At 43.2% G+C, this 1,153,433-nt stretch overlaps 2 protein-coding genes and 1 non-coding gene across 12 annotated transcripts; 2 read left to right on the top strand and 1 right to left on the bottom strand.

The window, feature by feature from the left end:
- Positions 1-208,058: 208,058 nt before the first annotated feature.
- On the bottom strand, positions 208,059-727,333 carry mpp7a (membrane palmitoylated protein 7a). 8 transcript variants are annotated; one of them, XM_041184801.1, is made up of 21 exons: positions 727,023-727,333; positions 628,714-628,828; positions 556,894-557,084; positions 518,541-518,659; positions 467,324-467,401; positions 424,892-424,972; positions 374,507-374,638; positions 372,622-372,703; positions 372,420-372,505; positions 365,294-365,368; positions 335,035-335,231; positions 334,472-334,536; positions 327,533-327,553; positions 327,415-327,426; positions 323,264-323,305; positions 299,499-299,669; positions 264,659-264,739; positions 248,893-248,986; positions 248,276-248,384; positions 224,837-224,980; positions 208,059-209,224 (listed from the first exon to the last, which is right to left on the bottom strand). In XM_041184801.1, exons 3-21 carry the CDS (start codon positions 556,928-556,930, stop codon positions 209,045-209,047), a joined length of 1,806 nt encoding a protein of 601 aa, XP_041040735.1. In that variant the 5' UTR covers positions 556,931-557,084; positions 628,714-628,828; positions 727,023-727,333; the 3' UTR covers positions 208,059-209,044. The 8 variants fall into 8 exon arrangements, with proteins under 8 accessions (XP_041040735.1, XP_041040740.1, XP_041040736.1 ...); XM_041184806.1 differs by having other exon boundaries at positions 323,264-323,302; XM_041184802.1 differs by having other exon boundaries at positions 628,714-628,823.
- Positions 727,334-772,746: 45,413 nt separating this feature from the next.
- Positions 772,747-772,820, top strand: trnan-guu. The gene has a single exon. It is a non-coding gene; the product is annotated as a tRNA-Asn (tRNA).
- A 33,938-nt stretch (positions 772,821-806,758) lies between these two features.
- On the top strand, positions 806,759-922,112 carry waca (WW domain containing adaptor with coiled-coil a). 3 transcript variants are annotated; one of them, XM_041184094.1, is made up of 14 exons: positions 806,790-807,005; positions 807,277-807,310; positions 808,057-808,246; positions 811,447-811,553; positions 814,866-814,981; positions 815,068-815,183; positions 816,286-816,594; positions 852,249-852,494; positions 870,230-870,352; positions 880,524-880,672; positions 891,740-891,855; positions 913,072-913,249; positions 919,718-919,845; positions 920,659-922,112. In XM_041184094.1, exons 1-14 carry the CDS (start codon positions 806,965-806,967, stop codon positions 920,726-920,728), a joined length of 1,923 nt encoding a protein of 640 aa, XP_041040028.1. In that variant the 5' UTR covers positions 806,790-806,964; the 3' UTR covers positions 920,729-922,112. The 3 variants fall into 3 exon arrangements, with proteins under 3 accessions (XP_041040029.1, XP_041040028.1, XP_041040030.1); XM_041184095.1 differs by lacking the exons at positions 806,790-807,005; positions 811,447-811,553 and adding an exon at positions 806,759-806,783; XM_041184096.1 differs by lacking the exon at positions 816,286-816,594.
- Positions 922,113-1,153,433: the final 231,321 nt, after the last annotated feature.

Raw genomic sequence — 1,153,433 nt, 5'->3', positions numbered from 1 at the left:
CCACCAATGTACTTCTAGTGCAGTATGCACTGCACCAACTCATCAAAGCTTCTTCAGCAACAACACCCAACCTGTGACTTCCTCTATTAGAAGTACAAGGGATACAGGTGAATGGAAACAACACCACCTCCAAGTCACACAACATCCTGACTTTAATATATATCCTCATTTCTTCATTGTACTAAATTAATACCCTGGAACTCTTTGCCAAATAGTATTGTGGCACTGCGTTTCAAAAAGAAAACTTGCACCACATTCTCAGCAGCAGCCAGGGATGGGCAATAAATATTGTATTTGCCTGTAACATTCACATCCCAAAAATGAATATAATAAATAATTCATTGAATTAATTGAAAAAAAAATTGGACGTGGTGTAAGCTAGGTTACCAGTTCATTATCATTATTAATTTTACCACCAAAGATCAGCTTGCTTCCCTTATCTCTCTTTCAATGTCTTCTTCCTAAAGCTACAGGCTTTAAATCCCAAGATGTCACATAATATCTTATATTGTTTCAGTTTATTGTTTTTGTGCATATATGGAATTTAATCCTTCATTAAATTCCTTAATGTAAAAAAAGGTAAGATTAAGTAACTTCAGTTTAAGATAAGACATCACTTAAAATTATATGGGGTTCTCTGCACACATGCTAATGAAAAAATAAGTTCATGCCCACAATTTATGGATGATGACTTACTGATATCATTCAAGCTATTGTGGTGGATAACAGCAGTTAAGAGAAATAGAAGAAGAACTTACGGCATAGTTCTGGATCAGTCTTTTACCCTGAGTGGTCACTGGCTCAACAACTATATAAGCAGATCCATAGGTGCACATTACATGTGGTTCACACAGTCAGGAAATAGTGCATGGTACTGGGGAAGTGGGGGAGCAGGAAATGAACTGCAGGAAAGGGTTAAAAAAAATAACAATGCATCTTGCATTCTTATGCGGCATAAAAAAAAGCTCAGCTACTGTTAAATAGGGTGAACCTCCTTCCCCCAAATTAATCCTATAGGTTTGCTTAAGCAATAAAACTCTTGAACTGTCAATTATGTTGGAAGTATATTTAGAAAACTGTAAGTTTCATCTTGGCTTCATAATTATGTTTCCACATTCTTTTCAATTATGTCATATAATCCTTTACAATGTGTGCTGGTAAAGGCCACAGCTACCCCACCATGCACAGGAAATTTTTAACACCTCAACTATTCTCCAAGTTAATACTTCCCAATTTCTCAGAACTAATGTCAAAATGACTGAAGAGTGCAACTGCACAATTGGAAAGCTTTTAATTACTCGTGAAATACTTGTCATACTTTATTAGTTTCCTTTAAAAAAACTAAATACTATATAGTGATCCATAATTATTACCATCAGCACCTTGTACTATATGACATGTGCATGCCTCTACATCGCTCATTTTGAGTTAACAATTATATTTCTGTATTTGAAACACCTCGTAACCATGATGGCTGCACCTTCACTCCTTCATTTAACAACATTCTTGGCTTCTCAATCTACTTGGGCCTCAAATGGAACTCCCACCCCCAAGTCCAAGTTTATTGCCAAAACTGCCTCCAATTAATTTGGTTTTCTTCTTCATGTAAAACATTAAAATCCATCCAAGGCTTGGATTTGCCTTCAAATGTCGGAAGACATTTTTACATCAATAACATTTTTTTACAGGATATAGTAAAATGACGGTCTCACCTATACCCTAAAACCTACTTTCTCTGTCTCACTCCTTGTCTATTTTATCAATGGGTGGTACTCTGATCTTTCTTGTGTTGTTCTTCCTAAACTATAAATGTGCCATCCTACAGTCTCTTCATTTTCGTACATCAACAGTCTGTTAGTATTAGGCCCCATTAAATTGTCTTATTCTAACCATTTTCCAGGGCAACTGAAGTATCAAACACTACTTTCTTCCTGTAATCTTCATTGCTTTCAAAATTTCTTGATGCCACTTATATGTACACAAGTGAAAGAAATACTGTATAAGAAAAGACCATCAAGCCTACCCATCATGATGTGGTGCAAACGTACACAAAGTTGACCTATCTCCTAACCAGACAATATTCTGCGAAGGGCAAAGAAAAAGACAAAAAAATCTGCAACCAATCCAGAAAATTGCTCTGCGACTCCCCAAAGCAATTAAGAAAAGCTACACGTTTCAGCAGTGTTCACGATTTTCATTTGGGCATGATTGCTCAAGTTGTAAAATGGCATCACAACCTATTTTAATTGTCAGTGCTCTTGGCTGACAATTTTTTGTCCTTGTAACCCACGTGCTTTTTGTTTGACTCCTGTAGTAGCTTATAACTTCTCAAAACTATAGCTAACAAGAAAATTATCCCTCTTCAGTGCAAGGGCCATTTTCTCTTGGGAAGTTGTCAAGTCCCCTTCTAAAGTACTGTGATGCTTGACATTCAATTAGCTTAAGTTCTATGGTCCAGCAGACAATGAGCATCTGTGGAAAAATATGTTTCAACCAACTTTTTGGCTACATATGTCATATTAATTCCTTCTATTGCTACTATCCTATTAATCTTAAATAATAGGTGGAAATTAGGGGCAGTGACAGGGGTACCACCCACGGATTGGAGAACTGATGGGAATCCCATGTCGTCTTTCCACGGGAAACCTATTCTGAGGTAAACAGATGCTTACCTGGATGGCAGGCTTCCCACTGAATTAAGGCCCCTGTTGGGTGGATATCCCGCCCCGAGAGCTGCCAGCAAATCAAAGGCCAGCAGCTCTGCAGTACCAACAGTGCCACCGGAGGCAGTGCTCACTGCTGATATTGCAGTGGGGCCAATGCAGAGGATTGGTCATGGATCCTCTGGAGTCAGCGAGGTCAGTAGAGTGAGCTCCTAGGGAAGAAGGCGCCAACCTCGGTGAGGGGGTCAACAGCAAAAGAGTGGCTACCTGCCAACCTCCCCTCTTCGCTATGCCAATTCCCTTGAATGGGCATGGAGTGATTTTGAAAGAAGGGCACCCCACTCCCCAGAATGCCTTTGGCAGACTGGACAGGGTTTGCTTTGTGGCTTCCTCAGATGGTAATCCTCCACCAGAAGGCTAAATACAAGTGCAGAGGCATGAAGTCCTTAATTGGCCACTTAAAGGCCTCAATTGGCCTCCATACATGAACAAATTGGGAGTAGAAGTAGGCCATTTGGCCATTGAACGGGGTCGGCCATTCAATAAGATCATGCCTGATCTGATTGTAGCCTCAACTCCACTTTCCTTCCTACCCTCTATACATTTTGACGCCCTTGTCAATCAAGAATTTATCTAACTCAGCCTTAAAAATAATCAATGACCCTGCCCTGCCACTCTCTGGGGAAGAGGGCTTCAAAGATTCATGACCCTCTGAGAGGAAAAAATTTCCTTTCATCTCCATCTTAAATAATAGACCACTTATTTTTAAACTGTGTTTCCTAGTTCTAGTCTCTCCAACAAAGGGAAACATCCTTTCAGCATCCACCTTGTCAAGTCCCCTCAGGATCTTATATGTTTAAATAAAATCACTCCAATACAGGTCCAACCTGTACAACCTTTCCTCATAAGACAACCCCCTCATCCCAGGAATCAGTTCGGTGAACCTTCTCTGAACTGCTTCTACTTCAATTGTATCCTTTCTGAAATAAAGAAAACTGTACACAGTACTCTAGATGTGATTTCACCAATACCCCATACAACAGTATCAAAGCACCTCTATTCTTGTATTCCAGTCCCCTTGCAAAAAACAACATCATTTAATTTGCCTTCCTAATCACTTGCTGTACTTGCATACTAACTTTTTGTTATCCATGTGCCAGCATGCCCAGATCCCTCTGTACCATATGGTTCCATTTAAATAATATTGCTGCCTTTTTATTCTTCCTGCCAAAGCAGACAAGTTCACATTTTCCTACATTATACTCTATCTGCCAAATTGTTGCCCACTCTATTAACTATCGAAATCCCTTTGCTGACTCCTTTTGTCTTCTTCACAGCTTATTTTCCTGCCTACCTTTGTGTCATTAGCAAATTTAGCAACTATATCTTTGGTCCCTTTTTCCAAGTCATTTGTATACATTGTAAATAGCTGATCCCTGTGGCACTTCACTCATTAAAGTGAACCATTTATGCCTACCCTCTGTTTGCTGTTAGCTAACCAATCCTCTATCCATGCTAATATATTACCCACTGATTCATGAACTCTTATTTTGTGTATTAACCTTTGACCGTGGTACCTTGTTAAATGCCTTCAGGAGTTATATTCACTATTTTCCAACTTCAGCTCAGAATTGCTGAGCTGGAGTCTGAGTTGCAGACATTGCAGGGCATCAGGGAGGGGGAGAATTACCTGGACACTTTGTTCCAGAAGGCAGACACAACCCTTAGGTTAGGCAGAACTTTAGAGTTGATCAATGGGCGGGGACACGAGGGTGTGACTGTGAGTCAGGTGGGTACGGGGAACCAGCATGTAGCGATGGAGGAACCTCAGCCCCTGACCTTGTCCAGCAGGTGCTTTCTACCTGTGTGGATGAGGAGAAAGACTGCAAGGTGGATGAGCAGACTGACCATAGCACCATGGTAAAGGTGCCATTAAAGTGGGGAAAGCGAAAAGGAATGCGGTAGTAATAGGAGACAGTGGGTGAAATTTTCTGTGTTCAGCAGCGTGAGTGGACAATTTGGCGAGAAGGCCAAAAATCGGTTTGCAATCATCTGCTCTGCCCATCAATGACGGGCCCCATTTCCCACCGTCAGACATTAGGAAACTCATTGTAATACGTCTGCATATCATTATAAGTCCATTCTGCCGGAATCATCCCCCCACTCTGGATCATCCGCCTGCATCAGTGGGAAAACACGCCGGTGCAGAACATGTCTTGATGAGTGTGATTGGCAGAAGTTAGGACTTAGTGTCAGGGCCTTGGTCACATCACAGACATCCAAGGAGCAGAAAATGCTGGAGTCCGACAATGATGAGACCCTGGAGGAACATCCATGCCATGTTTGATGGATTCTCATTGACATGACTGCACCACGAAGCAGCTCAGAGAAGGCGAAAAGTCATCATTGAGGGTCTGCTCACAATGGATGATGGTTGAGGGGGTGGAGAGGGAGGCCCAGCTATGTTTGGGAGAGGAAAATGTACTGGGGAGGTGGTAGAGGAAGGTCTAGAATCGACTGGGAAAGGAAGGTGTACTTGGGGCGGGGGGGAGGTGAGGTTGGGAGGGGAGAATGAAGATGTTGGAGGGGGGTGAGGTTGGTGGGGGTACGAAGATGTGAGAGTGGGGGAGAGGTTGGCGGAGGTTGGGAGTACGGGGAGAGGAAGCATTATCATGGGAGAAGATAGCAACTGGGGTGATAGGTGTAAGGGGGAAGGTGTAAGGAAAGGAACTCGGAGGTGGGAAGGAGTCCCAAGAGGGGAAGGAGTCCAGAGTGAGGAAGGAGTCTGGGGAGGGGAAGGAATCCAGGGATCCAGAGGGAGGAAGGAGTCCAGGTGGAAGAAGGAGTCCGGGGAGGAGAAAGAGTAAGGGTGGAGGAAGGATTTGTGTTGTGCAAGGCCTCTTGGGGATGATCAACCATAATATGACAGAATTCATCATCAAGATGGAGAGTGATGTAGTTGATTCTGAGACTAGTGTCCTGAATCTTAATAAAAGAAACTACGATGATATGAGGCGCGAGTTGGCAATGATGGATTGAGAAATGTAACTTAAGGGGATGAAGGTGAATAGGCATTGGCAACCATTCAAAGAGAGCATGGGTGAACTGCAACAATTGTTTATTCCTGTCTGGCGCAAAAGTAAAACAGGAAAGGTGGCCAAACCATGGTTTACAAGGCAAATTAGAGATTGTATGCGATCTAAGGAAAAGGCATACAAATTGGCCAGAAAAACAGATCCTAGGATTCAGCAAAAGAGGACCAAGGGATTGATTAGGAAGGGGAAAATAGAGTATGAGAGTAAGTATGAGGGGAACATAAAAACTGACAGTAAAAGTTTCTATAGGTATGTGAAGAGAAAAAGATTGGTGAAGACAAATGTGGGTCCCTTACAGTCAGAAACAGGGGAATTTATAATGGGGAACAAAGAAATGGCTGACTAACTAAATACATACTTTGGCTCTGTCACGAAAGAGGACACAAATAACATACCAGAAATGTTGGGGAACACAGGGTTTAGTGAGAGGGCGGAACTGAAAGAAATCAGTATTAGTAGGGACATGGTGTTGGGCAAATTGATGGGATTGAAGGCTGATAAATCCCCAGGCCTGATAATCTACATCCCAGAGTACTTAAGGAAGTAGCCCTAGAAATAGTGGATGCATTGATGGTCACCTTCCGAGATTCTATAGACTCTGGAACAGTTCCTACAGATTGGAGGGTAGCTAATGTAACCCCACTATTTAAAAAGGGAGGTAGAGGGCAAACAGGGAATTATAGACCAGTCAGCCTTATGTCGGTAGTGGGGAAAATTCTAGAGTCCACTGTAAAAGATTTAATAGCTGAGCACTTGGGAAACGATGGCAGAATCGGACAGAATCACCATGGATTTACGGAAGGGAAATCATGCTTGACAAATCTACTGGAATTTTTCAAGGATGTAACTAGTAGAGTTGATGAGGGGGAGCCAGTGAAGTTGGACTTTATTTGGTCTTTCAGAAGGCTTTTGACAAAGTCCCACATAAGAGATTAGTGTGTAAAATTAAAGCGCATGGGATTGGGGGTAGTGTATTGAGATGGATAGAAAACTGGTTGGCAGACAGGGAACAAAGAGTAGGAAGAAACGGATCTTTTTCTGAATGGCAGGCAGTGACTAGCGGGGTACCGCAGGGATCAGTGTTGGGACCCCAGCTATTCACAATATATATTAATGATTTAGATGAGGGAACTAAATGTAATATCTCCAAATTTGCAGATGACACAAAGCTGGGTGGGAGAGTGAGCTGTGAGGAGGATGCAGAGATGCTTCAATGTGATTTGGACAAGTTGAGTGAGTGGGCAAATGCATGGCAGATGCAGTATAATGTGGATAAATGTGAGGTTGTCCACTTTGGTAGCAAAAACAGGAAGGCAGACTATTATCTGAATGGCTATAAATTGAGAGAGGGGAACGTGCAACGAGACTTGGGTGTCCTCGTACACCAGTCGCTGAAGGTAAGCATGCAGGTGGTAAAGAAGGCAAATGGTATGTTGGCCTTCATAGCAAGAGGATTCGAGTACAGGAGCAAGGATGTCTTGCTGCAATTATACAGAGCCTTGGTGAGACCACACCTGGAATATCGTGTGCAGTTTTGGTCTCCTTATCTGAGGAAGGATGTTCTTGCTATAAAGGGAGTGCAGCAAAGGTTTACCAGACTGATCCCAGGGACTGACAGGAGAGATTGAGTTGGTTAGGATTATATTCGCTGGAGTTCAGAAGAATGAGGGGGGATCTCATAGAAACCTATAATGTTCTAACAGGACTAGATGGGGTAGATGCAGGAAGGATGTTGCCGATGGTGGGGGAGTCCAGAACCAGGGGTTACAGTCTAAGAATACGGGATAGACCATTTAGGACTGATGAGGAGAAATTTCACATAGGAATTTTCCAGAAAGTGGTTAATTTACATTCTCAGCCAGCTATTGCCCAGTGTCCTTCCTTGTGGATGGCATCATCCATGCCCACTAGCATTGGCCGTATTTGGTGGCTTGACAGGACAATATAGTGAGAAGGCCAAAAATCAGTTTCACGACGTCGTGAAATCAGTTTGCGATCGTCCACTCAGCCCATCGATGGTGGGCTGCGTTCCCAGCATCGGATGTCAGGAACCTCATTGTGATACATCAGCATATCATTATAAGGCCAACCCGCCGGACTCATCCCTCCCTGTTGCATCGTCCACCCACGTCGGTGGGAAAACACGCCGGTGCAGAACACGTCTTGACAACTGTGACGTGCAGAAGTCGAGAGTCACCTCCAGGACCCTGCTCACATCACGGACATCTGAGGAGCAGAAGATGCTGGAGCCTGGCAGCAACGGGATCCTGGAGGAATGCCCATGGCATGCTTGGTGGATTCTCATTACATGGCTCTGCTGCGAAGCATCTCATGGAATTTGGAAAGTAACTGTTGATGCTCACAACAGATGATGGTTGAGGGGTTGGGAGAGGAAGATCTAGGATCGACTGAGAGAGGAAGAAGTGTCGTGGAGTGAGGTGGGGGCGGGGGGGGCGCAGGTATTGGGCGGCTGAGGTTGGGAGGGGGGAATGAAGGTGTCGGGGGGAGGTTGGGAGGGAGTATGGAGTGGAGGGGGTAATGGGGGAAGAAGATGGCAACTGGGGAGGTAGGTGACTTGGGAGGTGTAAGGGAAGGAGTTCAGAAGGAGAAAGGAGTGCAGAGAGGGGAGGGGGTCCGGGGGAGGAAGGAGTGCGGGGAGTAAGGGTGGAGAAGGAGTATGAAGAGGGGAGGGGGCAAGGATGAAGGAATAATTAAGGGTGGAGGAAGGAGTCAGGAAGGAGCTGGGAGGGATAAGGACTAAGAGTGGCAGAAGAAGTAAGGGTGTCTGAGGGAATCAGGAAGGGGAGGGAATAAGCAGAGGGGGAATCCTGGGGGTTGGGAGGGCTAAGTGGGGTGTGGGGTGGGGAAGGGCTGTGGAGGGGTAAAGGCCCAGAGGTGGGGGGGGAAGGATCTAGAGGGGGGAAGGGGTCCAAAGGGGGAAGGGGTTCCGGTGGGGTCCCAGGGTAAGGGGTCCAGAGGGGCGGATGTCCAGATGAATGTGCGAGGGCAGGGTCCAATGGGTCCATGACTGCCTCCTGGGGAGCGAACTGAGAGTGGGCGTGGTATGGCAGAATGGTGAGATTGACCAGGGGCAGAGTGAGATGGTAGATTGGAAGGGTGAGGGTTCGACAGTAGCATTAGAAGGGACAGCGAGGGTGGTTAGTGTGGACTCAGAGGTAGACATGGACCCTGGGGGTAGGAAGGAGGAGGTTGGGGAGGTGAATGTGGATGGGGTTGGGATTTTCAGGAAGGAAGGGAATGTGCATGTTCACTTGGACATCTCCAAAAGAAGAGGGTTATGGCTGGTAGGTCAAGAGGGGAGGTGGAAGGTGATGTCAGGGAGATCAACTGTGATTGGGAAAGGAAATGGGTGACTAAGGGTGATTGGGAGAGGGGAAAAGATGGGAGGGCTGATGAAAAAGCAAATCCAGACCGTGCTCTCCAAATCGAACGTGAAATGACAGTGATGGTGGGCGAGATCAGGTGTTATCATTGGGTGTGTGGAGATGCAGGTCAGCTCAATGGACAACTGGTGAACCCCAACAGGCAGCATTCAAAATGCTCAGGGCACTGAGCGGAGTATGATACATGAAGGATCCGTGTGCATGGGAGAGTGCTTGCATGAAGCTCCAAAAGGCCCTGCCACACATACACACACTTCATCCTCCAGAATCACTTGTTGGCCACCTGCTCCCTCTGTGGGATAGAAGACGAGGTTGAGGGCTTCACAGGAAAAGGAGTCTCGGAAGGAGAGGACAGCCTTTGAGATTCCTGTATGGATGGCCCAGGGGTGTCCAGCTGCCGCTCCTCCTCCCTTCGGGTGCCTGGAGGTCCCAGCCTGACTTCTTGAGGGGAATGAGCACCTGGAGGGATGCGAGGTGCCCCGTTTCCCTCTCGCATTGCCATTGCAGGAATTCGCCCATGGCTCCCATGATGGAGTGCAGGTCTGCACACACCTCCACATTCTGGTGGACCAAGGTCTCCGTGGTGTCTGCCATCATCCCCATGGAGACCTCCATACACGCACATGTGGACACCACTTGATCAGCGAGCAAGCAGACGCTCTCCTCCGACTCAAGTGCCACTCTGTTGAGGGCTTCCAACAGCTCTGCGTGATGTTCCCACAGCTTCTGCTGACTTTCCAGGATGAGTTGGAAGGCCAAATCTAGAGGCTTGTCATCTGACTTGGACCTCACAGATGCCTGATTCCTAGCAGCCCTCCAAGTGCCGGGGAGCTCTCACTAACCTGCCTCCTGCTGCTGCGGGCATGTGTCCATGCAGTGACCACCAGATTGTGAACCCAAGCCTGCTCTAAATCAAGGTCCCACTGAGATGTGCGTCTCTGCACTGGTGCAAGGTGTGGGTAAGCGCTGTGATGGGTCTTCCAGGCTGCTTATTTAGAGCTCTTCAATGGAGGAGGTGTCCTCTTGGCAGAAGTGAGGACCCGGATGGAGCTGAGGGACTAGCTGGTTGAGACTGTGGGTAGCTTGGCAGAGCTTCCTGTGAACCAAAGTAGAGGTGATTAGTGCATGGCAGCAGAGTCAAAAGCAGGAGAGAGAGTGCTCACATTTGCGTTGAAAGAGGAATGATGTGATGCAGGATGCTCACCGCCAACCTCACCAGTCAGTACGATGGCACACTCCTTAAAGTGGCTGATGGGTCTAATGCAGGCCACTCCACCCCCAGTCTGTTTCCTCTTCCTGCTGATATGAGCAGGCTTCTCCTGCATGAAAACAGATGGAGAGTGCAGGACACTCAGCACTGCCTGGAATTTTTGTGTGATGAGCGGAGTCATGGGCAGGATGCGAACACGAGCTCGAGAGGGTATGAGCCTGATGGAGATGTGAGGGTGTGTGTGAGACATAGTAGTGTTGTCACTTGAGGTGTGAGATCCCTGTGGATGTGGGCTGTCAGTGTGTGAGTTGAGAGTGATGAGAAGAGTGAATTACCTTGGCGGAACGGATGAGACCATTCATTCTGTAGCCACACTGGGAGGCTGTCCTATTTTGCAGGACGTTGGCGCTGACCACCTCTGCCACCACCTCCCAAGCTGGATTGGTGATGCCTCTGCCCCTCCTGCAGCCAGAGAGGGGGTAGAAGACATCACGGAGGGCCTCCTCAGTGTCCAAAAGGTGCTCAAAGGACACGTCAATAAACCTGGGAGCTGCAGTCTTTTTGCCTTTCAGGCCATCTTGTCTTCTGTGCAGCAGCCATGGACTGGTAACACTGTGAGGTGTGTGCACAGCTGAACTTTGAATATGGCGCCTGGAATGATGAAGCGATGAGGTGATGGCATGGCAGCGAATGAGATCCTGCTCACCATGGAAACAGCCTATTTCCTGGGAATGCACAACTAATGCGGTGGGTTTGGGACGATATGGCTTGAAAAACCGCCATTGCGCCCAGCGGGTGAAATGTCGTTTTACCTGCCTGCTATTGAACTTATTGCAAATCTGGGACGATTCTGCCCTGTATGTCTTTTTTAAACAACACGTTCTTCCTTAAAAGGTTCAATACACCTATAAGTAATTTGGGGCTGTGATCTGCTCTCGTGACAGTGAGTGTGGCTAAATCAGTAGGTATGGCACAAATGAGCAGGATGACAGGAAGGGCATGAGCGAGCATGTGGGGGTCGAGTGGGGAAGGAGAGCACATAACTATGTGTAATAGTAATAAAAATGTCTTAAAAGGCCTTTCATATCTTTTAGCTCCCTAATGCCTGGTGATTATTCTATATGGCTCTAAGGTTCTGAAAGTTTGGCCATCCCTGACATATAGGAAAACTATTTTCCCTACCTTGCTCTTTAGGCTTTTTCCCCATGTTACATGGGGTCACCACGATACTGATTGATGACCTCCATATCATCCATTGTTTTTTTGGATTTGGCAGCTGGTTTTACAACTGAATACTCTTCCTGCCATCAACCCTCCCCAGTTACATAGGCTGGGGTACCAGCATCAAACACACTGGCTTGCACCAGTGGCTGGGGTCTTATACAGTCAGCAAATCCTGCAGTGGGATTGAAACCTGAGATCTTCCAACTCAGAGGCAGGAGAGCTGCCCACTGAGACATTCTACCTCCCTTTATTTTCCCTACCAGTCAGTGAATATGGTGAATAGGCTCCCATCAAAACCTCTTAATGAAACATCAGTTAATTTTTTTTAAGTATCTGGCTGAAAGTTGGTTAGCAGGTGTACAAAATTATGAGGGGAATAAATAGAGTGGACAGGATAAAATTGTTTCCCTTGATGGAGAATTCTAGAACCAGGGGACATAGATTCAAGATAAGTGGCAGAAGATGTAGGGGGGACATGAGGAAGAACTTTTTTTACGCAGCGGGTAATGGGAGTCTGGGATTCACTGCCCAAGGTGGTAGAGGCAGAAACTTTAAACTCTTTTAACAAGTACCTGGATCTGCACCTTAAGTGCTGTAAGCTGCAGGGCTATGGGCCGGGTGCAGGAAGGTGGGATTAGAAAGGGCATCTGGGTGTCCTCGGGCTGGCATGGACAAGATGGGCTGAATGGCCTCCTTCTGTGCTGTAACTTTTGTATGGTTCTATAAGTACAGTTTGAGGTAATTACAGCCTCTGGATTGCATGGTTGCAGCCTAGGTGGAGGTGGAGAAAGAAAATTAGCTATGGATGGCAACACTCCAAACTTGATAAAAACCTGAATGAATATACTGACATTTTGCTTGATTGTAGTTTGAAATATTTCTACAAGAACTTTCCCACAGGAGATTAAAGAGGTGAGTTTGTTATTATGAGTACATAACAGGCATGGTAAATTTTTAACTTTAGGTCATGGACAGTAACCTAGCAGAACAGATCACAGAATCCATACAATTTTCTTTATTTTTTTAGATTCGTTCATGGGATGTGGGCGTTGTTGGCGTTTATTGCCCATGCCCTTGAGAAGGTGGTGGTGAGCTGCCTTCTTGAACTGCTGCAGCCTGTGTGGTGCAGTGGCTTTTAGGTTTCTGCCTCAAAGCTTTAAGTGCACTAGTACTGTGTTTGCAAATTTACAGTCTGCAATAAATATAGATTTCCATGGCTAAACAACCGTTACTCTGTAAAATGCCTAACAATTCCTCATCTATGCAGATTTCCAAGTTATATACATTAACATTCCTCGAAAAAATGGCTTTCTATCCTATTATCCAAGTTGTTAATAAATATGGTGAACACAGGTCCTTGCACTAGTCACATTCTGCCAATTAATCTTATTCCCTGTCTTCAGCCCCTGAGCAAATTCCCTAACTAGTCAATAGTGTCCCTTCAATGAGCTTCAACTTTAGCTGACAGTCTCTTATGAGAGCCTTTATTAAATACCTTCTGGAAGTGCACATCAATAATATACATGGACTTTCCCTGTCCACTACTTTAGTCAGCCTTTGAAAAACTCAATAAGGTTTATCACACATGACCTAACCTTTATCAATTCATGCTACCTCTTTCTGATCAACTAAGAATTTCCATGTTGTTATATCACATTGTTGTTAACTGTAGATTCTATTAATTACCTGACAACTGAAATTAAGCTGACTGGTATATAATTCTCTGATTCCCCTACCTCAAAATGCATAATTTTCTGGCCTGAAGAAACAGTTCCCAAATTGAGAGAACTTTATGGCCAGAAACTCACCTGTGTGGGTTGGGAGCGGGTGAAGGCGGGTGCGGAGCCAATCGCCACCCATGATTGGCTGCACTCTGACACTAATGTGGGCTGGCCAGTTAAACATGGCCAGTAGCGTTTCGCTACCTGTGCGGGAGGGGGAAGGAGGGAAAGTCGGGGCATGCGTGCGAAAGAGTGCAGGAATCTCCTTGGGGCATGGAGCTGCCTCAGGGAGATTAAGTTGATAGTATAAATTTTTAATAAATGATCTGAAAAATTATTTAAATGTCCTCTCATGTGACAGTGTCACATGAGCTGGGACCTGTTTGTGCACCTTGCAAATTTTATTTAATTATTTTATTAAACTTTTAGGAAACCTCATCCTGCCTGTGGATGAGGTTTCCTGAAAAATGCGAAGGCTGCTTGGGCTGTTCACCTGCCCGCCAGCCTTAAGGTTGGACAGGCAGCACTGTTAATCAGCTTAATTAGTTTCCTAATGGCTTTAATAGACTTTTGACAGTTCAGTGGGCACGCAGCCGCCTCCACCATGTGCCCGCTGAACGAAATATCTAAATGACGAGCGATGACGTAGGGACATACACCCGACGCCATCGCGCTCATTCTGTATGTCAACGTGTTGGGCCTGCCCCTGCATGCTGATGGCAATATTTAAGTTTATAGTTAAGGCATCTGCAATGTTCTCATCTTCTTTGTTTAAAACCCTGGGATGGAAATCAAATGGTTCTGTGGTTTTGTCTCTCTTTAATGCCCCTCTCAAGACCAACTAGGGATGGGCAACAAACGTTGGCCTTGCCAGTGATGCTTACATGAAAGAATAAAAAAAAACTTAATTACTTTCTTAATTAGTGGTATTTTATTTGCATTAATTTTGGTAAGTTGCCATCCTTGATTTAACATTAGTTTCCTTACTTAAGATGTTCAGCATACTATCCTCTTCCTCTACTGTAAATACTGCCATTTCCTTATTTTCATTGGCAGTATCACTGCTATCAGTTTTTAAGGGGCCCACATTACTCCTGACAACCCTCTTTTTCCTGATAACAATAGTAAAAGAAAATTGTGTTGAATTTAAGATCCCTTGCAAGTTTACTCTCATACTCCCTTTTTGTAGCTCTTCCAAAATGTTTTGTTGCCCTTTGCTGTTCTTTGTATCTCTCCCATTGGCCAGGATCTGAGCTACTTTTAGTATTTTTGTATGCCATTTCTTTTAGTTTTATGTAGTCTCTTACTCCTTAATCGTCCATGTTTTTTTTTAGCAATTAAAGCGCTTGCCCTTTTGGGTTATAAACTGGCTCTGTATCACATTAAATTATTTTTTGAGCGCTTCCCACTGATCTTCTGTCATTTTACCCATTAACATATCTGGCCAGTTTACTGTGGACAATCTCTCTCACACTGAAGTCAGCTTTACCTAAATCTAGAATCTAAGTAGTGTTCAATGTTTCTTGCTTTCGAACACCAGGGGCTAAATTTTACGCTCGCCCACCGGCAGGTTTGAAGGCGGGGGGCACATAAAATCCAACAGGCCATCTACCCACCCACTCCCCCTTGTCTGAAATTTTACAGGAGGCTGGGAGGGTGTTGGGCAGCCCATCCGCCCTTAGGCGTATTGAGGCCCTTAAATTGCCAATTATTCTACCCACAGCAGGAAATCCGGCAGCTTTAGCTGGGACAAATTTGGGGGGGCCTCCTTTGTGAGTTACCTGAGCCCATCGAGCACCCCTCCCTCAAGGTCATCCCCCACTTTAACCCACCCCCATTGGTCTCTTGAACCCAGCCCCCATTTCCCCAATCCTTGCTGAGACTCCTGACTCGGGACAGGGCACCTCAGCATGGTTGGAACTGTAGTGGAACAGTGTGGAACTGTAGTCCCAGCAGTTACCTCTGCTTCCGGCTGGCACTGCTGGCACTACAGAGCCCTCTAAGGTGGAACTTCCTCCCAAGATAGGCATGGAAGCTTCACCTTAAAGCAATTAACTTTGCCCCTAGTGTTAAATTGCAGCCATCAGGATCATGGGCTGGCTCCCGGGGTTGGGGACTACGGCGCCCCGTAAAATCCAGCCTTATGTTGAATTCAGTCATATTGTGATCAACATCAGGTAAAGTTTCATGTATCTCTTGGGTGTTAACTAAATTTAGCTCATCACTTATTACTAAATGTAATACAACCTGCCCCCCTCTCCACCATCATCAGCCCCCCACCATCCCATTGCCCACACCACCCCCTCATACTCCCTGGTTTCTAAGACATATTTTGTTGCAGGAAACTACCCTGATCACACCTCAAGAAATTCATCGCCTTTCTGACATGAAATAGTCTGCATATCCCAATTTATATGGTCTTATATATATTTATATAGTCTTATGAAAGTTAAAATCTCCCATTAATACCACTCCAAATTTTCAGCTGAAAAATCCTCAACTGAGTAAGTGTATGTGAATAAAAGAATGCAATCCAAAAGACTTCCATGCAATCAGCTGTTGCATCTTTTTATTGGGACCCGCACGCCGACACATAAAATGACATGCGGTGACATTGGGCGAGCGTCCCGACGTCACTGCGCGCCATCGCAATAACTCGTTGGGCGGATGTGTGATGATATCCGACGCATGCCCACCATGAATTAACAGGCCACTTTAGGCCCTTGAAGTGCCAATAAACGGCTATTTTCCAGCGCCCGTGTGACCTTTGGGTCGGCGCATGGGCTCAATGGGCAGGCGGGTAGGACACACTTGTATAAACCTCATCCACAGGCGAAGTAAGAGGGCTCAGTGGGGTCATGAATGTGCTCTGTCAAATATTGATTTTTCAAAGTTACTGATACTTACCTATGTGATCTGCAATACTTCAAAACACATACCAGATGCTTGGACTGGACTCTCAACCTTCAGGTCAGTACTCTGCAGTGAGGAATCTTTTTTGGGCCTGCAGGTTTCAGGAAGCCTTCCCTTAGTCTGGGACTGGGAGCTGAAGTCTCCACTGGAGGCGCCACATATGAGGAGGAAGGGAGGGCTAGAAGGGGGAGGAGGCTAGGAGTGCACATTCAGCCTCCAGGGGAGCCACCTTTGGAAGGACAGACGCAGACACAATGGGTACAGGGCCAAGAGGTATTCCAAGGCGGAAGGGGACGCAGAAGACGCCACTAACCTGCTGCCAAGGTGCACAGGCAACAGGCAGAAAAGCAGCTACCTCAATATGTCTGAGGTGTAGTGCTGAAGGAGGCTCCGTCTCTCAAGGCAGACAGTCAACTACGTCTGTCAGATGATTGTGCCTGAGATCTCTGCAAACTGTATGGGTGGACATTCCATGCCAGTGCCTCTGAAGGTCACAGCTGCCCTCAGCTTCTATGTCTCTGCCTCCTTCCAGGGGTTGGCAGGTGACCTTTGCGATGTCTCCCAATCAGTCCACACTTGTGTCAAGCAGGTTACAGATGCTCTGTTCAGCCATGCATTGACCTTTATCCACTACTGTTGGGACTAGGCAAGCCAGACAGAGCAAGCCAGAGGCTTCGCAGCGATTACTGGCTTCTCCCGCATTCAGGGTGCAATAGACTGCACACATGTGGCCATCAAGGCACCAGCAGGTGAGCCCGGTGCCTTCGTCAACAGGAAGAGAATCCACTCCATGAACGTGTAGATAGTGTGTGATCACAGGATGCTGGATCTACGATTCTGTGCAAGGTATCCAGGCAGCTCCCACGGCACCCACATCCTCAGACACTCCCAGGTGCCAGGGCTCCTCAGTGCTCCAGCCCGGCTTGATGAATGGCTACTAGTGTGACAAGGGCTATCTCCTCAGAAGGTGGTCAACAACGCCTCTCTGCCATCCAAGAACAGAAGCTAAACAGTGGTATAATAGGAGCCACGCCTCCACAAGGGCCGTGGTAGAGAGAGCCATCGGTCTTCTCAAGATGCGCTTCCAATGCCTGGACCGCTCAGGGGGCGCACTCCAGTACTCCCCAGATCGTGTGTCACTGATAGTGGTTGCATGCTGCGCTCTCTACAATCTTGCGCTGGAAAGGGGGGATGCGGTGGATGACAATGTTGTAGATGCAGTGGCTGCGGCTGCACACGATGAGTCCAGCAGTGGGTTCGAGGGTGAGCATGCACAGGGAAATGCTGAGGGGGGAGAAGCTGACCCGGGCATATTCCAGGGAGGCAGGGATACCTGGGAGGCTTTAATCCAATGAACCTTTGGCTAGCACACCACATATGGACCTCCAGGAGAAGCTTGGGCTGCAGGCTCCATACTCGATACCTAAGTGCAAAATCTGCCTGGATAGGAACATTAACTAAGGGCCTTGTTAATAAAGCTGAATGTCCCACAAATCACTCATAACATTATTGGTAACCAGCCACTTGCAGAAGAAAAGAGGCACCCTCAGCCATGGTGACATGTCTGAATTTAATATTACAACCAAAGGAACTTAGGAAAACAAAATGACAAAGGTGTTAAAAATCACACCAACTCATAAAGATCTAATTGCGGGCCAACACAAAAGCACCAGTGATAAACCCGTGGTGTGCCTAAGGTGCCTTAAGTTTACTTTTGCAGGTGCTACGTCTTGGTGCTGCCCCCTCACTGGGAGTGGCATCTGAAACAGCCTGCTCACTCTGCTGCCCTGTTGGCCTCGATGACCTTGGCGGCTGTACTCTGGCCCATGGAGCCTGTGCTGGCCCCGCCTGGAAGGGAGGTTCGGACCTCCCTGCTAGCCGTGGATGGATGGGCACCGCGCTGGGAAACATGGTGCCCATACCATCTGCCACGCTGGCACTGACTAGCCGAGGTCAATGCCAATGCGAGGGCTTGCTGGTCTGAGCGCACCCCCCAGGAAGCCCTGATTGGTCTCCTGGAGGAGCCCCTCCACGAGAGTCGCCACTCTCTCCATGGAGGACGCATGGTGTTCAGTCATGAGGCTCGTTGCATCAACGCTAGTTCACGTAGACTCCTCCTCCACAGACACCAAGCCAAGCATAGCCTCATGTATCTCCACCAGATGCTTCTGCACACTCTGCCGCATTTCCTGTGTTTGCTGCGTCACGAATGACTCCAGAGGCACATCATCAGGCACCGACTGAGCATGTGCCTGGTCCCCTGCAGTCCTCTGTCTGCTAGTGCCAGGGGCACTCCCTATCTCTGCCAGCTCCTCCAGCAACCGTGAAATGCCCTCACTACTGTGCCCCGGGACACTAATCAGTGTTCTAATTCCCACCGAGATGCTGGTAAATGCGTTGGTGCCTGCCTGGCAGAGATGGTGTGTCGCTGGTGATTCTGTGACTTCAGGGCCCTCAGGTGGGAGAGGAGGGCCCCTGCTGCTCCTCCTCCCGGCCCTGCCTCACTGATGCTTAAAGGAAGAACAAGGACACTGGATCCGTCAACATGGAGACAATTTGAATGTGCAACCCTGCCCCCTGGATCATTATGCGCTCATCCTTCCATAAGCAATGGCAAAGCCATGTTGCAAACTTCAATCACTGAACATTCAGCACTGACATGGCTGTTGGGAGAACAATGGCAACCTCACCACTGGGCACACATACCTGCCCATGGCACCCCAGCCTCACTGACACCAGTGGACCTGGACGTATGGCACCTCTCCAAATCTAGGGCCTCCTACTCAAAGCGGCTGAGAATTGCCAACTGGGCTGGCCCTCTGCCAGTCCTCACCCGCTCAGCGGCATTATGTGCATTCTTCTCCTGAAAAAGAGAGAAGAGCATTCATTAGTGCTACTTGTACCTGGATTCTCAACCGGAGTGAGACATTGCAGGGCTCCAATGCCTCTTCACCCCACTGCTGCTGAACACTCACACAAACATGCTAGGCCTGTCCACCCCATGCACCCCGCACCGCACCGCCCCCCCCCCCCCCCCCCCCCCCCCCCCCCACCCACCCACCCCATTGGCCAAATGCTGCCTACATCACATTAGGCAGCATATGGTCTAACCTTCCATAGCAAGGAGGCACAAGCATGTGGAGCACAGAGGACAGCAGATCGATTGGTGTAATGCTACCTTGAAGCTCCCCTCCTGGCATGTCATCACCCTGACTTTGACATGCCCTGGAGTTCCAGCACTGTGCCTAGGTGCAGCTCCTCCAGGTTGCCCCCAAAACAGTGTACCATATGCTGCGGGTGCAGAACCCATCTCTTCACCACCTTCTCATGGTGACCTCGGCACAAGCAATATCTGCCGGCCCACCCAGCAAGGGACACATGCCGTCAATAATTCAATGCTGTCACTACACTCGGACTTGGGAGGGGTGCGCCATGGGGGAACGCCTAACTGCAGTGTTAAGTGACCAATGCCAACATGGTACTCACCCTTACCGAGGGCAACAGGTCATTGAAGCGCTTGCGACACTGGATCCAGTTGCGTTGTGCCATGTTGTGGGAGCTCACAATCTCCGCCACCTCCTCCCAGGCACATTTGGTCATGTCGGGGGGCCTCCTCCTCCCCCCGTCCTGGGGTACGAGCACCTCCCGCTGTGCTGCCAGCTCCTCGAGGAAGGCAGCAAGGCAATCATCTGCCCTACCCTCCTGCCTGGCCTGCTCAGGAGCAGCGCTCTGGGGAGCCCTTCCACTAGCCATGATTCACAGCCTTTGAAAGGCTGCAGCAGCTTTTTAAAACAAGCCGCCGGGTCATTGCAGTCCCGTCGCCGCCTGCCCACTCCTGCTGTCCTCGGGATCCATGATTCATGCTGAGCGGGCCTTAATTGGCCCACCAGCGTAAAATGGTGGTGCGGACCTGATCACGAGCGGCAATCAGGTCCGCACCCACTCTCGCACTGCCCATCCGACAGGCAGAAAATTCTGCCCATTGAGTTTTACCATTTTACCACCAGCATTCAAAAACATTCTCGCAGATTCCCTTTGACATAATTTCACTCTGTATAGTTCCCAACCACTGTTAATGGAAAAAGGAGTATCTTTTACCTTGTGTAGTAGATACATAACACATACTAACTGAACTTAATATATCCCATAAGCAATCTATTCTTAAATATACCAAGCCAAAATAATACAAATGTGATACATTTCTGTAACAAACTTGGCAAGATTTAAATTTTGATGAAATTCCACAAGTGCTATTTCCGCAAAAGTTAATCTGGATTTTAAGTACTTTGATTTGTGGCACAGAAATCATAGAACTGCACATTAATGTCATTATATCATCGGTCAGGAATTTGTTTACTTTGATGTTTTAAACATTACTGCCAATTTCAAATAAACACATTTGATCTGTGTACCAAATTACTTCATATTCATTCTCATTGTGCAGAATTCCTCATCTACTCAAGACTTAAATGTGAATCCAATCTTAAAATTTTTCTCAATTATCCATGACGTTTGTGTTCAGCGTAGCAATAAAATATATTGTGTTGTACTAATTCTGATTCAGTGGTATAATTAAAACAGAACTCACAGCTGCCAAGTTTTAGTGTATAATTATAGGTTGCACAACCACAAACCCAGCAAAAGACAATGTCATGAATTATTTCCAGATTTCATGAGGGCTACAAAAATCACATCTTAGTGGAAACTGGGTGTACTATTTATACCATGGTTCTGTTTTTAGTTACAATATATCTTATGAGTCAATGACCAATTTGTGGTATATACTACAGCTTTACAATCCAAAATTATGATAAAGATTTAAAAATGATGATAGAACAAAGCATAGGTTACTATAAAGAAGTTCATATGTAGGCACAATCCTAGAAATAGAATAAATGTATAAATATCTTAAGAAACAGCAAGAATTCAACAGTATGTGAATAAAAACAATAGCCAGTGTTATGCCAGAGGAGGAAGAAAAGGACCTAGATGTATCCTTCAGCCTGGTCAGTTGTGTCAGCTGTGTCTCAGTTGGTAGCACGTTTGCCTCTGAGTCACAAAGTTTGGTTCCTATTCCAGAGTTTGAGCTTAAAATTCAAGGCTGATGCTGCAGTGAAGTACTGAGGGAGCGCTGCACTGTCAGAAGTGCTGTCTTTTAGATGGTATATTAAACTGAGGCCCCAACTGCCTGTTCAGGTGAAAGATCACATGGGACTATTTCAAAGAAGAACAGTGGTGTTATCCCCAGTGTCCTGACTAATACTTATCCCTCAATCAACATTACAAAAACAGATTATCTGGTCATTATTGCATTGCTGTATTGGGAGGCAAGTTAGCATTTCCAGCATTTTTTCCTATTATTCCAGCTGGCCAGCTTCCCATCCTCCATCTTCTGTAATTTCAGTTTATCCAAATCAGTCCTGTTCTATTGCTACCCAATGCTCCTGGTTTCCCCCAGCACCTCCAATATCAATTTTTCATCTTTATGTTTAAATCCTTTCATGGCTTTGCCCCTCCCTGTATTGACAATCTCCTCCAGCCCCCTGTACCTCCCCCAGAATTCCCTATTCTTCCATTCTTAGCTTTTGGTGCATCCTCTTTAACCCCACCTTGGGGGGATAAGGAAGCACACATCTATGCCCACACTCTGGCACTTCTCTGGCACTCCCTTCCAAATCCCTCCTCATCACCTCCTTTAAGTCACTCCTAAAAACTCACGGCTTTGGCCAAACTATTTGGTTAGACTTCTAAGTGGCATTGTGACACTGATGGAAATGCAAGCTGCTGTTACCTGATAACAATTAAAATAACTATATTTATCATTGTAACTGATATACTTAGAGCAAACGTGAGTGGAATTATTTCAAGGATGGTATATCTCTATATGAAGGAAGAACTCATGTCAGTTTTATCCATCATTTACTACTCATAGGGGAGGTTTCAAAAGCTTCCTTTCATATTAGCAAAATAATAAGCTGAGCAGCCCAAAAATAACAAAGTGATAGGCTTTGAATTAAAAATCTAAGAATAGGAATAAAATTCACGTGTTCACTCAATCAGCTGTAATCTAAGGGGAACTGTTAAAAGTAAGTTATGGATCTAATGAAATGATATCCGAACAGACAGAATTCTATTTCTTCCCAGCCTGACAAAACATTTTAGAAATGGTGATCGAACAGGCAAAATTCTTACCGACAAAAGTAAGAACCCAGTCAACCACCGCAATATCAGCTTGGATAGGTCCAGATTGCAAATAGGTTATCAATCCCCATGGCAGACTGTGAAAACAATTAATTTAAAATTCTATCCATTCCACAGGTAGCAGAGGATAAAGCATTAATGGATAAACCAACTGAGTTAGAACAGATTGTAAAAATGTTGAAAGCTAAGACAAATGGAAAAATCCCAGTATTCATAGCTTTAAGCCAAATTAATTTTACATAAAACTTAAAGATTAATTTAAACTGTTTTTTATTTGATTTTTAACAGAGCGGCACATAGTGCCTCGTTTTAATGTCTCATCCTAATGACAGCACCTCCAACAATGCAGCTCTCCCTCAGTACTGTACAGAAGTGTTAGTCTAAGGAAATATGAAATCCTACATTATTTTAAAATTTCTCCATTAGATTTGCATCTTCAGTTAACCTTGGGAAGGGATTTGGTAAGGCTCAATAGAAATTTGATTGTAATGTTGTATTTGGACTACTTTGAGAATAATGTGATACATGTTCAGTTTTCGTAATTGAGATGCTACATTAATCAATGGTGTATTCTCCAAAGAAATTGGCGCTCTTTAAATTATGCAACATAACAGCACATTGCACATGAGTACACATATCTTCTATTCCACTTAAGCACAAAAACTCAAAAAATTAGTGCAAGTTTTTGTATCGAGTAAAGAGAATTTTAAAAATTAATTTTGGCATTGCTCTAACAGGATTTTTATGTTTGCATGGAAAAGAACGTTATGGTAATGAAATGTCACATCTTATTTTATTGTGATTAATTAATTTCAGTACTATCAATATTTTTACCATTTCTCAAAACTATAAGTCCATCCTTTGCTTTCTTTTAGTAAATGTAAGACTTAAGGCATTTTTGCTCTTAATACAATGATGGATTGCCCCACAATTTGTTTTGAAATATTTTGTCATACTCTTGGCAAATTTTTAATATATTAAAAGGAAAGGGTTGCTCTAAATGCAAAGCAAATGCTAAATGTTTTTGTCCCAATTACAAGCTAACTTGTTAATCATTATAGCCCATGCACTGCAGATTAAGCAGTCTAAACTCCCATCTAAACACATAGGGCTGAATCTTACCTATGGTGGACAAGCTGGGCAGGAGAGGATAGGGGCGGGTGAGGAGCCAATTGCCACCAGCGGTCGGCTGCACGCCGCCATTTTACGCGGGCGGGCCAATTAAGGCCCACCGAGCATAACACGCGGCCGGTAGCGCTCAGCACGACCTGTGCGGGCAGGGGGAGGATGCCCTCCGAATGCGCGCAAAAGAGCACAGCAATCTCCCTGAGGCACGGAGCTGCTTCAGAGAGATTGCATGGTTGTGAAAACTTCTTAATAAATAGAGTGAAAATTTATTTAAACATGTCCAATGAGCTGGGACATGTTTGTGAAGTAAGTAAAATGTATTTATTTATTTTATAAAACCTTCAGGAAACCTCATACTGCCTGTGGATGAGGTTTCCTGAAAAACGCGAAGGCCGCTTGTGCTCTTTGCCTGCCAGCCAACCTTAAGGTTGGACGGGCAGCATTGTTAACAAGTTGAATTACTTTTTTAATGGCCTTAATAGGCCGTTGACAGTTCGGCGGGTGCGCAGCTGCCTCCGGCATGCGCCCGCCAAATGAAATATTGAAATGACGCACAATGACATCGGGATGCACAATGACACTGGGACGCATACCCGACGTCATCGCGTGTCATTTTACATGCCAGCATGTCGGGCCCACTCCCACACGCCAACTGAAAGATTCAGCCCATAAAAGATAACAGTATACAATCTACATACACATACATACATACACATTCTAGGTCTATTTTGTGATAACAGTAGGTCAGAGTAAATAGTCATGGAAGAATTTTCCATTTTAAAGAAAGTAAAGTGCTATGGAAAGCAACTAAAATTATGTTTGAATCTGTATCCCATGCAGCTAAATAGGTGATTGGCTCTGAATCTGTTAATGAGGGGCCTAATGCCTCTTGAAGAATTTCCTGACCCACACCAATTTCATAGCAGAGGGTAATAACACCTGAAGAGAGAGAACCATTTACAACACCAGCTAATGTGGAGGCCAGGAAGGGAAGTTAGCTGATCAGTTTAATGAGAATAAGGTTCAGAAAACAGGAGGTGGGTCTCATGGACAAGATGAACTTAGAGATGACATGACAGGAGATAGGAGAAAAAGATGCAAGTTCAGGGCTAGGGCAGGGAGGAGCATTAAAGGAAGTTTAGCCAGTTGGGCTAGTGGAAAGGAAATATACGACAGAGGTAACTTATTGTATTGTCTTAATCTTAGTGACAAAGAAATCCATGAGATCCTCGCATTCATTGTTGGACGTGAGGGTGGAGGGGACGGGAAGGGGCTTAAGAAGAAGGGTTACAATCAAGAAATAAAGCCAGGGGTCATCTTTCCATGCCAGGGTGATCCTAGAATAGCGAACAGTTTTAGCAGATGAGAGCTGGACCTGATAGTGTTTTAAGCGGTCCAGCTAGATCTGGCGTTGGATGGCCAAACCAGTTGTCTGCCGTACCCTTTCAAATTTGCATTCCTTTGTCTTAAGGGAGCAGAGAGGAGGGCCATACCAGGGGGATCATTGCTCAATGCGAGAAGTATAACAGGCAAGGCAGATGAGCTTAGAGCTTGGATTAGTACCTGGGACTATGATGTTATTGCTATTACAGAGACTTGGTTGAAGGATGGACAGGATTGGCAGACAAATGTTCCAGGATTTAGATGTTTCAGGCAGTATAGAGAGGGATGCAGAAGAGGTGGGGGAGTTGCACTGCTGGTTAAGGGGAATATCACAGCTGTACGACAGGAGGACACCTCGGTGGGCTCATGCAGCGAGGCAATATGGGTAGAGCTCTGGAATAGGAAGGGTGCAGTCACAATGTTGGGGGTTTACTATAGGCCGCCCAATTGCCAGCGGAAGATTGAGGAACAGTTATGTAGGCAGATTTTGGAAAGATGTAAAAGCAATAGGGTTGTTGTGGTGGGTGATTTTAACTTTCCCTGTATTGACTGAGAATCACTTAGTGCTAGGGGTTTGGATGGTGCAGAATTTGTAAGGTGCATCCAGGAGGGCTTCCTGGGACAATCTGTAGATAGTCCAACTAGGGAAGGGGCAATACTGGACCTGGTATTAGGGAATGAACCCGGCCAGGTGGTCGAAGTTTCAGTAGGGGAGCATTTTGGGAAAAGTGACCATAATTCAGTAAGTTTCAAGGTGTTGATGGATAAGGATAACAGGAGTCCTCGGGTTAAGGTGCTTAATTGGGGAAAGGCTAATTATAACAATATTAGGCAGGAACTGAGGAATCTAGACTGGAGGCAGATGTTCGAGGGCAAATCAACAACTGACATGTGGAGGGCTTTCAAACGTCAGTTGATAAGAATTCAGGACCGGCATGTTCCTGCTAGGATGAAGGATAAGCATGGCAAGTTTCAGGAACCTTGGACAATGATGGATATTGCAAGATTAGTCAAAGAGAAAAGGGAAGCATTCATAAGGGCTAGAAGGCTGGGAACAGATGAAACCCGTGGAGAATATAAAGAAAGTAGGAAGAAACTTAAGCAGGGAGTCAGGAGGGCTAAAAGAGGCCATGAAAAGTCACTGGCAACCAGGATTAAGGAAAATCCCAAGGCCTTTTATACATATGTAAAAAGCAAGAGGGGAGCCAGGGAAAGGGTAGGCCCACTCAAGGACAGAGGTGGGAATCTGTTTGTGGAGCCAGAAGAAATGGGAGAGATACTAAACGAATACTTCTCATCAGTATTCACCAAAAAGAAGGACTTAGCGGTCGATTTGTCTAGGGAAGAGTGTGTAGATAACCTGGATCATGTTGAGATCAAAAAAGAGATGTTAGGCGTCTTGAAGAATATTAAGGTGGATAAGTCCCCTGGGCCAGATGGGATCTACCCCAGAGTACTGAGGGAGGCAAGGGAGGAGATTGTTGGGGCCTTAACTGAAATCTTTGCACCCTCACTGGCTACGGGTAAGGTCCTAGACGACTGGAGAATGGCCAATGTTGTTCCATTGTTTAAGAAGGGTAGCAGGGATAATCCAGGAAATTACAGGCCAGTGAGCCTTACGTCATTGGTAAGGAAATTATTGGAGAAGATTCTTCGTGACAGGATTTAGTACCATTTGGAAGCAAATGAGCATATTAGTGAGAGGCAGCATGGTTTTGTGAAGGGGAGGTCGTGTCTCACTAACTTGATCGAGTTTTTCGAGGAAGTGACAAAGATGATCAACGATGGAAGGGCAGTGGATGTTATATACATGGATTTCAGGAAGGCCTTTGACTGGTACAGAAGGTAAAGTCGCATGGGATCAGAGGTGAGCTGGCAAGATGGATACAGAATTGGCTTGGTCATAGAAGACAGAGGGTAGCAGTAGAAGGGAGCTTTTCTGAATGGAGAGCTGTAACTAGTGGAGTTCCACAGGGATCAGTGCTGGGACCTTTGCTGTTTGTAGTATACATAAATGATTTGGAGGAAAATGTAACTGGGCTAATTAGTAAGTTTGCAGACAACACTAAGGTTGGAGGAGTTGCAGATAGTGAAGAGGATTGTGAAAGGATACAACAAAATATCGATCAGTTGGAGAATTGGGTGGAGAAATGGCAGATGGAGTTTAATCTGGACAAATGCAAGGTAATGCATTTTGAAAGATCTAATACAGGCAGGAATTATAAAGTAAATGGCAGAACACTTAAGTGCATTGACGGGCAGAGGGATCTGGGTGTACAGGTCCAGAGGTCACTGAAAGTGGCAACGCGGGTGGATAAAGGTAGTCAGGAAGGCATATGGCATGCTTGCCTTCATTGGCAGGGGTATTGAGTTTAAAAGCTGGGAAGTCATGCTGCAGCTGTGTAGAATCTTGGTTAGGCCACACTTGGAATATTGCATGCAATTCTGGTCACCACATTACCAGAAGGATATGGAGGCATTGGAGAGGGTGCAGAGGAGGTTTACCAGGATACTGCCTGGTCTGGAGGTTATTAGCTATGAAAAGAGGTTGGAGAAGCTCATATTGTTCTCACTAGAGCGATGGAGATTGAGGGGCGACTTGATAGAAGTTTACGAAACTATGAGTGGCATGGACAGAGTAGATAGTCAGAAGCTTTTTCCCAGGGTGGAAGAGTCAATTACTAGGGGACATAGATTTAAGGTGAGAGGAGAAAATTATAGAGGAGATGTGCGGGACAAGTTTTTTACGCAAAGGGTAGTGAGTGTCTGGAATTCACTGCCAGAGGAGGTGGTGGAAGCAGGTACAATAGTGGTGTTTAAGAGGCAGCTTGACAAATACATGAATAGGGTGGGAATAGAGGGATACGGACCCCGGAAGTGCAAAATGTTTTAGTTGACGGACAATATGATCGGCGCAGGCTTGGAGGGCCGAAGAGCCTGTTCCTGTGCTGTACTTTTCTTTGTTCTTTGTAAGATGCCGAACATCTTTGTGTCAACAGATTGTCAATGAATACAGTGAATAGCTAAGGCCTCATTACAGATCATTGTGGAACATCACTAGTCACATCCTATCAATTAGATTACCTGCCCAATATCTTTCTGTCTCTTGCTGCTCAGCTCAGCCAATTTGCTAACCAGATCGATAATTAGCCTTCAATTCCATGAGCTTTTCTGTTTTAGTTGACAGTCTCTTATGAGGGACTTTATCAGTTATCTTCTAGAAGTCCATATAAATAACATCCATTGGTATTCTCCTATCCACTGCTTTAGTAACTTCTTAAAAGTTCAGCCAGGCTTGACAGACATGACTAACACTTTGCAAATTTTTGCTGGCTCTCTGCTCAGCTGAAAAGTTTCAAGGTGTTCAGTAAGTCTGTCTTAATCATAGAGATTAACAATTTGAATTTAGGCCAACACATCTACAATTTCCTGCTTCCCTTCCCTCCCTTCCTTAAATAGTGAAGTGACATATATAGGGTAAAATTTTTACCTCAGCGGGCGGACACGCGCCCAACCCACTCGAGCATAAAATGACACGCATTGACATCGGGCAAGTGTCCTGACATCGCACAGTATTTCGTTTGGTGGGCATGCGCTGGAGCTGGCAGTGCACCCTCTGACAATTAAAAGGCCTATTAAGGACATTAAAAGATCAATTAACTTAAAATTTTCACTGCCTGTCGAACCTTATGGTTGGCAGGCAGGCGAAAAGGCCAAGCGGCCTTTGCTCTTTTTTAGAAACCTCATTCACGGGCAGGATGAGATTTCCAACATCAAATAAAAATGAAATAACATTTTTCAGATTTCAATTATAACATGTCCCTACTCATGTGACAGAGTCACATGAGGGGTTATGTTTTATAACATTTTTCTAATCTTTATTTTTTGTTAAACACCATCTCCCTGAGGCAGCTCTGTGCCTCAGGGAGATTCTCAATCGCACGCATATGTGAAATTCGTGATTGGCCTGCTCGCTCAGGCAGCGCTTGCTCGCGTTTCATGCTGGGCAGGCCTTAATTGGCCTGCCAGCATGAAATCGCTTCCCCACCGAGCTCGCCCGGCAAAGTCTAAATTCTGCACATAATTTTCTAAACTTAAGGAAGGGTTCCCGAACCAAGAGAACTTTAGAAAACTACAGCTTAGACATCTGCAATGTCCTCACCTTTTTTTAATACCCTGTGGTGGAAACCATCTAGTCCTTGGGTTTATCACTTTTTAGTGCCAATAATTTTTCCATTACTGTTATCTTGCTTATGTTAATTTTGTTGGGTCCCTGTCCCTGTTTGAATAATACAAAAACAAAAATAGCTGGAAAAACTCAGCAGGTCTGACAGCATCTGCGTTGAGGAATACAGTTAATGTTTCAAGTCCGTATGACTCTTCATTAGAATGGACATACGGACTCGAAACGTTAACTGTATTCCTCTCCGCAGTTGCTGTCAGATCTGCTGAGTTTTTCCAGCTATTTTTGTTTTTGTTTCAGATTTCCAGCATCCGCAGTATTTTGCTTTTATCTATTTGAATAATAGTTTCCTTAGGACGTCTAACTTGTGACATATTCTTCTACTATAAATATTGATGCAAAGTAATTCTTCAGCATGTCCATCACTTTGCTATTTTTTATTAACAACATCACAGATATCAGTTTTCAAGGGGCCCACATTGAATCTGACTGTTCTTTTTTTCCTAATTTAATTGTCAAAGTCTTTTTCTGTTTATTATGATATCCCTTGCAAATTTCTTTTTGTACTCCCTTCTTGTAGCTCTTACAATCTGCTTTGTCAGCCTTAGATCCTCTTTGTATCTTTCTCATTCATCGGGATCTGGACTATGTTTACGTTTTTGTATGCTTTTTCATTTAGTTTTAAGGTTATCTCTAACCTCTTTGGTTGGCCACATGTCTATTTTTGGCAAGTAGAGGTCTTCTCCCTTAGATGCATAAACTGATTCCATATTACACTGAATTATTTTTGAACAGCTGCCACTCATCTTCCATTTCACCCATTAACAGACTTGCTCGGTTTACTGTGGATAGTCTGTGTCTCAGTCTATTGAAATTAGCCTTATCTAGAATCATAATAGCTGTTTCTTTTTCCTCCCTTTCAAATGCTACGTTGAACACAATCATATCATGATCACTATTTGATACATTTCACTCACCATTAGACTGTTAACTAAATCCGGCTCATACTCGATCTAATATGGCATGCCCCCGTGTTGGTTCAAGCACATATTATTGCAGAAAACTACCCCAAACCCACTCAAGAAATTATGAAGAAATGAGCTGGTCCAAATGGGCAGAAAAGTGGCAAATAGAATACATTAGGAGAAGTGTGAGATAATGCATTTGGGGAAGGCAAACAAGACAAGGGAGTACACAATTAATGTTGGAATACTAAGAAGTGTAGAGGAACCTTGGTGTGCATGTGCACAGATCCATGAAGGTAGCAGGGCAGGTAGGTAAGGCGATTAAAAAAACATACAGGATACTATCCTTTAGTAGCCAAGGGGTAGAATATAAGAGCAGCAAGTACCCAGCCACTGGTGCAGGCAAATTAGCGTGTAGTGCTGATGCCAGTCCCCAACCCAGATAAGTGGTAGGGTTAAGTGGCAGAAAGGGCACTGCCTGCCATATCCAAAAATGATGGTTGATATGCATGGAGTTGGGAGACAGTGATTGTGGTGACCCAATGTAACATGGGAACAAGCTGAAAGAGAGAGAGAGAGCATACAATATAAGAGCAGGGAGGTTATAAAACATTAGTTAGGCCACAGCAAGAGTACTGCGTACAGTTCTGATAAGGGCACAACAGGAAGAACATGATCACTCTAGAGTGTGTATGGAGGAGATTTATGAGGATGTTGTCAGAAATGGCAAATTTTAGCTATGAAGATTGGATAGGCTGAGGTAGTTTTCTTTGGAACAGAGAAGGCTGAGGACAAATTTAATTGAGGTGTATAACCTTATGAGGGCCCTAAGTAAAGTAGATAGGAAGGACCTATTCCCTTTAGCAACAATTTAAAGTAATTTGTAACAGGAATACAGGGGATAAGAAGAATGTTTTTTCACCCAGAGGGTGGTGGGAGTCTGGAACTCATTGCCTGAGTGGGTGGTAGAGGCAGGATCTAAAAAATACTTGGGGCAGAAATTTTCCCCCATCGGGGGGGTTGTGCAGGGGTGAGCGGGGGAGGGGGCGGGCGCGAACCCGATCAGTGCCCCTGCTCGGGATGCTCTGCCATTTTACATGGGCGAGCCAATTAAAGCCCGCCCAGCGCGATGCTCGCCCAGAAGCGCTGAGTGCTCCCTGTGTGGGCAAGGGGGCGGATTCCCTGAGTCGGGGCCTGCGCTCTTTCACACATGTGCGCAAAAGAGCACTGAAATCTCCTTGAGGCACCTCTGTGCCTCAGGGAGATTTGTTTCAGTTTTAAACATCTAAATAAAGAAATTAAATACTTTTATAACATGTCCTCTCATGTGACAGTGTCACATGAGCTGGGACATGTCAACGAATTATAAAAAAAATTTTTATTGAACTTTAAAACACTTCATGAGACCTCAATCCACCCGTGGATGAGGTTCCATGAGAAATGCAAAGGCCGCCTGGGCTCTTCTCCTGCCTGCCAATCTTAAGGCTGGATGGGCAGCTCATTTAATTATTTCAATTAGTTTTTAACAGGCCTTAATAGGCTTTTGACAGTTCAGCCACGCGCCTGCCATACTGAAAATCTAAGTGACGCACGGTGACATCGGGACGCCCACCCGACGTCACCATGCGTCATTTTAAGCGCTCGCTGACCTGAAAATTCTACCCTTGGATGTGCACTTGAGCTGTCATAACCTGCAATACTACAGACCAAGAGTTGGATACTGGAATTGGACTACTCGTTTTTGGTCAGCACACACACGATAGGATGAATGGCTTCCTTCTCTGTCGTAAATTTGCTATTTTTCACGTAAGCAGATACAAAGCTGCCTTAAGGGTGCTTGTAGTTACCATCTAGCAGGGAGCTTCATGCAGGAGTATCAGCAGTCGTACGTGGCCTAAAAGCTGTCTGTGCATTCTTAAATGGTAAACTGTGGTGATTGTGCTGTGGAAGGGCACAGAGGGCTGTTTCCTTCAGACCATCCAAAAGCTTTCTGAATTTTTGTTCGTCTGTTGACACTCCTCTTCAATTGACTCCAGCCCTTTAAATTTCATTTAGATCCAAGTTTCCTTTCCCACCACTCTGCCTTCATTAAACCAGAGTGTATTTTCTTACATTGGAGAGCTGCAAGCTGTTTGCATTTAATCTTTCAGGTCCAACTTACACCAATTCTAAAGCATTTTGAATTGGCTTAGAGTTATAAATGAGTATCAGCCATAAGGTTTCTGTATAATACTAATCTGGCATTTCCATTCCACTCTAGGGGGAATTTTAACCTAACCTTCTCAGTAGGAAACTGAACAGATCAAATCAGCTGCCCATTTTATGCACCCGAACAAAGTAAAACCAGGAAGTGTGGGTGCTTACTGTCTCCAGGTTTAACAAAACCAGTACAGAACTCAGCCCAATTTCTTCCTGTGGACCTGTGTCTGCTGGGAACTCAATCAAGATTCTCAGATTTCATTTCACTGGGGATCTTTAATATACTTCACAGAACGTAGATATTACTCCCATGAATCCTAGCTACAGTTAAGTGCAGCTTTCAGAAGTAATTTTACTACTGTGCACCACCCACCTTCCTGGTTTCCATTTTTTTACTGTTCATTTCATTATTAATAATCAGTCCACGATAAAAACATATTATTGGAAAAGCTTTATTCTAATGATTCTATAACTCTGTTCTGTAATATTATTAGATGAAGCCAAGATGAACACAAGACAGTTGCAAAACAGGAATAGGGTCATGTGGTTGGCATAACATCACTGATAGAAAGGTCAACTGTTAAATCACATGAACTGATTAACTAAAAGAATTGTATCATGTAACTGAAGGTTATTAATGACAAATATGTAAATAATGAAAGCAAATTAAATCGGCACTCCAAAATAAACAGAATAGTGTTTTGAAATCTTCAAATGTAAACTAAATGTAATCAACTTAAAATTTATATAACTTCCCAAAACTGAAAAAAAATCTCAGTTTAATTACATTTGAAAATGGCTAACATTCATTTCTCTGCCAAATTAAATCCTACTCATTGAATGGTTAGCCATGTTAAACTGAATCATGGTTTCCTGGCAAGTGTTTGGCTAAATTATTTCTTGATCAACCTGCCACACAATTTGCTGCGCTTGGTTGTTTTAATTTGTTTTTTTTTTCTATGCTCATTGAAGTAACTGATAAAAATAAATACAATTTATTGTTTTCACCTTGGTAAACTATTATAAAATTATTTTGATAATATCTACTCTATTTTTGTGAACTGAATTTAGGCAGTAAGAAACATCGAGTTCCTGTTTATTTTATCTGTTCTGTGCCACTGAAATATATAGTCATCTGGCAACTGATTTAATATTTTAGATGAAAGAACTGCAGAAGGAAACAAATGTAATGCCAGTCAGCGCTCATGATAAAAGGTACATAAGACTATAAGACGTAGGAGCAGAAGTAAAGAAGTAAGCCATTTGGCCCATCCAGTCTGCTCCGCCATTCAATGGCTGATCTGATAATCCTCAACTCCACTTTCCTGCCTTTTTCCCATAACCCTGGATTCCCTTACTGATCAAAAATCTGTCTATCTTAGCCTTGAATATACTTAACGACCCAGCCTCTACAGCCCTCAGAGTAAAGAATTCCACAGATTGATTACCCTCTGAGAGAAGAAATTCCTCCTCAACTCTATTTTAAATGAGTGCCCCCTTACTCTGAGATTATGCCTTCTGGTCCTAGACTCTCCCACAAGGGGAAACAACCTCACAACATCTACCCTGTCGAGCCCCCTAAGAATCTTATATGTTTTAATAAGGTCACCTCTCCTTCTTCTAAACTCCAATGAATACAGGCCCAACCTACTCAACCTCTCCTCATAAGAAAATCCTTCCATACCCTGACTAACTGGTGCTGAACAGTTGTAATGATTTCATTTACCAGAGTCAGTTCAGAATAAGGCAAAAGTATTCCTTAAAACACCTTGGGCAGAATTTTGAGCAGGGGGAAGGGCCCACTCGCCGATGCGTAAAAAGACACGGGATGACTGGTGGAACCCGTAATGTCATCCCACCCCATTTAAATTTTCAGGAAGGCGGGGGTGCAGCAAAATCAGCTGCGGGCCCGCCGACCTGTCAATGGCCAATTGAGGCCATTTACAGGATCATTTAAACAATTAAAGGACTTGCCCGTCCAACCTTAAGGTTGGTGGGTCAGCCAGGAGCCCTGGCGGCAAATAGAGAAAACATGAAACCTCATCCAGCAGCAGGATGAGGTTTCATGTAGAGTTTTAAAAGTTTTAATAAAGTTATTCTGTAAATTATGAACATGTCCCATCTCATATGACATTGTCACTTGAGGGGGACATATTAGGGAATTTTTTTTTCTATTTTTAATATTTTTCAAAGTGGAAGTGATCTCCCTGAGGCTGCATGCGCGAAAGAGCACACTCTCGCTTTTAGGGAATCCCGCCCACCTGCACAAGAAGTGCATAGCACTTCCCAGCGGACGTCACGCTGGGCGGGCCTTAATTGGCCCGCCAGCACGACAGGCAGAAAATTCTGCCCCTTGGCTTTAAAATTCCACTGCTTTAAAATTACCAGCACTTAATGCTTAACACTTAAATCTGAAATTGCTATTTTTAGCTGAGGCAGTAACCAGTTTAAAGTAAATGGGTTAACACAAAACAGTGGACAAAGGGATTTAAAAAAGATAATAACTTGCATTTATATAGCATCACTAACAAAAAATTTCCCAAGGCACTTCACAGAGGTGAGCTCAGATAAAAAAGGCACCAAGCTAAAGAGGGAGGTATTAGGGAGCGTGACCAAAACCTTTGTCAAAGAGGTGGGTTTTAAGGAGATCCTTAAAGAACAAGTGGGAGGTAGAGTGGTTTGGGGACCGTTACACATTTGAACACTATTATCTAAAATGGTAATTTCAAGATTTCCATGCTACTTGTATTGTCAGTTCCTTGAGTTTTCCCTGTGGGAAGTTGGCTACTGAGTTTCTTACATTACAACAATGACCAAGGCCAGAATCTTGTGTAGCATCATGTATTCGGACAGCAGGACTGGAAGTGTGCTGGTTTCCGCTGACCACACACAATCACGTAGTAGCCAATCAATTAGATATTCGTGGACCAGATGTCTGGCCAATCGTGGTGGGGATGGGCAGGAAGTCATTGACCCCATCGTAACCTCACAGGGTCAAGGGTCTGGGTGCTACATTTAAAGGGCACCTGGACAGGTATTCATTCCCTGCAATCCGGCAGCATCAAGCTGGCTGTGTGAGTGGATGTCTTGAGACTTTAGCTGCTGCCAAAACATCCTGATCTTGCCCCTCCCCTATCCCCCAGATATCCTCAGCTGCTGCTACCATCTGCTCATCCTTCCCCCCTGCCTCGTCCCCCACCCCCAGATAACCACAACTGTTACTCCTGCCTGCTATTCTAGAGTGATGTCTCAGAGCAAAAGAGTGACACCATGATTTAGTGATGCTCTCTGCAGCTTCTCCACCAGGCTGTCCTGAAATGGCAGGAGGTCCTGTTTCCCAGGGATGGAAGCAGGAGGCCCTCCTGCCTGACCTGAGAACTTTTGACCAATGGGGAACCCTATACTTTGCATCAGCCACACCCTCGTCTCCACCAATTCCACGGTGGACACCTCCATCCTTGACATGTACTCCAGAGAACTCTTTGTGTTGTTGCAGCTATGTCCCTGGGCACTCCCACATTGACCCTGGAGCTGGAAGCCATCACCTTCTACCATTCCTCAGTCACCTTTGACCTTCCCTCCATCAGCCTCAACCAGTGCTCCATCACCCATGACCTGCCCTCTGTTACCCTCGACTCTCAGAACTTACCATTGACCTTCCCTCTATATCATGCTTCACCTCCCATCTGAAGATATTGACCTTCCCTGTTTAGTCCGGCTTCCTCCCCCTGTCCCCCATGAGCCCTCATAGGTCCGCCGTGACTAACCCTCCCTCGGTCAATCACGTCCCTTATTCCCCTTGCACTGCCACCACTCAATCTTAATGCATCAGTGCCTGCCATGGTCCAACAAGCTCCCTATGAAAGAAAAGGAGCTCCTACTCAGTCTAAGTCACTTGCTGCATGCCACTTTTAACCAGTTGCAAATCTGAAAGCACATGTTTCTTGTTTGCTTCAGGGTTAGTTGCAAAGGTACTATTTGACTGACGAAATGGTGTTTTAATGAATATGTGTGGCATGCTAATGCATTTAGAACATGTTCCTGCCGCTTGCGATTGGGAAGGTCAACCTGTCTTCAATCTGTCGCAACCTTAATTCCGTAGTTTCACCCCTCCTTCAAAAAGCTGACATTGTGTCTTCCACACAATTACTTGTGCCCACCTGCCCTTCTCATTTCCCGTTGATGGTAGCAGCACAAGATTCCGGCCTATTTTTCAAAAAACTTAAATGGCTGTAAAGCACATTGAGATGTCCGGTGGTTGTGAAAAGTGCTATATAAATGCCATGTTTTCTTTTTTTTCTTTTCCCTATAATCTTTCATGTTTTTAACACACAAGCTCATGTCACAATCACTATTAAAAGAAAAATGTTCAACATTGGAAATCTGAAATGAAAACAGAAAAGATCAGTATCAGTTGTAAAAACAAAAACATGAACTTTTCAGTGTAACCCTTTTTGAGTTATTGAATATTCTCTCCTACTATTTGCCCTTGGTAGAATCAGAACCTTGGTCATTCATCCATCAAGGAAAAGGATTGATGAAATTTAAATAGTTATATTGCTCAGTGATAGACGCTGGCATAAATAACTCCAGTTCTGACTGAATATCGAGGACAGACAAAATGCAGCTTAGTCCAAGATTCTCAAATGTTAAGACTCAATTTTAACTCAGCTTGCGTTGATGAAATGGGTTACACACACAGCCCCATTCTCACTCCAATGCTGTCTGCTGCCATTTTGACCATTTACAAATGATATTTACAAGGTTGGGCCAGGTACCCACCTGAATCAGGCAGGGGCCTCATTAACTGCATGAATAGAGAACCCTAATGTAATTTTGAGGGACAAGTGGGAGAAAAGTGCGCTGTGCATCCTGCATCCAGTTGTACCAACAAAGAAGTAAATGCTCAAAATGTATGAAGGGATTTATTTCTGTGGTGCCAGGAAAAATGGAAATGCTTTCCAAAATTACTGTGGACTCTGCCGCCTCAGGCTCCTCACTCACTGCATATAGCTTTCCCTTCTAAACTTCTTGTCTACTGGGTGCCTCAGCTATTCAGGCTATCCGGAGCTGGAAATCTGCATCGGAATAGCAGTTCAGAGCACCTAACTTGGTGCCAGAATGCAAATGAAGCCTAGCCCCTTGAAGTGAATTGATTTTCTCACTAGCAGAGATAGAAGAACTTCCGCCTTGCTTCCTACCATTCCATGCTTAGAGTTGAATCTATTTTATAGGGTTTTGCACACAGCAGGGCAACAAATGGCCTGTCTTCTACTTTCTGAAAGAGCTATCAATTAGTACACTTCACAACCTTTGCACATTGTATTTTCTCCCCAAATATTTATTTTGTTTGCAATGCCCAACCAAGAATTCTGTAATTTTACTCCAAACACTGGGGAAAAGCTCACAATGGAAATGTGCTGCAAGCCAGCCTTTCAGCAAGAATGTATTCAACTTGGAAGAAGCCAATGTTTAAAGTTCAAGATACGTAGAGTGACCATTTTTTCAAAAGTTAAACCAGGACACATTGAAAAGCCTTGGGGAAGTAGGGCTCTGGGATGATTGACATGTTGGGTGACCAATGGCAGAAGTCTGTGGAGGTGTAGTTGAAAGTAAGAGATCATGTGATGGCATCTCCTGGAATATGTCCAGCCTGGGTAGACAACCCTATTAAGAGACCCAATTAGTGAAGACAGCCAGTTACGAACCACAGACTTCTATTTCAATGACATTTCTGGATTCTGATTCGATTATAACAACAGATATTTTCATGCAGAAGCTGGATTTTAAACTCACAAACATAGCTCAAGTGCGAGAGATTTTATCTGCACCCAGAGCTGCAAGCAGGAAAGCACACAATCTTTCAATGAGAAGTTTGGTTGGATGTGCCATGGCTCAACTGAGCTTGCCTCCAGTTGATGGACACTACTGTCAATCTTCTTTTGTCACCCAGAGACTTAGGCTTATTCCGGATGCTGGTTTTGCACATGCGGGAGTGTCCTGACACAGCCGCTTAATGGTCAGCAAGAGGGTGGCATTCCAAAGCCTAGAATGCAACACAGCACCAGAGGGTTTTTTTGGGTTGCCAACAGTAAGTGGAACGCAAAGGACAGGTTAAAGGCGAGGAGACTCTGGGAAACTGAAAACTGGTACATTTGAGCAATGTGGAGAAAACTGTCAGGGCACTGGGGTGTTTAGTGAAAAACTGCAAGTGTCCCAGCAAAACCAGGATGTCTTGTCACCCGAAAGGGACAGAACTGCAAAGATAAAGGCTGTTTGTAATGGACGCTTTTCAGAAATTTGCTAACTTTCACCTCCTAGCATTCCACGGGTGGTTGGAACTGGACTTAATCTTAAAAGTGAAACACAGGGCGGAATTTTCCATTTTTTCAATAAGTGCAGTGGCAAATAGCCTGCTGCTTGGAATGGCAGGAAATTGCACCCAGCTTTGCACTTGGAAGCTCATTAATCATGCACAGGCGAGTGTCTCACTGAATCACCTGGTGGGTCATGAGCTGATTCATCCACCCTGCCATTACCTGGCGGGGTTGAAGTTCCAGGTGCTGTATTTAACTGCCAGCCGAGCACACACATCTCACTCTCTCCAGCCCACCTGTCTCCAGGACACACACACAAATATCTTCCCACCCAGAAGAAGAAGGCTGCAAGCCAAAAGAAGTTGGCAGCATCCTGCTTCAGCCACAATGCCCTCCAGGCTTTGATTCGAAGAGTGCAGGCGCAAAGGGATGTGCTCTATCCCAGGGATGACTCCAGAAAGCACACTGGCCTCCCTCCCCCTGCCCCTGGCCTGGGAGGCCATCACTAACGATGTCAGCACAGCTGCCCACTGCTCCCAAAATGCCATCCAGTAAAGGGAGAGGATGAAGGATCTCAGCTGCTCTGATAGGATAGGTCATCCTTCAGGCCCCTCCAATATCAAACTCTCATCATGGCATCATGTAATCCAAGGGCTACTCTATTCAGGGATCCCACAAACCATTAGCGAGGGACACGCATCAGCGCTGATTGTCTCACGGAAACTTTCACATCATCACCATCCCATTTATCATGCTGTGCACATTCCGTCCTCAGCCCCTTCTGGGGAGTGCTCACCAAACACAGGGGGCATGCATCTTTCTCAACCTCCATCCCATCTCACCATATTCCTCTCTTTTACCTTCATCCAGGGCAAGCTGGCCCACAACAGGTGTGAAAGAGCACAGACCTGGGGAGGGACGGCTGACATCCTGACTCACAGAATTTGAGGAGGATGCCTCTGAGATTGCTGGAGAGGACAGGGATCATCCCTGTGGGGGAGGGAAGATCGGATTGTCTCAGGAACCTAGTAAGGATCACACTCCATCAGTTCATCACATGCTGGCAATCACAGTGGAATGCACTGTAATCTTGCTTACCACATGCCCATCAACTACAACTCAATTCTCTTTCTGTTAGGCATCAGCAGATCGAGGTCCACAAGGCAGCACACCATAAGTCCTAGCTCCCAGATCATGTCCAAACAGGAAGCTGAGGAAGAACCATTGCAGCGCTCATCCACACCCTCCACCAGCATAGAGCCACACACCTTCTTGGTGGGGCATAGTTCTAGATTAGGCTCAGGCTCATCTGCTGGAGAACACTTCACTGACACGTCCCTGCAACAGTTGGAGGCAGGGAGAGCCCAGGTCTCCGACACTCGGAGGGCTGCCGCAGACCAGCCACCTGCTCAGTCTGATTCAGATGATGAGTCTCTGTGAGCGGCTGCCAGTTCAATGCTGGAGAAGCAACAACAGACGGCGGAACATCAGGCAGAGATTGGCAGTTACTCAGCACACTAGAGTGAAGAATGGAGGAGTCCATCCGTGTTCTGTTAAATGTCGTGGCTCCGACATGCAAGTGCCTCCAGGTCACCAAGGTTGGCAATCACCATGGACACTTTAGCTCTGCAAGTTTTGCTGAATTTGCACTCAACCCTGGACTCCACAGCCACACATTTTGGTGGATGTCATCAAGGTCTGTGCGAGTGGCAGACAAGGCACCCTGACCTCCCTCAGGTGCCCTTTCTCCTCAATGAATCAGGGCGGGGCTCTTGGGAACCCACAGGGAGGATGAGCATCAGGCTGATACCCCGGTGAACTCCACTCAGGACAGCCCAAGGGTGTCCAGCTGCTCAGAATCTCCTCTGCCTATGATCCCATCCACTCCAACTGCTCAGGCTGAGGAGGGTGCATCTACCCTTGAGCAAGTGACCCTTATCAGACTGGGACCCTCCAGGACTTGGGCCATCAGAGGGCCGGTAAGGTCACCACAGACATCAGGATGTAGCAGCCTTCACCTGTGCTGCAGATGTCAGGGCTACAACCAGGCATAGTGGTAGGATTAGGAAGGTTAAGAAATACTGAAATCACTTTTGGGTCACGGCTGTGCTACCACTGTGAAAGATTCCACTTTTGTTAATACATTTGATCTGTATGTGAATGGCTTGGTCAACTGAAGGCATTGTGATTATGTATAGTTGAATCCTCTTATTCCTACGTTTTTTTTTGTTATTCATTCCCAGGATGTGGGCTTCTCTAGCTGGGCCAGCATTCATTGCCCATCCCTAATTGCCCTTGAGAAGATAATGGTGAGCTGCCCTCTTGAACTACTGCAGTCCATGTGGTGTGGGTACACCCATAGTGCTGTTAGGAAGGGAGTTCAAGGATTTTGGCCCAGCGACAATGAAAGAACGGCGATCTATTTCCCAGTCAGGATGGTGAGTGACTGGGAGGGGAATTTCCAGGTGGTGGTGTTCCTATTTATCTTCTGCCTTTGTCTTTCTAGATGGCAGTGGTCATGGGTTTGAAAGGTGCTGGTTTAGGGGCCTTGGTGAATCCCTGCAGTGCATCTTGCAGAAGGTACACACTGCTGCTACGGTGCGGGGTGTAGGGAGTGAATGTTTGTCGTTAGGGTGCCAATCAAGTGGGCTGCTTTGTCCTGGATGGTATCACGTTTCTTGAGTGTTGTGGGAGCTGCACTCGTTCAGGCAAGTGGGGAGTATTCCATCACACTCCTGACTTGTGCCTTGTAGATAGTGGACATGTTTTGTGGAGTCAGGAGGTGAGTTACTCACCGCAGGATTCCTAGCCTCTGACCTGTTCTTGTAGCCACCGTATTTATATGGCTAGTCCAGTTCAGTTTCTGGTCAATGGTAACCCCCAGGATGTTGATAGTGGGATAATTCAATGATGGTGATGCCATTGAACATCAAGGGGTGATGGTTAGCTTCTCTATTGTTGGAGATGGTCATTGCCTGGCACTTGTGTGGCGCGAATGTTACTTGCCATTTGTCAACCCAAGCCTGGAATATGTCAAGATCTTGCTGCATTTGGACATGGACTGCTTCAGAATCTGAGGAGTTGTGAATGATACTGAACACTGTGCAATCATCAGCAAACATCCCCACTTCTGACTTTATGATGGAAGGAAGGTCTTTGATGAAGCAAATGAAGATGGTTGGACTGAGGACACTACGCTGAGGAACTCCTGAAGTGATGTCCCGCAGCTGAGATGACCAAACTCCAACAACCACAACCATCTTCCTTTGTGCTAGGTATGAATCCAACCAGCAGAGAGTTTTCCCCATGATTCCTATTGACTCCAACTTTGCTAGGGCTCCTTGATGCCACACTCAGTCAGATGCTGTCTTGATGTCAAGGACAGTCACTCTGACCTCAGCTCTGGAGTTAATCTCTTTTGTCCATGTTTGAACCAAGGCTATAATGAGATCAGGAGCTGAGTGGCCCTGGCGGAACCCAAACTGGGCATCCGTGAGCAGGTTATTGCTAAGCAAGTGCCATTTGATAGCACTGTTGATGACCTTTTCCAATTCTTTACTGATGGTCGAGAGTAGACTGCTGGGGCGGTAATTGGCGGGTTGGATTTGTCCTACTTTTTGTGTAGAGGACATACCTGGGCAATTTTCCACATTGCCAGACTGATGCCGGTGTTGTAGCTGCACTGGAACAGCTTGGCTAGGGGCATGGCAAGTTCTGGAAAACAAGTCTTCAGTACTATTGCTGGACTATTGTCAGGGCCCATAGCTTTTGCATTATCCAATGCCTTCAGCTTTTTCTTGATATCATGTGGAATGATTCGAATTAGCTGAAGGCTGCCAACTGTGATGCTGGGGAACTTTGGAGGAGGCCGAGATGGATCACTTCTGGCTAAAGATTATAGCAAATGCTTCAACCTTATCAATTGCACTTATCACAAAATCACAGTACAGATGAGGCCCTTCAGCCCATCGAGTCTGCACTGATGCATGAGAAACACCTGACCTACATACCTAAACCCATTTACCAGCACTTGGCCCATATCCTTGAATGTTATGACGTGCCAAGTGCTCATCCAGGTACTTTTTAAAGGATGTGAGGCAACCCACCCCCACCACCCTCCCAGGCAGTGCATTCCAGACCATCACTGCCCTCTGGGTAAAAAAGTTTTTCCTCACATCCACCCTAAACCTCCTGCCCCTCACCTTGAACTTATGTCCCCTCGTGACTGACCCTTCAACTAGGAGGAACAGTTGCTTCCTATCCACCCTGTCCATGCCCCTCATAATCTTGTACACCTCGATCAAGTCGCCCCCTCAGTCTTCTCTGCTCCAATGAAAACAACCCAAGTCTATCCAACCTCTCTTCATAACTTAAATGTTTCATCCCAGGCAACATCCTGGTGAATCTCCTCTGCACCCCCTCCAGTGCAATCACATCCTTTCTATAATGTGGCAACCAGAACTGCACACAATACTCCAGCTGTGGCCTCACCAAGGTTCTATACAACTCCAACATGACCTCCCTACTTTTGTAATCTATACCTCGATTGATAAAGGCAAGTGTCCCATATTCCTTTTTCACCACCCCACTTACATGCCCCTCCTTCTTCAGAGATCTATGAACACACACGCCAATGTCCCTTTGTTCTTCAGAACTTCCGAGTGGCATGCCGTTCATTGAATACTTCCTTGTCAAGTTACTCCTTTCAAAGTGTATCACCTCACACTTTTCAAGATTAAGTTCCATCTGCCACTTATCAGCTCATTTGACCATCCCATCTATATCTTCCTGTAGCCCAAGACACTCAACCTCACTGTTAACCATCCGGCCAATCTTTGTGTCATCCTTTATGCACCTATGTGTTGGGAACTGAGAGTTACCGCACAGGCCCCCTGTGGATCCCTGAAACGACACGCAGGTGAAGAAATTGAGCACAGCGGTCACCTTTTAAGGCCACTAGCAGGGGATAGCTTCCCAATCCATGAGGCATTAGGTCTTCACGAAGAATTTGGCAGATGTGATCTACCAGAGCTCAGGACAGTGGTAGACTTGCACGGCCACGGTATTGTCTCTCACTCATTTATAAATTGGAGAGTCTTCTTCAGTATATATTAGGTCTGATGAGTTGCCTTCATTGTCTGGGAGTCTCCTCCTGACCCTCTTGTTCTTCCTCTGGCTCCCCTTGTCCCTGGCCGACCAGCTCCTCTTTCTGGAGCTGCACTCAGTGGCACCTCTCCCTCCTTCATCTCCTCCATTGCATTAGGGCCCTCAAAAAGGGATCATTGAGCCCTGGATCCATATTTACTTTATCCTTTTCTTTGAATTGAAAGATTGAACGCATTAATGATTATCAGGTCAACATAATGAAGCTCACAATTTGTCTCAAATACCAACTGTAATGGTCTATAGTGGTTTCTGCCCTTTTTGTATTGTTACTGATACAGCCTTGTATCTGAGGTGCTAACACACACATTGAGGTGACCAAGCTGCCATTCCTGAGACTTGACATCTGAATCCCTTAGTGGTTGGAGAAGGCTTGAATGACATGCACAACCTAACCTAGCTCAGTGCTCCAATCTCTGATCTGGCACACTAATTAACAATAAGCTGCTCATGATTAATGACTGGATGCCCTTTGGCCTGTTATGAATGCAAATTCTGGAAAGTACATGAAGGCCTCCATTGATGGAATACCAAATATGCTACAACCGAGCCTCCTCAACAGTTGATTGCATTCCCAAATTTCACATTCCTATGTGTTAAAGGTTGAAATGCAGCGACAGTGATGTATAGCTTCTACGTATCCTACATATCCTTGTTATAGTGTTGGAAAAGGCATGAGTTCCAATGGCGATCTTCTCAGGAAGATCTTCCTCCTTCCTCTCAAATCAGAGAGCATTTTATTCTTGTGGTGCCAATAAGTTAGATGATACCTACAAAAAGGGCCCCTTAGTCAGCAGTGCACCCCTCCCAGACTGCCTCAGATTCCTCCTGTTTAGATTCACTTCTACTTTCGTTTTATGACTGTGTCATAACTCCAATAGCGCAAGATGGTGGTTCTTTGCTACTATAATGAGACTAGCTTCAACGTTTCCTCTCTCACTGTCCGCATCCCAGAAATCTACCTCGAACATCATGATATGAAGGTAGAGCTCCCACCTGTTATTCTCTAGCCTCCCCCAGTAATACTGGATCCCATAGTTATTGTGGTCAATATTCCTACCCCCTGAGCCCATCACTGTTACATACCCATGTCCCATGTGGACTTCTAGCCTCCCCATCTAGAGGCTGTGTGCTCAGTCACCTACTGAGGAGAACCCGCCCTAGGACAGCTTCACATACCCCCACACCCCCCACTCCCCACTTTATTATGTATTCCCCAAATACAGGCTGCAGATTTCTCCCATAACCATCACCATACCATCTGCAGCCCAGTACAGAGAGAGGCAAGCCCATGGACAGCGACTGTGAGACAGCCCTGCACATCAAACATTATTCCTACTGTGCACACAACCCTTGCCCCTCCCTGGAGCTGGAGTACACCGTGCTCGCCATGAATACTCCGGCAGCATGACCCGCTGAACCCCATGATTGTCTCAACTTTCTGACACTTGACTGTGAAGTCCACAGAGCCCCAGGGCAGTGTGTGTTCTTTGAGTCCTCTTCAGAGCTCCAGGACTGTCTCCACTCTCTGACTCCTTTCCACAGAGCCCCAGGACTGTCTCTACTCTTTGACACCTTTCCACAGAGCCTCAGGACAGTCTATATTCTGTGAGTCATTTCCAGAGCCCCAGAAGTGTTTCTACTCTCTGACTCTTGACTGCAAGCCCCAGACAATGGACTTCTACTTTTACGGAGTTTCCCATTGCCCTCATTATTGAAGGCTACACCGTCTCCCTTCCCATAAACCCCACTTTCCTATTCCAGAGTTTGAGTGCATCCCATCCCATTCATACATGTGGTATTCCATTCACCGTCTTTTTGATTATCCACACACATGGAAACATACTCCTCTGAGTGATCAACAGGGTGGGTGCAGTTCAGAAGTCAAGGGAACAGTGTTTGTAAGTATTGTTTTAACTTGAAGGGAAAATGTACGAATGTTTGGAAATTATCAGAGGGTACTGATGCTTGTAAGTTACCAGTGGTATAATAAACTCTTAAAAGAATACCAAGGTTGAGTACTGAGCTATGAGCCTTGACCATTTTCTCCACCCTGATGGATTAAGGTCAGACTTTAGAGTTAAGAGTATAAGGGCGGAGGTGTGGGTTCACCTACCTACAGTGAGGACACCAGAGATTACTTTATACAGCCTTTTAAATCATTTTATTTAATGTGCTTAACTTTTCAAAGTTCATTTAGCTTGATTTTAGAAGTACCAGTTCACTTGCCTCCCAGTGCCATATCTCAATGTGATATAGTGGGCTGGATTTTACATTCACAAAGCTGTAGCCCCACGCATGCGTAAAATCGTGAATCCAACATCATCATGACGATCCACTAAAATTGGCTGCCCATCTTCCATTTTTCAATACCTCATTAACAAGCATTTAAGCTTGTTTGGAAGCCAATTAACTGGAATAAAGCATTCCCCACACCATAATGCTTGGGAAACACAGTCAGTGAGAGGTAATTTTCTTCATGCACTGTTGAAAAGATGGATATAAGAGCTGCAAGTGGGACTGTGGCGACTTAGCAGAAGGGTCTGCTGCTGCAGCTGTGACATTTAGCTAGTGTGACAACTTTTGCTTTTCATAACATAGACACCTACATCAGGGTATTTCCTCAGAGAAGGGGGAAGAAAGGAAGTGCTCTCACCAACACTGAGCATTGCACCATTTTTGCTGTAAATCAATGATTGATATGGAATAGTCCATTCTGTTGGAGGCACTTTGTCCAGTGAATAGGAGAGAAGGAGAAGGCCAGCTGGCCAGGAACAGGTGTGCAGTAAGGTGGGAAACCTGCTGCAGAGCTGGAGGCTGTAGAGTGGAAACAGCAGCAGCAGGCAGCAGAGGTAGGCGAGGCCCTACACTGCCAACAGAGTTTACAGGGTCAGGATGTCTTACCTGCAGGTGTCGGGATGACAGTGCCTCCGAAGACTGCATGTATTGAAGGAGACAGCCACATCTCTGCAACATGCTTTCCAGTGAGATAGTCTCGAATTGTGTGGATGGCCACACAATACCTGAGGAGACCTTAATGGGATCACCCAGCCTTCAGCACATCACTGCATTAAGGTATTCACGGATGCCATGTTTAGGCATGCTCAAACTTATGGCCCATAACTTCCATGGAGTGGCAATTGGAGTCGGATTGCCACTCCACTCCTACTTACTTACTTGGAAATGAAGTCACTCCTTTTTCACCCAAATTTCTGACTCAGGCCGGGTCTTGGTCTCTCTGCTTTCCTGGGAGGGATCTGGACCTGGATGTGACTCCAGGTTCCTTGTACCCCTCTCACCCTGGTCCGATCCCTAGAACTCAGATACAAGGTAATGGAGTGCAGGTCAGGACGCTTAACCATTATCCCATTAGTGAGCTGCTGGGCTTGGCCTCCCTGACATTTACTAAGCTGTCAATGGGGGAAACCACGTGATCTGTAGTGTGGGTGATCACACAGCATGGATGGACTCCTCCAATGTCCATGACAGCACATGCTACCCCTCTAGCATCTCTGCCACATATCCATGAACTGCACACTGTATGTCCAGCATCTGATGCTTGATTGGCCACTCTAGAAGCTCGCCTTCAGTCTGGGGTTAGCAGCCATGTCACCTCCAGCACTCTTCTGACTACCAGACTCCAATTCCATCTCAGTATCCAACAGCTCTTCCTATGACAGTGATGTGCTTTCACCAGTCTGCCTACCCATTACAGTCTAACCCCACATACCCACCAACGTGCATATATCTGTGCTGGTGCAAGGTGTGGAGCAAGGTTGCAGATCACCCTCTGAGACTTCCTCTTCCTCCCCATTCTCTCGGTGCTATAGCCTACAGTTGTCCATGTTGCACCTGCGGTAGAAACAAAAAGGAAACTTCAGAGCATTTTCATCCTTTGAAGTGAGTTTGCAAAGACACACTTCCTCATTGAAAACACTGGAATCATTGGGAGATGTTAACTAGTAACTGAACCCTAGACCCTTCAACATGGAAGCACACCTTCCTCATTGAATTCTGCAAGCCTCTAAAGGCGCAACCAATCAATGTTACCTTCCTGTCACCTTGCCCAGTTTCCAACAGCCTTGCTTCCATAGCCCCTTCAGCCCTGATTGCAGGAATTATAGATTTGCGCCGTTGGAATCTCATTACTCCAGGGCCTTCCTCCAATGTCACTTTGACCTATGGCTCGGCTTTAATTGTTAACAGCCAACTCCTCCACAATAGTTGTCAGGATGGCCAAGTTGGTACACCACCTCTCGTCCTTTTCCTCTCTCTATGGCACTGTGTGGCCCTCTTCTCCTGCAAGTAAAGACGGAAATTGTAATGATGATGCTGTGCTACAATCATGCTTTCAAATGTGTGGTCAATGTGTATTTTGTCATCAGCATATATTTCTCAGTGCTCTTTGCCAACTAACAGGTATTGCAGTTATCCATGCCCCCCCCATAACCCCCAGTGCCATCCAGAGTGGCATGTCTGCATTGTGCACTTTACACACTTAGGTAACACACAGGACAATCCCATAATTGAACCACATCACACCCATCCATCTATCTCTATCTTCATCTATCATATATATATATAGCCTGGAGGAGGGCTCACAGGGAGTCATCATCAAACCTTGGCGCCATCCTTGGTCTGGAGCCCCTGGCTCCATTCTCTCAGCCATCTATGCTGAGACAAAGAGTGTTAAAGGAATGATTTTGAATATCTCCCTAAACATTTGCTATTCATCAGGGGGATGGGTCAGCTACATTCAATTGATCTTTCTTTCCTGGCAAATGTCCTGAATGCTTCAAAACCAGCAGAATTGTCATCCACATTTAAAACTAAGTCTTACCTACTGCAATAATTAACTGGAATTAATATTCCTCCACACAAAAAAAACCCTGCACCACCAAAGAACGCTTCCTGATGCAGCTAAAACAGTCCTATGCCAGGGGTCCACTTAAATGGGTGGCGTGACCGACTTCTGGTTCAAGGCCTTCCTCCTCTGTCCACAGACATCCCACCTTCCAATTATCAACTGAGGAAGCTGCTCACCCTTCCTGAATGTAGTTTGCCAATTTCCCGTCCGGCGGCCATAAATATGCGTATTATCCAATGTCTTTCAGGGGCAGGAGTCAGAGATCCATGCAGTTCCAGGTCAGACTTCTGCCCATTGTGAAGGTACATAAAATTCAGCCCAGCATCTGTTCTAAGCTACTTATAGTGCCTTGTTGTTCAGGTGTTAACCACCAAGTTCCTGATTCCCGATTGATCTCACCATGATATAGAAGGGCCATTGTTACAGCAAACTATGGTGTAAATACAGAGCAATATGAATGGAGAGCTGGAAAGTCCAAATAATGGCATGTGCCGCCAAGTATATCATTCCAGCAAACTTGGATCCAATTAACCTATGTAGATAGAATTTCAATTCATACATACATATTCACCACAACTTTCTCAAGGGCAATTAGGAATGTGCAATGATGCTGGTCTTGCTAGTGATGCCCACATCCCATGAACAAATAAAGAAAAAAGCTGATGAGGGGCAAGAGGATAGAAGGTTATGTTGAAAGCATTAGATGAGGATAGATGGGAGGAGAGATCTTGGTGTTCTCGTGTATGAGTGACAAAAGATTAGTATGCAAGTACAGCATGTAATCAAGAAGGCTAATGGAATGCTGCCCTTTATTACAAGAGGAATTGAATATAAAAGTAAAGACGTTATGCTTCAGTTATACAGGGCATTGGTGAGACCTCACCTCGAATGTTGTGTGCAGTTTTGGTCTCTTTATTTAAGGAAGGATGTAAATGCATTGGAGATGCTTCAGAGGAGGTTTACTAGATCGATACCTGGAATGAGCAGGTTGTCTTATTAGGTTAGGTTGGACAGGCTGGGCTTGTTTCTACTGTAGTTTAGAAGAGTGAAAGGTGACTTGATTGAAGTATATAAGATCCTAAATAGTCTTGACAAGGTGGACTTGGAAAGGATGTTTCCTCTTGTGGGTGAGTCCAGAACTAGGGGGCACTCTTTTAGGACAGAGATGAGAAGATTTTTTTTATCTCAGAGGGTTGTGCGACTTTGGAACTTGCTGCCTCAGAAAGCAGTGGAAGTGGGGCCACTGAATATTTTTAAGGCTCAGGTAGATAGATTCTTGGTAGGCAAGGGAATCAAAGGTTATTGGGGGTAGATGGGAATGTAGAACTCGAACCACTACAAACATAAATGTAATTTACTTACTGACAACCAGGATAGGCTTCAGGTTATGTAAGTGATCTTTTGTACTGTGGAAATTCAACATTGCAGTGGCAACGTACCATGCTATCCAATGGGAAAGGACATAAACATGCCCACCACCCTGGCTAATCCATCAGGCAACTGATGGGGATTTCTAGACAACACAGTAGGTGATACATTAGTGCTGGCCATAATCAGCATAAGAGTTGAGAAAAATGTCATTTCAGGTTTGCAATTTGTTTATAGATGTGCTTACTGCAGGTGGCATGTGAAGGAATGGTGATATATTTCCAAGCCAGGCTGGTGTGTGACTTGGAGGGTAACTTGCAAGGTGGTGGTGTTCCTATGCCCATGCTGCCATTGTTCTTCCAAGTGGTAGAGGTTGTGGGTTTGCAAAGTGGTGTTGAAGAGCCTTGGTGATCTGCTGCAGCGCATCTTATGGATGGTACACACTGCTGACACTGAGTGCCAGTGGTGGAGGGAGTGAATGTTTAAGGTGATAGGTGGTTTGCCAATCAAAAGGGCTTTTTTGTCCTGGCACTTTGCTGGTTCCTGGGAAATGAAAAGTTATTCTCAGTCATTCGCAGGTAATGATTCCAAGGTCTGCACATATGATCCATGGGGTCCTGTTCTAATATAAAGCAAAACCAGCTAAAGAGTAACGCTACCACTACAAAGTACCTTAACTCCAACCAGAAAGCCACTGTACCAGATTGAATATTAGCCTCTTATGGCCTCTTGCTGCCAATTTTATGTCAATTTGTGCTGCATTATGTAATGTTTTGCTGTGATCCTGCACCCATTGGCAACTGAACTTGCAATGGCCAGACTAATTTCCTGTAGAGCAGTTAACAAGAGTGGACTTTCATCCCATCACTCTGACCTGCATTTAAACCCAAATCCCACAAATTAAAGGATCATGTTCAAACTTGTTCTGCCATCCCATTCCACTGTATTTTAAATATTCCATGCAGCTCACAGAAGATGAATTCCTTTATCAACACACAAGACAGCCCAAAACCCACATTTAGGTTAAAAAGAACCATATTTTCCTCTCTTGGTTAATTCTAGTGAGGGTATAGTAACAAGTGCTTGTATGTTGGGGAAAAACTCTACAGATCTATGTTTAGTGCTGCTGTGAGAAAACCAAGATGGGTTAATGAGATGAGCATGAATTGAGTAATAAGTCCCTTGTTTACTTTTAAAGATCATGGCCTAGAAATTCAATTGCATTGTTCTTATTTTATATACATAAAACAGTAACTGAATCTGATATGGCAGATGGCATGCACACACTCATTCCACACTGGAAGTGCATCTCCAACCATATTGGATCAGACTGTTCTTCAGGCATCCAGGTCATGTGCCAGACATATCTAATAGCCTCATGGTAATATTTAAATGAAGGCCCTACCTTTGTTGTGACCAATCACTCCATAGAGGTCGGTTGTTTGCTCTCTTGGCTGTGGTTTCACTAGGTAGTTGGTAGGAATAGTGGGCAGAATTGTCCCAGCTTTGCACTAGGTGCAGTCGTTGGTGGGATAAAGGACGTTTTACCTGCTAGCCACAATAGTGAGTTTTCGTCCTGTATTGTCTCGATCCTGCCTAATTGATCATGCATTCCCAGGAAACATGCCATTTTGGTGGCGGGCAGCCTCCAGTTTTCACCGTGTCATCACCCCACCGCTTCCTCACACCAGGCACTATATTTAAAGTGTAGCCGCGTGCACACCTCTCAGCGCTTCCAGCCCAGGACTGCTGCATAGAAGACATGGCCCTGAAAGGCAAGAAGATTGCAGCTCCCTCAATTCAGTGATGCATCCCTGGGATGCCTTCTGGACACCGTTGCAGCCCACAATGATATCCTCTACCCCCGTGTGGCCACAGGACGCCCATTAATGTCACCACTCCAGTTTGGGAGGCAGTGGCAGTGGTGATCCATGCCAATGTTGCACAGAAGAGGTTCACCATCCAGTGCAGAGAGAAAATGAATGATCTCATCTGTGCTGCCAGGGTAAGGCAAACATCTCAACACTCTAAACTCACACATTCACAAGCCCATCATACATTTGCTGGCATCTCATTCACTGCTAGCTCAGGGGACATCAACACTCAGGCCAAAAACTTACCTATGTTGGGTGGGAGCAGGCCCGGAGCTGATGGCCGCCCAGGATCGGCTGCGCACCACCATTTTACGTGGACGGGTCAAATAAGGCCTGCCCAGCGTAAAATGCAGCAATCTCCCTGAGGTGTGGAGCTGCCTCAGGGAGATTAAGTACATATTGAAATGTTTTAATAAAGAAAGAGAAAAATTATTTAGACATGTCCCCTCATGTGACAGTGTCACATGAGCTGGGACATGTTTGTCAATTTAGCAAAATTTATTTATTGATTTTATTAATCCTTCAGGAAACCTCATCCCACCCGTGGATGAGGTTTCCTAAAAAATGCGAATGCCACTTGGGCTCTTTGCCTGCCCACCAATCTTAAGGTTGGACAGGCAGCACAATTAATTAGCTAAATTACTTTCCTAATGGCCTTAATAGGCTTTTGACAGCAATATTCTGGCCTCAATCTCTCACACACATCCCCACACCTCCATCTGGCCTCACCTCCTCTGGAAACTGCCTCCTCAGCCCTCACCCTCTTGAGGCCACTTGCACAGATCAACACGTGTTCCCACACACACCCTAGAATACCCCCTTCTCTAGTATTGCCCTAGCTCTGCAGCTTCTTCCCTTGCCTGAAGCCACTTCTCTCCCTTCCCCAAGCCCACCCCTGCAGCCATTGAAAAGCCATCCCCGCTTTACAGCTGGTCTGGTAGGTAGAGACCTGCCTGTGAGCCCCCTAAAAGGGATGTGGTGCTGCCTGCGAAGCCAGGTGCTGATGGCCACAAATTATGCCAATGCAAGGTAGGCAAACAATTTTTAAATTCATTCATGGGATGTGGGCATCACTGGTTCAGCCAGCATTTATTGCCCAAACCTAAGTTTCTTCATTCAGAGGGCATTTAAGAGTCAACCACATTGCTCTGGTTTTGGAGTCACATATAGGCCAGACCAGGTAAGTATGGCAGATTTCCCTCCTCAAAGTGCATTAGTGAACCAGATAGGTTTTTATGACAATCAGCAATGGTTTTGTGGTTATTTTTTTTTATTGAATTCAAATTTCACCATCTGCATGGCGAGATCTGACCCCAGGTCCCCAGAGAATTACCTGGGTCTCTGGATTATTAGTTCAGTGACAATATCACTATGTCACCACCTCCCCAAACAAACCTCAAAGTCCCGAGTGAAGTGCAGCTCGCCAGGTGCACGTCACTTATGTGCAGCTGTGAAACATTGCATGTCAACGTGCCCAGATGATCCACTATAGGGGGATGATTCCTGCAAGCAGGGCTTATAATGATATGTAGATGTATTAAAATGAAGTTCTCAACATCTGGCGGCAGAAAAGGTGGCCATTGACGGGCGAAGTGGATGATCGCAAACTGGTTTCACGAAGTCATGAAACCAATTTTTGGCCTTCCTACCATATTGTCTGCTCACACCCGCCATGATGCCCAATGCCAAAGGGCACAGAAAATCCTGCCCAGTGGGACTCATTCATTCATCCATGCACATCACTAATCAGGTGGCAAGGCATTTGACTTAACCAAGTGCCGATTCCTAGTCTTAACATAGCCCATCGATGTTATAAGTTATTGTCTAGGAGTGACTAACCAGGGAAGATAGTAGTGGGTATTCAATGTTAGGCAGTACCGGCATGATCTTGTTTTCAGGATGCAATATACCTCTGTGTCAACCAAGCATGGAATCCCACACCAACAGAGAGACGCAACTGAATTCAATTTTATTGACCAGCAGTCCAAAGACCTTCCTTAGAGACATCATCTGAAGAATTGTAAAGCATACAACAGTAATGAGTCAGAACAGCAATCAAGAAAAAACAATTGCACTCACACGTTAACACAGGTAACCATACACAGCAGCTAGGGTTCTAGTATATCAGTCTGTCTTTACGCATCAACCGGGGTTCCGCATTATTGAAGCCTTCCCTATCATTAGGTTAGGTGTCCCCCAGGTATAAAACTACTCAAAACCTTTTTGTCATTATTACTACCTTCGAGGTTGGGATTATTCTTCTAAGATTGCCCTTCTGCACATTCTCTGAACAGTCACTTAGTGTAACACCCAATGATGTTGTATCTCAGTAAATTGATACCATCAGGGGGAGCAACTCGCTGTAACCTTCAGCATGCATGCTGTAAGTTACAGCGAGTTGCCCCCCCTGATGGTATCAATTTACTGAGATACAACATCGCTGGATGTTACACTAAGTGACTGTTCAGAGAATGTCACTTCAGGCCACAGTTACAGTAACTTAGACTCTATTGCCAAACCCTAGAGTCACTCTAGTTACTACCAGGTCCATCCAGATAGTTTATTTGGGTCACACATAGAAAACTTGCCAGCCATGGAGGATCAAACTGGTGGCACATCAACCCAGGCTACTCTTGGTGGGAATAAACATTATCTGAGCATTGGACAGTGTTAGGGAATAAAGACAGCTTAAGTAAGTTATATCGGTAATTGTGGGTGTTTGGAATGGCTTTGGTGTTTGGATTTGATTTGTATTTCTGTATCTGTGTGTTAAGAAAGGTCAAATGTAGCTTTACTTTCACCTTAAAAGGTGCCTGCATTTCTAATGAGGAGTTTTATGAAAGAAAAGGTAAACAAACAAGGGTTTTTTTATTCATTGGTGGGATGTGAGTGTTGCTGGCTAGGCTAGCATTTATTGACCATGCCCTTGTTCTGAGGGCATTTAAGAGTCAACCACATTGCTGTGGGTCTGGAGTCACATGTAGGCCAGACTAAGTAAGGACAGTAGATTTCCTTCCCTAAAGGACATTAGTGAACCAGATGTGTTTTTAACAACAATCGACAATGATTTCATGGTCATCATTCAACTTTTAATTCCAGATCTTTATTGAATTCAAATTCCACCATCTGTTATGGCAAAATTCAAACTTAGGTCCTCCAGAACATAACCCTGGGTCGCTGGATTACTAGCCCAGTGACAATACCACTACGCCATCATCTCCCCACAATTGGACTGTTGCCTAGCAACAGGGGGCCAGAGAGGCAGGTCCCTCCCATAGACACATATAGTAGATACTAGAAACAGCATTTTGTTTTGGAAGCTGTTTGAGTGCTGTTGGTTCTGAAAGTAGCTGCCAGGAAAGACTGGAGCAAAGGGGACAAATTACTAGTCCCGAGCTAAAGAAAAGACCCCAAAATCCAGGAGAGTGGAAGAAGAGAAAGTCCAACAAACCTTCTAGTCAAAGGAATGACCGGAATCTGGAAAGGATCCTGTTAAGTGAAGTTAAGAGTGAGGGGCAAAAAGAAAGGCTCCAAGCTTCAAGTTTAAAGCTTCAAGCTGCAGAAAGCAGATTTAAAGTGAGAAGAGACAACGGAAGGTGTGTAACTCTTTGCTATGGGCATGTGAAGCAGTAGTGGTACTGTTGACAGCTGAGTTGGTGAGAGAGAGTACACAGAAGACAGCTTGAATGCATATTGTGACCCAGGAGACAGGAGCATCAAAAGGAGAGTTCAAAATCCTGGAGGTGAACCCTTGCAGAAGGTGTCTGAGAGAAAACGTCAGTTTGGGAGACAATTTCAAGGCAAGCTCTTGGAGCGTGGAGATTGGAAACTCATGTGTGAAAGATGGAATTCAGTGACACTGGTTGGCTCACGGTGTGACAAGCATCTAGGAGGATTTGAGGAGAGACTCACAGCATCTGGTTGAGGTGGCATCTGTCACTTGGTTTCAGAGTGTAATGTGTCTGACCACAGAGTGCCTCTTCGTACATGGACTGTGTACTTACTGAGGACATTAAAGTATAAGATAGCTTTTGTAACTTATGTTATCCTTACAAACATGAAAAGGTATAGCTGTGGGCGAAGGAGTATTGTAATATAGTTCATCCTTTCTTATTGAATAAATGTTTTACTCTTTTGTTAAAAGTTCATCAGCTGACTCCTGTGACTCTCCACATTTCTAAACAAACAAATAAAAGTTAGGATCTATCAAGCTGGGTTCCACTCTGGGATCAGGCTTGTCCAGGGGTAACCTCAGCTGGGATCATAACACAAAGGGCCTTTGTGGGAATTTGAAGCCCGGACAGCAGGTGATTGGATGCAGAATAATATTTGGTTCTGGATTATCATTATAAGGTGAGATCTGTGAATCCTTTTAAAATGAGTACATGGAGGTAAAGAGGTACAGGACATAAGAATTGGAGTTGCTGTGAAGTATATTATACAGGTTGAAATTCAAAATGGCTTTGGATGTTGCCAAAGCATCTTTATGATGAAAATACAACCCTGACTGGTTTACAAAAATTAACCAAGAGTAAGCTAATGGGATTGGTAGATAAATTGGAGTTAGAATTATCGAAAGGAGTGTAAAAAGTAGTCATAGTTGGGATAATAGCCCAGAATTTAAAACTGGAAGGGATAACAGAGAGACCATGTTTGCCAGGAGGTGAGTCAATTGAGTTAGCTGAGATCCAGTTACAAATGAAGTAACTTGACCATGAAAAGTAACTGAAAAAACTTGAATTAGAAGAGAAAGAAAAGGAAAGAGAATTAGAATTGAAAAGGCTAGAGGCAAAAGAAAAGGAAAGAGAAAGAGCATTTTAAAGGGAGCAAGCAGAAAGGCAGGAGAAAGAAAGGATGCTGGAACTGGAATTTCAAGCAAGGAAGAAGGATAAAGAAAGAGAATACCAACTTAGAAGGCTGGAAGTTGAAAAAAATCTCTGATGCTGAGGAAAGTCCTGAGGATGAAAAAAACCTTCAACCTAAAACCTAGTGGTGAGATGTTTAAGTATGTGCAAGCTCTCCCAAAGTTTGAGGAAAGGGATGTAGAGGCATTCTTTATTTGTTTGAGAAGGTGGCTAAGCAAATGAAGTGGCCAAAAGAAATTTGGACATTACTTTAACAGTCTAGGTTGATGGGTAGAGTTCATGTGGTTTATGTTTCACTTTCAGAAGAGGTATCGGTGGCTTTTGATACAGTAAAAAAGGCTATTCTGAGTGCATATGAGATAGTCCCTGAGGCATACAGGCAGAAATTTCAGGATATAAGGAAACAGCCTTTGCAGACCTATTTTGAGTTTGAGAGGGTAAAGCAAAAGAATTTTGACCGTTGGATAAGGTTATTAATGGTAGAGGTGATGTATGGAGTTCTTAGTGAAATAATGCTTTTGGAAGAATTTAAATATTCACTTCCTCTTTTAGTTAGAACCCATGTTGAAGAGCGGAAGGTTAAGACAGCTAGGCAGGCAGAGGAGATGACTGATGATTACGAAATGGTCCCTAAATCTAAACCTTTTTTCTGTAATCCCCATAAACCCGAGAAGGATAGAAGGTGAGAAGGTGAAAAGAAGGCAAGTAGCCAGGGAAGAGAAGGGACAGTTGGGAATTCTCAGGAAATTTCTCCTCAGACCAGAAAGGAAGGTACTGAGGGTGGAAGTGAGATTCAAAAGCCTAAGTGTTTTCATTGTAACAAGGAATTTTACGACAGCTGGATTTTACGTTCCCGCTGTCATCAATGGCATTTAGAATGGCCCGCCGCATTTTACAGCCCCATCCCTACCGAAATGGGGCCGTAAAATTCTGCCCAAGGTGGGACATGTTAGGGCAGATTGCTGGAGATTAAATGGTAGACCTACTGCAGTAGTAGGAATACCTAAGGAATCCTCAGGAAAGAGATCTTTATAAAAGGAAGTGGTTGTTAAAACTGTAGCAACAGGTGAAATGTGTTCCCTCAGAAAATACAGGAAATGGGGATATGGTTCAGGATAGTCCAGAGAATTCTTCTTTGACTACTGATGAAGGAAGTCAACTAAAAGAGGTTCTGCATGTTTTGTGTCAAAGGGAGAAGACTTCCCTTATTCCTGAGGAAAGTCTTCCCTTACTCCTGAGGAAAATCCTGATGATGAACAAAACCTTCAGCCTAAAACCTAGTGGTGAGACATTTAAGTATGTGCAAGCTCTCCCAAAGTTTGAGGAAAGGGATGTAGAGGCATTCTTTATTTTGTTTGAGAAGCTGGCTAAGCAAATGAAGTGGCAAATGAAACAAAATAAGCAAACAGATTAAAATTTTGAGAGACGCAGGCGCAGATCAATCAATTGATAGTGGAACTGTGGGTTCAGCCTTTCAACGCAATAGTCTCTTTAGCATCACCTTACCAAGAATTGAAGTTCATATGAGTCTTAATGTTGCTCATCAATGCTGCACTAACCAGCGATGGACAACCAACAACTAAGAGAGTCATAATTACTCCTGCCATTTACCCACACTTCATTCAATTTCTTCACTTTGACATTCAGAGCACTGGGCAGAAATCACATTGCATGAACACCTGCCTGCAGCCTTCGTAGTGCTTTGTTTTAATTAAACAGTCAGATTCCCCTAGACTATATCACTTCCAAGAAAAGAAACATTTGGCAACTTGTAATTAGAAGTAATTAACAATAACTATTTTCAAAGATAATGGGCTTTTTATTCTATTATCATGTATTTTTTTGTTTTCAACAATGATCTGTTAGATTATTCTTGGACTTCCTTAATCACCGCAAGTACAGTTTCAGTAAATATAGTTTATGTTCTTGGAAGTGATTTGAATGCAACACTAAAAACAAGATTTTGTGGGGACATTTATCCTATCGGCATTTCTGTTTATTTACAAGTTTATTTATATTTTATTTAAATGCAGCTATACTTTTTTGTAAAACCACAGATGTGCTTGTGGCTGCTAACCCACATCCTCAATAACTTCTGGAAGGTTTGGCAGGCTGATATAATGTGCAAGTATTCAGCCAAATCAATGGTAGTCTGTGTGGACGATTGCAAGTCCAGATCCATACAGAAGCTCATTGAGTTCATATTCTTGTACTGCATAAGTTTCACTCAGGTTATGTTACACAAGAACATTTACAGTCTTAATTGAATACTATTTGAAGTGTAAGCATTTCTCCATGCAGCACAGTTTGGTGTTTTATATAGATGGCTATTATATAACAATAACATTTATTCATAGTCCATAAGTTCCGGTTTCCTATGAAATGCTGCAAGGAATGTAATAAATATGGACTCTCCATTAATTTATATAAGTAGCCACTTTGCTTTCTCTACACTGTATTTTAGACAAATTAATACTGTTCTTTTTTTGGTTTGGCAACCCATACTCAAACATTATGACTTGTGGTGAATGACACCATTCCTCCAAGACCATAAAACTGAAAATTTACCAGGTATCATGCATCCTTTTGCATATGTTTCCCCATTGATTAATTATTCAGGAAAATACATCCTTGCTTTTTCATGTCTCTTCAAACACAGTGAACAGATTTATTTTTCAACTAAAACTCTGGGGTTTACTTAAAATTTACAGAGGATAATCCACACTGTGCCATGTAATCAGACATCTGTCCCACAAGGGAGGAAACTGCAATCATTGGTGAGTTATTTGGATCTTCCTCCCAAATGGAATATTTACCTGTCAAATTAAACCCACTGAATGAGTTTTAATGGAATTATTATTTTCTATATCAATAAAGATTTTTGCATGCCTATAATTATTTTCACAAATGAATCATGTTATTACGTCAATATTAACAAGTTACTAAGTGTTTGGAATGAAATAATAACAGTAATGTAATGTAAAGATGAAAATCCAACAGTGGAGTATTATTAGTCTGTTTGACCAAAACACACTAATTGAACAGTGATATTTTACACATGGGATGTCACTTTCTGATAAGGCCCCTGATGTTAACGTAACATGGGCTGAATTGCTATTTATAGTGATGTAGTATTTCTGACATTGAAAACCCATTTGCCCCAAGTTAAATAATTTTTGTACTGCCACTTTTTGTGCATGTATGTTTTGCTTTGAAACTATTACAAGCTAATATTCTATCAAAATATTGATTTAATAATTTTACCTGTATGAAGTGGGTAGAGTGTTCAAGCCATATATTAAGTTACATCATCTTCATCTGGAATATTGACATTAATAAAACAATGGGACTTTTCCAGTGAATCATTCTATAGAACTAACATTTTTCAGCAAGTATCAGGGTTTTCTGATGCATTTGTTAAAGTAAGTCATGAACTATTGAAATATTTGTTAGACAAATTTTTAATTAATTATATGCAAGAATGCTATGCAGTGTGAGTGACAGATGGAAAGAGAGACCGAGATGAAAGAGGAGAGATGAGACTTTAAAAAAAGAGTCTGTTCATCTCAAAAGGAAATTCTGAACTGTTCTCTGAGAATAATTTTTAAAAATCAACAATGTGAATATAGATTTAATGTGAATACAAAAAAGAAGCATGGGAGAGGATTACATTAAAAGGAAAGCTACAGGTTAAATTTAACCTAATGTATGGCTTTAAATTCATAGAAAAGATTGCATACATTTCCAAGAAGATGACACTTGAATCAAACCACAGAAGCGTCAATGCCACAATTTAAGATTGGACGGTAATTTTACCTGAATGAAGAGACTGATACAGAGACAAAAAACTTGCATTTATGTAGCACCTTTAACAAAGTACAAACATTCGAAGGTGCTTTATGGATGCATTTTCAGACAAAATTTTACACCAGGCCACAAAGAAATATTGGCCAGAATTTTCTGGCCTCGCCATGGCAGGTTCTGCCAGGGCGGATGTGGCAGGTCATTCAAACTTACATTCACTTTGGCGGGACTGGAAGATCCCGCCAGTGGGAGAGGCTGGAAAATCCCACCCATTAGGACAGGTGACAAAAGGTTTGATCAAAGATCTTATGGAGTAACTTAAAACGGAGGGAGGCAAAGAGGTTCAGGGAAAGAATTCCCGAACATGGGCCTAGGAATGTGAAGGCCACTAACGCTGGAGCACTGAAATTCAAGAATGCACAAGAGGCCAGAAGTGAAGCAACACAAAGACCTTGGAGGGTTTCAGGGTTAGAGGAGGTTAATGAGGGAGCAATGAAGCCATGGAGGGATTTGACCACAAGGATGAAAATGTTAGAATCGAGTGTTGCTGGACCAAGAGCCTATGTAGGTCAATGAGTATAGGCAGTAGAGTTTTGGATGAGCTCAAGTTTTCAGAGGGTGGGAAGCCGGCCAGGGGAGTATTGGAATAGTCAATTAAGTTTTACCAGAGGACCCATACCAATGATTTGCATTTCTCTCATTGCTAAAATTCCTCATCAAGGTTACAGGGAAGGGACTCATTTACAGAAGTGGCTAACAGATTCATGCCAATATCAATTTCATACATTGAACTCTCTATTAACTGCCAACCATAACATTAAACACATTTAGCAAACTATTATTAAAGCGTTACATTTAAACCTTACTCCATGAAATTCCTTTTCCAAGAGACTTAACTTTTAACTAAATTTCAAAACTTGGCACCTTGTCACATTTCTTACAATCCAAAAACACAAGGATATATTTCCTTGAGTGAGCAAACCTCAATCCACGAAAATAAGAAATAGTGAAAATCAGGCCGGAGGTGGAATGTGCTAATATCATGCAATATTTCATGACCATAATTGTACACAACTCCAAGTAAGAATTTTAAAAATTTGAAACAGGAGCAAGAGTAGGGCATTCAGCCCATCAAGCCAGCTCTGCCATTCAATAAGATCATGGATGATCTGACTGTAACCTCAACTCCACATCCCTACCTACCCGCGATAACCTTTCACCCCTTGCTTATCAAGAATCTATCTAGCTCTGTCTTAAAAATATTCAAAGACTCTACTTCCAACAACTTTTAAAGGAAGACAGTTCCAAAGATTCACTTCCCTCTGAGAGAAAAAAATTCTCCTCATTTTATCTTAAGTGGGCGGCTCCTTATTTTTAAAGAGTGACCCCTAGTTCTAGATTCTCTCAAAAGAGGAAACATCCTCTCCACAACCCTCTGTCAAGATCCCTCAGGATCTTATATGTTTCAATCAAGTCACCTGTTACTCTTCCAAACTCCAGTGCTACATCCCTAGCCTATCCAATCTTTCCTAAGACAACCCTCCCATTCCAGGTATTAGATGAGTAAACCTCTGAACTGCTTCCAATGCATTTACATCCTTCCTTAAATGAGGAGACCAATAGTGTACACAGTAGTCTAGATGTGGTCTCACTGATGCCCTGAATAATGGAAGCATAACCTCCCTACTTTTGTAATCAATTCCCCTCACAATAAATGACAACATTCTATCAGATTTCCTAATTACTTGCTGGACCTGCATACTAATTCATGGACTAGAATACCCAGATCCCTCTGCATCTCAGAGCTCTGTAATCTCTCACTATTTAGATAATATGCTTGTTTTTAATTCTTCCTGCCAAAATGGACAATTTCACATTTTCCTACATTATACTCCATTTGCCAGAACTTTGCCCACTCACCTAACCTATCTATATCCTTTTGTAGCCTCGTGCGCTCTTAACATCCCACTTTCCTACCAATTTAGTTTAGCAACCATACATTTGGTCCCTTCATCCAAATCTTTTATATAAATTGTAAAAAGTTGAGGCCCCTGCACTGATTCCTGTGGCACACCACTCATCTTGCTAACCAGAAAATTATGCTTTTATGCCTACCCTGTTAACTGTTAGCCAATTTTCTATCCATGCCAATATGTTACCCCCTACACCATGATCTTTTGTTTCCCACAATAACCTTTGATGTGGCACCTTATCAAATGCCTTCAGGAAATCTAAGTGCAGCACATCCACCAGTTCCCCTTTACCCACAGCACACGTTACTTCTTCAAAGAATTCTAATAAATTGATTAAATATAATTTCCCTCTCACAGAACCACGTTGACTCTGCCTGATTACCTTGAACTTATTTAAGTGCTCTGCCATAACATCTTTAATAATAGCTTCTAACATTTTCCCTATGACAGATGTTAAGCTAACTGGCCTGTAGTTTCCTGCTTTCTGTCTCCCTCCCTTTTTGAATAAAGGAGTTATATTTGCCATTTTCCAATTTAGTGGAACCTTTCCTGAACCTAGGGAATTTTGGAAAATTAAAACCAATGTATCAACTATTTCACTAGCCACTTTTTTTAAGACCCTAGGATGAAGTCCATCAGGACCCGGGAACTTGTCCAACAATTTGTTTGGTACCACTTCCCTGTGATTGTTATTTTCTTGAGTTCCTCCCCCGCCCTTCCATTTCCTGATTTATAACTGTTCCTTGGATGTTATTTATATCATCTACAGTGAAGACCAATGCAAAATACCTGTTCAATTCATCTGCTATCTCCTTATTTTCCATTATTAATTCCCCAGACTCACTTTCCATAAGACCAATACTCACGTTAATCTTTTCTTTTTAAAATATCTGTAGCAACTCTTACTATCTGTTTTTATAGTTTTAGCGAGCTTTTTCTCATACTCAAATTTTTCCCTCCATATTAATCTTTTAGTCATTCTTTGCTTTTTTTTATATTTTGTCCAATCATCTGACCAGTGACCCATCCTTTTTATATAATTTTGATACTACCCTTAACTTTTTTAGTTTAGCTCGTGTAGTGGGGCCTCCCCTTGGAATTTTTCTTTCTCGTTGGAATGTATTTATTCTGTGTATTCTAAAATATCCCTTTAATGGCTGCCACTGCATCTCAATTGATCTATCCCTAATCTTAATTTAACAGTTTACTTTAGCTAGTTCTGCTTTCATGCCCCCATAATTGCCCTTATTTAAGTTTAAAATACTGGTCTTGGACCCACTATTCTCTTCCTCAAACTGAAGATAAAATTTAACCATATTATGATCGCTGCTACCTAGCAGTGCCTTCACTATGAGGTCATTCATTAATTCTATCTTGTTGCACAATACCAGGTCTAGTATACCCTGCTTTCTGGTTGGCTCCAGAATGTGCTATTCTAAGAAACTATCCTGAAAACGTTCCATGAGCTCTTCATCTAGGCTACCTTTGCCCATCTGATTTTTCTAGTCTATTAGTAGATTAAAATCTCCCATGATTATCGCCACACCTTTCTGATAAGCTCCCATTATTTTTTCCTTTATACTCTGTCCTACCATGTGCTACCATTAGGGGACCATACACCACTCCCACAAGTGACTTATTGACTTTATCATTTCTCATCTCTACCCAAATTACTTCTACATCCTGGTTTCCTGAGCTGAGGTCATCCCTCTCTATTGTGCTAATACCATCATTAATTAACAGAGCCACCCCTCCACCTTTTCCTAGCCTCCTGTCCTTCCTAAATTTCAGGTACCCTTCAATATTTAGGTCCCAGTCTATGTCATCCTGCATCCATATCTTTGTATTGACTATCAGATAGTACTTATTTACTTCTATTTGCGCTATCAGTTCATCTGTTTTGTTTCAAATGGTACATGCATTCAGATACAGAGTCTTTAGTTTTGTCCTTTTATTATTTTTGTAACCTCTAGCCTTATCTATTGATTTACTCTTAGTTTGTACTCTCCATCCTTTGCTGTCACAGTCTGTTCATCATTTCCCATGTTAGTATCTTTGTCCCCTCCTTGTTTCTACTCCTTTGACTTACCACATCTTCCCAAATTTGATCACTTGCCCCTACTATTTAGTTTAAAACACTCTCTACTTCGCTAGTTATGCAGATCCTTGGCTTCCCTAGATCATGGCTGAGCTTATCATGGCCTCAACTCTACTTGTCTGTCTGCCCCCCATAACCTTTGACCCTTCTGTAGATCAAAAACTTACCTAACTCAATCTTGAATATATTCAATGACCTGGCCTGGCCTCCACTGCTCAATGAGGAAGAGAATTCCAAAGATTAATGAAAGAAGAAACTGCCCCTCATCTCTGCCCAGTTGTGACAAGGCTTTCTTACTTTTATAATCCATCCCTCTTGAAATAAAGGCTGACATTCCATTTGCCTTCCTAACTACCTGCATACCAACATTTTGAGATTCATGCATGAGAGCACAAGATCCCACTGTGCTATAACATTCTGTAGTCTCCATTTAAATAATATTCTGCTTTTCCAATCTCCCTACTATATTTAAAATCCGTGCTCTGTGCCTTCAGGGAGCTGTCAGTGCGTGCTCCCCGGCACCTGCGCATACCTCAGCGCTCGCGTTCCTCCCGCCCCCCACCCCGGCAGCGCTGAGGCTCCCAACTCGTATTTCATGCTGGCTGGCCGTTAATTGGCTAGCCGGTGTGAAATTGTGGTTGAGCCCCATTGCAGGCAGAGGTCGGCTATGCAGTCGCTCCCGGGCCTGCCACTGCACCTGCCTGATGAGGGAAAAATTCTGCCCTCTGTCTCTTCATCAAAGTTATTGTAAATAGTTGAGGTCCAAGCTCTGATCCCTGTGACATCCCATTAAATACAGTTTGCCAACTTGAAAATGACCCATTTATCCCAACTCTCTGGGCAGAATTGTCCTATCCGGGACTAAGTCCTGTGGCGGGGGTGGGGACAGTGAGTGTTTCCTGCTGCGGAGGCCAACGGGAAATCCTGTGGAATCTTGCATTCCTGACATCATTAATTATGCATCCAAGGGTTTCCCAACATCCAGTGTGGCGGGGCGGGCTAGATTGTGAGTGTCCCGCCATCATATCTGGCTGCCACATTTAAAAGGTCTGAACATTCAATTTACTGTCAATTGCTATTGAGATGTCAGGAAGGAGAGAGGGAGATCCTGTGCTCAAGTTCAGTGACATCTCGCTGCACATCCTCCTCAACCATATCAAGGTCAGGAGGAGTGTTCTCTACCTGGCTAATGGGAGGAGAAGTCCAAGCAGGGAAACCAACCTTGCATTGGCACAGGTTGCCGACGTTGTCAGTGCCCATGGCTGTCTGGCGCAGGTCAGCCATACAATGCTGGAAAAGGATGAATTACTTCATTCGTTCCACCAGGGTAAGTGAAGCTTTAGCTGCTCACGCTAACCGCAACAAAACCAACGAATGTCAGGGTACATGGGCCTCCGTGGCAACGGCATAACATCCGAGTGAGCTCCGAGTCCAATGACTAGCCTTTGGAATCGGACTTCCAACTGTTGGTGGAGAGTCAGCAAAAGGTGGGGGAACATCAGGCAGAGGTGTTGGAGGTCCTCAACAGAGGGAGAGGTCACAGACCAGTGAAGGAATGCCTGAAACCAAGGTCCTCATGGACTTTGGAAAACAGAGCCATCCAACTGGCCGGCGACAATCTGGACCGGTCTTGTGCTGATGGTGAGGTCAGTGGTGCTGTACCAAGTAAGGGTCCAGTAGTGCAACATCCATCAGTGCTGTGAGTGATGTGTTCTGTTTCACAGGCACTGCCAGGCACTAATTATCTCCGCTTGCTTCCGCAGGAACAGCCGACAAAGTCCATGACCCAGGGCCTCCAATCAAGCCCTGAAGAAACCTCTGAAGAGGAATCTGAAGGCACCCTCCTTGAAGTCTCGTCACAGTACTCACCCATACCTTCAATCAGTGCAGGGACACACACCTCGGTGGGACCTGGCTTTAGAGTAGCCTCAGGATCACAATCTGGTGAGCACATTGCACTGTCTGATCCACAGCAGGCAGTGGCAGGGACTTCCCTGGTGTCCAGACTGCTGGAGGCCAGAGGTTTGCTGAGTCAGAGCCAGATGACGAGCCTCTGGACTCGGTCATGTCACAGTTGCTGGAGTTGCAAAGCCAAGCTCGGGAACATCAGGAAGGGATGTCCACTGCACTCCTCAGATTGTAAGGCACGATGGAGGAGTCCCGCCAACTTCACTCTGAGGTGATAGCGCCGGCATGCCAACAGACTGGGGTCAACACTGGTAGGATGGCAGCCACCATGGAGACCTTGGTCCAGGACATGGCTCCTGCACTGCTGTATGGGCTCAACTTCATCACTGATGCCATAGTTGGCCCCCCATCAGAGTGTTCGCGAGAGGGGTGTGGAGCAGCTCGATCTCACTTCAGCTACCCCTTCTCCTCAAGGGGTCAGCCTGGGGCCCTCGTGCACCCATAGGGAAGTGGATCAGCAAGTGCACACCCCAGGGCCATCCATCCAAGTGACTCTGAGAGTGTCCAGCCCATCCAAATCCCCTCTTCCTGTGACCTTAGCAGCTCCAGCTCTAAAGGCCGAGGAGGGTGCCACTGCCGCACAGAGGACCCTAAAAGTGGGCTGGGGCCCTCCAGGTCACAGCCCTCCAGAGGATGCCCGCCAAGGTCATCACAGACATCATTGCAGTCAGCAGGCTTCCTCCACCTCCGCTGTGGATGTCCGGGGAGCAGCAAGACGTAGCGGCAGAGTTAGGAAAGTTAAGGAGACTTAGTTGCACAGCCTGGGCACGGGTGTTAATCACTTGTACATACTGTTCACTATTGTCAATAAACTCCCAAGAATGTCTTCCTGCCTATGGCTCCTTGTTCTGATGAGCAGTATTCATGTCACTCAGATGTGAAACCTTTCTGCACAAGGTAAAGGCAGGTATCTCAGCCCAGGGCCTCTTCTCTGTGCTTTGTGCAGTCTTCAGACCAAAGTGATGGTCCAGCCTCACACTCCCTGGACACATTACTGATACCTGCACCTCGATGGTTCTTGTCATTGCTGCCAGAATGTCGTGGGTAGGCGTCACAGAGTTCCATCATTCTCCCTGTGTACTCTCCACACCTTTAAGGTGGGGCAGGCCCTCAGCTCTTCAGCATCTGTGACTAGTGATTCCTGAAGGGCTCAGGTGCTGATGGCGGACAAAGGATAAGATGCTTCTAAAGTTTCATGGCTGTGTCTCTATGATATGACCCTGGTCACAGAGCGCAAGCGAGTTGGAGTGCCCTCACTGCATGTCGCCATCATTCTCCTGCAATTGAGTGTTATTAGCGCCTACACTGCGTCTCCATGACAGGAGCATTCTCACAGAGCATATGCACGCTGCCATAAGCCAGACTGAAGTCAAACATTCATAGATGTAATATGGGGATCTATGTGATCTTCTCACTGCATGTCGTCATCATCCTCCAGAAATCTAGCAGCTATGAGGGCCTCCCCAGTGCGCCTGCCTCATCTAGACTGTGCAAGGGCCTCATTGCCATCATTGTTGCCTTCCAGGACCTCCTCTCCCTCATCCCTATCGACGTCCTCCTCATCGGAGGAGAGCTTCAGATGCTCCACCTCTTTCTCAGCCAGCTCCTCTCCCCATTGCAGTGCCAGGTTGTAAAGGGACCTCATTTTCAACACCCTGATGGTCTGCTCCACCAAGTTGCAGGTTGCAGCATGAGCCTCATTATATCTTTGCTCTGCTGCAGTCTGAGGCCGCTGCACGGGTGTCATCAGCCATGGCCTCTGCAGGTAGCCCTTGTCTCAGAGGAGCCATCCCTGTAACTTCTATGGAACCTGGAAGACTTCAGGGATCTGTGGCCAACTGAGGATGTAAGAGTTGTGCACACTCCCTGGAAACAGTGCACACACCTGCAGGATGCTTTTCTGGTGGTCACACACCAGTTGCACATTCAGCGAATGGAAGCCCTTGTAGTTAATGTAGTTGACCGCGTGTTGAGATGGAGACCTGAGCGTCACGTGAGTGCCGTCGATTACACCCTGCATCTGTGGGTAATCCAAGATCTGGGCAAATCCGATCGCTCTTGCATCCTGGCTGTTCTGGTCTGGGGCGAAATGCACAAAGTTGTGTGCCCTTGCATAGATGGCATTTGTGACCTCGTGAATGCATTTGTAGGTGGAAGCTTATGAGATCCCATAGAGGTCACCAGTGGAGCCCTGAAAGGAGCCACTGGAATAGAAATTGAGCACCACTGGCACCTTCATTGCCATTGGCAGTGGATGCCCTCCGTTGTCCCCGTGGTGCCAAATCCTGCAGCAGCTGGTAGATGTGACCGACCAGTTCCCTAGACATGCGCAGTCTTCGGTGACACTTTTTAAAAAAATTCATTCATGGGATGTGGGCTTCATTGGCTGGGCCAGGATTTATTGCCCATCCCACGTTGCCCTTGAGAAGGTGGTGTTGAGCTGCCTTCTTAAGCTGCTGCAATCCATGTGGTGTAGGTACACCCAAAGTGCTGTTAGGGAGGGAGTTCCAGGATTTTGACAATGAAGGAACAGCAATATAATTCCAGGTCAGGATGGTTAGTGACTTGAGGGGAACTTCCAGGTGGTGGTCTTCCCATCTATCTGCAGCCTTTGTTCTTCTAGATGGTAGTGGTTGTGGGTTTGGAAGATTCTGTCTAAGGAGCCTTGGTGAATTCCTGTAGTACATCTTGTAGATGGTACACACTGCTGCTACTGTGCATCGGTGGTGGAGGGAGTGAATATTTGTAGATGGGGTGCCAGTCATGCGGGCTGCTGGATGGTGATGAGCTTCTTAAGTGTTGTGGGAGATGCACTCATCCAGGCAAGTGGAGAGTATTCCATCACACTCCCCACTTGTACCTTGTAATGGTGGACAGGCTTTGGGGAGTCAGGAGGTGAGTTATTCTTCGCAGGATTCCTAGCCTCTGAACTGCTCTTGTAGCCATAGTATTTATATGGCTAGTCCAGTTCAGTTTTTGGTCAATAGTAACCCCCAGGATGTTGATAGTGGGGGAGTCAGTGATGGTATTGCCTTGAACGTCAAGGAGCAATGGTTAGATTCACTCTTGTTGGAGATGGTCATTGTCTGACACTTGTGTGGCGCGAATGTTATTTGTCACTTGTCTGCCCAAACTTGGATATTGTCAAGGTTTTGCTGCATTTGGACATGGACTGCTTCAGGATCTGAGGAGTCACGAATGGTGCTAAACATTGTGCAATCATCAGCGAACATCCCAACTTGTGATCTTATGATGGAAGGAAGATCTTTTATGAAGCAGCTAAAGAAGGTTGAGCCGAGGACACTACCCTGAGGAACTCCTACAGTGATGTCCTGGAGCTGAGATGACTGACCTCCAACCACCACAACCATCTTCCTTTGTGCTAGGTATGGTTCCAACCAGTGGAGAGTTTTCCCCCTGATTCCCATTGACTCCAGTTTTGCTAGTGCTCCTTGATGCCATAATCGGTCAAATGCAGCCTTGATGTCAAGGGCAGTCACTTTCACCTCACCTTGAGAGTTCAGCTCTTTTGTCCATGTTTGAACTAAGACTGTAATGAAGTCAGGAGCTGAGTGGCCCTGCCAGAACCCAAACTGGGCATCAATGAGGAGGTTATTGCTAAGCAAGTGCAGCTTGATAGTACTGTTGATGACCCTTCCATTACTTTACTGATGATGGAGAGTAAACTGCTGGAGCGGTATTTGGCCAGGTTGGATTTATCCTGTTGTTTGTGTAGAGGACATACCTAGGCAATTTTTCACATAGCCAGGTAGACGCCAGTGTTGTAACTCTTTCTGGTTACAAATGAATAAACTAAATTAACAAAACCAGGGACAAACTAAAAGGCAGGCCCTTGAAGGAAAACTGCAAAAACAAAAAACAAAATTCAAAGGAAACTTACAAACATTAAATCAAAATATGACTAAAGGAGGTCAATATAGCACACCAGTCCCCGCGATGCACACTGAGCACGGAAGGCCTCAACTGTGCCGGTGGACATTGCGTGCGCCCTCTCCAGGGACACCCAGCCGCAAACATAGCCACGGAAGACTGGCAGACAACTTAGCCAGGAGCAGCAGGTTCACAAGGAGGTCCTCCTCCCTCCCAGTCCTCTTCCATACTGAGTGCACATAGGTCAGGAGTGTGGGACTGAAGTGCAAGCAAAACAAAAGCAAAAGGTTTTTCAAAAACTGAAAAGGGAGTGCAGCCTATGTATGTGTGGTCAATGGACTCCACAATCCCGCAAAAGATACAGGCATCTTGGGAGTCCATGAGCCAACTCAACCTATGGTTGTATGGGACTGCTGCATGCAATACCCTCCACCCCAGGTCCCTGATGGAAAGTGGGAGGATGCCTGTGCAGAAAGCCCACCACCGGGGACCCCTGCCATGGATGGCAACAAGGCACGCCAGAGCGTGTCCAGATGGCAGGCAAGGGAAAGGAAGTGTAGCAGCAGCCCATACAGGAAACCCCTCCACGCCGTGCTAAAGGGCACAGAGTACATTTCCATAAGGCAACTCAGGTTGCAGGGCTCTGGCTTTCGAGGGAGAGTTCGGGGCTTGGGGCCAATGGGGACTTCCATCTGAACAGGGGTACGCTCAGACGGAAGACCACCACGCACCTGTGCCACCTTGAGACCCAGTATGAGTCATCAGTGTTGTAGCTGTACTGGAACAGCTTAGCTAACAGCGCGGGAAGTTCTGGAGCACAAGTCTTCAGTACTAATTGCCAGAATATTGTCAGGGCCCATAACTTTGCAGTATCCAGTGCTTTCAGCTGTTTCTTGATATCTTGTAGAGTGAATTGAATTGGCTGAAGACTGGCATCTGTGATGCTGAGGTTCATGGAGGAAGCCGCGATGAATCATCCACTCTGCAGTTCTGGCAAATGCATCAGCCTTATCTTTTGCACTGATGTACTGGGCTCCCCCATCATTGAGGTTGGGGATGTCTGTGGAGCCTCCTGTTCCAATGAGTTGTTTAATAGTCCATCACTATTCATGACTGGATATAGCAAGACTGCAGAGCTTAGATCTAACCCTTTGTTTGTGGGATCGTTTAGCTCTGTCTATCACTTGCTTCTTATGCTGTTTGGCATGCAAGTAGTCCTGTGTTGTAGCTTCACCAAGTTGAGACCTCATTTTTAGGTATGCCTGGTGCTGCTCCTGGCATGCCCTCCAACACTCTTCATTGAACCAGGGTTGATCCCCTAGCTTGAAGGTAATGGTAGAGTGGGGGATATGCTGGGCCATGAGGTTACAGATTGTGTTCGAGTACAATTCTGCTGCTGCTGAAGGCCTACAGCACCTCATGAATGCCTAGTCTTGAATTGCTAGATCTGTTTGAAATCTATCCCATTTAGCATGGTGGTAGTGCCACACAACATGATGGAGGGTATCTTCAGTGTGAAGGTGGGCCTTCGTCTCCACAAGGACTGTGCAGTGGTCATTCCTACTGATACTGTCATGGACAGATGCATCTGTGGCAGGCAGGTTGGTGAGGATGAGGTCAAGTATGTTTTTCCCTCTTGTTGGTTCCCTCACCACCTGCCGTAGACCCAGTCTAGCAACTATGTACTTTAGGATGTCTGTGGATTTGGCCAGCTGGGTCAGTAGTGGTGCAACCGAGCCACTCTTGGTGATGGATATCAAAATCCCTCACCCAGAATACATTCTACTACTTGCTACTTCAATGCTTCGTCAAAGTGGTGTTCAATATGGTGAAGTACTATTCATCAGCTGAGGGAGGGTGGTACATGGTAATCACCAGGAGGTTTCCTTGCCCATGTTTGACCCTGATGCCTGGTTCTTGGTCATCTGAAGGAATAAAAGGCGGCATCTATAGATCTTGGGTGTCGCTCGGCACCGAGCAATGACAGCTCACTGTGGCTTTTCGGCGGCGTGTGAAGGAGCCCCAGCCGCCCCTTCTTCCAGAGAGTGCTGTTCCTCCCTCTGCGCAGTCAGGAACCTCAGTCGTTCTCTCCTCCATTGTCTTCACTCTTTGTAGGTCATCAGGCATACAGCTAATTCACCAGGCTCCATGCTCCTGATGTACTCCTCATGCAGGATGAAAGAGAGAGACACGTGGGTTAACATGGGCGTACTAAGAACTTGTCCTGAAGGCCCCTTAACACTTCCTGGAGTGCTGGTCACCACTTGGATGGCCAGAGATTAGTGCGCTGCATGGCTGCCCGAGATTCCACTCACGTTGGCACTACTTCACCTGACTGATTGGTGGCAGCTTTGCCCATTGGACTGCATGCAGTGCTCTCAGATCAGGCGCAAGCATTCTCTTAGCCCACGCTGCAAGGCAGCACTGTTAGCTTGAACCAGCAGGGAGACTGGTCTAAACCGGAATGCTGGCACTGCAAAGGACTGCTCCATGGCAGCTTTAGCACGGGGAATTGTACAACAGGTGCAGTCGTACAACTGTTCTGCAGTACATTAAAACACTCATGACTTTGTAGTCTGTGCTGGCAGGGGTGGAAAGCTCTGGAGCACTTGGTAACACTTTGATGCCTCTGCATTGCTTGAGTGGGCGGATAAGCTAGAAGCCTGACTTCAGTCATATCAATGGCTGTATATGAACTGTCTCAGTTGCAGGGGAATGGTCACTTTATGTAAGGTGTCCCTAATGCATGGCTGCTTCCCTCACTCATCCTACCCTCCACCCCGAATGCTTGTGCGCTATATTCAATCGCAAGGCAGCCCTTGCTCCCCCCTCCACTCAATGCGCCTCAAGCTTGAAGTCCAACAGTCGATACTGGCGAGGGCTGCACACCATTGCTGTGTACTCACCTCTGAGTTCCCCTCAAAGTGCAGCCCACCAAGTGCACACATTTTATATCCTGTGGTGAAACATGTCAGCATGCTCTCCCGTCGATATGGACAGACGATCCACTTGGGGGGGAAAAACAATTCCAGCGGACTGGCCTAATAATGATATGCGGATGTACTACAATGAGATTCCTGATGTCTGATGGCGAGAAACACAGCCTGCTAGCGGACAATTGCAAACTGGTTTCACACTGTCGTGAAACCGATCACGCCATGTTGTCCGCTCATACTACTGAACACACCCGATGCCAGTGGGCACGGAAAATCCCGGCCTCAGAGATTGTCCGGCCCTTGATAATCCACTTTGTCTGTGACCCCTTCAAACGTTCAACCTCTTCCTCTGCCATTGCAGGGTGAGCAACTGGCCCATAGGAGACAGCTAAAGGCAGAAGGGGCCCTCCAAGCCTCAGCTCTCCAGAGTACAACCGCCAAGGCAACAGTGCCAACTAGTCAGCAGGCTGCCTCCACCCCAGCTGCGGATGACAGGGGATTACATAGAAGAAGTAGCAGGCCAAGGGAAATAAGGAAATATTGATCACAACTGGTTGCATGGGTGAACAATTGATTGTAACATTTGGGGAACTTATGTAAGTATATTCACTTTCACTTCAATAATGTCTACTGTCTTGCTCCAGCAAGAAATAATTGTAGGGGAAACATTTTATCAACATCTACTAACAGATATATTAAAAGCCTAAAAGTACCACCGCACCTGTCTAAGAACAGTAAAAGGGACTGCTTAGTCCATGAACATTCTAAAAGATTTTGTAGCACCTATAAGCTTTTGTGCCAACCACTAAACTTAACAGTTGAGAGGACTGTAAAGCTCTAGGGATAGGAATTCAATTCAGTGCAATACTTTATACCAATACCAAGTCTGTGTCTCTGAGTCCCCACCAATGACTCTCGACACCACTTCATGTGACACGATAGCACCCTCGCCCTCCCACCCTACCAGCTCTCCCTGCCCCCTGTAACCCTCACCATTCCCTCATACCACAGCTACTCTCAATTCACTCCCCAGGAGTCCACAATTGACTCCTCTGACCCCTCCCTGTGAACCCCTTCACACCTGGACACCCCCCATGCCACTGCACATATGCACATAACCCCCACCTGCCCAGCACCCACCACAGCCCTTCCCACCCTCCCCCACCCATCCATCTGCCTTGCAACATCCCTGTAATACCCTTTCCAATATCCCCCACTACCCACGCCCACCTCTAGGCCTGAACGCCCACCCCATCACCTCTTCAATCCTCTCCTAACCTTCTTGAATGCCATCCCCCAACAGACAGTACCTCCTGCTGCCTTCCACCTGCAGCTGGATGATACTATCCCAGCGCGAAGCCTCTGGAGGAAAGACCGATACCGTAGTGAAGTCCCTGGAAGAAGGTCCGATCCCATGGCAAAGTCCTTGGAAGAAGGCCTGAAGGTTGAGCGAGCTTGCTACTTTGAGTACTCCCACTTTCTGGAAGCTGCTTCACAGAGGACCCACGTGGATGAAGCTCCACCCAACCTGTGCTGCACATGCGCTCCAGAGCCCGGTAACTGGAGGCCTTCATCTTCTCCTCGGATGTCTGCAAGTTGCCCAAGGCCTTATTGAAGTAAGTCCCAATTTTTGCATACTATGTTGGTCCAGAAGTGTTCGAGACAGGTGTGTTTTCCGGTTGGCATCGCGGAGAATCGCAGGCAACAGGTGGCAAATAAAATTGCCAGAGCGAACTCAGCATTTCCCCATTTACTCAAGTGAATGTAGAGGAAACAAAGTATTGAACTTACAACAAAGCTTGCTGTGTACAAAGTTGTGGTACCTATCCTCCTATATGCCTGTTAGTCATGGACCATGCAGACTTACTAAGCAGCTGGGTACACTCCACTTGAGATGCATTCAGAAAATCATGGGCATCATAAGGGAAGAAAAAATGCCCAACATGAGGTACTTCAAAGAGCAGAAACGTCTGCAATTTATTTTTTATTCATTCATGGGATGTGTACAGCCCTGCTGGCTCGACCAGCATTTATTGCCTATCCCTAATTGCCCTTGAAAAGCGTTGGTGAGCTGCCTTCTTGAACTGCTTTAGCTCATGTATTCTAAGTGCACCCACAATGCTGTTGGGAAGAGTTCCAGGATTTTGACCAAGTGACAGAGAAGGAATTGCTCTGGCAATTTTATTTGTCACCTGTTTTCAATGTAGACATTTCTAGTGATTGTGCTTCCGAGATGAGTGAAGATATTACAGCCACCAGGGTTATGTCATTGATAGATTTAGTAGGTGGGGTATGGTCAGTATTTGGTGGTGTTTGGTGGATTATCTCTGTCTTCCTTTGCTGATGGTTAGCACCAACCACTTTACAAGTCAGGATGGTGATGGCATGGAAGTGATGGTGTTGCTGTGTCTGCTGCCTTTGTCCTTCTAGATAGTAGTGGTATTGGGTTTGGAAGGTGCTGTCTAAGGAGCCTTGGTGATATTGATAGTGGGGTATTCAGTGATGGTAATGCCATTGAATGTCAAGTGGTCCAAGAAAATCTGCTGTCCTTACCTGGTCTGGCCTACATGTGACTCCAGAACCACAGCAATGTGGTTGACTCTTAAATGCCCTCTGAACTAGGGCAACTTGGGTTGGGTAATAAATGCTGGCCTGGCCAACAACACCCACATCCCATGAATGAATAATAAAAAAAAGATTCCCAGCACCTACTCCAGCCACAATGCAGCTCCCCTATAATAGATACAGGCTAGCTTTAGGTAGTGCATGTTAATAATGATATTTAACCCCTGGCTGATGCAGGGAGCACTGGCTACACACACAAATCATTATGAGCAGGTCGCATGAAGTTGGAGCGCTGCCTTCATTCCACGCAAAAGACATGGACTAATTGTGCATCGTGATCCCTGCAACTATTTTCTGGGACTGACCAATTTAACTTCCGTTTGGTCTGAGGAAAATACACTATTTAATTTATCATCAATTATAATCTAATTCATAAAAAGCTAAAGGTATAAAAATAAATTTAAATAACTTACACTTGGTCTTCTATATTAACTGCCTTCCTTTGAAAGCACAAGGAGAGGCTGAATCATTTGGCTGCTGCAAAAGATGGATGCTGGTTATCAGCTTACGGAACTGTGACTAACACTGAAGTAATGAGGGATGGCCAGCCAGAATATGTTGGGGTGAGAGATGATTACGATGGATAGGGTTGACTGAGCTGCATGGCTGAAGCCCAATACTATCTGATGGTGACGAAAATAAATTCAGCTGGAAAAGGTACATGAAGGAAAATTAAAGCTGTGTAGGGAAAGGTGTTTGAGGTGATCTTGTAAAATGTTTGAAACATAAACAGAAACAGAAATACCTGGAAAAACTCAGCAAGTCTGGCAGCATCAGCGGAGGAGAGCACAGTTGACGTTTCGAGTCAGTCCTCATGACCCTTAAAATGTTTGCATTGGTTGAACTATACAACTTTGTCAGCTGGCTAAATTACTGCGATTTAACTCAAACCACTGGGTCCATTTTATTAGAGAGGCATCTTGCTTCAGTTTGGGAAATACTGTCTACATCTCACATAGAAGTAGAAAAGTATTTGATACTATAATGATGCCAGAAAAGTGCTCAAAGTGGATGTTTTTTGTTTGTGTTCTGGCTTCAGAAATTACACATTGAAATGTGTTAAATCTGATACTAATATGCATTTTTCTTTGGTGAGAAAGAATCTAATAAAGAGCAGATAGAACGTTTTGAATTATGTTATTCATTAAGTCATGCACATTTTTGTAATGTACTTTGCATCTGAACTTATCATATATTTTTAATTTTATTGGCACAGGTTGTAAAATCCTGCAGAACATGTTTACTGGACCATTTGTGAAAGAATCCTTCTATTCAAGGACATAGAGAGTGAGAGAGATGTTCAAAAATATAAGCTATCAATTGGTGGTAGACCTCCCATCTCTGGCTCAGAAAGTTGTGAGTTCAAATCCCACTACAGCATAAAATTAAAGCTGACACTTAAATGCAGTACTGAGGGTTTGTTGCACTATCAGAAACGCTGCCTTTCAGATGTGACATTAAACCACGGTCGCATCTCTCTTCTCATGTGAACACAAAAATCCCATGACATTTTAGAATAAGAGAATTTTGTTTTTTTTGTATATTTGTTTCCATTCTTTCTTTCCTTCTTGAACCCTTGAACCCTCTCCTCTATTTTCAACATTTACAGCTCAGCAAGTCTCTGCCTTAGCACACATCTGTCAAGATTCTCCCTCATGCGGCACAGTGTTTTACAGCTTCATATGATCAGCTGTCAGCAATGCCTATCCATACTTCTCAATATGATTCTGGGCACTACTGTCAGGGTACATTGTAATGGGATGACCAGTGAGAGATTGGGCAGGCAAATGCACAAAAAGGACAAGAGGAGAATTTCCAACTCAGGGAAAAAATGGGAGGGAGTTATACTGCAGTCAGACACCAACATGTTCGCAAGACAGGCAACATGTAAAATCCCACCACAAGATTAAAAACAAACATAATAAAGAATTGTCAACACAAAATTGATTGAAGATAAATCTTACAACAGAAAATATGTCTCAAGCATGAACAAATATACAGACAATGTACAAATAATGCAGAATCCTTCTGTGCTTATACTGAACCCATACCAGATTCTTTTTTAAAAACATTTACCCTCAAATGCAAAATCTCATGTGAATCAAATAGCAGATTGAAATTTGCAATTATGGGAATGTTATTTAATCTCATCAGGTACTTTTTAACAATGATACCACTAAACTAATCTTTTTAGCTGTACATGTACGAGTTTCAGAATCCAATGAAAAGTAACGTGGAAATCATTGAGGTTAATTTAACAAATATGTCATAACAATGTCAGCACATAACAAGTTTTTTAGAAGTCTGGTGAATGTCCTGTTTATCTACTAATGACAGTTTGATATTGAAATAAGTTTTTTCATGGCAGTATAATTCTGAAATGACTGCACTTAATTTATTATCTCTCCACTGGTCATCAAAATTGAATAATGAAGGTTGCAAGGTTAGATAGGTACACTGGAGCTTCACTCAGTTCCCTTTGAGGGAAATGGAGAAATTTTATAGAGGTTTCCCTCAGGGGATTAAATAAATTGGGTTCAATCTATGCCAGGGCAAGTTATACATGTTCTGAGAGAGGAACAGCTTGTACTGAATGGTTTTTCTTGTCTCATGCATTCTTATGATTTTATTTAGTTGATTACTGGTATCATGCATTAAGGCACAAGAATGCTTCAGCTTGGCTACTAGTACTGCAGTACAAATTCTTCAGCAAAGTCAGATATCTGTTGTAATTTGGTTACCTCCAGGGAGCAGTGCCACTTAACATTCAAAAAGCAAAACTGTAGAAAAACAGAATGGTGCCTCCTATTCAGGTCTGCTTTAAAATTTAAACCATATTCCTATTAACTTGTTTAACTTTTCTTGCAGGGAAAGTGATAATTTTCTCCAGAAATATGCCACAATCTTGAATTGGCTGCTGAACTTATTTTTCAATGGTTTTCCTTCATTATTGAAGATGGCCATGTCATGTGTGCACAGAATCATCTGTTGTGCGTTCTAACTTGGCTGTGAAGCCCAATTGTAGATCTGCATGGCTTTCCACAGTGCGAGCAAGGATGAATTGTCTGATTTTGTTGGGACTGCCAGGTTTTTCTAGGTTGCCTTTTGTCCTTGGAAAAACTCAGCAGGTCTGGCAGCATCGGCGGAGAAGAAAAGAGTTGACGTTTCAAGTCCTCATGACCCTTCAACAGAACTGAGTGAATCCAAGGAAGGGGTGAAATATAAGCTGGTTTAAGGTGTTTGGGGGGAGGGGGGTGGTTGGGGGGGTGGGGAGGCAGGGGCGAGGGTTGGGTGGGGGGAGAGAAGTGGAGGGGGTTGGTGTGGTTGTAGGGACAAACAAGCAGTGATAGAAGCAGATCATCAAAAGATGTCACAGACAACAGAACAAAAGAACACATAGGTGTTAAAGTTGGTGATATTATCTAAACGAATGTGCTAATTAAGAATGGATGGTAGGGCACTCAAGGTATAGCTCTAGCACCCCTACTAGAGCTATTCACTCAGTTCTGTTGAAGGGTCATGAGGACTCAAAATGTCAACTCTTTTCCTCTCAGCCGATGCTGCCAGACCTGCTCAGTTTTTCCAGGTAATTCTGTTTTTGTTTTGGATTTCCAGCATCCGCAGTTTTTTTGTTTTTATGCCTTTTGTCCTTGTTGCCTGTTTTCTTTGTGGTTTGTAGGAAACAACACCACTATATTTGAGATTGCTCCTTGGGCAGTTCTTTCTTGTGCATTTTTCTCCCAGTCTATGATAGACATGCTACATTACCTGAGATTTGCCTTCAAGGGATCCTTGAATTTAATTTCAGCCCACATCACAAGCGATGTCTAAGTTTAAGTTTAAGTTATAAATACATGACTGCCTTAGGGACTATTCAACCCAACCCAACCCAAGAGACAGCCACATTACCTAAACAAATTGGATGACACTCACTGCCATACCAACCCCTCTCTCATGCAGGTGGAGGTGGCACAGAAACAGAGGCAGCAAGAACAAATCAAAGTGGCAGGGGAATGCCTGCATATTCTAATCTCCATGGAAAAGATGTTATTTGGCATTGTGCAAAAGGTCATGGCCACCAGGAGGACTGAAGCCATTAAATATGAGAGTATCCGCTAACTTTTTAAAATTCATTCATGGGATGTGGGAATCGCTGGCTAGGCCAGCATTTATTGCCTATCCCTAATTGCTCTTGAGAATTTGCTGGTGAGCTGCCTTCTTGAACTGCTGCAGTCCATGTGGTGTAGGCACACCCACCGTGCTGTAGGGAGGGAGTTCCAGGATTTTGACCCAGTGACAGTGAAGGAACAACGATATATTTCCAAGTAGGATGGTGAATGGCTTGGAGGGGAACTTCCAGGTAGTCATGCTCCCAAGTGCCTGCTGCCCTTGTCCTTCGAGATGGTAGATACCATGGGCTTGGAAGGTGTCGTGAAAGGAGGTTTGGTGAGTTCCTGCAGTGCATCTTGTAGATTGTACACATTGCTGCCTCTGTACAGCAGTGATGGAGGGAGTGAATGTTTGTGGATTGGGTGCCAATCAAGCAGGCTGCTTTGTCCTGGATGGTGTCAAGCTTCTTGAGTGCTGTTGGAGCTGTACTCAAGTGGAGAATATTCCATCACACTTCTGACTTGTGCCTTGTAGATGGTGGACAGCTTTGGGCAGTCAGGAGGTGAGTTATTCACTGCAGGATTCTTAGCCTCTGACCTGCTGCTGTAGTCACAGTATTTATATGGCTCGTCCAGTTCAGTCCCTGGTCAATGGTAACCCTCAGGATATTGATAGTGGGAAATACAGTGATGGGAATGCCATTGAATGGTTAGATTCTCTCTTGTTGGAGATGGTCATTGCTTGGTACTTGTGTGGCACGAATGTTACTTGCCACTTGTCAGCTCAAGCTTGGATATTGTTCAGCTCTTGCTGCATTAGGACATGGACAGCTTCAGTATCTGAGGAGTGCCAAATGGTGCTGAACATTGTGCAATCATCAGCAAACTCCCTACTTCTGACCTTATGATGGAAGGAAGATCATTGATGAAGCAGCTGAAGATGGTTAGGCCTAGGACACTACCCTGAGGAACTCCTACAGTGATGTCCTGGAGCTGAGATGATTGACCTCCAACAACCACAACCATCTTCCATTGTGCTAGGTATAACTCCAACCAGTGGAGAGTTTTCTTCCTGATTCCCATTGACTCCAGTTTTGCTAGAGCACCCTGATGGGTCACTGGGTTGAATACTGCCTTGCTGTCAGGGGCAGTCACTGTCACCTCACCTTTGGAGTTCCGTTCTTTTGTCCATGTTTAAACCAAGGCTGTAATGAAGTCTAAACTTCCTTCTCTCATCCCACTGTCTCTTCTGACTGAGCAGCTGCTCTTAATGTAACCATGCACTACTTAGTTTCTCCTCTTCCAAGAAATACCCCTACCCTTGTCACTTATCCTTGCATTACCCAAGAACTGCCATTGCCCAGGCAGTGGAGACAGAGCAAGATGATAACAAAGCAATACCATCACTTGGTTTCAAAGTTGCAGCCAACAGCTCAGAAACTGATATTGCGTGTAATTAAGAGGGTAGGATAGAAGCAGGATCTGTATCACTTGAGACATTGGGAACAAGCCAGGGCAGGGGGAAAGGAGCCAGCTCACCAGAAGGCAAGGTCACACTCGTCTTCTGCTCAAGCAGACACAGATGATGAATTTGATGGTCCAGGCTACAGAAAAAGGTTGGTGCTAAATGCTGGAAAACCTACCAAAAATCCAGCATTCATTGTCAAGGGAGATTGGAGGAGTTCAGAAGCAACTTGACACTGGGCTTTGCAGAACTTAAAGGCCATGGAGTTCTGTTGTGGAATTGATGGCCACATTCATCAACACACCTGTGGCGAGAACCACGATCTCAAAGCTGAGGTATTTTGTTTCCATTACAGCACAAGAAGCATCCACTAGTGTTCAGTGGAAACTCAGTCTGTTGTCATACAATCTCAACTTGTTGTCGTGGAAACTTCAACTTCTGCTATTATGGCTCTGGATACCAGTGTGCAAAGGAGCTCCCAAGGCATCACAGCAGTCTGTTTTCCACCAGATCTACTCCCTAAAGATTCTTTGTGGATATACTCTCCTGCCGAGAGCTTTTCTTCCCCTACTGCTGCTTTTAGCAGCTTGTCCTGCTCCATATGGCCTTTGCTCATTTTCTCATTCATACTCAATGTCACAAGGAAGCCCCAGCAGGCCAACCATGTCTGGAAGCAGCTGATTTGTGCACAAGCTTTTCAGTCATCAAAATAGTGCTTCTGCACCAGTCAGGCCACTCCTTGTTATTGAAGTTTTTAGCAAGTATGGGGAAACAACCAAAATGCTTAGAATTGCAGCAAAGCCAGAAGAAATAATCCAGCAACTAAACATGTAAGTAGTTGTTGATCCCTTCATATAGAGCTAATGGGGTGATCCTTCATGCTGTTGGCAGATGAAGAGATGTAGGCTGGAGTGTGGAGCTCCAAAATGGCAGCACTGACATCAAATCAGCATTCCATGTTAATTGATGTCATGATCTGCTTGAGCTGCATGCTACCACTGGAGGTTGGGTGCCCTTGTGCTAATCCCTTTACCAATAAGACATTCTGGCATCATGCCAGATGTATGCTCATCTTGGAACCTGAAGGGACCTTGTAACATCCATCAGACAAATGCTACCAAGCCCAATTTTGCCCCCAGTATCTTTGATATATTTTGCTTCTTTTCTGACAGGATTTTTTTTGTAGTTCTTCTCACCATTCACACTTAAATTAGGAGTGTAAAAAATTAAGTGGTTATCGCTACTCATAAAAAGCAAAGCTATCAATGGGGCATTTAGATAGGTATGTTTGAGGGAGGGGTTTGGAAAGAGAATGGTAAAGGAAGAAAGGATGGAAATTGATTCTGTCAGATCAGTGCTGGAAAGTGATTCCCTGTGCTTTCCCATCGGATGAAAATTGATCTATAGCTGTAGTAGCCTCACAGCCATTGTTCCCACTTCCGTGAAGTAGGAAGAATGCGAATTCCTACCCTTCAGCATTGGGTTCTGCATTGTCCATACTCCAGGATTGTATCTGAGGAAAAATGGCTCAAATGTTTATTTCGTTTTTGAAAGATACATTGCTTTACGGGTATTTGCATAATGCCAAGAACTGCAGCTGGACCTTTGAAGGCGCTAGGGGCAAAAAAGTTCAAGCCTCTAAAGGCTACCAACAGCATGCAAAACAGTGCAGCAAGGTGTGACGTCTTACGCATCGAGATCACAAATCTCTGTGACCATCTTCCTGGAGAGTCACAGGGCGGAATTCAGTTGCAATGGCAGCTTCCGGACAGTGGCCATAAATGAGCAGGACTTCCGCTTGAAAATGGGATGGCTGGCTGTGGTCAATCATGCAGAGTCGAGGGGTCCATTCAGTTGTGCAGCGAGGTGAGGGGCAGGAAGTCATCAACCCCATCATTTCTTCATGGGGCCAAAGGTCCAGGCACAATATTTAAACAGCACCTGGGTAGGCATCCACCTCCTTCAAACCAACAGCATCATTCTGCCTGTCTGAGAGGAGGAATTTGAACTGGAGCTATTGCCACCCGTTATGGTCACTATAACTTTACTGTAAATGAGGCTTTAGGAAATAGTGGCCATAATATACTGGAATTTTACATTAAATTTGGAAGTGATATAGTTCATTCTGAAACTAGGGTCTTAAATCTGAACAAAGGAAACTGTGGCTGGAATTTCCTATTGGCATGGGTGTCATGGCGGGCGTGAGCAAATATGGCAAGAAGGCCAAAAATCAGTTTTATACCGTGGTGAAACCAGTTTGCAATCATCCACTCCGCCCCTCAATGACAAGCCGCCTTTCCCACCATCCAATGTCAGGAACCTAATTTCAATGCATTTACCTCTCATCATCTTGCCTGCCCACCGGAAGCATGTATCGCCAGCATGCTTCACCCCACGCAGGATCATCCGGGCACATTGGCATGATTGCATGCTGACGTGTTTCACAACAGTATTTAAAAGGCATGCACCTGACAAGCTGAACTTCGAGGGGAACCTGGAGGTGAGTGCACTCTAACATTGTGCAGAGCTCATGACGGTTGCTTGTTCAACTTCAAGGAAGAGGCGCTGCACATTCAGGCAAGGGCACAGGCAAGTCGCTTTTTCCCGCCTGGCTGACAGCGCAATGCCAAGGCAAGGGCTGCACTGCGAGTGGAGCAAGATGGGGGAGTAAATAGCATAACCTGATGGTACTGCACAAGCACATGCGGGGTGGGGGAGGGAAGTGGCCATGCATTAGGGGAACCATGTATTAAGTGAGAATTCTTCCGCAGCTGAGACATTTCAGGTGCTGCTACATTGAAATGCTTGGAGTCTGCCCACTCTAGCAACACAGAGGCATGAAAGTGATGCCAAATGCTCCTAAATCTTTCACCCCACTAGCACAGACTGCAAACTAATGAGCACTCTAGGGGGTCTGCAGAACAATTGGATGACTGGGCAAGTTGTACAACCTCCTTATGAAAGCTGGCCATGGAGCAGTCACTGGTGGAGGCGCTCATAGCCCTTTGCAATGTCTTCATTCAGGTTTGGACCAGTCTCCCCCATGGTTCAACCAAACAGCGCAGCCTTGCAGTGCAGGTTAGGGGAATGCCTGTGTCTGGGCTGGGAGAACAGCATGCAATCCAATAGGCGAAGCTACTGCCAATCGGTCAGGTGGAGTGGGGCGGAGCTGGGCGGGATTTCGGGCAGCCATGCAACGCACTAAACTCTGGCCATCCAACCTGTGGAGTCCTGGAAGCAGCCACTGGCTTATGAATTGAGCACTCTCTGGGATTCGTTAATGGGCATTCAGAATTGATGAAGAGAGATTCTTAGTACACCCATGCTAACCCACGTGTCTCTCTCTTTAACTCTACAGGAGGAATACATCAGGGGCATGGAGCCTGCTGACTTAGCTGTATGCCTCAGGCTTACAGGAAGCAGAGACAAAGGAGAAAAGAGCAACAGAGGTCCCTGACTGAGCAGACAGAGGAGCAGCACCCTCAAGAAGAAGGGGAGGCTGCGGCTCATGCATACGTTGAAGAGCCACAGCGAGCTATCGCGAGTTGGTGCCTAGCTAGACCCAGAATCTACAGATGGCTCTTTTCATTCCTGCAGATGACCAAGAGCCAGTGTTGCTGAAGACTGCACATGTCCAGGGTACTGGTCAAGTCACATATGCCACGTGCTGCAGGATTTTACGCCACGGGGACATGGAGGACATCCACTGCCAAAGGCCATGAAAGCGACAGTGGCACTCAATTTATGAGCCAGTGGCTGCTTCCAGGACTCCACAGGTGGCCTCTGCAGGATCTTGCAAGCCTCCACACACAAGTGCACCCAGAGGATCACGGACTCCATATGCACAAACACACACAACTTTGTGCATTTCGCCTGGGATCAGGCAAGCCAGGAAGCAAGTGCACTGGGATTTGCAAAGATCTCAAGTTTCCCACAAGTGCAGGGTGCTATTGACTGCACTCACGTGGCAGTTGTAAAGGGCGCAGCAGGCGACGACAATGCTTGACAGCCTCTGTGGACTATATTGCACCAGACCAGTCCAAGCACCGGAACCTCATCTTCAATATCCCAATGGTTTGCTCCACCAAAGTTTGAGTTGCTGTGGCAGCAAACAGTCAACTAGGTCAAATACAACGGCTCGCTGAATGCTCAGTTGGCCTGCAACCACAGCAAACTCATTCTGCTCATCAATTCTGTCTGTGCACAGTTCCCTGGGAGTGTCCATGACTCCTACATTCTCAGTAGGTCTCTGATTCCTGAAGTCCTCCAGAGTCCACAGAAGCTGCTGGGGTGGCTCATGAAGGACAGAGGATGTGGCTGATGATACCCGTAAGGTGGCCTCAGTGTGCAGCAAAGAGAAGGTACAACGAGGCTCATGCTGCAACTCAAACTTTGGCGGAGCAAACCATTGGGATATTGAAGATGAGGTTCCGGTGCTTGGACTGGTCTGGTGCAATATAGTCCACAGAGGCTGTCAAGCATTGTCGTCGCCTGCTGCGCCCTTTACAACCTGGCGCTGCGTCAGGGTGAGGAGCTGGCTGAGGAGGAGATTGAGGAGCTGCACATCTCCAATGAGGAGGATGTCGATGAGGATGAGGGTGAGAAGGTCCTCGAAGGCAAGGACAATTACGATGAGACCATCATGTTGTCCATATGAGGCAGGAGTGCTTGGAAGGCCCTCAATGCCGCTAGTTTTGTGGAGGATGAGGACGACATGCAGTGAGGACACACATTGCATCTGTGAACGTTTGACTCCTGTCTGGCTGATGGCAGCATACATACCCTCTGTGATAAGGCTCTTGTCAAGGAAATGCAGCAGATGCTCATAGTCCCTACATTCCAGGAGGATGATGGTGATTTGCAGTGGGGGCGCTCCATAGATCCTCACAGAGCTTATGTGAATGTCTGACTCCTGTCTGGCTGATGGCAGCCCGCTTGCGCTCTGTGAACAAGGTCATATCATGGAGCTGCAGCGGGGAAACTTAAACTTCTCCTGATCCTATGGCATCCATTGTCAGGTCCCTTGGAGGGTCAAGACCTGGAGGGCCCCGGCCTGCTTTCAGAGTCCAGCTGTGCAGCAATGGCACCCTCCTTGGCCTGTGGGGCTGGAGCTGCTGGGGTAGCAGGAAGAGGGGATTCAGATGGGCCGGACACTCCTGAAGTCAGCAGGATGGATAGACCTGCTGATCCTCCTCGCTATGGGTGCCCAAGGGTTCCTGGTTTACTCCTTGAGAAGGAAAAGCTGGAGTGAGATTGAGTTGCCTCACTGCCCTCTCATATTGACACTGCTGCAGGCCAACTATGGAGTCAGTGATGGAGTTCAGCCTGCGCAGGAGTGCAGGACTGATGTCCTGGACGAAGGTCTTCATGGTGGCCATTATCCTACCAGTGTTGACCTCGGTGCGTTGGCATGCCGGTGTTATCACCTCAGTCTGAAGACTCCTCCATCGTGCCTTGCGAAGTAACGGCTGCCAAAGGGAGGAGTGCAGTGGACATCCCTTCCTGATGTTCCCAAGCTTGGCCTGTGACTAGTCTTCAATTAGGGTGTCATCAGATTCTTCTTTTTCGGGGCTTGAGTCAAGGACCTGGCTCATGGACCCCCTCAACTGTTTCCCAGGCGTGCCTGCAAGAGCAAGGAGTGATGATTAGTGCATGGCAGGGGACTGCAGAACAGAGGAACTCACTCACTGCATGGCTGGCTGATGGATGTTACACTGCTGGATCCTCACTTGGTTGAGCATTGCTGACCTCAGCGTCAGCGCAGCAATGATCTACATCATCGCCAGCCAGCTGGATGACTCTGTTTTCAAAGTCTCTGAGGACCCTGATGTCAGACATTCCTCCACTAGTTTGCTACCACTCCCTTTTGTTGTGTGCGAGCTTGTCCTGCGTGAATACAGATGGAGAGAGTGTAAGCAGGCTGCCTGCCAGATGAAAATTATGCCTGGCATGTGTAGGTGGTGAGTGGTGCCATGGATGGGACGAGTGAAGGGGTGTGTGTGTGTGATGTTCCTTAAGCTGGCAATGAGAGATCCCTGTGGATGTGTGATGGGTTTGAGAGTGTGTGAGTTGAGAGTGATGAGAAGAATAACTTATCTAGGCAGAACAAAGGAGATCATTCATCCTCTTTCGGCACTGGGTGGCTGACTTTTTTGGCAGTGCCTTGGCACTGACCACTACTGCCACAATCTTCCATGCTGGATTGGTGATCTTGCTTGCAGGTCTTCACCCAGAGCGGGTGTACAGTTCTTCATGGCGGGCTTTCACTGCTTCCAGTAGGCGCCCAAGGGAGGTGTTGATAAATTTGGGAGCAGCATGTTTCCTTCCTTTGGCAGCCATGCCTTTGCAGCAGCTTCTGATACCTTAGAGACTGCTAGCTCTGTCCAGGGACACTGTTTAAATATAGCGCCCGGATTACTGAAGGCCTGAGATGATGGCAGGGCAGGCAACTCAGAGGCCACCCTACCAGTGACCCAGCGTTTTTCATGGGAATATATTATTAATGAGGCAGGACACACTGGGAAGGGGACAATAAGGTGTGAAAAGCAGCCATTACAGCCAGTGGGTAGAAATGTTCCCAGTTTCCCACATGGAGTATGAGGTACACACCCACAGCTTTGAGTTCTCCTGCCAATGACTTAACCCTTTAAATTAAACCTTTTAAATCAATTGCTCTAGGGCCCTTCTTTCCTGATCCTCGTTACTACAGAATATGCAAACTATAAACTACAAAAAGACCTTAAACTATAAGCAATATAAGGAGTAAATACTTACCTGACCTTACCCGCTACTTAACAGTCATTCCTCTCCCTTGTAGCCTCTGATGCTGCAGCAGAGCCAGACCACTCTCTGAAGATTTAAGAAGTTGGATAGCGAAGAAGAAATGCAAAGAGCACCTCTTCCCCTCTGCACTGAATTCCCACTGTGCACCAGATTGGCAATACGCACACTCACTCTGGCTGTGTCTCACTGATAGTGTGCTTCTAATAGTCCCTTTCTTAAATAGAGCTCAGGTGAGCTGAGATGACTCACACTAGTTAACCTTCAAATAGTAATCAACGCCCATTCAGGCCCTAATCAGGCTTCAGGTGATTGACAGTTAACTGTCACACAGTCAGCTGAGTCAGCTACCTTACCAACCTTTTAACTAGACTACTGAATTTACAAAAATTAAAGAGAAAGACTTACCAATTCAATTACTACTGTGCAAAAAATTGCCAATACCCACACTCACTCTGGCTGTGTTGCACTCAGGATGAGGTCTCTCCCCTGTTCATGTGCAAGCACGTCCCCACCTGTTGATCCAGATAATCACCCCATTCCAAAGTGGACTAGTATCTCAACACAGGGAATGAGTGGTCCCACAGTTTAGCGATGCCTCTCTGCAGGTTCTCCTCCTGGCCATCCAGGAACAGCAGGAGGTCCTGTTTCCCAGGGATGGCAGCAGTACAGCCTCTTGCCTGACTAGGTTGATATAGATGGAGATTGCAGCAGAGGTTAGCAGCCATGGGGTCCAATGTTGTAAAAGTGTCAATGACCTGCGCTCCGCAAATGTAAGTGACATAGTGTATTCACCGCAAAGTGGCACTCATGATGGCAACAATGTAAATATATGTGTATGTCAGGCAGGAGTTTGGGTTTCAGCCCTCAGCAGCAGATCAAACATGTGGACTGAATCTGTGAGAGTCAGTTCATGCTGTGAATGTTGTATTAGTTCCATGAGAGTGCATGTGTGGAACATTTACTAGGAAGGTGACAATAGTTGTCACAGGCCTGCACGCTCTTGAAGGGGTTTGCTGTCCACTGAGATGACACTGAATCCTTATGACTGCCTGGAGGACAAAAGAGCACATAACATTTGGGAGTGCTTGAAGACTGGTGATGTCCCTCACTTCTGCAAACTAACCCCTGCAGAGGAAGAGGTGGTTGAACTAGTCGGGGAGCAGGGAAGATGTTCGGTTGTGGATGGCGAGGCCAGTGTCATCACAACAGGATGAGAATGTCTCCAATGTCAAGAACTGGTCATACAGGAGGCACATGTGACTTGTGCTGGGATAATGGATTGTGCATATCCGCAGGCTAACTTTTTTGTGTTCTCCACCATCATACCTCTTAATGTAATTTCCCAAACTACCACGGTCAACTTGCCTTTGTTTAGATTAAAGACCCTACTTTTGAACTGAACTGCATCACTTTCAAACTTAATGTAAACTTCTATCATATTATGGTCACTTTTCCCTAAAGCCTCCTTTACAATGAAGTTATTAATTAACCACTTTTCACTACACAATACGAATCTAAAACAGTCTGTCCTCTAGTTAGTTCCTCAACATACTGTTCTAGAAAACCATCATGTATACATTCCAGGAATTCATCCTCCTCAGTATTAGTGCAAATTAGGTTTACCCAATATATAGACTGAAGTCCCCCATAATTTCTGTGTTACCCTTTTGCATGCACCTCTAATTTCCTGATTTATGCTGTGCCCTACATTACCACTATTATTTGGTGGCCTATAAACAACTCCTGTCAAAGTTTGCTGCCCTTTGTTGTTTCTTACTTCCACCCAAACTAATTCTACATCTTGATCTTCCAATCTAAGATCCTCTCTCACTAATGTACTGATCCCATCCTTTATTAATAGTGCAACACCCCCTCATTTTCCTTTGACTCTAATGGCAATTAGGTCATAACTGTTTACTTCTACTTCTTTGATGGAGAATTCTCAAACCAGGGGACATAGATTCAAGATAAGTGGCAGAAGATGTAGGGGGGATATGAGGAAGAACTTTTTTACGCAGAAGGTAGTGGGTGTCTGGAATTCACTGCCCAAGTTGGTGGTAGAGGCAGAAATTTTAAACTCTTTTAAAAAGTACCTGGATCTGCACCTTAAGTGCTGTAAGCTGCAGGGCTATGGGCCAGGTGCAGGAAGGTGGGATTAGAAAGGGCACCTGGGTGTCCTTGGGCTGGCATGGACAAGATGGGCCAAATGGCCTCCTTCTATGCTGTAACTTTTCTATGGTTCTGTAAGTACAGTTTGAGGTAATTACAGCCTATGGATTGCATGGTTGCAGCCTAGGTGGAGGTGGAGAAAGAAAATTACCTATGGATGGCAACACTCCAAACTTGATGCAAACCTGAATGAATATACTGACATTTTGCTTGATTGTAGTTTGAAATATTTCTACAAGAACTTTCCCACAGGAGATTAAAGAGGTGAGTTTGTTAATATGAGTACATAACACAGGCATGGTAAATTTTTGACTTTAGGTCATGGACAGTAACCTAGCAGAACAGATCACAGAATCCATGCAATTTTCTTTATTTTTTTAGATTCGTTCATGGGATGTGGGCATTGTTGGCAAGGCCAACATTTATTGCCCATGCCCTTGAGAAGGTGGTGGTGAGCTGCCTTCTTGATAACACTACATTCCTGTTAGGTTTCCCCCCCTGCCCCCTACTTGAAGGGCTTCCTGTGTGTCATAGCGCTGTGATCAGTTTGTTCATCCACCCTGCATGTCCACACTCTCATCTGTAGAGGTTACAAGGATCTCAGACCTGTTGGACGATTGTAAGGGCTGAGGCTCCTCCACTTCTACCTTCTCAATCCCTTTACCTTCCAGTCAAACCCTCCTGTCCCTGACCACTGACAAAACAGTGAAGACTCTATCCTAAGGGGTTGATCACTTCCTGGAAAAAGTGTCCAGGTAATAATCCCCCTCCCTGATGTATCGCAGTGTCCGCAACTCGGCCTCCAGCTCAATGACTCTGAGCCAAAGCTCCTCAAGCCACAGACACTTACTGCAGACATGTTTTCCCTGGATCATTCTGGCACCCAGAAGTCCCGACATTCTGAAGTTGCCCTGCCATCCTTATTGTATCTTAATTAAGTAACTAATTAATTATTTTCTTGATTAATTTGGAATTAAATTATTGCCTCCTGTCACCTCACTTACTATACTAATTTAAACCTTAGTAATCCAATAAATGCTATCAGTTAAGAATGAAAGAAATAATGGACTCATTAGTTTCTTTCCCTCTGCTAGTGTCTATAAATTAATTATAAGGTAGCTACTTTAGCGCTATTTAAAAGTTTACATTTTTCTAAATTCCAGCTCTATACAGACAGTCCCTAACAGCAGTTACTCACAAACCACTCAACTTACTGCTTTCCTGTGAGGTCACTGTTTGAATTTTTTTCTCACACTTAGTGTGCACTGGAAGCTGAAGCTGTATTCTTCCGTGGGTCTCAAGCAGCTCCACCTGTCAGCTATTGCCTCTTCTGGCTTCCTCTGAGTCAGTGACTTCTCAGAGAAGTCTCGCTCTTTGTACCTCTCCCTTCTCGCTGAAGTCTCGCTCTTTATACTCCAATTTCCTCGCTGAATTCTTGCTCTTTACAGCCTTGGTCTCCTCGCTGAATTCTTGCTCTTTACAACTCCACTTTCCTCGCTGAAGTCTCTTTCTTTACAGACGCTCTCTCCTCGCTGAAGTCTCACTCTTTATATCCTGCTTTTCTTGTTGAAGTCTCTCTCTTTACAGACCCACTCTCCTCACTGAAGTATCACTTGCAATGCCATGGCATACAAAGCTATAGGCCTAGTGCTGGAAAATGGGATTAGAATAGTGAGGTACTTGTTTGACTGGTGCAGACTCGATAGGCTGAAGGGTCTTTTTCTGTGCTGTAGACCTCTATGACTCTATGACTATGCCTCTTTATATCCTGCTTTCCTCGTTGAAGTCTCTGTCTTTTTACAGACCCACTTCCTCGTTGAAGACTCTTTACAGACTCGCTCTCCTCGCTGAAGTCTCTTTCTTTACAGACCCGCTCTCCTTGTTGAAGTCTCGTTCTTTACTGTGCTGCTCTCCTCGCGGAAGTTTCACTCTTTAAAGCCCCCCGTGGAGGAGTCCAGCCAAGCCATAAGTTCTGTCATGGCTGTGGCAGGAGAGCACATGGCATCCTCCATGGAGAGGTTGGCACCCATCATGGAGAGCCAGGTCCTGCAGAACTCTTAGTGGCTGTCAAATATGCACTTGGATCTGCATTCTGTCACTCCAGCCATGGGCTCTATTCAGAGGTGACTAGCTGAGAGGGGGATGAGGCACCTTGATCTCCCTCAAGTGCACCTTCTCCTCCTAGAATCAGACAGATACCATTGACAGGGATGGGCGTCATCTCAGGGCACTCCAAGGGCAAGTTACCACTCCTTCTCCCCTGTGCCAGTTAACCCAATGCCTCCAGTAGGTGAGGCCGAAGAGGGTGTGCCTGCACCAATGCAGGAAACCCTAAGCAAGCTGAAGCCTTCTAGGCCTTGGACCATCAGAGGATGGCTGCCAAGGTCATCTCAGGCAATGGAGCATGGCACTCATTAGGCCACCTCCACCGCAGTGAAGCCCAACGCAAACTGGAGGAACAGCACCTCATCTTCCGACTAGGCACTTTACAGCCTTCCAGACTGAATATTGAATTCAACAACTTTAGATCTTGAACTCCCTCCTCCATCCCCACCCCCTTTCTGTTTCTTCCCCCTTCCTTTTGTTTTTTCCAATAATTTATATAGATTTTTCTTTTCCCACTTTTTTCCATTATTTTTAAATCTTTTATGTCCCCCCACCCCCACTAGAGCTATACCTTGAGTGCCCTACCATCCATTCTTAATTAGCACATTCGTTTAGATAATATCACCAACTTCAACACCTCTGTGTTCTTTTGTTCTTTTGTCTGTGACATCTTTTGATTATCTGCTCCTATCACTGCTTGCTTGTCCCTACAACCACACCACCCCCCTCCACTTCTCTCCCCCCACCCAAACCGCCCCCCCCCACCCCACCTTAAACCAGCTTATATTTCACCCCTCTCCTTGGATTCACCCAGTTCTGCTGAAGGGTCATGAGGACTCAAAACGTCAACTCTTTTCTTCTCCTCCGATGCTGCCAGACCTGCTGAGTTTTTCCAGGTAAGACTATTACGGAGCCTCAGAAGTAGTGACATATGAAGCTTCTTGAAATATGGTGGTTTCTATGTTTGTCAACCTTTGTTAGTTTGGGTGATTGGAACCCCGCTGGTAAACCAGCATTTGTTGCTCATCCCTTTACCACCTCCAGAAGCTGTTGTCTCAGCAGCATCTGCAGTTGAGGCATTCCATATTTTACAGGTGATCACATAGAGTTCTTAGCCAGGCCTTGCCAGGATTGGAGCACGTGTGACTGAACCATGTGCGACCTCATTCTAAGTCAGAAGTGTATGAGGCTTTGATGGCACCATGCAAATGGGCTTGTTCGTGTGAAGGACCTGCAGCCTTTTATCATCCAGGTGCCCGAGGTCACAGGCCTGTAGGGTGGTCAGCAGGGGATGTGCCGGATGTGGTGGCACTTCCACAGTGCCATTTCTTGAGGCAGAAATCAAGAGATTTTGCAGCGACCTTACTTTGGCTGGAATCAGAAGTTAGTAAGGGTCTCACAAGCCTGTCTGGCACACCACTCCATCACACTAACATCTGCAGCTGGAGCATCATGATCTTCTGATTCTTCCCCTTCATCCTTGCCTGAGGATGAATCCAGCTCCTCCATCTCCCCAGCTGACAATTCCTCACCTCTTTGCTGCGTGAGATTGTGTAGGATGCAGCAGATCACAATGATCCGTGAGACTCTTTGTGGCGCATGCTGCAGCACTCCACCTGAGTGGTGTAGCAGCAAAACCTCATCTTCAGCATTCCAATAGCCAGTTCTATTGTTGCCCTTGTAGAGGCATGGGCAGCATTATACCTCTCCTCTGCTGGGCTTCGTGGGTTCTGCACAGGTCTTCTGAGGATGGTCCCTGTCACCCAAAAGGCACCCCTGCAGTTGCACAGAGGGAGCAAAAAGCTTTGGCACTTGAGAGTAACTGAAAATGTATGAGTCATGAGAGTTCCCTGGGAAGCGAGCATATACCTGCAGGATTTGTTTTCAGCGGTCACAAATCAGCTACACATCAATAGAATGAAACCCCTTTGACTTTATGAATGCTGCTGGCTGTTCCCAGGGAGCTCTCAGTGCTACATGTGTGCAATAAATTTTGACTTGTCCTTGTGGAAATCCAGTGATGGAGCCACATCCAACAGCTCTGGCTGCCTGTCTCTCAGGGTCTGTGGTGAATCTCACAAAATCATCATCCCTTTGGAACATGGCACTGGTGAACTCCCTTATGAATCTGGGGCTGACTGTGAGATGCCACACATGTCCTGGGTGGAGCCCCAGAAAGTCCCGGTGGCGTAGAAATTCAAGGCTGCAGTGACTTTTAAGGCTACTGGCATAAGATTTCCTTCCATGCCGCAGGGCTGTAGGTCTCCCTGCAGGAGCTGACATGGGATTGTGACTGACTGTTGTGACATCCTTAGCCATCTTTGCACTTGACTCTTTAACATTTGTAGGTAGTTTCTCCACATGCAGTATATTCATTTAAATGTCATTGCTCAGCATTGAATTGGCTCTGAGCTGCCTGGCCCTCTGCTGCCACCCCTTGTTGCCCTTCTGGCCATTACTGGGCCTGGCCCTGGGCCATCCTCTTCTGGTTCTTTTCCTCCTTCACCACAGTATCAAAAAGCACTAGGTGCATGAGACCCATCCTGTCTGCTTAAAGTGAACTGCGGACTGAAGGCAGACAACAATTTGGTCAGCACAGTCTCTTTAGCCCTTTTCCTGTCTTGAGGCCTGTGGACCAATGGGGTACCCACTTCTGTGCATCAAACAAACCTTATCCCAATGTGACCAACTTCTCCCTCAACCAGGGTCTCCAGCCACCTCTTCCTGCTATGTCGCAGCTATGTTGCTGGACACTCCCACTCTGACCCTGCAGCTGCAAACCATCACCTAGCACACATCCTCAGTCACCTCTATCACCCTCAACCCTCCCCTTCATCAAGCTTGCCCTGCCTTCTGTGACCCTCAAGTCACCCACCATCACCCTTGATCAGCTGTCTGTCAACCTAGAGGTGCCGCCCTCACCATTGAGCCGTCCCCCATTACCTTCAACCTGCCAACTGTCATCCTTGACTCTCCCTCTATCACCCTTGAACTGCCCTCGGTTTCGCTCGACTCTCCCAACCTCATCATTGACCTGCTTTCAATCATCCTTGACCTCACCTTTATCATGCTAGGTCTGTCTTCAGTAGTGATTGACCCTCCCTGTATCATCCAGTTCCCTCTCTCTGTCCCACATGAAGCCCCTTAGGCATGCCATGAGCTGATCTCCCTTCCATGCCCCACCTTCTTAGGCCCGATCCCTTCCCTTCTACAGACAGCCATGCCTCAGCCTCCATGGGCAGCCGCTAGTCAAGCTCCAGCTGCCACTCAGTCAATGCAACAGCCCATCCTCCTCTCCCCGGTCCAGAAATTTCCCTATACAAGAAAAGCATCTCCTATTCATTCCAAATTCCCCAGGAAGACTACCTCACCTGCTGCACGCCACCTTTAACCAGTGATGGATCTGAATGCATGTGTTTTTCATTTGCTGCCCATAGTCTACCACAACACTGGTTCTCTAACATCTCCAGGTAGCTGTGTCTTTGGTGTTACAGCCCATGCTGAGGGTAGGGCCTCCATTTTCTTCCTGCCCCTTGTCCCTCTCCTCTGCCCTCCTCATGCCCAGATTCCTGCCCTTCCTTAGGAGGATGCTGCTCCATAGCGCCTGTAGATCCAAATTCAAGTCACACATCCATTTTCAGCTGCTGCCTTCCTTATGCCCAAGTGGCCTCCCAGTTGTGTCTGGAAACCTAACCTCTTCCTCTTATGCCTCCACGATACCAGGAGGGTGACGACACCCTGCACTACCCAAGCACTCACAGAACACTCTCACTGCAACCTACGTAGACACAATAGCTAGGTGTCTCTCTCAACCATTCTCCTTTTTATGAGCTTCCTAATTCCTTGAACATCCATGACTGCCACCTTGCTGTTTTACCACCTCCACGGAACTTGTCTACATGGACGCAGAGGGCAGCCCATGCACCCCCACCAAAACCTCAGCATGTGCTTCTACAAGCTCTCAGTGAATTCTTTAACGAGATTAATTGGACACACTAGCGGGTTCTTGGGGCCAGCCTTTCCCACTCTGATGAAACTCAGCAATGGCAGGAATGGTGATGGAATATCAGCATGCCAGCCAGTGCCACCACTGTCATCAGCTGCCGGCCTCCACTGCTACACTGACAGGACATAAAAATCCTGTCCATAAAAATGTAGAACACAGGAGGCCATGCAATTTACTATGCCTGTGCTAGCTTTTTGAAACAGCTATCTGGTTAGTCCCAGTCTCTTGCTCTTTCCCCACAACCCTGTAAAATTTTCTCCTTCAGGTATTTATTTGATTTGAAAGTTATTATTGTATCTGCCTTCACCACCCTTTCAAACAATGCACTCCAGATCGTAACAGCTCACAAATAAGTTTCCTCATATCACCTTAGTTCTTGTGCCTTAAATCTGGATCCTCTGCCATTGGAAACAATTTTCCTTATTTGCTCTGTCAAAACCATTTATGGTTTTGTTCACCTCTATCAAATCTTTCATTTACTTTCACTGCTCAGAGGAGAACAACGCCAGTTTCTTTAGTCTCTGCACATAACTGCATCCCTGGTACCATTGTAAAAAATCTCCTCTACATAGTCTCCAAGACCTGGACAACTTTCCTATCATGTGGTGCCCACAATAGGCCACATGAGGCCACAGAATAGGCCATCTGGACCCTAACAGAAATTTAAAATAACTTCCTTGTTTTTGTGGTGTTGATAAAGTCAGGGTTCCCATATGCCTTTTTAACCTGCTTCACTGACAGCCTTCTGTCTCATGAGATGATGTTTTGCAACTTGGTGGTCAACTTTGTGTTAAACATTACCTGATGTAGCTCAAAACCCCCATTTGACCATGGCAGACTCTGCTGCACTTAATACTGCTGAAGACAGTGGAGTGAGAAGGTGCTCAATTTGCTGGTCTCTGTATTCTCCGGACCCTCCTTTCAGCCAGCTGAGCATTCAATTTCTCCTCACCTCTTCCGATGTTCCTTCAAACGGTCGGCCTTCTTTTTTTATTCATTCACGGGATATGGACTTCACTGACTGGGCCAGCATTTATTGCCCATCCCTAGTTGCCCTTGAGAAGGTAGTGGTGAGCTGCCTTCTTGAACCACTCCATTCCATGTGATATAGGTACACCCACAATGCTGTTAGGGAGGGAGTTCCAGGATTTTGACCCAGCAACAGTGAAGGAATGGCAATATATTTCCAAGTCAGTATGGTGAGTGACTTGGAAGGGAACTTCCAGATGATGGTGTTCCCATCTATCTGCTACCCTTGTTCTTCTAGATGGTAGTGGTTGTGGGTTTGGAATGTGCTGTCTAAGGAACCTTGGTGAATTCTTGCAGTGCATCTTGTAGGTGGAACACACTGCTGCTACAAATCAGAGGTCCCAGCTGTCTCCCAGTTTCAAAGACTTGTGCACATAGACTCCAGGATGTCTCTGGTCCTGTACCACCTTAAAATTGAATGATTACATTTATGTTGCCTCTCCTTCATTTTCCTACCAAACTGAACCCCTTCACATTTCTCTGCATTATATTTTATTTAACATCCCTCCCCATTTCACCAATTTTTGTCCTTCTGAAGTCTATTACGATCCTCCTCATTCTTTACTGCATTTCAGAGTTTTGTGTCAATATCAAACTTTCAAATTATTCCCTATATACCAAATTCAGGTCATTTTTATGTATCAATAAGAGAATGGTCCCAAAAACAAACTCTGGGGAAACACCACTGCACACCTCACTTACATCTAAGAGTCATTCACCCCTACTGTACTTTCTGTCCCTTAACTAATTTCTTATGGCCTTCATTTTTGCTAATAAGTCTATTACATGGTACTTTGTTAAATTTCTTTTGGAAGTCTATATACACAACAGCAACTGCACTACCCTCATCCATCCATCACTTCAGCAAACAACTGAGTTAGCCAAATGTTAGTTGCCTTTGACAAGTCCATACTGGCTTTCATTTACTAATCGATAATTTTCCAAGTACCATTTTTTTCCCAGATTAGTGTCTCTAAAAGTTTCCCCACTACTGACATTAGACTGCCTGACCTGTGGCTGCCAAGTTTATCCATCTCCCCTTTTCTGAACAGGGGTGTAATATTTGCCATCCTTCAGTCTTCTGGAACATTTGACTGGGAAGATTGTTCCAGAGCTTCAGCAATTTCCACTCTTACTTCCCTCAGCAATCTAAGAAGCATCCTATCTGGACTGGGTGACTCTTCCACTTTCCGCGCTGCCAACCACTTATGTACCTCCTCCTTTTTTGTCTTATCCACTGTTCCTACAATCTGATGGCCTGTTTCTGTGCTGTATAGCTCGATGACTCTATAATCTCCCCATTTACTGCTACGTTGACAGAATCTTCTTCTCTGCTGAAGGCAGATGCAAACTATTTGTTTTGTAACTCAACCATGCCCTCTGCCTCCACAATAAGTTTTTCTTTTTTCTCCGTAATTAGGTCTTTTGACGACCCTGTTACTATTTATATCTTTATAAAACGATTCAGTTCACATTTATTTAACCCAATAATCTATTCTCATACACCCTTTTTGACCCTCTCACTTTGTTTTCAGTTCTCCTCTGTACTTTATGTATTCTGCTTGGTTCTCTATGGAACCAGGAACCTGGCATTTACCTTAAATCTCCTTTTTTGTTTCATTTTATTATCTATGTCCATAATCATCCAGGGAGCACCAGCTTTGGATGCTTCTCCTTTCTGTCTTGTGGGAATGTGTCTAGTTTGTTCCTAAGCTATGTCCTCTATATTCATAGCTTTTGATCATTTTAATAACACAGCCAGTAATACCCATGCTATTCATTGGTCTGCAATGTGGGGCAGCTGTATATTGAGCATATCTGATGCTTGCTAAAGGCAGACAGCACCTCTAAAAGTGAATATGAACAAGAGTAACAAGAGACAATAATATATACTTAAATAGTTGAAACTGAACAAGGTGACTGCAAAATCCAGACAGACACCTAGGTTCACCGATGCCATGTTGGAGGCCCTGGTATGGGGGGTGGTCAGGTTTAGGGACATCGGTCTTTCCACAAATGATCTGGATAATCTTTAGGCATCAGCTCAGTTACTCTCTCCTCATACCTCCACTTGATCCTCACCCAACTTCCCTTCACTCTCCTACAATCACTGCATCACACTTCACTACACCACTTTCGCCACATACACAATCATCACTATTACAACCCTCATTTACCCACACCTGGCATTTGATATACTTTATATCAACATGACAGACACATTTTCTAAACATCTCACAAAACTCACTAATGCATTCCCTTCTTTCTTACAGGCAGAGACCTTGCACAACTCCAGGCAGAAAGCTGCTACTGGAGGAGGAAGAATCTGTTTGCATATCTTATTGCACCTCAAAGACAGAATGTTGAGCATCATGGAGAGGGTTTGGATCACTTCCATGGCACTGGAGGAGATATCACACAGGGTTTCTTCCAGCATTTTTTCCCTAATTGTCTTTATCTCACTGCACAGATTCTGCATCACAAACTACAAATGAACATCCCTGCTGACTCATGGAAAACCCTGGCTTGTGATCGACCAAAATGATGAAGGCTCTTTCAGGGAGGCACTGAACACATCAAGAGACTTTATCGTGAATACGCAGAGGCGAATTTGAGGCATTGAGGAGAGTGTACACGCATCCTAACAACTCATCTACCTGACCCTTCAAAGCACCACCTACTCCACATGCAGCAGAGTTTGCAGATCACTCATATTAGCTATCTCAGAATACATCCAATTGGAGTGGAAGTGTCATCCTTGATCCCAAGGGACAGCCTAAGAAGAAGGTGGTTCTCACTACCGTTTCTCTTCCCGACTCTCTACTCTTCCTTTGCACTAAGCTCATCCTTGTCCCACTCTTTCATTTCAGGTGCCGAAAATATGGAAGCCTTTCTTGTGAGTCGAGGAAAAGGGAGTACCAGATTTCTAGAAAATGAACCATAACTCAATTTCATGCTCGCATGCACCAGTTCAGGTATTGGTATCACACATCCTTTAGAGGCTAGATTAGATAAAGAGCTGTACGTGGTGAAGGCACAAGTGCACAGGAGCAAGGGAAGGGGAAGAGATGCCACTGGTGCCAGTTCTTTGAAAGGCAAAGTGAATTGCCAGTTCTATGACGGAGGACTCAAATGCTGACTTCAAAAGCTCAGCCTACTGAAGAAGCTTCATTGGCATATATCAGGATATGCCAGGTGCACTGGGCAGACTTTCAGTGAACATGTGCATAAAACCACAGGACATGGAGGAGTCTATCTACAACTTCTCTCAGCTTTACACAGAATGTGAGGATGTGCCCAATGTGAACCGTATGATCAGTTTCACAAAGAATCCATTTAATTGGCACCCCATTCACAAACATTCACCACCTGCACCACCGTTACACCGTGGCAGCAGTGTGTACCATTTACAAGATGCACTGCAGGAACTGACCCAGACAGCACCTTCCAAACCCATGACCGCTATTATCTGGACAGACTTGTCCAACATTTTCGCTCGGGAGGCCACTTTTGCATATTTTTCTCACTCATGAAACCGATGAGCAAATTTCAGAAAGACTTGGTTTGGCACAATGTTAAGCTGAATTTTTTTTTAAAAGTTGGGTTTAAGGAAAGTAACAATTGCTGAGCAAAAGTACAGCAATGTCATAGCAATAAATTGTTAATTTTTAAAAAAGAGTAATTAATAAAAATGACCAGAGTGTGAGAGAGTCAAAGTTTGTGCGTCCGCCTCACTCCCAGTCTCAGGATGCTCACTCACTCACCGTCACCCACTGTGAGTTGGTGTGGTGGTGAGAGTGAGTAAGAAACTTGAAACTGTGCGCAAGGCAGCCAAGCACTCCCTCCTCCACACACTCAGTCTCTTGCACTCCCTCCTCCAACCACACTCAATCTCTCGCAATCCCTCCCCCCACCATATTCAGTCTCACATCCCCATGCACACTCACACACTCTATCACTCCCCACACACCCACACTCTCTCACATGGCCACACAAACACACTGTCTCACTTGCCCACACAGTCACACCCTCTCACTCCCTACACACTCACTTAATCATACTCTCATTCACCCAGACACTTAATTAGTCACACTGTCTAATTTGCCCACATGCTCACTCAGTTAACCCCCCCCACAGCATCACATTTCACTTCCCCAATGTCAACTACCAACCACAACCCTTTTCTATCCAGGATGTCCAGGTGAACGTACACTTTCCCTACCTTCCTGATAATCCCACCCCCATCCACATTGACCTCCTCCTTCCTACCCCTATGGTCCATGTCCCCACCAACCATCCTCGCCGTCCCTTCTACTACTGTTGCACCTTCAGTCTTCCACCCTTCTTGTTCACTCTGCCCCCTCTCATACTTGACCATAAGACATAGGAGCAGAAATTAGGCCTTTCAGACCATCGAGTCTGCTCCGCCATTCAATCATGGCTGATAAGTTTCTCAACCCCATTCTCCCGCCTTCTCCCCATAACCTTTGATCCCCTTACCAAGCAAGAACCTATCTATCTCGGTCTTAAATACACTCAATGATCTGGCCTCCACAGCCTTCTGTGGCAATGAATTCCATAGATTCACCATTCTCTGGCTAAAGAAGTTTCTCCTCATCTCTGTTCTAAAAGGTCTTCCCTTTACTCTGAGGCTGTGCCCTCGGGTCCTAGTCTCTCCTACTAATGGAAACATCTTCCCCACGTCCATTCTATCCAGGCCTTTAAGTATTCTGTAAGTTTCAATCAGATCCCCCCTCATTCTTCTAAACTCCATCGAGTATAGACCCAGAGCCCTCAAACGTTCCTCATATGTTAAGCCTTTCATTCCTGGGATCGTTCTTGTGAACCTCCTCTGGACCCTCTCCAGGGCCAGCACATCCTTCCTGAGATACGGGGCCCAAAATTGCTCACAATATTCTAAATGTGGTCTGACCAGAGCGTTATAAAGCCTCAGCAGCATATCCCTGCTTTTATATTCTAGTCCTTTCGAAATAAATGCCAACATTGCATTTGCATTCCTAACTACCAACTCAATCTGCAAGTTAACTTTAAGATAATCCTGGATTAGGACTCCCAAGTCCCTTTGCACTCCAGATTTCTGAATTCTCTCCCCATTTAGAAAATAGTCTATGCCTCTAGTCTTCCTACCAAAGTGCATAACCTCACATTTTCCCTCATTGTATTATATCTGCCACTTCTTTGCCCATTCTCCTAACCTGTCCAAATCCTTCTGCAGCCTCCCCACCTCCTCAATACTACCTGTCCCTCCACCTATCTTTGTATCATCTGCAAACTTAGCCAGGATGCCCTGGGTTCCTTCATCTAGATCATTAATGCATAAAGTGAAAAGTTGTGGTCCCAACACTGATCCCTGCGGAACTCCACTAGTCACCGGCCACCATCCTGAGAAGGACCCCCTTATCCCCACTCTCTGCCTCCTGCCAGACAGCTAGTCTTCTATCCATGCTAGTACCTTGCCTCTAACACCATAAGCTCTTATCTTACTGAGCAGCCTCCTGTGCGGCACCTTGTCAAAGGCCTTCTGGAAGTCCAAGTAGATAACATCCATTGGCTCTCCTTTGTCTAACCTACTCGTTATCTCCTCAAAGAATTCTAACAGATTTGTCAGGTATGACCTCCCATTGATAAAACCATGCTGACTTTGCCTGATTTTATCATTGACTTCCAAGTATTCTGAAATCTCATCCTTAATAATGGACTCTAAAATCAACGACCGAGGTCAGGCTAATCGGCCTGTAATTTCCCGTCTTTTACCTCACTCCCTTCTTAAACAGGGGAGGTTACATTAGCGATTTTCCAGTCCTCTGGGACCCTCCCTGACTCCAGTGATTCCTGAAAGATCACCACTAACGCCTTTGCTATCTCTTCAGCTATCTCCTTCAGAACTCTGGGGTGTAATCCATCTGGCCCAAGTGATTTATCCACTTTCAGACCTTTCAGTTTTCCTACCACTTTCTCCTTGGTAATGGCCACTATACTCACCTCTGCCCCCCCCGACTTTCTTGAACTTTGGGGATGTTACTCGTGTCTTCCACCATGAAGACTGACGCAAAGTACCTATTCAGTTCCTCCGCCATTTCTTTGTTCCCCACTACTACTTCTCCAGCATCATTTTCCAGTGGCTCAATGTCCACTTTTGTCTCTCTCTTACCCTTTATATAACCAAAAAAAAACTCTTGCAATCTTCTTTTATATTACTGGCTAGTTGACCCTCATATATAGTCTTCTCCCTCCTTATTTATTTTTTAGTTGTCCTCTGTTGGTCTTTGTAGGCTTCCCAATCCATTGCTCTTAGCCGCGTTGTATGCTTTCTCTTTAGCTTTTACGTTGTCCCTGACTTTCCTTGTCAGCCATGGTTGCCTCATCCTTCCTTTAGTATGCTTCTTCTTCCTAGGGATGAAATTTTGCTGTGTCTCCCAAATTACTCCCAGAAATTCCTGCCATTGCTGTTACATTGTCTTTCTTGCTAGGCTCATCTCACAGTCAATTCTGGCTAGCTCCTCCCTCATGCTTCTGTAGTTGCCTGTATTCAACTGTAATACCGTTACATCTGATTTCAGCTTTTTCCTCTCAAAGTGCGGGTAAATTCTATCATATTATGGTCACTTCCTCCTAAGTGTTCCTTCACCTTAAGCTCCCTTATCAAATCTGCCTCATTACACATCACTAAATCTAGAATTGCCTGTTCCCTAGTGGGCTCCACCACAAGCTACTCCAAAAAGCCATTTCGTAGACATTCTACAAATTCCTTTTCTTGGGATCCACTACCAACCTGATTTTCCAAGTCTACCTGCATATTGAAATCCCCCATGATCACTGTAACCTTGCCTTTCTTACACGCCTTTTCTATCTCCTGGTGTGTCTTGTGCCCCACATCCTGACTACTGCTCGGAGGCCTGTACATAACTCCTATTATGGTTTTTTTACCTTTGCAGTTCCTCAACTCTACCCACACAGATTCTACATCATCTGATCCTACGTCATTTCTTGTTATCGATTTAATTTCATTTCTTACGAACAAAGCAACCCCACCCCCTCTACCAACCTGTCTTTTCGATAGGATGTATATCCTTGGATATTTAGCTCCAATTCCTGATCCACTTGCAGCCATGTCTGCATGATGCCCACCACATCATACCTGCCAATTTCAATCTGCGCCACAAACTCATTTACCTGATTTTGTATACTGCATGCATTCAGATACAACACCTTCAGTCCTATATTTCCCGTCCCCTTTCTCATTGACATCCCTTTATCTGATGTGCTTGAAGTTAGATTCCTAGCCGTTTCCAAACACTCTGTCCTATTTTGTGTTCTGGGGACTTTAATAGTGTCCCCTGGGCTTTCCTTTTCAGATTTTTCATAATTTTCCATGAAGTTGAATCCACCCCCCCGACATGCCTACCTGCTGTTTTGTTTCCCATTAGTCATACTTCTTGGAGTTTTACCCTTCCCTCCCCCCTCACTTTCTAGTTTAAAGTCCTGTTGACCATCCTATTTACCCTTTTCGCTAGAACATTGGTCCCAGATCGGTTCAGGTGGAGACCGTCCCAACGGTACAGATCCCTCCTGTTCCAATACTGATGCCAGTGCCCCACGAAATAGAACCCCTCTTTCCTGCACCACTCCTTTAGCCACATGCTTACTTCCTTTATTCTCGCGTCCTATGCCAATTTGCACGTGGCTCGAATAGTAATCCGGAGATTATAACCGTTGAGGACCTGTTCTTTAATTTAGTTTCTAGTTCCTGATAATCCCCAAACATGTCCTCTTTTCTAGTCTTACCTATGTTATTTGTCCCAACATGGACTACAACTGGATCCTCCCCCTTCCTCACCAATATCCTTTCAAGCCAGTCAGAGATGTCCCTGGCACCGGGCAGGCAAGCAACATACCAGGCGGGACTCTCGATCCTGCTTACAAAGGATGCTATCAATTCCTCTAATTATAGAATCCCCTACAACTATCACTTGTCTTTTTGCACCACCCTCTTGAATGGCCTTCTGTGCCACAGTGCCGTGGTCAGCTGGCTCATCCTCCCTACAGCCCTGTTCCTCATCCACACAGGGAGCAAGTACCTCATATCTGCTGGACAAGGTCAAGAACTGAGGCTCCTCTGTTCCTAAACACAGGATCCGTCTACCTGCCTCACGCAATCACACCCTGCTGACCCTGACCACTGACTGAGCTTATTTATACTTTACCATTCCCTCCTACCACAACCGCCCTCATTTTGCTCCCCGGAGGCAGTCATTAACTCCACAGACCCCTCCCTTGCACGTTCACCTGGACATCACCCCTTAGTGCCTCCTCCACCCTTACCCCCTCCTCCATCCTTACTTCCTCCTGCCCCAGGACTCCTTCCTCCCCCCTTACTCCCTCCTCCCCCAGACTCCCTCCTCCCCTTGGACTCCTTCCCCCCTCCAAAGTCCTTCCTCCCCCGGACTCCTTTTCTGCTTTGAACTTCCTCCTCCCCCCGGACTCCATCCCTTCTCCAAATTCCTCCTTCCCCCGGACTCCTTCCCCCATCCTGAAGTCCTTCCTCCCCCCGGCCCTTCCCTTACATCTTCCTCCCCCTTATATCTACTTCCCTACTTCCTTGCCCTGGACTCCATCCCCCCTCCAAACTCCTTCCTCCTTCTAAACTCCTCCAGCCCTCTAAACTCCTTCCCTTACACTTCCCTCCCCCTTACATCTACTTGCTGCATTCTCCCCATTTACCTGCTTCCCCTCCAACACCTCTACCAACCTCACTCCTCTGACACCTTTGTTCTCCCTTCCCGACACCTTAATTCCCCCCTTCCCAATCTCAACCCCCCCCCCAGTACACCTTCCTCTCCCACTCACCGCTGGGCCTTCCTCTCCCCACCCCTGCTTAACCAATCATCCGTAGCAGCCCATGGCCAAGACTGTGATGTCCCAAAGCAGACCCTTGACATCAATGGAGACCTTTCACCTTCGGTGAGCTGCTTCACGGTAGTGCTATGTCCATGAGAATCCACCCAACATGCGATGCACATGTTCCTTCAGGGTCTCCAACACCTTCTGCTCCTCGAATGTCCGCAGTGTGAGCAAGGCCCTAACCTTAAGTCCCAACTTCCGCACGTCACACTGATCCTGATGTGTTTGGGCTTGTTTCTCTGCCGGTGCAGGCAGTAAATTGGATGTGAGGAGATGATTCCGGCAATCAGGCAAGGTGATGGAAGGTAAATGCATTAAAATTAGGTTCCCGATGTTGGATAGCAAGAAAGGCAGCACGCCATTGATGGGTGGAGTGGACAACGCAAACTGGTTACTTGACGGCGTAAAACCAATTTTAGCATTCTCACCATATTGTCTGCTTACACCCACCATGATACCCAATGTCAAAGGGGGTGGAAAATCCTGGCCTTTATGTCCTTTGCAACCTATTTTCCTACCTATCTTTGTGTCATCAGCAAATTTAGCAACCATATATTCTGTGCCTTCATCCAAGTCATTGATATAAATTGTAAATAGCTGAGGACCCTATGGTACTCAACTTGTCACATTTTGTCAACCCGAAAATGATCCATTTATGGCCATTCTTTGTTTCTTGTTAGCTAACCAATCCTCTATCTATGCTAATATGTTGCCCCTTACATCATGAGCTCTCATTTTGTGTAGTAACCTTTGATGTGGCACCTTGTCAAAAGCCTTCTGGAAATCTATGTACAGCACATCCAAAGATTCCTCTTTATCCATGTTGCTTGTTACTTCCTCAAAGAACTTCAATAAATGAGTCAACATGATTTCCCTTTCACAAAAACATGTTGACTCTGGTTTTGCATTGAGATTTTCTAAGTGCCCCGTTATAACCTCCTTGATGATAAATTCCAGCAATTTGCCTACAACAGATGTTAAGCTAACTGGCCTGTTATTTCCTGCTTTCAGTTTCATTCTTCTCTTGAATAGAGGACTCACATTTACTATTTTGCAATTTGATGGGACCTTTCCAGAGTCTAGAGAATTTTGGAAAATTAAAACCAATGTTTCTCTATCTCAGCAGCAACGTATTTTAAGACTTTAGGATAAAGTCCATCAGGACCTGGGGACTTCGTCAGCTTTTAGTTCTGATAATTTTCTCAGTACCCTTTTTCGGGTAATAGTTTTAAGTTCCTCCCTCCCTTTCACCTCCTGATTCACAATTATTTTGGGTGTTATTTGTATTCTCTACAGTGAAGCCAGATGCAAAATATCTGTTCAATTCATCTGTCACTTCCTTATTTTCCATTATTAATTCCCTTTCTCACTCTCTGGAGGACACACACTCACTCTATTTACTCCTTTCCTTTTTAAATACCTGTGGAAACTCTTCATATCTGCTTTTATGTTTCTAGATAGCTTTCTCTTGTTCTCTAATTTCTCCCTCCTTATTAGTCATAGAGTCTTGGTCATAGAGGTCTACAGCACAGAAAAAGGCCCTTTGGCCCATTGAGTCTGCACCAGTGAAACAAGTACCTATTCTAACCTTTTTCCAGCACTAGGCCCATAGCCTTGTATGCCATGGCATCACAAGTGCACCTCCAAATAATTCTTAAATGTTTTGAGGGTATCTGCCTCTACCACCCTTTCAGGCAGTGAGTTCCAGATTCCCACCAACCTCTGGGTGAAAAAATTCTTCCTCCCATCCCCTCTAAACCTCCTGCCCTTTATCTTAAATCTATGCCCCCTGGTTATCGATCCCTCCACCAAGGGGAAAATTCCTTCCTGTCTACCCTATCTATGCCCCTCATAACTTTATACACCTCAATCATGTTCCCCCTCAATATCCTCTGCTCCAGGGAAAATAACCCCATTCTATCCGATCTCTCCTCATAACTAAAACTCTCCAGCTCAGGCAACATCCTGGTAAGTCTCCTCTGCACTCTCTCTCTAGTGCAATCCTTCCTATAATGTGGATTCCAGAACTGCATGCAATACTCTAGCTGTGGCCCAACCAGGGTTTTATTCAGTTCCAGCACAACCAACCTGCTCTTATATTCTATGCTTTGGCTAATAAAGGCAAGTATCCCATCTGCCTTCTTAACCACCTTATATACCTGTCCCACTACCTTAAGGGACCGGTGGACATGCACACCAAGGTCCTTCTGATTCCCAGGTTCCTACCATTCATCATGTATTCCCGTGCCTCGTTTGCCATTCTTTATAACCTGTCCACTCATCTTTCCAGAATTATGTGGTTTTTCTTTCATTATCTTTAACTTCATTAGTGAGACACAGGTGGTGTGTCCTTTCCTTTGAGCCTTTCTTTCTCACTGGAATATATCTTTTCTAGATTTCAGACATGTCTACTGACCTGTCCCTTAACCAAATTTCCCAGTTCACTTTAGCCAGCTCTGCTTTCATGCCCTCATAATTGTCCTTATTTAATTTTAAAACACTATTCTTTGATCCGCTCCTCTCTCTCTCAAACTGAATGTGAAATTCAATCATACTGTTGCCTAGGGGCACTTTCACTATGAGGTCATTAATTAATTCTGTCTCACTGCACATTACCAGATCAAGGAAAGCCTGCTCTCTGGCTGGTGCTAAAATGTGCTGCTCTAAGAAACTGTTCCGAAAACACTCTATGAACTCATCATCCAGGCTACCTTTGCCAATCTGATTTGTCCAATGTATGTATAGATTAAAATCATTCATGGCTATCAATGTATCTTTCTCAGAAGATCCCATTATTTCTCCCTGTATACTTCGTCCTACAGTGTGGTTATTGTTAGGGTGCCTATAAACCACCACAAGTGACTTCTTACCTTTACTATTTCTCATCTCTACCCAAATTATACATCTTCATCTCCAGAACTAATGTCATATTTCTCTATTGTACCAGTGTCATCCTTAATTAACAAAGTTACTCCTCCAACTTTTCCTAGCTTCCTGTCCTTCCTATATGTTGCATACCCATGAATATTCAGGTCCCTGTCTTTGTCATCCTTCAGCCTTATCTCTGTAATGACTATCAGATCATACATATTTATTTATATTTGTGTTGTCAATACAGCTTTCTGTTATGAATGCTGCATGCATTCAGATACAGAGCTCTTAGTTCTGTCTTTTAACATTTTTTGTAACTGCTAGTCTTATCTGCTAGTGCACTCTTAGGCTTATACACTCCATCTCTTCTCTCCATTCTCTGATCATCATTTCCTTGCCCTTTTGCCTTGTCTTCTCTATTTATCACACCTTTCCAAACTTGATCCCTTGCCCCCACTATTTAGTTTAAAGCCCTCTCTACCACTCTAGTTTTGCAACTCACCGGAACATTCATCTCAACATTGTTCAGCTCCCAATTTCCCCAGTACTGGTGCCAGTACCATTAAACAAAACCGATTTCTCCTCCTCCAATCTTTGTGCCACACATTTAACTCTCTAACCTGATTTATCCTATGCCAACTTGTTTGTAGCTAAAGTAGTAATCCAGAGATTATTATCTTTTGAGGTTATGCTTTTTAATTTATCCCCAGCTGCTCATACGCCCTCAGCAACACCTCTTTCCCGGTTCTAACTATGTCATTAGTGCCTACATGGACGAGGATCACTGGATCCTCCCCTTCCCATTGCAAGTTCCTCTCCACCATAGAGCAGATGTCCCGAATCCTGGCACTGGACCAGCAACATAGCCACCTGGATTCCTGCTTTCAGCTGCAGAGGACTGTGTCTATCCCCCTGATTATACTGTTCCCGACTACCATGACATTCCTATTAACTCCCCCCACTTGAATAGCTTCCTGTACCATGGTGCCATGATCAGTTTGCTCATCCACCCTGCAGCCGCCACTTTCATCCATATAGGCTGCAACAATCTCGAACCATTGGACAAATTGCAAAGGCTGAGGCTCCTCCACTTCTAGCTACTGGGTCCACATACTAGCCCACTCGTAGTCACACCCTCCTGTCCTTGATCACTGATGAAATCAAAAGACCCTATCCTGATGGGGTTTGACCACAATGCCCAGGTAACATTCCCCCTCCCTGATGCATCGCAGTGACTGCAGCCAAACCTCCAGTTCAATGACCCTGAGCCAAAGATCCTTAAGCCGCAGACACTTACTGCAGATGTGTTTGTCCTGGATTATCCCAGTGCACAGGACATCCTGTACATTCTGCAGTCACAACAGATCACTTGCCCTGCCAAGTTTACTCTGAGTTTATTCTTAATTAATTTATAATTAATAAACAATACTACTCCCAATAACCTTTACTACTACTAGTAAACCTTACTACAACTAATAAAGCCTTCCAATGATGAATAAATTACATGTATTTTGAAGATAAATGTTGGTTCTTCAGCTCTGAACAGCAAACATAAATCATTCTCAAATGCAGGATCATCAAATAATGTTTTCTAATAGAGTTGTATGATATTTTTCATCTGATCTGCAGATAGTTATTCTTGCATCCACATAAACCCAAATTGTTCTGTGACCAAAGTGATTTCTCAAAAAGGAAATAAATAGCATTGAGTCTGAATAATACATGACCTCCTTTTCTTTCATTTTATTTGGACCGAAATCAAGCACATTCATTTCCCGCTTGGGACAGCTGATGGTTCCTTTAGACTGCTTAAACCATTGTCTTACAAGGGTCACTGATAGAACTAATAGTCTACAATTACATTCAGAAAATTGATTAAATTATGTAAATTCATGCATGTTTGAAATTAGTTGCATTTCCCTTGACTGTTCATCAAAAAGTAGTCTGGGATGCACACATTTCATATGTAAAGGATACAAGTAGTAGGCCAGAAGAAAATAATTTGGTAAAATAAGTCTTGTTTCAAGGTTTAGACAATATAGTTATGTCCTCTTTAAGATGATTCTGGATGTTTCATTGATCTTGAAGAACGGTACAAAATATTATGTCAAAATCCAGAATAATGCATTTTATTTGAAAATCTCCAGTTGTCTATCATTATTGATAATGCAAAGGTACTCAATATAGTGGTTTCTTACATCCTGCTAAAAGCAATCAGTATCGCTTTTATGTTTCTGTTTCATCTATTTTTTAACCCTTTATCACCACTCAATGTCAGTTGTGCCTCTGAGTTCGAAGGTTGTAGGTTCATATCCCACTACAGGACTTAAGCACAAAATGAGATCTAAACTGAGGTCCTGTCTACCCTCTCAGGTGGATGGCACTTTTTCAAAGGAAAGAGCAGAGGAGCTATCCCCTATGTCCTAGTCAATATTTATCCCTCATTCAACATCACAAAAATAGATTACCTGGTCATTATCAAATTGTCCTTTGTGGGATATTGTGCAAATTAGTTGCTGAGTTTCCTACATTATAACAGTAACTACAATTCAAAAGTATTTTGTTGGCTGTAAAGTGCTTCGGGATGTCATGCGCTTTATCAATGCAAATCTTTCTTTTCCTCATCCCACTGAGGGCAGGTGACAGATGTTGTTATTGCTTAATTTTACCTATGGCAGAACACCAAGAAATGTTCAGACAAGTAAAGACACATGTTAGTTAGGATTTTTTAACCTTAATCTAAATCCAGACTATAAACATAAAGCTATGGAGGAAGTTCCCCAATAACAGAGGTCACATTTTAGGATATCCCAACAAAGCGAAGGTCCTTTAGTATTTTGAATTGATCTGTGGTAAAAATTAATTTATATCGAAGCTTAGGGACCAAATTGGTTTCATAACTTTGAGAAAGGTTATCTTTTGTGTCATGTCAAAGTTCTGTTGCCTGCCAATGTGCCTTAACACCAACTTTAGATGAATTCATCGCTCCTGCTTTGAATCAAGACCTCCTGCGGATTGCCCTATGTCATTGGTTTTATTATGTTGATATAGTCATTCACTGGGAAAGTACTGCAGCTAAGGTTTCCAAATATTTGGTTGAAAAACAGGGGCCAGAGTCATGCTGCCTGGCAATGTTATTGCACATTTGCCACCCATAGTACAGTTGTTATTTTGCAGTAACTATATTTTTGTCATAACTTGCATTTTCAAAATTGAATTAAACATAGCCTTTAATAAATAAAATGCTAATTTAACCAATATTAAGAACCAGATATTACTAAAATGAGTCATGTTTCACTTTTCATTTTGTGACATTTCACTAAAGGGATATAATTACAGATCTAAGATTTTCCAATTTACACTTCTACAAGTCAGCATGTCAACAATGAGAGCTCATAAAATTAACCTTCATATTTGAAATAGAGTTTTGTATCTTTTATTGTTTTAATGAATCTGTGCAGGAAAACAACTGTTGTGAATTATTTAAGAGTTAGATTCATTATTTGTTTACAGAATGTGCGTGGGACTTACAGGCAATCTATTTTATAATTAAACTAACAATAATAATTACCTTGCACTTTAATGCTATTTTAAACAGACAGTATCTAAAATGTGTAGTAGTAGTACTCTATCCAATCCTTAAACTGCCTGACGAAATTCACCGCTTTCAATGTGCGTACAGCAAAATAATGAGAAGTGAGGATAAAGGCATGCCACCTGAGCCCAAAGACTAAGTGCAAGATGCAAGACCATCTCAAAGAAAATAAGTTACTTATAACAGCTACTTTGCTAGGACAAAGGAATATACCTGCTGGGAAGCAATTCTGTATTTAACAAATTCCATAAAGGTCATTGAACATTCAAGGAAAATATGCTGTGTTATTAGGACCTATATTACATCAACTTTAGTGTCTGACACGTTTTTAGCCTGAATCCGATAAAATGGAAAACAATAATCAACTAACTAATGTTAAAATTTAGGTCACTTACTTCTCTAAATGTTTTATGTCTGCGGGCAGGACCATTCAGCAATGGCTCCTGGTGTTTTCAGAATTTTAATCCTGCAAAAGTGTTCACACTGGACTTGTGTTTGAAATTATGCATATTGCTGACTATGGGACATTTCAATATTTAAAAGGGTAATGAAAGAAGATTAAATTATTTATCCATTTCACACCATTATGCATTGGATCTGAGTACAAATACCACCATTAACATTAGAAATTAAGAATCATGCCTAACACCCCCAAAAACAATTCATAGGCAGCAAAAGGGCTGCCAGGTGCAGAGGTGGGCTAGGTGAAAGACTTGCCTCAGTACTCCAGCTGTGAAAAAAAAAACAAATATCAGCTCTCCAGCCATCATCCCCTACACCCTGTCACCCTCCCATATACCCCATGCTCCATCCATGGCAATCCATGCCATCTCATGCTCCCCACCCACTTCCCATAGCCCCTCATACCTTCCATGCCAACGTATATCCTTCCATAACCCCCATGGCCCCTCAAACCCTCCATGCCAACCTATGCCTCTATCAGCCATCCATGGCCCTCATACCCTCCATGCCAACCTATGCCTCTCCACCCATGACCCTTTATAACCCTATACTAAGTTAGTGCCAACTCATTCCAACCCATGCTCCCCACCACCACCACCCTTAGCTCTTACACCCTCCATGCAAAATCACCCAGTATCCATTATGGGCAGTCCTCAGGACCCATGGTGAAAAGAAATAATATTCTAAGAGTCTATTGATAAATTCACTATTTCAAAGAAAAACATTCACATTGATAAAAAATCAATTCACTACATTTAAATTTTTCAACCACTTAATCCCTTATAACAAGCACTAATATCAACGACTTAATCCCTTATAACAATAATCCCATATCAAACACTTTCAGCCACTTGCCAATTAAACTGTGAACTGACAGGAACCTCCCCCCCCCCCCCCATTAATAATGATAGGTTGTAAAATCAGTCATGCAGCACTAATCATATAATTATACCCCTCAGGCTTATGTCAACAGACAGTGAAATAGCAAGCACTAATTTGTTTCCACATTGCAGACAGATTTATTTAATATTTAAAGGGCAGGAGGTTTAAATTCCTTGACAGGTTGACAGCTCCTTTACAGCTCCATTGACAGATTGACAGCTCTAATGAGTTTCTGCAAAATTTATGTGCATTCATGTCTAACTCTAACAATCCCAAAGGGCACTTGGCCTTTCCCAAATGGCACCTTGTTTCTCCCAAAGGCCACCTTAACTTTCCCAAAGGGCACCTGACCTCTCCCAAAGGTGTCTCAGGACCATATCCAAAAGAGTTTCTTACCCCTCCAAGAAATTGCAGTACATTTAGATCTCCTCTTCTCAGGTCTAATGTGTACAAATCATACTTCCTACTCCATCCTTGTGAAAATCAGATCAGACAAGTCAGTTGCACTTTATCATGTACATCTGCCTCCATGAACCACGGATGTCCAAAGTATGACCCATGCCCATTCCCACCATCTCCGCTACCACCCCCCCCCCCCCCCCCCACAATGAAAATGGTGGGGGCAGGACTTCCAAACTTCCAAACCCAGGCCTTTGGTGCCATTTTCACCAAGATGGAGATGCTGTCCATCTGTGCAAAAATTCAGGCCTAGGTGTTAACTCCATTTGGGATTAAAGGTGTTAACTCCATTTCAAGAGTTAGCATTTCTATGAAAGAGGCACATTTTGATCAACTAAAGCACCCAGTACACTTTTCGAAGTAAAAGAAATACTTGCATTTATATAGTGCCTTTTACTACCAATGGACAACTCAAAGCACTTTATAGCCAAGGAAGTACTCTTTTGAAGCATGGTCACTGTTGTAATGCAGGCAATTTGCATACAGCATACTCTCACAAATGACAATGTGATAATTACCAGATAAAATGCTTTAGTGATGTCGACTGAGGGATAAATATTGCAGGACACCAGGGATAACTCCCCAGTTCATGTTCAGTTCATGGATCTTTTATGTTCACCTGAGAAAACAAGCAGGGCCTCGGTTTAATGCCTCATCCAAAAAGCAGTACCTCTGGCAGTGGAGCACTTCCTCAAGGCTGCACTGAAGTATCAGTCTAAATTGTTGTGCTCAAGTCCTGGAGTGGGACTTGAACCTACAGCCTTCTGACTCAAAGGCAGGAATATTACCAATTGAGCCCAGCTGACCTAAAAATAACATTCATATGCCCTAGATAATATACAAGGTTGAAATCTTGACCTTTTAATTCTGGATCAAGCCCATGCAGGCTAATGTTTGTGCCTTCTTGGTTGACACACTATCCTGCATTAAATGTATATAGACATAATTGGATGTCAATAGATACAATTCTATGGTATAAAACTGCATATAAGTGTGTACTAAATCTGTGGACTCCCCTACATTGGGAAGACCAAACATAGACTGGGTGTGCACTTTGTGGAACACCTCCATTCTGTTTTCAAAAATGACCCCAAGTTTCCTGTCTCTTGTCATTTTAACTCCCCACCTTGCTCCCATTCTGACCTTTCAGTCCATGGCCTGCTGCAATATTCCAATGAAAGTCAACGCAAGCTCAAGGAACAGCACTTTTGTCTTGGCACTCTACAGACTTCTGGACTCAACGTTGAGTTCAACAATTTTAGGTCATAACTTCTGCCTCTGCCTTGTTCTATTTTTTTTTGTTAGGTCAGTCTTGACTTGTTTCTTTCTTTATCCTTTCATGTCACGTGCAGATGGAAGCTATGTAGCCATTCAAGCCTCATCTGGACACATCTTTAACACACGCTTTGGCTTATGCACCATGAAATCTTTTGTAATTTAATTTCTCCTGTCCTCCAACCTAACACATTCTTTCCTTTTCGTTCTTCCTGCTACAATCCTTCTCCCCTCTCCCCACTGCCTTGTTTTTTGTTTCAATGATGCACACAGGCCATCGACATTGTAGCTGAGCTACAGTTTATTGATAACACATTTTCCTAACATGAACACATATCTGCAGTAACTGAATTCTATCAAGACAGGCTCCAACATGTGCTATCTGACCTTCAATCCCCAGGTCAGATGACTCCATTACTAGCACAGAGTACCATAGAGTATCTAATACTGGAGTCCACTACCACAATCAACTATTACCATGACACCTACCACCCTCACCCACTGGCTCAAAAGCTACTGCTGTCCATTTCTATTTTTCTTCAGTTCTAATGAAAGATAATCTCAACCTAAAATGTCAGCTCTGTTTATCTGCACAGATGTTGCCTGTCCTGCTGAGCATTTCTAACAATTTTTGTTTTTATTTCAGATTTCCAGCATCTGCAGTATTTTGCTATCGTATATTTCTGCACTAATTGGCACTGTCACTTAGAGATCATCATGTTATCAGATGTGGCAAATGGAAATGCTACATTGATGCAGTAGAGGGTGTGTACTTGGCTGTCTATGTATGACCTGAGAATATTTGATGTCATTCTGTTGCCAGCACTTGCATCCCTACATTGCTGAGCACAAAACATAACCAAATAAAACTAAAGCCACATTTTTATAAGTCTCGCACATAAAATTCAATGCAAGGAAACAATACAGCCAAATGCTTTATCGTGATTATATATCTCATAAACTTAGTTGACTAGATAAAGACGTGACCCAAATACAGCCTCAATGAATAGAGAATTATAGAACCCCTTTCATGATCTCAGGATGTCCGAAGATGCTTTACAGCCGATTAAATATTTTTAATGTGTAATTATTGTAATGTGGGAAAAGTGGCAGCTAACTTGCACACAAACAGTACTAACCTAAATGACAGTTTATATATATTTTAGTGACTTTGTCAGAGATAAATATTAGCCAGGGTACCAAGGAGAACTTCTCTGCTCTACTTCAAAATAATGCTGGATATTTGCCTGAAAAGGCAGACAAAGGGCAGAACTTTTCCAGATTTGCACTAAGTGCGGCAGCGGGCGGGTAAAACGATGTTTTACCCGCCAGCTGCGATGGCAGATTTTCACACCATATCGTCCCAAACCCATCTCATTATTTATGCATTCCCAGGGAACACGCCGTTTCCATGGCGAGCGGGCTTTCATTTGCCTGCCAGCCATCACCCTGCTGTTGCATCACACTGAGTGCAATGTTTAAAGTCCAGCCATAAGCACAGCGCTCATTGTTTTCAGCTCACCACTGCTGTATGGAAGACATGGCCAGCAAAGGAAAATTGTCCGCAGCTCCCCGCTTCAACAATGGGTCCCTCAAGCGACTGTTGGATGCTGTGGAGGGACATTACCATTCACTTTCTTACACATCGTCATTATCTTCATCCTGTCCATGGGATCGCTCACCACCCACACAGGCCAGGCATACCTATCATCTGGCCTGGCAGGCGCCTTGCTTTCTCTTTTCCATCTCTATCCATGCAGGACAAGCTAAGAGACAACAAGAGAGAGAGGTTGCAGACTGGTGGTGGAATGCCTGAAATTAAGGTCTTCACGGACTTTGAAAACAAAGCCATCCAGCTGGCCGGCCACGATTTGGACTAGTCGTGTGCTGTTGGTGAGCTCAGTGGTACTGTGCCAAGTGAGGATCCAGCAGTGCAACATCCATTAGACAACCATGCTGTGATGATGTGTCCTGTTTCACAGGCCACTGCCATGCATTAATTATCTCCCCTTGCTTTCTCAGACACATCTGCCAAACAGCCGGCAGAGTCCATGGCCCAGGGCCTTCAATCAAGCCTAGAAGAAATCTCTGGAGAGGAATCTGGAGGCACCATCCCTGAAGTCCTGTCACAGTGCTCACTCATACCCTCCACCAGCACAGAGACACACACCTCAGTGGGATCTAGCTTTAGAGTAGCCCTGGGATCACAATCTGGTGAGCATATCTCACTGTCTGATCCACAGCAGACAGCGGCAGGGACTTCCCAGGTGTCCGGCACTCAGAGGACTGCTGGAGGCCAGAAATTTGCTGAGTCTGAGTCAGATGACGAGCCTCTGGACTCGGTCATGTCACAGTTGCTAGAGCTGCAAAAGCAAGCTCGGGAACATCAGGAAGGGCTGTCTACAGCACTCCTCAGATTGCAAGGCATGAAGGAGTCCATCCAGCTTCAGGCTAAGGTAATAGCGCCGGCATGCCAAAATTCAGAGGCCAACACTGGTAGGGTGGCGGCTGCCATGGAGACCTTGGTCCAGGACTTCATTCCTGCACTGCTACATGGGCTCAACTCCATCGCTGATGCCATATTTGGCCTCCAACAGTGTGTACACGATAGAGGTGCAAGGCAGCTCGATCTCACTCCAGCTACCCCTGCTCCTCAAGGAGTCAGCCTGGGGCATCCATAGGGAGGAGGATCAGCAGGTGCGCACTCCAGGCCCATCCATTCAAGTGACTCCAAGAGTGTCCGGCCAGCCCAAATCCTCCTCTTCCTGTGACTTCAGCAGCTCCAGCTCCACAAGCCAAGGAGGGTGCCACTGCCACACAGCATGACCCCAAAAGCAGTCCGGGGCCCTCAAAGTCTTGGACCTCCAGCAGACACCCACCAAACTCATCACAGAAATGGCTTTGCAGTCAGCAGGCTGCCTCCACCTCTGCTGTGGATATTCAGGGAGCAATAAGACGTAGCGGCAGGGTTAGGAAAGTTAAGGAGAATTAGTTGCACAGCCTGGGCACGGGTGTTAATCCCTTGTACATACTGTTCACTATTGTCAATAAACTCCCAAGAACGTCTCTCTGTCTATGGTTCCTTGTTCTGATCAGCAGTGTTCTTGTCACTCAAATGTAAAACCTTTTTGCAAGAGATAAAGGCAGGTGTCTCAGACCAGGGCATCTTCCCTGTGCTCTGTGCAGCCTTCAGACCAAAGTGATGGTCCAGCCTCACACTGCCTGGAAATATTACTGATGCCTGCATCTTGCTGGTGCTTGTCATTGCTGCCAGAATGTAGTGGGCAAGCACCACAGAGTTCTCTCATTCTCTTGATCAGCTCTCAGCACCTTTAAGGTGGAACTGTCCCCCATCTCTTCAGCACCTGTGACCACTGATGCTGTACTCCAGCTCCTGAAGGGCTCAGCTGTTGATGACGGACAAAGCATCAGAACTTCTAAAGTTTCATGGCTGCGTCTCTATGACATGACCCTGAACACAGAGCGCAAGCAAACTGCCCTAGGCCAGACAGGAGCCAGACAGTCTTAGAGGCTATGTGAAGATTTATGGAATGTCCTCAAAGCATGTCATCATGTCGAGGAGATTGTACAATTTGTACAGTCCAATTGCTCCGCAGTCCAGTAAAGTGGTCACGGATTCACAGTCTGTGCTGGTGGAGGTAGGGGGAAAGGTCTGGAGCGCTTGGTGGCATGTTAGTGCCTCCATGTTGCTTGCATGGGCAGGCAGTCTCAGAGCCCAACCCCAATCATATCACTGTGGCTGCGCCTGAAATATCTCAGTTGCTGAGGTATGGTCAGTTTATACAGGGGTCCCCACTGTGTGGCCACTTCCCTTGCCTACTCTGCCCCCACCTCGATTTCTTATGCGCGGGATCCAACACCAGGGCAGCAGTTGCCTCCGAGGCTGGGCAGCAGTTGCCCCCAGACACCCCCCCGACAACAGTCACCTCCGAGGCTGGACAACAGTTGCCCCTGGACACCTCCCCTGACAACATGTGCCTCCGAGGCTGAACAGCAGTTGCCCCTGACATCCCCCCGTGACACCAGTTGCCTCCAAGGCTGGGCAGCAGTTGCCCCTGGACTCCCCCCCAACCCAACAGTCGCCTCCGAGGCAGGGCAGCAGATGCCTCCGGACACCCCACCCTGACAACAGTCGCCTCCAAGGCTGGGCAGCAGTTAGCCCCCTGGATACCAACCCCCCCGACAACAGTCACCTCTGTGGCAGGGCGGCACTTCACCCTGCCCCTCCAGCACCCCTGAAGCCGACAAAGCAACAGGCCCTGGCGAGCCCTGCAGAATGATGCTGTTCATTCACCTCCAGTTCACCCAAAATGAAGGCCGCCAAGTGCTTTTGGGAAACACATCAACGTGCTTTCCCGCCGATGTTGGCGGATGATCTGGCGCCTGGCGGGATGGCCTTCTAATGATATGCTGATGTATTACAATGAGCTCCCTGATGACCATTGACGGGAAATATGGCCCGAGCGGACAATCTCGACCTGCCTTCCCACTGTCTGCTGTCAGCGGGCATGGAAAATTCCATCCATGGTCTCAATTTAACGTCTTAAATGAAAGACAGCGCATTTGATTGTGCAGCATTCTCTCAGTACTGTAGTGAAGTATGCTCAAGTTTTTGAAGTGGAACTTGAACCCACAACTTTCTGATTCAGAAGCAAGGGTGCTACCAACTGAGCCACAGCTGACACATAAAATTATTCTGTCACATCACATCCTAAGCAGCCTGCAATCTTCCTTGCCTATGGATGAAATCATCTACTTTTTATAAGTCATGGCTAGTATTAGATCATTTCCGATAATAATACAAAAGTTGCCACATACCTGACTGAATATGAAATGTATTAAAGTTTTTGCATTCCACAATGGTATTGTCAGTAGTCACATTTCTATTGCACTACAGCAGTACTCACTACAATTTATTGTCCTTGCAGGAATTTTGCCTGTGAAATATAATAAGCTCTGAAAAGCTAAGTGATTGCCAATAAAGCATCAGATATTCAGCCAACCTGGTTCATCTCTCTTATCTTTTCTCTTTTTTGAAATCTACAATGTTGATTATATCTTTGATAAAAGTAATTTGTAAATATATGAATTGGGTTTTGTGTCTTATCTCTCTTTTATGGTGTTATGTGGGAATTCCTTCAGGTCTTTTCAGTTCATTCTCACAGACAGACTGAAGACAGGAAAAAGATGAAACACAGTGTATTATGTAAAATCCTAATAGAATGAAGAAATTATTGAGGGATAATCCTAATCTAATCTGTATGGATCACATCAGGTGCCATTTACACTCTGCCTGATATTATTTTCCATTGAAGCCAACAGAAAGTAACCTTGGGCAAAAACAAATAACTTTCCCATTTTGTGTTTGTGGCAATTGCAACTTCTGAAAGCTATTCTTTGGTGCCAGAACTCAGCTCTTCTGGGATAATATCCGTAATCACTCAAATTCTCAGTATCACCTTTTAATAAGAACACTGGAAAATGCTGAAAGAGAAAATGATAGTGTATCTAGATTGGTATTGTAGGTCAAGTAAAAGCAATTTCTCCTTTGGCTCCAAATTTCAGATTCCCAGCATTGTTAAGTTCTCCTTCTCTCTCCTGCAATACTCACTTTTAACATTCTAGATGCTTCTTTTGAATGATTTATTTTTCTAATGTTCAACAATGAGTATCTTGTAAAATCTATATTAAACTTAAAAGCACTTATAATACAGATCAAGTTAAAATTTCGTGTATGTGGTATTATTTTTTGTTTCATCACACAGCCACTTGTTGAACATAGTTTTCTCCTGAATGAACTGCACTGAAAACATTTTTATCCAAATGTTCTATACTTATGCAAGGATATCAGATAGATTTGTAGTGAGGACAACACCAATCACTTTTTCTCGATATATATGCACCTTTCTCAATAAAATTACTTACTATATCCACACTATTTTTGGTCCTCAAATCAAAAAGTTTGTGTTTCCATGTCCAATGTCACTTTCTCTTCCTGTATGCCTAGTTTTTCAATTCCATTTGCTTGACAAATTTGAAGACTTCAGCATTTCAGTTTCTGGAATGATCACTCATGTGTGGAATTGTTGCATTCCATCAGTCCTGCCACCATAAATATACTTTTTATTATTCATTCATGGGAATGAAAAGGACTACTAGTCCAGCGACAATACCACTATGCCATTGCCTCCCCATATAAAAGTGTGCAGCTGTAAACAGACAAATTATTTATGTTGCATTTAATCAAATTCCAATGCATCCTTTCAGTATAATATAATAACACAGTGAGATGCAAATGACATTGTATTCAATAAGGTAGAAGAAAAATCAATACCTCTAAATGATTTGCTGCAAAATTCAGTATGGTATACACATACTTATAACAATTTATGTGAGATATTAAACATATAGCTTAAAGCATATTAACAGAAGTGGGTCTCGGAGTACTGTACAAGATAGCATCATCAATGTCTTGAAGAGATCTACAATGACACTGCAATGCCAAGGGGTATCTGCCAGTTCCTTTTTAATTTCTTTCCAATTTCCAATTCCTCCACGTCTAAAGGTGTTGACTCCACCATGCAATATGGTTCCATAATTACCCTTTGCTATCTTACTCAAGAAGTCGTTATTTAAACGTGAGCCATTACTGTAAGCTTTGGCAAGCTGATCACCATTACAGCCCCAGGCCAGACCTTCCATTGCCTAACATCCACATGTGCAGTTCTAGCAAGTGCTCCTAAATACCAAGCAGGAGGTGGGAACTGTGACCACTTTTGTTTGCCTTAGTTTCTGAGGCCAATTGCTGCACCCCCACCAGCCTTCAGTGTAATCCATCAGGGGCCAAAATTGGAATGTTCCTGACTTGTATATTTAAGTTGGATCAACTGTTTAAATCAATGGCAGATCTTTCAGATATTTTTTGAAAATCATTGTTGCCTTTTTGTCCCCCAGCACTATCTCATTTTTATAATCACTCCCTTGAATGCTGCCCTTTTCTCACCTTCAGCAAATATTTGGTGCTTGAATTCTTTATTTTAATTTTCCCTGCTAATCTTCCATCTCTGCTCTATTGCTGTTCAAGGTGTTAGTTGCAAGAAAAACCAAAAAATTGATACAAAGTGGAACAATTCCCATAGAGAGCAATAACTTTTAAAAATAGATTTAAATCCCTTGTGACCTACTGAAAGGATCATACGACAAGATTTCATGTTTTGCTATAAGAAACAAACTAAAATCACATCAACTGGACATTAATTAGTAGGCAACTAAGACACTAAACTACAGAAAAGATATCCCCTTTAACTTCTTAACATGATTGAAAACCCCACATTGCATTTACATGTTAAACCACACTCTCTGTAGAATTGTAGTCTTCACAGGAACCAGTTCTAAGTTACTGTCAACTTCCAGCAGGTTTGCTTCTTCCGGTTTTGCTGTCACAAGGTCCAATGTCTGTTGAAAGTAATTTCCCTCAGTCTTCTGAGAATCCCTGAACCAACTTCCAGCATCAAGGCCCACTTCAGTGATTCCTTCTCCCAACCATGTCAGGGTGAATTTTCCAGTGCCCTTCAATCTCTACAGGTCCCACCTCTTTTACCAGAACAAGTTCCCACCCCACATTCTGCCTAGTGACTAACAGGAAACAGACTTTTCCTCTACTCTTTGCAGCAGCTGTTGTTTCCCTATCTCTCTATCTATATCTCTACCTGTCCAGGGTTTCTGAGTTAGTAAGCCTGCAAACTGGTAATTGGGTTTCAATAGGACTTGACCTGGGCACCCAGTCCCCATGGCAACCAGGTCACATAGGCTCATCGTTGGACAGAACTAATAGGAGCTCACCTGTCCCTCTCCACTACTCCATTTTATCTTGAATTAAAAAAGACAGTTTAAAAGATAACCACCCCATAAAACCTCATATTCACAACAGAACCAGAAAAAAATAGAATATGAGTAAACAAACTAAGAATACAAAAACAGATCATAAGACCTTTTACAAGTATTTAAATAGGAGGAGAGTAGCTAAATTCTCTTTGAGGCAGCAACTGAGGAAACTATCATGGACAACAGGGAATTAGCAGAGATGTTGAAAATAATTTGTGTCTTTCTTCACAGCAGGAGGCACAAGTTATATACCAGAAATAGAGGGTAGCCAAGGGCCTAATAAGAGTGAGGAACTGAAGTCATTTAACATTAACAATGTAAAAGCATTAGAGACTCTTAAGAGACTAAAAGCATAGCAAACTCCAGGATTTGGTAGCCTACCTCCTGGGATTCTAAAAGGGGCAACTGGAGGGATGGTGAATGCATGCTTATGATTTTCCCAAATTTTCTCAACTTTATAATAGTCCCAAGGGATTAGATTAGAGACCAGGTTTGTTGATGATACAAAGTTAGGTCGGAATGTCAGCTATGAGGAGGAAGCAAAGCAGCTACAAAGAGATATGGACAGGTTAAGTAAGTGGGCAATAAGGTGGCAGATGAAGTATAATGTGGGGAAGTGTAAAGTTATTCACTTTGGAAGCAAGAATAGAAAAACAGTATTTTTTTTAAAGGTGTGAAAATTTGAAATGTTGATGTTCAGAGACACTTGGGTAAACTGATACAAGGAACACAGAAAGTTAACATGCCGGTATAGAAAGTAATCAGGAAGGCAAATGGATTTTTGGCCATTAATGTAAGGGAATTGGCGTAAAGGAATAAGGAAGCCTTGCTACAATTGTGCAGGGTTTTAGTGAGACCACATCTGGACTACTGTGTTCAGTTTTGGTCTCTATATCTAAGGAAAGAAATACTTGCTTTGGCGGTGGTACAGCAAAGATTAGAACTAATTGATTCCTGGGACTAGAGCATTGCTCTATGATGAGATGCTGAGTAAATTAGGCCTATATTTCTGGAGTTTAGATAACGAGTGGTAATCTCATTGAAACATGCAAGATCGTGAAGAGGCTTAACAGGGTAGACACCGAGAGGTTGTTTCCCCTGGTTGGTCTATCTAGAACATAGGGGCAGTCTCCGGATAAAGGGGCAATCATTAAGGACTGAGATTAAGAGAAATTTCTTCACTGAAAGGGTTGTAAGTATTTGGAATTCTGTATGCAAGAAAGTTCTGAATGATCCATCATTGATGATATTCAAGGCTGGGATAGATATATTTTTGATCTCTCAAGGAATCAAGGGATATGGAGAGCAGGCAGAATAGTGGATTTGAGGTAGAAGATCAGCCAGGATCGTTTTGAATGGCAGAGCAGGCTCAAAGGGTCATATGTCCTACTCCTATTTCTTATATTCTTCTGTTAATTTTTTTATATATGCATTCATGGGATGTGGGCTTCGCTGCCCATCCCTAATTGCCCTTGAGAAGGTGGTGGTGAGCTGCCTTCTTGAATTGCTGCAGTCCATGTGGTGTATGTGCACCCACAATGCTGTTAAGGAGGGAGTTCTAAGATTTTGACCCAGCAAAAGTGAAGGAACGGCAATAAGGTTTCAAGTCAGGATGATGAGTGACTTGGAGGGGAACTTCCAGGCGGTGGCGTTCCCATGTGTCTGCTTGTCCTTCCAGATGGTAGCAGTCGTGGGTTTCAAATATGCTGTCTAAGGAGACTTGTAAATTCCTTCGGTGCATCTTGTAGATAGTTCAGATTGCTGCCACTGTTCGTCAGTGGTGAAGGGAGTGAATATTTGTGGATGAGGTGTCAATCAAGCAGGCTGCTTTGTCCTAGATGGCGTCAAACTTGTTGAGTGTTGTTGGAACTACACTTATCCATTCAAGTGGAGAGTATTCCATCACACTCCTGACTTGCCCCTTGGAGATGGTGGACAGGCTTTGGGGATTCAGGAGGTGAGTTACTTGTTACACTATTCCTAGCCTCTTAACTGCTCTTGTAGCTACAGTATTTGTAAGGCTATTCCAGTTCAGTTTCTGGTCAATGGCAACTCCCAGGATATTGATAGTAGGGGATTCAGCAATGATAATGCCACTGAATGTCAAGGGGCAATGATTAGATTCTGTCTTGTTGGAGATGGTCATAGCCTGGTACTTGTGTGGGACAAATATAAATTGCCACTTATCAGCACAAGCCTGGATATAGTCCAGGAGTTGCTGCATGTGGACATGGACTGCTTCAGTATCTGACAAGGCACAAATGATGCTGAACATTGTGCAATCATCAGCAAACATCCCCACTTTGGATCTTATGATGGGAGGAAGGTCACTGATGAAGCAACTGCAGATGGTTGGGTCTAGGACACTACCCTGAGGAACTCCTGCAGTGATGTCTTGGAACTGAGATGATTGACCTCCACCAACCACAATCATCTTCCTTTGTGCTAGGTATGATTCCAACCAGCTGAGAGATTTCCCATTGATTCTCATTGAGTCCAGTTTTGCTAGGGCTCAGTCAAATGCTGCCTTGATGTCAAGGGCAGTCACTCTCACCTCACCTCAGGAATTCAGCTCTTTTGTCCATGTTTGAACCCAAGCTTTAATGAGGCCAGGAGCTGAGTGACCCCCGCAGAACCCAAACTGGGCATCAGTAAGCAGGTTATTGCCAAGGAAGTACTGATTGATGGTATTGTTGATAACCCTGTCCATCACTTTACCGATGATGAAGAGTAGACTGATGAGGCGGTAATTGAATGGGTTGGATTTGTCCTGCTTTTTGAGTACAGAACATCCCTGGACAAACTTCCGCATTGCCAGGTAGATGCCAGTGTTGTAGCTGTGCTAAAACAGCTTGGCTGGGGATGCAGCAAGTTCTGGAGCACAAGTCTTCAGGACTATTGCTGTAATATTGCAGGGCCCGTAGCCTTTCCAGTATCTGCCTTCAGTTGTTTCTTGATATCATGTGGAGTGAGTTGAATTGGCTGAAGACTGGCAGTTGTGATGCTGGGGACCTCTGGAGGAGGCCAAAATGGTTCATCCACTTGGCACTTCTGGCCGAAGATTGTTGCAAATGATTCAGCCTTTTCTTCTGCACTGATGTACTGGGCTCCCCCATCATTGCGGGTGGGGATATTTGTGGAGTCTCCTCCTCTCATGAGTTGTTTAATGTCCACCACCGTTCATGACTGGACGTGGCAGGAGCTTAGATCTGATCCGTTGGTTGTGGAATCACTTAGCTCTGTCTATCACTTGCTGTTTATGCTGTTTGGCACACAAGTAGTCCTTTGTTGTAACTTCACCAGCTTGACACCTTATTTTTAGGTATGCTTGGCATGCCCTCTTGCACTCTTCATTGAAATCACTCTTCACTGGTCCTCTGGCTTGATGGTAGGGTGGGGCATATGCTGGGCCATGAAGCTATAGATTGTGGTTGAGTACAAATCTATTGCTGCTGATGGCCCACAGCACTTCATGATTGCTCAGTCTTGAGTTACTAAATCTCTTTGAAACCTATCTCATTTAGCATTGTGGTAGTGCAACACAACAGGATAGAGCGTATCCTCAATGTGGAGGCAAGACTGTGCGGTGGTGACTCCTACTGATACTGTCATGGGCAGATACATCTGCATTAGGCAGGTTGGTGAGGATGAGGTCAAGTGTGCTTTTCCCTCTCTTTGGTTCCCTCACCTCCTGCCGCAGACCCAGTCTAGCAGCTGGATCCTTTAGGACTTGGTCTGCTAGGTCTGTAGTGGTGCTAACATGCCACTCTAGGTGATGGACATTGAAGTCCCCCACCCAGAGTTCATTATGTGCTGTTGCCACTCTCAGTGCTTCCTCCAAGTGGTGTTCAACATGGTGGAGTACAGATTCATCTGCTGAGGGAGGAGAGGGTGTAGGGGGGTGGTGTTGTGGTACTTGGTAAGCAGCAGGAATTTTTCTTGCCCCTGTTTGACCTGGTGCCATGAGACTTTACGCGGTCCCGACTTGATGTTGAGAACTTCCAGAGCAACTCCCTCCCAACCGTATACCACTATGTCTGTCCTTCCCCTAGGACAGGACATACCCAGGGATGGTGATGGCTGGAACATTATCTCTAAGATATTGTAATGACTGATGCAGTTGGTAAAGTGGAATTATTTTAAAAATCCCAGAGGGAAACTTTAAACAACTGTCATAATCAATAATTTTAAGTGTTCTGTTTGAGATGTGACTCTAAACTCAGGAATCAGACCACTAGTTCTCGAGATTTTACATTAAACTAAATGAAACATTTTATTAATTTACAAAGGTCAAAATTTACATACACATGGCTACAAATGACTATTATCATTACTTTTAACAAATTCCCAAACTAATCTCCATTAAGGCAACAGCAACCCATGGACTTAACCATACACCAGGCAAAATGTTTTCACCTTACAAATTCAAAATGACGTTATTTTCACTGTGGAGCCAGTTGGACGCTTGCAGCTGCCTTTTGATCTTACATTGCCTCTGCCTGCACACCCAAAAATTACTGAAGTTATACCTATTAGCCCCATTGAATCTTAAGTCTCATTGTATCAACAACCTTTTTGAACTTCACCTTTTAACAATGAAACCCTTTCATGATACCAATTTCATTAGTAATATAAACATATTGCTTGGTAGCTGTTAGAAAGGTGTCATGTTTTCAACCCACTTCTTGAATGCTCTACTCAAAAAATGCAAATGCACGCTATCTCTGTTTATATCTCAAACTAATATATCAAAACATCCAGACTAACTGGCTTTAATCCAATTAAGATATACTCATAGATTAACCTCTTTTTTAAAAGAAAAATATTTTCCAAAATATCATATACATTAATAGCTTCATGACAGGTATGATTCAATGAGTATATTCACCAAAGGGCATTAGTGAACCAGATGGGTTTTTATGACAGTCAACAATGGTTTCATGGTCATTATTAGGCTTTTAATTCAAGATTTTTAAGATTTGAACCTGGGCCTCTAGAACATTAACCTGAGTCTCTGTATTACTAGTCTAGTGACAATACCACTACACCACTGCCTCTCCTAACCTACAGGATAAAAACAGACCATTCAAATGACCCATTCCAGTGTTAATGTCTGCACAAGCCTTCTTCCATCCCTCTTCATCAGATCAGCGTAACTTTTTATTCCTTTTTCCCTCAGCTATTTATCCAGCTTCATTTTAAAAGCATCTATGCTATTCTCCTCACTGTTCCTTGTGGTAGCAAGTCCCACATTCTGACCACTCTCTTGGTAAAGACGTATCTGCTGAGTTCCTTATTGGTTTTATTAGTGACTACATTATATACGTGGCCCCTAATTTTGGTCTCCCCCACAAGTGGAAATTTCTTCTCTACATCTACCTGGTCACTTCTCCGCCTTATAAGTTCCAAAGAAAAGAGCCCCAGTCTGTTAAATGTTTCTTGATGGAAATGATGTTGTTAGGAACAATGCATAATATTAAATTTAATTTATATTTTGATTTGTGTGTTAAGACAGGTGAAACATGGTTCTCGTTTCATTTAGAAATTTTTTGTGAGCTGGGTGCCAGGAAGTCTGGAGGCCTTGTTTGTATACAAGTGGTTCTACAGCCATTTAAGTGAAGAGATAGGTTACAAAGGAATTAGTAGTTTAGTGATGGCAGGTAGACTCTCATTCACCCAGCACACCATCACCTTGCCGCTTCATTATGCTGGACACCACATTCCATGCACACACCTCTCAGTGCTTCCAGCCCAGGATTGCCGCACAGAAGATAGGATGGCCCCGAAAGACAAAAAGACTACAGCCCCACAGTTTAGTGACGCATCCCTCGAGTGCCTATTGGACACCATAGAGGCTGGCTGTGATGTCCTCTACCCCCATTGCAGCCGCAGGAGGGACAGCGGCATTACCAATCCAGCATGGGAGGCGGTGGCAGTGGTGGTCAGCACCTATCCCCTGCAAAAGAGAATGGCCATCCAGTGCCAAAAAAAGGATGAATGGTCTCATCCATTCTACTAGAGTGAGTCACTCTTCCCATCACTCTCAACTCACACACTCACAAGCCCATCATACATCCACAGGGATCTCACACCTCAAGGGACAACACCACTAACTCTCACATACACACTCACATCTCCATCAGTCTCATATTCTCTGGAGCTTGCGTCCTCATACTGTCCATGGCTTCTCTCACCACACAAACATTCCATGCAGCGCCATGTGTCCTGCTCACACTCACTCCATCTGTTTCCATGCAGGAGAAGCCTGCTCACATCAACAGAGAGAGGTCTTGGACTGGGGGTGGAGTCGCCCACATTAGGCCCCTCACTCACTTTGAGGAGCGTGCCATCGCACTGACTAGTGAGGATATGGACCGTGCCTGCGGTGATGGTGACAGTGAGGTCAGTGCTGAACACCCTTGTGAGGATCCTGCACCACATCATCCCTCCCTCAACGCAAAAGTGAGTGCTCTCTCTCCTGCTTTTGACTCTGCTGCCATGCACTAATTATTTCTACTTTGGTTCACAGGGAGATCTGCCAAGTGACCAACACCCTCAGCTAGCCAGTCCCTCAACTCCATCCAAATCTTCATCTCCAGCCAAGAGGACACCTCCTCCTTTGAAGAGCTGGAAATAAGAAGCCTGGAAGATCACAGCGCTTACCCACACCCTCCACCAGCACAGAAACACACACCTCTCTGTGGGACCTAGATCTAGAGCAGGCTCAGGTTCACAGTCGGGTGGTCACCACACAGACAGGTGTCTGGAGCAGGAGGAGGTAGGTTTAGCCGAGCAACCCCGGCACTCAGAGGACTGCTGGGGTACAGGCTTCTGTGAGTTCCGAGTCAGATGATGAGCCTCTGGATTTGGCCTTCCAACTCATCCTGGAGAGTTGGCAGAAGGTGTGGGAACATTATGCAGAGCTGTTGGAAGCCCTCAGCAGAATGGCTTGCTACTTGGAGGAGTGTGTCAGCCTGCTCTCTGATGAAGTGGTACCCATATGTGCTTGTATGGAGGTCTCCATTGGAAGGATGGTAGACACCCTGGAGACCATGATCCAGCAGAAAGCAGAGATGCGTGCAGAACTGCACTCCATCACGGTAGCCGTGGATAAGTTCCTGCAGTGGCAACGAGCGAGGGAATCTGGGCACCTCGACATCCCTCCAGGTGCTCTTGAAGGGAGGAGGAGTGGCAGCCAGACACCTCTGGGTTATCCATCCAGTAATCTTAGAGGCTGCCCCTTCCCTTCTTTGCCTGTGAACCCCTCAACCTCATCCTCTGTCACCGCAGAAGGCGCAGCTGGTCAATGAATGGTTCTGGAGGGAGAAGTATGTTTGGGGCAGGGCCTTTTGGAGCCTCATGCAAGCACTCTCCCATGCACATGGATGCGTCATGTATCACACTCATCTCAATGTCCTGAGCATTTTGAATGCTGCTTGCTGGGGTTTGCTTTCAGTCCATCTGAGCTGACCTGCATCTCTGCCCACTCAATGATCAGACTCCCATGCAGCACCTGATCTTGCCCACCACGATTCTCGTTTCACTTTCGATTTAAACAGCATGGTGGTGATTCAGTTCTTCATTTGCTCCCCTGTCCTTTCCCCTCCCTGGGTCACCCATTTCTTTTCCCTTATCACTTTTGCCACCACCCCCCCCCCCAGCCTCCCCTCCCCTCCTTGGCACCACCTTCCACCTCCCCTCCATGACCTACCAGCCATAGCCCTTCTCCTTTCAGGATGTCCAGGTGAACATGCACTATCCTCAGATGTCCGTGATGTGAGTAAAGCCCGGGCGGTGAGTCCGAACTTCTGCACGTCACAAATGTGATTGGTGCGTAATCACGATGACATGGGTGGACGATCCAGCGGGAGGAGGTGATTCCGGTGGACTGGCCTTATAATGATATGCAGATGTAGTAGAATGAGCTTCCTAACATCCGGTGGCATGAAAATGCAGCCTGCATCAATGGGCTGAGCAGACAATCGCAAACTGGTTTTGTGACATCATGAAACCGATTCCTGGCCTTCTCGCCATATTGTCCGCTCACGCCGCTGAGTACGTCTGACAACAGTGTGCTTGGAAAATTCCGACCAGAGTACAACAAGATCCTGACTCCCCAAAGCCTGTCCACCATCTATAAGGCACAAGTCAGGAATGTGATGGAATACTCCCCGCTTGCAGCTCCAACAACACTCAAGAAGCTTGACACCATCCAGGACAAAGCAGCCCGCTTGATTGACACCCCTCCACCACCGACATACAGTAGCAGCAGTGTGTACCATCTACAAGATGCATTGCAGGAATTCACCAAGGCTCCTTCGACAACACCTTCCAAACACACGACCACTACCATCTAGAAGAACAAGGGCAACAGACACATGGGAACATTACCACCTGGAAGTACCCCTCCAAGCCACTCATCATCCTGACTTGGAAATATATCACCGTTCCTTCTCTGTTGCTGGGTCAAAAGCCCACATCTTGTGGGTGTATAAAACAAAATTACCACATTCCTTCCCCTTTACTCAGAAATACATTTTGCAGTTACAATTACAATTTTTCTCAAAATATCAAATTATTTACACAGATAAGTAAGTTACAAATTCAGTCTTTCTGGGGGTTTCCTTAGGCGTGTAGAACGTCTCAGCTCTACAGCTTCAGATGTTTTGTCAGGAACCTCCTTTTCTGGTGTTGTCTGAACATCAGGTTCTTCGATGGGCACCTGCAAATCTGTTTCCTCAACTCTTGCAGGTACGGCCGATCCTTCAGACACATGTGTACTCTGTCAAGATCTTTCAACAGGAGATGTTGACGCAGTCATGAACACTGGAAGAACCATTTCCTGATACTTTGTTTCTTTTCCTCCATATACGATCCATATGTCCCAATCTGATTTAGTCTTCTACTTTCACGTGGTAAGAAAGAGGACCAGTAACTGCACTTATTTCACCTGATAATCACTTAGGTCCTTCACCAAAATTTTTCACATATACCATATATCCTATGGTAAACTTTCTGTCACGACTATGCCAATCATGTACAAATTTCTACTTCCTTGACTCCTTTCCACCTTCCCCCCTAAATTTGGCGTTACTCAATCTCATTCTGAGATTCATCACCAATTCCACAGATGTGACACCTGTTGTCATGTGAGGGGTGGTTCTATAATGGAAAAGAAAATGTGCTAATATGGTCGCTATGGAGTCTCCAGTTAATTTCTTTATGCCATGTTTGAATGTTTAAACTGCTTGCTCGGCCAGTCCATTCAAAGAAGGGTGGTATGGTGAAGCTTTTACATGATTAATACCATTGAGGCTGATAAACCGTTGAAACTCAGCACTCGTAAATGACGTGCCATCGCCTGATATGACCACTTCTGGTAGTCCGCTAATAGTGAAACTTTGAGGTAGCTTGTCCATTGTAGCAGAAGATGTTGGTGACTTTACCTCATATATGTCCATCCATTTTGAGTGAGCATCAATAATGAGGAGAAACATTATTCCCATAAAAGGTCCCACATAGTCAATATGCAATCGCACCCATGGTCTTCCTGGCCATTCCCACAGGTGTAACAGAGCTGTTGGAGGTAACTTTTGCACTTGCTGACACTGCATACAACTTTTCACTAAGCTCTCTTTTTCTCCATCCATTCCAGGCCACCATAGATAGCTGTGTGCTATAGCCTTAATTGGGGAAATACCTGGATGTGTACAATGTAATTCAGTTAACAAAGGCTTTCATCCTTTTGGAGGAACAATCACTCTAGCTCCCCACATTAGGATACCATCCTGGCTGGTTATCTCGTATCTTCTGTGAAAATACGGTTTCATTTAGTTAGATTCCTGTTCTTGTGACCAACCGTGAAGAACTTGTTCTCATACTTTGGGTAAGACTGGGTCTCGAATTGTCCAATCTCTAATCTGTCTAGCACATACTGGTGATGAATCTAAGAAGTTCAATAATAAAACAAATTCTTGAGGAACTGGAGCATCCTCATTGTTTTCTTTCAAAAGCAAACGACTAAGTGCATCAGCGTTTGCAATGTGATTTCCAGGCCTGTGGATGAAAGTATACTCATACGCTGCCAGGATCAATGCCCACCTCTGTCTTCTTGCTGAAGCTATGGGTGGTATAGCCTTGTCCTTGCTGAACAATCCTAGCAAAGACTTATGGTCCGAAACAATAGTAAAATGATGGCCATGTACTACTGAGGAAATTTCTTGACACCAAAGATGATTGACAAGACTTTTTTCTCTATCTGTGAGTAGGAATCTAACTCCAAGCGCATCAGATAAAGTGAAGACAATGAGAAAGGGGACGGGAAATACAGGACTGAAGGTGTTGTATCTGAATGCATGCTGTATATGAAATAAGGTAAATGAGCTTGTGGCGCAGATTGAAATTGGCAGGTATGTTGTGGTGGGCATTACAGAGACAAAACTGCAAGGGGATCAGGACTGGGAGCTAAATATCCAAGGATATACATCCTGTCAAAAAGATAGGCAGGTTGGCAGAGGGGGTGGGGTTGCTTCGTTAGTAAGAAATGAAATTAAATTGATAGCAAGAAAAGATGTAGGGTCAGATGATGTAGAATCTGTGTGGGTAGAGTTGAGGAACTGCAAAGGTAAAAAACCATAATGGGAGTTACGTACAAGCCTCCGAACAGTAATCAGGATGTGGGGCACAAGATACACTAGGAGATAGAAAAGATGTGTAAGAAAGGCAAGGTTACAGTGATCATGGAGGATTTCAATCTGCAGGTAGACTGGGAAAATCAGGTTGGTAGTGGATCCCAAGAAAAGGAATTTGTGGAATGTCTACAAGATGGCTTTTTGGAGCAGCTTGTGGTGGAGCCCACTAGGGAATAGGCAATTCTAGATTTAGTGATGTGTAATGAGGCAGATTTGATAAGGGAGTTTAAGGTGAAGGAATCATTAGGAGGAAGTAACCATGATATGATAGAATTTACCCAGCAATTTGAGAGGAAAAAGCTGAAATCAGATGTAACGGTATTACAGTTGAATAAAGGCAACTACAGAGGCATGAGGGAGGAGCTAGCCAGAATTGACTGGGAGATGAGCCTAGCAGGAAAGACGGTGGAACAGCAATGGCAGGAATTTCTGGGAGTAATTTGGGAGACACAGCAAAAATTCATCCCTAGGAAGAAGAAGCATACTAAAGGAAGGACGAGGCAACCATGGCTGACAAGGAAAGTCAGGGACAGCATAAAAGCTAAAGAGAAGCAAACAATGCAGCGAAAAGCAATGGGAAACCAGGAGATTGGGAAGCCTACAAAGACCAACAGAGGACAACTAAAAAAGAAACAAGGAAGGAGAAGATTAAATATGAGGGTAAACTAGCCAGTAATATAAAAGAAGATTGCAAGAGTTTTTTTTAGATATATAAAGGGTAAGAGAGAGGCAAAAGTGGACATTGGGCCGCTGGAAAATGATGCTGGAGAAGTAGTAGTGGGGAACAAAGAAATGGTGGAGGAACTAAATAGGTACTTTGTGTCAGTCTTCACAGTAGAAGACACGAGTAACATCCCCAAAGTTCAAGAGAGTCGGGGGGCAGAGGTGACCATGGTGGCCATTACCAAGGAGAAGGTGCTAGGAAAACTGAAAGGTCTGAAGGTGGATAAATCACCTGGACCAGATGGATTACACCCCAGAGTTCTGAAGGAGATAGTTGAAGAGATAGTGTAGGTGTTAGTGGTGATCTTTCAGGAATCAGGGAGGATCCCAGAGGACTGGAAAGTTGCTAATGTAACCCCCTTGTTTAAGGAGGGAGTGAGGCAAAAGACAGGAAATTACAGGCCGATTAGCCTGACCTCGATTGTTGGTAAGATTTTAGAGTTCATTAAGGATGAGATTTCAGAATACTTGGAAGTGCATGGTAAAATAGGGCAAAGTCAGCATGGTTTCATCAAGGGGAGGTCATGCCTGACAAATCTGTTAGAGTTCTTTGAGGAGGCAATGAGTAGATTAGACAAAGGAGAGCCAATGGATGTTATCTACTTGGACTTCCAGAAGGCCTTTGACAAGGTGACGCACAGGAGGCTGCTCAGTAAGATAAGAACCCATGGTGTTAGAGGCAAGATATTAGCATGGATAGAAGATTGGCTGTCTGGCAGGAGGCAGAGAGTAGGGATAAGGGGGCACTTCTCATGTTGGCGGCCGGTGATTAGTGGAGTTCCGCAGGGGGTCAGTGCAGGGACCACAACTTTTCACTTATACATTAATGATCTAGATGAAGGAACCGAGGGCATCTTGGCTAAGTTTGCAGATGATACAAAGATAGCTGGAGGGACAGGTAGTATTGAGGAAGCAGGGAGGCTGCAGAAGGATTTGGACAGGTTAGGAGAATGGGCAAAGAAGTGGCAGATGGAATACAACATGGGGAAATGTGAGATCATGCACTTTGGTAGGAAGAATAGAGGCATAGAATATTTTCTAAATGGGGAGAGAATTCTGAAGTCTGGAGTGCAAAGGGATTTGGGTCCTAGTCCAGGATTCTCTTAAGGTTAACTTGCAGGTTGAGTCGGTAGTTAGGAAGGCAAATGCAATGTTGGCATTTATTTCAAGAGGACTAGAATATAAAAGCAGGGATGTGCTGCTGAGGCTTTATAAGGCTCTGGTCAGACCACATTTAGAATATTGTGAGCAATTTTGGGCCCCGTATCTCAGGAAGGATATGCTGGCCCTGGAGAGGGTCCAGAGGAGGTTCACGAGAATGATCCCAGGAATGAAAGGCTTTACATATGAGGAGCATTTGAGGACTCTGGATCTATACTCGATAGAATTTAGAAGGATGAGGGGGGGATCTGATTTAAACTTACAGAATACTGAAAGGCCTGGATAGAGTGGACGTGGGGAAGATGTTTCCATTAGTAGGAGAGACTAGGATCTGAGGGCACAGCCTCAGAGTAAAGGGAAGACCTTTTAGAACAGAGATGAGGAGAAACTTCTTTAGCCAGAGAGTGGTGAATCTATGGAATTCATTGCCACAGAAGGCTGTGGAGGCCAGGTCATTGAGTGTATTTAAGACCGAGATAGATAGGTTCTTGATTGGTAAGGGGATCAAAGGTTACAGGGACAAGGCGGGAGAATGGGGTTGAGAAACTTATCAACAATGATTGAATGGCGGAGCAGACTCGATGGTCCGAATGGCCTAATTTCTGCTCCTATGTCTTATGGTCTTATCTCTTTTCCATCGTGTTGAGCAATCTTGATATATATTCAATAGGTCATTCTGAGCCATCGTCCATTCGATGGGAGAGCACTGCTCCCACTCCATAAGGAGATGCATCACATGTCAGAACTAACTTTTTTTTGGTTAAAATGTACTATTAGGGTGGATGAATGTAATAGCTGTTTCACTTTTGTGAAAGCTTCTTTCAGTGGTGTTTGCCAAGACCAACATTGGTTTTTCTTGAGTAGGTAATACAAGGGTGCCAGTTCTGTCGACAGATTAAGCAAAAAGCACTCAAAGTAATTGATCATCCCCAAGAATGATTTTAGCTCAAGAGATGTTTCTTTGTGCTGGTACCTCTCTAATGGCTGCCACTTTTTATTCAACTGGGTGGAGGCTCTGTGCATCTACCCTCTGACCTAAATAGACTACCTCTTTCACCTGGAACATGCACTTTTCTTTTTTTAAACACACCCCCACTTGTGAAAAACATTTCAAAGCTTTTTGCAAGTTTGCTAAATGCTCCTTTTCAGTGAGTCCTTTCACTAGAACATCATCTAAATAAACTATAACATGAGGCAATCCCTGAAGTAAATTTTTGATTATCCTGTGGAATATGGCGCATGCAGAGGATACACCAAAAGGCAAGTGGGTATATTGGTATAACTCTTTGTGTGTATTAATTGAGAGACAAACTTCTGGGAGGCCTTTGCTAACTCCAATTGTTGATAAGCATGGCTCATATCAAGCTTCATAGGCGGTTCCACCTCCCGACTTAGCATACAAGTCTTCAATTTTTGGTATAGGGTGTCTGTCCAACTTAGCCACTTTATTAAATGTCAATTTGTCGTCCCCACAAATTCGAACACTTTGGTCAGGCTTAAGTATGGGGACTATTGGTGTTGCCCATTCCGAGAACTCCGCAGCTTTTATCAATCCCATTTTCTTTAATCTATCCAATTTGGCGTCAACCTTTTCCCGCATTGCATAAGGTACTGGTCTTGCTTTCATAAATTGGAGGGTAGGATCTGGATCAACATTAATTTTTGCTTGTAGCCCTTAGATCTTCCTGAGTTCATCTTGAAAAATTGAGGCGTATTTTTGTAGTAGCTCAGTTAACCCAGTGGATCTCAGTTGGAAGATCTCAGTCCAATCCAATTTAACTTCTTTCAGCCAGTTTCATCCAAGGACACTTGGCCCCTCATCTACTACCACCATCGAGGGTAATTTCACTGATTGAGTTCCTTACTGTACAGTAACCCTGCTTGTGCCTTTGATTTGATGTATTTTCCCATGTAAATTTTCAAATTGGCATTCGTTTCTTCCAAATTTAATTTACATTCCACATTATTCAGGTATTTAAAAGTATACTCACCTATCACTGCAGAGGAAGCTCCTGTATCCACCTCCATTCTGATTGGCCTAATATTCACCCTCACTATTACATAGATTGGTTCTGTTCTTCCTACCTTTTCAATGAATAAGTATCCGAATCTGTAACTTCAGGCTCTTCTATCTTATGAATCTCATGGAGTTTTTTCTTTTGATTGAAAGTCTGCCAGCTTCTATGCTTGCAATGTCTCATAAGGTGTCTGTTTTGATGACAGCAAAAACATTCAATTTTTTTAAACTCCAATTCATTACAAGGTTGTCTGCTTTCACCTCTGTGACTATTATTCCATGTTTTCGCTGCTAAGTCATTTCTTTTTATTTGTCTGTAAGCTGTGACTGCTTCCTGCTTCTCATCAGAGCTGCACATTTTCATGCCCTTTTTGGCTGGGGCTCCCCGCCCAACATGTGTAAAATGACGCACAGTGATGTCAGGCATGCGTCCCAACGTCACCGCACGTCATTCCAATCTTCAGTTCAGTGGGCGCACGCCGGAGTCGGCTGTGTGCCCGCCAAACTGTCAAAGGTCTATTAAGGTCATTTGAAAACTAACTGAAGTAATTAACAGGACTGCCCATCCAACCTTAAGGTTGGCGGGCAGGTGTAGAGCCCAGGCGGCCTTTGCATTTTTCAAGGAACATCATCCACGGGCGTGATGAGGTTTCATGAAGGCTTTATTAATTGAATAAATTGTTTCATGTGAATTGATAAACATGTCTCAGCTCATGTGACAATGTCACATGAGGGGACATATCTGAATAACTTTATTTTTTTATTTATCAAATTTTTATGACTTTCTTTCATCTCCCTGGGGCAGCTCCATGCCTCAGGGAGATTTCTGCGCTCTGTCGCGCACATGCACAAAAGAGCACAGGCCCCAACTCTCCCTCCTCTCCCTGCCCACACAAGGAGTTTCTGGGTGCGCATCACGTTGGGCCTTAATTGACCCGCCCACGTAAAATGGCAGCGCCCAGCCGATTGCGGGCGACGATCAGCTGTGCACCCGCCTCCGCCCGCTCCCACCCAGCCCGCCCAACAGGGAGAAAATTCTCCCCAATGAGATGAATCACCCACCAATTGGGTTGAAAGGATCAACTCTTCCAATCTGCAGCAGGCTTCAAGGGAACTGCTTCGACGATTAGGATAGAAATTCTACTTACAATTACCTTGCAAGGTACAGTCCAATTTCGTTTCACTTGGTTTCCTTCCTCGCTTTTCCTTGCTTTTTTAAAATCATCATTCCTTACTTTTTTTTTGCTTTTTTCACCTCATTGCCAGTTTGTGGATCCTTGTCATGAGTTTAGTTGAACTAATAGATTTGGGTTGCATGCTTGTTTCAGGATGACCGAGTTGGTACCATAAACATAGCAGGTCAGCAGACAGTGCTTTTGTAGAACACATCCTATTTATTTACAAAGGAACTCAACAGCTACACTTGTGTACTTATAATTAAAACCCTATCTCTACTTTATAGACTCTTACTCTAGACTACTCACTACTGATTACAGACTACAAAAGTAGCCCACGCTACTCTGTCATTGGATAAGATATTTGATCTTCTATTGTAACATTCATCTTAAAGTATATTAAAGTCAGTGAAATAAAGAGTTCTAAGTGGATGTAGGGTTTAGAAGTTGGCAGCAATAGGTAGGGTGAGACCATGGAGGAATATAAAGATGTGGTGAGGATTTCAAACTTGTTGCTTTGAATAAGAGCTACTATAGGCCAACAAGGATAGAGTGATGGACAAGAAGGTTTTAACATAAATGAATGTTAGGATAAACAAAATAAAAATTTGGGCAAGTTGGAGTCTAGGGATTGTGGAGCGTGGAAAATATTAATAAAAACAAAAAAACTGCGGATGCAGTGGAAAATATTAAGACTGGATTAAAAAGAAACTACTTGTTTGAGAAGTATAGAAACAGAAAGTGTGCTATTTGAAAACAGCTGTGTCAGTGCTTTGTAAGTCCACAGTCATCATAAAGACAGAAAAGGGAGCCAGGTCTGGTGAAGTGTACATTATGACTAGAAATGCGGACTATCTTTTAAGGCTGCAGACAGCATGTCAGTTGCAAAGTATTGTGTGAAATTTTTGGTATAGCCTTGGAACTTCCCCAGATATGGCACTTCACTGGGTGGGAAAAAGTTAGAAGATCCATCCACAGTGAATACTCAATATTCACCATATTCAAAAATTTTTGAAATTTAGTCCTACCTTCAAGATGAAGTCAGTGGGGTACGGGAATCTCGTTCATGATTGTTTAAAGGTGGCGTGCAGCAATCGGCTGGGTTCAATTGTGTCCAAGGTTAGCAGTTTTCCTTGTTGTACTGTGCAGCACAAAGGAGAGGAACAGGAGAATGGCAGTTTGCATGGAGGGTCAAGGTTGGCAAGGGCAAGTCAGGGCTGAGGTGGGTATGGAGTGGAGTTGGGAGCATAGAGGAGTGAAGGACGGATCTAAGGGGGTGGGGTTGGAGGCATGGAGGCGAAGTGGGGGAGGCAGGTGAATGATGAGGTTTGCACTCAGGCACATGTCTGGGGGGTTCAGGGTGAAGCGTCATCTGCTCTTCACATTTGGGAAGTAGTCTCTTATAGAAGAACATAAGCAATTTGGGGTCAGAATGGGAGGTTCATGGAGTGAAGAAGCGCTTCAGTTCACATTGCTGCGCTTTCAGAGACTGTCTTTGGCCCAGTCCAGGGAGGGGAATGTCATGTCAGTCCAGTGTTAGTCATGCCCAGCATGTTGTGCGCAGGTTGTGGTCATAGCATCATGCTCATCGGCTCAGGGGGTCTCTGGCATAATATTGGGCCACAGAAGGCACACTAACAAGTCAGAAGTGGGGATGTTCGCAGATGATTGCACAATGTTCAACACCAGTTGCGACTCCTCAGATACTGAAGCGGTCCATGCCCAAATGCAGCAAGACCTGGACAATATCCAGGCTTGGTGTTAACAAGTGGCAAGTAACATTCACGCCACACAAGTGCCAGGCAATGGCCACCTCCAACAAGAGAGAATCTAACCATTGCCTCTTGACGTTCAATGGCATTACCATCACTGAATCCCCCACTATCAACATCCTGGGGATTACCATTGACCAGAAACTGAATTGGACTGGCCATAGTAATACTGTGGCTACTGTAGGTCAGAGGTTAGGAATCCTGTTACATGTAACCCACCTCCTGACTCCCCAAAGCCTGTTCACCATCTACAAGGCACAAGTCAGGATCGTGATGGAATACTCCCCACTTGCCTGGATGAATGCAGCTCCCACAACACTCAAGAAGCTCAACACCTTCCAGGACAAAGCAGCCCGCTTGATTGGCACCACATCCACAAACATTCACTTCCTCCACCACTGACGCACAGTAGCAGCACTGTAGCTGGGTCAAAATCCTGGAAATCCCTCCATAACAGCACTGTGGATGTACCTACACCACATGGACTGCAGCAGTTCAAGAAGGCAATGATTAGATTTTGTTTTGTTGGAGATGGTCATTGCCTGGCACTTGTGTGGTGCAAATGTTACTTGTCAGCCCAAACCTGGGCAATTTTCCACATTGCTGGGTAGATGCCAGTGTTGTAGCTGTGCTGGAACAGCTTGGTTAGGGGCACGGCAAGTTCTGAAGCAGAGGTCTTCAATACTATTGCAGGGATATTGTCAGGGCCCACAGCCTTTGCAGTATCCAGTGCCTTCAGCCATTTCCTGATATTACATGGAGTAAATTGATTTGGCATCTGTGATGCTGGGGATCTCCAGAGGAGGCTGAGATGGATCATCCACTCAGCACTTCTAGCTGCAGATTGTTTTGAATACTTCAGCCTTATCTTTTGCACTGATGTGCTAGGCTCTCCCATCATTGAGGATGGGGATATTTGTGGAGCCTCCTCCTCCAGTGAGTTGTTTAATTGTCCACCACCATTGACGACAGGACTGTGGAGCTTAGATCGGGTCCATTGGTTGTGGGATCACTTAGCTTTGTCTGTCACTTGCAGCTTATGATGTTTGGCACACAAGTAGTCCAGTGTCGTAGCTTCAACAGATGACACTTCATTTTTAGGTATGCCTGGTGCTGCTCCTGGCATGCCTCCTGCACTCTTCATTGAACCAGGGTTGATCCCTTGGCTTGATGGTAATGGTAGATTGGGGGATATGCTGGTCCATGAGGTTACAGATTGTGGTTGAGTACAAATCTGCTGCTGCTGATGGCCCACAGTGCCTCTTGGATGCCCAGTGTTGAGTTGCTAGATCTATTTGAAATCTATCCTATTTAGCACGGTGGTAGTGCCACTCAACACAATGGTGGGATTCCTCAATTTGAAGATGGGACTTTGTCCACACAAGAACTGTGCAGTGGTCATTCCTACTGATACTGTCATGGACAGATGTATCTGCAGCAGGCAGGCTGGTGAGGATGAGGTCAAATATGTTTTTCCCTCTTGTTGGTTGCCTCACCAACTGCCACAGACCCAGTCTAGCAGCTATGTCCTTTAGGACTTGGTCCGTTAAGTTTGTGGTGGTGCTACCAAGCCGCTCTTGGTGATAGATATTGAAGTCTAACACTAACCCCACCCAGAGTACTTTCTGCACACTGGCCACCCTCAGTGCTTATTGCAAATGGTGTTCCACATAGATGAGTACTGATTCTTCAGTTGGAGGGCGGGGAATGAAGTGGCATGGTATGTGGCAATCAGCAGGAGGCTTCCTTGCCTATGCTCGACCTGATGCCATAAGACTTCATGGGGGCCGGAGTCAATGTTGAGGATTCCCAGGGCAATTCCCTCCAGACTGTATGCCACTGTGCCGCCTCTTCTGCTGTGCCTTCCTGCCGGTGGGACAGGACATACCTAGGGATGGTGTTGGTGGTGTCTGGGACATGATCTGTAAGGTATGATTCTGTGAGTATGACTATGTCAGGCTGTTGCTTGACTAGTCTGTGAGACAGCTCTCCCAATTTTGGCACAAGCCCCCATATGTTAGTGAGAAGGACATTGCAGGGTCAACAGGGCTGAGATTGCCATTGTCGTTTCTAGTGACTAGGTCGATGCCAGGTGGTCCGTCCAGTTGCATTCCTATTTATTGGTTTGATACAACTGAGTGGCTTTCTCAGGAAGCATTTAAGAGTCAACCACATTACTGTGGATCTGGAGTCACATGTCGGCCAGGTGAAGATGGCAGGTTTGACAATCGACAATAATTCCATCTGCCTTGATGGAATTTGAACTCAGGCCCCCAGAGCATTACTCTGAGTCTCTGGATTACCAGTCCAGTGACAATCGCCATTGCTTCCCCTACACCACATGGACTACAAGAAAGCAGCTCGTCACCTTCTCAAGGGCAATTAGGGATGGGCAATAAATGCTGGCCTAGCCAGGGATGCCTACATCCCATGAATGAATTTAAAAAAAACATTGATCTCCAGCATTCTCAGTTAGGGATGTGGGCCTGCATTTAGCCAGACCTTTCAATGGAGATGGAGCACCTCAGGATGATCATCTTCACACACCTGTCAACCATACATCAAAATGCCTCCTCTTTAAAACAAACAGTCTCCTCTAATGGGCAGCCCTGGCCCTTGCGAACTCAAAAATGCAAAGCGATGCTTCGTTGATAATGAAGAGCACACATCAGCTTCATTACATCCTCAGTCCTAGCCTGTTGCTGCCCTCAACATTGTTTTCTCATCAATTTAACATATGCGCATCGAGAGCATGCTGAAAGGCTCCAGTAACTGCAACACATCACCATTTGGATTTATCATCATTGACCTCGGCGGGTGTTTAGGTGAGGGGATGCTAAGCAGAACATATGGTCCAGTGCTACATCCCTACATTGGAACGAGAGCCTTGTGGGTGCTATAGAGACAACTACAAGATGGGAAATTCTCAATTTTGTAGTTTCGAGCACCAGTACAATAATATAGCTATGATGGGCAGATCTTTGGCATATTGAGGAAGGTGCACACACTTATTGGTGAGCTTTGCAGATGTAGACGCGGAGAGTTGGCAACGTGCAAGACAGACAGGAGCACACGAGCTTTATTATGGTCTCATAGATTGAAAACCCTACCAGATGACAGATAGTATATGGAATTCCAGGAACTATTCCCCTTCTCGTGGTGTTTCCACATTTATCCTTCTACAGTGCTCCTTCACCTCACAAGGATGCAGACTAGTTAAGTGAACGCCTCAGCCTCGATCTTAGACAGCAAAAAATGAAGTTGACATGACCCAGAAAAGCATGTGAATGAGATGCCTTCCACAAGAACACTTTACATTGGGGGTGAGGCATCACTGATGTTGGAAACGAGCTGAGAACAGACACACACTGTGATGAGATGAATGCATACAACATCAAACAGAGGCGCACGATAACGGCATCTGCAGTAAGTGAACGGAAGGACCAAGGTATTACACCTGATAGAATACAACACAGCTAAGCATAAAGGGGAGGCATACGCCAGAGGAAATGTGAAATGGGTGCCATTCTATTTAAAGTGGTGAGAGGTGTGGTGAACACCCATGCCACCATTGCACTCCTAATATTTCTTTTTAACCCTAAAGTTATGCCTTGGTGCATCCCCAACATCCATAGCAGAGGTGGAGGCAGCCTGCTGACCGCTACACTCTGTTGTCCGTGATGACTTTGGCTGGTGTCCTCTGGTGTTGAGACCTGGATGGACCTGGCCTGCTTTGGGCATGCTGCTGTGGCGCAGGTGCACCCTCCTCGACCTGTGGAGCTGGAGATGATGGGGTCACAGCAAGGTGTGGTTGGGATTGGCTGGACATTCCAAAGTCACCTGGGTGTAGGGCCTGAGGTGTCCAGCTGCCGGTCCTCTTCCCTAAGGGTACCTGAGAGAGCCCCTGGCTGACTCCTTCAGGGGAATGGGTAGCTGGAGTGAGATCAACGTGCCCTGGCCCCCTCTTGTGTAGCCACTGCTGGATGCCACCAATGCCTACAGTGATGGATTACAACTCCTGTAGCAGCACAGATGCCATATCCTGGACCGAGGTCTCCATGGCAGCCACCATACTAACAACGTTGACTTCGGTGTGTGGCCATGCCGGCGCTATAACCTCAGACTGAACGTGGTTGGACTCCTCCATCATATGTTGCAATCTGTGGAAAGAGCTGACAGCCCTTTCTGATAATTCCTTGACTGTCACTGCAGCTCCACCAACTGAGTCCAGAGCCTCATCATCTGACTCGGACTCAGCAGGGTCCTGGCCTTCAGCACCCCTCTGAGTGCCAGCGACCTTGGATGTCCCTTTCTCTGCCTGCTGCGGACCTGATTCTGTGCGGTGCTCACCAGTTTGTGACCCCAAGCCTGCTCTAGAACAAGGTCCCACCAGAGTGTGTGTCTCTATGCAGGTGGAGTGTGTGGGTCAGAGCTGTGACAGGTTTTCTGCACGCGTTTCTGCAGCATCCTCATCCAGGCTGTCTTCAGGGCTGGAGATGAGAGCTTGGCTCATGGTGTCCCTGTTGCACTTTGCAGAGATGCCTTATGAAAGAGAGCAGAGAAAATTAGTGCATGGCATACGATCTGAATTCAGGACAATGGACTCACAGAATCATTGTCTGAGGGATCAGCAGGATCCTCACTTGGGTGTGTGCCGCCAGCCTCACCATCGCCAAACGAATGGTCCTGGTCCTGTACGGCCAGGTCAATAGCCCACTCCCCAAAGGGAGTGAGAGATTTTATCTCTGCCATTCTGCCACCAGTCTGGGACCTCTCCCTCCTATTGTGGATGAGCTTGCCCTGCATAAAGACAGATGGAGAGATTGTGAGCAGGAGGCAGAGGATAAGGATCCCCGCCTTGTGTGGTTAGAGAGTGGAGCCATACACGGGATGAGGATATGAACAACACAGGATATGAGCCCAGGCAGAGATGTGAAGGTGTGTGTGAGACAGTGAGTAGTGATGTTCCTTGAGCTGACAATGTGTGAGTGTCATCCTGTGAATATCTGATGAGCTTGTGAGTGTGTGAATTGAGAGTAATGATATGATTCACTTACCCTGGCAGAACAGATGGGATCATTCATCCTTTTTCTGCATTGGATGGCTGTGCGGCGTTGGCGCTAACCACCGAGGCCACCGCCTCCCAAGCCACAGGTGAAAGTCTTGTGGACCTACTCCAGCCATCACGGGGGTACAGCACCTCCAAGCAGGCCTCCATGGCATCCAGAAGGTGGCCCAGCATGGCGTCAGGGCAGAATGTTTCTTGGCTTTGGGGATCATCTCTCGCCTGGGCCAATCCTGGGATGCAGACATTGGGACAGCTGTGTGCAGGTGTGGTTTAAATGTGATTTGCCGAGGTCACGGCGGGGGGGGAAACATGTCATATCTCAGGCGGGGCTTGAATCAGAGGCCGCCCGCCTGCGATACGACATGTCTCCTGCTGATGTACATTTAATCAGGCGTGAAGCGGACAAAACACTGCTTTTCTCGCCCGCCACTGCACTCAGTTTGCAGAGGGGAAAATCCCGCCCATAGAAGCAACAGCTGAAACCTATGACAACCTACAGTGTCTGTCTGCAGGAACTCGGGTAAGTCTTGTGCTATAGCTGCATTCAGTCAACAAGTAAGAATCACATACGAGAAAAGTCAAAACAAAGTATTAATCAGAAGACAATGGACATACTGAAATAATTTGCTTATAAGAGATGAGGTATTTAAAGTGTAATATCAAGGAAGGTTAATAAGTGTAGTGCGTATGAGGGAGCAGCTTTCTTGCTTAGTTTTTTTAACCAGCTAATGTAAACAGTGAGATACAAGAAAAATCACCTATGACTGCAGAAAAAGATGCTGATAGAGGAATGTTTCTTATTATCATAAAATTATTGTGATTGAAATCAGAAAATCCGAGGAAGCTGAAAACCAGGCTGAGCTAGGGAGCATGTGAAACCAATGAGTGCAGAATAGTTGCCAGAATCCACAAGAAGAGGAGGACAGGAATTCTGTCGTATTTCAGATCATGAAGTCTGTGTGAGATGTGGCTGATAAGTTTAAATTTGTTTTACTACAGGCTCTGGATTGGGATAGGAGCCACAATTTTTATGCACAGCTAGAAACTGCATCATAGGGATGTGCATTGCCAGAGATAATGTAGCTTCGCTTTGAGTAATGAGGCTAGTCGGCTTCAACATGCATGTATGTTTTGCCTGAATGATTTGATTTCATCTGTAGTTCTGGGTTCAGGTAGTGGTCTATGTCTGACATTTCCTTGGCTCCTGAAAGCTATGGCCAGAAATCCAACCATTGCTAATAGCCTGAAAGGACGACAGCAAAAATAATGGCTGCCAGTTGTGTTTTCTGACTGTTGTCCAAATGCTGTTGTCAGGAGACCTCTATCCTGGAGATAGTTGGGGAGAAATTCGATTCGCACCTGCAACCAGTGAGAAATTGGCAGATAGGCTGCAATGCCCACTTAAATCTGGCGACAGGATCCAAAACATATTTGGCTGAAGTCTTATTTAAATGAGTGCACTGAGCCGGTGCCCTGCTGCAGCTCACTGATTATGGGAAGGAGGGAAATCATCCAGCTACTCTACTGAGCTGGCTGGCAGCTCGGGCTTTGGGAGAAGGGAGACGATTCCAGTGGGAGCATTGAATGGGCCATCAGTAGGAGGATGTAAATATAACAGGGAAAAAGACTTGGGGGAGATGTAGAGTAAAGGGCTAACATCAGACGTATACGTGATGCTGATGTAATAATGATATAAGATCACATGGCTGAGAAGTAAGAGAGATCGAGAAGGAGGAGAACTCCAACCTCGTGTAGAGGTCCAAATGTGTAAATACTTGCTGTGAATAAAGAGTCGTCCCTCGGGACTGAATTTTGCACTTGACGGGCGGGCGGACCCAACCGACTTGGCGGTGGGCAGGCAGCCAATCACCATCACCAAAATGGGCCATGCCACCATCTTGCGCAGGCGGGCCAATTAAGGCCCGCCCAGTGGGGTTCCGACTCCCATGTACATCAGGAAAATTAAATCAGCGGCGGGTGTGTTCAGACTGCTGGCTCCAATGGGGAACTGGCAGTCCGTATAAAGAGCAGGCAGGCAGCCTCCTTTAGGCTGTTCACCATGGCCACTCATAGGGCTGTACAAGATTTGAGGGCAGAGGAGGAGGAGGAGGGGGGCAGGCTGCAGGGTAGGCCAGCAGGGGGGCCACTGTGCCCCTCGGTTCTCAGATGCCTGCCTTGCTGTCCTCCTCGAAGAGGTGTCCAACCATCGGGATGTGTTGCTTCGGGAGGAGGAGGGGCCCCCACGTCACCAGGCAGGTGTGGCAGGAGGTGGCGGAGGCTGTAAGCACCCATGATGATGTGTAGTGCACAGGAATACAGTGCTGCAAGTGCTTCAATGATTTGTTGCTCTCTGGAAGGGTGAGTACCATGTGAGCCTTGGCTACTTGACCCAGCAGGTAGCCTTAGCCTTTGAGGACCACCCCCCACCCACCCCCCAACATCTTAATGTCGTTACTGCATTGGGCATTTGGTGCACGCTGGTTGGGCAAACAGATAGTGACCATGCTTACATCAGCCTTAGTCGTTGAGGAGAAGATGGGTTCTCCCTACAGAATATGTTGGTGTTTGTCGCATTTGTGTAGTCTGGGGGCAACCTGCAGGGGAGGCAGCTAGACACATACTCAGAACTCCAACACATGTCGTATTGATGGTGATGAGATAGCGGAAGGGAAGCCTCAAGGTGTCATGGCCAAGAGCCATCTGCTGGCCTCGGCGCCACACCTAGTTGCGCCTCCTTGCCATGGGCGCTAAGGCCTGTGTGTTATTCAAAGTGATGGACACCGAATGTGTCCAAGGTGGCCGTTGGGGGAGGGGTTTGAGACCAGCTGTACTATCTTCTGGGGACTGATCACCAGTAGTGTGGACAGGAGCCCCTGGAGGCATCAGATAGGCCACTGTGGTTGGGATGCGGCGTGCGCGTGCAGAGTACATGAGTGATCAGCCCCAATAAATGCTCTTCCCCGTTTTGCAGGCAAAAACTGAGAGTATCATGAGGGAGCGGCAGCAGACTGGTGGTGGGCATGCTGTGCTGCAGCGCCTCACCACCTATGAGGATCAGGCCATAGAGCTGGGGAGGAGGCAGGTGGCCAGGTTGGCAGGTGTCAGCGAGGCTAGGGTGTAGCGGCCACGTATTTGAGGGCCACAGTCCCATCCACTCTGTCTCTCCACCATCCAAAGCACTGATGGTTGCTGCAACACTGCTCATTCACAGACTGATACAGTCAGACGTGTGGCCCCTTGAGGATGCATGTCTCTAGCACCTTCCAAAGTCGCCTCATCCCATTTGTGACCACTATCCCCATGGCCTAACATGCCATGGCATTGCTGCTGCACATCCAAAGGCTTATTGCCTCTTAGGAGAGTTTGTACTTCCATCACCCTTTCAGCCAGTGCGCCCCACATTACTCTGTCCAAAATGTCCTCAGCACCTCACCTGTCAACCTCATGGCACTCAATTTAAATAAATGCCACCACGTTACTCATGCCTGCGCCAAGGGGAAATGTTGCCTTCTGTCCACCCGTTCTATGCCCCTCATAAATGTATGAAGGTCAATAATGTGACCTGTCAATCTCCTGTGCTCCACGGCAAATGTCGCAAGTGTTTGCAATGTTTCCTCATCACTCCAACTCTACAGGCCAGCATACATCCAGGTCAGGAACCTCTGCACTCTCCCCACTCAATACCATCCCTCCCATGAAGTGCAGGTCACAACTGAACGCAGAAGTGTAGATGTGGCCTCAACAGTGTTTTCTGCACTTGCAACATGACCTTCCTTTTCCTACATTCTATTCCTCAGCTAATGAAGGCACGTTTGGCTTCGACCTTGTTAAACGCCTTATGTTCCTGGTCTGCTACCTTAACGGGTCTACCTAGCAAGGTCCCTGTAATCGTCGTGAGTTCCCAAGGCCAAAACAGAATTACCTGGAAAATCTCAGCAGGTCTGGCAGCATCGGCGGAGAAGAAAAGAGCTGACATTTCGAGTCCTCATGACCCTTCGACAGAACTTGACAGGTACTCACTCAAGTTCTGTCGAAGGGTCATGAGGACTCGAAACGTCAGCTCTTTTCTTCTCCGCCGATGCTGCCAGACCTGCTGAGTTTTTCCAGGTAATTCTGTTTTTGTTTTGGATTTCCAGCATCCGCAGTTTTTTTGTTTTTATCTCTGTGAGTTCCCAAGGTCCTACCATTACTCATGTACCTTGCTTGTCTTGCCCAAGTGCTTAACTGAACACTTATCCACATAACATTCCATGTGGCTTTCCTTAGGCCATCTGACCAGCCTGACTATATGCGCATGTAATGTTTGGGCCTACTCTTGACTATTTACCAACCCACCAATATTCGTCTCCTCAGGTTCTTGAAGGGTGAGTGACTTACGAGGCTGGGGCGAAAAAGGATGAAAGGTGTTATTGAGTGAACGCTAACTGATGCACTGTCCTTGTTGTTAATTTCAGCATCACCTCCACATGGCCGCCCCCAACACGTCCGGAGCCCCCCCCACCTCCACACCTGAGGGCCAAGACTTGAAACTTGTGTCACATCATTTCAGCCAGCCAGGCACTAGTGCAGTGACAAACACTTCGGTGGGGAATATAATGTCGGCTAGTGTCCCAGGGCACCGTGGAGAGGGCACTTCACAATCGCTGGAGGAAATGGCACACACAGAGGGTGCTGATGGCGCCAGCAGCCAAACGACTGCAGGGGACAGGCACATGCTGAGTCCGGCAGTGATGATCTGCCTCTGGAGATGTCAGCCTTGCAGCAGCTTAGGATAAGTGGCAGGATGCGCGGGAGCATCTGGCAGGGTTGCATGAGGGTGTGCTGTAGTTGGTCTCTGTGGTGGAGGAGTCCAGGCAGAGTGTCAGTGAAGGCATGAACCTCAGAATAGAGCTTCAGGGTTCCTCCATTGAAAGATTGGCGACTCTCATGGAGAGGGGCTTCCAACAAATTGACCAGCATCTGATTGGGTTATGCTCTGACCTGCAAGCCCTCACAGCGCTAATGGCCACAGGTGGTCATTCGCAATGTGGGGGTTGTTCTGGGCACCATGTGTCGCTGCTGGATGCCCATTCATCTGCGGTGAGCAGGGAGGTCCAATGTGACCTCACATCGGCGCAGCTCCTCTCAGGGCACTCCAGGTGAGGGCAGCAGCTCCTCCATCCTTCTGCCAGTGACCGTTGTATCCGTTGAGGCTGCAGCAACTGGGGAGGTGCCAGTTCTGGAGCTGGCCACTCCCTCCCAGGCGGGGCCATCACAGGCTCCACAGGCCAGAGGACGCCCGCCAAGGTCATCGACGTCAACAGGACAGCAGAGTCAGCTGACTGTCTCACAAGCCACTCCGAGCGATGGGGCGGTGCCTAGACGTAGCACCCACAAACGTAAGCATAAGGCACGTTAGGCGCTCCACGGGTTTGTCACTGGTGATTTTGTGTTGGCCTTAGATTAGGGATAATATACTTATGTACGTCTGAGCGACGTTTGTGTTTTATTTTGGATGGAATAAAGTCCACTTTTCTGACCATGGCTGAGGGTGTTTCTTTTGTGCTGCATTTGTCTTTTTCACAGACATATCATGAGTGTTTGAATGGACATTGATGTTTCTGTACTAAGCCCTTAGTTGCAGCTGATGAGGTGGAAGATGTAGCACTTAAGTGCCAAGTGTGGAAGCGCCAGGCAATGCTGGTCCTGCTGATCCATGTGTGTAGAGCTAGCTGAAGGTTTGTTGGATTAAAGTATCCTGGGTATCCCTGCCTCGGTGTAGCAGCGGGTTAGCATGCAGTCCCTCATCATTGCCCTGTGTTTCCTCATCGCCTGAGCCACTGCTGGATTCATCATGTGCAGCCTCATCCACTGCGTCAAGGTCTTCATTGTCAACGCAAGATTGTGCAGAGCGCAGCATGCTACCACTATCACAGAGACACGATCTGGGGGGTACTGGAGTGTGCCCCCTGAGCGGTCCAGGCAATGGAAATGCATCTTGAGAAGACCGATGGCTCTGTCCACCACAGCCCTTGTGGTGGCTCCTATTGTAGTACTCCTCAGCTTCTGTTCTTGGATGGCGGAGAGACGTCATGACCCACCTTGTGAGGGGATAGCCTTTATCACCCACCAGCCAACCTTCCAGCCGAACAGGAGCACTGAAGAGCCCCGGCACCTGGGAGTGTCTGAGGATGTAGGCGTCGTGGAAGCTGCCTGGGTACCTTGCACAAACTTGCAGAATTTGCATCCTGTGATCAAACACTACCTGCACGTTCATGGAGTGGAAGCCCTTCCTGTTGATAAAGGCACTGGACTCACCTGCTGGCACCTTGATGGCCACATGTGTGCAGTCGATTGGACCCTGGACGCGGGGGAAGCCAGCAATGACCGCGAAGCCTCTGGCTCATTGTATCTGACTTGCCTGGTCGCAACGGAGGTGGATGAAGGTCAATGCCCGTCTGAACAGAGCATCTGTAACTTGCTTCACACAAGTGTGTACTGCTGATTGGGAGACACCGCAAAGATCACCCACTAGGCCCTGGAAGGAGCCAGGTGCATAGAAGTGGAGGGCAACTATGACCTTCAGAGCCACTGGCATGGGGTGTCCACCCACAGAGTTAGGAGAAATCTCAGGGCCAATCATCTGACAGATATAGTTGACTGTCTCCCTTGATGGAGCCTCCTTCGGCACTGCATCTCAGTCATATTGAGGTAGTTGATTCGCCGCCTGTATACCCTAGCAACAGGATAGTGGCATCTTCTGCGGCCCCTTCCACCTTGGACAACCTCTTGGCCCTGCGCCCCTTGTGCCTGCACCTGGCCTCCCAAAGGTGGCTCCCTGGAGGCTGATTGTCCAGTCCTGGCCTCCTTATTCTATCCCTCCCTTCCTCCTCAGAGGAGCTACCTCCAGTGGAGATGTCAGAACCCATACCCAGGCTAAATGGCGGTCTCCGGAAAGCTGTAGGCCCGATCAATATTACTGTCTGCAGACTGGTGAGCTGAAGCTTCAAGGTGCAGAGAAAGCTACTGGAAATCGATCTGAACTGCTAACAATCACACAGGCAAGTTTAAAACACCTTCTGCATTAAATACTTCAGATAAAACATGAACAACCCCTCTGAGCCCACATATCCCGCGCATGGATGAGGCTTGTTAAAAAATCACTTACCCGCCTGCCCGTTGGGCCCGTGCGCCGAGGCGAAGATCACACGGGCTCCTCAAAATCGGCTTCAATTGCCGAGTTAAGGGCCTTAACAAGGCCTTTAATTAATGGTGGGTACGCATCGTGCTTCATAGCGCCCCTGCCCACCTAAATATCATGATGCCATGCGCTCCGCCACCCGCGCATCAGCAATAAAATTCAGCCCTAGGAGTGTGCCCCCTTCATACGACATTCCAAAGCAGAACTCAATTAATGACATCACTTCAACAAACGTCTTCTTTTAAAAATATTTATTTATTGGATGTGGGCACTGCTGGATAGGTCAAAAGTCAATTGCCCTTGAGAAGGTGGTGGTGAACTGCCTCCTTGAACCTCTGCAGTCCAGGTACACCCACACTGCTGTTAGGGAGGGAGCTGTAGGATTTTGACCCAGTGACAGTGAAGGAACAACGATATATTTCCAAGTCAGTATGGTGGGTGGCTTGGCGGGGAACTTCTAGGTGGTGGTGTTCCTATGTGTCTGCTGCCCTTGTTCTTCTAGATGGTCGTGGTCGTGGGTTTGAAAGGTATTGTCTGAGGAGACTTGGTTAGTTGCTGCAGACATCTTATAGATAGTAAACACTGCTGCCACTATGCACCAGTGGTGAATCCTCCCACAGAGGATTGTTTGTATTACCAAATGTTGGAAGAGGAATAGAAAATGCTGGAAAAAAACTCAGCAGGTCTGGCAACATCTGTGGAGGGAGAAACAGAGTTAAAGTTGAGTTTCTGTATGACCTTTCTTCAAAGAGTCATGCAGACTCAAAACATTAATTCTATTTGTTTCTCCACAGACGCTGCCAGACCTGCTGCGTTTTTCCAGCATTTTCTGTTTTTATTTCAGATTTCCAGCACCAGCAGTAGTTTATTTTTATATTTGGTAATGCATTTTGGTTCAATCATGCTGCCCTAATGTCTCTAATAACCATTTTGCCCATTATTCCTGTGGTCAACCAAACCTATCCAAATTTATTTCTATTTATAACTACTATAAATCCAGTATGAGATATTTAATGCAATTTTATTGAAAAGCATCGAATACTGTCCTCCTACCTCTTTAGCATTCGTTCCTTTAGTCAAAGCGTCCTTTTAGTGTTGTTCATCCTTCCTGCCCTTTTAAAATCTGAATTGTGCAGTTGTTATTTCTACTGGATCAATTGTGACTTCAAGTTCACCACTGTTAAATATATACCACCTCATTAAACCAACAAGTAAATGTGCAAACCAGATTGCCCAAAGAAGTTTTACATGCCTGGACTGATACTTACCATGTGGTGAAAAGCCGACAAATTAATTATCCATCTTCCAAAAATCTACTCCTCTGTCTCCTTATGAGCCCTGAACAAATCATAAGAACTTACTTGATGAAGTAACATCTATCAAGTGTCTGGCATTATCATAATAATGTCTACAATATTCATTTGTTTATATTGGTGAAGGCTTTCAGCAAATTCACTAAACAAGTTGCATGATATTCAAAAATAATTTGAACTTAAGAACTAAAAGACTGAAAGAGCTGAAATGATGTTAATGCGAACTGTACAAATCATGAGTTTCCCATCACAACTTTATGATAGAATTTTTTAAAAATACAATTTAAATTCTCAATTATATCTGTTAGTTTTGCTATTTATTACACTGCATGCAAAAAAAATCTTTGCTAGCTTCATTTTGTTTTCAAGATAATGTTTGTCATGAAAGCAAAATACTGTGAATGCTGGAAATCTGAAATAAAACAGAAAATGTTGGAAAAACTCGGCAGGCCTGGCAGCATCTGTGGAAAGAAAAATAGGTTTAGGGCAGGATTCTTTGCTCGTCAGGTGGGCACGCGCCCAACCCAAATGAGTGTTAAATGACGTGTGATGTTGGGCGAGCATCCCGATGTCATCACGCACTCACACAACATATCAGTTGGCGGTCATGCGCAGGAGTTGGCAGCACACCTGCTGACAACTGAAAGGCCTATTAAGGCCATTAACAATCTAATTGATTTAAATTTTGCTGCCCGTCCAACATTGTGGTTGGCAGGCGGGCGAAAAGGCCAGGCAGCCTTTGCATTTTTTGCAAAACCTCATCTGTGTGTGGGATGAGATTTTGATCTGTCATTAAAAAAAATTCATCATGATTTCTAAGGGGACATGTTTTTGAACACCTTAAAATTCTTCTTCTTTTAACTTTCAAAACTGTTCCTCTCCGAGGCAGCTGTGTGCCTCAGGGAGCTTTTCCAGCGTGCGCTCGTGTGAAGTTTGCGTTTGCCCTCCTCCCCCACCCCACATGGGCAGCGCTGAGTGCTGCAGCACACGTTTCATGCTGAGCAGGTCTTTAATTGGCCTGCCAGTGTGAAATCGTTGTCCCGCCCCGATCGCCGGTGGCGGTCAACTTCCAAACCGCCCCTGCCCGACGAGGGCAAAATTCTGCCCTTAATGTTTCAAGTCTGCATGACTTCTTCAGAGCTGAAGGAAGGTAGAAATGTGATGGATCATATATGTTGAAGCAGTTGGAGAAAAATAGAAGGTCATGTAGAGGCGGGAGCTCAGGAGAGATTTGGCAAAGATGTTATGGACGCAAGACAAAGAGAGTGTTAATCGCAGTGTCAAAGACTAAAGAAGGTGCTAATAATGGAGAATGCTGGCCCATTCTCCTCATCGGGCAAACCCAGCATCCTAGGAATCAGTCTGGTGAACATTCGCTGCACTCCCTCTATGGCAAGTACCCTTCCTTAGGTAAGGGGACCAAAACTGCACATAATACTCTAGGTACGATCTGACAAAGGCTCCCTACAATTGCGGTGAGACCTCTTTACTCCTGTACTCAAATCCTCTTCCAATAAAAGGTTAACATACTATTTGCCATCCTAATTGCTTGTTGCACCTGCATGTTAGCTTTCAGAGATTCATGAACAAGAACACTCAGGTCCCGTTGGACATCAACGCTTCCCAATCTCTCCCCATTTAAGAAATATTCTGCATTTCTGTTTTACTACCAAAGTGGATAACTTTGCATTTTTTCCACATTATAATCCATCTGCCATGTTCTTGCCCACTCACTAAGCCTGTATAAATCCCTTTGATGTCTCTTTGCATCCTCCTCACAACTCACATTCCCACCTAGTTTTGTGTCATCAGCAAACTTGGAAATATTACAATTGATTCCCACATCCAAATCATTGATATAGATTGTTGTAACTGGGCCTAAGCTCTGATCCTTGCAGTATCCCGCTAGTTATAGCCTGCCTATTTATCCCTACCCTACACTGTTTTCTGTCCATTAACCAATCCTCAATCCATGCCAGTATATTACCCCCATCACATGTGCTCTACTTTAGCTTACTAACATTTTGCTAATACCTTTGCTCGAATTACTTAGTCTAAAAATGATAAGAGACAATGGTCCAAGCACAGATTCCTCTGGGGAAATCTCATATTTATGTCAACCTGGCTACTTTATAAAATTATTATTTTTATTTTAAAATGGACAAAACTTTACCTTGACTAGCCATGATGCAGAGGAATTTCTTTCTTTCAGAAACCAGGAGGGACCTTATTATCTTTAAAGAGATGCTAATGCCCTCTATGATGGCCGACAATCAAATTCCAAATAATTGCAACCACCCCCTTTTTCTAAGGCACTCATTTCTAAGGCAGAGTTCTAGCCAACAGTATGTCTGCAAAGGGCAAAAGAGACCCTGTCTCCTTTATTAAACACCAAGGTTCCAGACCTGGAAAAATACATTTTTTGTCTAACATCCAGGAGAAGAAGAGGGAGATATGTCACATGACCTCCCCCAAGCTGCTAGAACCTGTAATATTGCCATGGAGGACTGAAACCAGGCAGTCTACCATTTTATCATTTAACAGGTAACAGCAGAAAGAGATCTGTCCAGGTTTAAAACTGCCTGGCCTCTTGTACTGCTGGAATATTGGAACTCCTGTTTCAGTGCCAATAAAACTAATCCATCTCTTCGTGCCTTCTTCCATCGCGGAAGTCCTCGCTTCTGGAAAGTCACATCACCCTGCAACAATTTCAGCCTGCTAACCTCTGAAGGAATATACCACTGGACTTTTGATTCTGGACTCACGTGAAGTCATAACCCTCAATTTTATCGTAGTCTTTGCCCGAACCCCTTCATTTCTCTTAGCCCTCTTTTATTGTATGAGTGAAAAAAGGGGCAGACATTGCAAAACCCCTTTCCCATGTTTTGTGCATGTGTAAAATAAACCAACCCTTTTATTTTACCTTATCTTGAGTTTGCTGTGGGGTTATTAAGAGGACTGGATCACTCCAAACTGAAGGGTTGGGGAAAACACGCCACCACTTAAAGGGGGGAAATCAAATATCAAAAACACCTTTCTGTTTACAGACAGGTAGTGAGTGAAGAAATCAGGGCTGTTTAAATTAATCCCCCTCCAGTCTGTAAGATTATTGAAGATCCTCTAAAAGCCCATGTATAATTACTTTCACTGCATTGCCTTTGTATACTGTTTATGTTGCTTCTTCAAAGGATTCAGTAAGATTGGTTAAAATATGACTTACATTTTACAAATCCATGCTCACTTTTTCAAAGTATGTTTTCTCTTTCTAGAAACAAAAGCAAAATACTGTGGATGCTGGAAATCTAAAATAATAACAGAAAATGCTATAAATGTTCAGCAGCTCTTGCAGTATTTGTGTAGAGATATAAAGCTAACATTTCAGGTCTGTGACCTTTCATCAGAAGTGGGACTAGTTAGAAATATAATAAGCTTTGAGCAAGTGAAAGAGGGAGGGTGGGAAAAAGAACAAAAGGGAAGATCTGTGATAAGGTGGAGGATAGGAGAGGCTACGTGATAAAAGGTTGTATGGTGCAAAGAAAAGGGTGTAGTGATAGGACAAGTAAAGAAACAAAAGGATGTGTCTGGGGGAGGTGTGAAGGGCAGGATCCTGACTAGCTGCTGTTCAAAGTAAAGAAAGTAAGAGAAAAGTGAGAGAGATAGTGAAAATATAAGCTAGCAAAGAAACATGAAACAAGATGGGGGCAGAAGTTATCGTCTAAAATTTCTAAACATAATTTTGAGTCCAGAAGGCTGTAAAGTGCCTAGTTGAATGAAGAGGTGTTGTTCCTTGAGCTTGTGTTGCGTTTCATTGGAACAGGACAGTCAAGGGCAGAAAGGTCAGTGGCAGCAAGGTGGAGAATTAAAATGACAGGTGAAGAAAAGCTTGGGTTCACACTTGCTTACTGAATGAAGGGGTTCAGCAAAGTGGACACCCAGTCTGCATTTAGTCTCCCTGATATAGAGAAGATCATATTGTGTGCAGCAAATACAATACGCTGAATTGAAAGAAGTACAAGTAAACCATTGAACAGGATGTTTGGGTCCCGTCAGCAGCAGGCATCATGACAGGCAGAACAAGAAAATGTTAAGGGCCAAAAGTCAGTTTCCTGCCGGTGTAAAACTTGATCACAATTTTCCACTCCTGACTTTCATAATGGGTTGGACATCACGCTGCGCCAAGTGAGGGACTGCATTTGAATATAATGAATTTTTTTAATTCATTCATGGGGTCTGGGCATCACTGGAGAGTTCAGCATTTATTGCCCAATTCCTAATTGCCCTTGAGAAGGTGGTGGAGAGCTGCCTTTTAAACCACTGCAGTCCATGTGGTGTAAGTATACTGACAATGCTGTTAGGGAGGGAGTTCCAGGATTTTGACCCAGTGACAGTGAGAGAACGGCAATATATTTCCAATGGGGAGGCAGTAGCATAGTGGTATCGACACTGGACTAGTAATCCAGAAACCCAGGGTAATGCTCTGGGAACCCAGGTTTGAATCCCACCACAGCAGATAATGGAATTTGAATTCAATAAAAATCTGGAATTAAAAGTCTAATGATGACCATGAAGCAATTGTTGTAAAAGTCACTAATGCCCTTTCAGAATGCCCTTACCCTGTCTGGCCTACATGCAACAACAGACCCACAGCAATGCAGTTGAATGAGGGGAAATTAGGGATGGGCAATAAATACTGCCCATATCCCATGAACAAATTTTTAAAAAAAATATGTTAGGATGGTGAGTGGCTTGGAGGGGTGAGGTTTCATGAAGGGTTTATAAATGTATTAAAATTCATTGACATGTTCCAGCTTTATGCTTCAGGGAGATTTCTGCACTCTTTCTCACACATGTGCAGAAGAGCACAGGCCCCAACTCAGTCTATTCCCCTGCCTGCACAGGGGGTGCTTGTCATGTAAAATGGCAGTGTGCAGCTGAACTGAGAAAATTCTCCCCCCACCCCTGACTACAAATGGCCGTGCCAACGGTTAATTATACCAGGTGAGTCACAGCCAGATATAAGTGTCATGTACCTTGTGCTTGTGATAGCCCCAAGGCTGCACAGACAAGACCAACAGGAACTCAAGGGGGCATCAGAGCCAAGGCTTGCCATGCAAAACTAGTGGGAAGGCAGGTTGGGGGGTGGGGGTGCTGGTGGGCAATGGCTTGATGTGGGTGGGGGACAAGAACACATGGACACATGATGGGTGGGTCTGTGTTGGGTGGTGGGGTAAGTGAAATTGGTCAGGATCAGAGACAGTCCTGAGCAGTTGTGCCACAATTTAGAGGGCTGTGGGTGGGTGGGTGGGGGGGGGTGGGTGGCGGTTGGGGGGGCACTCAATTGTCTCATGGGATGGGTCCCTAAGTCACAGTACAATGGGCCTCAAGCTGGGGAGTGGTCAGGTCTACAGGGAGCATCAACATCAAATTGTTCAGTGCAGAGGACAAAGGATATCAGCAACCATCACGATGGGTTCAAGGATTATAGGGGGAGGAAAGAGTAGTTGGCGGGGTAGAAAGCTGCACACGATGCCCCTCCAGCAAGATGGGAGGAACTTTGAGAGTCACGGGGTGGAGGGCTCAAAGCTGGTTTTGTAGTAAAACTTCAGCACCACCATGTTTCAAGCTGATCCAATTGGAAAACAAGGTGTGAAAAGAATTGCCAGGGAAGGGCTGTCAGGGCTTGTGGGATGAGTCAACTACTGCACTTGTGGGCTGATTGAAGGGGAACCCTACTTATTTCCGCTTTACAAAATGGAGAGGAAGGCATAGCCAAGACATGTTAGGAACAGTCAAATACCAGTTTAGGCCTTAACTTGTATTGTGCATTTTTGAGAGTATAAACATGATTGGGGCCATTGTAGGATTGGCTTGCAAAGACCCTCTGTCCCTCTCGTGGGAAACCCTGAGTGTCAGAAGGAACCAACTGAAAAAGGGCCACAGGCCAAAATTCATGCGCTTAATGGTCCTAAGACCTCAAAAACTTGCAGCTGGCAGTTTAATATTTTGAAGGCCACTTCCCACAATATGCTCATAACATGAGTGCAAGTTGGGGCTGTTGAGTAATCCAAAGGATACAGTCTGAGAGTGCCCTGACTGAGGCTTCTCTCACCTTGAGTTGGCAAAACTCAAGTCAGATTCAAGCCCCTGTGGTCAAAGCCCTGTCATGCCTGCGTCATTTGCGTTGAGGGGGTGGGGCAGTGGTGGGGGAGGGGTTCAGTGTGGGTCCTCTACTGGTGGTCCAGAAGGCTGAAATAATGTTCCAAGGGACTCAGTGAGGATACAAATGGCTGGAATAAAAAAGGTGATCCGTGGGCTCTATAATTAGCAGCTGGAAGGTGACCATGGCAGGCATATGTTCATTCATGTTTCTAGTCAATCTTTTTGCAGACATGAGCATGAGTGCCTCATGGATGGAGCAGGCAATGTTGCATTCATCCTGGTAATCAGGCAACTGAAAAAAGGAGAAGGCGGGCCCATCGCCAGCAGGCTGGGGAAAGGGAAGAGCATCACCCTGATGAACAAGGGCCAGTGGAGCCCCCTCAACATCCTTACCCAAGGATGCTGAGACATTGAGCAGAAGCATCTGGCAAGGCTAACGGTGCACATAAGACGCCTCTCATACCTCCAGATGAGCGAGAGACAGTGTCATAGACACTTTGCACATCTAGGGATGTGGTAGCGCACATCTGCATTATTCCCCAGGAGGAGTAGATGCTGCAGGAATGGGGAGGCTTCCATTCCCAGTGACTCTCAAAGTGACCGCCACTCTGAACTTCTTTGTGAGTTGCTCATTCCAGGGCTCCACTGGGGATCTCTGCAGGGTTTCTCAAGTATCTTCTCAGAAATGCATCCAAGAGGTTAGGGACGCCCTATTTAGCAAGGCGCACAATTACGTTCAGTTCTCCTAGATGGAACCAGCCAGGCTGCCAAAGCAGTGGGATTTGCAGCGATCTCCAGATTCCCAAAGGTGCAGGGTGCCATTGACTGCATCCATGTGGCTTTAAGAGCTCCCTGGCAGCAGCCCTACAATTCACCAACAGGAAAGAGTTCCACTCTCTCAATGTGTAGTTTGTCTGCAGCTGCCAGAAGCAGATAATACAGGTATGTGTGAGATACTCTGGAAGATCCCATGACTTGTACATCCTGAGTCACTTGCAGGTGCCACAGATCTTCTAGGGCCCTCGGCACATTCAGGATTGGCTCCTCAGTGAGGAAGGCTATCTGCAAAGGAGGTGTTTGATGATGCTTGTCCATTGGCCACAAAGTGCTTCAGGAATAGGGGTATAAGGCTGCTTATTCTGCAACATGCTCATTGATTTAACAGAGTAATGGCATCTTGAAAATGTATTTCTGATGTCTGGACAGGTCAGGTGGCACTCTCCAGTACTGTCCTGAGAGGGTCTCACGCACCATCGTGACTTACTGCGGTCTACATAACCTGGCGCTCCAAAGGGAGGGATGTCTTGCCAGAATGAGGAGGAGCTGAAGGTTTCCTCCAACGATCAGGACATCAAGTAGGTCGAGTTTGATGAGTGCAAGGAAGCTGAGGCCAGATGAGGTTAGCTTGCACGTGACAAGCTTGTAGCCACCAGGTTCCATGAGGATAATGTTGACTAGCTCATATGAGGCTCTTTCACCAGTGCCCTCCATGCTGGGTCCACCTTACCACCTTGGCTGCAATCCTAATCAGGTCAACACAGCACATCCATCCCTGAATGAAGAGTGACAATCTTACATCACAACATCCTCAAGGTTGGACAGCTCACGAACATGTGACATTTGCTACGGGTAATAACTGCAACATGGCATTCTGTGCTCAGAGTTGAGATGGTGCAGCCTCTTCAAGCATCTAGTCAACATTCCACAGCCAACAACAGCCTTCAAGAGGCAGGAGAATCACTGCAATCCTCAGTGCTCTCATGGCAGTATGCCTGGAGCGTGGCAAGGCACCTCAAGGAGGTTAATCATTACGCAATGGTTCTCACTTTCATGTCTGAGGTTGATTCTGAATCCACATTTCAGTATCTCCACACAGGCAAGACAAGTGTTCGGCCCTCAGCATCATACTCAGTGCCCAGCATTAGGTACAGGACGCAGTCATCCGTAACTCAGTAATGGATGCGAGGTTGCACGTCAGTGCCCCTTTCAGTAAAACCTTCAGAAGCAGCATAGTCTGATATCAGTCAAGCACTCATGCCCATGCCTCCATTTGGAGTTTCCCAGTGTCCCGTGCTGCTTAGCCATGGCATTTGTGGCCTAAAAGAAAATTATGACACTCCATCTGATCCTTAAGGACCCCAATCATTGATAATAAAGAACACTCATCAGATGTGTCGGAGACACTCTGTTCCCATTTGAGACCTCCACATTTTCATTCCAACAGTCTGACAAATGCACATGTCCCCCAGCACACTAATGTTACCATCTCAGAGCAGGCTGAAGGTTAATGTGACAAGCCGCTAACCAGATCTTCTGCCCCAGCACTGCATCCTCCCATGTCCAAGTCAGGCATTTGGGGCCTCTGCCCAATTCCTAGGTTGCAGTTTTAACCATCTAGCAGGAATCGCAAGTCCCAACATCTGTTTGTGTCTTGAAGGAATGTATAGTTGCTGTAAACTATGTAATAACTTTTTAAAGACTATCCATTGCCTATGGACTGTCATACCTTTCAATGTATTTTCCCCAATCCACCTCCTGCCAATTTGCGCCTCATACCCTTATAATTCCCTTTGTTCAAATTTAAAACCCTGGCTTCAGATTGAACTATCTCATTTTCAAACAGAATATAAAATTCTTTCATGTTCTGATCACTCATCCCTAAAGATTCTTTTACAACAAGATTATTAATTGGCCCTTTCTCGTTACATAATACTGGATCCAAAATAACATTTTCTGCAGTCAGTTCCTCAACATACTGCTGAGGAAAACCATTTCTAACACACTCCAGAAACTTGTCCTCCAAAGCATGTGTGCTCATTAGATTTTTTACCCAGTCTCTATGCAGATTGAAGTCACCCATGATTACCATATTACCCATGTTACGTGCTTCTCTAATCTTCTGATTAATACCATACCCCACCCTATCAATGTTTGCTGGGCTATAAACAACTCCTACCAATGTTTGCTGCCCTTTGCTGTTTCTTAGCTCCACCCAAACAAATTCCATATTTTGGTCTTCTGATCTGAGATCCTCCTTTACTAATGTATTGATCCCATCCCTTATTATCAGCACAACACCACCTCCTTTTCCTTTTTGCCTGTTCTTCCTAAATATCAAATATCTTTAAAATATTCAGTTCCTAGTCTTGGTCACCCTGTAGCCATGTTTCCGTAATGGCAATTATACCATACCCATTTACATCTATTTGTGCCTTTAAATCATTTACCTTGTGGCAAATGCTGCATGCATTCAGGTAGAGTACCCTTAACTTTGTCTTTTTGACATATTGTGCATTCTTAACCTAGTTGATGCTCATTTTTGTTTTACCTGACTTCTAATTTTATTTGCTACTTTTCTATTTCCTGTTACCGGCTTTACTTCCAATTTGAGCTATCCCTCAGGTCCCCATTTTCCTGACAAGCTAGTTTAAACCATCCCCAACAGCACTAGCAAATCTCAAAGGGAACAATATGATGCCCTCGCTCCCACACTAATTCTCCAGCCACATGTTCAACCAACTCAATCCTCCCATTCTTACGCTTGCTAACTAGTGGCACTGGAAATAATTCTGAGATTACTACATTTGAGGCCCTGCTTCCTAACTCCTTATCTGCTTTCAGGATCTCATCCCTCTTGGACCACAACATCTGGCTTTTCACCCTCCCCAGAAGGATGTCCTGCAGCTGTTCTGTGACATCTTTGACTCTAGCACTCGGGAGGCAATGCACCATCTTAGAGTCACATTTACAGCTACAGAAATGCCTATCAAATCCCCTATCACTATTACTCTTCCACTCTTCCTCCTCTCCTGTGCAGCTGAGCCACCAGCAGTACTATGGGCTTGGCTCTGGCTGCACTCTCCTGTAGAATCCTCACCAGTAACCAAAATGGAAAATCAATTAGCAAGCAAGATAGACACAGGGGACACCTGCACTGCCTGCTTGGTTCTCTTAAACTGCCTGGCAGATACCCATTCCCTCTCTACCTGCACACCCTAACCTGTGGTGTGACCACCTCCATAAATGTACTATCCATGTAGTTCTCAGCCTCACAGATGCACAACAGTGACTCCAACCACCGCTCCAGCTCCAAAACCTGGAGCTCAAGTTTCTGCAGCCAATGGCATTTCCTGCAGATGTGTTCACCTAGGACACATGGCACATCCATGACTTCCCAAATTCCACAAGATGTACATTCCACTCAGTCAAGCTGACCTGCCACACCATAATTTTAATAACTATTAATTACAATTAGAATAACTTACCAATTACTCATTAATCAGCTTCTTCCCCTTTACTGAAGTAAGAACCAGCTAATTAAGGCTGAAGAAAGGTAGCTCACGCACTCACCTCCCACTTTAGACTCTGTGCACTCAAAGCAGTACTGAGGAAGGCCTCTTTTTATACTTTCTGAAAAACAACTGATTCAAGCTTCTGAAAACTAGTTTAAGCTAGCTACCTAATTAACTACCTGCAGCTGCTCTCAGAGAGCTTGTATTCCCCTGTTTTAAGGCTGGAATAAACTTAAATTTTTTAACTTAAGGGGTTATTTTTAGTTAATTACTAAATTAAAGAGGAAGAAAGGGAAACTAGGTTTTAGATAGAAAATAACCCTTAAAATGCCCTCACCCTCCAGATCTCATGAAGATTCTGTGATTCTGTGAAGACTTGATGGACCTGGAGCATTTCATCAGATAGAAGAGGCATACCACAACATGAGAAGTGGAATGAGTCAAAATCTATTTACATTTGTACAAATTCTATATAGATTGTGGACACCCATGCTACCTGTGCTAATTTTTCTTACCCTCTGGAAACAGCAATTTACTTACACTTCTGCCTGTGGTGAACTTTGCACTTTGCAAGAAGCTTGTATTTATGAGATATCATCTTAACCCAATGTGAAAGTAAACCTCTAGTAAGAGGAGTGTAAAAGTGATTCCTGGCTGTGAGTTCATTTCTGAGAAATTAGACTCTGACTGAGGTTGCTTTGGATATTAGGACTGAGTAACCAATAAAGGCAAATAGAGGCTATTTGGCAAGGGCTTCAATTTCAGCTTGTGATGTGTAGAACACAGTCACCGAACTCTTGATGTATTCAGGAGAAGCAGGCAGAGTTCGCTATGAACAGGTCAGTTTTCTGTTTTGCAGTGAGGAAAAATAGAACTCCCAGAGCTTTTGGTGAAGTAATGTGCGAGATAACTAAAAGGGACTGAATCCTAAAAAGCAGTGTGAATAATACAGACATGCTAAAGAGCTAACTGTTTGACTACACAGTGAAGCTGGATGTAATTGGTTGGTCAGTTGCAAAGGAACACTGGAAACATATACCATCAGGACTGTCATGACCAAAGGAGGGAGGGTTCATAGGATTGCGCCTTGTCAATGTTAATCATATCTGGGGAACCAGCCCATGCTTGCAAAACTCAGAATATAGTGTCCAACATTAGATGTGATTCTGCGATTGGATAACACTTACTAAACAACTTAATTGTGCTAAGAATTACATTAACAACCAATTTAAGATTATCATTCAGGCTCACAATGTGGCTCACTTACAAGTGCTAGAAGCTACATATATTCAAAGACAGGGTCCTAGTCCTTTGCAAAAAGAAAGAAATATCCACACATTGTGCCTTTTACAACTGAACAAAAGCTTGGGGGACAGCCATTTCCCCATTCATTCCTCATTCCCTGGTTCATTCCCCATGACAATGCTTTAACCAATCAGAATCAACCAGCCCGCTCTGAATTTAAACAAAAGCTTGGCAGTTAACCATTCCAGGTGCATTCTCCATGGCAACCCCTCTAGCAATCAGAATCCACTTGCTAGCCAATCAGCACCCTCTTCGCATACAGTATAAATTGTTATTTCCTTTGAGACTTCTTGCAAATTTGTGCTGATGAGTGCAAGACAAAAAGCTTTGATAGCATTTCTCTCTTTTCAGCAATAATCTATTTTAAATGTTATAACATCCACCTACATTTTTTTCTACAAGAACATCTTGCATTTATACATAACCTTTATCAAACAAAGTTTCACACCAAGACACATAAAGAACAGAGGTAGGTTTTAAAGAATCTTTTAAAGGAGGAAAAGCAGACAGAGAGGTGGAGACACTTAGGGATGCAACTTCAGATCTTAGGGTCTTGGCAACTGCAGACAAGGCCAACAATAGTGATTAAAATCAAGCAAGTACAAGAGGCCATTAATTGAAGGTGTGTGGACATCTCAAATGGTTATGGGACTGGAGGTACTTATAGAGGTAAGGAGGGGCGAGGCCATGGAAGGATTTGATTTTAAAATTTTCATCCTCATTTTCTAGGCACTGCCTTGTTTTCATCTCTTTGGTAGCCTCTTTATTTAAAACCATGAATCAAAAAGGAAATAGGAAAAGAGTCTGAAACCTTTTGGGAGACTGGAGAAATAATAAAACCTTAAAAATACATGCTTTCCAATAAAAAAGCATGGTGACCCAGCCTTAAGCAATTACATAGCCCAATATATGTTGCCAGCCTTATTTTAGAACCATCACTTTTGTACTAAGAAGTCCTGCGATTCCTTCACTTTTTCAGAGATACTTAAATCAAAACAGGCTTGCTTGTCAGCAAATATTACAACTAGGATTCAAATAATTCTTGAAGCAATCGAAGCTATCCATTTTCTGAGACACTTGTCATTTTGCGGTCCCAGTCATGTAGATTCAGGTGTTCATGGTTTCAGCTTTAAAATATTCATCTCTTATTTGCAAAGTTAATCAGATAGATCCACTGGCTAATAAATAACCATGCCTGTGGTTTCAATCATACTTTGCAGTCATCATCTCTGGAGAATTTGTAAGCACTTTGTTCTTAATCTGCCATTTCTTTTTCCCATGTGTGTGAATGAGATTTGCAATTATATAGGCTACTATTTTTTTTTAATCATTCATGAGATGTGGTTGTCTCCTGCTAGACTAGCATTTACTGCACACCTAATTGGTGGTGGTGGTGAGCTGCCTTCTTGAATTGTTGCAGTCCATGTGGTGTAGATATACCCATGGTGCTGTTAGGGAGGGAGTTCCAGGATTTTGACCCAGTGACAGTGAAGGAACACCGGCGATATATTTGCAAGTCAGGATGGTGAGTGGCTTGGAGGGCAACTTCCAGATGTTGGTGTTCCCATGTGTCAGCTGCCCTTGTCCTTCTAGATGGTAGTGGTTGTGGGTTTCGAAGGTGCTGCCTAAGGAGCCTTGGTGAATTCCTGCAGTGCATCGTTTAGATGGTACACACTGCTGTCAAAGTGCATTGGTGGTGGAGGGGGTGAATGTTTGCAGATGGAGTGCCCATCAAGTGGGCTGCTTTGCCATGGATGGTGTCAAGCTTCTTGAGTGTTGTTGGAGCTGCATTCCTCCAGGCGATTGGGGAGTATTCCATCACACTCCTGACTTGTGCCTTGTAGATGGTGGACAGTCTTTGGGGAGTCAGGAGATCAGTTACTGACCGCAGGATTCCTAGCCTCTGACCTCCTCTTGTGGCCACAGTACTTATATGGCTTGTCCAGTTCAATTCCTGATCAATGGTAATCCCCAGGATGTTGATAGTGGAGGGTTCAGTGATGGTAATGTCATTGAATGTCAAGGGGCGATTGTTAGATTCTCTCCTGTTGGAGATGGTCATTGCCTGGCTCTTGGGTGACACGAATGTTACATGCTACTTGTCAGCCTAAGCCTGGATATTGTCCAGGTCCTGCTGCATTTGGAAAGGACTGCTTCAGTATCTGAGCAGTCACAAATGGTGCTAAACATTGTGCAATCATCAGCGAACATCCCCACTTTGGACCTAATGATTGCAAGAAGGTCATTGGTGAAGCAGCTAAAGATGGTTGGGCCTAGGACACTATCCTGAGGAACTCCTGCAGTGATGACCAAGATGATTGCCCTCCAACAACCACTACCATCTTCTTTTGTACTAGGTATGTCTCTGTGGATAGATTTCCCCCTGATTCCCATTGACTCCAGTTTTGCTAGGGCTCCTTGATGCCACACTTAGTCAAATGCTGCCTTGATGTCAAGGACAGTCACTCATACCTCACCTCGGGAATTCATCTCTTTCGTCCATGTGTGAACCAAGGCTGTAATGAAGTCAGGAGTTGAGTGACCCTGGTGGAACTCCAACTGAGTGTCAGTGAGCAGGTTATTTCTAAGCAAGTGCCACTTGATAGCACTGTTGAAGACCCCTTCCATCACTTTACTGATGGTTGAGAGTAGACTGAAGGGGTGATAACTGGCTGGGTTGGAATTGTCCTGCTTTTTTGTACAGGACATACCTGGGCAATTTTCCATATTGCTGGGTAGATGCCAGTGTTGCAGCTGTACTGGAACAGCTTGGCTAGGGGCATGGCAAGATCTGGAGCACAAGTCTTCAGTACTATTGCTGGTTTATTGTTAGGACTCATAGCCTTTACAGTATCTAATGCCTTCAGCTATTTCTTGATATCACCTGGAGCGAATTGAATTAGCTGAAGACTGTGATGCTGGGGACCTCCAAAGGAGGCCAGATGGATCATCCACTTGGCACTTCTGGCTGAAGGCTGTTTTGAATGCTTCAGCCTTGTCTTTTACACAGATGCGCTGGGCTTCCCCACCATTGAGGATGGGGATATTTGTGGAGCATCCTCCTCCAGTGAGTTGTTTAATTGTCCACCACCATTCATGACTTGATGTGGCAGGACTGCAGAGCTTAGATCTGATTCGTTGGTTGTGGAATCACTTAGCTCTGTCTATCACTTACTGTTTATACTGTTTAGCATGCAAGTAGTCTCAGTATATAGCTTCATCAGGTTAACACTTCATTTTTAGATTTGCCTGGTGCTGCTTCTGGCATGCCCTTCTGCACTTGATCTCCTGGCTGGGTGGAATGGTAAAGTGGGGGTTCTGCTGGGCCATGAAGGTACAGATTGTGGTTGAGTACAATTCAGCTGCTGCTGATGGCCCACAGCACCTCAGGGTTGCTCAGTCTTGAGTTGCTAGATCTGTTTGAAGTCTATCCCTTTAAGCCCAGTGGGTAGTGCCACACAACACGATGGAGGGTATCCTCAATGTGAAGACGGTACTTTGTCTCCACAAGGACTGTGCAGTGGGTACTCCTATCGATACTGTCCTGGACAGATGTATCCGCGGCAAGCAAGTTGGTGAGGATGAGGCCAAGTATGTTTTTCCCTCTTGTTGGTTCCCTCACCACCTGCTGCAGACTGTAGACCCAGACTAGCAGCTATGTACCTATGTACTTTAGGTCTGTAGTGGTGCTCCTGAGCCACTCTTGGTGATGGACATTGAAGTGTCCCACGTGGAGTACCTTCTGCCATCTTGCCACCTTCAGTGCTTCCTCCAAGTGGTGTTCAATGGAGGAGTACTGATTCATCAGTGGGGGGTGTGGGGGTGGGGGTCGATTTGTGGTAATCAGCAGGAGGTTTCCTTGCCCATGTTTGACTTGATGCCTTGAGACTTCATGCGGTCTGGAGTCGATGTTGAGGGCAACCCCCTTCCGACTGTATACCACTGTGCTGCCACCTCTCTGCTGCCTGTCCTGTTGGTGGGACAGGACAAACCCAGGGCTGGTGATGGCGGTGTCTGGGACATTTTCTGTAAGAATGGGTATGTCTATGTCAGGCTGTTGCTTGACTTGTCTGTGAGGCAGCTCTCCCAATTTTGACACAAGCCTCCAGAGATGTTAATAAGAAGGACTTTGCAGGGTCGACAGGGCTGAGTTTGCCGTAGTCATTTCTAGTATCTAGGTTGATGCTGGGTGGTCCTTCTAGTTTCATTCCTTATATAGTTTTCTGTACTGGTTTGATACAACTGAGCAGCTTGCTAGGCTATTTCAGAGGGACGTTAAGAGTCAATCACATTGCTGTGGGTCTGGAGTCACATGTAGGCCAGACCAGGTAAGGATGGCAGATTTCCTTCCCTACAGGACATTAGTGAACCAGCCATGAGCACTGCAGTTTATTGCTGTATTTTCCTGACTTTTAATGAGTGCCATGAATTGTTGTTCTCTTGCCTTAGTTTCATGAGCAAGTTTCAGGAGAAATCCATGATGGTGAAAATATCACCACAATTCAGTGATCTAAATATTTAAATTGCCAAGCTGCCTCTCTGGAGGTGTTGACACACTCTCAGCTGAACATGTATAGGTTAAATCCAAAATTTGGTACATTGCCAGTTTCTGGATGTGCTGACATTTTTGCTGGCTTGAACCTTGCCCCTCCCCTAAACCTATGCACTCTTCAATGCTAAAATTCCTTGATTAGCTCCATGGGCATCATTAGGGTGTTAATTCTAGATCCTTATTGAATTCAGATTCCACAATCAGCCATTTTGGGATTGGAACCCAGGACCCCAGAGCACTATCCTGGGTCTCTGGTTTACTAGTCCAGTGACAATACCACTACACCACCACCTCCCTTGACTATGTCAGCCTACAGAATTTTACAGTCCCATCACCATAAAATGTGGCAAGCTGTTCAAAAGTCCATCAACCTCGACAGACAATAAAATCCCACTGGCATAAAATTCAACCCAATCTACATGTAACCAACTCTTTCTCTTTTTTAAAATTTATTCCTTCATGGGATGTGGGCATCACTGGCTACGTCAACATTTTTTGCCCATCTCTAAATGCCCTCTGAACAAGGGCAATTAAGAGTCAACCACTTTGCTGTGGGTCTGGAGTCACATGTAGGCCAGACCAGGTGAGAATAGCAGATTTCCTACCCTAAAGGACATTAGTGAACCCAATGAGTTTTTTCTCTTCAGATGAGCCGAAGCAATCATTGATAACTAAAATACAAAGAAAGTAATTTAAATAGAGAATAAAAATAGTGATTATTTTTTCCATTTCAACATCACCAATTCTCCAATTGTTTTCAATCACATTCATCAAATGGGGAATATCCTAATGAACAGCACACCGGGATTTATTTAACATGTCAAAATCTATCCCATGCACAATGGCATTACAATTCTATCACATAGGCATAGGCCAAATATTCAGCAGCAAATTACTCGTAACAGAAACATTTAATTTTTATAATATACTTTGACTTCTGGCTAAATAATAGTGAAGAATCTGCTGGATTTAACGGCAAATGCAGCCTGTTATTTGAAAATGAAGAGCTGCCAAAGTCACACCACTAGGGTTTTAAATTAAAACAGGATGTGAGACATTTCTTTGTCAGCACTGAAGAATGTTCCTTGAAGATGAAATATTTGAAATGTCAGTGTGGCAATTTCCTGATTTATTTCAATTTTCACTGTTGTATCATTTGTCTCAGCCAGGCAATTTATTATGTTTCACAAGATGTGACTACTGGCAAAATAAGCTACATTAAAAATGTTCATACAGCCTTCATAAATATCAAAAATTGTGACTATGAGGAAGAATTTCAGAGTTGTTGGTCGCCAATGATTTTCTTGCGGGAGGCGAGGCAGTAAAATGCTGTTGTTAGTTGCCCTGGATGTTACTTTCAAAAGCAGTCTGAACACCTTCAGCCTTTTTTTGCACCATATCATTTATCCTGGACCCCTTCTGTCTTCCTAACTGCGTTGCAACACAGTACCAAAAGGAGCTGAAATCAATAGCATGTTTCCATAATGGTTATGATGTTAATAAAAATAACTTTTGAATGTTTAATTTGGGTGGTACAGTGATATAACAAATTACTGATTGCTGTGCTGTTCTATGGAAGCGGTAGAATGCATGCTTCTGGATGTGAAATATCACACTGTACAATCGGGATGTCTGACCTCACCAATGCTATTAGAAAAAGATGTCAAATGAGGCCAAACACTCATCCGTCTGGCAGGTGGGGAAGGCGCAAAGGAAGGGACGGAGGAAGAGAAACTTAATGAAGACTGCCGTCATGCAACTCTTGTTGACCAAGTCAGAGACAACGGTTTTGGCTATCTGCCCACAATCTTGATCACCACTCAGCCAGGCTTAGAAGAGGGGTAAGAAGAGAACATTTTTATTAATATAAAAGAAACCAACCCAATAGTGCATAATAAAAGTTTAGAAGGATATACTGATACAGTAATCTGAAGTAAAGTGTTTGGATGTTCGATAGGACCACAAACACCAACCTCAACCTATTGGGATGAATAGCCTGGTGTCTGTAATGTAATTCTGACATACTTCTATGTAACCTTGATGAGGAAGTTTTACATTGAGGAGCGCATAGGTTTAGGGGCCTGTGGGGTGGTGGGGGCAGGGGGGGCCACGGAGGGGCAAGGTTCAAGCCAGCAAAAATGTCAGCACATCCAGATGCTGGCAACGTACCAACTTTTGGGTTTAACCTATACATGTTCAGCTGTGATTGCATCCATCCCTCCGGAGAGGCGGCTTTGCTATTTAAAATTTAGGTCACTGAATTGCAGCAATATTTTCACCATCATTTAAATTTAATGACAGAGTCATGGATTTCCCCTGAAACTTGGTAATGAATCTAAGGCAAGAGAACAGTCCTCATGGCCCTCATTAAAAGTCAGGAAAATACAGCAATAAACTGCAGTGCTCACAGTTACTTTCTTACCCCCCTCCACTGGAAAGGGATGGTTAAAAGTTCTTGGGGTGAGACTAATTTCCACACTTTGGAGGTAAGAGGAAAATTAGGATGCCAGGGCTGCCTGAGATTGGAACTCAGGCAAGGAGCAAAATAGCCAGCAGCAGCAACAGCCTACAGTGGAGAGACCTGCAGGTTTTAAGCACAGGGAGGAGCGGCAGAGGGGTCAGGCTCTTAGGAGGTAGAACCCTTGTAACAGGAGTAAAGACAGAGGGTCAGCTTTCCTGAAGCCACGGAAGAGCAGTGCTTTCAACGGTTCAGACTGTCACATCAGGAGTGGCAGACACCTGCAGCCTCTTTATTATAAGACCTGCTAAATCTGGTAGCCACACATTAACAGAGGTTGTGAAAATGACAACCACCATCAACATTTTTGGCTCTAGATTCTTCCAGCGCACTACTGGAAACATATGCAGGATCCCCCAGGCAGCTGCCAATAAATACAACAGGCAGGTCACTGATGGATTGTTTGCCAGGGCTGACAATTATTTAACCTTGCCTGTGAAAATGCAAGATAGAATAATTGGGTGCTTGGGTCTGTGACTCTGGCTTGTCTCCCACAGGTGTCGGATGTTATTGACCGCACACACGTGGCAATCTGCACACTACCAGATCAACCAGGAATGTTTGTAAACCACAAGGGATTCCATTCCATCAATGTGCAGCTGGTCTGCAAACACAAGAAAAGATTTATGCAGTTGTGCACCAGATTCCTGGAGAGCTGCCATGATGCTTTCATCTTGAGGCAGTCCAAGCTCCCTGACCTCTTTGGACCTGCAAGCAAACTTAAGGGGTGACTGCTAGGAGACAAAGCATATGTCATTCTACTATAAAAAGGACAGTTAGCATTCTTGCATATACCCATGTTTATAACCTTGTGCAACTACAAAGCTTTATTTACTATTCATGATGAAAGCCAGGATTTTCTGGCCCCATTGTGGCGGGACCCACCATGGGAGATTCGGCAGCCCAGCCAAAAGTCCATTGGCTTCCAGTCAGACCAGGTGATCCCTGAGGCAGGTGGGACTGGAAAATCCCACCCTGAGTGTTGTGTGACATGTGGATCATCAACGTTTAATTCTGCCACATGGAAGGTCCTAATCTCACCATCTCCAATAAGCATGCATGTCAAAATGATGCTGATGTCCAGTGCTTCCACCTCTACAATTGTCAACTGGAAAATCTTTGGAGAACCACCTCTAGCTCTCTCTTTCACTCTAGTGTTCTGCATTCTCCTCCTGCAATGTGGCAAGGACATAACTATGAGTGACTGTAATGGTGTGAGATTGGCTGATGTGAATGGCAACATGTAGGCCAGTGTGCAACTGCTCATCTCAGTAATGGTGACTGTGAAGTTATCATCGATTGTCATAAAAACCCATCTTATTCACTAATGTTCTTAAGCGAAGGAAATCCGCCCGTCCTTACCTGGTCTGGCCTACATGTGACTCTAGACCCACAACAATGTGGTTGACTCTTTACTGCCCTCTGAAATGGCCCAGCAAGCCACTCAGTTCAAGGGGCAATTGGGGATGGGCAGCAAGTGCCAGCATTGCCAGTGATGTCCACATCCCATGAAAGAATAAGGATTAGGAAACTGCTCTGACCTTTCCTAACCTGGTTAGGTCATTAAGCTCTTCCTGCACTGAATCCAGGAGCTCAGCACAATGGCTTCCCCTGCTGCTCTCCTTTGCTCTGCATTCTTTGTTGCAGCAGCAGCTTTCTTCCTCATGTTTCAGGAGAAAACTCCCTCTGGTTCCTCACTGTACCCCAGGGGTACATCAGGTGATGTATCATTAAATCAAGGCATAGCCTTGATTGTCCTGAATCAATGCTGAGGCTTCATGTTCTCTTTGTTCAAAATCCTAACTCCTTCAAATTCCAACTTTGGATTACAGCTTTAAATTCTGCGGTTGAGATTGTATCATGTAGGTTTGCATCATGTCTGCTGCCATGCAATCAATGCCATATCCAGAAGTGGTATTATAAATAGGTGGCTGTATTAAAGTACCAGTCAGATGCACTGAAAGTTTTTTCCGGGTTTCTCATCCATTATTGAGCCCCTTCTCCAAACACACCTCCAAGTCACTAATTTTGGTGGATAGCTTCAGTGTCATCATTGACTAGCATAGGATTGAAACTAAGGGGATTTTAGCCTTCAGCCTGCCAAAAACCTAATATCTGTGGCAAGGAGCTTCATTAGCCAATGAGCTCACGGTCTGATCGGCATCCTGCAATTCATGGGTTCTGGTCTGGTGTAACAAAGGGCAATCCATTAGCATAAAGGTAAGGGAGTGGCTCACTGCGGGCTCCCCACTTCCCAATGCCAGACCCATCCATGCACTTGTGAGACCACATCTGGGATACTGTGTATAGTATTGGTCACCTTATTTAAGGAAGGATGTAACTGCGTTGGAAGCAGTTCAGAAAAGGTTCACCAGACTAATACCTGGAATGGGTGGATTGTCTTGTGAGGAACAGTTGGCCAGATTAGGCTTGTATCTGCTGGAGTTTAGAAGAGGAAGGGGGGACTTGAATGAAATATATAAGATTCTGAGAGGTCTTGACAGGGTGGATGTGGAGATGATGGTTCCTCTTGTGGAAGAATCTAGAAAATAAGGGGTTGCCCATTTAAAACAGAGATGAGGCAAAAATTTTTCACTCAGAGGGTTGTGAGTCTTTGGAACTCTCTTCCTCAAAAGGTGGTGGAAGCAGAGTTTTTGAATATTTTTTAAGGCAAAGTTGGATAGATTCTTGGTAAGCAAGGGGGTGATACGTTATCGGGTGTAGCAGGATGCAGATTTCAGGTTATTATCAAATCAGCCATGATCTTATTAAGTGGTGGAGTCAGGATCTAAGGGCTGAATGGTCTATTCCTGTTCCTTATTCGTATGTTCATATGACCCCCTCCACCCTGGGAAAGCCACAAATAAACACGCCAGGGTTTGCAACTGCCGCACTCACCAGTGGATGAGGCCCTTTAGTGTGCAATAATTGCCTACTTAAGGGCCTTAATTGGCACAAAGACAGGAAGGCTGTCCAGGAGCCTTTCCACCCTGGACTTAATCGGAGGAAAGGCAGGGAACTGATGGGGTCCTGCCTCCAAACTTACCTCAGGCGAGGACATTAAATTCCGCCCAGCATCTCTGACAGTGCAGCACTCCCTTAGTGTTGCACTGAGATGCCAACTGAGATTATATGCTCACAACTCTGAAGTAGGACTCCAATCAGGCCTCTCTTTCTTTCAAAAGTTGAATTGGAATCTAAAGGGTGTCTTTCACAATCTAATATAGCTATCAAATTCAATAGGATTCAAACTACTGAAATTTCCAATAAGTTTTCGTGAATTAATGTTCATACCGGCAATGGATTGCACTTGGATTGACTATAATCGTCTCTGAGTTCAGATGTCTCCAACACCCAATGCATTCACAAATACTTAGCTCAGTCCACTGTCATCAATATTATCCTTTTCCAATACTTTACATTAAGTGAGTTTTACATCTTGTGTTAAATCAGTATCCACTGAGTGGTGTCCCATTTACCTCAGCAGTGGCAGTATGCATACCAGTCAGCAAGAGAATAGAAGTATAGAGCACAAGAGCCCATTCAGTCCCTCATGTCCATGCCAGCTCTTTGAAAGCGATCCGATTAGTCCCATTTCTCTTTTCTTTCCCCATAGTCCTGTAAGACCTTTCCTTTTCAAGTATATATCCAATTCCCTTTGAAAGTTAATATTGAATCTGCATCCACCACCATTTCAAGAAATGCATTCTAGAACACAACAATATAGATTTATCTACGTACAGACAAGCTCATCCCAGGGAACCATAATTAATAGAAAGTGGTCAACAGCCAGTCAGCTATCAAAATTTTCCATGCCCATTGGCATTGGGCATCATGGTAGGCATGAATGGACTATATGGCGCGAAGGCCAAAAATCGGTTTCACGACTTTGTGAAAGCAGTTTGCAATCGTTCTCTCCGCCTGTCAATGGCGGGTCTCATTTCCCACCGCCACACATCAGGAACTTAATTTTAATACATTTGCACATCATTATAAGCCCTGCTCGCCAGAATCATCCCCCTACATCAAACTTACCGCCCACATCGGTGGGAAAACACGTCGGTGCAGAACACATCTTGACAAGTGTGATGTGCAGAAGTCAGGACTTACCGTCAGGCCCTTGCTCACATCACGGACATCGGCGGAGCAGAAGATGCTAGAGCCCAACAGCAACAGGACCCTGGGGGAATGTGCATCACATGCTGTGTGGATTTATATGGACATGGCTCTGCTGTGAAGCAGGAAGGTGGAAGGTCACCATTGAGGATTTGTTTCGGGACATCAGAGTGTTGGCCATGGTCTGCTACGGATGATCATTGAGGGGGTAGAGATGAAGGTTGGACTGGGAGAGGAAGGTATACCAGTGGGGTGGGAGAGGAAGGTCTAGGTTTGACTGGGAGGGGAAGATGTGTCAGCGGGGATTAAGGTTGGGAAGAGGGAATGATGGTGTCGGGGTGGTGAGGTCAGAAGTGGGGGGGTGGGGTGATGTTGTTGGGGGGGTTGATGTTGGGGGAGAATACAGCAACTGGGGAGGTAGGTGTAAGGGGGAGGAAGGTGTAAGGGAAGTTCAGTGGGGGGAAGGAGTTGTGGTTAGGAAGGAGTTTGGAGGAGGCAAGACTTCAGAGGAAGGAAGGAGTAAGTGGGGGGGAAGGAATAAGGAGGGGGGTGATGTCTAGGTGAACGTGCAAGGGAGGGTTGAGTGGCATTGATGACTGCCTCTTGGTGAGTGAACTGAGGGTGGGCATGGTAGGAGGGAATGGTGTGTGTGAGAGGGCAGAGTGAGCCGGTAGGTTGGGAGGGTCAGGGTGCGATGGTATCGGTAGAAGGGACGGCGAGGGCGATTGGTGGGGACTCGGAGGCAGACACGGACCTTGGAGGTGGGAAGGAGGAGGTTAGGGAGGTCAATGTGGCTGTGGTGCGATTCTTGGGAAAGTAGGGAACATGCACATTCACCTGGACATCCCCAAAAGAAAAGGGTTCCGGCTGGTAGGGATAGTGGGGAGGTGGAAGGTGATGCCAGGGGGGTTCAACAGTGATGGGGGAAAGGACATGGGTGGTTAGGGGAGGGGAAAGGACAGGGGAGCTGAAGAAAAATTTTACCAGCACCATGCTTCTAAAACCGAAAGTGAGCGGAGCCTCGTGTTGGACAGGAACAGGTGTTACATGGGAGTGTGATCAGTGAGTGGACGGAGATGCAGGTCAGCTCAGATGGACAACTGAAAGAGAACCCCAGCGATAGGCTGCTCAGAACATTGAGATGAGTGTGATGGAAGAAGGATCTGTGTGTGTGGGAGAGTGTTTGCACAAGGCTCCGAGAGGCCCTGCCACACACACTTCTCCCTCCAGAATCACTCATGGGCTGGCTGCGTGCAGCTGAATTGCTAGTATTGTGGGTGGGGGGGGAGGGGAGAGGGAGATCTCGTGAAGCCTGTAAATGAAGCTGAAATTACACATTATTTAGTGAAAGTGAATATATTTTCAGATTATAAAGTGACAAAATGTGTTCACCTGTGCAACCTTTTGATCAGGATTTCTTAACTTTTCTAGGTCTAACACTTCTAGGGGCTGCCATGATATCCACAGCAGGAGCGGAGACAGCCTGTGCAATGAATTACAGAATCACACAATTTTAATGGCACTGAAGGAGTCCATTCAGCCCATCGTGTCTGTACCGACTCTCCAAATGAGCATTATGACCTAGTGCCATTGCTCTGCCTTTTCCCCATACCCTTGCACATTTTTTTTATTCAAATAATCATCTAATGCCCTCTTGAATGCTTTGATTGAACCTGCCTCCCCCACACTTCCAGGCAGCGCATTCCAGACCTAAGCCACTCGTTGTGTGAAAAAGTTTTTTCTCATGTCACATTTGCTTCTTTTGTAAATCACTTTAAATCTGTGCCCTCTCGTTTTTGATCCTTTTACGAGTGGGAATAGCTTTTCCCTTTCTACTCTGTCCAGTCCTCTCGTGATTTTGAACATCGCTATCAAATCTCCTCTTAGCCTTCTTCTCTTCAAGGAGAACAGTCCAAACCTCTCCAATCTATCCACATAGCTGAATTTTTTCATCCCTGGAACCATTCTTGTAAATCTCTTCTGCACTCTTTCCAATGTATTCACATCCTTCCTATAACGTGGTGCCCAGAACTGTGTACAATATTCCAGCTGAGGGCTAACGTGTGTCTTATATAAATTCAGCATAACCTCCCTGTTCCTGTGCTCCATGCCCCTATTAATAAAGCCCAGGATAAGCAGCTTTATTAACTGCTCTCTCTACCTGTCCTGCAACCTTAAATGATCTATGCACATATACACCCAAGTCTATCTATTCCTGCAAACCATTCAAAATTTCACCCCTTATTTTATATTGTCTGTCCATGTTCTTCCTACCAAAATGCATCACCTCACCCTTCTCCATATTGAACTTCATCGGCCACCTATCTGCCCACTCCATCAACTTGTCTATGTCATCTTGAAGTTCTACACCATCCTCCTCACAGTTCACAACACTCCCAAGTTGCGCATCATCTGCAAACTTTGAAATTGTCTCCTGCACACCAAGATCTAGATCATTAATATATATCAGGAAAAGCAAGGGTCCCAATACCAACCCCTGGGGAACTTCACTACAAATCTTCCTCCAGCCCAAAAAATATCCATTGACCATTACTCTCTGCTTCCAATTTTTCAGCCAGTTTTGCATCAACGTTGCTACTGTCCCTTTTATTCCATGAGCAATACTTTTCTCACAAGTCATTCAATCAAATGCCTCGGAAAGTCCAAAAGCACCACATCAACAGCATTACCCACATTGACATTTTCTGTTACCTCTTCAAAAGACTCCAGCCAGTTCGTTAAACACGATTTCCACTTTAGAAATTCATGCTGGCCCTTCCTTATCAACTTATATTTTTCCGTGTGACTACTAATTCTATTCCGAATAATTGTTTCTAGAATCTTGCCCACCACTGAAGTTTAACTGACTGGTCTGTAATTGCTGGGCTTATCCTTAGAACATTTTTTGAACAAGGGCCTAATGATTGCAATTGGCCCTACTCTTCCTTTTACCACCCTTTTACTATTTATATGCCTATAGAGGACATTGGGATTCCCATTTATGTTGGCTGCCGATCTTTTCTCATAATCCCTCTAATAAGCTTTTTCACCTCCCCTGAACCTTCTCTATTCCTCTTGGTTCTCAATTGTATTTTCTACCTGACACCCATCATAAGCGTATCTTTTCTTCTTTATCTTAATTTCAATCTCCTTTTTCATCCAAGGATATCTGGACTTGTTTGCCCTATCTTTCCCTTTCGATGGAATATACCTCGACTGTGCCCAAACCAATTCTTTTTTGAAGGTAGCCCATTGTTCAGCTACAGTTTTTCCTGCCAATCTTTCATTCCAGTCTATCAGGCTCTGCTCCATTCTTGCCCCATCGAAGTCAGCTCTTGTCCCATAATTATTTTTTACTCTGGATTGCCGATCATCCTTTTCTATCTTCATCCTAAAATGTACAATACAATGATCACTGTCTCCTAAATGTTCCCACACTGACACTTGATTTATTTGGTCCACCTCATTTCCAAGAACCAGGTCCAACAGTGCATCTTTTCTTATTGGATAAGGCAGTCAATGCTGAGGACTCCCAGGGCAACTCTTTCTTGACGGTATCCCACTGTACCCCCATCTCTGCTGAGTCTGTCCTACCAGTGGAATAAAACACACCCAGGGATGGTAATGGTGGTAACTGGGACATGGTCCGTAAGGTATGATTCTGTGAGTGTGACGATGTTAGGCTGTTGCTTGACTAAATTGTGAGACAGCTCTCACAATTTTGGCACGTCCCTAGATGTTAGTAAGGATGACTTTGCAGGATCAGCAGGGCTGGGTTTGCCGTTGTCATTTCCGGTGCCTAGGTTGATGACTTGTTGCCTCTGATGACTTTTGCATGCATCCTCTAGAGACCGGAGGCTTTGAGGATGCTGGCTTGCTCTGGCTGTCCTCCTGTAGGCCAGCTGCTCCCCCTGCAGTGACAGAGGACTGGTTTCAGAGGGTCACAGGCAAAGGGGCCTCAGAGGGAGAGGGCAGCCTCTGACATCCCTGAGTGGATGACCTAGGGGTGTCCAGCTGCCCCTCCTCCACCCTTTGGGTGCCAGAGGGCCCCAGCCTGACTCCTTGAGGGACATCAAGGTGCCTCATTTCCCCCTTGCATTGGAACTCACCCATGGCTACCACAATGAAGTGCAGGTCTGTGCACATCTCCACGTTCTGCTGGGCCAGTAGCCCCACACCCACCATTTCTTCCCATGGAGGCCTCCATGCACACACATGTGGGCACCACTTCATCACAGAGCAGGCAGATGCACTCCTCTGATTTGTGTGCCATTCTGTTGAGGGATTCCAACAGCTCTGTGTGATGTTCCCTCACCTTCTGCTGACTCTCCATAATGAGTTGGAAGGCCGAATCCAGAGGCTCATCATCTGACTCGGACCTCACAGATGTCTGTTCCCCAGCAGTCTTCCGAGTGCCGGGGAGCTCGGCCGAACCTGTCTCCTCCTGTTGCGGACATGTGTCCATGCGGTGACTACCAGATTGTGAACCTGAGCCTGCTCTAGATCTAGGTGTGTGTCTCTGCACTGGTGGAGGGTGTGGGTAAGCGCTGTGACGGGTCTTCCAGGCTGCTTATTTCCAGCTCTTCAATGGAGGAGGTGTCCTCTTGGCTGGAGCTGAGGACCTGGATCGAGCTGAGGGACTGTCTGGTTGAGGGTGTCAGTCCCTTGGCAGAGCTCCCTGTGAACCAAAGTAGAGATAATAAGTGCATGGCAGCAGAGTCAAAAGCAGGAGAGAGAGCACTCACAATTGCATTGATATGGTGCAGGATCCTCAAGAGGGTGTTTGCTGCCAATCTCACCATCACTGCAGTCACTGAGTCCACGTCCTCACCAGTCAGCATGATGGCACGCTCCTCAAAGTGAGTGAGGGGCCTAATGTTGGCCACTATACCCCCAGTCTGGGACATCTCCCTGCTGACGTGAGTCAGCTTCTCCTGCATGAAAACAGATGGAGAGATTGTGGGCAGAACACATGGCGCTGCATGGAATGTTTCTCTGGTGAGTGGAGCCATGGGCTGTATGAGGATGCGAGCTCCAGAGGATATGAGCCTGATGGAGATGTGAGGGTGTATGTGAGAGTTAGTTGTGTTGTCCCTTGAGGTGTGAAATCCTTGTGGATGTGTGATGGGTTTGTGCGTTGAGGGTGATGAGAAGAGTTACTTACCCTGGCAGAATGGATGAGACCATTCATCCTCTTTTGGTACTGGATGGCTGCCTTCTTTTGCAGGTCGTTGGCACTGATCACCACTGCCACCTCCTCCCATATTAGATTGGTGACCTTGCTTGCTGGTCTTCGCCCAGAGAGGGGGTAGCGGGCATTGTGGCGAACCTCTGCTGCGTACAGTAGGCCCTCAAGGGAGGTGTTACTAAATCTGGAAGAAACACGTTTCCTCCCTTTGGCAGCTATGGCTTTGCAGCAGCTTCCTATCCCTTGAAAAGTGCTCACTCTTTGCAGAAGCAGCCTTTAAATACGACGGCCGGTTTACTGAAGGCCTGAGGTGACGGCAGGGCGGGTAAATCAAAGGACCTGGTTTCTCAGGGATGGCTGATTAATGATGGGGAATTGGGACACTATGACATGAAAAGCTGCCATTGCAGCAGATGGGCAAAATGTTCTTTTCCCCACCCGCTACTGCACTTAGTGCAAATCTGGGACAATTCCGCCCTAAGGAGAATCCTACAAGTGAATAAAATGCAGCCATTATTTACTCTAAAATTGTAACTGTATCATTACTAGAATACAAAGTTATATTATGCATTAAATTGTCCATGTACAATGTGTGGTGAGTGCTTTAAAATAAAACGAAGTCATATACAATCTCAAATTTTTACGTTAATTTACATGGTATAGATCTTTACCGCACTATCAAAGCCCAGCGAATAACTATATAATACACATTCCTGTTGTCATTTATACACGTCTTGGTTACTGTAAATTATTTCACTGTGTGACTCATGTACGGATTTTCATTGCTGACAATATTACATCGACATTTTCCAATTAGAAAAAACCTTAACAGAGCTATTTCCACAGTGCTGAGAAACTGTGAGCAAACAGATTCCCAATCCTCAAACGATGGAGGCCAAACATTAGTCTAAGTGTTTGTAAGATATACCCAGTAAGCAAAAGTACAGAAAAGCACATTTTGAGCACATTTCAATGTATTGTGGGAATATCCCCCTTTCAATTTGAAAGTTCACACATTTTATTGCAGCAGCTTCATCACCAGCGTACTGAGGCTTGGCGGAAGATTACTTCCCATGAAAATACATTAGTCAATATGGTAATATATACAACAAAGATATTAAGTTTATAACAACTCACTCAACAATTAAAGTCAGGTCTGACAAACCAGGAGCCTAATCAGTGATTAATTAAATGTGCATTACCATAATAAACTTTTCCCTCATACTGTTAGCTGTGGTAATTATAGTAAACAGAATCAATTTATCTTGAGTGATTTCACGATTGGTGCATTGCTGAGAAAATGGTCGCAGGCTGCAGCTCCACTTTAAAATTGTTTCATGTATGAACATTAGTTAACATGTACTCTGCCAAAACTGTAAACCGCAGGTCTGGAGAAGCCAGATGTCACAAAAAATAGATTTGCACAATTTAGTAATGTCTTTTGTTAATATAATTACACGTTGTTGAACTGTTGAGCCCCTGAACCATGTACAGATGAAGATCCAACTCAAACCCACAACTGACTTCAATGCAGTGCTTGGCTACTTTGGGGAAATTGTCATTGAAGAGGACAGTTTAAATGGAGTTTGAAAGACAGTTAGGCAGCTTTCTAGAGGGAGACATATTATTGAGCAGATCTGAACTGTGTCCAGAGACACACAGGATGGGTGTGTGACAATGTAGTTAAGATAGAAAATGTAGGTAAATGCACATCATAGCAAGGCAAGAATTTTCAGCAGCCTACATTTAAGCAGTTCCAGATTTATACTAGAAATGTATATATGGTTAATGCAGGCATAACATCAAACTATTGAAGCGTATTCAGGCACTGTTTATAAATAATACAATAACATGGTTCAGGAATGTTAGGTTTTCCACTGTCGAGATGGCCTAGTCTGTGTTGGCTTAACTTTGTGGAAAAAGAATCAGTTCAAGGATTTTAACTGTTTTGTGCTGTAAGGGTAGTTTTTTCTTTAATGGTACCATTGTGTTCTTTTACACATGTCCTGACTCCACTCAAAATAGGAAATATTGACAGGTGTATTGAACATAACACTGATATTTCTTGTCTGGTTGGTCATAAATCTGGAAAACTCTTTTGAAGCTGGTTGTTAAAACAACAATTAAATCTTTTTAATAATGCTACTTCCACTTTACACTGAATCTCAAATCTTGCATGAGATCCACATTATATTATATGCCATTGTCGCTATTGTCAGCATTGTCACTATTGCAACTGCAGTAGTGTTGTCTCTGCCACAGCTAACAACGTTCATAGAAATGTTCTGGATACTTCTCCCTAACACATTTATTATTATTTAAACATTTAACAGAAACCTTTATCCAAGGTAACTTATACTACATACTTTGGGTTCTATCTCACTTCTGTATTAGATGTATTCCAACACACAAAATTAAAACTTAGGGTATTCAAGGATGGGTTTCATGAACCAGGGTCTATTCTGGGAACATTGTTTGCCCAGGGATATGGCATCTCCTCCCTGGAAATCGAGGAAATACGGTCACCCTAATATTGGAGGATGTGGTGAGAAAGCAAGAAGGTGCAGTTAAGGTCAATGTAAAAGAACAGGGGTTGGAAGAGTGAAAGTCACATTATTTTGAAAACTCAGATATCTGCCTGCTGGGCTCTGGAGACCAATGTCGACAAGGACTTCCAGGCTGTCGTGCAGAGCGTACAACTGCTGAGGTGCAGTCCCAGGAAAGGGCCTTGGCCACATGGAAGGCAGCTTGCCTACAGCCCTGCCTCCCAATCCAATGCCCTTGTTAATGCCACAGCTCGCATGGCTGGGTTCTTTCAGCCCTCAACAAGATTTTGTAGCTGGGCCTTCATGGTCCCCAGTTGCTCAAGGCCACCAGTCACAGCCATCTGAAGTGTCCTCAATGGCTCAGCAGCCATTCACCTCCAAAGATCCAGCCATTGGGCTTACACCTCAAAGAAACATGAGACTAGGCAAACAAAAAGACAAAATGGGTACCAAATCATTGCACAAGGGCAAATACTAATCATTCTTGTTAAATATTACACACAGATTGAATTATGTTGTTGAATTTATTTTTCTGGATTTGGTGTTGATGTTAATATTTGCAGTGAAATGAGGGTAAGGCAATAAGATGATAAGAGTTTGATGATAAGAATTGCTGGATCATTATTGTATTGGGGATGGTACAGATGTTTCAGGTGAAGTGCTCTTTGGTGAAGTTTTCACTAGCAAGGAAAGGCACTGGTGGTTGATGGTCTTCTTCAACTTGAATTGGCTCCCTGTCTCTTAATTTACGAAGTGTTCTTCCTCTGTACAAACCCCTGTGTGTTCTTGTTCATCCGATGTACACGGTTAGCCTTTACCCATAGTCCTTTTAACTCTGTAGTCCACTATGTGTTCTCTTCTCACTCCCCTCCTTCATCAGTGACAGAACTTTCAGCCATCTTGCTCCTATAGTACGAAATGAACCTCTGTTTGCTACATCTCACTCCACCTTCAAAATCCCAATTGCAAACGATCTCTTCAACTGGGTTTCTTGTCACTTTCTCTAATTTTCCTTCTGCTCCTGTCTGATTCTATTTATGAAATATTTTGAAGTGGCATATCATGATGCATCATGGGATCACCCTGACCAAGTTGGGGATATAGGTTTTAACGGTTTGCAATTTAGAAAAAAAACTAGAATGCGTGTCACCTTTTGACCCAAGAAGCTGATGAGTAATCTATGAGTCAGTCCATGATAAGCTAAGAAAAATAACCTTTAGGTCAGGATAAAATAAGTTGATGAATGGTCTATGAATTATGCTGCAATAAAATAATAGCTTGGCCTCAGGTTCAAGATATGCAGCTGACTAGTACTGCAGTGAAACGTCAGGATAGATAAGCAAAGTTCAAGTTTGGAACATCGTTTGTGCTAATGGTCAGGTCATTCCGTGACTGTTTTACAAATTCCTCTGTAGCTGTGGAGGTGATGGACAGGTCATTCCATGTTTACATTGTAAACTTATTTGTAATTAAGGGTGTAACAAATTAGACGTACAAGATAATAACATTCTGAGTTAATGATGAATTATCCTAAAGATGGTACATATAACCGACAGAAGCTGTGTAACTTCAATAAGATAAAAGCAAAATACTGCGGATGCTGGAAATCTGAAACAAAAACCAAAATAGCTGGCAAAACTCAGCAGGTCTGACTGGTTCAGATGAAGAGTCATACGGACTCGAAATGTTAACTGTCTTCCTCTCCGCAGATGCTGTCAGACCTGCTGAGTTTTTCCAGCTATTTTGGTTTGTGTAACTTCAAATTGCCTTTTAGAGAATTCTGAAAGGACAGTTCCCCTGTGTGCACACTTGTACTAAATAAAAAACTGCTGCTTCACTTTATCTACAGTTGACTCTGTGCCGAGTGTCTGTTAGATACTCCACAACAGTTTACATAGAAGATACTATATAAATATATATTGTTGCAGCTCCAAAATAAAAGTTTCCAAAAAAATTCTCAACTTCATTAAGCCTCAGAAAAGAGACAGTAAACATACTTTACTCCTTATCTAAGGATCAAGATATAGTCCACTTATTGTTAGACTCTGTTTCTGAAATCTAATTAAACTTTAAAAGATACTCTTAACTCACCATTATTAAGCCAGGAAGTAAAGAATATTGTTAAATAAAAGCATCTAATAAAGCCCCAGGTCCCAATGGTTTGGCTGGCAATTCTTTTACATTATCTGTTGGGATTCCTTAAAGCATTTTCAATTAACAGTATTTCTGGAAAGAATCAAGTAATGTGGAGTAAGTACATCTATGAAAGGGTCATCAGAATAAAATGTTATGCTCTGTCCAAAACAAGATAGAGACAGAATGCTATTTAAAATTGGCATTCAATTAATTTCCTTAACAAGAGAAACACCTCGGGTCCAGTTAAATTAAAACCAGTTTTAAATCAAAGAAAGCAACAATTATGATTTATGAAAAACAGGCACATCAGAAAAAAATATCTGAATGTTTGATGGTGCTCCAGGTTATAATTACTTGGCTAATTAAGAAGGTTCCATTCGACAAAGTCTTTAATTCATTGGAATACAAACTCTTATTCAAACTTGCAAAGGTGGCTTCAGGGAATTTTTTTTAAGTGTTACAAAAACATTGTGTACATACTAAAATAATTGGAGGATTTTTTCCCCACCAGTAAGCAGAACTGAATTTTTTTTTTAATCAAAATGTTGAGAAGGGTCAAGCAGAGTTGCCCAATTTCCCTTTATTTTCACTTGAAGCAATTTTTAAAAGCTATTTTAGCGAATACCAATTGTCTAACTGGTTAGGATTGTATCCAGATTACAAGTTTAGTGCTGATGGAAAATGGTTAAGGCCCAAACTGGCTCTCTAGTGAAGAGCAGTAAGTTTACCTCTTGCAGGAAATCCCACACTGCTGCTTTCCAACATCAGGCTGGGCTCTGATACTGGATTCTGTCTGAATTTATGCTATAACTGCAGTGCCTGTGCTTTGTATTGACAGTAGTTGCAGGGTAAATACACTCCAGGTATCATATTGCAAAAAAGATAATTGTTTCTGATCCAGAGCTAGATATCATTCTGAACATTTTCAAACTTCACATCTCAAATGATCTACAGATGTTTAAAAAAAAGATTTCAATGATGCGCCTGTTTAAATCTATGCTCAAATACTTAAGGTTACAAATACTATAACAGGAATGCATAAAATGAGGAGAACCAAACTATTTAAAAATTGCACACATGTTAATGGAAAGTTCGGGTGGGAGATTGTCTCAAACCAGGCGAAGATGCTGACACTTGACATCTCTCCACACAACCTCAACCCCAGAAACAACAGGTAGAGATTGAATGCAGGCATCATATGAACTCTGGTAATCTGAAAATAATGTACGCTGGCAGGCCAATCTGCCAACAAAGTTAAGGAATAAAGACAGATGGATATAAAGAGAAAGATTGGGGGAGGAAAAGAAGGATGTTTCCGGACCACCTGAAGATTGGTAGATCTAAGGGAGAATTGAAGAGAAAGGCTCAAATCAGAGTAGTTTGGAGAAGGTGGAATTGAGTCAGAGACCTGCTGTAGACAGACCAATGAATGATGGTGACATGTAGGGGCTGCCTGTAGATAAGTTGCAAGGTTTCATCAACCAGATAATGATAGGAAAATTGCCCAGAAGTAGCACTCTCACTTCTGAGTCACAACATTGTGGATTCAACCTCTGCTCCAGACACCTGAACACATAATCTAAGCTCACACCTGGTTGGAAATTTCCAGCCCGCCAGTGGCGGGTTTCGTGGTGGGCAGGAGCAGCAAATTTAGGGGCAGGCCAAAAATCGGATTCCCACTGCTGGTGAATCAGTTTGAAATTTTCCCTTCACCACTTTCACGGTGGGTTGATGGTGGGTTGGGTTTCCCGCTGATCCGTATCGGGAACGCCATTTGCATGCATTACCACGTCACGAATGCCCATTAAAAAAGCCATTTGCTGGAATCACGTTCTGCCTTCCAATATTGCATCACGCCAGCAGGAATTCATAATTGTCTGAAGCACATTTGGAAATGAGGGGCGTGCAGGTTGGGTAGAGGGGATGATGGCAGGCTGAGGGGAGATCGAGGGTGGGGAAGCTGGACACCAACATGGAAGACTAGAGTGCAGGCACAGTAGGGGGTGTGGATGGGAATCAAACTGTTTGACTGGGAGGGGATGTACACAGACTCCAAAATAGGAAGGCAGGGGGGGTTATTTGCTTACTTTAGTGTGGCACAAGAGGGATGGGTTGCACAGAGACTTTGGGATGGGTGAGGGAAGGGAGACTGTATTGTGATCAGTCATGCAGGAATGGAAGAGCTCATTGAAAGACAGTCAGAGATTAAAGGCAGCCCTGGGGCCCTGTGGACCTCACAGTCCGGGTAAGAGATTGAATTCAGTTTTGGGGCTTTGTAGGCCATGCTACAGGGCTGTGCTTGGCACACACATCATACTCCCACTCCAGGGAGAAGCAAGGCCTGTGTGCTTAATTGGGGTAAGGCACATATTGGTGTGCAGGGCGTGCTCACAGTCAATGGCAATGTGCTTTTCTGGCTCGGTGCTGGGCAGCAGACGGAATGGTCATGGTTAAAGGAGGTAGCTGCATTGGTAAAATGTAATAAAGATGGGGGGGTGCACTCTAAACTCTCCTGGAGGGCTCTCCTCTGTATGTGACCATGCACACAACATATTGATGGGGAGGGATGAAGTCCACATGGGACATGGGCACGTCAACAGTGATGGACTCGGGGGAGGGTGGGGCAGGGGCAGGGGTGAAAATTTCCACCACAATGACAATGGGATCCAGGGTTACTGGGGGAGGAGGAGAATAACTGAAGGGAGCTCTACTTGCACATTGTGAGTTACCAGGAAGATTGGGGGGACCCGAACATTGACAGGGGGAGGGTTGAAACTGCTTAGAGTCACAACATTGAAATAGAGGCAGAGTTGAAAGAAAAGAGGAAGACTTTCTTGAGAAGGTGTCATTGGAGACTATGGTGCGCTTTAACAAGACACTGCAGGAGTTATTGGTTTCACAAGACAGTTGCTCCATTTGAGCATTAACAGAGAAGAAAGTGAGAATGGAAAATGCAGGCACCCAATAAGGAGGTACAGGTGCTGCATATCTGCCAGATTATCAAGGCAAGCTTCTAATGTGCTTTGTCCAATTGGCATGGAGAATAGGTCAAAGGGCAGCCAGCTATTGCTCATGAGCAAATTGAGCTTAATCAGTATATCAGGTCTTCTTCTTATCGTGTCCACAGACAGCCTATACATGGCCCAGCCAGAATTGGACACATTTTTGCGCCTTGTTGTTGAATTCAGCAAGATCTGCAACAGTGCAGGGTTCCTCTAGCGATAGGCATTGTAGGAGATGTTGCATATTCTGTGGCTCAGTTCCACATTCACAAGTTGTCGGGCTGGTTGTATATCCCCATTTGCTTAGTGACACCTTTGAATGACTTACACCAGTCCTAAGTCTGTTAAGGCACTTCCAGGTTGCCCAGTTGCAATTAGCTCCTGGGGGACAGCTTTCATCTGGTAGAATTTCCATCGCTGGGGGTTGTTCGAGACTGGCGAACAGGTCTTTCCACAAGGTGATGTGGGCTTCACATGGGGTTGATTGTAATGGAGCAACACTGTTCATGAAGCTCTTCCTTGACTTTAGGTAGCTGGGTTGGGTGTATGACCATGTAGAGGGTGCCTCTCATCTGATGTTTGACGGAGTCGCTCTTTCTTACTGGCTATCATTCTTCTTATATCAAGGGGGAGTGAAACCCGCCAGGATATATAGGCTGTTGGTGTTTGTTGGTTTTAAACAACCTGTGATAAGTCGGCAGTTTGCATTTAGAACGGCATCCATCTTCTTAGCACGAGTAGATCTTTCCCATGCAGGCCCTGATTGGTGTCCGCGACGGGTTCCGTGCCGCCATTTTGCGCGGGCAGGCCAATTAAGGCCTGCCCAGCGTATTTGCCGACTCCCGTGAATAGCGGGAGTGTGCGGGCTGCGGCGGGCATGCACAAACCGTCGGGTCCATTCAGCAGTGGAATAGCAAAGAGCAAGTGTCCTGGTTCGCAATGTTTTCGAGCTTGCTCCCCATTTTGTGTTAGTGAGCTTATTCAGGATGTTGTTTCATGCGCTCACTTTTGCCTTGTCTTTTCGATGTGGTTCTTGAAGGTGAGGCATCTGTCAAGGGTGACTCCTAAGTAGATAGGGTGCTCGCAATGAATCAGTGTTGCTCCACACCAGGTTACTTTAAGCTTCACGGTTTCTGAGGTGGAATGCACAAACTTGTGTCTTTGATGGGTTTGGGCGAAGGTGGTTTTCTCCATAGTAGGATGTTACTTTCTCCAAGGCCTCAGAAAGCGTTTTCTCCATGGTGTTAAAATCAATGCTTTGGGCAGTGACACATAAGTCATCAGCATATTTAAAATGGCATGTGACACCGTCTATAGGTTGGTCATTCATATATCATTAGTATATCAGGTCAGAGATTGCAGGAGTGCCTTTGGTAAGGTGGCACACTTCATGAATGCATCCTAACCTGTTCCAACCTCTGTGGATTGAGATATCAAGAATCAGGTTTGGCATCTTGGTCACCTAGATCTGTGAGTTTGCACCTCAACTGCAAGGCTATATTAGCAAAAATCCAGTAGCACAGAGGCAGCTCTAGGGCATGACAGTGGCTTCCTACATGCAAGTGGGAGGTCTACTATATTTGCCCAGTATTCATTAATCTGTTATACCTATCAGTCCACAGGGAGAAAAAGGATTAAATAATGCAGCCTAGGCTTAAAGCTGCCTTCCTGGTAGCAGTGATCCATTTGAGGAGAAGGGCCCAGTGCTGCGTAGCCCAGCTTCAAGAGGAGGCACCAGCTGAAGTCCATGGTCCAGGGAGCCCCAGCAAGACACAAAGGATGAGGAGGTTAGACCCAACTCAAGGGAGGTGACTCGCATGACTAAGGTCTACCAAAGAAGACGTTCCTACCTGGAGATGAGCAAAAGACAATGCCGTGCATGTCTGCGCTTTTCAAGAGATCTGGTGGATCATATCTGCCACATTCCACCAGAGGATCTAATGCCCCATGGACTTGGAGGACATCCCCTGCCAGTGTCCCTGAAGGTCAGCGCCACACTCAATGGGCAGAATTTTCTGCCTGTCAGGCAGGCAGAGCAGGAGCGGCTGCGGGCATGCGCGGACCTGATTGGTGTCCGCGATGGGGTCCGTGCCATTTTGCGGGGGCAGGCCAATTAAGGCCTGCCCAGCGTATTTGCCGGCTCCCATGAATAGCGGGAGTGTGCGGGCTGCGGCGGGCATGCACAAACCGTCGGGTCCAATGGTGACCCTGCAGTCTGTTTAAAGGAAGGCCTGGCAGCCTCCTGTAGGCTGCTCACAATGGCCACTTCCAGGTCACAGCGCAGGGTGTTGGCTGAGCAGGGCACACTGGAGGAAAGGGCATAGGAGCAGGGCAGGCTGCGGGATAGGACCAGGGGGGAGGGGGTGGGGGGGCAATGCGCCCCTCGCTTTTCTGATGAATGCCCTCCTTGAGGAGGCAGCACGGTGGGAGGTGTTAGTCCCCCAGGATGGGAGAGGAGGAAGCCCCCCCACATGACCAAACATGCCTGGGAGGAGGTGGCGGAGGTGGTGAGCTCCCAGGACATGGTGCGGTGCACCTAGATCCAGTGCCACAAGCGCTTCAATGATTTGTTGCACTCTGGAAGGGTGAGTACCATGTTGGCATTGGACATTTAACCCAGCAGGTAGCCTTAGCCTTTGAGTTCCCCCCACCAAGTCTTACTGTTGTGACTGCATTGAATCATGTTGGGCATTTCTTGTACACTGGGTGGGCAAGCAGATAGTGCCCATGCTTACATCAGCCTGAGTGGTTTATGAGATGGGTTCTCCCCCACACCATGTGTTGCTCTTAGTCGCACATGACTAATCTGGGGGCAACCTGCAGGAGATGCAGCTAGGCGCAGACTCAGAACTCCACCATCCTATTCACGGTGATGAGATGGTGGAAGGGGAGCCTCAAGGTGCCATGGCCAAGAGCCATCTGCATGTAGTTGCGCCTCCTTGCAATGGGAGCAAATACCCCGTGTGTTTCCTAAAGTGATGGATGCAGAGTGTGTCCAAAGTGGCCGTTGGTGGGGGTTGAGAGCAATCGTGCTATCTTTGTGTGACTGATGAGCAGTAGTGGGGAGAGGAGGAACTGGAGGCCTGATATGAGCCATTGTGGTTGGGGTGCGGTGTGCATGTGCAGAGCCCATGTGCGAATTGCTGCAATGAATGGTCCTCTCTGTTTCTCAGGAGAAGAAGGCTCACAAAGAATGTGAGCATTCGCGGACTGGAAGCGGCCAGGCTCACCTGATGATGTTAAGCGGCTTTGAACAGGAGGCCTTGGAACTTGAGGGGTGCCATGTGCCCAGGTCAACCAGCGTCGGTGAGGCTAGGATGGAACGGCCAGTTGAAGCCAACAGTGAGATCCGCTATGTCCTCCCAACATCCATAGCATTGATGATTGTTTGATTTGTTATTGTTGCAACATTGCTCAATCACAGACTGATAGGGTCAGAGGTGTGGGTCATGGACAAAGGTCCCTTGGCCCTTCGAAGATGTGCATGTCAAGCACCTTCCAAAGTCGCCTTATCTCATCTCCCAACACTATCCCCATGGCCTTGTATGCCATGGCATCGCAAATGCACATCCAAGTACTTATTACATGTTAGGAGGGTTTCTGTGTCCGCCACCCCTTCAGGCAGTGCGTTTTACGTTCCCAACACACTCTGTGTGCAAAAGTTGTTCATCACCTCACTCATCAACCTCATGCCCCTTACCTTAAATCAATGCTACTTGGTTACTCATCCCTCTGCCAGGAGAAAAGTTCCTTTCTGTCAACCTATCTATGCCCCTTATAATGTTATAAACCTTGATAATGTCACCCCTCAATCTCCTCTGCACCAGGGGAAATAACCCCAATCTATGCTATTTCTCCTCATAAGTCAAACTCTCCAGCCCAGCTAGCACCCTGGTCAATGACCTCTGCACTCTCTCCACTCCAATCACATCCCTCCTGTGAAGCGCATTTCACAACTGCACGCAGAACTATAGCTGTGGCCTAGGCAGCGTTTTCTGCACTTGCAACATGACCTCCCTGTTCCTATATTCTATTCCTCGGCTAATAAAGGCAAGTCTGGCATTTACCTTCTTGAACACCTTACGTACCTGTCCCACAACCTTAAGGGGCCTGTCGACATGCACAGCAAGGTCCCTCTGACCCTCCTTACTTTCCACGGTCCTACCATTCATCATGTATTCCCGTGCCTTGTTTGTCTTGCTCAAGTGCATCACCTCACACTTATCCACATAACATTCCATTTGGCACTCATTAGCCCATCTGACCAGCCCGTCTATATCTGCCTGTAATGTAAGGCTACCCTCCTCACTATTTGCCACCCCCGCCAATGTTCATGTCCATAGGTTCTAGAAGGTTGAGCACATAATGAGCTAGGGGGAAAGGGATGAAGTGTGTCACTGTGTGCACGCTAACTGTCCTTGTTAATTTCAGCATCATCAGAGCCTGTCCGCCAGGAGGAGCTGCAGATGCCCCCTCTCACACCTGAGGGCCCTCAACTGTCACCTGCGTCACACCATTTCTGTGATGCAGGCACCAGCGCAGATACTAGCACCTCGGTGGGCATTGCAACATTGGCTAGTGTCCAGGGGCACAATGGAGATGGCACATCACAATGGCTTGAGGAGCTGGCAGAGACAGAGAGTGCCGATGGCACCAGTAGTCGGAGGACTGCAGGGGATCCGGCACATGCTCAGTCGGTGTGTGATATGTGCCTTTGGAGTCGTCCGCGACGCAGCAGCTGCAGGAAATGCAGCCGGGCGTGTGGGAGCATCTGGGAGTGTTACATGAGACTATGCTTCGCTTGGTGTCTGTGGTGGAGGAGTCCACGCGGAGCATCACTGATGCAATGAGCCTCATGGCAGAACATTAATCTTCCTCCATGGAGAGAGTGGCGACTCTCATGGAGAGGGGCCTCCAGGAGAACAAGCAGGTTACACTCGGACCTTCAAGCCCTCACAGCATCAGTGGCCACAGCTAATCATTGCCAATGTGGGAGATGGTATGGGCTTCAAGCTTCCCAGCTCATTGCCCATCCATCCATGGTGAGCAGGGAGGTCTGGGGCGACCTGTCGTATCTGCGGCTCCTCTCATGATGCTCCGGATGAGGATACCAGCTGCTCCACCCCACTCACCGTGACCGCTTCACCGGGTGAGGCTGTGAGGACTGGAGAGATGCCAGCTGTGGACCTGGCAGATCCCTCCCAGGCAGGCCCAGCACAGGCTTCATGGCCCAGAGGACGACCGCCAAGGTCATCGAGGCCAACAGGACAGCAGTCAGCAGGCTGTCTCAGATGCCAGTCCCAGCGATGGGGCGGCACTCAGACGGAACACCGGTAAACAAAAGCATAAGGCGCCTTAGGCACACCACAGGTTTCTTACTGGTGCTTTTGTGTTGGCCCAAGATTAGATACTTATAATTTTTTTCTGCTTGCTTAATGTTTTGTTTTGGATGTGTGAGAACTTCTGATGGTTAAAATGAAAACCAGATGTGTGACCATGGCTGAGGGTGGTTCTTTTGTTCTGCATTTGTATGTTTAAGAAAAACGTCATGAGTGTTTGTTTGGACATTCACATTTATGTCCAAGGCCCTTAGTTCCTGCTGATAACCTGGCAGATTTAGCACTTAGGTGCCAAGTTTGGAAGTGCCAGGCAAGTCTGGTCCTGCTGATCCATTTGTGATGAGCCAGCTGAAGGTTCATTGGATTAAAGCCTCCCAGGTGTCCCTGCCTCCTTGGTGTAGTCCCGGGTCAGCGTTTACCCCCTCAGCATTCCACTGTGCTTCCTCGTCCTCAGGTTCAGTGCTGGACTCACCGTGTGCAGCCGCATCCACTGTGTCAACATCTTCATCGTCCACAGTGTCCCCCCTTTCCAGCGCAAGATTGTGGAGAGTACAGCATGCAACCACTATCACCGAGACACGATCTAGGTGGTACTGGAGTGCGCCCCCTGAGCGGTCCAAGCATCGGAAGCGCATCTTGAGAAGACCGATGGCTCTCTCCACCACAGCCCTTGTGGAGGTGTGGCTCCTATTGTACCGCTGCTCAGCTTCTAACATTGGATGGCAGAGAGGTGTCATTGGCCACCTTCTGAGGGGATAACCCTTGTCACCCAGCAGCTAGCCATCTAGCCAAGCCGGAACACTGAAGACCCCCGGCACCTGGGAGTGTCTGAGGATGTAGGCGTTGTGGGAGCTGCCTGGGTACCTAGTACAGACTTGTAGAATCAGCATCCTGTGATCACACTATCTGCACGTTCATGGAGTGGAAACTTTTCCTGTTGATGAAGGCACTGGGCTCACCTGCTGGCACCTGGATGGCCACATGTGTACAGTCTATTGCACCCTGGACACGAGGGAAGCCAGCAATGGCCAGGAAGCCTCTGGCTCGCTGTGTCTGGCTTGCCTAGTCCCAACGAAAGTGGATGAAGGTCAATGCCCGCCTGAACAGAGCGTCTGTGACTTGCTTGACACAAGTGTGTACAGCTGATTGGGAGACACCGCAAAGATCACCCACCGAACTCTGGAAGGAGCCAGAGGCATAGAAGTTGAGGACAACTGTGATCTTCAGAGCTGCTGGCATGGGGTGTCCACCCACAGAGTTAGGAGAGATCTCAGGGCCAATCATCTGACAGATGTAGTTGACTGTCTCCCTTGAGAGACGGAGCCTCCTTCGACACTGCATGTCAGTCAGATTGAAGTAGTTGCTTCGCCGCCTGTATACCCTGGCAGCAGGATAGTGGTGTCTTCTGTGGCTCCTTCCACCTTGGACAACCTCTTGGCCCTGCGCCCCTTGTGCATGTGCCTGTCCTCTCAATGGTGGCTCTCTTGGAGGCTGATTGTGCACTCCTGGCCTCCTCCTTATTCTAGCACTCCCTTCTTACTCACAGGAGCTGCCTCCAGTGGACATGTCAGAACCCATACTCAGGCTGAAGGAAGGCCTCTAGAAAGCTGCAGGCCCAATAAAGATTACTGACTGAAGAGTGCTAACCTGAAGGTTCAAATCACACAGAAAGCTGCTGGAATTTGTTCTGAACTGGTACAGATCACGCAGGCAAGTTTAAAAAACTCTCTCCAATAAATACTTCACAGACCAGATTCACAACCCCACTGAGCCCTCTTATCCCGCCCGTGGATGAGGTTTATTAAAAGGTCTTTTACTTGCTTGCCCGTTGTGCCCGTCCACTGACCCGAAGATCACATGGGCAGCTGAAAATCGCCCATCGATTGACGAATTAAGGGCCTTAACTAACCTGTTAACTAATGGCGGGTGCGTGTTGAATTTCATCGCGTGCCTGCCCAGCGAAATATCGCAACGGCGCATAGTGACATTGGGACATTCGCCTGACGTCACCGCATATCATTTTACGCAAACGGAAAATTCTGCCCAATATTTTTTGCCTGCACTTCATTGCAGGGGTCCACAGGGGATTTATGCGGCATGTCACAGTCCTCAGCATATAAATAAATCAAGGAGGTGACGATGCCCTCTACAGTAAGGCTTATCATTATGGAAACTTCACACTCGAAGCGAGCCAGGCTGCTAGATTTCTGGGTTTTGCAGCTATCTCAGACTTCCCTCGAGTTCCAGCTGCAATCGATTGCACACGTGTGGCATTGAGAGCTCCATGACAGCAGCCCCTGATTTTCATTAACAGGAACAGGTTCCACTCCCTAAACATTCAACTGGTGTTCACTCATCAGAAGCACATCATGCTGGAAGTACCCATGACTCATACATCCTGAGTCACTCCTAGGTACCTCAGATATTCGAACGGCCTCAGCAATTACAGCGCTGGCTGCTTGGGGATAAAGGCAATCTGTTCACTGATGGCTCATGACACCCTTGTGTCATCCTCAAAGTGCCTCGGAAGAGAGATATAACCCGGCGCATAGCTCCACACGATCCATCATCAAGCAGAACATTGGCATCCTGAAGATATGCTTCTGATGTTTGGACCACTCAGCTGGGGCTCTGCACTACTCTCCGCAGAGGGTGTCTCACATAATCACAGTCTATTGCACCCTTCAAAACCTAGCACTTCAAAGAGGGAATCCTTTGCCAGAGGGAGACATGGAGGAGAGTGAGAACTCCTCGGACAATGAAGAGCAGGAAGGGCAAGAAACTGAAGAGGAAGATAAGGGTCAGCTTCCATGTGAAGATGCCATCGAAGAAGCATGATGTGGAAAATGTGCCTGTGCCACACTGATAGCCACAAGATTCCAGACACCAGGACACTTCTCCTGTCTCTTAGTGCCATGCCAGTGCACGGAAAGGCCTTTACAATCAGTGATATCGAGAGCAAGTTCAGCATTTGGACTCGCACCTTCAGCCCTCATGATTTACCAGGACCTAATCTTTGGAAAGGTCAGCAGTGAACCCTGTATCCATGCGCTCTGGGAAGTGAAAGTCAGCACAACAGCGTAAAAGCTGCGTCAAAGGACTTGATGCAGTCATCACCATCTTAATGAGAAACTTTTAGTGGACAGTGAAATGCGCGTATCATTGGAGGGACCATCAAGGCTGCAGGTCTTGTGCTTTGGCACTGCCAATGAAGGCAGCCATCTCATTTTGAGAGACAATTGCAGCTCACCCTCCATGCTATTGAACACTCCTAATCCATGTTGTCTTGTAAGGAGTATTGCGACTAAAACATTTTGGAAACATTTCCAGTAAAGACTTTGACACATCTCCCTGACTAAAACAAGGGTCTAGTGTTATGACACGGTGGATGATGTATGTCAGGCAGATCAAACCTGGGAAACTTGATCACGTGGTCACAAAGATTTTGCAATTTGTATTTTATTTCGAGATGCTTGCCATGAATTCAGAAGTAATAAGTCCCCCAAGACTTCAGAGGCTTTTTAGAAAACTAAATTTATTAACAAAAGAAAAGATTTCAAGCACATACATAGGTCTGCACATTACCAGTAATAATAATTCCTAAAACCCCTAATTAATCTGGCTTCCAGTTACACCCCCATTAAGGAAACAATTAAAACAAATAGATTTGAAACAGATCCAGGCAAGTCAACACAATACCCTGGACAATAGAACTCAAAGTGGCTTTTCCCAGCTTCGGTTTCTGTGGACAGTAGGCTTAATGCACAAATACTGGAGGCTTCTCACACTTCTGTTAGATCTTACAATGACTTCCCTAACACATAGCCTCATACTCCTCTATACATGTTTCTCCCTTTTAATGTAAATTCCCTTGTTCCCATATGTCTTTGGAACTTTACCTCTCTCATAATATAAATCTTTTCATGGTGCTAATATTATCAGTAACCTTTGGGAAAAATAAACAGACTGCTTGGCCTAGCTTCTCTGGCTCGGTGTAAACCTCCTACCATCTCTTTGGAATTCAAACTGCCTTGATTTATCTAAAAATGTAAATTCTCCTCACCTTACATTCTAAGACTTCAGCCACGTTTACGTATTTAGCATTTCAAACCTAGCTTCTTTTCATGAATCAAAACCTCCAGATCAGCTGTCTTCAATTCAATTAAACACACACACAAAGAAACTATCCAAACCCCACTATTAACCTACTTTTACAATAAATCACATTAATATTATGAGAATATTATACTTTCACGACACCAGTAACTATCATGAGTCAGCTACACATCATGTGAATGTGAGGCACCTAAAGGGATGCAATCACTGAGTGGGAGCATGGCTCAGGCTTCGCAATAGATGCATATGCACAATGCTTTCAAATGACGAGACCATTCTCATGAACAGCAAATGTATTTACAAAGGTGCATGATATATACAGTGATCGAACACCCATGAACCAGAAATTATGTCAAAGTTTCTTAATTTTTCTAACCCTACTGCTATATCTAGGTGCATCCCCGACATCTGCAACAGAGTTGGAGGCAGCCTGCTGACAGCTATGCCCTGTTGTCTGAAATTACATTGGCAGATGTCTTCTGGTGGCCTGAGGCCTGGAGGGCCCCTGCCTGATAAGAGTCTCCTGCACCCTCCTCAGACTGACCAGCTGGAGTTGATGGGGGTCACAGGCAGAGGAGATTTGGAGCTGCTGGACACCCTTGGAGTATCCTGTGTGGATTCTCTGGGTGTCCAGCTGATGCTTATTCCCCTGTGGGTGGCCAAGGGCCCTTTCTGACTCCTTGAGAAGAAAGGGCTCCTGGAGGGAGGTCAAGGTGCCCCACGCCCCTCTCGCCTAACCACTGGTGGATCTCACCAATAGGTATAGCGATGGAGTACAGGTTCGAGCACAAATATGGCAGGATCTTCTGGACCAGGGTCTCCAATGCAGCCTCCACCCTTCCTATGGTGACCTCGAGGCGCTCACATGTCGGAGCCATGAGAGCCAAACAGAACATGGACGGACCCCTCCATTCTTTGCTTTGGTCTGTTGACTGCCTCTTGCAACTCTGCCTAATTTTCTACCGCCTGTCGTTGCATTTCCAGCAATTTTTCAACAGCCACTTCCAGAAGCTCATCTGGCTCGGACTCAGTGGGTACCTGATCTCCAGCAGTCCTCCGAGTGCCAGGGGCCTGGTCTGTCACTGCCTCCAACTGCTGTGGAGACATGTCTGTGAGGTGTTCCCCAGAATGTGACCCCAAGCCTAATCTAGAACTATGACCCACTGAGGTGTGTGTCTCTGCGCAGGTGGAGGGTGTGAATGAACGCAGTGACAGGTCTTCAGCGAGTGGATTGTCATCATTCTCCTCAGAGGTAGGCTAGCGGCTGAGGCTTATGTTGGCTCTGCTGGTCTGTTTGGATCTACTAGTGCCTGTAAGAGAGAGAAGATAGATTTAGAGCACGAACAGGCTGAATACAACATTGAATGTCACTTACTGTGAATATCAGGAGGTGATAAACTCTTGGAGGGCTCATCCATACAGGCTTGCTGGGAGAGACGGACTTGCCTTCCCACAAGAGCGATTCCCTTCCTCCCTTGCCAACTTGGTGGCACTCTCCTCAGATCTGGAGAGCTCAAATGTGTCCCTCCTCCAGTCTGGGATCTCTCCCTCTTGTTGTGGGCAAGCTTGGCCTGCATGAAGACAAATGGATGGAAGGTGGTGAGAAGGGAAGGAGCAGAGGTTGGGAAGCGTGCATACCTGCTGTGTGTGCTGAACCCTTCCCAGTAAGGGCTGAGGATGGAGTTTGTGCAACATGATGGATGAGATGCTGGTGATGTTAAAGTGTCTGTGAGAAAATCAGTGCTGATGAGTCCCCCGCTAATATTCTGTGAAATCCCTGAGCAGTCTTTGAGTACATGATGCCATTATAAGAGTGTGAGATTGGAGTGAGCTGAAGGTTGACTTACCCTGGTGGAGCAGATGAGATCATTCGTCCTACTCCTGCACAGGATGGCATTTATCGGGCGAGTGCCCGATGAGGTGACCTCTCTTGCAACCGCCTCCCAGGCTAGTGAGGCTGCTGGGCCTCCTGGAGTCATGCCTGGGGTAGAGGACATCCTGGTGCTGGCAGACTCCACGGATAAGGGCCTCAAGGGAGTCATTGCTAAACCTTGATGCAGCCTTCTTCTTGGGTGCAGCCATCTTGAGACATTTTCTGAGCACAGTAGGGCTGGGGAGAGTGAATGAGTGTGTTTGGGTGCTGTTTAAATATGGCACCCAGACCTTCGACCCCATTAAATAACAGCGGGGTGGACGAATCAACTCCTGACCTGCCATGCGATTCAGACAGCTACTCGCCGATGGATAATTAATGAGCTTCCAAGCATGAAATTGGGCACAATTTCCCGCCATGCCGACCAGTGGGAAATATGCCGTGGAACCCTCCCGCCATGGCACTTAGGTTCCAAAATGGAAAATTCCGCCCGTAATTGCAGTGCAGTGGAGTGCTGCACTACTGGAAGTGCCATCTTTCAGATGAAATATTATGCCTGGCCTTTTGGAGGGGGAGGGGTTGGAATGAGCAAGGGTTGACAGCTAGTTGCATAAACAAGTCCTACAGAAGCTTGTAACACCATCAGATGAAGTAGGGGGAGGCAGTGGCATAGTGGTGTTGTTACCGGACTAGTAATCCAGAGACCAGGGTAATGCTCTGGGGACCTGGGTTTGAACCATGAAATTTACCGTTAATTGTAAAACAACCCCATGATCACTAAATTATTGGCAGTTATGTCACTATTTCCTCAAGCATGCTGTCACCTTGATGGGTGAACAGATTCTCCAACTCCAGTGTTATCAGACTAGAAGTTCTAACTGAGAAACCACAATAAAAGGGCAAAGACCCATAGTGCATGACTCTAATAAGATCAAAATGTGTTAAATCTATGAAGTAAATCAGGAAGTTGTGATTAGGCAGTATCAAGACATTTTTTTTTTCATAATCTGAGGATTATTGGTGGAGAGAGGTAAGGAGTTACACAATTTTGAGGAAGTGAGAAGAACTAGAGTAAGATACTGTTGAATTACCGTTTTCTACACCGAGCAGAAGGTGCCTGTGCAGTTTGATGAGGAGGAGGGGAGCATTATTCACTGAAGAGGATGTGTCCCAGAGAGCTTTAAAATCATTCCTTTTATGTCTGATCATGTGAGAGCTGAATTCTTATGATAGTACAAACTTCATAAACACCCCAAAATGAAACAATGAACAGAAATTTCCCAGATCATTGGAGGCGGGTTTGGGGAGAGCGGGTGGAAAAGTTCCAAAAACTAACATCAGGTCAGGATCCCAACATAATCCCACTCTCTTCTGGCTTTCAAAATAATGTGGGGAATCTTTCAGGTTAAACCAATCAAACCAAATCAACAAAATGAGGACAAATCAAGCACAGCCCCTAATTCAGGTCAGCTGTAAAACTAAAGACAAAATTTAAAGGAAACTTACAACTTTAAACCAAAATGTGATTAAAGGGGTCAACAAAACACCCCAGTCCCCGCGGTGCCCACCGAGCATGAAAGGCCTCAAGAGTGCCAGCAGACACCACGTGGTCCCTCTCCAGAGACACCTGGCCGCGAACGTAGCCGCGGACAAAATAATGTGGGGAACCCCCTTGGATCTGTTGGGTAAGTAATTGAGCAATTGTTGAGGTTAAGAAGTCAATTTTGAGGTGTTTTAACACTGAATCCAAATTTCCCAGCCGTGGAACCCAAAACTTAGCAACTCAGCAAAGATCACTGAGGTGAGTGCACAGCGGGAAGAGCTTCTTTTGTGAAACTGACAAGCTGGGAAGGCTTTGAAGAGCAAATCCACAGTCCTCTGGGTGGACTGTGTAGAATTTAGAGTTGGGTTCTAGACCCAAAAATAGTCCTGTTGTGTTGAACAGACACTAAGGTGGTTAGATTCTAACCAACATTCTTGAACTTATCCTCCTTAAAAGAGAGCACTGTGATGAAATTATCTCAATCATTAATGCAATTTATTGGTATATGATTAATTTACATTAAAAATATCCAAGAATTCAAACATAACAAATGGTAACCTTTTACAATTTATTCTGATTGGCTTTTCTAGTAAATACACCACCAGTTATGAGGAAAGGTTGAGCAGGTTGTACCTATACTCAATGGAGTTTAGAAGAATGAGAGGTGATCTCATTGAAACATATGAGATTCTGAGGGGGCTAGACTGGGTAGATGCTGAGAGAATGGGCTGGATTTTATGCTTTTCAGTGGGGTGAGGGAGGCAGAGCGGAAACTGTATGGTCCGCTCACTCTTGCCTCCACCGCCTCAGTTCGATGAATCAAGTGTCAGAAGTCCAATTAGTGGCTGCCTGGTGAGAAAGCAGCCAATGAGCAGCAGGAAGAAGGGCTCCGCGCCGAATCAGGAGTCTAAGCCTGGAAGCCATACAGCAGAAGGGTTATACCATTAACAGGAAGTCAGTCATGGCTACAAATTTAAAGGTCCTCTGCTCTTATGCAGGCTCCAAAAAGCTAAAAAAAAAGTTAAAACAAAACAGATGCGGTCACCTTCAGCAGCAGAATCTGGTGAACCAGCAGGCCTCTTCTTCTTCCTTCGTGCTGCCTCATCATAGCTGCCATAAAACACTCCCAAACATTTTCACAGCCGACGCCTGAAAAATGCAGCAGACAATGAAAAATTGCAGATGATCGGCTTGGTAACAAGCTCAATAGCTTGTTGAGTAGTCATTTCAAAATGGCAGCAGGCTGCTGATTTCCATGCCTGCTCGCCTTCCATAATTTCGGAGCCTGGCATAATGATGTTGTAATGCTGTCCTGATGTCATTGTGCCCTATGTTATGTTCGGGGTGGGTGTAGGGGTGTGGCCTTCCTGACTTGTAGCCGTCAAATCCAGCCCGATGTTTCCTTCCATGGGGAAATCTAGAACTAGGAGCAGAGTTTAAAAGTAAGAGGTCGGAGATGAGGACGAACTTCTTCTCTCAAAGTGTTGTTAGTCTTTGGAAGTTTCTTTTGCAGAGAGCAGCAGAGGCTGGATTATTGAATATATTTACGGCTGAGTTAGACAGACTTTTGATTGCTAAGGGGGGGGGTCAAATGTTATGGGGTACAAGCAAGAAAGTGCTGTTAAGGCCACACTCAGATCAGCCATGATCTTATTGAATGGCGGAGCAGGCTTCATGGGCCAAATGGCCTACTCCTGCTCCTATTTTTTATGATCTTGTGTGTGAAACAGACAGAAGAAAATTACAAGAAAGACATTGAATAGAAATGAGAGACTGATCGTGATTTAAATTGGCTTTTTAAAAGCAGTTTCATTCGGTACAAAATATATTTCTGTATTTAATTCATGCACAAACCTGGATGAAGGGCCAAATGCCATTATTCCAACAGTTTGCCATGCTCAGGAGAGATGGCAAGGTTGATTTAACAACACTAATCTTGCATCTTAAAACCTGCAGTTTATAAACAAGGTAAGGAGCTCCACAGCCAAGGTTCTAAGGAAGAGTGGCTTGGAATAGGAAATAGCACAAAAATGTAATTTTAGGAAGAGAAAGAATCCCGGTGAGAGCTGAGAAATAATTTACAATATTTAGACAACAGTAGTAATTTGTAGTTTTGAGAGCTTTATAAGATTGTAATATTGTAGATTGAATTTAAATGATCTAATGTTCAAACATATTTTAATGTATTGATTTCATTAAAAAATATCTTTATGAAACTGGATTTTAGTGAGCTGAAAGAAAGGTGAATGGAAAACATTCACGTGGCACTAATTCCTCTGATGTGAATTAGAAAATGCTTACCCCATGATTCATTTGTTGCATGATATTGAAATTGAAGGCAAAAGGATCAATTCCAAAATATTTCAAAATGAAAACTTAAGAAAACGAATGCTGAGAGGCTATTATTGTTCCCAATGTGTAAAGCTGAGAAAGCATGCATGGATGGATGCTGCTTTTAAACTGGACTCACTCACTGCGTACATTAGCACAAACATTATCCAACATCTTGTCATTTTTAACCACTCTTTATGTAGCATAGCATTGCAGTTTATGATGGGCAATGTAAACTGGGAGGAAGTGAAGAATTTTGGTGAGAGGTGTATGTTTTCGGCACAAATTTTGCTTCGAGCCTTTTGGAAATAGAGTGGTAGTAAGACTTCTGGAAACAAATTCTTGCAAAGAAAGATTAGTGGCTGAAGAACTGACCTCTAGCTATGGGCAATGGAGGGGAGTGGGTTATAAGTTGAAATCTAGGGCTTGATTTCCATTTCAGGATTGAGGACCTGACACCTGGATAATCTCTAGGTTCTGTGTCGCTCACAGGACAGAAATCAGCAAATTTAAATGCCCTAATTGGGCTGGTGGTGAGCTTGGTCCCCTCTTAGTGGTGCTGGGCATTTACAAGAGGCGAGACTGTGAGCAGTGCATGAGTGGCAAAGGCAGATGGCAGCCAGAACGGGGCTTGCCGCTGCCTTGTCGGTGAAAGGAGGCTGCACATTGGAGGGCCAGCAGCCTCACTGCACAGAAAAATGAAAGATACTGCGCTCAATCCAGAGTAAGATCCACCAGGTTTCAAAATTTTTCAATTCAAAAAATCCCTTAATTTTTGTTTGTCTGTGAAGCATGTTGAGATGTTCCGATGTCATGAAAGGCACTATTTAAATGTACATCCTTCTTTAGCACTGATGGTACAGATGTTGGCTCACCTAGAATGTCTCCAAATCTCTCCATGGTCTTGCCCCTCCCTATCTTTGTAATCTCCTGAAGTCGTATAATCCTCCCTAGATATCTAATTCTGGCCACTTGTGCAACCCAATTTGAATCGCTCATTGATGGCTGTACCTTTAGTTGCCTAGGTCCTCAGCTCGGAATATCCTTCCTACACCTCTCTACCTGCCTTCCTACTTCTTTGATCAAGTTTCTCATCACCTGACCTAACATCTCCTTACGTGGCCTGGTGTTATCCTTTATTTCATAACGTTTTTTGTGAAGTGCCTTGCGATGTTTTATTATGTTAAAGGTTCTATATAAATCTAAGTTGCTGTTGTTGGGTGGTCTTTTCCTGCCATCCTCTGGTAGTAGGACCCATGGCCTTTCTCGCACAGCTTCTAGCATAACTTCAAGGATGGCATCGCTAAACTTTGGGGCAATGGATGCCTGTCCTCTGTCTCTTCTGCTAACTTCTGGCTGCCATTGCTGAAGTAATGGCTGCCATCATGTCTTTAAATCAAATCCGCCCTTTCAGCCTCCCATCTTCTTCCCACACCTGCTCCCACTAATTGGCTGCCAAGCCCGGCTTAAAGCCAATTAGGGTCGGCCTCTGGGAAAATTGGAATCTGTGACTGCTTCCCCCTTGGAGTGGGGTCAGGACCCCAGAATAGTTGCAGTGTTGGAGCCCCAAACTACCTACTCAAGATCCCGTGGTAAATTTCAAAGAGCTGGGAATCCTCCAGATGTCCTGTACAAAATACATCTCCAAACCAACAGATTAGCTGATAATTTATCTTATTGCCGGTTTTGAATTTTGCTGTGCACAAACTGTTTGCCATTTTTTAAACGTAATTGTGCTTCAGTGTAATTAGCTGTGAAGTGCTTTCGAACATTCCAAGGGCCTAAATAAATGTAATTCTTTTTGAAGTAGATGCTTGCGCATAAGTGACTGAAAGCACAGAACTCAGGTGGACTGAAATCTTCTGATAAAGATAACGCAAGTCAAGATTTTAATATTTGTAGATATTGCAGTACATCAAATTCACTTGAAATTGCACATTACAACTGAGTAACATTTTCTTAAAGCTGCTTGGCATATCATAAAGATAACCATTCACTTTACTAAAAACACCACAGAAAAATTAAGTTTGGTAATTTATTAATCTGGGATACCTAGGAAAGTTTTTAAAAAATTAAAAGATGCAACAAAGTATAACTATTTTATCCGTGAGATTCTTGACATATAATAAAACTCTAATTTACAATCCATGTGCATCTCATCTAGCAAAATATAATTACAATGCACCTACTGGTGGCATTATAAGCACAAATTAGTGAGGTAAATTTACATGGAATGTTGAGCATGATTTAATACCAAGTTGTGGACAGGCATTAATAACCAACAGCTTTTAAAATACAGTTATGAACCACATCATCAACATGGCAAAACACCATTTTTCCAAAGAATTCTCTTCTTATATAATATTTCACTGGATTTCATTTTATTGTACAAGACACACATGAATTCCTCTGGTTCTGATGACATGCTAAGGCAGAACCACCAATGCACCTTGTTTGGATACATTGCATTTTCTTCATTAACAACCTACACCATATATTTTTTACTTAAAAACAAATATCACCTACAATTTACTAAAATACACTTATATTTCAGCATTTTAAAAATAAAATCCCTGTCACCTCATAAGGTCACAATCAGTAGTAAAACCAGAAAGTGTCTACATTTATTCCCCAAGTAGTGAAAATATTTTAGCACTGCTCATTTCAGGTAGATGGAAGCTTGCAATTAGCAAAAGTAACATGGTTTGCTATTGGACATTAAAAGTGCAAAATAAAATGGCAATGTTTTACTTCAAAGCACCATCCGTTCTGGGAATGACCATCAAGATCACCACCCTCCTAAACAACGTTCAGTTAAATTTTTATTATTATTATTATTCCCTTTTGTGGTTTTATGAATGTAGCCAATTGACTGGGATCCAGAAAGGATTTTTCTCCAGATTATCTAAGGTCATTTTTAGCTCTTTGTAGGCAACTGAAAGGTCATCATTCACCAGAGTTTTGTCAAAGAGATGCGAGCACTGGGCTTCAATCAGCTCTCCGGATTTGATCATTTCTTGAAGATCTTCTTCCTGCAAATAAATGGCAGAAATTGAATACTTAACTAAAGGTTATTCACTGAAGATCCATCAAAACCAGTAGTTTCTGATTGATTGCAAAACAAACGTTTTCCTTCCCTTTTTTCCCCTCTCCATTCCTCCCTGTGTTAATTCTTGCTGAATACATAGAATTGTAGAAACTTATAGCACAGAAGGAGGGCATTTGGCCCATCATGCCTATGCTGGCTCTTTGAAAGAGCGGTCCCACATCCTGCTTTTTGATCATAATTCTGCAAGTTCTTCACCCTCAGCTACCTGTCCAAATACCTTATTTATTCGTGAAATCAGTTTCCGCCACCTTTCCAGGTAAAGAATTCCAGATACCACCAACACAATGAGAAAAAAATTCTCCTGCTCTCCCTCAGACCTTTTTTCAATGATTTTGAATCCATGGCCTCCAATTATTGACCCATTGGCCAGAGGGTTTATTTTAATCAAAACCTATCATCTTAAAAATGTCTATTAGAACTCCTCTTAACCTTCCCTGTTCCAAGGGAAACAGTCCTAACTTTTCCAACTCTCTTCATAATTGAAGTCCCTCATCCCTGGTAAGATCCTGGTAAATTTACCCTGTATTCTCTCTAAGGCCTTTGCTTCTTTCCTGTCTGTCATTTCCAGAAATGCCCACAATGTTCCCACTGAAATCTATATGATTTATAAAGTTCTTGCATAATTTCTCTGCTTTTATATTGTTAATGTCTCTGTAGAGACCGGTAATATTTAAAAAAGAAATTCGAACACCGCAGAAAGAACAGGGCCACAAGATTCCACGATTTAAAGCAAATGAATTTTACAATACATAAATCAAGTAAAGCAAATACTACTAAATAAACACTGTCTTATGTAATTACTTATACCTTATATCGAAAAGCACAACGAAACACAGCCACGTATACTTTTGACTAAAGCCCTCAGCTGAACCTTCACTTTTCCCCCATGACTTCCTTAGAAAGTCTTCGGCTACTTATCAGGTTCTTGAAGGTTATCCACTTTCTTGAGACTAATGCTAAGCTTTTCCACAGCTGCCTTGTTAGGTCTAGGACTTTTCAGCTCAAGCCTGATTTTGAATAGCTTTATTCACCTGGTCCACAACTGTTGGAAATGTTTTTTCCTCTGCTTTCTGAACTTCTTACACAAACCCTAAACACTTCTGGCCAAATCCCACTACTACTTCCTCCACGTCTACTCCCAGGCTAATTGTCTTTCACTGAGGGCACTGTAGATTTCTTCCTCTAGCTCCAAGCTAGGTAAATCTTCCAGCCTCTTTTTCCCTCATGAACTCTGTCTCCAAGAATGCGAGCTCCCGCCTGCATTGGTGTGTGGTAAACAGTGAAGTTAGTATTTGCTCTGCTTAAGGTATAGGCCTGGCTAACATTGAGCTCTTTCGCTCCCTTGATTCTCGGTGAGCTGCAAACACACGAGACCTAAACTGTCTCTATCTCTGATAATTCTGACTCTATAGGAAAGCTTGTAACTTGATCCCAAAATTGGCTTCCCCATGCCCTTCTCCATGGCAACGGGAAACAAGTAAGCCCTATCTCCAAGTAAAAATGTTAATTAACTATCTCTGGCCACAATAGCTTTTCATCTTAGAAAAGGAGAGTTCCAGCAATTATTTATAATCTTGATATAACAGTAACAAATTTATAAGTTTCAGAAGACTTAAAATCTTTTGATTGTGGACGTAGCAACAGTGTGATTGTTCTCAAATGTAAATATCAGTCACCTCCCTTTCAGTAACACATTTTGAGGCTTCTCTTTGATCCTTACTAATTACTACCCAGTTTTTACAGGCAAGTAGACTCCAACACAGATCACATAATCCCTTTCATTTACCCTAAATTTAAAGATACAGTCCCAAAATTATAACCCTCTTACAAATCAAAAGACACAGTCCTCAAACATAATAATCATATAACTCAAGTAATCCATATGTTTTTATATAAGTCGTTTTACCACTTTATCAAGCTGCCATGTGACCTTTAAGGCTTTGTGCATATGGACACCACTACACTTTTCAAAACTGTTACTTATAGCATACTGTTGTTCCATATTAGTCCTTCCAAAGTGTATCACTTCTCACATCCCCCCCTGCCATTGAACTGCATCCGGCATGCATCTACCCATTTCATTATCCTGCCTTTGTCATTCTGAAGTCCACAACTATCCCCATAACTATCTACTTCTTGGCCAATTTTTATATCATCCGCAAACTTGCTGTTTCCTCTGCCTAATTCTAGGTTGCTTATCAAAATTGAAAAGAATAATGGACCCAAAACTGATCCTTGGGGAACACCACAGCAAACCACCTCCCAGTCTGAAAATCATCCACCCACCACCACCCTTTGCTTCCTGTCACTCAGCCAATTTTGTATCCATGCCACCACCTTCACTTAATTCCGTGGGCTTTCATTTTCTTAATAAGCCTCCTGTGTGACATTTCTACAAATGCTTTCCTAAAGTCCACAAATACAAAATCTACTGCATTACCATGATCAGCCTTCTCTGTTACCTCAAGGAATTTAATCTAGTTAATCAAACAATTCAGGTTCAACAAATCCAGCTCGCCTCTCCTTGACTAGCCCATGCCTTTCCAAATGAAGGTTTATACTGTCCTGAAAATGGTTTTCAACAATGCCCCCACCAATGTTAAACTGACTGGTCTGAAGTTTCCTTCTTTATCCCTTGGTGGCATCACATTAGCAACTCCTCAGTCCTTTGGCACAACTCTTGTATTTATTGCAGATTCAAAGATTGTGATAAATACGTCTGCTGTTTCTATCTTTGTTTCTTTCAGCAACCTAGGATGCTAATCCATATGGACCAGCCGTCTATCAACTTTCAGTAACGATAATAGCTTTAGTACATTTTCTCTGTTCTAATCCTGTCCTAAACTGCCCTCTTTTTTATTGTAACCTTCACATCATCCACTTCCTTTGTGAAGCGAGATGCAAAATGCTCATTTATTACTTTTGCCAAGTCCTCTACCACCACATCAAGATTTCCCTCTGGTTCCTTAATAGGTCTACCACTTTTCCTGGCAAATGGCTTCCATATTCTATGTTTATAAAGTGTCTTAGAGTTAAATTTAATGTGGCCTGCTAAACCTTTCTTGCAATCTCTTTGCCTCTCGTATTAATGTTTTCAATTCCTTTCTTCAATATCCTTACGGCAGAATTTTTAGGTTGGTATGCGGACGCTTGCCTGGCCTGATCGGATGCAAAATCATGCGAGATGACGTCAGGCGAGTGTCCCGATATCATCCCATGCCTCGCCAGATATTTCAGTCGATGGGTGCGCATTAAGTCGGAAGTGTGCCTACCGACAATTAAGAGGCCTATTAGGGTCATTAAAGTTGTAATTATCTCCAATTTTTCATGGTCCATCCAATCTTACAGTTGGTGGACGGGTGAATTGGCTAGGCAGACTTTGCATTTTTCATGAAACCTCATCCAAGGGCGGGATGCGGTTTCCATTATTAAATTAAAAAATAAAAATCTATGGACAGCATCTTTACCACGTATGTGTTCAGGTGTCTGATTGTGATGCTTGCACATTTTTCCCTTACTTTACAAACTTCATTTAACTGTTTTAAAGTGTTCAGCTCCGAGGCAGCTCTCCGCCTTTCAGGGAGCTTTCATTCAGTGCTCGCCCACGTCTATGTCAGCACTTGCCCTCCGCCCGCCCCCCACCCCGGCAGCGCTGAGCAATTCACTATGTGCTTCACGCTGGCTGACGTTAACTGGCCAGCCAGGGTGAAATCACGGTCGGGAGCTGATCGAGGTCGGCGGTTCCTTCCCCAGCCCACCCCGGATCCACCGATTACATCTACCCACCTAAAAACCCTGCCCAAAACCTTTCTGGTTATTAACCAAATTTTGTTCCTGATGTGAAATAAACCAAATTTTCCTGTATTATTTAAATTTTATTGCCTTTGTCATCAAGGGTGCATTCACTTTGGATGTTCTGCTTTTCCCTTCAAAGGAATATGTATAGCTTGCACTAGATTTCAGCTTTAAAACCATCTATTACTAATTGAATATTAGAATTATGTATTATTTTATGTGAAGGGCTGGGTTAAACCACTGAGAATATCTATATCAGGTATAACTAAATTATTTCAATAATCATGTATACTTATTTATTTTTATTAATTCATGGGACGTGGGCATTTCTGGCTCAGCCAGCATTTATTGCGCATCCATAATTGCCCTTGAGAAGGTGAGCTGCCTTCTTGAACCGCTGCAGTCCATGTGGTGTAAGTACACCCATAGTACTGTGAAGGAGGAAGCCCCAGGATTTTGAATAAGCAACAGTGAAGGAACAGTGATATATTTGCAAGTCATGATGGTGAATGGCATGCAACAAAACTTAAAGGTGGTGGTGTTCCCATGTACCTGCTGCTCTTGTCCTTCAAGATAGCAGTAGTCGAGGGTTTGGAAGATGCTGAATAAGGAACCTTGGTGAGTTCCTGCAATACATCTTGTAGATGGTACACACTGTTGCCACTGTTTATCGGTGGTGGAGAGACTGAATGTTTGTGAATGGGGTGCCAATCAAATGGACTGCTTTGTCCTGGATGGTGTCAAGCTTCTTGAGTGCTGTGGGAGCTGCACTCATCCAGACACATGGAGAGCATTCCCTCATACTCCTGGCTTCTGTCATGTAGTTGGTGGACAGGCTTTGGGGATTCAGAAGGCGAGATATTCGCTGCAGGATTCCTAGCCTCTGATCTGCTCTTGCAGCCAGTGTTTATATGGCTAGTCCAGTGTCCAGTTCAGTTTTTGGTCAATGGTAACCCCCTAGAATGTTGATAGTGGGAGATTCGGTGATGGCAATGCCATTGAAATTCAAGGGGCAATGGTTAGATTCTCTCTTGTTGAAGATGGTCATTGCCTGGCATTTGTGTGGCGCAAATGTTACTTGCCACTTGTCAGCCCAAGCCTGGATATTGTCATTTGGACATGGACTGCTTCAGTATCTGAGGAGTTGCGAATGGTGCCGAACATTGTGCAATCATCAACGAACATCCCCACTTCTGACCTTATGATGGAAGGAAGTCATTGATGAAGCAGCTAAAGATGGTTGGGCCAAGTACGCTACCCTGAGGAACACTTGCAATGATATCCTGGAACTGAGATGATTGATCTCCAACAAGGTCAGTCACTCTTAGCTCACCTTGGGAGTTCAGCTCTTTTGTCCATGTTTGAACCAAGGCTGTAATAAGGTCAGGAGCTGTGACCCTGGCAGAACCCAAATTGGGAGTCAATGAGCAGGTTATTGCCAAGCAAGTGCTGCTTGATAGCACTGTTGATGACCCCTTCCATTACTTTACTGATGATCGGAAATAGACGGATGGGACAATAACTGGCCAGGTTGGATTTGTCATGATTTTTGTGTACAAAGCTGGGCAGTTTTCCACATAGCTGGGAAGATGCCAGTGTTGTAGCTGTACTGGAACAACCTGGCTAGGGGCGCAGCAAGTTCTGGAGCACAAATCCTCGGTACTATTCCCAGAATATTGTCAGGCAGTATTCAGTGTCTTCAGCCATTTCTTTATATCACATGGAGTGAATCGAATTGGCTGAAGACTGGCATCTGTGATGCTGGGGACCTCTGAAGGAGGCCGAGATGGATCATCCACTTGGTACTTCTGGTTGAAGATTGTTACAAATGCTTCAGCTTTATCTTTTGCATTGATGTTCTAGGCTCCCCTAAAGGGCATCAGTGAACCAGATGGATTTTTATGACAACTGACAATGGTTTCATCGTCATGAGACTTATAATTCCAGGTTTTTAATGAATTCAAATTCCACCATCTGCCTTTGTGACATTCGAACCCAGGTCCCCAGAGCATTACCCTGGGTCTCTGGATTACAAGTTGAGTGACAATATCATTGTGTGACCGTCTCCCTCTCTACATTGGGGAGACGATACGCAGACTAAGGTGCAGAACACCTCAGTTCAGTCTACGAGCATGACCCCAAGCTCCATCTTGCTCCCACCTGACCTTTCTGTCCATGGCCTGCTACAGTGTTCCAGGGAAACCCAATGCAAGCTCAAGGAACAGCAACTTACCTTTCGACACAGCGCTCTACAGCCTTCTGACCACATTGAGTTCAACAACTTTAGATCATAACCTCTGCCTCCATCAACTTCTTTGTGTATTTTTAATTTTTTTTTTTGCTTTGCTTGGTCGGTCACCATGTGGTTTGCTTCTTTCTTTATCCCTTCATGTTGCATTCAGTTGATTTTTATGTTGCAATTCATTCCCCATTTGGACACAACCTGTGTTTCCTTACTATACCCATTACCACTCTCTTTGGCTGTTCCATCATGAAACCTTTTGTTATTTGATCTCTCCTGCCCTCTGCCCTATCACAGATCTTCTCCTTTATTTTTCCTGCCCCCTCCTCACTTCCACTGGCTTAACAATTCTTATGGGCAGAATTTAGCCCTCGATGGGCAGGCGGGCCCCAGCGGTTTGGCAGCGGGAAGCCGAACTCTGCCGCCGAAACAGGCTCTGCCGCCATTTTGAGTGGGCGGGCCACCTGACAGGAAGCATCATGCGCTTCCTGTGCAGGGGGAATTCCCCTATTGTCAAAGTGCACTCTTTCGCGCATATCTACCTGAGACTAAGTGCTGTCTCAGGGAGAGTGTTGAAAGTTTAATAAACGTAAAAAATAGAAAAATAAAAAATTATTAACATGTCCCCCTCATGTGACAATGTCACACGAGATGGGACATGTTAATAAATATGACTGAAACTTTATTAAAGGTTTTTAAAACAGACATGAAACCTCATCCCGCTAGTGGATGAGGTTTCATGTTTTTTCAGAAGCCCGCTGGGGCTCCTGGCCTGCCCGCCAGCCTTAAGGTTGGATGCGCAGGTCCTTTAATTGTTTTAATTATCCTGTCAATGGCCTCAACTGGCCACTAGCAGGTCGGCGGGCACACAGCTGATTTCGCTGTCCGCCCGCCTTCCTGAATATTTAAATGGGGCGGGATGACATTGGGGGTTCCCCCGACACCATCCCGTGTCATTTTTGCATCGGTGAGTGGGCCCCCCCCCAACTCGCCGGTGGAAAAATTTTGGCCTTTGTTTCTATCTTCCTTTAATTCTGATGAAAGGTCATCGACCTGAAACATTAACGCTGTTCCTTTCCACAGATGCTGCCTGACCTGCTGAGTTTCTCCAGCTTTTTCTCATTCTTATTTCAGATTTCCAGCATCCAGTGTTTTGCTTCCCTTGTTGAGATTTTAGCTTGAGGTTAGGAATTCCATTCCCTTATCCTGTTTAGCTACCTCTTCTGTCCTTTTAATATCAGAGTAGTTGAAATCCTCCATGATTATTACTCAATGTTTTTACTCAATTCCATAATTTGCCTGCATTTTTCTTCTTCCTCCCTTCCACTGTTATTATGGTGGTCTATAGATGACACCAATTAATGTAATTTATCCTTTATTATATTTTATCTCTATCCATGTAGATTCTATTTTGTCTTGATATCTCCTTCTTTCTATTGCTATTTTTTATCCCAAATAAGCATAGCTCCTCCACTTTCCCAACTCCATCTTTTCTACATGTTACAATACCTGCAATGTTTAATTTCAAATCTTGATTTTTCTATAGCCATATCTCAGTAATGAAGGGATGCAATATATTTCCAGGTAAGGAAGCTGTGCAATTTGGAAAGGAACTTGCAGGTGATGGCGTTCCAATGCATCTGTCGCTCTTGTTCATCTTGGCAGTGGAGGTGTTGATACTTGTCTGAAAGGAGCTGTCAAAAAGTTTTGGCGAGCTGCTGCTGCGTATCTTGCAGATGGTACAGACTCTTGCCACTGTGTGGCCTGCTTTGTCCTGGATGGTGTCGAGATTGTCGAATGTTGTAGCTCATCCAGGCAAGTGGAGATTATTACATCACACTCCTGACTTTTGCCTTGTAGGTGGTGGACAGGCTTTGGGGAATCAGATGAGTTACCTGCCACAGAATTCCCAGCCTCTGACCTGCTCTTGCAGCCACTATTTAAATGGCTGGTCCTGTTCAGTTTCTGGTTAATCATAACCCACAGGATGTTGATCGTGGGGGACTCAGCGATGGTAATGCCATTGAATGTCAAGGGAGATGGTTAGATTCTCTCTTGTTGGAGGTGGTTATTGCTCGGCACTTATGTGGCATGAATTTTACTTGCCACAGATCAGCCCAAGCCTGAATGTTTATCAACTGCTGTCACTTTCAGAAAAGTAGTGATGACAAAAGCTGACAGTTTTGCTGATGTTACTACCACAAAATCTGGACCAGGATTTTTAATGTATTACAAGAGATTTTCTTTTTCAAGATTTTTTCTTTTGCCACCACGCACCCACCTGCCCCCCCCCAAACCCCCCCCCACCACCGCACCCCCATCACCCCTCAAAATGATCATCCTTTTCATACATAGACATGATTCTAACACATTTAACCAAAGTGATCCTGACCAAATACTTAAAATTGGTAGGATCTTTTGATGACATGAAAATACATATTAATGTTTCAAAGACAAAATTACAGTTTTCACATCAGTTCTAATCCACCAGGGTGTTTCTGAAGATCTGTTCTTGGATTTATGTTTTGAAGTTTAATCTACTTTTGTGTGTTTGGATTGTCATCACCCCAAGTACTTCTCTGACATTTTGCATTTTTTAGAAAAAGTCCAATCAAAGCAGTTGGAAGCATGACTCTCCTGTGCATCTTCCAACAATTACCAAGCTGTGCTAATAGATCTTTGGCATTTTGGTTTGGCCAGGCCAGGTAACTAGAAAATGAGGAAGAGAAGACATGCAAAATGAGAGGAAGTTTAAATTGGAATGTCATTCTGATATTTTTTATTCATTCATGGGATATCGCTGGAGAGGCCAGCATTTATTGCCCATCCCTAATTGCCCTTGTTCAGAGGGCATTTAAGAGTCAACCACATTCCTGTGGGTCTGGAGTCACATGCAGGCCAGACCAGGTAAGGCCAGCAGATTCCTGTTAGTGAGCCAATCAACAACAATCGACAATGGTTTCATGGTCATCAGATTTCACCATCTGCCGTGGTGAGATTCAAACCCAGGTCCCCAGGGTATTACCCTGGGTCTCTGGAATATTAGTCCAGTGACAATACCATGATGCCACTGGTGAAGGGTGATGATAATTTTTGTAACTGAGTGAGTTAGTGCTTTTATTGTACCAAATAGAACATAATAAATGCTTCACATATACCAAAATTCCAGTTACATCAATTAGGTGACGGATCCATAGTCTCAAAGCTTGTACTCTTTGAGACAGACCCTAATTGAAAAGGAAAACAGAGTAGAAGCACAGCCTCCCAGTTTCCAAGGAAACCAAGATTGAAGCTGAGATTGGAAACCAAAACTTCTGGGAGACTAAAACTGGTTGAAACCATGTAATGAGGTCACTGCCATCAGAACTCCGATGATGACAATGATTATCGTTAGATGTGATTCCACGCTTGGACAACATTTGTTAAATAACCCTTAATGAGCTAAGAATTACACTGACAACCAATTTAAGATTCCCAGTTGGGCTCGCAATGTGACACATTTGCGTGTAAAGGAAGCTATATATATTAATACACAAGGCCCTGTGCTTTGCAGACAGAAAGAACAAGCACATATACTGCACCTGTTTCAGCTAAACAAAATAAGTGACAGCCATTCACTGACTCATTCCTCAGGGCAAAGCTTTGACCAATCAGGGCCAAGCTGCTTGGTTTAAATTTCAAGCAATGCATTGTGGATGTGCCTGTATAACACTGGCTGCAATAGTTCAAGAAAGTAGCTCACCACCACCTTCTGAAGGGCATAAGTCCCTGTCAACGATGCCCACTTTTCTTGGAATGAATAAAAAGTATATCTTATAAAATTGAATTTAAAATTCCACATTTGCATGATCTGATTCAATCAACGCTTGCCCTCTAACTTTGCTTCACCTGAAGACTATGCTTGATGGCCACTCTCCATGTGCAAAGCCATGGGCAATTCAGTAACAAAAAGATACCAACTGCATCAGGAATTCATGATCACTTTCAATGTTACACTGCTGCCTGGTGGACGAATGTGTGGTGAATAGAAGAGGAAACGGACAAGGTCCAAATGCCGGTACACATAAAATTATGCTGGAAGCTCTCAGTACTAGCCCTCTCTTTTCCATTTTGCCACAACACAAATATGCTAATGGAGAATCTAGTGTATTGTTTGCATGCTGCAAACCGGCATTCAAAGTAAGAACGATGGCACTTATTCAACTTCTTGTTTGCACAAAGGTAGTAAAAGCTTTTACTTAATAACCTGAGTTCCCAAATCGCTGTAGACAGATTTACATCATCATTACCCACAACTCCAGGTGTTAACATCAAAAGTGTATTTTCACATTTTTTCCCCCCTCTGCTTGCATAACTGGTCAAGCCTACTGGTAGCCAGAAATGTGTTACAACACTGAAAGGTTTATAAAAAATGGATAATATCCAAAAATTCTTGAATGATTATTTCTGCTGATTTCCTGTGTCTCTAGAAAGCTGTTACTATAAACCCTGCCTGTGTGTGGGTGTTGTACATGTATTTTAAACATTGGTTACTGACAATTTATTTTTTTTAAGCAGTCAGCAATGTTTTTTAATAAAGGAACAAATTAACAGAGCAATACCAATGCCAAGAGATACCAAGGAATGGTATTTTTGACCTGTTACTTCTGGTTGAAAATGGAAATCACACTGTCCATTTTCTTCAAAAGGATAGCAGCATTTTCTCAATTCTAATCACAATGCCAAAGATGGGCATTAAATAATGGATACAATGCTAGACTGTGATACATAAAATTGATATAACTGGCTTTATCTTAAAGGCACTTTATCACATCAGTAAGCAAGCCTGAGAATGATCTCTTCATCAAAGAAAATAAAGTTTCTTCTCCCACCATGTTGCTTAGCTAATGTATGGTCTAACTGTTGCTGAAGTCTTAAAGCAGATAATCAATTCTTTCCCTTCCTCATCCTGTGTGTTAATCTGGAGCCATTTTTTCATTTTTCCTCTCTCCAGTTCTGATGAAGAGTCATATCAGACTTGAAATGTTAACTCTGATTCTCTCTCTACTGATGCTGCCAGAGCTGCTGAGTTTTTCCAGAATTTTCTGTTTTTATACCCCATCTTCCTTGCTTGCCAAAATTTCTAGCCAGCTGTCCATTGGGAGCTAACCTCACTAAGTTCCTTCATCTGGCTCATCCCAACACTGTCCGCTTGGACTCTTCCAATGGATGAATAATCACCACCTTTCTGCATATTTTGCTGCAGAATGACCAACCAGGCCATTACCATCTATAGCTTAACTGTGATAGATTGTATTGGCATCCTGGTTTCAACTAAAATGTTCCCTTCCTCTTCTCCATCTACCTGCTGGCCCTTGGCAGCATCACCTGCAGACATGGGAGGTGAGCTTTCACATGCATGCTGATAACACCCAGCTCTACTCTCCACCTCTCTTGATCCCTCTACATCTTCTTTAGTTGTCAGTTTGCTTGACCAACATCATGCAGCTGCATTTTTCCCCAGCTAAACACTGGAAAACCTGAAACCACTAGCTCTAGCCTCCACCATAAACTCGGTATCCCTCCCACATGAGGACATAAGAAATAGGAGGAGTAGGCTGTAAGGCCCTCGCGCCTACTCTGCCATTCAATAATATCATGGTTCATCTGAATGTGGCCTCAACTCTGCCTATTCCCCTAAACCAGGGGTGGGGAATTATTATCAAGGGCTGCTCACACATAGGCTAAATCAGTTGTGGACTACACAAACATAAAAACCAAGTTAATTAATTTATTTTTTTTAACAATCGAACACAGAAACATTCAACTCACCCACTGTTTTAATGCGATGGCTGAGTTTGCTTTTCCTTAATGAGCAGCACAGCTTCTGTGTCTCAATCACAGCACTCCTGAAATTCAGCCCAACTTTTTGTTTGCTTTCCCTTCCCCTTCTCTCTCTCTCCCTTCCCTCTCCTTTCCCACTCTGTTGCACCCCAAGCCAGCCCAGGGCAGCGACTCAACAACCCAAGGCTCTGGCCAACTCCCAGTCTGAGGCTGTGCCTGGACCTGGAGCCTGGGCCTCTTCCTCAGTCTGCTCCTGTCCTGGGGCACTAATGGATCTGGGAGGGGGAGTGAGCCGCCAATGGAGCCGGGTGTCCTGCTCCCTTTCTCCCCGACCCCGGGTTATTCACACTTCAACACCTGATCGGCAGCTGGCAGCTTCCTGTCCCTGCCCTGCGCTCCTGGATCTTAGGCCTTGTGCTCTCCCCACAGCCTGGGCCTCTGGTGACTGCTGCTGAGGCTGAGGCATCAGGACATGGCAGTGGCTGGCCCAGAGTGCAGCATGCGCAGGGGGGTGGGGCGGCAGCAGGGTCAGATTTCGAAATCTCACTGTGGCTGGATGAAAAAGTGCAATGGGCTATTTCCAGCCCCTGAGCCAGGGGTTCCACACCCCTGACCTAAACCCTTGAACTCCCCTACAGTTCAAAAATCTGTCCATTTTAGTCTTGAACAGATTCCATGACCCAGCCTTCACAGCTCTCTGGGTATAGAATTCCAAAGATGAACGACCCTCAGAAGAAATTCCTTCTCATCTCCATCTTAAATGATTTATTTATTTATTCTGAAACTTTGCCCCCTAGTTCCAGATTCCCCCATACGAGAAATTCTCTCTCGGCATCTACTGGCAAGTCTCCTCAGACTCTTATATGTTTCAAGAAGATAACCTCTCAATGAGTATAAGGCCTAACCTGCATAACCTTTCCTCATTAGACACAATCCCTTGATCCCACAAATCAATCTAGTGAACCTGCCTCCAATGCAAATATATCCCTCCTTAAATAAACAAAACTATACAAAGTACTTTAGGTATTGTCTAATCAACACACTACAGCTGTAGCCAGACTTCTTTACTTTTATACTCCATCACCTTTCAATAAAGGCCAATTTTCCATTTGACATCCTAATTATTTGCTGTACCTACACACTAATTTTTCCATATTTGATGGCACCCAGATCCCTTTGTGTTGCAGCATTCTGCAATCTCCCTCCACTTAAACAATATTTTACTTTCCTATTATTCCTACAGAAGTGGATAACTTCAAATTTTCCTGTGTTATACTCCATCTGTCAATTTTTTGCCTGCTCACTTAACCTATCTATATCCTTTTACGGATTCTGTGTCCTCATAACTTGTTTTCCCATCATTTTCCATGGTGCTATTTTTCATATTAGTTTAGTTGTGCAATTTTCAGCAAATGGTACTGCATAAGATCAGGAAGTACATGGAATTGGAGATAGCCCCATAGCATGGAGAGAAAACTGGCTGGGAAGTACATGACAAATTTACAGTTTCCACTGAATAGTGAACAGACTATGCACAATGCCCAAAACACTTGCAAAAACCCAAGAATAGCACTGCAATTGGACTTATTCAGTTGCTATAAGTGGCCTTGATATTATTCTCTACATGGTATGACCCCCTTGTCATTATAAAAGGGTATACAACTGTCTCACCATGAGAAAGTCAAGCGAGGTCCGCTAGTTTGGGAAAAAAAGAAACTGGCATTATCACTACATTATAAAGTTTAAAGTACAGAAAAGGCAAGGTCACCAAAATCATTGAAAGGATAGGGACATAGCATGCAAGTATTGAATTTTCATCATATTTGCTCACGAGAAAACCACATAACTCTGGATATCAAGACAACATGTGGAAAATAATAATACAGGTGAGGATAACAAAAATAGACATTAGAAAACTTTACATAGTAATATCCCTTGCAAATTTCAGACAATACTCTTCAATTTCATGTTCAGAGGAACATTCTTTAACGTACCTGTTAAGGTGCATTCATTTCATCTTAGTGATCTTCCTGATTGTGACTGCCAATTTAGTGCCGACGAGTGCCAAACTATTGCATCTATTACACAATGGACCTTTGCCTACAAGAATGACTTTCATCCCATGAATCTAGGCTGGGTTTGATTCTGCACTTCAGAGATAATGTAATTTGTTCAATTATTCAAACTCTCTAAACTTTTTGGGAAAGTTTTGTCATGCTGCTGGCAAAATTACAGTAGGAAAAACAACTTCCCACATTAAGACATTTTCCCCTTCCTAACAGGACTGTGGGTGTAGCTATGATACTTCGACTGCAGCGGTTCAAGGTGGCGGCTTGCCACCAACTTCTCAAGGGCAATTAGGGATGGGCAACAAATGCTGGCCTAGCCAACGATGCTCACATCCCATGAAAGAAGAAAAAAAAATCCATCTTTTGCAAACAAAACTCAATCTGAATAGGAAGTAGGCCATTCAGCTTCTCAATTCTGACATTTAACAGCAGGATCCACTTTCATAGATTTAGAACAATAAATTTATATCTCAAATCTGGAGCAGCAGCATGAGCCATTGGTTAGACTTTTCCTGCACCATTCTGCTCAAATATAATTTACACTGTAAATTTCTGGAATTGAGAGCTGATAACAGCCAAAGGTAATGGGGAATCTGGGACCTTAGTGAACGGAATCAACAGATCATTTCCTTAACCATTGAGATTTAGGCTTGAGAAAAATGGAGAGGAATGATGGAGAAGGAAATAGGGTGAACTAGAATCAAACAAAAGCAGGGGGTGGGGTGGTTGCTGGTGGTGGGGGAAAAGAAGAAAAAAAAGTTAGAAAAAAATTACATTCTAAAAATCTCCAAGAAGAATTTACTACATGCTGGAATGAATCTCAACAGATTAAATTGTTTCATTTTTAATCAAACAATGGAGCATTATAAATCAATCAGCAATTTATGGAGACATTTTTTATTAACTCATGGGATGTAGGTATCAGTGGCAAGGCCAACATTTATTGCCCATTCCTAATTGCCCTCGAGAAGGTGATCTATCTTCTTCCCCCGAACTTGCTGGTTGATGTGCACATTAATAATGGTGTGCATTGTGAATTTACTGCTTTTTCCCAGAAAGATCTGACTATCTATTGCCTTACTAATCTAAAATAAGACAGAATGCCTGTTTGTTTCAAGTAGTTTCATGTTCCACCAGTGAGAATTTTACATTCTTCTATCGTCCAAGAAACCCTGAAGCATTAGAAAATTGATATGCGAGTGGCTCGAAGGTACACTTTTACTTCTGGAAATTATGTCCTAGTACAACTTGAGCAGACGTCTCTTAAAGGATGGCTGTTAAGAGTCTAATGGGAACCATTCCACTGTAGACATGAAACTGGCCGTAAGTCTGCTACTAGTCCAACCGCATCATAAAGATAGCTTCAAAAACTTAAAATCATTCATTGATGTACACTCTTGACATTGAGAGTATGGATACATTGTAAGGATAGTTTAATAGGAGACCCAGACAGGTATTCTGGGTCATCCAAGAATGAAAAGCAGAATCACTTCCATTACCCCATAATTACCCAAAACAAACACAAATGTGAAAGAAAACTTTATACTCATTTGAAACAGTTTTGATGAGAAAAGGTTTTATTGTCTATATAAACTGCAAAACATACCGTGAATGGTTTGGCAGAGCCTTTGTCATCTTTGCTTGAAATGATTTTTGCATTCTTTCTGGTTTCTCTGAGCCGTTCAAGTGATGGTGGCTTGATGAATATCACATATGGTTTAAATTCCAATGTCCTCAGATGTTTTATTGTCTGAAACATTTAAATAGTGTAACGTTGTTTTACTTCTCAGCATATCAGGTTGCAAAATCATATTGAAAAATTAAATTTACATCTAATGTGCTACTAATAAATAAATTATACAACTATATGACTTAGTCTTGTCTCAGTGATTCACGAAAAACTATAGTGCTTCACAGACATACTTTTGTTTATTTATTCTGACAATGTAGATGATGTTGGCAAGGCTGCATTTATTGCACATCCCGTGTTTCACAGAGGAGGTGATGGGGATCACTATAGAGGAAAAAAAACATAAAAAAGATAAAAACAAAAAACTGCGGATGCTGGAAATCCAAAACAAAAACAGAATTACCTGGAAAAACTCAGCAGGTCTGGCAGCATCGGCGGAGAAGAAGAAGAAGCTTATATTTCAACTCTTTCTTGGACTTGAACTCAAGTTCTGTCGAAGGGTCATGAGGACTCGAAACGTCAACTCTTTTCTTCTCTGCCGATGCTGCCAGACCTGCTGAGTTTTTCCAGGTAATTCTGTTTTTGTTTTTTTTTTATCACTATAGAGGATACTTCTTACGTTCGTAAGCCAGTTGGGTTTTTATGACAATCCAGCAGTATTTATGGCCATTTTCTGATACTAGTTCACATATTACCCCCTCTCTGCTTCATCTACATCAAACCACGGTCGGTCTTGTAAAGGGTTTTCATCTGAACCATTATTTACTAAATATTTTAATACCCAGAACACAGCACAGTCAAAAGATTGTTCTTTAACATCAGCAGTATCCAGCTGTAAATGAAAAATTGCACGCAGCAGATAGGTTACAGTAGATAGTCTCAGTGCTGATTATGTGCTACCACAGGACTAATGTTTAAGGAGGCTATTCAAGGAAGCAGGCGCTAACTGTTGTCAGAGCATCCTCAGGTTAAGTATTGCTCAAAAAAATGAATCCCAAGTTGTTGAGGGTTTAGCATCTGTCAAATGCACTCAGAACCTATTCTGAAGTAATTGCCTCCCACATTTTGGAGGTATGCCTTAATTCCTACCAAAAACATCTGGTGTCAAAGAAAGAGAATACAGTGTCAGACTTCACACATAAATTTATCAGCTTCCTTCGTAAGCGGCTAAGTAACATTCCAGAAGTAAGGCCTGGGATGCATCTGGCTTAGTCTGCGACAATGGTAGTGCTTATCTAGTCACCCTCCTCAGTCAAAACAATATTCCAGAAAGTTTCAATTCTGAGCCACTGCCAGATGGTAATGTCATGGTGTTCCTGTCTCTCCACATTCCTTGCACCATGTAGATACAGGCATTAAACTGCTTACTATAGTTAGCTACTTAATGCAATGTAGAATGATTTGAATAAACCTTTGTATAACAATGGCCCAGGTTTTTCAACAGTAATGAAAGGAAAATGCTGAAGCTGTCAGACATACGAATTAGGGGTAGGCCACTCGGCTCCTCAAGCCTGCTCTGCCATTCAATAAGATCATGGCTGATCTGGCTGTAACCCCAACCCCACATTCCTGCCTACCCGCAATAACCTTTTACCCCCTTGTTAATCAAGAATCTGTCCAGGTCTGCCTTAAAAATATTCAAAGACTCTGCTTCTACTGTCTTTTGAGGAAGAGAATTCCAAAGGCTCATGGCCCTCAGAGAAAAAAATTCTCCTTATTTCAGTCTTAAATGAGTGACCATTATTTTTAAACAGTGACCCGTGGTTCTTGGTTCTAGGTTCTCCCACAAGTGGAAACATCCTCTGCACATCCACCCTGTCAAGACCCCTCATGATCTTAAAGGTTTTGACCAAGTCACCTCTTTCCTCTTCTAAACTCTAGCGGATACAAACCTAACCTGACCAGCCTTTCCTCATAAGACAACCCGCCCATTATCTAGTTTAGTATTAGTCTAGTAAACCTTCTCTGCGCTGTTTCTAATGCATTAACATCTTTAATTAAATAAGGAGGACAGTACTGTAAACAGTACTGCAGCTGTGGTCTCACCAATGCCCTGTGCAACTGAAGCATAACCTCCTACCTTTTGTAATCAATTCCCCTCACATTAAATGATAACATTCTTTTAGCTTTCCTAATTACTTGCTATACCTGCATACTAGCCTTTTGTGATTCATGCTCTAGGGCAGCATGCTATCCACCACCATCTCAGTACAACCCCAACCTGGCATGAAGTAGAAAAGGCCATTCAGCAGCTAAAGAGCAACAAGACATCAGGAGTAGATGGAATCCCTGCCGAAGCACTAAAGCATGGCGGAGAAACACGATTGGTGTGAACACATGGCCTCATCTCCTTTATCTGGAAGGAGGAGAGGATACCAGGAGATCTCAGATACACCCTAATTGTGACCATCTTCGAGAAAGGTGTCAAGTCTGACTGGGCTAACTATAATGAAATCTTCCTGCTGTCAGTCACATGGAAGGTTATCGCAAGAACCCTCCTCAACTGCCTTCTCACTGTGGCTGAAGAGCTCCTCCCAGAGTTGCAACGTGGATTCTGCCCATTAAAGGGCACCAACTGACATGATCTTCACCACGTGGCAACTGCAAGAGAAATGCAGGGAACAGCACCAACCCTTGCTCATGGCCTTCTTGGGCCTCTCAAAAGCCTTCGACACTGTGAATTGCAAAGGATTATGGGGCATCCTCCTACGTTTTGGCTGCCCCCAAAAGTTTGTCACCACGTTTGTTGCCGCCTGCTCCATGATGACATGCAAGTCGTGATTCTCACCAATGGATCCACCACAGACCCAATCCACGTTCGGATCAGGGTCAAGCAAGGCTGCGTCATCACAATGACGCTCTTCTCGATCTTCCTTGTCACAATGCTCCATCTCACCCTCAGCAAGCTCCCAGCTGGATTGAAGCTAAACTACAGAACAAAGGGGAACCTGTTCAACCTCCGCTGCCTGCAGGCCTTTTCAAGGTCATCCCATCCTCTGTCATCGAACTACAGTATGTAGATGATGCTTGCTTTTCTGCACAATCAGAGGCAGAGCTCCAAGCCATCGTCAACACCTTCACTGAGGCATGCAAGAGCATGGGCCTTACACTAAACATCTGTAAAGACATAGGTCCTCCACCAACCTGTCCTCGCCACACCGCACTGCCGCCGGTTATCAAAATCCATGACGAGGCCTTGGACAACGTGAACCATTTTGCATATCTTAGGAGTCTATTGTCAACAAGGGCAGACATCGACGACGAGGTTCAACAACACCTTCAGTGTGCCAGCGCAGCCTTTGGCCGCCTGAGGAAGACAGTGTTTGAACACCAGGGCCTCAAACCTGGCACCAAGCTCATGGTCTACAGAGCAGTAGTGATACCCGCCCTTCTATATGGCTCAGAGACGTGGACTACATACAGCAGGCACCTCAAAACTCTGGAGAAGTGCCACCAGCACTGCCTTCGCAAGATCCTGCAAATCTACTGGCAGGATTGGCGCACCAACATCAGTGTTCTCGCTCAGGCCAACATCCCCATCATCGAAACATTGACCTTGAAGCTCAAACAGCTTCGCTGGGTGGGCCACATCATCTGCATGCTTGACACGAGACTCCCGAAATGAGCGCTCTACTCGGAGCTTCGACATGGCAAGTGAGCCCCAGGAGGTCAGAGGAAGTGCTTCAAGGACACCCTCAAAGCCTCCTTGAAAAAGTGCAACATTCCCAGTGACATCTGGGAATCCCTTGCCCAAGACCGCCCGAAGTGGAGAAAAGCATCCAAGAAGGAGCTGAACACTTCAATTCTCATCACCAAGGGTTAACTGAAGCCAAGAATCAACAGTGAAAGGAGCGCGTGGCAACCTGGTCACCCTACCCACCTGTTTCCCCTACCACTGTCTGCCCCCACCTGTGACAGGGACTGTAGGTCGTGCATTGGGCTCTTCACAGTCACCTGAGAATTCATTTAAAGTGTGGGAGCTAGTCATCCTTGACCTCAAGGGACTGCCTAAGGAGGACACCCAGATCTCTTTGAATCCCAGAGCTCTGCAATCTCTCACCACTTAGATAATATGCTTCTTTTTTATGCTTCCTGCCAAAGTGGACAATTTCACATTTGCCCACATTATGCTCCATTTGCCAGATCTTTGCCCACACACTTAACCTAAGTCCCTTTGTAGCCTCCTTATGTCCTTTTTACAACTTACTTTCCTACCTATCTTTGTGTTGTCAGCAAATTTAACAACCATACCTTTGGTCCCTTCACCCAAGCCATTTATATAAATTGTGAAATGTTGAGGCCCCAGCACTGATCCCTGAGGCACACCACTCGTCACATCCTGCCAACCAGAAAAAGACCCATTTATGCCAACTCTCTGCTTTCTGTTAGCTAGCCAATCTTCTAACCATGCCTACATGTTACCCCCTACACCATGAGCTTTTATTTTCCACAATAACCTTTGATGTGGCACTTTATCAAATGCCTTCTGGAAACCTAAGTACAGTACATCCACCGGTTCTTCTTTATCCATAGCACATGTTACTGCTTCAAAGAACTCCAATAAATTGGTTAAACATGATTTCCCTTTCACAAAACCATGTTGACTCTTCCTGATTGCCTTGAATTTTTCTAAGTGCCCTGCTATAACAATAACTTTAACAATAGCTTCTAACATTTTCCGTATTTTCTGTTTTCTGTCTCCCTCCCTTTTTGAATAAAGGAATTTTCTATTTTCCAATCGAATGGAACCTTCCCCAACTCGATGGAATTTTAGAAAATTAAAATCAATGCATCAACTATCTCACTAGACACTTCTTTTAAGACCTTGGGTTGATGTTCATTTGGACCTAGGGACTTGTCAGCCCGCAGCCCTAACAGTTTGCTCAATATCACTTCCCTGGTGATTGTAACTTTCCCTGAGTTCCTCCCTCCCTTCCATTTTCTGGTTTACAGCCATTTCCGGGGTATTACTTGTGTCCTCTATAGTGAAGGCGGATGCCAAATACCTGTTTAATTTATCCGCCATCTCCCTACTTTCCATTATCAATTCCCTAGATGCACTTTCTATAGAACCAATGCTCACTTTGTTAACTCTTTTCTTATTTAAATATCTATAGAAACTCTTACTATCCATATTTATATTACCAGCTAGCTTTCTCTCGTGCTCTAATTTTTCCCTCCTTATTAATCTTTTTGTCATTCTTTACTGTTCTTTATATTCTTTCCAATCTTCTGACCTGCCACCTGTCTTTACTCAATTATATGCTTTTTCTTTAAATTTGGCACTGTCTTTAACTTTTTTATTTAACCATGGATGGTGGGCCCTACCCTTCGCATTTTTATCTCATTGGAATGTATCTATTCTGTGTTCTGAATTATCCCTTTAAATGTCTGCTACCGAACCTCTATTGACCTATCTCTTAACCTCATTTGCCAGTTAACTTTAGCTAGCTCCACTTTCATGCCCTCCTAATTGCCCTTATTTAAATTTAAAATACTAGTCTTGGACACACTCATCTCTCCTTCAAAATGAATGTAAGATTCAATCATATTATGACCACTGCTACCTAGGGGTGCCTTCACTATGAGGTTATCAATCAATCCTATTTCGTGCACAATACCAGGTCTAGTATAGCTTGCTCTCTGGCTGGCTCCAGAATATGCTGTTCTAAGAAACTATCCCAAAAACATTCTATGAACTCCTCATCTATGTTATCTTTGCCCATCTGATTTTACCAGTCTATATGTAGATTAAAATCTCCCATGATTATCGCCATACCTTTCTGACAAGCTCCCATTATCTCTTCTTTTATAAAAACAGAATTACCTGGAAAAACTCAGCAGGTCTGGCAGCATCGGCGGAGAAGAAAAGAGTTGACGTTTTGAGTCCTCATGACCCTTCAACAGAACAACTCTTTTCTTCTCTGCTGATGCTGCCAGACCTGCTGAGTTTTTCCAGGTAATTCTGTTTTTGTTTTGGATTTCCAGCATCCGCAGTTTTTTGTTTTTGTTTTTATCTCTTCTTTTATAGTCTGTGTAGTTACAATTAGGGGCTGTACGCCACTCCCACAAGTGACTTCTTGATTGCCTTGATCATTTCTCATCTCAATCCAAACCACTCCTACATCCCAGTTTCCTGAACTTAGGTCATCTCTCGCTAATGTGCTAATACCATCATTAATTAACAGAGCCACCCCTCAACCTTTTCCTAACTTGCCGTCTTTCCTAAATGTCACGTCATCTTCAATATGCAGGTCCCAATCTGTATCATCCTGCAGCCATGTCTCTGTAATGACTATCAGATCGCACTTATTTATTTCTATTTGCGCCATCAGTTCATCTGTTTTGTTTCAAATGCTAGGTGCGTTTAGATACAGAGCCTTTAGTTTTGTCCTTTTATTATTTTTGTAGCATCCAGCCTTACCTGCTGATTTACGCTTGGATTTGTACTCTCTCCCGTCCTGTCATGGTCTGTATCTCATTTCCCATATTAATACTATTCTCTCTTGCCTTGTCTCTACTCTTTAGTTTATCACATTCTCCCAAATTTGATCCCTTGCCCCCACTATTCAGTTTAAAACTCTCTCAACTTCCCTAATCAGCGTTCACTGTCATTTCTTCTCTGAAACTGACCATGACTTGAAGTCCACACATGCACAATTAAAGGCAGAAATTCAGAAGTTGCTGTCAGCGATTCTACACTTCTCTGTAGGCTGTGCTGTAACACCTGCAGACTACAAACAATTTGAAATCATCACAGTGACGAGAACGTAACCCATAAAACAGCACTATCCCTGTTAAAAACTGCTGAGTAAGTTACACTTTGTTAATGAGATGAAACTAGGTTTTTTTAATGGCGTTTTAAGTCATAGGCCTGGATTTTCTGGTCCTGCGGATCTTTCGCTGGTCCGTCAAATTTTCCATCCCACCTGCAACAATTCCTGCCACAGACGGGACCGGAAAATCCCAACCATAGTTACTCCTGAAGAATCACTCAGGAAACAGTTTTATATTTTTGTAATTCCAAATTTTTGCATTCTGCTAATAATTTCAAGTTTTTAATTGCTGTACTTATTATAAAAAGTAAAGAATAAGAAGTGCCTTTTACTTCCTCGTTTGCTGAGAGAATTTTTCAGTGTGATTCGCCGCTTACCCTGCTTAATGAGATTGCTGTTGTTGGAAGCCTGGAGATCCCCTTGACTTGCTGCCAGATTCAAATCATGTAGGAAAAGGGGAAATGCACAGCACAGAGGTTGCTAGATCATCGCAGGCAGCTTTCTTCGGGATCAAAGACAAGTTCTGTCACTTTGTTGCTTTCTGCCAAATCCGGACCAATGTTATGGGTGGTGGCTGAAGGAGCTGCAGTCTCTCATAATCCTCACTTACCCTCTTCCTTTGACCAGCTATTCTTATTTCTGTCTTTTTCAAACCTGTTATTTCCATTACATTCACTTTGAGGGACTACAGGACTTGACTGTTTTCGTGGTATGATACTCTGAAAGTTTCCACCCTTATGCATGCCAGCTCCTGTAGCCAGACTATATTTGACAAGGGATGTCTGGGCTCTGCCGGATTAGGGACGCCTACAGATTTTACAGCTCTCTAAAGTGGTTTTCACTCATCAGCATGAATGAAGCACTCAAATAATACAGGAATTTGAGTGGTACAGGTAAAGTCCCTCCTGCATACCTTTTAGTTTACAGTATCAGAGTGGTAGAACAGCAATTTGTCTCCATCTGCACACCTATAGGACTGAATTTTTAGGTCTTGGGGGGAGCAAGCACAGAGGTGGACAAGGCTGAAAATTCATGGCATCGGCTGGAGTGCCACAAGCGGAATTGGGGTCTGACAGAACTACCTGCCCACATGTGGCAGCTTTTAAAAAACATTCTTTTATAGGATTATGGACATCACTGGCGAGGCCATCATTTGTTGCCCATACCTAATTGCCCTTGAGGTGGTGGTGGTGGTGAGCTGTCTTCTTGAACTGCTGCAGTTTGTGTGGAAGGGACTTTAAGGATTTTGGTCCAGCGACAGTGAAGGAACGGTGATATAGTTCCAAGTCAAGATGGTGTGTATCTTGGAGGGGAACTTCAGGTGGTAGTCTGTGGCCCTTGTCCTAGGTGGTAGAGGTCATGGGTTTGAAGGGTGTTGTCGAAAGAGTCTTGTTGAGTTGCTGCAGTGCATCTTGTTTATCGTACACACTGCTGTCACTGTGCATTGGTGGTGGAGGGAGTAAATGTTAGGTTGGTGGATGGGGTGCTGATCAAGCGGGCTGCTTTGTCCCGGATGGTGTTGAACTTCTTCAGTGCTGTTGGAACCAATTCAACTGGTAAAAAAACTAAAGGCCTATTGTCGGAACCTAGTCAGCTTCCAGACCTCTGGAAACACCGGAGAACAGCATAGCTGCCCTATGGTCCCTTGGCAGCAGACCTGGGGGGTGCTAGTGCACCAGGCTGGCATGGAGGCCCTCCTTGTCTGCCAGGCTTCAGCAGTAGCTGAAGGCCACAGGCACCCCACTTCCCCCATCCTGGCCCAGCTGCTAGATCATTTCTTAATTTAAATTCACAAAATTGGAGAGGGGGAACCTCCATCTTGGGATGCCATCCCCCTTAGTTACCATGAAAGGCAGTGTCTGCTTCTTTGATGCTGGAGGGCCTCCTACTGGCCCACCAGCTTCAAAAGCCTACCGTGTCATTAATTGGACAGTGAGGCCACTCTCTGAAGCCTAGGGGAATCTTGCCCGTAGTTTCAGGGGCATTTTCTGAAAGGAACCAGCTAAAATAGGAAACTTGGAGACCTAGTCCTCCATTTTTGGGTAGAATTGATTGTTTCAGGTACCCAAATGATATTTCTTACTCTCTAGCAATTTATTTACAATAAGTATTATGATGCTGGAAAGATCAGCTTATGCACTAGTATCATTTTAACCAATTAATTAAACTCAGGGAAATGGGAGCAACGCTTAGACCTGCAAAGTTTGTCATTCATCAAGAGCATTCAGGCATGTATCATAAATAGGCTGCCAGTGGAGTAAAATTTAAAAAGATGCAATTTAATATTATAGCATGCAACACATCCAACATTTAATGATCAGAGTCAATTAGCAAAATTATCCTTTTACATTGCAAGAAGGGGAAAAGCTTGATCATGCTATCTTTATCACCACTCTACAAGTTTCTCGACATAATGCTCCAGAGATTATTTCTTCAAGTGGATCTTTTTTGTCTGAAATGGCTTCAGAAAAACACCTCCATTCTTTGCCGAGTACAAGCTAATCCAGGCTAAAATACTGCATTGTTTGCAATAATTCTAAAATTCCAGGAAATTGAGGATTGATCTCACAAAGTGCTACTTGACACCTACCATATGGAACATGCATATGGTATGAAAACAGAAAATGCAATAATACATAATGGTTTCACCAATATTTAAAAAGAGAATAGATAGGTAAATGTTTCAGATAGATATCAGAACTGGCAAAGAATAGCCATGCAAAATTTTTAAACAGTTTCTATCTGAGCAGGCTCAAGGGGCTGAATGGTCTACCCCCGCTCTTAATTCGTATGCCGATAGATGCACTGTACATTTTCAGCTTTCGCGGTTTTTCTTTCTACCTTGGCAGGTTTGACTACCCATGTTATTTTACACAGCTTTTCCAGTATTGAAAGGCATAGTGAATCCAATGTTCCACTATGTGTCATGTCTTGAAAAAAGGAAACAGAAATCACCTCCTTGTAACTTGGGAAAAGCCTTGTAACTGGAGCAATCTTGCTTCTGCTATTTCAAACTGCCACTAGTGAAGTCAGTAAGCTTGCTTCAATTATTTGATTGACCCATGCCTAGAGACATTTAATAGCACATCATCTACAAGATAAAAAGGTGGCTAGAAACTTGTTTTGCATTTTTCATAGTTAACACACAGAAGTGAAATGTTCTGGATGGTGGAACAAACCAAACTACACAGGTTATTATGTACTGTATGAGAGTGAGCCAAGTGCAATATCACATAGACCTGGATGGTTTCCAATGTAAACTTTTCAAAGACAGTCACGTAGTTTATCAAATATGGGATGGTACCTGGGGACTAAACACTGGTTGTGCAGCAATCATTGAACATGAAGAATTGAAGCTCCAGTTGACCTGTCCCATGCATTTTGCATGTTCCAAAACCAATGCTGCACAAAATGATTAACTAAATTACTCATGGTTATGTTAGTAATAATGTGGTCATTAAAAAGTCAGCTCAGGGCCTTTCTAATAAGTCTCTGATGTGATGTAATCCCTGGATTGTATGTGTAAAGACATGTCCAAAACATTGTTTGGAGGAGAACTTGGGATATTTTCAACAGTGCTCATTCTTTACCACCCACTGAGTTAGAACAATCAAAATCTTTAGAGGGAAGAAGAATGGCAGTCAATATATGGGTCCAAATAGTATACTTTATTTTTATTTATTCTTTCATGGGTTGTTGCTCATCTCTAATTGCCCTTGGTTTAAGTGGCTTGCTAGGCCATTTCAGAGGGCAGTCAAGAGTCAACCACATTGCTATGGGTCTGAAGTCACATCTGGACCAGACCAGGTAGGGACTGCAGATTTCCTTCCCTAAAAGACATTCATGAACAAGATGGGTTTTTACAACAACTGATAATAGTTTCTTGGACACTGAGACTAGCTTTCAATTGAATTTAAACTCTACCAGTTGCCATGGTGGGATTTGAATCCATGCCCGCAGAGCGTTAACCTGGATTACTAGTACAGTGACAATACCAGTATGCCACATGTCCCCTATACTTATTAATTAAATAGACAGGCATGCATTTTTTGGTTAGTGAAAAAGCCACAGCGTTCACCACTAACATTGGAGATAACTTCCCACAAAGAGCTAATGATCTCTGTGGCCTGGGTTTCAACTCTCCTGTTTGCAGCATAAACTCAAAGGAGATTTCCGCTGTCCAGCAACAGTTATATCATGAAGCAGGTTAAGCAGCTGATCGATCACAATGGAGAATTCTCAGTATCCTTCAGATTTTAATAATTTTACAGACAGTGAAATAAAAATTGGGAAGGTAGAAGCTGAAATGTCATTTTTTAAAAAAAAAATCATGTTTTTTTTATTCATAGTGAAGAAATTTGACATTCCACATATATAGAATTAGCTTTCAGTGCCAGAGAGGCTGTTCAGCAGAAATTATGAACCTAGTATGCAGATAAAAACCCAGTTACACCTCATTCAACAAGGTATAACACTTGCAAAGATTTTTAAAAGTCATGTGTCCATTGCTGGGGACAACAGTTATAACCTTTGGAGGAACAGGAATTCGCTGACAGCAACTTCTAGATTTCCTTGTTTAACTACACCAGTTTGAGGTCAGAAGTTGCTCTCCATTTCATAGTTGTAATGATGGCAAACAATGACAGTTTTGCCATCATTACAACCTAAACCATTATACTGCTGTATTAGTGGAATTTGTGGTCTGCAGTTGTGTACTAAAATAAGCTCTCCAGCACTCTAAACATTTTACTCTGTTTTTGAATTTTGCTAATATTTTCCACATCCAATACTTACAGATTAGGAATTTAAAATACATGAAGTGTTGGATCATTTGGGGCTCTGACCCAAATTTTTAATTCTTCTCTGGCCATGGGTGAGGTGCCAGAGGACTGGAGAACAACAAATGTGGTTCCATTATTTAAGAAGGGTTGTAGAGATAAGCCAGGGAACTACAGGCCAGTGAGTTTCATGTCAGTGGTATATAGCAGGTACAGGCAACAAGAAGCAAATGAGGTACTTGTAGAGTATAGAAAATGTAAGAAAATACTAAAAAAGGCAATCGGAAAGGCAAAAAGAAGACATGAGGTTGCTTTGACAGATAATGTGAAGGTAAACCCGAAGGGTTTCTACAAGTATATTAAGAGTAAAAGGATAGTAAGGGACACAATTGGTCCCCTTGAAGATCAGAGTGGTCGTCAATGTGTGGAGCTTCACGAGATGGGGGAGATTTTAAACAGTTTTTTTGCATCAGTATTTACTCAGGAAACTGGCATAGTGTATAAGGAAGGAAGGGAAACAAGCAGTAGTTTCATGGAACATATAGAGATTAAAGAGGAGGAGGTGCTTGCTGCCTTACAGCAAATAAAGGTAGATAAATTCCCTGGGCATGACATGATATTCCCTTGGACCTTGAGGGAGACTAGTGTAGAAATTGCAGGGGCCCTGGCAGAAATATTTAAAATGTCCTTAGCCACGGGTGAGGTGCCGGAGGATTGGAGGGTAGCTCATGTTGTTCCGTTGTTTAAAAAAGGCTCCAAAAGTAAACCAGTGAGCCTGACATCAGTAGTAGGTAAATTATTGGAAGGTGTTCTGAGAGATCGAATATATAATTATTTGGACAGCCAAGGGCTGATTAAGGATAGTCAGCATGGCTTTGTGCGTGGTAGGTCGTGTTTAACGAACCTTGTAGAGTTTTTCGATGAGGTTACCAAGAAAGTAGATAAAGGAAAGACTGTGGATGTTGTCTTCATGGACTTTAGTAAGGTCTTTGATAAGGTCCCACATGGGAGGTTAGTTCAGAAGGTTCAGACACTTGGTATCCCTGGAGAGGTTGTAAACTGGATTTGAAATTGGCTGTGTGGGAGAAGACAGAGAGTGGTAGTGGATGATTGCTTCTCAGACTGGAGGTCTGTGACTCGTGGTGTGCCTCAAGGATCTGTGCTGGGACCATTGTTGTTTGTTGTCTATATCAATGATTTGGATGATAATGTGGTGAATTGGATCAGAAAGTTTGCTGATGACACTAAGATTGGAGGCGTTGTGGACAGCAAGGAAGGCTTTCAAAGCTTGCAGAGAGCTCTGGACCAACTGGAAAAATGGGCCAGAAAATGGCAGATGGAATTTAATGCGGAAAAGCATGAGGTGTTACATTTTGGCAGGTCAAACCAAGGTAGGACATACACAGTATACGGTAGGGCACTGAGGAGAGCGGAGGAACAAAGGGATCTGGGAGTTCAGATACATAGTTCCCTGAAAGTGGCGTGACAGGTAGACAAGGTTGTAAAGAAAGCTTTTGGCATACTAGCCTTCATAAATAAAAGTACTGAGTATAGGAGTTGGGACGTTATGGTGAGGTTGTATAAGACATTGGTGAGGCCAACTTTGGAGTATTGTGTGCAGCTCTGGTCACCTAACTACAGGAAGTATATCAGTAAGATTGAGAGGGTGCAAAGAAGATTTGCTAGGATGTTGCCGGGTCTTAAGGAGTTGAGTTACAGGGAGAGATTGGACAGGTTGGGATCTTATTCCTTGGAGCGTAGAAGAATGAGGGGAGCTATAGAAGTTTACAAAATTATAAGGGGTATAGACAGAGTAAATGTGAGTAGGCTCTTTCCACTTAGATTAGGAGAAATAAACACGAGAGGACATGGCTTTAGGGTGAAAGGGGAAAGGTTTAGGGGGAACATTAGGGGGAACTTCTTCACTCAGAGAGTGGTGAGAGTGTGGAACGAGCTACCAACCGACGTGGTAAATGCGGGCTCACTCTTAAGTTTTAAGAATAAATTAGATAGATACATGGTTGGGAGAGGTCTGGAGAGTTATGGACTAGGTACAGGTCAATGGGACTAGCGGAATAATATTTCGGCACAGACTAGAAGGGCCAAATGGCCAATTTTCTGTGCTGTAGTGTTCTATGGTTCTATGGATGAGCACTTGGCACGTCAAAACATTCAAGGCTATGGGCCAAGTGCTGGTAAACGGGATTCGGTAGGTAGGTCAGGTGTTTCTCATGTGTCGGTGCAGACTCGAAGGGCCTCTTCTACACTGTGATTCTGTGATTTTGAAATGGTTAAATGTATGGGGGTAAAAATTTCCACTTTGGGCACAGTCAGGAAATTGCACCCAAAATGTGCCTGAAATTGCACATTTTGTTCGGCTTCAATTTTCCACGAACATTCATCTGCAGAGTCACAAATATAAAATATGCTATAAAGTAGAACAATCCAGCAGCGCAATAAAACATCATTGTTCCTTTATCTTTCCATTGAAGAAGTATTTGAGTGTGGCAACCTGATGCAATTTTATTAATACAGCTGAAAATGCTCTAATAGCAAAAATAAAGTTTTTCTAAAATAAGGGTGTGCAGTCCTCCACTTATGGGTAGTTGGATTTAAAGGCCTGGGTTTTCATCCCTGAGGCAGGTAGAGGAGTCAAGAAAATTCCTGGCTTGCCCATCCACCTCGGGAGAAAGTGCCCACAAGGGTAGGATTTGCATTATGGATTGCAGGCTGGAGTCCAACCAGCTGACCCGAGAAAAAGTTCAGAGGCAACCACAGGGACTTCCAGGTGCCGAGGCACTGATTAAAAGGCTTGCATCGGTGCTGTGGGACTTCATCCCAATTAGAATCATAACAGCCCTCCAGCCTTCACTCCCCCACACACTCAGCATACCTAATCCATGCCCCCCCATGCCGAGCTGTGGCACTTCAATGCCCATTGTCCCTCTATACACCGTATAGAACCAATTAACCCTGCCTATAGTGACAATAGGATGTGTAAAAAAGCTTTAAAAATATAATTCATTCATAACTTTCCACTATGTTGAAAAAAAGTCCAGTTACTACAGGGCAATAAAAGTGTCAATCATCCACACCTTTCAAAGTTTCAATAGCTAAAATTGCAACTACATCAAACATTTTAACTTTGTGTAAATAAATATTGTGCAATTGACAGCAGGGGTCAGAGAGACAGAGCTGTCAATCAAGTAATGCTTTCACTTGGGTGTTTCAACAGACTAATGGATGTCCAAGCTCGCAGACAATGCCAAGCATCATTATGTATTTTTGGCTGAGAGCCCTGACATCTTTTAGAGGGGTATGGCTTGGCATGCGGGATCATAAAGGGCCATGAGTGTGCATGGTGGGGCATGCCTTGACATGGAGGCATGAGGGACCACAGGGGTTGTTTGGGGGAGGCATACATTGGCTTGGGGTGCACAAGGATGATCTTTTGAACTTGCCTTTTAAAAGGTCTCCTCATACAGACTATGGTTCACAACACCACTGAGTTGCCAGGAGCCACGACTCATTGAAGACCTGGCCCAATTCCATAAAAATTTCAGAGGACTAGGACATCCCTATCTCTGCAACGGAACCAACCAGGTCAGGAGTGCAGGGTGCAGGCTTTTGACCTGAACTGACCTTCATCCTTAGAAGGCACTCGCAAAAATCAGGAACCCTAGGAATGGGGTCAGGAATGCCAGAATCAGGGCCCAGCTATTATTTTTTTTAAAGGTCTCCAGAGTCATCCTGAATCTGTGAAAATCTAGCCCCAAATCACTGAAAATTACTTCAAAAGAGTACTGAACTATTTAATAGTTTCAAAGCAAATTACTGCGGATGCTGGAAATCTAGAACAAAAACAAAAATACCTGGAAAAACTCAGCAGGTCTGACTCACTGAGTTTTTCCAGGTATTTTTGTTTTTGTATTTAATAGTTTCATTGGTGTATACCATTCACGTTTTTTCTGACAATTAAATACTTTTAATATGAGAAATTTCTGAAATGTGCCTACAAGTGCATGTATGACTAACAAAATTCGAAGAGCCTTCTCCAGTCCAATACAACTGCTGGAATCTGACAATTTCGACCAGGAGGCATGGCCAGTTTTGTGGGTGGGGCTTGATTTTAGTGAACCAAGTCTTGAATCAGTGGAAACAAACATGGAAAACATGGTTTTCAATGTAATTCACTTATGCTTAAAATTCACAAATTTGCTATGCTGGTTTAGCTGATTCTACCCGGATTGCACTGATATGATGAGGGGAAAGAACAACCCTATGGATTTTCCTCAAGGCAACTAATCAACTATTCTACTGATTGATTCTTTTTTCCTTCCTGGATTGCATAAAGGATGGTCACCCAAGACAGAAGTTACATTTGTAAAGTTCCTTTCACATCCTCAGTGATCACACAAAATGTTGTGCCCTTTTAACAAAAATGAATAGTTCAATTCCTCAAGCAGTCCATACATAGTGTTCCTTAGGCATAGTTTATTTAATATTAGTAATTGCTTGGCAGCATTGCACTAGTTGGCTTTCATAATCCTCCATGCAAATTCCAGATCTAGACCATATCATTATTAAGAGTCCCGTCCATATGGAGAAAATGAAAATCTAAATGAAAATTGTTTCAGACTGTTCAACCTTCTCATCAGTCACCAACAGTTGGAGCAATAGCAGTACTAAAGAGGCCTGGAAGTAAGTCATGTGACTTCTATCTTGGCTGGTAATGGGTGCATGACAACAGGAGACAAAAAGATTCAGCACAGGGAAAAAATAATAGTATTCTAGCCTCTAGGAAGATTAGCATGCTTTCATGTGCTCAAGAGTTGAAAGACAATTTTGCTGAACAATGTCAGTGAATTAAATAGCTGACTATGCAAACAAACGTCTGAGTGACGAACTTAGTAAATACAGAGAAGGCTTTTCTCAGGGGATAAGTTGTCAGTCCTGTTCTCCTTCCATCATTGATTGGGTTATAAGAGATAAGAAGACTGAAATGGTCTTCGCTACATTAGGACTTTTAGCTATTGCTATAAGCTACAGTAGAACAATTAAATGTTTTTTTTAAAAACAAAAAAAACTGCGTATGCTGGAAATCCAAAACAAAAACAGAATTACCTGGAAAAACTCAGCAGGTCTGGCAGCATCGGCGGAGAAGAAAAGAGTTGACGTTTCGAGTCCTCATGACCCTTCGACAGAACTTGAGTTCGAGTCCAAGACAGAGTTGAAATATAAGCTGGTTTAAGGTGTGTGTGTGGGGGGCGGAGAGATAGAGAGAGAGAGAGGTGGTGGGGGGGGGGGCGGTGTGGTTGTAGGGACAAACAAGCAGTGATAGAAGCAGATCATCAAAAGATGTCAACGACAATAGTACAATAGAACACATAGGTGTTAAAGTTAAAGTTGGTGATATTATCTAAACGAATGTGCTAATTAAGAATGGATGGTAGGGCACTCAAGGTATAGCTCTCGTGGGGGTTTTTTTTATATAATGGAAATAGGTGGGAAAAGGAAAATCTTTATAATTTATTGGAAAAAAAAAGGGAAGGGGGAAAACAGAAAGGGGGTGAGGATGGGGGAGGGAGCTCACGACCTAAAGTTGTTGAATTCAATATTCAGTCCGGAAGGCTGTAAAGTCCCTAGTCGGAAGATGAGGTGTTGTTCCTCCAGTTTACGTTGGGCTTCACTGGAACAATGCAGCAAGCCAAGGACAGACATGTGGGCAAGAGAGCAGGGTGGAGTGTTAAAATGGCAAGCGACAGGGAGGTTTGGGTCATTCTTGCGGACAGACCGCAGGTGTTCTGCAAAGCGGTCGCCCAGTTTACGTTTGGTCTCTCCAATGTAGAGGAGACTACATTGGGAGCAACGAATGCAGTAGACTAAGTTGGGGGAAATGCAAGTGAAATGCTGCTTCACTTGAAAGGAGTGTTTGGGTCCTTAGACGGGGAGGGGAGAGGAAGTGAAGGGGCAGGTGTTGCATCTTTTGCGTGGGCATGGGGTGGTGCCATAGGAGGGGGTTGAGGAGTAGGGGGTGATGGAGGAGTGGACCAGGGTGTCCCGGAGGGAGCGATCCCTACGGAATGCCGATAAGGGGGGGGTGAAGGGAAGATGTGTTTGGTGGTGGCATCATGCTGGAGTTGGCGGAAATGGCGGAGGATGATCCTTTGAATGCGGAGGCTGGTGGGGTGATAAGTGAGGACAACGGGGACCCTATCATGTTTCTGGGAGGGAGGAGAAGGCGTGAGGGCGGATGCGCGGGAGATGGGCCGGACACGGTTGAGGGCCCTGTCAACGACCGTGGGTGGAAAACCTCGGTTAAGGAAGAAGGAGGACATGTCAGAGGAACTGTTTTTGACTGTAGCATCATCGGAACAGATGCGACGGAGGCGAAGGAACTGAGAGAATGGGATGGAGTCCTTACAGGAAGCGGGGTGTGAGGAGCTGTAGTCGAGATAGCTGTGGGAGTCGGTGGGTTTGTAATGGATATTGGTGGACAGTCTATCACCAGAGATTGAGACAGAGAGGTCAAGGAAGGGAAGGGAAGTGTCAGAGATGGACCATGTGAAAATGATGGAGGGGTGGAGATTGGAAGCAAAATTAATAAATTTTTCCAAGTCCCGACGAGAGCATGAAGCGGTACCGAAGTAATCATCGATGTACCGGAGAAAGAGTTGTGGAAGGGGGCCGGAGTAGGACTGCAACAAGGAATGTTCCACATACCCCATAAAGAGACAGGCATAGCTGGGGCCCATGCGGGTACCCATAGCCACACCTTTTATTTGGAGGAAGTGAGAGGAGTTGAAGGAGAAATTGTTCAGCGTGACAACAAGTTCAGCCAGACGGAGGAGAGTAGTGGTGGATGGGGATTGTTCGGGCCTCTGTTCGAGGAAGAAGCTAAGGGCCCTCAGACCATCCTGGTGGGGGATGGAGGTGTAGAGGGATTGGACGTCCATGGTGAAGAGGAAGCAGTTGGGGCCAGGGAACTGGAAATTGTTGATGTGACATAAGGTGTCAGAGGAATCACGGATGTAGGTGGGAAGGGACTGGACAAGGGGAGAGAGAAGGGAGTCAAGATAACGAGAAATGAGTTCTGTGGGGCAGGAGCAAGCTGAGACGATCGGTCTACCTGGGCAGTTCTGTTTGTGGATTTTGGGCAGGAGATAGAAGCGGGCCGTCCGAGGTTGGGCGACTATCAGGTTGCAAGCTGTGGGAGGGAGATCCCCAGAGGAGATGAGGTCAGTGACAGTCCTGGAAACAATGGCTTGACGTTCAGTGGTGGGGTCATGGTCCAGGGAGAGGTAGGAGGAAGTGTCTGCGAGTTGACGCTCAGCCTCCGCGAGGTAGAGGTCAGTGCGCCAGACAACAACAGCACCACCCTTGTCAGCGGTTTGATGACAATGTCAGGGTTGGACCTGAGAGAATGGAGTGCAGTAAGTTCAGAGAGAGACAGGTTAGAATGGGTGAGAGGAGCAGAGAAATTGAGACGACTAATGTCGCGCCGACAGTTCTCGATGAAAAGATCGAGAGAAGGTAAGAATCCAGAGGGAGGGGTCCAGGTGGAGGGAGAATATTGGAGATGGGTAAAAGGATCCGTTGAACTGGGAGAGGACTCCTGCCCAAAGAAGTGAGCCCGGAGACGAAGACGGCGGAAGAAGAGTTCAGTATCATGCCGAGCCCGAAATTCATTGAGGTGAGGGCGTAAGGGTATGAAACTAAGTCCTTTGCTGAGCACTGAACGTTCAGCATCGGAGAGGGGAAGGTCAGGGGGTATAGTGAATACACGGCTGGGGTTGGGATTGGAAGAAAGGGTGGGGATGGAGGGACAGGCAGGGGTGGAGGGTCCTAGATGGGTGTTGGTGTCGATGAGTTGTTGGAGCTTGCGTTCCTTAGCACTTGAGAGAAAGAGAAAAAGTTTCTTGTTGAGGCGTCAGATGAGCCGAAGGATAAAATGAAACTGGGGGCACGCGCAGCTTTGAAAAAGGGTACGGCGGTGCTGCTGGAGGGAGAGGTCGAGTGTGTTCATATGGCGGCGCATGGCACTGAGAGTGGATTTCAGAATGTGACGGGAACAGCAGTCCGAGAAACGTTTTATGTCCCGGAGATACCTGTAATCCTGGGTGGGTTCGAAACATGAGGGGTGGAATTTTAGTTGAAATCCACGTGGGGTAAGTCGGAGACGGAGACAGTCACTGAGAAAGGAGATATGGCTGTGAAAGCGGGTTTTAGTAAACACCTTGTCAAACACTAGGAGGGAAATGGAAAGCAACGAAGGTGAGCAAGACAACAGAGAGATACGGAAATCTTGTCGCAGAGAGGAACAGAACTTCTTCAAGGAGGTAGGCATTTCTTGAAGAGCAGTGGCAGTCAATTAAACACAGAGATAAAAACAAAAAAAACTGTGGATGCTGGAAATCCAAAACAAAAACAGAATTACCTGGAAAAACTCAGCAGGTCTGGCAGCATCGGCGGAGAAGAAGAGTTGACGTTTCGAGTCCTCATGACCCTTCGACAGAACTTGAGTTCGAGTCCAAGAAAGAGTTGAAATATAAGCTGGTTTAAGGTGTGTGTGTGGGGGGCGGAGAGATAGAGAGAGAGAGAGGTGGGGGGGGGGGGCGGGGGTGCAGTGTGGTTGTAGGGACAAACAAGCAGTGATAGAAGCAGATCATCAAAAGATGTCAACGACAATAGTACAATAGAACACATCGGTGTTAAAGTTAATGTTTTTTTTATTCATTCATGGGATGTGGGCTTCGCTGGCTGGACCAGCATTTATTGCCCGTCTCTAGTTGCCCTTGAGTAGGTGCTGGTAAGCTGCCTTCTTGAACCGCTGCAGTCCATGTGCTGTAGGTACAGCCACAGTGCTGTTAGAAGGGCGTTCCAGGATTTTGACCCGGCTACAGCGAAGGAATGGCGATATATTTCCAAGTCAGGATGGTGAGTTACTTAAGGGGTACTTCCAGATAGTGGTGTTTCCAGCTATCAGCCGCCCTTGTCCTTCTAGATGGTAATGGTTGTGGGTTTGGAAGGTGCTGTGGAAGGAGCCTTGGTGAATTCCTGCAGTGCAACTTGCAGATGGTACACACTGTGGCTACAGTGTGTCAGTGGTGGAGGGAGTGAATGTTTGTGGATGTGGTGCCAATCAAGCGGGCTGCTTTGTCCTGGACAGTGTCAAACTTATTGAGTGTTGTGGGAGCTGCACTCATCCAGGCAAGTGGGGAGTATTCCATCACACTCTTGACTTGTGTCTTGTAGATGGTGGACAGGCTTTGGGGAGTCAGGTGGTGAGTTACTCGTCACACGATTCCTAGCCTCTGACCTGCTCTTGTAGCCACAGTATTTATATGGCTAGTTCAGTTTCTGGTCAACGGTAACCCCCAGGATGTTGATAGTGGGGGGATTCAGTGATAGTAACGCCATTGAATATCAAGGGTGATGGTTGGATTCTCTCTTGTTGGAAATGGTCATTGCCTGACATGTGTATGGCGCGAATGTTACTTGCCACACGTCAGTCCAAGCCTGGATATTGTCCAGATCTTGCTGCATTTGACATGGGCTGCTTCAGTATCTGAGGAATCGGGAATGGTGCTGAACATTGTGCAATCATCAGTGAACATCCCCACTTCTCACCTTGTGATGGAAGGGAGGTCATTCATGAAGCAGCTGAAGATGGTTGGGCTGGGGCATTACCCTGAGGAACACCTGCAGTGATGTCTTGGTGCTGAGGTGACTGGCCTCCAACAAACACAACCATTTTCCTTTATATTAGGTGTGACTCCAACCAGCGGAGAGTTTTCCCCGATTCCCATTGACTCCAGTTTTGCTAGGACTCCTTGATGCCACATTCAGTCAAATGTGGCCTTGATATCAAGGGCAGTCACTCTCGCCTCAGCTCGGGGTTCAGCTCTTTTGGCCATATTTGAACCAAGGCTGTAATGAAGTCAGGAACCTAGTGGAACCTAAACTGGGCATCAGTGAGCAGGTTATTTCTAAGCAAGTGCCGCTTGATAGCACTGTCGGTGACCCCTTCTATTACTTTACTGATGATCGAGAGTAGACTGATGGGGCGGTAATTGGCTGCGTTGGATTTGTCCTGATTTTTGTGTACAGGATTTACCTGAGCAATTTGCCACATAGCCAGGTAAATGCCAGTGTTGTAGCTGTACTGGAACAGCTTGGCTAGGAGCGCGGCAATTTCTGGAGTGTGCGTCTAAAATACTATTGCCGGAATATTGTCAGGGCCCATAGCCTTTGCACTATCCAGTGCCTTCAGCCGCTTCTTGGGGCAGCATTCTCCGGTCAATGAGCGGGGTGGGACCCGCTCACTGATGCATAAAATGATGCGGGGTGACGTCAGGCGTACGCCCCGAAGTCACCCTGCATCATTTAGATTTTCAGTTCGGTGGATGCGCAACCAACTCCGCTGCGCGCCCGCATCAGTCAATGGCCTATTAAAGCCATTAAAAAAGTAATGAATATGATTAAAGGTTGGCGGGCAGGCGAGGGGCTCAGGCAGCCTTCCGAAAGAGCATGAAACCTCATCCATGGGTGGGATGAGATTTCATGAGAGATTTAAAATGGTCGGAAAATTTTTTAAAAAAGTAATGGACATGTCCCAGCTCATGTGACAGTGTCACGAGGAGACGTCAGGAAAATTTTTTCTTACCCTTAATAAATTTTTATGAGTTCAACTGATCTCCCTGAGGCAGCACTTTGCCTCAGGGAGATCTGTGCGCTCTTCTGCATGCATGCACGAAAGAGCGTACAGACCTGCTCAGGCAAACCCCACTGCCTGCACAGGGAGCGCACAGCGCTTCCGGGCGGACGTCACGCTGGATAGGCCTTAATTGGCCCACCCATGTAAAATGGCGGCACGCCCCCAATGGGGAGCGCTGATCAGGAACCCACCAACTCCTGCACAACCCCCCCGATGGGGGGAAATTGCTGCCCTTGATGTCATGTGGGGTGAAGTGAATTGGCTGAAGACTGGCATCTGTGATGCTGGGGACCTCTGGAGGAGGCTAAGGTGGATCATCCACTCATCATTTATGGCTGAATATTGTAGCAAATGCATCAGCCTTAACTTTTGCATTGATGTGCTGGGCTCCTCCATCATTTGAGTATGGGAAAATTTGTGGAGCCTCCACCTCCAGTAAGTTGTTTAATTGTCCACCACCATTCACGACTGGGTGTGGCAGGACTGCAGAGCTTAGATCTGATCAGTTGGTTGTGGGATCACCTAGCTCTGCCTATCACTTGCTGCTTATACTGTTTGGCACACATGTAGTCCTGTGATATAGCTTCACCAGGTTGACACCTCATTTTTAGGTATGCCTGGTGCTGCTCCTGGGCATGCCCTCCTGCACTCTTCATTGAACCAGGGTTGATCCCCTGGCTTGATGGTAATGGTAGAGTGGGGGATATGCCGGGCCATGAGCTTACAGATTGCGGTTGAGTACAATTCTGCTGATGCTGATGGCCCACAGTGCCTCATGGATGCCCAGTCTTGATTGCTGGATCTGTTCGAAAGCTATCCCATTTAGCACAGTGGTAGCGCCACACAACACGATGGAGGATATCCTCAATGTGAAGGCGGGACTTCGTCTTCACAACGATTGTATGGTGGCCACTCCAACCGATGCTGTCATAGACAGTATGCAGTATGAAGGAATAATACATGGATTCAAAGCACTTAAGTAATTTTAGATTGTTTATTTCAACATATATCACCACGAGTTTAGTATATTCATGAAGACTAACAAACCAAAGCTTTTGTGTTTTGAAGAAATGGGTTTACTTACATGACATTGTACATCCAATAGGCACACTTTATTCTTGGCCAATACATGTCGAACAGAATCTATGCTTGTTCCATACAAGTTTCCTCTGTATTCTCCATGTTCAATAAACCTGAAAAAATCAGAATCAAAATAGAATTGGTCAACTGTTGACCCATATTTTTAAAAAGACTACTTTTATTAGAAAGTGGAAGCTATAAATAATGCATACAGGCAATTTATAGTTATGAAATACACTTAGTCATTTGAAGTCAGTGAAATAAATTCAAACAAAACCTGTAATATAAACAGAGAATGCTCTGTAAAACTAAGCAACACACTGCTTTCGCTCACATGAAAATACAAATACATATCAAACCTTCATAGAATACATCAAATTATTTCTAATATCTGCTAATTAGATTTTGAATATATGGTACTAGTTTATGATAAGAATACAGTGATGCCAAGTTTAAGAATTTGATAACAGAATAATATTGTAACATTTAACTCCCTGAGCAACTTGCCGATCTGATTTCCCAAGCAACCTATTGTTCAAATATTCCGATACTTTTCATCACTGCATCTGAAACTTTCCAGATGTGCTGGCATGAAGCAGAATGTGCCATTTTTCAACTCACTTGTTATTTTGTACATCTGTCTCAAACAAGTGCTTGGAAATAAAATGATATTCCACTCCATCAGTTTCCTGGCTTCTTTTTGGCCTCGTGGTATCTGTGGATGACAAAACACAAAAATAAATATTCTTAGCATTGCCAATATTCAGCTGGTTGTTCAAATCAGTTTAAAGTATCAGAAACAGATACTATTGATGCTATTTGCTTCTTTTAAAGCCTAAAAATTTTAAACCTATGTTAATCTAAACAGTCGCTTGATTTTAGTGTAATTAAAGCAATAAGTTTGTAAGATTTCTTTTCTATTTTATTGAAGCATTTGGCAAACATGCCCATCTACAGAAACATAATTAAAGCACTTGAAAATTTCTTCATGTTGTTGAGTCCAGAGTTCCTAAATTAAAATAAATTACAACTGACATATTACCTAATATAATCCAGCATTATTCCTACTGCTAATAGAAAATCTAGCTATGTTATGTGGTCGAATTTTAACGTCACCTCGACTGCTGCTATTCAGAAATATGGCAAACTGTCACTTTATTCCTCAGCATAGTCCTTTTTAAAGCCAAGATATGAGGCAGTGGAATGGTATTTTATGCAGTAGATTGAAAAGTTTTTCCTCTATACCTCATAAATGTCAGGATGGCTACGAAAAGCTGACAATTATACGGAATAAAAGAAATAATACCACACTTAGAAGGGAAACCCTTGCTGATTTAAGAAAAGTAATTAACTGCATATTGCTTCCTCCACATGCATTATACCACCGAAGCATATTCTTTGCTTAAACAATAAACAGTTTTGTACACGGCATGCAAGTGACACAAAAAACATTAAAAAATGATATTTTCATGCTCCCACTACACATCCTGAGCCTTTTAAAATTACATTTTTTTTGAGGTCAAAGAGACAGCATCACATTTCATTAAATATTTCATAAATGTTCCTGGCAAGTGCACCATGTTTTGAGTAGAACTGGCTCCTGTATAAAATACTACAGACTAACTTATTCTCTTGTGATTAACAGTAGAATAAGATAGTAACAAGAGGTGCAAAGATAATGGAAAAAAATTGAATGACTTAACACAGAATATAGGGAGTGTAAGTTAATGCCATAAACCAGAATGATTTTTGGAATGTAGCCTAATCTAAAGGTTGGCTTGAAGCCGTTAATTTTTGATGAATTATTGTGCATAACAAATCTTTATTACTCCATGGAAAAGTTGCAACGTTGGTCAACCCTGACTGGTTTCTTTTTACTGCTTTCTCAATCAGCACCAAAAGTCTACCAGAGAATAAAGATCACTCGTTCTAACTTTTCCTACAGGAATTAAAGGTGTGACTTTACAAATTCACTCTCTGGCATGGAGCATTTCCCATAATTTTAATGGATGGAAAATTTTAAAGATGTGGTGACTGAATTTCTCATATGAATTTCGGCAAATTCCTATGATTACCCCATAAATCTTAATAATTGTCATTAATCCCCTCCATTCAAAATAAAATTACCGTTTCTGTATTTAGGATTTCATTTATTTTAGCAGATATTTTAAAAAATCGTTTAAAAGTCTTGAGCACATAATATTAATGAATTATTGAAGATGGGTACACAACCACCATGGTTATTTGTGACATGAGGGAATGGTTTACATGTTTCCTATCTGACTGCTGCCAATTGTTGCCAGCCAAGTAGCTCCAAATGTTTCAATTTGCATAGTAACCAATACATAAAAACAAAAGCAGCACATCTTTTTTCCCTTGTTCAGCCTACTATCTAAACTAGGAAATTGAACAAATCCATCTGAAAATTTTACTAATGCAGTTCATGCAAAAATGTACCCAAAAGTACCACTAAATTTAATAGGGTTATAATTAAAAAGTAATAGAGCAAAGCAATTTATTTTATTTATTCATTTACGGGATGTGGGTGTTGCTGGCTAGGCCAGCATTTATTGCCCATCCCTAATTGCCCTTGAGAAGATAGTGGTGAGCTGGCTTCCTGAATGCTGCAGTCCCTTGGTGTAGGTACACCCACAATGCTGTTAGAGAGTGAGTTTCAGGATTTTGACCGAGCGACAGTGAAGGAATGGCAATATGTATGCTAATCAGGATGGTGAGTGGTTTGGAGGGGAATTTCCAGGTGGTGAAGTTCATATGTATCTGCTGCCTTTGTCCTTCTAGATGGTAGCGGCCATGGGTTTGGAAGGTGCTGTTGAAGGAGCCTTGATGAGTTTCTGCAGTGCACCTTGTAGATGGTACACATTGCTGTCACTGTGCATGTGGAGGTGGAGGGAGTGAATGTTTGTGGATGTGGTGCCAATCAAGCAGGCTGCTTTGTCCTGGATGGTGTCAAGATTCTTTAGTGTTATTGGAGCTGCACTCATCCAGGCAAGTGGAGAGTATTCCATCAGAATCCTGACGTTTGCCTTGGACAGGCTTTGGGGAGTCAGGAGGTACTTGCCACAGGGTTCCTAGCCTCTGACCTGCTCTTGTAGTCACAATACTTACATGGCTAATGTTGACAGTGGGGGATTCAGTGGTAATGCCATTGAAGGTCAAGGGGTGATGGTTAGATTTTCTCCTGTTGGAGACGGTCATTGCTTGACACTAGTGTGGCACGAATGTTACTTCCCACTTGTCAGCCCAAGCCTGGATATTGTCCAGATCTTGCTGCATTTGGACATGGGCTGCTTCAGTATCTGAGGAGTCGCAAATGGTGCTGAACATTGTGCAATCATCAGCGAACATCCCCATTTCTGACCTTATGATGGAAGGAAGGTCATTGATGAAGCAGCTGAAGATGGCTGGGCTCAGGACACTATCCCGAGGAACTCCTTCAGTGATGTTCTAGAACTGAGATGATTGACCTCCAACAAACACAACTATCTTCTTTTGTGCTCGGTATGACTCCAACCAGAGGAGAATTTCCCCTCTGATTCCCATTGACTCCAGTTTTGCTAGGGCGCCTTGATGTCACACTCAATCAAATGCTGCCTTGATGTCAAAGGAAGTCACTCTCAGCTCACCTCTGGAGTTCAGCTTTTTGTCCATGTGTGAACCAAGGCTGCAATGAGGTCAGGAGCTGGGTGGCTCTGGTGGAACACAAACTGAGCGTCAGCGAACAGGTTATTGCCAAGCAAGCGCCGCTTGATAGCACTGTTGAAGATCCCTTCCATCACTTTACTGATGATCGAGAGTAGACTGATGGGATGGTAATTGGCCGGGTTGGATTTGTCATGATTTTTGTGTACAGGACATACCTGGGCAATTTTTCACTTTGCTGGGTAGATAGCAGTGTTGTAGCTGTACTGAAACAGCTTGGCTAGTGATGCTGCAAGTTCTAGAGCACAAATCTTCAGTACCATTGCCAGAACATTGTCAGGGTCCATTGCCTTTGCAGTATCCAGTGTCTTCAGCAGTTTCTTGATTTCATGTGGAGTGAATCAGATTGGCTGAAGACTGGCATCTATGATACTGAGGACCTCTAGAGGAGGCCGAGATGGATCATCCACCCCACATTTCTGGATGAAGATTGTTAAGAATGCTTCAGCCTTATCTTTGCACTGATGTGCTGGGCTCCTCCATCATTGAGGATGGGGTTATTTGTGGAGCCTCCTCTTCTAGTGAACTGTTTCATTGTCCACCACCATTCATGACTGGATGTGGCAGGACTGCAGAGCTTAGATCCGATCTGTTGTTTGTGCAATCGCTTAGCTTTGTCTATCACTTGCTGCTTATGCTTTTTGGCATACAAGTGGTCCTGTGTGGTAGCTTCACCAGGTTGACACCTCATTTTTAGGTATGCCTGATGCGGCTCCTGGCATGTCCTCTTGCCCTCTTCATTGAACCAGAGTTGATCCCCTGGCTAGTTGGTAATGGTAGAGTGGGGTTTATGCCAGGCCATGAAGTTACAGATTGTGTTCGAGTATAATTCTGCTGCTGCTGATGGCCCACAGCACCTCATGGATGCCCAGACTTGAGTTGATAGGTCTGTTTGAAATCTATCCCATTTAGCACAGTGGTAATGCCACACAACACAGCAGGGTATTTTCAATGTGAAGTCGTGACTTCGTCTCCACAAGGACTGTGCGGTGATCACTCCCACCGATACTGCCACGGCAGGTTAGTGAGGATGAGGTCAAGTATGTTTTTCCTTCTTGTTGGTCCCCTCACCATCTGCCGCACACAGAGTCTAGCAGCTATGCCTTTAATACTTGGCCAGCTCGGTCTGTGGTAGTGCTACCGAGCCACTCTTGGTGATGGACATTGAAGTCCCCCACCCAGAGTACATTCTGTGCCCTTGCGACCTTCAGTGCTTCCTCCAAGTGGTGTTCAACATGGAGGAGTACTGATTCATCAGCTGAGGGGTGGCGGTATATGATAATCAGCAGGAGGTTTTTTTTGCCCATGCTTGACCTGATGCCATGATGCTGGAGGCTGAAATCGATGTTGAGGTATCCCAGGGCAACTTCCTCCCGACTGTATATCATTGTGCTACCACCTCTGCTGGATCAGTCCTGCCGGTGGGACAGGACATACTCAGGGACGGTGATGGGAGTGTCTGGGAAATGATCTGTAAGGTATGACTCCATGAGCATGATTATATTAAACTGTTGCTTGACTAGTCTTTGAGACAGCTCTCCGACTTTTGGCACTAGTCCCCAGATGTTGGTCAGGAGGACTTTGCAGGGTCAACAGGGTTGTGTTTGCTGGTGTCGTTTCTCATGCCTAGGTTTATGCCAGGTGGTCCATCTTTTTTCATTTCTTTTTATTGACTTTTTAGTGGTTTGACACAACTGAATGGCTCGCTAGGCCATTTCAGAGGGCATTTAAGAGTCAACCACATTTTGGATATAGCATCAGTAAGGATTGGACAAGGAGCAGGTGAATTCAAACTGCATAGCATAAGGGGAAAAGTACAGATTAAGCAATTTCAGAAACAAAATTAAGTGTCTGAAAATATCTCAAAATGAGTTCAGTGCTCTGTTCCAATTTCTACACACTTCCCTCTATTTTGCTTAGTTTTGCATAATTTCCCAAATCTCACTTGTTAATCTTTAGCTTTTATTTAGCTGCTTTATTTTCTTATTTTCTAAAAGGCTGTGTTTTGTTTGTTCTTAGACAAAATTTTATTTGGATTCTTACTTTCTGGTTGGTTGCATCTTGAAGTTTCAATTACTACTTTGTGTGAAGTTGGATTGAAAATGTTCTGTTTGTGCAATTTGGGGTGTTCGACACTGAGCACAGAAATACAGAATTTCAAATCAATAACTACACTCCAAACGATCTGTAGGACGTTTTACTTAATTAGTCAATAATTGAACAATGACAGATATATGATCTTCTAAAATACAGCTACAACTGAATTAAGGGCTGAATGACTTCCAGATAAGATTCAAGAAACTGAGCTAAACAAGCTACTTTTTTAAAATATAGAAATAATAATCAGGATAGCAAAGGCCTATCAGACCAATATTTTTTGGCTGCTATTAACTGGTAACTATATTGCACTTTCACTGACAATTTTAAATAAACATTAAAATAGTTCATAACACATGTAAATGAGAATTAAATTGGGTTTTCGGTGACTGGTAGAACTGTTGAAAACGTCTGTTTGCAAATGTACATTGAATACTTATTGTTGCTGTTGGTCAAAGAGCTGTTGTGGAATGGCTCTGTCCTTCATAGGGATGAGGAAGAACTGGCTGGTAGCAGTGGAGTAGATATACACCATCAAATCATTCACTACTTGTGACAAATCTCCCCAAGGTTTTATTCATTAAACATAGGTATTGAGAGAGAGGACTTGCTTTTATACAGCATTTTTCACAACCTTAGGATCACCTAAAGCACTGTAAAGCCCAATGAGCACTTCTGAAGTGCAGTCTCAGTTGTAATGTAGGGAAATGCAGCCAACTTGTGAAAAGCAAGGTCCTTCAAATTAAACAAGAAAATTATATTGGTTGAGGATAAATATTTGTCAGGGTAATGGTAGGACTTCCCTGCTCTTCTTTGAATAGTGCCACAGGATCGGAAAGGGCAGACGGGTTGATATATCATCTGACAGTGCAGCACACCTTCAGTACTATACTGAAGTTGCATTTCGTTCTTATTGTTCTGTTCATTTTTGTTCCTTGTTCTGACATTATAATACAATCCTCAGGCAGAATTTTCCTGGCCCAAGCTTAGTGGATTTGGCAGGTGGGAGGGGCCAGGAAAATAGCAGCAATCCAAGTCAGGACAGTTCTCCAATGCATTCCCTCTGCTGGAGAGGTTTCCCAAGGATGGACAGGAATGCGGATCAGCTGCCCCCATCAATAATTAAGGCCCCAATTAGGGGTGGTTCAGAGGGCCCCTGCCACAAGTGGAGGCTGCCAGCTCCTTGGAGGCACCCTCCCTGCTTCTGGCTGTGGCTATGGGAGCCAGAGGCTCCATGCCCCAAAGGGGGGGCCTCTAGCAGCAAATACCGCACTCACGGCACAAATGCTGACATTGGAAGGGTTTGCCCTTTCCTCCACGGGGCCTGCCTGCTTGGTAGGAATGCCATTGCTCTACAGCAGTCAGCCCTCTGATAGGGCTGGCCGTACGGGAGACAGCGAGTGGGGAAGTGTTCAATTAAGTGGCTGTCTTCGGGAAAATAACTTCCCTGGTCTGGCTCCTGGCAAGTGCGGGGTAGGGACCCGCATTTGATCTGGAGGTCAAGGCCCCAAAGTCTGTGGAAGTGTCCTGCTCCTCATGCCTAAATGGTGAAACTTACATTTTAAGTTCAAATTTACAAGGAAGATTGGGAGTATTTCTAAAACCATATGAAATACAGATACAGTCATCAGTGTCAGTGTGGCTCAGTCAATAGCACAGCTGTCTCAGAGTCAGAAGAAGTTGAGTTCAAGACTCAAAAAGCATAATACAAGATTGACATTTTGGTGAATATACTGCACTGTTAGGAGCTTTAGCTTTTGAACAAGATGCTAAAGTGAGACCTGAGCTACAGGTTCAGGTTATGCAAAAGATCCTGTGGCACTATTCAAACAGGAACAGAGGGCAGAATCGCCCCTGATTTGCATGAAGTGCGGTAGCGGGCAGGAAGAACGTTTTACCTACTGGCCATGACGGTGGCTTTTCATGCTATATTGTCCAAATCCTACCTCATTAATCAGCATTCCCGGGAGCCATCTGGTTTCGATTGCAGGCGGCCTCAGATTCGCCTGCCACGCTGTCACCTTGCCGCTTCCTCACGGCAGATGTCATATTTAAAATGCAGCTGTGCGTACACCTATCAGTGCTTCCAGGCCAAGACTTTACAGAAGACGTGGCCCCAAAAGGCAAGAAGACTGCAGTCCCCCGATTCAGTGATGTGTCCCTGGACTTCATTTTGGATGCTGTGGAGGCCCGCCGTGATGGCCTCTACCCCCACTCTGGCTGCGGGAGGGGCAGCAACATCACGAACCCTTGGGAGGTGGTAGCAGCGGTGATCCATGCAAAATCCCTGCAAAAGAGGGTAGCCACCCAGTGTTGAAAGAGAATGAATGATCTCCTCTGGTCCACCAGGGTTAGTCACTCTTCTCATCATTCTCAATTCATGCACTCACAAACCCATCACACATCCATGGGGATCTCACTCACTGACAGTTCAAAGGACATCACCATTCACTCCCTCACACACATCTTCATTGTCCAGATCCCATCCATAGGGCCACTCAACACCCACACAGGCCAAGCCATCCTTCTCATCTGGCCTGGCAGGCGTCCTGCTTATACTTTCTCCATCAGTCTTCATGCAGGACAAGCTGACACAACAAAAGGCGTGTCCATGACTGGTGGAGAAATACCTGAAATCAAGGACTTTGAAAATAGCGTCATCCAGCTGGCTGGCGAAGATCTGGACCTGTGCTGATGGTGTGGTCATTCGTGCTCAACCAAATGAGGATCCAGCAGTGCAACATGCATCAGGCAACCATGCTGAGTGATGTGTTCTGTTTCACACACCACTACCATGCACTAATTATCTCCCCTTGCTTTCACAGGAACATCTGTGCAACAGCTGGAGGAGTCCACAACCCAGGCCAGCGAGTCAAGCCTTGAAGATGCCTCAGAAGAGAAATCTGCTGAAACCCTCATTTAAGACCCAAAGTGCTCACCCACATCCTCCACCAGCATAGAGACACACACGTTGGTGGGACCAAGCATTAGAGTAACCTTGGGGAAACAATCTGCTGAGCACATCGCACTGTCTGATCCACAGCAGGCGGTGGCAGGGACTTCCCAAGTGTCTGTATCTTGGAGGACTGCTGGAGACCAGGAGGCTGCTGAGTCCGAGTCAGATGGTGGCCTCTGGACTCAGTCATACCTCAGTTGCTGAAGCTGCAAAAGCAAGCTCCAGAACATCAGGAAGGGGGCTGCACTCCTCAGATTGCAAGGCACTATGTGGGAGTCCGTTTGCCTCCATAGTTGGCCTCCAACAGTGTCAACGCGAGGGGGGTGCGAGGCAGCTCGTTTTAACTCCAGCTTCCCCTTCTCCTCAAGGACTCAGTCAGTGACCCTTGGGCACTGAAAAGGTGCACGCCCCAGGCCATCCACCCACGAGACTTCGGCCCATCCAAAGCCCCTCTTCCTCTGACCCCAGCAAATCCAGTTCCATAGACTGAGGAGAGTGCCACTGCCACACAGCAGGATCCTGAAAGCAGGCCGGGGCCCCGCAGGTTTCAGCCCTCTAGAGAGCGCCTGGCAAGGTCATCACAGCAGGGCATCACAGTCAGCAGGCTGCTTCCACCTCCGCTGTAGATGTCCAGAGAGCACCAAAACATAGTGAAAGGGTTAGGAAAGTTAAGATGATATAATTGCACACCCTGGACACGGGTGTTCATCACTCATATTGTAAATAAATTCCCAAGAATGTCTCCCTGCCTATGGCTCCTTGTTCTGATGAGCAGTGTTCGTATCACTCAGGTGTAAAACCTTTCAAGACAAAGGCAGGTGTCTCAGTCTAGGGCCTCTTCCCTGGGCTTTGTGCAGCCTTCAGGCCAAAGTGATGGTCCGGTCTCTCACTTCCTGGACATATCAGTGATGCCTGCACCTCGATAGTGCTGGTCATTTCTGCCAGAGTGTTGTGGGCAGGCGTCACGGAGTCTATCATTCTCTCTGTGTGCTCTCAGCACCTTTAAGGTAGGACTGGCCCACCCATCTCTTCAGCACAAAGGATGATGGTTGTGGCTGTTGGCCCACTTATCTGGATGAGTGCAGCTCCCACAACACTCAAAAAACTTGACACCATCCAGGACAAAGTAGCCCGCTTGATTGGCGCCACATCTACAAACATTCACTCCCTCCACCACCAACACACAGTAGCAGCAGTGTGTACCATCTACAGGATGCACTGCAGGAATTCACCAATTCACTTTGACAGCACCTTCCATACCCACGACCACTACCATCTAGAAGGGCAAGGGCAGCAGATAGATGGGGACACTATTGCCTAGAAGTTCCTCTCCAAGTCACTCACCATCCTGACTTAGAAATATATCGCCGTTCCTTCACTGTTGCTGGGTCAAAATCCTGGAACCCTCTTCTTAACAGCACTGTGGGTGTACCCACACCACATTGATTGCAGCGGTTCAAGAAGGCCAACCACCACTTTCTCAAGGGCAACTAGGAATGTGCAATAAATGCTGGCCAAGCCAATGAAGCCCACATCCCTTGAATGAATATAAAAAGGTCAATCATCTTAGTTCCAGGACATCACTGCAGGAGTTCCTCAGAGTAGTGTCCTAGGCCTAACCATCTTCAGCTGCTTCATCAATGTCCTTCCTTCCATCGTAAGGTCAGAAGTGGGGGTGTTCAATGATGATTGCACAATGACCATTCGCAACTCCTCGGATACTGAAGCAATCCATACTCAAATGCAGCAAGACCTGAACAATATCCAGCTTGGGCTGACAAGTAGAAAATATCATTAGCGTGCACAAGTGCCAGGCAATGACCATCTCCAACAAGAGAGAATCTAACCATCACACCTTGACATTCAATGCATTACCATTGCTGAATTCTCCCACTATCATCATCCAGGGTGTTACCCTTGACCAGAAACTGAACAGGACTAGCCATATAAATACTGTGGCTTCAAGAGCAGCTCAGAGACTAGGAATCCTGCGGTGAGTAACTCATCTCTTGACTCCCCAAGGCCTGTCCACTCTCTACAAGGCACAAGAGAGGACAGTGCGAGAGGTGGATGCTGGGACAGGTAGTCAGCAGCACCTAGAGGAGAGAGTGGGAGGAGGGCGCTGGGACAGGCAGTCAGCGGCACCTAGAGGAGCATGCGAGAGGACGACCCTGGGACAGGCAGTCAGCCGTACCTAGACGAGAGTGCGAGAGGAGGACCCCGAGCCAGCCAGTCAGCAGCACCTAGAGGAGAGTGCGAGAGGAGGACCTGTTTCTACCTGTCAGAGTTGAAGAGTGACGCCAAAGGGAAACAGGTAGGTGATTGGTGGGTAGCTCTTCCATGTCTCTTTTGATTGGCCAGGTGGCTTAAATCAGGAGACATTATTACAACTGAAGAGTACAGTTAAGAAATTGAATTTTGAAATGCTAAACATTCAAATTAATTAATTAAATAGAATAGAGATGACCGGGCAGGCGATATGTTGCAGCTGTAGTATGTGGGAGCTGCTGGATGCCAGCGCGATCCACGGTGACCACATCTGCAGCAAGTGTTGGCTGCTCGAAGAACGTCGGCTCAGAGCTAATAAGCTGGAGTCCGAGCTGCAGACACTGCGACACATCAGGGAGGGGGAGAGTTACCTGGACACTGTGTTTCAGGAGACAGTCACACCCCTTAGATTAATTACATCAAATTTGGACCATGGTCAGGACAGGAGGGTGTGACTGCGAGTGAGACATATATAGGGGTCCAAAATTTAGCTTTGGAAGACCCTGAGCCAGTGCCCTTGTCCAATAGGTATGAGGTTCTTGTTTCCGGTGTGGACGAGGGCACAGATTGCAGGGAGGATAAGCAAACTGACCACAGCACCGTGGTACAAAGTGCCATTCAAGTGGAGGGAGAAAAGAGAAATGTAGTAGTAATAGGGGGTAGCATAGTTAGGGGAATTTGACATGATAGCCATTACAGAGACGTGGTTGCAGGGTGATCAAGACTGGGAACTCAATATTCCAGGGCATTCAACGTTCCGCAGAAATAGGCAAAAAGGAAAAGGAGGTGGGGTAGCTTTGTTAATAAAGGAAGGTATCAGTGTGGTACTGAGTAGTGATATAGGTGCAATAGATTGTGATGTGGAATCACAAGAAATATCAAGGGGAAGAAGTCACAGGTGGGAGTCATCTAACGGCCCCTGAAGAATTGCCTCATTGTAGGAAAAAGTATAAATCGGGAAATAATGGAGGCGTGTAAGAAGTGCACTACAATTGTCATGGGTGATTTTAATCTGCACACTGATTTGGCAAATCAGATTGGCAGGAGTAACATGGAAGACGAATTTGTAGTGTGCATCAGGGATTGTTTCTTAGAGCAATACGTTGCAGAGAACCTACCCGGGAACAGGATATTTTACATCTAGTAATGTGTAATGAGGTGGGATTAATAAAAGATATCGTAGTTAAGGATCCTCCAGGGGGCAGCGATCACAACATGGTAGAATTTCAAATTCAGTTTGAGGGCGAGGAACTCGGGTCTCAAACCAGTGTCCTCAACTTAAATAAGGGCAACTACAGAGGTATGAAGAAAGCCGTCTAAAGCAGGCTGGGAAAATAAACTAAGGGGAAGGTCAGTGGATGAGCATTGGCAGGCATTTAAGCAGATATTTCATAATGCTCAGCAAAAATTTATTCTGGTCAAAAAGAAGGACTCAATGAGAGAGATGAACCACCTATGGTTAACAACAGTGGTCAAGGAGTACACCCAATCAAAAGCTGTGCATACAAAGCAGCGAAAATTAATAGTAGGCCAGAGGATTGGGAATTTTTTTTTTAGGAACCAGCAGCGGATGACTAAAAAGCTAATAAAAAGGGAGAAAACTGATTTTGAAAGTAAATTGGCAAGAAATATAAAAACAAACAGCAAGAGCTTCTACAGGTATATAAAAAGAGAGTGGCTTAAGTGAATGTAGGACCCTCGGAGGATGCGACTGGTGAATTGATAACGGGGAACAGGGAAATGGCAGATAATTTAGACCAATATTTTTCATGGTGGAAGACACTATAAATATCCCAAAGATATCAGATAAGCAAGGAGCTAATGGGAGGAAAGATCTTGTAACAATCTCTATCACGAGGGACAAAGTATTTGACAAACTAATGGGACTAATGACAGACAAGTCGCCAGGACCTGATGGCCTGCATCCAAGGGTTTTATAGGAAGGGGCTGCAGAGATAGTGGAGGCATTGGTCAAAATATTCCAGAACTCATTGGATTCCAGGAGGGTCCCAGCAGATTGGAAAACCACTAATGTGACGCCACTATTCAAGGGAGGGAGGGAGACAAAAAGCAGGAAACTATAGGCGAGTCAGCCTAACATCTGTTTTTGGGAAAATGGTAGAGTCCATTATTAGGGAAGAAATAGCAGGACATTTAGAAAAGCTTAACGCAATCAAACAGAGTCAACATGGTTTTGTGAAAGGGAAATCATGTTTGACAAATTTGCTAGAGCTCTTTGATGATATAACAAGCAGAGTTGATAAAGGGGAACCATTAGATGTAGTGTATTTGGATCTCCTTTCGAGAAGGTGCCACATGAAAGGTTATTGCACAAGATAGGAGCTCATGGTATTGGGAGTAAAGTATTAGCATGGTTTGAGGATTGGTTAACATACAGAAGACAGAGTCAGAGTTAATGGGTCTTTTTTAAGTTGGAAAAATGTAACTAGTGGAATGCCACAAGGATCAGTCCTAGGGCCTCAATTATTTACTATCTATATTAATGACTTGGAGGGGGGGGGGGTGCAGAGTGTAGTGTATCCAAATTTCTGATGATACAAAAATAAGTGGGAAGGCATATTGTGATGAGGACATAAGAAATCTGCAATGGGGATATAGGTAGAACAAAAGAGCTGAATTTCAGAGTTGAGGTGAGAGTGACTGCTCTTGACATCAAGGTAGCATTTGACTGGGTGTGGCAGAAGGAAGTTCTAGGAAACTTAAGTCAATGGGGAATCAGGCAGAAAGCTCTCCACTGGCACGAGTCATACCTTGCACGAAGGAAGATGGTTATGGTTGTTGGAGGCCAATTATCCAAGCTCCAGTACATCACTGCAGGAGTTCCTCAGAGTAGTGTCTGAGGCTAAACCATTTTCACCTGCTTCATCCCTCCATCTTAAGGTCAGAAGTGGGAATTTTTGCTGACAAACAGTGTTGATCTCCATTTGCAACTCCCCAAGTAACATTTGTGCCAGACAAGTGCCAGGCAATGACCAACTCCAACACAATGATATTCAATGGTGTTACAATGACTGAAACACCCACCATCAACATCCTGAAGGCTTCTCCAGTTGGATCAACCATATAAATACTATGGCTATAAGAGCAATTCAAAGGCTGATATTCTGCACTCACTTTCTGATTCGACAATTATTCTTCACAAACTACAAGACACAAGCCAAGCCAGTCATGAAAAACTCTCCACTTGCCTGAAAGAGTGTAGCTCCAACAACAATCAAGAAGCTTGATGCCATCTAAGTCAAAGCAACCTGCTTAACTGGCATCCCGTTTATCAAAAATTCACTCCCTTCAGCATTGGTGCACCATCTAAAATTGCAGTGCAACAACAAGGCTCCTTTGACAGAACCTTCCAAACCTCAACAACCTAGAAGAACAAAGGCATGTTACGAAAACCAAACTTGACTCGTAATTGAGCGGGAACCAGGAACTACAAACCCCAGCATGCCTGGGAATTTCTGGGCATGCATGGACTGGGAGCAGGCGGTGCATGTGCAATCTGGCAGTTCAAGGGTTCGGCCATCTTGCCAGCAGTGCATTTGTTTGAAGGAAGGAAAAAGAAAAGCAGCAAAAACCAGATCATGTGACTCTGGAGCAGAGTGCCACATTGGAGAAGAATCCCAGATAGGGAACCCAGGGAGTGGAGCAGGGAGGGGTCCCAAAGAAAGAGAAAGAGAGGAACAAAGAAAGAGGCTCCAAGTAGTAAAAGTGCTGTGATCAGCAGACTTTAAGAAGTGCAGGTTCGGGAGAAAACCTGAAGATCTGAGAAGGCAGCAGAAGGTTAGTGACTCTGTGCAGCTGGCCGTTGGGGCAAAGGTAGCTTTTTGGAGCAGTACTGTTCTGCTCGGCACGGCCGCAAAGCTGAAGTTGTGTTTCTGAGTTGGCGCTGGAGTGCTGACCTGGGAATGCAGGGGAAACCAAGTCTCGGGAGACAAGATTGAAACCCTGCAAGGTGTGCAGTCATTGAGGCAGTCTGAGACGAAGCAATGTTTCAGGGAATTCAGAGGTTAGATCTTTGAAAGTGGAGACTGGAATCTGTCATAATAAAGATGGTTGGAGGTGGTTCAGAGGACGTTTAGTGGATTGATACCTGGAATGACCAAGCTGTTTTATGAGGATATGTTTGACAGACTGGGCTTGTTTCTACTGGAGTTTAGAAGAGTGAGGAGTAAATTGATTGAAGTATCTAAGATCCTAAATGGTCTTGACAAGGTGGACATGGAAAGGTCCTCTTGTGGGTGGGTCCAGAACTCAGGGCACAGTTTTAAAATTAGAAGTTGCCCTTATAGGACAGAGATGAGGAGAAACTTTTTCTAACAGAGGGATGTGAAACTTTGGAACTCCCTGCCCATTCTTAAGGTAGAGGTAGATGGATTCCCTCGCCTTACAAGAATCTAAAGTTATCAGGGGTAGATGGGAACGTTGAACTCGAAACACAAATGGACCAGCCATGATCTTGTTGAATGAGGGAGCAGGCTCAAGGGGCCGATTGGCCTACTTCTGCTCCTATTTCGTATGTTTGTATCAGGCAGTTTCAACAAGATTGGTTAGCTCACAGTGTTTATTAATGTCTGGGTGAACTGAAAAATCTGTGGGATCTGTCTTATTGTGCATTGTAGTGTGTTTGACCACAGTTTTCATGTTAATTCATATGCACCTCATGTTAAACCTGAATGTTAGAGTACAAGATAGATATTGTAAATTGTTTCGTCTTTCTGATCTTGTAAAATTTATTTTGTTTGTTCAAAAACCATGGAATCTTGTGGCTTTATTCTCTCAGCAACTCTCTCGGATCTCAAACTTTGTCTACTTTAAACAGAAGATTGCTGGTCCTTAACTGGATTGTACCAAAAACTTGGGGCTTGGTCCAGGATCATAACAGGCAGCAGGCGCATGGAAATGTCAAGTTCCCCTCCAAGTCACACACCATCCTGACTTGTAAGCATATAATTTCTTCATTGTTGCTGGGTCAAAATCCTAGAGCTCCCTCCCTAACAGTACTTTGCCTGTCCCTATACCACCCAGACTGCAGTAGTTTAAGGCGGGGGCTCACTACATCTTCTCAAAGCAATGAGGGATGGGCAATTAATGTTCGCCTTGCCAGTGCTTAAGATTGAATAAAAAGTGCAAGGAATCACAAGAATGGCTAAGAGCATTGAGCTCCAAAGTGACTGTTAAAAAAAATGTTGTTGGAAGACCTTTTTGATTATGAACAAACTGAGTAAAAGAAACTCTACTTTGAAAAATGTTGACATGTATCATTGTTTGAGGATATAAATAACTCTAAACCAATGTTTAAATGGAGATAGAGAGGTTTCTCATACTCACGTGGAACTGTTACACCATAGTGCTGTGAGTCACTAATCAACAGTTTCCGTTTAAGCTCATTCAGCCCAACTCCTGAAGGACCTACAAAAGCAGAAAAGATTAAAAAAATTCAAACTATAACTGCACAAATATTCCCTTCCTTCGGGTCCAATGATAAGTCACCACACTTAATCAATGTTATTAATCAATGCGTTTCTTTCATTCAAAATTATACAAAAACAGTTATAAACGGCCAAATGCTATTATTATCTGGTTTACGATAGTGTGATAATCAGCCAATCATTGATTGATACATCCATTTGTATATATACAGGTTTAAATGCTGCAATAAGTAAATTATGCAAACTATTTTTTGAATTTAGAACCTGTTTTATGAACCAAGATCTCTGATCTACAGGATTTTCCTTCACAGGCAGAAAGAACATTTTACATTTCAAGGTAAAAATTTCAATGATTATTCTTCCACACCTTCGTCTATGACCCTCACCACCACACCTCCAGCCAGCTGCTTGGCTGTAACAGCTCATATACTATCAATTCCAGAAATGGGTCATACTACCATACATACCATAAACATACCCAACATTTTTTGTTTTTTTAAATACACATCCCCAGGCCAACACCTTGCTGAAAATCCTGACAAGCTTTCCAGAGGTTTAAGCTGTTAGAGGCTCCTGGGCTATATGTGCAGAATGGTTCAATAATCTTCAGTAAAAGCTTGCCAGACAGTTTTACTGTTCCTTCCATCATTCTTATGATTTTCACCTGGCCTTTAAAAATGTAACAACTTCAATCCCAAGGGCCATCAAAAAAATGCAAGTATTAGATGGTTCCTGATGTTCTTGCATTCTGGGTAAAATGTAATATAAAACGCTAAAACAAATAGTCAGCAATTTAAATATCTTGAAAGTCTCGGTACAAAGGAGTAACGAAAATGAGTCCAAATGAAGGGCCTCATTGAAAACGTTGACATGTTTTTCAGATAATAATTAATCTGTGCATTTCGAGCATCATCTGTTTTTATTTCAGTTTCCAGTACTCAGCAACATAGGAAAGCACAGAATTGGAAAAGATTTGGCACAACATCTGGCTGGTCACAAACTAGTACCTTTCGAATCCCCAAATCCCTCAAAATATCTGTCTAATCCTTAATTATTTCCATAGGATCTGTTTCCATTGCCTCCCTGGGTAGTCTATTCCACATTCACTACCCTCTGGGTAAAGTATTTAAATCTAAATTGACTATGCACTGCCCTCTTCTAAGCTTGAGCTTCAAGATCTTGTTCCTTTTCCATGCTGTTACAATTGAGATGCTGCTTACTGTTTCTTCCCCAAATGAACCGTCATACTGTACATTCTCAGAAAAAGCTGTTCTGCAAAAGAGGGGTCTTCCCAAATAGTACCACGCTGCAACAAAAACAAAAATAGCTGGAAAAACTCAGCAGGTCTGACAGCATCTGCGGAGAGGAACACAGTAAACTTTTCGCGTTCTGAAGAAGAGTCATACAGACTCGAAACATTAACTGTGTTTCTCTCCGCAGATGCTGTCAGACCTGCTGAGTTTTTCCAGCTATTTTTGTTTTTGTTTCAGATTTCCAGTACCATGCTGTGTTGGTTACCCACAGTAAATAAAAGATGGTTTAAATGTAGATATGCAATCTAGAATCTTGGTGTTGACAACTGTTTATGATCTCTGTTGGTCTTAGAAGAGAGAATTTTTATGAACTAATACAAATGTCTAAGTTCAGTCACGGCAGACTGTAATGTTGGCTAAGGCAATAGAAAGGTTGCAGGGAAGAAATAGCTTCATCACCGGTTGCAGGGCAGACTGTACAGCAAACCAATCCTTCTACTTAAAGAATCCCAAATGGGCTGAGTGCACATTTTCTTTATTTTTGTAATGGTATGCAGACATAAGATGAACTGTTTGTATTATGCAACTTTCATCATGCTAAGCGCTCTGCATGTTGTCCACCAAATAACAAGGCTGAATGAAACGTTACCACTTCTTGGTCCACCTCTAGAGATTAAAAGGAAGTGTATTTGCTTAAGACACGGAGATTCAGTTTGGATCACAAGACAGTTTTGTGGCTACACGATTTCCACTAGGGCACCAGTAGGTACTGAGCAGTCAGAATCAACTTCTAGTTAAAAGGTGATCAACTAGACCGCTTAAGAGAACAACTTAAACCACCAGACCCAAGTAAAGACCTTGTGGTAGACCCAAATTCATAACATATACCTTCCTCCCTTGTGAGCTGATCTTGTACAGCACATCATCAAAAGCCTTGCAAAAATTATTTGAGGCCTCGGCATTTTGCTTGTCCAAGTGTTTAATTTTCAGACTTCCATTATTTAAATTTATTACGACACCTCTCATCCTCCCATATTTACCTCAGAATCAGAATTGTCAGGGTGCAGGAGGCGGCCCTTCGGTCCATCGTGTCTGCACCAGCTCTCCGAATGAGCATTATGACTCAGTGCTATTCTCCTGCCTTACCCCCGTAAACCTGCACATTGTTTCTATTTAAATAATAGTCTGATGCCCTCTTGAATGCCTCGATTGAATCTGTTTCCACCACAGTTGCAGGCAGTGCCTTCCTGGCCTGAACCATTTGCATTGAAAAAGTTCTCTCTCGCATTGCATTTGCTTCCTTTGTGGATCACTTGAAATCTGTGCACCTATCTTTCTCGATCCTTTTAAAAGCAGGAACAGTTTCTCCCTATCTACTCTGTCCAGCCTCCATGATTTTGAACACCTCTATCAAATCTCCTCTCCAAGGGGAGCAGTCCCAACTTCTCCAATCTATCTTCATAACTGAAGTTTCTCATCCCTAGAACCATTTTTGTAAACCTCTTCTACATTCTCTCCAATACATTTACATCCTTCCTAAAGTGTGGCGCCCAGGACTGTACACAATGCTCCAGCTGGGGTCTAACCAGTGTACTAGGCAAGTTCAGTATAGCCTCCTTGCTTTTGTACTCTATGCCTCTATTAATAAAGGTTAACTGCTCTGCCACCTTTAATGACTTATGCAAATATACATCCAGGCCCCCCTGCTCCTGCACACCGTTTAGAGTTGCACCCCTTATTTGACCTCATCTCTCCATGTTCTTCCTTACCAAAATAAATCACCTCTCGCTTCTCTGCATTGAACTTCATCTGCCTTCTATCTGCCCACTCCATCAACTTGTCTATGCCCTTTTGAAGTTCTACACTGTCCCCCTCACAGTTTACAACGCTTTCAAGTTTTGCATCATCTGCAAACCTTGAAACTGTCCCCTGCACACCAAGATCTAGATTATTGGACAGGATGGATATGGGGGCAGCTGTTCCCCTTAGCTGAAGGGTCAGTCACAAGGGGACATAAGTTCAAGGTGAGGGGCAGGAGGTTTAGGGGGGATGTGAGGAAAAACAGGGGGTGGTGACGGTCTGGAATGTACTGCCTGGGAGGGTGGTGGAAGCGGGTTGCCTCGCATCCTTTAAAAAGTACCTGGGTAAGTACTTGGCATGTCATAACATTCAAGGCTATGGGCCAAGTGCTGGTAAATGGGATTAGGTAGGTAGGTCAGGTGTTTCTCACGTATTGGTGCAGACTCGAAGGGCTTCTTCTGTGCTGTGTGATTCTATGATTAATATATATCAAGAAAAGTATGTGTTCTAATCCCAACGCCTGGGGAATTCCAATACAAATCTTCCTCCAGCCCGAAAAATATCCACTAACCATTACTTGCTGCTTCCTATTACTCAGCTAATTTTGTATCCACGTTGCTACTGTCTGTTTTATCCCATAAGCTATAACTTTTCTCACAAGACTTTTGTGTGGTGCTGTGTCAAATGTCTTATGGAAGTTCATGTACACCACATCAACACATTGCCCTCATCAAACCCTCTCTGTTATCTCTTCAAAAAACTCCACCAAGTTAGTTAAACATGATTTTCCCTAAGAAATGCATGCTGGCTCTTCCTAATCAACTCACATTTTTCCATGTGACTATTAATTCTATCCCGACTAATTGTTTCCAGAAGCTTCCACACCATTGAAGTGCTGGGCTTATCCTTACAACCTTTTTTGAACAAGGGCATAATGTTTGCAACTCTCCAGTCCTCTGGCACCTCCCCGGGGTCTAGGGAAGAATGAAGGGTTATGGCCCTGCCCATGCAATTTCCACTCTCATTTCCTTCAATATCGTTGGATGCATCTCATCCGGTCCCAGTGCCTTGTCAACTTTAAGTATTGATAGTGTATCCAATACCACCTCATCAATTTTGAACCCTTCTCGTGAAAGAGTTTCCTCCTCTGTCACCACACCCTGGGTAGCACCTGCTTCCCTGGTAAAAACAGATGCAAAGTATTCATTTAACACCTCAGCCATGTTCCCTGCCTCCATGTGTAAATTCCTTTTTTGGTCCCTAATCAGCCCTACTCCTCCTGTTACCATTCTTTTACTACTTATGTGCCTATAGGAAACTTTGGGATGCCCCTTTATGTTGGCTACCAGTCTTTTCTCATAATCCCTCTTCATTTCTCTTATTTGCTTCTTCACCTCTCCTCTGAACCTTATGACCTTATGTATTTAGCTTGGTTCTCAATTGTATACTCTATCTGACACCTGTCATAAGCACACATTTTCTTTTTCTTAATTTCTTTCTCCTTTTTCATCCAGGGAGCTGTGGATTTGTTTGCCACACCTTTCCCTTTCGAGGGAATAAACCTTGACTGTCCCTGAACCATTTCTTTTTTGAAGGTAGCCCATTGTTCAGCAACAGATTTTCCCCCCACCTTTGGTTCCAGTCTATCCGGCCCAGCTCCATTCTTGTCCCATTGAAGTCAGCTCTCCCCCAGTTAATTATCCTTACTCTGGTTTTCCCATTGTCCTTTTCTACCGTCATCCGAAACCTTATGATACAATGATCACTGCCTCCTAAATGTTCCCCCACTGGCACTTGATCTACTTGGTCCACCTCATTTCCAAGAGCCAGGTCTGCAGCTTCTCCTTTCTTGTTGGACTGGACAAATACTGCTGTAGAAAATTCTCCTAGGAATTCTCTAGGAACTCTTGCCACTCTCTGCCTTTTACACCTCCACTATCCCAGTCTATGTTCGGGTAATTAAAGTCCCCCATTATAACTACTCTATAATGTTTGCTATCCCTGTAATTTTCCTGCAAATTTGTTCCTCTACATCATTTCCACTAGTTGGTGGCCTATAGACTATGCTGAGCAATGTAATTGTATCCTTTTTGTTCCTTTAGCTCTAGCTAAAGAAATTGATTCTGTCCTCGCATCCTCTGGGACATCCACCTTCTCCAGGACTGCAATGCTCTACTTAACCAATACAGCCACTCATCCTCCTTTTCTTTTCGTCCTATCTTTCCTGAACACCTTGTACTCAGGAATATTTAACACCCAGTTCTGCCCTTCTTTGAGCCAGGTCTCTGTTATTGCCACATCATCATAATTCTGCATGGCAATCTGCGCTTATATCTCCACAATCTTACTTGCTATACTCTGTACATTCACATACATACAGTAAAACCCTGATAAATACCCATAACTTAAATATACATAGCTGTATATTTATCCCTCCCTTGGGGTAACTTCAAAAGGTCCACCAAAGCGAATGTTTAGTGGGATGTAATTTTTTGGATCATAACTATTTTCCTTTATAAACTTAGGTGCCATTTTAGATACTTTCTAATCCTGGGATACTACTTCTATTTCTATCAACACTTGGAGGGTCAAGGAAATCACCAATTCACTAACCACAGCTTTAAATAGAGTTGTACTAAGTTCAAAAGCAAAATACTGTGCATGCTTGAAATCAGAACTAAAACAGAAAACGCTAGAAATACTCAGCAGGTCTGTCAGCCTCTGCAGAGAGCGAGACAGAGCCAATGGGCTGAATTTTACAGGGATCCATATTGCTCACTCCCTCCATAAGAAATGTTGAATGACAGCCGACCCACGTTAAACAATGCCTTCCCTCAACAATAACACACTGCATGCAACATGAATGAGGTGAGAGTGGGACCTCTGCCCCTCAGTGAGAAGAAGTCCTGCCCTTGGGAGCTGCCAGCCAAACTCTAGCAGTTCCAGCAGCACCAGAGCTCAGTAGTGGGTTCTGCTGGGACTCCAAGCAGGCCCAAGGATGAAGAGGGACAAGGCTTCCGGACCCAGGTAAGTCACGGCTTTTGGACGGTGAAGGATTTAGGAACTTCGGGAAGGGGAGGAACAAAGGGGTGGAAGGGGGTTTGTTTTGGAGGCCAGGCAGGGAGGAACAAAGTGGGGGTAACATCTCAAGGGGGTGCTCCAATGTGCACAGGGCAACCCCCCAAAGGACGTAACCCCCCTCCCATTTCTTCCCATCTTTTGAGCAGCTTGCTCAAAAAAAAATGGTTGACCCACTCCCGCCAACCTGCTCAAGGCAAACGTTTTATGGCATGGGCAGCGTAATATTCGGGTCAAATGACTTGGTAACAAGCTCAATTTCCCATTAATTATTTATTTTAAAATGGCAGGCACCTGCCTGCCCACCATGTTATGGGGACCAGGTTGGGGGTGAGCATGGTGGGTTAGCCACCCGTCATATTTTATGTTCCCCTGCCCTAAACATGCCCCGCAATATTCAGCCCAATGCTTCAGGTCGATGATCTTTCATCAGAACTGGAAAAAGCTGGAGATGTAACTGGCTTTACGTAAGCACAGAGGCAGGGAAGTGTAGGGGAGGGGGAAGAGAACAAAAGGGTAGGCTGTGATAGGCTGGAAGGCAGCAAAGATTAAATGACAAAATAATGATGGTGCAAGTTAAAAGGAGGTAGTAATGGGACAAGTAACAAAACAAAAGAGGTGTCTTGAGGAGCTGTAAATGGAATTAGCAGAATCCTCACCAACAGCTGCCATCGATCCCAAACGTGACCCCAACCTTCCGGTTATCTGTCATTTTAATTCTCTGCTCCATTCCCATTCTGACCTCGGCCTCCTACAGCATTCCAATGGAGCTCAAAATAAGCTTGAGGACCAACACCTCTTCTTTCGACTAGGCACATTACAGCCTTCCTGGCTCAACAGTGAGCTCAACAATCAGAAACTCTGCCCCAGTTTCTTTTCTTTTTTGCTCTTTTCTTGTTTTGGGCAGCAAAACAAGTGTTGGTGGAGATTCAGCATTTTCCATTTACACCTCCGAGACACATCTTTGGTTTCTTTACTGGCCCCATTACTACCTCCTTTTACGTTGCACTATTATTCCCTTTGCCATTTAATCGCCCTGCATTCTACCCTATCAAAGACCTTCCCTTTTCCCTTTCCTCCCCTTCCCTTCCTCTGCACTTGCTCAAACCAGTTACATCTCTAACTTTTTCCAGTTCTGGTGAAAGATCATCGACCTGAAACATGAACTCTGTTTCCCTCGCCACAGATGCTGCCAGATTATTTCCAGCATATTCTGTTTTTATTGTATTAAGTACACCTGGATCTGGTTTCTTGTCCTTCTTTCAATTTCCTTCGTCTGCCAGTGATTGCCTTATCTGACATTTCTATTTCTTCGAATACTATGTGATGTAATTTCTGTGCTGGAGTGAATTTGATGCCGACTCTGTGAATGCACAAAAATTAATTTGGTATATTTTTTTGCCACCTTTGGGATCTTTCGACAGCACCCCAACAACCCAAAATAACTGGAAACAATTATAGATTTCTTTTTAATATCCCTGTTGTTCAAACCTAATTTTTCAGCTATCCTGACCAATTTCTCAACCTCCATTACCCTAGGTTTTATATTTGTTTTGATCATTATGCCAGCCATATCTTCATAATTTACAAACTTTCCCTTGTTCATCTTATGCCCTATATTACTTGCATTGTTGCTTGCTCAGATGCTTTTAATCCGTCAGTGACAGTAACTACATCCCCAGATCTCTCTAGCTCTACTCTGGTACCATTTAAGATGTGCCTTCTTTCAGTGTAACAGGTGGCAATCATGCGTATACACTGTAATCTCGCCATAGAATGCTTGGGACCAAGCTATTTCTGGATTTCATAAATTTATACAATGATGCTACAATGCATAAACACACGTGTATGAACCAGAAAATGCCTTTGATGTAAGTATTTACCTGAAACTAAGCAGTGATACAGCATTATAAAGCAATCAAAATTATTTTACTTACCCAAATACTGCATCTTCCATGTTTCTGCTCCCAAATTACTGTATTAAAACAGTCCATGGGTCTGCTCAAAAGAATTTCTGAACAGCAGGTCTTTCCGAACAATAGATTTTCGGACTGGAGAGGTTACAGTGTATTAGGTTTTAAGAGTTAAATCGTTTTTTTCCCCCATATAGTTTGAGACCTGGTCCCATAAAGACTCTGGTCAAGAAAACCTAATTTACAGGCATAGCAAAGAGGAATTCCATGGACATGTATTTTATGTCGAAGAGAACTTCATTACACTGAGGTGGACTTATGTCATCCAGGTATGGTTAAGCTGGAAACCCTTTGGATGGGATTGAGACACATAAGGGAAACAAGACTAGCTATAGATAGTTGCTATAGACCTTCAGGTCAAGTGGAAGGATTTGACAGGGATCTTTGTAGTTAAATAAGTATAATGTGTATGGAATATATGCATTTGTTCTAGGTGATTTAAGTTTCCCAAAGATGGATTACGAAATGTGTAAAGTGTGTAACCACGAGTCAAAGTATGCTGCATGGCACAATATTGGATTGTTACACGGTTAAGGAACCCACAGAATGGTGCTATTGAACATAATATTAAGTTACTAACAGGGGACAGTATAGGCAAGAACATCTTGGCAACGATAACCACAATATGGTAGTATTTAAGATTAGTCTCATGATAGAAACAAGAGTGAGTACAATAGATGCATTCATCTTCAGAAAGGCAGATTCTGAGGGGTGAACTAAGGAAATTGGATTGGACAGCACTGTTGGAGAGGGAAAGCATAGAAGCAAAGTGGATCATGTTTAGAAGTACTAAACGTAGAGTATTGAACAGTTACATACCACTTGGGAAGGAGATTTAACAGAGTTATAGAATTATATAGAATGTACAGTTTAGAAACAGATAATTCAGCACAATGGTTGTATGATGTTTACGCTCATCAGTAACCTTCTCCCAGCCCTCATGTAACTGTGTCAGCGTATCTTCTATTCCTTTCCTTCACCTCTTTATCTAGACTTTTAACTACAAAGCTCTCTATCGAATTCTTCCACTTGACCAGAAGGATCATAGGCAGCTGTCCATAGCTAGTCTTGTTGCCCTTATATGTCTCAATCCTGTCCAAAGGGGTTCCATCTTATCCATACCTGGATGAAATAAGTCCATCTCAGTGCAAAGAAGTTCTCTTCGACACAAAATACATGTCCATGGAATTTCTTTTCGCTATGTCTGTAAAGTAGTTTTACCTAACCAGAGTCAATGTAGAACCAGGTCTCAAAATATATGGGAAAAAACCTATTTAACTCTTAAAACTTAATACACTGTAACTTCCCCAGTCAGGAAATCTATTGTTCGGAAACATCTGCTGTTTGGAATTTCTTTTAAGCAGACCAAGCAACCCACGGACTGTTTTAGTACAATACTCTGGGAGCAGAAACATGGAAGATGCAGTATTTGGGTAAGTAAAATAATTTTGGTGCTTGCTTTATAATACTGATCACTGTTTTAGGTAAATAATTATAACAAATATGTTTTCCGGTTCACACATTTGTGGTTAGGCATTGTAGCATCATTCTATGAATCCATAAAATTCCGAAATGCAGAAATGACTTGGTCCCAAACATATAAGTTACAGTGTATATGCATGATTGCCACCTGTTGCACTGAAAGAAGGTACATCTTAAATGGTAATGGAGTGGAGCTAGAGAGATCTGGGGATGTAGTTACTGTCACGGAAAGGTGTGTGTTTTCTTATTGTCAGTGATCAACAGTGTTTTGAATGTGAGGTGTATGTATTTTTTTGTCAATTTATATAATGTCAGCAGCAAGCCTTTTTGTGACCTTTAAAATAGGTAAGGTACTTTTTATTCCTGCACTAGCCCTGGAGGTTTAAAAAAAACACATCTCACTCACCCGACTCTCTCACACTATCACTCACTTAAAGACTGGATACAGATGAAGGGAAAAAACCCAATATGATTACAATGTATAATTATCTCAGTCTCTCTTTTGTGGCAGGCCTATAGTTTCTTAGATGGAACTTAGATGCTTTTAGTTGAAGTGAAAGTATTGTAAGCAGAGGTCTCTCAGTAAGCTGTGAGGCTTCCTGTAGTTGAACTTTGAGGAGGTTGCTTCTCTGATCAACTTGAAGTTGGAACAAGTTGGGGAGAGTCCTTCTCCCACTTTCAAGGTATTGCTGTTTATTACCTTGGCTGCTTAGTTGACTGCAGCTTGTTAAATGGCTTTCTGATGATCTCTATGTCTCTGTGGAGCTGATTCCTGCTGTTTTAAAAGCATGCAACAAACATGGCTGTCTCACCCATGTGACGTGTTACAAGTCAAAAGTCTTTTTCCAAATAAGATGGGTGGCCAGGGCAATTATAGATCCTGTGTGATGACTCTGAGAGCTTGAGACAGCTAATGTTTTTGTATCTGAATGACCCATTCAATTTGAAGCTACCCTTCTGAATTAGTTTCAGGGAAAAAGCATCAAGTCTGGAAAATTCCTTCTATTCCTTCTTGACACAGGGGAGGGTTTCAAACCACAAGAGAAGTCAGGTGATCCTCAGCCAGCCATCTTTTTGTGCCTTTTGTGGTTTTTGAAAATATAAAGTATCCACTGAGAGTTCATAATATACTGGAACATGACATTACACAAACCTTTAAAGGTTGGAGAGCAAGTAAAATTCCCAGAAAAAGACAGAGTTCTGGAAGTTTTACCCTGCAGTATTAAGTATAAAAACATAGATCTTACATTGAATTTGTACAAGACATTAGTCAGGCCACATATGAAATATTTCATTCCGGCACTTCATCTTCCCTGAAGTTACACATGAAGTTAGTACATGAATGCTGAAGACATTTGCCTGAAATTATTCTGTTATTCCAATGGAGCCATCCACCTGTTTTTTTTTAAAAACGGATTAATGGCTCTCATAAAATAGCATGGAGAGAAGTTTCAGACAAATACATGAAACACCTCTCTGCTAGTACATCAGGGTAATTACAGAGCCAAAGGAATCTACTCGGCTGAATGTGTAGATCACAATTTTTCCTGTCATGTGATAAGGAAAAAATACAACCTGAAATATGTAAAAGCAGCAATATTTCTCACTGAAGTCTAAAACCACTTGATTCCCATTGCTGTTATCTGCTATTACACGTTCTTTAGTGAACTGGAAAAGCAACAGGTTATGGACCATTAGGCTTCATCACAGCTAGTGTTGATTCTTTCATACAAGGAACACTTCTTTGGGAATGGACTAGAACTCAACTGTTGTAATATGCTCTATTTAATGCTTGGGTGAAAATAAGGGAAACTTGTCTACTAAAGACTCAAATTTAAACATCAGTGTAGACTACCTGAATTTAAGCCCTTAAAAAAGAAATCCAATATTTTATCATAGCTGACATACTATCTAGTAGCAGTATGGTATAATTTTAGAAATCTTTTTTTAAAATACTATGAGTAAGTTATTCTGGGCAGAGTAACCTCATTTTCATTGGTGTCACGCTGATCTAAGAATGTTCTATGTCATGAACTGTGTCAACTCATGAGTGATCCGATTGTATTTAACACTAACCACATGTCACTGGGGAAATGGGGTCAAGGGTAGAAGGAAGGGGGATCAGGAATGTGCAGGCGCTGTTGCCCCACAAGTAATACAGAGATTTAAGAAAAACAGAATTTTTGAATACATTTCCCAATGAAAACATTCAGAAAAATATTCATAAATTTTTGAGAACATTTTCATTGGTAAACGATTGCAGGCACAATAGTTGAATGCTTAGTTTAATGTACTAATAATTAAGAGGATGTGCCACCATAACAGTTTGAGAATACTAATCGATTTTTCTTTAAATCTAGAAATAAAAAGCTGGTGTTGGTAAAAGTATTCATGTTGGATGGTTGTGGAAAGCTCAACTGGTACCTTCAGAGAACCATTGTGGCCTATAATGTGACTCCAGTGCCAGATCAAAGTAAAAAGATAAAAGCAAAATCAAAGTAGTTGATTTTAAACTGTCCTCTGAAGTAGTGTAGCAAGCCATTCAGATGCATCAACACGTTCTCTGGCAACAATAGGTGGAAAATAAATGCTGGTCTTGCAAGCAAATCCTACATTCCAATATGCTTTTCTATGTACAAAAGCTCCATTTACTGAAGTGTGACATTAATTAATTAAACAGGGTGATCTCTGATAATTGGTGAGCCTTGGTGGCATTTGTGTCTTTCATGTCCCCATGAATGTCAGTTTGTGGACCTTTGTCTTGGTGTCCCTGAAGGGGATTGATTGGAGTTTATGCTGGAGTTAACGGATCCATTCTGCATTCTGTGGCAGTTAGCGACTGTGGAGTGGTGTTGTCCCCCTTGTCCTCACTTATCACCCCACCAGCCTCTGCATTCAAAGGATCATCCTCTGCCATTTCCACCAACTTCAGCATGATGCCACCACCAAACACATCTTCCTTTCACCACCCCCCCCCGGTGGCATTCCATAGGGATCGTTCCCTCCATGACACCCTGGTCCACTCCTCCATCACCCCCTACTCCTCAACCCCCTCCCACGGCACCCTCCCATGCGACTGCAGAAGATGCAACACCTGCCCCTTCACTTCCTCTCTCCTCACTGTCGAAGAACCCAAACACTCCTTTCAAGTGAAGCAGCATTTCACTTGCACTTCCCTCAACTTAGTCTACTGTATTCGTTGCTCCCAATGCAGTTTCCTCTACATTGGAGAGACCAAACGCAGACTGGGTGACCACTTTACAGAACACCTTTGGTCTGTCTGCAAGCATTACCCAGACCTCCCTGTAGCTTGCCATTTTAACACTCCACCCTGCTCTCTTGCCCACATGTCTGTCCTTGGCTTGCTGCATTGTTCCAGTGAAGCTCAATGCAAACTGGAGGAACAGCACCTCATCTTCCAACTAAGCACTTTACAGCCTTCCGGACTGAATATTGAGTTCAACAATTTTAGAGCTTGAGCTCTCTCCTCCATCTCCACCTCCTTCCTGTTTCTTCCCCCTCCTTTTTTGTTTTTTCTAATAATTTATATAGATTCTTCTTTTCCCACCTATTTCCATTATTTTTAAATGTATTTCCACCCATTGTTTATTTCTACCTTTTAGCATTCCCCTACCCCAGCTAGAGCTATCTGTACCTTATCTGTCCTGTCTTCTACTCTTAATTAGCACATTCCTTTGGATAATATCACCACTTTCAACACCTCTTTGTTCTTTTGTCTGTGACAGCTTTTGGTTATCTCCACCTATTACTGGCTGCTTGTCCCAACAACCACCGCACCCCCCACCCCACCACCCCCCTTAAACCAGCTTATATTTCAACCCTTTCCTATTTTTACTTAGTTCAGTTGAAGGGTCATGAGGACTCGAAACGTCAACTGTGCTTTCCTCCGCCGATGCTGCCAGACCTGCTGAGTTTTTCCAGGTATTTCTGTTTCTGTTTTTGTTTTGCATCCTGACTGTTTGGCTAAGGGTTCTGCTGGGAAGCTTGGCTTTCTCCCTATTCTTCTGGGGTTATACCAATTTCTTTCCTCCCTTCCTTTTTTTTTAAACAATTCCACTGCCTTGTACTGGCAGTGGATTGGGAGTCATGTTTACCTGGGAGGAGTGCAGAAAGGAGTCTCTTCTTTACAAGAAAAACTTTGTCATGTTTGCCGGTCACAGAGCGTGGATAGTGAAGGTTACAGGTTTGATTGCACAGTATATGGTGGGTGCAGAATGGATTCAAGTCCTTGTAATATAAACAAAATATAAATCAAACTAACAGCAAAGAAAAACCTAGCTAGGATGAAAATAGGGAAAAGTTTCCAAATACTCAGATAGGAGTAAGTTTTGTTTAAAATTGGGAGCGCTTCAGAAAACATGACCTGTCCTATCCTCTTATGTGAAAAATGTTGAGAACCATCCTAATTTTGTTCACATAAGCATTTGTCAATGTAAGCAGATGTCCAGCTTCCTATTATCTTACCACTGTGAATTTCAGGAAAGCTCCCTTCTCTCAGAGTTGGTGAACCTTCTTCTGCTGGACAAGCTGCCTGATCAGAGCCATGCATTGTGCCTCAATCTCTTTCAAAGATGCTATGGTCAATTTCACCAAAGCTTCCCTTTATAATGTTAGGGACTTTTAAAATATTCTCAATGGAAGTGTGCCAGATTTTATGCTAATGTCAGTACAGACAGTAAATATTTGGTATTCATGTACAGACCTGGAACTAGGGCTTCACCTTTTTGTCAAATTAAGTTTCATTCCAACATAAAGAGGTTCAAGATAAATAGGTGGTAATGTATTTTAATTGGACTGGGTTACATCATATTTTCACATTCATCATTAATTCAAAGCCAGTTTAGGAATCTGATTAATCTTTGCCTATTGATTTCCCCAACTGTCGACCTACTTGATTTTTAAAAAGTCCACAATAATTTAACATCCTCATTAAGGGAGCTCTCAAAGCAATCTGGTGAAGTCAGTTTTTAAAAGCGATGAGTGCCATAGGTCTGTATTTCCCTAATTATTGTTCTGGGTGTAAAGCTCATTCAGGCATTTTACTGATGATTTTACAAGCACAAAATTCAGCTGCAAGTCACTTGTGGGTGGTTAACTTATAGCATGCCAAACAAGAGGACAAATCTGTTTATTTTAACTTAAATTAACCTGCTTTTTTGGGCCTAGTATTATAAATCAAATTTACAAGTTCTCAAAACTCTCCAAAAGGATGATTAATTGACTGCACAATGATACTTCTGTACAGCATTATTACAATTCTAGATATTCATTAGAATACCACTTGTAAATTATTTGATAATCAGTCAACATGCTAGAATAATGCCTTATTACAGTGTTATTCAATTAAGAAAAATTCCAAGATAGAATTCCTACAAGGAGTACTAGGACGCAACATCACCCCCAGCTTTTTATCGAAACTTCACTGCCGCCGTAGATACAACATTCCTGATGTCAATCTGTATATCAGCATTCACACTCTCAGAAAGTAGATTCAGGAATGGGAGTCAGGTTATCCTAATAGCCCTTGTGAATTGAAACTGCTATGTTCTCATGGTAGGGAGTTGACCAGTTTCTTATGAGGAGGTTGGGATAATTCAAGATTCCAGAGATATTAATTGACAGATAGACCTACATTTTTGGCAGTGAGTTGGTCCTCCGTGCTTGTAGTTCCCTGTTGCAATCTTAGCCCAGGACTCATTCTTTGCTACAAATTTAGAAATGAACTACAATGGCATGTTAAATAATAAACACCAGCTAAGAACCTAAAAGAGTTTCTTGGTTAGTCAAATAAGAATAATAGATTTTTGAATTACATTTCCAGTATCACTCTGCTGCTCACACATCTTTGTTTCTATGTAACTCAGCAATCGAAGTACATGTCTTAAATGGGTACACTCTGAAACAGGAGACAGGTAATTCCTGTAATGTCAACATTGGGACATTCCCTATCATTTTTAAAATGGGATACAAGGGGCTGGATTTTTAAAACAAATCGGGGCCTGGATCGGAGGGGGGTGGGGGAGGGGGTGTGCAATATGGCGCATGCTGGTTCCATGTCACAATCCTGATCTATTTTGAAAGAGGCTGGCTCGGAAAGCAGTGGGTAGCCAATTTAGGGTAATTATATTTAATTGAAGATTAGATTAAGGCTCTGTTCTTGCGCAGAGTGGGATTTCCAGTTGGCAAAGCAGGCAGCCCACATTGGCCTGTGTGGTGAGGGGGGTACAATGGATCAAGGAAGGACCTCCCTCCCCCAACCATTCATGATGCATGCTGGGCCACAATTGCAGCTCCTGTCCATTCCATGGAGGTGTTGCCCTCCAGGATAATGGCCAGGCAGCTGTGGCATTTTGCAAAATAAAATTAATTTACCTGTCCTTGTTCACTGTTGTCTGTATCCTCACATCAGCAGCTCTCACCTTGGCCTTTGGGGCTGCCGATCTTGGAGTGCTGGCCTCTTAGAATCCGGAACTTGCCCACCATCTACGATTGGGCAGCAAACATGTTCTCTGGCCTTTAATTGGTTAAAGCATTGAGAATTGGAGTGGGCATGCCTAAAGCATGTCAAGTGGGATGGGACCCGGAACCAGCCCCCATGCCTGCTTCCTGATCCCCGATTAAAAATCCAGCCCAAGATCTCCATAAGTATATGCAGAATCAAACAAGAATGCTACGGGGAAAATAGTAAAGGTATAGCAACATTAAAGACAAGAAGATTACAAATGTAATGCTTAAAACTAAGCAAGTGCAATAAAAATGAAAATAACTTGCACTTATATCTCAAAACATCCCAAAGTGATTCATAGAGAGGTACTTCCGAGGTGTAATTTCTGTTGTAGAATAGGAAACTCCTGTAATCAAATTGCACACAACTAGCTCCCATAAACATCGATGTAACAAGTAACCCAGCAATCTGTTTTTGGTGTTGGTTGAGAGATAAATGTTGACCATGTCACTGGGAAGACTCCCTTGGTCTTCTTTGAAACTGCCATGATATACTTTACACCTACCTTAGAGAGCCAACTGGGCTGAGTCAAATGAAAGTACTTCAGCATATAAAATTTGATAATTATTTCCTCTGTTTTATATTCTACTGTGACTATATTCTGTGGCTTTGTTGATCGCTTTCTGCATTTATTGGGCACATTTGACATCAAATCTATAGAGGCGCCTTGGTCCATTTCAGCTTCATCCTTTATTATTTCAGCACCTTTCAAAGAATATGCATGAACATCTATTTTTTCTTGTTATATGTAGCCCATACACTTATCAACGCTAAATTCCATCTGCCATGCTTTGTGGACTTACATGCCTTATGTAATTGTTGAGATGTCCTGTCCAATTCTAATGCCCTTCCCGGTTCGCTGTGATCTGCGAATGTCATCACTTTGTTTCAGGTTGCTGAAGCCAGATTATTTATGTAAATTAGAAACAGCAGTGTGCCGGAACTGAACCCACAGGCATCTAATTCAGTCCCTTCCCTCACTCTACGATAACTCCTCTAAGAGGCATTCACTGTTTTCTATCCTTTAGCCGGTTTGTTATCCATTCGAAGGTTTACCCTGAATCCCACAGTTTGAATTTACGTAATAATTTTTTGTCTAAATTATTTTGGAAGTCAATTACAGTTTATCATAGGGCTTAAGTTAACATATGTTGTCACTTCCTCAAAAAATTTACGGAGTTTGACCAGACAGATCTTTCCCTCTGAGTTTACGCTGACAGTTTATTCCTGATACTTCTAGCCCATGTGAAATGATGGAATAAATTAAGACTAAAGATTCTGTGGTTGCTGGTGTCTTGTTTTGTCACTCTTTTTGAAAATGGACCCATTAGCTAGCTTCCAATATATTTATAGCTTTCCAGTGTCCATCAGTTCCCTCATAACACTTGTCTGTGCCTCAGAGATCTATTCAGTTTTCATCTATCCCAGGGACATATTAGTTTTCAACCTACTTAGCATGTATATGACTATCATTGCATTGAAATGAAGCCATTAATTTTAAGTGAGTTAAAAATAAGCAGTTATTAGCTATGAGCAAGAGGATGCAGAAATAGGAATAGGAAGCTTATATAAACTATTGCATGCAATGGCACAGGATGGGCCATATCACCCTGTCTCAATACACACTGCTACTCAATACACACTACCATGGAAAAATAAATTATATGAGGGTTAAATGTGCTTGCTAGTTTGCTATCACCCATTTTTCACCCAGTAATAAATTACCCAAAACGTTCTATCTGTTTCCCTTGACAGAACTTGGAGAACTCAATTGTATTTAACAGGAACTCAAGGAGCATACCTCATTAGGCTGCCAGAGTTACCATCTACATAGCTACAGGTGTACAAGGTTTGAGTTCTTTGCTCATGGCAATATTGGGTAGCATCCTGTGATAACTTTCAGAACCTTTTCTAGAGCACATTGTAAGGTGCCCATGGAATGTTGTGAGGATCTGAACCATTGATCTGGCATCCTGTTGTTTGCTCAATGAGAGCACTGGTTCACCCATGTGCTTTTGTTCTATCTATGCGCTGCTGGGTACAGGACTTACGTAGAGATATCATTGGCCATGGTTGCACTATGGGTCGACATTGCAATGCAAGAATCCTCCATCATTGTTACTTTCGCCTTCAGAATGAAGCCAAATTTGATTGCCTCAGAACTAAATCATGCATATCTTCGAGAACTTGTGCACTGAGGGACATTATTTTCCATTGAGAGCAATATACCAATTATATTTCAATGGAATAATCGACCTACCTATTTATGCACGTCAGGAAATCCTGTCCAATGCTAAATAGTTACAATTTGGAAATAATGCAGCTGTCTACTGCAGAAAAATATGAAGCTAGATGTGCAATGAAACATGGCTTCAATTTCCTCTTTAGTGGAGCACTGAACTGCAAATTGGCAGACTCTTCATAAGATCATAAGAAGTAGAGGCAGGAGTAGGCCATTCGGGCCCTCGAGCCTGCTCCACAATTCAATAAGATCATGGCTGATCTGATTGTTGCCTTAACTCCAATTTCCAGCCTACTTTCCCCGTAAACCTTGACTCCCTTGTTGATCAAAATCTATCTAACTCAGCCTTGAATATGCACAATGACTCAGCCTCCGTTGCTCTCTGGGGTAGGGAATTTCAAAGTCTAATGACCCTCTGAGAAAAATTCCTCCTCATCTCTATCTTAAATGGGAGACCCCTTATTTATTTTAAAATGAAGTTATCACAAAAAATAAGCATTTTTAATCAGTGTCAATTCACCACTTGTGAGTAACTAAATCTTAAATTACTGAAAAAGAAAATTAATGGACATATGGAATTGTGGCTGGCTTCTATTGTGATGTTTACTAAATTAGTACAAAACATTGCAGAAACTCCATTGAACTGCACTTAGAATTCCCCAAGCTTTTTTGCAGGTGACAATGATTTCGGGCCAATTGCACTGAAAAGACTGGCACAACTGAGTAGAACCTCTACGCCCAAATTTTCAATTATCCTCCAAACTTGCACATGCTTAGCTGTTAAAAGGACATAAGTTTGTCTTTTCCTCTACATTTTGCTAAGGTTCATTAAAGCTTTTAAGAGTAGGAAAAATCTTCATGCACATCAAAGTCAAATCATAAGCATTTTGTACTGGGGTTACAGCAATTTTAAATACTTTATTCCAAAAATTATAGAAGAAAGAAAAGCCTGGCCTGGTAAGATGACAGAAATCTTAAAATCCTGAGAAACCTATATAGCAAATAATTCATTTTGGTCTGAACTGTCAAGAATTTATAATTTTTGAATGTGTGAAGCAAATCATTCATTACAGGCTGCGAAATGATATGGCTATAATTAATCAGCCAATTATGTTACCACTCCTGGAGAATCATTTAGCATGATTACTTTTCTAATCTTCTGACTTGTGCCTTCAATGCATGATAATGACAGCAGTTATCCAATGTAACTACACACACAGACAAATTCACTTTTGGACAGGGTTATCAGAGAACTGCATCCTTTCAGACTTCAGAAAAAAGGGAGAATGCTTTGATGGATTTTTCTATAATTGAATTCAAGCCCTCTTCAGAATGGGCTTCCTTGATGCACAACAGATGTTGGGAGGAAATACTTAAGAAATTACCAATGGAAAGATGGTTGCCAGTAAATTATGCATTGTTTCACAATACATTCTTAGGTCTTTAAGATAAAGGTGAAGTTCGTCTGCATTTTTTGTCCTAGTACACTACCAGCTAATATATGATTTGGCCATACCTTAGCAATATTACTGTTGAACAAAACTTAGTTTGTTTAGATTTTAACATGGAACCTCGTCAAAAAAAACCTGTTTCAATTTGCCTATAATACCTTTGTCAAAAAATAACAAAAAGTGTAGCAAATTAATACTAACTCAAAAGAGAAGTGTGAAGCAGAGAAAAGTTATCTGATAACAAACACTTTTATTTTCTTCCCCCATTCTTTATCATGTACATATGAAAAAATATTAACATATTATATTGGGTGGAGATATCTTTATTTGTAGCATGTGCACTGCCCCCATGCCTACCCTACACAATTGATTACTACTGAAATGCCTCATGGAAAGTTCAGAACAGCCTCATAGAGAATCCAGCAGAACAACAGTCAGGGCCAGCAATGATGCCAATTTAGAGACTTCCAGAGCCAAAAATAGTCAGTACACCTGGTGTAAATTTACCAGCATGGCCTTTCTGGCTCCAGCGCTTCTTGATCAACATGCTATTCAGACTGGTCTTAAATTCCAACTCCTGCATGGTTGCAGGCCTGATGCACATCTACTTGATGTTACCAAAACAACTCTCTGGTATTGGAGGAGAAAGCAAAAGAAACTACAATGACGATCATTCTTTAGGGCCTAACAAAACTGAGGTTTGCTTTAGTTTAGCCAGGAGTCACTCCCACAGAACAACTATCCTGACAATCTTGATATGCAGCATGAAAGAGCCAGACAATCTGGTATGGTGAATAAAGCTAATATTGCAGGGTTCATTTTCTGTACAAATGCCTAAGACATCAAAACCCAGATTGACTATGGAAGGGCAAAGACGATCAAGGATTCATCAATTAAGGAATCCTTTACTTAAAATTAGAAAACTAGAAATAAATAGTTCAACACTATTGCAAATGCCCATGGTCAAACCTAAACAACAATGAGGAGTGCAGGACAGCATACCAGGAGCAGCACCAGGCATACCTAAAGACAGGGTGTCAACCCACTGAAGCTACAACACAGAATTACTTGCATACCAAACTGTGGAAGCAGCATGTGATAGAGAGCTAAGCAATCCCACAACGAATGGATCATATCAAAGCTCTGCAGTACACCACACCAAGTCATGAGCAGTGGTGGATAACTAAACAACTAAACAGAGGAAGCAGCTCCACAAATATTCCCCTGAATGATGGGGGAGCCCAGCACACCAGTGTAAAAGATAAGACTGAGGCATTTGCAACATCCTTCAGCCAGAAGTGCTCAGTGGATGATTCATCTCGGCCTCCTCCTGAGGTTCCCAGCATCACAGATGCCAGTCTTCAGCCAATTCGATTCACTCTACGTGATATCAAGGAACAGCTAAAAGAACTGAATACTGCAAAGGCTATGGACCCTGACGACATTGTAGTAGTACTAAAGACTTGTGTTACAGAACCAGCTGTGCCCTTAGCTAATCTGTTCCACTATAGCTACAACACTGACATCTACCAGACAATGCGGAAAAAATTATCCAGATTTGTCCAGCCCACAAAAAGCAGGACAAATCCATCCAAGACAATTACCGCCCCATCAGTTTACTCTCGATCATCAGCAAAGTGATGGGACACTGTCGTCGACAGTGCTATCAAGTGGCACTTACACAACAATAACCTGCTTACTGATGCTCAGTTTGGGTTCCGCCAGGGCAACTCAGCTCCTGACCTCATGACAATCTTTGTTCAAACATGGACAAAAGAGCTGAACTCAAGAGATGAGGTGAAAGTGACTGTCCTTAACATCAGGGCAGCATTTGACCATAATGCACTGGCACTAGACATAATTTTCCAATCTTCCTTCAACTCAGGGGCATTGCCAGAGTACTGGAAAATTGCAAATATTACACTCTTGTTCAAAAAAAGTGCAAAGATAAGATAAGGCCAGCAACTACAGTCAGTTTAACTTTAGTGGTGGGGAAACTTCTAGAAACAATAGTTTGGGTCAAAATTATTGGTCACAGATGAAAGTGAGTTGATTAAGGAAAGCCAGCATGGATTTGTTAAGGGAAAATCTTGTTTAACTAACTTGTCAGTTTTTTTTTGAGGAGGTAAAAAGACAAGGTTGATGAGGGCAATATTGTTCATGTGGTGTATATGGACTTCCAAAAGGCATTTGATACAGCGCCGCAAAATAGACTTCACCTACGGGCACAGTTTCTCCCTATTCATTCTATCCAAAACAGACTTGTGAGCAAAGTGAGAGCACATGGAATAAAAAGGACAGGAGCAACATGGATACTAAATTGGCTGAGTGACAGGATATAGAGAGTAGTGGTTAATGGATACTTTTTGGGACAGAGGAAGGTTTGTAGTGGAGTTCCACAGTGGTCAGTGTTGGGACCCAAAATTTTCCTGATATATATTAATGACCTAGACCTTGGTGTACAGGGCACAATTTCAAAATTTGTGGATGATACGAAACTTGGAAATATTGTGAACTGTGAGGAGGATAATGTAGAACTTCAAAAGGACAGAAACAAGTTGGTGAAATGGGTGGGCAAGCGGCAGATGAAATTTAACATGGAGGAATGTGAATTTTGGTGGAAAAACATGGAAAGACAATATAAAATAAAGAGTACAACTCTAAAGGGGGTGCATGAGCAAAGGGACCTGGCGTATATGTGTACAAGTCATTGAAAGTGGCAGGGCAGGTTAAAAGAGCAGTTAATAAAGCACACTATCGTAGACTTTATTAATTGGGTCATAGAGTACATGAGCAGGAAGGTTATGTTGAACTTGTATAAAACACTAGTTCAGCCTCAGCTGGAGTATTGCTTTTAGTTCCGGGCACTGCACTTTAGGAAAGATGTGAAGGCATTGGAAAGAGTGCAGGAAAGATTAATGACAATGGTTCCAGGGATGAGGGACTTCAGTTAAGATGATAGACTGGAGAAGTGGATACTGTTTTCCTTAGAGAAGGCTGAGAGGAGATCGGATAGGGATTTTCAAGATCGTGAGGAGTCTGGACAGAGTGAATAAGGAGAAACTGTGCCCATTGGTGAAGGATCGAGAACGAGAGGGCACAGATTGAAAGTAATCGGCAAAAAAAAGCAAAAGTAATATGAGGAGAAACTTTTCCACAGAGTGAGTGGTTAAGGTCTGGAATGCACTACCCGAGAGTGTGGAGGTAGGTTCCATTGAGGCATTCAAAAGGGACTGTTATCTGGAAAGGAAGAATGCGCAGGATTACAGGGAGAATGAGGGCTAATGGCACTTGTGAATTGCTCTTTTGGAGCTGGTGTAGACACTCCTGCGCTGTAACAATTCTATGATTCTGTGACCAAGTGTGGCATGAAGGAGCCCTGGCAAACCTGAAGTAAATGGGAATCAGGGGAAAACTCTCCACTGGTTGGACACTTGCCTAGCACAAAGGAAGGTAGTTGCAGTTGTTGGAGGTCAATCATTTCAGTTCTGGGAGATCACTGCAGGAGCTCCTCAGGGTAGTATCCTAGGCCCAACCAACTTCAGCTGCTTCATCAACGTCCTTCCCTCCATCATAAGGTCAGAAATGGGGATGTTTGCTGATGACTGCAATTTGTTTAGCACAATTTGTGACTCCTCAGATACTGAAGCAAAACGCATCCATATGCAGCAAGGCTGGACAACATTCAGGCTTGGCTGATAAGGGGCAAGTAACTTCTGTGCCACACGAGTGCCAGGCAATGACCATCTCTAACCATTTCCTCTTGATATTCAATGGCATTACCATCACTGAATCCCCCAATAACCACATCCTGGGTTTACCGCTGACCAGAAACTGAACTGAACCAGCCATACAAATACAGTGGCTACAAGAGCTGGTCAGAGGCTGGGACTTCTGTGCCAATTAACACACCTCCCAACTCCCCAGATCCCGTCAACCATCTACAAGATACAAGTCAAGAGTATGAATACTCCCCACTTGCTTGGATATGTGCAACTCCAACAAAACTCATGCAGTTAGATCCATCCAAAGCAGCCCACTAGATTGTCACCCCAACCACCGCCTTAAATATTTATTCCTTCCACCAACACAGAGTGGCAGCAGTGTGTATCATATACAAAATGCAGGCCTCTTTCTACAGCATCTTCCAAATCTGCAGCCTCGATCACCTGGAAGGACAAGGGCATCGGATGCCTGGGAAGGAACACTGACATGCAAGTTCCCCTCCAAGCCACACGCCATCCTGGTTGGAGCTATATCGCTGTTTCTTCACTGTCAGTGGATTAAAATCCTGGAACTCCCTTCCTAACAGCAACGTGGGTGTACGACATGGACTGCAGCAGTTCAAGAAGGTGGCTCGCCACCAATTTTTCATAGAATATTAGGGGTTGGCAACAAATGCTGGCCTAGCTAGTGACATCCACATCCAGAGAAAAGACAACAAAAAATCTTCAACCTTGGTAAAAAAAAGGGAAAAATTGTCTAGATTTTAGGTATCAGAAATTTTACAAATGTAAAACACTGTTGGAGAACAAAACATGCAAATGTTTAAAGCATGCAGAATGCAGTGATTGTAAAAACACAGTAAGTGCATGCAAGGTGTTAGCTGAAGTTAATTCACAAACAAGGCAAGGTGTTGTAATACATTCATGGGATGTGGGCAAGGCCAACAGTCATGGCTCCTCCCAAATTTCCCTCGAGAAGGTGGTAGTGAGCTGCCTTCTTGAACCGCTGTAGTTCACATGGCGTAGGTATACCCACAGTGCTGTTAGTGAACAAGTTTCAGAATTTTGACCCAGCAACAGTGAAGAAATGGTGATATTGAATGTGATTTCGAGGGGAACTTGCATGTTGGTGTTTTTCCCACAGTACTGTTACTTAGTGAGTGGAATCAACGTGGTTTTGTGAAGGGGAAACCATGTTTAACCAATTTATTGGAGTTGTTGGAAGGGGTCACATGTGCTGTGAATAAAGGTGGATGAACTGTACTTGGATTTCCAGAAGGAATTTGACAAGGTGCCACATCAAAGGTTATTGTGGAAAATGAAAGCTCCTGGTGTAGGGGGTAACATATTGGCATGGATAGAAGATTGACCAGTGAAACAGAGGAAAGCCACAAATGGGTCTTTTTCTGGTTGCTGGGATGTAACAAGTGGTGTGCCACAATACTGGGGCCTCAACTTTTTACAATTTATGGAAATTACATGGATGAAGGGACCGAAGGAATGGTTGCTAAATTTGCTGACGACACAAAGCCAGGTAGGAAAGTAAATTGTGAAGAGGACTACAAAGGAGGCTACAAAGTGACATAGATAGGTTAAGTGAGTGGGCAAAGATGTGGCACATTAAGGAAAGATGTAAATGCGTTAGCAGTTCAGAGATGGTTTACTAGACTAATAACAGGAATAGACAGGTTGTCTTATGAGGAAAGGTTGGACAGGTTAGGCTTGTATCCACTGGAGTTTAGAAGAGTGAGAGGCAACTTGATCAAAACCTTTAAGATCCTGAGGGGTCTTGACAGGGTTGATGAGGAGAGGATGTTTCCTCTTCTGCGAGAATCTAGAATTAAGGGTCATGGTTTAAAAAATAAGGGGTTGCTCATTTAAGACAGATGAGAAGAAATGTTTTCGCTCAGATGGTAGTGAGTCTTTGGAACTCTTCCTCAAAAGGCAGTGCAAACAGAGTCTGAATATCTTTAAGGCAGAGCTGGATAGATTCTTGATAAATAAGGGGGTGAAAGGTTATCGGGGTAGGTAGGAGTGTGGAGTGCAGGTTACAATCAGCTCAGCCATGATCTTATTGAATGGCGGAGCAGGCTCGAGGTGATGAGTGGCCTACTCCTGCTTCTAATCTGTATGTTTGTATCAGTTCCAGAATTTTGACCTAGCGATGATAATGGAACAAAGATATATTTCCAAGTGAGGATGGTGTGAGACTTAGGATAGAACTTGCAGTTGGTCATGTTCTCATTGTTCCACCTATAAACATTAGAGGTCACAGGTAAAGGAGGCGCTATTAAAGAGTAGCAACCATGTATTTTGTAGGTGTTAGACATGGTGGCTATGATGTGTCAGTGGAGGAAGAACTGAATTTTTAAAGGGTTGGATAAGGTGCCAATCAAGTGTGCTGCTTTGCCCTGGATGGTGTTAAGCTTCTTGCATGTTATTGCAGCTGCACTTATTTAGGCAAGTGGAGAGTATTCCATCACATCCCTGACTTGTGCCTTTTAGATGGTATAGACAGATCTTGGGCAGTCAGGAGGTGATTTAATCGTCACAGATTCCCAACCTCTGACTTGCTCTTGTAGCCACATTATTTATATGGCTGGTCCAGTTCAGTTTCTGGTTAACGGCAACCCCCGGGATGTTGGTAGTGGGGAAGTCAGCCATAGTAATGCCACTGAATGTCGGGGAGAGATGGTTAGAGTCTCTATTGTTGGAGATGATCATTACCTGGCACTTATGTGGCGTGAATGTTCCTTGCCACTTATCAGCCCAAGCCTGAATGTTGTCCAAGTATTGCTGAATGCAGCCACTGACTGCTTCTGTCTCTGAAGAATTGTGAATGGACCTGGTTATGAAGGGAAAGTAACTGATGAAGCAGCAAGGATGGATGGGCCTAGGTCACTGCTCTTTGTTCTCAGTACGACTCTAGCCAGTGGAACATTTTAGCCCCCGATTCCCAATGGTTTCATTTTTACGAGGTTCCACACTTGGTCAAATGTTGTCTTGATGTCGAGGTTAGTCACTCTATCCCTATCTCTGGAATTCAGTTCTTTTGGCCATGTTTGGATGAAGGCTGTAATGAGGTTGGAAGCCGTAGTCTTCGTAAAATGCAAACTGAGTGTTGGTGAGTAGATTAATGCTGAGTGAGTGCTGGTTAGGTGAAAACTTTCCATTATTTGGTTGTTGACTTAAAGTAGGCTGATGTGACAGCTGGATTGAACTTGTCCTGCTTTTTATGGACAATACACATCTAGGCAGTTTCCACTTTACCAGGTAGATGCCAAATTTGTAACTACACTGGAACAGCTTGGCTAGAGGGACAAAAACAGTATTACCTGGAAAAACTCAGCAGGTCTGGCAGCATCGGCGGAGAAGAAAAGAGTTGATGTTTCGAGTCCTCATGACCCTTCGACAGAACTTGATTTCGAGTCCAAGAAAGAGTTGAAATATAAGCTGGTTATAACCAGCTTATATTTCAACTCTTTCTTGGACTCGAACTCAAGTTCTGTCGAAGGGTCATGAGGACTCGAAACGTCAACTCGTTTCTTCTCCGCCGATGCTGCCAGACCTGCTGAGTTTTTCTAGGTAATTCTGTTTTTGTTTTGGATTTCCAGCATCCGCAGTTTTTTTGTTTTTATATTTGTATATATTGGCTAGAGGGACAGCTGGTTCTGGAGCACAAGTCTTTAGCACTAGAGGTTGGATATTGTCATAACTGTACACAGTATGCTAAGCTATTTCTTGAAATCACATGGGAAAGAGGAAAAGACTAGCATTTATATAGTGCTTTTCATGACCACCAGACATTTCAGCACTTCTAAGTTAAGACATTGTCATAATATGGGAAACGAGGCAGTCAATATGTGCTCAGCAAACTCCCATTGACAGCAATGTAATAACGACCAGATAACCTGTCTTTTGTGAAGTTGTCTGAAGGATAAATATTGACCAAGACACTAGGAATGACTCCCTCGTTCTTCTTCGAAACAGTGCCATAGAGTGAATCAACTTGGTTGAAGACATTTCTATGATGGTGCGGAGGCTGAGATGGATTACCTACTCTGTACTTCTGTGGCAAATAGATTGATGAGGATAAGGTCAGGTAGATTTATCCCTCATGTTGGTTCTCTTACCACTTTTCCCAGGCCCAGTCTGGCAGACATGTCCTTCTGGAGTAGGCCAGCATCAAGACAGACCTAGCTATGAGCCATTCAGTGATGGACATTGAAGTCTCCCATTCACAGTACCTCTTGCTATCCTCTGTGCTCTTCAAAGTGGTGTTCAACATGAAGCAATACTGTTTCATCAGCAGAGGGAGAATGAATGGTGGTGATCACCAGGTTTCCTTGCCCATGGTTGACCTGAAGCCCTGAGACTTTATGAGGTCCAGAATCATTGTTGAGTGGTTTGCCAGGCCATTTCAGAGGGCTTTTAAGAGTCAACCACATCATTGTGGGCCTGGAGTGACATATAGGCCAGAATGGTGAAGGACAACATTTTTCCTTCCCTAAAGGAAGGACATGAGTGAACCAGGTGGATTATGATAATCAGTAATTTCATGCTAGCTTTTTATTCTAGATTTATTTAATCAATGAAATTAAATTCCCTATGTGCCATGGTGGGAATGGAACTCATGTCGTTGGATCATTAATCTAGGCCTCAGGATGACGAGTGACATAACATAACCACTGTACAGACATCTGACTGATTACAAATATCTAACTGGAGGAAGGGATCTATAGTCCAGTTAGTATAACATCAATGTTAAGCAAGATAATGGAATCTTCACTCAGGAGGTAACAGAAAATCATCTAGAAACTCAAAATATTATAGAGTAATCAACATGGATTTCAAAAGAGTTCATACTTCACCAACCTTACTGAATTCTTTGAAGAATTAACAGAAAATAGTAGGGAAGGGTAATGCAGTAGTTGTAATATATTTGAAATTTCAAAATGCATTGCATATTAGTCTCATGATTAAGGTCAGAGAATGTGGAATCAGGTTCAAGAGCAGAATGAATAGCAAGCTGGCTACAAAACAGAAAATAGAGTGGGGTTAAGAGGTGATACTCAGATTGGCAAAATGGGGGATGCAGTGTTCCATAACGATTGTGTTGGGACCACTGTTGTTCACTATTTCTATCAATGATTTGGACTCAGGGATTGGAAGTAATTTGTGACAACATCAAATTGGGGGTTGCAGTTCATACAAAGGAAGACTTTGACAAATAAAAAGCAACATTAATAAGCTTACAGAATGAATCTTTAATTGGCAAATTAATCTCAATATAGATAATTGTGAGATGGCACATTTTTGTAGGAAGAATAAGGAGACCACCAGCTGTTTGGAGTTTTAAAATTCTTTCACGGGATGTGGGCGTCACTGGCTAGGCCGGTACTTATTGCCCATCCTTAATTGCCTTGAGAAGGTGGTGGTGTGCTGCCTTCTTGAATCATTGCAGTCCACGTGGAAGAGGTGCACTCACAGTGCTGTTAGCTCCAGGATTTTGATGCAGCGACAGTGAAGGAATGGCAAGAAATTTCCAAGTCAGGATGTTGTGTGGCTTGGAGAGGAGCTTGCAGGTGGTGGTGTTCCCACGCGTCTCCTGCCTTTGTCCTTCTAGGTAGTAGAGGTTGCGGGTTTGGAAGGTGCTGTCAAAGGAGCCTTAGTGAGTTGCAGCAATGCATCTTGTAGAGATGCACTATTGCACTGTGCGTCAATGGTGGAGGGAGTTGAAGGTGGTGGATGGGGGTATCAGTCGAGCCGGCTGTTCTCTCCCGGATGGTGTCAAGCTTCTTGAGTTGTTGGAGCTGCACTCATCCAGGCATGTGGAGGGTGTTCCATCACACTCCTGATATATGTCTTGTAGATGGTGGACAGGCTTTGGAGAATCAGGAGTGAATTACTCTCTGCAGAATTCCCAGCCTCTGACCTGCTCTTCTGGGTGGTTCAGTTCAGTTTATAGTCATTGGCAACTCCCAAGATGTTGATAGTGGGGAATTCAGCTATGGTAATGCCATTGAATGTCAAGGGGCGATGGTTGTATTCTCTCTTGTTGGAGATGGTCATTGTCTGGTACTTGTGTGGCATGAGTGTTTCTTGCCACTTTTTAAAAATTCATTCAGCATTTATTGCCCATCCCTAATTACTCTTGTTCAGAGGGCATTTAAGAGTCAACCACATTGCTGTGTCTGGAGTCACATGTGGACCATGCTGGGTAAGGATGGCAGATTTCCTTCCCTATCGTTAGTGAACCAGATGGGTTTTACGACAATCGGCAATGGTTTTATGGTCACCAACAGACTTTTAATTCCAGATTATTATTGAATTCAAATTTCACCATCTGCCATGGTGGGATTCAACCCAGGTCCCCCCCTGGGTCACTGGATTACCAGTCCTTAGACAATACCGCTACGCCACCAAACTAACTCCATTTCAACAATTTCTACAAATGTAATGCATAAACCACAATTTTGAACAGCCATACTGTGGAAAAGTCCAGCTAGTCCAGCAACAATACCACTATGCCATCACCTCCCATACTTATCAGTATGATAAGTATGAATGCTGGCCAGGTCTTGCTGTATTTAGACATGGACTGCTACAGAATCTCTGGAATCATGAATGGTGCTGAACGTTGTGCAATCATCAGCGAATGTCCCCACTTCTAACCTATTGATGAAAGGAAGGTCATTGATGAAGCACCTGAAGATAGTTGGGCCTAGGACATAATCCTGAGGAACTCCTGCAGTGATATCCTGGTACTGAGATGATTGACCTCCAACAGCCACAACCATATTCTTTTGTGCTAGGTATGACTCCAACCAGTGGAGAGTCCCCCCCCACAATTCCCATTGACACCAGTTTTGCTAGGACCCCTGATGCCATACTTAAGTGGTGCCTTGATGTTAAGGGCAGTCACTCTCACCCCATCACCTGAGTTCAGTTCTTTTTGTCCATGTTTGGACTAAAGCTGTAATGAAGTCAGGAGCCAAGTGGCCCTGATGGAATCCAACCTGAGTGTCAGCGAGCAGGTTAATTCTGCATAAGTGCCACTCGATAGCACTGTCGACAACACTTTCCACCGCTTTGCTGATGATTGAAAGTAAACTGATGGGGTGATAATTGACCGGGTTGGATTTGTCCTGCTTTTTGTGGACAGGGCACACCTGGACAGTTTTGCACATTGTCGGGTATAGTACTATTGCTGGATTGATGTCAGGGCCCATAGCCTTTGTAGTACCCAGTACCTTCAGCTGTTTCTTGACATCATGTGGAGCAAATTGAATTGATTGATGAATGGCACCTCATGAGGAAGCCGAGATGGACCACCCACTTGCAACTTCTAGCTGAAGATTTTTGCACTGATGTGCTGGGCTCACCCATCATTGAGGATGAGGAGATTTGTAAAGCCTCTTCTTCCTCCAGTTAGTTGTTTAATTCTCCACCTGGATGTGGCAGGACTGCAGAGCTTAAACCTGATCCATTGGTTGTGGGATCACTTAGCTCTGTCTATTGCATGCTGCTTTTGCTATTTGGCACGCAAGCAGTCTTGTGTTGTAGCTTCACCAGGTTGACACCTCATTTTTAGATATGCCTGGTGCTGCTCCTGGCATGCCCTTCTACACTCTTCAGTGAACTAGGGTTGATCCCCTGGCTTGGTGGCAACGGTAGAGTGGGGATTATGGCAGGTCATATGGCAGGCCATGAGTGTACAGATTGTGGTTGCATACAATTCTGCTACTGCTGAGGGCCCATAGCACCTCACGGATGCTTGGTTTGAGTTGCCAGATCTGTACGAAATCTAAAACAAAAACAGAATTACCTGGAAAAACTCAGCAGGTCTGGCAGCATCGGCGGAGAAGAAAAGAGTTGACGTTTCGAGTCCTCATGTCGAACTCAAGTTCTGTCGAAGGGTCATGAGGACTCGAAATGTCAACTCTTTTCTTCTCCGCCGATGCTGCCAGACCTGCTGAGTTTTTCCAGGTAATTCTGTTTTTGTTTTGGATTTCCAGCATCCGCAGTTTTTTTGTTTTTTATCTCTGTACGAAATCTATCCCATTCAGCACGGTGGTAGTGCCACACAACACAATGGAGGTGTCCTCAAATACGAAGACACGACTTCGTCTCCACAAAGACTGTGTAGTGGTCACTCCTACCGATACTGTAATGGACTGATGCATCTGCGAAAGGTAGATTGGTGAGCACAAGGTATTTCCCTCTTGTTGGTTGCTTCACCACCTGCTGCAGACCCAGTCCAGCAACTACGTCCTTTTGGGCTCAGCCAGCTTGGTCAGCAGTGGTGCTATCAAGCCACTCTTGGTGATGGAACATTGAAGTCCCCCACCCAGAGTACATTTTGTGCCCTTGCCACCCTCAGTGCTTCCTCCAAGTACTGTTCAACTTGGAGAAACACTGATTCATCAGCTGAGGAAGGGCGATACATGGTAATCAGCAGGAGGTTTCCTTGTCCATTTTTGACGTGACGCCATGAGACTTCACGGAGTCCAAAGATGTTGTTGAGGATTCCCAGGACAACTCCTTTCTGACTGTATACCACTGTGTCACCACCTCTGCTGAGACTATCCTGCCGGTGGGACACGATGTATCCAGGAATGTTGATGGTGGTGACATTATCTGTATGACTATGTCAGGCTGTTGTTTGACTATTCTGTGGGGCCACTCTCCCGATTTTGGCACTAGCCTCCAGATGTTAGTAAGGAGAACTTTGCAGGGTCAACAGCAGCTATGGGCCCTCAGCAGTAGCAGAATTGTATGCAACCACAATCTGTACACTCATGGCCTGCCATATGACCTGCCATAATCCCCACTCTACCGTTGCCATCAAGCCAGAGGATCAACCCTAGCTCACTGAAGAGTGTAGAAGGGCATGCCATTGTCGCTTCCAGTGCCTATGTTGATGCCAGGTGGTCCATCTGATTTCATTCCTTTTTGTCAGCTTTGTAAAGGTTTTCATATAACTCAGCAATTTGCTTGGCCATCTCAGGGGCCATTTAAGAGCCAACCACGTTACTGTGGGTCTGGGGTCACATGCAGGCCAGACCAGGTGAGGATGGCAGATTTCCTTCCTTAAAGCACATTAATGAAGCAAATGGGTTTTTTTGACAATCGACAATGGTCACTATTACCGAGACCAGCTTTTAAAAAAATTTATTTTCTATAATGACAGTCTAAATGGGGCCGACGATCCAAGAACTATGGGGATGCAGATAAACAATTAATTGAAAGAAGCAATGCAGTTTAATAAGGCAGTGTAAAAAAAGAGATAAATTGAAAAGCAGGAAAATCATGTTAAGTTTGTATGGGGCTTGGTTAAACCACATTTTAGAGGACTGTGGATAGTCTGGTCACCATAGTATAAAAATAATATAGAGGCATTGGACAATGTGCACAAAAAAAGTATAATATAATACCAGAACTGAGGGGTCAAGCAAGAAAGACTGAATAGGAATCTTTTGTCTAGAAAAGAGAAAGCTGAAAAGTGATCTGATGGTGCTCTTTAAAATGATGAAGGGATTGAAAGAGTAGACATAAAGAAGGTATTTCCACTTTTAGCAGATTCAAAAAAACTAGGGGTCATAAATAAGTAAATCCAATAGGGAATTCAGAGGAAACTGAACTTGCTCACATAAAAGATAGTGAAAATGCGGACTCTCCCACCTAAATGGCTGTGGATGTTGGGTTGATTGAAATTTTCCAGACAAAGATCCGATTTTTATTGGGTAAGGTGATCACGGGACATACTGCAAAGATGGGTAAATCAAGCAGAGGCACAGGATAGCCAGATCAGAGGTGCACATCTAAGGATATTGTTCTTTTTATCAGTGTTGTGATAGATGTTGAGGGACTTGAAAGTGCTGTTGAAATAAGCTATAGGTAGTACAAAGTGCAGCCTCAGTATAGGAAGGGTGAATACTGGCCCAGATTTTGTAGTCAGTAGCGAGTGCCAAAAAGCTGACGACAAAGGTCAAGTGTTCTCCATGGCATGGATTTCTACATTCCTGATGCTCATTTGAATCTGGTGCCAAGTCAAGGTGATTTCCAGATGTCCAAGAACAGTAATAGTATGAAGTAAAGTAAGCAGCCAATCGCATTGAAGTGTTCTCACACACAGCAGACCAGGAAGTAAAATGCATTGATTATCTTTCACTTATTATATGTTTTAGACAGCAAAATAAAAATTAGAACATACATTTTATAAGCTGAAATATTTTAAAAAATGTAAAAGCTTAACCAAAATAGAAAATACGACATTACACAAATATAAAATTATGTTTCTAGGGCCAGCGAGATTCTTCAGTAATGACTTAGTACGCCGTTAAAAATCCAGTTAACACAATAGTAACAAGGTATAACTTTTTCAGGGGGGTTTAAATAGTGATATTGCAGTGGAAAGGGGGAATTTCTCATCACTTCAGTGATTTATAATTGATTTCACTTGTAGAGACATCAATGCATATCCTATGGAGAAGCAACAAATCACTGACAACAACTTTTTGATTTCTGTTTTTAATTCTGCATGTGCCGTCTCCCAAAGTTGCTGTCAGTTATGTAGGAGTAATGGTGGCAAACACCATCATGACACCTACAAAATACGGAACATAATGTTCAGTAGCAGAGTCAGAATCCTAGATTTTTCTACTTCATATCATCTGGGAGCATCATCAGCATAAAGATTAAGGAGGCCCAGAAACACCTTTTCAAAACAGCTGGGGAGGGATAATAAATACAGCCATCAAAGTTACTCGTCTCAGGAACCAACCAAACAAATTCCTAATTTCCATCCTTCATATTTGAATTGAAGTATATATTGGAATTAAGAAAACTGAAGTTAATTTACAAGTTATTGAAACATCAGAAGAGGAGTTGGATGGAAATAAATCAAACTGTAGAAATAAGGCAGCACAGAATGGGGAAAAGGGAGTAACAGAACAAGCAAACTAAAGAGCGTACTTAAGAAGAAATTTTTAAACAGTTGTAATTATTAGCCTTCCAATTGAGGCAGAACATTCCTGAGATTTGTTGACAGTCTTAAGCAGATTGCTCATAACACAACACAATAACTTGTATAGTAATTCTCAAAACAAACTATTAATGAAACTACTCACTTTACTATGTCAATACATCAATACAAGGTAATAAAACTAGCAACAAAAGTACAGAGGAACGCAAAAATCACACTTACCAACAAGAACTACCAGTCTGTACTTTTCATTATGTTGATGCTGGTAAGAGACAACTTCTTCATATGTTGGTACATCTGCTGTGTCATACTGTTCACTTCTTTTGCTTTCATACATGGATTTATTAGTCTTTCTATCTTTTCTGCTCAGTCGAAAACTTCTTCTGAGACCAGCTGTAAAGAATTGAGAATTGTTAGAGCATTGAATCAGAGTGAAGCCTGATTAAAAGTTACTATACAAAACAAAGGAAGAAAATTGGCATAACCTATGATAATGCTACTGTTCATCAAAACCATCTAGCGTGATCACACTTTCTTTGGAATGAATGCTGAAAAAAACATTTATGGAACATTTTTTCTTCCTAAACAAATAGTAGAACATATGAAAACTTAAGAAATACGTGCATATACAGTGAAATTGACATTATGTACACTTATGTACAGTTAGCAAATTGGATTAACTTCACACAGGCCTAACTTGAACGAAACTTTAAAAAAATAAAATCAAGAAAAGATAATTGATATGGTGTTAATAGCAGATTTATTGCAGCCTACAATTCATAATCTAACAGAAAAATTGTAAAATCTACATAATCAGTGAAACTTAGTTGAATTACGGCTGTTCCTATGATTTACACATCAGCCAATAAGTTCAGGAATAGGAGAGTTTGTACATAAGGAAAAACTCTTCATAGTGCTGGCGTTAAATACTTCAGTGCTACATACAACATTATTTTCCCCCACTGAAATGAATTGTGAGCAATTGATAGGCAATTGGACAACAGTACAAATTTTTGTGCAATGTTTTTAATTAGAAGAGAAATAATTCCTCCTTTCATTTTTTATTTCTCTTATGCAGATGGTCTGCTAGAACTGTCTGGGACAGCTTCTCAATGAAGGAGTGAGCAAAAGCAACATGACTAACCCTCTAACTTCATTCACCTCCTATGGACAGGACCATAACATTTGCTGTGAAGATATAACTGAGATTTCCGTTAACTCCAGTATGATGCCATTACCAAACACATTGTCCCCTCACCTCCCCTGTCAGCATTCTGAAGGGACTGTTCCCTCCGTGCCACCCTGGCTACTCCTCTCTCACCCCCAACACCTTATCCCCTTCCCATGCAATCATAGAAGGTGTAACACGTGCCACTTTACATCCTCCCTCCTCATTGCCCAAAGCCCCAAATACTCCTTTCAGGTGCAGCAGTGAACTTGCACCAATTTTGATTTAGTCTATTGTACTTGCTGCTCAGAATTCGGTTTCCTTTACACTGGGGAGTCAAAATGCAGACTGGGCAATGCTTTGCAGAACACCTTTGCTCAGCCCACAAGCATGACCTCAACCTTCTGGTTGCTTGCCACTTCAACACACCATCTTGCTCTTCTGTTCACAGTTTTTTCCTTGGCTTGCTACAATATTCCAGTGAAGCCAAACGCAAACTGGAAGAACATCTTGTGATTAGGCACTTTACAGCCTTCTCGAGTCAACATTGAGTTTAGCAACTTCAGACCATGAACTCTGTGCTCCATTTTGAAGCTTATTCCCTCCTGAGTGCTAGCCCGTACCTTGTTCAGACAGTGCTGACCTTTATTAATGCCTATTCTGGACCAAAGCTTTAGATTTTAATACTATCATTACCACTCTCTTTGTCTGGCGCTCCATAACATCGTTATCATTTAATCTCTTCTGCCCTCTAACCTATCCCTGACCTTCTATTTTGCTTCCACCTGCCCCTCTCCACCTTTTCCACAGCATAAAACCCCATCACATTTCTACCTCTCTCCAGTTCTGATGAAGTCATATTGGACTCAAAACGTTAACTCTGTTTCTCCACAGGCGCTGCCCGACCTGCTGAATTTTTCCAGCATTTTCTATTTTTATTTCAGATTTCCAGTATTCACAGCATTTTGCTTTTATATTATGAGATAAAGGAACTCAACTAAAGTCTGGATGACTTTACTCTGACAAAATAAATGGTGCGCTATCGTACCATAACTGTTTGGTAGTTTTGAAAATAGAAAGCAATTACTGGAAACTGTGTGATGCAGTGAATTCCCATATAAACCTTTCACTTTTTGAATGTTGATTGGAAACCAACACACACTGACAGATGAAAGTTTCTTTAATCTGTACAAGTGCTGAGTCTAATGAATTTAGAACACATGGTCTTATTACAAATTAGGCATAAAGGCACACTAAGCAAGTAAACTCGTCCAGCAAAGCAACACCAACATATGGATGACTAGAAGATGCACACATGTACACTGATTCTATTTGAGTGGGGGGGGGGGGGGGTGTCTATCACAGGCTCAGGATAAGGCGCATGGTCAAGGCAGAGTAAAAGCAATTGAACTTGGTTGTTATTATGGTGACCTAGAATACTCAATGTTGACACTGGGTAGCTGAAACCTGAACGTTTTGCATTCTTTACACTAGATATTCCATTCATTGATAAGCACAAAATTTTCTCTCCAGACAAAAAGCAATTAAATGTGTGACCCGGCACATAGGCTTTCTTATTAAATAACAGAAACTCAGTCTTCAAATTTTGCAGCATCCCCTAGATTTTTATTGCATGTATAATGCACATAGTTTAATCTGTGAAAAACAATATCTTGACATACAGCATATATTGCTGCAACAAACTATCCAGAAACATGGGTTCAAATCTTCCAAGTGTCAGAACTGCTTCATCTGCTGATCAGACCAAAAACTACCCACTTACCAGGAAATGATTAAAAAGGCATAAAGCAGAAAAACTCCCTGAGCATTGAAATTCACGTGGCGAGCAGCGAATAGAATCAGCACAGAAGTCTAAGGGATAGTCGGGTGGTGGGGGGTAGTCAGGTTTGGTTGGGGGGTGGGGGGGCATGGGGATGGTCAGATCGGGAATTAATGTGGGTGGGAGGAGTAATTGGGTCGGGTGGGAATTGGGGAGTTCGTGGGGTACTCAGAAGTCATGGGATAGTCAGGAAGTTGGGGTGGGGTGGTGTGAGTGATTGGGGATCAGGAGTTAGACTAAGATCTTTGTGTCTAACATTTCCTGAGTAATCATACAGGTAAATGAGCTGGAACTGTCTGAAGTCTTCAATCCTAGCTCAGAGTCGGAGACATTTTCAGAGGATCCCAGGGGACAAGGGAATTGCCCATCGGAAGTTCAAACTTCCTGGGCAATTCCCTTGGAGACTACATGTTGGGACTTCCGTGGGGTCCTAACATGCATTTTAGGTTGGGCGATCTGATCTCCGGCCATCTGGAGACCAGAAGATCTGGGCCATGAGTCTGACAGAGACTAAATACAAATGATCTTCGTCAAAAAGTAGACAATCTAGGCAGGTATCAGCACACGTGACAGATCCTGCTTAGAGTTCCCAAACAAAAAACTCACACAGCCAAAGAGTTTTTGGTTCAATTTCAGCAATTCAACAATTATTGATGGGCAGGAAAGAGCACTAGTGTGGGGGATTTCCTCCTTCATTTCACAACATAAATACGTAAGCAGCAGTGAAATAGAAACCAACAAGACAAGAAAATCTGTGTTAAAGTTTAAACTGCTGTTGGAATGTTCCAAAATTAGACAAAATAGACAAAATAAGGAATTTGGTTTCAGCCATGAATTAAAAGAGCGAGGGATGACATGCAGTAAAAACTGCTAAAAATAAGGAATAGTTATATGGGTGATGCAAAAACTCAATCTAATTTATGGGAAAATAGAGATGGAAATACATGGTAAATGTCAGAGACATCTGCATCCGATCAAGGAAAGAATGTTAGCTTAAAGAGGATTTATACCTTTATTTTAGAATTACAACTTTAATTCAGCTCCCATCACCTAACAGAAGAATCAGGAACGGTATGCACACACCACTCATACATAATTAGTTGATACCTCTCATTGACAATTAATGGGAGTTAGTAAGAACTTAAAACTTTGCGTAAATGTTGATACAAACTTAAGTTTCACTGCAATATTTTAGTCACTAAGATATTTAAATTAGCACTATCTGATGGGAGATATTAAAACTTGAGTGGTACATTACACCAAATTTATGAACCAACCCAATTAACTAGAAAGAGGCCAATTTTCCAGAATAGTCTGGTTTAGGATTTTTAAAAATGATGTACTTGCACCTCTAGCATCATGATCTAAATCTGGCTCAGACAGATGGGACTGAGACGATTGCATTTGACAACCAATAAAGATACGAGTGAAACAAGTCTGGGAAGCTTCAATTCAAGTCTCAAAGGGTATAAATCCATAGCACAAATTAGCACTAATTTGAAAACCCAACTCAGTGTGCAGGAAATGGAAATGGCACTAAAGCATGGGAGGGGTTTAACACAGGAGACAATGGTATAGTGATAAATGCACTGGACTAGTAATCCAAAGGCTCAGGCTAATGTTCTGGGGGCATGGGTTCAAATCCATGAATTGAAAGCTACTCTTCAGTTACAGTGACAATGACAACCATCATCGATTGTCATAAAAACCTATCTGGTTCATTAATGTTCTCTAGGGAAGGAAATCTGCCAAAGTTACCCGGTCTGGCCTACATGTGACCCCAGACCCACAGCAATGTGGTTGACTCCTAACTGCCCTCTGAAATGGCCCAGCAAGCCACTCAGTTCAAAGGCAATTAGGGATGGACAACAAATGCTGGCCTTCTCAGTGACACCCATATCCCATGAAATAAAAGGTCTGAGGGTATGGTGCACTTGATTGCTGACAGATTATAGCTGCAAATTACATCCAATATATACTAGACATAACATGGGTGCTAAAAATTTGGTTGATGGGTGTAAACTGGGAATCATTCTTTACAGTTGTTATCTGTCACTATGATAAACTCATAACTGCACTTAGCTTGATAAGATAACCATGCTGACATCTTACAATATATCAGCGATTACAAAACAATGGAGAAAGTGAGGAACTAATCGAACAATGTCAATATAAACAAACTTTCGATTTCAGTACATTTGAGTTTGAGCATTTTTTCTCCATTTATGTTTGACAGATGACTAAAGGTGATACTAGATGGCTTAAGGTTCAAATCACTCAGCTGTCTATGTTTTTGCTACGTCCTTTGTTTTTCCAACTAAAATTGTTTTGTTATTTAAAATGCTTTGGAGGGAGGCATAAAAACAAGGTAGTCAATGTTCCCATGTTATAACCAGGTCTGCCTGGCAGATTAAATTATAACACTGTAATTTGCAATGTTCCTTCGTTTGTAACAGGCAGAGCACAGACTGTACTCAGTCAGCCTGTGTTTGAAAAACCCAAAACATTTACCATTAGATGTGACTCTGTAATTGGGCCGCACTTACTGAACAATTGTGAATGCGCTAATAGCTACACTAACAACCAATTTAAGATAATTAGTCAAGTTTGTAATGAGCCTTATTTACGTTTGCTAGAAGCGACATACATTCATGCACAGGGATCTGTTTTCTGCAAATAAAAGGAATGCGTTCAAGTCTTGTGCTTTTTCTGAATAACCTGGGAGCTTGGGGAGCCTACTGTTCCCCATTGCTTTTGCAATGGAAATGCCTCTGCCATTCAGAGTTGACTTGCCAATCAATCAGCACCCTCTTCTACAGTACCATAAACTGTTGAGATTGAGATTTGGCCTGATAAGTGCAAGACAAAAAGCTTTGGCAACATGTCACTTTTTTTAGCAATAATTTGGAATGCTGACTTTTTTGTTGTTTTTTTAACTAATGATTTTTTATTCTTTCATAGGATGTGGGTGTTGCTGGTGAGGCCAGCATTTATTGCCCATCCCTAATTGTCCTGCGAAGGTGGTAGTCAGCTGCCCTCATAAACTGCTGCAATGCATGTGATGCAGGTACACCCACCATGCTGTTCGGAAGGGAGTTCCAGGATTTTGACCCAGTGATGTGGAAACATAGAAAATATGAGTAGGTCATTCGGCCCTTCAAGCCTGTTCTGCCATTCAATATGATCCTCTATCTCAACACTGTACTCCCACTCTCTCCTCAGACCCCTTGACGCAATCAGTCTAGAAATCTATTTCCTTCTTAAATATATTCAGTTACTTGGCTTCCACAGACCTCTGTGGTAGTGAATTCTGTAGTTTCACCATTATTGGAGTGAAGAAATTTCTCCTCATCTCAGTCCTAAACGGTATGCCCTGTATGCTGAGACCGTGACCTCTTGTCCTAGGACCCCTAGCCACATAACCCACAGAATGTTGATAGTGGGGGATTCGGATGGTGACACCATTGAATGTCAAGGGGAGATGATAATTGCCTGGCACTTGTAATGTGTGAATATGACTTGCCATTTAAGTAAGCCTGAATGTTGTCCATGTCTTGCTGCACATGAGCATGGACTGCATGTTATGCGGTGAAGTGGCACTGCCAGCATGAATAAGCACTTTTGTTTGCAAATAATACCATGATGAAAATCATTTTGGAATACATTACATGCATGCTGCTACAGCAGGACTAAAACAGAATTCTAGCCATTGCTGAACTTTAGGGCTATTCTATTTGTGAAGACAAACTGGCTAAACCATCCCAGGATTTGACTGTTAACAATAAACCACTTCATCATAAACCAGTAATTGGAAGACTGGAAATGTTGTCAACTGTGATGAGGATAGTCTTATACTTCAAAAGGACATAGGCATGTTGGTGGATTGGGCAGAGAGGTGTGAGGTGATTCATTTTGGCAGGAAAAATGTGGTGAGAGATTATAAAATAAAGGGAGAGCCTCTAAAGGAGGTGCAGGAGCAGAGGGACCTCGGTGTATACCTACATAGGTCATTGAAGATGGCAGGGCATGTTGAGAAAGCAGTTAGTAAAGCATATAGTATCTTAGGCTTTAGGGCAGCAGACAGATGGGAACACTACCACCTGGAAACTCCCCTCCAAGTCACTCACCATCCCGACTTGGAAATATATTGCTGTTCCTTCATTGTCACTGGGTCAAATCCTGGAACTCCCTTCCTACCAGCATTGTGGGTGTACTTACACCACATGGACTGCAGCGGTTCAAGAAGACAGCTCACCACTACCTTCTCAAGGGCAACTAGGGATGGGCAATAAATACTGGCCAGCGAAGCCAACATCCCGTGAATGAATAAAAGAAAATTAATAGGGGCACTGAGTACAGGGATAAGGAGGTCATGCTGAACTTGTACAAGACACTAATTAGGCCTCATCTAGAGTACTGCATCCCGTTCTGGGTGCCAATCTTGAGGAAGGGTGAGAAGGCACCGGAGAGAGTGCAGCGGACATTCACAAGAATGATTCCAGGGATAAAGAATTGTAGCTATGAGGATAGATTGGAAAGGTTGGGACTATTTTCCTTGGAGAAAAGAAGGCTGAGAGGAGACTTGATAGAGGTATTCAAGATCCTGAGGGGTATGGACAGGGTAAATAATGAGAAACTGTTCCCACTCAAGAGAATATCAAGAACTAGAGGGTGAAGATTCAAAATAATTGGCAAAAGGAGTAAATGTGATGTGAGGAAAATTTTTTTCACTCAGAGGGAGTCTGGAACAAACTTCCTAAAAGGAAGTGGAGGCAGGTTCAGTTGAGGTATTCAAAAGGCAATTGGATTTCTACCTGAAAAGAGAGAATGTACAAGGTTACGGGAATAAAGCAGGGGAGTGGGACCAGGCTCTTTCAGAGAGCCAATGCAGACTCAATGGGCCAAGTCAGAAGGCCTCCTTCTGCATTGTAAAGGTACTGTGTTACTGTGACACTCTTCTAGTTGTTTTCCATTTCCAAACAATTACTTTAACACTTAAAGTGAAAATGCAGTCAAGTATTGTGTCTCTTTAATAATAAATAAAAATAGAAAATGCTGGAAAAGCTCAGTAGGTCTGACAGCATCTGTGGAGAGAGAAACCGAGTTAATGTTTCGAGTTTGTAAGCCCCTTCTTCAGAGCCTTCTGCCTTCATTGTCTCTCTTTACATTGATTTAACTATTTAAAATTAAATACTACATTTTAAGTTTACAAATCTACAGACAGTGGTTTTCAGTCCTATATCAACAATCAGACGTGCAGATCTTACTATCCACAACTTAAAAATATGACCTCATAGATAAGCGGGTCTTTGACTTTTTTTAATATTCTCTTGGGCCAACAAGCAACATCAGGAGCAGATAAATTCCATGCTCCAAACATAAGCTTATTCCCAACCATTTTGCTCATCATTTCACGGTCATTATTAGCTCCTCAACTACTCATTTTCATGATGAAGCAGAGTGGCATCTGAAATATTTGCCACTAAAGAGGCCTATAATCTACAGCGAAGAAGAGAGAATTTTCCATGATGGTTTTAAGTATCAAAATGCTTGGCTAGAAATACAAAAATGTCACAAATTATAGTTGTTAAAGCATGGCAATGCCTCAAAAATTGGAACTGCTGCTGAGTTGCAGTCTGCTGGATCTGATCCTTTTGTATCAGTTAAAAAAGGTTGGTAAGCATTAGCAGTTTCTGTTTTCTTGAAATGAGGATAAAGTATCAAACGGTTACACATTAAGATTAATTGATTTGCAATTAATTCCCGACCGAACAGCAGTGTAGTACCTACACCATATGGACCGCAGTGGTTCAAGAAGACAGTTCACCATCGTTTCAAGAGCAATTAGGGTTGGGTAATAAATGCTGGCCTAGCCAGCAATGCCTATATCTCATGACTGAATAAATAAAAAAAAAGCTTTTTTTTCTGTCCAATGCTGTCACTCCACACTATTTATCCTCTCACGGAGAAGCAAAGAATGGCTGAAGGAGATATGATTCTCTCATCCTTTCCTGCAAGAAATGTTTTTCCAAATCAGTGAATTTGATTTTAGAACCACTTGCTCCTAACCTGAACAAATTGCCACACCATTAAATGAGAATCTCTTGGAGATAATTGCATGCTTATTTGACCATGCCAGCTTTCAAGATGGCGAAAAAGGCATTCTCAGGCATTTGGAATCCTTTTTTTTTGCAAGGTATCAGGATGAAATAGAGCCCAAAAATATAATATGAGCTTGAATGTAAGCAGAAGCATTCCAAGCATAAAATGGTTCTCATCTTTTTTATGCAGTGAATACAGCAGTGATAGTTAGCAAATATGTCTTTCAACCCATCATGACCATGAGGCATGAAGATCTGCTCCACTGATGAACCAAGACAATGGACTGAGGATAATGGTACTTTGTACTAACTCAAACAGGAAGTTGTGTCATCTCAAGGATTACTTTCGCACAATGGTAGCAGAAAGATTCACTGAAGCAACCCACCGAGCCTCCTTCATCAGCATCTTCTAAACCCGCTACCAGCTAGATGGACGAGGGCAGCAGGTACATGGGAACATCATTATCTTCTCAAGGGAAATTAGGGATGGGCGACTCCCACAACTCATGAAAGAATACATTTTTAAAATGCATGATGTTTGCCCCAGGCTGCTTCTAAACAGTTGTCCTAAAGCAAAGGCTCCAATTTAAAACAAAAAATATGTACATATGAACATATTTGTACAAAAACAAAATATGGTGACGGCTGGAAATCAAATAAAGACAGGAAATACTCAGCAGGTTTGGCAGCATGTGGAGAGAGAAACAGGGTTTCAGGTCAATGAACTGGGAAAAGTTAGAAATGTAATGGATTTTAAGCAAATATAAGAGGAGAGACTGGGAAAAGGACAAAACAGGTCTGTAACAGGATGGGAGACAGGAAAGATTTAATGACAGAAGAGCTGGTGGTGCAAGGCCAAAGCAAGGTGTAATGGGACAAGTAAAGAAATGACAGGTGTGCCTAGAGAATGTGTGACTGGCAGAATGATGAACAGCTGCCTTTTGAAAGTAAAAAGAGAAAAACTAGACAAAAATGAGAGTAAAACTGAAACCTGCAAAGAAAAAGGAAACAAAATGGGCAGCAAAGATTGGGGTCTTAAATTGTTGAACTCAGTGTTGAGTCCGAAGGTTGTCAAGAGCCTAATTGAAAGATGAGGCTCCTCATGCATATGCTGAGCTTCGCCGGAACATTGCAGGAGGGCAAGGATAGACAGGTCGGCATGAGAGCAAGGAGGAGAATTAAAACAATAGGCAACCAGAAGCTCAGGGTCATGTTTATGGACTGAATTGAAGTGTTCTGGAAAGTGGTCACCCATTTTGTTTTTGGTCTCTGCATTGTGAACAGCGAATACTAAACTGAAAGGAGGATACTTACTGATTCACTTGGAAGGAGCGTTTGGGGTCAAGTGGTGAGAACGGAGGAGGTAAAAGGGGAAGTGTTGTATTTCGTGCACTCGCATGGAAAGGTGCCATTGGAAGAGGATGGAGATTGGGGAGTGGAATAGGGTGTTGCAGAGGGAACAGTCCCTTCAGAATGATGAAAGGGAGGTAGGGGAAGATGTGTTTGATGGTGGAGGTGGAAGAGGGTGATCTGTTGAACACGGAAGCTGGTGGGTGAGGACAAAAGGAACCATATTGTCTTATCTGGGAAGGGACAGGGTGAGAGTAAAAGTGTGTGAAATGTAATGGACACGGTGGAGGACCCTGTCAACTAAGTGGGTGGAGGAAATCCTCGACTGAGGAAAGAGGAAGACATACTAAGTGTTGGAATGGCAAGTTGCATCATCAGAACAGGTAAAATAGAGACAGAGAAACTGAATATACTTCTGGTTGGTAAATTATAAGCAATGCATGTTCAGGATTTACTATTTAAATGTCAGCTCCCTCACTAGTAGTCCGTCACAAAAATCTAACACAAATGTTAGTCATTATCATAATCAGCTTGAGTTATCAGCATGTCATGTTTGGTTTCACTCAAGAGGCTGACTGCTTGGCCTAAATAGCCAAGTGGTTATGGTACTGGGTTTGTAACCCCAAGATCAAGAGTTCAAATCTCACAATGGCAATCTATGAAAACAATGTAACTTCATCTGAAACAGATGGAAACGGGTTTGTACTCGAAAGAGTTACTGGGTTTGTAACCCCAAGATCAAGAGTTCAAGAGGCCGACTTATTTGTGTGTGACTCCTGGTAAGAGCCGAAAGAAATCTCACAGGCCTTTCTGAAATACGTGGAAAAAAATGCATTAGAACAACAAATCAAATCTATTTAACATAACATCCTTTAAAATATCACATCCTAGAATACTTCTCAGAAGTCTTATTAAGCAAAATTTAACACCGAGCTAAATTAGGCATATTAGGGCTGATTACCAAAAACTTGACCAAAGAAGTAGGTTTCAAGAAGAATCTTGAAGGAAGAGAGAGGCAGAGGGGCTCAGGGAGGGAATTCATGAGCTTGAGGCCTTGGCAGCTGGAGGCAGGCTCACCAATAGTGGCACAATTAAAACTGGGGATGCTCAAGAGGCACATCAGAGGTTTGTAGGGCTAGTGGAGAATATGAAGATAGGGAAATGCAAGGCCATGGGAGAATTTGAAAATTAGGATGAGAATTTTACAATCAGGGTGTTTTTTAAACAGGAGCCAGTGAGCACAGAGGTGATAGGTGAAATGCACCTGGTGATTTCAACCAATGACACAGACACAAATACTGAACACAAAAAACCTTTGCACAATGCAAGAGTGGCTGAGTGGCGGTCAAAAGTAGATCTAACAACCTTTGTTTTGACAAAGATTACTTAATCAGCGGTAAGGAAAATAATAAGGCAAAGTTAAGGGGACATTCTTCAGCAGTGATGATGCATATTGCCTTGGATTTTTTTCCAGCTCTTGCAAGAGATTACATGGCTGCTGGGGGAGGGGGAGTAAGTGTGTTGTGAGAATAGTGGGGCATCTTGTTACGGTGCTCCAGCCATCAAGTGTGCTGGGCAGGTTTGATGAACTAGTTGGTCTTTTCCTGCCCGTTAATTTTAAATGCTCCTACTTCAATCTCAATAACACATGCAAAACAAATGTAACCAATAGTTGACATATGGTATTTGACAGACTTTATTATTCACTTTTGCAACTTGTAATCAGTTGTTCAATCTAACAAAATTGCTTTTCAACTGAAAGACTGCCATAAAGTAGATATATTCTCAGCTAAGAAAAGTACAATTGCTTAAACTTTCAGTTGTCCTGTCAGCTATTCAGCTGTATTTTTCTTGGTCTCAGCTTACATTAGGTCTGCTGTTATTATCTGCATGCTTTCATATATAATTAGACCTTACACTTTACAAATGAAAAAAAATTGAGTGTGACCAGCTGGCAAAAATAATGCAGCAATCAGACGTGCACAATAATTACCTCCTGTTGGGAAATAAAGAAGAAATTAACCTGTAATGTTGAAGGGAAGAAAGACTTGGCTGATAGTGATTGTTATATTAAAAAAGTTCTTTATTTGTGTTCATTGACTATAACAGCTTACCAACATCTGTATTACATTGAAAACATACAATCAATTGGATGGTTAGTTATAGCTATTTGATTGGATATGCAAATTTAATTAAAATCAGATGTATAAATTTTCCTGCTGTAAAATATCCTGCTGCCAGGTCGAATAGTTATAGGGTCTAAGTTAATCTGTGTGCTCCACTTTTCCTATCTATTTGTCCTTAAAGTGATCTTAGTACAACAAAGAATTCAAAAACTATTAGAAATTAAATAATGCTCATGTTGTTCTATCTTTCTTTGATATTAGTTCAAATGGTTGTTATGTGAAAGGCAGATATTAAAAGATGGGAATGCAAGAACATAAGGACTAGAACTGTTTTTGTAGAGGCCACAGCAGTGATCTCCATTTCCGCCTGATCACCCTATGCGTTCCTAAAATATTCACTTTCATATTGCAGGTTCCTGGCCCCTCCAGCAAACAATATGTTGTTGCAACAGTACAGTTCCTTTTACTGAACATTTATTTGAAAATAATTTAAGTAGAAGCTTCACAATTTCAAACTGTGTAAGGTAATTCCTAATGGACACACTGTGATACATTGAAAATAAATTAATTAAACTATGAGAATTTACATCTTTAGCACTGTAGCTATTTACTGTTGAGAGTGGAACTCAACTCAAAATAAAAATTTGATGCCTTGGGATAAGTTTAACAGAAGATCTAATTATAAATCACATGTGAGGCTTTTTATTACTTTCTTTTCAAGTTCTCATTGAGCAGTGAAGGTGCAGCTGAAAATTACTCAAGTGTTATATTTGAAAATCACACTATCTTTATCCTAATTTCTATTCCCCAGAGTTCATCAACCCCAAACATTGAGCAGAATTGTCTCAGATTTGCACTAAGTGTGGCAGTGGGCGGGAAAAAGGACATTTAGCCCACCGGCCGCAATGGCAGCTTTTCACGCCGTATCGTCCTAATCCCGCCTCATTAATTATGCAACCACAGGAAACACACCGTCCCACTGGCGGGTGGCCTCTGAATTGTCCACCACGCTGTCACCTCGCTGTTTCCTCACGCCGGGTGCCATATCTAAACTGCAGCCGCCCAAACAATTCTCAATGCTCACAGCCCAGGGCTACGTTCCAATGAAGACATAACTCTGAAAGCCAAAAAGAGTTAAGTGATGTCACTGGAATGCCTTTCAGAGGCCTGCTGTGGTGTCCTCCACCTCATTCTGGCTGCAGGAGGTCCAGCAATCTCACCATGCCAGCCTGAGAGGCAGTGGCAGTGGTGGTCAGTGCCAGTGCAGCACAGAAGAGGTTGACCATCTAGTGCAGAAAGAGATGAATGATCTCATACGTGCCGCCAGGGTAAGACGACCATCTCAACACTCTAAACTCACACTCACTCTGATGAAGTGGTGCCCACATGTGCACGTGTGGAGGTCTTGTGGGAAGGATGGCAGACGCCATGAGACATCCTGATCCAGCAGAACGCAGTGATGTGTGCAGACCTGCACTCCATCGTGGTAGCCTTGCGTAAGTTCCTTAAGTGGGGAGTCCAGTGCGAGGAGGAAACAGGGCACCTTGACATCCCTCAAGGTGCTCCTTCCCCTCAAACAGTCAGGCTGGAGGCCTCAGGCACCCGAAGGGAAGAGGAGTGGCAGCTGGACACCCCTGGGTCATCCGCTCAGGAATCTCAGAGGCTGTCCTCTCCCTGCGAGTCCCCTTTGCCTCAACTTCGGCTCTGTCAACACAGAGGGAGCAGCTGGCCCACAGGAGGATAGCCAAACAAGCCTGGGCTCCCCAAGGCCTCGGCTCTCCAGAGGTCCCATGCTGAAGTTATCAGAGGCAACAGAGCCAACCATTGCACAGGCTATCTCCACTCCTGCTACAGGTGTCAGGGAAGCACCTGGAAGTCTAAGGTATAGAAAAGTAAAGAAATTCTGATCAGAGTTGGTTGCGTGGGTGAACCCATTTTGTCACTCTACAATCTGGAAATATATTCACTTTCACTGAATAATGTGTAATGGTGTGTTTCAGCTTCATCGATAGGCTTTGCGAGTCAGCCCCCTGCATCCCCACCGTCCCCCCTAACAGTTCAGCTGCACGCAGCTGGTCCACGAGTGATTCTGGAGGGTGTGTGTGTGTGTGTGTGTGTGTGTGTAGCAGGCCTTTTGGAGCCTCATGCCTGCACTCTCCCATCACATTCATCTCAATGTCCTGAGCATTTTCAATGCTGCCTGCTGGGGTTTGCTTTCAGTTGTCCATCTGAGCTGACCTGAATTTCCACGCACACTCCGACTATCTCGCCCACCATGAGTCTCTTTTCACTTTCGATTTAACAAACTTGTTAGTGGTACAGTTTTTTTTCAGGTCCTCCATCCATTCCCATCCCCCAGTCACCCATTTCCTTTCCCCAAACACTGTTGACCTCCCTGGCATCACCTTCCACCTCCCTATCATCACCTACCAGCCAAAAACCTTTTCTTTTGGGGATGTCCTGGTAAACGTGCATGTTACCTAGCTTTCCAAGAGTCCCACCCCCATCCACACTAACCTCGCTGGCCTCCTCCTTCCCACCCCCAGGGTCTGTGTCTGCCTCCATGTCCCCACCAACCACACTCGCCGTCCTTTCTACCAGTACCGTCTTACCCTCTTCCTCCCATCCTACCACCTCGCTCAAATGCCCTCAGTCATTCTCACTATTCCCTTCTACCATGCCCATGCAGTCTTCAACTCCACAGACCCCTCCCTTGCACATTCACCTAGACATTCCCCACTCCAGACTCCTTCCCTTACACCAGTTGCTGTACTGTCCCCCATTATTGCCTCCTCTCCCGTACTCCCTCTGCCCCCTCCCAAGACCTTTGTTGCCCCCCTCCCAACCTTCCTCCCTTCGCCCCGACACACCTACCCCCCTCTCCCAGTTGAACCTGGACATTCCTCTTCTACCATCCGGTACTTCTTCCTCTCCCAAACACAGCTGAACCTTCCGCTTCACCCCCTTGACGATCATTCATTGAAGACCATGGCCAAGACACTGAGCAGACCCTCAATGGTGACTTTCTGCCTTCCGTGAGCTGCTTCGCGGCGGAACCATGTCCATCAGAATCCACCCAGCATGCAATGGACGTTCCTCCAGGGTCCTGTGGCTATTGGGCTCCAGCATCTTCTGGTCCTCGGATGTCTGCGATGTGAGCCAGGTCCTGACATTAAGTCCCAAATTCTACACGGCATGCTTGTCAAGACATGTTGTGCACTAATGTGTTTTCACCGATGTGAGCGGTAAATTTGACATGGGGGAATGAGTCCGGCAAGCTGGGCTTATAATGGCATGCGAATGTACTACAATGAAGTTTCCAACGTCTGAAAACGTGGCCTGCCATTGACGGGCAGAACAGACAATTGCAAACTGGTTTCATGACGTTGTGAAACCAATTTTTGGCCTTCTCGCCATATTGCCTACTAACGCGGTTGAACATGCCCACCACCAATGGGCACAGAAAACTCCCCCCATAGATTTTTGTACTCAAGTCTCTGAGGTGGGTCTTGAATCTAGAACATTCTGATTCAGGAATGAGAGTGCTGCTCAGAGCCAAGCAGATCCTAAAATATTGGCAACTGCGCTTTACAGCATTAAATCATGTGCTGGTGATGACAGAATGGACAGTACTCTCTATATTGAAGTTAGTGAGAAGTATTTACAGCATGACCTTCAATGTAAAAATGGCTGCATTTCTGTCAAGGTACAGGTTACTAGGCACAATTTTTCATCTCCACCTCTGTTATGATTACATGGTGAAAAAGACTAAAAAACATTATAGCATCAATACAGATCTAAATAAAAACAGGCAAAGTGTATTTCAGTTAACAAATATATCAATGAAAAGATGTGCTGCTGAAGAAAAAGGCTATATTTATATAACAATAATAAAGTTCAATACCTTAAAAATAGATTCTAACTATATGATTATTACATATTAATAAGGTGACCTAAAAGCAGACCACTCAGTGAAAATTATTTCAAACACAAATCAATGTAGCTTTGAAAAATTTAACATTGGAGACTTACTTTTTGGGGAGAATTTTCTCCCCGTCAGGTGGGCTGAGCGGGAGCAATTACGCAGCCGATTGCCGCCTGCAATCGGCTGCGCGCCGCCATTTTACGCGGGTGGGCCACTTAAGGCCCACCCAGCATGACTCACACCCGGAAGCACTCAGCACTACCTGTGTGGGTGGGGGGAGGAGGGAGAATCGGGGCCTGTGCTCTTTTGCGCATGCGCACTAAAAAGCGCAGAAATCTGAGGCACGAAGCTGCGTCAGGGAGATTACTTTGATTATGAAAAATTGAAATAAAGAAAAAAAAAATTATTCAGACATGTCCCCTCATGTAACAGTGTCACATGAGCTGGGACATGTCAATGAATTTTAATAAAAACTTTTATTAAACTTATAAACCCTTCACGAAACCTCATCCCGCCTGTGGATGAGGCTCCATGAAAAATGCGAAGGGCAGCCCTGTCAATGACTTTAATGAGGGGATTAATAGCCTTAACAGGCCTTTGACAGTTCGGCGGGCGCGCAGCCGACTCCGGTGTGTGCTCGCTGAACTGAAGATCGGAATGACATGCGGTGACGTCAGGACCCTCACCTGACATCACCACACGTCATTTTACGCATCGGCGAGTGGGGTCCGCCCCCACATGTGCAGCAGCAGATTCAGGCCTTTAAATATTGTCAGGATGTAGGTTATATTGACAAGGTGACATTTTTAATTGTTTAGGTGTGACAGGTTTCCTTCCATAAATTATAATTAACTAGATCTTGCACGAATAACAATGAGGCTAACAGCACTCACCGTTATGATGGAGTAAATCGAACAGCAAGTTCTGGACATGCACATTTAAAAGTGGAAATCCAAAAGTAGCTATCCAATTTGCTTCGGTACCTCACCAAAAAATTTGACATTGCATCAGGGCTCTATTTGCCCAATAGATACCCGTTAAACATGCCAGAAAAAGTTAAGGATAGTGCGTTCTGGTAGTGAATTTTTAATTGAGTGCTAAGTCTTAATTACTGCCAATTTATTGTCGGAGATTTAAAAAGAAATCAAAATTTAAAAAAGCTATTATTTTTTCCTTTGTCTCTCATAACTCTCTGTCTTAATTCATACTTTTTGATTTGGGCTCTTCGAGCTCGACTTTCCTGGCTCCATGAAGATGACGTTCAAGGTGTTGAGGGGGCTGGGGGAGGGGAACTGTGTTGGGGGTTTGCTCGATGCACTCCACCTCCAGGAAACTTTCCTGGGGTGGACTGTACACTGGGTCAGCTGCCCATTCCACAGAGAAGGACACCCAATCAATCCAATGAAAGCCACACGTAGGGGCCATTTTGCGCCAGAAATTTTACCTACATTGGAATGGCCACAACACACTGTGTGAAAGGCCAGAGCCTCAACCATAAGCAGAGATTTCTCCTCCAACGTGAAGACAGCCATACAGGTTTTGGGCCCTTTATTTCTGGCCCCTGATTGGGCCTGCAGCATTGGGAGTCCACTTGCTGTCCTTAATAGAGTGGCGAATGTCTAAGTGGTCAATTAGGATGCTACTTCCCTAAGCCGGAGGGTACGCTGATGACTTTTGCGGGCTTGGGACCCTTTTTCGTCCTGAACATTTGGTAGAAAAATTTAGCCCTTCATATCTCAGACAGAATTCTCCAATGCAGTTGTTTGAAAAGATACCATTGCTCGCACTGCTCTCACAGGCCACAGAACCTCTACCAAGCCCAACGCGCTGGATCTTGCACCCGAGAACAAGAAGTTGCCACTCAAAAGTCTGCAAAAAGTGGGCAGCTGTAAACGTAGTGAATGTTCCTTTGCTGTTGACCACACAATCTGGGCCAAAAGTTAACCAGTTAGGTTTCTACATTAATCTGGCTGTTGTCATGGTAAATTTTCGGAGATAATAATCAGACATACTGAATTCAATTGTGAATCGACTAGGATAGAAAAGTGGGACTTCCAGCCCAGTATCAAAGCCAGTCTACTACTGAACTCATTCCCCATTACTTAAGCTACAATATTTTGTCATTTCATGTACAGCACAGAAAATATATTGAAAGCTGCTTGCACAAAGCAAAACGCTGAAATCCATTTCAATATATTATTATACCTCAAGTTCACAAAAACACCTGACTACAATCAACAATACATAACTGTTGGATATTACTGGATAAAAAATGTTTTGGAACCCAGGGGTCATTACATTTCAGTCAAACTCCACAGTTAATGAACCAGAATGTCAGTGGAGAAGCCAAGGGTTTCTGCTAAGGATGCAATCGATGATCAAGGTTCAAATTGCACTCAAAATTTTGCTAGCTTTCAGAAGCGTTTTTCCCAAGTTTCCTCGCAGACTCATCTGCATACTGCAGAACGTAAAATCTTCCATGAACAACCACAATTAAATGTATTAATTTAATATAAGATTTGCATCAAAAAATTTCGACCTATATTTCAGAGTGGTAACCTGGCGCAGTTTTATTACTACAGTTGAAAATGGGTTCATCACAAAAAAATAAGCATTTTAATGAAAGTGCCTAATCCACCACCTCCAAGGAATTTGGTTTTAAATAAGATAAAGTTACTTTTGAAAATTATATAGAACCATTTACTAGTTACATCGGGGTATAGTCCTTACTAAATTAAAAACTTAAAAGCTTTTTAACATAGTGAGCTTGCACCTTTAAAAAAAACTTAGATTCAAGGGCCTCCTTGAAGACCCACATATAGGTGCAATAAGTGGAAACTTGCCATGATGATTAACTCAATTTGAGGGTGGGTAAGATTCTAGAGCTCAGCACTTTTCCAAGTTAGTGTGAAACATTGCAAAAGCTGGATTTGGACTGCATGTAATTTGTGCTTGAAATTCCACAATTTTTTGCACTGGTTTGGCCAAATGTGTGTAAAAACAAAAAAAAAAAGCACAACCTAGCAGAAACATTTTAAACCGATGCTTATTCAGGGGTTACTTGTAATTCTAGTAGATCTGGGGCTATGATAAGTCACACTTCATAGTTAGAACTAAGAGTCACTTTCGAACCATTAAATGTCCGAATGTGGAAGAGCACCATGAAACAATTAGTTTTTAAAAAAAGGAAATTCTGTTCCCACCCATTTTAAGCATCCTAGCTTTCACCACTTCATTTACCAACACTACCATGATTCTGTGCTGAGGGTCTTACTTCTGCCCTGCAGTTTATTAACAAAGGGCCTCCCATGTTAAGCTACGCTCATCTCCTTCACCAAGCAACAGATTCAAAAGCCCTCATTTGTGCAATGCAGATTGCTATCCTGCACTTATGATTTCAAGGATAAATTTCAGCCAGCTTTCCCACCTTGAGGATTTTACCTGTGACAGAATTCCTCCTCTCGAATATTAATTATGCTGAGTTAGTTTATGAAAAAATAAAGCTGGAAATTCATCCTCAACTTTGTTACTGTGCTGTCCTTAGTGTGACCAAGTAGCATACACTCTTTACAAGCATTGCGAAGCAATGAAAACATGCTCCTCTTCACCTTACTGTCTATAGTCTACTACTATATTAAGTCAGTATATTCATTATAACTGGCTTGTATAGTGATTTGCTGGGATATGTACAGTGGTACGACAACATGAAATCTTTCTATCATTTCAGAACATCATGAATTTTTATTCTATTTCATTGCGGTTAACAGAACAGATAATGATAACCGGTTATGTCCAAAACATAGTGATTAGAGGGGAACTTTGGAGAAGTAGTCAGAGTTCTTGTTCTGGGGCTGAAAGTTATCTGCTCTTTGTGACTGAAAGTTATCTGCTCTTTGTGACAAAAGTATGGTTCTGTCCGTGTGATTTAATTACACTTGGGATCAAGTAGACGGCAAGCTTGAAATCATTAAAAGAAGCTCGGTGTAGAAATGTGCTTGATATGCTAATGAATAAACATGGGTGCTGGCTTAGCATGTAAGGTGTGAAGGGAATTTGCATTTTTTAGATAAATGAAGGGATTGTTTGGATTTCAAACTCATGTTAGTCTGTTTACAACTAGCAGCATAAGCAAGACTAAGGAGTGTGTTTATTTTTCCCGAAGGTTACTGACAATATTGGCAACATGAAAGTTTTATTATTATGAGGAAAATACAGTTTCAAAGACATACGGAACAACAGAATTTACATATTAAAGAGAAAGAAACATATATAAAGGAGAATGGTTATATGAGGAGAGGGCCATGTAAGATCTGACAGAGTATGTGAAATAGCCTTCATGAAGCTTACAGCCAATTGTGCTATGTAAAATAACCAAAGGTGGGGAAGCCAATTGGAATTCCACTGTCAAGTGGGTATTGTGTTAACTTGCTGATTTTGTTTTAAATCTAAAATCTATTTTGGACTATTGCCTTAAAGAGGGTGTGTAACTGGGAGTCAGATCAATTAGGAATTATAGGATTCTGTTATAGTGGTAAGTAATTGTACTCTTACGTATGTGCTTGAAAACTTTTATTTTGTTAATATTTTAATTTAATTTTGTAAATCTCTAAAAGATCTTGGTGGACTCATTACTTCTAAATTCAGTGCACACATTTTCTCATTACAAATACAAATTGCAAAACCATTGTGACATTGAGACCAAGTTTCCCTTGTGGATTTGGTTCGCCTGGCACACATTATAACATCTTGCAGAAAAAGCTCTACAAAACTAATGTTTGTTACTTAATGAATAAAGCTAGATAATGCACATTGGCCAGTACAGATGTAATTTTCTCCAAGATCCTGCAAAACTGATATTATATAAGGTGATGCTTCTGCATTTAAAAACATCGAAGGTTCAAGTCAGAGATTTTTTTTTTAAATTTGGAGCTATTATTTAACATATTGTTAACCTTACCTTCCAAATCAGCTTCTAACTCATGTTACTCAAATTAATTTGTTTATACAGAAAGAATAGATATTCTCCATACATGGTTCTCCTGTTCTTTACAAAGAATGGCCACTTCTATAAAAAGGAATTAATTTTTAAATGACTTGAGATCATAGTATTTCTTCTATTAGTGGTATAAACTGAATGGAATCAACTGCCTAACTGGTTCAACAGGTGTTTTTACGACACTTGCGGCTAGACTATGTGTGAAACATATATCCAAATACCAGGGCTGGATCTTGCAGTCCAAATTTGGGACCACATGGAGGCTGGAGAAAAAAATGGCAGTCGAAGCATGGATTCGAAAGTCCCACCCCAATTTCCATTTCCGGCTATTTTCGGCAGTGCAGGAATGGGGTGGTCGGGAACCCCACACATGCCTTTTTAGAAGTTGCTGACATCATTCTGGAAAATTGCAAAACTTCTGCAATTTTCATGGATGCCACCATGTTTTAGAAGCCTTCATAAGTCACATAAATAAAGGAGATGTAGAAACTCGCTCTGTTAGGCTTCTCAGTCAAATAAAACAAACTTTATTTACACGAGAGTTTCCGTGGCTGCTTGTATCCAGCCAGCCCCTCATACAACCATTTTTATCTAGGAAATCCCTCCGTAGAATTTATTCCCCCTCGCTAGTCACACAATGGTTGAACAAACCACGTGGCCCCTACTCAGTTGAACTGATCTTAAAGCGATAGTCATCACATAGGAGAACTTTAAAAGGTGAGTAAAAATGGTGTTGCCCTCTTCATAGTTCATCATGAAATGAGGCAACCTGAGTTATATCTATGTTCACTAAACTGAGACAGTGCTGTGATTTAAAAGGTTAAAGGTTCCTTAGGTAAGGAGACCAAAACTGTACACAATACTCCAGGTGTGGTCTCACCAAGGCTTTATAAGACTGCAACAAGACATCTTTACTCTTGCACTCAAATCCCTTTGTGATGAAGGCTAAGATGTGTTTACCTTTCTAATTGCTTGCTGCGCCTGCATGCTAGCTTTTACTGCTAGGACACCCCGGTCCAGTTGGACATCAACATTTTCTAACCACTCACCATTTAAAAAATACTTCTGTTTTTTCTACCAAAGTGGATAATTTCACACTTATTCATATAATATTAAATCTGCCATGTTCTTGCGCATTCACTTAGCCTGTCCAAGTGGCCTTGAAGCCTTCTTGCATCCTCCTCACAAATTAGATTCCCATCTAGTTTGTTTCATCAACATATTTGGTTCCTACAACCAAATAATTTATACAGATTGTGAACAATAAGCTAATCCCTAAGAGTTTCATCATTTCAGGAAATGATAATATTTGAATGCCAACATAGTTATTGATTTTATTTATTCATGGGATGTGGGAGTCGCTGGCTGGGTCAGCATTTATTGCCCATCCCTAACTGCCCTTGGTCAGAGGGCATTTAAGAGTCAACCACATTGCTGTGGGTCTGGAGTCACACGGCAGCTAGACCAGATAAGGACAGATTTCCTTCCCTAAAGGACATTAGTTTTTACAACAATCGACAATGGTTTTATGGTCATTATTAGACTTTCTATCCCAGATTTTTATTGAAAAGCCACCACAGCTGTGGGGGGGTTTTGAACTGTGGTCCCCAGAGCATTACCCTGGGTGTCTGAATGCCAGTCCAGTAACAATACAACTACACCACCGCCTCCCCTTCCATGGCATTATAAATAAAAACAGGAAATGCTGGAAAACACTCAGATCAGGCTGTGTCTCCATCCACAGATGCTGCCTGACCTGCTGAATGTTTGCCAACACTTTCTGCTTTCAGATTTCCAGAATCCACAGTATTTCCTTTTGCTTATGGTATTACATGTCATTAAGAAATAAGGTAACTCACCCATAATGGAGTAGAAAGTTTGCCTGGGGCAGCAGCATAAAATAATTGACAGGAAAATAGGCAGCCCTATTTACACAATGAAGTAGAATGGAAAGGAAAATCATGCCGAGTGTGAAATGGACTAATGCCCAGGATGAATTTCTACCCCAATGTCTCATGTTCTTCTCTCTCTGCCCTTTCTTGGAGATCAAAGAGTAACTATAATTGGACATTCAGGACTCATTTAATTCCACTGATTTTGATTTTATTTCTTTGACAACTTCTCATTTAAAAGATCAATATCAATTGCACAACTACAGTAACAAGAAGCGAGAAGTTTAGTACAACTTCATGTGCTTATAACACATTGCTGGCATGACTATAATGGGCTTGAATTTGAACTTTCAAAGGCAGCACTTGACTTCTGGGCTCAGATGTTCTGGTGATGTTTGGAGGAAAAAATGCAAATCGAGAAATTTAGCTACAACTTACAAAAGAGATTATTTAACACTCAGACAAGCTAAATAGCAGAATGATTCAAAACAAATCTGTAATTTTTATGCACAGTTATGGAGAAAAAAATGAAAATAAAGAAAGGAAGTGAAGAAACAAAGGATTAGCATGCGCTGTGTCTATTGCTCACCTATATAGAGTCCACTGACAAGGTCACCATATTCAGCATCTTCTGGAGAAAGGATATAATCACAATCAACAAAGGCCAGGAAAAGAAGGAGAACAGTTAAGAGGCTCAGCCCAATTGCAGATACAATGCAACCATTAAGGTAAGCTGCCTCCAATTAACCAAGCACTACACTGCCTTGCAGCTCTGAGTTTTCAACTGTTAAACATGTTTTTAAGAGGAAGAAAAGGAAAAGAACAGGTTCATGTCATAGCACTTCAATTAAAGTCAATATCAAAATTAGTTTTATAAAACATACTTATTTAAAAAGATACCACTTTGACTTATGAATGATTTCAACATTGAAACAAAATATCATAGTTAAAGCTTATTCCAACACAATGTAAAAGATCTACTGATCTTTTTAGTCAAAACATTTAGTTGCTATTCCCCCATTTGCTGTCTCCCCACAGACACACAATCTTTTATCAGGAATACAACTATAAACAGAGTGTTAGGCTGCATTTTGACTCCAGGTTTTCCAGACAATTATCAATGAACTCTCATTGTAGTTACCAGGTCATTCTAATTTCTAGAGGGTTTTTTGTTATACCTGCAATTTTATTTTTGTTAAATTTCTATTGCTTAAAAACTTCTAGTGCTGCGAAAACTTTTGTCAACCTTTTATACTTTAAACTCCAATGTCCACATTTATAACAGAAACTACCTATGTAAAGTTGTCTTGAGGTAACTGCATCATCTTGCCAGTAGAGATGCTACAATACCACTACTGGGAGTAGGGGTGGAGGGGGGCAGGGCTGTCATTACATGACAAGTTTTCATAGGCAATTTTCATTAAAAATGCAAATAAATTTGTCATTAGTAATATAAAAATAAAGAAAAAATATATTTTAAAATGGGTACTGATTAACATCTACACACAATTAGCACCTACCCTCTAATGCCATTTCACCTAAAGACAAACTTAGCCTTGAATTCATGTCACAGGACATCAACAAATTAATAATATGTAATTTTTTTATGTCAGTCAGCACTCAAAGGTTGTTGCTAAGTATTCATAGCCTCTAAGTACACCTTGCATAAAGCAGAGGAAACAAAGCTTGGAGGGACAGAGAGTATATATTTTTGTCTCCAAAGTGTGTTTACAAAGTTGCTTTAAATTCATCATGGCTGCTGCCTAATCATCAATGTAAATTGGTCACGAACGTTTTAGTATCACTTAGACACCCAGTGATCTTCTGAAAGGAACTGCCACATAACATGCAGAACAACATTTGTCACAGTCACATAAATGTAAATGCTCACAACCGGAGTTAAAATTCAGTTCAATAATAATCTTCATTTTATGCAGACTTATTTATATTCCTTTTAGGAAGTGTTACCAAACAATTATCACAACATATGAACAACTACATATTCCCCAGGTTAAGCATCCTTTAATTGTGTTAGCATACTAACTGTTAACAAAAGCATGGGAAACATGCTCACTGCTGCATTCTCTATGGCAACACCTCAGCCAATTGGAGCTGACTGGCCAACCAATTAGCACCCTTTTCTCATGCAGTATAAATTGCTGCTTCCTTTGAAATTTGCTATTCTTGCATCTGTCCTGATACAAAAGCTTCAACAGCATGTCTCTCTTTTCAGCAATGCTCAAGGTCTGGATTAAGAAGTAACTAGTTCCAAAGTCTAAATCAACACATTTGCAATAAGGACTGAAACTGTCATGTTACAATTTGATTTGTAAAGGAGATTGTTGACTATCTTCTGCTGTTCAGCAAACTAACTGCAATTGAGATTCTGACATAAAACGTAGGGAAATTCTTAGAATACACAATGCGAAGAAAAATTTGTAAGCACTCAAAACAGCCGGCATGAATTTGTTAAAAGCAGGTGTGTCTGACAAATTGAACAGCCTTTTTTCAAGTAACCATTTAACATGAGAAAGGAAATGCCACAACTGTCAAGTACCTGGATTTTCAGAAGGTGGTTCATAAGCATTTTGCGAGACTTCTGGTTAAGAAGCAATGTAGCATCATGGATAGAAGGTTAGTTGTCAGACAGGGCAGAGTTAGAATAAATGGCTGTAACTGGGATTGGAAAAGGGTTGGAAGATGCATAATTCTATCGTCAATACAACACTCGTTTTTGAATTAGATGCAGATGCCCTTGCCAGTCTGATATTGAATTTTGCTTATAGTACAAAAGAAGGGGCTTCGGGAAACAAGAAGGGGGACATGGACAAGTTAGTGGAAAGAACAAACAGTTGGCAGATGCAATCTCATTTTCAGAAATGCGAGACCATGGTTTTAGGAGGCAGAACAAGGCTTAGGAGTATAAAATACATGAAATGATGCTAAAGAGTGTTAAACAAATAGAGAAACCTAGAGGTTAAAAAACACCAACTCCTGAAAATCCAAATGCAATTAGATAAAAGTCATAAAAAGCCAGCAGCATTTTGCATTTTCCAAACAAAAGCATAGGTTACAAGAGCAAAGAGGATATAATAAGTCTGTAGAAGGCAATAATTCAGACACGGGTTACAATGCTTCGAGTAGTTTTGAGCTGCCATATTATAGAAAGTGTATTAAAGCATAGATTCACTGGGATGGTTCACCAGGATGATAAACTATTGTTATGGGAAGGAACCCGAGACACAAACTAAATCCAGAGCAGAAGGTATGTTAATATAAAAGGTTTTTTTTTAAATAATTAAAGTTTTTTCCCTATTTATCCTCAAAACCAATTTCATCTGGCTGGGCAATCAGTGATGAAAGGTGATAAGAGAATAGGATACAGGTTAGATAATACTTCTTTGTGCTATAGTTCATCATAGGGAGTATCACAGGGACTGTTTAAAACTGAAGAAAATACAGGGTTATGGAGAGAAAGTGTGAGCAGTTTTATATTCTGCTGATGAAGAGCTGGTGACCTTTTGTTGTGCTATAAACTTCTACAATTCTACTGTACTGCTCCAGAACAATACAATGCCAGCAAGATATTTAACAACTATGCATAGGCTGCACTGACACATGAATCCTTTAGGCTGGTAATAACATGCATAACTGAATATGTATACACAAGTGTCTTTAACTTTGTAGGCACAGAAACATAAAATTGAATTAAGAAGAATTCAATTGTATAAAAATACACAAAAGGTATCACTGATATTACTTTATTTCCTTTTTAAGGGTCATCTTCCTTTAGTGCTATTATATCAATTAGATGGGTAAGATCATATTCTCCTCCCAAGAGTACAACCAGGTAAAATTTAATGATGAGCAGCAAGCCATCAAACATATAAGTATTGACAATACAAGTACGTACTTGAACCTCATTCACAAAAATGAAGGAGCACACTGAATCCAGCACAATCTACTTAATTATTTATCTTTTCTTTCAGAACTTGCACTGATAGACCGGCTTCTGATCCCGTGCTCAAGCACATGTCATTGCAATTCTGCTGAGTATATAACAAATCTCTTGGCCTCTGCATCCAAATTTACTTTTGATGAGGCACAATGTCTCATTTTAAAATTTTCCCATCTGGAGAAATCTGGGATCATAGCAAGAGACAACTGACAAAGCTTCAAAATCTACATTGAGTCATAGGTATGAAATAGACAATGTTTCAGCATCCACTTATGTATTATTCTTGCACTCTTACCAACAATATTCTTGTAAATTTGATTTGATGTGTGAAAGTAGACTATCTTGCAGGAATATCAATTAAGATCCAAATCACAAAGCCAGAGGTTCGTACTCTTAAAGGCAGAGCAATGAGTGAAATTATGTGCCATATGTTACAAAATGGCATTTGCATTTTATTCTGTCCTTTAACTTTCCATTTCAGCATGTTTTTCAGCAGAAAACCAATGAACAAAGAATAGAACTAATTGAAAACTGTTAAAGATAATGAATAGAGGCAAAGAAGTCAAATGCATTGAGCTATAAATGTATAAAATGTTAATTACAGAATACAAAAATATCAAACAATACATCTCATATGCACTCTTCATAATCTTTGGGTTCTATATCTTCAACACAGGGAAAAAGTAACAATTGCTAAAGCAGTTTAGCATTATATTAATATAATTTTAAATTATTACGTGACAAATGTATTTGACTACAGAACTGAAACCAAGTACAAATACCTTCAAATTCCTCTGAGAAGCAGAAAAGAATTCAAAAGTACAAAATTAAAATGGCTGGAAGTAAAATGATTAAAATTACTGTAATGTTGTTTTAAATAGGCAGCAAAAATTAACCTACCACTCTCAAGAGTTTCCTCATCTTAGAACAGCCAATAAAAAGGGAGGGGAGAAAGAAAAAGAGGTTTTTCGTTTTTATAACTATCAGCAAGATAAAAGCACACTAATTTTGGTACACACCTCCATCTACACATGCAAAATATTTGTGGTCAACATTCTGTCTAAATGGAATTCTAGATTGCTGAATTGTTTCTTTTTAAAACACTCTTGAAATTCCCATAAAAAATTTTAAGAACAACTTTAGGTAGCTTATTTTCAACTTTTGCAATAAATCAAATCATAAACTTAGAGATTCAAATATGCTTTGGAATGCAACCACTTTTATCTTCATATATATTACTGAGCCAGCCAAACTATTTTTAACTAGATATTATCGTTTTAAAACCTCAAGGCATTAGTTTTATTACACAAAAGGATAAATGTTTCTCCTACAAAATTAAAGTTTAGTGTTACAATAACTATCTCTAGTTTCCCATCTGAACATTGGGAGACAGTTTCCGCTCATTCATGCTAATAGTATCAATACAATCTGGGCTTTTTTTTTTCCTTTATTCTTTCATGGAATCTGGGCATCACTGACAAGGCCAGCATTTGCTGCCCATCCCTAATTGCCCTTCAACTGAGTGGCTTGCTAGGCCATTTCAGAGGACAGTTAAGAGTCAACCACATTGATGTGGATCTGGAGACACATGTAGGTAAGGATGGCAGATTTCCTTCCCTAAAGGACATTAATAAAACAGATGGGTTTTTACAACAATCGATGCTGGTTTCATGGTCTGTTACTGAGAATAGCTTCATATTCTGATCCATTAATGGAATTTAAATTCCACCAGCTCCCATGGCGGGATTTGAACTCACGTCCCCATAGCATTAGCTGGGGCTTCTGTGATTAATCATCCAGTGACATGCCATTTTGCCACCATCTCTCCCGTATTACTATATTGGTCAAACTAGCACAAAAGATCGAGGAATTCTAAATACAAATGTCTTGGGCCCTAAACCACTTAGGGCTGTGTTTTCCATGATGTTTTATGCTGGTTTAAGATTCAGTCCACCTGTATTGGGACCTGTCCACAACCATGAGCAATCTTTGAATGTGCTGGTTAGGGATGATTCTTCATTCTCTTAGGTGCACAGATAGTAATAGGCACATTTTAAAATCTTTGCATATTAAAAATGTTTAATCTACTAAGAAAGTGACTATGGCATAGCCATGAAGCTAGCAACTGATTTAGTATAGAGTTTTTAAAATCATTTCCTGTGATTTTAATATCAGGTTTCTCACAAGAGAAAAAAAGACGTGCATTTATATAGCGCTTTTTACGACCACTAGGTGTCTGAAAGCACTTTACAGCCAATGAAGTACTTTTTGAAGTGCAGTCACTGTTGCAAACGTAGTAGCTAATATGTGCTCAGCAAACTCCCACAAACAAAGTGATAATGGCCAGATATTCTGCTGTTTTGTGATGTTGATTGAGGGATAAATATTGGCCAGGACACCAGGGATAATTTCCCTACTGTTCTTCAAAATAGTGCCATGGGATCTTTTACATCCACCTGAGCAGGCAGATGGTGCCTTGGAATAATGTCTTATCCAAAATATGGCACCTCTGACAGTGCTGTGGTTTCTGAGTACTGCACTGGAGTGTCAGGCTTGATTTTTATTTTTATGTTCAACCCCTTGTCTGGGACTTGAACCCAGAACCTTGTGATTCAGAGGCAAAAGTGCTAGCAACTGAGCCACAGCTGACACACACATAGGTGGAACCCTCACCAAAAATCATTATTTTTGGTGACCAACTGTGAGTGTACCAACACCACATGGAATGCAGTGGTTTAAGGAGGCGGCTCACCACTACCTTTCCAAGAGCAATTAAAGATAGGCAACAAATGCTGACCTAGCCGGTGACGCCTACCTCCTGTAAAAGAATTCATTTTTTTTTTTAAAACAGTAATAATAATATTGCATTCAGTTACCACTCTCAAGTACATCAAGGAATAATTTTTAATTGAAAGGGAGAAAAAGAAACATTTATAAAAATTCATTCATGGGATGTGGGCTTCTGTGGCTGGGCCAGCATTTATTTCCCATCCCTAGATGCATTTGGGAAGGCAGTGGTGAGCTGCCTTCTTGAACCGCTGCAGTCCATGTTGTGTAGGTACACCCACAGTGCTGTTAGGAAGGGAGTTCCAGGATTTTGACAGTGACAGTGAAGGAATGGTGATATATTTCCAAGTCAGGGTGGTGAGTGGCTTGGAGGGGAACTTAGAGGTGGCGGTGTTCCCATCTATCTGCTGTCCTTGACCTTCTAGGTGATAGTGGTTGTGGGTTTGGAAGGTGCTGTTGAAAGAGCCTTGGTGAATTCCTGCAGTGCATCTTATAGATGATACACACTGCTGCTACTGTGCGTCGGTAGTGGAGGGAGTAAGGGTTTGTGGATGTGATACCAATCAATCAAGTGGGCTACTTTGTCCTGGATGGTCTCAAGCATCTTGAGTGTTGCAGGAGCTATTCTCATCCAGGCAGGTGGGGAGTATTCCATCACACGCCTCTCTTGTGCCTTGTACGTGGTGAACTGGCCTTGGGAAGTCAGGAGGTGAACTACTCATCGCACGATTCCTAGCCTCTGACCTGCTCTTGTAGCTACAGTACTTTTATGGCTAGTCCAGTTCAGTTTCTGGTCAATGGTAACTGCCCAGGATGTGGATAATTCTATCAATTGCACCAGCTCAGGGAAGATTTTTCTTTTGCAAATGTATTCCATTGGAAACTTGAACTGTAACCTAATCAGTGAGATTTCAAGCTAATTTTGGGCACCATTTCCTTAGTATGCCCAAAGCAGAAAACCTACTCCATTATCCTGACACTAGTTTTTTCTTATGTCCTAGATCTTGTAAACATTGTTTATATTTTATGAATTACTGTAATTTTTCCTGTAAACACCACATTGCTCTAAACTGCTGTAATGAGATGTGTGCACTTCTGAAACTCTCATCCCTTATCTTACACTAAGGTCTCAATTTTATATACAAGGTGCAACAAAACTATTACTTTTAAATTATTTGTATGTTTATAGCATTCAAGTTAATTGGATAAATGATTAAGAGAAATGTCTGCAAGAAATTGCCACTACAGACTAAGTTCATAACTGCAAGATGTAAAATTGCTTGCAAATACATGGCTTAGATTATTTTTAAACTTTTAGCCTTTTCAAAATTGCTACCATTAACAATGCATTCTTTCTTTTGTCTCTGTTCAAGTTCAAATGCAACTGAATGTGGTACCCCAGTTAAGAGACAAAACCTGCCGGTTAAACTAGGTTACATCTTGTTCAAATGAACAACATTTGGATGCAGTTAAAAACTTCCTCCTGTTCATGTGGTCTCAATTCCACAAATCAAAAGTTGAATCAAAATGAAAAAAATACTTAAAGCTATCCAAGATGTAGGGAACCTTACAATGTCAGTTTACAATTCATGCCTAGTGCTATAATAGCCAAAGATGTCTGGTGCAGCCAAAGGTACAGAGAGCTGTTTTTAATTCATTCACAGAAAATGCATACTTCAGAACATGGCAATCCAGCTGCTTAAACGAAAAACTTAAGGGAGCACATCATTTGGCACAAAGTTGCCCAATTTTTCATGTCACGCAAGAATATCCCAAGCAATGGTCAAGAAATCCAGTTTATTTCCGTTGCTGTGAAGGCTGAAATTCCTAACTGCTTACAAACTGGTAAAATGCTATTAGTTGAACTCAGTGAAAATCTACCTGGCAGCATGAAAAACACAAGGAAATTTGGAATACGCCAAAAATCATCATGTGAAATTATGATAAGAATATACTTAAGTTTGTTCTAAGAACTGCAAATGAAGAAACAGCCCAAAAGCTCTGCTTGGTTGGGCAGGGAACTCCCAACTGGATGAGCCTCAATCTTGTCTACCATTTAAAAAAGCTTTGACCCAGCTGAGAAGCTTCAACATTCTCAGAACCGCTTCAGCCTGACATTAAGCATTTTCACTCTGATTGAATCTGTTAAAACTTGCAGTGGCATGAGACAGAATCTCTAGTCCATATCCTCCAGGCTGACATGGGAAAAAATGGGGGGCAGGGGGGTGGTAGTGGTGGGGAGAGAAAGAACAGAAATAAAAACAGAACTGCTGGAAATATACAGCCAGTTAGGCGACATTTGCAGAGAGTGATCAGAGTTAATGTTTCAGGTCAAAAATGTTGGCTGGGATTTTCAGACCCTGCTGGCGTTGGGCGCATGGCAGGCGGGCTGGGGAGCAGACAATATGCTGAGAAGGCCAAAAATTGGTTTCATGCTGTTCTGGAACCAGTTTGCGATCACCCACTCCGCCCATGAATGGCAGGGTGCATTTCCCGCCACCGCACATCAGGAACCTAATTTCAACACTTTAGCATCTCATTATAAGCCTTGCTCACTGGAATCATCCCCCCACATTGGATCACCTGAGCATATCGGCGTGATTGCACACCAACATGTTTCACAACTGTACACAAGTAACGTGCACCTAATGAGCTGCACTTAGTTTGGACTTTGAGGTTTGTTTGCCTACCTTGCTTCCGGTAGTACTTGTGGTCATCAGTGTCGGGCTTCGCAGGCAGCCCCACTTTTAAGGGCGCTCATGGGCAGGTCTCTACCTACCAGACTAGCCATAAGGCAGGGTGGCTTTTTAACGGCTGCAGGGCTAGGTCTTGCTTGGGGAAGGGGAGAACTGGCCTCAGGTAAGGGGCGGGGCTGTATTTGGGAAGGGGGGTATCCAGAGGGCACATGTTGTCTTTGCAAGTTGCCTCAAGATGGTGAGGGCTGAGGAAGGAGTCTCTAGAAGAGAAGAGGCCAGATGGAGATGTAATGGTGTGAGAGAGAGAGAGTGAGTGGTGATGTCCCTTGAGCTGGCAGTGAGTGAGACACCAGTGAATGTGTGATGGCCTTGTGAGTGTGAGAATTCAGAGTGATAAGATGGTTGCCTTACCCAGGCAGCAAGAATTAGATCATTCATCTGTTTTCTGCACTGGATGGCAGACCTCTGGTGTGCACTGGCATTGACCACCTTAGCCACCGCCTCCCAAGCTGGAATGGTGAGACTGATGGGCCTCCCACGGCCAAAACGGGGGTAGAGGACATCGTGGTGGGCCTCCACCATGTCCAGAGGATGCCTTTGGGGTGTGTCACTGAATTGGGAGGCTGCATTCTTCTTGGCTTTTGGGGCCATGTCTTCACCGGAGAAGTCCTGGGCTGTAAGCATTGAGAAGTGTGGATGCAGCTGCAGTTTAAATATGGCACCCTGTGTGAGGAAGCAGCGAGGTAACAGGGTGACGGCCAAATCGTAGGCCTCACACCAGCAAGATGGCGTTTTCTGTGCCTGCATAATTAATGAAGTGGGAATAGGATGATACGGCATGAACACCCGCCATTGCGGCCAGCAGGTAAAATGACTTTTTTCCTGCCCGCTACCGCACTTTGTGCAAATCTGGGATAATCTCACCCCTTGCATCAGGTTTTTGACTTGACGTGTTGGGCCAGGTTTTTGCTCCAGAGACAGATAGCTTGAGTTGAGAAATTTTCCAGCTCGGCACATGTACCTTGGGAGAAAGTGTCCTGAAAGGCACTATTTTCATTTCATGATGGTGGGTGGGGACGGAATCAGATCTGTCACCCCCAGGTGCAGATCGGAGATGGCCATAAGGGCAGCTGAGTGCCAAGGTGGGCTGTTTAAAAGGCTTGCCTTGGTTGTCTGGGACTTTGTCCCAATTATTTTGTTAAACGTTAGGCCTTCTAGCCCACACCTCTCACACTTGTCATACCCCCATCCACGCCAACACATGTCCCTCATCACCTCCATGGCCCCTTAGAGCTTACCATGTCAACTTAATGCCAACTCGTGCTTCCCAACCCATCCTTTGTCCTTACACCCTCCATGACAACTCACCCAGTAACAACCATGGGCAGACATTATGAGCCATGTTGAGATGAAATATAGATATAAATATCTATTATAGCTTTTACTATTATAAACGAACATTCCCATTATTGAAAGCCCATTCAAAACTTTAAAAGCCCCGCAAATACTTTATTCCTTATCAAAACAAGATGATTTGTATTCATAAACCCACATCAAAAACAGCTAATCTTTTAATAATCTCTTTGAGTTGTCCATCAAATTATGAACTTACAAGCCCCCTGCTGAGATAATTGTAGGTTGTAGGACACAGCCAACCATTAATAATGATATAATGGTAGACATTAATGATAGTCATTAATGATAGTCATGTCACCAAACAGCTTTGTAATTGCTAGAACAGATTTCATTCAACTCTCATTGACACAGGCAGGCTGTTTTCTTTATTTTAAAGATTTAAAGAGTTAAGAGTTAAAAAAAACTTGATGGCTCAACAGTTTTACATACCTTATCCACCCTTTACATGCATTTACATCTCCTCCATAACTTTAACTTCATGGTTCCCACACTGCAGGATGAGGCCCTTGCTATAGCAAAAATAGGGTTCTGTTTGAATTCAGTACTGAGTTCAAATGGCCCTGCTAAGATTGGGTTTCTTTCATGTGAGCCATGCCTCCCCGACTTTCCTCTAACAGTGAAAATGGGATTTGTTGCCAATGGGGCTGGGATTTCTGGCTTTAGGGCCTGTTGCCTTTTCTAAAGACCTGTGGAGTCTCCATGACTCCGTGAAAAAAATGGCCAGTTAACTCTGTTTCTTTCTCCACAGATGCTGCCTGACCAGCTCAGAACTTTCATCATTTTCTGTTTTTATTTCAAATTTCCAACATCTGCAGTATGTTGATTTTGAAGGGGAGAAATAAACTGGGTTAATTTACGAGATGGAAACATCTGAGGTTTCTTCGCTGATGTATGAGAGCAAAAAAAACCTTTTTAATAATTACCAAGTCTACTGACTTACAGGATCGTCTGTTGGAATTCCTTTGTGGCTGAACAAATGCTACAGGTCTTCGAAGTGCAAATCTCCTGCAAGAAGCCAATTACAAAAACTGTTAATATTGGAACTGGGTTTGATGGAAGTACAAAAACTTTTAAGAACAAATATTATAGCATCATATTATTCAAGTAAAACACTGCAAAGCAAAACAATGCATTTGATTTTACTGTAGACAAAACAAATCCTTAAGCTTTCAAATTTTAGTTGCAGAGCCAAAAAGCTGTTAAATCTCAGCTCTGTGTTGCACATCAAACTGTTTTCCATTGTCCTATTCCAAAACTGGAATGCCACTGATGGTATCATTTACTGTCAACTACTTCAACCAGATATGAGGAAATCCAAACTATTTTGGCATTGAGCTTATTATTTATATACCCTACACAAACATTCTGCTTTCATATTAATATAATCAGAAAACAAAGGCTTCTAAGATACCTCGTTCCAATGTGTATTTTTAGCACCAAAGTATGCTCATGAGGTTTGTTATATTATTGTAACTGTCATAAGGCTGTGTACTTAGTGATTACCTCTCTTGGAATTGCTTTGAAGGGATTAGTCCTGCTCTCAGATTGGCATCACACTCGCGTTTGGCTTGCCACCAAGTTGCATCATCCTGGCTGACGATCTGAAGGATATCTCCCCTCTTGAAAGAAAGCCCAGCTTCTTTACATGGAATTGCTTTATCCTCATTAGGGTCATAATCAAATAAAGTCCTAACAAACATCTGGCAAAAAAAAGTCATGTTTATTCATGTTTATATAAGACATGGCTATCACATCTTAAATACAAGAAATAACTCAGATCCGGCAATACTGTGGTACATTACAAAACTGAATGAATGAAGCAGCTCATTTAGAGAATTTGGGGAGGGACAACAGAGGAGGAAGATAATTTCACAGGATTCCGAGAACCCACATCAGTTACAAACAATAATCAAGTGTCAAAAAAAATGTGAAATTATTAGGCAAATAAAAAATGTACACAACTTAGCCAAATGAATATCTACAATCACACAAACTGCAGGGGTTCAAGAAAGAGGCTCACCACCACTTTCTCAGGGGCAATTACAAATGGGCAATAAATGTTGGGCTTTCCAGCAACATCCTATGATTGTTAAAAAAAATCTGCAAAGGAGTTCCCCAAGTATAAAGGTACAAACTTATTTCATTATTTGTAAAGTCAATACCTCTTTCACATACACAAGAAACTACTGCCAAATGCAATAGCTGTGGCTGATTCTCTTAATTCAGAAAGCCAATTATTGCTTTAAAGAATGGATAACAATGTTCACTGCCACTGTATAACATTTGTGATCACTGTACTTTGCCAATGGGTTAATATGGACAGGAGACATGAGAATTAGCACTTGTCCTTCAACATGTAACACCAATCTATTTTTCTAGTACATTTATCAAGTGCTGTATCCTTGCATGCTCCCAAAACTTGTAAACATCATTCAACTATGGCTACATTCCAATTCAAGATTATACAGACATGTGCCAAACAATTTATAAACAGGGACCCACAATCAATCATATTGGCATTCAAGCATATGACGGTGATACAGTTAAGAGCCTGTTTCCTGCACATGCTCACTGGAAATCATTGGAAACAGGAGCAAGTTTTTGCTAACAAGCAGTTTTCCCTAACCACAAGAGTCCTCGGTTTGTTTTTTCTCAAAAATGAAAAGGTCTTACGTTGTCACTGACTTTGGATTTATTTTATTAAAAATAAAAATAACATAATTTCTTAAATGCCCTTGAAACAGCTCCCATAATTTTACAATGAACTTAGTCAATGAATGCCTGAGGCATACAAATGACAAAGGTCCCAGGTTCAGTCCTCATTCTCTGCTGAGTTAGCTGATTTCAGCTGTGAGGCTTCAACAGGCCCAGAACAACTGCATCAATACTCCTCAGTTAAGGACAGGAACATCAGCTACAACAACCTCTCATGATCACTTTCTAACAAAGACTGCTAGAAGTGCCCATGTGTAGAAGTCAAGCAGGAAAGGAAAGGAAAACAATGGATTCAATTGTAATGCTCCTCCAATCAAATAGCCTTCCCACATTCACCAGAGTAACTGATGACCTTGCCTCCAAAATGTCAGAAGTGAGGATGTTTGCTGATTGCACAACAGTCAGTACCATTCACAACTCCTCAGATACTGAAACAGTTTGTGTCCACATGCAACAAGAACTGAACGAGATTCAGGTTTGGGCTGTTAAGTGGCAAATAACATTTGTTCAATACAAGAGCCAGGCATGACCATCTCCAGCAAGAGAGAATCTAACCATTCCCCCTTGACATTCAACAGCATTACCATCACTGAATTCCCATTATTAACACCCTGGGGATCACTATTGAACAGAAACTTAACTGGACCAACCATATAAGTATGTAGGTACAAGAGCAGGTCAGAGGCTGGGATTCCATGGCGAGTAACTTACCTCCTGACTCCCCAACGTCTGTCCACCACCTGCAAGGCACAAGTCAGGACTGTGATGGAATACTCTCACTTGCCTGGCGAAGTGTGGCTCCAACACCACTCAAGAAGCTTAATATTATCCAGGACAAAGGATCAGTTCCTCACCCACCACTTTGAACATTCACTCCCTTCACCATTGGTGCGCAGTGAGAGCGTGTGTATCATCTATGAGATGCACAGTAGCAAATCACCAAGCAGTACCTTACAAACCTACAACCTCAATCACCTAGAGAACAATGGTGCATGGGAACACCACCAATCTGCATGTTCCCTTCCAAGCCATATACCATCCTGACTTGGAACTATCTCACCATTTCTCACTGTCGCCAGGTCAAAATCCTGGAACTCCCTCCATAACAGCACTGTGGGTGTACCTCCACCGCATGGATTGCAGTGGTTCAAGAAGGTGGTTCCACCTTCACCTTCTCAAGGGCAGTAGGGATAGGCAATATATACTGGCCTTGCCAGTGATGCTCACATCCCATGAATGAATTTTAAAAAGTCGACCACTGAACTCAAGCAAGCTGCTAATAACTTCAACAAAGGGTGAGAGAAGCTAGCAGAAAATGAAAAGATCCACACCTCCCCCCACCGCACCTTAGAATCTGTAGAGTACAGAAGCAATTAGAAACAGAACTCTTGAAGAGTGGTCAATGTAGATTTGAACCTAAAAGGGTCACAGAACAGAGTGTGGAATGATCTGATCAATATTTAATTCTATACGAAAACAGACAAAAAGATTATCTGGCCATTTAGCTACTGTTTGCGAAGCCTTGCTGTTTGCAAATTTGTTGACAACAATCACTAAACTTCAAAAAGCATTTGTTGTTCTCTTAGGCAATCCCTTGAAATTGAGGATGACTTGCTTCCGCTCGGGTTCAATGGGTTCTGAGATGGCTGATAAGTTCAATGTGCGATCTGCAGACTCTGCCACATGAGGTGCAGGTGGTGCTTGAAGAGTCAGGTAGATGAGTTGTGTGGAGGTTTGTGCACTTTCTCCAATGCTTTGATTTCGCTGGTGTTTTTTCCGGACAAAGTCTCTTAATGCATTTGGTGCTTTCCCAAATGAGCCTTCTCCATTTTGATCAGTCACAAACCAGGGACTCCCATAAATCGGTGGGGGTGTTTGGCCTCTTCAGGGATGCTTTGAGGACATCCCTAAAGCGTTTCTGCTGTGCTGCTGAGAGTCTCTTGCTGGGATCGTGTTCAGAGTAGAGTAGTTGCTTCAGGAGTCTAGTGTTAGGCATACAAATGACGTCCTACCCAGCGGAGCTGGTTTTGAGTGATTAGCGCCTGTTGCCTTGGAAGAGGATGTTCCTGTTGGACTGCCATTCTTGCGACTGGATCTGGAGAATTTTGTGAAGGTACCGCTGGTGGTACTTCTCCAGTGCTTTGAGGTGCTTGCTTGCCAAAGTCTCCGAAGCATACAGGAGTGTGATAATTATTGCTGCCCTGCAAACCATGTCCTTAGTTGCAGGTTTGAGGTCCTGGTCCTTAAATATACTTTTCCTTAGTCAGTTGAAGGCTCAGCTGGCACACAGGAGATGAAATTCATCATTACCTCTAATGTCTGCCTTCATTGAGAGAAAGCTCCCAAGATATGGGAAATGGTCCACATTTTTTCAGCTTCGTGCTGTTATCTTAATCAATGGGGGCGATGCGTTGTGCAATGGAGCTGGTTGGAAGAGGACCTTAGCTTTATGGATACACAGTGAAAAGCCCATTTTCTTATGTTTCAGATGAGTCATTGATAAGGACCTGGAGCTCAGTTTCTAAGTGAGCAGACACACAAGCATTATCTGTATATTGAAGCTTAATTACTGAAGTTGGGGGGATTTTGGTTTTGGATTTAAGGCTGCTTAGGTTGAACGGCTTCCCGCCTGTTCTCTAAATTATCTCCACTATCTACCAATCAGTAAACTTGAACAAAATAATTAAGTGAGGGCATTAGATGATTATTCAAATAGAAACACTGCGCAAAGGTACGGGGAAAGTCAGGGAAATGGCACTAGGTCATAATGCTCATTGGAGAGCTGGTGCAGACATAGAAACATAGAAACTAGGAGCAGGAGTAGGCCATTCTGCACTTTGAACCTGCTCTGCCATTCATTATGATCATCCAACTCAATAGCCTGCTCCCGCTTTCTCCCCATACTCTTTGATCCCTTTTGATCCAAGAGCTATATCTAACTCCTTCTTGAAAGCATACAATGTTTTGGCCTCAACTACTTTCTGTGGTAATGAATTCCACAGGCTCACCACTCTCTGGGTGAAGAAATTTCTCCTCATCTCGGTCCTGAATGGTCTACCCCGTATCCTCAGACTGTGGCCCCTGGTTCTGGATTCCCCCACCATCGGGAGCATCCTTCCTGCATCTACCCTGTCTAGTCCTGTTAGAATTTTATAGGTTTCTATGAGATCCCCCCTCATTCTTCTGAACTCCAGCGAATATAATCCTAATCGATTCAATCTCTCCTCCTACGTCAGTCCCGCCATCCCAAGAATCAGTAGGGTAAACCTTCGCTGCACTCCCTCTATAGCAAGAACATCCTTCCTCAGATAAGGAGACCAAAACTGCACACAATATTCCAGGTGTGGTCTCACCAAGGCTCTGTACAATTTCAGCAAGACATCCCTGTTCCTGTACTCGAATCCTCTGGCTATGAAGGCTAACATACCATTTGTCTTCTTTACCGCCTGCTGCACCTGCATGATTACCTTCAGTGACTGGTGTTCCAGGACACCCAGGTCTCATTGCACATTCCCCTCTCTCAATTTATAGCCATTCAGATAATAATCTGCCTTCCTGTTTTTGCTACCAAAGTGGACAACCTCACATTTATCCACATTATACTGCATCTGCCATGCATTTGCCCACTCACTCAGCTTGTCCAAATCACACTGAAGCATCTCTGCATCTTCCTCACAGCTCACCCTCCCACCCAGCTTTGTGTCATCTGCCAATTTGGAGATACTACATTTAATTCCCACATCTAAATCATTCATATATATTGTGAATAACTGGGGTCCCAGCACTGATCGTTGCGGTACCCCATTAGTCACTGCCTGCCATTCAGAAAGCGCTTTAATTTTACACGCTAATCTCTTATGTGGGACTTTGTCGAAAGCCTTCTGAAAGTCCAAATAAACCACATCCACTGGCTCCCCCTCATCAACTCTACTAGTTACATCCTCAAAAAGTTCCAGTAGATTTGTCAAGCATGATTTCTCTTTCATAAATGCATGCTGACTCTGTCTGATTCTGTCACTGTTTTCTACGTGCTCAGCTATTAAATCTTTTATAATAGACTCTAGAATTTGGCCAACTACCGACGTCAGGCTGACTGCTCTATAATTCCCTGTTTTCTCTCTGCCTCCCTTTTTAAATGATGTCTAAATGAGGAGCCGAATGGCCTCCTTCTGTGCTGTTAAAATTCAGTGATTCTGTGAAGTGGTTGCTAAATTCTTAGGCACGCCCTGGGGATGTGAAAGGGTTTAGATAAAGACAGTTCTTCATTTGCCTGTACAGACAACTTAATTCTGAACTAACAAAGACAAACACATGATGGACAAAGAGAAACAAGGTTCAAGAAAAACTTTAAGATAAACGCAAAATACTGCGGATGCTGGAAATCTGAAATAAAAACAGAAAATTCTGGAAAATCTCAGCAGGTCTGGCAGCATCTGTGAAGAGAGAAACAGTTAAAGCTCCTAGTCCGTATGACTCTTTAGCCTACTGTATTCGCTGCTCCCAATGTGGTCTCCTCTGCATTGGGAGGACTAAATGCAGACCGGGTGACTGCTTTGCAGAACATCTTAGCTCAGTCCACCAGCACAACCCAGGCTTGTCGCTTGTCAGTTCAACACACCATCTTGCTCTCATGTCCACATGTCTGGCTTTGGCCTGAGGCAATGTTCCAGTGAAGCCCAATGCAAACTGGAGGAACAGCACTCATCTTTCGATGAAGTACTTTACAGCCTTCTGGACTTAACAGTGAGTTCGACAACTTCAGACTATGAACTCTTTCCTCCATCTTCACCCCCTTTTCAATACGTTTTTATTTTTATTTTTTGTTTTGCTTTCACAGGTCGCTAACCCTTGTTCTGCGATTTACACATTCTGCTATCTTACCTTTATGCCACTATCAGCACCTGCCTTAGTTTTTAACACTACAATTAACACTCCCTTTGCCCTGTGTCTATGACATCTTTGTCAAATTACTCCTTAGCTCCTACCTATCCCTGACCTTCTATTTTGCTCCAACCTCTCAAACAGTATAAAATCCATCACATTTCTGCCTCTCTTCAGCTTTGAAGAGTCATACGAACTTGAAACATCAACTCTGTTTCCCCCTCACAGGTGATGCCAGAGCTGGTGAGTTTTTCCAGCATTTTCTGTTTTTATTTATGATTCAAGAAAAACTTGCTGGTCTGTCAATCCTGTTTATTATGTTGTGCACCCATTGAAAGAGTTTGAGTTTGAATGTACAGTGTTAATCATCCTAATTTGAATTCCCCATCTGACTGCCAGCTCTCAAGGATTAGGTAATAATATATTGTTCCTTGAAGAAGGAAGGAAGGGATGAAAAACTAAGGGGGAAAGTATATAACATCAAAAAGGGAACAGAAAAACTGCACATAATACCCACTTCCTCCACAGATAATGGTTTGGAGGTTTCACTAGATTTCCCAAAATCAACTGAAATCAATAACTAAAAGATTGAAGAATTTCACAAATTAGATCCAGCAAATTGAGTTTGCACAAGGCTAGTTTAAAAAAAAATCACACTGAAAGGGAGGCTGCCCACAACACTGGTCACACTCCCAAACCAAATAATCACCATGGTACCCTTCTGCTGCTTGTGGCTGCTTGCGGGCCTTGGAAGAGGCTTTTAATTTTAAGATAAAAGCAAAATAATGTGGATGCTGGAAATCTGAAACAAAAACAGAAAAAGCTGGAAAAACTTCGAAGAAGAGTCATACGAACTCGAAACGTTAACTCTGTCTTTCTCTCCACAGATGCGGTTAGGCCTGCTGAGTTTTTCCAGCTTTTTCTATTTTTGTCTCTTAATTTTAAGATTTGTTAGAGCACAGGGGCATTGTATTTAACTTTTAAAATCGCTGACTTTTTTTTGTTTACTAAAAACTGACTGCTGCACACCAATGTGACAAACAAATTGTTCATTTTTTAAAAGTTGTTTTCATTTACTGACGGGTGGTGGATGAGAAATTCCATGCGTATTGCTTCTGAAAAGCCACTTTTAAATATATCAAGGAATATCTTAATACGATTTTTTTGAATTATATTCTAAAACTATGCTCCATTAGGCAATAGGTTTGTGCAGAAACTTGATCTGAGCAAAAGATTTGCTTTGCAAAATGAGCACAATTCTGAGGATAATCTGCGCCCGATTGTACCCTAAGTGACTCTTGGCTGCTTTGTTTAATTTTTAACTCAATAAGTAATGATTAGAGGAAGATTAAGTGAAATTATGATAATTATCTGCATTAACGGTTAATGAAGAATTTCAGCTTGATCAACAGATAGGCGGTACATTAGTTTTAAATGGAGTTTGGCACAAAGTTATAGAAATGTGGCACTTCTTGAGGAAGAACAGCTTAAATTGCTCTAAACAATTACAGAAAGTTAAAAAAAATACTTAGGGGTGGAATTTTCCGTGCCCACTGGCATTGGGTGTGTTTGGTGACATGAGTGGACAACATGGTGAGAAGGCCATTAACCAGTTTCACGACGTCGTAAAACCAGTTTGCGATCGTCCGCTCAGACGGTCGATGGTGACCTGCGTTTCACGCCATCGGACATCGGGGCCATCGTTGTAATACATCTGCATATCATTATAAGGCCAGCTCACCGGAATCATCCCCCTGCACTGGATCGTCTGCCCATGTCGGCATGATTGCATGGTGTTTCACAACAGCATGTATAAGGCGTGCACTTGGCGGGCTGCTCAGAGGTGACTGCACAGTAACGTTACACAGTGCTCGCCTGGGTTGCCTGTTGGACTTCAAGGTTGAGCCAACTTGGGGGTGGGGGGGCAAAGGCTGCCCTGCAGTTGAAATGCGTTTGGGGGTGAGGGGGCAGGACAAAGGCTGCCCAGTGGCCAAAGGTAGAGCAAAGCATGTGGGGATTGGGTAGGGAGTTGGAAGGAAGCCACTTAATAGGAAAACCTTGTATAAAGTGACCGTTCCTCTGCAGCTTAGACAGTTCAGAGGCAGCCATATGACATACATGGAGTCGGGCCTCTAGTTTATCTGCCCACTCAAGCAATGCAGAGGTATGAAAATGCCACCAAGTGTTCCAGAGCTTTTCACCCCTTGGGCACAGACTGCAAACTAATGAGCATTTTAGTGGACTGCAGAACAGTTGGACGACTGGGCATGTTGTACAATCTCCTTCCTAAAGCTGGTTGTGGAGCAGTGGGTGGTGAAGGCGCTCACAGCCCCTTGCAATGTCATCACCCCAGTTTGGACGAGTCTCCCCCATGGTTCAAGCTAACAGTGCAGCCTTGCAGTGCGGGTTAAGGGATTGCCTGCACTGAGTTGAGAGCACAGTATGCAAGTCAGTGGGCAAAGTTGCTGTCAATTGGTCAGGTGGAATGGGGCAGAGATGGTTGTGGTTTTGGGCAGCCATGCGGTGCACTAATCTCTGGCCATCAGCTAGCACTCTCCAGAATGCATTAAGAGGCCTTCAGAGTTAACCAAGAGAGGCTCTTAAAAACCCAAGCTAACCAATGCATCTCTCTCTTTCACCCTGCAGGATGAGTACATCAGGAACATGGAGCCTGGAGAACCCATTGTATGCCTCATGGCATAGAGAGCAGAGACAATGGAAAAGAGAGCGATGGAGGTGCCTGGCTGCGCAGGTGGAGAAGAAACATCCTCAGGAAGAAGGGGAGGCTGGTGCTCCGACACACGCTGCTGCAGAGCCACAGCAAGCTGTCGTTGGTTGGCGCTTAGTTAGACCCAGGGTCTATAGATGCCGCCTTTCATTCCTGCAGATAACCGACAATCAGTTTCACCGAAGACTGCGCATGCCAAGGGAACTGGTCGGTAGCATCTGCCAACTACTGCATATGTACATGGAGGGCATTCACTGCCAATGACCATGAAAGTGACCACGGCACTCAATTTTTACGCTATTGGCTCCTTTCAGGATTCCAAGGTGACCTCTGTGGGACATCACAAGACTCCACTGACAAATACATCCATGAGGTCACAAAATGCCATCTTTGCAAGGGCACACAACTTTGTGCATTTCGCCTGGGACCAAGAGAGCCGGGATGCAACAGCGATTGGAATTGCCCAGATTTCGGTGTTCCCACAGGTACAGGGTGCGATCATATTGTGCTCAGATCTCTGTTGCAATAAGCAGTCAACTATGCCAGCCACAGGGGCTTCCATTTGCTGAATGTGCAGCTGGTGTGCGATCACCACAAGCGCAATCTGCAGGTCTGTGCACGGTTTCCAAGGAGTGTTCACAACTCCTACATTCTCAGTCGGTCACAGGTCTCTGACCCTTGCAGGGTCCACAGAGGCTGCAGGTTTGGCTCCTGGGGACAAGGGCTGCCCACAGAGGATGTGGCTGATGTCACCTGTGTGGCAGACTCAGACTGCAGCAGAGCAAAGGTATAACAAGGTCGTGCTGCAACTCACAACTTGGTGGAGCAGACCTGCAATATAGTACACAGAGGGTATCACACATGTCGTTGCCTGCTGCGCCAATGGGGGGAGAAGCTGGCTGAGGGGGAGATGGAGGAGCTGGAGGTCTCCTCCGATGAGGAGGACATTGATGGTGATGAGGGCGAGGGGGTCCTTGAAGGTGACGATGATGGCAATGGGGCCCTTGCACTGGCCAGACTAGGCAGGTGTGCTTGGGAGGTCCTCAATGCAGCTAGATTTGTGGAGGATGATGATGACATGCAGTGAGGAGACACCATAGATCCTCACATTGCATCTGTGAGTGTTTGACTCCAGTCTGGCTTACATCGGTGCACACAACCTGTGATAAAGCTCCTGTCATGGAGACAGAGCGGAGGCCCTAATAGTCATTCGATTGCAGGAGGATGATAACGACATGCAGTGAGGACACTCCACAGATCATCACAAAGCCTCTGAGAATGTCTGACTCCTGTCTGTCCAAGGGCAGCTCGCTTGTGCTCTATGATCAGGGTCATATCATGAAGACACAGCCATGAAACATCAAAAGCACCTGATCCTTTGTCTGCCTTCAGCGCCTGACCCCTTCTCGAGCACAATGTCACTGGTCACAGATGTTGAAGAGATGGGCCAGCCCCACTTCAAGGTGCTCAGAGCACACAGAGAGAATGTCAGAACTCTGACGCCTGCCCACGACATTCTGGCAGCAATAACAAGCACCGACGAGGTCCCATGCAGGGAGTAAGAGGCCAGATCATCACATAGGTGTGAAGGCTGCACAAAGCACAGGGAAGAGGCCCTAGACTGAGGCACCTGCCTTTATCTTGTGCAGAAAGGTTTCTTCACATCTGAGTGACACAAACACTACTCATCAGAACAAGGAGCCAGAGGCAGGGAGACATTCTTGGGAGCTTATTTACGATAGTGAACATAATGTGCATGTTATTAACATCCGTGCCCAGGCTGTGCAATTACATTTCTTAACTTTCCTAACCCTGCCACTGTGTCTTGGTGCACTCCGGACATCCACACCGGAGGTGGAGGCAGCCTGCTGACTGCAACGCCCTTGTCTGTGATGATTTGGCGGGTGTCCTCTGGGGGGCCGAGGCCTGCTTTTGGGGTCCTGCTGTATGGCAGTGGCAGTCTCCTCGGCCTGTGGAGCTGGAGATGCTTAGGTTACAGGAAGAGGGGGATACGAATGGGCCGGATACTCTTGGGGTCACCCGGATGAATGACCCCAGGAGGTATACCTGCTGATCCTCCTCCCTATGGGTACCTGAGGGCCCCTGGCTGACTCCTTGAGAAGGGGTAGCTGGAGTGAGATCGAGCTGCCCCGCACCCCTTTTGCATACACACTGTTGAAAGCCAACTATAGCATCAGCAATGGAGTACAGCCCGCAAGGCAGTACAGGAGTGAGATCCTGGACCAAGGTCCCCATGGTGGCCGCCATCCTACCAGTGTTGACCTCAGTGCATTGGCATGTCGGCACTAACACCTGAGAGTAAAGGCAGACAGACTCCTCCATCATGCTTTGTAATCTAAGGAGTGCAGCAGACATTCCTTCTTGATATTCCTGAGCTTGCCTTTGCAGGTCCAGCAACCTTGGCATGATCGAGTCCAGAGGCTCATCATCTGAACCGGACTCAGCAAATTTCTGGCCTCCAGCAGTCCTCCGAGTGCCGCACACCTGGGAAGTCCCTGTAGCCGTCTGCTGTGGTCAGAAAATACAATGTGTTCACCGTTTGTGATCCCGAGGCTACTCTAAAGCTCGGTCCCACTGAGGTGCATGTCTCTGTGCTGGTGAAGGGTGTGCGTAAGCGCTGTGACAAGTCTTCAGGGAGGGTTTCAGTGGATTCCTCTTCTGAGCTTCCCTCGTGGACTCTCTTGACTGATGCTCCACCGGCTGTTGCACTGATGTGCCTTGGGAAGCAAGGAGAGATAATTAGTACATGGCAGTGGCCTGTGAAACAGGACACATCACTCACTGCATGATTGGCTGATGGATGTTGCACTGCTGGATCCTCACTTGGTAGAGCACTGCCGACCTCACCATCAGTGCAGGAACGGTCCAGGTCCTTGTTGGTCAGCTGAATGGCTCTATTTTCGAAGCCCGTGAGGGCCTTGATTTCAGGCATTCCTCCACCAGTCTGCGATCTTTCCCTCTTGTTTTGTGCCAGCTTGTCCTGCATGAATAGAGATGTAGACTGTGTAAGCGGGACACCTGCCAGACCATAAGCATGCCTGGCATGTGTGGGTGGTGAGTGATCCCATGGGCGGGATGAGGACAATGAAGGTGTGTGAGAGAGAATGAATGGTGATGTCCCTTGCACTAGCAGTGAGTAACAGCCCTGTAGATGTGTGATAGGTTTGTGAGTGTGAGAGTTGAGAATAATGAGGAGAGCATTGAGAATGGTGACTTAACCTGACGGAACAGAGGAGATCATTCATCCTTTCTCTGCACTGGGTGGCTTGCCTCTTTTGCAGGGCATTGGTGCTGACCACTGTTGCCACTGCCTCCCAAGCCAGATTGGTGATTCCCTGCTCCTCCTGTGGCCAGAGCAGGGGTAGAGGACATCACGGCGGGCCTCCACAGCTCAAGGGACATGTCACTAAACCAGGGCGGCTGCAATCTTTTTGCCTTTTGGGGCCATCCTGTCTTCCATGTGACAATCCTGGGCTGGAAGTACCGAGAGGTGTGCGCGTGGCTGCACATGTGGCACCCAGTGTGATGAAGTGGCGAGGTGATGGCGTGGTGGGTGAATGAGAGCCCGCCCACCATTGAAATGGCACATTCCCTTGAGTGCATAGGTTTGGAATGATATAGATTGAGAAGCGGTGCTCGACCAAATAAGGATCCAGCAGTGCAACATCCATCAGATAACCATGCTGTGAGTGATGTGTCCTGTTTCACAGGCCACTGCCATGCACTAATTATCTCTCCTTGTTTTCACAAGCACATCTGAGAAACAGCCAAGAGAGTCCATGAGAGAAACTCAGAAGAGGAATCCACTGAAACCCTCCCTGAAGACCCGTCATAGCGCTCACCCACACCCTCGACTAGCGCAGAGACACACAGTTTAGAGGAACCAATGCGGCTGGCAGGTAAAACGTTGTTTTCCTCGCCCACTACTGCACTTAGTGCAAATCTGGAATGATTCTGTCCTTACTTTTCCTAACAAAGTAATAATTTTTATCTCAGATAGCTGAAAAGCTAAATATTACCGAAGATGATAAAAATGTAACAATGAGCTTTAAAAATGGCCTGTTTGATGACGATCTGTATAATAAAGGAAAACCAAGGCTGGAGAATATTAAAAGACACCATCACTAATTTACTCTTAAAATTTCAGGTTGATGAGAATCAATCCCATATTCTTGAATCAGATAAATTTTATCCTGCTGTCACATATAAATAAATAAAAGCATGGATTTTGCAGTTAGTGGCAAAAGAACAGTGCTCACCTCACTGAGAACTGACCACAGAGTTTTGTGGTTCTGTCAGCATAGATGTCCTCTAATTCAGAATCTGTTCCAGTGAAGCGCTGTCTACAGGGGATCTGTGGTGTCTGAGACAGACGGTGAGGTTTTTCAATCAGGTTGATGAATCCTCACAGATCCTACAGCAACAACTTGTATTTATATAGCATCATTACATAACAACACCTCTCAAGGTGTTTCACAGGAGCCATGCAAAACAAAAGTTGGCACTTAACTACCTACAATTCCATGCAGATACAGCAAGCAATTAGAAAGGCAAATGGTATGTTGGCCTTTATTGACAGGGGGACTTGAATGCAACAGCACGGAAGTCTTGCCACAGTTGCACAGGACTTTGGTGAGGTCATACCTAGAGTACTGTGCACAGTTTTGGTCTCCGTGTCTAAGGAGTGACATTCTTGCCTTGGAGGCACTTCAAGACACTACTTAACGCCTACCTCTTTGACCAAGCTTTAGCTTTTTGTCCAATATCTCCTCTGTGGCTTGGTGCTCTAGTGAAGCATCTCAGAACTTTTTATATTTTTATAGCCTCTTCAACATACTAAGTTGATGTTGTAAAAGTTGGTACAGGTGAAGGTTCACTAGATTAGTTCCTAGAATGAAAGGTTTGTCCTGTAAAGAGCGGCAGAGTAAACTGGGCCTCAACTCTTCAGGGTTTAGAAGATGAGAGGTGATTTTATTAAAATATACATTTTGAAGGGGCTTGACAGGGTAGACACTAAGAGGTCCTTCCCTCGGGCTGAGGAATCTGGAACATGGGAGCACAGCATTAGGTTAAGGCGTTGATCATTTAGGACTAGATGAGAAGAAATTTCTTCACTTGGAGGGTTGAGAATCTTTGGAATTGTCTGCCTCAGATGGTTAAAGGACACTCCATCATTGAATATATTTAAGGCTGAGATAGATTTTTCATCTCCCAGAGATCAAAGGATGTGGGGAGTGGGCAGGAAAGTGGAGTTGAGGTCGAAGATCATTCATGATTGTATCAAATGGCAGAGCAAGTTTGAGCAGCCAAGTAGTTTACACCTGCTTCTATTTGTGTTCTTACGATCTTCTAAGGAGATATATGGACAGATTAACAAAAGCTTGGTCAAAGAAGTAAGTTTTAAGGAGCATCTTAAAGAAGAAAGAGAGGAACAAAGGTCAAGAGTTTAGGAAGCGAATTCTGCAGTTGAGGGTTTCTGAAGTTGAAGAAATGGCCACCAATGATGTAGTGATCAAAAGCTGGGATGCTCAAGAGGCCAGAATTAGAGAAGGTCCGATATGTCATGAAGTTATACGGCTAGAAGAGATGACAGTGATAAGGAGAGGCAAGGCCATGAAGGGATTTGAAGACAAGCATCAGGTGTTGCTTAATAGGGGGCCAATATAAGTTATCAGGTGATCAGGGCTTAGTGCAAATAAGGACACAGGCAACATAATTTTGGATGACAACAAGTTTATGAAGGATAGAATGTGGGATTCTGACAAGGAATACATTGAGATAGTCAAGTCTAGAGATAATAAAGTCACAGATCAGGGTTTCAGCAGCTGATGAGCTGAAATAGGGACACAGTTGAGTAGCATTAGGGAGGTGGAAATAGGTTGCAGTGATGTGCAGATATGTGGTGGGAAGTTCACCACAGGGTTAGTATGACACCAAATTTGCCAACAGTCTGGTTCAGCCTCAGACAGTTGTCAGGTTGAAGGATGTTGTTAGTCGCTAGGGGGACAGAAATTATAGCAGGAGACCAAACACAACAGCTTTAGTCTTCCCAGTATTTATTTGCTGGAAATTTCTGCTCATCCAGTGCTGGATGTCAGACAAACAGTGTAACAATTTAGAGACAGTGCAGAGGTCGAGAGGCGGTGGTGAGGTAGAACTGGGTGTCCATTAGCATACATGTGAAAACTGGCTTGTTTTTGAACGATGTTGCTGAGTGGCAGCATCTAAGTGAGAAACAGGAAGGACCAAGGATAGCTCCTTGGGGGATACCTAAGGTAACGATGCAAGAATAGGAAGAAAAGCTTTTGCAAGTGATTCTCTGGCTAGACAGATAAAAATGGAACCAGGTAAGAACAGCCCCACACAGTTGGGAGGGTACTGGAACACTAGCAGAGGTAGTTGATCAGATGATCTCAATCTTGGTGACAATGAAATCCATGAGCTACTTGCCCTTGATGTTGGGGGTGAGGATGGGGGAAACAGGGAAAAGGGAGTTTTAAGAGATGCTTTAAGAACAAAAGAAATAGGAACAGAAATAGACATTAAGGCCTCTAGCCTCCTCTACCATTCAATATGATCATGGCTGATCTTCTGCCTCAATCTGCATTCCCACCTTCTACCATATCCTTTGATTCCTTGAGAGATCAACAATTTGTCCATCCCAACCTTGAACCTACACAACCAAAAGATGCACACAAATGGACACAGTAAAAAATTAAGCTACAATTAGGTTCTATATATTCGAGTAGTGAATAGGGAACTGTGAGAAAACATTAGAAAAGAATACAGAGTTTAAGTGATAATTCCCATGTTGAGTTAAAGTCGACAGAGGTCGGTGCAGTATGTTTGGAATATCAATGAAGTTTTACCCAAATTCAGAGACAGGTGTGGTGGGTGAATCAAATCCAGAAGCTATTTAAAAGGGTGGAGAAACACAGGATGCACTGATGGAAAAATTCCATGAAAGATTGAAGATCTTGGAGGCGTGCGCAATCCACTGCAGGACAGAAGGTGACTACAAAGTCACCATGAGCTCACCATGCTATCCAGAAGTGAGAGAGATGCACTTCAGTGCAGGACAGTATAACCCTGGCCAGGGACTAGACTGACTGAAGCTAACAAACCAGAAGGACCAGTCCAACCAATTACAGGCTCATCAGGGGAGTGAGTCCCTCAAATGCTCCATCACAGTGGCAGTGGGGTAAGGGCTGAAGGTGATCAAGGATACTTAAGAATATAAGCAACAGTAGCAAATCAGAGGCTGAGCAGCTGAGATTTGCAATGTAATCCTGTGCAGTCCAGTGCAGAAACGAAGGCCTGAGGTTCAGAAAAGTGGGCAGAATCTGGTACTTGAGAGCCAAAATTTGAGAGAAGGCCCAGAACTCACTGAAGACAGCAGTGAGCAGATATTGCAATGGGCAGCAACAGTTGAAACTGGCAATTAACTTGAAATTGGCAGTTAACTTGAAATTAAGGCTAAAACACACCCACTGTTAGAGACAGGGGAATGTAAATAGTGGAATGGGGAGATTTGGGGAGAAAGGGCCAAGTATGGCAGCAGTTGGCCAAGCACTGAGGTGCACAACTGGGAGCTCCCTAAGGAGCTGACTGCCCAGGAGCCATCTTGAACCAACAATCTAACAGCCAGGAAAGCACCTAAGTCCATAGGTATCAAATTCAAAAGTACAAAAATATCAAGGGCACAAGGACTAGAAGCTCAGCCCAGGGTCAAGTGGGACGGCGAGGATGCAAACTGTCTAGTTAAGCCCGAGACAATAGTCACAGAGAGGGATGGAATTGGTGGTAAGGGACAAATATGGCAAGGCCAAAGACAATGGTTTTGGTCATTCCAATGTTTAATTGGAGGAAATCGCAGCTCAACCAAGACTGATGCCGGAAAAGCAGTCTCACAGCCCAGAAGCAGTGGAGGGGTCGAGGGAGGTGATAGGGTGATGCTAAGCAGGGCTGTTTGTCGTTAACATAATTGTAGAACCTGACTCTAAGTGTCCAATAAGGTCGAGTTAGCACGTACAAATTTTATCAAACATTAAAATTTCAAAAGTTTTAAAATGAAGAAAGAGAGGGGATATGCAGTGAACTATACTTCAAAAATATTTTATTAGCTATGAAGTACTTTTGGATGTCCTGAGGTTGTGAAAAGCACTATATAAATGCAAAGTCTTTCCTTTTCTGGTTGTGTGCATGCGCAGTATGTGCATTCTGCAATTATAAGTATGACAATGTCATACTGACATCTGTCAGATTCATGTCACACCTACAAAATGCATCTAATTCACTTAAAACAGCACAAAATCACAACTGAACACAGCAAATCCACCCATTCGGAAACAGGTACAAAAACCTGAAATGTCCCAAGGTGCTTCACAGGACATTGTACAGCAAAATATGCCATTGAGCCACAAAGGAGATAAGGGGTCAGATGACCGAATGCTTGGTCCAAGAAGTAGGTTTTAAGGAGCGTCTTAAAGGAGGAAAGCAAGTAGAGATGTGGAGAGGTGTAGGGGGGGTATTCCAGAGCTTGGAGCTAAGGCAGCTGAGGGCGTAGCCACCAATGGTGAGACAATTAAGATTGGGGGGGGGGGGGGGGGTGCACAAGTGGCCAAAGTTAGATAAACGTAGGAGCCTCTGAGGATTTTGTGGCTGGATGAGATTACAGAGAAAGAGAAGGGCAAGGCCAGAGAGGGATTCTTATGGGGGTGGAAATAGGCAGTCTTACTTCTGGCATAAATGTGAAGTTGGGTGCTCAGCTCGGGATCAAACATGACACTAAGGTTGCGAACAGACTGGCTTAATCTCAGGCTATTGCCAGGGAGAGTGATGGAATCAGCAGCTAGGGAACAGAGTTTGGACCAAGGACCAAAAACAATGGCTTCAGACTTCACAATTGTTCAATTTCCGATCATCCAATAATGGATGTCGGATAAGCAATCTGATAATTTAACAAGAATTAGAAGAGTCGAGAGAGGTAGTGAGGTAAAGCTGGGTGTCTTCACTGCATATGTGAAAACTAATGCTGATGTCGCTCAAGGACATTATCTGCATGAGAAATAGAAGTTGGAGTGGGTTGCGGGGGGCAAGGATCGATCCTTGAGGGACAGAGATAATGGTGTAGGAGCAGGAAGAGTAGCCATTGCAAGCGACTCTCTGGCTATAATTAGATAGACAAGAATGGAACCAGGACAGGAAACAGCTTTAAATGAAACAGACAACAAATTAAATTGCTCAAAATATTTCTCTGAAAATCTTTGCAGGCACTGTATGGTCTAATCAATAGCCTAGCAACCTAGAACTAATAAGGTTCTTAACATAAACACATAAAATGACATAATTCAGGATATGCCCATACATTTGCTGACATTTTAGTGCAGTACTGAGGAAATGCTGTGTTGTCCAAGATGCCTTTTCCTGGATGAGGTGTTAAGCTAAGGCCCCTCCTCCTCGGTGTATAAAAGATACATGGTAGTACTGAAAGAAAAGCAAGGGGAGTTCAAGAGTTTAGCAAATATTTATGTCTCAACCAATATCACTAAACAAGTGATTTGATTATTTAACTCACTATTGTTTGTGGGGCCTTGATATATGCAAATTAGTTCTCACATTTGCCTACTTGCAGCATTTTAAAAGCACTTCAATAGTTGTGAAGTGCTTTCGGATATCGGGGTGGTGAAAGGCGCTACTTAACGCAATTCTTCCCTGGCTTGAAAAAACTGAGCAACGTGGGACACTGGAAAATCAGGCTAGCACCCCTAAAAAAATAAAATGACGTTATTCCACCTAATCCAAATTATATTTTCCCTCTACATCTGGATGTTATAGGCCACAAGTCTAATTATGATATACCATTACAGTAGGTTTAATAGTATTTGGACAATATGCCGTAGCAGTCATTTCAACATTTCTTGATCAGAGTGATAACTGATAAATGTGTGGTAACATAACCAGTACTGTTTGGAACAGAAGTCAATTTTTCAGATGCATTTCCTTAGACAAAATAAAGCTGACATGGTTTTTAAATGTTTACTAATTCTAGGTATTCTGCAAAACATAAAGTAACTTTGCCAATTTTACAAAGTTAGGAGCAAAATTTGATGCGAATGTTGGCAAGATGCATAGACTAAACACAATACTGTCCATGTTAATGCATTCCAGGCATTTTCATAGTACAAATATACAATTCATAAATGTTTCAGTCATATTTAATGGAAAGTGAATCACCTTTTCACCTGCTGTGCAGAAACAGGGAAGCACAAACCAAGTCTTATTTTCTGTTATACTCTAGATAGTGCTACTCACAGTACACAATTATTAAGGTAAATGTTATGGTTTAGGATACTGGTGATTACATTTGCAGGAAGTGTTTTAAAACATTTTCATATTTAGTGGACCAAAAGCTACCATTTTTAACACAAATGTAAAATAAAAGTTCACAATGAAAAGCAAGCTGACAGGTTTACTCACATTAAGGTTTTCTCAAGTTAGACATCGACTCCTGCAACTGTTTAACTCAATATGGGAACAGCTAATAAGAGCTAGAACAGTTAATTGCCATGTTTGTCAGCAACATAAGTAATTTCATAGACATCAGAGACCCAAGTATCAGCAAAAAAATGTTCAGTGTTAAACCACGTTTTTGATGCTAACACAAGAATAGTTCAAACCTTTCAACACTGTGCAACTTTATTCTTGATGTAACATCAAATGATAGTGTTCAAATCAAAACCAGCTACTTGTTAATTGTTAACAGGCCCGACTTATAAGCAAGTTAGTAAATATGAGAGCTCACTCTATAACTGCATTTTATGCTTTGTTCAAGAAATACAAATTATTCTGAAATGCAACTACATAAAGACCAGAAAAAAACAAAAACAAAAATACCTGGAAAAACTCAGCAGGTCTGACAGCATCTGCGGAGATGAATACAGTTAACATTTCAATTCCGAGTGACTCTTCATCAGAACTAAGGAAAAATAGAAATGTGGTGAAATATAAGCTGGTTTAAGTGGGGGTGGGACAGGTAGAGCTGGATAGATGGCCGGCCAGTGTTAAGTGAAGATTGCCAAAAGATATCATAGACAAAAGGACAAAGAGGTGTTGGTGGTGGTGATATTAGCTAAGATATGTGCTAATGGTGACATTAAGGGTCGAAAGCAGGATGAGCAAGGTACAGATAGGCCTAGTGGGGGTGCGGTGGGGGGAAGTGTTCGAAATAGGCCAGATGGTAGAGATAAAACAATGGATGGAAATACATTTAAAAATAATGGAAATAGGTGGGAAAAGAAAAATATAAATTATTGGGAAAAGGGGGGATCGGAAAGGGGGTGGGGATGAAGGAGAGAGTTCATGATCTAAAGTTGAACTCAATATTCGGTCTGGAAGGCTGTAAAGTGCGTAGTTGGAAGATGAGGTGCTGTTCCTCTAGCTTGCGTTGAGCTTCACTGGAACATAGCAGCAGGCCAAGGACAGACATGTGGGCATGAGAGCAGGGTGGTGTGTTGAAATGGCAAGCGACAAGGAGATCTGGATCATGCTTGCGGATAGACCGAAGGTGTTCCACCAAGTGGTCACCCAGCCTGCATTTGGTCTCTCCAATTTAGAGGAAACCGCATTGGGAGCAGCGAACGCAGTACACTAAATTGAGGGAAGTGCAAGTGAAATGCTGCTTCACTTGAAAGGAGTGTTTAGGCCCTTGGACAGTGAGGGGGGGCGGGGAAGTAAAGGGGTAGGTGTTGCACCTTCTGCGGTTGCATGGGAGGATGCCGTGGGAAGGGGCTGAGGTGTAGGGGGTGTTGGAGGAGTGGATCAGGGTGTCCCGGAGGGAATGATCCATGTGGAATGCTGCTGGGGGGTGGGGGTGAAGGGAAAATGTGTTTGGTGGTGGCATCATGCTGGAGTTGGCAGAAATGTCGGAGGATGATTCTTTGAATGCGGAGGCTGGTGGGGTGATAAGTGAGGACGAGGGGGACCCTTTCATGGTTCTGGGAGGGAGAGGAAGGTGTGAGGGCAGATGCGCGGGAGATGGGCTGGACACGGTTGAGGGCCCTGTCAACTACCGTGGGTGGAAAATCTTGGTTAAGGAAGAAGGATGAAAGTGGCATCGTCAGAACAGATGCGATGGAGGCGAAGGAACTGAGAGAATGGGATGGAATCCTTACAGGAAGTGGGGTGTGAGGAGCTGTAGTTAAGGTAGCTGTGGGAGTTGGTAGGCTTGTAATGAATATTGGTGGACAGTCTATCACCAGAAATTGAGACAGAGAGGTCAAGGAAGGGAAGGGAAATGTGAGAGATGAATCATGTGAAAATGATGGAGGGGTGGAAATTGTAAGCAAAATTAATACATTTTTCCAGGTCCAGACAAGAGGTACATAAAGACCAGGTTAGGCTTGCCATAAAAAGCTTTTGTAAAATATAGTTATATATTTTTAAATACAAACAATATGGCAATAAATTATTTGTAACAAAATTCATCATTCTTGGTAAATAAGAGTTTTCCATCAATTTTATTTTGAATTATATTACTTTTAAAATGCATGAGATCATTTTGTGAGGTGACCATGTCTCCACTATTTTTATCCTCTACATAAAGCTAGATTAAAACTTTATGTCATCAAGTTAAAATTCAGCACAAGGATGACAGTTCAACCTCAAGAATCTTCCACAAATTTGTTAAAGTCTTTACTCTAAAGTGACTGAGTGGTACAGCCCAAACAAACATGACTAATTCCCTTACCACAACGAGCTGCATGAGTCCAAATCTTAACACAGTTAGATCATAAGATGTAGGAGCAGAAGTAGGCCATTTGGACCACTAAGTCTGCTCTGCCATTCAATGAAATCATGACTGATCTGATAATCCTCAACTCCATTTTCCTGCCTTTTCCCCATAATCCTTGATTCCCTTATCTGATTAAAAATCTGTCTATCTCAGCCTTGAGTATACTTAATGTCCCAGCCTCTACAGCCCTCTGTGGTAAAGAATTCCACAGCTTAACAACCCTCAGAGAAGAAATTCCTCCTCAGCTATGTCTTAAATGGGCGACCCCTCACTTGGAGATTATGCCCTTTGGTCCAAGACTCACCAACAACTCACCTCTCAGCATCTACCCTGTCATGCCCCCTAAGAATCTTGTTTGTTTCAATAAGGTCGCCTCTCATTCTTCTAAACTCCAATGAGTACAGACCCAACCTACTCAACCTCTCCGCATAAGAAAATCCCTTCATGCCCAGGATCAACCTAGTGAATCTTCTCTAGACGGCCTTCAATGCCAGTATATCTCTCCTTCGATAAGGGGACCAAAACTGTTCACAGTATTCTAGGTATGGTTTAAGTAGTGCCTTGTATTGCTTTAGCAAGATTTCCCTAGTTTTATACTCCATTCCCTTTGAAATAAAGGCCAAAATTCCATTTGCCTTACCTATTACCTGCTGAACTTGTATGCTAGTTTTTTGTCATTCAGGCACAAGGACCCTCCAAATCCATGTGCTGCAGCTTTCTGCAATCTTTCTCCATTTAAGTAATATTCAGCTCCTCTATTCTTCCTGCCAAAGTGCATAACATCACATTTTCCAACATTATATTCCATCTGCCACGTTTTTGTCCACTCACTTAACCTGCCTATATCCCTCTGCAGACGCTTTGTGTCATTCTCACCACTTGCCATCCCACCTATTTTCGTATCATCCGTAAACTTGGTGAGTGTACATTCATTTCCCTCATCCAAGTCATTAATATATATTGGAAATAATTATGGCCCCAGGCTGCCATCCTGAAAATTCCCCCCCCCCCCCCATATCCCAACTCTCTGTCTTCTATTAGATAGCCAGTCCTCTATTCATGTGAATATACTACCTCCAACACCATGGGCTCTTAGGTTATTAAGTAGCCTTATGTGTGGTACCTTGTTGAACGCCTTTTGGAAATCCGAACTATATTACATCAACTGGTTCCCCTTTATCTATCCTGCTTGTTATGTCCTCAAAGAATTCTAATAAAATTGCCAGGCATGATTTCCCCTTTATGAAGCCATGTTTTCTCTGCTTGATTATATTATGCATTTCTAAATGCTCTGCTATTAAATCCTTTATAATAGACTCAATCATTTTGGCAATGATGGATGTTAAGCTAACTGGCCTATAGTTACCTGTTTTTTGTCTCCCTCCCTTTTTGAACAAGGATGTTACATTGGCAGTTTTCCAATCCTCTGGGACTTTTCCAGAATCTAAGGATACTTGGAAGATTACTACCAGTGCATCCACTTTCTCTGCAGCTATTTCGTTTAATATCCTAGGATGCAACTCATCAGAGCCAGGTGAAATATCGGCCTTTAGCCCCATTAGTTTCCCTTGTACTTTTTCTCTAGTGATAGAGAATATTTTCTTCCACCATTTTGCCCCATGATTATTTAGTATTTTTGGCATGCTATTAGTGTCTTCTACCGTGAAAGCTGATGCAAAATATTTATTCAACTCCTCTGCCATTTCCTGGTTCCCCATTATTATTTCCCCAGCCTCATTTTCTAAGGGGCCAATATTGACTTTGGCCTCTCTCTTCCCTTTTATGTATTTAAAGAAGCTCATACTGTCCGTTTTTATATTACTTGCTAGTTTACGCTCAAAGTTTATTTTCTTCCTCTATTTTTTTTTGGTCTTCTTTTGTTGATTTTTAATTGTGAGCAAGCAGATGATAAAAGTATAAAATAAGTCAAAACTGAGTATTAGTTGACTGTCTCACTCAGAGATGCTATAAGGATGGCCAGTGTGGGAAAGAGGAAAAAATTATATCATAGAAAAAACATTCTCTTGAGGTTGGGATCAAGATGTGCAGCCTGACGACACTTTGTTCTTAGAATGTTCTCCAGCACATGAATTCTTCATGTTGTTTACCACAAGCATTTGCCAAGGGCTCTGCTTGGTTAATCCATCATATGAGAATAACTATGATGGAAGAAATCAAAAAAGTTAGCATTTCTGTTCTAGTTGATCCAGCTAAGAATGAGCATTGGTCTCTTTCCCCCTCTTTCTCTGAGCCCAAATCAAAGTAAGTTTCCAAGTTGGTCTGGAGATGCATCTACTCCGCTTATTCATTTCCCTGATTTCACTCATTCCTATGAGAAGGGAAGTAGTTTAATATTAGAACTAGGATTCAAATACCAATCTGAACCCATGAACCGAACAGCTGTAAGAACTATTTCACAGTCATAATTCCTCCTCCCCTGCAAAATCGTGATAGATATGATTCAAAAAATTTAATGCATGTTATGAAGCATTATAAATTAAAACTCTATTCAAATTCCTCATTCCTGTCAAAGGAAATAATATTTGAGCTAAGCAATTTGACAATTCTGTAATCCTTACCACCATCCCAAGTGGGTTGGCAGTGGATCTACAAGGTAGCGAATGTCAGAAACAGTTACTTCCTTTCTTTTCCTTTTCATTAATCTAATCTGACATCTGAGCTATTGAAGGTTATCCTAAATTGCCTTGTGGGTCTGAGGAGAACCATTTCTATCGTATGACCATCACCAAAGCAACAAATGCTTGACTGGTTTTACAGGCTGCTAACCACAAACACAACAGTGAAGTGAAAGCATTTATTGAGTAGCACAAACACTCGAGTATTTGTGATATTTGACAAAAGTTCCTACATGTTTGGAGGCCAGACAGGGAGACTTTTAGAGAGTAAGCAAAGTAACAATAACCCCATTTATAGCACAAAACGGGTTTCAATATTATGTACAACCTGGCTTCATTACTGTCAAATCAGCTCCTTTTACTGCATTATTGGATCCAGGAATACAACAACCTGGCATGCACAAGATTTGTTGTACAGAAGTCACAAACATAAGTCTTGTGCATATAAACTTAGACAAAAGTAAATTTATGCTATTATTGTACTACACTAACTGGTCACTTTTTACAACTATATATACACATAAATAATTTCTTGAAATCAGGACACCAGATAAGCTGTTTAGTTACGGAACAAAGGAGCCTATAGAAATCTACATATGCTAATGATGACATAGACCCAACAAAAGATGGGAACTACAGTTGGTGACACTCAGCATAAGAACACACAAGACGTAGGAGCAGGAGTAGACAATATGGCCCATCAAGCCTGCTCTGCCATTCAATACGATCATGGCTGATTTTGGGTTTCATCTCCACTTTCCTACCTACACACCATATCTCTTGATTCCCTAAGACATCAAAAATCTGTCTATCCCAGCTTTAAATAATATTCAATGATGGAGCATCCACAATCTTCATCATTCACAATCTGTGAATTCCAAAGATTCACAATCACAAGAACTTTCTCATCCCATCCTAAATGATCATCCCTTTAGTACCCCAGCCAAGGGAAACAACTTCTCAGTGTCCACCCTGTCAAGACTCTTCAGAATAGTGTATGTTTCAATGAGATCACCTCTCATTCTTCTAAACTCCAGAGAATATAGGCCCAACTTACTCAGCCTCTCATCACAGGACAATCAATCTCATCAATCCTCTCATCCCAGGGATCAATCCAGTGAACATTCACTCTACTGCCACCAATGCAACTAGATCCTTCCTTAAATATGGACACCAAAACTAAACACAGTATTACAAGTGTGACGTCACCAAAATTCTGTACAATTGCTGCAAGGCTTCTTGGTTCATGTACTCCAATTTCCATGTAATAAAGACCAACAGGCCATTTATCTTCCTAATTGCTTGTTGTCCCTATATGCTAATTTTGTGCTCTTTTTAAAAAAATTGTTCATGGGGTGTGGGCGATGCTGGCTAGGCCAGCATATATTGCCCATCCCTGATTGCCCTTGAGAAGGACAATTCTTGAACCGTGCATTCCATCTATTTCAGGAACACCCACAGGCAGTTCCAAGGTTTTGATTCAGTAACAGTAAATGAACTGCGATATAGTTCCAAGTCAGGATGGTATGTGAATTGGAGGGGAACTTGCAGGTGGTGGTGTTTCCACGCATAGGTTGCCCTTGTTCTTCTAGGTGGTAGAGGTCAAGGGTTCGGAAGGTGCTGTCGAAGGAGCCTTGGTGAGCTGCTGCAGTGCATAAGGCATAAGACATAGGAGCAGAAGTAGGCCATTCAGACCATCGAGTCTGCTCTGCCATTCAATGAGATCATGGCTGACCTGGTATTCCTCAACTCCACTTTCCTGCCATTTTCCCATAAAACTCGATTCCCTTACTGATTAAAAATCTGTCTATCTCAGCCTCGAATACATTTAACGGCCCAGCTTCTACAGCCCTCTGCAGTAAAGAATTCGACAGATTAACTACCCCCTGAAAGAAGAAATTCCTCCTCATCTCTGTTTTAAATGGGCACCCCCTTACTCTGATGTTATACTCTCTGCTCCTAGGCTCTCTAACAAGGGGAAACAACTTCTCAGCATCTCCCCTGTCAAACCCCCTTAAGAATCTTACATGTTTTAATAAGGTTGCCTCTCATTCTTCTGAACTCCAATCAATACAGGCCCAAGCGACACAAGCTCTCCTCATAAGAAAATCCTTCCATATCCGGAATCAACCGAGTGAACCTTCTCTGGACTGCCTCCAATTCCAGAATATCTTTCCTTAGATAAGGGGACCAAAACTGCTCACAGTATTCTAGGTGTGCTCTAACTAATGCCTTGTACAGTTTTAGCAAGACTTCCCTATTTTTATACTCCATTCCCTTTGAAATAAAGGCCAGCATTCCATTTGCCTTCCCTATTCCGTGGTGAACTTGTGTGTTAACTTTTTCGGATTCAAGCATATGGACTCCCACATCCTTTTGTGCTGCAGCGTTCTGCAGTCTTTTTCCATTTAAATAATATTCAGCTCCTCTATTCTTCCTGCCAAAGTGCATAACCTCACATTTTCCTACATTATATTCCATCTGCCACTTTTTTGCCCACTCACTTAACCTGTCCATATCCCTCTGTACACTTCTCGTGTCATCCTCACCACTTGTCTTACCACCTATTTTTGTATCATCCGCAAACTTCACTTCCCTCATCTAATTCATTTATATTGTAAATAATTGAGGCCACAGCATCTTGTAGATCGTACACATGGCTGCCATTATATGTTGGCGGTGAAGGGAGTGAATGTTGAAGATGGTGGATGGGGTGCCAATCAAGCGGGCTGCTTTGGCCTGGATGGTGTCAAGGTTTCGAGTGTCACTGGAGCTGCACTCATGCAAGTGGAGATTATTGCATGAGACTCCTGACTTGTGCCTTGAAGATGGTGGACAGGCTTTAGGGAATCAGGAGATGAATTACTTCATGCAGAATTCCCATCCTTTGACCTGCTCTTGTAGCCACAGTGTTTATATGTCAGACCCAGTTCAATTTCTGGTCAGTATGGTGAAAGTGAAGTGATGGTAATGCCTTGAAGGTTAAAGGGAGATGGTTAGATCCTCTGTTTTTGGAGATGGCCATTGCCTGGCACTTGTATGGCACAAATGTTACTTGCCACTTATCAGCCCAAGCCCGAATATTGCCCAGGTCTTGCTCCTTATGGACATGGACTGTTTCAGTATCTGAGGAGATACGAACGGTGCTGAACATTGTGCAAACATCAGCAAACATCCCCAATTCTGATATTATGAAGAGAAGGTCATTGATGAAGCAGCTGAAGATGATTGGGCTTAGGACACTACCCTGAAGTATTTCTGCAACTATGTCCCAGGGCTGAAATGGTTGACCTCCAACAAAAACAACCGCCTTCCTTCATACTAGGTATGACTCCAACCAGTGGAGAACTTTCCCTCTGATTCCCAATGACATCAGTTTTTCTAGGGTTCTTTGATGTTACACTCAGTCAAATGCAGCCTTGATGTCAAGGGCAGTCACTCTCACCGCGAGTTTAGCTCTTTTGTCCATGTTTGGACCAAGGCTGTAATGATGTCAGGAGCTGAATGCCCTGGCGGAACCCAAACCAAGAGCAGGTTATTGCTGTGTAAGTGCTTTGTCGATGGCACCTTCCATCACTTTGCTGATGATCGAGAGTGGACTGATGCGGTGGTAATTGGCCGGGTTGTATTTGTCCTACTTTTTGTGGACAGCACATACCTGGGCAATTTTCCACATAGCTGGGTAGATGCCAATGTTGTAGCTGTACTGCAACAGCTTGGCTAGGGGAGTGGCTATTCTGGAGCACAATCTTCAGCACTATTTCAACTGGTATTGGCAGGCTAAATTCATCCCAATATCCTGTTTTCTCCCAATAATTCTGCAATATTTTTCTTTTTCAAGTAGTTATCCAATTCTCTTTGAAAGTTATGACCAAATCTGCTTTTACCACCCTTTCAGGTTGTGCCTTCCTGATCATAACTCACTGAGTGAAAAAGTTTCCCTCATCCCCACTCGGGTTCTTTTGTCAATACCTTAAATCTGTGTCATCTGATTACTGACCCTTCTGTCAATGGAGGTGATTTTTCCTTATTAACTCTGTCAAACCCTTCATAATTTTGAACATTTCCAGTAAATCTCCCCTTAATCTTGTGTTCCAAGGAGAACAATCCCAACTTCTCTAATCTCACCACACAACTTAAGTCCATCACCCTTGCTTTCATTCTAGTAAATCCTCTCTGCAATCTCTCCAAGTCCTTGGCATCCTTCCTCATGTGTGTTGGCCAGAAATGGACACAATACTCCACAGAGGAGTGTTTTTACAGAAGCCCAGCATAACTTCATTGCTTTTGTATTGATTAAATTTAAATCATTTCACACCTTAGGACATGCTATGGTTATAATTCATTTGTTCTTAGTATATCACTGTATGTGTATTAAAACTGAATTAGATTCTATTATTCTGATTGTAAATATTTTTGAACTCTGATTAAAACTTTACACATTGGGCAGAATCTTCTGTCTGTCAGGCAGGGAGGTTGGGAGCAGGCATGGGAGGGCGTGGAGCCAACTGCCACCTATGATCAGCTGCGCGCCATTTTACGTGGTTAGCCCACCCAGTGTGACAAGCGCCCGGTAGCCACCCTGTGTGGGTGGGGAGAGGAGGGAGAGTCAGGGTCTGCGCTCTTTTGCATATGCACGGAGCATTAAGTTCAAATTGAAAGTTCAAAATAAAGGAAGATTAAAATTATTTAGACATATCCCCTCATGTGACAATGTCACATGAGCTGGAACATGTTTATGAAATGTGTAAAAAATATTTATTTATTTAATAAAACCTTCAGGAAACCTCATCCCACCCGTCGATGTGGTTTCCTGAAAAACACAAAGGCCACTTGGGTTCTTCGCCTGCTCACCAACCTTAAGATTGTCAATTTTCTCAATTAGTCTCCTAATGGCCTTAATAGTCCTTTGACAGTTTGGCGGGTGCGCAGCTGCCTCTGGTGCGCACCTGCCGAACGAAGGATTGGAATGACGCACGGTGACGTTGGGACGCAGGCCCGATGTCACCGCGCTGATGTGAACATTCTGGCCATGATCTTGGACAAAAGACATTTATAGGATACTTCTTCAGAAATAGAAATTGCATCTCAAACTGAGCCTATTCCAAAATTTACTTTACAGGGTTGTCTCAGATGGTGTTCTTAACAGGACATGGTGACCGATTAAAATGGATTTTGTCCTTGCTTCTAGGAAATAACTCACCAGGCACAGGGAAGAAGAAAATTTATGCCTCCCCTACCCCTGCCTCAACGTTCTTGCTAATGATTGAATTGCAGTAACTAAAGGATTCGATAAATATTTTGCATTCAAAATCATGAGCAAGCTCTAAATCAAGCTTCAAAATGTATGCATCTCTGTCTTAATAAACACAGGGACGCATATTCATTTTTCAACTAATTCTCAGTAACTGACAGCAAAATTTTAATATTTTAAGTATCATCTAATAAATGCCAAATAAATACAATAAAATGGATTACACTAAAAACAAGATCAGAATAGTGAACAATGCTTCACAGTGCCACCATCAACTATCATAAGCAAGGTCTGTCGGTGTGGTGGAGGTCTTTTGAACCAAACGTCTAACTTGCTGTACTGAAAATCTGGCATCCAAACTTTTAAGTTTTAAAAATTTTTATTAGTTAATGTTATAATTAGGTTTATGGCAGGACCTGGCAGGGCTGATCAGTGTGTGCATGGTATACCATTATGTGCAGTGGAACATCATCATAAAAAACACAATTTTATATAATGCACATACATATATAGTAACAAATTCCATCAGCAACCTTGTTCTATTAAACTAACCTCAAAATCTGTGATTCAAACTGGTTGTTTACAAATAAAAAAAAGAGCAGAGAGAAGTTGATCATTTCTAACAGTCTTATGAACATGCTGTAATGGATTCACCAGAATCAGTCTAAGCCATGTCATGATTAGGAAAATAAGGTCTGTTCGCTTAATCATTTTCAACTGGTTAAAATACTTACCTTGCTTTCTTTAGTTGGAATCTCCTCTTTAATACCTGGAATTATTTTAAAAGTTATTGCTCCTTGTGACTGAGCCTAGACAAAATTGTAAAATGGACACGTTAGAAAATAAGCTACAAGTGCAACAAGTAATAACTGACAAAACGAAACAAAGTAACCAATGACATATTGGATTTTAAAAAGATTAAAATAAGTCTGTTGCCATTTATGGCTTTTTAGGATCTTTTAATTAATGGTTCTTGTAAGTGGACCAATCATCCAGAATCTGTACACTTTAACCTCCCAGAGTTGCATTTTTGCAAGCGAAATACCTCACATCTGCTTCCTGGATTTATTATAGATTTTCATCAAATCGCCATGCTCCCTAAGAAATGGTGAATGTTACCACAAGGACCAGATGTTTACAGATTCAAGCAAATAATAACCACATAAAAACAAATAGCAGTATGATGCTCAGCAAGTAAAATTAGTATCTAAGTATAACAAAGAAAATATGTGCAATGGGTTAATTGCTCTCAAGCCTAGCTTTTGTTTTAGTTTAAATGCCTATCTAACTGATAAATTATATTCTTCATATTTCACTGTGAATTCCAACTTTCAGCACAATTATCTGTATCAAAAAAACTAACGACACATCTCCCAAAAACACCACAAAACCTGTTTTTAATTCCAATGGTGTTGAAAGGTTTCTATAAAATATCAATTGAGGGCCTCATCCTAGGCCAAAAGGTTTGTTGCAAGAGACAAAAACAATTTGTATGCTGATGTCAAACAGCTTTTGTTATCCACTCAACAATATCTCCAACTTTGAGCTGGTGACTTCTTTATGTCACACAAATGGAATGAGGAAAAAGCTGATAAAAGTATGACGAGAATAAAAACTGGAAGTAAAATTATGTGAACAGGAAATAATATATAGATTGCACAGTAGTCTGCTAAAGCTGCCAGGAAGCCATGAGTGAGCTGTATAAATCCACATTACAGTCTTCTTCTGTAGCATACCAATTCATGCACGACACATACTATCTGCACAGAGGGATTTGAAGCCAAATTGGTCTATAACACTAATGCAACATGAAAAAGCATACCATTTTCACATAGTAAACATGGGAGTAGGAGTAGATCATTCAGCCCCATGAGTCTGCCATTCAATTCGATAATGACATAGATCTTAACTCAATTTACCTTGGTTTCAAATTGCTAATAGCCTTAAGTAACAAAAATCTATGAATCTCAATTTTGAAATTTTTCAACTGGTATAGTCTCACCAATATTTTGGGGAAGAATTACAGCTTCCTACTACCCTTTGGGTGAAGAGCTGCTTCTTGACAAGATCCTTGATATAGCCAAACTCTAATTTTAAGGTTATGCCCTCTTGTTCCGGACTCCCCAAAAAGAGTGGGTCTTTTTTCTCCATTTGTGCTGTCAATTCCTTTCATTACCTTAAACATGCCAATTAATATCATCCTTAACCCTCTACTTAAGGGGATACATGCTGAGTAGTATATGTAACAATCTCATAATTTAATCCTTTTAGATACAGCATCGTTCTGGTGAATCAGTATTACGATTCCTCCAAGACCAGAACTATATGAAGTACTTCAGATGCAGTCTAACCAAAGGGAAGGGTTTTTTCCTCGTTGGCAGGGTTATGCAGGGGTGGGCGTGCGAGCAGCCGATCATGGCCTGCGATCGGCTGGGCACCGCCATTTTACATGGGCGGGCCAACTATGGCCCGCCCACCATGACGTGTGCCTGGAAGTGCTGACCGCTATCTGTGCAGGCGGGGGGATGGGGTTGCCTGAGTCGGGGCTTGCGCTCTTTCACCAAAAAGCGCAGAAATCTCCCTGAGGCACAAAGCTGCTTCAGGGAGATGATTAAAATTTTTTAAACTTAAACTAAAGGAAAAAAAAGTTTTTAGGGCATATCCCCTCATGTGAAACTGTCACGTGAAGTGTCACATGTTTATGAATTTTATTAAAAATTTTTTCAAACCTTTAAAAACCTTGACGAAACCTCATCGCGCCCATGGACGAGGTTCCATGAAAAATGCGAAGGCCGCCTGGGCTCTTTGCCTGCCCACTAACCTTAAGGTTGGACGGGCAGCTCAGTTTATTGTTTTAATTGATAGTTAACTGGCCTTAAAAGGTCTTTGACAGATTGGCGGGCATGCATCCAACTTGGGTGCGCACCCACTGAACTGAAAATCTGAATGATGCGCGGTGACGTTGGGACGCACGCCTGACATCACCGCGCGTCATTTTACACCTCGGCAAGTGGGGGTGGGCCCTGCTCGCTGAGCTGAAGATTCTGTCCAAAGTCTATACAACTGCAGCAGAGTTTTCACCTCTTTGCATTCCAGCTTAATGGAAAGTAATTTTTTTTATTATTTCAATTATTTTTTGTACCACTAGTGATTTCTGGACAATTGGGGAGATGATGGTATAATGTTAATGTCACTGGATTAGTAATCCAGAGGCCAAGCCTAATGCTCTGCGCACATGGGTTCGAGTCCCACCATGGCAGCTGGTGGAACTTGAATTCCATGACTTAAATCTACTGAAAGTGAGGGCAGAATTTTCCGTGCCCGCTGGTGTTGGGTGTCGTGGCAGGCGTGAGCAGACAATATGGCGGGAAGGCCAAAAATTAGTTTCACAATGCCGGGGGGAACGTCATTGCAATACATCAGCATATCCTTATAAGCTCAGCTCGACGGAATCATCGCCCCCACGCTGGATCATCTGGGCACGTCAGCTTGATTGCACGCAGATGTGTACCACAACTGAACATAAGCGGCGTGCAGCTAGTGAGCTGCACTTTGCTCGGGACTTTGAGACTTGTTTGCCTACCTTGCTCAGGCAGCACGTGTAGTCATCAATGCCAGGCTTCGCAGGCAGCACTACTTTTAGGGAGGCTCGTGGACAGGTCTCTGCTTACGAGACTAGCCATAAGGCAGGGTTGGCTTTTCAACGGCTAATGGGCTAGGTCTTGCTTGGGGCAGGGGGAAGAATTGGCCTCAGGCAAGGGAAAAGTCTGCAGGATGAGGGATGTCCTGGGGAACAGGGCATCCCAGGGTGTGCGTGGGGACATATGTTGATCTGTGCAAGTGGCCTCAAGAAGGTGAGGGCTGAGGGAGCAGTCTCCAGAGGAGATGAGGCCAAATGGAGATTTGAGGGTAAATGTGAGAGGGCGAGTAGTGATGTCCCTTGAGCTGGCAGTGACAGAGATGCCAATGACTGTGTGATGGGTTTGTGAGGGTGTAAGTTTAAACTGGTGAGATGGTAGCCTTACCCTGGTGGTAGTGATTAGATCATTTACACTCTTTCTGCATTGGATGGTGAACCTCTTCTGTGCAGCGTTGGCACTGACCACCACTACCACCACCTCCCAAGTCAGAGTGGTGACACTGATAGGCTTCCTGTGGCCAGAGCAGGGGTGAAAGACATCACGGCAGGCTCCAACGGTGTCCAGAAAGTGTCCCAGGAATGCGACACTAAATCGGGGGGCTGCAGTCTCCTTCCATTTGGGGCCATGTCTTCTGTGCAGCAGTCCTGGGCTTGAAGCGCTGAAGGGTGTGAGTGTGGCTGCACTCTAAATATGGCGCCCTGCGTGAGGAAGCGGCGGGGTGATGACATAGCGGGCGAATTGGAGGTTGCCCGCCAGCAAAATGCATGTTTCCTGGGAATGCATGATTAATGAGGTGGGAGTGGAACAATACAGCGTGAAACCCGCCACTGTGGCCAGTGGGCACAATGTCCTTTTTCCCACCCGCTATTGTACTTGGGGTGGCATCGTTCCAGATTTGCACTGGGTCTTGATAATGGTAACCATGAAACTGGCATTAATTGTCATAAACATGTATCTGGTTCACTAATGTCCTTTAGGGAAGAAAAAGTGCAGTCCTAACCTGGTCTGGCTGACATGTGATGCCAGACCCCCAGCAATGTGGCTGGTTTTTAAATGCCCCCATGAAATGGCCTAGCAAGTCATTCAGTTCAAGGGCAATTAGGGATGGACAACAGATGCTGCCCTTGGCAGCGATGCCCACATCCCACAAAAGAATGAAGGAAAAAAAAATGTATCCCCAACTCGCTCTGCTCCTTTATGGTTTCTAGTTTCTTAGCATTTGGAAAATATTCTGTTCCAAACACTATTTACTCTGCCACCTAACAGTGCCATCAGCAAACTGGCATATATGGTTCTCACTGAGAGGATGGCCAACTAAGTTTTGGACCGAGGCATACAAACTCTGTAGTCCCAGCAGTGCTGCTGAGAGCAGTGGTCAACGCTGGGACTACAAGCAAAGCCACAAGTCAGAGCCCAGTGGGACAGGCTGATGCGGGGTTGTGCAACTGGGACAGGAGGGTGGGTTCTTGATGGAGAGATCTGGCGGGATGCAGCAACCAGAGGCAGGGTTGGGGGAAGGCTAGGGGTAGACCTTGGGAGAGATGCCCTGATCTGAAAAAGAGGTGAATGATAGAGGCATCCCCATTCGGCACCCCACCCCCCCATACTTTCCTGCTCGATGTCCAAGCAAAGTGATCTGCCGGCCCTTCTCCCCATCCCTGAACTCCTCCCACTGGCTGGAAAATAATGGCCGGGAGGGAAGTGGCCCTTAAATAGCCAATAATCGGCCCTGTAAAGGCCTTAATTGGGGCAGGGATGGGCAGCCTCATCCACCCCCATAAATTTGTGGACAGGTTTGGTGTGGGCAGGAAAGCTAACAGGGGAATTTTACGAACCCCTGACCTGAAAATCCGCCAGCGGAACACCATAAAATTCTGCCCTAGAAAAATATCAGTTAAAATCTAATCTTCAGTCACCACATTAGTGTTTAAAGTGCTTTGAAAAATTTCTACTGCAGCATCCTTACTTCTCATGAACTCAGCCATTCACTTTTGTGTTTTAAATCTAGACTTTGTTACATCTAGATTTAGAAAATTACTATTTTCTCTAGCTAAAAATAATTTGATATGTTTAACATTACAACATGTCTCTAATTATACCACCTTCCATTCTAAGACAAAGGTTGGACTTCATAACACAACCTGACACACCCAAAGAATTTTTCTTTTGCCTTATGATTAATGTCAGTTTATTTCCCAATCTGTTTTCCAACTCTGACTTTTTTCCGTTTCCTACCGTATAAATATATATTCTCCAATCACCCACTTCTTATTTCCTGAAAAATTATTTTGGATCTCAACTTCTTGAATCAATACACTTCCTGACTCTGAGACATATGTAACAAAAAAAAAAGTAAATGAAATTCCAAATGCATCTAAAGGGGGTGAAAATTTTTTTTAAAACAAATCAAATCATTTTGCTATAATCTAGTTTACAGAGCCAACAAAGTTTTCAACCACAAAAAGAAGCCAGTCTTTTGTGCCTGTCATGGCTTTTCACTCGAGTAATCCAACATTAACCTCTCCCCACTCTCCCATAGTACTGTATCTATCTCTAATTTTTTAACCCAGTTTTTCATTAAAAAATGCAGTCTCAAATATTCATTGTGGAAAACATTCCATTCTCAAGCAACAGGCTGTATCAGAAAAAAAATCTCTAACTTCTCTTCATCCGGTGACCATTTTAAATTGATAATCCCTCATAACTGCCTCCCCAATCAGAGAGAACAATCTATCATACTTTTAAAAACCTCCATTAAATCTTCACTGCTTCAGTGGAAAAGTCCATAAATCTTGTCTGTTCTCATAACTATGGGTGTTTTTCTTTGACATTATCCTGGTGAATCTGTGCGGCATGCTATCCTGCTGAATCTGTGCGGCATGCTTTAATCTCCTTTCTGTGGACACAGGGTTAACAGTGTTCTAAACATCAGCTTGGATAGATTTATCATTACATTTTTGCTTTAGACATCTGTACACTAATTCTAAAACCCACAATGCTCCTGGCCTTGCCACGGCTTTACTAACCTGAGATTGCACTTCCAAGAAATTATGTATTTGAATCCTCTCTCTTTGAAGGTGACCATTCCAATCCCAATGAGAATTTTATAATTGATACTATAACAGGTGGTGAAAGCCTAAGATAGCAAAAATGTATGTGCAAGACTTCAGATTGCTGGAATGATTCAATGAAAATGAATTGAAACCAGAAAATGAAAAGGGAAGAATGTAAATTTAGAATAACATTAAAAGATGTGGACATAAGGCATATCTTTATTAGAAAAATTGAGAAACATAGCACAACTTAAACTATTAACAAGCCTCAAAGGTCAAAATTATTGTATTATGTGAAATAAACCATAAAGGTCAGTGAAGGTAACCACAACAGACAGAATTGTTGATAAAATCAAGATGGATCCAAAAAAAAAATCAATGTTCACCATGGATAAATAGTTCAAGAACAAACAGATCAGTTAAGACATACTTGGTATAAATATTATTTTGGTGGCGTGGGGGTGCAGTGGGAAGAGCTGGCAGGGAAATAAACTGACAGATATGTTAAATCAATTCTAAGAGTGAAGTTTATGGACAAATTATGGTCAAACATGCATAGGTGTATATGATCAAGCACTTCTTAAGATGAAACGCAAAGCTCTACCTTTCCAGGCCATCTGGTAGATATCAGAATTTTTCAGAAATTGAGCAAGTTGATAGGAGTCCTACAGTCATTACAGCACAGAAGGCAGCCATTTAGTCCATAGAGTATATGCTGGCTCTCTGTACAGACTCTGGATGATAGGTTTTAACTGGCCTGTAAATGAAGGGACACTATCTGACAACTTTGTGCCGTAATTAGATACCGTAGACGTAATTAGGCTGGTCAAAAAAAAAGGAATGACTCAATAAACTACATATTAGTTAATTCCCTGTTGGTTATACCAGTCATTAATTACATAAAGGAGGGCATTTCTATCAGTTATATAATTTGCTAATTGTACAAGGCTAGGAGGTCAGGTGTTCAAAGTGGAGGATTTGGAGAGATCTGAACAGGGTGCATGGATGGAGTAATGAGACATGAATTTGGATGTAGATAAACGCAAGATTCTAAGTGTATAATGTATAGGAAATTCCTGGCAGTTTGTTGAGGATGGGAGGGGAGAGGTGTGGGTTGAACAAATGAGGAACTAAAATAAATCAAATGTGCCAAAGGACATACATACCAAGATCTGAATGATTTCCTCAGGTCTTTTATCATCAACTACAATTCCATTAACTTCCTTCAGCTCGTCTCCAATATGGATGAGACCTATTTTAATAGAAAATATTTGAGCTACGTATAGAAGCAGCAACTTATGTTGCTCATTCTCAATAACTATATTTTGAAAATGCTTTCACAGAACTGCACAAAAGAGTAAATTGTACCACTTCTGTCTGCAGCCCCTCCACGCATTATTCTTGCCACAACAATAGCACCAGTGCTTTCGTCTCTTCTTATTGTTGCTCCCTATCAATCCAGAAAAAGAAAAAGCACAAAAATTCTTCACCAGTCTATTTAATAAGCAAAATTAGAATACCCAAGTCAATAATATAATGCTAGTTTTCAAAATAGTTACTAAAGTCAAAACTCTGATTTAAAAAAGTAGCTACATTTCTTTTGTCAATATCTAAAAAATCTAAACATTAATTAAAATGAAACTCCCTGAAGTAAAACTTTGTCCATTACATAAATAATATGTTTTCAATAATTATGATTATATTTCACCAAATAGGCACTGAGACTTCGACATCACAGTTAATATTTTAAAGAGGCACTATTTACTGAAGGATTAACATCCATGAAATATGACAGCCCTTCACTGAGTGGGTGAAGTAAATGTTTATAGACTTGAATAATGTATATTTCAGTAATGGCAAATGCACAATTAAATTTCTAAACAATGCACTGGATGCAGCTGACTCAAATTAAGGCAGGAATTTCAGAAAGAAGTTTGTGAAGGAATCTCAATGATTGACATTGAAGTTTTCTTCATAAAAAGAGAGTCCTAAGGTTGTAGAATATTGATAAAAGAATCAAGCCATTTGCTTTGTATGCCAGTTACAATTTATCTATTTTCACCATAAAATGCATTGTAGAACATCAAACTTTAAAGCCTATTTGGATGAAAATGTATTTTTGATTACTTTAATACTTTAGAGACCAACAGATACATATCACTATCCAATAATTTTTCCCAGTTTCTTCAATTCAAGTCAAATAATTTTAGAAATTTTGAGCATCAGTTCAGAAGCAAATAGAAAGGCAATTACTGATTTCTTAGTAATACTATCTCTTGGGCACATAACAAAAATTTAGTAAAAGCTGCCAGTGCAGCTTGGAAAAAAACAGAAAATGCTAGAAACACACAAGACAGGCAACATCTATGGAGAGAGAAACAAAGTTAACATTTTACTTTGATGATCTCTCTCCACCGAGGCTGCCTGGCCTGCTGAGTATTTTCAGTCATTTAAGATTTTATTTCAGAAATTAGCATCCTTAGTCTTTTGGTTCAGCATATTTTGGAATGGGGTTAAAGGAAGCTTGCATCCTTAATGTAGGAAAACATCCATAATCATGCAAAAATTGACACATGGCCAAAGGAGGAGATATTAGAAGGGCAACCAAGAGCCTTGTGAAAAAAGTAGCTTTTAATGGAAAGTCTTAAAGATTTAGGGAAGGAATTTTGGAGCTTACACCTAGGTGGCTGATGTAAAAACACAAGCTCCAAGAGGTGGTCTTGGAAAGGCAACAAAACTGTTAATCAGTGGAGCGTGGACTGCAGGGAGAGAACAGTAAACAGCTCACCATGCACCCATCTGAGTACACAAGTCAAGTTCTGCTCTTCATTTCCCCCCCTGTCATGATTCTGCAGCAATGTGAATGGGCATTGTAGAAACAACTGCATTCCTCACATTATTGCTCAAATACCATCACAGTGAATCTAGAACTCCAATGTAAAGAACTTTGTTCAAACAAATTTTAGGTTTGTGTGGTCTCAGTCAACAACTTAGATTTATGTTTAAATTCCATAAACTTTATCCCATTTCATCTAGTAACAGGTAATATGTGGCATACAAGTCTCCGTCACAAGGTGCATGTAAGTAGATAAATGTATGGCATGTGAGACAAACTAAAGTTAGTAAGTTGCTAAAATGAAGACAGTGTGCAATGCTAAAGGATAATTCAACTACAGGTGAACATATTGTATAAGGAACTAATGCACCTACGAAACAACAAAAGAGAGGATACAATCTAAAGATGTCACTTTACCAGGGGCTCTTTGTTTTTGACAAGTCGAATGATTTTCACTGAATCTTCATCATCATCAAGATCATCTGGCATAGGGGGTAATACAGGGTCATAATTCTTCATAGCCACTGTGTCATGAACCGACAGTAAAGCCTGCAAATATCCAGTTAATAAACCATCATGCGTTACATAAAATACTTTTTAAAAATGACAGGCAAGAAGGAAGATGTTTATTGCTTGGCTTCAGAAATTCACGAACTGTTCACATTTAGCCTCGTATAAAAGCAGATGTTAATTTATACAACAGCTTTTCTTGAAAAGCAGCATTGTTGCTGATGAAATATATCTCTAGGTTTTCAAAATCTGAGGTTTGAATATTTTATCCCTACCCCTGTCCTTCACCTAAACAGGTATTTCAATCATAATAAAAACAGAAAATACAAAAAATACTCAGCAGGTTGGACAGCATTTGTGGACTGGGAAATAGAGTTGACAGGCGGAACCTTGTGCTGCTCCCGGGAGCAGGAAGACAGGCGGAAGGGGAATTTAATTTAGCAGGAGGCCAAAAATCAGCTTCCCGCCGACGGGGTGAACTTTTGCAATTGAGTTCTTGGAACTTCAAAGACAGGTCGAGCTTCCCAAGGGCAAATGTCAGGAAGTCCTTTTGCATGTCTTTGCATACAATGCATGCTCATGAAAAGGCATGCCAGAATTAAGTTCCCCTCCCAATTAAGTTATCCTTGAGTGAGAAATACAACTGTTTATAAATGGCATGCAGCAGGCGAAGCAGTCAATCTGCTACAGTTGGAGTGAATCGCCACTGCCTTTTTCCTCATTGGGGAGCATTGATCAATGATGCAATGACCAGATGATGGCAGTTTAAGCGGTACGGGACAGGGAGGTTGGCCGGGGGAGGGAGGGAGGCAGGCCGTCCCGGTGCAGGGAGGGAGGCAGGCTGTCCAGGGCAGGGATGGACATAGGGGTGGAAATGAGGGTGCAAGGCCGTGGGAGGGAAGGGTCTTGAATACTGGGTGTTGGAGTCCTGTCAATGGGTTGGAGGTGGGTGGTGACGGCAGAGGTGAGCTATTTCCTGGGAGGGATGGTGGGAGAGAGATGGTTCCAAAGTGCAGGGTCGATGCTGTCTACAGTGGGATCCTGGGATTTGAGCCGAGGGTACTGTCATCAAAGGGGACAGTCACAGTGAAGGGGTGGGGCAGGGGGGTGGTGGTGGGGAGTGGGATGTGGTCAGGTGGCAGGTCCAGGGTCATGGTGGGGTAGTGAATGGTCTCATGGTTAGGGGATGGGGGGGGCACGGAATTGGATACAACAGTTGGTGTGGATAAAGGGTTAGGGTGGGCATGGGAATGGTAACAGCTGTAGGTTCTGAGAGGGGAGAGAAGTCATGTGGAGGATAATAGCCAAATGTGTGCAGCAGGACCTGCAAAACAGTGCATTCTCCCGCAACCTCAGGCACCTGTAAAGAAAAACAAATCTTCCTACTAGCTCCAAAAAACCCATGTGCATGCCATATTGAAAGTCATAAACAGTCTTATTTCAGCACTGATGCGCTCATGTCACTGGATATAAATGGGCACATCGACCTGCAGAGAACTCTTCAAGGTGGACTCATGGACACAGGTGCATAGGAAAGAATAGCATGAGTAGACCATTTGGCCCCTTGGGATTGCTCCACCATTGACCTTGATCAGGATTTTTCTTCTGTTTTCCCATTTCCCTCAACAACACCATACCTTTATCAGCTAGAAATCTATCAATCTAATAGTTGAGCATGATCAATGACGATGCCTCCACTGCCCTATGGGATGTAGAAATCTAACCACTCACCATCCTTTATGTGAAGAAAATTCTACACATCTCTGTCCTAGATAGCCTACCTATTACTCTGAGACTGTGATCCCTGATCCTTTCTTACATCCACCCCGCAGAGTCCCGCAAGAGGTCTTGATGCTTCATATTAGAGCCTCGCAGTCCACTGTACTATCGATTTAAAGGCCCATTTTCCTCAATCTCACTTCCTGGTATAATCCTCCAATCCCTGGAAAACGTCTGGTGAACCTTGGTTGCAATCCCTTAATGCGAGGTCTATCATTCTATGGTGAGACGACGAACAGGACACACAATACTCCAGGTGAGGTCTCACCAAGGCTGTAGTCAATTGCAGCCGGACTTTTGTAATCCTACACTCAATCTCTCTTACAATCAAGGCCGACTTGCCAGTTGCCTTCTTATTTGCTGGCTGAACGTTAGGTTAAAATTACTTTTGAACAATGACAGCCAAGTCAGTTTGGTTGTCCACACCTCTATTTTCTCAACAGCTAGGAAAGCCTCTGGTTTTCCATTCCTCAGACCACAGTGGAGAGCCTCACGCTTTTCAGCCTCACACTCCATCTGCCATTTTCCTTCACACGTAGCCGTTTAACTCCCTTTGGGGTCTCTTTGCATCCTCCTCACATCAGGACAACAGCAGCTGGAGATGCAATGGCTTTGCATCATTCTCAGAGCTCAGAGCCTAATGAACTCAAACTGATGGGTTGCATGATGCATGCGCCCATGCCTCACATTTACAAATGATGGCCAATGCTTAGACATCCTCATGTCAGAATAATCAGTGATAACAATGCTGATGATGCGAAACAAGTATCTTGGTTGTAAGGCATAACAGGACCCGATGGGGGACAAATTTCCATGCATTTAAATGCCCCCATCAAAGCAACTAGCAACAAAATAAGAATGCAGCAAACTTCCAAACAGTGCAAGGAAACATATATTTGCAAGTTAGGAAAATTTCTAGTGGTTGGACACCGGTTCCACCTCTGTGCCTTCAGAACTTCTTTATCTTGCTTTTCCTACCGTTACGCCTATGTGCAGCCCCAACAACCATAGCTGAGGTGGAGGCAGTCAGCTGACTACTATGCCCTCTTGACTGTGATGACTTTGGCAGGCATCCTCTGGTAACCTAAGGCTGAAGGACCGCCAGCCTGCTACAGGACTCCTACACAGGTGCAGGTGCATCCTCCGTGGTCTGACATTCTGAAGGTGGGGTAATTGGTAGAGGAGAGGTTGAGCTGTAGGACATCCTTGGAGTGTCCTGCGATGAGCCATCCAGGGTGCCAGATGATGCTCACCGTCTCTGTGGGTGCCTCTCTTACTCCTTGTGTAAGGGGCACCTGGAGGGAGTTCAAGCTGCCTCGCACCCCCCCCCCTCATCTTGCCTTGTCATTGATGCACTACAAACATAGCTACAGCAACGGAGTGTAGGTCTGAGTGCATATCCGGCACCCACTGTGTTTACTACAGACATGAGTTTCCCAGGGGATCGCCAACCTTTCCAACGGCGCAGCCAAATACTTGCATGCCAAAGCCACAACAGCAGACGCAACATGAACTGACTCCTCCAGCCTTTACTCAAGTTTGTGTATGGCCTCTGGCATCTCTGCCTGATGTTTCCTTGCCTGTCCCAGAATCTCCAACAGTTCTCTTGTAGCTGAATACAGAGGTTCGTCATCTGCATATGGCTGAGCAGGGGCTTGACCTCCAGCAATCCTCCGAGTGTCAGAGACTTTGCCTGTCACTTCCTCCGTCAGTTGTCGACCTATGTCTGTGATGTGCTCACAAAATCGTGACCCTGAGCCTACTATAGAACGTGTACCTACCGAGATGAATGTACCTGCGCTAGTGGGGGGTGCATTTGAATGCTGTAATGGTGCATCCTCTAAAAATTCTGAATCATCATCCTCAGAGGTGGTGCTTGAGGTACTGGCACTGCAGCTAGGATTAGGCAGCCATCTCTTCTTGTTCTTAGTCTTGTTGCAGTGACCCACAATGGTGAACAAAATGAATTAACTGATGGTTGTACTCACTCCCTTCTCTGAACAATGTTTCACTCATTAGTCCTATGTGTCCATCCATCAACAGCAGACCGGAGGAATCCTCATCGGATTGCGAGGAGTGTCCTGTTTCTCCATCCATGCAGGCTTGGCCCTGGTCCTCCCTGACAAGTTCAGCTGCCTTCTCCTCAAAGGGCACAAAGATGCTAATGTCTGCAACGCCTCCAGTCTGGGAATGCTGGTGACAATAGTGTGTGTTTTTCTCCTGCAGATAGCCTGTCCTGTAACTGAGATAACATTGACAGCACCAAGTGGCTGCCACACATTCAGTCCACATATTCCATCTGCTGCTGAGGTTTGCACATGGATCCTCCTATCTGACATCCCTCTGCACTCCCACAGTTACTCTGCCCGATGCCCCTATGAGTGTCACATTGGAGTAAGTAGATGGTGCCATTTACCCTTATGGAGCGCAGGAGATCATTCATCCTCCTCCTACACCAGAGCCAAGTTCTGGTCTGGGCCCCACTAGCGCTGATCTGCACTGCAACCTTTGTCCAGGTCACCTTACTCTGACAGGAAGGCCTCCTGCTAGCAGCCCTGGAAAATAATACATCCCACCTTCCCTGGACAGCGTGGATGAGAACCTACAGTAAGGCATCGCTGACCAGTGGGGCCACACGTTGTCTGCTCTGAGAGATCTCTGATTGGAGAAAGATCCACAAGACTGTCCTCTGCAGTCACCGTTGCAGGGAAGCAGTCTGGTAAGACTGTCCTCTGTAGTCATCGTCACCGGGAAGCAGTCTGGGAGGAATGTCCTCTGCAGTCACTGTCGCCGTGAAGCAGTCTGGGAGGAGTGTCCTCTGCAGTCATTGTTGCCGAGTGAAAAAAAACAAAGAGTGACATCACAGGAAAACCGTTGGTAAGTAACTGTTAGTTTGAACTACCTATTCTAAGTTGATTTCAGATTAAAGGTGACTACTGGGGCCCAGGATCGGAGGCCAAATACCTTAGCTTCAACTCAGCAGAGAGAGCGAGTTCCAGTTGATCTTAAAAAGTGTACTTTGAATCTCTATTCTAACTTGCTTTCAGATTAAAGGTAAATGGGAGAAATATTTTACAGATTGATAAACCAAAGACCAATAGGAAATTTAAAAACAAATTGAAAACTAATGAAATAAAATAGAGATGTAAGGCCAGGCGATGTGTTGTAGCTGCATGATGTGGGAGCTGGTGGACCCTCTTGTGGTTCCTAGTGACCACATCTGTAGCAAATGTTGGTTGCACAAGGAACTCCGGCTCACAGTTGATGAGCTGGAGTCTGAGCTTTGGACACTGCGACACATCAGGGAGGGGGAGAGTTAACTAGACGCTGTGTTTCAGGAGACAGTCACACCCCTTAGATTAACTACCATAAATTCGGCCAATGGTCAGAGACAGGAAGGTGTGACTGTGAGTGAGGCAGGTAGAGGGATCCAGGAAGTAGCACTGCCAGGACGCTGAATAAATTTAAGGAGAAGATAGACATTTTTAAGTCGTAACGGGTTGAAAGGTTATGGGGAGAGGGCGGGAAATTGGAGTTGAGGCTGAAATGAGATCAGCTGTGATCATATTGAATGGCGGGGCAGGCTCGAGGGGCTGAATTGCCTACTTCCAGTTCTTATGTAAAGTGAAACAGAATGTTCTGGGACAAAGTGAGCTCATACTGAACCTCTGCCTGGAGACAGGCCCACATGATCTAGTTGTCATGGGAGAAAGAAACCTAAATTGAAACCAGTTGAAAATGAGGTGCCAGTTTTTACATCTTGACACAGAAAAGGGGACAGCTGCTTGTTGGAGACTGACACAGAGACATGGAGAGACAGAGAGAGAATTAGAAATTACTAATGTGTGGAGAAGCAGCATCTACTGCTGTGAAGAGCAAAGTGAACTGTTTTTGTGTTGACAACTAAGCAGAATGTTCCGTCCGTCCTTGGCCTGCTGCAATGTTGTAGTGAAGCTGGAGGAACAGGACCTCATCTTCCGATTAGGCATTTTACAGCCTTCCGGGCTTAACACTGAGTTTGAAACCTTTGAACCATGAACTCTCTCCTCTATATTCACCCCATTTTTAATCCCTTCTTTAAATTATTTTTAATCTAGTTATTTTTATTCATTTATTCATTGTTTTATCTCATTTTCTATTCCCTTTTTAATCCTTTTCTCTATACATTTTCCCTAACCACTGCTCCCTCTCCCACCCCCACCCCCTAAAAGGGCCATCTGTTACTTCTTCCAGGTTGTTCTTTCACAGAGTGCTGACCCTTGTTCTGCTATTACCACATTCTGCTTTCTTACCTCTATGCCACTATCAGCACCTTCTTTGGCCCTTACCACTACCATTTACAATCCCTTTGTCTTTTTGTCCATGATATCTTTGTCAATTTCTCCTTAGCCCCCACCTATCTCTGGCCTTCTAGCCAGCTTCACCTGCTCCACACGCATTAAAACAGTATTAATTCATCACATTTCTACTTCTCCATAGCTCTGAAGAAGAGTCATACAAAGAAGTTATCAGAGATAGCCTTCTCTGTGATCGGCACAATGGGCAATGCTCGGCAAGGCCGTGTGAAATGGTAAGGTCAAAAGGGTAACCATGAATATGGAGTGCGAGGGTTATCTGAAGGGAGAGATTAAGGGAGGAGAAGAGAAGAGTCATGAACCCAGAGAAGGGACAGAATCATAAATTGAAATTGTGGTTGGAGCAAAGTTGTCTGACGAAGAGACTGTGAAGGCATCTCAGCGAGGAAATTGACATGATATCTGAGAAGGTGGGAGAAAACAAGGATTTTAAATGAGCTGAGATGCCAGTGGGAGTAGACTCAGGTGCAATCTGGTGATAGGGAGAACCCCCCGCACCCCCCCCCCCCCCCCCCCCCCCCCCCCCCCCCCCCCCCCCCCCCCCCCCCCCCCCCCCCCCCACCTTGGCAGTTTGAGTGGAAGAAGTCATGGAAGATATAGGCAGGTGAGAAGGCTCCATTTAGAGAGAAATGCCATCGTTCATCATATACATGATGTCAATGCAATCATCCACAAAACCCTCAAGGGTGGCAAGGGGCTTTACTCACAAGTGAACAGACATTCTGGAGGGAAAGTCCACAGGATCAGCATTGGGAGAGGCGACTGGGATGACAAGGAGCTAGGAAAGGTTAGACCCAGCAGGGACACTAGGTAGGAAGGTCATGGAGAAATAGGATGGTGAAGCTGGGTTGCTGTTCACAGGGAGGTAGCAATGATGTCTCAATGAGCTGTTCAGAGAATGCCATGACAGACAAGGTGCTCATCAATGAAGGCCATTAGCAAACAGAATAGCTACAATATTTGGAGCAGAATTTAAAATCAGGCAGCCTTCTTCACCATTTCTTTCAAACTTCCAATTAGTATGGGGAAGCTGGCTGACCCTCAACTCTCTTTGACTACTGGAAATTACACAGCTAGAGCCTGCTGAGCTCTGTGGTTACCTTGGAATATACATGCCCAATCAACGGAAATGCAAGTGGCCAGACCAACAGTGGCTGTCTATTCACACCAGTTTTAAAACTTCTTGAAAACTTCACCAGTGCAGTTTTGAGAGAGTGCTGCATTGTTGGAGGTGCGCTCTTTCAGATGAGTTGTCATCCATGTCAATTAGTTGCTTGGTAATGCAGAACCAATGAGTACAAGACGAAAAGCTTCAACAGCATGTCTCTTTTTTCAGCAACAGTCAAATATTACAGACTGATTTAAAAGAGTTACAGATTGTTAATATATTTCTTGCTGTTTCTGAACTTGCTTATTAGGTTCAGCCTGTTAAATAACTTGATTCAGTCATTGCTCAGGGAAAAACCAATCCCATGCCACTATTTGGAGAGCAGTAAAGGAATTTTCCATGTGCCCTGGCCAAGCATTCACACCATCAACTAGATTATCTGGTCACTTAACCTATTGCTGTTTGTGGGACCTCGTTGCATGCAGGTTGGCTGCTGCATATATCTACATTACAGCAGGGAATACATTTCAATAAAGTGTTACATGGCCTGTGAAGTGCTTTGAGACATCCTGGGACCATGAAAGCTGCTATATCAATGCAAATTCTCTCTCTCTTGAAAACAACTGCTGCTATTGAACAGAAGTTTTACCGAGACTAGTTTCCAGCTCAGAGAATTTTCCAAAATAAAAGTGCTGTTGGCTCAAATTGACACCAATTTTTCCAGTAATCTGGTTCAACAAAAAAAAAACAAATATTCCATATATGTATGACTTATTAATCCTCGGCGAACTTAGTTAACAGGATTAAAAACTGTTTATGTCAGTTTGCATTCAAGTTAAAAATTGAATTGGTTTTAGTTTTCTTTAACTATAAAGTAATAATCCACCAGATAATAATTATATATAGTTTCAACTATGTAATCTAAGACGATGAGCAAGCCACACCAAAAAGACAGGCCCCAAATCTTTCAAGAATACTCAAGGTTAGAAGCATGAGGCCAGCATGTTTCTGCTAAATCTTGCAGCACAGAAAGTTATGGCAGACAAAAACACACTTCTTTCAATTCTGCATAAGCAACTCTTGGTGTAACTGAAAACATATGCATTATATTTTTACTAAACTCTCAGCCCTGCTCTAAATACAGGCTTTTGTTTCTGTGTTAAGGCATTATTAGTTAATACCATCTTATGACCACAAAGCCACAAGTGAAAAGTTGAATTCACTTTGGAAAGTACCCTCATGTCCACACTGGACAGTAAATATATTTGCCTAAATAAAACATGAGCGAAGTGGAAAGAAATCTTGAAGAAAAAGTCCAATTAGTCTCTTGGCAGCACAGAATTGATGAGTGCAAGGCAAAAGGCTTCAATAGCATGCTTTTTTTTCCAGAAAACTCAAATAGTCCAATATTAGAGAACCATTTAAAAGACGAGTTACAGATTGTTAATAACTTTCTTGACCTTTCTGGACTTGCTGATTTGACTCAGCCTGTTAAAACAACTTGATTCAGTTATTCCTAAAGAAAAGCAAAACAAAATACCCTCTCATGAATTTTAAACATTGGAGAACAAGTTGGAAATTTCCATAGTAAACAGCAATGTAGCCTCCCTCGAAAAATAACAGAAATGGAGAGGAGTGCAAGAAATTTAATGTAAATTGCAATTGCTTATTGGTTTAAAGTGGTCTCCGAGATGTACCTTTAATGTGAATGAGTCCGTAGTTATATACTTCATGAGGGAATGAGATGTGGCATCCTTGCTGGAGGCTAATCCCTGTTGCTTGGAATGACACATGCAACAGTTGGTAATTTCACAGAATAAGTAAAAGCCTTAGGGAAATAAACATAGCTGATCGCCACTGCAATTGTGTGTGCTTTTTAAAAAGTTATGAATGAATAATATCCTGTGTGACAAATAGGGAAGCTGGGATTCACAATCCAGAAACAAACAGCAACTATGCACTCATGGATAGCCTCTCATATCCCACCCTCTATGAACTTGAGGTCATCCAAAACTCTGTGGCCCTTGTCCAAACTCTGCCTGATTGCCATTTACCCATCATTCCTGGGTTTGCTGACCTACATTAGCTCCTGGATAAGCAACACATTAATTTTTAAATTCTCATTGTCGCTTTCAAATCTCTCTAGGGTCTTGTCCCTCCCCATCTCTGCAACTTTCTTCAGCTCGTTAACCCACAAAGATCTCGAAGCTCCTCCAATTCCAGCCTCTTGAGCATCCCTGGTTTTAATCACTCCATCATTGGAGGCCACACTTACAGCTGCCAAGGCCCTATGCTTTTGAATTCTCTCCCTAAACATTTTTGCCTCTCTATCTCACTTCCCTCCTTTAAAACATTCCTTAAAACCCACCTCTGATCAAGCCTTTGATCAGCTGCCATAATATTTCCTTTTGTGGTTTAGCATTTTGTTCTCCAAATCTCCTGTAAACTGATTTGGGACAATCTACTACAATTTTTTTTATTTTTTCAAGGGATGTGGGCGTCGCTGGCTGGCCAGCATTTATTGCCCATGAGAACGTGGTGAGATGCCTTCGTGAACCAATGCAATCCACGTTGTGTAGGTACACCCACAATGCTTTTAGGGAGTTCTAGGGTTTTGACCCATTAAACAGTGAAGGAACTGGGATATAGTTCCAAGGCAGGATGGTGTGTAGCTTGGAGGGGAACTTACAAGTGGTGGTGTTCCTATCCATCTGCTGCCCTTGTTCTTCTAGGTGGTAGCTGCTTTGTACTGCCATCCTGATCTGTGGACTCTTGGCGTGGTTCTTCATTACTGGTATGCATGGCCTATCATTCCTAGACAGAATGTAGTCTTACTCTGGTACTTGCCTTAAACTGGTTTATGAACACTAGTTAGAAAGAGGTTACATAGTAGGTATGTTTCTCCTGAGTACAGTGTGTTCTATTCTCTCTCTTTCTTCTCTTTCGTCTAGCACATGACTACCTGATGTCAGTGATACATCACCTACATCACTCATTACTCACAACTACTCTATTAACCCATGATGCTACACCTCCCCCCCATGTATTCTATCAACATCCTAACAACAATATGAAATTATGTTTTCAACTATTTACTTTGCATTTCTGTAACTCCCTTTTACAGCTACAGATTCTACCCAATGCCTACTCCTACTCATCCTCCCACTTCCCAAGCTACTGTTATGAGAGATTCATCTCCCACAGTGTTCTCGGCCAGTAGGGAAGACATCTTGGAGATATGCAGCTTTCTTCTTTTCCTTGGCGGACATCATGATTGACGAAATAGGACAGAAATTTTGCAATATTGCTAGTAATCAGAGTATAGACTTCAGGACTGCTGAACTGTTAGGACAATAGATCTTTTGCAATGAAAGACTGATGCAAGAGAGAAGACTGAAGAACTAGAAGACAAGAAATTAGGGCTCTGAGGAATGTTCTGCTACCTTAAAACACTCTTAGGAAAGACCTGAGAAGATGAATGATCTTCAATTCCAAAGAGGACTCTCACAGTCGTATCATTCACTGCTACAATTGACGATGAAAAATGTATTGAAGATCTGAGATTCCATTGAATCTGGGCGATGAGAAGAAAAACATCAAAGCTGCTATAGATCTTTCAGGAAAGGGAGGGATGATTTCCCAATGGTATTTCAGAAAGAATGCTGTTTTTCTGATGGCAGGGGTAAAATTGCTACACTTTTATCTGTGTAAGGTTGCTCCACCATAGGCAATGGAAGAACTTTTGAGGATATGAAGGTAAGGAAACACCATTTTCTACAATGGGATTAATCTTTAAGGCAATATGAAGACAAATTTCCTGTAAACAAATATCCTGTAGACAAGTTTCAGAAACTCTGAAGATTCTTGCTCAGCTTCTGTGCTGGAGAATACCTTCAGTGGGATGATTTTCAGTTGGGACTGAAGCATGGGCATCAATTGATTTTCACCCCTTGAAATAGGTGCTACCAACTCTTTGGCAGTGTGATACGCTGTGGACTCAAGCCTTGAATCAAGCAAGTCATTTTCCCTGGAAGACTTGTGGTCAACTAACAATAGAGTAGGCATTACATTGGGCGGTTCAGTGGAATAAAGATCTGACAGCTGCTCAGCCACGAAATATAGTTGACTCCAAAACAAAGAAACCAGAGACTTCTTCTGGTCCAGCAGTAAATTGGGGCACCATTCCAATCTCTAAAACCTAATTATCCAACAGATCACTCAGGCCTCTTACTTATTACCTTATTCAGCAAAGAGCCAACTCAGGTACAACAGGTCTTCATGCAGATGGCCACTGTCTGCTGCAGTGCCTTCTGTATCTGCCACCTCTGGCCTAGCCTGAAAAAACTGAGAGATCCACAACCTCAATATCTGCCCGAGGTCAAGTTGATGCTGCCTCAGTGATGGAAAGAAATTCACTGCTGGTTGAAAAAACATCCTCAGCTGCTGTATGCTAAAGTTCCACTGGTTCTACATAAAACTGCAAAGACTGTTCCATGAAAGACATTGAGTTGTTCAAATACTAGTCATCTGGTTTTTCCAGAATTGCAGTCGTACGCCAATATCTCTCATCAACAAGGATGTGCATAGATTGTGGACAACATAAAGAGGAGCAAATATCCTGCCTTTTGTTAGAAAGTTTATGCTACCTGGACCTTGCAATTTGGTACCTGATAGATGAAGGGGTATTGATTAAAGCCAGTCAAGATCACCTATGATGTTAACGCGAGTTCCAGTATCAATTTTAAAAGTGGTATTGAAGCCTTTAACTTGTACTGTAATTAACCAGTAGTCTTGAAGACCATTAACTTCCCCTAGAAACCCTGTAATTTCATCTTTGTCTTGTCTTGATTTCATAACTGATTTGTCTTCTACCTTGTTTAATATTGTTGGATTTGCAGAAATGCTTGAAAAGTCCAGTCTTCCCACACTGGAAGCATTCTGTGGCCTCTGCTAGGCAGTCCTGTTGTTTCTTTGCACCTCAATGTAAGCATCTCAAAATGGCAGCTGCTGTGGAGTTTCCCGCCCTTTCGCCTATTTTGGCTGGCTTTTGTATGGGTGACGCCGCTGCCTGTGGGCTAGCCAGTGTACAGAGTCATCTAGAGCCTCAGGGTTGCGCCAAATTATTTCTGTTAATTTCAGTTTATTTCTGAGTGCAGCCTGCCTTGGTATTGGACTACTTGACCTAAAGTAAAGTTGTCTTTCGTCTGCAGAAAGTCGGAGAGTTTTTCATTTCAGATGCCCACAACTATGCAATCACGGGTTAGCTCTCCTTCAGCACCCTGTATCAGCAAGAATTAGCTAGGCAATATAGGCTGGTGAGAAATAATTCAACTGATACCCCAGGCCATTGAGACCTTTGGTTAAAACAGGCCCTAAGTTTTGTTTGAGCTAAAATATATGTGTTGAAGGCATTGAAAACAGTGTCAAAGTCTGCAGTGGACTCCTCCATCTCCTGCCTCAGGAGAACATTGCCTGCTACTGGGCCCACAGAATAAAGAAACAAACTGGCTTGATGCTTTTGCTCCTATGCATGAAGGCCCGATGCTGCTCAATATCGGAGTAAGTGCCGCTTCCATAGCTCCCACATTTGGCCTCTCTGCGGGCCCTCGAGACGTGCAAGTGGGCAGGGACTTCTCACCAGGTTTGTTCCCTCTCTCCAGTATGCCTCCTCCTTCCATAAAGTTGTAAGTATGAGCTGCTGCCAAGCTTTTTCTTCAGTGGTGTCAATAGCACCAATGCTTTTTACACTGGTGTCACCACTAGCCATAATGCTTTGTACTGCCACCCTGATCTGTACTCTTTTGGTGTGGCTCTTGCTTACAAGCATACATGACCTATCTTCCCTAAGACTGTGGTCTTACTCTGGTACTTGCTTTAAATTGTTGTATTAACACTAGATATAAACAGAGCAGGTCTGATTCTCCTGAGTACAGTGTGTTCCATCCTCACTCTCTCGACTCTAGCACATGACGACCTGATGTCAGTGATGCATCATCATCTACATCACTCATTAGCATATCTGTTCTATTAACCTATTACAGGTTAGCAGTTGTCGTGGGTTTGGGAGGTGCTCTCCGAAGGAGCCTTGGTGAGTTGTTGCGGTCACCTTTAAGATGGTACACATCATCTAGGCACTAGATAAATACAACTTATTGTTGGTTGCTTGACTAAGCAGAGTCTTAGCCTTTTTTTCCCTGCACTGCTTTTATACTTTTTCAAGTATTTCTTTGAATACATGTGTAAGTTTTCCATGAACAGTTCAGCCCTGTTTACTGTAGTTATTACCCATCCCTTCGGAGTTTATTTCACTTAAATTAAAATGTGTGAGCCTTTCCCTTCTCCCACCCAAATCCAATGTTAACTTCATTCATATTAGTCATGATTTTCAAGAGGCTTCCTTACTGTTAGATTGTTAAGTCATTTTAGCTTGTTACTCAAAACTAAATCCAGGATGGGCTGTTTCTTTGTTGAATCTAAAACATTGTGCTAGAAAACTGCCCTGAATACATTCCAGAAATTCATTGCATTTACGACTTGTGCTGTACTGCTTCTCCCAATCTATATTGTTATGAAAGCCAGACTTACCTTGAAGTTGAGAGTGGGAGGTCGGGAAGTACAAATCCCGACAGACCTTGAGGTTTCCATGCATCCGTAAGTCTGGAGTGGGTTGCACATGCAAAGTTCTGCATTTTTAAGTTATTTGGGCCCAGTGTTTCTCTGCATAAAGGAAAATGGCATGGAAACCCAAGTTAAGAGCTGCAGGCAGGGAACAGGGAGAGGTTCCAAAGAGACCAGACGGGGAGAGGTCCTAAAAAGAAGAGTCCCAGATAGGGAACAGGGACAGGAAGAGGTCCCAGTTATGTTAAAGTAAGAAGAACAGAGAAACAGGTTCCAAGTAGGGAAAGGGCTGACTTTAAGTGAAGAGGGCTCAGGAAAAGCCCCGACAATTAAAGAGGGCTCGGGAGTTGTCCTGAAGATCCAAGGAGGCAGCAGAAGATTGTTAACTCTGTGCTGGGGGCCACTGGGGCAAAGAGGCTCCTTCAGAGCAGTAGTGTTCTGTTAAGTGTGGCTGAAAATCTGAAACTGTCCTTGTGAATTGGCTCAAGTGCAGATTCAGGAAACCAGGGGAATGGGATCTGGGAAAAGAAGATTGAGATACTGTGAGGTGGGCAGCCATTGATGCCGTCTGAGTTGAAGCAACTTGTGGAGATGATTCCAAGGTGAGATCTTGGAAGGTGAGGACTGGAATCCCTCATGAGAGAGACAGAGTTTGAATGGGGTTGGTTGACTTTCAGTATTTACTGATGACTGGGTTGGTTGTGTAGAAATCCGTGTACTCTGTCTTGGCTGCATTTGCCATTTATTGTGAGGTTTGATGTGTTTAGCCACAGTTTGCCTGTTAAGTCACATGTACTTCATATTGAATGTTAGAGTATAAGATAGATATTGTAATCTTTCTGACCTTGTATAGTAAAGTTTATTTTTGTTTGTTCAAAACCTATAGAATCTGTGGCTTTATTCTCTTAGTGTCTTGAATCTCAACTTTAGACAAAATGTTATTGGTCGTTAACCGAATCTTACAAAAACTTGGCGGTCTGGTCTAGGGCCATAACAATACGAAAAATAAAACCTCTCATTAGAATCATTTTGTTTTTCCTATGTTCTCCTGATCTACAAATGTATAAACACACCCCCACCATAAGTATTTTAAATCATTACTATCGGTAGATCTTTCAACAACAATCAGACTCTTATAATCAATGCTAATCCTTATCTCTTCACAAGTTTCCACTGTCCAACCACCTTTCAACAACTTGGTCCTTGGACAGTTTTGGAATTATGAATGAACACAACCAGCTAGAATCTGAACAGATCAGAAAAGGTTTGATTAGAGTAGAAAAGTCAATAGGTACCGCTGTTCAACTTTCCCTCTTAGTATTGTGTAACATAGCATTTCTACACTTCAAAAACATTAGCTAATTTTATTAAAAACACCCAACGTTTTTTCCATAACATTATCCGTCACCTTCGGAAGGCCATAAGCAAAGCAACTCTGAAAAAAGAATGCCTGAAAATAACATCTTGATTTAACTAAAAACATTTCAAGCTCATTACTGCTGATTGCATTGCCTGCAGCTAAAAACTACATCTTCTTTAAACACAGCCTGCAAAGGCTTAAACTTTACACAGGATAGTTAATATTTGCCAAATATTTTGAGACATTTAGTTGTTGGAGAATGTAAATTAGAATCAAAGATATGTTACTCTTTCTAATCCATTCCTGAATGCAACACACATTCTCAAATAGATGTTAAGGATATTTTGTATTATATACCCCTGATGATAGCACAGCTGGGTCATTACAATGGTCCTCAGCATCTGCAACTGGAAGAGGTAAGGGGGAAAGAAAGTAAATACAGGTGGTCTTATGAAAGGCCATCGACCTAATACGTTAATTTTGTTTCCAATTCCTCAGATGTTGCCAGGCCTGCTGAGCATTAACAGTATGTTATGTTTTTGTTTCAGATTTCCAGTTTCAAAGGTATTTTGCTTCAGGTGCTACTCATTGTTATGGTCTTAGCCTGTTGGATATTCTACACATTCAAGCATAAAGCAAGAACTCAGTTCACTCATCAAATTAATTTTAACCCATTTGTTTTGAGTTACAGTCATGATGAAAATAATGCTGTTTAGAAAATTTTGATGCATGTGTTCAACTGTGTTGCCCTTCATAATCAGTATTTTGTCACTGAGCAGCTGGTAGATAATAAAGATGTCTATTTGGGATAGGCCCAAGTAGATTGCTAGCACCTTGTAGACATGTATTGAGTAGTTGGGAAGAAATTGGGAAAGAAATTCTATTGCCTCAAGAGGATGGCAATAGAGTAGTGGTAATGTCACTGGTTAGCAATCCAGAGGCCCAAGCTAATGCCATCACACAAACTGGTGGAATTTAAATTCAGTTAACAAACCTAGAATTAAAAGCTAGTCTCAGTAATGGTGATGATGAAACCATTGTCAATTGGCATAAAAACCCATCTGGTTATTAATGTCCTTTAGGGAAGGAAATCTGTAATCCTTACCTGGACTGGCCTGTATGTGACTCCAGACCTACGGCAATGTGGTTGATGCTGAACAGCCCTCTGAAATGGCCAAACAAGCCATTCAGTTCAAAAGCAATTAGGGATGGGCAACAAATACTGGCTTTCCCAACGATGCCCACATCCCATGAAAAAATCATTCTCAGATAGCAAATCTTTCCATTGCGCTATGAGCAGAATTTCCGAGTCCAAACGGCAACATAGTGATTGCACACTGCGCATATATTTCGAAAAATACCTGTTTGTCCTTTATTCAAAGTAGGAAGACTTTATTTCAAGAGCAACATCACCATCAAGAAAATAAATGCACAAGCTCAAGTCCATTTTCTCATTTTAACTTACATTCAGCAAGGATCATTTGCAATGCTTTAAACATTTCTGAAGTAAAATCAGTATTAGTCTTGAGACTTGATACTTCATGTCTCAGAGGAAATGGACTCAATTTCACTGCATCTATTTCTTTGGTCTCAAGGAAACTGTCAACAGTATAGTAACTGTCAACACTTGTAACAGCATGCAAGAAATAATGACAAAGTTCCCAAATGCCTGCAATTTAAGAAACGGTTATACATATTTTTTTTTAAAGAGCTGTTCTTTGAAATTGAAGTTAGATTCAATGTCAAAAATATTAATTTAATTTATGTTGTAAATTTTGATTAACCATACTATTACATTGCCTGCTTAGGGAAACTAAAGTTAGTTCAGTCTCTTAAGAAAAGGGAGTCATCTTAACTAAAGATGATGTGGATTCACTGTTGCAATTGTCCTTTGAGCAAATCCATGAATTCAGAGGGCCATGAGGGAAAACTGACAAGAGTCAAACCACCATCACCATTTCTGAGTATGTTACAGAATCACACAGTGCAGAAGAGGCCCTTCGGCCCATCAAGTTTGCACTGACACGTGAAAAACACCTGACTTACCTACCTAATCCCACTTACCAGCACTTGGCCCATAGCCTTGAATGTTATGACGTGCCAAGTGCTCATCCAGGTACTTTTTAAAGGATGTGAGGCAACCCACCTCCACCACTCTCCCAGGCAGTGCATTCCAGACCGTCACCACCCTCTGGGGAAAAAAATTTTTCCTCACACCCCCCTTAACCTCCTGCCCCTCACCTTGGACTTATGCCCCCTCGTGACAGACCCTTCAACTAAGGGGAACAGCTGCTCCCTATCCATCCTGTCCATGCCCCTCATAATCTTGTACACTGCGATCAGGTCGCCCCTCAGCCCCCAACGAGAACAACCCAAGTCTATCCACTTCTCTTCATAACTTAATTGTTTCATCCCAGGAAATATCCTGGTGAATCTCCTCTGCACCCACTCCAGTGCAATCGCATTCTTCCTATAATGTGGCGACCAGGACTGCACACAGTACTCCAGCTGTGGCCTCACCAAGGTTCTATACAATTCCAACATGACCTCCCTACTTTTGTCCTGTCCCACCAGCAGGACAGACCCAGCAGAGCTGGCGGGACAGTGGTGTACAGTCGGGAGGGAGTTGCCCTGGGAGTCCTCAACATCGACTCCAGACCCCATGAAGTATCATGGCATCAGGTCAAACATGGGCAAGAAACCTCCTGCTGATTATCACATACGTACCCACTTAGCTGATCAATCAGTGCCTCTCCATGCTGAACATCACTTGCAGGAAGGACTGAGGGTGGCAAGGGCACAGAATGTACTCTATGTTGGGCACTTCAATGTCCATCACCAAGAGAGGCTGGGTAGCACAAGTACTGACCGAGCTGGCTGAGTCCTAAAGCACATAGCTGCTAGGCTGGGTCTGCGGCAGGGGGTGAAGGAGCCAACAGGAGGGAAAAACATACTTGACCTCATCCTCACCAATCTGCCTGCCACAGATGCATCTGTCCATGACAATATCGGTATGAGTGACTACCACACAGTTGTTGTGGAGATAAAGTCCTGCCTTCACATTGAGGATACCCTCCATTGTGTTTTATGGCATGGCCACCGTGCTAAACGGGGTAGATTCTGAGCAGATCCAGCAACTCGAGATTGGGCAACAGCAGAATTATACTCTAACTCAATCTGTAACCTTATGGCCCAGCATATACCTGACTGTACCATTACCATCAAGTCAGGGGATCAACCCTGGTTAATTGAAGAGTGCCAGAAATGCCAAGTGGATAATCCATCTCGGCCTCCTCTGGAGGGCCCCAGCATCACAGAAGCCAGTCATCGGCCAATTCACTTCACTCCACATGATATCAAAAAATGGCTGAAGGCACTGAATAGTGCAAAGGCCACGGGGCCTGACAACACTTCGGCAATAATATTGAAGTCATGTGCTCCAGAACTTGCCGCACCTGTAGCCAAGCTGTTCCAGTACAGCTACAACATTGACATCTATCCTGCTGTGTGAAAAATTGCCCAGGTATGTCCTGTACACAAAAAGCAGGACAAATCCATCCTGGCCAATTATCAGTCTACTCTCAATCATCAGTAAAGTAATGGAAGGGGTCATCGTGCTATCAAGCGGCACTTGCTTAGCAATAACCTGCTCACTGACACCCAGTTTGGGTTCTGCCAGGGCCACTCAACACCTTACCTCATTACAGACTTGGTTCAAACATGGACAAAAAAGCTGAACTCCCGAGGTGAGATGAAAGTGACATCAAGGCCGCATTTGACCGAGTGTGGCATCAAGGAGCCCTAGCAAAACTGGAGTCAATGGGAATCTGGGGGAAACTCTCCACTGGTTGGAGTCATACCTAGCACAAAGGAAGATGGTTGTGGTTGTTGGAGGTCAATCATCACAGCTCCAGGGCATCACTGTAGGAGTTCCTCAATGGCGTCACTGAATCCCCCACGATAAACATCCTGGGAGTTACCATTGAACAGAAAACTAAACTGGACTAGTCATATAAATACTGTGGCTACAAGAGCAGTCAGGGGCTAGGAATCCTGTGACAAGTACCTCACCTCCTGACTCCCCAAAGCTGTCCACCATCTACAAGGCACAAGTCAGTGGTGTGATGGAACACTCCCCACATGCCTGGATGAGTGCAGCTCCTACAACAGTCAAGAAGCTTGATACCATCCAGGACAAAGCAGCCTGCTTGATTGGCACCACATCCACAAACGTTCACACCCTCCACCACCAATGCACAGTAGCAGCAGTGTGTACCATCAACAAGATGCACTGCAGGAATTCACCAAGGCTCCTTAGACAGCGTCTTTCAAACCCACGATCACTGCCATCTAGAAGGACAAAGGCAGCTGACACATGAGAACACCACCACCTGGAACTCCAAGTCATTCACCAACTTGACTTGGAAATATATTGCCATTCCTTCACTGTCACTGGGTCAAAATCCTGGAACTCCCTCCTTAACACCGAGGGTGTATCTACACCACATGGACTGCAGCAGTTCAAGAAGGCAACTCACCCCCACCTTCTCAAGGGCAATTAGGGATGGACAATAAATGCTGGCCTAGCCAGTGACGCCCACATCCCATGAATGAATTAAAAAAAAATTTAAGGGAAAATAGATTATCCTCTGCTCTTTGAATAATGTCTTTTACATTGACTTAAGTAGGCAAGTGGGCTTTAGTAGCTTCCCTCCAACAATAATTCACTCCCTCAATACTATGATGCAGTGCCAGCCTAATTTAAGCACTAAAGTTTATGGAAGGGCTTGAAACGAAGTAGTGATACCATTGAGCCTACCTGATAAGGAGGTACATGTCTGGTAACCTTCCAGAGCTTTCTTGATTTGGGGATGGTTCTTTTAGACTGGAAAAATGTGTATGCCATCCCACTATTTAAGAAAGATGAAAGGCAGAAAACAGGGAACTAAAGATCGCTTAATCTAACATCTGTAGTCAGGAAATTACTAGAGAATCCAATAAAGGATAGGGTGACTGAACACCTTGAAAATGTTCAGCTGATCAGAAAGGGCCAGCCTGGTTTTGCAAAGGTAGATCACGCCCTGATGAATCTGACTGAATGTTTTTCAAGTGGTGATGAAAGTACTGACAGGCAATGTTTATGGATGTTATTTATATTGATTCCCAGAAAACCCTCATAACATACTGCTAACTAAAATTGAAGCTCATGGAACTGAAGGCAAATTATTGAACTGGTTAGGAAATTGGCTGAGTGGAAGGGGACAGAGAGTAGGGATAATTAGTCAGATGTGACTAGTGGCGTCCCAGAAGGATCTGTGTCGGGGCTTCAACTATTAACTGTATCATTAACCACTTAGATGACGGCATAGAAATCTACATATCCTAATTTGCCAATGACACAAAAATAGGTAGCATCAAAAAGAGTGCAGATGGAAGCTGTTAAATTAAAAAAGGGCATTGATAGATTAAATGAATGAGCAAAAATAGGTTTCAATGTTTACTGAAGGAGAATAGAACAATTTATACATGGTGAAAAGCTAGACATATTGGGGGTTTAAAGAGAGTTGGGAGTCCAGGTACACAGGTCAATAAAATGTCATGAAGAGGTACAGAAAATAATTAAAAAAGCTGATGGCATGCTGGCCTTCATGTCTAACGGAATAGAATACAAGGGGTAGAAGCCATGCTTTAGCTATACAAAAGGCCTGGTTGGACCACACCTCGATTATTGTAAGCAATTCTGGGCACCGCACCTTAGGAAGGGAAAACTGGTTTTGGAGGAACTGCAGCAAAGATTTATAGAATGATACCTGGACATCAAGGGTTTGGCTATGAGGAGGGATTAAACAAACTAGGACAAAAATAAAATGCTGCAGATGCTGGAAATGTGAAATAAAAACAGAAAACATTTGAAAAACTCAGTAAGTCAGACAGCATCTGTGGAGAGAAACAACATAATGCACTGGATTTTACAGGGTTCTGCGGTCCCTGCCCAATAGCTAAAAGGTTGTTAAGGAGTCTGCCCATGATTCCAACAACTGTCATGAAACAATTTAATGCTGGGAGCAGCGTTAATTGCTTTAAAAACAAGACTTCTGCTCCTTTCTGAGGAGCAAGTCCTGCCTTAGAGAACAGCTGCCATCTGATTGGCCCCAACTCTGTAGTCATAGCAGTGACAGCCAGGAGTGATGACCATTGCTCAGACTACAGGCAGGCCCCTACACCTGGGCTCCCCAGCTTGAAGTCTGGGGTCAGGCATGTCAGCAAGGGGGTTGGATTCAAGAGACCAGAGAGAAGGTTAAAGGAGATGTGATGACTTTGGGGTGGGGTGGGGGGGAAGTTGAGCTTCTGATAGGTCCAGGGGGCCCTAAGAGAGGTCCACCCGACCCTTGCCTGAAACCAGACAGCGCAGTTAAAGCTGCCACGCTTCCCACCTCCCACCCTGGGGGGAATACTAGCAGCGACAGGGTGAGGTCCTTAGGTGGCCATTAGTTGGCCACTTAAGGGCCTCAGTAGGCCCACGTAAGGGCAGACTGCTGATAGCTCCCTCGCCCCCTATAAAATTTGGTTGGGGATGACCAGGCATGCTGTGGAAAGGCCATCCATTTACGTGTAGGGAAAACCCCTCTGGAGATACCATCAAAACCATGGGGCTGGTTTCCTTGCACGTGGACCTCTCTTTGCTTAAATAAAATTCCCCCAGGCTCCCACTGGGAGGCCATCTCCATTTAGGTGGCAGCCTCCTCACATAGCAGCCTGGTAAAATGGCCCTTAACAGGGCCTTTACAGATATAAACTGGCTCGCCGCCTCCCTAGGGTGACAACTTGCCTGATTCTGTAAATCAGTAAAATTCCCCAGTGGTGGCACATGGTCAGAGATCTCAGGAATCTCCACCAGGGCTTCTCTAAATTTTACCAGCCCCCCACCCACCCCTCACCTTCCAATCTGGGGCTGGTAAAATTCTGCTCATTAAGTCTGTTTCTCTTTCCATAGATGCTGCTTGGCATTTCCAGCATTTTGTCTTTTTATTGTTAAACAAACTAGGGAACTAGGGTTGTGTTCTCTAGAACTTAAAAGGCTAAGAGGTGATTTGACTGAAGTTTTCAAGATATGAAGGGAAACAGAGGTAGATTGAGAGAAGCTATTTCTGCTAGGAGTACAGGACCAGGGAGCATAGTCTCAAAATGGAGCCAGACCTTTCAGGCGTTAAACTAGGAACACTCCTTCAAACAAAGTGTGACAGAAGCTTGGAACTCCCTTCTGCAAATGGTAAACCGATGCTTGATAATGCTTAATTTTAAAGCAGAGATTGACTTTTGCTAGCCAAAGGTTTTAGGGGATATGGAGCAAAGGTGGGTAAATGGGGTTAGTTCGCAGATCATCCATGATCTCAGTGAGAGTCAGTCGGGAGATTGAAAACAACGTGAGAGGAGAGACAGTTGGGAGATTGAAAACAGCGTGAGAGGAGAGACAGTCGGGAGATTGAAAACAGTGCAAGAGGGGAGACAGTCGGGAGATTGAAAACAGTGCGAGAGGAGAAATTGAAAACAGCGCGAGAGGAGAGAGAGTCGGGAGATTGAAAACAGTGCGAGAGGAGAGTCAGTCGGGAGACTGAAAACAGCGCGAGAGGAGAAACAGCCGGGAGATTGAAAACAGCGCGAGAGGAGAGACAGTCGGGAGATTGAAAACAGTGCAAGAGGGGAGACAGTCGGGAGATTGAAAACAGTGCGAGAGGAGAAATTGAAAACAGCGCGAGAGGAGAGAGAGTCGGGAGATTGAAAACAGCGCGAGAGGAGAGTCAGTCGGGAGACTGAAAACAGCGCGAGAGGAGAAACAGCCGGGAGATTGAAAACAGCGCGAGAGGAGAGACAGTCGGGAGATTGAAAACAGCACGAGAGGAGAGACAGTCGGGAGATTGAGAACAGCGCGAGAGGAGAGACAGTCAGGAGATTGAAAACAGCGCGAGAGGAGAGTCAGTTGGGAGATTGAAAACAGTGCGAGAGGAGAGACAGGCGGGAGATTGAAAACAGCGTGAGAGGAGAGACAGTCGGGAGATTGAAAACAGCGCGAGAGGAGAGACAGTCGGGAGATTGAAAACAGCGCGAGAGGGGAGACAGTCGGGAGATTGAAAACAGTGCGAGAGGGGAGACAGTCGGGAGATTGAGAACAGCGCGAGAGGAGAAATTGAAAACAGCGCGAGAGGAGAGAGAGTCGGGAGATTGAAAACAGCACGAGAGGAGAGACAGTCGGGAGATTGAGAACAGCGCGAGAGGAGAGACAGTCGGGAGATTGAAAACAGCGCGAGAGGAGAGACAGTCGGGAGATTGAAAACAGCACGAGAGGAGAGACAGTCGGGAGATTGAGAACAGCGCGAGAGGAGAGTCAGTCGGGAGATTGAAAACAGTGCGAGAGGCGAGACAGTCGGGAGATTGAAAACAGTGCAAGAGGAGAGGTGATTGGGAGATTGAAAACAGTGCGAGAGGAGAGACAGTTGGGAGATTGAAAACAGTGCGAGAGGAGAGGTGATTGGGAGATTGAAAACAGTGCGAGAAGAGAAACAGTCGGGAGATTGAAAACAGTGCGAGAGGAGAGGTGATTGGGAGATTGAAAACAGTGCGAGAGGAGAGACAGTCGGGAGATTGAAAATGGTGTGAGAGGAGAGACAGGCGAGAGATTGAAAACAGTGCGAGAGGAGAGGTGATTGGGAGATTGAAAATAAAAGGAGGGGAAGCAGAGCACCCCTGTGGCCGTTCCCATCAACAATAGGTATACCATTTTGGATACTGTTGGTGGGGACGACCTACCAGGGACAAGTTGTAGTGGTCGCGTCTCTTGCACCGAGGCTGGACCCTCAGCTCAGAAAGGAAGGAAGGAAAAGAGGAGAGCAGTAGTGATAGGGGATTTGATAGTTAGGGGGACAGATAAGAGGTTCTATGGGAGAGATTGAGAATCCCAGATGGTCTGTTGCCTCCCTGGTAGCAGGGTCCACGATATCTCGGATTGAGTTCTCAGTATTTTCAGGAGGGAGGGTGAGCAGCCAGATGTTGTGGCCCATGTAGGGACCAATGACGTCGATAGGAAGGAGGAGGAGGTCCTGCAAAGAGAGCTTAGGTAGTTAGGTACAAAGTTGAAGGACAGGACCTCCAGGGTTGCGATCTCAGGAGTGGTACCCGTGTCACGTGCTAGTGAAGCTAGAAATAGGAAGGTAATGCAGCAAAACACGTGGCTAAGGAGATGGTGCAGGAGGGAGGGCTTCATGTTTCTGGACAATTGGGCTCTGTTCCAGGGAAGGTGGGACCTGTTCCGACAGGACGGTTTGCATGTGAACTGGAGGGGGACTAACATCCTTGCGGGTAGGTTTGCTAGTGCTGCTCTGGGAGGTTTAAACTAGATTTGCAGGGGATGGGGAACCAGAGTGTTAGGGCAGATAGTGAGGTGGAGGAGGATAAAGGTCAAGCAAGAAATGCATGTATAGACAGAAATCAAAGGTTTGTACATAAGAGAAATGTTCTCAGGTGCATCTATTTCAATGCAAGGAGTATTGTCGGAAAGGCAGATGAGCTTAGGGCGCGATTAGCATGTGGGATTATGACATTATTGCTATTAGTAAGACAGAAACAGAAATACTGGAAAAATTCAGCAGGTCTGGCAGCATCGGCGGAGAAGAGTATAGTTGACGTTTCGAGTCCTCATGACCCTTCAACAGAACTGTTCTGTTGTTCCGTTCATGAAGGGTCATGAGGACTCGAAATGTCAACTGTACTCTTCTCCGCCGATGCTGCCAGACCTGCTAAGTTTTTCCAGGTATTTCTGTTTCTGTTTTTGTTTTGGATTTCCAACATCCACAGTTTTTTGTTATCTCTGCTATTAGTGAGACTTGGTTGCAAGAGGGGAAGGACTGGCAGCTCAATGTTCCGGGGTTCAGACGTGATAGAGGGGGAGGGATGAAAGGGGGAGGAGTGGCATTACTAGTCAGGAAAAAAATCACAGCTGTGCGTAGACAGGACAGCCGGAGGGCTCGTCTACAGAGGCCATATGGGTGGAGCTGAGGAACGGGAAATGTGTGACCACACTAATAGGGTTGTATTATAGACCGCCCAATAGTCGGAGAGAATTGGAGGAGCAAATCTGTAGAGAGATAACAGACAGATGTAAGAAACAGAAAGTTGTAATAGTAGGAGATTTTAACTTTCCACATATTGACTGGGACTCCCATACTGTAATAGGGCTGGATGGCTTGGAGTTTGTCAAATGCGTTCAGGAAAGTTTTCTAAATCAATACATAGAGGTACCAATGAGAGAGGATGCAATACTTGATCTCCTATAAGGGAACCAGACAGGTCAGGTGACAGAAATATGTGTAGGTGAACATTTTGGGTCCAGTGACCACAATGTCATTAGTTTTAAGTTAATTATGGATAAGTATAGGTCTGGTCCTCGAGTTGAGATTCTAAATTAGAGAAAGACCAACTTTGTGGAAATGAGAAAGGATCTAGGAAGAGTGGATTGGCATAAGTTGTTTTCTGGCAAGGATGTGTTCAGTAAGTGGAAGGCATTCAAAGGCGAAATTTTGAGAGTGCAGAGTTTGCATGTTCCTGTCAGGATTAAAGGCAAAGTTAACAGACATAGGCAATCTTGGTTTTCAAGGGATATTGGCGATCTGGTTAAGAAGAAGAGAGGTATATAGCAGGTATAGGCAACAAGGAGCAAATGAGGTACTTGTAGAGAAAGAAAATGTAAGAAAATACTAAAGAAGGAAATCAGGAAGGCAAAAAGACCTGAGGTTGCTTTGGCAGATAATGTGAAGGTAAACCCGAAGGGTTTCTACAAGTATATTAAGAGTAAAAGGATAGTGAGGGACAAAATTGGTCCCCCTGAAGATCAGAGTGGTCGTCTATGTGTGGAGCCTCACGAGATGGGGGAGATTTTAAAGAGTTTTTTTGCATCAGTATTTACTCAGGAAACTGGCATAGTGTATAAGGAAGGAAGGGAAACAAGCAGTATTGTCATGGAACATATAGAGATTAAAGAGGAGGTGCTTGCTGCCTTACAGCGAATAAAGGTAGATAAATCCCCTGGGCCTGACATGATATTCCCTCGGACATGGAGGGAGACTTGTGTAGAAATTGCAGGGGCCCTGGCAGAAATATTTAAAATGTCCTTAGCCACAGGTGAGGTGCCGGAGGATTGGAGGGTAGCTCATGTTGTTCCGTTGTTTAAAAAAGGCTCCAAAAGTAAACCAGTGAGCCTGACGTCAGTAGTAAGTAAATTACTGGAAGGTGTTCTGAGAGATCAGATATACAATTATTTGGACAGCCAAGGGCTGATTAAGGATAGTCAGCATGGCTTTGTACGTGGTAGGTCGTGTTTAACGAACCTTGTAGAGTTTTTCGACGAGGTTACCAAGAAAGTAGATGAAGAAAAGGCTATGGATGTTGCCTACATGGACTTTAATAAGACCTTGACAGGGTCCCACATGGGAGGTTAGTTCAGAAGGTTCAGACAGTTGGTATCCATGGAGAGGTTGTAAACTGGATTTGAAATTGGCTGTGTGGGAGAAGACAGAGAGTGGTAGTGGATGATTGCTTCTCAGACTGGAGGTCTGTGACTAGTGGTGTGTGACTAGGGATCTGTGCTGGGACCATTGTTGTTTGTTGTCTATCTCAATGATCTGGATGATAATGTGGTAAATTGGATCAGCAGGTTTGCTGATGACACTAAGATTGGAGGCGTTGTGGACAGCGAGGAAGGCTTTCAAAGCTTGCAGAGAAATCTGGACCAACTGGAAAAATGGGCCAGAAAATGGCAGATGGAATTTAATGCAGAAAAGTGAGAGTTGTTGCATTTTGGAAGGACAAACCAAGGTAGGACATACACAGTAAATGGTAGGGCATTGAGGAGTGCAGAGGAACAAAGGGATCTGGGAGTGCAGATACATAATTCCCTGAAAGTGGCGTCACAGGTAGACAGGGTTGTAAAGAAAGCTTTTGGCATACTAGCCTTCATAAATCAAAGTATTGAGTATAGGAGTTGGGATGTTATGGTGAGGTTGTATAAGACATTGGTGAGGCCAACTTTGGAGTATTGTGTGCAGTTCTGGTCGCCTAACTACAGGAAGGATATCAGTAAGATTGAAAGAGTGCAGAGAAGATTTACTAGGATGTTGCCGGGTCTTCAGGAGTTGAGTTACAGGGAAAGATTAAACAGGTTAGGACTTTATTCCTTGGAGCGTAGAAGAATGAGGAGAGATTTGATAGAAGGTTACAAAATTATGAGGGGTATAGACAGAGTAAATGCGAGTAGGCTCTTTCCACTTAGATTAGGAGAAATAAACATGAGAGGACCTGGCTTTAGGGTGAAAGGGGAAAGGTTCAGGGGGAACATTAAGGGGAACTTCTTCACTCAGAGAGTGGTGAGAGTGTGGAACGAGCTGCCATCTGACGTGGTAAATGAGGGCTCACTCTTAAGTTTTAAGAATAAATTGGATAGATACATGGATGGGAGAGGTCTGGAGGGTTAAGGGACTAGCGGAATAATATTTCGGCACAGACTAGAAGGGCCGAATGGCCTGTTTTTCTGTGCTGTAGCGTTCTATGGTTCTAATGGCAGAATAGGTTCATTTGGTTGGGAGACAAACAACAGCCAAAGCAAGAAATTCTATTTATGCCTTTAACATAATAAACCATCGCAAGGTGCTTTACAGGAGCATTATAATACAAAGTATAACACTGAGTCACATAAGGAGACATTAGGTCCGATGATCAAAAGCTTGTCCAAAGGGGTAAGTTTTAAAAAGTGTCACAAAGGAGGAAAGAGAGGTAGAGCGGCAGAGTTGTAGGGAGGGTATTCGGAGCTTGGGGCCTAGACAACTGAAGGCATGGTAACCAACCGTGGAGTGATTAAATTTGGGGATGCACAACTGGCTAGAATTAGAGAAACGCTGATATCTTGGAGGGTTGTGGGGATGGAGGATGTTTCAGAGATAGGGGAAGGAGGAGCCACAGGTGAACTTGAAAATTTTGAGAATTTTAAAATCAAGATGTTGCTTGACCAGAAGCCAATGTAAGTCAGTGAGCACAGGGTGAGAGGGAATGGATTTTCTGCGAGTTAAGACACAGGCAGACAAACTTTGGAGAAACTCAAGTTTACAGAGGGTAGAACGTGGAAGACCAGCCAGAAGTGCATTGGAATAGTTGAGTCTAGAGTTAACAAAAGCATGAATGAGGAAATATAGATGGACAAAGGAAGAGTGATAGATAAAACCAAAAGATGTAGAAATATAGTGAGATAGAGAGAGAAAGAGATCAAGAGATAAAGTACAGATGGACAGAAGGAGAGAGTGAGGTAAATAGACAGGCAAAGCTAAAAGGAGGAATTTTAACATTGAGTGCGTAGGTTTAGGTGCAGGTGGGGTTTCATTAAATTCAGCCAAAATATCAACGCATCCTGAAGCTGACTCCAACACTTGAACCTCCTGGTTCAACATGGGCATGTTCGCCGAGTGTGCATAATCCCCGTCAGAGAGGCAAGTTAGCAATTTCAGTATTTAAAATAACTATGCTCTGACAATATTTTAGCTGGCATTTAAATTTAACAGCACAAGGCTTCCTGAAACTTGCTATTGAAACCAAGGCGAGAAACTGAAAGGCAATTCATAAAGCTCATTAAACAGGCATACAGCATCAATAAACAACATTCACTGCTGTTTTCTTACCTCCTACTGGGAAAGGATTGGCCAAGAGTGCCTTTGCTGAGAGACTAACTGTGCACTGGAGGTATTGCAACTCAAGATCAAGATAGTTGGCACCATGGCTGCCTTAGGTTACAAACTGATTGAGGAGTAAGATGACCATTCTACTGTGGCAAGACCTGCAGCTGGGCAGCAGAAAGGAGAGCAAGTGGCATTATCCCTCTAACAGGTGTACAAGCAGAGGTGCAGCTTCCTTGGCCTCTGAGGTTCTGATAGACATCTGCAGTCTCCTGGAAGGAGAACGGCTCCCTAATGGACTTGTTGGTTATGTATGACCAGTGGCTGTCAAAGTGATAACCGCTCTCAACATTTTTGCCTCCAGATCCCGTCAGGGTACTTACCAGAGACACATCCAGGATCTCCAAGTTGACTGAACATATATGTATAAGGGAATGGATTGCTTGCCAGGACCTTCAGTCAGATCAATTTCAGAATGAGCATACTCCCAGGTTGCATTGTTGCCTGGCTTCCCACAGGTTCAGGGTGTCATCAAGTGCACACAAATGGTAATCTGTCCACCACCAGATCAACCAGGGGTATTGATAAGAGATTCTATTCCACCCATGTTGTGCTTCAGTAAACACAAGAAGGTGTTTCCGCAGATGTGCAACAGATTCCTGGAAAGCTATCATGATGTTTTCATCCTGTGGCAGTCCAACTCCCTGATCTGTTCGGACCAAGGTCAAACTTGGATGATGAAATCCATGAGAAATCCCACTAAAAAAGTCCAACATCAGTACAATGATGGCTAAATGATGGCTGTTACCATCCCAGACCCCAATTTGTTACATCCCTGTTAGGGGCCAGGATTTTTTTTTGTTTCAAGTAGACAGAATTTGAAATCCCAGTTACCTGCTTAAGAGAACAAAGGCACAAGATTCCACTGTTTCAAACAAACATAAGAAAGTTTACTATACAAGAGTCAACAAAGCAAACAGTTAATACTTAACATACAGAATTTACATGAATTAACAGGCAAATTGTAGTCGAACGCGCCATAAACTGCACATTAAATGGCAGACCCAACCAAGAAATGTTCTCTGAATTTCTCAGCCACCCACCCAGGCATCAGTCATTGTGAATCACAACAATTCTTTAAAACTGTCTTGCTCAAAGAATTTCAGCTCCTTTCCTACAAAGAGCTCTTCTGATTCTCAGCAGATAGCAGTTCTACTCCACACAAGTACCCTGGGCATGATCCTCACCCAAATGTACACCATTCCTGATCTTTCTCAAATCTGCTCCCAGGTCCAGCTTTTTTGGTCTTCTTTTCCATTTGAGCTAACCTACTACTAAGACTGCACCCTCCCTGTTGGCCAGGCTACAGTCTAGCATCTCAACACAGTCACAGTGCCACACTGCTGCTAGCAACTGCTCCTGGGCTTCCCCAAGCTCCAGCTCTTCACTGCACAGAGCTACCACTGGCTCCCAGGGACTCTGAGCCCCAGCCCCCTCAACAGCACTTCAAGCTGCATGGAGCCGACCCTCCTCTCCATCTTCGCCAGACTCCTTGTCACGTGGGCTCATTTCTGCATCGTAACCCGGTCCCGTGGTCAGTGTTTTTGCACCATCTTCTACACATTGCCGGTCTATCCTCCTTTCAGTTCTTTGTGCTCATGCTGGGACTACAGAGCATTTCAGGAATTGCAGCCCTAGGATTCTGGACAGAATAGATATTCCCTCACACTACCAAATATGTCACTGAACAAGTTATTAACATGCCAAGATGTGCTTCATAATGGTTGGATGGTTCTGGAAGTATCCTTCAGTGCTCATCAGCCAGAGTCTCCAGAATGATTGTGGTGTTGTGCGCTATGTTCTTCACAATATTAGACAGCAACGAGGAGTGGAGGAGGAAAAGAATGAGAAGAGAGGAAGGTAGCAAACCCATCGTAGCAAAGGCTGCACACACTGCAAGCCAGGATGCGAGGGAGTCTCTTATAGTTATAAGGTTCAGTTAGTTACTGCCACTGGATCTATCACATCCAAAGTCCACTTTCTCCACCCCAGACCCAACTAATCAAACTGACACAAAGAAGCCCTGCAAGCAATCCCTCTATGGCACATTTTCCTATTGGTCCCTGTCAATTTATGTTTTCCCATTCTTCAAAAAGCAACTAAAAAGGCAAGTTGTCACCTGGCAAACAAGAATGGGCAACATGGAAAGATGATGCAAACTAATAAATTTTGTATGATTGTACTAAATGATGGAAACTTAACATGAAATACTCTACACTTGCCTGGATGAGTGCAGCTCCAACAACACTCAAGCAGCTTGATACCATTTCGGTAAAAGCAGTCTGCTTGATTGGCACTCCATCCACCACAATAAACATTCACTCCCTCCAACACTGATGCATTGCGGTAGCAGTGTGTACCATCTACCATCTACCATCTACCCTGGGCTAGGAAAAGGGGAATTGGCCAAATCTACAAGATGCACCGCAGGAACTCACCAAGGCTTCATCAACAGCACCTTCCAAACCCATGACCTCTACCACTTAGAAGGACAAGGGCAGCAGTTGCATGGGAACATCACCACCTGCAAGTTCCCTCCATAGCCACACACCGTCCTGACTTGGAAGTATATCGCTGTGCCTTCACTGCCGCTGGGTCAAAAATCCTGGAACCCCTTCCAGCAGCACTGTGCCTACACCACTTGCTGCAGCCCACCACCACCTTCTCGAGGGCAATTAGGAACGGGCAATAAATGCTGGCCTGGCCAGCAATGCCCACATCCTATGAAGGAATAAAACAATGGCTACTTTGATTCTTTCTTGATGCGGAGGTGCTGTTGGCTGCTGACCTCTGGGGGTTGGAACCTGTAAGGGCCAGCTAAAGACTACCAATTGCACCTGTGCAGGGACTGATGCAGCCAATGAAAGGAGGGGCAGCATGTCAGGTACTGGGTGCAGATGCAATGGGTGAGAAACTTTTTGAGTAGAAATCCCATTTCCATGTCTCCTTTCACCATTACCCTTCTTCTGGGAGAGTACTTCATTGCAACCACTCCGTTGGAGAGCAGCTTGGTGCAGATCAGTGTTGTACTGCAAGGTCATGGTTAAGGTGTCTGTCATTCTACTTAAGGGAGCAGACACTCCAAATCTGAACAACTATGGGCAAAGCCATAAATGACTCATTTGATTGCTGCAATTGATGTTCAACGGTGTTCTTCATCCAGCTCATTGTTGAGCTAGATTGCTCCATTTTCTCTGCAATCATGGACAGCATGTATGGAATGCCTGCACAACATCTCAGGTTTTCTGCTGTCCCTCAATGATTATTCTCTTTATCAATGGGGTACAGCATGTGTTCAACTGATTTGCTCATTCTCAACCTCTCTCTCCAAACATCACAGATCATCCGGCAATTATGTGAACTGCCAGATGCATCTGAATGTTAGGGTCCATCACTGAACACCATTTCCTTGGCCTCCCTGCAGTAATAGCAGAAGCCACTGCTCCTGTGGTCAGTTCCAGTGTGCAGAGCTGTTGGTCTCTGATTGGCCAGCAGTTCTATGAGGAGGGACTTCCTCCTGGAGATGGGCGGAAGTCCAGCCTCATATTAATTAAAGAGCTGTCACGTGAAAATTTAAAGTGGGATGAGCTGGCAAAGCAGAGGCTAATCTAGCCCATGGCTTCTACCCCCTTTTTATTTCCTTCCTCTAGAAATAAAGGTCAGCATTCCGTAAACCTTTTTGATTATTTTCTGAACCTGTTCATGATATTTTAATCTCCACGTTTGCGAGCCCTGTTCACTTTGTCACCTTTCACCATTCAAAGGGTCTGTTCTATCTGTTTAAGATACCTAAGTGATAATCTCAAATTTGCCAACATTGAAATCCATTTGCCACAGTTTTTCCCATTCACGTAATCTATCTGGCCTGGAGGGGGCTCTCTCCTCTCACAAAAACTTGTCACTGCTGTCCCTACCACCTCTGTCTGCTCTTGCTCATTTGTGAAATGAGAGTTGCAAGGTGAAATCCCTACTAACAACCCAGCTGGGCTCACTAAAGTGAGAGTGATCTGACTGATGTATGATAAGCACAAGTCGTGTGATGGCGTGCTCTCAGAAGGAATCAACACCTCTCAGGATTCACCGTCTGAGAACTCCACTGATGACTTCTGTACTCGTGAAGATCCTGGAGGAATAGTGTAAGCAAACTAAGAATGTTACAAGTTCTGCATTTTGAAGATGACCACATTTCACACTCTGCTGAAATCAAGTCAATATGATTGAGGGTTGTGAGACATGTGGGTCATATTTGTTATTTCACCAAATGACTGGGAGGTGTCAGTCTCTCCACTTCTGATGGTCAGGGATGGCATGTTTCCTCCTCTGCGGCTGTTGACTGCAAAATCTGTGGAAGACCGCCTTTGGTCCCCTCTATCTTCCCAGTATTCTGTGGTCTCTTCTCTTGCAAAAGCAGGAGAACAGATCTGAGTGAATGTAATGGAATGTGTATACTGAATGGATGCCGTGCATTTAGTGGAGGGTGTCTATCAGAGGAGGCATTAAATTGCTTGTGAATCAGGGTGCGTGGCAGTGTTGGAGACAGATATCCACAGCAGGGAGTGGGTAATGTGCAACTGTACTCACCTTTCCAGACCTGGTTAGGTCATTAAAGCGCCCCCTGCGCTGAATCCAGGAGCGTGGTACAAAACAGCAGATTTCTTCCTACCATTGTTGGGAAGAGTATCTCTACATGACTTTTCACAGCACCCAGCATGCATCATGCAATGCATCATAAATCAAGGTGCAGTCCTTGATTGTACGAAATCCATAATGAAAATTTGCTCTCTGTTCACTCACTGAACTCCTCCAAATTCAAACTCTGAATTAGCCCTTTAAATACTGCAGTTGAGGTCACATCACACAGGGCTGCACCACAACCGCAGCCAAGCCCTGAAGTAATATCAGGATTTGGTCAGTGTTAAAATAGCACAAATGGTTGAGCTGAAAATTCTGGAGCATTTCTCACCCCACAACCCACCATTGAACACACCTCAGAATCATTGTCAGGGCCAAAGAGCCAGTCAAATAAAGACTGGGAAGAGAATTTTACCACCTGCTCAGGATGGGATCGCAGTGGGGGAGGGCAGTAAGATTGGGGGGAGCTATGGCATACGAGCTCGTCCCAACCATGTCCCGCCATTTGGAAATTTTACCGATGTTGGGACTGGCTTTGGACAGGCTTCTCACCACAGGGAGGCAACAAGCAAATTAAAATACTGCATTTTACCAGGCTGGATCGACCAACAAAGGATCGATGTCAGCTCAATGCAGTTGCCTTCCAACAGCAGCTGGGGGGGGGAGGAGAAGAGGCGGTAGCAGGTATTTATTTTATTCAAAGAGGGGGCCGCAGGCAGAGAAGACAGCCGCCGCAGCCTCAGCAATTAGCTTAAAAGGGCTTTCTCTTCACCAAGATAATTTTTTCAAGTCTTTTTCAAAGTTTCTTCAATCTACCTGGTGTAGACTTCAGAGCCCCTGCCTTCCTCAGCGGTAGCAATCATTCCTGGTGGCACTTTTGAGATTGCTGAGCTGATAGAACTCTGATTGGGTTGGTAGTTCTACAGGGTGGGTAGCCAAGCTGCACAGGATGGCAACCCCAATGGCAGCTTATTCATGAGCTGCAGGTCGTAAAATCAAAGGGCATGCCCCTCCACCCGGGTTCTAGCCGCTCTTGGTGCTCCTACAATTTTGGGAAAATTCTGTCCCAAAACACAGATCTGATAACACTGAAGAAACGAGAATATGACGTAAATTTGTTATGGATTTGTAATTTGGGCTCTTTATTGCCCTCGGTTCAGAGACCTGTATATGCCTGCTGCACAGCTGCATTGGAATTTTGGCTAAAATTCAGCCAATCAGTTCTCTGCCAATGTCAATAAGTTGTCATGAATTTAATAAGTTCCCAGGAATAGACTGTATGAACACTTCTTTCATAGACTTCCATAGAAATTATAACATGTATGATATTTTGAATGGCCTCTTCTGATTCTTTAAGTAGTGTTGTGTCGTCACCAAGTTTGTTATGTTCTTGCCTCCAATTTTTTCCCCCTGGAAGTAAATCTGACTTTTTGAATATTTGTTCAGCATACAGATTGAATAATTTTGTTAACAGTGCACAGCCTTGTCATACTCTTCTCTTAATTGAAACATATCTAATTGTCCATCTTTTAGCTTGATGCTGGTCCCAATATAGGCTCTCCATTAATCTTATATTTTATGTCAATGTCACATTTCAGCAACACACCTATTAGCTTTTGGTGATAAACACAATCAAATGCTTTTTCATAGTCAATGTAGCATATGTAAATATTCTTGATTACTTTGAGATATTTATCAAAGATTATTCTGAGGTTAAATATTCCCTTTCTAATTCTTACTCCAGGTCTATATCCAGAATTCTTTTCACCAATTTCTGCTTCAAATGTGTTATTATTTCTATTATAATTTTCAAGATCACTTTAATGAGACGACTCATTAAGCTTATAGTTCTAAAATTATTGTATTCCATTTGTTTTAGGTCTCTTAGCTTTCTTACCAAATAATGAGGTCACTTGGAATGTATCCTACATATTTCATCACAAATGTTCAGAAAATCAGATGTAAAAATTGGAGGCGAGAACATAACAAACTCATGGTGCATTGATGATGGGGAAGGCAGTGTCATAGCGGTATTACCACTGGCCACTGGATTAGTATTCCAGAGACCCAGGGTAATGATCTGGCATCATGGATTCAAATCGCACCACAGCAGATGGTGAAATTTGAATTCAATAAAAATCTTAATTTTGAATTCAATAAAAATGGTCAATGATGACCATTGCCGATTGTTGTAAAAATGACCTTTAGAGAAGGAAATCTGCCATCCTTACCCGGTCTGGCCTACACAGCAATGTGGCTGACCCTTAAATGTCCTCTAAACAAGTGCAATTAGGGATGGGCAATAAACGCCCACATCCCATGAACAAATAAAAAGCCATAAAGGCTCTATAAAATATCATCGATCAGGTAAAATCTAGAATTTGAGAATATGTACTGAGTATGAACACCAAAAAGACAAAAACAATGGTGCTCAGAGGAATACATTAGAAGAAACAAAAGCGAAGATTGAATCAGATGGCGTCACACTGGAACAAGTAAATAAGTTTGTTCATTTAGGACAAATGATGACAGAATATAGTAGATATGATGCCGAAGTCAGAAGGAGGACAGAGAGAGCCAGAAGAAATTTCATGAAGATAAAGGATGTGTTAACAAGAATAATTAAGCTTGTAACAAGCAAACAACATTCATAAGATGCTACATTTTAGCTACTTATCTGTATGCCAAAAAAATCTGGACAAACAAATAAAGATCTGCGGAAGAAAGCAGAGGCCTTTGAAATATAGATGTTAAAAAGTATGATTAAAGTTCCTAAAAAGGCCATAAGATGAATGAAGGGGTGCTTGAAATTGCAACAGCAAAAAATAACTCCAAAAAAAGTGACATCTAGAAGAGAAAATGTCAGTGTTTCGGCCATTTGATCAGAGCTGAAAAGCTGCAGAGATCTCTCCTAGAGGGCAACAAAAAGAGGGGTAAACCTAAGCAAAGTTGGATGATGCACGTCACAAAGTAGTTGCAGATGAGCTACAGTAGATGTGTGAGGATGTCACAAGACAGACGAGTGTGACACATTACATTAGATCTCCTGGTAGGAGTAACTACAAGCAGGACAGGCCAGGACAGGGGGACAACATGCAAACATACCATTTGACTAACCAATGTTTTACGGTTTATCCTCTATACAAGTGATAATCCTGATCTCATGGGCCACACTCTTCCTAAATACCCCTTGCCTCCAACCACCTATAATCTTTTCAGTCAATGGAAACATTCTAGTTTTATCCAATGTGCCATTCTTTTCATAACACCTCTATCAAACCACCCCTTAATCTCCTCTATTCTAAATTATGTTTTTCTTCATATTTCTATTTCCATACCCCAGGCTGCATCCAAATGAGCCATCACTGAACTCATCAAAATCCTTCCTTTAATACAAAGCCCAAAGTTGTACACAGTACTTTTACCAAGCTTTCATATCAATATATCATGAAAGCTAGAGTTTTATACCATTTGCCAGAAAACCCAACTTGTCATTACTTTTTTATTTTAATGGCCTTATCCACTCGAGTTGCTGCTTTTAATGTTTTATAAGCCTTGGCTCTATCAGCCTCAGCTTTCTCCCCTATTACTTTTTTCAAAAACAGCCATGGGCTGAATTTTACATGGAGGCAGTGACCCTGTCCTTCTGCTGGAAAGTTGGGGCTAGCCCGCCTCCGACATTCCTGGAAGCTGCAACTGGATTTTACTGTTGTCAGTTGCTTGAGCCATGGCTTCTGCTCTCATGAGGGAGGATGTCCTATGTCCAAAAGCTGTTGGTCATCCAGCTGCAGTGGCCACAGCTGGGACTGCAGCCAGTCCCCAAGCAGGTGTGTCACTAGAGGCCTGAGTTCAAGGTAAGTGGAGTGGTCTCGTTGGGTTCCCAGCAAGCAGCAGGAAGGGTGGATCAGGAGGCAGTTGGGTAGGGTTCAAGTATGGGCAGCTTCCCATGTGGCACAGGATACCCGACCAAGAGAGTCCGAAACCAGGTACCTTGCAGCCTTGCCTGCTGAGCAGCAGTGGGAATTAGCCCAAAGATAAAATGCCGATGGAGGGAGGGAGACTAAGCTGTCCCACTCGATTTTACGCTGCGTCTGTCTGCCAGTCTGCTCCCAGAGGACATAAAATTCCAGCCCATGTCAACTTACTGATATCTAATTCTACCTGTCACATTTTTTAGCACATTTCACCATCTTATCAATATTCCTTTGCAACTTCCTTCGGTTCTTGGAATTCATTACATTGCCTAATGCATTTAATTAATTTGCATTAATTATTTTGCTTATTAAATTTAGAAACCAATCTCTCTAAACTTAGAGATAAAAACAAAAAAACTGCGGATGCTGGAAATCCAAAACAAAAACAGAATTACCTGGAAAAACTCAGCAGGTCTGGCAGCATCGGCGGAGAAGAAAAGAGTTATCGTTTCGAGTCCTCATGACCCTTCGACAGAACTTGAGTTCACCTCAGGAGACACTGCATATCACTTCCAAACACATTGATAAGCTGCCCTTAACTCTTATTTTGCATTTCCTCCATTTGTTAAATCCAATTTACTTCACTTCATGTGTCTATACCTTCTCCAACAGTCTCCTTTGTGGTATATCGACAAACGTTTTCTGAAGGTCCATGTCTACCACATCTGCTAATCTAGCAGTTTTTCAAAGCATTTTGCCAACCTCAGATGCTGATGAAATGGTGACCTTTACTGAAGTAGGGTCAGAATTCAAAAGGGATGAACATAGCTTCAGTTGTACAGAACCCCCGTCAGATCCCATCTGGAGAACCGTGTTCATTTTGGACACCTAAGCTTTGGAAATATATACTGGCCTTGGAAGGGGTCCAATATGGATCATGAAAATCAAGACAGGGTTTAAAAGGTTAAAATACCTTTAAATAAAAGGTTATATAAACATTGATTATACTTACTCGAGTTTATAAGGTTCAGAACTGATTTAGAGAAATGGAGAAATTTGATAGGCTAGATAAAGAGAAATTATTTCTTCTGGTGACAGAATCTATAGAGCACAATCTTAAAATTAGAGCTGGGCCACAAGAGTAAAATCATGATTTTTTTTTCCCCCCACACATAGGTATTATGATCTGGTTGGGGACCAGTAATATTTTGTTTAAAGTAGACATAGTTTGAAATTCTAGTTACCCACTAAGAGAATAAAGCCACAAGATTCCACGGTTTTAAACAAACAAAAATAAGTTTTATTACACAAAGTCAGAAAAGTAAAACAACCTGCAATACCTATCTTATACTCTAACATTCAGAATTAACATGAGGTAAATATGAATTAACAGGTAAACTGTGATCGAACATACCATACTGCACGTAGATGCGACCAAGACAAATCCCATGGATTTCTCAGCAACCCACCCAGATATCAGTAACCATTGGGAATCACAAAATTCTGTTAAAAATCTGTCTCCCTCACTAAGGTCTTCAAGTCTTTACTTTAAAAGGTTTAACCCTCTGAATTCCCTCAAAAGCCCCTCAAACTTGGACTGTCTCAACGACTGCTCACCTCCCAATGATTCAATCTCTCCTCCTGAGACTGTGTCCCACGGGACTCACAAAGCTGCACACCCACCTCTAATTACTGGCACAATTCCAGCTCTTTTGCTCTGCTAGCTTCACTAAGTTGGCATTGCCCTGTGTTTCTCCAAACTCCAGTCTCCTGACTGCACCATGCTATAAATAGCTCTCTGGGATTCTCTGAGCCCCAACTGCCTGGGGCAAAACCAGCGACCTTCTGTCACCCTCTCAACTCCCCAGGACTTCTCTGAGCCCTAAGTGCCTGCAGCTTTGTTAACAGCTCCCAACAACTAACTTCCAACTAATGCAACCAACCACCTCTCCCGGCAAACATAGATAACTTGAAACCATAGAACCTTATTAAGCTCCACCTACCTTCATGACGATGTAGCCTTTCAGGGTTTGCTGAATGCTTTTAAACTAATTTAGCTCTAACTCCCAGAACAAAACGTCACTCTTGACTGCACTTTTTTGCAAGCAGTGTGGGCATCATAGGTCTAGTTTTACAGCTAAGTAAGCCCACCTGCTGTTTTATGACTCCATCTCATATATTCTGACTCTTTTAAACAAACATGGGTAACCTCCTGAACAGCCATTTTTCTTTGAGGTGCTCTGGCAATCTTCAAAACGCAGTATTTTAGTTAATTTACCTTCACAACTACAATCTTCCTAGATCTAAATATTATCTCCAAAATATTAACATGAACCATGCACTAGATATTTGTCACAAAGGGTAGTGAAAATTTGGAACTTTCTCCCTTAGAAGGCTTTGATGCTGGATCAATTGCAATTTTTAAGAATTAGAATGACAGGTTTTTGTTAGGTAAAGGTATCAAGGGATATGGAATAAGGACAGCTAAATGGAGCTGAGGTCTTGATCAGCCAGGATCTAATTGAATCGTGGCAAAGGCTCAAGGGGCTGAGTTTCCCATTCCTGTTGTTTGGTTCAAATGTTCTTAAGATTGCCTACAGGGGTTGGAGAAGAATTTCCCAGGTTTATCTTTCCCTGGAACGGTATAAATTTTTTTCTCTTTTATACCTCTTCCAGGAAATTACATAATTGCTAGTGGGTGGAGCACTGGAGTCATAATGCTTTTTTCCTGTCCAACAAAGGAAAAAAGAAATAAAGATCTAAATTTACATAGTACCTTCATGACTTCAGGGTATGCCAAAGTGCTTTACACCCAATCAAATACCTTTGAATTGTAGTCAGCGTTGTAAAGTAAGAAACACAGCAGTCATTGCACACACAGCAAGCTCCCAAAAATAGCAAAGTGATAAAAATCAGATAATCCGTTCTTCTAATGTTGAGCGAAGGATAAAAATTGGCCAGGACAAAACAGATTACTGCTCTGCTCTTCTTCAAAAGAGTGCTATGGGATCTTTGGTAGCCACCCGAGAGGCAGATGTTGAACATCTCATCCAAAGGACACCAACTCCAATGATACGGCACTAACTTGTGTCTGCCATGGTTTCAGTGCTGAAGTTTCTGGAGTGGGACTCAAACCCACAACTTTCTGACTCTGAAGTGGAAGTCCTACCAACTGAACAAGGTGACAATCAGTAATTACAGCCTGTAATCTCCCTTCAGCTCTATTTCCTCTCTTACTTTATCTATTCTAGCCCTCCTTTTACTATTTCTGTTTAGTTGTACCATACCATCGTGAATTAGCAACTGTGCCAAGGTATCACTTTGAGGTGGTCTTATGCCAGTTTTGTAAATACAATTTGGGCTACCATTCACTCGAGTAGCAATACACAGCTTGCACTGATGCAAAGTTTGAATTGGCTTGCATTACATTGTAAAATGGCTTATAAAAGCAAATTGTTAAGTTTTGGACTGATAAATAAACTGCAACTTCAATTCAATTTTGTTTTGAAAGCCTTACACAAAGCCAGTCCAGCTCTTTGTGAGTGTAAGAAATTGATTTAAATTGTCTTGACAGTTTTCTCAATGCACAAGTTGCTGCTGGGAACACTACCCCGCCCTGGCAGAAAGGAGCTGCATTGGGCAGTTAATGTTATTTTAGAAGTTTACAAAGACTCCATTTTCTACCAAATTCAGTGGGAAAGACCACAACTGGATGTCAATGCTACCAGACAAAAATATTAACTTGGATCATGCTCTGTAGACTAAGCAAAAAGCTACATTCAGAAATGTACATAAAAGGTACTTTGAAGCATCACCATTTCTGGTTTTCGAAGTGACTTGTTTGAAGCACATCACTATTTACCTCCATGATTGGCTGGCATGAGGTGCAAGATTGATTGTTGAACTTGGCAATATCATGTTCAATTATCATTCTGGCACAGAAGCTCAGATTTGAGAACTGGGATGGTTTCTTACAAGGCTTTACGGTCCTTTAGAACATAAGGAGGCAATAAAAAGACCATTCATTCCATTAAACCTCCTCCTTATACCGTCTACCAGATCATGAATTCTCCTTCAACCATTTCATGAAAAAACACGCTGCATAAATATTGCTTGAACTCAAAACAAAATACCTGAATATTGATTTCTCTCTGCATCTCCAACACTCAGTCTTGATCTGCTAGCCACAACAGACAAGTCCTGCACTTTCTGCAGTTCAGAAGAAGAAAACCTATGTCTCATGGAATATTGGGCCACTTTACTTTTTGCTTAGCTGAAAATCCTATCCAACTCCTTCCAGAATGAGGTAACTGACAAGTGTCAATTGCTTTTGCTTGGCGTCAGCTCCACACATCTGCGAATCAATTGGTGGAAGAAAGATTTATTTTATTCACTTCTCATATTGCTTGACACTAGTTAATTTAAAATGCCTAGTTCTTGGTCAACTAACTACCTTACATCATTTGTTTCTCAGTGGTCTGAAAACCTGGATTGTGTTCTTTTAGCAAAACAATGCTTTCCTGAGATTAAACCTCTCCATTCCCACACAGTCCTGAAATGTTCCTTTTTGAAACTCTCTCAAACTTCAAAGGAATGCACCATAACCTTTTAACAGAACCTAAGATAGAGGAGCAATCAGCCATACAGCTCCTCGAGCCTGCTCTGCCATTCAAGATGATCATGGCCGAACTTCTATATCAACTCCATTTTCCTGCCCTATCTCCACGTCCCTTGATTCCCTAAAAACCTAAGAATCTATCGACCTCAGTCTTGAAATACTCCTCTGGGGTAGAGAATTCCCAATATTCAGAAGTGAAGAAATTTCTCATCTCTTTCCTAAATGGCTGTCCCTTAACTTAACAAAGTGGATAATTTCACAATTCCCCACATTATGCTACATTTGCCATCTCCTTGCCAATCACTTAACCTCTGTATAATTCTCTGCATTCTCCTTAAAGTTTAATTTCCTGTCTGATTTTTTATCATTAGCAAACTTGGATATATTATACTCAGCCCTCTGATCTAAGTCATTGATATAAACTATAAATAGCTGAGACCACAAGCCTGAACACTTGCAACGTTCTACTAGCTATATCTTGCCATTCTGAAAATAACTCTTTTATCCCTACCCTGTCTTCTGTCCTTCAACATTTCCTAACTTGTGCTAATATACTGGCCCCAATCTTGACCGTGTGTTACAACTTCCATGTAGCACCTCACTGAATGTCTGAATCCAAATATACTACATCCACTTGTTCCTTATCAACACAGGTAGTTGCACTCTCAAAAAGACGCCAATAGATTTGTCAAAAGTGATTTACCTTTCATGATACTGTGTTAATTCTGCCTAATCAGATTGTGATTTTACAAGTGGCTTCTTACAACGCCCCTAATAATGGATTCTAGCATTTTCTCCATTCCTGATTCCAGGCTATCTAGCCTACAGTTCCCGTTTATTCTCCCTTCCATCCTTTGGCAGCAGGGTTACATTCGTTACATTCCAAATGCCAGAGACCATTCTAGAATCTGAGTAATTTTGGATGATCAAAACATCCATTATCATTGTAGCATCCTCTTTTAAGTCCCAAGGATAGGAACGTATGTAACACACGAATTAGGAGCAGGAGTAGGCCAGTCGGCCCTTCGAGCCCGCCCCACCATTCAACAAGACCAAGGCTGATCTAATTTCAACCTCGACTTCACATTCCCACCGACCCCGATAACCTTTCATCCCCTTGCTTATCAAGAACCTATCTACCTCTGCCTTAAAAACATTCAAAAAATCTGCTCCACTGCCTTTTGAGGAAGATAGAGTTCCAAGGACTCATGACACTCAGAAAAAAATTCTCCTCATCTCTATCATCAATAGGCGGGCAACCTCTTATTTTTAAACAGTGACCCCTAGTTCTAGATTCTCTTGCAAGAGGAAACATCCTTTTCACTTCCACCTGTCAAGACCCCTCGGGATCTTAGATATTTCAATCAAGTCGCCTTATACTCTTCTAAAAACTCTAGCAGCTACAACCTGCGCCTGTCCAACCTTCCCTCATAAGACAACCCTCCCATTCCAGGTATTAGTCTAGTAAACCTTCTCTGAATTGCTTCCAGTTTATTTACATCCTTCTTTAAATAAAGAAACCAATACTGTACACAGTACTCCAGATGTGGTCTCACCAATGCCCTACTTTTATATTTAATTCCCCTTGCAATAAATGATAACATTATATTGGTTTTGCTAATTACTTGCTGAACTTGCATACTAACCTTGAGTGATTCATGCAAAGGACACCCAGAACCCTCTGCATCCTCTCACCATTTATACAATATGCTTTTTTATTCTTCCAGTCAAAATGGACAATTTCACATTTTCCCACTATTTTCCAGTATGATTTTTGTGTCTTATATAGCAAGGTGCCCACAATTGCACATAATGGGCAGAACGTAATGCTCTCCCAGGAGAAAGTTTGGAGGCAGGGGGGCATTTAATCAGAGGGGAGGGTGGGGACCCCACCGCCTTCCTGTGTCTGCCCCGATTAACTCCCACCCTGTCACCAATTGAGGGAAACAATGTCCACTTAAGGGGCTTCGGGCAATGGGGGGGGAAGGGGTTCCTTTGTTCAAAGACACACAGTGCCTGATTGAGGGACCCAGCATCGGGAAGGGGGGGGTCTACTGTGAGCCATACCCCCGCGCTCGCTGCCGACCCCTCTCCTCCCACCAACCCCTGCAACTTCCATCCTGCCCTCACTTGCTTTTGTCTAGGATCCCTTGGCAATCCTGGGCCTTTGGTGGAAGCATTGTCAGCAACTGCTACTGCTCCTACTGGCGTTGCCTTCAATGCACAGCTGCCAGCCTCTGATTGTCAGGCAGCTCTTGGGGGTGGAGGGGGGGGTGTCACTTCCTCCATTGGGGTCTGTGATCCGAGGAAATACCCGCTGCTTTCCACAAGTGCCTGATGGGCGCTTTATTCGGCAAGCTTTCCCGAAAGGAGGCAACGCAGGGCTCCCCAGCCAGCAGGTGAGACTCATGTCACTTGTGTCAAATGCCATCCAATATCTCAAATGTGGTCTAACAAGTGGTTTATACAAGGTTAGATGAGTTTGTGCTGACTTAGGCAAATGCATTTGAAATTGTTGACTTATTCTTGGGATGTGGGTGCTGCTCGCAGGACAGACATTGATCGGCCATTTCTCACCATCGAGGAGCAATGTTACACACAGAAATAGACCATTTGTTCCAACTAATCCATGCTGGTGTTATATGCCACAGGAGCATCCTCTGACCCCTATCCATTTAACCCTACTGGCATAACGTTATTTCTTTCTGCCTCATTTGTTTATCTAGCTTGCCCTTAAATGCATCTATGCTATTTGAATCAAGTACGCCACATTGCAGCAATTTTGACATTCTTATCACTCTCTGGAGAAAGAAGTGTCCTTAGGCAAGCTGTTCCAGTGCAGCTATAACACTGGCATCCACCCAGCAAGATTGAAAATTACCCAGATATGTCTTGTCCACAAAAAGCAGGACAAATCCAATTACCGCCCCATTTGTCTACTTTTGATCATCAGCAAAATGATCGAAAGTGTCATTGACAGTGCTATCAAGTGACACTTACTCAGCAATAACTTGCTCACTGATGCTTAGTTTGGGTTCCACCAGGGCCACTCAGTTCCTGACCTCATTACAGACTTAGTCCAAGTATGGACAAAAGAGCTGAACTCCAGAGGTGAGGTGAGAGTGACTGCCAGTGACATCAAGGTACAATATCCAAAAAAAGCAACCCGCTTGATTGGAACCCCAACCACCACCTTCAACATCCACTCCCTCCACCAATGATGCTCAGTGGCAGCAGTATGTACCAACTTCAAGATGCAATGCAGCAACTTGCCGAGACTCCTTCAACAGCACCTTCAAGCCCACAATTTCTAAAATCTAGAAGGACAATGGCAGATGACGTATGGGAACAGCACCACCTGCAAGTTTCTCTCCAAGCCACACATCATCCTGACTTGGAACTATATCACCATTCCTTCACTTTTGCTGGGTTAAAATACTGGAACTTCCTCCCTAACAGGGCTGTGTGGGTACCTACACCACATAGTCTGCAGCAGTTCAAGAAGGCAGTTCACCACCATCATCTCAAGGGCAATTAGGGATGGGCAATAAATGCTGGCCTAACCAGTGATGTCCACACTCCATGAAAGAATAATAAAAATCTTTTCCTTGATAGTGGGATTACTCACAGGATGCAGCGTTTCAGATCGCTGCCTTCCAACTACCCACCCAGTGTCCAAGCGGACTCTCTCTACATGCTTTTTTAAAACAAAACAAACAAATATAAACTAATTGATAGCCCATTAGTAGGGCAGTGCAACAGAAGACAAAACTTTAATTTAATTTGATAAGTTTCCTTTAATGTTCCCAGTGCTCATGATGCACTCCACCCCCGAAGGTGCAGAAGGCCTCAAGGGTACCGGTGGAGACTGCATGCTCCTTCTCCAGGGACACCAGGGCGCGGGCGTAGCCACAGAATAAGGGTAGACAGTTGGTTCTAATGATCCACTCCACAGCCCACTGCCTGGACCTGTTAAATTTCTGTGATTAAGTCCTGGAGTGGGATTTGAACCCAGAACCTTGCAATTTAGAAGCAAGAGTGCCACCAATTGAACTACAGCTGACTCTTTAAATTCCTCCAGCTGCCATGATGGGATCTGAACCGTGTCTCGAAAGCATTAGCCTAGGCCTCTGGATTTTAGTGACATTACCAGTATGCCACCGTCGCCCACTAAAATAATGCCAAGGGACCTTATAGAACCACTTCAGCAGGCAGATGGGACCTCAGTTTGTCATCTCAATCCAAAGACAATGCCTCTGACAACACAGTGCTCCCTCTGGGTTGCACTGCCTTTGATTTTTCTTGTTTCCAAGCCCTGAAGTGAAGCTTGAACACAGAACATTGTGGTTCAGAGGTGAGAGTGTTACCAACTGAGCCACAGCTGACATTTTGTCTGACTCTCTTCATATTCTCTTTTTTAAACCGTAAACCAATAAAATAAACTAATTAACAAATTAACTAATTGAAAACCGCTTAAAGGGGCATTGTAACAAAAAATCAAATGTTTGAAGGAAACTTATCAAATTAAATTAGTGTTTCTGTGGCTGATGATGCACTCCAGCTCCTGCCATGTGTCTGACTCTCTTTATATGTGTTCTTAGTCCTTCTCCAAACAATTTCCATCACTTGTGTGTCTTTAACAACATAATCGACCAACCATTAACATCCAGAAGATACTCTCCATGTTCAGTAACCGTCACCCATTGAGGATGTTAGAAATTGTGGTTAAAGGCATTCAGAGAAGTCTGCTCAAAGGTTAAAAGACCATTGACTACATGGCGCTGTTGTGGGCAGGGGTAGGAGATAGAGGAGACAGGAAAACTGGAGAAAGATTTTGTTTTGTGAAGTTTATTCTGAATTGATTTTTTTTGTGATATGCCTCATCATACTGTGTGGTAACACCTAGCCTTTAGCTGATTTCTTTTTATTCAACAATGATACCAGAATACTAAAATCCCAGTCAAACTGAATTCTGTTGAAATAAGCCCCCAGCACTTGTGCCTCAAGCAGGAACTTGCCACTGAATGACAATAACACAAGAAGGCATTGACATCAACTGTGAGGAACCACTTCTGTTAACCTTGTGGTTACTTCTACTGAAATTCCATTGAGAGGACTGAACAATAATAGACAAAAAAAGGACCTTTTTTCTGGAGGTGCAACACTTGATACTTTCTATATTTGTACACTGGATTTTGCACAGGACTTGAGCAATATATTTTATCGAGCAACTATTTTAATCACATTTTTTAAATTAAGTTGTGGTGGTTTTACATTGCACATGTGTGAACAAGTAATGAATTGCTGGCAGCCTTCATTTTGAAAACAGAGCTCCAAACTCTTGCAGTCAAAAGTACATCCTGAGCTGCCTTTCTGGCTTATGCCAAGTCAGAGACAAAGGGCAAAAAAAAACCACCACACAAAAATGGATGTTAGTAAATGCTGCCATGTATTTTGAAGAAAACAATGTCAAAAACTCACAGAAGCTGTGCTATTATGCTCTGCCAAATTTTTCTCAGCTGCTACCAAGTAACCTCCACAACCTTATGCATTGTGACCTGAGGCAATGGAAATGGTTTTATTATACATGTCAACTGTAACCATCTTCAAAGGTCGGTTAGAAGAAAAACACTAAGGAAAAAAAATTATATAAATATGAGTGGCCAGAAATCTCACTTGCCCTTCATTTCAAAAAACAGAATACCACAAATTAGATTTATTATTTTACATTTATTTAATGATGGTGTTACGCAGCACATATTGTGCCAGTGTATCGCACTTTTGGCATTTCACTGATGTGGAACAGGCGTAGCTTAGCAGCAGTTGGATTGCTGAACTGCACCACTTTGCCATTTATATCCTACTCGAGACTATTTGGAAGCAAACACATTAATTATGCAGAAGCTCTGAAAAACAACTTTATAAATGTTTTAAACTGGAAGTCAAGAAGGGCTCAGACGATCCACTGAATCAAATAAACGTTTTTCATGTAATAAAGCCAACTACTCCATCTGCTGTATTCCAACATTAGAAATACAATCAACAGTGGCCACATCCACAGAACTCCTCTGGCCTAAATTTGGGAGCTTGGAAATCAGCATCATAATCTTTTACTGTTAGTTCACACCATTCCAAAACTTTATCAATATCAGGTTGACTGTAAAAACAATACTGCACAATATTTTATTGTAATGCTGTTTCAGGTGTTTTTTTTTAAATCTTACTTCTTGCTTCCTGCCTACAGTCCAAAGCAATCAAATGTCAGGTTCAATGTCAAAACATAAGGATATCCCATCCTCAATGCAAAACAAATCAGAGGAGGAAGTAACTGTACTTCTTAAATGATGTAAAAATACTGTAGCTCTCTGAACAGAACCAAATGTTTGAGCAAATAGTTCAAACAGTAAATGTTTATACATTTAGGCGAGATCAGTTTGATGGCTTTAACCCTTCAGAATAAAAATGCGCAATTTCAGAGAAATGCCAAATCATCATGGATTAAAACCAGGATTTATGAAGCTCTTATCAATATAAAGAGAAAGATTTTGACAGTGTTAGAAAAATCCATCACCCCAGGACCTTGGCGATTGCCACCCCTCCACGCATTATAAGATGTTACCCATTATCCAAGAGTAAAGTAAAAATAACTCGAGAAATTTTTTCATTCAAAGTTCCAATTGTAGGGGTTGCAAAGCTACTTTTGCCTCTCAAGTCAGACACTGACCAAATGTTAAGTAAAAACAGAAAATGCTGGAAATACTCAGCTGGTCAGGCAGTATCTGTGGAGAGAGATACAGAGTTAATGTTTCAGGTTGATTTTCTTCCATCAGAACTGGAAATGTTGGAGATGTTACAGGTTTTAAACAAGAGCAGAGGTAGAGAAAGGTGGGTGGGAGGGTGGTGGTTGGAGGGCGATAGGGGAGGAAAGAACCACCAAAGCAAAGGTCAGATAAAGGGTGGAAGGCAGGAGAGAACAAAAAGGATGATGGAGCACAGCAAAAATGGCTGATAATGGGACAAGTAAGTAAACCAAAATGTCAACTCTTTTCTTCTCCACCGATGCTGCCAGACCTGCTAAGTTTTTCCAGGTAATTCTGTTTTTGTTTTGTAAGTAAACCAAAGGTTGTTTTAATAGAGATGTATATGTGAAAAGCAGAATCATCACCAAAAGCTGTCATCCAAAAAGAAAACAAAAAAAGGGGGCAGAGATTTTGATCTGAAATTGTTGAACCCAAGGTTTAGTCTTGAAGGCTGTCAAATGCCTCGTTGAAAAATGAGGTCCTGTTCCTTGAATTTACTTTAAGCACCACTGGAACAGTGTAGGAGGTTTAGGACAGAGACACCAAAATGGCAGTATGGTCAGGAATTAATATGACTCAGGGCCCTGCCTGGAGGCTGAGCGGAGTGTTCAGTGAAGAGGTCACCCAATCTGTTTGGTCTCCCCAGTGTAGTGGAGACAACAAAATGAGCAAGGAATACAGTTAACAAAATTGAAAGGACAAGTAAATTGCTCTTTCATCTGGAAGGAATGTTTGGTTTCTTGGATGGTGACAAGGTAAGAGGTAAAAGGACAGGTGCTGTATCAAATGTTATTTCCTCTCATTCTGTCAGTTATTTTCTTCTACTTCTTTGGGAACATACCAATTGGTAAAATGACTGACTTGAATGGAGAAGAATTTCTCAACAGATAATCAAAGATGAACCAGTAGTATCCAAAATGCCTCATTCATTAAGACAATATGAATTTACATTGGCTGCTTATTGTTATAGTACATCTCCATCTTTCAAATTCAGATTTTCCTCTATGTTTGTTCCTAATTCCTAATGTTTGCTATGAAAATTTCTTGTCGTTAAATGCATTAATCTGAATTAGACTTTTATATACCATTCCACCCAATCAACCTGTTAACAGAGATTATCATGAGTTAAAACATTTTCTATGTCACACTCAATGCTTTTTAAGTGCACAGACTTTATATGAAGTAAACAAATGTGACAAACTTGAAAATTTAGAAACGTGGCTGGGCTTGGATCAGATTTTATTTTTCTGGTTCTGCTTATTGCTAATTACCTGTGGCAACACAACTCAAGCAAAAGGGTCACTTAGACAACACATTCACACATGTAACATGTCCTCACCTTCAGATGGGGCTGTGATAGCAGCTTCACCAGTTCTCTGATCTCATTGTTCATTGGTGCGTTGTGCAGATCCTCTGTGAGCTATGAAATATGAAATAATAAAATATTTCAGTGAAATATTGTTTTCACTCATGGCATTTGTGACATCTGAGAATTTATCTGTTCAAAGCTATTTCTTTCTAGGGTGTTCAAACAAAGGCCAGCATGAAGAATAACAGACCATTAATCACCACTTTTTTTCTAGCCCTCAGTGGGCCAACTTTGGCAGGACCCTTCAGCTTACTTTAGTTCAGCTAATCATATGTGGCAACTCCACAGCAAGATCATGCTCTGATTTATTACATAGAAGGGTGAATCCAAGTACCCACTGTATTGAAAAAGTCTTTACAAACAAAACAGAGGTCTTACAGAAGCAGAATCAATCCCGGGCATTCACTTTGTAATCTGTCTTCAGCGTAGTGGTGAAAGCTACACCACTACTTGCAGACTGTACTGATGTTGTAATGTTTTAAATTAGGGTACCCCCGCCTCCTCTCAATTCATGTTGACTAAATACTGAAAAGGTTAAGTGTGACACACAATTACTGCCTGTATTCCTCTGCACTGATCTTAAATTTTAAAACAAAGAAATGCCATTTGACTTGTGCATTTGGTTATAAACAAACATATCAGAACTACAATTCAACAAATTGCCACACAGTTAACACAAATGAACCAGGTCCCATTACTACACAATCTGAAGTTTTAAAGTTACTTAAATGATGTGCTTGTGATTCCTTCAAGAACGGTAATGGATTTTTAACAGATGCGTGACCATCTTAGAGCAATGTGGTGTCAACAGAATCAAGTCACAGTCTGACTTCTGTGTTAACTGCATAAATTAAAGGTAAGGATAAACAGGTAGAGGGCATTCATTATGTGAGCACAAATAAAGAGACACTTATTGACACTGTGGTGGTGAGTAGAGTGAGGATCTATTCATTTGCAATGTTTCACTTTGTGAATAAACCTAAACTGAGCAAAGATTGACTTCTGGCCTTGTTCTTCACTCAATGGCTGTTAAAAGCTTAACATTCTGTGAACTTCAGGTTAAGCACATCTGTAGCACCACGTTTCCTCCAATGAACTAATTTCCATCCCAAGGTAGCCAACTCATCGTCCATGATAGCTTCTTCTCCTGTCCTGTGGCCAGCTTAGAAGTACCCCAAAATTCACTCGTTATTTGCCTCACCAACATGCTACCATTTTGGCACATCATTTGTCATCATGGAATCAGCTTCCACTTAACACATATCTCTCTATTACAACCCTCAATTGAATTTTTGTCTTGATTTTAACATCAAAATCATAAGCAAAAACTTGCACCAATTCAGTAACAGCAAGACCATCCAATTCACCATCCATCACAACTTCTGCAACCTAGCTCACAATTCTATTTTCCTTGCCAGCTGCTCACTCAGGCTGAAACAGGCAACTTATGTCCTGAAGCAAACTGCAAGACATATCTTATCTACTGCTGAAAGAAATACATCTTTGGTCGAAACTTTTCATCTTGGACTCATCAAGACAATTCAGAAGAATACCAAAGGTAAAGGGAACAACAATTTATACATGTGAGAAGAGAATACTGATAGGTTAGCAAGTGGACTCTGATTGGTAGAGGCATTGCATTCTGTTTGCAGACAGAAAGAACACACACACGTATTGCGCCTGTTTCAGCTGAACAAAATAAGTGACAGCTATTCGCTGGTTCATTCCCCAGGGCAACACCTTGACCAGAGTCAAGCTGCCTGGTTTAAATTTCAGAAAATGCTTAATTGTTAACTTTTAGTCTCTTATCAACTGTTGCATTCTTCATGGCAACGTCTCTACCAGAGTTCACTTGCCAACCAATCAACACCCTCTTCTCATACAGTATAAATTGTTGTTTCCTTTACATTTGACATTCTTGCAAATTGTCCTGATGAGTGCAAGATGAAAATCTTCAACAAAAAAATTATCTTTTTTCAGCAATATTCAAGTTCTGGACTAGCAAACGACTATACATACCTTATCCATCACCAAAGCTGCCCATGTAAATTGCTGAAATATCACTCCATCCACACCTCACCCTCAACCGCAGCTGATTCATGTGTGTCCTGGTTACGTCCAGGCTTCTCCAATTCTCTTTTCGCTGCAACTCTCCAACCACAGTTCCATCGTACACAACATCTCCATTGGCTGCCCATCCTCCAATGCATGAAATCAAAAATCTCATCCCCACTCCAAAGTGACAAATGGGGCAGCCGGGGCGCGACGGCGCGGCGAGCAGCGAGGGAAGCCGGGGCGCGACGGCGCGGCGAGGGAAGCCGGGGCGCGACGAGGGAAGCCGGGGCGCGACGGCGCGGCGCGGCGAGGGAAGCCGGGGCGCGACGGCGCGGCGAGGGAAGCCGGGGCGCGATGGCGCGGCGAGGGAAGCCGGGGCGCGACGGCGCGGCGAGGGAAGCCGGGGCGCGACGGCGCGGCGAGGGAAGCCGGGGCGCGACGGCGCGGCGAGGGAAGCCGGGGCGCGACGGAAGCCGGGGCGCGACGGCGCGGCGAGGGAAGCCGGGGCGCGACGGCGCGGCGAGGGAAGCCGGGGCGCGACGGCGTGGCGAGGGAACCCGGGATGTGGCAGAATGATGAGAATCTTTATTCATTTAATTCTTAAGTTTTATTTTGGTGAAGTCAGTTAGTTATCTAATAAATAGAGAGATGGCAGGGCATGTTGGTCCTGTGGAGTGCACCTCCTGTTCCACATGGGAACTCCAGGATGCTTCATGTGTCAAGACCCCTTTGAATTCCCAATGCAAGGACTCTGGGAATTCCTGGGAAGTTAGAACTTCCAACAGGAAATTCCCCTGCTCCCTGCGAACCTCTGAAAAAGTCTCCAACTCTGAGATAGAGTCAAGCATTTCTGACTGTTCTGACTTACTTACCTGAATAGTTACCCAGGAAATGTCAAGATAGGAAAAAAATCAAGACTGACACGAGTAACTATACAAATGACCCGCCAATCTCTCACACTGACTTACCTGACTCCCCTGATCCTTCGACTAACCCTCCTAACATCCTGATCAGATCTGACTAGCCCCTGGCCCGACCTGCCTAGCCCTCTTCACCCAAGTCTCCATGACTCCTCCCCAACCTGATCTGGTTAGCCCCCGGACAGATCCAGCTCCTCCCCCCTCCACCACCTCCCGCTCTACCCACCTCACCTACTTAACACCTTGCAACCTACCAACCTACCCAACTCAACCACCTCTACCATACTCACCTCCCCCACCTACCACTCAACAACCTCACCTACTCACCACACTGCTGACCTACCACCCTATCCACCTCACCTACCTACCACACTTCCAGCCGACATCCCTGCCACCCTACCTCTTAACCACCTTACCCCCTTATCCACTTACAATAGCCATCCTACCCACTATCTCACATAATTATCTTCTCTTTGTAGCTGTTTTCAAAGCGGCTTTGAGGCACTTAAGCTCTTTACTTACCAGAGTGCTATAAAAAGGGAGGCGTGGCTTCTGTGCAGATTCTCTGCACTGCTCACTTCCAGGGTTGCTGTATGCGGTCGAATGTGAAGGATCCCCCTTTGGAGGGTCACTCAAAAATCAGAGGAAGGTAAATGCACATCGTTTTGTCTGATCAAGGTCGGAAATAGGGTTTCTGATCCTGATTGGAAGACCAGGGACAATGTTTCCAGCCAAATGAGAGATGATGCATTGCTAGATTTGTCAGCAGCGGAACATTTATGGGACATTGATCATAGCATCATAGCATTTAGGACAGCCATGCAAAATGACAAGGAATAATCCAAAGTAAAAATACTAAATTGGAGGAAAGTCAATTTCAGCAGGAGAGAACCAATCTGGTCCAGGTAAACTGGAATCAAAGATTGGTAGGCAAAACTTTAACAGAACAATGGGCTGCTTTTAAAGAGAAGGTAGTTTGGGTACATTCTCACAAAGGGGAAGGTAGGACAAACAAACTTAGAGTTCGCTGGATGATGAAAGAGAGTAGGATGTAACTGAAAAAGAACTCATATAATACTAGACAGGGGAGCTGAAAAAAAGTAGTCAAGACAGCAAAGAAAGAGTATGAAAAGAGACTGGCAACTGACAAAATGGAATCTAAAAGTCTTCAATAGGCATATAAATAGTAAAAGGATAGTAAAAGAAGGGTTGGGGCAATTAAGGACCAAAAAAGGGATGTCCACATGGAAGCAGAGAGCATGGCTGAGCTACTAAAAGAGTACTTTGCATCTGTCTCTACCAAGGACAAAGGTGCGGTCAAAGTCATTGTGCAAGAGGAGCTGGGACACTGGTGGGCTAATAATTGATAAACAACAGGTATCAGAAAGGATGGCTGTATTTAAAGTTGTTAAGTCACCAAGACCACATTAGCTGCATCTGAGGATAATGGGGAAGTAAGGATGGAAATTGCACAATCTTCCAATTATCCTTAAAAATAGGGGTGGCGCCAGAGGACTGGAGTATTGCAAATGGTGCATCCTTGTTCAAATAAGGGCTAAGGAGAAGCCCAGTAATTTCACACCAATCAGTTTAACCTCGGTGGTGGGAGTAATATTAGGAAAAACCTGGGACAAAATTAACAATTACTTGGATGAATATTGATTAATTAAGGAAGGCCAACACAAATTTGTTAATGATAAATGGTATTTGACTAATTTGATTGAATATTTTGATGAGGGAACAGAGAGGATTGATGAGTGTAAAGCAGTTTATGTGGACTTCCAAAAAGTTTTGATCAAGTGCCACATAATAGGTTTACCAGCAAAGTGAAAACCCATGGACTAAAAGGGGCAGTGTCAACATGGATACGAAGTCGGCTGAGTAACAGGAAACAAAGCAGTGGCGAACGGTTGTTTTTCAGAATGAAAAAGATTTGTGTTTCCCAGGAGGTGGTGCCATTTAGATCACTGCTTTTCTTCATCTATATTAATGAGCTAGGTTTGGATATGTAATTACAAGATTTGCAGATGTCAGAACTTGGAAGCATAGTGAACTGCGAGGAGGCTATGATAGACTTCTAGAGGACATAGGCTGGGGCAATAGGCGAACACACATGGCAGGTGAAATTTAATGCTGAGAAGTTTAAAGTGAGACATTTTAGTAGGAATAATGAGTACATGGAATAAAAAGCCAAAGATACAATTCTGAGGTATTAATCCTGGATTGTTATTAGCCACGTGCAATTGGCATAGGATCAAGCAGATGAGAAAATAAAACCCACGGCTCGAAGAGTGGTAAGGGAAGAAAGGGTCTCAATTCATGAATCACTAATAGGACTTTAAGATAAAAAGGGGTAGGAGTGTTGGGGAAGGGGTCAGATAAAGAGACATTTAGAAATCTAAAGAGAAAGACCGAGGCAACAGAGCAGTGTAGCAATTTGGGTATAGACAAGCAGAGCGGAACAGGATGGGGCAGAGTTTAATGGAATAGTGCATTATCCATGCAAAAAAAAAGCAGTAAAAAAAATATAATTAAAGGCTCTTTATCTGAATGCATGAAGCATTCATAATCAGATGGATGAACTAACAGCTAGAGATATAGATAAATGATTCAGATCTAGTTGCCATTCCAAAGACATGGGGCAGAATTTTGCCCTTGGCATGCAGGATTGGCGGGGGCAGACGGGAGCAGTTTGGAAGCTGCCCACTGCCCCCGATTGGCATTGCACCGTGATTTTATGCGAGCGGGCCAATTAAGGCTTGCCCAGCGTAAGACACGGCTGCAGAATGAGCGCGAAGGGGTGGGTGCTCAATATCCACTAGGTCTAATGGCAGCCCAGTGGCCGATTCAAATGCAGCTTTGGCAGCCCTTGGAAGGCTGCCACCGAAGGACACAGAAGTCATGATGGGGGCAGACACGGCAGATGGGAGGGCATGTTGGCGGGGCAGTCAGCCCCATGTTTCTCAGATGAGTGCCTCGCTGCCCTCCTGGAGGAGGTGGCAGCATGGAGAAACCCTTGGTCCCAGGGACAGGAGGAGCCCCCCCCACCCCCCCACCCACCTCACCAAAATGGCCTGGGAGGAGGTGGCGTCCAGGGTCAGCAGCCATGATATGGTGAGGCGCACATGGGTGCAGTGCTGGAAGCACTTCAATGATCTCCTGCGATTGGGAAGGGTGAGTACCGTGTTGTCATGGGTCACTTTGCAAAGCAGTTAAGAGCTGCGCAGCCCTCCACGGACCCGAGAGGGGTTAGAATATGAATGGCAAATGTCAATGAGGAAGCATCTGGACAAGGGGGTGAGCCCTGGCTGCTTGGACTGTGCCTTGTGGCTTCAATCGGCTGAGCCGTGCGATGTATTCCTCAGGTGGGGTTGGCTAGGCTGCAATGGTGCTGCAGGTAGAGAGTGGACGAATCAAAGCTCCTCTATCTTTTCAGTAGAAAACATCCCATAACAATGCAGAGAGATTGCGTACTGGCGGGGGACCACCACACTTAGTATTCCTCACTCATTATGAGCAGGAGGCCTTGGAGCTGGAGTGGCACCATGTGCCTAGATCAAGCAGCCGTGGAGCGGTTGGGGCGCCACAGGGAGGTAAGAGTGCAATGCGCTGAGTTGAGAATGTCAGTAATTGCAACCATTCCACTGTAGTCTCTATATTGATGTGAACCTCGAACCTGGAATCCCCATTGATATTGGAAAGACGAGGGCACCCTGATCTCTGTCATGAGGTTGCCAGGCATGCACAGTAACAGTGTGACGACTTCAACTAATGACATGTCCTTGTTGGTCCTTTTCCGCTCATCACCAGCCATTCAGGATGAGGAGCCTGAAGGCCTATCCCTGACTCCTAAGGACAACACCGATCGGAACGTACCTGCATCACACCTGCTCTATCAAGCAGGCACCAGTGCCTCGGTGGGCATTAGATCGCCAGCTACTAGCTCGAAGAAAATTGCTGAGGGCACTTCACACTTGCTTGAAGTGCAAGTGGAGGCAGCGTGCGCCCAGGGCGCCAACAGTCAGAGGACAGCTGGGGATGAGGACAATGCTTATTCGATGGCTGATGGTGTGCATCTGGAATTGTCCATGAGGCAGCAGATGCTGAACATACAGCAAGGTGTGCGGGAGGATCTGGCAGAGATACATGATGGAATGCGTGCCATGGTCTCGGTTGTGGAGGAGGCCTTGCGGAGAGTGAGCAATGCCTTTTCCATGGAGAGGGTGGCAACTCTCATGGAGAAGGTCCTCCAGGAGCTGAGTCAGGTTTTCCCGAGGGTGCGCTCAAACCTGCATGCCCTCACACCGGCAATAACCCCAGATGGTCAGTGTCAGCGTGGGAGATGGATTAGGCACCTAGTATCCCAGTCTGTCCATCAATGGTGAGCAGGGAGGTCTAGAGTGACCTTACGTTGGCGCACGAGCTGCCTGTCATCTCTGCAGGCTCCTTTCAGGGCACTCTGAATGAGGGCAACAGCTTCTCTGCCCCTCTACCAATGACTGTGGCATTCGATGAGGCTGTGGCGACTGGGGAGATGCCAGCCATGGCACTGGCTGCTCCCTCCCAGGTGGGGCCAGCACTGGCTCCACGGGCCAGAGGATGCCCGCCAAGGTCATCAGGGCCAACAGGACAGCAGAGTGAACAGGTTGTCTGCAAGGGGGGAACACCTAGACATAGCACCTGCAAGCAAAAACGTAAGGCACCTTAATTACAACATGGCCTGATCACGGGTGATATTTGTTTCCCCCATTTTTCAGTTCAGTGTTTATTGGTGTGATGGAAAACACCTGTCAATGTTAATTTGTCGAATGTATGCAGGCACCATTTAATTAAATGTGCTTTTGTGCAACTGGCCTCTGGATGCTTCGTTTGTTCTGCAGGTGCAGGGTAAGCCATGATATTCTGATGGACATGTTTCTCCTTAAACTTTATCGAAATAGCACATAGTGTATGTTGTTGACCGAGGAACTGGTCCTGTCAGGAATCGAGTATGGAGCCTGCAGCCCTGGCATGTGGTTGTGGCTCTTTTTTGGTAGGCTAGCTGAAGGAGCGTTGGATCAAAGCGTCCCGGGTGTCCCTGGTGCGCAGGTCAGTGACTATGCCCTCAGCATTCTCCTCACCATGCTCGTCCATGGTCTCACTACTGGACTCATCATCTGTTGCCTGAGCAGCAGCGTCAAGATCTTTTTCCTCCAGTGGGTGCCCCCTTTCCAGTGCCAGATTGTGGAGAGCACAGCATGCAACCACTATCAGTGACACACGATCTGGGGGGTATTGTAGTGCACCCCCTGAACGGTCCAGACATCAGAAGCGCATCTTGAGAAGACTGATGGTTTTCTCTACCACCGCCCTTGTGGAGGCATGGCTCCTGTTGTACGGATGCTCGGCCTCTGTTCTTGGGAGATGGAGAGGCGTCATGAGCCACTTGAGGGGATAGCCCTTGTCACCCAGCAGTCATCCATCCAGTCGGGCTGGAGCACTGAAGAGCCTCAGCACCTGGAGTGCCTCAGGACGTAAGCATCATGGGAGCTACCAGGGTAGGTTGCAAAGACTTGCAGAATCTGCATCCTATGGTCACACACTATCTTCACGTTCATGGAGTGAAATCCCTTCCTGTTGACGAATGCACCCAGCTGACCCACAGGCGCCTTGATGGCCATGTGTGCAGTCAATTGCACCCTGGACACAGGGGAGACCAGCAATCACTGCAAAGCCTCTAGCTCGTTCTGCCTGGCTGGCCTTGACTGTATAGTAGTGAATAAAAGTCAATGCATGCTTGAACAGAGCGTCTGTCACCAGCTTGACAACTGTGGATAGCTGATTGGGAAACTCCACACAGATCCCCCCACTGAGCCCTAGAAGGAGCTGGAGGCATAGACGTTGGGGCCCACCGTGACCTTCAGCGCCACTGGCATTGGGTGTCCACCCACCCAGTCGGTGCTGATCTTGGGGCCAATCCTCTGACAAATGAAAGTCATGGTCTCCCTCAAGAGCTGGAGCCTCCTTCGGCACTACACCTCAGATGTGTTGAGGTAGCTGAATGCCAGCGTTTACGCCTGTAAACGCTGGTAGCAGAATAATAGCATTTTTTTTTATTGTCCATTCATGGGGTATGGGTTTCGCTGGTTGGGCCAGCATTTATTGCCCATCTCTAGTTGCCCTTGAGAAGGTGGTGGTGAGCTGCCTTCTTGAACCGCTACAGTCCATGTGGTGTAGGTACAGGGCCGTTAGGAAGGGAGTTGTAGGATTTTGACCCAGTGACAGTGAAGGAACGACGATATATTTCCAAGTCAGGATGGTGAGTTACTTGGAGGGGAACCTCTAGGTGGTGGTGCTCCCATCTATCTGCTGCCCTTGTCCTTCTAGGTGGTAGTGGTCACGGGTTTGGAAGGCGCTGTCTAAAGGGCCTTGGTGAATTCCTGCAGTGCATCCTGTAGTTGGTACACACTGCTGCTACTATGCGTCAATGGTGGAGGGAGTGAATGTTTCTGGATATGGTGCCAATCAAGTGGGCTGCTTTGTCCTGGACGGTGTCCTGCTTCTTCAGTATTGTGGCAGCTTCATTCATCCAGGAGAGTGGGGAGTATTCCATCACACTCCTGACTTGTGCCTTGTAGATGGTGGACAGGCTTTGGGAAGTCATGAGGGGTTACTTGTCGCAGGTTTCCTAGTTTCTGACCTGCTCTTGTAGCCACAGTTTTTATATGGCCAGTCCAGTTCAGTTTCTGGTCAATGGTATCCCCCAGGATTTGATAGTGGGGAATTCATTGTAATGCCATTGAACATCAAGGGGCAATGGGTGGATTCTCTCTTGTTGGAGATGGTTATTACCTGACACTTGTGTGGCACAAATGTTACTTACCACTTGTCAGCCTAAGCCTGGATATTGTCCAGGTCTTGCAGCATTTGGACATGGATTGCTTTAGTATCTGGGGAGTTGAGCAATCATCAGCAAACATCCCTACTTCTGACATTATGATAGAAGGAAGGTCATTGATGAAGCAGCTGAAGATGGTTGGGCCTAGGACACTACCCTGAGGAACTCCTGAGGTGATGTCCTGGAGCTGAGATGACTGACCTCCAACAACCACAACCATCTTCCTTTGTGCTAGGTATGCATCCAACCAGTGGAGCATTTTCCCCGATTCTCATTGGCTCCAGTTTTGCTAGGGCTCCTTGATGCCACAATCAGTCAAACGTTACCTTAGTGTCAAGAGCAGTCACTCTCACCTCACCTCGGGAGTTCAGCTCTTTTGTCCGTGTTTGAACCAAGGCTGTAATGAAGTCAGGAGCAGAGTGGCCCTGGCAGAACCCAAACTGGGCATCAGTGAGCAGTTTATTGCTAAGCAAGTGCCGCTTGATCGTACTGTTGATGATCCCCTTCCCATTACTTTACTGATGATTGACAGTAGGCTGATGAGGCGGTAATTGGCCAGGTTGGATTTGTCCTGCTTTTTGTGTACAGGACATACTTGGGCAATTTTCCACGTAGCTGGGTAAATGCCAGTGTTGTAGCTGTACTGGAACAGCTTGGCTAGGGGCGCTGCAAGTTCTGGAGCACGTCTTCAGTACTATTGCCAGAATATTGTCTTCTGCGGCCCTTTCCGCTTGGACTTCCTGTTGGCTCTGAGCCCCTTGTGCCTGCACCTCTCCTCCCACAGGTCGCTCCCCTGGAAGCTGAATAGGGACACCTGGCCTCCTCCCACTTCTGGTCCTCTCTTCCTCCTCAGAGGAGGTGCCTCCAGAGGAGACCACAATCCCCATTACCAGGGTAAGGGAAGGCTGTCAGATACCTGGAAGGCCCCAGGTAGTATGAAACCTCCAGGAGCCTGGAAAAGAACACTGTTCTGAACTGAAGCTTCTTATTTCTGCCAAAGCAGCTCTGATGTGAAATGAAGTTGTCCTGTTCACACAAGCAAACAGCAGCAAGTTATATCCTAAACTACAAACTGCTCACATTTACATGCCCACTGACCCCTCTTATCCAGCTCATGGATAAGGTTTTTAAAACTGTGGCCTGCCCGCCTGCCTAGCCCGTGCGACAGCCTGAAAAATCACACGGGCTACGTAAACTCCGAGACAATTGGTGTCTCAAGGGCCTTAACTGGTCACTTAATTAATAGTGGGTGTGCCTGTCTTCGTTGCACGCCCGCCTAGTGAAACATTGTGAGGGTGCACGTTGACATTGGCATACTCGACCAACATCAACGCGCTTTATTTCATGCTCGGGCGCGCGCACGCACACTGAGCTAAAAATTCTGGCTATGGTTACTAGGTGACCAAGATTGAAAAATAAATATTCAAAACTACATAACATTTTGAAAAGATGGGTACAATGTCATATGAGGAGTAGTAGCCCTGATGGAAGAGGATGACAGATGGACAATAGTGAGAAAGGATCTTGGCCCTGAAGAAATTAGGAACAACGAGGGTCAGAAAGCACTGGTGGGAATAGCTTACTAAATACCACGAATGGTATTTCTACTCTTGGACATAGCATTAAGCAAGAAATAATTGGAGCTTGTAACAAGGGCAATACAATAATTGTGGGGACTTCATTTTCATATAGACTGGACCAATCAAATTGGCAAAGGTGGTTGAGAAGACGAGTTTGTAGAATGTTCCAGGAAATGATTGCAAAAGCAATCTGTGGTGGAAACAACTAGGGATAAAACTGTTTCATATATAATTTTATGCAGTGAGGCAAGTTTAATTAGCAATCCCATGGGGCAAAGTAATAGTAATGCAATTGAATTCCATATTAAGTTTGAAAGTGAAATACTCCAGACCCAAATGAGAATCCTAAACTTAAACAAAATCCATTACATAGGTATGAGGGGAAAACTGTATAAGGTTGATTGGAACTAAAAAGTATGGAGGTTAATAAACAATGAGAAACATTTAAAGACGTGATTCAAAATGTTCAACAAAAATACATTTTATTAATTAAAAACAAAAATTCAGCAATAAAGATCTATCTGTGGCTTACTAGGGAAGTTAAGGGTGATATTAGATTAAAAGAAGTGGCTTAAAATGTTGCAAAGAATTATGGTAAACCTGGGGGTTGGGAGGGTTTTAAAAACCAGCAAAGGGTGACCAAAGAGTTGATAAAGAGGGAAAAAATAGAAGAAAGTAGCCAGAAATATAAACACAGATTCTAAGAACTTTTAAAAATATAGAAAAAGGAGAGTAGCTAAAGTAAACATTGGTCCTTTTAAGCAATGGGAGAAATTATGAGGAATGGGGAAATGGCAGAAATGTTGAACAAATATTGTGTGTCTGTCTTCACAGTACAAGATACAAGTTAAATACCAGAAATAGACAGGAACCAGGGATCTATTACTAAGTAAGTCTTAACAGAAAATCATTCTAAAAAGCAAATCATAAAAGGTATGATTAGTCTAAGTCAGCATAATTTTATGAATGGGATATTGCGTTCAACAAATTCATTAGAGTTTTTTTGAGGATGTCAGTGGATGTAGTATACTTGGATTTCCTAAAGGCATTCGATAAAGTACCACACAAAAGGTTAATATGCAAGGTAAACACTCATGGAGTTGGGGATAATATATTAGCATGGTTGGAGGATTAGCTGATTGACAGGAAGTGGAGAACAGGGTTTAATTGGGCATTTTCAAGTTAGCGGGCTGTAACTAGTAGAGTTCTACAAGGATCATTGCTGAGCCCTCAGCTACTTACAATCCATATTAATTACTTAGATGAAGACATAGAGTAATGTATCTAAATTTGCTGATGATTCAAAGCTAGGACACAGAAAGGCTGCAAAGAGAAATGGACAGGTTAAGGGAGTCACCAAATGTGGGCAGATGGAATATAATAACGTGAGGAAGTGAGAGGTTATTCACTTCAATACTAAAATTAGAAAAGCAAATTTTTTTAAAAGACATGAAACTTATTAATGTTGATATTCAGAGAGACTGGGTGTACTTGTATAGGGAATACAGAAAGTGAACATGCAGGTAGCAATCGTGATCTGCCCAAGGGCTGGTCCTCTGTTCATTTTTCCATGCCCCTCATTCTTATGCTTTTTTTTTCAGTTGCTCATAAGAGCCTCCAATTTTGAGTTTCAATGAGCAATATGACTAAGGAAGAGGATACATGAGATGGCCTTCCTCATGCATACTTAAAGGAAACACAAGTCCTCTTCTCAAAGTCCTCCACCTGTAAGCGGCCTGGGTCTCTCGAGATTCTAGCTCTACTGCCATCACCACCAAAAATTTTCTGGTCCTGCCATTGGCCATAACTCAACCATGAACATGGGATCCTGAACTGGGCCTGGGTTGACTTGCAAAAGGGCAGGGGCAACTAACCCCTGGGGTCTCAAACCACTCTGTTGCCCTATATGCAGGTACAGCAAACAATTAGGAAGGCAAATAGCATGTTAGCCTTTAAAGATAGGAGACTGGAGTACACAAGTAAGGAGGTCTTGCTACAATTATCTCTGACTTTGTTGAGATCATATCTGCAGTACTGTGCGCAGTTTTGGTCTCCATAGCTAAGCAAGAGTATACGTACCTTGAAGGAGGTAGAGTGAACCTTCATTAGATTGGTTCCTGGGATGACGGCATTGTCCTATGATGAGAGATTGAGCCTGTTTTCTCTGGTGTTTAGGAGAACAAGAGGTGATCGCATTGAAACTTAGAAGATTTGGTAGGGCCTTCACAGGATACATAGAGGTTGTTTCCACTGACCGGGGAATCTAAAACATAGGGGCACAGTCGAAAAGCTTGGTCATTTAGGACTGAGCTAAGGAAAGGCTTATTCACTCAGAGGATTGTGAATATTTGGAATTGCTTATTCCAGAGGTTGTGGATACTCCATTGTTGAGTAGATTCAAGGCTGGAAAATCTCTCAGGGCTCAAGGGATATGGCGAGCAGGCAGCAGTGTGGAGTTTAGGTAGATGAACCATGATATTATAGAATGGCAGTACAGGCTCAAGGGACCAAATGATCTACTCTTGCTCCTATTTCTTGTGTTTATAAGGGGTGGAGGAGCAGAGAGACCTGCAAGTGTATGTGCACAAATTATCGAAGGTGCCAGGGCAGTGGAAACATTGGTTAATAAGGCATATAGGATCCTGGGCTTTATAAAGAGAGATATCATGTACAAAAGCAAGAAAGTAATGTTGAGCCTTTATAAATGTAAAGAAAAATTTCATCTTTTCCTAATATTACTGTGGGATACTGAGGCAGGCTATGGGAGCTGTGTGTGTATGTGTCGCCTGTGTGTGTGTGTGACTAAGTTAATTAAGCTGAAGACAGTCAGGCTACAAGGTTTAAATTATCAAAGGGATAATGTGTAAAAGCAGGCATTTTGAAATGGAAACAGACAAGCTAACATTTGCATTTGTAGCTAAGTTGACAGGTTTGAATTTCAAAGAGACATAACTGGAAGTTTTACAACAGGCAAAAATTGTAAACAAATAAGGCAAATTTATGAAGTTTATTTTTCCCAAAAGGGCTGGCCATAATGTCAACAATATTATTATATTCTGGGGAAAGTAATTTCCAAACAAAGTTTAAAACAATGGATTTAAAGATCAAAGAGAGAGAAGATATATTTCAGGAAATATTGAAAGCTATATGGGAATGGCCATGTGAGATCTTGAAAGATGGGCTATGTGAAGACAGACTTGTGAAAAGCAGCTTCTAGCCACCCGAGAGGTTTGTTACAGAAAGCAAGCTTTTGTTAAAAGCCTTGGATTTCCATTGTCGAGTGAGCAAGAGAGGGAGGCCCTGTGAAATATCTCCCCTACAGTAACAGTGGGTGCCTTGCAGTCATATTACTTGATGTTTTGTGGATTAAGAATCTATTTGGACTGTTGCCTGAGAAAAGGCACTTATTCTGGGAGTGTAGTTAATTAGAAATCTTTTGGGAAATGTTATAAGACTAAATAACTATGTAGTTGTAATCTTGTGTGTTTAATTTTTCTTTCTTTTATTAATAAATATTTTAATAAATATTTAAAATCTCCCAAAGTGTTAGTGGAAACTTTACTTCTGACTTCAATGCACATACTTTCTTGTAACAAAAATACAAATTGCAAATCGTGATAGCTTGGCATAGTTTCCCTTTGGGATTTGATCAGGCCGGCAATTACCACTTGCCATATCATAACATAAAACACTGGTTTGGCCTCAACGAGAGAACTGGATCCAATTCCAATCACTTTATTCAGGGTGTGAAGGCAATGGAGAAGATGCAGGCAGGATTTATAAGTATAGTTCCAGGAATGAGGGACTTCAGACTGGAGAAGATAGGGCTGTTCTCCTTGGGGAAAGCTGAGAGGAGATTTGATAGGTTTGTTGAAAAACAAAAGGGATCTGGACAGAGTAGATATGTAGAGAAAGTGTTCCCATTAGTAGAAGGGTTGTGAACCAGAGGACACCAATTTATGGTAAAAGGGCTCAAAAACCAAAGGCAATATGAGAAACAAGCAGCAAACGGTTGGGATCCGGAATGCACTGCCTGAGTGTGTGGTGGAGGCAGGTTCAATCATGGCTTTAAAAAAAGAATTGGATAATGATTTGAAGAGAAAACTACTGCAAGGCTATGAGGAAAGGGTCGGGGAGTGGATCTAGCTGAGTTGCTCTTGCAGAGACCAAAAGCATTCTATAATTGTTCTTTGATTCTATTTAGTTTATTTCAGTAACTTTTCTTAGTCTGTGCCAGCGTGTGCATTTTTCTCCTTTCCCTCTGGTTCTTCAGTCCACCTTTGGTGGCAGATCTTTCAGCTGAAACATTCTACTTAAATACATTCAATCAGGGCATCTCTGCCCAGCTCAAAACTCATGTGCAAAGCACCAAATAATTGCAAGTTGTTATTGGAATGAACTCCTTTCACTGAAAGATGCACTTGGTTCTTTGTCGTAACTGAAAAATTTAACAAAACCTTAAATGTTTACCTTATACTAGTTGGAATTATGACAGGCTTCCTATTGACCATATATAGCAGACAACTGGTTTAGCCATTCCTCCCCAGATCTGGCTGAACCACTGAAACCACAACCAGGTTCTGCTCTCCTCTGCCAAAACTGCTTGCTGCTCCAGGATCATCCTGGAATCCGTATATAACTCTTGGCTTCTCAACTTCATTACAAACTGTTGTCTTAATCCTCTCTCCCCTCGCCTCCAACAACAAATGCACAGAGCTCAGGGATTTCATCTACTACTAATATTAAGAACCCCTGTTCAGCTGCATATGGCACTTCGATCCTCTCTCCTAGCCCATCAGGCCAGATTTCCACTAAATTTCTCCCTGGCTCGCAATTGCATCGTTGTTTTGCTCTTACCACCCCGCACCCTCCCAGCCCCTACATGCCTTTTCCAAGCCATCTTGTGCACTACACTCACCTCCTTTGTCATCGACCCTAAGGCACCAAATTACTAACCTCTCAACTTCTTTTTCTGGCCCCCAAGTCAGCTAATATTGTTAAAAGTTGTCTCTCTTCAGATCCTGTATTTCAATTCTTCATGTGCGCTCTCTTAAAAAAAATTCCTAATTCCATCAATCTGTTCAAACGACTGCCCTTTCCTCTCTAAAGTCCTTGAACATGATGTTACCTCCCAAATCTGAGCCCATTCTTCCTGCAGTTCCATGCTTGAATCCCTCCAATTAAGTTTTTGTCCCAGCAGAGTCCTGAAAATGTCTTGAACAAAGTCACAAATGACACCAATTTGATTACGACTGCAAAGAGATGCCTCCTCATCCTTTGTAACCTGTCTGAAGCCTTTGACACCATTCTCACCCTGCTTCATTATCATCTATACAGTCGTAGCCAGAGAACTGCCTGCAATGGCTTCTCTTATTGCTCTCACACCTTTAGCTATGATTCGTAACACTCCTTGTTCGACTTCCACTCCTGGCTGAGCATAAATTTCCTACAACTAAATATTGGGAAGACCAAATCATTGTGTTTGGTCCCTGCTACAAACTACGTTCCCTAGTTATCAACACCATCCCTCTCGCTGGCAACTATCTGAAGCTGATCCAGGTCACTCAAAATCTTGGCTCATGATGAGTTTCTAAGTGCACATCTGCACCATCACTAGGACTGCCTACTGCCACTTTTGTAGCATTGCACAACTCCTTCCCAGCCTCAGCTCAACGGCAGCTGAAATCCTCAGCCAAACCTTTATTACCTCTAGACTTGACTATGTCAATGGTTTCCTGGTCAGCATATCTTATACGCTCCATAACTGTGATTCATCCAAAACTCTGCTGCCCGTGTCCTTAACTTGCAGTAAAGCCATCACCCTTATGTTCATTGACCTACATCAACTCACATTCTCAATTTTAAAGTTGTCATCTTTGTTTTAAATCCCTCCATAGCCCCACCCCTCCCTACCTCTGTAATCTTCTCTCCTGTTACAATCAATGTTCCTGCTAAGCTGCTTGGTTGTGTGACTGCTCAGTCGCCTTAAAGATACCACACAGGCTTTGTTCTGAGAGAAATAACTAGCGTGCGTGGCCATTTAAAATAATTTAAAGGGACCACAGTAGAAAAAAAGGCAGACCATGCACAACGGCGAAATTTTAAAGAGAACATTGCTTACAACCCTCTTAGATTCCCACATTTCTTGAATTCTGGCCTCTTGCTCATCCCCAGTTTAATTAATTTCAACTTTGACAATCATGCTTCCAAGCTCTGGAATTTCTTCTCTTACATAGGCGCCCATTAAAATCTCTCCCTTTGTGCAAGCTTTTGGTCATCTGCGCTAATATTGCCTTATGCGGCTCTGTGCTAAATTTTGATTGATAACTCTGTAGTAAAGCACCTGGGGTGTTTTACTGATTTAAAGGCGCCATATAAATAAAAGTTGTTGTTGCCATTATACTTCAGGTAGTCTCATACAACTAAGCAGAATTTGCTCCTGACCTGTACTGCAATTTATTAACAGCTTCAAGCTGAAACCACTCTAAGACTAATAATACTCTTGGTGGATGGGTGTTAAAAGGTTCCATGATGAAGTCTTTTCCAAGCATTCTTTGTGTAGAGGGGAAGAATCAGAATAGCCATGCGTCATTCTCTTGTCAAAGACATGTACAAATGATGCAATGATGTGGCAAAGCTGTAAATCACATCAAAAAATGTACTTGTAAACAAATGACCAACAGTTTTCCATTACAAGTATTCCTTTAAACCACTTAAACATTCAAAACTTACGACTGTTAAGTCTCACAGAGGTAGATAAGAATAATAAAACATATATGAATTTGCCCCAACAGCAGAAGTTGTAAGATGAGAATGAGTTTCATAATGCATTAAAGAGCTGAAGTATTTATACAATTAAGGAAAAAAATCAAAATCTGGTAAATGCATTAGGTTTTTTTTCACTTTTTGGATGAAATAATTTGGTTCAGATTACACATGTGTCATTCAAGCATTTTAACTGAGCGATCAACACAACGACTATACAAATATTATATTGTATCTGAACCTGAAACTAATGTTCGTATTCCTTCCTCCTCCCCAGGAAATAGGTTAGCTGGGTGGTGGGGGAAGGGCAAGTTCCTATATCATTTGCAGAAATGTTTGCATATGAATAAGTGTTGAAGAAAACAGTAAAACACAGCCATAATACGTATTTTAAGAGAAACAAACCAGCGATGCACACAGACAGATTGAGGACACAGTTTTGCTGTTTTTTCTCTGTTGAGACACAGGATATACTGTATTACATTAGTGGGGGAGATTAACTCAAATTAGGTCATCAATCCTCATCTCCTGATCTGTTTATATTACCACTGTACATTCAATTTTGGCAAACAGCCTTTTTTCTCAAGCCAATAAAAACCAATCTCATGGCAGGAAAGTGGTGCGTGTGTTGTCACCATTACCAACTAATTTATACCATGAAAATAATGGAATGGAGGTATTGCTTTACAAAAAATGTGAAATAAATCTGTTTCCCTCTATCTCTCATTCCCTGATTCTTTCCATCTTACTCAGTTTTGTCCTCCATTCATTCTGTTGCCTAGAACTTCGGCTATTGCCAACTCTATCTGTTTTTATGACTCTTGATCTTCTGTCTCCTGTCTCGCTGCTACGCTCTGTGCATTTCTGTTGCTAAATGCTTGGCTTTCTATGCCTTTCACACACTTTCTCACTTTCTCAATGGACTGGATTTTAAGGTCAGCAACAAACGAATGGAGCCAGCCATTTGTTACACTAGTACACAGCACACAGACTTTTTATGGGCTTTGGACCAGGCGTTCCTGTCAGCTACTGAGCAAAAAAAATGCAGCAACCTGCCCAGAGCATCTGGGACCTTCATGAACAGGACAAGCAACTGTGATTTTCCATTACCAATCAAATTGAAAAATTATTGATTTCAAACGCAGAGTCTGAACCAGGCAATGTCAGTTGAAATATATAATTCAATGTCAAATCAAGTACAGGAAGTGAAATGAGAGAGAAAAGATTGGATTAAAAGGGAGAGAAAAACAAGAGACAACGAGAAAGTAAAATATTTTTATTTGGATTTTTTTTAAATCTCCAACAAAAATTAAAATCTAAACAAAAGAGAACCACATTGGTCAAAAGTTAATTTTCAGTGTCGGGTAGTTTGGTATGTCATCACACCATGAAAGGGCACGTATACTGGACTAGGCAAGTCCTAACTTTTACTGGTGAGTTTGATGCATATCATGAATGACAGTTCATGCCATTCCCCATATTTCAACAATGATGACCTGGTATAGTGCTGTTGCCACACAGCTTCTGGAGGAGCAGGGCAAGTCAGACGACAGCTTCTGGATTTACTCTTGTAGCTATATAAATACTATGGCTACAAAAGCAGGTCAGAGGCAAGGAATTCTGTGGTGAGTAACTCACCTCCTGACTCCCCTTAGCTTGTCCACCATCTACAAGATACAAGTCAGATGTATGCTGGAGTATTCCCCACTTACCTGGATGAGTGCAGCTCCCACAACACTCAGGAAACTTGACATTATCCAGGGCAAAGCAACCCACTTGATTGGCACACTCCCACAAACATTCACTCCCGCCAACACCGATGAACAGTGGCAACAGTGTGTACCATCTACAAGATGTACCACAGAAACTCACCAAGGCTCCTTATGCAGCATCTTCCAAACCCACGACTGCTACCATCTAGAAGGAAAAGGGCAGCAGATACATGGGAACACCACCACCTGGAAGTTCCTCTCCAAGTCACTCGCCATCCTGACTTGGAAATATATTGTTATTCCCCCACTGTCACTGGGTTAAAATCCTGGAACTCCCTCTTTAACAGCACTGTGGATGCACCCACACCACAGGGACTGCAGCTGTTTAAGAAAGCAGCTCACCAGCGCCTCCACCTTCTCAAAGGCAATTAGGGATAGGCAACAAACAGCGACCCAGCCAGCAACGCCCACATCCCGTAAACGAATGTAAAAAAATTGCGTATGGGTGGTCATTATAAATTACTGCTGTGTTACATGAAAACATTGAAAGCTTCACCTTAAGACCTCATGCCTCCAACCAGACAAACAGCATTTTCTTCCCATCTCCTATACTTGGATAACTAATAAATAAAAATGCTCAAAGAAAAAAAAAATTGTTTTTATGGTCTGTTATTTTTCTCCTGGGTTGCACTGGAAATTAATTTCTACACATTCCAAGGCAATCCTAGAGCACTGGCAACCTCTCCCTCTCTGCAACCCACCTCCCTCTCTGCAATGTTAACTAATCAAAAATTCTTTTTGTGCCTTGAGTCATGAGAACTTGATTTAATTTTCAAATTTGGAAACAGATTGATTATCATCTTTTGGAGACAATAAACCAAGGCCCCATCTGCCCTTTCAGATGGATGCAAATAATCCCATGGCATTAGTTTGAAGATGTGGATTTCACCCGTGTCCTGGCCAATATTTATCCCTCAAACAGCATCAATAAAATCAGATTAACTGGCCATTTATCTCATTTTTTCTTGGAGCGGCTACATAAAAGTGACTACACTTCATAGATCATTCATTGGATGTAAAAGTATTTTGGGAAACCAAGGTTGTGAAGGGTGCGAAATAGAAATAAGTTCTTGATTTTCTTTCTTTCTTCTCTTGACACAAGGGTGCAGGGCTTGAGACTGTTGGTTAGGCATGGAAACGTAGGAGCCTGACTTCACACAAAAAGGTACAGTTTCTCAAACCCAGCTGTCTAAAACCGGTGTTTCCGAAAACTGTACACTTTTATAACATTCCATCAATTTTAATTGCGTAAAATTAAAAAGAAAGCTTACCTGGATAATTCGGCTAGGCACTGCATTGGCACGGTGTGACTCCAGACTAGTTATCGGCTTCATGTGCCGCTCTGTTCCCCCACTCCAAGTGACTCTTGACCCCGTCCAACCCAGCTGGACTAGAACTGTACACAACTCGAACTGCCTGACCCTAAATCTGGCAATAACCAAAATCCAGCACAGCCTTGATCACAAGGTAGCTGGATTTGAGATACTGTACCTGTAGTTCAACCAGGAATGGAGGATAATCGTCACCCAAGTAAGAATACACTGGTTCAGCCTCAGCTGGAATACTCATCCAGCTCTGGGCATCACAAAAAGGATGTGAAAGCGTGAGAGAGGATACAGAAAAAGATTAATGAGAATGGTTCCAGGGATGAGGAATTTCAGTTACATAGTCGGACTGGAGACGTTGGGACTGTTCTCGTGAAGAGAAAGTTAAGAGGAGATTTCTTAGAGGTATTCAAACTCATGAGTGTTCTGGACAGAGTAGATAGGGAGAAATTGTTCCCATTGGTGGAAGGATCAAGGATCAGAGGGCTCATATTTAAAATAATTGGCAAAAATGGCAATGGCGACATGAGAAAAAACCTTTTTACACAGCGAATGGTTACGATCTGGAATTAAGAGTGTGGTGGAGGCAGGTTAAATCGAGGTATTCAAGAGAGAATTGAATTATTATCTGAAAAGGAAGAATGTGCAGGGCTACAAGAAGGTTGTGAGTAGTGGCTTTAGGTGAATTGCTCTTTCAGCACAGGCAGGCCAAATGGTCATCTTTTTCACTGTAATATTCCATGATTCTAATGCTTGAATGATTATGCAGTCGGCATAGATCAATTAGGACACCATCCATAACTAAATCTTATTAAATATATAGAAATCAAAAAGATGAATTGTATTTTCTTCCACAAGTGGTAAATAATTACAAATCTAAAAGTTACATCTATAAGTGCCCGGGATAAATTCAGTTGCCAGGATCTTAAATACGATAGGCCAAAGAAATTAACCATGTTGCCATCTTAACTGTATTAAAAAGGGCACCAAATGTTTTGCCTCAACATTAACAGTCAGTTAGGATTAGGAAGGCTCCTACACTTGGGAGTCAGGACAGACCAGGCAAGCAAGAAGCTGGCTGCTGCTGCTGTGTCAGGTTGGACAGGGTGAGTGCAGACAAAGCTGAGGCACTAAGAGGTCTCAGTGGAAGGAAGGGAGCAGAGCTTGAGTTTTTGGGATGTACCTCAGTGTGAGGATGAGTGGATCTGAAAGTGGATCAGGCAGAATGCTAAAGTGTTCAGAATGGAGGCCAATAGAAAAGGATCATGACAGTGGAGTAGCACCCTCCCAACCCCAATCAGGTGATCTAATTAATTGGTACACCGCTAAACATACAAACACACATACATACAAAAACAAATCAGGAGCAGTAGTAGGCCACTTGGCTGCTCAAGCGTGCTCTGCCATTCAATAAGATCGTGGCTGATCGGATCGTGTCCTCAACTCCACTTTTCCACTTACCCCCTATATTCTTTGACTCCCTTGTTAGTCAAGAATGTATCTAACTCTGCCTTAAAAATATTCAATGACCCTGCCTCCATCATTCTCCAGGGGAGAAAGTTCCAAAGGCTCACTCACCACTCAAAAAATTTCTCATCTTTGTCTTAAATGGGAAGACCCTTTATTTTTAAACTGTGCCCCTAGATGTAGGCTCTCTGACGAGGGGAAACACCCTTTCAGCATCCAGCCTGTCAAGTCCCTCAGAATCTTATATGTTTCAACAAGATCATCTCTCATTCTTCTCAAGTCCAATGGAAACATGCCCAGCCTGTCCAACCTTTCCTCATGAGATAATTCCCCCAACCCAGGTATCAGTCTAGTTAACCTTTTCTGAACTGCTTCCAAATGCATATATAACCTTTCTTCAATAAGGGGACCAAAACTGTACACAGTACTCCAGATATGGTTTCATCAATGCCTTGTACAACTGCAATAAAATATCCTTACTTTTATATTCCATTCTCTTTGTAATAAATGACAACCTTCCATTTGCCTTCCCTAATCACTTGCTGTACCTGCATGCTAACTTTTTGTTTTAAAACACCACAATCAGCCACATTACAAGTTCATTAGAATATGATCCAATGTTAAGGCAAGATTACATTCAGAAATGATTACACACAACAGGCACTAGAACTACAAATGCATGTATCTCCAAAAAAGTGTTTTTGTTTGAAGTAGAATTTCTGAATTTCACTGCATCTGGAAAATCCAGAGAAGCAATGCTTACCATCTGCATAAAACCTAAAATAATCAGCTGCAACATAATCAGTTTCTCCAGCTTCAAACTGATTACAATTGGAATTCTAGACTGTATGGAACTCACACCACTTGTGTACTATTCACTAAAATGTTTCCCTTCACCTCCCGTTCAGCCCTATTATTCAATGCTCCTAAAATATTGTACAAGTGGAAGGATGAAACAGTTAGTGCAAAACAGATCTCAGCACTGTTTCTCAGTGATTGACTTGAATGTTATTCTAATCTATTTGATTTCTTCTAACCCATCCTGCAGAATGAATAGCTCCGATTATTTAATCAACTCCCTCAAACTGACAACTTTCAAAATGCACTTAGTGACAACATTTCAGCCAATGTGAAATGTTGACTCTCATAGAAAACTAATTTGGTCCACTAATTTTATTTGGCTGTTCAGGACCTTGTACAATTATTTTCTCTATTCTCCACTTACCCCTTTATATTGTTGAATCACTAAGTGATCCAGTTCAGTTTTGAATATCCAAAGTGAGTTAACACACACTGGACTACAAGGTAGGTTTTTCCATGGATGAGTTATTGTTTAAGGGAAAATTCATGGCTTCTTTTATCTATATTTTGCTAATTTCTGCTCTTCCATTTTTTGCATGAAAGACCTCTGTATCTCATTTATCAAAACCTTGAAATCTTACATCATGCCCATGTAAATTTAAACCTCACTCAAATCCAATTCTAATGAGTACATTTTTAGCCTTTTCAGCCTAGTATTTCCTCCATCAGAAAATTGTGAACTCCACTCAAATTAAGCATGTAACGTAGGCCAGCATTTTGGTGCCATATTGTATAATGTTAAAGGTACTTTCTTTTGGAGGAAACAGGAAACTGAGCACCATCTACCTACTTAGTTGGATATAAAAAATCTGATAGCACTATTTGAAGAATTACGATTTCTCTTTGTATCCAGGCACCAGTAAATCATTGAGGACAATGCAAAACCAAAGATGCCCTATATATCTAATTATCCTTGTATAAAGATACAAGAAGTCTCAACCTGCAACGGTAAACTGTCTTCTCATTTCCTATTCTGACGAGCATCTTTTCTTAACTTGACTGTTGGAGATATATCGTAGAATTCACTCCAACAAGGAAAACCAAAAATTTTAATCTTTTAAAAAATATAATTTGGGTTGTACTGGAGCACAGCATATCCGGAATACAGAGGTCAGCCAATCTGACAATCAGAAAACATTTATGCTACCCAAGCCTCTAAACATTATAACTCCTCTGCAATAGAGATGATAGAGTGGCAAGACTCTGGCATTTTGAGTGTGTTGTTGCAATCCTGTTTTCTTAAAAAGTAAAATCTTTCCCACACATAAAAGTGGATACAGTTTGGGCCATACAGGTCCAATGACACTAGAAAAGTTCTGGATTTGATCACTGGTTTTGTGCTGAGTTAGCAAATCTCAATCAAGTAGCAGTGGGGATACGACAAGTGAATTTAATAACTACAGATTGGAAGGGGGTTGGAAAAGATAAATGAGTCAGGGACCCAAATATGGGGTTCGTACAGTGTTCTCTGCTGTGTGTGGATATTGACTGAGGAGGGGGTGAGATTTTCGAGTGAATAGATTCCATGGATTTGTACCCAAATAATCACTTCTAAGAATCACTGAAATGCTGCCAGCACTCCTAAAACCAAACTCCACCATGAGTCACTGCTTTTGGGACAGGCAAGAAGAGAGGATGGGATACAGAAAAGGAGGAAAGCGTGAAACAGGAATTTTAAGAGAGGAAAAAGTAAAGTTTTGCCTTAAAATAAAACATAAGCTTAAATCAAAGACCACTGCTCCTTTAAGAGTTTGTTTTGCAAGAATATTTGACAAAATCCAGTTGTTTATAATTGGGCAAGTTCCAAAGATTCATTAAAATTTTGTTGTTGAGAGCTAAATTCACATTCTCCAGTAGAATGCATTTAAAATGTCCCACTAGAGTGAATGACCCTCACTGCGCCATATTGAAATGCACACTGCCAATTATTTACAGTACCACCTAGAGTTTAACAGATCTCAGAATTCAAAACTCACTTTCTTCATTAAAAATTATTCCAAATACATGTAAAAACCGCAAAACTTGGTCAAAGAGGTATTACTCAATTAAGAAATTGATGGACATAATGTCACAATATCCCTTTCCTCTGATCAGTAGCTTTTAAGTTGCTACTACATTTTAGTCTGCATTTACAGAATCTAAATTGGACAGGTGGTGGTGGTTGGGGCAAAAAAGACACTTTTTAAATCTATTTTAGGATGGTAATATTGTTACTTTAATTAAGAATAATTAAGTAAATACCAATTTCCATCAAAATCATGTCTTCAGCCTACCTTGATACAAAACTTCTAAGAACTTAGGTTTGGTTGCCTCTGAGGCTTTTGGTTTGAAAGAGGAGAAAAATCGACCAAAAATTCAAATACATCAGAGATTTGCTCATGACTGGCCAAGCTGGGAGACAAAATTGAGAGGCATTTTAGTTTGCAATAGCATCTCAGGATACAAACCTAATAGGAAAGGTAAGCTAAAGTTTTTAAGTGCAGTCTTCATGAAATAAAATGTTCACTTTTAAAATTTAAAGCATATATCAGTCAAAATGCAAATGGTTATCGTATTACCATTAATTTCAAAGTTGCTGGCTGAAGTGTTATAATTGCCCTGTTTATTTCAGGCAAATATAATATTACAGTAACACAGCTGTATGTGTGGAGAAGTGAAAAGAAATACACAATGCAAAGACTGACACACTCCTTGTTCTAACTTCACTTTCTCAATGGCAATTAGAGTTGGATAATAAATGCTGGCCTTGCCGGTGATATTTCTCTTGGTCTCTTACGGTCTGCTGCCACCATATGTGTTGAGGGTCTCGATGTAGACCCCAAGCAATCCGTCTCTATGCTATTTATGCTAAGCAAGATATTGAGATTGACGAGGTTTTTGGTCGAACGCAATTACATGAAGTTTATTCCTAGCAACAACAATACGGAGCCCTGCACAGGCTCCAATCTGGCCTGAGTCCTAACAGTTACCTAGGCTGATTACTTGACTATATGCCTGACTCATAAGGTATACATAAAGTCTTACTGATAGTGTCACAGACAGTAGTGAATATCTGCAGTAGAGATCACAGGCAATACCGAACTGTATCTTTTATCCTCTAGCCTTACACATGATGATGTCACAATGCAACTTCTTAAAGGTCCATGTCATTGTCTGCATTGGCATACAAACACTATCACATCCCAAGAATGGGAAAAAAACAGCTTCAGAAATACAGTAACAGCTAACCAAACAAAAAACTGTGCTCTTATCTCACTAGAGCATGGCTACACAAGTACTAGTCAACAAATTAAAAAAGCAGCACAGAAACCTGATGACCATGGAGACCCCATGTTGAAAATAGATATATCAGAGCAGTGCTTAAGCCTGTGGCTCACTCTTGCTGTTTGTTTCAGGCAGTACTGCACTTAATGCTGTTAGACTTCATCACCTCCGTTTAACAACAATTCACTTTGGGGAGTGAAGAAACTCCGGGTTAACCTTAATAGTCAAATTCATTCCTGGCATCTTTATATCTTGGATTCAAAGAAATAAAACTGAGATGTGACACTCTCTGCTTGTTCAGGCTGCGTGGGTGAAGTCACGATCTTATTATAATCCCCGCTCATGTTACAACTGGACAAGCCTGACCCCAGGGTGGAACCCAGCTTGATAGATCCTAATTTTCATCTGTTTGATTAAGTACGTGGAGAGTCATGACAGAGTCACAGGAGTCAGCTGATGAACTTTTAACAAAAGAATAAAACATTTATTCAACAATAAAAGATGAGCTATATTACAATATGCCTTCAACCACAACTATATCGTTACAGGTATATACAGATTTGTAAGGATAGCACAAGTTCCAAAAACTGTCATACTCTAATGTTCACAATAAGTATACAGTCCATGTAAACCAATTGGCAACCTGTGGTCAGACACACCACATTCTGAAACCAAGTGACAGATGCCATCCCAAACAGATGTTACGGATTTCTCTTCAACTCCTCCCAGACACTTGTCACACCGTGAGCCAACCAGTCTCACTGAATTTGGTCTTTCACACAAGGGTTTCTAATCTCTACTTTCCAAGAGCTCACCTTGGAATCTTCTCCCAAACCGACACTTTCTCTTAGACACCTTCCGCAAGGGTTCACCTCCATGGTTTCCAACTCTCCTTCCGATGTTTCTCTCCCCTGGGTCACCACATGCATTCAAGCTTTTCTGTGCACTCTCTCTCATTAACTCAGCTGTCAACAGTACACCACTGCTTCACATGCCCATAGCAAAGAGTAACAGACATTCAGTTGTCTCTTTGGACCTTCTGACTTTTCCCAAACCTTTATCTTGTTAAGCCTGAAGCCTTTCTGTCTGCTCCTTCCTGTTCTGTGGAAGTGAAAGTGTCTTTTCCAGGTTCCTGCCCTTGCTTTGACTAGAAGGTCTCCTTGGGGCTTTGTCCTGTTCCACTCCCAGGATTTTCAGGACATTCTTCTTTCGCTTGGCACTTGCTATCTGTCCCTTTTGCTCCAGGCCCTCTCTGGCAGCTTCTTTCAACCAGCTTTAGCTGCGACTGGCTGTGTGTCCCTCCTAGGCTGCTTCTGCCTAGCAGCTGTATTCCAAAACTGAACTCAAAAAACTGCTATTTCTAGTGTCTTGTGTGTGTGTCTGTGGAAGGGGCCTACCTCTCTGGACCCCTGTTGCTAGGCAACAGTCCAGTTTTTCAACTCATCTTTGCTCAGCTCTTCTTACAGTTGTAAACTCTCATTAGAAACGCAAACGCCTTTTAAAGTGAAACTAAAACTCAACTTGAGCTTTTCATAATAAACAGATACAGAAATACTTTAAAGCTAAAACTCATTCCTAACACCCACAAGTAGCAATATAACCAACTTAAACCCTATTTCCTAGCAATGTAAACAGAAGACGAACCCTTAGCTTTTAACCAACAGTAATAATTTAATTTGGACTGCATTGCCATTCATATTGCAGATTAAAATCTGCAACACAAAATATTTTTGCCCATCCTATGCTGGGCACAATTTCAAAATTTGCAGGTGGTGCAAAACTTGAAAATGTTATGAACTGTGAGGATAGTAGTAGACTTCAAGAGGACATCGGCTGCTGGAATGGGAAGCCACATGGCAGATGTAGAAAAGTGCAAAGTGACACATTTGGTGAGGAAGAACAAAGAAAGGAAACATAAAATAACGGATACAATTCTAAAGGGAGTTTTAGATCACGGGGATCTGAGGACATATGTGTACTGATTGCTGAATGTGGCAGGGCAGGTGGAGAAAGCAGTTAATAAGGCATACAGGAAACTGGACTTTGTAAGTAGAGGCATAGAGTACATAAACAAGGAAGTTATGGTAAGCCTTTATAAAATACTATTTCGGCCTCAAGTGGAGTATTGCATCCAATTCTGGACCTAGCATTTTAGGAAGGATGAAGAAAGTGAAAACAATGGAGGTGCAGAAAACATTTGGAATCGTAGAATCATAGAACTGTTAAAGTACAGAAGGTTAACCGGCTGTCATGTTTGTACTAGCCCTCTGAAGAAGCACTTCACCGAGCGCCATTCCACTATTTTTTCCCCGTGCACTGCAATTCTTTCCTTTTCAGATAATAATCCAATTCCCTCTTTCCTCCACCACACTGTCAGGCATTGCATTCCAGATGCTAGAGACTCGCTGCATAAAAAAATTTTTCCTCATCTTGCCAATGCTTCTTTTACCAATTACCTTAAATCTGGTCCTGCTAGTTCACAATCCTTTTTCCCTACCTAGTCTATCCAGACCACTCATGAATTTGAATATCTCTATCAAACCTCCTCTCAACCTTCTCTTCTCCAAGGACAACTGTCCCAACTTCTCTAACCTTCGTACATAACTCAATATTCTAATCCCTGGGACCATTCTCAGGAATCTTTTCTGCATCCTCTCTAACGCCTTCACATCCTTCCTGAAGTGTGATGCCCAGAATTGAACATAATGCTTTAAGGGGACGTGATGGCATAGCGGTATTGTCACTAGGCTGGTAATCCAGAGACCCAGGGTAATGCTCTGGCAACCTGCATTCGAATCTCACCATGACAGATGGTGGAATTTGAATTCAATAAAAATCTGAAATTAAAAGTCTGATGATGACCATGAAACCATTGCCGATTGTCATTAAAAACCCATCTGGCTCACTAATGCCCTTTGGAGAAGGAACTCTGCCATCCTTACCTGGTCTGGCCTACATGTGTTCTCAGACCCACAGCAGTGTGGCTGACTCTTAAATGCCCTCTAAACATGGGCAATAAATGCTGGCCTAGCCAGTGTTGCCCACATCCCATAAATGAAATTTTAAAAATTGAGGCTAAATCAATATTGAAACAGGTTTAAAATAACTTTGTTTTTGTACTTCATGCCCCTATTGTTAAAGCCCAGTTTTGTCATAGAGTTTTATGGCATGGAAGGAGGACTTTCAGCCCATCGTGTCTGCGCCGATCATCAAGCCCTTATCTACTCTAATCTCATTTCACGGCACTTGGCCCATAGCCTTGTATGTCCTGATCAAATTTGTGCTGGTTTTCCTGAATTAACGTGGCTATGTGACTATTAATTTTATCTTGAATTATCATTTCTAAAAGCTTCCCACCACCAGGGTTAAACTGGTTGGCCTGTAGTTGGAGACATTATCTTTATACCCTTTTTTAAACAAGGGTGTAACATTTCAAATTCTTCACTCCACTGGTACCACCCGAGTCTGAGCAAGAGTGGAAAATTATGATCAGTACCTCCACAATTTCCACACACACTTCTTTCAGTGTCCTTGGCTGCATCTCATCCTGTCCTGGTGCCTTATCAACTTGAAATACAGACAGCCTATCCATACCCTCTCATTAGTTTTAAACATGTTCACATGTCGGAACTACCTTCTCTTCCATCATGACCTGTACAGACAGACGCAGAGTATTCACTTAATATTGCAGTCATTCCCCTTGCCTTCATGCATGAATCACTTTTTGGTCCCTAATTGGCCCCACTCCTCTTCTTACCACTCTTTTACTATTTCTATGTGTACAGAAGACTTTTGGATTCCCTTTTATTTTAGCTGCCAGTCTCTTCTCATACTCTCTCTCTGCTTCTTTTATTTGATTTTTTTCAATTCCCTTCTGAACTTTCTATACTCAGCCTGGGTCTCAAATGTAGGCCATTCAGCCCATCAAGCCTGCTCCACCATTGAACTAGATCATGACTGATCTTCTACCTCAATGCCATTTCCCACATTATCCCCATATCCCTTCATATCTTTAATATCTAGAAATCTATTAAACTGTCTTGAACATACTCTGAGCCTCACAGCCCTGAGTGAAGAAATTTCTCGTCACAATTGCATTGTATTATCGATTGCATTATCCACCTGACATCAGTATTAAGCACACTTTTTCTGCTTTATCTTATCTCGATTTCACTCGTCATCCAGTAAGCTCTGGATTTGTTTGCCCTACCTTTCTCCTTCATGAGAATGTACCTTGACTGTACTTGAATAGTGTCATCTTTATTCCTCTACATTAGGAGAAGACGATGGTGTAGTGGTATTGTCACTAGACTAGTAATCCAGAGACCTAGGGTAATGCTCTGGGGGCCTGGGTTCAAATCCCACCATTGTAGAAGACGGAATTTGAATTCAATAAAAATCTGGAATTAAAAGTCTAATAATGACTATGAAACCATTGTCAACTGTCATAAAAATCCATCTGATTCACTATTGTCCTTTAGAGAAGGAAATCTGTCGGCCTTACCTGGTCTGGCCTACATGTGACTCCAAACCCACAGCAATGTTGATGACTTTCAAATGCCCTCTGAACAAGGGCAATTAGGGATGGGCAATAAGTACTGGTCTAGCCAGCGATGCCCACATACCATGAATGAATTAAAAAAAAATCTTTTCCGCTAGTTGGTGGCCTACAGATCATGCCGAGCAACGTACTTGCACCTTTTTTGTTCCTTAGCTCCAGCCAAATAGATTTTGCCCTCGACCCCTCTCAAACATCCTCTCTCTCCAGCACAAATTATCAAAGGTGGCAGAGCAGTGGAGGAAGTGTTTAGAAAGTGTTTCATATGAGCTTTATAAAGGCAGGCATGAAGTACAAAAGAAAGGAAGCTATGTTGAGCCTTCATAAAACACTGGTTTGGCCTCAATTAGAGTACTGTGCCCAATTCTGGGTACCACACTTATTAAAGATGTGAAGACATTGGAGGGGGTGCAGAAAAAATTTACCAAAAACTAGATCGACTTCTTTTACCTGAATAGATTGGAAAAGCTGTTCTCCTTGGAGAGAAGAACAATAAAAGCAGATTTGATAGAGGTATTCAAAACCATGAGAAGTCTGGGCAGACTAGATGGGCAGAAACTGTTCTCTTTGGCAGAAGCATTGTGAATCAGAGGACACAAATTTAACAAGGCTGGCAAACTAAGCAATGGCAATATAAAGAAAAACTTTTTTACGCAGCAAGTAGTTAGGGTCAGGAATGCACTGCCAGTGACTGTGGTGGAGGCAGATTCAAGCATAACCTTCAAAAGGGAATTAGGTAATTATCTGAAGAGAAAAATTTTGCAGGGCTATGAGGAAAAGGCCAAGGGAGTGGGATCAGCTGAGTTGCTCTTAGAGAGCCGGCACAGACATGAACAACTGAATGCCTTCCTTCTGTGTTGCAACTGTTCTATGATTCTATGTGTAATTAGCAAGTCACATTTGCATGAACACGCCCACAATAAGCATCGGGGATTGTACATCTGAACGGCCTAACTAGTTTCCAAAATTATCAGTATTTTCTAATAAAAATGAACTACCAGAATGAAGTAGAACTCAATGGCATTTGAAAGAGAAACGTTTCAACATCAATCATCAGAATTGCCAAAAGACACAAGTGTATTGCCCTATTTTGAGCGAAGAAATGTAGGCAGAAGTATTGTATTTTATACAAAAGGTTAAGACAAACGTACAGGAAAAGGCAGACCAAAAATAACTCAAAGACTGAATTTCTGAATAATGCTACATGGACAAACCAAAAGAATGTGCTATTGATTGCCAAATGAAACTGACAGATGAGCTATTTCACAGGGAAATAAGGAAACTATCCAATAAAAGATAATGATTTTCGCAATGGCAAATATTAGAATCATAAAATAGTACAACACAGGAGGCCATTCAGCCCAGCAAGTCTGCACAAGCGAAGATCTTTCGAAGGACAATACAGTAAGTCTCACTCACTCACCTGCTCTTTCCCCATAGCCCAGATAGTGAATGAAGCTTGCTGAGTGCTTAGACAAACATTTCTGAATATGGTAAAGGACTGTTTTATGAGGCAATGCATTTCAGGGGGGATGAGATGTGAGGTTGTACTTAACCTAATATGGATCATTATAGGGACATTATGATAGGGCTTAAGGTAACGGAACCGTTAGGGAACGGTGATCACATACAGTTCAAGAAAAAGCATTAGACACCAAACTTTGGAAAGGAACAACAAGAACAAATATTGCACCTATATCGTATTAAAATGATCTAAGGCACTTAACAGAATAGGGAGAAATTATGGCAAATGACCAAAAGCTTAGTCAAAGACATAGGTTGAAAGAGGCTCTTAATGGAGGAGAGAGAGAGAAAAAGGAGGGGAGAAATTTAGGGAGGAAATTCCAACACTTAAAGCTTTGGCAGCTGAAGGCATGGGTGCCAATGATGGAGTAATTAAAACTGCGGATGCTCAAGAAACCAGAATTGGCAAGTTGTAGATATTTCAGAGGGTTGTCAGGCTGGAGGAGGTTAGAGAAATGGAGAGGTAAGGCCATGGAAGGATTTGAAAACAAGGATGAAAATATTAAAATCCAGGATGTGTTTTACCAGGAAGTGATGATGGGCGAACAGGACTTGGGCAAGTTAGCCATATCCTCAATTTTACAGAGGTTCAAAAGTGGGAGGGCTTTCCAGGTGTGCAAGTCTACAAAGCCATGGTTGAGGGTTTCAGAAGACTTCTTCAGAAGAAACATATATGGGACTTGAAATGTTAGCTCTGTTTCTGTCTCACATTTGCTGCCAGACTGGGCGAGTTTTTCCAGCACTTATTGTTTTTTATTTCAGAATTCCAGCATCCGCACTATTTTGCTTTTAATTTTAGTGGTGGTGCGGGTATGAGGTTAGAAATTCATCTCAGAGTCAGATATGACACCAAGGTTGTGAGCAGTCTCATTCAACCTCAGAAAGTTGCTAGGGAAGGGAATGGAGTCAATAGCAAAGGAATCGAAGTTGTGGTAGGGACCAAAGTCAAGTTTTCCCAATATTTAGCTCGGGTAAATTTTTGCTTATCCAGCACTGGATGTCAGACAAGCACCCTGACAATTTAGAGACAGTGCAGGGGTTGATAGAGATGGTGATGAAAGAGAAGAAAGACTTGCATTTATGTAGCTCTTTTCATGACCACTGGACATCTCTAAGTGCTTTGCAGCAAATGAAGCACTTCTGAAAACGAAGTCACTGTTGTAATGTAAGAAATGCAGCAGCCACGAGGCAAATAGCAAATTCCCACAAACAGCATTGAGAAATGACCAGGTAATCTGTTTTGTGATGTCAATTCAGGGGTAAATATTGGCGAGAATACCAGGAATAGCTTCCTCTGCTCTGCTTCAAAATAATGCCATGGAATTTTTTACATCCACCTGAGCAGGCAGATGGAGCCTCAGCCCAAAGACAGCACCTCCGACAGCTTAACACTTATTCGGTACTGCACTGGAGTGTCAGTGTAGATTTTTGTGTTCAAACTTTGGCGTGAGACTTGAATCTTGAATGCAATGACTCAGAGGCAAAAGTGTTACGAACTGAGCCCTGGCTTACACTCAAGGTAGCCTGGTGACATGAGTGCACTTGTGGAAGCTGACATCGTGTTGTTGGATAATGTTGCCAAAAGACAGCATGTAGATGAGAAATAGAAAGAGGTCCATGGATAGATCCTTTGGTCGAGAGAACTTCAGCAGGACAGACAGACTGGTGAAAAGGGGAGGCACATGGGAGGCACATTAAATTTAACAGAGGTGTACAAAGTGATTCATTTTGGTTGGAAGTATAAACAGAGGCAGTAAACCTAATTGACAGAATATTAAAGGAGGTGCAGGAACAGAGAGGCCTGGCAGTATATGTGGACAAACGTATGAAGGTGGAACAAGAAGTTGAGAAGGCTGGTAAAAAGGCATATGGGGTCCTCAGAAGCAGACAGTATAAAAGCAAGGAAATCAGTCTAAACTTTTGTAATACACTGATTACGGTCCAGCTGGAGTATTATGCCAATTCTGTGTACCAAACGTAAGGAAGCATTTCAAGGCTTTAGAGGCGCTGCAGAGGAGATATACTAAAATGGTACCAGCAGTGAAGGACTTCAGTTATAAAGATGAGAGAAGATGGGTGTGCGCACTTTAGAGCAGAGAATTTTAAAGGGAGATTTGATCCATATGTTCAAAATCATTAACTAATTTGACTGAGTAAATAAGGAAAGACAATTTCAAGTGGCAGAAGCGTCCATAACCAGGGGACACAGATTTAAGGTAATTGTCAAAAGAATCAGATGCCGAGGAAAAAAAGTTATGCAACGAGTTGTTATGACCTGGAATGCACTGCCTGGAAAGATGGTGGAAGTAAATTCAATAGTGACTTTCAAAAGGGAATTGGATAAATACTTAAAAAGGAAAATTTTGCTGGGCTATGGTGCAAGAGCAGGGGGCTACGGCAGCTCTTTGAAACAACCAGCACATGTATGATAGGGTGAATGGCCTCTTAATGTGCTGGATCATTCTAGATTCTATGATCTCTGGTGGCTGTTTGTTGAAGAAATGAGCAGAAGTGGGGGGCAAATGGAAGCGGCTTGAGCATGCAAGTGGTCTATGGGAAGTATGAAGAACAAGTAAAGCATAAACAGAACAGGCTTAAATAGGACTGAATCGAGAAATAAGGAAGAAAACCTTGAGGAAAAGAAACAGCATCAGAGGGTAACCTGATCTGAACAAGGAGGACAGTCAAGAAAAATCAAAAAGATGGGGAAAACATTGAATTATAAGTACTGCAACTTCACACAAAAAATACTGTGCAATTAAAACAGTGAAAGAACACTTTTTTTTGATATGTTTACACTCAGGTGGACATAAGAGAATTGAAAAGATAAAATGAAACTCGTGGAAAAGACATCTACAGGGTAAATACATTAGTATAATAGAAGGTCTGGAGCTGCACAATATGAGAATGTGAACTAAACTTTATCAAGCTGTTTACTTTCAAAATCGAATAAAGCTCTGGCTGTTTATTTGTTTTCAATTTTTATAGAATACATCTGTTCCTTTTAATACATGTCAAGACATTTGTCCATGAAGTATTTTCATTTGGCATGAAGGCGACACAACAATGAAGAAAAGTGGCATCATGATTGAGGGGAAGGAGGTTGATGCAACTTTACAAGAACAGCCTGCATTCTGCAAATTAATAGACTTTAAAATGTTATTGTCACATTATTTGAATTACCTCTTGCAAGGCAGTAATGAAGTGTATTTTGAGAATCTGTATGTTATGAATTATGCCCTGTTTGTGGTACAGACTCTAAGCCACTTGTTTCACTGTTCAGCAGTTATAAATCACGTCCTACAACTCCTGGTGGGTAACCAAAAAAATTACAACATGGACTGGAATAGATTGTAAAAACACGGGAATTATTGATTACTTGCAGAGGAGCAATCAGTAGCTCCTGTTCTGAGCACGTCCACATCAAACAGGCTGACTGTGGAACAATTAATAATCAGAGCAGTCCAGCAATTTGGTAGTATCTCTGCAAAAAACTTCACTAATCAATGCTAAAAATCAGTAACTTCTGACATGTATAATCAATCAGTTTTTAACTGCTCTGCAGCTTAGCAGCTGCTGAAACTATTTTACATTCAAATTTAGTCTATGCATCAACTTTTCTACATTTTCAAGCTGTTAAATGCAACAGATTAAATGAACCGACTTGTTGATCTTATTGTGCAGCTATAGAAGCCTCATTAATGAAAAATAGTCAGTGCAAGATACAAATCAGTACAGGTATCCACCTAAAAATGTAGTCAAGGATTTCAAATAACAAAATAGCATCCAGGGTCCAAACAATTACTACCCGCAGGCAGCAGCAGGGAGCCCTAGCAAACTGGAGTTGATGGGAATCCGGGGGGAAAACACTCTGCTGGTTGGAGTCTTACCAAGCACAAGGGAAGATGGTGGTGGTTGTTGGAAGTCAATCATCTCATTTCCAGGACATCATTGCAGGAGTTCCTCAGGATAGTGTCCTAGGCCCAACCATCTTTAGCTGCTTCATCAATGACTTTCCCTCCATCATAAAGTCTGATATGGGGATGTTCGTTGATGATTGCACAATGTTCAGCACCATTTGTGACTCCTCAGACACTGAAGCAGTCCATCTCCAAATACAGCAAAATCTGGGCAATATCCAAGCTTGGGCTGACACATGGCAAATAACATTCGTGCCACACAAGTGCCAGGCAATGACCCATCTCCAACAAGAGAAAATCTAACCATTGCACCTTGACATTCAATGGCATACCATTGCTGGATACTCCCCAATAACATCCTGGGGGTTACCATTTTGAAACGTGGAGGGTGGATACTGAATAGAGTCACAGGAGTCAGCTGATGAACTTTTAACAAAATAAAACATTTATTAAATAAGAAAAAATTAACTATATTAGAATATTCCCTCACCCACAGCTATAGTTTTATTGATATGTACAGATTCATAACGATTATGCTAGCTACAAAAGCTATCTTATATTCTAACGTTCACAATAAGTATAAAGTCCATGTAAACCAATAGGCGACCTGTGTTTGGACACACCACACTCTGAAATCAAGTAACAGATGCCACCCCAAACAGATGTTCGGGATCTCTCATCAAGTCCCAGCCAGATACTTGTCACACCGTGAGCCAACCAGTCTCACTGAACTCAATCTTTCACACAAGGGTTTCCAATCTCCACTCACAAAGAACCGGCTTTGGAATCTTCTGCCAAACAACGCTTTCTCTCAGATGCCTTCCACAAGGGTCCACCTACAGGGTTTCGAACTCCCCTTCCGATGTTCTTCTCCCCTGGATTGCCACGTACATTTAAGCTTTGCCTTCTATGCACTCCCTCTCAGATACTCAGCCAAGCCAACTGAACACCACTGTTCCATACGCCCATAGTAAAGAGTTACAGACTTTCAGCTGTCTCCTTGCATCTCCTGGCTTCTCACAAGCCCATTTTGCTTTCAGTCTGCACCCTGCGGCTTTCACCCTTTAAGCTTGGAGCCTTCCTCTCTGCTCCTTTCTTTCACTTCCACTGAACTGAACCTTTTTCCAGATTCTTGTTCTTTTCCTCTGACTCGAAGGTCTTCTTGGGGCCTTTCTCCTTTCTACTCCCTCCTTGGCTTTGGGACCTTGCGGTTCTTATGGGAAATCTGCTCTCTCTGCAGTTCCCTCTGCTGTGTCCAACCTCTCTTGACTTCCATTTGAACAAAAACACTGCTCTTCAGTTTCTCCCTGAATCTGTGGGCCTCTTGTTGCTGGGCAACAGCACAGTTTTTCTACCTTGTGTTTGTTTCAACTCTCCTTCAAGAGTTGTAAAACCTCATTAAAATGCAGGCATCCTCTAAAATGAAACTTGGGCCCCGTATCTCAGGAAGGATGTGCTGGCCCTGGAGAGGGTCCAGAGGAGGTTCACGAAAATGATCCTAAGAATGAAAGGCTTAACATATAAGGAACGTTTGAGGACTCTGGGTTTATACTCGACAGAATTTAGAAGGATGAGGGGGGATCTGATTGAAACTTACAGAATACTGAAAGGCCTGGATAAAGTGGATGTGGGGAAGATGTTTCCATTAGTAGGAGAGACTAGGACCCAAGGGCACAGCCTCAGAGTAAAGGGAAGACCTTTTAGAACAGAGATGAGGAGAAACTTCTTTAGCCACAGAGTGGTGAATCTATGGAATTCATTGCCATAGAAGGCTGTGGAGGCCAGGTTATTGAGTGTATTTAAGAGCGAGATAAATAGGTTCTTGATTGGTAAGGGGATCAAAGGTTACGGGGAGAAGGCGGGAGAATGGGGTTGAGAAACTTATCAGCCATGATTGAATGGCGGAGCAGACTCGATGGTCTGAATGGCCTAATTTCTGCTCCTATGTCTTATGGTCTTAGTGGCATCTTCAGTCAAGGTATTCAAGAGGGAATTATGTGATTATTTGAAAAGAGACAATCTGCAGGGATATGGGGAGTTAGCAGGAGAATGGCACGAGGTGAAAGGCTCATTTGGAAAGCCGGTGAAGGCACGATGGGCTAAATGGGCTCCTGCTGCACTGTTCCAATTTGTTGATTCTGTTAAGAGTTTCCAATAATGTCACAAACTCACTGGAAGAAAGATGAACTAAAACACGATAAGCCAAACTCTATCAGTTTACCTAGTAGTTTCATACGGCATAACAAGTAGCAGCATTTCTGAGGAATTTAAAAAGTAAAATACTCCAACAGAGCTATACAAATTTAGTCTTTTACAATCCTGCACAGAATTTGAATTCATGATCTTGTGCAACACAAAATAGAGGGGAAAGAGACTAAGCTAAGATTTGCTATATTATGAAATTGCCACAGGGTACCTCCATCACATCATGATTCCGAGATTGCTGGTAATGTTCATGAGGAACTCATTGTCACACCGTTTCATTTTCCTTCCCTCCAACCGCAACAATCATTGAAATAATTATGTATGGTCCACTGTCTACAGAGTACCAGACAGGATTCATAATACACGGGGAGGATGAGTGAGTTTGTCCTCGAAGCGTCACAAGCAGTCCATGAAAAGCAAAGATGAGGCTAAAAATTCAATATAGGTCACCCATGTTCACCATTACTTTATATTACGGCTCCTGCATGATCCAGGGCTGAATCATTGTGGGTGCAAGAGCAGGTGTCTTGTTAAGAGTGAAAAAACATGCAGAATTTTATTGGAGGAGTCGTGAGCTTGGGAGAGGCAGAATCTATGAGGAGCTGTTCCTCCAATCACAGGCTCTGTATCTCCCATGCTGGCTGCCCAGCTCCTCCAATCAAAGGTCATCTCCCGCCTGCTCTTGCTGCCCCTTCAGAGACAAAATCTATGATTGAAGGAGCAGCAAAGGCAAGAGGGAGAGAACCCGTGAGTGAAGGGACTGCAGCAGCAGCATGGGAAAGACAGGAAAATTGAAAGCAAAAAAATACCGACCCAAACTGGGGAGAGAGAGAGCGAGCACACGTGAGAGAGAGAGGGAGAGAGAGCGGGAGAGAGAGGCGGAAACAATTCTCATCAGAGCAGGACCTTAGGGCTTGGGAGTCAATGTTTAGTTGATACTGTTTTTCCTCCCTTTGAAATTATTATTTTTTAAACAATCCTTTCAGAGTGGTGTGCTTTATATTGTTGGGTGGGGGGACGCACTAAGTGAGTCTATTTTCAATTTATAAAGAGTAAGAGAGAGATACACACCGAGGAAGAAGGAGGGGGATTGGAGGAAGGAGGGAACATCTCAGGGCGAGGCAGAGAATGCGGCTTTGGCAACAGGTAACATGGCTCACTTTTACATTTAGAGCTTATTTTATTTATTTGTGTATGTGATTTCTCATCTATTTTCCCTTCAAAAATCCTCCTTCTGGGCCTAACTGGGCCCGCAAGAGGAAACATCCTCTCTACATCCACCCTGTCAAGTCCCCTCAGGATCTTATATGTTTCAATCAAGTTGTCTCTTACTCTTCTAAATCCCAGCAGATACAAGCTTAGTCTGTCCAACCTTTCCTCATAAGGTAATCTGCCCATTCCAGGTCTTAGTTTGGTGAACCTTCTCTGAACTGCTTCCAATACATTAACGTCCTTCCTTAAATAAGGTGAGCAATACCGTGCACAGTACTCCAGGTTGGTCTTACTCGTGCTCTGTTTCACTGAAGCATAACCTCCCTACTTTTGTACTCAATTCCCCCCTCACAATAAATGATGTTCTATTAGATTTTCTAATTACTTGCTGTACCTGCATACTAGCCTTTTGCGATTCATGCACTAAGACACCCAGATCCCTCTGCTTGCACGGCACGGAGTCTCTTGTGTCTGCTTTATCCTTTAATGAAGGCTTTACCTTCAAGAAGCCCCTGAAAGCCAAAACGTACTCCCCAAAAATCAAAAGGTAGTCCTTGAAAAGAAATTATTTTGACCCCTGGTACCAATAATTTGTCCCCAAGGACTCTTGGAGCAGTTAGTCACGCAACATGAAGCAAACACCACAGGAAACACAATAATGGCTTTCAGTGCAACTTGCATAGTGCTCATCAGCATGTTCTGATTAAAATGATGTAGTCTACAAGTTTGGCAGTATACAAGAGAAAATGCGATATAAAGTTTATCAATAAAATCGAACACTATTCACAAAACAATGACCAAAATGCAGCCATGAATTTTCAACATGAATTTTCGCACTTTTGTCCAGTTTTGAAAAGTTACCTTTTGAATTAAATTGGAGTGAGGGACAAGAGGGAAAATATCCTTGTTGTACCTTTTCAGCGAAAACATTAAAACTTAAGGAAGTACCCTTAGATACGCTTTTTCTTTCAAAGATTTACTTACCATTTTTATATATTTGGTCCACCTTCCACTGGACCAAGTAGAAATGATACAGCACCATTTCCAGACCTCTGCCAATTCTACTTGCTAACATTTCATTCCAATATACACCAAAGTAATACCAGTTTTTCTTTTCCTGCTTGGCAAGAACCCTCACCATCCACAGATAGCCAGGCAAGATCTCGAACTCAGTGTCCGGTACACAAGACCTGAATCCTCCCATTCTTTGAAGCTGCATTAATACACCAAAGTGCATCAGCACCTCATTGTTTGCAAAGTTATATATACAAGATCTCCACAGGAGCAGGTTTAGGATTAGAAACTCCATTTTGGGTGGGTCTTTTATAAAAGAGGAAGTGAAACATCATCAGCTATAAACATGAGGAAAATCTTTCACCAAAAAACCTGATTCATGAAAAGCTCTGGGTTTCGGGCAAAGCTTCGTACCTGGTGTTCAAAACTTCTTCCCTACCCAAACAAAAGAATGGAAAATGGAAGAAGCAATTTATCCTTTTTTTTAAACCATGAACCCAGCTGGAATGCAATTTCAATATTTAGGCAATAGCAACATGAGTGATGGACCACAAAGGACATATTGCTGCTAATTCAAAGAAATGGGGCACAACCTCAGTTAATAATTATATCATCAATAAATTTCCAGTTGCATGCATAATTTTCTTAGAAAAAATCCCATAATAAATCATATCTAAGCATTCTGGTAGGAATGAGATGCAAGTTTTACTATAGCTATTTAATGTCTGACTTATTCACCATGTCTGTCATTTTACCCATGCTGCCGCTTGCTTTATTATGATAGATCTATACTTTTGTATGTTTTTCTTCTGCTGTCTAAAACATCATGTTAGTTGACAGCTCTCCCCTGTATAACTTCATATGCCATTCATATTAAACAATATTTGTGTCAAACAAGGGAAAAGCCTGATATTCCTCCCGCCTTCAACAAGCAGATAACAAAAGCTAAGAAAATCCGTTATACAGCTCTATTGGAAACAAAATGAGTGATCTTACTTCACCTCACATAACTATTAATTCTAAACAGACACTTTGAATGCATTCATATCCAATGATCTCATCACAAAGATGAAGGACACTTACATCGTCTGCCAAAGTGGCTGCATTATGAAGAATGGGTGTCGGACTCTGTCTCTCATACTGCTGAAGCTTTTCATGGATCTGGAAAGCAATCACAGAATGTTTAATATAATTTATCCAGTAAGGAGGAAATAGGGCAATATAATCTCACTGAACAAAAACAGAGGTTTCTGTGACAGAAAAAAAGAATCATGGAAACCTAAAGAAGTCAGACATATAATGGTAATTCATCATAAGTTTCACCAGTGGAAATAAAAGTACAGCATTCATATACAAATCACCTGGAAAAAATGTTGAGAATGCAGTGTAATCACAAATGAATTTTACAAGTTACAAAATATTGAAAAGCACTTACATCCAAATTTACTTTGGGGCCATTTGAAATTGCCTCAAGTACTGACTACATACTTTGTACCATAAAATCATTGGAAATTCCCAACTTGTGTTTTTCATGAAATAAGAACAAAAAGATATAAAAGCTGGAAAAACTCAGCAGGTCATGCAGCATCTGTGGAGAGAAACAGTTAACGTTTGGGGTCGATGACCTTTCATCAGATCCTATGTTTCATGTCCTGTACTCATTTAAATGTAGTCAATTTAATCTATTATTTCTTTGTGCTTTTAGTTCTATACATGACCGCAGGAAAAAAAATTGAAAGTCCACCAACTGCATGCATCTGAGTCATAACGAAAATCCATGGAATTAGCAGATTTGAAACTTGTGTTTCTAAAGTTTTTGGCAACATAGTTGAAGCTCCGTTATAGTGGATGACATCTGTAGTAATATTTTGAATACATCTGGTTCAGTGCTTTGGAATTTAGTGCCTAATGGGAACCCAAGAATTTTTGTCTTTGCTACTGCTGACTAAAAAAGGACAGTACACCGCCAATACAGTAAATAATGGTCATACAAGCAAAGCAACACTTTGCACATTTCTATAGATGATAATGCCTAACAAAAATGTCCCCATAGGCACATTAGGCTCAGACAATATATTCTGAATTCAATTTATTTTCTGTGCGTTGTATTTTGTGCAAGTTAAAGCATGTCTGGCAATTCATTAAGAACAGCTGATTCTAGCTAGACCAGATCTCAAGTATCTCTACTGCATCCCCTATACCATTATTGAACATTGGCTCTCGTTTTAACCCAAGCTGTGTACCATCTGGAGCTAAATTTCTCCTCTGGCCTGTCTCTTTTTTTCAGTGGCTGGGTTGCACTGCTCCTTACTGCTGTTGACCTAAATCAAAAATAAATCAGGTACTCCCTACAGAGAATCCAGGGTTTTGACACATACAGATGATTACCTCTGCAAATTTCAGTTATATTTTGGGCTATTTTTCAAAATAATTTTTTTTAAGTTGACATAATTGAAATGGTGAACACAATGAAGGGAACTGGTAATCCTGGTAAATTTTTCACTGAGGGTTTCAAATACGACGGAACTGGAGTTAGAAATTCAAAAGTTGGAGACAAGAGAAGGGAAATGAGGAAGCACCTTTTAAGTCAAAAGCTAACAGTCTAGTGGAAAAAGCTCTCTATTATCATGATTGATAGTGATTGCAGACATTTATCCCTCTGAATTAAGAGGGCTTTCCTGATATCTGTTCTAAATTTATTGTTATATTCTCAAAGAATTGCTGTAGAAAAAAATTAAATCTGTTCTTTATAAGCCTTTGGCTTGGAATTACGTAGGAACATAGGACTTAGGAAGACTAGGCCCATCGGCCCTTCGAGCCTGCTCTGCCATTCAATCAGATCATGGCTGATCTGGTTGTGGTCTCAACTCCACTTTCCCGTCTGCCCATCGTAACCCTCGACTCCCTTGTCTATCAAAGATCTATTCAACTCAGTTTAATAAATTACGTGACGTACCCTCTGCTGCTTTCTGAGAAAGAGAATTCCACAGACTAACAGTCCTCAGAGAAAAAAAATTCTCATCTCCGATCTTAAAAGGGAGACCTCTTATTCTTAAACTGCATCCCCTGGTTCTGATCTCTCCCACAAAAGGAAACATCTGGTATCTACCAATCAAGTCCCCTCAGGATTTTACATGTTTCAATAAGACCACCGCTCATTCCTCTAAACTCCAGTGGGTATGGGCACAACCTGTTCAACCTTTCTTCATTAGGCAAACCCTTCATCCCAGGAATGAGTCAACTGAACCTCTCTGAATAGCTTCGAACACAATTATATCCTTTCGCAAATCAGGTGACCAGAACTGTACACCGTACTCTGTTTGTGGTCTTACTCTTGCAGATGCCCCCTAAATTGCTTCCTTTGTTAGAAAAAAAAAGCTATTTGGGAGAAAAATACGAGTGTAAAAGCAATTAATAACATTTTAATATCCAAAAATGTCAAGCCAACTGAGATGTAATTTCCAGGAAATAAAAACAGAAAATGCTGGAAAAACTCAGCAGGTCTGACAGCATCTGTGGAGAGAGAAACAGAGTTTTCATTTCAAGTCTGTATGACCCTTTTTCAGAGCTAAAGAGAAGTAGAAATGTGATGAAATTTATGCTGTTTAAGGGGGGGTGGAGCAGGTGAAGCTGGATAGAAAGCCAGCAATAGATGGGGGCTAAGGAGAGATTGACAAAGATGTCATGGATAAAAGGTAAAGGCCAAAGGAGGTGCTGATAGTGGCATAAAAGTAGGAAAGCATAACGTGTTAATAGCAGAACAAGGGTAAGCACTTTGTGAAGGAACAACAGGGAACAAGTAACAGACGGCCCTTTTTGGGGTGGGTTGGGGACAAAGGATGGAAAAAGAGGATAAAACAATGAATGAATAAAAATAAAAATAAGTGGATAAATTTTTTTTAATAAAGTGTTAAAAAAGGGGTCAAGATAGAGGAGAGAGTTCATGGTCTGAAGTTGTTGAACTCAATGTTAAGTCCAGAAGGCTGTCAAGTGCTTAATTAGAAGATGAGGTGCTGTTCCTCCAGTTTGTGTTGGGCTTCACTAGAACTTGCAGCAGGCCAAGGGTGGACATGTGGGCATGACAGCAGGATGGTGTGTTGAAATGGCAAGCAGCAGGAAGGTCTGGGTCATGCTTGCAGACAGACTGAAGGTGTTCCACAAAGCGGACTCAGTCTGTGTTTGGCCTCCCCAAAGTAGAGGAGACAGCATTGGGAGCAGTGAATGCAGTAGGCCAAATTAAAGGAGGCGCAAGAAGTGCTGCTTCACCTAAAAGGAGTGTTTAAGCCCTTAGAAGGCAAGGATGGAGGAGGTAAAGGAGCAAGTGTTGCACCTTCTGCGATTGAATGGGAAGGTGCTGTGGGGAAGGAATGAGGTGTTGGCTGTGATGGAGGAGTGGACCAGGGTGTCCTGGAGACAGAGAGGTCAAGGAAGGGAAGAGAAGTGTCGGAGATGAATCATGTGAAGGTGGTAGAGGGGTGGAAATCGGAAATTTTTCCAGGTCCAGACGAAAGCATGAAGTGGCACCAAAACAGTTTCGACGTACCGAGAAAGAGTTGTTGGAGGGGGCTGAGTTGGACTGGAACAAGGAAGTTCCACATACTCCAGAAAGAGACAGGCATAACTGAGGCCCATGCAGGTACCCATTGCCACACCTTTTATTTGAAGGAAGTGAGACAAGTCTAAGGAGAAATTGTTTTGTGAGAGAACAAGTTCAGCCAGATGGAGGAGTCATGGTGGATGGTGACTATTTGGGCCTCTGTTCAAGGAAGAAGCAGAGAGCCCTCAGGCCATCCTGGTGGGGGGGATGGAGTGTAGAAGGATTGGACATCTATGGTGTCGGTTAGGGCCAGGAAACTGGAAATTGTTGATATGACGTAGGGCATCAGAGGAATCGCAGATGTAGGTGAGAAGAGATTGGACAAGGGGAGAGAGGGAATGGAGTCAAGATAGGAAGAAATGAGTTCTGTGGGGCAGGAACAGGCTGATACAATAGGTCTACTGGGACAGTCCTGTTTGTGAATTTTGGGAACGAGGTAGAAGCGGACTGTCCGGGGTTGGGAGACTACGAGGTTGGAAGATGTGGAGGGATTTTCTAGCATTTTCTGTTTTTATTTCAGATTTCCAGCATCCGCAGAATTTTGCTTTTATCTTAGCGTGTAATTCCCAGGACTATTCTCGCAAAGACTGGAAACGATCTGGTACTTTATCGCCACTAGTGATAAGCTTACAAAGTGTTTTGCCACCTCAGCTGCCAATTCCGACTCTCACTTATTTTTTTACTCTTGGATAGATTCCATTTGAGACCAGTACTTTAGGAATCAAGAGGTGCTTGCTTCTTTATGACAATTTGATAGCTGACCATTATTTTCTCAATAAATTGGGATGCATCACTTACCACACTTGCAACTGGATGGGAAGTATCACTGTGGTCTTCTAAGCAAGTAAAATTTCAAAGTTCTATTATATTGCGAAGTTTAGTTAGCTAACTACACCACCTTCCTGGAGGCTTTGTTCTCAAGACTTGCCAAGGTACTGCACTGTTGCTTTTGTGTAAATGCCTCTACCTAAGTCATTCCAAAACTTTGACACTGGCTAAAATAATTTTAAACCGTTCTATATATGTCTCTGCACATGAATAAGAGTCATTACTCCAGGGTTGAGCCCAAAACTACAATGTTCCCTCTATACCATTTCTAAGCCCTGTTCTTCTTTCTCTTTCTGCTATTCGCCCTTTGCTGGCACCATGTCTCACTCAATCCTTCACTTCACCCAATGTCTAAGACCATCTTTTATTCTGTTGCTGCCCAAGGCTAAAGACTCCCTTGAATAAGCTCAAAATTTCCATCTGCTTATCTTGATTAATGTTTTCCTCATACATTTTGCCTCTTCCACTATCCCCCATGTCAGCCAGTGAATCATCACCGCTCCATTGCGCCTTCCAGACGGTTGACTCCCTCAAAACCAAAGCCTGTCATCCATAACCTCAATGTCAATCTATCAACATCCTGGCACTAAGTGAAGCCTGGCTTACATGGGGTGATTGCTTCCCCCTCAGCAAAATGTCCAATCTGGCTTTCCATCACCCAAACTATTGTGTGGGTGGTGTAGCTCTTATTGGCAAGTTCTGCTTGGGGCTTATTTCTGCTAAGCCCACCATATCCATTCTCAAGCACCTTTCATTGCTCTTGTCTCACTTAAAATCCTTGTTCTGTACAACTCTCCCAAGTACCACCTTCAGCTTTCACAGTGGATCATTTTTTTCTATTGCTGGTGATTTCCACCTGTACCTAATTTCTTGTGGCTCTTCAAGTCATGGAATACATTCAAGGCCAGAGGCTTGGCCTAAATAGCCAAGTGGTTATGGAACTGGGCTTGTAACCCCAAGATCAAGAGTTCAAATCTCACAATGGCAAACTACAAAACAATGTAACTTCATCTGGAAACAGATGGAAACGTGTTTGTACTCGAAAGAGTTACAAGATGCTTCACTGCTTGGCCTAAATAGCCAAGTGGTTATGGTACTGGGTTTGTGACCCCAAGATCAAGAGTTCAAATCTCACAATGGCAAACAATGTAACTTCATCTGGAAACAGATGGAAACGTGTTTGTACTCGAAAGAGTTACATTCAAGGCCAGAACTTGGCCTAAATAGCCAAGTGGTTATGGTACTGGGCTTGTAACCCCAAGATCAAGAGTTCAAATCTCACAATGGCAAACTATGAAACAATGTAACTTCATCTGAAACAAATGGAAACGTGTTTGTACTCGAAAGAGTTACATTCAAAGCCAAGACAGACAGATTCTTGAACAGGCAGTAGAGTGGAGTTGAGGCCAAGATCAGATCACTCATAACTTTACTGAATGATAGAGCAAGCTTGAGAGGCACTATGGCCAACTCCTGCTCCTATTTCTTATCACATTCTCTGTGTACTTACCATAGAAAAGTTAGTGCACAGAAAGAGGCCCTTCAGCTCATCTTATCTTATCTGTGCCAGCCAAAAGATAAATTAAAAAAAAATTAACTGCCCATTTTAATCCCACCTCCCAGCACCCAGTCCGTAGCCTTACAGGTTACAGCATTTCGGGTGCAGATCCAGATGCCTTTTAAATGAGTTGAGGGTTTCTGCCTCCACCACCAAACCAGGCAGTGAATTCCAAACACCCACCACTCTCTGGGTAAAGACGTTTTTCCTCATGTCCCCTCTAATTCTTCTACCAATCACCTTAAATCTGTGCCCCTAGGAAACTGACCTCTCTTTCAGGGGAAACAGTCTGCTCATAATATTGTACACCTCAATCAGGTCACCCATCAGCCTCCTCAGCTACAAGGAAAACAACCCCAGCCTATCCAATCTTTCTTCATGGCAGCAATTTTCAAGCCCTGGTAATATTCTTGTAAATCCCCTCTGTACTCTCTCCAGAGCAATTAATTCCTTCCTGTAATGTGGCAACCAATATTCTTGTTGCAGACGGTCATCTCTTGGCATGGATGTGCATGAATACAACACTGCCCTTGCCCCCCAATCAGCCCAAGCACGAACGCCATTCAGGCCCTGCTGCACATAGACGCAGACTGCCTCAATATCTGAGGAGATGTGAACGGTGCTGAACACTGTAACAAGTGTCAATGTTAGTTGTATGCCTATCCTAGTGCTGGTTTGACATAATGGACTAAATTTTAATTGAAAAAAACAGTGGATTCAAGTTAGGTTGGGGATTAAAGTGTCAGAAATCTGTTTTCCAATGGAAACCTGCCTCCACTCTGCTCATTTCTGGCTTTAACTGAAACTGGAAATTGAGCATGTGACCATGCCACCAAAAGGCTGACTGTAGCTTTCAATATGATAAAGAGGGTGTTAGCATCATTACCATTCTGTTTTTGAAAATAAACGCTGTTAGTCAGATTTCCTGAACATTGAAGGACCCAACAAATTCCTCCAGGCAAGTGGATTGAGGAGCTAAATGCCTTCACATTTACTCCCTGGATGCAGATGCCTACCTGAAGAGCCCCAGTGATTGGGGTCCCCTACAACGGTCTTGCGACCTGCCCCGAGGCACCTGACCTCTGTCCTTCTCCCCAACGATATCCCACTCTACCCACACCGCCAGGCTGAATCTCCCACCAGACCACAATCCTATTCCCCACCACCAAACCCCAACCGCTCTCCCGCACCACCCCCCACCCACCCCAAGCTTTCTGCTCTCCCCATCAAGGCCTCCGACCTTACCCCACAGGATTCAACCTACCCCTGCAGGATTGGCAACTCCCTCTGTTGCCACCCCCACCTCTGATTATGCCCATCCCTCTGATCACCTCCCCTTCGATTAACACTCACCCCTCCAATCACCCCCTTCCAGCATCCTCCCCTCCAGTTTAACCCCCACCCCACCTCTGATGACCCCTGCTTTCTGGCATAGACTTACCCACAGTTGTGACAGTCAGTGACTGGCTCTCTGCCCAAACGGAGGCCCAACTGTCAATTAAGCATGGCCTCCAGATGGGGAACCAGTCACTGTCATCACGAATAGATTGGGTGGAATCCTAAATAGTGGGTTCCCCTTGACCTTATCTGATCCTAGCCAGTAAATATTCTGCATAATCCTAGTCCAAAAGCTGGCTAGACATATAATCCTGTGACAAGATCATATTTATTTTCATGAATCTTGTCTTTGATGTGCAACACTTTATATTTACCCATGTTAAAATCTCTCTCCCAAACCTTTGCCGATCTACTTGATTAAAGTCGAGCGAGAAACAGGAAACTTCCCTTTTGCATCCATCAATCACCCAAACATCACTGATGTTGGCAAAAAGTTTTCTGTCAACACCAACTTGCTTTATACCATGCCTTTAATAAACGAAAAGTGTCTCAAAACACTTCACAGACATGGAAGGTAAAATCACTGAGCCAAATAGGGAATTGCTGCCAAAGGTTGGGGAAAAGAGACTGGTTTTAAGAAGAACAAAAGGCTGTAGGGGTAGAGAGAGAAGCAGGGAAGTGAGGAGTGGGGTAGACAACTGCGTAGGAGAGGAAATGTAAGTAAGGGGAAAATACCTAGCGGGAGGCCTGGTTGACATAAATTAGGCAACTCCCTTTACCGGGCTACCAGTGCACCAGGTTTCACTGGACAGGCTGGACACTTTCCCCCACAGCAGATAAAATTACAGCAGTGGCAGGAAGAGGCCCTGAAGAGACCATTAATTGGCCACTTAAGGGTTTCAATTGACCCATGTGCAAGCGAGCATCCACTTGTACTCATTTAATCTCACCCCTCAATAGCCACAGGTACTTGAAACTTGATAATCTCGCATGGCCTTGATCATCGGCAAAACCATCTCTGACAACTCTGTCGTCTCCCTTCCCAACCTGGATGTTGCGGGAACCCAATTACATTGACCATCTACCCAGGTTTTCTTGATGGCCTGAAATTTCAGGGGGTTTTTGACCAGCAGACTGTCAGTGTTTGCGTCATTATCTCTCTGAACGTAACCTCTTTAGGCTTGAGCATAAAGCAGATTAACATAGAAATCCTCATGTTGTGGTCTGTCATTCACTCTGCCTCAGGCTGTGGACCACCAGAACCACCCATCAGTGAAATCAATGTGGCAATATCTCATCACAAAATAAAAGAAAAGAATCATAGTATCAGAAATTTACAGCATGGAAAGAGGCAGTTCAGCCCACCATGACCATGCTGTTAGACAAGGAGCTATTCAGCCAAATCTCACTTTCCAGGTCTTTGTCTGTAGTACAGCACTTCAAGTGCATATCATATCAAAGTACTTTGTAAATGTTATCAGGGTTTCTGCTTCTTCCACACTTTGAGGCAGTGAGTTCCAGATCCCCACCATCATGACCTGGATGAAAAAAAACTCCCCCTTGAAACCCCTCTAAACTTCCTGCTTCTTAACAAAAATCCATGACCCTGATTATGGACCCTCAACCAAGGCGGAAAGGGTCTTCCTGTCCACCATCTCGACCACTCATAATTTTATACGTGTCAATTAGGTATCCCCTTAGCCTCCTCTGATCCAAAGAAAACAACCCTTGCCCAGCCAATCTTTCCTTGTAACTAAAATTCTCCAGTCCAGGCAACATATCATCTCCTCTGTACCCTCTCTAGTGCAATCACATAGTGAAGCATACACACCGTATGCCAGATGTGGCCTTGTGTTTTATAAAGTTCCAACATAACCTCCCCACTCTTCTATTCTTCACCTCAGTTAAAAAAGGCAGGTATCCCTCATCTACTTATCCAGCCACCTTCAGGGATGTGTGAATAAGCACTCCAAGGTGTCTCTGTTCCTCAATACTTCTATTTCATCTGAAAACTTCTTAATCATCCCTCTCCATTCAATTCCAAATCACTGATGTGAGCCCTCCACAACTCCATTGGTAATAGCCTTCCAGTCATTAAAAAACCATCAAGCATTACCCTTTGCTTGGTGCCTCTGAAACAATTTTAGATCCAACCCCCATTAGAGGTTCAATGGGTTGTAACAGATTTTAACAGTGATCCAAGCAGTAACTCCTGCTAAACATCCCAACTAACTGATACTTGTGGAATGTTGTTAAATGTTTCCATGATTATTAATAACAATATTTTCAAATTATATTTTTAAATAATTAAATACCTTTAAAGTGTGTTCATGATATTTCAGCTTCTACTTTAATCCCCTGTTTACATGCCAATCTTTATTTTGCAATCTGTGAAACTTTGATTCATTTCTCGGTTGGTTGTCTCAAATGTAACTGGCTACTTAGGTAGGTTAATAACCTCACTGCAGCTGAAAGCTGGGAATCCCCATTAACCTAAGCTACAATCAATTGCACAGGATCATGGAATCGTTGAGGTGCAAAAGGAGGCCATTTGGGCCATCTTGTCTGCACCAGCTCTCTGAATGACCAACCAACCTAGTTCCATTCTCCCACCTTCTTCCCATAACACTGCACATTCTTGCTTTTCAAATAACAATCTAATTCCCTTTTGAATGCTTTGATTAAGCATGCATCCACTGCACTCTCACAGGTAAAGCATATTCCAGACCCTAATCACTCGCTGCATGAAAAAGTTTTTTTCTCACATCACTATTGCTTCTTTTACCAATTACTTTAAATCTGTACCCCCTCGCTCTCAATCCTTTCACGAGTCGGAACAGTTTCTCCCTATCTGCTCTGTCCAGAACCTTCATGATTTTGAATACCTCAATCAAATCTCCTCTCAGCCTTCTCTCCTCCAAGGAAAACAGTCCCAACTTCTCCAATCTGTCTTCATAACTGAAGCTCCTCATCCCTGGAACCTTCTCATGAATTTCCTCTACACTCTCTCCAATGACTTCACATCCTTCCTAAAATATGGTGCCAAGAACTGGACACAATACTCCAGCTAAGGCTGAAATAGTGACTTATATACGTTCAACATGACCTCCATGTTTATGGACTCCATGCCCCTATTAATAAAGCCCCAGTGTACTGTTTGCTTTATTATGAACTCCTCTGTCAACCTGTCCTGCCAGCTTCAATTACTTATGCACAAATAGACCCAGATCCCTAACCCTAACCCTAACCCTCCCTAACCCTAACCCTAACCCTAAGTTGGGGGAAATGCAAGTGAAATGCTGCTTCACTTGAAAGGAGTGTTTGGGTCCTTGGACAGTGAGGAGAGAGGAAGTGAAGGGGCAGGTGTTGCATCTTTTGCGTGGGCATGGGGTGGTGCCATAGGAGGGGGTTGAGGAGTAGGGAGTGATGGAGGAGCGGACCAGGGTGTCCCGGAGGGAGCGATCCCTATGGAATGCCGATAAGGGGGGTGAATGGAAGATGTGTTTGGTGGTGGCATCATGCTGGAGTTGGCGGAAATGGCGGAGGATGATCCTTTGAATGCGGAGGCTGGTGGGGTGATAAGTGAGGACAACGGGGACCCTATCATGTTTCTGGGAGGGAGGGGAAGGCGTGAGGGCGGATGCGCGGGAGATGGGCCGGACACGGTTGAGGGCCCTGTCAACGACCGTGGGTGGAAAACCTCGGTTAAGGAAGAAGGAGGACATGTCAGAGGAACTGTTTTTGAATGTAGCATCATCGGAACAGATGCGACGGAGGCGAAGGAACTGAGAGAATGGGATGGAGTCCTTACAGGAAGCGGGGTGTGAGGAGCTGTAGTCGAGATAGCTGTGGGAGTCGGTGGGTTTGTAATGGATATTGGTGGACAGTCTATCACCAGAGATTGAGACAGAGAGGTCAAGGAAGGGAAGGGAAGTGTCAGAGATGGACCACGTGAAAATGATGGAGGGGTGGAGATTGGAAGCAAAATTAATAAATTTTTCCAAGTCCCGACGAGAGCATGAAGCGGCACCGAAGTAATCATCGATGTACCGGAGAAAGAGTTGTGGAAGGGGGCTGGAGTAGGACTGTTTTTGTTTTTGTTTTTGTTTTGGATTTCCAGCATCTGCAGTTTTTTTGTTTTTAACCCTCTATTTCCTGCTGCTCAGCCAATTCTGTATCCCCATATTGCTACTGTCCCTTTAATTCCATGAGCTATAGCTTTCCTCACATGTCTGCTGTGCTGCACTGTATCAAACACATTTTGGAAATCCGTGAGCACCACATCAACAGATTGCTCTCATCAACCCTCACTGTTACCTCTTCAAAAAACGCCAGCAAGTTAGTTAAACACCATTTTCCCTTAAGAAATCCATGCTGGCCTTCCCTAATGAACCTGCATTTGTCTATGTGACTATTAATTTTGTCCCAAATTATTGTTTCTGGAAGCTTCCCCACCACCAAAGTTAAACTGACTGACCTGTAGTTGCTGGGCTTAGTCTGACACCCTTTTTTGAACAAGGGTATAATGTTCACAATTCTCCAGTCCTTAGGTACCACCCCCCCAAGTCTAAGGAAGACTGAAAAATTATGGCCAATGCCTCCGCAATTTCCACTCTCAATTATCGCAGTATCCTTGGACACATCTCATCCGCTCCTGCTGCCTTATCACCTTTAAGTACAATAACCTGTCTAATGCCTCCTCCTTTTCAATTTTAAACCCTTCTAGTGCCCGAATTACCTCTTTTTTTTTTACCATGGCCTAGATAGCATCATCTTCCTTGGTAAAGATGATGCAAAGTATCCATTTAATACCTCGGCTATGTTCTCTGCTTCCATTTGTAAATCCCTTGTTGGTCCCTCATCATCCCTACTCCTCCTTTTACCACCCTTTTACTACATATATATTTAACTGCACAGTAAAAGAGTTAAAGTTCTCACCACACAGACTGCTAGATCTCTCAGTCCAGCCTTCTTCAAGGTCAGTGGTGAGTTCCTCACTTCACTGCGAATCACAAAATCTGGGCCATTGACTCACTTTCAAGTCCTGTGCCAGAGGATAGACCACCATCGCTGAGAACATCATTTAATCCAGTGGAATGTTGGATGAGTTGTAGTTTCTGGAGTTCAGAGATTGGAAGGGTGATAAGACATTCGAGAAACAAAGCAGGAGTTTTGGCTCCTGTGCAACTGAGGTGGGCTGTGGTAGGTGAAATTGTGGATCTGTCAGTATTGGTATTCAAAATGGGGTGTTTGAAACCAAGCTTTGGGTCAAGAATCAGGGGATACATGAGAAAACAAGCGGTTAGGATTTGGAATCCGCTGCCTGATTTTAAAATTAGAATCTTTTTTTCAAATTCCTCTATGCCTCACCGCTCCCTATCTCCAATTTCATTTAGTCCTACAATCCTCCCAGATATAGAACTATAGAAAAGTTATAGCACAAGAGGCAGCCATTCAGTCCATCTTGTCCATGCCAGCCCAAGGACACCCAGGTGCCCTTTCTAATCCCACCTTCCTGCATCCGGCCCATAGCCTGCAGCTTACAACACTTAAGGTGCAAATCCAGGTACTTTTTAAAAGAGTTCAGAGTTTCTGCCTCTACCACCAACTTGGGCAGCGAATTCCAGACACCCACTACCCTCTGCGTAAAAAAGTTCTTCCTCATGGCCCCCCTACACCTTCTGCCACTTATCTTGAATCTATTTCTCCTGGTTCTAGAATTCTCCATCGAGGGAAACAATTTTATCCTGTCCACTCTATCTATTCCCCATATAATTTTATACACCTCAATCAAGTCACCTCTCAGCCTTCTTTGTTCTAAGGAAAATAACCCGAACCTATCCAATCTCTCCTCGAAGCTACTCTTTTCTAAACCTGGCAACATTCTTGTAAACCTCCTCTGTACTCTCTGCAGAGCTATTACATCTTTCCTTTAATGTGGTGACCAGAACTGCACACAATACTCCAGTTGTGGCCTCATCAGTGTTTTATACAATTCCAACATTATATCCTTACTTTTATATTCTATACCTCTGCCAATGAAGGAGAGCATTCCATATGCCTTCTTTACAACCTTGTCTACTTCAACTGCTGCCTTCACGGACCTGTGTACTTGTATGCCAAGATTGCTCACTTCATCTAACCCTCTTAGTATATTCCCATTTACTTTGTAATACCTGAACTGTTTGACCTCCCTAAACGTATGACCTCACACTTCTCTATGTTAAAATCCATTTGCCATTTTACCGCCCACTCCACCAACCTTTTGGAGATTTTGGCAATCCTCTACACTATCCACTACCTGGTCAATCTTTGTGTCATCTGCAAATTTCCCAATTGTGCCCTCCACGTTCTCGCCCAAATCGTTAATATATAACACAAACAGCAAGGGTCCCAACACCGAGCCCTGTGGAACACCACTTCCATTCACAAGGGCATCCATCGATCATTACCCTTTGTTTCCTGTTACAAAGCCAACGTTTTATCCAGTTTGCCACATTACCCTGAATCCCATGGGCTTCTACTTGCTTGACCAACTTGCCATGTGGGACCTTGTCAAATGCCTTGCTAAAATCCATGTACACAACATCCACTGCACTACCTTCCTCAAAGAATTCAATCAAATTTGTGAGGCAAGACCTTCCTTTAACAAATCCATGCTGACCATCCCTGACTAGTCCATGCCTTTCCACATGACAGTTAATCCTATCTCTCAGGATTGATTCTACTAATTTGCTCACCACTGATGTAAGACTAACTGGCCTATAAATATTTGGCATTTCCTTTAAACTAGTAAGGCAAGGGGGTGGGAACCAGAGCAATAGGTCAGCAGGTGAAATAAAGGACTGGGAACTAGTGAATATGGCCAGTAGGACTAAGAGGAAGAGCAGGCAGGGAGAAATTACTGAACACAGTGGGACGGGGGGTGTGAAATGCATTTACTTCAATGCAAGAAGTATAACAGGCAAGGCAGATGTGCTTAGGGCTTGGATTAGTACTTGGGACTAAGATGTTATTGCTATTACAGAGACTTGGTTGAAGGACGAACAGGATTGGCAGATAAATGTTCCAGAATTTAGATGTTTCAGGCAGTATAGAGAGGGATGTAGAAGAGGTGGGGGAGTTGCACTGCTGGTTAAGGGGAATATCCCAGCTGTACCACAGGAGGACACCTCAGAGGGCTCATGCAGCGAGGCAATATGGGTAGAGCTCCGGAATAGGAAGGGTGCAATCATAATGTTGGGGGTTTACTATAGGCCTCCCAATTGCCGGTGGGAGATTGAGGAACAGTTATGTAGGCAGATTTTGGAAAGATGTAAAAGCAATAGGGTTGTTGTGGTGGGTGATTTTAACTGTCCCTATATTGGGTGGGAATCACTTAGTGCTAGGGGCTTGGATGGCGCAGAATTTGTAAGGTGCATCCAGGAGGGCTTCCTGAAACAATATGTAGATAGTCCGACTAGGGAAGGGGCAATACTGGACCTGGTATTAGGGAATGAACCCGGCCAGGTGGTCAAAGTTTCAGTAGGAGAGCATTTCTGGAAAAGTAACCATAATTCAGTAAGTTTCAAGATACTGGTGGATAAGGAAAACAGGAGTCCTCGGGTTAAGGTGCTTAATTGGGGGAAGGCTAATTATAACAATATTGGGCAGGAACTGAGGAATCGAGACTGGAGACGGATGTTTGAGGGCAAATCAACAACTGAAGTGGGGGGCTTTCAAATGTCAGTTGATAAGAATTCAGGACCGGCATGTTCCTGCTAGGACGAAGGATAAGTATGGCAAGTTTCAGGAACCTTGAACAATGAAGGATATTGTGAGATTAGTCAAAAAGCAAAAGGGAAGCATTCATAAGGGCTAGAAGGCTGGGAACAGATGAAGCCCGTGGAGAATATAAAAAAAGTAAGAAGAAACTTAAGGCTATAAGGGGTCATGAAAAGTCATTGGCAACCAGGATTAAAGAAAATCTCAAGGCCTTTTATACAAATGTAAAAAGTAAGAGGGTAGCCAGGAAAAGGGTAGTCCCACTCAGGGACAGAGGTGGGAATCTGTGCGTGGAGCCAGAAGAAATGGAAGAGATACTAAATGAGTACTTCTCATTAGTATTCACCAAAGAGAAGGACTTAGCGGTTGATTTGTCTAGGGAAGAGTGTGTAGATAGCCTGGATCATGTTGAGATCAAAAAAGAGGAGGTGTTAGGGATCTTGAAGAATATTAAGGTGGATAAGACCCCAGGGCCAGATGGGATCTACCCCAGAGTACTGAGGGAGGCAAGGGAAGAGGTTGCTGGGGCCTTGACAGAAATCTTTGTATCCTCACTGGCTACGGGTGAGGTCCCAGAGGACTGGAGAATGGCCAATGTTGTTCCATTGTTTAAGAAGGGTAGCAGGGATAATCCAGGAAATTACAGGCCTGTGAGCCTTACGTCAGTGGTAGGGAAATTATTGGAGAACATTCTTTGTGACAGGATTTACTACCATTTGGAAGCAAATAGGCGTATTAGTGAGGGGCAGCATGGCTTTGTGAAGGGGAGGTCATGTCTCACTAACTTGATCGAGTTTTTCGAGGAAGTGACAAAGATGATCGACGATGGAAGGACAGTGGATGTTATCTACATGGATTTCAGTAAGGCCTTTGACAAGGTCCCTCATGGCAGACTTGTACAGAAGGTACAGTCGCACGTTATCAGAGGTGAGCTGGCAAGATGGATACAGAATTAGCTTGGTCATATAAGACAGAGGGTAGCAGTGGAAGGGTGCTTTTCTGAATGGAGAACTGTAACTAGTGGAGTTCCGCAGGGATCAGTGCTGGGGCCTTTGCTGTTTGTAGTGTACGTAAATGATTTGGAGGAAAACGTAACTGGGCTAATTAGTAAGTTTGCAGACGACACTAAGGTTGGAGGAGTTGCAGATAGTGAAGAGGATTGCCAAAGGATATAACGGGATATAGATCGGTTGGAGATTTGGGTGGAGAAATGGCAGATGGAGTTTAATCCGGACAAATGCGAGGTAATGCATTTTGGAAGGTCTAATACAAGTAGGAATTATACAGTAAATGGCAGAACCCTTAAGTGCATTGGCAGGCAAAGGGATCTGGGTGTACAGATCCACAGGTCACTGAAAGTGGCAATGCAGATGGATAAGGTAGTCAGGAAGGCATATGGCATGCTTGCCTTCATCAGCAGGGGTATTGAGTATAAAAGCTGGGAAGTCATGCTGCAGCTGTAAGGAACCTTGGTTAGATCACACTTGGAATATTGCATGCAATTCTGGTCGCCACATTATGAGAAGGATATGGAAGCATTGGAGAGGGTGCAGAGGAGTTTTACCAGGATGCTGCTTGGTCTGGAGGTTATTAGCTATGAGGAGAGGTTGGAGAAACTCGGATTGTTCTCACTGGATTGACGGAGATTGAGGGGCAACTTGATAGAAGTTTATAAAATTATTAGTGGCATGGACAGAGTAGATAGGTAGATAGTCAGAAGCTTTTTCCCAGGGTGGAAGGGTCAATTACTAGGGGACATAGATTTAACATGAGAGGAGAAAACTTTAGAGGAGATGTGCGGGGGCAAGTTTTGTTACGCAGAGGGTAGTGAGTGTCTGGAATTCGCTGCCAGAGGAGGTGGGGGAAGCAGGTAAGATAGTGGTGTTTAAGAGGCAACTTGACAAATACATGATTAGGAGGGAATAGAGGGATACGGACCCCGGAAGTGCAGAATGTTTTAGATTGACAGGCAAGATGATCAGCACAGGCTTGGAGGGCATGTTCCTGTGCTGTACTTTTCTTTGTTCTTTGATCCCTTTTTAAACAATGGAACAACGCTTGCATTTCTCCAGTCCTCCGCTCATCTAATTCTGACCTCTTCAGCATTCCTACTTTTAATTGCTCCTCCGTGGGTCTTCAGTCATCTCAGAGCCAAGCTCTGGAATACCCTCCCTCCACCTCTCCACGTTGTTTTCCTTCTTTATAGCACTCTGTCATGCCTACTTCAACCAAGTTTTTGTTCACCTGACCTAAAATCTCCTGATGTGGCTCAGTGTCATATTGCTGTTCACAATGCTCCTGTTAAGTGCCTTGGGATATTTTATTATGTTAAAGGCACTATATAAGTGTAAATTGCTGTTAATACAGCGGTTGAAGAAGATTCAATAGTAGCTTTCAAAAGGGAATTGAATTAATAATTGAAGGAAAAAAATTGCAGAGATATGGGGCAGAAGCTGGGGAGTGAGATAAACTAGATTGCTCTTAAGAGCTGAACGGAATCAATGGGTTGAATGGCTTCCTTCTGTGCTGTACTATTTTATGAGAACATGATTCATAGCATATTGATGGTAAGGGGCAGAAAATAAATCAATTAAGGGACAAGTATGAAGTAGATTACGTTTGACAAAGACTAAAGTCCACATTCCAGTGAAAAACACACACATACAAAGAGTGGAAAATGTAATTCTTGACAACTTAAGCAAACTGTGTTTAGTAGAGTGCCAGAGAGAGAACTAAGCGTCGCCAGTGAATTAAATCCAATTTGCAAAGTATTTTGAGACAGAGAACGGAGATGGCTGGACTCAAAATAGCACATAATAAAAAATGGCTGCTGGATAAACACATCAACATTCCTCTTAGTTTAAAAAAAAACTTACTTTGCCAAATAAAAAGAATTTGAAATCTTTTCAATATTTTCATCGAGAAAGCCAACACATTATCTTAATCTGGAAAATACCTAGTATTTAGAAAAATGTACTCTTAAAGTCATAATGTCAGCAATTTTTATTATTTCAATATATACTTGCCAAAATTTAGAGAAGTTTTGAATTTCATGTATTCTGATTATTGTTTATAGTTGTTCTGTGTGGGTGCCGTAACTAAGTTAATAAATGTCTGCTTCCTACAAAAATCTACAGGCTAAAATAGAACAGTATAACAAACTGTACAGTCACACCACAAAACACAGGAAAGGATGTCTGGAATAAGAAGGACTTGGAAAATCTTTCTTGTCTCCATAAATGATGCTTCAATAATCACATCCTTATGTAATATCAGTTGGAGGAAAGAGATGACATACAGTTAGTCCTCATTTATTAAAGTTGTGGTTGACTACTAAAAATTACAACTTTAAATGAAACAACTTTAAGTGAATCATAGATTGGCATAGGAATCAATGTTAGAGCAACAGTTAGGTTCCTTCTGACATTTCTCACCCAGAAAAACCAATGTGTAAGTTGAAATACTGTACTATACACATGCAGCACTATGCATGCCTAGCTAAAAGAACTTGCAAAATAAAATACATCACTAAATATAAAAGAAATACAGTATAACACAATTAATTGTTTTTTTTTAAATTACAATATTCACCTCTGTGCACAGTGCTTTGAGTGTGACCAGGCTCTATCTAGTGGCTAAAGTTAGTTGGTGCAGGTAGCAGCTGAAGTCCTGACTACTTGCACCAACTTCTGCCACGAGATGGAGCCCAGGACTTCAGTGCGAGTTCAGAGCGAAGCCAGGAGTGAAACCAGCAGGGGAGTCATGAGTCAGGAGCTATTGAAGAACAGAGGCCAGAAGTTGGCAAGAGCAGGGGTCAGCAAGGCCAAGAGCAGGAGGAAGACGGGGCGAGGCTGGAAGCACTGTGAGAAAAGTCATGTGAACAGACAGGCAACATAAGAGAAAGTCTTATGGAAAATGATGTTGAAGTGAGACAACGTTACGCGAGGACTTAGGGTAGATTATGTAATGTCTAGCATAGGAAACCCCATCACAAACCTCAAAAAGATCTTGTATCAACTACACCAAAAAAATTCAGTCCAAACAGAGGGTGTCTAGTCACTGCATTACATGTTAAACTGAATAATAGTCCAAGATAATTCTTAATAGGTTTCTCAGTGGAAATTATTGCTCAAAAGATTAAAAACAAGTCATGTATTACTAGTTACAGAATATTCAAAAAATTTTTTAAAACATTTTTTGAAACACTGCAGGATATTTAAAAGGGCATAGGTAAAACTAAGTTTTACTGATCCTGCAAGTATATTTTGAAAGATAACAAAAGTGACTGCTTATGCTGTTAAGGAACAGCAAAAAGCAGGACCACAAAAACAGTAAACAATTCAGACCAATTTATTCTGCCTCACTGAAAACAAAACCAAGCTTCTTTCGGTAAGCCTGCACTGCTTATGAACCAAAATTTTAACTGATGCATTAAGTATAAGATAATGTATTACACGGTAAACCATCTACCTTATACCAATAGTCTCGACATTGTAGAGGTATCTTATATGATTTACAATCTCCTGATGTTTCTGAAAAACAAAAAAGCACCATGATAAAATGAAAACAGAAAATTCTGGAAAAACACAGTAGATTTGGCAGCACCTGTGGAAAGATAAACAGAGCTAACGTTTCGAGTCAAATATGATTTTTCTTCGAAACTTCTCAGTTGGACTCAAAACGTTAACTCTGTTCCTTTCTCCACAGATGCTGCCAGAGCTGCTGAGTTTTTCCAGCATTTTCTGTTTTTGTTTCAGATTTCAAGTGTGCGCAGTATTTTGCTTTTATTAAAGTTCCATGGCTTCAGCTAAAAATAAAATTTATTCTCCATGTCAAGTAATTTTTTTCTGAACACAGGAATGAATCAATGGATGAAATTATAGCACAACAGTTAACTTTGAATGATATGTTGGGCTGTTCTGAGCTCAAAATTAAAGAGTTGTCTGAAAATTCTAAGTTAGCTCGTCAGGATTATTTAGCTGAAGTTATCTACTGTAAGAGGGTCCTAACTCACCTTGGCAACGTGTCCTCAAATGGATGGTTCATATGAGCGCCTTAAGTGGGAAAAAACAGAACAATCTACTTCTAAATAAGCCTCTGAATAGAGTGATGACAATCAAAATCAACATTAAAAATCATACTGGAGCACTATGACCATGTCATCAACTTGGCTGGATATTTTCCATCATCAAAACCCCTTCAAATTTTCATGTGTGAAACTTCACTGATCCAATCAAGAAGTTCCAGTTTCTCCTCTGTGCCCTCATAATTAAAACAGCTTATTTATTATTGGTACCATCTTGGTGAATCTTTTCTGTACCCTAAAACTGAATTTGATATTCTTGTTTAAATGTTAATAGTAATAGCATTCTAACTGTGGCCTAACCAATGATTTTTGTTAGTTTATTAAAAATATGCTTTATCCAGGAGTCGTGCTGCCTCCTCATTAAACTGGAGGCTCTGTATATTGTAGAGGCTGGATAAAAACACGTGCAAATAGCCACCTCCTTTATGGACTTCTAAATGCCACATTTGCAACTCTCCAAGATACCCTCCAACAGGTGCTGTTTGTGCCCTTTCTCCAACCAGAATAAAGGAGCTAAGAGAACTCCCATGCTGCATATTATCCTCGGTTTTCTGAAGGTCTTTAAGCAGGTTGTAGCAAAAATCCCATCAAATGTCCAAGTCAACAATACTGTGGACACTTCACATTTCCGTCAGATAACACCTCATACGACTGGTTGGGTCATGCACATCATTTAACTCGCAGCACAGGCATAAGGGACCGAATGTTTTGTAACTTTCACAATTTCAAGTGGAAAGAGCATCACAGGAGCACAATTTGAACTGGACCACCCTTGTGAAGGCCCCGCACAAAACAGCCACAAGAAGATTGCGAATGGCTGGCAGCAGTGCAGTAATTTGTTTGTTTTTTTTTTAAAAAGAGTGCTACAGAAGTGTTCCCTCCTGTCAGAGGCCGTAAAAACTAGGACCAGTACATCCTCGGTTTTCAGATGGATAAAGGAGATGGTTATCAACCTTTGACATATATATCAAAACAAGACGACAACCTTTACCAAATGAAGATATTCAGAGACCTTCCAAAGCCCAGGCAGTGCCTCGAACCACAGATTTAAATGAGTTTTCATTAAATTATATGAAATAGGAGGAGTAGGCTATTCAGCCCCTTGAGCCTGGTCTGCCATTCAATAAGCTCATGGCAGATCTGCTTATGCCCTTAGCTCCATTTCTCTGCCAATACCCCCCAGATTTTGTCATGGCCACAGAGTACTTTTACATATATTTTGAAATAATTACATGAGGCTGCCTGGTAGGAATGTCAAATTTAACTTGGACACTGAAGAACATTTTGTTTGCTACAGAAATCTTAGAGATTTAAGTGTTTTTCTCCTGGATTTTCCTTATAGGAGATGCTGTGGGAAGACTTGTGACCCTAACTTGGCATGCTTTCCTGCATGACCATTTAATCCTCTTTCAGCCACTTCGATAATCTGCTCATGTGAAAGGAGACTTGTAGACTTGTGCAAAGAGCAATAGAGTTCAAAACATAAAGTTCTGGGCCAATGGAAATTTACAACAAAGAGTTCCTGTGGTTGATGTAAACCTTTGAAACAGACAGATATTAATCAACTGTTCTTGGTAATTTCAAAAAAAGGGACCAAAGCTGAAAAGCTGCTCAGGTAATTTCAGCCTCCCATTGAAATAAGATCCAGCCAAGAAAAATTCTAAATTAATTTTCATGAGCAACGTGAAAGTGACTGACAGCAACTATTGGCGGAAATGAACTGGTCCACCGAGAGTGTCATATGCCATGTGTGTGAAAGGCAAGACATGGTATTGATTGGTGAAATTCAAAGGGTCAGACACATCCACTTTTATAGCTGAAGCTGTTCCATGAAAATGGGTGAAAATGCCTAACAATAAAAGTTTAACAATAAAGAGACAATTTTGAAATCATAGTAAAGGGCCCCTACCATGTATATGACATCATCAATTTTGTCAATTATAAATTAAACCGGAGATGTCAACAAAATCGATCATCAGCAAAGTGACGGAAGGGGTCATCAAAAATTCTATCATAGAGTCCCAGAGGTCTACAGCACAGAAAAAGGCCCTTCTTCCCATAAAGTTTGCGCCGGTCAAACAAGTACCTAACCATTCTAATCCCTTTTTTCAGCACTAGGCCCATAGCCTTGTATGCCTTGGCATTGCAAGTGCACATTCAAATACTTCTTAAATGTTATGAGGATTTCTGCCTTTACCACCTTTTCAGGCAGTGAGTTCCAGATTCCCACCATCCTCTGGGTGAAAAAATTCTTTCTCATATCCCCTCTAAACCTCCTGCCTATGTCCCTTGGTTATTGATTCCTCCCGCCAAGGGGAAAAGCTCCTTCGTATCTATCCTATCAATGCCCCTCATAATTTTGTACACCTCAATCATGTCTGCCCCTCAATCTCCCCTGCTCCAGGGAAAATAACCCCATTCTATCCAATCCCTCCTCGTGACTAAAATTCTCCAGCCCAGGCAACATCCTGGTAAATCTCCTCTGCACTCTCTTTCTCATGCAATCAAATCCTTCCTATAATGCGGATTCCAGAACTGCAGGCAATACTCTAGCTGTGGCCTAACCAGCATTTTATACAGTTCCAGCATAACCTCCCTGCTCTTATTCTATGCCTCGGCTAATAAAGGCAAGTGTCCCATATGCCTTCTTGACCACCTTATCTACCTGTCCCACTACCTCAAGGGACCGGTGGACATGCACACCAAAGTCCCTCTGATCCTCAGTACTTTCCAGGGTCCTACCATTCTTCATGTATTCCCGTGCCTTGTTTGTCATGCCCAAATGCATCACCTCACACTGATTCGGATTAAATTCCATTTGCCACTGATCAGCCCATCTGGCCAGCCCGGCAATATCTTCCTGTAATCTAAGGCTATCCCCTCACTATTTACCACCCCACCAATTTTCATGTCATCCGCAAACTTACTGATCAACCCTCCTACAATCAAGTCTAAATCCTTTATATATACCACAAACAGCAAGGGATCCAACAGTGATCCCAGTGGAACCCCAGTGGACTCAAGCATCCAGTCACAAAAACATCCCTCCACCATCACCCTCTACTTCCTGCCAATTAGCCAATTCTGGATCCAATTTTCCAAATTGCCTTGGATCCCATGGGCTCTTACCTTCGTTATCAATCTCCCATGCGGGACCTTATCAAAAGCCTTGCTGATGTCCAAGTAGACTACGTCAAATTGCCCTCATTTACACCCCTGGTCATCTCTTTTGAAAAATTCAATCAAATTGGTCAGAGATGACCTCCCCTTAACAAAACCATGCTGACTCTCCTTGATTAATCCCTGCCTCTCCAAGTATAGATTAATTATGTCCCTCAGAATTGCTTCCAATAGCTTCCCCACTACTGAGGTTCGACTGACTGGCCTGTAGTTCCCTGGTTTATCCATTCATCCCTTCTTGAATAACGGTACCATATTGGCTGTCCTCCAGTCCTCTGGCACCTCTCCTGTGACCAGAGAGGTATTGAAAATTATTGCCAGCACCCCTGCTATCTCTTTCCTTGCCTCACTCAACAGCCTGGGATACTTTTCATCTAGGCCTGGAGATTTATCTACTTTTAAGCCTGGCAGACCACTTAGAACCTCCTCCCTTTCTATGCTAATTTCTTTAATTATATCACAGTCCTTCTGCCTGATTTCCATACCCACGTCGTCCCTCTCACCTGTGAGCACCGACACAGTATTCATTTAGAACCCTATCTCCGTCTTCCAGCTCCACACATAAATTACGACTATGGTCCTTAATGGGCTCTATTCTTTCCCTAGTTATCCTTTAACTCTTGGACTTGTAAAATGACTTTGGATTTTCCTTTATTTTACCTGCCAATGTTTTTTTATGCCCCTTTTTTGCTCTCGTAATTTTCATTTTATGTTCCCCCCCGCACATTCTATACTTCTCTAGGGCTTCTACTGTTTTGAGCCCTTGGTATCTGCCATAAGCCTCCTTTTTTCTCTTTATCCAATCCTGTATATCCCTCAACATCCAGGGTTCCCTGGATTTGTTGGTCCCACCCTTTATTATTTCTGGAATACGTTGGCCCTGTCCTATCCCTATTTCCTTCTTGAATGAGTCCACTGCTCTGACATAGATTTACCTAAAAGTAGCTACTCCCAGTCCACTCTGGTCAAATCATATCTGATCTTATTAAAATCAGCCTTCCCACAATTTAGAACTCGGATTTCTGGCACATCCTTGTCCTTTTCCATAACAGCCTTGAATCTAATGAAGTTATGATCACTATCTGCAAAATGCTCCCCCACTGATACCTCTACCACTTGCCCGGCTTCATTCCCTAAAAGTAAGTCCATGACCATCCCCTCTCTTGTAGGATCTCCTACGTACTGGCTTAAAAAGCTCTCCTGGGTGCATTTTAAGAATTCCGCTCCCTCTAAACCTATCACACTATAACTAACCCAGTTAATGTTGGGGAAGTTGAAATCCCTTACTATTACCACCCTATTATTTTTACACTTCTCTGAAATTTGCCGACATATCTGCTCTTGTATTTCTCTCTGACTGTTTGGGGGGGGCTATAGTACACTCCCAGCAATGTGATTGCTCCTTTTATGTTTTTCAGTTCTACCCATATAGCTTCATTTGAGGAGCCTTCTAAGATGTCATCCCTCCTTACTGCTGTAATTGATTCCTTGATCAATATTGTGATACCCTCTCCTCTTTTACCTCCTTCCCTGTCTCGCCTGAAGACCCTACATCCTGGAATATTGAGCTGCCAATCCTGGTCCTCTCTCAAGCATGTCTCAGTGACAGCAGTTACATCATACTTGCATGTATTAATTTGTGCCCTCAACTCATCTGCCTTATTCATCAGACTCATTGCATTAGAATAAATACCATCCAACCTTGCCAAACTCCCTTGTGCTTAACTGGCCTATAATTTCTATGCCTTCCAGACTCACTTGCTCTTCTTTTCTAATTTTGGCTGTGCATCTCCCACTGCTGAACCTCCTTCTCAGGATCCCAACCCCCTGCCAAGTTAGTTTAAATACTCCCCAGCAGTTCTAGCAAATCTGCCCGCAAGGATGTTGGTCCCATTCCAATTTGAGTGCAACCCATTCGCCTTGTGCAACTCCCACTGCCTCCAGAAACAGTCCTAATATCCCAGAAATCTAAAGCCCTCCCTCCTACACCATCTCTCCAGCCACTCATTCATCTGGACTAACCTCCTATTGCTATACTCACTGGCACGTGGCACCGGAAGTAATCAAGAGATTACTACCTTTGAGGTCCTGTTTTTTAATCTGCTTCCTAGCTCCCTGAATTCTGCTTGCAGGACCTCATCCCTCTTTCTAACTATGTCGTTGGTACCAATATGCACCACGATCTTTGTCTGTTTGCCCTCTCCCTTTAGAGTGCCCTGCAAACGTTCAGTGACATTCTTGACTCTGGCATCAGGGAGGCAATATACCATCCTGGAGTCACATCAACGACCGCAGAAACGGCTGTCTGTTCCCCTTACTATTGAGTCTCCTACGACTATTGCTCTTCCCCTCCCAAACCTTGCAGCTGAGCCACTCACAGAGCCACGAGTGTGGCTGCACTCCCCAGAGGAACCGTCACTCTCACTGCTTTCCAACACAGAAAAACAGTTCTCGAGCGAGATGCACCCTGGGGATTTCCTGACTGCCTGCCTGACACCTTTCTTCTGATTGATGGTCACCCATTCCCTCTATCTGCACTTCCGTAAGCTGTGGGGTGACCAAGTTTAAAAATGTGCTATTCACAAAACACTCAGCCTCACGGATGCACTTCAGCACCTCCAGCTGCCGCTCAAGCTTCGAAACTCGGAGCTCAAGTAGCTGCAGCTGGTGGCACTTCCTGCACACGTGGTTGTTCAGAGCACAAGGAACGTCTAGGACTTCCCACATGTTGCAGGTGTTATGTAACAAGGGACTGAGCTGCCCTGCCATGCCTCTAGTTGAAAAAAAACCCTTACTTTAAGTTAAATACAGTAAAATGTTAAATTATTTATGTACTTTAAATAAAAACTAGAACTCTTACCTTTCCTTAGCTTAATCTATTTTAAACTGGAGAAAAAACTGAAGAAAAACACTTAACAACTACTCAACAATCAGCTCTCACCTTTGTGCTGACGTCACTTTTTGAAGCTTCCCTGCACTCGCGCTGGTTCTGATCCCTCCGCCACTCTCTCGCGCTGTCTTGTGATGTCACTCTTGTTATTTTCAACAAGAACTGACTGCAGGACACTCTTCCCAGACTGCTTCACCTCGATGCTGACTGCAGGGCACTCTTCCCAGACTGCTTCACCATGATGCTGACTGCAGGGCACTCTTCCCAGGCTGCTTCACCGCGATGCTGATTGCAGGATACTCTTCCCAGACTGCTTCACCGCGATGCTGACTGCAGGACACTCTTCCCAGCAAGTGGCACTTGCTGAGCAATAACCTGCTCATTGATTCACAGTTTAGGTTCCACCTAGGCCAGGCCACTCAGCTCCTGACCTCATTACAGTCTTGGTTCAAATATGAACAAAAGAACTGAACTCCAGAGGTGAGGTGAGAGTGACTGACCTTGATGTCATCGGCGAATTTAACCGAGTCTGGCATCAGGAAGGCCTAGCAAAATTGAAGTCAATGGGAATCAGGAGGAAAAATCACCACTGGTTGGAGTCATACCTAGCACAAATTAAGACAGTTGTAATTTTTGGAGGCCAATCATCTCAACCTCAGGAGATGGCTGGAAGAGTTCCTCAGGATTGCGTCCAAGGCCATCTTCAGTTGCTTCATCAATGTCTTGCACTCCATCACAAGGTCAGAAGTGGGGATGTTCGCTGATGATTGCACAGTGTTCAGCACCATTCACAACTCCTCAGATACTGAAGCAGTCCTTGTTGTTCAAGTTTGGGCTGATAAGTGGTAAGTAACATTCAAGCCACATAACTGCCAGGCAGTGACCATCTCCAAAAAGAGAGAATTCAATTGTCTCCCCTTGACATTCAATGGCATTACCTTCAATGAATCCCCCATCAACAACAACCTGCGGGTTAACATTGACCAAAAACTGATCTGGACCAGCCATATAAATACTGTTGCCACAAGAGCAGGTCAAAGGTTGGGAATCGCACAGCAAATACTACCTCTTGCCTCCCCAAGAATTGTCCACAATCTAAATGGCACAAGTCAGGAGTGTGATAAAACACTCTACATTTGCCTGGATGAGTACAGCTCCAACAACACTCAGGGAGCTTGACACCTTCCAGAACAAAGCAGCCCCTTGATCAACAACCGCGCCCCCCCTCCCCAGCCCCCATATACCACCTTCAACAATCACTCCCTTCACCACTGGCACACAGCGGCAGCACTGTACACCATCCACAATACTGCAACACACCAAGCCTCCTTCAACAGCACTTTCCAAACACCTGCCAAAGTCTTGGAATCCCTCTATTTAACAGAAGTGGATGTATCTGGACCATATGGACCACATCAGTTCAAGCTGGCTCACCATCACCTTCTCAAGGGCAATTAGGAATGGGCAACAAATCCTGGCCATGCTGCATTAGAAAGTGGGTATATATTGTTAGTTAACAGTTTAAATAAACTGACATACATATGGTAAAGCGGCTTACAACAGATTATATAGCGATACTGTACTTCTGCACGAAAATGAAACATGAGTATGGAACATGAGCATGTTCTGCTAGACAGATTATTTTGACCTCTGTATATTTCCCATCTGTGTTTCTTAAAGAGTATCCAGTTTCCCTGGTAGACAAGATGATTGTTAATAATGAGGTGCTCAGGATCAACAACAGACAGTTTGAAGATAAAGTTAACAAATCTATTTGTGTCACTTGTGAGATCACAAATATATTGCAATTACAATGTATTTATTTTAATTTTGATAATGTATGGGTTTGGATTTCGAATATGGAATTTCTTAGCAATCAAGTGAAAGAATCTGCAACAACATACCTCACCAAAATATTTTCCACAATCTTATTCCGATTACTTCAGCCAATTGATTTTATCAAATGATTCACACAGTGCAGAAGTGCACAACATAACACAAATAATTGAGCAGAGGGATTTGATCTCTCCCAAAAATGGGTGCACATGAAGTGGATGTTCATTGCGTGTGATTTTCACAAGGGCAGAGGGAGGGATCACATGAAAGTGTAAAAGCAAAAGACTGCGGATACTGGAATTCTGAAATAAAACCAGAAAACGCTGGAAAAACTCAGCAGGTTTCACAGCATTTGTGGAGAGATAAACAGAGTTAACGTTTTGAGTCTGTATGACTCTGCCTCATAGTATTTTCTTCATGAAAGTGTTGTTGGCTCATGATGATGAATTTGGGGTGCAACTGCTTGCATTTTTAGAGCACCTTCAATGAAGTAAACAAGTTTCCAGGCATCTCACAGGGGTATTAGATAAAATGTAACACTTGAATGCATATGGAAAGGCAACCAAGAATAGTTGAAGTGTGAGTTTTTAAGTTCTATTTTAAAGCAGGCAGGCATGATAAATAGCCAAAGAGACAAGAGAGAGTTCCAGAGCTTTGGCAAGTTAGGAATAGTTGTTAGCTATTTAGCCCCTTCAGCCCTTTCCACCATTCAATGAGATCAATGTCTGAACTCTGACCTAACGTTACATACATGCCTTTGCCTAATATCCCCTAATACCCTAGGCTAAGAAAACCTACGAAACCTCAGATGTAAAATTTACAATTCACCTAGCATCAACTACCTTTTACAGTACAGCGCTTCAAACTTCTATCACCTTTTGCGTGCAAAGGTTTTTCATACTCCTGAAAGATTTTTTTTAGGAGTAATTTTTAGGTTAACTCCCCCATCCAAGACTCCTTAACAAGTGGAAATAGTTTCTCTATTTCTACCCAACGTATTCCCGCTTTCTTGAAAACATTGATCAAATCAACCCTTCGCCTTCTAAAGTCCAAGGAATACAACCCGAGATTGTGCCAGCTCTCCTCATAATTTAACCCTTGGAGTCCAGGGATCATCCTGGTAAATCTATGCTGTACTCCTTCCAATGCTAATGTATCTTCCTTAAGGTGCGGTGTATAGAACTGAACACTGTACTCTAGGTGTGGTCTATAACCAGGCTTTGTAAAACTGTAGTAAAACTTCTACTCCTTCGTATTCCAGCCCTCGATATATAAAGGCCAGCATTCCATTAGCCTTTTTGATTATTTCCCCATTATTTTAATGGTCTATGTACCTGAATCCCAAAGTCTCTTTGCATCTCCACCAAATTCCTGTTTTTCACCATTTAGGTAGTATATTGACCTATTTACTTTAGGTCCTCAGTGCATGTCCTCACACTTGCCCATATTGAAATCCCTTTGCCAGTTTTGTCCATTTAATCTATTAAAACCTCTTTGTTAGCAGTGTGGGTGGAAATTAAAATTAAAAAGTTGTTTATCTTCATGTTGTTGACAATCTTAGATTTTCCATCATCTAAGTCATGGCTATATGTGATAAATCTTGAGGTCCCAACATAGGTCCCTGTGGAACATCATTAGTCACATCTTGATAATTCAAGTTCCTGCCCATTATTCTACTCTATTTCTTGCCACTCATTCAATTTTCTAACCAGGTAAATAGCTCGCCCCAATTCATTTAGCTTCAATTTTAGTGAACATTCCCTTATGAGGTATTCCTCAGGTACTGAAGCAGTCCTTGTCGAAATGCAGCAAGAGCTAGACTATAATCAGACTTGGCTGACAAGTGGCAAGTAACATTCTCACCAAACAAGTATCAGGCAATGACCATCTCCAACAAGAGAGAAGCTAAACATTGCCCCTTGACACTCAATGGCATTACCATAGCTGAACCTCACTATCAACATCTTGGGGGTTTCCATTGACCAGAAACTGAACTGGACTAGCCATATAAATACTGTGGTTACAACAGCAGCTCAAGGCTAAGAACCCTGTGGCGAGTAACTCACCTCCTGACTCCCCAAAGCCTATCCACCATCTACAAGGCACAAATCAGGAGTGCAATGGAATATTCTCCCCTTGCCTGGATGAATGCAGCTCCAACAACAATCAAAAAGCTTGACACATTACAGGAAAAAGCAGCCCACTTGATTGGCACCTCTTCCACAACATGCACTCCCTCCACAAACATTCACCCCCTCCACCACCAACGAACAGTGGCAGCAGTGTACACCACCTACAAGGTGCACTGCAGGAACTCACGAAGGCTCCTTCAACACCACCTTCCAAACCCATGACACCACTACCATCTAGGAGAACAAGGGCAGCAGATAAATGGGAACACCACCACCTGGAAGCTCCCCTCAAAGACACTTACTATTCAGGCTTGGAAATATATTATCATTCCTTCACTGTCGTTAGGTCTAAATCCTGGAACTCCCTTTGTAACAGCACCCTTTGTAACAGCACTTAGATGACAGGGACTGCAGCAGTTCAAGATGGCAGCTCATCACCATCTTCTCAAGGGCAATTAGGGATGGGCAATAAATGCTGGCTTAGCCAGTGATGCCCACATCCCATCCTGTTACAAAGGGTGTTCCAGGATTTAGACCTAACAACAGTGAAGGAATGATAATATATTTCCAAGCCTGAATAGTAAGTGTCTTTGAGGGGAGCTTCCAGGTGGTGGTGTTCCCATTTATCTGCTGCCCTTGTTCTCCTAGATGGTAGTGGTGTCATGGGTTTGGAAGATGGTGTTGAAGGAGCCTTCGTGAGTTCCTGCAGTGCACCATAGCTGAACCTCACTATCAACATCCTGGGGGTTTCCATTGACCAGAAACTGAACTGGACTAGCCATATAAATACTGTGGTTACAACAGCAGCTCAAGGCTAAGAACCCTGTGGCGAGTAACTCACCTCCACTTTTCCTAAATACTGGATTGATGTGTGCAATTTCCAATCTAAAAGAACATTTCCTGAATCAAGAGAGTTTACAAGATAGGGCATCTATAATGTTCTCACCTAATTCCTTTAAAACTTTAGCACGAAAGCCATTTGGTCCTGGGAATTTGTCACACTTTAGTGCCACTACTTTGTTCATTACTATTATTTTGCTTACATCAATTTGGGTGAATTCCCATCCCGATTCAATATTAGTTTCTTTGTGATGTCTACGATGCCTTGCGATATGTATTCTTCCTCTCCCGTAAACACTAATGCAAAATTCTTAATGGCGCAAGAACATAAGAAATAAGAGCAGGAATGGACCATGCAACTCTTCAAGCCTGTTGCGCCATTCAGTAAGACCATGCCTCATTTCCTAACTCAGTTATACTTTCCAAAGCTATCTCAATTTCCTTAGCATGCAAAAAAAACACAGAACTCTGACTTGAAGCTACTGCAACTTACATTTATACAACATTTTTAATGGAATGAAAAATCCCAAGAAACTTCACAGAAGCATTATAAAACAAAGTTTGACACCAAGCCACATATTATGGCAAATGACCAAAAACATGGCCAAGGAGGCAGGTTTTAAGGAGCACCTTTAAGAAGAGAGGAGTACAGAAGCAGAGAGATTTAGGGGAGGAATCCCAAACTTTAGGTCAAAGGAACTGAATTTGTGGGTCTTCAGTCTTTCTAATATTCACCAGGACAATGTTTTTGCTCATCCCGTACTGAATGCTGGACAAGCAGTCTGACAATTTAGAGACAATGGAGGGATTGAGAGAGGTGTGGAAATGTAGAATTACGTGTCAGTGGACATGTGCTGCGTACGAACATTGTGCTTTGGCATGACACTAAGGTACAGCCGAAATACGATAGAGGTGGGAACCAAAGATAGATTCTTAGGGCATGACAGAGTGTAGGTGAGGGAACAGAAGCCATCTGAACTCTCCCAAGGTCTCTTAATCTATACCTTCTTTCCTTCAGGGGGTGAACATCTGGATGGATTACTGACAAGGCCTTTCGCTGTAAAGATTTACTTTCCATGAAAATAGGCTATGATATATTGTGTTCTTCGTCTAAACCTTGGGTTGAAAATACCACCTTTAATTTCATTAACCTACCATTAACTCATTGAGCCTTTGCATGTTCTTTCTGGCCTTTATCAATCACTCTTACCTCATCTTACCCTTATGTCTCAAGCTATTCTCCCTGACCAGTTTTATCCTTCCTGTAATATTCCATCTCCAGCATCAAACTAACTTCCAAAGGTTGCATTATTTGCATCTACCCACAATCAGTTATTTATGCTTAAGGCTATTCCTAAGACCTGCTAACAAGTACTCAATGGCAATTCAGTTCAGCTGTTTTTATTCCTTATAGGCTGTTAAGCCAGGGTATTGTTCACTAAAATAAGTTCTATTCTACTTAAACAAACGAAGAACTCACATACTTCAGCAATATTCTTAATTAAGCAAGGTTAAATGAAAAACCTAACTCAGTTTTGTACTGTGGTTGTTTATTTATGCATTTATCCAGCTATAGTCTTTTGTTGAAGTCAATCAACATAATTTAATAATGATCCCACGAGCCTAGTCTGTCCAAAGTACCCATTTTGGGCTAGATACTAGTCATCATCTTAGAATAATCATTCCATCAGCTTTGTTCCTATGGCAATGAAATCTTAAGTAATTTTCAGTAAAAAAATCAAACTTGCACACTAACCCATTCCTTTTCAAAAAAACATATGAACATACGAATTGGAGCAGGAGTAGGCTGCTTGGCCCCTCAAGCCTGCTCCACCATTCAATAAGATCATGGATGATCTGACTGTAACCTTAACTCCACATTTCCACCGACCCCCAAACATCTTTCACCCTCTTGCTTACCAAGAATTTATCTACCTCTGCCTTAAAAATATTCAAAAGCTCTGCTTCCACTGTCTTTTGAGGAAGAGAGTTACAAAGACACACTACCCTCAGAAAAAATTCCTCCTCATCTCTGTCCTAAATAGGCAACCCCTTATTTTTAAACAGTAGACCCTAAGTACTTGATTCTCCTTCAAGAGAAAACATCCTCTCCAAATTGACCCTGTCAAGACCCCTTAGGATCTTATACTTTTCAATCAAGCCACCTCTTACTCTTCTCAACTGCAGCAGATACAAGCCTAGCCTGCCCAACCTGTATTCATAAAGCAATCCGCCCAATGAAGGTATTAGTTTAGTAAACCTTCACTAAACTGCTTCCGACGCATTTACATCCTTCCTTAAATAAGGAGACCAATATTGTACACAGTACTCCAGATGTGGTCTCACCAATGCCCTGTATAACAGAAGCGCAACCTCCCGCCTTGTGCATTCAATTCCACTCGCAATAAATGATAACATTCTATTAGCTTTCCTATTCAAGCTGAATATTTATAAATTATGCATTTACGTACATATACACACATGCACAAATGTATATTTTATATAAATATGAAAATAATACTAACCCTGTTTCTAATTTCTAACAACTATTTTGGTTGATTCTCAGCTATGATTAGATAAATAAGGAATGGAAGAAGGAGTGCATTCCCACCCAGCTGGAAGACAGTGGAGAAGCACTGCGGATGGCACGATCAACCGTGTCAAAAGCTGCAGGTAGGTCAAGAATGATGAGGAGGGATAGTTTTTCATGGTCACAATCATGTAGGATGTCATTCATGACTTCAGTGAGAACCGTTTCAGGATTGTGGTGGGGCAGAAACCTGGTGGGTTGGGTTCAAACATGTAGCTCTAGGAAAAATGGGCACAGATTCAGGAGGCAACAACACAGTCAAGGACTTTGAAAGAAAAGGAATGGAGGTTTGCAAGGACAGAGGGGCCAATGATTGCTTTTTTGAAGAGAAGGGTGACGATGGAAGATTTAAAGAAAGGAGGATGGTACGTGAAGAGAACTATTAGCAATATCAATTAACATGAAAGGAAGGAAGGGAAGTTGGATGGTCAGCAGTCGAGTGGAAATAGGTCAAGGGAGCAAGAGATGGGCCCCATGGACAAGGTAAGCTCAGAGAAGGCATGAGGGGAGTCAGGAGAGACATTACAGGAATTTACGTTCAGGGCTAGGGTGGGGGGGATCCTTCTGGAAAGTTTGGCCCAGTGGCCTGGGGAAGGGAGAGAGGTGGCAACAGACAGCTACTTGGTGACCAATATGAGCAGGAGCTCCTCGTACCTCGGTTACTGGAGGGCAGGCTGGAGCATCCATAGCTCAGTGGGTGAGAGAATTCCAAAGGTTCACAACCCTTCAAGTGACGAAATTTCTCCTCATCCTCATCCTTAAAGGCCCATTCCTTATTCAGAGACTATGAGCCATGGTTCTCAGCTCCACAGTCAGGGAAATCTCCTCCCCGCATCTACACTCTCAAGTTCCTTGGGAATTTCATATGGTCCAATGAGATCACATCTCATACTTCAAAATTCAAGGAAATATCAGTCTAGCCTACTCAATCTCTTTATACAGGAATCAGTCTTGCACACCTTCTAAGTCAAGAATATCCTTCATTAGTTAAGGAGAACAAAACTGTGCATAGTACTCCAGGTATTGTCTTATCGATGCCCTATAAAATTGTATTCAGACTTCCTTACTCACGTATTCCAATCCTTTTGTGATAAAGTAAACATACCAATTGCTTTCCAAATTATTTGCTGTACCTGCCAGTTAACTTCGTGATTTGTATACGACACCCAGCTCCCTCAATGTAAACCAGTCTCTCAACATGCAAAAAAAATTCCACTTCTCTATTTTTTCTACCAAAGTTGATAACTTCACATTTCTCCACATTATCTGCCATATTCCTGCCTCTATATCTCCTGTATATATAATTCAACATGCCTGTTATTTCCTTACTTTCATTGACAATATCACGTGTCAATTTTCATTGATCCTCTCACCCACCTTTCCTCACATTATTGTAAAAATTGTATTGTTTGTTGTCATACTGCCCTTTTCTGATTCTTATTAACTCTTTTGTCACTTTTTGTTATTGTTTGTATTTCTTCCAGTCGCCAAGGTCTGTGCTTTTATCTTTTGTATTGTTGCACTACAGATCATGGCGTATAAGTTGATATTTGAAGCCTCGAAAAATCTTTCCGAATGAAAAAGGGGTCAACTTATACACTAAGTATAAAATGTGAAGTGCTGGTGTTAGTGTAGGTGGTCGCCATTTTGAAATACCAATGAAAATACCAGTAATTCATATTAAAACAAGGTGATATACTTTATTCAGTGACTCAAATTTACAAGGATACCTTCAACAATCAAAACATTTCAAAAACCATTAAATTCATTGCCTTCAGCAGCTAACGCAGAGAGCTCATCGAATTCAGAGTCACTTTGGCGATGGCATCATTGTAAAGATCCCACACTGGATCAGATTTGACACATTTGGTTTCAGAATCAACTCTCCAGAACAAATCATCATCTCCATCCATTGAATTGGATATTCCATATTTTTTAAATAATCTGGGGCAGAATTTTTAGCTCGGTGGGCCGGTGCATGCCCAACCCGCTCGAGCGTGGTGATGTTGCCCATGCAATATTTCGGTCGGTCAGCGTGTGTAAAAGCTGGAAGCATGCTTGCCAACAATTAAGAGGGCAATTAACCCACTAAAGTTCCAACTGTCCCCGATTTTTTGTGGTCTGTCCAACCTTATGGTTGGCGGACGGGCGAATCTGCCAGCAGCCTTTGCATTTTTGATAAAACCTCATCCAAGGGCGCAGTGAAGCTTCCTTTATTAAATTTTAAAAAATAAAAATGTATGCACAGAATTTTCATCATGTATACGTTCAGGTGACTGATTCTGACGCTTGGACATTTTTTTTCTGAATGTTAAAATCTTTATTTATTGATTTTAAGTTATTTTGTTCTGGGGCAGCTCTCTGCCTTCAGGGAGCTTTAATTCCACGTTCCCCTGCACCCGCGCTTACGTCAGCGCCTGCCATCCTCCTGCCCCCACGCTGGCTGGTCATTAATTGGCAATCGAGTGTGAAATTGCGGTCGCGGGGCAGATTGTGGGCGGCGGTCCATTCCCCGGCCGCTCCAGACCTGCCGATTGCGCCCGCACGCCAACCTAAAAATTCAGCCCCCGATGACAGTTTGCGTAGTCATAATATCCCACAATTTGATGATGAAACCACACAAAACATGAAGCAGGACAGCTCACAAATTTCCACTCTGCGAAAGGTTTTTTCTCCTTCACCATCCAACCTATTCCATTCAGTGTGAACATGATCATTGAATGGCTTGATGAAACACGGAGCTGAAAATCGAACTTCACGCGTTAGTTCCTTGGTATAACTGCAATTTGAGTGTTATTTCTTCATAGGTGCCTCTTGAATTCATCAGTTATATGGGATCTGAATATCTCCCATCAATAGCGGTGAGTTAAGAGTGTCATGCACTGAGGTCACTATGTCTGTCCTTGCAACCATTCCACTGTTGACTGTTTAGTGATTTAAGCTCCCAACATGGGTTTCCCATTGATTACGAAGGAGGAGTGCAAACTGATCTGGGGGCCAGGCATGCATACTGACAATATCTCGGCTTCAACTGATGAAATGTCCTTGTTCTTCCTTTCAGCCTCACCGCGGCAGGGCTGGGATGAGGAGGCAGAGGGGCCGCCACCTGAGAGCCCGGACGAATTACAAGCACCAGCAGGACACCATCTCAGCCAGGCAGGCACCAGCAGAGATACCAGCACCTCAGAAGGGATTAGTGTCCCAGGGCAGAGTGGTGAGGGCACTTCACACTCGCTTGAGGTGCAGGCAGAGACAGAGTGCCCATGGCACCGGCAGTCGGAGGACTGCAGGGGACCAGGAACATGCTCAGTCAGTGGCTGACGATGGGCCTCTGGAGTTGGCCCTGAGGCAACAGACACTGGAAGTCCAGCAGGGTATGCGGGAGGATCTGGTGGAGATACATGAGGCAATGTGTGGCATGGTCTCCGTGATGGAGGAGTCCATGCGGAGCATCAGCAATGCATTGGCCCGGATGGCCGAGCGCAATGCTTCCTTCATGGAGAGAGTGGCAGCTCTCGTGGAGAGGCTTCTCCAAAACAATCAGGGCTTCCTGGGGATGCGTGCGGACTTGCAAGCTCTCACAGCGGCATTGACCTCAGCTGGTCAGTGTGTATGGGAGATGGATTGCGCACCAAGTATCCCAGCTAGGCTCCCATTCATCAATGGTGAGCAGGGAGGTCCAAAGAGACCTCACATCAGCGCACAAGCTGCCTGTCGTCTCTGCGGGCTCTTCACAGGGCGCTCTGGATGACGGCAGCAGCTCCTCCACCCCTCTGCCAGTGACCATGGGATCCAATGAGGCTGCAGCGACTGGGGTGGTGCCAGCCGTGGCACTGGCCGCCCCCTCCCAGGCAGGGCCATCAAAGGCTCCTCAGGCCAGAGAACACCTGCCAAAGTCATCAAGGCCAACAGGACAGCAGAGTGAGCAGGCTATCTCTAATGCCAGTGCCAGCGAGCCACCTAGATGTAGCACCCAAAAACTAAAGCTTAAGGCACCTGAGGCACTTCCTAGTGGTTTTATGTTGCCCCACTATTAGTTGATCATAATTTGCTATCCAGCTCAGCACCTTTGAATTAAGTCTCTTCTGTTTTACTTGTTACATTAATTAAATTCTTTATTTGTGAACAAGGCTCAGGGTGATTCCTTACTCTGCAGGTGGACAGGAAACCATGATGTTATGAGTGACTTGTTTGCCATTGAGCTTCATTGATAAGGCACATAGTTAATGCCCCTAACCAGGCATATGTTGCTCTCAGGTATTGAGTATGGAGCTTGCAGCCCTGGCTTGAGTTGGAGGTCTATCTGTGGTGGGCCCGCTGAAAGGTGTCCTGCCTCCCTGGAGGTTGCCTGGGTCACATCTATCCGCTCAGCGTTCTCCTGAGCGTGCTCATCCTCGGATTCACTACTGGACTCATTGTATGCAGCCGGAGCATCTGCATCTACATCATCCTCCTCCACAGCGACCCCCTTTCCAGCGCCAGATTGTGGAGAGCGCAGCATACAACCACTATCAGCGACATACGATCTGGGGGGTATTGCAGTGCACCCCCGGAAAGGTCTAGGCATCGGAAGCGGATCTTGAGAAGACCAATGGTTCTCTCTACCACAGCCCTTGTGGAAGCGTGGCTCCTATTGTACCGCTGCTCAGCTTCTGTTCTTGGATGGCGGAGGGGCGTCATGAGCCACCTTCTGTGGGTATAGCACTTGTCACCCAGCAGCCATCCATCCAGCCGGGCTGGAACACTGATGAGTCTCAGCACCTGGGAGTGTCTGAGGATGTAAGCATCATGGGAGCTGCGTGGGAACCTTGCACAGACCTGCAGAATGGTCGCACACTATCTGCACGTTCAAGAAGTGGAATCCCTTCCTGTTGACAAAGGCACCCGGCTTACCCGCTTTACATTTTTACACTTTAGATTCCATCTGCCATGTTCTTGCCCACTCAATTAGCCTGTCTAAATCCCCTTGAAGCCTTTTTGCATCCTCCTCACAACTCTCATTCCCACCAAGGTTTTGTCATCAGCAAACTTGGAAATATTACATTTGGTCCCTTCATCCAAATCATTGACAAAGTTGTTAATAGCTGTGGCCCAAGCACTGATCTTTGTGGTACCTACTAGTCACAGTCTGCCAACCTGACAATGATCCATTTATTCCTAGTCTGTTTTCTGTTCTTTAATTAATTCGCAATCTATGTCAGTATATTACCCCAATCCCACGAGCTCTGATTTTGCTTATCAATCTCATGTGGAACTTTATCAAAAGCCTTCTGAAAATCCAGATAAACCACATCCACTTGCTCCCCCTATTCTACTCTGCTAGTTATATCCACAAAAAACTCCAACACGTTCGTCAAACATGATTTCCCTTTCATAAATCAATGTTGACTCTGCCCAATCCTATCATTATTTTCTAAGTGCCCAGTTATCACATCCTTTATAATAGGTTCTAGCATTTTCCCTACTACTGATATCAGGCTAACAGGTTTGCAGTTCCCCATTTTCTCTGTTCTTCCTTTCTTAAATATTCAGGTTACATTTGCCATTTTCAAATCTGCAGGAACCATTCCAGGGACCAGCACGTGTGCAGGAAGTATGTCCAGCTGCAGCTCCTGGAAGCTTGGGTTTCAGAGCTGGAATGGCGGCTGGGGACACTATGGAACATCCACGAGTCTGAGAGCATTGTGGATAGCTCGTTTAGAGAGGTGGTCACACCGCAGATGAAGGGACTTGAGGAAGGAAGGGAATGGGTGACCACCAGGCAGTCCAAGTAAAACAGCCAGGTAGTTCAGGAGTCCCCTGGGGTCCCGCTCGCAAATCGGTATTCCATTTTGGAGGCTGATGAGGGCGCTGGTTCCTCCAGGGAGTGCAGACAGAGCCAAGCTTCTGGCACCATAAGCAGCCTGTCTGTACAGGAGGGAAGGAAGGGAGGAACAGCAATAGTAATAGGGGATTCTACAGTCAGGGGAACAGATAAGCGCTACTGTGGCTGTCAACTCCAGGATGGTATGTTGCCTCCCTGGTGCCAGGGTCCGGGATATCACTGAACGGCTTCAGGGCATCCTGAAGGGGGAGGGTGATAAGGCAGAGGTCATGGTACATGTTGGTACCAATGAAATAGGTAGAAAGAGGGATAAGGTCTTGCACCAAGAATTCAGGGAGTTAGGCAGTAGACTAAAAAGCAAGACCTCTCGGGTTGTAATCTCTGGATTACTCCCAGTGCCACGTGCTAGCTAGCTCAGAAATAGGAGAATAGCACAGATGAATATGTGGCTTAAGAGTTGGTGCAAGAGGGAGAGTTTTAGATTTCTGGATCATTGGGACCGTTTCTGGGGAAGGTGGGACCTGTCCAAGTGGGACATCCTTGCGGATGGGTTTGCTAGTGCTGTTGGGAGGAGTTTAAACTAATTTGGCAGAGGAGGGGGACACAGAATGTTAGCAGAATAGGGACACATCATGATACAGTAAAACAATCAAGTCAGCGGGAGTACAGCAGCAATAAGCTTCAAGAGAGTAATGCAAGGCTGGATGGCCTCCTTTTTAATGCCAGGTGTATTACAGGTAAAACAGATGAGTTAAGGGTGAGGATTGACATGTGGAATTGTGATATAGTAGCCATCACTGAGATGTGGTTGAGGGAAGGGCAGGATTGCAGCTCAACATTCCAGGGCATAGAATCTTCAGGCCAGACCGGGGTGGCTGGTGGTGGTGGTAAAAGAGGAGGAGGCATTGCATTATTAGTTAAGGAGTCCGTTACTGCAGTAAGGAGAGGTAATATCTTCATGAGGGCATCGAATGAAGCTTTGTGGGTAGAGTTTAGGAATAAAAAAGGGGCAGCCACGTTGTTAGGTGTTTATTATAGACCCCCAGATAGTCAGTGGGAAATTGAGCAAATATGTGCACAATTCGCAGAGGTGTGTAAAAACAATAATAGGGTAATTATATTAGGTGATTTCAACTTTCCCAACATTAATAGGAATAGACATAATGTTAAGGGCTTGGATGGAGTGGATTTCTTGAAATGTGTACAGGAGAACTTTTTAGGTCAATATGTAGAGGGCCCAACAAGGGACGGCGCAGTGCTGGACCTAATTCTGGGGAATGAAGCCGGACAGGTGGCTGAGGTGGTGGTGGGGGAGAATTTTAGTGATAGCGACCACAACATGGTACAATTTAAGTTTGTTATGGACAAAGAAATAGACAAGTTGCAAAAAAATGTTTTGGATTGGGGGAGAATGGATTTTAGTAAAATAAGGCAGGATCTGGCCAAGGTAGACTGGGAACAGTTACTTATGGGGAAATCTACAGGGGAACAGTAGGAGCTGCTCAAAAAGGAAATGGGGAGGGTACGGGCCCTAGGGTGATAGGAAGGAGTAACGCCCAGAGAACCATGGATGACCAGAGATATTCAAGTTACGATGAGAAGGAAAAGAGATACTTTTATGAGGTACAAGGGAAGCAAATTAGCAGAGGCATTAGTGGAGTACAGACAGTGCAGGGTGAAGCTTAAGAAAGCAATTAGGAGAGCAAAGAGGGGATATGAGAAAGCTCTGACTGGTAAAAGTAGGGAAAATCCCAAGATATTCTATAAGTATATCAATGGGAACAGGATAACCAGGGAAAGAGTAGGGCCCATAAGGGACCAAGGGGGCAATCTATGGATGGAGCCAGAGGACATCGCTAGAGTGTTGAATGAATACTTCACGTCCGTCTTCATCCATGAGAATGAGGATGAAGGTACCGAACTCAGGGAGAGAGATGGCGAGATTCTTAAGCAAATTAATATTAGGGAGTGACAAGGTATTGGAGGTGTTGGCAGGCTTAAAAGTGGACAAATCTCCAGGTCTGGAGGATTTGTGTCCCAGAGTGCTGAGGGAGGCAAGGGAGAAGATTGCAGGAGCTCTGACCCAAATTTTTAATTCCTCTCTGGCCATGGGGGAGGTGCCAGAGGACTGGAGAACAGCTAATGTGGTTCCACTATTTAAGAAGGGTTGTAGAGATAAGCCAGGGAACTACAGGCCAGTGAGTCTCACGTCAGTGGTAGGGAAACCATTGGAGAAAGTTCTGAAGGAGAGTATCTATCGCCACTTGGAGAGGCAAGGTTTGATCAGGGATAGTCAGCATGGCTTTGTCAGAGGGAGGTCATGCCTAACAAGTTTGATTAAATTGTGTGTAGATGAGGGTAGTGCAGTTGATGTAGCTTATATGGATTTCAGCAAAGCCTTTGACAAGGTCCCACATGGGAGACTTATAAAGAAGGCAAAGGCACATGGAATATAGGGCAATTTGATAAGGTGGATTGAAAATTGGCTTAGTTGTAGGAGGCAGAGGGTGATGACAGAAGGATGCTTTAGTGACTGGAAGCCAGTGTCCAGTGGCGTACTACAGGGATCTGTGCTCGGTCCTCTATTATTTGTCATTTATATGAACGACATAGATGTCTATGTGGGGGTGAGAATTAGTAAGTTTGCAGATGACACAAAGATTGGCCAGGTGGTTAACAGTGAGGTTATAGACGGAAAATATAGATGGGATGGTCAAATAGGCAGATAAAATTTAACCCTGAAAAGTGTCTGGTGATACACTTTGGAAGGAGTAATTTGACAAGGAAGCATTCAATGAACAGCAAGGCACTAGGAAGTTCTGAGGAACAAAGGGACCTTGGCGTGTGTGTCCATAGATCTCTGAAGGCAAAGGGGCATGATAGTGGGGTGGTGAAAAAGGCATATGGGACACTTGCCTTTATCAATCGAGGCATAGATTACAAAAGTAGGGAGGCCATGTTGGAGTTATATAGAACCTTGGTGAGGCCACAGCTGGAGCACGGTGTACCGTTCTGGTCGCCACATTATAGGAAGGATGTGATTGCACTGGAGGGGGTACAGAGGAGATTCACCAAGATGTTGCCTGGGCTAAAACATTTAAGTTATGAGGAGAGGTTGGATAGACTTAGGTTGTTTTCGTTGGAGCAGAGAAGACGGAGGGGCGACCTGATCGAGAGGTACAAGGGGGGGCATGGACAGGGTGGATAGGGAGCAGCTGTTCCCCTTAGCTGAAGGGTCAGTCACAAGGGGGCATAAGTTCAAGGTGAGGGGCAGGAGGTTATGGGGGGATGTGAGGAAAAATCTCTTTATCCAGAGGATAGTGACGGTCTGGAATGCGCTGCCTGGAAGGGTGGTAGAGGCAGGTTGCCTCACATCCTTTACAAAGTACCTGGATGAGAACTTGGCACGTCATAAAATTCAAGGCTATGGGCCAAGTGCTGGTAAATGGGATTAGGTAGGTGGGTCAGGTGTTTCTCATGTGTCTGTGCAGACTTGATGGGCTGAAGGGCCTCTTCTGCACTGTGAGGCTGTGAATATTTATCCACAGTATCCACCATTGAATCAACTTGCCAGGTATAGCTTTCATCAACACTTGGCATGTACATTGTGAGGAAAAACATTTTGCTCAGCGGTTAGAAAGTAGTTTAGTCCAGTTTAACAACACTGAACCAGATGTGAATATATCCAGCAATGGTTGTTGAAATGATTTACAATAAATAAGTCAACAAGTTTGCCTGCCCATTTTGAGACCAAAAAGTTCACTAAAGCTGTAAAAGTGAAAAGTGAAAAGTCATAGAAGGGGACCAGTAAAAAGGTTCATAGAGAGAAAAATCAGTCTAAAACATTAAATACCCCAATGGTAAAGTTAAAGAAAAGTATAATCAATGGAATGCAAACATCAAAAATAATGGGTTATCCTGAAAAGATTTCCAGGTATAAATTACTGTTTGCACAAGAGAACACTAATCTGAAGTGATCTAAAATATTTGGCAGATGAAAGTTGATAACTACCATATGATTCCAGCGTTTCTTTTTGTCAGATTAACATAATATTTTTCATTAGAGTTGTTAAATGATTTTATACTGCATGCTTGTAAAGACTTCAAGATTTATGAGCAGTTGCATAATTTATAGTGTGAGTCTGATAAAACCCAACTAAGTATTACAAAGTACTGCATTAGTCACAAGGCTGCTAAACTAATAGACTTTGATGAAACTGGTATTGCACATTTGTGCTCAAGTTTTCACTTGTAAGGTGTTATCTTCAAATCGATCATCAACCCCTCCTCAAAAAACTCATCCTTGACCCTATGCCCTTGCAAACTTCCACCCCATCTACAACCCTTTCCTTTCAAAGTCCTTTAATATACTTTCATCTCCCAAATCTGTGTCCATTTTTCCATCAATTCCGTGTTTGAACACCTCCAATCATGTTTTTGTCCGTGCTACAGCACTGAAATGGCTCTTAAAGACATAAATAACATTCTTTGTGACTGTGGTAAACTATCCTTCCTAATCCTTCTGGACCTGATGCAGCCTTTAGCACAGTTGACCACAACTCCCCTCTTCTTCCCACTATCTATGGAAAAAATTTATGCTCATCCAATACTCGATGTTAGATAAGCAGTCTGACAATGTAGAGTCGAGGGGTCAACTAAGAGTTGGTGGTGAGGTAAAACTGGGTGTCATCAACGTATACATAAAAACTAAGTGCTGGGTTTTTGGATATGTCACCAAGAGGAAGCACATAGATGAGAAATTGAGAATTAGGAGGAGACCCAGGATAGATCTTTGGGGGTAACCAAGGTAAGTGTGCATGAATAGGAAGAGAAGCCATTGATGGTGATTTTCTATGTATTAGATAGTTAAAAATAGAGCAGGTACAGTCCCATCTGCCTGGATGACACTGAAGAGGATAGGAGGGTGGTATGATCAACTGTAAGCAAAAGTGGAAGACAGGCCAAGAAGGAAAAGGAGGGAAAGTTTGCCATTGTCACAAACGACAATCTATGTGGCTAAGAGCCATTTTGGTACTGTGGCAGGGGAGGAAACCTGACTGGAGGGATTGAAACAGGGAGTTGAGGAAAATATGGGCAGGGATGAGAGAAAAGGCCCATTCCACTCAATCTCTCCTTGTAAGGCAGCCACTCATCCCAGGATTCAACATAGTGAACCTTCACTGCCTCTTCCAAGGCATGTTCTTCCTGAGGTACAATGACCAAAACTGAACAGCGTATTTCAGATTTTTATCAAAGCCCTGTGAAACTGCAAGACTTCTGTCCTTGTCCGACAATCCCTTTGCCATGTACCATTTACCTTCCTAATTGCTTGTTAACCTTCTGCCTTTATTGTATAAGGACACCCAAGACCCTCTGAACAAATCTTCCTGTTTCGCTATTCTTCTGACCTGAATAACCTCACATTATACACCTTTTCTCACTTCCTTACCCACTCACTTAACCTATCTGTTTCTCTTTGCAGACTCCATGTTCCCCAGCAGCTTACTTTCCCACCTCACTTTGAATCAGCAGCAAACTTTGCAACATTACTCTAACAAGAATGCACGAACATAGGAAATCCGTCAAAAAAATGTTGGGAGCCCACTCCGCCATTCAAAAAGATCATGTTGACCTGTTTGTGTTTCAATTTCCACATTCCATCTACCCCAAATGACCTTACGTGAAATGATAGGCAAGGGACTCAAAGTCATTAATGTAGTTTGTCAATAGACAAGGTCCGCCACCAATAAGAGCACAACCACCTGAAAATGGCCCATTTATACCTGTTCTCTGTTTTCAGTTCTTTAACCAATACTCTATACAAGATAATATTACTGCCAAACCCAAGACCCTTATCCTGTGCAACAGTCTTTCATCTGGCATCTTATTGAATGCTTTTGGAAAATCCAAATATACTGCGGTCACTGGCTCCCCTTTACCTATGTTAATAGTTAGCTCTGCAAAAAACTCAATTGATTTTTCAAACACAATTCCTCTTTCATTTTAACTCTGCCTAGTCATATGATTATTTTCTAAGTACCCTGTTACCGCTTGCTTAATAATACAACCAAGCATTTTTCTGATGACTGGCCTATATTTCCTGGTTTTCTCTCTCCATCCTAGGTTGAATCACAGTGTTGTTACCTTCCAATTAACTGAGACTGTTCCAGAATCTGGGGAGTTTTGGCAAATCACAGCCACTCCATCCACTATCTCTGCAGCCACCTCTTTTCAAACCCTGGGATGGTGACCATTCAGCCCAGGAGATTTGTTGGCTTTTAATCCCATTAATTTTTCCAGTACATTTCCTTAAATATTAACTACTTTAGATGATCATTATCATTAGGTCCTTTGTTATCCACTATTTCTGCAATTTTTTGTGCATATTCCACTGTGAAGAGAGACACAAAATATTTGTTTAACATGTCTGCCATTTCCTTATTCCTTTTAATAATTTCTCCTATCTCTGGCTCTGAGGGACCCATGTATACTTTTACTGCTCTCTTCATTTTTACATACTTGTAGAAGCTCTCACAATCTGTCCTTATATTTTTGGCTAGTTTATTCTCATAATACTTTCTCTCCCTTTTTCAATTATTAGGTCATCCTTTGCTGGTATCTAATCCTCTCCCAATTCTTGGGCTTACAACTATTCGAGCCAATATTTTTAGCCTCCTCCTTTTAATACGCTTGACCTTTGCAGTAATGGACTCGCTTCTTGCAAAGTTTTGATTTCTCAGCTGTGTAGATTGGTTGAGAATCATGTAATTTTCTTTTAATGTTTACCATTGCTCATCTCCCATCACACCATTTAATCTAATTTCCCAATCTGCCTTAGCCTATTCACTCCTCATGCCCATGTAATTCACGTGAAGTTTAATGCCCTAGTTTCCACCTTGTGCATGTCGCTCTCAAGCTCAATGTGAAATTCTGTCGTTTTACTATCACTCTTTCCTATAGGATACCTATCTATGAAATTACCAATTAGCCCTGTCTCATTGCACACAATAAGATCCAAAATAACCTCTTCCCTGGTTGGTTCCACGACATAGTGTTCTAAGGAATTGTCACAAATGCATTCCAAAAATTCGTCCTCCAGTTTCTCCTCAGTTGTTTTTCAAAATTATTTGTAGCAAACTTCAAAATCTTTATATATAAAGAAAACATTATCAATGACCACAATAAAGAGAAAACCTGTGTTTGTTTGAGAGAAAGAAAGGGGGGGACTGGAGAATAGGGAGTATTGGCGGTAAGGTTTGTTCTGGCCTTTTGTCCCCTGCTCTTGAGAAATGTAGGGACCAAGTGTTAGTAGATAAAGAAGAAGTGGTTAAAACATTAAAAGTAAGGTGATTGAGAGGGAGGGTGAATAAGGGATTGAATGAGTAGTTCAAACATTAAGAGGGAGTAGTAGTGATGGGGCTGAGGGTGTAGTAAGAAGCTAGAAAGCTTGGAGACACTCTGGGATCGAAAGGGTTGGGGGAGCATGAATGATTGGGAAAGTGAAGGGATGGGAACTGCAGAGGACCATAATTCTATCATGAATTACACCCAAATGCAACCTTCAGATGCTGATGCCTTTCCCCAACTGCACCAAACCTCATTATATCACTTGGAAGAATGGAGATTAAAGCTAGAGAGGTAAGGACAAGACAGAAGGATGCAAAAATAATTAGGGAGAGAGAAGCAGAAAATGAAATAAGAGGGAGAGAAAAACTCAACACAAAGACAACAGAAACATTTAAGTATATGAGCATATTATCTTATTAACAGCCCAAAATGACTTGTTATTGAAAAAAAGAACGTTTGCTGCCAGTGAAGGAGGGGCCTTGTTTTCAAAATCCTTTTACAATACTAAAAAGAGCTTAGATAAACTGCAATGATTATTGTTGTAAAAAAATTAAGGATTACTTAATTTAGAGCAAAAAAATGCCTCCAGACACATGGCAAAGGAAATCTGCAATTTCATTTTGTATACTGCTCTATACCATATATACTCGATTAATAGCCGATCTTGAGGGAAAGTCAACACCTGACTTTTGGCCACAAATGTTCATTTTTCAAATACTTAAATTTGTTATTCATTAAAACGGTGTTTGTAAGTGCTGACTCAGTGCAATTCCCCTCCATCAAAGCTTAGGTCAGGGCTGGGAGACATTAGTGACACTTTCCAATGGCGCAGCCCTTGCCTTTCCTTCCCATTCCCTGACCAGCATTGAAACCACAGGCCCAGCCAATGCCGCTGCTTCTTTTCCCAGCTGTGGAGCCATGGGGGGGAAGGCTCCATGAAGTAGCAGCCTGATGAAGCCATATCAGGGAATGGGCTTAGGTTCAATGCCTCTGTGGGATTTTGGTGGATACACCATGTTGACAAGTCATTATGTTTGTATAACACCAATGAGCGCAGTAGAAGCGGATTAACCTGGAACTGAGTGCCATGCCACCTGAAAGGCTGGGAGATCCATGTTCAGTTCTTAGTCCATGGGACTGGGAAAAAAAAATCTTCACAGTGATGGGTTAGCTTTCTGGTACACGGAGGACCAATTAAGCCCTGGCTCTTGGTTTGGAAGCAAAAGTAAGTTCCATGGTCTAGGACTGTTCATAGAAACGTACGCAAATGATGAGAGCACTGATCGTGTGTTTCCATACGTGCTAGTGATTACCCCCATTACCTTTTAGTTGAAAGTAAGCCCCTCAAAAACATTACCTGGGTAAAAGTCAACCCTGTAACTTTTTGCCTAAAAATTGGGTCTCAAAAATTCAACTTTTACAGAGGTATGTTCAGTAAATTCCCTTCTACCATAGAGCAGGCTAAAGAAACTTGCAGCCATCGTGCTCAGAAATTCTGTCTGGACTGCAAGAATCTTACAGTTTAAATTCATATTATTCTTTCATGTGTTGCTTTAGTAGCGAACCACAGGTGGAATTACAGACCATGCACCATTTATAAGATGGCCATGAAACAAACAGATGGCTACACAGGTAATGAACACAAAATAATAGGTTACATTTAGGGAATGTACATGTCATTACAGTAGTCAAGCACAATTACATCTGGAACATAAACAATACATTATTTCAGCAAATTAATATTTTAAACTGCCTTTGTTTGAGAAGTACAGTTAAAAGGAAACCCTGGCACAGAATCTGACATCTTTATGGACAATGAGCCAAGAGTAGACACCTTGTGATTTGGAAACGCTTTACCATCAATTTGGCCTAAGCACTTCAAAATAGCTATGACACAGGGATAGCAATCTCGTCTGAGTGAGAAGGTTGTCAGCTCAAGTCCCAGTCTAGAGACTTGAACACAAAATTTAGACTGACGCTCATGCGACTGCTGCATGAAATCAGATGCTGCCTTGCAGATAAGAAGTTAAAACCAAGGCACTGAGTACCTTATCAATTATTGTGGAGAGAGTCCTGGCCAACATTCATCCCATAAGTGATGTCACAAAAAAAAACTGATAATTGTGGGAACTTGCTGTGCATAAGTTGGCAACTGCATTTCCCACAACAACTGTCATAATAGTGACAATTCAAAAGCAGTTAATTGACTATAAAGTGTTTTGCAACATCCATAGGTCATGGAAGGTGTTACATAAATGCAATTTTTTTTGAATGCACAAGTATCATAGGGCCAAATTTGTGTTATTTATTGCAATTAGGAGACATGATACTCAACTGTGGAGCAAGAAAACAGATTCAATACTGAACTTTGCAGCCAAGACATGGGAGAACATTATATGTAACCTTTTCAATGCTCTATTCAGATGGCCCTGAGTAATGTTTCCATTTTAGTCACCAAAGCATCAGAGTAGATAGTAGACAGGAGCCACGTGGCTTTTTTAGTGTCAAGACAGCTTAGTTATGACAGAGTACTGAAAAAACTTTTCAAAGAAATTAAGAATCATGTATAAACAAGATTTTAGGAGGGATATAAGTAACAGAAGCCATAATTCCCTAGTCAAGGAGCAAGTTACTTTGGAAGAAAATAATATGTGACCATTCTACTTTCCTGTACTTCTTAGCAATCACAATGGTTTTGCGAATAGGTATACAAGAGCAGGGAACTTTGAAGCAGGAAAATTCCATTTTTTCAAACTCAACGTATGTTCCCTGCTACTTGCTTTTTATTGCAGCTTTCAGGATCACATATCTCCTGAACACCTTTGTAACTCTTTCGAGTACAAACACGTTTCCATCTGTTCCTATTCAGATGAAATTACATTGTTTCATAATTTGCCATGGTGAGATTTGAATTCTTGATCTTGGGGTTACAAGCCCAATAACCACTTGGCTATCATACCAGAACTTGAACACCTTTGTACTGATCCCATTCATACTCATCACTTAAATGGCCCTCCTTGATAATTTATTCCTCAGCTGTCAGCCTTTGGGTGAAAAAAATATCAATTTTGTCCCTTCTTTCTCCAACATCCTAAACTGCAATTTGAACACTGGCTAAACTTTTTTTTTTAAAAGTTCAAGTACGATGACATCAGTACTTGAACAAAGTCAAGTCCGTAGCCTCTCTCTTCATCAATAACAAATTTCAAACAAAAAAACAGGAGGTCTTGCCTGTGTCATAGCATATCCTTAAAATTGAGGCACTTGAAGTAAGTACTGAAATTCTTTTCCTCCAAACTCTGATCCAGTAACTGTCTTCTACTGCACTCCTACCCCATCTATTGGTGTATGTTTATGTAGCAGTATTTGCATCATTCAAGTGTCTAGATTTGTTCACAGGGAAAGGAGAAGGGCCCCGAAATGTTGAACGGCTATTTAATGTAGAATGGGACTTGCATTGAAATTCAATCTTCAGTGTCCCATCACGCAAATGCATTAAGAATCAAACTTTTACAAGGCATCAGGATTATTTATTTTGTCAATGAGTTGAACACCTCTGTTTAAGATATCAAGCTGTAACAATAATGATTAAAGTTAATCTGAATCTTGTGGTATTGGGGAATTTAATTAACACATGCCATTAATGCTGAAGTATCCTGAAATTATTTTTCATCTGTACTCAATTGTTCACACAGCATAGTTAGGTTATCAGTTCAAGCATTCAATTAAAAATAACAGCTGGGGTGCAATGGGCAGAGAACTTGACAACACAAAAAACGGATTAAAACAGGGAGCTTTTGTCGCTGTTAGATTTTTGTATGCTTTTGCAAATTATGTGCACTCATGGAATTACTAACAAAGGATCAGCATTTGAAATGCTTGCCCTTTCTCCCTATACAAGGCAGTTTCGTTAACATCTTGTCAGGTCATCAACAAACATTTCAAGCAGCAATGAATGCCAGGTTCTCATCCTAGTTCAGCTGGCTGAGCTCCCTATTTTAGCCACACTGCTCCAGGGAGGTGCTTGGTGAAAGTCAAGCACATTTTTTTTAGAGGTAAGGAAGGGAGTAGGTGAAAGATTGACCATCCATTTCTCCTGATGCATTCTTTTGAGTCCCCACGTAGACACTGCAGAATGGCAGTGAAGGGGGCCTTGGTCACAGATCATCCACTGCATCCACAAGCAATTCCTTTAATATTTTGGGGAAAGATCTCCCAGTTTGTATTCTTTTAATAAATTAAATCCAACTTAAGCAAAACAATGCTTTGGATAATTGAATACAATGTACCAGATTATCATTTCATTAAAACTATCCATCAATTTGGGATGTGTATCTTTTTACAACTTCCACTCAAATAATGTTCACAATAAAGCTCATGGAATAAAAAGCTTCTTGTTTTTGTCTAGCAATAACATGGTGGTCAGTTGACCGGTTTACAACCAAAACATTTTTCCATATGTTTTCTCGGTTAGTTTACACTGTGGTTACCTTCACTAGTGAATGAAGGCTTTTTTCACCAAACATATCCCGTAGGAAGGTCAGATCTTCCTGGCTGCTCACATGCGACTGCAGCTGGGTTGGCAAGGAAGCCAACAATTCATACAGACCTGTGAATAAATATGAAACACAATAAGAGAAATGCAATAGAAATCATCTATTTAACTGGCACTTGTTTTGAAACTGCCTGTCTGGAGTGCTTCATTTTTTTTAAATTGAGGAAACCCACAGGCTGTGAAACAGAACTTTACCAGAATCAACAGATTCTAAATCTCTGGAGATGCCCAGAATTACAAAAGGCACTGTCCCAACTATGAGTGGCACGCTTCCCCGTCAGTCTCCAAGAGGCGGACAGTAGCACACTGTTCCCCAGTAGCTAAAAGCACAATCCATCCATCAGGCAACCGCCATCAATATGAGTCAAAGTAATGCAGTCACAGTGAAAGCTCAAGCCCCCTTTAGGGAGGTAACCTGGCATTGTTTGAAGTCAAGTTGTAGCATATGTTTGATTTTCTAGGAGGATTACACAGGGTAAAAGGGCAATCTGCTGTTTTCACCCAGCCAAAAGGCAGACTATGATGGCCTCCAGAGAACCATTATTTAATATGCCATTTTCCCTAGGTTTTAACCAACATCATCCAAACGCCTGAAATATTTGATTACCATATAATTGACCACAGTAATACGCTACTGCAGTGCTTATGCTTTTCACCTACAATGCTTATTTCCTTATTGGGCAAAGAAGAGAGAATAAAAGAGGAAACAGTTGTCACACAACCCAAATTCTGATTATTTCTCCTAGATTCACAGAAAGCAAAAACAGAATGAATCCAAACCTGTTCTTTTAAAAATGAGAACAAGTCAATGGGCAATCTGTAATAATGATTGGAACTGTTTGATTAAGATTACAGATTCTATACATTTTAGTTTTAGAAGTAAAACTTCAAGATCAAAGAAAGTGCACTTTTTTTTCTAGTCTGTGTTTAATGCTGCATTGCTGCAGAAAAGGGCAGAAATAAAATTAAATCACTTGAGGGGATCAAGTACTATGTTTATTTTGAAATCATCACCAGCATGGAACCAGATCAATAGCAAAAATTACACCATCTCTGTGGCAGCAAAAGTCCACCATCTTCATCCCTTCTAAATTTTCAATTACTGAAGCAACAAAAGGACACCTATGCCCCAAAAAGAAACAAGTCCAGAGAAGCATCTGAACCATTGTAAATTTATTTTAAACCACTTTCATAAACAAAGAGTGTACAGGGGGCAACAACCCAAATTTTAAAGGTTTGTATGACCCACCTTCGCTGATGCTTTAAAGCTGAACATTCCTACTGTAAGCAAACAAGCTACAAGTTTGGAATGCCTTTAATGCATTAAAATACCCCAAGGCACATAACAGGATCATAAGTGAACAAAAACTGATACCAAGCCAAAGGAGGAGATAAAAACAAAAAACTGCGGATGCTGGAAATCCAAAACAAAAACAGAATTACCTGGAAAAACTCAGCAGGTCTGGCAGCATCGGCGGAGAAGACATGAGGACTCGAAACGTCAACTCTGCTCTGCCGATGCTGCCAGACCTGCTGAGTTTTTCCAGGTAATTCTGTTTTTGCAAAGGAGGAGAGTTGGGATAGGTGACTGAAACCTTGGTCTGAGAGTTAGGCTTGAAGGAGGACCTTGCAGAAATTTAAATACTGAAACAAAACCAGATCATACAGTTGTGTCGTGCACTAGGAGACAAGTAATGGCCAAATCAAATTAGTAAGAATGCTAACAACACAGAATTAAAACACATTTTTCAAGATGTTGCGGTTTTACAGTTTACAACAACAACTTATATAGCACCTTTAATGTAATGAAACATCCCAAAGCAATTCACAGGAGTATTATAAAACCAAGTATGACACCAAGCCACGTAAGGCGATATTAGGTCAGGTGACCAAAAACTTGGACAAAGAGCTAGGATTAAAGAATTTCTTAAAGGAAGAAAGTGAGGTAGAAAGGTAAAGGGATGGTATTCCAGAACTGGGGGCCTAGGCAACGGAAAGCACTGCCACCAATGGTGGAACATTTAAAATTGTTACTGTGCAACAGGCCAGAATTAGATAAGTGGAGAAATCTGAGGGTTGTTGAGTTGGAGCAGATTACAGAAATAGGGAGGGGAATTTGAAAACATGGTTGAGAATTTTAAAAATCAAGACATTACTTGGTCGGGACTCAACGTGGGCCAGCGCGTACAGGGGTGAGAAGCAAAGGGCACTTGCTGCAAGTTAAGACATGGGCAGCAGAGTTTAGAATGATCTCAAGTTTAAGGAGCATAAAATGTGGTTAGCCAGCCAGGAGTGGGTTGGAATAGTCAAGCCTAAAGGTAATGGATGCATGGATGAGGGTTTCAGCAGAAGATGAGCTGAGACAAGGACAAAGTTGAGCAATGTTATGGAGGTAGAAATAGGCATTCTTAGGGATGGCAAGAATATGAGGTCAGAAGCTCACTTTGGGATCAAATGTGACACCAACGTTGCCAATAGACTGGCTTAAACTCAGACTTTTGCCAGGGAGAGGGAAGAAACAAAAAACAAACAGAATCATGATTTGCACACAACATATTTAATTTTGGTATCTACGCTATAACAGAACACAGAGGAACACCAGGCTTAAGGAGTGCTCTAGGATCACTTTCTATTGTACCATGAAACCTTGCCAGTTAGTAATATGGAAAGTGCATTGTTAATACCAAAAGAATGTCCTTGGCTCCTTTTAATCTGATTTTAATCAGTTGTAACAAGAACCATTCCATATATTTAAATAACTTCTAAAACTCTTCGTCAACAAGGCCATCTAACAGGATGAAGAGTGTCCTTCATATCAATAAAGTTTATACTATGCTGTGACAGATAATTATATCTAAAATATATTCCTAATACAAGGTAATCCTGAAAAGTTTAGGAACATAAAGCTAAGTAAAAGCAACTGTTGGAGTGATCCAAGACCATAAAAAAAGCAGGTTCTATGAAAATTTAAATTAATCTCATATTATATAACCTGTAAACTCCTTAAAAAAAAATGTATCATAAAAAAAACCAGCATTTCCAAGCATGGAATGAAGAGCAGGGACATTGCTTGAAGTATGATGCTTTTATGACTCCATAAAAAGGATGTCATCTTAAAGGAATGCTTCAGGGAACATTATAAAAATAAAATTGTGACTTGAAGCTCCATTACAATATTGCTTTGTGCACTTTCAGCTTTTGAATCTTTCCTCCATTATAAACAGTTCCCTATTCAGTATTCTGCATATTGTATCTCAATTTATAATATGCTGGCAAATTAAAAATTTAAGCAATTTATAGTAAGTAATTCACAGCAGGGCTTCTCAAAAATTTTTTTGTAAACATTTTATTGTGGTGCCTCTTCTCCCACATCCACGCTCAAAAAACTGTTCTTATGCTCAGCTTTTTTTGGGCACGAATAATATTCGGATTCAGCCTAACAATGTTTAAATGATTTTTAAGTTTGGAACACAACGAAAATACTGAGGTGGGGTGAAGGAGGGGATGTAGATTTTACTAAGAACGTCTGCAGTTGCAATGCTTAATGTCACAATCTTATGGGAAATGACCCCATGACTATTCCTTTAATTGGTGCAAAGACACTTGGTTCCTAACCAACTTCTCTGAACATTACTCATATGTTCAGCTAAGTTTTGCATTTGCAGATCAATTTTGTCACATTTGTTTCCTAAATATTTGCTCACTTCTCAAATTCCTCCAACTGAAAGCAAAATTTAATTCTCCAACATGAAATTTCCTGACATGAGGGTCAATTGCCAGAAACATGATGCCTTCACATGATACCTTCATTTAAAAGTTCTGAATTATACATTATGAAGATCTGAACTTTAAATTCAAACATAGCTTCATAAAATGCTTTGTTGTGGTAGGAAATAGATTTTGCTCGCACTAATAGATGTGGTAAGAAGTTCAGTAAAGTAAGCCATACAACGCTGCTGTAGCTCTTCTACTAAAGGTTTTTAATATGTACAGTCTTGAATAGAGTTCAGATATTTGATTTAATAGTGGAGAAACAGACAATAGAACAAATTAAATTATTACTAGAGCACAACTTGTCTTTCAGATGAAGTTTTTGGAAATTCATTGTTCGGGACTATGCCCAAATGTACCACAGCAATAGCACACAGTAAATAATAAAACTTTACAATAACAGTTGACAGAGGTTTGTTTTGACAATGTAATCTGTGGACTCCATCACAGCTACAGACAGAGGACACAGCCAACTAGTTCTATACTGCCTAAGGATGTCAAGGGGCTACATTTCCAAAATGGATAGACCCCTTTCCAAGCTATATTTTAAATTTTTACAACTATCACCAGATTGTTGCTTGGAGATCCTACAACCATAAAGTGGGATGACTTTAGAAAAGGGAGGCATTCATAAGGGCTAGAAGGCTAGGAACAGATGAAGCCCGTGGAGAATACAAAGAAAGTAGGAAGAAACTTAAGCAAGGAGTCAGGACGGCTAAAAGGGGTCATGAAAAATCACTGGCAACCAGGATTAAGGAAAATCTCAAGGCCTTTTATACATATGTAAAGGGCAAGAGGGTAGCCAGGGAAAGGGTGGGCCCACTCAGGAACAGAGGTGAGAATCTGTGTGTGGAGCCAGAAGAAATGGGAGAGATACTAAATGAGTACTTCTCATCAGTATTCATCAAAGAGAAGAACTTAGCGGTCGATTTGTCTAGGGAAGAGTGTGTAGATAGCCTGGATCATGTTGAGATCAAAAAAGAGGTGTTAGGCATCTTAAAGAATAATAAGGTGGATAAGTCTCCAGGGCCAGATGGGATCTACCCCAGAGTACTGAGAGAGGCAAGGGAGGAGATTGCTGGGGCCTTGACAGAAATCCTTGTATCCTCACTGGCTACGGGTGAAGTCCCAGAGGACCGGAGAATGGCCAATGTCGTTCCATTGTTTAAGAAGGGTAGTAGAGATAATCCAGGAAATTACAGGCCGATGAACCTTACGTCAGTGGTAGGGAAATTATTGGAGAAGATTCTTCGTGAGAGGATTTACTACCATTTGGAAGCAAATGGGCGTATTAGTGAGAGGCAGCATGGTTTTGTGAAGGGGAGGTCATGTCTCACTAACTTGATCGAGTTTTTCGAGTAAGTGACAAAGATGATCGATGATGGAAGGGCAGTGGATGTTATCTACATGGATTTCAGTAAGGCCTTTGACAAGGTCCCTCATAGCAGACTTGTACAGTCGCACAGGATCAGAGGTGAGCTGGCAGGTTGGATACAGAATTGGCTTGGTCATAGAAGACAGAGGGTAGCAGTGGAAGGATGCTTTTCTGAATGGAGAGCTGTGACTAGTGGAGTTCCGCAGGGATTGTGCTGGGATCTTTGCTGTTTGTGGTATACGTAAATGATTTGGAGGAAAGTGTAACTGGGTCAATTAGTAAGTTTGCAGACGACACCAAGATTGGAGGAGTTGCAGATAGTGAAGAGGATTGCCAAAGGATATAACGGGATATAGATTGGTTGGAGATTTGGGTGGAGAAATGGCAGATGGAGTTTAATCCAAACAAATGAGAGGTAATGCATTTTGGAAGGTCTAATACAGGCAGGAATTACACACTAAATGGCAGAACCCTTAAGTGCATTGACAGGCAGAGGAATCTGGGTGTACAGGTCCACAGGTCACTGAAAGTGGCAACGCAGGTGTTAAGGTAGTCAGGAAGGCATATGGCATGCTTGCCTTCATTGGCAGGGCTATTGAGTATAAAAGCTGGGAAGTCATGCTGCAGCTGTAAGGAATCTTGGTTAGGTCACACTTGGAATATTGCGTGCAATTCTGCTCGCCACATTACCAGAAGGATATGGAGGCGTTGGAGAGGGTGCAGAGGAGGTTTACCAGGATGCTGCCTGGTCTGGAAGTTATTAGCTATGAGGAGAGGTTGGAGAAACTCGGATTGTTCTCACTACAGCGACGGAGATTGAGGGGCGACTTGATAGAAGTTTACAAAATTATGAGTGGCATGGACAGAGTAGATAGTTAGAAGCTTTTTCCCAGGGTGGAAGAGTCAATTACTAGGGGACATAGATTTAAGGTGAGAGGAGAAAACTATAAAAGGTGATGTGTGGGGCAAGCTTTTTATGCAGAGGGTAGTGAGTGTCTAGAATTCGCTGCCAGAGGAGGTGGGTGGAAGCAGGTGCGATAGTAGTGTTTAAGAGGCAGCTTGACAAATACACAAATAGGATGGGAATAAAGGGATACGGACTTCGGAAATGCAAAATGTTTTAGTTGATGGGCAACATGATCTGCACAGGCTTGGAGGGCCTAAGGGCCTGTTCCTGTGCTGTACTTTTCTTTGTTCTTTGACTTGCTCAGTATCAACCTCAAATTTCTAAACAGCAAATTTCTAGTCTCAGCCAGGCCATCTGCAAGATGGACCAAGGAAGATGACATATCTACTCACAGCAAGGGAAGGAAAACACGCAAATTAAAATGGAGAAATAAAAAATAAATTGTTGATTCATATCTTTATGAAAAAATGGTCATCTCAGTCAGACAAAAAGCTAACATAAACCATTTAACCCTTGCTGCTTCATTACCAATTACCATTTGAGGCCAAAACACACAAGATTCTGAGGGGGCTCGACATGCTGAGAGGGTGTTTCCCCTCGTGGGGGAATCTAGAATTAGGGGGCAGAGTTTAAAAATAAAGGGTCCCCCATTTAAGACTGAGATGAGGAGGAATTTCTTCTCTCAGACAATCGCTAGTGTTTGGAATTCCCTCCCACAAGCGAACAGTGGAGGCCGGGTCATTTATTATATTCACGGTTGATTTAGATTTTTGATTGACAAGAGAGTCAAAGGTTATGGGGAACAGGCACTAAAGCCAAGTTAAAACCACATCAGGTCAGCCATGATCTTACTGACTAGCAGAGCAGGCCCAAGAGGCTGAATGGCTTAATCCTGCTCTTATTCCTTAAGTTTTATACTCTATTATGTACTTTTTCAATTCAGGCCATTAAACAACAGCAGTAAAAACCACAGGACCTGCATTTTGTGGTCAGCAGCAAAGCGAAGGCAGAGCCGCTGACTGCATTTGAAACTGCATTCAACCTTTTTCGTTGGCTGCAACAGGAACTCACTCTCCCAACTGCAGCGTGGATCCTCCAGCAAGCTAAACTGGGAGGCCACAAGGCGTGGCGCAATTCCAGAGAAGCAACCCCCCGCCCCCCACCACTGACATCATGAGCTGAAGACATCCCTTGTGGTCTATCTTCAACTCAATGGCAATTAAGTGTTTTAATCATTTTAAATATTTCCTTTATTTAACTTTAAATTCTAGCTTCTCTCCCAGCACTCCCAGCTTTGCTCACTCCATCCTCACCCCAAGCCACGTTCCTTCCTCCCTCAACGCCCCTGGCTCTTTGGTGGGACTGAGGAGCCGGGGGATTGGGCAATTTGGTTGCAGCCAGCGGTAAGGGGTTGGGGTGGAATGGGGGAGAGGGCTGGGATGCCCAAGTGGTTTGATATTCCTCCTGATTTAAAGGGCTCAGTACCTGCTAGGAACAGCCCTAAAAAACAGCAATGAGAGACCAGGCAACCAGCCTAAGTTTACATATTGACAGGTCCCACCAGGACCATTAGCACGTGTTCCCACAGAGGCATTTCGGCCGAACACAACTTCCATTTTCGTCACCAATTGGACCGCAAAATCCAAGCCACATGTCTTTTATATCTGTGGGTGCAAATCAGGCACGACCTTGAAGCGGGCAACTCATTTCTGAATGGTCAGAGTGCTCTCAGAAAAATGACTGTCTGCAAGACTTCAAAATTTTCCATAGCATATTCTTGTTGCTATGCATTCTGCATATACGCATTTAAACCAATCATATCTCTTCAAGCTACCTCTAATTTCTTCTTCTTCTCGAGTTCCCTGTCAGGTGGCAGGTCCAACCACAGTGCCATGACCACCACGGGTAGGGCAAGGAGGAAGAACGCGAATCCACCCAAGCTGGAACGGGGATTGAAACCCAAACTGTTGGCACCAATCTGATCCACACCTGCCATCCAACCAACTGGCCTCCACAAAGAGGTGCTTTGGCAACATGCACTTTTACATACATGTTGTAGTCCAGAGCTATGAATAGTGATTTTCTTCCCGCTTTTCCCATCTGCCATTGGCATAGGTTGGAAGGATTTATAAGTTGATGCTCAACCTGTTCTCACATTGCCACACTCAGCCAACAAGTCCTGGAATGGAACTTGATCCTGGAGCTTTTGGCTTAGAGGCAGGGATGCTGCCCACTAAGTCATCAGACCAGAAAACGCTGGAAAAACTCAGCAGGTCTGACAGCATCTGCGGAGAGAAACAGAGTTAACGTTTCAAGCCCATATGGCCCTTCTTCAGCTCTGAATAAGGGTCATATGGACTCAAAACACTAACTCTGTTTCTCCCTCTGTCAGATCTGAGTTTTATCAGCATTCTGTGTTTTTGTTCAGATTTCCAGCATCTGCAGTATTTTGCTTTTATGTCACAAGACCTCCTCATTTAAGCTACAAGTTTTAATAATTACTGATGAGAAACCATAGTATTGTCCAGCAGAGAAGTAATCCATTCTGCCCTTGAGTCTACACTGTCTCTTTCAAAAAGCAATCACATTAGCCCTACTATCTGGCTCTTTCCCAATTGCCCTGCAATTACCATAAATCAGGACATTGAAGTCGACCTTAGAAGGCTCCAAGAATCCTTCCAAAAACAGAGGTCGAACTATACACCGAGTATAAAATGTGAGCCACCAGTTCGGGTACGGGTGGTCAATATTTTGTAATGTTAAAAATCAAGCTAACACTGGTAATTCATTATTAATGTGGCACAGCTTTCAAAAGATTCTTTGTTATTCTTTTCACAGGATGCGGGTATTGCTGGCTAGGCCAGCATTTATTGCCAACTGAATGAATTAATTGTACAATGTTACCTTTAACGCCAATCAAAGCATCCTAAACCCATCAAATTCATCATCTTCAGCATCCAATGCAAAGAGTTCATCAAATTCATTCTGAATCCCTTTAACTATGGCATCATCATAAGGATCCCACTCTGGATCAGATGTGATGCTTTCCCTTTCAATCACCCTGCACCCTCCCAACCCCAACCATTCCCGACCACAAAAATTTTCTTCATCTATTGAATTGGATATGCCATAATTTTTTGAACGATCTGATGACACCTGGTGCAATAATAGTATTCGACAATTTGGGTAATAAAACCAAACAAAATATCAAGCAGGGAAGCACACATATTCCCACTGTTTATTAACGTTTTTCTCCAGCAACCATCCACTTATTCCATATGGCACCAACATGATCCTTGAATGGCTTGTTGAGGAACACATCCAAAGATTGAACTACAGATCTAAGACTCCCTGGCATAACTCCAATGTGGGTGTACAAAAACTCCTGCAGAGAACTCTATATTCAGCATGGTTTTAGTTTCGAAAATAGCTGTAGGCTTTCATTTCGTTCCGTCAGCCATGTGGGCTGGTACCACCATGAATCTTATCCTCTCAAGTCCCATGGTTTTCACGAGAACCATTTTTCACTCGACAGTCTGGTTGCTGGGCACAGCGAAATTCACGGGCATCTCGTCCGTGTTGCTAATGTGACATAATGGGATCTCATGTTTTTCCCCCATCTGATGATGAATCGCTGAAAATAGGTAATTTTGGCATTGAAGTCTTTTGGTGGACTCTGAGCCGTCTTGATCTTCTGCGCAACACGAGACATTTTTATTCCATAAAGCAGTTACACCAACTAGCTGCTGGTCTGAAATCTTTGCTGGACTCAGGATTTAATTTGGCCCATAAAAGTACATTATATTTCTGGTGAGGATGTAACCATTTCAACAATTTTCGCAGACCCATTCTGATACATGCTTCTTGAGGTCAGTCCCTGTTCTCATGGCATATTTGGTCTTGGGCATCCTCTTCAGTCTTTTTCCATTCTCACACCAGTTTTTCACGACCAGCACTGAATTTCCTCACTTCAGCAGTTATTTGACAAGTTAGCAAATGTTACAACTTAACCAGCCTCGTACTCCACTCGTTTTACTAGAAGGCCTATTTCCGTTCGTCACTTGCCATGCCATGCACAGTCTACTCTGCGTGGGCACGTCTTAAACTCCCACACATCATCTTCGTAACACAGCCCGCAGTGCCTGCCTGATCCCATACACCAACTGAGAATATAAGGTAAATAAAACATGCATTTATGGGGTAAAAAATTGAGGCCTACTCCTAATGTAAGTGCAGCATTTCATAACTGAAATAGGGCTGACTTATATACTGAATATATGCAAAAGTATGATTTTTGACACCAAAAAAAATGAGGTGTTCCTATATGCCAAGTTGACTTTTCGGCTGTGGCTTCTGGTATTTTTTCCTTTCAAAATTCCAAAAGTCACTAATGAAACAGTTTTTAAACTCCCTACCAGTCAGTGCATTCCAAATCCTAACCACTCATTGAGTAAAACGCTTTTTCTTCATATTGTCTCTGGGTCTTTTATCAATTATCTTAAAGTTGTGCAAGTTATTGCAGTTGTGCCCTTGGTTTATTCAACTCTCATCATTGACAAAAGTTTCTTTTTATTTACTCGCTCTAAACCTTACATGATGTAAACACTTATATCGAAACCCCTCCTCGACTTCTCTGCTCCAAGGAGAATAACCGTAGTTTGTTCAGTGTATCTACATAACTGTAATCCCTCGTTCCTGGGACCATTCTCGTAAATAGTTGCTGTACCCTCTCTAAAACCTTCAGAACCTTCCTAAGCGTGGTGCCCAGGATTGGACACTACTCCAGCTGGAGCCATACTTTAGTATAATATGCTATCTACCGCCTTTCATGACCACAAAACATTCAAAAGAACTTGAAAGTCACTAATATAAATGCTATTTTAATCTAAGAAATACCACAACTAATTTGCACAGGACAAACTCATAGATTACAGCAATGTGATAATGGTCAGATAATCTGTTTTTGTGATGCTAATTAAGGGGTAATTATTTCACAGGTTAACTTCCCTGCTGCTCTTAAAGTAGTGGTATGAGGTATCTTACATCCACCTGAGGGGGCGGGTGGAGCCCTGCTCTTTAACTTCGTAAAGGTGTACAGCAATAACTTACCAAGCCTCCCTCGAAAGAACCTTCCAAACCAGTGGCCCCTATGACAACAAACGTATGGAAACACCACCACTGCTGAGCCAGTGATGCCCGCACCATGTGAAAGAATAGTAAAAACAACCTGCAATCACCCTGCAAATCACATGCCATTCTGACTTAGAACTATATCGCTGTTCCTTCACTATCACTGGGTCAAAACCCTGGAACTCCTTTCCTAGCACCACATGGACTGCAGCAACTCAAGGCGGCAGCACATCATCACATTCTCAAGGGCAATTAAAGATGGGCAACAAATACTGGTCGAGCCAATGATGCTCATATTGTATAAAATATATTTTTTATAATCTGAAGGAAAACACCTCCAACTGTGCATCTCTCTCAGTATCCTGCACTGGGATGCAGCCTTGATTTATGTGGTCAAGTCTCTGGAGTGCAACTTGAACCCAGAGCCTCCTGATTCAGGGTGGCAGTGCCACCAACTAAGCCATGGCTGACACCTGACCTTACTAACTGCTTTGCTAACCTGGCCTGCCACATGTAAAGATTTGTGCATAACTACCACCAGGTCTCACTCTTTTTACACCCCCATCAAAATTATACCATTTGTCCCTCCTCATTCTTCCAATGAAAATATATCACCTCACACTTAGGGATAGGCAATAAATACTGGCCTTGCCAGCAACGCCCACATCCTGCAAAAGAACCAGTAAAAACTTTGACATGTTGAATTTCTTCTGCTTTGTGTCTGTTCATTCCACCAGACATTCTAGGCCCTTCCCCAGTATTTTATTATCTTCCTCCATGCTTAGCATGCTAAGTTTGTGCCATCTGCAAATTTCAAAATTATGGCCTGGACCATCAAATCAAAGTCATTAATGTACATCAAAAAGAGTAGTCAGTGGTTCTAGTACTAAATCCTTGAGAACACCATTGTATATCTCCCCCAGTCAGAATTCAGCCATTCACAACAACATTCTTTCATACCACTAGCCAATTTTGCATCCATGCTGCTCCTGCTCTTTTTGGAAACAAAAAAATTTACAGGGTAGGAAGAGGCTGCCTTATGAGGGTTTGGCACACACAGGGTTAATATGGGACTGAGTACATTACTACCCACATGATGCTATAAGGCGGCACATGATCCAGACCTACTGTCTGTGTGGTGTTGACCAGAGACATGTAAAGACCTAAACATGGAGATAGCTTGTTGCCTGTATCCTCTATTGTACGTCTGTATATAGTTACAAGTAGTTCATGAAGACTTACTATTAACTGACTGAAGACCACAAAGGCTTCTTTAGGGGACACTGTAACCAACACCTTCCCAACATGATGGCAGCTCAGGATCAAAAACATCAACCTCATTAAAATGCTGAAAGACTAAAAAAGAAAAAACTTCAATGGAAATTCTAACCTCAAAAGAAGCTCCTACAGAAGCCGAATACATTGAGAAAATTTGCCAGAAAACGCTCTAGAGAAAAAAGCTGGAAACTCAAGGCAGGGATTTTTACTGCAGCAGAAAACTACATAGAATCTCCCTTGGAAGTGCAGCTTCAGGATGCAAAGTCCACAGAGCCTGCAAAAGCAAGCTAAATGTTTTAAAACTCTGGGCTGCAGCTAGTTCTGAGAACCCTTTCACTAGTCCAGTGACAGGAACGCTGTTTAAACAAAACCTGTCACTAAAACCCAATCTCCAACTCGGAGCCTCAACACGTCACCCCTGAGCTTGTAAAAGAAAATAAATTATTTAAGTGTCTCGGGAATGTTGCAACCATCCAACTCGGAAAACAGCAAGCTTACATTTAAACATGAACGCAATGTTACTCGGAAAATTAAACCACTGAACAAAAGAAGTCAGCAGACAGCCGACCCAGGCAGCCATTGTTAAAAATGTCTTTTCAAGAATCGTGCTGTCGCCATTTTGGAGCCCACCAAAACCGGTGAGCACAGGGGATCCTTTGTATCGCAGTGAATGGCAACGCCATCTCGAAAGCCTGTAAGTTCTTGAAGCTGAGCCCACACTTTAAAATCTTTAACATGGATCACAATTCAACACTTACAACTCAATTTGGATTAACCCAAGGCCTAGGCCAGCCAAAGAATTAAGGTCATAGGAGGAAAAGACTTTTTAAGATACAACATCGCACCTGGTTTAAATAAAGTCAGAAGAACAGCAAGTGGGCATGCTTCTTTACTTTTATAGGGTTAACTGCAGACAACATCATTGCAAGACAGGATATTACTGAGTCATCTGCCAAAATCTGAAGAGGTTTCAAAATCTTTAGACATTTATTTCAACTTGCGAATCAATTCAATATTGGAGAGAGCCAAGTTCAATAAGAGAGTCCAACTGTCTGGGAAACCTGTTGATTCCTTCATAAATGATATCTGCAGGATGGCAGAGGGACGTGAATATGGAGATTTAAAGTGTAGACTCAGAGACAGAATAGTGGCGGGTTTCACAGACTGAAGGCGATCTAATCCGAGACAGGGCAATCCAAATAAATGGGCTGTCTGAACTACGTAATGAACACAGGACAGTCTTAAGGTGAGAGAATGAAACATGGCACAGAAGCCAGCCCTCAAACCAGGTGATCAGGTCACAAAGACAAAGGGTTAATCCAAGTCATGGAAAGCAACTTGTGTACCACCCAGCAGAGCAACCTTGCCAGCACCGTGGTGGGAAGTGCCTTCACAGGAAAAGTCAGTGTCCTGCAAGTACTGCTCAATGCTTCCACTGCAACAGGATTGAACACTTTGGCAAACTATGAAAGTCAAAACCCAGGAAACTCACAGATAGCCCAAAAGTCATCCACAAGGTCGAGACTGATAACAGAGAAGAATTACAACTGCTCCTTATGCTCCCCTTCCCTTCACACACTAACTGGTTCAAATCTGCCACCTGTTCATGCAGCTCATATACAAACAGCTCTGGCTCAGCAAGCAACAAGCACCCACTCCCAATATCATTCAGAGAGAGACCTTCACCCAAAAAGTTACAATAAAACCGATAAAAATCAACATATCTCATCTGATCATAGATTAATAAATATATAGGTGGCCATATTAATGCCTGAATTTTAAAAATAAAACTGCTAAAAAAAATCCAGTCCAGTCAGTGCAATGTACTAGTACTATTTGTAGGTAGTTTTTTCAAATAAAATATATATTTCAGTGGATCGGGAGTGAAATGACCAGCCCAAAGTTGGGGAAGGCCCAGGGTCTGTGCACCAAGGCCGAGTGACTGAAGTTGAGCGAGGGAGAGAGAGGCGACTCAGGGCGCTTCGAGCACCTAAACACCAATCATAACAATCACACACTCAGCCAGACTGTGCCTCAGTCAGACTATCCTTCATCTCAGTTTCATTTGAAAGGCAAGGTTGCTTTTGGAGTAAAAAACCAAGCCCAATAACAGGACACAACCATGGAAAAGTTTGCCGAGTGGCACAATTATTATAACAAATAAAGAATACATGCAAAAGTATTGAGATGAAAAGTTTAAAACATGGGGGGAGGCAAAGTAATTTAAGCTTTTGTTGGAACGCAACTCAATCTGGCCTCAGGCAGAAAGAGACACAATGAGACGCAACAATGTGCACAACGCAGCTGCTGCTGCTTCACTGAGAAGGGAGGCAGAATGGATGAAAGTGAACAGCAAGGCCGAATGACAAGGAGTCACATCGCCGGGGGTGGTGGTGGGGTTACATTCTTGACTGTGGTCTGTTTTTTTAATTCGTTCATGGAATGTGGGCCTCGCTGGCTAGACCATCATTTATTGCCCATCCCTAATTGCTCATTGCGGTGGCAGTGTGTCACCATCTTGACCCACAGGAGTCCATGTGCTGTACGAACACTCAAAATGCTGTTCGAGAGTTCCAGGATTTTTACCCAGCGACAGTGAAGGAACGATGATATTGTTCCAAGTCAGGATGGTGTGTGTCCTGAAAGGGAACTTGATGATGGTGGTATTTCCATACATCTGCTGCCCTTGTCCTTCCAAGTGGTAGAGGTCATGGGTTTGAAAGGTGCCGTTGGTTTGCATTTGGTTAGGTTAGGCAATCATTCCCACCCCAGAAGCCACTGCTAGGCCATGGTCTCCTCCAGCCACTTACCAATAACAACAGCCTGACTGACAGGCCAGACTTTGGAGCCACTTCTTCCCTTTTCCAGCCAGATGGTTGCACAATGCACTCGAAATGCTTCCTTTCCATCTCCAGGATTGCCGACTTGACATGGACAAAGACCCAAGCAGTATCTGTGTACTCCCGGAAGGCGAAGGAAACACTAGCATTAAGTGCTCTTTGATCTCGGTCTCTCTAATTCCGATTCCCAGGGTGCAGCGCGGCACAAGGAGGATTGTTTGAGGTTTGCCCAAAGTAAATCGGACATGGGGGGGCAGGTTAAAGGGGGGGAGCCTCAGCTGAGCTGAAAACCTGGACACTTGAGCAATCTGGAGAAAACTTTCGCAACATGGGAACTTTTTGTAAAAAACCTTACCTGTCCAAGCTAAACTGGAATGTCTGGTCATCTGATTCACACACCTCCCCTTCATTAAATACGTGTCTGCGTCACTCCCCTTCTTTTGTAAAAACATGCGCAAATATACATTAAGGATCACGTCCATATATTCCACCCCAACACACAAGTTACCTTTTTAGTCTCTAACCAGTCATACTCTGTTTCGTCATGCCCTCACTTTGCTTTCCTAATTTCCTTTTTAATTTGCTCTTGCTCTGCTCATCTCAGCTTTGTGCTCCCTAGTCTGGATTTCCTCACGAGAGGAAAACATCCTCCCAGCATCAAGTCCACTCAAAATCTTATATATTTCAGTCAGATCATCTCTAAATCTTTTAAACTCCAGTGTCGGCCTAAACTGCTCAACCTTTCCTCATAAGAGAACACCTTCATCCCAGGAATCAACCTAGTGAATCTTCTCTGAACTGCTTCAAATGCTTCTTAGTTAAGATGGCCAAAACTGTAACACAGTACTCCAGATACACTCTCACCAAGGCCCTTTGCAGCTGCTGCAACATTTCCCTATCTTTATACTACATTCCCCTTGCAATAAAGGCCACCAATGCATACGCTTTCCCAATTATGTGCTGTATCTGCATGCTAACTGTTGAGGTCCATTTACCAGCCCACCAAGGTCCCTCTGTACCACACTTTCTTGCAGTCTCTCCCTATTTAAATAACATTCTGCTTTCTATTCCTGAATATAGTTGAAAAGAGAGACGTGTTGCCAAAGCTTTTTGTCTTATTCATCAGGACAATCGCAAGAATGCCAAATTTCAAACAAGCACGACAACTAATACTACAGGAGAAAAGCTTAAATGGTTGACACGTCAGCTTTGATTGGCTGAGGCGTTGCCATGGAGAAAGCAATAGGAAACTATATGGTCCCCAAGTTCCTGGGTAATTCAAAAAAGGTGCAAGGTTTTTGTTTAGAAGGAACAGGTCCCTGAGTATGAATGTTCAGTAGGTCGCTTCTGACAAGCGTTAATGAGCCATGTTACTGATCAAGCTCAACTGATCATCTTAAGTTGCTTTTTTGTGTAGCTATTAGCACACTCAGGGTTGCTCAGCAAATGCTGCCCAATTGCAGAATCACATCGAACAGTAGACTTTTGTTTTGGGTTTTGCAAGTGCAGACTCATCGAGTAGGGTCTGTACTCTGCCTCCTATCAACAACCGAAGGAACCATGCTGTTTGATTCGATCACCCAATTGTTGGGATGTATGATCTATATACCTGGCAATCTTGCAAATAAGGCCCAGCCATTTGCTCACCTTGCAAGTTTGACACATCAAAGCCATCCTGCAGGGCAATGGCTTTTATGATCAGATCACTGTTCGCTGTGTATCGTGCAACTCGCAAATGAGCCAAAAGCTGCCACTTTTGGACCTAACAAGCGCCCTGGAAAGGCAAAATATCGCAAAAACTTGAACAGGTTAAACAAGCGATTTCACGCTGCTACTGTGCAGTGGCAACACAAGTGGTATTTTCCACCGCCAGGATATGCCATCAGTCCAAACAGATGTTCACATAATCGAGCAATATGTATGAATTTTAATGCTGGCACAATTTCAGATACAGAGATAGTCAATAAACAAGCATCTTGCCAGCAACACTCACATACCAGTAAAATATTTAAAAACATCAAGTCATCCCAACTCCAGATCTGGAACAAAACTGCTTCCAAAACACGACTGAAAGATTCATTTGTTTGTTGATCAACACAAACAAAATATTGAATTGCATCGGCCAACACTCTCATCACAATTTCTGCACTAAATTCTGCACTAGTACATCTTTTATTTTCAAGCTATAATTTATAAAATTCATTCAGAATATTTATTGAAACAGGGCAAGAGCCATGTTTAAAAAGTGCAAGTACATTAATGCTTTTTGCAGCACAGTTCTAGAGCAGATCAATGTGATCTGACTTTAAAGTACACTTCAATATGTGAAGTAAAACAATGGGCTAATGAGTGTCTCAGAGCATGATGCAAATGTTCAGGTAGCAATGTTAATTCCAGCTTCTTGAGTTCAGATGTATGTCAAGACAAATGTAGATTGCTCTTTAGTACAACGTGTGTGTATGCATGAACATATGTCTGAAGTGCTCTCAGGTCTGGTAAATTACATTGGTTGTGACTCAAAGCACTTGTTTGCTATTGATGCAGTGTTTAAGTAATCATTCTGGGATTCAGCGTGTGATTTGAACAACAACAACTTATATTTGTATAATATCTTTAACATAATGAAACATCACAAGGTGCTTCACAGGAATATTATAAAGCAAAATATCTCTTATTGCTCGGTGTGATGCTAAGCCAGATGACCAAAGGCAAAGAGTAGATTTTAAGAAGTGTCTTGAAGTAGGAAAAAAAGAGGTAGGAAGCTGAGAGGTGTAAGGAGGGAATTCTAGTACTCTGGGCCTAGGCAACTGAAGACACGGCCACCAATGCTGGAACAATTATAATTTGGGGAATGCACTGGAGGCCAGAATTAGGAGAGGCAGTGGCACAGTGGTATTGTCTCTGGACTGGCAATCCAGAGACCCAACGTAATGTTTTGGGGTTTGAATCCCACGATGGCAGATGGTGAAATTTGAATTCAATGAAAATTGGGAATTAAAAGTCAGATGATGACTGTGAAACCATAGCTGATTGTTGTAAAAACCTATCTGGTTCACTATTGTCCTTTCGGGAAGGAAATCTGCTGTCCTTACCTGGTCTGGCCTTCGTGTGACTCCAGACCCACAGCAATGTGGTTGACTCTTAAATGCCCTCTGAACAGGGGCAATTAGGGTTGGGCAACAAACGCTGGCCTAGCCATCAATGCCCACATCCCATGAATGAATGAAAAAAAAAATTAGAACACAGATATCTGAGGGTTATGGGGTTGGAGATTACAGACATGTTGCTTAACCAGGAGCCAATGTAGGTCAGCGAGCACATGGGGACAGGGCTTGCTGCCAGTTAAGACACAGACAGTAGCATTTTGGGTTTCATTAAGTTTACAAAGGATAGAATGTGGGAGATCAGCCAGATATGTGCTGGAATAGTTGAGTCTAGAAGTAAAAGAAGCATGGAGGAGAGTTTCAGCAACGGATGAACTAAGGCAGGGACGAAGTCTAGCAATGTTAAAGTGTAAAAAGTTTGTCTTAGTGATGTTAAAGGGATTCCTTTGCTCTCTCTTTCCTTGTGATTCAGCAAAGCAAACATTGCAGCTCCTGAAGTTACTGTAAGTTAAACATGTAAGTTTACATACATTAATAAATTTTAATTGCCTTAAAACTCAAGGCTACCCGTTTTTCTTTCTTTTTTCTTTCATGGGATGTGGGCTTCGCTGGCAAGGTCAGCGTTTGTTGCTCATCCCTAAATGCCCTTGAACTAACCTTGCTAGGTCATTTCAGAGGGCAGTTAAGAGTCAACCACATTTCTGTGGGTCTGCAGTCACACGCATACCAGGCCAGATTTCCTTCCCTAAAGGCCATTAGTGAACCAGATGGGTTTTTATAACAATCAATGATGGTTTCATGGTCACCCTTACTGAGACTAGCTTTATATTCCAGAGTTATTAACTGAATTCAAGTTCCACCAGCTGCCATGGCAGGATCTGAACCCAATAGCAGTACTGAGGCATCGTGGGTGTGGTGGTCATGATTTTTGAAAATGACTTTCGTTGTTTTGATGGATGTCTCTGTGGTTGGCACAATTGAAGTTACATGAAAACTAAAATGTGTGCAGAATGGCATCAGAAGGTGCTCTGTCACCATCTCAGACTCTCTAAATGCACAATCTGAATTTTGCGAAGAAGTTGAAGTGTCTTACACAATCCTGAAAACTCTATTCCTTTGGAGTGAGCTTCAACAGAAGCCAGGATATACGTAGGTGCCAACACTTCTCACAGAAATGAAGAAAGGAGCGCGTGAAACCCACTCCTCGTGGTTAGACCGGGACATAGATGGTAACAGAAGCAAGATAGAGGATGCGCTGGCAAAGTTTTTTCAGCACTACCAGCCAGTTTTAAATTCAACAGGAGAATGCAGGGTTCTGGTGAAGCACAAACAGTGTCTGATAGCACCATGAAAACTCATCGAAGGGTGCAAGCACGACTCTAATGCTAAGAAAAATACAAGAAAACTCACTCATGTTTGCAAATGTAGATTTAAGGATGTTATAGAAACTTCTTCAGGATGTTAACCTAATATTGATGGAGACAGATGAGATTTGTGATGTGGGCTGAAAGCATCGTGGAGCAACTCAAAGCCACCAAAAAGTTGAAGGGACAGAATGAAAGTGTGACACTTTCAAGCCAAGGAAACCACACATTATGACACAGGCAAGTTCTAAAGTGCGAAACAATCTCCAAAGACTCATGCCTGCTGAAACAGTGGGAAGCCTTTGAGAAGATGTGAAAAAAATGGAGGAAAAATGTGGAAAAAAAACAACCACTTTGTAGCAAAATGCCATGGAGAAGAATTGTCTGCACGCAGACAGCTAGAGCAATTGGTGAAAAACCAAGAACATAAGAAGTCTTTGTCATTAATGAGGTCAGTGCAATCAGTTTGGACCACTCAGCATGTTACACTTAAGCTGGAGTCTGGCAACTACCTCAGACTTCAAATAGACATAACCGTACATGGAATGCAATTCTGCATCACCTATAGAAAAAAAGCAACAAGAAACTTTAAACTAGTAAAAGGTGGAATTATATATGATTCTAACTTATGGTGGAACAAGTCCCCCTTTTAGGAGGCAAGTACAAATCCAAATCCAACAAAGTGGTTAAATGCATAAACTCGACTGGAAGCTCATTGATAGTACAACTATACAACCTCTGCTGGGTGGAAAGACCTGCATGGTCATTAGCATCATTGGCTGAATTTTACGGCCTCAAAGTGGACAGACCACCCATCCACGTGCACGTAAAATAGGGCATCATGATGTCTGGTCAATAATAAGACACCAAGATGCCAGTCTCCCAAATTACAAAGAGTGAATAAGCACAGAAATCAGCAGCCTGCCCATCAGTTTGAAACTACAAATTAACAAACATTGAGCTTGTTAATAATCCAATCGTCTGCAATTTTTCATTGTCCACTGCATTTTTAGGGCCTTGGGTATTGAAAAAGTTTGGGAGTATTTGATGTGGCGGCACAAGTGCGGAAGAAAAGCCTGCCACCAGGACCATGGCTGAATGTAGCAGCAGGTTCTACTGTTGAAGGTGGCAGCAGCTTTATGGCTTTTTATTAAAAACTCATTTGTTTCTCTTTTAGAGCCTTCAAGACAAAATAAAGACAGGTTCTGAGATCCGTGACCCTTAAATTTGTAGATGTGACCAATTTCCTCTTCACAACAACCCCTCTGCTGCATCACATCCAGGCCTGGACTTCCGATTGGGCGTGGAGCCTCCCTTTGCACATGAAATTGCCTGCCTTCCCGCCAGGCAGCCACTAATTGGTCGTCCAACGCTGGATTCAATGAACTGAGTTGGAGGGGGTGGGAGCGAGTGGACCAGTTTCCATTGCATTTCCCTCACTGATGCAAAATGTAAAATCTGGCCCATTAGATACAATGAAAATTATCAAGTTAATAGAGCACTACCTTCTTCACTTTACAATCAATGGCCACAAGCCACTAACCAGGGAGCATTTAATACTTAAACAATCCTCCAGTACTCAGTGATAGAGTTGGTCAAGTTCAGCACGAATACTAAATCAGGCTAGACAAGTCAGTAGATTCAGTCCAACGTGTCCCACATCGTGTCCAAGTGGTTTTAAGCGACAAGAAGGAATCCCTGGATGGTCTGATCAGACAAGACATTATTGCTCCTGTAACAACAAAACCTCATTGCTCAGTTTAATGGCAGTCGTACCCAAGAAGGATGGCAGACTACACATCTGCTTAGATCCTAACGACTTAAACAAGGCCATCAAGCAAGAGCATTATCTGCTACCAATGATGTAACATTGCTGAAAAAAAGAGACATGCTAAGCTTTTTGTTTTGCACTCATCAGGATAGATCACATGGTGACCAACAGCAAAGAGAACAACAGTTCATACTGCATGAGAAGAGTGTGCTGATTGGTTGGCAAGTGGACTCTGATTGGGACAAGCATTGCAACGGAGGATGCAGCAGAGAACAATTAACAGTTCAGAGACAACTTGCCAACTAATCAGCACACTCTTCTCATGCAGTATAAACTGTTGTTCCCTTTATTGTTGGTGATCTTGCAATCTGTCCTCACGAGTGACAGACGAAAAGCTGAGACAGCAAGTCTCCTTTATCAGCAGTACTCAAGCTCCATACCACCAAATGTCTAAATGATTGAACACACCCACACAGTGCAAGACTTCCGAAATGTTTTTTGGCATTGAATCTTGATCAGCAATCGTAGAACTTAAATAATTCCACATTCCTTTTGGATAATACTGCTGGAGGTGTATGCCAGGTGAAATCAGGTCAGTGCTGGGTGCTTTCTAACGAAAGACCGTGAGCTGTTGGAAGGACATGCAGATGCAGATCATTGGAGATGATCTTGTGATGGTTGATTTCGGAAAAACATGAAGTAGAGATTTGGAACCATAAAAAAACCTAGAAGTTTTCCTACATCGATGCAATGTTCATGGAGTGGTGTTAAACATTGAAAAGATAAAACTTGGGAGACAGAATGTTACTTTTATTGGAAATATTGCGATGGGGATATGACTATGTAGATCCAGCCGAAGTTATGGAGATGCCAATGCCAAAACAAATACACAAGGAATGAATACCAGTAAGGATAGTGCACTTTTACAGATTACAGTTAATTTAATCTCTCAATTTACAATTTCTGGTCTCCCACATGGCAAGCCTGTGGTTTCTAGAATGGATTTGATTATTTAAAGTTGAAGCGAGGGTCTTGTAAAGCAAGTACTTTTGCTGCTTGTTGACTTGCAGCTAGTATCAGTTGGTTCTCACACTGGCTGACAACTGATGGTTCTAATGGATCTGCTGGGTCCTGGGGAGTGCTGTCCCTGAACTCAATTTCGATCAAATGACTGCTGGGTTAACACTTCTGACCATCCAGTCTAGTTTGGATGGGGCAGGCCATTGTGATACGGTGGAAGTTGATAGTGGTCACTGAGTTTTGATCTTCCCTTTTGTCAAGTGTGAAACATGGAGACAGGCAGTCTGGAAATTTCATAGTCTTTACGTGTTGGCCTATCCTAAAGTAATGAGATGTGTGAATTCCACAAATGGTTGTGAGGTACTCTCACCTATGTCCATCTTTAAATCTCTGAAAAGCTTCATTAATTCGAACAGATGAAGGAGAAAATTACTCTTTTGTATATTATTGTATCATATTATGAACTTTCAGGCAATACTTTTAAAAAAAATTGGACACAAACAAACCAATAAGATGGCTGCCGCAAATTGTGACTTTTGGCATTTGAACTATAGACAGTATCAAGTCTCTGACAAATACCTATGGACATATAATAATATGCATGTGGAACACCCCTAGCTTCACAAGACAACAACTTAATCTCACTATAGCGGATGACCCATTTCAGAAGCAACAGCGTGTTGTTATTTGGCAAAGCTGGCCTACAAATTAAGTCAGAGAACTTAATTGCCTCCATCCTTACTTGACTTTCAAGATGGACGAACTGTCCAAGAGAAGTTGATATTACAAGGACAGCAATTTGTGGTACCAGCTGAATCACAAAGAATTAATGTCAGTTCCTCATTCAACATACTTTGGCACACAAGTTTACATACATAGAATCTGCAACAGCCTCTATAGGCCCAGAATATCAACAGACCTGAAACAATAAATTACAAACTGATGGGCTTATCCATTGGCAATCTCCAAGCAAGAAACCCATTATTTCAGCAAAAGATTGGGGCTAGGCCTTGGCTGAAATTTGAGGACAACCTTTGTTAGTAACAAAGGCATACCCTGCTCAGTGTGTGTGACTGTTACATCCACATAGCCAGACTCACTTCTGTTGCCACGACGTGTTTTGAGAGAACATTAAGAGATGTTAGCGTGATTTGGGATAACAGATAACCTAGTGATATATAATGGTTCACAAGTCACATCTGCAGAATCTGCAGTGCCCGCCAAGGGATAAGGATCAAGAGATGTGACATCAACATCTCATAACTCGCAGTCCAACAGCAAGGTTAAGAATGCTTCAAGACCTTGAAATACCTATTCACAAATTCAGAAAGTCCAGTCAATCAGTGTTTCTAGCTCTGTTATGTTGGGGCAATTCATTAAGTGAAGGTATAGGTACAAATCCTACAAAGAACCTAATGGGTTGTAGGTGCAAGACACCTCTTCCTTAAGTGGGAACACTCCAACAGCTAAAATTTCAACTGAGGAAGACCCTTAGGCACTTGCAGGCATCAGCAGCAAGACTATAGACTGGAATCCTGAACCATCCCAAGAAATACACCCTGGTGATACAGTGCAGATGAGGCTCCCTGGTCAGAGAACTTGGAGTGCTGGACCATGCACACGCAGGCTAGACCCAAGAAGAAATGATGTACAAGTCAGAGAAACAACATACTAGGTGATTTGTGATGAGCCACCTTGTAAGCAAAACTCCTGAGTTTGAGAACTTTTTTGAAATACAGCTTCCTAACAGTCCTCTGACCTGTCCAGAGACTCCAAACCAAGAAACAACAGCAACATCTGAAACACCTTGTAATCAACCACATCAATTGCAGATCTGTAAGACATCTAAAACTACTGTAACTTAACAGGTTACTTCATACGTGTCAATAAATCATTGATATTCTTTAGACCAACTCAGAACGATTAAATTGCATATTTCTACTGTTTTGAAGTATTAACACTATAGTTTCAGAATCAATGGAAGAAAAAAATCAAATCTTTAATCGGCACCATACAGTGTCTGTAACAGCTGCTGTACGGCAGTTCCACACCATAATATGCAGCATATCTGGACATCCCAACTACAAATTACAAAGTTTAGAATTTTCTTTCCAGATATTACAGAGCATCATTTGGAGTTAGCAGCAGTTCAGAGAAGGTTCACTCAGTTAATTCCTGAGATGAAGCAGTTAGCGTATGAGCAAAGATTGAGCAGATTGGGCCTATATCCAGTGAAGTTTAGAAGAATGAGAGGTGATCTTATTGAAATGTGTAAGATTCTGAGGGGACTGGACAGGATGTTTCCTTTTGTGGGGGAGTCTAGAATTAGGGGACACAGTTTAAAAATTAGAGGTCTCTCTTTTAAAACTAAGATGAGGGGAAATTTCTTCTTTCAGAGGGTAGTTGGTCTGTAGAATCTCTTCCCCAGAGACCAGTAGCGGTTGGGTCATGAATATATTCAAGGCTGAGTTAGATAGATTTTTGATTGACAAGGGAGTCAAGGGTTATGTGGGCAGACAGGTAGGTGGAGTTGAGGCCATGTTCAGATCAACCATGACCTTCAGACCATGACCTTACTGAATGGTAGAGAAGGCTCGAGGGACCAAATAGCCTACTCCTGCTTCCAATTCTTGTGGAACATCATTTCAACACTGAGTAACGATTGCAGCCAAGGCAATACTCCGGCTGAGACAGGAGGGTGGAACCCAACTTGTTAATTTTACAGTTCAGTAGCTGAAAGGATTTTTCCTTGTGTGCGATATGGCAATTGTACAACTTGCTAGTTCCGCTACAGTATTTTAATTGTCAGTAGAAATATGCAATTTAATATTCTGCCCCTACAAATCCCTCGAATGGCAGCCTCCTCCCAGCCAGTTCAATGATTCGTGTCACCGTCACCTTGTGGAAAATTGGCTCTAACTAAACTGAGCAGAAAATAGTTGTTGGTGCAAATGTTCCTAAACTATGCAATATTACAGCAATGAAAGGCTTTACTTCTGACGATAGTTAATCCCAGGTTAGAATATATTAGCAGCTCTGTCATTTTTCAACGTGGAGTCTCAAGAATCCAGGTTGTATTACAGAACTCTGGGAAAAGTTGTTGAGACAAGATTTTGCAAGCAAAAATGTACTCTGCTGTGCCAAGGTTATAAAAACTTTATAAAGCAGTCTGAGTGTTAAGTCCTCCCATTCCCACATTTGCATTTAATAACTGAATACAGCCACTGATGTAGAAACATCATGCCACTAGTCAAAAAACTTGATTTCTGAGACAGGGACCTTCTTGCGCACTACAGTGAATGTTGCTTGCAATTAGTCTGCTGCAATTTAATTTGAGTCATGAGCTGTATAACAACTCCTTTCATAACACTTGACACAAGTTTAGACAAAACATTTGGGAAAAACATTTTTCTTGCACATTACCTAAATAGTCTACTTCTTTTAAATTGAGAACTTGCAACTCGACCAACTAATGGCCAAATATCTCTTCATGTTATTGGCAAGACACATTCCACGACAGTCGTTTGGTAGCACAGAACGTGAGTATTGCTGCAAAGAGACTTTTTGTTAAGGTTTTTCAACTTACACTTATGAGGTCATTTTGCAAGAATGCCAAATGCAAAGGGAGCAACAATTTATCGCACATGATAAGAGAGTGCTGATTGGCTGGCGAGTGGACTCTGGTTGGTCGGGGTGTTGCCATGGAGAATGCACCAATTGTTTGCTTTGCATTTGGTATTTTTGTGAATTGTCCTGATGAGTGCAAGCCGAAAACCTTCGTCAAAAAAAGTCTATTTTTTTTTCAGTAATAAAACAGTGTAGTTAAGTTTCCATTGCAGTTCTCCATTAATTCAAAACAAAATACAGATTTGTTTCAAACTGCAATATGTAGCTTTTTCAAGGATCACACGAGGTAGCAGACATTGCCCCAACCTGGAAATCTGAGTATCCAATTGTGCAATGATTTTAAAAATGATATTTTCAAAAGATTCACCAACAAACCAAAGAAATGTAATTTGCTTGCTAATTTTTAAATTTATGAAGAGACATTTAAAAATGACAAACATAGGCAATGATGGAGAACTGCACAATTTGTAAGTAAACCCTATTTCACTTCAGGCCTAATATTTAATAGGTTGGATTAAGGTTTGGAATAATGCTGGATTCACTGCCATGGCATGGTGTTTTCACATTTTTGTCGACTGAACATGTTTACAATATTCACAAACCTCAATTTTTATTGTGATCAGTTTCAGTTGAGATATTAAACGATCAGTAATCTGCTTTGCCAATATCCTCCTGATTTCTCCGAACTGGGGGCATCCATTCTGACTGGACATGATTCCACTGAAACAGCTTCCCTCCAGTACCTCACAAACAGCCAGTCATCATGTCCGTGCCCAAGCAAGGACTGGTATATTATTAGACAGAGGAAAGAGAGGTAAAGTTACAGCTGGGCCCAATCTGTCCTCACCCAACATCAATATGTGCACTTGCCAATATAACACACTTGTTAGTAAAAGGAAATAGGAAGCCAGGCAGCTTTTTATTTAACCCTCATTACTGCACTAACTAGGAAGAAAATTGCATTGAACACAACTGAGGTCCCAATAAACATCAGATAACTCACAGAGTGTGGAAAATTAGCCAATTTATATCGTCACGAAAGTATGATAATACTCAATATTATTGTGATTTATTGTAAAAGGAGGTTAATAGTGGTGTTTGGATAGTGTGTGTGTGTGTGTGTGTGTTTTAACTGAATTGAAGACAGCTGGTCTGGAGGATTTGACTCATCAAAAGAAGCTAGGTTTGAAATGCTAAATACATAAACATGGCTGAAGTTTTAGAATGGATAGTGAGGAGGACTTGCATTTTTAGATAAATCAGGGCAGCTTGAATTTCAAAGAGATGGTAGGAGGTTTACACATAGCCAGAGAAGCTAGGCCAAGCAGTGTGTTTATTTTTCCCAAAGGACACATAATATTAGCATCACGAAATGACTTAATATTATGAGAAAGGTAAAGTTCCAAAGACATATGGGAACAAGGGGATTTACATTAAAGGGGAGAAACATATATAAAGGAGATTGAAGCTGTGTTGGGGAAGTATTGTAAGATCTAACAGAAGTGTTAAAATCCTCAAGTATTTGTGCATCAAGCCTGTTGTCCACAGAAACCAAAGCTGGGAAAGGTCACTTTGAATTCTATGTCCAGGGTGTTATGCTGACTTGCCTGGATCTGTTTAAATCTTGGTTTTTACTGTTGCCTTAACAGGGGTGTAACTGGAAGCCAGATTAATTAGGGGTTTTAGGAGTTATTATAGTCCTGATTTGTAACCTGTGTGTGTGCTTGAAATCTTTTCTTCTGTTAATAAATGTTAAATTTAGTTTTTGAAAAAATCTCAAGTTTTGGTGGACTTTTTACTTCTGAATTCAGGGCACGCACCTTGAAATAAAACACAAATTGCAAAACCATTGTGACTGCATGATCAAGTTTCCCTCATGGATTTGATCCTTCCGGCGCACATCATCCACCACGTCATAATAATATAGTATAACTACAAACAGTATTTACCCATAGAAATCACTGGAAAAACTAAACACTTAGTTTAGCTGACCTTTTCACATCTTACTTTGATCATTAAAACTAAAGTTAACGGAGGTTACGACATCAGGTACGCTGCCTCATTGCGGTAGGCTTGGAGTTCTCCCAAAAGACTTCAGACACCAAGTTCCTGATGTCAGGTGTAGCCACTGAGGGGAATTGTCGTGAGGAGAGAAATGAGGTGACCAGTTCTCTCAAGCCTCCAAATGATTAGTTCAACAGCAGCATTGGCAATTGTTCAATGCAACAGGCCTGAATTATTACATAGAATTAAATAAACATTTTGAATTTTCAGGTTTAAAAATTAAATGCTATAACAATTCCCCAATTTGAATGGAAATTATAAAACTTGTTCTCACAATTTGGAAACATGAACTCTGCAGCATCACTGCCTTCAATCGGCATCTGAGTTATTGTTTGCAATAAAGGCACAAATATGGTTTGAAAATAAAACTGTCAAGTGATTTTATTTCAGGTACTGCAAACAATTTTTACTATGCATTCCAAGGTACTGTTAAAGACAGAAACCTGTGCGACAACTCCCCATGTGCCAGCAACATTAAAAATAAACTTTAATGGTGCCTTCCCAATGTCTAACTTGCCTTTCTTTAAAAAAAAACCGAGATGATAAAACTGCTCAAGTCTTTATTTGATCTGAAGCACCGTATGGAAAAATTTTAGTAGCTAACAAGAGAATAACTAAAAATTGATAAAAATGTTCCTGCAGCGAGCCATGCACTCGCGCGGCAGGTTCCAGATGTTCAACATTTTTGACATCAGTATGGAAAAATTTACTGCTAGTCTAGAGAAATTTAATATCACCATTCTTGTCATATCCCTCATAGCTATTAGGCAAGGTCTGTTAAGTTATAAAGCAGCGTTCATGATTTTTTAAAAATGGCATGGTATTTACGTTTGCTCATTGTTCAAGTGTTCCATATGGTTCTGAACAAATCAATTCAAAGTGCAAGGCAAAAGAAAATGTTAAGTTTCACATAATCTTTGACTAGAATTTTCAAATGATTATGTAAAATACATACATATGAAGTTTGAGAAAGCAAGAACTTTTTTCCATTCGTTCATAAGACATGGGCATCATAGGCATTTATTGTTTATCCCTAATTGCCGTTGAGAAGATGGTGGTGAGTTAGCTTCTTGAACCACTGCAGTAGATGTGATGTAGGTACTCAATCAGAGCTGTTAGGTCGCCAGTTCCAGGATTTTGACCCAGCAGCAATGAAAGAAATGTGGCATGTTTCCAAGCCAGGATGGAATGTAATTTGGAGAACTTACAGATGGTGGTGTCCTCACACATCTAATGCCCTTGCCCTTCTGGACAATAGCAATTGCAGGTTTGGCAGGTGCTGTCAAAGAACACTTAGCAAGCTGCTGTAGTGCACCTTTTAACTGGTAAGACTGTAGTCATCAGTGAGGAGAAAGTAAATGTTTAAGTTGTTGGATAGGGTGCCAATCCAAGCGGGCTGCTTTATCCCGGATGGTGTTCAGTTTCTTCAATGTTGTTGGAGCTGCACTCATTCAAGGAAAGTGAGGTATATTATATCACACGGCTGATTTGTGGCTTGTAAATGGGAAAGACTTTGGGGAGTCAGGTGGGTCACTAACTGCCAAATACCCAGCCTCTGACTTTGGGGAGTCAGGTGGGTCACTCACTGCCAAATACCCAGCCTCTGACTTATTCTTGTCGCCACAGGATTTAAATGGGGCTGGAATAGTCAAATTTCTGATTAATGATGAAACTCCAGGATGTTAATGGTGGAAGATTCAGTGATTGTAATGCTGTTGAACACCAAGAGGAGATGGTTAAGGTCTTGTTGGAGATGATCTGGCACTTGAGTGGCAGAAAAGTCACTTATCAACCCAAGCCTGAATATTGTCCAGGCCTTGCTGCATTTCAACATGGACTACTTCATTATCTGAGTTGCAAATGGAATTAAAAACTATGCAATCATCAGTGAACATCCCACTTCCAACCTTATGTCAGAGAGAAGACCATTGAAGCAGCTGAAGGTGGTTGGCCTGAGTTCAGTTCCCTGAGGAACTCCTGCACCGATGTCCTGGAACTGAGATGATTGGCAACAACAACTACCTTCCTTTCTGCTAGATCTGACTCAGCCAGTGGAGATTTTTCTCCTAATTTCCATACACTTTGATATAATCCAGTCTCCTTGATGTTACACTCAGTCAAGACCAGTCACACTAACCTCAATTTTGAAATTAAACTCTTTTGTCCATGCTTGGACTAAGGCTGCAATCAGGTCTGGAGTTAAGTAATCTTGTCTTTCGCAATCACACATTAGCTTCCAGCATCATGGGGATGGGGGTATTCTTAGAGCCAACTGCTCCTATTACTTCTTCAATTGTCCATCACGATTCACAACTGGATGTTTTAGAACTGGAGAGCCCCCTTCTGATCTGTTGATTGTGGGATCACTTAGCTCCGTCTATTAGCACGCTGTTTCCACTGCTCAGCGTACCTGTAGTCCTGTGTTATAGCTTCATCAGGTTGGCACCTCATTTTTAGGTATGCCTGGTGGTGCTCCTGGCATACTATTTACAATCTTCATTGAATCAGGGTTGATACCCCTGACTTGATAGGAATGGTAGTGTGAGGGATATGCTGGAGCAAGAGGTTACAGAGTGTAGTGGAATACAATTCTGTTGATGATGGGCCACAGCACCTCAAAGATATCCAGTTTTGAGCCACTTGATTGGTTTCAAATCTACCAGAATTAGAACGGTAGTTGTGCCTAAGAACATGATTGAAAACTGGAGGATTTAGGCTCCACAAGGACTCCAATGGTTACTTTTATCAATACAACAGGGATGCATCTGCACCAGGTAGATTGATAAGGATGAGATTAAATATATTTTACCCTGATATTGGTTTTCTCACCACCTGCCACAGGCCCAGTATCGGAGCTAAGTTCTTCAGAACTCGGGAAAACTGGTCAGTAATGGCACTACCGAGCTACTGTTGGTGACTGGCATTGAAGCCCCCATCCAGAGTACACTCTGTGCACTTCCTACCCTCAATGCATCTTCCAAGCAGTGTTCAACATGAAAGTGTCATCAGCTGGGCAATGGTGGAAAACAGTAGGAACACCATGATCTGCAAGTTCGCCTCCAAGCCACAGACCATCCTGACTTGGAACTATGCTGTCATTCCTTCACTGGGGCAAAATCCAGCAATTCCTTTCCAAACATTACTGTGGACATGCCGACAGTGCATAGAGTGCAGTAGTTGAAGAAGGCAACTCAACAGCACCATCTCAAGGACAATTAGGGAAGGACATTGACACCCACATCCTATGGAAAATAATTTTAAAAAGGGTACTTGACTTGGTGCCATGAGAATGGGGTCCAGAATCAATTTTGGGGACTCTCAGGGCCGCTCCCTGCCGAATATACACGAAGGTGCCACCAATTCTGTTGTGCCTGTCCTGCCATGGGGTAGTCTGTGGGACATAGTTCTCCCAATTTTGGCACAATTCCCCAGAAATTATTCAGGGATACTTTCCAGGGTGTAGGCTTCAGTGTTGTATTTTTCATTACCTGGCTATCTGAGTTTCAACATCCGTTGCTTAGGTCAATGTCAAATGTTCCATCTGTGTTGTTTTTTATTATTGGAATACGTACGATAATTATTGGAACATGTATGATATGTATGAGTACTTGAAAGGCTATTTCAGAGAGTAGTTCAGAGTCAACAACATTCATGTTGATCTGGAGTCAGACATACGCCAGATGAGGTAAGGAATTCTTTCCCAAAAGGGCATTGGCAAACCAGGTAGATAATACATCAATTTGCTAATTTCTGCTCGCCTTAACTGAGATTTCTTTTAAATTCCAGATTTATTTAATTAACTGAACTTAAATTCCCCAGCAGCTATGGTTGAATTTGAACTCATGTCTCTGGATCATCACAAGTCCACTAGATTAACATATCCACGATGCTACCAGACACAAAAAATCCGCCCAAGGTAAATATCTGCAAAATTAGCAGCAACACAAAGAAAAAAACATATCTCTCTCCAAACTAATAATATAAAACTTTATAGTGTTAATAAAAAAGAGGCACACAACATGCTTAAAAACTCCATCCAGTTGGGTTAACATAGTGCACAGCAGTCGTCTTTTAGTTCATTATGCCAATCTAATAGTAGCGACTAGATTGATTTTGTTTTAAAATTCTGGTTTTTAAGCAGAACAGGGACAGGGACCTGGCTGTAATTTCTTGCATTAGGTGACCTTAGAACACCAATTTTCAGCACGCTGGATGCAAATTTGCTCCCATTTAGATGTAAAAAGTTGCAAGTGTTGTAAATAAAAAACACAATGAGAAAAGAACAGTTGATCTTCATTATACTTTAAGTACAGTATTCTCCATAAACTACATATACTTTTTTTTAATCTTCAGAGTTATTTAAGGATATTTAACATCTGTTTTCTCAGAAGTAGCTGTTTAGGAGCTTGGCCTAAGTTTACAGAAGCTGAAGAACTAACAGTCATTTGGAACGTATTTAATTGAAAGCAATAGCTGTTGGAAGAATGTCAGAAAAGATCCTTTTACCTGTACTTTGGACTCAGTTTTCCATGATCAAATACTGCTTCTCAATGGGACAAGAAGTGCAATTCAGTAGACAATACTGTAGGTAACAATTATTTTAATTCAAATTTTTGAATCAATTCAGCTCAGTTTCATTTATGTTGGTACATGGAGCAGAAAATAAATTTAGAACGGCCCTTTTTGCATCCATATGGCCCCCAAATTTTGTACTGCAAACTGTTCCGCCCCATTTGAGCTGAAGGTGTACTCGGTGCCATACTGATCCAGGTAACTTAGTCACCATTAATGCCTGCCTGAACCAGGCATTATGTTCTTTAAATATATAAACTATGCCAGTTATAGGACACTCGTCGTGAAACTGAGGTACAAGTGGTCACAGTTTGAGCATTCTCAAAGCATTCACAAGCATTCTCAAAGCATTCACAAGCATTCTCAGCCTTATTCTACCAGGTCTTGAATGGCCGAGAGCAGGCGTGCAATGGGCCAATGCCAGCATAACTGGCACCCCAGGAAGATCACATTTCCTGCAACAAGGTGGCCATCCCTCTTTATCAATGTCCAAATTGTCCCAGCTGAGGAGCTGCAGGAGAGCCTGTTATTATTGTCAGCAACATTTTAAAATGAGGCCTGAAGCCAAATTTGGTTTTGGTCTCAAGCTGGTGCATGTTACGGGCATAAGTTGAATTTACCAATACTGTGTCCATCTTCTGACTGAATTCAGCTCAAGGCATATGTTCTCACTTGTTACAATTTCAAAAGAAAATTTTAAAATGTAGCAGTTACATAGTACTGCCAGCATCATATTTTGCCAATAAATTTGAAAGCGTTAATAGTTCAAGTAATTATTTGTGGCATATTATACATGGACAGTAAAACTGTACTTTCCAAGCATTTCAGTAATGTGACCAGGTTATTTCTTGGTCAGGAAATTACTGCTTGGCAAACATTGAACTTATAGTGCCAGTACTGGCCAGTGACAGCACTCTTGCCTCTAGGTCTGAAGATCGTGGATTCATGCCCAACTCCACAGAATTTAGCACATGACCCAGGCTGGTCCTTCAGTGTACTACTGAGTGACTGTGCAAATTGAAAGTGCTGTCTTTCAGATAAGACAGACCAAAGCCCCGTCTGTCTTCTCAGGACGTAAAAGATTCCACAGGATGATTCCAGGCCAGAATTTTCCCATCGGCGATTTGGGGGCAGGGCCCGCTCGCGGACAGGAAAATGATACAGGATGACGTCATCCCGGTCCCTTTAAATTTTTAGGAAGGCAGGCGGACAGTGAAATCAGCTGTTCGCCCGCCGACCTGTCAATGGCCAATTAAAGCCATTAACAGGGTCATTAAGATAATTAAACCTGTCCATCCAACCTTAAGGCTGGCAAGCAGGCCAGGAGCCCCAGCGGGTTTCTGATAATACATGAAACCCCACCCACTGGTGGGATGAGGTTTCATGTCCGTTTTTAAAAACTTTAATAAAGTTTATGTCCTTTTTATTAACATGTGTTAATTTCTCGTGTGACATTGTCACATGAAGGAGACATGTTAATTATTTTTATATTTTTAATGTTTCTGACACCGTCAGTAATCTCCCTGAGGCAGCACTAAGTCTCAGTGAGATGTGTGCTCTTTCGCACGCGTTCACTAAAGAGTGCACTTTGACAGATGGGGAATCCCTCCACCCCCGCACAGGAAGCGCATAGCGCTTCCTGTCGGGCAGACCGCTGGGCGGGCCTTAATTGGCCCGCCCACTCAAAATGGCAGCAGGACCGGTTTCGGCAGCGGAGTTCAGCTACCAACCAAGGGCAAAATTCTGCCCGAAATCTTCTAGTGTCCTGGTCAACATTTCTTCCTCAAACAAAACAGATCAACTGGTGATTCAGCACCTTGCTCCTTATGCCTGCCATATCTGCCATCATCACAACATATCAAAAATATGCTGGGAAGCTGGGAACAGCTTTGGGAAGTCCTGAGGATGTGAAAGGCACTGTATAAATCCTGGTTATTTCTTCTGACTTATATTTCATTTTATGTAATTTTATCAAATTATTTTACAACAGATTTACTATTTGTTTAAGTTAATACAGGCAGGAGGGTCATGTACAAAATCCTTCATATGAGCAAAAGGAGGACTTTAAATTAAATTTTAAAAATTAATTTGCTGATAAACACCCTTCTAACAAGCAAGAACTACAACAGGAATCCTATCTGAAGATTAGGTTTACATAAATAAAAGCAATGTAATTGCAGGTACTGGAAATCTGAAATGAAAACAAAAATGCTGGAAACACTCAACAAACAAGGTTATCAAATCAAATCAGTCAATTCTTACAAAAAGTCATCAACCTGATATGTTTACTCTATTTCTCCCTCCGCAGATGTTACCTGACCTGTTGAATGTTTCCAGAATTTACTTTTTTTTTACTAATTCATTGGCTAATTATACCCTTATTTGTGTCCAGTCTTAGCATTTTAAATTAAAATGAATAATCTCAGTTACAGCAAGTTCAAAGCCAATATTTTAAAGCTTTTAGAATATTTTTAAACAGTGTTAAAAGTTACAGGAGTTGTTTTCACTTCTCTGGTAGCCAGATTCATATCTTCAATACTTGAGAACAGAGTGCTGTAGTTAAGTGACCGGAGGAAGAGAGCAAACATCTACAATTTTATTCCGCAGGTGCTGATATTATAAAATATAATCATTTGCCTTGGATTACAATCTAAACTGCATTCACATTTCACATTAGAATTTACTCCTTTTAAGTGTACATTTTGAACGTGTTATCATGGGAGACTTATCCTTCTTTCCATAGAGAAGTGACTTGATCTTCACAGCGCAACATTAGAGCCTGTATTTCTTTAATATTAAATTAGAGCATTTAGTTACCACATCTTTGATAGGGTACTTGCATTTGGAATGACTTTCTGCAGTGCATTTGGTGCCTATCCACTGCATAAATATAACAACTTCACATCCTTAAATGCATTTTAATGGTGAGGTTGAAAGTAGAATATTGTTTTCATGGAACTAATGGCAACCCTGATACCAAATTTTGGATACTGGCATTTAACCACATATCTGCTCCTCCCCTGAAATTGTTATATCACTTGCACACAAATAACAGTTTGTAATGTTAGCTTCACCATTAATAAAAACAAAGAGCTGAAAAAACTCAGCAGGTTTGGCAACATTTGTGGAGAGAGAAACAGGGTTAACGTTTTGAGTCCAAAATGAATCCTCTTTGGAACGGAGTTCTGAAGAAGTCATACCGGACTCGAAACATTAACTCCGCTTCCCTCTCCACAGATGCTGCCACACCTGCTGAGTTTTTCTAGCACTTTGTGTTTATTTCAGATCTCTAACATGCATAATATTTTGCTTTTATTTTAACTTCACAGTTATTTTAAGAGCAAAATCTGACTCATTAACAAACAGCAGCAGATTTCAGTACAGGCTTCAGCTCAGCATAAAATGGCTCATTAATCTTTGACATCAGCTCTCTAAAGAACGTAAAGCTTTTTTTTATTACTAAATATTTTGAGCACTGTATGTAGTTTGAATGCTGTTCAGGCTGAAAGTTGTAAAAGTACCAGCCTCTATCTTTGGCAAAAAGTCAACATGACTTTCTTTTGTCAAAGCACAGCTTAAAAACATTCTGGGGAGCTCTATTGTACTTTCAACAGTGCATTCACATATATAGATGTATGTTGGTACAATTTAATTACCCCTTAAACTCTATAGACAGCTAAAACATTGGAGATACTTGATGCAATGAAAAAAAGACACTCAAATCAAAATGTAGGTGAAATGACACTCTGCTGCCTGAAGAAATTCAATTATACCTGCAATAAAAATCAAACTGCCTATTGTTAATCATAAAACTTGTAAGCAACTTGCATTCCAGTAATCTGTCCAAGAAATCTGTATTATCAAATAAAGGCAAATCAGGGCAAACTTCAAAAAGTCTTGCAGTTAGGTACTCTACAAATGTGTGAGATCAATTGAGATTGATATTAACTTGGTGTTCTGAAATCTTTTCCAACAACCTATGACCAATTTTAATTTCACAGAACCTGGCCTTGAACAACATTAAACTTCCCCTTATTTGTTCATATTTTATTATACAAAAATGTGATGTGAATAGAACCAAGTTGGATGATAACAATACAACTCAGTTTACAACATGAAACAGTCACAGGCCAGGCTACTCTTCATGTCCATGGGTAATACCTTCATATCGGTCTAAATGTCATTTCCTTGAAATTCCATTGTTCCCACAGTATCCAGTCCTGAAATAAAATTCCAGGATGGGAGGTATAGCTTTGCACAGCTGCTTTTATCAAGGAGGTTTTGAGCAATTTTCAACATATCATCAACTTAATCTTCAGGCTTTTTTAAGTGCCTGAAGCACTACCAAAGCTCTTGATATGTAGAAGTGACTTGTGCAAACTTAATGCGTGTAAGTTTCCAAACAACAACCTGTCCCGAATACAGTGGCCTGCTCTGAAACAAGTACAATCATGGATATGCTGCCATACTTCTGGGTTAAAAGCTGAGCAGGGACGTCTCTTAAACTGAGGTCATATTGTGAAAATTTGCATTTTACTACTCTTAGCTAAGTTATTGCTTAGTCAGATTGTATTATTTTTTATAAGCAAGATTTGTCTGATGTGGATATGTTGCAAAAACTGACCTTGTGGGCTTTTGATAATTTTATGATACATAACAAATTTTGTGGAGACTCCCTCTTCAAATATCAACCTTTGAAAACAGTTATGAAAGATCTACAATAAAAATTAACAGGCCTTCTCATCAAAAGCACATGAGATCAGTCCGTGCAACCTCCCCACATCAGAAAATCTTGCTTTTAAAAGTATTAAAATCTGACTAAGCAAGAACTTAGTTAACTGTAGTAACATGCAAATTTTCACAATGTAACCTCAGTTCAACAGACATCCCTATACAACTTTTCAGATACTTTGCTGCAACAGGAGGGGTATGGAAGGGTGGATGAAGGGAGAAAATAAAATTTCAACTGTGCTGCAAAGGTACTCAGAGCATAAACACTTAAGTGCCACAGTGCTCCGGGTATTCTCGTATTGATTGGCAAATGAGTTTCACATCTGTTTGAAATGAACTTTGATCACAAAAACATTTTTTACACACCAAAAGAATTACTAACGTTGAACTGTAAAGGTGAAAAAACCCCAAAGGAAGCTACTGAAAGCACTGCATCACTTCCTCTGCATCTCAACAGCTCACTATATTTATTTTCCATGGCTTCAGCATGATACAATCAGGTGCAGACACCAATAAGTCTGTGAAACAGATGTCAGGTTTCTTCTTCAAGAAATAAATCCCACTGTATTACTTTAAATCAGTGGTCCTTCAGAATTCATAGCATCCTTTTGATCTATTCTCCCTCCCCCACCCACCGTGAAGCAAAATTACACAATCCAGTGCAAACAATGGTAATCATCATAAAACAAAATTTAAAACCAGCAGGTTCCCAATCTCAAGCTGAGTTACCATACCTGTATCATTTGCAGATCCTGTTGATAATGCTGGCATGATTGCTTCTGCAAAACGTCACAAGGAATATCGCGTAAGCACTCAGCAGTGAGGAAAGAATATTTGTAGGCCAGGTCAGTCAATGTTCGTATGTTCGCTCAAGCCCACCTATGCCAACTTGTCGATGAAGATTTATGTCATTTGTAGTTGTCCCCTGGATAGAATAATAATTTTATAATCAAAATATGACTCAATAAAATGATTTTTTTTCTACCTTACATTTAAAGCAATGCTCTGAGTTCAAACTTCGGAAATGGACATTTCCCTTTGCCACACTCCATATCAGTGGATAAATGAACAGCTTGTCAAAGACAACATTAATGGCTATTCTGAAGTTTACAGCTCAGAGCCCTCACACTTAAGAGTTCATCATACTCTAGACCGGTAGAACATGCCGTAAGAAAATAAAAATGAAACAATTTGTGTTAAAATATTGTATGTATTGACTTGACAGCATTTCAATGGATGAGTGAATTTCTGCACTGCAGCTGACGATTGATCAGAACAATCGCTACCTCACAATCAATTCCAACAAGGCTCAGCTGGTCAGCCAGGCATGGTCAAATCAATACAGGGCAATCTGTACTTAAGAACTGCCCCTATAGGTGGTCATCCATTTATTTTGGCTTTTTGAAGTTCTTTCCATTATCAAATAGTCATCTGTGCATTGCAAATTGTGGCCACCTAATTATTGCATTATTTTCCACTAAATTAAATCTTCATATTAGAGTCAGGATCCAGCTGCTGGAATCAAGTAAGGGCCTGAGCGCTTCTGTCTGTGTGCAACTTTTCAAGTTCAGGAATTACAGGATTCTTCAGTGGCCGCATAAAAATGTACAAGCAAATTCAGATTTCCCACACATAAAATATCATTCAATAATTCAAAACAGAAACAAAAATACATGGAAAAACTCAGCAGGTCTGACAGCATCTGTGGAGAGGAGCACAGTTAACGTTTCAAGTCCGAACAAAGAGGTGTTGAAGGTGGTGATATTATCTAAAAGAATGTGCTAATTAAGGGTAGAAAGCAAGACGAGCAAGGTACAGATAGCCCTAGTGGGGGTGGGGGGAAGGGATCGAAATAGGCTAAAAGGTCGAGATAAAACAATGGATGGAAATACACTTAAAATAATGGAAGTAGGTGGGAAAAGAAAAATCAATATAAATTATTGGAAAAAACAAAAAGGAGGGGGAAAATTGGAAAGGGGGTGGGGATGGAGCAGAGAGTTCATGATCTAAAATCGTTGAACTCAATATTCAGTCCGGAAGGCTGTAAAGTGCCGAGTCGGAAGATGAGGTGCTGTTCCTCCAGTTTGCATTGAGTTTCACTGGAACAATGCAGCAAACCAAGGACAGACATGTGGGCATGAGAGCAGGGTGGAGTGTTGAAATGGCAAGCGACAGGGAGGTCTGGGTAATGCTTGCGGACAGACCAAAGGTGTTCTGCAAAGTGGTCACCCAGTCTGCGTTTGGTCTCTCCAATGTAGAGGAAACCACATTGGGAGCAACGAATACAGTAGACTAAGTTGAGGGAAGTGCAAGTGAAATGCTGCTTCACTTGAAAGGAGTGTTTGGGCCCTTGAATGGTGAGGAGAGGGGAAGTAAAGAGGCAGGTGTTGCATCTTCTGCGGTTGCATGGGAAGGTGCAGTGGGAGAGGGTTGAGGTGTAGGGGGTGATGGAGGAGTGGACCAGGGTGTCCCGGAGGGAACAATCCCTGCGGAATGCCGCCGAGGGGGTGAAGAGAAGATGTGCTTGGTGGTGGCGTCGTGCTGGAGTTTAAATAAACAGTGAAGCTGTTCTATGCATATACAGTATGAAGCAACACCAATTTAGTCAGACCTGTTGGTGACCTTAACAGAAAGGGTGTAATGACAGTGATAACCAATAGAAATGGATAGGGCAAAGAAAATAGTCCATCAAAAAGCATAACCAGTGAAAAAAATTCCCATTGTTTTGTTTTCTTAAAAAATATCACAATTTATCAAGCAATTTTGACAGAACAAAATGACAGCATAACCATGTTAGAAATTAAACTGCAAGACCACTGCTCAGTCCATTTTTTTGAAAGATGCATGTCAAGTAACCAAGTCTACCTCCTCCTCTCTTGGAACTTACTGACATGACTGCAATCAGTACTTTCCTGAATTTTCATCACTGGTTCCCCCATAACTCCCAAAATGCCATCCTGCACACCCCAAGCTCTTGATTACATCTCAATTGTGCAGAAATCATTAAATCATTTAGAAGACATGAGATAGTCTCCCACTCAACTCATCCTTTCCAATTTGTGAAATTCCTTACCGTTTCAATGTTTTCCCTCGACAATCCTCAGCCTTTTTAAAATCCATTGGCATTGCCGCAAATTACTTATTAACATTTGTTAGTTTCCTTTTGACCCCTTTTAAACTTGGTGAAGTCCAGCACACTCAACCTTGGCCTTCCAATGGCCTGATATGGTTTATCCAAGTTTAAAAAAACTGAGCAATTTGTTTGTACAAGAGTTCCCTCCTGTCACAAAGATCTTTCTTCCACTCCAACCACTTCAATTTTAAAACATTTCATACTTTTCCAAGGGTTAACACATGGAATGCATACTGCAGCTAATTATTTAAAAGAGTTAGTTAAGAATTTTTTAAAAAACAATGATTAAGCTTGCATTACAGAGCTCCAGGTGATGGGTGACCAGTGACACAGGTGCAATGTGCTAACTTGCTTCTGGTTATATATATACATCTTAGCAAAATTCTGATGTCTGCACACACTTCCTGTCTAAAAATCTTAAAAGTACAAGCTAAACATGAAAATAAAATAAAATCTAAATGCTACAGGTTTCAACACAAACCCAAGAATGTGTCTTATAACTATGTTAAAAGAAAGTCCATAGAATTAAGGGTAAAGTGGTGGTATGGACACAAAATCAGCTCAGTGACAAGAAGCCAAGGGTGATGGTGGGTGGATTTTTTTCAGACTGGAAATGATTTGCAGTGGTGTTCCCCAAGGATCAGTTTTAGGTCTATTACTGTTGAATTTTTATAAGCAACCTAGACTTGGATGTGGACAGCAGCATTATAAAGTGTATAGGTGAGACGAAACTTGGCAAAGTAATAGTGAAGAGGATAGTTCTTGGCTTCAAGATGACAAAGACACGAGGGTTAAATGGACAGAAGCATGACAGGTGGAGTCCAATGCGAAGAAGTGTCAAGTGATGGATGCACTTTGCAAGGACTAATATGTAAAGACAGTACACCATAAATGGCACAACTTTACAAAATGTAGTGAGCAAAAGTGTGTCCACAGACATAAATCTGTGCTGACTTAACTGGTGGCTAAAAAAAAGCAGATAGGTTCCTTGGGTTTATCAGTAGAGGGATTGAAAAAGACAGCCAAGAGATCATGCTAGAACTTTATAACTCAGTGCTTAAGCTTCAGCTGAAGTATAAGATGCCAGAAATATTCAGCAGGTCAGGCAACATCTGTGGAGAGAAAAGAAGTTAACGTTTCAGGTTGCAATGACTTTTCAACAGAATCTTTTCGGCTGGAGTATTGTGGATAATTCTCGGTACCATACTGAAAGGTAGATGTAAAGGCCTTAGAAAGGATGCAGAGGACAGTTGCCAGGGATGAGAAACTTCCCTTCTACAAGTGTTAATTAAATTATGTAAAGCTGGTTTAATTTTGAAGCCAACAGAAAGGCACTAATTTATTTTATCTCTTTCATTGACAGTTGGAAAACGTATGTGTTGTAGTTGTGAACATCAGTGAGACCGCAATACTTAACTGATAACTCAAGGTAGGCAGACAAGAGAGAAGCAGCGAAACAAGTTGAGGGTGAGTGGAACTTTGGACCATCATTCCCCTGCACAAACCCTCCAGCCCACTTATTCTCTTCAAGAGTGGATAAAGAATATAAGGAGGATTAAGTGTGAGCTAAACAAGAGAGTATGGGGGTTGAGCAGGTAGCTTCTGCACAGAAGATGTAGGGGTCAGGATGGGAGGGAAGAGAAAACGTAGGTGAAAAGGTAAAGGGATAGGTGATATACTGCAAACAAGGACGTGGGGGATAAACACACGGGATCGGGAAGGGCAATTTGCAGTAGGCCACATTTTCTCTGCAACTCCTGTCCTAAATGCAGTCTACAGAGTTGGTGAATCCCTTTGTCACCATGCCACAATCACCTCAGATTCAAAATGGGAGAATAAAGGAAACAGAAAAAGATACAGGGAAACAAAAATAAATCAGTGAGAAAAGCCCACGAGAACAGAAAGAAACAAAGCCAGAAAAACAAACAGAGAAAGAAAGGGCAACAAGAGAGAGCATATTCTCTGACTTAAATATAAAAGAGATCAGAATCACAGGTTTCCTCACACCCCAAGCTGTCAAGAGAACAAAATATTGAAACTCAAGTCAGTTACTTCCCATGGATAATGTTTCTCTGCTCCCAGCAGCATAGGAACCAGTGTTCTATGAAGCATTTGACATCTGCAGCTATGTTTAGCACTTCAGCTTCCATCCCTGATCCATTACTTTATTTTCTGAATGAGCTCATCAACATAGCATTAACTGTTCTTGTTTCAAGTCTTTTACACATCGCTACTTTTCTGGAGGGGTTAAAGTTTCTTGAAATCGCTAATCTTCCCTGAGGCTTGTTTATTTTGTATTTGATTTCTCCAGTTGTCTGCACACAGTCCAAGTTAAATAGTTTACTTATACCAACATTATGCCTCCCAACATTTTTAAGACATAGATTACATCTCCTCTCAATATTCCAAACAAATCACTGACAGAACCTTCAATTCAATTATTTAAATGGTACCTGGAAGCTAAAAATTCCATTTCTTTCCTGCTAGTAACAACGCATCCCCATATCACGCATCATTCACTGCCTGAGGGTCAGCAGAGGGCCTTCAACAGTATGCTGCCTGTAACACTAAACATGGCAAGTAATAGAAACTTGGCACAGCAGCACTGAAAACATCAACTTCTAGTTATCTTCTTCACAGCACATTGTATCACAAATCTTTCAGTTTTAGCTGACTTTGTAGTTGTCAGTTAACATAGCTGGAGATTAAAACAAACAGGAGGAAGAGGAAAGAAAGTTATTTAGTTTAATTTCCAATAGTGGCCAGCTTCAGGAAGTTTAATAAAAAAGTTAATTAGCCCCCAAGTTAAGAAGAATTGACAAAAATGGCCACGGTCCAACCATGGGAGCAATGAAATTGGGGATAAGTGGAAAGATTTGTACCTCCACAAGTCCCTTGAGTCAGCTCTTTGGTAATTAGCCACAGTTTACAAAATAACATGGGTATCTCTCTGCATTAGAGACACTATTGGTTACATATAGCGAGGGGCACCACTCCACAAGCGTGGGGTAAGGCACGGATGTGGGCCTCCATGAACGACCACACTCGAGCCATCTAAACTAAATGGAACTTAACAAAATAGAGAAGTTGCAATTCAAGTGGGACTAAAATACAATAGGGTAGATTTAGGGTGAGTACAGAAGAAAATCAAGCTAAATAGAGAGGAAGCAAAAAAAAAAAAACTTCAGAATGGCAAAACAGAACGAATCAAAAATAAGAGGAAAGTCAATTGCAAAGAACCATAAACCGTTAAATAGGATGGAATTTTTCTGCGGTGACAAAAATTTGAGCGAGGACAAAAGTCAGATTTCTGACAGTAGGAAAACAAGTTGGAATTTCCCCCTCAGCACTTACATGACGGCTAGTGGCCGGTCAACCTTTTAGCTGATCCACATCGGGAACTCCATATGCATGCATTAACATATCATGAATGTTCATTAAAAATGCAACTTGGCAGAATTACATTCTTCCTCCTAATTACATGCCATGCCAGCAGGAAATTAGACTGTTCTGACTCACAGCCAGATACAAGTGGCATGCACCTGCCCAACTTCACTTCACTCGTGACTTTGAGGTGCATACAACATTGAAAGCCTACCTGCAACAGTGTTACTCCAACTTGTCACCACTGCCAAAGCTGCTCTCTCAGGCAAAACTGCTGAGGTCCACAAGCAGAGCTGCTCGCACTGGGTACTGTGGGGCACAGGCAGGGTTGCACTCGACCAACTGAAACCCAGCACAAGGACAGTGGGGGTGGGGTGGGGTGAGGTGGGGTGGGGTGTAGTGGGAATATGCAGAGACATGAGGGAACAGGGGAGGGATGGCAAGCATAGGGATGACTAGGGGGTGGGTGCGGATATTAGGAACAAGGGAGGGAAAGGGGAATGGCAAGCAGAGGGATGGCTGGGGGAGAGGGAGCTGGAGCCCCCACTGCTGAAAGGGGTTCACACAGACTCGGGAAGGGGGAAGAATCCTGAAGGAAGCAGGGGGATGAGTGTCAGACATTCATAGTCCTGTGACAGGTGCCAAATGGTCGGGGTGAGAGTTTAAAGGCAGTCCTGAGGCTTTGTATGGCATGTACGTTGTGGTCCCAGTCCAGGGAGGGGCAAGGCCTGTCTGCTCAACGCGGGCTGTGATCATGATCTCGGTAGTGCTGCGTGTTTGACTCAGTACTGGACTGCAGATGAAACAGTCATGGTCAGAGAGGCATCTGCAGCCTGTGAATGGAGAAAACATAATAAAGGGGGAGTACCCGAAGGTCTCATGGTGGCGGAGTGGTGGTCGGGGGTGGGGAGGAGGAGCTGATGCTCAGTCTGTGACCGTGCACACAGCCTCAAAATGAGGAAGGGTGAAGTCCATGTGGGGCATAGAGTCATCCAGAGTGATTGGTTCAGAAAGGGTGGGGGGAATGGAGAGGGCTGGAATGTCACTATGGGCTCCAGAGTGACTGGGGGAGGCTGGACAGTGAAATTCAAATAAGTATGAGGTTGCCCCTTGAAAGGACCCCCAGTGTCCTGTCAGGGACTCCTCCCACACTTTTTCAGACCCCTCTTATGGCGATTTTGTTTTTTTGTTAGCTTCATTTTTAAATTGTGTCATTGATTCAGGGTCTCAACATGGTGATGCTGCATTTCTACTTCGAGACCAGCTTCAATTCCCTCCCTTGGCTATACGCATCCCTCCAATCATCCTGGAACCCCACCATCTAGGGGTCTGTAATTGTTGGGTGAGGTACATTCATCTCTTGGATCTATCGGTCCACAGGAAGGAGGATTGCAGAATGGAGGTTGCGGTCAATGCTGCTTTCTTGGTGGCAGTGCTCAAATTGAGAAGGAGAAGAAGGGCCTTGCCATGTTTAGCATAGCTTAGAGAAGAGCCTCAGCCTAGGGTGCATGGTCCAGGGATGCCCCAGGAAGATCCAGAGGCTGAGGAAGTCAGACCCAACCCACGTGGGTGACTGGTGCAACCAAGGGCCTACCGAAGATGCTTCCCCTACTTAGAGATGAGCGAGAGACAGTGCCGTGCACATATGCATTTGTCAAGATAGGCGGCGACTCATGTACACAGTCTGCTGGAGGATCTGATGTCACGGAGACTGGGAGGTCATCCCCTGCCAGTGCCCGCGAAGGCCACTGCCGCTCTCAATTTTTTTGCAAGCAGCTCATTCCAGGGATCCACAGGGGTACGTGTGCGGCATCTCAGTCCTCAACACAAATATATTAAGAAGGCTATGGATGCCCTCTACAGAAAGGCTTATTATTATCTGAAGTTCACAATGGATAATGGTAGCCAGGCTGCTAGATTTCTGTGGCGATGATTATCTCAAGGGTGCAGGGTGCAATCAATTGCAACCATGTCACTTTAAGAGCTCCATGGCAGAAGCCCCTGATCTTCATTAACAGGAAAGGGTTCCACTCCATCAAGCTTCAGGGGTCTGCAATCATCAGAAGCACATCATGTACTTGCATGCCAGCTACCCCAGGAGCTCTCAGGATTCCTGCATCCTGAGTCAAACCCAGGTGCCACAGATATTCGAAGGGCTGCGGCACTTACAGGGATGGCTGCTGGGTGATAAGGGGTACCTGCTGAAGAGATAGCTCATGACACCCATGCGTCATCCTCAAAGTGGGGAAAGATACAACACGGCGCACTCTGTGACAAATTCCATCATTGACATTAGCACAAATCATTGGCATCTTGAAGATGTGCTTCTGTTGTTTGGACCGTTCAGGTGCGACTCTGTTGTACTCTCCAGAGAGGGCGTCGTGGTCTATTGTGCCCTGCACAACTTGGCACTTCAGAGAGGAGATCACTTGCCACAGGGAGACATGGAGGTGGCAGGGAATTTCTTCGGACAAGGAGGTTTGGATCTTCAATGCACTGTCTGAGAATGTGGCAGAGGCAGGGTCAATCGAGGCTTTCTGAAAATGAAAAATTTGCAGGGCTATGGGGAAAAGGCAAGTTAATGCCATGATCTTATTAAATGGCTCAAGGGACCGAATGGCCTACTCCTGCCCCTTGTTCGTATGAATTGCTCCCTTAGAGGGCCAGCACAGACAGAACAAGTCGAATGACCTTCTGTGCTGCAACCATAGAATCATTCTATGAATCTATACTTGGAAGGCCAGGAACCTGAGGAGAGCGATGATGGCCAGCTTCCATGTGAGGATGCCATTGCTGTGGTACGATGTGGAAGACATGCCTACGACACATTCATAGCAACAAGGTTCCAGCAGTAGTAAGGTCCAAGCACGGGGACCAGGTGTATTTCTCCTGTAGCTTCGCGCCATGCCAGTGATAGGAAAGGCCTTTACAAGCAGTGACATCGCAAGCAAGGTCAACATTCGGCCTTAGACCTGTATCCTTCAAGGATCACAAAGCCCTCATTCTTGGAAAGGTTGTATATAGCCACTGTACAAGGCAAAAGACAGCACAGCAGCGCGCACCCTGCGTCAACTGCACATTATGCAGTTGTTGCCACCTCAAGGAGACACTGAGCAGCCACAGAACTTGAACATGGCTATACAGACCATAATGGCTCACAGTCACATGCTTTCACACTCACAATGAACACAGCTGTGTTGATGAAACAACATTACAGTTAACCCTCCAAGATATATGAGCACACGTAAATCTATAGAGTGCTGCAAGTGTAAAAGGATCAAATCTCAATGTGCAGTCACTTTCAGGACATGGCTTGACACATCTCACTTACATGACACAAGGGGCGAAAGACTAACATGAGTCCACTAAGCATCACATAAATCTGAGGCACACAAAAGGAGGCAATCATGGAGTGGGAGCTTGGGTTGCCCTCGCAATAAGAGGGAGCATAGATTCATATGCAAGAGGCATTCACGTGATGAGACCATCATCATTAACTCAAAATGTATTTACAAAGATGCATTTCACACACACACACACACACACACACACACACACACACACACACACACACACACACACACACACACACACACACACACACACACACACACACACACACACACACACACACACACACACACACACAGAACACTTGTGCCACCATTGTGCTCTCGGTATTTATTACTTTTTCTTTCCCTAACGCTACATCGAGCTGCATCCCTGACATCCACAGCAGAGGTGCAGGCAGCTTGCTGACTGCTATGCCCTGATGTCTGTGATGGCCTTGGCAGGTGTCCTCTAGAGGGCCAAGACCTGGAGGCCCTAGTCTGCTTTGGGTCTGCTGCTATGGGGCAGATCTACCCTCCTGGGCCTGTGGAGATGGAGTTGATGGGGTCACAGGCAGAGGGGATTGGGAGCTGGGCACAGTCACCTAGGTAGATGGCCCCGGGGTGTCCAGCTGATGGTCCTCCTCCCTCCGGGTGCCCAAGGGCTCCAGACTGATTCATTCAGGAAAAGGGGCACCTGGAGGAAAATTGAGGTGCCGTCTCTCCCTCGCACTTAACCACTGATGGATCCCACCTATGCCTATAGCGATCGAGTGTAGGTCCAAGCGCAAATCCAGCAGAACCTGCTCGACCAAGGTCTCTCAGGCAGCTGCCACCCTTCTCATGGTGACCTTGACATGTTCACACGTCGGAGCTATGACATCAGACACACACGGATGTACTCCTCCATCCTTCGCTCTCGTCTGTTGTCTGCCTCTCACAACCTTCTGACGTTCTGCCACCTGTCATTGCGTCTCCATCATGTGTGCTATGGCCGTTTCCAGAGGCTCATTATCCGATGTGGACTCAGTAGGTGCCTATTCTCCAACAGTCCTCCGAATGCCGGAGACCTGGACTATCATTGCCCCTGACTCGGAGCTGAATGAAGATTTAGCACCAGCCAAGCTGTGTCTCTGTGCTTATGGAGGGTGCAGGTGAACACATTGATGGGTCTTCACTGAGTGGATCCTCATCTGAGGTGGACTGGGGCTGATGGTCTGGCTGAATCTGTGTCTGGGCCTGCCGGTGCCTTTAAGAGAGAGGACACAGATTTAGTTCATGAGCAGGCAGAATTCAACATTGCATGTCACTCACTGTGAATGTCAAGATGTGATCAACGAATGGAGCACTCATCTGTACTGGGTTGCTGGGTAAGGCTGATCTCACCCTCCCCACAGGAGCAATCCCTGTCCTTCCCTGCCAACTTGGCTGCCTTCTCCTCAAGGGAAGTGAGCTCTGCCATGCCTCCTCCCATCTGGGATCTCTCCCTCGTGGTGTGGGCCGGCTTGAAGACAAATGGATGGAATGAGATGAGAAGGAATGGAGGAGAGGTTGGGAAGCATGCATGCCTGGTGTGTGTGCTGAGCTCTCCCCAATAAGGGCTGAAGATGCCATTTGTGCAGGATGATAGATGAGATGGTGGTGGTTAAGTTGTGTGTGAGGTACTCAGTGCTGATGTCTCCTCCATTAATAGTGAGAGATCCTTGAGCAATGTAACCTTTTCAGTGCCTGATTGCATAATTAGAGAGAGAGTTTGGATTGAGCGTTGACTTATCCTGGTGGAGAGGATTAGATCACTGATCTTCTCCCTGCACTGCAGGGCATTTCTTTTTTGGGTCCCAACAGCACTACGACCTCCTCGCAGGCTGGCAGACGGCACTGGTGGATCACCAAGTTCCATTTCTTGGGAAGAGGACATCACAGCATTTGTGGACGGCATTGGGAAGAGCCACGAGGGAGCTGTGGCTGAACCTTGGGGCACATGCCTTCTTTCTCCTGGGGACCCTCTCAGGACATGCAGACCACACAGGTCTGCTGCAGAGAGTGAATGTGTGTATGGTTGGTGTTTTAAATATGGTGCCAGGAACTTCAACCCCATCAGGTGACGGTGGGGCAGACGTATCATTGCCTGTCCTGCCATCTGATTCAGAGAGCGGCTTGCCAATGCATAATTAATGAGATTCCAAACGTACAATCAAGCATAAGAACCCACCCAGCTGCCCAGCGGGACAGGCACCACTAATCCCACCCCACTTAAGCCAGAAATTTCCCCTCACGGGGGGGGGTGGGGTCCACAAACCCGATTGGCGCCCCTGCGCCGCCATTTTATGCGGGTGGGCCAATTATGGAAACACACAGGGGCGGGGGAGGGGAAGATTCCCTGAGTGGTTCCCTGCACTCTTTCGTGCATGTGTGCGAAGAGTGCAGAGATCTACCTGAGGCACAGAGGGAGATTTGTTTCACTGTTAAACTGAAAAATAAAGGATTTTTAAACTTTTGAAACATGTCCCATCATGCGACAGTGTCACATGAGCTGGGACATGTTAATGAAATTTTGGAAAAATTTTACTGATTTTTTTTTTTTAAACACTTCATGAAACCTCATCCCGCCCATGGATGAGGTTCCATGAAATATGCGAAGGCCGCCTGGGCCCTTCACCCTGCCCACCAACCTTAACTGGACTGGCAGCTCATTCAATTGCTTTAATCAGTTTTTAACAAGCCTTAATAGGCCTTTGACAGCTCGGCGGACGTGCAACCGAGTCAGCTCACCGAATTGACAATCTAAATGACGCGTGGTGACGTCGGCACGCGCCGCCACCGCCCCCCCCCGACTCGAAAATGCTGCCCTTAGTCTCCAGAATGGAAAATTCCACCCACAGTTGCAGAAATTGTTGGATTGATTAGAGGAAAAAAAACTTCTAGAGAGAATGAAGGAACAGCGGAGATACAAATTGTGTATTTTACCTTGTTTTCATAGAAAGGTGGAGCAGTAGAATTAGATTGTGTGAAATTACATAGGCAACTCGAAATAAGCAAATAATATTGAAAACATTAGTGGAGTGCCAAGTGAAAAATGCACTAAACTTATGGACTACCCTTCCTAGAATGGCGAGGTATGATTCTGTGAAGTCAGAGAGGAATTCTAAACACTTCTAAACACTTTCTACGAAAGATCCTTGAACATAGAAACTGAAGAGGGTTGACAGTGTACTCTCTCTGTTCGAAGGGGATAAGGAAGTAAATCAGGTTAGCTACCAACCAATCAGCCAAGCAACAGTAGTGGCTGAGCTTCAAGAAAGACATTAGTTCATTAAGGACAGCAAAGAAGAATTGTTAAAAGGTCAAGTTATAACTGACAGAATTAATGGAGCAATTTGAGGAAATAATAGAGTAGATTGATACATGAATTTCCCTAAAAGAAGAAGAAGAAAGCTTCTGGGGATAATTAGGATATGGGATGACCCACCAGAACCAAAAGTGGGAGCAAACTTCACAGGAGCTTTGGAAATGAAAATGGATAAAAAGTTGAAAAAGAAATAGATAAACAGGGTATGACAAAAGAATAGGGTAATTAAACTAACTTAATAGCTCTTTGTGGAACAGCTCAGTGCTGCCTTCCTGTGCTGTCAGGTTCTAGGATTCTAATTCCACATTTTATATTACTCATGATTTTTTTTTTAAAAGCCACAGAATGGAAAAACTACTTTCCAAAACTGATAGGGGGCATAATGTCATCCAGCGCCCATTGTTTTTTCCTTTGGGCCCTTCAAAGGGATTTTATATATACATCAACTTATTTGATTTAAACATTATGCACAAGGATATCACTTTAGTTACAGTTCAACATTATAATGCAATTATTACCAGGTATGGAATATATGTCAGACAACTTTAAAAAATTAATCAAATGAGAACAATTCCAAATGATAAATCCTATTTAGTAGAATCATAAGGTGAATTATAGAAATGTAGACAGCATTTCATGAAGATTCACAAGCTCAGATGTCAGGATTGTGGATTTTCCATGTTAGAATTACACTATAATTCCGTCAAAAATTTATAGCACACATGCATTCAATTCCTTAATGCCGTGAGGAGATGAATAGCTTTTCCTTTGTAGATGGAGTATAGCGTCCAAATACTACTCAGCAACCGGCAGGCTGTATTCTAGGTTAACAAGTGTGTATTGTACAATAGTGTGAAGGATTAAATATGGACTAAAAACCAACAAAACTCAAGAACATCTCACATATGGTATTGGTCAGGCCTTCTGTACAAATCTTAAAATTATAGAAGCTACCAGCATGTTCTAAGATTGTAGAATGCTTCCTTCTCCAATTACTTAGCAGTGAGCAGTTATGTAAACAAGGAAAAGAGACTGAAAACTTAATAAGGATGATTAACATCACATAAAAAAGGAGGTAGAGTTAAATTATATCTGAAAGAGCAGGGAAGAATCCAGCCAGTCAAGTTTGCCATTTAAGTCTTCAATTTACATACTAATTTTTGAACCAAAATCACAGACTGGAGTTCATAAAATAAACCTCATCACTCTTGCTGAATTTTACAAATATTGAATGATCAGCTTTAAAAGAATTGATTGCATATAGCATAATGCAATGTGCAATTTTAAAAATTATTTCATGAGATGTGAGCATCGCTGGAAAGGCCAGTTTTGCTGCTCATTTCTAATTGCCCTTGAGAAGGCAGTGGTGAGCCACTGCCTTGAACTGCTGCAGTCCATTTGGTGCAGATGGACCCACACAATTGGAAGTTCCAGGTTTTTCCAAGTGATTAAAAGGCAGTAATCTGAAACAAGGGATTGAGATAAAATTTCAAACACAGAAAATGTCAATCTTGCTATCACTAAATGTGGGCATTAGATTACTAGTTTGAGGTTGGCAGTTTGACGGGCGAGTCTTTAATTTAATACACAAACACACAAATTGAGCAAGAGCTACATTGTCGTTGCTGATTTTTTTCACAGATGCGGCATTGAACTGAAGCCCTTTCTTTGAGTGGCTCAGGTGCATGTTAAAAGAACCCAAGGTACTTTCTGAAAAACAGAAGACTTCTTATGATACACTGGTTGACTTTACACCATCACCAAAAATTAAAAAACAATTTGTCATTCATCTCATGGCTGTTGGGAGGATCTAACTCCGTACAAAATGACGATGCAACACCAGTTGTATATATGCAGCAGTAATTAGCTGCACATGAAGAAATTGAGATGTGCTGGGATTCTTATCATATAAACACAAGGCTTTTTGTTTCCACCCCAAGTCACATGCTAACTCCAACCAATCTACTTCCCAAGTTTTTGCCAGTATTTCTTCAGCCCAGACAAGAGATGCGCCAAAGGAGGCATGGGTAATGAGCCTTCCTTATTCCCCACCTTTCCATAGAGAAATCCCTAGGCTCCAAACAGAAACAGCTCCAAGTGACACAACCGAGATTGATTTTAACAGTGTGACAAATTACAATTGCGCCTCACTGCTCTGTAGTGCTCCATGATGTTCCAACACTACATTGCTGCCGCAGCTATTTTATTTCCAAGCATTTCTACAAACTACGAAACCACCGCAACAGATGTCACACACACATTACACAAAAAGGTTACTGTCCAATACTGGCTCTAATTTTGATGTACATCCAACTTGCAATAAATATTATTTTAAAAACACTTCACTCAAACGGAGTAATTTTAGCTGCAAATTCCTGTGAGGAGGAATAAATAAGGGGTGTAGACAGAAAATGATCTGAATTATTGACTTCTGTCCGGTTGACAAAAATCTGTGTACAAATAACTTCAAAGTTATAAACGGCTCAAAATAATTTGAATAGTTGAAAAGTTATAAATTTTTGTGTAACATTTCGAAGTATGAAACTTTAACAGTAGGCTTGAGTTGCTAAAAACACTTTGCAAATATGCACGTTCCATTACATGGAAGCAACTGGAATTCCAGCGACCCTAGTATACTTGCTCACTGGGGCTCAATTACAGCAGAGAAGTAAGAGATTCCAAATGCATCAACCTTGAAGCTCAGATCCAAATTCCAGTCAGAAAACTGCCGTCCAGAAGACTGAGAATCCATGCCAGGAGTGGCGCAAACTCAGCTGGACAAGAAACCAGAACAGAACTTCATGTTCCAAGAGGAGGACTGGGAGTGCTGAAATCTGCATTAGAAAGTGCAAGCCAATTTAGTTATGACAGATTGACCAATGTTTGGGGATGGGAATTACTGGCCCTACAATTAAGAGACTACGCACAACAATCACAACTGGAGAGTAATTGATTAACCCAGACTGGGTGTACAACTGTTACAGTTCAAAATGTTGCTCATAACTTTCAAAAACAGAACTCAGAGTTCTTCGTCTGGCTAGAAGTACTGTTCTTTGAGGTTATGTAAATCATGGGGTGAAAATCTTAAAAGATACAGTACTGCTAAGTAATTCAAGACCATTTCAAGAACACTGTTTTTGAAGAATACACAGACATCATGCTGTACAAAACATATGTAGCTGAAAACAGTTAATGGTGAAGTGAAATGTTTTTATGTATTCAGAGCAACTACTTAAATCCAATCATTCCTCTATTGCCTGAAACTTCTTCAAAAAGATCTTTTGGTGATGGTGACAGTGACAGGGTGGTAGAGGTGGGTCGTTAAGTGGAAAAAGAACAAAAACCTCAAAGGGGATTAGTTACCAGCTTAATCAATAAACATCATGTTTGCACCACATGGATAACTGCATCCAGTTTTATGCTTCTGAAAATAGTTTTAATTTATTTGAAGAATTAAATTGCCAAGTACAGAAACTGCAGAAGTTTCCTGTGCAGCAGTCAAACTGTTATTGCACTGCAAGTGTCACACTTGCCACATTTGACGGGGCAGCAGCAGAATCCTTGGAGCAGACAGTTCAGGAACAAATCATGTCCAAAATAATCATAAACTGCGTGAATGGACATCTTGATATACAAGGGCCAAAAAATGTACATGCATAATTATGTGCCCATTCACAATGGCTTCATAAAATGTGTGTGAAAGTACTTTCTTGAGAACACCATTTAAAAAAATCTTCCCACTGTGGTACTAAAATTAGTCTACTTTTAACTTGCAATTTTTTTGACCCAGTTCGAAAGGAACATCAACATACATTTATCAAGTGCCAATCTTCAAAAGACTGCTTTCCAGAGTAACCTTGATTGTGTATGCATTATACCAATGCAGGCACTTTTAATTCAATGGCAGGATCTTAGACCATTGGTCTAGGATGCTTTTCCCTCCGTGCAGGCCATGTGTTTGTGCTTAAACATACAAACAAAGTTGACTTCAGGCAAAATACATGTCTATTGATGGATGCACCCCTACAGAATCCTACAGCAGAGAAGGTCAGCCAGCCCTTTGTACCAACACCTGCTTTTCGAAAGAGCCATCTAATTTACCTCACTCCTCTGCTCTTTCCCCTTAGCTTTGCAATTTTTTCCTTTTCAACTGATTTGGCAGGGGGAGCAGCACAAGGATAAAGCATTAGAGAGGAGAGACAAGGTGCATAGAGGACTGGGAGTGCCAAGCAACAGGAGGATAAAGACTAATTCAGCAATATAAGCAATTGATCAGGCACAGGAGAAAAGTATACAGATTAAGACAGGTTTGGAGTGCATGGAGACTGCTAAGGAAGATTGATGAGCTGCAGGCAGAAGTAGTGATAATTACTTTGATCAGGCTCATAAAAGTGGAGTATTAGGAACTCAACATACTAAGTTAGAATGTCTTCAGAAAAGATGGGAAAAAAAGGAATTGTGGATGAATGGCAGTACTGACACAAGGTCCTGGGCTGAATTTTGTCCTGATGACATGGGACACGGTGGCACCACCTGAAACAGGTGCCATTTCTAAGAGGTAGGCAGTTGACCATTTAAGGAACACAAAGAAGTCATCTAATTAATCAGATAATAAAAGCAAAATATTACAGATTCTAGAGATCTGAAATGAAAACAGCAAGTGCTGGAAAAACTCAGAAGGTCTGGCAGCATCTGTGGAGAGGCCTCTTGGAACACCAAATACATGCTGGGTGAGTGCCTTGCAGAACAACTCAGCTCAGTGCAGGAGCATAACCCCAACCTTGCGGTTGCTTGCCACTTCAATTTATCACCTTGCTCTTATGCTCACATTTCTGTCCTCGGTTTCAATGAAGCCCAACACAAGCTGGAGGAACAACACACCTTCCAATTAGGCATTTTACAACCTTCTGGACTCAACACTGAGTTGAACGATTTCAGGCCATAAATTCAAAATGGGCAACAGTTTCTTTCCACCATCCCCCACCCCACCTGCCAGCTGGCATCTTGTTTTCATGTTTTTCACTTCACACTGAGCTGACTTTTATTCCGCTATTAACACCTATTCTGAACCAATGCTTTGTTTCTTCACCAGAACCTTTATCACTCCCTTTGCCTTCTGTTCCATGACATCTTTGGTATTTAATCTCCCCTGCATTCTTACTTATCCCTTATGTTCCACCTGACCCTCCTCCCTTTTCAACAGTATAAAACCCGTCACATTACCACCTCTCATCAGTTCCTAAGAGTCATATTAACTCTGCTTCTGTTTCCATAGATGCTGCCAGACCTGCTGAGTTTTTCCAGCATTTTCTGTTTTTAGTCTAATTAATCAGTATGAGGCATGGCAACTGCCCAATCCTTGATCCAAGGTGGCTATGTGGGCAGTGAGGTTGGCATCAACTGGCACTGTGGCAGTTGCTGACAACAAATTTAGAGTTGCCAGCATTGCATTCACTGCTGCTTAAACAAAGGGCTCTTTCCTTTTCCTGCTGCCTTCAGACATCCTGGTGCTGCATTCCCACTGAAGAATCAAAGCATCCATGGTTTGGCATGGCAACAAAACCACCAATGGCACAAAACAACCCCAAGTGGCCCACAGTTCAGCAATGCCTCCTTGCAGGTTTTACTCCAGGCTGCAAGGAGGGAGGTCTCTTCCCAAGATTCGGGAGGAGAGGGTGCCCTTGACCAAAAAAGCCTGGAAGGAGAGTGTAGAGGAGGTTAGCAGCAATGGGGTAACCTTCAAAACCTGGATCCAGTGCCAAAAGCACAAAGACCTCATTTAGTCCATTAGGATGAGTACTGCATACCTCCTGACCCTTGGGGCTTTTATGTGGTAACACAAGGGAGTGCAGGCAGGATATCCTAACAGAGGCATGGTTGCACCTTGGTGAGATCCATCAGTTATGTCTTTGCTCCCAAAAGGTCCCTAGAGAATGGCCATATATGGGGGTATTTATGTGTCCCCATCATGGTTGCTTGGCCCCAACCATGCATATTGTGCTTGCCTCCATGGAAAAACTAACAGTCTTCCTTTTAGTGCTTGCAGGAAAAGACGCAACAATAAAGAGAGGGCCAAGAACAGCAGAGGGGTGCATACTTCCACATCCTTGCTCCACATAGGTGGCAGTTTTGGAGCTGGCAGGCCACCAGGGTGGCCAAGCAATCGCTTGGGTGCTAATCCAAGTGGATCAATTAACGAGTGTGGTGTACAAGGGTGCATCTAAAACATGAAGGCAGTGCCAATGTGACCAGTATTGCCTGCAGCTGAGGCAGAGACAGGCTCCTGATTGTGCTGCCCTGTGGCTTGGAATCATCTTGGTGGTTGTTCTCTGACTGACCAAGGCCTGGAAGGGTCTGGCATGCGAAGGTGCTCAGAGTTGCAGGACCCTCCTGCCATCGCAGTTTTTTTTTTAAAAGAGGCGATGGAGCCACTTGCAGAGGAGCTATTTATTCCAGGAGCACCCTAGGGGAGCTCCCAAAAACAGAAGCTGCTCTTCCTTCCAGCAAGCGCTGGAATGAGGAAATGCAAGCACCTTAATCCTTACATTTTTATGTTAGGATTCTGAAGGGAATTGACAAGGTAGGTGCTGTGAAGTTGTTTCCTCAGCTGGGGAATTTAGAACATGTAGGCTGATCATTTAGGACTGAGGCAAGGAGAAATTTTTTAACTCGAAGGGTTGTGAATATTTGGAATTATCTACCCCAGAGGGTTGTGGATGTTCCATCATTGAATATAGTTAAGGCTTAGAAAGTGGAGTTAAGGCCAATGATCAGCCATGACTGTAGTGAATGGCGGAATAAGCTAGAGGGGCCATAGACTCTACTCCTGCACCTATTTCTATGTTCTTATGTTTCTTCATGCAGGTCCAAGTCAAGCTGAGGCCAAATGGTGTCAAGAGAAAGGGGAACAGCCAACAAACTCCAAGGTGGAAGAGAGTGCAACATAACAACTTCCCTGCACTCTCCAAAGCACAGACACTGTCATGTCGGTGGGTCTGCGTTTGCAAGCAGATCCGGAGTCACAAGATGGTAAGCACCTCAAGTGCACCCAAGCAGTTGATCGAGGCTGTGACAAAGTTGGGGGCGGGCGGTGGGGGGGAGACGACCACTTATGCTGAGCTCCAAACTGGTGACATGTCTGGAGTCAGCAACAAGACAACTCCTGCAGGTGCAGCTGGAGGAAATGCAGCATCTGTCGGAGCTGCCAGAGGCTGTGCACACTGATGCGCAGATGATGGAGGAGTCCGTCTAGACCAAGATTACTGCCATGTTTCTGATGGGTGTGCGCTTGGCTTCTTCCATTAAGAGATTGATGGCCTGAATGGAGGACCAGCTGCAGATCAGCCAGTGGATGCCAGAGATGCGCACAGAACTGCATGCTATCGATTTGTCCATGAGTTCCATGCAGCAGTAGCAAGGAGGGAGAAAGATTCTCCACTAGGACCAAGGCGCCTGGATTCTCCAGTAGGTCCTCAACCTTCTCAGGTGAGCAGGGGAGTATAATTATGCCTTGCAAAGGAGGAAAAGTAGCTTATGTTTTTGGGCACTCCTCTAGGGCACTTCTGGAGCAGACTACAACTCATTAGTGCATCTGCAAGTGGCTCTAACTCAGAGTCAAAGACTTTTGAGGATCCGGGAGAGCAGGGCAATTGTCCATTGGAAGTTCAAACTTCTCATGCAATTTCCACAGAGTCAGCGTGTTGCGGGGGCCTGACTCATATCTTGGGGAGGTACATCCGGTCTCCAACAATCTGGAGACCGGAATACCTGACCCAAATATGTTTCCAACCAATGGGGAAAGAATGAAAGCTTGATCTAGTTGTGGGGAATGAAATGGGCAACTGGAGCATGCTTCTATCTAAGTGGGAACATTTGGGAAACAAAGATGACAACATCATTAGGTTTAGAGCAGTTGTGGAGAAAGACAAGAAAGAAGAATGAAATGTGAAAATATTCATCTGGAGGGGGGCTAATTTTAATTATTTATAATTATTTGGATCTGGTCCAGGTCAACAGGAATTAAAGATTGGTGAGTAAAACTGGAAATGAGCAATGGGAAGCCTTCAAAGCAGAATACAGAGGACAGATGAGATACTTCCCATGAGGGAGAAAGAAAAGGCACCCAAAGCTTGACCTCCCTGGATGATTACAGATATAGAAATCAAAATGACGGAGGAGGATTATGATCAAAAAGTTAGTTTCATAATACAGTACAGTCAGAAAAGAAAACTGAAAAAGGAAATGAGGGGTCAGAGGAGCATATGAGAACAGATTAGCATCTAACATGAAAGGGAACCCTAAATTCTTCTGTGAGCATTCAAATACTAAAAGGATAATCAAAGCAAGGGTGGGGCCGAGTAGGAATCAAGACGGAAACCTCTTTGCGGGGGCAGAAGGCAAGGCTGAGATATTAAAATGAGTAATGTGCAGGTGTCTTCCCTAAAGAGGATACTGCCAATGTTACAGAAAAGAGAGGGTACTGAAGAAATTGGGTAGGGTTAAAAATAGGTAATAAGCAGATAACTAAAATGTGGGCAACGCTCAAAATGAATCTGGACAGAGTCCTTGGTAACTAAGGGAAGCAAGAATGGAAATTACAGAGACTATGGCTGCAATCTTCAAATTCTCCTCACATATGGGAGTGATGCCATTTAATCAGCTATTCACAAATATTACACCACTCATCAAAAAAGCTAAGGGGGATAAACCCAGTAACTGCAGTTAAGTGGAGAAACTTTAAGAAGAATTAATCCAAGTATAAATGAATTGGCACTTGACAAAATATTGATTAATAAATGAAAGCCAGCACAGGTTTGTTAAAGGCAAATGGTTTGACTGACATGTTTGAGATTTTTTGATGGAGGTACAGAGAGGGTTGATGAGGGTAGTGTGGTTGATGCACATATAGACTTTCCTCAGTGGTTTGATAAAATATCACATAATAAACTTGCCACTAAAATTAAAGCCCATGGGATTAATGCTACAGTGACAGCATGAATGCAAAATTGGCTAATTAACAGAAAGCAGGGAGTACCAGTGAATTTTTTTTTCAGATTTGAAGACAGAATTCCACAATCGCAGGACATCCCAAAGTTCTTTACAGCCAATGAGGTGCCTCTGAAGTGTCATCACTATTGTAATGAAAGAGCAAAGTGTACAGTGATGTTACCCAAGAGTCTGTATTATAACCACTAAATGTACTCAGTTTCAGAAATGTCACCTCTGAAAACTCTGCATCAGCAATGCTGAACATGAACGACAAAGTTCACATTGCTCAAATATTAGCCTTGATGTCATACTGAACAACAATGTTATGTTTGTATTTTTTTTCAAGAGACAAAGTGAAAGGTTCAATACACGGTCCAATGTCACTGCTGGGACATCAATCATGTAACTCCACATTCTGCTATTTAGCATCGTATAGCAAATGTTAGCTGCGGCTCAGTGGCCACACACCATTGCTGAGGCAGGGTTCAAGATGCCTCCAGAGATGGGAGCACATTATCTAGGCTGACGCATCATGAAGCACTGAGGGAGTGCTGCACTGTCTGAAGTACAGTTCCAGTTACTGGTCCATCTCGGAAGCACATAAATCTACACAGCTATTAGAATCTCACAAAGGAGGATATCAGGTTGTGACTGCACACTGCTTTTCTGAAGCTTTAACTTATGTAAGGTGATCAGCTTCTGTCATTGGGAGATGAAGAGATGTTGGAGTCCTGGAATAACTGAGGAGAGGTATGACGCTGACGACTGAGGAATCTTAGGCAATGACCATGAGAGGACAAGGAAAATATTGAACTTAAGTAGAAAAAATAAATCAAGAACACCGTTTGAAATAAACAGCAACAGAAGAACAAGGCACAGAGCGTGGGATCAAACTGGTAAAAAGCAAATTTGGAACCGATGTCAGGAAGTTCTTCTTCTCAAAATGATGAACATGTGGAATGAACTTTTACATAGGATGATAGGCAAAAACCTGGAATTGTTTAACAGTTGGATTCTCGGGGTGAGTGGACAAACAGCTGGCTTGCTCTGGAAGGATGAGTTAAGATGAGGAATGGTTTTCCTTATGTATCTAACTTGTGAAAAGCTGCAATTGAGTTTGCAGAACTCAATAAATAAAGCATTTTACCACAATGTTTCTATACTAAAAATGCTGCTGAAAGTGAAACTGTTTTCTTCTTTGAACAATGTATCCTACTGTTCTGCATTTGAAAAGCAGATCTGAACATGGTGGACATCTGAGAATGATTTACAAGGATGCAAAGACGCATTCCAATAATATTATAAATCACTGATTAGGTTTAGAACAATATTGACCAACACATAAACCACAAGCCAAATGTTGCTAGTTGGGAATCTAAATGTGATTAATTGTATTTTGCGTAATAAATTAAAACAGAGTAGTAGACACCAGCTTCAGCATGCGATCTCAATTCATATTTGCCTTTCTTAGGCATTTAAACCTTTCTGTGTCTTAGTTTGAAAAATGGTATGATGAAAATCAGAACATGGAAATGTTTTGATCACATGAACGCTTTATTTCCTTGATTATTTATCAGTTATCTACCAATATGGTACGAAATTTGAGCACCAAGGAAACACCACTAACATCGTAGCTGTCACCGTGCTCAACTGGCCAATCTGAGTAAAGATTCCAGGGCAGCAGAAGGAAGCAAGTCGAACCAATAACAAGCAGCACCAACAGAGCACAACATGGCAAAGGGCAAAAAGTATCCACTTATGGTGGAGAGTAGGGGTGGGTCTGATACATCTAGTTGCAAGTCAACATTCTCAGCAGTCACTGTGAAGTTGGAGCAATTTGCTGGATAAAAACCTAGCAACTGCACTCAGATGTGCTGCCTCTAATAAACTTGGAGCAGAACCCTAAACTTTACTGACAAGGAAGACTACGAAGTTTCACATGCAATGTTGATATATTCATTCAAAAACATCTTATGTCTTAAGTAAATTCACAAGTTGAGTGTGCAAGATATTTTCTACTAAAACGAGTCCACAAGTCAATGATAGTGTTGCCATAGTCAAGTTTACGGCTAATTAATGATTTCCGTTAGACAACACTGGATTATGATATTTTCTTATAAAATATTAACATTTTAACTATTTCCCTAAAGTTTCAAAGATACTATTCCAGGTGGTCAGTGCAGTATCTGGCATTTTTGTCACATCAATGCATAGTTTTACACAATTTTATTTCCTTACAGATAAAAATACAAGGATACAAAGCAATCAATACACTTTGTATCCCATAGGGTTCGAATTGCAAACAAAATTCTGTCATTCCTATCAAAAATTAATAAACAGATTGAAAGGTAAAATGGATCCTCGGGAAATCTCCAATACTGACCAATAAAATTCTTGCTCCATCTATTCAAATACACATGGGATATATTAGTTCACAAGTTTCGTACGGGTGAATTCAACAACAAGACTGGTAACACTCTTCTGCAAGGAACAGATGGAAACAATTTTATTGCATTGAGCAATAATATACTTTGCACAAACACACATCTTTAACTCAAGCCAAGATATATTTTAAGATCGCTTCAGCAAAAATTTAGCCAATGAGGTTTTCTTTTAAATCTCCTTTAGCAAAACAAAGTAGGCTCCTTATTTTATGTTTATGTTTTGCTAGACTCTTCAATGTGTTATAACAGAAACAAAAACCGTGTAATGCAAGTCAATAATCTTTTATTACAAGCATACTTCAATTGCCAAACATTTCCCATATTACTCGGTATGGAAAGAATCATTTTATAAAAGATGTACTTTAATGCCAAAAAAATCTATGTAACAAACAGCTACTGTATCAAATCTACCTGTGACATTTATAACTCCCAATATACCCCTTATAACTGGCAGTAAAATAAGAATCATTTTTTAAAAATCACAGGCTACATCTTATTTTTGGTCCTATGTGGCACACAGTATCAGATTTATTTCATTTTCAAGTGTAGGAAATTGCTAAAATCAGTGCATGAGGTCTGATTTCCAACAGGCCCTTAGTCACCTCAGAGTCTCCAATGCTGCTAATACCATCTAGTGGATATGATGAGCATTACATCTCAGGTAGCAGGCTGTCCAATCGATCACCCTGAATCAAGATCCTGCCAGCTTTAAACTTTCAAAATCTCAGATTCCTGCCATAAGACCCTTGGTATGTGGCTCAAAGAATTATAGCTCTGGTTGTACTTAGTTTGCCATCCTGACTCCCGATTACATATAAAATATACAAAACATTAATCTGTTTCTTCCCCATTATAACTTTCTCATTTGCACTGCATCAACCTTATAAAGGAAAAGCTTTTCACAATAATACTGTAGAATATGTTCTGTATCTCTCTATACAACATTGTTTGCTACATTGCAAACACTGAGGGACACACAACTAATTGCTCCAACGAACAGAAAATTCCCTCTATTAAATACGTTTTGCACCAATACTGAAGCCATGAAGTGAATGTAACCTGAATCAGCCTGAAAGTCCAAAACCCCTTGGAGGAAAGAACTTTATTCTGCTTCAAAGTCACTCTATCTGTGCCTCAAGTTGTGTACTATTACCAACCTTTGGTTTTCACAGACAATTAACCAGCATGAATGTGCTGTCACATATAGTTTGTACTTTTTTTTTTAAAAAAATGCAATCTGCAGATCTGCTTCTTGATGCATTGCTCAATTTGAATGATTCCATTCAATGATCCCATCAACTTTTTTCAAGGATCATCTGAGTATTTCTCAAAACAAATAAACAAGTTAAAAAGCAAAATACTGCAGATGCGGGCTAACAGAAAATGCTGGAAATGCCCAAGTCTAGTAGCAGCAGTGGAGAGAGAAACAGAGTTAACAGTTCAGGTCAAGGACCTTTCTTCAGAACTGAAGGAGGGTAGACATGTTGTAGGTTTTGTGCAAGTGAATGAGGGGAGGGGGCAGAAGAACAAAAAGGGAAGGTCTGTGACAGGGTGGAGGACAGGAGAGATTAAATAACAAAAGATTTCATGGTACAAAAGGTAAGGGGAGTGGTAATGGTCATGGTGAAGAAGCAAAAGATTTGACCAGAGTGGGTGTGAATGACAGAATAATTAATTTTTTAAAATTCATTTGTGGGATGTGGGCAGAAATTGCTGCCCATCTCTAACTGTCCTTGTTCTGAGGGCATTTTAGAGTCAATCACATTGTTGTCGTCTGGAGTCGCATGTAGGCCAGACCAGGTAAGCTCAGCAGATTTCCTTCCCGAAAGGGCATTAGTGAATCAGATGGGTTTTTACAACAATCAACAATGGTTTAGACTTTTAATTCCAGTTCTTTATCAAATTCAAATTCCACCATCTGGTGGGATTTGATCCTGAGCACCCAAAGCATTACCCAGGGTCTCTGGATTACCAGTCCAGGGACAATACCACTACGCCACCAGTTCCCCTTAACAGCTTCCTCTGAAAGCTAAAACATGAAAAACAAGGTTAAGATCGGCACACACCAGGAAGAACAAAAATAAGATGGGGGAGGTGGGGGGGGGGGGGGAGAGAGAGAGAGAGAGAGAGAGAGAGAGAGAGGAGGAGGAGTGGGGTGGGTGGCAGAGTTTACAGTCTGAAATTGTTGAATGCAATGTGTGGTGCAGAAGCCTGTAAATTGCCTAATCGGAAGAGGTACTGTTCCTCAAACTTTACTGGAAGACTGCAACAGGGGAAGGATGGAGAGGTCAGCGTGAGAGCAAGGTGGAGAATTACAACAACAGGCAGCCAGAAGTTCGGGGCATGCTTTCAGACTGAGTGGAAGTGTTCCACAAAACGGTTATCCAGCCTGCCTTTGGTGTCCCCAAATGAGAGGAAACAGCCTTGCGAGCAGTAAATACAGTATAGTAAATTGAAACAAATTCATGTAAACCGCTGCTTCACTTGAAATGAGTGTTAGGGGCCTTGGATGGGAGGAGGGAGGAGGTATAAGGGCAGATGTTACATGTCTTGCATTTGCATGGGAAGATGCCATTGGCAGGGGGTGGTGATAGAGGAATGGACCAGGGTGTTGCAGAGGGAACAGTCCCTTTGGAATGCTAACAGGTGAGGGGAGGAGAAGATGCGTTTGGTGGTGGCATCACTCTAGATGTGGCAAGAATGGTGCAGGAAGATCCACTGAATGTGGAGGCTGATTGGAGAGAAGGCGAGGACAAGGGGAACAGCAGAAGACAAAAGTGAAACTGTAATAATAGGCAAATGAAAAGTTAATAGATGCTTCAGGTGTGACTGCAACTATTATGCGGAGGATTGTCCGAAGTGGAGAGGCAGGATCTTTGAAATAACACATGCACAGAGGATACTGAAGATGATGATAATGCATCACAAGAAATTATACTCATCACAAGGAGTTTTAGTCCTATAATGAATGTGTAGCTCACAGACTCATTAAACTACGTGGTTCTAGATAACAGTTTGACAGGTTATGTTCAAATGTTTCTTTGATTCACTAAGTACTGAGGATTGGCGGTAGGTTGAGAAATATAAAAGAGTATTACTTTGTGACGTTGAGGTCACAAAACAGAGCTGTAATTCCCTTGGTACCTCAACAATGGTGTAGGGCTTCCAACACTCATTGGAGGCATTCAATAAAGTTTAATCAGGACACATTGGTCCAGATAACATGTACAAACTATGGTGCAATTATCGCACAAACGTTAGGTCCAAGGTAGCTGAAAATCAGCTTTTGAGATTTTGTGGCAGCAACTGTGGTACAAGAAGCTCCAAAAACCAGGAGGCTACCCAAATGCAGGCAAAGAGGGGAAACTGATGACAGAGAAAAAGGGAAAACATTCTCCATCAAGACCCCCAAAGCTCAGCCTCCAAATCTGTCTCCCAAAACCCATTCCACTAACTCATTCTCCTCCGAAATCTGAAGCCCCCCACCTTCCCAACCCTTTACCCACAACCTCAACCAGCTGACTTAGGAGTAATGGAGATTTTTAGCCAGAATTCAAAGTAATCATCTCTAATAAAGCCTAATAAACATTAATTTCCAGAGAAAGAGGAGTTTCTGAGCCACTATGCATGTTAGGTGAAGAGTCATTAACACACATCAACTATTTCTTCACCTGCTGCTGACTTGCACTTATGTTCAGTGTTTTATATTGCAAATGGATTTGGTGCATTGAAGGGCATCCATACTTTTTAATTTGCTTCTCAATTTACACGTCTGCATTTTCAAGGGTAGTTTTTATCTATTAGGCCAGAAGACGGCCATAAGATGTAGGAGCAGAAGTAGGCCATATAGCCCATCGATTCTGCTCTGCCATTCAATGAGATCATGGCTGATCTGATAATCCTCAACTCCACTTTCCTGCCTTTTCCCCATAACCCTTGATTCCCTTACTGATTAAAAATCTGTTTATCACAGCCTTGAATATACTTAACAACCCAGCCTCTACAGCCCTCTGTGGCAAAGAATTCCTCAGATTAGCTACCCTCAGAGAAGAAATTCCTCCTCATTTCTGTCCTAAAAGGGAAACCCCTTACTCTGAGATTATGCCCTCTGGTCCGAGACTCTCCCACAAGTGAAAACAACCTCTCAGCATCTGTCAAGCCCCCCTAAGAACCTTATATTTTTCAATAAGGTCACCTCTCATTCTTCTAAACTCCAATGAGTACAGGCCCAACTTACTCAACCTCTCCTCCTAAGAAAATCTCTCCATACCCGGGATCAACCTTGTGAACCTTCTCTGGAATGCCTCCAATGCCAGTATATCTTTCCTTTGATAAGGGGACCAAAACTGTTCACAGTATTCCAGGTGTGGTCTAACTTGTGCCTTGTATAGTTTTAGCAAGACTTCCCTATTTTTATACTCCATTCCCTTTGAAATAAAGGCCAATATTCCATTTGCCTTCCCCATTATCTGCTGAACTTGTATGTTATCTTTAAGGATTCATGCCCCCCTTATCCAAACTCTATATTTTATTAGTTAGCCAATCTGCTACCCATGCTAATATACCAACATCATGGGCTCTTATCTTATTAAGTAACCCTATGTGCAGTATCTTATCAAATGCTATGCAAGTGCCACTATATGTTTTTTGGGTGTACTGTACTCAAACAGTAGTCAAAAAAGGAGCGTAATAGTATGGCTAATATACAAGACAATGTTAATTAAATATTAATTGTGTTTACTTGTCTGCAGGTGATGGACATTATTTGGGGTTTAACTTGAGTACATTTAAAGGGATATTTATTGAATCTGTAGTTGGTTGTCTTAGGAAGTATATACTTGTTATGTTTCACCCTGTAAATAAATGCAAGACTGAGTAAAGATTGGCTCCAGTACAATCCTTCACCAACTGGCTTATCTAAAATACAACAGACAATAGTCGCAAAACATGCCCACAGAAAAAAGAGAAGCTTACCTTAACAAGCGGTGCTCATTTCTTCTTCTCCTTTCTTGCTCCCTTCAACAATATATTTCCATTTTTTTTTTGACTTCCCCCCCCAAAAATAAACTATTCCAGCGACTTGGGATTTAGCCTGGTAATACCATTGGAGTCACAATGTTAGATAGCACATGTTTTTCAAAGTCACCTCCAGATGATAAATAAATTGTTAACAGATCACTGAAACCAGCGATTGTGCCACAAATCAGGTGTTAATGTTGGCTTTAGCCATTTTTGCTTTCACTCGAATGAACAGGCAATATTGAAAATTAAGTTTCAAGCCAATTGGGCCAATCTATGAAAAAATTGCTTCTTCTCCCAAACTCACCAGCTTCCAACTTCATCACCACCAGCCTCTCCAAAACTCCAGGCCTTCCATGGCTCCAACTTAGATTATCATTTAACTTGGATATCTGTTTGCTCCACACAGAGATAAGAACCAGACCCTTACCACATATTAATTTTATAAATGCAGCCTCCAGATGGCCACTAACCAAGGCCAAAGTGCACAGCTCATGCCCAATCGTTCCACAACAGAGAAAAAAAGAATGGGAAAACATAGATTAAAATCATATTTACAACTTTATATTGAGCTATTAAAATAAACAAGCCTAAACTGGGCCTGGTAACTCACAGGCCTGAAAAAAGTGAGTAACCTAGTGTCCGTTTATTTGCAGGCAACAAGCGAGTTCATGTATACCCCATACTAAATTTATCAACTTGAAATTAGTGCAGGACTTTTTGTGGCTTTTCAAAGGGAATTGGATGAGCACCAAAAGGGAAACAAATTGCAGGGCCAAAGAAAAGTCAGGGGAGTGGGATTAGCTAAACTGCTCTTGCAGCATGGGTTCGACGCACTGAATGGCCTCCTTCTGTGCTTTAACAATCCTATGATTCTATAATCACACAAACTTGTGTTAGGGGAAACTCTTTAGGGTACTTCTGCTTCAATCGTTTTTTTGAATATTAGCAACACGATCTGTGAATTCCAAAAATACTACCAATAAGAAATCATACTGTGTCAACTATGAAACTACAGCCACATGTGAACTACAGGAATGGAATTGGATATTGAAATCTCAGTTAGCCGGGGTACGTGGGAAATATGAAACAACACACTGATGCTTTTCAAAAAGTAAGCTGAATACCTCAAAAATATTATTCTATTGTAAATGTGAATCCCCACTGATTATCCATTTATGAAGAACTTGCATTAAGCATCTTACCACATTGCTAAAACAACCCAAAGCCTACACATAGACGAACATAATACTGTTACTGTTCTTACAAGTCAAACACAGCAACCACTGTTCAGAGAAAAGTCACACAAACAGCAAAGAGATGAATGCTTCCTCAATATGTAGCGGTGCTTCTAATTTCCATAATAGGTGGAACCACTTACCAATTTTTCTGTACTAAATACTTGCCTATTGGCCCCAAGATTTAGTTACATGTGGCTGATAAAATACAACATTGACCAAAAGGGCTGGTTAAAGCTTTCTGTTCTCCTGACATCAAGCAACATGTTTCCACAGTAATTCAAGCGGCAGTGCATTTGACTAAAACTTGAAATCTGCAGTTTCAAGTTGCACATCTTGCCTCAGTTTAGTGAAACAAACTTGTCCAACCTGTTATGAGTTGAACCACCAAGCTCACGTGAAATATTCCATCATCAAATTTTCTCTAGTTAGTTCATGTATCTTATTCAGGACCTGGAGAGCAATTTCAAATAATAATTTAAAATACCAGGTGCCAGGCACGGCACAGAATCATTCAAATCATTCAGATACCAAAACCAAAAAGCAGATGTGGTGTGATTAAAAGCTTGGGCTGTGTTAAGATTTTTCTGTAGAATTAGAAAACACATGCTCTTCACTAGAGTTCAACTGGGAAGGAAATTAATTCTGCAACCCTCCTCAAGAAAGCATTGTTGATGTGCTTGATGCAGCATCAAACTGTTGATTGGCGAATGTGGCATAGATCACCTGATGTTGAAATAGTGGTGTCAGTTCTGTCGGAGGAAAAAAATCCAGCAGTTGAAATATACCCCTGGCAGCCATCAAGGTGAGGAGGGGAACTCATCCTTCAGAAGCACAGATGCTCAATGAAGTCCAAAGCAGGCCTTCTTGGTCTACAGGCCTGAGAGTCTACATGTCCATACAGTGTGAAAATACACAATCCATGATGTGTGACTCCACGAGTCTCGACTCTGGCCTTTTGCCTTTTCTCTTCATGGCTTAAAAATGAATGGCATTCTCATTCACTGCTCAGAATTCCAAGTATTACTTTGAACAGAGTTACATAAAGGCAGCAGCAAAAGTCTTGCCTCAGAACCCCAAATTCATTAATAGAATGGTATATAGACAAATCCTACTTTTCAATATAAATAGAAAAATGGCCTCCTCCAAGCTGCATCTATAGCTTGATTACCAGTTGCAGCCTCTGCCACTCCATGTTGGGCATTTTGGGATGAAAATGGAATGGAATAGCATGGGTTGGTGCAGCTGTCTGTATCTCCTTAACCACACTGACATTGGAGGGGCGTGCGGGGGGCAAGCATAGCTGGAAGGTTGTTGGGGGTTGTTTCCTTCTTTTGCAGGAGAATGCAGGAGCAGTTTTTGGGGTCGTGGAGTTTGAACCAGTAGCATTAATGAACTTACTACATCCTGTTTATCTCGCCCAAATGGACAGTAACTCGGAAAAGAATGTTTTCTCTGCTCCATTATGTGCTAAGTAAGTAACATGAACTTTTATCCAAGTTCAATATTGTTCTCAAGTCAATGCCCACCCCATAAAATACCACCCAAAGAACTCCCATTTAATAGTGTCAAAATTAATATAAGGATCTTTCCTTCACCAGCATCTTCTACACCCACAACCTCTACCACCGAGAAGGACAAGGACAGCAGGCGTTTGGGAACACCAGCACCTCCAACTTCCCCTTCAAGAACAAACCATCCGGACTTGAAGCTACATGGCCGTTCCTTCACTGTCGCTGGGTCAAAATCCTGCTACTTACTTCCTAGCTGTACACCACATGGACCGTAGAAGTTCAAGACAGTGCGGCTCTCAGAGGCATCTAGGGATGGGCAACAAATACTGGCCGAGCCAGCACCGCTTACATCCTATGAACAAATTAATTTTAAAACGACAGGCTCATTAAACAGTAAGCCAAAAAACCTCAGTAAAACCAGCCATTCCAGCATATATAATTTAAATTTACCTTTTCTCCTCATCATTGGGTTTAAATGGCAAAGTGACACAGGAATTAATAGAATAATTCATAATATTCAGTTGAAGATTATTCCTTTCACTACAATTCTATGATCAAATATACTAATATTGCTATGTTTGCTTAGCTGAATACAAAAATCTACACTCACGTTAGGTCAAAAACCAATTTTCCATTGAACATAGCCTGGCAAATATTTCCCCTCTAGATGCTGCCAAACTTGTCAATTACCTAGTTCATAACTGAACCCGACTGTGTCATTTCTTTCAGAATTTAAATTTTAGAAAATTTACAAATGCTGACATGAGGCAAGAATTTATCATTTAAACGGTAAAGTGTTGAAAGACATTTGGTGTGAAGATCACATGACAAAAATGTAGGCATGAGAAAAGACCCACCCAGGTATCCAGCGTCTAGGTCCAGAATCTGATCATTTTCCAGCTTTTTCTGACCCCAAATCCAGGTATCTCCAATCTTAGCAAAGTTAGGAATTGATTCACTTCCTTATGCATACTAATATCAAAACACTATTTATTGCATTCTATACAAGTCAATTGCATGAAGTTAGACCTTGAGTTAGGTTTACCTCCTGTTTTCTTGACAGACATTTGCTCCAGTTCAATCCTATTGTGTCCATAATACTTCTCTCAAGCCAAATTCCCTTAATTTTGTTCTGTGGTCCATGCTTCCAACTGCATATTGTCTTTTCTTTCTCTCCCATGGGAAATACATATTAGCATTCATATTTGAATTTCAAACTATATTGCCATTTCCTTGAACCTATAATCCAAGGATATGCTTAGCGTGATTTCTTCTCCTTCTCCAACACCACACACCTTCATATTTTCTTGATATCTTTCCCTTGATTGCATCTCCATTGCTCAAAACTAGTTTTCCTGAAACCTCGGATTTTTAAGGCATCTCCTACCCATGTATCGTATGAACACCAACACTATATCTATCCATAATTTCTGAGACATGTGTTCAGAATATTCCAAAGCACTACAATTCATAGTATGGGTGTGCAGGCACTCAAGTTATGTAGGCAAACATGGTAGTGCAACAAAAACAAGCTTTATGTCAAATAACACTTTTTTAATCCACTGGCTGGAAACCCGAATTGAACTTTCAAAAACAGAGGCTTTTTAAAAACAGAGACTAAGTGCGACTTGAGCTCCCAGCCAATGATGGCTACCCAGTTTGCACCACAGTACCCTCCACATTCCAATCCACTGAGATGGAGGCACTAAATCTGCAATGACCAATCAAGGACAAAGAGCTCAGGAGAGTGAGCGAGCCACATTGCCTTGATTGCCTTGCTAATGGGAACAGGCAATCACCTGGGATATTTAACTGGGGGTTGCAAGGCATGACCTCATCAAGCTATGAAGGGAATATGATTTAAACCCAATCACTTGAACAATGGAAGCCTGGCTGAGAGGGGATTCTCAGACATTAATTGATTAAGTTACAAGGGAGAATACACAAGTAATGACCTGTTTGAATCACTGGGTGATGGTCATGCGACAAGTCCACTCTGTGTTTAAGCTTCTGCTTTCCCGGCAGTAAGAGGACAAGCAGCTGACACGCTGACGAGAGAAGATCTGAGTGGGGTCCCTCCTTCCTCCCTCCTCTTCTCCAATCCAATTTACAAGATTTCAAATCCTGTTTGCTGACTGTAACCACCCAGGGATGCCCCTGCTGCAAACAGAGACTTCTTGATGGAAATCAACCCCACAGTACGGTCTCCAGGAGAACAGCCAAATCAGCCAACTACATCTTTAAATTGCCACAAGGCCAGAAGTAACAGGACCACTGAAGCAAAGTCGCAAGACGACCAAATTCAGCATGAAACCAACGAAGCATCAATTTCCACAGGCCATAGATCCCTTTTATTCCCTAGACTCTAATCTGATTAATCTATGCTTCCCCACTCTGTAATTAGCATGTGAACTTGTGCAAAAATCAGAGCGTATTTTATCTTACTTTGGCCAGGCAAAGTATAAAAAAATCTAACTTTTTGTTAAAACTCAAGAAAACCTTCTAGATTGTGCTTTTATGATCATAGCACATAAACACTTAAACACTTGCTGAATTGGAAAGTATATCCTTTTCACAAAAACCCTATTACAGGCAAACAAGGAGTGGGAAAAGAGGGGAGCCATTCAACCCCTCCTCACTTGATCATAACAGAAATAGCAATGCCATGAAATGACTGGTTAATTCATTGGCTGTATTGTTTAAAGTGTGCTTTGGCAAGGACACTATGGAAATCCCTTACAGTTCAAGCAATATGGGTAGGTCTTAAAAACAAAAAGGGGGCAATCACTTTGCTGGGAGTATACCATAGGCCTCCAAACAGTCAGGGGCAGATAGAGAAGCAGATATGTCGGCAAATCTCAGAAGTATAAAAATAATAGGGTAATAGTAGTAAGGGATTTCAACTTCCCCAATATTAACTGGTATAGTCTGAGTTGAAAGGCTTAGAGGGGGCAGAATTCTTAAATTGCGTCCAGGAGATCTTTTTGAGCCAGCACGTAGTAAGTCCTACAAGAGAAGGGGCGGTAATGGACCTGATCTTAGGGAATGAAGCCAGGTAAGTGGTAGAAGTGGGGGAGCATAACTCTAAGATTTAAGGTAGTTATGGAAAAGGACAAAGATGGGCTGAAAATAAAGGTCCTGAATTGGGGGAAGGCCGATTTCAATATAAGACAGGATCTGGCCAAAGTGGACTGGGAGCAGCAACTTGCAGGAAAGTCTACATTAGATCAGTGGGAGTTATTCAAAAAGGAAATAATGAGAGTTCAGGGCCAACATGTTCCTGTGAAGGTGAAGGGTAGGCATGGACTTCAGTAAGGCTTTTGACAAGGTCCCGCATGGGAGAATGGTCAAGGTGGTAAGAGCCCGTGGGATCCAGGGCAATTTAGCAAATTGGATCCAAAATTGGCTCAGTGGCAGGAGGCAGAAGGTGATGGTCAAAGGCTGTTTTTGCGATTGGAAGTCTGTGACATATGGTGTACCACAAGGATCAGTGCTGGGACCCTTGCTGTTTATAGTGTACATTAATGATTTAGACATGAATATAGGAGGCATGATCAATAAGTTCACAGATGACATGAAAATTGGTGGTGTAAATATTGAGGAGAAAAGCCTTAGATTACAGGATGATATAGATGGGCTGGTAAAATGGGCAGAGCAGTGGCAGATGGAATTTAATCCTGACAAGTGTGAGGTGATGCATTTTGGGAGGACTAACACGGCAAGGGAATACGCAATGAGTGGTAGGATCCGAGGAAGTACAGTGGATCAGTGGAACCTTGGTGTACATGTCCATAGATCCCAGAAGGCAGCAGCACAGGTGGATAAGGTAGTTAAGAAGGTATATGGGATACTTGCCTTTGTTAGCCGAGGAATAGAATATAAGAGCAGGGAGGTTATATTGGCGCTGTATAAAACGCTAGTTAGGCCACAGCTGGAGTTGTGTGTGCAGTTCTGGTCACCACAACTATAGGAAGGATGCGACTGCACTGGAGAAGTTGCAAAGGAGATTCACCAGAATGTTGCCTGAGCTGGGGCACCTCAGCTATGAAGAGAGACTGGATAGGCCAGGGTTGTTTTCCTTCGAGCAGAAAAGACTGAGGGAAGGCCTGATAGGGTTATACAAAATTATGAGGGGCATAGGTAGGAAGAAACATTTCCCCTTAGTGGAGGTGTCAATAACCAGGGGGCATAGATTAAAGGTAAGGGCCAGGAGGCTTAGAAGGGATTTGAGGAGAAGTTTTATCACCCAGAGGGTGGCTGGAATCTGGAACACACTGCCTGAGGGGGTGGAAGAGGCAGGAACCCTCACAACATCTAAGAAGTGTTTAGATGAGTACTTGAAAACACCACAGCATACAGGGCTACGGGCCAAGCGCTGGAAAATGGGACTAGAATAGATAGGTGCTTGATGGCCGGCATAGACACAATAGGCCAAAGGGACCGTTTCTGTGCTGTATAACTTTATGACTCTAATGCCATGTGATCTTATCTCTGTCTGGTAGGCAGGCTTTGATTTCAAAAGACAACATCTCAACAATGCAGCATTCCTTCACTCCTGGCACAATTATTAGCTTAGAAGATTTAAGGCCTGGAGTGTTAAGAAAGATTAAGAAAGACCAAGCAAGAAGATTAAATCTCCCTTGACCCTCTTACATATAAAGCACGGTTGAAGAGAAAAGCAGGTAAATGAAAAGTCAGAGATATTATGAAAGAGAATTCCAGAAGGTCAGGCCATGGTGGTTGAAGGAGCAGTCACTGATGGTGAAGCAGGTATAAATTGACCAGAGTCAACTGGGAGAAAGAAAGCAAGATACCAGGAAGGAAATTAAAAGAGCTCATCAAGAACCCTCCAGTCTGGGACACAGGAAACCACTAGAGCTTGACAACATTGTTGATAGGAACAGAATTCTACATGACAGTTTTTAGGGGTAATTAAAGTTTTTAAAAATGGCATCAAGAAGCATGCCTAAATGCATTCCATACATATACCTTCTGGGGGTAGCTATTCTTGACTGCCAGGCCTCATGATTCTATTTCATACCTCTCCCTGGCACACATATTGCTCAGATAATCCCACGAAGGTTTCTTCCACTCGCCGTAAGGCATTTGTTTACTGTTGTAGAGCAAGGTACAAGAATCAAGACTGATCCAGAAATCTCAACAACAGTTCACAGAATATAAATAGATGCGGGTTTCAGCCTAGCTGGCTCATCTTTTTACCCGTGATTCTATCAACAAAACTTAAAACAGCCGTGATTTATATCAACGTTTGTCCTTTTTACCAGAAGGATCAATGACAGTGGTACTTGGATGGCTGGGTATGGATAAAAACCCCTCCAAGTTAGGGACTAGTCAACTAAGCAAGCTGCAATGGATCTTCCAAGAACAGGACTGATGGTCAGGAATAATTATGAAAAACTGGAGCCAGAGTTTTAAAGTTCAAGTCATCATTTGAGCAAAGATCTCATCCTCTGTCAAACCATCTTGCTTAGTTTCTGTCATATACCTCTCCAGTTGAATCACATTTGAGAAAGCATTCCCAAAATAAAATTTATAATTTTGACTTGTCAATGACAATCCCTTAAAGTGGAACTAGCTTAGTAAAAAATAAGGTGTTTAAATCCATACTGTCCCCTAATACAGAGTTATCATCATTCAAATAGTTCAGGAAGTGAAGGTTTCCAAGAAAATTCCCACAATGGTCCAAGCAAGCTATCCAGAAAAAACAAAAAGCCAAAAAGAGCTGCACTTATCCAGTTCTTTGAAAGGCAGACACTTCTAAAGGCATAAAAGTTGGACTACTAATGTATGGTAAGTGCTTAACAGAACAGAATTAAGTGTACCACAGATATTAATAAACAGTTTCAGTCTTTTAAATAAGAGAGCTAAATAGCTCCTCGCAGGGTTTAAAGATGACATACATGCAAGCCAGGATAAAAAAAACCAAAGAAGCCAAAAACCCTGAACTGCAATGCATCAAATTTATCCCCAGATGAGAAGCCAGTATTCCACAAGCAGACAGAACCACTCAATGCTACAGCATCTAACCTAATAGAAAGAAAACTTATTAAAAAAAATATTTTGAGAAATAGTCAAAAAATTCTAAATAGTTAGTGATAAGTTCCCTGCAAACTGTAAAATTAACCTTCCTAATGGTACTACAATCTTAGTCATCTTATGTCACGCTATAATACACAATCAAATTATTGGGATACTTAAAATGATTCAGAGATTCTCAACTAATACAAGGTTCAATATACACATTGCAATTCTCAATGTTTGATCTTATGATGGTTTGTGTCAGTACAGACAGTTAATTAGTGCTAATTATGTATATGTCAACTCTACCTGAAGTACTGTTCTTAACTCAAAATTATTTCCTGTTGGTTTGTGTACAATTGATAGGTTTTAACCTGGTATTAAGGCTTCCACTTTTCTCAGTACTTGGCTCCAGGCTTCCCAATCTTGCTTCTTACAACACAGAAATGATAAAGCACTAAACTTAATTCAATTTAAAAGCTTACTCAGACCAAACAATAAGCACCTCAAAATGAACAAAAATTCTACTCGACAGTAATCTACACAACTGGGCACAAGAAATCATTTATGATAAAAGCTCAGCAGGTCTGGCAGCATCTGTGGAGAGAGAAACAGTGTTAACCAAATCCCAAAGGAGTTATATTCCACTTGAAACGTTAACTGTTTCTCTCTCCACATATGCTGCCAGACCTGAGTGTTCCAGCACTTTTTTTATTTCAGATTTTTAGCATTCACAATATTTTGCTTTAATGATGCAAAAAGGCATTTACTAAGTTAAACTGGTATCACAGAATAATGAGTTTAGAACATTATCTCAAGTGAATTTTATGCCAAAGCAAACACTAACATTCAATCAAAAAAAAAAATCAGTACTGGAGAAACAGAGTAATGAAGACTCGAAATAAAAACTCTGAACTAAGTTCAAGTAAACTGTCAGCTCGTCCATTCACCAAGCTTACTACACAATGAAATGCAGTGAAATCTGTTTGTCACCAGAACTTAATCATTTATCAAGATTATTCCACCAAGCAAATATTCCCCCATCATTCACATTACTTCTGCAAAAACCAGCTCAATTCCATCTTACACCAGCACTACCTGCTTTGAGACAAATCATCTGCATCCTGCATGAGAACATCACAACTAAAATTACACCACAGAAATATTTCACATCAGAGTTTTAGTAAATGGCACTGACAAACAAATCAGAATGCAAGGGAGATTACAGGAGTGTTGGGCATTTATTGCATGGGCAATTGAATTTATCATTTATCTAAATCGAAAATTAAAATAAAGGAAAACAGTCAAGGGTTTTACAAGCATAAAGGAAATTAGAGGTCAAAGAGGGAATATGGAGGATGAGGGAATGTTAAAGTTTCTAAATGAATAAACACAAATTGCAAAGGGCACCTGAGGAGAAAATGGATAATTACATAATCACAAAGTATAGAGAGTAGCACTGAGGGGGAAAAAAGTAGGCCTTGATAATGTGCTGAGCAAACTTAAAGAACAAATAGCAGAGACTTCAACCCTAATATTTCCTATGTACATATACATGCAATTTGCATAAGAATATTAAAAATCATAAGAAACAGGAGCAGGGGTAGGCCATGAAGCTCATCAAGTCTGCCCAGTCATTCAGTAAGATCATGGCTAATCTAACTGTGACCTTAACTCCACTTTCCTGCCTGTCCCGCATAAACTCGACTCCCTTGTCGTTCAAGATCTGTCGAATTCAGCACTGAATATATTCAGTGACCCAGCCACAACTGCTCTCTGTGTAAAAAAATTCCAAAGGCTAACAACCGTCAAAGAAAATAAATTCCTCATTTTCATCTTAAACGTGAGACGCCTTATTTTTAGACTATGCCCCCTAGGTCAAAATTCCCCCATAAGAGTAAACATCTCCCCAGCATCTAACCTATCAAGCCCACTCAGAATTTTATGTTTTCAATAAGATCACCTCTCATTATTCTAAACTCCACTCAGTGCAGGCCCAACCTGCTCAACCTTTCCACATAAGGTTAATCCCTTCAACCCAGGAGTCAACCAAGTGAACCTTGGTTGAACTGCTTCCAATGCAAGGATCTCTCCCCTGATGAGGCAGTACTCCGGGTCCGGTCTCCCCAGTGCCCTGTACAACTGAAGCAAATCTCCCCTTCATTTGTTTTCCATCCCCTTTGCAATAAAGGCCAACATTCCATTGATCTTCCTAATTACTTGCTGTACCTGAATGCTAACTTGGTTATGCATACACCCAGATCCATCTGCACTGCAGCATTCTGCAGTCTCTCACCATTTACATAATATTTTGCTTTTCAATTCTCCCTGTCAAAATCGACAGCATCACATTTCCCCACATTACACTTAAGCTGCCAAATTTTCTCCCGCACACTTAACCTATTTTTATCCCTTTGCACTCATTGTATCCTCCACAATATGCTTTCCTATCAATCTTTGCATCAGCAGCAAATTTGGCTACAATACATCTACCCTTTCATCCAAGCTATTAATATAGGTCATATAATAGTTGAGGCCCCAGCACTGATCCCCGTGGCACTCCAGCCATTCCAGTTCGCCAACATGAAAATAACCTATTTATCCCGACTATTGCCTGTTCATTAGCCAATCTTCTATCCGTGTGAATACATCATCCTCAACAACATAAGCTCTGATCTTGTGCAGTAACCTTATCAAATGCCTTTTAGAAATCCGAATACACTATATCTACTGGTTCCTCTTTCTCTACTCTGCTTATTACATCCTCAAAGAGCACTAATAAATTTGTCAAACATAACTTCTCTTTCACAAAACCATGTTGACTCTGCCTGATGATATTATGATTTTCTATGTGTCCTGCTACTGCCTTCTTAATAAAGAATTCCAGCATATCCCAATGACAGACATTAGGCCAAATGCCTATAGTTTCCAGCTTTCCATCTCCCACATTTCTTGAATAGTTGTTACATTTGCTGTTTTCTAATCCACAAGGACCTTTCCAATTTTTGGAAGGTGAAACAGAAACATAGAAAATAGGAGCAGGAGTAGATCATTCAGCCCTTCAAGCCAGCTCCACCATTCAGTATCATCATGGCTGATCCTCCATCTCAAAGCCATACTCCTGCTCTTGCCCCATACCCCTTGACGCCTTTAGAGTCTTGAAATCTATCTATTCCCTTCTTGAATACATTGTGATTTGGTCTCCACAGCTTTTTGTGGTAGAGAATTCTACAGGATCACCACCGTCGGTGAAGGAATTTTTCTTCACCAGTCCTAAACGGCCTACCCAGTATCCTGAGACTGTAAACCCTTGTTCTAGACCTCTCAGCCAGAAGCAAAATCATCCCTGCATCCAGTCTGTCCAGGCCTGTCAGAGTTTAATACATTTCAATGAGATCCTCCCTCATTCTTCTCAACTACAGTGAATGCTGGCCTAGTCTGTGCCTTTAGGTTTGCCTAACATTTTTACACATTTCTTTTGTACTATGGCCTTTTTTACCGTTGGCCCTCGTTTCCTCTGCCTTCCACTTTTGCTTTCTATTTTTCTGTCTTTCATTTCTATCTTTATTTCCCTCTTGTGTCTCCCCGCTCAGGTTCCCATCCCCCTGCCACTCCAGTTTAAACCCTCCCTCACAGTACGAGCGAATACCTTTGCAAGGATATTGGTGGGGATCCTGCTGGGGTGCAACCAGTTCAGCTTGTACTGGTCCCATCTTCCCCAGAATCGGTCCCAATGCCTCAGGAATCTAAATCCCTCCCTCCTGCACCATCTCTCCAGCCACACATTCATCTGGTCTATTCTTGTATTCCTGGTTTCACTAGCATGTGACAATGGGAGCAACCCTGACATTACTCCCTTTGAGGTCCTGCTTTTTAATTTATTTCCTAGCTCCCCATATTCTGCTTTCAGGACATTATCCCTCTTTTTATCAATGTCATTGATACCAATATGGACCTCTGGCTGTTCACCCTCCCCCTTCCAATGTCCTGCAGTGGCTCAGTGACATCCTTGACCATGGTACCAGGGAGGTAACATACCATCCTAGTGTCACGTCTGCAGCCACAGAACTGTCCTTATGATAGAATTCCATATACTACTGCGTTCCCACTCTTTTTTTCTCTCTCCTCCACACCCTGTGCAGCTGATCCACTCATGGTGCCACGGGCTTGGTATCTCAGGGGATTGCAGCAAGAGATATCTCATCCAGCAGTATCCAAAAAGGAAAATCTGTTAGAGATGGAGGTGGATCCAGGGGACTCCTGCACTACCTGCCTTGTGCTTTTACTCTGTCTGGCGGTGACCCATTCCCTTTCTGCCTGTGCACTCTTCACCTGCGGTGTGACCACCTCACCGTACCTGACACTAACTCTCCTGCCACTTCTTTTAAGACCCAAGGATGCAGGCCATCATATCCAGAGGACTTATCAGCTTTTATCCCCATTTGTTTTCCTCGTACTTTTTCTCTATTGATAGTGATTGTTTTACGTTTCTCCCTTCCTTTTGCCTCTTGATATTCTACCATTCTTTGGATGTTTCCACTGTGAAGACAGATAGAAATTTTTTATACCAAGTCACTGTTATTTCCTTGTTCCCATTGTTACTTGCCCAGTATCACATTCCAAGGCACCAATGCTTAAATGTTTTGTACAGTCTGTTCTTTCCTGTCACATTCTGGTTATCATTATCCATATCCTTACCCTGCACTCGTGCCTCGTCCTTTCTTTAACTTTCCAAATTGCCCCGCACATGAACCACCAACCCCTCACCATTTACTTTAAAAACCGCTATACAATTTGTCAGTGTGGTCTCAGCGCAGTTCAGGTGAAGGTCATCCCAATGATACTGCTCCCTCTTTCTGCTGCTGGTGTCCCATGAATCAAAACCCACTTCTTTCACGCCCATCTTTGAGCTATACATTCTACTCTCTAATCTTCATTACCCTAGGTCTATTTGCTTATGGCTCAGGTAGTAATCCAGAGGTTACCTTTGTGGTTCTGTTTTATAAATTAGTAAAGGATTAAGAACATACACCTCTGAACAAAAAAGGGAAAGGGAATCAGCTCATCACTGGTGGTGACTGATCTTCTGAAGGCCATTATATAAACATTGACAAAATCGAGGGTTAATTAAGGTCAGCCAATATGGATTTGTAAAATGCAAGTCTGTTAATGAGTTATTTCAGGAAATATGGTGCACAGCGGATTGAATTTTTAAAAGGTATTTCATACAGTGCTGCTTTGGATGCTTGTTATAACTAAGCAGCACAATATTGACAGCTAATACAGCAACATGATAAGAAGTCAGATAACCAACAAAAAAAATGTAATCATGCATACATTGGAAATTGCAAGTAGTTACACAGCTAATCAAGAAGTTTCTTTTCATTTTAAACCATGATCCATTTCTTGAGTGTATTATGATTTAGTAGTCTTAAACGAAATCATCATCATTTGATGATCACTGGAATGCCTCTTGACCATAATTTCCATATCACAAGTTGAAACTTGTGCTTAATTCTCGGCCAACCTCTCTTTTATCATCCTTTATGACCAAAGCTACCCCACCTCCTTTTCCTTTCTTCCTGTCTTGAATTCTGTCTTCTTACCACTTTTCCCTAGTTTGGCCTGATTTGCTGGTGCACTCTGTTTGTATAATCTGTTCCTTCCGGACACACTCTGGTTATCATTATCCATATCCTTAGCCTGCACTCATGCCTCATCCTTTCTTTAACTTTCCAAATTGCCCTCACATGAACCACCAATCCCTCACCATTTATTTTAAAAACCGCTATACAATTAGTTTCCAGGATTGAATGTTGCAGTTCATTTGCTTTGAAAGATATGCCAGAAAGTTTCAGCATTCTATGGTTTATTACAGTTGTGATTCTGCATATGCCTCATTGGCATATTACAATGAGGCTCTGGACTCTACAGTTGATATCCAAGACTATTCTCAATCGTCTTGTATAGCTAGCATCCAGTTTTGTTTCCAATTTTTGAACTGTTTATGTATCAGCACTTTACATTAACAATGACTCCACTGTGCTTCTAAATATCTTGAGCTTATCCTTCCTGCCGAGTCCTTGACACTTCCAGACGCTCTCTATTTGATGCAAAATGATCAAGTTCTCAAACTGGCATCTTGTTCTTCTTGTTCCAATGACCTCCTCTAATAATTCATTTGCATTGTTCTCAATTCTCTTCTTTCTTTATTGTTATTCAGCATCATGTATTTGTTTTTCTCTCCATTTATTTGAACTCGTCATTTTCCTACCTTGTTTCGTAAATTCTGTCCATCTTCTGTTGTGTCACTGCAGAGAACTTTGTCATCTACAAGATCAAGCTATGGTATTATTTATTGGATATCTTTAAATCCTTTTGTCTATGATAAAACCACATTCGCTTTTCCTTGCATCTTGTTTCTCTCCCCATATATATAGTCCAGCACAATGATGAATAAGAATGCTCACGATCTTCTCAGAGGCCTTCTTGTTCAATATGAAATGCCACTGCATTAATCTCCAGGGCCAAAATATTGCAGTGGCACTGCCATATATCACTGAAATGGCTACAATTATTTTAGCTGGATTCCTTTGCCTTGACCATTTTGAACACTTGACTGCTGAATGCAGTGAAGAAGGGCCCCTTCAAATCCACAGTTGTACTGACACAAACTATGGACAGTCCAAAACATAATCCCAGGATTCAAGACACTGCATTAAAATTTGTGACTAGCTTTTCGGTTGAGCGACCTATGGCTAATGTCACTGCAAACCAAAATCATTAAAGAAATTGGAGGAAGGGCTATGGCTGACAGCCATGAAATATGCAAGGGTAATGCAAGTATTTACATTCAACACTTACACTTTAAATGCATATTTGGGAATTGGCAGAAATAATACAGAAGCATGACCAAGTGATCTGACTACAGGAAGATCGCCTTTCGCATATTATAAGTAAAATACCAAAATCTTCATGATAGATGTTACAGGTTCTGCAACAAAAAAAATACAAGAGCCACAGCGGGAGTAGGATTCCTTCTCAGCACATCCACGACAAAATGTCTTCAATCTGCAGATGTAATTAACAGCAGAATATCTATCGCAGAATTCTCCGGCAACCAACCATTCACCGTAATAAGCTGCTACGGTTAATCAACTGCAATTTTATGAAGGACAACAGAATCCATTCATCTCAAATTCTTGCTTATTGGAGGTGATAGGAATACAAAGCTAAGTAAAGGATAGTTCGCCACTCATTTCATGATGACACAAATGGAAATAGAAAATTACTTCTTGATTACATCATGGAATTTAACCTCTGGTCTACAAATAATAACTTCAGAAAGAAAAGAGGAAAATTTTGGACATATAAATCCCCAAATACTAAGAAAGCCCAGCTGGATTACATCTTAGTACGGAAGAAGTGGAAAAACAGCGTCAGGAATGTTAAAGCTTACAACTCATTCAATACCATTGGGTCAGACCATAGAATTATGACAGCAAACATTAGTCTTAGCTTACGGGCTGCAAGAACAAATAGAAGAATGCCAGGCAAAAAATTAGGCTGGAGTAGATTAAATAAAGATAGCAACATGAACAGATAATTTACTACACTGGTCTGAATGGGAATTCACAAAGCCTTGTTATGACAAAAAGAAAACCATAAGAATATTAATTCCTGGTAAAAACAGCAGCCAAAGCAGAAACAAAAATAACCCTAACTAAACAAATCAAACAAACCCAATCTCAAATCCCGGTGTTAGAGAAAAAGAGATTACATTTAAAACAATCATACGGCAAGTATCATTACAAAACAGAAACACGCCATTCAGTCAAACTGGTCCATGTTGATGTTAATGCTCCAAATGTCCCTCCTTCATCTAAACCTACCAGCATAATCATATATTCCTTTCACCATCAAGCGTTGGTGTCATGAAAAAATTAACACCAGTAGATGACTGAAGTCGCATATAGACCAGGCTGGGTAAGAAGTACCAGGTTTCCTTCACTAAAGGGCACTCCTGAATCAGACAGGTTTTTCTGACAATTTGACAACTTCATAGTCCTATTTACTGCCATCAGTTTTTTATTCACATAAAGATGTCAAGGCATTTGAGGGAGTGCTGAATAGATTCATAAGAAAGGTACCATGTATGAGAAACTTCAGTTACTTGGATGGATTGAAGAAGTTGGAACTGTTTCCTTTTAGAGGAGATTTGATGAAAGTATTCAAAATCATGAGGAGTCTGGACAGGCTAGATAGGGAGAAATTGTTCCATTTGGCGGAAGGATCGAGAACAAGAGGGCACATCTTCTCAAGGGCAATTAGGAATGGGCAATTAATGTTGGCCAAGCCAGCAATGCTCTCACCCCGTTAATGAATAAAAAAAATCAAGGCCAGTGGCAAAAGCAGCACTGAAGACAAGAGGAGAAACTTTTGCACACAGCAAGCAGTTAAGATCAGAAATGTGCTGCTTGAATGTGTGATGTAAACAAGTTCAATTGAGGCATGCAAGAGGGAATTGGATTAATAGCTGAAAAGGAAGAATGTGCAGGGTTACAGGGAGAAGGGGATTAATGGCACTGGGGGAAGTGCACATTCGGACAGCCAGTGCAGACAAGACAGACCGAATGGCCTTCTTCTGTGTTGCAACAATTATGTGATTCTTAGATTCACAGATCTCTTAGTTTAAAAAAAAAACATTTTCAAGCTGCCTAATGGGGTTTGAATTTACACACTGGATTATTCATCTAAGCCTCCAGAATTACAGCCAGGAATATAACCACTGTGTTACAGTACTCCATAAAGTTCCATTATTTGATTAGTTCTATTGGTAACTGCTTCATACTGAATGCAAACCTTCAGTAATTCTTCACTAATTAATTCTAATTCTCATGTTCTAACTTTACTAACTTGCATCCTTCATTTTGTATCCATTTGCTGTTTTTTGTTCTAAATACATTTGACTTTTATTTATATTAAACTGCGACATTCATCGGCCAGTATACTTAAATAACTGACCCTTTTGCACCCTGCTCCTATCTTTGTGCGAGCTTCATACCTAACAGAAGGCATCACTGTGAGTGGATAGATGAAGGAACAGGGATATGCAGTTTTGGGTCAGAAGCCATGATATGTGCACAATGGAGGAGCATTGAAGCAAGGCTATACTATTAGCAGTACCAGGGTTCAGATCCACGAGGAAGGTGCCATCCACTCAAGAGAAATTCAAATAAATTTGATGGAATCTGTTGTTGATCTTGCAGACAGAGAACAAAGTAGTTTATTGTCATAATAATCATATTGAGATATACAGTCACGTCGTAGAATGTGTACGAGTAGGGAGACCAATTATCATCTAGGAATGGAAAGGACTAGAAGTTGATCTCAATGCCTGGTAACCATCAAGTATAGCCCTCAAGTCTATGAGAAACTGCCATCAAAGACATTCAGAGCAAACTGCTCAGGCAATGAAAGGCCATTAGCTGCACAGCAATGAGGTAACAAGAGGGGAAACTGGAAGGGACTCTGGTTTGTGAAATTTATTTTCAATCTAATTTTTGGGGACACCCCTCATCACAGTGTGATGCCTCACCTTTATCAGGTTTCTTTTTATTCCTCTATGTGACAAACTAACACTTAAAATCATGACTTCATCCATGCCTTTATGATTCTGAGACTTGATTAGTCTCAGTCTCCTGGCCAGCACACCACATTCTACTCTCAATAAACCTGACATCATCCAAATTCTGCTGCCCATATCCTAACACACTCCAAATTCCATTCACCCATGAGCCTTGTCCTGACTGACCTACATTGGCTCCCAGTTAAGCAGCAGCTCAATTTTAAAATTCTTATCCAAGTTTTCAAATCCCTCCATTGTTGTCGCCCCTCCCAGTCTTGAATCTCAAGCACATAACTCTCATATCTACGATTTCCAATTCTGGCCTCTCTGATTTTAATCATTCCACTATTGGTGGTTATACCTTCAGGTGAAAAGGGCCGAAGCTCTGGAACTCCTCCCTATACCTTTCCGCTTCTCTACCTTGCTTACTTCCTTTAAAATCAACTGCTTTAAACCTACCTCTTTCACCAAGCTTTTGGTCACCCACCCTATTATTCCGTTATGGAGCTTGATCTTCAATGTTTCTGTATAATGATCCTGTGAAGCAGCCTGGGACATTTTCTTACATTAAAGGCACTACATAAATACAAGTTGCTGTTGTTACTGTAAAATCCAAAGCCAAAGTGTCCTCTGTTGAATAAAGTCCCCAGCATTTGTGTCTCAACCAGGAAGCTGCCACTGAACAAACCACAATAATTTATTTTTGGTGGAGTAGGAGGGGGTCTGTGGCGGGCAATGGTGGAAAAAGATTTAGTAATAACAGAGAGCTATTATTGCTTGTAATCTGTGGCTGTTCTACTGAGATTATTGAACAACATTTGGGATAAAACGGATCTGATTTTACATTAGAACAAGAAGTAAGTTGAAAATGCAGAGAACCCTGAAACCAACTACTACTGCAGGTAGTTTGATAGTTATTAAGATAAAATGAGGTTAACAGCTGCAGAAATGCATGGAAATTAATCAATTATGTAACTGGATGGAAGAAGATCCAAAAGAAAAATTAAAGAATGCAGAAAAAATGAAATAACAGTGGAAAGGTCATTTTGAAAAGCTGTTGGTTAAAACAACTGTCAAAAGAGATTAAAATATAATTGAACAGAAGACTTTGACATTTAATTTCAGGGACAAACATGCCCCACCCCCCAACCCCGTTCTCCTTTTCCATTAGTAAGAAACTGTCATCTATCTTTTCGGAAATGATTTGCCCTGATACTAGAAAATTGATAACGACTATAAACTGTGAAAGCATGGGGCAATTTTACATTTTACAATCATCTTCATGTATTTTATGTGCCCAAAAAGGTAAAGACAATTATTTTAATAAGCTATGATTTATTGAGAGGAATATAACCTTTAAACGAACCATTTTACCATATCTGAAGTGTTAAGCAATAGGAGCAATACCAGCCAAAGTTAAAAACAAGCATAAACTGTTTAGGGGGGCCAAAGCAGATCTAAGCAGAACTGAGGAGCAAGTGTGATTTTATGAGGTGTGAGGAAGAGATCACTTTTTGCATTTGCCATGGAACTTATTTTATACAATAAGTCAATTTTCTTTTTGTTTCCATGATCATTAAATAACACTTGATAATTTACTCAGCCTAACAGCAACTTTATGGTGCCTGAAATATCAACTTCACAATGTAACTTCCCCTGTTGCAATTGAAATTTAATTTTAACACTACTTTGTAACACAGAACATTTAAACTAAATGCATCACAATGACTTATATTAATACAGTGCCTTTAACATAATAAAACATCCCAAGACCTTTCATGAATACTATCAAGCCAAACATGACAAGAAATAGGAGCATGAATAGGCCATTCAGCCCTTCAAGCTCACTCTGCTATTCAATGAGATCATGGATAAAAGTAAAACATTGTGAACGCTAGAAATCTGAAACAAAAACAAAAATACCTGGAAAAACTCAGCAGGTCTGACAGCATCTGCGGAGTGGAATACTGTTGCCATTTCGAGTCCGTATGACTCTTCATTCGAACTAAGGAAATGGAGAAATGAGGTGAAATATTAACTGGTAGAGGAGGGTGGGACAGGTAGAGCTGGATAGGGGGCCAGTGATAGGCGGAGGCAAAGAAGAGATGTCATAGACAAAAGGACAAAGGGGTGTTGACGGTGGATGATTTTCTACCTCCTATTTCTTGCACTAACCCCATAATCCCTTCATGTTTTTAACATGTAGAAATCTATTCATCTTGATCTTGAACATACTCAACAACTGAGCCTCCACAATCATCTGGGGCAGAGAATTCCAAAGATTCCCTATCCTCAGTGAAGGAATTCCTCCTCATCTCAGTCCTAAGTGGTCTGACCTTATTCCAAGACTGTGTCCTGTGCTTCGAGAGCCCCCCTAGCCAGAGGAAACATCCTTCCTGCATCTACCCTGTTGTCCAGAAGATATAATGTCTATAATGTTGTTGAAAATTATTTTAAAATAACATTTAATGGTGTCTGTGTCTACGTGTCCATGTCTTAATTGGATTAAAGCCAGATGGTCTCAAGGCTTTGATGTATAGAACAGAAGTAGGTTTGAAATGGTAATTAAATAAACATAGGGAAATAGAAGGTGAGGCGTAAAGGGGGCAATTTGCAATATAGACCATTCAAAAGAGTGGGTGAAAGATGACACCTAACCAGGTGAAGCTCAGAAACAATGGGCAGAATTTTCTGGTTGACATGAAGATGTCGTCCCAACATCAGCGCGCAGCATCACGATGTTTAGGTTGGCGGGCGCGCTATGCAGCATGACACGCGCCCGCCATTAATTAAAGGCCTCGATAAGGCCCTTAACTTGCCAATCGACGAGGATTTTGAGGGGCCCGTGTGAACTTCAGCTCGGCGCACAGGCGATTTTTTAATCAAAACTTATGCACTGGCGGGATATGTGGCCTCAGAGGGGTCGTTCATGTTTTTCATCAAGTATTTAATGCAGAAAGTGTTTTAAACTTGCCTGTGTGATTGTTAGCAGTTCAGATCAATTTCCAAGAGCTTTCTGTGTACTTTGTAGCTTCAGCTCATCAGTCTGCAGACAGCAATCTTGATCGGGCCCGCAGCTTTCCGGAGACCTCCATTTAGCCTGGGTATGGGTTCTGACATCTCCACTGGAGGCAGCTCCTCTGAGGAGGAAGGGAGGGGTAGAATAAGGAGTCCAGGACTGGACAATCAACCTCGAGGGGAGCCACCTTTGGGAGGCCAAGTGCAGGCACAAGGAGGGCAGGGCCAAGAGGTTGTCCAAGGTGGAAGGGGCCGCAGAAGACGCCCCTATCCTGCTGCCAGGGTATATAGGCGGCGAAGCAGCTACCTCAATATAACTGAGGTGCAGGGCCGAAGGAGGGTCCGTCTCTCAAGGGAGACAGTCAACTATATCTGTCAGATGATTGGCCCTGAGATCTCCCCTAACTGTGTGGGCGGACACCCCATGCCAGCGGCTCTGAAGGTCACAGTTGCCCTCCACTTCTATGCCTCTAGCTCCTTCCGGGGCTCAGTGGGTAATCTTTGCAGTGTCTCCCAATCAGCTGTCCACACTTGTGTCAAGCAGGTTATAGACACTCTGTTCAGACAGGCAATGATCTTCATCCACTTCCGCTGCGACCAGGCAAGTCAGGCACAGCGAGCCAGAGGCTTCGCAGCCATTGCTGGCTTCTCCTGCATCCAGGATGCAATAGACTGTACACATGTGGCCTTCAAGACGCCAGCAGGTGAGCCCGGTGCCTTCGTCAACACGAAGGGCTTTGACTCCATGAACGTGCAGATAGTGTGTGATCATTGGATGCAGATTCTGCAAGTTTGTGCAAGGTACCCAGGCAGCTCCCACGATGCCTACATCCTCAGACACTCCCAGTTGCCGGGGCTCTTCAGTGCTCTGGCTCGGCTTGATGGATGGCTGCTGGGTGACAAGGGCTATCCCCTCAGAAGATGGCTCATGACGCCACTCCGCCAACCAAGAACAGAAGCTGAGCAGCGCTACAATAGGAGCCAGAGCGCCACAAGGGCTGTAGTGGAGAGAGCCATCAGTCTTCTCAAGATGCGCTTCCATTGCCTGGACTTCTCAGGGGGCGCACTCCAGTGCCCCCCAGATCACATCTCTCTGATAGTGGTAGCATGCTGTGCTCTGCACAAGCTTGCACTGGAAAGGGGGGGTGCAGTTGACGATAAAGACCTTGACGCAGTGGATGAGGCAGCACATGATGAATCTAGCAGTGGCTCAGAGGATGAGGAAGCACAGGGCGATGATGAGGGACAGCACGCCGACCCACTATTACACCAAGGAGGCAGGGACACCAAGGACAATTTAGTCCAGGGAACCTTCAGCTAGCTTCACACACATGGATCAGCAGGAGCAGCATTGCCTGGTGCTTCCACACATGACACTTAGGTGCTACATCTTCCACCTTATCTGCTGCAACTAAGGGCTTAGGGCAGAAACATCAATGTCCACTCAAACACTCATGATATGTCTGTGAAACATACAAATGCAGCACAAAGGAAACACCCTCAGCCATGGTCAGAAAAGTGGACTTTATTCAATCCAACATCAAACACAAACGTCTCTCTTACAAACATAACTATTTGTTCCCTAATCTAAGGCCAACACAAAATCATCAGTGACATACGCGTAGAATGCCGTAGTATGCTTTCGTTTGTGGGTGCTACTTCAAGGTGCCGCCCCATCGCTCGGAGTGGTTTGTGAGACAGCCTGATGAGTCTGCTGTCCTGTTGGCGGGCGTCCTCTGGCCCGTGGAGCCTGTGATGGCCCTGCCTGAGAGGGAGTGGCCAATTCCAGAACTGGCACCTCCCCAGTTGTCGCAGCCACAACGGATGCAACGGTCACTGGCAGCTGCTGCCCTCATCCGGAGCGCCCTGAGAGGAACGTGCAGTGACAACAGGCAGCTGCTCTGCCGACATGAGGTCACATTGGACCTCCTTGCTCACCGCAGATGGATGGGCACCCAGTGGCGACACTTGGTGCCCAGAACATCTCCCACATTGGGAATGACCACCCGTGGCCATTACTGCTGTGAGGAATTGCAGGTCAGAGCGTAACCCAATCAGAAGACTCTCAATCTGATCGAAGCCCCTCTCTATGAGAGTCGCCAATCTCTCAGTGGAGGAAGCGTGAAGCTCTGTCCTGAGGTTCATGCCTTCACTTACACTCTGCCTGGACTCTTCCACCACAGAGACCAACTAAAGCACACCCTCAAGCAACCCTGCCAGATGCTCCCGCAAATCCTGCCGCTTGTCCTGCAGCTGCTGCATTGGTGACATCTCCGGAGGCACATCATCAGTGGCAGACTCAGCACGTGCCTGGTCCCCTGCAGTCCTCCGGCTGCTGGCAACATTGGCACTCTCTGTTCCTGCCATCTCATCCAGCAATTGTGAAGTGCCCTCTCCACTGTGACCCGGGACACTAGCCGACGTTAAATTCCCCATCAAAGTGTTTGTCGCTGCGCTGGTGCCTGGCTGGCTGAAATCATGTGCCGCAAGTTGCATGTCCTGGCCCTCAGGTGTGGAGAGGAGGCTCCAGACTTGTTGGCCGCGGCCATGTGGTGGTGATGCTGAAATTAACAACAAAGACGGCCCATCAGTTAGCATATCGTCAGTAACACCTTTCATCCCTTTCCCCCCAGCCTCATAAGTCACTCACCCTTCAAGACCCTAAGGAGCAGAACATTGGTAGGGTGGAAAATAGTCAAGAGGAGGCCCAAACATTAGACATGCTGGTCAGATGGCCTCAGGAATGCCACATGGAATGTTATGTGGCATTGGAGTGGGGAGAGTGCAGAGGTACCTGACCTGGATGCATGCTGGCCTGGATAATTGCAGTGATGAGGAAACATTGCAAACACTTGCGAAGTTGCCATGGATCACAGGAGATTGACAGGTCACATTATTGACCTTCATACCATTGAGGGACATAGAACGGGTGGACAGAAGGCAACATTTCCCCTTGGCGCAGGGACGGGTAATGTCGTGGCGTTTATTTAAGCTGAGTGCCATGCGATTGACCAGTGAAGTGCTGAGAACCTTTTGGACAGAGTAATGTGGGGCGCACTGGCTGAAAGGGTGGTGGAGGTACAAACCCTCCTAAGATGCAAAACTTTGGCTGTGCAGCAGGGTTGCCATGGCATGTTAGGCCATGGGGATAGTGGTCACAAATGGGATGAGGCGACTTTGGAAGGTGCTAGAGATGCACATCCTCAAAAGGCCGAGGAACCTTTACGTATGACCCACACGTCTGACTGTATCAGTCTGTGAATGAGCAGTGTTGCAGCATTAACGATTGCAGCAATCATCAGTGCTTTGGAAGGTGGGGAGGCAGAGTGGATGGGACTGTGGCCCTCAAATACCTGGCCGCTGCACCCCAGCCTCACCGACACCTGCCGACCTGGCCGCCTCCATGGCCTGCTCCGCATAAGTGGTGAGGTGCTGCAGCCACGGCGTGCCCACCACCAGTCCACTGATGCTCCTGAATATTGCTATCAGTTTTTGCCTGCAGAACAGAGACCACCATTTATTGGGGCTGATCACTCATGTACTCTGCACGCACACGCCACACCCCAACCACAGTGGCCCATCTGAAGCCTCCAGTGGTTCCTGTCCACACTACTGGTGATCAGTCCCCAGAAGATAATACGGCTGGTCCCAACACCCCCCCCCCAACGGTAACCTTGGACACATTCGGCGTCCATCACTTTGAATAACACACAGGTCTTCGCACCCATAGCAAGGAGACGCAACTAGGAGCGGCGCCAAGGCCAGCAGATGGCTCTTGGCCACAACACCTTGAGGTTCCCCTTCCACCATCTCATCACCAGCAATAAGAGATGTGTTGGAGTTCTGAGTATGTGTCTAGCTGCCTCCTCTGCAGGTTGCCCTCAGACTACTCACATGTGACAAACACCAACATATGCTGCAGGGAGAACCCAACTCCTTCTCAACCACTAAGGCTGATGTAAGCATGGTCACTATCTGTTTGCCCACCCAGCATGCGCCAAATGCAGTAACGACACTAAGATGTTGGGGTGGGGGGGGGTCTTCAAAGGCTAAGGCTACTTGCTGGGTCAAATGGCCAAGGCTCACATGGTACTTACCCTTCCAGAGCGCAACAAATCATTGAAGCGCTTGCAGCACTGTATCCCTGTGCGCTGCACATCATCATGGGTGCTTACAGCCTCCGCCACCACCTGCCACACCTGGTGACGTGGGGGCCTCCTCCTCCCTTGCTCTGGATACAAAATATCCCGACAGTTGGACATCTCTTCGAAGAAGACAGCGAGCGGCACGGTGGCCCCCTGCTGGCCTATCTTGCAGCCTGCCCCCCTCGTTCTCCTCCTGCGCTCTGAGAGCAGCCTGTCGCTTTCTGTCAGTGGCCACAGTGCACTGCCTCAACGAGACTGCCTGGCCACTTTTTATACAGACTGCCGGCTCCCCATTGGAACCGGGGGTCTGAACGTGCCCGCCTCTGCAACGATTTTCCCGTTCTACACAGGAGTCGCTAACCCACCGGGCAGGCCTTAATCGGCCCGTCCGCACCAAATGGCGGCGCAGCCCGTTTCGGCGGCGGCAATTGGCTGCCCGCCCGCCGCCGAGTCGGTCGGGTCCACCCGCCCATCAGGGCAAAATTCTGCCCAATGTGTTTTTTTTTAAAGCTTACCAGTAGTGAGCATTATGAAAGGGCTTTATTGTTAGAAGATTTAAAGTTTTAAAAAAAACTCAGTGACAATGAAAGTTTGCATTCAAAGAGGAAAACAAGTAAAAGGAAGAGAAAGCTGTTGGTAAAAGGAGGGGGGATACTAAGATCTAAAGCCTCAAGTCTGTCTGCAAGGACCCAGAGCTGAAAGAAGCTCATTTAGAATTTGAGTGTCCTGGGTGTGCTTTGCCAAGGGTTTGTTTAAATCTGTGTGTTTTACTGTTGCCTTAATGGGGGTGTAACAGAGTCAGATTAATTAGGGGATTTTTGTAGTTATTATAGTAGTAATTTTGTAGACATATATGTGTTCTTACAATCTTTCTTGCGTTTAGTTTGATAAAAAGCCTCTTGAGACTAAGTGGTTTTATGACTATTGAATTCAAAGCCTGCATCTTGAAACAAAAACTGCAAAAATGGTTATGACACTCATTTCAAGTCTCCCTCTGGGATTTGAACAACTCAGCCTTTCCCATCAGCTGTGTCATAATACCATTGAACACTAAGAATTTTATATGTTTGAATGAGATCACTTTTCATTCTTCTAAACTCCAGAGAATAAAGGACCAGGCTATTTTCCCTTGGCTCCTGGGACAAACCCTCCATCCCTGGAATTAGTCTGGTGAACCATCATTGCACTCACTCTATGGCAAGTATACCTTTCCTTAGGTAAGTGGACCAACACAAAATACACAATATTCCAAGTGTAGTCTCACCAAGGCTCTAGTAATTGCAGTAACACATCTTTAGTCCTCTACTCAAACCCTTTTGTAATAACAGCCAACTCACCATTTGCTTTCTTAATTGCTTACTGTACCTGCATGTTAGCTTTCAGTGACTCATGAAGAAGGATTTACAAGTCCCTTTGAATTTCAATACTTCTCAACCTCTCACCATTTAAGAAATATTCTGTATTTCTGTTTTTCTTAACAAATTGGATAACCTTACATTTTTCCACATTTCTTTCTGCCAAACCTCTGCCCACTTGCTTAGCCTCTCCAAATCCCTTGAAGCACCATTGCATCCACAAATCACACTTCCCCCCAGTTTTGCATCATCTGCAAACTTTGGAAATGTTACCATTAGTCCACACATCCATACCATTGATATAAATTGGGAATAGCTGGGGCCTGAGCACTGATCCTTGCAGTCCCCCACTATTCACAACCTGCCAACCTGAAAATGACCCATTTATTCCTACTCTCAGTTTTTGGTATGTTAAGCAGTTCTCAGTCCATGCCAGTTTATTGTCCCCAATCCCATGTGCTCTAATTTTGTTTCCTAACTACTTGTGTGGAATCTCATCAAAAGCTTTCTGAAAATCCAAACATATATCGACCAGTTCCCCCATATCTATTCTGCAAATTACATCTTCAAAAAACTCTAGCAGGTTTGTTAAACATGAGTACCCTTTCTTAATCCATGTCAACTCTGCCCAATCCTACCCTAACTTGCTAAGTGTCCTATCATCACATCCTTTATTACGGATTCGAGTATCTTCCCTCCGAATGTCAAGCTAACAGATCTGTAGTTATCTGTATTCTCTCTCCCACTTTTCTTAAATAGTGAGGTTAGATTTTGCTACCTTCCAATCTGCAGGAACCATTGCAGAGCTTGTAGAATTTTGTAAGATGACCATTAATGCATCTACTATCTCTACAGCCACCTTTCAACACTCTGGGATGTAGATCATCAGGTCCAGCAGATTCAGCTATTTAAGTCCCATTAACTTCTCCAGTACTTTTTTTTTTAAACTAATACTAATATCTTGCAGCTCCCTTAATTCTCCACTATTTCTGGGAGATTTTTAACATTTTTCTTCGTGAAAGTATTCATTTAGTTTCTCTGCCATTTCCTTCATCCCCATTATAAATTCTCCTCATAATGGACTCACGCTTGCTTGCACTAATTTTTCCATTTTTACATACCTATAGAAGCTTATACATTTTTTTTTGTTTCTCACTAGTTTATTCTCATATTGTGTTATCCCTTACTTAATATTTTTCTTGGTCCTTTGCAGAATTCAAAAATACTGCCAATTCTCAGGCTTGCCATTTTTTTTGATAGCTTTATACGCCTCTTCCTTTGATCTAATGCATTTTATCTGATGGAGCCACATAATGAGTTCTTATGGGGCAAATGACATAAAGCTTGATTAAAGAGGTGGGTTTTAAGGAGTATCTCTTAGAAGGAAAGAAAGGCAGAGGGGTGAAGGTATTTAGGAAAGTAATTCCAGAGCTTAGAGTCTAGGCAGCTGAAGGCAAAGCCATCAATGATGGAGTAATTAAAACTGGGATGGTCAAGATGTTGGAATTAGAGAAGTGCAGGTATCACAAAGGGTCATATGGCTGGAGATTACAGAGATAACGAGGAGCAAGGCTCTGAAGGAATTTGAAAACAAGGATAAGAATTTTTAAATTGAAGCACCACTTAACCAGGAGCAACTGTACATCAGCGAGCGCGATGGGCAAACTTGACTTGCTGTGAGTTAGGATAAAGGCAGGAAAACTTTGGATGATCTTCAAGTTTATGAAGGGGTAGAATTTGCTCAGGAGTTAACAGCCAAGTCTGACCGTAACAAAGACAGGAATTCAACAGCAAAAGAGCTGAGGCAGGACAAAGTTGGGTGACAAGGTTCAGATAGGTTGGTTACGGTGCAGCTATATGGCTGACAGCTCATTATGTGGTCAAATATGGTAACGAGTTTTTGTTCCAGAGCTTTTCTTCAGATCTCCAGATATTTAGTCATGAGCTCATCACCCTGCCAAACAACTCAATGTCATTTGCAAACATCATGGATCATGACACTTACGTTTCACTTGCTCAATTAGAACCCTTGTACAAGTCCTGTAACAGTTGTATGCACTTCTCAGGTACTCCACGAATTCTAACATCTCTAGACTTCTTCTTCAGGCACCCGGTCATAAGCCTTTTTTAGATCAATGAATGCAATCTTTTTGCTGCATTGGCCTTCCCAATATTTCTCCATCACTTTCTCAAAAATAAAAATGGCATCAGTGGTGCTTCTTCCAAGCATGAATCTGAACTGACTTTCACGAATTTCCACTATTTTTCTCAATCTCTGGTCCATGACTTTCACCTATATCTTGCAGATATGTGGGAGTTTAATTCCTTGATAGTTTTTTGCAATCTTGAATGTGTCCCTTTCCCCTGATGATTGGTACCAAAATGCTTTGCTTCCACGTCCTTGGGATTTTCTCTCCTGTCATAACACAATTGACCAGCTTGTTCTGTACCTGGACCCCATATTCCCCAGATCCATACTTGTACTGGTATCCGATCCAGCCCTATAAGACCATAAGACGTAGGAGCAGAAGTAGAACATTCGGCCCATTGAGTCTGCCCTGCCATTCAATGAGATCATGGCTGATCTGATAATCCTCAACTCCACTTCCCTGCCTTTTCTCCATAACCTTTGATTCCCTTACTTTGCTGTTTTTCATACCTTGCAGTCTGTTCTGATTTCTTCCAAATTGATGCTAGTTGTCATTGCTTGATTTGCAACTACCTCTTCTGCCTTTGTTCTTGGGTTTTCTTCATTCATAAGCCAGTTCAAGTATTGTCCCACCTCTATTAGATTTCATGTCCTTTGTCCAAGATTACTCCACTTGCATCCTTGATTGTGTGTATCTTGCCCATATCTTTTATTAACCCATCGCTAATGGCTGCTATTCTCAGGCTATCTTTTTTGTCCCTCTTTGGTACCCAGACTTTCATATGGATTACCTTATCCGGCTGTCTATATATTCAATGATCATGACAAAACAGAAGATGTCTTCAAAAGTTCTATCATGCACTAGGAAAGGAAATTTAAGCCACACAACCAATTACAAGAAAATATCATGTTTGTTTTCAGCTGCAACAATTTTAAAAGTGTTCAGTGGATATTCAGACTAACTTGTGAGAAGACACAATGACTTCAAAAAAGGATACTTGTCTATAAACTGGTGAATTAAGATGGTTTTTGCTCATACTACCCTCTAACTCAAAAATAGTGATAATTTTGCAGAAATAAAATCACTAAAGTACATACATACACACCACCGGCAGAATGTTCAAGGACATAAACAAGAACCCCATCATTGCTGACTGAACAGTACTGATGCATCGAGGACAGTTAGATCCACTGTAATGCCCATGCTGCTCAAACCAAATTCAACTACAAATCATAACTCTTGTCATTACAGGGCTAAAAATATAGTGGCAGGCAGCTCTGAGGCTTCCAATATAAACAAGGAGTGTTGAATGCCACAATATCACAGGGCAGCATGAAAAACACAGGTTTCAAATCATGTATCTAGTGTATTAAAAAGCCCACAAAATAACAAATTAGGAGATCCACTAATGCAACTGCTGCCAAAGCCATACTCTGCCTGCCAAGGGTCTTATCTGGAATGGGTCATGGAGAGGCCCAAACAAAAAGCTAAAAATCTCTTGCCTAGGTGCCATCCTGCCACACTGGTCTATGCCTCCCACCACCCCAAAACCACATTCCACACACACATACACACCACCGGCAAAATGTTCAAGGACATAAACAAGAACCCCATCATCGCTGACTGAACAATACTGATGCATCGAGGACAGTTAGATCCACTGTAATGCCCATGCTGCTCAAACCAAATTCAACTACAAATCATAACTTTTGTCAACAACATCAAGTCCAAGGGCAGGGATTCATGAGAGACCAAGTTTTTTTTTTTAAGTGAAAACTTAATGTACAAATTTTAATCATATTATTGTGAAATTACAAACTTTTTTAAACCCTTATTCTTGTCACTAAGACGAAAAAAAAGTAATGAAAATTTCCAGAAAGCATTTTGAACTGTCTATTGGAGCTCGGAGAACAGATCATGCAAACTCAGGCTCACATATATTCACACCAAAAAATAGGAGCTATTCTGCTTCAGCATGACTTCTTCAACAATGAAATACCTATTATAGCACCACCTACTGGACTAATAGTGCTTCTGCAGTTGAACTAAAAAAAGTCAGACTTACTAACAAATAAAAACAAAAATACCTGGAAAAACTCAGCAGGTCTGACAGCATCTGCAGAGAGGAATACAGTTGACGTTTCGAGTCCGAAGACTCTTGATCAGAGCTAAGGAATCCTGTCGGAGAGAAGAGCAATACTTCTTCAAGGTAGACATTCCTTGAAGAGGGATGGCGGTCAATTAAATAACTTCTGCTAGAAAGAGGAACATTGGATTTGGTTCAGCTGTGATGCCAAATTTGATCAGACTGCCAGCGTTTACTGTTTAAGCGTACAAACCTCACTTGAGTGGAGAATGGCCAGTACTTGTGGACTTGTAGTCCAGTCAGCCCTTTTGGGACTGATGGGCAAAAAGTGAAATAGCAGAGTTTTCTTGTTTGTCTGGAATAGACTACATTCAAAGCAATATCTGGCAACAACTACAAGAGGACAATCCTATCATTGACATGCAAAAGCTTTGTCACATTAGTACCCATCAGCTGTGGTTCAGTGGGTAGTGCTCTTGTCTCTGAGTCACAAGGTTCTGGATTCAAGCCTCACGCCAGGGCATGAGCTACTGAGGGAGTGCTGCACAATCAGAGGCGCTGTCTTTCAGCTGAGACATTAAACCAAGGCTCCAGCTGCCTGCTTGGTTGGATGTAAAAGATCCTGTGGCACTATACCAAAGATAGCAGGGGAATTATCCCTAGTGTCCCAGCTAATACTTATCCCTCAACATCACAAAAAAGAGATTATCTGGAGTAAGAGAGGTCATCATGTTGCTGTTTCTGGGAGCTTGCTGGACCCAAAATTGTATGCCTCATTCCTACATTCTAAAAGTGACTGCATTTCAAGAAGTAACTCATTAGCTGTGAAGTGCTTTGAAATGTCTGGTGATCATGAAAGGCACTTAAAAAATAAAAAGACTTGCATTTACATAATTATTTTTATTTTTAGGTCCATGTTCCATTTTAGAGTGTTGATTACAATTCAGTAAGTCTTAAGAAGTCTTCATAGTCATATGCAGGTTAACTGTAAGTCTGTATTGACTCTTAGAACTATTTACCAATATACAGTGAAGAGTACAAATTAGGAGCTGTCTCCATGCTTGCTGATACACGCACGGTTCTGTCCAACACTCAAATAACCCTGGGTGTGGGTCGAGTGCTCTCTTGCATCATTTTGTTATGGCAGGCAGATGGTAAATGCCAAGTTGCTCAAATCCCAGAGGAAAACTTGAAGCAGCTGCCACAACTATTTGCAGTTTGCATTTATTTCAAGATGCGGGCTTTGAATTTAATGGTACGAAGACCACCAAGTCGCCTTGTTTTTTTTTACAAAACTAAATTAAACCTTTATCAATTAAAAAAATGATTTAAAGCACATACATAGGTTTACAAATTACTGCTATGATAACTCCTAGCTCCCCTAATTAATCTAACTTCCAGTTACACCTCCATTAAGGCAACAGTAAAAACACAGATTTTAAAAAACACAGGCAAAGAAACACGATATCCCGAATAGTCGAATTCAAAATGAGTTTTCTTAACTTCAGTTCTTACAGACAGCAGTTTGGGCACAGAGGCTGAAGGCTTTTCACACTTGTTAGATCTTACGAGTTCCTTCCCTTGTACATAGCCTTCTCTCCTTTATACATATTTTCCCCTTTGAATGCATATTCCCATTGTTTCGCTATGTCTTTGGGCTTTACATCTCTCATAATAAATATCTATCATAGTACCAATTTTACCAGTAATCTTTGGGAAAAATAAATATAGTTTCTTAACTTCTCCCGGCTGAGTGAAACATTTCACCCCCTCATTTGAATTCAAATTACTCTAGTTTAATTAAAAATGACAATGTTCCCTCTACACCTCATATTCTAAAACTTCACCCATGTTTACCTACTCAGCATTTCAAACCTAGTTTTTCATCTGATACATCAAAGCACTCAGAACGCCGCCCCCCCCCCCAAAACACACACCCCTCTTACTCTACAATAAATTCCAATAGCATTATGAAAATTATTATATCTTCCTGACAACTGTATGGCAGGACTGTACTCAGTCCCACATTAACCCTCTGTGTGCCAGGCCCTTGTACTACATGCACAACTTTAACTTGCTTTTTCTAACACAGAACATGCAAGGAACATAAATTTTAAAAGGAAAGTTGTGATGCAGGTAGGAACTCCATTATTTTAACGTATACCACTTGCTTTTAAACTTCTGCCACTGAACACCAAACTAAATAAAATGCAATATTATGACAAGAGTTATGTTCTCACTGCAATCTAAGGTAGTCTTTATAACTCCCTCATTTGTCATAGTGCAGGGGCACTCAGCTTGACGAAAGTTCACTGACCAAAAAGGTTGGAACTCTAAAGACTTGGATTCCCAAACTTGCACACAATTGGAGTGCAGTTACACTAGGTTATATATTATACAATCATATGATACTGCACTGACAGAGACCATCAGGCCCATTATGCCTGTGCTAGCTCCTTGGCAGATTGTCCAATAATCCCAATCCATTGCTTTCTCCATAATCATGCTTTTTTTCCCTTCATGCATTTATTCAATTTCCTTTTGAAAGTTAATACTGAACCTGCTTCCATCCCACTTTCAAGTCATGAATTCCACATCACATCAACTTGCTGTGCAAAAAAAAGTTGAGCCATGTGACTCTATGTAAAAAAGACATGCTGCCTATCAATTTTCACCTCATCCATTACCTCTACCATCTCCATTTCTGCCAATATTTCGTCAGTATACATCTTGTAGGTAATATGCACTGCTGTCACTGAAAGCCGGTGACGGTGGCAGTGAATATTTATGATGGTAGATGGGGTATCGATTAACAGGGCTGATTTGTCCAAGATGGTGTCAAGCTTCTTGAGTGTTGTTGGAGCTACAGGCATCCAGGCAAGTGGAGAGTATTCAATCACACTCGTAACTTGAGCCTTATAGTTGGTGGACAGGCTTTGGGCAGTCAGGGCCAAATTACATGCCACAGAATCCCAGCCTCTCACCTGCTCCTGTAGTACTTATTCTGTATTTGTATGACTGGTCCAGCTCAGTTTCTCCTCAATGATGGCAACCACCCCACAGTGCCAATCCCGCCACCCCCGATGTTGATGGCGGAGGATTCAGCCATGGTAACGCTACTGAATGTCAAGGGGAGATTGTTAGTTTCTCTCTTGTTGGAAACGATTGGTGCTTGTTACTTGCAAAGCACGTGTGTTGCCCATCACTGTTGTACAGGTCTTATCGAATGCAGGCACAGACTGCTTCATTATCTGAAGAGTTTCAAATGGAACAGAACATTGTGCATTCATCTGACATTTGGATGCCGGAAGGTCATTGATGAAGCAACTGAAGATGTTTGGCCAAGAAGAATTAAGCTTGGAATACTAATCCTTTGCTTCTGAACTGAAATGAAGTTTAAAATGAATACGAAGTCTCACATGCACCAAAAAAGAAAAAAAGTGCCTTGGATTTTGGTCATTTGTTCCCATTTTTCCTGGACTGCGTCACAATTGCTCGGATGAGGTTGAAAGTTTACATTATAACACCGCATAGAAAACATGAGAAAGACTGACACAAATCTGATTAGGGTGAGGATAGGTTTCAAATATCTGGAAGCTTTGCTGCTTAAGAATTTTATGCATTATACTTTCTGAAAAAGTAAGAAACACAACCATTTTCCATAAAATAAAAATATATATTTTGTTAGGATTTCTGATAACTTAAAAAAATTCGAACTTCCGGTTAGTAACTGAAAAAATGACAAGATTTCACTTTTAGGACTTGTTTTGTAACAAAAGATTAACTCAACACTATCTTTGTGGGCAACTTACAGGCCAGAATTTTTCCGTCGGAGAGCTGAGGTCGGGGCCCACTCGCCAACGCGAAAATGACGCGGGATGACATCGGGAGGAACCCCCAACATCATCCCGCCTCATTTAAATATTCAGGAAGATGGGAGGACAGCGCGATCAGCTGTCCACCCGCCGATTGGGGCCATTGACAGGATAATTAAGACAATTAAAGGCTCTGCCCGTCCAACCTTAAGGCTGGCGGGCAGGCCAGGAGCCCCAGCGGGCTTCTGAGGAAACATGAAACCTCATCCACTGGTGGGGTGAGGTTTCATGTCTGTTTTAAAAAGCTTTAATAAAGTTTTAGTCATATTTATTAACATGTCCCATCTCGTGTGACATTGTCACATGAGGGGGACATGTTAATAATTTTTTTATTTTTCTATTTTTAAACTTTGAAGCATTGTCAGTGATCTCCCTGAGACAGCACTTAGTCTCAGGGAGATGTGCGCTCTTTGGCGCACATGGGCAAAAGAGTGCACTTTGACAGTTGGGGAACCCCTCTCTTCCCCCTCCCACCCCAAGCACAAGAAGCGTATAGCCGGTGGGGTCCGCCCGCCCATCAAGGACAAAATTCTGCCCATACTTTAACCTACAAAACAGAACATTCTGCTCCTTCATGTAACACAATCTAAAATACAATTCACAGATGCTTCTCACTGTCCTTCAAGGAGACATTCAATTCTACCGCAACCAGTCCAAGGGGATTCTTTGCCCCCCGAGGGTTTACTTCTGTTCTTTTCCTTTCTCAGCCTGGGAACTTATAACCTCAGAACTGTCTTACACAGTGAGGATTTTTCCCAGAGATGTTTCCTCTAGTGCTTGCTAGGGGAATCCTCCAAGCTTATTTTAACTTCTCATGAATTTGGTGTGTCCAATCAAAGAGCGAGTTTCCACCTGCATTCCTGCATGGTGAACCACAGTGTGTTGCTGCATATAACTCTGCTCCCTCTCCCAGGTCCTGGCAAACTAACCTTGTCTGAGAGTTTTCAGAGGTATCTTAGACCCTTTCCCGCTCAAAGTCCATCTTCATAGCTATGTGAATTACATGGGCTTGGTATTCAGGTAGAAATGCTAATGAGCTAGCCTCAGAGCCCAACCAACTCTCTTTTAACTTGGAGGTAAATGGACAGTTTAAAGCACAACCCGACATTCTCAAGAGTTTACTGGGGCTTTGGAGATTCACAGTCTATCTACTGTTAACAACTGGCTGCTGTCCTTGCCTCAGAGTTTAAACAACTTGCACCTTCTTCCCTGCAAAACAATTGGGCTCCCATTATTCTCTAACAATCAAACCATCAAGGCTTGCTATCATGCAGACTTCAAAACAGATCACATGACCCCCTTCGTTGTACTTTAAATTAAAGACAGTCCCAAAACATGACACATGGACTGCAGCAGTTCAAGGCGGCAGCTCACCACCACCTTCTCAATTAGGGATGGGCAATAACTACAGGCCTAGCCATTGACATCCCATGAAAAGAATTTAATAAATCTTATAAAATTCATAGTAATAATTTGATAACTTGAATTCAAGTAAAGTGAATTAACACCAACTCAACATCCCCCTCTCCCAATTTAAATCCAGAAATTGAAGGAGAAAAATAAGTATTTACAGCTGAAGTACACTTTTGCCTTTAAGACACGAGTGTACACAACTCATGTCAACTGAGATATGTTGAGCTAACAAGGGCCAATACTCAATTTAATACAAATTTCACAAACTTTGCTTCCCACCTTGCTGCACTTCAATTTGCCCCAAGTAGATGAGAAGCTCTTAGAGGAACAATCTTTGTCATAGAAAGGTTTGTCAATGAGCAGCTATAAAATGCTCCAAGTGCCATGCCAGAACAACTTGACCTACATAAACAGAACAAGGCATCTTAGAAATTGCTCCTGTGGGAAATGATTCAAGCTTCTCAAGTTTCAAAGAGACAGAGCCGAACAAGAATATTTATTATAAAAGGCAAAATACTGCAGATGCTGGAAATCAGAAAAAAAATAATGCTGGAAAAACTCAGCAGGTCTGATAGCATCTGTGGAGAGAAAGACAGAGTTAATGTTTCGAATCCATATGGCTCTTCTTCAGAGCTAAAGGGAAGTAGAAAGGGAAGTGGTGAAATATATACTGTTTAAAGGGGGATGAAACAGGTGAAGCTGGATAGAAGGCCAGCGATAGGTGGAGGCAAAGGAGAGATTGCAAAAGATGTCATGAACAAAGGGTTGTTAATAGTGGTGGTACTGGCTAAAGGAGGTGTTAATGATGACATTAAGAGTGGAAAGCAGAATATGATAATGGCCAGACGAGGGTAAGCACTTTGGAAAGTGACTGATGGCCCTAGTGGGGGTGGGGGCAGTGGTGGGAAAAAAGATCAAAAATAGGCTAAAATCTGGGAATAGAACAATGAATAAAATTAGAAGTAAATAGAATAATAATGAAAATAAGTGGGGAAAAAAATGAAAATTAAAAAATAAAAGTTAATATAGAAAAAACAGGGGGTTCACAAAGGAGTGGGGAAGGAGGAGAGAGTTTATGGTCTGCAGTTGTTGTACTCAATGTTAAGTCCAGAAGGCTGTAAAGTGCCTAATCGGAAGATTCAGTGCTGTTCCTCTAGTTTGCGTTGAGCTTCACTGGAACATTGCAGCAGGACAAGGACAGACATGTGGGCATGACAGCAGGATGGCGTGTTGAAATGGCAAGCGACAGGGAGGTCTGGGTCATGCTTGCGGACGGACCAAAGATGTTCTGTGAGGCGGTCACCCAGTCTGCTTTTGGTCTCTCCAATGTAGAGACCACTGCTTTGGGAGTAGCGAATGCAGTCAACCAACTTGAGGGAAGTGAATATTTATTACCTATTCTTTCATGAACCCCAATTAACAGAACCTATTAATGACAAAAATATTCATACTGGAAATGTTTGGAAACCATTTATTTAGCATGCTCAGCAATTCAACAGCCGTAAACTCAAAGCAGATAATCTTCAAGTAGACCCTAAGAGGTTATTAGCAAGCGTAAATTTTGAAATGGGGATGGATGAAGGACTCAATGAGAGGAATGACTGGAACACCTGAAATGGCATAGGAGCATAGCAACATGTAAAAAGAGCATAATGGAACATGTCACTCCTTTGCAGTTAAACATTTGGCAGACAGCAGGTAAAAGGGAATGAATGACAGCAAAACTGTACACTAAGTTATTTTTCTGATTTCCAAGATGTTGAAATTGAATAGAGACAGGATACGTATGTCACTTCATTGCACTCCCCCTTAAATCCAATTGAAAGTTTTATTGCTGGTTAAGAAGTGCATTTTTTAACCCTGTGGAAATTTATTTTAATTCGTTATTAAGACCATTTTCTCAGTTTCAGTGAAGTATAGGTGGTTAAATTTATCACATTGTTATTAAAATTGCAGGGAATCTATTAATGCACTACTTTCCTCTGTTTACTGGGGTAAATATCCACCTGGCAAAGAAAGAAACTGGAGCCAGTCTGTTTTCAACACAGATTTATTCACAAAACTTAGTATAACTTAAGTGCAGCTCCTCTTAATCACAACTCGAGCATGCACTCAAATTGTCACAGCATTTGCAATATGAACATCATGTCTTCAATCAGTCTTGAAATAACACAAAAGTGGGCAGGTGTTGCAGTCCAATTTCATTATTTAAACATCTTAAAGGCAAAAGGATATAGACTTGACATTTAAAATTCACCACAAATAAATGGATTTACCCAATTCAACTTGATTCTAATTTAGATGGTACACGCTGCTGCCAAATTGCATCGGTGGTAGAGGGACTGAATGTTTGTGGAAGGGGTGCCAAATCAAGCAGAATGCTTTGTCCTGGATGGTGTCAAGCTTCAAGTGTTGTTGGAGCTGCACTCATCCAGGCAAGTGGAGAGCATTCCATCACACTCCTGTCTTGTGCCTTGCAGGTGGTGGACAGGCTTTGGGGAATCAGGTCGTGAGTTACTTGCCGCAGGATTCCTAGCCTCTGACCTGCTCTTGTAGCCACAGTATTTATATGGCTTGTCCAGTTCAGTTTCTGGTCAATGATAACCCCCAGGACGTTGATAGTGGGGAATTCAGCAATGGTAATGCCATTGAATGTCAAGGGGCGATGGTTAGATTCTCTCTTTTGTTGGAGATGGTCATTGCCTGAAACTTGTGTGGCACGTATGTTACTTGCTACTTGTCAGCCCAAGCCTGGATATTGTCCACGTCTTGCTGCATTTGGACATGGGCTGCTTCAGTATCTGAGTCGTCACGAATGGTGAACATTGTGCAATCATGAGCAAACATCCCTACTTCTGACCTTACGACGGAAGGAAGATCATTGAGAAGGATGGGTGGGCCGAGGACACTACCCTGAGGAACTCCTCCAGTGATGTCCTGGAGCTGAGATGACTGACCTCCAACAACCACAACCATCTTCCTTTGTACTAGGTATGACTCCAACCAACGGAGAATTTTCCCCCCAATTCCCATTGACTCCTGTTTTACTAGGGCTCCTTGATGCCACACTCAGTCAAATGCTGCCTTGATGTCAAGGGCAGTCTTTCTCACCTCACCAGTGCAGTCCAACTCTTTTGTCTATGTCTGACCCAGAGCTGTAATGAGGTCAGAAGATGAGTGGCCCTGGCGGAACCAAAACTGGCCGGCAGTGAGCAGGTTATTGCTGAGCAAGTACCACTTGATGAACCCTTCCATCATTTTACTGACGATTGAGAGCAGACTGATGGGGCAATAATTGGCCAGGTTGGATTTGTCCTGCTTTTTGTGTGCACAAGACATAGCTGGGCAATTTTACACATTGCCGAGTAGATGCCAGCATTGTAGCTATACTGGAACTTTATGTTCATAAAGCGTTTGGCAAACTTTAGTTTGTTTGAAGAATAAATAATGCAAGTTTTTAAATAAGGTCAAGTACAAATGTGCATTGTATGTATTTTATAAATGTACTGTCTTGGTACTGAAAGGTTTTCTGGATTGATGGAAGATATTAGGGGTGTGGCAAGATCTGGAGCACAAGTCTTCAGTGCTTTTGCCGGAATATTGTCAAGGCCCAGAGCCTTTGCAGCGTCCAGAGCCTTCAGCCGTTTCTAGATGTCACCTGGAGTGAATCGAATTGTCTGATAGTTGGCATCTGAGATGCTGGGGACCTCCGGAGGAGGCCGAGATGAATCATCCACTTGGCACTTCCTGGCTGAAGATCATTGTAAATGCTTCAGCCTTATCTTTTGCACTAATGTGCTGGGTTCCACCACCATTGAGGATGGAAATATTTGTAGAGCCTCCACCTCCAGTGAGTTGTTTAATTATCCACCACCATTCATGACTGGATGTGGCAGGACTGAAGATTTTACATCCGACCCGTTGGTTATGGAATCACTTAGTTTTGCCTATCACTTGCTGCTTATGCTGTTTGGCACACAAAGAGTCCTGTGTTGACATCTCATTTTTAGATATGCCTGGAGCTGCTCCTGGCATGCTCTCCTGCACTCTTCACTGAACCAGGGTTGATCCCTTGGCTTGGTGGTAATGGTAGAGTAGGGCATATGTCTGGCCATGAGGTTACAGATTGTGGTCGAGTACAATTCTGCTGCTGCTGATGGCCCACAGCACCTCATGGGTGCCCAGTTTTGAGTTGCTAGATCTGATCAAAATCTACCCTATTTAGCACGATGGTAGTGCTACATAACATAATGGAGGGCATCCTCAATGTGAAGATGGGACTTGATCTCCACAAGGACTGTGCAGTGCTCACTCCTAACAATACTGTCAGTCAGTGACAGATCTATCTGCAGCAGGCAGGTTGGCAAAGATGAAGTCGAGTTGGTTTTTCCCTCTTTTTGGTTCCCTCACCACCTGATGCAGACCCAGTCTAGCAGCTCTGTCCTATAGGATTCGGTCAGCTCGGTCTGTAGTGGTGCGACCAAGCCACTCTTGGGTGGTGGACACTGAAGTCCCCCACCCGGAATATATTCTGTGCCCTTGCCACCCTCAGTGCTTCCTCCAAGTAGTGTTCAACATGGAGGAGTACTGATTCATCAGCTGAGAGAGCAGTACGTGATAATCAGCAGGATGTTTCCTTGTCCATGTTTGAACTGATGCCATGAGACTTCATGGGGTCTGCAGTCGACTCTCTCAGTATACGACTGTGCTGCCACCTCTGCTGAGTCTGTTCCAGGGATGGTGATGGTGGTGTCTGGGGAACGGTCTACAAAGTATGATTCCGTGAGTATGACTGTCAGGCTGTTGCTCGACTAGTCTGAGCTCTCCCAATTTTGGCACAAGCCTCCAGATGTTACTAAGGAGGACTCTGCAGGGTCGACAGGGCTGGGCTTGCTGTTGTCATTTCCAGCGCCTAGGTCAATGCCGGGTGGTCAGTCCGGTTTCATTCCTTTTTATTGACTTTTTAGCGGTTTGGTACAACTGGGTGGCTTAGAAGGCCAGCCATTTCAGGGGGCATTTAAGAGTCAACTACATGGCTCTGGATCCGCAGTTCCATGTCGGCCAGACCAGGTGAGAACAAGGACATTAGTGAACTTGATGGGTTTGTGCAACAATGGTTTCATGGTCACCATTAGATTTTCAAATCCAGATTTTTAATTGAATTCAAATTCCACCATCTGCTGTGGTGGAATTTGAAACTGGGTCCCCAGAGCATTGTCCCCTGGGTCTCTGTCCAGTCCAATGACAATACCACTGCCTCAAAATGCATGCCTACATTGGCCGCTTATTACATAAATAATACACCGAAATTGCAGAGTGGCTTAAAAAAAAGCCATATTTTTCAAAATATACCAAATGAAGTATAGAGTCTAACATTTGAAACTTGATAATCACTCACAACTGGAGGCTTATGCGCATTGGAAAAAGCCTGTAAAGAATTGTAAAGCTAAATCTACTGCAACAAAACAGCAGAGGGCGCTATATTCCTTTGTTCACAACATGAGGCTTTCTCTGCAGTGCCTCTATATAACGCACACACACACTTCCACAAAATCAGAATCGGTTTAGAAAAGGCAGGGACACTTGTGACATAATCTTCACCCTTCAGCAAATACAAAAGAAATGCTGTGAACAATAAATGGGACTGTACTGGGACTTTGTTGACCCGACGAAGGCCTTTGACACACTAAAGAGAAGCTTTGTCGAAAGTCTTAGCCGAACTTGGATGTCCTGATAGAGCTGTAAATATGATACAGCAGGTTCACGATGGAATGACAGCCAAACTTCAAGTTTTAAGTTGATCGATGGGATGCCAAACAAGCTGCCTTGTCCTGGATGGTGTTGAGCTTCTTCAGTATTGTTGCAGCTGCACTCATCAAATCAAGTGGAGAGAATTCCATCACACTCCTGACTTGTGCCTTGTAGGTGGTGGATAGGCTTTGGGGAGTCAGGAGGTGAGTTACTCACCACAGAAGTCCCAACCTCTGACCTGCTCTTGTAGCCACAGTATTTATATGGCTGGTCTATTTCAGTTTCTGTTCAATGGCAACTCACAGGATGTTGATTATGAGGAGGAAACGCCAATCCCTCATGACTACCACTGTGTAACCCCCAAATAAATACACACAATGTCAATAATTCAACTCATTATAAAATCTTAAAATCCTAATAAATCATAGGAACAGCAGCATCTACTGAGATTGAATCATTAATGTACAGAAATTTAATTCATAGAGATGAGAACAATATACTGTTTATAGGAAACATATGTATTTTTAGATCTGAAAATCATTAAGTTATTTAAAATTGAACAAGAACTAACTGATTCTAAATGCTAGTTTTGTCAGCATCTCCTTTCAGCAGCATACTTGGTTTTCGAGAGAAAGAACAACTTAACCTCAAAAACTCCTTGCTACTCAGTGCAGATTAGAAAGGGAGATACTGTACCTGAAAATGTGGATGCTAAAAGCCACGGGAAATGTAAGTGTTGAGATGCAGATCAAATCGTCCTCTCTTGGTATCTGAGTTCTTGTGATTTAACACTGATTTCCAAAAATCTGTTCTGAAGAGAAGGGAAAAGAAGATGCTTAATTGCTTATTCACATTGAGGTGTGCAGAACAACTTAATTATCAAACCAATGTTCATCTCCTCCTGCTAATACAATGATTATTTTGTTCAAAAGCCTTTGTCATGCTTTAATATGAATGATAAAACAGCACAAGGCATTTTTGCACAATTTGAATTGATAGTTAACTAAGTTAAGAGTGGACTTCACTAACAGTTCAATTAAAAGTTGAACTTTCCAGAGTAGAAAACAGAAACAGTGTGGAATGTCAGTTTACACATCTTTCCAGCGTTTGATAACTTATTCAGTGTCACATGTTTGATTCATGGTATGGCAAGTAGCTCACAACAGTCTCATGCAATTGTGTGAATAAAATAGGACAGCATTTACAAGGAGTCTTTGTTCTGAAAAATCAATATAAAATATAACTAAAAGTTCAACTAAGAGTGACAGCTCACATTACTCTATAAATCCAAGCTTGAACACCCCTCCCAATCATACTTCAAACTGGATGCCAACAGGTCCATTCTATGGTCGACTGATCACCTCATTTGAGTGCCATGTAAAGGCAACATGAATTTTTCTTATCCCCTTAAAAACACAGCTACATTTCTCAGTTTAATAACACACATTTCCAAGGAGAATGAATTACACAGTGCACAGATATCTTGCTCATGTATTATACCTGGTTGACTGAGGTCCATAGTCCGAGATCAATATCACAGACCAATCATTGAGATGTCCCTGCAGCACTGAATTAAAAGTTATTTGATCCCAACATGTGACTACCGGTATTTTGGATTATAAACAGTTCTCAAACTGTTTAAATATTAAGCAGGTGATAAATGACACTGTTACGTATACGTTATGTCCTCTTTAGAAATCTACAGTTTACATTTACATCCAACAGGGCCATTTAATACTCAAGCTGTCTAACAACAATTATAACCTCTACAGTTTGTAAAATGACCTGTCGAATTGCACCATTTGACCAGGTACAGAACTGCAATGGGGATAAAATCTGCATTTAAACACAAGGGGCAAAACTGCTTGTGGTAAGACAGATTAACACAAGGAAGCACTGATCAATTCTTTTTCTGCCCAATATCTTCCAGTTATAATGAAAGATTCAAACCTAAAACATAAAGTTATGTTTCCTTCACAACATCTGCATAAGGACAAACTGAGTAAGTGAGCAATTTTCCCTCATTAGACAATTCACTGCCTGACTTAAGTTGCCAAGCCAATCTAGCACAATTGCAGAGTTCCTTTTCAAAGAATTTGATTTATGAAATATTTATTCACCGACCTCTTCAAATGTTCAAGTCTATATTGTTTCCAATGTAGATCTGGCTCTCCAGTAACAGATCTTAACCAGTGCTTGACATTGAATTATTTTTACTTGCAATTATTTAGTAAATTTCTTCCACAGAAGGAAGAAAGGAATTCTTTTGGGTCATGTGCTTTGATTATCCATCAACAATTGTAAAATTCTGTCCCTCTAGGCATTGCAGCTCACTTGTAACTTCGTATATACAATTCAAAGTCATGATAGTCAATGGAAAATAACATTGCCTGGTGCATTCTATACAGCAGCCCAAGTACAGTGCTACAATAAAGTGCAATATACAAGCTGAATACTGGACAATATTTGGGCAATTCTGTTTTCTGGATGACAAAGCCAACAAAAATTCTGATTAAAGGTCACCTTGACCTGAAACATTAACTTTGTTTCTCTCCGCGGATGGTGCCTGATCTGCTGAACATTTCCAGCATTTTTTTTTGCTTTTGTTTCAGATATCCAGCATCCACAGAATTTTGCTTTTGTCTTGCTGGCAAAACTTTGCTTTTAGTTTCTATTCAATTTTAAACTTGTTTGCCAAAAGTAGCATGTAAAGCTGTCATATCAGAGGTCATAAAAAGGGGTGGATTTTGCAGTGGAAGAGCGAGGCTATCCGCACTCCCCGTCAGTTACACTGATATTGGACATCAACTTCCGGCAACATGCAGAGTAAGGACTGAAAAATCAGGGAATTCTTGTCCAAGAAGTTGCATGATAAAGGTACCTTGCCATCTGACTCACCATTCAAATCCACTGAACAGCATGAAGTATCTCATGGATAGAAAAGATCAGGGCTGTGCATTCCAGTGTAAGTAACCTTTGAAAAAGGAATCTAAAGCTGCTAACATCCTCTCTGGCACTAGTTGGCTGATGGGGCCTTCCAGTGCAAAAGCCTCTGAGCAAGCATCAAACTAACCAACGGCAGGTGCCATTATTTTACTGCCGACTAAAAATTCTGATCCAATAATGTATTTTTCAACAGGAAAGCTGGCTGGAGACTAGGCTATGAGGTGCTAACCCTTGGAATAACTCGAGTGGCTTGCTCAAATTTAATGTATTTAATTGATCCAAATATTTCGCTTTCATCACAAACATGCTTCTCTTGGTCAAAAGCTAGCTATCCATTAAATGTTGACGAACAGCTATTTGCTTGAACAAAATTATGAGGGATGTAGCCATCAACTATCTGTTTCCCAAAAGCTGAAAGTGGACCTTGACACAAAACTGAGGTCTCAGTCTGCATTAATAAACTTGACTGATGGCTGTATACGACACCTTCAAGGAGGAGACAGGGTTATCGATTGCCTGAAGGTTGACTGTTGATTGAGCTATACAATTCTAAACCAAGTAAACCAAGATCTTCCAGGATCAGAAGTCATTTACTATAGAATTATATTCAGTGATCTTCAGCCAGTTTGTAATCTACAGCCAAGAGCCACAATTTTTCTGCCAGTGAGTCCAAGGAGTTCAGTCAAATTGAAACTACTTGTAACCTTCAGCTCAAGTTTATAGTTCAAAAATGATTTTGGCTTAAACTATTGGTTGAGCTTTCATAGACTGAAAAGAACTTCAATGACTTAAAACAGCAGCTTCTAAGATGGCCAAACATTAACATAACTGTACTCTGCAAATTACAAAGCCACTGTAAAGGAGCCAGCCCGTACTAGAGCCAGAAGAACCCAGGAACAATCACCTTTGAGGAAGGCGAATGGCCCATCACCTGGGCACTCACCAAACATCCAGGCAACCTGTGTGTTCAGCTGGGAGTGGAAAAAGCCATTAGATGCAATCACTTCTTAACACTAAACATGGGCTGAAGATTACATGTAGCTTCAATTTGGCTGAACTCTTTGGACTCACTGGCAGAAAAATTATGACTCTTGACTGTAGGCTACAAACTGGCTGAAGATCACTGAATATAATTCTATACTAAATGATTTCTGACCCTAAAGGTATATTGGTTTAAAATTATATTAGTCAATCAGGAGTCAGCCTTCAGGCAATCAATGACCCTATCTCCTTCTTGAAGGTGTTGTACAATGAACTCTGGCTGAGAAGAGAATTCTACCAACCATAAATCTAATCATAAAAACAAAAAACTGCGGATGCTGGAAATCCAAAACAAAAACAGAATTACCTGGAAAAACTCAGCAGGTCTGGCAGCATTGGCGGAGAAGAAAAGAGTTGACGTTTCGAGTCTTCATGACCCTTCAACAGAAATCTAATTATGTCTAAACCATGGAATTCAATTGCCATGACCACATTTGGCTAACAGGTGAGTTGGCAAGAGGTGATCATGTGATGAGCGAACTAACCTTCTTTGTGCTTTCCTCCTGAACACAGGTGGTCATCAGTCCGTCCATCCGTCCGTCAATAAAGAACCCATCAGCAGAGGAAAAATAACCCAGGAAAATGAACATATCTACAACCTGCAGTGCTCAGGGTGTGTGTGCTGTGAGGGAATGCTAATTCAGCTAAAGTTCTTGAAATGGCAGGATCTATTGAATGTACTTGCAAGGATGTCATCTTTCTGTGAACCAGATATTTTTTGTGCAGTACGTAAGTAAATATTAGCAAGACCAGGAATCATCACAGATCCCTTTGTGTACATGAACCATTAGATAAAAAAAACTTGATGCAGTCAAACAACTGAGAAAAGAGGGGACCCATTCTACCCCTTCTTACTTGGTCATATAACATTATGTTTTGAGAAGATACAAACTGTGTCTTTATTGTTTTACAAATCAAGCTGAGTAAAGAAATTGATTAAAGAAATTGTTTAACTGTTAGCGTTCATTTGACCATCTTCTGTAGGCAGAACCACTGGTTCATTCAGAACTTGAGCCTCAGGCTGCTGTATTGGCACTTTCAGGACACTTTGAAGGAGAGATGATTCATATGGCAGCACATGAAACATTCTAATGGTTCATGTACACAAAGGGATCTGTGATGATTCCTGATCTTGCTAATATTTACTTACATACTGCACAAAAAATATCTGGTTCACAGAAAGATGACATCCACTTGCCGGATTGGCCAGTTATACTCACGCCAAGAAAATGTCCTGCGTAAAGCCCCTAAAATAATAACCTAACAATGAATTGTGAAAAAGTATACTACTCATCTGTTGCATCAAGTCACAGATCAAGAAATCAGATCAAGCACATGCACGACAAGCAACGGTGCTCAAAAACAATGGTCAATTCGGGGCTCTTCAAAACACTACAAAACTATTAAATGTCTGAATTGTACTCTGGGTGGGAGGCTTCAATGTTTATCACCAAGGGTGGCTCGGTAGTATCACTACAGACCAAGCTGGTAGAGTCCCAAAGGACATAGCTGCTAGACCGGGTATACAGCAGGTGGTAAGAGAACCTACAAGAGGGAATAACCTACCTGACCTCTTCCTCACCAACCTGCATCAGTCCATGACAGTATTGCTCAGTGTAACCACTGTATAGTTCTTGTGGAGATGAAGTTTCGTCTTTAAATTGAGGATACCCTCCATTGTTTTGTGAGGAACTGCCACCGTGCCAAATGGGATAGATTTTGAACAGATCCAGCAACTGAAAATTGGGGCATCCATGAGGCACTGTGGGCCACCAGCAGCAGCATTGTATACAGCCACAATCTGTAACCTCAAGGTCCAGCATATCGGCCATGAATTCGATTCAGTCCACATGATATCAAGAAACAGCTGAAAGCACAGGGTACTGCAAAGGCTAAGGGCCCTGACAACATTCCAGCGATGGTATTGAAGACCTGTGTTTCAGAGCGAGCTGCGCCCCTAGCCAAGCTGTTCTGGTACAACGAGAACACTGACATCTTTCCAGAAACATGGAAAATTGACTGCAAGTGTCCTGTCCACAAAAAAGCACAAATCCAACCCAGTCAATTGCTGCCCCATCAGTCTGTACACGATTACCAGCAAAATGATGGAAGGTATCATCAACTGTGCAATGTAGTGGCACTTATTCAGTAATAACCTGCTCTCTGGTGCTCAGCCTGGGTTCTGCCAGGCCACTCAGCTCCTGAGCTCATTACAACCTTGGCCCAAACATGGGCAGAAGAGCTGCACTCGAGAGGAGAGGTGAGAATGACTGCCTTTGACATCAAGGCAGCACTTGGCCAATTAGGGCATCAAGAGGCCCAAGTAAAGTCAGGTCAATGAAAATAAGGGGGAAAATTCTCCACTGGTTGGAGTCATACCTTGCACAAAGCAAGATGGTTGTGGATGCTGGAGGTCAATCATCTCAGTTCAAGAACATCACTGCACGAGTTCCTCAGGGTAGCGTCCTTGGCCCAACCATCTTTGGCTGCTTCATCAATGACCTTCCCTCCATCATAAAGTCTGATGTGGGGATGTTTGTGGAATGTTGCACAATGTTTACTGCCATTCTTGACTCCTTAGATACTGATGCAGCCCGTGTCTAAGCACAGCAAGGCCTGGACAATATCCAGGCTTGGGTTGACAAATGGCAAGTAGCATTCACACCACACAAGTGGCAGGCAATTACCATCTCCAACAACAGAGAATCCAACTATCTCCCCTTAACATTAAATGCCATTACCAACACTGAATCTCCCACTAACATCCTGGGTGTTCCCACTGACCGAAAACTGAGCTGGACCAGCCATGTAAATACTGTGGCTGCAAGAGCAAGTCAGAGGTTGGGAGTTCTGCACAGGGTAACTCACCTCCTGACTGCCAAAGAATTGTGCACCATCTACAGCCCGCAGGTCAGGGGTCCGATGGAATATTCTTCACTTGCCTGGACGAATGTAGATCCAAGAACACTCAAGAAGCTTGACACCATTCAGGACAAAGCAGCCTGCTTGACCGACACCCCATCAACATTGACTCCCTCCACCACACAGTGGTAGCAGTGTGTACCATCTACAGATGCACTACAGCAACTCACCAGGGCTCCTTTGACAGCACCTTCCAAACCTGTGACCTCTACCACCTTGAAGAACAAGGGCAGCTGATGCATGGAAACAACACTACCTACACACCATCCTGACTTGCAAATGTATTGTCACTCCTTCACTGTCACTGGGTCAAAATCCTGGGACTCCATCCCTGACAGCATCGTGTGTGTACCTACACCACAGGGACTGTACTGGTTCAAGGCAGCAGCTCATTGCCACCTTCTTAAAAGGCAATTAGGGATGGGCAATAAATGTTGGCATAGCCAGCGACGCCCACATCCCATGAACGAATAAAAAAAAACAAGGACAAAGGCAGCAAGATCACAGGAACACCAAATCAAAATTCCTCTATAAGTCAAACACCATCATAGTTTGGCTACGTATCATTGTCATATCTTCACAGTTAGAGGGTCAATTTTCTGGGACAACCTACGTAACAGCATTTAAGAAGGCCCGCCATCTTTTCTGAGAAATGAGGAACTGAAAATAAATGAGTCTCCCACATGCAAAGAACAAATTAGAATAAGTTGAGAAGAAAAGAGGCAGAAAAGAGAAGTGCAAGTAAAAAGGAGTGCAAGTAAAAGACAGCAAGAGAAGAAAAGTCAAAGTACAGCATTTCTAAAACCATGTAGTTTCAAATCACAAATAAAAGGTTTAAGCCTTTGACAGAATTAGTGTTAACTAAGCAAGGAGTTCTTTTTCCCCCAAATATCCCAAAATAGTGATCTTTATAAATTGGAGCACACTCATGAGTCAATTATAATTACAGGACAAAATTATTCCTTAATTTTGAACACAGCAATGCTCATGTCCCACTTAATTCTGCCTTCTGAACTTCTAAGCATATCAGCACTTGAGCTATTTGAATACATTACTCATTTCCTGTGCAGCACATTTAACAATGTAATCTAATCAATCTAAAAACATCTCCATTTTGAAGGCCATATGACATTTGTTATATGAGAGATGTCCTTGATGCATTCAATCATCTACCCAACAGAGAGGATTCCAATCAACAGCTTTGTCTTCATCTTACTGACTCATTGGTAATACGAGGAGAAGTTGCACTGTTTTTTGTCTGCTGCCAGCATTGAATTCTCTGCCATTTACAATGCTTTCAATTCATGCTGAGCCAAATCTAACAAGTTGGTCCTTACTGTAAAGTACTTCCGTTGGCTGGAATTTTACTGTTGACAATTTGTGAATATCAATGAGCAACATCACATGATGCCCTATAAGCAAAGAATGCTAAGTCAGCTGATGTTTCAAAGCAGCACATGGTCCATATTGAAGCCGTGTCACAGGAACAGTTTAAAAAAAAACACCAAAAGGCTTGAGTTTGTTTGGAAATGTTCAAAATTGGGACCTTTAAAAAAAAAACTGGAACAGGGTATGTTAAGGGGTGAATGAAAAAGATTTTGAAATGTTAATTAGTGGAAGACTGTTTCTAATGTCAAGAAAACAATAAAATGTAATATTTTTCTTCTGTGTAATTGTGTTTTATTTGTTATTTCTTTTAATAAATGCTTATTTACCTATAAAATCATCACAAGCAGTCGGAGACAACATTTCCTGATTTCAGAACCGCTCCTCATAATATACAAATCGCAAAAATCATTTTGTTTCAAGCTTCCCTCTGGGATTTGAACACCTCATAATTTACCATCCGTCGTACCAAAACAATGCTGAGAAAGTCCATAAAGGGAAACAGACTCAAGATTCCTACTGAAAAGCCAAAGTACAAAGTTAGATTTCTTTTCCATTTGCAGAGCCAGAAGAACACAGGATCTTAACCACAAGTAGCTCTTTGAGCATTGACTATAAGAACACAAATAAACTTTTTAAGCTATGGCAAAGAGACATTACAGGGAAAGCGCAGAGAAATGTGCTATAACTCCTATGGTGGATTTTACAGTCCATATTTCTACTGCTTTGCTTGAAAGGTCATAGATACAAAACTACATGGATGTGATTTAGATCAGACAGCAAGAGAAAATAAGGGTGTATTATTGCCGTGGCTCAGTTGTTACCACTCTTGCCTTTGAGCCACATGGTTTTGCGTTCATGTTCCACTCCCGAACTTAAGCACAAAAATCAAAGCTGGCACTCCAACTCTGCACTGTTGGAGGTGCTATCTTTCAGATGAGAAGTTAAGTCAATGCCCTGTCTGCCCATTCAACTACATGGTAAAAATTCCATGGCATTATTTGAATAAGAGCAAATGAGTCTTCCCCAGTGTCCAGGTCAAGATTTATCTCTCAACATCACACACAAAAAAGAGACGATCAAGTTATTATCACATTGCTGTTTGTGGGAATTTGCAGTGCACAATAAGATTCCTCATTTCTTACATTATAACAATGACGCCATCCATCAACACTAGAAATTACGTTTTCAACTCCTCAACCGGTCGCAAATCCACAGTGGTAGCTGATTGTCCAGGCTATTCATCAGTGGTAGAATTCATGGGTGAACCACCAATGGGAGAGCTGCAACAATCAAGCAAACAGATGAAAAACAGCCTCACATGTGGTCCCTATGGTATTCCAGCAGAGGTCCTCCAGCTGGTGGACTTTTGATCACATCAAGGTTCAATGCATTTATCTTCCAGATTTGGAAAGAAAAGCAACAATTGTAACTATTAAGAAGTGGGATGAATTATGATGCAAGAGCCAACTAAGTATTTCTCTCTTGTCCAAAGCAGGGTAAATCCCTGACACGTATTCTCCTCAATCGCCTATCACCTGTGGCTGAGGAAATCCTCCAAGAGACACTGTGCAGCATTGGACCTTCCTGAGAAACCTCTGACATAATTTTGGTGCCAGACAAATCTAAGGAATCGTCAAGAACAACATCAAAAACTCATCATTGCCTTAATCAGCCTGACCAAAGCATATGATCACCAAGCTCTGTGGATTGTGCTCCAAAGATTTGGATGTCCAAGAAATTTTATCACAATCATGTAATTGCTTCATGATGATATGATGACAACTGTCTTGAATGGGGGATGTGAAACAGTTCCCTTCAAAATCCAGACCAGTGTTAAGTAAGGCTGCATGATGTCACCCATACTTTTTATAATCAGTTGCTGTTCACCGCATCAAAGTTCAACTGCCCTTTGGTACTTGTATTAAATACATGAGAATCGACGTTATCCAGCACGTTCTGGGAATGGGAGGTGCCAGTTAATCAAATATGGTCAATGAACCGAGATGTAAGGTGAGTTCCATGTTTTAATCCAATGAGAAAGCTCCAGAATCATCACGCGTGTGTCATCAGGATCATCAGGTGTCATGAGAGGTGCAGGAGCTTCCAAATCCAAAGAGAGGTGCCGAATAAAGGTGATGCTGCAGAGCAGTGGTGGGTTGAGACCAAAGCGAGGAGAGGCTAACTATTGCCGGTGAGTTTAACATCTCCAATCAAAAAAAAGAGACCCGACACCAGAATTATGGTTAGAGAATTCCAGTAGGTACAGAACCAGATAAAATAAATTTTACTGTACCGCCTAGAAGAAAAACTTCAACCTCAGTCCCCTCCATGGAAAAACTAAACTGACCAACACAGATATAAGTGAACTACAGTTTGTGGGTGACTGCAGTGTCATTGCCCACATTGTACCAGATTTGCAACCCACTACAATCACTTCAATTCTGCATACGAGAGACCTGGCCTGTACTTGAATGTTGCCAAAACAAAACTCCTATCAACCCATACCTGGTCAGCCAAATTTTCCACCTCCCATATATGGTGAAGGAGACACTCTGGAAGATGTTGAGCACTTCCCATACCTTGACAGCTGCCTCCCTCAAAAGGCTACCACTAGCAAGGAAATCCTAACCAGGTCTACTGAGCCAGCTTAGTCTTGCACAAAATATGTCAAGGCTTCCACAATTCAACAAAGTGCACAGAGTAGCTGTCATCACCACACTCCTGCACTTCAGAGAGATCTGGACTGTGCATCAATGACAAATAACAGCACTGGAGAAATTCTACCAGCAATGCCTCTGTCATATCTTTCTGATTTAATGGGAGGACTGTCGAACAAACACTAGCATCCTCCTTCAAGCCACCTCTAAAATCATTCAGGCAAAACTCCCACAAAATCAACTGAGATGGACTGGGCAGTGAGTCTGGATGGCAGAAAAGCCTTTCCCCACCAAGTCCTGTTTTCTCAACTCAAATGGCCAGCATCCCAAAGGGAGGACAAAAAAAAATGATCAAGACACTCTGAAGCTGTCCTTAAAATTTGGCAGCATTGACTTTAATGACTAGAAGGAGCTTGCTACCAATTGTTAAAAATGGCAACTTGTCCATCACGCTGCATCATGCTTCAAGTCACACACCTCAATGATGAGGCAGAGCAGCAGCAGAGAAGGAAAGCAAACAAATCCTGCACTCTCAATCCCACTAATTCATGGGGTGTCCTGGCCCATGTTCCCAAAGGTTGGTGGGTCAAGAACCAGCTTGTTCATTCACATGAAGATCCATCACAGAAATTCATGATCCTGAGTAAAGGTCATCCTCGAATTGAGCGACAACTAATGACAACGACCTCAAAAACACTTTCTTGGCTGTCGAGAGCTTTGAGAGGTCTGGTGGTCTTTCGTACTTTATTAAGTTGCAGGAAAAGTGGGTGAAACTGAAAATAAATTAAGATTCAAAATTAGAGTAGATAGATGGGTGACTTTATTTAATTCTTCTTTCACAGGATATGGGCGTTGCTGGGTCCGCCAGCATTTATTGCCCAAATCTAATTGCCCTTGAGAAGGTGGTGGTAGTGAGCTGCTTTCTTGAACCACTGCAGTCCATGTGTTGCAGGTATACCCACAGTGCTGTTAGGGAGGGAGTTCTCGGATTTTCACCCAGTGACAGTGAAGGAATAGTTCGCCCTCGTCCTTCTCGGTGTTAAGAGGTCGTGAGTGATGGAATGAAGGACACAAGGGTGCACATCATTGAGATTAATTGCCTGTGTGGGCAATAAACATGGATAGGTTAGGTCAAGTTATCTATTTCTATGTAGTTCCATGAGGCAAAATGCCTACAAGTTGAATTTTGTTCTTGCTTACCGACTTTGGGAAACAAGAGGACATTCATTTGCCTGTCACAGCACTCGGTAAAAGAGTTGTGAACCATTCTGCTGGGAAGTCCAGCATGCTGTTGCTCAACAAGGACTACCCCTTCTGGCTGTGAACACGGTGCTAGAGATGTGGACAGTTATACAGACAATCAGGTCTTCAAGTAGAAAGCTCCAAAAGTCAGCTTTTACCAAGAACGGAAATTTAGCATGCAGAGTGTAGTTGAGAGGTTTTGGACATGAAGACATTTCCCATATGAATAATTTTTATTATAATTATTGCCACAGTGTGGATCTTCTAAGAGTATCACAAATGTTGATAACACCGTTTGATCAATTCATGTTCTCTAATATGAATCTTAACAGATTTCCCCACTTAGATTTCATCTCAACTGAGGGGTCACAAATAGTTATCCTCATCTTGACTAATTTTTACCTAACTTCTTTTGCGAATCCACTTTAGTCTGGTGTGAATTGTCATGGAAAGGGTGATGCATCAGTCTCACCAACAAAAGCACTTCGCAAACCATATCACCTTTAGTTCACCATTGCTGTAGTCAACATTTTCATGAGCAACAAGCATCTCCACTTAACAACCATATGCATACTCCTCTTTGCATTAACACAGAAACATTTTTGAACCCCTCAAGAAAGTATGAGCCTCTTCCCTTTCAGGCTTACTCTATATGAATTTGTTGTTGCAATTTTACTTAGGTGTGGCACCAGCTGCTCTGTTCACTACCTTGATATGTACATAAAAACTTTCCTCAAAGCTTTGTTGAGATAAAAATTCTCCAGTTCACTCTAATTTCATCCGACAGGTACCAGTTTACTAACACTCATAAAAGTTGTCATTTCCAAGCCCTAAATGGCACTGGATGTCACCAGATACCACAGGTTCATACTTCGTACTGAAAACAGAACTGAGGTCTTGAGTAGGTTCAATGTCTGGGCAGGGTGAACAATTTAATCTGTAACTAAGAGGTGTCAGGTCCAAAATATAACAGGGAGAGAAAACTAAACTGCAGGCAAAACCCAACTGCTGACTAAGGTTTTAGGTTTCTCTGAAATATTATCCTAAAATGAATCAAATATATCAATGTCAGTCCAATTGTGTAGAGATAATCACCTGGTTCTACTATAGATGAACAGTGACAATTATTTAGTGATCAAATGAAAGTACTACATTACATCGTTCTATCTATTGCAGGCCTGAGAAGCAACGTATTTTTGTGTTAAATATCAGAAATGTTCAAAAATTCAGCCTTCACGAGAAAAGGAATCAAGTAGTTTTCTGTAACTCCTTCAAGGGAGCAGAAACTCTGTCCCAGTTATGGACCAAATATTGGCCATGTTTCAAATTAAGTGAGAGTGGGAAAAATGAGTAACATGAGAGGTGGCATATGGATGTATTTTAAGAAGTAGGTACTTCGTAGCAAATGCCTGGATAAAAATCAACCAGCTTTTAATTTGACTTTTGGTACGTGTCAGCTTCCAAGTGTACATTGCCAACACCCAATTTCATTTGTCCAACCCTCTGTTCTGTCAGATTAGTTACTTTATATTCCACGTTGGGTGAGCCGCAGTGCCCTCCAGTTAAATGCTGGGAATAATCTTCAGCCATGGGGTGCCTTGCTTAAACCAATCTGCCTCTCCAATTGCCTACTTTCACAGTATCACAGAATCATACAGTGCAAAAGAGGCCCTACGGCCCATCGAGTCTGCACCGACATGTAAGAAACACCCGACCTACCTATCTAATCCCATTTACCAGCACTTGGCACATAGCCTTGAATATTATGATGTGCCAAGTGCTCATCCAGGTACTTTTTAAAAAGAATGTGAGGCAACCCGCCTCCACCATCCTCCCAGGCAGTGCATTCCAGACCTCACCAACCTCTGGAAAAAAAAAGTTTTTCCTCCCATCCCCCGTAAACCTCCTTCCCCCCCTTTGAAAGCCTCCTTAAGGCCATCTCTTGGACCAGGCTTTGAACTTATTATCTCTTATTTTGGCTTGGCACCCACACTTGTTTGATGATGCCTCCGAATCTCCTTGGGAGGTTTCGCTAATTATTAATTGGAAATTGCTGTTTGTGTGTGTGAGCTCATGCCCATGGATTCAGAGGTTGAGGATGGGTCACATGACCTAACGTATATGAAACAGTAATGTCATGAGTTTTGATATGTACCCAATTTATCACCCAGGCAATCCAAAGTTACTGAGTGATAAATTTTCTCATTATTTGCACTTAACCACAATTACATCAGCTGAAGTCTGAGCAAGATAATAAAACCCTCAGTGTTTCCTCTTGTTGCTAACTCACAGAATGAAACTGAGGGAAATGTTTCATTGCTTTGCATCAATATTCCTCTCCTTCCTGAAAACACTTCATTTGGATTATTGAAAGGACAAAAAACACTACAGGCCGGTAATTGTAGATAATAATTCCTGGTCAAGCAAAACGCAAACATTATTCGCCGTAATTTATAAAAGAACAAAATCTCACTCAAATTGCAGAAAGCATTCTCCAAGGTCAAAACAGAATGTTTTGCATAAATATTGTTTGCTAAACTGCTCCATAGCAACTCAGGCTACAAAAAAAAAGCTCAGTTATTGTGAACCAAATCAAACTGCTTTTGTTATTTGACACCCAGGGGAAAAAATTCCAAGGCAAGCCTCCAAGCTGCTTGGGGCAGCTCTACATAATTTATCTGATGTGCTGAGCAGTGAATGAAATTTACATTGCTTGTTTATATTCAGCATGTCAACGGTTCTCAAAAGAAATTTAAACTAAAAATTATTTTACATTGCTACGTACTTCATTATTCTTTGGGATGTGGGTTTTGCTGGCAAGGCTGACATTTATCATCCATCCCTGGCATCCCTCGAGAAGGCAGTGATGGGCGACCTTCCTGAGTTGCTGCAGTCAGTCTGATTAAGGTACTGCCACAATTCTGTTTCTATATGAAACTCTCTGACTCTGACTCGGCCACAAAGAAGAAACAGCAATGTATGTCCAAGTCACAATAGTGGATATTTTTGTGCAGCAGTTTCATGTTCAACAGAACAGAGCTGATCACTGGCTATCAATATCTCAAAAGACATCTGTCCTCAGCAAATGGTTAATAACTCCCTGGGAAAACAAGTAACCTTGGGAAAGGGATGCATCAAACTTGTGACTTGGAAATGGTGGTGTTACCATGCACCAGCTGTTGCCCTTGTCCTTCTTGTAGATGGAGTTCATGGGTTTGAGGGCCAAAGAAGCCTTGACATTTTGCAATCTGTAGATAATACACATATAATCCCTTTAGTCTGTCAACTCAATGTTAAAAACTATTAAATTTGTCAAACACAGCAGTGACTTGCCTTTGACAAGTCTGTGCCCATTCTCAATTAATTTGTATTTCAAGATGCTCGCTATGTTTTTTTTTATCCTATCATAGTCCATCTACATTAATTTCATCACAATTCCTCAAAACCAAAGCAAAATATTTGTCTTCACCATACGTTCACAAAGAAACTTATTCCTTCTTTCCTCATTTATCCACTGTCTTTCTGGAACAGATTACTCAGACCTGTGGTGAATACAAATTATCTGCAATTCCTCAAAAGGACATTCAGCAAGTTCTTAAAAAGACATTTGATGTTACAGAGAGATGGCAGGATAAGCATGACTCACAAGTTATTGCAATCTCCTGGAAGTTTGCTCAATGTATTTAAGAAGCAAGCAAAGCTTTTGCCAGTGTTCTCAGAATTAGTCTTAGGCTTTTCCACCTCTCCAGAAAGACTATCTGGGGTGGATAGAAATCAATGGTGTTCAAGACAGTACTATTTCCAACTGAGTTAGACCAATGGCCGTTTCTTATGTTCACATCAGCTTTTCATGCAGAGGGCATTTGCAAAGTTGGTTATTCACTTTAGTGCTTGTTATCAAAAAGCAGGAGATTCAGAACAGTATGGATAGTCAGTCTCTTTACTCTAGAAACCCCTGCAATTCTGCACTACACAATCACAGCTACAGTTTGTGTACATTCACAATGATGTGCATTCTGCATGGTCTGGTTCCTCCTCTCAAGTCACACGAGAATGCATGCACGTGTTGCCATCTGGTGAATCCAGCATTGAATTGATGGGTTAAGGGCTGGAAGTGACCTCAGGGATCATCATTCTGGGGGCTGCAGGCATATACTCAATTTTCACATCCATTGCAAAAAAGCCAAAAATAAATACTCTCAAGATCTTAGGTATGCTGGCTCTCTCTCTCGACAAGTACTTGACACTGAATTTGTCCTCCAGACCAATTACTATGAGGAGATAAAATACTGATGCTCTCTTTACTGTTATTCTCTTTACTGTTACTCTCAATTTTCACTGACAGCTGAAGAAATTAATAAATTAATGTAATATCATTAAGTGCAGGTCTTTCTCACACTTAGAAGTCAAAATATTCCCAACCAGTAACGAATTGGCTTCAGAGCACGTGGTAGCTTTGCCTATCAATATCATTTAATTGGAGTCTCTTCCAGTTAAATGGCAGGAAAAGAGAAAGAGTTTGAAACTGAGAATCAGGCATGTGAGAGAGCATCTCTTCACACATTTATTGGGAAAGTTGATTGGTCTGTTAAAAAAGTGATCTTTGGGTACAGTTTGCACTTTCTTCAACAGTAAAACTCTAAACTGCATTGATTTGATTAGATGTTTAATTTTTCTCCACATTACAAAAAGAAAATAATCCAACCCACTTGCTCTGAATAAAATACAATATACAACTAGCCATGTCATTGCAGACAATTTGGGTCAATAGAACTATGTAGTTTAAACAATGACCTGGCATGTATCAGTACTGCATTAAATTTATAACTTAACTAGTGCAACTACTTGATCACTGCAGTTTACAGAATTGTTGCAAATAATCGTTGAATAAAAACTGAGATGAATTTAAAAAATAAAATAAAGCTAGTCTAACATTTGGCAGAGCAAGCTGTGTATCAGAATGTCGGCAGTGAAACTGTCCCAAGCAAACACGCCTACTGGAGATGTCTCCATCTTGAATCACTCCACCACTGAGCTGGAGTTCGAGATGGAGAGACTCCGACATATAAGGGAGGTGGAGTAATTTCTGAACATTTTTATCCATAATACAGTCAACACCGCAGAGGAAAACACAGGTTCCGGAAAAGGTGGGTATGACTGATAAGGAATTGGTGAGCAAGGATTTAGGAGAGGTTAAGGAGGATCTGTAGACAATGGACTTGTCCAACAAGTACAATGTGCTTGCTACCCATGAAAGCAAGGAGAAAGGCTGCAGAGAGGGCAGCCACAATGCTGACCAAGGCACCAAAGCTCAGAGGGGGGAGGTGGGGGTGGGAAACAGCAGAATAAACATGTGACAGTAATAAAGGACTTGATAATTAGTTGGACAAGTTGCGTCCTCTGCAGCTTAGAACGAGAATCCACAAGGGTGTGTTGCCTGCCTGGTGCCAGAGTAAGGGATATCTGATCGAGGCAGGAGAGAAACTTGGAAACGGAGGGGATGAATCCAGTGTATATGGTCCATCCAGGTAGGAACAGGGAGGCTGCCCTGCTAAACGTGTGTCAACAATTAGGCTCAAAATTAAAAAGCAAGACCGTGTTGGTCATAATCTCTGGATTGTTGCCTAAGTCACATGCTAAATACATTGGAACGGACAGGTCAGCAGAATTAACGTGGCTAAACAGCTGATGTGGGCAACAGGGGCGCCTTTTCATCGGACACTGGCATCAGTTCTGGACAGCAAAGAACAGCCTACAATGTTCTTAAAATTATCTCCACACATAAGATCTAGGATTTGAGATGCACTTGCACTGATTCATTAGGTGAAAAACATGAATACAAAATTGTGGGCCTCATGTTCTGATACATTGCGGCTGTCAACTGTTTTAGCCAACATTCAATTGTACTGCCTCGGTCAGAAGGTTGAAGCCCACTTCTCCATTTAAGTCAATTGACAGACAGAAACAAAGAATTCAGTTCAGAGCTCTTTCAAGTTTGATATTCAAATTAGAGTGCAGAAAATGTTCGTGAAGAAACTGAACGAAATATATGTCTTACAGTTTTTGGCAATGTGAAATATATGCCTACTGTCCAAACTTGCATTTATGTTGCGCCTTTAATATAGTTCTAGGAAATTACGACTCGAGGAAGACTGCACGTGGGATATGCAGTCTGAAAACACAGAAGCAATGGAAAGCTTACAGGGAATAGAAAGTGATGGAGAGGTACAACTGTGTGTCAGTCTACTCTACAACAATTACTTCAATGTATACAGCTCCTTTAATGCAGTACTACATCCCAAATCATTGTTAGTGTATAGGAGCATTATAAGCCAAAATTTGACACCAAGCCGCAAAAGATGATATTACAGCAGATAGCTTGGTCTAAGAGCTAAGTTTTAAGGAGTGTCTCAGAAGGAGGAAAGTGAAGTAGAGAGGTGGAGAGGGTTAAGGAAGGAATTCCAGAGCTCAAGGCCTGAGCAACTGAAGGCAGGGCCACCAATGATACAGCAATTAAAACTGGGGATGTTTAAGAGGTCAGAATTGGATGAGCACAATTATCTCAGAGGATTGTGGGGCAGGAGGAGATCACAGAGATAGGGAAGGGCAAAGCCATGGAGGGATTTGAAAACAAGGAAGAGAATTTTTAAGTCGGCGCTTTGCTTAACTGGGAGCAAATGTAGGGAGTAAACCACGGGGTGATGAATGAACAGGACTTGCTGCAAGTCAGGGCACAAGCAGCAGAGCTTTGCATGACTTAAAGTGAAGGAATGGCAAGAAAGTTTCAAATCAGGGTGGTGTGTGGCTTAGAGATGAACTTGCAGGTGGTCGTGTTCCCATGCATCTGCTGCCCTTGTCCTTCTATGTGGTAGTGGCCACGAGTTTAGAAGGTGCTTTTGAAGGAACCTTGAGTGATCTGCCGCAGTGCATCTTGTACATGGTACACACTGCTGCCACTGTACATTGGTGGCGAAGGAAACGTTTGAGGTGGCGGGCGAGGTGCCAGTCAACTGGGCTACAATGCCTTGGATGGTGTCGAGTCTCGAGTGTTGTTGGAGCCATACTCATCCAAGCAAGTGAAGAGTATTCCATCACATTACTGACTTGTGCACGATGGACAGTGTTATGGCACAGCAGATGGTAAATGCTGAGCTGCTCAAATCCTAAACGGAAACTTCAAACAACTGCCACAATTGTTTTGCAATTCATATCTTTATTTCGAGATGCATGCCTTGAATTAAGTAGTAATAAATCCACCAGGAGTTAGGTTTTTACAAAAAAAAATTAAACGTTTATTAATAGAAGAAAAAGTTTTAAGTACATACATAGGTCTACAAATTACTACTTTGATAACGCCTAGCTCCCTTAATTAAACTGACCCCCAGTTCCACCTCCATTAAGGAAACATTAAAACAACATAGATTTCAATAGAGCCAGGCAAAGCACACAATACCCTGGACAATGATATTTAAAATGAATTCTCTAAGCTTCGGTTCCCGGAGACAGCCTCAAAGTTAACGTTTCAAATCCATATGACTCTTCGTCAGAGCATGAATAGTCAAATGGACTCGAAACATTAACTCTGTCTTTCTCTCCACAGGTGCTGTTAGACCTGCTGAGTTTTTCCAGCATTTTCTGTTTTTGTTTCAGTAACCCCAGGATGTTCAAAGTGGGGGATTCAGCAATGGTACTGTCATTGAATGTCATGGGGAAATGGTCAAATTCATTCTTGTTGGAGATGGTTATTGTCTGACACTTGTATGACACTAGTGTTTTATTTGCCACTTACCAGCCCAAGCCTGAATGTTGTCCAGGTCTTGCTGCATATGGACACAGATTGCTTCAATCTCTAAGGAGTCACAAATGTTGAATGTTGTGCAAACATCATCACTTCTAATGATGGAGGGAAAGTCATTTATGAAGCAGCTGAAGATGATTGGACCTGGGACACCCTGAGGAACTCCTGCAGTGATGTCTTGGAACTGAATGGGCCAGAATGTTTTCAGTGCCCAGAGCTTTACAGTAGTCAGTATCTTTCACATCACATTAAGTGAATCGAACTGGCTGAAGACTGGCAGCTGGGGATTGCAGTACGAGACTGCGATGGATCATCCTCTTAGCACATCTGGCAGAATATGGTTGCAATGCTTCAGTCATGCCTTTTGTACAGATGTGGATTCCCCCATCATTGAGGATGGGGATATTTGTCGAAACTCCTCCTCCAGCTAGTTGTTTAATTGTGGAAAGTAACACTGTACTTTCAGATGATGTTGAAGGATAAACTGGGCATCCATGAAGTGTTGTGGGTCATTAGCACCTGCAGAATTGTACAATCTGTCAGCTCATAGCCTGCGATAACCATCAACATCATTAGCATTGAGCTCAGAAATAGGAGAATAGTGCATATGAATAAGTGGCTTAAGAGTTGGTGCAGGAGGGAGGGTTTTAGATTCCTGCATCACAAGGAGCGTTTCTGGGTAAGGTGGGACCTGTACAAGCAGGATGGTCTACATCTGAACCACAGCGGGACTAACATTCTTGCGGGTGGATTTGCTAGTGCTGTTGGGAGGAGTTTAAACTAATTCGGCAGGGGGAGGGGGGCACAGAATATTAGCAGAATAGGGACACATCATAATACAGTAAAACAATCAAGTCAGAGGGAGTACAGCTGCATTAAGTTTCAAGGGAGTAAGGCAAGGCTGGATGGCCTCTACTTTAATGCCAGGAGTATTACAGGTAAAACGGATGAGGTAAGGATGAGTATTGACACGTGGAATTGTGATATAGTAGCCATCACTGAGATGTGGTTGAGGGAGGGGCAGGATTAGCAGCTCAAAATTCCGGGATATAGAATCTTCAGGCGAGACAGGGGAGGGGGTAAAAGAGGAGGAGGCAGGGCATTATTAATTAAGGAATCCTTTACTGCAGTAAGGAGAGATGATATCTTGGAGGGCGAGGATTAGTAAGTTTGCAGATGACACAAAGATTGTTAACAGTGAGGTTGAGTGTTTTGGGCTACAGAAAGATAAAGACGGGATGGTCAAATGGGCAGATAAATGGCAGATGAATTTTAACCCTGAAAAGTGTGAGGTGATACATTTTGAAAGGAGTAATTTGACAAGGAAGTATTCAATGAACGGCATGACATTAGGAAGTTCTGAGGAACAAAGGGACCTTGGCATGTCTCTGAAGGCTGAGGGGCATGTTAGTGGGGTGGTGAAAAAGGCATATGGGACACTTGCCTTTATCAATCAAGGCATAGATTACAAAAGTAGGGAGGTCATGTTGGAGTTGTATAGAACCTTGGCGAGGCCGCAGCTAGAGTACTGTGTGCAGTTCTGGTTGCCACATTATAGGAAGGATGTGATTGCACTGGACGGGGTGCAAAAGAGATTCACCAGGATGTTGCCTGGGATGAAACATTTAAGTTATGAAGAGAGGTTGGACAGACTTGGGTTGTTTTCGTTGCAGCAGAGAAGACTGAGGGGCGACCTGATCGAGGTGCACAAGATTATGAGGGGGCATGGGCAGGGTGGATAGGGAGCAGCTGTTCCCCTTAGTTGAAGGGTCAGTCACAAGGGGACATAAGTTCAAGGTGAGGAGCAGGAGGTTTAGAGGGGATGTGAGGAAAAATTTTTTAACCCAGAGGGTGGTGACGGTTTGGAATGCGCTGCCTGGGAGGGTGGTGGAAGCGGGTTGCCTCACATCCTTTAAAAAGTACCTGGATGTGCACTTGACACGTCATAACATTCAAGGCTATGGGCCAAGTGCTGGTAAATGGAATTAGGTAGGCAGGTCAGGTCTTTCTCACGTGTCGGTGCAGACCCTCGATGGGCCGAAGGGCCTCTTCTGCACTCTGTGATTCTGTGAAGCCAAGGGATCAACTCTGCTCCAATGAGGAGTGTAGGTCAGCATGCCAGGAGCAGCGCCAGACATATCAAAGAAATAATGTGCCGATCGACTGAAGCTGCCACACAGGACCAAACGCACATTAAACAGCAGAATCAGCATGTCATCAACAAGAGCTATGAGGCTCCACAAGAAATTCTGCTGTCCTGCTACATCCAATCATGAATGATGATGGACAAATACACAATAAAAGAAAACTCCACGAGAGGTTTAAGGTGTGCTGAGGATGACATAACAGTGACCCAGTGCTGATTAGTTAACTATGATATTAAGTACCATACCTACACATCATAAATTTTAATGAACAGTATGAATATGCCTCAGACCAAATAGTCAATGCTGGCAAAACTCAAAAAATGCTAAAAATCAGTGTGTGTGAAATTTGGGCATCTGCAATTTCCAATGAACTAAGAAATTAGACAGATTAACATCAATGTCAATAGCAACGGAAGATGGCAATAAGCCATCAATAACCACTTGCGATACCAAACCAGTTATGCAAGCGTGAAATTCCACATTGCAGGAAAAAGAACTTAATGACCTTTATGCCAGGGAAGATAAAGATGAAATACTACATATAATGGAAATCCAAAATAGAAAATAATGCTGGAAATACTCAACAGGCTCAGCAGTGACTATCCCTAGAGAATTAAAGTCAATGTTTTGAATATTGAACACTTCCTCAGAATTGTATGGAACTGATGACAAGGTTATTATTGTTTCGATCTGTTTCCATGCTTCAGAATGTGTTCGTGTTTTAGTGTCTCAGCGTACCCTGATGAGGCTTTGCTTATTCTATGCCTGATTTGAGATAGCCGGTATCAAGTTTTTCTTGAAACTATTTATTAAGAACTATTGATCAAGAGCTCAAGCTAAGCACATGGTTTCCAGGACAGAGCGTTTTGCGTCTTGCTGTACTGGAGCCTCTTGTTATCTGACTCTTGATGCCGTGCTTACATCATCAAGAACATCATGGTCTCATTATCATAACCATTAACCCATTACTCTATTGTTATTTAACATTAGTTACTGTGGGGCTTAAGTTATCGATGCAACATTGATTTGGTCATAACATCAGGAGTGATGGCCAGCCAACTGCAAGTCTTGGCTCATCAACTGTGGCTGTGGATTAGCAAAAGATCCTTTGTGAACAAACCCACAAATGACTTGATGTGGGCAAACAGCCTATCAAATCAGTAAGCCATCTGTTGAAAGCTTCAGATGTTGCAGTGGTACAGGATCCTGGGCACCAAGTGGAGGTTCTTATTTAGAGATATCAGATTTGCTGCATTGCCAACATGGATGAAAGAGCAGATTAATCTGCTGACTATCTGAGAATCAACGTGACCATGAATAAAGTCAGAACTATATGATTTGTTTTCATTTTTCTGGAGGAACCAGCAGCCAGTACGAGAAAACAGATACATGTATCAGCGTTATTATTTCCCAAAAAGATAGAACAGGAAAATGATTTACGTATATTTTAAAAGAAAAAACTGAGTCATGTTGTCTGCTGTATGGATTTCAGTTTAACATCACAATTCCAGTGTCTATTATATTTGAAACTACATAAGATTATTTAAGACTATTTTGGCAGTCCAGCTGCAAGCATGTCATCATGTTATTGCTGTTTGCATTTTTTTGTAGTTTGTTAAGCATTTGATACTTGCTGTGGCATGCAGCTCATTACATCTGAATTCCACATGATGGGCTTCCAATCACAACCACATCATTGTGGAGAGGCAGCAAAAAACAAATTTTGCAGCTCCCCATAGACAGCCAAGCAGGAAGTAAAAAGAGTCTGCTAGCACTGTGATGGAATTATTATGGATAGCAAGTTTCAATATGTGTAATACATCACTAATCACGTGGAGAAAAGACCTCAAACATTGAAAGCTTAGTCACAAATTAAATTAAAAGCAGTTTAAAATAAAATAGAGATTTCCTTTGTAATTGCAGGGCATAATCCAGTGTTATTTTTTAAAAAACTCACATTGCAGTTGAAATTAATTTCCTTAGATACTAGTCTTAGTTACATTATAAAGTATTCTATGAATTTAATCCTTCTCAACCCACATACTGCGCCCTTCTGATAAAGCAGTTACCTTAGTTGGCACCCTTCCATCTATGTGCAATGACAGACAAGCAGAAAATCAAATCTGTTGGGATAGGGCAGCTTTTGCTCATGGCTGAAGAGAGCAATCCGATAAAGGCAAGTTCTGCTTTAAGTGCAACATATGAAGTAGTTATCAAGTGCCGTTTGGGCTGTTGATTTCAGTTTTGGCATCTGTTACCAAGGCCACTTGTTATCACCGATGCAGTTGGTACAGCTGAGTTATTTAAAAATCCCAGAGGGAAACTTTAAACAACTGTAATAACTTACAAATTTTAAGTGTTATGTTTGAGATGCGACTCTAAATTCAGCAATCAGACCATCAGTTCTCGAGGTTTTATATTAAGCTAAATGAAACATTTTATTAATTTACACAAGTACACACACACGCACACACACACACACACCACAGATACAAATTACTACTATGATAACTTTTAACAAATTCCCAAACTAATCTCCATTAAGGCAACAGCAACCCACAGACATAACCAAACACCAGACAAAGCATTTTCACCTGACAAATTCAAACTGAGGTTCTTGTCACTTTGGTTCCTGTGGATCCAGTTGGAGGCTTGCAGCTGCCTTTTGATCTCACATTGCCTCTGCTCTGCACAATCAAAAACTGCTAAAGTGAAAACCTACCACTGCCCATTGAATGCTAATTCTCATTGTATCAACAACCTCTGAACTAAACCTCTCGAACAATAAAGCCCCTTTCATAGTACCAATTTTATTAGCAATATTAACATATTGCTTGGTAGCTGCGAGAAAGGCGTCAAGTTTTCACCCCACTTCTTGAATGCTCTATTCAAAAAAATGTAAATGCACTCTACCTCTCTGTTTACATCTCAGAACTAGCATATATCAAAGCGCCTAGGCTTGCTGTCTTTAATCCAATTAAGACACAGCCACAGACTAAACCTCTATTTTAAAAGACAAATATTTTCCAACAATATTACATACATTAACAGCTTCATGACATCGCTAAAGCACTGACTGTCATGGTGGCACACATCAGCCCACAGGTGACATCGCCATTTTCCTCTGTCATTAGCTCATGTCTCCAAAATGCCAACATCAGTGTTTACAGCCTTCCCAGCTGCTTTCCCAAACATGCATCGTGTTCTCCATCATGTTAGGAATCAGAGAAAGTTTAACTAAGTTGCGTGTATTTGAGTGTGTTAAGAATAAGGTAGATCTTTAATGTTGAAGTTTGATTTGTATTCTATATGTTAAGAAAAGGAGAAGTTAAGTTGTAGTTTTACTTTAAAAGATGCCTGCATTTTAATCAAGATTTTATGACTCTTGACGAAGAAAAAACAAACGCTGTTTTTTTCAGGGTCCAGAGGGGCAGGGCGAAGCAGGGCAACACACGCAAGTGCGCGCACATGCGTACAAAAATAGAAGTTTTGAGTCAGATAGAGGCAGTTGCTTGCAGAAGCAGCCTAGAAGGGACAGATAGCCAGTCCCAAACCAAAGTTCAGCTGAAGCCACGACTCCAGAGAGACTGGGTACTGGGAGCGGGAACTGCAGAGAGAGATTTCCCCAAAGAACTTAAAGGTCCCAAGGCCATGGAGTGAGACAGAAACAGGAGGAAGTCCCAAGACCACCTTTTAGTCCAAGGAAGGACAGGAACCTGGAAAAGGTCCTGTTGAGTGAAATTAAGAGCAAGGAGCAGAGGAAGGCTTCATGCTGCAGGAAGCAGATTTAAAGCGATATAAAGGCTTGTAAGAAGTCAGAAGATCCAAAGAGACAACTGAAAGTCTGTACTCTTAGCTAGGGGCGTGTGAAGTAGTGGTGGACTGTCGACTGCTGAGTCAGTGAGAGAGAGTGCATGGAAGAAAGCTTGAATGCAAATGGTGACCCAGGGGAGAGGAACATCGCAAAGCGAGTTCAAAGCCCTGGAAGTGGGCTCTTGTGGAAGGCATCTGAGAAAAAGAGTTGGTTTGGGGGATAATTCCCAAGCAAGTTCCTGGAGAGTGGAGATTGGAAACCCTCATGTGATAGACGGAGTTCAGTGAGACTGGCTGGCTCACAGAGTGACTAGCGTCTGCGGGGAGCTTACATAGCATCTGTTTGGAGTAGGATCTGTCACTAGCTTTCAGAGTATGGTGTGCCTGACCATAGTCTATGTAAAGCAATTGGCGACGTATGTACTTATTGTGTACAGTAGAGCATAAGAGAGCTTTTCTAACTTGTGTTATCCTTACAAATTTGTATACATCTGTAAAGTTATAATTGTGGGTGAAGGAGTATTGTAATATAGTTAATCTTTTCTTGTTTAATAAATATTTTATTCTTTTATTAAAAGTTCATCAGTTGACTTCTGTTCGGTAGCCATTCTCCAGTTATCTAAACAAAAAATAAAAGTTGGGATCTATCAAGCCAGGTTCCACCCTGGGATCTGGCTTGTCCAGTAGTAACATCAACTGGGATCATAACAATCAAGATACAGATTGCCTGTCACCATGAACCCAAGGTTGCAGAATTTGCTAACTACTTCCAGTGAGATGATTTTTTTTAAACTCATCTAGATCTGCTTGCAGACATTTTGTATCCTCCTCACAACTCACTTTCCTAGTTATATTTGTATTGTCAGCAAATTTGATTAAAATATCTTCTGTCCCTTCATCCAAGTTATTAATATAGATCATAAATAGTTCAGGCCCTAGCAATGATCCCTGTGGCACTCTGTCACAATTTGCCAACCTGAAAATGACCAATTTATCTGACTCTGTTTCCTGTTAGTCAGCCAGTCCTCTATCCTTGCTAAAATATCAAACCAAACACCATGAGTTCTTATCTTGTGCAGTAGCCTTTTATATGTCACCTTACTGAATGCCTTTTGGAAATCCAATACATTGCATATACTGATTGCCCTTTATCAACCCTGCATGCTGCATCCTCCAGTGCGAAGAGTAAGACATGAATGCAATAGATTAGATTTGAAGCATATAAATTTCAATAAAGGTGTGGTGTGGATGTTCATTTATCTTGAACCCAGACTAATCTTGTGCTTTAAAAAACATCCAATATTATTGTGTATGATATAAAACTATTGAAAAATGCTTTGTAAATTAATTACAAAAGAGCAGAAATTGAGCTCATAATGCCACTAAAAGTTTTCAAAAGGGAACAATCAAATTTGGACAGTGTTTATATCCAAAAGGTATCAACAAAAAAATTAACATGAATTTTCTTTCCAATAGGTTTGTGAGCTTTGGGGTCATAAAAACTAATAGTTAACTTTATCATTATGGGAAGCATAATGATATGAGATAATGGGGCCAGGAGAGTGTGGTGCTTACCCTAAAACAGAAACTATTGGAGTAGTGAGATTTTTTTCCTAGTTAGTTTATTGTACATTGACTGATTTATTTTACTTCAGCTCCTGAATACAAGGAGCTCTTATTTGATGCTTTATCTATGCAGTGGTTGCAACTGGTAACAAGTTAATTCATAGCTCTTCAGTGTGATAGTTTTCAACTGTTCCTTATTCTTAACTGTTTCTTTGATTCTATGTTTCTTTCCTGTGAATTTAAGCTATAAATTAACGCTAAACAAACTTGAGGGTTCGTTTTGCGGACTGATACACCTATGGAATCTGAAAAGCCAGCACTTGTTGACATCAGCTTCAATTGGCATTTCATCATAAAACTTTCATTCAGAAGTTAGTGTCACGAAACTACCATATTCTTCTCAATATTATTGTGGAGTATTGACAAGTAAACTTATGTTTGCACATGTGTGGACGGTTCTTTGCGGCTGGTTTAATTAAATTAAAGACAGACTGCAGAGCTGAAATTATCAAAAGGGTTAGGTGTAAAAAGAACATGTGAAATGCTAAATGAGTGAACTAGGGTAAAGTCTGAAGATAGGGTGTGAGCGAAATTTGCATTTTAAGATCAGTGGAGAGATGTTTAGTTTTCAAAGGGATGGTAGGATGCTTACAACCAATAAGATAAATAAGGCAGGTGGTTATGTTGATTTTTCCCACAAGTCCTGGCCATAATGACAACATAAGATTTTTTAATGGGAAAAATAAATTCCAAAGACATGTGGGGACAAAGGAATTTACAGATTAAAGAGGAAGAAATATGTTTAAAGGACGGAAGGCTGTGAAATATCTGAAATGTACACTGTGGGAAACAAATTTGGGGAAAAGCCCCTAGCCATTTTGCAGAAGTCTGCTGTTCCAGTAACCAAAGTTGTATAAAAGCCTTTGGAATTCCACTGCCGAGTGGGTGCTTGTGGTAATCTTGCTGGATTGTCCCTATAAATTTAAAATCTATTTTGAATTGCTGCCTTAAAGGTGGTGTGTAGTTGAGAATCTGGTTAACGAGGGATTTTTGGAGTTGTTTTAATATTAAGTAACCATGTAATTGCAATCTCGTGTATATGTTTTATTCTTTTTTGTTAATCAATGTTTTAATTTAATTTTTAAAATCTCGAAAGGTGTTAGTGAACTGCTGAATTCAGTATACAAATTTTCTCGTAGTAAATCAATTGCAAAACTGTTGTGATAGCATGGCCAAGTTTCCCTTGTGGATTTAGTCAGCCAGGCAAGTGCCACTTGCCATTTGATAAGTTACAAAATTAATTTTATTAAGCTTATGCGACAACAGTTGAGTTTCTTATGGGCCATGAGAGAAATGACAGCTGAGGCTGTGAGACACCTGCATGATGCAGGAGGTCCTGAATGATGTTGTGCCTGAGTGTTCTGTGATCCATCTCAAGGTTTCTAAACTTGAGAATGAATTAGGCAAGGTAGTGTAGAAGTGTTCAGATTCATGGGACAGTGGGAACAGTTGAGAGGAGTTTGGGCTGTACATAATTAAATGACTTCACAGGAACAGAGCTTGACCAACAACTTCGCTTTAGATAATAACTAATGCTGAGAGGTAGGGCTTAAACGAACATGGCATGGGAAGGAAAAAGTAATACACATGCATAGAAATATACTGGATAGAAACATCCCAGAATTGCACAAAGTGCAGCGGCAGGCATGAAAAATAGCATTTTACCCACCAGCCGCAATGGTGGGTTTTCGCACTCTATTGTCCACTTCCTGCCTCATTCATTATGTAGCCACAGGAATCACGCTATCTTGCTGGCAGGCGGCCTCTGAATTACCCATCAGGCCGCTACTTCATCCTATACCTAAACTGCAGCCACGTGCACAGCTCTCAATGCTTGCAGCCTAGTACTGTTCCTGTGAAGACATGGCCTTGACAGCCAAGAAACGTCCAGTGACCTGTTACTGGGATACCTTCTGGAGGCCAGCCGCCATGTCTTCCACCTCCGCTCTGGCCACAGGAGGTTCAGCAATTTCGCCTCTCAGGCTTGGGAGGCGACAGTGGTGCTAGTCAGTGTCAACACTGCACAGAAAAGGTTGGCCATCCAGTGCAGAAACAGCAAGATCCCATATGTGCTCAAGGGACATCATCATTCACTCTCTCACACACACACATCTCCATCTGGCCTAATCTGCTGGAGACTGCCTTCTCAGCACTCACCATCTTGAGGCCACTTGCACAGAATAATTTGTGCCCCTACACATCCTGGGATTACCCCTCCTCCCCAATTCAGCCTCACCCTACAGCCTCTTCCCTTGCCTGAAGCCACTTCTTCCCCTTAACCAAGCAAGCCCTCACCCTGTAGCCATTAAAAAGCCACCCCCACCTTAGGGCTGGTTTGTAGGTACAGACCTGTCCCTGATCTCCCCCACTAAAAGTGATGTGGTGCTGTCTGCAAAGCCTGGTGCTGATGACTGCGAGTGCTGCCCGAAACAAGGTAGGCAAACAAACCTGTGAAGTGCAGCTCGCCAGGTGCACGTTGCTTTGGGACAGTTATGAAACACGTTGGCATGCAATCACAGCGATATGCCCGAATGATCCAGCATGCAGGGATGATTCCAGCGAGCAGGGCTTATATCAAGGTGTTAAAGTATTGAAATTTGGTTCCCGATGTGTGGCAGCCAGTAACGCAGCCACCATTGACAGACAGAGCGGACAACCACAAACTGGTTTTACAGCAACATGAAACTGATTTTTTCAATCTCCTGAAATTTTCTGCTCTCACCCGTTATGACGCCTGCAACAAATGGGAGCAGACGATTCTGCCCATTTAAGTGACCAACAAAAAGAGCCCATTGCGCCTTACCAGTGTTATCATTTACTCGCCAGTTACAGTAAACAGTTGTAATCATATTTACTCACCATGTCCACATAACCCTTCATCCATCTATCAAATCTAATCTACAATGTTGACATAATTTCTACCTCAACCACTTTGCCTATAAGAAGTGAATTCCAGAGCCCCACAACTGACTCTCTGAAATCAGTTTTTCTGGCTCTCTATTCTAAATCTCTTCCACTTAATCTATTCTCCATGGGCATTCATTCTTGATCCCTCAACCAGTGGAATCAGTGTGCTTCTATGAACTCTGCCCATCCTTTCATGATTCAAAAACGCCAACTATAATCACTCCATAATCTGCATTATTCTAACTAAGCAAGGCCCATCCTTTCAAGTCTTTTATCGTATTCATATTTTCTCAAACAAGACCATATCCTACTCAACTTGCATTACACCTTTGCAAAAGTCTCAAATATGTTTCCTACATTATGGAGCTCAACACCGAACAGAGTAATTGGACCGAGTTATTATTAAGGATTTATATTGGCACATTATTCCCTTTCAGCCTTTATATTCTCAAACTTTTGCCAGAATATCAAACTTCCATTCGCTTTTTTTTTTATTAACAGCCTTGACAAACTGAGCTATCATCTTTAAAGTTCTGTGAGCCTGTACTGTGCCCCCAAGTTACTCTATTCTTCCATGGCACCAAACCAACTTCCATTTGGAGCAAAGGCATCACCACACACTGACAGTGAATTCCACATGCCACTTTTTAAACCCATCCCCAGCTCATCAATCTACCTTGGCAGTTTCCTTTTGTGTTATGAAAAATTAACTGTACCCCAAATTTTGTAGCATCTGCAAATTTTGACGCCAATTCCTCAATGTCATCTTCCCATCTATCATGTGGTTGCCTCCTCAAAAACTTTTTTCCGGTCTTCAAAGCATGATGATCCCGTTTGAAATCTGCATCTGTTATTTCTAAACATTTTCTTTGATCTAGAAACAGGGTAATTTCACCCTTAATTTAAAACTGCAATATTTTCCCTACCATAGATTTAATATTAATTGGCGTTTGACAGGATTTTCTCAACATTCAGCAAGCTTTTGTATTTATTACTATACATCACAATTGAACTACTTTTTTTTAGATAATCGTTGGTGATGAGACACAAAGCCAACTATAGTATATATCTTTAAAAAAAACTATCACACTACTCATACAAGAGAAAAATGTCAATAGTTTAGCCCATCTCAAGGGCAATTAGGGATGGACAACAAATGCTGACCTTTCCAGCAACATTCACATAAAAAAAAGTTACTACCTGCTTCCTTTAGTGATTAATCCTACAAAAACAAGACATGGAATTTGAGCCGTACTTAGAACTGGCTAATACACACAGAACCTGTACAAGATAAACACAATGTGGAAGAAATATTCAATTGTTGACTTTGGAAGATTATCAATTAACATATGAGAAACCAGAGAAATGGGAATACATAACAAATTCTTATCGCATGTTCTTCGACGAAACAACCTGAAGCAAAACTCCAAACTTGATTATAGTCTGTAAAATGCGAGCAGTGAGCCTACCAAGGTTTGCCATAATCCCAAAAACAGCAAATAAATTTGTGCTTTGCTGAGGTCGGCTAATAATTAAGTCTTAGCTAATCGAAATGACTACGTATTCTGCAAACAACTGTGGGGCTTGGGAACAGCCAGCAGCTCTTTGCTATCCTGAACTCAAACTCTTGAACAAAACAAACTGCCTTCAAAATGGCATTCCAGAAACCAAATGGCATGCAACAGTTAATGGTGGGCATCTTCAGAATTTAGGACACAAGAATATAGGGGATTGAGCTTGCTCCGCCACTCAGTAAGATTATGGCTGATCTGATGTGACATTAATTCGACTTTACTGCCTGAGCCCCATAACCCTCGACATCCTTGTAGATCAAAAATCTGTCTAACTCAGTATTGAATATATTCACTGACCCAGCCTCCACTACTCGCTGGAGGAGAGAATTCCAAACACTAAAAAGACACTGAGGTAAGAAATTCCTCCTTATCTCCATCTTATGGGAGACCCTTTATTTTTTAAACTGCGCCTCCCAGTTCCAGATACCCCATGAGGGAAAACTCCCTCTCAAAATCTACCCTCTCAAGACCCTTCAGAATCTAGTATGTTTCAATAAAGTCATCTCTCTTCTTCTGAACTACAATGACTATAGGTCCAACCTGCTCAACCTTTACACATCAGACACCCCTTCATTCCAGAAATACAGCTAGTGTGCCGCCTCCGAACTACCTCCAAAGCAAGTACCTCCTGAAAGTAACCAAAACTGTACACAGTGCTCGAAGTGCAGTTTCACCAATGCCCTGCACAGCTGCAGCAAGGCTTCCCTACTTTCATACGCCATTCCATTCCCCTTGCAATAAAGACTAAAATTCCATTTGCCTTCTTAATTACCTGCTGTAACTGCATACTGTTTTTTTTTAAAGCGATTCAAAGACAACGACACTTGGATTCCTCTGTACAGCAGCATTCTGCAGCCTCTCTCTATTTAACTAATGCTCTGCTTTTCTATTCTTCCTACCAAAATGGACAACCTCACATTTTCCCACATTACACTCTATCTGCCAAAATTTTCCCCACTCACTTAACCTATCTATATCTCTTTGTACACTCATGGTGTCCTCCTCACAACTTGCCTTCCTACCCATCTTCGTGTCATCAGAAAAACTGGCTACAATGCAGTTGGCCCCTTTATCCAAGTCATTAATATAGATTGTAAATAGCCAAGGCCCCACCACATGATCCTGTGGCACTCCAGGAGTTAGTTTGCCAACCTGAAAATGACACATTTATGCCAACTCTGTTTTCTGTTAGTTAGCCAGTCCTCCGTCATGCTAATATATTCACACCCGACATCGTATGCTCTTATCTTGTGTAGTAACCTTTTATGTGGCACCTTATTCAATGCCTTTTGGAACTCCAGATACACTACATGTACTGATTCCTCTTTATCCACTCTATTTGTCACATCCACAGACCCCAGGTCTGAACAGCTAAACCTCCAGGTTACCAAAGGGAACAGAGAGAAGCTCAGCTGGACGAGTGCAGTTCAGCCCTATGATCCCAGGGCCTGGCGCCCAGAGTGAGATGTCCAACATTAACTTGCAGGTCACTCAGAGTAGCTTGACCATCACTCGCCCCCTTAGTGCCAAGCACCTTGTAAAACTCTCAGACGCTTTTGAAGATACTTATTCACGAGATTGGAACTTCTGGCCCCCAACAGAGAAAAGGCAGAACTCTAGCACTGAACAGACTTCCCCAGGCAGGTAAATTTTGAATGCTCCCAAGTCATCTAAACCTTCACAAATCACAGGGCCAGACAAGGTCCTCAAAGATACCCTGCCCAGGATACAAAAATCACAAAAAAGAAAATGCAGCAGGGAACTGCCATTTCCCTGATAACTGTATGTCTGATGTACCAGTGTGAATGAGAGAACACATGTACACTTCTTCATTTCCTATTCTTCCTTAAGGCCATATATAAAAAAAAACAGAATTCATTTTTTCCTCTATCTGGGGGGCGGGGGGTGGGGAGGAGTGTCAAGATCAGAAGACATGAAGGAAAATATATCTACGTCACTCTGGCTACTTTTAAAATGGACAAATGCCTGCTCTGCACCGGTGATCAAATGATGGTAGCTCTAGAAGTTTCTGAACAATTTAAAATGGACAAAAAAACTAACATATCAAACCCCTGAAATGTAACACTTCTTGCACTGTATGAACATTCCAGTCAAACTAACACAAGGGATAGCAGATGAGACACCTATCCCAGCCAGCTGCGGACAAAGGCAGAGCTATTTGTCACTCATCACCAAAGTTGTAACCTGCTCAAAACACAATGGGTTTTAACAAGAGGCCTCATTAGATGAATATCTCAATCAAAAAACCACACTGTCATATAACTGAAATTTGAGCTAGTTGAATTGCCTTAATTATATACAGTTTTCGGATTCCATCTTCAGTCTGCTGTTGAACTCCAGACCCCATGAAGTCTCATGGCATTGGGTCAAACATGGGCAAAGAAACCTCCTGCTGATTACCACCTACCACCCTCCCTCAGCTGATGAATCAGTACTTCTCCATGTTGAACACCACTTGGAGGGAGCACTGAGCGTGGCAAGGGCATAGAATGTACTCTGGGTGGGGGGCTTCAATATTCATCACCAAGAGTGGCTCAGTAGCACCACTACTGACCAAGCTGGCTGAGTCCTAAAGGACTTGGCTGCTGGTCTGGGTCTGCAGCAGATGGTGAGGGAACCAACAAGAGGGAATAACATACTTGACCTCATCCTTACCATCCTGCCTGCCACAGATGCATCTGTCCATGACAATATCGATAGGAGTGACCACCGCATAGTCCTTGTGGAGACTAAGTCCTGCCTTCACATAGAGGATACCCTCCATCGTGTTGTGTAGCACAACCACCATGCTAAATGGGATAGATATTGAACAGATCTAGCAACTCAAGACTGGGCATCCAGGAGGCACTGTGGGCCATCAGCAGCAGAACTGTATTCGAACACAACCTTTAAACTCATGGCCTGGCACATGCCCCACTCTACCATTCCCATCTAGCCAGGAGATCAGGCCTAGCTCGATGCAGAGTGCAGGGGGGAATGGCAGGAGCAGCAGGCGTACCTAAAAATGAGATGTCAACCTGGGGAAGCTATAACATAGGACTACTTGTGTACCAACCAGCATAAGCAACAAGTGATAGACAGAGCTAAGCAATCTCGCACCCAAGAGGCCTGCCACACTCAGTCGTGAATGATAGTGGACAATTAAACAACTCACTGGAGGAGGAGGGTTCAAAAATATCCCCATCCTCAAAAGGTGGGAGCCCAGTATATCAGTGCAAAAGGTAAAGCTGAAGCGTTTGCTACAATCTTCAGCCAGAAGTACCAAGTGGATGATCCAGCTCAGCCTTCTCCGGAGCTTCGCAACATCACGGATGCCAGTCTTCTGCCAATTCGATTCACTCCACGTCATATCAAGCAATGGCTGAAGGCACTGGATAATATAAAGGCTTTGGGCCCTGACAATATTCTGGCAATAGACTTGTGCTTGGCCGCGCCCCCAGCCAAGCTGTTCCAGTACAGCTGACTCTGGTATCTACCCGGCTATGTGGAAAATTGCCCTGATACGTCTTGTACACAAAAGCAGAACAAATCCAACCCGGCCCATTACCAGCCCAAAGTTCTACTCCCTATCATCAGTCAAGTAATGGAAGGGGTCATCAATAGTGCTATCAAGCGACACTTGCTTAGCAATAATCTGCTCATTGACGCCCAGTTTGGGTTCCGCCAGGGCCACTCAGCTCCTGACCTCATTACAGCCTTGGTTCAAACATGACAAAAGAGCTGAACTCCCGAGGTGAGGTGAAAGTGACTGCCCTTAACATTATGGCCGTATTTGACTGAATGCGACATCAAGCAACCCTCGCAAAACTGGAGTCAATGGGAATCAAGGGGTAAACTCTCCACTCGTTGGAGTCATACCTAGCACAAAAGAAAATGGCTGTGGTTGTTGGAAGTCAGTCATCTAAGCTCCAGGACATCACTGCAGGAGTTCCTAGGCCCAACCATCTTCAGCTGCTTCATCAATGGCCTTCCTTCCATCATAAGGTCAGAAGTGGGGATATCCGCTGATGATTGCACAATGTTCAGCACCATTCGCGACTCCTCAGATATTGAAGCAGTCCATGTCCAAATACAGCAAGACCTGGCTGACAAGTAACATTCGCACAAGTGCCAGGCAATGACCATCTAACCATCGTCCAATGGCATTACCATCACTGAATCCCCACCGGCAACATCCTGGGATTTACCATTGACCAGAAACTGAACTGGACTAGCCAAATAAATACTGTGGCTACAAGAGCAGGTCAGAGGCTAAGAATCATCTGAGTAACTCACCTCCTGACTCCCTAAATCCTGTCCACCATCTACAACGGTGTGATGGAATGCTCTCTACTTGCCTGGATGACTGCAGCTCCAACAACACACAAGAAGCTTGACACCATGCCAGGACAAAGCAGCCCGCTTGATTGGCACCACATGCACAAACATTCACTCCCTCCACCACCAACACACAGGAGGAGCAGTGTATACCATCTACAAAATGCCCCGCAGGAATTCACCAAAGCTCTTTAGAGGCCACTTTCCAAACCCACAACCACAACCATCTAGAAGGACAAGGGCACCAGATAGATGGGGACACCATCACCTGGAAGTTCCCCTCCAAGCTACTCACCATCCTGACTTGGAAATATATCGCCTGTTCCTTCATTGTTGCTGAGTCAAAATCCTGGAACTTCCTAACAGCACTGTGGATGTACCTGCCCCACATGCACTGCAGCTGTTCAAGAAAGCAGCTCACCACCACCTTCTCAAGAGCAACTAGGGATGGGCAATAAATATGGCCCAGCCAGCGAAGCCCACATCCCGTGAATGAATGAAAAAAAAAAATACACGACTGGCAAGCCACACAGAAGCAAGCTCTGGCCAGGTTGGACAACTGGTCCCCATCTAACCTGACTATGCTGGCAAGACTTTTGTACCGTCACCTACAGAATTGATTCAATCTCTACAGGCCAATTTAATCGTGGGGCATGGACGCCCCAGGAAAAGTGAATCTTATACCATCGATCTTCAGCTTGCCGAACTCTCATTGGACTTGAATTCTGAACTCTGGACCCGTGTGAAACCATAACTCTTATTTTTATTGTAGTCTTTGCCCTGAGCCCCCTTCTTTTGCTGATCCCCTTTTTATTGTTTGAATGCACAAATGGGCAGATGTTGAGAAACCCCTTTCCCTATTGTGTGTGTGTGTATATATGTGTGTGTGTAATTATTTTACCTTATTATGTGTTATTATTTTACCTTATTTTGCCTTATTTCGAGTTTGCTGCGGCGGTATTAATAGAGGATTGGATCACTCCAAACTGAAGGGATGGGGAACATACACCACTACTTATGAAAGGGGAAAATCGAAAAAGTTTCAGTTTACGGATTTGAATTGAATGGAGACATCAGGGCTGCTCTAAATTAAACCCCTCCTGTACGGAACAACGTTTCAAAAGACGAAACAAGGAAGGACATCTAGGCCAGGACTTCAGCTTGAGACATGGCTGCACAACAAGCATTTTGATTGAGAGTTTGATGGAAGAGGGTGAATTATGTTAATGCCTAGGTTATGGAATTAGTGCAGGGATAGGAGCCCAATCCAACTCAAAAAGTCTATGAAAGCTGAAACTGGATGTCAGGAGCTTTGTCTGTTCATTGAGAATCACTGACCTGGGAAGCAAGTTTCTAACTCCTGCAGTCAGTGCAGGTTCGCCATAAGCGATGTAAAGGCATATTTCATGAGCTCCTGGTGACTGCTGTATCACTTGATACAATGCATGCACTTAATACTGGGTATGTGCCTCCTGGTTGCTGCAGTCTGAAGAAGGTTAATGGCTATAACCACAGGAGGGCTAGAATTTAATAGGGGAGAAAGTTTGGATATAACTATCCAAAGCCCTGGTTGGACCACATCTGGAGCACTCAATATCGTTCTGGGCACAATGCTTCAGAAAAAATATATTGGCCTCGGAAGCAGTGCAGTGCCGATTTACAAGAATGTAGTCAGGGTTACGTAACTAGGCTTGCATTCCCTGGAACATAAGACAAGGTAGGCAGTCATCCAATTGAGTACTTTAATATTTTTAAAGAAAGCTCTACGTTCAACACAAACACTTTTTGTACTTATGTTGAAGTCTAGGGCAAGGGAACAGAGCCTTAAAATTCAAGCCAGGCCATTCAAAAGACAAGTTAGGAAGCTCTTGCATATGCCAAGGGTGATTGAAGTGTGAAACTGTCTCCAAGAAGATGCTAAATCAATTTATAATTTTAAATCCAACATTGACAGATTTTTGCTAGCTAGTTATTATGGATTTAGAGCCAAGGCAGATAGAGTTAGAATACATAACATATACAATCTCACTGAATAGCGGAAGAGGCTTGAGGGGCTAAGCGGCCTTCTTCTGTTCTGCTATCTCTTTTAACTCACTTTGATCACCTCGAAGAGTTCTTACCCCATGAAATCACCAAGGTTTTTCTTCCCCCCACCCCCCCCCCCCCCCCCCCCCCCCCCCCCCCCCCACCCCCCCCCCGCCAAATACTTTTCTTTGCATGACTCAGAAGATTATATGGCTGCTAGCAGGTATAGAATATTGAGGGTCATTATAGCACAGTCGATGGTAAATGCTGAGTTGTTCAAATCCCAAAGGGAAACTTGAAATCTCATATCACTAAGTTTTACCACTAATCTTTAAGAAAAATAAACACACTGTTTCTAAACTTCACCTGGCTAGGTGACACATTTCACCCCTCCTTTGAAAACAATCTAGTCTGGTTTATTTAAAAATGCAAATGACCTTTGGTACCTTACATTCTAAACTTCCTCCATGTTAACATCAAAGCCTTCAGATCAGCTGCCTTTAATCAACTAAATGCTCATGAGTACAGCTGGAAGGTCAACGACAGCAACAAAGTGTTAGGTTTTGAAATAGTCTGCAGAACCTCAGGTTTGACCTCCTTCCCACCATTTAGCATGGTAGTGTCAAATAGACAAAACTCCATGATTGATTTTGACGCTTCCTGAATTAGCTTAGTTCAGCTGTATCCCCTGGTTTTCAAGTCTCCATCCTATCGGCATCTATAATGTCACAGCCAAGAAGAATTTTTTTGAAGTTTCAATCAGATCACCTCTCATTCAAAACCCAAGAGAATACAGGCCCAGTTTCCTCAATCTCTCCTCATTGGGACAATCCTGCCATCCCAGGGATTAGTCCGGTGAACCTCCAGTGCACTCCCTCTATGGCAAATACATTCTTCCTTAGATAAGGAGGACAAAACTGTACACAATACTTCTGATGGGTTTTGCCAAGCCTCTATACAGTTGCAACAAGACATGGTTATTCCTGTATTCAATTCCCCTTGCAATGAAGGCCAACATACCATTTGCCTTCCTAATTCGTTGCTCTACCTGCAAGGTTGTTTTTAGTGATTTATGAACAAGGACACACAGGTCCCTGTGGACAACTTCCCAATCTCTCACCATTTCAGAAATACTCTGCCTTTCTGTTTTGTTCACCAAAGTGGATAACTTCACACTTATTCACATGATATTCCATCTGCCATTTTCTTGCCCATTCACTTTGCATGTCCAAATCTCCTTGAAGCCTCCTTGCACCCTCCTCGCAAATCACATTCCCGCCTAGGTTTGTGTCATCAGCAAATTTGGAAATATTACATTTGGTCCCCACATCCAAATCAATGATGTAGATTTGTGAACAACTGTTCACAAGCACTGATCCTTGCAGCAGCCCACCAGTAATCACCTGCCATCCTGAGAATGGTCCATTAGAAAACAGAGTAGAAACTGTCTGTTAACCAATTCTCAATCCAAAGCAGTCTTTTACCCCCAATCCTATGTGCTACAATTGTGTTTACAAACCTCCTGTGTGGGACCTCATTCAAAGCGTTCTGAAAATCCAAATCTGTACATTCACCCACTGGCTCTCCTTTATCTATGCTATAAGTAACACACTCAAAAAACTCCAACAGGTTTGTCAAACATGCTTTCCCTTACAAAAATCCATATGGACTCTGCCCAATCATATCATTATTTTTTTAAGTGCCCACTTATCACATTCTTCGTAATAGATTTTAACATTTTCCCGACTACTGACATCAAACTAGCCAGTCTGGAGCTCAGTTTTTTTACTCCCTCCCTTCTTAAATAGTGAGGTTACATTTGCAATTCCTCAGATAATGAGGCAGCCCATGCCTGCATGCACTCCGACCTATACAACTTTCAGATACGGGTTGATCAGTGGTAAGTAACATCCACATCGCCCATGTGTGAGGCATTGGCCATCTACAACACAAGCGAGTTGGGCCACCTCTCCATGACATTCAACAGCATTACAACTGTGGAATTGTACACCATCAACATCCTGGGGACATCCATGCCAGCAATTCACTGGAGCAGGTCAGAACCTTGGTATTGTTTGTGATGAGTGACTCATGTCCTGATTAGCAAAAGCTCATGAACCACCGACAACAACTTGCATTTATCATGATCATACAAACAATCAGCTTTATCCATCTCCACATTATTGCCCAACCTTGCCGATCTGCTCCTTAAATTCGCAACCTTAAATTGTTAGCTCCAGGCTTGACTTTTCTGGTGAACATCCTACCCTCCAGAGCCTCAGCTTATCCCAAACTGTGCTGCTCATATCCAATCCCACCAAGTATCACTTAACCATCAACCCTATTGTTGTTGACCTGCACAGTCATTCATTTTTTTAAATTCTTATTCTTGTTTAATTTCCTGCATAGTCTCATTGCACCTGCTTTTAACAAAAGCTTCTTGATTTTTTGCAATATAAATATGTACAGGCCAAGATTAAGTTGGTACTGCCAGTTCAATAAGACTAACCCATTATTCATATACATGTTACAACCAGTTTCCCAAAGCTCATACCTGCTGTGCCTATTGATTCATAAATTAGATAATATATGAGCATTTAAATCAAAACCAGAAATATGCTCAAGAATAAGCTATTGGGATACAGTATTGCAGAGGAGACTTGCACTGATAGTTTACATTGAGAGCTCACTGCACTCATCTCCCATTCACCTCATGAAAATTTCCTTTGTTGTCGGTGAAGCACACCACACACAAATGAAATCAAGCTCCATAAGCTATATGTTTAAACAGTTTATCTAAAGTTACACATGAAGTATTTTTGAAAAAATTTTTGTCAGCAGCTGTCGCTCAATTCAAGGATGAAGTCTACTCAGGGTTGTGAGCAGACCACATCATGGATCTTCAATAATTCAACAGGCCAATTCTCGATACACAGATCTTTCAGCACATGGGGCAGGATATCCCATGAGAGAGTGGGATCCAGAGTGCAGGATTAGCTTCCTTTTCTTTCCTTCCCTGCCGCCACTCTGCTTCATCATCGACATGTGTTGACTCAAAGTATGAAGCAGCTTGACGGACAAGTTGTCACCATTTTGAACAAGTAGTAGCAAATCCTTCATTCAAGCCAATGCTTCTATGCTTCAAGGACAGCTTCAGATCATCTTTGAAACATTTACTTTGTCGTCGTTGCCGGAACACAGGCCATTTAAAAGTTAAGAAAACATGACCTGGCGGGGGAGATGTTTTTCAGCAATCTGGAGACAGTGACCAATCTGCTGTAGTTGATTTTGCAGGAGTTTTGCCCAAATGTTTGTGGAGCTGGCTTCAAGAAGGACACTGACATTTGCTCAACAGTTGTTCCATTGAATCTGGGGGATGTGACAGAGGGATTGCTGATGGAATTTCTCTTGCACTCATAGTTGTCACTGATACACAGTCTAGGTGTCACTGCAGTACAACAGCTCTGTTTACTCTGACTTGCTTATGTCGTGGAGGTCCTGGATGTCAAACACTTGCTGCCGTAGTTTGTAGAAGGCTGAGCGAGCACAACTGATACAATGTTGGATCTCCCCACCGATGGCCTTTCAAGAGAAGTAGCTGCTAAGATATGGGAAGTGCTCAACATATTCCATTGTCTCTCCTTCAACATTTTTAGAAGGTGGAATATTTGGCTGACCAGACGTTTGTTGATATGAATTCTGGCAACATTCAAGGACAGGCTGCATTTCCTGAATTCAGAATTGAAGAGTTGAGAATGGCTTGCAGATCTGTTGCAAAGTTTGCAACGACACTGCAGTCATGCACAAACTTTAGATCATGTATACCTAAGGCCGTCAGTTTAAAAGTAGGAGGGGCAACTGAGGTTAAAGGTTTTTCCACCGAGGTCGCAATTAAAACTGACACAGAGGGCAGTTGATCTTTGATGAGGTGAATAGCCACTGTCAGGTAGATTGTCAATTGTGTGGGGGCTATCACAGAGCCTTGCAGCCTTGCTTGACCCTGGTCCACATTTGATGACATCGGTATCAGATCATCATCATGAAGCAATTGCATGATTGTGCTGAAGTTTCTTGGACATCCAAATCTTTGGATCAAAATCCACAAAGCCTTGCCATTTACTGAGTTAAATGCTTTGGTCAGGTTGATGATTGCAATCATGAGTTCCTGGTGTTGTTCAACATGTTGCTTCGTTTAACAAAGCAGGTTTGACTGGAATATGTAAGGGTATATTTATTGCCTTTTAATAGTCACAGGTCCCATAGCAATTTCAGCAAACAATACCTAGACCATAAGAACATAAGACATAGGTGCAGAAGGTGGCCATTCGGCCCATCGAGTCTGCTCTGTTATTCACTGAGATCATGGCTCATCTGATAATCCTCAACTTCACTTTCCTGCCTCTTCCCCATAACTCTCACTTTTACCCTCGATTCCCTTACTGATTAAAAATCTGTCTAAATCTGTCAATTTCAGCCTTTAATATATTTAACGACCCAGCCTCTACAGCCCTCTGTGGTAAAGAATTCCACAGATTCACTATCCTCAGAGAAGAAATTCCTCCTCATCCCTGTTTTAAATGGGAACCCCCTTACTCAGATTATGCCCTCTAGTCCCATACTCTTCTACAAGGGGAAACAACCTCTTAGCATCTACCCTGTCAAGCCCCCTACATGTTTCAATCAAGTCACCTCTCATTCTTCTAAACTCCAATGAGTATAGGCCCAACCTACTCAACCTCTCCTCCTAAGAAAATCTCTCCATACCCGGGATCAATCTCGTGAACCTTCTCTGGACTGCCTCCAATGCGAGTATATCTTTCCTTAGATAAAGGGACCAAAACTGTTCACAGTATTCTTGATGTGGTCTGACTCATGCCTTGTATAGATTTAGCAAGACTTCGCTATTTTTATACTCTATTCCCTTTGAAATGAAGGCCAACATTCCATTTGCCTTACCTATTACCTGCTGAACTTTAATGTTAGCTTTTTGGGATTCATGCACAATAACTCCCAAATTCCTCTGTGCTGCAGCTTTCTGTAGTCTTTCTCCATTTACATAATATTCAGCTCCTCTATTCTTCCTGCCGAAGTGCATAACCTCACATTTTCCCACATTATATTCCATCTGCCACATTTTTGCCCACTTAGTTAATCTGTCTATATCCCTCTGTAGACTCCTTGTGTCATCCTCACCACTTGCCTTCCAACCTATTTTTGTGTCATCCGCAACTTGGCGATAGTACATTCACTTCCCTCATCTAAGTCGTTAATATATATTGTCAATAATTGTGCCCCCAGCACTGACCGCTGTGACACTCCACTATTTAAAAGTTGCCATCCTGAAAATGTCCCCCTTATCCCAACTCTCTGTCTTCTATTAGTTAGCCAATCCTCTATCCATGTTAATATACTACTGCCAACACCATGGGCTCTTAACATATTAAGTAGCCTTATGTGCGGTACCTTATCAAACGCCTTTTGGAAATCCAAATATATTACATCTACGGGTTCTCCTTTATCTATGCTGCTTGTTACCTCCTCAAAGAATTCGAATAAATTTGTCAGGCGTGATTTTCCCTTCATGAAGCCATGCTGACTCTGCTTGATTACATTGTGCATTTCTAAATGCTCTATTACATCCTTTATAGACCCTTACATTTTCCCCAATGACGGATGTTAAGCTAACTGGCCAAAGTTAACTGTTTTTTGTCTCCCTCTCCTTTTGACTAAAGGCGTTACATTGGCAGTTTTCCAATCCTCTGGGACGTTTCCAGAATCAAAGGGTTCTTAGGTTACTACCACTGCATCCACTGTCTGTGTAGCTACTTCCTTTAATTTAAGAACATAAGAACTCTGGGCAGGAGTAGGCAATTCAGCCCCTCGAGCCTGCCCCGCCATTCAATACGATCATGGCTGATCTCATTCCGGCCTCAACTCCAATTTCCCGCCCTCTCCCCATAACCTTTCAACTCATTACTAATTAAAAATCTGTCTATCTCCTCCTAAAATTTATTCAGCTTCCCGGCATCCACTGCATTCTGAGGTAGTGAATTACACAGATTCATGATCCTTTGAGAAAAGTAATTCCTCCTCATCTCTGATTTAAATCTACCACCCCTTAGCCTAAAACTATGGCCTCTCGTTCTAGAATGCCCCACAAGGGGGAACATCCACTCTATGTCTACTGTGTCTATCCCCTTTAGCATCTTAAATACCTCAATTAGATCTCTCTCCCATCCTTATAAACTCTAGCGGGTATAGGCCTTAACTGCTCAATTGCTCCTCATAAGACAAGCCCTGCATCTCTGGAATCAATCTAGTGAATCTCCTCTGAACAGCCTCCAATGCAATTACATCCTTCCTCAAGTAAGGGGACCAAGACTCTGCACAGTATTCCAGGTGGGTCTCACCAATGCAATAACACTTTGTTATTTTTATCCTCCATTCCTTTAGCAATAAATGCCAAAATTCCATTTGCCTTCCTTATTACCTAGCTTTCAGCGATTCATGCACAAGGACACGCAGATCCCTCTGCACTGAATATCCGAGGATGCAACCCATCACGTCCAGGAGACTTGTCAGCCTTTAGCCCCATTAGTTTCCAGAGTACTTTTTCTCTCATGATAATTATTGTATTTATTTCCTCCACCCTTGTTGTCCCTTGATTATTTAGCATTTTTAGAATACTATTCATGTCTTCTACCGTGAAGACTGATGCAAAGTATTTATTCAACTCCTCTGCCATTTCCTGGTTCCCCATTATTATTTCCCAGCCTCATTCTCTCAGGGGCCTATGTTCACTTTGGCCTCTCTCTTCCTTTTTATATATTTAAAGAAGCTCTTACTGTCCATTTTTATATTACTTGTTAATTTACCCTCAGTTTATTTCCTCCCTTTTTTTGTCATCTTCTGTTGGATTTTAAAACTTTGCCTATCCTCCAGCTTACCACTAATCTTTGCCACATCATATGTTTTTTCTTTCAATTTGATACTGTCCTTAACTTCCTTGGTTAACCATGGTTGGTTTATCCCCACCCTCGAATCCTTCTTTCTCACTGTGATATATCTTTGTTGCAAGTCATGAACTATTTCCTTAAATGTTTGCCATTGCTTATTAAACGTCTTTTCTGCTAAACTCCTTTCCCAGTCCACTCCAGCCAACTCTGCCCTCATTCCTTTGTTAACTACCCTTGTTTACGTTTAGCACAGTTGTTTCCAACCCGTTTCTCACTCTCAAACTGAATGCTAAATTCTACCATGTTATGGTCACTGTTTCCCAGGGGATCTTTTACTGAGATCATTTATCAAACCTGCCTCATTACACATGAACAGATCCAAAACAGCCTGATCCCTGGTTGGATCCACAAAATATTGTATTCAGGACAGTTTCCTAGCTGCCTCTGCCATTTTGATTTTCCCAATCTACATGAAGATTAAAGTCACCCATGATTAATGTACTGCCTTTTTTACATGCCCTCATTATCTCCAGATGTATTCTCTGTCCTACAGTATAGCTACTGTAAGGGGGCCCGTAGACTATGCCTACCAGTGTCTTCTTCCCTTTGTTATTTCTTACCTCCACCCATATGGATTCTACATCTTCCAAACCAAGTTCATTTCTTGCTATCGTACTTAATCCATCTCATACTAACAAAGCTACACCATCACCCTTTCTTTCCTGGCTGTCATTTCAACAAGTTACATATCCAAAATATTTAGTTCCCAGCTTTGATCTCCTTGTAACCATGTCTCCGTAATGGTTGTAAGATTATACCCATTAACTTCTTTGTGCCATTAATTTGTTTATATTGTTCCGAATACTACACGCATTTAAGTAAAGAGCCAGTAATTTTGTCTTTTTACCATTTATTTCCCCTTTGACCCTATTTGCTGCTGTTTCTTTATGTTTGTACACTCTGTCCCTTCCTGTCACACTCTGGATACCAATACCTAAATAGCTACCCTGCAATGCTGCCATATCCTTTTGCTTTGTTGGCCTACGTATCCCTTCTCAAGAACCCTCCCCCCTCCTAATCCCCTATTTAGTTTAAAGCCCTCTCTACAGCCCTAGTTATTCAATTCGCCAGGACATGAGTCCCAGCATGGTTCAAGTGAAGCCCATCCCACCAAAGCGGCTCCCTTCAACCCCAGTATTGGTGCCAGTCCCCTATTAACTAAAACCCATTCCTCCCACACCAATCTTTGAGTCACACTTTTAATTCCTTGACTTTATTTCTCCTATGCCAGTTTGCCCATGACTCAGGAAGTAATCCCGAGATTATTACCTTGGAGGTTTTGCTTTTTAATTTAGCTCCTAACTGTTCAGATTCTTTCATCAGAACCTCCTTTCCAGTCCTATCAATGACACTGATACCAACGTGGGCAAAGACAAAAGGATCCCTCCCTTCCCATTCCAAGTTCCTCTCCAGCCCTGAGGAGATGTCCTTAACTCTGGCACTGGTCAGGCTACACAGCCTTCGAGACTCACATTCATGGCTGCAAAGAAGTGTCTGTTCCCCCTAATTATACTGTCCCCTACCACTACTATGTTCCTATTCCCTCCCCCAGCTTAAATGGCTCCCTGTAACACCTAGCTCAGTTCGCTCATCCTCCCTGCAGTCCCTGCTCTTGTCCACACAGCTTGCAAGAACCTTGCAGCTATTGGACAGCTGCAGGGGCTGAGGATCCTCCTGCCTGCTTCACCTGCAGTCACACCCTCCTGTTGCTGTTCACAGACCAAATTTGAATTATCTAATGAGGGGTGTGACCACCTCCTGGAACAAAGTATCCAGGCAAATTTCCCCTCCCTGATGTGGCGCAATGTCTGCAGTTCAGACTCCAGCATGTTAACTTGAATCTAAAGTTCCTGATGCTGCAAACACGTAATACAGTTGAGTTCTCTCTGGATCACCTTGGTATCCAGCAGCACCCACATGCTGCAGCAGCAACACATCAAGCCGCCTCTGCCATCACTATCATATTTTATTTATTTACTTAATTAGTTACTCTGGTATCCCTGCTCTTTACACTTCATAATTTTTTTTTTTTACACACCAGTATCGGTCTTATACTTAACAAGCTATTTTTAAAAAAGGAAAATAGAACTAGAGACCAAAACACAAACTAAAGACTTCAATTTTACTTAAAAACGAGAAATGCTCTCCAATCCTATTCACCAATCAGCTGCGCGCCACACTCTTTAATGGTCTCTCACTCTTCTCACGCTCACTCATTGTTAAAGGCCCCACTGCTCCTCTCGCTCCCTCACTGTTAATGGCCCTGCTGCTCCTCTCGCCAGCTGTGTGCAGCTCTGGTCACCTCATTACAAAAAGGGTGTAATTGCATTAGAGAGGGTACAGAGGAGATTTATGGGCATCTTGCCAAAACTGGAAAATTGCAATTATGAAAAAAGATTGGATAGGCTGAAGTTGTTCTCGTTGGAACTTGGAGCTTAGGTTTAGCGCATAGCTTTCATGTTTATGTTTGCGATGTCTCTTTGGATAAAGCCAAGGATACCAAATGATTTTTTAAATAGCTTTATCAACTTGGCCTGCCACCTTCAAAGATTTGTGCATGAAATCTGCCCGTGAGTGGGATGAAAACATCCTAAATTTGGAGAAACAAATGTGAGTCTCCCTTGTCTCTCAAATCCAAAAGTCCCTGGCTCTGTTGTTCACCTTGTTGAAATACTTGCTTTTTCATGGCTCTCTGTCCTCAAACCTTAACCATTCTCCGTTTTCGATGTCACTGCACTGCTTCTGCTCTCATTTGTCCTGCTTTTATCCAATTATTCTAGTCTCTAATTTGCTTGTCCTAAATGCTGCAGAGCTTGGCCTAAATAGCCAAGTGGTTATGGTACTGGGTTTGTAACCCTAAGATCAAGAGTTCAAATCTCACAATGGTAAAATTATGAAACAATGTAACTTCATCTGAAAAAACAGATGGAAACGTGTTTGTACTTGAAAGAGTTACAGAGTATACTCTAAATGCTGCAGTTGGAATCATCCAACAGTTGGAGCCAGTGTCTGTACCCAATCTCTGAAAGGGCAACTCACCTCAGCCCATATTCCTGCCTATAATTCTTTGTAGGATCCAGTGCATTAAGGGTTAACCTGGGACCGAGTACTGTACTGCCCACCAGTGATGTGAGGAGGCACCTGACCTAGAGCTTAGGTCAGCAGTGTAGAGCTAGATAGCAACATGTAAGGACATACCATGGAGTCCTCTCCTTACCCGCATCCTCTATGGTAAATATTTACATAATGCAGAAATGTTAATAAATACTTCTTGGTAACTTCTACAGGATTGCTTAATGGACTCTCAGCAGTATACAGCACAAGTAGCAACAACCCAACAAAACACACTGACACATTATCGAATGACTTTTGCAAGATCAAGTACACCAAATCAACTGCTCTCAACTTCCCATGGAAAAATTTATCTGCTTACTATACAGGCATGTTTTCATTCTAATTTAACTTTGCTTCTTTTTTTCAAAAAAAAAAAATTTGTTTCAGTTGCTTAAGCCACATTATAAAGTTAAAAGTAAGTAATCTAGTTCTGCGACATCAATATAATTATTGGTATATTTTTTTCCTGGTTGCTATGATTCACTCTGGTTTTTCAGTTTCAAAAGAGTAGGGCAACACAACTTGTCTGATAAATGTTTCTCACAATCTCATGCTCAGCTGAGTATATGGTCACATATCAATCATCATATGGTGTATCTTGGCGATTTCAGCTCCATAATATAACTATGCAAAAAAATTACAACTTGGCTTATCTAAAAAATAAATGGCAATGTTGTCAAAGTATTTTTCAGCTATACGGTAAACATTAATACAAATTTTAAAATATTCACTGTTTTATTCGTTAGCTTTGAATTTTATTTTCAAATGGCTCTGAAATAAAAATAACATCTGGAAGCCTGCCAAGCAAAATTCTGCATGGACATTTTCTGCAACACATGTTAACCGCCAGATTTTTACATACACAAAGTCACACCCACCCTAAACGGTCAGTAAGACAACTTGTATACTGGATTTCAAAGTACTGATAATTTCACCTTCACTTCCTGCTACCCATGCTGGCCAACTGCTCAAACCATGATATTTTCCACACTTGCATGGATGCAAAGTTTTAAGATATTCTCAAGTGACTTTTACGCAAGGCATGAAACAGAGTTACTTCCAGATTTACATGCCACTTGACTGTAAATGGCAGGACAAATAGGTCACAAGTTGAACTTGTATGCAATGGCCTCAATTCAGTATTTAGAGCTACATCTGGGAAAACAAAACAGCTACCTCAAAACTGTGACCTGAACACATTTCTAAAATGAATTAACAGTAGCAAGTGCATCCTTAAGCATCAGGGACTTCAGGACTCAGATTTCATTTGAGCCAGCGATGGGAAATTAATGAACAATCTTAAACTGCATGTGACTATGCAATTAAAATGCATCACAGGTTGCCTGCATCTGCAAATACTCGGAAGAGCATTGATATTTGAAGCCAAGAACTTAAAAATTAAAATAAAAATGGTCAAATAAATTCCCAAGTGCCCATGACTGAAGCAAACTTGTTTCAACCTTTTCAACATGGGGTTAGAGTAATTCTAATTCTGATGATAGCCAACAAGTCAGCACTGCTATAAATTCTGTACCAGCAGTTTAAACAGTTGTGGCACTTGACATTTTAGTTCAACAAGCAGCATTTATTAGAACAACTGATGATTCTCAACACTAGTCACCAGATTTCAAATGTACTCAAAATCAAAAGGCTCAGTAGTTCTGCGATTTTATCTGCACAGTAGGACTAGATAGCATTTTCCCAAAAGATGAAATAGAAAAGTCATTTCTCACACAAAGTGCTAAAGTATGCATAAGTAACAGCTGGTCATGAAACCAAAGGATTGAGGAAACAACACCGTCATATTTAACATTATAAAGTTTGAAAGCAAGGAGACCTAAAAGCGAGAAAAATATTGCATTTTTAGTGAACACTTGTACTTCTGTTATAGGAAAACAATTCATTTATGAGATTTGGAAAAAGTTCAGTATTTGTGGTCCCTGAAAGTACCTACCATTACTGTACTAAGGAGGGCAATTTTTTAATCCATTTTTGAACAGTTATTTTCCAATCTCAGCTGGTCTTCGGAGAGGAATTTAGAGTTCAATATTGGACTATAAAAACAAGTCAAGTTGCTGTGTTCTCAAACACTATCCATCATCTAGATAAATTATGGTTCAACTCAATGCAACTAATTAGGGCACCTTTGAATGTTTTGGACATCCTATTTTCCAAAGTCAGACATTGATGCATTGCAGAAACTTCAAGATGAACAAGAGTCATACCAGGCCTGAGGGATCCAAGTGGGGGAGATAACATTGAAATCATTGGCAAAACATTGGGAACATGATTTAGACACGTTACATACTATGGGCATGTAGCAGTAGCTGAGTAATTTGGATTGCAAGCACAAAAATAGTAAACATCAATTTAAAAGTAATATTTGAGGTCACATTGCAGTTAAAGGAATACTTTTCTGAATAGATAGCTGGAAAAAAATTGGGGCATAAGCAGCAATTACACATAATTCTTTGCTTTAAAAAAAGGAGAGATGGATTGCACGTTTCAAGCGAAGAACAGCCAGTCATGATTGAATACACCACAATGGCTCCTGTGTTGCCGGGAACTTGAGAATATCATCTATAAGAAAGAACCAGATAACACTGAATAATGAAGCAACAAGATTAGCTCCGACATCATTGCCCAAGCACAGGGTCAGGTGGGAGGGTGTAACCGGTCGAAAGTGGACAGTTTCACTTAATTCAGGGCCAAAGGCAAACAATACATGCTTTGTGAAACAAATCAGACTGAGATGTCAAACTCTATGGATCTTGTTTTCATGACCAAAGCTTGCAAAGGCTTGATGGTTTCAACCTAAAGATCCAAAAAAAGAAAGACATGAAGTAACTGCAGATGCATTGGTAATAATTTTCCAAAGCTTTCTAGGTTCAGGAATTGTGCCTCTTGGGTTTGGAAACTGCAGAAATCCTCCATTATCGAAGAAATAAAGTTAAGGGGAAATCAGGGAACTGCAGATCTGCCAGTTTAACATTTGAGGGCAGAGACCAAAATACTCAGACAGGTATCAATTGATTGAGCAGAATCAACATGAACCTGGGATGGGTAGGTCACATCCGACTGACTAATCTGGAATTCCTTTGAGGAGTTCGTTGCTATGAGACAGTAAACATCGATAGTTGTTGTTGATATGGTTTCACACATTGTGACGAAACCGAAATACTTAACCTGCAGTCAGAGGTCAGGAACTCCAGTTCTCAATGACCCACGACCCTTTTGCACGTGCACCAGCCAGGAAGTGGCCACACATGTGCAGTTTGGGGTTTTCATGTCTTCAGACTGGGGACCAGCCCTGCGCACCTGCACTAAAAAGTAGAAGTAAAAATGGTGCGAAATGCAGGTCAGGTGACCTGAACCACAGCTCCATTAGAAAGGAACAGGACACCGGGAGGGGAACAGCGAGAGGTCCTAGAACAAAGTCACAGGCAGGGAAAAAGACTAGGATCATAAGGAGGTCTGTTGTTATGGACCAAGATGTGAGGAATGCGCAGTTAATTCAAGTCCCATTTCTCCACAGGTTCTAACGATAACTTAAATCTTTAATTCACCCACACAACTAACCAATTGTTTACCTTTGAGACTGTTATTCCCAGCATTAAAAAAAACTCTAATCAGGCTTTTTTCAATAAACACAAACAACGTTGATTTATTATAAAACAAACCGCTTTTAAAAACAAGGTGATAAACTGGTTAACATACAAGTTGTTAGAAGTGTAACAATCTTATTCTTTTAAAAGAAACAGATACTTAAACCCCCATACACTCAGACAGAAACACAAAGCAAAACAAAACAAATTGTCCTCTGCAGAGGCTGGAGAATGGGAATGTTTCTTCTAACAAGGATAAAATTGGAAAAGATCTTGACACAGTTGGTCGAACAGAATTCTGGTCACAATAGATCTTGAAGATCTTTCAGATGGATATGTTGGTCAAACTGTCCTTGATGGCCCTTACTTATCTCAACTTGGTAGACTTTGGAAAAAATAGATAAGTTATTCTAATGAGACATTTCTGAGGGAAGTTTAACTCACTCTCAACTGCAGAGGGAGGGAAAGAGATAATCTTTTTCTTGCAACCTGCTTCCAAGGCACCCACACACACACTCCCTTTCTGAGAGTTTTTAAGACCAAGATGTTCGAAAGGATACTCCTCTTAGGTCAGGTGTGTTTAACCAATCAGCAAGAGTCTTTAGCCTGGCAAGAGCAGTTCTTTGTTAAATTAAGATACACAAAGTATCGCTTCCCTCTCCAGGTGTTCCTTGCTGGATATCTATCTTCACTCGTGGTTTCTTGAAGGCATATTCACAGTCCAAATTAATATTGCGAACATTTAAAAATAACAGGAGAAAGAATGCCCAAAATTCCATGTACTTCAAATTTTCAAAAACATGATCCTCACACGTCCCTGAAGTCAAGTTGAAAGAAAAAAACAGAGCAAGATGCTTAGAGTTAAAGAGAGAGCTGTGAGGAGCAGACTTGAAGAAAAGCGGACTTCAGAGAAGTCCTGAAGATCCAATGAGGCAGCCAAATGGTAGTGACTCCATAGTGCGGGTCTTTAGAAACAGTGGCGTTCTACTTAGCACGGCCGAAGTTCTGAAACGGTGCTTCAGAGGTGAAGCTCGAGTGTACTCGGAAATGCAGGGGAAAGAAATCTCCCAAGGTGAGGTTGAAATCTTGGAGGAGAATCCTTGTTGAAGCTGTCCGAGTGGCACTGACATTTGGAGGGGATTCCAAGGCAAGATCTTCAAATATGGAGATTAGAAACGTGAGTGAGAAAGACAAAATTTCAATGAGACTGATTGGCTCACCATGTGACAAACGTCTGGGTGGATTCTTGAGAAATCCATGGAATCTGCTTTGGCCGCATCTGTCATTTACTTTCGCTTGTGGTGCATCTGGCCACAGTTGGCCTGTTAATTCACATGTACCCCACACTCACCTTGAATGTTATCGAGTACAAGATAGATATTGTAAAATATTTCATCTTTCTGAATTTGTGTTTGTAAAGATATTGCTGGGGTAAAAGGTACAGTGTTAGTTTGAATCATTTTCTTGTGTCTGCATCGAGGTCTTTCCAACCTTTTTGTCTGCTGTACCATAGTTTATTTTTTCTTGTTGAGTAAATACTTTATTATGTGTGTTAAAAGTTCATCAGCAGATTTTTGTGAATTTGTTCAGGAACTTCACTCCATGGCTTTGAAAAAAAGTTAAGATCTATCAAGCCAGGTTTCATTGCAGTATGTGACTTCTCCAGCACATCAGCTTGGACCATAACAACATTCTCAAAAAGAAACATGCAGGGAATTGGGGTAACCCTATGACGTGTCAGTAGTTGGTTGGGAGGTAAGGGACAGAATAAGGATAAAGGGTCCGCTCTCTAATTAGTACCATGTGACAGGTAGGATCTATATTTGCGCCTCAGCTTTTCATCAAATGCATTGAATGAAGGAATAGAATTGTATAGTTAAATCTGCAGATGCCATCAGGGTGGGCAAGTATAGTCTATAGCGCACATAGGAATAGGAAGTTACAAAAGAACATAGATAGCCTAAACAAATGGACAGGCCTATGCCAGATCGAGCTCAATCTGGGCAAGTGTGAGGCCATCCACTGTGGATCTCAGAAAGATGACAGAACTTCACCAGAAGAGAGAGAGGAGATAGAAACTGCGGAGGAAAAAAGCACTTAAGAATGACTGTACACAACACCAAAAGCTGTGGACAGATACAAAAAGTAAACGACAAATGAAATGTTGGACTTTATCTCAAAGGGGTTGGAATGTTTACTATCAACTGAAGTGTAGCTTCATCACAAAGAGAATTGGGCAGACCCCACTTCCACGGCTGCATTCAGTTTAGGCTCCAAAATTGGAGTAAAGATATATTGAACTTGGAGGGCACACAGTGCAGGTTTCACCAGAAATAAACCAAAAACTTGGTGTTAAATTATATCATGTTGCACCAATTTAGCTTGTATTCTCCAAAGTTAGAAAGATTAAAGCACGATCTAACTGGTTAAAATATTAAAAAGTATTCAATGCAGCTTTCTAGATCCCGGCAACTCTCAAAGCAAATAAAATCTGCACACCTCCCTTCTAGATCTTCAGTCAATCATTTTAAATCTATGAATTATGGTTATTAATCTACTGGCCAGAGAAAATACTTTTTCACCATCAAAACATCAAAGCATCCTTAAAAGCTCTATTAAGTCACCATTCAATCTTCTCTGTTCCAAGGAGAATAGTCCCACCGTTTTTAACATCTCCTCATTATCAAGTTTCTCATCCCTGGTGAGAAACTGGAAAATCATTTTTGCACCCTTAGAAAGGATGCCCCAAAATTATCCACAATACTCCAGCTTCATGTGGAACACTATTTGAAAAGTGAACAGACAAAACCTCTACCAAAATTCCAATTTTTCTTCTCTGCCAACTTCCTACCCTCTTTTACTCTCACAAAGACAACTCCTCCTTGTTTTGGTCGAGTTTCATGAATACCTGTTGCCCTTCAGTGTTTCACCAAAGTTTTTTCACCAGATATGCAAAGCAGCACATCTCCAACAGGAACACTGGTGGGTTTTTCTCTTCCCAATCGTAAGGTCAAGAAATGTGTCACAGCACCTGCCCTGAAGAGATCAGCAAATTAAGCACAAGCCAGGAAATGAAGTTGGCTTCTTCCTACAGAACCTTAGAACAGAGAATCAGGTGTTTATGTCCACGTCAGCGCTTTTCTAATGCAATCCAAAACTTAAATCGTACATGCCTCTTCTGCTTCTTGATCTTTGGCTGAGCTGCTTACTTGCTAAACAACGAGAAAGGGATGAGAACAGCAGAATGAGCTCTTGAAATGAATTAAATACAGATTTCTCCTATTTCAGAACACAAGGATAGTAGCTGCCAAGACAGCCTCCTGTATATTTCAGCTGTTAAACTAGAGTGTCATCTGGCACCATAAATCTAGAAGAAATTATATGCATAATTTAATATTCTATTCATCATACTGTATTTCAAGACATCAAATTACACAGCTGTCATCACATGCTGTATTATGTAGTGCTGGGGAAACCTTCTGGTGTTTTCTTAGAGATTTAATACATTTTATTTCAAGCATTTTTTTGTCCATTCAGAAAGCAAAAAGGCACCTGTTAAAGTTGTTATGCCTTTCAATTCACACAGAACACCTTCAATATCGGGTTTGCAAACAGAGCTTCTATCACATAGGTTTCAGAAATTATTTTTCCTTTCTTGAAGTAGACAGCTTAGTTGTCATTTTAATTGCTTTTTCTCAGATAATGCTGCCAAGGGTGCATCTACAGCCAAGAACAACAGGTTCGGAAGTGATGGGTTTTCACTTCCTTGGTATCAGAAGATACCAAGGCTTAATCACTGAGTGCATGACTCGAGTCTTATGTCACCAAACGGGATAGGGGTGGCAATACCCATTCCTGAAGAGCAAGTGTGGACTAAGTGTATTTGACGTATCACATGGTATTTTTTCTAATGACAGTCCACAAATTGCAAGAGTTATTGAATTCACTTTCATAACCCACACATGGTGAGATCTGAACAATTTTTTAATATTCATTCACAAGCATCACTAGTGAGGTCAGGCTTTATTGTTCATCCCCAATTGACAGTGAGAAGCTGGTGGTGTGAGCCATCTTCTTGAATACAAGAAGCTTCCTAGGCCATTTTGGAGGACAACTGCATTGGTGTGGGTCTGGAATCAGACATTCAGACTGGGTAGGAGCAGCTAACTTCCTTCTCCGAAAGACATCAGTGAACCCAATAAGCTTTTACATCAATCAAGTCAGTTCATGGTCACCATTATTGGTGCTAGCTTCTTATATGATTTATTTCATGAGCTGAATTTAAATTATGCATCCTCAATCTTAATCTTTCCCCTCTTGCAAATTCTCCAACCCATATTCACAGCCACCCCTTTGCCAACTCAGGTCACCTCACCAGTTCCATCATATCAGTCACAGATAAGACCAACTCTGATCATTTCCTTCAATTATTCTCCACCCACAAACCACTTGCAAGCCGCAACCATTTCTCCCTCTGGGTCCACCCCTGGATTTAAAAAAATGCTCCAATTCACCTACAACTGCACATCCCAAAACCCACTGTTTTGCCTTTGGCCCTTTGTTCACCACAACCTTTCTGCAGCCACTGATTTGTTCAACCGCAAAATCACCTCCAGCATGGATGCCCTTGTCCCCACAAAAACTGAAACAGTCTCTCTCGACCTGGCCACTCCTCTTCCTACAAGCCTCACCCCATTCCCTTGAGTCCAAGTGGTACAAATTTGAAAGGCTATGATGGACAACTATTTTAGCTATTCACCGTCACATGTGGCTGAATCACAAAAAGCATCATTAGGTCTTGCTCTTATCTATTATATGGTTATCATTCCAGGTTCATCCTGGAATACAAGATACCCCTGGCTTATTTTGTTTACTGCAAACAATCTTCCTAAACCTCTCTCCTGGCTCCTCCAACAGTAAGCGTGAAGATCTCATGAACTTGTTTTTCATGGAGATTGGAACGATCAGATCAGCTGTCTCTGCTGCTTCCTTCCCCCCCCAGCCCACCAGGCAAACTTTCTCTCAGGTTCTCCCCTTTTGTTGCCCTGAACTCGCATCCTTGTCTATTTTTCTTCCTATCATCCCTCATGTCCTCACCAAGCTCATCCTGTCCAAGAGACACACCTACTCCCTCAACCAGACTCCTGCTAAATCGCCTATCTTCTGTTCCTGGATCCAATGTTTGCTAATATTGTTAATGGTTCTCATTGTTCAGGTACTGCATCTCTATCCTTCAAATCAGTCATCATCACCCTCTTCTTGTATCATCAGCAAGTTTGGCAACGTTACAGTCTGTCCCTTCATCCAAGTCACTAACATAGATCCTAAACATTTGTGGCCCCAGCACTGACCCTTGTAGCACATCACTCATTGCAGTTTGCCAACCTTAAAATGGCGCATTTATTCCAAGTTGTTTCCTATTGGTTAGGCAGTCCCCAACCATGCTAATATATCACCCCTAATACCAAAGTTCTTATCTTCTTTATTAATCTTTCATTTAACAACTTATCGAATGCCTTTTGGAAATCCAGAAAGCACTACATCTACTGGTTCCCCTTTTTCCACCCTACTTGTTACATTTTCAACGAATGCAAATAAATTTGTCAAACATAACTTCTTCTTCACAAAACAATGTTGGTTCTGCCCAATTGTATTATGATTTTCTAAATGTCCTGCTACCACTTCCTTGATAATGGGTTCTTGCATTATCTCTATGACAGATGCCATACCGACTTGGCTTATAGTTTACAGCTTTCTGTCTCCCTCCTTTATTCAATGGAGATGTTACATTTGCACTTTTCCAATCTACTGGGAGCTTTCCCAAATCTCTGGAATTTTCGAAAATTACAACCAATGTATCCACTATTTATGTAGCCACTTCTTTTAAGACACTAGGATGCAGGTCATTAGGTCAAGGGGACTTCTCAGCCTAAAGTCCCATTACTTTTTTCCTAGTGATAGCGATTGCTCTAAGTTCCTCCCTCCCTAGGGGCCTCTCAATTTTCAACTGCTCTTGGGATACTTTTTATGTCTTCTACTGTGAAGACTGATACAAAATACTTGTTCAAAACCTCTCCATTTTCTCAGTTCCCAATATTAATTCCCCAGTCTCACCCTCCAAGGACCAAGCTCACTTGAGCCACTCTTTTCCAATGACAATTATAGTTCACCCCAAAAAGGGCCCTTAATCAAATGAGGCCCCTGCCATATTGGAGGAGCAAATGGGTAGATGCTTAAAACAAATAACCACGCTACAAAATTGCGTTCAGCTTTTCACTTAACCTGGTCTAATTAAGATAGCTGCTGAAACTGTTAAGTAAGCAGGTGTAAATAGAATGGAAGCTATTTTCGTGAACAGCCCAATAGTTCAATTGTCCAATAGGGAGTCACACCACTTAGGCTGGTTAGCGATTATGAACAGCTTTATCAACAACTTTGGGCATAAATGTATGGTGATAGCACAGATAAGAATAATGGAACTTTTGACAGTTCATTTTACGGTTGGAGATTGAAGGTTTCTGGGGAGGATGCAATTGATCAGAGCGAATAGCTCGAGATGAGATGTGCTAAGCACGATCTAAGAGCCTGATTGATTATATGCAGAGGCTCAAGAAGTTAATGGCAGGTGGATAACAATAAAGGGGGGGCTTTCACCCCAGAGTACAGATGAAGGATTTGACATTTTATTGGGTATTTTTAAATAAAGTAAATCTTTATAGGGCAATAAAGGCCTATCAATAATCCATTCAGATCCAGATATGCAAGGGTATAAACTAAAAAAGCTTTGAGAAGCAGTGCAGAAAGCAGTGGTGAGAAAGTCTTCAGGGTAGATTCATGCTGACACATATGGGTTGTTTGAAAAGTCATTTAGACACAAGGCACCAACAAAAGAAAAGAGGAAAGAAGGAGCTATTTGCGCATGCCAGCCTTTCTTTCTGACCAAGACCAGGATTCACTTCTAGTCACAGTTATATGCTTTTGCTGTATATCTAGTGTGTTATACCCTATCTTAAACACTGATTAACCTCAACAGACCTGCCATCTTGGTTATCATGGATCATGATTAAAATATCAATTAACACCTACACACCATCACTCGCACCAGCAATGTCAGAGGCTGAATCAGACTACACAAAACCTTAGTGTCATATTTAATCCCAAGATGAAAGTCTGACCATATGTCCGTGCCATCACTAAGACTGCCTATTTCTACTTCCATAACATCACCCGACTCCATCCCTAACTCAGCTCATCTGCTGCTGAAACCCTTACCCATTCCTTTGTTACCTTTAGAATTGACTATTCGATCGCAGTCATGGTCAGCCTCCCATGTTCTATCTTTTGTCAACTTGAGGTCATCCAAAGCTCTGCTGTCCATGTCCTTACTATCACTACATCTCATTCACCCATCACAGATGTGTGTGCTGACCTGCATTGCCTCCTGGTTAAGCAATGTCTCAATTTAAAAATTCTCATCCTTCTCCAACAGTGCTACACTGGATACTGAAATAATTTTGGCAACAGTTATGTCACCATAACTAAGTTTTGTTATTGGTGATATTGGTTGAAAACAGGACTAGCGATCACACCAGGATTCCTCGATTTGGGAACTTCAACAGTGACATAAACAAAGCTCTCATCTCATTGAGAAACATAGTTACGTATCAGCTTACATCATGTGAATCTGAACTCACCTTTTAGACTGAGATGACTGCACGACCAACTGAATTAAAATAACCCTTGTGACGTCTCTCATCACAGGTCTATTGAAACCCACTTGTGCATTTCAGCACACTCAGTCTTAAAATAATTATCAGTTTGAACAGTTTCAATACATTATTTAAGGAGGGCTTTTCATTAAATGCTTCTTCAGAGTCTATTCAAGAAATGTTTCATTTGGAAGCATAATCTGTTCCACAAGAAAATGTCATCTTCACATGTGGTTAAACAAAATAAATTGTGTTGGGTAGGCAAGAACATGCTTGCTACTTCATCTTCTACATTTATCCTCACCTACTAAACAATTCCACAAGAAGTCTTCACCTCCCCAGTTCCTGAAATATGAATCTCAGGCAACTCTTTCGAGTACAAACCCATTTCCATCTGTTTCAGATGAAGTTACATTGTTTCATAGTTTGCCAATGTGAGATTTGAACTCTTGATCTTGGGGTTACAAACCCAGTACCATAACCACTTGGCTATTTAGGCCAAGCATGGCTGGCCTTGAATGTAACTCTTTCGAGTACAAACACGTTTCCATCTGTTTCAGATGAAGTTACATTGTGTCATAGTTTGCCATTGTGAGTTGAACTCTTGATCTTGGGGTTACAAACCCAGTACCATAACCACTTGGCTATTTAAGCCAAGCTTTTAAAGAGTTACATTGTTTCATAGTTTGCCAGTGTGAGATTTGAACTCTTGATACTCTTTTGAGTAAACCTGTTTCCATCTGTTTCAGATGAAGTTACATTGTTTCATAGTTTGCCATTGTGAGATTTGAACTCTTGATCTTGGGGTTACAAACCCAGTACCATAACCACTTGGCTATTTAGGCCAAGCCCAAATACTGTGTAACTCTTTCGAGTACAAACCCGTTTCCATCTGTTTCAGATGAAGTTACATAGTTTGCCATTGTGAGATTTGAACTCTTGATCTTGGGGTTATAAACCCAGTACCATAACCACTTGGCTATTTAGGCCAAGCTTATGATTCTATTCCTATTCAGACGAAGTTACATTGTTTCATAGTTTGTCATTGTGAGATTTGAACTCTTGATACTCTTTTGAGTAAACCTGTTTCCATCTGTTTCAGATGAAGTTACATTGTTTCATAGTTTGCCATTGTGAGATTTGAACTCTTGATCTTGGGGTTACAAGCCCAGTACCATAACCACTTGGCTATTTAGGCCAAGCTCTAAGAAGATGTAACTCTTTCGAGTACAAACACGTTTCCATCTGTTCCTATTCAGATGAAGTTACATTGTTTCATAGTTTGCCATTGTGAGATTTGAACTCTTGATCTTGGAGTTGTAAGCCCAGTACCATAACCACTTGGCTATTTAGGCCAAGCATGAATCTCAGGCAACTGGCAGCAATCCCAAAGTAAACCAAACGACATTCACCTGGCCAGTGTCCCTCAAGATGCTTTTATTTACCGCTTCCTCCTGGACAGCATGACATTGAGGTTGTTGCTGATTCTGCAAGACAAGAACTTAAAAGAACCAGCACAACCAAAATCTCTGATATCAATATAAAAACAGCTTAAGTTTGCCTTTACATGCGCAAGAATAAAAAAGTTACTTACAATTGACAAATTTGCAAGGTGATTTGCACCGAGGAACATGAGCATTTTTTATTTTTTACACACAACTAAGTTACTTCAAAAAACAAACAAAATGTCACCAAGAAATTTTTGTTCAAAAGTCCAATGCAAATTTTGTGCCAAGAGTTTTGGAAGTTGGGTACTTTATTAATGCAGTGAAAACTTTTCCAGAAGTACACAGGATTCTGCAACACATTGGAATGGTATGACTTAAGGGGTCACTCTTTAAAAATAAGGAGTCAACTCATTTAAGACAGGGACAAGGGAGAAAAATTTTCTCTGAGGGTCATGAGTCTTTTGGAACTTTGCTTCCACCATCTTTTGAGAAAGAGAGAGTTTAAATATTTTTAAGGCAGAGGTAGGTAGATTTTTGATAAGAGGGTGAAAGGTTATCGGGGGTAGGCGGCAATGTGGATTTGAGGTTAAAATCAGATCAGCCACGGTTTTATTGAATGGTGGAGCAGGCTTGAGGGGTCAAGTAGCCTACTCTTGCTCCTAGCACTTATGTTACTTATGTTAAGGCTGAATCAACAGCAAAATGGTGATATACAATTTCAGTGTTGTGGTAAACAAACCCCCAACCCAAAATGAACTAAGAACACAGCTTAAATGGAAATAAGTGAGAAATATTTTAAAGTGCATTAGGAAAAATGGAGGAACGCACAAAAACACATAATACTTAATATAACGCAACTTGTCATGTTACATTATTAAACATAAGTTCACAAAAATTCACCTAAAAATGGAGCAGTAACTACAAACTTGATTTTACATTGAATTACCTGAAAAGCAAAATAATAAGCTATTGATCTAAAATCTAAATGATTATTTTTGCAGCAGCAAATTTACTTTCTGTGAACAAGCTCATGTTATTCATCTATCACCTCAAAAAGGACCAGGTCACACACGATTTTACTTATAAAAGAACAATCTGATAGTGTTCATTATTGTGCATTCAGCATTGAATACATATAAGAAACATTCCAACCCTTAAAATCTGAATGTACTACAGAGAAACAGCGCACTCAACTGTGGGGTGCTCTAACACTCATCACAGACTGCAATTCTTCCTTAAAACTTGGAAAAATTGTACCCAAGCTACTGTTTCACGAACCTTAGACAGGACACATGTACAGTACTGCAAAAAGGATATCCTTAGCCTTAAATGTTTCTTTTCCAAATCACTACCCCTTCTGTATCTTTCTCTCCTACAGTGAAATTATAATTTACTGTAACTCACCTTGGCCTCATTAACAATGAAGATTCTGGGATTGTGGTGTTGTCTGCTACCCAAGGTTAGGAATAAGTGACAACTGTTTTCAGCACAGTGGAACTCAGAGTCATGTGTCTTTACATCCTGAAATAGCAACAGCAAGGAAAACTCAGCACAAAGTTGAAGCAGCAACACTGTAGCCGGCCAAAGGGTGGCATGTAGGCCAGGGTCTTAGACATACAATCATGCTTCAAAGTCCCTCATCAGTATCGTTGTAGCTGCTTTCAGATGAAAAGCTAGCGTGTTAAAGCAGCAATGGTTAAGGTTACCTCAGGGAAACACTCAGGAAACAGAAAGCAGGGTTCCAATCTGGTGACAGGAGTTGTCATATTAGCTGGCTTGTAACAGACAGTGGTGTTCCGACTGAGAACCAGCAAATGTGTCCGAGATAATACATGTCTGAAATCATCTTAACGATCAAGCGTGGAGAGAAACAAGGGGAAGCTGTGGCAGAAAAAAGATAAACCAGCTTCATTTAAACAATTAGATCCAAAAGTTGTGGCAGTGTCAGGTATATCAGAGAAAGCTTAACAAAGGATTTCAAAATAAAACTTTTGAACTGAGAAACAGCAAAGCATTCTCCCTGATCTTAACTGACCTTTATATTAAACCCACTCAAGATATATCCGGAGAAGTTGTTACTGTTGAAAATTGATGTCCACAAAGAAAGACTTTTCTGAACATAAGTTAATTATTTAATAGGTCTTCCCATAGTAATGTAATTCATCCCATAATGAACAGCTGCTCCTGAAGGATTTGAAGCCCCATCCCTGCCACCGTATTTTGTGTACAAGATTGTGACTACATATTCACTTTGGTAATGATTTACACATCTCATGAATTTAAAAAAATTCAAATGATGTGGGTGTTACTGGCTAAGCCAGCATTTATTGCTCATTCCTAGTTGCCCTTGAGAAGGTGGTGGTGAGCTGCCTTCCTGAACCGCTGCATGTGGTGTAGGTACACCCACAGTGCTGTTAGTGAGGGAGTTCCAGGATTTTGACTCAGCTACAGTGAACGAATGGCGATATATTTCCAACTCAGGATGTTGAGTGGCTCAGAGGGCAATTTGTCCTTCCAGATGATTGTAGTCATGAGTTTGGAGAGGCTGTCCAAGGAGCCTTGGTGAGTTCCTGCAGTGCCTCTTGTAGACGGTACACATTGTTGCCACTGCGCGTCAGTGGTATAAGGAGTGAATGTTTGTGCATGTGGTGCCAATCAAGCAGGCTGCTTTGTCCTGGACGGTGTCAAGCCCGTTAAAGGTATGAGGGAGCTGCACTCATCCAGGCAAGTGGGGACTATTCCATCACACTCCTGAGTTGTGCCTTGTAGGTGGTGGGCAGGCTTTGGAGAGTCAGGAGGCGAGTTGCTCGTCGCAGGATTCCTAGCCTCAGACCTGCTCTGGTACCCACAGTATTTACATGGCTAGTCCAGTTCAGTTTCTGACCATTGCGCCCCCCCCCCCCCCCCCCCCCCCCAGATGTTGATTGTGGGGGATTCAGTGACGGGAATGCCTTTGAATGTCAAGAGGACGATGGTCAGATTCTCTCTTGCTCGAGATGGTCATTGCCTGGCATGAATGTTACCTGCCACTTGTGAGCCCAAGCCTGGATATTGTCCAGGTGTTGCTGTATTTGGACTAAGACTGCTTCAGCATCTGAGGAGTCGCGAATGGTGCTTAACATTGATGATTGCACAGTGAACATCCCCAATTCTGAACTTCTGATGGAAGAAAGGTCATTGACGAAGCAGCTGAAGATGGTTAGGCCAAGGACACTACCCTGAGGAACTCCGGCAGTGATGTTCTGGAACTGAGATGACTGACCTCCAACAACCACAACCATCTTCCTTTGTGCTAGGTATAACTCCAACCAGTGGAGAGTTTTCCTCGATTCCCACTGATGCCAGTTTTGCTAGGGTTCCTTGATGCTACATTAAGTCAAATGCAGTCTTGATGTCAAGAGCAATCACTCTCACCCCACCGCAGAAGTTCAGCTCTTTTGTCCATGTTTGAACCAAAGCTGGAATGATGGATCTAGGTCTTTACAATAGTTATCCAGGAGTTAGAAGAGGTTTTAATCCTTCTAACTTTTTCTGGATAACTATTTGTGTAACACAGCCAGAATCATCTGAAGTTTGTGATTTAAATGGCATTTTCAGATGGCTTCCAGTGCAGGGCCATTGCGCAGAGTAAGTTTGCATTTCAGGACAATTGCTGTGCAAACCCTTACCTGCGAAGTTCCAAGAGGGATTCCTCAGTGCATCTTGGGGGGAACCCCCAAGTCCAAAGCTGGGGAGCTCAGAATTTACAGCCCAAATCAGTGATGCAGCATCCACAACCTTCCAGGGAAGGGAATTCCAAGGATTCAAAATCCTCAGTGAAGACATTTTTTTTTAAGTCTTCATGGGACTTGGACGTCACTGGCTGGACCACCATTTATTGCCCTCCTAATTGCCCTTGAAAGAGTGCTGATGAGTCGCCTTCTTGAACCGCTCCAGTCCATGTGGTGTAGATACACCCACAGTGCTGTTCAGAAGGGAGTTCCAGGATTTTGGCCCAGCGACAGTGCAGGAACTGTACAAGATTTCCAAGTCAGGATGATGAGTGGCTTGGAGGGGAACTTGCAGGTGGTGGTGCTCCTGTGTCTGCTGCCCTTGTCCTTCTAAGTGGTAGAGGTCACAGGTTTGGAAAGTGCTGCCAAACGAACCTTGGTGAGTTGCTGCAGTGCATCTTGTACACACTGCTGACACTATGCGTCAGTGGTGGATGGAGTAAATGTTTGTGGATGGGGTGCTAATCAAGTGGGCTGCTTTGTCCTGGGTGGTGTCAAGCTTCTTGAATATTGTTGGAGCTGCACTCATCCAGGTAAGTGGAAAGCATTCCATCACACTCCTGATTTATGCCTTGGTAGATGGCGCAAAGGCTTTCATGAGTTTGGAGCCAAGTTACTCTCCACAGAATTCCCAGCTTGACCTGCTCTTGTAGTCATAGTATGTATATAGCTGGTCCACATCAGTTTCTGGTCAATGATAACCCCTAAGATGTTTGTAGTGGGGGATTCAGTGATGGTAATGCAATTGAATGTCAAGGACAACGGTTAGATTCTCTCTTGTTGATGATGGTCATTGCCTGACACTTGTGTGGCGCGAATGTTACTTGCCACTTATCAGTCCAAGCTTGGATGCTGTGCCGGTTTTGCTGCATTTGGACATGGACAGCTTTAGTATCTGAGGAGGCATGAATGGTGCTGAACATTGTGCTATCATCAGTGAACGTCCCCACTTCTGACCTTATGATAGAAGGTGCCAAGAAACTATCATATTTTCCTAATATTACTGTGGGATACTTTAAAGCAGTCTTATGTGTGTATATGGTTCTGTGTGCATGTGGTTACTTTAATTAAACTAGAGATGGTAAAACTGCAAGTTTTAAATTATCAAAGAAGTGAGGAATAAAACAGGCATTTGAAATGGAGATGAGTAAACTAGGGTGAGATTTCTGCAGAGACTGTGTGAATGAAATTTGCATTTTTTAATAAGTGGGATTTTCAAAGGGACATGGAAAATGTTTACAACTGGCAAGATAAATGAGGCAAGGTTATTATGTTGATTTTTCCCCAAAAGTGCTGGCCATTATGATAACATGAAAGGTTTTTATATTCTGGGAAAAGTAACTTCCAAAGACAAGTTGAAACAATGGGATTTAAATATCAAAAAGGGAGAAATATATTTCAAGAAGGATGGAAGGCTGTGAGAGGGATGGCCATGTGAGATCTTGAAAGGTGACTGTGAAACAGAGTTGGTGAAAAAGCTTCGAGCCACCCTGAAGAAGTTTGCTGTTCTAGTAACCAAAGTTGTGTTGAAAGCCTTTGGAATGCCATTGTCCAGTTGGTACTTGTGGTAATATTATTGGATGACTTTATAAATTTTGATAAAAACAAAAAAACTGCAGATGCTGGAAATCCAAAACAAAAACAGAATTACCTGGAAAAACTCAGCAGGTCTGGCAGCATCGGTGGAGAATAAAAGAGTTGACGTTTCGAGTCCTCATGGCCCTTCAACAGAACTTCGACAGTTCTGTTGAAGGGTCATGAGGACTCGAAACGTCAACACTTATAAATTTTGAATCTATTTGGACTGCTGCCTTAAAAGGGGTGTGTAGTTGGGAGTCTGGTTAAGCAGAAATTTTGGGAATTGTTCTAACTGTGCAACTGTAATATTGTGTGTTTAAATTTGTTCTTGTTTTGTTAATAAATGTTTTAATTTAATCTTTAAAATCACTGAAGGTGGTCCTGGACTCATCACTTCTGACTTCAGTGCACAGGCCTTCTCATAATAAAGACAAATTGCAAAATTGTTTTGATAGTGTGAACAAGTTTTCCTTGTGCGTTTGGTCAGCCTGGCAAATACCACCAACCATAATCATAACAAAGGAAGGTCACTGATGAATCAGCTGAAGATAGTTGCACCTAGGACACGACTCTGAGGAACTCCTGCAGCAATGTCCTGCGACTGAGATGATTGACCTCCAATAACCACAACCATCTTCCTTTGTGCCAAGTATGACTTTTCATCTCATTATAAATGACTGCCCCTCATCCTGAAACCGTGCCTCCACATTCTAGATTCTTGGAAGGGATACAACGCAGTTTCACCAGAATGATACCTGGGCACCAAGAATTAAATTACAAGGAGAGATTACACAAACTGGAGTTGTGTTCCCTTGCATTTAGATGGCTATGGCGTAATTTGATTGAAGTTTTCAAGATTTTAAGGGAACTGATCGAGACTATTTCCACAGGTTGGGGAGTCTTGGCTGAGGGGATATAGCCCAAAAATTAGGGTCACACCTTTCACGATCGAAATTAGGAAACACTTTTACACACTAAGGTTGATAGAAATTCAGAACTCTGCTCCACAAGTGGCAACTGATACAAGATAAAATCTACATTTTAAATTGGAGGTTGATAGACTTGTATTGTCCGAAATTATAAAGAGATAAGGGGAAAAGGCAGGTATATGGAGTTCAGTCACAGATCAGCCATGATCCAACCAAATGGCAGAAAGGCTCAAGGGGGTAATAGCCTACTCCTGTTCCAATGCTTAAACACCATGTTCTGCAGTTGGGCAGAGTTTGTGACTTACACAATTAGCATTCCAATTATCAATACCCTAGCAAATAATTCAATAGTATGTCTCTTCTCCAGTTAACGATCCCCGGTCTTTAAACAATGGATTGGAAACAAAAACAAAAATAAAAATACCTGGAAAAACTCAGCAGGTCTGACAGCATCTGCGGAGAGGAATACAGTTAGCGTTTTGAGTCCGTATGACTCTTCAACAGAATTTCTATTGAAGAGACATACGGACTCGAAACGTTAACTGTATTCCTCTCCGCAGATGCTGTCAGACCTGGAGCTTTTCCAGGTATTTTTATTTTTGTTTTGGATTTCCAGCATCCGCAGTTATTTGCTTTTATCTTAATGGATTGGAAACGGTTGTTTGAAGGCAATTCAGTGTCACAACAGCAAGAGGCATTCAAGTAGAAACCAAAGATAGTTCAGAACAATAAGTTTCCACAATGAAAAAGGGTGGGATTCACAAATCCAGATCCTCCTTGATGTCAAACAGCATAAAGAGTAGAATACAGCAAATAAAGAGAGATCATGTCAGATATCAAAAACTCAATGCTGCAGAAAGTCGAAAAGCATATGGAAAGTCGAAAAGTATATAGGTACAAAATTAAAAAGCAAATTAGGAAAGCAATGATGAACATGAAGAGACATTGGCAAGCAAAATCAAAGAAAACTAAAAGATGTTTTACAAATATATAAGAGCAACAAGATAACTAAGGTCACAGTGAGGACAATTAGAGACCAAAAGATAACTTGTCTGTGAAGGCTGAAGATGTGGGCATGGCTGTAAATGAAGATGTGGGCATGGCTCTAAATGAACACCGTGTCTGCTTTTATAAATGCGAGTGATGAAGCAGACATTGTAGCCTTTTTGAGTGGGATGGGATAAACATCAAGGGAAGAAATGTGAATTTGTGTAGCATCCTTCAAAGTGGACAAACCACCAGGTTCAGATGAAATCTGGCCCACGCAGCTAAGGAAGACAAGGGAAGAAATCATCGAGGTTCTGATCATCATTTTCCAATCCTCCTGGTTACAGTGGTGCCAGAGAATTGAAGAGCTACTCAAGATGTACCATTAACAAAGAGAGGAAGGGATGGCACATATAAGGGATGGCACAGGCCACTCAGTTTAACCTCGATGATGGAGAGAGATGACAGAATAAATCATCATTTAGAAAGGTACAGTTTCACCAAGGACAGCCAACATGAAGTTAAGGAAATGTTGTGTCTGACTAACTTGATTGAATGAATATTTTGACGAGGTAACAAACAGCAATGAGGGCAGCATGTTAGATAGCTACGTGGATATTAGCTAGGCTTTTGACAAGGTCCCACAGGGCAGACTTGTCAGAAAATTAAAAGCTCATGGGATTCATGGGAATCAGACACATGAAGCAAAGGGGACTGACGGGTGTTCTTGTGACTGAAAAGCTGTTTCCAGTGGGATTCCACAAGTTGTCAGTGTGGGACCCTTTCCGATCGTGGTACATATAAATGACTTTTATGTTGGGGTGTTATGGACAGGAGGGGGTTTAATTTAAACAGCACTAATTTCTCCTTTCACCACCTGTCTGTAAGCAGAAAGGTGTTTTGATTTGCTTCCGCCTTTATACGTGGTGGCATATTTCCGAACCCCTTGGTTTTGGTGTGATCCACAGCCAAATCGAGGCAGGATGAAATCGAGGGTTAGCTTATTCCCACACTCAAAACTTGGAAGGAAGGTTGCAACGTTGCCTCCACATTCAGAAATAAAGAGAGGAAATAGAGTAAAAGTTAATAGTGCAGAGACCACAGAGAAAAGAAAGCTTGTTTGACATGAGTTCCAAAGTTTAGAAGCTAAAAACAAACACAGATATGCACTTGAAGTGCTATAACTGACAGGGTCTGGATCAATAATTTCAAGATGGATTTAGGCTGGAGTTTTTTAGCAGCCCGCACAGACACAATGGGGCTGAATGGCCTCCTTCTGTCTGTTTTATTTTTCCCTTGAGCTCAGATGCCTTAATCCAGTTCTCTGGTTGTCATTTTCTGCACTGCCAATACTTCACAGATCCTGCTGTAATATAATGACCAATATAATGGAGGTAGTACATTTTTGTAGGAAGAATAGCAAGGAAACTTATTACTTGGAAAGTGCAAGTCAAGGTGTGGTAGAGGAACAAAAGAGCCTCAGGATACAAAAACGTCAATCATTATTGCAGCACAGGTTAGCAAAGCCAAACACGAGCAAACCAAGCACAAGGCTTTATTTCTAGAGATAGAATGGAAAAGTAAGGAAGTCATGCCGGGCCGTGGATACAGAGAAAATGTTTCCTCTTGTGGGGGAAAGGGTGCAATGAGGGACCAACAATATAAGATAGTCATCAAGAAATCAAATTGGGAATTCAGAAGAAACTTGGTCACCCAGAGTGTTAAGAATGTTACCAGAGGGAGTGGTTGAAGTAAACAATATAGATGCATTCAAGAAGCTGGACAAGCATTTGAGGGAGGAGGGAATAGATGGTTGTGATGGTAGATTTAGATAAGATGGGAGACGGCTTGAATGGAGCATAAACACTGGTAGGGACTGGTTGGGCTGAATGGCCTGTCTCTGCCCTGTTCCTATGTATTCAATGTTTCGTGCAGACTCATCATTGTCTCCTCCAAAGTGTACCCTGCACCTCTATCTATACATCTCAAAATCCAAAAAACTTTTCCTATTGCTGCAACACACTACGCTGTTGGGTTCAGTGAGCTAATCCATCATCAGATTTATGTCTGGTTTTAAGACCTGTATGGCTATTTTCCCTTCCCTAGTCTCATTAGCTTGCATTTACTAACAGACAAATGGCTTGTGCTGTCAACAGCTTTGTTCTTTACCCCAGCTCCAAATAATTTATATACACTGTAAATAGTCATGGAGCAACGAATGAGATTTACACTATACTCCTGATGTGAGTAAACTTCCTGCACCCTGGTAACCACATCATAAAATTCATAAATAACAAAGTCACAGTACAATGTCATCATCTTAATTATTCACAAGAATTACAGTCAGCAGAAAAGTGAATTGGTGGTTATACTTTATATTTTTCTAACCATCTTAACTATGCAGGCAGATTCAAGAGATACAACACAAGCAACCAGGACTCTTTATGAGTAAAATTTCCAAACACACAAAATTCACAGCTATGCAGTTATGTAATGGAGAACTGCCTCCTTGGAGAGAAGCTCATCATGACCAAAATAAATAAATAAATAAATAAATATATAAAGAGAGGTATATTATGTAAATGGAGAGAGACTGCAGAGCTCTGAGATGCAGAGGCATCTGGGTGTCCTCGAGCAAGAATCACATAAGGCTAGTATGCAGGTGCAGCAAGTGATTAGCTAAACAAATAGCATGTTATCATTTATTGCAAGGGGAACTGAGTATGAGAGTAGGGAGGTTATGTTGCAGTTATACAGGGCATTGGTGAGACCACATCTGGAGTACTGTGTACAGTATTGGTCTCCTTATTTAAGCAAAGATGTAAACGCATTAGTAGCAGTTCAGAGAAGGTTTACTCGACTAATACCTGGGATGGGCAGGTTACCTTATTAGGAATGGCTGGACATGCTCGGCTTGTATTCACTAGAGTTTAGAAGGGTAAGAGGCGACTTGATTGAAACATAAGATCCTGAGGGGATTCGACAGGGTGAATGTGGAAAGGATATTTCCTCTTGTGGGAGAACCTAGAATTCAGGATCACTGTTTCAAAATAAGAGTTCGCCCATTTAGCTCACAGATGAAAAAAAAAAGTCTCTCTCAGAGGGTTGAAAGACTTGGGAATTCTCTTCCTCTAAAGGTGGTTGAGGCAGAGTCCTTGAATATCTTTAAGGCAGATTCTTGATAAGCAAGGGGGTGAAAGGTTATCGGGGGCATGCAGGAATATATGAGATTAAAATCAAATCAGCCATGATCTTATTGAACGGTGGAGCAGGCTTGAGGGGCCAAGTGGCCTAATCCTGCTCCTAACTTGAATGTCCGCACGAAAAGAAATTGAAGAGCCTAAAGAAAGACAGCGGTATTCTCATTCTCTTGACATTTGTGGCTGGCAAGTGAATCAAATATAGCTAATTATTGCTGAAAGGTTTGCCAGAAAGAAAATTAAGTTGAGAAAATTTCAGAGGGGATCCAGAAAGAATACAAATATGCTTTTACATGCGTGCTAGAAACAAAGGGAGAAAAGCCATAAACAGTAAAACATGTCAATAGAAAAGTCTTGATTAACTTTACAATTGATATAAAAGCAGACATTTTCTCCGATGCTGATTCTCAGTATCAAGAAAACAAATGGAAATTCTGCAGAAGCTTAATGTAATTTCATGTTGCCCAGCAAACTGGTGACCTGAGATTAATGGGGGAACGAACAAACATACTTCGAAATCATGACATCTGTAAGCTGAACATGGAACAATGTTTGCAGGGAGGCTAAAAAACAAAATCAAGCCTCGACAAACCAATCAGAGCCAGTCACAGGCAAACTGACGGGTCAAGTTGGACTCTTTTTCAATAGTATTCAGCTGTTGATTCCCATATTCTATTTACCATCTCCAACATATCAATGTATTGAACAAAGCAAGCACAGATTAATAGGAAGCTTTTCATTGACAGTTATCATAATTAGCTTCTTGGTGGACACAGCTTAAACAAATCAATAAGTGCCATAATTACACAGATCAGGGAACAAAAATGGCCAAATGTATAATTTCTTCCATTATCAAGAGTATGCATGGCAAAAGGTCTGAACTTAAATGGAGAGAGCTACATGTATCCATTAATATTACTCTATTTACTGAAATTACACAGCAATCATGGCAGGTATTTGTTTGGGTGGAACACACAAGGAAATGCCAGAGATTGGAACATAATTATTTTATGTATTCTATGAAATATATGGGTTTATTCACAATTACCCCTAAAAGCCCATGCAACTGGCATTACGATTTGCAGTACAATCAGGAAGCAGAACACTGTAAAAACCATGAAAGGTGTGAAGAAATTAACAGGCCCACACAGTGCACTGTCAGCATCCTATAATTCTCAATGGAAAGATGGCAAGAATAACATTGTCAACCAATCTTGCTCCTCTATGGCATACTTAGCCAACTTCAGTGAAAAATCTAAGTGGGGCTAGATGCTGTGCTACATACTATTAAAGCCAGCAGAGAGGATGCTGAATTACTGTACATGGAAGAGAAGCACATCATCCGTTTTCAGGCACTGTGAAGCTGTGGGATTTACAGGACCGAGTTCAAAGCTACAAGCCCTCTACGTAGCTTCCATCTTTGAATAAAAGGTGATATCCTGTGTCCAAATACATTTCTAGGAGCACCTAGCAGACATTCCTTGTTTTTAATGTCTTTTAATATAGAAGCATTCCTTATAGGTTTTCATTTTTTTTAAAAATCCAATATAACTTGAGCCACAGTCCAATCTCTCTGTCCATTCCGCCCTCCGCATTTTTGACCTTCAAAGCCATGTTCATACTTAGGAATCCAGTACTGTACTTTCAGCATTCCATGTACATTTGAACAGCCACCATAGTTTCACATTATCTGGTAAATGGGTAAAGAGAAAACAGTGATCATTTGTATTTGAATGCTTCTCATTCGGATGTGAACTCAATGATGAGATTCAGTTGGGTCCATTTCATTCAGATGATACTGGTCTAATTTCTGAGAGGGTTGCATTAACTTGTTTGCAGGTGAGCAATGCAAAGTCAGCAACTGCTTTTACATGTTTGATTTTGCCAAATACTTAAAGCAGTAATGGTCAAGAGATATCCAGGTAACAGCAGGTGCTCAATGAAATGGGAATGAACACCCAGCTCATTAATTATAGACTTCCTGGTAAAATATCTTAGAATAGGCAGTTATATTACGTGAAGTGGAATTAAAGGCTATATGTTAAACATTTGATCAGGATTTGTTCAAAGTTGCTCAAGATGACTTCTCCAGTATCTCTGAAGTAGATTACAGTGCTCCATCTCCAAAGTCCTTGTAATTGTGATTTAGTGGGGAGAATGGAAAATACTCCCTGCTCTGGCATGTGATGCACAGCCTCAGATAAATTTGAAGTCTATTGTGATCACAAAGTCATATGAGAGATTTAATTGCGAATAAAATCTATGAAGACGTCACAAGACAGTTTTTGTGGGTTACAAATTTAAAAGGACTCTGAACAGGCTGATAATCAATCAAGGTTATAATTTAAGCAATTATCAGGAGATTGAATGTATGAATTCTCCTCTCCATCCTGTTTTAAAATGCATGGTGAAGCCCAACAATATCAGAAGGATCGTTTGAGATGCTCCTTGCGCAGAGTGAAAGTGGGTCACAATTTACACAAACTGATAATAACAAATAAATGACTTCAAATGATGACAGCATTTCAATGTTCACTTCATCAGGGGAAAAAAATCTCTGAAATGGGGAATGATGGATACCCAATAAGCCAGATACAATACTCTGCTATTGATCTTGAACAACAAACAAAATAATTTCAATGCATTTGAAAAGCAGAACCCCAACAAAATTGTTGATGACTATTGTATGTCTAACAATTTATCTGATTCCCTGGCAAATAATCAATTGAAAATAAGCTTATTTGTCTCTAAGTGCCACTCTGTGCACCTTCTGATAACCAACTGAAAACACCACTGTGACTAGTTTAAGGTCACCTGTCCAAAGATGCTTTAAGTGGGTGTGGACAACAGGACATGCTGTATTCCCACTCAGGGACAATGAACAGCATCTCCATAGCTCAGGCATGATCAAAAACCCAGCTTTACACCTGCCTTGCACACCTCCAGATTAGATGCCTTTTGTTCTGGGCTAGGAACCACACATAAAATGTTCAATGGATCTATCTGCTTGTGCCATCATGCAAAATAGTGATGCAACAAACATTTGGATACACATCAACTCCACATAAATTCCAAACATGCTGCCCTGCAGGTCACAACAAGACACATATTTGTGTCATGACTTTAAGCTTCCACCTGACAAGCCGATCCCGAATAGGCCTACCAAGTGAGCTGACAAGAAGAGCAATCACAATATAAATTTAGGGAAATGGTACATCAAGCAGTCTGACTTTTGCTCCCAGGGTCGCACTCAAAGTAAAAAGGCCCCAAATTAGATTAGAAAACATCATGTTAAAGTTTATTTTTAAAAAAAGTTTCAGACACAAGAAACTTTTTTTCAAAAAATTAAACAAACCTGCATCTCTGCAATGCCAAGCAAGAAGCAACTTTCACCAAGGCCTCAGGGAGTGCATGTTGCTGCTTTCACTTTCCTTTGGTGTCTGTTTGGCTGTTCACAGTCTTATCACCTGGGTCAAAAGAGCCAATTGAGCTCAGTTCCCATTCCAAGACTTCAACAATAAGAAGATCATAAGACACTGGAGCAGAAGTAGACCATTCAGCCGATCGAGTCTGCTCCGCCATTCAATGAGATCATGGCTGATCTGATAACCCTTAACTCCACTTTCCTGCCTTTCAATAAGTTAACCTGACACTCCATTGTAGTATTGCTAAGGATGCTACATCAGAGCTGATTTGCATGAGATGGTAAAACCAAGGAGCTAACAATCTGTTCAAATACATGTAAAAAAATTTCAGATGCTATTCAAGCATGTAATTCTACTGATAATATGGCCAACATTCCAATGTGAACAAAATATATCAACTATTCATTGATCTATTATTAATGGCCTGGACTTGGGTACAGGGAGCACAATTCCCAGTTTGCACATGATATGATTTACTACATTGACAAGTTTTGTGAAGGGGACACTAGCCAACTTCAGGTACGACAAAGACGAACCAGTGAAATGGGGAGACACCGATAGAATGCAATTTATTGTGGACAAGTGTGAAGTGATGCGCTTTGGGAGTAACAGGGGAGGGAAGTTTAATATAAATAGTACTATTTTGCAAGAGCAGAGGGAACTGGGGGTGCATATCTAGTATTCTTTGAAATTGCCAGAGCAGGTTGATAAGGCAGTTAAATCAAATGCAAGTCAAGGCTTTGTAAATAACAGCACCGAATACTAAAACAAGCACATCATGCTAAACCTTCGTAAAACACAGGTTAGATCTCAGCAAGAGTACAGTATGCAATCCTGGGTACCACACTTTAGAAAGGATACTAAGTCTTTGGAGAGGATACTGGGGAGGTTGACCAGGATGATGAGAGGGATTAAGGACTTTGGTTATGTGGAAGGATTGCAAAATCTGGTATTGTTTCCTTACAGCAGAAAAGTTACAAGAATGCCCAATAACTCAATTCATATTAATGAAGAGTCACGATAGAACGAATAAGGAAAAAACATTCCCTCTGGCCAGCTAGTGGTTAACTAGAGGTCAGAGATTCAAAATAATCGGCAAACAAACTGGAGGGGAATTTGAGGAGACCTGTTTTCCACAATCATTAAGATCTGGAACACATTACCTTAAAGGACAGAGGAAACAGATTCCAATGGAATTTTCTAAAGGTAATTGGACATGTTCTTGAAGAGGTTAATTTGCATGATTCTGGAGAAAAGGTTAGCGTGTGAAATTAAACTCTTATACAATCAACACAGGCACAATGGGCCAAATACTCTCTTTCTGTAAATAAGATTGTATGATCTTTGTTGTTTGAGAGGTTTTGCTGTGTAAAACTGGCTGATGAGTTTTCTAACCATTGTGAGCATGCTTCAAAAATATTTCATGTGGAACATGGAGACATTCCTCAGACAATAAAGCACAGTTCATTGAAGATGGTAGGACAGAAAGCAGTCATTCAATCCAACATCGATGTCAGCTCTACTCACAGTCAGCCAAAACATATTTAACTGCCCTGTGCTCCTCCTCCATGTGCCTGTATCTTGCCTTGTATGAAATGTTTATCAGCTTTTCCCTCAAGGATACAATGGTCTAGCTCAATTATTTCCTGTCAAAAAGTATTTATTCCAAACTCTCTCCTCACTCTGAGGATATAAATTGATGACCGCTCATCACCAACTCCCCAAACAACCAAAAGAAATAGATTTCCTTATTCACCATTTCATAATGGTTCATAATTTTAAAATGTTTATTAGCATTCCTTCTTGCCTTCTCTCTTCCAAGTGAAATTTGGTATCTCTGGTTTCCTCATAACTATAGCTTCTCATCTTTGGTACTGCTATAGTCAACATACACTGCATATTTTCTAGAGTTTGGCTGGCTCTACAATGCCAAGGCCAAAACGGCACACAATTCTCTAACTTCAGCTGAATTATTACCAGGTACAAGTTATTACCTTTTAGCTCTTGCACTTCATGCCTGTTTATAAACCACAAACTTCCATTGGTCTTTTTTCTGGTTTCAGTGACCTGAACTCAAAATATTAAGGCATTAATGTAAGACTTTGTCTCATGTAAGGGAGTTTCTCAGCCTCCGGTTGTCCCATTACACTCATGTTAAGCTTTAAAGTTAGGAAAACAACTTGTTGTAAACCCATGGCTGTGAACCACAATTGGGCCCCTTAATTGCAAAGAAAACGTCTAATGAGTTAATCTGTACATTACCTCACACAAAGTGCCATAGATATAGAATGCCCAGGATTATCCTTGTGGGTCTACAGTCAATTAAGAAATACTCAAGAGGAACATCAGTGGACTGAACTCACCTTGATTTTCCCTCAATGTCCAAAATAAGAGCCTTGATCCTGCTTGGACTTGGGTTCAAATCACTGTAGCTGGTGGAATTTAAATTTAATTAAATATAAAATTAATTTATTTAATATAAATTTTTTAAAAATCTGCAATGGAAAGCTAGTCTCAGTAACAAACCCATCTGGTTCACTAATGCCCTTTAGGGAAGGAAATCTGTCATCTTTACCTGGTCTGGAATACATGTGACTTCAGATACAAATCATGTGGTTGACTGAAATGTTCTCAAAGGCAATTAAGAGTGGGCGACAAATGCTGGCCTTTCTAGCAACACTCATATCCCATGAACGAATAAAAAAAAAAGGACAATTGGGGTGTTATAACTAGCCTCAGAGAGTAAAATTAATCATCCACGACTTCCATTCTAGACCACTATTTAACGATCACTGTTAGAGTGCGTGAGAATCAACAGAAAATAGCAAAAAGCTTTATAGTGAAACTCTACCCCACTATCGAGAACACCAGTTCTCAAACCGTGGGCCGCAACCTTACCGGGGTCACAGATACAATAAATGGAGTCACAAGCTCCCCTCCTCTGGGGCTGCATACCACACTGGCACCAAGGCCCAGGTGGCAACTGGCCCAGCTCTCGCCTTGTGAACTGAATACATTATACCTTAAAGCTGCATTGAGCGCAAAATCCAAAATGAAACTGCAGCCTCTGGGACTACAAATATTATGTTTTGCATTTGAAATTCCCAGGAAATTTAAAATTTATTTGGTTTGTCTCACATTAAAATCAATGGTTTCCAGACGTCCTTTAGGGAACATTGGTGTGATGTTGCTTTCGATCAGTAATGCTGAATGAAAATGCCAATGTCAATTGTATTTATAGTCGAGGTCCATGAGATGAAGTGGCTCAGATGAAGTAATGGATTGGTGAGTAACAGCATTTTAAAAACTGATTTACCTCTTTATACCATGTATTACATGTGATTTATAATATGCAACATTTATTAATTATACACATAATGCTGTTTTGTTGCTATTTTGTTTTCGTTAAATTCAGCTCAAGCCGTAGGCTAAGTGTTAAAATGGAGTCACATTGGAAAATAGTTTGGGAAGCACTGGTCAAGCTAGCTATTGTGTACAACTGCGTGTACACAAATGCGCAGAAAGTAAACCTCCGGTTGCTGGAGGGCAACCTATGCCCAGACCGCCCCTCATCACAAGCTTGGGAGTGCAAGGCAAGCAAAAGAAGGAATGTTACAAAAGTCCTTAACTTATACAATTGTGGTAAAGAAACACAATTCACAGCTGGAGAAAATCATGACAGTAGAAACTGCAGTCAAAACAGCATTTACAGTCAAAACGTAAAACTTAAATATTTGAACAATGCACGTATATTAATTAAACGTGCACAATGCTGCAATTCACCATCTCAACCAAATTAACAGCAGGTCAAATAGTAATTAAAGAAAAAAATACAAGCAATCACCAGCTGAGATAAACATCTATTATGCTGTTCAATTATCAAGTCTACTACAGTTAACTCTAGACTAACACATCTCCAGAATTTTTTTTGAACTACAAAGGAGTAAATTTTCACTTAAAATCTAATATTCAACAGAGGTTTCTGCCCCAGCCCTTCAAGTTCAATTATTTCATACTTAAAAGGTTAAGGAGGTAAAAAGCTCTTGGACACAAAAAAGCTGCTCAAAAATATAAAAATGAACCTCTAGAGTTAAATTAGCAATTTTTTTTAACTAAACCACAAGTGAAAATCACGGCTGTTTGCAATCGCCATCATTTCAATCAGACAATCACACGCTAATCAATTCTTCAGCATATAATACACTGATCAAAGGAACTTATTGTTTGAACACATTTCAGAGTTGTAACCTTGACAAGCCATTCATAAAGTTAAAACAACAGAACGTGGCGCACTTCACAGGTGGCCAGAAGAGATGTAGTCATTATTATATGTTATATACTGCATCACTTCAATGAGTCATGCACAACAATTAACAAAGCCAGAAGTAAAAGTTTTTGAGCGAACCACTTCAACTACACTATAAATCAAAACCAACAAGTGTACTTGATTTGCTCCTAATTTTGAGTCAAAATTTAAGAAAATGTCAATACCAAATGAATAAGATGCTCATGAAGAGCTGTGTGCAAAATATTCTGCAGTATGTCAGACAAACCATGAAGTTTCCAGGTTCCAACTGATCCAATATACCCACGCTAGAAATGGATGGAAACTTTCTTTTGAACAAGAGACTATATTCTGTTCTTGATCACTATGCAGAGGCAACTCCAAAGATCACCATGTGTGGACACAAGGCAAGCAATGAACTGCTCTCAGCTGTCTTAATCATTCCCAAGATTAAATTGCTTGCCAGCAATTTATTATTAAAAGAGGCCCCCTGGGTTAAATACCAAGGCCACAAAACTCTTCCCTTCAATGACTCATCCCCTTCAGCACAGAATTGACAAATGAATCTTGTAAACAATTTCATATTTAGAAAAGTAAAAAAAAGGATACATACTGAGAATAGAAGGTGAAGATTTGAAAAGAAATTGCAATCCATGTCACCAAAACCGAAATACAATTGACCTCTATTGTGCCCTATGGACAATAATTTATCTATTTAGACATGAAGCAATCCTATTTTATGAACATTAAATGTTCCACATTCAAACACAGCTAAAAAGGAACTTAAATTGCACCAAACTTAATGCTAGAAGCTTCATTTAGAAACAGCTTTGATTAAATACATTATCAGTTAGCGTAAGGAAAATTCAAATTTGATCAATTACAAAACAGGATCTTCAGAGAAAAGTGCACAATTTTATTCAAAGTAATTCCTGCATACATTAGTACACTAAACAAGTCAGATATACAAATATCAATCATGGCTATCCCCTGATCAATTCATGTGTATGGGAGCCAGAATGAAGAAATAGTCAAGTAGACTCGAGGAATTTACATGCGCTGGAATATAAGGACACAAGCTTATGACATTTAAATCCAACATATTCAGGCTAAATAAACCAGATGGCGCAAGCTTCAGCTTTACACATCATGTACTTTTTTTGAAACGAATACTGGTAAGCTGCTGAGTCGAGGCTGTAACACAAACAGACAAACCAGAAAAAAAGACTTTTTGATAAATACCAGAAGAATAAAAATACTTGACACTGGTCAAATGCGAGTGCTCAATTTAGATTACAGGAATTAAAATTTATTTAGGATTATGACTTTCATACATCCAAATTGATTCTTAACATGAGTTTAAATTGTATTTCCTAATTTAGAATCACCTTGTTCTACTTAATGAATAAAGTCACCATAATTTTTTTTAAACCAATAAAGGATAGAACAAGCAACAGAACAAGTATATGATTGCCCTGATTAAACCCAGGTATGCAAAGGAAATCAATGTATCATTGAAAGTTTTAGATCTATTTAATATTTTGTTACTAAGCCAGTTAAAGAAGTTCTTAATCAAAATATTTAAGCTTTCTAACAGCTGTACCTAGCTTTCTTTTCGCCAATATTTCATCTTATAAGGGCAAGGTCAATCATATATCTTGTATATTCAAACTTTTAATTACCATCATCTGGCCATTTCCTCTCCTTCCCTAATTGTTGCTTTTGATTTTAACCTTTCACCCATTAGCTCCTTCTTACTTGTTCTCATTCTTTCATTCTGTACAACTGGTTTTAATTTCCAGCAGTCTTCCTTCTAGTTCTGAATATAGCTCCTTGTATAGATTAAGCTTAAACCATTTGAAAGAAGATTTGTACAATATGCAATGTGAATTGCCTTTAAATTTTGCACTTCATTACAAGCATTAGCAGCCACCAGGATTTTTTCCTCTATTCTAATTATAAGTAACATGATTGAAAGATCCAAGAGACAGAAGTTATTACATTAGTAAAATAAACCTTCCGGACAACAAGCTGAAGTGTAGCCACAATTCACATTTCACTGTACTGTATATTCTATGATAACATTTCCTGATCACTGAAGTGATGGGAATAACTCATTCAAAACAAAATGTTTTGCTCTATGTTCCAGCCTTTTACTCAGCAGATGAGGGACCACATCACCTGGTAACAGAATACATACCCCGTTCGGTGCAATTTAAGTTCCTTTTTAGCTGTGTTTGAATGTGGAACATTTAATGTTCATAAAATAGGATTGCTTCATCTCTAAATAGATAAATTATTGTCCATAGGCACAATATATTTCAGTTTTGGTGACATGGATTGCAATTTCTTTTCAAATCTTCACCTTCTATTCTCAATATGTATCCTTTTTTTTACTTTTCTAAATATGAAATTGTTTACAAGATTCATTTGTCAATGACCCTGAGTATAAATATTGCATTCAGCTTGAACCAGGGTCAGGCTCACATTTGAAGAATCATTGTAGTTTCCAGAATAGGAGGAAGACATTTAGCCCATCACAAATGCATGCATGCTTGAATACAATACAGTAAGAGTGAATTACCAGATAGCTGCTGCCACCAATGGATCCTATGCTACTTTTTATTTCAGCTCTCAAGAAGAGGATGGTTGGTGGAGTCTCTCAAGAGAAAGTACTTTGAGCAGCTTCTTAAAAAAATTTCTCCCAATTTACAGCAGATAGAAGTTCTGTTCTCCAATGAAAGCAACAAGATTAACTTGTGTATGTTGTTCACAATAGGTATTCTTGAACAAATAATGTGCTTAAAATTGAACCATAATTGGTCCAGTGCATATACTAAACTTTGTTCAAGTTCAAGTAACAGCAAGTTCATCCGGAGCCCAAATCTGCAGTGCAATGACAATCTCACCCACATTGTGGCAATAGCTGGTTCAGGAAATAGAAATGATTCACAACAGAGCATTCTGTACCCTGGTGTTCAGGCACCTTCAGAACACCAAAGAATATTGAACAAACATTACTAAGCCCCTCTGCAATGATATTCTAGACTTTGATGCTTTTCACTGGCTCTTCCAGAGCATGGCTTCCTTTAATTGGATAATGGAGGCCAGAGATTTAACCAAAAATTAAACAGAGTGACAGCACATAATTGGAATGCACCACATCATAACCAGAAATCAGCACTCATTTACAATTTGGAAACCAATTGCCCATAGTCGATATTTTTTCAACTTATAAAAGAAGGGCATGTATTTATACATATTGCCTTTCACAACAACTATTTGCATTCATGGAACGGCAGTAAAATGCCCCAGGGCACTTCACAGGAGCATTCACAAAACCTGACACTGAGTCACTGAAGAAGATACTAGCACAGGTGACCAAAAGCTTCAAAGATGTCAGTTATAAGCAACACCTTTGACACATATTTTGTGGAGGGGTGTGTGTGTGGGTGATGTGAGGAGAAGGGGGAGGGTCAAAAGAGAAGTACAGATGCAAAGAGGTTTAACAAGAGAAATCTAGACCCTGGAGCTTACATAACTGAAAATCTGGGACATGCAAAGGGTAATGATTGGAGGAGCACAGAGATCTTGCAGGGATGCAGGGCCTAAGGAGGTTAGAGGTAAGGCTGTGAAGGGATTAAAAGGAGGATTTTTTTTAAATTGAAGTGTTGCTCCACCAGGAGCCAATGTATGCCAGCAAGCACTGGACTGATGGGTGAAAGAGGTAAATTGTGAGCTAGGATACAGGCAGCAGAGTTTTGAATCACCTCAAGTTGATAGGGTGTGTAAACAGGGGAGGTTGGCCAGCAGATGTTAGGACAGTCAAGCCTGAGCAATCACAAGGAGGGTTCCAGCTGCAGGTGGGCTCTGGCAGGAATGGAGACCAGCGACGTTAGAAACAGAAGTCAGTGGTGCTGGTCACAGGGAGGATATACAATTGGAATCTCAGCAACTTTTGAAGTAAGGTCACTGCCGTAATGCATCAAATGCAGCAGTCAATTTGCATATAGCCAAGTCCCACCAGCTGCAATCCAATAAAGACCAAATAACATACTACTCAGGTGGCGTTGAGGTCATGAGGACTCGAAACGTCAACTCTTTTCTTCTCCGCCGATGCTGCCAGACCTGCTGAGTTTTTCCAGGTAATTCTGTTTTTGTTGAGGAATAAGTATTGGCCAGGACACCGAGGAGAGCTCCCTTGCTCTTGGCACACGAACCATGGAGACAGGAAAATTAGAACACAAGGCGGCCATTAAGCCTTTGAGCCAGTCCTATCATTCAATTAGATCACGTCTGATCTGTACCTAAATCCCACTTACCCTCCCTTTGATCGGTATCCTTTGACATCCTTACCAAGTAAATACTCTATTGATCTCAATCTCAAACTGATTCAGTATTCTCAGCCTTCTTGGGGAGGGTAAATTCCAGAATCCACGAGACTTCATGAGAACACATTTCCTGATCTCACCACTCAACTGCCTGATTTCAATTTTAAGATTATGCTGCTTTACAACAAAGGATTCCCCACCACTTAACAGTTCTCTGTCCAGCCTATTGAATCCTTTCATCATTTAAAACACTGCATTTAGATCATCACTCAGTATGACCCAGGGTTTACGCAACTGTCCTCTTAATATAATCCTTTAAGCCCTTGTATCATTCCAGTGATTCTACACTGTACCCCCTCTCAGGCCTTTCTTTTTCAGTGCCCTCATCTGAATGCAGTTCTCTTAATGGAATCCAATCATGACTTTATGCAAAATACTAGTGTAATGTCCAGGAATTTTTCTTTCCCAAGCTAGCCATTCTGCCATTCATTGAAGGACTGAAATTAATGTCAATTAAAATTCAACAGATAAATGGGTTCACACAGAAGTACTTTAGAAAAATAAGTCATCTTGCTTGTAATCAGTTACCTGGCTACCTTCTATTCGAATCTAATGTTAAGCAAAAATGTTCAATACAGTATTCAAACATAAAAGCAAAAGCATTAAGTAGCAGTAACTAATTTTTAATGAAAACAACCAAGAGCTAGTCATGTCTCACTGGACTTTCACAAGATTAAATGTTAGCTATTATCCTGTTTCAAGTGTGGAAAATGATGAACAAAACAGGTTCATATACAGAAACAATTGGCAAAAGGGAGGAAAGCTGCAACTTCACAGAACCATACACACCCTGGTTTGAATTATTCCTAGAAAGGAGCAGCTTTTTGATTAAAATGTAGAGGATCAATCCAAGGGCAATGATGCCCACAGCACTTGATCAACAGCCAAAATGCAAATCAATAGCTCTATAACAAACAAGTTGCCCACCACACTATTCACGTTAAAACAATTTAATGGCAGTTGCATTCTCTGCATATTTCAGCTGAAAAATTGCTTATTTATAATCATAGCCAAAATGCAATGTGTTGGAGGCACTATTACTCTACAGTAATGCTACTGACATCTGTTAATTCAATCAATCCAAATGCTTTATACAAATACAAGTCAGTTTAATCTGGACCAAGTTAACCATGCTTTACACTGAAACAAATAATGAGCTTTCAAAACACAGCAGGTAGTTTCTGTACAGCTGCTACAACTGCACAAGTTGATGAAAAATAACCTTGTCTGATGCAAAAGGTCAGTTTTGCAAGTTGGCAGCTCATTTTTATTTTGTTGATCCACACATCAACCTCTGCCATGAGCAGTGGAAGATATGCACCCCTCAGGCTTTTAAACCTACACTCTGTCAACTGATCTAGACACTGCCAAGTGCAAGAGCAGACTACAGTGCCTTGCTATCCAACTTATTTCCACCTCCCAGTCATGAAATAATTGGCCATAACTTAGTGCCTGAAACCAGGAACTTTCCATGCAGGAAATTACTACAAAAAACACAGAACATTCCCAAGCAGCCAAAGAAACCCCGAACCGCCCTGCTCTGTGGTCTCCAGTAATTGAATGCATGCATGTGGAGAAAGAAAGCAAGGATAAAGAACTCAGAACTGTTGCAAATAAAAGGTGACTCAACTGGCAGTCAAAATTATTAGTTGGATCTGTTAAGAGGCAAAACCAATTAGTAATAGCTCAACTCCAGCATCTGTGAAGCAAGGTCAAGGAGGCAGTGTCACAATTACTGCAGGTGGGCGTGCAAATAGCGTTACACAGTCCACACACAGCAAGCTCCTGACGGTGCAGAGAGGAATCCAATTAAGATAGCTGTCAAGACCAGCATGGTCAAAGAAAGGGTAGAATACACAACCACCGTGAACATTCTAAATGGCAGCAGAGCAACCAGGCAACAGATTAAATGAGGGGACTGGGGCAGAGCACAATTAAGCAAGGTTTTAATCAGTTCCAGAATGTTGACACTGTGTCAAAATTTAAGGTTGGCAAAAGTCAGACTGAAAGTTGTTTGAGTTTTTTTAAAGAAATATATTAGTCCTCTGCAAAGAAGCTGTGCAGTTGGAAACACAAGCAAAGGTGATCAATTCTCCCATCGCTTTGACAGATGAGTGCTCAGCAAAGGACCAGTTGTTCACCATCCAGGTTGGCGTCATCACATATGCGATGTTAAACCAACTTTTGATTTGCAGATTCAATTGCAACTATTAAATATGAAGTCACTGTTGGGGGGGATGAGTGAAGGCACTGGCTTTGTGGCACGCTTGCTTGTCCTTTAAGGACCTGACTGACCTGAGATTTGGCTCTGTACAGGATTGCTTATCCCATGCAGTGGAGTCCAACTTACAGGTTCTGAGACTGGCTTTCTAAATGTCTTTGTATCTCAGTTTGGGACATATTCTGTTGTAGGTTCCCATGCTCAGCTGGCTGTAAAATACTGCCTTTGGTTAGCAAGAATCCTCCGTGCAAACAAATGGCTGACCCAGCAATACTTAGCAGTGATAAGCATGTTCCCAAACCAGGTATGCAGCACCTTGCAAGAACCTAGTTGTTAGGGATTCTGTCCTCCCACTTCCTGTTGCATCTTAAGCAGCGATAGTGAAATGCATCTAGTTGCTGACATAAGAACATAACAAATAGGAGCAGCAGCAGGCCATTGGGCCTCCCAAGCTTGCAGTGCCATTCAATAAGATCATATCTGATCTCATTATGGCCTTAACTCCACTTTCCTGCCTGCCCCCATAATCCCGGACTCCCTTGTCAATCAAAAAACCTAAGACAGTCTTGAATATATTCAATGGCCCAGCCTCCACAGCTCTCTGGGGTCACAATTCAAAGTTTAATGGCCCTCCCAGAAAATAAATTCCTCCTCATTTTCGTCTTAAATGAGAAAGCCCTTATTTTGGAACTATGCCCATGATTCTTGAGGTAAACATCCTCTTAGCACCTACCCTGTCAAGCCTCTTTAGAATCTTACATGTTTCAATAAGATCACCTCTCATTCTTCTCAACTCCAATCAATATAGGCCAAACTTGCTCAACCTTTCCTCAAAGGGAAACCCCCCCCCCCCCCCCCCCCCCCCCCCCCCCCCCCCTCAAAAACCACCATCCCAGGAATCAGGCTAGTCAGTGCTCAGCTGGTCTGGCAGAAACTGTAGATACAGAAACAGAGTTAATGCTTCGAGTCAGATATGACTCTTCTTCAGTCTGACCTGACCTGCAGAGTATGTTCAGCACTTTCCATTTTTATTTCATGTTTCCAGCATCTGCAGTACTTTATTTTTCTCAACCTAATGAACATTCTGTCAACTAAGTATATCTTTCCTCAAATTCGGAGACCAAAACTGCATACAGTACTCTGGTCGCTTTCTCACTCCTGCCCTCTACACTTGCAGCAACACTTACCTACTTTTACACTCCATCCCCCTTGAATAAAGCCAACATTCCATTTGCGTTCCTAATTACCTGTACTCACATGCTAATTTTTTTGTGATCCATGTATGAGGGCATCCAAATCACTCTGCACTGCAGCACTCAGCAATCTTCCAGATTCACACCTACCTACAATAACCTTTGATTCCCTTGCCCAACAAGAATCTATGTACCTCCACCTTAAAAATGTTCAATGACTCCATTTCCACTGCCTTAGAAGGCAGAGAGTTCCAAAGTCACACAACCCTCTTAGAGAAAAAATTTCCCCTCATCTCTGCCTTAAAAAGGCAACCCTAATTTTAACAGTGTCCCCTTGCTCTGGACTCACCCATCAGAGGAAACATCCTTTCCACGTCCACCTTGTCAATACCATCAGGATCTTATGTACTTCAATCAAGTCACTGCACAGCAAAAATTCATCCCTAGGAGAAGAAGCATACTAAAGGGAGTACGAAGCAACCATGGCTGACAAGGGAAGTCAGGGACAGCATAAAAGCCAAAGAGAAAGCATACAATGCGGCGAAGAGCAGTGGGAAACCAGGGCATTGGGAAGCCTGCAAAGACCAACAGAGGACAACTAAAAAAGAAATAAGGAGGGAGAAGATTAAATATGAGGGTAAACTAGCCAGTAATATAAAAGAAGATTTCAAGGGTTTTTTTTAGATATATAAAGGGTAAGAGAGAGGCAAAAGTGGACATTGGGCCGCTGGAAAATGATGCTGGAGAAGTAGGGAGGAACAAAGAAATGGCGGAGGAACTGAATAGGTACTTTGCGTCAGTCTTCACGGTGGAAGACACGAGTAACATCCCCAAAGTTCAAGAGAGTCGGGGGGCAGAGGTGAGCATGGTGGCCATTACCAAGGAGAAGGAGCTCGGAAAACTAAAAGGTCTGAAGGTGGATAAATCACCTGGACCAGATGGATTACACCCCAGAGTTCTGAAGGAGATAGCTGAAGAGATAGTGGAGGCGTTAGTGGTAATCTTTCAGGAATCACTGGAGTCAGGGAGGGTCCGAGAGGACTGGCAAATCGCTAATGTAACCCCCCTGTTTAAGAAGGGAGTAAAGCAAAAGATGGGAAATTACAGGCCGATTAGCCTGACCTCAGTCGTTGGTAAGATTTTAGAGTCCATTATTAAGGATGAGATTTCAGAATACTTGGAAGTGCATGGTAAAATAGGGCAAAGTCAGCATGGTTTCCTGACAATCTGTTAGAATTCTTTGAGGAGGTAGTGAGTAGGTTAGACACAGGAGAGTCAACGGATGTTACCTACTTGGACTTCCAGAAGGCCTTTGACAAAGTGCCGCACAGGAGGTTGCTCAGTAAGATAAGAGCCCATGGTGTTAGAGGCAAGGTACTAGCATGGATAGAAGATTGACTGTCTGGCAGGAGGCAGAGAGTGGGGATAAGGGGGTCCTTCTCAGGATGGCGGCCGATGACTAGTGGAGTTCCGCAGGGGTCAGTGTTGGGACCTCAACTTTTCACTTTATACATTAATGATCTAGATGAAGGAATTGAGGGCATTCTGGCTAAGTTTGCAGATGATATAAAGATAGGTGGAGGGACGGGTAGTATTGAGGAGGCGGGGAGGCTGCAGAAGGACTTGGACAGGTTAGGAGAATGGGCAAAGAAGTGGCAGATGGAATACAACGTGGGGAAATATGAGGTCATGCACTTTGGTAGGAAGAAGAGGCATAGACTATTTTCTAAATGGGGAGAGAATTCAGAAATCTGGAGTGCAAAGGGACTTGGGAGTCCTAGTCTAGGATTCTCTTAAGGTTAACTTGCAGGTTGAGTCGGTAGTTAGGAAGGCAAATGCAATGTTGGCATTTGTTTCGAGAGGACTGGAATATAAAAGCAGGGATATGCTGCTGAGGCTTTATAAAGCTCTGGTTAGACCACATTTAGAATATTGTGAGCAATTTTGGGCCCCGTACCTCAGGAAGGATGTGCTGGCCCTGGAGAGGGTCCAGAGAAGGTTCACGAGAATGATCCCAAGAACGAAAGGCTTTACATATGAGGAACGTTTGAGGACTCTGGGTCTATACTCGATGGAGTTTAGAAGGATGAGGGGGGATCTGATTGAAATTTACAGAATACTGAAAGGCCTGGATAGACTGGACGTGGGGAAGATGTTTCCATTAATAGGAGAGACTACGACCCGAGGGCACAGCCTCAGAATAAAGGGAAGACCTTTTAGAACAGAGATGAGGAGAAACTTCTTTAGCCACAGAGTGGTGAAGCTATGGGATTCATTGCCACAGAAGGCTGTGGAGGCCAGATCATTGAGTGTATTTAAGACCAAGATAAATAGGTTTTTGATTGGTAATGGGATCAAAGGGGTGAAGGCGGGAGAATGGGGTTGAGAAACTTATCAGCCATGATTGAATGGCGGAGCAGACTCAATGGGCCGAATGGCGTGACTTCTGCTCCTATTTCTTATGGTCACCCTTGACTCTTCTAAGCTCCAGTGGAAACAAGCCCAGTCTGTCCAACCTTCCCTCATAAGACAACCCACTCATTCCAGCTATCAATCGAGCCAACCTCCTCTGAAGCACCTCCAAAGCATTTACATCCTTCCTTAAATAAGGAGACCAAAACTGTACACAATATTCGAGGCGTAGTTTCTCCAATGCCCTGTATAACTGAAGCATACCATACTTACTTTTACGTTCAATTCCTTTCCTAATAAAGGATAGCATTCAGTTAGCCTTCTTAATTACTTACTGTTCCTCATCTGCCAAATTTTTTCCCATTCACTAAATTTATCCATATCCATTTGCATCCTCCTCACAACTTGCTTTCCCACTTTTGTATTGTCAGCAAATTTGTCCATAATGCATGAAGGGGGCCCGAGTGCAAGTCATTAATATGTAATGCAAATAGCTGAGGCCCCAGCACTGATCCCTGTGGCACTCCATTAATTATAGTTTGCCAACCTTAAGATGGTTCTTTTATCCCAACCCAATTTCCTGGTGGTTCGCCAATCCTCTATCCATGCTGATATATTAACCTCGACAACAATGAGCTTCTATCTTGTGTAGTAACCTTTTATGGGGTGCCTTGTTGAACAGCTTTTGGAAATCCAAATACACTACATCCACTGGTTCCCCTTTATCCACCCTGCTTGTTACATCTTGAAACAACCCTAATAAATTTGTCAATCGCTATTTCACTTTCATAAAACCATGGTGCTGCTTCTCCATTGGATTATGATTTTCTAAATGTCCAGCTACTGCTTCCTTAAAAAATGGATTCCAGCATTTTCCCTATGACAATGTTAGGCTAACTAGCCTATAGTTTTCTGCTAAACGACATGCTGCTTCCTAGGACCTTGCAAGAATCTAAGGAGTCTTGGACGATTAGAACCAGCACATCTATCATCTCTATTGCCATTTCCTTTAAACCTGAGGATGTTGGCCATCAGGTCCAGGGAACATGTCAGCCTTTAGTCCCATTAGTTTTCCTAGTACTTTCTCTCCTAGTGATCATGATTGCTTTAAGTTTTGCCCTCCCTTTTGTCCCATGATTTTCTACTTTTCTTGGAATGCTTTTAACGTCTTGTACTGTGAAGGCAGATACAAAATACTTGTACGAAGTCTCTGGCACTTCCTTGTTTGCATTATTAATTCCCTGGTATCATCTTCTAAGGTGCCAATGCTCACTTGAGCTACCCTCTTTCTTTTTATCTTCTTGTAGCTGCTTTTACTGTCTGTTTTTGTATTTCTTGCTCATTTTTTCTCATATTCCAATTTCCACCTCTTTTTTTTTCAAGTCAGCCTTTGCTGGTTTCTAAAATGTTCCCAATCTTCTGGCCTACCACTAATTTTTGCAGCATTGCACACTTCTTCTTTCAATCTGGTACAATCCTTAACTTCCTTCCTTAGCTGCAGATGGTGCATCCTTCTCATAGAAATCCTTACCAATGGTATATATCTTTATACCATTGAGAGTTATGAAATATCTCAAATGTCTGCCACTGCTTCTCTTGCCTTTAACCCATTTCAAATGTCTGCCACTACTTCTCTTACTTTTAGCCCATTTTCTCAATCCAGTGTGGCAAACTGCTCTCATACTCCTGTAATTTTGTTTCTTAAAGTTTAAGGCACTCATTTCAGACACATGTTTCTCACCCTCAAACTGAATGTGAAATTCTATCATATTATGATCATTCTTGCTTAGAGGATCCTTTCCTATTATGTCATTAATTAATTAATCCTACCTTATTACACATTACCAGGTCTAAAATAGTCTGTTGCCTGGTTGGTTCCAGAATATTTTGTTCCAAGGAACTGTCCCGAATATACTTCATGAACTTAGCCTCAAGTCTACCTTACCCAATTTGATTTGTTCAATCTATATGAAGGTTATAATCATCCACGATTATTGCAAGTCTCGATTATTTCTTGATTTATGCTCTGTCCTACAGTGTAGTTACTGTTAGTGAGTCTATAAATTACTCCACCATTGACTTCTTTCCTTCGCTCTCTCTTATTGCCACCCAATTCTACATCTTGATCTTCTGAACCAAGATCCTTTCTCACAACTGTGCTTATCTCACCTTTTATTAATAGATCTACCCCAACTCATGTTCTTTCCTTCCTAAATGAGAAATATTCTTGAATATTCAGTTCCAAGCTCTGGTCACTTTGCAACCACATCTCCGTCATGGTTATCATATCATACCCCTTTATTTCTATTTGTGCCTTCAATTCATCTATCTTGTTACAAATGCTGCATGTGTTCAGATAAAGAGTCTTTAATTCTGTCTTTTTATCATTTCTCCCTACTCTGACATTTTTTTGCTAGTGCACTCTGTCCCTTCCTGTCACACTCTAGTTACCATTACCCTGCACTGTTGCCTTGTCCTTTCTTGGTAAGTTTATAAATTTTCCCCTCACTATTCCACCCCAGTCTTTAGTTTAAAGCTTTCACTTTATGTGGCACCGGAAGGCTGTCCATGCCTCAGCCAAAGAAAATTAATGTGAGAACCACTGCCTGATGGACTTTGACCTTTGTTTTAAGACAAACTTGATGCTCTCTCCAAGCAACTCCAACCCGGGACAGGTATGGAAACAAGTCAAAGAGGATGAAAAAGAAAATAGAATAAAGCTAAGTTCAGAAATCATGACCAGGAAAAACAGCGAGACAGAAAAGGGAGAGGACTTTTTTTTCAAAAGAAGACAAACAGAAAACTTAAGTACATAATACATGAAACAAAGCTTGCATCAGGCTAAAGGAGGTAATAAAAGAGACTGTTAAAAGTTAAGAGGGAGTCATAAGCATCTCACAAGTTAAGTTACTATGGTTACAAACCTCAAAGGTAAGGGATTGAGATCCACTCAAGTGCTGAAAGGATGTTTTGAGATGAGACAACTATTAACACTTGAACACTTACAAAAGCTTCAAAAAGTTGGTGCAGTGTAACATTGAAATAAATAAACCATATACATACAAATTTAATCCAAGTTCTTGCAGTAAATTTTTGAGCACCATAAACACAGAATAAATGTCAGGAGGAAGGTTACTCCATTCCTAGCAATCAGCATATGCTCATGATTTTCTTGAAAAACATACACTAACATAGCAATCTTAACATAGGAAAAAGTCCCAATGTGTAGAACTGCAGTTGGACATGAAAAATTGACACAAATCCCAGAATTTAAGTTATATGGTCACCAGTAACAAACAAAAATGGAGGAACTTAGTTAACCACTGCATAGTACCTTGCTAAGTACCCATACAACACAGGTTATGCTGGATCAACAAATAGTACTTTTTACCATTGACTCCATGTGACTGTTAAATGATTGAATATATTTTCATATGTTCCAGCTTTCTTTTAAGGTAAATAGTATTAAAAAATTATCAAAGAACATATCAGTAACAATGAAAAAAATAAACAGGCTTTCCTTTACATTAACATAGTGCAACCTCCTCATAGAATCTTGATCAATGGAACATATCTTTGGTCATGTTATGAACTATCACCATAAAAAAAAGGTTGCGGAGGGGGCTCTAAGGACCAGAATACAAAACATAGTCCTGACAGAGTTGAGAAAGAATAGGAGAGAAAACAGGGCAAATCAAGCTGACATGCACGATAACAGAAATTACGGTATCAAATAGTTCATATAAATATGGTTAAACAGAAAATCAGAATCAGAAAAAAAAAGTGAGCTAAAGGAGGAAATAGTTGGAAGGGTGATTGACCAATAAAGGGGTTAACTTTAAGGAAACTCAAAGGAGGGGAGGAGTTACAAAGTCAGAGGGACCCAGGCAGTGGAGCCTACACAGCTGAAGGCATAATGACCAATGGTGGGGCATAAGAGGATGGAGATGAAGACACAAGCAAAATAACAGTAGAACGGTGAGCTGCTAGGGTTTCTCGAAAGATGGAAGAGGTTGTAGGGCTGGTAAAGGTTGCAGGGATGAGTTGAAGCCATGAAGGAATTTAAGCACAAGCATGTGAATTTTCATTTGGAGATGTGTGGGTCCCAGAAGCCAAGTGGGGCTTGGTGTCAGATAGGGCACAGGTAATATCATTTTGGATGAGCTGAACTTGATGGAGGGTGGAAAGCTACCCAAGAGGGCAATGCAATAGTCAAATCAGGAGGTGAGACAGACATGCAATACGGCTGTCAGCAACAGATGGGCTTAGATAGGAGGGGAAGGTGGCTTAAGCTATTGAGGTGAAAGCAGATAGTCTTTGTGATATGGGGCCAGAAACTCAGCTTGGTGTCAAATCAGATGTCCAGATTGAGAGCAATCTTGTTGCACCTGGAACAAAGGAGAGGGAGAGAATCTGTGACAAGGAGCAGAGATAATGACCTCAGTCTGTCCAGTGTATAACTAGAGAAAATTTCAGCATCTCCAAGTATGGAACTCAGAAATGCTATCTGACATGCTGGCTGAGGGGCTGGAATTGGGTTGAGAACAATTATGGACCACACCAAGGGACTGCACTTACATGAAGATAGATAGCCAAGTGGTTATGGTACTGGGTTTATAACCCTAAGATCAAAAGTTCAAATCTCACAATGGCAAACTATGAAACAATGTAACTTCATCTGAAACAGATGGAAACGGGTTTGTACTCGAAAGAGTTACATGAAGATAGATAGCCAAGTGGTTATGGTACTGGGTTTGTAACCCCAAGATCAAGAGTTCAAATCTCACAATGGCAAACTATGGAACAATGTAACTTCATCTGAATAGGAACAGATGGAAACGTGTTTGTACTCAAAAGACTTACATGAAGATAGAGGCAAAAGCCAACAATAGATCCTTGGGGAACTCGAGGATGTGGTGCAGAAGCTGGAAGAGAAGTCACTGCTGGATGCATTCTGGCTACAACTAAGTAGCTCATAATGGAAACTGCCAAGGGCAGACCAGCTGAGTTGGACAAAGAACACCAATTAGAAGGAGGCATGTATCATCAACCACGTCAAAGGCTACATGAAGGTCCAGGAGTAATAATGCACCACGCTTAGAGTTACATGTTCTGTGGCAGGCTGGAAACCTGATTGCAGAAATTCAAACATGGAGTTACAGAAAAGAGCTTGGACACAGATTTGAGAGTCAACATGTTCACAAAGCAATAATGTCGTAGGTAGAAATGAAGACAGCATATTTCATGACCACAGGACATCCCAGGGCACTTCACAACCAATGAAGTATTTTCAAGTGCAGTTACTGTTGTGGTTTAGGAACTGCAGCAGCCAGCTTGCAAGCTCCCACAAACATCAATGCGATGACAATTGAGGGATAAATATTGGTCAAGCCACCAGGGATAATTCCCTTGCTCTAATTCAAAATAGTGCCACAAGATCTTTTACATCCAGCTGAGAGGATGGACAAGTCCTCGGTTTAACATCTCAGGGATCTCAGGAGGCACAAAACCTAGATCATTGTTATGTCAAAGAAATAGAGGCAAAGAAACAGCAAAAAGGGTCACTACAAAGCAATATTATTAGAAAAGGTCACATAAAAGGTGCTTAGTTTTTATTGTAGTCTTCATTTACTGGTTATTTACTTCAGATGCTTTCATGGCAATAGAAATCTAAAGACAAAATAATTACCAAGATTTGTACAATTTGAGATTGCATTCAAGCTAATAAGCAGTTCATTTTTTTTCATGTGAGTTTATCAAAATGTTTACTGCGACTGCTTTATTTTTTCAACCCGATTTTAAGACAGTATCTTGCTACCACTACAAGTCTGCCAACAATAAAGAGCGGTCTCAATGTCAACCTGAATCAACAGGAGAGGAAATCAGTACTCACATGGCATTTCACTTTCAACCCTTTCTTCTTGTTACAGCTATTTTGTCCCATTTAACTGCACTTGTTATTTGCCCCACACTGATCCTCTCAGAAATCCCTCAGCCTAGACCCTCAATCTGTTCATTTCCAATTGCTCACTCCTGTTATCGTGAGCCTATCTTGGCCCAAATTTGATCAACTTCATTTTTCCAATGGTTGCGTCAATTCTTGCTATCCAGCATACACTGATTTGAGCGTGGGCTCACTTATGAATTCCAAGACTTGGACAAAAATCTTACCTTTCACTACATAAAGTATTTCTCATACTTCAAACATTTTTCAAGAAAATTAAAATATCGCAATAACATGCAGTACATATAGGGTCACATTAATTGTGTACTGGTCCTTATGCTACTGGGCCAGTAAAGTAGAAATCTGAACTAATCATCCAAATTGCAAGTTCAATCTCGCCATGGCAGTTTCATATTCAGTGGAAAATATCTGGAAACAAAAAGCTGCTAACAATAAAAGTGATTATTAAGCTATTGAATTGTCATAAAAAGCAACGACAGGCCTGATATCCAAAGCCCAGCAACCTTAGGACTGAGACTGTGCCGATTTCAGATAATACCAGATTGTGGATTACCCACCATGCAACAGTCAACCGTGTGTCAGGAGAACAGGGAGAGCCATGGAAGGCAGATCTTAAAGTGCTGCAATGGACCCGGGTCCAGTGCATGCATTATCTCTTGCCGATTCCATCCTCTGGGATCAGCACGAGAATGGACTTTTCATTGTCAGGTTTCCCCTATCCTGAGAGAGGTGCCCAAGTCTCCAGAGAGGAAATATCTGGTTTTTCACACCATTCCAGTTTTCGGACAGCCAGATTTTGGATAACGTACCTGTAGTTCATTAATGTTCTTGAGGGAAGGCAACTTGTCATTCTGACCTGGTCTGGCCTCAATGTGACTCCACTCAGACATTAACATTGTCCTTCATTGTTTTCTGAAAGCATACCTTTTATTGTATCAAGCCTGTACATAGAGCAGAAATAAAAGCAGAAAATGCTGCAAATAGTGAGGTTATGGCAGCATGTGAAGAGAGAAACAGTGTTTCTCAGCATCACAGACCTGAAACGTTCACTGTTTCTCTCCTCATAGATGTTGCCATAACCTGCTGTGTCGTTACAGCATTTTCTGTTTTTATTTCAGATTTCCAGCATCCACAATGTTCTGTTTTTCATTCCAAAGAAGAGCACTAAGGAATACCTTCACCACACTAACTTCAACAACTCAAAAAGACAGTCTATCGTTCTCAGGATTGGCAATATATCTGTGCTTGTTAGTGATGCCCATTCCTCAATAAGGATTTTTTTTTTAAATTGCATACAGTGACGCAGAAATAGGCCAACCAAGCAAATTAACACCAAATCATATTAGTTTTGACAAACATTTCAGAAAGTCAGTAAAAAATATAAAATAGCAGTCCAACCAAGATGCATCACAAACAAATTTAATCTTATTATTCATGAAAGTTAAAGATATCCTCTGAAAAATATCTAAGCAGATGATAACACCGAGAGCTAATATCACTTCTCAAAGTAACCTCAATCCACAATGCAATAGAATGCATTGACAACAGACAAAATCAAAACAATCTAACATGCACAATAAACAAAATTATTCTCCTCCACCAAGGTTCATAGGGCCCTCAACCATGTCCATTCCATTTCCAGTACCTCCCAGAATCACAGTTGGGTTCCCTTTATCCCCAACTTCCACTCCACCAGCCTCCACGTTTCTGTATTTCGAGTGTGATCTCACCACCAAACACGTCTTTCTCTCCCCTTTTAAAATGCAAGGGACTGTACGCTCCTTGACACCCTGATCCACTCCTTGGTCACCCCAAAAATTCTCCCCCCTTCACACGGCATCTTCCCATTCAAGTGCAGGAAATGCAATACCTGAGCTTTTGGGTCCACCCCTCCCACCATGTGGGGACCCAAATACTCTACCAGGTGAAACAAAGGTTGAATTGTACTCCTTTCAATTTATTATACTGTGTTCGCTGTTCACAATTCAGTCTCTCCACTGGGCAGAACAATGCAGATTGGGTGGCTGCTTTGCAGAACACCTCAAATCAATCTGCAAGCGTCACCCCAATCTTCCAGTTTCACCCTGCTCCCATTCTAACATCTCAATCCACAACATCCTACACTGTTCCAATGAAGCGAAACATAAGCTCAAGGAACATCACCTCATCTTTCAATTAGGCACTATATGCACTCAACCTGGCATCCAACTATTCCAGATCATAATTTCTGTCATCTTTTCAGACAGCAGTTGTTGATTATTCTCACCATTTACATGCCTATCTTTTGTTTTTCTACTTGTTCAATTACCATCTCCTTTTGTTTTGCAACATCATCCTTTTTAAATTCAATCTCCCCTTCCATTCTATTCTTGATCTTCCCTTTTGTGTACCCCATTCCCCAACTCTGAACTTGCTCAAAACCTGTTACAGCCCCAACTTTTTCCAGTTCCAACAAAGGCCACTATCCTGAAAGGTTAACTCTCTTTCTCTCTCCACAAATGCTGCTTGACTGCTGAGTATTTCCAGTATGCGCAAGTGTTTTGGTTTTGTCTTGGGATAACCAAGCCTAGAGCTAGGAAAGACATTGGAATTAGGACCTGAGCAACAGATGGGCTGAGGATCAGATGCAGGCTATATTGCGGAGGTAAGTCGAAGATGACTTTTTGACGGAGACCTTATGGGGTCAGAAGTTGAGTTCTGGGTCAAATAGGACAAGGCTGCAAACAGCCTGAGACAGAGGTTGAAGAAAAGGATAGACCGCCGGCCTCAATAACATAGATCTAATTATCAATTTTTTTTTGGTAATTCGCCAACTTGACATTAAATCTTCACGAGTAAGATGCAATTAATGAGTGATTTGTAAAACAAAAATACGTCAACACTGAACCAGAATGCAAAGCAACTCATTTGATTCAAGTTAAATCTAAGCTCTGCTTTAAGCCTCCTTCATCCCCGCCAAGTGATGCCCAAAACATTTGAAAATCCTCCCAACCCCCCCGGCTTTCAAATGGTGTGAAATCAGAACATTTGAGAGCCGTGCTAGCCTTTCACTCTTATCTCAGACAAAAATCAATGCTACCTCAGCAGTCAGTATCCAGAAGGATCGCGGCAGGTTCATCAACACCTAGGTTTCATTTTACGATGATCATCTCTTGTCAAAAACAGCAAATTGTTCCAATCACAGAACCTCCACAGCGGATCCAGGGATTAAAATACCCTGCGTCGCACATTCATCTCCCCAACAACCCCCGAAAATACATACGCACCGCATATATATATATATTTAAAGGAAATGTCTATTGTTCAAGCAGATGTTTAAAATGTTAAAATACCTCTGGAAACGAAGTCGAAAGCGGCTCACACAAGGTTAGCTCAGATGATAAAATCCCGGCGCTGCACACATTTTTTTTAAACAAAATAAAAATGAGAGCATGAAACAACAACGGCTTGAGGCTAACTGCCACTCCTAGTGTGTGTATGGGTGTACAGACGGAAGGGACCCGGGTGATGTGCCGACACTGTGCGCTGGCCGCCTCACACCATCTCTGGGACTAACTCGGTGACTCACTCTCCGTGCCACTGAAGCCACCAGAAAATGAAGCGAGTCCCCCGATCGCGCAACTCGAGCCCCTTCCAATTCGCTGCCGGCCGCGCCTGCGCACTCCCTCCGCCTCCTGCCCCGCCCCAAGGCCCCGCGCTCGTGGGCGATGGCGTCACGCCCGTCCAGCTGCCAGTTCCACCCCAGCGTCGCCAGGCAACCTGTGACATCACGCACCCCGCGCCCACCTTCCGGGAGGTCAGGAAAAGGCGCTGGAATGTAGCCATTCGGCCCTTTTACTTTTATGTTTTGACTTCTCTTTAACTCTGAAGAAGTCATTCGGATTCGAAATGTTAGCTCTGTTTTTTCTCTCCACAGATGCTGTCAGACCTACTGAGTTTTTCCAGCATTTTCTGTTTTTGTTTCAGATTTCCAGAATCCACAGTATTTTGCTTTTAGATAAGTGAGGATGTTATGCTTCAGTTATCCAGGGCTTTGGTGAGACTGCATCTCGAATATTGTGTGCAGTTTTGATCTTCTTATTTAAGGATGTAAATGTGTTGGAGGTGGTTTAAAGGAGGTCTACTAGATTAATAAAAACAAAAAAACTGCGGATGCTGGAAATCCAAAACAAAAACAAAATTACCTGGAAAAACTCAGCAGGTCTGGCAGCATCGGCGGAGAAGAAAAGAGTTGACGTTTCGAGTCCTCATGACCCTTCGACAGAAATTGAGTTTGAGTCCAAGAAAGAGTTGAAATATAAGCTGGTTTAAGGTGTGTGTGTGGGGTGCGGAGAGAGAGAGAGAGAGGTGGAGGGGGAGTGTGTGGTTGTAGGGACAAACAAGCAGTGATAGAAGCAGATCATCAAAAGATGTCAACAACAATGGTACAAAAGAACACATAGGTGTTAAAGATAAAGTTGGTGATATTATCTAAACGAATGTGCTAATTAAGAATGGATGGTAGGGCACTCAAGGTATAGCTCTAGTGGGGGTGTTTTTTTTAAAAAATAATGGAAATAGGTGGGAAAAGGAAAATCTTTATAATTTACTGGAAAAAAAAAGGAAGGGGGAAACAGAAAGGGGGTGGGGATGGGGGAGGGAGCTCACGACCTAAAGTTGTTGAATTCAATATTCAGTCCGGAAGGCTGTAAAGTGCTTAGTCGGAAGATGAGGTGTTGTTCCTCCAGTTTGCGTTGGGCTTCACTGGAACAATGCAGCAAGCCAAGGACAGACATGTGGGCAAGAGAGCAGGGTGGAGTGTTAAAATGGCAAGCGACATGGAGGTTTGGGTCATTCTTGCGGACAGACCGCAGGTGTTCTGCAAAGCGGTCGCCCAGTTTACGTTTGGTCTCCAATGTAGAGGAGACCACATTGGGAGCAACGAATGCAGTAGACTAAGTTGGGGGAAATGCAAGTGAAATGCTGCTTCACTTGAAAGGAGTGTTTGGGTCCTTGGACGGTGAGGAGAGAGGAAGTGAAGGGGCAGGTGTTGCATCTTTTGCGTGAGCATGGGGTGGTGCCATAGGAGGGGGTTGAGGAGTAGGGGGTGATGGAGGAGTGGACCAGGGTGTCCCGGAGGGACCGATTCCTACGGAATGCCGATAGGGGGGTGAAGGGAAGATGTGTTTGGTGGTGGCATCATGCTGGAGTTGGCGGAAATGGCGGAGGATGATCCTTTGAATGCGGAGGCTGGTGGGGTGATAAGTGAAGACAAGGGGGACCCTATCATGTTTCTGGGAGGGAGGAGAAGGCGTGAGGGCGGATGCGTGGGAGATGGGCCGGACACGATTGAGGGCCCTGTCAACGACCGTGGGTGGAAAACCTCGGTTAAGGAAGAAGGAGGACATGTCAGAGGAACTGTTTTTGAAGGTAGTATCATCGGAACAGATGCGACGGAGGCGAAGGAACTGAGAGAATGGGATGGAGTCCTTACAGGAAGCGGGGTGTGAGGAGCTGTAGTCGAGATAGCTGTGGGAGTCGGTGGGTTTGTAATGGATATTGGTGGACAGTCTATCACCAGAGATTGAAACAGAGAGGTCAAGGAAGGGAAGGGAAGTGTCAGAGATGGACCACATGAAAATGATGGAGGGGTGGAGATTGGAAGCAAAATTAATAAATTTGGAAGCTGTGGGAGGGAGATCCCCAGAGGAGATGAGGTCAGTGACAGTCCTGGAAACAATGGCTTCATGTTCAGTAGTGGGGTCATGGTCCAGGGAGAGGTAGGAGGAAGTGTCTGCGAATTGACGCTCAGCTTCCGCGAGGTGGAGGTCAGTGCGCCAGACAACAACCTGATAGTCGCCCAACCTCGGACGGGCCGCTTCTATCTCCTACCCAAAATCCACAAACAAAACTGCCCCGGTAGACCGAACGTCTCAGCTTGCTTCTGCCCCACAGAACTCATTTCTCGTTATCTTGACTCCCTTCTCTCTCCCCTTGTCCAGTCCCTTCCCACCTACATCCGTGATTCCTCTGACACCTTACGTCACATCAACAATTTCCAGTTCCCTGGCCCCAACCGCTTCCTCTTCACCATGGACGTCCAATCACTCTACACCTCCATCCCCCACCAAGATGGTCTGAGGGCCCTTAGCTTCTTCCTCGAACAGAGGCCCGAACAATCCCCATCCACCACTACTCTCCTCCGTCTGGCTGAACTTGTTCTCACGCTGAACAATTTCTCCTTCAACTCCTCTCACTTCCTCCAAATAAAAGGTGTGGTTATGGGTACCCGCATGGGCCTCAGCTATGCCTGTCTCTTTATGGGGTATGTGGAACATTCCTTGTTCCAGTCCTACTCCGGCCCCCTTCCACAACTCTTTCTCCGGTACATCGATGATTACTTCGGTGCCGCTTCATGCTCTCGTCGGGACTTGGAAAAACTTATTAATTTTGCTTCCAATCTCCACCCTTCCATCATTTTCACGTGGTCCATTTCTGACACTTCCCTTCCCTTCCTTGACCTCTCTGTCTCAATCTCTGGTGATAGACTGTCCACCAATATCCATTACAAACCCACCGACTCCCACAGCTATCTTGACTACAGCTCCTCACACCCTGCTTCCTGTAAGGACTCCATCCCATTCTCTCAGTTCCTTCACCTTCGTCGCATCTGTTCCAATGATGCTACCTTCAAAAACAGTTCCTCTGACATGTCCTCCTTCTTCCTTAACCGAGGTTTTCCACCCACGGTCGTTGACAGGGCCCTCAACTGTGTCCGGCCCATCTCCCGCGCATCCGCCCTCACGCCTTCTCCTCCCTCCCAGAAACATGATAGGGTCCCCCTTGTCCTCACTTATCACGCCACCAGCCTCCGCATTCAAAGGATCATCCTCCGCCATTTCCGCCAACTCCAGCATGATGCCACCACCAAACACATCTTCCCTTCACCCCCCCTATCGGCATTCCATAGGGATCGCTCCCTCCGGGACACCCTGGTCCACTCCTCCATCACCCCCTACTCCTCAACCCCCTCCTATGGCACCACCCCATGCTCACGCAAAAGATGCAACACCTGCCCCTTCACTTCCTCTCTCCTCACCGTCCAAGGACCCAAACACTCCTTTCAAGTGAAGCAGCATTTCACTTGCATTTCCCCCAACTTAGTCTACAGCATTCGTTGCTCCCAATGTGGTCTCCTCTACATTGGAGAGACCAAACGTAAACTGGGCAACCGCTTTGCAGAACACCTGCGGTCTGTCCGCAAGAATGACCCAAACCTCCATGTCGCTTGCCATTTTAACACTCCACCCTGCTCTCTTGCCCACATGTCTGTCCTTGGCTTGCTGCATTGTTCCAGTGAAGCCCAACGCAAACTGGAGGAACAACACCTCATCTTCCGACTAAGCACTTTACAGCCTTCCGGGCTGAATATTGAATTCAACAACTTTAGGTCGTGAGCTCCCTCCCCCATCCCCACCCCCTTTCTGTTTCCCCCTTCCTTTTTTTTTCCAATAAATTATAAAGATTTTCCTTTTCCCACCTATTTCCATTATTTAAAAAAAAACACCCCCACTAGAGCTATACCTTGAGTACCCTACCATCCATTCTTAATTAGCACATTCGTTTAGATAATATCACCAACTTTAACTTTAACACCTATGTGTTCTTTTGTACCATTGTTGTTGACATCTTTTGATGATCTGCTTCTATCACTGCTTGTTTGTCCCTACAACCACACCCCCCCCTCCACCTCTCTCTCTCCGCCCCCCACACACACACCTTAAACCAGCTTATATTTCAACTCTTTCTTGGACTCGAACTCAATTTCTGTCGAAGGGTCATGAGGACTCGAAACGTCAACTCTTTTCTTCTCCGCGGATGCTGCCAGACCTGCTGAGTTTTTCCAGGTAATTCTGTTTGTGTTTTTGTCTACTAGATTAATACCTGGAATGAATAGGTTGTCTTAAGATGTAAGGTTAGACAGACTGGGCTTGTTTCCACTGGAGTTTAGAAGAGTGAGGGGTGACTTGATTGGAGTAAAAAGGTCATGAATGATATTGACATGGTGGACGTGGAAAGGATGCTTCCTCTGGTGGGTGAGTCCAGAGCTAGGGGGCACTGTTTTAAAATTAGGGGTTGCCCTTTTAGGACATGGATGAGGAGAAACATTTTCTATCAGAGCGTTGTGTGACTTTGGAATTCTCTGCCTCCGAAGGCAATGGGGGTGGGGTCTTTGAATTATTTTAAGGCAGTGCTAGATATGAATTTTGTTAGGCAAGGGAATCAAAGGTTATCAGAGTTAGATGGGAATGTGGAAGAATCCTCATCCATGTCCTAAAAGGGCCACCCCTAATTTTAAAACAGTTCCACCTAGTTCTGGACTCACCTACCAAAGGAAGCATCCTTTCCACATCCACCTTGTCAATACCATTCAGGATCTTTTTACTCCAATCAAGTCACCCCTCACTCTTCTAAACTCCAGTGGAAACAAGCCCAGTCTGTTTAACCCTACCTCATAAGACAACTTGCTCATTCCAGATATTAATCTCATAGACTTCTTCTGGAACACCTCCAACGCATTTACATCCTTCCCTAAATAAGGAGATCAAAACTGCACACAATATTTGACATGTGGTCTCACCAATGCCTTGTATAACTGAAGCATAACATCCTTACTTTTATAAAAGCAAAATACTGCAGATTCTGGAAACCTGAAACAAAAACAGAAAATGCTGCAAAAACTCAGGAGGTCTGTCAGCAACTGTGGAGAGAAAAACAGAGTTAACATTTCAAACCAGTATGACTCTTCTTCAGAGTTAAAGAGAAGTAAAAATGTGATGAAATTTATAATATTTAATGGGGGTGGAGCAGGTGAAGCTGAATAGAAATGCCAGCGATAGGTGGGGGCAAAGGAGAGATTGACAAAGGTGTCATGAACAAAAGGACAAAGTGGGTGTTAATGATAAAGATAAGGGCTAAAGGAAGTGTTTATAGTGGCATTAAGCTAAGAAAGCAGAATATGATAATATCAGGGCAAGGGTAAGCACTCTGAAAAGAACAACCTGGACAAGTGACAGATGGCCCTTGTGGGGGTGGGGAGGAGATGCTGTTGGGGAAAAAAGATCGAAAACAGGACAAAGGTGGGAATAAAACAATGAATAAAAATGAAGATAAATAAAAAATGCAATAAAAAATTAAAATTAGAAAATAAAAATGAATACTGAAAAAAAATTGGTGAGGATGGAGGAGAAAGTTCATGGTCTGAAGTTGTTGAACTCAATGTTAAGCCCAAAAGGTTGTAAAGTGGCTAATCGTAAGATGAGGTGCTGTTCCTCAAGTTTGCGTTGGGCTTCACTGGAACATTGCAGCTGGCCAAGGATGGACATGTGGGCATGAGAGCAGGATGGTGTGTTGAAATGGCAAGTGACAGGAAAGCCTGAGTCATGTTCCGCAAAGTGGTCACCCAGTCTGCGTTTGGTCTCTCCAACGTAGAGGAGCAGTAAACGCAATAGACAAATTTTATCCTTACTTTTATATTCCATTCCTCTCATAATAAAGGATAGCATTCAGTAAGTCTTCTTATATGCAGAAATTGTAACGAAATGCAGCACAATTATGTAATTGTGACCACTCACAACTGATATATTTGTCAGTTTTGCAAATTCAGCCAATCAAATCTCTGTACTACAAAACAATCGAAAAGCAAAATATCACAGATGCTGGAAACCTGAAATAAAAACGGAAAGTGCTGAAAATACTCAGCAGGTCTGGCAGCATCTGTGGAGAGAGAAATGAAGTGAACCTTTCAAGTACAGCATTTCTGTTTCTATTGCTTGCCATATGTACGTCGTTGCAGGAGCTAAAGGGAATATAATTTGCTTTTTAGACTGTAGCTGGACAATATTCCTTGTTCATCAGTGGAAATGTGGAGCAAGAAAAGCTAACATTGCTGAAAAAAACGTTGAAATTTTAGATAAAAACAGTTCTGTCGAAGGGTCATGAGGACTCAAAACGTCAATTCTTTTCTTCTCCGCCGATACTGCCAGTCCTGCTGAGTTTTTCCAGGTAATTCTGTTTTTGTTTTTGTATTGAAATTTTAGATTTGGAGCTAGTTATTGCACCAGAAAGACTCACATTCATCCCAAGCGCAACTGGATAGCATCAGCAGTGCGACATGCGTTTCACTGATAAATGTAAGATGAACAGAGCCAAAAAGAAGATAGAAAAGGAAATTCATAACTATGAGTGTGAGTACATGTGATTTTACAGTGTTTCATACAGAATTATTTCCATACATTTTTATTCATATTTCTCCCTGTGGTTGAATTGTCATGTTGTTTGACTTATCCATTCCATGGGCCTCCTTTAGTTCCATGTACTTATTTCTGTCTGGAGTGCGTGACATGAGGTCATAGTTCTCAAGTTCACTCTGGTCAAGTTCATCATAAAATTTAACAATCAGATATTTGGAAAACCTTCAATAATGTCTATCACATTCATTTACTCTCTCCGATTCTTTTGTTTCCCCATTCTTATTTACACCCTATTTCTCGATTTTTATTTCTCCTCTTGTTTTTTTATTTTATGAAGCTGAAGCAGCTGCAGAACTAGAGAAGAGGAGAAGAGTGAAGCCACCTTCAAGGTTCAACTACTTCACTCAAAGATGGCATACACAAAGGGCATACTTATACAACCTTCCCATCTTCTCTCAGTATAGTGCCTTCTCTGCAAGAAAGTCAAGATCATGGAGAGACACATCTGAAAGAAAAGAAATGAGAGGCTAATGAGAGAAATGAGAAGTTGAACAAATACTTCACATCCGTCTTCACCAAAAGAATGTGGATGAAGGTATGGAACTCGGGGAGAGAGACTGCGAGGTTCTTGAGCAAATTGATATAGGGAGTGACAAGGTATTGGAGGTGTTGGCAGGCTTAAAATAGACAAATCTCCAGGTCCAAATGATTTGTGTCCCAGACTGCTGAGGGAGGCAAGGGAGGAGATCACAAGGCCTCTGACCCAAATTTTTAATTCCTCTTTGGCCACAGGGAGGTGCCAGAGGACTGGAGAACAGCTAATGTGGTTCCGCTATTTAAGAAGGGTTGTAGAGATAAACCAGGGAACTACAGGCCAGTGAGTCTCATGTCAGTGGTAGGGAAACTATTGGAGAAAATTCTAAAAGAGAGAATCTATCTCCAGTTTATGGATGACACAAAGCTTGGCCGGGTGGTTAACAGTGAGGTTGAGTGTCTTGGGCTACAGGAAGATACAGATGGGATGGCCCAATGGACAGATTAGTGGCAGATGGAATTTAACCCTGAAAAGTGTGAGATGATACACTTTGGAAGGAGTAATTTTACAAGAAAGTATTTAATGAATGGCATGACACTGGGAAGTCCTGAGGAACAAAGGGACATTGGCGTGTGTGTCCATAGATCTCTGAAGGCGGAGGGGCATGTTAGTGGGGTGGTGAAAAAGGCAAAAGGGACACTTGCTTTTATCAATCGAGGCATAGATTACAAAAGTAGGGAGGTCATTTTGGAGTTGTACAGAACCTTGGTGAGGCCACAGCTGGAGTACTGTGTGCAGTCCTGGTGCTCACATTATAGGAAGGGTCTGATTGCACTAGAGAGGGTACAAAGGAGATTCACCAGGATGTTGCCTAGGATAAAACATTTAAGTTATGAAGGGAGGTTGGATAGACTTGGGTTGTTTTTTTTGGAGCAGAGAAGACTGAGGGCCAACCTGATCGAGGTGTACAAGATTATGAGGGGCATGGACAGGGTGGATAGGGAGCAGCTGTTCCCCTTAGTTCAAGGGTCAGTCATGAGGGGACACAAGTTCAAGGTGAGGGTCAGCAGGTTTAGGGGGGGATGTGAGGGAAAACTCTTTTACCCAAAGGATGGTGACAATCTGGAATGCCCTGCCTGGGAGGGTGGTGGAGGTGAGTTGCCTCACATCCTTTAAAAAGTATCTGGATGAGCACTTGGCACGTCATAACATTCAAGGCTATGGGTCAAGTGCTGGTAAATGGGATTAGGTAGGTAGGTCAGGTGTTTCTCATGTGTCAGTGCAGACTCAATGAGTTGAAGGGCCTCTTCTGCACTGTTTGATTCTGTGATTCTGTAATACAATTTGAGACCACCACAGTAGGTAAACAGCTCCTCCCAGCAGAGATCTGCAAAAATGAAACATCCATGGACAAAATATTGTTGTTCTTGCAGCGGGGAACATAACAACTGGCTGTAAAAAATTCTATGGGTATGTGAAGAGAAAAAGGTTGGTGAAGACAAATGTAGGTCCCTTACAGTCAGAAACAGGGGAACTTATAATGGGGAACAAAGAAATGGCTGACCAACTAAATACATACTTTGGTTCTGTCTTCACAAAGGAGGACACAAATAACATACCAGAAATGTTGGGGAACACAGGGTTTAGTGAGAGGGAGGAACTGAAAGAAATCAGTATTAGTAGGGAAATGTGTTGGAGAAATTGATGGGATTGAAGGCCGATAAATCCCCAGGGCCTGATGATCTACATCCCAGAGTACTTAAGGAAGTGGCCCTAGAAATAGTGGATGCATTGGTAGTCATCTTCCAAGATTCTATCTGGAACAGTTCCTATAGATTGGAGGGTAGCTAATGTAACCCCATTATTTAAAAAGGGAGGCAGAGAAAAACAGGGAATCATAGACCAGTCAGCCTGACATCGGCCGTGGGGAAAATTCTAGAGTCCATTAGAAAAGACTTAATAGCTGAACACTTGGAAAACAGTGGCAGAATCGAACAGAGTCAGCATGGATTTATGAAAGGGAAATCAAGCTTGACAAATCTACTGGAGCTTTTCGAGGATGTAACTAGTAGAGTTGATGAGGGGGAGCCAATGGATGTGGTTTATTTGGACTTTCAGAAGGCTTTCAACAAAGTCCCACTTAAGAGCTTGGCGTGTAAAATTAAAACGGATGGGATTGGGGGTAGTATACTGAGATGGACAGAAAACTCGTTGGCAGACAGGAAACAAAGAGTAGGAATAAATGGGTCTTTTTCCGAATGACAAGCAGTGACTGGTGGGGTACCACAGGGATCGGTGCTGGGACCCCGGCTATTCACAATATATATTAATGATTTAGATGAGAGAACTAAATGTAATATCTCCAAATTTGCAGATGACATAAAGCTGGGTGGGAAGGTAAGCTGTGAGGAGGATGCAGAGATGCTTCAGTGTGATTTGGACAAGCTGAGTAACGGGCAAATACATAGCAAATGTGGATAAACGTGAGATTATCCACTTTGGTAGCAAATGCAGGAAGGCAGATTATTATCTGAATGGCTATAAATCAAGAGAGGGGAATGTGCAACGAGACCAGGGTGCCCTCATACACCAGTCGCTGAAGGTAAGCATGCAGGTGTAGCAGGCGGTAAAGAAGGCAAATGATATGTTGGCTTTCATAGCTAGAGAATTCGAGTACAGGAGCAGGGATGACTTGCTGTAGTTATACAGAGCCTTGGTGGGACCACACTTGGAATATTGTGTGCAGTTTTGGTCTCCTTATCCAAGGAAGGATGTTCTTGCTATAGAGGGAGTACCAGACTTATTCTTGGGATGGCGTGACTGACATTTGAAGAGAGATTGAGTCAATTAGGGTTATATTCACTGGAGTTCAGAAGAATGAGGGGGGATCTCATAGAAACCTATAAAATTCTAACAGGACTGGACAGGGTAGATGCAGGAAGGATGTTACCGAAGGTGGGGGAGTCCAGAACCAGGGGTCACAGTCTGAAGATGTGGGTAGACCATTTAGGCCTGAGGTGAGGAGAAATTTCTTCACCCAGAGAGTGGTGAGCCTGTGGAATTCGTTACCAAAGAATGTAATTGAGGCCAAAACATTGTGGGCAGAATTTTCCCCCCATCGGGGGTAAGTTGATGGGCGGGTGCGTGCAGGTGCGCTTCCGATCGGCATCCCGGATCGGAGGCGTAGTGCCATTTTACATGGGCTGGCCAATTAAGGCCCGCCCAGTGTGACGTCCACACGGAAGCACTATGCGTTCCCTGTGCAGGCGGGAGGGAATCCCTAAAATCGAGAGTGCTCTTTTGCACATGCATACGAAAGAGTACACTCAAGTGCCTGAGGCTTAGTGCTGCCTCAGGGAGATCGACTCTAATGTCAACAATATGAAAAATAGAAAAAAAAATGCCCTTACTGTCCCCTCATGTGACAATGTCACATGAATTGGGACATGTTCATAATTTCCATAACAAATTTATTAAAATTTTTAAAACGCTAGGTGAAACCTCATCCTGCCGGTGGATGAGGTTTCATGTTTTTTCTAGTTAAGCTGGGGCTCCTGGCCTGCCCACCAACCTTAAGGTTGGACGGGCAGGTCCACTAAGTACTTTAATTGATCTGTCAATGGCCTCAATTAGCCATAGACAGGTCGGCGGGTGCACAGCTGATTTTGCTGCGCCCCCGCCTTCCTGAAAATTTAAATGGGGCGGGTGATGTCGGAAGTTCCGTCCAACATCATCTCGCGTCATTTTATGTGTCAGTGAGTGGGCCCCGCCCCCATTCACCGACAGTAAAATCCTGCCCTGTATGTTTTCAAGAAGGAGTTCGTTATAGCTCTTGGGGCAAAAGGGATCAAAGGGTATAGGGAGAAAGCGGGAACAGGCTATTGAGTTGGATGATCAGACATGATCATTGTGAATGGCGGAGCAGGCTCGAAGGGCTGAATGGTCCACTCCTGCTCCTATTTTCTATGTTTCTATGTAAGACATCAATTACCTCAGCTGTTATCAGGGCTCTATCAAGTTTCTTATCAAAAAGCAGCAAGGAGTCCCCTAGAAAGCAACCTCCACCAGATAGGTTATCATCATTTCTGTGATGTCATTATGGAGGGAAGAATTGTGAGGTTCATAGAATGACAAAACTAAACAGTTTGTTTCAGAAATGCATCTTGGAGAAAGAAGGTATCAAAGCTTCCTTGTAGAAAGCCTGTAATCTCAAATGAAGAATGGCAAAATCTCATCTCTTCCTAAAATTTATCAGATCATCAGATGGTGAGAGCCATCTTATCTTTGTTGAGGATTTTGTGACAGATGAAGTTGTTGAGGAGGCTTTCAGAGATTTGCCTTCAGAAGCAAGTGCAAGCGAGACCGATACAGACACAAATACCAACATGGAATTCAGTGCACACTTCCTGGATCCTGGAGCCACAGTTCCAATCAGAGCACCAGAGACCTTTATATCATACTGCACTGGTACTGAGATACTCAATTAAAAAAAAAGCCTGATGTTATTTTTCCACTTAGGTGTCTACCAATTGCTGAGGACCGAACTCTCAACGTGGCAAAGGATTTGATATCTAATGAACTGTTCAATTTCCTTGCATGGACAAAGAGATGACAAGTGAGCTTCTAAGTGACAACTCACAGATCCCAATAGATGATATCAACAGCCACAAGATTATTTCTTTGTGCCAAGACATCATCAACCTGGAATTGAAGGGAAGGAGGCTCATGCCAAAATGTTTTGGCTGATCATATTGGATCTCTCATCAAGATGAAGTAAAGTTCTTACGCTTTTTTGAAGGTCCAGTCACCTTCCATAGATGTGATCCCAAGTGGTAGAATATGGGTATGGGATGTTATGGCATTGATCCAAGTCTTGAAACCACAATCAACATTTATGCAGTTTACTGAGCAAGTATTGAGAGTTTGTGTGAGACAACCGAAGAAGGATAAATCAAGAGAGATCCACTTTGTTCCAGACAGATACAAGACAAACAACATCAAGAGTGGTGAAAGCAGATGGAGATCAGTTGGAGAAATGTAAATCACCAAAATTTTCTCTCCTGACCAGAAAATCCCAAAGCAATGGGCAAAATTTCTGTCTTGCAGTGACAACTGTTATGATGTGGCAGGTGATGTGTGCCAAATCCATGAGGGAAGTTTGGTCATAATAAATACAAATTTTGCAATTTGTATTTATTATGAGATGTGTGCACTGAATTCAGAAGTAACAAGTCAGCCAAGACCTTTAGAGATTTTAAAAATTAAATTAAAATATTTATCAACAAACTAAACAATTTCAAGCACATACATAAGATTACAATTACTTACTATTGGAATAACTCCTAAAATTCCTAATTAATCTGACTCCTAGTTACAGACACACTTTAAGGCAATTACACACACACTTTAAGGCAACAGTCCAGAATAGATTTTAGATTTAAAATAGAACCAACAAGTTCACACAAAACCCACTTGACTGTGGAATTCCAAATGACTTTTCCCAACCTCAGTTTTGTTATAAAGCAGACTTAAGCACAAATGACTGGAGTCTTCATTAAAGCTTTTTCACACACTCCTGTCAGATTTTACATGGCCTTCTCCCACATAGCCTTTCATTCTCCTTTATATACGTTTCTCTCTTTTTAATATGTAAATTCTATTGTTCCATGTGTCTTTGAAACTGTATCTTCCTCATAATATAAAAACTTTCATGTTGCCTATATTGTCAGTAATCTTTGGGAAAAATAAACACACCCCTTAGTCTTGCTTATCTGGCTAGTAGTAAACAGACTAAGATCCCTTTGAAATCTAACAATTCCTTCACTGATCTAAAAATGCAAATTCCTTTCACACCTTACATGCTCAGCCAGCATCTACGTTTACTTATTAGCAAGTCAAGCATCTAGCTTCTTTTGATGATATCAAGCTTGCAGTCTACTTGACTCCAAATGTAATTAAATCACACATACAGACCCAACTATACTTAGCCCCATAAACCTATTTCACAATAAACCAGAAAAAAATATGAAAATTATTGTGTTTTCATCATGCAACAAAGAAAATCTACTCCAGTTTCTCTATGAGAGATGATGCAAATCTGCAGGTGACATCATTAATGACATAATACTCTTTGCTGAGCATTGAAATGAATGTCATGCTCTTCATCAGAATGGCAGCAAAACAGATTTGGAAGTGGCACTAATCCCAACACTGTTCTCCAACCAAGGAGAAGCTGACATATGGCTATACAGCACACTTGCAGCCAATTCCAGTGAGCATGACCATCAGCCCTGAAATTGATGTCTTTGTACTCGACTTGGCATTCTGCAACAACATTGATGCTAATCTCTCACACAGGAAGAGAAAACTATACATGTACAGCTGATGTTCATCACATCTTTTACCACTTTGATTGAGATATATGTGCTGCTATCATTGGGTTTCACTGTTTTTCAGGATGGGATTACAGTGGAATGGGAAAGGTGAAATCAGTGAAAGTCCTGATCACCAGCAAAGAGCACTGTGCAACATTTGAGAAGTTAGAGACATCATTTGCTGTTTTGCAATCCCTATATGAAGAACATTGAGGTAACCACTTGTGAACTCTAGTGGCCTCTCAAAGGGCAAGGGCAGTAGATGCATGGAAACACCACCACCTGCAAGTTTCCCTCCAAGCCACACACCATCCTAACTTGGAACTATATTGCCATTCCTTCACTGTCAATGGGTCAAAATCCTGGAACTCTCTTCCTAACAGTAACGTGGATGTACCTACACCACTTGGACTGCAGTGGTTCAAGAAGGTGGCCCTCCTCCACCTTCTCAAGGGCAATTAAGGATGGATGACAAATGCTGGCCTAGCCAGCAACACCCACATCCTAATGTAGGGATGTAAACCATGCCAGGTGTCAAATGTTCAGGACCGGAAACTCTGCAGAGAAATGCTTGCCACCAAACAAGGTTCATTGTACAAGCATATACCAGTCTGCAATAAATAAGCGATATCTTCAGAACATGCCAGAGATCCCATCTCCAAAGGATCATGGGTGGAAACTAGAAATGTTGTACTTGCTATAGACTGAATGACACTTCCTCCAGCACCAGCAAGTGGAGCTTACAACTTGTTCATGGCAAAAGACATAGTATGCACAAGGATGGTGCTCATTGTCTTCTCAGCAAACCACCTTGGACCAACAGCTGCTTAATGTGTAGGTTGTGAGAATGCACATCTTTGCTTGAGGCTTCAATGGCTCAGAAAGTAGATAACATCAATTCAGATAATGATGATTCATAGATATGCAAATGTTAGGCAAAGTAAGTCATAATGAATGAATAAAAAGGGAATTGGATTGCTATCTGAAGAGAAAGAATGTGCAAGGTTACAGGGATAAGACAGGGCAGTGGGTCTAGGTAGAATGCCCTTTCAGAGAGCCAATGCAGAATCAGTTGACTGGATGGCCTCCTTCTGCACTGTGATTCTGTGAAAAAAAGTATGGGGAAAGATACCGATTTAAAGAAGAAAACAGATTTTGGTCCACAGTCAAAAGAGATTTCCAAAGATTCACAGCCTTTAAGTGAAGAACTTTCTGCTCACCTCAGTTCTAAATGGTCGACCTCGTATTCTGAAACTGTGATCCCAAGGTCTACACTTTCCAGCCAGAGGAAACACCCTCCCAGCATCTTTTTTTTAATGGTTCCTGGGATGTGAGCATTGCTGACATTTATTGTCCTTCAAACTGAAAGGTTTAGCAGGCCATTTCACAGAACAATTAATGGTCAACCCCATTGCTTTGGATCTGGAGTCACATGTAGACCGGTTATGGACAGCAGACTTTCTTCTCTGAAAGACATCAGTGAACCAAATGGGTTTTTATAACATCCCAGTAGTTTCATGGTCGTTATTATGATACCAGGGGCAGAATTTACTGTTTCCCTGTTGGCGGGTTTACAAACAGGGGTCTGGCTGTAAAATTCTTTGGATGGCCTCCCCACTGGGTTCTCGCTTGTCCAACCTCTCCGCAATTTTACAATGGGATGAGTGAAGCTTAGGCTGGCACCCCATCCCCCTTGCCACCATTGAGACCCTGAAGTAGCCAATTAATGACCACTTAAGGGCCATTTCCCAGCCAGCTTCAATTTCCAGGGGCCATGAAATTAATGACCACTTAAGGGCCATTTCCCAGCCAGCTTCAATTTCTAGGGGGCATGAAAGGGGGAAAGGGGCAGAGGGAGAAGTCCAGAAAGCTCAGGCCTCAGGTGGGAAGGGGGCGGGGGGGCTGTCTCCTTCGACAGCCTTCTTTTAACATCAGGGAGCCCTCCCCCATAAGGTGTGGCTGCTGCCGCTGCTTCCTCCTCTCTGGCTTCTCAGCCAACACCCCTCCACCGCTACCCCTGACTCTGCCAATCCCCCCAGCCTCACCTCCACTCCCTGTCCTGGGAGCCCCAAAACCTATCTGGTCTTGGACTCCTGAGACTTCAACTGTGGGAACTTCTAGCAGTCCTAGTCCTGGCCATTGCAGCTTCTGGCGTTGCAGGGACTAGAGCTGCTAGCCAATCAGATTAGCCAGTAGCTCTCTGAGGCAGTACTTACTCCTGAGTGAGGAGCAGAAGTCCTATCTCCAATCAATTATCGCTCATTAGGGTGTTAAATGGCTGCAGGGCAGGCAGTATTGGAGGCGACGTACTCACCACTGACTCCTCAAATGGCGGGAAGGGAAACTCCGCCATCCAAAAAATCCTGGCCTAGCTTTTTCCTTCCAGATGTATTAATTAATTGAATTTAAATTCTCCCAGCTGCTGCAGTGGGATCTTGAATTCATGTCTCTGAACCATTCGTCCTAGCCTCTGGAATACCAGTCTAGTAAACTTACCATCATGCTACTATCCCCCACTCTATAAGCCCCTGAAGAATTTTATTTTTCAATGAGATCCTTTCTTTTTTGGGTGAGATGATGGTGTAGTCGAAATGTCACTGAACTAGTCATTCAGAGGTCCAGTTTGATGCTCTGGGGACATGGTTTCAAATCCCAACATGGCAGTTAGTGGAATTAAATTCCGTTAATAAATCTGGAATTGAAAGCTAGTCTTAGTAATGGTGACCATGAAACTATCATGGGCTGTTTGAAAAACCCATCTGGTTCACTAATGTCCTTAAAGGAAGAAAATCTGCTGTCCTTACCTGGTCTGGCTTACATGTGACTCCTGACACATAGCAATGTGTTTGACTCTTAACTGCCCTCTGAAATGGCCTAGCAAAACACTCAGTTCAGGGGCAATTAGGGATTGGCAACAAATGCTGGCCTTGCCAGTGACACCCACACATAATCAAAGAAGTAAAATAAATCCTCTCACAGTCTTCAGAACTCTCAGGCAATGGTTTTCAAACTGAGGTCCACATAAAAAGCACAGCCAAAGCAAAACATTTATGAAGTCAAATTGTGACTTCAATGACTCCGCATCATTCCAGCAAGATAGCTCATCACCATGTTTGCATTATTTCAGAAGTGAAATTGTAACTAGTGACCAATTTGATCCTCATCCAATTGCTGCACAACCTCTCATCAGTCAACCAATCTGAGGGGTGCTTTTTGATCACAATGTGAACATGACCCAACACCCTTTTCTGTGGGCATGAAGCAGAAGAAAATAATCAAAAAGATGTGACAAAGCAATTGATTGGAAAATATTTGCCCCAGTATTGAGTATCAAAATTTTAGCCAGCCAGGATTTATGGTCTGGAGTTATAACGCAAACTATGAGTTTAAATTGATGTTTTGCATCTGGGGATTTTACTATGAAACAAAACCAGTTGCTCCTGGTCTGCTGGAAATAGAAGAGGGGCTGGCCTTCCATGGAATATGCAATCCTCAGTTGCTTAATAAGTTATGATAGTGTGTGAATAAAATGGAAAAGAATTTGAAACAACCTCATACTGTTGTTGCGAGTACTTCAGCTGAAACCATGGACAGCCCTGAATCCAGTACCAAGAAATAAATGAAGAATAGAAAGGATCAGGAAAGTTTTTGAATTTGAATTTATAGAACTGTGATAGACAGGCTGCAAATTTTATTCAACGAAGCAGTGAAACCTGCCAAACAAAAGTGACACCTCAATACAAGACATCTGGCAAGTAAAAATAAATTGAAAGACTTCTTTGAATTAAAAAAGCAATGCAAATGTCAAAAACTCAAAAAAACAAATATATCAGTTTTGGAGAAAGCCCTGAAAGCATCCTTCTTAACAATGTTTCAGATTGCTGAAAGCAAGGAAACCCATCCTGTCAGAGAAGAGCTAATTGTTGTAGAAATTTGCAAAATGATGATGCGTGAAGATGCGACATAAAAGTTGAAGGCCACACCATTTTCTAATAACACAGCTCGGAGAAGAATTGAGGAGATAAAAAATATTAGTTGACAGAAAGGCTTCATGAATGCAATTCAGCTCGATGAGACATCTGATGTTAGTAGTGGAGCACAATTATTAGTTTATGATTGCTATGTTTGGCTGGTGGAAGATTTTCGTTTTTGTCAGACGTTACCAGAACAAGCAATAAATGAGGAAATTAAATTTAAGTTGCTCGATAATTTATGGAATCAGAATTAGGTAATTGGGAGAACTATGTTGCTGTTTGCAGAGACAGTGCTGCCATTATGATTGGCAACAGGAATGAAGCTGTTGTAAGAATAAGAGCCATAAACCCACAGATAATCATGATGTAGCCAAGCCCTCCCTACAAAAAGAATGACATGCTGTGATAAATGTAGCTGTCACAGCTGTGAATTTTGTGAAATTCTGTGAGTTCAGATCTGCTTGCAAAGATATGTTCAGAAGTGCATGCAGAGACCTAGAAAGAGTTTTTGAGCTCCATAAAGAGCTGCTGGCCTTGATCTACTCAGGTCTTGGTCATCGCAGAGACTCCCAGGAGGAAGCAGTGGAAACACTTTAGGGATGTTGTCAAAGCCTCCCTGAAGAGGTCAAACATGCTTACTGACTCACGGGAACCCATGGCTTGTGACCAACAAAATGGGGAATGCTCATTCAGGAAGGCACCAAACAAATCGAGAAACTTTGTCAGAATGTGCAGAGGTGAAGTTGAGGCATTGGAGGAAGAACACAAACCTCCAGAATCCTCATCTACCCAACCTTTCAAGCACCACCTTCCCTACACATGGCATAGTTTGCAGATCGAACATCTGACTTATCAGCCACCTCAGAACACATTGAGCCAGAGTGCAAGTAAGTCATCGTCCATCCAGAGGGACTAGCTAAGAAGAACGCAATCCTGCATTAACTGAAGACCTCTGTCCAATTATGAATAACAAACTGGCATACCTTGCTGACATTTGAAACATTAAATACCCCAAATCCCTCAATACAAGAGAGCAATATAACTATATTCAGTGAGCAACAAGACTACAACACTTGGGAAGAAAATTGAGATTTAGAAAACAAGACTGAGCTGTGGAGTTTCAGACATGTTCTTGTCACTGACTGAGTTTGTCACCTTGTCGCCTATAATACATATTGGGTAGGCCCTTCTCCTTGTCTCTTCTGAAATTGGTATAACAAGGAATATTATGTTTCCAGTCCTGCCCAAACTTCAACCATGACTCCTTTGCAGCTACTAATATCATGTCCCTCATATTTATTGTTTGTTTATTTTAATTGTTTGTTTGGTAATATAAACACTGCCAATTCTTGAATGTATTTTTCTTTAAATTAAGACTCTTATTCCTTTTCCTAATTTTCTCATTGAATGTTTCAACATCCCTTGTCTTTTGTATAAGTGTCTTTATTACTCACTAAATCGTGAAGCTTGCTTCTTTCCTTTCTCCTTTGAACAGATTTCCCACTTATTAGTTCAGTGGTGGCTTCCATTTTAATAGCTTTATTAATCTTGCTTTCCTTCTCAAGTTTCAAATCTGGATTTATCTCAACCCCTGCCCTCTAGTTTAACTTCTTCCCCATTGCTGTAATAAAGCTCTCTCCCCAAGAACACTGGCGCTGTTCCACCTTAGATGGAAGCCATTTCCTTTCACACTACCTTACTTTGTTTCAGAAATCGCTCCAATGCTCTGAGATTGTGAACCATTCTCTTCTGTAACAGCCCAGCAATCACACATTTGCCTTTCTAATCTTATTTTCATTAATCTGCGCACCCCGCCCACCCCCCACCCCCACACCCCCCCCACCAATATGGCAAAGGAAGTAATCCTTGAGGTCTTAGTTTGCAACCTAGTACTTAACTCATTAAACTATTAAACTTCTTCTGCAAGGTCTCGGATATACTTCTATCTGCATCACTGATTCTAACATGAACCATGAGTTTTGACTGCTCACCCTCACTTTCCACTAGTTTTTCAACATGTTTTAATTCATTCTTGGCATATGTCACTGACAAGGTCAACATTTATTGTCCATCACAAAAACAGAATTACCTGGAAAAACTCAGCAGGTCTGGCAGCATCGGCGGAGAAGAAAAGAGTTGACGTTTTGAGTCCTCATGACTCTTCGACAGAACTAGGTGAATCCCAGGGAGGGGTGAAATATGAGCTGGTTTAAGGTGGTGGTGGTGGGGGGGGGGGGGGGGGGGGGGGGGGGGGGGGGGGGGGGGGAGGGGGGGGTGTGGGCGGTTGTTGGTGGGGGTGTGAGAGAAGTGGAGGGGGATGGTGTAGTTGTAGGGACAAGCAAGCAGTGATAGGAGCAGATAATCAAAAGATGTCACAGACAAAAGAACAAAAGAACACAGAGGTGTTGAAGTTGGTGATATTATCTTAATGAATGTGCTAATTAAGAATGGATGGTAGGGCACTCAAGGTATAGCTCTAGTGGGGGTGAGGGGAGCATAAAAGATATAAAAATATTTAAAAATAATGGAAATAGGTGGGAAAAAGAAAAATCTATATAATTTATTGGAAAAAAAAACACAAAAGGAAAGGGGAAGAAACAGAAAAGGGGTGGGGATGGAGGAGGGAGGTCAAGACCTAAAGTTGTTGAATTCAATATTCAGTCTGGAAGGCTGTAAAGTGCCTAGTCGGAAGATGAGGTGTTGTTCCTCCAGTTTGCGTTGGCCTTCACTGGAACAATGCAGCAAGCCAAGGACAGACATGTGGGCAAGAGAGCAGGGTGGAGTGTTGAAATGGCAAGCGACTGGGAGGTTTGGGTCATTCTTGCGGACAGACCACAGGTGTTCTGCAAAGTGGTCACCCAGTTTACGTTTGGTCTCTCCAATGTAGAGGAGACCGTATTGGGAGCAACGAATGCAGTAGACTAAGTTGGGGGAAATGCAAGTGAAATGTTGCTTCACTTGAAAGTAGTGTTTGGGCCCTTGGACGGTGAGGAGAGAGGAAGTGAAGGGACAGGTGTTACATCTTTTGCATGGGCATGGGGTGGTGCCATAGGTGGGGGTTGGGGAGCAGGGGGTGATGGAGGAGTGGAGCATGGTGTCCCGGAGGTTACGATCCCTACGGAATGCCAACAGTGGGGGTGAAGGGATGATGTGTTTGGTAGTGGCATCATGCTGGAGTTGGCGGAAATGGTGGAGGATGATCCTTTGAATGCGGAGGCTGGTGGAGTGATAAGTGAGGACAAGGGGGACCCTATCATGTTTCTGGGAGGGAGGAGAAGGCGTGAGGGCGGATGCGCGGGAGATGGACCGGACACGGTTGAGGGCCCTGTCAACGACCGTGGGTGGAAAACCTCGTTTAAGGAAGAAGGAGGACATTTCAGAGGAACTGTTTTTGAAGGTAGCATCATCAGAACAGATGCAACGGAGGTGAAGGAACTGAGAGAATGGGATGGAGTCCTTACATGAAGCGGGGTGTGAGGAGCTGTAGTCAAGGTAGCTGTGGGAGTCGGTGGGCTTGTAATGGATATTGGTGGACAGTCTATCACCAGAGATTGAGACAGCGAGGTCAAGGAAGGGAAGTGTCAGAGATGGACCACGTGAAAATGATGGAGGGGTGGAGATTGGAAGCAAAATTAATAAATTTTTCCAAGTCCCGACGAGAGCACAAAGCAGCACCGAAGTAATCATCGATGTACCGGAGAAAGAGTTGTGGAAGGGGGCCAGAGTAGGACTGGAACAAGGAATGTTCCCCATACCCCATAAAGAGACAGGCATAGCTGGGGCCCATGCGGGTACCCATAGCCACACCTTTATTTGGAGGAAGTGAGAGAAGTTGAAGGAGAAATTGTTCAGTGTGAGAACAAGTTCAGCCAGACGGAGGAGAGTAGTGGTGGATGGGGATTGTTCGGGCCTCTGTTCGAGGAAAAAGCTGAGGGCCTTCAGACCATCCTAGTGGGGGATGGAGGTGTCGAGTGATTGGACGTCCATGGTGAAGAGGAAGCGGTTGGGGGCAGGGAACTGGAAATTGTTGATGTGACGTAAGGTGTCAGAGGAATCACGGATGTAGGTGGGGAGGGACTGGACAAGGGGAGAGAGAAGGGAGTCAAGATAACGAGAAATGAGTTCTGTGGGGCAGGAGAAAGCTGACACGATCGGTCTACCGGGACAGTTCTGTTTGTGGATTTTGGGTAGGAGGTAGAAGTGGGCCGTCCGAGGTTGGGCGACTATCAGGTTAGAAGCTGTGGGAGGAAGATCCCCAGAGGAGATGAGGTCAGTGACAGTCCTGGAAACAATGGATTGATGTTCAGTGGTGGGGTCATGGTCCAGGGAGAGGTAGGAGGAAGTGCCTGTGAGTTGACTCTCAGCCTCCGCGAGGTAGAGGTCAGTGCGCCAGACAACAACAGCACCACCCTTGTCAGCGGGTTTGATGACGATGTCAGAGTTGGACCTGAGAGAATGGAGTGCAGTAAGTTCAGCGAGAGATTAGAATGGGTGAGAGGAGCAGAGAAATTGAGACGACTAATGTCGCGCCGACAGTTCTCAAGGAAAAGATCAAGAGAAGGTAAGAATCCAGAGGGAGGGGTCCAGGTGGAGGAAGAATATTGGAGGTGGATGAAAGGATCCGTTGAACGGGGAGAGGAATCCTGCCCAAAGAAGTGAGCCCGGAGACGAAGACGGCGGGAGAAGAGTTCAGCATCGTGCCGAGCCCGAAATTCATTGAGGTGAGGGCGTAGGGGTATGAAACTAAGTCCTTTGCTGAGCACTGAACGTTCAGCATCAGAGAGGGGAAGGTCAGGGGGTATAGTGAATACACGGCTGGGGCGGGGATTGGAAGATGAGGTGGGGATGGAGGGACAGGCAGGGGTGGAGGGTCCTAGATGGGTGTTGGTGTCAATGAGTTGTTGGAGCTTGCATTCCTTAGCACTTGAGAGAAAGAGAAAAAGTTTCTTGTTGAGGCGTCGGATGAGCTGAGGAATAAAATGAAACTGGGGGCACGTGCAGCTTTGAAAAAGGGTACGGCGGTGCTGCTGGAGGGAGAGGTCGAGTGTGTTCATATGGCGGCGCATGGCACTGAGTGTGGATCTCAGGATGCGACGGGAACAGCAGTCCGAGAAACATTTTATGTCCTGGAAATACCTGTAATCCCGGGTGGGTTCGAAACATGAGTGGTGGAATTTCAGTTGAAATCCACGTGGGGTAATTCGGAGACGGAGACAGTCACTGAGAAAGGAGATATGGCTGTGAAAGCGGGTTTTAGTAAACACCTTGTCAAGCACCAGGAGAGAAATGGAAAGCAATGAAGGTGAACAAGGCAAAAGAGAGATACGGAAATCTTGTCGCAGAGAAGAACAGAACTTCTTCAAGGAGGTAGGCATTTCTTGAAGAGCAGTGGCAGTCAATTAAACACAGAGATAAAAACATGAGGGTTCGAAACGTCAACTCTTTTCTTCTCCGCCGATGCTGCCAGACCTGCTGAGTTTTTCCAGGTAATTCTGTTCTTGTTTTGGATTTCCAGCATCCGCAGTTTTTTGTTTTTATTTATTGTCCATCCCTAATTTTCCTTGAGAAGGTGCTGGTTAACCTTCTTCTTGTGGGTAGCAGAATGTAAGTTTGTGGTTTGCTAGACCCCTTCAATGGGCAACTGAAAATCAACGACATTGTTGTGGAATCATTTATGTCAGACTGGATAAGGATGGTGGGTTTCTTTCCTTAAAGAACATGAGTGAATCCGTCAAGTTTTTACTGCAATCTGACCACTTCATTGTCCCTTTTAATTACAACAGCTTTTTATTTCCAGTTCTTTTTTTAAGCTGAATTCAAACCTTCTAATATAAAAACAGAAAATGCTGGAAGAATTTAGCAGGTCTGGCAGCATCTGTGGAGAGAGAAAGAGAGTTAACATTTCAGGTTGATGGCCCTTCTGCAGAATTGGGAGTACTTTGAGATGTAACAGTTTTTAAGCCAAGTAGGGAAGGTAGGGGAGGAGAGGAAAGAACCAAAGAGAAGGTCAATGACAGTGTAGAAGGCAGGAGAGATTAAATGACAAAAGAGTTGATGGTGCAAGGCAAGAGGAGATTATAATGGGCAAGTGAAGAAACAAAAGATGTATCTATAGGTGACGTCAACAGGAAAACAGAATCACCACCTACAGTGCTGTCCAAAAGCAAAACAAAAACATAAATATGGACAGAGGTTATGATTTGAAATTGTTGAACTCAATGTTGAGTCCCAAAGGCCTCTTTGAAAGTTGGGGAGCGTACATTGAGTTGCATTGTAACAGTATAGAAGGCCAAGGACAGAAAGCTGAGAATGGGAGTTGGATGGAAAATTCAAATCATAGATGACCAGAAGCTCAGGATCATGCTTGTGGACTGAAAGGTGTTCCACAAAACTCACCCAATCTTCTTTTGGTTTTCCCAAAGTAGATAATGGTGCATTATAGGCAGCAAGATGAGAGTGACTGCCTTTGATATCAAGGCAGCAATTGACAGGCTAGGATGATACCAAGCAGCCTTAGCAAAATTGAAGCAATGGGAATCAGCGGGAAAATTCTCCACTAGCAAAATTCATAACTAACACAAAGAAAGATGTTTGTGGTTGTTGGAAGCCAATCATCTCAGTCCCAGAACATCGCTGCACAAGTTCCTCAGATTAGGTTCAGCAATCTTCAACTGCTTCATCAATGATCTTCCCTTCATCATAAGGTCAGAAGTGGAGATGTTCGCTGATTACTGCACAATGTTCAGCACCATTTGCAACTCCTCAGAAACTGAAATAGTCCATGCCCTTATGCAGCAAAACCAGGGTAATATTCAGGCTTGGACTGATTAAATGCAAGTAACATTTGTGCCACACAGGTGCCAGGCAATGGCTGTCCCCAACAAAAGAGAATCTAACCATCCCCTCATGGCATTCAATGGCTTTACCGTTGCTGAATTCCTGACCAACGTGGGGTTACGATTGACCAGAAACTTAACTGGACCAGCCATATAAATACTGTGTTTACATGTGCAGGTCAAAGGCTGGGAACTTTGCAGAGAGTAACTTATCTCCACACTCCGCAAACCTTGCCCACCATCTATAAGCGAAGACAACTGAGAAGAGAGTGACTGAAGCACCTAGCTGTGCAGTGAGAGGAGCAGCATCCTCGGGAAGAAGGGGCAGCTGGGGCTCAAGTACACACCGCCAAATGACCACAGCGAGCCATCGATGATTGGAGTGTGATGGAATACTTTCCACTTGCCTGGATGAGTGCAGCTCCAACAACACTCAAAAAGCTTGACAACACCCTGGACAAAGCAGCCTGCTTGATTGGCATCCCATCCACTGTATTAAATATTCAATCCCTCCACCACCAATGCACAGTGGCAGGAATGTAAACCTTCTACAAGATGCACTGCAGCAATTTGCTGAGACTCCTTCGACAATATTTTCAAAACCCAGGACCTTTATCGTCTCAAAAAACAAGGACGGTAGATGCTTGGGAACACCCCCACCTTCAAGCCATTCACCATCCTGACTTGGAACTAAATTGCCGTTCATTCACTGTTGCTGGCTCAAAATTCTGGAACTCTCTATCCAACAGCACAGTGGGTGTCCTACACTACATAGATTTAAGTGATTCAGGAAAGCGGCTCACCACTGCTTTCTCAAAGGCAATTAGAAATGGGTAACAAATACTGGCCTTGCCAGTGACACTTCACACCCCAATCAAATAAAAAGAAATAATAAATTGAAATAAGTAAGTGAATTGCTGTTTCACCTTGAAGAAGTTTTTGCGGCCATGGACAGTGGGAAGGGAAGAGATTAAAAGGTAGATGTTACATATCTTGCACTTGAGTGTGCTGTGTAGGAAGCAGAGAGGATTTTGGGGGTGATTGGTAAGTGGATTAGGGTGCCATGGAATGAGCACTTCCTTTAGAATACTGAAAGGAAAAAAGGAAGGTGTGTTTGGATGTGACATCATACTGGATATAGCGGAAATGATGGAGGATGATCCAATGAATGCAGAAGCTGGTAGGGTGCTAGGTGAGGACAAGGGGAATCCTATCATGTTTCTGGGAGGGTGGGGAAGAGTAAGAATATGACAAATGGAATGGACATGGTCAAGGACCCTGTCAATCACGGTGGAGTGGGGCTCCTTGGCTGAGGAAAAAGGAAGACATTGCAAGCACAAATATGGAAGGTTGCATTGTCAGAACAAGTGCTGCAGAGTCAGAAAAATGAGAAGAATGGAATAGAGTCCTTGCAGGTATTAGGGTGTGAGGATGTGTAGTCAAAGTTACCATAGGCATCACTAGGCTTATGTTGAATACTGGTTGATAGCCTATCCCCAGAAATGGAGAGAAGAGGAAGGGAAGGGAAGAGTTAGAGATGAACCATGTGAAGGTGGGAGAAGTGTGGAAATTGGAAGCAAAGTTGATGACTTTTTCCAGTTCAGGGAAAGAGCAAGAAATGGCACCAATGCAATCATCAAAGTACCAAAGAAAGAGTTTTGGAACAGAGGGCTTAGGAGCAGGAGTAGGCCATTTTGTCCTTCAAGCCTGCTCTGCCATTCAATAAGATCATGGTGATCTGGCTGTGGCCGCAACTCCACCTTCCTGCCTGTTGTCCATAACCCTTGACTCCCTTGCCTATCAAAAATCTATCCAACTCAGCCTTGAATAAATTCAATGACTCAGCCTCCACTGCTTTCTGGGGAAGAGAATTCCACAGACTAATGACACTATCAGAGAAAAAATTTCTCCCTATCTCCAATTTAAAAGTGAGGCCTGCTATTCCTTAACTGTGTCCCTGAGTTCTAGCCTCCCGCACAAGAGGAAACATCCTCCCGACATCCACCCTATCAAGTCCCGACAGGATCTTAACTATTTCACTATTTCAATCTCACTGTTCTAAACTCCAGTGAGCATCGGCCCAACCAGTTCAACCTTTTTTCATTTGATAAGCCCTTCACCCCAGGAATGAGCTGAGTGAGCCTTCCCTGAACTGCTTCTAACGCAATTATATCCTTTTTCAAATATGAAGTCCAAAACTCAGGTAGGGGACCTGAGCAGGAGTGGAACAAAGAATACTCCACAAATTCCACAAAAAGGCAGGCTTAGCTAGGACCCATTGCTTGAGGCCAGTGAACACTGGAGGGACTGGACTGCATCATTATCTCCAGGAATATAATTTCAGTTTAATTTGGTAAGTTTCCTTTGGGTTTTTGAATTTTTGTTACAATTTGTGTGTGGTACTGTTGTCGGGTGGATAAGTTGTACTACTGGTAATAGAGTTGAACTGCAGACATTTCTTGGGTGGAAACTTTAAGTTTATTTACAACATACTCAGCAGCAACGATATGTATGCTTTCAACTCCAGTTCTATCTCTACACTGTCTGCTGAGGTAGCCCACACTACTCTCCTATTGGTTACAAAAAATCATGTGATCTTTTCTAACCAGTATTATTCTTAAAGGTACATTACACACTAAATACACAATTACCACAGGTACCACTTTCAGAAGGGTGCACTTATTTCCTCTTTCAGTTGATAAAGACCTGTGATTGTTTGAATAAAAAGCAATTGGATCCATATAGGTTCCCAACATTTTGTATCTGAAGCATGTGAATAGAGTGAAAGAAGTTGTTTAATGTGAGAACACCTTTTTCACTCTGGTACTAGGAGACTTGCAGGCTCCTGGCCACAAAAAAGATAGTCTAAAAAAGGCCTCAATGTTGAATCCCAATTTTAACCCTTTTTTATTACTTCTTATTTTTGTAGGCCACCTGCCTTGCACCTCCCATTTGCAGTCCCTTGCTCCTCAGTGCTCAGGTCTACCCCACCCAAGGTTTATGTCACTGTCCACCTCATAATTGTCCAAAACCAAAGATCTAATGGGCATTTCTAGTATCTCAGGGGTTTCCAGCATTTCTGTGCCCTGTTTGCTTAAGTTTCCCCTAACATTGGGCATCTACCTCTGTCTTTCTACATTAACCTTCCAACATAGCCAAGCACTTGTGCCAAAGCCAGATAATGTAATTCCCGAGGTTCTGATTCTGGGTGAAAGGCATCTGCTGTCCTTCTTCCACAGAAATTTCTCACTCTATTTCAAGTCCAACCCAGCCACTATAAATGGAATTCCACAGACAGCACTACCTCCAGTTGCATCGGTAATCTGATGGCAGCAGGAATGTTGTTTTTGGAGGTGTGCACCAATGGAGTGTTGAACTTAGGAAAAGCAGGAGCTAACTTTAGAAAACAAATAAAGAAAACACAACAGCTGTCCTTAAACTTCAGTCTGTTCATCCATCTGTTGTATTCTAGAGGGTAGGTCCTAACTAAAGACTGACACTTGTGATTCCGGAACCACTGGGGAAGAGTTGATGATTCCCATTGACTTTTTCAGGGTTTTTTGTCTTTGGAACTCCTTTTCCTCATTGGCTCCAACCAAGGATAAAGGGATCTAAGCGCTCTCTAGGAGGATGCAGACCAGTCATACTCATAAGACGCAAGAATGTTGGATGTTAACCCAGTATTCAGAGCCGATCCTCTGATTGTTGCTCACTGGGCCTCTCTGGAGATCCCAATCATGCCGACTCAGAGGTAGAAATATTGCCACTGAGCCAGTGATTATTCCATTTTGCTATAATCCCTGTAAAGACCAATGACTTTAAAAAAGAAAGTCAAATTCTCAGTGGCCAAAAGAAAGAAGTTGTACCATAAGATTTCAAATGTTAAGACTTTTGCTGCAACAACCAAACTTAAAGTAACATTGGCTAAACATTACAGCGTAGGCAACTTAAACTCTAAACTACAGAAAAATTCCCTTGTTAATGCTTTAACTTGACCGACAATCTCCCTCCACGATTATACTTTACTCTGTCCCTCAAGCAGACACTCTAATCTCCCAGAACCAGTCCAAAGTGATTCTTAGCTCCTGAGGGCTTGCTTCCCTTTTTTCCCTTTCCAGCCAGTTAACCTCTAATCCCCAAGCAGGCTTTTATAATTAAGGTTACCTTGGAGATTCCTCCCTCTATCCAAAGCTAGATGAATCTTCCAGTCTTGTTTAAACCCTCACAAACACAGTCTATTCAATCAGAGTTTGAGCTCCCACCTGCATTTTTGCATGGTGAACCAGATAGACTTGCTGCCTCTATGTCTCAGCTTTCTCACTCTCTCTCTCTTGGATTCTGGCTGACCTACACTCTCTGTGAGGTTCAGTGATATTTTAAGAAAACACCCTGTAAGCCGATCATACAATAGACTGTCCCCGTCTCAAAGTCCATTTCCATGACACTTTGAATGCAGGTAGAACTATTCTTTAGACCCCCATCTTCATTCTGTCTTAAAACTAAATAGACAGTTTGAAGTATAACTGCTTACAAAACCTGAGATTCCTAACATCTTCCTGGAACTTTAGAGACTAATAGTCTATCCACTGTCTGTACAGATGCTTTGGTCATTATTTACAGCTGTGAACCTAGCACCTTCTGCCCACTGAAACAATTTGGGCTCCCCTTTCATCTTTAACACCCAAGCCAGCCAGGTGTGCTGTCAGCATAATTCAGAACAGGTCACATGACCTCCTTCATCCCTCCATTGTATCCTAAATTCAAAACAAAACAATCTTTAAAATGTTGCATTTACAACAATTTGAATGCTGAACAGCAACCCAGTGATTGGAGAAATATTTTTACTTCCATTCACTGGAGCTATCTTGAATAGGGCATGAATCCTTTACTTTCTGATGCAGACATGAATGTCTAAGTGTTAGGAGGGGCAGAGAGAAAGGCTCCAAGCTTCAGATTTAAAGGGACAAAAGCTATAGAAAGTAGATTTAAAGCAAAAGCAGCTTGCAAGAGACAATAAGGTCCAAAGAGACAACTGAAGCTCTGTAACTCTTTGCTATGGGCATGTGAAGCAGTGGTACTGTTGACAGCTGAGTCAGTGAGAGAGAGTGTGTGGAAGACAGATTGAATGCATGTGGTGATCCAGGGAAGATGAACGTCAGAAGGAGAGTTCAAAACCCTGGAGGTGAACCCTTGAGGAAGGCGTCTGAGAGAAAGCATCAGTTTGGGAGAAGATTCCAGAACGAGGTTCTTGGAGAGTGGAGATTGGAAACCCTTGTGTGAAAGATGCAGTTCAGTGAGACTGGTTGACTCACAGTGTGACAAGCATCTGGGGGGAATTGATGAGAGATTTATTGTATCTGGTTGAGGCAGCATCTGTCACTTGGTTTCAGAGTGTGGTGTGTTGGACCACAGGTTGCAATAGGTTTATATGGACTGTGTATATTCTATGAACATTAAAGTATAAGATAGCTTTTGTAACTTGTGTTATCCTTACAAACCTGTATATATCTGTAACGGTATAGTTGTGGGTGAAGGAGTATTGTAATATAGTTAATTATTTCTTGTTTAATAAATGTTTTATTATTTTATTGAGAGTTTATCAGTCACTCTCCATGTAACTAAACAACAAATAAAAGTTAGGATCTATCAAGCTGGGATCAGGTTTGTCCAGGGATAATCTCAGCTGGGATCATAACACTATGCTAAAAACTAAGCTAAAAGCTCATTTGCAACATTCAGCTGCTAAATTCAAAAGCACTACTCAGGATGTAAGTGTCAGTAATATGGTAACCTTAAATTAAATGGCATGGTTCTTCAGTGTATAGCTTGAAGCATGCCAACATCTATTTTAAGCAGGCGATCAGAAAATCAAGACACTTAAGCAATAAAGCAAAATATTGCAGATGCTGCAATTTGAAATAAAAACAGAAAATGCTGGAAATCCAAATTCCTGTTCTTCAAGCACACAACTTCTGCAAAGGAACATTATACTAAACTAATACAACTTTACATGTATTAAATTAGACCAGTACATGTGAAATGTTGCCTCAAAGCCTGACATCTTTTCCTCCCACAGAATTAATTACTGACGCATATCTTCCTGATCCCATTGTGCATGTTGATAGAGCTGAGGTATACATCAAAGCAGTCACCTAATCTATGTTTACTCTCTCCATAATAGAGGAGACCGCACTACGAACATTGAACACAGTTTGTGAGTACATAAATTATTGTCTGGCATGGAAAGATTGCCTGGACAAGGGAGAGAAGATGAATGGGAACATGTTGCTTATCTTGGACAAGCCTGCTTGCTCCAATGCAAAGACATGTAAATGGAGTTGAGGTACAAATTGTTCATTGCCTTATTAAATAACAAAACAGGCTGATGGACTGAATGCCCTATTCCTGAACATATGTTCCCAGTGTTTGAAGTGAGAAGTACAAAGGGAAAGGTCAGCTGGAAGCTCAGGTGGTTGAAAGGTAAATAATGTTGTCATATTTGAAAGTCAATGGGGGGGCGGTGGCGGGGGGTTCTGCGGGGGTGGTGCATGCAGGGAGACTGGAAGATGCATTTGCTAGGGGTATCATGTTGTAGATGGCAAAAATGATGTATGATGATCTGGCACATCAATGCTTCTGGAGTGAAAATGCAGGACCCTGTTTTCAGCACTGAAATTGCTCCAAGATAGCAGTTATAGGAAATGGCACAGTAGGGGTGTTCTTACGAGGTTACAGTTTGGCAAGATTAGAAGAAACATTATTCTGCATCTGGCTCCACTACATCTGACTTGACTTGATCAGAGAGATTGAGTCGAGAGATTGAAAATGGCACGAGTGGAGAGACAGACAGGAGTCTGAAAACAGCATGAGTGAAGAGACAGGTGGGAGATTGAAAACAGCATGAGAGGAGAGAAAGTCGGGAGTGTGAAAACAATGTCCTAAAACACATAACTGTGTAATTAAGAAACAGTTAACTTTTAGTTGCATTTGTGGGTGGTACTCACTTTTAATAGGCACAGTAAATTGTAGCATACATGGGAATTATTCTAAATTAATTAAAATATTTAAAGTAATTTAGCAAATAAATACTGTAGCAAACACTTGATAATAAAGTTTAAGGTACGTAAGCGCAGCTCGGTCATGTGGAATGTGCAGCCTGAAAGATGTAGGAAGTCATGCCGGTACAAAGTTCCCTCAATGGCTACACCTGCAGGATGTGTCACCAGTGCAGAAACTTGAGCTCCGAGTTGCAGAGCTTGAGCAACAGCTGGAGTCACTATGGTGCATCGGCAAGGCTGAGAATTATGTGGATAGCTCACTTAGAGAGGTGTTCACTAAGAAGTACACAGGCAGGGAGGGAACGGGTGACCGCCAGAGTATTTAAGAGAAACAGGCAGCTGGTGCAGGAATCCCCTGAGGCTATTTCGCTCTCTAACTGCTTTTCCATTTTGGATACTGGTGAGTGAGACTTATACTCAGAGGACTGTAGCAAGAGCCAAGTCCGTAGCACCACAGGTGACTCAGCTGCACAGGAGGTGAGGAGGAAGAGTGGAAGTGCTATCGTAGTAGGGGATTCCATAGTTGGGAGGTCAGGCAGACGTTTCTGCAGCTGTAGATGTGACTCCAGGATGGTGCCAGGGTCAAGGGTGTCATGGAGCGGCTGCAGGATATTCTTTAGGGGGAGGTGAGCAGCGAGAGGTTGTGGTCCACATTGGGACCAATGACATAGGTAGGAAAAGGGATGAAGTCCTGAGAACAGATTTTAGGGAGTTAGGAAGGGAATTAAAAAGCAGAACCTCAAGAGCAAGAATCTCATGATTACTCCCAGTGCCATGTGCTAGTAAGCATAAGAAAAGGAAGATTGAACAGTTCAACACATGACTGGAGAAATGGAGCAGAAGGGAGGGCATTAGATTGCTGAGGCATTGGGATCGGTTCTGGGGCAGGTGGGATCTGTACAGAAGGACGGGTTACACCTTAACAGGATTGGGACTAATGTCCCCTCTTGGGGAGGGATGGGAATCTGAGGGGAAATTCAGAGTGGAGAGGAGAAAAACTGTCAATGAGAAGTAGAGAAGGATCAAGTGATAACGAGGATATATTAAAGAGCAGCATCAAGGTAGATAGAATTCTTGGAGAGTTTGATAAAATTAGAGTAGGCAATAGTAAGTCATTAGATGGGGTAGGAATAAGGGGGAAAGTAAAAAAGCCTAAATTGGGTTAACGTGCATGTATGTGAATCCACAGAGTATGGTTAATAAGATTGGTGAACTGCAGGCATGTATTGACAAATGGAATTATAATTTTATTGCTATAACAGGGACCTGGCTCAAAGAAGGGCAGGACTGGACATTAAACATTCCTGTGTACAAGGTATTTAGGAGAGACAGGAAAGGAAAAAAATGAGGGGAGGGGGCAGGGGAGTGGCAATATTGATTAAAGATGGCATTACAGTAATGGAGAGAAAGGATGTTTCACAGGGGTCAAGGATGGAATCTCTCTGGCTAGAGGTAAGGAATGAAAAAGGTGCAATAATATTGGTTGGCGGAGAAACAAATTTGCAAAGAAATTACATAGAGGTGCAAGAGTTATAGAGTAATCATAATGGGAGACTTCAATTATCCAAATATAGACTGGGATAGGAATAGTACAAAGGAACAATAGGGGCAAGAGTTCTTGGAGTGTGTTCAAGATAATTTTCTGCAGCAGTATGTTTCTGGTCCAAAGAGAGGATGTGCATTTTTGGACTTGGTTCTAGGGAATGAGTTAGCCCAAGTGGATCAAATATCAGTGAGACAGCTTCCAGGGAACAGTGATCATAAGGTTTAGGTTGGTCATGGAAAAGGACCGGGCACAATCCAGAGCAGGGAAAATTAATTGGGGGAAATTTTGAAGAGATGAAAATCCACCTGAGTCAAGTGAGTTGGAAACAAATGTTGGCTGAACAATGGGCCACCTTCAAAGAAAAGATATTGCAGACAATGTCAAGGTATATTCCCTTGAAGGGGAATAGTAGGACAAATAAATCCAGAACGCCCTGGATGAGGAGAGAGATAGAGATGGAGATGAAAAGGAAGAAGTCCGTGTGCGACAGCTATCAGGTAGAAAATACAATGGAGAATCAAGCTGAGTATAGAAGGACCAGAGGGGAAGTGAAGAAACTAATAAGAAAAGCAAGGTGAGAGCATGAAAAGAGGCTGGAAGCTAAGATAAAAGGGAATCCCAAGATCTTCTATGAGCATATAAATAATAATGAGTGACAGGAAACAGAGAGTTGTGATAAATAATTGTTTTTCAGATTGGAGGAAGTTTGTAGTGCAGCTCCCCAGGGGTCAGTGTTGGTGCCCTTGCTTTTCCTGGTATATATTAATGACCTAGACTGTGGTGTGCAGGGTATGATTTCAAAATTTGTAGATGATACGAAGATTGGAAATGTTGTCAACTGTGATGAGGATAGTCTTGAACTTCAAAAAGACATAGATGTGTTGGTGGATTGGGAAGTCAAATGGCAGATGAAGTTCAATGTAGAGAAGTGTAAAGTATTCCATTTTAGCAGGAAGAATATGGCGAGACAGTACAAAATTGAGGGAGAGCCTCGAAAGGAGGTGCAAGAACAGAGGGACTTCAGTGTATACGTACATAGGTCATTGAAGTTGGCGGGGCACGTTGAGAGAGCAGTTAATAAAAGCATGTGGTATCTTAGGCTTTATTAATAGGGGCATTGAGTTCAAGAGTAAGAAGGTCATGTTGACCTTGTATAAGACATTAGTTAGGCCTCATCTAGAGGACTGCATCCATTTCTGGGTGCCATACTTGAGGAAGGATAAGAAGACATTGGAGAGAGTACAGAGGATATTCACAAGAATGATTCCAGGGATAAAGAATTGTAGCTATGAGGATAGATTGGAGAGGTTGGAACTGTTTTCCTTGGAGAAAAGAAGGCTGAGAGAAGATTTGATAGAGGTATTCAAGATCCTGAGGGGTAAGGACAGGGTAAATAGTAAGAAACTGTTCCCACTCAAGACAGCATGAAGAACTAGAGGGCACAGATTCTAAGTAATTGGCGAAAGGAGTAAATGTGATGCGAGGAAAAAATTTTTCACCCAGAGGGTGGTTGAATTAACTTCCTGAAGTGTGGTGGAGGCAGGTTTGATCGAGGTATTCAAAAGGGAATTGGATTGTTACCTGAAAATAAATAAGGTGCAAGGCTACGGGGATAATGCAGGGGAGTGGAACTTGGTGGAATGGTCTTTCAGAGAGCCAGTACAGGCCCGATGGGCCGAATGGCCTCCTACTCTGTAATTATTAAATGCCAGAGCAGGCTTAAAGGGCTGAACAGTCTACTCCTGCTCCTTGTTTGTATGTTCATGATTCTGTAATTTCCCATTTAGGTACCAGCCTTAGCTCACCCATTAGCATTTTTATCACTAAGTCAGAAGATCATGGATTCAAGCTCTACTCCAGATTACATAGTCTTCAGTCCAATACTGAGACACTGTTCTTAGGAGTTGTCTTTCAACTATGATGTTAAAGTGAGGTCCTCACCTTTCCCCCTGGCTTGACATAAAAGATTTGAAGAAGAGCAGTTGGGTTCTTCTTATGTCCTGGCCACCTTTTACTCCTCAAGCAACATCGTTTTTTAAGAAAGGGTCTGGCCATTGATATCATTGTTGTTTGTGGGAGTTTGCTGTAAACATGTTGGCTGCCAGGTTTCCCTACCTTATAACAGTGACTATACCTCAAAAGTATGAAATTGGCTGTGAAGGCTTTGGTGATATCCTCAGGACTCGAAATTCGCAATATAAATCTGTTTTCTTTCTTTACATTAACATTTCTCAACTTGATCAGCATTAAACTGAAGAGGAATAACTGCTTTCAGAAGACTACCAGCTATCTTTGTTTCTTTCAGCTTCATATACTCTTATTTGCTGATAACTGATTAACTGAACTGGGATCTTACTGAATGGATAATAGAATTAGTTTCATGATCGGCTCCCCCTTGTGGATGCATGTGTTGTTACATAATGCTTCTGGATCTGGTCAGCGGAGATATTAGGTGGAATTTTCCATGAATTGCACTAAGTGCGCAGGCAGATGTGGCAAGGCCTGATTTTTGCGCCGTATTGTCTGTCTCCCGGTGTGTCCTGCCCCATTAATAATGCATGTGTAGGAAACTTGTTGGACCGCTGCTGGGTAGCCTTGGATTTGCCCACCACACCATCACTTCAGTGCTTCCGCACACTGGGCACCGCATTTAAAGTGTACCAGAGCACAACCTTCAGACCAGGACTGCTCCAGGAAACAGATGACCCCTAAAACCAGAAAGATGGCAGCCCCCAAATGTGCTGATGACTCACTGGAGCGCCTTTTGGACGCTGTTGAGGTCTGCCAGGATGTCCTCTACCTCCACTCTTGCCACAGGAAGTCCACCAGAGTCACTAATCTGGCCTGTGAGGTGATGGCAGGAGCGGTAAACAACAACAGAGCACAGGGGATGTCAGCCATCTTGGGCAGGAAGAGGATGAATAATCTCATCCATTCCCCCAGGGTAAGTCAACCACCTCATCACTCTCAACTTACACACTCCCAAATCTGTTACACATGCACAGGGATCTCGCACCTCAAGGGACAACACCCTCACATCTCCATCAAGCTCACATCCTCTGGAATTCACGTCCTCATCCCGTCCATGGCTCTGCTCACCACAGAAACATTCCACACATCCTTATAATCTGCTGTGGCATGTATTAAGCTCACATTTTCTCCATCTGTTCACATGCAGGAGGGAGAGGTCCCAGACCAGGGTGGTGTGGCTGATATTAGGCCCCTCACTCACTTTGAGGAGCGTGCTGACTGGTGAGGACATGGAACATTCCTGTGACGACAGTGAGGGCGGCGTCAAACACCCATGTGAGGATCCTGTACCAGATCATGCCTCTCTCAACACAACTGTGACTGCTTTCTGCTGGTTTTGACTCTGCTGCTGTGCACTAATTATTTTTACTTTAGTTCACAGGGAGCTCTGCCAAGTGACCAACGTCCTCAGCCAGCCAATCCCTCAGCCAGCCATTCCTCACCTCCAGCCAAAAGGACACCTCGTCCATGGAAGAACTGGAAATAAGCAGCCTGGAAGACCCATCACAGCGCTTACCCACCTCCTGCACCAGTGCAGAGACACACATCTTGGTGGGACCTTGATCTAGAGCAGGCCTGGGTGCTTGATCTGGTGGTCACCGCATGGAGAAATTGCGGCAGGAGGAAGCAGGTTCAGCCCAGCTTCCCTGGCATTCAGAGGACTGCTGGGTAAAAGAGGCATCGTGGAGAATCAGCAGGTGGTGGTGGAAGATCACACAGAGCTGTTGGAAGCCCTCAACAGAGTGGCATGTGAGCCGGAGGAGAGTGCTGCCTACTCCCTGATGAAGTGGTGCCCACATATGCGCTCATGGAGGTCTCCATAGGGAGGATGGTGGATCCCATGGAGACCCTGGTCTGGCAGACTGCGGAGATGTGGACAGGATCCTCACATGGGTTTTTGACGCCGCCCTCATTGTTGCCACAGGAATGTTCCATGTCCTCACCAGTCAGCACGCTCCTCAAAGTGAGTGAGGGGCCTAATATCAGCCACTCCACCCTGGTCAGGGACCTCTCCCTCCTGCATGCATGTATCGCGGCAGTGATGGGTGAGTTCCTGTAGTAGTAATGCAAGAGGGAAATGGGGCACCGCGAAACCCCTCCAGGACATTCCTTCCCCTCAAGAGGTCAGGCCAGGGCCCTCAGGGACCCAAAGGGAGGAGGAGCCGCAGTTGGACACCCTGGGTCATCCACTCAGGAATATCAGAGGCTGTCAGCTCCCTCAGAGGCACCTTTGCCTGTGACCCCCTCACCCTCGCTCTCTGTCACCGCAGAGGGAGCAGCTGGCTCACAGGAGGATAGCCAAAGCGAGCTGGGGCCCTCCAGGCCTTGGCTTTCCAGAGGATGCATGCCAAAGTCATCAGAGGCAACAGGGCCATCTGTTACACAGGTTGTCTCCACCACTGCTGTGGATGTCAGGGCAGCACCTAGAAGAAGTGGTTGGCCTGGAATAGTCAAGAAATTTGGATCACAAATCGCTGCACAGGTAAACACATTTTGTCACGCAGCTGGACTAGAAATGAATCTGGAGGGAGAGGTGTATGTGTGTGTGTGTGGGGCAGGGTCTTTCAGAGTCTTATGCAGGCATTCTGCCACACACATGGAGCCTTCATCCATCACACTTATCAATGTCCTGAGCATTTTCAATGCTGCCTACCGGGGTTCTCTTTCAGTTGTCCATCTGAGCTGATCTGCATCTCCGCCCATCCACTGAGTGCACTCCCATGCAGCACCTGTGCCCGCCCAACACGAGGCTCTGCTCACTTTTTTTGTGTGAAATGGTCGTAGTGAAGTTCCTGATGAAGTCCCCCATCCTTTCCCCTCCACCAATCACCCATGTCCTTCCCTCCAATCATAGTGGACGTCCCTGGCATCACCTTCCAGCTCCCCACTGTTACCCCATATCCCGAAACCTCCTTCAGGGATATCCAACTGTTTCCTACCTTTAAGAAAATCCTACCCTCATCCACATTGACCTCCCCAACCTCCTCCTTTCCACCCAGTGTCTATGTTTGCCTCTGTGCTCCCACCAATCACCCTCGCCTCCCCTTCTACTGGTACCGAAGCACCCTTACCTCCCATTCTACCGGTTCCTTCTGCCCCGTATCACCCTCACCATTCCATCCTACCGTGCCCACTCTGAGTTTGCTTCCCAGGAGGCTCACAGTGACTCCACAGACCCCTCCCTTGTGCGTTCACCTGGACATTCCACCCCCCCTTACACCTTCACCCCTCCGGACACCTTCCTCCTCCCTTACAACTTCACCCCCTCCCAACTTTACTCCCCCAACACCTTTGACCCCCTCACCAACTTCACCCCCAACAAACACCTTGGCATACCCGTTCCCAACTTCACCCCCAACATCTTCACCCCCCACCTCAATGTCACCCCTCCCTCCATAACACCATCCTGTGCCACTCCCAACTCCATCCCACCCCCAAGCACACCTTCCTCTCCTACTCACACCTAGGCCTTCCCCTCCCCACCCTGCATTTTGTCACTCATCCATACCCGCCCGTGGCAAAGTCTCTGAAGTTACGAAGCAGGTCCGAAACATCAGTGAAACCCATGAAGATCCAAAGCCTCAGCAGAGTTGAAGCTGCTGCATGGAGACCTCCCACCTTCCGAGAGCTGCTTCACGGTGGATCCAACGTTATGCATGAGGATTCACCCACCATGCGATGCATGTGATCCCCCAGGGCCCAGGAGCTGTAGGGCTCCATCATCTTCTTCTCCTCGATGTCCAATAACTGAGCAAGGCCCTAAAGGTAAGCCCTGAGTTTTGCATGTCACACTGGTCCAGACGTGTTCTGGACCGGAACAAAAACAGAATTACCTGGAAAAACTCAGCAGGTCTGGCAGCATCGGCGGAGAAGAAAAGAGTTGACGTTTCAAGTCCTCATGACCCTTTGACAGTGTTCTGTCGAAGGATCATGAGGACTCGAAACGTCAACTCTTTTCTTCTCCGCCGATGCTGCCAGACCTGCTGAGTTTTTCCAGGTAATTCTGTTTTGGTTTTGGATTTCCAGCATCCGCAGTTTTTTGTTTTTATCTGTGTTCTGGACCGGCATGTTTACCCGTCAGCGTAACGGTAAATTAGGCATGGGGGATGATTCTGATCGGGCCCTACTTTGCATCCCATTAACGGGATGCAAATTGAGTTCACACCGGCCTCCAGTGGGATTTGCGATCTGCCATGGCGGAAACCATCAGAATCTCCCACCGTGATTTCATGCTGGTGTGAAACTGATTTCCGTCCCTCCTGTCGAATTTCAACCCGTTACCTCCCCCCACCCACTCATCATGATGCCTGCCGCAAACGGGAGTGGAAATGCCAGCCATTTAATAATCAGAGTACAGCACAATGTATTATAATAGAACTTTATTTATCTGCCGATGATTTGTTACAGCTTAAATTGATATATTCATAATAAGAGACATAAATTGTAATAATGATACAATCAGACAAAAATGTCACCATGAACTTTAGTGAGAAACTTTCATTTACAAATTGTACTCTGTACACAGATGTTAGAGTACACAGTACTGTAATAGTTATGTTACTAGATGAGTAATCTAGATACTTCATTTAGCAGTTCAGAGAATGTGTGTTCCTACCTCCTACCTTCTGAGAGCTGCTTCATGGCAGAGCCATGTGCAGGAGGATCCACCCACCATGTGTTGCAAGTGTTCACAGAATCACAGAACCACAGTGAAGAAGAGGCCCTTCGACCCATCGAGTCTGTACCGATACTTAAGAAACACCTGACCTACCTACCTAATCCCATTTACCAGCACTTGGTCCGTAGCCTTATGATGTGCCAAGTGCTCATCCAGGTACTTGTCAAAGGATGTGAGGCAACCTGCCTCCACCACCCTCCCAGGCAGCGCATTCCAGACCATCACTATCCTCTGGGTAAAGAAGTTTTTCCTCACATCCCCCCTAAACCTCCTGCCCCTCACCTTGAACTTATGCCTCCTTGTGACTGACCCTTCAACTAAGGGGAACAGCTGCTCCCTATCCACCCTGTCCATGCCCCTCATAATCTTGTACACCTCGATCAGGTTGCCCTCAGTCTTCGCTGCTCCAACGAAAACGACCCAAGTCTATTCAATCTCTCTTCATAACTTAAAATGTTTCATCCCAGGCAACATCCTGGTGGATCTCCTCTGCATCCCCTCCAGTGCAACCACATCCTTCCCCCAGGTCAATCCCACTAGTTTGAGAACTTGAACCAGTGTCTTGAAATCTTGAAATTGAATCTTACTCTCGAAATAAAAAGCTGCCCAGCTTAGCCAGTCTCACTCTAATGTGGGTGATCATTTTTAAAATAATAATCAGCTGGTGTCAAACCAAATTCTCAGGGCTCCAAAAAGAAATATGCAAAATTCTTGATCAGAAAAGCGAAGCCTTCATTACATGTCAAAATCACCCTGCATCACAACAGAAACGAGAAGAATACTTACAACATAAATCCAAAGCTCAGAGAATAATATGTGTCATTAAGAATAAGTGGTGGGTGGAGAAGGCTCATGAAATCCAATGTTATGCAGACTGGTATGACACGTGCAGCTGCTTCTAGGCCACCAAGTCCTTCTGTGGACCAAAAGTAAACAGTTCCTCCCTCACTCCAAACTGAGGATGGCAATACCCTTCTCAAAGACGATTCAACTATCCAAGACCATTGGAATAAGCACTATTGGAACCTTCTCAATTGAGAGTCAACAGTATCAGACAAAACCATCAAACCAATCCCTCAACAGCTGGAGAGATCAAATTGAGATATTGCTAACACTTGCTAAGATACAAAAGGTTAACCAACAGATGAAGAATAACAAGGCATGTGGTGTGGACAACATTCCTGCAGAAATTTCAAAAGCTGGCAGTAATGAACTTTCGCTCAAACTCTCAGACCTTTTTAAAAATATCTCGGAAGAAGAGGTACAATCTCCCAACTTCAGCAATACCGTTATTGTTTCACTTTTCAAGAAGGATAATCAATCATTTTGTGGCAACTATTCCTTCTGTCCACTGTGGGAAAGACGTTCACACAAGTCTTCCTACCCATCAGCAAAGTCACACTTCCAGGGACCCTAATAAAAAGACATGCAAGTCTTTGGAGGAGAAGATGCTATAATGGTAATGTCACTGGACTAGTAATCCAAAAGTCCAGCACTAACAGTCCAGGGACATGGGTTCGAATTCCACCATGGCAGCTGCTGGAATTTAAAACTCAATTAATAAAAAAGATCTGGAAAATAAAGCTGGTCTCACTAATGGTGACTATGACAACTATCATCAATTGCTTGGAAACCCATCTGGTTCACTTATGTCCTTCAGGGAAGGAAATCTGCCCTCCTTACTCAGTCTGGACTACATGTGACTCCAGACCAACAGCAATATGGTTGACTTTTAACTGCCCTCCGAAATGACCTAGCCAGCCACTCATTTTAAGGGCAGTTAGGGATGGGCAACAAATGTTGGCCTAGCCAGTGATACCAGCCTCCCATGAAAGAATGAAGAAAAAAAACACTAATTCATATACTTCAGATAAATTTACTAGATTGATAACATATGCTGGAAAAACATTCTGCAAAGAAAACGCATCTCTTTAAATTGTGATTTATCTAAAAGGAGGAGATTGACTGGCACAAAATGGTAGAAAGTCAAAGTTAGACTTTTTGTCAACTGTTTCACAGTGGAATTGCAATTATACATAACAAGAGTACAAGCAAGGAAATCTAAAGTTAATAAGGTATGAGTCAATTCAATTCTCCTCCTGTGGAGTTGCATTTTCACTTCTTTATAATTTGTAACACACAATTTCGTGGATTGTTATATGGAAGGAGGAAGACTAATTTATAGAAATGTCATCTGTTTGCAAAGAACACTTGAATATGTGAAGGCCGAAGGCACTGAGCTCAAAATTGCAAAACATTTGAATCCCCAACCAACCATCAATGGCTCTGGTTGCAAGTGCTACCTTTTAAGTGTGTTTAAGAACTATTACACATGCTGCACACATGGTATATCTGTGATACCTGATCTTCATTGTACAGGAACTGTATTGACCCAAGGAGTAAATTAAAAATTAGAACACTTCTTCTCACCTGCTCATGTAAAATTTCTTCAAAAAAACTTATGTTAGTTCTGTCTCAGAAAATAGTTAGAAAATTCTGGTGAGAATTAAGAACTGCATTAATTTATCTACCTACTCAGTTTGCTTCTATGTACATTTTAGTGCACAGTATAAATATTGGGCAAATTCTTCCAGGCCCGCTAGCAGTGAGCAGTTTGGTTGGCAGGGGAATTTAATTTGGAGTAAGGAGTTTCCCAATAGCAGGATGAGTTTTTCAATTAAGTTCTCTGGAGTTTAAAGCTGGGCTGAACTTCCCGATGAACGATGTCGGCAAGCCCTTTTGTGTACATTAGCATGTCATGCATGCTCATTAAAAGGCTAGCTCACCAGGATTAAGTTCCCCCAAAATTAAGTTCCCCCAAAATTAAGTTCCCCGCCAATCAGAAATTAGAACGCTCCCTTTTAGACTGTATATAAGTGGTGTGCACCTGGCGGGGTTGACTTCTTCCATTACTTTGAAATGAATAGCCACTCATAAATATCAGCCTCTTGATTGAGATTGGGTACTGGTTGGCCAAGCTGTGTTGAGGCTAGACACAGGAGGGAGGACCAGTGTGGAAGAGTAGAGCAAGAGGCTGGACAATGAAGGGAGGACCAATGAGGAAGGATGGAGTGGAGGCTAGACAGAGGAGGCAGGCTAAGGGGAAAGGATAGAGTGGATGGTGGACAGGGGAGGGAGGACCATTGAGGAAGGGTGGGAATCTGTCCTTGGAAGGAAGCCAGACTGTCCTGGGTTTGTTCGGAAGGGTGTCCGGGAAATGAAACCAGACTGTCCTGGGCATATTAGTGGGGTAAGCATGTCACAGATGTCTTGGTCCCAGTTTAGGGTGAAGGAGGTCTCTCTGGGCAGTGAGCATTGTACAGCAATGTGTCTAAAGGTTGTGGTCCATAAGTTCATGAATTTCATTCTAAGGGTATTTCACCATGGTGAAACTCTCAAGGTTATTGTGCAGTTTGGAAAACCTCTCAAATATTCAATATGGGATGAGTCGCAGAACAGGTGGAATGAGTTAATGCCTCTTTTTCTGGGTCGAGTGAAGGGGCACCCTACTAATTATTAGTCCACTCCACAGAGAACCAGGCTCAGCTGAGTTCTGCTTTCGAGTTTCCAATGCCCAGTAAATCAGCATTGTTCCATGACTAATGGATCACGTTCCAGTAAGAACCCATCAAGGTTTGGAGCTGCTGTTCATTCTGTGTAATTTGCCATCTGTTGATGTAAGAGGCAGGGATGAAGAGGGAGAGGGAGGTGGATGCCTCCAAGGGCCACAGCTGGTGGATGGCAGCCAACTCCTGACTCTAAACCTCCATCCTCCCTGGTAAATGGTCATGCCTGACAAAGGCTCATGTGGCAAGTCTTTCTATGACGCCAAGTTAATGGTCCCTCTATAGAGTCTGGAGGGCAATGGAGACAAGTTGAATAGTGTCTAAGGGAGGGTTCTCACACATGGCTGTCATCATCCCAGTCAATGCACATTGTCTCCATGCACAATCACGTATGAACGGTAGGAACACTCATCTCTTGTATTCCAGGTTTCCTTCATTTGGAAGGGGTGGAGCGGCTTGCCATGTCTAAATGGAAACTAGGCAAGGGCTTAGCACTGACTTGGTGGCTCAGGGATGGAGGCTAATCTGCAAAGAATATGCTGGATAGATCATTGCAATTTGTTCACAGATCCACTGAGGCCTAGCTGCTGCAATCCTGCCTTTCTACAGACTTTCATCCAGATGAGGAGGAGGAGGGACAGGCACAGGTTGGCACAGGGCCAGGAGAAGCCATGGCCTGAGCAGCAAGAGGCAGTGTGGCCTCAAGAAGGTCAGGATATTGGCGGCCATGGGTCAGTGCGACGGTGAGCATTGGCCCAACCACAGGTATATCATAGGTAGTGTAGCAGATGAGCAAAAGGCAATGCTGAAGGGTGTCCCAGAATGTGGTTGTTCACATCTGTCAGCTTCTCCATGAAGGCCTGTGACCACAAGGACTTGAAGGCAATCCCAAGGTCACCACCGTCCTAAACTTCTTTGCCAGTGGATCCTTCCAGGGCTCCACTGGGGACCTGTGTAGCATCTCCCAGTCAGTGACATACAAGTGCATCTGGGAGGTGACGAATGCCCTGTTCAGGAGAGCACACCAATTCGTCCAATTCCGCCTGGATCCTGAAAGCCAGGTTGCAAGAACATTGCTTTTTCAGCAATCACAGGATTCCCACAAATACATGGGATTATTGACTGCATACATGTGGCCTTAAGAGCATGAGCCAGTCATATTCATGAATATGAAGAGTTTCCAATCTTTGATTGTATAGCTGATATATGACCACACCAGACATATCCTGTATGTTTGTATTCGGTTCCAAGGGAGCTCTCACAATGCCTACATTCTATACCACTCCCAGGTGCCACAAGTTTTTGAAGCACCTTGGCGATTGCCACCCTGGCTCTTTGGGAACAAGGGATACTCCCAGAAGACTTGGCTGATGACACCAGTTCGCCGCCCGCAAAGTGCTGCTGAGGAGAGTGCAAATGCCACACGTGCCTCCACAAGGTCCACGATTGAGCAGTCAATAGGTCTAGTAAAGATGAGGTTCAGGTGTTTGGACTGCTCAGGCAGGTTTCTCAGCTACTCACCACAGAGAGTGTCCTGGATCATAATTGTCTGCTGTGCCCTGCACAACCTGTCGTTACAAAGGGGGATGTCTTGGCTGAGGGAGACAAAGAGAACCAAGATTTCCCCTCTGACGATGAGGACAGTGATGATGTCCACAGGGGATGATGATGACGAGGGCCAGTACGTCGTGGAGGCACATGCAGAGGCCATTGCAAGGGAGCAACACTGAAGAAAGGCCTGTGACAATTTGGTTTTCTATCTTCTGCTGGTGTGTAGGCTGCAGCTCCTTTTTGTTCACAGACATTATACTTTGCTTTAACGTACTTTGATTCATGAGAGCTGAATTAAATTGCACTACTTAACGTCTGACCTGCTGGTGGTTTGATCCTTTGTATGCGCCAAAATGTGTTGAGATATAGAGTCCTGCCACTAAATGCATGCATTAGAATCAGAAAAACATTTGGTTCACCCATGACCTCGGGCATCTGTAAGCAAAAATGAGAATTTTCCCACATCCTCGCAAAGATGTATCCATGGCAGCTTGGAAGCAACACAAAATCTTACCTCATTAGGGATACACTCATGTCACGCTCACACCTGCTCCCCATGGTGGGTGTCAATGTCTTATTAATTACATTGCTAACATTTAATGGCAATTACATTGTTTAACAGGTGATGGGCATTTGTACACCTATAAATGGGGATGTCTCAAAAGAGTTATATTGGTCTCTGTGGCGCAATCATTTAGCGCGTTCGGCTGTTAACCGAAAGGTTGGTGGTTCAAGGCCACCCAGGGGCAAAGCTGTCGCTGTTTTCTCCCCATTAGCCATCATTGTCACACAGTTCCTGGTTGTCATTGGGTCCTTGAACTGAATGTCAAGACTCTCAAAAGAGTTATAAATAGGGATGGCAGGTCCAGGCAGCTGGTGATTGAGGAGCCGTCTGGCCTGGCTGTCCGGTCTGCACTGTGTGATTCTGTGACTGTCTCCCCCTCTTCCGTGGCCAGGTGTCCCTGGAGAGGGAGCATGTGGTGTCTGCCAGCACTGTCAAGGCCTTCTGTGCTCAGTGGGCACTGCAGGGACTGGGGTGTTTTATTGACCTCTTTGATCACATTTTGGTTTAATGTTTGTGAGTTTCCTTTAAATTTTGTCTTTCGTTTTTGAAGTTTCCCTTTAAGAGGCTGCCTTTTAATTTGTCCCCTGCTTTGTTAATTTCATTTATTTGGTTTGACTCAACAGAGTTATAAATGGGGATGGATGGTCCAGGCAGCTTATGATTGAGGGGCTGCCTGGCCTGACCGTCTGCCCCTCTTCTGTGGCTATGTTTGCAGTTGGGTGCCCTTAGAAAAGGAGAGCCTGGTATCTGTCAGCACAACCAAGGCCTTCCATGCTTGGTGGGCACCAGGGAGCCTGGGGTGCCTTATTGACCCTGTTAATAACTTTTTAATTTGAATTTTGCAAATTTCCTTTCAGGTTTGTCTTTGTTTTTGCTGTATCCCTTAAGGGGTTGTGTCATAATTTTTCCCTCGTTTTCTTAATTTAGTTATCAAAATAGTATAAATGGGTTAAGCTGGGACACTGGGGCCCTGGAAGTAGTGTTGACTGTCAACTAAGTCAATAAACTTTCTCCAGCAAAGAAAGCAGCTGTGTCTTAGTTTTAACTTGACCAATTGACGTAGATCCAATTAACAGGGGTAGAGCTTTCAGAGAGCTCTTTCATGCAGAACCAGATATATGGGTGCACAGGAAGGAGAAGCATGAGAACACCATTTGGACCCTCAAGATCATATAAGGACCAGGGTATTAGTGCAGATTGATCAAGGAACATTTTGTTCCTGTCCCCGACACCCGATCACTGCTTGCCCATAGTAAATCCAAATCTCCTGACATCTTTACCATGCTGAAAAATTTCGAGGTTACTTTGGAGTTCACACACTAAGAGTGCCTCATCTGTGCTATGGGTGCTGAGTATCAACCACTGCAGACCCTCCAATTGCAGAGGCTCCTACAAATCTTGGTCCTAGATAGCCTTAGTATTAGTGCGAGACTATGATCCGTCATTGTGGAGATCCCAGCCAAAGGAGACTTCTTTCCTGCATGGACATGCAGAGGTCTGTTAGAGCTGCTGATGCTTCACATGGATAACCTTACAGCCTCGGCATGGTTCAGCACACAGGCCCATTCAACTCTCTCTTGTGCCATGGACTAATACCCTGGTCCTTATATGAGGTCTGTTGCACTTTAGTTGCAAACACTTTATGTGAGGTCTATGCAACCCTTGATCAAGAGACAAACAGGCCAAACAAATCTCCATGTGTGGTCTCACAAAGGCTTCAGTCAACTGCACACACGCCTTTTTAATCCTACACTCATTCCCTCTTGCTTTCCAGGCTAACTTGCCCATTGCCTCCTTACTTGCAGCCTCCACCTGTACTTTAGCCCAAGATCACCAAAGACGGCCAGTAATGATTAGATGTGCCCAACATTGCTTTCTCCAAACATATAGGGAACCCTCTGTTTTTCTGTTGTTAAGAAGACAGTGTAGAACTTCACTCTTTCAACTCTGACACTGCATCCACAGTGTTCCTTGCCACTCACGTAGCATGTTTCACTCAATTCCCTTGAGTACTCCTTGCATCCACCCACATCTCACATCAGGGCAACAGTAACAGGAGATGCTATGACCTTGCTGAACGCTGCGCATTCATCATTCTCAGAACACAGAACATGATGGTGAAGATTGCATTGTGCATGCCCACGCCCCACTCTCACAAATGATGGCCAGTGTTTAATCATTCACATGTGGAATTATTAAGTAATCAATAACTTGATAATATGAGAGAAGTGAAGCTATAGGAGTTAATTATTGGGCTCTGATGGGCCTCAATTCCACAGCCTGAAATGCCTGCAACATTGAAGCAACCTGCAGCAAGATGAGAATCCAAGAAACTTCCAAACAGAACAAGTGAACATATATTTACAAGTGCCAAAAGTATATACAATGGTTGTATGCCCATGCCACCTACGTGCCTTCAAAACTTCTTTATCTTTCTTTTTATAACACGTTTTGGTGCAGCCCCTGCATTCACAGCTGAGGTGGAGGCAGCCTGCTGACTGATATAGCCTGTTGACTGTGATGACTATGGCAGGCGTCTTCTGGTGGCCCGAGGCTGAGAGGGTCTCAGCCAGCTAAGGATTTCCTGCTCTGCAGGTGTCCCCCTCCTCGGTCTGACCTGCTGGAGACGACGGTGTCACTGGCAGAGTGAAGGTGGTGCAGCATGGCACCCTGGGAGTGTCATGGGATGAAGCCCCTGGGGTGCCTTGCTGGTGCTCCTCCTCCATGTGAATGCCCAATGCCACCTCTCTTGAGGAGAAGGGGCACCTAGAAGGAGGTCAAGGTGCCCCATCCCTCTCTTGCCTAGCTACTGCTGCACTGCACCCATGACTAGAGTGATGGAGTGCAGGTCTGAATGCATATCCGGCTGCCGCTATGTGTTCTGCTGGCCCTGGGCCTCAAAGGCGGCCATCACCCTTTCCATGGAGGCAGCCAAGCACTTGCATGCTGGAGCCGCGACAGCAGATGGAACATGGATGGACTCCTCCAGCCTTTGGCCCAGTCTGCATGGCCTCTGGCACTTCTGCCTGATGTTCCACTGCCTGTCTCTGCAACTCCATCAAGTCCCGTGGCTGAGTCCAGAGGCTCGTCATGTGCATGGAGCTGAACAGGGGCCTAAGCTCCAGCAGTTGCCAAAGTGTGAGAGATGTCGGTTGTCACTGCCTCCACCAACTATGGACCTGTGCTTGCTAGAATGTGCACCCACTGAGATGAATGTGTCTCCATTGGAGGCTGCAGGTGAATGCAGTGTCACTGCATTCTCCGAAGCTTCTGAGGCATCATCCTCAGAGTTGGGGTTGTGGCTGGTCTCCTTTGTGGGCCTCTTGCTTTTGTTGCTGGTGCTGGAATGGAGAAAAGAAAGACTCAGTGGATCCTGAATAAAAGCACCTAGAAGGAGGTCGAGGTGCCCCATCCCTCTTTTGCCTAGCTACTGCTGCACTGCACCCATGACTAGAGTGATGGAGTGCAGGTCTGAATGCATATCCGGCTGCCACTATGTGTTCTGCTGGCCCTGGGCCTCAAAGGCGGCCATCACCCTTTCCATGGAGGCAGCCAAGCTCCCAGTTGGCTCAACGAACAACTGCAGACGAGAGGCATCCTCACTGGCTTCCTGGGAGAGTCCCATCTCACCTTCAGCGCATTCACAGTCTTGATCCTCCCCGGCTATCTTGGCAGCCTCCTCCTTGAAGGATTGAGGATTCTAATGTCAGGCAGCTCTGCTTCCTCCAGTTGTGTGTGTTCTTGCCCTGCAGAAAGACAGAAGGATTGATTTGATCTCAATGGGTGCAGTTTCAGAGCATGCAACTGTTAGAACATTGAGAGCATGAAGTGATGTCACACATTCAATGCACATGTCCCATCTGATTTCTGCAATCCAAACTCCTGTCTGTCATCCCTGTGCACTCATACACTTACACTACCTGATGCCCTTATGAGTGTCACTTTGCACTGAGTAGGTGGTGCAACTAAACCTGACAGAATGCAGCAGATCGTTCATCCTCTTTCTGCGCTGCTGGGCAGTTCTTCTGTGGATCCCATGGGCACTCCCCTCCACTGTGACTTCCACCCAGGCCACCATGGTCAGATGGGATGGCCTCCTGCTGTCATCCCTGGAAAAAAACACCTCCTATGCCTTTCTTGGATGGCTTGGAAGCAAACCTGCTGTGAAGCTTGGCTCAACTGTGGGGCCACACGTTGTCTGCTTTGGCACATACCACTTGTGATGTGGAGAATCCGGAGCTCCTGACTTGCAGTGAGTGAGTATCTGTATAGGTGCCCTTTAAATATGGTGCCTGGAACGTTGAACCAATGAGGTAATGGCAGGATGGCAATGACCTGCCTGCCCTGACATGAGATTTGCCAACATCCTCTGCTTGGCTTGCCATATCCAATTGATATCATAGGATCCTGATATAAATACCTAAATTAGCTATGTGGCAAAACCAGTGAGAAATGAGTGCTATTTTCTTCTCAGTAATTTTTCAAGGCCACACTGCCTCATTTTCAGTGGGGAGGTTGTCTCAAAATCTCCCCTGACATGTCAATGCTGGATAAGGACAAGACTGGACTCACTTGTGAAGTCCCTGAGCAAGAGTTGCTTGCTGCCTGCCTATGTATCCAGAAAGAGCATTTGGACAAGGCACTGGAGAGTGGCAAACACTAGTGGAACCATAATCAAGTAAATATTATAAAGAAGGAAAAAGTCCGAAGCACACAGTTAACGTATCAATTTTGGCTCAATGGGAGCACGTTTCCTTCTGAGGCAGAAGGTTGTGGGTTGAAGCCCCAATCTACATACTTCAGCATATGATCCATGTGAGCATTTCGAGTGTGTACAAGATTTTTTTTTAGACCAGTAGGCTGAACAACCACTAGGGAACAGGCTATCTTCGATTTGGTTTTGTGCAATGCAAAGTGGTTAATTAATAATCTTGGAAAAACTAAGCAGGTCCGGCAGCTTTGGCGGAGAAGAAAAGAGTTGATGTTTCGAGTCATCATGACCCTTCGACAGAACTGACTGAATGTTAGAAGAGGTTTAAGGTGGGTGGGGGGTTGGGGGGGGGGGGTGGTGGGGGGGGGTGGGGGGGGTAGGGAAGAGAAGTTGGGGGGGCGGTAGTGTGGTTGTAGGGACAAGCAAGCAGTGATAGGAGCAGATAATCAAAAGATGTCACAGACAATGGAACAAAGAGGTGCTGAAGGTGGTGATATTATCTAAACGAATGTGCTAATTAAGAATGGATGGCAGGGCACTCAAGGTACAACTTGAGTGGGGGTGGGGTGGAAAGACTAGCCCGGCATACAAGATGTAAAAATAATGGAAATAGGTGGGAAAAGAAAAATCTATATAAATTATTGGAAAAAACAAAAGGAAGGGGGAAGAAATGGAAAGGGGGTGGGGATGGAGGAGGGAGTTCAGGATCTAAAGTTGTTGAATTCAGTATTCAGTCCGGAAGGCTGTAAAGTACCTAGTTGGAAGATGAGGTGCTGTTCCTCCAGTTTGCGTTGGGCTTCACTGGAACAATGCAGCAAGCCAAGGACAGACATGTGGGCAAGAGAGAAGGGTGGAGTGTTAAAATGGCAAACGATGGGGAGGTTTGGGTCTTTCTTGTGGACAGACCGCAGGTGTTCTGCAAAGTGGTCGCCCAGTTTATGTTTGGTCTCTCCAATGTAGAGGAGACCACATTGAGAGCAACGAATGCAGTAGACTAAGTTGGGGGAAATGCAAGTGAAATGCTGCTTCACTTGAAAAGAGTGTTTGGGCCCTTGGACGGTGAGGAGAGAGGAAGTGAAGGGGCAGGTGTTGCATCTTTTGCGTGGGCATGGGGAGGTGCCATAGGTAGGGGTTGAGGAGTAGGGGGTGATGGAGGAGTGGACCAGGGTGTCCCGGAGGGACCGATTCCTACGGAATGCCGATAGGGGGGTGAAGGGAAGATGTCCATCTCTGACACTTCCCTTCCCTTCCTTGACCTCTCTGTTTCAATCTCTGGTGATAGACTGTCCACCAATATCCATTACAAACCCACCGACTCCCACAGCTATCTCGACTACAGCTCCTCACACCCCGCTTCCTGTAAGGACTCCATCCCATTCTCTCAGTTCCTTCGCCTCCGTCGCATCTGTTCCGATGATACTACCTTCAAAAACAGTTCCTCTGACATGTCCTCCTTCTTCCTTAACCGAGGTTTTCCACCCACGGTCGTTGACAGGGCCCTCAATCGTGTCCGGCCCATCTCCCACGCATCCGCCCTCACGCCTTCTCCTCCCTCCCAGAAACATGATAGGGTCCCCCTTGTCCTCACTTACCACCCCACCAGCCTCCGCATTCAAAGGATCATCCTCCGCCATTTCCGCCAACTCCAGCATGATGCTTGACAGGGCCCTCAACCGTGTCCGTCCCTTCTCCCGCGCATCCGCCCTCACGCCTTCTCCTCCCTCCCAGAAACATGATAGGGTCCCCCTTGTCCTCACTTACCACCCCACCAGCCTCCGCATTCAAAGGATCATCCTCCGCCATTTCCGCCAACTCCAGCATGATGCCACCACCAAACACATCTTCCCTTCACCTCCCCGTCGGCATTCCGTAGGGATCGTTCCCTCCGGGACACCCTGGTCCACTCCTCCATCACCCCCTACTCCTCAACCCCTACCTATGGCACCTCCCCATGCTCACGCAAAAGGTGCAACACCTGCCCCTTCACTTCCTCTCTCCTCACCGTCCAAGGGCCCAAACACTCTTTTCAAGTGAAGCAGCATTTCACTTGCATTTCCCCCAACTTAGTCTACTGCATTCTTTGCTCTCAATGCGGTCTCCTCTACATTGGAGAGACCAAACATAAACTGGGCGACCGCTTTGCAGAACACCTGCGGTCTGTCTGCAAGAATGACCCAAACCTCCCCGTCGCTTGCCATTTTAACACTCCACCCTTCTCTCTTGCCCACATGTCTGTCCTTGGCTTGCTGTATTGTTCCAGTGAAGCCCAATGCAAACTGAAGGAACAGCACCTCATCTTCCAACTAGGCACTTTACAGCCTTCCGGACTGAATATTGAATTCAACAACTTTAGATCCTGAACTCCCTCCTCCATCCCCACCCCCTTTCCATTTCTTCCCCCTTCCTTTTGTTTTTTCCAATAATTTATATAGATTTTTCTTTTCCCACCTATTTCCATTATTTTTACATCTTGTATGCCTGGCTAGTCTTTCCACCCCACCCCCACTATAGTTGTACCTTGAGTGCCCAGCCATCCATTCTTAATTAGCACATTCGTTTAGATAATATCACCACCTTCAGCACCTCTTTGTTCCATTGTCTGTGACATCTTTTGATTATCTGCTCCTATCACTGCTTGCTTGTCCCTACAACCACACCACCCCACCCCCACCTCTCTTCCACCCCCTCTCGCCCCACCACCCACCTTAAACCAGCATATATTTCACCCCTCTTCTAACATTCAATCAGTTCTGTCGAAGGGTCATGAGGACTCGAAACGTCAACTCTTTTCTTCTCCGCCGATGCTGCCAGACCTGCTGAGTTTTTCCAGGTAATTCTGTTTTTGTTTTTTCACTCCTCATACCTTTGTAGTTTCCTTTGTTTAGATTTAGGGCTGTAGTTTTGGATTGGACGACTTCACTTTCCAACCTAAGGAAGAATTCTGTCATGTTATGGTCATGGTTCCCTAAAGGACCCCATACAACAAGATTATTAATTACAGAGAATAAAACAAAAAACTGCAGATGCTGGAAATCCATCACGCAAGTTCTGTCGAAGGGTCATGAGGACTCGAAACGTCAACTCTTTTCTTCTCCGCCGATGCTGCCAGACCTGCTGAGTTTTTCCAGGTAATTCTGTTTTTGTTTTGGATTTCCAGCATCCGCAGTTTTTTTGTTTTTATCTAAGGTATGAGGAGTGAGTTGGCTCAAATGGATTGGGGAATTTCATAGGCAATGGCTAATATTTAAGGAATGAATGTATGCATTTTAACAGTTATATAATCCTTTCTGGTACAAAAATAAAACTGGAAAAGTGGCCCAACCATTGATAACAAAAGAAATTAAGGATGGTATTAGATCCAAAGAGGAGTCATGTAAAGTTACTAGAAAAAATAGCAAGCCTGAGGATTGGGAATAGTTTAGAATTCAGCAGAGCAGGACCAAGAGATTGTTTGCTTCAGAGGGGGAAAAAAGAGTATGAGAATAAACTTGCAAGGAACATAAAAGGGGACTGTAAAAGCTTCTATAAGTGTGTAAGAAGAAAAAGATTAGTGAAGACAAATGTAGGTCCCTTACAGTCCGAAGCAGGAGAATTTATAATAGAGAACAAGGAAATGGCAGAGCAATTAAACAACCACTTTAGTTCTTCCTTCATGGAAGAAGACACAAATAACTTCCCAGAGTTGTTAGGGAACCAAGGGTCTCGTGAGAAGGAGGAATTGAAGGAAATTAGTCTTAATGAGAAAACAGTGCTGGAGAAATTAATAGGACTGAAAGCCAATAAATCCCAGGGCCTGATAATCTACATCTCAGGATACTAAAGGAGGTGGCCATGGAAATAATGGATGCGTTGGTTATCATCTTCCAAAATTCTAAACAGTTCCAGCAGATTGGAGAGTGGCAAATGTAACCCCACTATTTAAAAAGGAGGGAGGGAAAAAAAAAACAGGGAATTACAGACCGGTTAGCCTAACATCTGTGGCAGGGAAAATGCTAGAATCTATTATAAAGGATATGATAACATGACACTTGGAAAATATCAATGAAATTGACAAAATCAGTATTGATTTATGAAAGGGAAATCATGTTTGACAAACTGAATGGAGTTTTTTGAGGATGTAATGAGCAGAATAGATAAGGGAGAACTAGCGGATGTGGTGTATTTGAATTTTCAGAAAGCTTTTGATAAAGTCCCACATAGGAGATTAGTGTGTAAAATTAAAGCACATGGGATTGGGGGTAATATACTGGCATGGATTGAGAATTGGTTAGCAGACAGGAAACAGAAAGTAGGAATAAATGGGTCTTTACCGGAATGGCAGGAGGTGAGTAGTGGGGTACCGCAGGGATTAGTGCTTGGGCCCCAGATATTCAGAATATATATCCATGATTTGGATGAGGGAACAAAATGTGATATTTCCAAGTTTGCTGATGACACAAAACTTGGTGGGAATGTGAGTGATGAGGAGGCTTCAAGGTGATTTAGACAAATTGAGTGAGTGGGCAAATACATGGCAGATGCAGTATAACGTGGATAAGTGTGAAGTTATCCACTTTGGTAGGAAAAACAGAATGGCAGAGTATTATTTAAATGGTGATAGATTTGGAAATGTTGATATACAAAGTGTCCTTGTACACCAATCACTGAAATCAAGCATGCAGGTGCAGCAAACAGTTAAGAAAGCAAATGATATGTTGGCCTTCATTGTGAGAGGACTTGAGTCTTGGAGCAAGGATGTATTACTGTAGCTGTACAGGGCCTTGGTGAGACCACATAGGGAGTATGGTGTGCAATTTTGGTCTCCTTACCTAAGAAAGGATATACTTAACATAGAAGGGAGTGCAGCATAGAGGAAGGTTCACCAGGCTGATTCGTGGGATGGCGGGATTATCGGATGAGGAGAGATTGGACCGACTAGGCCTGTATTGACTTAAGTTTAGAAGAACGAGAGTGAATCTCATTGAAATGTGTAAAATTCTGACAGAGCTGGACAGACTGGATGCAGGGATGATGTTTCCCCCGGTTGGGTGTCAAGAACAAGGGGTCAAAATCTCAGGATATAGGGTAGGTCATTTAGGACTGAGATGAGGAGAAAATTCTTCACTCAGAGGGTGGTGTACCTGTGGAATTCTCTACCACAGAGGGCTGTGGAGGCCAAGTCACTGAATATATTCAAGAAGGAAATAGATTTCTAGACTATAAAGGTGTCAAGGGGTATGGGAAGAGAGCAGGAGCATGTGTTGATATAAAGGATGACATGATCATACTGAAGCAGGCTCGAAGGACCGAATGACCTCCTACTGCTTCTATTTTCTATGTTTCTCTATGTTTCTATGTCTCCTAAGGAGAGATTCAGGAATGTGGGCCTGTATTCTCTAGAGTTTAGAAGAATGACAGGCTTTTTGATTGAAACATACAAAGTTCTTACAGGGTTCGACAAAACAGGTGCAGGAAAGATGTTTCCCTGGCTGGGGGCTCTAGAAACCAGGGACACAGTCTCAGAATATAGGGTAGGCCATTTAGGACTGAGATGAGGAGGAATTTCTTCACTCAGAGGGTGGTAAATCTTTGTAATTCTCTAGCTCAGAGGGCTGTGGAAGCTTAGTCATTGAGTATGTCAAAGACAAAGATTGATTGATTGATTTCTGGATAGTAAAGGCATCAAGGGATATGGGGATCATTAAGGAAAATGAGGTTGAGGTTGAAGATCAGCTATGATCTAGTTGAATGGCGGAACAGGCTTGAGGCGCCTGATGACCTAATCCTGCTCCTATTTCCTTTATCCCTATTCGCCTGGCCTTTAGTTTGTCATTGTGGTATTTTTCCTACTTTTGGAGATCAGTGGGACAAATTGCATGTACCTTCAAACTATAAATGATTCATTGTTTATCTTGTGGTTTACTTCCGTGTGCACTTCATGCATAAAGTTTATTTCAGAGAAACATGGGTTTACCTATTCGTATCGAATATCACTGAGGAGCATTGGGAAATAACACTGATCATTTTGATTTTTTGTGCCCTCCATAACTCAAGAGAAAAGGGCATCCAGAAAAAGAAATGGGAAAAATCTGCAATTGGGGAGAGGAAAAGTGTTTAGTTGGATTTCTAGCAGGATGTGCTAATCTTACAAGTTAGTTTAAATATTTCTTTGTGAGTTAATTTTTTCTATCTAAATTTGTTGTAAATTTTATAATTTAGATATATACAATTGACTGAGTGCCATTTGGTGGGGAATTCTCCTACGGTGATTTGATTTATATTTGCAGACGAACAAAAGATAAAACTTCACTACTGGTCCAGCACCTGCTCTGGCCTCCATTTAGGATATAAAATCATTTATCCTTTTGAACAACAGATTCAAAAAGCTAGAGATACCAAAATGTCTAACAATTAACTTTTTTATTGTTTCAAAACATTAATTTTAATGTCTCTATGCAGATCAGTACATGCAGTCTTTTATGCAAAGAATGTCTCGTGAATGGCCAACAAATTTTACTCACGCCTGCTCATGGTACCTTGTCTTGAATACCGATTTATATCTCTTTATGCTATCTTCAAAAACAATCATTAGTTGTCCAATTCTTGCTAAGGTTAACTTTGTTGTGTGTTTATTTTGCACCAGTCATCACACAGAATGATGAACAAACAATGATAGGGGCCTCATGTCCTGCTAATAATCTGTTACATAGGATATATGGCACAGAAACAGGCCTTTCTGTCTAATCAGTCCACGCTGGTACTTATGCTGCACTCGAGGCTCCCCCCGCCTCCCCCATCAATTTGGCTTTCTTCCTGGAGATCAAAAGTTTAAACTGATTCTGACTTACTCATGAGGTTTAACCATAATTAGCTGCTCTGTTCTAATTCCATATGAAAAGCGAGGTAAATCACATCTATATTTGTAAACTGTTTCCTCTCTGTCCCCACCTATCTTCAACCCTGCTACCGATGTTCCAGTATTTGGGGGAAGGCTATAGCACCAGTTTTTATTGGGCAACTTGAACTGGAACAAATAGCAGTTCCAAAATAAATAAGGTGGGAAGCTAGCAACACCCTCTCCTCCCTCATTATACTATCTATTCTAGGCCTGCAATGCCCACAGGAATGGACGGAATCAATTATATCCCATGGGGAAGAACCAGGAAATCCTGGCAAGCGACAATGGGATGGAGATCGGACATAATGGATCTCTGACAGCTTTTCATTTACCCAGAGTTTGGTGAATGATTTCTTTGGTGCAGATTGGAGCAAAACCCTTGAATTCCTCCTTTCCTTTCAAAGTTAAATGTTCAATAAAATTTCAGCTGTCAAACACAGATTAGTCCAATGCATGTTTAATGGCAACTAAATAAAATGGATAGCACTATTTGTATATACAATTCAACATTCAACTTTTAAAATAAGTTAGAACCACAATCTATACGAAAATTAAAAACTGAAAACAGCAGTTCGATCAGCATTAGAAAAAAGATAAGAGAATGTTTTGGGTATAGGCCCTTCTTATAACTTGATAAAGGAAAGATATGCATTCATCTTTTGGGCTGACCAAAAAAAGAGGGATAATAACAAGCAAAGGTTTTGGGTTAAATATGCTAAACAAAAACAAGGAAACAGCAACTAATGGGTTTAATGACCTGAATACATTCCAGGATAAATGGTGTCCAATTACATCGCCCACTTTCCCAAGTTGTATGTTTACTTGTACACCCAATAACAGAAAAGAGACAATGTCTTCAAGACAAAAAGGGAGGGTAATGTAATGAGAAAAAAGACTTGCATTTATTGCATCTTTCATGACTTCAATATGTTCCAAAGTACTTGGCTGTTTGTCATTAACTGTATGCAAGGAGATTGAAAACATGCAGATTATAATAATTCAGATTTTATTTTCTTTATCATCAGTATAAACCAATGATGAAGTTCCAGGGCCTGAAATTCCAGGGATTGGAGTGCATTACTTAGATAGATCATCCATGGTGTAGCAGGAATTTGGAGTGGAACTAGGTCTGGATCAGTTTCCACACCAGCAATGCTGCATTTGAAATCCCAGCTTGGGAATTGCAAATCTTCTGCCTGCTCCCACCTCTAAAGCCATCCTGGAAGATATTTCAGGGGCATATCTGGGCTGTCCTAGAAACTCCTTCCACCACATGGTTCTTAGACCCAGCAGAAAATATGCTCACTGAACTAATTACTAAAGACAAAACGTACTTTCCATGATTGGGTTTCTGCAAAGATACTGGTCACTCCTGGAGTTCTAAAAATATTGGTATCAGTGTCATTTGCTCTTCACAATATTAATCAAAGATCTGGATGAAGGTGTCATACCTGTTCGTAAGCTTGCACATCACAAAAATTGTGTGTGTGCAAGGACCTTAGATTAATTTTAAAAAATTTCAGGTGGACCTAAAGATGATTACGAATGGGTCTAGATCTGGCACTTTTTTACTACAGATAAATGTTGTATGATGCATTGGGTGACAAGTTAAAGCATGTGTACACCATCTTCAATTTGGAGCTTGCTTGATTGTCTTTGGGCATGGAGTGAGTGTGTACAAAACTTGTACCATGCCAAAATGGGATAAGCTTGATGGCTCAACTTGTCTTTACCTGTCCCTTTCTGCATGTTCATATCATCACTTTGTTCCTTTAGAAACTTCATCTGTAAACTTGGCTTTCCCCTGTAACAAAAGCTGGATTGGTAAACAAAATGGCACTTATCTGCTACTTCAAGTGCTTAAGAATCTCATTAGTGAATAATAGGGCTTGTTACATATAATTTGGTTCAAGATTGGATGACCTGCTGTGCAGCTTCTTAAGTATGTATTTTGACACATCCAATGATATCAGTAAAATGAAGTATGAAGGAGCTTTCTCAGATCCCTCAAAAAAACTAAACACTCAGATAACCCTTAGCATACACTCAGCAATTTCAAGGCTGAAGAACTTTCTTTGATGATGAAAGAATTCTTTCTTGCCCCCTATTCTAAAGGATTGATTTCCAAGCCCAGAAACTGAGGGGCTTGGTAGGCAAAGGCCAGAAAAAATGGCCTGGTTTGAAGAATGTCTAGTTTTTATGCAGACAAAAAGGCAAGCAAATCCCCATTTACTTGTCTAACTTATACAATCAAATCTCACGCTCAATTTGACTAACACCCTGTTCCACCCACTCCACTGCTCAACCTGAATAAAGTTGGTACATGACAGAGAAACAGGTTTGGCCTGCTTTGGTGTGCTTCTTGAAGGTAGCTTACTATTGTTTAATTGACTATTAAAGTGAGTTTTATTTTGCTTGTTGCCGTTTTTGGTTTCTGCATTGAACATCTTGTTTACTGTCCTACATCCACATTAGGGTTTTTTTCCACCATTCACCTTGCTGAAATACATTTTACTGAAGCCTTGGCAATACTGCTGTGGCGTAAGTTACAGACAAGCTAGTGCAATAGAAATCCCTTTTGTTCATTCTGATTGCACTGCATGAATTTTGTGATGGCTCATTAACTTCAGGTGAAAAGGACACCTGGAGTTTGTTCACAGCCACTGCTAACCAAAGGACCCAAATTTACATACAACTCCAGTCTGAGGTAGCTGTTCCTCCACTTCACAAGAAAGTCTGTATACCAAGAGTCCAAAATGTTATATAAAGGATTTGTGGCCATCAGGATGCCACAGTTCAACATTGGTGCAAAGGAGTTCTCTCTTATAAATGTGCTGCCATTTCAAAATGGCGAAATGTCAGTTTGTACATTGTCTACCCTTCCGGGATCTGTCATGATGTTTTCTGAAGCAAACTGGCTGCTCACATTATGTGGCAGGCCTGAGACAATGAACAGATAGCCCATTATTCATGATTCAAATTAAAACCACACACAGTAAAACAGCATGGATAAATTATGTGACCCATGACTCCACTCTGAATTCCAGTGAAACATAACGGGAGTTTACTTAAGCAATGGTTTTATTATTTGGACCACTCAGGTGAGGTTCTGCTTCACAGTCTAGTCCATGCCTGCAAGATCATCACCATTTGAAATATGCTGCCCAAAGGCTAAGCATTCAGAGAGCCCAAGTGGTGGCAAGATTTAGAGTTGACAGCAATTGGATGAGGAGGGTAACATTCATGAAGCAAATGTACATACACATTGGACAGGAACATTGTAGAAGATAACTATTTCCAGTCATGGACGCCTCCAGCTCCTGGCCTATGAAGTCCCACACATTGCTGCCTCAGTGATGACATATTCCCTCTACTCAAATTAAACCGCATCCTTCCTGACCCTTCATAGCACTTAAGGCTTCCACCAGTAAATCCAACTGATGCCGCCTAGGCAATGGAGAAATTAAGAGATAATTATTTATTGTTTTATGTTTACAATTCTGATATGCTGTAACTTAATCATTTCTTTTGAAAAAAATGCTGTGGATATACAGCCACAGACTTCAGAAAAGCCTTTGACAAGGTACCATATGTAAGATTACAAGAGAAAATTAAAGGGTTTGGAATTGGGGGTGGATAGTAAACTGAATTACCAGTTGGTTAGAAGCAAAACAGAATAGTTAAGAGCAGTTTGTCAAAATGGTTGAAAATGAGTAGTGGTGTTCCATAGGGTACAGTTCTGGGGCCACTCTGTTGATTGTCTTTGTCAGTATTTTGAATATAGGTCTGGAGAGGCGATGTCAAAATTTGAGAATACCAGTAAATGGGAGGTTTAATTCATTATTTCAAAGAGCAAAGGATGCTGCAAAGGTGTATTGGTAAGATCTGCGTTGGACTAAAAAGTGGCAGATGGTATTTAACACTTATCAGCAAGTGTTTGGTGATTTAGGTTTCGAAAAAGAGCTACAATTATTCTATTCTGAATTGAAGTAGGCTCACTGTTGTGAAACAGCAGGAGGATTTGGAGGTTTATATTCAAATGACAATAAAGGTAGCCTCATAAGATCAAAAGAAATAGGAGAAGGCTTAGGCCATTCGGTCCATTGAGACTTCTCCACCATTCAATCTGTTCATGGCTGATCTGATTGTAGCCATAACTTCACTTTCATGCCTGTCACCCATAACCCTTGACCCTCTTGTCGACCAAAAATCTATCTAATTCAGCCTTCAATATATCCAATGACCCAGCCTTCACGGATCCCTGGGGAAGAAGTTGTTCATCCTCATTTGCCATCTTGAACCTTGGGTTGATGAGGCTGTAAAAAATGAATGGAATTAAGTCCGCAGTTCTAGCCCTGTTGGCCTCCACAATTTTGGAAGAATATTGAAGCTTTAGTGAGGGTGCAATACAGATTCGCGATGATGCTGCCTGGCATAATCACCCTTGACTACTACCCTTGAATACTGTTGTCCCAACTCCAATCTCCCCTTCTTCTCCAAAGTCCTTACATATGTTACTGCTTTCAAAATCTATGCTTATCTTACCCCCACCTCCATGTTTATATCTTACCAATCAGATTTCCAACCCTGAAGCAAGCTCTTATGAAAGTCACAACTGACATCCTTTGTGACTGTGACCGTGGTGCATTAACCACTCCTCCCCCCACCCCACGCACACCCATCCTTCTCGACCTGTTTGCAGTGTTTTACATGGACCTGACCATCCTCCAATGCCACTCCTCCATTATCCAGCTGGGATGGACCGCCCTTGCCTGGTTTCGTTCTTATCTAGTTCAGCCACAGACAGAAAATCTCATGCATTGGCTTCTCTTCCTGCTCCTGCGCCATTACTTCTCGAGTCTGTCAAGGATCTATCATTGGTTCCCTCCTATTTCTCATATACATGCTATACCTCAGCAATATCATCAAAAGACATGTTGAGTTCCACATCTATGCCGACGACACCCAGCTCTATCTCACCACCACCTGGCTTGGCCCTTGGCCTCCTCCATTGTTTCTAATTTGTCATGAGACTTATTTGATCCAGTATTGGATCAACAGAAATTTCATCCAACTTAACAATTGCAACACCAAATCTACCATCTTTAGTTCCCCCACAAATTGTTTCTCCATCACTAATTCCATCCATCTCCCTATCCAGTCATGGTCAAAACAGACTCTTTGTGACTTCAGTGTCTACGTGATCCTGAGCTGAGCTACTAACCCTATATCTCCTCCAAGACAGCAGATTTTCACCTCCATAACATCACCCAACTCCACCTCAGCCCATCTGCTGCTGAAACCCTCTTCCATGCTTGTGTTTCCTCCAGTCTTGACTATTCCAATACTTTATCCTCTGACCTCCCATTGCTACCCTGCAGTTCATTCAAAACTTTATTGTCTGTATTCTCACTCACACTAAATCCCTTTCACTCTCCAACTTTGTGCTCATGACCTACAGCGTCTCCCAGTCCAGCAATGCCTTGAATTTAAATTTTGGATGGCCTCACTCCTTCCTATCTCTCTAACTTCCTTTAGCCCTTGAATCCTCAGAACTCTGCATTCCTCCAATTCTGGCCTCTTGTGTCCCTCTGGTTTCCTCTGCTCCAACATGAGAGGCAGTACGTTCAGCTGGCCACGTCTTCAACTCCAAAATTCCCTTCTTCACCCTCTCCCTTTCTCCAACTCTGTCCCCTCCTTTAAAGTGAAATACCTTTTTAACTAAGCTTTTGGTCATCAGTACTAATGGCTACTTATGCAGCTTAGTGCCAATTTTTGTTTGATAATGCTCTTGTGAAGTATATTGGGACATTTTGCTAAATAAATGGTGCTGTATAAATGCAAGTTGTTGCTATGAGGAAATACCAATACTTGAAGATTGGGACCCTTTCTGTTAGAATAATGTAAGTTATGGGTCACTGGTTTTAGTTAGTTTTCTGCCTGCCTGTACAAGGTCATGACAATTTTAACCACTCTCTTTAACATGCCAGAACAGAAAACAGGCTGAGGAAAATTGCACTGATTTCAAGGAGCTCTGGCAGTGGTCTTGCAATAGAGCAGGGGGAGGAATTTGGGGCTAAATTTTCCTTATGGTGAGTATACTAAGACTCCCACACCTCTTTCAACGTTATCCTCAGTTTATTTCAATGCCATACACCAAGTAGGCAGGTTACATTCTTTCCTTTCTGTGCACTGCACTTTACACTTATCTGCATGAAACACTAGTCTGCATGAAATTTTATGTAATTGTTCTGACCATTTAGGTATATAGTGAACCTCAATCTGTAACTTCTGAGCAGCCTCTTCTGCTTCCACTATCCCTCTGAGTTTAGTATAATTTGTAATTATGATGATTTGCATTGAGCTTCTGAATGCAGGTTATTTGTGAAAACAGTAGCAGTCCCAACTAAGGTTCCCTTTAACTTCTGTTTGATGAACATGGCCAGCTTGTTGCATTGCACGGTCTCTTGAACATTGATTGCAACTGCACATACACGCATCTTGAAGGGAATGTTGCTTGTGTATGTCCAGTTTGTTTCCTATGCAGCACATTCCCAATTGATCCCAACGTTAATATCTAAGGCATCCCACTCAGTATTCCCCACCGCTCTGTGAGAATATCTATTGTTTTCTGTCATTCACCCATTCCCAAGGTTTACCCTGAATCCTCTGAATTAATGAAGAACCTTTCAAATGGAGTTTTAACCAATGCTTTCTTGAAGTTAAGGCACAATATGTCTTTCAACTGTCTACTTTAAGTCGTTACTTCCTCGAAGTCAAGGAATTTGTTTCTGCAGTATCTTCTTTTTCTGCATCCATGTTACACCCAATGGGTGTAAAATACTAACTTGCACTGTAAATTACTTCAGAAATCTTTGAGGTAAAGTCGAGTCAGCCTTTCACTCAGACCTTTACAGTGTCAAAGAGGCCACGGTCCATCAGGTCTCTGCTTGCTCTCCGAGTTATCAATTTAGTTCCATTTCCCTGTCCTTTCTCCAAATCCATTCAAATTCAGTGTTTACAAATATTTATCTGATTCCCATTGAAAGATGTTCGAGCTTATTTTGGGGTTAGGCACTCCCAAGAGGAATGGTGTTTGCAGCTGGTGTCAACCAAAAAATATCTATGTTTTGTTCAGTTAAATTAACAAACAAATCAGGCACAGAGGATTGTGTAATTCCGAGCCAAAGCTGTGAGTGCCATGATATCTTGGGAGCACATACCTGACCATGTAGACCATCCTCTCAAGGATTGTTTCTAGCAGGGTTAATATTTACCTGAAAGTGATAGATTTGTACTCTTGGTACACATTAGAAACTGGTGTCGATGTTAACTAATAGGATTTAGGTGCATAAAAAAATCTAATTACTGCCTCCATTCTTTGGTGATAATCATACATTAATGGCCATTGGGCAAACTTGTCAGAGCCTCTCTGAATTTGAGTATCACCATCAGATCTCTTAATTTCTTGATTCTAGTGAAAAGTGCCCTAATTTCTCGTCTTTCCAGAATTAAAGCCTTTCATCCTTGATATCATCCCAATAATTCTCTTCTGAACTTCACAGACATGACATCCTTTCTAAAGTAGTTCACTCAGAACAAGGCTTAATCAATAACTTTACAGGTTTAACATTACCTCCTAGCTTGTACGCTATACACCTAGTTTATCATTCATCTTACAGCCTTGTCAACTCATTCTCCTGCTTTCAAAAAACTTGTGTTCCTCTATCCCTTCTAAAATTTTACCATTTCCCTATTCTACTTTTCAAAATTTGTCACCTCACATTTCATCCAAGTTTCATCCAAACCTATGTGCTCAATCTACTTCCATACGTTTTGCTGAAATCACTGATTGTTTTTTAAACAATTAAAAGGCTTTTTCCCATTGCTAAAAATCTTTAATAAATTCATGTTGTCTCAAGAAAGAGCTGAGATAATAATTCATTATATACAGGGATGTTTCAAGTGACAATGACAGCTAAATCAATGACACCATTCATGTACCAGGTCTCAACACTATCTCACATTCAGGTAGAAATTTGTGACCTATTAAAATCACCCTAAATATCAGGATTACATTCACAATGCAAAATTTGTGCTTTCTCCCAAAATTCTTTACCAGTGTTGCAACAAATTGGCAGTCTCATGGTCTGAAACTTTCCTCAGGGTTTGATAAGGTTATTCATTAACCTTTACCTTGATAATTCACACCAAGTATTACATGGATGGCCCATCATTTTCTTCGCAGCAGGAGACTCTGAGGAGGACAGTAGAAATGCTTTTGATAAAAGCAAAAAACTGCGGATGCTGGAAATCTAAAACAAAAACAAAAATAAAAATACCTGGAAAAACTCAGCAGGTCTGACAGCATCTGCGGAGAGGAACACAGTTATCATTTCGAGTCCGTATGACTCTTCAATAGAACTAAGGAAAAACAGAAGAGAGGTGAAATATAAGTTGCTTTAAGGTGGGGTGGGCGCGGTGGGGAGTGGGTAGGCGGTGGTGGAGACATGTAGAGCTGGATAGAGGGCCAGTGATAGGTGGAGATAACCAAAAGATGTCACAGACAAAAGGACAAAAGGTGTTGAAGGTGGTGATATGAGCTAAGAAATGTGCTAATAGGTGACATTAAGGGTAGAAAGCAGGACGAGCAAGGTACAGATAGCCCTAGTGGGGGTGGGGAGAAGGGATCGAAATAGGCTGAAAGGTAGAGATAAAACAATGGATGGAAATACATTTAAAAATAATGGAAATAGGTGGGAAAAGAAAAATATATATAAATTATTGGAAAAAAGGGGGATCAGAAAGGGGGTGGGGAATGAGGAGAGTTCATGATCTAAAATTGTTGAACTCAATATTCAGTCCGGAAGGCTGTAAAATGCCTAGTCGGAAGATGAGGTGCTGTTCCTCCAGTTTGCGTTGAGCTTCATTGTAACATTGCAGCAGGCCAAGGACGGATATGTGGGCATGAGAGCAGGGTGGAGTGTTGAAATGGCAAGCAACAGGGAGGTCTGAGTCATGCTTGCGGACAGACCGAAGGTGTTCCGCAAAGCAGTCAGCCAGTCCGTGTTTGGTCTCTCCAATGTAGAGGAAACTGCATTGGGAGCAGCGAATGCAGTAGACTAAATTGAGGGAAGTGCAAGTGAAATGCTGCTTCACCTGAAATCATTTGTCATATGCCTTCCTAGTTGCTTGCTGTACCTGCATATGCCAACTTTCTGTGTTCCTTGTACGAGTACACCCAAGTCCCTCTGAACATCAACCTTTACAAACTTGATGCCTTTTAAAAAAATATTCTGCTTTTCCATTCTTACAACTAAAGTGGCTCACACTTCCTCACATTATACGCCAATTGTCACCTTGTCGCCCACTCACTTAACCTGTCTGTATCTTTTTGCAGGTTCTTTGTGTCCTCCTTACAACTTATATTCCCACCTAACTTTGTACCATGAGAAAACCTAGATATATTGCTCTCTGACTGTCCAAGTCACTAATATAGATTGTATTGGCTGAGGCTCATAGCCAGCACATCCACTATCTCTGCAGCTATCTGTTTTAGAAGCCTAGAATGTAGGCTATCAAGTTCTGGGGCTTCGTCAGATCTTATACCCTTAAGTTTCGCCAATACTTTTTCTCTGCTGCTCATCATTACCTTAATTTCCTCACTTCTTTTAGACTCTAGATTACCCTCTAATTCTGGTATGTAACTTGTTTTTTATACTGTGGAGATAGACACAAAATACTTATTCAGTGTCTGCCATTTCCTCATTCCCATGATAATTTCCCTTGTCTCTGCTTCGAACAGACCAATGTTTAGTTCAGCTGCTCTCTTCCTGATTACATGTAAAAGCTCCAACAATCTGCTTGAGTTTCTCCTTCAACTTGTCAAAAACACACTAAAGAGCACCTCAACTTGAAAGTGCAAAAAAATGTTGTAAGAGCATTATCAAATAAAATTTGAAACCAAGTCGCATAACAAGATATTGGGGCAGATGACCAAAAGTTTAATTAAAGGGGTAGGTTTTCAAAGAACTTGTTAAAGGAGGAAAGAGAGGCAGAGGGATTAAAGGAGGGAATTCCAGGCCCTGAGGCCTTGGTAGTTAAAGGCATGGCCACAGCCAATGGTGAACTGATTCAATTCAGGGATGCTGAAAAGGCCAGAATTGGAGGTGCACATATGTCTCGGAAAGTTGTAGGGCCAGAGAGAGGGGAACAAGGAGATGGAAGGGTTTGAAAACAAGGATGAGAATTTAAAAATTAAGGTGTTGTTTACCTGGGAGCCTATATAGATCAGCAATGACAGGAGTGACGGGTGACTGGGACTTGGTACGAATTAGGAGATAGGCAGATTTCTGGATGACCTCAAGTTTATAGAGGGTAGAACCTGGGGCACCAGCCCGGAGTGCATTGGAATATTCAAGTCCAGACATACCAAAGGCATGAATTAGAGTTTTAGCAGCAAATGAGCTAAGACAGAAGTGGTGTTGAGTGATGTTACAGAGATGGAAATAGGTAGTCTCAGCGGTGGTACAGATATGTGGTTGGTAGCTGACGTCATGTTTGATGCAAAGGTTGCGAACAGTCTTTCTGAGCATTGCCAGAGAGATGGAGGGAGTCAGTGTCTATGGAATGGTGTTGTAACAGGGATAGAAGACAATGTCTTCAGTCTTCCCAATATTCAGCTGCGGGAAATTGCTGCTCATCCAGTATTGAATGCTAAACAAGCAGTATGACAATTTAGGGATAGTGGAGGGATGAGAATGTAAGATCAGAACATAAGGACAGGGATACGTGATTCAGCCCCTTAAGGCTATTCCTTAATTCAGTTGGATCATGGCTGATCGATACTTCACCTCCATGTCCTTTGATACCCTAACACAACCAATATCTAATCAATCTCAGTCTTAACAATATCATGTAATTCAGGATTCACATCCTTTTGATGGACAATATTTCTGACTTCCACATCTTCTTCTGAAAAAGTGTTTCTTGATTCCAATCCTGAATTTTAGTGTTATACCCTTCTATATTTGGACAAAAAATTAGGAGCGGGAATCGGCCACTTGGCCCTGCGAGACTGCTCCGCTATTTAATAAGATCATGGTTGATCTGATTGGAACCTCAACTCCACATTCTCGCTTACCCCCTTGCTTATTAAGGATCTGCCTCTAATGCCTTAAAAATATTCAGATGCTGCTTCCACTGCATTTTGAGGAAGAGAGTTCCAAAGACTCACAACCCTTGAGAGAAGAAAATCCTCCTCATCTCTGTCCTAAATAAGCAACCCATGATTCTCCCATGAGGAAACATCCTCTCCACATTGACCCTGTAAAGACCCCTCAGGATCTTATGTACTTTAATCAAGTTGCCTCTGACTCTTCTAAACTCCAGCGGATACAAGCATAGCTTGTCTAAGCTTTGTTCAAAAGACAACCCTCCCAACTCAGATATTAGTTTTGTAGACCTCCTCTGAACTGCTTCCAATGTACTTACATCCTTCCTTGAATAAGGAGACCAATACTGTACACATACTAACATATATACGAACAAGGAGCAGGAGTAGGCCATTCGGTCCCTCGAGCCTGCTCCGCCATTTAATAAGATCATGGCTGATCTGACAGTAACCTCAAATTTGCATTCCGCCTACCCCGATAACGTATCACCCCCTTGCTTATCAAGAATCGATCCACCTCCACCTTAAAAATATTCAGACTCTGCACCACCACATTTTCAGGGAGAGAGTTTCAAAGACTCATGATCCATTGAAAGAAAAAAATTTGCCTCATTTCTGTTTTAAATGGGCGACCCCATATTTTAAAACAGTGACCTCTACTTCTAGATTCTACCACAAGAGAAAACATCCTCTTCACATCCACACTGTCAAGACCCCTCAGGATTTTATATGTTTCAATCAAGTTGCCTTTTACTCTTCTAAACTCCAAGCCAAGACTGTTCAATCCTTGCTTCTAAGACAACCCAACCATTCCAGGTATTAGTCTGGTAAACCTTCTCTGAACTGCTTTCCAACGCACTTACATCTTTCTTTAAATAAGGAGACCAATACTGTACACAGTACTCCAGATGTGGTCTCACTAGCGCTCTGTATAACTGAAACATGACCTCTTTACTTTTGTACTCAATTCCCCTCACAATAAATGATAAAATTCTATTAGCTTTCCTAATTATTATGCTGTACTTGCATACCAACCTTTTGCAATTCACATACTAAGACACCCAGATCCCTCTACATCTCAGAGCTCTGCAATCTCTCACCATTATTCTTCCTGCCAAAATGCACAATTTCATATTTTCCCACATTATATTCAATTTGCCAAATCTTTGTCTACTCACTTAACCTATCTATATCTTTTTTGTAGCCTCCTTACGTTCTCTTCACAACTTACTTTCCTACTTAGCTTTGTGTCATCAGCAAATTTGGCAGCCATCCCTTCATCCAAGTCACATTTAAATTGTAAAGAGTTGAGGTCCCTATACTGATCCCTGTGGCACACCACTTGTTACATCTTGCCAACCTGAGAAAGACCCATTTATGCCTACTCTCTGCTTCCTGTTAGCCAACCGGCCGATCTTCTAACCATAGCCTTGCAGGTTACAGCACTTCAGATGCAGATACATGAGTTGAGCGTTTCAGCCTCAACCACCAACTTAGACAGTGAATTCCAGATGCCCACCACCCTCTGGGTGATAAAATTTTCCTCATGTCCCCTCTAATCTTCTACCGATCACCTTAAATCTTTGGCCCCTGGTAAATGACCTTTCAGCTATGGGAAACAAGTCTTTCCCGTCTACCTTATCTAGGCCCCCCATAATTTTGTGCACCTCAAATAGGTCACTGCTTAGCCTCCTCTGTTCTAAGAAAAACAATCCTAGCCTATTCAATCTCTCTTCATAACGGCACCTTTCAAGCCCTGGCAACATTCCTGTAAATCTCCTCTGCGCTCTCCCAAGAGCAATTATGTCATACAAGCATATGAATTAGGACCAGGAGTAGGCCACTTGGCCGCTGGATCCTGCCCTGCCATTCAATAAGATCAAGGCTAATCTGAAGGTAACCTTGACCCCACATTCCTGCTTACCCTCGATAACCTTTCACCCCCTTGTTAATCATAAATCTATCTAGCTCTGCCTTAAAAATATTAAAAGACTCTGCTTCCACTGCCTTTTGAGGAAGAGAGTTCAAAATATTCACAACCCTCAGGAAAAAATTCTCATCTCTGTCTTCACTGAGCGATCCCTTCTTTTTAAACAGTGACCCCTAGTTCTAGTCTCTGCCACAAGAGGAAACATCCATTCCACATCCACCCAGTCCAGATCCCTCAGGGTCTTAAAGCCGCCTCTTGCTCTTCTAAATTCCAGTAGATACAAGTCTAATCTGTCCAACCTTTCCTCATAAGGCAACCCCTCCATTCCTGGTATTAGTCCTTCCTGTAATATGATGACCAGAACTGTACAAAACATTCCAGCTGTGGCCCAACCAGCGTTTTATACAGTTCCATCATTACATCCATGCTATTGTATTCAAGCCCGTGCCCAAGAATGGAAAGCATTCCATATGCTTTCTTGACCACCGTGTCCACCTTTCCTGCCACCTTCAAGGACCTGTGGGTATGCACTCTAAGGTCTCTCACTTACTCAACCCCTCTCAGTAATCTCATAGTGAAAGTGGCCCTTGGTAGCAGTGACCATAATATGATTGAATTTTACATTCAGCTTGAGGAAGAGAGGAGTGGGTCTGAAACTGTGTTTTTAAACTTAAATAAGGGAGGTGAGACTGATCAGGAAAGTGAGATCTCATGGGATACAGGGTAAGGAGGCAGGTTGGATCCAAAATTGTCTCAGTGACAGGAAGCTAAGGCTAATGGTCAATGGGTGTTTTTCCAAATGGAAAAGTTTCCAGTTGTATTCCACAGGGTTCAGTGTTGGGGCCCTTGCTGTTTGTTGTATATATCAATGATTTAGACTTCGGAAATTTGCTATAACTTTCTGTTTATTTATTATTCCTTTGCTTTGTTTGCCCTCCCAGAATGCATTACCTCACACTTTTCTGGATTGAATTCCATTTGCCACTTCTCCGCCCAATTAACCAAACTATTGTTATAATTCTGGAGTTGACAGCTATCCTCTTCACTATCAACTGCATGGCCAATTATTGTGTCATCTGCAAATTTCCCAATCATGCATCCCACACTTCATTCTAAATCATTGACATATACAACAAACAGCAAGGGCCCCAACACTGAGCCCTGTGGAACACTACTGGAAACTGTTTCCATTCGGAAAAGCATCCACCGACCATTACCCTTTGTTTCCTGTCACTGGGCCAATTTTGGATTCAACCTGCCACCTTCCCCTGTATCCCATGAGATCTCACTTTCCTGATCAGTCTCACTTTCCTTACTTAAGTTTAAAACCATAGTCTCGTATCCACTCCTCTCTTCCTCAAACTGAATGTAAAATTCAATCATATTATGGTTGCTGTTACTTAAGGACACCTTCACTATGAGATCATTAATCCCATCTTGTTGCACAATACCAGGTCTAGTATAGCCTGTTTTCTGGTTGGCTCCAGAACATGCTCCAAGAAACTATCCTAGAAATATTCTATGAGCTTCTCATCTAGGCTACTTTCGCCCCTCTGACTTTTCCAGTTGACATGTAGATTAAAATCTCCCATGATTATCTTTGTGCCTTTCTGACAAACTCCCATTATTTCTTCCTTTATGTTCCATCCTACCATTAAGGGGACTGTACACAGCTCCCATAAGTGACTTCTTGCCTTTACCATTTCTCATCTCTACCCAAACTGTTTCCACATCCTGGTTTCCTGAACTTAGATCATTCCTCTCTATTCTGCTAATACAATCATTAACTAACAGAGCCACCCCTCCATCTTTTTCTCCCTTCCTGTCCTTTCTAAATATCCTATATCCTTTAATATTACAGCTCCAGTCTATGTCCTCCTGCAGCCATGCCTCTGAAATGGCTATCATATGGTACTTATTTATTTCTAGGTGCCCTCTCAGTTCATCTGTTTTGTTTTGAATGCTTCATGCATTCAGATATAGAGCCTTGAGTTTTACCCTTTTATTCTTTTTATAGCCTCTAGTCTCATTTGTTGATTTACTGTTAGATTTGTACTCTGTATCCCTTCTTGTCAGTCTGTTTTTCATTTCCCGTGATAGTGTCTTTCTCTTTTGCCTTGTCTCTACTCTTTGATTTAGCACATCTTCCCAAATTTGTATCCTTGCCCCCATTAATTAGTTTAAAACCCTCTTTACTTCCCTTGTTATGTGGCTCAAAAGAACACTGGTCCTAGCATAGTTCAGGTGCAGACCATCCCAACGGTACTGATCCCACTTTTCCCAGTATTGGTGCAGTGCCCCATGAACTGGAACCCGCTTCTCCCACATCAGTCTTTGAGACATGCATTCATCGCCCTAATCTGATTTGTCCTATGCCAATTTGCACGTGGCTCAGATAATAATCCAGAGATTATGACCTTTGAGGTTTTACTTCTCAATTTGGTGCCTAGAACCTCATACTGACTATGCAGAACCTCCTTTGTTCTGCTATGTCATTGGTACCAACATGGGCCATGATGACTGGGTCCTCCCTCTCCCACTGCAAGTTCCTCTCTAAATCCGAGCAGATGTCCTGAACCTGGGCACCGAGTAATCAACCGTCTGGACCCAGCCGTCTGGACTTTGCTGTCTTTGCTGCAGAGAACGTTGTCAATCCCTCTGACTATACTGTCCCTGACAAACACTACATTCTTTATAACTCCCCCTGCTTGAATGGCTCCCTTCATGGTGCCATGGCCAGTTAGCCATCCACCTTGCAGCCCCCACTCTCAACCAAACAAGCTGAAAAAAACCTCAAACCTGTTGGATAATTGCAAGGGCCGAGGCTCCTGCCCTCTGGTCCCCTTACTTGCCTCACTTGAAGTCCCTGACCGAATCAGAAGATTCTATCCTAAGGGCTGTGACCACCTCCTGAAATAAAGTATCCAGGTAACTTTCCCCCTCCCTGATATGCTGCAGTGTATGCAGCTTGGCCTCCAGTTCAATAACTCGGATCCGAAGTCCCTGTAGTTGCAAATACTTACTGCAGATATGTTTGCCCTCACACCCACACCCTGCAATCACAGCACATCACCTGCCCTGCCATGTGTTAATTAATGAATAAATGCTAATTAATAAAACCTACACCTCCCAATAGGTTTTAGCACTAACAGTAAGCTTTACAATACGGATAAAACAATGCAGTTCTTACACTGCTGATTAAACGAATATTACTAGCTACTGGTTTATCTGCTCCTTCTGCTGCCCCAAGTGGATATGAAATGCCGGAGGCTGAAAAAGAGAAGAAAAAAAAGCACCTCCTCCCTGTTCTTCACCAAACTCCCCACTCAGCACACTTTACTTCTTGCAGTAAACCTTACCTAAAATACCACTTTTCCCCCTATGCACCGAATTCCCAAATGTACTCACTCAGTCTCTGTCTCACTCAGGCCAACGTCACCCCACACTAACTGTGCACCCCTTACCGACCACAGTACTCCAAATGTGGTCCCACCAATGCCTTGTATAACTGAAGTATAACCTCCCTACTTTTGTATTCAATTCACCTTGCAATAAATGATAAGATTCTATTAGCTTTCCTAATTACTTGCTGCACTTGCATACAAGCCTTTTGTGATTCATGCACTAGGACCCCTGGATCCCTCTGCATCTCAGAGCCTCTGCAATCTCTCACCATTTAGATAAGCTTCTTTTTTATTCTTCCTGCCAAAGTGGACAGTTTCACACTTTACCACATTATACTTCATTTGCCAGTTCTTTGTCCACTCACTTAACCCATCTATATTCCTTCACTTCACTTCTTACTATCCTACCTATCCTTGTGGATCAGCAAATTTAGCAACCATACCTTTGGTCCCTTCATCCAGTCAGTTATATAAATTATAAAAAGTTGAGGCCCCAGCACTGATTCCTGTGTCAAACCACTCTTTATATCTTGCTAACCAGAAAAAGACCCATTTATGGCTACCCTCTGTTTTCTGTTAGCCAGCCAATCTTCCATCCATGCCAATTTGTTACCCCATAGCATGAGCTTTTATTTATCACATTAACCTTTGATGAGGCACCTTATCAAATGCCTTCTGAAAATCTAAATAAAGTACATCCACTGGTTCCCCTTTATCCACAGCATTTGTTGCTTCTTCAAACAACACCAATAAATTTCCCTTTCACAAAACCATGTTGACCCTGCCTGATTACCTTGAATTTTTCCAAGTGCCCTGCTATATCTTTCATAATAGCTTCTAATATTTTTCCTATGACAGGTATTAAGCAAACTGGCCTGTAATTTCCTGCTTTCTGTCTCCCTCCCTTTTTGAATGAAGGAGTTATATTCGTTATTTCCCAATCTAATGGAACTTTCCCCAAATTTAGGGAATTTTGGAAAATTCACTGAGCTGAGGAAGTAACTCCTCTGAATCTTCAGATTCCTGAACTTTTTGTATTCAACTTGTAATGTCCTGATCCTTGCAGCTGGAAGCAACATATCACTCAGAACTCTGGATCACACCTACCATCTCTGCCCAGAATCACAGAATTGCCACAATCAACAGTCCACTATTCTTAATACCTACATTGTGTTCATGGGTAAAAACAAACTCCTCAGTAATTCAACATGATAGTCTTATGCCAAGAACTTGCACCCACATTCTGCACCCCCACCATCCTCATGTCATAGAGTCATTACAGCACTTGGCCCATCATGTCCATGCCAGCTTTTTGTGGACCAATCCAGTCAATCTCATTCTTCTGCTCCACCCCATAGCCCTGCAATTGCATATCTTATTTCCTTTTGAAATCACTGATTATCTCTGCTTCCACTGCCCTAGTAGGCAGTGAGTTCCTGTTCATTACCATTCACTGCATAAAAAAGTTTTCCCCACAAGCCCTGCATCTATTGCCCCAACTCTTAAATCGGTGTTCCCTCATCCTTGTAACATCAGCTAACAGGAACAGCTTTTCTTTGTCAGTCTTCTCAGCCTGTCATTAACCCTATATGCTTTAATAACCACTCTTAGTATGTCATGCAACCTTCAAAGATCCGTGCACCTGGAACCCAAGATCCCACTGTCCCTAAACACACTTTAGAACTGTGCTCCTGTCTACAATGTCTCTCCCTATCCCTTCTGCCAAGTGCATCACCTCACACTTCCCTGTATAAAATTCCATCTGCCACCTGTCTGCCCATTTTGCTTGCCTCTCTCCTGCTGTACCATCCTGTCAAGCTTTTTTCTTATTCTTTCATGGGATGTGGACGTCGCTGCCTAGACAAACATTTATTGCCAATCCCTAATTGCCCTTGTAAAGGTCCTGGTGAGCTGCCTCTTGAACCGCTGAAGTTCATGTGGTGTAGGTACACCCATTGTGATGTTTGGGAGCGAGTTCTAGGATTTTTACCCAGCGACGGTGAAGGAACAGTGACATATTTCCAAGTCAGGATGGTGAGTGGCTTGGAGGGGAACTTCCAGGTGTTGGTGTTCCCATGTGACTGTTGCCCTGTCCTTCTAGGTAGCAGTAGTCGTGGGTGTTGAAGGTGCTGTCTAAAGAGCCTTGCTGAGTTCCTGCATTACATGTTGTAGATGGTACACACTGCTGCTGCTGTGTGTTGGTGGTGGAGGGAGTGAATATTTGTGAATGGGGTGCTAATTAAGTGGGCTGCTTTCTCCCAAATGGTGTCATGCTTCTTGAGTGTTGCTGGAACTTCACTCATCCAGGCAAGTGGAGAGTATTCCATCACATACCTGACTCATGCCTTGTAGATGGTGAAAAGGCTTTGGAGAATCAGGTGAGTTACTCGCTGCAGGATTCCGAGCATTTGACTGCTCATGTTGCCCAAGGATTTATATGGCAGTTTCTGGTCAATGGTGACCCCTAGGATGTTGATATTGGGGGAATTCAGTGATGGTAATGCCATTGAATGTCAAGCGCCGATGGTTGGAATCTCTCTTGTTGGAGATGGTCATTGCCTGGTAATTGTGTGGCACGAATGTTACTTGCCACTTGTCAGCCCAAGCCTGGATATTGTCCAGGTCTTGCTGCATTTGGACATGGACTGCTTCGGTATCTGAGGAGTTGTAAATGGGGTTGACCTTATGATGGAAAGAAGGTCATTGATGAAGCAGCTGAAAATGGTTGGGCTGAGGACACTACCCTCGGGAACACCTGCAGCGATGTCGTGGAACTGAGATGACTGACCCCCAACAATCATAACCATCTTTGTTTGTACGAGATATGACACTGTCAGCTCTAAGTTTGGAACTATCAGCGAATTTTGAAATTTTACTCTGTCTTCCAACATCTAACTCATTTATGTATATCAAAAAAAGTGTTTTAGTGCTGATCCTTGGGAACACCATCGTCTACCATCCTCCAGTCTGAAAAACAACAATTGACCATGACCCATTGTTTTCTGTCCTTCAGCCAATTTTTTATCCAATCTGACACTGACCCTCCTCATCTCTGAGTCAATTTTGTGGTACTTTGTCAAATATCTTATTAAAATACATATTGACCACATCCATTGTATTCCCTTCATTTTTTCTGTTACTTCATTAAAAAATTCAATCAGATAAATCAAGCTCAATATCTTTTACAATTCCATCTTTGTTCTCCTTAATTAACTCAAACCTTTCCAAGCGCCTGTTGATCTTTTCCCTGGTTATTTTTAAAACTTTACACAAAAATGTTGTTAAACTGACAGGGCTGTAATTACTAGGAATGTCCCTACATTTTGTTGAACAAGTGTGTCACATTTGCCACTCTGTAATACTCTGGCACCTCCCTGAATCAAGGGAAGGTTGGATGATTATGCTAAGCTCTTTTGCTATTTGCACCCTCACTTCCTCTCATGACCTGGGATGCAAGCCATCCAGAGCAGGCAATTTATCTACTCTAAGCATAACTAGCCTTTCTAGTACATCCTATCAATTTTAATTCCACCCATTACCTCCACATCAACCAGTATTTTATCAACACCCTCTTAATTAGTAAGCACCAATACAAAGTATTCCCGCTTCAAACATCCAACTCAGCTGACACCATTCATCAGCTGTTCCTGGAAGACGACCTATTTTTAAATCCCTCCACAGTCATGCTCCACTCTACTTCTGCAATCTTCTCTGGCCCTCCACTCCTCTGACACTATATTTCTGATATTCCTTTTTCAATTTGTTCCACCATAACTGAAAAAACTCTACTGAACTTCTCCATTTTGCTACCTTGCAAACTCAGCACTATGATTTTTAAAAGCCTCATCAAAAATGAATGCTTCACATATAGGGATTTTATGATTGGATAAGTAATCCAGAGAACTCAAGCACAAATCTCACCACAGCAGTTTGAGAACTTGAATTTAGCTAGGAAAAAAAAATCTATAAACATTGGTGGTGGTAAAGCCATCAGGTTGCTGCAAAAACCCAACTAGATCACCAGTGTCCTTTCGGGAAACAAACCCAGAGACCTCACCTACTGTAGCTGAACTTGAATTCTGCCCAAATCTTAACGGTCCTCTGCTATGGCATTCAGTTGTATCAAACTGCTACACAGAGCAAGTTGGAATAGGCAATAATTGCCAACCTTGCCAGGAACATGCAAATTTTGAGGATGAATAGTAAATCCCTGCCATCAATCACGTCCCTTGACTCCCACTTCCAGCCTGTGCTCTCTGATCACCTGTAAAGTGCCTTGGGCCTTTAGTTACATGAAAGATGTGAATGTAAATTATTTTGTTCTTGAAGAAGTAATCTGCAATTAGGAACTGACACAGTGAGTACATTTTAACAGTTTTTAAAAATTAGCATATACAATGAATGTAAAGACACTGAAAAGTGTGAATGAAAAGGCCTAGGGGCTCAAATACACACTTGCTTAAAGTGCAAGCACAGGTAAGTAGTCATAAAAAACTGCTGACATCGATTTAAATCTTAGATATAGCAGAATAAGATTACAGCATGTACAGCAAACTTTGGTTGAGAAGGTGAACACAAGAACAAAGCTAAACTAGGTTTGTTGAAGGCATGTCACTCTGGTCTTCCATAACCATTCCACCAGCCATTGAAAAAAATCATTTACTGATTACTTGGAATAAAGCATCCTTTCCAAAATACTCTCCTCAGTTCAAAATCACAATGAATTTATTAAGTTTGTTGCTGCAAATTTACATCTAATAGAAGTCACAATTTTGAAGGCAAAGCATTGTTCAGTTTCTACCAATATTAACTATTGCAGAAATGTTTTGTTTTAAAGTTAGATGTGCATTCCTCTGGCTCTTAAAGTTTTTAATTTCTAATTGCACAGTTTAAAGTATCTCAAGCAATTTGGAATGAACAACAAACAATGGCCTTTCCAGTGATGCTTACATCTCACAAAAGAATAAAAAGTGTTTAACCAATTGGTAAAAAAACAAAAATATTTATGTTGAAAACTTGTAACTTGCTTTTCAGCCAGATTTTTCTGTAAACCTAATACTGGATTGTAGCAAAAATTCCAATCAGCACAGCGTTTTTTTCAATTTAAACTTTATATTGCTGCTGTTAATTTATTTCAGAGGCAGAACTAATGTTAAGTCGTATGAAAAAACTTTGAAGGTGAAACAATGTTTAAACATAAAGCATTCACGACTGATTTTCAATGGTGCTTAAAAAAACTCTGCCCTCTTTTTATAAGATATTCACAGTTCATTAAATGTTAATTAGCAAATTGCTGAAGAGGAGTTGAGATTACTTCAATGCAACATTGCCAAGCAATACCTGCGGTCTTCAAATTATCTTTTATTCACTCACGTCACCCCTGGTATAAACATTTAAACCAACAAAGACATGCAAACAAGTGCATTTTTGATCACAGTACAAGAGATAGTGGAAAAAAAACTAGGTAAAATAGATGAGAAAGGCGCATGCAGATGTAAAGCGCCGGTTTAGAGTGTGTGACTGACAGCCATTTACTGTACATGGTCATTCCGCAGGCCTGAGCGGCCATGAATGTCCCTGGCACAATCCATACACCTATCATACCCATTGTTGCAATATCCCATTCTGATTCAGTTTCTGTATTTACCCTTCATTTGTAAATATGTGTGTGTGTTTTCTCTCTCTCTCTCTTTACATCGGCCCTTTAAATTTGATGACTATTTAGAAATCAGCAACCTCTCCTCCTCCAGCGATGAAATCCTGTCTTTTAGACAGACGTCACGGCCGCGACCCGATCACGTGACCCCGCCTCCCAGCATGCAATTTAAAATTAACGGAAAAAAAAACAAACGTTCAGTAAATTAGGACCGGAAGTTGCGATACGAATTAAGCGTTAATTTCTTTTTCCCGGCCGTCGACTTTGACTGTTTGTTTTCCCTCTTTTTCTTGTTGGTGTCCAGGCGTCTGTTGGCCGGAAAGTGCCGAAGGGTTTCCGGAAAGCGCCGATCATTGGCGGGAGGGTCGGCTGTTCCCGATCGCTGACGCGTTACCCGTATGTAGTATGGGCCTCGTCCTCTTCAGTGTTGGCTTGTGTGTGTGAGATGGATCCCGAGAGTTGGTAGTATCTTTACTGGTTAAAAAAAAAAGAAGGGCCGGTTTTTGTGAATATTTTTCCCTCCCCTTTAGAAAAAATCTAATTTACCTTTTGATCCACTCCACATACAACAGCATTGATGGTAATGTATGCAAGGAAACAACCGAGACTCAATGATGGGTAAAATGTTCAGGTTTTTTTTCTTGTTATTCTTTAAATCTCCTTTTCCCCCTCTTTCGAATTTCCCTTCTCTTTTGACAATCCGCCATTTTTGTTGTAAACCAAAATAAGTAAAAACTTGAGAAAACGAATTTCCCTCCCCTTTTGGTGACCATTTTACTCTGAAAGATTTTTTAAAAATACATTTTCTGCCGAGTTTTTGTTTCAAAGTTCAAAAAAAATGTGTTGCACCACTGCTGATGTGTTCATTTTCTGATTTTTTTTTTTGCAGGTGTCACGACAGGAGGGAATCCCAGCCCTATCAGGTATATTTCTCATAGACTGGAACGAATGCCATTTACTTTAACGAAGGCTTGTGCGTCTGAAGCAGGCCTCATCACTCTACAGCTGGATCTTAAGGAGAAGGGGGAATAAAATGAGACTTCGTTTAAAAATCTTGTCCGAAAATACTGTTTAGTGACATTTAGACATATTTCAATTGCTGTGCTTTAGATTTAGTTGGCTTTTATAGTTTCTCTTTAGTTTTGAGTATACGGTGCATATATGTGCATGTAAATAAATTCTAAACTATCGGTGGGCCTAGATGTCCGTGCGTAAACCATTTTTGCCCCTACGTGTTTGAAGACAAAACGACTAAATATCTCTGTCATAAAGACAAAGTGACGCATATGTCTCTTTTTAGACACAGTTGCTTTTGCAATGAATTTATTAAAATTGGTGGAATAGGACAGAGAGTCCTATTTGTAGCTTGCTTATTGTTTTTAAGTCTAGTTTTAAATTACTGTATTTGCGAAGGCCAATATCACTTTTTAAAGGAGAACTTCAACCAGTGTTAAGCTGACAGACCAATGAAAAGTAATTCTTGTATAGAAATCTAATCTAACTAATTAGGAGACTGAGTCATGCATAGTTGGACATTTTTGATTTATGAAGAATAATCAAACCACGACAATCATGGAATCTATGTATTGGAGACTTGCCCACCGTTGCAGGTAATTGGCTCCTAGTTCAGCTTTGTTGTAATAAACTATTTTATGATATTCTATTTCAGACTCTTAAGTACCCATCAAAGAGTCACACCAGTAGCAGCGATCATCGTCATGACAAATCCAGAGAATCAGGAGATCCATCACCACCCTGCAAAATGCTGCGACGTTCTAACAGCCCTGAAAATAAACATAGTGATAGTACAGGACATAAGAGTAAAACTGTGCACTCACATCGAGCCAGAGAGCGAGACGGTATGTTACTATGTAGTCAGCATGCAGAAAGTCTCAGTTTTCCATAATTCATTACGTTTTGCTAGTTCTGTTGTGAGAATTACAGCCTTGTAATGTTTATGAAACTTTGCTTATTAGAAGTATTTGTGTATTGCTTCCAGAAGCATTGACCAAATAACCCAATAAAATTGCAAGTAACATTTATGGATCAGTTGCTAAACTTGCCATCTGAAGTATTTAATTGAGTTAGGAAACCCAAATTAACTGTTATAGGTTTGTGTACAGCAACCAATATCTACCTATTTTTTTCTGAATGCAGCACATCATTGAAAGTTGTGGTGCAGGTCAATAGCGTCATAACAGCATACTAAACTCTTATTTATAGAGGCATAAAATTGAAAAGTTGAGAAGTAGTGCCAAACTTGAACCTTGACTAGATCCCACTTGGAGTGCGATGTTACTATATTTTAAAAAAAGAAATGGTATAGAGTCAGTGGAAGGGATACCAGAAAGATTTTCAAGGTTGATATAAATACAAGGTCATACTTCCTGGGAAAGGATGAACAGGCTGGGCTTCTTTTCTCGAAAAGAGAAAGCTGAAGGGGTTACCTAATAGAGGCCTTTAAAACAATTGAAAGGTTTTGATTGAGCAGACATAGTATTATTGCTTGAGGGAAGAGCAAAACCAGAGGCTGTCAATATAAGATGGTGATGGATAAATAAGGGAATGCAGAAGAAACTCTTACCCAGAGTGGTGAGAATGAACCCCGCTACCACGGGGTTGAGGCAAGTTATATTGATGTATTTAGTGGGAGGCATGTCAAGCATATGAAGGATGAGGAGATAGAACTTTATGATTACAGAGTTAATTAGGAAGGATGGGAAGAGCTGCAAGTGGAGCAATAACCTGTTTCTATGCTGTATATTCGATATGATTCTCTGTACTTTAAAAATGAGGCAAAGTGCAATTGGAGAAAGATGCATAGTGCATCAAATTTTCCACTAACAGTATTGTTACAAACATAATAGGACCTTCAAGAGCATTAGTACAGCTGGACCAAAGGTGTACCTTATCACGCTGTCTTGTAGAACTGAAGCATGATTTAAGTTTCATTCATATTAGTTCTAGCTACAGAGCTTTTGAACATTATTTAAAAAAAATCATTGAATGGTATGTTGTATTTGTAAACGTTTGATAGTCCCCAATTTTCATGCCCATTTTCTTAACTCTTATGTGGGTTATATTGGTTGGGCTACTGATTTTACTGTAGTTAGTGTTTATTGTCCATTTGATTGATGGATCAGATTTTCAAGTATTCATGTTTGTGTGCCCATAATTGAACCTATTAACACTAACCTATAGTGAATTAAATTAGCAATTATTCTAGTGTTCCTCAGTGTTCGCAGCCTGAATTTTCCAGCAGAGAACTGAAATACATGGTGGGAGGTTTTGGAACAGAGGTGCTTTCTATTATTCCACTCATGGAACAGAGATTTTGACACTATATTTGTAGCAAGATTCCTGAGATTAAGGCAAGCAATTGATGCAACATTTGGAATGGTGCTATTTTTGTATTAAGGGGAACAAAAAGATACCCATGTATCTTTCCTTCCACAAAGATACTGATCCCTGATGGAAGAAAATACGACAATGGTTTTGAGGATCTCTTTTGTGTTGTACTAAAATGAAGAGTTTTTTTGCGTGGACAAACAATAGATCAGTTGGTTTTGTAATCAGCAAATGTTACTGGTTAACAGAAGGAATCATTTTGACTTGCATCAGGAGCAAAGTTGCCCTCTGAATTTGTCATGCTTTTAATGACTGACGTTAGCTGTATAGACCAGTCATATTTCAGAAATGGACAAACTTAGTGTGTTGCCACTCTCAGCAAATTATTAATATTTGGATTGAATTGTGTCTTATGCTGACATGTCGTAATGGTTCATACTGAATCACGTTTTGAAGTGCACTGACTGTTGTAGGCTAATGTGGCAACTATTCAGCATTGCTAACTGTCCACAGATGACTCTTAATTCAGTTTGGTGCCAAAGTAATTTTTTCTTGTGATATTACTTAAGGACATTTTTTTTCTGGACACTGGGAGAGCACCCTCTTCATGAGGCTATTTAATGTACATGAGAACACTAAAACAAGCAGATGGGACATGGGTTTGAAGTTGCCTCTGAAAGATACTCAGAATTGCACTGGATGCCGACATTGAGTTCAAACCTATAAATTTGTGCTCCAGAACTAAGGTTGATAACTAAGCAAAGGCTGTGTGTTAGGGTTCTAGCTCATCTCTTCTGTTCACAGCTTGTCCAGCCAGTCTGCTTTTGAACCTTCTGTTGAAAATCAAAATACTGAATGTTTCAATGTTTAATTTCTCATTATTCCAAATTTGCAGTATTCTTCCTCATGATCACTTGTGTTTCCCATGCCGCATTGGCTGCCCTTCATGCCGTACAGGTATCTGAAAATAAATCTTCTGTTTGCTGCAGTCACTTAGTTGATTTGCTGGAACACAGAATTTTTTTTTTTATCTTAGAGCAGTCTTTCTGAGCCCTGGATGTCTGTTGGGAGAGTTGTATTCAGCCCAGCATTGATTTTGTGCTCTGTAAATGTCCATGTTGTAGTAAATAACTTCATACCAAATTCTCAAGTTTGTTTTTTCATTGTATTTTATCCCACAACTTCCTAGTTAATTTAAGTTATTCCTTTTCAAGTTAAATTCATTTTAAATAAGTGAATTATTGGAGGTACTCAACAAAAAGGCAAGCTTTGCCTCAGTGCAAAGTGGTTCAGTTGTTCTAAACTTATGGGTAGGGAACATAGGGCAGTCCAGTTGGCCATAAAGCTGTTGATTTAGGGGAAGGGAAAGATCAGGCAAGGTTTTTGTTCTTGATTGCTATCCAGTAAACCCAGCTGGAAATGTGTATGTTTGGAAATCATCTTAAGCAGCCTCACATTACTAGCTTCTTGAATGAATTGGCATTTGAACATTTTATTGGCAGATGCTTACTGTCCTTGAAAGCAGACTCCAGAAAGGAAACAATGCCTTATTGGATGTAATGGATGGTGAGAAATTGGTGAAAGGCCGACATTTAAGCTTTGTTAAAACAAACTTTTGTTTGTAGACTGTTAACTTTTTTTTTAAAAAATAGTTGGCTCAGGTTAATTTGCTATGTTCATATATGTAATAAATGTACTGTATTTGTTTCAGGGACCAGCTATTCTCCACAGGAGAATTCACATAATAACAGTACCCACCATAGCTCAAATTCACATTCTTCTAATCCTAGTAACAATCCAAGTAAAACTTCAGATGCAGTAAGTATTTTTTTTGCAATTCCTTCCTAAAGTGTCAGATATTTCCTTTAGGTAATAGGAGTTTTACATTTCGACCTTTTCAAACTCTTATTCAAACAGCCTGGCAACTGGAATATGTCTCAAACAACTGGAAATTTACCTCCTTTATTTTATATCCATGCAGAGTGATCTAGTTTATGCCTTGAGCAATTAACTTTGAATGCAATAAATTGCAACTGGAATTGACATTTCTTAAAGTGGAAACTGAATTTTAGGCTATAATTACTAATCAACATATTTACAATCCGATATAGAGAAGTAAAGGCATTAAACTTGCTACAAAATACAGGACAACTTTTAGTTTAAAAGAAACATCAGCACAGTGCAGTGTAATTTTATCAGATCTCCCCCAGCATTTGAGAGTGTTTCTTGAAGCTAAATCAATTCTAGGTATTAATTGCCTCAGGTATACCCTTAGACTTGAAATTTGCAAGTTGTATCCTTGTCAAGTGCAGAATCTGAGAGATCCAACCAGAATGAAGTTCTTAAGTTTACTTCCTGAAGAACAAAAGCAATTTTGTTCAATGTAGAAACCTTGAATTCTACAATTAATATGGTGTAACAGTAATACATGGGGGTTACTTTTTTGTGGAATCAGAAGTGACCAGTTGTGGCCATTTTAGACCATGAGGGCAATTGGAAATTGCCTTCCTTTGATCAATTTGCAAAAGCTACAACGTTTCCAGGCAAACATAGTTGGTATATTGATGTCCCAGGGACCACAGTATATGAAAACATATTGTTGCTACTGGACAGCTAACTTAAATGGAGTGCTCCATAAATGAACACTCCATTTTTAATGTAAAAATTATCTATCTGATCTAATTTCACAGGAGGAATAAAGCAAACTAAATCCTCTTTGGGTAAGGGAAGGACAATTGTCTTTTTAAATATTGAAATTTTGCCTCTCTTTCGATGTGCATTACTTTAAATTCAAATCACAACTTTCCTAATGTGACCAAAAGTGTTGAAGTTTTAGCATAAACTAAACAGATGTTTTAATTTTCATGTATTGTCTTAGAAATTTTTATTTCCCTTCTGAGGAATGCTCTCAGTTCATAATTTTGTGCTATATGTCATTGTTCAGATTGACAGATTAATTTTTTAAATATTCTTTGGAATGTGGGCTTTGCTGGCAAGGCCAGCATTTGTTGCCCATTGCTAATTGCCCATGAACTGAGAGGCTTAAGGCCATTTAGAGGGCGGTTGAATGTCAACCACGTGGCTGAGAGTCTGGAGTTCCACGTAGGCTAGCCCAGGTAAGGATGGCAGGTTTCCTTTATGAAAGGACATTAGCGAATCAGATGGGTTTTTGTGACAATCGATAATAGTTTTATGGTCACCATTACTGACACTAGCTTTATATTCCACATTTATTCATTGTATTTAAATTCCACCAGCTGCGATGGTGGGATTTGCACCCATCTCCCCAGAGCATTAACTTGAGTCGCTGGGTTCCTTGTTGAGTGGTTTTACCACTTCGCCACTATTTCTCCCTAAGTATGGAATTCACAATTGGATTGATAGAAATGAGTGTTAGTTATTGAATGATTCTTGTATTGTGCAGCAAATTACACCACATTAAATCTTTATAGTACACTGCTCATGTATTTTAAACTGCAACATATCCAAATTATTACAGGTAGCATTGACAGAAGTCAATTTCATTGGAGAAATGCATGATGGAAAGTACTTTTGTGCTGCTCGTTCAAATCACAAACTTTATATGCTGTCAGTGAGGTGCTGTGTGTGAATCTAGGCAGATGCGCATAGGACAGTTAAGTTTACTATCTGCTTCTAGACCAATATAAGAGTATCATGTTACATGGTAATATTTCTGGAGTAGTTTGGTTTGCTGGTACTTCAAATCAGGGAATTGTATGGTGGGAAGAGATGAAAAAATTATGTATTTAAAACCTCAACTTTTTTTGGATTTTTAAAAAAAAATGTAGAAATTCCTTGCAGGACTGGTGTTGTAGGTAGTTTGGTTCATATCTCCATGAAAAAGTTGGAATTTTTTTGTTTCCAATCAATGAGGACAAATGTGCATTAATTTTTAAGACTTCCCGCCCAACATGTATTGTGTTTTTATTGCAATTTGATGATTCTCAGATATAATCCAAGTTATTAACCTCTTTTGCCCCACTGTGTCTGCACCAACATCTACCCCCACAACCCCTCTTCCATCTTTTGTTAATTTCAGACAGTTTCCTGATAAATGTATTTCTGTGTCGTATTGGCTGAGGCATGGCTGCTATATATTGAAAACATAAATAAATGTTTACATATTAGTTTAAAATGTATAAATGGACTGTGAACCATATGGCAATAAATTTGGGATATGAAAGGAGAACCTTCTTTCCTCTAGAGCATTACCCAGAGTGCTTCACCAGTAAAGAAGTATTTTAAATTGTTATGATTTATGGAGCCATGCTGCAATCATTTTATGCACAGGATCATCCCACAACCAGTCGTGATTGGAATGGTTAAGCTGTTTAGAGACATGACATGATACTGAGCAGTTCTTTGAATAGTCCAAATGGCATCTTAAACTGGCGCACAGATTAGTATATTTTTTGAAGGCTCCTTGAACGTGCAGCATTTTCTGAATATCACGCAATGTGGCAATCTGGATTATGTACTCAAGTCCTGAGCTCTCCGATATTAACTGAGTTGGGTGTTACCAACTGAGCCAAGATGGCATAACTGCTGTTTGAGGCACTTTCTGCAGCACTTGTTTTTTTTCTAAATTAGTTCATGAGATGTGGGTATCGCTGGCTAGTCCAGCATTTATTGCCCATACCTGATTGCCTTTGAAAAGATGGTGATGAGTTGCCACCTTGAGCTGCTGCAGTCCATGGTGCGACTCTGTTTTCTTTCTGCATAGCAGTACTAGGTATGACCAGAAGTTTTTCTATAAAACATAAAGCTGTTTTGGCTGTGAAAAATGTAGTTTAAGTTGTAATTTGTTACATGCATAGATGTGCAGTCTTGGATGATGGGTATGTTTATTTTATCGTTGTGCAAAGTATTATGTAATCTGCAGTTAGTGAATTGGGTAATGAAATGACAAACCTATTTACCCATAATTTCAGCATGCTAGAAGTTCATCGTAACTTAACATTGAGGTTGAAAATATTAAATGTATAAAGTTGGTAGAATAATGGCTTGCATGTATTGAGTTGTTGAGTAGTAAATCCAGTCTGAAACTCTTGTATTATCTACTTTTTTGTGTTTTTGTCTTTTGATTTAACTATTTTTGTCTTAATATAGCCTTTTGAACCAGCTGATGACTGGTCAGAGCACATCAGCTCTTCAGGAAAAAAATACTACTACAACTGCAGGACAGAAGTTTCTCAGTGGGAGAAACCCAAAGAGTGGATTGAAAGGTGCACGTTTAGTTTTTCCAATATTATGTAAAATATACAAGTATTCTAAATGGGTCACAATATCAACGGTTCTTTTGTTTGTGCAGAGAACAGAGGCAAAAAGAAGCAAGTAAAGTTGGGGTTGTTAACAGCTTCCCAAGAGATCGAGATTACAGAAGGGAAACCTTACAAGCAACTGCTGGCAGTGGGTTTACAAGTGGAAGTAAGTAACGGGGCATTTAATAAAGTAACAAACAATTCTTGTTGCTAGATTTCTTTACAGGATTCACATAACATGGCAAGCTTTGCTCAAGTTCGTAGAATTGGAATGCAGTTTAGTATAATCAAATTAGTGAACAATGCTGAACAAATATTTGTTTGTAGTGTAATATGAATAAACTGACTTGGTGATCTTGGGTTTATAGTTTTGGTGCACAAATTCTGACATAGTCTTAAGGTTTCTAAATGGGCTGGAGTTGCACAGATGTTGTAATAAGGCTATTTTCCACATTGTGACTTGAGAAAAGTAAATAGAACTGAGTGAACTGTTGAAAGAAAAATAGGAATCTTCATGATTTTTTTTTTGTTTCCTTCTGGCTACTGCTATCATTTAAGTACCTCTTCCCTTTACCAAGTCATGTGTGGTCTTGGGGTGAAAGTAACCTGCAAGAGTTGCCAACTTGCCACAGAGCAGCTCCTCGGGAACTGATGACCCTGAATCTTCTTTTATTACATGTTTAAAAGGAATCTGAATTTTTGCATTATTACTCCAAATAATTTGGTATTTAAATAAATGTCCAGGAATAGATTGAAGTGATTTCCTGGTGCCCAGTTCATTATGGGAGATTGAGCTATGTTCAGAATTGGGTTTCTCTCGCATTGGTGCACACCTTTCCAAACCAGGACGTATGTTGAACACTTTTTAAGGTTTATGTTCCAATGCATGCACTGGCCGGTGTTCATGTGTTTGGAAAAATGCTCAGATTCATTATTGCTGTTTATGTCATCCTGATTTAAATGATATAATTTATTTTTATATAATATATATATGTTTTGGAGCTGAAATGGCCGCAACCTTTGCAGCTGTAGAGCACATAAATGTAACTAAACGGATGATGTCACAACGGTGACACCATAAGATACAAGGTCTAATGTATCCTGAGTAGGTGTTTTGATTCTAACAACTCTTGCATTTTAAAACATTAATTATGAACAATTAAGGGGACTGTTAATAAATTAGCCAATAGTGCTCTAATAATCATTCTAATTTCAACATTTCCCCCTTTATTTTTTTTTGCCACATTTCCTTTGTGAATCATGAAAAGTGGAAGACAAGCATTCCAGCGGTGCCGGTAGTATGCTCTCCCAGAATATTTTGTCCCAGACAAACAGACACAATGACAGAGACTACAGACTGCCCAGAACAGAGACTCCTGGTGGAGCTGCCCCAGTGCAGCACCCCGTCAAACCAGTGGTTCTCCCAACTACAAACCCAAGCACTGTTCCTTCTAGTCCTTTTAGTCTACAGCCTGAGCATCAGCCAAAGAAATCCTTTGATGCTAATGGAGCAGCTACTGTACCGAAAGTGCCTACACCCACACCTTCCATCCCCATTCAGAAGACAGAGAAGAAAGGTACGTATGCTGGGGTATATTTGACTTGTTTGAGTTCATGCACGTTTTTAGTTCACTAGTGACACTAAAGCTCATTATTAAACAGTGCTCATGTACTGGTTTGAAAACGCTGAACTGAAACAGTACTAAAAGTAATCACACTTCTAAGTATCTAGACTAATGAATTAGTATAACCCACTACTAGACTTGGATTAGCAGTAAATTAGCAGTAAATTTCTAAAACACTAACTTGGTTTCTGTTCATCTGGTTGTAGAATTGGGTTAAGATGCCAAGAATGCAAAGCTTTTATGGAAGTGTACGTGCATGATTGAAGGCGATGGTGCACTATGTATTAAGTTAGTGAAAGAAGGTTAGATAAATTATTACAATGCTTGGTTTTTGGAAATACAACTGAAAGCCAGGTCTGAATGCTTTACAGCCAATTAATTATTTCTGAAATGTAGTCACTACTGTAATGTAGGAAGATACATGAAGATAATGCTGGGAGTGATTGTGTTAATAAACAGCCTTGATTAATTTTCCAGTTAAATTTGTATTTCAAGTAGGATTATTATTTAGATATGTTTGTAATATGAAAAGGTTAGGAGTTTAATTATGAGTCCTCTAGAAATTGAGAACACTTATTATAACTTCAGACTATGTACTACTGACCTTCATGTACATTAAAGAAGGTGCAAAGAAACATGTGTTTGAATGAACCTTCCTACTTCTGAAGGCTGGGGCTCAGGCTAGGGTACATGTGTTGCCTTTTCTGCTTATTCAGCTGCATGCAAAAAAGATCATGAACAACAGTAATGATCCTCAGTTCTCTCACTTCTGTACATTCCTTGGGATTGGGTTCCTTGTTGTCAACAGGAAAATTCACTTGAATTTTTTATTTAAAAATTCTTTCATCCTGCCTCTCAACAGCTTTGTGCTTCTTTTGAAAAGAAAAGTCATTATTGCAATGGCTAGACTTCTGACTGGTAAAGAGAGGCTTTAAGTGATATTCATGCTTTGCTTCTGCTTGACAATATATAGAGCTAATACCTGGTAACAAACTAGGTTTTGGAGTTGGGGAACATATGATTTGCCATACTTGATTGGCTTGAGATGAGTAAATAAAGAGGGAAGAAGAGCAGCCCCACTGGTAGGTTGTACTCTCATCTAGTTATAAATTGATGTGTACTCTGCAAGCAAAGAACACAGTTAGCAATATACTTAAGAATAAGTTGCCTTTGTAAGGGAACATCCTGAGCTTGTTTGATGCTCAAAACGTTCAAATAACACATGGCCTATAATTAGAACAAAAAATAGATATTTAAGAGCAAGTGCTGATAAAGGAGTGTCGCAGTTTAATCATAAAACTATTTGATTATTGGCTGCTAGAAACTAAGTATTTTGAAAGTCCATCAATAATTTGCTAAAACTGTTTTCAACATTATGCAGACATTGGAAAAATATCTGTGATTAGTCATAAATGACTCCACGACCACCTGACTCAGAGGGCATAGTGCAACTAACATATTTCCATTTCCTATCTTTTTGTTGGGAAGGGGAAAAAATTGCGCTGTTTCACATTGCAGTGTGAGGCTATGCTATTAATTGTGTCCCAAACCTGAATGATAGTGCATTTGTAATAAAGCTGTGAAATAATGTCGAAGGAGGAGTGAATTCTGTTGAATTCACATAATCCTGAATATAGCGGAATATATGTTTGTGTGTTGAATGTTTATGGCTCTCGTTGATACGCAGTGTCGGAAAAAGCATAATTGCCCAGAGTTTGTTGGAGTGGGCCATTTCATGGAATGCTGTGTTAGTAAATTTTTTTTATTCGCTCTTCATTTCAAATTTATTTTGTGGCTCAAATTACTTTGTAAGTTGATAATGGCATGACGAGATTAATGGGCATCTGGTGAGCAGTAGCCTATCTCCTTAACCAACGAGCCTTTAAGGGTAGAGAAAAATGAAAATGAGTAAGAAGGATAAAGTGTAAATCAGTGTCAAATTAGAAAGAATAAAGGCAAAGAAAAATTTTTAAAAATTAAAAACCTTTTGAGAAGAATTTGCCTGCAGGAATACAATTACATGTTTTCAATTGTTCTTTTGGGCCAGAGAGATTGCATGACATTGCAGGAGTGTGCAGCTTGTCACTGGAAGAGTTCTTATGTTGTTAACAAGTGGCTATAATTTTCTATGGCTAGTTTAGTATGTGCATTTACTGCAGAAATACAGCAGTTTCTTAAAAGTAAACAGGAGGTTAATGACCAACTGCTGTTTTTGCAAGACTAACAGAGTGGCACAAATCGTCCAGCAATTTTTGGAGCTCTCAGCTCATGAGGTTGTGATGCATTAATAATGGTGCACGCATTAAACTCATAGTTTTCCAGCAAATTCTGGACCATTGTGTTGAATTGCCCCAGTGTAACAGCCTGTCTCAGTTGCACAATGATAGTGACAAGGAACAGATAGCAAGTCGAAAGGGGGAGCTAAGGAACAGTGACACAAAGCTTAGTTGAAAGAATTTAGTTTTGAGTTTTCCTTAAGATGGAGAGACTGAAGCAGAACATTTAAGGCCAAAGAAGGATTTTTAAACGAAGACAATTTTTTCTGATACAATGTATTGCAAGACCACTGTAGGTCAGCAAAGACAAGAGTAAGCAGAACAGGATGAATTTGGCAGAATTTTGTGAGTTGAAGGTGAAATTGGACTAACTTGAGTGTTGGGTTTGCTTTCAAGGCTCCTCTATTTAACAGTTATAAGGCATAAATTATTGTAAGAGTGGATGACAGAGCTAAATTTCTGGTCATTAGTGTTTCTTTCAAGTTAAACCAGGGTTATGTGACAAATTAGTAGAATGCATTATCCTGTCACCTGTATCTAACGGTGAGTTTCCTATGCATGAAAAATTAAACTTCACTTCAGTTGTTTGTTTTACCAATGTAAGTAGGTTTTTTGGCTTTTTGATTGATACATTTTTAAAAAAATTGGAGTGAACCAATATCTGCTAATCTAATTGGTATTCTGTTGTGTACATGATTATCTCCTTTCAGCTGCTTGATTAAATTATAATTTAAGACAAAATGTATAGAAATTTTTTCACTAAAAGCAAATTTTTAGGGAATGTTTGTTTCCACAATGTTTTGAGGTGTCATCACAGGGCTACTTGCATGCCAAACAGCAGAAGCAGCATGTGATAGAACTAAGTGATCCCACAAACAACGGGTCAGATCTTAATCTGCAATCCTGCAGTTGTGCATGAATGATGGTGAACATATAAACGACCAACCAGAGGTGGAGGCTCCTCAAATATTCCCTTCCTCAATGACAGGGGAGTCCAGCACATCAGTGCAAAAGACAAAGCTGAAGCATTTGCAACCACCGTTGGCCAAAAGTGCTGAGTGCATCATCTATCTTGGCCTCCTCCTGAGGTCCCCAGCATCACAGATGCCAGTTTTCAGCAGAGAGTGACTGCATTTGACACCAAGGCTGGAGTCGATGAGATTTGGGGAAAACTCCACTGGTTGGAGTCATGCCTAGCAGAAAGGGAGATAGCTGTGGTTGTTCAACGTTAACGATCTCAGTCCCAGGACATGACTGCAGGAGTTGCTCGGAGTCTTTTCATGGGCCCAATCGTCTTCAGCTGCTCTTCAATGACCTTCCTTCCATTAAAATGTCACAAGTGGGAATGTTGGCTGATGATTGTACAATGTTCAGGACCACTCCTTGGATACCAAAGTAGCTGGTGCCTGCGTGCAGCTTCAAAAACACTGAAAAAGTTCGACACCAGGACAAAGCAGCCTGCTTGATTGGCACCCCATCCACCACCTTCAACATTGACTCCCTCCACCAGTGATCCACAATGGCAGCACTGTGTACGATATATACAGGATGCACTGCAGCAACTCACCAGGGCTCCTTTTGACAGCCACCTACCAAACCTACGAGCTCTACCACCGACATGGACAAGTGCAGCAGATGCATGGGATCACCACCGAGTTTTCCTCCAAGCCACACACCATCCTGGTTTGGAACTATATTGCTGTTTCTTCACTGTTAAGGAGGAAGTTCCAGAATTTTGATCCAAGAGTATGATGGATGTAGCGACACCATATGGTCTGCAGTGGTTCAAGAAGGCAGCACACCACCACCTTTTCAAAGGCAGGGAGGAAAGGGCAACAAATGCTGGCCTATCCAGTGATGCTTACATCATGAGAGAGAATATTAAAAAAAAGTGTTTCAGATTAAACTGAAAAAGTGGTTTGTTTTTCTTTTTCCCCCTGTGTGTCTCTCTTTCTCTTAGATCACCACTCCCAACACCATCACCATCACCAATCCCCTTCCAATCGCTGACCAGTTTTGCTTCCCCTCACAAAAGCTTAACTGAAGTATCTTGTGGTTAGGCTTGAAATAGTCTGACAACATATGCACTGAGTCAAAAATATACTTTTACTGTTGCAGGAATATATCTTATGTCACCAATGTCGGAAACTGACATGTAGGGCTATTTAGCGGCAATCTGTGGATATTGTCATTTAAATAACAAATTTTCCTTTTTAACTAAAGTAAAATGTAGACATATTTCTGTGCTTTTCTGAAGAAAATATGCTTCACAGGAGCAAGTTTTCAGTTGAGATGTGTGAAGAATTACTTCAGAATGTTTGGTCCTGGGATTTTTCAGCTTGAACTTTTAAAAAATTCATTAACGGGGTGTGGGCTTCGCTGGTTGCACCATCATTTATTGCCCATCCCTAGTTGCCCTTGAAGGTGGTGGTGAGCTGTTATCTTGAACTGCTGCAGTCCATGTGGTGTAGGTACACCCACAGTGCTGTTAGGAAGGGAGTTCCAGGATTTTGACCCAGTGAAGGAACGGCGATATATTTCCAAGTCAGGATGGTGAGTGATTTGGAAGGGAACTTCCAGGTGGTGGTGTTCCCATCTATCTGCTGCCCTTGTCCTTTTAGGTGGTAATGGTCATGGGTTTGGAAGGTGCTGTCTAAGGAGCCTTGGCAAATTCCTGCAGTGCATCTTGTAGATGATACACACTGTTGCAACTGTGCGTTGGTGCTGGAGAGAGTGAATGTTTGTGGATGTGGTGCCAATCAAGCGGACTGCTTTGTCCTGGACAGTGTCCAGCTTCTTCAATGTTGTAAGAGCTGCACTCATCCAGGCAAATATTCCATCACATTCTTGACTTGTGCCTTGTCGATGGTGGACTGGCTTTGGGGAGTCAGGAAGTGGGTTACTTGCCGCAGGATTCCTAGCCTTTGATCTGCTCTTGTAGCCACAGTATTTATATAGCTAGTGCAGTTCAGTTTCTGGTGAATGGTAGCCCCCAGGTTGTTAGTGGGGGATTCAGTGATGGTAATGCCATTGAACATAAAGGGGCGATGGTTGGATTCTATCTTGTTGGAGGTCATCATTGCCTGACACTTGTATGGTGCGAATGTTACTTGCCACTTGTTAGCCCAAGCCTGGATATTGTCCACATCTTGCTGCATTTGGACATGGACTGCTTCAGTATCTGAGGAGTCGCGAATGGTATAGAACATGTGCAAATGTCAGCGAGCATCCCCACATCTGACCTTTGATGGAAGGAAGGTCATTGATGAAGCAGCTGAAGATGGTTGGGCTGAGGACACTTCCCTGAGGAATTCCTGCAGTGATGCCCTGGAGCTGAGATGACTGACCTCCAACAACCACAGCCATCTTCCTTTGTGCAGGTATGACTCCAACCTGTGGAGAGTTTTCCCCCGATTCCCATTGACTCCAGATTTGCTAGGGCTCCTTGATACCACACTGTCAAATGCTGCTTTGATGTCAAGGGCAGACATTCTCGCCTCACCTTGGGAGTTCATCTTTTTTGTCCATATTTGAACCAAGGCTGTAATAAGGTCAGGAGCTGAGTGGCCCTGATGGAACCCAAACTGGGCGTCAGTGAGCAGGTTATTGCGAAGCAAGTGCCGTTTGATAGCACGGTTGATGACCCCTTCCAGTGCTTTACTGGTGATTGAGAATAGATTGATGGGGTGGTAATTGGCCAGGTTGGATTTGTCCTGCTTTTTGGGTACAGGACGTACCTGGGCAATTTTCCACATAGCCAGGTAGATAGCAGTGTTGCAGCTGTACTGGAACAGCTTGGCTAGGGGCGCGTCAAGTTCTGGAGCAGAAGTCTTCAGTGCTGTTGCTGGAATGTTGTCAGGGTCCCATAGCCTTTGCAGTGTCCAGAGCCTTCAGTTTCTTGGTATCACCTGGAGTGAATCGAATTGGCTGAAGACTGGCATCTGTGATGTTGGGGACCTCCAGATAAGGCTGAGATGGATCATCCACTCGGCACTTCTGGCTGAAGATTGTTGTGAATGCTTCAGCCCTATCTTTTGAACTGCTGTGCGGGCTCCTCCATTATTGAGGATGGGGATATTTGTGGGGCCACCTCCTCCAGTGAATTGTTGTATTGTCCACCACCATTCATGACTGGATGTGGCAAGACTGCAGAGCTTAGATCTGATCCATTGGTTGTGGGATCACTTAGCTCCGTCTTTCACTTGTAGCTTATGATATTTGGCACACAAGTGGTCCTGTGTTATAGCTTCACCAGGTTGACACCTCGTTTTTAGGTATGCCTGGTGCTGCTTCTGTCATGCCCTCCTGCACTCTTCATTGAACCAGGGTTGATCCCCTGGTTTGATAGTAATGGTAGAGTGGGGGATATGCCGGGCCATTAGATTACAGATTATGTTCGAGTACGATGCTGCTGCTGCTGATGGCCCATAGTGCCTCATGGATGCCCAGTCTTGAGTTCTAGATTTTGCAAAGTTAATCCCATTTAGCACAATGGTCGTGCCGCACCACGTGATGGAATGTGTCCTCAATATGAAGATGGAACTTAGCCACCACAAGGACTGTGTGGTGGTCACTTCTACCGATGGTGTCATGGACAGATGCATCTGAGGCAGGCAGTTTGGTGAGGATGAGGTCAAGTATGGTTTTCCCTCTTGTTGGTTCCCTCACCACCTGCTGTACACCCAGTCTAGCAGCTATGTCTTTTAGAGCTTGACCTGTAATGGTGCTGGATGTGATACTTTCCCTTTTAGAAACATACTGCAACAACAAATCACCTTCCTCTTCATTCTGTTGAGTTGGGTATTCCACATGTGTTTTTGTATGATCTTATGACAGTTTGTGCACAATAGCACCCCATGATTTGATAATGAAACCACACAAAACATCAAGTGGGGCAGCACACACATTTCCACTCTTTATGTAGGATTTTTTCTCCAACCATCCATCAATTCCACTCGGTGTGGACATGCCAAAGGTTGAACTACAGACAGTGAACCCCCTGGTACAACTGGAATGTCTAATGATTTTCGAGGACCCATTCTGATACATGCTTCTGAAGACCAGACTCGTGGCTGGCGTATCTTTATCATGGCCCATTTGGTCTTGGGCATCTTCCTCAGGACAGATTCCATCTTCCATTTTGTCACTAACATAGAATTCCCTCGCTGCAGCACAGTGATTTGACAAGTTATGAAATATTAGACTTTTAGCTTGAAACCTGCTTCATACTTTTTAGTTTTGTTGGAAGACTCATTACTGTCTTGAACTCCTGTAAGTGTTCGCAACACAGCCCGTATTGCCTGCTTGATTCTTTGCAGCCAGTTATTAGTTAAGCACAATGTGCACTTGTGGGGCGTAAAATTGAGACTGACGAGTAAGAACATGTTGTGATTGGAAAGGGGGGTTTAATTGTACTCAGTATATGCAAAAACGTCATTTTTGGGCTGGAAAAATGGGATCATTTTATATACTGCGGTCTATGGTATTCCGCAAATAATATTGCGCTCTACAGATATGAACATATGTTTACAACTTGGGAGAAAACAATTCTCAGTTAGACTTTCATATGCTCTGACGATAAACAAGTCACAAGGCCAGATTTTCGACAAAATTTGCGTTTCTTTTCCTAGGCCTTTTTTTCACATGCAGAGCTTTAGGTAGTTTTTTCTAGAGAGAGAAGTTTTAATTTTTTCCAAGTCATTGGCGAAAGAATAACTAGAAATCTTGTGTTTAAACAAATATGGTTGCAATTAAGATATTAATTTGACAATGTTTTGCTAATATAAGACTATCTTCCGATTTGTTATGCAGTGCATTGGGAGATCCACTTTAAATTACAAAGACTACTATTGTGCAATCGCACACCCTTTGTTAGCAATTAAAAATTATTTTAAAATAAAGAAAGTGGACATTAATGCAATTCTTCTTCTGTGCCTGAAACTGGCCATCAGTTTACATACTTGTACTCCTGAATAAATAACTTAAGTTTTCAGTGTATTGCACATTTTTTCAGTGAATATTTTGCACCAAGGAACTTGTTCTCTGAAGAAATAAGATGTACAAAATCATCATCATTCTTCAATTGCCCTCAGCACCGAGAAGAAGGTGCACCATGAGGACAACTTGGGATGGCAAGCAACACGCATATCCTGAGTGTTTTATTTTCAAGAATAAAGGATGATGTTGAGGCAAATTGCTTTCATATTGCAGATGTTTAGATAGGAAAGCCTTAACAGAAATAATGGTGAAAACCGATTTCATAATAGCTTTTTAAAAGTTGTGAATAAATGCTTTGGGGTAAAAGTTAAGTGTGGGGGAGGCAGCAAAGGGTAAACTCATGCAAGCATCATGGGCCAAATAATTTCCTTTTGTACATAAAACTCAGTGATTGTGATTCTACAGATTATTCTAGCAATACTTTGGAACTGGAACAAATACATAAAGTGCAAAGGGAAGGAAGAACATCAGAACAAGTATTCTTATACAGTACCATTGCACTTCTTTCCAATTTGCTGAACATTAATTGTCCTAATATTTTTCATTCATTCATGGAATGTGGGTGTTGTTGGTAAGCCCAGCATTTATTCCCCATTCCTAATTGCTCTTATGGTGGAGCTGCATTACCTGTGGTGAGGGTACTCCCAGTGTGACTATGAAGGCATGACAGTGTAGTTCCAATTTGTCATGTTTTGGGGAACTTGCTGTTGGTGTTTCCATGCATCTGCTGCCTTTGCTCTTAAAGGTCGTATAGGTCAAGTTTGGAAGTTGCTGCTGTGTATTTTGTAGATGATATACACTGCAGCCACAGTGCGCTGGTCATAGTTGGAGTGCCAATGAAGTGGGTTGCTTTGCTTTTGAATTGTGTTGAGTTCATTGAGGTGTTGGAGCTGCACCCCAGGAAACCTGCAGTATTCCACCACCAGTGCGACCAACCATCCCACATTTCCTGGTACTGCCCCATATCTGAGGCGCTCGCCCCATGTGCTCCTTTGTCTTCACCTGCACTTTTTTGTCCCATATTCTCCATCACATTTCATGCATGTGCACTGTGCTCTCCTCACGGCTCACTCCCACACTACCACACACATGCCAGCCGCCGCGCCCCCCCCCCCCCCCCAAACACAGCTCGGATATCAAAATGTCCCTTAATCTACTGCCAAGAGTTGGCCATCCTATCCATGACCTCCCTGACTTATTCTGTCAATGGTGGACAGGCTTTGGGGAGTCAAGAAATGCATTATCTACTGCCGAATTCCCAACCTATTCATTTGGGTGGTGCAGTTAAGTTTCTTGTCAATGGTGTCATCATCCAGGGTATTGATGCTGGGGAATTTGACAATAGCAATGCTGTTGCATGTCAAGGGGACGTGATTAGATGAACTCTAATTGGGGGTAGTCAATTAGATCTTTGGTTGTAAATTGGTATCTCAGCACCATATGCCTGAAGGGTTGTGTTGGGATGGTTGCAAAGACATTAAGATTGTGATATTTGATAAAGAGCAGAAAATTTAGAGCTGGTTTTGTGCGGAATTTGGGGAATAAGCTTTTTGGCTTTTAAGTGAACCATTTTCAATTAATCTGAGAAAAAGCTGAGGAGGAATCTCTTTTTTGCAAATTGATAATTGGATAAAGTGGCCTTTTAGTCTGTAAACTGGCTACTGTTTGAAGTTTTTGCAAAGTAGAGAGTGAAAAGTTTGTGAATGAAAAATGAGCTAGTGTGAGAACCTGAGTTTGATGCTTGAGAATCGTGATTTTTGACACAGACATTTTGACATCTAGCCAGATCCATAGTATTTTCACCAAATTTCAAGAAGTGTGGCATCAATCTTCAATTTTTTTTACACATATATATCATTCATTGGATGTGGGTATCACTGGTTAGGCCATCCCTAATCCCTTGTTCAGAGGGCATTTAAGAGCCAACTACAAAGCTGTGGGTCTGGAGTCACGTGCAGGTATCAGGAAGCAGATTTGCTTCCCTGAAGGACTCTAGTGAACCAGTTGGGTTTTTACAACAATCGACAATGGTTTCTTAGACTTTTAATTCTAGATTTTAATTGAATTCAAATTCCACCATCGGCCGTAGCAGGATTCAAACCCAGGTCATTATCCTGGGTTATCGGGATTCTGGTCCAGTGACAATACCACTATGCTATCGCCTCCCCTGTGTCAATTTGGACCCTACCTATCCCTAGCCCTTAAAATTTACCCCCTCATTACTATTGTTTGTCTTGCAAATGTAGGATTTTGTTCAGCTTTTTATACAAGTTTGATCATTTTGAATTTGTGGCATCCAGTTGAGGTGAGAGTGTTGTTTAGATAAGATGGTGTCTGTTCATTCTTCAATGCTTGACAACTGAATTCTATTCAGGAATGTAAAATGGAAACTTTTGATGACTGCCAGAAATTTTAGAACCTGGTGGCCTTGGCAGGCATTGGTATGGGTACGATTTGTGTATATTATTTCTGAGCAAGATAATTGCCCATTCCTTGCCGGTGGCTTTGTTGTTGGGGGGGTTAGTGTATCGTAGTAGAATTTTTGTTTTATTTTTTCATGGGATGTGTGTGTCGCAGGCTAGGCCAGCATTTTTATTGCCCATCCCTAATTGACATTAGGTTGCCTTTATCCATCCAGATGGTAGAGGTTGCGGGTTTGGAAGGCACTATGAGCCTTGGTGAGTAGCTGCAATGCATCTTGTAGATGCTAAACACTGGTAGCACTGTGTGTCAGTGATGGAGGAAGTGGATGTTGAAGGCCTATGGATGGGGTACTAATGAAGCGGGCTGTTTTGCTGGAGTTGGTTGTTGCCTAGCACTTCTCAGTAGAAGCCTGAATCTTATCCAGGTCTTGCTGCATTTGGGCACAGTATCTGCGTGAACGTTGTGAAGTCATCAGGAAACAATCCCCACTTCTGATCTTATTTTCCGGGGAAGGTTATTGAAGCAGCTAAAGAAGGTTGGACCTAGGCACTACCCTGAGGAATTCCTGCAGTGATGTCCTGGGTCTGAGATGATTGATCTCTTAACACCCACAACCATCTTGCTTTGTGATTCCCTGTGACTCCAGTTTGATTCCACACTTGGTCAAATGCTGCCTTGATGTCATTCTCGCATTACCTCAGGAGCTCAATTCTTTTTTCCATGTTTGGGCTAAGGCTGTAATGAGGTCAGGAGCTGAGTGGCTTTGGAGGAACTCAAATTGAGCGAGAATGAGTAGGTTGTTGCTGAGCAAGTGCTGCTTGATCACACTATTGGCAAACTCTTCTCATCATTTCTCTGTTGATTAAGAGTAGATTGATGGGGTGGAAATTGGCTGGTTTGGATTTTTTCTGATTTTTGTGGGCAGAACCTACCTGGGCAGTTATCCATATTGCTGTGTAGATGTCAGTGTTGTAGCTGTTGTGGAACAACTTGGTTACAGCACAGAATGAGACCATTGGCTGTTCGCAAGAGCAACTCACCTCGTATCACACTCGAGCCTTTTTTCCCCCAGCCCTGCAATTTGTTTATTTTCAGGTAATTATCCAGTATTGTTTTGAAAGCTATAATTGAATCTTCCTTCACAACATTCTCAGGCAGTGCATTCCAGATCCTAACCACTTGCTTTGTTTTTTAAAAAGTTTTTCCTCATTCGCCTTTTGTTCTTTGCCATTCACCTTAATTCTGCCCCCTTTGCTTCTTGACGCTTTCACCAATGGGAACAGTTTTCCCTACCTACTCTGTCCAGACCCTCATGATTTTGAACACCTTTTTGAACTTCTCCTCTCTAACAAGAACAGCTCCAACTTCTACACGCTGTCCACAGAACTGAAGTTCCTTATCCCTGAAAGCATCCTCATGAATCTTTTCTGCACCCACTCCCTGCCTTCATATCCTTCCTAATTTGTGCTGCCCAGAATTGGATACAATATTCCAATTGAGGCCCAACCAGTGTTTTATAAAAGTTCAACTTAATGTCCTTGCTTTTGTATTCAATGCCTTTATTTATTAAATCCAGGATCTTGTAAGCCGCCTTAATCACTTTCTCAACCTGCATTGCCACCTTTAATGACTTGTGTACTGATGCCTCACGTCCCTGTGCTCCTGCACTCACCTTTAGAATTGCATCCATTATTTTATATTGCCTTTCCTCATATTTTCTCCCAAAATGAACTACCTCACTCTGCTGCAGTTTTGCATTTGCCCTTAAATGTCAGCAAACTCCCAAGTTTGATTGCTGATGTGTTCTCAGCTGGTCTCATTTGGGCCAAGAATTGAGGGCTCAACGGGATCCATGCCACTTGGCCGAGGAAAGAAGGTAAAACCATGTTGGGGTTCCAATTGGTGCAGGTTATGACCCACCAACCCCTTCCCATTCCTCCCTGTTCAAATTAGATACTTCTGCCCTGCTCGCTCTTGACTTTGTCCTGTCATATGTTGAAAATCACCAAATATCCTGTGTGGCTTTGACTTTTTTCTGTCCTTGATCTGCGGCCTTGGATATCAGTGGTAACACCATTGTTCTGTGGCGTACTTAATGACACCGTTCTTTCATAATTTTATTCCTTGCTCTCTCACTATATGATAAACACATTGCCTGCAATGGTATCTCTTTCTCTCTCTCTCTCTCTCTCTCTCTCTCTCTCTCTCTCCCCCCCTACCCCCCCCCAACCATTAGAGTTACCTAGCACATGCAAAGATTTCAATCTGTGGCCCCTTTTCAAGACACCTTTGAGCAAGTGGTTAGCTTTCCATTGTATGCTGACACCAGTAACTTTCAGTGATAATTATGGGGGATTTTAAGCTATGGCTAGACTGTAAAAATCAGATGGGCAAAGCTAGCCCAGATGAGGAATTCATGGAATGTTTTCAGGATATTTTCTTGGAACAGCATGTTCTGGAGCCAACCAGACAGCAGGCTATACTAGACCCTACTGTGCAATGAGATGGGAATAATTGGTAATCTCATCGTGAAGGCACCCCTCGGTAGCAACCATCATAATATGATTGAATTTTACATTCAGTTTGAAGGAGAGATGAGTGCTTCCAAGACTAGTATTTTAAACTTAAATAGGGGCAATTATGAGGCCATAAAAACAGAGCTCGCTCGAGTGAACTGGTAAGTGAGGTTAAGGGATAGGTCCATAGAGATGCTATGGCAGACTCTTTGAACGATATTTCAGAATACACAGAATAGATACATTCCAATGAGAAAGTAAACTTATAAGGGGAGAACTCTCTCCACCCCCCCCCTCCCCCTCCTCCTCCTCCTCCTCCTCCTCCTCCTCCTCCTCCCAACCACATTCCATGGTCAACTGAAATGTTGAAGACAGTATCAAGCTTAAAGAAAAAGCATATAATTGCACAAAAATGGGTAGCAGGTCAGAAGATTGGACAGAATATAAAGAACAGCAAAGAAGGACAAAAAGATTGAAAAGGAGGGAAAAACTTGATTATGAGAGAGAACCAGCTAGTAATATAAAGATGGATAGCAAGAGTTTTGATAGATATTTAAATAAGAAAAGAGTTAACAAATAGTGTTGGTCCTGTAGAAAGTGAGTCTGGGGAATTAGTGGAATTAAGGAGATGGCTGATGAATTGAACAGGCATTTTGCATTGGTTTTCATTATAGAGGATACGAGTAACATCCCAGAAATAGCTGTAACTCAGAAAATGGAAGAGAGGGAGGAACTCAGAAAATTACAGTCACCAGAGAAGTGACATTGAGCAAATTGTTGGAGCTGCATGCTGACAGATCCCCGGGTCCTGATGGACTTCATCCTAGGGTCTTGAAAGAAGTGGTTCGTGAAATAATTGATGAATTGGTTTTAATTTTCCAAATTTCTCCAGATTTGGGCATGGTTCCATTTGATTGGAAAATTGCAAATGTAACTCCTTTATTCAAAAGGGAAGGAGACAGAAAGCAGGAAACTATCGGCCAGTTAGCTTAACACCTGTCATAGGGAAAATGGTAGAAGCTATTATTAAAGATGTTAAAGCAGACGACTTAGAAAAATTCATAGCAATCAGGCAGAGACAACATGGTTTTGTGAAAGTGAAATTATGTTTAACCAATTTAATGGAGATTTTTGAAGGAGTCACGTGTACAGTAGATAAAGGGTGAACTGCACTTAGATTTCCATTTGATAAGGTGCCACATCAAAGGTTATTGCAGAAAATAAAGTATCATAGTATTGGGGTAATGTATTGGCATGCACAGAAGATTGTTTCCTGTTAGCAAGCCAGAGGGTTGCCACAAATGGGCCTTATTTTGATGGTTGGGTTGCAACAAAAGGTGTGCCATCGGGATCTGTGCTGGAGCCTCAACTTCTTAGAATTTCTATAAATAACTTGGATGGATGAAGGGACGGATTGTACAATTGCTAAATTTTCTGACAACACGAAGATAGGTCAGAACAAAGTTGTAAAAAGGACGCAAGTGTTAAGTGGTTGGGCAAACACCTGGTAAATGGAGTGTATTGTGGGCAAATGTGAAATTGGGAAGAGAGATATAAAAGAAGCTTGTTATCTGAATGGTGATAGATTGTAGAGTTCTGAGATTCAGAGGGATCTGGGTGTCCTCATGCATGAATCACAAAAGGTTAGTATGCAGGTACACCAAGTAATTAGGAAAGCTAATAGAATGTTCGAGATTGTTGCAAGGGGAATTGAATGCAAAATTAAGGAGGTTATGCGTCATTTATACAGGACATTGGTGAGATCACATCTGGAGTATTGTGTACAATGCTGGTCTCCTTATTTAAAGAAAGATGTACATGCGTTAGAAGCAGTTCTTGTAAGGTTTACTAGATAATACCAGGATTGGCAGGATGTCTTATGAGGAAAGGTTGGACAGGTCAGGCTTGTATCTACTGGAGTTTAGAGGAGTAAGAGGCTTTAAGATCATGAGGGGTCTTGACAGGGTGGATGTGGACAGGATGTTTCCTCTTGGGAAAGTCATGAAAGAGAGGGTCATGGTTTTAAAATAAAGGTAAAGGTGAGGAGAAATTTTTCTGAGGTTGAGGGTCTTTAGAACTCTCTTCCTCAAAAGGTAGTGGCAGCAGAATCTTTGAATATTTTTAAAGCAGAGCTTGATAGATTCTTGATTAAGGAGATGAAAGGTTGTTGGGGGCAGGCAGGAGGTTGCAATCAGATGAGCCATGATATTGAATAGCGTGGCAGGCTTTAAGGGCCGTGTGGCCTTCTCCTGCTCCATGTTCGCATGTTCATCTCGCGAAGATGATATTTATTTCCTTTAAATCTGCCGTGTTGCCTGACTGTCCAGCATTAAGTTTTGGGAAAAAAACAAAACTTTAACCAAATAAAATTCGGGACTGAAGGCGTTGGGTTCAACGGTTGCCTGAAATTCTGTGAACCAGCTTCTGACCCCATTTCCTTGTCCAACAATTTTCTGAGACTGCACCTAAACTTGGCCTATCCACCATTGAGCTGAGCTTCAAATCCCTTGTGCAATATATTAACTCAGCTGACCATTGCTACCTGAGTGCTTTCCTCAATGGCTCCTTCATCTGAGTCAGACATTCTTCACATTTTGGAGCTGATTTCTTTAATGCTCTCCTTACAGGTCTGTTGAGCACAAACTCCACCTGATGAGAAATTCATCGCCCTCATCCTGTCTTATAGCAAGTTGCTTTCACCCTTAGTGTTGCAGACTTCTAATTTCCTATTCACCAGTGCATTGATGTTTGAAACCTTCATAGATAAAGCCTCCAAGGCCTCGCTTCACCATACCTCTGTAACCTCCTTCAGATTTAAGTTGCATCTGGAATTATCAGAAGTCACTTGTCATGAACTTCCACTATTCACAAGCGATTCTTGCTTTGAAAAACAATGATGAAGTTGAGCTTTGTTCAGTCAAGATTAGCTTAGTTTTTAACTGCGTACGAAGTCATAATTACTGACCAACAGCCTTATTGTCCTTGACAAACTAATTTTTTTTTTCAGTATAGGGTCACATTCCATCTTAAGAACATCTTAAAATTTCAGATTTTTAAGAAATAGATTTTGTTCTTTGTCCCTTAGCCCACATGTATTCCCCAATCTTTATATTGCTTTCCATACAATAATTGTGATTTACATCCCTATTTCTGCCTTGCTGCCTGGGAATTATTCAGTCTGAATGGTTGCACCTTTTACCTTGGTAAACCTTGGTTGGTCCTTTACGTGTTTTTCCATAAAACACCTCTCTTGCATCATCTTCACTGCTTCTAAAAGCTCTGAAAAAGTACATTTTAAACTTGCTTTCATGTACTTTCCCGGACTCTTGTCAGGATTTCTGCTCTTGTACAAATTTCCCTCTCCCTTTGCAATGTTTTACTTAATTAAATGTTTGCCTAAGTTGCAATACAACTCAAATCCCTGTAATCTGGGGGGAATTAGATTGTCAAAGGAAAGATCCCACTTCAAATTCCCTTATGTCGGTTTTTGATTTTTTTTTTAACAATACTGATTTCCTAGTTTGAACATTGATACTTCACGGAAATTATGTTCATGTAATGTTTCTGATGTAACACAGTTGTAAACTGTGTGAATTAACTTATTTTATAATATTGGGAATTTCCTTTGGTATGGCTTCATGTGTGAGTATGCTGCTTGAGTTACTCAACTTTTTGCTTTTGGTGGAGCTATTTTTCTTGAAGAATAGTAACATAGGACTTAGGAGCAGAAGTAGACCATTAAGCCCTTCCTTAAAATGTTCCTTGCAAGTTTTTTGACTGGAGCTTTTTTGGCTGATTTGTGACAATGTTTACCTGAAACCTTTTGACACAGTTCTCAATAACCAGGAAGAATATTTGAATCTAGTTGCTTTTATTTGTTAGATGAAGAAGCGTCTAAATGGGATTTAGGAGGAGAGGTATTTGAGGGCGACAGATAGAGAAATGACTAAAATATTGAGGCAAGTTAATGAAGCAAACAAAACCCCAGGGTTCATTTCTAGAGGGCTATAATTGAAAAGCAGAGAAGTGTGTTAAACTTGTGTCGTACCTTGGTTCATTCGCACTTGGAGAAATGTGAACATTCCGGTCTCAATATTATTAGTAAAAGAATATAGAGGCACTGGAGAAACTGCAAAAATAATTAGTAGAGTGATGCTGGAACCAAGAGGTTATACCTATCAGGAAAGATTAAACGGGTTGGGGTGACGTGTTAAATGATGATGATAAAGTGGTTAGATCGGGCAGATGTAAATATGATTCCAGTTGCAAGCAGGATCAGTATTATGGGCCAGAAATTTGAGAGAGTTAATAATGATTACAACAGGGAATTCAGGATGAACTTACTTATCCAGTGTGCAGTAAGAATGCAGAACTCTGCTATGCACCTCACTTGTTCAGTAGTACAGATGCATTTACTCAGTTACATTGTCACATAGCCAATAAATTTAGAGTTGAAAAACTAGTCGCACTGAACCTGCATACCAACAGATTTAATTCTATTGTAATTTTCGCCATATAATTCCTCACTGTCAAACCAACCTGAGTGTGACTGAACATTTACCCTCGATCTCTTTCTGGAGTGCCTAACCTTTGAAAATTGGGTCTGGATACACATGTTGGAGGTCGTGCAAGAATCATAAATGTTGCTCACTTACTTTCTTCTGAGACAAAAATGCACTCCTCCTTATTGATTTCATTTGTAAAAACATTGATTTCTGCCACTTATAATTAACAAAAAGCATTCACTCATGAATCTTAGCAATTCTGAAAAGCTTCAGGTATTTTCAGAATTAGTGAAAATCTGCTCGAGTTTGCAGCTTTGTAGTTTCCCAAATCAATCATTATTACTGAAACATTATAAACCTTGAATATTTGTCATTTAAAAAAAAAATCAGCATATTGAAGTTTGGCAGTCCTCTGTGAGCAGTCAACATTCAGAAGAGAATGACATCCTATCTTATTCTGGTTCACAGTGCTGAACTATTTAATCATGTGATTAATCTTCTTTGCCATGTAATGTGGTTTTGAACTGCCGCAGTATGATTCTGTTGCTGTAATTTCTTCACAGCTTCATGAATATACGCAGCAATTTGAAATTGTTGCTTCATTACTCATCTTGTGAGTTTATCAATGAACGTGTGGGGAGAGCAGATTTAATCAGCTGTCACTCATTGGGCGAAACACTTCACATTACAAGCTACCTATTGGACTCTGAATGTAAACAAATCCTGAAAGTAGGTTGTCATTGAAGCCAGATTTGTTATATTCTGTGCTGTTATGTATGCGCTCACCGTCTCAAAAAGTATTATGGCATTGGAAAGGATTTCACCAGTGATGATTTATTATTTCTGATGTTGGTGTTCCGTTTTCAGTTACAAGTAAACAAGTTTTCAGTGGAAGAAAAGATTGTCAATCTATTTTATGGAAGAAAGACGGATAAATAGCTTGGATTGCTTCGGTGGGCGTGAATTCAAAATTTAACAAGTTTCAAACATTTCCTTTCCGTATGATGATTCAAAGAACATTCAAAAACAGTTACTGCTGTGTTGTAACTGCTTTTTGAAATATAACTGAATCAATATCTATTTAGAAGTGGACGGATGGAGAAAATATGCTGTGGGAAATGCTGTTAGCTAGAAAAGCAGTAAGAAAATGCTGATAGCATTTGGTAGTTGCTGTACCAAATCCTGTGTTAAGAAAGCTGAAAGGTGTAGGACAAGGCAAAAAGTACCAATGAATCATGAACAACAAACAATTTTGTTGTGAATTGTTGAGGGAGTATGAATGTTATGTTTTAGCTCAGTTGCATTTTAATCAAGTCTTGCTGGGTAGGTTTAAAGTAACTTTTACAAAATGAAAGTGGTACTGACTTCACTCATCTCCTCTTCACTCCTCAATGTTATCATCTTTTCGCTGAAAGGTTGTGATTCATGTTATGATAAAATTTCATGGTTACCAGCAGTCTCCAGTATCTCAGCAAGTGGGCTTTTTAATATGGTAGTTGTTTAATGTGGCCATTGCAGCCAATCCTGATCCTGTCCACCTGCAGTTTTTAGTGACTGCCACTGGATCATGTACAGCAGTCAATTCTACATGACTTGTTGCCTCCATTATCTTGTCCATTAGGATTTATAGATCAATTGATTGAGTTACATTATTACTTAGTCCACCTGGAAAGCACCAGGAACAGATTTAAGAATAATTTTCATGCTAACTTCATAATTCACTGAGCCATCTGGCTGTCGTCTTAAAAATATGAAATGAAATTTTAAGCCTATTTTTAAATAGATGAACAAATTCAGTTTAATTGTGATAAACTGAAGAAACGAGAACTGAAGAGGGTGGTTACCACTTAATGCACAAGGTCATGTTCTTTTTCTTATAAATGCGTAGAATTTGGCAACCAAGAGTTGACCGTAAACTTAATCTTCTGGTGATGGAGTGCAATTTTTAAAATTTGTTCATGGAATGTGGACATCACTGGTTAGGCCAGCATTTATTGCCCATCCCTAATTGCCCTGTTCAGAGGGCATTTAAGAATCAGCTGCATTGCTGTGGGTCTGAAGCCACATGTAGGCCAGACCAGGTAAGGATTGCAGATTTCCTTCCCTAAAGGACATTAGTGAACCAGATGGGTTTTTCCAAAAGTTGACAATGGTTTTGTGGTTATCATCAGACTTTTAATTCCAGCTTTTTTTTCATTGAATTCAAGTTTCACCATTTGCCATAGTGAAATTCAAACCCAGGTCCGCAGAGCATTACCCTGGGTCTCTGGAATGCTAGTCGACTGACAATACCACAATGCCACCTCCTCCCCCCCAAAACTAACCTCCTGGAAATGGACTGCATTTTTTTTTTATTCGTTCATGGGATGCAGGCCCTACTGGCTAGTCCAGCATTTATTGCCCATTCCTAATTGCCCTTGTTTAGAGGGCATTTAAAAGTGTTGACGAGTAACTCGGATTTTTCAGTTTAATTTTTAGAGCTGGTGCTTCCTTGAGAGCTCGCTGTAGTTAACCAGTGAATAGACCTCATTGATACAGATCAGAAAGATCTTGGATTCAGGCCCAATCTGCATTGTTAGATTGTTATAATTGTATGATTAGATTATAATTGGGTAAAGTTGCTGATACTGCAATTGGTCTGATCATTCTTAGATTAAAAGAAATGGGAACCCGGGTGCAGGCTTGTCCTTGCCATATATCCTGTCATATTTCCAACAAGGACTTATGAGCAGTGTAGAAATAGAAACCATAGAATCATTACGAAGTTCACAGTACTGCATGAAGCAAATAGACTGTTGCGTGAAGTGAGTCTCGAGTGTATTTGGTCTCTGTGGTGACATGCAAATGTTAACAGCTGCTTGTGACATATGCTCAACCGAAGGCATTATGACCAATGCTGGCCTGTTAACAAAAGCTACCACCTTTCGGCAAGCTTTCGTGCATGGGGTGCAGTTTTATTTTTGATGCCATTTTGCATAGATCAGGACATACACTAGTAAGTATTGTAAGCCTAGGTATTTCTTTATATTTTCTACTCAATAAATTTGTATGGTGGTTTACAGCCTGAGCTTCAGTCTTGAGTGCGACACTTCCATCTGTTCCAAGTCCGTGTAACTGTAATCTACCTAGTATATCCAAATAAAACGCTGGTTCTCTCTTCAACCCTTGCATGAAGAGATCCAAGTACAGTCTGAGCAATGGATTTGAGATCCGCTTATCAAAGTTAGTATGAACCCAAGAAAACATAGTGTGAAAAGCCAAAAATGTTGCACATTTTTGAGATGCTATCAAATGGTTTGGGTTTTATATAAATTCAGGTGTTTTTAACTTTGTGCTTTGATGAAAATGTTTTGAGGATATTCTGTTATGGCTTTCAAGATCTTTGTCAGGCATTATTAATTTTTGTATGCGGCTACAGTTGTTTTACAGAAGGGACTCAAAGTGGTCAATTTTTTCAGATGGAATAGAATGTGAACAATGTCATGGAGCAGACGAGCCTCATTAAATTCTGTGCACATTTTTTGATGTCAAAATCAGAGGATGAAAGGGGGATTTTCTCCATAACATTAGGTTTGCCTATGTCATAGTTATTATTCTCCAAAATTACTTAACCACATAAAACACATTGGAGATGAGCATACAAATACTACTGAGGAGAACATAGGAATTAGGAGGAGTCGGCCACTCAACCCTTGGAACTTGCTCCGCCATTCAATGAGATCATAACTGACCTGATTGTCACCTCAACTCCACATTTCTGCCTATTCCCGATAACCTTTCACCCCCTTGCTTAACAAGAATCTATGTGCCCCTGCCTTAAAAATATTCATATGAACTTGCTTCAAGCGCTAAGTAATTTTGCTTGTTGTTAAAAGCCCTATTTGTTAGTATTAAATATCTGTCCAGTGTTGAATGGGCAGCATTCCACACTGGACAGACACTTAAAAGCCCCATTTGTCAGTAGTTCTATGAGCCACAAGGAACAGTTAGCACTTGTAGCATGTTCTTGTATTGCAATGTCTCAAGCGTGTTTTACTTGGTTAAGTACTTTTGAAGAGCAATAGCTATTACATAGGTAAACCTAAGGTTGCTCCTATTTTATCAGCCTTGGCAATCATCTGTGTAATTTATTTTCCTCAATGCTTACTAGTTCACTGGATATTATTGCCAGTGCTGTCATGAGATTTTATAATTGAAGAGGACAATTGCTGGAAGGGAACAGGGATGGGTGGGTAATATTGCAGTTCATCTTTGTCTGTAGAATTAGTTACATGTTCTGGACAGTTCTCAGTGTTGTGCATCATTGTGTAAAGTTCATTGCTGTTTGTTCATATTGGTTGTTTGACTGCCTCTTGGTTTTTTTTCTGATGGGACTTTACCAGCCCATAGCAGGTGATGTCATCGAACTTGACATTCTTGTTTGTGCCAACGTCTAAGGGGCATTTATGCAGAATTGAAAATTAGTTAACTTTTGACGAACTCTGACAGGATTGGTAGGGAGGCATTGAATATTTCCCTGACAAAGACCTATGTGGCTGTTGCAGTGAGATGACTTCATTTATCCTGGCCTGAGAATATCCCCTGGAGAATATGTTTGCCAAGTTTAACAGCTGTGCCACTATTTTGTAAGTGGTCAAATTTTCCATGAAGTTCGAATATCAAACTGTGCAGAAGGTTGGTTAAAGGCATGCTGAATGTTACTCACTTTAAGGCAGAGCAAAAATTGAATCTGCATTTTTGCCTTGAAACTTAAGAACAAAACTGAAGTGAACTTTCAATTATCAAGGACCATTCCTGTCCTTTGAGTATTGCACTGTGGTTCACAACCGGTTAAGTACTTTGGAAGTGTAGCTGTTATATTGGCAAATGCAGCAGCCAAGTTATGTATAGTAGAATCCTATAGACAGTTCAGAGCAAATAAACTTGTGGTATTGATTGAAGGACGGTCAAACCACAGGGCCACATCTGCTCATTGAAGATCTTTGTGTACCAGAGCAGAGAGAGAGGATCTTGGTCCAACATTTCAGTGTGAAGATGATACTTTCAGCATTGTAGCATTTTGCCAGAGATACACTACTGTTGGCTGAGATCTTGGGTTCAAGCTCCAATCTGGAGAATTGAGCACATGACTGGCTGCTTCAGGTGACAGTGCTCCTGAAAGCTGAGGTTCCCTTTAGTTTTCACAATGCTGCCACTTATGTAATATTAAATGCTGCAATTTCTTATTTTTCTTTTATTCATTCAGGAATGTGGGCATCACAGGCAGGGCCAGCATTTGTTGCCCATCTTTAATGGCCCTTGAACTGAGTGGCTTGCCAGGCCATTTCAGAGGGCTGTTAAGAGTTGATCATATTGCTGTGGATCTGGAGTCCTATGTAGGCCAAGAGTTGCATGTAATGAACCTTCTTCCACCACCGTTGAGGTTGTACATTCCAGATCATTACAATTCTGTTTGTTTTTCAAAAACTACATAGGCATGAGGGCAGATTTGGCCCTAGTGGACTGGGCAGAAAAACTACAAGGTAGGGCAGTTCCTAAACAGTGGCAGATATTTAAGAAGATATTCAATTCCTTCCAAGTAAAATATATTCCAAAGAGGAAGAAAGATGGCAAGAGGGGGGGAAAAGCATCCATGGCTAAGCAAGGAAGTTAAAGATAAGTTATCGGCAAACACTAAGGCATACCAAATTGCAAAGGTCAATGGCAGGCTGGAAGATTGGAAAACTTTTGAAGATCAACAAAGGGTTACTTAAAAAAAATAATAAAAAGAGCAAAGGTAAATTATGAAAGAAAACTAGCGCAAAATGTAAAAACCAATAGCAAAAGCTTCTTCAAGTATATAAAAGGAAAGAGTAGCTAAAGTGACTGTTGGTCCCTTGGAGGATGAGACTGGGGAGTTAATAGTGGGGAATGCAGAAATAGCAGAGCGGCTTAATGAATATTTTGCCTCAGTTTTCACAGTTGAGGACACTAGTACCACCCCAATAGCAATGGGTAGTGCAGAAGGTATAGAGAAGGAGGAACTCGGAACAATCACCATCACTAGAGAAAAAGTACTGAGCAAACTATTGGGATTAAAGGGTGACAAGTCCCCAGGACCTGGATTCTGGAAAGGTTCTAGTGGATTAGTAAAATGCTAATATTACACCCTTATTCAAAAAGGGAGGGGGGGGTGCGTGAAGGCAGAAAGTAGGCAACTATTGACCCATTAGTTTAACGTTTGTCGTTGGGAAATTGTTGGAATCCATTAAGGAAGTAGTAATGGGGCATTTGGAAAGTCAAAATGCAATCCGTCAGAGTCAGCATGGTTTTATGAAGAGTAAATCGTGTTTGACTAATTTGCTAGAGTTCTTTGAAGATTTGACAAGCAAAGTGAATAATGGGGATCTTGCAGATGTACTATATCTGGACTTCCAGAAGGCCTTTGATAAGGTACCGCACAAAAGATTAGTGCACAAGATAAGATCACATGGAGTTAGGGGTAATATATTAGCTTGGATAGAGCTAATATAGAGCTGTTGGCTAACCAACAGAAAGCAGAGAGTTGGAATAAATGAGTCTTTTTCTGGATGGCAAGCTGTAATTAGTGGGGTGCCATGGGGCTCGGTCCTTGGGCCCCAACTATTTACAATCTATGTTAATGACTTGGATTCAGGGCTAGCAGGTACAAAGGCTGAATTTGCAGATGACACCAAAATATACAGGAAAGTAAGTTACAATGAATAAATAAGAAATTTACAAATGGATATGGACAGGTTAGATGAATGGGCCAAAACTTGGCAGATGGAGTTTAACGCGGATAAGTGTGAGTTATCCATTTTGGTTGGAAGAATAAAAAAGGCGACTTATTATTTAAATGGAGAGTAAGTTCAGAATGCTTCAGTACAAAGGGAACTGGGTGTCCTCGTGCATCAATCGTTGAAAGCTAGTATGTGGGTGCAGCCGGTAATAAGGAAGGCAAATGGAAAAAGGAATAGAGCATAAAAATAGCGAAGTGTAGTTGCAATTGTGCAAGGCATTGATGAGACCCTGCCTGGAGTACTGTGCACAGTTTTGGTCCCCTTACTTGAGGAAGGATGTTGTTACATTGGAGGCGGCTCAGAGGAGGTTCACTAGATTGATTTCAGAGATGCGGGGCTTGTCTTATTAGGAGAGATTGAGCAGTTGAGGCCTATACTCGCTAGAGTTTAGAAGGATGAGAGGAGATCTAATTGAGCTATGTAAGATGCTAAAGGGGACGTGGAGTGGATGTTTCCCCTTGTGGGACATTCTAGAATGAGAGGCCATTGTTTTAGGCTAAGGGGCGTAGATTTAAATCAGAGATGAGGAGGAATTACTTTTCTCAGAGGGTCGTGAATCTGTGGAATTCACTGCCTCAGTGCAGTGGATGCTGAATAAATTTAAGGAGGAGATAGACAGATTTTTAATTAGTAATGGTTTGAAAGGTTATGGGGAGAGGGTGGGAAATTGGCGTTGAGGCCGAAATGAGATCAGCCATAATGGTGTTGAATGGCGGGGCAGGCTTGAGGGGCTGAATTGCCTAGTCGTCCTCCACTAGTTCTTATGTTCCACCACCGTTGAGTTTGTGCATTCCAGATTATTACAACTCGGATTGTTTTTCCAAAAAAAAAGCCATACTCTTTCTTTCCCCTCTGCAATTTTTGCCAGTTATTTAGCTTAAATCTGTGCTGTCTGATTTCTGACCCTCTAATCAGTAAAGGGTTCTTCCCAAGGACTCCATCAAAATGTTTCTCTTAAATTTCCGTATCACCATGTTCACTTATCCTAGCATCTTTAGTCTCGAGATAACAGAAATCCCTCATCCTCGGTAACGTTTTGGGAAATCTGCTTTGCGCCCTCTCTAAGGAAATATTAAGAAGCAATTTTTTTGAAGGTAGTCATTACCTAAATCTTGGAGATACATTGTTTCTATGACAGATGACCCTTGTTGTGAGATTGCAGCCTTGGTCACTGAAACTTGTCTTGTATTTATAATAAGGGTAATTGATTGTACTTGAGTGTTTTATTTAGTCTGTGTGGATGCTAGTGTACTCTATTTTGATGTATGAGAGTCATATTGAATGATTAACTATTTCCATCAACATGGTGGAATTGATTTTAGTTCCGTGTTAGAGTACAGAATGAAGATAGCTTGGACAAGTCACATGACCAGTGAAGAGGTGCTAGAAAAATCTAAAACCAAAATACCTCTGCTGTCCAAGATCAGGAAGAGACAGTTGGAATTTCTTGGGCACTTAATAAATAATGGTTTAGAAAATCTGATGCTGATGGAAAAGATTGATGGCAAAAGAGATTGAAGTAGGCCAAGAAGGTCTTTCTCAAGAGCTTCACAAACTGGGTGAATGTACCACCATAAAGTCATTAAGTCATGGAGGTCGACAGCACAGAAGAAGGCCCATCGAGTCTGCGCTGGTCAAACAAGTATCTATTCTAATCCCATTTTCCAGCACAAGGCCCATGTCCTTGTAAGCCATGACATTGCAAGTGCACATCGAAATACTTCTTTAATGTTATGAGGATTTCTGCCTCTACCGCCCATTCAGATTCCTACCACCCCCTGGGTGAAAATATTCTTCCTCACATCCCCTCTAAATTTCCTGCCCCTTATCTTATATCTGTGCCCCTTGCTTATTGATCCCTCCATCAAGGGGAAAGGTTCCTTCCTGTCTATCCTATCGATGCCCCTCATAATTTGATACACCTCAATCATGTCCCCCTCTCAATCTCAACTGCTCCAAGGAAAATAACCCCAGTCTATCCAATCTCTCCTCATAACTAAAACTCTCCAGCCCAGGCAACATCCTGGTAAGTAAATCTCCTCTGTCTCTCTCTCTGTCTCTCTCTCTGTCTCTCTCTCTGTCTCTCTCTCTGTCTCTCTCTCTGTCTCTCTCTCTGTCTCTCTCTCTGTCTCTCTCTCTGTCTCTCTCTCTGTCTCTCTCTCTGTCTCTCTCTCTGTCTCTCTCTCTGTCTCTCTCTCTCTGTCTCTCTCTCTGTCTCTCTCTCTCTGTCTCTCTCTCTCTCTCGCTCTCTCGTGTAATCACGTCCTTCCTATACCCTGGATTTCAGAACTGCAAGCAGTACTCTAGCTGTGGCCTAACCAGTGCTTTGTACACTTCCAACAACACGTCCCTGCTCTTATATTCTGTGCCTCGGTGCATAAAGCCTTGGTACTTCCCAGGGTCCTACCATTCATCATGTATTCCCGTGCCTCGTTTGTCCTGCCCACATGCATCATCTCACATTTATCCGGATTAAATTCCATTTCCCACTGATCAGCCTATCTGACCAGCCTGTCTATATCGTCCTGCAATCGAAGGCTATCCTCCTCACTATTTACCGCCCCTCCAATTTTTGTGTCATCCGTGAACTTTCTGATCAACCCTCCTACATTTAAGTATAAATCGTTTAAATACACTGCAAACAACAAGGGACCCAACACTGATCCCTGTGGAACCCCACTGGACACAGGCATCCAGTCACAAAAAGACCCCTCGACCATCACCCTCTGCTTTGTGCCAATCAGCCAATTCTGGATCCAATTTGCCAAATTGCCTTGGATCCCATGGGCTCTTACCTTTGTTATCAATCTCCCGTGCGGGACCTTATCAAAAGCCTTGCTGAAGTCCAAGTAGACTACATCAAATGCATTGCCCTCATCTGCACACCTGGTCACCTCTTTTGAAAAATTCAATCAAATTGGTCAGACATGACCTCCCCTTAACAAAACCATGCTGACTGTCCTTAGTTGATCCCTGCCTCTCCAAGTGTAGATTAATTCTGTCCCTCACAATTCCTTTCAATAGTTTCCCCACCACTCAGGTTAGAATGACTGGCCTGTAGTTCCCTGGTTTATCCCTTCCTCCCTTCTTCAATAACGGTACCACATTGGCTGACCTCCAGTCCTCTGGCACCTCTCCTGTGGCCAGAGAGGTATTGAAAGTTAATGCCAGTGCCCCTGCTATCTCCTCCCTTGCCTCACTCAATAACTTGGGATACATTTCATCTGGGCGTGGAGATTTATCTACTTTTAAGCCTGCCAGACCACTTAGAACCCACTCCCTTTATATGCTAATTTCTTTAATAATATCACAGCTCCTCTGCCTGATTTCCATACCCATGTCTTCCCTCACTTATATTCATTTAGAACCCTACCTACGTCTTCTGGCTCCGTACACAAATTAGCACTGTGGTCCTTAATGGGCTCTACTCTTTCTCTAGTTATGCTCTTACTCTTAATGTACTTGTAAAATAATTTTGGATTTTCCTTTATTTTACCTGCTAGTGCCCTCTTGTTGCTCTCCTAATTTCCTTTTTAAGTTTCCCCCCTACACATTCTATATTCCTCTAGGGTTTCCGCTGTTTTGAGCCCTTGGTATCAGCCATAAGCCTCCCTTTTTCTCTTTACCCAATCCTGTATATCCCTCAACATCCGGGGTTCCCTGGATTTGTTGGTCTCACCCTTTACCTTTACTGGAATATTTTGGCCCTGTACTCTCCCTATTTCCTTCTTGAATGAGTCCCACTGCTGTGACGTAGATTTACCTAAAAGTAGCTGCTCCGAATCCACTCTGGCCAAATCATATCTGATCTTATTAAAATCTGCCTTCCCCCAATTTAGAACCCTGATTCCTGGCCCATCCATGCCCTTTTCCATAACAGCCTTGAATCTAACGGTGTTATGATCACTATCTGCAAAACGCTTTCCCACTGATACCTCTACCACTTGCCCGGCTTCATTCCCTAAAATTAAGTCCAGGACTACTCCATCTCTTGTAGGATCTGCTACGTACTGGCTTAAAACACTCTCTTGGGTTCATTTTAAGAATTCTGCTCCCTCTAAACCTATCACACTATGACTAACCCAGTTAATATCGGGGAATTTGAAATCCCCCCACTATTACTACCCTATTATTTTTACACCTCTCTGAAATGTGCCTACGTATCTGCTCTTCAACGAAGATGGTCACGCCTCCAAAGCAAGATAAACATAATGGTTCTTGGTTGCAGATGCCCTCTTAGGGCATGTTACCTTATGATAGAGTACAGACTGTTTGAATTATTTGGCAGTTGTAAAACTGAATTCTAAGGCATTGAAAAAATGATTAAGTTGAAGGCATGACTGAAAAGATTTCAGAATACCTGGGTTGAAATATGAGATTGACCATTAGAACTGATTTGTTTCGCCTCTTGCCCCCACAACCACCACCACTGCCATGGCTGACACACAGTTGGTGCTCAATTCCCTTTGCAGCTGAGATACTGGTATCCCTTTAGTATGGCACTGTGTTGGTGCTGAGGTACTGAAGATTTTCAGTGTAGGGTATGAACAAAAGAGAATTTGGTGAGAAAAGTTAAGCGATAAGTACTGCTGAGTTAGTTGCCTCTGTGGAGAGGTGCTAAATGGAGGGGCTTCCATCTTTTGGATGCGGGAATGGAAAGCAAATTTTGGAAGACTTGTGGCTGTTTTTTCTTTGTTCTGCTCAGTTGGTCAGAGAGATCATGGGGATCTGTGATCAACTTTTTCTTGCCACACATTCAGGTGTGAGTTCATTCTCTAAAATTTAAAATATTTTTAAATAGTTAAACATTATTGTAATAGCTGCATACAACTTTATTTTCTCCCTTTTCCTCCCAATTCTCCCTTTTCTTTCCATATATTGTTTCACGAAGTTGAAACTGACATTGGAGGCACGAACCAGTGGTCACAACAATGAATGGATTAAAAAGGAGAAGAGTTTGGGAATAAGAATTTGCTGAAGATTCCTCCAAGGATTTCATGAATGGAATGGCTTGCACACAGATGACTCCAGCATAGTCTTGTAATTAGTCTCAGTTACCTCTTCGCACAATTGCAGCAGCTACTTGGACTGTCTGAGATTATTCTAATGAGAGCTGTTGTGGCAAAATTGGTGAAGCTACACAGATTGGTTAGCTTGGATACGCTTGAACAGTAAAAATCCATTTTTACAGTCGGTTAATGAACAAATTGTCGAAGTTCGAAAAGCCAGTGCAAAAGAAGGACATTATTTGCAAAGTAATCATTTCAGTGCTACAGTGGTGACAAGTTGTGTTTGGACTGAATTACTTGGGCAAAGGTTTTGCTCTGCAAGGTAAAAGAAATGTGATGTTTTCAACCATGTGAGGATTGAAATTATTTTTTTTCAAGTTTCAGTCAGATGAGTTTCTATGGTACCCATGGTGTAAGTTTGGTTGAATTTTAGCTTACTGTGTCCCTTCGGCATTTTCAAATGAAAAATTCTTTTGTAGATTTGTTATAACGCTGGATTAAGTCAGTGGAAATTGACTTAAAAAGCATTATCCTGATTTTTTTGTTGCCTTTGGTAGACCATGGGAAATTGTTCACTAACTGGTTGATCTCCTATGGTGTGACTTCTGAGACCTCTGCTTGCCTGATTTTCATTTTTTATTGAAATGCTTTCTTCTCTGTCAGATGTTCTCTTTATGTCTGAATTTCTGTCTGCTGCTGGTTTGTGTTTCTGATTTGATCAACAGTACATTACATTTAAACAGTGGGTTCAACATCATTATATGTCCAAGCTGCTTCAAAGGAACTTTTAAAAAAATTTGTTCACAGGGTTTGGGCATCACTTGGAAGTGAGCATTTATGACCCATCCTAAATTGTCTGTGAGAATGTGGTGGTGAACTGTCATCTGGAACTTTTGGAGTTTGCATGTGGAAGGTACTCTCTGCTGAAAGGGTGTTCCAGGATTTTGACTTGGTGACAGTGAAGAAATTGCAATATAGTTTCAAGTGGTGTGTGACTTGGATGGGGACTTGCAGGTGCTGGTGACAGAGTGAGTTCCTCAAGAGGAGACTGAGATGGATCATGCCACTCAGCAGTTCTGGCTGAAAATTGTTTGAGCCTTGTCTTTTGCACTTGTGTGCTGGGCTTTGCCATTCTTGAAGATGGGGATGTTCATGGAGCCTCCTCCTGCCTGTTATTTCGGTTCCCACCACCATTAGTGACCTGAATTTGGCCGGACTGCAGAACTTGGATCTGATTTGTTGATTGTGGGATCACTTAGTATGCTGCCTATAATGTCTAGCATGCATTTCGTCCTCTGTTATAGTTTCACCAGGTTGGCACTTCGTTTTTTTTTAGTATGTTGTTCTGCATTCAAATTAAACCAGGTTTGATCCCCAGATTTGATGGTAATGATAGATTGAGGAAGACACCCGAATATGTAATGGATTGTGTAGAAGAGTTTTAGTAGCTGTTGATGGCCCACAGCTCCTCTTGGATGCCCAGTTTTGAGCTCATAGATTGGCTCTTGATATTTAACATGGTGATCATGTCACAGAAGTGAATTGAGCATGTCTTTTTGTGTTAAAATAGAACTTTGTCTCCATAATAGCTGTATGCTGGTCAGTCCTAACAATACTGTAATTGATGCATCTGCAACAGATAAATTGGTGAGCTGGAGTCAAGTAGGTTTTCCTTCTGCCCTGGTTGCCTCACTGCCTGCCGCAGGTCGAGTCTGGTAGATGTATCCTTTTGATACAGCCATCTTTGTTATAAATGTTGTGTCTGAGCCAGTCTTGGTGATTGAACATTGAAGTCTCTCAACTGGAGTACATTCTGTTCTGTCTGTTGCTACCCTTAGTGCTACTTCCAAGTTGTGTTCAACATGTCGCAGCACTAATTGATCAGTGTTTTTGAAACAAACTTCTCACAGCCATGAAAGTAATATTAGGGTGGAAGAGGTCTGGTTTTAAGGGACACCTGAAAAGAGGGGAGTAATCTATAGATGTGGGTGGTTTACAGAGGGTATTCTTGAGCTTCAGGCCACAGCAGCAGAATACACAGGTTTTGGAGGGTAAAGAGGCTGGAGAAGGTTATGGGGAGGGGCAAGGCCATTGCCAGATGAGCAAATGAGCTGAGGCAAGGGTGGAGACAGGCTATGTTAGGGTTGTGGCACTAAAGGCCTTGGTGATGCGCTAGACCTTGGCTCAGTGTTCACATATCTGACTTTTGTGGCCTGATTTCACTCTGTGTTAACCTGTTGGGTGTGTGTCTCCATCCCTTACTCGATCCATTACTTCTACTGTCTCCTTATTGTGCTAAATGTTTATTTTCAAATTTTTAGGTTTCTCGAGTGCTGTAACCTATGTTTCTGCCTCTTTGTAACTATCTGTACCTCCAAGTTTCTGATCTGCATTGTCACTCAATTATTTTCTTGTCCCCAGAACCTTTGTTCTATTAATTGTCCATAAGAAGATATGGTTGTCTTTTCAATTTCTGTGTGTTCCCCAATCTATTCTCTGATCTCTTGCTTCTTTTTGCATCCTTTATCTGTTAAATTTTGGGCACTTCAAAGGGAATTGAGGGACAGAGTGGGGAAGTGGAGGTCACGTAGAAGGTCAACAATGATGTTATTGAATGACTGAGCAGGCTCAGTGGGCCATCTGATCACCTGCTGCTCCTATCTTTTTATGTTTACTCTGTTTATATCTCCTTGATTTTTCTAAATGTACAATAATAATCTCATCCTTTATTCTTCTGTTTCTCTGTTCCCTCTATTTCGTTAACTGTTGCTGAATGTTCAGCTGGTGAATCTCTCACTCTACCTACCTGTCAGTCAATATCTCACTTCCTTGTTCCTTTGTTGTCATCATGGCTGTTGCCTTGTTCTCCCAAACACATCTTTTTCTCAGAGCTTACAATAGCAATTCGTTTTCTCAACTTCTGTCACTTTCATTGGCCCAAGAGAGCAATTCTGCTGGTAAACAATAGCCTGAGAATGTACTACACTTTAGCACTTTTTGGTCGTATAGAAATAGGCCATACAGTTCAATTCAAACAGTTCATGCTTTTCCCATCCTTCCTCGTCTAAGTCTTAACAGCAGAACCCTCAATTCCATCTTCCTTCATAGGCATATCTAATCCCCCCCCCCCCCCCCTTAAATGTATAGATACTGTTTGTCTCACCCACTCCTAGTGGTAGCAAGTTCCACATTTTCATCACTGTCTGGGTGTAAAGTTTCTTCGGAATTCCCTATTTGATTTCTTGGTGACAGTCTGATATTGATGGCCTTTAGTTATGCTCTTCCCCACAAGTGGAAATATCTTGTATATCCATTCTCAAAACCGTTGATAATTTTAAAGACCTCTAAGGTCACCCCTTAGCCTTCCTTTTCCAAAAGAAAAGAGACCCATGCTGTTCATCTTTTACTGAGAAATCTATTCTTATAATTCTGTCATCCTTGAAATTCTTCTGCACTTGCTCCCATGCCTCAATATCCTCCTTGTCATTTGACAACCAGAACTGTACACAGTGCTTGAAGTGTTGCTTAAGCAAGGTTCGATACATGTCTAGCATAAAGTTTCTGCTTTTCAATTCCACCTCTCTGGAAGTAAACCCTCGTGCTTGTTTTGTTGTTGTGACCCTATTAGTCTGGGTCATAACTTGAAGTGATGTGCTGCATTAAAAAAAAATTCAAGTGGACTTTGTTATTGTATAAAAAAACCTCTAGATAATTTGGGGGTTTCCTAAATTCAGTTTATCTCTTGAGATGACAAGTTTAACAACTGTTCCAAAAATGTTAGTTGTAACTTAGTTGGGATATTTGGTCAATGCTCCAGGAAGCAATACAGACATGCATTGGATAAGCCAAGCTTCACAGACATTACAGGGCCATGTTTCCTGGAACATAGCTAGGAATATGTAATGGATTGTCTAAAACTAACACCTTTTCTGCATGCTGACTACACAATAATGCTCTCTGGCTCGATGTGAGTGCACAGTTTTACCCTTGTGTCCTGTACTCTCTATTCATTTTCAGGGAAATTAGGACAGATAAGCATTTTGCATGGAGGTGGTGGATCTGCAGATTTACTTTAGATCTTACAGGGAATCGAGTGATCTGAGGAATGGGCAAGAAAGCGGAGTTGAGGCAGAAGATCAGCTGTGATCATAGTGTATGGCGGAGTCTGCTCTTGTTTCTCATGTTACATCCTATTTATTAATAAATGATTATACAATAAAAATGAGTGGATCATAACAGTCCATTTCAAAATGCATTAAAAACTTCTGTGAAAGGCGCAGTCTTAATGCAAAATCCCCTTCAAAAATTTCAACATTTGAATGTAATTCTTTTTCTACCTGGAGGTGGTACTGCAGATCAGACATTTCAGTTACAGAAATTTTCCTGAGGAAATAATTTTAAACGCCTTATTTCAGTTACTTCAGAGATATGATGTATAAAATCAGTCCATGCGATAAATCTCCTTTAAGTGAGGCAGAACGCAACACAGTAAGATTTCGCTACCAACAATGAACCAAAATTATGTGCTCAAGTCTGTAGTTGGTTTGAACCGCTATGAATTAAAAGGGGCACTTTAAAGCATCATCAGAAGGATGTTCAACAATGTATGATTCGCTGTATAATGCACTGAACTGTCTGCTTCGACAGTATGAGAGCCCTATCAAGGGCTTTGAATCCATAATGTTAGAATGATGCTACAAACTGAGTCAGACTTGTGCACAGTATGACCTTGGACAGGTGAAGAGATAAACAAACATGAACCTACTTGCCGTTCTTGCATTAAGCTCTGAAGTTGGTTCGCGTTTGTCTGAAACTAGAGTGCTGATATTAAGGTGGAAACAACCAAGGCCAAAAGTTCATTAGCTTCCTGTTGTGGACCAGTCAACAAAACACCTGATTGAACTGGTTAACTTCTGTATGGCCAACTATGAAAAATTAGAATACCTATGTTAATATAGCAAAGCACTTTGCATAAAGCAGGATAAGCCAAAAGACTGATCTCATTTCCGAGGGTGATTGACCTTGTATGTTGCTCTTGCAGGTTGTCAAGTGAGAATTCTCACTGTAAAAGTTACTAAAAATGTCATTTCGTCCAGACAGATCCCTCTGATTCGATTGTGGATCAGTTACTTCACGGGAAACCGATGTGCTTATGTTACACAGCTTAGCTGTTGAGAAGCAGAGATTATAGACCACTCCTTTGTTAGGAGTTTGGAAAACCCCATTTCCACATAAACGTAATCTTGAATTGACAGTTATTTTTCCTGCCTTCTATGCAGCAAAACAATTATGAAATGATAATGATTTCTGACTTGCCTGAGTGGGGAAATGTTGTGCATCTTGATCTTTCCTATAATTTATGTTACAATGAATAATGCATGCGTGATATAATTGCTGTACTCAAAACATTTATTTAAATTTGTTCTATGGATGTTGATAAGGCTGCGTTTATTTATTATCTCTTGTTGGCTTGAAGGTGAAATCTTTAGCAATGTTGGGGATAGTCTGAGAGACGTGTAACCTTTGGCTCCCTTCAGGCAATTATGTATATAAAGTAAAATTACATTTAGTTCTGGCAAAAAGATTCATATTTTACTGATATTGCTCATGTTACTGATTCTTCTACCACTTCAGTCTGTGTGACTGTACCTTCAAGCTTGTCTGTCAGCATGAAATATTTGCAGTTCAGAGAAAGCAAGCAAAAGCTTGATTTTATGTAGGATTTTTCACATTTTCTGGATTTTGCTCAGTGCATTGCAAACAATGAAGTGGGACTGTTGACCAGGACATTGGAAGATCTTGCTATTCTTTGAATCATGCCACATGAGCAGGCAGCTTGGGACCTTAGTTTAAATGTCCAGCAAAACAGTGTTCAATGCAACAAGGAAATAATTTTGTCCAACACCATCCCAATCCATAATGTCTATAAAAAGTAATATCCAAGGGATTCCCCCGAGACTTAGCAAATAATGATTACTTTGGAACTGAAGGGGGAAATTGTCACCCTACACGTTAGTTTTCCTGTAAGGTTCTCTAAGAGATGCTACATTTTGACTTTTTGCACCCCCTTCTTCACCAGAAACTGCTTCAGTGGACAAGTCAGCATCTCAGTCTTGTGCTACTCCGTCGTCATCGTCCTCAGGAATGACTCCTGCTTCTCAGACCCCATCAGCCACCACATCAACAGTCCCAGTTTCACCTGTTCCTCAGTCACCTATCCCCCCTCTACTACAGGATCCAAATCTTTTGAGGCAATTACTTCCCGCTTTACAAGCCACCTTACAGCTTAACAATGCGAATGTGGATATGTCAAAGATAAATGAAGGTAAGTGACAGTTTTCTCTGTTTTTAATGTGTTTTTAATGCATAAAATAGGTCAGAGGAAGATTTTTACTTTATGTAAGATAGAAAGATGAAAATACTTCATACCCTCTTGCAATGTAATTTTGATGCAACAAACTTTTTCAGTCATAATTTGTTGATCACCCTCAACCCCATGGTAGGCTTTACACCCTCATTTCTTCTTCAGTTCTGCTGAACCTTGAAAATATTGGTAAAGCCGCATCTTAAGTATTGTGTTCAGGGTTCCACACTTTAAGAAGGTTGCCGAGGCCTTGGAGAGATGCAGAATAGATTTGGTAGAGTGGAAGTGATGAGGGACTTCAGTTATGTGGAGCGATTGGACAAGTTGCTTTTACTCTGAGTTCCATAGAATGTGCAGCACAGGAACTAGCCGCCTTACCCAAAAGTTCCTGTTCCTTTTGAGCCACCTCCCATCCTTCCTGATCTTACTCTTTATCAATCCAACCCTCTATTTCCTTTGCCTTGAGATGTTTAGCTAATCTCCCTTAAATGTAGAGAGGCTAAGTGGAAATTTGATGCAGGTGCCCAAAATCATGGTTTCTGGTAGACTAAAGAAAGATGAACTTCATTAACTATTGCCTTAAAGCTTTTTCTATGGTAATAAAAGCCTTTAGTATACTGATTTTATGACCTGTGAGCCTTCTTTCATATTTACTTTTCATCTGTTAGTTCAATTCCCTGCTGCAGTTTATAATTCCCCATCATGTCCTCCTTAATTTTCAATTCAGTTTAAATCCATTTATCCACGGAATTCTAGATTTGACATCCTGTTTTGCTTTGAGGTATGTTTATTTTGTCCTTTATGCATTGTGTACATAAATATTTTCCATCTCTGACGCATTGACCTCTTCACTGACCCCTCTTCCCAACTCATTTGGGGAACTTCACAACCAGTTCACGTTCTGCCAGTCCAGCACTTTCATCTTTAACTTTTTTGATAATTCTTGTCCATTACATAATCAAATCTAACTATCTTCTTGCCCCTATTTTCCAATGTTTTTTTTTGATTCATTCATGGGATCTGGGCATCGCTGGCTAGGGAAGAATTTATTGCCCATCCCTAATTGCCTTTGAGAAGGTGGTGGTGAGCTGTCATCTCGAACCACTGAAGTTCATGTATTCTTCCTTTGGAGTTGAAACATACTGATCATGTGCCAAATCTTTTCTGACATTTTACAATCTGATGATTTTGTAGGCTTGTGGTCTGGCTCGCTCTTGCTCACTACTTCCAAATATCTCATTGCTGTAATGCTTTGTTTGTCATTTGTGTATTGTTCAATAATGTTCCTCAAAACATAGAACAAGCAGAAGTTCAGTCTATAAAAATTGAAATAACAAAACTGATTGCGATTGTTGGCTCACTTGCCCTTCATAGTATTAACCTTGCATATATCTTTATTTGGGACAAAGCAACTTGATACTCTTCCAGATGCTACATTTGGGTCACCTTTCTTGCCAACTCAATGCCATTAGCTGACTTTGCCATTTATTCTTGCTATTTCTCATTGCAAACTTTGTTGATGGTGTTCATTACCACGCCATAGTTTGTATTCAACATCTCTATCCAAATAGGTCGAATTGTCATCTTAAGTTGCCTGTTTTCTTGTTCACTCACTTGAGTGTCAGTGATGTGATGTGTAGTTTTCAGTTGTTTCCTTTATTGGTTGCCTGGTTCTGTCCCAAAATCTGTGTGTTTATACTCTGTATCTATACTCCAGAAGTGCTTCCTGCTTGTGTGTAGGACCATTCAGCACTCTGTTAGCATATATGATTGTTTAATTTATTCAGATAGCCATCATCTGTGCAGATGCCCCACAGCAGATCATGCATTGTTCTTCAGTTGCTGTGCTATTTAAGCAGTTGAATTAAAACTTGATTTCGACCAATGAAAGCCAGCTTCAGGTTGAAGTTTATTCTGGCTGTCAGTGTGGTGGCAGTTTTTCTTGCTTTTGTTCCATGTAAACCCTTGAATTCACGCTGTTAATTGGAGGATGTGATTGATCTGCTGTCTGGTAATGGTGTGGCTGCTGCTTATTCAAGTTGGTGTACAATGATAACTAATTCCAAAGAATTTTATCTTAAATGTAGCGTCATTGTTGTGCCTATAGTGGTGCTCCATTGAAAATTTTATGTTCTAATCCCACTTTGTTGATCGTTCATTGTGCCATTTTCGTAGAAGGAATCTTATAGCACAGAAAAAATTATGTCCATTATGCCTTTAAGTTGTTTGGAAGTTATCTAATTCACCTTATTCCCTAACTATTGCCCCACACCCTTGTAAATGTTTTTCTTCATGTACACACCCATTTCCCTTCAGTTCTGAAGAAGACTCTATTCCGCTTGAAATGTTAACTCTGTTTCTCTCTCCATGGGTGCTACCAGACCTGAGTATTTCCAGCACTTCGCGTTTTTATCCTAAAATTAATCCTCTTGTTCTCTCGTAGCCCCGTATCTTCCTCTGCTTGCAATATTCATCCACTTTTTCCTTAACAGAGCATTGCTCGTTGTCTGTCCTAAAGCATTCCAAGTTACAGCAATTATCTGCTCAAGAAATTTCTTCTTATCTCCTTCCTTTTTCCCCTGATGAGCATGTTAAATTGATGAGCCTTAATCACAGACACCCCATTAGGAAATTTCCTTTCTCTGTTCACTGTATCAAAACCCTTTCAGATCTCTTCTGGTCTACACGATTAGTGTCACAATGTGTCCTGACATGTATATGTTCACCTAACCCAGGAACATCATGGTGCACACATGCCCTGTGCAAGCTGGCTTTAATGGCTTCTCGAATAAATCAATTGAAATTGTACATGATAATTTCGAGGTAACCAATGTTTCTTTCAGTTTAAAAACAGAAAATGCTGGAAAAACTCAGCAGGTTTGGCAGCATTTGTGTAGAGAGAAACAGAGCCAATGTTTTGAGTCTGTACAACTCTCAAACTCTGAAGAAGAGTCAACCAGACTTGAAACGTTAACTTTAAAAAAAAAATTCATTCGCAGCATTTATTGATCATCCTTAGTTGCCCTTGAGAAGGTGGTGGTGAGCTGACTTCTTGAACCGCTACAGTCCATGTGGCGTAGGTACACCCACAGTGCTGTTTGGAAGGGAGTTCCAGAATTTTTACCCAGCAACAATGATGGCATGGCGATGTACTTCCAAGCCAGGATGGTGAGTGACTTAGAGGGGAACTTCCAGGTGGTGGTGTTCCCATCTCTCTGCCATCCTTCTCCTTCGAGATGGTGGTGGCCGTGGGTTTGGAAGGTGCTCTTCAAGGAGCTTTGGTGAACTCCTGCAGTGCATCTTGTAGATAGTACACATTGCTACTGTGCAGGTGGTGAAGGGAGTGAATGTTTGTGGATGTGGTGCCAGTCAAGCGGGCTGCTTTGTCATGGACGGTGTCAAGCTTCTTCAGTGTTGTCGGTGGGGGGGTAGCTGCACTCATCCAGGCAAGTGGGGAGTATTTCATCACACCCCTGACTTGTGCTTTGTAGAGCAGGTTTTGGGGAGTCGAGAGGTGAGTTACTTGCTGCAGCATTCCTAGCCTCTGACCTGCTCTTGTAGCTGCAGTATTTATATGGTTAGCTCAGTTCAGTTTCTGGTCAGTGGTAAACCCCAGGATGTTGATAGTGGGGGATTCAGTGATGTTAAAGCCATTGAACGTTAGGGGGTGATAGTTAGATTCTTGCTTGTTGGAGATGGTCGTTGCCTGGTACTTGTGTGCATGAATGTTACTTGCCACTTGTTAGTCCAAGCCTGAATATTGTTTAGGCCTTGCTGCATTTGGACATGGACTTTTCAGAATCTGAGGAGTCACGAATGGTGCTGAACATTGTGAAATCATCAGCGAACTTCCCCCACTTCTGACATTGTCATGAAGGGAAGGTCATTGATGAAGCAGCTGAAGATGGTTGGGCTGAGGAGGCTACCCTGAGGAACTCCTGCAGTGATGTCCTGGATCTGAGATGACTGACCTCCAACAACCACAACCATCTTCTTTTGTGCTAGGTATGGAATCCAACCAGTGGAGAGCTTTACCCCTGATTCCCATTGATTCCAGTTTTGCTCGGGCTCCTTGGTCAAATGCTGCCATGATGTCAAGGTCAGTCACTCTCACCTCACCTTGGGAGCTCAGCTCTTTTGCCCATGTTTGAACTAAGGCTGTAATGAAGTCAAGAGCTGAGTGGCCCTGGCGGAACCCAAACTGGGCATCAGTGAGCAGGTTATTGCTTAGCAAGTGCAACTTGATAGCACTATTGATGACTCCTTCCATTACTTTACTGACGATCAAGAGTAGATTGAAGGGGTGGTAATTGGCTGTGTTGGATTTGTCCTGCTTTTTGTGTACAGGTCATACCTAGACAATTTTCCACATATGATGCCACTTTTGTTGCTGTACTGGGGCTTAGCTAGGGGCGCTGCTAGTTCTGGAGCACAAGTCTTCAGTACTATTGCTGGAATTGTCAGGGCCCATAAGCCTTTGCAGTATCCAGTGCCTTCAGCCATTTCTTGATATCATGTGTAGTGAATCGAATTGGCTGAAGACTGGCATCTGTGACGCTGGGAACCTCTGGAGGAGGAGGCCAAGATGGATCATCCACTCGGCACTTCTGACTGAACATTATAGCCAGTGCTTCAGCCTTATCTTTTGCACTGATGTGCTGAGTTCCCCCATCATTGAGGATGGGGATATTTAGGGAGCCGCCTCCTCCTCCAGTGAGTTGTTTAATTGTCCACCACCATTCCTGACTGGATGTGGCAGGACTGCAGAGCTTAGATTTGATCCGTTGGTTATGGGATCGCTTGGTTCTGTCTATCACTTGCTGTTTATGCTGTTTGGCATGCAAGTAGTCCTGTGTAAAGCCTCACCAGATTGACGCCTAATTTTTATGTATGCTGTCCTGCACTCTTCATTGAACCAGCATTGATCCCCTGACTTGAGGTTACAGATTGTGCTCGAGTACAATTCTGCTGTTGCTGATGGCCCATAGTGCCTCATGGATGCCCAGTCTTGAGTTGCTAGATCTGTTTGAAACCTATCCCATTTAGCACGATGGTAGACCCACACCACAAAATGAAGGCTGTCTTCAATGTGAAGATGGGACTCGTCTCTGCAACGATTATTCTCTCTAAAGATGCTGTCAGACCTGCTGAGTTTTTCCAGCATTTCCTGCTTTTATTGCAGATTTCTAGCATCTGTGGTATTTTGCTTTTATTTTGATGTTTCATGCAAGTTTGTCTTAAATCGTACTGATATGTATATTCCTACCTATAAAATCCAGTACTTTTTCAGAGACCTTGGGGTCTCTGTTCATCCAGTGTTCAGTGTCTTCACTTGAACGACATGCTTCTGTTTCCTCACAAACGTGTTACCTCATAGATTCGTTGTGAAATTTCATTGCTTCCTTGTCTGCCCATTCCGTTAACCTATTTTCTTTTAGTTTTCCCTGTTCAGCAGGCCCCCTAATTGTGCGCAGCTAGCAAATTTCACAATTCTGCTCAAATTGGACATGGTGTGCTGTAGCAATTCTGTGATTCTCTAAATGATGTGCTGAGTTCCCCCATCATTGAGGATGGGGATATTTAGGTAGCCGCCGCCTCCTCCAGTGAGTTGTTTAATTGCCCACCACCATTCATGACTGGATGTGGCAGGACTGCAGAGCTTAGATCTGATCCGTTGGTTATGGGATCGCTTAGCTCTGTCTATCACTTGCTGTTTATGCTGTTTGGCACGCAAGTAGTCCTGTGTAAAGCCTCACCAGATTGACACCTAATTTTTCTCTAAATTCAAATCATCTATATATATATATATATAATATATATATATTATTAAGAACAAAGGTGAACATACTGCAATCCCAGCATGATCGTCTTTTTTTCCTCGCTCATTTCCTCTTGCCAGGAAGTCAAACTGAATTTAGGTGATCATGCAACACTTTTTACTCAGTTTTTTTTATCTTTGCATTTCCTCTTTGCATCTCCACCCTAGACATCATCTGAGAGTATTGCTTCTTGACTAAGTTATTGTTCTATGTGTATTCGTCAACATCTGTTATTTCATACACACAACCACTATTTAAGAGATTTTTCAGGGTATTCAACCCTCAGGTAATGAATATAAACGCAAGCACTTAAAGCAAGGGCCACTGCAGAGAGGTTTGAAATGAAAACCCTAGCTGGTTAATTTTTGGTTCTAGTTCGGGGCAGTGGCATAACTATTTAGAACAATGAATAACCAATTAGATAAGAATTAAATTTAGGAGTGTCCTGTTGTGTCTGGCTCAGCTGTGTCATGGGATCTCTAGCTGACCTAGGGGGTCTATGATTTTCAGTCTCAAGTATTTTTAATCATCCATGAGAGCTGGAACTTCTACAACCAGCTACCCTGCATAACATCTGATATTCAATATTTTTGCCTTGCCTTCATTTCCAAACCTGTCCAGCTATTCGCACAATCTATTTCTCCTGTATATTCTCTCCTCTTCAAAAACTCTTGATTTTTCAGTGTTTGCTTTGTTGATAAAGTGATTTGTGCAAAAGTAGTAATGCTGCCTTTGGATTGTCCAAGAGGTGTCATATGGAACGGGTTCTTAACAAAAAATTATATAAACTTTTCAAGGTAATAAACTAGTGCTTTTGCTTAGGTCTTGTACAATAAAACAACCACACAGCATGAAGAGAATTGTTACCCCCTTTAGTAGCCACTTGCAGCAATGTAGTAAAATGTCTGCAAATTCCCAAGATGGGTTGAACTGATAATATAGTAAAGCGTCAAGAATACCAACAGGATGCCTTTGAGTGATATAACACATGATAGGTTGCTTCGGTGCTTTTCAGTTTTGAATTTAGCTGGAAAAGTGAAATTACTTGCTCAAGTGTGAATTGGTTGTATGTTACTGAACAACTCATATATTGTCATTGCTGAAAAAAGAGACATGTCTAAGCTTTTTGTCTTGCACTCATAAGGACACCTCGCAAGAATATCAATGTAAGGGGATAACAACAATTTATCCTGTATGTGAAGAGTGCTGATTGACTGGTAATTGACATTGCCATGGGGGATGCACCAGTGATGATGACTGGACGAAGAGTTTAGACATGTCCCTTTTTTCAGCAATACTCAAGTTCTGTACTACCAAGTGACACTTTATATTGTCAAAGAAGTTGAGTTGCAGGTCTTTTTTTTTAAAGCAGCACCATACTGCGTTTGTCTAGAGAGTTGAGTTACTAAGTTTATTTATTCAACCATTATGCCACAAGACCTTGTTCATTAAAGGAAATTGGTCCTGTTAATTTTTTTCAGATTGATCTTTTTATCAACTCCCCATCCCTTTGGTTTTGGATACATTTTTTGTATTTCTAATTGTTTAACTTTGGGGATAAAAAGGTTGATTACTTCCAGCCTCCAATTCTTTTGAAAAACTGGCTTCCTTTCCTGCCCTTTGGTTCACAGACAATAGTTTGATAATCATAGGGAAAATTCTCAAATAAAAACAACGCTGGAAAAACTCAGCAGGCCTGGCAGCATCTCTGGACAGAGAAGCAGGGTTCACATTTCAAGTCCAATATGACTGTCCTTCAGTTCTTGAGTTCTGAATAAGATTCATATTGGACTTGAAACGCTAACTCTGTTTCTCTCTCTAGAGATGCTGCCAGACCTGCTGAGTTTTTCCAGCTCTTAATGTTTTTATTTCAGATTTCCAGCATCTGCAGTAGTTTGCTTTTATTTTCAGGGAAAATTCTCAAGACTGGATTATGTGATCTCCATGAAAATATGCAAACTTCAAATAAAAGTTGAAAACTAATGATGAACCAGATGAGGAAATTGTGTGCACGTTTTATTCCATTCACTTAGTTTGCAGGACAAGGCATATTTTGGAACTTATGCTAACAAATGACATGCTGAACTTAAGGCTGATACTTGCATCAGGCAGAGCATCCATGAAGTACAATAGAAGGAGAAAATAGCCTAGTTCCTGATGAGTTTGTAAAAGTGAGTTTTGATTAACAACCTTCATATCTTGTTCAAAGGATCATTGACAATTTTAAAAAGAAGTTTTCCCCGTTACTGTGTGTTTCTTAATGAAGGCAGTCTAATAGCAAACATACCCTTTTTCTGCGCCATCTTTCTCTTATGTCACCCAGGGAGCATTGGCTTTGTTTATCCATCTTTTCTCCTTGGGACAATGGACCCCAGCTGTACCCAAACCATCTCTAAAGGCAGCCCATTGTTCATGAACAGTTTTTTCCTGCCAACTTTCATTCCAGTTTACCTGAGATAGGCCCATTCTCATCACTTTGAAATTGGCCCTTCCTTAACTAATTCAACGATTCAACAATGCCTCCTTCCTCATCTGACTGGAAGCATACTGATGGAGAAAATACTTTGGAAATTCTTCTCCCTCTTTGCCCTTTGCACTATTACCATTCTGAATGAGATGGTAATTCAATTCCCTCATTTTCACTATTCTGTAGTTCTTGCACCTCTTGTTAATTTCCCTGCAAATTTGCTACTCTATATCTTGCCCACTAGGTGGCCTATAGAATACACTCAATTATGTTATGGTACATCTGTTGGGTTGGAATCTTTTCTAACCTAATCCATTTGGTTCTAACTATGACAAAGTCTACAGAAGGGCTGAAAAGTGTATTATCCTTTTTTAACTTGAGCTTTGGACAGTTCTTGGGGATGCTGGTGAAGTCTGTTTTCCATCATGACACTAAGTCAGATATCTCGAATGTATGGTGCCAGAGGCTGAGGCTTTGCACTCCCTTGGTGAATGTTGCAAAAACACAGAAATATGTTTGTGTACCTTCTTGGCCAGTACACAAAGAAAAACAACTAGTTGGAATTAAGAAAAGCAGATGCTTAATGTGCCGATCTTGATTGAGAAAATTTAGCTTGTTTCATTGAACAGAAGCTCCTGGAACAGTTGTCAATTTTCATAAAATGTTAATCAGTTTGACAAAAAAACCTGGGTCATTATTTCAGGAATAAATCTTTAAAGTTTTGGGTCTCGACAAAATACTAACATTTCCAAAAAATTGTCTTCCTCACTGAATATCTGTTGCTCCCTGCCTTATAACAGGCATGTCTAGCCCCCTTGTGTGCGGGGCCATTTTTCCATTGTTGTCTCACTCCGGGAGTTTGGGGGGGAGGGGAGGTGGGGGGTGGGCTTTGCTGGTGAGCAGATTTTGGTAGGATAAATGAATTTCAAAAAAAGTTTAAGGTATGAAGAAAAGAAACAACTTGCTGAGTAAAAATGAAACCATGTCAGAGCAACAAATGGATCATTTAAAATGAAGTATAAAAATGATGATTGGACTATATCCTCCCTCCTGCCTACATATTGTCGCTGGTGATCATTGTTTGCCCAGAGACTGTGTCTCCTGCAGCAACAAATGTGGGACAGTAATGGCCTGTGATTGGAGAAGCAACCCCTTGCAGAATCTTCAACTTGAGTTGCCTGTCTTTTTTGGAATTTTGAACAGTGGCTCTGGGGGCCACAATCTGACCTGTGGGCCATGTATTGCACAAGGCTGCCTTATAAGGCAGTGACATTATTGATTAATCTGATTCAGGGCCTGGTTTGTAGAAGGCTGCTGCTAAAACATGGGCTAATGTATAGTTTTATGGACAATGAACTTGGGCTTTGGGAGTCTGGAGGAATGTTTTCAATGAGTGAAATAGATGTACTGAAGTAATAAATCAAAGAGTCAGGTTGAATAATTCGAAAGCCAAAAACATCTGTTGGGAAAATTAGGTGAAAGAACTTGAGGGGCTTTTTCAACATTAGTGTTAAAAGCAGCTTTGAGGGACATATAAAAGTGTTACCTACTGAAACAAAATGACCTGAACTATATTGGTTCATAAAGTATTTACAGCTCAGGAACAGGCATCTTTTTCTATGTTGGTATTTATGTGCCACACAGTCCTCCTCTTGCCCCTCTTGATCGAACTTTCTCAAAAGATCCTATTCCTCTCTCCCTCAATGATTATGTAGCTTCCTCTTGAATGCATCTATGATATTCCCCACAACTGTACGGTGTCATAGTTCATTCCACCTTCTAACCACCCTCTGGATGAAAAGGTTTATACTGGACTCCCTATTTTATGTTGGTGACCATTTTATATTTGTGGCCCCGAATTGTGGCCTCACCAAAAGTTGAAACATCTTTCCTGTGTCTACCCTATTAAAAACTTTAATGATCTTGACCTCTATCAGGTCACCCTTCAACCTGTTTTCTAGAGAATTGAGACCACCCTGTCAATGTTTCCTGTTAGGTTTAACTTTACAGTTCTGGTATCATTCAGTAAATTTTATTTGGAACTTTACTCGTGCTTCTGTATCCTTTTGTAATCAGAGGGAAAACTCTCCGCTAGATGGTGTCATACCGAGCACAAAGGAAGATGGTTGTAGCCGATTATCTCAGTCATAGAACATCACTGCAGGAGTTATTTGGTTGTGTCCTGGGCCCAACCATCTTCAGATGCTTCATCAGTGATCTTCCCTCCATCATAAGGTGATGTTCGCTCATGATTGCACCATGTTCACCATTTGCGGCGACTCAGATATTGAAGCAGCCCATGTCCAAGTGCAACAAGACCTGGACAATATCCAGGCTTGGGCTGACAAGTGGCAAGTAACATTCGTGCCTCAAGTGACAGGCAGTGACCATCTCCAACAAGAGAGAAGCTAACCATCTCTCCTTGACATTCAATGGCATTACTATTGCTGAATCCCCCACTATCAAGATCCTGGGGTTTGCCATTGATCAGATGCTGAATTTCACCAGCCATATAAATACTGTGGCTACAAGAGCAGGTCAGAGACTGGGAATTTTTCAGAGTAACTCACTTTGTGACTCCCCAAACCTTGTCTACTATCGATAAGGCACAAGTCAGGTGTGTGATGGAACACACTCCATTTGTCTGGATGAATGCAGCTCCAACAACACTCAGGAAGCTGGACACCAGCGGGATCCCATCCATCACAATAAACATTAACTTCTTCCATCATCAGCGCACAGTGGCAGCAGTGTGCATCATCGATGGTATGAACTGCACCAGCTCACCAAGGCTACTTCGAGAGCACCTTCCAAACCCATGACTTCTGCCACCTAGAAGGACAAGGGCAGCAGGTACATGGCAACACCACCACCTGCAAGTTCCCCTCCAAGCCCCACACCATTCTCACTTGGAATTACATTGCTGTTCCTTCACTATTGCTGGTTCACAACCCTGGAACTCCCTAACAGCACTCTGTGTTTTGACAATACATAGCCTGCAGCAGTTCAAGAAGGCAGCTCACCACCACCTTCTCAAGGGCAATTAGGGATTGGTGGTAAAAATGCTGGATTGCCAGCGACCCCCACATCCTGTGAAAGAATAAAAGTTCTATTGTAACATTGAGATTAGAGCTGTTCAAGTACTCCTAAGTGTGATCCATCCAAAGTTCTATACAAATTGAATCTAATGTTTCTGCTTTTCAATTGTATTCCTCTAGCAATGAACCCCATTGCCATTTTTTAAACATAGGACTTCATTAACTCAAGTGATATGTGTATCTGTATTCCCAGATTTCTCTATACCTTAATTTAACTTCAACTTGTTTTCCAGGATTTTTTCCAATTAATTGGATGTGGGCGTCGCTAGCTAGGCCAGCATGAATTGCCCTTCCCCAATTGCCTTTGAGAAGGTGGTGGTGAGCTGCCTTCTTGAATCATTGCAGTCCATGTGGTGTAGGTACACCCACAGTGCTGTTAGGGAACATGTTTCAGAATTTTGACCCAGTGACAGTGAATTAACGGCGATATAGTTCCAAGTTGGGATGGTGAGTGGCTTGGAGGGGAGCTTCCATATGGTCATGTTCCCATGTGTCTGCTGCCCTTGTCCTTCTAGATGATAGTGGTCGTGGGTTTGAGTAGTGCTGCCTAAGGAGCCTTGGTTTGTTCCTTTTTTAAAAATTCAAATTAATGAGATATGGGCATTGCTGGCTAGGCCAGCATTTATTGCCCATTCCTAATTGCCCTTGTTCAGAGGGCATTAAGAGTCAACCACATTAATGTGGATCTGGAGTCAAATGTAGGCCAGACCAGGTAAGGATGGCAGATTTCCATCCTTTCAGGGCATTAGTGAAAAAGATGGGTTTTTACAACAGTGGTTTCCTGGCCATTTTTAGACTCCAGATATTTTTTTGAATTCAAATTCCACCATCTACCATGGCTGGATTTGAACCCGGGTCCCCAGAGCATTACCCTAGGTCTCTGGATTACCTGTCCGGCGACTATACCTCTCTGCCATCATCTCCCTGCAGTGCACCTTGTGGATGGTACACGCTGCTGCCACTGTGTGTCGGTAGTGTAGGAAATGAATGTTTGTGGATGGGGTGTCAATCAAGTTGGCTGCTTTGTCCTGGATAGTGTCAAGCTTTAGTGTTGTTGGAGTTGCACTCATCCAGGCAATTGGAGAGTATACCATCACACTCCTGACTTGGGCCTTGTAGATGGTGGACAGGCTTTGGGGTGTCAGGAAGTGAATTACTCGCCGCAGGATTCCTAGCCTCTAACCTGCTCTTGTAGCCACAGTTCGTCCAGTTCATTTTCTGGTCAGTGGTAACCTCCAGGATGTTGATAGTCGGAGATTCCGTAATGGTTATGCTATTTCAATGTCTTGGGGCGATGGTTAGATTCTCTCTCTTGTTGGAGATGGTCATTGCCTGGCACCTGGGTGGTGCAAATGTTACTTGCCACTTGTCAGTCCAAGCCTGGATATTGCCCAGGTCTTGCTACATTTGGACATGGACTGCTTCAGTATCTGAGTCGTCGCGAATGGTGCTCACTTGGGCAGTCATCAGCGAACATCCCCACTTCTGACCTTATGATGGCAGGAAGGTCATTGATGAAGCAACTCAAGATGGTTGGGCCGAGGACACTACCCTGATGAACTGCTGCAGTGAAGTCCTAGAGCTGAGATGATTGACCTCGAACAACACAGCCATTTTGATATGTGGCCTGAAACAAAAACAAAATGCTGGAAAAACTCAGGTCCAACAACATCTGTGGAGAGAAAAAAAGTTAACGTTTTGAGTCCTTATGACTTCTTCAGAGCTCTGAAGAAGAGTCATGAGGGCTCGAAACGTTAACACGTTATTTTTCTGTCCACAGATGCTGTTAGACCTGAGTTTTTCCCGCATTTTCTGCTTTTGTTCCAGATTTCCAGCATCTGCAGTATTTTGCTTTTGTATTGGAATGTGGCCTTTTTATTTTTCCTACCAAAATGAAAGTTATACATAGAATTGTACAGCACAAAGGGAGCTGTTTAGCCCATTGGAGTCTGCACCAGCTGTTTTGTGGAGGATCTATTTCCCCATTCGTTCCCTGTCTCTCTACAATAATTTCTTAAAAGTATTTATTCAGTTGCTTTTTGAAGGTTACTATTTAATGTAGATTTAACATCTCATCAGGCAGTGCTTTCCAAACCTCACCACTTGTGGAAATTTTTTTTTCCTTATGTTGCCTGCTGTTCTTTTGCCACTCGTCTGTGCTTTTTAAAAACTTGTCTAGTGTCGTGACAACCCCCGCGTTTACCGTAGCTTTAACAATGTCCTTTTCTTTAGTAAAGACCAATGCAAAGTACTCATCTCATAGCCCAGCTGTGCCTTTTGCATGGCCCCATCACTTTTCTGAAAAGCAGCTAATATGCTTATTGAAGAACTTTGGATTTCCTTTCATGTTAACTGTTGTTCTCTTTCTGTGCTGTCCCTTAGCCCCTCTTATTTCATTTTTGGCTTCTCTGTACTTTGTATATTGAGTGTAATTCTCCATTGTATTATCAAGCTGACATCTGGCTTTTGCCCTCTTTATTTCTACTTCATCCTACTTTCAATTCCTTTGTTGCCCACGCAGCTCTGGTTTTGAATGCTGTTCCTTTTCCCCCTTCTGGAGTATACCTAGACTGTACCTGAACAATTTTCTCTTTAAAGACTGCTCATTACTACATTACATTTCAGCTTGCCTGTCTGTGACTCCAATTTACCTTTGCCAGATCACTTCTCATTTTGCTTCCTGATTGATGACAATGTTGTTGGAATTTCCTCTTTTTGTATATTTGTGTTGTAATTGTAAGTTAATGTCGCCACTTTCTATTTGTTTATTTATATTTGTGTATATATAGGCAACTGCCCTAAATGATCTAATATTCGGTAGTCTCTGGAGCAGTGCTTTGTGAAGAAATATTCATGTACATGACCTATACCTGTGGAAATTCTTAAAATGGCTTTCAATGCAGATTTGAATGTTAATTTTCATATTTAAAAAAAAAATGTCATCACCTGTGATGCTGGCTTTTCTTATTGAAGATTATTCCTTGCACCTCTGCAACTGGTTAGCAATACCCTTAGTTCGGAAGGTTATTTATTCTTTAATTCAGCCCATACGCACAAGTATAAATGGCCAGACTTCCATGGGAGCAAAATAATTGGCAGCGGTGGTTGGATGGTCTCTGTTTGAAGCCTTGTTCTGGGATGCATAGTTAGGTTTATGGTTTATCACAAACAGATCTTTGCTTCAACATAAAATGCAGAATTTAAACAGATTGCAGATATATGGCATGTTACAAATCATTTTATCTTGCTCTTCATATCAGTTCTGGCAAATTATCATCTAATTTCATTAATTCAAGACTTACGACCTACCTCATTCGGACTGATTAGATTTGAGCCATATCTCGGCCACTTTTGAATTCTGGGAAAGGGATAGAAATAGATATAGAATCGTTACAGCACAGATGGCGGCCACTTGGCCCATCGTGTCCTTGCTGGTCCCCTACGGAGCAGTTCATATACTGCCACACCACATTCTTGCACATTACTGCATTCCAGATGTTTAGAAAATGTAAATAAATTTATGACACAGAAGGAGGCCACTCTGCCCATCATGTCTGCACCGGCTGTAAAGCGAGCCCCTCCCCCCAGCCTAATTCCATTTGCCAGCCCTTGACCCCTCGTCCAGACACCTTGAAAATGAGTTGAGGGTTTCTGCCTCTGCTACCTTTTCAGGCAGAGAGACCCCTACCACCTTCTGGGTGGACATTTTTTCCTAGCCTCCCTTCTAATCCTTCTACCAAGCACTTTAAATCTCTGACCCCTAGTCACTGACCTTTCTGCTAAATAGGCCTTCCCATCTGCTCTATCCAGGCCCTTCACAATGTTGTACACTTTGATCAAATCTCCTCTTATCCTCTTCTGTGCCAAGGAAATCAACCCCAGCCGATCCAATCTTTCCTCATAGCTGTAATTTCCAATTCTGGCAACATCTTCGTAAATCTTTTCTGTCCCCTCTCTCGTGCAATAAAATCCTTTGTGTAATGGGGTGACTAGAACTGCACGCAGCACTGAAGTTGTGGCCCAGTTAGTGTTTTATGTAGCTCCAGCATAACCTTCCTGCTCTGATATTTAATGCCTCAGCTAAGAACAGAAAAGTTTCCATATGACTTCTTAACTACCCTATCAACCTGTCCAGTTATCTTCAGGGATCTGTGGACATGCACTCCAAGGTCTCTCATGTCCTCTACACCTCTCCGTATCCTCTCATTTATTGTGTATTGCTTTGCCTTGTTTGACCTCCCGAAATGCACCACCTTAGCTTCTCTGGGTTGAATCCTATGTCGTGATGTAGTCTTTTGCAGTCATTTTGATTATTGGAATCAAAATAGCAAGACATCATACTCTGGTTCCAAAGAAGTTCAACATAACAGCACTTCTTCACTTGAGGTCAGCAAATCAATTACAGCTGGTGTCACTTTTCAGCCAAGAATTCTTTGGTAACTTGGAAATGGCTTTTTAGAAGTTGAGTGAATAATTTGAGTTTGCTTGCAATGCTTCAGAGTAATTTTAAAATATCCAGTGTATCGGCAATCTTATTGTTGTAAAAAGTCAAGCAGCAGGATTGATCTGAATGTAGGCTCAGTTCTGATTTGAAGAAGTGTTGAAACTTAACCTTATTTCCTTTATTTGTGCTCGTGCAACTTCGTTCAAGTGCATCTGGCTGTTGGAGCAGGAGAAATCAACAAAGAATCTTGAAATCTGTTTTAATTGGATTGATATGCATTATAAAACAAGACGACCTACTGTACAGGGTCTGATTTCCAGGGAATTATTTTATGTTATGCCCTTCAGAGAAAATAAGTTTTGTTGCCTGAGCCTTTTTGCCTTCATCACTTGCATTCTAAAAGTGTCTGTTTTTTTTAAATGCTTTTAATCGAACTTGATTCTTGAGGTTAAATGAAAAAATTTACATGCCACGTTCAGAAGTAAACTTTTGCATATAGTTTGTGCTAACTTGTTCCGGGCTCTCCAGATGAACCCAATAGTCATTTTGTTTTTTTTAAAAAGCCTGATTGGACCATATGATTTTAGAATTTGATCAGCAGCACTCCAAAGTTGTCATCCTTTTTCACCTCTGTCATTGGAGGAAAATGAACCCCGAGTGGAACCTGAAACCCAAGTGGCATTGCCGATTTCAAAGAATATCCAGATTGGCTCAAAGCAATCTCACTGCCAAATTTTTTTTATGTCGCTGCTTGTTGATGACTTTTGGGAATTGTGCTTTGCCTAACCTTGCTGGCATTGCTTATAATAGGATCCGTTCACATTCTTCACATGTTTCCTGTTGCCTGTTGTTCTGTGTATTGATATGCATTTATTCACTAAAATTCAATCTAACTTACCTTAGCACATTCATCTAACTGGTATGAATCACTGATTATGAGTAATCTTCCTATTTTTAACCTACACACACAACTTTTGTTTTATAAACAAATTAAATTCTTGCACTAATGTGATGTTCCCTATCATTCACAAAATTGGTAACTTAACAGAGGTCCCTATCTGTTCCACTAGGTCCCTCCTCACTAGCAGTGTCTGTCAATCACTACCTGCGGTTGCCATGCCAGTTCTCATTTGATCTAGATTATATCAGTGATTTAGTGAGCCTTAAACTTCCTTTTAGATCATACATGAACTTTAGGAAATACTTTTTAAAAAGCTGCGTAAGCTGAATCCTGTAATTTCTTGGACACTGAAAGAACTCTTGTAGACTTTTGAGGTGTAACGAATTTCTAAAATTATGGCAACTACTGCATAATGCATGTTATTTAAATGTTCATTTGCAGTATGCTGCAGATCGCTCTCGAGCAGTACTTCCACAATGGATTTTAGATTTTCTGACCTGTAAATACTAGATCTTTTAGACATGCATATTGAAAGTAAATTTGCTAAGTTGAAAAGATTTGTTTTGTTACTTGGATGCAGTACAGGGAAGGATAACTGCCTGGGCCACAGATTTCTGGAAAGGGCATTTATGTTTTCTTTTAGCCCTTGCATTTAAAAGATGATTACTTTTTAGATGCAAGGGTTGAGTATGTGGTTTTGGTGATGCATTTTTTTTTTAAGCAACTTTTCATGGCTCAGCTAACAATGTAAACAGAGCTTTTGATTTCAGAAAAAAATGCATAAATTGGATTTCAGGGGCACTGAATTGAGACAGCATTAATCGCCTTCCGGCATTGAGTTGCAGTCTGTTAAATTTGAATTTAGTTGAAGAGATCTTCTCATTTTACTTAACCTATTGTAAACAGTTTAAATATGTTACTGTTGCAAAGCAGAAGTTTAAGGAAGCACTTTCCTTTTGTCTTGCAGTCCTTACAGCTGCTGTCACGCAAGCTTCCTTACAGTCTATGCTTCATAAGCTCCTCACGGCTGGACCATCAGCTTTAAGCATCACTACTCTCCTTTCCCAAGCTGCACAGTTGTCTTCTCAGGGTAAGGTTTCAAAAAAGTATATATTCTTGTTGTTGCTCTGTTAGTACTTAAGCATTGCACTTCCCACTCACCCGCAACCTCTCCTAGGTTCAGGTTGTTATTTTGTGTATTTTGGAATGCATTGTTTTGCTCACTTTTGTATGTGTGTCCATCAAGTTGAGGGGTGTCAGTATTGGCAAGGGATCATTTTCCTCCTTGCATCTGTAATGGACCTTCTCAAATCAGGTCTACATGAGCTAGATGAGGAAGAATTACACTTCCTCAGCTTATGACTGCCACTTTTTTTTTGTTCAAATGTTTGTGAAGATTTTGCCGTGACCCCAGCTGAAATCGAGTTCTTCATTTGAATGCTGCTCAAAAGATTTAATTCATTGTAGTTCAGAATTTTTTTTCCAGAGGTGTACTGAAATGCTAAATGAGTAGATGTCTGAGTGATTCCTTTGCAGATTATATCATTCTTTGCAATCATTCACTTCACCCATCTGAAAGACAAGCAGCAATTAAACAAGCAGGAACATTTGAAACTGGAGATTTGCAGATGGTATTGCAAAAGACCAAGCTGAATCTGAAAGTTGGAATTTAAATTTTGTAAATTGACATCAGCCTAAATCATTAAACATTCCTATCTTTGAATTGATAGCCTTGGATTTGCGAAAACAAATGACAGTTGACCAGGAAAGCTAATAGTGGTAATCTTAAAGGAAGCTTAGCTCCACTTGTCACAGTTGGCAACTGATTGCGGATAATAACTCTAATTTTTCCCCCACCTTAATATGGTTCAACACCATTAACATTGGGTATGCTTAAAACTGAAATGATTCCATTCCAAAGCCTGTCAAACTTGTTATTTTCTTGCAATAAGATGATAGCTGCACGACCAATTTTCAGCACTTTTAAAGTTAGAAGTTCATGTTCACCAGCAACAGAGCTACTGTGCCTCAACCTCCTTTCATAATCATCTTAAAAATTCTCAGAACGTGAGAAATAAAACTGGATGTCATGCTTCTCCTGCCATGACTAATTCTGCCTTGTTACCTTGTGTTCTTCTGCTTTTGTTCAATTGCTGAGTCAGACTTTGAATTTTGGGTGATCTTTAGGGTTCAACTTGAAAGCTCTCTTTTTAAATTCTTTACATCATTAATTGCAACCATCAGGATCAAATGTCTGTTTTTTGTTCTCCTTGTTTGTCTTGTACTGTGTCTTGCTGCTATATTTGTCAAAACTTCTGTTTGAGAATAGGTGCATGTCAAAGAACAAAGAAAAGTACAGCACAGGAACGGGCCCTTCGGCCCTGCAAGCCTGCGCCATCAACTAAAATATTTTGCACTTCCGGGGTCCATATTCCCATCCTATTCATGTATTTGTCAAGCTACCTCTTAAACACCACTATCGTACCTGCTTCCACCACCTCCTCTGGCAATGAATTCCAGACACTCACTACCCACTGCGTAAAAAAGTTGCCCCGCACATCTCCTCTATACTTTTCTCCTCTCACCTTAAATCTTTGTCCCTTAGTAATTGACTCTTCAACCCTGGGAAAAAGCTTCTGACTACTCTGTCCATGCCACTCATAATTTTTTAAACTTCTATCAAGTCGCCCCTCAATCTCCGTCGCTCTAGTGAGAACAATCCAAGTTTCTCCAACCTTTCCTCATAGCTAATAACCTCCAGACCAGGCAGCATTCTGGTAAACCTCCTCTGCACCCTCTCCAACACCTCCATATCCTTCTGGTAATGTGGCGACCAGAATTGCATGCAATATTCCAAGTGTGGCCTAACCAAGGTTCTATACAGCTGCAGCACGACTTCCCAGCTTTTATACTCAATACCCCTGCCGATGAAGACAAGCATGCCTGATGCATTCTTGTTATATTCATGCTTTCTTCCTCCATATGCCTTTCTGACTACCTTATCCACCTGCATTGCCACTTTCAGTGACCTGTGGACCTGTACACCCAGATCCCTCTGCCCGTCAATGCACTTAAGGGTTCTGCCATTTACTGTATAATTCCTGCCTGTATTAGACCTTCCAAAATGCATTACCTCGCATTTGTCCGGATTAAACTCATCTGCCATTTCTCCACCCAAGTCTCCAACCAATCATGTGAGACGATAATTCGCAAGGACCGTGGAGTTAAGTAGAACACAGCTTGTATGTGATTAAAGAATTGTAAATATGTATTTTATATTTTTCTTTGAGTATATGACCATTTGAATTGTAGGTACCATTGAAAATCTATGTTTTGTTCATTAGGCAATTGTATATTGTCTAACTTTTAAAACTCGTGAACACACCTGTGTAAAGTTGCTTAACTTCTGACTTTGCCATGAAATAAAAAATAGGTGCAATTGTCTGAGTTCGCCTTTCTTTCTACTTATTATTCATTCTCTGATTCTACCCTTTATAGCCATGGGTAGAGTTTCTGCTTTTGGCACAATGGGCAATCCGAGGGCCAATGGTGCCTGCTTAAAGAAGTGTTCTTTTTCTCACATTGCCATTCAAACTTATTTGCATCTGCAGAATGCAAAATCTGCCATGCACCAGCGTCATCAGGGAGCCCTTTAAAATGTAATTTTGAAAAAATTTAACTTGTTTTTGAAAAAAAATTCCTTTATATATTTGGGTGGTAGAATGTACAGTTTGATTAATACAGCTGAAAAGTAAGTAAACTTAATCAGATGATTAATCTCTCACCTTTGAGTAACTGGATTATAAATGACTGAAAATGATTTTATAAAAATATGCAGAACTATTTAGTTATTTTGAGATACAGTTTCTTCCAACTTGAAAAAAAAATTATATTCACAAGCTTTTAAAACATCCCTATTAGTGTCCTTATGCTCAAAAGAACTGACTTGATTTTTGGAGACTCCTCAAAGAAATGAGCACAGTTGGTAGAAACTCCCAATGGTGATTTTGTTCATCCTGGTGGTGTGAGGCAAGTTTTGTGGCCGGGCCTGGCTTCGACCGTGATGTTGCGTAGGATTTCAGAAATTCATTTCATGCTGAACACAATTTGCTTTCAAAATTCAGCAACCAGTTGCACAGCTTACTCTTGATTTTTTGAGTTGCACTGATAAAGCAGCAACTGCTTTACTCCTCCACTTGGTTGTAGATGGGTTTTGATGTATTTTATTTATCCTGTCCTGATGCAGTCTTGTTATATTCATGCTTTCTTCCTCCACTTGTCCTTAACTCGGGACTTGAGAGAAGTAACGTGGAGCTATGTTGCTTGCTTTTACTGATTTGTCAGGTCACTGTAGTTGCATTGAGCTGCAAGTCAGAAACTAAGACCAGCACTTGATTCCACAATTAGAATTTCTGTTTTAGTCCTGTGGAGGCCAATTTATTCAAGACTTGGCTTTCTTGTTTTCTACCCTCCTTTTGAAGGTAATGACTTAACTTGTCGGGAAGGTACCCCAATTACTTGCTCGTGTTTTATTTCTCCATGGCATGTGAGCATTGCATCCAAGGCAGGCCAGCATTTATTGTCCATCCCTAAATGCCCTTGAGAGGTTGTTGATGATCTGTTGACATGGTCTGCTGCAGTCCATGTTGCGTCGGTGCATCCACAGTGCTGTTAGGGAGGGCATTCCAGGATTGAAGGGACAGCAATATGTTTGTAAGTCAGGGTGTTTGTGCCTTGGGGAACTTTGAGGTGGTGATGTTCCCTGGTGTCTGCAGCCCTTGTCCTTTTTGGTAATAAAGGCTGCGGGCTTTGAAGGCATTGGCAAGTTGCTGCAGCACATCTTGTATTTCGTAAACATGGCTGCCACTGTGCGCTGATGGTGGAAGGAATGAATGTTATTGGGATGCCAGTCAAGCAGGCTGCTTTGCCCCTGTATGATGTTGAGCTTCTTAAATGTTTTAGGAGCTGCACTCATTGAGGCAGGTGTAGAGCATTTCATCACACTCCTGACTTGTAGATGGTGGACAGGCTTTGGGGAGTCAGGAGGTGAGTTATTCGCCACAGAATTCCTGGTGTCTGAGCTGCTCTTGTAGCCACAGCAATTATATGGCTGGTCCAGTTTTGTTTCTGGTCAGTGATCACACCAAAGCGTGTCCCCCCCACCCCTTTGTATTTTGGTGGGTGGGGGATTCACTTGTAATATGATAAAATGTCAAGGGGAGATGGTTAGATTCTCTTTCATTGCAAGCGGTCATTGCCTGCCCCTTTTGTGGCACAAATGTTTCTTGCCACTTAACAGCGTAAGTCTGAATGTTGTCCAGATCTTGCTGCATCTAGACACAGACTGCTTCAGTATCCAAGGAGTTGGAAATGGCACTCAATGCTGCAACCATCAGTGAACATCTCCACTTCTGACCTTACACTGGAAGGAAGGTCATTGATGAAGCAGTTGAATATGGTTGCGCCTGGGGCATCACCCTGAGGAACTCCTGCAGCAATGCCCTGGGACTAAAATGATGGACCTCCAACAGCCACAATCATTTTCCTTTGTGCTAGGTGTGACTCCAACCAGTGGAACGTTTTCCCCGGATTCCCATTGACTTCAGTTTTCAGGCTCCTTGCTGTCAAACGCTGCCTTAATGTCATGGACTCTTGCTCTCTCCTCACCTCTTAACTCAACTCTTTTGTCCATGTTTGGACCAAGGCTTCACTGAGGTCTGGAGCCTCGTGGAACCCAGGCTGAGCATTGGCGAGCAGGTTATCGCTGACTGTGTTGCACTGTTGATGATACCTTCATCACTTTATTTATGATTGCAAGTAGGCTGATGGGATAGTAATTGGATTTGTCCTGCATTTTGAGGCCAGCACATATTTGGGCAATTTTCTGCATAGTCAGGTAGATCACACCAATGGAGCTGCACTTGGCTATGGTTGCAGGCAGGTCTGGAGCACACATCTTCAGTATTATAGTATCTTCAGGGGCCCTTTGTCTTTGCAGCATATTGTCTTCAGCCATTTCTTAAAACCATTTGGAGTGAACTGAATTGGCTGAAGACAGACCTCTGCAAAGTTGGGACCTCAGGGAGAAGCTTAGATGGATCAACCACTCACCACTTCTGGCTAAACGTGGTGCAAGTGCTTCAGCCTTATCTGTTGCACACGTGCTGGGTTCTGCTATCATTGTGGATGGGGATGTTCATGGAGCCTCCTCTTCTGGTTAGCTGTTTAATTGTCCACCAATATTCACTGCTGGATGTGGAAGGTCTGTTGACCTTTTATCTGACCCACTGGTTGTGCAGTTGCTCAGTTCTTTCTCTGGCTTGTTGCACCTGCTATTTAGCATGCATGTAATACTGTGTTGTAGCTTCACCAGATTGGCATCTCTTTTTTTTTTAGGGATGCCTGATACTGCTGCTGTTGTAATTAGTCCTACATTACTCATTAAATCAGGGTTGATCCCCTGACTTGATGGCAGTGGTAGAATGAGGAATATACTGGGCCATACGATTGCAGATTGTGACTGACTACAATTCTGCTGTTGATTCACAGTACATCATGGATGTCCAGTTTTGAGCTACTGGGTCTGTTCTGAATCTACTCTTTTGTCATGGTTGCAGTGCCACATAAGGATGGAACATGTCCTCAGTGTGAAGATGGGACTTTTCGTCTGCACAAGGAGTGTGTGGTAGTCACGTCTATCATTACTGTCATGGACAGATGTACCTACGACAGGTAGATTGGTGAGAGGAGGTCAAGTAGAGTTTTTCCTTTCATTGGGGGGTCTCATCACCTCAGTTTGGCAAGTATGCCCTTCAAACTTGGCCAGCTCAGTCAGTAGTTGTGCTATGGAGCCACTCTTGGTGCATCCAGAGTGCATTCTGTGTCCTTGCTACCCTGTGTGCTTCTTCCAAGTGATGTTTAACATGGAGTAACTGATTGATTAGCTGAGGGAGGGCAGTAGGTGGTAACCATCAGGAGGTTTCACCTGATGACACTTAGAGGTCTGGCTTCAATGCTGGGGACTCACAGGGCCACTCCCTCCCTACTGAAGGCTACAATATGCCAGTGGCCTTGGGACCCTGGGATGTTGATGGAGGTGTCTGAGACATTGGCAGTAAGGTATGATTCAGTGAATATGACTGTTGTTCTGTTGCTTGTCTAGTCTGTGGGAAAACTCTCCCAATTTTGGCACAAGCCCCCCAGATATTAGTGAGGGGACTTTGCAGAGTAAACTGGGCAAGGGTAGTTTGTCGCTTCTGGTGCCTAAGTCAACGCCAGAAATTTTGTCTAATTTTATTTGTCTTGAACTTTCCTGTGATGAGTTTAATACAACTAAGTGGCTTTCTGGGCCAATTCAGAGGACAGTTAAGAGTCAACCACATTGCTGTGGATCTAAGGTTGCATGCAGGCCAGCCCAAATATGGATGGCAGATTTCTTTCTCTTAGGGATCATGAAACTACAGAATTGTCACTATCAATGAGACTAGCATTTAAGCTCCCTATTTGAGATTTGAGTGTCCTGAGCATAAGCCAGGGCCTTTGCATAACAATCCCAGCAAAATAACCATTATGTGTCAGTTTTGGGATACTCCACTGAATCTGCAGTACCAAACCTAATATCACCTGACTAGAGATTCTGAAGGTAAGGCATTGAAATAGTGGGTGAATCTTCTACTCTCAGTGGTTGTCTTGCCCACTGCCAGAAAAGGCAGCGAGACACCTGCGCTGACTGAGGAGGAAGACCCACCTTATCATCTTCCCATCAGGCAGTTAAGTTTACAGTGGTGTGCCTTCTTCCTGAGGACCCTGGAAGACGATGTACTGCCTGCCAAGAGCTGCCGGCCAATCAGAGGCCAGCAGTTCTTACACTTAGCGGTTCCATGGAGGAGGCCTTGGCTGCTGCTGGAACAACACACCCGTCCCACCGGACTCCCAGGATTACGGAATGACCCAGGAATAAGGTAAGTGTTAAAAGCAAAATACTGCAGTTTCTGGAAATTTGAAACAAAAACAGAAAATGCTGGAAAAACTAGGCAGGTCTAGCAGCATCTGTGGAGAGGGAAACATTGTTAACATTTCGAACCCCAATGACCTTTCAGGGCTCTGAAGGGTCATACTGACTCAAAACGTTAACTCTGCTTCTCTCTCCACAGATGCTGCTAGACCTGGTGAGTTTTTCCAGCATTTTCTGTTTTTGTTGTAAAGGTAAGTGTTGTTGCTGGGAGATCTCTTAGGGTGCAGGTTACTGGGAGAGGGGGCCATGGGAGTTGTCAGCAAGGGCGGGGGCTGGGTGGCTGTTGAGGCCGCCCTCCTGCCTCATGTCAGTGCCTTGAGTCATGCACAGATTAGTGCAGGCCGGTGGGAGGAAAGCGTTTGGTACCAGTCCTGACGCCAGCCAACCAAGTTTTCAGACCCACCTGCCTCATTCCTTGCCTCTTGTGGGGGCAGAAGATTCCGGTCGGTGTCTTTAAACACCAGTCATCTTAGTTTAATTGAATTTCAGTTTCATGTCTTTGCATTTCACCTTCTGCATGTAGCACTCCTGAACTGAGCTCAGAGCTGCAAGATCAGTTGATTAAGGATTAACAGGTTTGCACAATCACATGCAATTCATGCTTTGATATAGGGAGCATTCAAGTTGTGAAAAGCATTGGGATTAAGAAACTGCATATCAATAGGGATCAGAAGACATATAGGGCAGAATTTTGTGGAGGCAACAGGGAGTCATGGTTGCCAGCTGGAGACCCTATACGATCCCTCACATTGTAGCTTTTCTAGAAGGCCTGCTGCATTTTGTGCCACTGAAACACTTAACAGACCAATGGCAGGCCTTCCCTGGGGACCAAGGACCTGGGGAGGGAAGAGCTGCTGGCTTCTAAGTGACTGGCAGCTCTTCTGTACGGCAGCACCGCCATGGAAGTGGTAACTACTGTTGGTACTACACCCATTCAAGGTGTTGGATTGAGGAGGGACTCAGGCACAGGTAAGTGGTGGGAGGGGGCTTAAGGAAGGTCAGCAGCAAGGGCAGGGGGTTGGCTTTCAATTGGAGCCCACAAGTAAGCGTGCCAGGGTTTGCTTATCGCGAACCCTACATGGCAGGCCCCCTACCTCCCACTGGGTTAATATTAGTGGTGGTGGGATGAGACATCTAATTGAGCATTAATTGCTCAATTAAGGGCCTCAATTTGTGGCAGAGCAGGAAAGCTGTCCACGGGCCTTCCCATTTCAGACTTAATCAGGGCGGATACAATAAGTGACTGGGTCCCCTCCAGCCACCCTCCTGCCTGATTTAAATTGTGTATCTCCACCTCCCTTTCCCTTCTCTCAAGCCATCTTTGTTGGAGTGTAATTGCTGAGGCATTCTTGGGCTTAGTATCTGAGTGCAAATGTATTACACTCACTCAGCTTTGATGAAGGAAATTGTTTGGTCTTTAGCTTGATTGAATTTTACTTTGAGCTCTTTACCTGTATTGGATTCTCTGCAATAGATTGCTACTGACTTGTGACTGCACCTTTGACAGCTTTGTCCATTACTAAATTGCTGCCTTGGTAAACCAGGAATGTGTAGGTGAAGTAGAGATTGTGATTGGATGCTTGTGCTACAGTAATGCTTATAAAAACCTCCCTAACCTAGAAGGTTAATTTTCACAATACATTCCTGTTTCTGGATTGTACTCAACTTTAGATGTTAGGAACATGGCAACGGGTATTGTTCCCCGTGTTCTAAATTGAGTCCTCTCAATGCAGCTATGATGAACTCTGGTGCAGGTATAACGAAGTAAAAGTTCTCTAGTGCAGCAGTCTCGGAGTTTGGTATGTTTCTTCCCATGTCCTCCAATTCATGTAGAAGCGAATATTGTGGCACCTCCGAAAATGCCAAATTCTTCATGCTTTCCTTTTGTCATTGATTATGTCGCTGCCTCAAATTGGGATGAGTTTTCCACAAATAATTAACTGACTCTGCCAATTGAACATTTACCCCTGTGGTCTACATTAACTTGAAGCAATTCCATGGAATTTGGAACTGTTTTGTCCATGAATTCAAGGCAAGAGCTGCAGCTCTGGCTTTGCATGTAACACAACAAGATTCGGGACACCATTAACCCACTAAGTAAATATACTTGTTCAAAGAAAACTGTATGGACCGACTGAAGGTTTACATTCCATTGCATGCTCGTAAATTTTTCGTGCAGCTTTGAATTATAAACTGCTACTATGCATACTCTATACTCGGTAAACAGTACTGGGATAATATTTCAGAAGTTAGTTTTAGAATGGATTTTTTAAATAAAAGTATGATATTTTCTAAAGTATATCACTTTTAGTTTTATTGCCTTTTGTTTGTTCTATTGATCTTTTGACTGCAACTAAGACAACAGATGCACAGTTTGCTCTCAGGTTGTTGTTTGAAGATGCTGCAGGTCTGCACAAATGGAACTTTGTTCTCTGCTTATTTTTCCTCTCCCATTCTGGTTGGTACTTCTTTAAAGCACCTCAGATTGACAAACTGACTGCAATGTATTTTTTGAAAATGCAATTAGCATCACATTTATTATAATCACTGATACTGAAGATGCCGGGTACTGAAATTGTATAAGAGGATAAATTTCCACTGAACTTTTTCCATTTGCTTTTCCAGTAAACTTTTTGAAGGCGTCAGAAGCAATAGAATGTTAATATTTGAGTTGGTAGATGCCCTACAATTGTTTTTCAGCCTGCCTCCCTGCAATATAATAGAGCAAAATCAAATTTGTAGCACCTGATTATCTTCCAAATGTACACATTTAAAAAAAAATGCAAGGGTAACACTCAAGCTGGATTCCAGTTTTTCAGTTTAGCCTTGTTACAAACTGAGTTTAATCATGTTGGAACTTGCAGTTTTTGAGGTACATAACGTTGACAGAAAATTTTTGTTAATTTCAAAGGAGGTCAATGACAGAACAAGGAAATAATCTATTAGGGTGATAAATTTAATACAATTAGTTTAATTGTATGTAACACATTTTATGTATGGCTTCTAATACATTGAAGTACCTTTTGCATAGTGTTACCTTCAAGAAAGATTTGATTGGACTTGTATGTTACATGGGGATGCTCTCATAGGTGATATTTTTGATGGAAACTTGGTACTTTGAGCAGCTTTGTTTTAATGTATTTCTCTAGCAATTGCTCCCTTAAAAAAAATTGAGTCTTTTAGTTAAAACCAAGTTTTGTGCATTTGGATAAGATTACTTCAAACTGACTTTTTTTTTTAAATACAGCCCAGCAGTCTAATCAGTCACCAATGTCATTGGCATCAGATGCATCATCCCCAAGGTCATATGTGTCTCCCAGGATAAGTACGCCGCAGACTAACACTGTTCCTCTTAAACCACTGATGAGTACACCCCCAGTGTCATCTCAACCAAAGGTAAAACCAAAATCATTTAATGCCTAATTCAAATATTGATTCTTTATTATAAAAAGGCAATTTTAGAATGCAATTTAGAAGGGGCAGTATAATACTAATGTTAAATGTATACTTTAAATTTTTCATTTTAGTAGTTTCATTGTTGTATCATCATAATATGCATTGTGGTTAACTTGAGTTGCAATTTAAGTAACATCACAACATTTTTACTGTCTGAAAATGCCCATATTATTAGCAACATCATTCAAGTCATATTTGAGAAGTGCTGTGCGTTCTAATTCTATAGGCGGTATTTGTTTATGGTGCTTGTATATATGTTGAAATAATACCAAGATTTTAAAAAGACTTATTGTTCAGAATATTAGTTTCCTATTCCAATATGATTCTACTATATGGAAATGTGTTCATGAATGTTGATCAACTTATATGTGATTGTTTGCCACTCCATGAAAGCATTTTGAATAACATGAGAATCCATTATTATTGAAGGATATATGATTCTTATTGCTCAACCTTCATGTGCAGAAATTACTGTCATTCCGTATAATTTGACGGGGAAATGGAGAGGAAGGTACCTGGGAATATTTGACCCTTGAAAAAACCTGGGTTGTGTGCAGCCAAATGATCCTTTCCATTTAGTCTGTTATCTATAAGGGTTCTGCCTTCCAAGGTTTCCTCCCATATCATGGTCAGCAAATCTGTTAGTTTCTGTTTGCTACAGTTTCGGCCCTCTCCTCTGGATTGGAAACTTGAAGGAAATTTACGTAAAATTTTCTCCAATAACATAGTGACCTACCAAGGCAGTGTACTTTGTTGGCAAATTTAGGTGATAGTTCCTGTTATTCTAGTTTTAAAAGTTGCAAACTGAACTGTAGCTTCGCAGGTGCTAACGAATATGGTTGCTCTGTTAGTTGTCTCAGTTTTTTTTATTGCTGTTCTTCTATTTTGTCCTTCTTTCTTTTCTCAGCTTTTCTTTTTTGCTGCCTTTGCTATTCTCTTCTGCTTGTGCCTTTTTCATTTCTTCTTTCATTTTCGATGGAAAGTGCTGTGGCTTAAGAAAAGACCCAATGGCTGAAGATTACATTTGGGGGTTTAGTTATGGGCAAAATTTTTGTGCAACATCCCTTTACCAATCATTTATGGTTCTCCTTCACTGCTAGTCACTTAGTCACTACCCATTTTCATTCCTATCATTTGCTTATCAGTCGCTTTACCTCTTCCCCGATGAATCATCCGTTCAACCACTATGTTCTCCTCTTAGCTTTGCTTTGATATCACTCAACATGCTGGGAGATGAAGTAAATTATGTTCTGCCACCTGAATTTTGTTCATGTCCCCTGGGAAATTTATTGTACAATGACACCAATGTCTGGGGAGAGGGACTGACCCCAGACCAGTAAGAGCAGGTCAGTGCGGGGACTGTCCCTTGGTATAGAAACATAAGAACAGGAGTAGGCCATTCTGCCGGTTGAGCCTGCTCCAGCCATTGAGCCTGCTCCACCATTTGATTAGATCATGGCTGACGATCTACCTCAATACCACTTAGCCTCACTACTTCCATAGCACTTGATGTCATTGGACTCCAGAATTCTGTTGATTTTTGTCTTGAACATGCTCAATGATTGAGCTTCCACAGCCCTCTGGGTAGAGAATTCCAAAGATTCTTGACCCTCTGAGTGAAGAAATTCCTCTTCATCTCGGTCCTAAATGGCCAACTCCTTATCCTGAGATTAGATCCCCTACTTTTAGACTCAGCAGCCAGGGGAAACATCTAACCTACATCCACCCTGTCACGCCCTGTAAGAATTTTTAAGATTCAATGAGGTCATTCTTCAAAACTTTAGGGAATACAGACTCAGTCAACTCAATCTCTCCTCATAAGTCAATCCAGCCATCTCAAGGATTAAACAAAAACAAAAATATCTGGAAAAACTCAGCAGGCCTGAAAGCATCTGCGGTGAGGAATATAGTAAATGTTTCGAGTCCATATGACTCTTCATCAGAACTCTGATTAATCTCAAGGTTTAATCTGGCAAACCTCCATTGCGCTCCTTCTATGGCAAGTATATCCTTCTTTGGATAAGGGGACCAAAACTGTGCACAATACTCAGGTGAGGTCTCACCAAGCTTCTATACAACTGTGCAAGGCATCTTTACTCCTGTACTCAATCCCCTTGCAATAAAGTCCAACATGACATTTGCCTTCCTGATGCTTGCTGCACCTGCATGTTAGCTTTTACTAACTCACGAACAAGGATGCCTAAGTCCTTTTGGACACCTACACTTCCCAGCCTTTCACCATTTAAGAAGTGCCCTGTTTTTTTCTACAGAAGTGAATAACTTCACACTTGTTCACATTATATTCCATCTGCCATGTTCCAGGCCATTCATTTAGTCTAAGCCCTCTTGAAGTCTCCTTGCATTCCCCTCACAACTTGCGTTAGACCATAAGACGCAGGAGCAGAAGTAGACCATTCGACCCATTGAGTCTGCACTGCCATTCAGTGAGATCATGGCTGATCTGATAACTCTCAGCTCCACTTTCCTGCCTTTTCCCCATAACCCCTGATTCCCTCACTGATTAAAAATCTGTCTATCTCCACCTTGAATATACTTAACGACCCAGCCTCTACAGCCCTCTGTGGTAAAGAATTCCACAGATTGACTACCGTCTGAGAGAAGAAATTCCTCCTCATCTCTGTCTTAAATGGGTGATCCCTTACTTGGCCCTCTGGTCCTAGACTCTCACACAAGGGGAAACAACCTCTCAGCATCGACACTATCAAGCCCCCTTAGAATCTTTTATGTTTCAATAAGGTCGCCCCTCCTTCTAAACACCCAATGAGTACAGGCTCAACCTACTCCACCTTTCCTCATAAGAAAATCCCTCCCTACCTGGGATTAACCTAGTGAACCTTCTCTGGACTGCCTCCAATGCCAGTATATCTTTCCTTAGATAAGGGGACCAAAACTGTTCACAGTATTTGAGCTGTGGTCTAACGAGTGCCTTGTATCGTTTTAGCAAGTCTTCCCTATTTTTATACTCCATTCCCTTTGAAATGAAGGCCAACATTCCATTTGCCTCACCTATTTGCTGTTGAATTTGTACGTTAGCTTTTCGAGATTTTCAAAAATTCATTCACGGGATGTGGGCTTTGCTGGCTGGGCCAGCATTTATTGCCTGTCCCTATTTGCGCTTGAGAAGGTGGTGGTTCATGTACGAGGACTCCCAAATCCCTCTGTGCTGCAGCTTTCTGCAGTCTTTTTCCATTTAAATAATATTCAGCTCCTCTATTCTTACTGCCAAAGTGCATAATCTCGCATTTTCCCACATTATATTCTATCTGCCAAGTTTTTGCCTACTCACTAAACCTGACTATATCCCTCTGTAGACACCTATTTTTGTGTCATCGGCAAACTTGGCGATAGTGCATTCACTTCCCTCGTCTAAGTCATTAATATATATTGTAAACAATTGTGGCCCCAGCACTGATCCGTGTGGTATTTCACTAGTTACAGGTTGCCATTCTGAAAATGCCCCCCCTTATCCCAACTTTCTGTCTTCTATTAGTTAGCCAATCCTCTATCCATGCTAATATACTTTCCCCAACACCATGGGCTCTTATTTTATTATGTAGCCTTATGTGCAGTAACCTTATGAAACACCTTTGGAAATCCAAATATATTACATAATGGTTCCCCTTTATCTATCCTGCTTATTACCTCCTCTTCAAGAATTCTAATAAATTTGTCAGGCATGATTTCCCCTTCATGAAGCCATGCTGAGTCTGCTTGATTAGATTATGTAATTCTAAATGCTCTGCTGTTACACCCTTTATAATAGATGCTAACATTTTCCCAATGATGGATGTTAAGCTAACCGGCTTATAGTTACCAGTTTTTTGTTTTGCTCTATTTTTGATTAAGTGTGTTACGTTGGCAGTTTTCCAATCCTCAGGGACTTTTCTAGAATCTAACGATTCTTGTAAGATTACTACCAGTGCATTCACTGTTTTTTGTAGCTACTTCCTTTAATGTTGTAAGATGCACCCATCAAGTCCAGGGAACTTATTGGCCTTTAGCCCCCATTCGTTTCCCTGGTGCTTGCTCACAAGTGATAGTTATTACATGTGTTTCATTCAACCACACCCCCCCCCCCCCCCCCCCACCCACCAAACACCTCTTTTGCCCCTTGATTGTTCAGTATTTTTGGAATGCTATTAGTGTCTTCCACTAATAACTGCGATGACTGATGCAAAGTATTTATACAACTCCTCTGCCATTTCCTGGTTCCCCTTAATTATTTCCACAGCCTCATTCTCTAATGGGCCGATGTTCACTTTGGTGCCCCCCTTCCTTTTTATATATTTAAAGAAGCTCTTCCTGTCTTTTTATATTACTTGCTAGTTTACCCTCAGGTTATTTTTTCCCTCTATTATTTTTTTGACCATCTTTTGTTGGTTTTTAAAACTTTCCCAACCCTCTGGCTTACCACCAATATTTGCCACATTCTACGCTTTTTCATTCAATTTGGCACTATCCTTAACTTCCTTGGTTAACCATAGTTGGTTTATCCCTTCCTAGAATTCATCTTTCTCACTGGGATATATCTTTGTTGTGAGCCACAAACTATTTTCTTAAATGTCTGCCATTGTTCATCAACCGTCTTTTCTGCTAAACTCCTTTCCCAGTCCACTCCAGCCAACTCTGCCCTCATTCCTGTGTAATTACCCTTATTTCAGTTTAGCACTGTTGTTTCTGACCCAAGATATTCTCTCTCAAACTGAATGCTAAATTCTACCATGTTATGATCACTGTTTCCTGGGGGATCTTTTACTCTGATCATCTATTAAACCTGCCTCATTACACATTACCTGATCCCTGGTTGAATCCACAACATATTGTTCTAGGAAACTGTCCCAAATACACTGTATGAATTCTTGTTCATGGCTACCTCTGCCAATTTGACTTTCCCAATCTACATGAAGATTAAAGTCACCCATGATTAATGTATTGCCTTTTTGACATGGCCTCATTATCTCTTGATTTATTTGCTGTCCTACATTATAGCTACTGTGCGGGGGCCTATAGATTACTCCCACCAGTGTTGTCTTCTCGTTATTTCTTACCTCCACCCATAAGGATTCTACATCTTCCAATCCAAGATCATTTCTTGCTATCGTACTTCTTCCATCTCGTACTTAGAAAGCTACCCCACCATCCTTTCCTTCCTGCCTGTCATTTTGAAATGTCACATAGCCCTGAATATTTAGTTCCCAGCTTTGATTTCCATGTAACCACGTCTTGGTAATGACCATAAGATCATATCCATTAACCTCTATTTGTGCTGTTAATTCACTTATTTTGTTCCGAATACTACGTGCATTTAAGATCCGTTAATTTTGCCTTTTTACCATTTTTTTTCCCCCCTTTGACCCTACTTGCTGCTTATTTTTAATGTTGGTACACTCTGTCCCTTCCTGTCACACTCTGGATACCAATACCTAAATAGCTGCCCTGCAATGCTGCCAAATCCTTAGCTTTGCTAGCCTCTGTATCCCCTCTCCAAAGCCCTCCCCTGCCTATTTAGTTTAAAGCTCTCTCTACAGTGCTAGTTATTTGACTCGCCAGGACACTGGTCCCAGCATGGTTCAAATGAAGCCCATTTCACCGGAACAGCTCCCTTCTCCCCAGTACTGGTGTCAGTGCCCCATAAGCTGAAACCCATTTCTCCTGCACCAGTCTTTGAGTCGCACATTTAACTGCTTAACTTTATTTGCCCTATGCCAGTTTGCCCGTGGCTCAGGTACTAATCCCGAGATTATTACCTTGGAGGTTCTGCTTTTCAGTTTAGCTCCTAACTGTTCAAATTCTTTCAGCAGAACTTCCTTATTGGTCCAATCAATGTTGTTAGCCTGGGAGGGGAGGGATCCAGTTATCGTCATTCAAGTTCCTCTCCGGTCTTGAGGAGATGTCCTTAACCCTGGCACCAGGTTCCCACCCAGTCTGTTGTAGTCAGCAAATTTGAAAATATTACAATATTTGTATAGATCGTGAACAGCTGTGGACCGAGCCTGAATTCTTGCTGTACCCTACTAGTAACAGCCTCCCGTCCTGAGAATGATCTGTTTATTCCTACTCTCTGCTTTGTGTGTTAACCAATTTTCAATGCATACCAGTATGTTTGCTCTAATTTTATTTACTAACCTCCCCTGTCAGACTTTATGAAAAGCCTTCTGAAAATCCAAATACACCACATTCACTGGTCTATTTTCCAAGGAACACCCTCAAAAACTCCCAACAGATTTGGCAAACATGATTTCCCTTTGATAAATTCATGTTGACTCTGCCCAATTTTACCATTCTTTTCCAACAGCCCGGTTATCACATCTTCACAATTCGAACATTTTCCGGACTACTGATGCCAAACTAACAGGCCTGTAGTTCTCTCTTCTCCTCCAACCTCCCTCCTTAAATAATGGAGTTAAATTTGCTGCTTTCCAGTCCGCAGGACCCTTTCCAGAATTTTGAAAGATAACAACCAATGCATCCAATAGCTCTCCAGCCACCCCCTGCAACACTGAGATGAAGCTCATCTGGTCAAGTGGATTTATCAATCTTCAATCCAGTCTACTTTTCAAGCACTACCCCTTTACTAATACTAATTTATTTTTTAGTTCTTTGGCTGCCTAGTATTTCCAGGAGAGTTTCTGTAGTTTCTTCCGTTAAGATGAATGCCAAACAATTGTTTGGCTTCTCTGCCATTTCCCTGTTCTCTGCTATAAATTCTACTGTCCCCACCTGTAATGGGCCTACATTTGTCCTAGCTAATCTTTTTTTCTTTTTACATACTTAAAGGCAGACTTTAAAAGCTTCCTTATGTTCCTCGCTAGTTTGCATTCATGTTCTATTTTCCCTTTCTTAATCAGTTTCTTGGCCCTCCTTCGCTGGATTCTAAATTGCTCCCAATCCTCCGGCCAACCACTTTTATGGCATCCTTATAAACCCTTTCCTTCGATCTAATGCAATCTTCAACTTGTTTTGTTAACCATGGTTAATATATTTACCTTTCCCTTTTGGTGTTTGTGCTTTGGAGGAATGTATAACTGTTGTAGACAGTGTTGTATTTCTTCAATTACTAGCCATTGCCTGCCTACAGTCAAATCATTGTGTATTTTCCCAATCCACCATAACCAACATGCCCCTCAGACCTTCATAATTTCTATTCTCCAGATCTAAGACCCTAGTTTCAGAATGAACTATAAGACCATAAGATGTGGAGCAGAAGTAGGCCATTGGGCCCATTGAGTCTGCCCTGCCATTTGGTGAGATCATGGCTGATCTGGTAATCCTCGACTCCACTTTTCTGCCTTTTCCCCATATTCCTTGATTCCCTTACTGATAATTGGTCTATCTGAACCTTGAATATACTTAACAACCCAGCCTCTGCAGCCCTCTGCGTTAAAGAATTCCACAGATTGACGACCCTCTGAGAGAAGAAATTCCTCCTCATGTTTTAAATGGGTGCCCCCTTACTCTGAGATTATGCCCTCTGGTCTGAGACTCTCCCGCAGGGGGAAACGACCTCTCGGCATCTACACTGTCAAGCCCGCTAATAGTATTATATGCTTCAATAAGGTCACTCTCGTTCTTCTAAACTCCAATGAATACAGGCCCAACCTACTCATCCTCTCCTCATAAGAAAATCCCTCCATACCTGGGATCTACCTGGTGAACCTTCTCTGGACTGCCTCCAATGCCAGTATATCTTTCCTTTGATAAGGGGACCAAAACTGTTCACAGTATTCTAGGTGTGGTCTAATGAGTGCCTTGTATCGTTTTAGCAAGACTTCCCTATTTTTATACTCCATCCCCTTTGAAATAAAGGCCAACATTCCATTTGCCTCACCTATTACCTGCTACACTTGTATGCTAGGTTTTATATTTCATACAAGACCCCCAAATCCCTCTGTGCTGCAGCTTTCTTCGCTCTTTCTCCATTTAAATAATATTCAGCTCCTCTATTCCTGCCAAAGTGCATAACCTCACATTTCCCACATTATATTCCATCTGCCAAGTTTTGCCCACTCACTTAACCTGTCTATTCCCTCAGTAGACTCGTGTCATCCTTATCACTTGCCTTCCTACCTATTTTTCTGTCATCCACAAACTTAGAGATAGTACATTCACTTCCCTCATCCTAGTCATCAATATGTATTGTAAATAATTGTGGCCCCAGCACTGATCCCTGTGGCACTCGACTAGTTACAGATTGCCATCCTAAAAATGCACCCCCCCCCCCCAACCCCATATCCCAACTCTGTCTTCTATTAGTTAGCCAATCCTCTGTTCATGCTAACATACTACCCCCCAACACCATCTTATTAAATAACCTTGTTTATGGTACCTTATTGAACACCTTTTAGAAATCCAAATATCGTGCACCTACTGGTTCCCCTTTATCTATCCTGCTTGTTAGCTCTTCAAAGAATTCTAATAAATTTGTCAGGCATAATTTCCCCTTCATGAAGCCATTGCTGACTCTGCATGTTAATATTATGCATTTCTAAATGCTCTGCTATTCCATCCTTTATAATAGATTCTTTAACATTTTCCCAGTGGCCGATATCACATTCAAACTTAATGCAAAATTATATTATATTATGTTTAGTATCTCCCAAAGGCTCCTTTACAGCAAGATTATTCATTAGCCCTTTCACATTAAAGAACACTAAATTCAAAAGAGCCTGACCCCCAGCTGGTTCCTCAATGTACAGCTGCAGAAACCCATGTGTAAATTGAAGTCGTCCATTATTGCTGTATGTCCATGTTTCATGCATCTCTAACTTCCTGATTTATACCCTGCCTAACATTATAGACCACCAAACTGTAGTGGTAAACAACTCCCACCAATGTTTGCTGCCCCTTACTGTCTCTTAGCTCCAACTAAGCTGATTCTGCACCTTGATCCTACAACTTTATATGCTCTCTTAGCAATATACTGATCTCATCACTTATTAAGAGTGCTACCCTGCCTTCTTTTCCATTTTGCCTATCCCTCCTCTTTGCCAAATATCCTTGGATATTTGGTTCCAAATCTTGGTCACCCTATAGCCACATCTCTGTAATGGAAATTAAATCATACCCATTTTCTTCAATTTATGTATTCAAATCATCAACTTTATTGGGAATGCTGCTAGCATTCAAATAGTGTCTTTAGTTCTGCTTTATTAACTTCACTCTCTATTCTGACCCTATTTGATGCTTGCCTATGCTTTATCTGTCTTTTATTTTTGCTTTCTACTTTACTCCTTCCATTTACAAGTTTTGCTTCCCCCCCATCTCAGAGCCCCCTCTCAGGTTCCCACCCCCCCTGCCAATTTAGTTTAAACCCTCCCCAACAGCACTGGCGAACTAGCTGCGAGGATATTAGTCCTGGTCCTGTTAAAATGCAGCCTGTCCGTCTTGAATGGGTCCCACCTGCCCCAGAATCAGTTCCATGCCTCAGAAATCTGATGCCCTCCCTCCAATATGAGTTCTGCAGCTGTGTGTTCAATTGCTCAGTTCTATTTCAATGCTCATTAGCACATGGAGCTGGAAGTAATCCTGAGATTTCTGCGTTAGAAGTTCTGCTTCAATCTCCTTCCTAGTTCCCTGAAATCTGCTTTCAGGAGCTCATCCCCCTTCCTACCTAAGTCATGGGCACTGACGTGGACCATGTCCTCTGGCTGTTCACCCTCCCTTTAACAATGTCCTGCAGCTGCTGTGTGACATGCTTGACCCTGACACCACCCCGGAGTCATGTCTACAGCCACAGAAACTCCTGTCTGTTGCCCTAACTAACGAATTCCCTATCACTGCAGCTCTCTTCCCCTCTTCTTCCTCCCCTTCTGTGCAGCTGAGCTGCCTTTGGTGCCATGAACTTGACTTTGACTGCACTCCTTCGAGGATCCAATGTGCTTATCAATTTCCAGAATGAAAACCTGATTAGTGAACAGGACCCCAAAGGACTCCTGCACTACCTGCCTGGCTCTCTTAGACTGCCTGGTGGTCACCCATTGCCTTTCTGCCTTCATGCTCCTAGCTTGTAGTGTGACCACCTCTCTGAACGTGCTATCATTGTACCTCAGCCTCATGGATGCGCCGCAGGGACTCCAGCTGCCACTCGGGACCTTGTAGCTCAGGAATCTGCAGCTAGTGTCACTGGCTGGACATGTGGTCGTTTAGCTCATGGGTACAATCAACGGCTTTCCATTTACTATAGGATTTACATTCCACGTGACTGAGCTGCCTTGTCATGTCTTAACCCTACTTCACTCAACTTTATTTTATTTTACCTGGCCCTAATTAATAAACCTTACCACTGTGGTAAACCTTACTAGCAATAATTAATAGTAGCACTAATAAAATTAACGATTATTTAAAGACTTTATGTCTTTCTAATTTCCAGCAATATCTGCACCCTCCCTCAGAACAGTTACTCACTAGCCAATCAACTTGTGGCTTTCCTGTGACATCACTGTTAACTTTTTCCCAAAGTCAGCGCGCTCCAGGACTCGCGGGAGCTCCTCTCCCTGCTCCATGAGTATCTCCTGCAGGTCCACCTCTTTGCTTCTCCCCCTGAATGTGAGTGATGTAGGCAGCGCTCCCTGGGTTATATTCATACACACCCCGCTCCGTGAGTATCTCCTGCAGGTGGTCCTCTCCCTGAAGGTAAGTGTGTGAGGTACACTCAGACTGCATGCATTCAAACTAAAATCTGAGCTCAAGCATTGGTGTGAGGCTTTTAAGAAAAATCTTGATTAAAGCTATGACTTGAAGAAAAAAAAACTTGTAGTTTGAGCACCTGCTATTGTTGCAGAAGTTGTGTACCATGTACATTACTGCTGCAATTTCTAAGACATGGGTTAAGCATTCTAATCTGTTTTAATGTTTATTGAAATAGCTCATTGTGGGGAGATGTGCCTTGTTGGGGTCTATAAAGGCAAAACAACTTAGAGTGGCTTTAAGTAAAAATTATGTATTTAACTAAGAGGTGAAGTTTCATCTTTGCCTTTCTATCTGTAGTCCAGTACTTCAGTTGTGAAACAAGGACCAGCACAGCAGCAAGTATCTCAGCAACCTGCAATCGCTGACAAGCATGGGCATGAGCCTGGATCCCCTCGTAATGTTCAACGTTCAAGGTAAGGAATTCTAATTGGAGTTGCTGTGGATGAAGTTTGAAATATTAATTAGGTTTTTATTTTTGAGGTTTTGCTACATAGGCCCACCTAAGTAACATTATTTTTCTTCTCCATTTGGAATGAAAGTGCCATGCCTGAAATGGCATTTAGAAAATTATGCACTGAATAAATACAGATACAATTACCAAGGGCAACTGGGTGTCCCTATATGATTTCCAGGGGTGGGGTTGTTGATAAAATGCCTGAAATTATTTTTGGACATCTTTTTGAACTTCTGCAGTGATGCCTTGGAACTGAGATGATTGACCTCCAACAACCACAACCATCCTGCTTTGTGCTCGGGATGATTCCAGCCAATGGAGTTATCCCCCATTGATCCCCATTGACTTCAGTTTTGCTAGGGCTCCTTGATGCCACACTCAGTCAAATACTGCCTTGATGTCACTGACAGTCACTCTCACCTCGCCTCTGGAATTCGGCTGTTTTGTGGCTGCAATGATATCTGCGGCTGCGTGGTTCTGTCAAAACCCAAAATGAGTATCGGTGGGCAAGTTACTGGTGAGTCGGTGCTGTTTGATAGCACTGTTGAAGGTGCCTTCAATCACTTTGCTGATTGAGAGCTGATAGGGTGATAATGGGTTGGATTAATTTGTGCTATTATTTTGCAGACAGCACATACCTGGGTATTTGTTCTTTGTTGGGTCATTGCCAGTGTTGTTGCTGCACTGGAATAGCTTGGCTAGAGGCGCAGCTACTCCTGGAGCATAAGACTTCAATCCTGCAACTAGGATGTTGTTGGGGCCCATAGCCTTTGCTGTATCCAGTGTGCTCAGCCGTTTCTTATCACGTGAACTGAATCTAATGGATTGAAAACTCCCTTCTGTGATGTTGGGGATCATAGGAGGAGGCCAAGATGGGTCATCAGCTTGACATTTCTGGCTGAAGATGTTTGCAAATGCTTCACTCTTTCTTTTTACACTCAGATGCTGAGCTTTGTCATCATTAAGAATGGGGGCATCCATGGCATCTATTGCTGCAGTTTGGTTTAATGGTCTGCTGCTGTTGTTCACTCGTTATGGCATGATGGCAGAATTTTGATATGTTCCATTGTTTGTGGGATTGCCTAGCTCTGAGTGTTGTGTGCTGCTTCTGCTGTTGAGCATGCATGTGGTCCTGTGTTGTAGCTTCACCACATTGTCACCTTTGTTTTAGTTATGCTTGGTTCTGTGCTTGGCTTGCTCTCCTGCACTTGTCATTGAACGAGGCATTTTCCCTGACTTAATGGGAATAGTAAAAAATAGGATATGCTGGGCCATGAGATTACAATCACTGCAATTTTTTCTCTTGTACTCTGAACTGGCTCTTGAATTGGCAATCCAAAATTAATCCAACAGCTGTACTTTATTCTTACAGCACTGTGTCTCAATCCCTATATTAGTTCTTGACTGTATTTTTGCTTAAAAGATGCAATGATCTCTGCCTCAACCACTCCCCATGAAAAGCAGTGTTCTAATACCTATCACTGTGAATAACTTTTCTGTAATCCCTGTCTTTGCTTTTAATTGACTGCCTTCATCACTGACCTCTCAACCAGAGAACATGCCTTTCCTTATTCCCGATGGCGTAGTGGTATTTTTGCTGGACTAGTAATCCAGAGACCCAGGGTAATGCTCTGGGGAGCTGGGTTTGAATCTGGAATTTGAATTTAATAAAAATCTGAATTAAAAGTCTAATGATGACCATGAAACCATTGTTGATTGTTGTAAGAACCCATCTGGTTCACTAATGTCCTTTAGGGAAAGAAATCTGCCATTCTTACCTGGCCTGGCCTACATGTGCTTTCAGACCCACAGCTCTGAACAAGAGCAATTAGGGATGGGCAATAAATGCTGACCTAGCCAGTGATGCCCACATCCCATGATTGAATAAAAAAAAATTCACTGTTTAACTTCTCATGATTGTAAAAACCCTATTTTATATGTCCACTTAGCCTTTTGATTTAGTGTAGTCCAGAAACCTGCTTGTTTTTAAACTCTGCTCCCTGCATCCGTAAATGCAACAAGACCTATTCACCTTGTAACTCTTCTTGTATGCATAGTTTCCCGTCCTTGGCATCACGCTGGCTGTTGCGAAAGCCTTCCATCTCGTTTTGTAAGACTGGTTTGCATCGTGGTGGTCAACTCTGTGTTAAGCATCACCTGGTATGTGAACCATGCTGGTGAATCTATAGTGTCTTCTTTGTGACTTTAATGCCCTTTCTATAATGGGGCATACAAACTGCCCAATATCTTCTAATGTTAGCAATGTTTTGTGCAAAATTATCATTGCTTTAGGTTTTATAATGGAGGCACTGTGGGTCTTTTACTGGCTTTGTCTACCTGAACTTGCACCCCTGTACCATTTTCAGTGTCTTTCTTTTGACACATTGCACCCCCAGAAACTCTGCCCATATTCTAACTTTCAACAAGGCCTGCCCAGCCATCACTCCTGTGCTTACTGACCTACATTGGCTCCTGGTCAAGTCATGCCTTGATTTTAAAATATTCATCCTTATTTTCAAATTGCACCTTGACCATGCTCCCTCCCTATTTCTGCAGCCTCTGAGATTTCTGTGCTCCTCCAATTCTGGCCTTTTACTCACACCTGATATTCTTTGATCTACCATACGAATTAGGAGCATGAGTAGGCCACTTGGCCCCTTGAACCTGCTCCGCTATGGCTAATTTGAATGTAACCTCAACCCCACATTCCTGCCTACCCCTGATAACCTTTCACCCCCTCATTAATCACGAATCTATTGAGCTCTGCCTTAAAAATATTCAAAGACTCCGCTTCCACTGCCTTTTGAGGAAGAGACTTCCAAAGACACTCAACCCTCAGATAAAAAAATTCTACCCATCTCTCTCTTAAATGAGCGATTTATTTTTAAACAGTAACCCCTAGTTCTAGCTCTGCAACCTCTCAACATTTAAATAATCTTTTTTATTCTTCCTGTCAATATGAATGATTTTGCATTTGCCCACATTATGTTCCATTTGTCAGATCTTTGCCTACTCACTTAATCTTTCGATTGGTGTCTTAAGCTGTTGAAACCCCTATAGAATTCTCTCTTGAAATCACTCACATCCTGCTACCTCTCCTCCTTTCAGGCACTTATAAAGCCTAACCTCCTTGGCCAAAATTTTGGTACTTGTTCTGATAACTCTTTGTAGCTTCACAATTATTGAAAAAAATTTGACAGTGTGCAGCCCTGGTCACCTCAATATAGAAATAATGTAATTACATTACAGAGAGTACAGAGGAGATTTATGAGGATGTTGCCAGGAGTGGAAAATTGCAGCCATGGGGCAAGATTGGATAAGCTCCGGTTGTTGTTCTTGGAATAGAGGAGACTGAGGAGAGATTTGATTGAGATGTGCAAAATTGAGGGGCCTGGATACAGTGGATGGGAAAGGCCTATTTATTTTAGCACAGTTCAATGACTATGGGGCATCGATTTAAAGTGATTAGCAGAAAGATTAGGGGAGAGATGAGGAAGAATTTTTTTTACTGAGGATTGTGGGGCTCTGGAGCTCACTGCCTGAAAGAGTAGGAGAAGCAGAAACCCTCAGTAAATTTACAAGGTGTCTGGATATGCACCTCAAGTGCTGTAACCTCAGGACCAAATGCTGGAAAGTGGGATTAGGCTAGGTGGTTTGTTTTTCAGCTGACGCAGACACGATGGGCCAAATGGCACCTCTCTGCACCGTAAACTTTCTATGATTCTGGTCTTTATAAATAGTTTGTAATGGTTTTTGAGTGACGATAGAACTGAGAATTTAGGCAAACTGCAGGCTGATAAGAAGCAAGTCTTGAATCGGACACTGATCCTTGCACTACTTAACTTCAATTATCCAATTTGAATAATAAACATTGCGTGTTAATAATGATATAAAGACAACAATCACTCGTAAGGGATTGTGCAAACTTGTTGTGGGTTCATTTATTAACTCTTGGCACGTGAACAGATATTTCTGGACAGAGCGCTTGAAATTATCAGTAAAGCTGTGTGTTTGTGTTCTGCTCCAGGTTAAAGTGAAACTGAGGCTGGATTACATGGCACATTTTGCTGAAATTGATGGCATGCTGCCATCCCTTAAAAGGATATTCCAACAGCCCCCTTTCTTTTTAAAGATGCTTTCACCCCCTTCCAACAAAGTATACTATTTACAATAGATGTTCAACTTTAGTTACTATTACATAAGTGTAAAGGACTGGTGAATCTGAGTGTCTAAAGCATAGAGGTGATCTACTGGTATGCCCAGACCTTGTTATGATAACCTCATCTGGTGGTTTCTTTGATTGCTTACAATGATCTGTTGGATTGTCTTTCTTAGATGTTGTTTCTGGTTGCATTTGGGATCTTGTCCTAGATGCAGTAGGACTGCACGGTGGTTGCGGAGCTGGAATGGATCTGATTTGTCCTTTGTTGTGCCTTTCTGTTGTGCCTTTGTGTGTAATGACTTCATACGACCTTGGTTCTGAACAAATACTAGCCATCTTGGCTGGTTAACATGTATCTTCGGAGAGATTCCAACTATAAACTCGGCAGTTCTATATCTGCATTTTTAATAAGCACGTTGGTCACCATCTCTTGCAGTATTAAAAGTTTCTCTCTGGTTTGTGGGAGAATAGGGTTGGTAAGAATAGGTAGGTGGTACACACTGATTTCGCCATGGAAATCATTTGTTCAGCTAGGCCGATAGATCTCAGGTCAAGGGAAGAAGTAATGTGATCAATATTGCACTTCTCACACTCATCCTGAAATGGCTTACCAATAAATTGCAGGCCATTATCCATAATGACCTTTCTAGGCACACCAAATAAATTGAAAGTAGCACTGAGTGTGCGCAGCAGTTGTGTTTGACGATTTGTGGAGTTGTCAAATACACACTTCCCTAAAACTGATGGCATGCTGTTATCCCTTTGAGGCATATTACAACAACATTTATCTCAATTCTCACCTGTTCGTCAATCAACTTCCTGTCTTTACAATTACATTTCCCCTTGTAGTATATGCCTTAATTTTACGAACTTCTGAGACCCTGAATTGAATACTTTCTAAAAATCCAAATAAACTGCATCTATTCAATTATTTTAATCTAAGTTGTCAATTTAAAAAAAAATCATTAGCCCTGCATTTCTGCATGCTCACGAATTTTGTTTTGTCGTCATCATAATTGCATAGAAGGATGCTGTTTGGTCCATTGACTCCATGCTCGTTCTGTTCAACAATCCAGCCAGTCCCAATCCCCAACTCTCTCCCTGTAGCCCTGCAGGTTTTTCCTTCAAGTGCACATCCAATTTCATTTTGAAATCTTTGTTCGTTTCTGCTTCCGCCAGCTTTGTAAGCCGAGTGTTCCAGGTCATTACCACTCGCTAGGTAAAAAAGTTCTTCCTTGTATCCCCTCCTCACTCCCTTGCATCTCTTGCCCAAAACCTTAAATCTGTCTCTCTATCAGCTAATGGAAGCAGCATTTCTTTGTCTACCTTATCTAAACCTGCCATAACCTTGTACATTCTATCAAAGCTGCATTATCGGTTTTAAGGATTTGTCCACAAAAATGGCATCTGAACAATTTCTGAATAATTGGTCTTACTTACCCAACTTAACTTTCCCAGCCTTGAATTTGGCAACTTGCCAGTTCAATAGCACAATTTGCATATTTTAGGAGGTTTGAGAAGTTGTGGCAAGGGCAGTTATCTCCAAGACTTGTTTCTTATCATCCTGCATAAATTCTCAGTTCTATCGCCACTCAACAACCATAATAAAATATTTATAAATACTATGCTAATTCATACTTAAAAGACATGGGCTAATTCAATTTGCAAAAATTTAAGTACATGGTATTCAGAGTGCTATGCTTACCAGGGAAAGACGAACAGCCCTGGGAATATTTTGTCTTGGAAAGAGAAGGCTGAGGTGACCTAAAAGAGTTCTTTAATATTGTGGAAGATTTTGATTCAGTGATCGTGAGTATTTCCAGTTGTTGGAAGAGTAAATGACAAGCTGTCAATATAAGATGGCCAACAAGAAATCAAATGGAGTATTCAGAAGCAACATTTTTACCCAGGGAGTGGTGTTAATGTGGAACTCGCTACCACGGAGTGGTTGAAGCAAATAGAATAGATGCATTTAAGAGAAGGTTTGAACAGATGAGAGGGATAAGTGAGTAGAGGGTTACACTGATAGTTGGGAAGGATGGGCAGAGGCACAAATGGCTCATAGATTGGTTAGGCCAAATAGCAACATAGGAAATAGGAACAGGAGTAGGCCATTCGACCCCTTGAGCCTGCTCTGCTGTTCAACTAGATCATGGCTAATCATCTCAATGCCATTTTCCTGCAACATCCCCAAATCCCTTAATAGATTTAATACCTAGAAATCTATCAATTTCTGTCTTGAACATACTCAGTGACTGAGCCTCCACATCCCTCTGGAGTAGAGAATTCCAGGATAGATGCGAAGAGGATTTTTCTCCTCGTGGGGGAATCTAGAACTTGGGGACAGAGTTTCAAAGTAAGGAATCTTCCATTTAAGACCCATGAGGAATTTCTTCTCTGAGGGTTGTTAATCTTTGGAATTCTTTATCCCAGAGGGCAGTGGAGGCTGGGTCATTAAATATATTCAATGATAGACCAATTTTTTGATCTGTAAGGGAGTCAAAGGTTATTGGGGCAGACAGGAAAGTGGAGTTAAGCCCACAGTCAGATCAGCTTGATCTTGTTGAATGGCAGAGCAGGCTCGAGGGTCAAAATGGCCTACTGCAGTTCCTGTTTCTTCTGTTGTTGTGTATAGGTTAATAGTGAGATTCACAGATGAGTAACAGTGGATTCAAAGTACAGTTAGAAACAGCTATGAAGGTTTAGGTGTTGTGTGTAGGAGAATTCAATACAAAAGCAACAATGTAATGATGAATTTATGCAAGCCATCCACTAAATCAAGGTTTAAGTATTTCACCCCATTAAGAGAAGAACTTGAGTGTGTGGCAGCAGCGCAGTAAATGTTCACTGAAATGAAGGCTTGTTTGTTGCGAAAATGTCTAATTTTCCGATTGATAAGTTTTAGGAATATAACCTTTAGTTTGGGGATCCTGGAAGTCAATTAGGTCCTGGAAGCAACTTTGAGACAAGCTGAGAGAAAGATCTGCCAGGACCGTGGACCAGTAACAAAGGGCCATCAGAAACTAAGGGTATTTTCTGATTTTGGAGCCACTGAGCAAGAAAGCAATGAGGCCTATGCTTGAGCCGTGGTGTCCACTATTGTGAGGTGCTTCAGGAGAATTGGAGGGTTGCCTCCCCAGAAGCTCATGCAAGGACCCCAAGAAAACACTCATCTCGGAGAATAGCAGGAAACTGAAGAGAGTCAAAGTGAATTCCTGAGAACTGTGATTAGGATTTGGATAGCACTGTCTGAGTGTGGTGGAGGCAGGTTCAGTCAAGGCATTCAAGAGGTAATTGGATTATTATTGGGGAAGGAAGAATGTCCTGGGCCACAGGGAATGATGAAATGCTCCTACAGAGAGTCAGCCCTCTGTGCTATAACCACTATGATCCTAGGTATAGTAAACAATTAAGGCGGCAAGTGGCATGTTAGCCGTTATTGCAAGGGGATTGGAGTACAAGAATACAGAATCTTGCTACAAATATATAGGAATTTGGTGAGACCACACCTAGAGTATTATGTGCAGTTTTGGTCTCCATATTTAAGAAAGGACATGCTTGCCTTGTAGGTGGTAGAGTGAAGGTTCACAAGATTGGATCCTGGCATTAGAGAATTGTATTATGATGAGAGCCTGAGTAAATTGGGCTTGCACTCTCTGCAGTTTAGAATAATGAGATGTGATCTTAATGAAATTGTAGACACTGAGAAGCTGTTTCCCCTTTCTGGGCTATCGAGTAGATGGGCACAGTATCAGGATAAAGGACCAATCATTTGGAATGGAGATGAGAACTTTCTTCACTCAAAGGGTTGTGAAAATTTGGAATCCATTTCCCCCATGGGTTGTCGATGCCCCATTGTTGAATATATTTAAGGCTCTGTTCCTGTTTATATTTTTATGTTCAAAAGCATAACATTGCACATGGACTTGCAACTAGAAACATACTGTTTGAAGGTAGTATTTCTTTGTGAAGATGAGCATTATTACATGGCTAAAAGCAAAATACTGCGGATGCTGGAAATCTGAAACAAAAGCAGAAAATGCTGGAAAAGCTCAGCAGGCCTAACAGTGACTGTGGAGAGAGAAACCGAGTTAATGTTTTGACTCCATATGACCCTTCTTCAGAGCTGAAGGGAAGTTGAAATGTGATGAACTTTATACTGTTTAAGGGAGGATGGAGCAGGTGAAGCTGGATAGAAGGCCAGTGATAGGTGGGGACAAAGGAGAGATTGACAAAGATGTCATGAACTAAAGCACAAAGGGAATGTTAATGGTTGTGGTAAAGGCTAAAAAAGATGCTGATAGTGGTGTAAAGGTAAGAAAGCAGAATGTGATAATGGCAGAACAAGGGTAGCATTGTGTGTAAGAACAACATGGAACAAGTAACACATGCCCCTTTTAGGGATGGGGTAGGGGGAGGAGGCAGTGATGGTGAAAAAAAGGGATAGAAGGGGGGTTAAAAAATGGGATAAAACCATGGATAAATGAATAGAAATAAAAATAAATGGATAAAAAATAAAAATGAATGTAGAAAAATGGGGATTGAAAAGAAGGTGAGGATAGAGGACAGAGTTCATGGTCTGAAGTTGTTGAACTCAATGTTAAGTGCAGAAGGCTGTAAAGTGCCTAATCGGAAGATGAGGTGTTATTCCTCCAGTTTGTGTTGGGCTTCACTGGAACAGTGCAGCAGGCCAAGGACAGACATGTGGGCATGAGAGCAGGACGGTGTGTTGAAATGGCAAGCAACAGGAAAACCTCGGTCATGCTTGTGGTCAGACCGCAGGTGATCCACAAAGTAGTCACCCAGCCTGCGTTTGGTCTCCCCAATGTAGAGGAGACCACATTGGGAGCAGCAAATCTAGTAGACCAAATTGAAGGAGGTGCAAGTGAAGAGCTGCTTCACCTGAAGGGAGTTTTCGGGCCCTTGGACGGTGAGGAAGTAAAGGGGCAGGTGTTGCACCTTCTGCGATTGCATGGCAAGGTGACGTAGGAAGGGGATGAGGTGTTGGGGTGATGGAGGAGTGGACCAGGGTATCCTGGAGGGAACGATCCCGACAGAATGCTGACAAGGGTGGTGAGGGGAATATGTGTTTGGTGGTGGCACATGCTGCAGATGGTGGAAGATGATCCTTTGAATATGGAGGCTAGTGGGGTGAAAATTTAGGACAAGTGAACTCTTCCTCAGCCTTCACCTCCGTGCTCATTGCTTTGGGCAGGAGTCCTCACCCGCTCCACGGATCCTTTCACCTGCCTCCTGTATTCTCCCTCCACCTGAATCCCTCCTCCTGGCCTCTTACCTGCTTTCCGATCTTTTCACTGAGAATTGTCAGCGCGACATCAACCGTCTCAAATTCTCTGCCCCTCTCACCACTCTAACCTGTCTCCTTACTGCGCTCTGTTCTCTTCGGTCCAACTCTGACTTTGTTATCAAATCTGCCCACAAGGGTGGTGCTGTTGTTGTCTGGTGCAGAGGCTGAGCATCAACTCTCAGACAACTTCTTCCTACCTCCCCCGGACCATGACCCCACCACCGAATATCAAGTCATTGTTTCCAGGACTGTCACTGACCTCATCTCCTCTGAAGATCTTCCCTCCTCAGCTTCCAACCTCGTCGTCTCCCAAACCCGGACAGCCCTCTTTTAACTCCTTCCAAAAATCCACAAACAGGACTGTCCCAGTATACCGATCGTGTCAGCCTGTTCCTGCCCCACGGAACTCATTTCTTCCTATCTTGACTCAGTTCTCTCTGCCCTTGTCCATTCTCTTCCCATCAACATCCGCAATTCCTCTGATGCCCGACGTCATACCAGCAATTTCCAGTTCCCTGGTCTCCTCTTCATCATGGATGTCCAATCCCTCTACACCTCCATCCCCCACCAGGATGGTTTTAGGGCTCTCCGCTTCTTCCTTGAACAGAGGCCCGAACAATCACCATCCAACACTACTCTCCTCCTTCTGGCTGAACTTGTTCTCTCACTGAAAATTTCTCCTTAAACTTCCCTCACTTCCTTCAAATAAAAGGTGTGGCTTTGGGTACCTGCATGGGTTCCAGTTATGCTTGTCTCTTTATGGGGTATGGGGAACTTCCTTGTTTCAGCCCTACTCAGGCCTCTCCCCAAAACACTGTTTCAGTACATCGATGACTGTTTTGGTGCCGCTTCATGCCCTTGCCTGGACCTGGAAAAATGTATCTATTTTGCTTTCAATTTCCACCCCTCTATCACCTTCACATGGTCCATCTCTGACAATTCCCTTCCCTGACCTCTCTGCCTCTATTTCTGGTAGTAGATTGTCTACCAATATTCATTACAAGCCCACCGACTCCCACAGCTACCTCGACTACAGCTCCTCACACCCTGCTCCTTGTGAGAAGTTCATCCCATTCTCTCAGTTCCCTCGCCTCCATCACATCTGTTCCGATGCTTCTGACATGTCTTTCTTCCTTCTTTAACTGAGGATCCCCCACTAGCTGTGGTTGACAGGGCCCTTAACTGTGTCCGACCTATCTCCCGTGCCTCTGTCCTGACATCTTTCCCTCTCTCCCGGAAGCATGATAGGGTCCCCTTGTCCTCCCTCTCCACCCCACCAGCCTCCGCATTCAAAGGATCATCCTCTCCCAATTCCGCCAACTCCAGCATGATGCTACCACCAAACACATGTTCTCCTCACTCTCTTTGTCAGCATTCCGTAGGGACAGTTCCCTCCCGGACACCCTGGTCCACTCCTCTATCACCTCTAACACCTCATCCCCTTTCCATGGCACCTTCCCATGCAATCACAGAAGGTGCAACCCTTTACCTCCTCCCTCCTCACCACCCAAGTGCCCAAACACTCCTTTCAGGTGCAGCAGCGCTTCACTTGCATCTCCTTCAATTTGGTCTACTGCGTTCGCTGCTCCCAAGATGGCCTCTTCTACATCGAGGAGACCAAACGCAGACTGGATGACTGCTTTGTGGAACACCTCCGGTCAGTCCGCAAGCACGATGCAGATCTTCCTGTCCCTTGCCATTTCAACACACCATCCTGCCCTCATGCCCACATAGCTGCCCTTGGCCTGCTGCAATGTTCCACTGAAGCCCAACTTCCGATTAGGCACTTAACAGCCTTCTGGACTTTACATTGAGTTCAACAACTTCAGACCAAGAACTCTCTCCTCCATCCTCACCCCTTTTTCAAACCTTATTTTGCTACATTCATTTCTATTGTTTATCCACTTATTTTTATTTGTATTCATTTATCCATGGTTTTATCCCCATTTTCATACCTCCTTCTGTCACATTTTCTATCCTTTTTTTCACCACCATAGCCCCCTCCCCCCCACCCCATCCCCAAAGGGCCACCTGTTACTTGTTCCATATTGTTCTTTCACACAATGTTACCCTTGTTCTGCTATTATCACATTCTGCTTTCTTACCTTTACGCCACTATCGGCACCTTTTTTAGCCCTTACCACTAACACTCCTTTTGTCCCTTAGTTCATGACATCTTTGTCAATCTTTCCTTTGTGTCCCCACCTATTGCTGGCCTTCTATCCGGCTGCACTTGCTCCACCGCCCTTAAACAGTATGAATTTCATCATGTTTCCACTTCTCTTCATCTCTGAATAAGGGTCATACGGACTCGAAAGGTTAACTCATTTTCCCCACAGATGCTGCTAGACCTGCTGAGTTTTCCCAACATTTTCTGTTATTATTACATGGCATATTGCCATCTGCTGGTAAATGAAAGGGGGTAAATTTGAATTGTAAGCAGAATTTCCATTTTGGAGAAATGCTTCCATGAGCTTACTAATCTCTCGTAAAGAAGTTGTAAGCGTATCAGTGGCAGCGGAAGTTGATGTTCACTCGCAGTAGCCTTGAGAAAAATTTTGTGCTGCGTAACATACCCTTTAACATCTGTAACTATTTGACTTAATCCTGGGTCCATACCTGCACAGTAACTCCAGTGCACAAAATCTTAGTCAGATTCATGCTTTTTTCCCCAAAAATATACTTTATTTATCAAATATCTAAAAGATCATGCCAAAATATTTCAAATCGGGCATTATTGAAAGTGCAATAATATTTACCTTTTCTCCATAGAGCACGTTACATTCTTTGGAGTCTCAATACTATTGCATTTACTAAATTTTTCTTTTCCAGAAGGCATCTGATAAAGTGCCACATAAAGGTTATTGCAGAAAATGAAAGCTCATGGTATGGAGGCAACATATTGGCACGAATAGAAGATTGGCTAGCTAACAGGAAGCAGAGAGTAGGCATAAATGGGTCTTTTCAGGTTGGCAAGATGTAAAGAGCGGCGTGCCATAGGGATCAGTGCTGGGATCTCAACTCTTTGCAATTTATATAAATGACTTGGATGAAAGGTTTGAAGGGATGGTTGCCAAATTTGCTGATGACACAAAGATAGGTTGGGAAGTTAGTTGTGAAGGGGACATAAGGAGGCTACAAACAGATGTAGATAGGTTAAGTGAGTGGGCAAAGATCTGGCAGATGGAGTATAATGTGGGAAAATGTGAAATTGTCTATTTTGGCAGGAAGAATAAAAGAGAAGCATAGTATCTAAAAGGTGAGAGACTGCAGAGCTCTAAGGTGCAGAGGGATCTGGGTGTCCAGTGCATGAATCTCAAAAGGCTACCATGCAAGTCCAACATGTAATTAGGAAAGCTAATAGAATGTTATAATTTATTGTGAGGGGAAGTTATGCTTCAGTTGTACAGGGCACTGGTGAGACCACATTTGGAGCACTGTGTAAAGTATTGTTCACCTTACTTCAGGAAGGATGTAAATGTGCCAGAAGCAGTTCAGAGAAGGTTTATGAGACTAATTCCTGGAATGGGCGGGTTGTCTTATGAGGAAAGGTTGGATAGACGAGGCTTGTATCCGCTTGAGTTTAGAAGAGTAAGAGGCAAATTGATTGAAACATAAGATCCTGAGGGTTTTTGACAAGATTTTTTTTAATAGTCATTCACGGGATGTGGGCTTTGCTGGCTGGGCCAGCATTTGTTGCCCTTGAGAAGGTGGTGGTGAGCTGCCTTCTTGAACTGCTGCAGTCCATGTGGTGTAGGCAGACCCACAGTGCTGTTAGGGAGAGAGTTCCAGTATTTTGACCCAGTGACAGTGAAGGAATGGTGATACATTTCCAAGTCAGTATGATGAGTGACTTGGAGGGGAATTTCCAGGTGGTGGTGTTCCCATGTGTCTGCTGCCCTCGTCTTTCTAGGTGAGAGAGGTCATGGGTTTGGAAGGTGTGCTAAAGGAGCCTTTGTGAGTTGTTGCAATGCAACAGGATACACCCTGTTGTTGTGCGTTGGTGGTGGAGGGAGTGAATGGCACCACATCCACAAACAATCAAGCAGGCTGCTTTGTCCTGGTCAGTGTCAAGTTCCTTGAGTGTTGTGGGAGCTGTGGTGGGTGGACGTGGAGAGGATGTTTTCTCTGTGGCATAATCTTGAACTAGGGGTCTCTGTTTTAAAAATAATGGTTCGCCCATTTAAAACAGATGAGGTGAAATGTTTTCACTGCGCTCATGAGCCTGTGGAACTCTTCCTGAAACAGTGGTGGAAGCAGAGCATTTGAATGTTTTTAAGGCAAAGGTGGATAGATTCTTGGAAAGCAAGTGGGTGATAGGCTATCAGTGGTCAACGGGATGCACTTTTTAGGTAAAAACAAAAAAACTGCGGATGCTGGAAATCCAAAACAAAAACAAAAACAGAATTACCTGGAAAAATTCAGCAGGTCTGGCAGCATCGGCGGAGAAGACAAGAGTTGACGTTTCGAGTCCTCATGACCCTTCGACAGAACTTGAATTCGAGTCCAAGAAAGAGTTGAAATATAAGCTGGTTTAAGGTGTGTGTGTGGGGGGGCGGAGAGAGAGAGGTGGAGTGGGGGTGTGGTTGTAGGGACAAACAAGCAGTGATAGAAGCAGATCATCAAAAGATGTCAACAACAATAGTACAAAAGAACACATAGGTGTTAAAGTTGGTGATATTATCTAAACGAATGTGATAATTAATACCTCGCGGAGGCTGAGCGTCAACTCGCAGACACTTCCTCCTACCTCTCCCTGGACCATGACCCCACCACTGAACATCAAGCCATTGTTTCCAGGACTGTCACTGGCCTCATCTCCTCTGGGGATCTCCCTCCCACAGCTTCCAACCTGATAGTCGCCCAACCTCGGACGGCCCGCTTCTGTCTCCTACCCAAAATCCACAAACAGAACTGCTCCGGTAGACCGATTGTCTCAGCTTGCTCCTGCCCCACAGAACTCATTTCTCGTTATCTTGACTCCCTTCTCTCTCCCCTTGTCCAGTCCCTTCCCACCTACATCCGTGATTCCTCTGACACCTTACGTCACATCAACAATTTCCAGTTCCCTGGCCCCAACCGCTTCCTCTTCACCATGGACGTCCAATCCCTCTACACCTCCATCCCCCACCAGGATGGTCTGAGGGCCCTTAGCTTCTTCCTCGAACAGAGGCTCGAACAATCCCCATCCACCACTACTCTCCTCCGTTTGGCTGAACTTGTTCTCACGCTGAACAATTTCTCCTTCAACTCCTCTCACTTCCTCCAAATAAAAGGTGTGGCTACCCGCATGGGCCCCAGCTATGCCTGTCTCTTTATGGGGTATGTGGAACATTCCTTGTTCCAGTCCTACTCCGGCCCCCTTCCACGACTCTTTCTCCGGTACATCGATGATTACTTCGGTGCCGCTTCATGCTCTCGTCGGGACTTGGAAAAACTTATTAATTTTGCTTCCAATCTCCACCCCTCCATCATTTTCACGTGGTCCATCTCTGACACTTCCCTTCCCTTCCTTGACCTCTCTGTCTCAATCTCTGGTGATAGACTGTCCACCAATATCCATTACAAACCCACCGACTCCCACAGCTATCTCGACTACAGCTCCTCACACCCCGCTTCCTGTAAGGACTCCATCCCATTCTCTCAGTTCCTTCGTCGCATCTGTTCCGATGATGCTACCTTCAAAAACAGTTCCTCTGACATGTCCTCCTTCTTCCTTAACCAAGGTTTTCCACCCATGGTCGTTGACAGGGCCCTCAACCGTGTCCGGCCCATCTCCCGCGTATCCGCCCTCACGCCTTCTCCTCCCTCCCAGAAACATGATAGGGTCCCCCTTGTCCTCACTTATCACCCCACCAGCCTCCGCATTCAAAGGATCATCCTCCGCCATTTCCGCCAACTTCAGCATGATGCCACCACCAAACACATCTTCCCTTCACCCCCCCTATCGGCATTCCGTAGGGATCGCTCCCTCCGGGACACCCTGGTCACTCCTCCATCACCCCCTACTCCTCAACCCCCTCCTATGGCACCACCCCATGCCCACGCAAAAGATGCAATACCTGCCCCTTCACTTCCTGTCTCCTCACCGTCCAAGGACCCAAACACTCCTTTCAAGTGAAGCAGCATTTCACTTGCATTTCCCCCAACTTAGTCTACTGCATTCGTTGCTCCCAATGTGGTCTCCTCTACATTGGAGAGACCAAACGTAAACTGGGCGACCGCTTTGCAGAACACCTGCGGTCTGTCCGCAAGAATGACCCAAACCTCCCTGTCGCTTGCCATTTTAACACTCCACCCTGCTCTCTTGCCCACATGTCTGTCCTTGGCTTGCTGCATTGTTCCAGTGAAGCCCAGCGCAAGCTGGAGGAACAACACCTCATCTTCCGACTAGGCACTTCACAGCCATCCGGACTGAATATTGAATTCAACAACTTTAGGTCGTGAGCTCCCTCCCCCATCCCCACCCCCTTTCTGTTTCCCCCTTCCTTTTTTTTTCCAATAAATTATATAGATTTTCCTTTTCCCACCTATTTCCATTATAAAAAGAGAAAAAGAAAAAAAAAAATTTTTTTTTTTTACATCTTTTATGCTCTCCCCACCCCCACTAGAGCTATACCTTGAGTGCCCTACCATCCATTCTTAATTAGCACATTTGTTTAGATAATATCACTAACTTTAACTTTAACACCTATGTGTTCTTTTGTACTATTGTTGTTGACATCTTTTGATGATGTGCTTCTATCACTGCTTGTTTGTCCCTACAACCACACCCCCACTCCACCTCTCTCTCTCTCTCTCTCTCTCTCTCTCTCCACCCCCCACACACACACCTTAAACCAGCTTATATTTCAACTCTTTCTTGGACTCGAACTCAAGTTCTGTCGAAGGGTCATGAGGACTCGAAACGTCAACTCTTTTCTTCTCTGCCGATGCTGCCAGACCTGCTGAGTTTTTCCAGGTAGTTTTGTTTTTGTTTTTGTTTTGCACTTTTTAGGTGACTATCAGGTCAGCCATGACCTTATTAAATGGTGGAGCAGGCTTGAGGGGCTGAATGGCCTACTCGCCCTTGTTCATATGTATGTAAATACATTCAATGACAAGCATACAGTCCGAGGGGTTCTACACAGTTCCTTGCCTCTTGCACTATGGTGGAAAGGCTGTAGCTGGTGGCCTTTCCCCACATCTCCTTTGTAGTGGCGGTCCCAAACTTTTGTCTGTCCCTCAGCACATAGTCTTGGAACTAGCAATAGGACAGTTTGCAACAGGACCTAGCAATGTGACAGTTTGCAACACTCTGCCATGGGCAACTCTTTGCACTGAATGACCAACAAGTTTTTGGTAGACCAAAATGCATCTTTCACAGAACTGATGACCCTCCAGAGCGGTTAATATTTGTCTGTGTGTGTCCCTGGGAAACGGTCTGTAGAGCACAGAATCCTGTGTTATGGAGCTGCATAAGATGAACCTCGATCAAAACCATTGCATCTTTTTCCAGACCTGCTTTACAAAGACACATTCCAGAAGGAGATGTGTGATGGTCTTTTCCCCACTGCTGATGTTTTGAGGGCAGTGTGTGGTGGTGCAGAGACTTCAGGTGTACTGGAAGGATCTGATGGGGAATGCCCCTCACGCCACTGTCAAGTTACTTGCTCCCTTTCTCATTGTACAAACAGTACCTGGAACGATAATTGTTTTCCTATCCTCAAACCTTTTGCTTTCTTAATTTTGGTCACATTTCGTTAGTAATTTAAACGTCTCCTAGAAAGAAGTAACGTTTCACCATCATGATTTGTTGATGAACCATTCAAATCGTTCTACTTTGGGTTGGAATCTTCACTGTACAGAATCAAGAATAGCTTGACAGTATTGCTGATGACTAAATATTTAGTAAAGCTGTCAGACTGAACTTGCATCAAGTATTTAAGGAGTAACCTACTCAGTCTCAACAACTTGCCAGTCCATAGTAGCATTTGTAAGACGAACCATCTTAGGGTCTTTGTGAAGACGAAACCTTGTCTTCACAGTAAACACTCTCTGTTGTGTAGGATGGCACCAATAAGATTAATATTTCCAACCAGATTAAATATTTTTCCATCTTTGTTTCTGTGTATGGAATGAAGGCAAGGTGTAAAATATTTATGTCCCTTATTTGCTTTCAACTACTGCAGGAACAGACTAGGCTGGTCACAATAAAAATACAAGTTTCTTTTAAGCTTTTGAAATGTCTTTGAGGCTGAGATCTCAGCCATTTGATTCCCATTCTTTTAAGTATAAAAGGGCATATTCTTAAGAGTGAAGCCTTGGTTTGTTCTTGCATTTGAAGAACATTAACGCTTCATTTTTGTTGGCCTCTTTTGGAACAAAGAAATTTGACTGTGTATTTTACCATAAGCCACTTTGGTCTCACATTTGTTCCTTGTTTTTTTTATCAAAGCCTCTGTTTTCATGGCAGCATGACACCTGCCAAAATTCAAGAATTTTTTTTGCTTGGTACAAAGATGCTGCATCCAATCTGCCTCGCTGGGTGTTTTACAAGCTTGTCAATTTTGAGAACCTTAGTGCAGTATTTGATCCCAAAATGAACGTCTCATCCTTTATCCATACCATGATCAAGACTACCTTCCTCCAGCTCCATAACATTCCCAGTTTGCACTCTGAATCTGCTGCTGAAATCCTGAACCATACCTTGACTATTTTTAAAAAAAATCTCTGGCTGGCCTTCCATCCTCCATTATCTTGAGCTCATCCAAAATTCTGCTACCCACACTCAACTTGCACCGAATCCTATTCACCCAACACCCCTGTGCTTGCTGGCCTACACTGACCCCTAGTCAAAATTCTCATCCTTGTTTCAAATTCCTCCATGGCCGTTGGTATATTAAAAGAATTATAGCCGTACCCAGTTCCTGAACAATGATTCACATTTCCAGCAGTGAAGCTGGAGGTATGTGTGTTGAGCGGAAATAGAACTCTGTCAGATATTTGGTTCAGAGAAACTTGGCAAGCACTATATTTTACTGTAAATGCAGAGTTATGCATTATCATTAGCATTTTAAATGTAAGCCCTTTGAGATTTGGCTTCTGCTTGATTCTTTTCCATGTCTAATGTCCCTACTGATGATCAAAGTTAGTGCGCTGACCTGAGCTATGTGCCAAGTTCTGACAGGTGTGTGTATGTACACATGTCCATGAATCTGTATTTTTACACTTGGTTATGTGCATTAAATTCTTGCTTGGGCTAATCATATTTTCATTATGTAAAGATAACCGCATTGAATGTCAGTACTGTGAAAGTTGTTAAAACAACAGTATTTTGTCATGGCAGACGGATGGTAAATGCCAAGCTGCCCAAATCCCAGAGGGAAACTTAAAGCAGCTGCCGCAACTATTTGCAATTCATACTTATTTTGAGGTGTAAGCTTTGAATTCAGTGAAAAGAAGGCCACCAAGTCTTATAGCTTTCTTACAATACTAGATTAAACCTTTATTAATAGAAGAAATGATTTTAAGCACATACTTGGATCTACAAATTACTGCTATGATAACTTCTAAATCCCCTAATTAATCTAACCCCCAGTTACACCTCCATTAAGGCAACAGTAAGACACACAGATTTTAAAAGACCCAGGCAAAGTAACATACAATACTCCGAACAGTTGAATTCAAAGTGAGTTTTTATCAGCTTCTGTTCCTTGTAGACAGCAGCTTGTGGCTTAGGTGCTGGAGTCTTTTCACACTTGTGTTGGATCTTAGAATTCCTGCCCTTACACACAGCCTTATCTCCTTTATACATATTTTTCCCCATTGAATCCAAATCCCTATTGTTTCACTGTCTTTGGACTTTACCTCCCTAATAATAAAAATGTATCACAGTACCAATTTTACCAGTAATGTTTGGGATAAGTAAACACAGTTTCTAAACTTCTCTGGCTAGATGTAACATTTTATCCCCTCTTTTGAATTCAAGCTTGTCTGGTTTGTTTAAAAATGCAATTGCTCCCTTCACACCTCACACTCTAAAACTTCCTCCATGTTTACCTGTTTAACATTTTAAACCTACCTTATCTTATATATCAAAGCCTTCAAATCAGCTGCCTTTAATTCAATTAAGTCACTCAACACACACGCACACATGCATAGACACAGACCCCATTACAATCCATTCCAATAACTTTATGAAAATTATTATATCTTCCTGGCACTTTTAAATCTAAGTTTTTGTTTTAAATTCTTCAGTGGATTCTTAACTACAGCTACCCCAATAGTGACAACATGCTGGCAAACTAGAAACAGTTTTATACACTGTCTTGTTTAATACTGAGCCAGAAGATTCCAGCTTTGATTGCAGTAATGTGCTTAGTTAATTAATCTCAGACAGGATGACATTTATAATGCTACAGTTGTTTGGTGTGTCTGGGTACTTTGATGTCCTTACTCACATTGAGGGTTAATGAATAATATTTTGCTGCAAATTAAGCATCAAGTGGCTTCAACCTTTACGATTAGCTATTTGGCATATGTTCACTTTGCATTAAATGTTGCTTACTAATTTGGGTTTTGTGCCAGTAATTGGAACTAAAATTTGTGAAATTTGAATTTTTTATTCGTAAAGTGTTTGCAAATGCAGATAGAGGGGTTAATTCAAGTTTGAAGAAGTATAGTGCTATATTCAAAGTTGTATTGCAGAAGTAATTGAGAGAAAAGTTGATTGACATTTGCGCCCAGAGATGGTGGTAGCAATTCGGAGTTTTTAAAGGCATGCATGAACAGAACCGGACACTTCATTTAAAAAGATACAAAATAAATAATTCAGCAATTGTCGGGGAGAGAAAGCCAGGTATTAAGTGGCCTATAAAAAGTGGGTTTTGGGGCTGTTGTGGGGGTGGAATGGAATCCCTGAGCTATTGGATGAAGTCTTTAAAATAAAACTTTGGCTGCTTGAAAATTAATGTTAGTTGACTTGAAAGTATATGAACCAGATTTCACCTTGTAGGATATCTTATCAGAAACCAAGACTTGTATTTATAGGGCACTTCCACAATCTCAGCATCCCAAGGTAAGTACAGTTATGAGATGTCATCCGCTTTGTACTGTTGAAAACACAGCCAGTTTGCTCATGGAAAGACCCCACAACAGCAATGTGTTAATGAGCATATAATTTGTTTTTTGTGTTGAAGGATAAACATTATTCGACAACAAGAAGAACTTCCCTTGATCTTTGAAATTGTGCTATTGGATCTTTTGCACCACCTAAGCAGACGGATGGGGCCATGGTTTAATACCACATCCCAAAAGATGGCTCCTCCAGTAGTGTCATTTACTTTCGGTACTGCATGGAAGCATCAGTCTGCATTGTGTTGATGTCTCTGAATGGGAGTTAAACTTTCTGACTCTGAGGCAAATATGCTACCGCTGAGCTGTGGCTGACATTGATATTCGATTTATATTCTCCGACACTTCTCACAATGCTTAATGTTTTCAGTTGTAGGGTGAAACTGTTTATTTCTGTTGCCATAATGTGATTTTTTTCAAGAACAAAAATTCACTTTGCTGTCAACTGAAAGTTGAGTGACTAAATTTGGAAGCTGTAATTTGAGGCTCTTTACTCAAAGGAAAATGTTTTGTCCTAATTTTAGTGATATCAAATCACTTTTGAAAGGTCGAAAAACTGGTTTGAAACATAACTATTTAAATTTTTACAGCAACCAGAGAAGTCCATCGCCAAGTCCAAATCACATTGCAAGTAACAGTGCATCTTCAGTACAGTCAGCCACGTCAGCACGTTCCTCGTGTTCGTTGACGCCGACACTCGCAGCGCACTTCAATGAAAATCTTATAAAACATGTTCAAGGTTGGCCTGCTGATCATGCGGAAAAGCAAGTAAGTGCATGGCTGTTTTTGTTTTGAAGTAGTTTATACAAACTTTGTTAGGGGATGCTTCAAGGAAGTTAAAGCTTCGGAATATGTTTGGTTTGCCTTTGCTCTGTATTCTGTTGCTTCGTGAATTTTTCCCTGGTGACTTACGTTAACAGCATTTTCTCAGTATAATTTCAGTGATCTATCCGAGCTGTGGACTATCAAAATACATGGCTATATAAAATTGGTTTGAGTTGGGCTAACAATCTTGGCTCGCAACTAGTTCATTTAACATTCATAAATTTTCATTTACACAAGATAATATGCTTAGGTTTGCTCATGTTTTATCTTGGTGCTGTGACATAATTTTTAATAGTTAAATGGGCTTGTTTCATAATTATTCAGGAAGTTTATACTTAATACAGTTTATGTGGTAGCCCTGCAAAATTCAACTATTTTTCTGTATAATAGTTGCTGAATTGGAGCGAGTGGTATTATCATTACCCTTAAGCAAACCATTCTTGACAGTCGCATAACCCTTTCAATTCCGGTCAGCATTAGGCAAGTGAGAAATTAGTGCAGTACAACTGTTATGCTGCCCTCTGCATGTGTCATTTATAAAACTTGAAAATTTTCTGAGCTGAGCAAACTATCCACCTAACATTTGTATTAAATGAAAGATAAATTTAATTGCCAAGACAATTAATAATTTTAAATCTTGGCTTGATAGATTTTTCTAGCCCTTGGAATTAAAGGATATGGAGCCACGGCAGGAGGGTGGAGTTAGGATACAAATCAGCCATGATTTCATTGAATGGCAGAACAGGCTTGAGGTTGAATGGCCTACCCTTGACATCAGCATTTGACTGAGTACGGTATCAAGGAGCCCAAGCAAAACTGGAATCAATGGGAATCGGGGAGGACTCTCTACTGGCTGGAAACTTGTCTAGTACAAAGGAAGATGATTGAAGTTGTTGGAGGTTAATCATCTCACTTTCAGGACATCACTGCAGGAGTTCCTCAGGGTAGTGTCCTCGGCCCAACCATCTTCAGCTGCTCCATCATAAGGCCAGAAATGGGGATGTTCGCTGACAATTGCACAATGTTCAGCACCATTTGCGGCAACTCAGATACTGTTCAAATGCAGCAAGACCTGGGCAATAGCCAGGCTTTGGCTGACAAGTGGCAAGTAACATTCGAGTCACACAAGTGCCAGGCAATGACCATCTCCAACCAGAGAGAATCTAACCATCACCCCTTGACATTGAATGGCATTGCTATCCCTGAATACCACTGACCAGAAACTGAACTGGACTAGCCATATAAATCCTGTGACTACAAGAACAGCCCAGAGGCTAGGAATCCTGTGGCGAGCAACTCACAACCTGACTCCCCAAAGCCTGTCCTCCAGCTACAAGGCACAAGTCAGGAGTGTGATGGAATACTCCCCACTTGCCTGGCTGAGTGCAGCTCCAACAACACTAAAGCTTGACACCATCCAGGACAAAGCAACCCTCTTGATTGGCACCCCTTCCACAAACATTCACTCCCTCCACCATTGATGCACAGTGGCAGCAGTGTGTACCATCGACAAGATGCACTTGCAGAAACTCACCAAGGCTCCTTCGGCAGCACCTTCCAAGCCCAAGCCCACGACCATTACCTTCTAGAAGGACAAGGGACCCAATAGATGGAACACCACCACCTGGAAGTTCCCCTCCAAGTCACTCACCATCCTGACTTGGAAATATATCGCTGTTTCTTCACTGTCACTGAGTCTAAACCCTGGAACTTCCTTCCTAACAGCACCGTGGTGTACCTACAGCACATGGACTGCAGTGGTTCAAGAAGGCAACTCATCACCACCCTCTCAAGGGCAACTAGGGATGGGTAATAAATGCTGGCCCTGCCAGCGAAGCCCACATCACGTGAATCAATATAAAAAAAGCTTTGCATATTCTGATAGTGACTTCAATTTTATTTTTTTACTACTAATCCATGCATTGAACTTCTGCGCTATTACTGCTAAACTGTCTGCCTCTTTCTATCCCACTCAGCTTTACCCACATCAATATACTTTTGCCTGAACTGTTTGAACCCTTCCCTCTGTTTGTTAGCTTAAGAACAGCTTTCTCTGACCATGTTTGCCTATGTTTATACGCTGTATCCCTTCATGTCATACTCTGATTACTATTACCTGTACAGCTACCCTGCACTATTGTTTTGCCCTTTTCTTGAACTTCCCAAATCTCTCCTCATGTGAACCCCCCTTCACCTGCTCCACCTCCCACTATTTATTTTGAAACCATCTGTACTGCCCTACTTCTACAACTCGCCAGGACAATGGTCCCAGTGCAGTTCAGGTGAAGACTGTCCCAATGGTACAGCTCCCTCCTTCCCCAATACTGGTGCCATGAATTGCAACCCATTTCTCCCACACCAATCTTTGAGCCACACATTCAACTTTCTGATCTTATTTACCCTATTCCTATTTGTTTGTGGCTTGGTTGTAATCCAGAGACTATTAATTTGTAGTTCTGCTTGTTAATTTAGGTGCTTAATGGCTCATATTCCATCTGCAGAACCTCTTTCTTAGTTCTGCCTATGTTGTTAGCACCCATGTGCACTACGACAACTGGATACCCTTGCATCGGGCAGGGAACACAGCCTTCAGGACTTGCACAGTATCAAAGAACAGTATCAAACCCCCTAACTATACTGTTCCCAGTACTCTACATTCCTTTTTACTCCCCCCACTTGAAAGGCTCCCTGCACCATGGTGCTGTGCTCAGTTTCTCATCCATCCTGCAGTCCCTGCTCTTGCCTACACAAATTGCTAGAACCTCAGACTTGTTGGACAATTGCAGAGACTGAGGCTCCTCCATCACTACCTTCTGGGTTCCCATACCTATCTCTTCCTTTCTCTGACCACTGACCAAATCTGAAGTACGTAGCCTTGTGTGTGACTGCCTCCTGGCACACAGTTTCCAGGTAACTTCCCCTTTCTGATACATCAGTGTCTAAAGTTCTGACCCCAGCTCATCAACTTAGATCCACCATTTCAGGAGCTGCAGAAGCTTACTGCCATGTGTTTGCTGTGGATCACACTGGGATCCATCAGCTCTCATGTTACAACTGCACCACATCATCTGCCTTGCCATCTTTATTGTGTTTTATTTAAGTAATTAGGTTTCAGGTTTAGAAATATAACTCAACTGTTGTCTGTAGTTATATTGAGCAGCTTAACTAGTCAAGCTATAAACTTATGTCTCCCCAGTTCCAGCTTAAACTGTGCCCCCGTTCAGAGGGATAAAATTTTAAAACTCACCATCCAGCTAATTAATGCCTTTGAACACTCACCAGCTTCTGGTGGCTGAAAGCAAATATGCCAAAAGCAACTGAGGAATTTAGGAAGAGTTTTCAATTGTGAGACAGACAGGCCCAGTGTGGAGGTGGAGAAAATGCAATTTATGGGGTTGGGGATTGTGAGGAGAAGGGCATTGTAGTAATGGAGACTGGAGCTGACTTGCATGCACACATTTCATTTGCAGTTGGGAATGAGCTTCAGGTAGAGGCAAGCAATGTCGCAGAGATCAGAATAGATATTTAGGGAGGCTAGACAGTGAAATTTGAAACTGAACTACCATGTTGGACTTTAAGGCTGCACAGTGGGGAGACAATCAAGAAATCCTAGAAGTGAGGGAAGCATTTTGTATTTTATGTTTGTAACTGACAGGGCTACTGCAGAGAACAACTTACAATCCGAAAGTGGAGCTTAACTCATTTACTTACCAAGGGGAAGGCTACAAATTTCTGAATCTAATTGGAATCCTGTTCCTGGCTTTTGAGATTGTTTTTTGGATGCTTTTTACAACTAAACTTTAATCCTGCATCAAATTAACTGCTTAAATGCTCACATACGGGGTTAACTCTCTTGTCAGTGTGAAAGAATGTGCAGAATGCAACTCTGATTCCTATTGAAGTTGTGAAAATGGCAGAGAATCCTACAGCAAGTTACAGGTCATTCAACCCAACTGGTCCTTGTCCACTCAATTACCTCTTCCCATCCTGTCACTGTATCCCTTCCTTCCCACTTATCGTGTGCGACAAGTCACCCCCAAAACATGTTGACTCCAACTGCTTCAACCAATCCATGTGAGTTTACATTCTCACTATTCACTGCAAGGGGTAACAGTTTCTCCACATACACTTTATCGAGTCATTCATAATTTTAAAGGCTTATCAGGTCTTCACTTTGATTTTTCAAGCTCGGGCCCCAGCCTGCCTGATAGTTGCATCCTCTCAATTCTGGTACTGTAACATCCGTAGATCTTTTTTGCTCTTGCTGCAATGATTTAGTATGCCCTTTTGTACTATGGAGACCAGCAAAGTACTTGGAGGTATTTTCTTGCCAAGGTTTTATCTGGATTTAACATGACTTCTCTGCTTTTGCATTCTTTTTGTCTAGAAAATAATTATAGATGCAGATGCAAGTCTTTTTAAATTACTTTGCATTTTTCATCTTGCTCCTTTGAGGATTTTGGGCATCTGTATTTCCAGATCTCTCTGCTTCTCTACCCCTTTTAGTTTCTTACCTTGCTTATTCTACACCAAAGTGAACCGCTTCACACTATATTGTGAAACCATCGTACAGTTCTTGGCACTATCATCTCTGGATCAGAAGGTTGAGGATTTAAGCCCCTTTTCGGGATCTGAGCACAAAAATCAACGCTGACGCTGAAGAGAGTGCTGTACATTTAGGCTTTCTAATGTCTTTCTAATGAAGCGTTAAGCTAAGGCAAAAACAGAATTACCTGGAAAAACTCAGCAGGTCTGACAGCATTGGCGGAGAAGAAAAGAGTTGACGTTTCGAGTCCTCATGACCCTTCGACTAAGGCTCTGTTTGCCCCCTCTGGTGGGCATAAATGATCCTTTGGCACTATTTTGAAGAAGAGCCAGGGAATTCTCTCCAATGCCCAGGCCAATGTATATCCCTGAATCAACATCACAAAACAGATTATATGGTCATTGCCACATTGCTATTTGGGGAGGTTGCTTTGTCCAAATTGACTGCCATGTTTCCTATTACAATAGAGACTATACTTCACAAGTATTTGGTTGTAAAACATTTTGGGACTCCCTATGGTCAAAAGGGTGCTAAAGAAATGCAAGTCTTTGAATTTCATTTGCTGTTTATTTGCCCATTGTGCAATTCTGTTTGCCTGCCTGTTTGGGTGCTGTCATATTTTAGTCAATTCAGACTGATTTAAAAGAAGCATGTAGGTACATCAGTTCAGGTACGGACAAAAATGCAACTCACCCAGTAACTGAGCAAAAGGGGAAAAGACATTTTCAACCGGTCTGATCGTAATGCTATCTCAGACTTGCTTCTGTGTGTTGTATGAGTACAGTCAGCAAATCCTCCCACCTGACAACTTAAGGGATGTACTTTCACCCCTTGGGTCCATCCTTTTTTAATTGCAAAATGGATCATTTATCCTACTCAGCATAGGTATTTGGGAAAAAACCCAGTAAAAGAGGAAACAGTGTTCCAGCTTTAACAGCTCTTTATTTCTAACGTTAAAACAGCATACTGCTGAATAGCAATGAAAAGCATTCCAAGTACAGAAATTAATTTCAGTGCAACAGGATTGCAGGTGAATCTTGCAAAGAAGCATGCCATTGAGCCCATCATTTCTGTGCTAACTCTTTGAAGGAGCTATTCAATTAGTTCCACTCCCTGCTTTCTCCATAGCTTTGCAAATTTTTCTTTTCCAAAATACTTCGCCAATTCACTTTTGAAAGTCACTATTAATTCTGTTTTCACCATCCTTTCAGGCAATCCATTCCAGAGGATAATGCTTTGTATTAAAAAAATGTTCTCAACTTCCCCTGGTTCTTCTGCCAATTCTGTCTTAAATCTGCTTATGCTGTTTATCAACTCTCCTGCCTGCAAAATGGCTTCTATCACCACCTTGAATAAATATAATTTTGAGCACCTCCACTAAATCTTCCCATAAGCTTCTTTGCTGAAAGGAGACCAATCCAGCTTTTCCACACTTGCATGATATGGAAAAGCTGGGATTAGTCTCCTTTGAGCAAAGAATTGGATTAAAAATTGGAAAAGGAAACATTTACAGAATTATGGAGAAAGAGCAGGGAGTGGAACAAATAGAATAGCTCTTTCAAAGAGCCCTGGAATCATTTTATTAAACCTTCTCTGCACCCTCTCCAAGATCTTGCAGTGTGTGCCCATGTCTGCTGGATGTGTATTTGTGTGCACATTTATCTTGAGGTTTCCATGAGGTATTTACTGCTTCATACACAAATAGTCAGTATTGTGAAATAATTAATTGATGGGCTAGCTCAATACAAATAAAATTTTAAGTTGAGCATATGTTAAAGTCGTTTAGAAAGTTGGACTATTTCTTCCTTTTCCTTTTACTGCAGATCTTCGATACCTATTTATTTGATTTTTAATTTTATGTTTAGGCATCTCGACTGAGAGAAGAAGCACACAACATGGGAAGCATTCACATATCTGAAATTTGTACTGAGCTTAAAAATTTAAGGTCGTTGGTTCGAGTATGTGAAATCCAAGCAACTTTGCGTGAGCAAAGGTAAGCAACTCTTCTCTGCGTGATTAATTTGAGCGTCATTATGCTAGAGATTCAAACCCCTGTGAATGTTGCCAGTCTTTTGTGTAGCTGCCCCATGCATATTTGGGTCAGTGCAATAATAACAAAATAGGATGATAGATTGTGTTTTGAAGTAATTGTTAAATCTGCAACTTTCTGCAAACCAAAGTAATTTAAGGCGCTGGCTCTATTTGTGAAACATAAACTATGTATATTGTAGTTTGACTTCAATAGGAGAAGGGGGAGCATGGCATTGCTGTCCTGCTGTGCAACCTAGCCTTTCTTTTTCACTGGTATTCTTCCTATCAGGCTCCTCTTCTCAACATAGCAAAACAAAACTAAGAGGGGAGAATTATTGACATTTGACCTGATTCTGCATGCACGTTTTGCATGTGAATTTTAGAAGAAAAATATAACCTTATCTTTATTGTTCAAGAATAAAAGCTCAGTTCAAGACAAATCTTATTTTAAAGTATTAGTAAATAATGGGACACTACTGTATTGGTGGCTGAAATGTTCCCTGCTGCAAAGTTGACTTCATTGTGCCTGTAATGGTGAGAAACGTGTATTTGTAATTCTCAATAAATAAGTTAATAACTTGTTCCAAATACTTTAATTTGACAATTTCATGCATTCAAATGAGACCTGAACCTAAATTGCCATTTGTGAGAGCAAAGAAGATAATACTTTTTTTAAAAATCTATCGTTTCTTTCAATTTGGCTGTATATTTTAAACTTTGGTGTTATAACATGTCAGTGTGTTAACTGTCAGTTTCTCCCTTCCCCTTTTAACAGGATACTGTTTTTGAGACAACAAATTAAAGAACTTGAAAAACTGAAGAATCAAAATTCCTTTATGGTGTGAGGACTTGTGAAGAAATTGCACATGGTTTAAAGCCAGGGACAGTAAACGTTTGCCCAGTCTTAAACTAAAATTTGAGCTGCGTTTGAGAAGGCTTTGGACCGTGGGGCTGGGCAAAGGGGTGGATTGGGAAGGGGGTATGGAGGGTTCTGATTCAGGGGAGGTAAGTGGTTGATTTGTAAACCCTTGAAATGTAGATTTCTTGTAGATGTATCCTTCACGTTGTAAATATGTTTTGTAGAGTGAAGCCATGGGAAGCCATGTGTATCAGAGCTTTGACATCTGAACTAATCAATGCTGAGGTGGCTAAATACCTAGCCTTTTACATGTTAACTTGTCTGCAAACTAGCTTTGGTAATTTTCATCATTCAGTGATACGCATTTCCTAGAATCCTGGCACCAGCCAGTGTGCATCACGGGCTGCAACAACTGGAACAGTTTGGTCAGTACACAAATTAGCATGGAGCACCTTCAGATTCCACAGACCCAGTCAGGAGCAGCTCTGCAGACAGCTTTCTTCATTGCAAGGCAATTACAATTTTTTTTCTTAAGACATTGTGGTCAAGGCACTTGGGTTCACCAACTTTTCATTCCTCTGTACAGCAGTTCATAAGTGATATGCTGTTGTATGGAAAAAAAAGTACAGGTTGTTGCAGTAGGTAAAGTACAAATTGATTTCTTGTATACCTACCTAATTGCTGTGTATTTGCATTTGTGCCCTGTTTTAAAACAAAAAAAAATGGGAGCGGAGAAAGATTGATACAGGGCATGTGTGTATTTATTAAGCGGCAGAAGCCACTCGAAGAATAGTGACAGAAGCCCAATGTTATTTGCTAACATTGTTGACGATGGAAGAAAGCCGGTCAGTCATGAAAAGATGTATGTAAATATAATAAACTTTTGTTGTTTAAAGCACTGGGTACCCTTCTTTTTATTCAGCTGATGCATATAGGAAGCTGAACTGCTCTGGCAAACCTGATTGGGAGTAATCCTTGTTGGATGCTTGTTTTTCTTTGTATAGAACTCTAGCTTTCAAGAAGAGATCATTTTGTGCAAATATGAATGACAGAAGAACTTTTTTTTTCTTTTTGTAAGTGATTCAGTGACTAAAACAAGAACTTCAACAAGGGTTTTGGATTCCTTGCCTGTAATTGGCTTGTGCAAAGTCTTGGTTTACCTGTATTGCTATAATGACACATTTAATTTGAAGGATGTTTGTGTTGTAGCTAACTGTGCAAGTAAGGTGCTGACTGCTGTTCTTTTGCCATCACAATACGCTAGATCTGTGTAATTTGAGCACACAACCATCATTGGAAAATGATGGTGGAGCTCAGCTTTGTATATTGTTTCCTAAAGTATATAAAAAAATAAAACTATGCTACCACTGGTTATGCTCACTTTTCTTTTATATGTAGGTTTATTTGGGGTTTCCCACAGTTTATTAACTAAAATGTTTGCTCAGATAATTAAGAAACGTTTTTAACCAATATTGCCTTATTAACATAATTTACTTTTCCAGCTTTTTTTGTGCTAGTACTTCACTTTATTTTGGTTTTGAGCAGGGATTTTGATGTATGTTAGAAGAAATTTAACACTGAAAACATTTTTATGAAGGATAGATTATTAGTTTGTAGTTTAACTAGCTGGAAGTCTTCGTTTAGTTACAAATTATGGTTGTATTAAAGTACATATGTGCCCACTGAGGCCCCACACACTCTTATCACTTAATGGATTTTACCACTTAATTTAGTTTGAACAAAGGCAAGGATAGTAATTAGATTCTTGCTACTTTAATTGATCTACTGTTACCCAATAACTTAATAAATTGCTTCTCTTCAATGGGCATTCGGTTCTTTCCCCTCAATTTTTTGCTTGGAGCGGTCATTATATCCATATGTCCTTTCAAGCCTTGCAGGGAGCTGTTATTTGTGTCTTTAAACATGTAAGTTCAACTTTTTAGAAATGATTTTCAATTTTTATTCAGATAATCATTCCTTTGGAAACTAGTGTGCAAGGGAAGTTTATGTACTAACCACCCACCTAAGCTGATCAAATTAAAACCTGGATTTAGTACTTCAGATTTTTGAAAATGAGCATTGTAATATTTGTGCAATGTATTTTTCCACATTCTGACCAACTTTCTGAAATATTATCTTTGAATCTAGGTGACTTTTGAAAATGGTGTAACTGTAAAGTATATACATCATTCTTTTGAGTTTTTAAAATCCTACCTTTGCAGCTTAATATTTAGAATATTTGTGTGGCTTTTTGCTTTCCATATTTAAAGAAAACTTTTCATTCCTCATGTCCTCGTGTGTTGGCAAACAGTGCGAGATGGTCAAAACTTTACATGATCGTCAGATAGGGATGGCAGAACATATTGAATATCAATGTTGAGCCCCACAATTGAGGTAGGTCAGCTTGGAATGCAGAATTTCAAATGTATGCAATTTCACTATTGCATCAGCGCTCTGCTCACCACCTTGTGAGGCAGCCTTGAGTATCTGGAAAATTGTAGGTTTTGGGTCCTGTATTATGTCGTGAGGTATACTAGCATATTACATTTGAATTTTTCATTGCACATTAGCTGCATTCCCTGCTATCCATATAATTCTGACAGATGATTTTGAATGATTGCTTCATGGCTGCATTTCATCTTTGTTTGCTGTTGAGCTCTGATCCAAATGTCAGAATAGCTAGATAAAATAGCAAAAAGCTAGATTTTTTTTGGGGGGGGGGGGGTCAACTCGATTGCAAATTCTTAGCATTTCCATATGCATATATTACAGCAACATTTTAAGTGATTACCATCAATTGTATCAAAAATTTTATTATGGCAATAATATAATCTATAATAACTTGCCTCGACAATTAAATGGATTTGGATATTGATTTAGTCAACTTTTTGAGGTTCTTAATTTGGTATAGCTCTAGTGTTGCAATTTAGGAGTTGAGCCATCAGTACTCAAAAAAAAAGGGTTGCATACCGCTTGGAGTAAGGTGACACGCATGGGAGGTGACGCCTGACTGTGACATAGACCAAGTGCTAAGTCAGGAACTTGGTACATGTGGGAATTCGGTGCAGAGAGGGAAGGAGGAGCTCCTCTCTTTAACCTTTTTTTAAGCCTCCTGCAGCTGGCGAGTTGTCGTTTGTCTCCAAGGTAGGAAAGTGTAACTTCTTATTACTTCAACTGTGCAAATTAATAAATAGTTGACTAATTGAATAAAGTTAGACAGACATGGCAGGGATATTGTTGTGCCATTACTGCAACATGTAGCAATCTGTGGAATGCAATGTAGTTTCGGACAACTATATCTACAGTAATTGTGGCTGGAGCAAATTCAGCTCAGAGTTGCTCAGCTGGAATCTGAATTGCAGACATAATGGAGCATCAAGAAGAGGGAGTAACCTGGGCACTTTGTTTCAGGAGGCATAAACACCCCTTGGGTAAGGCAGAACTTTACAATTGGTCAGAGACAGGAGGGTGTGACCGCAAGTCATGCGGGTATGGGGAACCAGCAGGTATTCAGCCTCTGCCCCTGATTTAAGCAACAGATCAGAGATGCTTGCTACCTGTTTCCATGAGAAGGACTGCAGAGTGAATGGGTGAACTGTCTTATGATGCAGGATGCTTTTCATTTTGGGAGGAGCGGGAAAAGCAAAGAAGAACGTGGTAGTGATGAGGGAGAGTATAGCCAGGAGGCTGGATACTGTTCTCTGCAGCCATAACCAGGTGCCCTGACGATTGCCCACTGCCAAGGTTAAGGACATTTCCTCAGGGCGAAATCAAGCTTGTAGGGAGAGGATCTAGTTGTCGTGGTCCACATGGGGACCAATGAAAGTTGATGGAACTAAGAATGATGGAGTTAGTCCAAATTAAAGTGTAGAACATCAAAGGTAATCGCCTCTGGTTTGTTACCTATGCCATGAACCAATTGGCATAGGGTCAAGAAGATTAGAGTAAATGTGTGACTCAGAGTGATGTGGGAAGGAGGAGTTTCAATTCATGAGGTACTGGCATCGGTACTCAGGCAAGAGGAAGCTATTCCGATGGAATGGACTTCACTTAAACCGGGCTGGAACCAGTGTCCTGGCCAATCGTATAACTAGATCTGTGGACAGGGCTCTAAACTAACTGGGTTGTGTGTGAGGTGGGGATGGGGTGAACGGAAATTCAGAAGTACATAGGAAAGTCAAGGCAATGGGACAATGTAGCAATGTGGACAGGCAGAGTGGGACAGAGAGGAATGGAGTGTAACAGTAATTGTGCATCTTTGAATAAGGCCCATGCAGGAAATAATGATTAAAATACTGAATTCGAATGCACGAAGCATCCGCAATATGGTAGATGAACTCGTGGTACAAATCAGAGGTAAATGTTTTGGATCTAATCACCATTTTAGAGACATGGTTACAAGGTGACCAAGGTTGGGAAATAAATATTCTGAGGTACACAATATTTCAGAAAGACAGATAATGGCAAAGGAGAAGGGGTAATTAAGGATGATAGCACATTTTTTAGAAAGCACCTGGGCTCAAAGTCATGACGTTGAATCAGTATGGGTGGAGATTAGAAATTGCAAGAGTCAGAAAAGGCTGATTGGACTCATTTTTGCCCCGCTTACCATAGACCATTGGACAGCATTAACCAAGAAATTTATTGGAGCTTATAACAAAAAAAATGTAATACATGTTGGGGACGTGACTCTTCACATAGACTGGGACAGTCAAATTGGCAAGGGTGGTCGAGCAGATAACCTTGTAAGAATATTTTTGGCAGTTTCCTGGAGCAATGTGTCATGGAAACGACTGGGGGAAAAGCTATTTTGGATCTAGTATTGTGTCATGAGACAGAGTTAATTAGTAGTGTCATAGTAAAAGACTTGTTGGGAAATAGGGATGATAATACAATTGAATTCCATATAAAGTTTGGAAGTGACATACTCCAATCACAAACAAGAATCTTAAAATTAAACAAAGCCAACCATAAGTATGAGGAAAGAACTGGCTAGATTTGATTGGGTTTATAGGCTAAAAGGGATGGTGGTAAAGAAATAATTTTAAATGTTCAAAAAAAATTCATTAACAAAAACTCTGCAAGAAAAACCCTTCCTGAAGCTCACTTAGGAAGTTAAGAATAGCATTAGATTAAAAGAAAAGGCCTACAATATTGCAAAGCAAGGGGAAAAATAGAATGAGAGTAAACTAATCCCAGGAGTATAAAAACAGATTCTAAGAACTTTTACGTGTTCATAAAAAAGAGTAGCTAAAGTAATATTTAGTTCCTTTGAAGCAGAGACAGGAGAAATTATTATGGGGAAATGACAGTGTTATTGAAAACATTTTTGTCCTCACAGTAGAAGATACAAGTTGCATACCAGAAATAGAGGGTAACCTAGGGACTAATAAGAGTACGGAAATTAATGTAATTAATATCAGCAGAGAGAAAGTATTGGTGAAATTTAAGGAACTCAAATTTGACAAATGTCTGGGACCTGATGGCCCATATCTTCGGGTTCTAAAGGAGTTAGCTGCGGAGATAGTGGATGCGCTGATTATGATTTTTCAAAATCCCTTGGATCAATTAAATTGGAAGTTGGCAATTACAACACTGCTTTTCAAGAAAGGTTAGGGAGAGAGAAAACCGTGAACTACAGGCCTGTTAGCCTAACAACAGTTGCTGAGAAAATGATGGAATATGTTATTAAGTAAGTCGTAGCAATTATTTATGATTAGAAAAAGTCAACATTGTTTTACGAAAGGGAAATCCTATTTAACAAATTTATTAGTATTTTGAGGATGTAACTGGTAAGGTAGATAAGGGGAATCTGTAGGTGTATCACAGAATCTCAGTGCAGAAGAGGCCCTTTGGCCCATCGAGTCTGCACCGACACGTGGGAAACACCTGACCTACCTCCCTAACGCCATTTACCAGCACTTGCCCATAGCCTTAAATGTTATGACGTGCCAAGTGCTCATCCAGGTACTTTTTAAAGGATGTGAGGCAACCCACCTCCACCACCCTCCCAAGCAGCGCATTCCAGACTGTCACCACCCTCTGGGTAAAAAGATTTTTCCCCTCATTTCTTCACCCCCCCCCCCCCCCCAAAAAAAAAACCTCCTGCCCCTCACCTTGAACCTGTGTCTCCTTGTGACTGACCCTTCAACTAAGGGGAACAGCTGCTCCCTATCCACCCTGTCCCCATGCCCCTCATAATCTTGTATCCCTCGATCAGGTTGCCCCTGTAGTAGACTTAGATTTCTGAAAGGCATTCAGTTGGGTGCTACACAAGAGTTTAAGGGCTCATGGAGTTGGGATAATAACTTAGCATGGATACAGGATTGGTTGATGGACAGGAAGTAAACAGTAGAGTTAAATGGGATTTTCAAGTTGGCATGGTGTGATTCGTGGAGTGCTACCAGGAACAGTACTGGAGCCTCGCCTATTTACAATCTATATTAATGATTGGATTTATTACTGTGTCTTTGTCTAAGTTTGGAGACAATCTAAAGTTAGGTGAGAATGTAAGCTTTGAGGAGGTCACAGAGGCTGCAAAGCAATATAATCAAGTTGAGTGGGCAAGAAGATGGCAGATGGAGTATAATGTGTGGAAGTGTGAGGATATTTACTTCGGTCGTTAAGTATGGAAAAACAATATTTTTAAAGACGTGAAACTTATAAATGCTGATGTTCAGAGCGACTTGGGTGTGTTCGTACAAGGAATGTAGAAAGTTAGCATGCAGGTATAACAAGCAATTAGGAAGGCAAATGACATGTTGGCCTTTACTGCATGTGGATTGGAGTACAGGAATAAAGACAAGAATTGCTACAATTGTACAGGACTTTGGTGAGACCACATTTGGAATACTGTGTGCAGTTTTGGTCCCTATAGTTAAAGAAGGATGTACTTGCATTGGAGACATATATTGAAAGTTCACCAGATTAGTCCCTGGGATGAGAGGATTGTCCGATAATGAGAGCCTGAGCACAGAGGGCCTTTTTTCTCTGGAGTTTAGAAGAATGTAAGGTGACCTTGTTGAAACATACAAGATTCTGAAGGGGCATGATACAGTAGACACATTGTCCCCACTGGTTGGGGAATCCAAAGGGGCACAGTCTCGGGATAAAGGGCCGATCATTTAGGACTCAGGTGAGAAATTACCTCAAAGGATAATTTTTGGTATTCTTTATCCCAGAGGTTGTGAATGCTCCATTGTTAAATATATTTAAGGCTGGGATGGATAGATAGATTATTTATCTCTCGGAATTGAAGAATATGGGGAGTGGGCGGGAAAGTGGAGTTGAAGCCCAAAATCAGCAATAATCGTACTGAATACAGAGCAAGCTCAACAGGCCGTATGGTCTATTCCTGCTCCTATTTCTTGTGTATAAGATATTCTGATTTAGTGTGCAGGGAAAAGCTCAGGGCTTCCCACATTTCCCCCACGCCTTCCAAGAGGTTGCAAACTCAATCTAATTAATATGCAAAGTTTGGAGATAAATCAAGGAGAGACCAATACCTTCAGAAAATTGTTCCTAACTCATGGTAATCTAGATAATGAGTTTTTTATCCATACAAATATTTACTGTTTTGTTTGTATTGTGCTGCATTTTGGCAATGAAAATGCCACTAATTCTTGATGGTCATCCAAAGCCAGGTAACTCGTGTTTGTTCTTAACTGGAAGGGGCCCAACTGCTTACTTATTACTGGACAGAGGAAGAATGGAAAATTAGATGTAGAATCCAATTACTACTCCAACACTGGAGCAATTTTTGCTTTGATAAGCCAAAGCTGTTCCTATTAACAAAATGGCTCACTTCCTCCTTTTGTAGCATTGCCAGTCTCTCTTCCCCCTCCCAATTCCTGCAGGCTTCAATTTATCTGCTGCTGAAACATTCAGCCAAAGGATTACATAGGATATACAGCACAGAAACTGGCTATTCAGCCCAACCAGCTCATTTAAGCCTCCTTGCACCTGTCCTCGTCCAAACTTACCATCTGTAACTTCTATTCTCTTCTCCCTCGTGCTTCCTGCTCAATACATTTAAATCGTTTATTTCAACAGCTCCCTATGGTAGCAAGTTCCACATTCTCTATATTGTTCATCTCTAGTTATGCTCCTGCCCATTAGATAAAACATTCTTTTTATCCACCCTATCAAATTCTTTCATAATTTTAAAGACCTACATGAGAGAAGTGACCCACCCTGACAATCAGGGCTTATAAAAGAGCTAACTAATATCAGCAGAGAAAATGTACTGGAGAAACTTGGGGACTAAAATCTGGTTAATTGCCAGGACCTGATGGAGTACATTTTGGGATTCTAAAAGAGATAGCTGCAGAGATTGTGGGTGCACTGGCTATGATATTCCAAAATTCTCTATATTATAGAAAGGTCATGGGGGATGGGAAGTTTGCAAATGTAATACTGCTATTCAAGAAAGGGAGAGAGAAAATGGAACTACAGCCCAGTTAGCCAGATGTCAGTCATTCGGTAAGTGCTGGAATCTATTACTAAGGAAGTCTTAACAGTGCACATAGAATTATAGTGTGATCAGACAAAATCAACATGGCTTTATGAACAGCAAATAGTGTTTGGCAAGTTTATTGGAGAGAATTGAGGGAGCAAGAAAATAAACCATTGCAAGTGTTATGGACATAGGAGAAGAGATGGACTGAAACCCTCAATTCCTTTAGGTAAAAGCAAAATATTGAGGATGCTGGAAATGTGAAACAAAAACAGAAAATGCTAGAAAAACTCAGCAGGTCTAACAGCATCTGTGGAGAAAAAAAAGTTAACGCTTCGAGTCCTTATGACTTACTTGAAACATTAACTCTTTTTCTCTCCACAGATGCTGTTAGACCTGAGTTTTTCCAGCATTTTCTGTTTTTGCCCCACAATTCCCTTGTCTAATGTCTGTGTTTTTTTATTTGGAAGGTCAATGTGTGTGTTTCTGAACCCCATTTTTTTTTTTTTGCGTGTGATTCAGTTTCATTATCCAGCAGCAGACTTTTGTGAGTTTAAATAAGGATTATTTATTCAGATGTTCAGCCTGAAAAATCTAAATGTTGCGTCAATCACACATAACAAAGATACAGTTAAATAAGATTGTGCAACTCTACCAGTGTTAAACAAAAAGAATAGTTAACAGTGTATGTGTCTAATTCATTGTAAGAAAACAGTTTTATCGGATGTGGTGGCGAAGGAAGTCTTTTCTACTCCTGAGTTGTAGTTTAGGTGAGTTCAAATAGCTGACGTCAGATATCCAAGTTGTTACAGGATCCATCTTGGAAAAGATAAATGTTCAACAGGTCATGAAGATCTCCCAGCCCTTAAAAGGCAAAGGGCAGCCTTTCTCTGCAGCTGCTGTCTTTTCAGTGTTCTTCTGCAGACTGCCTTGGTTGCTGAGTCTTTAGAAAAAACATCTCAAGCCAGTATTGGTCATATGACCAATACTGCTATTGTTAAACCAGAATGGTTTGGAAGTACAAAGCCTTCACTGTACAATAGGAGATAGATGGTTTTTCACACTTAACTGGTTGGTAGACGACGTGAGGTGCCATGCCTGAAAGGAGGTGGGGCACGTTCGTAAGTACTGCCCCGCCTCCAAGTCTGCCACTGTCAGTCAGGCGGCTGCAACTGGTACCGCCACTCCTCACCCCGCCACCACTCTGTTCCCCCTCCCCCCCCCCAAGGGGAGGTGCAGCCGGCAGCCACCTCGGCTGCTGGCGAGGCAGAGGGAGAGCCCCCATGCCATAAGAAGGCAAAGAGGAAGACCTGCCACCTAGGGGTGACGCCCCAGACCCACCAAAACCACCCAGAATTGAAAACCCCTGAAGACACCGGCACAGAGGAAAAGACTCCATCCGGCCCCAGCAATGTGTCTGTGTACGATTCCGGGCCCGTGTGCCTCAGTGCCATGTGCTGGGCTTGGCGTCATCCCCACGTGGTTCGCCGGGTCCGGCGGCGGTGGGGAGGGCGAACCCGAGTTAGTGGTTCTATTAGGGGGAGGATATTAAGACGTGTGAGGTTGAGTGTGTCCCCTCCCCCAGTGAAGAGGTGGTGGTGCCTCCACCCTGTAAACCCTCACCCTGACCTCTGGGGGGAGCCCAAACCTTCGTTCTCTTGTTGCAGTCCCCTGAGCAGGGCCCCTCGGGGGTCAGTGAGGGCACTGCCCTTGTGGTGGTGCCCCAACCCAGATCCACCTTGTACCCCTGCAGTGCCATCAGGCCTGCCAGGGGACTGCAGCAGTCCCTTCATGGCCCCAACGACTGAGCCCATTGGGTGGCAGTGAAGCGGAGGGCCTCCCCGCTCCTTCTCGACCTTTGGCACCGGACGCTACTATTCTGGGCCCAGAACTTTTTCCGGATTCGCCTGGCCTGAGGCGGAGCGGGTCTCCAAGCCACTGCCGCCCTCTGACCAGGAAACCCGAGAGGACGCCAGAGAGGACCACTCTGGCCTTGATCCTGGGGGTGGGATCAATGCAGAGGCAGAGCCAGCTGGCAGCTCCGAACCTGGCCCAGCACTTGTTGCAGGGGAGGGGTCAGAAGCCGGAGGCGATGACTCGGAGGAGGATGAGGTGTCGATAGCGAGCACCACCGACAACTTAGTCATTGGAGCCAGGTGAGGCGTTGGGGGCTTCAGTGCCTGCTGACGACTCCCCCTCATCCCCATTGGGGAACTCCGGGATTTTCTGCCGAGCAATCGCAGTCACTGAGACAGGGTCCAGTTGGCTTTGGACCAGTGGCATTCATATCTGCTGGTGTTCTGGTCCATTGGTGAGGCACTGAAGGCCCCAAGTTGGACTGGAACACTAAGAGGAAGGTCCACATGTTTCTTGCTGGGTTCCTGAAAGAGAGCAAGACTTGAAAAAAGAAGTTCTTTCCTTTAATTTAGTCTGGGTGATGGGAGCACATACTTCTGACAATGAAGACTACCATAGCTGGCCTTAACACCCACAGCAGCAGAGATGCTCAGCGTAGGCTCCGGAACTTCTCGGTCCTCTGGGACGGGAAGTATGCAGTGTGCTTCCTGCAGGAAACTCATACGGTTCTGGGAGACAAAGCTTTGTGGCTCCTGGAGTGCTGAGGGGGTGCCTACATGAGTCACTTAGCCTCTAATTCTGGTGGGGTGACTATCTTGGCCCCACGTTTTCAGCCGGAGATCTTGGGGATCAAGGATTACATGCCAGGCTGGTTATTGCACCTTACTGTATGCCTAGGGGGTGCAGCGCTTCACTTTGTGAATGTGTACGCTCCCCTGGGCGCGCAGTAGTAAGCGAGATTCTTTGACGAAGTGTCCACTCATCTGGGCTCCATCGACGCGGGTGAGTGCATCGCCCCCGGTGGGAGGGAGGTGGGGGGTGGTGGTGGGATTGTCAACTGTACCCTCGGGGCCAGGGGCCAGGGACCATCGCTTAGTGTGAGTAAGTTGCAGGATCTGGTCAGGTCCTTCGACTTGGTGGACGTCTGGCGACATCTCCATCCTGACTCCAGCGTTTTCATTTTCGTGTCACCTGGAGTCGGAGGGTCCAGACTCGACCACCTTTATGTTTATAAGGTGTACGTGTCCTGCGTTCTGTCAGTTTCTGTGCGGCAGGTGCCGTGCACGGACCACCATCTGGTGTGGGTGGAGCTCGCTCCGTTCTGCGCTCGGACAGGGTCCGCGTACTGGCACTTTAACAACCTGCAGCTGGAGGACGAGCGGCTCCTGGACTCGTTCCGTAATTTTTGGGCCGGCTGGAGAAGAAAGCGGGGAGGCTTCTCCTCCTTGAGACTCTGGTGGGATGTGGGTAAGGCTCACGTCCGCATTTTCTGTCAGGAGTACACGAGGGAGTCGACAAAGAGGCGGAAATCCAGGGTCGAGGATTTGGAGAAGGAGTTGCTTGACCTGGAGGCATGTTTCCGTCAGCCCGATGCGGACCCGGCCCTGCGGCTGGTGTACGATGAGAAGAGGGGCCCTCTGCCGGACCTGCAACTCGTCGGGTCCCACAGCGAGCACGTGAGGTCGCGGATCCGGTTCCTTAAGGAGCTGGACCGCGGCTCCCCCTTCTACTCGCTGGATAAAAGGCACGGGGTCCATCAGCAGCTCCTTACGCTGCTGGCCGACAACAGATCCCTTGTCTCAGCTCTGGTGGGCATCAGGGCCATTGCCTGAGATTATTACACTGCCCTGTTCTCTCTGGATCCGTCCAGTGAGGATGCTCACAGAGTTTTGTGGGGGACCTGCTGCGGGTCGGCCCGGAGGGCGCTGGAAATCTTGATTCTCCTATAAGTCTGAGGGGAGCTGACTGGCACCCTCGGCAGCCTCTCCAGGGGCAAATTCCCAGAGCTGGTCAGGCTGACCGTGGAGTTCTTCAGGATGTTTTGGGACGTCCTGGGGGAGAGGATCACAACCGGGGAGAAGCCCCTTTCATGGCACAGGGCAGCTATTTCCTTAAAAACTGGCGCCGGGTCTCCTTCCTCAACACGAATGATAAAATCTTTGTCGGGGCCAAGCCTTCTTGCCTTGACATCGTGCTGGACCACATGATCCACCCTGACCAGTCCTACACTGTTCCAGGCCGTACCATTTTTGACAAAATACATCTGGTCCAGGACATTATCCACTTTTCCCAGAGGACTGGTCTGTCAAGTGCCTTCCTGTCTCTTGACCAGGAGAAGGAGTTCGACAGGGTGGATCACGAATAATTATTCGGGATCCTGCGAGCGTTCGGGTTCGGGACGCATTTTGTCGCCCGGATTCTGTACACTGCTGCAGAGTGTCTAGTTAAGGTTAACGGGTCTCTGATGGTGCCCCTTCACTTTGGGAGAGGGGTACATCAGTGCTGCCCCCTGTCTGGCCAATTGTATTCTATCTGCGTGGAGCCGTTCCTGCACCTCTTGTGGAGGAGGTTGTCGGGATTGGTTCTGCGCGGTCTGGGCATTGGGGTGGTCCTCTCGGCTTACGCCGATGACGTGCTCCTCATGTTCACCAACCCGGCTGCCCTGCGGAGGATGCCAGAAAGTCTACTCTGCCGCATCATTTGCCAGGATCAACTGGGGCAAGTGTTCTGGACTCCTGGTCGGTCAGTGATAGATGGATCCCCTGCCTGAGGAGCTCAGGCCTTTCACCTGGAGCAGGACCAGCCTCCTCTACCTGGGGGTCCACCTCTGCCCTGCTGAGGAATCGTGGCCGGCGAACTGACAGGAGCTGGAACCAAAGTCATCACTCACCTGCAGCGCTGGACAGGACTGCTCCAAATGCTGTCTTACAGGGATTGAACTCAGGTCGTAAACCAGCTGATTGCAGCCATGTTGTGGTACTGGCTGGTCACTTTGACCCCTCCCCCCAACCCCCACCCCGGACTTTGTCACAAAAATCCAGAGAATGCTTGTCGACTTCCTCTGGGACAAAACCTGCACTGGGTTACTGATGAGGTTCTGAGTCTCCCGCTTTGGGAGGGCAGTCAGGCGCTGGTGTGCCCACGCACCCAGGTGGCGACCTTCCACCTTCAGGCCCTGCAGCGATACCTTTACATTGAGATCCCTCCGAGATGGTGTGCCCTGGCGAAGGATTTCCACCGTGGGAAATATACCAAGTGCATGACATGAATTACGACGTGCAGCCCCTGTTTATAGATCTGAGGGACCTTCATAGTTCCTTGCAGGCATTGCCCGTCTTTTACCTGGACCTGATCAAAGTCTGGAACATGTTCGCCTCGTGATGCAGCTCTCCACCGTCAGGAGTAGCGGCTATCATCAGAGAACCGCTGCTCAGGAATCTGCCCCTCCGCCCTTTTCAGAGGCTGGCAAAGAGGAAAGCTGTGACTGCCGGGGTGACCAGGATCGGGGACATGCTGGGTGGCAGAGGATTGGGCTGGATGCTTCCGCAGGAGTTGGCGCATCGCGTGTCCGTGGACATCCGGCTTACAGCCGATGCCATTCAAGACCTTAGGGCGGTCGTGCTCATCCCCAAAATCATACTGGGCGTACCCCTGTTCGGACGGAATTCCACATTGGCCCCAAGCCCCGAACCCTCCCTCGGGGGCCTGTACCCCGCAACCTGATTCACCTCGGGGAAATGCCCTCTGTGTCCTTTAGCACAGTGCAGAGGAGCTTCCTGTATGGGCTGCTGCTGCACACCCTTCACTTCCTTGCCCTCGCCCACCACCCAGACATGCCCTGGCGTGCCTTGTTGCCGTCCGGCGGCAGAGGTCCCTGTTGGGAGGCCCTCTACCGAGGTGTTCTCCCGCTTTCCATCGGGGACCTGGGGTGGAGGGTGTTGCACACAGCCATCCCATACAACCGCAGGATGTGTTGGTTCACGGACTCCCAAGGTACCTGCCCTTTTTGCGGCCTTGTTTACATAGGGTGTTGTAGGTGCACTCCCTTTTCAGTTATTTAAAGAACCTTTTATTAATGTTTTGTTTGCACTTCAGTTCCACGCTCCTGATTTACGGGCACCCGGTGCGGAGGGGGGCTGGGAGGGAGGAGGATCTCTTCATGAACCTGCCCCAGGGCCTGGCCAAGTTAGCCATTAACAGGTCCAGGCAGCGGGCAACTGACTGTCTGCCCCTGTTCTGCGGCTACGTTTACAGCCAGGTGTCCTTGGAGAGGGAGCATGCGGTGTCTGCTGGCACCGTCGAGGCCTTCTATGCTTGATGGGCACCGTGGGGGCTGGGGTGCTTTTATCGACCTCCTTAATCACATTTTGGTTTGTTTGTAAGTTTTCTTTAAATTTTGTCTTTAGGGTTACCCTAATTTATGGGCTTCATTTATTTTGTCCTGCATTTTATTATTTTAGTTTATTTGGTTGACTCCAAAAGAGTTAACTGTCTTAACCCTGCCTCTTGGTCTTGGTGCTCCCCGGATATCCATAGTGGAGGTGGAGACAGACTGCTGACTGCAACACCCTGTTTGTGATGACTTTGGCCGGCATCCTCTGGAGGACCCCGGACTGCTTTCGGGGTCCTGCTTTGTGGCAGTGGCACCCTTCTTGGCCTATGAAGCTGGAGGTCACAGGAAGAGGGGATTCAGATGGGCCAGTCACTGCCAGAGTCACCTGCGTGGATGGGCCCAGAGTGTATCCACTGAACCTCCTCCCAATGGGTTCCCGTGGGCCCTGGCTGATTCCTTGATGGGAAGAGGTAGCCGGAGTGAGACCAAGTTGCCCATATCCCCCTCGCATACACACTGTTGTAGGCCAACTATGGCGTCAGCGATGGAGTTGAGCCCATGCAGCAATTCAGGAGTGACATCCTGGGCCAAGACCTCCAGGGTGGCCACCATCCTACCAGTGTTGACCTCTGTGCTTTGGCATGCCAGTGCTATCACCTCAGCCTGAAGGTCGACTCCTCCAACGTGTCTTGCAGTCTGAGGAGTGTAGTCGGCATCCATTCCTGATGTTCCTGAGCTTGCCTTTGCAGCTCCAGCAACTGTGACATGACTGAGTCCAGATGCTCATCATCTGACTTGGACTCAGCAATATTCTGGCCTACGGCAGTCCTCCAAGTGCCGGGGACCTGGGAAGTCCCTGCCTTCGCCTGCTGTGATCAGACAGTGCGATGAGCTCACCAGATTGTGATCCTGTGTCTATTCTAAAGCTAGGTCCCGCTGAGGTGTGCCTCTCTCTGCTGGTGGGAGGGTGTGGGTGAGCACTGTGACGGGACTTTGAGGAGGGTGCCTTCAGATTCCCCTTCGGAGGTTTCTTTGGGGCTTGATCGGAGGCCCTGGGTCATGGACCCTGTCGGCTGTTTGGCAGATGTGCCTGCAAAAGCAAAGGGAGATAATTAGTGCATGGTAGTGGCCTGTGAAAGAGGATACATCACTCGCAGCATGGTTGTCTGATGGATGTTGCGCTTCTGGTAGAACAGCATCGACCTCGCCGTCAGCACAGGACCTGTCCAGATCTTCACCGGCCAGCTGGATGGCTCTGTTTTCAAAGTCCATGAGGACTTTGATTTCAGGCATTCCTCCGCTGGTCTGCAACCCCTCTCTTGTTTTGTGCCAGCTTGCCCTGTGTGGATAGAGATGGAACAAGTGTAAGGATGCCTGCCGAACCAGATGGTAAATGTGCCTGTCCTTTGTGGGTGATGAGTGGTCCCATGGATGGTTTGAGGACAATGTGTGTATGTGTGTGTGTGTGAATGGCGATGTCCCTTGAACTGGCCGTGAGTGATGGCTTTGAACTGGCAGTGAATGATGGCCCTGAGGATGTGTGATGGGTTTATGAGTGTGAGTGTTGAGAGTGATGAAAAGTGACTTGCCCTGGACTTACGGAGGAGATTATTTTGCAGCACTGGGTAGCTGTCCTCTTAAGGACGTTGGCTCTGACCACTATTTCCCAAGCTGCATTGGTCACGTTGCTGCCCATCCTGCGGCCAGAGCAGGGGCACAGGACATCTGGGTGGGCCTCCATGGCATCCAGCCGGGGGAGGGGGGTTCCGCTCTTTTTTCCTTTGCTGGCCATGCCTCCCAGGCACTGGTGGTGAACTGGTCGCGATGAGCGGTGTGCTGGTGGCTGCCTTTTAAACATGGTGGCTGGTGTGATGCAATGGAAGTGGTGTGTTTCCCAGGAATGCATAAATAATGAGGTGGGTTTGGGACGATATGGCGTGAAAACCCGGATGCAAATTTGGGAAAATTCCACCCATAGAGTCTAGGAGTCCATTGATTCCATGTTTGGAGTAAGCTTCAAACGATGGCAGATGTGAATTCTACAGAAGGGTGCTATCAGGATGCATCCATTCAAGTGGGGGGTCCCACACCGTCCCCCAACCTGGGGTGATTCAATTGGACCTTTCCAGGAGCTTGACATAGTCTGATGAATAAGTAAGAGCCACCTAACCTCTTAGTCGCCATCTTAGCCACCTTTGTAAGTGTCCATTTTAAAATATCGAAGATAATTCCAGAAGTTTCCACAGCAACACAGCCCATGTTTGAATCCATGAATCAGACATGCCCTCGCTGGGTATGACACAAGTGGTACCCTAATTATGATTAGATAGCTAATAATGGGACCAGGTGAGAGCAGTCCAACGTAGCTTGATAACAGTGGAGAGGCATTGAAGGAGGCTGGTGTCAAAGGGTGCAGACATGAGGAGGAGGGAATGTTTGCCTTTGTGATGTCCTACCACCTAGAAGGACAAGGGCAGCAGGTGTGTGGAAACACCATTGCCTCCAAGTCACACACTATCCATACTTGGGAGGAATGACATTGCATGCCAATGTTGCTGGGTCAAATTCCTGAACCTGCTACCTAACAGCAGTGTGGGAGTACCTTCACTTTGGACTGCAGCTCAGCACTGCCTTCTCGAGGAGAACGAGGGTGGGCAATAAACACTGACCTTGCCCAATGACATCCATGTCTCAAGAATGACTTAAAAGAAATTATCTGGATTTCATTTTGTGGAAAAGCAGGTAATACCTGTTCTTAAAACAAAATAGAATTAATATCCTTTTTGTGCCTTTCAAGAAGCCAAACTGGTCCAGCTTTCAATGTCACTTGTCCAAAAGAAGTTGTGGATCTACCATGGATTTTTTTTGTTGAAAAATACAGTTTATTCATAAAATATCTGGAAGAACATTACAAAACATTTCTAAATCCCCATCACAAAAAGTACAATCAGATTCAACTTTTACACATGGATCACGAGGTGCATCAATACAATCAATGAATATTACAGCTATTTCAATATAAAAACAGAATTAACTGGAAAAACTCAGCAGGTCTGGCAGCATCGGTGGAGAAGAAAAGATTTGACGTTTCCATTCCTCATGACCCTTCAGCAGAACTGAGTGAATCCAAGGAAGGGGTGAAATATAAGCTTATATGCTTATATTTCACCTCTTCCTTGGATTCACGCAGTTTTTTTTGTTTTTAATCATTTCAATTTGGTCATTACAGACAATCAGACAATGGTATTGGAGTTATCAACATACATTATGTTGCACTCTGAGGTGTTTAAATACAATTATAATATAATTATTATTCAATGCAGACATTCATTTTGAGCTGTACAGCCCGAGGGGCTCTAAACAGTTCCCAGTCCCTCGGTGCGACCTTTCCCCATTGCGCCTTTGCGGCGGCTGCCCCAAGCTTTAGTGCATCCCTCAGCACGTAGTCCTGGACCTTGGAATGTGCCAGTCTGCAATGCTCGGTTGGGGCAACTCTTTGCACTGGAAGACCAACAAGTTTCGGGCAGACCAAAGAGCGTCATTCACTGAGTTGATGATCCTCCAGCTGCAGTTGATGTTTGTCTCGGTGTGTGTCCCTGGGAACAGCCAATAGAGCACAGAGTCCTGTGTCACAGAACTGCTCGGGATGAACCTTGACAGAAACCACTGCATCTCTCTCCAGACCTTTTTGCAAAGGCACAATCCACAAGGAGGTGAACAATGGTCTCGTCCCCACCACAGCCACCTCGAGGGCAACATGCAGAGAGGCTGAGACTCCTGGCGTGTTGGAAGGATCTGATGGGGAGGGTCTTTCTCACCACCAGCCAAGCTACATCTTGGTGCTTGTTGGAAAGTTCTGTCGATGAGGCATTCTGCCAAATGACTTTGTCAGTCTACTCGGTGAACCATCCCATGGGATCCACCCTCTCCTTTTCTCACAGGGCCTCTAAGATGTTATGTGCTGACCACTGCCTGATGGACTCATGGTCAAAGGTGTTTCTCTGCATACATTTTTCCACGAGGGACAGGTGCTACGGCACAGTCCAACTACTTGGAGCGTTCCACAGCAGCACGGCCAGACCCATCCTTCGTAACACTGGGGACAGGTAGAACCTCAGCATGTAGTGACACTTGGTGTTTGCGGACTGAGGGTCTACACACAGCTTGATACAGCCGCACACAAAGGTGGCCATCAGTATGAGGGCGATGTTGGGCACATTTTTTCCCCATTACCTAGAGGCTTTTACATCGCGTCCCTGCGAACACGATCCATTTTTGACCTCCAGATAAAGCGAAAGATGGCTCAGGTGATCACCATCACGCAGGAGTCTGGAATGGGCCAGACCTGCGCCACGTACAGCAACAGCGAGAGTGCCTCACACCTGATGACCGGGTTCTTAACCACAATGGAGAGGAAGCGTTGCTCCCACATGCCCAGTTTTCTTTGCAGCATAGACACTCGCTTCTTCCAGTTTCTAATACATGCCCTGGTCCCTCCGAACCACATCCCCAGCACCTTCAGACCATCAGCCCTGATGGTGAAGGGGACAAAGGATCGGTTAGCCCAGTTCCCAAAGAACGTGGCCTCACTCTTCCCACGATTTACCTTGGTTCCCGAGGCCAGTTCGAACTGGTCGCAGATGTGGATCAGTCTGCGCACCGACAGTGGATCCGAGCAGAAGACGGCGACATCGTCCATGTACAGGGAGGCTTTGACCTGAGTGCCTTCACTGCCTGGGATCGTCACTCCTCTTATGCCCGGATCCTTCCTGATGGACTCAGCAAAGGGTTCTATGCAACACACAAACAGGACAGGGGAGAGAAGGCAGCCCTGCCTGACTCCAGATTTAATAGGAAAGCTATCTGATTCCCACCCATTGATTGAGACTGCACTACTAATGTTAGAGTAGAGCATTTAGATCCAACTGCGAATTCCCTCCCCAAACATCATTTTGGAGAGCACATCCACCATGTAGGTGTGCAATATTCTGTCAAAGGCCTTCTCATCCAGGCTGATGACGCAGGTGTCCACACCCCTGTCTTGCACATCGGCAATCATATCCCTGAGTAGCGCGAGGCTGTCAGAGATCTTCCTGCTGGGCACAGCGCAGGTCTGGTCAGGGTGGATCACCGATTCCAGTGCGGACTTGACCCGATTGGCAATGACCTTGGACAGAATCTTATAGTCCACGTTCAACAGTGAAATGGCCAGCCAATTTCTAATTTCCTCCCTTTCCCCCTTGTGCTTGTTGATGAGGGTGATAATGCCTTTCCTTATGGATTCTGTACACTTCTAGCAGGTCTGGGCCCATCTGGTCCCACAGAGCCGAATACAACTCAGCTGGCAAGCCGTCGCCGTCGCTTCCGGGAGTTTTATCTTCTCGAAGGACTCAAGGGCCTTGGTCAGTTTGTCAGGAGTTAGCGGTTTGTCCAAGTTCTCCCATGTACTGTAACCTAAGATCTCCGTGATAGAGGACAGGAAGGACTGGGAGGCCTTGCTGTCTGTGGGCTTCTAGCATAAAAGGATTTGCTGATCCTCAAAATGTCGGACTGCGATGACTTTACTGAGCCGTCTTCTTCCTTCAGGCTGCTGATCACAGAGCTCTCTCTGTGTACCTTTTGGAAGAAGAAACGTGAGCATGTCTCATCCTGCTCCATGGAGTGGACTCTGGAATGGAAAATGATCCTGGGGGCCTCTGAGGCAAAGACCGAGGCTTGCTGGCTCTTCACCTCTTGGAGTTCCTCCTTGACATTGACCCCCATCGACTGCAGCCGGAGCAGGTTCTGCATATTTTTCTGGAGTCGGGATATTTCCCTCTGTTCCTTTATAGCTTTCTGGACACCTTTGAGGATGAAAAACCTCTTGATGTTTTCCTTGATCACTTCCCACCAATGTGTCAGGAACTCAAAGAGGGGTTTCACGGTTCTCCAACCTTTGTAATCCCTCTTGAGCTCCTCAGTGTTCTCTGTGGTCAGCAGTTGCACGCTTAGTTTCCATGCCCCCCTGCCCACTCTCTGGTCTTCCTCTAAGTGACAGTCAGCCAGAATCAGGCAGTGGTCAGAGAAAAACACCGGCTTGACATCGGTGGATCTAACTGTGAACGCACAGGACACAAACAGGAAGTCTATCCTGGAACGGACAGAGCCGTCAAGCCGCGACCAGGTGTATCTACGCTGCGCTCCGTCTGCAGGGTTGCTGAAGACGTCGTGCAGCTTGGCATCCTTAACTGTTTCCATCAGGGATCTGGACATAACGTCCAATCTGCTTTCGGCCCTGCCGGATCGCCCAGCTGCATCGATGATGCAGTTGAAATCACCGCCTAGAATGACCGGCCTGGAGGTCACCAGCAGCAGTGGGAGCTGCTGAAAGAACGCCAGCCGCTCGCCCTTTTGTGCTGGGGTGTACACGTTAATTAACCAGAACAGAGCATTCTTGTACATTACGTCTGCTACGAGGAGGCGCCCGCCCACCACCTCTTTAACCTTGGAGACGGTGAAGTTGCCTCCCCACAGCAGAATACCCAGGCCGGAGGAACGAGAGTCGTTTCCTCCTGACCAGTTCGATGGCCCATGGGACCACCATCGTGACCATTGCCTGTAGGAGCTGAGGTGCGGTATTGCACACTCCTGCAGAAACAACAGGTCAACTTTGACCTTGGCAAGGTAATCCAAGGTCACAACACATCACATAGTGGATTTAATGCTACGCACATTTCTGGATACAATCCTTACACCCATTTTAAAGCACTTAGTTGCTTACCAAACCTGTTGTCTTTGAGAGTTCCAGACCTTTGGTCTGCTCCTGCATACCCATAGTGTTCACAAATTGCCTCACTTTGGGTGTGCTGAGGAAATTGTCCTGAACCTCCCCACTGGAGATGTTCCGCTCAGGTGGCATCTGGGGGTTCATGCAAGGAACGAGCTTTGAATTGTTCTCTGTTTGGTGAAGTCTCTCCAATCCTCTTCCCCCTCTGGGGCGTTGCTGCTCCCAGCTTCCCGGAGCTGGGGTGCGCTGAGCGCTTCACTGCTCCCAGATTCCTGGGGCTGGGGTGTGCTGGCCTCTTCAGGCTGTAGGCAAAGTTGGGGTGCGCTGGTCTCATTGACCTGCCATAGATGTGGCTACCGTGATACTGTTTTAGCCACATGCACTAAATACAGTGGAAAACACCTTACACACAATGTAGTTAAATGCGCTTTATATGTATATTTACTTAACAAACGTCTTCTATTTAAAGGAAAACTTTATTGTAGCTCTTTCACCAAAGTTCTGAATTCTGTCATGAATTAATCAGACACATATGTTTTCACATAGCAGTTGCAAGCAGTACTTTGGCTTCAAAGTGAATGCTGAGCGGGTGGTTATGTGCAGTGAGCACATACTTCTATCTGCACCCTGGGTTTTTCATCCAGACTGTGATTGGATGCTGTTTAATTGATTCCATAGTGTGTCCTGGTGGAGCTGCTCATTACAATTTCAAATTCTGCTCTGTTGATTCAATTACCTGACTAGTATGATTGAGTGTTGCTGTCTCTGTGCTAGCCTGGTCAAGCAAGACTTTCCCAGAAAGAATAAAACTTGCAGTGCTAGCCCTACAAAAGCTGCCCATTGGCCAAAAATGTCAATATTTCAATTGTCAGCGAAGTCTTGTCACTTTGCTAAACAAACAGCAGCAATAAAAAAAATGCATATAATGTGAGCTATTAAATGTAGTTTGCCTTCCAAATGATGGCTCTTTACCATTTGAACAATAGTTGATCAAGTGAACAGATGTGAAATTCCAGCATACTGCATAGATGTTCCACCCATATAATTCCTATGACTAATTTTTTGAATGGTTTAAAAAATGGAATTATACTTGGATCTATATAGGCTGTAATTTTTTTTTATTTCTGTTGCTCCACAGTGCTCAGCTGAAAGTAAGTTTGTAAAATTCACATATCTTTGTAAAGAATTTCAATTACTATGCAGTCCCAGAGTTTTTTAAGTTAGTGTTCAGAATTCAAAATATGCTTCTAAAGTAATTCAGTTCTACAAGACTTTATGGTACTCTACAAAGACTGTAGATGGTAGTGTTGCTTTATGTATGTACCAGTGTCTTTTAGTACTTAATAACACAAAATGTAAATTATAATAATGAACACTTCAATTGCTAATTTTTTATTGCAAGTAATGTATATTGCAAATCTTGAACGTTCACACATTTCTTATTGTGTTAAGTTGTCTGAATATCTTTTGCAGTTTTGATGCATTCTGTCACACTACTACAGTTTGTAGTACTTTAGTGTGGTCACTCAATGTGGTCTCCTCTACATTGGAGAGACCAAACGTAAGCTGGGCGACCGCTTTGCAGAACACCTGCGGTCTGTCCGCAAGAATGACCCAAACCTCCCTGTCGCTTGCATTTTAACACTCCACCCTGCTCTCTTGCCCACATGTCTGTCCTTGGCTTGCTGCATTGTTCCAGTGAAGCCCAACGCAAACTGGAGGAACAACACCTCATCTTCCGACTAGGGACTTTACAGTCTTCCGGACTGAATATTGAATTCAACAACTTTAGGTCGTGAGCTCCCTCCCCCATCCCCACCCCCTTTCTGTTTCCCCCTTTTTTTTTCCAATAAATTATAAAGATTTTCCTTTTCCCACCTATTTCCATTATTAAAAAAAAACCCACTAGAGCTATACCTTGAGTGCCCTACCATCCATTCTTAATTAGCACATTCGTTTAGATAATATCACCAACTTTAACACCTATGTGTTCTATTGTACTATTGTCGTTGACATCTTTTGATGATCTGCTTCTATCACTGCTTGTTTGTCCCTACAACCACACCAACCCCCTCCACCTCTCTGTCTCTCTATCTCTCCGCACCCCACACACACACCTTAAACCAGCTTATATTTCAGCTCTTTCCTGGACTCGAACTCAAGTTCTGTCGAAGGGTCATGAGGACTCGAAACGTCAAATCTTTTCTTCTCCGCCGATGCTGCCAGACCTGCTGAGTTTTTCCAGGTAATTCTGTTTTTGTTTTGGATTTCCAGCATCCGCAGTTTTTTTGTTTTTATGTAGTACTTTAGTGTCCATTCTAAAATGGGCTGTGGCTTTTTGTTTAATTAATGTAACTGCCAGTAACTATTTCTTATAATAATAGAATGATATCTATCACACAGAAGGAGGCCATTTGGCCCATATTGACTCAGTTCTTTTAACGACGTATGCAATCGGTTCTATTTTAGCTCTTTACACACAACCCTGCAATTTTTCCCCTTCAAATATTTATTCAGTCTCTTTCCGAATGTTGCAGTTGAATCTGCTTCCATCACCTTTTCAGCCTGTGCATTCCAGGTCAAAACAGTGTCATGAACTTTCAGTCAATAATTTAAAAAATTGGTCACAAACAAGCTGTTAAGATGGCCGCAGGGAATCATGTGAGTTTTAGCGTTACTTCGCAACCAATATCAAGTGTCTGGCAACCACTGGTTTAAATACTGGCATATGTGAGTATACCTCACAGCCATTTGTGGAATTTGCACATCGTTGTTTAAGGATGGGCTAATACCTAAACACCATGGAGTTTCCAAACTGCCTGCCTCCATATTTCACACTGGACAAAAGGGAAGATGAAACACAATAGCCACTATCAACTTCTCATTGTATCACAATACTCTCCCCCATCCAAACTAGACTGGGTGGGCCTCAGAAGTATTAACCCCAAAGTCGTGATTGAATCTCGTTTCAGAGACTGCACCCTTATTACCCCAGGATCCAGCAGAACCATTGGTCGTCAGCTAGTCTGAACAGCCGAATCTGAAACCAGAGCTGCAAGTCATCAAGCAGCCAAAATATTTACAGAATTACCTGGAAAAACTCAGCAGGTCTGGCAGCATCGGCAGAGAAGAAGAGAGTTGAAGTTTCGAGTCCTCATGACCCTTCGACAGAACTGTCGAAGGGTCATGAGGACTCGAAACGTCAACTCTTTTCTTCTCCGCCGATGCTGCCAGACCTGCTGAGTTTTTCCAGGTAATTCTGTTTTTGTTTTGGATTTCCAGCATCCGCAGTTTTTTTGTTTTTATAGCAAAATATTTAACCTGTTCCAGTTTCAAAGCGCACCTGAGAACCAAACTCCTAGATATTTGACTACAAGAAACATTGCAACCTGCTGTGAACGCATTATAAGACCCTCACTTCAACTCTAAATCATTGGTTCCATTCAAGAAACCACTTAGGATAGCGGAAATAGTAAATTGGGCATTGAATTAACTGTAATCTGTAAAAATGCACTGTCCTCACCTATATCCAATATTTGTGTGTGTGTGTGTACATGTCTGTGTGAGGCAGAGTGTGAGATGTTGCGTTAATTTAGTCTGTGAGAGAATAAATAACTTTTTTTAAACTCATGAAAGCTTGCTGCTGTGTTACATAATTGGAATACACATATCAGCGGTAAAAGACCCACCTCTTTCAAACAGTAAGAGATCAAACACATTCTGTCCATAACAATTAAAAAAAAAAGTTTGCCATCTCAGCTGTTTCTTTTGCCATTCACCTTAAATCTGTGTCCTCTGGTTGCTACTCCTTTTGCTATTGAAAATGGCTTCTCCTTATTTAATGTATCCCCATAATTTTGAGAATTTCACAGTATCGCAGTATCTTTACTGTGCAGAAAGAGACCATTCAGCCATCGAGTCTGCACCCACTTTCTGAAAGAGCATTTCATCTAGTCCCATTTGCCTGCTTGATCCTCATAACCTTGCACATTCTTTGTTTTCAGGTACCAATCAATTTTATTAATCTATTCAATCTTCCCTTAACCTTCTGTGCTCCAAGGAGAGCAAACCGAGCTTCTTCAGTCTCTGCACATAACTAAAGTTTCTCATCCCTGGCACAATTTAAGCAAATTTACTTGGCACCCTCTCAAAGGCTTGACATCCTTCTTAATTTAGATGCTCAGAGTTGGGCATAATACTCCAACTAGGGCCTGACCAGTGATTTATAAAGATTTTGAGTGGCTTTCTTGCCTTTGTACTCAATGCTTTTATTCATAAAGCTAAGGATTATTATGCTTTTTCAACTTGTCTTGCCACTGTGCAAGATTTGTGCACATCCATCCCCAGGTCTCCCTGTACCTACTTTACAATTGAACTATTTAATTTATGTTGCCTCAGTTGTCCTACCAAAATGAATAATTGTTCTGTATGTTAAATAGAATCTACCATTCGTTTGCCCATTTCTCATTTTGTTGTCGTCCTGTCCTAGAATCATAATGCTTTACTACAATTCCAAGTCTTATGCTATCCGCAAACTTTAACATTATACCCCTTGTACACATTTCGTTAATATATATCAAGAAGAGCTGTGGCCCTAATGCTGATCCTGAGGGAACACTGGTGTACACTTCCCTCCTGTATGAAAAACAACAGTTTACCATTGCTTTCTGCTTTTTGAATCCACAGTGCTGTTGTGTGATGACCTATGTGCTTTTAGTAAAAAACTGGATTTTCAGATTTGAGGAAAAAAATAAACATTACTGGCCTCTCTCGCAATCATAATAATTGTCCCTTTTAATCCAATTCCAACGGTCGTTTGGTAGTACAGAACTTGATTATTGCTGAAGAAAGAGATCCCTATTGAAGCTTTTCACCTTGCACTCATCAGGTCAGCTCCGCAAGGTAAACCAAAAGTAAAAGAGACATCAATTTATACTGCATGAGAAGAGTGCTGATTGATTAGCGAGTGGACCCTAGTGAATGGGTTGCCACAGAGAATGCAACAGATTACTGTTAATGGCCAAGCTTTTGTTTCAAATTCAAACCAGGCTGGTTGACTCTGGTGAAGGCATTGCCATGGAGATTGAACAAGGGACGGGTGGTCCCCCAAGCCTTTGTTTAGTTGGAAAAGACGTAATGTGTGGACATGCTCCTTCTGTCTGCAAAGGGCCCTGTCCTTTGTCCAAACTCTGAAGAACCCCATCTAGAACCCGAATACACGACGAAACTGGGTATTGTGTAAGGAGAAAGGAATAATTGGCAATCTAGTTGTGCGAGGCCCCTTGGGGATGAGCAACCATAATATGATAGAATTCTTCATCAAGATGGAGAGTGATGTAGTAGATTCTGAGACTTGGGTCCTGAATCTTAATAAAGGAAACAACGATGGCGCGAGTTGGCTATGATGGGTTGGGAAACGTTACTTAAAGAGATGACAGTGGATAGGCAATGGCAAACATTCAAAGAGCGCATGGGTGAACTGCAACAATTGTTTATTCCTGTCTGGTGCAAAAGTAAAACAGGAAAGGTGGCCAAACCATGGCTTACAAGGGAAATTACAGATAGTATTAGATGCAAGGAAGAGGCATACAAATTGGCCAGAAAAAACAACCTGAGGAATGGGAGCAGTTTAGAATTCAGAAAAGGAGGACCAAGGGATTGATTCAAGGGGAAAATAGAGTACGAGAGTAAGCTTGCAGGGAACCTAAAAACTGACTGTAAATGTTTCTATAGGTATGTGAAGAGAAAAAGATTTGTGAAGCCAAGTATAGGTCCCTTACAGTCAGAAACAGGAATTTATAATGGGGAACAAAGAAATAGCTCCCCAACTAAATGCATACTTTAGTTCTGTCTTCACAAAGGAGGACACTAATAATATACCAGAAATGTTGGGGAACACAGGGTTTAGTGAGAGGGAGGAACTGAAAGAAATTAGTATTAGGGAAATGGTGTTGGGGAAATTGATGGGATTGAAGGCCAATAAATCCCCAGGTCCTGATGATCTACATCCCAGAGTACTTAAGAAAGTGGCACTTGAAATAGTGGATGCATTGGTGGTCATCTTCCAAGATTTTATCGACTCTGGAACAGTTCCTACAGATTGGAGGGTAGCTAATGTAACTCCACTATTTAAAAAGGGAGGTAGAGGGCAAACAGGGAATTATAGACCAGTCAGCCTGATGTCGGAAGTGGGCAAAATTCTAGAGTCCATTTTAAAAGATTTAATAGCTGAGCACGTGGAAAATAGCGGCAGAATCAGACAGAGTCTGCATGGATTTATGAAAGGGAAATTATGCTTGACAAATCTACTGGAATTTTTCGAGGATGTAACTAGTAGGGTTTCCTGAGAGGGAGCCAGTGGACATGGTTTATTTGAACTTTCAGAAAGCTTTCGACAAAGTCCCGCATAAGAGATTGGCGTGTAAAATTAAACCGTATGGGATTGGGGGTCGTGTATTGAGATGATTAGAAAACTGGTTGGCAGACAGGAAACAAAGAGTAGGAATAAACTGGTCTTTTTCGGAATGGCAGGCCATAACTAGTGGGGTACCGCAGGGATCGGTGCTGGGACTCCAGTTATTCACAATATATATTAATGATTTAGATGAGGGAATTAAATGTAATATCTCCAAATTTGCAGATGACACAAAGCTGGGTGGGAGGGTGAGCTGTGAGGAGGATGCAGAGATGCTTCAGTGTGATTTGGACAAGCTGAGTGAGTGGGCAAATGCATGGCAGATGCAGTATAATGTGGATAAATGTGAGGTTATCCATTCTGGTAGCAAAAACAGGAAGACAGATTATTATCTGAAAGGCTATAAATTGAGAGAGGGGAATGTGCAGTGAGACCTGGGTGTCCTTATATACTAGTCGCTGAAGGTAAGCATGCAGGTGCAGTAGGAGGTAAAGAAGGCAAATGGTATAATGGCCTTCTTAGCCAGAGGATTCGAGTATAGGAACAGGGATGTCTTGCTGCAATTGTACGGGGCCTTGGTGAGACCACATCTGGAATATTGTGTGTAGTTTTGGTCTCCTTATCTGAGAAAGGATGTACTTGCTGTAGAGGGAGTGCAGCGAATGTTTACCCGACTGATTCCTGGGATCGCAGGACTGACATTTGAGGAGAGATTGAGTCGATTAGAATTATATTTGCTGGAGTTCAGAAGTATGACAGGGGATCTCATAGAAACCTACAAAATTCTAACAAGACTAGACAGGCTAGATGCATGAAGGATGTTCCCGATGGTGGGAGAGTCCAGAACCACGGGTCACAGTCTGAGGATACGGGGTAGACCATTTAGGACTGAGATGAGGAGAAATTTCTTCACCCAGAGAGTGGTGAGCCTGTGGAATTCGTTTACCACAGAAAGTAATTGAGACCAAAACATTGTATGTTTTCAAGAAGGAGTTAGATCTCGCATTTGGGGCAAAAAGGATCAAAGGGTATGGGGAGAAAGCTGGAGCAGGCTATTGAGTTGGATGATCAGCCATGATCGTAATGAATGGCGGAGCAGGCTCGAAGAGCCGAATGGCCTACTCCTGCTCCTAGTTTCTATGTTTCTAAAACAGTGAGGGAACCAACAAGAGAGAAAACCTACTTGTCCTCTTCCTCACCAATCTACCTGTCGCATATTCACCTGTCCATGATAGCATCAATAGCAGTGACCACTGCACAGTCCTTGAGGAGACCAACTCCTGTCTTCACATTGAGGATACCCTCTATCATTTTGTGTGGCACTACCACTATGCTAAATTGGATAGATTCCAAACAGATCCAGCAACTCAAAGCAAGGCATCCATGAGGCCCTGTGGGCCATCAGCAGCAGTAGAATTGCAATCAATGACAATCTGTAACCTCATGGCCCAGCATATCCTCCACTCTACCATTCCCATGAACCAAGGTTGATCCCCTGGCTTAACTGAAAGTTACAACAGGGCATGCCAGGAGCAGCACCAAGCATACCTGAGGTGTCAACCTGGTGAAGCTACAACACAGGACTACTTACAAACCAAACAGCGTAAGCAGCAAATGATAGAGCTAAGCGATCCTGCAACCAATGGATCTGATCTAAGCTCTATAGCCATACCATGTCCAGTCGTGAATGGTGGTGGACAATCATACAACTAATTTGAGGAGGAGGCTCCACAAATAACCCCATCCTCAACGATGGGGCAGCTCAATGCATCAGTGCAAAAGACAAAGTTAAGACTGAAGCATCTTCAACCACCTTTAACCAGAAAGGTCAAGTGGATGATCCATTTTGGCAGCTGCCTGAGCTCCCTAGCATCTTCAGCCAATTTGATCCACTCTATGCAGTATCAAGAAATGGCTGAAGGTACTGGATACTGTAAAGACTATGAGCCCTGACAACATATCAGCAATAGTACTGAATACTTGTGCTGCAGAACTAGCCACACCCTTAACCGAGCTGTTCCAGTGCTGCTCCAACATTGGCAAGGTGGAAAATTGTCCATGTAAGCCCTGCCCACAAAGAGCAGGACAAATCCAACCTGGCCAATTACTACCCACCCCCGGTCTACTCTCGATCATCAACAAGGTGATGGAAGGAGTCATCGACAGTGCAATCAAGTGACATTTACTCAGCAATAACCTGCTCACTGCTCACTGATCCTCAGTTTGGGTTCTTTCAGGGCCGCTTCACTCCTGAACTCATTACAACCTTGGTCCAAACGTGGACAAAAGCTCTGAACTCATGGACAAAAGAGCTGAACTCAGCAGGTGAGATGAGAGTGACTGCTGTTGACATCAAGGCAGCATTTGATTGAGTGTAGTATCAAGGAACCCGAGCAAAACTGGAGTCAATGAGAATCAAATGGAGAACCCGAGCAAAACTGGAGTCAATGAGAATCAAGTGGGAAACTCTCTGCTGGTTGGAGTCATACCTAACACAAAATTTGTGGTTGTTGGAGGTCAATCATCTCAGTTGCAGGATATTGCTGCAGGAGCTCCCCAGGGTAGTGTCCTAGGCCCAATCATCTTCAGATACCTCATTAATGACCTTTCCTCCATCATAAGGTCAGATTTGGGGATGAATGCACAATGTTCAGCACCATTCGCGACGCCTCAGATACATGTCATATGCAACAAAACCTGAAAAATTAGTGAACTAGATGGGTTTTTACAACAATTGGCAATGGTTTAATGGTCATCATTCATTTTTTACTTTCAGGTTTTTATTGGATTTAAATTCCACCATCTGCCATGGCAGGATTCGAACCCAGGTCCCCAGAGCATTACCCTGGGTCTCTGGATTACTAGTTCAGCAACAATACCACTATGCAATTGCCTCCCCCGAAGATGCAAAACCTATTCCATTGTGGAAGGTTAATTTAAAGAATAAGTGCAAAACAGGTGAGGTGATTGTTGGAGTCGTAGAAAATTGCCCATTGCAGGGCTTCAATTTATTTTAGGTAATGACATAGCTGGGTCACAGATGTGGGTGATGCCTATGGCAGTTGAATCGCCTGTGGAGGTGCATTCAACAGAGGTGTTGCAGAAAGAGCGTCCTGGATTGTTTCCAGATTGTGTAGTAATGAGATCATGAACTCACAAGTTAAAACTGAAAGAGAAGGAAGTTAAAAGGCAAGGAAAAGATGCTGCAGTTCAATTAGCTGATACTATCTTTGATAAGATATTTCAGGGAGAGAGAATGGAGGAAAATGAAGCTGATATGTTTAGCTCAAGGAAGTTGGTAGAGTTACAACAAAAGGATCCACGAATAAAGCAGTTATATCAGACAGTTTACTTAGAAACAGAGGCAGAATGTATTCCAGAATGTTATTACCTTTAAGATAACGGCCTGAGTTTTACCCTTGGTGGGCGCGCATGATCAGCGGGCCCAGGAGTGGCCTGGAAACGGATCACCGACCACGATCTCCCCCCACCCTCCCCGGATTGCGATTTTATGCTGGCTGCTCAGTTAACAGCCAGCCAGTGTGAAACACACACCGGGAAGCTCAACACTGCCAGGGTGGGCATGGGAAGATGGCAGTCGATGATTTCACCGCAGGCGTGGGTGAGCGTTGAGAGAGAACTCCCTGAAGGTAGACAGCTGGCTCAAGGAGCTACAGACTTGTAAATAATTAAATAAAGGTGTAAAAACACTGGAAGAAAATGTCCATGCATCACAATCAAGCACCTGAAAACATACCTCATACAAATGCTGTCCACAGATATTTCTTTTTATTTTATTTCCCAACAGAGGTTTCATCCCGCCCTTGGATGAGGTTTGATGATAAATGCAAAGGACGCCTGGCCGAATTGCCTGTCTGCCAATCATAAGATTGGACGGTCCATGAAAAATCACAGATGATTGCACCATTAATTAGCTTAATTGCCTTCTTAATTGTCAGTGGGTGCACTTGCCACTATTACTCATGCCTGTTGAGTGAAATATTGTGCAAGTGCGCGATGATGTTGGGATGCTCGCTCAATGTCATCTCACGCGATTTCACGCCCATGGGGTTGGACGTGCACTCACCCATGAGGTGTAAAATTCTGCCCAATGTGTTACTGAGGAACTGGAGATCGTATCATCTTTCAGCAAATGAGAAATGGATGGAAGTGCATCAGATTGTTATACCATCTGGATACAGAAATGAAATACTGAGACTAACTTATGAAATTCCAATAGAGGGACATTTAGGAATTAGGAAGACTCAGGAGAAAATACAAAAACATTTTTATTTGCCTGGATTGCACAAAGATGTAATCAAATTCTGTAGAACATGTCACATATGGCAGATGATAGAGAAACCTCAAGCAGTGATTAAACTGGCACCTTTAATTCTGATTTAAGGATTTGAGGAATATTTTACCAGGGCCCTGACTGATTGTGTAGGACACCTCCCTAAAACTAAAAGCAGAAATCAGTACTTACTGACAGTTATGGATGTGTCAATGAGGTTTCCAGAAATGATACCTTTGTGAAATATTGCAGCGAAGAGAATTGTGGGAGAGTTGACAAATTTATTTTACTAGATATGGCTTTTCAAAAGAAACACAATAGGATCAGGATTCAAATTTCATGTCACAGCTGTTTAAGGCAGTAAAGAACAGTTTGGGGATAAAACAATTTAAGTCAACAGCTTATCATCCTGAATCACAAGGTGCTTTGGAAAGATGGCATCAAACTTTGAAAATCATGATGAGGACTTATATTCAAGACTATCCACAGGATTGGGATAAGGGAATTCTATTCTTATCATTTGCTATTAGGCTTGCTCTTAACAGGATTTAGTCCTTTTGAAATATTCTATGGTCATGAGGTAAGGGGACCACTGGTTGATTCAGGAAAAATTGGTGGGTCAAAATTCGGAAACCACTCTCCTGGATTATGTGACAAATTTCAGAGAAAGATTGAACAAAGCATGTCAGTTATCTAGGGAATATTTAAAAATATCTCAGCAGGTGATGAAGGTGAAAGCACATAGGAGAGCTACAGCTTGTAGTTTTGTAGTATCAGTTAAAGGCAAGGTTTAGTGGGCCTAATAGGAGTGAAAAGAAATTGAGTGAACTAAATTACTTAACAAATACTCCAGATAAAAGAGAGAAGCAGAAGGTGTATCATGTAAATATGCTTAAAAGGCACTTTGACAGGGAAGATGACCAAAAGAAAGGATTAGTGGTAGTTGAAATTGATTTTCCGCTAATCAAACTGGATGAGAGGAGGTACTTAAAAATTTAAATGTTATGTTGAGTTGCCTTCCAGACAAGTGCCAAAATGATTTGGAGAAGCTATTGCAGTCACACAAAGGTATTTGTGGAAATAAGCTGGGGAGGACAAATTTAGCCACACACAATGTAAGTGCATTGGATTCAGTTTCAGTAAGGCAATGTCCTTATAGATTATGTCCAGCAAAATCATCACAAGTGCAGAAAGAAATTTAATTCATGCTTCAAAATGACACCATTGAGCCTAGTTGCTGTAACTGGAGTTTGCCTATTGTTATGGTACTGAAACTGGATGGAACACAAAGACTGTATGTGGATTATCAAAAAGTGAATACAGTGACAAAAGCAGATTCATATCCTATACCATGGTTGGAAAATTGCATTGAGAAAGTGGGACAATCAAAGTTTATCACAAAGATTGACTTACTGAGAGGATATTGGCAAGTGCCATTATGGGAGACAGCAAAGGAGATATTGGCTTTTGTGATGCCAGATGGACCATATAAGTTTGAAGTTATGCCATTTGGTATGAAAAATGCACCAGCAGCATTTGAAAGACTGACAAAGTATTTGCAGTGCTGAGCAATTATGCTGTCTATATTGACGTGTGATGAAAGTATAATAGATTTCATAATATTTTTATGGTTTGTTGTGAAGTAAGTTTATGGGGGTTAGTATAGTTGGGTCTGTGTGTGATTCAATTACATTTGGAGTCAAGTAGATTGCAATTTCGAAATCATCAAAAGAAGCTAGGTGCTTGACATGCTAATGAGTAAACATAGATGTTGGCTTAGCATGTAAGGTATGAAGGGAATTTGCATTTTGAGATAAATGAAGGGATATTTGGATTTCAACGGAATCTTAGTCTGTTTACAACTAGGCAGATAAGGAAGGCTAAGGAATGTGTTTATTTTTCCCAGAGGTTACTAACGATATGTAAGTTTTTATATTATGAGGAAGATACAGTTTCAAAGACATACGGAACAGTAGAATTTGCATATTAAAAAGAGAGAAACATACATAAAGGAGAATGAAAGGTTATGTGGCAGAAGGCCATGTAAAATCTAACAGGAGTGTGTGAAATAGCCTTAATGAAACCCCAGCACGTTTTAAAATTCATTCATGGGATGTGGGCTTCACTGGTTGGGCCAGCATTTATTGCCCATCCCTAGTTGCCCTTGAGATGGTGATGGTGAGCTACTTTCTTGAACTGCTGCAGTCCATGTGGTATAGGTACACCCACAGTGCTGTTAGGAAGGGAGCTCTAGGATTTTGACCCTGCCTCAGTGAAGTAATATATTTCCAATCAGGATGGTGAGTGACTTGGAGGAGAACTTCCAGGTGGTGGTGTTCCCATCTATCTGCTGCCCTTCTCTTTCCAAATGGCAGTGATTGTGGGTTTGGAAGGTACTGTTTAAGGAGACTTGATGAATTCCTGCAGTGCATTTTGTAGATGGTACATCCTGCTGCTACTGGTAGAGGGAGTGAATGGTTGTGTATGTGGTGCCAATCAAGTCGGCTGCTTTGTCCTGGACAGTGTCAAGCTTCTTAAATGTTGTGGGAGCTGTACTCATCCAGGCAAGTGGGGAGTATTCCATCACACTCCTGACTTGTACCTTGTAGGTGGTGATCAGTCTTTGGGGATTCAGGAGGTGAGCTACTTGTCACAGGATTCCTAGCCTCTGACCTGATCTTGTAGCCACAGTATTTATCTGGCTCGTCCAGTTCAGTTTCTGCTCAATGGTAACCCCCAGGGTGTCAATAGTGGGGGATTCAGTGATGGTAATGCCATCGAATGTCAAGGGGCTATGGTTTGATCCTCTCTTGTTGGGAGATGCTCGTTGCCTCTCACTTGTGTGGTGTGAATGTTACTTGCAATCATCGGCAAACATCCCCACTTCTGGAAAAACTCAGCAGGTCTGGCAGCATTGGCGGAGAAGAAAAGAGTTGACGTTTCGAGTCCTCATGACCCTTCGACAGAACTAAGTAGAAATAGGAAAGGAGTGAAATATAAGCTGGTTTAAGGTGTGTGTGTGTGTATGTGTGTGGGGGGGTGGGGGGTGCGGAGGGGAGGTGGGTTGGGTGGAGGGGAGAGAAGTGGAGGGGGGGTGTGGTTGTAGGGACAAGCAAGCAGTGATAGAAGCAGATCATCAAAAGATGTCACAGACAACAGAACAAAAGAACATATAGGTGTTGAAGTTGGTGATATTATCTAAACACACACACACACACACACCTTAAACCAGCTTATATTTCACCCCTTTCCTATTTCTACTTAGTTCTGTTGAAGCGTCATGAGGACTCGAAATGTCAACTCTTTTCTCCTCTGCCGATGCTGCCAGACCTGCTGAGTTTTTCCAGGTAATTCTGTTTTTGTTTTGGATTTCCAGCATCCGCAGTTTTTTGTTTTTATCCCCACTTCTGACCTTATGATGGCCTTAGTAAAGTGATGGAAGTGGTCATCAACAGTGCTATGAAGTGGCACTTGCTTAGCAATAATCTGCTAACTGACGCCCAGTTTGTGTACTGCCAGGACCACCCAGCTCCTGATCTCATCACAGCTTTGGTTCAAATGTGGACAGAAGAGTTGAACTCCCGAGGCGAGGTGAGAGTGACTGCCCTTGACATGAAAGTCATATTTGACCAAGTGTGGCACCAAGGAGTCCTAGCAAAACTGGAGTCAATGTGAATCGGGGGAAAAATTTCCACTGACTGGAGTCATACCTGGCACAAAGGAAGATGGTTGTGGCTGTTGGAGGTCAGTCATCTCAGATCCAGGACATCACTGCAGGAGTTCCTCAGGCGAGTCCTCAGTCTTACCATCTTCAGCTGCTTCATCAATGACCTTATTTCCATCATAAGGTCAGAAGTGGGATGTTCACTGATGATTGCACAATGTTCAGTACCATTTGTGTACTGAAGCAGCCCATGTCCTAATGCAGCAAGACTTGGACAATATCCAGGCTTGGGCTGACAAGTGGCAAGTAACATTCGTGCCACACAAGTGTCAGGCAATGACCATCTCCAACAAGAGAGGATCCAACCATCGCCCCTTGATGTTCAATGGCATTACCATCACTGAATCCCCCACTGTCAACATGCTGGGGGTTACTATTGACCAGAAACTGAACTGGACTAGCCATATAAATACTGTGGTTACAAGAGCAGGTAAGAGGCTAGGAATCGTGCGACGAGGAACTCGCCTCCTTGACTCCCCAAAGCCTGTCCACCAGCTACAAGGCACAAGTCAGGAGTACAATGGAATACTCCCCACTTGCCCAGTTGAATGCAGCTCCCACAACATTTAAGAAGCTTGACATCATCTAGGACAAAGCAGCCCGCTTGGTTCACAAACATTCACTCCCTCCACCACCGTTGCACAGTAGCAGTAGTGTGTACCATTTGCAAGATGCACTGCAGGAATTCACCAAGGCTCCTTTGACAGCGCCTTCCAAACCCATGACCGCTACCATCTAGAAAAACAAGGCAGCAGATAGACAGGAACACCTCCACCTGGAAGTTCCCGTCCAAGCTATTCACCATCCTGACTTGGAAATATATCGCTGTTCCTCCACTGTTGCTTGGTCAAAATCCTGGAACTCCCTTCCTACGCCATATGGACTGCAGTGGCTCAAGGAGGCAGATTACCACCACCTTCTCAAGGACAACTAGGGATGGGCAATAAATGCTGGCCCAGCCAGTGAAAATTGCATCCTGTAAATGAAAGGTGACTCGGAGGGAGAGGACAATCTCTGAGATTCCTGAGTGGGTGACCCAGGGGTGCCCAGCTGCTGATCATCCTCCCTTCGGGTGCCTGAGGGCCCTGGCCTGGCTCGTTAAGGGGAAGGAGCACCTCAGGGGGTCATTGAGCTGCCTGTTTCCCACCCGCATTGCCACAGCAGGAACTCACCCATGGTTACCGTGATGGAATGCAGGTCTGTGCACATCTCCGCTACACCAGGGTCTCCATGACATCCGCCATCCTTCCTATGGGGACATCCTTATGCGCACGTGTGGGCACCACTTCATCAGAGAGCAGGCAGATGCACTCCTCCGACTCAAGTGCCTTACTGTTGAAGGCTTCAACAGCTCTGCGTGATGTTCCCCCGCTTTCTGCTGACTCTCCATGGTGAGTTGGAAGGCAGAATCTAGAGGTTTGTGATCTGACTCAGACCTGACAGATGCCTCTTCCCCAGCATTCCTCCGAGTGCCTGGGCACTCAGCTGAGTCTGCCTGCTCCTGCTGCAGACATGTGTCCGTGCGGTGACCACCAGATTATGAACTTGAGCTTGATCTAGATCTAGGTCCGACTGAGGTGTGTGTCTCTGCGCTGGTGCAGGCTGTGGGTAAGCACTGTGATGGGTCTTCCAGGCTGCTTATCTCCAGCTCTTCAATGGAGGAGGAGTCCTCTTGGCTGGAGGTGAGGACGTGGATGGAGCTGAGGGACTGGCTGGCTGAGGGTGTCAGTCCCTTGACAGAGCTCCCTGTGAAACAAAGTAGAGGTAATTAGTGCATGGCAGCACAGTCCAAAGCAGGAGAGAAAGTACTTACTGGTGCATTGAGAGATGGATGATGTGGTGCAGGATCCTCACGATCGCCACTGACCTCAACATCGCTGCAGGCATGATCCACATCCTCACGCAAAGTCAGTGAGGGGCTTAATGTGGGCCACTCTACCCCTGATCTGGGACCTCTCCCTGCTGTTGTGAGCCAGCTTTTCCTGCATGAAAACAGATGGAGTGATTGTGAGCACGCCACATAGCACTGCATGGAATGTTTTTGTGGTGAAAGGAGTCACACAGGTGATGACTCATGTGAGGGTGTGTGTGCGAGTTAGTGGTGTTGTCCCTTGAGGTGTAAGATCCCTATGGCTCCCTGTGATGGGTTTGTGAGTGCGTGAGTTAAGAATGATGAGAGGAGTGACTTACTCTGGTGGAACGAAGGAGATCATTCATTCTCTTTCGGCACTGGGTGGCTGTCCTCTTTTGAAGGGCATTGGCACTGATCACTATTGCCACTGCCTCTTAGGGTGACCTTGCTTGTTGGTCTTTGTCCAGAGTGGGAGAAGAAGACATCACAGGCCTCCACTGCACCCAAAAGGTGCTCGAGGGACACATAATTAAACCGGGCAGCTGCAGTCTTCTTACCTTTTGAGGCCACGTCTTCTATGCAGCAGCACTGGGCTGGAAGCTTTGAGAGGGGCGCATGCAGCTGCCCTTTAAATATGGGGCCCGGTGTGATGAAGCGGCGAGGTGATGGCATGGCGGGTGAACAAGATCCTGCCTGCCATCAAAAAGACATAATTAATGAGGTGGGATTGGGACAATACGGCATGAAAAGCCGCCATTGTGGCCGGCGGGTAAAACATCCTTTTTCCTGCCCACTACCGCACTTAGTGCAAAGCTGGGAAGATCCTGCCCAATATCTCCCAAACGGCGTGATGAATGTTGCCAGTAATTTGCATTCATTATCCAAAGGCATTTGCCAAAAGCCGCTGTTTGCATCTGGTCTCAGTTTTCAGCTGTTTTCAGCTTCCTAAGACCTTGAGATGATAGATTTGGAAATTCTGACCTGAATTCTTTTGGTTTGTCTTAGCTTCCCAATCTTTCTACTTTATAGATGAGTTGCAGATCTGAGCAAGCTTTTCAACTTCACAGTGAACACCCTTGCTTTTGGAGCTTGTACAAACTTTGTGATTTCTCTTCCTTTGTGCTGAAATACAAATGAACTATCCCTTGACCTTAGTTGAATGCATTCTGGAACCTGGAGTTGTTTGGTCGATGGTTGGAGGAAACCACTGTTCTGTGTGTGAAAAAACTGAGACTCCTTCCAGTTCCAATGTCTAATTTTAAGTTTGTTTTATGTCCATTGACCATAATACCCATGCTCTCATAGCTCTCATTAGATCCTATAATTTCTCCCAAGAATGGCACTTCATTGTTTTTTGCATCTTCAATTTCTTGAATGCCATTTGCTTTAATTGATTTCTATTTAAATTTCTGAGCTGGGAGTTTTTGCTGTGGCATGCAGCTTTGAAGTGTCCTTTCCTTTTACCAGAATGGCACACCACATTTTTGGTGGACACTGTTTGCACCCATGCAGCCTTTTCCCAGACACTTACAGTGCCCAGGGCGCCTATGTTTGCAGGAAGTATCTCCAGCTGCAGCTACTTGAAATCCATGTTTCAGAGCTGAAGCTGCAACTGGAGTCACTGTGGAGTATCCACAAGGATAGATCTTTGTCGATAGCACACACAGTGAGATGGTCACACTGCAGGTGAAGAATGCACAGGCAGAAAGGGAATGGCTGACTGCTAGACAGGGTAAAACATAGGGAGGTAGTGCAGAAGTCCCCTGGGCCCATCTCCCTCTCCAACAGATTTTCCATTTTGGACACTGCTGGAGGAGATGGTTCCTCAGGGAATGTAGCAAGAGCCAAGTCTGTGGCACCATGAATGGCTCAGCTGCACAGGGGAGAAAAAAAAGAGTGGGAGAGCAATTGTGATAGGGGGTTCTATCATAAGAGGACCAGATACTTGTTTCTGTGGCCGCAGACATGAGACCAGGATGGTATGTTGCCTCCTTGGTGCCATGGTCAAGGATGTAGAGTGGCTGCAGAACATTCTGAAGGGGGAGACTGAAGAGCCAGAGGTCATGGTCCATATTGGTACCAATGACATAGGTAAAATGAGGGATGAGGCCCTGAAAGCAGAATATAGGGAGTTAGCAAATAAAAAGCAGGACCTCAAAGGTCATAATCTTGGGATTACTCCGTGTGTGAAGTGCTAGTGTGATCGGGAAAAGGAGAATAGACCAGATTAATGTGTGGCTGGAGACATGGTATCAGAGGGAGAGATTTAGGTTCCTGAGGCATTGGGACCAATTCTGGGGAAGATGTGGCCTGTCCAAGCTGGACGAGTTGCACCTCAGCAGGGTTGGGACCAATATCCTTGCAGGAGTATTTGCTAGTACTATGGGGGAGGGTTTAAATTAAATTGGAGTGGCAGGGGGATGGGAACTTGAGCAGAGAGAAACGAGAGGGGAACAAAGATAGAAATGAAAGGCAGAAAAGTAGAAAGCAAAAATGGAAGGTAGAGGAAACAAGGGTTGGCAGCAAATAGGGCCATAGTACAAAAAAATGTGTAAAAATATTAAAAGACAATATTTTGTCCATGCATGGAGCATTTGCAATAAAGTAAATGAATTAACAGTGCAAATAGGTGTAAATAGATACGATATGATTGTGATTATGGAGACATGGCTGCAGAGTGACCAAGGCTGGGAACTGAATATCCAAGGGTGCTCGATATTTACGAAGGGCAGGCAAAAAGGAAAAGGAGGTGGCGTGGCGTTGTTCGTTAAGGATGAAATCAGTGCAATAGTGAGAGAAGATAGTGGCTCCGAAACTCTAGATGTAGAATCAGTCTGGATGGAGCTAAGAAGCAACAAGTGGTGGTAAACTTTAGTGGGAGTTGTCCACAGGCTTTCAAACAGTAGTGGTAAGGTAGGGGATGGCATTAAACAGGAAATTAGAGATGCATATAACAAGGGTGCTACAGTAATCATGGGTGATTTTAATCTACGCGTAGGCTGGGCAAATCAAATCAGCAATAATACTGTGGTGGATGAATCCTGGAGTGTGTACGAGATGGTTTTTTTAGACCAGACATTAAGGAATCAATTAGGGAACAGGCTATCCTCGATTTGGTTTTGTGCAATGAGAAGGGGTTAACTAATAATCTTGTTGTGCGGGGTCCTTTAGGGAACAGTGACCATAACATGAGAGAATTCCTCGTTAGGATGGAAAGTGAAGTTGTCCAATCTGAAACTAGGGTCCTAACTCCAAAGAAAGGAAACTACAAAGGTATGAGGCGTGAATTGGCTAAGATAGATTGAGGAACTTAATTAAAAAACATGAGGGTGGATAGACAATGGCTAATATTTAAGGAACGAATGGATGCATTGCAATAGTTATACATTCCTTTCTGGCACAAAAACACGGCAGGAAAAGCGGCCCAACCATGGCTAACAAAAGAAATTAAGGATGCTATTAGATCCAAAAAGGAGTCATATAAAGTTACTAGGACAAGTAGCAAGCTTGAGGATTGGGAGCAGTTTAGAATTCAGCAAAGGGGGACCAAGAGATTGATTAAGTGGGAAAAAATAAAGTCTGAGGATAAACTTGCAAGGAACATAAAAGCAGACTGTAAAAGCTTCTATAAGTATGTAAAAAGAAAAAGATTAGTGAAGACAAATGTAGATCCCTTACAGTCCAAAATGGGAGGATTTATAATAGAGAACAAGGAAATGGCAGAGCTATTAAACAACTACTTTAGTTCTGTCTCCATGGAGGAAGAAACAAATAACTTCTCAGAAATACTAGGGAACCAAGGGTTGACTGAGAAGGAGGAGTTGAAGGAAATTAGTTTGTCTAAAAAAATAGTGCTCGAGAAATTAATGGGACTGAAATCTGATAAGTCCCCAGGGCCTGATAATCTACATCCCAGGGTACTAAAGGAGGTGGCCATGGAAATAATAGATGATTTGTTGTCATCTTCCAAAATTCTGTGGATCCTGGAACAGTCCCGGCAGGTTGGAGGGTGGAAAATGTAACCCCACCATTTACAAAAGGACAGAGGGAGAAAATAGGGAATTGCAGACCTCTTAGCTCAACATCAGTAGTTGGAAAAATGCTAGAGTCTATTTTTTCTTTATTCATTCATGGGATGTGGGCATCACTGGCTCCAGTATTCATTGGAGTTTAGAAGAATGAGAGGGGATCTCATTGAAATGTGAAAAATTCTGACAGGGATGGGCAGGCTGGATGAAAGATTGATGTTTCCTCTAGCTGGAGTTCTAGAACAAGGGGTCACAATCTCAGGATACCAGGTAGGCTATTTGGGACTGAGATGTGGAGAAATTTCTTCACTCAGAAGATGGTAAACCTGGAATCCTCTACCACAGAAGGCTGTAGCGGCCAAATCACTGAAAACATTTAGGAAGGAAATAGATGGATTTCTGGACTCTAAAGGCGTCAAGGGGTATGGGGAGAGTGCGGGAGTACGGCGTTGGGATAGAGGATCAGCTATGATCACATTGAATTGCGCAGTAGGCTCAAAGGGCCGAATGACCTACTCCTGCTCGTGTTTTCTATGTTTCTATGCTCTGTTGCCATGTGATCTTACATCACTGATGATATAGATTGTCTATTTGCATACTTAACATTGACTCTTGCTATGACCAGGTCAGAAGGGATGAACTGGCTCCACGCTATTCAACCTCCTTGGTTGGTCATAAGAAAGATTTAAGTTTCTTTTTCATGAGTTTATGCCTTTTACCAAATCAGAATGTATTTAACTATTTAAGCTGTGAGCAATTTAATGGCATTTTCTTGAGTCCAAGAAAGAGTAAATTTATTAATCACTAAATCTGAGAAAAATAATTAAAACGCAATGTTAAGGATTTGGCTCTCATACAGTTATTCGGACACACACATGTAGATATAGATACAGACACAGACACACACATATATCAGTTATTAGGAGAATTATAATCCAATAAAAAAAGGTAAAAAAATATACAGTTAACTGTCCATTGATTGTTATTGAGGTGTAGATTTTAAGCGCTGTGGCCAATTTGGATTTGCTGGTTTCTTGGATGCAGTCAGATGTAGAAGATGTTGCAATGATGGTGACATCTCGGTTCATTCGAGTTGGCTTCTCAAACCGGGTGACACACTTATTCCAAAAGAGAGAGAGGGAGAGAGAGAGCAGCATTCAACCTGTTTTCGCTGTTGAAGACTTTCTTGATACTGCCTGTGTCAATTGCAATCTCTCTCTGGTGGCTGGGCAGCCTTGCCTTGAAATACTTCACCCATTGTGTATTTCCAAGTGATTTTGGGTGTGTCTGTCTGTGGCAGCCATTGTTTCAATATCCAGCACTTTGTAGTTTAGTATCTTTTCCTTAGACAATTATGAGTTTCGATGGGTGTCTGGATTAAAGGAAATGTCTCTCTCTTCACACTTCCCTGAGAGTGATTTGTTTGTTTCCCACCTTCACCTTGGAATGTGACCCTGCATTTCTAAGCAGTTTTCTCTGTCTTAGTTCAAATTGTAAAATTTCCAGTCAGTTGAAAGTTGAAAAATCATATTTTCAAATGTAAAGTGCCATAACTTCATGGCACATATGCCATCTCGAAGGACAAGGGCAGCAGGTGCATGGGAACACACCACCTACAAGTTCCCCTCCAGGTTGTGCACCACCCTGACTCAAAACTATATCACCGTCCCTTTACTGTCGCTGGGTCAAAATCCTGGAACTCCCTTCCTAACAGTACTGTGGGTGTAGCTATACCTCATAGAAAAAATAAAAAAACCTAAAGACTTATGAAAGTAGCCAAGCCTAACAAGCTAAGAAGAAACCTCAAAAATGAAATTTCATCTTCCAAATAACTTCTGTTAATCTTCGTCATGATATATGGATCAATTTTTAGGAATTCTCAGTGGATCACACTTGATTTCTCTTTTCCTGATATTTGATATGAGTGGCTGAATGAACATTCAATCACTCAATGATATACTATAGGTGTCAGCTTGGACTCAATGCTGCATTTTTCGTTTCATAGGATGTGGGTGTCGCTGCCAAGACCAGCATTTGTTGCCCATCCCTAATTGTCCTTGAAACTTAGTGGCTTGCTAAGCTATTGCAGAGGGTATTCCATTTGTGCTTGGAAAGATAATGGACCAGTCTCTGAGACAATGATTCTAGGAAAGCAAAGAGGTCCATTTCCAAAATTTTGCACGAATACTGCGTCACCTACACTGTGTGAGTTTTGCTGCTGATATCGTGATTAAATGTTTTAATTACTCTGATTCTGCTCTACCTTCTCCTCTAAATTTGGAAACATCAGGCTTAACTGTGTAGGTAGGTTGCATTTCATCAATAATTTGGTGTTGAGCCCGTAGTCAAATGTGATGGTGTACGATAGCTGAGAAGAAAGTGAGAAAGTTGAGAATCTAGATTACCTTCTGATAACCTGAAAGTTTGTTCAGCTCTCTCGGCTGGTAAGGAGCTGTTTTAGTATGTCTCATTCCAATCCGATTCATGAATTTCTGAAATTCTGTGCTGTAAAGGCAGCACCATTTCAGAAATGATGATTTCAGGTAGTCCATGTATGGTAAAACAGTGACGCAGCCTCTCGATAGTTGCGCTTGATGTTGGCGATTTGACTTCGTAAACATCCATCCATTTAGAATATGCATCTGCAGTCAACAAAAACATGGTACCTAAGAATGGTCCTACATAATCGATATGCAGTCTAACCCTGGGTCGACCTGGCCACTCCCATGGGTGTAGGGGAGCTGAAACAGGCAACTTTTGTTGCTGACAATGGAGACAGTGCGTGACCACACTTTCAATGTCAGCCACCAGACGTAGCTTCACGCAAGCATTTTCATCGTTGATATGCCTGGATGTGCACTGTGAAGCTCTGTCAAGAGTGGTTCTCCACCTTGTGATGGGACGACAATTCTTGATCCCCACAACAAAATTCCATCTTGTCAGATTAATTGTGTTTCTGGAATGGAATGGTCTCAAATCTTTACATATAGGTGAATTTGACCATCCTTGCAAAACAAAGTCTCTGACATTCATAAGAACATAAGAAATAGGAGCAGTAGGTCATTCGGCCTCTCAAGCCTGCCCCACCATTCAAAAAGATCATGGCTGATCTGCCCCAAGCCTCAACTTCTCTTTTGTGTCAGCTCCTTATAGCCCTGAACGCCCCAATATTTCAAAAACCTACCTACCTCCTCTTTAAGTACTTTGTGATCTGGCCTCCTCAACAATACTGGATCTCTGTTTGTCCAATTTCTAATTTGTTTCACGTACACAGGTGAGGAACCTAAGAAATTCAGTATGAAGACAACTTCTTGTGGAACAGGAACATGTACAATGCTATCTGGTAACGAGAGAAGACTGAGTGCATCTGCATTTGCAATGTGTAAGCCAGGACAGTGCATAAAAGTATACTCGTACAGAGATAATATCAGAGCCCAATGTTGTATTCTTGCTGATGCTATTGGTAGTTTGGCGTTATCCTCACTGAATAAATCCACTAATGGTTTATGGTCCGACACAAAGGTGAAATATCATTCATGTAGGTACTGGTGGAATTTCTTTGCTCTGAATACCGCCAATCACCCTTCCTTTTCTAGCTGGGAATAACCCTTTTTGGCTGTGGAGAGGGTTCTCGGGTCTTTCAGATCCATTTTCCATTCTATGTGATAACAAGGCTCCTACACCATAAGGGGAGGCATCACAAGTTAATACTAACTCTTTTGATGAGTCTGTTATGACACAGCAGTTGGTAAAGGCAGAGCTATTTAATATCCCAGAGGGAAAACTTTAAACAACTGTCATGACCTATATTTTCAATTGGTGTATAAACAGAGAAACATAGAAACTAGGAGCAGGAGTAGGCCATTCGGCTCTTCGAGCCTGCTCCGCCATTCATTATGATTATGGCTGATCATCCAACTCAATAGCCTGCTCCCGCTTTCTCCCCATACCCTTTGATCCCTTTTGCCCTAAGAGCTATATCTAACTCCTTCTTGAAAGCATACAATGTTTTGGCCTTCCCATTATAAATGTGTTTGAGATGCAGCCTTAGATTCAGAAATGAAAACCACAATGCCTCAAGGGATTTTTTATATAAATTAAATTAAACATTTATTAATTTAACAACAAATTTAAACACATACACATGCCTACGAATTACTACCATAATAAATTTTAAACAAATCCACAAATACTCCCAGGTAACCCTCCCTAAGGCAACGATAACCCATAGACTTTAAACACACACCAGGCAAAGCACATTTTATCTTACAAATTCAAAATGAGGTTCCTTTCAATTTGGTTCCTTCACAGACTTGCAGTGTCTATAGTTCAGCCTCTGGCTCATGAACTCTGAGCTGAAGCTGCTCAAACTTTAAATGCTTACTGCAGACATGTTTTCCCTGCATCAAAATGGCACCCGGAGGCTCCCACATGCTGCAGCTGTGACAATGGGAGGAATTGTCTCACTAAGTGCAATGGCGGCTTTTCAAGTCATATTGTCCCAATCCTGCCTCATAATTATGCATTCTCAGGAAATACGTCAGGTCACTGGCAGGACATCCTCTCATTCGCCCTGCCCGCAGTCACCTCAGGCCTTCAGTAAACTGGCAGCCGTATTTAAAGGCCGCTCCTGCACAGACCTGCACTCTTCAAGAGATAGGAAGCTGCTGCGAACTGAGTGCCGAAAGAGGAAAATGTACTGCCCCATAATTTAGCGATGCCTCCCTTGAGTGCCTACTGGATACAGTGGAGGCCCGGTGTGATGTCCTCTACCTCAGCTCTGGGGGAAGACCAGCAAGCAAGGTCACCAATTCTGCATGGGAAGTGGTGGCAGGGGTGGTCAGTGCCAACACCCTGCAAAACAGGACAGCAACCCAATGCTGCAAGAGGATGAATGGTCTCATCCGTCCCACCAGGGTAAGTCTCTTTTCCCATCACTCTCAACTCTTATACTCACAAACCCATCACAAATCCACAGGGATCTCACACCTCAAGGGACAACCCCACTGCCTCTCTCACCACTCTCAAATCTCTTTCAGGCTCATATCCTCTCAAGCTCACGTCTGCATTGCATCCATAGCTTCGCTCACCACAAACATTCCATGCAGTGCCTTGTGTCCTGCTTGCACTCTCTCCACCTGCTTTCATGCAGGAGAAGATGGCTGGCAACAGCAGGGAGAGGTCCCAGTCTGTGGGTGAAGTGGCCCACAATAGACCCTGACTCAACTTGAGTGTGCCATCGTGCTGACTGGTCAGGATGTGGACCTTGCCTACAGTGATGATGAGGTTGGCGGCGAACATCCATGTGAGAATCCTGCACCAGATCACCCCCTTTCAACACAACTATGAGTGCTCTCTCTCCTGTTTTTGGTTCTGCTGCCGTGCACTAATTATCTTTATTTTTGTTCACAGGGAGATCTACCAAGCAACTGACACCCTCAGCCAGCCAGTCCCTCAGCTCTATCCAGGCCCTCACCTCCAGCCAAGAGGAGACCTCCTCCATTGAAGAGTTGGAAATAATCAGCCCAGAAGACCTGTTGCAGTGCTTACCCAGACCCTGCACCAGCACAGGGACACACACCTTGGTGGGACTTGGATTTGGAGCAGGCTTGGGTTCACAATCTGGTGGTCACTGCACAGACACGTGTTCTCAGCAGGAGGAGGCAGGGGAAGTTCAGTGGAGCTTCCTGGCATTCGGAGGACTGCTGGGGAAGAGACATCTGTCAGGTCCAAGTCAGATGATGAGCCTCTAGATTCGGCCTTCCAACTCATCGTGGAGAGTCAGCAGAAGGCAGGGGAACATCATGCAGAGATGTTGGAAGCTTTCAACAGAGTGCCACATGAGTCAGAGGAGTGTGTCCGCCTGCTCTCTGATGAGTGGTGCCCACAGGTGCACGTATGGAGGTCTCCATGGGGAGAATGGTGGACACCATGGAGACCCTAGTCCAGCAGAACACAGACATGTGCACAGACCTGCACTCCATTATGGGAGCCATGGTTGAGTTCTTGCAGTGGCAACGTGAGGAGGAAACGGGGCATCTCAACGTCCCTCCAGGTGCTCCTTCCCCTCAAGGAATCAGGCCGGGGCCCTCGGGCACCTGAAGGGAGCAGGAGCAGCAGCTGGACATCCCGGGGTCATCCACTCAGGAATCTCAGAGGCTGCCTTCTCCCTCCGAAACCCCTTTGTCTGTGACCCCCTCCACCTCATCCTCTGTCACCGCAGAGGGAGCAGCTGGCTCACAGGAGGACAGCCAAAGCAAACAGGGGCCCACGAGGCCTTGGCTCTCTGAGGATCCATGCCAAAGTCATCAGACGCAACAAGGCCAACCATTGCACAGGCTGAATCCACCCCTGCTGTGGATGTCAGGGCAGCACCCAGAAGTGTGGGGTCTAGAAAAGTTAAGAATTTCTGATCACAATTGGTTGCATGGATGAACACATTTTCTCACTTTATAATCTGAAAATATATTCACTTCCACTGAATAATGTGTGAAGGTGTCTTTCAGCTTCATTTACAGGTTTTGCGAGTCATCCCACTGCATTCCCCCCCACTAGCAGTTCAGCTGCATGCAACCAGCCCACGAGTGATCCTGGAGGGAGAAGTGTGTGTCTGGTAGGACCTTTTGGAGCCTCGTGCAAGCAGTATCCCATGCTTGGGGATCCTTCCTGCTTCACACTCACCTCAATGTCCTGAGCATTTTCAATGCTGCCTGCTGGGGGTCTCTTTCAGTTGTCCATCTGAGCTGACCTGCATCTCTGCCCACCCACTGATCACACTCCCGTGCAGCACCTGTTCCCGCCCAACACTTTCTTCTCACTTTCGATTTTAGAGGAATGGTACTGGTGAAGTTTGTCTTTAGCTCCCCTATCCTTTCCCCTTCTCCCATTCACCCATGCTCTTTCCCCCTTCACTGTTGACCCACAGGCATCACCTTCCACCTCCCCACCGTCACCTACCAGCCAGAACCCTTTTCTTTCCAGAATGTCCAGATGAACCTGCAAGTTCCCGACCTTCCCGAGAATCCCATTCCCATCCACATTGACTTCCCTGATGATCTCCTCCATAACCTCAGGGCCCATGTCTGCCTCCGAGTCCCCACCAACCACTCTCGCCGTCCCTTCTACCGATACCGTCACACCCTCACCCTCCCACTCTACCGGCTCACTCTGCCCTCGGTCATTCTCACCATTTGCTCCTACCACACCCACCTTCATTTCGCTCCCCACGAGGCCGTCATCAACTCCACAGATACCTCCCTTGCATGTTCACTTGGATATCCACCCTCCCTTACTCCTTCCTCTCCCCAGGCCCCTTCCTCCCCCCAGACTCCTTCCTCCCCATGGTCTCCTCACTGCAAACTCCTTCCTCCCACCCCCGGATTGCTTCCCGCCTGCGAACTCCATCGCCACTCCCAAGTCCTTCCTCTCCCTGGACTCCTTCCATGATTGGAACAAACTCTTGTGTGACATTCAGAAGTATAATTAAGACTTGTGCATTTTTCAAAAAAAAATTAAAATTTAGCAATCATGAATGTGGTATTGTCTGATCCTGTGATGTATTAACATGTATTAGTGATTATGTTGACCAAATCCATGGCTGCATTCAAAGCGGAGGGTAGACCCTATGTAAAATGTGGGTACTATTTTTAGGCTACAGCCTCCAACAATTAATTATTTATATCCATTAGCCATTGATACTCCTGATATGTCCTGATATATGCATGTCCAGGCATTGCTTCCATTTTGATTAAACAAGAGCATGAAGAACAGTGGCTCCCTGCGTGTTCTCCATGGCAACACCACGACCAATCAGAGCTGACTGGCCAACCGCTCAGCACTCTTTTCTCATGTAGTATAAATTGTTGCTTCCTTTGAAATTGGTATTCTTGTGCCTGTCCAGATGAGTGCAAGATGAAAAGCTTCGACAGCAGGTCTTTCTTATCAGCAATACACAGAGGCCTGAATTTGACGCTCGTCGGGCGTGCGAGATCAGTGGACCCAGAAGCAGTCGCGAAATGTGCTTCCACCTGCGATCGGCCCCTGGACTGCGGTCTGACACTGGCTGGCCAATTAACAACCTGCCAGCATGAAATGAGCCCGGAGAAAGGCTCAACACTGCCGTTGGATGTGGGAATGGATGGCGCCGACATCACCGCGGGTGCTGGCGAGCACTTCCAGTGAGCTCCCTGAGGGCAGACAGGGAGCTGTAGGCCTCCAAGTAATAAAAGAAAGCACAAAAGTGCTGCAAAAAATGCATATGCAGCACCATCAAGCACCTGAAAGTAGACCTCATTAAAAAAAACAGTCCTCAGATATTTATTTTAATTTTAAATCCTAACCAAGGTTTCACCCCTCCTTTGGATGAGGTTTCATCAAAAATGTAAAGCCTGCCTGGCCAATTGGTCCATCTGCCAAATGTAAGGTGGGATGTGCCACGAAAAACTGCTGACAATTGGACTGTTAATGGGCTTAATTGCCTTCTTAATTGTCGGCGGGCACTCTTCCGACTTTTGCGCATGCCTGCTGACCAAAATATTGTACGGGTGCGTAATGACATTGGGATGCTCACCTGACATCATCTCGCACAGTTTTATGCCTGGTTGGGTCAGGTACCGCCCGTCCTCGGGACATAATATTCTGGCCAGAGTGTTTTTGGTACAGTTTCCTAGAGTAGCATGTTCTACAGTCAATCAGAGAGCAGGCTATTCTAGATCTGGTAATGTGCAACAAGACAGGATTAATCAATGACCTCATGATAAAAGCGCCCCTAGGTAGCAGTGATCATAACATGATTGAATTTTGGATACAGTTTGAGGGAGAGAAGGGTGGACCTAGGACTAGTGCCTTCAACTTAAATAAGGACAATTATGAGGGTATAAGAACAGAACTGGCTGAAGTGAACAGGGTAATTAGATTAAGGGATAGGTCAGTAGAAATGCAGTGGCAGACATTTAAGGAGATATTTCATAACACTCAGGAAAGATACATTCCAGTGAGAAAGAAAGATCTAGGGGCAGGACATATTAACTAACTAAGGAAGTTAAAGATAGTGTCAAAATTGAAAGAAAAAGTGGAAATTAGCTCCTTGAAAATTAGTGTCAGGTCAGAAGATTGGACAGAATATAAAAAAAGAGAGAAAGCTAGGTGATGTAAATAAAATGAATAGTAAGAGTTCCTAAAGGTACTTCAAAAGGAAATGAGTAACTAAAGTGAGTGTTGGTCCCTTTGAGGGTGTCCCCGGGGAATCAATAATGGAAAATAATGAAATGGTGGATGAATTGAACATATATTTTATATCTGTCTTCACTGTTAGCATCCAAATAACATCTCAGAAATAATTGTGAATCAGAGCTGAAAAGGAAGGAGGAACCTAAAACAATTATAATCACCAGGGAGCTGGTACTGAGAAAATTATTGGAACTAAAAGCTGACAAGTTCAAGGTCTTGAAGGACTTCCACCTAGGGCCTTAAAAGAAGTGCCTGCTGAGATAGTCAATGCATTGGTTTTGATTTTTCAAAATTCCTTAGGTTTTGGAAAGGTCCCATCAGATTAGAAAATAGTATGACTCCTCTATTCAAGAAACTGGGGAGTCAGAAAACAGGAAACTACAGGCCAGTTAGCTTAACATCTGTCCTAGGGAAAATGCTGGAATCTATTATTAAGGAAGTTATAGCAGTACACTTAGAAAATCTCAGTGCAATCAGGCAGAGTCAATATGGTTTTGTGAAAGGGAAATCATGTTTGACTAATTCATTAGTGTTCTTTGAGGTAGTAACAAGCAGTGTAGGAAAGGGGAGCCTGTACTTAGATTTCCAGGGGAGATGGTGCTGTAGTTGAAATATCACTGGACCAGTAATCCAGTGACCCAGGCTAATGCAGCTGGTGGAATTTAAACTCTGGAATTTGAAAACTGGTCTCAGTAATGGTGACCTGAAATTACCATCATCTGATTTACAAATATCCTTTAGGGGAGCAATCTGCCAAATTTACCTGATCTGGCCTACGTGTGGCTCCAGACACACATCAATGTGGTTGACTCTTAACTGCCCTCTGAAATGGCCTATCAAGCCACTCAGTTCAAGGGCAATTAGGGATAAGCAATAAATGCTGATCTTGCCAGTGATGCCCACACCCCATGAAAGAATTAAAGGAAAGGTATATGACAAGGTGCCACATCGAAGGTTATTACACAAAATAAGACCTCATGGTGTAGGAGGTAACATATTAGCATGGATAGAGGATTGGTTAGCTAACAGGAAACAGAGTAGGAATAAATGGGTCATTTTTGGGTTGGCAAGATGTAAAGAGTGGAGTGCCACAGGGATCAGTGCTGGGGGCCTCGACTATTTACAACCTATGTTAATGAGTTGGATGATGGGACTGAATGTGTAGCTGTTAAATTTGTGGATGGCACTAAGATAGGTAGGAGAGTAAGTTGTGAAGAAGACATAAAGTGTCTGCAAAGCAACATTGATAGATTAAGTGAGTGAGCAAAAATTTGGCAGATGGTGTATAATGAGGAAAAATGCGAACTTGTCCACTTTGGCAGGAAGAATAGAAAAGCAGCGTATTATTTAAGTGAAGAGAGATTGCAGAACTCTGAAGTACAGAGGGATCTGGGTGCCCTGCTACATGAATCGGGAAAAGTTAGTATGCAGGTACAGCAAGTGAGTAAGAAGGCAAACGGAATGTTGCCATTTCTTGCAAGGGGAATGGAAAATAAAAGTAGGGATGTTTTGTGGCATTGGTGAGACTGCATCTCGAGTACTGTATATGGTTTTGGTATCTTTATTTAAGAAAGGACATAATTGCATTAGAATTGGTTCAGAGAAAGTTCACTTGACTGATTCCTTTGGTAAGTGGGTTATCCTATGAGGAAAGGATGGGCCTGTATTTGAAGAATGAGAGATAATCTTATTGAAACATTTAAGATCCTGAGGCAACTTGACAGAGTGGATACTTCCCTTTGTGGGAAAGATCAGAACTAGAGGACACAATTTAAAAATAAGGGGCTCCCCTTTAAGATGCAGACGGGGGGACATTTTTTCTCTCAGACAGCTGTGAGTCTTTGGAACTAACTGTCCTAGGGAATGGTGGAGGCAGGGTTGCTGAATATTTTTAAGGCTGGGTTAGATAGATTCGTGACTAACAAGAGAGTCAAAGGGTATCGGGGATTGGCCGGAAAGAGGCCTTGAGACCATAATCAGATCAGCCATGATGTTATTGAATGGCAGAGCAGGCTTGAGAGGCTGAACACCTACTCCTGCTCCTAATTCATATGTTTGTAATGCAATAAACTTTTAATTAGCACTTTTCTTACCTTATTAATTCAATTTTTTTGTTTTTGTGTTTCTGATTGCTTGAGTTTTCTGATCCCTATCATTCCACTTCTCCCTGTTGGCTTTCTGACTGATTAACTTGGATTCATTTTAATCATTTACTTCATTCTTTCACTCAATCTTTTCTGTTATCCTCTCATCCCTCTTGATGATTTCTCTTGTCCTCTGATTTCCAATTCTTGTAAAATCTCTAGAACTGCTCCACATCTTTTCCTCCTAATAGGAGGCAGACCTGGAAGCACATGGGCAGGGGGTGAGGTGAGCAGGTAGGTCATGAAGCACTAAGGCTGGGCAGACCAGGAAGCATTTCAGGTACATAGGCAAGACAAGTAATTGGACTGGGAAGGACTTGGTTTTTAATAGTTATGGACGTGGAGAGGATGTTTCCTCCAGTGGAAGAATCTAGAATTGGGGTTCACTGTTTAAAATTAAGGGGCCGCCCATTTAAAACAGAGATCAGGTGAAATTTTTTCTCCCAGAGAGCTGTGAGTCTTTGGAACTCTCTTCCTGAAACGGTGGTGGAATCTGAGTCTTTGAATATTTTTAAGGCAAATGTGGATAGATTCTTGGTAAACAAGGGGGTGATAGGTTATTGGCGGTAGGTGGGTTGCAAATTTCAGGTTACTGTCAGATCAGCCATGATCTTATTAAATGGCGGAGCAGTCTCGAGGGGCTGTAAGGCCTACTCCTGCTCCTTGCCCATATGTCCGTATTTACATATGACCCTGTGTAATTGGAAGCTGCTGTCACCAATTCTCATTCCACTCAAATTGCAGAAACTTTCTCTCAAGTCTAGCCTTACCAGTTGTGAGGTGGCAACGATTCAATAAAATAGTGGCAGCCACCTTATGTGCTGGCTGTGTGATCCGATTAACTGAACCACACGCTCAGGATTATTATTTTTCAGCAATGTAACTGAAGTAACCAAAAAATAGCTAAAAGTAACTGAAATCTGAGCCTGTTTGTGTGATTTGCTATCTTCTTTTTTTTTGTGAGGCTTTCTTTTTGTGTGTTTCTTGCTGTCTGTCTTTCTCGCTCTCTCTGCTTTTCTTGTTTTTCTTTATTTCTTGCTAACAAAAGCACTTCGAAAATAGTTTGCTTGCCTAAACGTGCTTCAAAAATCATGCTTTACCTTGTTTTAAAGTCTTTAGGAAAACACGCTTATAATTAGTGTAGTGTTTACCTTTCTTCGTGCCCCACGTTGTTGACTGGTTGAATGCTGAATACCTGTTCAGATTTTTCTCCAGTGTTTTGACTTTTATTTATCTTTCTGAACGAGAAACTGACGAACATTATTTTACCCTAAGGAAAGATGCACTTTCTCTTGCACTGCGAGAATCATGCTGAGGTGAGCTGGGAGATTACAAGTACAGACGGTGTTGTCAACTCCAGACTCCTGACAAAATACTAACCTTGGAAAAACATCAACTCCAAGCTGCAGCTCTTAAAAAAAAAAGGCCAAGGCTCCTCAATAAAAACAACATCAGTTTTGTTCCTAAAAGACACTAAAGACAGCAAAATAAGTACATTTGATTGTATTTTTGTGAAATGTGTAATTTAAGATAAGAATGTTGACATGCTGAGGGAAAGAAGTGGCAGAGCTTTGAATATCAACCCATTACCCACCCAGTGTGGCATCGCAAGTGCCAGGCAATGATCATCTCCAATGAGGGAGCCCAATCACCTGTCCCTGGCATTCTTTGGCATTACTAACACCAGGTCCTCCACCATCAGCTTCCTGGGGTCACCATTGTAATAAAGCTCAGCTGGACCTGCCACATAAATGCCATGGCTACAGATCAGGTCAGTGGCAGGATATTCTGCAACGGATGCCTCACCTTCTGACCCCCCAGAACTTCTCGACTATTTGCAAGGCACAAGTCAGGGATGTGATGATTACTGTCTACTTGTTTTGGATGGTTGCAGCTGTGAAAGTACTCAAAGAGCTGGACACCATCTTGGGCAAAACAGCCCACTTGATCAGCTCTTCATCCACTGGCGTAAGCATTCACTCCCTCCACCACCGGTGCACTGTGGCTACAGTGTGTACTATCTGCAGAAAGAGTTGCAGCAAGGCTTTTTCAGCAACACCTCCCAAGCCCCCAGCCTCCACACCTGACAAGGACAAGGGATGAAATTTAACGCCCTCCACCCTGCTGAGTTTGGTGTTGGAGGTGGTGGGGGGGAACAAATGGGGATCCCTCCACCTTCCCACCTCCACTCTGACTAGGTTTGTGGCAGAAGGCCAGTGGACGGCCTTGCTGCCCCGTCACCAATTGTAGCCTGTAAGTGGGCGATTAATGCCCACTAATATTAACCCAGGAGCAGTCAGGGGTCTCGCCACGGGGGGAGCATGACAGGCAAACATGTGCACGGTTCCTTGTGGGCTACTGGGGGAGGGGGGTGGGGCGGTCCCGCTGTCAAAGACATCAGAGCTTGATTGAGGGACCTGGCATCAGGAAGGGGGGTACGGTTCTGCTGAAAACCACACCCACTGCCGTTGCTACTAACCCACCTCCCCCACAACACTCACCCAGTAACCCCATTTCCCGCCATCACTTAGCTGTGGCCTGGGATCCAGCTGCGAACGGTAGGCCTTGAATGGGTGTTGTACCAGCACCTCCCCGGTGGCACTGCCGTTCAATGGCGCTGCTGGCATCTGATTGGCCGGCAGATCTTGGTGTATGGGACTTCTTCCCCCAAGGGTCTTGATCTTGGGGAAGGCCTGCTGCTGTCCGTCTAAGTGCCTGAGTGGCACTAAATTCAGACGGCCTTCCCTGAAATCAGCATGCCGGCAGCGAGACTTCCTTTTTCTGCATTAAATACCGCCCGAGGAAACACCATCATCTCCAAGTTGCTAAGCTTCACTTCACCCTGCTTAGATAAAGCATCTTACAAACCTCGGTGTGACCTGTGTGATGCCTCCTCCGTTGGTACTTGAGACTGGCAGCAGAATGATGCCAAAAAGGCCTCATTAGTATCGTACCAGTGACCTGTAACCACCAGCCACAGCTCTAGAATTCTCTATCTCACCAATTACAAGAAAGGCCATCCTCCTGGGTAGCAAGGGGAGGAAGGCAACTGGGTGAGGGTCAAGCAGGGGCCAGGAGCATCCACGAGAATACCACCGGCTTTTGCTGACCGACCACTCAGGTAAGCTTTTCTTTAAACTTCCCTTTTCTGGTGGCAACCTCCAGCAGTCTCTTTATCATTAGGCGACATGTGTTCAGGATAATCCTGAACACAGCAGGCCTAATGCCAGTTTCACGATCTAACTACAATTAGTTTCCAATTTGGGTCATGAGTTAGAGATTCGGTGCCTTATTTGCATATTTGAGGGGCCTAATTCCTGATTTAGGCAGCCACCAGAAAATCTGCCCTAACATACATGATAGTGGATGTGTTTCCAATGTTGCTTGTGGGAAGTTTGCTCCCTCGAGTGGTGCATTATGCACCAACCTACATCACCCCAGAAAATAGGCCTAACCAGGTCCCACTTCACCAGCACCATTTTGAAAATAGGAGCAGATTTACTCAGGTAATCTGCAGTATTTAACCTTTTTGCTGGTATCATTTAATTGGGCTTAAGAATATTGAATTTGTTACTGCTAACTTTAATGAACAGGACAAAGCAACTTAAGAACAGCAATAAATCTCCACTTCAAAAAAAAATTACGATTTAAATATTTGAATGGTTGTGGTAAATCAATAAAGCCTGTGGCTACAAAACTGGACAGGGCCCAAAGCTCTGTTTCTACCTCGACAGATGCTGCCAAACCTGCTGAATTTTCCCAGCATTTTCTGTTTTTATTTCAGATTTCCTGCATTTACAGTATTTTGCTCTTGTGACCGTCTTCATTATATCATATCCACTGGGGGGCGCTGCAGGACAGCTTGACCCAAATCTACGCCCTTCAGAAACATGCATCCCAGTGGCAATGGCTGAGGTACCGGAAAACGTTTCTAAGTTTCCTTAGTAGGGCAGGGGCTGCGAATTGCAACAAAGCTAAAGCTTTTTTTTTCAATTTGTGATTCTTCTGAGTAAAAAATGTCTTTATTTTTGAGACTGCCACATAGATATTTGGTGTAGTATTTTCACAGCAAGACACCTTCAACATTTTGCAGATAAGGTCTTTTTAATTATTTCATCCAATGTATTTCAAACTTCATGGAGCCTGGCATGGGACAAATGGGATTGCCTCCCCAAAGAAATACTTTTCATATATTTTAAAGGTACTTTAATATTTTGCAAATTTTATTTATCATGAAAAAGTCAAAGTTGAAGTAAAACATCTGGAAATATCAACCTGTCTTTGCAGCTGCCAAACGGCCTGAGAATTTGATTCTGATTTAAAGCTCAGTAAGCATTACAATCAATTCTAAAGTTCACAACATAAGATGACAGCCCAGTCGTTTGTGTCTCCAGATGCTGTTACATATAGTTACTTGGCCAAGTCCTGTCGTCTCATGTCAATAGTCCATTGCATCTCATCTTGGCCAATTAGGTTTTGCAGCCGAGGGGTGTTTTGTATCCAGAGAAACAGAGTGCAGTCATGTGCATGCGAATATATGCGCAGTATAGTAGGACATGCCATTGAGAGCAAAGAAAGAACCTGCATTTATCATAACCTTCCACTTGGGACCTAGGTTTAACATGTCCTCTGAAAGATGGCATCTCTGACATGCATTCTGTATAGTGCTGGAGTATTATTATGTGCTTAGGTTTATTGTCAGGCATAAACTCACAATGTTTTGACACAGATGCGACTGTACTATCAACTGAGCCAAATAGTGAAGTGCAGTTGGTGTGTCTTGGCCATCATGCGTTCATTGATTATTGGTGTACCGTCCCTGATCTTGCACTTGTACCAAAGTCCAAATGGAACCAAGTACCAAATGGAACAGTATGATATGCAATGGATTCTGAGAAATTGGGCCAGATTTTTGAGGAGGGGGCAGGAAGGTAAAGTTAGGAATTCTCCTATCAGCAGAGCTGTCTTTTTGAGAAAGGTCCCCACCCACCATGTTTTCATTCCATGGAGGCAGGAGCGGGGGCAAGATGGAATTGGGCCTGGAGATGGCTGGATGGCGAGGCCGACAGCCTGGAATGCCCACCTCCATTTACTGGGACAGCCCAATTGAATGACAGGCCCTCAAACCCTCACCCTTCACCACCCTTACCTCCCACCTACACTCCCCTCATGCTCCCTTATATGTCAATGGCCGTCATATTCCCTATACTCCCTCCATGACCCTCATATCCCCCCTGCCCCCTCCAAGCGTCCTCCATGGAGGAGCCTGGATGAGCACTTGGCACGTCATAACATTCAAGGCTATGGGCCAAGTGCTGGTAAATGGGATTTGGTAGGTAGGTCAGGTGTTTCTCACATGTTGGTGCAGACTCAATGGGTTGAAGGGCCTCTTCTTCACTGTGTGATTCTGTGATTCTGTGATCCATACCTACTAGGTGATGGGGAACAAGTGAATTGGCAAAGATAGAGCTGAATATTGAGCAGGGATGAGTGAAGAGTGGAATATAAATGCTCCTTTTTGCATTAGTTGGATGTTTTGGAGGCTGGTGAGGAAATCATTGACAAAGTTGAACCTGTAAGTGCTAAACACATGGAAGGAGAGGTAGGAAATAGGTGGCTGAATTTATTGAAGTGGAAGTTGACAGTCTTGATGTTACATTAGATGTGGGATTTGAAGCTTAGCTTGGAATTAGCAAGGCTGTGCGTAGTTGGGTTCAATCTTAACGTGCAGCTAGGCCGAGGAGGATGAAAAGGGATCATCATTGAGGTGACTGTGAGAAATAGTGGGAATAGGGCGGCTCCTAGATGAAAGGGCTTTCAACAGACTGATCTGAGAAGTGAGTGCTGAGTCAAGTAATGATGGCACATTCGAGGACTGGGGAGAAGGAGGAGAGGACGGAGAGGCTGTGGGTGAGCTTTTTTAAAGCAGGGCAGAAACAGTTTTGAAGGGCGAAATGATGCCTTGGGAACGGGGTGAGATATTATCAGATCAAATTTTCTTCATGCAGAAATTCTAAAATTTCAGCTCCAATGATAGGAGTGATTCCCCATTCCCATGCTCCCAGCACAGGAGTCACGCTCAAAGGGAGCGAATGCCAAAGAAAGGGCTGCAAAGCTGTAACGATGGGCAGAATTTTCAGTTGGGTGGGCGGCCGCGATCGGTGGGCCTGGGAGTGGCTGGGGAATGGACTGCCGACTGCGTTCAGCTCCCTACCACCAATTAACAGCCAGCCAGCATGAAAGGCACACTGAAAGGCTCAGCGTTGCTGGAGTTGGGGGTGGGAGGAGGGTGAGTGCTGAAGTCAGCGCAGGTGCAGGGGAGCGCGGAACGAAAGCTCCCCTGAAGGCAGAGAGCTGCCTCAGGCAGCTGACAAATTTAAAATCAATAAAAACAGAATGTAACATTGGGAACATTGTCCATGCGTCAGAATGAGACACCTCAACATACGGATGGTGAAAATTTTTTCAAAACATTTTAATCTTTTTTTAAATTAATATCGGAAACCTCACCCCGGATGAGGTTTCCTCAAAAATGTAGAAGCCGCCTGGCCGATTCACCCGCTCGCCAACTGTAACATTGGATGGGCAGCAAAAAATCACAGTCAATTGCTACTTTAATGGCCTTAATAGGCCTTATAATTGTTGGCAGGCTTGCTGCCAACTCTCGGGTGAGCCCGCTGACTGAAATATCGTGCGAGTGCGCAATGATGTCGGGACGCTTGCCCCACGTCATCACACACTATTTATAATTCTGCCCCATGAATTGCTGTCCTGCTCTCCTAGTGGCCTCAGGCTGACAGTGCAGATTTGTGGAATCAAACCTCATCTCATAATTAGTAAGTAATTAGACATAGTCCACAGAGGACCACAGGCATTGCTCTCCATTAGAGTTGGTTATATACAGCTTGAAGATACCACTCCACAAGTGTGGGACAAGACAAGGAAGCTTCCATGAACTACCACAGCTGGTACGGGGATTGAATGTCATTCTGCATTGTTCTCCAGCCACCTAAGCCAACAGACCCCTCATATAATTCTGTTGGAACTACTCAGACTGAATCCCGTAAATTAAAAGTTAGGATTTGTCATGCTCACTTAGAAAAGTGGAAGCAAATTCTTTAACAGTTTTATTATATGATTTTACATTTCCTTCTGGAATGCAGAGGTCATATTTCACTTCTATTGTATTGAATATAATTACTTTCAAACCCATTATACCATCTCAGACTGAAAAAAAGTCATAACAGTAATCCACTTACAATCACTTTTGAGTTTGGGCACTATTCCTAGTACATTGATGAAGCAATATTCCTTTTCAACTTATTGCTGTCTCCTAGTAAAGCTTCCTCCATGTTATAGAAGGATATCTTCTCACTTAAATCATCAAATTGCAGTACCGACTAAATAATGGGAGAATAACAGGTTATAGCAAAACTGTTCTTTTGCCTTTCAGGATTCAAGGTTGAGTTCAATACAATTATGAAAGTCTCCTGTCTGTTGGTATCATGCTCCTGAGAGAAATCAGTTTGGTCTGCCTGGATCTAGTCCCCTTTGGGCATAAATCCAGAGCATGAAACTACCCACAAATTTGGCATGTATTGGTACTAATTCTGAACTCATACTTAAAGCTGCTGTGAAGACAGCTGCAGTGAGAAATGAAAATGTCACCTTTCTAATTCATTCAACTAGGCACATGGAAATGGAATCTGACTCCTGTTAATGCACCCAGGGGAGGGGAAAAGTGTCTGTAATCACGCCATAAACTTCTCCTTTCAGATGTTTGTACCATTTTGGCTGTCTTCAGCTCCAGTGCATAAAAGAAACATTTACAACACTATAATGGGCTGTTGACCAAGGGTGTATATCAGAAGGGTATCACAGACGTAGCTGACTAGTCAAATGTACTGCTCACATGTAAATACTGCAAATGTCGACAAAACAAGCAGTCATCAGTGAGGGCATTATTTCCTACTCTTATTGCAAGCTACGCTTGGCATTATTTAAAGTGAAGCGTACAGTGAAGGGAGAGCACTTAATGATACTTTAACAACAACAACTTATATTTATATAGCTCTTTTAACATGATGGAACATCCCAAGGTGCTTCACAGCAGCATTATAAAACAAAGCATGACAGTGAGCCATATAAGGAATTACTAGGTCAGGTGACCAAAAGCTTGGTCAAAGAGGAAAGTTTTAAGAATTGTCTTGAAGGAGGAAAGCAAGATGGAGAGGCAGAAAGGGGTATGGAGGATATTCCAGAGCTTGGGGCCCAGGTAACTGAAACATGATCACCAATGGTGGAGCAATTAAAATTGAGAATGCGCTAGAATTAAAGAGGTGCAGATATCTCAGAAGGTTTTGGGGTTGGAGGAGATTACAGAGTTAGGGATGGGTGAGGACATGGAGGGATTTGAAAACAAGGGTGAGAATTTTAAAGTCACGATTTTGCTTGACTAGGAGCCAACGTAGGTCAGCGAGCGCAGAGTTGATATGGGAACAGGATTTGCTACGAGTTAAGACAAAGGCAACAGGGATGACCTCAAGTTTAGGGAGTGTAGAATGTAGGAGACCAGCCATGAGTGTGTTGGAATAGTCAAATCTAAAGGTAACATTGGTATAGATGAGGATTTCAGCAGCAGATGAGCTGAGACGGGTGAAGTCAGGAGATGGTACAGAAATGGAAATAATGTATATCGTGGTGTATAAGTCGATCATACACAAAAGATGACCTCATCTTTCCAGCCCCAAAAAATCATGTTTTTGCAAATACCTGGCATATAAGTGGACCCTCCTTTTTGGCCAAGACGTGATATACTTGCATTAGTAGTCAGCCTCAATTTTTCACCCTACAAATGCATGTTTTACAAACGGGCACAAGAGATCAAGCATGTGATATAGGCTGTATTTTGAAGGTGTGCAGGAGTTTATGACATGCAAACTCTTTGTATCAGATGCCAATGACATTTCAAAATGGTGACCATCCACACCCACGCCAGTGTTTTACTTTTATACTCAGCATATAAGTTGAACCCTGATTTTGGAAGGATTTTTTGAGGCTTCAAAAGTTGACTTAAACGACAACCTCTATGGTAGACTGTAGGCAGTCTCAGTGATGGTGAGAATATGAGATCGGAAGCTCATCTCAGGATCAAATGTGATGCCAAGGTTGCAAACAGATCGGCTTGATCTCAGACTTAAAGGTGCCCAATCAGAAGGGACCCCACCCTGACCCCACTGAGAGGCTGCCAGTTTCTCCTGGGCGATCTCTCCAAGTGATGTATGGCCCTGCTCACTGATGTTCCACCAGTGGTGATGGGACGAAGCCCTTAATTGGCCACCTAAGGGCCTCAATTGGCCTCTGAGAAGGAAGATCTACTGCGACCATCCCTGGCAGCGACTGAATTGGATGGAATCAGGAAGGTGATGGGCACTCCACCCGTGCCTTCCCTCCTGATTCCATGGCATTCCCCTCCTCCCAGTCTGCTCCCATGGACCGGAATGAATTCCACCCACTGAAACAGATCAACTGGTTATTATTTCATTGACTGCCACGTTTCCTTCATTCCAAGAGTGACCACATTACAAAAGTATCTTATTTATTGCAAAATGCTTTGGGATGTCCTGAGGTTATGAGAGGAGCTATAGAAATGCAAATTCTTTCTGTCTTTTCTTTCATTGGATTCACTGATGGATCGACCCCTTTCAGACTGAGCTCATCCAAGCTGAGCAGTTTCAGTGTTTTGAGCTCTGCCCTCTCTAATTTCTGGCCTCCTGCCAGAAAATTCAGATGACGAACAATGTTAACCCCATTTGGATCCAACCAGGTTTGTACTCTGGTGTCTGAATTGGCACAGAGGGTGCATAAGTTGGTCAGGTATTACAGCCCTGCTGCCACTAAAACTTTCAATATGATTGACCCCTTATTGTTGGCGACTATCTGGACAGTTTCTGAGATGTGACTTCAAAGTTCTTAATCAGTGCAACTAAATTGGTGACCAGTTTATTTGACATATTGGTTAAACTTCACCAATGGAAGGTATCACAGGGCCGCTCAGGGAAGCTGCAGCACACCCAGCTACTCATTTCTTCCTTTGAAGCCCTAAAATGGCCAACACTTTGAATTAGTCCCATTGTTGGGCAAATTCACCCTGCAGGAAAGTTCTAGATGCTGACGCTGGCATTCCAATTGCAGTTGCAAAATATTGTCATATCTTAACAAAAATCACCATGGGAAAACAAACCACCAGCTACTAAATAAGTTTAAGCTTGTTGTTTGAGTTGCAAAGACGATTGTTGCACTTCAGCTAATTGAGAGATATGTTTTGCACTGTACCATGATATTTAGTCTGTCTTCATAGTCAGTCATGGCAAATCACTTCTAGTATTATAGAAGGAATGCTTCTTCATTTCTTTCAGTTGGTTAACAGATAAGAGATCCAAACCTATGCAATGAACTGTGATTACATCTTCTCTTTAGGCATTCTTCTTCGGAATGGCTGCATCAGCAGGATTTCTGGATACCTCGGAGTTCGTGCATAGAAGGTATTATTTTAATATTGTGGCAGAGGCTCGCAGTGACCTTTGCTTGTGGAGGCGAGTAAGCTACCATTGGTTCATCAAATAAAAGTGAACTCAGTGGGAGCTAAGGAAAGATGACTGGAATTTTAAAAAAATCAAACAACTACATTCTTGTAAAATTCACAAGGCTGAGTTTGGCCAAAATATAATCGAATCCCACACCTAGTCTGTGCATCATAACAGTATTAAGTGAACACAGACACATGCTTTTCAGAGAATTGTCAAAATTCACAGCACAGAAGGGGGGCTATTTGGTTAATCATGTCTGTGCTGGTTCTTCAAAACAGCCTAGTCTCACACCCCCACTTTTTGTCCTTAACAGAGTAAATTCCTCATCTCCAAGTGCTCGTCCAATTCCCCCTTAAAATTATTTATGGATTCAGCTTTCACCACATTTTCAGATGGAGCATTTAAGAACAACACACACCTGTTACAATCTTGGATATTTTATAGGACAATTTAATTTTCTATGAAGTTTCATTACAGTTCCAGAAAGCTGCATTTTTAGTAACTGATCCCTGCAGGGTTACCTTACCTTGCATGTTGGGCCTATACTCATTGGAGTTTAGAAGCATGAGAGGTGATCTCATTGAAACATAGAAGATTCTGAAGGGGCTTGACAGGGTAGATGCTGGGAGGATGTTTCCCCCAGTGGGGGAATCTAGAACTAGCGAGCACAGTTTAAAAGCAAGGGGTTTCCCATTGAAGACTGAAATGAGGAGGAATTTCTTCTCTGATAGGGTGGTTGGTCTCTGGAGTTCTGTGGAAGCTGGGTCATTGAACATATTCAAGGCTGAGTTAGACAGATTTTTGTTCTACAAGGGAGTCAAGGGTGATGGGGAGCAGGCAGGAGAGTGGAGTTAAGGCATCCTTCAGATCAGCCACAATCTTATTAACTGATGGAGCAGGCTCAAGGGGCAGAATTGCCTATTCCTGCTCCTAATCCTTACATTCTTATGAGAATGGAAATGGTGCATGATTGAGATTCAATGCAGGGCAGGATACGTGTGACTGTGTTTTGGACAGGGTGAAGTTTATGAAATAAAAACAGAAAATGCTGGAAAAACTCAGCAGGTCTGACAGCATCTTTGGAGAGTTAATGTTTTGAGTCCATATGACTCCTTTTCAGAGTTGAAGAGGGGTAGTAATGCAATGGGTTTTACACTGTTGAATAGAGTGCGTGTAGCAGGTGCAGGAAAATAAGAAGTCAAGAATAGGTAGCAGCCCAGGAGATGTCATAGACACAAGACAAAGGGAGGGATAATGAAAAAAAATGAATGAAACTGGATGGACGACCTGGCATTGACCTAGGCACCGGAAATGACAACAGCCATCCCAGCCCTGCCAACTCTGCAAAGATCTCCTTACTAACATCTGGGGGCTAGGGCCAAGCAGCCTGACATAGTCATCCTTGACATCCTGACGGAGTCATACCTTACAGATCATGTACCAAACACCACCATCACCATCCCTGGGTATGCTCTGTCCCACCGGCAGAACAGACCAGCAGAGATGATGGCGCAGTGATATACAGTTGGGAGGGAGTTGCCCTGGGAGTCTTCAACATCGAATTCAGACCCCATGAAGTCTCATGGCAGCAGGTCAAACATTGGCAAGGAAACCTTCTGCTGATTACCACGTACTGTCCCCCCTCAGCTGATGAATCAGCATTCCTCCATGTTGAACACAACTTGGAGGAAGCACTGAGGGTGGCAAGGGCACAGAATGTATTCTGGGTGGGGGACTTCAATGTCCATCACAAAGAGTGGCTCAGTAGCACCACTACTGACTGAGCTGCCTGAGTCCTAAAGGACATAGCTGTTAGACTGGTTCTGTTGCAGGAGGTGAGGGAACCAACAAGAGGGAAAAACATACTTGACCTCATCCTCGCCAACCTGCCTGCTGCAGATGCATCTCTCCATGACAGTGTCAGTAGGAGTGACCACTGCACAGTCATTGTGGAGATGAAATCTCGCTTTCACATTGAGGATACCCTCCATCATGTTAGATCTAGCAATTCAAGACTGGGCATCCATGAGGCGCTGTTGGCCATCAGCAGCAGAATTGTACTCGAACACAACCTGTAACCTCATGGCCCGGCATATTCCTGACTCTGCCATTACCATCAAGCCAGGGGATCAACCTGGTTCAATGAAGGGTGCAGGAGGGCATGACAGAAGCAGCACCAGGCATTCATAAAAATGAGGTGTCAACCTGGTGAAGCTATAAAACAGGACTACTTGCGCACCAAACAGCATAAGAATCAAGTGATAGAGCTAAGCGATCCCACAAACAACAGATCAGATCTAAGCTCTGCAGTCCTGCAACATCCAGTCATGAATGGTGGTGGGCAATTAAACAACTCACTGGAGGAGGAGGCTCCCCAAATATTCCCATTCTCGATGGTGGGAGAGCCAAGCACATCAGTGTAAAAAATGAGGCTGAAGCATTTGCTACAATCCTCAGCCAGAAGTGCTGAGTGGATGATTCATCTCAGCCTCCTCCGGAGGTCCCCAGCATCACAGATGCCAGTCTTCACCCAATTCTATTTACTCCACGTGATATCAAGAAACAGCTAAAGGTACTGGATACTGCAAAGACTATGGTCCCTGACAATGTTCCGGCAATAGTACTGATGACTTGTGTTCCAGAACTTGCCGCTCCCCTAGCCAAACTGTTCCAGTACAGCCACAACACTGGCATCTACCCGGCTATGTGGAAAATTGCCAAGGTATGCCCTATACACAAAAAGCAGGACAAATCCAACCCGGCCAATTACTGTCCCATCAGTCTATGCTCCATCATCAGTAAAGTAATGGAAGGGGTCATCAACAGTGCTATCAAGTGACACTTGCTTAGCAATAACCTGCTCACTGATGCTCAGTTGGGTTCCATCAGGGCCACTCAGCCCCAACCTCATTACAGCCTTGGTTCCTGAGGTGCAACTGACTGCCCTTGACATCAAGGCAGCATTTGACTGTGTATGGCATCAAGGAGCCCCAGAAAATCTGGAGGCAATGGGAATTGGGAGAAAACACTCTGCTGGTTGGTGTCACATCTAGCACAAAGGAAAATGGTTGTGGTTGAAGGAGGTCAGTCATCTCAGCTCCAAGGCATCACTTCAGGAGTTCATCAGGGCAGTGTCCTTGGCCCAACCATTTTCAGATGCTTCATCAATGACTTTCCTTCCATCATAAGGTCAGAAGTGAGGATGTTTGCTGATGATTGCGCAATGTTCGGCACCATTCATGGCTCCTCAGCTACTGAGGCAGTCCATGTCCAAATGCAGCAAGGCCTGGACAATATCCAGGTTTGGGCTGACAAGTGGCAAGTAACGTTTGGCCACACAAATGTCAGACAATGACCATCTCCAACATGGGAAAATCCAGCCTTTGGCCCTTGATGTTCAATGGTATTACCATCACTGAATCCTCCACTATCAACATCCTCGGGATTACCATTGACCTGAAACTGAACTGGACTAGCCATATAAATACTGTGGCTACAGGAGCAGGTCAGAGGCTAGGAATTGTTGATGAATAACACACTTCCTGACCCCCCCAAAGCCTGTCCACCATCTATGAGGCACAAGTCAGGAGTGTGATGGAATACTCCCCACTTGCCTAGATGAATGCAGCTCCCACAACATTCAAGAAGCTTGACACCACCTAGGACAAAGCAGCCTGTTTGATTGGCACCATGTCCACAAACATTCATTCCCTCCACCACCAATGCACAGTAGCAGCAGTGTGCACCACCTACAAGATGCACTGCAGGAATTCACCAAGCCTCCTTCAACAGCACCTTCCAAACCCATGACCACTACCATCTGGAAGGACAAGGGCAGCAGGTAGATGGGAACACCACCTGGAAGTTCCCCCACAAGCCACTCACCATCCTTCACTGTGGCTAGGTCAAAATCCTGGAACTCCCTTCTTAACAGTACTGTGGGTGTACCTACACCAGGGGAAACATTCCTATGGAATGCTGGTGGGGGAGGTGAGCAGAAGATGTATTTGGTGGCTACATCATGCTGAATTTGGCAGAAATGGCGGAGGATGATCCTTTGAATGCGGAGGTTGTGGGATGAAAAGTGAGAACAATGAATGCGGAGGTTGGTGGAGTGAAAAGTGAGGCCAAGGGGAACCCTATCATGGTTCTGGGAGGGAGGGGAAGGGGTGAGGGCAGAGGCACAGGAGATGGGTTGGTCATGATTGAGGGTCCTGTCAACCACAGTGTGGGGGTTGGGAGGGATGGTGGGTAGGAACCTTGGTTCAGGAAAAAGAAAGACATGTCAGAGGTGTGTTTTGGAAAGTACCATCAGAGCAGATGCAACGGAGGAGGAGAAACTGAGAAAATGGGATGGAGCCCTTACAGGAAGCAGGGTGTGAGGAGGTGTAGTCGAGGTAACTGTGGGAGCTTATAATGAATATTGGTGGACAGTCTATCACTGGAAATGAAGACAGAGAGGTCAAGGAAGCGAAGAGGTGTTGGAGATGGACCATATGAAAGTGAGAGAAGGGTGGAAATTGGAAGCAAAATTGATACATTTTTCTAGGCCCAGACTAGAACATGAAGTGGCACTGATACAGTCATCAATGTACCAGAAAAAGAGTTGTGGGAGGGGCCCTGAGTAGGACTGGAACAAGGAATGTTCCACATACCCCATAAAGACACAGGCATAACTGGGGCTCATGTGGGTACCCATAGCCGCATCTTTTATTTGGAGGATGTGAGATGTTAAAGGAAAAATTGTTCAAGGAGAGAACGAGTTCAGCCAGTTAGAGGAGAGTGGTGATGGATGGGGATTGTTCAGGCCTCTGTTCAAGGAAGAAGCAAAGAGCCCTCAGGTCAGCTGGGCGGGGATGGAGGTGTAGAGGGATTGAACGTCTATGGTGAAAAGGAGGTGGTTAGGGCCTGGAAACCGGAAACTGTTAAAATGATGTAGGGCATCAGAGGAATCATGGATGTTGGTGGGAAGAAACTGGACAAGGGGAGAGAGAATAGCGTCAAGTTAGGAAGAAATGAGTTCATTGGGACAGGAACAGGCTGGACTGATTGGTCTACCGCACAGTCCTGTTTGTGGATTTTGGGGAAGAGGTATCAGTGGGCTGTGCAGGCTTGGGGGACTATGAGGTTGGAAACTGTGGAGGGAAAACCTCCAGAGGAGATGAGGTCAGTGACAGTCCTAGAAACAATGGCTTGATATTTGGTGGTGGGGTCATGGTTCAGGGGGAGATAGGAAGAAGTGTCTGAGAGTTGGTGCTCAGGCTCTGCAAGGTAGAAGTCAGGATGCCAGACAACAACAGCACCACCCTTGTTGGCAGGTTTGATAACAAAGTCAGGGTTGGACCTGAGAGAACGGAGTGTGGTAAGTTCAGAAGGAGATAGATTGGAGTTAATGGGAGGAGCAGAGAAATTGAGACGGCCGATGTCACGCCGACAGTTCTCAATGAAAAGACCAAGAGCAGGTAAGAGGGCAGAGGGAGGGGTCAAGGCTGAGGGAGAATACTGGAGGTGGGTGAAATGATCTCTTGAACCGGGGGGGAGAACTCCTGTCCAAAGAAGTAAGCAGGGAGATGAAGGCGACGGAAGAAGAGTTCAGCTTCGTGCCGAGCCCGAAAATCATTGAGGTGAGGGTGTAAGGGGATAAAACTGAATCATTGAGGTAAGGGCGTAAAATTGAGTTTTATAAAACTGAAGTTTAGGAAGGTTGAAGGGCTGCAGATCAGCATGAATTTGGAGGTGATCAAGGTGATAAGGGTTTCAGTGAAGAGCTGAGGTCAGGACAGAGGCAGATAATTTTGCAGAGGTGGACGTAGGGAGTCTGAGTGATGGACTTTGCTATTATCTTCCATTATGCAAAATGTTAAGCTCATACCAAACTTTGGACTCAAGCAACTAAGGCATATTGATTTTGAATTGCATGAAAATGTGTGGCACAACATTATTTAGTAACATCAAGACCAATATGAAGCAAAAGCTACAACAAAGCCTACAGTGGGTTAATTACCCTTTTGGGACAAGTCAATGGAAATTAACACATTCTTTAGATTGACAAATCCCACCTACACAAAACTGACTCAAACCTAAGGGAGATCTGAAAGAAAAAGACCGGTGCCAAAATTTTGACTGACTTGCAGCATTTTATGAGCTTTGGGTCCTGCCCTGTAGATATGTAGCTCGATCTATCCCTGTAGTCTGACATTGACAGTTACACAGGGTTGTGCTTTGTTAAGCTTCCTGTGTATTTAGATTTCAAAGTAAGCTCTGTCAAGGGTTTTCATTAATAAACCTCAAAGTTTATGATACATAAGAGTTGACAGATACTACTTCATCCTGGGACAGACTCCACTCAAACAGCATACAGTCTGAAAATGCTGGCATTGCACTGTGAATCCGCACCGTGTGAAAAAGAAAAGATAGGTTCACATTTTGGCTAGAGAATCTCCTGTATTTTGTGAGATAGAGTTTCAGGTTTCTGAGCTTGAGCAGCGGCTGGCGTCATTGCAGTTTAATCCATGAGGTTGAGAGAATTGTGGATAGCACGTTTAAAGGTGTGGTCACCCTGCAGCTTAAGGGTACCTGCATGGAGAGGTGAAATGGGTCACTACCAGGCAAATAGTGCAGATGTCCCCTGAGTGCATCTCACTCCCCAACCAGTGCATTATTCTGTTCTGAATACTGTTGAAAGTGATGATTCATCTTCAGAGGGCAGCCAGAGCCAAGTCCGTGACATCACGGCTGGTTCAGCTATACAGAGAGCACAAAGAAGACAAATAGTGATAGGCGATTCGATAGTAAGAGGAATAAACAGGCATTTCTGTGGCCACAGATGTGGATCCAGGCTGGTATGTTGCTTCCTTGTTGCCAGAGTCAAGGATGTCACTGAATAGCTACAGAGGACCCTGAGGCGGGAGAGTGAACAACCAATGGGCATGGTCCACATTGGTACCCACGACATAGGTAAGAAGAGAAATGTGGTCCTGCTGTCAGAATTTAAAGACCTAGGTAGGAAATTAGCAAGCAAAACCTCAAAAGTCATAATCACTGGATTACTGCCAGAACCACGCACAAATGAGGATAGAAATAGGTAGAGCAGATCAATGCCTAGCTGGAAAGATCGTGCAGGAGGGAGGACTCACTGGATGATGAAGGTGAGAGAAATTAAAATGAAGCAGAAAAAGGATGCTTGTGACTGAATTCAGTTGGATAATACAATTGTTACGTCTATAAGACACAAAAAGAACTCAAAACTGCACGTATCAAAATTTTGTTCTTTTTTGCTATTTTAATATGGACTTCTGCTGAACCACAAAATAGCTGCTAGATGTCACATGACTCACAAGATTGGCCATCTGTTGTGGAAGGTTCCAACAGAGATTACAAGAAAAAAAAGAGTACCACTCCCATCCTTGTGGAATCTCATGAAACTAGATGACTAACAGACGGACTGACTCCCCTGACCGGGATGATAACAAAGACAGAGACATCGAAACTCATTATACCCGAAGAAGTGTTAACAGCCACCTTTTCGCTCCTAAGGGAAACAATGGATTTTAGCCAGCAGCACCGAAACTGCTTAGGGGGGCTGCAATTAACTGATTAATTGGCCACGCCACAGAACCCCCATGCTCCTCGCTTTTTGTATTGTTTTAATATTACATTTCTAACCTGACAGCTCAGACTGCTGAATTAACACCAACTGGAAAGAAGTCCAGCAGTTTTCGACTAATTAAGCAGCTGGCCACCATCTCTGAATCCCTCTAAGCCTATTTGATTTTAAAAGTCTCTGATCATTGTCTGCCAAACAGTCTAATCACAGAAACCTCATTGCCATTCGCTTCAATGATTTTCGTCCCCAGCCAGAAACTCATCTGGACTGAAATCCGCCACAAAGGAATCACCCTCTGGACTTTGATTTTTTTGAAAAAGGGATTTATGTATGGAGGCATGGGGCATAGATGAGGCATTAAATGAATACTCTGCATTTGTCTTTACCAAGGTAGAAGATGCTGCCGAAGCCACGATGCAAGACAAGCTAGTTCAGACTCTAGAAGGATTTAAAATTGATAAGGCGGGAGGTCTTGGATAGGCTGTACTTAAAGTGGATAAGGCACCAGGACCGAATGAGATACATCCAAGGATACTGAAGAAAGCGAGAGTGGAAATTGCAGAGGCATTGGCCATTATTTTCCAATCTTTCTTAGACTCAGGGGTGGTGACAGAAGACTGGAGAATTGCAAATGTTATACCCTTGTTCTAAAAGGGGTGTACAGATAAGGCCAGCAACTACAGACCAGTCAGTTTAACCTTGGCGGTGGAGGAGCTTTTAGAAAAGATAATTCAAGACTAAGTTAATGTTCACTTTGGCAAATGGTGGTTAATTAAGGAATGTCAGCATGAATTTGATAAGGCCAAATTATCTTTACCTAACTTCCTTGAGTTTTTTGATGAGGTAACAGAGAGGGTTCATGAGCAGAGGGTTGATGAGGGTAATGATGGTGATGTGGTGTACTTCCAAAAGGCATTTGATAAAGTGCCACGCAACAGACTTGTGAGCAAAGTTAGAGCTCGTGGAATAACAAAGACACCAGCAACATGGATATGGAATTGGCTGAGTGACAGGTAGTAGAGAGTTGTGATTAATGGATGTGTTTTGGACTGGAGGAAAGTTTATAGTGGAGTTCCCCAGAGATTGCTGTAAGGATCCCTGTTCTCCCTGATATACATTAATGACTAAAGCTTGGTGTACAGGGCACAATTTCAAAATTTGTGGATGGAAGCTTGGAAGCATTGTGAAGCATGAGGAGGATGATGCATAACTTCAAAAAGACATAGACAAGATGGTGGATTGGGCAGATAAATAGCAGATGAAATTTAATGCAGAGAAGTGTGAGGTGATTCATTTGGTAGAAAGAATGCAGAGAGACAATATAAAATAAAAGGCATCATTCTAGAGGGCTGCAGGAGCAGAGGGACCTGGGTGTATATGTACATAAGTCATTGTAGGTGGTAGGATAGGTTGACGATGTCATAGTGGTACTGATGCTGGATTAGTAATCCAGAGACTCTGGGGACCTGGGTTTGAATCCCACCATGGCAGATGGGCAAGGAAACCTCCTGCTGGTTGCCATGCACTGCCCTCCCTCAGCTGATGAACACCACTTGGAGGAAGCACTGAGGGTAACAAGGGTGCAGAATGTACTCTGGGTGGGGGACTTCAATTTCCATCACCAAGAGTGGTTTGGCAGCACAACTACTGAGTCCTAAATGACAAAGCTGCTAGACTGGGTCTGCAGCAGGTGGTGAGGGAACCAACAAGAAGGAAAAACACTCTTGACCTCATCCTCACCAACTTGCCTGCCATAGATGCTTCTGTCCATGACAGTATCGGTGGGAGTGACCACCGCACAGTCATTGTGGAGATAAAGTCCTGCCTCCACACTGAGGATACCCTCCATCATGTTGTATGCCACTACCACCATGCTAAATGGGACAGATTTTGAACAGGTCAAGCAACTTAAGGCAACATCCTGTGTGCCATCAGCAGCAGCAGAATTCTACGTGAACAGAATCTGTAACCTCATGGCCCAGCATATCCCCCACTCTACCACTACCATCAAGCCAGGGAATCAAACCTGCTTCAATGAAGAGTGCAGGTGGGCATGCCAGGAGCAGCACCAGGCATACCGAAAAATGAGGTGTCAACCTGCTGAAGCTACAACACAGGACTACATGCATGCCAAACAGCATAAGCTGCAAGTGATAGACAGAGCTAAGCAATCCCACAACCAACGGATCAGATCTAAGCTCTGCAGTCCTGCCACATGCAGCTGTGAATGGTGGTGGGCAATTAAATAACTCACTGGAGGAGGAGGCTCCCCAAATATCCCCATCCTTATTGATGGTGGAGCCCAGCACAGCAGTATAAAAGATAAGGCTGAAGCATTTCCTACAATGTTTAGCCAGAAGTGTCGAGTGGATGACCCATCTTGACCTCCTCTAGAGGTCCCCAGCATCACAGATGCCAGTCTTTGACCAATTCGATTCACTCTACATGATATCAAGAAATGGCTGAAGGCACTGGATACTGCAAAGGCCATGGGCCCTGACAATATTCCGGCAATAGTACTGAAGACCTGTGCTCCAGAACTAGCTGCGCCCCAAGTTAAGCTGTTCCAGTACAGTTACAACACTGGCATCTACCCGGCTATGCGGAAAATTGCCCAGGTATGTCCTGTACACAAAAAACAGGACAAATCCAACCCAGCCATTTAGCACCCCATCAGTCTACTCTTGATCATCAGTAAAGTAATGGAGGAGTCATCAACTGTGCTATCAAGCGGCACTTGCTTTAGCAACAACTTGCTCACTGACACCCACTTGGGTTCTGACAGGGCCACTCAGCTCCAGGCCTCATTACAGCCTTGGTTCTTTTTGTTTTATTCATTCATGGGTTGTGGGCTTCGCTGGCTGGCCAGCATTTATTGCACATCCCTAGTTGACCTTGAGAAGGTGGTGGCGAGCTGCTGCCTTGAACCTCTGCAGTCCGTGTGGTGTAGGTACACCCACAGTGTTGTTAGGAAGGGAGTTCCAGGGTTTTGACCCAGTGACAGCAAAGAAATGGTGACATATTTCCTAGTCAGGATGGAGAGTGGCTTGGAGGCGAACTTCCAGGTGGTGATGATCCCATCTAGCTGCTGCCCTTGTCCTTCTGGATGGTAGTGGTCATGGGTTTGGAAAGAGCTGTCGAAGGAGCCTTGGTGAATTCCTGCAGTGCATCTAGTAGATGAAACACCCTGTTGCTACTGTGTATCGGAGGTGGAGGGAGTGATTGTTTGTAGATGTGGTGTCAATCAAGCGGGCTGCTTTGTCTTGGATGGTGCCCATCATCTTGAGTGTTGTGGGAGCTGCACTCATCCAGGCAAGTGGGGACTATTCCATCACACTCCCGACTTGTGCCTTGTAGATGGTGGACAGGCTCTGGGGAGTCAGGAGGTCACACGATTCCTAGCCTCTGACATGCTCTTGTAGTGACAGAATTTATATGGCTAGTCCAGTTCAGTTTCTGGTCAATGGTAACCCCAGAATGTTAATGGGGGACTCAGTGATGGTAATGCCATTGAACATCAAAGAGATGGTTGGATTCTCTCTTGTTGGAGGTGGTCATTGCCTGACACTTGTGTGGCATGAATGTTACTTGCCACTTGTCAGCTCAAGCGTGATTACTGCTTCAGTATCTGAGGAGTCGTGAATGGTGCTGAACATTGTGCAATCATCAGCGAACATCCTCACTTCTGACCTTATGATGGAAGGAAGGTCACTGATGAAGCAGCTGAAGATGGTTGGGCTGAGGACACTACCTTGAGGAACTCCTGCAGTGATGTCCTGGAGCTGAGATGACTGACCTCCAACAACCACAACCATCGTCCTTTGTGCCAGGTATGACCCCAGCCAGTGGAGAGTTTCACCTCTAATTCCCAATGGCTTTGGTTTTGCTAGGGCTCCCTGATGCCAAACATGGACAAAAGAGCTGAACACCCAAGGTGAAGTGAAAGTGACTGCCCTTGACATCTAGGCTGCATTTGACCAAGTGTGGCATCAAGGAGCAGCAGCAGGTTAGGCTGGCCTCTTCCTGTATGTGACTTCTCCAATTGGTTATGGCTCGTCTTCTCCTGAAAGAACAAAGGAGCATTGATTAGTCCACTCTCTATCTGCAGCGTCATTGCAGTCTGGCCAACCTCAGCTGAGGAACACAGTGCAGGGCACATTTAAGTGATGGCCTTCAAGTCTCAAGGCACTCAGTCCATGCAGCCAGGGCCCGCCCCTGACCCAGGCCCTCACCAAACTAACAGTTGTCACTCAGACTCTAATGCCCCTGAGGTCCACTGGTGGAGAGCCAGACCTTAGCACTTCTGCACGCTGATCCATGCCAACACGGTACACACCCTTCCTGAGCCCAGCAGGCCATTGAACCTCTTCCGGCACCCATGTGTGCTGCAGTACGTCATGGCTGCTCACCAGCGCTGCAATCTCCTCCCGTGCCCTCTTTGTGGCCTCCTCCTCCAATCTCTGGGGACAAGGGTGTCCCTCCCGGCAGCCACCTCCTCCAGCAGGACTGCGAGGCATTCATCAGAAAACCAGGGGCCGAGTGCCCACCCAACCTACCCCCCAGGCCCCCCCACCCCCCCACCCCCCCAACCCCTCCCCCCTCCCCCTGCCTGGCATCTCCAGACGCACTCGACTCTATAACTTAAATATTGACAACACAGAGGAGTGGTTCTTCCGTGGAGGCCTTCCAGGGGCTGCCTGGGCTGCTTGTAAACTGGCTGGACGGGTCGCCACTGGATGCAGCGGCCGACAGGTACCCACCGCCGTCCGCCCTTCCCCAACAGTTTCACGCTTGGCGGGCCTTAATTGGCCCACCAGCATGAAATCGTTGTCGGGGGCCAATTGGAGGCGGTGGGCTGTTTCCTGGCAGCTACTGGACTCGCCGACCATGCCTGCCCACCGACCTCAAAATTCTGCCCCATGTCTGGTAGTGTGTTAGCAGTTCAAGTCATGGCGTGTTCTTTTCGCTGCTCTCGCTTTTCCCCTTCATTTTGGCATTAAAGCAATTTTCTGTTTTACTTTAGACTTCCAGTAATTGCATTGTTTTGCTTTTTGCTTGCATGGTTCTAACTTGATGCATCATGGCGTGTTAAGACACTTCATCAGGAACTATTCTTGTAGCCTGCAGCACAGCAGCAGTTAGGGCAGAACATCTTTCCTATTGTTCTGCATCTGTGAACCTTTGGCTTTTCTTAAGGGGGAGAGGGCTGTATTCACACACAAGACTAGAAATGCTACCAGAGTCAACAAAATTATTGATATGTAAAGGAACGTTTGTGCATTAAGTGAATGGCACATCCATTTGAAACTGTACTTCGGTTGTTGTGCAAGCATTTCTGTGTAGTCTGAATTAAATTAGTTCAATTATATCTTTTTTCACTTTAGCGAATGTATTTATAGTATGCTTTTTCCACCACTAAATAAACTCCAATGTGCTTTTAAAGTCAAACCTTTCATCCAGCGGAGTTCAAGCTTTGATAATGCAAGCTCCCGAATGAGGTTTTAGCCATTGGATATTTTCACGTTTAAGATATAGTTCAGACTGTTGCTCTTTGGGGTCATGATCTACAGAGGCTTCCTGTTATATTACCACAGGATAATGAAACCTCTGTAGTTAGTTTGTTTAATTTAGTCCTGTGACACTTCAGCAAAGCCAACGGGAAAGAAAACTTTAACTGTAAAAAAACACGACTGCTTCAGGCAGCAGGAAGGAACTTCGTCTTTCAAACCTTTACTGTTTGGTTTCACTTCAAAGCTTGAAAATTTAATGTGGAATTGGTATTGATGAACTGAATGCAAAATGGCCACAATTTGACCAAATGTTCAAGGGGTTTGTATAGGAAATGATCAACACCACATGTTTTAAAAGAAAAATCAGGCAAAGGGCTAAGGAATTTTTTATTTTTATTGGCTAACCCTTGCTAGAGAGGATGATTGTCTTCCATGAGTATGAAGATGGTTGATCAGGCTGATTCGGGAGCTGCAGACTTTATGGCAGATAGGACATTTGTTATCATATGGGATGTCTGGTTGTGTTTAGCAGTTCGGGCTGTGGGCATGTTTATTTTGCTGCTCTCGCTTTTCCTCTTCATTTTGTCATCATTGGGTCTCAAAATGCTGGGATTCTTCCCACAGATTTTGTTGCCATCTGGTTTGATCCAAGGCGATGGCCTCCCAGGAGTTGAAGTCAATGTAATATTTCTTCATGTTGGTTTTCAGCACATCCTTGAGGTGCTCCTTCCAACCTCCTCTGGTGCGTCTTCCCTGGCTGAGCTGGAAAACAAGCCTTGCTTTGGGAGCCTGGTATCTGACATCCAAACAATATGATTGTAAGTAACTTGGAGTACTGGGCAGGTTTCTTGTAAGAAACAGTAATCTTTATTTACAGAGCTCCTGATGAAGCTACATGCTTGTACCAAGACCAAGGCTAGAAAACTCTGCCCCTAAGATTACATGTACTTAGGGCTGATTCATCTGTACATGATCCCCATAATAGTATGAAAGGTTTAACTTACAATTACTACAATGATCAACCCAATGAAGCTGATGGCTGATGATCTTGCCTCGATGCTTGTAGTGCCTGCTTGTGACATGACACTGATGTTGGTGCGCCTGTCCTCTCACTTAATATGTAAGGTCTTCCGCTGGCAGCATTGATGGTATGACTCCAGTGCTTTGAGGTGCCTCCAATACATTGTCCATGTTTCAGCCCCATACAGTAAGGAAGGGATCACGACCTCATGGTAGACCATGAGCTTGGTTTCAGTTTTGAAGTCGTGATCTTCAAACTCTCGCTTCCCCAGTGGCCAAAGTCTGCACAAGCAGATCTCAGGTGATGCTAGGTTTCTTTGTCAATGTCATCTTTCTGTGAAAGAAAACTTCCAAGGTACTGGAAGGATTTCACATTTTTCCAGACCCTCATCATGAATCCTAATCAATGGGGCTGGGCATGTGCATTTGGAGCATGCTGTTGGAGGACTTTGGTCTTCTGAATGTTGAGTATAAGCCTCATCTTCTTGTATATCTCAGTAAATATATCGATGTTTCTCAGGAGATCTGTTTCTGACACAACACTTACTGCAGCATCACCTGGAGCTCAACAACTGAGGCCAGGGTGGTCCTAGGTGGGAGTCACCTGAGATTAAATAGTTTACTGTACATTTAATAAATAAGCTGCAATCCAGGAAGGAGCTTGTTACCTTTCAGATTGGAGAGACTGAAGGAGGTAAGGAATTCCATAGTTTGGAAGCCTCAAGAAAGGGCAGATTTGGATAAAACCTGGGATAATTAAGTCCCTCTCAGCTGAGACACAACATAATAGACTCTGCCCCTTTTCCTCTATGTATTGCCAGTGAATTAAATGTTTCTCAGCTGCCACAGTGAATATTACCATTTGCAAACCTTCCAGGAGGATAAAAGTCTAGAAGAGGGCCCAGATGCCTAATCACTGCCTTGGCAGAATGGAGCCATGGTACGGTGATCTCCTGCATGTTTTGAGTTAGATGAACTCATCAGGGTTTTTGGTAGGAATAGTACAATTGGGCTAAGTGACTCTGGAGCAATGTTTCCTCTAAGGTGTACCCAAAAGCCCCTGTGCAGGCTGCACAGAAGTCATGCAAAAAATTTAAAGGGGCTACTTGAATAAATTGCCCAGACACTCACAACTACCGTCAGAGGGAACATACGCTCCGGATGTAGGAGATGGAAAATGGTCTGTTCCAGCTCCTGATCTCTATCCACTGATTCCTGCTAAGAAAAAAGGATGCACACGGGCATAGGGCTGAGAGGATTCGATTTGATTAAAATAAAAACAGAAAATGCTAGAAATAGTCAGCAGGCCAGGCAGCAGCCATGGAGAGAAACAGAGTTCATTGGCGAGATTTTCCGGCCCCGCCACAATGGAACCTGCCATGGCAGACATGGTGAGCCCGCCAAAATTCCATTGACTTCAGCGGCACCAGTAAATGTCGCCAGTGGGCGGGGCCAAAAAACACCGCCCAATGTTTCAGCTCCACCGATGCTGTCTGACCTGATGAGTATTTTGAGCACTTTCTGTTTTTATTTCAAATTTCCAGCATTGCCAGTATTTTGCTTTGGAACTTGACTGTGACTCTCCCTGTGGTTGAAGAGACAAGTATTGCTTTACGTGTGGATACTGGAGAGTGTCTGGCGCGTACAGTGCTCGTCACGGCCACAATCTGGGCCTTCAGGGCAGGAGATTAGAAAATGAGAAAAAAAAGTTATGAGGAAAAAGGGTCAAAGTCTTACTTTTCGTCACATGGTATTAATACAGATCAACTAGAAGATCTCTGTCATCCCTGGGTTGTGCCAAAGCAGCAGTTTGTGTTCTATCATCGGCCTCAATCCCTTGGTACAGGGAGTGAGAAAATCAGCTTGGGTTTCCGCTCTTGGCTGATTGTGCATCATACATGTTGTTACGACCATGTAAGGAGGGGTAAAAATTGACTCCCTTAATTTACCGCTCCAGGTCTGTCTGTAACAGGGGCGAGAATTTTCTCCCCGTCGGAGGGGCTGAGCGGGAGCAGGCGTGGGCGGGTGCACAGCCGATCGCCGCCCACAATCGGCTGCGTGCTTGCCATTTTACGTGGGTGGGCCAATTAAGACCCGCTCAGCGTGACGCGCACCCAGAAGCGCTGAGCGCTCCCTGTGCAGGCGGGGGGAGGAGGGAGGGTAGGGGCACGGAGCCGTCTCAGGGTGATTAAATTGGTACTGAAAAAGGTTGGACGGGCAGCCCTGTTAATTATTTTAATTGCTATTTAAGTGGCCTTAATAGGCCTTTGACAGTCGACTCAGGTGCACACCTGCCGAATTCAAGATCTGAATGATGCATGGTGACGTCGGGACCCATGTCTGATGTACCGCATGTCATTTTATACATCAGTGAGTGGGTCCCACCCCTGCATACCGACCAGAAGATTCAGGCCAGGGTTTTGTTTTGAATTTAGCGAGGATGTGCTTTGCCAATTCTGCCACTTGTATGCTTTCAGATTGTAAAGTATTAATCAGACAGGCTTTCTGAGTTTAAATCAAAGAACGAGATAAGTTTATTTGACCCTACTTCCTGAATTAAAAAACACTTGGTAAATTGTAACCCTCATTTATACGTCACACACATTCCATGGGCCCCACGTGCACACACTAGTACAGGTGGTATAACACGAGGTTGGTTAAAAGACTTCTTACAGTTCGTGAAGAAAATAATCAAACAAAGAAATATGCAGTTAACTGTCCTTTGGCTGATCTCCATGCAGTGACTGCACCTTGCAGCATTTTCTTGTAATCCTGGGTGTAGCTGTACAGAGCAGATTTCCATGCTTTATCCCCAAAAGATCTTGGTTTGTAGTAGATCTCTCTTCTCAGAATGGCCCCTTTGCAACACCTGTGCTTGATACTTCTAAGAGAGAAAGAGAGGGAGATGACTTGTGCAGCCTTTCAGTATATTCTTCTGATCTCTGCTCTGACTTGGTAAATAGTTATTAAGAAGTCTTGCTGGCTGTATATTCTAGAGGAATTTGATTACCATGTCTGCTGTAGAGCAGGTAATTACATTTTTAATGTCTCATCTCAGAAACTTTTGAAGAGTAATAGTGTAAAGTTCGCTAGGCAATGGGGTCTTTCATGCTCCCTCAGGGGGTTGGGGGGGGGGTTGGGGGCGGGGGGTGGGGGGGGGGGTGCGGTGGGGTTTGGAGGTGGTGTTGTTGAAAGTCTGCTCCTTTTCATTTCCACTTTAGTGGAATATAAGTTGTATATTCTGCTGGCTGGCAGTTTCTTCATTGCCTTACTGGGATTAAACTTTATTAAAACCCAGCCAGAAAAAAAGGCATTAGAATTGTATCTTTTTCTTTAAAAAAAATCCCCGTAACAGTAGAAATTAATGTTGAATAGGGTGGTATAAGGTTGTTTTGATGTTCGCCATGGTCATTCAGCCTCTTGTCATTGTGTAAGATCACAGATGGAGAATAGCTCCTTGATGTTCAATAGAACTTCCAGCCTCTGATTGGCCTGCATCCACTGGCAGGTGGGACTTCCTCCTCAGGGCCCTTTATCCCAGGGAAGGCCTGTTGCTGTCCAGTTAAGGGCCTTCCCTAAAACGGGCTCTTGCCAGCTCTCCAGCCAATGGGTGAGACCCCTATCACCTCCATTAAATACTGCCCACTGTCTTCCACTCTCTCTTTTGTTGTGACTGTGTCTGAATCTCCTCTCATTCTTTCTCCTTTCCATGAGAAAAATATGTATTGATTGTCTTTTATGTAAACCTATATGGCTGTTACAAATTTCAGGTTTGCACTAGATATTCTGTAGAGGTTAGAGGCGGACTTTGGGGGGAGGTTAGCTACAAATTTGAATTGTTTTTGTAAATGTAGCGATTTCTTTGTAGACACCTTCCTAACATCAGTTGATTGTTCTGTGGTTAATTATCCTTAGAGACTCAGCATTGGGCCTCCAGTTTCACCATTGCTGCAGTTACTCTGCCTACTGCATGCAGGTGTAGTGAAAGAAAGACAAAACCTACATTTATAGAGCACTTTTTAATGATGTCCCAAATCCCTTTACAGCCAATTAAATGCTTTTGAGTTGTGGTCACTGGTATAATGTAGGCAATGTTATCAAATGGCAGGGCAGGCTCAAGAGTCTGACTGGCCTACTCCTGCACCTAATACGTGGGTTTTTATGTCATTATGGGATGGATGAGATGAACTGGGCTCGAGGACATTTGTCATCCATAAGTATCTTGTGAACAGTGGGTGAAAGCATGGCTGGTGTTCTGTTTATTTTGTTGCTAATGAAAGTTTACTGTGAGCAGGCCTTGTGGGGTGAGATTGCCAGGGCAAGAGTGTATTATGGGCTCATAGTGAATCATTAACCTGTTTTACACTGCACATGATTCTCAAAAGTCTTTCTCATTGACTTCAATCTTACCCGTTTGTCTACTTATCTATTATCCCAATCTATCTTGTTGCTTTTTATGAGTTTTTTGAGGTATTGAAATATCATGGTAAAGTTATGCGGCACAGTAACTATTGAAAATATATTGCAGTGAGAAACGGCAATCAGAAGAGTCTTCAGACTTGCTAATCAAGAAAATACATATAATTGTGAATCATTCCATCTTTGCCCGCTGGCCTCTTAAAAGTTTTGTTGCACAGACATACTTGAGGGCTCCAATGCTTCTCACTGACAGTGAAGATCTATGTTGTTCAATCATTGCACTTTGTTGCTCAAGATTCATTTGATCTTCCTACCCTCTGAGATTACTGATAAAATGGAATGGTCATTGCCTGGCATGAATGTTACTTTCCTAAAAGCTTACATCTTTGTTTCCTCCTCCTTGTACCATCAGCTAATTGGAACAGTTTTAATTTGTCTACCTGTCAAAGCCTGTCATAATCTTGTACACCTCTATCAAATCTCTCCTCAATTTCCATTGATCCAAAGGGACGAACCTCTAAAATCCCCCATCCCTGGAGCAATTTTGGTAAATCCCTCTCAAAGACCCTCACATCTTTCCTAAAGTGCGGTGACCAGAACTGGGCACAATACTTGACTTGGAGCCTTATAAAGGTTCAGCATAACTTGCTTGCTTTTGTACTCAGTGCCTCTATTAATGAAGACCAAGGTCCCTTATGCCTTGCTAACTGATCTCTCAATAAATCCTGCCAACTTCAAAGATCTAAGCACATGCAACCCCAGGTTCCTCTGCTCCTGCACACTCTATAGTGAGACTAGGGCCCGAGGGCACAGCCTCAGAGTAAAGGGAAGACCTTTTAGAACAGAGTTGGGGAGAAACTTCTTTAGCCAGTGAGTGGTGAATCAATGGAATTCATTGCCACAGAAGGCTGTGGAGGCCAGGTCATTGAATGTACTTAAGACCGAGATAGATAGGTTCTCGATTGGTAAGGGGATCAAAGGTTACGGGGAGAAGGCGGAAGAATGGGATTGAGAAACTTATCAGCCATGATTGAATGGCGGAGCAGACTTGATGGGCCGATTGGCCTAATTTCTGCTCCTATGTCTTATGGTCTTATGGTCTATAGAAGTCAATATTCCCTCTCCCTGTCCCTTTTGCCATTTCTCTTACATTTCTCTGGATTAAATTATATTTGCTGCTTATCTGCCTCTTCTGCTAGCCTATCCATGTCCTATTGCAGGCAGTTTGTAGGTTGCTAGGGCAAAATCAGGGTCATATGTTTTCCCAGCTTTCTTACTTTAATCCATCTGGAACCCTTAGTTTCTCTGCCATGACAACTCTGTTCCTGAAATCCCTGAAACTTTGCTCTTCAACAGCAACTTATAACTTCAACAACAACTTACAGTGCCTTGAATGTAATAAAATGTCCTGAGCTGCTTCGCAGGAGCATTATAAAACTACGCTGCATGTGAAATATTATGGCAGATCAAAGAGGTTTGTTCCAAGGAGCATATTAAAGAAGGAAAAAGAAGTAGAGAGGCAGAGAAGTTCAGGGAGGGAACACCAGAACTTAGGTTCTTGACAGCTGAATGCATGGCCACCAATGGTGGAGCAATTACAATCAGGGATGTGCAAGAGCCTGAACATGAGGTTTGTAGGTCCAGAGGTGATTACAGAATAAGGGAGGCTGAGGACATGAAGGGATTTGAAAAGAAGAATGAGAATTTTAAAATTGAGGCATTGCTGGACCAGTAGTCAATATAAATCAGTAAGCACAGGGGTGATGGGTGAATGGGACTTAGTGCAAGTTAAGTTATGGGTAGCAGAATTTTGGATCAGCTCAAATTTGTGGGGTTGGGGTGGGGGGATGCTTGGTGGTAGGTTGGGCAGAAGAAAATTTGCTGATGAGATCTCATGCTAACCTAAATTAGTCACAAGACTGAGATGACTCCATTACTGAATCTAATTCTGTTCACCTGCCCTCAATAATCCTCTCATCTCAGTCTTTCTTTGTAAATTCATCTACCTTGTCCTCTTAGGCCATAAGTTTACTTGCTTGTATTTCTGATACCATTGTTGTTGGTGTTAGAGGGGTTGTTAATGACCTGGACTGAGATACTTCTGGAGGCAAGGCAGCTGGTAAACTCTACCTTTTATTGGACATTATACTAACTAGGTATAATACAGACTCAGCACAAGACTCTACATAGAACTATCTCTCTCCATGCTCTGTTGTCATGTGATCTTACATCACGGATGATGTAGACTCTATGTTTACATATTTAACATTAATCCTTTATATTACATCTCCCCCCCAGTCGCTGACTCCAATAAATGCATTATTTACATTATGCTACATCTCCCCACCCTTCCCCCCCAAAGTCTCTGCCTTCTTGTCTAGTTCACTGAGAAATTCACCAATTGCCATGGCCTTGTCTCATCTCTCTCAGTGGTTGTATGGGATTCAAGTTCTCCATGTTCTGTCTAGAACTTTGTAGCATAGCATGTGAACCTTCAGAAAATTGTAGACATAGGACTTAAGGGCAGGAGTAGGCCATTTGGCCTTTTAATCCTGCTCTGCCATTCAATAAGATCATGGCTGATCAGGTTGTGGTCTCAACTCCACTTTCCAGTCTGCCCCCACAATAACTCATGACTCCCCAGTTTATCAAAAATCTGTCTAACTCTGCCTTCAATGAATTCAAAGCCCCTGCCTCCACCACTCTGTGGGGAAGAGATTTCCACAGACTGACAACCCTGTGAGAGAAAAGATTTCTCCTCATCTCTGTCTTAAAAAGGAGACCTCTTATTTTTAAAATGTATCCCCTGATTCTAGTCTCCCCCACAATTGGTAACATCCTCCCACTTTCTACTCGATCAAGTCCCCTCAGGATCTTATTTGTTTCAATAAAATCACCTGTCATTCTTCTAAACTCCAATGGATATAGGCCTAACCTGTTCAACCTTACTTCATAAGATAAACCCTTCATCCCAGGAACGTGTTGAGTGAACCTTCTTGGAACTGCTTCTAATGCAATTATAGCTTTTATCAAATAAGGAGACCAAAACTGTACACAGTATTCCAGATGTGGTCTAACCAAAGCCCCGTGCAGCAGCGGTAAAACATCCATATTTTTATATTCCGTTCCTCATACAATGATTGCCAACATTCCGTTTGCCTTCCTAAACACTTGCTGTACTGGCATACTACCTTTTTGTGATTTATGTAGCAGGACACCCAGATCCCTTTATACCACCGAATTTTACAATCTTTTTCCATTTAAATAATATACTGCTTTTTTATTCTTCCAGCCAAAGTGGACAAGTTCACATTTCCCCACGTCATACTCTATCTGCCAAATTTTTGCCCACTCACTTAGTCTATCCATGTCCCTTCGCAGACTCTTGACAACTTATTTTCCCACCTACCTTGGCATCATTGGCAAATTTAGCTACCATATATTCAGTCCATTCATCTCTCTCAGGTTGTCTTCCCGATCAAATAGTCCATGCCATTGATGGTCGTCTTCTTATAGAGTTAAGTACACTCTGTTTCTTCTCACTGTTCTGATTTCAAGTCTCTACTAGATAAGATCTTGGACTTTGTGTCTTTTCTAATACTTGGCCTTCTTGATTCTGGTCTCTAATCCAGACTGATTCACCTGGTTGTAATTCTAATTAATCATGTACTCTAGGGCTTTGATTGGAGTTTCTCGTCTAATTTTTATGATACTCATCCTCCTTCTCCCTTACCCTCCCTATATATCAGTTGCTTTTAGACATGGCATGAGCATATATGGAAGAACAGAAAGTTGAGCCTATACGCTTTTTCCTATCAGAAGTTCTGACTGAGCCAAACCATTCCGAAGTTGTGTGGAATTGTAGCTCAACAGCACTAAGTTGATATCATCATTCTTTTTCAACAAAGCTTTGACTGTCCTTACTCCTCTCTTGGCCTCACCATTTGCTTGTGGGTACCTGGATGAACTAGTTGTGTGGACAAATCCGTAGCCTTCTGTAAATTTCTTGAACCCTTCATTCACAAGCTGTCAGCCATTTTCTGAAACGACAAGATCTGGAATGTCATGTGTGGCAAAAATTTCTTTTCGCGAATTGATGACTGCCTCTGAGGTTGTACCATGAAGATGTTTAACCCCAAACCATTTGGAGTAATAGTCAACAACTAGCAGTAATGTCTTTACCTTGAGCTTGAAGAGATCCATTCTGAGATGTTCCCATGGCCTGAATGAAAATCAAAATACGATCAGCAGTTCATTTTGCTCCTAGCAATTGGTTGCACGGATGATCAGCTTGAAATCATTTCTTCGAGTGATTTTGAGATTCCTGACTACCAGACTGAATTTTGAGCTCTAGCACGACACTTTGGGTAGGATTTGCCCCTCATCAGGTGGGCGTGGCAGGCGGGCCCAGGAATGGCTGCAAGGTGGATCGCTGCCCGCGATTGGGCTCCGACAGCGATTTGATGCTGGCTGGCCAATTTATTGGATGGGAGAAGCGCAGGAGCTGAAGCCTGTGCATTCACGGGGGAGCACACACTGAAATCTCCCTGAAGGCACAGACCTGCCTCAGGGAGCTGAAAATTTTTAAATACAAAGATTATCATTTTACAAATTACATAAACATGTCCCCATATGTGACTCAGTCAAATGAAGAGGGACATGTAAAGAATGATGTTAAAAAATTTAATTGTTTTTTTAGTGACTGTTGGAAGCCTCATCCTGCCCATGGATAAGGTTTCCTAAAAAATGCAAAGGCTGCCTGGCCTCTTCACCCACCCGCCAACCGAATGGTTGTGTAGGCAGCGAAAAATAAAAATTAATTAATTGCTTAAGTATGTTAATAGGCCTCTTAATTGTCAGTGGATGACCGACCTAAAGATCGTGAGAGTGCACGATGATGTCGGGATGCTTGCCCAATGTCATCGTGCACTATTTCACTCTCATTTGCACTTGGTGCGCGTCCACCCGCGGGACAAAAAATTCTGCCCTTTGTAATGCTTAGGTGTCCCTGGTGTATTCTCTGAAGGATTTTGACCCTGAGGACTCTTGATATGACCAACCTCTCATCATAAATTAGTAAGTCATCCACAGCACTCAGATGTCTGTGTTGCTCAAAGTATTGTTTCAGGACGAGATTGCCTGGAACATTTTCTGGTCATCGATTTTTGCAGTATTCTTTAATTTTATCTCATTCTTTATCTGATTTTTGTGCTTGTCAGATTTCATTCAACCTCTGCATTGTAACTTTAAGGTGATTGTAGTCAAAGAGGTATATGACTCTATATGATCAACAAAATTTATTAGTCCTGTCCAGGCTTCTCAACAAGAATGCATGACAATGCATCTGCTGTTGTTTGTTGTTGAACATGTTTGCCTGGTTCCTTTAGCTGCTGTCCCTGGGAAATCTTCAGCCTAGATTTCTCAAGAGTTTTCCAACTCATGAACTTTGTAGATGAGTTGGAGATCTGTGCAAGCTTTTCGGCTTAACAGTGAACATTCTCGATTGTGCATCGCATACAAAGTTTCTGTGATTTCGCATCCTTTCTGCTGGAGTTTAGCAGTCAACTGTCCCTTGACCTTCAGTTGAGTGCCTCCTGTGGAGTCATATGATTGATGGCTGGAGGAAGTCTGGTTTTAACCAGTGTTCTGTGTCTGAAAGAATTGAAACTACTGCTCTAGTGCTTGATTTGACGTTTGTTTTATGTCTGTTGGCCATTATATCTGCACTCTAATAGTTCCCATTTGATTCTGTAATTTCGCCAAAGAACGGGACTTCATTATCTTTTTCTTATTCAACTTCTTGGATGGTACATGATTTTAGTTGTTTCTCCTTTAACTTTTGTGTAAGGAGCTTTTTGCTGTGGCTTACTGATTTAAAATGGCCTTTCTTTTTGCAGGAATGACACTCCACATTTTTTGCTGGGCATTCTTTGCACCAATGGAACCTTTTCCTATAACGAGAACACTGGATAATGGCGGCTACCACGTCCTCTTCGTTCTTTCCCTGCTTTGGATTAGGTGCACTGTAACTTCTATGTGTTACAAACTGCACTGTGTCAGCCGTTTCTTTCCATGAGATTTCTTTCTCGCTGCGTTAGGGTCAAATCTTCCCTCTGCAGAAAATCAGATAAAGTCTCTTCTAAGACTCCTGCGACAATGCAATCCCAAATTAGTTTGTATTTCAGGGCTCTATATTCACAATTCTCAGCTGATTGATATAAATTGATAATGAAAGAATCTATGCCCTCCCCCAATCTTTGGATGTGCCAATTGAACTTTGCCCTTTCTAAATTGGTGTTCCTTCAAAGATTAAAATATAACTTCTTCATATGTCACTGTGTCTTTGTTTATGCCCTGTCTGACCATTATGTCATCTGCACTACAGCCTATGGCATAGAGTAAGGTACTGACCTGTTCTTTGCTAGTCTTCTCTGCTATTCTGAAGCTGTTCTATACTTCGTAAACCTGTGACACCAGTTCTGCCACTTCTTGACTTGTCCTTGTCCTGCAGTCACTTTTCTTGCTGCTTCTTCCAATTGCTTGTCTCTTCACTGGATGCTTCTTTTATCCTGTTTTCCACTTTCACCAACTGTTATCATCATTATGGGTCTTAGATGGAGTTGTTAATGATCTGGACCTTGAGATACTACTAGAGACAAGGTTGCTGGTAAACTGCTTTTTATTGAACATGATACTAACTAGGTACAATAAAGACTCAGTACGAGGCTCTACATAGGACTACCTCTCCCCATGCTCTGTTGTCATGTGATTTTACATCACTGATGAGCTAGATTGTATGTTTACATATTTAACATTAACCCTTTATACTACAGTGTTAATTAAGTAAAATATTAAATTAAGCACACATTCCATTAAAGAAACATAGCAATACCTATAATTAGTCCAGCATTTGTTATATAGTTAAATCTCAAAGTAGTTTCTAAAATTTTGAGAATTGTGAAGCATGCATTGTTGATTTAAAAGTTGTGGTTTTAGGATAGCAGGCAATAATTAATTAACAACCACTTTCACCCCAGACAAAAACGAGTTAGGAAAATTGTTTTTTGGTGAGGTGGCTTTCTGATTGAGGATTATTTTAAATTTATTTGTTCATGGGAGACGGGCTTTTTTTGGCTAGAATAGCATTTATTGCCCATCCTTAACTGGCCTTGAGAAGGAGGTGGTGAATCACTTCTTGAACAGCTGTAGTCCATGTGTTGTAGGAGCACCCACAGTGCTGTTAGGAAGGGAGAAATAAGGGTATATTGTATATAATGTTTATAAAGTTACTCCTAAATAAGAAATAATATATTGATGGTTATTGGGCCATATGTTACAGGTGATAAATGTCGATAGAATCTTGTAAATCCTCATTTAATTGTGCGAGCATAATAGTTTGCTCCACTGCACTTGTAAATAAACAGTTTTATCGTAAAAATCTGATGTTTATGGAAACTACAAAGTCAATTGATGAAAATATTCTTTCATGTCTCCACAAATGACTTTTCCACATCCAACTCATTGGAGTCACTCCCAAACCCCATCACCACAGTCCCAGGGGGCAAGTGATCTGGGTCCAAAACTAATGTGGTGCTGCCGAACTGTGGGAAAGCTTCACAGTTATGGCCGGCTCCCCCATGGTGCCATCTGTAAATTCTGTCTGACAAGCTGCAGAGTTCAGCAAAAATAATAAGTTGTATGCTAACACAAGTAGGCAGATGCAAGCTTTTTATTATCGAACCACACCTGCACAGATTTCAGGAGGGAAATCTTACCCCAGGCTGTTGAAAGTGTCAATGACACTGTTGTGTCATATCATCTAGATGCATAAAGGTATTGCAATGTTACATAACATTATTACATTTTTTGGATGGATATGTTTGGTGGAGCAACTTGGGCCAATGGCTCACCTGTTCAGCACAGTGGTCAAAAAGCAACAACTTTCTACAGCTCTGGGATTGTAGATTTATAGAAAATTACAGCACAGAAGGAGGCCATTTGGCCCATTTTGCCTGTGCTGCTGCTTTCGTGCAGCTATCCAATGAATCCCACTCCCATGCTTTTTGCCTCATAGCCCTGTAAAATTTTCCATCAAATAATTACCTAATTCCCTTTTGAAAATGACTATTGAATCTGCTTCCTTATCAGGCAGTGCATTCTGAATCACAACAACCTGCTACAGGAAACAATGTTGCCGCTGGTTCTTTTCCAAATCACCTTGAATCTGTCTCCTCTAGTTACCAACCCTTTTGCCACAGCAAGCTTTTCCTATTAAAGCTGTTTGTTATTTTGAACTTATTTATCAAATCTCCTCTTAACTTTCTCTACACTAAAAGAATGCCCAGCTTCTCTAGTCTCTCCAGATAACTGAAGTCCCACACCTCTGTTGGTATAATTCTGGAAAGTCTTTTCTGCACTCTGTCAAATGCTTGATATCCTTCCTACTATGTGGTGCCCAGAATTGAACACAATAATCCAGGTGAGATTGAGTAAAAAGTATTCTCCTAATCTCCCTCCTGTTTTTTGTTGCCAGGTACTTTAAACCTGTGTTGGGTTACAGATCCTCCAGCAGTGGAAACGGTTTCCCCTTATTAACACCATAAACCCCCCTCATAATATTATATATTTTCCCACAAATATATTGTACCTACCACCTTCTCCTAAGTGTTTACTCAGGAATATAGGAAGATAAGAACAAAAGTAGGCTATTCGTTTCCTCACGCCTGCTCTGCCATTCAATGAAGCCCATACCTCAATTCCCACCATTGTTCCAAATGCCTTGATGCACTACTTGATCCAACAAAAATCTATCAGTAATGAAAACATAAAATGCTGGAAAAACTCAGCAGGTCTGGCAGCATCTGTGGAGAGAGAAATAGAGTTAACATTTCGAGTCCGTATGACTCTTCATCAGAGCGATAGAGAGGTAGAAACGTGATGAATTTTATACTGTTTAAAAGGGGGCGGAGCAGGTGGAGTAAAATAGAAGGTCTGGGATAGGTGAGAGCTCAGGAGAGATTTTGCTCCACCTTCTCCATGCCTACTCCATCCATATAGGGCCCAGCTGGCTGCACGTGTTCGTGGACATGCTGAGTTGAATCAGGCCATCATTCAAGGAGGATTTTCCAGTTTCTGTAGTGTAGAATCTTTTGCCATTTCTTCTTGTGGTTGCTGGCACTTGTGTTGTGCAAAATGTACCAGGTCAACTATTGGGCTTGCATTCTCCTGCAAGTGTAAAGTCGCAACTCCCTTGAAACCAATTTTGTCGAAACATTCTGGATATTTTGATGTTAGGTCATGAACTGAGGTGATTGGGGTAGTTTCTGAGGTTGATCTGCTGTAAGGGGTCTGACTAATTCCGTGGATTGGCACAAGTGCGAATTCATGGCATGCCGGTAGATCTGCAATTGCTGGGCCTTTAGTCTCCTTGATATAGAACATCTGTGACACCTGGAGAATTGATTGTACTTGCACTCCAGGACTATGGAACCTGCACATGGAATTAGTGAACCATTGTACGTTGAGAGTGGTGGGCAAGAAACAATTATTCAGGATCGAATTAATAATCACATGGAAAAATATGGGTTGATAAGGAAGAGCCAGCATTGATTTCTAAAAGGGAAATCATGTTTAACTAACTTGCTGAAGTTTTTTGAAGAGGTAACAGAAAAAGGTCAATGAGGGTAATGCTGTTGATGTGGCGTAGCGTACATGGACTTTCAGAAGGCATTTGATACAGTGCCACACAACAGACTTGTGAGATGAGTTATTGCTCATGGAATAAAAGGGACAGTAGCAATGTGGATACAAAATTGGCTGAAAAATAGGAAGCAGAGAGTACTGCTCAATGGATATTTTTTGGGCTGGAGGAAGGTTTGTAATGGAGTTCCCCATGGGTCGGTACTGGGGTCCTTGCTTTTCCTGATATATAGTAATGATCTAGATCTTGGTGTGCAGGGAACAATTTCAAAGTTTGCGGATGATACAAAGCTTGGGAGTGTTGTGTACTATGAGAAGGACAGTATGGATCTTTAAGAGGACATAGACAAGTTGGTGGAGTGGGCATTTAGGTGACAGGCGAAGTTTAATGCGGAGAAGTGTGAGGTGTTGCATTTTGGTAGGAAGAACATGGAATATATAGACAATATAAAATAAGAGGTGAAATTTTGAAGGGGGCAGAAGGACTTGGGTGTATATTTGCATGGATCATTGAAAGTGGCAGGACAGGTGGAGAGAGCAGTTGATAAAGCATATAGTGTCCTGGACTTTATTAATAGGGGAATAGAGTACAAGAGCAGGGAGGTTATGCTGAATTTATGTAAGACGCTTGTTAGACCTCAGCTGGAATATTGTGCACAGTTCTGAACTCCACACTATAGGAAGGATGTGAATACCTTGGAGAGAATGCAGAAGAGGTGTACAAGAATGGTTCTATGAATGAGAAACTTCAGCTATGAGGATAGATTAGAGAGGTTGGGACTGTTCTTCTTGGAGAGAAGAAGGCTAAGAGGAGATTTGATAGAGATGTTCAAAATCATGAGGGGGCTGGACAGAGTAGATAGGGAGAAGCTGTTCCTGCTTATAAAAGGATCAAAAATGAGAGGGCATAGATTTAAAGTGATTTGCAAAAGAAGCAAATGTGAGGTGAGAAAACCTTTTTTACACAGTGAGTGATCTAGGTCTGGAATGCACTGCCTGGAAATGTGGTGGAGGCAGATTCAATCGAGGCATTCAAGAGGACATTAGATGATCATTTGAATAGAAACAATGTGCAGGGGCATGGGGAAAAGGCAGCACATTGTCTTAATGCTCATTTGGAGAGCAGACACAATGGACCGAATGGCCTCCTTCTGTGCCATTAAAATTCTGTGATTCTGTGAGAGTTTCACAGGAGTAGGTCTTGTCATGGCCTTCCATGTCTGTGGATGCATGTCTTTTAGAATTTGCAGGGTTAGTATTTGGCACTTGCCCCTGTGTCAATCTTGACCAATAATGTACGGTTGCCACCTTTCTTAGGGCAGATAATTTGAATCTTAGCGAACACTTTGGATGGTGTGAAAGCAGCTATATCTTCCTTGAAATTGATAGTGTGAAACCTGTGTTCTCCACTCTTTGTCTTGTGCACATCATTGTCATTTTCTTGTTTATCAGTCACCTCATGTATATGTTTCTCATGGGATACCAGACTATTGTTCTTATCGCTTGAATGCACCCTTAGTGTATGGTCTGTTTGGATCAGTGCGTTGCTCTTTGTAGCTGCATCAGCCTTTGCTCTAATGCACTGGCACTGCCAAAGGCTCTTTCTGCCACATGACTTGTAGAATTTCTGTAAAGCTGGGTATTTCCTTGGTGCATGCAGAAGGCCACACTCTCCACATATCTTGATGGGCTTAGACGTTCTCGTGAGTGTGTCAACAACAGAGGTTATATTTAGGACTTATTAGCTTTGTTAACCTGTGAGGATCACTTCATGCTTATGTCCAACCTTGAGTAGCTCTTAGAAGCTATACATTTTGAACTTGTCTAACAGATCTTTCTGGAATTTTTCCATGGGCATGGATGCGATCACCAAATCAACAATTCTGTCTGCTGGTTCTGATCTTGAAAAATCACAGTAAGCACCCTTTTCTCCAAATCTGCTGATGAATTGGACTATGTAATCTGTGGGCTCTAGTTGCAAAGGGTTGTTGGAAAAATGACATGAACTTTAGTCGATGAACACAGAAGTTTAACTTGATTCTGAACCGGTCTTCCGATCTGGTCCATATCTTTTGGGAATCCTTTAGCTGTGATCCCGATGTGTGCAGCCTTTGTAGGTCTTCATTCCCAATTGCTAGGTGAGTTTTTTATGGCTTGCTTGTCTGGCTCAGATATTCCTGAAGAAACGCTGTCTAAAAGTTCGAAGTTCAGACGGTAGGTCATCTGCATCCCAATTCAGACTGAGGAATTTTTTGGACATTCTGACAATATCCCTTTGACCCTCTTTCTCCTAAAATAGCTGGATGAGTGTACCTGTAACCACTTTCACGAGCTTTTCTGAAGCTCCTCCCATTATCATCCCAACCATCTCTGACTGAATTTTTATGATGGTTTGACTCTACCGTGCTCGTTATTGATCCAGCCCCCACCCTATTCACTCGCCTTTCCCAGCAGAACTAACCCGGTGCTAGTCCACTTGACGCGCTGTCCCGCTCACTGAACTAACAGGATATGTACTACAATCTTACCACGAGGGATCTGTCTGCTTACCAGCTCTTTATTTGAACATTATCTCAACACTGTGTCTTTAAGCTTTTTTGTGCAGTGACCACACTGCATTCTCAACACACTCTGCTGCTTTGACTTTGTTGCATTCCAACCAAAATGACAAGGATCGTCTCATGACATGTAGCATGATCTAAGACTTCACCTGTATTGAATCTTGCTGTCAGGCTGAGCACCATGTACACCATATCATGTATTTATAATGATATAAGGCACCAACCACTCATAAGGGATTGGGTAAACACATTGGGGGTTCATTTATAAAGACTAAGCATATGGGAACAGGTATACATGAATATAAAGCTTGAAGATATCAGCAGCAGCAGAGCTGTGTACTGTATGCACTTCTTAAAAGCAAAGGCGAAACTAAAACTGGGTTGCATGACACACTTCCTTCTCGTGATGTCATGCAGCAATCCCTTAGAAGGCATATTACAACAGTCAGGATCCCTGCAGCTGCTCACCTATTTGCCAGAGATGCCACCAATAATAAATCCATTAGGCCTACCCCAGCCCCCACAACACAAAGCAGTTTCCACTTCATTGACAGGCATTGCCCAACCTCTACGATTATCATATTATTTCCCTTAATGCTCATGACCACTTGGCACATTAGAGGTAAAATGGTGATGACTAGATAATGGAGACCTGAATTAAAGTTGATGATTCATTCATAGAAGTGACACAGTGATATACTTTAAAGCACCAAAATGATTCCCTTTGTGAAACTACAAAGTCTTTCTCTTCTTTTTCTTATAACTTGTACGTGGTGCTACTCCTGTGGCTTCAGTGGAGCAAGCAGGGTCCTCGCTCCCCTACAACAGTGACTGCCGAGATGCTCATGGTGGACGTCCTCTGAATTTTGGAACAGGTGAATGCCCTGCCAAACACTGCCTCATCACACCTGGGAGGGGCAGACTTAGCCACTGGAAAACGAGATGGAATGTGGGGCTGCTGGACAGGCCATGGATCTTTGACACCGCGTTGTTTAAGCTTGGCTCCGCATTTTTCAGAAAGCTTGGCAAGCCGGCATGTTCCATTAATTTATCCTGCTTACAGTAGGGAGGTTCTTCTCTTTATCCCTCTCTGTGTTTCCAAGGTGACAACTACTTAACTGTGGAAGCAACCCCTTTACTTACAGAATTTTGTCTGAGCTCAGCATTCCATCTGTCAGTGTTTGTAATGTCGTGCGAAACCTCTACCTCCCAGCACCTGGCATGAGAACTGAGAACAACTTTGAACACGCCCTCTCTTATCTTTTTAATCACTGTTCCACGTAAATTTGGCCTATTACCTTTGAGAAATGTTGTGGTGATTTTTATCTCGTATCTGCAGTCTAACCTCTTATCTGTTCAGCGGGCCATTTTGATCAGAAGAGCTCCTTGCACTCGATGGTGTTCTCACACAATTCCTCGAGGCCTCTTGTGGGTCAGCTAAGGATGCCCTCATAATTATTGAATAAGCCTCAATCACACATGGTAATAATGGGAGCCTGGGCACACAGATACTCTGCACTGTCACCATGCATTTTGAAATGTTGAGGGTGAATTGGTCTTCACCACCAGCAGAATTTTGCATGCAACCAATGCATTGCAGAAAACCACAGTCACGCTGCCTCCAATTTGTCAATCTGCACTGTAGCAGAAGTGAGGGCTCTTACAAAATTTACAATAAGAAAGCATAATTTTTTTTCATGACTAAGCACTTACTTGACCCTATTACAATACCCCTGAGAACTCACAGTCATGGTTTGGCTGCAAGTGCACAGGTCCATCCACTCAATGCATGTTTGGGATATACTTGCTTGTTTATGAGTTTATGAGGTCAGAGGGAGATCACCTCATTTAAATATGCCCAGTTCATACCCACATCTCTGGGGCTACTGCTTGGGTACCTGCCAGGAGGGGAAAGCTGCAAAATGCAGAGGAAGCTGCCCACCCTTGGGCCCAGCCTCCACCAAATATCCCAACACTGTGACCCTCAGTGTTTGGAGAAATGCCTTTGTGCATTTCTACCTCTTGTGTGGCTTGCCAGAGTCGTGTGACCACTGAGGTCACCTTGGGTGAAACAAAGGCTTTGGGCAGGAGCCATTGTATCCACCACATGAAACGATCAGCCCCCTTTAGAAGGAGGCCAAAAAAAAACCTGAAACACTTTAAGCTTCAAGGTTCCAGAGCAAATCTCAGGCTTGGACCACTTAATGTCTACTGGTCAGGATGCCAGTAGACCTGTTTTCATCCTAGGCTCACTGAAGATCCACTAGACCCTGGATGAGGAATCTTTGAGCATGGGAGTTTCCACCCTGGTTACAATTGCTCTGATACTCCAAACAAGGTCCTGCAGGAACTGGGACCTTGTTCATCTGGACCCCAGGCTAAGACCTGGCCCTTCCATTGATGTGCTCTCTTACAGCAGGATTCCACTAGAAGGGCTAAAAATTTTTGTTCCCAACATTTGTTGGTATAAAAAATCAGGTTACATTGAATCCCGGGTACAGAGAACCTTTATACAAAGATTTGCCAGCATCTTTCATCGGGTGGCAGTAGTGAGTGATTTGTGAATTATCAGGAAGATTTAAGACATCCTGGGTAGAGAACATGGGTGGATATTGACAAGACTGTTATTTTTAGTGGCTATATTTTCAAGTTGAGAGGTCTCTTGTATGAGAACCTTTTTAATGGCTCTTACAGCCCATATCAGATTCTGTTTTACATCTTCTGCAGCTGCCTCGTAATCCTCTTTGTGACTCTACATTCACATGGGAGCTCCCTTTCTTGGGGCTACATGTTCATTCTGCAGTAATTCTTGACCATCTGGTGGGTGTACTGCAGGAAATCCTGAATCTTGCCAGCCACCTGAAGCACTACTTCAATGTTCCAGTTGTGGGCTTGATAATTATTCAGGCAGATGTTAACATCTCATTAAACCTGTGTTCAGTTAGTGTCCTGGGTTATCACAGAATAGGCTATAGTAAAGAATGTTTCTGAAGCTACTTGAGACCTGCCTTTCTTGGCCATGGATGAGATGATCCTTAAAATGAAGGCATCAAGGCCAAGTTTCGACAATTCGAATGGCAATTCCCTGTGGAAGTTGAACAGAGGAAGGCCAATGGAGGTGGGAAATCTGGGAGGACCTGGAAACATTGTGCCTCCTTTCATATTCCTGCTTGTAATTTATGCAAGGGCCTGGTTACAGCAGAACTTCCATCCGATCTAAATATAGTTGTCGCAAAGTTTGAAAATCTTCCGGAGGACTTGTCCAGTCAGAAACAAGTGCGATGGTGGGTGTGGAGAAATTTATTTGTGCAGCATTGCTTCTAGCAGTGTTACACTGAGGAAGAAGCGATTTCCTAGGGGCAGACAGCACCATGCAGTGTTCTTCAATGATATTAATGAGGAAAACGGTGCAGGTAGCAGCCAGGAAATTGACCTAAGTCTGCAAACAAAATTCTCCCCCCAGCTGTTTGAGGACAAAAATCCAAAAATTGCAGGTTCATAAAGGGCTGGATTTTCAGCTCGTGCATGTGGGCACTTGTCCGGCCTGCAAGAGCGTGAAATAGCATGCGATGATGTCATTGCGCACCCGGGCGATATTTCGGTCCGTGAGCGCGTGTGGAAATCGGCAGTGCACCCTCCGACAATTAAGAGGGCTGTTAAGCCATTAATAAATTAATTAAAGTGACTTTTTCCCTGCCCATCCAGCCTTGTGATGGGCAGGTGGGCAAAAACATCAAGTGGCCTTTGGATTTTTGAGGAAACCTCATCCACGGGCGGGATGAGGTTTCCGATGTTAATTAAAAATAAAATAATGTTTAAATCTCGACAGAGTCACATGAGGGGACATGTTTACCTTAATTTTGAAACCTTTATTTTTAATGTTGGAAATCTTCAGCTTCCTGAGGCAGCTCTGTGCCTTCAGGGAGCTTCCACTGAGTGCACCCATGCGCATGCGCTGACTTCCACACTTGCCCTCCACCCAGGCAGCGCTGAGCGTTTCAGCACGTGATTCACGTTGTTTGGCCGTTAACTGGCCAGCTAGCATGAAATGGCAGTCGGGGCCCGATCGCGGGTGGCGGGACTGTTGCGTGTCCTCTCCCCGGCCCGCCCGCTACACCCACCCGATGAGGTGAAAATCCTCCCCGAGTTTCAAACTTACAGAAAACACTGTACAAAATGTCCAAACTCTTCAGGCTCACAAGCTGATTATCCTGCCTTGACCAAATGATTCTGGCGCCTGATAAACCTCAATCTACATTAACCCGAACGCAATCCCAATGTAAAACTATGAAGCTTGCGCCATAGGCAAATGAAGATATTTGGTGGGTAGGGTTGCCAGCTCTGGCTGGAGTTATTCCTGGGGGTTTCGTTACATGACATCTGTCGACATGACTTTTTCCCAAGTGATGGTTTAGTATGCTGGTGTGTGTTCACAAACCATGCTTGAAATGTTGACCCAGCTGAGAGTTTTTAGAAGCAAGAAAGCCGCGAGGTTCCTATGGAGAAAATTGCTGAGGGCCGAGCTATGTCTAAAGGGAAAACTAGTGGGTTTTGGTTTTTTTAAGAAAAATGTAAGTGTAAGAGAAGCTGACCTGGAGGCTGCAGATATCCAAATTGTTGTGTTTAACCAGAGAGGGAGGGAGTTCTAGAGAATTGGGTGGGGCCAAGTAGTTCTGTAAAGAGAGGAGAAGCCAAGCCACTGAATAGATGCCAGAGGAGTGTCTACATGTGTGTGGATCATGGCATATGACCTTCAAGTAACTCCTACGCTTGGACCAGGAGGCTGTTTTGTATGAATATATCATGGACCTGAGCTGTGACCTGTGCAGCCAGTCCCAGAGAGAGAGGAACTGCCTCCCAGAGCATGAGTCTATCCATATTGAAAACCACAGTAAAAAGGTTAAGCTGGGCTACGTCTGTTGAATTGAGTTTAAGGTAGAAGCTCATATTATTTAGAATCATTGGGCGGAATTTTCTGAGCCCGCTGGCGGTGGGCGTGAAAGGTGGCGTGTGAAGAAAATATGGCGCGACCTGCTTCACGGCAGAGTGATCGTCCGCTCAGCCCACAGATCACATGGCAGATCACATTTCCTACCATCGATTGGCGGGGAGCTAATTGTAATACACTAGCATATAATTAAAAGGTCATCCCACCAGGCTCTTGGCAGGAAAGGACGCCGACAGGTTTCACTACAGCACGCAGGCGACATGCACTTGGCAGCCTTCACTTTGGGGGATCTGAGGTGAGTGAGCAGCAGCATTCATCACAGCACCCCCATTGTTTACAGGCCTTAGGGGTGCTGGGGTGGGGGGAGGGGGGTGGGGGGGAGGTGGGGTGGGGTGCGGTTGGCGGAGGAAAACTGATGCCTGGCCCTGGAGGTGACTGCTGAAGTGGGGTGGGGGAAATGATGCCTGGGGGCAAGTGCTGGCCAGCCTCGGAGGTGACTCTTGAGGGGTGGAGCGTGGGTCAAGTGCTGCTCTGGCGCTGCATCCCACGCACAGGCAATCGAGGTGGTGGGGGGCAGGGTAAGCGAGGGAAGTGGCCATGCATTAGGGACACCTGTATAAACTGACCATGCCTCTACAACTAAGACAGATCAAGCACAGCCACAGTGATGTGATTGGGGTCAGGCTCCTAGCCTGCCCGCCCATGCAAGCATCATGGAGGCACCCAAATGCCACCAAGTGCTCCATACCTTACCCCACCCCCCGGCCTCCCTACCCCACCCCGACACAGACATTGAGCCCGCCACCACTTTATTGGACTGCGGAGCAGTTGGACTGCACACGTACAATCTCCTCGCCAACGCTGGCCATGTAGCAGTCACTGCTGGAGGGGTTCACAGCCCCTGCAATCTCAGCTTCCTGGTTTGTACCAGTGTCCCCCAAGTCGCAGGTTGACAGGGCAGCCATGCAGCGCACTCATCTCTGAAGGGTGACATCTCCAGGTAGCATTAAGAGGCAGTCACACAGTACTAGGAAAGGTGCTAAGTACAAGCCATGGTAACCACATCTCTCTCTCACTCTTTCATGCTGCAGGGGGACCATGTCAGGATCATGGATTCTGGTGACTTGTCTAATGCCTGATGGCCTACAGGGATCTTAGAAGACGGAAGAGAGAGCGACGGAGGCACTTGGCTGTGCAAAGGCAGGAGCAGTAACCTCATGAAGAAGGAGCAGCAGGGGCCCCCACACAAACTGCCCAAGAGTGACAGCGAGCCATGGCTGGTCGGTGCCTAGCGACACCCAGGGTCTATAGATGCCGCCTGCCTTCCTCCAGATGACGGAGAGCCAGTGTCGCCAATGATTGTGCATGTCTGGGGACCTGGTGGCTCACATCTGCCATTTACTGCAGGACTTGGCGCCAAGGAGACATGGAGGGCATCCACTGCCAGTGGCCATGAAAGTGACTGCTTTGCTCAATTTCTATGCCAGGGGCTCCTTTCAGGGCTCCATTTGTGACCTCTGTGGGATTTCACAATCCACAAATGCATCCATGAGGTCACGGATGCCATCTTCTTCATGGCACACAACTTTGTGCATTTCGCCTAGGAATGGAAGAGCCAGGATGCAAGGACCATTGGATTCGCCCTGATCTTGGGATTCCCACAGGTGCTGGGTGGGATTGGGTGCACTCATGTGGCGCTCAGGTCTTCATCGCTACACTCAGTGGACTTCATCAACCGCAAGGACTTCCACTCACTGAACGTACAGCTGGTACGCAACCACCAGAAACGCATCCTGCAGGTACATGCACAGTTTCCAGGGACTGTGCACGATACCTACATCCTGAGTCGCTCCCAGATCCCTGCAGCCTTCCAGGGTCCACAGAGGCTGCAGGTTTGGCTCCTTGGGGACAATGGCTACCCACAGAGGCCATGGCTGATGACACCCATGTGGCAGCCTCAGACTGCAGGAGAGTGAAGCTATAATGAGGCTCATGCAGTAGCTCGCAACTTGATGGAGCAGACCATCGGGATGCTGAAGATGAGGTTCTGGTGCCTGGTCTGGTGTGGTGGAGCCCTGCAATACAGTCCGCAGATGATGTCACGCATCGTTGTCGTCTGCTGTGTCCTTTACAACCTGGCGCTGCAACGGGGTGAGGAGCTGGCTGAGGAGGAGGTGAAGGAGCTGCACGTCTCTGATGAGGAGGATGCTGATGGGGATGAGGGTGAGGAGGTCCTCGGTAGTGACGATGACGGGCATGAGGCTCTCACACTGGTTAGACGAGGCAGGCGCATCCGGGAGGCCCTCATAGCTGTCAGATTTGTGGAGAATGATTACGACATTCTGTGAGGTGTCCCTGGATATCCTCACATCACAGTTGTGAATGTTTGATTCCAGTCTGCCTTATCGCAGCACCAATACCCACTTTGATAATGCTCCTGTCATGGAGATGCAGCGGAGGCCCTAATAGTCGCTTGATCGCAGGAGGATGATGACAACATGCAGTGAGGACACTCCTTAGATTTTCACATAGCCTCTGAGAATGTCTGACTTCTGTCTGGCTGAGGGCAGCTCGCTTGTGATCCATGATCAGGGCCATCTCAGAGATGCAGCCATGAAACTTTAAACGCGTCTAATGCTGTGTCCGCTTTCAGCACTTCAGACCTTCAGGAGCTGGTGCACAGCATCACTGGTTGCAGATGCTGCTGTGATTGGGGCTAGCCCCAACTTAAAGGTGCTGAGAGCACACAGATAGCATGAGAGAACTCTGAGGTGCCTGCCCACTACATTCTGGCAGCAATGACAGCACTGCCAAGGTGCAGGCATCAGTAATGTTTCCAGGGACCACCACTTTGTTCTGAAGGCTGCACAGAACACAGGGAAGAGGCCCTGGACTGAGACACCTGCCTTTATCTCTTGCAGAAAGATTTCATATCTGAGTGACAAGAGCACTGATCATCAGAACAAGGAGCCCTAGGCAGGGAGATATTCTTAGGTGTATTTTGACAATAGTGAACAGTATGTACAAGTGATAAACACCCGTGGCCAGGCTGTGCAATTACTTTTACCTAACTTTCCTAACTCTGCTGCTACATCTTGTTGCTCCCCTGACATCCACAGTGGAGGTGGAGGCAGCCTGCTGACTGTGATGCCGTGTCTGTGATGACTTTGGTGGGCGTCCTCTGGATGGCCGAGACTTGGAGTGCCCTGGCCTGCTTTCGGGGTCCTGCTGGGTGACTGTGCTGTGTGGCAGCCCACCCACCATGGAAACAGCGTGGTTTCTGGGGATGCATAAGTAATGAGATGAGCTCGGGAAGATACAGCGTGAAAATCCGACATTCTCGTCGGCGGCTAGGACTCCATTTTACCCGCCCGCTACTGCACTTAGTACAATTCTGAGAAAATTCCGCCCATTATCTTATTTGCTCGGTATACCGATTAAGTCATTATTGATTGTTTGTTTTGTACGAGTTTATACAGTAAAGATTCCTTTAGTGTTTCAATTTAATCTGCGCCCTTTACAACCTGATGCTGCAATGGGGAAGAGGAGCTGGCTGAGGAGGAGATGGAGGAACAGCATGTTTCCTCCGATGAGGAGGATGCTGACAGGGATGAGGGTGAGGTGGTCCTCAGTGGTGACCACGATAGGGATGAGGCTCTCGAGCTGATTAGATGAGCAGGTGCACTCGGGAGGCCTTCATCGCTGCCAGATTTGTGGAGGATGACAATGACATTCAGTGAGGTGTCACTGTAGATCTTCACATTGCAGTTGTAAATGTGTCCTGCTGCTTATTTCCTTATCATTGGTTCTTCCAAACATGTACATAGCCTATCAAGCCAGATCCTAACAAATATCTGACTTGTTCAGTATTCTCATCACTGGGTTCATAACAATAGGCAAAATCTGTTCCCACTCATGAAAAGATCAAGAATGAGAGGGCACAGATTTAAGGCAACTGGCAATTGAAACAATGGCGATATGAGGAAAAACATTTTCACAAAGTGAGTGGTTAGGGTCTGGAATGCATTGCCAGCGAGTACGATGGAAGCAGGTTCAACTGAGGTAGTCAAAATGGAATTAGATAGTTATCTGATAAGGAAGCATGTGTAGGTTACGGGGAGAAGGCTGGGGACTGGCACAAGGTGAATTGGTCATTTGGTGAGCCGATGCAGACGCAATGGGCCAATTGTCTCCTCCTGTGCTGTAACAATTCTGTGATCTGCAACTGTTCTTGCATTTACCTTCTATGCTTGGGCCTCCTGTAGCTGAATATCTTTGCTCATGGTTTCACCCCTTCTGCTGTCAGTCTCCTCAAGAAGATATCTGCATCAGTGAAGCCGCATGACTTTCTCCTAGATGGGGCTGTGACTTGCTGTTCTCTGGGTTCAAATAGCCCTTGAGTGTTATCATTCTGTATAAAGTTTTAAAAAGTATTGTGAAGTGAAGTTTTTCGTGAGCGTTGAAAGGACCAAGCAGGCTCCTTTCTTACCTTTCTGCTGCTGAAGAGTGCCCGCTGAACAATGTTTTTAAGGATTTTCCATGCAGTTCAGCTGCTTGAACCTGTTTTACACAGGTTTTATTCCAAAGACTGGACTAATGGAAATGCAAGTGTGCAAATCCAGGTAACTCACTTGGAGGAAATTCTATGGTAAAGTGTCCAAAATGAAACATAAATGTGGGTTTCCTAATGACTAGAAATAAAATAATCTGGTTCAAATTATAGTTGCATACCTCTAAACTACATCTCAGTGCTGGATTAGCCTTGTTTATAAAAACCAGGTTTAGGAGGTGTGGATTGTGGAAAGACAGTTACAATGACTTGCTAAATTATTGAAAACAGACACAAAGCTTCCTATTCATTTGGAAAGGAAAATTAACTGGGGACAGAAAACAAATCACTCATACAATCTGACAATTACAGTTAATGCCTTTTCTTGGCAGGGGCTGTGAGATTCCGCACAAAGAGTTTCAGTGATGAGATAAACCGTTAAATGAAGAAGCTCTTTGTAGAAATGGAACCAGTTCAGTTGATAATCTGTTTGCTGACACCTGTTACAGTGTAGCTGGTACAAAGACCTTACCCACTGGACAAAGTTCCCCTTGTTACAGCTCTGTCTCTAAACCTTATTCACACCACACCAGTGACATTTATTCAATTTTAACGGGATGGAGGGAGTCCCAGCGCTGGGGCTCAAATTGGGTTGTTTGGTCACTTGGTCATAAGACGGGACATAGAACCAGATTTTGCTGCCTGTGTCCAATTAACAACGGGCGGGCGATGGAACTAGTCAATAACAGGTTGGGGGTGTGGTAATGGGGGGGTGGTTGCGAAAGGAAGTCCCATCAGCCAAAACACTGGCACTATATTCAAAGGATGGCAGCACTCGTAAAGGCACACAGAAAGGCACCAGGAAGGGAGAGTCATCAAGGGTTGCTTTCAAGGATTGGCTGCAGTTTGAGCAAAAGTGGCTTCCAGGTGCAGTAATGCTCCCCTGCAGGTGCTCCTCCAGGTGGTAAGGCCATGGTGGGAGTGTTTTTGGGATGGGAGGAAGAAGGCTTCATCAAGGAGGTGTGGCTTAAGGACACAGAGGAGGTTAGCAGCCGAGGGGTGGCCACATGGACTTGGTTGGAGCGCCGCAGGTTATTCAATGGCCCACTGAGTTCTGGCAAGATGAGTGGACCTCGTTATACCAAACACGTAGCCCTGGATATCACAAGAGCCACCAACGCAATGTGAAACGAGGTTGAGAGCCCCGGAACCGGGCATGATCAGGCACCAGTGTTTCCAGTGAGACACATGGTTGCCTCATAGCAGAGGCCTCAGGTCAGTCTTTGTTGATCAATGCCTTGCCAATAATAAATGGCCTCAAGCAGCAGGCCTCCCAATGGCACAATGCTGGACCTGGAAACTAGCACAGAATGATGAACTCAGGGACCAGTGATACAATGTATGCTTGTGCTTGCAGGAGAAATGGGCTCACAATGTGAGGGATTGGAGACGAACTAAAGGAGGATTACCACTGCTTGGTGCATGGTGCCAATGGAGGAGGAGGTATTGGTGCTAGGAAAAGTTTGAGCAGGGCAGTCTGTCATTGAGAGTGGAGCCCATCGTATGTGAGATGCTTTGTGGTAGCATTATTCAACCTTATGACTTGCATGACCTCTGGCGCACATGTGGCCAGTGGTGAGTTCCAGGAGCTAGTGGAAAGTGCCACACCCTGACATCACTTGGTCTCTCTCACAGGCCAAATTGCAAATGAGACAACATCAATGGCAGAGCAACTGCTTCAGACTCAGAGAAGAAGCAACCATTGGAAGAGCCATTGTCACATCATTCTCCACCAGTGCAGATACTTGAATATCAGTGGGTATTAGAGTGGGGATAGAAACAATGGCACCAGCTGCTGAGTATGCCATAAAAGCACATGAGCATTGAGTGGAAACAGTGACAACTGTGGCCATTACCCATTGGAGGACTGAGCAAGCGCCCAATGGCGCTCAGCTTCACCCAGATGCTGCGCCTTGGGAGTCATCATCAAAGTGGCAGATGCTTGAGCAGCAGGGTGAGACGTATGGAAATCTGTCAGAATTCCCAGAGATTGTTCGCTCCCATGTGAAGATGATGGAGGAGTTCATCTGTATCATGAGTAGTGCCATGTCTCTGGATTATGAGTGCCTGGCCTCTTCCATTGAGAGAATGGCTATCTTCATGGAGAATCACATGCAGCAGATCACACAGCAGATGTTGGAGGTATATCATTTCCTCATCCTTTTCCTGTGGCACAAACTGTGGCTCCTCGACTTTGGAATAATTGAGGGTGCTACCTGGAGAAGAAGAAGGAACATTGGGAAGATTGAATGAATTTTTTTTGGCCCTCACTACAAATTCCACTCCCTAATCACCAATTCTATGCTCCTTCCTGGCCACTCTTTCAGGCTGAACCAGATTATTTGGTTTCAATTGGATGCCATGCCCAGTATATTATAAACTTTCAGCCAATACTTTTAAAAACTGGGCACAAACAAATTGTTGAAATGGCTACCAAAAATCACATGACCTTTGACATTTACGCGATAATCAGTACTTGAGTGAATACTTAATTAAATATGGGCATTCACAGCCATCTAGGAAATTCACAATCTCCTTGTTTAAGGATAGGCCAATAGCAAAAAAGGCCATGGAATTTCCAGACTCCCTGACTCCCTGTTTCAAACTGAACAACGTGGAAGATCGAAACTCAATTGGTGGCAGATGGAAGCGAATGGCCCCCATTACTGTCTCATTGTATCACGATGACTGTCTCGAAACCTCAGAGGTGTTAACCCACAACACAGGGTGCATGATCACCATGAATACCCCACTTTATTTGGAAAAAGACTTTGAACTTGGGAAAAGCCACATTGAGGTAGCCATGTTGCCTTTTTCTATTTAAAAGATCAGTTGCAAGCTGTTTGCAGGCAGAATCACCAAAGCCATTGAAACAATCAGCTTAGCCAGTATATCAACCAGACTTAAACAAGCTTGTGAGGCATCAGGCAGCTGTTCCAGTTAAAGTTCATCTGAGAGCCAACCTCTGAGCTATTCGACTACAAGACACCACACCACCTGCTGTGATCCTTTCACATTACAAGACCCTCCCTTCAACTTCAAAGCATCAAAAGCATCCAGGAATCTACAGGCCTGCCATGTGGGAGACCAGAGATCATAAACTAGAGACTGAGGTAACTGTAATATGTAAAAAAAGTGCAGGACCTTTATTTGTATCTGATTGTTGTGTGTGTGAACATGTGTGTGAGAATAAGTGTGTCTAATGTTGCATTTATTTCTTTTGGGGTAAGTGTTTGACAATAAATAACCTTCTCTGTTGTTAAACTCACAAAAGCTTGCTGCTGAATTATTTAATCGGAACACACACGCAAAGGAGTAAGAAAACACACACTGCTTTACATATAAAACATAATAATCATGGGCAGTAAGAAAGCACATACATTCAGTCTGTGACATGGAGCAGAATTTTATGCCTTGTGGCCGGATAAGCGCCCGACCTGATCGGGCATAAAATGGTGCGGGAAGACATCAGGCGAGCATCCCGATGTCATCCTGCATGCGCACTATCTTCAGATTGGCAGGTGCGTGTGAGTGTGGGAGCAACGACCACCATCAATTTAAAGGCCACTTAAGGCCATTAAAAATGCAATTGAACCCAATTTTACGTTGCTCGTTTGATTTCACGCATTGTCGCATAGGCAAAACAGGCAGGTGGGCATCCCACATTTTGCAAAACCTCACCCAAGGGCAGGATAAAAAGGCTCTGCAGCATTGCTGGTGTGACTAGTGAGGAGTTTAGGAGATAGTTTGCTGCTGGTTGCTTATTTGAACTTGACAACTTCATCTCTGCTCTGGGCTTCGTTATTAACATTTCTAGGCTTCATTTCAGGACTCATTGGTGTCTCCAAGGCCCCCAGAGGATTTTTATCATGAGGACCCTAACAGGCACCAGACAGCCTTCTGCAACCCTGGTAAAGAGGGTTGTGGTCTTCACTGGAGGCACCTCCTCTGAGGAGGAAGAGACGGGCAGAGGGGAGAGGAGGCCAGGTTTCCCAATGCAGCCTCCAGAGGAGCGACCTGTGGGAGGAGAGGTGCAAGCACAAGGGTACAGGGCCAGCAGGAAGTCCAAAGTGGAAGGGGTCACAGAAGATTCCACTATCCTGCTGCCAGGGTTTACAGGCAGCGATGCAGCTACCTCAATATATCCGAGGTGCAATGCCGAAGGAGGCTCCACCTCTTCAGGGAGACCGTTAACTCCATTTGTCAGATGATTGGGCCTGAGATCACCTCCGACTGTGTGGGTGGTCACTTCATACCAGTGGCTCTGAAGGCCACAGTGGCCCTCAACTTCTATGCCTCCGGCTCTTTCCAGGGGTCAGTGGGGGATCTGTGTGGAGTTTCCCAATCAGCTGTCCACAGTTGCATCGAGCTGGTGACAGAAGCTCTGTTCAGGCGGGTACTGACATTTATTCATTTCTGTACAGACGAGGCCAGACAGGCTGAACAAGCCAGAGGGTTTGCAGCGATTGCTGGGTTCCCCCGCTTCCAGGATGCAATAGGCTGCACACATGTGGCATCAAGGCACCAGTGGGTCAGCTGGGTGCATTCATCAACAGGAAGGGATTTCACTTCATGATCGTGTAGATAGTGTGTGATCACAGGATGCAGATTCTGCAAGTCTGTGCAAGGTACCCAGGCAGCTCTCATGACGCTTATGTCCTCAGACACTCCCAGGTGCCGAGGCTGTTAATGCTTCAGCCTGACTGGACGGGTGGCTGCTGGGTGACAAGGGTCATCCCTTAAAATGGTGGCTCATGACGCCTCTCCGTCACCCAGGAACAGAGGCAGAGCAGTGTTATAATACGAGTCAAGCCTCCGCAAGGGAGGTGGTAGAGAGGACCATAGGTCCTCTGACGATGTGCTCCCAATGCCTGGACCATTCAGGTGGTGCACTACAATACCCCCCAGAGCGGGTGTCATTGATAGTGGTTGCATGCTGCGCCTTCCACAATCTGGCACTGGCAAGGGGGGACCCACTGGAGGAAGTGGATGTTGATGCAGCTGCACAGGCTACAGAGGATGAATCCAGTAGTGAGTCAGAAGAGCAGCATGGTGAGGAGAACACCCTTGTGGAGGCAGGACTCATATTGTAAACAAAATTTATCTCATTTTGACAATCCAAACAAATTAACATAAGCCCCCTGGCTTCATTCCCAGACCAGTAAACATAAACAAAATATTGCATAACAGAAGATCACCTGTGACCAGTCCCTCTTGAGCTAATGGTGCCTCAAACTTTAGTTTGTGAGTGCTCCGTCTTGGTGACACAGCACCCCCCCCTACCCTCGATGCCCCCCTCGCTGGCACTGACATTGGCGGCAGCCTGCTGACTCTGCTGTCTTGTTGGCCTTGATGACCTTGGCGGTCGTCCTCTGGCCAGCGGAGCCAGTGCTGGCCGCACCTGGGACGGAGCAGCCAGTGCCACGGCTGGCATCTCCCCAGTCGTCACAGCCTCATCAGATGCCACTGGCGGAGGTGTAGAGCAGCTGCTGCCATCATCAAAAGGGCCCTGAGAGGAGCTCACAGGGATGACAAGCAGCTTGCGTGCCAACATACAGTCGCTATGGACCACGCTGCTCGCCATTGATGCTGGGTGCCTCATCCATCTCCCACACTGGCATTGACCACCTGAGTTCAGTGCCTGTGTGTGGGTTTGTAGGTCCAAACACAGCCCCAGGAACCTCTGATTCTGTTCCTGGTGCTGCCTCTCCATGAGAGTCACCGGTCTCAATGGAGGAGGCAGTGTGCTCGGCCATGAGGGTCAACGCAGTGTTTATACTCCGCATGGACTCCTCCACATCAGAGACCATGACATGCATACCCTCATGGATCTCCGCCAGATCCTCCTGCACATCCCGGTGGACATCCAGCATCTGCTGCCCGATGGAGGATTCCAGAGGCTCATCATCCACCTTCAACTCAGCACCGTCCTCGACTCCAGCAGTTCTCTGACTGCTGGCACCCTTGGCGCTCTCTGCCTCTGCCTGCTCCTCAGGTGAGTGTGGAGTGCCCTCACCACTGTGCTCCGCCATTCTAGCTGAAGATCTAATGCCAGCCGAGGTGCTGGTATCTGCGCTGGCGCCTGGTTCAGAGAGCGGGTGTGACACAGGTGCATGTGAAGCCTGGTGGTCCTCTGGCATCAGGGATGGCTCTTTGGGGTCCTGCGATTGAGTGTGTGCTGGCGAATCTAAGGGAGAACAACAAATGCCACTAGTTTAAGTCATCACACTGTCACTGTGCATGCCAGGCACCCTGGTGAGACCATGGAGATCTGCACCACTGATCAATGGGGAATCCAGTTTTGAGACTCCCATCAATGCTGAGACTAGACAACAATGTTTGCACCATCCAAAACTCTCACCTCTATGCATTGCACTCTTATCTTTGTCTGACACCTGAGCCTCTCTGCGACTGGCTGACCGAGATGCATGGCGCCTCTTCAGCTCCAACATATCCTGCTCGAATCTGGTTAGGATTAGGAGGTTTGGGCGGGCCTCTGTCTTTCTGTGACCTTTCAATGTTGTTATGGGTTGTCTTCTCCTGAAAGGACAGAGGAGCATTGATTAGTCCCCTCTCTACCTGCAGCGCCATTGCGGCCTGGCCAACCCCACCTGAGGAACACCTTGCAGGGCATATCTGAGTCGTGGCCCTTGAGCCGCAAGGCACTCAGTCCAAGCAGCCAGAGCGCACCCCCTTGGCCAGCTCCAACACCTTTGACAGTCGGCACTCAGACTTTAACATCCCTGAGCTCCACAGAGGGATGGCCAGACCTTAACACTTCAGCACATTGATCCATGCCAACACAGTACTCACCCTTGCCGAGCCCCCAGGTGCAGATCTCCATGGTCTCACCAGGGTGCGGCACTGCACCCATGTGCGCAGCACAACGTTATAGCTGCTGACCTGGGCCTCCCATCTCCCCCAAGCTCTATTTGTTGGGTGCGGTGGCCTCCTCCTTCCATCTCAGGGGACGAGGGTCTTCCTGCTGTCAGCCACCTCCTCCATGAGGACAGCAAGGCACTCATCCGAAAACCGGCGAGGGGGCCGAGTGCCCACCTGACCTGCCTCCCGCCTGGCATCTCCAGCCGCGATACAGGCCATAGCTTCGGTCTTCAGAGCACTGCAAATATGTTCTTCCCTGGCAGCCTTCAAGGAGCTGCTTGTGCTGTTTTTAAACCCCCTGCCGGGTCGCCATTTGACCCGGTGGCTGACAGGTCTCTGCTCCCGTCAGACCCTTCCCGACCATTGGGAAGACGCATTTCACGCTTGACAGGCCTTAACAGGCCAGCGTGAGATCACAGTTGGGGGCCAATCGCGGGCAGCGGCCCATTTCCTGACCAGCGGTGGGCCCGCCGATTGCGTGCGCCTGCCAAGGGTAAAATTCAGGCCATGGAGCATTGTGTCCAATTCTGAACACAACATTTTAGGCAGGATGTGAAGCTTTCAGAGAGAGTTCAGAAAAGATTTATGAGAATGTTTCCAGGGATGAGAGACTTAATTTATGTGGATAGATTGGAGAAACTGGGCTTGTTCTCCTTAGAGAAGAGAAGGTTGAGTGGAGATTTGATAGATGTGACCAAGATACACAGTACTCAGACTGCTGTAATACAGGCCTTTGGTAGCACTATGGCGTGCTTCATGGCCAGGTTGGCAGAAAATGTTGCTCAAACTATGAGGGGCGTCAAGAGAAACTTGTTCAGAGTCTCTCATGGGATCTGTCAGCCCTTGGATGTATGGACAAAGTGAGAGAGGAGTTGGAAGAAAGGGATGATTAACACAGACCATGGATGTTGTGTGCTCTCTTCAGATGAATCCGGTACTACAGCTTTCAGACTCTATCTCACTCCACATCTTGGCAGCGTAGGAGCTCGAAACAGGCCTTCAGTTACATTCTGAAGCTGGCAGATCTGGTGTGTAAGCTCATAGAAATCAATTGCCAACTCCGGTCCTAGAACCTGAATCAGACAGAGATCTGCCCTGTTTCTGATTCAGATCACCACTTAAGATAAAGTACCTGAAAATTTGTTGTGCACTTAAATGCTGATGATTAGAAAGGGGAAGAAATATAATGTAAAGCTTTATGTTGACAGTAGCAAGCTAGAAATATGTAGAATAAACGTGTAGGTTACTGACCTTGCTTTGTTAAAGTGCCTTTGAAGTTAGCAGGGTTTGAAGTTTCCATTATGGGCAGTTATAGTGTCAGGATCAGTGGATGGATTTTGCGATGCTTTTTCTGGGGTGTTCGTATTGCACAGGAAAGTCAAGAGGAGGGGATGGAATCTAGGTATTCTACTGGATGACATATTGAAGAGAAGGTTTCAAGGATATATTTTCCCCCAGTGCAGTGGGCAGCCTGACTACTATCAATAGCCAGGGGATGCGAGGCACACAACCTGATCCTGGATGTATTCTGTAAACTATATAACCTCCAGAATGATTAGAACTTTTGCTTTGGAATGCTAGCGGTGTGCTGAATGATCACTCTAATGGAAGGAAGAGCTTCATTATATCTCTGCTTTGCTTCATTAGATGGAGTCCACAGAGTGCCATTGCCACAGCGACAGTGAGTAGCCAAAGTTCCCTATCATCCAACCTTCTGATCCTGGCAGTTCAAATAAGAGTGGAATGGTGAATTACCTAAGTCTGAAAAACATTGTTTAACTTGCCAAGGATCTTGCATTCACCTATCTGTATTCACCAATATACTTAGTAACGATCATATACCTCTACCTCAAAGTCTCACTGACTCATGACATTCAAAAAGCTCTTTGTTTTTCATATTGCCCACTTTTAAGCAGCGATTAAAGAATTCGAAATCCACATAAAACCAGGAACCCGGGTCGCTGATCATTGTAATATCATAAACACGCCAAAAAAGATGATTTTAAATACCTCTGTCTACTTTAAGCACAACATTGATGACCTCTGAAAATAACATGGCAGGAAGCTCATGGGAGGCTCTGTGGGAATGGAAGTGTAATGTTACAGGTCTCTGTCAACGTTTCCAGAGATCTGCATCTCCTGTTCAGGAAAATCAGCCTACTTGTCTTTGCCAGCTCTGAGCTGGACTGAGAAAAAGGGAGGTTCTGAGTGAGGAATTAGGTACTTTCCCAGGGGAATAGAAAGAATCAGAAGGCAAAGTAACCTACACCAATCTGCTCAGGAAATAGTCATTTAGATGGTGAAGATGGTGCATCAATAACTTGTACTATATATGCATACATATTGTAAATTGCACACATATACATATCCACATAGTCACATACATTTGTCTCGAGGACTCCTCCTGAAGGAATGATTTACCTTGTTGTCTGTTCCTGAGGGCATAACTAGCCAATTGTTTTTTGCCTTGTTTTATTACATGTACTGCAACCTTCACATAAGGAGGCATTGACCTTTCTGAATTCCAACTGTTGATTAAATGGCTGAAGCAGCAGTTTCAAGCACAATAATAGGCAGCTTCAAGACATACAGAACGACCTTTTGAAAGGTTCAGGTTATTAAGAAAATAAAACATAGATGGAAGCCTTCCACAACAGGATATAACTTGCTTTAACAGTGTGATATTGCCAATAGTAACCAAATGTTCAGATTGTGGCTTGTGAGCATTTCATCACAAAACAGACAAAACTTCCCCTCCTGATTAAGTTGGAATGTGAACTATATTGTGGGCACCTCATGCCGGGCTGCATGAATTAACATTTGGCCCATAAGGAAGTGATTGAAAGCATCCCACTGAGTAAAGTGAAATGTTAACATTATCTCAGGAGTAAAGAAAGCTAAATAACTCCAGTTTCACAGGCGCAGCTGAATTAGGCTTGAGTGAGATGATTATCTGGATTTAATCTAATTTGGAAAATATTCCTCTGAATAAACTGCAGACTTAATGAGCTTGAAATACTGACGATCCTGCTCCTCTGGCATAAATACAGTGATGCAGAACCGCACCTTCTCATTATCACATGAGAATGATCCAAGCCCAAAATTGTGGCGTTATTTGTAGGCTGATGGTGGCCTGTGGCTTCAGGACCTATAAGAACTTCACCTAAGATCCTCTGAGGCCAAAACATCAGTCACAGCAAAAAGCTTCTGTTCCAAAAGTAGCCGTTCTGCCTTTAGACAAAAGTAATTGATCCTTCCTAGGCATTAATAAGTTAGCCTGGCTAAGGTCTGGAGCCTTTCAAAAGACCTGAATCAGTACTAATGCCAGCTGGCAAGAGTGTCTTTGGGATCTTATTGGAACAAAGTAGGTGGCATTGCTAGGGTAGTCCAGCAGCTCCCCCAGGCATGGCTCCTTGATCTGGGGATAGGATGGGTAGGGGAAAGAATTGTTCTCTTGTTTGCCTATCAGAAAATGGGGTGGAATCCCAATGGAACCCGGTTCTGCTCTGAATCCTGCCCTTGACTTGGATTAGGATTTAAGGTCCTATTTTCTTTTAGTGCATAGTTGGCTTGTTGCATGGCTTGTTGGCTTTGCTCCAAACACTTTGAATCATAGTACATTTGCACTGTGATGTTGTTGCATGTGATTAGGGCTAATTTTCCTTCACTTTGTGCCATGATTTCAATGGAAGGGAACATTGGACAGAACGTATCTTCTTCTAAGGCAGCCCATCGGGATCAATGATGATTTGCTTCCTCTTCAGTTTGCTGGGTTCTGAGGTGGCTGATTAGTCCAAAGTACAATGTGTAATCTGCCACATGTGGTGGTGCTTAAAGGGCTGGGTAGATGGGTTGCTGGGGTTGTCCATGAGAGTCCTGTCGTTCCAGGTCCCAAACTTCATTTTGATAAGTGGAAAATGCCTGTGCATGATTTAAAAAAAAATGTTGGGTGGTTGTTGCATGCCGACTACCACATGTACTCAGCAGAATGGGGCCTTGTTCCAATGGCAAGGGCATTTCAAGACAATTGGAGGCCAGGCTCAACTGTGAGACATTAGCGTATTCTGTACATGATCATATGCAATGTGTATGTGACCTATGGCCAGGAACAGAGAAAAGCTGAAAAGCCAGTTGAACCAGTAGCCAGACACAGGCTCAATCAGAGACAGAAGTCTCTCAATCATTGCAGTAATGGGGAAGGGCCAAGTTAATGTAAACATCACAGAAGATCTTCAAGGCAGAGACAGAATTTAGGTCTTATGGTGTAGCCAATGTAGTCCAGAGCAGAAAATGTCTTTTTTATGATACATGTATAACAGACAACTGATCACTATCACCAATTTTACATCTCCACTCAAATTGAAAGTTTCCCCTGATGACTCCTCATCTCTGATTCCCTTAGGGAAACAGTTTGTCCTTACTCATCTTACCACAATCCATCAAATTTTAAAAACACCCATTAAATCTCCTTAGTCTTTGCCGCTCCAGCGCAGGTAGTCAGTAGTTCAAGGCAAAGGTCCAAAAAGATAAAGTTCCATGAAGTTTATGCTCAACCTGTCATGGCAATCAAACTAATCTCTGTTATTAATTCAACCCTTCAACCCACATTAACAACCCCTGAACCTTACAATATGACAAGGAATATTTTCCATTTACATTAATGCTTCGGCACATGTTTTCCGCTTTCTAATCTCATCAAGTTTATTTTCTAGAAGAAATTTTCAAAGTGCTACTAAAAATAGTTTTCTTGACCGACTGTCTACTTTGGCCATATATTAGGACTGTCAGATCAAATCTTGACGTTGTTTGAAAAGTTAAAATAAATTGGAAAAAAAAAGCTGTGAAACCCTTCACAGTTTTCAAGGTAGGTAAGAAGCAAACCATTGTGTAGGAAAGCAGTGTATTTGGGAATGTAGTAAGCACTGTGTAGGACTTAGGTATACAGCCTGCAAGACCATTTTCTGCTCAGGTTAACAAATTGGACATTCAAGGGCTGAATTCCATATTCAGAATCTAGGAACTCATTTATGATAGTTTACAAGGCAGATGTCAGGTTTATTTGAATTAGCACTCAAACCTACAAACAAAATGAAGTAAAACTGAACTCTATTGACCTACAGCGGAAGTATTGTGGGTTTGTAAATTAGACTGGTTACATGTTCAGTTATCATGTATCACGAATTAAAATGGCATCTGTCAGATTCTGTTGAAGCTGGGAATTCTATCATCAGGTTATCAAGAGTATTCAACTAACCGGACAGTTTTAGCAACCAATGAATGGGATATGGAACTTGGTGTTGGTAAAGGTGAAGGCTGAGGAAATTTGAATTAGTTGAGACTCATGGATGGTTCTGGTAGGGAGACTAGTTGGGGGCATGGTGGGGGATGGTTTTCATCAAGGAACTCAAGCCTTGAGATGATAAAGTCATGGGCTAGGGGTTTGACTGTGGAAGGGGGCGAAGGTGGGCAGGTGTTGAAGGGGCAGAAGAAAGTGAATTTAGCAATAGAGCAGATGTGAAGGAGAAGGCTGAGTTTGGGCTTGAGTAGAACTCAAAAGCTCTACACCCTGACTTAATTCGAGATGACATCATGATCCCTTCATTTTTTCCTTGCCCCTTTCTCCTTTTTTACCTTCCTTCCTTCCTGTCATATAGGCAATTTGAGAATGTGGCGACAAATCTTTGCATGAAAGAAGACTTCAAAGTTGTGCTGAGTGTCTTGAGTTTGAACAAGGGAACCTCTCAGGGGGACTGAGAAAATTTTATTCAAAGCTGAAAAGAGCTTGCTTGATGGTTCAGTTTGTGCAGGAGCTACCCATTTTGAAATGATCCATTTTGAACAGGAGAGCCACAGGTTTCATTCCTTTTCTGTGACCAGTTAATTGATCCCAGCCCAGGGTAGTGATCAGAGTTCTTTAGTTAGCCTCTTTGTCCTTTGACTAGGAAGCTGCAGAAATTCAGCAATGACTCCAGATGCTAATTGCTAACGAATGACTGCTGATGGAATGTATGGTTGAATATGGAGTGAGGACAGAATCAGGCTTGACTGAGAGGTTGGCTGCAATTGAATAGCTGCCAGAACGCAGAGTGATCACGGGGGCAAAGTAGCCCAGTAAGTGCAGTGACTTGAGAAAAGGTTCGGATGAGTTAAAAAACCTTGTTTAATTGCAGGGTAAATGTATTTCTAGAGATTCAGTGTGCTGTACCATGGAGCTGGCTCTTAAATCCCCTCTGAAGCAGTCTCATAAAGTTGAATAAAATTGGTTACGTGGCAGGGATTCAGGGAGAGCACCCATCACCACCTTCTCAGGAAAATAGCAATAGGCAATAAATACTGGCATTGCCAGCAATGCCCGCATCCCTGCAATGTATTTAAAATTTTTAAAAAATCTGATTTTCATATTTTAATTTCAAAGGATGGAAAATTGCATGTTATTGTTAGGGGCCTAAGATATCGCACTATGTATTTTTACAAAATATATATAGATAGCCTCATGGCTAATTTCTAAGATTTTAACAACTGGACAAAGACCCTGAAAAGATGGTTGTCTGTGTCTTTTCTTCTGGCAGAATCATCCTAGATTTGCACTAAATGCGGTTGTGGGCGGGTAAACAATGTTTGCCAGCCGTGATGGTGGGGGATGGTCCGAAACCGCCACATTATTTATGCATTCCCGGGAAACATGCCAATTCCATGATTCGTCTGCCACGCCATCAGCTCGCTGCTTCATCACACCAGGCACCACATTTAAAGTACAGACGCGCTCAGTGCTTCCAGCCCAGCACTACTGCAAAGAAGACATGGCCCCAAAAGGTAAGAAGGCTGCAGCCCCTGAGCGCCCTTTGGACACCATGGAGGCCCACTGTGATGGCCTCTACCCCTGCTCTGGCTGCAGGAGGGCAGAAACATTACCGCTCTGGCTTGTGATGGCGGTGGGCATCAGTGCCAATGCTGCATGGAAGACGTTGGCCATCCAATGCAGATAGAGGATGAATGAGCTCATCCATGCAGCCAGGGTAAGGCAACCATCTCATCACTCTAAACTCACACACTCATGCCCATCACACATTCACTGGCATCTCACTCACTGCCAACACAAGGGACATCACCACCCATTCTCACACACATACCTTCACATGTCCTTCTGGCCTCATCTCCTCTGGTGACTGCCTCCTCAGGCATCTCCATCTTGAGGCCACTTGCACAGGTCAACATGTACCCCCACACACATCCTTCCCTAGTACAGTCTCTGTACTGCAGCCTCTTCCCTTGCCTGAGGCTACTTTTCCCCCTTTGCCAAGAAAGTTCTCATCCAGCAGCCATTGAAAAGCCACTCACATATGGTTGTTTTGGTAGATAGAGACCTACCCCTGAGCCTCCCTAAAAGTAATGTGATGCTGTCTGTGAAGACTGGCACTGATGACTGTGAGTGCTGACTGAAGCGAGGTAGGCAAACGAACCTTGAAATCTCAAGCATAGTGCAGCCCACTAAGTGCACGTCGCTAACGTGCTGTTGTGAAACATGTTGGCATGTTTTCCCACCAACATGGGCGGATGATCCAATGGGGTGGGGGCGAGTCCAGTGGGCAGGCCTAATTATGATACGCTGATATATTACAATGAGGTTCCCGACGTTCGATGGCGGGAAATGCAGCCTGCCATTGGCGGGTTGAGTGGACGATCACAAACTGATTTCGTGTCATCGTGAAACCAATTGCTCCATACTGTCTGTTCATGCCACCGAACACACCTGATCGAGGCACCCTTTATCAAAGCCAGAGAGGAGAGATGGGAGTCATGTGACATGAAATCCTCTAGCTTGTGTAACCAATGATATTGCCTTGCTGTGCTGAAAAGACCTCAGTCCACCATTTTAACATCTACAAGCAGCAACACAGAAAAGGGGCTCTGTCCAGTTTGAATACCTGGCCCCATCTATACTGTTTCTACTGAATCTCCTGTACCCTCACACACAAGACTGATTCATCTCTATGTGCCAATCACTTCATGTGAAGTCAACTCCACTGTAAAAGTTAATTATACAGCATCGGTTTTCAACCTGCTGACCCCCGTGAAGGAATGACTCATTGGAATTTGATTCTGGTCTCTGGAATCAAGTGAAACAATAATTCTTTTCTCTGTGGTCTTTGTCCTGTAAATCTTTCTTTTCTCTATCTCTTTCTGTATGAGTGCACAGGGGGCTACATGGCAACCCTCTCCCGCATTTACAGTGTGTGCAAATAAACTAACACTTTGAGTTCATCCTATTGCGAGTTTGTTGTGGGATTATTAATAGAAATTGCATCAGATTACATAAAATACATGGCAAACCATTCCAATCAATCCATCCATGCCGGTGCTTATCCTCCACTTGAGCTTCCTCCCATCTTTTCTCTCTAAATCTACCATCATAACCTCTATTCCTTTCTCCCTCATATGCTTGTCTAAGCAATTCACTCTGTTATGCATAATAATATTGCTTATGTATTTGAATAAAAAGATATTGGAGGTTATTTTGGCCTAGGTATGAAAATAGGTGCTAAATGCTGTGCAGTGCAAAGAAGAATTCTTACCCGTATGAAAGTGTAATTTAACGTGCAATCTTCAGGCTAATTGTTGATGTATCTCTGCTGTGACTAAGTTGGTAACACTCTCAGTTCTAAATCAGAAGGCCGTGGGTTTAGGTCCTAATCCAGTGCTTTGAGGACAAAGATCAAAGTTTTTACTCCAATGCAGCGCTGTGGCAGCGCTGCACTGTTGGAGATGCTGTCTTCTAGATGAGATATTAAAAAAAAGCCCTGTCCTCCCATTCAGCCAAATGTATCCCATGCCCCTAGTCTGAGGAAGAGGAAGGGAGTTATACCCAGTGCCCTGACCAATATTAATATCTCAATCAACATCACAAGATCTAGTCACTATCTCATTGCTGGTTGTGGGAGTTGCTGTGAGCAAATTGGAACATAGGAACAGGAGTAGTCCATTCAGCCTGGCAAGCCTGCTCCACCATTCAATTAGATCATGGCTGATCATCTGCCTCAATGCCACTTTCCCACACTATCACCCAATGCACTGATGTCATTAGTCTCCAGAAAACTATTGATTTCTGTCTTTAAAATGCTCAACGATTGAGCTTCCACAGCCCTCTGGGGTAGAGAATTCCAAAGATTCACCACCCTCTGAGTGAAGAAATTCCTCCTCATCTCAGTCTTAAATGGTCTGCGATCGATCCCTGACCTCAAATTCACACTGGCTGGCTCAGTGCTGCTGGGGTGGGGTTGGGAGGATGGTGAGCGCAGGATTGTACGCATGCACAGAGCAGCTCACGCTGAAAGCTCCCTGAGGGCACAGAGCTGCCTCAGGGAGCTTAAGAATTGTGCAAAGGAAAATAAAGATTTAAGCTGGACATCATCCATGACAAAGTAGCCCGCTTGATTGGCACCACGTCCGCAAACATTCACTCCATCTACCACTGACGCACAGTGACAGCAGTGTGTACCGTCTACAGGATGTACTATAGCAACTCACCAAGGTTCCTTAGACAGCACCTTCCAAACCCACGACCACTACCATCTAGAAGGACAAGGACAGCAGATAGATGGGAACAGCACCACCTGGAAGTTCCCCTCCAAGTCACTCACCATCCTGACTTGGAAATATATCACCGTTCCTTCACTGTTGCTGGGTCAAAATCCTGGAACTCCCTCCCTAACAGCATTTTGGATGTACCTATGCCACATGGACTGCAGCGGTTCAAGAAGGCAGCTCACCACCATCTTCTCAAGGGCAATTAGGGATGGGCAATAAATTCTGGCCTACCGTGCGATGCCCACATCCCATGAATGAATAAATAGAAAAAAAAAGTGTGAGATCACGCGACGCTGCTTCTTCATCAGTGCTGTGCTGTTGCTGTCTCCCTTTCTCCTGAGGCTGCTGTGGTTGGGTAGGTGGCAGTTTTTAGGTATCTTAAAGCAGAAAAGTAGGAAGGGAGGGTTAGGGTGAGGGAAGGGATGGTGCAGAAAGCAGAGGTTCATGGTCACACCATCTGCAACTTACAGTTCAAGTCAGATAGCAGGATGAGGGTGAGGTGGGAGTTGAGAAATGGCAAAAGGCTGGAAAATACCATCATCCTCAATGACTTCCATGATGCTGGATGCAACATTCTCACTTGTAGTTGGACCCAAGCAGGCTGGCATCATTAGAAGGTGTGTGAGGGTGATGTGGAGCGTCGAATGTAAGGCTTACGTTTTGACTGCTAGGGACTGCTGATGGCTGAGTGATGGGAGTGTGATGTATTGTTCAGTGTGAGAGGTTGTTACTGCAGTGTGTATGAGTTATCATATGAAGATGCACTCATACATGAGGTCATTGAAATTTTTCCAGCACTGCTGCCAGGTCCTTGGGGCCAGACTCCTTGCATTGACCACTTTAGCTACCAGCTTTCATTTCCCACAGAGGGACCCCCTGGCCCCCTGCAGAAACATGACCTCTCTCCTCCGACTTCCATGATGAAGGCCGGCAGTGTTACATCCGTGAACCTTGGAGCCCTCTCTCTACCCTGGTGTTCCATTTTCTTTTTTTCAATGGCAGACAATTGCAGTACAGGCAGACAGTATCAGTTTCCTTACAGTCAGTGCAGCTCCCCTGTAAGAAGGGCAGTCTTGCCTTTAAGAGCTGGAGCCTGGCTGGAACACATTACTGGCCTCGCACACTGTTAGGCTCCTTGTTGAGCATGCATCCAATCAGCTGTGACGGTCACACTCAGCTGCATAATACTGTTACAATCCCAGTCGAGACCAGTAGTTTTTACATGAAGAAGGAATTCACAATTTGAATTATTTGCTGAAAGAATGAAGCCACAAGATTCCTTGGCTTCAAACAGAAGAACTTTTACTGTACAAGAGTGAAACAAAGCAAACACTAAATATTATCTTAGCTAACCCTAGACTCTAAAATTCAATGTCACCATGAGTTAAACATGAATTAACAGGCAAATTGCGGTCGATTACAAACTATAAAATGCACATTAAATGGCAGATACAACTAAGGCAGGTCTTACAAATTAGCTTGGCAGTCCACATAGCATATATGTTATGACTGATGCAGTTGGTAAAGCAGAGTTACTTAAAAATCCCAGAGGGAAACTTTAAACAACTGTCATAACCTATAATTTTAAGTGTTATGTTTGAGATGCGACTCTGAATTCAGGAATCAGACCATCAGTTCTTGAGGTTTTACATTAAACTGATTGAAACATTTTATTAATTTACACAGGTTAAAAATACATGTACACATGGCTACAAATTACTACTATCATAACTTTCAACAAACTAATCTCCATTAAGGCAGCAGCAACCCATAGACTTATCCAAACACCAAGCAAAGCATTTTCACCTTACAAATTCAGAATGAGGTTCTTTTCATAGTGGAGCCAGTTGGAGGCTTGCAGCTGCCTTTTGGTCTCACATTGCCTCTGCTCTGCACACCTGAAAACTACTGAAGTTATACCTACCACCACTGACTGAATTCAAATTCTCATTGTCTCACCAGTCTCTTTGAACTTTTCCTTTTAATAATGAAACCACTTTCATTGTACCAATTTTATTAGTAATATTAACATATTGCTTGATAGTTGTAGAAAGGCGTCAAGTTTTCACCCCACTTCTTGAATGCTCTATTCAAAAATGCAAATGCACGCTATTTCTCTTACATATTCAAAGTATCCAGACTAGTTGGCTTTAATCCAATTAGGACACACCCACAGACTAAACCTCTATTTTAGAAGAAAAATGTTTTCCAGAATATTATTTACATTAATAGCTTCATGACGTATATGTCGTCAATCTCAGTCACAACGTCCTTTGGAACTCTATCTTCCTTATGAAGACTTTCAGCTCCTCATTTTCTAGGATGTAACCTGATCCCCAGCCAACAGCAGTGCAGAACCAACCAGAATTCCGTGGACATGGTCTTCACTAAAGATGGTACATATCTGCAGTCTGGATAGCATAGATCCACCAACATTATCTTCAAATAACAGAAACAGCTGTAGCAACATATATTTGCTTGTTTTCAGCTTCCGGATCTAGCCTCTGTCTTCTTCAGCCTGCCTGTTCTGCGCCACTGGACTCATCAACTGCAACCACTGAACTTAGAGGGCTCTGTGTCCTTTTGTATATTTCCAGTTTCAGTCTCCTTAGAAGTTTTGGTTTTTAAGCCCGGTTTTGGTTTTGGTTTCCTTAGAAACTGGGAGGGTCACTTTCCTTTTTCAGTTTCCCTTTTAAGTTTCCATTTTAAGTTTCTCTTTTCTAATTAGGGTCTGACTCAAAAAGTACAAACAAGCTTTGAAACCACAGATTCCATCACACTACAATCAAGCAATTGAGATGGCAGCATAAAGTTGGTGCCAAGTGTGGGAAAATTGCAAATCATGACCTCCCCATGCCCGAAAACCAAAAGTCAAAACTAGTACACAATATGCAATTTCACATTCATCTGACCTGCATGATACAAACAAAGTGACAAAGTGCCTTCCATTTAACTAAGATTCTGGGCGGAACTTCCCACCCTGTCATAGTGGGGCTGAGTGCATCCGCATTCTCAGTTTGACTTTGAATAGAAAGTATACTCATATGCTGCCAATTAAGGCCCACCCAGCGTGAATCGCGGCTCCCAAGAACAGCGGCAGCGAGACTCCAATGACCGCTGGGTCCAATGGTGACCCGGCAGCCTGTTTAAAAACCACTCAGGCAGCCTTCCAAAGGCTGGCAACGATGGCGTCCAGAAGGATTCCTGGGAGCGCTCTCGGAGATCAGCAAGAGGGCAGGTTGGCGGGGCACTGTGCCTCTTGATTCTCGGATGAGAGCCTTGCTGCCCTCCTTGAGGAGGTGGCAGCATGGCTTGAAATCATCATGTCAAGGGACAGGAGGAGGATGCCCCCCACATGACAAAACATGCCTGGGAGGAGGTGGCAGAAAGGGTCAGCACACAAGATGTGGTGCGACGCACCTGGGTTCAGCGCTGCAAGCACTTCAATGACCTCTTGTGATTGGGAAGGGTGAGTACCATATTGGCATTGGTCACTTAACATAGCAGTTAGGTTGGCGCTGGCAGTCAGAGGACTGCAGGGGACCAGGAACATGCTCAGTCAGTGGCTGATGATGGGCCTCTGGAGTTGTCCCTGAGGCAGCAGATGCTGGATGTCCAGCAGGGTCTGTGGGAGGATCTGATGGAGATACTTGAGGCAATATGTGCCATGGTCTCCATGATGGAAGAGACAATGCGGAGCATCAGCAATGCATTGACACTCATGGCCGAGCGCAATGCTTCCTCCATGGAAAGAGTGGTGACTCTCATGGAGAGGCTCCTCCAGGAGAACAATCAGAGCTTCCTGGAGATGTGCTCGGATCTGCAAACCCTCACACTGGCAATGGTCAGTGCCAGTGTGGGTGATGGATTGGGCACCTAGTATCTCAGCTCGGTGCCCATCCATCAATGGTGAGCAGGGAGGTCCGAAGCGACCTCATGTTGGCGCATGAGCTGCCTGTCGTCTCTGCGGGCTCTTCTCAGGGCGCTCCGGATGAGGGTAGCAGTTCCTCTGCCCCTCTGCCAGTGATCGTGGGATCCAATGAGGCTGCGGTGACTGGGGAGATGTCAGCTGTGCCACTGGTGCTCTCTCCCAAGCGGGGCCAGCACAGGGTCCACGGGCCAAAGGACACCCGCCAAGGTCATCAAGGCCAACAGAGTGAGCAGGCTGTCTCCAATGCCAGTGCCAGCGAGGGTGGAGCACCTAGATGTAGCAACTGAAAATGTACACTTAAGGCGCCTTAGGCACACCAGGGGTTTCTCACTGGTGGTTTTCTGTTGCCTTGCTATTAGTTGATCATTAGTTGGTGTGCGGCTCAACACCCGTGAATGAGCTTTCATTTCTGTTTTGTTTTATGAAAACATTAAATGCTCTAGTTCTGAACAAGGCTCATGCAACCACTAACAGTGACACACATTCTCAGGGGTATTGCAGTGTGCCCCCGGAATGGTCCAGGCATCGGAAGCGCATCTTGAGAAGACCAATGGCTCTCTCCACCACAGCCCTTGTGGAGGCGTGGCTCCTATTATACCGCTGCTCAGCCTCTGTTCTTGGATGACAGAGTGGCATCATGAGCCACATTCTGAGGGGATAGCCCTAGTCACCCAGCAGCCAACCTTCCAGCCGGGCTGAGGCACTGAAGAGTCTTGGCACCTGGGAGTGTCTGAGGATGTAGGCGTTGTGGGAGCTGCCTGGGTACCTTGCACAGACTTGTAGAATCTGCATCCTGTGATCACACACTATCTGCACGTTCATGGAGTGGAAGCACTTCCTGTTGAAGAAGGCACCGGGCTCACCTGCTGGCGCCTTGATGGCCACATGTGTACAGCCTATAGCACCCTGGACGTGGGGGAAGCCAGCAATAGCGGTGAAGCCTCTGGCTCGCTGTGTCTGGTAGGCCTTGACCCAGTGGTAGTGAATGAAAGTCAATGTGCGCCTGAACAGAGCGTCTGTCACCAGCTTGACACAAGTGTGGACAGCTGATTGGGAGACTCTGCAAAGATCACCCACTGAGCCCAGATAAGAGCTGGAGGCACAGAAGTTGAGGACAGCCGTGATCTTCAATGCCACTGACATGGGGTGTCCACCCACACAGTTGGAGCTGATCTCAGGGCCTATCATCTGACAAATGGAGGTGACTGTCTCCCTTGAGAGGTGGAGCTTCCTTCGGCTCTGCACCTCAGACATATTGAGGTAGCTGCTTCACTGCCTGTAAACCCCAACAATAGGATAGTGACAGCTTCTGTGGCCCCTTCCACCTTGCACTTCCTGTTGGCCCTGCTCCCCTTGTGCCTGCACCTGTCCCCCCGAAGATGGCTCCCCGGAGGCTGAATATGGACTCCTGGCCTCCTCCCCATTCTGGCCCTCTCTTCCTCCTCAAAGGAGGTGCCCCCAGTGGAGAGCATAACTCCCATTCCCAGGGTAAGGGAAGGTTGCCTGAAACCTGCAAGACCCCAAGAATGATATTTACTTCAGAGTCCTGACCTGAAGCCTGTCATTCCTGTGCAAGCAGCTCTGAAGAGATTTGAAGCTCTCCTGTTCACACAAGCAAGTAGCAATAAGTTTAAAACTAAATGTCTAACAAATAGCATTCGTGAGCCCACTCACCCCTTTTATCCAGCCCGTGGGTGAGGTTTTTAAAAATGTGGCCTACCCGCCTGCCTGTTGTGCCCATGCGACGCTCTGAAGATCGCACGGGCTCTGAAAAATCTCAGTCTGTTAATGCCTCAAGGGCCATAAGTGGCCCGTTAATTAATGGCGGGCCCGCATCCGAACTCATAGCGCCCGCTCACTGAAATATCGCAATGGCGCGCAGTGACATCGGGACGCATGCCTGATGTCACCGCGGGTCATTTTACGCATTGGCATGACGGGTCCACCCCCGCAAGCCGATATCAAAATTCTGGCCATATATTACAGGTTGTTCTTATCCATCATCCATTCGATGGGAAAGCATTGCTCCCAATCCATAGGATGAAGTGTCACATGTTAATATCAACTCTTTTTTGGGCCAAGACGTACTAGAAGTGTAGACAATTGTAATAACTGTTTCACTTTTGTGAACGCTTCTTCTTGGCATTTGCCATGACCATCTCTGGTTTATCTTGAGCAAGTAATACAATAGTGCCAGTTCTGTTGCTAAATTAGACGAGAAGCGTCTATAGTAATTGATCATCCCTGAGAATGATTTCAGTTCGGGTGTATTCTTTGGTGCTGGGGCTTCTTTAACAGCTTTCGCTTTTTCTTCAACCTGATGTAGACGTTGTGAATCTACCTTGTGACCTAGGTAAGTTACCTCTTTTGCCTGGAATGTGCACTTTTCCTTTTTCAATCTCACTCCCACCTGCGAGAAACGTTTCAGAACTTCTTCCAAGTTCATCAAATGTTCCTTTCAGTGAGTCCAGTCGCAGGAACATCATCCAAATAAACTACTACATGGGACAATCCCTGTAGTAAATTTTCCATGGTCCTTTGGAATATGGTGCAAGCAGAAGATACACCAAAAGGTAAATGGATGTCCTGGTACAATCCCTTATGTTTATTTATGGTGACAAACTAATTCCAATTGCTGATAGGCATGACACAAATCTAACTTTGTGTAGGACATTCCACCTGCCAGTTTAGAATAAACATCAGTAATTTTTGGTAAGGGGTGCCTATCCAATTTTGCCACTATAATGACTGTTAATTTGTAATCCCCACATACTTGAATGCTTCAGTCAGGTTTGAGAACAGGTACCATTGGAGCTGCCCATTCTGAAAATTTTACCAGTTGTATCGGTTTCTAATCTGTCCAGTTCGGCATCTACCTTATCCCACACTGCTTAAGATACTGGTCTGGCCTTCATGAACTTTGGTGTAGCCTCTGGATCTACATGAACTTTTGCTTGTAGCCCCTCAAATTTTCCAAGTTCTTCCTTGAAAACTGGGGCATATTTTTGTGGTAGCTGTGATAGCTCATTAGTTCTCAGATGGAAGATTTCTTTCAGCCAGTTTCATCTGAGGAGACTTGGTCCCTCGCCTACTATGACTATCAAAGTTATTCTCACTGTTTGAGCTCTGTAATGAACTGTGACTTTACATATGCCCTTGACTTGTATGTTTTTCCCCATGTAAGTTCTTAATTTGTCATCAGTTTCTTCTAAATTCAGCTTGTGTTCTCCATGATTCAGATATTTGAAAGTATGTTCACCAATCATTGTAGTGGCTGCACCAGTATTCACCTCCATTCTGATAGGCTTCTCATTCACTCTCATAGTTACATAGGTAGGCTCTGTTCTTTAAATTATATAACAAATAGATATCAGGGTCTATTACTTCAGGCTTTTCAATGCTGTTTTTCATTGAGTTTTTTGCTTTTGTCTGTAAGTCTGCCTGATTCTATCTTTACAGTGTCCATAAGGTGTCCATATCGATGGCAGAAGAAACATTCGATCTTTTTAAACTGTGGTTCATTACAAAGTTATCTGCTTCCATCTCTGTTTCTATTATGCTGTGTTTTTGCTGCTAAGTTACCCCTTTTAATTTGTCTGCTAGTGGTGGTGGCTTTCTGCTTCTGAATAAAGCTCTGCACTTTTGCACTCTTTTTGGTTGAGGCTTCCCACCCAACGTGGAGGACGGCGGCATTTCGCTTTCCTCGTATGGCTTCCAAGTTTCACACTGCACCTCCCATTGCCAGAGCAATTTCCACTGCCTTCTAAAAATCTAAATTTGCTTCAGCCAATAATCTCTTATGAATCACATTTTTATTTGTACCGCACACCAAACGATCTCTAAGCATATCATTAATAGATGTACCAAACTCGCAATATTCAGTTAATTGCTTTAGATTTGCCACAAAACCAACAACGGTTTCCCCTGCAACTCTAATTCTTGAGTTAAATTTCAACTGTTGCATCGTCACTGATGGCTTGGGTTGGTAATGACTCTTTATGAGGTTCACTAAGTCATCAAAACTTTTCAAGTCTGGGGCACTGGGCGACGGCAGATTTTGAATTAGTCATATGTCTTATTCCCACACGTGGGCAGAAGGATCACCTGCCTCTTCTCCCCTGCAATGTCGTTTACCTGGAAGAAGAACGCGAGGCATTCAAAACAGTGAGTCCAGTCATTTGAGGTTGGATTGAAAGGCTCCATCTTCCAAATTGCGGCATGCTTTGAGGGGATTACTTCGACGATCAAGAAGGAAATTCTCTTTTATTTCCAACTACTATGCGAGGTACAGCCTGATTTTGGTTCTCCTGATTTCCTTCATTCTTTCTCACTTTTTACCTAATTTTTTCTGTGGCTTTTCATGCTTTTACTCTTGTCACTAGTTTGTTGGATCCAGTGCCCTTTGGTATGCTGGGGCTAAAGGATCCAGTTTGAACGCTAGTTTTGGGGAGACCAAGTTGGTACACAGACAGAGAACATCAGGAGATCATTGTTAGAATAAACACATGCTGTTTATTTACAAACTAAACTCAGCAGCTACACTTGTGTGCTCACAGCTCGAAACTCTGTCTTCACTCATCAGTGTTTAAGTCAAGACTCTCCTACAGAGGTAGCTGGTGCTACTCTGCTATTGAGTATTAATATCATGTGATATCATATCAGAATACTAGAGGGACCTAACATTAAAATCAGAGCCAGGTCATTCATGAGAGAAATTAGGAAGCAATTCTTAGTGCAAAGCATGGTATAAGTATGAAACTTTTCCACAAAAAGCAGTGGATACTAGCTCAATGATAATTTTAATTCTAAGATTGATGGACTTATAGCCAAGGGTTTTAATGGATATGGAGCCAAGGCGGATAGATGGAATTAAGGTACAGATCAGCCATGATCTCACTGAATGGTGGAACAGGCTCAAGGGACTGAACGCCTTCCTCTCCTTTCCTATGTTTGTAATAGCACAGGAGTTATGTAAAAGCTCCTGTGTGGTGACATTATTTTAGCTGAAATATTATACATTAATTGCCTAAAGAGTGATACAGTGCAAATACCAGCAGACTATAAGACCAAGGTCACAAATTGTTGGTGGCAGTTCCAGAGTAAATGTTGTTGCCAGGATGAGTAAGGAAGGGTATACTTTATTCTTATCATTGCTCCTTTTTCATTGTCAAAATAAGACCTCAGTATCCTTAGGCTAGTAGAGGAATAAAATTCAGCCATGTTCTGACTGATATCGAGAAGCTGTTGTGTGTATGGTGTTGGACAAGAATAGGGTCTGGTTCAGCTCTGATGCTCCCATGTCAACCGTGAGTTTCGCCCTGAGAACTGGCCACCTAGTTGCCCTGAGAATTGATTGCCAGTCGGAGCCCTTAACCACAGGACTCGAGAAGCAAAGGGAGACAATGGGAAAACATCATAAAAGGGTAACAACTTGCCCTTATAATTTTATTTCTCCTTGGAAGGTTATGTGTCTGTTGGGGATTGTTTTTTCAGACTGAGCACAAACAGTGCATTCTCAGAGTCACATGCAAATTCTGGATAGAAATCTGAAACTAAATTCATCTGAGTTGTTTGGAGAAATGTTTCCAGTATTTCAGCAAAGCTTTCCTGCAGAGTAGTGATGACCAGAACTCATCAGGCGCCAAACTGCACTTACACAGCAAAAAAAAAAATTAAATATCATGAATGCTGGATATTTGAAATAAAAACTGAAAATGCTGGAAATACTCAGCAGCTCAAGCAACATCTCTAGAGAGAGAAACAGAGCTAATGGACAGAATCTCTGGTGCTGTGACAGGAGGCGGGCAGGCGGCAGTTTCCTGGCTTGCTGGTCCCCAGCCAGTTCCCATCTCTGAGCCATTTTCATTCAGAGAGGCTCATGGGCATGATGGCTACCTGCCGGCTAGTGGTGGGTAGCTCATTAGGGTCATGGAAGGGCCTACTAAAGGCACTCTGCAGAGACAGACTGGAATTTTCCAGCTTATGTCCCTCACAAAGTCTGCAGCATGGCTGAGAGATGGTGGCTGCCTCCCAGTGACAGACCAGGGGTGGAGGAGAGCAGGCTGTGTTTTATCCCCTGTGGAGGTTGCCCTCTCCCCTTGCATCTGCCACAGCAATAGGGCCACAGCTGCAGCTGCTGACCCTCCAGTGGAAGGGTTGCCTCTCCACATTGACAGGCTGGCAGCTGCGTCCTTTTAGGATTTGAAAAAAAACCATTATGGAAGCTCATCAGAGGGCACCTTCATCTTGAGGCACCCCTCCCCTCCTAAATTGGTAGCACCCACCTCTGGCAGTGGGACCGCTGATCCCTCAGCACTGGAGCCTCCTGTTGGTCCTCCAGCTCTGACAGCCTGTCCGTAATTGAATGGCAAGCATGACCTGCTCATCAAAAAAAATCAACAGGATTAGGCACTGATGTAACACCAGGTTGTGATCTGGAAATATACCCGATGTTAGGGTTTTGGCCCCAGAGCAAAATTCAGCCCAAAGCTTCACGTCGATGACCTTTCATCAGGATTGATTATTCTGTGAAAGGGCATTGATCTGAAGGAGTGAAAAATAGTGATTTTTCACTCCTTCAGAGAGCCAAACGGCTTCCTTCGACGCTGTAACCATTCGATGATTCTTTGATTCTAGGTACTGCCTGACCTGCTGATTATTCCGACATTTTCTGTCTTTATAGTAAAAAAAAATAGTCTTGCCATAAGCGTATTTGTAAGAGTGACCCATTCATTTATCGTAGCTTACCCATTGACTGGATTTCTGTGATCACTTAAATAAATGCAGTCATGTTGAAAATAATTGCTTTTAAGGATATATCTTTCTTCTGAATATTGCCTTGTTATATATGCCAGCAGCTTCAAAGAATCATTCTGTATTTCTCATGGGCATTTAAGCCTGTCTAAACTGCTCAGTTCAAAAGGGTAGACGTGCACATTGGCGACAGTTTCTCACTCCTGGAGTGCTTACCACACTAGCTATAGTGACATCACATCAGTTCAGTGGAGACTGTGGTTTCCTCTCACCATGTCTTAGTAGAATCACAGGGAAGGACTTGTTTTTTCTCTCCTCTGGTCCAAAGCAGCTCTTTGCTGAATTTTCTTGGCTGGGCTTAGTCTGCCCTTTTGTACTCTTTGCCAACTCCGGCTGGCTCAAAATAATCTATTTCCTTTCCTACAGAAGCAGGATGCCACACCGAATAAAGCCCTATTTACGCTCGCAGTGTAGTGCTGGAGTGATTCTGGTATGTGCTGAACTCCAAAGCGGTATTGGTAATATAAACAGTGTACTGCCATCACACAACTCATCTTTTCAGAACCAAATTTCACAAAGTGAGTTTCTGTCTATGTATGATTCTAAAGACACAGTTGTATGAATGTTGTCTGGGTCTCAGAGTCTAGAATCTATATCCCAGAAGGCACCACAGATGCCAATAGGAGGTGTCGATCAGCTGGCATATGCCAATCACTACCCTGTTACCAATGATTAGCAGTGGCCTACTGTGTTAAGTGTTCAGTTCTTTTCACTACCCCAGCAGCAATTTCCCCTAATTTTTCTTCATTGTGCACAGCCTGTTAGTTGCACTGTATGGTCCCTTTAAGATTACAGCACAGCTGCACTTGTGCACATGTTAAATGGAGCACTGGTTATGTACATTTTACTTATTTCGCTGTGCGAAGCATTGCAGATTGCTGCATATCCGCTTGGCCAGGCAGCTCAGAGGGAACATTGGTCTGCAATGTCTGAATAGCAAATGAAAATGATGCTGCATGTGGACTCTGTATGAAAATCTTTTAGAACTCATCAATTGTTGAGCTCCTTAATGAAGTAAGAGTGGGTAATGAGATAGTGCAGTATTTGTCGTATATATGGACCCTCAAAAGGCATTGGAAAATATACCAGGTAACATGGAAGATAGGAGCACATGGTATTAAAGGGACAGTGAGTAGTGTGTACCATCTACAAGATGCATTGCAGGAATTCGCCAAGGCTCCTTTGACAGCACATTCCAAACCCACGACAACTACCACCTAGAATGGCAAGGGCAGCAGATAGATGGGAACACCACCACCTGGAATGTCCTCTCCAAGTCACTCACCATCCTGACTTGGAAATATATCGTTGTTCCTTTACTGTCGCTGGGTCAAAATCCTGGAAATCCCTCCCTTTCAGCACTGTGGGCGTACCTACACAAAAGGACTGCAGCCGTTCAAGAGGCAGCTCACCACCACCTTCTCAAGGACAACTATGGATAGGCAATAAATGCTGACCCAGCCAGTGAAGCCCTTATCCCATGAATGAATAAAAAAATATATAATTGACCAAGATATAGGAGGCTGAAAGTAATGATAAATTGATGTCTTTCTGGCTGGAGAGATTCAGTAGGATCACTCAGGGGTTGATACTAGGACCAATTCTTTTCTTGCGATATGAAATGACCTGTACTTGGGTATAGGGAGTACAATTTCAATGGTTGCAGATGATACAAAACTTGGCAACATAGCAAATAGTGAGCAAGATAGTAGCAGACATCAAGAAGACATAAACAGACTAATGAAATGGACAGACTCATGACATACAATTTACGCAGCTAAATGTGAAGTGATGTACTAAGGAGTGCAGCTGAGCTTGGAGTTTGGCGAGAGGGGGGTTATAAGTGTTAATTTTGTTCTTAAATTTTGCTCTTAAAATCAAATCTAGTCTGTAATTAGCAGTACCTGGAAAGTACTGTGTAAGCAGGCCAAGTTTTTTCTTTCTTGCAGTTTAGACAGGGTAAACTCACTCTCAGCTGTAGGAGCTGAGTAGTTAACTGTTTGAATTTGGTCACTGTAGCCCCAATTTAGTTTATTATAAATTCAGGGTTCTTTAGTGCTGCTAAGGCAAATTGAGTGCAGCTGATCTAACTGAGTGAGGACTTGGAGTTTGGTGAGAGGGGGAGTTCGATGAAGGAGGGGATGAAGGTGTTTGTTTCCTTTTTCTACCTTTCTCACCCCATAGGAATTGGTCCTTGCTTTACAACAGAGAAGGATCTCACTGTTTGGTGAGTATCTGGTAAGTGGGAAAGTTCTGTTTTATCCCTAAGGTTTAACATAGGACATAAATTGGTGGTAAAGTTAATAAAATATATAAGCAAACAAAATAAATTAGCGATTATTTTAATTAAGTTATTATTTGAAACACATTAAGGATAGGAGGACAGTTGATGTGTCAAGGCTGCATCATGTGGGCGCTGCTGGATAACATTGTGATCCTGGGCAAACACGTCTGCAGTAAGTGTTTGTGGCTCGAGGAACTTTGGCTCAGAGTCATTGAGCTGGAGGCTGACATATCAGGGAGGGGGAAAGTCACCAGGATACCTTATGCCAGGAGCCAGTTACACCACTTAGGATCGGGTCTCCTGATTTGGTGATTGGCCAGGGACAAGAGGGTGTGACTGCAAGTGAGGCAGGTAAAGGGACCCAGAGGGCAGGAGTGCAGTAGTATAAGTCTATGCAATTGTCCAACACGTTTGAGGCTCTCAGCTTGTTTGGATGCGCGTGGGGATGAGCAAACTGACCATGGCACCATGGTACAGGATGCCATCCAAGTGTGGGGAGCAAAAAGGAATGTACCAGTAGTAGGCCTCAGCATAGTGAGGGGGATTGACACTGTTTTCTGTAGCAAAGAGCGAGAATCCAGAAGGCTGTGTTACTTGCCCAGTGCCTGGGTTCGGGACATCTGCTCAGGGTTAGAGAGGAATTTGCAGTGCGGTGGGGGGGGTGGGGGGGTGGAATCCAGTGGTTGTAGTCCATGTAGGTACCAACGACATAGGCAGGATGAGGAAAGAGGCTCTGCAGAGTCAGTATGAGGATTTAGGCACCAAATTAAGAAGCAGAACACCAAAGGTAATAATTTCGGGATTATTACCTGGGCCACGTGCAAATTGGCACAAGACATAAGATTAGAGAAATGAACAGGTGGCTGAAAGACTGGTGTGGGAGAAGCGGGTTCCGGTTTGTGGGGCATTGGCACCAGGATTGGGGAAAGTGCAATCTGAATCATTGGGGCGATTTACACCTGAATCGGAGCTGGTGTCCTCGTGAGATGTGTGACTAGAGAAGTAGAGAGGATTTTAAACTGAATAGTGGGAGCAAGGTATCAAATTTGGGAAGATGTGGTCAACCAAAGACTAGAGTCAAGGCAAGAGAGAAAGATATTAATATGGGAAATGATAAACAGACTGTGACAGGAAGGGACAGAGTACAAATCCAAGAGTAAATTAACAGATAAGGCTAGACACTACAAAAATAATAAAAGGACAAAACTAAAGACTCTGTATGTAAATGCACGTAGCATTTGAAACAAAACAGATGAACTGGTAGCGTAAATGGAAATAAGGTGGGAAGGCATGTTGTGATGAGGACATAAGGAATCTGCAAGGGGATATAGATAAGTTGAGGGAGTGGGCAAAACTTGGTAGATGGAATTTAATGTAGGAAACTGTGAGGTCATGCACTTTGGTAGGAAGAATCAAAAGGCTCTATTATTTAAATGGAGAGAGACTCCAAAAAATGCATCACAGAGGGATCTGGGTGTTCTTATGCATGAAACTCAAAAAGTTAGCATGCAGGTGTAGCAAGTATTTAAGAAGGTAAATGGAGTTTTAGCCTGTATTGCTAGAAGGTTTAAAAATAGGGAAGTCTTGTTGCAAGTGTATGCGGGGTTGGCGAGGCTGCACCTGGAGTACTGTGTACTGTTTTGGTCCCCATATTTAAGAAAGGATATACTGGCATTGGCGGCAGCTCAAAAGAGATTCACTAGGCTGATTCCTGGGATAAAAGGGTTGACTTATCAAGAACAGCTAAACGGATTAGGCCTTTATTCATTAGAGTTTAGAAGAATGAGGGGTGATCTTACCGAAATGTACAAGATTCTGAAGGGACTTGACAGGGTAGATGTTGAGAAGATGTTTCCACTAGTGGAGGAATCTCAAAGTAGGGGACATAGTTACAGAATAAGGGGATACTCATTTAAAACTACGATGTGAAGGGTAGTGAACGCCTGGAATTCTGTACCTAGAGAGCTGTGGAGGCTAGATCACTGAAAGTATTTAAAGAGGAGGTAGATAGATTTATGAAATATCGGGGAGTTAAAGGCTATGAGAAGCTGATATGAAAGAGGACTTGAGGCCTGGGGCAGATCAGCCATGATCTTATTGAATGGCGTGGCACGCTTGAGCGGCCGAATGGCTTACTCCTGCTCCTATTTCTTATGGTCTTAAGTAAATATGATCTGATAGCCATTAAAAAGACATGGCTACAGGCTGATATAGATTGGGACCTGAATACTGAAGGGTATGTGACATTTAGGAAGGACCGGAAGTTAGGAAAAGGTAGAGGGATGGCTCTGTTAATTAATTATGGTATTAGCACATTAGAGAGGGATGACTCAAGTTCAGGGAATCAGGATGTAGGAGTGGTTTGGGTTGAGATGAGAAATGATAAAGGCAAGAAGTCACTTATGGGCATGGGTGTACAGGCCTCCTAATTGTAACTACACAGTAGGTCAGAATATAAAAGAGAAGATAATGGGAGTTTGTTAGAAAGGATGGCAATAATCATGGGGAATTTAATCTACACATGGACTGGAAAAATCAGAAATGAGTGTGTCCAAGACTAGTATTTTACACTTAAATAAGGGCAATTGTGAGGGCATGAAAGCAGAGCTAGCTAAAGTGAACTGATAAATGAGATTATGGGATAGGTGAATAGAGGTTCAGTGGCAGACATTTAAAGGGATATTTCAGAATACACAGAATAGATACATTCCAATGAAAAAATAAAATTCCAACAACCATCTGTGGTTAACTACAAAAGTTAAAGACAGTATCAAACTTAAAGAAAAAGCACATCATACGCAAAGATGGGCGGCAGGCCAGATGATTAGAAAGAATATAAAGAACATTGAAGAATGACAAAAAGATTAATAAGGAGGGAGAAATTAGAGTACGAGAGAAAGCTAGCCGGTAATATAAAGACAGAGACTAAGAGTTTCTATAGATATTTAAATAAGAAAAGAGTTAACAAAGAGTGTGCTGGTATAGTGTATTTGGGGAATTGATATTGGAAAGTAGGAAGATGGTGGATGAATTAAACAAATATTTTGCTTTGGTCTTTACAAGTGCCATCCTGGAAATAGGTGTTAATCAGGAAATGGAAGTAAGGGAGTAACTTGGGCAAATTACAATCACCAGGGAAGTGGTATTGAGCAAATTTTCTGGGCTGTGGGTGGACAAATCCCTAGGTCCGGATAGACTTGACCCTAAGGTTTTGAAAGAAGTGACAATTGAGATAGTTGATGCATTGATTTTAAATTTCCAAAACTCCCTAGATTTGGGGAAGGTTCCATTAGATTGGAAAATAGCAAATCTAACTCCTTTATTCAAAAAGGGAGGGAGACCGAAAGCAGGAAACTACTGGCCAGTTAGCCTAAAATCTGTCATAGGGAAAATGTCAGAAATTATTGTTAAAGATATAATAGGGTATTTAGTAAAATACAAGGTAATCAGGCAGAGTCAACATTGTTTTGTGAAAGGGAAATCATGTTTAACCAATTTACTGGAGTTCATTGAAGGGGTCACATGATCTGTTGATGAAGTGGAACTGCTGGATGCACTTCAAGAAGACATTTGATAAAGTGCCACATCAAAGGTTATTGCAGAAAATAAAAGGTCATGGTGTAGGTGGCAACATATTGGCATGGTTAGAAGATTGGCTAGCTGACAGGAAGCAGAGATTTGGCATAAATGGGTCTTTTACTGGTTGACAGGATGTGATGAGTGGTGTGCCACAGGGATCAGTGCTGGGCCCTCAACATTTTACATTTTATATAAATGATTTGGATGAAGGGACAGAAGGAACGTTGGCTAAATTTGCCGACGACACAACAATAGGTAGGAAAGTAAATTATGAAGAGGACATAAGTAGGCTACAAAGTGACATAAACAGGTTGATTGAGCAAAGATCTGGCAAATGGAGTATAATGTGGGCAAATGCAAAATCGTTCATTTTGCAGGAAGAATAAAAAGGAAGCTTATTATTTAAATGGTGAGAGATTGCAGAGCTCTAAGATTCAGAGGGTGTCCTAATGCATGAGTCACAAAAGGCTATAATTTATCATGAGAGGAATTTCTTACAAAAGTAGGGAGTTTATTCTTCAGTTGTACAGGGCACTAGTGAAACCACAGCTAGGATTTTTGGTGCCCGCCAGCGTTGGGCACGTTCGGTGGCATGAGCAGATACTATGGCACGCTCGGTTTCACAATGGCATGAAACCAGCCCACTCAGCCCGTCAGTGGAAGACCGCATTCTCAGCCATTGGACATTGGGAACCTCATTGTAATACATCAGCATATTATTACTAGGCCTGCCGACCAGAATCATCCCCCCCCTGCTGGATCATTCCCCCACATCGGCGGGAAAACAATACTGTGTAGAACATATCTTGACATCTGTGATGTGCAGAAGTCAGGGTTTACTCATCAGATCTTTTCTCACATCCTTGACGTCTGAGGAGCAGAAGATGCTGGAGCCTGACACCAATGGCACACTGGAAGAACGGCCTTGGCATGGTGGGTGGATTCTCATGGAGCGAAGCAGCTCACGAATATTGGATGGTCACCATTGATGCTCACAACAGATGATGGTTGAGGGGTTGGGAGAGGAAGAGGTGTTGGGGGGGTGAGTTTGGGAGGGGATTAATGAAGGTATCAGGATGAGGTGAGTTTGGGAAGGGGGTAATGAAGGCGTCAGGATGGGGTGGGGCTGGGAGGGGGCAATGAAGGTGTCAGGATGGGGTGAGGTTGGGAAGGGGGGAATGAAGGTGTGGGTGGGGGTTGGGAGGGAAGCAGAGGGAGGAGGGGGCAACGGGGGAGAAGATGGCAACTGGAGAGGTAGGTGTAAGGGGGGTGGAAGGTGCAAGGGATGGAGTGTGGAAAGGGGAGGGTGTTCAGTGGGAGGAAGTAGTGCAGAGAGGGGAGGGGTGCAGAGAGAGGATGGTGTCCATGGAGGTGAGGAGAGAGTGAGGAGGGGGGGGGGTGGGGTGTCCACGGGGAGAACGAGTCTGGAGAGGGGAGGGAGTAAGGGTGGAGGAAGAAGTAAGAGTGGAGCAAGAAGTCAGGAAAGGGGTAGGAGTAAGGCTGGAGGAAGAAGTGAGGCTGGAGGAAGGAAGGAGGGGGGAGCGACTAAGGGTGGAGGAAGAGGTAAGTGTGAAAGAAGGAGTCAGGAAGGGTGAGTGACTAAGCGGGGTGGGAGTCCACTGGGGGTGGGTGTGTGGGTGGAAAGACTTGGGGGAAGGGTTTCCAGGGGGGGAAGGGGTGCCACGGGGGAAAGGTTTCCAGGGGGGGAAGGGGTGCCACGGGGGAAGGGTTTCCAGGGGGGAAGGGGTGCCGCGAGGGAGGGTTGCAGAGGGGGGAAGGGGTGCGAAGGGGAGAAGGGGTGCAAAGTGGGATAGTGGTGTGGAGTGGGGAAGGGGTGCAGAGGGGGGAAGGGGTGCAGAGGGGGTTGTGCAGATGAACGTGCATTGAAGGGGTCAGATAGGTCCATGTCTGTCTCATGAGGAGCTAATCCATGAGGGAAATGTGATCATGTGTTCACAATGGTTTTGCAATTTGTATTTAATTTCAAGATGCGTGCCCTGAATTCAGTAGTAATAAGGCCAGCAAAACTTCAGAGATTGTTTAGAAAACTAAATTAAACATTTATTAACAAAAGAAATGATTTCAAGCACATACATAGATCTACAGATTACAACTATAATAACTCCTATAGCCTCTAATTAACCTGGCTTCCAGTTACACCCCCATTAAGGCAATGGTAAAAAAAAAAGATTTAAACAAGTTACCACAATACCCTGGACAGTAGAATTCAAAATGGCTTTGCCCAGCTGCAGACAGCAGGTTTAATGCACAATTTTTTTCTTTTATTCATTCACGGGATGTGGGTGTCGCTGGCTGGGCCAGCATTTATCGCCCACTCCTGGTTGCCCTTGAGAAAATGGTGATGAGCTGCCTTCTTGAACCGCTGCAGTCAACATGGTATAGGTACACCCACAGTGCTGTTAAGAAGAGAGTTCCAAGATTTTTACCCAGCGACAGTGATCTCCAAGTTAGGATAGAGAGTGACTTAGAGGAGAACCTCTAGGTGGTGGTGTTCCCATCTATTTGCTGTCCTTGTCCTTCTAGATGGTATCGGTCGTGGGTTTGGAAGGTGCTGTCTAAGGAGCCTTGGTGAATTCCTGCAGTGCATCTTGTAGATGGTATACACTGCTGCTACTGTGTGTTGGTGGAGGAGGGTGTGAATGTTTGTGAATATGGTGCCAATCAAGCCGATTGCTTTGTCCTGGATGCTGTCCAGCTTCTTCGGTGTTGTGGGAGCTGCACTCATCCAGGCAAGTGGGGAGTATTCCATCACACTCCTGACTTGTGCCTTGTAGATGGTGGGCTTGATACTGGAGGCTTCTCACACTTGTATTAGATCTTACAATGCCTTCCCTGACACATAGCCTCATTCTCCTTCATACATGTTCCTTTTAATGTAAGTTCCACAGTTCCCAGATATCTTTGGAACTTTACTTTTTCATTATATAAATTTTTTCATTGTGCTAATATTGTCTGTAACCTTTGGGAAAAATAAACACATTTCTTGGCCTAGCTTCTCTGGCTAGTTGTAACATCTTACCATCACTTTGAAATTCAAGCTGCCCTGATTTACCTAAAAATGCAAATCCTCTTCACCTCACATTCTAAGACTTCAGCCATGTTTATGTATTTAGCATTTCAAACCTAGCTTCTTTTGATGAGTCAAAGCCTCCAGACCAGCTGTCTCCAATTCAATTAAAACACACACACACAAACACACAGAAACTATCCAAGCCCTACCATTCACCAATTTTACAATAATATTATGAGAATTATTATACTTTCGTGACATGCCCAGTGTGATGAAGTAGCCAGGTGATGGCATGGCAGGCGAATGAAAGCCCACCCGCCATGCAAACGGCATGTTTTCCATAAGTAATGTGGTGGGTTTGGGACGATACAGGGTGAAAACCCACCATCACGACTAACTGGTAAAATGTCATTTTACCCACTCGCTACCGCATTTAGTGCAAATCTGGGATGATTCCGCCGCACACCTGGAGTACTGTGTACAGTACTATTCTCCTTATTTAAGGAAAGATGTAAATGCATTAGAAGAAGTTCAGGGAAGGTTTACTAGACTTATACCAGGAAAGGGCAGGTTGTCTTATGAGGAAAGGTTGGACAGGCTAGGCTTGTATCCACCGGGATTTAGAAGAGTAAGAGGCGACTTGATTGAAACCTTTAAGATCCTGAGGAGTCTTGACAAGGTGGATGTGGAGAGCATGTTTCCTCTTGTGGGAGAATCTAAACTAAGGGTCACTGTTTAAATGTAAGGGGTCACTCATTTAGGACAGGGATGAGGAGAATTTATTTTCTCAGAGTGTTGTGAGTCTTTGGAACTCTCTTCCTCAAAAGGTGGTGGAAGAAAAGTCTTTGAATACTTTTAAGGCAGAGCTAGACAGGTGTTTGATTAATAAGGGGGTGAAAGGTTATCGGGGGTAGGTGGGAGGTTACAATCAGATCAGCCATGATCTTACTGAAAGGCAGAGCAGGCTCGAGGGGCTGAGTGGCCTACTCCTGCTCTTAATTTTTTTGTTCGTATGTAAGGAAAAACAAAATGGAGAGGCAGTATATTCTAAACATTACTATTATGAGGGCAGAGAGACCTAGGCGCATATTCACAAATCCCTGAGATTGGCACAGGATATGTTGAATCGACTGTTGAGAAAGTGTGGGATACCTGGCTTTGTAAACAGAGGCATTGAATGCAAAAGTAAAAGGAAATCATCTGGCTGAACCTTCACAAATCACTGTTTGGATCTTGGCTCGAGTGTTGAATATAAACCTGGGCACTGCAGTTTAGGGAGGATATCAAGGTCCATGAGAGTGCACAGAGGAGGACGATCTCAGGGATGAGGGACTTCAGTTATGTGGAGAGATTGGAGAAGCAACGATTGTTCTCCTTGGAGCAGAATAGTTTAAGGGGAGATGAAATAGATGTATTCAGAATGAGGAAGGGTTTCGCTGGAGCAAGACGGGTTGATAACCATAGACCATCCATTTAAAATGAATGGCAAAGAGCCAGAGGGGAAATGAGTAGAAATTATTTCCCAGAGAGGATTCTTAAGGTTTGGAATGCACCAGCTGATCGGGTGGTGGGAACGAATTACAAACAATCTTTATAAAGGCAGTTAGAATTGTACTTGAAGAGCACTAGTTTGCAGATTTATGGGGGAAAGGTTTGGTGTGGGATTACATTCAAAAGCTTTTTCAAAGTGTCATAGCAAGCATGGTGGGCCGAATGGCCACATTTTTATGCTGTAAGATTCCATGATGCTATGATTTCATGAATTGTCTCCACTCCTTTATCTATATCTTACTAGAATAGAAACAGAAGCTGATAGCTCCAGAGAGGCTGACAATTTCAGCCTGGAATATTGTTTATCTGACATGTGAAGGCATGATGATAAAAATTGTGCATTTATATTGCACCTTCATGTCCCCAGGATGTTCCAAAGTGCTTTACAACCAATTAAATACTTTTAAAGTCTAGTCAGTGCTGCTATGTAGGAAGCGTGTCTGCCAAATTATAGAAAGTAAGTCTCCACAAATAACAATATGACCATGACCAATGCTTCTGTTTTTTAATGAGGTTGATTAAGGAATAAATATTGGTCAGGACTCCCCTGGTCTTCTTTGCTTAGTGCCACGTGATCTTTCATGCCCACCAAAAAGACCTCGATTTAACACTTCATCTGCATGACAGCACCTCTAACCGTGCAGCAGTCCCTCAGTGCAGCACTTGAGTAACAGTCTAGAGTGGGTAATTATGGTTTTATTTAGTGTGCAATGTGCCTTTAAGAATAATACTTGTTAGGCAAGATCACATGAACAGTAGTAACCAATAGGAGAGTAGCACAGACTATCTCAGCCAGTCAGTGTAGAGTTGGAGTTGAAAGCACATGTGTAGTTGCTGCTGAGTATATTGTAAATCAACATAATGGGCAGGATTTTACCGTCGGCAAGCGGGGGCTGGGCCTGCTCGCCGATGTGTAAAGTGATGCACGGTGACGTCAGGGGGAACTCTCGATGTCATCCTGCCCCATTTAAATTTTCAGGAAGGCAGGGGCGCAGCAAAACCAGCTGTGCGCCCGCTGACCTGTCAGTGGCCAATTTAGGCTATTGATAGATCAATTAAAGTAATTAGTGAACCTGCCGGTCCAACTTTAAGGTTGGCGGACAGGCCAGGAGCCCCGGCAGGACTTAGAAAAAACATAAAACCTCATCCACGGGCGGGATGAGGTTTCATGTAGAGTTTTAAAAATTTTAATAAAGTTTTTTTGGAAATTATGAACATGTCCCAACTCATGTGACAGTGTCACATGAGGGGACATGTAAGGGAATTTTTTTTTTTCTATTTTTAATATTTTTGAAAGTAGAGCCGATCTCCCTGAGGCAGCATTTAGCCTCAGGGAGATGAGTGCACTCTTTTGTGCGCATGCACGAATGAGCGCACTCTTGATTTTGGGATTCCCCCATGCCTGCACAGGGAGTGCATAGCGCTTCTGTGCGGACGTTACGCTGGGTGGACCTTAATTGGCCCATCCATGTAAAATGGCGCCATGCCTCTGATTGGGGGCGCTGATTGGAAGCGTACCTGCATGTGCCCGCCCATCAACTTCCCCCCCTGACAGGGGGAAATTTCTGCCCAATGTTTCCACCCAAGAAGTGTCTGCAGATCAACTCTATCATTAACAGCACAACTCAGCCATCTTGCAACACTTTTGCATTGGCTCCATCCCAAAAATCCTATTATTGCTATAACAGGAGTTTGTAGCATGACAGTGCTATCCAATCAACAGGGGAGTTAGAACCCCTGAGCCTCAGGTGGGAGAAAAGATTAAAAGGAGAGCAGGGGAGTTGTTCTGACCAATATCCTTCAACCAGGGCCTTTAAAAAGGATTGGGCCTGAGCATCAGATTTCCACTCCGCTCCCAGTTTCTTACCTGAAATCCTGTCTCGCCCAACCTTCCAACTCAGGCCTGGTGAGATCTGAGTAATGTAGCGCAAGCCATGAGGCCCAGCATTGAGTACAGCTCTATCGAAGGGAAGGAAGCAACGCCCCCTTTTTTTACTGCTCCAGCTGTCGTAAAGCAGGTAAGTTTAAAGGTGCAGTGAGATTTAAAGGTCCTTGACAGACCAGGGAGAAGGTAAGTGTATAAGGTAAGGATATCTGGGGGTGGGGGTGAGTCTTGTCAGTCCTTGGTGGGGGTTGCGGGCTGAGTCAGACCTCGGGGGGCCGAATTGAGTCAGGTCTCAGGGGGGTCAGGACGGGCCTTGGGGGAGGAGTGCGGTGTGCATTGGGTTATGTCTTGGTGGGGGTGGGGGGTGGTGGTGGTTGGTTGGGTCTGTGGGGGGAGTCGTGTCAGTCCTCGGTGGGGGTAGGGCTGTGTCAGGCCTTGGGGGGTGCGGAATTGAGTCAAGTCTCAAGGGCATCAGGATGGGCCTGTGGAGGATGGAGGGAAGGTGGGTGTTGGGTTGTGACTTGGTGTTGGGGGGGTGGGGTTTGGGCTTAAGGGGAGGGTAGTTGTGTCATTCCTCAGTGGAGGTGAGGAATTGAGTCAGGCCCCTACATTTTAGTAGCTTCAGGAAGAACAATAATGAGTCAGGCCGAGTGAGTTGATGCCTCAGTGCTGACTTATAATGGCCAATTGCACCAAAACATTAACCCATCTTTTCTGCATTTAAATGTTGATCATGTATTTTGCATTTCAACTATCTTTTTGAAATTTAAAATATATTTAAAGTAAACTGGCTAACTTCTCCACTAAGACAGTGAATAGAGGAATCTCATATGAACAGGTTCCTTTTTAATGCTTTGGAGTAATGGATTGCTTGCGTAGATCGCAAAGAGGAAGTTTGGGCAGGGATGGTTATGTGCCTGGAATGGAGGTTGCCTAATAAATCTGGGTGGATGCCAAATCAAACAGGTTCCTTCATGGGCCGGTGATCTTCCCACCCTGGTTTACCTCTATATGTTCCATTCAGATAAATCCTTTACACCAAGTGCTATGCAGGCAATATGCCATATTAAATAAAGATATTGTTGCTAATAGTTTTAAGCCAAATTGCTCTTTTCGATCCTGTGAAAATACAGGTAGCTGAATTTCATTCTCTAAAGTGAACCCGACTGCTTCTGATCTGGGGTTTGCATTCCATTATATTTTTATTGATCATTAATATAACTTTCTCGTGACATTGACTGCTGTAACATGGATTATGTTGTCTCCGTTTACAGTTAATGTCTACAGCATGTGAACATATTGTGAGCAGTTATCAAAGCTCCAAGACGTAGCTGGGTGCTACAATTCATCTACAAACAGGCTAATGGTCCACATTATAGTATTACAGTGCTATACTACATCATGGTAGTAACATCGGACAGGATTTTCCAGCCCCACCTGCGGCAGGTGTCATGGCGGGTGGCAGGGGAAAATATTGCAAGATCGGAAAAATCATTTTACCACCATCATAAAAACAGCCTGGGGTTTTCTGCACCAGCTGCCAATGGCAGGCTATGTTACTCACTGCGGCATGGCGGGAATGTCATTTTAATACATCTGCATCTCATTATAAGAGCTGCTTTCTGGAGTTATTTCTCCCCCCCCCCAGGTTTGCCTACCTTGCATGGTGCAGCACTTACGCCAACTCAGATTCAGTGCCAGGCTTCGCAGGCTGCACCACATCACTTTCAGGGGGGTGTCAGAGCAAAGTCTCTACCTACCAGACCAGCGGTAAGGTGGGGGCGGCTTTTAATGTGCTGCAGGGCAAGACCTCCACTGGGGAAGGGAGTAAACTGGCGTGAGGCAAGGGAAGGGACTGCAGGGTAAGGGCCTCACTAGGGAAATGGGAAAACTGCCCTGAAGCATGGGAATCTGCTGCAGGGCAAGGGCTCCACTTGGGGGTAAGAGTAGGGAAGGTTACACTCAGATGCATGTCTGGGGGAGGGGTGCACTACGGGGTGGTGGGGTAGTGTACTCAGTGCCAGGATGGGGAGAGAGTCAGTTACAGAATGACATAAGTGACTTTGGGCCAGAACAGGTGGATCACTGAGTGGAGAAGCGCTGCAATGTTGAGCTTGCAAAGACTGTCTTTGTCCTAGTCCAGGCAAGGGGAGGGCATATCAGTCCAGTCTCAGTCGTGCACAGGATGTTGTGTGCAGGGTGTTGTTGTAACATCGCGAGCATTGGTCCGGGGGGGTTTATGGCATCATATTGGGTTGCAGATGGCACACTCAGTCAGATCAGGCACCTGCCGCCTTTAGGTGGGGAACAGGTATTGTGGGGCATTAGATGGTTTCAGAAGGGTGTCAGACCGTGCAAATGTCCTCAAGATGGGGAAGGGTGAGGTCTACATGGGCTTAGGTACATCTACCTCACCATGTTTTGGAGGTACAAAGGGATATCCACCACAATCATGATGGAATCAAGAAGGGGGAGGATCGAAAGGTTCTTGGAGGAAGGGAAACCTGAACATTAAGTTTTTGCAGGATGATGGGAGATATTTCCACGCACACAGGAAGGGTCCAAGCTGGTCTGGTAGTGAGACCTCAGCATCACCATCCTGCAACCTGCATTGATGGCACAGTCCAAAATTAAAATGATGAGGTACTCTACTGGTGAGGGATCAGTGGGATGATTGCAGGGCAGGCGCATGCACTCGGGGGGGCCGATCAAAGGGGCACCAGCTGAACTGTGCATTCCCAAATATGGGGAGATGCACAACTGAGACTTGTTAGAAGTCTTTCAATGACAATGCAGGGAATCCAGAAAGTGAACCAATGGTGTGCTTTCACATGAGACTAATCCCGCAGAGTGGCACTAATCAATCTCCTTGTGGGTGCACCTACACCACATCAACTGCAGTAGTTCAAGAAGGCAACTCACCACCACCTTCTCAAGAACAATTAGGGATGGGCAATAAAGTCTGGCCTAGCCAGCAATGCCACATTCCATGAAAAAATTAAAAAAATATTAACCCCTTGTTCACAGCATGGCGATTCTCCTGAGTGGTAACAGGTTCCAGCGACTGGACAAACTTCGGATGCGTATTACAATTGTGGCGCTGGCAGCTTCACAGAAGAGAAGCCTCAGGCCCCCTCATATGATCTCAGTTCCTGATTAAACATTTTTCCTCATGTGTATTCCAAAGAGTGTGGAATTAGAGTGCAGTGAATGAGCATCCAAGCGCTTGGGCTGAAAGCAGCACACCAAAGCGCCTTACCAAAGCAATCTCATTGCAGTTGGTTATGGAAACATAGAAACATAGAAACTAGGAGCAGGAGTAGGCCATTCGGCCCTTCGAGCGTGCTCCGCCATTCATTATGATCATGGCTGATCATCCAACTCAATAACCTGCTCCCGCTTTCTCCCCATATCCTTTGATCCCTTTCACTCCAAGAGCTATATCTAACTCCTTCTTGAAAACATACAATGTTTTGGTCTCAACTATTCTTTGGTAACAAATTCCACAGGCTCACCACTCTCTGGGTGAAGAGATTTCTCCTCATCTCAGTCCTAAATGGTCTACCCCGTATCCTCAGACTGTGACCCATGGTTCTGGACTCCCCCACCATCAGGAACATCCTTCCTGCATCTACCCTGTCTAGTCCTGTTAGAATTTTACAGGTTTCTATGAGATCCCTCCTCATTCTTCTGAACTCCAGCAAATATAATCCTAATCGACTCAATCTCTCCTCATATGTCAGTCCCGCCATCCCAGGAATCAGTCAGGTAAACCTTCGCTGCTCTCCCTCTATAGCAAGAGCATCCTTCCTCAGATAAGGAGACCAAAACTGCACACAATATTCCAGGTGTGGTCTCACCAAGGCCCTGTATAATTGCAGCAAGACATCCCTGTTCCTGTACTCAAATCCTCTCACTATGAAGGCCAACATACCATTTGCATTCTTTACCGCCTGCTGCACCTGCATGCTCATCTTCAGCGACTGGTGTACAAGGACACTCAGGTCTCGTTGCACATTCCCCTCTCTCAATTTATAGCCTTTCAGATAATAATCTGCCTTCCTGTTTTTGCTACCAAAATAGATGCCTCATATTTATCCACATTATACTGCATCTGCCACTCACTCAGCTTGTCCAAATCACACTGAAGCATCTCTGCATTTTCCTCACAGCTCACCCTCCCACCCAGCTTTGTGTCATCTGCAAATTTGGAGATATTACATTTAGTTCCCTCATCTAAATCATTAATATATATTGTGAATAACCGGGGTCCCAGCACCGATCCCTGCGGTACCCCATTAATCTCTGTCTGCCATTTGGAAAAAGACCCATTTCTTCCTACTCTCTGTTTCCTTTCTGCCAATCAGTTTTCTATCCATCTCAATGCACTACCCCCAATTCCATGCGCTTTAATTTTACATGCCAATCTCTTATGTGGGACTTAGTCGAAAGCCTTCTGAAAGTTCAAATAAACCACATCACTGGCTCCCCCTCATCAACTCTACTAGTTACATCCTCGAAAAATTCCAGTAGATTTGTCAAGCATGATTTCCTTTTCATAAATGCATGCTGACTCTGTCCGATTCTGCCACTGTTTTCCATGTGTTCAGCTATTAAATCTTTTATAATGGACTCTAGAATTTTCCACACTACCGACGTCAGGCTGACTGGTCTATGATTCCCTGTTTTTCTCTACCTCTCTTTTTAAATAGTGGGATTACATTAGCTACCCTCCAATCTGTAGGAACTGTTCCAGAGTCAATAGAATCTCGGAAGATGACCACCAATGCATCCACTATTTCTAGGGCCACTTCCTTAAGTACTCTGGGATGTAGATGATCAGGCCCCTGGGATTTATTGGCCTTCAATCCCATCAATTTCCCCAACACCATTTCCCTACTAATACTGATTTCTTTTAGTTCCTCCCTCTCACTAAACCCTGTGTTCCCCAACATTTCTGGTATGTTATTTATGTCCTCCTTTGTGGAGACAGAACCAAAGTACGTATTTAGTTGGTCAGCCATTTCTTTGTTCCCCATTATAAATTCCCCTGTTTCTGACTGTAAGGGGATAATTTGTTTTCAACAATCTTTTTCTCTTCACATACCTATAGAAACTTTTACAGTCAGTTTTTATGTTCCCTGCAAGCTTAATCTCGTACTCTATTTTCCCCTTCTTAATCAATCCCTCGGTCCTCCTTTGCTGAATTCTAAACTGCTCCCATTCCTCAGGTCTGTTGTTTTTTCTGGCCAATTTGTATGCCTCTTCTTTGCATCTAATACAATCTCTAATTTGCCTTGTAAGCCATGGATTGGCCACCTTTCCTGTTTTACTTTTGCGCCAGACACGAATAAACAACTGCTATGGAAAGGCATGGGTGGGGGTGGGGGTGTTGATGAGGGGGGAAGGTGTACCTTGAAACAAGCCTTGATTTTTAGGGCGATTACTTTCCAAAACTGGAACAAAGCCCTGGAACCCACATCCACTGACGAGTCACTGACAGAAATAGGAGCTTTGCAGGCTGACGCTAACTCATGCCTGTTTCTCACTGATGCTTCAGAGAGGGGACCATCAGGAAGATGGAACCTGGATTGATTGCTGCCTGCATAATCGCATATAGACAAGAGAGAAGGAGAAGATTGTGACAAAGGTGCCAGGCTTGCCAAAGGGAGGAGCTAAACCCTCAAGACCAAGGGGCAGGAGGGCCTGCTCTAGACGCAGAAGATGAGGCTCACAGAGATGTCATGTGTAGGAGCCTCACAAGACCGAGTGTACAGAACTCATATGTCTTATTTGTAGATTAGCGAGAAGCAGTGTCGCTCACACCTTCCCATGTCCAGGGATCTGGTGACTCAAATTTGCCATGTTTTCCAGGAATTGGTGCCAGGAGGACTGGGAGGGCATCCATTGCCACTGAAATTAACTGCTGTGCTGAACTTCTACACTAGTGGCTCATTCCAGGGCTCTACTGGGGACCTCTGCAGGAATCTCTCAAGCGTCTACTCACAACTGCATACATGAGATGACAGATGCCCTTTTTGCCAAGGCCCATGATTACATCAACTTTGACAGAGATCACGCAAGTTGGGATGCCAGAACAGTGAGCATTGCAGTGGTTTCTGGATTCCCACAGATTCAGGATGCCATCAACTGCACTCATGTAACTATAAAAGCTCTTTGTCAACAGGCACTCCAACACATAAGCAGGAAAGACTACCAGTGCTCAATGTACAGCTGGTCTGCGACCATAAGAAACTTATCATGCAGGTTTGCACCAGACACCCAGAAAGTGTCCACGGCTCCTACAACTTGAGTAGATCACAAATCACAGACAAATGCGAGGGACCAATCCGGGTCCAGGATTGGCTCGTCAGTGACAAGGGTTACCTGCAAAGGTCGTGGTTGATGACACCCATGCAGCATATCCTGCAGAGAGAAAGCACAAACATTGGTGGAGCACACTATGGGGATCTTAAAAGTGTGATTCCGATGCCTGGACAGATCTGGAGAAACACTCCAATACACTCCCCAGAGGGTCTCATGGATCATCGTGGCTTGCTGCACACTGCACAACCTGGCACTGCAAAGTGGGGGGGAATTTCCAGATGCCGACATGAAGGAGCTGCAACTGCGTCTGAGGAGACATTGAAGGGGATGAGGGCGTTGAGTTCGAGGAAGCTGGGGCTGCAGGGGAAGAGACCATAGCACAGGCCAGACGAGGCTCATAAGGCCCTCATAGCCACCAGATTCCATGAGGACAATGATGAGTTGCAGTGAGTACCCTCTTGGACAAGTGCCCTCCATCATGGGCTAACATGAACAACGTCATTGTTATTCCTCATTTCAACCATGCACTTCAATATGAGTGTGAATAGTTACACATCAGGCTCACCTCGTCCTGATCCTTTGAAAGACGATGAAGTCTCAGAAGCATGTATTCTTGCTGAGGTGAGGTGCTAATTAAAGGAGGGAGTCCTGACAGATGCCTCTTCAAGTGTATCTCCAACATCCCTGTTGCAGTGGCAGCCTACAAGAGCCAGGAGCTGTTCCACTATCCCCGGTGGGCTCGTCGCTGTACCCCTCAATCTGACAAAGCTCCTCGGGAGATCCTTCTCCAGCACTGGGACAACACATTCTGTGTAAGGTCGCTGATGAAACTGAGAAGTGACACTTGTCCAAGGCAGCCGAGGACATTCTGCAGGTGTGCATCTACTCAGATATGGCTCAGTGCTCTGTGTTACCTCATTCTCTATCACTTAACATCCGGCACTCTCAGTTAGGGACGCTGGCCTGCTTTTATCCTCACCTTACTATGCATGTGGACAATCTGAGGATGACGACGTTCAATCACCTGCATGCCGGAAGTTAAAATGTCTCCTGTTTAAGCCCTCATGGCCAGCCCTTGCGAAGTCCAAAATGCTCTGACGCTATGAGGCCCTCAAGATAATGAGTTGTTGCTAATGAAGAGCAGACTTCAGCTTTTGATCAAGAGTCATACGGACTCAAAATGTTCACTCTCTTTCTCTAGACACTGATGCTGCCAGACCTGCTGAGTTTTTCCAGCATTTTCTATTTTTATTTCAGCTTCAGCACGTCCTCACATCTGTCCCATTTCACCCCTTAACATTGTCTAATGCTACAATGTGCTCTTTCAGAGCATGCTCAAAGGCTCTCACTTATTGGTCAGCTTAGCAGATGTACACTCAGGAAGTTGGAAATGCAGTTGGTGGATTCAAACTCTGACTATGGTGAAAGTGAAAGTCACTGTATTCCCAGAGGACAATTGGCTGCTCTCTCATTAGAGAGAGATGACTGGTGGTGAGTTTAACCTGAGGGTCACCACATCTCAGGCGAGGGGGCAAGGTTGAGAAGGCAGGGCCTTTATGGATGAATTCAGCCGGCAACAGAAATTGAACCCATGCTGTTGGCATCTCTCTGCATCTCAAACCAGCCAACCAGCCATCTGAGATAACCAACCCCCCATGGGGGTCTGAGTATGGGCTCATAGCATGAAAACTTTGCTGGAAGACAGAGAGTACATGGAGTTGCATGATGTATGACCTTTCTCCATGCGTTAACACATCTCTCCTTGTACACTACACCTTCACCTTTCAGGAATGCAGACAAGACAGGAGAACACCTTTGCCTCAATCTTACACAGCCAAGAATAAACATGACATGACCCTGCAAAGCATGTGAATGAGGTTCCTTCCACAAGCACACTTAACATTAAGGGTCGAAGCATCACTGATGTCGAGAATGATCTGGAAGAGGGTCACACACTGAGGTAATATAGAAGAAAGCTACATAGATGAGAGGTCAATGATAGCGACATCTGCAATAAGTGGGGGAAGGGACCATGGTTTCACATGTGATAGACAGCCACACAGATCATCATAAAAAGGGGGCATACACAAACGGGGATGTGAAATGGGTGTGATTCTACTTACATTTGTGAGCATTATGTACATGTTGTGAACACGCGTGCCACTGTTGTACTCCTAAATTTTTATAACTTTCCTAACCCTACTGCTATGCAATGAAATTCCAACAACGCTCAAGCTCGACACCATCCAGGGAAAAAAACAGCCTGCTTGATTGGCACTCCATCCGCCCCCTTAAACATTCCTCCTGACGCACAGTGGCAGCAGTGTGTGCCATCCATAAGATGCAGTGCAGAAACTCACCAAGCCTCCTTTGACAGCACCTTCCAAACCCACAACCAATACCACCTAGAAGAACAAGGGCATTGCAAGACCACCATCTGCGAGTTCATCTCCAAGTCACACACTGACTTGGAAATATATCACTGCTCCTTCACTGTCGCTGGGTCAAAATCCTGGAACTCCCTCCCTAACAGCACTACATCATATGGACTGCAGCGGTTCAAGAAGGCAGCTCACCACCACCTTCTTAAGGACAATTAGGGGCAGGCAATAAATGCTGGCCTAGCCAGTGATGCCCACATCCCATAAATGAAAAAAAAATTCAAGAAGGCTGATTAATTATATTACTGTGGTGTGATTCAATTGTACTCATTTGAAAAATGATTAACTTAACCCTTTACAGGTTGTCTGTAAATGTTTGGAAATTGGGTGCAGTTTTGAGGAGCCTATCTAGAAAAGCACATTGCCACGTTGGAGGGAGGTCAATAACAAGCGTGATTCTAGTACTAAAAAGGCTTAAGATATGGTGAGTGGTTGATAAAGCTCAATTTGCTTTCACTGGAGTAAAGAACATTAAACAGAAACACAATTGAGGTCTGATAGTAATGGTATACAAACAACTGAGCCTGAACTTTGGATGTAGAACCCAAAATTATAGTTGTAAAATGAACAAGCCTCAAGATAGGTTGAATTTTTTTTTTTCCCAGGGTGGTAGATATGTGAGTCAAATCCCAACAGAAGAAGTTAATGATGTGCAGATTAACTCTTTGAAATAACAGTGGGATGAATATCTGAATAACAATGGGGCTGAAAGGTTTAAGGATAAGGTTAGACAGAGATGATCGAATACTTCTTAGAACACTATAGTTCCTGTGCTGTTGAAACCATGGAATTGTCACCACTGGAATGCAACCTGTCAGGTTTGAGCAATGTTGATTGTAATAATTTGCTATCCTGCAGTTTCACAGGATTACTGAGGTGGGGGGAATGGGGACAGAGAAAGTGGGGGGTGTGGGTCGGGGTGTTGGTGTCAAGGTGAAATTTCACACAGTTTAATACTTTTAGGCTTTTTCCCTGTGGCTATTCATGAAATCTCCTTGGGAAGTTAAACAAACTGAATAGGACCCCACATAAGGTCAGAAATTACTCTTGGTGATTTTATCATACGAATATTCAGCACAGTCGTATTAGATTTCCCCTCTCCACTCAGTGGGTTAAAGGAACCGCAACAAAACCAGACAAAGGAATTTGATACAAGCATGTTAAACATTTAGACAATAGCAGCATCGACAGTCATGCTCAGGCTATTGTGCATACCTGTATTAATGATTGTTCATCTTTCTACTTTACTCTGTCCTTAAATTTCTATGGGCAACATCACAGCGGCTACCTTTTACAAAATTACATTCCTGTTGTACAGCTTCATGCACTGGGGATGCATGCAGGGACTTAAAGCAGGGCAGTCATGGGCCCTTGTAAGAAATATTGTAGGGCCCATCGCATGCTCTGAGTGCGTTAAGCTCTGTGATAGAAAAGCAGATTTGTAAAATCCATCATAGAGAATCATCTTTACTGTTAAATTGTTAGAAGGGCTTTCCTAATGACATTAGTGATAAAAGCCCTAAGATCCACGCTCAGTGCCATGCGCTGCCATATGAACACACTTGACCTCTCCTCCAGCAGCAGCAATGCACCATATTTCTAAGCTGCCCTTGCCCCCAGTTTCATTTTATTCTTCGTCTCATCCGCCACCTCAACAAGAAGCTTTGTCTTTTTCTTTCAGGTGCAAAGGAACGCAAGCTCCAACAACTCATTGACACCAACGCCCATCCAGGACCCTCCACCCCTGCCTATCCCTCTGTCCCCATTCTGTCTTCCAATCCCAGCCCCAGCCGTGTATTCACCATACCCTCTGACCTTCCCCTCTCTGATGCTGAATGTTCACTGCTCAGCAAAGGACTTTGTCCCTTACATCCTCATCTTAATGAATTTTGGGCTCGGCATGATGCTGAACTCTTCTTCTGCCCCCTTCGTCTCCGTGCTCACTTCTTTGGGCAGCAGTCCTCTCCCTGTTCAATGGATTCTTTTACCCATCTCCAATATTCTCCCTCCACCTGGACTCCTTCTTCTGGATTCTTATCTTCTCTTGATCTTTTCATTGAGAACTGTTGGCGGGACATCAGTTGTCTCAATTTCTCTGCTCCTCTCACCCACTCTAACCTGTCTCTCTCTGAACTTGCTGCATTCAGTTCTCTCAGGTCCAACCCTGACATTGTCATCAAATCTGCTGACAAGGGTGGTGCTGTTGTTGTCTGGTGCACTGACCTCTACCTCGCAGAGGCTGAGCATCAACTCGCAGACACTTCCTCCTACCTCCCCCTGGACCATGACCCCACCACTGAACATTAAGCCATTGTTTCCAGGACTGTTACTGACCTCATCTCCTCTGGAGATCTTCATTTCACAGCTTCCAACCTCGTAGTCTCCCAACCTTGGACGGCCCGCTTCTACCTTCTAACCAAAATCCACAAACAGGACTGTCCCGGCAGACCAATCATGTCAACCTGTTCCTGCCCCACGGAACTCAGTTCTTGCTATCTTGACTCTATTCTCTCTCCCCCTGTCCAGTCCCTTCCCACCTACATCCGTGATTCCTCTGACACCCTACATCATTTCAACAATATCCAGTTCCCTGGCCCCAACCGCCTCCTCTTCACCATGGACGTCCAATCCCTCTACACCTCCATCCCCCACCGGGATGGTCTGAGGGCTCTCCGCTTCTTCCTCGAACAGAGGCTCGAACAATCCCCATCCACCACTACTCTCCTCCGTCTGGCTGAACTTGTTCTCTCACTGAACAATTTGTCCTTAAAGTCCTCTCACTTACTCCAAATAAAAGGTGTGGCTATGGGTACCCGCGTGGGCCCCAGTTATGCCTGTCTCTTTATGGGGTATGTGGAACATTTCTTGTTCCAGTCCTACTCCGGCCCCCTCCCACAACTCTTTCTCCGGTACATCGTTGATTACTTCGGTGCTGTTTCATGCTCTCATCTGGACCTGGAAAAATTTATTAATTTTGCTTCCAATTTCCACCCCTCCATCATTTTCACGTGGTCCATCACTGACACTTTCCTTCCCTTCCTTGACGTCTCTGTCTCAATTTCTGGTGATAGACTGTCCACCAATATTCATTACAAGCCTACCGACTCCCACAGCTACCTTGACTACAGCTCCTCACACCCCGTTTCCTGTAAGGACTCCATCCCATTCTCTTAGTTCCTTCGCCTCCATCGCATTTGTTCTGATGATGCCACTTTCAAAAACAGTTCCTCAGTCATGTCTTCCTTCTTCCTTAACTGAGGATTTCCACCCACGGTGGTCGACAGAGCCCTCAAACGTGTCCGGCCCATCTCCCGCACATCCGCCCTCACACTTTCCTCTCCCTCCCAGAACCATGATAGGGTCCCCCTTGTCGTCACTTATCACTCCACCAGTCTCTGCATTCAAAAGATCATCCTCCACCATTTCTGCCAACTCCAGCATGATGCCACCACCAAACACATCTTCACTTCACCCCCCCGGTGGCATTCCGCAAGGATCGTTCCCTCCGGGACACGCTGGTCCACTCCTCCATCACCCCCTACACCTTAACCCCCTCTCATGGCATCTTCCCATGCAACCGCAGAAGGTGTAACACCTGCCCCTTTAGGCCCCCCCTCCTCACCGTCCAAGAGCCCAAACACTCCTTTCAAGTGAAGCAGCATTTCACTTGCACTTCCCTCAATTTAGTCTACTGTATTCGGTGCTCCCAATGTATTTCCCCTACATTGGAGAGACCCAACACAGACTGGGTGGCCACTTTGCAGAGAACACCTTCAGTCTGTCCGCAAGCACGACCCAGACCTCCTTGTCGCTTGCCATTTCAACACACCACCCTGCTCTCATGCCCACATGTTCATCCTTGGCCTGCTGCAATTTTCCAGTGAAGCTCAACGCAAACTGGGGGATCAGTACCTCATCTTCCAACTAGGCACTTTACAGCCTTCCGGACTGAATGTTGAGTTCAACAACTTTAGATCATGAACTCTCTCCTCCATCCCCACCCCCTTTCCGATCCCCCTTTTGTCCAATAATTTATATGTATTTTTCTTTTCCCACCTATTTCCATTATTTTTAAATGTATTTCCATCCATTGTTTTATCTCTACCTTTCAGCCTATTTCGATCCCTTCTCCCCACCTCCACTAGGGCTATCTATAACTTGCTCGTCCTGCTTTCTACCCTTAATGTCACCTATTAGCACATTTGTTAGCTAATATCACCACCGTCAACACCTCTTTGTCCTTTTGTCTATGACATCTTTTGGCGTTCTCCACCCATCACTTGCCCTCTATCCAGCTCTACCTGTCCCACCCCGCCTTAAACCAGCTTATATTTCACCCCTCTTCTATTTTCCCTTAGTTCTGTTGAAGAGTCATTCAGACTCGAAACGTTAACTGTATTCCTCTCCATAGATGCTGTCAGATCTGCTGAGTTTTTCCAGGTATTTTTATTTTTGTTTTTGTTTGTGTTGTGTGATAAAAGCCCTGCCTGGTCTGGTTCTGAGCTTTACATAGCTGAGAGGTCCAAGGCTTTATCTCTGGTCCATGGTGGATGAGTTGTCATGGCAGCAGTAGAGAGGGAGGGTTGGAGGAGTGCTGGGGTTTGCTGCCTATGGTCTGAGCAGCACCTCAGTCCAGGGAAGGAAAACATTGACCAGGAGGCCTGCTCTTTATTGCTATCTGCCTTTACTGGTTTTATATTTTATTCTTTTTATCAAATTTATAAGAATTATTAGCTGGTCAGTCAGAGGGAACAGCAATGGAACAAATTGATTCACAAAAAGCTGCTTAATTTAGCAGCAAATTGAAAACTAATAATATGCAATGTGTCTAGAATATTATTTGGAGGCTGTGCTAAGGAATTCATTTTACAATTCTGAAAAACTCCGGGCATTGCTTTCAACCTTGGTGAGGGAGCCAAATGGGCTGTAACAAACTGGCTACTGGTTACACACCCTGTCCCATTTTTTTTTCCTTATTGTCAGGCATCTGTATAAGGATGGCCAATCTGCTACAGTCCCTTTGAAACTCTCACCCAAGTGGAAAGTTCCACCCAGAGATACTTCTCATCATCACCATAGCATCCTGTTATTATTAATGTTGTTACAACCAGTCCCCGGGCGAGGTCCCCCAATTGGCTAACTTCCTGAATGGGACCCCAGTTTTGTGATGCTCCCGGGTGAGGAGGGATAAGCTGGCTTCCCTTCTTTATTCAACACCCTCGGTTGGTCGCAACAAGATTAATTTAAAAGGGATCTCTTACCCTGTGGATACCTTTACCTAGTCCAAAAATATTTATTTTTTAGAAGGAGCCATTAACCAAGCTTTCTTGAATCAAAGAAAGAGTAATTCTATTAAAACCTGAGAAAAAATAATAAAAACGCAACACACATGCATACAATTCAGAAATGAGAAATTGAGAATCCAAATAAAAGTTTTAAAAAAATATGAATCAGCCTTTGGCTTGTCCATGAGGTGGTACATTGCAGCCGTTAAGTTGGGTGATTCCAGTAGGGCTGACTTTGGCAGTTTCACAGTTAGTTTGGAGACACTTGGTTCAACAGCGTAGCTGAAGAGGTTGTCCTATTTCCTTTTTGATTCCAGCTTCTGCTGAGCCTTGCCTCTAGTGACAGAGAGAGAGAGAAACTTCACCTGCAACTGTAGGGGTGACTAGTTGGTCTTCTTTTTGCTCTCAAACACACAGCATATCAGCGTACACTGCACAGCTCTGCAACAAGCTTTTTAACGCGTTTTTATTTTCTGTGTATTCCAGGAGAGGAAATAGTCATCTTGCATTCATATCAGTACTATTTACCTATCCTGAGATATAAATCAACAGGAGATAGATTTTTTGGGTGACTGCTGAAATGTGAAAATCAGTCTTTTGTCTCTGGAACTGCAGGAATTAAAGTTCAGCCTTTCCTATCTCCCTTTCAAGTGTCTCTGCTTGAAGAAGGCCATGACATCTTTTTAGGTGCAAAATTCCATGTTCTCTGTCAGTCCACATAGGAATTTTTCAGAAAGCGGTCACTTTACATTATCAGCCATCTTTTGCTCAGTGTCCTTGCTTGTATTTCTTTAAAAACACACAAGTCTTCCTTAAAATGTTCAATATGTCCATAAGTAATTTGTGGCGGTAACTGGCTTTTCATGACAATATAGAATTTCTTATGACAAGGCTTTGGTCTAAGGCATATGGAAAAATACCTGAGGCAATGAACCTTGCCTTTTCTCATGTGATTTACCTTCTTATTGCCGGACTCTGTATAAGCTTACTGTCTTATCAGAAGGCAACTCCTTGCAATGCTTATGACATATGATATATATTGACAGAAAGAACATGTACACACATTGCACCTGTTTCAGTTAAGCAAAATAAATGACAGCCATTCACTGACTCATTCCTCAGGGCATTGCCTTAACCAATCAGGATCAAGCTGCCTGGTTTAAATTTCAAACAATGTTTGGCAGTTAATTGTCAGTCACCATCAATTGGTGCATTCTCCATGGCAACGCCTCTACCAATCAGAGTCCACTCGCCAACCCATCAGCACTTTCACATACTGCATAAATTGTTGTTTTCCCCTTATATTGGCATTCTTGCGAAGTGTCCTGATGAGCGCAAGCCAAAAAGCTTTGACATGCTTCTTTTTTTCAGCAATACTCTTGTTCTGTACTACCAAATAACTACATGATATATACATATCCTACTTTATAGTACTTCTGTTTTGAGACTTTTGGAAGGTAAAATATTTTGATTTAATCATTCTCTCTTTCTTAGGTTTCAAACTTCAAGTACTGAATGGATTATGCTGCCTTGAGAACACATATCCACAGCTGTATTCCCTCTTCCTCTTTTTCTCTCCATAAGTTAATTTAATGAAATGCCCATTCTGAATGTATGTGTGTTTAGATAGCGAGCATCAGCAAGCTGTAAGACATAGAGAACAATCTAGCTCATCCCAACTGCGTACCAGCTCCTTCCAGCAGAGATTACTGGACACAGAGGTACTAAGGCCTGTTGGAGCATGGAAGCTGCTTTCTAAACTGAAAGCAACTAAATCAGTACTCTAACTCTGTAAGGTGGAGCAGGAAGGAAGGTCGATCCCCAAGTTCAATCACTGGTCTGTGCTGAATTAACCGATCTTTGCCAGTGTGGCAGTAGGAACACAATAATTGGATGCAACAACCTTTATTGGTGGCATTGCATTCCTGATTATTATGCTGCAATCCCTTTTAGAAAGCAGCTGTGTTAGGCATTGGGTGAAGAGAGGATCAGACTGTGATCTTATTCTCCCCATGATCAATAACTTGACAACAATTGCTGTATAGGTTCACCTTTGAAGAATAATGACTTGAGTGAGGTTCTCAATACAATATTAACAATAAAAAAATTAAAGATGTACAAAGATATTTAAAGTATGGCTAAGGAAGTGGTTAGTATTGTACCTCATTTTCAGCCTTAAACTGCAACTGAGAGCAAATATGCATTATTTATTTGCTGCCTAAAATTAGAAGTGTAAACTTCCCAAGAATCCTTATTCCAATGGCAGCGAGTCTTGCAAGCTGTTAAGGAGGAAGTTATTCAGCCCCTTCGACCCTTTTCTACCATTCAATGAGATTATGGCTGATCTGTATGATAACTCCATCTATCCATCTTGGCTTCATATTCCTTAATACCCTTAGCTAGCAATAATTTATCAATCACAATTAAAACAAATAAAGAGGGTGCTCAGTAGAATGCATACATCCTATGCAGGATACATACATCCTATTGTACAACTTAGAGTGTTAACACAAATTTATACAATTACGTAGGTCTACCTTAAGATTTTTCCCTGCCTGGTTAACACTCTATAGCTATAAAGCTGGAAAAGAAATCTTTTTATTAAGAACTTCCATTTCACTAAGGAGTTTCAGGCCAATCTACATCCAACAAACTGCTCTGAAAACTCTGCACACATTTTGACAGCTGTGACAAATTCCACCACAGCAGTTGAGACAATCCACGACATTCTAAAACAATCAACAACATTCTAAATAAAACAAACCATAACGTTCTAAAAATAAAAGTCAATTTTCCCTATCTTCCAATGTTAACAGATCCTTTAAAAAATTCAAGAATCCAGGTCCAGATCGGCATCTTTGTCAAAAATTAATCCGTTCTTCCTTGGGCCATACCCTATCTGTGTACCAAGTTTCACTGAAATGCGTGCATTAATTTTTCAGATAAACTGTTTACAGGGAAGCAGGCTAACAGACTAACAATTACCTCTGTCACCATTCAACAGTGAAGGGAATAACTAATTGAGCTTCAATCAACAGTACTTCTTTTAATGGGAGAGAATTCCACATTTCTCCTATCCTTTGCATGATGAAGTGTTTCCTAACTTCTTTCTTGAATAGCCTGGCTCTGACTTTAAGCTTACCCTAAATTCATCCACAAGCAGGAAAAACTTTTCTGTATTTACCCCATCGATTCATTTGGAACCTTAAAATCCACAAACAAATCATCCCTTAAACTTCTGCAGGGAGAACAAGCCTAATTTATGTAACCTCTCGCTCATTGTTTTAATTCATCCTTAGGATGTGAGTATCACTGGCAAGGCCAGCATTTATTGCCCATTCCTACTTGCCCTTGCGAAGGGGGTGGTGAGTCGCCTTCTTGAACCACTACAGTCCATGTGGCGTAGGTACACCCATAATGCAGCTAGTAAGGGAGTTCCAGGATTTTGACTTAGTGACAGTGAACCCTTAGAGTCCTGGTAACATTCTGGGAAATCAGCGCTCTCTCCTTCTAAAGTCAAAACATCCTTTTAAAGGTGCAGTGTCCAGAAGTGTATGCAGTATTCCTCCAGATGTGATTTAACCAGGGCTTTGTAGTAATACTTCCTCCTCTTTATAATCTAGCCCTTAAATTATAAAGGCTAACATTCCATTAACCCTTTTGATTAATTTTTGTACTTAATTACTACATTCCAGTCATCTGTATACATGGGCCCAGATCTTCCAGTCTACGGATCGTCAGAGACCGGATGTACTCTCAAGATGCACTATGGGACCGCTTGGAAGTTCCAATGCAATGACAATGTGGGAATTGCCTGGCAAGTTTGAACTACCAGTAGGCAATTCCCCTGCTTCCTGGAGCCCTCCGAAAAAGCCTCCAACTCTGAGTTAGAGTTGAAGACTTCTGATGGTTCTGATTTACTTACTGGATAGTTACCCAGGAAATATTAGGCAGAAAAATCCTGGTCTAACTCCTTTGTAACTACAGAGTTGACCCCCAATCACTCACACTGACCCCCTGACTCCCCCTTGAACCCCTGACTCCAACCCTGGCCACCCGACTCTTCCCCCTGACTCCATGACTACATTCCCTGACCCCCTGACTCCCTCTGAGATCTCAACACCCGACTAGTCCCTGACCCCCCTGACTCTCCCTTAACCTCCCAAGTACCCCCAACCTGATCTGACTGCACCACCCTACCCAGCCAACACCCTACCCTCTCACCCACCCTACCCCCTTACCCACCCATTTCACCCACTTTACCTCCTTATCCCCTCACCCACCCTATCCCCTTGCCCACCTACTTCACCCGCTTTACCCTTACCCCTCACCCACCCTACTACTTGCCCACTTACCTTACCCACTCACCCTATCTTACCCATTCAGCAGAGATCTTTGTGGGACACAACTATTCACTTCCTTCAATTCAAGTACATATCCATTATCTCATTGTCTTCTACCCTCACTAATCTTTTAATCAGGTCAATAATTTTACTTCACTTCCAAGAAATATAATTCCATGAACTGAAATTTTAGCTGTCACTAGGGACAGAATTTTTAACTCGGCAGGTGGACGTGCGCCTGACGTGCTTGATCATAAAATGACACTGTGATGACGTTGGGTGAGCATCCTGACGTCAGCGTGCAGTCACGCGATAGTTCGGTCGGCAAGCACGTGCAGGAATCAGCAGTGTGCCCACCGACAACTAAAAGCGTTAGTAAGGCCATCAAAGTATTAATTAACTCAAATTTTTCACTGCCCGTCCAACCTTATGGTTGGCAGGCAGGTTTGGAAACCTCATCCACGGGTGGGATAAGGTTTCCAACATCAAATAAAAATAAAAGAAAATGTTTTAAATTTCATTTATAACATGTCCCTACTCATGCAAGGGGATATGTTTTATAACATTTTTGAATTAGTTATTTCTAATTTTTAAAACTCTTCATGTCTCTGGGCAGCTCTGTGCCTCAGGGAGATTTTCAAGTGCTCATTCCTGCACATGTGCCAAGTCCCCTGCTCACCCTCCTCCCCCCTTACACAGGCAGTGCTGAGCAGGCCTTAACTGGGCTGGCCGCCAGCATGAAATCGCGGTCCGGACCCTATTGCGGGCAGTGGTCGGCTTCCCGATCCCCCGACACCCCCAACCCCGCCGAGCCCACCCGATAAGGGCAAAATTCTGCCCTAGGTTTAGCAACTGTGGTTCTACTCAACATCTAAGGAAGAATTTCACTGAGGGAAAACATAAACAGGAGAGAATGATGCTGAGACACACAAAAACTAGTGCGACAGTGTAAAGGAGCTGAAAGCTAATGGCTGCACTTCACAGTAACATGTCATAGAAAAAGTTCAGGATGTTCAGCAGAGCATGTGTGGGTGATGGGATGGGGGAAGTGGTGGAGAAATTGGGAAGTCTCATGTCAGTCTTTGTTAAAGACAATTAAGGAGTTTGATCAGTGGGGCTTAGTGTAAACAAAGTCACACCCTGTCTTCCTCTTAGCTAAAATGATTAAGTGCTCCTGCTGGTTATGGTTCAAGCACATTTACGACCGCAATCAGTTGGGATGTTTCAAACAGTTCAGGAATGTCATTTATTTTTTAGAGTGGCTCTGTAATCAGGAATTTCTGGATTGTGAACAAATCTTCTTCATTAAAAAATGCAAGATGAAGTATAAGTATGATTGAGTTTTTAAAAATTTTTTATCTTGATTACCCTCCTTTTCTGGAGGCTATGCTGGTATATAATTTCACAGCTGCTGACTGTTTTACAGTACTTCTTCAATCAGATGGTTGTTTTGTCCTGTATAATCCTGGACAGTGAAGGCTGGACTTTCATTTGATTTATTGCTGATTTCTCTGCAGTTTTGGGCACTAAGCTCAGTAAAATGCGGCAGTCCTCCCTCAGCTCCACCGGTTAAAAAAAACTGTTTCAAGATCAGAGAAAACAATGGTTGGGATTCCCTGTGAAGGCAGTGGCCTCATCCGCCAGTTGGAAAGTCAGGGTCCAGCCCACTTCCACTGGCCCTGGAAGCTATGGCTCGATTTATGTTCTTCAGGCAATTAGTTGCCTGAAGTCCTGGCTTCTGCCCCTCTGAAGCAGGATGTCCCATCACTAAGAGGTGCTGGCCAATCTGCTCTGCTTCAGTCCCAGCAGAACCCTGGAGCAGCAGCAATGCAGTAGGCTTAGACCAGGGTCAGGATCATTGGGACCAATCAGGCAGGCCCTAGTGAGGAGAGGCGGTGGCATGTCAATGGTGAAGGCAGTAGCGGGAGTCTTCTAGAAGGGGAGCCCTTGCTACTGGAGGGTGCCCTCCAAGGGCCACATGGTGCCCACACCCCCGAGCCTCCATGGAGACCGCCAGCCTTTACTGGATGACCTCCGCCGCTAGTAAAATATGGCAGGGAAGTGACAGACACAATACGTCATGCCATCTCACCTTATTTTACATACAATTCTGGCTGTTCCGTGCCAGTCATAGTTAATTGGAGTCAAGAGACATGTCCAAAGCTGCACCTGCATTTTCCCAAACTACCATCCCAAGCCCAAATCTAGTTTACAACACATGATTTGTTTGGTGGTATCCCTGACATAGATACCACATTGAGAGGGCCATTTTGCTTGCTGGAGTTGTGAATTTGTATTACTTTGCCTCAAGTTTCTGTCAAAATTTTGACAGATTTATTTAAACAGCTCTGAAGAAAACACAGCAGTGGTCAATAAATGACCTAAGAGATGGTATTCAATGAAAATAAATGACTCGCAAATGCAAAAAGAATTGGAAAACCAGTAGACTGGAAGAGTTATTGAAAGTCACTGAGGGTTACAAAGAAAGTGATAAAAGAATGAAACAATACAAAAAGGGCAAATAAGAAATGTGAGGGATACATCAAAGCAGACAGCAAACAATTTTAATAATATATTTATATATATATACGAGAAAGAGGGTGGTAAAGGGGAATGCAGGCCCATTAAAGACAGAAGTAGTTTATACTGAATAATAAGAAAATGGCAGACCTGTTCAGTGTGTACTTTATGTCTGTTTTCCCAGGGGAGAATGAGAGCAAAATTCTACTAGTACAATGGAACCTGAAAACCAGTTAAAGGGAGGAATTTAGTGCATTTATTATAAATAAAAAAATGATAACACCAATGAATGGGACTTAAGATGGACAAGTCTACAGAATCTGATTGTTTCCAACCCTGGGTTTTTAAAATATAGGTCCAGACCCATTAATCACAATTTTCCAAAATTCTCTAGATTTGGAGATTGTGCCTTTGGATTGGAAATTTGCAAATGTCACTCAAGTATTTAAGAAGGGAGGGAGAGAGAAATGAGGTAACTACAGACCTATTGGTTTAACATCAATTGTAAGGAATATAGTAAAATCTATTATCAGAATGGGGACAGAAAGGGAAACCTTGATCTCCCAAAATGTATGAGAGGGTCGGGGTGGGGAGGACTTTGTTGAAGTCAGCAAAACTGATCTCAAACTGGCACGAATACACTTCATGTTTAATTTCTTCGTGTTTGGGGATGTCTGAGTAATGTGCTCTGGAGAGGGAGATCTGTAATTATAACATTTAAGTGAGTCTCCATTTCTCAAACTTGGAAGGCATTTCAATGTAATGACTGTGGGCCAGGTATCCCAGGGATCGAGAAGCCTAGCAACAGAAGAGAGATGGGGTTGGCAGATCCAGCAAGCAAGTGCTTTTCAGAGAACTGCTTGTGAGCCAGGGTGAACATAGGAACAGGAGTAAGCCACTCAGCCCCTCATGCTTGTTCCACCATTTAATATGATTATGGTGATCTGTGCCTTCTTGTCTCAATAGCCTTTTATACCTCTAGCTAGCAAAAATCTACCAATCTTAGAGTTAAAATGATTAATTGAGATTGCATCTTCTGCTTTTTGTGAGCGAGGGGTCCACACTTCTATCACCCTTGGTGTGAAGAAGTGTTTCTTATCTACTCTCCTCGGGCTCTGATATTTAGGGTTATATCCTCTTGTCCTAGACTGCCTGACATGGAGGAGCAGGGGAGATTCCCTTTGTCAGCTCAAGCAAATGTTGTGCTGCGATTGCTCCTTCCCCATGACCTCACCACCCTCACAATATTTTCCTTCCACCTCACGGACACACTCTGAGACCTCCTCCATGCCTTGATCTTCTCTGATTGCCTGAGGCTGATTCCAGTGATTCCTGGCTGCAGCTTTCTACTGTTAGCTGTCCTGCTCGGATGGTTTCGCAGTCTGTCTGGCTTCTGGGCAGGAAACAGAGTTAAAAAGCAAATGAGGTCCTGCCATTAAATTCAGTGACTGAGCAGATAGAAAAGTATCAACTGATTGATAAGAGTCAGCATGGCTTTGTAGGACATAGATAACTAACGAGTTGCAACTTTTGAGCAGGTCACTAGCATGGTGGACTGGGGAGTTTCTATGGACGCTCTTTTTATGGACTTCCAGATGGCTTTGATTAAGGTTCCATGCAAGAAATTATTAGCAAATAAGAGAATGAATTAAACTGCAGATGACTTTGTAACAAGGGTTAATAATTGGTTGGGAGGTAGGTGACAGAGAGTAGAAACACAGGGTTTCTTCTCTGATTGACGGGAAGTGAAAAGTGTTGTTGTTCATGGGTCTTTTCATCGTATATATTAATAACTTTGCTGAAGGGACAAGGTGTTGTATATTCAAGTTTGCAGATGATGCTAAGTTAGGAGGAACAGTAAATTGTGCAGGTGGGAAGAGGGAGTTATAAAATGATGAAGACAGATAAAGTGGGTGAACAAAGCAGTGACAGATGGAGTTCAATATGGAAGAATGAAATAAGAAGGAACATTTTATACATGGGTAGTGGAAAATTGGAATTTGTCCCTCCAATAAAAGGAAGAGTTGTATTGATTTCTCTTATATTTTCACAAACATTAGACTTTCCAAAGCTGTTTACAATCAATTAAGTACTTTTTGAAGTGTAGTTATTGTTGTAATGTAGGAAGACTATGGATGCTAGGTCAATTGACATATTCAAGAATGAGATCAATGAATTTTTGCTGGGTAAAGGAGTTACTGGGCCTCAAGGTCTAATAGAATAGTAGAATAATCTCAAGGGACAGACTGGCCTACTTTTATTTCTGTGTTCCTCTTTAAGGGCATGCATTTTCCAAAGTATTTTCCAATCCATCTGTTTCTATGTTTTAAGGGGAGGAGAATAGAGATAGGTGCTTAAGAGTGTGGTGAAACTAGCTATGTTGTTTCTTGCACAGAGAAACCTGCTTAACTGCAATTGTAGACTTTGACTTCTCAGCACATCAGTGCCTCAAAAGGCTATTGGAGATATGATAACCTCTAGTTGAAGACCTGCAGACCACTTCTGTCAGGACAGAAAAAATTGTACACTTAAATTAACCACTGTCTAGATTTTTCTTTTTTGTTTCAAATGTATTCTTCCAGGCTGCATCTGGTGACCTTTACAACAATAAGGTGTACATTAGTGCACTAAGAAGTTCACTGGGAATCTGTTCAGGAGGCTGTATATTTCATATCTCTCTTAATGAGTAAGACTTATCTACTCATACAGACTATCATGAAAGCTAAACTTTGAGAGATGATTATGTTTAAAACGTCCCATTAAATCTCAAGTGGAAGAGAATGCTGGAAAGGGTGTAATTGGAATTTCTGATAAACATCTCAGTTTGGTAAATGCCCTTGTGATTTGATTACCATGGGAAGAGAAACTCACACATTGATGTGTGGTGGTAGCTTTAACACCTTTCACAGTATCTTAAAGATCAGAAGGGAAGCTGGTGCTGGGATGCAGGGACATAGGCTGCTGCAGGATAACTGGTTATGTTAAAGACCAGGCAGGGTACTTGTAAGAGTTCAGTTTCTGTTCAAATGAAAGAGAACAGATCTGATGGGGAGTCATTGAGCTGTGCATTGCTGGTGATAATCATATCTGGAAAAGCTCAGGTGAAGTGGAATGATTATTGAAGGAGACTGGAAGTTTCAACCTGGCATGGCAGAGAGAAGTGAATCTGTTGGATAACTGGGAATAATTTTGGGACTGTTCCTTTAATGCTACATATCTGCCAGAAGTGTGGCGTACAGTAAAAGGGTTTCATAATATGTATTTCAGTTGCGTTAGTTAGTTAATGTGAAAGTACTTTTTCTTTAGTTTAATGCATTTATAATTAAGGTTTGATCTGAATTGATTTTAGTTTGTTTGTTACAGTAAAAGCCTTTAAAAATGGAATTTTGTCCTTTGGTTCTTTCCATCAGCCATTGGGAAATTCTTTTTTTTCAAGTTATTTGTCTCGACAGGGATTGTAACAGGTCTGACAGGTCCCCCTTGGTGTAAGTAACAGTTAACAGAATGCATGTGTTAAGAGAAATAAGAACAGAAAGTGCTTGAAAAACTCAACAGGTCTGGCAGCATCCATGGAAAGAGAAACAGAGCATGAACAGAATGCACTCAAGATTCCCATGTGAAAATTGCCTCAATTTTATGAAAAAAATGGCTTTTAATGAGCAGCTAATGTATAAATGAGGAGAGAATGACTGCCCTTGATATCAAAGCAACATTTGACTGAGTGTAGCATCGAGGAACCCGAGCAAAATTGAAGTCAATGGGAAACATGGGGAAAGATCTCAACTGTTTGGAGACATAACTATCATGTAGTTGCTGGAGGCCAAACATGTCAGTCCAAGGCCATCACTGCAAGAGTTCCTCAGGGTGGTGTCCTTGGCCCATCTATCTTCAGCTGCTTCGTCAATGACCTCCCTTCCATCCTAAGATCAGGAGCGGGGATGTTTGCTAATGATTGCACAATATTCAAGACCATTTGTGACTCCTCAGATACTGAAGCACTTTGAATTCAAATAGAGCAAGACCTGGACAACATTCAGGTTGGAACTGATAAGTGGCATTGGAGCAGGCTCAATATGCCGTGTAGCCTATTCCTGCTCCTTTTCTTATATTCATACATTTTAAAGAACATTCATGCCAAATAAGTGCCAGGCAATGACCGTCTCCAACAGGACAGAATCTAACCATCTCCCCTTGCCATTCAATGGCATTACCATCACTGGATCCACCACCATAAAAATCCTGGGGATTACCATTGACCAGAAACTGAACTGGATATATAAATACTATGGCTGCAAGGGCAGGTCGGAGGCTGAGAATTCTGTGGCGAGTAACTCACCTCCTGACTCCTCAAAGCCTGTCCACCATTTACAAGGCACAAATCAGGATTGTGCTGGAATATTCCTCACTTGCCTGACTGAGTGCAGATCTAACAACACTCAAGAAGCTTGACACCATCCAGGACAAAGCAGCCTGTTTGATTGACACTATATCGAACTCCTTCAAAACTAATGACCTCTACCACCTAGGATAAGGGCAACTGGTGCATGGGAACGCTACCACCTGCAAGTTCCGCTCCAAGCCATGCACTATCCTAATGTGGAACTATATCACATTTCCTTCACTGTCATTGTGTCAAAAACTGAAACTCCTTGCCTAACATTGCTGTGCACAAACTTACATCAGTTGGACTGCAGTGTTTCAAGGCTGCTCACCACCGCCTTCTCAAGGGGAGTTAAGGATGGGCAATGAATGCTGGCCTGGCCAGTGGTGCCCACATCCCATGAATGAATACAGCAATGCAACTCATCATATCCTATATATCAATGCCGCCTAGCCAGAAAGCTGTCATGATGGAGCTATTCATATGTTTGATTGGTGATCAGGGCTGCAGCGGTTATAATGAGGCCCACTTCACTAGCAGAAAGTGAGCATGATTTCTAAAGTATCGTTTTATTTTCATGGACTCCTGTGGTAAAGTACAAGAGTCTCAAGAAACATGCAGTGTACAACATAATATTGCAATGAGGAAAGGCTTTCTGTTCCCTGAAATTGCAGGGGATGATGATGAAGTAGGAGGAAGGACTTTTATCCCCACAGCAGATTGGGTGAAGGACAGGATATGGGAAGGACAGTCAACAGCCAGAGGAAGAAAGATGCAATTTGTAGGGTGATGCTTTCAATAAAGAATGTTCAACAACAACAAAAGCAAACTACTGCAGGTGCTGGAAATGTGAATTAAAAATAGAAAAAAACTGGAATTGACATAGGTAGAATCAGGAATGATGTTCTGCTAAGAGAATTTGAGGAGTTAGGGTCCAAATTAAAACACAAAACATCAAAGGTAATACTCCCTGGATTGTTACCTGAGCCACATGCAAATTGGCACAGAGCCAAGCAGATTGGAGACATAAATGTGTGGCTCGAAGATTTGTGTGGGAAGGGGTTTTGATGCATGGGGCACTAGTATCAGTATTCAGGGAAGAGCTATTCTGTTGGGATGGGCTCCATTTGAAATGGGCTTGGACCGTGTCCTGGCCAATCATGTAATTAGGGTTGTGGACAGAGCTAATGGGAGGGGTATGGGGGGAGGGCTTGGGTGAAGGGAGATTTAGAAATCCAAAGAGAAAGGTCTCGAAACAGTGTAGCAATGTGGGTAAAGGCAAGCTAAATGGGACAAGAAGGGACAGAGTTTAACAAAAATTGTACATGAGCGAATGAGGTGATTGCAGGGAATAGAAGTAAAAAAATGAAATTAAGGCCTGAATCTTACATTCATTGGGCACATACGATCGGCAGACCCAGAAGCAGACGGGAAATGAGCTTTCACCTGTGATCGGCCCCCGAACGCAATTTCATGCTGACTGGCCAATTAACAGCCACCCAGTGTGAAACAAACGCTGAGAAAGCCTCACCGCTGCCAGGAGGGGTGGGAAGAGGGCAAGCGCCAACAAAAGTGACAGTGCAGTTAGGCACTTCTAGTGAGCTCCCTGAAGGCAGACAGCTGTTGGAGAGCTGCCTCGGGGAGGCTGCAGACCTGCCCTGCACAGATTAAATGGCAAGAAAAAAATGCATCAACCTGTGTCTATGCAGCACATTCAATCACCTGACAGCAGACCTCAAAAAAACATCAGTCCCCAGTTATCTTATTTTATTATATTTGACATTTCATCCTGCCCTGGATCGAGGTTTCAGCGAAAACCTAAAAGCGGCCTGGCCGATTGGACAGTCTGCCAACTGTAAAAGTGGATGGGCCACTTTTCATTTGCTTCCTTAATGGGCTTAATTGCCCACTTAGTTGTCAGCGGGCATGCTTCCACGTGCACCCACTGAGTGAAATATTACGCGATGGTGTCAGGACACGCACCTGACATCTTCTCACACAATTTCACGTGCTGTCAGGTCGGGCGTGACCCCCCCCCCCCCCCCCCACCCCACCCCCCACAACCAGCGTAAAATTCTAGCCTAAAACTTCTTTATCTGAATGTACATGGTCTGCAGCGGTTCAAGAAGGCAGCTCACCACCACCTTCTCAAGGGCAACGAGGGGTGGGCAATAAATGCTGGCCCAGCTAGTGAAGCCCACATCCCATGTGGAATGTTTTCATGACAGTTTCTTGGAGCAATACATTGCGGAACTGACTAGGGATAAATCTATCTTAGATTTGGCATTGTGTAATGAAGCAGGGTTAATTAGTAATGTTGTAGTAAAAGATCGACTGGGAAATAGTGATCATAATAAAACTGAATTCCGGGTTGAATTCGAAATTGACATACTCCGATCATGAACAAGAATGTTAAACAAAGCTAATTACATAGGTATGAAGGGAGAACTGGCTAAGATAAATTGGGCAAATAGACTAAAATGTATGGCTGTAAGTGAACAGCAGGAAACACTTAAAGAAACAATTCAAAATGTCAACAAAAATACATTCCATTGAAAAACAAAAATGCAGCAAGAAAGACCCATCGTGGCTCACTGCAGAAGTTATATATAATACTGGATTAAAAGGAGATGCTTACAATGTTGCAAAAAGTAATAACAAGTCCGATGACTGGGAGTGTTTTAGAAACTAGCAAAGAGCAATCAAAAAGTTGGTAAAAAGGGAAAAAATAGAATATGAGACTAAACTAACCAATAATATTAAAACAGCTTGTAAAAACTGTTATCAATATATAAAAAGGAAAAGAGTAGCTAAAATAACAGTTGGTTCATTAGAATCACAGATCGGAGAAATTATCCTGGGGAATGAGGAAATGGCAGAGGCATTGGACAAATGTTTCATGTCTGCCTTCATTGTAGAAGGCATAAGTTTAATTCCAGAAATAGATGATAACCTAGGGGCTAAAAAGGGTGAGGAAAATAGGAAAATTAATATCAACAGAGAAAAAGTATTGGAGAACCTTAAGGGACTAAAATACAACAAATCCCTAGGCCTGATGGTCTACACCTTAGGATTCTAAAGAAGTTGGCTCCAGAGATTGTGGATGTGCTGACTGATTTTCCCAAATTCATTGGATTCGGTTAGGGTCCCATCAGATTGGAAGTTGGCAAATACTGCTCCGCTTTTTAAGAAAGGAGAGAGAAAACAGGAACTACAGGCCAGTTAGGTTAGCTTTAGTTGATAGGAAAATGCTGCAATCTGTTATTAAGGAAGTGTTAACAGTGCACTTAGAAAAGCATAGTATGATTAGAACAAGTCAACATGGTTTTACTAAAGGGAAACCCTGTTTAGCACATTTATTGGAGTTTTTTGAGGAAGTAACTAGTAAGGTAGATAAAGGGGAACCAGTAGTATACCTGGATTTCCAAAAAGCATTTGATAAGGTGCCACACAAAAGGCTAGATAAGTGTGCATCGAGTTGGAGGTAATATATTAGCATGGATAGAGTATTGGTTCATGGACAGGAAGCAGAGAGTGGGCATAAATGGGACTTTTTCAAGTTGGCAGGTAGTAAATAGTGGAGTACCACAAGGATCAGTACTCTAGCTTCAGCTATTTACAATCTGTATTAATTACATAGATGAAGAAATGGTGAGTAATGTACCTAAGTTTGCTGATGATACAAAGCTAAGTGGAAAAGTAAGCTGTGAGGAGGACACATAGAAGCTGCAAAGAGATATAGGGCGGGATCAGCCCAGATTTGCACTGTATGTTAGCAGGCGGGAAAAAGAATGTTTTACCTATCGGCTGCAATGGCAGCTTTTCATGCTGTATCATCCCAATCCCATCTCATTAATTATGCATTCCCGGGAAACTTGCCCTTTTGATGGTGAGCGGACTCACGTTTACCCATCATGCCATCAAATTGCCACTTCCTCATGCCAAGTACCATATTTAAAGTGCAACTGCGTGCACACCTCTCATGCTTCCAGTCTAGGACTGCTGCACAGGAGACATGGCCCCGAAAGGCAGGATGACTGCAATCCCCCGATTCAGTGACGCATCCCTGGAATGCCTTTTGGATGCTGTGGAGGCCCGCTATGATGCCTTCTACCCCCGCTCTGGTCGCAGGAGGTCCAGCAATCTCACCACTCCAGCTTGGCAGGTGAATAGTAATCGCTGCAAAATCTGAACAGAAGAGGTTGGCCATCCAGTGCAGAAAGAGGATGAATGATCTCATCCGAGGGCAAGGCAACCATCTCATCACTCTAAACACTCACACTCAAGCCCATCACACACTCACTGGCATCTCTCTCACTGCCAGCTCAAGGGACATCACCACTTACTCTCTCACACACACCTTTACTTGTTCATCTTGCCTCATCTCCCCTGAAGTCTGCCTCCTTAGCTCTCACTACTTGAGACCAATTACACAGACCAACTTGTACCCTCACACACATCTAGGGATACACCCCATCCCTAGTTCAGCCCTCGCCTTGCAGCCATTGAGGTCACTACTCTCCCTTCCCCAAGCAGGCTTGAGCCCTGCGGCCATTGAAAAGCCATCTATGCCTTATGGTTGGTTTGGTAGGTAGAGACCTGCCCTTGAGTGCCCATAAAAGTGATGTGGTGCTGTCCATGAAGCCTGTCGCTGATGACAGTGAGTGCTGCCTGAAGCAAGGTAGACAAACAAACCTCAAATCCCGAGTGAAGTGCAGCTCGCCAGGTGCATGTCGCTTATGTACAGTTATGAAACATGTCAACATGCAATCAAGTCAACGTGCTCAGGTGGTCCAGCGTAGGGGGATGATTCCGGTGAACTGGGCATATAATGATATGCTGATGTATTACAATGAAGTTCCCGATGTCCGATGTCGGGAAATGAGGCCTGCCATTGACGGGCAGAGCGGACGATTGCAAACTGGTTTCACGACATCATGAAACTGATTTTTGGCTTTTTAGCCATATTGTCCGCTCTCCATTGGCCAAGCAGGCCTGCCTCCAATGAGCATGGAAAATTCCGCTCATAGACATTAAGTGAGTGGGCAACAAGATGGCAGATAGATTATAATGTAGGGAAGTGTGAAGTTATTCACCTTGGTTGTAAGAATATAAGAACAGAATAGTTTTTTAAAAGGTGAGAATCTTGTAAGTTTTGATGTTCAAAGAGGCTTGGGTGTGCTCTTACAAGGAACCCAAAAAGTTAGCGTACAGGTACAGCAAGCGATGAGGAAAGCAGATAGCATGTTGGCCTTTATTGCAAAGGGCCTGGTGTATAGGCATAAATAAGTCTTGCTAGAGTTGTACAGGGTATTGGTGAGACCACATCTGGGGTACTATGTGAAATTTTGGTCTCTACATTTAAGATATACTTTCACTGGAGGCGGTACATCAGAGGTTCACTAAAATGGTCCCTGGGATGAGGGTGTTGTCCTAAGATGAGACACTTAGCAAATTGGGACTATATTCTCTGGAGTTTAGAAGAATGAGAGGAGATCTCATTGAAACATACAAGTTTCTGATGGGGTTGATAGGGCGGATGCTGAGAAACTGGGGAATCTAAACCACAGGGGCACAGTCTCAGGATAAGGGGCTGATCATTTGGTACTGAGATGAGGAGAAATTACTTCAGTCAAAGGCTTGTGAATCATTAGAATTCTCTGCCCCAGAGGGTTGTGGATGCTCCATCATTTAATACCTTTAAAGCTGGGCTAGACAGAATTTTGGTCTCTCAGAGACCCAAGGGATATGTGGAAAGGGCAGAAAAGTGGAGTTGAAGCCCAAGATCAGCCAAGATCATATTGAATGGTGGAGCAGGCTTGCTGGGCCATGTAGTCTACTCTTGCTCCTACTTCTTGTGTTCTTGTGTACTCGGCAGGCCTGGCATCATCTGTGGAGAGAGAAAAACCAAGCTAACATTTCAGGTCTGTGATCTTTCATCAGAACACTACAACAACTTGTATTTATATAGCACCTTTAACACCAAATAAAATCACTTCACACCAGCCACCCACCCATCACCATGGACACACACACTCTCACACACTCTGTAGCTGTTAAAGACTTCTCCCAATTTCCTTCAAAAGACAGAAGTATAACTGCCCCTTGCTTTCATCCTACTTCCAAAAGTTGCAAGCATGCATAGAAATAAACTCAGAACCCGATGTAGTCAAGCCATGTTCACTTCACATAACAAAGTTAATCAAAAGTTACCAAAAACTTCATTCATTATACTATAGCTATTCCTAATACCCTGTCTACCCCTTGTGTCACATATGTTACTTGCTCGAGTTCCATGTCTGCTATTTCTACCAGGTATTCCTGGAGTGTAAGTTAAGCAGTGGACGACTTGGAATCTTAGAGGTCTGTGATGCCACCTGCCTCAGCAAAAGAGCTTTCCAGAGCGGGGGTAGAGAACATCATAGCGGGCCTCCACGGTGTTCAAAAGGCGTTCCAGGGATGCGTCACTGAATCGGAGGATTGCAGTCATCCTGCTTTTTGGGGCCATGTCTTCTGTGCAGCAGTCTTAGGCTGGAAGCACTGAGAGGTGTGCACGCAGTTCACTTTAATTATGGTACTTGGTGTGTGGAAGTGGTGATTTGATGGCTTGGTGGGTAAATGTGAGCCCGCCTGCCATCAAAAGGGCATGTTTCCCATGAATGCATGATAAATGAGGTAGGATTGGGACGATACAGCATGAAAAGCTGCCATTGCGGCTGACAGTTAAAACATTCTTTTTCCTGCCTGCTTGAGCTTTCCAGAGGAATCAGCCCTGGGCAGCCAGTCCATTGCAATGCCAAGGATTGCAGGGCCTATGCCTGAATCACTCTCTCATGCCTTAAGGAAGCAAGCCCTTTGTCACTCTGGGATACAGTGCTTCTCTGACCATTCTTTGCAGCCCATTACTTACTTTGGCATCACTCACCCTCCTTGCTGTCTTTTCTTAGCATCTTGTTGCTGCAGATACTCCCTGGGATCTCATGTCCTCCAGGACGTTTGCTATATCATGAAAATCTCTGCAATGCATTGCAAAAATGCCTTCCAAACTCACAACCTCTACCACCTAGAAGGACAAGGGCAGCAAATGCATGGGAACACCACCACCTGGAAGTTCCCTTCCAAGCTACACACCATCCTGACTTGGAAATATATCACTGTTCCTTCACTGTCACTGGGTCAAAACCCTGGAACTAACCCCCTAACAGCACCATGGGTGTACCTACACCACAGGGACTGCAGTGGTTCAAGAAGGAAGCTCACCACCACCTTCTCAAGGGCAACTAGGGATGGGCAATAAATGTGCGGGCCTAGCCAGTGATGCCCACATCCCGTGAAAGAAAAAAAAATGTGTAGTGGATTCCTGTCACTTCTCCATCCCCTCAAAATGTTCTCATGGAAATGGTCTCCACTGCCTGCACAAAAGATTGATCCTGCCGAACTATATTACTATTGAAGATTGGACTCCTGCTCTTGGGTTCATAGGATCCCCAGCCAAGGATAGTGGTTTCTCCACAGGCCATGGAGGAATGGCCCTTATCTTCTCTTATACTCCTAGGTCCTCATGCCCTCATGCTCATAATACATGGTGAAAATCTTTCAGAATCATAAATTGCTTTCCCCTGAGTGGGTGTGCCTGGACTGGTGCTGGGCTAAGTGAGATACCATGACAAAGTTGATGAGGATATGGCAGGACTTATGGTCCTGGAAGTGACATGGGTTGTAGAAGTTTCCAGGCAGTCATCAGAGTGACTAGCTCCCTTGATGGCATCACCTATGACTTAAAATGGTTAACGGTCTGTTTAGTTGTAAAACAATGACATTTTCCCCCAGAGCAATAGTTGTTGATTATAAGAATACTTAATTACTTTGAGAAAGCACATGAATCTGAACCGATTTATTTCCTGCATTTGCCAACATTCCCAAGTCACCTCGCCTACAATCTTGCTGTTCCCATAGCCCCTCTTGTCTGTTAGCCTATTATCTATTGAGCTCAATTGAACTAGTGGCAGTTCAGAGAAGGTTCACTTGACTGATTCCTGGTAAGAGAGGGGTTATCCTATAAAGGAAATTTGGACTGGTTGGACCTGGATCCATTGGAGTTTAGAAGAATGACAGGTGATCTTATTGAAACATAGAAGATTCTGAGGGGACTTGACAGGATGGATGCTGAAAGGATGTTTCCCCTTGTGGGATAGACTAGAACTAGGGGACACAGTTAAAGATAAGGGGTCTCCCATTTAAGACAGAGATGAGGAGAAACTTTTTCTCTCAGAGGGTTGTGAATCTGTGAAACTCTCTTCCCCGGAGAGCAGTGGAGGCAGGATCATTGAATATTTTTAAGGCTGAATTAGATTTTTGATTGACAAGGGAGTCAAAGGGTATAGGGGGTAGAAAGGAAAGTGGAGTTGAGGCCACTCCAGACTCCATGAAGTCTCATGGCATTAGGTCAAACATAGGCAAGGGAACCTCCTGTTGGTTACCATGTACTGCACCACCACCACCCACGCCACCCCAAACATGGACAAAAGAGCTGAACTCCAGAGGTGAGGTGAGACTGACTGCCCTTGACATCAAGGCAGCATTTGACAGAGTGTGGCATCAAGCAGCCCCAGCAATTCTGGAGTCAATGGGAATTGGGGGAAAACTCCCCCCAGTTGGAATCATACCTAGCACAAAGGAAGATTGCGGTTGTTGGAGGTCAATCAACCCAGCTCCAGGACATCACTGCAGAAGTCCCTCAGGATACTGTCCTCAGCCCAACCATCTTCAGCTGCTTCATTAATGACCTTCCTTTCATCATAAGGTCAGAAGTGGGGATGTTCGCTGATGATTGCACGATGTTCAGCATCATTTGTGACTCCTCAGATACTGAAGCAGTCCATGTCCAAATGCAGTAAGACCTGGACAATACCAAGGCTTTGACTGACAAGTGACAAGTAACAGTTGTGCCACACAAGTGCCAGGCAATTGCCATCTCCAACAATAGAGAATCTAACCATTGCCCCTTGACATTCAGTGGCATTACCATCACTGAAACCCCCACTATCAACATCCTGGGGGCTGCCTTTGACCAGAACCTAAACTGGACTAGCTATATAAATACTCTGGCTACAAGAGCAGTTCAGAGCTCCCCAAAGACTGTCCACCATCTCCAATGCTCAAGTCAGGAGTGTGATGGAATACTCCCCACTTGCCTGGATGAATGCAGCTCTTTTAACACTCAAGAAGCTTGGCACCATCCAGGACAAAGCAGCCCACTTGATTGGCACCCCTTCCACAAATATTCACTCCCACCACCACCGATGAACATTGGCGGCAGTGTGTACCATCTACAAGACGCACTGCAAAAACTCACCAAGACTCCTTAGGCAGCACCTTCCAAACTCACCACTGCTATCATCCAGAAGGACAAGGGCAGCAGGTATGTGGGAACACCACCATTTGGAAGCACCTCTCCAAGCCACTCACCATCCTGGCTTGGAAATATATTGCCATTCCTCCATGTCACTGGGTCAAAATCCTGGAACTCCCTCCCTAACAGCACTGTGAGTATACTTACACCACAGGGACTGCAGCGGTTCAAGAAGGCAGCTCACCACCACCTTAGGGATGAGCAATAAATGCTGGCCTAGCCAGTGATGCCCACATCCTGTAAAATAATTAAAAAAAAAAATCAGATCAGCCATGATCTTATTGAATGGCAGAGTTGGCTTGAGGAGCCGATTGGCCTACTCTTACTCCTAATTTGTATGTTTGTACGTTCATATGGGTGATTTTTCCCCCTCTGGCTTTGTGGTTTGTACTGCTCTTCCAGCTGAGAGAGAAATGGGATTTGCCCAATATCCAGCCTTAGTAGACCAGGCTGTTTTACAGAGAGGTTGCTGCTGGGTGTACAAGACCTATGCATGGGCAAGATATGACTAGCGGCCCACTAAGGACAATGCAAAAGCAAACTACCTAGCATAGAGCAGGAATTGAACCAAGAACCTCCCTAATCTATATGGCTGTCTCCCAAATCAGCCATTTATCCATTGATGGTCGTAAAATTGTAAGATAAAGTCAGATAAAGAAGTCATTTTGTCTTATCATCGCAGAATACTAGTAATTTTCTGTTCCCATTGCAGCATCCAACTGTTTATTGAATGAGCACAGCACCCTAACCTCTTTGTAATTGAGTTTTTACAATAACTGTTTCTTTGAACAGTTGGACAGGCATTTTTTTATGAAAAGCCTTTTTGCGATTTTTGTCTGGAGATTTATTTAAATTGTCTTGAAAGCTTTTCATCGTAAAAGTTGCACTGTATCATGTGTGCACGCCATTAACATTTGTTGTTCTAAACTGGCTGCTGTTTGTACAGAGAATGTTCTGATTTGTAATTTAAGGGTTTTGGAATAGACATTCCTGAAACCAATGCCCTTTTAAAGCCTATAATTATTAGTTGACAGAACACAAATTCACAGACAAAATGACGACTTGTTGCTCAAGCCGGAGCTGCAATGCTGCAAATTTTCTTTAATTGATTGGTGTGGAGCTGCAATCCATTACAGTTCAAATAAAAACGGATGTTTGCAACTGCCCTGACCTGCAAAATCTGTAGATGATTTCCATGCTATTTCTGCCACATTTATTGTATGATTTCCAGCAGGAAATTTTTAGTGATATTTGACAGGACCAAATAACTTACAATAAAAGTAAATTAAAAGAAATGCTATATTGTAACAACGTTGTCACCTGTGTAGAAAAGTGAACTTAAATTATTAAAATCTCTAGATTCCGTAACACCATACAGTATGTTGTATAGTTGGGAGCAGAACATTACAAAGGAGCATAGAAATGCTGAGTGAGTGAACAAAATTGTGGAAAATAGAGTTCAATGTAAGGAAGTGTGCGGTCATCGACAATCCAAGAAAGATAAATCAGGAATTATCCTTAATGGTCAGAATCTAGGAACTGTGGAGGATTAAAGGGATTTAAGTGTCCAGGTACACAAATCAATAGAAGCAAATGAAGACGTACAAAAAGTAATCAGAAAAGATAATGGGATATTTATCTTTATCTCAAGAGGGAAGACAAATGTGAAGATATCATGCTTCAGTTGAACAAAGTCTTGTTGATCCCCATCTGGAGTACTGCATTCAATTTTAATTTCATGCATGATGGTAAGTTATTTCTTTTTGATTTTACTCTTTATAAATTTTATGCATCTTTCTAACAAATGTTTCATTTTTGTTCTGCAAATTTATAGCTATTGTAATGTGTCCCAAGGTGTAATGTATTTTCTAAGTCTCACAATGTGCTGCTGACGTGTATCATGTAAGTAGTATCATCAAAATTTCAATTAACTGGCCATTCAATTCACGCCTGCATTTGGGTTGCAGGTCATTCTTACTCTGTTACTGAGGGGGAGAAATTTACTGCAGCCAAGGTAGCTTTGAAGGTCCAGCTTCAAGATGTCCTGCATTTAGGAGCTGAAGGACAATACTCCAGTCAACAGACATGGCAGGGCAGGCTAGACTGAATGCTGCTCCACCTGTGAACTGAATTTGAGACCTGCTGATTTCAGAAAGATGCTAAAGTAAATACTGATCACATTTTGCTTCATTTTATAATGTTGGAACAGAGTCCATTTTAATAACATTCCACTGCAAGCTTAATGGAGAATCACAGGGAAAAGAATGCACAGGGACCTGGCAAGTATACCTTCCCCATGCACTGGGATGCTCAATAGCGAACTCTGTTGATGCTGTGCCAATGCAACTGATCAACAAGGATTTTAAAGTGGAGACAAGAAAGCTGGAACATAATGAGGTACTTGAAGGAGAACGTACCAGGCGAATACTGGGAGAGACCATGCTGTGATTTGGTGATAAGGGCCAATTGCTACTGCAGCAGTTTGGGTGGGCAAGTGATGGAAAGTAAAGCCAAGTAATCCATAGTAAGTAAAGTCAAAGTAAGACCTCAGAAAAGGCCAAGGTGGGGGAGGCGTTGGCATGGTGGTACTGTTCCTGGACTAGTATTCCAGAGGCCAAGGGTAATGCTCTGGTGACCCAGGCCCGAATCCCACCACAGCAGATGGTGAAATTTGAATTCAATAATAATCTGGAATTAAAAGTCTGATGATGACCATGAAACCATTGCCGATTGTCGTAAAAACCCATCTAGTTCACTAATGTCCTTTAGGGAAGGAAATCTGCCGTCCTTACCTGGTCTGGCCTACATGCGACTCCAGACCCACAGCAATGTGGTTGACTCTTAAATGCCTTCTGAACAAGGGCAATTGGGGATGGGCAATAAATGCTGGCCTGGCCAGAGATGCCCACACCCCATGAATGAATAAAAAAAACACTTTGATCAGTAAGATGGCAAATCAACAGATATTCTGGAAGAAAATGTGAAGAGGCTGGTGACTGTTAATCAGCTGGCCCATTTCAAGGGACAGGAGTGCATAGGGTGACAGGTATGGGCGAAAGGTTGGCAAGATTAGTCCCCAGCAGATACGCTGGGCAGGAAAATCAGTGGAAGTGGAAAATCCATCGCCCAATGTAATTGAATCCATTAAAAGGTTTTAAGAACATAAGGAATAAAAACAGGAGCCTGCTTCACCACTTAGTAAGACCATGGCTGAGCCTCAATCTCAACTCCACTTTTCCACCTGATCGCCATATCCCTAGATTCACAGAGAGTCCAAAAATCTATCACTCAACAACCGAATAAACTCAACAACTGAGCCCTCTAAAGATTTAAAGCCCTCAGTGAAGAAGTTTCTCCTCACCTTGGTCCGAAATGGGCATCTCCTAACGTGAGACTGTGGTCCCCAATTCTAGACTCGCCAACCAGGGAAGCAGCCTCTCAGCATCTACTCAGTCAAGCTCTCTTAGGATCTTGTATGTTTCAGCAAGATCACCTATCATTCGTCTAAACTTCTAAAGGTTTCTCTCTAGATTGTAAATGTAATCTTATAATCCTAATTCCCTATGATGGGAATATTGACAATGAGATAATGTTTTACAGCATAAAACTACATGGAATGAGAAAAGACACATTTGGCCTGTCACGCACCTTCCTTTCGTAGATCTTGTGTATTTTGCCCGATTGTGAACTTTATCTAATCCGTTTAAGGCCCCGGGAAGTTTCAGCAGAATTTCTTCTCACCTTCCATTGTAAATTGAAGAAAAGAAATTGCATTTATATAACGTCTTTCATGTCCTAAGGATATCCCAAAGTTCTTTATAGTCAATAAATTACTTTGAAGCGTAATTACAATTTGTGGGCAGACAAATACATTCAATTTACACAAAGCAAGACCCCACAAAGTGGAATAACCATTTTAGAGTCAAATTAAAGTAAAAGTAAAAGGGAATTTGGATTGGGACAAATGAAGGCTGGGGGAAATAATGCTTCAAAGAATTAGCCACAAAATGGAAAACAAAAAATAAAGAATACTTGGAAAAACTCAGCAGGTCTGGCAGCATCGGCGGAGAAGAGTAGTTATTATTAGCCACAAAATGGATACAGGTGAATGGAGAGCTGGAGAATCTTCTGAATCCATGCATAATCTATTGTTTTAATTTATGGATTTAGATGTGAAAAGCACAGAAATTAGCAGAACTCCTGCAAAAGAATAAGGCTGGGATTTTCTGGCCCTGCCATTGGTAGGACCCACTGTGGGGGATGCGGTGGGCCAGCCAAAAGTCCATTGACTTTCCGTGGGACCAGACGATTCTGACGGCAGGTGGGACCAAAAAATCCCGCCCTTAGGATATTTCCCGCTCAAAGTGGGGAACCGTAAGATCTGCAGATGGAGCTGCCAAACCAAAGTGATAAGATAATTTTAGTAGCTTTAGTATTTTACCTACGATATGCTATCAAGTAATTAGGAAAAGAGTTGTATTTTGGAAATAACTATGGGGGGATTTTTCCCTATGTCGGGCGGGGCAATTAAGGCCCACGCAGTGTGCTTCACAACTCCCTTGGAAAGGTTGCGTGCAATGGCTGGGCGAAGGGCTCTGCAGAGGGGCAATGTTGGTGATGCAAGTTCGGAGGGTAGGCCATCGATGCAGGCCAGGACGGAGGGTAGACCATCGGGGCAGACCAGGTTGGAGGGTAGGCCATTGGGGTAGGCCAGGCTGGAGGGTAGGCCATCGGGGCAGGCCAGGCTGGAGGGTAGGCCATTGGGGCAGGCCAGGCTGGAGGGTAGGCCATCGGGGCAGGCCAGGACGGAGGGTAGGCCATCAGGGCAGGCCAGGACGGAGGGTAGGCCATTGGGGCATGCCAGGCTGGAGGGTAGGCCATCGGGGCAGGCCAGGACGGAGGGTAGGCCATCAGGGTAGGCCAGGACGGAGGGTAGGCCATTGGGGCAGGCCAGGCTGGAGGGTAGGCCATTGGGGCAGGCCAGGCTGGAGGGTAGGCCATTGAGGCAGGCCAGGCTGGAGGGTAGTCCATCAGGGCAGGCCAGGTCGGAAGGTAGGCCATCGGGGCAGGCCAGGCTGGAGGGTAGGCCATCAGGGCAGGCCAGGCTGGAGGGTAGGCCATTGGGGCAGGCCAGGCTGGAGGGTAGGCCATTGGAGCAGGCCAGGCTGGAGGGTAGGCCATCGGGGCAGGCCAGGTTGGAAGGTAGGCCATTGGGGCAGGCCAGGCTGGAGGGTAGGCCATCAGGGCAGGCCAGGACGGAGGGTAGGCCATTGGGGCAGACCAAGCTGGAGGGTAGGACATTGGGGCAGGCCAGGACGGAGGGTAGGCCATTGGGGCAGGCCAGGCTGGAGGGTAGGCCATCGGGGCAGGCCAGGTTGGAAGGTAGGCCATTGGGGCAGGCCAGGCTGGAGGGTAGGCCATCAGGGCAGGCTAGGCTGGAGGGTAGGCCATTGGGGCAGGCCAGGTCGGAAGGTAGGCCATCGGGGCAGGCCAGGCCAGAGGGTAGGCCATCGGGGCTGACCAGGCTGGAGGGTAGGGCAGCGGGGCAGTGTGCACCTCGTTTCTCCGACGATTGCCTAACTGTCCTCCTGGAGGAGGTGGCAGTGCAACAGGAGGTCCTTCTTCTGGAGGGACGGGAGGCGGAGGCCTCCCCAACTGACCAAACGTTTGCGGGAGGATGCAGCCAAGAGTGTGAGCTCCCATGATGTGGTGTGTCACACATGGCTCCAGTGCCGCAAAAGGTTCGATGACCTCCTGCGCTCGGGAAGGGTGAGTACCCTGCTGCCTCAAGACACTTAATACAGCCATCACCCTTTCCCCCAAAAACATCCCCCCCCCCAACACCCCCACCAATTCTGAACGCAGTAACGTCATTGACTCCCTCACGGCATGGATCCCTCGCTGGGTGTGACAGCAGAGATTTCCCATGCCTGGTTCACCCCTCTTATCCCTCCCGTGGGTGAGATTTATACAACTGTCTCCTACCCGCCTGCCCATTGCGCCCGTGTGACATCCTGAAGATTGCACGGGCTGTGAAAAATTGAGATCAATTGCTGCCTCAAGGGCCTTAACTGGCCCATTAATTGATGGCGGGCGCGCATCCGAACTTGTGGTGTGCCTGCCTTCCCGAATTTCGTGAAGGGGTGCGGTGCCGTCGGGATGCTCGCCCAACATCACTGCGTGGGCCCCACACCAACGGGAAAATTCTGGCCTGTGTTATCTAAAAAGTGGTTGTGAGAAGTCAGTAAGATATTTCCTTCTCGAATTGGGATCTGTAAGAAATTGGGGTCTTTAATAAATGGGTATTTTCTGCAATTTATGGGATTAGTTAAACATCATTGATTCTGTCTCTGGAAGGAGGATTACTAAACGCTTTGACCTCGAAACAGTCTTAGTTCAAGCTGCCATGCTGACAGTCCTAAGCTGGTAGGATGGCTCCGGGTGTACCTCCTTATCTATGTAAGTGTTTAGAAAGGGTCAGGTTATGACCCTCAGCAGGGCGCAAGCTAAAAAGCTGACCTCGAGCAGGATGATAAAAAGGGGAGGTGGTAAGCACCCTAACGTTTGGGGTACCTGTTCTGTATCCATTGGTCAGAATAGTTGATAGATGATTGACACTGGGTAAGCTACCAGCACCCCCCCAAAAAAGGGCACATATGTTAGTATACTGCTGAGGTGCTGGCGCTGAGGTGCTGGTGAGCTGGCAGTGCTCACTGGGCAGCTGCCTTCTTCAAATGGAAGATGGACCGGAGGAGGAGGAGGAGGATTGAGAGATTGAGGGAAGAGTTCCCTAATACTTCGACTAGAGAATGGAATGCTGTTATTACAAGCTGTTGCACTTTTTCTTCTTAATGTATCATATCTAAACTTTTGTTTCCTGATAAATTTAGGAGAGAATTTTCCCCATGTAGGGTGAGCCGAGTGGGAGCAGGCCGGCCAGTTAAGGCCCGCCTAGCGTAATGCGCGACTCCCGAGGAGAGCAGGAGCGGGCGGGCGGTGGTGAGAGTGCACTGACCACTGCGTCCAATGGCAACCTGGTGGCCTGTTTAAATTAAGCACTGGCAGCCTTTGCAAGGCTGCTCAAAATGGCTGATAGAAGGGCTCACCAGCGGTCTCCTGGTGAACAGGCAACTCCGGGGGGTAGGCCAGTGGAGTAGGCCAGGCCGGAGGACAGGGCAGCGGGGCTGTGTGCCCCTCGGTTTTCCAATGAGTGCCTAGCTGCCCTCCTGGAGGAGGTGGCAGCACAGCGGGAGGTCCTGGTTCCAAGAGACGGGAGGTGGAGGCCTCCCCACCTGGCCAAACGTGCCCGGGAGGAGGTGGCCGAGGTGCCCTAGCACCTCAGCACCAGCGACTGGGGAGATGCCAGCTGTGGAACTGGGCCCCTTCCTCCCAGGCGGGGCCATCAAAAGCTTCATGGGCCAGAGTATGGCCGCCAAGGTAATCGAGGCCAACAGGACAGCAGAGTCAGCAGGCTGTCTCAGATGCCAGTGTCAGCGAGGGGGAGCACCTAGATGTAGCAGCCGAAAGCATAAATTTAAGGCACCTTAGGCACACCACAGGTTTCTCACTGGTGCTTTTATGTTGCTCTGCTATTAGTTCATTAACACTTGGTGTGATGTGCAACACTTTTTTTTTGGCTTCTGAACTTCATTTTGTTATATCATTAAATTTTGACATGTAAGGATGGCTCAGGGTCATTCCTTACTTCTACAGGTGAATGGGAACGCATGATTTATGAGTGAGTTGTCTGACATTGAACTTTATCGACAAGGCACATAGTTAATGTTTCTATCCAGGCAGATTTTGCACTTAGATATCGAGTATGGAGCCTACAGCCCTGGAGCATGTTGGAGGTCCACTCTGGTGTACTAGCTGAAGGTTCTTTGGATTAAAGCCTCCCGGTGTCCCTGCTCCCCTGGAGCATGCGTGGGTCAGTGTCTACCCCCCCAGTGTTCTCCTGTGCGTGCTCATCCTCGGACTCACTGCTGGACTCACCATGTGCAGTTGCAGCCATTGCATCTACATCTTCCTCGTCCACTGCATCCCCCCTTTCCAGTGCCAGATGGTAGAGAGCGCAGCATGCAACCACTATCAGTGACACACGATCTGGGGGGTACTGGAGTGCGCCCCCTGAGCGGTCCAGGTATCGGAAGCGCATCTTGAGAAGACCGATGGTTCTCTCCACCACAGCCCTTGTGGTGCTGTGGCTCCTATTGTAGCGCTGCTCAGCTTCTGTTCTTGGACGGCGGAGAGGTGTCATGAGCCACCTTCTGAGGGGATAGTCCTTGTCACCCAGCAGCCATCCATCCAGCCGGGCTGGAGCACTGAAGAACCCCGGCACCTGGGAGTGTCTGAGGATGTAGGGGCCGTAGGAGCTGCCTGGGTACCTTGCACAGACTTGCAGAATCAGCATCTTGTGATCACACACTATCTGCACGTTCATGGAGTGGAAGCCCTTCCGGTTGACGAAGGCACCGGGCTCACCCGCTCGCACCTTGATGGCCACATGTGTGCAGTCTGTTGCACCCTGGACGCGGGGAACCCAGCAATCGCTGCGAAGCCTCTGTCTCGCTCTGTCTGGCTGGCCTCGACCCAGTGCACCTGAACAGAGCGTCTGTCACCTGTCACAAGTGTAGACAGCTGACTGGGAGACTCCACAAAGATCACCCACCGTCCCCTGGAAAGAGCCGGAGGCATAGAAGTTGAGGGCAGCCGTGACCTTCAATGCCACTGACATGGGGTCCACCCACACAGTTGGCGCAGATCTCAGGACCTATCATCTGACAAATGGAGGTGATTGTCTCCCTTGAGAGACAGACGCTCCTTCAGAACTGCGCCTCAGACATATTGAGGTAGCTGCTTTGCTGCCTGTAAACCCTGGCAGCAGGATAGCGGCATCTTCTGCAGCCCCTTCCGCCTTGAACTTCCTGTTGGCTCTGCGCCCCTTGTGCCTGCACCTCTCCTCCCAAAGGTGGCTCCACGGGAGGCTGAATGTGGACTCCTGGCCACTTCGCCCTTCTGACCCTCTCTTCCTCCTCAGAGGAGGTGCCTCCAGTGGAGAGTTCAACTCCTATTCTGAGGCTAAAGGAAGGCTTCCTGAAACCTGCAGACCCCAAAAATGACCTTTACTGTAGAGTCCTGACCTAAAGGCTGTTTTTCCTGTCCACGCAGGTATGAAGAATTTTGAAGTATTCCTGCTCACACAGGCAAGTAGCAGTAACTTTCACAATTAAATATCTAACAGATACCACTCGCAACCCCACTCATCCCTCTTATCCCACCCGTGGATGAGGTTTATAGAAATGTCTCCTACCCGCCTGCCCGTTGCACCCATACGACGTCCTGAAGATCGCACGGGCCCCAAAAAATTGCTTCAAGGGCCTTAACTAGCTGATTAATTAATGGTGGGCATGCACCTGAGAATATTGCCCACCTAAATATCGTGATGGCATGCGGTGATGTCGGGACGCTCGCCCGATGTCACCGCGCGTCATTTTACATGTCGACATGCCCAACCCCACATGCCAACGAAAAATTTCTGGCCTTAATAAACCATCTTGAAATTACTTATGACTAGTCGACTGCCTGTTTTGGTATCTGTGGCCCCGTATCCCAAAATCTTACAAAGCGGCCTACACAGGAGGCAGGGGAGGCATCAGGCTTACTGAGGCTATTAAATGTTCAATTAATGGCCTCTTAAGGGCCTCAGCCTGCTGCTGGTAATTTATCCATGGCAGGAGGAGGCCCATGCCATGTGGGAAGCCTGGCCACTTTAGCTGCGCGGGCTGCTTTTGGGTAAGGCCTCCTAGGCCCATCAGAGACACCACCCCCCAACTGGGTCATTCCATCCCTTTAACCCTTCCCCCTGACCTCATGACCCTGGCCCCCATCACCCACCCCCCACCCCTCAACCCCCTTGCTGAGATGCTCAGCGCAGACTTACTTGGGTTCCTCAGTGAGGTGGAACTGCTTGTAGCCCCAGCTGTGGCCATCACGTCTATGTAGCTCTGCAAAGACTGTGGAGCTGCCCACAATCTGATTGGCCAGTAGTTCTCTAAGGTGGGACTTCCCCCAAGATGGGTGCAAAAATGTTTCCTTAAAGCAATTAATGCTGCTCCTAGTGCTAACTTGCTGCGGGGGCAGGCGTCGAGGTTGTGGGCAGCCTCCCTGGTGACTTCTTAGCCATGGGGGTGAGGACTGTGGCACCCCATAAAATCCAGCTCAAAAATGCAACAAAGCACAGGTCCAGACAAATGGGAGGGAAACAAAGAACATAAAAGGGTGACAAAAACAGTAAGAAATACAAAAAAGGAGTATGAAAACAAGCTTACAAGGGATATCAAAATTGACACAATTTTTTAAAAAATCATATTCAGAAAACAAGGGGCCATGTGGGCCCCTTGAAAACTGTTAATGCTGATGTTGTGAATGAAAATGAGGAAATGGTTATGGCGGACATATTTAGTAATTGTTTTCTGTCAATATTTACAATAGAGGAAAAGGTAAGCATGCTGAACACCCCAAATAAACTAATATTGAATCAGTGACAGGGACTTTCCAACACTAACCTAAGCAAAATAAGGGTAATGAAGAAAATAATGGCACTAAAAAGTGACAAATTCCCGGGACCAGATGGTTTCCAGAGTTTTAAAGAAAGAAATTGAGAGCATCTTCCAAAGTGCCCTCAAATCGAGAATGGTTGCTTTAGATTGGAAAATTATGCATGTCATTTTGCTATTTAAGCAAAGTGGGGAAGGGAAATTAGGGAATAATAGACCAGTTGGCCTAACATCTGGTGTTGGGAAATTACTAGAGGCTATAATTAAAGATATAACTGAACATCTTGAACATTTTTAGCTGATCAGAGGGAATCACAACAGGTTTGTGAAGGCTAGCTAAGACCTGACAAACCTGGCTGAATATTTTGAAGAGGTGACTGAAGTAGTGGTTAGAGGGATATCTATGGATGTTTTTCGCATCCAGAAGGTATTCAATAAAGTTGCTAAAATTGAAACTCATGGAATTGAAAGCAAATTATTGACCATGTTAGGAAATTGCTGAATGGCAGGATACAGAGAGTAAGGATAATAGGCAGACACCCTAATTGGCACAATGTGGTGTCCTGCAAAGATCTGTGTTGGGGTCTCAACTATTCGAATTGAGGACACTTTGGAAGATGCTCTCAATTACTTTCTTTAAAGCCCTGGGGTGGAAACCATCTGGTCCTGGGAATTTGTCACTCTTTAGTGCCATTATTTTCTTCATCACCGTTATTTTGCTTAGGTTAGTTTTATGAATGAACTAGCTGATGGTATACGTGGCTACATACCCAACAATGAGAGAGGCATCATTGTAAGTAATGCAGAAGGAAGGATAGATTATTAAGAGATATTAATTGATTAAATGAAGGGGCAAAACTGTGGCAAATGTGGCAATGTGGACAAAAATGAGGCCATCCATTTTGGGCCGAAAAGGAATAGAACAGGGTATTTTCTAAAGGGTGTAAAGCTAGCAATGTTGTTGGGGGGTGGGGTGGTGGGGTGGGTAGCAGGTGTTGCAGGGTGGGGTCCAAAGAGTTTGGGGGTGCAGGTGCACAGGTCATTCAAATGTAATGAGCAGGTCCAGAAATAATGAAAAAGGCAAATAGAAAGCTGTCTTTTATATCTAGAGGGATAGAATACAAGGGATAGAAGTTGGGCTACAGCTTTACAAATTCCTGCTTAGACCACACCTGGAGCACTGTGAGTAATTCTGGGCACCAGGAGGATCTACTTGCCTTGGTGGGAGCGCAGTGTAGATTTACCAGATTGGTACCTGGGCTCCAAGGTTAAATTATGAGATGAGATTATGCAAATTAATGTTCTATTCCCTGGAATTTTGCAGGTTAAGCAGTGATTTGCTCAAAGTTTTCAAGATATTAAATGGGTAATAGGGTGAATAGAGATAAACTATTTCTGCTGGTTGATGAGTTTAGGACCAGGGGGCATAGGCTAAAAATTAGAGCCAGGCCCTTCAGGAGTAATTTAGGAAAAACCTCCACACTAAGGGTGGCAGAGGTTTGGAGTTCTCCTCCACAAATGAGAATAGATCCAGTGTTAATTTTAAAACTGTGTTTGATAGATTTTTGTTAACCAACCGTCTAAAGGAATACTGGGCAAAGATAGGCATATGGAGTTAGGTGGCAGAGCAGTTTCATTGACTGGCAGAACAGGTTCGAAATGGCCTACTCCTGTTCCTATGTTCTTAAAGATATTCCTCCTGAATTTCCTATTGATTTGTTGTTGAATTCCTTATACTATGGTCATTAGCTTAGGATAAGCAACCAAGAGGAAATATCTTCTCTATGTCTACCCTATCAAACCCTTTCATAATCTTAAGAATCTTTATCAGATCACCCTGGAGTCTTCAGCTTGTTCCAGCTTGTTCAGACTTTCCTGATAAGAGTAGCTCCTCAATTCTCATATCATCCTCATAAATCTTTTTGAACCTTTTCCAGTGCCTCTCTATCCTTTTTATTTATGGGGAACTGAACTGTGCATAGTATACTCTAAGTGTGGTCTAACCAAACTTCTAAACATGTTAATATAATTTCTCTGTTTTTCACTTCTATCCTTCTAGAAATGAACTCCAGTGCTTTGCTTGCTTTTTATGGCCTTATTAACTTGAGTTGCTACTTTTAGTGATTTGTATTTTTGTATACCTACGTCCATTTGCCCCTCTATCCCATTTAGACACTGGGGAAAAAATTGGATAAGGCCCAAAAAGGAAAAGCTTTATTCTGGCTGAAGCAGATGCTTGAATGCTGGGAAAGTGTTTCTGAACAGAAACAACACAGCAAATGGCACAAAAGAGCAAAGAGTGAGCTGCAAAGTTTGCTGATGCAGCACTAGAGGACTTGGAGCAGGAGTCGGACAGGAAGAGAGAGGTCCTCTGCCCGCAAAGGCCTAGGAGACGCTCCCCTCTAACCCCCCCAACAGAAACAGGGAAGGCAGTGGAAGCAGCTACCCTCACTGTCAATGCCATCAATCTTGTCCTGGGGATGTGGCTGCAGTGCAGGAAGAAATTTAATGACCTCACACAAGTGATCAAGGTCAGTGAATGCATCATAAATGTCATATCCTTACAAATAAACTGCTTGTTTCACACACTGCTCAATTCACCACCACTCCCTTCACTCACTGACCAACAATCTCTATTAAGCATGACTCATACCTAATGTACACAGCCTCACCTCGCCCTCACGCACTTAGCACTACTGCAAGCCTCACACCCACTTCTCACAACTTGCGCACACTGCCAACAATTCAACCATGAGAGCCGCATCACCCCAAACACACTGCATCACATTTACTGGCACAATTCCCTCCCTCAGGATAAGGTGGTACATAACCAGAGGAAGCAACACCTAAACAATGGGGGACAGTTAAAGCTGCATATCCTAATTCCTATGGAGGAGACGGTGCTGGCCATCATTGGATAGGCCACATCTGAGTGGCCAATCACTGGGCTGAAACCATACAAGTTGATAGTAGCTAATTCATCTGCTCACACCCCACTTTCCCCTCATCCCACAACCTCTTCTGGTATACAAGCTACAGCTGGTAAATGTAGGCACCTCGTGTTTCCCTCAACCCCCTTCCCTCAACAAAACCCTACCCTTATGCCTTTTCCCTTGCAGAAATCCAAGAGCTGTCATCTAGTCAAGCACTGTTGTGGGAGCCACACAAAAGATGAAGAAACATTGTCACTCAATCTCACACTCACAACCACCATCTCAGATATTGGCACTGCGTGAACTTCCGAGGGTAACACTGAGAATCTGCACGTGGTGAGTCACCGGGCATGAGGCCTGTAGCCAGGGCAGGTTTGTGCGGGTGTGGTCCCCACAGGGAAAAGTCACACGTGGGCTCTGTCATGGGGAACTCAAATGAGGACATTGTTGGGGTGGTGTACAGAAAAAGGCGGATGGACATGCACAATAAAAAGGTGCCTGCTGGAAAACCTTGCTGTCACATCAAGGAGCATGGAAAAGTCCAGCACCAGTTTGGTACAGGGAATTACATAGGTCTTGGAGTCCATCTTTTCCATGGAAGTGGTTGTCAATTCCATGACAGTACTTGCAGATCCAACCATGATGCATGATCTGATGGCTGATGTCTCAGCTTCCATCACAGCACAAGCAGAATTAGGCACACAGCCCCTGAGGGCTGCTCAGCAAGCTCAGATTGGGGTCATGAAATCTGCTGCCATCATGGCTGTCAATACCAGCGCTCCAAGGGGCTTGCAGGCTCTCATTCGCAGTCCAGAAATCTGTTCTCCAACAAATGACTAAGATTGCTGAGGCTGCACCCCAATGGTTTCATGGAGCATGAACTTGCTGTCTTCTTTCAGACTTTGATATGTTTTGTGTGGCAGTATTGCTCTCATTATACATAGACGTGTGGTTGACTTGTGCACCAGAGTTATAAGCCAGTTGTTGAGTGGATAGCCCATGTACAAAACAGTTTATCAGCTGAGCCACATGGAAAAAGAAAGATTTGTATTATACAGTGCCTTTCATGACCACAGGACATTCAAAAACATTTTACAGCCAATTAGTACTTTTTGAAGTATATTCACTTTGTACTGTAGGAAACACGGCAGCTAATTGGTGCACAGCAAGCTCCCACAAACAGCAATGTGATTATGGCCAGATAATCCATTTTGTCATTGAAGCATAGATATTGACCAGGACACCAGGGGTAACTCCCTTACTCTTCTTTGAAATAGTGCTATGGGATCTTTACATCCCCTTTAGAGGGAAGGCAGGGCTTTGCTTTAACATCCAATCTGAAAGTTGGTACCTCCAACAGTGCAGCACACCCTCTGTACAGGGGCTTTGACTTTTGTATTTTGCTACCTTCTGATTTGATGTGATGGTTCAAATATTAAGGGAATAATGAAATGGTGCAGAATAAATGCATCATGGCTGCTGCAAGGATAGCAGCCATTTACCTGAATGTTGTGCTTTTTTGTCTCCCTTTATACTTTCATGGGATATGGCCATTACTGATAAGACCAGCATTTGTTGCCACCCCCAATTGATCCTAAACTGAATGACTAGTTAGCCCACTTAAGAGGGCAGTTAAGAGTCAAACACATTGCTGTGGGTCTGGAGTCACATGAAGGCCAGACAGTTCCCTTCCCTAAAGGGCATTAGTGAACGAGGTGGGTTTTTACAGCAATTGATATAGTTGTCATGGCCACATTAATGAGATAGCTTTATATTCTAGACTTATTAATTGTATTTGCATTCCACAAGCTGCTGTGGTGGGACTTGAACTCATGTCCCCAGGGCATTAGCTTGGACCAATGGCTAACTAGCCCAGCAACATTACTACTATGCCACCATCTCCCCCTGTGCTGAGCATATTCGTGCACCAATGGTATATTCAGGGGGTGGAATTCTTTGTGGTCGCATATATCTTAGCTTTTAGGTGTGGTGCCTGCAGAGCCACATGTGTAGAGTTGATGACATCCTGCATCATGGGAAAGCCCGCTTTCCTAGCAAAGCCACTTGTAAGCTCCACCTGTTTTTCTCTGATCAGAGAACACAATGTACTCTCCTCTCCTGGCATGAAGAATGCCAGTCACCTTCCTTATGCAGCAGTGGACACCAAGCTGGGAGAAGTTAGTGATGTCACATGCTTCAGTCTGGAATGATTCGAAGTTAAGGGTTTAATGGCCATGGTCACCTTCACAGCCACTGGCAGTGCCACCCTTCCCCTAATCTGAAGCTGCAGGTCTGCCTGCAACAGGTGGTGGATCTGCTTTGGCACCTTCTCTGTAAAGTGGAGACAATGCACACGCTGCTCCTAGCTTAGGTTGGAAGTTGAGTTTTACTTAGGCATTATATGTGTTGATTTTTTTTTAACATGCATTGCATAATTCTCCAGTGCAGAAGGTGTCAATCTATGGCTTAAAACAAACAAGATCTTCAAAATTATTGATGTGGGGTGAGAGAAATAATTGGAAATCAGGGTGGGATAGACAGAAACATTTATTATAAAAAACAACAACGCTGCAAAATTACTTGGGGTGAGGGGCTTCTAAACAAGTGACATTTTTAATCATGAAGCTGTTGTTGGTGTTGATGTTTAAGTAGATTTAATACAGTTGGCAACAATATTTCTTTCATGTCAGAATTTCTGCTAATTCAGAGATTCTACACAACATTAATGACCAGTAATGGTTTCTTCCAGAATCATTAAGAGCCAATTAATCTCCCAATTAAGAGGTGGAAGGGCAGGAAAAACAAACAGTTGCAGTTGAATTTTCAATGATAAATTCCAGCTGTTGACATTTTGTCTAACTTGATGTTGGGCTCAATACCACCAGACCATCATAAAAAGTATTCAACCAAGCCATAATTCATTCAGATCAATCATGCAGCAGGATCTGTAAACCAGGAGGAATGTAATGATGGATGACACAAGAGAAGGAAGAAGTAGAGTTTATGAAATTCCTGAAAGTTAATGGCAAAGGTATTTATCTTCAGCACAAAGCTGTTGGCTAAAATACAGTATGTAACAAATTGGAAAGTAAGTGAACATTCAATTACGTTGAGACACCAGTTACTATAACCTTTGGAGCAACCGACAATGTTGCCGTATATCATTCATCTGCCATTAATTAAACAGGCATTTGAACATAAATATTTGTGTGTGCGTATATCATACATTTATGTGTATCATATATTTATTTTATTTTTATTTATTTACCTATATTAGAATCTGTAATAAAGAGCTGTGTTGCATGCATCCATAACTCAATAAAGAAACAAAAGGACCATGCAATGTGGAGTGCCTTGGAGACTAGGCTCTCATCAGGAAATAAGTGTGAGCTCCCTGTTACAAAAACAGAATTACCTGGAAAAACTCAGCAGGTCTGGCAGCATCGGTGGAGAAGAAAAGAGTTGACGTTTCGAGTCCTCATGACCCTTCAACAGAACTAGGTGAATCCAAGGAAGGGGTGAAATATAAGCTGGTTTAAGGTGTGTGTGTGTGTTTGTTTGGGGGGGGGGGTGCGGTTGGATGGGGGGAGAGAAGTGGAGGGGGGTGGTGTGGTTGTAGGGACAATCAAGCAGTGATAGAAGCAGATCATCAAAAGATGTCACAGACAAAAGAACAAAAGAACACATAGGTGTTGAAGTTGGTGATATATATCTAAACATCTTCCCTTCACCCCCACGTCGGCATTCCGTAGGGATCGTTCCCTCCGGGACACCCTGGTCCACTCCTCCATCACCCCCTACTCCTCAACCCACATCTATGGCACCACCCCATGCCCACGCAAAAGATGTAACACCTGCCCCTTCACTTCCTCTCTCCTCATCGTCCAAGGGCCCAAACACTCCTTTCAAGTGAAGCAGCATTTCACTTGCATTTCCCCCAAATTAGTCTACTGTATTCATTGCTCCCAATGTGGTCTCCTCTACATTGGAGAGACCAAACGTAAACTGGGCGACCACTTTGCAGAACACCTGCGGTCTGTCCGCAAGAATGACCCAAACCTCCCTGTCGCTTGACATTTTAACACTCCACCCTTCTCTCTTGCCCACATGTCTGTCCTTGGCTTGCTGCATTGTTCCAGTGAAGCCCAACGCAAACTGGAGGAACAACACCTCATCTTCCGACTAGGCACTTTACAGCCTTCCGGACTGAATATTGAATTCAACAACTTTAGGTCCTGAACTCCCTCCTCCATCCCCACCCCCTTTCTGTTTCTTCCCCCTTCCTTTTGTTTTTTCCAATAAATTATATAGATTTTTCTTTTCCCACCTATTTCCATTATTTTAAAATATTTTTAAATCTTTTATGCTCCCCCCACCCCCGCTAGAGCTATACCTTGAGTGCCCTACCATCCATTCTTAATTAGCACATTTGTTTAGATATATATCACCAACTTCGACACCTATGTGTTCTTTTGTTCTTTTGTCTGTGACATCTTTTGATGATCTGCTTCTATCACTGCTTGATTGTCCCTACAACCACACCACCCCCCTCACCCTCCTCCACTTCTCTCCCCCCACCGCCCCCCCACCCCCCCACCACCACACACAACTTAAACCAGTTTATATTTCACCCCTTCCTTGGATTCACCTAGTTCTGTTGAAGGGTCATGAGGACTCGAAACGTCAACTCTTTTCTTCTCTGCTGATGCTGCCAGACCTGCTGAGTTTTTCCAGGTAATTCTGTTTTTGTTCTGGATTTCCAGCATCCGCAGTTTTTTGTTTTTATTTTGTTTTGAGCTCCCTGTTAGTTGTGTCAGTCATGGCTCAGTTGGTAACGCTCTTTCTGTCTGAATCAGTAGGTTGTGTTCAATCCCACTTGAGGACATGAACACAAAAGTCAAAGCTGATCCTCCTGTACTGAAGGGAGTGCTGCCCTGTTGGAAATGCCAGCTTTTAGACTGAATGTTAAAGCAAAGCCCTGCCTTCCCTCAAAGGTCGATGTAAAGATCACATAGCACTATTTCTAAGAAGAGGAGGGGAATTATGCCTGGTGTCCTTGTTCAATATTTATCCCTCAATTAGCATCACAAGAATGGATTATCTGGTGTTTATCACATTGCAGTTTTGTGCACCAATTAGCTGCTGTGTTTCCTACATTACAACAGTGAATATACTACAAAAAATGCAAACTGGCTGCAAAATGTTTTTGGATGTCTTGCGGCCATGAAAGGCACTATGCAATGCAAACGTTTCTTTTTTCTCCTTAAGGCTTTGCTGATAAACTGTTTTGTCTTCAGCCATGCAATCAAGATGGCTCCATATCCAATTCTAAATTTGTTGTAAGTTAGCTGCATTCAGCCAGGGTGGTGTTAAGGCCAATACAAATAGTATTGGCACACTTGGCTAACAGGACAAATCCTGCCATGCTTCCATGCTCAGATTGCTCTTAATTGGTAATATTAGATAAGGACAGGGTTTGTCTGTGATGTGCACCGTTGTCCAGTAGCCCAGGGACACTCACATTTTGGCTTATCCATGAGCATGGAATGAGGTACCAGAGGGTCCCTGGTACCCAGCAAGAATCAGTACATTCAGGAAATAGGAAGGAAACTGGGTGAGGAGAGTTTTTGAGAGATTTTTTTGTTTAATATTTGAGATTTCGTAGAGTAGAAATCAGGGGAAGCAAAATTTGAAATTTGATATGTATAATACTAATTAATTGTGAAAAAAAATCAATTTTTTTCTTGTTGTGTCTATTCTGTTACATCTCTGAACTGTGATGTACTTTGATTCTACTGCCATTTGAGGATCCCTCATTGGCAATCTAACATTCTTATGTCTCATTGCGGTAGGGGAGGTATCCACAGCTGGGTGGTGGTGGGGAGCCTACATCTAACCAATGAACCCTTAGTTCCTTGTCCCTCAGCTGCTTTGTAAAGCAAGTCAATATTCTCCCCAGTTTACGTGAAGTTAATGTTTTGTTGATTAGATTTGTGGTATCAGGCCTTGTGTTGACACTTGTCGACAAATTCAGAAATAATGACTAGTTGTGGAATTTCCTGCAAAAGAGGTAATGATGAATGCCTCCCCTAACAATATGCCAATTATTTTAACAGTAAATTTCCGTGAGTTGTCAACGCCATGTGAACAAAGAACAACCACAATCAATTGACATATCCTGAGTAGTGTTTTCATACCTTGCCAGCAATCTATGGTCTTGCAATTAAATAGCAAATTGATCACCGTGGTCAGATCGCAGCAAACTAGAAACCGAGTTACTGCCGGCATCATCACAAACATTAAAGTTATTATTACCTAGCTGCATATATAAAAAAATTCCTTAGTGTTGCTGCAACTTTAAGTCCAGTCCCACAAGATTTATTGGCTGAATCTACTGGGGCCAATTTTCATCTGTGTTTTTAGGCAGGAATGGTGCAGTAAGACATTGAAAGTGGCAGCACTGAACTTACTGCCCTACTCTCACTGCTGGGTGAACCATCATTTGTATACATGGCACCTAGAGTTGCTATGTCTTTGGCTTGACGGGAACACTCTGCAGACGATGCCATGAAATGAAAGCAACAGAGACATTGGTGGAATTTTCCGATCCTGCCAGCAGTGGGAATCGTGGCGGGGCAGGGGCACTGAGTTTGCAGGAGGCAAAAAATCTGTTTTCTGAAGCCGGGATAAACTGTTGGAACTTTGTTCTCCTGACTTTCAAGCGGGTTAAAGGCTTCCCAATGATCAATGTCGGAATCCCTATTTGCATGCATTAGCATCTCATGCATGCTAATTAAAAGGCCACCTCACTGGCATTAAGTTCTCTCTCCAAATTAAGGTTCCCGCCAGTGAGAATTTAGAACGTTCAGTTTTACGACTGTAAAAAAGTGGTGTGTACCTGGCGATCTTCACCTCTTCTATGACTTTGAGGTCAGTAAATATTGCTTTCTCCTTCTTGGGAACCTCGCATAATTTTACTCGAGAGCCGTTAGCAAACGCTGCACCAAGGCTGGATACGGGAGGTGGGCTTCCCTTTACAGGAAGGGTGGTGGGCAGGGTGGAAGGGTGGAGCTTGGCAGACTTACCAGGGAAGGGTGGGGAATGTCAGACGAAGAAAGGAGAGTGTCCAGAGAAGGGTGGAGAGGGTGTTCAGGGAATGGGGGGGATTGGGAGGGGGAGGGTGTCTTAGAGGATGGGGTTGATGGTGTTGACAATCGGTTGACAGGGATCCTGGAGGAAGAACTCAGAGTACTGGTGATAGGAGGTAACAGTCACAGTGATGGGGGGAGTGGGTACGGTGGGGTGGTAGGTCCAGGTGAGAATCTTGTAGGTGAAGGCCTCATAGGGTGGGTCATGGAAGGGGACAAATCAGGTGGCTCAGATAACTGGAGAGGGCAGGATCAGGATGGGCGCGGGGAGGAAAGGCATGTGGAGATGGATTGTGATATGGTCCAGGGCAGATGGAGGAGGTTCAAGGGTGACAAAGGGGAGAGAAATGGTGATATTGGGTGGGTCTATGGTGATGGAGAGAAGTTGGTGGGTGATGGGGGGAGGGTAAAAGGTGGTGGGGTGAGTTTGAAAGATGACGCACACCAATTTTCCAAACTGACCTTGACCATTAGTCAGTCAGTGAGATCCCTCAAAGTGGGAGGATGGTCTTTTTGGGTGGGTGGAGTTCAAGGTCAGCAAGTGGCCAACTAAAGGGAGACCCTAACAATTATGAGACAACTGGATGTCAAAGATCCTCATCTGTGTTCTTCTCTTTATGGTGAAGCCCACACGGCTGCAGGTTTGTTCCTGACTTATGGGTCTCAGAACATCGAGATCCCAGCCAGGTGTGGATCTGCTGTTCATTCTGTGCCATTAGCCATCGGCTGCAGCCAGAGGCGGGGATGAAGGGAGGGAAGGAGGGAGGCGGATGTCTCAACGGGCGGCTGGTGCCGAACTCGTGTCTCCAAACCTCCATCCTCCTGGGTAAGGATCATGGCTGACAAGCGATCATGTGGTTAGTCTTTCCATGTTGCCAAGGCAATGACCTCTTTATAGAGTTTCGAGGGGAGTGGAGTCAAGTGGAAAAGTGTCTGCGTGAGGCTCCTTGAACATGGCTGTCATCACCCTGCTCAAAGAACAATTTTCAGCGCAATTGTCTTCAATTTTTTGTGGCCCGTCCAACCTTACGGTTGGCAGACGGTTGAATTGGCCAGATGGCATTTACATTTTTCATCAAACCTCATCCAAGGATGGGATGACATCTCTGTTATGAAATAAAATAAAGATAAGTATCGGTGGACAGCATTTTTATGAGATATATTTTCAGGTGCTTAATTGTGATGCATGGACATTTTTTTGTAGCTTTTTAAATCTTCATTTGAAGGTCTCCAGCTCACCTGCTCCTGTGGTGACGCCATCACCCTCCTTCTTTCCGCTCCCACCTCTGCAGCACTAAGCTTTTTGGCGCATGTTAAATGGCCAGTCGGTGTGAAATCGTGGCCGGGGGCGATCGTGGCTGCTCCTGGGCCCACCGATCGCCTGCGTCTGCCAAAGGTAAAATTCAGACCAACGTCTCCAAAAGCATTCATGTATGAATGGGAGGAACACCCGTGTCTGGTCCTCCAGGATGTCCTTTACCTGGAATGGGCGGAGTGGCGATGCCATGTCTAGACGAATGCCAAGTGAAAGGCTTAGCCCTTGCCTGCATGCTTTGAGATGGACGGAGACCTGTAAAGGATGTGCTCACTTAATATATCATTTCATTAATATATCCACTGAGGCATCAATGATGCAGGCTGCCTTGCTAATGGCTCTCATCCAGATGAGGAGAAGGAAGGCCCAGTGGTGGTTGGCACAGGACCATGAGAAGCAAGGCCCTGGGCAACAAGAGGCAATGGGGCCTCTAGAAGGCCAGGAGTCTGGTGAACATGGTCCACTGCAACGGCGAGCATTGACCTGCCCATGGGTGTATCGCCGGCAGTGCTCTTATCTAGAGATGTGTGAAAGGTAATGCTGGAGGCGTCCTCGTATATCTCAGGATGTGGTTGCTCACATCTGCCAGCTGCTCCAGTATGAGCTGTCGCTGCAAGGACTCTGGAGGAGTAATGCTGAGTTCCTGGCCTGCAATGAGTGAATGTCTGTCAGGGTGCTCTTTAGAAATGGCACCAGGACCTTTGACCCCATGAAGTAACAGCAGTGCCTTACTGCCCACTCTGCCACCAGATTTACTGAGCTCCTCACTACGTATAATTAATGAGCTCAAAAGTGTAAGATTGCGAGTGTTCACCCGTCCCACTGCCCAGCGGGAATCACGCCAAATTTGCTGCCTGCAACAGGGCTTCATCTCTAGAATGGAAAACTTTGCCCATTGCTTCCATCTTCAAACATGAATAATGGAACAATAATCACCCAGTACCTTTTTTTTAATGCCTCGTTGCCCTAATTCCAGCATTTCCACAAGATGCTGCTCAGTGGCTTCAGAACAGGGAATAGAAGGCTGCCAACACACAGCAGAGGGCTCTCGAGATGGTGGCAACTGTACACTGCAGTACCTCAGCTGCTGCCATGGAGGTGACACCCAGCCACTTCCTCCCTTCATGGTGGGAATTAGCTAAGGTGATGGTGGGGGATCAGGCATGTTGTCACTATAAGATAAAGGACTCCCAATGTGCCACTGCCACTGTAATGAGGCTGCGGTTTATCACTCCCACGGAGCTTCAGGAGTGCAGAATGTGGGAGATATGTGATGTGATTGAAGCTCCCATCAATGCATTTCCACGGCCTTTTTGATGGAGGCAGAGGAGCCTAGAACCTGAATGGCACTAGTTTCAGGTTTGATCACAGATGAAAGGCAGGTGCAACAGACCCTTGGACAAAGGACCCAGCTGCAGCATCTATAGAGTGAACATGTATTGTATGATAGGCTGCAGAGTTTAGGTGCATCGCACCAGCACCCCACACAAGCTGGAAGTGGACTCCTCCATCCTCTACATACATTTTGTGGCAGCTTTTATATAGATGGAACAGTGCCTCAGGCAAATGATACACATGGTAGACATTTAAAGGCTGAGCCACTGAAGTTTGTATCTGTGCTGTGCAAGGTTTCAGGCAGAGAGAAAGAGATAGCAGGTCGCCATTTTTGTCTTTGACATCTAGATAAAATTTTTGAACTTCTTGCAGCATCACTGAAAAAGCCAATACCTTGGAAGTGTTGTCTCAGCAGCGATCCCCATGTATCTGCAGTTATTCCTCTTCTGATTTTAAATTTATTTAACAGGCTTTCACTTAGCTTTTGTCTGATGCTAACAAGCAGATAAACTCTTGTAATTCCTGCAAGGATTCAGTGTGTCATTGAAATGATTATTTGGTTTTGTTTCCATTCCCCTGCCGCAGTCACTTTATACCACACTGACACTTAACTGTTACGTGGATAAAGCATTTATCATTCATTTGTATTGCACTGTGCGGAACTGAGCCATTCAGAGCTATGCTGTGATCACTGATCTTGCTTAAGGTAGTGATGGGGGCACAAGAACTGGCTGCAGAGTCTGCAGGTTAGGGGAAATTCAATCAATGTTCTTGCTCCTGGACTACATCCAGTGATGCTAATTGGAAGTGTGCATGTGGATGATGAAAGGCAACAGCTTTAGACTCAGCTGTGATGCCTAACATAGCTGAATAACCTGCTCCCTCTAATTATCAGGACTTGCACCTAAATACCAGCTAATGGAATGAGGTACGGTCCCCATCGGTGTGCGTGTGTGCATGCGAACACAATTTGCTTGCTGAACGTAGTGGATGGTCAAAGCATAATAGGTTGTAGCAGTTAAATAATTAAAAGGTGGAATACTTTATATTGAATGAATGTCCGCTCTTATATTGAACATTTTTTTAAAATCAGGATTGTCTTTATTGTATAGCCTCATCCAGCTGTTTTATAGGCCTTTTTCTGCTGGAAGGATGATTGCTCCTGCTTCCTGATTTCACTCAGATCTCTGCAAAAGTTGCTCCTTTTTATTTCATTTATGGGTTGTGGGCGTCACTGGTGAGGTCAGCATTTATTGCCCATCCCTAATTGCCCTTGAGAAGGTGGTGGTGAGCCACCTTCTTGAACTGCTCCAGTCCCTATGGTGTAGGTACACCCACAGTGCTTTTAGGGAGCAAGTGCCATGATTTTGGCCCTGTGACAGTGAAGGAACAGTGATATATTTCCAAGTCAGAATGGTGAGTGGCTTGGAGGGGAACTTGCTAGTGGTGGTGTTCTCATCTATCTGCTGCCCTTGTCCTTCTAGGTGGTAGAGGTCATAGGTTTGGAAGGTGCTGTCAAAGGAGCCTTGGTGAATTGCTGCAGTGCATCTTGTAAATGGTACACACTGCTGCTACTGTGCATTGGTGGTGGAGAAGTGAATATTTATTGTGATGGATGGAGTGCTAATTAAGCTGGCTGCTTTGTCCTGGATAGTGTCAAGCTTCTTGGGTGATTGTGCCGCTGCACTCAACTAGGCAAGTGGAGAGTATTCCATCACACTCCTGACTTGGGCCTTGTAGATGGTGAACAGGGTTTGGGGAGACAGGAGGTGAGTTACTTGCTGCAGAATTCCCAGTCTCTGGGCTGCTCTTGCAGTTAGAATATTTATATAGCTGGTCAATGGTAACCTCCAGGATCTTGATAGTGGGGGATTCAATGATGGTAATGCCAATGAAAGTCAAGGGGCGATGGTTGGATTCTCTCTTGTTGGAGATGGGCATTGCTAATACTTGTGTAGCGCAAATGTTACTTGCCACTTATCAGCCACCTCAGAAGGAAAAACTAGTTAAAAATGTTCAAATCCCAGTAAAAATCAGTAATACAGCCACCAGTAATACTGGACTTCTACTTCAAAGTATACAAGACTCGTTCAGACAAGTTTTCTTGGTATCCTTCATTTCCAAGTTTTACTGTTTTTTCCTTTGCTCTATGGACAGGGACTGCTTCAAATCTGAGTAGTTTGAATGATGCTGATCGTGCCATCATCAGCAAACATCCCCACTTCAATCCTATGATGGAGGGAAGGTCATTGATGAAGCAGCTGAAGATAGTTGGGACGAGGACACTGCCCCAAGGAACTCCTGCAGCGATGTCCCGGGACTGAGATGATTGACTTGTATTAACCACAACCACCTTCCTTTGTGCTAGGTATGAATGCAGAACTCCCCCCCGATTCCCATTGACTCCAGTTTTGCCAGGGCTCCTTGATGCCACATTCAGCCAAATGCTGCCATGATGTCAAGGGCAGTCACTCTCACCTCATTTCCTGAGTTCAGCTCTTTTGTTCATCTTTGGACAAAGGCTGTAATGAGGTCAGGGACTGAGAGGCCCTGCCAGTGAGGAGGTTATTACCGAGTAAGTGATAGCACTGTCAACCACTCCCCCCATCACTTTTCTGATGATTGAGAGTTGACTGACGGGGCTGTAATTGGTCGGGATGGATTTATCCTGCTTCTCGTGTACAGGGCATACCTGGACAATTTTCCAAATAGCCGGATAGATGCCAGTGTTGTAGCTGTACTGGAACAGCTTGACTGAGGGCTCAGCTAGTTCTGGAGCACAAGTCGTCAATACTATTGCCGGAGTGTTGTCAGGGCCCATAGCATTTGCACTATTCAGAACTTTCAGTCATTTCTTGATATCACCTGGAGTGAACTGAATTGGCTGAAGACTGGCATCTGTGATGCTGGGGACCTCTGGAAGAGACCGAGATGGATCATCGACTGGGCACTTCTGCCTGAAGATGGTTGACTGACTAGCAGTGTGACTGCTTTAGATCGAAATGAGCTGAAGTCTCTCATTCATAACCCTCAAGGTGGAAGACTGTGCTCCTTCAAGGCACTCCACTGCTGGGCTGTAAGCTGGCACATCTCAGACCAATGCAAGTGTCAGACAAACTCTGCAGCTGTACTGACAGTATATTACCACTTGACCATCAGACTGTTTGATACCCTTTAAAAATAATTGGTCATTAACTTCAGAAATGACAGTGGACTGCACTATGGGTGTACCTACGCCACACAGATTGCAGTGGTTTAAGAAGGTAGCTCACCGTCACCACAACCTTCTAAAGGATAGTTAGGAATGGGGAGTAAATGCTGTCCTTACCAGTGATGTCCATAGCCCATCAACAAATATAAAGGAATCTGATGTGGCTGACACTTATCTCTAGAGCTGACAACTCTCGGTCGATATGTTTCATGAGGCTTCATCACCTCGATGGGGGTTTTGGCAAAAGATCCAATGGCAACATGAGGAAGGATGTATTTATGTAGTGAGCGGTTAGGGTCTGGGATGTACTTTCTGAGCGTGTTGAGGAGGCAGATTCAAAAGAGAATTAGATAAACACCTGCAGAGAAATTGCAGAGCTTTTTTTATTTTTTAAGATGCCCTCATGATTTCCCTCCTGGGTAGCTGGCGGTAGAGTCCTGGAGGCTCTGGAGCCTCCCAGGACAATCCATGGGTTTGAGAACCTGTGACCTATCTCTGTGACGCTAGGCTGGCCTATAGTGTGTCAGGAAGCTGGGTGCACAAAGACAGGCTTCAGAGTGAGAAAAATTCTGGGAAAGAAATAAGTCTTAGGATACAAGCATTTCAAACAAATATTCACAAACATTTCTGTTTACAGAAAATCCCTTTGTCATTTGTTGCAATTTGTATTTTTGTGTGATGTACTATTTCCAGTTTCTGACCTAGAACATAAATATTAATCGTGTGATTCTGCTAATGTGCCTATAGTTTAGCTGGACACTCAATCAAATTCCATACTGTTCGTGACCTTCATAGGGTCAGATTCGCATTGGGCCAATTAGTCCCGTCATTGCTTCAGGCTTGTAAACGATTCCAGGTTTTGCACCTCCACTGTTTTAGCTGAAAGTGCTTTCTTTACGCTGGAAAGAGGAAGAGTTTTATGGCATCAGTCCTAAAAGTGTATTTTACTATTTTGAACCTGCATTACCTTGTCCTAGTCTCATGGCTTAGACTAAAAAGTAAAGCCCAATCCCAGATTCTAAGTGGGAAACACGGCTATTCATAGCCAGCACATCATCAGAAATTGAGGAAATGCAGCCAGTGATTATTTTGTCCACACGTGCAGTATTTCCTGCTTTGAGCTCCCACAAGTGCTTCTTTTCCCTGCAAAAACAAGGTCATGGAATTAGTCAGGGCGCTCTGTATTTACCTTTACACTCCACAAAACTCAGACAGCCATAAATTGTCATGAGGCTCTTCTTAACACAAAGGAAAACAGCATATTGTAAGAATAATAGTGTTAAATGCATCACATAGAATGCAAGAGAGCCTTGTAAAGTACAAAAAGCATTGAGGTGAAAATTGCTCACATTTTTATTTCCTTAAAAATGTTTGTAATTTTCTGCCTGTATCATAAACAGAGTACAGGGGGTGATGGTGAGGTCATGTCCCCAAAGCTATTTTTTAAAGCATGTTCTAATGCACACACCACCACCCCCCCCACACCCCCCTCCCCCCTGCCCCGGCCCCATTCCCTCACTCCAAATGTTGGAATTTCCCAGAGATCTCTCATCTAATTTGCTATATTTGGTTGCAGCATTTGTTTGAATGTTTGCATATCCCATGCATATAGCAAGATGGGATAGTCATCAAAACAGTATTATAATCTCAGGGTAGGGTTTGCAAGTTGGCACTTTGAGTGCTGAGCTTCATGGAACGGGAATACACATTTGGAATTTTGATAAGGAGATCAGCATCCCCTATTCAAGTGATGCTGATGCTTATCAGAAATTCAGGGAAAAAAGCCAGCACAGCCAACGGAATTCAGGAATGCAGAACAGCTCAGCTGATTCACAGCCTAGCTGCTTTTAGTCAGTTCTCTGCTGGACTGACATGTGGACTACCACGCAGATGCAGGATGACTCACAGTCAAATAAGCGCTCCTATGTTTCACAGAAGCGTACCTTTTGCCAGTTGTTAAAGGACTGTGAGGCTTTTTAAACAAAGCTTAAAACTTGAAGTGCTGACCTGTGTGCTTCAGGGCTAACTCACCATATGGCTCGGGCAAGGGTTCACATGTGTGCTTTGCTCAGCCTGAGACATGAATGCCACAGGGTGAGGTTGGGTGAAGGCTATGTGGTGCTGTTCTGCAGGTTGAATGGAAAACTGAAGCAGGTGGTTTTGCAGAGCATTTTTTTTTATAACCATGTGTTTCAATTGCTGGCCAAAGGCTGTTTCAGCTGAGATCTGGAAGCAAGCACTGCCTTATCCCCTCAGCTGCAGAGACGCAGACGAAATGGGAGAAACCTGAATTCGCATCACAGAAGGGAAAATATATTCAATAAAGCATTAAAGTCAATGTGGTTAAGACTGTCTAATTGAAAAAAGTTGGTTTGGCAAACTGCTAATTTTTGTCTCTCCCTCTGCCCTTTTCAAATGTAGCAGAAGATCAGGGCCCAGGTGGAGCAGAAGAAAAGGAAGAAATCCCTCCAGAGCCTCCACCATCTCACTTCTGGCCGCTCACTTAGTTTGGTGGGTCAGCTAGAGGGGTCTGCACTAGGAGTCAGAGGAAAGTCAGGGAAATAGAGAAGCATAGGAAGCAGCTCCTGGAAAGGAAAGCTCACATCCCAATTCTGTGCAGAGGGCACAGTAGCTGACTTCAAAGAGCGCAGTCTATAGAAGACTGATGGCTGTGCATCAGCAACTTCTGAGTATGCTGGGCTACCTGAACCCATACACCATGTCAGAGAGCATGCTGTCAGCTCCAACTTGTGTGGGACATTCAATGAAATCAGCCATGCAGCGTACAGTCACCTTTATGAGCAATGCAGTGGAACCACAGTGGAGGTCCCTACCATTCTGACAGCTTCGATGGAAGATCAGACTGCTGCCATGACTCTGGGATCCAGCCTCCCCTCTGGCTTTCAGCGCATGAAAAGAAGTACGAATGGAGGCTTCAGAAGGCTCATGTCACTTGTGCAATTTGTCTTCACACACAGCACTGGGAGAGAGGAGAGACAAAACCCCATGAACATGATATTGGCTTTCTCAGGATGGCTGCATGCCTGCTGCCCTGCCAGCTTCTCAAGTACTGCCCACATTGGTGGTGGTCAGCCATTTGGACCAGACTCCCGCTCCACAGATAAAATGCTGCAAGGACAGAGTAGTTTGAAATTTGCCACCCCACCCTCTCAATGGAAGTTCAGCAGTCCTCTACCTTGAAACTGTAGTTACTGGGGAAGTGCTTCATAGGAGCACCCAAATTGGCAAACAGGTGCAAAAGATAGGCGGCCAGATTTTGCCACCCTGACTCAGGGAAAACCTGTATTGGGTGATGCAAATGGAGGCAGGGACTAGAAATTGTGAGCTCATTTTCACCGGCTGTCATTTTAACTGGCACAGGAAACTTGGCGGGTCACAATCGGAAGTGCATGCAAACTGATGTTGAGACTGCCATATTGCTGCCTATCTCAATTTTGTGTTTCATTAAGTTTGAAATTTTCAGTGAGGCAGGTGGGTTTCTGAAGCTCGTGTAAACCATGTCAGGTCAGTGAGGTCATGAACCCATGGGGAAAGTTTGTTCTGGTGTCAGGAATCTTTTGACAGATAGGTTTAATAGTTGTTGCTAACTTCACATGTCATACTTATCATCATACAGCATCTACATTATCATACAGTATCTAAATGACATACAGTATCGAAATATGTTTTAAAAGCAGTGGTTGATGATAAGGCTTTGTTCCTAAAAGATAAATGACCATTAAACTGGCTAGCATTATGAAAATGTTCAGATGCATTAGTATTCTTTCTCAAATGGACAAGGTGCACTTTTGTATTCAACAGTATTGAGATTCAGATTTTAACGTGTTAATTGGACCCTGTGTCTTGACCTTTACATTGATTGACAGCCCAGCCATTTTTGAGCCTTTGAAATAGCTGAATAGATGGCTGATTTCTTTGACAGCTTAGCCATCGGTTTAGCTTTTGAAGCAGTGCAACAGATGGATGACTTATTTGATTGACAGTCCAGCCATCAGTTCAACCTTTTAAACACTGCAACAGATGGTCATCTGCTCCACTACATCAAAGATTTAATGAATTGAGCTCTGGAGGCTTTGTTGGCACAGTTTTGAAATGGAATCTCATTATGAATGCTTGGCTGAACTCAAAACCCCACTAATGGATTCAAATCCTCAGGGGTTATTAGTTTAGCTGTCAAAGGAACTGTTTATATTGACAGTTTTATGAGCTGCAACGAGGATTATGTTTTTCTGAAGAGGTTTTTGAATGGCTGTTTGTTTATCTTGACAGTTTCATGAGCACCTCAGATACTTCCAAATATTATTGTAGGGCTCATGAATTCTGTCCATAATGGATACTAGGCAAGTCAGCTATGGGGGCTATGGAGAAGGCATGGCCATATGGAGGGCACATTGAAGTATGGAGAGGGCAGGGAGTTATGGAGGGGGTATGAGGTTGCAGGGGTGAGTGGGAGATGAGAGGGTGAAGGATGAGGGCTAAGGTGCCTAACACTCATGTACAGAACTGGGTTGATGTCCCAGCAAATGAAAGTGGGCCTTCTATCCTGTCTACCTCGACATCCACCCGCCTCTGTTCTTTTTTTATTATTCTTTCATGGGATGAAAGCGTCATTGGCTAGGCCAGCATTTTTATTGGCCATCCCTAGTTTCTCTCAAGAAGGTGGTGGTGAGCTTCCCTCTTGAACCGCTGCAGCCCATGTGGTGTAGGTACACCCATAGTGCTGTTAGGAAGGGAGTTCCAGGATTTTGACCCAGTAACTGTGAAAGAATGGCAGCAGTACATTTCCACATCAAGATTGTGTGTGACTAGGAGGGGAACTTGCAGGTGGTGCTAATCCTATGCATCTGCTGCCCGTGTCCATTCAGGTGGTAAATGTCATAGGTTTGGAAGGTGCTGTCAAAGGAGCCTTGGTGAGTTGCTGCAGTACATCTTGTAGATGGTAAACTCAGATGTCACTGTGCATCAGTGGCGGAGGGAATGTTTATTGTGGTGGATGGGGTGCCAGTCAAGCGGGCTGTTTTGTCCTGGATGGTGTTGAATTTCTTGAGTGTTGTTGGAGCTGCACTTATCCAGGCAAGTGGAGAGTATTCCATCACACTCCTGACTTGTGCCTTGAAGTTGGAGGACAGGCTTTGGGGGTCAGGAGGTGAGTTAATCTCCACAGAATTCCCTCTGACTTGTTCTTGCAGCCACAGTATTTATATAGCTAGCTCAGTTCAGTTCCTGGTCAATGGAAATCCCCAGGATGTTGATAGTGAGAGATTCAGTGATGGTAATGTCATTGAATGTTAAATGGAAATGGTTAGATTCTCTCTTGTTGGAGACGGTAAAATAGACAGACCACTAAGATAAAAGCAAAATAATGCAGATGATGGAAATCTGAAATAAAAGCAAAAAAATGCTGAAAAAACTCAGCAGGTCTGGCAGAATCCGTGGAGAGAGAAACAGAGTTAACATTTCGAGTCCATGTGACTCTTCTCCAGAGCAGGCTCGGGCAGACCCTGAAGGAGAGTCATACGCACTTGAAACATTAACACTGTTTCTCTCTCCACAGATGCTGCCAGACCTGCTGAATTTTTCCAGCATTTTCTGTTTTGTACTGGATAGTCCAAATTTCAGAATATCTGGCTTTGTTCTGGTACCAGACGCCCTTAAGTCTGGTATTTTGAATTTCACACACTGTTCACAATGCTAAGCCCAGTTCGAGGGGAAGGTCTTCATCAGTCAGTGAGGAGAAAGGCACTCACCGACCAATGTAGAGATGTTTTAAAATAATTGATATCAAAAACAACCAATGATTGAAGGTTAGAAGCTGGAGTTTTCATGTGGCCATCTTTCAAGTCTCATCAGTTAAATGTTGGTCATGAAATGATTTCCAGGTGGGAAGTCCCCACAAATAAAGCTCCTCGTGCTGGCCTTAAACTAATTCAGTTCACAAATGCAATGGGAGTGCTTGTTTTGATTAAATATGTAAGCAAGCCGTAAGCACATAACCATTTTTGCACGTGCACATGCATGAGGGTTGGTGGCCTGGGGGAGGTGCCGGGTCTGTGTCTAGTATTCCCAGCCTCCGTCAGTGGGTACCCTAGGGTAGGGGGATACTGAAATTGGCTTTTCTCTGCCTGGTATAGATTTGCATTGCTGCTCCAATATGTTACTTTGCAACTTCATGTTTAAATCTCTTGGACCAGAATTGATATGCTGGACAGATGGATCAAATACTCCTGTGGTCTTCAAGACTTTAAAGAGTTAATAATGGTTATAGTTTGTCCGTAGTCTCCAGTGAAATTAGTTCTGTCTCATGCAGCCTGAAGTTTCTCCAACACAAATATGTGTTGCAGGGCAATTTAAGATGAAGTTCTGTGGAATTTTTTCCTTAAGGTTGACTGATGGCGTCTGTCATAATGATTCGTGACCTTTCTTGATCAGAGTCTTCTGGAAACCTTCATTAGCAGCTGTCAGTCTCAGCAGCATATTGTTGTGGCCGACTTGCAGGGCCTGGCTTTAGATAAAGTGGTCATGGTAACATAAAGTCTGGCACTCGCAGGAGTGGGGGTGGATGGTAGGGAGGTTAAATGCTATGCAGGGCCCTATAGTAAAGAATGAAGATGAAGGGTGAGTAGCCACATGCCATTCATTTATAAGGAGACTTAGAAAATCAATATAGATGTTTAATATTGTTTGTGTCTCACAGTTCCAGTAAGTCCTGAAAGTCTGCCGTCTGGTCTGCGTTGTCATAACTGAAACTGCATTTATCTGAATGAGCAGATGTGATAAGGTTACAGAACATGAGGGGTTCTTGTTTGAACATGTAATGTTTCAGATATAACAAATTGGCAGAACAACCCAGGTTTATTTGGAAATACAAAATTCCTTTTCAGAACTGCACTTTGGACAAGAACAGACCAGAAGGAAGGTGAGGCCTCTGTTGCTTTAAAGGAGAACAATGTTTATTTATTGCAATTAGTATTTTATGATTCCTATCCCTCTACAGTCTTGCTTAGCACACACCTGTCACAGAAATCTGGGTCAGCAAGGGGTCACTGGGATGTGTGGAGCCCTTATTCTGCAGAGGCGATGCCAGGGCTCCAACAGAGTGCAAAATCTCAGCCTTTACTTCTGACTCATCAGCGGGTTTAATATTTTAACTGTGACTGGTATCTATCTGATAACGTCAGGTAGACAATGCTCAGTTATGTTCTGTCCACAAAAAGCAGGCCAAATCCAATCCAGCCAATTACCACCCCAGCATTCTATTCTCAATTGTCCACAAAGTGATGAAAGTGTTCATGGACAGTGCTATCAAGCAACACTTACTCAACAATAACCAGCTCACTGATGCTCTATTTGACTAATGCCAGGGCCGCTTGGCTCCTGATTACATTACAGACTTGACCCAAACATGGACCAAGGAACTGAACTCCAGAGGTGAGATGAGAGTGACTGCTGTTGACATCAAGGCAGCATTTGACCGATTGTGGCATCAAGAAGCCCTAGCAAAATTGAAGTCAATGGGAGTCAGAGAGAGAAGTCTCCAGTGGTTGCATTCATATCTAGCTCAAAGGAAGATGGATGTGGTTGTTGGAGGTCAATTATCTCAGCCCCAGCAGGAAATCCTTGGGGTAGTGTCTTAGGCCCAAACATCTTCAATTACTTCATTAATGACCTTTCCTCCATCATAAGGTCAGAAGTGGAGATGTTTGCTGATGATTGTACATTGTTCAGAACCATTCGCAACTCCTCACTGAAGCAGTCCATAGTCCATGTGCAGCAAGAACCAGACAATATTCAGGCTTGGGCTAATATGTGGCAAGTAACATTTGTGCCACACAAGTGCCAGTCAATGATCATCTCCAACAAGAGAGAATCTAACCATCTCCCCTTGACAATGACCAGCATTACCATTGCTGAATCCCCAACTATTAATATCTAGGGGGCTACCATTGACCAGAAACTTATCTGGACCAGCCACATAGGGCTGAATTTTATTTTTGCAATGAGGGTCCCACTGACAAGCCTGAAAGAGGAGGGAGTAGGTGGGGGGAGTGGGGTGTGAATCCCACTTTAGTGGTCTACATGATGTCCTTCTGGACTGCTTAAATAGACCCCATGAAGATTCAGGGATCAAAATGCAAATGTGCGCTCCCATTAATTTGCATCTGTTTTCACTTGCTGGTAATAAAGGACTCAGTGTGCTGAGTTGGCATTTAAGTAATGAGGCAAATAGTGCTAAGATCAGCCTTGCAAACCACAAAATCCTAAAATATCAAAACGGTATAAGGCAGCGTATGAGAAATCTAAGTAGAAAAATGACTGAGTTACATTGGCTTTGCGTGCTAGATTGTCAGGGGTCACAGGCCCATAGTTTGAACTCCCCTGGTTTACGGATCATTGCCCTCCGGAGCCCAAATCCCAATACTTTTGAAACTCCTGTGCTCTATTAAATTTAGTTTTGCAAAACCCCTCTGCGTACTTACATCTTTGAATTGTGAGAAAAATTGTTCATTTGTAAGAGGGGCAAGAAATATTTTTTACGCAATGAATTGTTGTGATCTGCTGAAAGGTTGTGGGAGCAGATCCAACTGATAAGTACTGGAAGGGAAAAAAAAAATTGCAGGGCTTTAGGGAAAGGACAAGGAGTGAATCAGACTAATTGGAAAGCTCCTTCAAATAAACAGCACAGGCATTATGGGCTGTATGGTCTCTGTACAGATATATGATTCTGTGAAATTCAATAAATTGGATATAGCGAATGACTTTTCCGCACTTCTATAGCCTTACCTTGTGGTGTAATGAAATACTATAAAACGACTATGCAAAAAAAATCTTCCAGATGGATCTTCCTACACCACAATCTTATATTGCAATGATGCCAGCTTCTGATCAGGCCAAGCTATGAGGCCATGAGGTTACTTGCTAACTACATGATATAAGCAGGATTCTCCAATTTGTATATTTGATATCTGTGCACTCATGTTATGGATAATATAATTAAAAGCTCTTGCCATTTGCTCTAGCATTTCCAGAATGTTCCAGAGGAGGTGACTAAATGACACTAGCATTTTAGGAACATCTTGACATTTATTTTATTTCCGCATTACTTTGGAAATCAAAACCGACATCTGTGCACTGACACTAGACCTGAACTGGGGAAGTCAATGGATGGATCAAAGGCAACAAGCCATCAATATTTTTCAAAGGAAAATCATCAAAATGCATGATGGACTAGTTTTTTGGCTCCTGGCAAAAATATTCCTTTGGCTTTAAAATAAAGGTTGAAGAGTGGCTTAGATGTGCACGTTACTGAACACTGGAAGTAAATTTAAAAAAAAATTCAACATGGCAATGAGGTTTTAGCAATCAGCCTCTTCTGCATGACATGGCCCTATAATCTAGTAGAACTCTGAAGTGCAATTGTAGAGAACTAACAACTGTTGTTTTTTTTAAAAAGAATTGTTCTTGGATATGAGCATCACTGGCAAAGTTTATTCGGTGTAGCAACATTGTTGGAGATTGGGTTGGTTTGAGCAAAGGTGGCCATTGTGTAATTGTTGCCATGGCAATTTTTAAAATACGTCACCATCTTATTTTGAAAATTTTAACTGGTGTCTTCCCCAAACAAATAAAATTAAATATCCAAGTGAGTTCAGGTTTAAGAGTTTAGATGCTCTACGGATAAGTGAGGTCTTGTGTTAGTGACCTTATCTGGAGATGTTGACTATTTTACTTTTGCCTTATTGGATTGGTAAACTATGAAGAGCTCAAATCAATAACATCCTTTTAGCAGTCTAAGAGACTGTTCATAGAGCATTATTGATCTTTGAGCATATTTATAATTACGAGTATAGAGGAATCAGTTAGTTTTGTGTTTAGTACATTTTCTTTCCATACAAAACCTGGAAAATTATATACCATGTCCCATGTTTGTACATGCAGTCCTGACATACTGTTTTGTCTAATTTTTGGATGCATAGTGATGCTACTCGTATAAATACTGGACTCAAAATAACACTAAGTGGCGCCTGTTCCAGCTAAATTCAGCCAAAAAGGAAAAGGGTAATGTCCCCTCATCAGTAATTACTGTATCAGATATGTCTAACTCCCATAGACCTCTAACCCTCAAATGATTTTAACAAGGAAAGGCAGTCAGTATCAAGCATCTGACAATGTTTGCAACACTGAAGTACTTAGGGTTTAAGTCAGCACTGGAGAGGTCTTCAATAAGTAATGGAGGTTATTCACAGTCACTTTTAATTACTCTGCTTTTGAAATGGTTCTGAAGGTTTGATGTTGCAGGGCACCAATGTTAAAGGTCTCGTTGTTTCTCAGGCTACTGTCAGATTTGTGTTCTTCTGCAGTGTGCATTTTCAGACATGAAAAGTGCTCATACATGCTGAGACCGATACTGGTAGCCCCTGATAACACTGCAGGTTTTCAGGTTTTCCAGCTGAAGCCTCCCAATCTCAGCTGTATTCGCATCAACATTCTTTACCAGGAATATCTAGGTGACTGTTGACTAGTTTTGCAGAGCTACTGGTATTTTTCTCTTCAAATGAAGAAATGCTCCTTAGATCTTATTGAAGTACTATTTTTAGATAGAGACAAAAGCAAAATGAATCTGGGTTACCTTCATCATTGTTCACTCAACTCCTGTGTTATTCTGATTTATCACATCAGTTTGTTGTGCTGTTGTTTCTAGTTCTTGCACGGTTCAAGTTTCTCAATTTAACACTAGTACTTTTTTCAGTGAATTGTGAATATTGTTCTTCCAAAATCAGCAGCTTGCATTTAGGCAGTGCTATTAGTACCAAAAAAACCTCTCTAGACACTTCAAGGAGGTGTCATCAATGAAAAATAGATGCTGAGGGAAAGAAGCTGATATAAGGAGGTAACTCAAAGATTGGTCATAGAGGTTGGTTTTTAAGGAGGATCTTAAGGGAGGTCATGAGGTGGAGGGTTTTGGGAGGGAATTCCATAGATTGGGGCATTGGTAGCCAAAAGCATAGTCACCAATGGTGGGGTGAAGGGAGGGGAAATGCAAAAAAGGCCTAAGTTGGTGGAACTGAAAGGTATGGTTAGACAACTGGAGGGGGTTACAAAGAAAGGGAAGGGTGAGACCATAAACTGCTTTAAATACTGGATGGGAGAGGCATGGTGTGGGATAGGATCTGGACATCAGAGTTTTGGGTGAAGTGATGTTTATGGAGGATAGAAGGTTGAGAAGGAGAGCAATGGAATAGCTGATTCTGGAGATGACAGAGGCATGGATGAGCTCTTCAGCAGCTGATGGCCTGAGCTATGTGTGGAGACAAGAGCTGTAGAGGTGAAAGTAGTCAGGTTTTATTGATGGAGTGGATATGGGCTCTGAATCTCAGCTCAGAGTTGATTAGAGTTTCTGAATTGCAAAGAGTCTAATTTAGCCTGAGACCCATCAATCAAAAGGTATGGGGCTGGATTTAATGTAGCCTGTCATGGCAGGAAACATGATGGCTGGGCCTAGTTAATTGTACGAGAGACCCCCATCAGTCTCCCAGTAGTGGCAAAACCTCCCCTGATTAAGTTGAGGGGTGGAAGGGGCAGACCTGGGACTCCCAGCCTCCAGCTCTTAACTGTCAATTAGGCCTATTATGAGCCAATTGTCACCCATTATCCCTGAGCCCGCCACAATTTACTGGAGGCTCAGAGATTAAGTGAGGGCTGCATGGCTTTCCCACAGCTTCCAAAGGTCATCCAGAAAACCCTGTTGGATTTTCCAGCAGTACCCTGGAGGGGGTGAGGGGAAGCCCCTCATTATCTGGCACTCTGCCCTCATTGAGGGATCTGGCATTGGGAAAGGGGGCCACTGAAAGCCACCCCCTGTGCTTGCCTCCAACCTCCCTGACCCCCATCTCTCATAACCCCCACCCTGCAATCCCCATCCAGCCTTCACTTGCCTTTAGTTTGTGCTCCCACAATGATCCTGGACCTCTGATAGGTGCATTGCCGCCAGCTTCCACTGCTCCCACCGGCAATGGTGGCATGAGGAACTACCAACCCCTAATTGGCCAGCAGCTTTTGGCAGGCGGGACTTCTGCCATCAGGGACCTGAGCCGCAGGGATGGCCCGATGGTGGCCGCTAAAGTGCCTGAAGATTCTCTGATGGAAGGTGATTGCTTCAGTCTTCTTTAATGGGAGAAAGTTGTGGCTTATTCATGACAAGGGGCTGAATTTTCATGGTTCCAATTGGGAATCAATTGACAGCTGGAGGTCTTGCCTCTGTTCCCATTTTCTTGTGCTATTCAATGGCTTTCAGCTGTTATAACAAGCCTTGTGAGTTCTGTTCAGAAAGTGGATAATGGGTGAGGAGGTGTATAAAATGATCAGAATGTTTAACTGTTTAGGTGACCACTGATTGCCTTACTAGGCCCAGGCACTTTGGGAATGTGGGCCTTTTAACCTTTCCACTCTGGAATCCGCCCCCCCTCCACTCCTGCCTAGGCTTCCTCCAGGCCACCTAACATTTAGACCCCCGGCAGATCCCACCTGCTAGCAGTCTCAAGGCAGAGGTCAGATTGCATTGGTGGGATTAGTCTTGTCTCCCAATTCCCGCCTCCAGTCAGTCAAGCAGTGTGGTAGCAGAGATAATGGAGGATTCAACTGGGAACTTAGCTGTTCTTCTTTGAAAGAGCGCCATGGGAACTTTTATATCCACCTGGGAGCAAATTTCAAAGAAGAGTCATACAGACTTGAAACATTCACTCTGCTTCTCTCTCCACAGATGCTGCCAGACCAGTGCTCTCTGTTTTTATTTTAGATCCCCAGAATCCACAGTATTTTGCTTTTATTTTAGTTTGAATTCATTGCCAGGCACTTGTGTTACACAAATGTTACTTTCCACTTTTCAGCCCAAGCTTGAATGTTGTCCAGGTCTTGTTGCTTGCTGGCACAGACCTCAGTATCCGAGGAGTTGCGAATGGTACTGAACATTGTGCAGTCGTCAGCGAACATCCTGATTTCTGGCCTTATGATGGAGGGAATGCCATTGATGAAGCAGCTGAAGATAGTTAGGCCTAAGACACTACGCTGGGGAGCTCCTGCAGAGATGTCCTGTGGCAAAGATGATTGACCTCCAACAACCACAAGAATCTACCCTTGTGCTAGGTATGACTCCAACCAGTAGTGAGTTCTCTCCCTGGCTTGCATTGACTTCAAGGGCTCCTTGATACCACACTTAGTTGAATGTTGCCATGATGTCAAAGGAATCACTCTCACTTCAACTCTTGTGTTCAGCTCTTTTGCACATAGTTGGGGTGGTAATTGGCCTGATTGATTTTTCCTGCCTTTTATTGGAAAGCACACACATGGGCAATGTTCCACATTGTTAGATAGATGTTGCTGTACTTGACTAGGGGTGTGGCTAGTTCTGGAGCCCAAGCATTTAGTACTTTTGCTGGAATGTTGTCAGAGCCCATCCAATGGCTTCAGTCATTTCTTGCTGTCACGTGGAGTGAACTGAATTGGCTGAAGACTGGTATGTGTGATGCTGGGGACCTGATGAGAGGGTCAAGATGGATGTGATCTGATCCATTGGTTGTGGGGTTGCTTAGCTCTGTCTATAGCATGTTGCTTCTGTTGTCTAGGATTCACATAGTCCTGTGTTGTAGCTTCACCAGGTTGACACCTCACTGTTAGGTATGCCTGGTGCTGCTCCTGGCTTACTCTCTGCACTCTTGATTGAACCAGGGTTTCCCCCTGGCTTGATGGTAATGGTAGAGTGCAGGATATGCTGGGCCATGAGGTTACAGATTGTGTTTGAGTACAATTCTGCTGCTGCTGATGGCCTATAGCACCTCAGGGTCCCCAGTTTTGAATTGCTAGATCTGTTCTGAAACTATATCATTTAGCACAGTGGCAGTGCCACCGCAATGGAGCATGTCCTCAATGTGAAGACAGCACTTTGTCTCCACAAGGATTGTGTGGTGCTCACTCCTACCAACACAGTCATGGACAGATGCATCTGTACAGGTAGGTTGGTGAGTAAATGGTCAAGTAGGGTTTTCCATCTTGTTGGTTTTCGCACCACCTACTGCAGTCTCAGAGTGGCAGAATATCCTTTAGGACTTGTACATTTATGGTGCTACTGAGCCACTCTTGGTGATGGGCATTGAAGTTCCCCCATCTCAAGTACATTCTGTACCCTTGCTACCCTCTGTGAATCATTCAAGTGGTGTTCAACATGGCGGAGTACTGATTCATCAGCTGCTGGAGGAGTATTGACTCATAGGCTGCTTGAAATGTTTGACTTGAAGCCATGAAATGTCATGGGGTCCAACGTTGATGTTGAGGACTCCCAGGGCCCTTCCCTCCTGACTGTATAGCGCTGTGTCACTGCATCTACTGGGTCTGTCCTGCTGGTGGGACAGGTCATACCCAGGGATGGTGATGTAGGTGTCTGGAACATGGTTGTATGGTATGATTTGGTGAGTGTAACTACGTTAGGCTGTTTCTTGACTATCTTGGGACAATTCTCCCAATTTCGGCAGAAGACTTGAGGTTCATGACAAGCACTTCGAATAGTCAACTGGACAGCCTGTGCCTTTGTCATTTCTGGTGCCTAGGTCAATGCCAGATGGTCCTTCTGGTTTTCTCTTTCTTTGACCTTTTGGCAGTGATTTGATACAACTGAGTGACTTGCTAGGCCTTTGGTCTGGAATCACTCATTGAGATTTCCTCCCCTGAAGAGCATTAGATGGATTTTCACAACAATTTGATAGTTTTGTGATCAACATTTCTGAGACTAGCTTTTCATTCCAAATGTATTCTTTAATTAAGTTTAAATTCACCCACCTGCCCTGGTGGGATTTGGACTCATGTTTGCTGAGCATTAGCCTAGGCCTCTGGATTACTAGCCCAGTAACATTACTACATTTCCATTTCTGCAGGCTCTGATGGGATGTTGCAGCTAAGCCTGAGCCTGACCTTATCTTTGCATTTTCAGCAGGCAGGAAAGAGTAGCAATTACAAGGGCCATTATCGCTGCTCTGGCTGAACTCAGTTAATTTAGTATAGACCAGAGTGGAACTTGGACCTTGAAGTGGATACCTCAGTACCACAGCAGGTGAAGCATTTAGCCACTGAGCAATATAGGGTAGTGCTGTTCAGATCTCCTTAAAGCTTTTCTTCATGTGATGGACGTTTCTTGTATCCATTTAAACATAATCCCAGCTGCGTTGAGAAAAGCCAACATTATAAGGATCAGATAATTTTACAGTGTGAAATAAAAGAAGAGAGTTACAATATGTATGTGGGTACCGTACCTGCATCTTTTCCTATATCTTTTCTCCGGCCTTGTCGTAAGTGCTGATATAGAATGTATATCTCTTTTAACACTGTAATGCTAGATTTTCATTTTCCTTTCTTTTATTCCCGGTGAGTTAGACTGCAAATGACCCTCGAGTGTTGGGATTAAATGGAAAGTTCCCCGTCCAACATTGTTGTGTATTAATCATCCAGAAGGTGTCATTCCTTGGTAACTCTTTGAACTGAAAAGCTAAGGGTGGGATTTTCTGGCCGCACCTGCTGCCGGGATTGTCCAGTCGCTGAAAGCCAATGGACTTTTGGCTGGGCTGTCACATCCCCTGCGACGGGTCCTGCCCTGATGGGCTGGAAAATCCCGGCCTAAGGAATGCTTCTCCAATTGGTCAAGGTGTTATACAAAATGATTTAGGTCAGAATTTTACAGCCCCGTTGCAGAGGGGACAGAGCCATAAAACGTGGCGAGCCTTTCAAAACTCCATTGACTTCCGCTGCCATAAAATTCCACCCTTAAAATAATAGCAGCTACTAGCTCAGGACAAAACATGGACCAATGATCTGAATTCCCGAGGTGAGGTGAGAGTGACAGCCCTTGACATCAAGGCTGCATTTGACCCAATTTGGCATCAAGGACCCCTAGTAAAACTGGAGTCAGTGGGAATCAGGGGGAAAACTCTCCGCTGGTTGGAGTCATACATAGCACAAAGGAAGATGCTTATGGTTGTTGGAGGTCAATCATCTCAGCTCCAGGACAACACTGCAGGAGGTCCTCAGGGTAGTGTCCTAGGCCCAACCATCTTCATCTGCTTCATCGATAACCTTCCTTCCATCATAAGATCAGAAGTGGGAATGTTCGCAGAGGATTGCACAATGTTCAGCACCATTCATCAGATCCTGAAGCAGTCCATGTCCAAATGCAGCAAGACCTGAGCAATATCCAGGCTTTGGGTGACAAGTGGCAAGTTACATTCGTGCCACACTAGTGCCAGGCAATGACCTCCTCCAACAAGAGAGAATCTAACTGTCTCCCCTATACATTCAATGGCATTACCATCGCTAAATCCCCCACTATCAACATCCTGGTAGGGTTATCATTGACCAGAAATTGAACTGGACTATCCATATAAATACTGTGGCTAGTACTGTGTATACCATCTATAAGGCACAAGTCAGGTGTGTGAGGGAGTACTCTGCACTTGCCTGGATGAGTGCAGCTTCAACAACACTCAAGAAGCTTGACACTATCCAGGGCAAAGCAGCTTGCTTGAATGGTACCCCTTCCATAAACATTCACTCCCTCCACCACCAACACAGAGTGACAGCAATGTGTACCATCTACAAGATGCACTGGAGAAACTCACCAAGGCTCCTTAGGCAGCACCTTCTAAACCCATGACCGATACCATCTAAATTGGACAAGGGCAGCAGACACATGTGAATACCCCTACCTGAAAGTTACCCTCCAAGCCACTCACCATCCTGACTTGGAAATATATCACCGTTCCTTCACTGTCACTGGGTCAAAATCCTGGAACTCCCTTCCTAACAGCACTGTGGGTGTATCTACACCACATGGACTGCAGTGGTTCAAGAAGGCAGCTCACCGCCACCTTCTCAAGGGCAATTCGGGATGGGCAATAAATGCTGGCCTAGCCAGCAATGCCCACATCCCATGAATGAACAAAAGAAAGGACTGTTTAATTTTGCCCAATCAGGTACTGGTTAATGCATCGCTGGAGGAATGTAAACCTTTGAGAGATGTGACTGTCACAGAAGGAATGGTTCATGGCATCTCCCAGGATATTTTGCACAGGCATGCATGATAACATTCCAGGGGTCACAAACTGGCTGAACAGTGAAGGAATGAAATATTGAAGGGCACCTTTGTTGGCACATGGGTGCACTGAGTGACTCCTTATACCTGGAAAACCATCACTGCAGCAACTGGAAAGCCCTCAGGATCTGACTGGCTTCATTGGTATCAAGGTGGATGAGTGGTGACTGGGAAACAAGGCATCGGTCACCTTGAAGATATACTTGTGGGCAGCAGGCTGTGAGATCCTGGAAATGTCTCCAGTTGGATCTGATGGTGAAGAAAGTCAGGGCTGTGGTGACCTTGATGGACACAGATAATGAGTGTCCACCTTGTCTGCTGGGAAGAAGGTCTTGTGCCAGGAAACTGCAAATATCTGCAATGACCTGCTTTGGAAGGCTTATCCTCCTGAGGCACTGTTGCTCTGTCATGTTGAGGAAGCTGATCCTTTATCTATTTACAGTGTGCTAGGGGGTTGTCTGCTTCTAGCTGGAGCTCTGTACTGTGGATCAGCACGGGGTTGTGGAGACTGCAGCTGTTGCTGTTGCTCATCAAGAGGTCCATACTATAGCAGCATAGGCTGCTCCCTTGCTGTAGTGAAGGCTGACAGCAGGGAAAATCAGGTCAAGTAAAGTCCAAGGTTGGTGAAATGGCTTCCAAAAAGATGGAAATCACCTGTGAAGCAGTGAAAGCACATTCCCAGACAAATCCTGTGAGCACAAGCCTTTCCCATAGGCTGGCCAACAGTTCTGCACTTTCACTGATAAAAGGATTTCCAGTCTGTCAGTCTCCATTGATTAAGAACCCCATTGTGCTCTCACCTTGTTCACTCTAGTGAGTTCCATAAAGCTCGGGATTCCCACTTGCTGACTATTAAAGCCAGAATCCTGGTTTCAAACCACCATCAATTGTATATTCAAATAGCTCAATGTCTGACTTGACAGCTCCTGCTCACCACAGAATGCATCCTGGTAAATGTAGGAAATAGGTGGGATCATGTCAGGTTGTCAACATGCTGACATTTTTCTGGGAGTTAAACCCATGGCCCTACTTGTCCTCCTTCATTGGCAGGTAAAATTCTGCTCTAAGACTGCTTAAAATTGCTCTTTAACTAAGCATTTAGTCACCCGTTCTAATAACTCCTTCTTTGTCTCAGTGTCTATTTTTGTCTGATTACATGCCTGTGAATCACCTTTTGAGTACATTAAAGGTGCTAACTAAATGCAGGCTGTTTGTCATTTTAAAGCAGCTGTTAACTCACGGTTAAGGTTGTTTACAAAAGAAATTTCATGTGCACAGTCTTTGACTAATGTCTCATGTACTGCACAGTGAGGGAAGTAGATGAGGAAAACTGTAAACATAGGAAGTACAGAAGTAATCTGACTCTAGCACATACCACTTACCAATCTAAACAAAAACAGAAAATGCTGGAAACGTTCAGCAGGTCAGGCAGCATCTGCAGAGAAAGTAAACGAATTAACATCTCAAGTTTGTAACAATCAGAACCAGAAGATATTACAGAACAATGGTATTTACATATAACAAGGAAAAGGGAAATACGCAAATATAGGAAAACAAATAGAATTGCCTGTAAAGTGCTTAATTGTCATAAATGAGACAAGCATGAGACTATTTCCTTCTTGTGTTGGAATACTGTGTGCTTAGGACTTTGGAAAAACATTAAAGGTTCCACAATATAGGAATATTCTGGATGAAATGGGGCTTTTAAATTTGGGAGGTTTGGACAGCTAATGAATCTTCATCAGTGTAGGTCTCAGCTAAGTAGTATCTGCGCAGCTGAATCGTGTTTCAGGCAAAGGCAGACTAGTGAGGCTAAAAAAAAATGTTTTTAAATAAAAGCGAACAACGTTTTGTGGTTAGGTTATAAACCACAGTTCCAATGAATGTAGTGCAGGGTTTGGTGCAATGCGATTAGGCTTCAGCTGATGTATTGGCCATCTGTGGGATGAGCAGGTTCATGGGCAGATAGTATTTATTCAAGAGGAACAGCACCCCATCTTCCAACTAGGCACTTTACAGCCTTCGGGGCTTGGCCTAAATAGCCAAGTGGTTATGGTACTGGGTTTATAACCCCAAGGTCAAGAGTTCAAATCTCACAATGGCAAACTATGAAACAATGTAACTTCATCTGAATAGGAACAGATGGAAACAGGTTTGTACTCGAAAGAGTTACAAAACAAATCAAGAGTTCCAATCTCACAATGGCAAACTCTGAAACAGATGAAAACATATTTTTGTACTCAAAAGAGTTACAGCCTTCGGTCTGAATAATTTTAGATCATGAGCTCTCTCCTCCATCCCCACCTCCTTTCTGATCCCCCTTTTTTCCAATAATTTATATAGATTTTTCTTTTCCCACCTATTTCCATTATTTTTAAATGTATTTCCATCCATTGTTTTATCTCTACCTTTTAGCCTATTTCGATCCCTTCATCCCCCCTGCCCACCCCACCCCACCCCCACTAGGGCTATCTGTAACTTGAACAAAAACAGAATTACCTGGAAAAACTCAGCAGGTCTGGCAGCATCGGCGGAGAAGAAAAGAGTTGACGTTTCGAGTCCTCATGACCCTTCGACAGAACTGCTGAGTTTTTCCAGGTAATTCTGTTTTTGTTTTGGATTTCCAGCATCCGCAGTTTTTTTGTTTTTACTATCTGTAACTTGCTTGTCCTGCTTTCTATCCTTAATGTCACCTATTAGCACATTCCTTAGATAATATCACCACCTTCAACAACTCTTTGTCCTTTTGTCTATGACATCTTTTGGCAATCTCCACCTATCACTGGCACTTTATCCAGCTCTACTCATCCCACCGCCCCCCCCACCCCCGCCAAACCAGTTTATATTTCACCTCTCTTCTATTTTTCCTTAGTTCTGTTGAAGAGTCATACGACTCGAAATGTTAACTGTGTTCCTCTCCGCAGATGCTGTCAGACCTGCTGAGTTTTTCCAGGTATTTTTATTTTTGTTTTAGTATTTATTCAACATGTACTTTCTTAAATGTTTATTGTGAAATTTTAAAGACGAGGTAAAGTGGTGGAAGACTTTAGGCAGCTGAAGACAAAAATGCCAATGGTGGGTCACATGGAAGTGACAATGCACAGGAGTCAAAGGAACTGAGAATTTGGGGTAGGGGATTTGTTAGGCTGGAGGAGTTTATAGAAGGTGTTATGAACAGGGGAGAGAGGAAAACTGAACTTCATTAGTCTTCTCAACATCTGTCCATAAGCAGAGGTGGTTTAATTTTTGAAATAGGCTGTGGCGTGTTTCCCCAATCCCTCCGTTTGTGAAGTCAATTTTAAAGTGACTCATGGCAAACTCTCCTTAGGTTGAAATCAGGAGTATAGTTTATTCATTTCCTCAAACCCAGGGGATGGTTGCAACTTCACAAACACACACACACACACACACACACACACAAAAGAGAGTTTGTACAACCATGAATAACTTGAAAGAAAAAGAACCACAGATATGGATATCAGTTCATGTGATTGTCAAAGTCCAATGAAGGTTCCTTCATGCAAGAGTTACAATTCAGGTAGGTTCAGTTAGCAAGAAACAGGAGTTGCAGAATTCCTTTAAAGTTGATGGTGACCCAGCAAGGTGTAAATGGCTATAGAGGCTGGGTCTGCTCAGCAGGTGATGGCAGGAATCTTCCAGAAAACCAGGTTTTGAGGAAGCTGAGACTTGCTGCAGGCTGTTGATCAGCCTGGGTCCTGATTTGGTGTTTGCAGGCTAGAGGTTAAACAGCAGACTGAGTTTCGAGTCTAGAAATGTAACAACAACTTTCCAAAATGGCCAGAAGCTTAGGTTGTGTGATGTTGCCCACTAATGAGCTGGTGGCAGATTAACAAGCAGTTTCTGTGCCTCTGGTCAAAACCCATTATTTACCTTAAGAGATAGATAGTGGATGTTAGTGCCTCTGCAGGTATAACATGTTTGGATGGCTCTCTCTTTGTTATAGTCCAGACTGGGGAGACAGGTCGTCTGCTGGTCCCTGATTTTGTTGATTGTAATGTATCCTCACAATGAGAGGTGTGAGATTCCTCAAGGATGAGGTTTGAGCTTTTGTCCTGTAGCTGCTGTTGGAAGTTTCCAGAAACTGTAGCCAACTTGTTAATCTGTAGCAGCCATTGTTTGGTTCAGCAAAGTCCATTTTTTGAAATGGGTCAAAAGTAAGATTTGTTTTAATCAGTTTAGGATCTCTTTCATGTGTTATGGACATGACAAGGGACAAGCCAATGGAGGAATTTAAAGGATGAAAATTTTAAATTTCAGCAAACTCTACTGTAGCTGAGTTCAGTGGATGTGGGCATCGATGGCTAGGCCAGCATTTATTGTCCATTTTTAACTGCTATTGAGAAGGCGGTGGGGAGCAGCCTTCTTGAACTGTTGCAGTTCATATAGTGTAGTTACAACCACAGTACTGTTTGGAAGGGAGCTCCAGGATTTTGACCCAGTGACAGTGAAGAAATGGTGAAATAGTTCCAAATCAGGATGGTGAGTGGCTTGGAGGGGAACTTGCAAGTGGTCGTGTTCCCATGTATCTGCTGCCCTTGTCCTAGTTGGTAGAGGTTGTGGGTTTGGAAGGTGCTGTCGAAGGAACCTTGGTGAGTTGTTGCAGTGCGTCTTGTAGATGGTACACACTGCTGCCACTGTGCATAACTGGTGGAAGGAATGAATGTTTAAGGTGGTGAATAGGGCACTAATCAAGGGAGCTGCTTTGTCCTGGATGGCGTTGAGCTTCTAGAGGATGTTGGAAGCTGAACTCAACCAGGCAAGTGTTCCATCACATCCCTGACTTGTGCCTTCTAGATAATGGACAGGCTTTGGGGAGTCAGAAGGTGAGTTACTTGCTACAGAATTCCCAGCCACTGACCTGCTCTTGTAGCCACAGTATCTATATGGTTGGTCCAGGTAAGATTCTCCATAATGATAACACCCCTGATGTTGATAGTGGGGGATTCAGTAATGGTGTTGAATATCGAGGGGAGATTGTTAGATTCTCCCTTGTTGGAGATGGTCATAGCCTGGCACTTATGTGGTGTGAATGCAACTTGCCACTTATCAGCCCAAGGCTGATTGTTGTCCAGGTCTTGCTGCATATGGGCACAAACTGCTTCAGGATCTGAGGAGTTGCAAATGCTGCTGAACATTTGCAATCATCAGCGAAAATCTGTACCTCTGACCTTATTTTGGGGAGAAGGTCAATGATGAAGTGGCTGAAGTTGGTTGGGGCTAGGACACTACCTTGAGGAATTCCTGCAGCAATGTCCTGAGACTGAGATGACCGGCCTCCAACAATCACAGCCATCTTCCTTTGTCCTTGGTATGACTCCAACCAGCGGAGAGTTTTCCCCTAATTGACATTGACTTAGTTTTGCCAGGGCTCCTTGATACCATACTTGGTCAAATGTTGCATTGATGTCAAGCTCAATCATTGTCACCTCACCTCTGATATTCAGCTCTTTTGTCTATGTTTGGACCAAGGCAGGAATAAGGCCAAGAGCTAAGTGTCCTGGTGGAAACAAAACTGAATGTCTGTGAGCATGTTACTGCAGTGTAAGAGCTGCTTGATAGTGCTATTGATGGCCTCTTCCATCACTTTACTGATGATCGAGAGTAGACTGATGAGGCGGTAATTGGCCGGGTTGGAGTGCCAATGTTGTAGCTATATTGGAACAGTTTGGCTAGGGGAGCAGCTAATTCTGGAGCACAAGTCTTCAGTACTATTGCCAGAATCCTGTCAGGCCCCATAGCCTTTGCAGTATCTAGTGCCTTCAGCGATTTCTTGAACTCACATAGAGCGAATCGAATTGGTTGAAGACTGGTATCTGTGACGCTGGGGACCTCTGGAGGATGACGAGAAAGATCATCCACTTGGCATTTCTGGCTTAAGATGGCTGCAAAAGCTTCAGTATTGTTTTTTACCCCGATGTGCTGGGCTCCCCCATCATTGAGGATGGTAATATTTGTGGAGCCTCCTCCTCCAGTGAGTTGCTTAATTGTCTACTACGACTGTATGTGGCAGGACTGCAGAGCTTAGATCTGATCCATTGGTTGTGGAATCACTTAGCTCTGTCTATCACTTGCTGTTTAGGACTAACTGCATGCCAAACAGCAGGTATTGTAGCTTCACCAGGTTGACACCTCATTTTTAGGTATGCCTGGTGCTGCTCCTGGCATCCCTCCTGCACTTTTCATTGAACCAGGGTTGATCCCTGGCTTGATGGTAATGGTAGAGTGAGGCTATGCCAGACCATGAGGTTACAGATTGTGTTAGAATACAATTCTGCTGTTGCTGATGGTCCACGGCACCTCATAGATGCACAGTTGCTAGACCTGTGTGAAATTATCCCATTTAGTACGGTTGGTAATGCTACACAACAAGATGGAGGGTACCCTCAACTGAAAACAGAAGGACCGTGCGATGGCCATTCCTACCAATACTTTCATGGACAGATGCATCTGCGACATGTAGATTGGTGAGGATGCAGTTAAGTATTTTTTTCTCTCATGTTGGTTCCATCACTATCTGCAACAGACCCAGTCTAACAGTTATATCCTTTGGGACTTGGCCACATTGGTCTGTGTTGGCGCTACTGAACCACTTCTTGGTGATGGAAGTCCTCTACCCAGAGCATTTATGCCCTTGCCACCCTCAATGCTTCTTCCAATTCATGTTCAACATGGAGGAGTACTGATTCATCATCTGTGGTGGGGGGTGGGGTGGTAGGTATTTATCAGCAGGAGGTTTCCTTGCCCATGCTTGACTTGATGCCATGAGACTTCATGGGGTCTGAAATCAATCCTGAGGACTCCCTGGCCATCAACCTCCTTTAGTTGGTCTGTCTTGTCGGTGGGACAGGACATATCCTGGGATGGTGATGCTGGTGTCTGGGGCATTGTCTGTAAGGTATGATTCAGTGAGTATGTTGCTTGGCTACTCTGTGGGGTGGCTCTTCTAATTTTGCACAAACCCCCAGCTGTTAGTAAGGAGGACTTTGCAGGGTCAACATGGCTTGGTGTGCCATTGTCGTTTCCAATACCTAGGGTGGTGCTGGGTGGTCCATCCGGTTGCATTCCTTTTTGACTTTGTAGCAATTTGATAAAACTGAGTGACTTGCTGGGCCATTTAAGACTCAGTCATATTGTTGTTGCTCTGGAGTCAAATGTAGGCCACACCAGGTAATGACAGCAGGTTTCCTTCCCTAAAGGACACTGGTGAACCAGGTGGGTTTTTACAATACTCAACAATGGTTTCATGATTACCACTACTGAGACTGGTTTTTTAAGCTTAGATATTTTTTAATTAATTGAATTTAAATTCCACCAGCTGCCGTGGTGGAAGTTGAACCTGTATTCCCAGAGTATTAGCCCGGGTCCCTGGATTACTAATCCAGTGACATTATTACTATGTCACTGCCTCCCCCAGAGAGAAAAAACCTAAGAATACATCAGCAGTCAAGACTAGGTGTTACAAAGGTAACAAAAAGATAAAATTGAAGGCTCTATCTGAATGCATGTAGCATTCATAACAAAGTAAATGAATTGATGGCCCACACTGAAGTAAATAAATATGATCTGATAGCAATTACAGAGATGTGGCTGCAGGACAACAATGATTGGGTCCTTAATATTGAAGGGTACATGATATTCAAGAAGAATAGGAAGTGAGGTAAAGGTGGAGGGGTAGCACTGTTAATCAAAGAGGGCATTGTCGCAATAATTAGAGATGACCTTGATTCAGGAGATTAGGCTGTAGAATCTATTTGGGTGGAGATGAGGAATAGTAGGGGAAAAAGTCATTAGTGGGAGTGGTCTACAGGCCCCCTAACAGTAGCCACAGTGTAGGACAAGTATTCAAGAGAAAATATTTTGTGCTTGTGATAAAGGGACGGCAATAACGATGGGTGATTTTAATCTAGAAAAACTGGAAAAATCAGATTGGCAGTAATAGCCTGGATGAGGAGTTCCTAGAATGATTTCAAGGTAGTTTCTTAGAGCAGCATGTTCTGGAACCAACCAAAGAGCAGGTTATATTAGACTTGGTATTGTGTAAAATGACAGGATTAATTAATGACCTCAGAGTAAAGGCCCCCCCAGGTATCAGCGACCACAATGTGATTGTAAAATTCAATCAGTTTGAAAGGGAGAAGTGTGGGTCTAAGACTAGAATCTTAAACTTAAATAAGGGCAGCTATGTAGGGTGAAAGCTGAGCTAGCTGAAGTGAACTGGGAAACTAGGCTAGAGGATAGGTTAATGAAGAAGCAGTGGCAGACATTTAAGGGGATATTTGAGAATACTCAGAATAAGTACATTCCTACTATAATGAAAACTTCTAAGGGGAGGACCCACCATCTGTGGTTAACTAAAGGTGTTAAGGAAAGCATCAAACTTAAGGAAAAAGCATACAACTCCACAAAGATGATTGGCAGGACAGATGATTGGACAGAATATAAAGAATGGCAGAGAATTACCAAAGGGTTAATCAGGAGAAAGAAATTAGAGTACGAGAGGAAGCTCACTAGAAATGTAAAGATGGATAGCAAGAGGTCTACAGATATTTAAAAAGGAAAAGAGTAAGTAAAGTGAGCGTTGGCCCTCTAGAGTGACAGTGGGGAGTTAATAGTAGATAATAAGGAAATTATGGAAGAAATTAACAAATACTACGCTTCTGTGTTTTCTATAGTGGATACAAAAAACTTTCCAGGAATAGCTGCAAATCAGGAGGTGAATGGGAGAAAGGAACTTGGTGAAACTGAAATCACTAGGGAAATGGTACCAAGCAAATTGATGGAGCTGTGGGCTGGCAAGTCTCCGGGTCCCCATGGACTATATCCTAGGGTCTTAAAAGAGGTGGCTAATGAGGCAGCTGATATGCTGGTGTTAATTTTCCAAAATTCACGAGATTCCAGAAAGGTTCCATTAGATTGGAAAGTAGCAAATATAAGCCCTTTATTCAAGAAGGGCGGGAGGCAGAAAATACAAAACTATTTTGTTACTTAGCTTGACGTCTGTCGTGGGGAAGTTATTGGAATCAATCATTAAGGAGGTTATAGCTGGGCACTTAGAAGAGCTCAAGGCAATAGGGAAGAGTCAGCATGGCTTTGTGAAAGGAAAATCACGTTTAACCAATTTATTGGAGTTTTTTGAAGGAGTAACATGCGCAGTGGATAAAAGGGAACCTGTAGATGTACTGTACTTGGATTTCCAGAAGGCATTTTATAAGGTGACACATCAAAGATAATTACGGAAAATAAAAGCATATGGTGTAATGAGTAACATATTAGCATAGGTAGAAGTTTGGCTGGCTGGCAGAAAGCAGAGTGTGTGCATAAATGGGTCTTTTTTGGATTGGCAGGATGTGATGAGTGGAGTCCCACAGGGGTCTGTACTGGGGCCTCAACTTTTTACAATTTACATCAATGACTTAGTTGAGGGGAGTGAAGACATCGTAGGTAAATTTGCAGATGATACAAAGATAGGCAGGCAAGTATATTGTGAAGAGGACATGAGGAGGTTGCAGATGGATATAGATAGGTGAGTGAGTGGGCAAAGGTCTGGCAAATGGAGTTTAATGTGGGAAAATGTGAAGTTGTTCGCTTTGGCAAGAAGAACAAAAAAGCAGAGTATTACTTAAATGGAGAACGGCTGCACAATCCTGAGATGCAGAGGGATCTAATCGTTCAAGGACATGAGTCACAAAAAGTTAGTATGCAGGTGCAGCAAGTAATTAAGAAGGCTAATGGAATGAAATCCTTTATTGCAAGAGGAATTGAACATAAAAGTAAGGATGTTATGCTTCAGTTGTACAGGGCATTGGTGAGGCCTCACCTTGAATACCGTGTGCAGTTTTGGTCTCCTTATTTAAGGAAGGATGTAAAGGCATTGGAGGCAGTTCAAAGGTGGTTTACTAGATTGATACCTGGAAGAGTGGGTTGTCTTATGAGGAAAGGTTGAACAGACTGGGCTTGTTTCCACTGGAGTTTAGAAGGGTGAGGGGTGATTTGATTGAAGTATATAAGATCCTGAACAGCCTTGATAAGGTGGAATCTGAAAGGATGTTTCCTCTTGTGGTGAGTCCAGAAATAAGGGGCACTGTTTTAAAATTAGGGGTCACCTTTTTAGGACAGAGATGAGGAGAAATTTTTTCACTCAGAGGGTTGTGTGACTTTGGAATTCTCTGCCTCAGAAGGTGGTGGAGGCGGGATCATTGAATATTTTTAAGGCAGAGGTAGATACAATTCATGTTAGGCAAGGAAATCAGAGGTTATCGGGGGCAGGTGGGAATGTGGAAATCAAAACACAAGAAGATCAGCCATGACCTTATTGAATGGCGGAGCAGGTTCGAGGGGCCGAATAGTCTACTCCTGTTTCTGTTTCTTATGTTCTTATTCTCCTGTAGAAGTTTAGAATATGGATTAAGTATGAACACTAAAAAGACAGAAACAATGGTCATTGGAAGGAATACATTAGAAGAAACTAGAGTGAAGATTGAAGTGGATGATGTCATACTGGAACAAATAGATATATTTATCAATTTAGGACAAATGATAACAGAAGATGTGATGCTGAATTTAGAAGAAGGATAGAAATAGCCAGAAGAAATTTTGTGAAGATGAAGTATATATTGACAAGAAAACTCAAGCTTGTATCAAGGGAAAAACTCATAGGGGAGAGTTTTCCCCCCATCGGGGGGGTTTTTGAGGGGATGGGTGTGGACCTGTTGG

This window comes from Carcharodon carcharias, chromosome 3 (genome assembly GCF_017639515.1).
Source record: "Carcharodon carcharias isolate sCarCar2 chromosome 3, sCarCar2.pri, whole genome shotgun sequence".
In the NCBI taxonomy this organism is placed as follows: domain Eukaryota; kingdom Metazoa; phylum Chordata; class Chondrichthyes; order Lamniformes; family Lamnidae; genus Carcharodon; species Carcharodon carcharias.
This window is presented reverse-complemented; position numbering and strand designations above follow the sequence as displayed.

What these genes read in the sequence shown, in the direction of transcription:
- waca (XM_041184094.1), top strand. Translation starts at nt 806,965, where the DNA reads ATGGTAATGTATGCAAGGAAACAACCGAGACTCAATGATGG. An exon ending in CAACCGAGACTCAATGATGG is followed by an intron (nt 807,006 to 807,276) that starts GTAAAATGTTCA and finishes TTTTTTTTGCAG; the next exon opens with GTGTCACGACAGGAGGGAAT. An exon ending in CCCAAAGAGTGGATTGAAAG is followed by an intron (nt 814,982 to 815,067) that starts GTGCACGTTTAG and finishes TTGTTTGTGCAG; the next exon opens with AGAACAGAGGCAAAAAGAAG.
- mpp7a (XM_041184801.1), bottom strand. Translation starts at nt 556,930, where the DNA reads ATGCCAGCATTATCAACAGGATCTGCAAATGATACAG. An exon ending in CAGCCACTTTGGCAGACGAT is followed by an intron (nt 424,973 to 467,323) that starts GTAAGTGTCCTT and finishes CATATTTCATAG; the next exon opens with CTCACAGAGGATCTGCACAA. An exon ending in CAGACTGGTAGTTCTTGTTG is followed by an intron (nt 264,740 to 299,498) that starts GTAAGTGTGATT and finishes CTGCTTTTGTAG; the next exon opens with GTCCTTCAGGAGTTGGGCTG.